Source organism: Pararge aegeria, chromosome 4, assembly GCF_905163445.1.
Source record: "Pararge aegeria chromosome 4, ilParAegt1.1, whole genome shotgun sequence".
NCBI classification, from domain to species: Eukaryota; Metazoa; Arthropoda; class Insecta; order Lepidoptera; family Nymphalidae; genus Pararge; species Pararge aegeria.
In genome coordinates this window covers 2825214-3778898 of record NC_053183.1, presented here as the reverse complement: position 1 = coordinate 3778898, position 953685 = coordinate 2825214, and the positions used below count along the sequence as shown (strand labels likewise).

General features: G+C 35.7%; 18 protein-coding genes and 5 non-coding genes across 42 annotated transcripts; 7 read left to right on the top strand and 16 right to left on the bottom strand.

Moving 5' to 3' along the window:
- Nucleotides 1-7524: 7524 nt before the first annotated feature.
- Nucleotides 7525-10116, bottom strand: LOC120637881. The gene is made up of 3 exons (XM_039909928.1): nt 9954-10116; nt 8988-9213; nt 7525-7908 (listed from the first exon to the last, which is right to left on the bottom strand). The coding sequence occupies exons 1-3, from the start codon at nt 10091-10093 to the stop codon at nt 7591-7593; spliced, it is 684 nt and encodes a 227-aa protein (XP_039765862.1). The 5' UTR covers nt 10094-10116; the 3' UTR covers nt 7525-7590.
- Nucleotides 10117-21957: 11841 nt separating this feature from the next.
- Nucleotides 21958-61060, bottom strand: LOC120623505 (serine/arginine repetitive matrix protein 1). Its single transcript, XM_039889550.1, has 4 exons — nt 60647-61060; nt 25119-25242; nt 24055-24112; nt 21958-23976 (listed from the first exon to the last, which is right to left on the bottom strand). Exons 1-4 carry the CDS (start codon nt 60726-60728, stop codon nt 22396-22398), a joined length of 1845 nt encoding a protein of 614 aa, XP_039745484.1. The 5' UTR covers nt 60729-61060; the 3' UTR covers nt 21958-22395.
- A 112297-nt stretch (nt 61061-173357) lies between these two features.
- Nucleotides 173358-179099, bottom strand: LOC120623242 (60S ribosomal protein L7a). The gene is made up of 7 exons (XM_039889161.1): nt 178943-179099; nt 178402-178516; nt 176873-177022; nt 176200-176288; nt 175209-175340; nt 174483-174605; nt 173358-173568 (listed from the first exon to the last, which is right to left on the bottom strand). Exons 1-7 carry the CDS (start codon nt 178955-178957, stop codon nt 173386-173388), a joined length of 807 nt encoding a protein of 268 aa, XP_039745095.1. The 5' UTR covers nt 178958-179099; the 3' UTR covers nt 173358-173385.
- LOC120623562 lies at nt 174676-174748 on the bottom strand. The gene has a single exon (XR_005658718.1). It is a non-coding gene; the product is annotated as a small nucleolar RNA SNORD36 (small nucleolar RNA).
- Nucleotides 178285-178358, bottom strand: LOC120623563. Its single transcript, XR_005658719.1, has one exon. It is a non-coding gene; the product is annotated as a small nucleolar RNA SNORD36 (small nucleolar RNA).
- Nucleotides 179100-181437: 2338 nt separating the features above from the next.
- LOC120623469 lies at nt 181438-182358 on the top strand. Its single transcript, XM_039889504.1, has one exon. The coding sequence runs from the start codon at nt 181438-181440 to the stop codon at nt 182356-182358; it is 921 nt and encodes a 306-aa protein (XP_039745438.1).
- Nucleotides 182359-194488: 12130 nt separating this feature from the next.
- On the bottom strand, nt 194489-196219 carry LOC120637898 (keratin-associated protein 9-7-like). The gene is made up of 2 exons (XM_039909954.1): nt 196145-196219; nt 194489-194888 (listed from the first exon to the last, which is right to left on the bottom strand). Exons 1-2 carry the CDS (start codon nt 196190-196192, stop codon nt 194550-194552), a joined length of 387 nt encoding a protein of 128 aa, XP_039765888.1. The 5' UTR covers nt 196193-196219; the 3' UTR covers nt 194489-194549.
- Nucleotides 196220-209004: 12785 nt separating this feature from the next.
- LOC120637605 lies at nt 209005-399292 on the bottom strand. 3 transcript variants are annotated; one of them, XM_039909487.1, is made up of 6 exons: nt 399106-399292; nt 346382-346413; nt 294437-294502; nt 255750-255809; nt 212626-212736; nt 209005-212343 (listed from the first exon to the last, which is right to left on the bottom strand). In XM_039909487.1, exons 4-6 carry the CDS (start codon nt 255761-255763, stop codon nt 211266-211268), a joined length of 1203 nt encoding a protein of 400 aa, XP_039765421.1. In that variant the 5' UTR covers nt 255764-255809; nt 294437-294502; nt 346382-346413; nt 399106-399292; the 3' UTR covers nt 209005-211265. The 3 variants fall into 3 exon arrangements, with proteins under 3 accessions (XP_039765421.1, XP_039765420.1, XP_039765419.1); XM_039909486.1 differs by lacking the exon at nt 399106-399292 and adding an exon at nt 391901-392236; XM_039909485.1 differs by lacking the exons at nt 346382-346413; nt 399106-399292 and adding an exon at nt 391901-392236.
- LOC120623564 lies at nt 258077-258195 on the bottom strand. Its single transcript, XR_005658720.1, has one exon. It is a non-coding gene; the product is annotated as a 5S ribosomal RNA (ribosomal RNA).
- Nucleotides 395792-398304, bottom strand: LOC120637604 (zinc finger protein 569-like). The gene has a single exon (XM_039909484.1). The coding sequence runs from the start codon at nt 398198-398200 to the stop codon at nt 396740-396742; it is 1461 nt and encodes a 486-aa protein (XP_039765418.1). The 5' UTR covers nt 398201-398304; the 3' UTR covers nt 395792-396739.
- Nucleotides 399293-403421: 4129 nt separating the features above from the next.
- LOC120637790 lies at nt 403422-502897 on the bottom strand. Its single transcript, XM_039909805.1, has 7 exons — nt 502501-502897; nt 487547-487740; nt 416651-416818; nt 408275-408458; nt 407042-407278; nt 404941-405078; nt 403422-404077 (listed from the first exon to the last, which is right to left on the bottom strand). The coding sequence occupies exons 1-7, from the start codon at nt 502553-502555 to the stop codon at nt 403839-403841; spliced, it is 1215 nt and encodes a 404-aa protein (XP_039765739.1). The 5' UTR covers nt 502556-502897; the 3' UTR covers nt 403422-403838.
- A 3326-nt stretch (nt 502898-506223) lies between these two features.
- Nucleotides 506224-510056, top strand: LOC120637701 (UDP-xylose and UDP-N-acetylglucosamine transporter-like). The gene is made up of 4 exons (XM_039909656.1): nt 506224-506578; nt 506735-506856; nt 507675-507942; nt 508788-510056. The coding sequence occupies exons 1-4, from the start codon at nt 506414-506416 to the stop codon at nt 509175-509177; spliced, it is 945 nt and encodes a 314-aa protein (XP_039765590.1). The 5' UTR covers nt 506224-506413; the 3' UTR covers nt 509178-510056.
- On the bottom strand, nt 510053-515796 carry LOC120637703 (RNA-binding protein 1-like). 3 transcript variants are annotated; one of them, XM_039909657.1, is made up of 5 exons: nt 515644-515796; nt 515324-515532; nt 513216-513278; nt 511321-511551; nt 510053-510308 (listed from the first exon to the last, which is right to left on the bottom strand). In XM_039909657.1, exons 2-5 carry the CDS (start codon nt 515530-515532, stop codon nt 510302-510304), a joined length of 510 nt encoding a protein of 169 aa, XP_039765591.1. In that variant the 5' UTR covers nt 515644-515796; the 3' UTR covers nt 510053-510301. The 3 variants fall into 3 exon arrangements, 2 of the variants coding, with proteins under 2 accessions (XP_039765591.1, XP_039765592.1); XM_039909658.1 differs by having other exon boundaries at nt 511405-511551; XR_005659448.1 differs by lacking the exon at nt 510053-510308 and adding an exon at nt 512052-512556 and having other exon boundaries at nt 511417-511551.
- On the bottom strand, nt 513734-513868 carry LOC120623567. The gene has a single exon (XR_005658723.1). It is a non-coding gene; the product is annotated as a small nucleolar RNA SNORA53 (small nucleolar RNA).
- A 1179-nt stretch (nt 515797-516975) lies between the features above and the next one.
- On the top strand, nt 516976-566472 carry LOC120637602 (neuropathy target esterase sws). Of its 12 annotated transcripts, none has more exons than XM_039909473.1 (30): nt 516976-517153; nt 522759-522840; nt 525333-525541; nt 527491-527677; nt 531450-531595; nt 532601-532729; nt 533234-533314; nt 534904-535026; nt 535833-535934; nt 537158-537250; nt 538257-538388; nt 539188-539226; nt 540150-540246; nt 540952-541160; nt 541786-541941; nt 542303-542459; nt 543201-543359; nt 544217-544335; nt 544985-545098; nt 546019-546201; nt 546824-546979; nt 547975-548094; nt 548731-548917; nt 553167-553283; nt 556566-556686; nt 557904-557994; nt 558532-558740; nt 560424-560571; nt 562056-562106; nt 563471-566472. In XM_039909473.1, exons 1-30 carry the CDS (start codon nt 517052-517054, stop codon nt 563579-563581), a joined length of 3930 nt encoding a protein of 1309 aa, XP_039765407.1. In that variant the 5' UTR covers nt 516976-517051; the 3' UTR covers nt 563582-566472. The 12 variants fall into 12 exon arrangements, with proteins under 12 accessions (XP_039765407.1, XP_039765406.1, XP_039765405.1 ...); XM_039909472.1 differs by lacking the exon at nt 553167-553283 and adding an exon at nt 555164-555280 and having other exon boundaries at nt 535830-535934; XM_039909471.1 differs by having other exon boundaries at nt 535830-535934.
- A 1025-nt stretch (nt 566473-567497) lies between these two features.
- On the bottom strand, nt 567498-572270 carry LOC120623213. 2 transcript variants are annotated; one of them, XM_039889098.1, is made up of 3 exons: nt 572077-572270; nt 569312-569487; nt 567498-568628 (listed from the first exon to the last, which is right to left on the bottom strand). In XM_039889098.1, exons 1-3 carry the CDS (start codon nt 572189-572191, stop codon nt 567594-567596), a joined length of 1326 nt encoding a protein of 441 aa, XP_039745032.1. In that variant the 5' UTR covers nt 572192-572270; the 3' UTR covers nt 567498-567593. The 2 variants fall into 2 exon arrangements, with proteins under 2 accessions (XP_039745032.1, XP_039745033.1); XM_039889099.1 differs by having other exon boundaries at nt 569312-569484.
- Nucleotides 572271-573429: 1159 nt separating this feature from the next.
- On the bottom strand, nt 573430-585836 carry LOC120637695 (coiled-coil domain-containing protein 150). The gene is made up of 12 exons (XM_039909647.1): nt 585731-585836; nt 584302-584501; nt 583180-583359; nt 582393-582481; nt 581569-581665; nt 581204-581384; nt 580609-580722; nt 579706-579883; nt 578643-578787; nt 577207-577359; nt 574863-574986; nt 573430-573545 (listed from the first exon to the last, which is right to left on the bottom strand). The coding sequence occupies exons 1-12, from the start codon at nt 585834-585836 to the stop codon at nt 573430-573432; spliced, it is 1683 nt and encodes a 560-aa protein (XP_039765581.1).
- A 623-nt stretch (nt 585837-586459) lies between these two features.
- Nucleotides 586460-779101, top strand: LOC120637694 (neurogenic locus Notch protein). Of its 2 annotated transcripts, none has more exons than XM_039909646.1 (33): nt 586460-586775; nt 655820-655898; nt 716655-716932; nt 727273-727617; nt 740805-740967; nt 749727-749920; nt 750112-750267; nt 751160-751342; nt 759065-759179; nt 759465-759586; nt 759800-759967; nt 760670-760808; nt 761595-761747; nt 762235-762341; nt 763029-763142; nt 763665-763821; nt 764239-764471; nt 765433-765578; nt 765996-766144; nt 766771-766920; nt 767003-767142; nt 767225-769494; nt 769641-769849; nt 770379-770579; nt 771273-771441; nt 772111-772312; nt 772791-772947; nt 773431-773542; nt 773936-774052; nt 775064-775178; nt 775419-775532; nt 776329-776436; nt 777703-779101. In XM_039909646.1, exons 1-33 carry the CDS (start codon nt 586664-586666, stop codon nt 777894-777896), a joined length of 7371 nt encoding a protein of 2456 aa, XP_039765580.1. In that variant the 5' UTR covers nt 586460-586663; the 3' UTR covers nt 777897-779101. The 2 variants fall into 2 exon arrangements, with proteins under 2 accessions (XP_039765580.1, XP_039765579.1); XM_039909645.1 differs by having other exon boundaries at nt 775049-775178.
- Nucleotides 779102-782644: 3543 nt separating this feature from the next.
- Nucleotides 782645-795033, top strand: LOC120623467 (5-hydroxytryptamine receptor 1D-like). Its single transcript, XM_039889502.1, has 9 exons — nt 782645-782821; nt 783580-783820; nt 786240-786507; nt 786777-786924; nt 787763-787836; nt 789396-789482; nt 791337-791464; nt 792261-792368; nt 793635-795033. Exons 2-9 carry the CDS (start codon nt 783637-783639, stop codon nt 793826-793828), a joined length of 1191 nt encoding a protein of 396 aa, XP_039745436.1. The 5' UTR covers nt 782645-782821; nt 783580-783636; the 3' UTR covers nt 793829-795033.
- A 4157-nt stretch (nt 795034-799190) lies between these two features.
- LOC120623466 (5-hydroxytryptamine receptor 1D-like) lies at nt 799191-810561 on the top strand. Its single transcript, XM_039889500.1, has 9 exons — nt 799191-799275; nt 799495-799728; nt 802163-802430; nt 802700-802847; nt 803747-803820; nt 805395-805481; nt 806958-807061; nt 807838-808040; nt 809338-810561. The coding sequence occupies exons 1-8, from the start codon at nt 799191-799193 to the stop codon at nt 808029-808031; spliced, it is 1194 nt and encodes a 397-aa protein (XP_039745434.1). The 3' UTR covers nt 808032-808040; nt 809338-810561.
- LOC120637750 (prion-like-(Q/N-rich) domain-bearing protein 25) lies at nt 808290-849487 on the bottom strand. 2 transcript variants are annotated; one of them, XM_039909737.1, is made up of 8 exons: nt 849312-849487; nt 824275-824386; nt 815930-816064; nt 815285-815422; nt 814717-814846; nt 813117-813253; nt 811971-812167; nt 808290-809537 (listed from the first exon to the last, which is right to left on the bottom strand). In XM_039909737.1, exons 2-8 carry the CDS (start codon nt 824348-824350, stop codon nt 809379-809381), a joined length of 972 nt encoding a protein of 323 aa, XP_039765671.1. In that variant the 5' UTR covers nt 824351-824386; nt 849312-849487; the 3' UTR covers nt 808290-809378. The 2 variants fall into 2 exon arrangements, with proteins under 2 accessions (XP_039765671.1, XP_039765672.1); XM_039909738.1 differs by lacking the exon at nt 849312-849487 and adding an exon at nt 830158-830224.
- Nucleotides 836660-836732, bottom strand: Trnar-ucu. The gene has a single exon. It is a non-coding gene; the product is annotated as a tRNA-Arg (tRNA).
- Nucleotides 849488-912880: 63393 nt separating the features above from the next.
- Nucleotides 912881-916324, top strand: LOC120637854. 2 transcript variants are annotated; one of them, XM_039909891.1, is made up of 3 exons: nt 912881-913452; nt 913541-913609; nt 913848-916324. In XM_039909891.1, the coding sequence occupies exons 1-3, from the start codon at nt 913401-913403 to the stop codon at nt 915824-915826; spliced, it is 2100 nt and encodes a 699-aa protein (XP_039765825.1). In that variant the 5' UTR covers nt 912881-913400; the 3' UTR covers nt 915827-916324. The 2 variants fall into 2 exon arrangements, with proteins under 2 accessions (XP_039765825.1, XP_039765826.1); XM_039909892.1 differs by lacking the exon at nt 913541-913609.
- Nucleotides 916325-953685: the final 37361 nt, after the last annotated feature.

The window sequence follows — 953685 nt, the reverse complement described above, 5'->3', positions numbered from 1 at the left end:
TAGTTGTTATTGGTTTTATTAAAATTAAGTAATCTTATCCCTATTGTTTTGGATAGCATGAATAAATTTAACATTAAACTTATACTGATTAAACTTTTTAAACCTATAGGTAAGTTCTTTTTTTAAAAATCAAAATCATTCTAATAAAATGTTTTGGCACGCAAATTCATGCTCTAATTGAATATTTCACACTTTTGTCTTAATTGAAATTGTATTTTACGGTTATTATTTTGAAAACGTATAATTTTACAGTTACTGTATTATTAAGATTTTGATATAGCTATCGGTAATTTTATGTTATTGTACACGTGACCATAACGTCTAAGTTAATTATGACAAATCTTGACTGCTCTGTAGAGAACTGAATTTGGACTGCGTGCCTCGGAAATCTCCTTAAGCCATCGATCACGAACATTATTGCTTAACTCCATTAATTATAATTAAAGATAATTGTAACTACTTAAAAGTTTTAGCTCGTTAATTGCCAACTCGCATTGGATGAGAGTCCTGGGTACATTAGCACTATATATTTCTGCTCTTTGAGAGCTATTAGGCCTCAGCGCATGTTTGAGATGAACTGATGATTCCAAGTTCCTATGCTAGTTAAAGTGTTATTCCAAGTTTTGTAAACCATGAATCTATCTATCATCAATTTGCCTTTCTAAATTTAACATTCCTTCAAAGGTTTAATTCATTATTTATTCGCTTTTCTTAAAAATTTTTAGAACAATAAATAGTTTGATGGTGCTATTTTCGAGGACTTGCCTATTTCGATATTTATTCAAAAAACATGTCCGTGACTTTAGATAAACTTCACTTTGTCAGTAAAAATATAATCCTTTTAAAATCCATATAAAATTACTTGACGACCTGCCAAATTACTTTAGCACGGACTAATTTTTGGAACGTCTAAATCGAATATCGATTTTTCAAGTAGTGTTCTGGAAACTTATTGATTTTCAGACAGTTCTGCGCTGGATATTTTTTTCGAGATAGCCATCACGTTATCACATGATAACGAAAAATTAAATATACAGATATAATGTCTTAGAAAAATCTTTATTATACACATAACAAGATATTGTAATCCTTCAAAATCTATACACAGCAATGCAGTCTAAGCGATTTTTTTTACAATAAAAACGACGATATTTCGTATTAAATAAATTATAGTTTTTTGTTTTTGAACGGATCATATTTCCGTTTGGGACTGCATATAACAACTGCATTCATACAAGCCCATTGAGTCGCTACTCTTTTGATACCATTTACATCATGTATATTGTATCCATCATTTTCATAATTATATATGTCCTGGCCATTTTCTTGATATGCTTATCAATAGTTGGGTCCCTAACATGCTGCGTCAGATACGGTATTACTTCGTTGTTCTTGACGAGTTTTTTCAATCAATATTTTATTTCGCATTATGTTCTTGAAGAGTTTTCCAAGATGTATGAATAGTTTCGCCGGCATCCGTAAGGCGAAGGGATCGGCTAGTACACGAGCGTCCACTTTCCCATTGTAATCGAAATATGAGATTTGTGTGCATATTTTATTTATCAATTCTAAAATCTGTAAGAATAAAACAATCATTTTATCATTTAAGTGTTGTAAACGACACGCCGGTTTGAGCAATAATTTTACGTTACTCTAGACGTTCGATAGGAGGATATAATTGTTTATATCCTGGTTAAACACCAAAAAAGTGAAAGATCCTTAAGTATTAGATAAACCCTTACTAACGCGAATTTAGGTATTCTTACTTATATTACAAATATGTGTATGTTTGTTTATTTATTTGTCCTCTCTTTACGTCCTAATTAAGCAACGAATCAACTTGATTTGTAGCATCCAGGAAAACCAAAGATTCCGGTATTTAACACGGCAACACATAGTTCTTCAATAAAATTGCGGCATAAAGTTCTTATAATAAAGTATCAGGCAAGTGACTTCAAAATTGAGACCGTAGCTGCGATACCTAGAAACAATTCAGCATCCAGCATCCATTATTGCCTGAATATTTAAATTGAATGGAATGGAATAAATGAATGTGTGAATTAGTGAATTTTTTCATCCAATAAATATGAATAAAACAGAACTAGTTAGATCGAGGGTAGATACAATTTGGTAGCCTTAAATTCTTTATTGTATTATAGGAAATGCTAAGGCGTGAATCCTATAGATGCAAGATACTACATATTATAACATCCTAATATTATTATTCGATACAATCATTACCGGTTCAACTTTTTTGCTCGCTTCCTCAAGAATTTGATTCATAGTTGATCTAACTCCTTATAATTTTGTCTTGCGTACAAAGAATACTGTTCTATGGAAGTTTGTGGATCTGCAGCGCCATGACCGATGTTCGTGGCTGTAAGATTTGTAAGGTTGCCGTAGTATCTGAAAAAAAAATACGATCTGATAGTGCTTGTACTGTTTTAGCAAGAACGCTGTATTTGCCGTTGAGAAGTGTTTGATGCATTGAAAATGGTCTAGAAACTATTGTTTAATTAATTCTCCACTTCGTCAATGGTAGGTGCGGCTGCTTCCAGTGCCGAGCAGGCCAAGAGGCGTAAATATGAAAACCTGGATAGCAGCTTCATTTTTGTGCCTTTTGGTGTAGAGACTTTGGGACCGTGGGGTCCGGAGGCAAGAGCCCTTTTCAAAGAATTATCGAAAAGGGTTATCGAGTCTACCGGTGATCCTAGAGCGGGCAGTTACCTTGGCCAACGAATTAGTTTGGCCATCCAGAGGGGAAATGCTGCCAGCATCTTAGGAACTGTGCCTCGCTGCGGTGGTTTCGAGGACGTTTTAGATTTTATTTAGTTATTAATTCGTAATTTATACAGGAGTAGATAGTATCCATTTGTTAAAACCATCCAGTCTCACGGACAAAGCATCTTAAGCAATTTCGTTTCTGTACCAAAAGTTTATAAGTAATCTAGTAAGTAGATCTTCCACATAAAATCCAACATTTCCATAGAAGTTTTCAGTTCAGATCAGGCAGTTCCAAGGTCGCACATTTTGTCCCTTAAACATATTTTAATAAAAATAATATATTAGGTATAGTCTCTGTTATTTTAAGCTGTTTATTAATAAACAGCTTCAAATTAAACAGTTTATTAATAAAGAGTTCCGATATTCGTCGCAACTTTTTAAAGTTGCCACGAATATCGGAACTCCGTACATCTATTTATTGAAATAAATCAAGATTATATGAGTCTCTATTATTATTATTACTGTTTGTTAATTTTGAACGGGCAATATTCAGCAACAGGGTTCTTAACACGGTCGGACTCTATGACACAATGTAAGCATCCTTCGACAATACCAGTTTGAGAAACACAGTGCCAGTATGAAGAGCAGTGCAATTGAAAAACTACCAAATTTATTAGTATTGGATAGAAGCAGGCGTTACTTTGCGGAAATCCATGATACATTATGAAAAGTAAGCTTAAATTGCTTAGCAATTATTCATTGTAAAGTCAACATCTCCTGAGGATGCGCCGGTTTCGGAGCGAAAAGTGCGTAGAGGGTACATTGCCGAAGATCTGTTTGGTGTGGAGTATAAGGATTGAAGAAATTATAAATTACACCATACAGATTCGGTTCGGCTATTGTTCGGTCATTGTTCAGATCGAGATTTCAGATCAGATAATTTATACAGTTTAATCTTATTACACGGTAACTAATCGATTTTATGTAGAGTATTCTCGTTTTAGTATGTATTCGAGACAATCAAGGCAGATAGTAAAATATTAAATCAATGCTTCAAGGCAGAAGTTAAGAGGCATGTTCTAGGTAAGCACTTTTGCAACCTAGACCTCATAATTGATTTCCATCAGGTATGACGGTCTCTAAGCGTAAGCCTACCGCCAAAAAAAAAACCAGGAGAAGAAAGTATTTCACTTTATTGCACACTACATCATAATATACATAAAATAAAGGGTTTATACAAAATAAAAAAGTAGTCAAGCAAAGGCGGCCTTATTGCTTCTAGCAATCTCTTATAGGCAACCTTTTACAGTAAGGAACAGCTGCAAGAGGCAAAACAAGTCTTAAGATGAAATTATTCTTCATGATAGTATGATTTTTAAAACAGATGCTAGTGTCACATTAATGCTGCATCATTTTCTGCACACAGGTCGAAATTACATCTATTATTTAGGGCCTACTCGAAATAAATGAATTTTGAATTTTGAATTTTCTCTCGCCTTTTTTGCACAAAATAAATAGACTGATAGAAGAAGATAGATAGATACTATACTACTAGTAGTATCTTTTTGTGATAGAGCTCTTTTTCGGGGAAGTACTACCATCATGGTTTTTGTTACGCTATTTGCAATTGCAAGTGTGATAACATATCTCACAACAGGCTTGCGATGAGCGTAAATCTCGCGATCTTTGCTTAAGTATTTTGCATACAAAAAAAAAGTGACGTTTGACGTCTGTCGTGAGATGCCTACGTAATCACCCTGCAGGTCTGATGGTTTAGTTGTCGGTGTAATTACAAGCCCATGAGGCTTAACCTACGGCCCAGGTTGATGGATACATGACGGCACGTTGCAGAACGCGTTCCTTGCTGGCCTGCGAAGTGTTTCGTTATTTATAGGTGATGGTTTTCCCACTTACGATAAGGTGGGCCATCTTGGTCCATCTGATCCTATACAAAACAAACGAAACTAAAACAAAGGACATTAATTTAATGCCAGATATAAGAACGGGCAAACGGAAATTACCCGGGGGGGAAAAGTTGCGACCGAAATCAAGGTTGTTAAACAATCCTCATAAATTTTTTATTAGCTTCCGCGGCTCAATTCATGAAAGGAAAAAAGTCAGCACGAGGTTTAGCTACAAGACATTTAAAGTAAATTGCTTAAGCATTTACTAAGTCAACAAATTATGTAAAGCATTAGCTGTTTGAATGTTCAGTTGCTGTTTTCTTATTCAACACTTAATTATAACTTGCAGTTTGCTTCTTCTTAACAGCCAGGGCGAATTAGGAATTTTATGTCATATTTTACATGTAATGTACGCATCAAAAGTGCCATCTACTTGCCTATATGAATAAAGAAATATTTATTTTATTTTATTTTTATTTTATTTTATTGTACAGGAAAACTTACAGCTAATAACAGAAGATAAAAAAATTAAAGGTAAAGTAATCAAGTATAGCCAATTACAAGTTTTCACAGATAGAATTTACATAGTAAGAAAGGAAAATGCTCACATGGGAAGTATAGAACAAAGTTAAAAGATTTATGAATAGTGTAAGTCTAAAAATAGGAATGACTAACACTGAGAAGTTATAGCTACTTAAAATATTGTGAAAGTACTTAAAATGATTGATAAGTCCTGAACCACATTTAGTAACTCAAGTTAAAAGATCTAAAAAATCCAGTAGCCATAATTTTACGCGCAGAGGTTGCATTGGTACAAAAAAGATCCATTTTATCATTTTTTATTTGATTTTGACTTTTCTCTATGGTATATATATTCTTTCATTAATGTATGCACGTACCGCCTTATGGGTCCATTAGTTATCATGTCTAACTATGGGCTACGAAATCCTAGGTTTGATTTCCTAGTCTGTCTAATAATAATTGGTGGGTATTGGATTTTTTTTGTTAAAATTCCCAGTTGGCAGTACGTTGGCCAAGGCCGGCGTTATACACTCTACATCGCCGATGCCTAGGATAGCACGTTAATCCGCCGGTCCAGGTTATGGCCACCGTGATAATCATTAAAGCTCGTCACCGCAGTTGGCCCTTGAGAAATTTTATTTACTGTATTAAATACGAAGATTAAGAAGTAATTTTTTAAACGAAAAATAGAGAAAGCAACGCGATTAGAAGGAGCACGTAATAAAAAAAATATGTTTGCGCAAGGATGATACAAACACCTTTCTTGTCATCTGTATTTAAAACGTCTTTGACAAGTGTTGTTTTGTCACTGTCAGATTGACAAGTGGCAAATTCACTTTTGATTTCTTGAATTCTGTAATGTTTTGTCAAATAAGTACTTCAAGATATCGATATTAAACGATTCCACATCGCAGTAATAAATAATACAATTATACTCAGAGTAAGGTGGTGTAAATCGCGTGCCGTCATCCACTCGAGAGATCTTAATTCCTCTATACTATGGACATCGGCAACCCTTGCGTTGGGAGAGGCCTTAAATCCAGTGCGGATTGGTATCGGCAGTGAAATGGCGTTTTCAGCAGGAATAGAGCTTATTGTACTACCCCCATGTTTATTTCTGCCGCTAAGCAGCACTGTTTCAATGCTGCGTGTCTGAATTTACAGACAAAAGAGGCTTAAGTGCAAGTTACATGATTTGTTTTCTTAATACCTACGTCACTGGTAGGGCGGCACTTGCAGGTCGCGTCTCCTTGTGTAAAATGACTCCAGTCCAAATAAAAAACCAATTTCAGAATCATACTCACCCTGACAATATACTTTCACTTTAAACTCTTAAAATAATTACTCTTTAACTAATATGTTTCCCTTTTTCCTTTTCTCTTTTAAAATCTCGCCAAATAATAATTTGGCTCCAAACCATTATCACCACTTTCCGCGCCATCTTTTTCCCTGTCTTTATTTTTTTTTTCCCCGTGTCGCTTTAGTCGCCAGTCCTTCCAACTTTCCAACGTGGCAGCACCGTCTTATCAAATATGAATACTCCAAATCCATGACTGTTTTTATCAAAAGGATTAATGACTAAGTTCTTCTATAATTTCTAGATTCATTTTATTGATTTTCATATCATCTCGTATTGATAATCTAGCATAGAATGGCATTTATCTTTGACGAAAATTCATGTAACCTTACACTTGCATACCGAATGCGTAGTGTTGCTCTGTTTATAGCCGATGGTTTTTCACATACCATCAGTTACCATCAGTTTTTTACCATCAGTTTTTCACATACCATTAGTAATAATACGTTTACATAGAACGTCATGACTCAGGCGCTTACATGGAGCACCGCACTATAAAGTATGCAACGCAACAGAACATCCAGGCATGCATGCATGCACGCGCGCACACACACACACACACACACACACACACACGCACGCACGCACGCACGCACGTACGCAAACACGCACGCACAAACAAATATGTGCTTTTTCACATGCTGCGACGAAAAAATTTTTATTTGATTGTTTTTTATCGATTAGTCTTAATAGTTTTCTTTGTCTTTACGTCTTGTTATTAACTCTTTTAAATATTTATTAATTCAAAATACTTAATTATTTTTATGTTAAATCCGAGACCGTGCTATTTCAAAATGCTATGTTTATGTAATCTTTGTGGCCTTAGATCTAAGTGAAACTATTTATAAATATATTTTTATTGTAACGCTGTTGATTACGAATAAATAAATAAATAAATAAATCAGTTGAGCCATCTGCTTGGTCCGTCAAATGTATTAAAATTGAATAATGATGATGAGTATTTTGCCTAACAATATTTTCGACTTTTTGACATCTTAGAAAAAATAAAACATACAGTAAGCTTCACACGTGGTTCGTTAATTTTATTTCAGTGTAGAAATTCGCAAAACCTCTCACATTACTCTACAGTATATGCGGATTGTACCGTCTGAAATGTAGCTCCCTCATTTTGTGGTAAGTGTCAGCCAAGTCTTCAACCAAAGTCCTGAATTCGGATGTCTGTACGTTGTCTATTAAGTAGGGTATCTCGGTTCTACCTTTGGTAACAGTATTTATAGTTGGTTCGAGGTCCCTTATTGCATCTGATACGCTGCCAAGTAGTAACAGTAGATCGGCGGGGAGTTTGTACGCATGTGGATTTCTTTGCACTTTAGCGTTAACTTTGATGTTACATTGTTCAACACTTTCTGCGTCGCATAAGTTGTCGATGAGATCTTCAATCTGGAAAAGTAATATGATTATGAAAAGTTATACCACCATGTACACATTTTTTAAGTCACGTTCACATACAAAGGGTCATCTATGGGCTTTGTTGAAAAAAAAATAAAATGTGAAGGGTTCTTTTCGATTTATTACTATGGCTGAGCTGATGCATTGATTTTGATGATGATTCAGATATACTTTTTATCCCGGTACAGCACACTTAAAACATTGAACAAAGTACGTGGGGTATTTTAGAAAAATACCCGGTTAAATAAAGGGTTATCTTTATATATATATTTCTTGTGTGCGTGTGTATGTCACCGAACTCCTCCTAAACGGTTGGACCGATTTGAATGAGTTTTTTAGTATGCGTTTGGGTGGCACTCTGGATGGTTTAGATTCACAAATCAGCCCGACAGATGGCGCTAGGGTGCGCTAGTAACGAGATAAAAAAAGACGAAGACGATTATGACGAAAGAAACGCTGACCAAATTGCAAGAAGCCAAGCTAGTAGGTCAATATTGCTTGTCGTAAAGTTTAAATCTTCTGAGGATATTCCGCTGCTGGAGCGAAACGTGATCACACGTCCAAACGTCACACAGCGTAATCAAGCAACTCTACTTCATTTTCAACAACATATTTAAATCTAGTCGATTCTATTCCATTATATGATTTGAATGGTGCGGTTATATACATTATTATCGCGGAAACGAAAGAAAGTTGTAACGAAAGAAAGAAAAATCTAATAAAATATGGGACGCTCCGGGAATCGGACCCAGCAATCAAACAAGCTATAAAAACTGGGCTAACGTAGTAACGAGACAGTAGATGATGGCATCATCATATCGACCTATTACCGGCACACTACAGGGCACGGGTCTCCCCCCACATTGAGAAGGGGTCAAAGCCGTAGTCCACCAAGCTGGCCTAATGCGAATTGGTGGACTTCGTGCACCTTTGAGAACATTATGTTGAACTCTCAGGCATGCAGGTTTCCTCACGATGTTATCCTTCACCGTCGAAGCAAGTGATATTTTTAATTACTTAAAACGCATAACTTAGAAAATTTAGAGGTGCGTGCCGGGGTGATGGCATACCAGATTTATTTTCGCCGAAGCTTCGTTCAATAGTGTCTGCCCTCTTTGAGATATCTGCTTGTAGTTCCTCCACGCGTGAGGGAAGGTCTTGTCCAATACAAGCAGTGGGTTGTAAGCGGGGTCGGTTCTGTTGGCCGTGACCAGTCCAGCAGTCACCCCAGCCAAGATGCCGAAGGAGAAATGCTTCCGAGCTTCAGGGTCGTGCATGTCACCATCTTGGGGAGCTCTGAAATTATAACCATTTGTATTACATTTAACGTTTTTCAGTTTTATAAAAAATTCCATCGGGAGAGTTGATTACTTTGCTTAAAGTATCGAATGCGAGCATCTAGCAGAGTCAGCAAAAGGGGCATGCCGTGGTTAAACCATCGCACCTATATCCATCGCCCGAAAGTCATTCAAGGGCAGACGTCAGTCGTGCGCCATCTGTCTACACCAGACTCTTCTGTGGCGGATTTGATGAAAGTCTACGTCCTCCTCTCTTATTGGTGTTAAGAACCCTAGACCATCTATTAGATCAATTAATTAGTTAAGATAATTAACAGTTTAGAGATAAAAAACTGCAATACTTACCACTCCCCTCAGTGCCCTCAGATTAAAAGTCTAATATTCTTATTAGACCTTTTAAAAAACTTTGAGCCTTCTGGCTCACAGTCTCTCAGCACGTAAATGAGAGAGCTGGGAGTATTTCTACGTGATCAAACCTATTCTCAGAAATGATGAGATCCGTAGAAGAATTAGATTTACCGATATAGCTCAACGAGTCGCGAAGCTAAAGTGACACCAGGTGCTGGAATGGCTACCCCTCACCGGTAATCGTAGAGAACAAACGACCTCGATAAAGTCACTGGGAGCCGCTGGAAACAATCGGCCCAGCACCGTGGATTTTGGAACTCTCTACTAAAGATGACGTCCAGGAGTGGATGTCAATCGGTTGAAGTGATGATGGTGATGAGGAACACTTACAAGTATTCAGAGATTAATGTTCTCGCATGTGTGAAGGCTTCCCTCGACTGAACATATGGGGTATTCGCAAGTCCACTTGCTAGAGTTGCTCCTGCTGCCAACAATATTGCGAGTCCGAACATGCTTAAGTCCTGGATCATGAAAAAAAAATTGCGTCTTTGTATCGCCCAGTGGATAAGGAAGAGGATGGTTTTATGCAGTTATATCTGATGGAAAAGGTGTAACTACAACGGCACCCACTTCCTTCAGACCAGAACACAGCATTGCAACAATGCTGCTTAGCAGCAGAAATAAGCATGGTGGAAGTATTTCCCAGGACGAGCTATGACCCAAAAAAATCTGCTACTACTGGTTATAGCCCAATACTTCGGCACGCTCCTCAAACTTGTGGGAGTAATGTGCATTCTAAGCAATTCAACATCAGCAATTGAAGGAAACACATCGTGAGGTAACTTGCATGCCTGAGTGCTCTTCATAATATTGTCAAGGGCGTCTGAAGTCTACAAATCTGCACTTGGCCAGCGTATACCCTACACTACCGCATAAACTTCCTTCTCATGCTGTGAGAAGACCCGTGATAGGACGGTAATATGTTGATAATGAGGATTATGCCTTTAGTCGGTACAGGTCAGATTCTAGACCCGTCACCTTCGCGATTAGAGAGTTACGGGGTAAGACATATACAGGTCTGCCATACGGCAGAAATTAAACAACCGCTCACTCACATAGTATGCAATCCACCCACAACCTTTTTTTGGAATTAAAAACCTGATTTATTTAAATTATTTCACATTAATAAATAAAGGATGATCAAAATAATAGTTTTTATTAGGAATCTGAATCTTCCGAATATCATAAAAAAACACTATCTATTGGAAACAATCTAAGTGGCAGGATTTTTTGGGTTTTCTGTTTATTTATATTTACCAAAAAAAAACGAATCCGTCGTGTTTAGCAGAAATGCCAGACACACGCATGGCAATTAATTTAATGGACTAAAAATTTTACAAAATTCTCAAAACGAGTAGAAATAACATAGTTCCTGTCCAATTTTAAGAGTAAGTAGTAAGTAGAGTTGTAAAAACTATGTTTAAGATTAACTTACCAGTCTTAGGAAGCTGTTGAATGAGAAAAAAGTAAATGTAATATTTATATAACTTACAATAATTAGTAATGATTATTCGCTTCACACAAGGCAGGTGTGCCCAACATTTCGCGGTCGTGTGCGAAAGCGTTCCCGTAACCCAGTCACCAGGCGAAGTGTTTGAACACCGTGGGGTTTAGTCGGTAAGAGTCCGACATAACCATTGCACCTCCCCGGGTGTGTTGGTATCCATGAGGATTCCCCACGTAAAAAAAAAAAAAAAAAAAAAAAGGTGTGCCCAACATAATAAATTTCATCGACCGGTTTCTTCTCGGTAGAATCTTGCTTCCAAACCAGTAGTAGAGTCATTACAAACAGACAGACTTTAGGTTTCAAAAGTGTTTCTTCTTCATACTCTAGAGAAATACTGTAAATCACAAGATTTACAATTGGCCTTTATTCTTCTCTTTTAGTAATAGAATAGAGCCTTGAAAAATTTGAAGTCGTTTGAGTTGCCAGCTCTGACACTGGCTTGAGCGATCCCTTATCCTATCTCATCGTTTGCTTATAGAAGAGTATGCTAACACTGTTTTCGATGCACGGATTAAAGAGAGTATGATTAAACCACCATTGGTCGATCGCCAGCTGTGTATTGTATAATTTATTAATTGTGTTTTATTAAATACTTATTAAGTGTAATATTATGACAAATCACACAAATAACGTGTATTTTTAACCTTCCTTACTTTATGGGCTTACGATGTGGCTGGCGTGTCTTTAGGAAAAAGTTCCTAAAAATAAAAGAAAAAAACATTACTGTTCGAAATTGTTTATAAAAGAAAATATGTTGAGTATCCCTGCAGCTGCACAAATATAGTTCTAATTGTATAAAATTATATTTCACGCTAATTCTTAATTTGAGATAAAACATTTTCAATTGTACCGTACATTCTAATGTTTAGTTAAATTATTAAAATTACAGGAATTTACTACAAATCAATAGGATGGGAGCAAATTTCAGTTCAAAATTCATTTATTTCCACATATAAGAATTTACAAACCTCTAGTCTGCTTTTAGTGGATTTACCACAGGTTCGGAAGGTAGATTCTACTTACAAGAAGCGGGCAACAAACAGTTGTTCTTTTTTTTTTCTTTTCATCTACATTCAGTAGATAGACTATAAGTAGATTTTTTGAAGTTCTTATTGACTTTGACAGTTATGAGGGCCAGTGTTCTCAAGTCTGTACAGTATCGAGCACTTTCGCCCGCTTCAGACGTCTGGTTCTTTCCACAGTCAGTAGGCTGTGTGCCAGTGGATTGGGGTGTTTTAGGGCTATAGCTATTAATTTCATCGATTACTGTTGGCACTCCTAAGTAATGATGGATCTCAGTGTTGCGTGTAAACCAGGGAGCATTTGCAATCGTCCTGAGGATTCTATTTATTGCTCTTTGAATCGACAGAATGTTAGATTTGCAGGTAGTACTCCATACCTTGATACCATAGAGCCAGATGGGTTTTAGAATGGAGCAATACACCAGTAATTTATTGTTAAGCGACAAGGTAGACTGTCTGCCCAGAAGCTAGAGCAAGTTCCTGAAGCGATTGTTAAGCTCGTCGCGCTTATTTTTATGTGATCCTGCCATGTAAGACGTCGGTCCAGTTGTTCTTTTGACGTGACAACGTCTTATAAATTGGTTTGCCGGGTGACACTTCAAGAAACTGCGTTACGCTCCGCTCACGTTATGCGCTCACAATGAGAGCGAGTGAGAGGCACGCGTCCCTTCCACTCGGGCATGGTTAGCCCGCCTAAGAGCGAGAGAGACAGACATAAAAAGTGAAAGGCACGCGTCCCTTTGTAGTAATCCCTGTTTCATTGTACGCAAATGTATTGCAAGTTATTGTATGTATATTTGTATATAAATACGTATGTATGTGTAAAGGTAAAAATAAAATTTTGTTAATATGAAATTCAGTGCGAGATTCTTTGTATAAATTAATGTTTTAAATATAATTCTTTGTATAAATAAATGTTTTAAATTGTTACTATTATTTCATCCTTCTTCCTACTATACGAATGAATATTCACATTAAAATTATTTTACCACTCAAAGTCGTTGTCACGTAAAACTTTCGCCCGTATACCGACTTTACAGGCAACCAATTTTTTTTAACAAAATCTTTTCACAATATTTTTTTATCTTGTGAGAGCATAGCTGACAGCTTCCAAACAACCGTGTCGATTGAGAAATGTATTAATTATTTAGTAACCGTATAAAAGATAAAAAATAAATTTCAACACATAATTTGAAATGCATTGGTTCAGAATTACCTTACCTAATGTATGTTTATAGTAATAATTGAAGGACCAAGTAGATGGTCCTTTTGAGCATAAGTGGAAAATCCTGTGTCCATCAAGCTGAGGCGTGGGTGTTAAGCTTCATGTGACTATAATTACACCGGCAATCACGCCATTCAGACCGAAGCACAGCTATGCTGCTGGCCTGGTGGTAGTGGTGGTAATTCTCCGGAAGGTCGGAGGGTCACAAGAAACTCTACTACTCTTAAAAATGTATCACACTTGCATCAAAGAATATAATTCGATTGCGCAGGTTAAGGTCTCGCTGTACTGAGCGACGCGATGGCTCGCAGTACAGGATTTATTTTTATGGTTAAAATATGATATTGTAAATATTTAAACTTATTAGATTTTATAATATTAATAATTAATTATTTATTTCATATAGATCAATGTATAACAGCAGGAATCTCTTTATGAACACAGTGATACTATTGATTTTGTGCACAATGGAGTGCTTAAACACTCGCACTAGGTGTCACGAGTGTCGCCACCTTCCGTGGCGTAACGTAACGTGAAATTAGTAAAATACAATCATCGCGATACATAATAGATAAAACAAAAACAAATATATATATATAAAAAATCAAATCATAGTAATTAATTTTATATATATATATTAATTACTTTGTTGTGTGTTAAAAAAATCGACACAATCCGAACTTTTAAACTAGCTTCACCGTAGATATGTGACCTTTTCCTTAAGACAAGCTGATTAAAAAATAAAATCCGCGGTATCCGTTTGTTTTTTCGGGATATAAAATATCCTATATCCGTTTCCAGGATTCCAACTAACTCTATGCATACTACGAATGATTTGGCTGTGAAACCGTCTATAGGTAATCGATACTATTTTCAAATCGTGATAAAGTGTCCAAAGTCTCTCTCCAGGATGCCATGACCAGACGTACTCTCGGTAGCAAGGAGATTTTTAATGTTTAAACGCGTTGGGTTGTTGTTTAGGATTTGTTTGTTGGTTTTTAGGTACGCATATTTCGTGGTTAACTATTTACACGTTAAACCACGATAACACCTATTCCTTGAATGTTTGGAGGAAAGCTTAATATCTTACCTTGCTTTGTAGTGTTTGTTTGGTGTGCAATAAAAGTTTTCATTTTGACGGCCGATTGGCGCAGTTTGCAGCGACCCTGCTTTCTGAGTCCAAGGCCGTGGGTTCGATTCCCACAACTGAAAAATGTTTGTGTGATGAGCATGAATATTTTTCAGTGTCTGGGTGTTTATATTATAATTATATACGAGAATATAAAAAGTATTTATGTATAATATTCATAAAAATATTCAACAGCTATCTTGGTACCCATAACACAAGCTACGCTTACTTTGGGGCTGGATGGCGATGTGTGTATTGTCGTGGTATATATTATTATTATTATTATTCATTCATTCATACCTTCTACCAAGTTGTACCCTACCCACTATATTAGTATGTATACTCATTTACTTATACATGAACACCTTACATTAATTATATTTGGCACGACGCGCGGGAACAAATCTTTGTAATCCGATTTCAAATTCAGAAGTCATTCATTTCAAGTAGGCAAGGGTAGGTCGGTAGTATGCATTTTTCAAACTTAAAGTATGTTTGTTTGTAGTGACTCTACCATTTAAATAAACCATCATATAATCATATTTCCCACATATTAAGTATATTTTATTTCTGAATCAAATACTTTTAGTAATAACCCTACTGAAAATTAAATATCGCTCTTGCCGGAAACTAGCGTAGTGCGTCTCCTCTTAGCCGGAAATAATCGCCCCGTCAGCAATAGGAGCCTTCAAGACTAGACAATTACCCGACAGATGTCGCTAGTCTACAGCGAACTAGCACTGAGCGAACGCAAGAAAAACGCTCGTATGTATAGAGGTTTTTTTCTAAAACCATAAAAAAGGAAAAAAGGGTAATTTTTTGGGGCTTTTTATTTATTTTTATTGATAAAAAGAGAGTAATTTTCATGGAGTGCACAGCACTCTGGGAATAAAAATGATTTTGCACTCGTCTCACACGAGTATAATGCAAAATGGCAATTCAGATTGTATGGAAGCACTGTAAGTCCTCACTCAGAGCTCAATGGTGCACCGCGACAATGCTTCGCCGACATCACGCCGGAAGCAATCGAGCGAATGTGAAGCCTGCTCCTTTACACCCTACGCGACGGAAGGCAAAGCCATTTTACACCTGCTTGTAATTTTTATTATTAGCTTTTTATTAGCTTCACTTGTATGTATGTTTGTAAGTTTGTAACCGACTTCTTTGGGCGCGATTTTGACCCACTTTGAACGATCAGATTTGATTCTAACTTTGTAGACGTATCGAGGACCGATGACAATTCACTAATCTGAGAAGATTATTCAAATTTTCAATATAAAAAATAAGATTTTTTAGTTTTTTCGAACTATTAATTACAATTACTACAGCGCCATCTAGACCCAAATGTAAAAAACCCTAGACCCAAATGTAAAAAACCTATGGCGTTTCCAACAGATAGCGTTCGCGTACCTAACAAATTCCACAGAAAACATTAAGCTACTAGATGGTAGAGGGCGCTAGCTGTTTGCTACTTTTTAATGGGCTGTTTTAAATAAGTTATCACGGAATTGATAGTCAATTAGATCAAATAACAGTTTAAAATAAATTTATTAAAATTTATTTTCTATTTTTTAGTTCGGTTTTCTATAAAAAGCGTGGTGTTTAGTTTTTTTTTAACTATTATTTATTTATTGCTGTTACAGTCATACATGCTATGTTTGTCAATAACAGGTGAGTAGTCATCTATGCGATAAATACATTTTATACATTTGTATACTACAATATATACAATATAATATCTACTATATATTATCAACATCATCATCATTTCAACCGATTACCGGCCCTCTAAAAGGCACAGGTTTCTACCAGAAATGAGAAGAGGTTAAGACCGTCCATCACGCTGTCCCCAAACACTTCTAAGTACATTAAACTCTCAGTGCGGCGTGCTGGGATTCGAACACCGAAAGTGAAGTCGAAGACGTGATGCCTATATATAAAATGCCTATTTTTTGACGGCCGATTGGCGCAGTGGGGAGCGACCCTGCTTTCTGAGACCAAGGCCGTGGGTTCGATTCCCACAACTGGATAATGTATGTCTGATGAACATGAATGTTTTTCAGTTTTTGGGTGTTTATATTTACCTTGTATGTTTACATGTTATGTTATAGTACCTATGTATATTATTCATGGAAGTATTCATCGATCATCTAAGTACCCATAACACAAGCTACGCTTACTGTAGGGCTAGATGGCGATGTGTGTATTAAATTTTTTATTGTAAAATTGTAAAATTATGTTGGAAAAGAACAACTGCTGAGTTTCTTGCCGGCTTCTTCTTGCTAGAATCTGCCTTTCGAACCGGTGTTAGAGTCACTACAAACAGACATACTTGAGGTTTTAAAATTATATTAGGCCTACTTGAAATATATCACTTTAGATTTTTTAGACAGCATCGTCACTTATCACTAGATAAGAAATTCCAGTCAAGAAATAAACTTATTGGAAATTTAAATAAAGCTGAGTTCTCATGACAAAAGGTGGGGCAGCTTGTTTTCAAGAGATTTCCTCGTTTTATCAAATAAGGGTATGATCGAGAACGAATACTCTTCCCAAAACTGAAATAATACTACAGAGGTTTTAGACTTTCGTACTGTACTTTACTTTTGTACTTTTGGCTTTTTCTTTTGTACTTTATTTACTGTCTCTGAAACCGAAACGCAATAGTTTTGGGTAACTTTTGTCATAGTTTTTACTGAAAGAAATCAGATACACATAACATCACATACAAAAGTAAAATCAAGTGACACCTGTCTCTTTATTGGGTACGCGTTACGTAGCGTAGGTACTATGCACGTGCCGGTCTTTTATCTTAAATAGGGTTGTCATAAAAAACACTAAGAAAGTTTTCAAATTAAATTGTATGGACAAATAAATATGGTTCTATCGATTAAATATTTTTACTGGGTGATATGAAATATACTTACGCAAGGTGCAACAGTATTTCGTATTTCCGTTACACGTTGTTTATATCGTGGTAGTTGACGGACCAAGCGTGGTAAGCGAAAAACCTTTGCCTATAACAAGGCAACACCAATCAGAGCACATAAGGAACTCGTCCTGCAACATGCCGCCCCGTGTCACTTACCAATATATTTCAGAAATATTTTGGCAACCCTTCATGTAATGTCGGGTCAGTCATATTAGTGCATTGTTTTAACGGGCAATAACACTGAGAGCTATGCTCGGGGCATCAACGTTATGGAATCTGTAATCATATTTCAGATTCGATCACGTTGGTCACGTTGAGATGATGGATTGCCTCTGACAAGCATCTGCTGAAAGATTTGTATGGAAAACATGCCGCCCCGTGTCCAATGGATTGCCTCTGACAAGCATCTGCTGAAAGATTTGTATGGAAAACATGCCGCCCCGTGTCCAATGGATTGCCTCTGACAAGCATCAGCTGAAAGATTTGTATGGAAAACATGCCGCCCCGTGTCCAATGGATTGCCTCTGACAAGGATCAGCTGAAAGATTTGTATGGACAACATGCCGCCCCGTGTCCATCAATCTGAGTTCTTAAACTTCAAATGCCTGTTATAACACCGACCACATAATTGCAACAATGCTGCCTAGCGGCAGAAATAAGCATGGCGATAGTACTTTTCCGGACTAGCTCTGTCACAAAAAGCTGTACTAAACAAATTGGTCCGGCTTGCACTTGAATTTTTTTTTTAATTGGACGATGATCGTCAATGTCTTGCTCTCTGACCCTAATAACCTGATCTGAGGTGCGTTTAAGTTTAACAGTCACTTTCGCAAGTGAACAGCCTATTAAATCGGTACCACTTTTCTGTCTTAGTACATACTACAAAGTTATGAAAATATTGTACACACTACAATATTTTCATAACTTTGTAGTATGTGTGTAGAAAATTATGTAATTGGTAAAAACCCCACTATAAGTGATTAATAAAACATGCGAATGATATGAAGAAACGAAAAATTTTCACCGTTTAATGTGCAATTTTTTTGTGCTAAAGTTGACTGGGTTGATTGACCGCTCGTTAGCTCACACTTAGCGCCGGACGTATTTGAATTATAAATACATATCTATACATACATACAGACAGTTCAATGCCGAAACTGGCTAAAAGCTGCGGGTTGGTAGACTTCACACGCCTTTGAGAAAATTATGGATAACCCTCAAGCATATAAGAGTAGCCTAAAAGATTTGCCCGCTCCCAATCCAAGTCGTTTTTGAGTATGGAAATACTTTAATTTAATTGACATTTCGGATTAAAATGGATCTTATTAGCACTGTGTTAAACCGCAAATTGGCTTTCAATTCAGCTCAGGCATTCGACTGAACGTTTTTATAAAAAAAAAGTATAGGATTAACAACTCTATAATGAGTGGCATTGAGTCCGTTTTACTTTGATGATACAGAGTTTAACACTCTAAAACGACTTTTCGATTGCAAGCGAACAAATCTTCTATTAAGGCTATAGGTTTCCTCCTGAATCTTTCTTTAAAGCTTTACACAATCATGTACAGCTTTAATGCATTTGATTGTGTGAAACTCACATAGCTCCGTTGAGTTAGGGTTGCACCGAAAGCGAGGCTGAAGTGTTACCCACCAGGCTAAATCAAGTTGTTCGAAAAAAGCAAAACAGGAATGGTAGTTAGGTGTTTTCACGATTTTGTTTACTCGGTTATGCAACATGCTAGTGATAGAAACGCGGCATCGCGGCGAACTGAGACAGGGGTGAGGGGTCAGCGACCCGCAGCCACTCGTCGCCCCACGCTCGCGAATTTCATTTGAGCTTCGAAATAAAGCGCAGCCGACTTGCTATCGGGTATGAGATATTACACTTTTTTTTAAACTCAAGTAATGGGTCTGATTTTAATAAAGATAATGTTTCCGAATGTAGATTAAAGAATGATAGATGTGACAGATCAAATTTATCGGATTTTTATAATCCACTGTTATAATTTAGTTCCCCTGACCGATTTCTTTTGGTGACGAAGATCAGAATACAGTTGTCACCCGCTATATGTTCGAAACAAGCAAAGCAGGAATGACTGGTATTGTACTTTACTGGTTTGTCACTTTATTGGGATAGGATAGGGCGATATTTGACATCGGCAAAGTTTTAAACATCACATTAGCTGATAAAAAAAAATCCGCTATCATTTACATAATCCTACGTACACTTAGAAAATCTACATAATTACAAAGTTACACTTACAGAATTTAGTCTTTTAGAGTTTTTCAGAGATCTCGAGTATGGTGCCGGTTTTATCTTCTTAGTCTTATTATCTACAGTGTTGAAGGTGTCTCACCACACCTCTACCCGCGGGTGTCGTACGAGGCGACTAAGGGAATATAACGGAGAGCGGGCAGCAGCGTCCTCTGTGCTACTACTACCAACTAGTACGATCACCAATCCGTCTGCCCAGCGTGGTGATAATGGGCAAACCGTCCCGTTGCCGTTAGTCCAGCAGTGGAGTGTTATAGGTTATTGATGAAGATGATGATAACCGATAGCCAGAGAGATTTCAAATACGCGGGAGGTATTATAGTGAACAAGTGTGTGCACAAACACAGGATCACTTTCTATACTCTCAATAATGACCAAGTTGCCTGGAAAGAAGCCACCCGCTTTCATCTCACAAAAGATAGAACAAAGATTGTTATATTGTAAAACGATGTTGGAAAAGAGCAACTGCTGAGTTTCTTGCCGGCTTGTTCTCGGTATAATCTGCCTTCCGAACCGGTGGTAAAGTCACTACAAACAGACATACTTGACGTTTCAAAAGTGCTTTTATTAGGCCTACTTGAAATAAATGAATTTTGAATTTTAATTTTTTGAATTTCATTCATATAGCCAGCCACGACACATCAGGAAAGTTATAAGGCTCGGGACGGACAGTCTGATGTGTTTGCAGAGGCATCGGGCAAAATCGTATTAGTTCTCTTAGATCCCAGAAATATAAGTAGTATCTTGGCAAGTTCGATTCGCTTTGCATACATCATATAAAATTCATCACCCTCACCAATTCTTTGTTGGCAGGCAAATTTATTCCTTTCAGAAATTCCCCAACAGCGCAATTCAGAAGCGAGGTCACTGACCTTCCGCTGACCTAGTGCACGCAAATCATTCCAGCCTTTGCTTTCATAATATATTGATGGTAGTTGTTCGATAAAACTATCATACTTACCTAAGCGTACTTCCATAGACTGCAGTAAAATTGGGAATTTTATAAAATAGCAAAATTACTTCGTCGTATTATTTTATTAATAACTGCGCTGCCCCGGTGTTACTTGCAGTGATTAAATAGTTTGATTGATTTGAGGACGTTGAGGACGATATTTGGTGTAAAAGTACGAATGTTCCTGTAAACCACCATTGGGACTGTATCTTTTTACAGAATCAAAAATTGGCTTTGTTACGCTCCGACCTTTCAACTTACTCAATGCCACAAATCTAGTTGATCGGTCAATTAGATAGGATGTTAAGGAAGGGCAAACAAACAACCACACTTCCACATATATAAATTCCACATTCCACATAGTAAAGTATGGATTTGTTCGACGATTATTCTGTAGGCCAATTGCGTATCATGGATTTCATCATTAGTTCTTATCTAACTATTGTGTTTGCTCATTATCTATCTTTGACTAAACCTTCGCAGATTTTGATGAAATTGGCACAGTAGCTTGCATCCTGGAGACGATTAAGGTTACTTTGTATCCTGGAAAAGTAACGGAGTTCTGTTTCCGTTTAATGTTTTAATACCAAAAGGAACGTGACAAAATAATACTGTCTTGCTTACGAGTAATATAGCATCGTGAAGCAAGCCCGGGCATTAAACTTCTACGACCTTTTTTAAAAACTTAAGAAATTTACGAAATTGTGAGCAACAGCTAGAACTATAAAATGAAAAAAAAATTGTTGTCTGTAAAGTCGGCTTACTGACGATAGTTGAACGTGACAACGTCGTAAGAAAATACTGATGGAATGGTTGCATTTTTCAAAAGAAAATTTTAATTTTATTTGTTTGATAGATATTATCGTTGCTATAAACAATTGACACCACATTCACTTTTCACTGCACTTCATCCTTGCCGAAAACATGTAAATGTATTATTGTATAGAAGCTGTCCACGCGGACGCAGCGCTCAGTCAAGTAGGAGAGAGACAGATGTCGAACGCGGAGGCCGACTGTGCCTCTTTGTCGCTCGTTCCGCGCTCTCGCTAGCACTTCAAGCCTTGAATGGAACGCCTCAGAGCGAGGTAACGCCGCATACGCCATGTTTTTTCGTGCGTGCAGCCGGCTCCATAGAATTATAAGACGTTGTCACGTTAAAAAAGGTTCGTAATTAATCAGGTTGAAATGAAACAAAGTATTTCCTTAATCATTATTATTAAAGGATAGTTTAAAATGCATCGTTCGGCACATGTCTTTATGTGCCATTTACATGTCTTTATCTAAACATACATTTAGAATAAGTTTTATTTAATTTTCGTCAATAAATAAATAATACAATAATATAGGTAGGTACCCGTTTCTTAACTAAATTAACGCAGTCATTGCGAATAGTATCCGTTCATATTAATTTCATAAAAGCAAAAGATAATAGAGCTTCATAACGTATGACTGCAAGGCACAGTGCTAAACAACATCTTACAAACTTCTCAATTAATATTATATGGAAATAATTACAATCGAAATGAACATCACAGAAACAGTTCGAGAAACGATGACACTGAGTTCAGGATTACAGTCATAAAACGACATCGACAAAGTTTTAAACATCGACAGATAAAAAATGCTCGAACTATACATTAAAAAGCAGATGAAACTAATTCCGCTATAATTTACATAATCCAACTAAAACCTACGTACACTTAGAAAATCTACATAATTACAAAGTTACACTAAGAATCTAGACTTTTAGAGTTTTTCAGAGATCTCGAGTATGGTGCCGGTTTTATCTTCTTAGTCTTGTTATCTACAGTGTTGAAAGTGTCTGAGGCTACCGGAGGTTGACTGAAGACGGAGGCTTTTGAACTGGGTGCACTATTTCCCGGAGAAACCCCGCTGTCGGAGCTCACGGATGCAGGACTCGGACTGTCACTCGTGTTATTGCAGACAGTGAGCTCCTGTCCAGGTATTGATACGATCTGACCAACTTGCTTCTGCCTCACTAAATTTATACTTTGGCACACGTTCTTTACATCACCCTCGCTTGCTTCTTTCTTATGGTATCTCGTTAGAGTACCAGCGGAACCGGCTGAATTAGCTCTGTACATAGGCATGAATTGAGATTGCGGATAATATTGCATTTCGTGGCCTTGGCCAGCCATCCAAGGCCCCATCGTTGACACAACTGGAGGCATATGTGGCCACATTGGCATTTGCACCATATGGGAACCGTCTGGTAATGGACCAAAACTAGGAGTGATTGGCATTGGCCTGACGACTCCCACGGGGGTTGGAGCACTATGTGGCCTCAATGCTGGATGACCATATTGAGCATTGAACTCTTCTCCTTCGTATATTCTCGGATGGGGTACCTGTGCATAATCTACGTTTGGAAAGACTGTATGTGGACCTCTTTGTAGATACGTAAACATCTGTTGCTGTGCTTGCTTCATTGCTACGTATTGTTGCAGATGTAAAGCCGTTTGCTGTCTTTGCTGCACTAAGTCTTGTTGATTCGAAACGTTTGCGGTTGTATTTCCATGAATATAATAAATATGAGACTGTTGATTGGCTGGTGGTGGCTGATTTTGTGCTGGTCTTTGATTGGCAGTGTACTTATTATCTATATTGTTCTGAGGGTCCTGATACTCTTCGGGTGGAGCTATGTACTTTGGTGGTGAAGGAGGTGTCACTTGTCGGACTTGTGACATTGGACAGCTTATAATTTGAGCTATGTAAGGCTGTTGTGATTTTGCAGAGTGTGCCGGACTGTGGGTTTGGAATGTAGGGTTGTATGTTATTTGAGATATTTCTTGATTAGCATTACCTGGTAGACAGGTGTTTGTATCTGAATCTTTTTGGATTGTTCTTTGGTTTTCGTTGACTTCATTTTTCTTTGGTTTTTGGTTGTAGGGTGCAACTTTTGGATTGCTTTTCCAGTTGGACCCTGCGCTTTGTGGCCGTTTGACGGGTGATTTCGTTGGGTCGTGCCAGGTATCTCCGCCATTAACTGGTCTCAAGTCTGGCGGATGGTGAGATTGCGCACTGTGTGGTCTTCTAGGTGGAGGCGGAGACATACCTTCTGGAACATGTTGTTGTCTATAGCACCTTCGGACGGTTCCAGGACTGCCTTGACACTCCGGCGGTTGAGGGACAGATCTTGGCATCCGTCTCCTTGCGGGTGTTGGGGGACTTGGCTGAGATTGAGAGGATTGCGTGGATTGCGACGCGGATCGCCACAGTTCTATTAATTTCTTTCGTCGTTCCCTTTCTTTTCGCACTTCAGTCTCGCTTGTAGAATCGTAATCTTTGCCCTGAATAAGAAAATTTTAATTTGGTTATATTTAATGTTATTTTTGACCAAATAAATACTTGTAATTTTTAATAAATACCTGCTCAATCTTCTCGTCCAACACTTTAAAGAAGTCTTGCATGCTAGCCGACACCTCACTGTAATTTAAAAAAATGCTTCAGACGGTAATCAGTATTAGGAATTAAATTAAGATTATTAAAATTACATAGCATTTTTCAGACTGAAAACATACTTGTTACACATGGCCTCCTGACCAGAGACCATGTGGTAGCAGTACTGTCAAAATATATCAGAGTAAGTCTACAATTAATATTTGAGTATCTTCACGAAAAGCATCGCGTCAAAGTACTAAAATATAATTTCTCCGGCCACACAATTTAAAGTAACTAAGGGCCTACTAATTTTTCTTTCTCAAAATTGCTTTATTTGATATTTATATAATTTGAAATCCATGTTTGATTTTGCAAGATTGAGTGTAAAATTTACCTCTCCACTATACCTACGCTAAGCCCTCATTCTTTGTAATTTTAGGTTATTTGACTGTTTTTCTATCGTCTCAAATGAACTAAAATTCTGTTTTGAATCTTACATATAAATATGTATATTTCGGCACTATTTTCAGTATTTTAAATAAAATTCAATAAATACATTCACGTGACTGAAATGGCGTCACAAGTAAAAAATGTTAAAACTGATAGTAAAGTGCAGTGTCGCTTGTTAAAATCTATTAAGGTTTATTAAGGAGAAAAACAGTTTAAGAACTATTTTTGAGGAATTCTCCACATATGTTTGAAGAACGTTCATAGGATCCCGGAGATCCTACTTTGTCACGCACGATTAAAGTACTTTCTAACGATAGCAATACCACATTGTTTAGTCTTATGAGAGTCAACCAATAAAAAGCGTTGGTGACCTTGTCAAGTGACCTTGGGTCGGAAAGAAAATACTTTATTTTATGATTTAGATATTTTTCATATAATATTTCTAGTTTTTTGAAGTGAAATAATATTGAATAATAATAATCTTAAAGGATGCTACCAACATAAGTGATAATTTTAACACCGTCAAATACTCTATTGTCATCGTTACTAAATAACTGTTCTAGAAGTAAGATTAATATTGCTGATAATGTTTGATACTTACATGGTAGGCGGGTGAGCGGCGAGCGGCAAGATGTGCTTGCCACGTTCGGTATCATCCTCTGCATCGTCGGCAGGACCTGCTCCGGCACTACCCTCCTCCTCGTCTGCTTCTTTATCTGCCGCGCCTGTATTAGAAAGAATATATATTATTTTTAAAACGAATTGTTTTATAAATATAACCTAAAATATACTATTTAAAACTAAATAAAATCTAAAACGTCTTCGAAACCACCACTGTCGTCACAAAACCAAATTAGGATAATTGTGCCCGATACCACGAATTTCTGATTACAATACTAAATGTTTGAAAAAGCAGAGTCAGTTAGACATTTTTCATAAAAGTTACGTAGAATTTAGAAGAAAAGTTTTAGACATTTTTTCTACTAATTAACCTGATTTTAGTTTTAGTTACGTAAGAAAAAGTTTAATTTTATTAATTATTTTCAAGTCATCTATTAACTAACTTTTTTATTCCGATTTACTTATTTTGTGATAATTTTTTGTTTTCGTTTCCTAATAATTAACTAAATTAAATTATTCATTGCAACTGAGCTTTTATTAATTTTATGTTTTTAATTTTAAAGGGATATATTAACAGACTAATAATTAACTTTAAACAAATTATAGGAATGACGTTAAACATTTTAATGCATACCGTAATAACCTGTAAATAGTGGTTGAACATTTACTGTGACCATTGGTTGTCCATTATAAATTAAAAATTAAAAATTAAATAATAATAATATTGTTGCGATTCTTGTTTTAGAATTTTAATCCTTGTTTGTAGAACGTCAAGGGGTATTAAGTTACTAGTTTCTCAAGTTCGGTCTGAAGCATAGTTGGGACGATACCTCCTCAATTGTGAATTATGGGGCTTGAACGTTTATTTTCACTTCATTATCGTGAGGAAACCTGCATTAAGAATCCATAATGTTTTCGAAGGAGTGTGGAGTATAATCCCAACTGGGTCAGCGTGGTGGACTACGGCCTTAACCACTTCTTATTGTGAGAGAAGACTCGTGCCATGTAGTGGGCCGTTAATGGGTTGATATGATGAATCTGAGATACTAAAAATGCGTGTTTTATTACCACACTAGTGTTTTGTTTGTGCATCATTGCAAGTTATATGTACACTATGTGTCGAAGATCGAAGTTTCTTAAGATCCTTTTTGTTTTCAATTTTTTACGCATTCTAGGAGTCGTCGAGTTCGTCTTGAATTAAGTTTTATTTTTCAAATTTTCATCACAGTATTTTTACACTTGGAGGATAAATCAGTATTAACTAGTAATAAAAAAAAAAACAGTCAAAATCGGCTCGGTAATAATATCTATGTATGTAATACTTATTTCTTAATTTATTCCAAAATTAAAACGTACTTCTAACTTTTGTCTCTAGTCTAGCATAAATCACTCCTTCCTATCAAAATAGGAATCCGAATACACTTACAAAAATAATTTCTTAACCACACACAAAGTTTTTTATACAATTTTTACGAGCAAAAGTGTGGAAATTCATAACTTTACCCGTTTCCTGAGTGGAAACGTATGTTTCACTTTTCCTTTATCGGAGACAATGTGTTAGCAAAGATTAACGGCTCCAACTTGCGTAGTTTATTCCAACAAAATAAATTGCCTTTGAGCTTTGACGATGTAAAATTGGTTTTTATCTGTCCTATACATGTATTGTAAGTATGTTTTTTACATGTGTAAGATTAGCAGACGATCAAAATAGCTGGGATGTGAAAATTCGTTGTAAGGGTGTTTCCTAAAACCTATATCCTCCCATCTTTAATAGTGCTTGACTTCAATCAGACCTGATGGTAAGTAATGACTGTAATGATGCAGCCTAAGATAGAAGATCTCTGTTCACTGTTTATTTGAAGGTTCTCACTTTAAGGGGGGGGGGTGATTTTGAAAGCCAGGAGGATGCTCCAGATCTTGACGGTGCATATAAAAAACATATAACCAAATCTCTTCATAGGTACGTGTCCATGGGATACCAACAGTATGACTTGTACACTTGTTACCAACATGGGTTCATACATATGTGCTTTATGTTGATAACAAGATACAAAAAGGCTCTTCTTAGATCAGGTTGCGTTTTGAACCCTCCTAGCTTCAGGTTTTTAAGTTAAAGAATGTAGTGCTATTTGAATTTGTAAAAAAACCTTTCGTGCTTCATTCATTTATTGATTCAAGTATTCATTCTTTCTATCTTGCAACCAGATCAATAGATCTTAACCTCACTCTCAATAACGCAGGGACCTAGCTGAAACTAACAATTGCATTGCAAATGTTGAAACGGTTCGATATTGGAAATGTCTCAGTAAGTTTCGAGGGTTGAAACTTATAACAAGGATTTTGTTCATGGACCGACTATGTATAGTTATTGTAGGTACAATTTTAATCAAATTGCATATTGGCGATAGAGCCGCAAATGCAGTTGTAGATGCAGAGCTTTTTGTGACAGAGCTCGTGCGGGAAATTATGAACGCCTTGTTTATTTCTGCCGTCAAGCAGAATGATTGTAATGCTGTGTACCGTTCGGAAGGGCGTGGATGCCGGTGTGATAACAGGAAAATAAGTCTTAACACCTACGCCTCAGGTTAATGGGCACATGGCGACAGTTTCTAAACCAGTTCTTGGATGCCCTCCGCTTAAAGGCGATGGTTTTTCACGAAACATTAAAAAACGGTTAAAAAAATGCGTTAGAACCGCCGTCAATAACTGCATACTTAGCATTCACGAGTTCTGAGAACGTGCTCAAAGAAGATGACGATGGAAATGACAATGGAATTCGAGAATTCGAGAATCCGAAACCGGAGCATCCTCAGGAGATGTTGACTTTACAATGGAGATGTCAACTTAACAATTATTCATTGTAAAGTCAAAATCTCCTGAGGATGCTCCGGTTTCGGAGCGAAACGTGCGTAGCTTCCACCAAACAGATCTTCGGCAACACACCCTATATTGCCGAAGATCTGTTTGGTGTTGAGTATAAGGATTGAAGAATTTATAAATTACACCACACAGATTCTCCTGCTTTTCGTGGAGTATAGAAAATTAAGCTTAATTTTGATAATATGGCGTTACTTTGCGGAAATCCATGATGATTTCCGCAAAGTAACGCCTGCTTCTATCCAATAAGTTCCTTACATTATTTATTACTTCAAGCTCAAAACTAAAAACGACTTTATTATTTATACACTTACACTAATTCTGAAGTACAGAGATTTGTCTGTAAAATTTCTTCAAATTGTTAAAAATAGTTTCAGAGACAAGTCTTTGTGAGTAGTTTGCAGTTATAACTTACGGCGCTAACTGAGCGCCTGATGGAAAAAACTCAGAAAGCAACGGATGCTTGGAGTATTCGCTACTTGTTCAAGTCCAACATTATGAGATCCATAGAACACCTAGAGTTACAAAATTGCTGAAATCGCAATGTTGGTAGACTCACACTATGGGGACAGAAGATATGGAGCTAGTCTCTCTACGATAAGAGATCGCTCGATCGATGCGTCGCTACGCAAGATCGTGGAGTTAATGGAATTTCTTCAGTTTATGAATTTTAAAATCCGTTTAATGAATGTTTAATGATATGCACCACCACTTCTCTTCTAGAGCTGTGTTTTGCGCCATTGGTTGCCTGGAAGAGATCGCTGTGTGCGATAAGGCCGCCGAATTTTAGATAGTTTTTTCAAATATATTATTCAGCGAAAACAATTCGTACACAAAATATTCAAAAAGGTTGCTTCAAAAGATTTAGAGATAGTATGGTGCTAGCCTAGCGGATAAGGCTTCGGCGTTCCTTTCGAGGAGACCGAGTTCGAGCCCCGACACGCACCACTGACTTATGAGCGCTTTTAATTTAAGCAATTTTAATATAAATCGCTTTAACCTCATGAGAAAACCTGCATGCCTGAGAGTTCTCAATAATATTTTCAACGGCATATGAAGTCTACAATCTAGAAGAAGAAGAAACACTTTATTGCACGTATAACATACAGGAAAAGAAACAGTAAGGAGTATACAGTACACAATGTAGACATGCAAAGGCGGCCTTATTGCTGCAAGCAATCTCTTACAGGCAACCTTTGTAGATAGGACTTACAGCAAGAGAACGGGATAGTGCCAAGAGTGTTGATAGATATACATAAATACCAAAATGTAAAGATACAAATACATATATAATTTAAATAAATATACGTAATATATAAAATATACCTACATGATATATAAATAGAAAATATACATAATATATATAAATATATAACAAACTATATATAGACTACAGCCTAATTAAGACAAGACCCTGTAGTGGACCGGTAATGGGTTAAACTCTCCGCCCTTTCAACTATATTATTTAGGGCGTGAACTAACAAACTTTCGCATTTTTGACGCATGGATTCACACTGGATTTGAAAAAAAAATTAACCATAAAAACGCAGACATAATCGCGGGAAACAACCAGTTTTTAATATTATAATTTATGTAGCATTTAATTGCAAGCGTGATGTCAAAGCAAAGGACATCTCGTTGTAACTAACGTGCCACCTTAATGAGGAAACTCGCTGAACCAGACTCCTGAGTCGGCTGTACCTCTATCAGAAATGTGCAAGGATGCGTGGTGCGTGGCAACGCATAACCGCAAACAACCCTGACTCTAAGAAACTATATATGTCACTATTTCTATATTGTACTAGCGCACCCAGCCCGCTTCGCCGGGCTAGATTTTGCTTTATTTTATTTAAACAATAAACTTACATCATTAAATTTTTTATTTAAGTCTCATAATATATTAAATCATTTATTTCTCTCCGTATTCATTCTCTTCTACTCTCTTCTCGAGCGGGTGAAGATCATTATCTACACCCATGTACACCCTACAATAGAATATCATCATAGTAAATAAAAGCTGTATTTGACAGTTCAAAAATAGGAGTGCACCGATCGTCACCAAACTTTACAGGATTACTCGCCAAGTCAATCTGGAGGTTTCCTGAAAGTTTCATTGAAATCGGTCCAGCCGTTTCGGAGCCTATACGGAACATACCCACACACTTTTTCTTTTATATATGTAGATAGATATGGGGCTGAGAGCTGCCAAGGTTGAAATCATTTCACAGTTAAAATAATTTTGGAAAGCGAAATGCATTTAATTAGCTTTGTTTATTTAAGTCTAGATGTAACAACGCAGATGGCGGTGATTCAATTTGTAAATTGTGTACAGCATGCATCGATGCGGTTTGTTGTTTAGAGGAAAGATGCTTTTGCTCTGAATTTAATACCTTCGTCGATACGTTAATGTTTTAGATAAGGTGCTTGGGACTTACGAATAAAAGTGGATTAACTTTCAAAGATTTATTCAGTGTTTAATCAATCTCTGATATTTGGAAGTTGTTCACAGTTGAAGTGATTAAGAACTTCAACTATGTGTTTCTGTGGGTGTGCGTGTGCGTGTGTGCGTGTGCGTGTGTGTGTGTGTGTGCGTGCGTGCGCGTGTGCGTGTGCGTGTGCGTGTGCGTGTGCGTGTGCGTGTGCGTGTGCGTGTGCGTGTGCGTGTGCGTGTGCGTGTGCGTGTGCGTGTGTGTGTCTCTTAGGTAAAACGTGAGATTCAAACTTTACCCCTTGGCGCTGTTATCTCCACAAATGTTCCCTAAGTAAAGGAAAAGAGTGATGGAAAGGGTTTCTTTTAAAAAAAAAAACAATAAATACATTAAATAATATCATAATTGTGTAATAAGTTTTGTTGTAGAAGATTCACATATATATATACTTATATAATACTGCGAATATATATTATAATAGTAAATTATATTATAGTAAAAAGCTTTTAAAATTTAATTTAAACATATAATGCATTCAATTGATGTATTGAATTCCTGTATTGATGTCCATTGCACTGTTTGAAGACGAAAGTCTTCGAACAGTGCGTGTTGCCAGTGATGACATATGGCTCTGAAACATTGTCGTTAACTATGGGCCTCATAAGAAGGCTTAGAGTCACTCAGCGGGCGATGAAGAGAGATATGCTCGGAGTATCTCGAGCATAGCTCGTATTCGTAGAAGAACCAAAGTTACCGACATAGCTCAACGAGTCGCGAAGCTTAAGTGGCAATGGGCCGGGCACATAGTTCGGAGAAAGGATGGACGTTGGGGTCCCAAGGTGCTGGAATGGCAGCCCCGTACTGGTAAGCGCAGCGTTGGTCGACCCCCAACGAGGTGGACAGACGACATTAAGCGCGTCGCAGGTAGCCGTTGGATCCAAGCGGCTCAGAATCGTGGAACTTGGAACTCCCTACAAAAGACCTATGTCCAGCAGTGGACGTCTATCGGTTGATGTGATTGAATTCCATAAAGTCGGTTAATATCAATCTGGACTTAATATTGTAGATACGAAGGTGTGTTCACTTGTTTGTTTGCCCTTTCTGTACGCTCTAACTAAGCGACCTTAGGCATAGATTTAGTCGAAAGCACGCAGAGTAACAAAGACTTCTTCTAATTCCAGGAAAAATAACGATTCCCATGGGATTCGTAAAACCGTAAAAAACGCGGATGAAAAAGAGGGTAACAGTTATTATAAAATACTTAGTAAAACTATTTATTTTATTTTTGAGGAAAACACCGCAAGTCAAGTCAATTACCTAATTTACATTTTTATACGGAGCTATACCGAAACAGCGCGATTGAATTATTATTTATTGATGAAAGAGTCAATTGTTCCTGGGACTCTTTATATTCTATTTAAAATTCATTAATATCACATTCACATTTTATAAATACAATGTTCATTTGGTAAATAGAATAAATGAGAGTAGAAAATTAAAGGTTAGATTGACATGTCAATATAACCTTGTCATTGTATATTATAGAATGTCGCGATCGTCAGAAAATCTATTGATAATTTAATTTAATACAAAAGTAATAAATAAACAAGTATATTAAGAGATTTTCAATAAAACTGCATTTTTTTTAAACTGTAGAATTTTCTTTCACTTTGCTTTTCACAATTGATCTGTTTGAAAATATTGGAAATAAATAATCCTAATTGATATTTGCCACTAGCTGGCGTATAAGTCAAGAAGCGTGGAGTATATGACATATACTTACGACCAATCCATATTATAATTTTTAAATAGCGAAAACTACACAGACGTCAGACGTAAGCGTTACTTCCGTCAGAAAAAAATCTGAGGTTACTCCCTAGTCGCGCCTAAATTGGTTTTACTGCAATAAAAAATAACTTCTAAACACTGAGTCCGGTGACGAGATATGTTTGCAGTTATGGTATATGAGTATTATGAAAATATACTAAAATCTATTACAATTAATAATGCATCGATAATGGCAATCCAAAACGCACTTAAGCAATAAGCTTGAGTATTTTCATCGTCTGTCACACTAACTAATGATGTTATATTTCTACCACCAGCTCGCCATCTATTGTGTAAACTAAATGTAGACTCATGATTCATTCATGACCCTTAGGTCCGAATCATACTAGCGATATGTCGACAAAAAGGGGCTATAGCCCGGCTAGCATGTGTACTAGGGAAGGCATGTGTGCCTCGAGATAATTAACTATACCCGTTACTCGTAATTATTTCTATAAAGTTAGACGATATAATCGGTAGATATAATTTTATCGTGATGCGCATGTTAGCCACACGGAAAAGAGTTTTGCCCAAGCGAAAGGACAAAAAGTTTAACTTCTCTCACAGTTTTATCTACTCTCCGATATTTGTTTTATAGTTTTATTTAGTTATTAAAATGAGCTTTTTTGTGTTTTATTATTTTCTTACTTTATTTCATTTTATGTAGTTAATAAATAACTTATTTATTTTCAGATTTTCTGTAATGCACTTTTCGCTCAAGTATTATGTTATGTTTTACTTTATATGAAGTATTTTTTCCCAATTAAATAAATAAAAATAAATATACTACGACAATACGCCATCTAGCCCTGAAGTAAGCGTAGCTGGTGTTATGAGTACTAAGATTACTGATATATATTTTTTAATGAATTATATACATAAATACTTATAATATATAGATAAACACCCAGATACTGAAAATCATTCACGTTAATCACACAAACATTCCCCAGTTGTGGGAATCGAACCCACGGTTTTGGATTCAGAAAGCAGAGTCACTGCCCATTGACGAAATGATGTCTGTGTGTCTATAGTGTGTGTGTGTGTTGTTGTAGGCTGTTAACAATTATTCGTTGTAAAGACGATGCCTCCTGAGGATGCTCCGATTTCGGAGCGAAACGTGCGTAGAGGGTACATTGCCGAAGATCTGTTTGGTGTGGAGTAAAAAGATTGAAGAGATTATAAATTACACCATTCTCCTGCTTTTCGCGGAGTATAGCGAATGAAGCAAAGTTTTCTGTTGTCAAAAAAAAAGGTTTAAAAAGATTAATCAGTTTGAATACAGCTTAAAACAACTTAGCAACTGAGTCTTTAGTGTGGTCTAAAGCTTAATAAACTCAGTATACAAAGTAAGAGACGAAATTGAAAAGTTTATTATTGATTCACTGTTAATAGGTTTCTATATTTCGTTGGCTGCAACCTGAATTGAAGGGCCCATTCAATTTATAATGCCAGTAGGTGGAATTTACCGAAATAGTCGGCATTCGAATTAATATATGCTATTTATACAAAGTGTAAATGAAAACCGAAATAATACTTCACAGGTTTCAGAGGTCCGTTTTGTACTTTCTCTGAGACTTGTCTGTGAAAACAAAAACCTAATAGTTTTTGAGTAAACCGCTGCCATATTTTTTACAGAAATCATTTACAGCCAAAACACATGCAAAATTAAAATCATGTGACTCCTGTACTTTTGTTAGGTACGCGGAACGTTTGCGCGTGTCGGTCTTTTATCTTCACTAGGGTTGTCAAAACACTTAAAAATATTTTGAATTCGTTTGTATGGGTAAATAAATATGCTTATTTGATTTAATATTTTTACAGGAAGATTTTTTATGATAAATACTTATGCTTCCTTTAAGATTATTTCGTAATTCACGATGTATATGTTTGTAACTTAGCCATGTGTTGACGGCAAGTAAAAATATACTTAGCTGTCACCCTCCTCTTCCTGCGGGCGTCCTCTGTGTTAATAATGAACAAAGTTGTATTTTGCCAGAAAAAGTAAGTTTGGTTATAAACCCATTATCGGCCCACGCCCTAGTCTCCTCCCACAGAGAAGGGGTTAAGGCCGAAGTCCACCACGCTGGCCACATGCGAATTAGTAGACTTCACACGCCTTTGAGAATTAATGGAGAAATTACATAGGAAATACAACTTTTGGAAATTAAACATTAATGTACTTTTTGGCCGGTGGTAGTATTTCGTAAAACTCTTGAACAACAAACTAAAAGAGAAAATCGATTTATTGAAAATAATTTACTTTTAATTGCAGCGACCTTTGGGATTTGACCAACTCTCTGAGATCGATTTTCTGAAAGGGGGCAATTACGGGAATTTATAATTCTTAAATTGGTTTGGTCACGATAAGTCTACTGGGGGTCTTGAAACACAATTATTGGAACACAATTAAGTACCATGCGGCTGGACGCAAATGAAATAATGCATATATTCCTGGAGCACACATGTGCATTAAGAAAGGCTGTTTATTTATTTAAAGGTGCAAAAAAGGAAAGAAATTCTTTACACAACTTACATCTGTAAATTGTCAAGATTTAGCCACGAAACTTAATCCGTACTTGATTCGTTAAAAACTTAAGATACTTGTGCGAAAATACCTACTACCTATTCAACGATGTAACACCGCCATTTGCAATTCACGCCTAAAGCGTACAAATACACGTTAAATTTCTAATGAGATACTATAAAAGTTACATCCACAAAATTGGCACCCCCTCCACGGCGAAGGGTTTGATAGGATCGGCGGAGGGGCGCCCCAACGTCTCCGGTTTCTATTTAGTGCTTGCGCCTTTATCTACGTGAAAAAAGGGGACAAAGGGGGCTATTATTAAGAAGATTTAATCTATGTTCATTTAAGTATATGGGGTAAATTACCCCAAAATTGAATAGATTTAAACACTCAAAGAGGCAGCATCTCTTTTTTTGGAAATGTTAAGTTTTTTGTTTTATGTGCGACTAGCCCGAGTTAAACGTCCGCATTAGTTTTCGTCTTTTAAAAATCCTGTGAGAACCGCTTGTTTTTTTTTTTCGTTAAAAAGTTCCCTTTGTTACTCTCCGTACTTTGGATTATCTCTAAGCCAAATATGAAGTTGATTAAATAAATAATAATTAATATACTATGTCCAGCAATGGACGTCAATCGGTTGAAGTGATAACACATCGCAATCTAGGCCCACAGTAACCGCAGCTTGTGTTATGGGTACCTACTGGCTGAGTTTCTTGCCGGCTTCTTCTCGGTAGAATCTGCCTTCCGAACCGGTGGTAGAATCACTACAAACAGACAGACTTGACGTTTCAAAAGTGCTTATATTAGGCCTACTTGAAATAAACAAATTTTGAATTTTTTGAATTTTGAATACTAAAATGGATGATGAATATTGTAATTAATAATAAACAAAAAAAAAAACTAATAATATACAGAACACTCAGACGCTGAAAAACATTTATGTTTATCACACCAACATTTGCGGGAATCGAACCCTCAGAAAGCCATTTTCAAATCAACCTCTGGCTCCGTTCGCAAAGGTAGCCTTTAAAAGATCACTTTTACTTTCAAGTCGGTTGGCACTGCTTTCTGAGTCTAAGGCTGTGGATTCGATTCCCACAGCTGCAAAATGTTTGTGTGATGAAAACGAATGTTTTGCAGCGTCTGGATGCTTATCTGTATATTATAAGTATTTACATATGTATATTATTCATAAAAATATTCATCACTCATCTTAGGGCTAGATGGCGATGTGTGTATTGTCTTAGTATATTATTTATTATTTATATTTATTAATATTATTCTTTATATTAGCTAAGTTTTGTCTGTATAGCCCTTGATAAGATGAGATGGTACGATAATCTTATCAATTAATTTTACCTTACCTTATTTTTTAAGATATTAAGTGTATATTTGCTTACTTTTAAGGAGGCCCGAAGAACGCTCCTACTTATCCAAAAATATCACGCACTCAATCGGAGTAGGCCATAAACCACGTGTTATTACTGTGAAAGCCCGTATATCATCCGATAAGATACCCGAGCAGTTTACGAGTCCATCGTAAACTATTCACTGTCATCAGGGACATTGGGAAGGCTGTTTACAAATTAGAGAGTCAATTTGACCTATCTTAAGGCATATGAGCGTTGATAGTCCAGTGGATCAGTCCACTTTACTGAATAAAATGAATTAAGTATTTTACATAAGAAACAGAAGAAACAAATAAAATAATAGGGGCAGTGCCATCCCAAATATTGATTGAATCTTTGAGATAATATCTAGTGCACTTTAACAAAGGAAACTTTATAAAGGTGTGTTAAGTTCTCTACGGTGAGGATAACATGCTGACTGAAATGCGTGTGTATGTTGTGTGGGTGTTTATGTGTGTATGTGTGTGTATGTGTTTGCGTTTGTGTGTCTGTGCGTCGTTCTGTATGTGAATGCCGTGAGTGTATGTTCATGTGGGTTTGTGTGCGTTTGGGTGTATATGCGCACAAACTTCTGTGTATTAGGTTATATGATGTTTGTAACTAAATATGTATTTATAATTTTTTCTGTCCGTCTGTATTCCAGGTCCGAACTTCGCCAGACAGAACCGTTCGATCGTTTATTTCCAAGATTATCATATTATAGGCTATAATTATGCAAGTTCTTTGGTTTCAATACCAATGAATTTACAAGCGTCGTAAGGCCAATTATTTCGTACACACCGTTGGTATTTCGTTCCCCACAGTCTAAAGGCAAATCGAGTTAAGTTCCCCAAATTTAATTTCATACGAGAGATAAGCACAGAGCTTCGAGCGTAGCTTTTAATGAGTTGTACTTGAAATTGATAACGTCACGTCTTATTCAGATAAAAATGGGAGTTTGAGGAAGCGCTGTGGGGTTTATTTAGATAAGTTAATGAATTAACTTTTATTGCACAGCGAACCAAAAGTACGGCAAAATAAGACAAGCAACACAACCCATCTAGAAGTGATACAAGATGGTTTAATACGACAAATCGGGTGAAATGATAGTGTGGAGAATAAAGAAAAATTCTAAGATTCCTACTAATATTATAAATGTCAAAGTAAGTTTGTTTGTTAAGCTTACACGCAAAAACTACTTAACCGATCCTCATGAAACTTTGTACACATATTTTTGGAAGTGTTAGAAGTAATATAGGATACTTTTTATCCCGACATTAAGCTCGGTTCCTTTGGGAGAGGCGATGAGTGTTTGACGATTTTACATCATAACTCCGACAAATTAAAACCGATTTAAATAATTATTTTTGTACTATAGAGGTTATAATATGTGTTTAATTTTGCCCAACTGTGGTTGGAGATAGAGGACAGAACTCCTCAGCGGACAGAAGCAAACCCCTCATTTAAGGCTTAGCGATACTGAATACTTAAATTTTTTTTACAAAACAAACGCAGACGAAGTCGCGGGCAACAGCTAGTATTAAAATAATTATAGAAATAATACTTTTTAATTGATAAAAAGTACCATTTTTTTCTTCTTAAATTACCTGGACAAAGTAGGATATCCCGTGTCTTGTAGGTCAGTGTCTTCCCATATGTGCATCGAGATAAGAGAAAAAAACAGAGAGAATTCATATTTAGAAGTTTACATTATCAACATTCAATTATGTGTGTAAGTCTGTGTGTCTATGTGTGTGTATGTGTGTGTGTGTGCGCGTGTCTCTACCATATTTATTTATTCAAATTAATATTCAATATACATATATGATACATATTTAGTAAATTTACCCTGACGAACTAAATATATATCATATATATCATCACCATTTAAATATTAAATATAAATCCCTTTTAGGGTGTAAGCATTCACTAAGAAAGTGTTTTACAAAAATGCACCACTAAAAGCATAAAATGGAAATGAAGAGATTATCTTGAGAAACTCTTGGGGTTTTGAAGTTAACATTACATTTGTAAAAATCTCTGCCTTAAATAAAAATCATATAATACCGGCACGGGTCTTATCCTACGACGAGGAGCGCTTACGCCGTATTCCACCACGCTGGCCCATTGCGGATTGGTGGAATAAGTGCAAAGTCAAAGCCAAATATTTTTATTCAAATTCAAGATGGCACTTCTATTTACGTACACGGTGGAATGGATTATTGCGATAAGTAGTAAGATTCATAAACCTAAAACGAAGCTGAAAAAAACATTATTATAATTATTACATATACATTAATTATTACATATATATTATTATTACATATTTATTGAATAATCATTAAGTTATGTAAGAATCATAATTTCATATCTGGGAATGTTATTTACATCTGTTTTTTTGTTTATTTATATGTTTGGTACTTTTGGTGCTTAACCTCTGCCCTCGTCTTTTTGAAATTTGGCACATATACCTATTGTTTGTATCGTGGAGATAGACATACGATATTTCATACGTTACATATGAAGTATGGTACCGGCTTTAATGCTTTGCAAAAATATGGAGATCCTCGCGACAGACGTAGTGTACTTTTTATCTTTGGTTTGTATGAGAAAAACCTAAACAAACGCGGACGATGTCCCGGGGACTGAGCAATTTATCACATACAGGATTAGTTTTTGAGTATAGGTACACAAATGGACTGCTAACTGTAAAATATAAAATTTATCTCCACATTTATAACGTTCAGTCTTTTTGCAGATGAATTCAAGCGCTAAATTATATTGCTTTAGAAATTGCGCTTTCTGCATTTTGTTTGCGAAATTCAAGATGGTTCGAAAATTAAATTTGCGATTTGTGAGATACTTTCATAGCCAAAGAGCTGAACTGAAATATTATTTTCGGGTGGCTAAAACTTTGGAACGTTAGGATATGCAGAGGTTGAAATAGTGTATTAAGTTCACTGAAAGTGTTCAAGAAAGTGATTGATTACTAACGAGGATGTTGTTTGAGGGCCAAGGCGTAGCCAAGGGCCTCTGCACTCGAGGGTTTCGTATCTATATTTCATTTTACGTCTTTGGTATATGCTATGTAGCGATAATTATACTGTCACTTAACTTGGTTTATTGCATTTATATTTCGGGATTTATATATCAATAAAAGTGTATATATTCTATAATATTCACAATCTAATATTAATTTCCAAAGCCTTATCACCTTATTTACCATATTTACAACACACTATCGCCTATATCAAGAGAAGAAATACTTAGTCCTTAATTTGCTTATTTCGATAGTAAAACTTTTTCAATCTTTTCCCACTGTTTGCGTTTTACAGAGTACAGGTTAAGTAGTTCTCATCTGTAAGTACTGTGGGTGAGATCTAGAGAAAAGGAAGATGTGTTTACGACACTTTACTGCCTTTAACATGTACACAAAATAAAATCAGCTTCTCTTTGTTTTTTTGCATTTATTGAAGGCAAGCAGCAATACGAAGTACGAAGTATATTATTATGATCTATAAATAAATAAATAAATATACTACGACAATACACACATCGCCATCTAGTCCCAAAGTAAGCGTAGCTTGTGTTATGGGTACTAAGATAACTGATGAATAATTTTTATGAATAATATACATAAATATTTATAATATATAGATAAACACCCAGACACTGAAAAACATTCATGTTCATCACACAAATATTGTGCCCACGGCCTTGGACTCAGAAAGCAGGGTCGCTGCCCACTGCGCCAATCGGCCGTCAAGCAATATCTCGATGGTGCGGCTGTCTCTCTGACTATAGGTCCCTAAAGCGTATATTTTAATTGCTTTAACTTTTGAGATTATGAGCTCTCCCTTGTTTTTATTATGGGTGGGGAATAAGAGGATTGTTTTCAGTGCTCCTTCACACTGTAAAGTATATCCAGCTGAGCTTGTTGTTAGCTTGTCTGTATATTAGCAAGGATATGAACAACTTCTCGGTGTTAACATAGCGCGTGTTATAAACACGCGATTATATATAATAATAATTATAATTATTACTATTTATTGTTTGATAAAACATAGGTCAAAGTTATACTACATCTGCACAGTAGGTATAACTTATATTTCTTGGATATACAGAAATCAACTGCCCCTAAGCTAGCATTATACCTCCTTTTTAATATGGCTCGTTAAAACAAAAAAAAAAAAGATTAAAATTCGCAGGTAACGCTGGTAATCGTAATTAGTAATCATGTTTAGGTATACTAGGTTTCATTTTTTCAACGACTTTATACATATCTATAGAAGATTACGATATATATATATCTAGGAATATTTACAAATATACATATATATTTATAATACTATATAATATACTAGCTGTTGCCCGCGTCTTCGTCTGCGTTTGATTTTGTTTTTAAAGTATTCAGTATCGCTAAGCCTTTAATGACTATAGTAGTAAGTATATATATATATAACACGTGACTGTCAATTAATTATAGACAAATAATTTGCAATAAAATAAAATTGCGACTATAATTAAAGATCTAAGCTAACCTATCTCTTAAGTTGGACCAGACTGCTCACGGTGTGCCAATTTAATTTAAAATCGGTTAAGTAGTTTAAGAGACCATCGCGGACAAACATCGTGACAGGAGATTTATATATATTAAGATATATATGTATATATATATGCACCATCTACCTCTCTTCTTGAGCTGTATTTTACGTCATTGTACGCATCAACAATATCAACGATATACGATAGACATCAACCTCTCCGTTCACCTTAAGGACGTCATCAAGAAGAAGGGAGCTGCTGGACCCAAGTGGCACAAGAACGTGGTATTTAGAACTCTCTACAAAATACCTATAAAGTGGACAACCGTTGGTTGACATGATGAAAAAACTAGCAAACAAATAACAGACACTTTCATGTGTACTTCACCAAGCATATGGTTAAACGCTAATACGATATAGGAAAAAGACATCCGTTCATTTTGGTACACGTGTTCACTTGTACTCCATTATCACAATAGCAAATTACATTAAAATAAAGGTAAATTATTCCACAGTATGCCGTAGTTCGTGCGTACCGCGCCCCTTTCTATCTTAACTCGGAACAAAGGCACACCTGGGGCACAGCGGAGTTTTGTATAGGCACTATCGAAGCGGCACGTTGTCAAAGTGAATAATGGTCACGTTTGATAACGAACGAACGGCAATTAGTGACATTGCCTATTCACTTGTAATGAGGTTAATATTTATTTATTTAATAAGCGGTGATAGCCCAGTGGGTAGGAATTCGAATTTCAATTTCAATTTATTCAGTACAATAGGTCCATGTTACGTCTATAATGTATATATTTTGAACACACTTTTACATTTGTTTTATAAATATAACCTTCAAATAAACTATGTAAAGCTAAATAAAATCTAAAACGTCTTCGAAACCACCGCAGCGAGGCACAGTTCCTAAGATGGCAGCATTGCCCCTTTGGATGGCCAAACTAATTCGTTGGTCAAGGTCACTGTTCGCTCTAGGATCACTGGTGCAATAACCCTCTCCGATATTTTTTTTAAAAAGATCTCGTGCCTCCGGACCCCACGGCCCAAAGTCTCTACTCCAAAAGGCACAAAAATGAAACTGCTATCCAGCTTTTCATATTTACGCCTCTTGGCCTGCTCTGCACTGGTAGCAGCCGCACCCACCATTGACGAGGTGGCCTGGATGTGTAAAGCAGCTAGGGTATCGACACAAGTTGTATCCCACACAAGTGACTTTCCCAGCCTCCAAGGAATGAGCGTCATACCATCAGGTCTCTTGCCATCGCTCCGCGGCAATATGCCTATCGTAAATTTGACTTACAAAGTAAAACTAACCCCACTAGCACAAATAATTAACTATGAAAATTAATATTGTTCGATATACAACATAATATTAGATTAGAGCTGTACTTGTACTACGCTCATTAGATACTTGTAAATCTCTATTCAAAAAACATAATATCATAATGTTTCTAGGTAAGGACCTTGTATCTATATCTATGAAATAATTTTATTAGTAAAGAAAAACCCTTTAAAAAATACGAGGAGTTAGGCCAGAACAGAGCTAGTAGGAAAATAATGTTCTCGAAGTGTTGCTATTGTTTATAAAAATAGTAAAACTGTCGATATTTTCAAAGCCCGTATATACGATGCTGTTAAATAAATGTTAATAAAGCTTACTATAAGGTTGGGAAATATTTAAAAGATTACATAAAATAATACACTGCATGAGAAACCTAATAAATAACTGTTTATTATCTGTTAATATTTCTATCTCTAATCATATTTAATAAATAAATTTTATATGTGTTTGGTTAACAAAAACATCGTTGCTTACATTTTTTTTTAATAAATTGACTTATTCTATCCTATAAACATTTAATCAAAAATAGGTTATTCACTAAATGGTTGAATGTACTAGGCTGTTTTTAATGTAACCAGATCTGTGCTACTACATACGAGTACATTTATTCATTTATTTAAATAACTCTATTGCATAGGAATACAGGACAAAATCATATTAAAGCAAAATGCGACCTTATAGTGAACGTGTGAGTGACTTAATAGATCTATTGTTACTTAAATTAAAATAATACTGTTTCATTGTAGAGCAACCTGCTTCTCTTACAGCTCCTTGTTTATGATAAAATAATAGGCAGTTACATAAAGAAACTGTAAGGCAACCGGTTGGCAATAAATCTCTGCAAATGGCGGGGTGGGTGTTACAGGCAAGCAGGAGAACGGAAAACTTACGCTTTACATTTCACTTTATTATTAAGATGAATGGGGGGAAAATTAGATGAACGCAAGTTGACTAGAAAGGTCACATGACGCCGCTCAGTAAGAGTGTAATTAATATTTATTTTTTATCTCTATTATAAAGTTGCGTCATCATTGGCCTATTTTTTTTTTATAAATAAATTTACTACGACAACACACACGTCGCTCTCAAGCCCCGGAGTAAGTGGTACTAACATGACTGATGAATATTTTTATGAATAACATACAGATTAGATCATCGCACCATCCACCACCACCGTCCCAACCCACCCCAACCCAGGTCTCCTCCCACAATGAGAAGGGGTAAGCCGTAGTCCACGCTGGCCCAGTGCGGATTGGTGGACTCCACACCTTTCCTCACGATGTTTTCCTTCACCGTTTAATTGATATTTTAATTACTTATAACTCACATAACGAACAATTTTTGATGACGCGGTCAATTGCGAATTGGTAGATTTCACATGCTATAGGGCAATACAGATTTCCTAACGTTGTTTTCCTTCACTGTTAAGGCATGTGATATTTAAGTGCTACAATTTAAAAAAAATGTTAAGAAAATTTGCTGATTCCAAACGTGGTTAAGGTTAATCGCAGCAAACTGTTATTACGCTTTAACGCATCTGTTTCTGGATCGCCAATTGTACACTGTGATAGAGGACGGCGGATTATATATTTCTCATACAAACAGTTAAGGTATATAAAAATCTCTATTAACATAAGAATTAAAAAAGTGGAATATAGTGTTCGGGTTTTTATCTACGTTTCTCATACTGAGGTTAAATAATGTGGAGAATAGTATTCAGAGTTTTACGTTTCTCATACTGAGGTTTAGAAATATCTCTTTTCCATTAAAACTTTAAAATAAGTGGATAATAGTATTTAGAGTTCGTGAAATATTACCTACGCGGTTGTAAAGACTTCTCATTATTATTTCAGTTAGACTAAACTCCATAACGAGACCGTTCAACCATTTTATTGTTGTTGAATAAATAATAATAATAATAACGTTTAATTCAGTTAAAAATCATAGCTACAACAAAAACAATTATCTTATTTACTATATTATAAACTAAAATTGGTCAAACCTATAAATAATAAAAAATTAGGAATCTCCTAAGGTAAGTACCCTATTGAGCACTTGGTGTGTGAGTGTATACCAACCCAGTGCTCCCATTTATTTTTTTCCATTAAGAGTTTTTTAGTTTACACACCGTTGCCACTGTCTCCGCCGTTTGAGGAGCGTGCTTGCCTTTGTGCTTAAAAAAGATGTATCGCCTAAACGCTACTCTTTCTGTCCACATATTTTCATCCATAAACACTGATAACTTACTATTAGGGATATCAAATTTATAAGCTTCATATAGTTTTGCCTGTTTCATTCTTATCTTAGATAATTGAACACTTATTTATTTATTTATTTAAACATTTTTATTGCGTAATAAAGGAGAAATTACAAATATAGTTAAACAAAAAATTAAAAGCAAAAGGCGACCTTATCACTAAAAGTGATCTCTGCCAGGTAACCTTAACGATAGTACACAATAAAACATGAGAGACGGGAAATCGCAATTAAAATAAACAATACATAAATTACTATTCATGAATTGTTTATTTTAATTGCGATTTTTTATTTTATATTATTACACTTATATTAGTTTTTTCTATATTTCGAAATGTCCTCTGTTGAGGCGCCTTTGTCTACATTGTATGTGTAAAAAGGTATTTTCATATCTGTTGCCTTAAAACTTCCTTTTAAGTCCGTTATTCCCTTGCCCTTATTTTCTATAAACCTATTTTAAATTTTATTTTTAAAAGTCAAATAAATGAATAAAGCAATTTATTTTTCCACCACAAGTTATCTGTTGACTGCGATCCCCTTTTGGTGAGAAATAATATGATGATGTTGTCTAACCTTTTAATGGTATGGTAGTTATATTAAACTAATACTCTATTCGGTTGCTATGCGGCATCGATAGGGTGGTAACTAGCCGGGGCCGAAGCAGCCCACGAAACTATCCCAAACCAACCAAAAAAAAATCAGTAGTTAAGTGCCCTAGTTTGCTTGGCTTTGGACCAAACCCGGGAACTCCTATTTATGAGAAAAAAGAGCTCACCCATACGACAGGGAGGTGGACATGCTTTTCTGGTGGTGAGAGTTATTGTGTTTTGCCACGTTTGTTCTAGTGGGTGCATAAAATTAATACACGCTACCGCTTCCGCGTCGCTTATCACCATAAGCGGCCTAAATGTGGTCAAACAATACGCAGATCACGTGAAAATATTTAATAGTTCGTTAAAATGTGAGTTATGATTTAACGACTGATATAAATGCCTCCTTTTCGCCTTAAACTCGTTTGTGTGGGGCAATACTAGCACTCGTGATTGTGGACTTCGGGTCTACTTCACAGTTTAAAAATCATACAGCTGTGAACCTACCTAGTCCATTAACATGTATCGGAACGACGATGTGGGGGGTCTTAACTCAATATTTTTCTCACATAACAAAAATATTGAGTTAAGATTGAGTTGAGATTACTATGTCCTACACTGGAACGTTAAATAGTTTGATGATGATGATTTTATCGGTATAGCGTCTTTCATTGCGTTCGAATTTACATTTGCTTTGCCTTCTATATAGCAGTACCTCACCGAGGAGTTTAGCAGGACTTGTCTTCTTCTGTGTACACTTGGAAGTCGTAGCAAATAATGACATGAGTCAGGTTTATTTAATTGTCCATGCACAATCTTCTCCACCTACTCTACCATTTTCATTTCTTGTGCCTATTCCCTTCAGCAGAACATTAACTAGGTCGATGTCTTCAAAGAATTGTTTTTACGTTTACGTACCTTAAGTTTTGAGTTTCAGAGTTTGTTGTTATTAGAATCTTGGTTTCCCGATTGCTGCTGCTTTACGCAAGTGCATGTTTCTCAACTGTAAGATTTATGAACTGTGATAATATTATAAGAGTTTTTACTTCTTCTACTGAAATATGAAAGCAATAAAAAGTATTTAGTTGTTTTCGTTTGACGATTTAACCGGCTATATTTTCCATTACGAAAGTATTTATGGTGTAAGCAGTATAAATATATTTTAGTATCAGTTCTTTTACTAGCATCTACTTTACGAGAAATAAAAATATAAGTTTACTTCAACAACAAGATAGGTTATCCTAGGTAATAAATTTTAATATCTTCGGGAGATAATCAAAATATTTTTAGTTCAAGAGATTAACTCACTATTCTTTTAGTATTTAAATGAAAGACATTCAATTTCTGAACGTATAAGCAATTTAGATTCAAACATCAATCTAAACCTAATTACGAAATAAAACAACGCTACCGCTACATAATTAGATAAAGGTGCCTTCTAGTTTATAATTTAGCAACTTAATTCTTGGTTGAAAATCTGATACCATGATAGCTACTCTAATAGAACGGCGAAAAGTACAAATTTCTTTGCAGCGCTGCGACCCAGTATTAACATAGATATACTCGGTACAGCCAATATTAACATAGGTATACACTATTAACCTAGATACAACAATTTAGGACGAGCTTAATTCAAACTAAAAACTATATAGAATAGCTCATAACACGCTCCGCTGGCTGTAATGAGCAAAATGACAATACCCGATCGACTGTTTAGGAGCGGGAGTGCGAACTGCTTGCACCATTTAACGAGCATGCGCTTCAGAAACGCGTACATCGTTGTCTCTGCCATGAAAAAATATGCAATGTGTTTAGGCCCTTATGCGATACAGGTCAGTTTAATTTTATTAATATAAGCAAACGAGAAATTATTCCGTACTAATTCTTGTTACATTTATGAATGCTAATATTTACACGAAAAACTGACATCAATAAAAATCAAAATGGTTAAAATAAACAAACGATCCCGTGAGAGTTATCGTAAAACCATTCACAGTGTTTACAGTTTTAAATAACAGTAGGTAGGTTTCACTCGTACAGCTACGAAATGTATGAAAAATAAAATTCAGATTTTGTACGAATTGTAGCAATGTTGGTACTCTGCAATTCAAAACATCTGCAATAGAGTTGATAAAGTTAGATTTAGAGTTAACTTCCTCCCTGGTGTCCTGGTGGTGTAGTGAGGGCTTTCTTATGAGTGGAGGTGCCGGTTCAATCTCCGGCCATAGCTTTTTAATTCACTACAAGTTAGCCCATGACTGCGATCTCACCTGGGCCCCAAGTCTGCTATTTTACAAGATTTGTCATTATGACACCATTCCATTGCAATCCAATTATCATTGTGCCCAAAGTCGGTAGTCTACTAAATTCACAATGGTCTTACAATTGGATTGTAATTGGATGATAATTGCATTGTGGTAGAAAGAGAATCAGTGTTGCCATTTGGTCAAACTGTGTTTGAGAAGTAAAATTAAAAAAACTACCATTAATTAATAATGTCCAATTAAGCGAATTTTTGATTAGAAATATTTTTAAATGTTATTGATTTGTGTTCTAAAGACGAACTTTGTATCACATTTGGTAAAACAATCGAAGGAACCCAAAAAACAAATATTTTGTGTGCCAAATTTTGTCAAAAATAATTATATTTAATCTGTAACTGTCGAATTGACATTAAATTTCATTGACGTTATTTTGTGCTAGTGAAAATATATAAATTATAATCAAAACAAACAAAATGCTCCTCATCGAGCAAACTTCGTCGCTGCTTTTGGAGAGTTAGACAGATCAGCCTGGACACTGCAGCTGTACCAATAACGGACGTTGCCCGGCGAAGCGGCATTGGGTTGCGTACCTACGCTCAAATTTTATAAATAAATTCCCACTGAAGAGCGAAAGTAAGTAATGCAATCTTGTACTGTTTAAGCATGATATGAAGTCTAAGTAGGTATCAAATTGGTGTGTTTCCAACAGTATCTCAGGTAATTTAATTAAAAAAAACACAAATATGGGGAGTAATCAAAAATTTAATAAAATTCTTAAATTCTTTATTCATGTACGCTTATCACAGGTGCTAACGAACTTGTACTTATCATGGTGGTGCTAACTACATTTTTTAACTTTAAACTAAAGCTAGGAGGTTTTCATTCCATTCTATTTTCTTTTAAAAAATTTATCTTTTATTAACTTGTGGACCCATTTAAGGTATTGCACAAATTGTGACCAGCATCCCTGTAACAGATTAAAAAATTGTTGTAGAATAATTAAAAACAATAGATTAATAGGACAAAACACTATATTTAACCCTTGGAACACATATACTCATAATATATGCCTTTGTCCACAGTCTTTTGACAAGAGCCTGCTGCAGTGCCCAACCTTCAAGCAGACCCTGGTTTACTCGTTGAAGTCTCTGTGAACCAAGTCCTTATGTGTTAGAGCTTTCCAACTCGGCTCTAATCGTGAACAAAGTGATTTGCTGTTATCTGTTGAAGAATTCTGTCCTCTATCTATAAGGAACTTCATCAGATAAAATAAATAATTCTTGGAATGAATATAAAAAGGGTAACAATAAAGGTTTGGATTTCAAAATGAAATTATATCCTCCTGCTTTTATTGGAAGCCAGCTGAAGAGTCTTCATTTTCTACATGTATTCATTTGTAAACTAAATTACTGTAAATAAAAATCATTGTTCATTGTCTTATCTTTATTAACTTGTATTATTTGTCTCCTCATAGATTTATAAAAATAATTTTAATAACACACAAAAGTTAAATGCCTCTTGCAGAAGAATTGCTTTAATTGTGTTGTGGCTTTTATATTGTGCCAAACACAACATGCATCTGCAATCTTGCCAGCAGTGCAATTGTTTAGAGCAAGTATGCATTATAATGCATACTTGCTCTAAACAATTACCAGAAAAAGATATTTGGAAATAAAACACTTGACCATCAAACTATGTACATGAATTACTACAGTTTTCAATCTAGGAGACCCTAACATGCTATCTAAAGCATTTTATTTACTTTACCTGAAACATTCTTCCAATATACTTTTACAGCGCTCTACTGTATTGCATACAGTCACAAGTTTCATGCATAGAGTAGTGTGGTGTATCTCCCCTCTATAGTATTTAAGTTGTGGTCATCATAGTTTTTCACAGAGGAAAAACTCACCTGAAAATCCAACCAATATTAACCTTGACGATTAAAAATCTATATTGCAATTAATTAAAAAAACCTAAAATAAGTAATACCTAAAAAAAACCTCATGCCCCATTATCATTTAATGGAGTTAAGTGTTGGCTGAGTGGGTGACTCTGCCACACGTTAAGAGCAGAGCCTGGGAGCCTGCAGGCACAATATATTTAAATCTGCGTCACAGATTGTTAAATAAATTGAAGATTATTGGCTAGATATATCACATAAAATTAAAATATGAGTTCAATATTAAAGTTACTATTATAACAGTTAGGGAATGGAATACCTTAGTGTTATAATATTGCCTTTCATGAACATTTGGCCTTATTATTGCCACATGTGTCCCATCTATGATATCTGAAGTAATTTTTTTCATAGAAGCTGAAAAAGCATTCTTCTTGGTAAAGTACTCAGCATATAACTGGTAAAATATAATTTCTTCCTTCATCCATCACTCCACTTCAGCATCCTTATCACTCTGGACATTTAACACTTTTATTAAATTTGGTGTTAAGCACCTCCGTTATTTGTCCCACAGCTCTTGAGGCAGTGATCTGAGAAACATTGTGGGGGGCTCTCTGCCCAATCTCTTTTTTTATAAATTCCGCATCGGGAATATCCTAAAGTAGTCTACATTGTTTCTTAGCAAGCTGCGGGCTCGACGGCACCTGCTACGCTTAATCAAATGGTATTGAAGAACATCAATAGTCTTAGCCAACTTAAAAATATTCCACCTTAATGGAATATTATGATCTCACACTTCACAATTTAATTGTAATCAACAATAATATTGCTAAAAGGCAATGACTGCAGAATTGCGTCTCAATGGTCTCACAATGATCAATAGAACTGTCAAAATATTAGCAGACTACCAATTCGTGCGATCATTGAATTGTCATTGTGCAGCAGACTAGCAAATGTTCATTGAAGTGTCAGTGGTTTTCCATCGGAAAATCATAATGACACCATAATGACACCATTGTGTTAGCAGACTACCAAATATGCCAAAATTGACAATTATGAAGTCACTGATCGATCACTGACACACAATTGTAATAGCAGACTTGGGGCCCTGGTTGTAAGTTATGATGCAGCCTAAGATGGTTGCATGATAAACTGTTTGGGAGTATGGTAGTCAAACCCCTAATAGGTTTCTACGCGATATCGTAGACCTAAATCGCTTAGCGACACGTCTTTGTCGGTAGGGTCGTAACGGCCAAAGCCTCACACCAGAGCAAAAAAAAATTACTAACCTGCCGACAAATACTTGCCGCCAAACTATTTAGCGTTGCGCTACGAGGTGAATACTGGCACCACTGTAGTATCTATACTCTTCACACACTCAAATGGGCATTAACATTTTTGAACCCAAGTATAATGGATATGATTAATCGATTAGAGGATTCGAGGTCAATATTCAATGCCTGAGATGTCTTCATAATGTTATCAAAGGTGTTCACCAGTCCGCAATGGGCCAGCGTGGTGGACTACGGCCTTAACGCCTACTCATAGTGGGAGAATACCCGTGCCCTGTTTTGGCCGGTAATGGACAAAACATGCTCGCTTGCATCTCACTCGAGACACAATAGTTATATAATTGTAATTAGAGAAGTCAGAAAACATGAACTTCTGATTTTCATGCCAGCTTCTTTTCAGTAGAACTACCTTGTAAAACTGTGGTAGTTTTGACGTTTAAAGAGTGCTAACAAAGTGGTCCACCGTTATAGCTTTCTCAGGATTTTTCTATTAATATTTACTTGCTTTACTCCACGCTAATTCCACCCATCCGCACTGAGCCAGCGTGGTGGAGTACGGTCTTAACCCCTTCTAACAGTGGGAGGAGACCCGTGCTCTGTAGTGGGCCGGTATGATGATAATGGTAAACTTACTCTGGTTGACAACCCTAGTCGTAAAGATTTAAGCCGTTGAAATTCAAAGTAAATTATCCTTTATAAATATTAATACTGGCAAGGGTGAATTTTATTGCCTTAGACCTTAAGATCGGGTCCGCCCTGTTATGGTTTTAAGCCATGTTTTCCCTAATGAGTTTTGTTTCTTTTATTATTTTACGTCTTGTGTTTTATTCCGCTAAGTTAGATTACGAAATTAATGAAAAATTTGCAAGTCCAATGGCAGTGGCCGAAAAAACAAAAGCGAAAGTTTATTCCTTGACGAAGCAAAAACAGAAAAGCTTGTATCTTAATCGAATTTATTATAAACTTGTAAAAAAATATCAAACCACAAAGGAACTAGAACACAGTAAAGTATCTAAAATATTAGTTAGTATTAGAATTAATACAACCAATTACTTAATTTTACAAGAGAAACATATCTATCTATATATATAAAAGAGAAAGTGTGTGGGTATGCTCCGCATAGGCTCCGAAACGGCTGGACCGTTTTCAATTAAACTTTCAGGGAATCTCCGGATTGACCTGGCGAGTAATCCCGTAAAGTTTGGTTACGATCGGAGCACTCCTATTTTTGAACTGTCAAACTGTCAAATACAGCTTTTATTTACTATGATGATATTCTATTGTTAGGTGTACATGGGTGTAGATAATGATCTTTTACCCGCTCGAGAAGAGTATAGAAGAGAATGAATACGGAGAGAAATAAATGATTTAATATATTATGAAACTTAAATTAAAAATTTAATGATGTAAGTTTATTGTTTAAATAAAATAAAGCAAAATCTAGCCCGGCGAAGCGGGCTGGGTACGCTAGTATTACATAGAAACGAAAAATAAACAAATTTTATTTTTACTTAAAACAAAAACCAAACAATAAGTCATCAGTTGTTACGTATTTACACCGTATTTTAATTTACATCATGCATGTCGCATATTACCATGTCGGAACTCATATTCCAAAAATTATCCCGTTGCGCTTCACTCCCTGATTGCAAATGCAAGTTATTAAATTCCAGCAAAACCGAAGTTATATTGGCAAGGGGATGCGTTGAATCATGAAAGCATGAGATTCAATTTAATCTGGATATGAAATTTCAGGTGTCTAGTGAGCAGCTAATAAAGGTGATCAGCCATGTTTATTTATTGTTCGGGACTTGGTTGCAAAATAATATTTTTGTACATTTGTAATTAGTATTTACAAAAAAAGATTATTTTGACTTGCTTTGAAAGTAAGTTATTATGCGACCAAGTCCCGACAGATAAATTAACATGGTTGATCACCTTTTTTAGGCCAGGCATTTCGCGCAATTTACGTAGCGTACTAATAAAAAGTCTTAATCTTTGCTCGAAAAATCAGCTTCTTACTTAAAGATTTGTTTTACAGATACAGTAGTACAGATAGTAAAGTTAGCGATGCACTTTATTTCGACATATTTCAATAAACAAGCGAATAATACACCCGTTTTTGCTCTTGGAGTTTCAGTCAGCCATTAATTGATACCTTCAATCACGTGAACATTGACAATCGCACATGAACGCCCCGGGGACCTACTCACGTTTGACCTTTGACCTTCATTCTTTCAATTTCTAGTGACTGCAATGTGTGGCCTAGTTTTGATAAGCAAACTTTACCCAAGTCAGTAGATTGATTGACACAACGTGGTGATTAAGGGCAAACTGTCCCATTCGGATAGACCTTTAGCCCTGCCTGACTGTTACATCAAAATCCGGAATTTAATTTCATCATCGTCATCATATAAACCCACCGGGCATGGGTCTCCTCCCACAATAAGGGGGCTGTTTGTTTGGCTGTTAGTTTAATTAACTTATTTTTATTATAAGAAGAGGATTCAGAAGAAGATATAGATTGCAGGCTTTAACTTAAAGATATATTATTTTTATGTTTATGACCCTCATATTTGTCTTCACATTTGTCTCTTGAAAATAAAGTTGTTTGCTTAAGAGATAGTGTGTCAATTACGATGCGATCATCATCGGCCCACTACAGGGCACGGGTCTCCCTAAGAATGAGAAGGGTTTAGTCCACCCCCGGATAAGTGAGAATTGGCAGACTTCACCTTCCCTTGTGAACATTATGGAGAACTTTCAGACATGCTGGTTTCCTCACAACGTTTTCCTTCACCATTTTCAACGCGTATGAAATTAATTTCATAAATTAGAAACTCACATAACAGCGAAAAGTTAGAGCCGGCGATCGAATTCGGTCCTCGGAAGCCGAAGCCTTACCCACTAGGCTAGAACGACTTCGAAGTTGCGATATGAGTATGAAAATTAAGTAAACGTGTCTGTACCTTATAAGGAATTAGTCTCAAGCGGTTTTCTTCATGAATATTTGAAGGCACGTCCGGGCTCTTTTATCTCCAACCTATCTTTATGAGAGACACACGCGATGGAGCGGTTTAACAATAGTTTAATAGCAAACTCAACCTTATATCCTACAGGATACAGGCTATTGGTATATCTATTGTGGTCGACTACGTGCAATCCTTTTCGATAAGTTTTATAGAACAATATTTTAATAGGAAAATTCAACCTTATGCACTATAGAATACATGCTATTGGTATATCTATTGTGGTCGAGTACGTGGAATCCTTTGCGATAAGTTTTATATGAGACGATAGGGGATATTTTATTGGTAAGAGAATGCCCGAGAGGTAGACACTCCATCATGATTGTTAGGGTATTTGATCTTCGTCTGGATAATTTAATATCTTCGCACGTATTCTTCACCCGCGAAATGGTAGCATTATCCACATTAATAAACTTTTTTTTCTAATAGCTAGCTGACCTGGGCAACCAAATCGGTTATTACCGGTTTTAATATCTTAAAAAACCTAGAACCTAATTGGTCCACCTACCGGGTACAGACTACAGTTTTATTTGCAAACTATATTAAATGCGACCGGGCGGCCCGCGGCATTGCTCTTGCTTTTAGCATTTCGGTATTATATATATATTGGATATGCTTTTTTAATAAAAAGCATATCCATGTTATAAATGTAAATTGTGCTGAATAAATTAAAATTGAAACTCTTTTTCGACTGGGTGCGGTTGGAGTATGAAGGGTAGAGGTAAGGAGAGTCATCTTATATGGGAGAAAAGTTGAAAAAGTGTCCAGTGTATGCGCTAAATAACAGTTCAAAAATCCTCCACAATGGCGCTGGTGGATGCACAGGGTATGGTATGAATGTAGCAATCGTAGATGAATTGAAGTATGCCGAGTTAAAAAAATTAATGTCATTATCGACTAAAGTAGTTAATTATTGAGAATTTCAACAACTTACGTTGTACAAAATATTGAGGTAAATATAACCTTACTTCCTTGTATCTCCATACTTCCTTGTTTATTTTTCAAGCCTACTCTAACAATATTTATATTTGGCGCTTCTTTTAAGAGTTACCCTGATGCAAATGTGGCGCCATCCTAATTTAATACATTTTGACGACATTTTTTCATATACACAGATGACTCTCCTTACCTCTACCCTCCATAGGTTGGAGGTTATTTCAAAACTCAATTTACCGGATTAGTTTACGATGACGCAGCCAAGGTACGAGTATGATTGTATTTTTGATTAATGCCACCATATTTCGAAACTTTGTGTTTTTAAATGTAATGTGTAGTTGTTCAGCTGTACATATACAACGGATATTAATTTTTTTTTTTTTAATTCTAAACATAATTCGCTAAACGCCCTACGAGTACAGCATAATGATGATTTCGGTTGGAAATGTTCGCGAGGGCTCATACAGATGACTTCTTTGCCATCGGAAGAAAACGAATAGCATCCTTGATGAAAAGAACGTGGGTAAGCAGTAACGGCATTCTGAAAACATTAATAAATAGATACGACTCTCCAATTCACAGCTTTAGTTCCCTAGAGGCAAAAATTCTAATTTGTAACTTATTGTATATTGAATATTAATATTTCATGTAAGTTTTTCAAATCCCGACATTAAGGTCGGTTCCTTTGGGAGAGGGGATGAAAGTGTTTGACGATTTTACACCATAACTCCGACAAATTATAACCGATTTCAATAATTATTTTTGGATTATAGATGTTATAATATGTGTTTAATTTTGCCCAAACTTTGGATCTGATGAATGTGGTTTGAGATAGAGGACAGAACTCCTCAGCGCACAGCAGCAAATCCCTCATTTCAGGCTTAGCGATACTGAATGCTTTATTTTTTTTAGAACTAGAACTAAATTGAACGCCACATCAATACAAAATCAAACGCATTCGAAGTCGCGGGCAACAGCTAGTATTTGTAAAAAGATGTTGCAGTTATAGGCTATTTTTAGCGTATAATATAAATAAATAAATAAATATACTACTACAATACACACATCGCGATCTAGCCCCAAAGTAAGCGTAGCTTGTGTAATGGGTACTGAGATATTTGGCCGATCAATATTTTTATGAATTTAATACACATAAATACTTATGAAGCGGTGACAGCGGTGTGTAGGAACTCGACTTCATTTTTAGGGGGCCTAACTTTTCTAAGTTATGTGCGTTTTAAGTAATTAAATATCACATGCTTCAACGGTGAAGGAAAACATCGCGAGGAAACCTGCATGCCTGAGAGGTCCACATAATGTTCTCAAAGGTATGTGGAGTCCACCAATCCGCTCTGAGCTAGCGAGGTGGACTACGGCCTCAACGCCTTCTCATTGTGGGAGGAGACCCTTGTCCTATAATGGGCTGGTAATGGGTTGATATGATTTTTTTTTTTTTTTGAATTTTTGTGAATTTTTTATGATTTTTTTTTTTTTGAATGTTATAATATTTGTATAAATTGTGTTAAAATCAATGTGATTTAATGTTTTTCTATGTGTAAACGCTTTTATAATATGATTCCTAAGGTAATTTTGGACCTACCAATGCATAAGTTTAAAGAATGTGTTAAAACACATTTATTACAGTGAGGTTATTATACAATTGATGAATTTCTTAATGACAAGGTTGCTTGGAAGCATCCGGCTGCGCTTTCATCTCTCACAAGATAGAAAAATGAATTTTGAAATGTTAAATTTAAATTGTTAATATTGGAAAAGAGCAACTGCTGAGTTTCTTGCCAGCTTCTTCTCGGTAGAATCTGCCTTCCGAACCGGTGGTAGAGTCACTACACACAGACAGACTTGACTTTCAATAGTGCTTATATTAGGCCTACTTGAAATAAATGAATTTTGAATTTTTTGATGATGATTATGATGAAATACTAATAATATACGGATAAACACCAAGACACTAAAAACATTAATTTTCATCACACAAATATTTTCCAGTTGTGGGAATCGAACCCGCGGTCTTGGACTCAGAATGCAGGGTCGCTGACTACCGGCTGTCAATCTATTGGCAAAACTAATAAATAAAGAAGGCAAGTATATTTTTCAACTTGTAAGTTTATTGTAGGTACTCATAGAAAATTCAATTACCCAGGTAGCCACCCGCAAGTCTATCCGTCCGTTTTACGATTTACGATAAGCTGGATAGCTCAAGTTTAAATTGAATGCTTGATGAGTAAAGCTTACTTTTAGTGGCACTTTTGTATAGCACCATTTTTCTTGTTCTATTTTATAAAAAAGAATGACTTCCAGAAGGTTCTTCTCAATTTCAAATTATTTATTTATCAGGTATTATCTTAAACTATTCTCCGTCAAATCTACAAGAATATTATTGAACAATAACTTGTAAAGGGGGTAAGGAGGGAGGTATCTATGCATCGTTCGAGTCCATGTAGGACTAAAGTGTATCGAAAATGCACCCGTATTTATATTACAATACCCACCAACTCAATGTCATAAACATCGGTTGTTAATCAAATATAATTTCTTTATTTTTTCTTGAAAACTATAACTAAATAATAATTATTAGCGTTTTTGTAAAAATCCTAATCAATTTAATAAAATATCTGGAAAATATGAATTTCTAGTTATCTAAAGTTTAATTATTTCCCCACTTTATAAATTTACTGTAACAATCATTAAAAAAAATCACTTGCCAGTGATTAAGTATGGTTCTGAAATGTGATCGCCAACTATGGGCCTCATAAAAAAGGCTCAGAGTAACTCAGCGTGCGAAAGGGAGTGACAGAAATGAGGAGATCCGTAGAAGAACCAGAATTACCGACATAGCTCAACGAGTCGCGAAGCTAAAGTGGAAATGGGTAGAGAACATGGGAACTAGGAAATAAGAATATTTGATTAGGTACTAAAGTGTAGGTACGTGATATCTGCAAATTGTCTGCGAAAGGTGCAGAACTTTGTGGGGTTGAGTATACGCTTTTACAACATGATTCCGAAGGTAATTCTGCACTAACAAATGTGTGAAAACGTATATGATACAGCGAGGTTATTATACATTTGATGAATTCCTTAATGCTAAGGTAGATTGGAAGCAGCCAGCTTCGCTCTCATCTCCCGTAAGATAGAAAAAGGGCTGTAAATGTTGATGTTCGAAAAAAGCAACTACTGAGTTCCTGGCCGGCTCTTCTCGGTAGAATCTGATTTCCAAACCGGTAGTAGAGTCGTTATAAACATACATACTTGACGTTTCAATAGTGCTTATAAAGATGGCCTACTTGAAATAAATGAATTATGAATTTTGTATTTAAAAACTTTGACAAGACATTTGTCACATTTTTTATGTGACATTTTTTATAATCCAGTCGATCCTACCAGCTATGAGCGGGCAGTTAGCGACCATAAATCATGACAGTCTCACCTGTGGCCTTGACGCACCAAATAAGTAATTTTGATTTATTTGATCTAAACTACTGCAGATACCGCAGATATACTGAGATATTTCTAAAATGCGGCCAGCGGAAGTTTATTTTTACAATCAAGTAATGGATAGCACACTCGAGGAGGGCTTTCGAAACCCCTGCTCTCCCAAAAAAACCAGAAAAAAGTGTAAGTAAAGTAACTCTACGCCCCTAAATATTTAAAAAAAATAGAAAAGTTTTTTTTTAATTCCACTACAAGTTAGCCATGGACAGCAATCTCACCTTTTAGGCTGTATGGTACTCATAACTCTAGTCGGTTTCTGTGTCGGTAGGGTGGTAAATAGCCACGGCCAAAGCCACCAGACAAAATGTTTTATTTTTTCCTGGTAGAAGAACAACATATTAGAAGTAGAACTGGTAGAAGAAGAACAACGTACGAAGTTATCATCATCCCCTTACAATTATTTAAACATATATGTATGAACGCTTCATAAGTGCCTGTGATAGGCCTACATGAATGAAGAAATTTTGAATTTGAATTTGACATAATTAATTTATTAGATTGGCATATCAGCATGAAGCTCCGTCAGGGCAATGCTATTGTTGAAATTATTTGAAACTTTTTTCTTTATAATATTATTGAATTTATATTGTGTGGGTCAGAAAAATCCAGTTTAATTTGTAATTATGTTAAATAAGAACATAATTTCAATTTCCAATATTAAATTTTAAGAATATTATTATAAAATGACAAGGTTGTTTGGAAGCATCCGGCTCCGCTTTCATCTCTCACAAGATAGAAAAATGAATGTTAAAGTGTATACACTTGTGTATACACTTTAACATTCATTTTTCTATCTTGTTGTTTTAACTAAGAAAAATGATTAGTTTGATAATGAAAATTAATCGAAGCAATTATCTATGTTAGTTATTTTAATTAGTATATTCTTAACTGATTCAATTTAAGCTAAATAATTAAAAATGATCTAATCATATAAAGAAGTAAATAATAATAGAAACAACGTATTTATTTGTTAGAATCAATGAACATCCCTACATTGTTAGCTCAATCTATAATGAACTTGCTGCTATAACTAATCAGCTTTTGTTGTTATGTTTATTATCATAATTGTTATAATTTATATAATGTCAACTAAGAGAAAATCTCTCTTAGTTGGCTTTCTTTTTTTAGAGTGTATAATGTAAATAGTCGATGTTAGAAAAGAGCAACTGCTGAGTTTATTTGCCGGCTTCTTCACGGTAGAATCTGCCTTCCGAACCGGTGGTAGAGTCACTAACAGACCGACTTGACGTTTCAAAACTGATTGTATTAAGGCCTACTTGAAATAAATGAATTTTGAATTTTGATTTTTTTTTGAATTTATAATAATTAAATGTAATCTATCTCGAACGAAGCCACACTGGCGGAAACAATTAAAAAGGATATTTTGACACTAAAATCTTAATATGATATGTTTGGTTTCCACCGAAATTTTCAAGCGTTATAACACCAAAAGACGATACTGTAAGCCCGGCTTAAGTTTCACGGCAGAATAATTTAACTCTCTGAGGTGAAATTTATTATACCCCTTGTTTTGCAATTCTAGAGGTCGTAAATCATATTAGCGGTCGTTTATATCCCGAGGACTAGGCGGTGGGGCAAATATGAGTATATTTTTGGTGCAATTAGGGTTACGAATTAAGGTAAAAGTTACCTAAGGTAAATACTACGCTGTTTTGATACGACATCACTTTGTACGTTGTACCAAATAGTTTTTTGTAGTTGTTTTAGTTAATGGAAGGGTTAAGTTTTTAACCATTTTGGTCAGATTGTACCAATATGAAAAAAGGAATGAATACACTTTCATTGTAATCCATACAAAAGTGCAGAAAAACTGAGGACAAAGTAGAAAGCAACACAGTGTAGACAATTGCAGTACATATTCTATGGATTAAGTTATTTGTGAATGGAGTATGTTCCGCATCAAGAATTGAAAATTTTAATTTATTGTTCACAAATTACCATTGCATTAAATATACTCATATTTGACCCACCGCCTAGTCCTAGACATGTGAAGAAATATTACTCTGTAACGTTCAGAATAATACTACGGGACGCTCAAAGAGACAAATGCATGAAATAACATAACTTCGGTTGCAGCTATCTAGGTAATCTTTAAATTTTAAACATGGGTTTTATGTATTAATTTCTCAATAAAAGTTGTATTTTAAATTTATAAAAATATTAAAATTATTGACACTTTTAATTGTACTATTTGACATTTCAAACTAAATACTTGAGTTCTTATGTTATCAAAAATTTATAATTTTTTTTTTTTTTTTTACTACGACAATACACACATCGCCACCTAGCCCCAAAGTAAGCGTAGCTTGTGTTATGGGTACTAAGATGACTGATGAATATTTTTATAAATTATATATACATAAATACTTAGAAAATACATATAAACACCCAGACACTGAAAAACACTTAATACTCATCACTCAAATATTTTCCAGTTGTGGGAATCGAACCTCAGAAATCAGGGTCGCTGCCCACTGCGCCAGTCGGCCGTCTAAGTATTAACATGCTATTTTATTTTTAATTTTCATTTTAATTTCATTTTATTTTTATTCTGTTTTATTTTTTAACATTATGACCTTATTAATTAGTAATTTATTTGCAAACGTTGTGACAACCTGTAACTTAGCTCATAACGTAGAAACTTGGAAAATAAAAAATGTATTAGCTGTTGGTGAACGTCAACATGTGGTGAGTTCTACAAGTACCTTTACCACTATATTTCACGTACATTATTAAGTTCAAAATCGTAAACAGAAATACATCTCACCTGACTTTTTGGCACCGTTCCCTTTCCCGCCATTTTTATTCTTTCTCGGGTAGAGATTAATTTTGCTCTGGCCACACCCCATCACGGCATCCTTTATCCATTCAAATCACCAAAATGTTCACTTCACTTACATTTCACTTTTACGAACTTACACTTTTTCAATAATGATATTCACTTTTCTTTTACAATTAAGACTAAATTATTTTATACGTTTAAATGATTTCACTTTTCTTTGAGACGTTTGAATACACCACTTTTCTTCACTTTATTTTAAGACGTAATGATCCATGTTGGAAATTGGAAATGTAGGTTGGGTTAAAGCAAGTCTTATTCCGATTTATTCTTTTCCATTTGATTTTATGTGAAAGTTGTCCCTTTTAGATGACTTTGTTGGTAGCGAAGATATTTCTTGGTTTCCTTCCTGAAAAGATAGAGAAATAAAAATATATTAGAAAGCCTGATGCGATTTTTTTTACAAAGTACGGTACGATAATGAAAAATTTTATTACAGCTGTTTTATTTTTAATTAATTATAATAGTTTCCATATTGAAACTTAATGGAATTTAGGCTTAAAAGCTTTTAAGTGTAATGAGTATTTTTATTAACAAAAAAGATTATTTACTTTAAAAAAAGTATCGTAACTGACTGACTTACTAATTAAACAAGAAAGCTCAGAGCCAGCAGGCGATGAATAGAGCTACGCTCGGAGTATCTCTATGTTAGAAATGGGGAGATCTGTAGAAAAACCCAGTTTACAGATATATTTTTCTTAAGTAATATTATTGACGGAACAGACAGATGGCCCACCTGATGGTAAGTGACAATGTATCGCCTATGAACCGAGCAAAACTTCGTAGGGTATGCGAGGAACATGTCCTGCCAAGTGCCAACCTGTGTCCACCATTGAGGCGTATGTGTTATGCCGTATGTGCCTGTAATTACAATAGTCCATAAGCACTCCCATCTGAACGGAAAAAGGCAATGCTGATTTGCGACAGATTTGCTGCTGTATAAATGGCGGTAGTACTCCCGCGGACGAGCTCTGTCACGATAAGTTCTACTACCACTTAAAGTTGAATGCGCTTTCTCATCATCGTGCCACCAACTCGTTCCTCCAGTAGCACGAGAAGTCATTTTTACTCCCCGTGATGACGTAGCTAAAGTGGCTAAAAGTTGAATAATGACGTAGCTAAAGTGGTAATTTGTACAGCACGTTTATCGGAGGACTGGTGGACGTTTAGGTTTTAAGGTCCCCATTCACAGGTAATCCGCCGCAACGATCGATTGTACGCAGATCGCAGTTATCTATCGCTTGAAAACTGCCCACATATATAAAGTCCACATACAGGGTCCGACGTGGTAGCACAGAAAGTTCACGGCAAATACCGATTTACTCAAGTCAGTACTTGACTTGAGTAAGTCCGTATGTGCTTTTCGCGAGTAACTGTTCTATATATTAACGGACGAAATGTAAACGGTAAAGTGGTAAAGTAAGAATGTCGTTTCTTTTTAGATGAGTGTTTATATGCAGAAGGGCTAGTATAGGCAGAATCAGAGACAAGATGTCACCTTCTCCCACAGTTTATATAAATCTCCAAGCATTGTCGCACGTGTGAACATAATATCCAAATAATATACGTGTAATTAATAAACGGGGTAAACTTCTCCTATTCCGTGCTTTAGCAGAGTAACGCATAAATTTTATCCCTTATAATTTTTGTATTCTGTCTGTGCTAGCCGTGGCGGTGGAAACGCTCTAGATTGCATGCGATCTCCGATATCGCCTGCAAGGTAGGCATTCGGACATAAACTTGCAATCCGATATGGCTTGCAACAGATACCCAAGCGATGGATTGTCCTATGTATGTACTCCTTTAAGGTAGCTTATTCCACACCGGAAATCACATATGACATATGCCCGTAACCACTAAACGTAAGTGAACGCTCAAATCGGATGCTTAATGATTTGGGTGATGCGCAGAGAAACAAACGTTTCACTAACTCTGTCAAGACGACTAAAATGTAAGCCGCCATATAAAGTTACGACACGGATACGGCGGTGCGTAATTTTTCGGAAACTCGTAAACTAACACTTGACAGATGAAAAAAACATAAACGCGTTTTTTTAATAACCTTAAATCCACCCGAAAAATGGAAAATATGATAATACAAACACAAAATACCTTTTGGTAAAAATCATAGACCAATTAGGTTTCATGAGTTCCTTAGTGGAAATCGATAAGTGAAAGGTAAATGTATGCTTAGGAATCTATTTTTGATAAGGCGTTACTTACTTAGGCATTGCCTTGTTCGTCGTTAGTGACAACGGGCAATAGAGTAGTAACGGTGCCTATGTAATATAGACATAAAAAAAAAACTGAAGCCCTTGCTAGCATAACTTTAAAATCAATTAATCAAAAATACTTTATTGCACACAATAACAAAAAAAGTTGTGTTTGTACTTTTGTATCAAATCTTGCAAGTAGGTTCTTACCTATTAAACCAGTTTAATTTACCAATAGAATAATTAACAGAATTTTTGTTATAGTAAATTTTAAATATTTCTATATAGTTGGTTACGATGTTTGACTTCAGATCTTAAGGTACAGAGATAGAAGTCAAAGGACAGGTCAATAACTTCGGATATTCTATGACAAAAAAAAAATTATCAGCCCGGAGTAAGGCTATTTGGCTTTGTCTCCGGCGCTCCTCATACCTCCGAGAGCACGTAAAACAGTATCTATCTATTCTTGTGAAGTATAATTAGTAAAAGTAAATTTAACTTAATTTTATTAAATATGACTAGTTTTTAGTTCAACTTGCATCAATTTCCAAGCTTTCATAGGAAAAAATAACAATTTAGGTAACGAAATTACGTAACCTTCCTACCTACCTTGAAAATATGTAAAATATTTTGAATATTAATAGTAAATTTCTCTGTTTAGGAATCCGTTATTTTAAATAATAACACAAACAATCCAGATACACGATATTAGTTACAACAACATTCACCAAACGTTAACGGCATGTATTAAACAGATTCCGAATGTGTATCGCAATAGCACAATAACCTGAGGTTATTTATAACATTACAAAGAAACATACTTTTCGCTAAGCAACGCGTACTTACCCGTTGTGGTAAAGGTGTCTTGCACTGTACGCAAGATTTTCATTCTGCAAAGTACCGGCCCACTGGGGCACATAATTGATCAATATTTCTTTCCATCATCAATATTTGTTTTAAGAGATAAAACCGTATAAGTGCTCTTTAATTTGTGTATCGCGTAGTTACATGACGTAAAATAGCCCTATTTCCTACTTATATTATTAGTGTTAAAGTATAAAGTTGACTTATCTTTCCTCCACGCGATGAGCGGATTGACGTGATTATTTGCATAGATATAATTTTTGGGCCAGGGAGTGACAAAGGCTATGAATATGTGACATCTATAGCAGTGTATTTTAGATCTCCATGGTAAAATTTAGGTCTTCGAATAATACACTCTCTTATCTCTCTTTATCTTGAATAACCAATTAGTATTTGCTTCGAAGACTGTTGGTTTTGAGGTTCTTTTTAATATTAGTAATATATATACATACATGTTTGTTTTGTGGTTCTTTAAAACATTATTAATATATATATATATATATATATATATATTAGGGTGATCCAAAAAAAAAAAAAAATTTTTTTTCCAAACAGGCTCATAAGTTTCTTTTGGGTATAAAAAAAATCTGTGAAAAGATGGTCCAATTTCATCCTACATCGTTTAATTTCACTCCCATGTTTTTTTCCTAACACCGCTAAAGAAGTAAAACTTCAAAAATACTAGAATTCGTAAGGTTTGAATGAAAGCGCTACGCGTCTACTCTAAAGTCTTAAAACGATTGCTTGATGGTTTCCGCCGTATCCAGCCGGATTCCACAAACGTAATGAAACTACGAGTAAAAGGGGCTATTATCGTAAAGCGTTGACTGAAACCAGGCGTAAGTTTTTAATTAACTAGACTAGCACTTGACTGCTACTTTACTTATGTTACCAAAAAAATTAAGAGTTGAAGATCAAACAGCTATATTTTTATTTGCTAATGCAAAGAATTTCTAATATATATGCGGGTTTCCTTAGTATAAGTACTTACGATAAACACTTATGCCCGTTTCCACTAAAACTAGTAATCGCCTACCTAGCAGTGGCGTGCATACCCTCTATATGCACAGGGTATGCAGATGATATAAAATGAAGAAAATGTCCAGTATGAGCTATAATACTTAAGGGTAGGCTTTTTATAACCCTTACAATGCCTATCCTTAAGTTTTTTATAACTCGTACTGGAGATTTTTTTCATTTTATATCATCTGCATACTTTCTGCATACCCTCTCTGCTACCTAGTGGTTTAAGTGATTCCTAGATAAAAAAAAGTAATTGAAACATCTTAATACAGTCCTCATAATTTAAACAATGTCTTGATCTTAATTAACAAAAGTCCTCACACCTTCTTGTCTGTCTCCCGCGGATGTCGTACTGCGATTAAGGGAATAAAACGGAAAACGGACAGCAGCATCCTTTGTGCTACTACTACTAACTACTGCGATTGTGATTATGGGCAAACCCTCCGATTGAGAGGGAGAGAGCATTTGACTGTTATAAGCTGTTGATGGTGATTATAACCACCCGGGTTCAACCCTCTCAGAATGAGAAGGGTTTAGGGTGTCTACCACGCTGACTTAGTGCGGATTTGTAGACTTCACAAGACGTTGAGAACATTATCGAGAACTCTCAGGCATGCACGTTTTCTCAAGACGTTTTCCTTCACCGTTGAAAGCTTTAATAATAATTTGAATAAAATTAAAACGCACATAACTCCGAAAAGTCAGTGGTGCGTCAGGCTCGAACTCGGCCTCCACGAAAGGAAATCCTAAGCCTTACCCACTAGGCTATCATCGCGTTTGTCGCAATCTATACAATAAATATAAATAAATAAATTTAAATATACTACGACAATGCACACATCGCCATCTAGCCCCTCAGTAAGCGTAGCTTGTGTTAAGGGTGCTAAGATGCCTGATGCTAGAGTAAAAGCTAGTACAATGATACATAAATAAATATCTGGATACTTTTGATAAATATTGATACTCGCACAGTCAGTGATTCAATAATCGAATACACAATAAATTATTACGCTCAAGCAAAAAATGCGGTCAAAATTACGTAACGAAACATAATGCATACGATCATTAAAGCGAATTCGGTGAAAGGCATTATTCCTGATACATTAACGTCTATAACGTATCTTACACGCCAGTTCAAAGGTATTTCAGTAGAATCATTGAAAAGTTCCACATAAAAAAGAACATGGCTGGCTTTATTACCCGACCACGGACAGGTTGCTTTCGTTCCTTTTGTCATTGTCAATCACGTTTAACGTAATAAAGATACACCGGTATATGTGCGATATATGTACGATAGTTCATATACTCTGCGGGATCGCATCGCAGAGGAGATCGTGGTTAGCTCAGGAAATAATTAGTTCCTCCGAATTGGTTATACCGAATTAAACTTACAATCAATTTGTGACGGAGAAATTAATGAGATAAATGCTTTTAAAGCCGATCTATAGCCGGAATTTTTGCGGGATTAAAAACTTCTAAATTCTACTAAAAACTACATTTTCTTTGTTGGCATAAATCTATAAAATTATCAGTATATAAAATTCCATTAATACACTATTTAACAACTTTTGAGAATAATATGTAATTACCGACTTAACACCCACCAATATTAACCGTCAATAAAAATGGATATACGTTTAAAGTTATTTAAATACTAAATTATTGCTGAATATAGAAAGTACCCGGTAAATAACTATTATCTATAAAAACGGCAAAAAAATGTTGTCCGTTGGAGCACCCTTGAATATTTATTTTATTCTGTATATTAGTATTTGTTGTTATAGCGGCAACAGAAATACATGATCTGTGATTTTAACTGTCTATCACGGTCCGTGAGTTACAACCTGGTGACATACGGAGAGCCAGACAGACGGGCGGACAGCGGAGTATTAGCAATAGAGACCCGTTTTACTATTTGAGTACGGAATCCTTAAAATAATTAGGTAAGCCCCGCTAATACCCGCAGATTCCGTAACGTGCCACCTGTAGCTAGCTGTGGTGTAGAAGCTACCTCGACCTTGGCCAAACGATATGTTGATATGTAGCTAGCTGTTGCTCCTGATTATATCTGCGTTTGTAAATCTTTCAGAAGTTTGTTTCCTCGCGATAAAAAGCTATGTCCGTCTCCAGCAGCCAATTTCGCAATCCTGTAGAGCTGTGATGCGCACCACCAGATAATTACGTCAACCATTTTCTCGTCCTTTTTGTATCTGATAGACCAGGTATTCGTATAGCCTTTAACATACCACTGCTGGACCTAAACCCTCTCCCAAGTATAAGAAGTATAATGAACTCGCTAGGAACACAGGCAACCGCCGTTGCCTGCGTTCGCAGGAAATCGCCACAATTGGAGAAGACTCGCGCTTGAAGCCGTGCGATCCAATGATGCCTAACGCCATGGAATTCATCTCAGCAGCCACGATCACTCTGACAAGAGTGCACGACTAAGTAGGAAGGACCCTCCATACATTCAACTAACTCTACGGCAAAAATCAAGTTCATTAGTGGCTTAGTAAGAGTATGTCAGCAAACTAATGACAGGCCAAAAAAAGGGCAAACAAACAACACTCACGAATTTATTATATTAGTAAGGATAGTGAGGATTAAGCTTAATATTAAATACTCCGTCCTGTTTATACGTCGTTTGAGTCTTAACTGTCCATCAGGTGACATTGCGGTCAAGGGCTAGTTCGAAGCGGAGTAATATATAAAAGAGAGTTTTGAAGAAGTAACATAGCCAAAGACTAAAAAATAAAAACTTTTTCTTGGTTGAAAAATTACTGTAGAATACATGATGTGGGTAACCGTCAAAATATTTTACGTACGTCTTTCAGTGAAAAACGCCTCGCCAGATTTACAACCCAAACAATGTTAGCCAGTATTTACGAGCCACTTATTTCTCTTCGCACCCAAACCCGTTCTCAATCATTTTTACCGTGAGTTTTGGCACGGCCATTCATAAGCGGAATTCATCAATCCACATTTTTCGCTTCCGAATGTTTTAGGTCAGCCGCAAATTGTGTGCAGACGTATCGGATATCTAATTGGCTTTTTGGTATTGATTTATTTTAGGTGACGTGTCTTGACACTGCAAACGTCAGAGACGGCACGGTATGACCTCTTTCAACTTGACAGGCTTTTGGCACTTTATTTTCGTTTCAAAATTGACGCCATTTTGGCGCTGGGAGTAAAACGAGTGTCCGAGGAACTAAAATTTGAAAGCCACAACACAGTTTAAATTTTGTTCCCATTTGAAGCACCAAATGTAAAATACCAGAGCTCTGGTAATTTTTATATTTACCGTTTCCTATACTGAAACGTGTAGCGATTTTAAGTCAGTTCACTTTTAAATGCTTCTTTTAAATTTGATTTATTCTTAATTCTCTGTATTCGAAATTGGGCTTCCGTGAAAGAAATAGTTTTTACGATCCCATATTAATTGCTCCAACCGCACGTTTTCGCAAAACCTAGTTAAAGCACATTTATTAAATACATGAATGAAATTTGTTGTTAAAATATTCGGCAGTTTACAATAGTGTTGGGAATCCTGTGTTTGTTTTAAAATAAAACTTACAGAAATAGCTGCATATCGTATAATTTTAGGATTCTATTAAGTTATAGTCATATGGGTAAGTTGATTGATTTTCAAAGTGTCTACTGGCAAATTTGGTATTACAAGGAAAACGTCTTATTACAGCGTGTTACTTCTCATATTTTCAATGATATTTGTCATATTTATTGTACATTAAAGACAATAATGTATTATAATATATCGAATAAAAACCATGTTACAACTCAAATTGTGATTTACGCTTTGCAAAAATAAGACAAGACAAAAAATAAGACTTTACAATAGAATAATATAATGGTTTTTACAAATTTTAATTCGTTTGACAATCCTATAACAGTGTCTCACTATCACTATCTACGCCAAAATGGCGTCAATTATTTGGAGACAAAAACAAAGAGGCAGCAGTCTATCGGTAGTGGAAGCACTAATGGTAAGAATAGATGTCAGTGATCGAGCCTTACTGCACGGCTAGCATGGGCAGGAGATCATTATCTCCCCGGGGAAAAGATAAAAATCTTATCTTCTCCCACAGCTTTATCAACGCTCAGAGCACTGGCGCAAAAGTGGTAATAATATCCAAGTAATATTTGTGTAATAGTAATGGGGGGGGTAAACTCCTATTCCATGTTCCCTTGCTTTAGCAGGTGGACACGTTAATTATATCCCTTTTTGGGGGATATAATCGGGGGATATAATTTTTGTCTCCTGCCTATCCTAGCCCTTTTCCCGTGTAACGAACCTTCATTCGTAAAGGCGCGAGAAGAAACAATGTGCCCCGGACTTAAGTGTTAACATATCAAGCTATCTGACAATTTAACAAAACAAATTCCCTAACAAACACTCAGCTTCACTCAAAAAACATCATAAATATGCGTTCGAAGTAAACTTTTATTATGAAAACGGACGTTTTATTTTCAGGCTATTTTCAGACCTGTTACATTAGTCCCGGAGGTAGTGGAAATTTCAGATTATGCGATTTTATTTACTCAAATTTTAATTGAGCACTAAATGCATTTGATAAATGTTCAAAGGACTGTAATATGTGCATGTTAACATTGTGATAAGTTGTTGTTGTTTATAACCCAAATAGACTTTTTGTGGTCTATATATATAAAATTCATAGTCCTGACTGACTAATAAACAACGCACAGCCTACACCGCTGGGTTTAGACACTTTAAATTTTTACAGCCTCTTTAATGACGTAAGCGGGCACTAAAATGATTTTTTGTAAATCAACCCCAAGTTGGTTAAACAGATGTTTGAACTTTGTATGAAAGTCTGTCATTTTTCAAGTAATATCCATGTAGAACTTACTTTGAGATTTCAGCAAACAAATATGTGTACCCAGTTTTTTCATATTCTACCCCCAAAGGGGTTAAATAAGGAATTAAATACGACTGAAAAACTAACGCAGTCTAAACTTCTTGTTCCAGAAACATACATTTTGGAGGGTGTGTTCTTTTTAAATAGTAAAACACACCAACAAATACAGGTTCACACACCTTCAATTAATAGATTATATAAAAGTCTCGGGGCAAAATAAGCGCAAGCTTTTACGGATAGCACATATAATATTTCCATAAAGGTACATCGAAGGTGATTTCGAAGATTGGCGCGTTTGCAACTTGGACGCAAGTACACTCGCGTAAGTCGTGCAAACTCTACTGAGCCACCGTATAAAATATATATTACGACAATACACACATTGCCATCTAGCCTCAAAGTAAGCGTCCCTAACTGGTGATATGGGATCTAAAATGACTGATGAATATTTTTATGAACAGTTAATATACATAAATACTAATAAAGTACAAATAAACACTCAGACACTGAAAAACCTTCATGTTCACCAGGCAGACATTTCCGAGCCTTGGACGCTGAAAGCAGGATCGCTGCCCACTGCACCAATCAGCCATTAAAACCGACTTGCGTGAGCTTCTATGATGCTACGTCCAAACAAGGAAAAGCAATAAGAGATATTAATGAGATGGTTGATCTAAACTGGATTTAGTAAAACACTTAGATATAATAAAAATAAATAGTATTTAAATAAAAAACCATAAGTATTTTGAATTAATGATTCCAAATATTCCGCCACCAGCTCCGTAGCTACATGCTCATAGAAAATTAATTTAGGGCGAGATAACATCGTTTAGGTCTAAATTACATCATCAGGCGGGATTACTGTTTTATTATTAAGGGTAGGAGCAGTAAATTTGGGTTAAAGAATCTCCTTAGTTGAGATTCGACGCGTTGTAACGCCTGTACTATAATTAACTATTACAAAACAAGTTCTAATAGAATAGTAGAGCTTATTGTAATAGAGTGCGTACGGAGAAGGTACAGAGGTCATTTGTGGGATTGAGTATACGCTTTTATAATATGATTCCTAAGGTGATTTTGGACCTGCCAATGCACAAGTTTAAAGAATTTGTTAAAATACATTTATAACAGCGAGGTTACTATACAATTGATGATTTTTTTATTTGCGATTACGTATCTCGCGTAAGTCTTGCGACCGGCGTAAATCTTGCAATCACTGCTGTCAAACGTCACTTTTCCATACAGTAAATAAACAAAATCTTGCAATCGCTGCTGTCAAATGTCACTTTTACAAACAATAAATAAACAAAAGTGACGTTTGATATGTGTTTGCCACAAAACAGCATTGCTGTGTTGCGCAGGGTGATTACGTATCTCGCGTGAGTCTTGCGACCGGCGTAAATCTTGCAATCACTGCTGTCAAACGTCAATTTTCCATACAGTAAATAAACAAAATCTTGCAATCACTGCTGTCAAATGTCGCTTTTACATACAATAAATAAACAAAAGTGACGTTTGAGACGTGTTTGCCACCAAACAGCATTGCTGTGTTGCGCAGGGTGATTACGTATCTCGCGTAAGTCTTGCGACCGGCGTAAATCTTGCAACTGCTGCGGTTGGTTGGTTGGTTGGTTTTCCATTTAACATTTAACATTTGGTGGGTCCGTCATAATATATGTAACAAACAAATTGTAATGTTGATGTTCATAAAAAAATTAATTTTTCATTTTCATATTCAATTATAACAATGGAAAAAAGACACTATTCCGTGATATTTGACGACCTCCCTGGCGCAACCGTGAGCGCTGTGAATTTAAGTGGGAGGTCCCGGGTTCGTTATCCGGCAGGGGCAATTAGGGAATTTATAATTTTTTAATTTATCCTGGTCTGGTCTGGTTTAGGGGGAGATTTTGGCCGTGGCTAGTTACCAACATGAACCAACATGAACGTGCAGCTAAGCGAGTTAGTTCTCCGCTGCGATGTCGCGTAGAAACCGATTAGGGGTATGACTACCATACTCCCTAACAGGTTAGACCGCTAGTATCTTAGACTGCATCATCACTTACCACCAGGTGAGATTGCAGTCAAGGGCTAAGTTGTAGTGGAATAAAAAAAAAAGATATACGGTATAGTCGTGAAAGTCTATCAGCCCGCGTAGGAGCAACGTGATGGGTCTATGCTATAAAAACCTGTTACTCCTATTAGACAGGCTTGTGTCCAACATTGGGACATTAAAAGGCTGCGGATGATGATGATGATGATAAAAAATATAAAACGAAATCGCATTAGGAAGTTAATATCACAGAATGAAGAACATACAGAAACCGTATATACACGACTAATATTAAAGCAACAAAAGCCACTCCACTTTAGTATTGTTTCTCAAACAGGCCGTTAGTAACTTCCTACTCTACCTACTTCCTTCGCAGTTGATAGTAATTATTTTATCTGTAACGTTTTAAACGTTTACAATAAAATGGGAAAATGTTTGTGAGCTAGCAACATTCCGCGGGTGTAAAGTGTGGCATGCGTGGGGCGTTTTCACTGTTTTTGGACCCAGTGCACTGCATTCAATAATTGCTAAATGAGGGTTCTGTATTTTCTTAATTCTGTGGTTAATATACAAAATTTGGATTCCCAACGACCCTTGTAGTATCGCAATAACTGTATTATATATTACCAAGGGGCTTGTAACTTGGCGAAGTATAACTTTTTACGATCCAGCTTGTTCCCATTTAAAATGTATCCTTCGTTTGTAACTTTATTTTTCGTATAGTATAATTTTATTTTGTTATGTATACCGAGCTATATCTATTATAAGAAAATGGAAGTTACTCTCATATACTTGCAGCTTTAATAATTATTCTGTCTGTAATAAAGCTGAAGAGTTTGCTTTTTTGTCTGTTTGTTTGAACTAGTGATGGGCCGAGTATCTACTCGTTTTTCAGTCGGATTACTCGGCATTTTCTTTTAAATTATCGGTAGGTACTCGGATGTAACTAGATAGTATACAAAGGTATCAGTTTCCCTATTAATTTAAGGTATGTCCGACTAGCGAAGGTTGGCTTGGAAGTCAGCTTCGTAAATTCCGGTCTATTTTTCGCGAGGCGAAATAATTCTGCTGCACTCGACTACTACTCTACTCAATACGTACAAGTGTACTTATTGTATTATTGAATTTATAGAAATTAATTCTCTGGGATTTGGTTTAGAGATAACTAATTATGAGACGAAGTAATTCTTCCTTCTTTATGAAAACTTAGGACGAACTTAGCACGCTACTGTTGAAAGTCCCATACGAGACATTTGCATAAAAGACACTTGGGACCCAGTGAGCTTACAAATACTAGTAACATATTAAATCAATGCTTGCGAACTGTCTGCAAGACGTATTAAACTTGCAAAAACGACTCTTGCTTCCTGTACGCCACACTTGCATACAAGACACTAGCTAACTGCCGACGAGACGTACTAAACTTGCATAAAAGACACGTGCTTTCGATATACGAGACGAACACTTGTATAAAAGCCAGTTGCGACCGATACACTAGACGTACTATACTTGAGTAAAACACACCTACGACCTGTGTACAAGACAAATTAAATTAACATAAACGACTCATACATAAACGGACTTAACAGTTAATCATTGTAAAGTCAACATCTCCTGAGGATGCTCCGGTTTTGAAGCGAAACGTGCATAGAGGGTACATTGCTGAAGATCTGTTTGGTATGGAGTATAAGAATTGAAGAAATTATAAATGACACAATACAGATTCTCCTCCTTTTCGCGGAGTATAGCAAATCAAGTAACGCCTGCTTCTATTCAATACGAGACGAGACGTATGAATGAATAAATAAATAAATATACTACGACAATACACACATCGCCACCTAGCCCCAAAGTAAGCGTAGCTTGTGTTATGGGTACTAAGATGACTGATGAATATTTTTTTTTATGAATTATATATACATAAATACTTAGAAAATACATATAAACACCCAGACACTGAAAAACACTTAATGCTCATCACACAAACATTTTCCAGTTGTGGGAATCGAACCCACGGCCTTGGACTCAGAAAACAGGGTCGCTGCCCACTGCGCCAGTCGGCCGTCAAAATACTTTAGAATGAATTAATTGAATATAGAATGAATGAATATACTTTCATTGCACACGACAATTGCTTTCCATATACGAGACGGACTATACTATTATAAAAGACACAAATTTGCGTAAAAGGCAATTGCGACCTTTAATAAAGGCGTACTAAACTTGCACAAAAGACACGTTGAAGCGGGGGCAGAGTGATCGCTCGATCGCAGCCCGGGTTGCCGTGCCTTTATAAATCTATTTTCTCTAAAATGTGTAAACTTGGGCCGAGTAATTCGGCTGAGTACTCAGTTTGGCGACAATAAAACCGAGTAAAACTCGGTACTACTCGGCTAAACATGTAGGTACACGGAACATCTCTGTTGGAAATGAAATGAACACATAAAGCAAGATGATCCCTACATTACGATCTTTTTCAGGCAACCCACGGTGTAAAAGAAAATAACCAAAGATGTGAGGTAGGCGGTACAATAAAACATCTTACGTCATCATGTGTAGTATATTAGGACCGTGTCTCAACTCTCAATATTCCTTATTCATTGGCGTGAACGCGTAGGACAGTTTAAAAAAAACTTTTTTGCATTTGATAGTCCAGTCATAACAATGTCAAAGCTGCTACCACGTACATCTTCGGTATATATTCACCTAGTATTCACTATTCGCACCACTAAGGTATAGGGGTGGAATATCAAACATTCAAGGGAGAACAAATTCGTTGCGCCCCCTCTTGTTTGTAATATGCAAACACAACCACGCTTTGTCACTTTTGTATTCTTTAGGAAACTTATTATTTTCCATTTTTGAAGACCTATCATAACTTTTTTTTTAAATATAGATGCGTTAGTTATCTATATGGCAAAATAAAAAGTTAAGTGAGTTAGGCGCGCACTTAACTGTGGCTCTTCTTTTTCGTAAGTACCATTATATTAGCAACATTTTACAAGCCTATACAAGTAAAAGGAGTTTCATAAGTTTTTTTTTTTATTAGATAGTTATAATTGATGGACCAAGCAGTTGGCCAACCTGATGGTAACTGCAAAACCATCGTCTATAAACAGAGCAATACTTCGCAGGGCATGCAAGGAGCTCACCTTGCAAAATGCCGTGCTGTATCCATATATTGGAGGCGTAGGTGTTAAGCCTCATGTGCCTGCAACAACAACAACAACAACAACAACAACAACGCCCAGCATTACAACAATGCTGCTTAGCGGCAGAAATAAGCACGGTGATATTTTTTATAATTTTTATTAGTGTTCTTTACCTACACTTGGAGGAATTATCATTATATAACATTTATAGATATATAACATTTTTCGGATCCGACAGGATTTCAACCTGCGACTCTCTGGCAATCGCGGCCTGAGCGCTTTATCCAATTAAGTTACGGCTCTCCTACGCCTTTCACATCAGTCTTATAGCGACTGTAGCGTCATGTAGAAGGAAACGTTGCAGTTTATGTTATTATTTTAGTCTGGTGCATACATTTATGTTTTATCACTATATTATGTAAATCAAGCTGTGATGATTACGTCTTGTATGATATAGCATGGAAGAAAGAGTGCATTGATGACTGGAGTTTCAACCTGCGTATGTAATTGCATTTACAAACATCAAAATTCAAAATTCATTTTTTGCAAGTAGGCCCATTATAAGCATTTTTGAAACGTCAAGTCTGTCTGTTTGTAGTGACTCTACCACCGGTTCGGAAGGCAGATTCTACCGAGAAGAAGCCGACAAGAAACTCAGCAGCGGCTGTTTTCCAACATCAACAATTTACATTTTACATTTTAACATTCATTTTTGTATCTTGTGAGAGATGAAAGCGGAGCCGGATGCTTCCAATCAACCTTGTCATTAAGAAATCCATCAATTGTATAGTAACCTCGCTGTAATAAATGTGTTTTAACATATTCTTTAAACTTATGCATTGGTCCAAAATAACAATATAATGACACAAATGACTTCTGTACCTTTCGCATTTAACTTATTTATATCGGCGTCCAACGCGTCTATTTATAAAACGTCTCAGTACCCACCCTCTTCTGTTAAAGCAAATTCATCCAACAATAAGCCTTCATAATAAAGACAAAAGACACGTGATTGGACACGCATAGTTCACAAGGGTTGTAACAATTGTTTCGATAGGTACACTTAGCTATGCAACAAGCAGCGTTTTACTATTAGTACACAATTATCTATTCTGTGCCATAAGTGCTTAGTCCTAAGTGAAGGGCAGCACCTTTCGACACTTGTGAGGGTACTTTAAATACGTTTTGTGGTGATAGTGTAGGTTTCTTTCTTTTTGCTATGATAACTTTTGACGTGACAACGTCTTATAATTCGATGAAGCATGGCGTATGCGGCGTTACCTCGCTCTGAGGCGTTCCATTCAAGGCTTGAAGTGTAAGCGAGAGCGCGGAACGAGCGACAAAGAGGCACAGTCGGCCTCCGCGTTCGACATCTGTCTCTATCCTACTTGAGTGAGCGATGCGTCCGCGTGGACAGCTTGTATACAATAATACATTTACATGTTTTCGGCAAGGATGAAGTGCAGTGAAAAGTGAATGTGGTGTCAAATAAAATTAAATAAAATTAAAATTTTCTTTTGAAAAATGCCATCATTCCATCAGTATTTTCTTACGACGTTGTCACGTTCAACTATCGTCAGTAAGCCGACTTTACAGACAACCAATTTTTTTTTTTTGCTCTTGATTGCAATCTGAACTGATGGTAGGTAAGATGGTAGTGGGCTAACCAATCAGAGACATGGCAGTTCCGGTACGACGTCGCGTAGAAACCTATGAGGGATATGGTTTTAAATTTTTTTATAATTTTTATTAGTGTTTTTAAATTTAAAATGCATATAACTAACTATATATATATAATAACTTTCGTCGATTTTTCGTAAAAATCCTGTCGGTTCCGTAAATTTTTATGCATTTTAAATTTATAAAAATAGTTTTAATATTACTGCCACACCCTTTAAAATGCCAGTCGGTCCGTTACCATCTTAGATGGCATCATCACGTACCACCAAAGCTGTCAAGGGCTAACTTGTAGAGTAACAAATATATTGTTACAGTAAATTTAAAGAGTGGGTAAATACTTAAACTTTTGATAACTATAAATTCATATTTGCCAGATATTTATGTTCATGACATTGAGTTGGTGGGTATTTTTTATATAAATACGACTTTATGTTTAAATTTAAAAAAAGATACCCTTACATTGAATATAGTGTTTTTTTATGTTTAGTGTTTATTTAATGTTTAGTCAGAAGTGTTCTATCTTAGCTGTGTTAACTTAGCTATAATGTATATTCGATGAAATCAATCAAAGATGGCCGCCGCCATGAAATGGCGGATTAGATATGATTAAAAAGGCGAATTCACCTTTAAAATACAATTAAAATCTGCTCATCCGTTCGGGAAATACGATGCCACAGACACGTCAAACATCATTTATGCGTCGGGTTTTAAAAATACATCATATTTAGTTCGTTTACCGCTGGCGATATTGATTTCAGAATCGATGTTACAGGCTCTTAAGGAGTCATACTTCTGCTATAAAGTATATAGTTTGCTGGAGCGCCACTATGTAAACTTGCTCAACTAAATTCCGACCTCGAAACTTTAGGAGTGCCAGAGCAAAGTTGGTACATGTTAACGAGTTTTGAATAATTTTGATAGTACTTAGTGTAATTAGATATTAATTTTGCCTGATAATAAGTGACGCTGCAGCTTTAAGGTATATCGTATTGTTGGATGCAAAACAAATTGAATAGTGCGGTATGTCAGCCTATCATATAAAGAGAGTTGCGATGGTCTGTACTCGCCCTGATGTCGTCGTGCCCTGGGTCTCTTCTCATGGTAGACTTTCACGCTCGCCACATGCCCCGGTGACGCTTTTACGGGTTCTAAAAGCGTCACTGTTAAGGCTGCATCTGTAGGCTTCAGCGCAGTGGCGTGCATATAGGGTATGCACAGAGTATGCAGATTATATAAAAAACTTAAGAATAGGCATTGGAAGAGTTATATAAAGCCTACCCCTCAAGTATTTATAACTCGTACTGGAGATTTACTTCATTTTATATCATCTGCATACCCTGTGCATACCCTCGTTGCACGCCACTGCCTATCTACTATAATCCACACTTCACCGTTTCAGCCCCAAAGTAATTGTAGCTTGTGTTATGGGTACTTAGATAACTGAGGCGTATATTTATGAATTAAATACTTAGATCAGAGATGAGCGGTGATAGCCCAGTGGGCTAGGACTTCGACTTCAACTTCGGGGGGGGCAAGTTCCAATCCCAACACGCACCTCTTACTTTTATAAGTTATGTGCGTTTAAAGCAATTAAAATATCAATTGCTTCAACAGTAAAGGAAAACATCTTCAGGAAAGCTGCTTGAGAGTGCCCCGTAATGTTCTTCAATGTGTGAAGTCCACCAAACCGCACTGGGCCAGTGTGGTGGACTATGGCCTTAACCCCCTCTCATTGTAGGAGGAGACGCAATCCCTCTAGTGGACCGGTATGAGGTTGATATGAATATACAGATAAACACCCAGACTAGAACACAGAAAAAAGCACGGCGGTAGTACTTACCTGGACGATCTCTGACACATAAAGCTTGAGTACTACTACTCCCGATAGTTGACGTGTTTTACGTGTTTTACGTTTTACTATAGTCGTTACGGAATCTCCCATTTACCCGTAAGAAATTGCAGCTGCCCTCCCCTGGCTTCCCCTGGGTATGTATGTGATCTTGAAATTCCGATTTTCAACTTCCGGAACGAGCTATTTTTGCATTTAAAAACCCAAGCAGCACCTAACTAACTGATTCAAAATTGTTTGCGCATTAATTTGTTTAAAATTTCCAATGTAAAGCACAGAGATGTTATAAACTAAACATTCGCTGGCGGTCGCCGCGCAAATCTAAAAGCTTTTGAGTTGTTGTGTAAACGTTGCGGAGTGATTAAAGTGTAGAACAGATTTATGCTTCACGTGCTGAATAATTTACTTTTCACTACAATGTATCAACAGGGTTTTTTATATATATGCTATGCATTCTTGTACACTTCTTTTTAATACAAGTTAAAACTAAACATCCACATAACATATATCAAGAACCGCCATTAAACGTTTTCAAATCTCGTGTATTTGAACACTTTTTGAACCTTCAAAATTCTTCATTAAAGTTTTTGTAAGTTTGACATTCATAATTTATTTATTTAGTAAATTTTTAATGTCTAACCGATGACTATCATTTGGTTAGTTTTGGCACCAGTTGCAAACCAGTTGCCCAATTCGTATTTCCAGGGCTATAAAAATAATTCACCAAATCACAAATAATTATATAAATAATATAAATAGCTATATAAAATTAAGAATTACATAATAACAATAATAAACAACTCAAATAATAACAATAACCGAAAAAAAAATTCAATCATATAACTAATATTGCAGATTATCCACTCTGTAATAAAAATTTAATTTTTTATTTCGGAGCTGAAGCAGTGTGGTGTGAAATACTCGTAAGTGTTAATTATGTTTCGTAAAAGATATTTTTATTTTTAGTTTTGTAATAATTAAAACCCTGTCCACATCACCAACGGTTAGACTGGTAGACATTAAGTTTCGCCTGTGCACATAAAACTTTTTCATTCAGCAGTAAAGTATTAAAACAAACTAATAAATACATTACTGCACTCTAATGGTAAATAATGAAATCGAACTAGTCGATGTGATAATGGGTAGACATAATATTTTAAGTATTCATGCAAAGTACTACCCTGGCTAAGTTTGTTGTTGGCTCTTCTTAGACCAGGGCGCGTTTGGAAGCCTCCCAGCCTTAGTTTTAAGTTAACGAATGCAGTTATCACCATCACTAACATCAGTGTTACCATGTTAAATGTACGAACGTTTAATAAGTGCCTGTTATAAAGTCTATGTGAATAAAACATTTTTTTTTAAATTTGAATTTATCCTCGTGGTGCGCAAGTGGTACTGATATAAATCAATAAAATATACAGTATCATACCTCACCTGGACACTGGCCTGGCTGATGGCTGAGAGGAATGTAGCTTATAAACTCCACGAGTTATTTTGATTGTATTTTCTTCTTCTTCTTTCTTTATTTATGGCCCTTTGTCCACTACAGTAATTCCACCAGCGTCAGTGTAGTGTGAAATACACCGTGCGGTTCGGTTGCGCTTTTATAACTCTTTGGTAAGACTTTATTGATTCTATTAAAGCGCACTAGAGTTTTAACATCGTTATTCGCCAAAGTTGTAAGCTGATATCAATATAATCCAATTTAATCCAAGTTTTATATCGAAATGAACTGTAATGAGCAAGTAATTCCGCCTGTCGACATGTGACCAATTTTTAAAAAAAAAGATTTTTTTAACTACTAGTTAGCCCTTGACTGCCATCTCCTGCCTTACCTGCTGGTAAATGAAGATGCAATCTAAGATGGTAACCTGTTAGGCGTATAGCAGCTATATTAAACCCCTAATCGGTTTCTACGCGACGTCGTCGTCCCGAAACGCTAAATCACTTAGCGGCTCATCTTTGTCAGTAGGGTAGCAACTAGCCACGGCCGAAGCCTCCCACCTGACCAGACCAGAGAATTCACAAATTATAAACTTCGAAATTTCCCCTGCCGGGTATTTAGCTCCCTCTAAAATAAACAGCGCTCGCCACTGCGCCAAGGAGGTCATCAAAAAATAGGTATGGTGTGAGTCCACCAATCCGCACTGGGCCAGCATGGTGGACAACGGCCTTTACCCCTTGTCTTTATATGAGGAGACTCGTGACCGTGACTCGTGATAGCGGGTAATGCGTTGATATGCTGATGATGACTATATTTTTTAAATTAAATCTAGAGTCAAAAAGTTTGCTATTTGGGACATTGTTATACAGTTCAACGGCGATCATTATAGATTTACCAATGCACCAGTTTAAACAACGTGTTATAGCACATTTATTACAGTGAGGTTACTACTATACAATTGATGAATTCCTTAATGACAAAGTTGCGTGACAGCGTCCACTCCGCTTTCATTTCTTAAATGAAGGAGTAATAATTTTTAAATTGTATATTGTTGACATTGGAAAAGAGCCATTGCTTTATTCTTCTCGATACTAGAACTGGTCCGGAGAAGTACTACTTACTAGCGCCTTGCTTATTGGCCGGTGTATTACAGGTATATGAGTCTTAATACCTACGACACAGGGCAGCAAGCTGCTTAACTTGCAGGACGTGTTCCTTGTAGCCCTGCGAAGTGTTTATAGGCAAAGGTTTTTCACATACACTCTTGTGGGCCGTCTGATTGGTCCGTCAGTTATTAAATTATTTAAAAAAAAAGAACCTGTCAACCTATGGTAGGTACACACCACAGAACACTTCCTAAATCGAAAACAAAAATGTTTTTTTTTCTGTGTACATGTTTCAAATTTTTTTGTAAAGTAGACTTTAAGTACCTATTATTGAGTGAATTTTAAATGTATCTATCTATACTAATATTATGAAGAGTAACTTCATGTCCTTTGGTATCTACCAAAGGACATGCCTGCCTGACATTGCCTACTAGAGATAGCGTTTAAGCGATGAGGCTGCCTATTGTACCTTTACTTTCATTGTTGCAATTGTGTTTTTTGTTATTTTATTGAATAGTGATCTCTTTTTCTGTTGTAATCAATATGCTCCAAAATAAATGGACCGATTTTAACCACTTTTTAACCAATAGAAACTCCAATATTTTTTAATACAGCCGATTGGCGCAGTTTGCAGCGACCCTGCTTTCTGAGTCCAAGGCCGTGGGTTCGATTCCCACAACTGTAAAAAAATGTTTGTGTGATGAGCATGAATGTTTTTCAGTGTCTGTGTGTTTATATGTATATTCTAAGTATTTATGTATATTATTCATAAAAATATTCATCAGTCATCTTAGTACCCATAACACAAGCTTCGCTTACTTTGGGGCTAGGTGACGATGTGTGTATTGTCGTAGTATATTTATTTATTTATTTATTTATTTATTTAATAATTGGAGTTCGTTAAGAAAATTGCATATAGAATTAATTTTTGGCGCGCTCTTATAAAACTATTAATGATTCATAATAATATGTTCTAATCTCTTTAAGAACTAATTTTTTAGTTTATTTTATGATTCCACTTAAAATCAAAATATGTATTCCCATGTAACCTATGTTTTGTAAGCAAGAATTAAAAGGCTTGTTTTTATTATTGTTTTAAAACTAATTTATTACATGATTATGATACAGGGTAAACTGACGGTTCTCGCGGGAATTATAAAAAAAAAACCATAAATAACGCGGACGATTTTTTTTTTTGAAATTAGGTCATACAATATTTTATTGAATTCCGTACCAACCCGCTCCTCACGTAGTTATCTGTCTATCTTCTCACGTACCTATGTAACATATACCCATCCCCAAGGAACCTATTTAGAATAATATTATCATACTCTTGCCGCAATGTTATTTGCTTTTTTGTCTTACTTGTTCGCTGGGATGACATATTTTTTCTTTTACGTGGAATAATATTTTTAGCTGAAACAATATTTTCATAAAAGCTGAATGCAACATTCATCAATAGCCTGTACTACTGGATTAAAGGCCAATCCCTCCTCCCAATCGGAGGGTTTTCCCATAAACACCACGCTGGGCAGATGGACTGGTGATTTAAGTATATAGTAGTAGTAGACACACAACACGACCATACAACATTCACAGCGCAGCAATCTTATATTTGTTACATTTGTAACAAATATAAGATTAACAAATATAACGCCTTTTCGTTAGTTTGTATGTGAAGATGTTTATTACTTACTGTCTTCACGGCACGAAGACCGAACCTGAAATTTGGAATGCATATATATATAGCTCTCATAACCTTAAGAAACTGATATGGAGGATTTATGTTATCCTGGTGGAATTCAAAGATTGTCACGAGAATGTACCAAGTTGTATGTTGATGATCTGTTGCATGTACTCGGTTAAAAAATAGCCAGTAAGCTTACAGCCTTTTAGTTCCTATTATTATAAATAACAACTTTTGTTCTACGACTTTTCAAAATTCAGTATAAATTAATTTCATACAAGAAAAAACATGTTACTTCTGTGGTGACATTACACTGTGAAACCAAATACATGCCCCTGTTGCCAAAGCGCGCAGAGTCTATGTTCGCGCGCTTTGCCGATGTTACATTACAGAGTAGTAATAAGTATAGAGTAGTATAAATAAGTAGATAAGTAGAGTAGTAATAAGTAGAGTATCTATGTAAAATATTTAATATTTCAACAATTATCAAAAAAAAGTAGTAGAACAAAAGTTTTTAGTTTTAAAAGAAAAAAACTACTCCGAGAGCGTTCTGGTATTTTTTATTTAAACTGATAGCCTATCAATTTGGCAGAAATTTGGAAAGTAAATAGTTTAAATTCAATTATAACTTAAGCTCCATTTTGACCCCAAAGTATGTTTTTAGGTAGAAACAGCTCGCCTCGCTTTAGCGTCATGATCATTTCTGCCGCAAAGCTTGCTGTGTTCCGCAGGGTGATTACGTTTCTCGCGACAGGGTTGCCACAGGCATAAAACTTGCAATCACTGCTGTCAAACGTCACTTTTCCATACAATAAAGAAACAAAAGTGACGTTTGACAGCAGGGATTGCACGATTTTCGCCTATCGCGAGATACGTAATCACCCGGCCGTTCTGAAAGGCCTTAACACCTACGCTTAAAGTTGATGGAAACAGCGCGGCACTTTGTAGGACATGTACCTTATATGCCTTGGGAAGTGTTTAGAGGCGATGGTTCCCCACTTACCATCAGTCAAGCCATTTGGGAGGCTTTTGAGAACTCACAGGTATGCAGGTTTCCTTAAGAGTTTTTAATTTACCGTCAGAGCAAGCTATTAATCTGTCCCACAAAGTAAGACCGAAGTGCCAATCAACTAACACCGGTTCAGCCTAAACACCCGTCAGCAAATTTTTCAAAAATGGAATGCAGATTTCCTTTGGCCACATATATACGACATACTAGATGACGCCCTTCCATTGTTAACTCAAAACTACTCATCATAAGATATGGAGGTGTATCATAGTTCGTTCATTATAATGGACTACCGAGCACTATTCACATCATAATGGCAGCTATAAAACACGTAATGGCGTACGTAATAAGATCCATTATTATCGAGTATGACGCAGGCGATAAAGCGACACGGTCTCCGGAGTAGCTAATAATGTTATGGAGAACGGTAGTGAGATGATGGCGATAAACACATTCGTAAACTTAAAACTAAAGCTACGAGGGTTCCAAACGCGTCCTGGTCTAAGAAGAACCCCACAACAAACTTAGCCGGGTGTTTTTTTTTTTTTGTTATCACCATCTCACAATGTCATTTTAAATTATTAGAAGAGCAACCTGGTTAGAGCAGTAATTTACACCCAAGCTTTTTTATCGTTTACGTAGTCCTTTATACTATAATAGGACTTTTCTATAAGCTTACGTTTAATACATAACAATAACTTTGACCTTTTTAGAGACATCTCCAAGATGTCAATTGGTAGTTTATTGTAGAACTGTATGCAATTTCCTTTAAACGAATTATGAATTTTATGTAACCTAGTACGAGTATATTGCACTGTAAGTTTATTCTTACTTCTAATGTTTAAATTATTGCAGTCACATTTTTTCTTAAATTTAGAAATGTTTTTATGAACTTTTACTTTATGTTATTTTTGTTTTTTTCTTTGTATTTTTGTCAAGCGATTACTCCGCTAATTATTCATAAACAGATTTTTATTATTCTTTATTAGTACCGACTTCGGAGATTAAAATGTTACTACTAATGGGATATTTTTGTTATTTTTTTATAATAGTCTACGGCTAAAATGTCTAAATATAAGTAACTTGTTGTTGCCCGACTTCGTTCGCTTCGAAATGGTGTAGTGTTTGCCTTCAGGGATCGAATAATAATATATTATCGGATCCCTGACCTACCATTATGTAAACGTGTCGATCTCGTGTTCTCAAAAACAAAAACAACCATATTCCACGGGAACCGTACATATCTCCGGGATAAAAAGTAGTCTCTGTGCTATTCCAGACAATAATCTATCTCTGTGCAAAATTTAATCCATACCCGTTCAGCCGTTCTGGCGTAATTGAGTAACAAACATCCATCCAAACTTTTGCTTTTAAAATATCAGTATAGATGTGAGGAAGGCATAAGGCGTAAAGTCTTAAGTATAACAACTTGTTGATAGACAAATAGCTTCTGTTAACACGACAGTTTTGTAAGTATGTGTAAGCTGACAGGCATATTTAATGGAGGCAAACTGGGGTACCGCAGTAGCCAATTTTTAGGCTGCGCAAAATTAATATGTTTTGAAAAAACTTTCGGGGGGGCCGAGTTCGAATCCCAGCACGATACTTCTGCTTTTCTAAGTTATATGCGTTTTAAGTAATTAAAATATCACTTACTTCAACGGTGAAGGAAAACATCTTTTTACAACAGTTTTCCATAATGTTTTCAAAGGTGTGTGGAGTCCAACCATCCGCATGGAGCCAGCGTGGTGGAATAATAATAGCCCTTCTCATTGTGGGAGGGGACCCGAGCCCTGTAGTGGGCTGGCTTGATATGATGATGATGATAACTTACAAAGAGGTGAAATAGTATTACAAAGGTGCAATAGAAATTTTCTCTTCTCTACGCATACAAATTCACAACACACCCATAGCTCGAAATAAATAACGTAGGTAATATCAATGCTTCAAACGCCAAATCCGTCTCATATTTTGGTACGCTGATTCTCCACTTTCCAAATGTACGCCATTTATCAACGCAAGAGGATCCGTTTTGTCATATGAATGTATCTACTCCATTTGTACGCGTCAGAGCTCTTCATACGACACGGCCAATAGAATATGAGAGTTATATGAATATTAAGATTACTATATTGCTTCTCTCATATGAAAGAGAGGGCTTTAGAGCATAAACCCACCACACTGCCACAATTCAGGTTGGTGGGTTAACAGTGTTTTTTTTATGGCCGGAAGGTATACAACGGGTTCCCCGGGCGTCTAACAAAGCCAACAAGAGAGACATGCCGTGGGGTTTTTTTAGTTTGGGTATAATCCCACATAATCTCCTTCCTGCTCAAGGGTCAGAGGAAGCAATAAAGCTTTTCCACCACGCCAAAATAAAAAGGTTGGTGGGTTTACAACGACTATTTTCACAAGTTAGTGATAATAATCGAGACCGCCGTGACGTATCGTCATCTCCCAATACTCAAGTTTTTAAAGTATATTAAATAATCATCGATATTAATATATATATTAGTGTTGCCCAAATGCAAGAACAAGACGAGACTTAGCCAGTCTTGGTCTTGGTCTTGCGCCAATACACCTGGTCTTGGTCTTGGTCTTGGTCTTGCGCTCCCAGTCTTGGTCTTGGTCTTGGTCTTGCAGCAAGAGTCTTGCAAGTCTTGCAATTACCTATTAGTCTATTACTATTTATTAAAGTTTACTTTAAATCTTAGAAAAACGTATTAGAATTGGAACATTGTGAGCTTGAATTAACATAGCCATAGTAAAGATCAAGCAGATTAATAAATAACTGAAGATTTGATAAGAAATTCGAAAAATCAACTGACCTATATGTCGTTTTCCATGGAAGTAACTGTTTCTTAATAAACATTTATGATTTATAAGCTTACATTTGCTAAAACATGTAAAAAAACAAATTAATTACAATAACTTGACTGTATTTTAAAGAACAATACTTATCTGTCTAGAAAGAGATTGAACCCTCAACTTATAAGAAATTTAATAAAAGAGTTTTACGATTTATCATTTATTTGAATAAAGCTGAAGAGTTCGTTTGTATGTTTGATGACAGAAGTTTTAAAATAAATAAATAAATCCTGAACGTCACTATACCTCCAAAGTTACTATTCCTCGTGAACGAAGTCGCGGGCACAGCTAGTAAATACTTACTCTCATCATCTCTCTCAGAGATATTCGAACACTTTTTTGCTATTTTTTCTTGTAAAAACTTAAGAAATATAATGACTAAATGTACAATAATAGTACCTAAGTAATTAGTTTAAAACCATATAAGTAATCAATATTATAATTACTTACTAGAATGAATAATTATGACATCTACTACCTATCCTCACCATTTTATCCTAATCATAATACTACTTGCGTGATCAGTATAATGTATTCATTTTCATTCTAAGCACTCTGAAACTTATTTATTCTTTGGAACACCTGTAGGTACTCTTAAAATTCGAAATTATTTTGCATGAATAGTGTCAAATGTTATGATTTCGGCGCGGCGGCAACGATTGTTTTAGATTTCAAAAGAAGCCGCCGGCGCGTGTATCATAACCATGTACTTCCGAAAAGCGGCAAATTTCTTTGAGAAGTAAGTACAAAACCTTTGATGCCGCATTATCAAAGTGCCGATGGTTAAAACATAACTATGCATGCACTCAGTTTGATTTTAATAGATATTTTTTTATTCGCTATGTTTATGGTATTAGTCGTAATGCGCATAGGTCCAGTTTTTCATATTCTTTGATATAGTTTTTTGCGTCTCATAGAATTCCTAAGCGTACCTACCTACCTATACACCGAACTGTTACACCTAACTACTCCGTGAAATAGCGCTAAGTCCTAGCTGCAAGACGCAAGAGTCTTGCAGGCTATGTCTTGTTCTTGCTCAAGTCTTGCACGGTCAGTCTTGGTCTTGGTCTTGCTAAAAATACGCGGTCTTGTTCTTGGTCTTGGTCTTGCAAAAACGCAAGAACAAGACCAAGACTGCAAGACCAAGACTGAATTTGGGCAACACTAATATATATAGTGTTGTAATTCCCTATTTCCTAACACATACATACAAATAATAAAAAAATGCATCTCATTCACAGTTGCTTGGCTCCTGAACTGTATCGACGTTTCTAGAAAACCTTGTCGAGTTGTCGATTGATCCGGAGCTACGTTTCCACTTTCTAGGTAATTCAACGGGCGAACATTTATTGGAAATTCAAAGCGGAACAAATTGGAAATATCATTTACTTTATTTTGTGACGCGAGGTTAGTGGTTCTACAAACAAACCTTCACAGAATATATCACTTTTGTTACACAAAAACATGTCGATTCAAACCGATTTTTTTATCATCATCATCACATCAACCCATTAGCCGCCCACTACAGAGCACGGGGTCCTCCCACAATGAGAAGGGGTTAAGGCCGTAGTCCACCACGCTGGCCCAGTGCGGATTGGTGGTCTCCACACACCTTTGAAAACATTATGTAGAACTCGCAGACATGCAGGTTCCCTCACGATGTTTTCCTTAACCGTTGAAACAAGAGATATTTTAATTACTTAAAACGCACATAACTTAGAAAAGTTAGAGGTGCGTGCTGGGATTCGAACTCGGCGCCCTAAAAGTGAAGTCGACCTATTACCCAATGCGCTATCAACGCTCTAGTAATAACTAGCTGTATTTGCTCCCGCTCTTTGTCCACGTTTATTACGGTTTTTTTACAAATTCCACGGAAACCATTTGTTTTCTGTCCTTACAAGTAACTTCTTGCCTTGCTTTTTGGTTGCTTGGTTAAGGCGTGAAGATAGGACAAACAAACACACTTTCACATTTATAATATTAGTGAGCAATGACTACGTAGATGAAATGGTAAGTGTAGTCATCAGATCAGCCGACTGACTGCTCGACATAGGTCTTATGTAGGGCGTTCCAAACTCCACGATTCTGGGCCACTTGTACCCAGCGGCTCCCCGCGACTCGTTTGATGTCGTAGTAGAACTTATTGTGACCGAGCTCGTCCGGGGAAATACTATCGCCATGCTTTTTTCATGTTGTTTTGTTGTTGCAATGCTGTGTTCCGGTTTGAAGGGCGTGATTGCCAGTGCCGGTGTACTAACATGCACCTACGTCTCAAATTGGTGGACACAGAATTGCATGTTGGAGGACGTACTTCTACTGGTAGCATGCCCTGTAAAATGTTGCTCTGTTTATAGGCAATGCAACTTCAGATATAATTTAATTGTGATTTTATTTATTTAAACTCTTTATTTGTTTACTCACACACACACAGTGTGGAAAATAAAGGTCGAATAGTGGGAAACTGAAGACTGAAATAGTATACAAAAGGCGGCCTTATCGCTTAAAGGCGATCTCTGCCAGGCTACCTTAGAATTAGGACAACAAGAGCGAGAAAAATAGGTGGTGTCAAATTATTATAAACCTACATTCATAGTTACATAAAAATGTAATGTATTTATTATATACCTAAAACTGGGCTCTTCTTTAAAAACTGCGCTTTCAATTGCGAATAAGATATTCGCAATCTGAGTGGTTGTTTTGAAGACTCACTTCAAACGAAAAACAGTACAGCTTTAATACATTTTAAAATTAAACTGCCTGTGCTAAAAATCATGCCGTTATTTTCGTAGAGCCTCTACGCCACGACGCGCAACCAGGGCAGAGAGTATACAAATAGTCTTGATACTAGAATACACCAGCATAACCTGCGCTACACTTTGCTAATACCATAATACCTACTGTAATTCCAGATTTAAGAGTAATAAGTCTGCGGGCTCGCTAGATTGCGTCTTCCCGACGTCGGGGGGCCTGATTAAACTCTAATTCAATAATGGCGGAGGATATGCCTCCATGGAAATAATAGCTTTATTATTTATCGACAGCTATAGCCTAGTCGGCGGTGTGTGGAGTTAAGTATATATATTTATATACTACTGACCTGACCTGTGCAACTTCGTCTGCACCAAATCGGTTACTAACGGATTTAATATCTTAAAAATATTTAAAACCTAATTTCAGCGCTACCTACCGTGTCCAGTTTTATTTCCAAACTATATTATATTTCTTTACCCGTCCTTACGTTTTTCCTTTTCGGAACCTCTCCACTAACACTTAAACTTTATGATATGGTATTAAAGTTCAAATTGACTTTTAAGTATTATTACGAATCGTTTGTATGGTAATATAAAATAGTGTTGCTTTCAGACTTTTCCGGCAATTTTTCAAATTATTCTCTCCGGAAGAATCATCTTCGTACTTCAAGGAATATTCTAAAAAAAGAATTAGCAATTTCGGTTCAGTTGCTCGCGATATTTGGGCTTAGCAACACATTGGTTCATTTTTATACCTCTTATAGATTTTATCTATACTTATGTTTTTTTTTTATATAAAATTAAATAGATTAAACCTTAATTGACAACTATTCTATCAAGAATAAACTTAATATAAATTTAACAATTTCACATGATTCTGGTCCAAGGGCCACGTACTCAGCACGTTTGTTTTAAAAAACAATTGAAATAAATAAAACTATATTTATGTGCGATATTTATTATTTCGATACTTACATAGATATAAAATGTCACAAGTATCAACGTTTTCGATATGTTTAACACAGGCTAGAATAATTTGTAAATAAAATCAATCATCACTATTCCACATAATCTTTAGGGAAATAATATATATATTATTATTTAAGTGTTTCTTTTTGTTTCAACTTTAATTTTATCTTTACTTTCTGTTTAATGTAATTCCAAGTTGTGTACACATACTTTGGGTTGTAGCTTAGAACAAAACTTGTCATTACTTATATTTAGATCTACTTTTAGTTATTACTTACCTGTTTTGTGTACCTAATAACAATAAACAACATTAAACAATTTGAAGTAAGAGAGTAGTTAAAAGTGTAGAGTACTTACGTTTTAAAATAATGAAAGCATGACATATATTTATAAATATTTTTTATTTATTCCAACGGACTTCACGGCTTATAAAAAGATGAAAGATGACTTTTTGAAATTATGTTAACGCTGCATCAGCAAAAGGAGTAGGTACTTCTAGTTTTTTTATAAGGCTTTCGGGTTCGGTTTTCAAAAATAAAGTAAGATTAAAACAAGTCTTAAACTCAGTTTTAAAAAATTGACGCGTCAGAATAGTAAATTACTTTTTTTTTAGCTTATTTTACACTATTAGTTGAGCAGAGTTGTGAAATATGAGAAAAATAGTAAGTCGCTTGATCATTGCTGAACCGCAGCGAATTACTTTGGACATTTTTAAAGTATATTTAGCAAATTCGTAATATTTTCTCAGTAAAAATCTAGAATTTACAACAGGAATAAACATTGAGATACGAGATGAAAAATCCTAAGAGGACGTTTAAGTAAAATGTATTTTTATCACAAAAACGGTTGACCCGTAATCCTTAGGTCAGACAGCTTTCTTGTAGTAATGTTTATTTAGGATTTTACGTACGGAGAATGGAATAAACTTTTGTTAAATATCAGGTATTTTAATAATTTCAGGGAATGCCGTAAATAAATAAATAAATAAATATACCACGACAATCCACACATCGCCATCTAGCCCCAAAGTAAGCGTAGCTTGTGTTATAGGTATTAAGATGCCTGATGAATATTTTTATGAATAATATACATAAATACTTAGAAAATACATATTCGATTCCCGCTACTGAAAAGTAGTGGGAACCCACGGCCTTTGGCTCAGAAAGCAGGGTCGCTGCAAACTGCGCCAATCGGCCGTCAAAATGTGCGTAATTTAGAGGAAATAAGTAGCTCACTTGTGACAAGAATGAAAAGAAATATAATAAGGGGTTCTTTAATTAAATATACAAACAACCACAACCACAGAAAAATATATAGTTGTAGATAATGTGGTAATTTCTCGAAGATGTAAGATAGAAGCAGAAGAGAAAATGTGACGCTATAGCGCTATTCTTTTAATTTTGAAAATATTTTTAATTAAAGTAAAACAAATGCTCTCCTAAAAAATTTTACTAAAAGATACCGTTATTTAACTATTACCTTGATTTTTTAATAATAAATGTTTTTTTACATACTTTTTCTCAAGCGATTCTTCTGAATCAGCGTCAAAATATTAATAGTTTTACTAGCGGATGCAACTATGTCTGCGTACAATTTTCGTATGAAATTTTCCAGCGGTACTTTTGCCCGTGTCCAAAGAGTATACAAACACTCAACATACGACGAGAAAGATAATTACCGTAGAATATGTCAGAAACCGAATGAAGAAAAAGACACGTTGAGTTTCGCCATGATAAACAAAGTATTATTTAATTTTATTATATTTATCGAAAAGCGACATTTCTTATGTGATGAATATCCACATAAGCAATGCCTTTGATTTTAACTACAATTAAATACATATATTATTTATATATTAGGTTAGATCCAGACCTATCAAGGTCAGGGATTCTGAGCTCTGGGTCACCGGAATCGGGAAATTCGAATTTGGGTCATCGGTTATCTGTGTTGTCACATCTCTGGGAAACTGGCATCGGTTATATTATACGCTTGACATGCCTTATGTCAAGCGTATAATATAACACTTAAATTGAGATATAAGTAATTATAATATAGAGTAGGCCTAATTGAAATAAATGAATTTTAAATTTAGATTTTTTTAATTTTGGTATTTTATTTAATATGGATTATTTTTTTTTTATTACTTATATTTTTTACTAGTTGTTGTTTGCGTTTATTTCGGTTTATTTTACAAATCCCGTTGACTCAGTTGTTTTCCTGGGATAAAAAGCCGTTGCTCTCCATTGTTTTAACTCTCTATGCCAATAATTAAGTTAATTGGTTGATTATTTGGGACGTGACGGAAAGACAAATATACAAACAAACACACTTTCGCGATTGTAATTAGAAGGAAAGTAAGGATTGCACATAATTTGAATGATTAAAATATTACTAAAGAATTTGCATCTGTGACTCTACTCTTTGGAACATGGAAGAAGTGCAATATAAATAAATACTATAATAAATATTCTACAAAATACACACATCGCCATCTAGTTCCAACGTAAGCGTAGCTTGTGTTATGGGTACTAAGATAACTGATGAATATTTTTATTTATTAAACATAAATACAATATACAGATAAAAGCTACACTATCGCATTAGATTTAAGTATTCTGTAATGATAGTGTTAGAATAAAAATATAAATAAATAAAAATAAAATAGACACCCAGACACTGAAAAACATTAATGTTCATCACACAAACATTTTCCGGACACGGGTCTCCTCCCAGAACCAGAAGGGTTTAGGCCGTAGTCCACCTCGCTAGCTCCCTGCGGATAGGTGGACATCATACGCAGATGGAAAACTCTCAGGCATGCAGGTTTCCTCACAGTGTTTTCCTTCACCGTTAAAGCAAGTGATATTTAATTGGTTAAAACGCTCCTAACTCATTATACCTAGATGACAGTGATTAGTGAATTAATGAAAGTACTATATATTTATATGATACATATTTACTTTAAATATATTTCCAATAAATATGAATAGATAATATATTTCATATACAATTAATTAATAACTTATATGAGCTATAACTAATTTTAACAACCACAACACATTTAAGGTGGAAGATTTGTGACACAATCTGACTCAGTAGTATTTCTTACCATTTACTCGTTAATTTTGTATACAAGCCATTTTTCTATGTCCCTGACCTAATACTGACCTAAACCTGACCGTGATATGTCTAGGTAGACGAGAAAACTCATTCTATGTTAAGTGAGATACCTACTTTAAGTGAATTTAATTAACAAAAGATTTATGCATCACTTTGACCTACATCCGCATAGAATGTAGGTTTACTTCCAGTACTATTTTCCTCGGACACTGCCTTTAATGGCAACGTTTGCATAGTCGAGTTGAATCTGCCGCTTTACTCACTATCTTTTAATCTACCACGTAAATACTAAAAGAGGTTTCACAACAAATAATAACATACAATATATCGCGATTTATTTCGAAGTTTTCGTCAGATACAACGAACGAAAGAACACAAAAAATATATGTAAATGTCAAAAAATATCTATACATTTTTTAACAAATAACATCTTTGCAACTTATCAATAGATTATAGACTGAATATAGAAAATGTATGTTAGGTGACAAGCTGCGACAGCGCTCTGTACAGCTAGTTTAAATAAGGAACAATCTTTAGTCCCCTTTATATTCTCGTCTCCTGGATATTTCGTGATATTTAACTTTCGACTTTATAACACTTATTAAAACTTTAGAGACATATGACGACTATAACACTTTCGTACAACTTATATCTAATCTATCGCGACTTTCCAGCTCTGATAATATATAATAATATATTATCAGAGCTGGATTGTATCAATAAGAGATAATAATCTCTTATTGATACAATTTGTGCCAATTCTTTTGAGCAATAAATATTCAATGTGGTGATGTCACGTGAGGTGAGAAAGTTTGCGTTAGATATTTTGCGGTGATGTCCCTTGACATGCGAAACGTATGGCAACCATACTGGAATGAGGACATTTTAATTATATTTAACCTACTGCAGGATTCCTTCACAACAGACCGTTTTTACGGTGAAATATATTCTCTTTTATGGAATCACCATAACAAAAGATGGGGAAGCTGCTAATTGGTCTCATTCTTGGTTACTTTAATTGTTAAAAATAAGGGGGAAATTCTCTTGACGCGAAATGTTCCCCTCAAGATAGCGTGAAATAGTTAGGGTTGCTGCGAACCTAGTTCATGTTACAAAGGAAATTTAATTAAAAAAGGTTTTATAATTAGATTTTTTATCAAGTTTCAAGTTAATTAGTTTTTTTATTCAAGTTATTCTTCTTGTACTCGAGACGCAGCGGTACGAATGAGATTCAGTTTGTTATGATTTACCTGAAAACTATTGGGCTTATTTTGATGCGGTTTTTGCATGACATAGTTATTTTCTATCATTTATTGTTTTTCATTTCTTTTTATTCGTAACAATTTTAATTTTATAAATAAAAACAACACTAAAAATTTATAAAAAAAATCTACTTCTCCGTTTGCGGGGCTTTTGAATGCCCAAGCAACCGGCGGTCAGGGCTCCAGAGTGAGGAACCTCCTCACGATACGCGCCGTTTCAAGGACTTATGCTTTCTGCATGATATAGTTATTATTAAAAATTTAATTGTACGGTGAATTTCAAATTTCATTTAAATAAATGAAATATTTCATAGCAGATTATGTTAAAAAAATTATCCTTTTACTTCATCTTCGTCTTTCAACTTTCATCCCCTATTTGGCTATTTAGAGGCCGAGCCTCTAATACCAAGTTTCATGGATATAATTTGAAATTTTACTATTTTACCCTCTTTAGGGTTGACTTAAAAAAATCCTTTCTTAGCGAATGTTTACGTTTTAAACGTTAATCTACATTCAAACTTTCCAGTTTATAACTCCAGGTTTAGGTTGTGTGTTGATATATCAGTCAATCAGGACAGGATGGTGAGTGAGAAACCATCTCATCAACACGCTGTGACTATCAACTATGTACCGGCAATGTGGTGCACACCCTTCAGACCGGTACACAGCATTGCAACAGTGTTGCTCGGCGACAGAAATACGCATGGTGGTTTGTCCCTGTACGAGCTCTGCCACAAAAAGCTCTTAGGACTAACTACTGCATGCATAGGCCAGCGCTGGACGCCCATGCCCGTGGAAAGCAATGTTGAGGTCATCGAGGTTGGAGCACGCTTGCCTAGAAAAAGCCTATTCACTCTTGCCTTGAAGGTACTCAAGTTATACGTGGCAGGAAACACAGTTGCCGGGAGGCCGTTCCACATCCTAGCGGTACTTATCAGAAACGTGGGTAAAAAACGTTTCGTGCATCTTGGTGAATACATTGAAATGGATAGCTAAAGTAAATACTTAACTTTAGGATCGGTGCAATGAATGGTAATAAAAAAATAAACAAACAGAGAGATACTTCCGCATTTATTATAATGTACGGAAAATTGTACCGTGGATTTAACTAGAATGCAACGCGGCGTTAAAAATGGCATAGATTTGAAGTAGTGCATAAATTAATCTGTTTAAAGTGGGTACTATATACTAATATTATAAATGCGTCAGTTTGGATTTTTGGTACTCAGTCAAGCCAAAACGGATTAAGAGTGGTGCGAGCTCATGACTGCGTCGCGTCGGGGCACGGTAGGATTATTTTATTTGATGCATTATCATGTAAAGGTCAAACTTGTTAAGGGGTATGGCAGTAATCTATCGGTAGGGTGGTAACTAGCAGCCAAAGCCTTCCGCCAGACCAGACCACAGAAAATTCAGAAATGGTTGCTGTCGGGAATTGATCCACCACTTAACTCCCACTTATGAGAGTGCAAGTAAGCATAAAGTCCTAGATAAATGTAGTAAAGAAAATAAAATTTACTCACCATTCTGTATTTAATTTTATCGAGAATACGATTTTGCGACGACGTAGCTATTCTGTGGAAATTTATAATTTCTTTCTATTCCAGCAGAAATTTCTTTTTCCGCTCACATTTCCCAGTAATGCTGACTTTTACATTTTTCACTAGAAATATTTGCTTTTGTTGTTGCAGTTATTATAGTCTAGTAGTCGATTGGATTGAAATTTGGAATTAGTCGATTAATTTATTTTCGCGGTGATATTACGACGGCCGATTGGCGCAGTGGGCAGCGACCCAGCTTTCTGAGTCCAATGCTGTCGGTTCGATTCCCACGACTGGAAAAGGTTTGTGTGAAGTAAAGGCTAGATTCTGACCTCAAAAGTCGGCCACCTATCCAGAGGCCGTAGAAATAGAAGAAGTCGAAGTAGAAGTCAATCGTTTTCGCATGTCAAACTCTGTATCATATTTCATCAAATTAAAAAAATATTTGTCACAAAACTAAAATATTTTCTACAACATTTTTAAGTCGGTGCCAAGTAAAATGTAGAAAACCAATAGATGTTTGACGTAGATACCAATTGTTTTTTTAGGCTTTGACTGCAATTTTAACTTCTGTTAAGTGGTGATGCAGTCTAAGATTGTGCCGCGCTAACCTATTAGGGGTATAGAAGGTATACTAAATCCATATACCCTACTCGGTTTCTTAAAGATGTCGTACCGAAACGCGATTTATTGTGACATTAAAAATTCAAATTGCCCCTGTCGAGTATTAGCCACTGCGTCATGGAGGCCGAAAAAAATAAATTCGATATTAATTTATTTCAAGTAGGCCTAGTTTATAATAAATGTCAAGTCAGTCTGTTTGTAGTGACTGCATCGGTTACGAAGGCAGATTCTACCGAGACGAGCCCGCAAGAAACTCAGATTGCTGTATAAAATCATAACATGATTTTATCTTTTAAGAATCTTTAGAAATTTTCCATCGTTTGAGAGATGAGAGCGGAGCCTGCTTCCAAGCAGCCTTGTCGTATTCATCAATCGTATAGTAACCACGATTTATTAATGTATTTTAAGACCTTGTTTAAATAATTACGATAGAAGATCGTTAAAATGATGTTGAAATCTATTTTAAGAAGCCGGCAAGAAACTCATTTGATTGCTCTATCTGTCTGCTCAGTTCCTCGCCGGCTTTTCTCGGTGGAATCCGCCTTCTGAACCGGTGGTAGAATCACTACAAACAGACTGACTTGACTTTTTAAAAGTTCTTCTAAAGCAATAATTGTTCAAGTGGAAAGTTTATATGAAGTAAACATGCATATTTTTTTTTTTTTTTTTTAAAGTATATAGACAAGTGCTTGACTGCAATCATACCTGATGGTAAATGATGATGCAGCCTAAGATGAAGCGCGCTTGCCTAGAAGATGCCTATTCACTCTTGATTTGAAGGTACCCAGATTATAGGTATCAGGGAAGACGGAAGATGGGAGGGCATTCCAGGCCTTTGCGGTGCGGATCAGAAAGGAAGAAGCAAAACGCTTCGTACGTGTTGATGGTATTTCAACCACGTAACGGTGCAGATTCTTTCGGTGCCTCGCAGTTCGATGGTAGAAAGGAGATGGTTTGAACAAATCGAATAGCTCCTGAGCACACTCTCCGAAATGTATCTTGTAGAAAACAGCCAGACAAGCAACCTTGCGCCGGTGTTCAAGGCTTTGAAGTCTACTGACTACAAGGTCGTTGCCAATGAGTCTCCTAGCACGACGATCCACCGAATCCAAAGCATCGAGCTGGTACTTGGCAGAGCCATCCCATAAATGGCTGCAGTACTCCATGCACGACCGAACCTGAGCTTGGTACAGGGTTAGAAGCTGTTCTGGCGTGAAGTAGCGCTTAACTTTGTTGAGGATGCCAAGTTTTTTGCCAGCAGTTTTAGCTTTGGACTCCATGCATTGTCCAAAGTTTAGATTGGACGAAATGCTGATACCTAGGAGCTCAATACTATTCGTGATTGGCACAGATACATTTCGGAAAGTCGGAGTTAGGGGGAACGGACTCCGTTTGGCGGAAAACAAACACGCTTGGGTTTTGGAAGCATTAAACTGTACCAGATTAGTGTCACCCCAATCGGACACCTCGCTTAAGGCCAGATTAACGCGTTCCACCAAGGCCTCTCTGAGCACAAGAGTTTCTTCTCCACTAGCTCGTGGACTGGACATGTATCTAACCGTCACAGTGCTGTCATCTGCATACCCAAAGATGCCGGGTTTTAACAGATCATTTATATGCAGCAGGAAAAGCGTAGCGGAAAGAACCGATCCCTGAGGGACACCAGCGTTGATGGCCATTAGGTCAGACGAGGACCCATCGACGACAACCCGAAAAAATCGTCCACTCAAGAAATCAGCGATCCAGTTGCAAAAACTAATGGGTAACCCGTAGGCTGGAAGCTTGTGCAGAAGACTTTCATGCCAGACACGGTCAGTAATAGTACTTAGTTCTAGGGTGAAAAGGCAGCCTTGTCATTAATAGTGATCTTTTAAAGGTAACCCGACCGTGCGTAGCCGACAATACAACAAAAGCAAAGACAACAGAAAAAAAGCATATTTTTGTCCGTTTAAATTGAGAACGCTGCTGAATCCTTACGGGATAGTTTAAATTAAGTTACCACGGAATTGTACTCCAAACTGCCGTACCTATCTACATTGCACCCGTGCAAAGCCGAGGCGTGTAGCTAGTATGCCACAAAAAATAACCGTTAGTCAATGAATGAAACGGACGCTCTTGTTTATAACCGATGGCAGATTCGTGTAAAAGTTTCCTCACGTAATTTTCATTGAGCCGACACATCCGGATCGTTGGAATTTGTATACGCATGCGCGCTACGTTAGTATGAATCTTGCTACAAACTCTGCGAGCATATCTTCGGATCTGATAAACAGAGAAAACCGCATAATAGGTCTGCAATTCATCAATAACTTCCAACAGTATAACGTCTTACAAACACTGCTTTTCGTATCTATATTCGATCTGCATCGTTAGTTTAAATTAGAAAAATTTCGTTTAAATTGTATCTTCTGATGGCGCAGCAGTATTGTGGTTTTGGTTAGAGATCCCAGGTTCGATTCCCAGCGGGGAAACTTTGGGAATTATTAATTTCTGAATTTTCTCTCGTCTGGTCTGGTGGGAGGCTTCGGCCGTTGCTAGTTACAACCCAACCGACACAGACGTGCCGCTAAGCAATTTAGCATTCCGGTACAATGTCGCGTAGAAGTATTAGGGGTATGGGTTTAAGATGACCTTTAGCCTATCATACTAGACTGCATCATCACTTACCACCAGGTGAGATTGCAGTCAAGGGCTAATATGTAGTATAAAAAAAATATTAGTGGCAAGCAAGCTTTTAAGAATTCTAAAAACGCACCAGCTATATTTTATGAAAATAACAAGATATACTGCGAGTCGCCCGCCCAATTTGTCTTTCATAATTTATGTGGCCTTTCTCATAATGGCTCCTTTACATTATTCCAGTCCAGTAATTAAATCCACTACTATATTAATACTTCAATAATTGATTTTTTTGCAAAAAAGGAAACCGTCTATAAGTAGGTACACTAAATTTGTTACTCATATTAGATATAATAATTGCACCATAGTTGTGCAATAAAAATGTAAATTTTGTCTTGAGCAAAACAGCAAACTACGTTGTTCGATCGTTAGGGTTTAACCAAATTCTTATTATATAACTAAGCAGTTCACCCTTTCTAATGTAAAAAAAATAACATCTAAATCTGTAACTCTGTAAGAAACTAAATTTCAAAATCATTATATTCCATCGCAATAGAAATCGTTTGTACGCCTGCTCTAATAATTGCACAAGTTCCTTTATTTTATATATTTTTTTCTTTCAAATAGTTTATATTTATTATATTTAAGATAATAGTTAATAGTTTATAATTTAGTATGTTTGAGATGCTATTATGAGAGTAAATCTATTATTTTAGATACCAGTGCAGTGCAAATATTATGGACGTCAAGTTTAAAGTTGCATTTTGCCTTCAATTTGATACCTTTTAAATATTTTTTCACCATCACAGAATGCAGTCGAGTGTGTGAAGTATTGAATATTTTAGACAACCTCGATCATAATGCACAATGTTTATATATTGATTTTATTTTCAGTAATAATTACTACAGAACAGTTTGTTGAAGGGAATACAACTTAATAATAAATTATTAGATATTAAACTATTTCGCCTTATAAGTAGGTAGGTAGTATAGGAAACACGACGTGAACGTTTACATGAAGGAGCTGCAAATGTTTATTTTATTAGCAATAAAATTTCCCTCACAAAACATCTCTAAGCCTCTTTCAAGGACCCTTCTTGAAGACTTACTGTCTACTGACTTTAAAGACACGAATGCAGAAACATTTGTGTTCCTATACTCAGCAACAATTTATACAGCAACAACAAGAAACTTATTTGTCCATGTACCTACTTCCTTTCGGTACAATTAGGTTTGTTTATCAATCACTGAAATGAATTATTACAATTTAAAGTATTCAATTTTCTATGAAATATTGAATACTAGGCCATACATTCCAGCGCTGAATTTAACTTACTGGATCCAGGGACTGGAGTGATGTGAACTGGCGTAAATAACTTGAGTCGTTTGCGGCTAAATTTTATTATAAACTAATGAGTTAATGAGTGTCAGTTTGTCATGTAGCTGCGTCGAGGTTTTTCATACTGAAATACTTCATATTTTTTGCCGCTTTTCAGATAATTTCGAGATTAAAAAATTAAAAAGATATTAAGCTAGTTGTCAATTATGAACCTATCTTATTAATACCAACATGTTTTATGTTATGAAAATTTAGGCCACGTATTTATAACATTTGTAACTGTGGTGACCTTCCCCTCTAATAAAAAAAAAAATATTAATCACGACAACCCAAAACGGGGCTGGCAAAATAAATGTTTTGTATGAAGACAACAAAGAAGGGCTTTTTGTAAGAAAAGTTACTGAATATGTACCGACGATGAAAATTGAAAGACACTGGAATACCATTCCACCCACTGTATTTGTAACGTATAAATTATAAAACGGATGTATCAATTATGTAGGTATGTATACATTCACTATGTATCTATGTTTATATATACCTTTATCTATGTACTATGTCTATAGAAATTAAGAAAAATATCAGAGGCGACAAAATATGGAAAGATTTTTTTCTATACTTTCAAAGTTCTTAAATTGAATCCGAAGCAGCGTGATAGTTTTAACTCTCCAATATTCTTCTGTAAGAACAGTGAAACAATAAAATGCTGAAATATGATAATGAACTGTAATTCACAGTAAAAGTGTACTTTTCCTTATTTTAGCCCCATCATTGAAAGTTTTCATGAAATTTCCTTTCGGTTTTCCCTTTAGTAAACCACATTACACCTTTACGATTCCATTCACAGTGTAACGCCAAGACACTCGTAGGCAATCAACTCCAATCACCATTTACATGAATCACCTTGATGTCACCTCACAAAACCTTCTCATGAATAGCAAGAACCTCGTGCACGTAAGCCCCCGTCCCGAGCGCCAATTTATTGATGGTAACAGCATCAGGAGATTTGCAAAGGCATTAGAGAACGTGCCTATCTGTTAGCCGAGAGCTGTTATGGTAATTGGTGCTATGCAGGCGTGTTGATTCCTTTTTCCTGTCTGCCTTCATTACCTACGTCAGATACGATTGTGCTATTCGTCGAAGATTTAAATCCCATTCTTGTCCCATTTTTTCTTTTACCGTTGTATACTATTACTGATCACTGAAACAATTATTATCAACACTTCGATCTCGCTTTCGGGAGGCCAGAATTAGTTTTCCGTAACGCAACACTAACTTTGTTTTTTTGTTCATAAGTATTTATGTGTGATTGAGTATATATTAGTTTATTATTTTATATTTATTTATTATATTTTTCTTATTTGTGCAATTTTGTTTATGTATTTGTATTTAGCTATTTTAATGTAGGTTTATAATAATTTTACACCACCTGTCCGCTCTCGCTCATCTTGTCCTAATCCAAAGGTTGCCTGGCAGAGATCGCTACTAAGCGATAAGACCGCCTTTTGTATTCTACTTCTGTATTTGTATTTCTATTGTTTTTTTTTCCTAACTTCATAGTGGTGTACAAATAAAGAGTTAAATAAATAAATAATAACTTTTCGGAATGACAAGCGTTTAATATCACACTCATCTAAGTAATGTGTTGTATTTTAAGCAATTAAAATATCACTTGTTTCAACGGTGAAGAAAAATATCGTAAGGAAACCTTCAAACATGTAGACTAGATATTGGTTGCACCAATGATCTAAACATTATGGAGAACTCTGTTTCTGCAAAATTTTCTGAAAGGCATGTGAAGTCCATCAATCCGCATTGGGCCAGCGTGGCGGGCTACCTGACCTGTGCCTTGCAGTAAGCCGGTAATGGGTTGACAATCATTGTACTCATCATCATCATCATCATCGTCATCATATCAACCTCCGAACTTCCACAATGAGAAGGAGTAAAGGCCTAATACAATCGCTGCGCTATCGTGAATTGGTGGACTCCACACATCTTTGAGAACATAATGGAGAACTCACAGGCAGGTTTCCTCACGATGATATACTTCATATATATATATATTTTAATTGCTTAAAACGTACATTACTTAAGAAAGTCAGAGTGCGTGCTGGGATTCAAAATCAGCCCCCGAAAGTGAAGTCGAAGTTCTACCCACTGAGCTATCACCGCTCCTATCATTATAATACTTATAGATAAATAAATTTAACTTTTACATACACATTGTGGAAGACAAACAAATATATCTTTCTAACAATGGTTTCAAAGGCACTTGCTGTCATCCCTAATAATATTATAAATGTCAATGTAAGTTTGTTTGTTACGCTTTCACGCAAAAACTACTTAACCGATCCTCATGAAACTTTGTACACATATCCTTGGAAGTGTTAGAATTGATATAGAATACCTTTTAATCCCGACATTAAGCTCGGTTCCTTTGGGAGAGGGGATGAAAGGGTTTGGCGATTTTACACCATAACTCCGACAAATTATAACCGATTTAAATAATTATTTTTGTACTATAGAGGTTATAATATGTGTTTAATTTTGCCCAAACTACGTGTGGATCTGAATGTGGTTGGAGATAGAGGACAGAACTCCTCAGCGGACAGCAGCAAACCCCTCGTTTAAGGCTTAGCGATACTGAATACTTTATTTTTACTACAACTAAATTGAATGCCACATCAAAAAACAAAACCAAACGCAGATGAAGCTGCAACAGCTAGTAATGAATACAGCAAAGGTATTTTTTTAGTCATTATTGACGGATTAGGCAAATGGTTAGTGAAGGCCCGTCGCTTATAAACAGTAGCGGGGCATATTGTAGGAACAAGTCCTACAACGTACCAACCTGCAGTCTGAGGCCTGAGTATTAACCCTTATGTGAATGGAACACAGCAATGCTATGCACAGAAATAAGCATAGAATTAATACTTCCCCGCACAAGCTCTGTGAAAAAAAGCTCTAGAAGGCACATAAAATAGAGCAGTCTTTTCCAAAATCAACATTAATTTACTGAATTAATAAATAAATAATAATAAATATACTACGACAATACACTATGCTATATATATATATATATATATATATAATTTTAAAGCAATTTTTCGTTTTAATAAAGAGAAAATCGAAAAACTACTACTGATTTTTAATTTAGTAAGGAGTCAAATATTTACTACCCCATCTTTAGAAGACCGAATTTAGTAGGAACCACTCTTGTTAGGCGGGAGCATATATGTGAGTGCATCCCGTACTTTCGCCTACAGGCCCATCGAAGAACACCCAGAGTTTTTAGTGAGTAGGTGCGTAACCCACAGACGACACCAATAACCATGCGTCATAACATACACACATCGCCAGCTTGTATTATGGGTACTAAGACAGCTGATGAATTTTTTTTATGAATATAATACACATAAATACTTATAATATACAGATAAACGCCCAGACACTGAAAAACATACATGTTCATCACACAATCATTTTCCGGTTGTGGGAATCGAACCCACGATCAGAAAGCAGGGTTGCTGCCCACTGCGCCACTCGGCCGTCTTATGAAGCCTATTGAAAGCGGAAAGCATATGCTTCAAAGCATATTTATTAGTATTTCATTTAAATAGTCCACATGTATTGTTTTTTATTACACTAATAACAAGTAGGTACTTAGTCTAATTAAAAAAACAATTAGTGTAATTAGTAACCTAATAACAATCCAATCTAAGGTGGAAAGCGATGATGTAGATTAAGAAGCTTGTTGCTTAATGTCCAATGTTTATAAAGCTTGAAATAAATGATCATTATTTATGCGCCCGGGCCATCATCAAAAATCCTGTGAAGGAAAACCATTCTGTATTCTGACAGAAAACTGAAGCATTGAAGAACCTAGGAGAGGCTTATGCAAAAAAGCAAGACAAGCGAAACCGGAGTCCTGATATTCAAGTATCAAGTCAGTTAAAAAATAAACATTATTGTAAAAACTAAACATAAATAAATAAATGCTAAATGCTTCAACTCACATTTGACTTAATCAATACTTGAATTTGCTTTTTTTACTGGCGTCGAAATGAACACTCAGCGCCGTTTTTATGCCATCGAGCTTTTAATCAACGGTCAAGGTTACCTGAGTACTTTGCAACCGAGTACCGGAGACCTCCAGACCTTTGTATTATGAGCACTTTGTTTATTAGGCCCGTCTTTAGAGCGATTTCGGGATTACGGATGTGATATTTCTTTCTTTCACAGTTTGAATAGAAAATGCAGACGTTTCTTATATATCTTTGAGATTTTTAAAGCTTACCGTGCACAATGGATATTACTGCGTTACACTTCATCATGGTTCTCAGACTATTGTTAACAATACCCGATTGGCGCCCGACGGACGTGACGTTATTGGCACATAATTATTACAATCTACTGTTTTATGTTCATTTAATTATTCGATTGATATTACAATAATTGGTTATTGATGTAATCATGAATTATTACACTAATAAATCAAATAGTATGAGCTATCTAAATATTAAATGTTGATTTGATACATTGATGAAAATACTATAAATAGGGTAGTACAATAATAAGCGGATATTATACGTGTGAGAGTCAACCAGGGTGTTACTCTGCCCGAAGTTATATTTGTTTTATTTTGCGGAAATCCTACCCCTGCGTAATACTATTAATGTCCCAATTTTGGCCACAGGGCCTCTCTTTTATTAGCGGAGAGAAATTTAGGGAACCTACTTTTTATTATTTAATCCCAAATCACCTACTTACTGGAAAGAAAAGTTCAACTTTGAAGGAATGCCATGTGACCTGAGATCATTTTGTATGCTGATACTGAGCATGCCATTCCAGAAGTTTTATATAAGCTTTCCTTTACAGTGCAAGCTATCGAATTTGATAATACGCTTCAAATATTAAATATATCCCTATCCTATCCTATCCTATCCTATCCTATCCTACTAATATTATAAATGTCAATGTAAGTTTGTTTGTTACGCTTTCACGCAAAAACTACTAAATCGATCCTCATGAAACTATGTACACATATTCTTGGAAGTGTAAGAAGTAATATAGGATACTTTTTTATCCCGACATCAAGCTTGGTTCCTTTGGGAGAGGGGATGAAAGTGTTTGACGATTTTACACCATAACTCCGACAAATGATAACCGATTTAAATAATTATTTTTGTACTATAGAGGTTATAATATTTGTTTAATTTTGCCCAAACTTTGTGTCGATCTAATGAATGTTGGTTGCAAACCCCTCATTTAAGGCTTAGCGATACTCAGTACTTTTATAGAACTACAACTAAATTGAATGGCACCTCAAAAAACAAACGTTATATATATATATATATAAATATATAAATATAATACTAGCTATACTATATATATATATATATATATATATATATATATATATTTCAAATCCAGTATTTATCATCATAATATATTTATTTTTTCTTATATTTTTTTTATTTATGTATTTTTTGTACATGTATGTTTTCGTTATGTATTCGTATGTAGTTTTTTGAATGTAGGCAGGCATCGTTTCTAAGCGATAATGCCGCCTTTTGTAGTCCAGTGTAATCCAGTCTTTGTGTTTCTCTCTATTCTTCCTTTATTTTATAAAGTGTAGTGGTCTACAAATAAAGAGTTTAAATAAATAAATAAAAACAATATCCTTACGATGGTTAATTTAAAACGGTAAAAATATTGGACCAACCAGATCAAATAGTTCCCGAGCACACACTCCAAAACATATCTTTTGAAACACCGATAGATATTTAACCATGGCGCTTCAAACTTGGAAGTGTTTTTGGCTAGGTTGCCGACAAGTCTCCTAGCATGGACTTGTAACTTGTAAGTTACCGGGATAGGTATTAAGAGAATTAAGTCGGCAGCAGGCTCATTTTTCTCCCCGGTGAAAGGACAAATTGAGTTGGCAGCACAGCTATCATTTTTCTACCGGGGGAAAGGACAAGACGTTGTCATCCCCCACAGCTCTATCAACTCTCCGAGCATTAGCACCCAGCTGGAAATAATAACGAAATAATATACGAATAAACGACGGCCGATTGGCGCAGTTTGCAGCGACCCTGCTTTCTGAGTCCAAGGCCATGGGTTCGATTCCCACAACTGGAAAATGTTTGTGTGATGAGCATGAATGTTTTTCAGTGTCTGGGTGTTTATATGTATATTATAAGTATTTATGTATTATATTCATAAAATATTCAACAGCTATCTTAGTACCCATAACACAAGCTACGCTTACTTTGGGGCTAGGTGGCGATGTGTGTATTGTCGTAGTATATTTATTTATTTAAACGGGGACAAACTTCTCCTATTCTATGTTACCGTGCTTTGACTGGTGGGCACGTTATATATATTTACCCTACTGAAAATAAACGTTGCAGTTTTCCTTGGCAGTTACTTAATGCCATGGTGTCTTGGTACAGAGCTGAGTAGGTGACCCGTTGACCGCAATGAAGCAACACACTCCAAAATTATTGCAATTTTTTTTTTATCTTTATATGTTGTAATTTATTTATTGTGGTTAATAAAAATATTTATTATTATTATTCGTAACCATTGAACTAGAGAATATAATCTGGGGATATAATTGTCTCCTGCCTTGTGAAAATGATTTGTATTTATGAGGAATAATAAACGTAAAATTGAAACGGTATTCACGTTTTATATAAGCAGCAAGCGGCTGGGTCCATTTGTCTGGGGGAGTCGTTTATTTCATATCTCACGTTCAGACCGAATTTGTCACGTCGCCGATAACGGCGCTTTTATACTATTTCTTTACTGAAATATTGTATCAACTATCAACTCTAATTTTCAAAGAGTTGTTAATGATAGTATATCGAACCGATAACAAAAATCAACTAACAAGATTTCAAATAAAATATACCAGACGGGTACAATAGATGGTCTTATCGTTAGAAAGCTATTATTGGGCAACCTAGCAAAGTGCCAAAAATGTAGTATATATCAATCCTAAAAATACGCACTTAATATAATTAAAGTTTTTAATAAAATCAATCAAAATCGAGATATTTTACTAAGTTTACTAAGTAGTTATTGCTGAATTGATAAGTGTGGGAAATGTTGTATATATATATATGGTTGTATATATGTTTTAAATTCAAAATTCAAATTCAAAATTTCTTTATTCATGTAGGCCTATCACAGGCACTTATGAAGCGTTCATACATAATTCTTTACATAATTGTAACGGGATGGTGATAACTTCGTTCGCCAACTTAAATCTAATGCTACGAGGGTTCCAAACGCGCCCTGGTCTAAGAAGAGCCCACAACAAACTTAGCCGGGAAAGTTTAGTGAGTCTTTGGAAGCCATTGTTTTATGATCTGTGTAACAAATCAATTTAAGAATTAAACTTTGTATAGTTTATCAATTTAAAGTTAAAAAAACCCCTGGCTTTCAATATAGTGTATAGTGTTATACTTGACTAGTATAGTCCTTTCATTCGATACCCACATTAACGAAGTTCTGAAAAAATTGGGCCTATTTTCATCAAACATAGCTAAGAACACTCCCGACAAATTCACCTTTCAATAAAAAAAAAACTAAATCAAAATGAAGTCTGAAATATCAGTTCATCCGTTCGGAAAATACTGCTACAGACACACATGCACACGTCAAACTTATAGCACCCCGTCGCTTTTGCGTCGGGGGTTAAAAAAGTGTATGACGTTATGACAAAGATTACGTAAATAACACCTAGCCCTAATAAAGAATATAAAAGGCGACCGAAATCGTAATATCTCTTTCACACAATATATATACGAATATTGTGCGAGTGGGATAACACGTCATCGCAAGCCTATAATATAATTGCTGTGCCCCACGGTGAATAAAGTCTTTTCACAAAATAACAAAAAAGTAACAAGTATAAATCTTATTTCAGGGAGTTTGATACGGCAAAGTATAGCTTTAGTTACAAGCATAACGTGTAAAGTGACGTGACGTTCAGTTTACCATACATAGCACGGGCCCCATGGATTCTTCCAAGAGAAAAAGTAGCCAATATATTAAGTGAGGGTATCATCTCTCTTTATTCCAAATTTCAGTCAAATTGCTTTAGTAGTTGCGACGTGAAGCAGAAACAAACATACACACACTTCCGTTCATACTTTCGCCTTTATTATATTAGTGGGATTCTTCGGTGGCGGTGGCTGTACCTACTTGAATTGGAGACGATTCATAAGATCTTCTATTGTAAAAGTCACGTATCATCCATTCAGCAATAAGCAATTTCAACCCTTGTCAGGGCATCTCTACGCTGCCATTTATTTCTTATATGCCATTCGAAGCAAATGTGAATATGATAACAGTGGGCCTTAGTACAAAATTTGCTCGCTCGCAATCAAGGAGTCATTTTCGTATAACAAACTCTTTACTGTAAAACTAAAAAGGGCTTTATCTCGCTCGTTTAAAGCCGGTTTTCACTAAACCTTGGAATCACTACAATATCTAGAACGACTAGTTGTTGCTGAATTGAAAAGCGGAGAAGTATTATGGTTGTACAAATTTCTTAGTCCAGTCTGTTTTAGGGAGTTCGTAGAAGCCAATATTGAATGATCTGTTGGTATCACTCTCAATTTAATATAAATTAACCTCGACTTTCAATAGATTGTATAGTATTCTACTAGGCCTTTCATTTTGATAGCTAGAGAAAAAACATTTCACGAACTCTTATGTGATGTCTGACGACGTTTTGCGCTGGACGACGTTTGGCGGAGCAACAAACAAGCACAACAACAAACAATCTGACCCTTGACAGATAAAAAAATATGCAATAGGGTTTTTAATAACCTTAAATCCATACGAAGAATGGAAAATATGATAATATATTCACAAAATACACATTACACCTTTTGGCAAGAACCAAAGTTAGGTTATATGAGTTGCCTAGTTACGATTGGTGAAAGGTAAATGTATGCCTAGGAATCTTCCTTGATTAGTCGCTACTTACATAAGCTTTGCTTTGTCCGTCATAAGTAAAAATGTCAAATCCTGTACTTCTGATTTTTATTTTAGGAACGTTCTGTCAAAATTTGAGCTAAAGAATAGTAGCCAAATTTGAGCTTTAACACATCATTGAAGTAAGATCCATTTTACTGCGATTATCGAGTATTTCGATACTCAAAAATGACTCCTCGATTGCGAGCGAGCAAATCTTGTGCTAAGGCTACAGAAACGTATCAGGCAAACCAAAATCGATTTACTTCGTTGATCGAGCAAAGCGAGGCGGGGAAATTGCCGTCATCTGACTGTCCGTGTGTGTTCCATTTACAAATGTTAAGTGTTTTTTTTTTATTTCATAATAGATTAAACGATGACTTTTTCGAAGATTTTTTTCATATAACACAGTTTTTTTACTACTAGTAAGTATCCTATCGTAAAAAATATGCCCAATAATCTTTCTAATTCACAACGAATAAAGATTAAACACCTAAAAACGTGTTAACATGTCTCTAATGAAAATTCCTTTAATGTCATTTGTATACTACTCATCCTTGCTAATATTATGAATGTGAAAGTTTGTTTGTCTGCTTGTTTGTCCTTCCTTTACGCCCTTACCATGCAACCAATCTTTGGCGTGGAGTTAGTTGAAGGAAAAAAGTGTCATCATCATCTTCAACCTACTTATCGATCCATTACAGGGCATGGTTCTCCTCTCAGGATGAGAAGGGTTTAGGCCGTAGTCTACCACGCTGGCCAAGTGCGAATTGTAAGACTTCACACGCCGTTGAGAACATTATGGAGATCTCTCAGGCGTGCAGGTTTCCTCACGATGTTTTCTTTCACCGAACAAAGAGTAACACACACTTTTTATCCCAGAAAACCTACGGTTCCCACGGGACTTGGGATAAATAAAGACTAAACACTAGCTGTCTGCCACGACTTCGTCCACTTTTGCTTCTTCTTTTTGTTTATTTTCCCAGGTCTAGTGTTCTAAATCCGTCGCGTTGATGCAAGCTATCTCCATGCAAAATTTTGCCAATATTGGGTCGGCTGTGAAGCTGTGCAAAAGCAACCAAGGCTGTTATAATCCTGCGTCTATCAAAGTCAAAGTTAAATATTTATTTATTCAACTAGGCACATAGGTGGCGCTAATTATTTCGTACATTAAATAAAAAATATGTACATAAAAGTGAGATGGTGTCGATTAATACCTTCTTAAACTTAAAGATAAAGCTGCTCGCAAAGTGCCGTATAATAAATAGATAGATATACTATATTACACATAAATACATTTAAAAAAACATACTTATATCAACCCATTACTGGCCCACTACTGGGCACGGGTCTCCTCCCAGAACACCCAGCTACGTTTATTGTGGGCTTCTTAGACCAGGACGCGTTTGGAACCCTCGTAGCTTTAGGTTTAAGTTTACGAATGCAGTTATCGCCATCACTGCTATGTATACATTTTGTATGTAATCAACGCATCAAAAATGAAATTTATGTAAGTATGTGAATAAAGAAATATTTGACTTTGACTTTGAAAATGAGAAGGGGTTAAGGCCGTAGTCCACCACGCTAGCCCGGTGCGGTTTGGTGGAAGGCACGGCACACACCTTTGAGAACATTGTAGAGAACAAGCATATAGCTTTCCTCACAATGTTTTCCTTTACCGTTGAAGCAAGTCATAATTTTATGGGTTTAAACGCACAAACAAAATGAACGACATAATATTTTCATAAACAACCCAGACAATCGTTCATCTTGCACCCTAAAAAATGTTTTGGCTAATCGAACCTTATCGGTAAATTGCGATAAAAGATGGACTAAAATATCGGCTAATATAAACGGCTTAACTTCAGTAAAGTTCGTTTCAGTAACGTATTAACTAGCAATTCCTTTATCAGCGAAGTTATCTCACGACTAAGCTAAGTCGGCACGTTCACGGTAACGACACTTTCGTATTCCGTAACTCAAATTGTTCCATTTTCAACATAACGAAAATCGCTTCAAGTTTTAACGATTCGCTTTAAAGCTGATCGCATATTAGTCTACGGCGTACCGACCACACGCAAAGAGTTTCAGATATTACTAATTCTAATATTTTATATAGCTGTAGTACGTTTAAATTATGTAACAACCTTTTACATTGTGTATCTTAATTTGTTATTGATATATGTACGTTTTTATTTTCAAGTTTATATAAATATATTATGTTAGTTTAATTTATTATTATTATAGTTGTGGATTTATTTAGTTAGTTTGGTAGTATTCGTTTAATTGTTGTATATTTTTTTTAATTTTTGTTTTTTTTTATCTCGATTGATTTTTGTTAAACTAAGCAAAAGTTCTATAAGTATATAACTTTTGCTTAGTTTATTATTAAATTAAAACATTAAAATGTGGTCAGTGGATGGCTACGTATTTCTTTGGTGTTACCTGGTACAAGGTGCCAACTGAAAATCAGCGCTGTATGCACCCACTGACGCATGCAGCACAATGCAGAGCTGGCACCTTTTTTCTAGGTTGTGCCACACATAACATATGTGGTGTTTTGAATATTGTAATGTGTGGCGCAATGTACAAAATATTTTTTTCTTTCTTTCTTTCTTTCTATATTTGTTTATGACGTCCTTCCTGGCGCAGTGGGGAGTTCTGTGGTCTTATAAGTGGTTCCAGGTTCGAAAATTTGGAAATTTATAATTTCATAATTTTCTCAGCTCTGGACTGGTTGGACCGTGACCGACAAAGACTCACTTGGTGCCACCAAGTGATTAAGCCTTCCGATACGATGCTCTCTAGAAACCGATTATATATATGCGTTAAATATTACTGCATATATACTGGGGTATGGCCCATAATATTTTACAACAGGCTAACAGGTTAGCCCGCTACCATTTTATACTGCATCATCATTCGACGACCTCCCTCGCGCAGTGGTGAGCACTGTGGTTTTAAACTGGAGGTTCCGGGTTCGATTACCGTCAGGGGCAATTTGGGGATTTATATTCTTGCACATTCTACCTGTATTGGATTTCAAACAACCTTTTAAAAAAATAACAATTCTATCTACAACTCAGGAGTACGATCAGCTTTTGAATGACATGTTTGTTTTGGAGTTCCTAAACAGAGTTATTTTGTTAGAACTTTCTTTTAGTTTTACTGGTCGCAATTTACTCTATTAGTTTAAGGTAATTGTATCTTTATATCTTGAATTTAGTTATATTATAGTATTGTGACGACTGACAGCAGGTTAGAATACAGTTGTCACTGACGCTTCTCTTCCCGCGGGTGTCGTAGGAGGCGACTAAGGGCAGCAGTGTTCTCTATGCTGCTACTACAATGTACTGCAAAATTCTAAATTCATTAATTTCAGTAGGCCTAATATAAAAACTATTGAAACCTCAAGTCTCTGTTTGTAGTGACTCTACCAACGGTTCGGAAGGCAGATTCTACCTAGAAGAAGCCGGCAAGAAAATCAGCAGTTACTCTTTTCTAACGTCAACTATTCACATTTTAACATTCGTTTTTCTGTATTGTGAGAGAAAGCGGAGCCGGATACTTCCATGCAACCTTGTCATTAAAAAATTCATCAATTGTATAGTAACCTCTCTGTAATAAATATGTTTTGACATACTCTTTAAAAATTATGAAAGTTGAGCTTAATTTGATAAGCACCGCGAAAAGCAGGAGAATCTGTATGGTGTAGTTTATAATTTCTTCAATACTTATACTCCACACCAAACCGTACTCTTACGCACGTTTCGCTGCACCGGAGCATCCTCAGGAGATGTTGACTTTACAATGAACAATTGTTAATTGTTTGGCTATCCAATATATTCTTTAAACTTTCGCATTGTTAGGTCCAAAATTACCTTAGGAATCATATTATTTTAAAAGCGTATACTACTGCGGTCACCAAACCATCCCGTTGGTAGAGTCGTTTAGTCCATCAGAAGGCTGTTCGACCCCCGACTGGGGAAATTTGGGAATATATAATTTCCAATTTTGCAACCTTAGTCAGGTGGGAGGCCTCAGCCGCAGCTAGTTACCACTCTACCGACAAGGACGAGTAAAAAGACGACGAGAAAATATTTATTATATTATTTTTATGTATTTTGTATATATAGTATATTCAAATGTATATATGTATTAGTATGTAGAATTTTGTTATTATTTAGATATATTAAATATACTTAGTAGTTATGAAGTATATTGTACCTTTATTTGACCTATACCACAATTAAATCATCTTACTCACATCCTGGGGTAGCTGGAAGAGATCTCTTATAGAGATAAGCTTTACTTTGTACACTTCATGTATCTTACGTTCACAATCACAATTTATGGTACATAAATAATAAATAAATAAATAAATAAGACGAGCCGCTATGGGAATTAAGCGTTCTGATACGATGCCGTATTCAAAACCTATTGGGGGTGCCAAGAAAGATTAGCCTTCTACCATTTACGCTCGAAGTAATCAATTGAATCCAAAATCTTCATCAAATGTTCGAAAGTGAAGTCGACATCGTACCCACTTGGCCATGTGGTGGAATAAGAAAATTATTAAATTAATATATTAATTTTTTAATTGAAGAATTTTTTTAGGAAAATGGATATAAACCAACACACGCACACAATGACTTCCAGTTCCGTCGCCAGTAAAATATAAACTGTACGGAAAAAACAGCGGAATTTCGTTCACCATTGACAAAAGCAAACCCTTATGTGACCCTAACATTCCGTAACAAAAACAACATATTGTATGTTGTTTTTGTGTATCGTGGCGCCGTGGTCGTGACGAAAAATATTTTGTTTTGAGCCGTTTGATGCTTTTTATGGACTTTCACGTTACAAATTCGTAATTCAAAATGTTTCAAAGTCAAAAAGTCAAAGTCAAAAATATCTTTCTTCAACATAGGTGGCACTTTTGATGCGTACATAAGAATTACACGGTAGTGAGATGATGACGATAACCACATTCGTAAACTTAAAACTAAAGCTACGAGGGTTCCAAACGCGTCCTGGTCTAAGAAGAAGCCCACAACAAACTTGTTATCACCATCTCACAATGTCATTTTAAATTATTAGAAGAGCAACCTGGTTAGAGCAATAATTTACACCCAAGCTTTCTTATCGTTTACGTAGTCCTTTATACTATAATAGGACTTTTCTATAAGCTTACGTTTAATACAAACTTTGAACTTTTTAAAAGACATCTCTCAACGTTTCTTTCGTTTGTACAAGTACATAATCTATAATACGTTTTTTTGTTTCATACGTATGTAATACATATTTTATATTGGACCTCTCATCAATAATGTACCTATTAAAGCATGCAGCCCCACACAAAATCGAACACTTGGTTTTTATTTATACCTACTTTAAATATAAGTTAATTAGTTAGTGCGCTGTGCAGATCAGCACATAGTTGTCACCACCCCTCCTCTTACCGCGGTTGTCGTTCGAGGCGTTGAAGAGGCTCTGTGCTACTACTACCATATATTGCGATTAACAACCCTTCCAGCCATCTTTTGGTAACTATGGGTAAACTTTCCCGTTGGGAGAGGCTTTTAGTCCAGCATTCTATTATAGGCTACTTACTGGCTGAAAAAAAACACGCTGAAATAGAAATTTTGAATTTTCATTACGTATGCTTAAAAAAATTATCGAACCAATGAGTAAAACATACCGAAAAGTTTTCAACAAAGTATTATGAGATTTTTATCCAGAATAATAATAAATAATAAATAATAAATAAATATACTACGACAATACACACATCGCCATCTAGTCCCAAAGTAAGCGTAGCTTGTTTTATGGGTACTAAGATAACTGACGAGTATTTTTTATGAATAGTATCCATAAATACTTATAATATATAGATAAACACCCAGGCACTGGAAAACATTCATGTTTATCAAACAAATATTGTCCAGTTGTGGAAATCGAACCCACGGCCTTGGACTCATAAAGCAGGGTCGCTGCCCACTGCGCCAATCGGCCGTCAAATAGTGAATAGACTTGTACGTGAGCAATGGCGATGGGCTCGACCGTTACGTCGAGCGTTGCGTGCGTTGAGAGCGTTTCTTGCGTTGAGTGTTGCGTGCGTTGAGTGCGTTGGGCGTGTTTACGTGCGTCAGGCATGCTAAAGTTGCGGGTGACGGTTGCGGTGCTTCAGTCATCACGTCGGGTGTGCATCAGGCGTGCTTTGCGTTGCTGCGATGATCACGGCGGGGTCACCAATTAACGAGAGCTATGGTGATGGGCTCAACCGTGACAATAGGAAGATCTTCTTCCGAGCAAGTGTTTGTACTGAGGGACCGAGATCAAACCGTACATCTTTAGTTGTAAACAACGTGTAGCGGAATTACGAAATACCTACTGTTAAACTTCGCATAAGTATATTTCATAAGGAATCACGTTGTTGAAATATGAAATCAAAAGAAACATATTTATTTTTTCCATACAAACGAATTCAAAACATTCTAGGTGTTAACTTTTTGAACCCTAATGAAGATAAAAGACCGACACGTGCATAGTACCTACGCTACGCGACGCGCCTAATATAGTGACAGGAGTCATTTGATTTCACTTTTGCATGTTGTACAGTGTGGCATTGGTTTACTCAAAAACTATTAGCGTTTCGGTTTCCCAGGTAAGTCTCAGAGACAGTAAATAATGTTCCTCTAAAGCCTCGGAACTATTATTTCGATTTTCATTTACGCGTTGTATATGCGATGCGGGATCTTTGTTGAGCCATCTAGTTTAGTAAGGTGGAGACCACCACAGATTTTATTGGTTTGATTATAATTAAAGTTCCATCAAAATGCTTTGTGTGTGTTTCTCACTTAAAATCTTCAAAACTACTACCATAAAGCGTTCAAGACCCTCATTTATGTGGTATGTGTGCACGTATTTAGAAGCGTTAAGACTTAACTTAAATTAGCATTTAAAAAAGATTTCATTTTGAGGCATACGATTGAAAATTAACTGGCACGCATACAGCTACAAAATCCGATACGCCACATTATTGTGTGCACTCACACAAACCAAGCTTATAACTCGATATTTAAATTGAGAGTCCGCCATTAAAGCTATGAAAGAGGCAGTAATTATAGGCAGTCGCTGCACTTCCCCAGATCCACTTCCGAGGCTCGACAGGAAGGTAACAGGCGTGAAAACCATTAAAACTGCCACCAGGATTTAAACAAGCTTGCATTTAATATTTATTGAAGTTGCACTTGTATTTGGTACAGTTTTTAGTGTTTTTTTAAAGTTCAGAGCCGCTGACCTAAGTATATAAAGCTAACTGTACGTTCAAACGCACTTTTATGTTGGATAAATTGCTTCAATACTATATTTTAAAGCTAGATGTATCCGGCTATGGTTTTCCGTTACTTATAATATATCAAAAATCAAAATATTGGATAGAAGCAGGCGGAGTTACTTTGCGGAAATTCATAATATATTATGAAAATTAAGGTTAATTTGCTATACTCGAACAGCAGGAGAATCTGTATGGTGTATTTTATAATTTCTTCAATCCGTATACTCCACACCAAACAGATCCTCGGCAATGTACCCTCTATGAATGTTCACTTAACAATTTTTCATTGTAAAGTCAATATCTCCTGAGGATGCTCCGGTTTCGGAACGAAACGTGCGTAGAGGGTACATTGCAGAGGATCTGTTTGGTGTGGAGTACACGGATTAAAGTACAGATTCTCTAGCTGTTCGCGGAGTATAGCAAATTAAGCTTAACTTTCATAATATCATATCAACCCATTACCCACTACAGGGGTCTCCTCCCACATTGAGAAATGGTTAAGGCCCTAGTCCACCACGCTAGCCCAGTGCTGGTTGGTGGATTCCACACACCTTCGAGAACATTCGCTCGATCCTCGGCATTTTATAATATCAGAATTGTCTCCGGTTTGGTCTCTTCGGCCGTGGTTTGTTACTACCATACTGACAAAACGAGCTGCCAAACTATTTAGCGTTTCGGTACCAGCTCGCTACCATCTTGCGTCACATAACACCGAGTTTACTTATACAGAGGACGAAAAAAATAATTGCAACTTAGCAAGGCAGTTATAAACACTACACTTGAAAGTTTAGTTTTTTTTTTTTTGCAAGCGGTTTTATTATAAAGGAAAGAAAAATAGCGGCAAAAATTAGAAAAGGAACAAAGCCAGATAACTCTCGAGCCCATAAGAGGGGATAGAGCAAACACAAAAGAGTCGAGAGGCAACCAAGTGCATCCGGGAGATGCTGCTCCCAATTAAAAGATAAGATAAGATAGACTTCGCTGAGGGGACGTTTTATATATTATATTGGAAATAGAATAAGATCTGATGTATTGCATAACTGCCCCTTTGGTCTCGTTGCTAAAAATTTGACGAATCATTGAGTTCTAGGTTAGGGCTATTTTACTTTCGGAATTTTCAAAGCACCCGTTTTGAGCGAAAAGGAGTTAAGAGTTAAGACATTTTGGGACCTTGCAAATATATGTGGCATAACGTCATATAGATATCCAGTGTTTTTTTACGCTTTGAATGTATGTGGAAGGTGTAGTCGAAAAAAAACCCTTCCCCCGTCGTCACACAAAATCCAAGCAGAGCAGAATATCAAAACATATATTTGGTGATGATTATTTAAATACAAACACAGCGCAATTTAAAAAAACAACTATTTTAGCATCACCAATATCACCTCTAAACACTTAATAATCGCTTTCAAAACCAAAAAAACAATCGTATCCACTCCTACATAACAAATCTGAAATTATAATCGCTGTCACGCATTCAAAAATCGACAAACACCGAAAAACACTGATATATTCAAAATAAACACACTACATTTTTTTAAAACACTGATTTATTTAAACAAAACTCATCTCATCTAATTTGGTATGCACAATGTTTTTCGTATAATGACATATACACTAGTAGGCTGTATTTTAATCATACAGCTGATGCGGCCCGCGATTTTATTGTACAACCGTACTGTGATTTCATATGACAGTATCCTACGTTAAACAAATAAATATTATATTACAGCATACAATTAAGCAGGTTACATACAACACGTTTTTAAACTTTACAGTAAATTAATTAAAATTTTAACAACTTATTGAGCCACATAACCGATGACAATAAACTGTTTTAGTACAGACATATGTTTATTAATAAAATTAAATGCATTTAATTGTTCATGATATGAATCCTATATTTATAATTTAAATGAGGGTACAACTCGGAACTATGCAACAGTTACGTACATTCACTCAGTCGTCATCGAAGGGATGTGGCAGTCGGTATCGATTGTACTTATCGATATATGATAAGTACAATCGATAGGACGCAAGCGAATTTTTATTTATTACTAGCGTACCCAGCCCGCTTCGTTGGGCTAGATTTTGCTTTATTTTATTTAAACAATAAACTTAATTCATTAAATTTTTAATTTAAGTCTCTCCGTATTCATTCTCTTCTATTCTCTTCTCGAGCGAGTGAAGATCATTATCTACACCCATGTACACCCAACAATAGAATATCATCTTAGTAAATAAAAGCTGTATTTGACAGTTCAAAAATAGGAGTGCTCCGATCGTCACCAAACTTTACAGGATTACTTGCCAGGTCAATCCGGAGATTCCCTGAAGTTTCATTGAAATCGGCCCAGCCGTTTCGGAACCTATACGAAACATACCCACACACTTTCTCTTTTATACATATAGATGGATTACAAACAATATAGAACTTTTTGGATTGCCCCAGTATGAAAGTTTTACATAATATTAGTGATAATAACTGGAACCTTCGGCTTAAGTTTTTTTTTTATCGTGATAATTTACGGACTATGCTGATAGCCCGCCTGATGTTTAAGTGGAAAAAAATGGCCTATGAACAGAGCAACAGAGCAATAGATCGCAGGGCATGCAAGGAACACGCTCTACAAAACCCGAGGCGTAGGTTTTAAGCCTCATATGCCGTCAATTATACCGGCAACCACGCTCTTCAGATTGGTAGCACAAGAATATTTTCCCGCGCGTGATTTGTCACAAAAAGCTGTACCACTTCTTAATAATCGTATCAAAATTGTTCTAGTAGCTTTGCGGGCCATTAATCACGTGAGGTGTTTTTTTTAATTTTTTTTGTTCCTCCCCTCCCCCATCCCCAATCGCCCAGATTTTTTAAAATGTGGGTTTCTTACGTTAACGCTTTGGATTGTTATTGTAAAAAGACCAATGGACCAAAATAGTAATATAATTTTTTTTTGGTTTCAATCAGGAAAAAAATGCGTAATATTTGGAGACCCTCCAACGTAAGATTAGATGAGATTTGACTCGCCCCCGTCCCCCCCTTAAACATCTCACGTATTTTATGAACGCCCCCTTTTACCGAAAATAGTAACCGACAGAAACTCCAAACAGATATATATTAATTATTAAATATTATATATATATATATATATATATATATATATTAAAATGCACCACCTACCTCTTGAGCAGTGTTTTACGCCATCGGTATGCCTGGAAGCGATCGCTATGTAGCGATAAGGCCGCCTAATTGTACACATCGTATAAACTAGTTTTTTATAATTTTTCCTGTATTTTTATGTGGTGTACAATACAAGTGTATTCATTCATTTATTCATTCAAACGATTTAGAACTATCAGTTAAAGGCAATAAACCACAATAAACCTAACCTAACCTAACTTTCTAGTACCAAACCTTATTGTAGGTTTTCAGTTTACTCATCCATAGTAATCGAATAAATCATAAAAGCGATTTTCACTCTCGTTTCCACAGAGACACTTGACATACATTTACCGTTGAGTACGAGCTAAAAACAGATGGTGTCATACGAAGCGGGCGATAGTGATAAAACAGATATGTTTAACATTCACGAGTGGACACCGTTGGCAATTTTCCAAGGTATTTAACGTGTGAACGATGAGATAAGATCACATACTTAAAGTACCTACTGGCATGCGAATTTATTTATTACAACTGTTGCCCGCCGTCCGCGTTTATTATGTTTTTTTACAAATCCCGTGGGAACCTGCCCCATTGTTATCCTGGGTTAAAGAAGCATATGTTACTCTTCATCCTTTCAACTTAATCTATGCCAAAAATCAAGTCCATAGCCAGGTCAAGTAGCTAAGTCAGGACGTGAAGGGAGGATTGACTTTGACATTGATTTTGTCCAAAAACACACTTTCACATTTATAATATTAGACATATTAAACACTTCTATATTAACACTTCTGTATAGTCTGGACCACACAAAATAACTCCGTTATCAAACGGGCGATGTAACTTTGAAGTGACGTTGAATTTATATTTGATGTTTATTTGCCCTACGATATTTTAATAACTTTAAGCAATTAAAATATCACTTGCTTAAACGGCGAAGGAAAACATCGCGAGGACCTGCATGCCTGGTGGAGCCAGGTGGACTACGGCCTTAAACCTTTCTCATTGTGGGAGGAAAAACCCGTGCACTGTAGTGATCCGTTGACATGATGTGGATTTATCCTACTAACAAATGATCACATTTAACATTAACAATTCTGCTTTAAATCTTACTACTATTATAAACGCGAAGGTTTCGATACATGTTTAAGGCATCAGAATAGGTAGACACTTGTGGGCATGGCGATGGACGAGGTCGGGGGCAACTGCTGGTTCAATGCAACATATATATATATTCAGTGGCGTGCCTAGGGTTTTGAATTTGAGCAAGCCCAGTTACCTAAAGGACAAATTAAACTCGTCATGATCTCTAAGTCACCATTCTTGTTGTGCTAAATGACAAACCATATCAACAAATCTTTGAAAAACACTACGGTTAGGGTCAGCACGCGAATTATGATAAAGAAGTTTCTATGCAATGTTTGCCAAAATTAAAAAGTAATCATAGTAATATTTAACATTGAACCAGCTTTGTGGTATCTAAAAGCGGCCTTATCTGACCATTTCCCCCAAATAAGGTACTCCTACCGCAGTAGTGCCGCGGTTGTCCCGAGAAACTTCTGTTTAATCTTAAATAGATTTTCAACAGTGTACCTTCCTTATAAAACTACATGAATTCAATTTATGTTACCGATCAATAAATAATTATTTTAACTCTGTGTAACTTAATTTTGAGTTTGGGAAAAGAAACGAAATCACTGAAATACTAACAGCCGTTTCTACTAACTCGTTAACAATGTCAGGGGCGGTAAAAACTGTCGAAAGTTGCGCCGAAAATTTTAATAAACGATTCCAGTGGAACAGTTGAGCTAAAGTGCTGTTTAACAGAGTTCTGACAAAACGGCTACGAGCTGTTAATTTTCTATTAATACTCTTACTTTAGGCTTACATATTAAGCAGTATTTTTAAGTAATTTGCTACAGATAGCTTTTAAGAGTAACTAGCGCTTTTGTGATGCAGACTTTATAAAAGCATACACCTGGGATGGTTATAACAAAAACAACACAACAGTCTCACTGACCGATTTCGGCACCGGGGGTCAATCTCGACATTACAAACTAAGCGGGAAGTATTATAATGCACAAGTGTAATGCACTCTGCACCGTTGATTGAGAGTACGAGTATGTTAGTCATACCCCTAACAAGTTTCTACGGGACATCGCACCGGAACACTAAATCGCTTAGCAACACGTCTATGTTGGTAGGGTGGTAACTTGCCACGACCGAAGCCTCCAATCAATATATACAGTGGCGTGCATAGAGGGTATGCACAGGGTGTGCAGATGATATAAAATGAAGCAAATCTCCAGTGCGAGTTGCAAAAAAACTTAAGGATAGACATTGTAAGAGATATAAAAAGCCTACCCTTAGGTACACCAGAGAATATTCAGAAATTATAAAGCTTGCAGTGGCATAAAAAAAACACATCTAAATGAAGAAAACATGTATTTATCAGAGCCGTCTAAAACAATAACAAACAAAAACAAGCGTACGAAAAAGCCTCTATTTTTAGAACAGTATATTTTGCTGGTACTTTTTAGACTCAAAGGGCTTTTCGCACAGGTTTATTTTTAACTGTTGCGGAGTGTTTGTTTTCAACACGTTTTTTGACGATAACATGAAAATATCCTTGAGAGCGCTTGTGCACTACGCCAGATTCAAAAGCGATAAATTACAGTCGGCAATAAGCGTCATGGTGTATCAGTAAGTCAATCTTATATATTTTTGTTTTCAGAAGTCTAACCATTACTTAGAACAATAGTCATGGATACGATACAAATGCCATGTGGTGACGGCAGATCGGAATACAGTTGTCACCACCTCCTCTCATTGTAAAGTCAACATCTCCTGAGGATGCTCCGGTTTCGGAGCGAAACGTGTGTAGAGGGTATATTACCGACGATCTGTTTGGTGTGGAGTATAAGCATTGAAGAAATTATAAATTACACCACACAGATTCTCCTGCTTTTCGCGGAGTATAGCAAATTAAGCTTAATTTGGATAATACCTCGCCTAAAACCTCTCTTCTTTGAGATAGAAGGTCTGTGGAACATCAATAGGCTAAGTATTACGACGTAGATATTGATATTTACTTGAAATATCGTTTGTAAATAACTTTTATTAGAAAATAAACAGTGATAGTCTAGTATGTAGTGGAACTTCCGAAAGGAAGTAAGTCAAATCATCAAGTAAGTCAATCAAGACTTTAAGTCAAATCTTATGACTTGAGACTTCAAGTCATAAGATTTGAGACTTCCTTTCGGGAAGACCGAATTCGAACCCAGCACGCACCTCTAACTTTTCACAGCCGATTGGCGCGGTGGGCAGCGACCCTGCTTTCTTTTCGATACCCAAAATGTTTGTGTGATGAACATGAATGTTTTTCAGTGTCTGATTGTTTATATGTATATCATATTATGTATTTATGTAAATTATTCTTTAAAATATTCATCATTCACCTTAGTACCTATAACACAAGCTACGCTTACTTTAGGGCCAGATGGTGATGTGTGAATTGACGTAGTATTTTTATGTATTTATTATTATTAATTTATTTAGCTTTTCAGTTAAGTGCTTTTTAATGGAAGTTAAGCTTAATTTGCTATAGTCCGCGTAAAGCAGGACGCCAGTGTGGCGGTTCTAGGAAGAGAGAGAGAGATATGCCAGATATGTAATAGGCCGGTATTGTTATGAAGATGATGATAATTGGAAAAGATTACTCTTGTCTGATATCCTGTGATTTACTGTCGACCGAAAGGGTGATTACTTATCTCACAACAGGTTGGCGACAGGCGTAAATCTCGCGATCATTGCTGTCAAATGACAATGTTGCATAAAAAACAAATACAAAAGTGACGTGTGACAGCTAAGATTGCCAGAGATGAGCAAGTCGCAACCATGCAGGGTGCAGTGCACAAGCTCTCTTTGAGGGACAAAACACCGCTAGTTAAAATTGTCTGTAAAGTTTCACGTTACAGTGAAGAGTGTTCCGAACTTTTGTTTGTCGGGTTTTTCGACTGGTACTACCTGTCTATGGTGAGCAAAGGAAGTGTTATGTACATATTTAACCACCTATGTATGTTTGTTTATATATGTATATAGAATAAATGGAATGGCAATAGACTGTTCTTCATCTCGAGCCTTTGGATTGCACTTTTTTCATCTACTACAAGTTGGCCCTTAACTGTAATCTCACCTGGTGGTAAGTGATGATGCAGTCTAAGATTCTAGCATGCTTAGCTGTTTGGCGCATGACATTAATATTGAAAACATTTTGGAGAACTCTCATTGAAAACATTTTGGAGAACTTTCATCACCATATTTCCTTCACTGTTAAAGCAAGTGTTATTTAATATACTCAGAAAAGCTTAAGGTGGTATGGAATAAGTAGTAAAGATTCACCTCTTTCCGGAGGGCCAAAATAAAATTTTGAAATTGGTATGACAATCGAATAGCATAGCCGCGTACAAAAGCTAGTCTTATAATAATAAACAAAAGAAGATCGATCGACAAACACATGTGACATTCCCACATTACGTGCTCAACTTAAACACTACTCGATGTTTATACTTCTTCGACTGTTGTCTGACCTACTATGTATCTTTACTTGTTAAATCAATGATAGTAGTAATATCTAGTAAATATATGAATATACATATAAACATTCATTAATTCTTTAACATATTTAAATTTTTATGTGTATACAACGTGTTACATTGGCTGTAAAAGGTTGCCTGGCAGAGATCGCTACTAAGCGATAAGGCCGCCTTTTGTATTCTACTTCTGTCTTTGTATTTCTATTGTTTTTTTTTCCCTAACTTCATAGTGGTGTACAAATAAAGAGTTAAATAAAAAAAACATTGAAAGATGCATAAGTATATTTCATAAAGAATGACCCTGTAAAAATAACAAAGAAATTAAAACATTCTAAGTTTTTAATTTATTTATGTCAACCCTATTGAAGATAAACGACCGACACGTGCATAGTATCTACGCTACGCGACGCGTTCCTAATAAAGTAAAACGAGTCACATTGTTTTAATTTTGTATGTGATGTTAGAGCTGCAGTATATGATGTCTTTCAGTTAAAAATAAAACTCAATTGGTGGACTCCTGTGTGGAGTCCACCAATTGAGAACATTATGCAGAACTCTCAGGCATGCAGGTTTCCCCATGATGTGTACCTTCAACGTTGAAGCGAGTGATAGTTTAAAACGCACGTAACTTAAAAAAGTTAGAGGTGCGTGCTGGGATTCGAACTCTCCCCCGAAAGTGAAGTCTAGCTCTTACCCACTGGGCTATCACCGCTTCCAATTTACATTTTATTGGAAATGAAATAAATCGACTGATCGATTGACACGCACGTGTCGTATTCCCACCTTACATTTACAACTCAAACACCGGGTTCTTTGATGATTGCTTACACCGACGGAGGCGACCGAGAACTTTATATTTTAACTACAGATTGTTTTAAAACTTGCGCGATCGAGCAAGCAAAATGTAGATATCTTTGGTTAGCGCGGAAGCGGTTGGGCGGGGTGTACCAACAACATTTAGGGCGAGCAATTTAAAAGACGAGAAGACCCTATAGAGTTTAATATTTATTTTTATTTTATTTATATATTAAAATAAAAATTAGTCGATATCAAGCTATATAATAGAGTCGTATATCAAGCTAATTTTATAAAGCCAATTTTCACTTAAATAATATTGGCGTTGAAGGTCATACAGGTATACGCGCCGACTTCGGCACACCCAGACGAGGATGTAGAGGTTTTGTATGAGGACATTTCAAAAGCCATACATGCCTCGAACACCTACTACAATATTGTGATGGGGGATTTCAACGCGAAGCTTGGCGAACGAACTGGTTCAGAGTTGAGGGTGGGGCAATTTGGGTATGGGCAACGGAACCACAGGGGTCAAATGTTGGCTGACTTCATGGAGAAGGAGGGCCTTTATATGATGAACTCCTTCTTCAAGAAGCGGCCACACAGGAAATGGACCTGGATAAGCCCCGATGGTTCCACGAGAAACGAGATCGACTTCATCATGTCGACCAAACGGCATGTATTCAATGATGTCTCTGTGATCAACAGGGTTAAAACCGGAAGTGATCACCGTATGGTAAGAGGCACATTGAGTATAAACGTTCAACTTGAAAGAGTCAGACTGGTGAAGTCTACACTCCGGCCTACTCGTGCCCATATTCAAAACCCCGAGAGCTTTCAACTAGAACTAAAGAACCGGTTCGGTTGCCTAGCAGATTGCGACACTGTGGACGATTTGAACAACAGGCTGGTGGAAACTGTCCAAATAGTCGGGTCCAAATTCTACAAGGCCCACCGTAGAAACAAGGCCAATAGGTTCTCAACCAATACACTCAAGCTTATGACGGAGAGGCAAGAGATGAGACTACAGTCTATAGCAGACGCGTCCGCTTACCGGCGGATTAATAGGCAGATCTCTAAATCACAGACTCGTGATATGCGGCACTTCAATACAGAGCGTATTAAATATGCCATCGAGCAAAACAGAGGCTCTAAAGTGTTCGCTAGAGATCTGTCTATCGGTCAGAGCCAGTTGATGCGACTGAAGACCAATAATGGTAGTCTTGTCTCTTCCAAACCTGAGATCTTGGGTGAGGTTGAGAACTTTTATGGACAGTTGTACACCACAGTACAGACGCCTGTTGAAGATTTGGCTAAGGATCCTAGAGCCAAATTAACTCGACACTATACCGAAGATATCCCAGACGTCAGCCTATACGAGATTAGTGTGGCTCTCAAGCAGCTTAAAAATGGCAAGGCGCCGGGTGATGACGGAATAACGGCAGAACTCCTGAAGGCAGGTGGAAAACCGATACTGAAAGTCCTTCAGCGATTGTTTGATTCCGTTATTCACCAAGGCACAACGCCAGAGGCATGGCACAGGAGTGTGGTGGTTCTGTTCTTCAAAAAAGGTGATAATACCTTGTTGAAGAATTACAGACCCATCTCGCTGCTGAGTCATATCTACAAGCTGTTTTCGAGAGTCATTACGAATCGTCTCGCTCGTAGGTTTGATGACTTCCAGCCTCCCGAACAAGCCGGTTTCCGTAAGGGCTTTAGTACCATAGACCACATTCATACGCTGCGGCAGGTTATACAGAAGACTGAAGAGTATAACCGGCCACTTTGCATAGCGTTTGTGGACTATGAAAAAGCCTTTGATTCGGTGGAAACTTGGGCTGTGTTTAGGTCACTGCAGAGATGCCGAATTGACTACCGGTATATCCAAGTGTTGCAGTGTTTGTACAAAAACGCCACTATGTCAGTTCGTATACAGGATCAGACTACGAGACCAATCCAATTGCAGCGAGGCGTGCGACAGGGAGATGTTATCTCCCCGAAACTATTTACCGCTGCGTTGGAGGACGTCTTTAAGCTTCTGGAATGGAACGGACTTGGCATCAACATTAACGGCGAGTACATCACTCAACTTCGGTTTGCCGACGATGTAGTCATAATGGCAGAGACTCTGGGAGACCTAAATACGATGCTCGATGGCCTCAGCAGAGCTTCTCAACAGGTTGGCCTACGAATGAACATGAGCAAGACGAAGATTATGTCTAATGCTCATGTTCCGCTTCAACCAGTAATCGTTGAGAACACTGCACTCGAAATTGTTGACGAATACGTATACCTAGGACACACGATCCAGTTAGGTAGGTAAAATTTCGAGAAGGAGGTTAACCGCCGAATCCAACTCGGATGGGCAGCGTTCGGGAAACTCCGTGCCATCTTTTCGTCAGAAATCCCTCAGTGCCTGAAGACGAAAGTCTTCGAACAGTGCGTGTTGCCAGTGATGACCTATGGCTCTGAAACATGGTCGTTAACTATGGGCCTCATAAGAAGGCTTAGAGTCACTCAGCGGGCGATGGAGAGAGCTATGCTCGGAGTATCTCTACGCGATCGAATCAGAAATGTGGAGATTCGTAGAAGAACCAAAGTTACCGACATAGCTCAACGAGTCGCGAAGCTTAAGTGGCAATGGGCCGGGCACATAGTTCGGAGAAAGGATGGACGTTGGGGTCCCAAGGTGCTGGAATGGCAGCCCCGTACTGGTAAGCGCAGCGTTGGTCGACCCCCAACGAGGTGGACAGACGACATTAAGCGCGTCGCAGGTAGCCGTTGGATCCAAGCGGCTCAGAATCGTGGAACTTGGAACTCCCTACAAAAGACCTATGTCCAGCAGTGGACGTCTATCGGTTGATGTGATGATGATGAATATTGGCGTGAAACGTTTATTTCAAATTTTATATAAAAGTTATATACTATAAACAACCGACTTACTCGAAATGGAAATAAGTTAGTGACATCTGCATATCTTCGAAATGTGCAAAAGTCATTTGTGCGATGGAGTATAATGAGGATGCTCTTACACATTTAATACATCGTGGTTACTATACCATTGTCGGCCGATTGGCGCAGTAAGCGGCGATCCTGCTTCCTGAGTCCAAGGCCGTGGGTTCGATTCCCACAACTGGAAAATGTTTGCGTGATGAACACGAATATTTTTCAGCGTCCGGGTGTTTATATGTATACAGTGGCGGTACTACCATACAAGCCGAAAAGCCGGGCTTGCGTTACAATAAATATCTCTTTTAAATATTTCTCGACTATTCCGAAATGAAATTAACAAAATAATTAAAACTTGATAGCAATGAGGATATAAATACAATGTTTTAACTTTTGCTTAATAATGTATATACTCTTTGTCTACTTTACTGCAAGCACTACGTTACTCTGGCTGGTAGACTCTGTGGTAGCAACCAGCCGAACGGCGCGGCGCCGCGCCGAACTATCACTATCGCGCTCTTCGCGTGTCTTCGTACGAGATCGGAGGCCCCGCTTTGACTCGCTCACACTCATTTGATTATATGGGGCTTTTATTTTACTGTTCTCTCTCATAGAAATTTCAATGTATTTAGCAGAGACAATCTAGATTATTTAATAATTTAGTATGGAGATCAAATGCTAGATTGCGAGTTGAAGTTAGTGAAGATGACCAGCGAGCGAATTGAAACAACTTCACGCGTGTTATTGTTTGCGTTACAACTAGTTGACACTTGACAGATTCATTATTATTGATTAGTAACTATTAGTTAGGAGTTTATTATTGTTTTTTTTGTTGAGTTGAGTTGAGTTGAATAGTGCATTTTACTGGTTTGTTTTTTTACAAATTATAGTAAATATTGTTAAATGTGAGCTCAATTTGTGTGCAAATTGTTTTTGTTTCTGTGGCGAAATCAAAAAATAATTGACGAACAACAGGTAATTTTTTGCATATTTGGTTTCTAATGAAAAGAATGGTTGGAACGCGGCTGGTTACGACATAAATTACCAGGCTTCATAAGAATTAAAGAGAGCAGAACTCAAAGAAACACTTGGGATTACTATGATTACTTTTTAATTTTGGCAAACATTGCATAGAAACTTCTTTATCATAATGCGCGTGCTGACCCTAACCGTGGTGTTTTTCAAAGATTTGTTGATATTGTTTGTCATTTAGCACACAAGAATGGTGACTTAGAGATCATGACGAGTTAAATTTGTCCTTTAGGTAACTGGGCTTGCTCAAATTCAAAACCCTAGGAACGCCACTGTATGTATATTATTCATAAAAATATTTATCAGTCATCTAAGTACCTATAACACAAGCTACGCTTACTTTGGGGCCGTGTGGTGATGTATGAATTGTCGTTGTATATTTATTTATTTATTTATTGATGAATTTCTTAACGACAAGGCTGCTTGGAAGCAGGCCGCTCCGCTCTCATCTCTCACAAGATACTAAAATTCTATAGATTGTAAACTGTTAAATGATCTTGAAAAAGAGCAATCTGCTGAGTTTCTTGCCGGTTCTTCTCTGTAGGATCTACCTGCCGAACCGGTGGTAGAGTCCCTATCAGATTTGACTGTTCAAAAGTGCTTATGAACTACGCCTACTTGAAATAAATTTATTTAGATTTTTATTTTAATACTTTATTCCGGACAAGCTGTTGCCCGCGACTTCGTCTGCTTTTGTTTTTTGATGTGGCGTTTAATTTAGTTGTAGTTCCAAAAAAAATTAAAGTGTTCAGTATGCCTTAAATGAGGGGTTTGCTGCTGTCCGCTGAGGAGTTCTGTCCTCTATCTCCTATCACATTCATTAGATCTACACAAAGTTTGGGCAAAATTAAACACATATTATATCCTCTATAGTACAAAAATAATTATTTAAATCGGTTATAATTTGTCGGAGTTATAGTGTAAAATCGTCAAATACTTTCATCCCCTCTCCCAAAAGAACCGAGCTTAATGTCGGGATGAAAAGTATCCTATATTACTTCTAACACTTCCAAGAATATGTGTACAAAGTTTCATGAGGATCGGATAAGTAGTTTTTGCGTGAAAGCGTAACAAACAAACTTACGTTGACTTTTATAATATTAGTAGGGATAGAGATTAGCACGTGATGAAGTAGAAGAGAGAAAGAAATGAAATAAGTATTTATTTCACAGAAAAAGTTACATAAAAGCTCTAAGAATACAAAAGCTGCGAGAAATCTGCAATTCTTAAATCAGTGAGCTTTGAAGGCGATTGATGTTTCAAATACCTTTCAATTAGAAGCAGTGGTTGAGCAGGATAACAAAGTCGCTTGGAAACTGTTTGATCGTCTCGTCAAATATTTAATTTGTGATCTACTACACGACTTGTTGTTTAATCAAAATTTACTTGAGTGTGCTTAGCGGAACGCTAATCGCTTAATCAATTGGTGATGCGGATTGACCTGAAGACTTGCATCTATTTATATCTGAAGCAATGACGTGCATAGAGGGTATGCACAGGGTATGCAGATTACAGTTTGTTTGTAACGCTTTCACGCAAAAACTACTAAACCGATCCTCATGAAACTTTGTACACATATTCTTGGAAGTGTTACAAGTAATATAGAATACTTTTTATCCCGATATTAAATTCGGTTCCTTTGGGAGAGGGGTTGAAAGTGTTTGATGATTTTACACCATAACTCCGGCAGAACAGAACTCCTCAGCTCACAGCAGCAAACTAAAAGCTGAAACTACTTTAAGTACTACTTGAAGCTAAACTAAAACTAAATTGAATGCCCCATCAAAAAACAAAATCAAACGCAGACAAAGTCGCGGGCAACAGCTAGTTTAGTCATAAAAAACTTAAGGATAGGCTTTGTAAGAGTTATAAAAATTCTATCCTTAAGTTTTTATAACTCGTACTGGATTAATATAACTCATTTTATATCATCTGCATACCCTGTGCATTCCCCTTAATGCACACCACTGATCTGAAGTACAAAGTAAGGATCAATCTTAACAGTCTACTGCAGGACGAAAGACCTCTCCCAACGATCCGATGACCGATGAAGAACGATGACGTTTGCCAATAATCACCACACTGAGCGGGTTGACAATCGCAGTATGTGGTAGTAGTAGCACAAAGGGCGCTGCTACCCGTTTTTCCGTTACTCCCGTTATATTTCCTTTGTTGCTGGAAGAAGGGGGGAGTAAGGGTAGCCATACGCTATATATACAGACCAAATGGTATGTAAATGTAAGGTGCAGGAAGAACGCTTACTGTCTTAAGGAGTAATGTAAGTAAGTCCATGTCGCTTTCTAGACGAGGTCGGCTTTTAGAACGAGATCAAAGGCGTCTGACTACTGTGTTTCTTTTTTTTTACTATTCCCGATACCTCCCATAGAGATATCAATATACTAGCGGTCTCTTGCGTCTGGTCCGCGTATAAGTCAAAAGAAAGACCAACACATGTTAGCGTGGACTTTGTTTTTGAACTTTTAAACTTCGTCATACTTGATTTTATCGGAATTTTAACATTTTTCGCAGCGCTCGCAGCGGAGGCGCTCTAAAGAAAATAACTTCCCGGGGATACATTTCGGTCTCCCCAAAATATAAGCCGAAACCATTCCGATACCTAATCGCATAATGAATCCTGGATTTTTAAAGTCCTAAATAAATATGCATTTTTTTATCCGCCCTCATATTTTGCTGCTCATAATTTTCATACGACGAATGACGATGAGCGCGCTCTGCCCGCGTAAAGTATAATGTATTTGGAACGACGCCAGAATTCAGAACATGCACAAATGGAGGCTCGTGTCTGATAGACCCTAGAAAAATTCATGAGATACAAGATAGAGAACAGTCTTTTTCATGTTTTCCAACCGACTTCAATGAAATGCGAAGGAATTTGTTCTCGGAGGTTCATATTTATATATGAGCCAATACTGAACACCAATTAAAAAAAAATGATAGAAATGAAATAAAAAAAATGATAGCCTATGCTACTTCATGATAATTTTGTTTTCTGTTGGTAATAAAATGGTTAAAATAAATTAAGTCGTTTTGAATCCCATTGTGTACAAAGAAACAACCGAATTTCTTCTCGGAAGTTCATATTTATATATGAGCCAATACTGAACACCAATTAAAAAAAATGATAGAAATGAAATGAAAAAAATTATAGCCTATGCTACTTCATGATAATTTTGTTTTCTGTTGGTAAAAAAAATGGTGAAAATAAATTAAGTCGTTTTGAATCCCATTGGGTCCAAGTAATCTTTCAGGCATCGAAGACGGCTTAACGTGCTCTCCGAGGCTACTGAGATATTTTATAAAAACCCAACTTAACTTTTGAATTACCCAATACCTAATAAATGTATTATAGTTACACGCTATACATAAATGCATGAATGAGTGAGTTAATGAATGAAAGAATGAATGAATGAATGATTTATTTATTTCTCCACATTACTTATAAATATGTCCATTAGTTCAATAGTCGTAAATTCAACAAGTATAATAATTTAGAGCCAAGCCATGAAAAATTTAAAAATAATATTACCTATTAGACTAGCGAAATAATCTGTTAAACAGATAGTACCGTTGGGATGTTTTTACATGGATGATGGAACATTGCCAGACTTTCAGTGTGATATAAAATACAGTTTCATGTGATCATAATCAAATACGATATAATAATGTTATCAATGGGAAGAAAGTTTGATTAATAAATGTACATGTAAGATAGGATTTTTTGCTATATTTTTTTAGAAAGGAACATCTCCCATATAAAGGTTTAAGGTCCTTGAGAAATGATTATTATTAAGCATGGCTTACACGAAGACAGTGGGCTGGCGCCAGATTAAAAGGTAATTCACCGCTGGCCACTGGCTTGAAAACCTAGATACTTTATGAGTTTCTTGCCGGCTTCTTCTCGGTAGAATCTGCCTTCCGAACCGGTGGTAGAGTCGCTGCACACGGACAGACTTGACGTTTCAAAAGTTAGGCCTACTTGAAATAAATTAATTTTGAATTATACAAACAGACATACTTGATGTTTCAAAAGAATAGAGTAAGCCTACCTGATATAAATGAATTTTGACGGGTTTGAAGTCAGATGACGATGTTTGAAGAACAATACTATTGATAAATATAAAAATAAATATGTATACTAAGACATACTATAACATACCATAAATACTTAAATAGGAGTTAGAGTAGATAAATAAATAATATGAATGAGGATTTTGTATGTTTGTAATTCTATGTTCGTAACATTGTCGGATAAATAAAATAGCTAAACAACAGTTTTATAAGAAGACATATTATTGTGAAAAATCATCATTTTTCAGTTTCCGTTGAAAATATAATCCGACCAACAAATAGAGGAGATCCGGAGATAGATTTGGAACAATGCCAGATTGATATGAACGTACCAATAGAGGCTTTAATCTGTTGACAAGAAGCCTTTTAGCAGTAGAAGCATTTATTAAATACTGTCTATTAATCAAATTCATATTCAAAATTAATTTATTTCAAGTCGGCGTAATATAAGCACTTTTGAAACGTCAAGTGCGTTGTTTGTAGTGACTCTACCAACGGTTCGGAAGGCAGATTCTAACGGGAAGATGCCGGCTCAAGACTGACAATCTCAGTAGTTTGGCAGTCTTTTCCAACATCATAAATAATGTATAACATAGATATAATTTATTAATAAATACATTTTTTCTCTTACCTTTAGGACAACTGACTACCATAAAGGCTATCTATCGTTAAAGCATCAAACACAGAGAAAATTAATGTCTCCCCAAACGATTCCCAAGAAGCAATGCCTCGAGGCCTAGACTCTCAATTCTCCTTACAAGCAACTTCGGGAAAGGTTCTACTGCAAAACCTACAGCGAATTTTCCGTTAAGCTTTCAGAAAATTAACTCATGCCCTATTTAAACAAGTCCGCTCGTTCATTAGAAGAAAAAAATGAAACTATTCTCATAACAATGGACTCGAGCTAACCACGAATAGAAGAAAAGAAACAGCATCGTATTATGTTAGTATAAGGGAGTATTCACACTCATCACAACCACACCACAACGCAGCGACAAAGGGTGATCACGCAATAGTTCGATTGTGTATCTGCAGTACCTTAAGCACTCGTTCCTTATTCAGAGCCGCGGCATCAAAGATGCCTCAAGATCGCCGACCTTCCAAAGAAAATGGAACTTTATAATGAAGAATCATCTTAGAGTTCATATTAGAGTAGTGCGATAATGGCGAAAACTACATTCGTTAACTTAAGAGTAAAGCTACGAGAATATAAAACGCGCCCGGCTAAGAAGGAGCCCACAATAAACATACCGGTCGTTCTGCCATTGACACTTTAAACTATTTGCAACACAAGACGCTCCGTACGTGCTTTCCCACAATGGTTGACAATTGACCCACCCCACCACTAACCTCTGTCAACTACTTACACACTAAAGTTGTGGTAAATGTGAATTCTCCCTAAGGAACAAGAGACCACAGATCCGCCCGTAAATAATGCTTTGTAAGCTTGTTTACGCTGGAGATAATTTAGTGTTGAACAATGAAGGTTAATTTTGTGAAAGAATATTGTAATTCTAAATAAAATATTATCTATTATGTCTGCCAGCGGCTTAACTATATATAGCTACTAGTAAAACTATGTGATATATGAACTATTTTGAAGTAAAACTTCTTTAGGCGCGACTAGGGAGTAGCTCAGATTTTTTTCTGACGGAAGTAACGCTCACGCTTTTATCTCTATTACTTATATCCTTAATAAATATAATATAAATAATAAAAACTGTGTGCGTGTAACCTTTGCGCGCGATTGAAGTAAAACTTTTATTATTATTTATTTAAACTTTTTTTTTTTAATTTATGATACTTTTAAATTAAATTAATTTATAGCATATCAATAGTTATTAAGCGTTGTTCTGTCAGTGCCTACCGTTCAAACGTCACGCCTGGCTTCACAGAAGTCTTAACACACGGCAAACATGCTGAGTGAAGACCATTTAGGGATCACACCGTACCTATAATTGTTGTGTAGACTTTAAGTTTTATTATAATTTTTATATCCAATACACACACTGTGTGAAAATTATAATAAAACTAATAAAATTTTCATTATTTCTTCCTTTTTTAAAATTTGTATCAGATTTTGTAAGTTCCGGTCATTGATTCATCATTTTACCTCAAAGAACCAGAAATAAGAAATTACAGAAACCGTGTACACCATTAATATTGAAGCATCAAAAACTTCATACCATTTAGCACTTGAAAGTTATTATACCTCTAATGTTTTAAAATGGTAAAATGGGAAAAAGTTTGTGAGCTAGCAAGATTCTGCTGGTGTAGAGTTTCCACTGTTTTTGGACTCAATGCACCGCATGCAATTATGGTTGAATGAGGGTTCTGTGTGTTCTTAATTCTGTGCTCAAAGTAAAAAATCTGAACTCTTAATGAATTTAAAAGGACGAATGCATTTAAGAAACTAAAACAGCTAATACCTAACAGTTAAATTTTTGGTTATTTCTCTCTTTCATTTTCCCCTCGCAGATAACCATCTGAATCCAAAATTAATCAAAAATGACGCATTCATAAATTTATTGCCTATCAGTTTTGTTAACTTCAGTCTTTCATTCTTGATTTTTCCTGACCTCCATAAGTATAATAGGTCAGTGACACTAAAAGAATCAAAAATAACCATTTATAGCTATTCAAAATGACCATTTTCATAACTAGACAGCTTAGTCCGCGCTGAGAATTGGTATTTTGTCAAACTTAAGAATACGGCGATTGCTATTTTGAAGTTTTGAATAAATTAATATTTTTTATTTTCTGCAAAGTAAATCTTACTTCGATTGCCGAATTGCAGGGCAGTTGAAGCAGACGTCTAGTTGTCACATAAAAAGTCACCCAAGAGCTATCGAGTTAAAAGTGAATCATTATAATTTCAGGGATTATAAGAGTGACATTGAAGTATAATTAAGTTATTTATGTAAAATTTTAGTTTAGTATTAAAACCATGTATCGATAATACGTTTTATTTTAATGACAGAATATAAATTCCCCATCACAGGCGGTTATAAACCGTACCTACCTATGTTTAATCAGTATCATGTAACCAAGATTATATTAGTGATGACCGTCTATACTGTCGCTTGTTGGCATGCCATTCCAAATCCGATAAGCCGACGAAAATCTTAAGACTTCTAGACACTAATGTGAAGCCAAGAATTGCGTTTCGCCTAATAAGATTACTGTGTCATGCCCCAAACTGTTTAAAGCACGTGAATGAATTAATAAAGGAATGAATGAATGAATGAATGAATAATGAATGAATGAATACACTTTTATTGTACACCAAAGAAAAAAAAAGTAGTTACAAAGATATAAATACATATCAAGAGAGTACAATTTATCGCTACATAGCGATTTCTTCCAGGCAACCAATGGCGTAAAAGGAAAAAACATAGAAAAGAGGTAGGTGGTGGTGGTGGTAATAAATAAGATTTAAAAATTGTACAAATATATAAATATAAATAAAATATATATATATATATAAATATAACTATAATATATATAAATATATTACATATAAATACGAATAAAATATATAACATACTAGCTGTTGCCCGCGACTTCGTCTGCGTTTGATTTTGTTTTTAAAGCATTCAGTATCGCTAAGCCTTAAATTAGTATAGTAGTATTATATATATATAACATGTGACTGTCAATTAATTATAGAAAAATAATTTGCAATAAAATAAAATTGCGACTATAATTAAAAATATAAACTATCCTATCTCTTAAGTTGGAACAGACTGCTCACGGTGTGCCATTATAATTTAAAACCGGTTAAGTAGTTTAGGAGTCCATCGCGGACGAACATCGTGACAAGAGATTTATATATATTAAGATAACATCCTCAATTAGTATGAAATACATAAATAATTCAAATTACACACGATACTATATAATTATAACGATATAATTATACACGTGATATTTAAAACGCGCATAATTTAAATTGCGTGCCGGCATTCGAACTCGGTCCCACTAATAGGTAGTCAGTCTTACCAACATCGTTTATACCCGCCAGCTTCTCCCGATCTATGTTCAAAAACCACCTAAAATGGGACATTATCAGGTTTTTTTATAAAGTTATAATTGAAGGACCAAGCTGATGGAAAACCTACCTACCTAACCTCACCTAGGAACATAGCAACACTTCACAGGGCATGCAAGGAGCACGTCCTGCAACATGCCGCCCTTGTGTCCATAAATTTGAGGTGTAGGTGTTAACCCTCATCGTATTGACCTATTACCGGCCCACTACAGAGCACGGGTCTCCTCCCACGGTGAGAAAGGGTTAAGGCCGTAGTCCACCACGCTGGCCCAGTGCAGATTGGTGGACTCCCATAGAGGGTATGCACAGGGTATGCAGATGATATAAAATGAAGAAAATCTCCAGTACGAGTTATAAATTCTTAAGGGTAGGCTTTAAATAACTCTTACAATGCCTATCCTTAAGTTTTTTATAACTCGTACTGGAGATTTTCTTCATTTTATATAATTTGCATATCCTCTATGGACGCCACTGTGGACTCCACATACCGTTTGAGAACATTATGTAGAACTCAGGCATGCAGGTTTCCCCACGATGTTTTCCTTCACCGTCGAAGCAAGTTATATTTTTAATTACTTAAAACGCACATAACTTAGAAGAGTTAGAGGTGCGTGCTGGGATTCGAACTCGGCCCTCCGAAAGTGAAGTCGAGCTCCTACCCACTGCGCTATCAACGCTTGCTTACTTTTTGCTTTGCTTCTTGTTAAGCCTCTTGTGCCCGTAATTACACCGGCAACCACGCCTTTTCGACTGGGACACAACATTTGCAACAATGCTGTTTAGCGGCAGAAATAAACATAGCGATAGAGTTCTGTCTCAAAAATCCCTACAACTTCTTAAATTAATAACTATAATTTTTATAGTTCAACCCGGCCGTTTCTTTGATAGTTGAAACAATATCAACAAACTTTCAGTAGCCCTGAGTTACTAAAAGTCTCTTGTTCTTACATAATACTCGCTGCCTTTATTTTCATTTAGCTCTTATTTTCACTCGACGCCCTTTGTATAATAGTTTCTCGTTTTCGTTTCCCTACTTACTTCTGATTATTAAGATTCTGTTTATGTAACATCGAGGTCTTCTTTGGACATTTTTTTTGAAGATACCTATTTACTCTTGATTTGAAGGTACCCAGATTATAGATATCGGGGAAGACGAAAAATGGGAGGGCATTCCAGGCCTTTGCGGTGCGGATCAGAAAGGAAGAAGCAAAACGCTTCGTACGTGTTGAAGGTATTTCAAAAACGTAACGGGGCAGATTCGTTCGGTGCCTCGCAGTTCGATGATCACCGTACTTAGCCTATTAATTACTCATTTGAGAGAGGTGGTTTTGGAACATAGATCGACCGTGCTGCTTCAATGCAGTTTATCGGGCATTCGTGATTACTGTCTCACTTTTCTGTGGTAGAAACAGTGCTCTGTCTAGAAGCCTTCGTTGGACCTCTATATGGCTATAATTACTCTGAGCTAATAGGGTTATATTGATCACAAAAAAACCTTTTTGGTATGATCTTCCCTCAATTGAATTACCACTCACATTAAACGAATTACACTTACAGGATTTCCTTCGTAACAATTGTGGTGGAAACTTTTTTGCAAATATCATCGTAATGTCTTGTACTTGTTCAATATTAGAAGCAAGACATATATTTAACTAGCGGTCCCTCGCGACTTCGTCCGCGTATAAGTCAACCTCAAAAGATAGACATATGCTGTAGGAACTTTTAAAGGGGTACAACTTAGTCGTTCAAGTTTTTATCTTAACCGTGTACGCAGCCCACGAAGCGAAGCTCTCAAAAGGGAAAAAAAAAAACCCCAATTTTGAAACATTCTTAATTGGTGATATGTAGATTGGTGACAAAAGTTGACGGCCGAATGGCGCAGTACCCTGCTTTCTGAGTCCTTGGCCGGGTTCGATTCCCACAACTGGAAAATGTTTGTGTGATGAACATGATTGTTTTTCAGTCTCTGGGTGTTTATATGTATATTCTAAGTATTTATGTATATTATTCATAAAAATATTCATCAGTCATCTTAGTACCCATTACACAAGCTATGTAATGGGTACTATACTAGGTGGCGATGCGTGTATTGTCGTATATAATTGTAGTATATTAAAAAAAGACAGCGTGGTTTTCAAAATAGTCAATCCTGTGATACCCTATCAACCCACTAACGGCCCACTACTCGGTACGGGTCTCTTTCCATAATGAGAAGGGTTGAGGCCGAAGTCCACCACGCAGGCCCAGTACGGATTGGTGGACTCTACATACTTTACTGAACTGTGGAATGCGCTCCCAATAAGCATACGACAGTCAAGGTCACTAGACATATTCAAAAATGCTGTTAAAGCCCATTATCTTGAGCAATAAAGACGACAGTGATTAACTCTTACTCATATTTAAATATGTTTTAGTATATATTAGTTTATTATTTTTTATATTTATTATTATTAGTTTTTTATGTGTGTAGTCTTGATAAGTATTAGTGTGTTCGTAAGTATGTATATAATAATAATACACCCCACCAATCGGTTTCCCTTGGTTTTCCTAATCCTAAGGTTGCCTGGAAGACATCGCTACTAAGCGATAAGGCCGCCCTTCGTATAATACTTTTTAAGTTTATCTTTATTGTGTCCATTGTTTTTTTTTCCTATTTGTGGTGTACAAATAAAGTGTATAAATAAAAATACTTATGAGAACATTATGGAGAACTCTCAGGCATGCTGGTTCCTTCAAAATGTTTTCCTTCGCCATTTAAACAAGTTTTCTTTTAATTGCTTAAAAAAGGTAAGAAAAGTTAGAAAGATGTGCGTCGAACTCAGCCTCTCGAAAGAGAAGCCGAAGTCCTAACCACTACGCTATAGCGCTTCAGCCCTATACTACCCAACAAAGTTTGCTTCTTTATAATATTAGTAGTACAGATAAATATACGCCAGACATACCAATATTATGCCCTCCACTCGACCACACAAAACGCCTTAACCTCCTAGAATTCTGTCTCATCATACCCACGTATATATAAACGATTTGTTGTTACAATTTAATAGGATTTCTAGCGAAACTGTGAATGGCTTCCCGGGGCCAGATAGAGTTAGGAATTTCTGCGCCCCCTCTTATTAGATTAACCGCAGTCTGCGTCTGATTGGGGGGTGCTATACGTAGGGAAAGTTATTAGACAGACGGTTTATCGTGCATTGGATATACCTACATTCACGAATTAAGAACAGCCAGAAATTGTGTACACGACTAATATTGAAGCATCAAAAACAACTTCACTTTAGTAGTGTGTCTCGAACATTCGGTTAGTAACTTCATTCCGTTTAGCAATCGACAATAATAATGTTACCTCTAATGTTCTAAGCATTTACCATAAAAAAGGGAAAAGTTTGTAAGGTAACATTACGCGGGTGTGATGTGAGATGTGCGAGGACGTTTTCACTGTTTTAGGACACAAGGCACTGCATGCAATAATGGCTTAATGAGTGCCTACACTAACAATTTTAGTCGTTTTTATTATTAATTAATTTTCTAATACACAGCACCAATAAGATACTCAATACTGTACAATTTTGATATACATAAGGCAAGGCTAATTAGGAATTTAATTTTAAACATATGACACAGCGAGGTTACAAACATTTGATAAATTTCTTAATGACAAGGTAGATAGGTCGCCAGCTACGCTCTCATCTCGCGCAAGATAGAAAAATGATTGTAAACGCTTGTTGGAAAAGAGCAACTACTGAGTTTCTTGCCGGCTCTTTTCAGTAGAATCTGCTTTCCGAACCGGAGGTAGAGTCACTACAAACCGACATTCGTGACGTTTCGAAAATGCTTATACAGTAGGCCTACTTGAAATAAGTTAATTTTGAATTTTTTTATGAACTTAACTTCTAAAATATTATTATATACTAAGATATAGTCTAGAAAAAGCGATGGTAGCCTAGTGGGACTTCGACTTCACTATCGGGGGACCGAGTTAAAATTTTCCAAACCTCTGAATTTTCAAGTTATGTGCATTTTAAGTAATTGAAATATCATTTTCTTCAACGGTGAAGGAAAACATCGTGAGGAAACCTGCATGCCTGAGAGTTCTCCATAAAGTTCTCAAAGGTGTGTGGAGTCCACCAATCCGCACTAGGCCAGCATGGTGGTCTACGGTCTTAGCTAAATCTCATTTGGAAGGAGACCCGTGCTATGCAGTGGGCCAGTTTAATAACGCATCTTATGACCGTTTTCAATAACGTCTAACTAGGCAATGTCTAGGCATGCGTCAACCGCTCACCTACAATGAGATCTCACAGCATTTGAAAATCTTGCAAAAGCCGCACCTACATATGAATATGTAGGCGGTAATAGTTCCATACTTGGCGTTCCATTTCGATTTCGTTGAATCATTCAAAGGCTATTTAAAGATAATTGAAGTATGGAAGACACAATACACAAGGAGTGTGGGCGTAGACTGGTAACATTAAACCACTGTTCGAATCGATAAGTGCTTAAATTCAAGGGCCACCCACGGAAAATCTTATAAATATAATACAGGTACACCTATACATTAAATAAAATTGAACAGTCTGGCAGTCATTTCGAACATAGCCTTAGGATAAGAATAAACGATGAAGTCGCGACGCTATCTCGACAAGACTAAACTTCTCTGCGAGATTTATATATATACATAGCGTCAGGAGGCGGCGTTTAAATTGTTCTCGCTTTAATCTGCGAGTGGCAAACAAATCATAACAAATATTAAAAAATCCTAAATGAGTGTGTGGTGTACAGCGTGGGTGAATTGGTGTGTGGCTGAGTCTATATATATTTATATATATATATATATATATATATATATTTATATATATATATATATATATATATATATATATATATATATGTGTGTGTGTGTTCTTGTGTATATGTGCGTGTATGTGTGTGTGTATGTGTGTGAATGGAAAGGGCTAAATTTTAGATGTAGGTATGCCATAAGTTTTTATATTTTTTCCTAGTCTTGTTTTTGGTAAGTGGTGATGCAGTCTTCTCTCGTAGTGGGCTAACCTGTTATAGGTATGGTTTATCAAATCCACATTGTTCCTACGCTGTATCGTACCGGAACGCTAAATCGGTAGGGTAGTAACTAGTCTCAGTCGAAGTCTTCCTCTAGACCAGACCAGAGAAAATTTTAAAATTTTCCCAAACGTTCCCTGCCGGACCACTCGACCTCTGCGCCAAGGACATCGTTAAAAATAATCCGTAGGATGATTGAACTTTGATGAATTCCATTGATTAATTGAATTTTCAACGGGTAGGAATGTAGAGCAACTTAGTTTAGAGACAGAAGGAAACAGAAGCCGCGAGTAAAAGCTAGTTTCATCTAACTATAAAGAAGTTCTAATAGACAGATGTGAGAGAATTATTAGGTACGCCTACACAATTCCGTTAAACAAGACAACTAGATATCATATCGTTAAAGTTAAAGATTACGTTCGTGCCAACGGCATAAGCAACTGTAGTTTTCGGCTGCCGTCAGCGGCAGCCGTGAACGCATCAGCGGCAGGCGTCCGAACTAAAGCAACGGTCACAGTTTTTTTTTGTTTATTCCACTACAAACTAGCCCTTGACTTCAATCTCACCTGCTGGTAAATGATGATGCAGTATAAGAAGGTAACGGGCTAACCTGTTTGGGGTTATATTAAAGCCATACGAGATTTCGACACAATCGCGTACCGGAACGCTTAATCGCTTAGCGATACGACACGACTTTGTCGGTAGGGTAGCCCAAAGAACTGAAAATTCTGAATTTATAAGTTCACAAATAGTCCCTGCCCGAGATCGATCCCCACTGAAACCACAGCACTCGCCGCCTGCGCTGGGGAGGTTGTAAATAAGGTCGCTTTTGGTAGTAAGTAGGTGGGTGAATATCCATTACCTACCAGCCCACTTCAAAGCACGGGTCTCCTCCCACAAGAGAAGAGAGAGAGAGAGAAGAGCTAAGGCCGTAGTCCACCACGCTGGCCCACGCTGGCCCAGTGCGAATTTGTGGACACTACACACCTTTGAGAACATTGTGTAAAACTTCCAGGTTTCAGTTTTATTCCTAACTATGTATGTTTTATTTCCTTCACCGTTGAACTAAGTGTTATTTCAGTGTTTAAATTGAAGGTGCATGCTAAGATTCGAACAAGGCCCCCGAAAGTGAAGTCGAAGTCCTAACCACTGGGCTATCGCTTCAACTCTTAACATGTTTCCACAACACACAAGTACTTTACTTTATTATAATATTAGTAGTTCAGATTTATTATACGCTAGCTACCTTATGCCCTTCACTCGACCGCATAAGCGCCTTGACCTCCTAGAATTCTGTCTCATCATATACGTATATATAAACGATTTGTTGTTACAATTTGTTACAATAAAATTGTGTGGGATGCAACTTGTGTCGATACCCTAGCTGCATCACACATCCAGGCCAGCTCGTCAATGGTGGGTGCGGCTGCTACCAGTGCCGAGCAGGCCAAGAGGCGTAAATATGAAAACATGAATAGCAGCTTCATTTTTGTGCCTTTTGAAGTAGAGACTTTGGGACCGTGGGGTCCGGAGGCACGAGCTCTTTTCAAAGAACTATCGAAAAGTGTTATCGAGTCAACCGGTGATCCTAGAGCGGGCAGTTACCTTGGCCAACGAATTAGTTTGGCCATCCAAAGGGGCAATGCTGCCAGCATCTTAGGAACTGTACCTCGCTGCGGTGGTTTCGAAGACGTTTTAGATTTTATTTACTTTTAAATAGTTTATTTTAGGTTATATTTATAAAACAATTATTTTAAAGAATAAATACACTCATTTCCACTTAACAAGATATTATTTTGGATACATGTTTTATTTTAAGAGTTCGGGTGAACAAACGAAATGAGCGGGTCAGAGAGGACGCTTTCCACCAACAGTATCTCTCAATCACTCACAAAATAACTCTACATAGTATCAGAATTTAGCAAATAGTTCCCAGTAACGAGGTTGGTCGTAGTTTTAACATTGTTGCGAACTACGCTACGGATAACGTCGGGACAACTATCAAATAAACTGCGTTGTTTGTGAACTAACGCGAAAAAGCTCTTTGCAAAGTATCAAGTGTTGACCTCAGCTAGAAGTGCACTATATAGGAGAATGCTCACAGCTCATAGACGAAAACCCCGACAGGAAAGATTTTCGCACTGTTTTGAATTTTTTATAAACCTTACTAATATTATAAATTTAAGTTTATTAACTCAAGTTTATTGGATGTTTATCCAGGCTTGAAGGAGGGACAAACAGACAAACAAACAAACACATTTTAGCTATGCTATATATATGTCCTACTAATATTGGATAGAAGCAGGCGTTACTTTGCGGAAATCCATTATAAATTAAGCTTAATTTGCTACACTCCGCGAAAAGCAGGAGAATCTGTATGGTGTGATTTATAATTTCCTTAGTATTCTTACAATGAATAATTGTTAAGTGAAGACTTAAAGACGTAAAGTCAACATCTCATGAGGATGCTCCGGTTTCGGAGCGAAACATGCGTAGAGGTTGCATTGCCGAAGATCTGTTTGTTGTGGAGTATAAGGATTGAAGAAATTATAAATTACACAATACAGATTCTCATGTTTTTCGCGTAGTGTAGCAAATTAAGCTTAATTTTCATAATACGTCTTACGAATAGTAATAAGTAAGGATACATCTGTTATTTTAAGATACAAGAAAGGGTTATTTTAAGTGAAACTACGATCAAAAGCGAGCCTGAACATAAAAGCCAAACGTCCCCAGGTGCATTCTTTAACGGTTCAGTAGCTCACAAAAGCTCTTCGCCGGTGATAATGGGGCGCGGAAAGCACGATATTATTTCCAGCCTTTTATAAGGGCTCACTCGTAAATAGCCTGACGAAAGCTTTTAATCCTCTTATAAAATTGTTATGATGCACTGTGTCGGCGCTATAGCTTTGCTTTGAACTTACGAATAGTCCGGATTGGGGCAGCGTGGTGGACTAAACCCCCTCCCCCCCCCCCAGATCGTTGTAGGAGCTTTGTAATGGGCCGGTAATGATGATTTTTAATATGTATTAGAGGAAATTCATTAACATAGCTAATCTTTCCATCCTTGCGGCTGGCAAATTAAATTTTAACAGTTTCCCCGCTTAGGTAACTTTTCAGGCTAGAAATTTATTCGCCTCCGGGATTTAATCCGATTTCGTAGGCTAAATCCTTTGAGTAATAATTTGCTTTTAGCAAAAATGTAGCACAGTGTATTTTTCCTTAGCTGGATAAAACAAATGAAAAAGATTTTTAACAAAAAAAACACGACATATTAAATATTACAATTACTGAGTGTATACTTTGCATAGCGTTCTCTTTTATATAGTAGCACTAGCGAGCCGCCCAGGCTTCGCACGGACGGAATGTATGTGACTGTGAACATGATTTGAATTTGTTTTTCTGGAGTTTGAACGTCCAGCGCATGTCTTTTCCAGCGCTTACCCAGCTAGGTTTGTTGTGGGCTCTTCTTAAACCAGGGCGCGTTTGGAACCCTAATTTATCATCATCCCCCTACAATTGAGTAAACATATATGTATGAACGCTTCATAAGTGATAGGCCTACATTAATAAATAAATTTTGATTTTTTTTTGCTGTAAGGGACAATTTTGATCCACATGAAATGCACAAAGTATGTCATGTGTTTATTTGGACTAGTGGTCGCTCATTGGTCGAATTTCGACCATAATTAATTTAAATTTTATGTTTGCAAATTATTAAGGTTCGGTTGTCAAAGATTTCTTTAATCACAGATTTCGCTAAGTTTACACTATTAATTTGATTATTTTTCTTAAAATTATAATCCAAAAATTATTAAAAAAAGAATGTAAATGCGTGTGTGTGTCAAATACATGGTAGTGTGTGTATTGTTTTTTTATTGAGTTTATGTAGTTTTTAAGCATAATTAAAAAATAGCTTCATTAGCATTTTGCACTACTTCTCCAATATAAACTACATACTCCTCCGTCCAAGCATTTTTGTAAAAAGGGGTTCCTATGTAGTTTTTACTTCACCTTTTTAAGGTGTACAATACTGTAAACATTATTTTGATTTATCTTTTATTTTTTCTAAAGATAATGCACTTGTTACTTTAACAAATACTCAAATCGCAAGGCATGCCTATAATATTTAAAGAGTATGTTGACCCGGAATATAAACTACCACTATACCAAATTTTATATGCCCGAACAGACAGACAGACAGACAGACAAAAATTAAATAAAAATCTCTTTTGGACTCAGTAAATTTTCAAAATATAATAAATGTACAGAAATCTTCCATTTACAGTTTCATTATAAGTATATAGATTATCATCTATCTTATAATATTATTCATTAACAAAAAGAAACCTATAATAACCTATGTACCAAAATAAAACTAAATAAAATTAAATAAAACCTATGGCTAAGACCCTTTGAATGTCCAAATTAATTATTTGGTCAATGTTTAGGATTACCGGTATAGAATAGAATAATAATAAATGTATTTACCGAAATTCTAAAGTGGATTTAAAGCTATTATGGTATAATCATAAACTCTTACGAATTTTACCGTACACCACCGTGCCGTCGACAAAAGGTAACCTCTAAGGAAATTAATTAATAATTTAATTAACACCTAACACCTAACCTACTCACTATAACAATAAAGATATTCCATATAAATAAAAAATCACTCAATATTAATAGGTAAGTACATACGGTACGTTAAAGTTTAGAAGCTATAATATTATATTATCGTTAGCGGCGTGACCGTCCGCTTGGGAATGGATTTCGGTGGACATAACTGCAGTTTGACGTAATAACTCGGTGGCTAAATCTTATAATTTGACGGCCGATCGGTGCAGTGGGCAGCGACTCTGCTTTCTGAGTCCAAGGCCGTGGGCTCGATTCCCACAACTGAAAAATGTTTGTGTGACGAACAGGAATGGTTTTCAGTTTCTGGGTGTTTATATGAATTTTTTAAGTATTTATGTATATTTTTTAAGTGATCAGTCATCTTAGTACCCATAACACAAGCAACGCTTACGTTGGGGCTAGATGGCGATGTATGTATTGTCGTAGTATATTTATTTATAAAAGAAACCTATATTTTTTGATAGATTATATTTCAAAGGCCCTTGGAAACGCCCTCCCACGTTTGAATTTCCCGACGGATCGCAGGAAATATATTTTCACAATTTCTTTTACTATTCTTAAAGTTGTCTTTGTTGTAAGTCGCGTCAAATTTAATGAGCGCTGGAGGTTTTCTGTGAAGTGGGCGATTTATATTATAACTAAGTTTCATAGAGCATGATATGTTTTTTTTTTTATTTTACTACAAATTGGCCCTTGACTGCCATCTCCTATGGTTTGTGATAATGCAGTTTATGGTCACAGGCTTACCTGGTAGAGGTATGCCTGCCTTCCGAATCGGTGGTAGAGTCACTACACACTGACAGAGTTGACGTTTCAAAAGTGCTTATTTTAGGCCTACTTAAAATAAATGAAATTTGAATTTTTTTGAACTTCGAATTATGTCAGTTATATTAAAACCATACCACGACGGTATCTAAGTGGCATCGTACCGGAACGATAAATCGCTTTGCGAGACGTTTTATCAGTAACTAGCCACGGCGAAAATCTTAGCAGCCCAGAAAAACTTCAGGAAAAATTCTTGTGGGTTTACGATAAACATAGTTTTTTTTTATTGTTTACTTTACTAACATATAGTCTTCATTAAAACCATAATTATTAATTTATTATCTTACAGAAAATATTATTTTTTATATTAGATATTTTTTTATTTACTTAGACAATACACTCCTCGCCATCTAGCCCCAAAGTACCTAAGCGTAGCTTGTGTTATGGGTATTAAGATGACTGATTAATGTTTTTACGACACTGAAAAAATTCATGTTCATCAGAAAAAAACTCAGAAAGCACGGTCGCTGCCCCCGGCGCCAATCGGCCTTCAATAATATATTTTTCGATGTCTCGATTAGAAGACATCACATTCTTTTATTTCGTGTTACAATATTGAAACAATTTATACGTACTTATTTATTGAAACTTTCTCTACTTATTAATTAGTAAAAACTTATTTGTGTAAATTGTTATTGGTAAAAATTTAACAACGTAATTAGGGAATTTTGTACTTTATACTAGTACTTTATTATAGTTATCATCTTCAAAAACTAACTTCAGTACTTTGTTATGGTATCATACAATTTACTACCTAACTATACATACGTCTGCGCGCCTTTTAGGCGAGCCAACGCAGCTGGCTCTCAAAAATTTCCATTAATCCTTCCATAAAGCCTCCAGCGCGGTGCAAAAACATCACCGTACATATTTTTATATGAACTGACGCATTAGTCAACGAGCTAGTGAACTGTTTGTTAAAAGTGTTTCACCAATTTAGTAGTGGTATATATTTTTTTGTGGCAGAGCTCATCCGGGAAAGTATTACAGCATTTGACGGCCGACTGGCGCAGTGGGCAGTGACCCTGCTTGCCGTGTCCGAGGCTGTAGGTTCGATTCGCGCAACTGGAAAATGTTTGTGTGATGAACATGAATGTTTTTCATCTTCTGGGTTTTTATGTGTATATTATATGCATTTATGTATATTATTCATAAAAATATTCATCAGTCATCTCAGTACCCACCCATAACACAAGCTACGCTTACTTTGGTGTTAGATGGCGCTGTGTGTATTGTCGTTGTTGGGTAACATCTGTTTTCTCTGTCTTGTAGTCGTAACTGTCCGTGGCTATTTTTCCCCCAACCAAATACAGCAACTGACCTGGTCACAACATCAAAAAAGAGACCAATTAAACAAAATAATCTAAAATTGCACACAATTTTTAAAATCGCGCCCAGATTATAATGATTTTTCTTGTGCAAAAGTTACAGCTCGCAGCTTCTACTTTATTTTCTTGTACTTTGCTTTTATGTGGACTATTGTAAAGAATACTTTTAGACCTGTCAATTTAATTTAGTTCAGAGATTGGTGGACAACAAAATGGAGAGATTGGTGGCCAGTAGTCGTTTGATAACGATAATGATCATGATAAGATCCCTTCAGAATTAGTGTACCGGCTCTCGGCCAACATTGTTTACGCCTGCCTATACAATTCAATGCGGATATTCTGCACGGATGTTGGACGAATAGGCAAACGAATACTACAATTTAGACAACAGGCGCTCGGTTTGGTCTATGGAAAAGGGTATGAATTTGAATATCTGCTTTAATCGCAAATATTGTTTCGATTTTACTATGATGATCAGTTTGAGGGGATTAGTGATATTTTTTAGAGAACTGTATTGATAGGAAACAGTTTGAATTGAGAACAAAGACTAGAGAGCGCACCACTCCACATTATCCAAAGTTCGAACAAGTACCTTTGTCTTAATATACTTAAAGTTACCTACCTAAGTTCTCTTTTCGCGTTTGTAAAAATGTATACATGAGCCGGTTAATATTTGGGAAATTTAAAAAGAGAATCCATCTAATGAGCGAGTTGCCTCTGGTAGAGATGACAGGGTTTATTGACCGCTTCTGTTCGTTCTTGCAATTAGTAGTTTCGAAATTTCCTTCGTTCTATACAGTTGGGTGAAAGATAAGGGTTTGATATTGAGTTTTGTATGAACCTAAATAACGAACCGGCTAAGCCTCAATAATTCAGAATTTAAGTTTCAAGACGTAATAGTCTGTACTCGGGGATTGAGTATTTAGTCTATGTTTGGAATGAGTTTTTGTCCAAATTTTGGGGTCAATAGGACGTTAAGCATATTCGCACACACATAAAACACATACACACATGCGTTGTAAATTTGATATCGAATCGAGTAATGTAAAAACACTCGCCTTTTAGAAAATGCCGTTTTTCTGTTTATTCATTATACCTGCGGAAACTCACGGCTGAAAAGCGTCGCCAGACCGTCAAACTTACCCCGTCTAGTACATTCGTTTATTCAGTCTACCCACGATATTACACGGTTTTTTCCGCGTTAGCGTTCACGTGACAGACTCAAGTTACCACTCAACTGATCCGTGCAATGCACACGCAAGATTTGATCCGAAATCAAGAACTTTTATTCTGCTCAGACGATTTCTATCTGGATTCTATTAATGTTAGACGTATTGGAAAACGGTGGTGTGATAAGTGAGTAGTAGTAAGTTGGAACGCGAATCAATAACTCCGGCTAGGCAAAGTTGGTCCAAGTCAGTAAATGGTAGATTCAAGTGATTAAATCAAAAGCCCCGGTAAGGCAACGTTGGTCCATGTCAGTAAATAGGAGTAGCGTCACAAGTAACAGGGAACGCTAATTATTAGCTCCGGTTAGGCAACGTTGGTCCAAGTCAGTATATGGTAGGTTCAAGTCATTAAATCAAAAGCTCCGGTAAGGCAACGTTGGTCCATGTCAGTAAATAGGTCTAGTGCCACAAGTAACAGGGAACGCTAATTATTAGCTCCGGTTAGGTAACGTTGGTCCAAGTCAGTAAATGGTAGGTTCAAGTCATTAAATCAAAAGCTCCGGCAAGGCAACGTTGGTCCAATTCAGTAAATAGGGGTGGTTCCACAAGTAACAGGGAACGCTAATTATTAGCTCCGGTTAGGCAAAGTTGGTCCAAGTCAGTAAATGGTAGTGAAAATTTTTTACGAGCTAAGCCTGGGGCAGACAGCTTTGAACATTGGTATGCATGTCACCTATGCTATGGAAAAGGACATGTAATTTCTTTACAGATCTCTCAAATAGTTCCCGTGGTAAGATTAAAAATTGTTAACGAGCGAAGCTTTAGACCAAATTCTGAAGTGCACGCAGACAAAGTCGCGAGCAATAGCTACTACTCCTACTTTAAACCCGATCTCTCATAGTTTTCCCGTGGGAAAAGCTTTTTGTCAATAATGTAATTTTTCTTTTTGGACCCAATTCTGAAGTCCACGCAGGCGAAGTCGCGATCGGAAAGCTAGTTAATCATAAAAAGAAAAGACCATTGCCAAATACATCTACTCAAATTTAATTAACTTAAAAGTTAAAATTTCAACCCCGGATTTCAAAATCTCGAAACGTAGTCAGTGATCCTATTTAATGAATTGCTTGCATTATCTCTTGATTAAGAGACAACAAGCCACTGAGAAACAAAAGCCTGTCGTTAATAACTTATTGTTGATTCGCCGTAAACTCTTGTTTATTTTTAGATACGTAATTAACTAAAACGCTCGTTTCAAGTCAGGGAAAGAAAGTTGGTGAAATTTTGAAGGCTTAATATGTTTAGAAGTTATTTGCATCAAGGGAATCTTAAAAATACATTAGGCTTAACAACTCCGCGAAAAGCAGGATAGTCTCGGTGTAATTTATAATTTCTTCAATCTTTATACTCCACACCAAACAGATCTTTCGCAGTGTACTCTGTCCGCACGTACGCATGTATCAGCGCAAAGTAACTCCTGCTTCTATTTAATGTAATCGTAAAAATATCTTACTATGTATGATTTTGTTTAAAATAGACCGTGTCCATAACAAATGGCTGATATCCCGTATAACGCAGCGTCCACGTGTGCATTTACATCTTCTGAATAACTGTGACATCAAAGAAGATTCCACACAGGAATACAGTAGGAATACTTGAGCGTCGCCAAAGTGGTCTTATAAATGCAAACCCTCTCAAATAGATGCTCGAATTTCCGATATGTCGAACAATATTAGATACACTGGAAACCTCCCGCGTTGACAAAATTCTTGTAAAATCTTCCGAGATCTATTTTTTAACATACTCGCGTGGAGTGGAGGAAATGAAATAGCTGAATATTTAAACTTTGCATTTCCGACATGCTAAGAAAGAAGCAGTCATGTTTGGGCTATGGAGGCTATTGAGACAGTGTAACTCTGTCGACTGCTCTGGAACCTTAATTAGCTAATTAAAAACTTCATCCGTATCATTATAATATGAACCAGGCCCAATACAGGGCTCAGGTCTCCCCCACTATGAGAAGGGTAAAGGCCGTAGTCCACCACACTGGCCCAGTGCGGATTGGTGGGCTCCACACGTCTTTGAGAACATTATATAGATCTCTCAGGCATGCAGGATGATGCTTCACGATGTTTTCCTTCACCCTTGAAGCAAGTGATATTTTAATTACTGAAAACGCACATAATTTAGAAAAGTTGGAGGTGTCTGCTGGGATTACAATTCCACCCCGCCCCCCCTTCTCCCGAAAGTAAAGTCGATCTTATACCCACTGGGCTAAGCGGTGATAAGCTTCACTGGGGTATCACCGCTTAGGGTATCACCACATACACCGGAACCTACTTTTTACATTTATTCTTTAGTCGTTAGTAGTTAATTATTTAGTCTTGACAACCTTAAAGTAACCAACTGGAAACTGTATCGCCTTTGGTTTGTTTATTGGCACTATTCAAGCGTCGTATGCAAAATCCTTTGAAAGGATACCTCCGAGGAAGAGGTATCCTTTCAAAATGTAATAACCACGTCTCATAAGCAAGATTTTTAAATATATTTCATTGATATATATAAATATACCAATATTGAAACAAAAAATACCACTAAAGTTTTTTATCCACTTACTCAGGGCAATAATTTGATAAGGATTGCGTAAAACTGCGTTGTATGTAGATTGTAATTTGTATGTACCCAAAATACAGTAAAATTATGCATCACCGGTAGTTTTAAAATTATACAACTGGTAATAAACAATAAACCACACGCAGGCACCTTATTACCAACCACCTGATAAAAGACTTTTTATTTTTAGTACATCTTTAAGGCGCTTCATAGCCATTTTATATAAATTATATAATCGTTACCTAATACTAAAGTGAAAAGTATATATATATATAAAAGAAAGTTGTGTTAGTTACACAATTTTTATGATTTTTGATTTTTTTTTATTTCTCTTAGACCGGAATAGGAGAATAAGTATTAAAATATAACAACCATCCAAAAAAAAAATTATCCGCAGTAAGAAGTTCGCCGGGACAGCTAGTAATAAAATAAAGTAACAAGTATATAAACATTTTTTTGATTGTATAAAATAAATAAAAATAAATGTACTACGACAATACATACACACATCGCCATCTATCCCCAAAGTAAGCATAGCTGTTGAATATTTTTATGAATATAATACATAAATACTTATAATATACATGTAAGCATCAAGACACTGAAAAACATTCATGGTCATCGCACAAACATTTTCCAGTTGTGGGAATCGAACCCACGGCCTTTGACTCAAAAAGCAAGGTCGCTGCCCACTGCGCCAATCGGCAGTCAATATTATCAGTATTAATATAATATAATATCGGTATTTGTTTATTTTTTATTCCACTGCAAGTTAGCCCTTCTCCTGCTAGTTGAATTAGTCTAAGATGGTAACGGGCTAATGTTAGGGCATATGGCAATTACATTAAACCCTTACAAATAATCGCTTTCTATGCGATATCGTACCATAACCATACATGATGTATATAATATTAACTTTTGGCCTTCCTGGCGCAAAGGTGAGCGCTTTGTCGTTTAAGTGGGAAGCCCCAGCTTCGATCTCGTGCATGGGTAAGTTGCCATTTATAAATTGAAAATTTTGCTCTAGTCCGTTCCAGGGGGAGATTTCGGTTGTGGCTAGTTATCACCCTATTGATAAAGACATGCCGCTAATCGATTTAGGGTTTCAGTGCGATTTTGCGTAGAAACCGATTAGCGGTAGGTATGTGTTTTTGCACGACTCATGATGCGAAGCATCAGAGAGTGTTGCTGAAAAATGTTTTTTCGCCTCATTTCGGCGGCTATTTTTATTATTATAGCCTTGTTAGTTCACGGAATCAAGATATTTTGCATACTATCGAGATAATTTAATGGAGATTAATTCCATACTTTTAAAAAATTGATTTACTGCAATAGAATTGGAAAAAAAACACCAAAATAGGTCAAAAAAATTTCCTGTCCGTCATGTGTGAAACCCGAAAACACTCTAACTTGTGAAAAAATCCATTATTTGAGTTAAATTTTTTTTTTTTTAATTCTAATCTACAATTGTAGGTCACTGAGTCACTCAGATTAATTAATTCAGTGTAGTTTAATTGCAATTAATAAAAAACGAAAACTGCAAGAGTGTATATCTATATTTATCCATGTAAAATTAACATGGATGGTGATATATCTATATCTATAGATATTATGTACATTTTATTCCACTAGGGGCGCCTGTGCATCACTTTCCTTGTACAAATGTTTTAAATTTTTTTTTTTTTTTTTCTTTTTTTTTTTTTCAATATTTGATAATTAAATGAGCATTATGAGTCGAGCACTTTTGGATTTTCCAAATTTTTTTCATTATATTTACTGCCATACCCCTAACACGTAAGCCTGGTATCTTAGACTGAATTATTTCTCACCAAAAGCAGGGCTAGAACAGGCAGAAGACAAAAATATATCCCCCGATTATATTCCTTGACAAGAGATATAATGCTCTGAGAGTTGATAAAGCTGTGGGAGATACTTTTATCCTTTTCCCGGGGCGATATTTGTCTCCTGATCGTGCTGGTGAGATGGGGCTAACTTGTTGTAATATAGAATATAATGGAATAGAAAAACTGTATTGCAACACAACACAATATGAAAAACACAAGGAAAACAGTAAAAGTACTTAGTGCTAGGGTGCAAAGGCGGCCTTATCACTAAAAGTGATCTTTTAAAGGCAACCTGAGCGTACGAAGCCGATAAAAAATGGAAAGTGGATTGTGCATAAATTATGTTACGAAAAAAAATGAATATACAAAAAGCTTCTTCCGAAAATTGAGTATTAGGTATAAAATATTTACGGTCATGAAAATATTATGTTCGTAGTTCTTACATTATTAAAAGAACATTTCTCTTCATTAAAATCCTTGTACAAGACTTTCAAGACTTTTCCTTGCCTACACGCCAATTAATTGCTAATAAGTCGTACTTCGCGTGTACCTACAGGCTAGGAATGGAAAAGGAAAATCTTCTGAAGTGAATTCAAAAGTAGGATTACAATTCCTACGCAAAATGTTCCGTAGCTTCCGACGAGTAGGTAAATAGAAGCTTATACTTTGTTCCCTTTAAAGGGTTCTGTACAAAGGACAGGGTGCAAATGGGATCCTATTATTGTCTGTCGGTCCGTCTGTCAGTGTAAATAAGTAAATAAATAAATATACACACATTGCCATCTAGCCCCAAAGTATGCGGAGCTTGTGTTATGGGTACTAAGGTGACTGATAAATATTTTCATGAATAATATATAATATATTATAGTTATATATTTTATTAAATATTTGTATAATTTTTAAATCTCATTGATTGCACCACCTACCTCTTTTCTATGTTTTTTTCCTTTTACGCCTTTCGTTGCCTGGAAGAAATCGCTATGTAGCGATAAGGCCACCAAATTGTACTCTCTTGCTTTGTATTTATATCTCTGCAACTACTCTTTTTTTCTTTGGTGTACAATAAAAGTGTATTCATTCAATCATACATAAATACTAAGAATATTCATATAAACACCCAGACTCTGAAAAACATTCTTGCTCATCACACAAACATTTTCCAGTAGTGGGAATCGAAATAAAAAAAGGGTCGCTGCCCACTGCGCCAGTCGGCCGTCAGTGTGTACCGTATAGATACAGAGTTGAAATTTCCACAAACTTTTTTGTTATATATAATTTTGTGGATTGCCGTGCAGGGTTACTAGAAGCCTACAAAGAACTACAATGTTTTCTTTCCAAGCAGATGGCTTAATCATCATGATCTTCATCATCATCCTATCAACCCAGTCCACTACAGGGAACGGGTCTCCTCCCACAATGAGAAGGGTTTAGATCATAGTCTACCACGCTACCACGCCTTATGGAACATTATGGAAAACTCTTCGGCTTGCAGTTTTCTGCAGGTTGTGAAAAAAAATGTGATACCCATTTTGAAGGAGTTGGTAAAAAAATATACAATCCGAAATTTTGTGGCGACGGCCATCTTGGAGCGATTTTCATCAAACATAGCATAGAATACTCCCGAATACACCTTTCAAACAAAATAAAACAGAATCAAAATCGGTTCATCCTTTGGAAGCAAAGAAGCCACAGACTGACAAACACACACACACATACACACAGACACGTCGAACTTATCACCCACTACATCCATTTGCGTTGGGGGTTAATAAAATGACATCACTCATTTTACACAACAAAACACAGTGTAAAAATGTTGGTTGTCCCTGTAACAATGCAATAGCAATTTTTATAACTGTTTCGTAGTTATTGTTAAAGTTACAGGCGCTATAAAACGTTTTGTATGTGATTATACCCGCTCCAGAATTGTTGACATAACTAACTAGAAAATAGAGTGCCACAAACCACACAACAGTTTGATAGGTAAAATCTCTGCATGCCATTCGTAGATAGAGAAGCCTGTTTGCCCAAAAGCGACATTAAAATACTGATGATTTATAATTATTTATTTCTTTCACATTTGTTTTATAAATATACCTTAAATAACTATGTAGAACTAAATAAAATCTAAAACGTCTTCGAAACCACCGCAGCGAGGCACAGTTCCTAAGATGCTGGCAGCATTGCCCCTTTGGATGGCCAAAGTAATTCGTTGGCCAAGGTAACTGCCCGCTCTATGATGACGGGTAGACTCGATAACCCTTTTCGATAATTCTCTAAAAAGAGCCTCCGACCCCACGGTCCCAAAGTCTTTACTCCAAATGGCACAAAAATGAAACTGCTATCCAGGTTTTCATATTTACGCCTCTTGGCCTTCTCGGCACTGGTGATTTTAAATATAATTAGTAGATATTAGTAAGTAAATAATAGGTACTTTTTATGTAAAGTTCTTGCATGGATTTGCATAACATTTTTAATAAAGCCGATACTTAACCTACTTTACCCGATCCGCAAGTTAATGAGGAGGGGTAGTGGTATGGGGAGAGGAGAGTATTAAACTTCGGATCAGTTGCCTACTACAATTCATATTTCATGATGAAAGCAACTGACTCTTTTTACTAATAATCCTTTGACAATGAGTTTTTGAGGTGAACATTCTTTAGAATCGTTGCGGTTTTAAACTTTGCAACGAAAATGCGTCACGATAAAGAAACGAATACATATTTGTATAAGACGGCGAGGAAATGGGATAGAATACATCAAACATTTTGTTTTAATGAACGAATGAATGAAGGAATGAATATACCTACTTTTATCTCACACAACAAAAAGGACATAAAAAAAGAAAAGTACAAAAAAACAACTTTTAAAATTTTGGCGGCGAAAATAATTAGTTGGTGCATATAAGAAGCATAGATATACGATATACCTACCCATAAAAATATATTACATTACTCAAATAAATATATATAAAACAATATTTGTTTTAGTTACCATTGAAAGTAGATAATATTATATAATATTTTACATTAAAATAAAATAAAATTTTGAAACTTGGTAAATAATAATAAACCTTACATTCATCCATCCTAATACTCCACTCTTTATCTATCACAATATCTCGAATTTCATAGCATTTTTTTAATTTCTAGAACCCAAAAGAAATAGACAATTTTGAACCAAGCGATTCCTCAACCTGAGTCGATAAAGCAGCAAATAGCTCAATGGAGTTTATACTTTTAAAATCGATCTTGTTAAGAGTTTAGTTTGGATTCTTGACCATTTCACCCAAAAAAAAAAAAACAGCTATGCCATGATCACAAAATTAAGAACACACAGAACCCTTTCAGCTATTGGGTCCAAAAATAGTGAAAACGCCCCGCGAACGTCATGCTTCACACCCGCGTAATGTTGCTAGCTCACAAACTTTTCCCATTTTTTCCCATTGTATGCTAAACGCTTGAAAATCTATATATATCAAAGGCAAAGTGACTGACTGACTGACTGATCTATCAACGCACAGCTCTAACTACTTGAGGGATCGGATCGCATCGGAAGTTTTGCATACAGATAGTTATTACAACGTAGGCATCTGCTAAGAAAGGATTTTTGAAAATTCCAACCCTAAAAGGGTAAAAGGGAGGAAAAAAGTTTATGTAAAATCCATTACCAAATACCATTTTATGGTAAATGTTTAATTACATTAGTGGTAACATAATTACTGTCAACTGCTAAATGGAGTGAAGTCCTAACTAACCGCCTGTTCGAGAAACACTACTAAATTTGAGTGGTTCTTGATGCTCAATATTAGTCACGTACACGGATTCTGTATGTTCTAAATTCCATGGTCATGATATCCTTCCTATTGAGCTAAAGAGACAAGGATATAAAACTTCGACCCATAACAGTGCTTCAAAATATGAGAGGTCTACCACCACGGTGCTTCAAAGTGGAATAGTAGACTTAGAGCGACGTCAAAAGAACGTTCATTGTAAATTAAACTAGTTCAAATTCGCTAAATAATTCGGCTAATCGGTTTAATAATACCTCGAGTATTATTAAACTGCTAATCAGTTTAATAATACTCGAGGTATTTGATCCGCGTGCTCTGACAAAATAAATGCATAAGTCATATCCGTCATACATAAAAAATAAAACAGCAAAATATTATTTTTTTTTGGATCGAATATCTGAAACAAGTCCGGAGTGCCATACGCCTATCTTTTATTAATGGATCACAATATTTTTATTTAATGTCAACAATAATAATACTTTAATAGAAAGTCTTTACCTTTAAATTTTCATTATAGATAAAGAATTTATTACTTAAAAAAAGGTCCTTGGACTTGCTTTTTGCATCCTAATTCGATCATAAACTGCATTTGGGTCAAAGTTGTTTAATTGGCGTAATTGTCTGTTTTGTGCTTTTGCAACTAGACCTCACCAAAAGACGTTATCTTAATTGCTTAACTTAAAATTTTTAAACATGGAACACCCTTCACAAAATGACTCGACCAAGAATTGAACCTTGACTGATATTAGCATAGTTTCTTTCATAAGGTTGCCACGGGATCGTCAGCTTTACCTAATATTAATTTTACTTGTAGGAGTCTACTGTTTCGGCTAGTTTTTAGTTACTACCTAACTTGTAGTTAAAAGTTAAACCTTTAAACCTTAGTTTATCATTTTATTTACATTATTTCCGTACTTAAGGTTATTTAGAAGAGATGGCTCTTTAGTAATGGCTCCGCCTTTTACCTACGTCTACTATTCTCTGTATATATACTATCATAATCTTTTGCAACTTCCCGTGGTCACAATAAATCCATAGATACCGTAACGTAACGTTCCGGTACGATAACACGCAGTCTGATAAGGGATACAAATATCTGCCATACACCCTTAGGTTATACCGTTTTCAAGTAAACTGCATCGTCATGTATAAAGCTGGCTAAAAAAAATTAAAAGTAACACGTGTTCCTAAACTGTACTGTATTTCTGGGAAATAAAAAAAACCGAAAAAAAAACGATCAATGTTCAATGCCCTTTTTTAATCTTTACCCCAAGTCCGTTACAAAGTAAAGCTCGCAATAATTTCAGTTTATGCTTTCATTGAATTAAAAAAAAAACTTGCTCGTGTCCGATGTACTAGGAAACAAGAAAAAAAATCAAGAGATTAAAAGTTTCATATTAGATGCATTGCACATTCATGTAAAAAAAATCTCCTTACCACACAATCCGATACAAAGTGCAATCCAATCTCGTAAACAGTTGTCATTATCACACCCATATCCACTGGGCATCACTCGCTATCACAAATTATCACTAAACAAAACACGAAAAGTCAATACGGCTCACAGATCCTGAAAAATCAGCGGCAGTGTGCACGCCATCTTATTTTCACGGGGAACTCTTCGCATTCCATTTTTAAAATTATTAATTGGCGGGGTGAAGTGATGTTTAATGTTTTTAATTTATAAAGAAAATAAAATGGCAATGGTCATGGGCTATTCAGCCAACACGCGTGCGCGTATCCCCTCGATATTTCGCGACTGAGTGAACGGACGTCTGTACCTGTTATTTTCCGTGGTGGCGCGTGCGTACAGAGGACCATTCCCGGTTCAACAATTATTTAAACCGCTAGTTACGTATATTGTAATTAGGGACAATTTTCACTTCGAGCTTTTAACATTTAAAACTTCTCAAATTTTCGTTACTTATTTTATGCGTTTAAAAAAACAGCATGGGATATAATTTTCTGTGGGCTATCTATTCATTGACCTTAAATACGTATTGTAATCGGTAATGGCAATCCCACTTTTTACGACCTCAACCTATTCTCAAACTTTAAATGGGTGAGAACTCCGGTAATCGGTACCCGTTAAAAACGTTTGACTTTTAAATTATAAAGATTTAACTTTCATCCTCATTATTATTTTTACAGTTATTGTATCGTCTGTCGACACTTTTTTGTCGTAGATCAAGAAATTTTTAGTTGAAAAAAGGTTGTCTAGGGATATTATGTTGTGCATGCACACCGCACGCTTTAGCCCTCCAGCGTTCCTTAATACGTCTCCACACATGGCATGCCTGCCGGGCAGGAGAGAAGGGTCACGTAGTCAGGGTAACCAGATTACCGGCATTCGCTGGATATTCGCAATAATCTTTTAGCTTTGCACCGTAAAAACTACAATAAAGCTCGTTAACGGGCTAAAAAAATCGCAATATGTAGAGCTCTGATTATTTATCAATGGTATTTCGGTCTTAAAGTCAATTTTTATACGTCTTTATACAAACAAGAACTGTCATCTCTAGTTCGTGCCTTTTCCAAACTACTTGACACTGGCAAAGCACATAGTGCTGTTTTGGTACTACGATAAGCCATAAATCAAAAGAAGAAGAACTGTCAGGTCCCAAAATGGTAGTTTTAGAAACAGAATAACATATAAAATCAGTGGTTACGAATGTGTAACAATTGGCATTAATTATAGCTTTCTACTGTTGAAAGATTTAATAAAATCGGTTTAGAAGTGTCAGAATTTATCGACTACAAATAAACAAATCTTTTCCTTCTTCATAAAAGAAATAAAAATGATTCCCCTTCTTCTTATTCATTCTTCTTTGTGGAAGGGTATGTGAAGAAGAGTTTAGAAAATTTAAGAAAACTTAACTCCTACACTTTTTAAGATATCTTAGGGCGTTTGGTGTAACTGTTAGTAGTTTCACAGTTCGCGCAGCTAGTATTAGTATAATACAATCCGGTCCCCAAGACTTCGTCCGCTTATGAGTTTACCTAAAAGATATGCTGCCGCGTACATTTTTTTAGAACCTTTAAAGAAAAAAAATCAGACATTATGGCGTAATCAATATTTTTTCCCGTTGCAACGTTTTCTTGCTCCGTTGCTATTGTTGTATCGTGATTTTAAGCATATAGCCTTGCTCGATAAAATGCACAATCCAAAAGATTTTCCATTTCGAGCCAGTAATTCCTAAGATAAGCGCAATCAACCTCACAAACAGCTTTACAATTTTAGTAAAGGGAAAAGTTTGTAAAGCTGAAAGGGTCGGGAATGTAAGTTTTTAATTCAAGCAATTAAATATTCCTTACTTCAAAGGTCAAGAAAAACATCGTGAGGAAACCTGGATGCCTGAGAGTTATCCATAATGTTTTCAAGGGAGTGTGGAGTGTACCAAAAAAACAGACAAGACCTCCCTAGCACGTCTCTCTTAACACCCGCGGAATATCGATAGCTCACAAACTTTTCCTATTTTCCTCATTTTATTGTTAACGTTTAGAAACTTAACTTAGAGATGATGAAGTGCCTGTTCGAGAACGCTATTAATGTGGAGTGGTTTTTTTATGCAATATTAGTCGTGTTATTTGTTGGATTCTGTATCTTTTTAATTCAGTGACTACGGCCTAAATCCTTTTCATACAAAATTCTAAATTCATTTATTTCAAGTAGGCCAAATATAAGCACTTTTGAATTGTCAAGTATATCTGATTGTCGTGACTCTGAAGGCAGATTTTACCGAGAAGAAGCCGGCATGAAACTCGGCAGTTGCTCTTCTCCAACATCATTTACAATTTAACAATCATTGTTGCGTGCACTTCATACATGCACAAAAGCTTTGCATACCCTAAAATTGATATATAACTCGTATAGGAGGAGGATTTTTGCCATTTGTGGTTAAAGACGTTTATTTTCATCTCAAAAGAAATTACAATTTCACTCAATGAGAATATTTACAACTTATTTCATGTAGGTAATATTAAAACTACAAACAGCGGCACGTACGAAACAATCAGAAATTATGTAATAAAAAAACTTAAGGGTAAAATTATAAATAAATACTTCATACTGTCATACCTAGGCCGGATCGTACTCAGATTTTGTCAATTACAAATCATTTTATGCAATTTTACTGTCGTATACATACCCTGGCAAGAAACCCAGTACCCAGCAGCCTGCAGTGAGGTTATAGGTTGATGATGACGATAAATAGTTGACTATACATATTTTAGGCGACAAATTATATTGCATGCGTGTAGACTTTAGAGAGAATCATGGTAACCCTACCCGACCCTTTGTACGCAAGATGCATGTAGTGGAGTGGAGACAAAGGACATCGCGTACACCATGAGATCCCACGTTAGTCCTTACAACTCGGTATGTGTAAATTAGAGTTTTTACGGCTTACCTCCACTCTCCCTGGTACTTCGCAATGACTAGTGTTATATGTATCCATGTCAAAGGAGCTAATTTTTAAACCGGCTTCAAAAAAAGAGGAGGTTGACTCATCTGGTGGTAGGATTATGCAGTCTTTTATGGCAACTAAAAATGTAAGGGTATAGCTGTTATATCTTAACTAGCAACCCGTCCCGGCTTTGCAAGGTTCCAATGTAGATAATAATCTTATATCTTTAAACGAGCAATTCTTGTATATATAATAATAAATCGTTTATATCTTTCGCCTTTTCTAAGCCCATGCAGGGGGATTTTTCGTAAATGTCATTCATTTTTAGAAAATGTCATTTTATTCGTGTTTTCCGGTAATAACCGATTTGGTGATGACGAAGTTGGACGGGTCAGCTAGTATGGTTTATAAAAGGTACGAGCCTAGTGGTTTCGGCTTTTCTTTCGGCGGTTCGAGTTTAAAACACGACACGCACCTCTTACTTTTATAAGTTATGTGCATTTTTAAGAATCAAAAATATATCACTTGCCTCAACGGTGAAATACTGAACTTAAATGATGTTTTTTTTTATTAGTATAACACTTACAGGATAATATGAGTGCACTAACATCAAGTTATATAATCTGTCTAGCACATATGATATATATTTTATAAGCAATTATTCTTGTTCAATATAGTTAATAATAATAAAACTAATCATTCTTGGACGTCCGTGTGTCTGTGTTTACGGATCCGTGTATGTGGCAGAGAAATTGGACGAAAGAATTATCTTACCGGAATATTTTTTTTTATTTTATAAAGTAATGCACTGTGCTGATTCCTAGTTAATATTAGCGTTCTAAGTACTGTCGTTTAATTATAATTTATCAAAATTATTTTTTCTATATGCGTATGTGGAAAATCAAGATTCGCGCATGCGCTGTGTAAATTTCGTCCCATAAAATCGCGTGAGACATAAAGATATTAATTTTATTTGTTATTTCATTTTTAAAAAGTTGAGTTTTGGTTTGAGGATTTTTTTTTAATGTGAATGACCGCTATGAGGCGTGCACTTTCCAAATTTTTTTTTATGAAATATGCTTATGCATATATACCTAATGTTTTATAGAGGTGTTTTTGTGTAGTGTATTACAAGACTGCCGCGGACGATCTGACCTGCCCTCCCCCTCGGCCAGAAGCTGGGTACGCCTATGATGATTTTTGGCAGTGACTTGTTTGGTCGGTTTTTATTAATATTCTATGAGGTTTCCAAGAGTGCATTATCTTACAGAAGACTGCACAGAACATGCCCGTCGCAAGCTACATATGCATTGTTTATTGACTATGCTAAAAATACAAAAAAATTAGCCCCGAATTAGCTTGCGAAATCATCGCCGCTTGTTAGTTTATAATTGAGTTGTTTTCATCATTGCTTCTCAATAAAATTGAGGCAAGCAATAATTTTTATTTATAGGTAAGTCGGTGCTGGCACCTCTCCGTAGAACAGTTATTTGTATATTTCTTTGTTTTAATTCTTAAACTGTAAAGAACTACGTAAAAATACGTCAGATAATTCTTTAATAATGCCTAGTTCTAAACCAAGCTATATGTTGGTAATCTGAGCATTGTCAACACCTAAAAAAATATACCGTAAATATATAGTTACCTTAGCCAACGAATTAGGTTGGCCATCCAAAGGGGCAATGCTGCCAGCATCTTAGGAACTGTGCCTCGCTGCGGTGGTTTCGAGGACGTTTTAGATTTTATTTAGTTTTTAATAGTTTATTTTAGGTTATATTTATAAAACAATTATTTTAAACAATAGATAATAAAGATATAAAGATATAAATATAAAGATTTGTATGTTTTTCTTTATTATTTTGTATATTATCGGTTATTGGTGTGTATGTATAAGTGCTATCTCCCGCCTCAAATGTCTCACTGGCCCCGTTCGCAAAGGTAGCATGGAAGAGATCATTAGGTACAAGATCGCCTTTTGCTTTATTATTTATGTTTATTTTGTCCTGTACTATTTATCCGTTTCTATGCAATCAATATACTTATTTAAATAAACAAAATTAATTAACATCACCAAATCTGTAATCCGTTCAATTCCTATTCTAATTATATTTGAAAATTTTTATAAGCGACATTTTATTCATTTACTTTATCGTGTATTACGCGAATAAACATTTATTCATAAAATATCTTCAAGAATCCTACTAATATATATTATATGTATATATAATATTATAAATGAGAAAGTGAGGATGTTTGTTACTCAATCACGCAAAAACGGCTGAAGGGATATGGATGAAATTTGGCATACATGTAGCCTTTGACATGGAAAATAACTTTGGTTACCTTTTATCCCGATTTCTTAAGTTGAGGGAAAATTGAAAGTTGAGTACGAGCTAAGCCGCGGGCGGACAGCTTTAATATTTGCTAGGCATATCACCTATGTAGCATAGGACATGTACTTTCTGTACTGATCTCTCAAATAGTTCCCTTTTTGGGATTAAAAATTGCTAACGAACTAACCTTTAGAAACAATTCTGAAGTCCACACAGACGAAGTCGCTAGCACAAGGTAGTAACATATAATTGTTTTCGCTATGAAGAACTTCATAGGTTTAATAAAAATGTAGTTAATTTTGAACTTACTTAGCATCTCTAGGCGCTTGCGACTGTCGCGTTGTTTTTCATTATTGCTCAGAAAAATTGCTTTTAAACCCTTAGCTGCACCTTTAAGTCTTTAATCGCCCCCAAAAACATCCATCATAATGTTGCCACTATATAAATTACGTGCAATTACACAGAAATTACAAAAACTCCTAATTAGTAGAACATGCCGTGCCGTTAGCACTCGTGTAATTTTCTCGGCGTCACGCCATTATTTCCCGTAGGGTTAGAATTCCTACAAACCCTGACTAAATTGTATGCTGTCATGTCCTACATAAATTGCCCATGTTTTATGTCAATTGAGTAAATATTTCATTGCTTTTTTACGCGACGAAATAGTTACCGTTGAAGGAGTCCATTTTAAAATTCAAAATTCATTTATTTCAAGTAGGCCTAATATAAGCACTTTTGAAACGTCAAGTCTGTCTGTTTGTAGTGATTCTACCACCGGTTCGGAAGGCAGATTCTACCGAGAAGAAGCCGGCAAGAAACTCAGCAGTTGCTCTTTTCCAACATCAACAATTTACATTTTGCATATATATTTTGCATTTGTGGTTGTAATACACGGATGAAGCTGATAGTCCACATTTGCGGCTGGCACAGCACTGAAACCTCTGACTGCCTGGAACTTGATGCTGGCCTACCACAAAAGGAGAGTGCGGTACCGAAATACAGTCGAGCTTAGACTGGCCTAGACCTACGCCTTGTTTTTCATACTATTAGTTTCAATATACTTGATCTTTAAAATTTTGCCGGTATTCTTTATTTTACCTTTAAGATTAAAGAATAACGTGACAACGTGATGGTAAGAGGAAAGACATTTTAGTAGTAGTAGTAGAGCTTTTTGTAACAGAGCTCGTCCGGGGAAGTACTACCACCATTTCTGCCGCTAAGCAGCATTGTTGCAATGCTGTTTCGGTCTGAAGGGCGCGGGTGCCGGTGTAATTACAACACGTAATTAAACAGAGCACTGCTTGTCCAGGGTAGTCCCCGGATGAGCTCTGCCACAAAAAGTCTTCTTTTAGATGAATAAAAACTACTTATACAAAGTTTTCTGTACAACTTTTATACTATAATCTTTTATTTTAGGTTACTTACATTAGAAATAATCATTATTTATCTAAATCAGAGCTTATCTTTTTTAAATAATTGAGTTCAATATTTAAATACCTTGTCTTTGATTAATAATAAAAAATGTCTCTTGAATTCTGGTAAAAAAATAAATTATTTAATTCAATTCTTATTTTTTTTCGGTGGATACGTGAGCCCTCTAAAACGGCAACTATATTTTGAGTCTATCTATTTTAATTTTAGTCCTCTACTACATAGTCCAGGTACACCGTACAGTCGTCTACTCCATAGTCGACGAAATAATTTACGTTCATTTGTTTCGTCGTTGACTTTGTTATTTATCAGAATGTGAAAGCATGAATTGTTGCTTTAACTCTACGGAGGTTGAGTCTTGAATCTCTGCCCGAGATTTAGCACAAATAGGTCAGCACAAAGCAAGCCTTAGATGGGCCTGAAAAAACGTTTCGTGTGTGGACCGTCCAATTAATACCAACAGTGGACTGTGTCCCACGTAAACATAAAAAATGGCTTATCTGTTAATGCAGCAAATGTCCCAGAATATTAATTCTCGCGGGAAAAGAGAAATAAGGGATGGCGTGACCTAGTTGCGAAATGGCAAATCGGTCGATTGCAACGTTTATCACCCAGAGTTATGTTTGTTGGAGTTGTGGTGTTTTTTTTAGACCAGGGCAGCCCCAGATCTATTGGGGGGAGAAGGCAATACAGGGTACCCTACCCAGGGCCTTACATATAGTTTCTTTGGCGCTAAAATCGTAATAAAGTATGATTAGAAATAAAAACTGGCTCAAACAAATGAAAAATAGGTAATAGACAATAAAGAGAACGTTATTAAAGGGTTCCTATTGTCGCTTCCCGCTTTCCGTCTGTCCCTACATATGCTTAGATCTTTATAACTACGCAACGGATTTTGATGCGGTCTTTTTTAATAGACAGAGTGACTCCACAGGATTGTTTATATGTATAACACATGCATAATATAGTAGAAAAACACTGATAATTTTAGAGGTCTTATGTAATTGCAAACGCTGACTGAACTCTACGAGATAGACCAGAATAGAATAATACTTATTGTAGACCTTAAAAAAGTCTACAAAAAAGTCCTCGACGGTATATGTCTATCTCTTAGGAATAACCCACAATAAGGATTTTTTAAACATTCCTTTTTCTTGTGTGATTTGACTTTACAATGATTTAATGTAAAGTCAACATCACCTGAGGATGCTCCGGTTTCGGAGCGAAACGTGCGTAGAAGCATTGCCGAAGATCTGTTTGGTGTGGAGTATAAGGATTGAAGAATTTATAAATCACACCACACAGATTCTCCTGCTTTTCGCGGAGTATAGCAAAATTAAGCTTAATTTTCATAATATATCATGGATTTCCGCAAAAGTAACGCCTTTTTCTATCCAATACATAACTTTTTACGAGAAATAATGGTTTATTTACGAAGCGATTTTAAGCAATACAGTAACCTGAATACATTGTGCATTTCATATAGATCAATATGCCTCTGCACAGCATGTCATTTAAATGAATATTTTCGAAGGTATTACAGATTTAAAATTTGCGGTTGCGGCTTCCGCGGCGTTACCGGCCGGCGTTACCGGCGTTACCGGTCGGACTACCGGCGCGTGCCTATAAAAGCTGCGAATTAACGTTGTAAATAGGTAAAAGCATTCTTTAGTACATTTAGTATCATCATTGCACCCGTGCAAAGCCGGTGCGTGTCGCTAGTAATGATATATTTGTGATTTGGAGAGAGGCGCTTCTATCAAGTTTCTTTACCGGTTCGATCAAATCGCAGATCCGGGACAAAACCTGCACTTGTAAACACTTTTAAGTAAGCTAATGTAACGTTAGTTTCACTATGTAGTAGTTTTGTGACAACTCTTCCAGGGAAGTGGCGACTACTGCCGTACTTATGCCTGCAAGCAGCATTGCAGTGTTCTGCAGGGTGATTTTGTATCTTGAGACAGGTGTGCGACAGGCGTAAATCTTGCGATCACTGCTGTCAAACATCACTTTTCTGCACAATGAATAAACAAAAGTGATCGGTCGCTCATATTTTGTGATCCTGCCTGAAACTCCTTCATAAGCTTTACGATGTCCTTCCTCCTAATATTTCCCGGTCATTAAATGTCCAAAGTTTTCTTATGCTTGTTTTTAGTCACTATGTAGAATTTGTATTGTTCCCATTATGAATTATAATAAAAAAAATCTTTGAATTATAACACTGACCAAAGACCACACTCCATTACGAACGCCTTATTTTGGAATACTAAGATTTATAAAAAGTATAGTGCTATAGTTATATAATGTTTACATTTTGACAATCACCTTTGTGGACCTTCCAAGTATACGTGACATTGGCGAAGTACAACGTGCCGATTTGGCACACCTAAAAGCCATAAAAATAAAAAAGAAGAAGAAACAAAAGTGACGTTTGACAGCAGTGATCGCGAGATTTACGCCTGTCGCAAGCCTGTCGCGAGATACGTAAACACCCTGCCGGTCTTAGGGGCGTGGTTGCCGGCGTAATGACAGGTATATGAGGCTTAACACCTACGCCAATATTATATTACTACAAAAGATCCGTAGCTTCAAATCTAAAGTAAATAATGAAGTCGTTAAGTACGCAAATTATTTAGTCGCATTTGTGTTCATCACACAAACATTTTTCCAGCTGTAGGAATCGAGCCCACGGCCTTGGACTTAGCAGGATCGCTGACCACTGCGTCAATCGGCCGTCTTATGGTAGCGAGTCCCAGAACAGAAATTTATATTCCACAGCGGGACTCAAATTAGCTACTCAAGCACGCTAATCCGGAAGTCAAGCGAAACTAATGATGAATGTTTAAACCACAGAGTTAAGAACATACATATCCATCATTCCGTCATATGTGCAAGTGTCCAAAAACAGTGAAAACGCCCCATGCACGTTTTACTTGAAACTCGCGAAATATTGCTAGCTCACAAACTTTTGATGGTAAATGTTTAGAATCTTAGAGGTAAAATAATTACTCTTCTCCTAAATGAAATGAAGTGACTATTCCAGACGACTATTATTGACGGCCGTGTGACGAATATTTTTTGTGTGATGAGCATGTATGTTTTCCAATGTCTGGGTTTTTATATGTATATTCTATGTATTTATGTATATTGTTCATAAAAACATTCATCAGTCATCTTAGTACCCATAACACATTACACAAGCTACGCCTACTTTGGGGCTAAACGGCGATGTGTATTGTCGTAGTATATTTATTTCTTTATTTATTTATTAGAGATATACTACTAAAGAGGAGTAGTTATTGATGCGACAGTATTAGACGCGTACACGGTTTCTGTATGTTCTTAACTCTGTGGTTAAAAAGAAGCCCTACGAAGCAGGTAATGCAGTCTTTTCATATTACAACCACTTACATACAAGCATTCGTGTAACGTTAAATATCATGGTTCGGTGCCAATTCGGCCGACCCGTGTCTAAGCCCAATAAAATATATATATACTAGCTGTTGTCCGCGACTTCGTTAATTTTGTTTTTTTGATGTGGCATTCAATCTAGTTGTAGTTCTAAAAAATTTAAAATTTTCAAGCCTTAAATGAGAGGTTTGCTTTTGTCCGCTGAGGAGTTCTATCCTTTATCTCCAACCACATTCATTAGATCTACACAAAGTTTGGGCAAAATTAAACACATATTATAACCTCTATACTACAAAAATAATTATTTAAATCGGTTATAATTTGTCGGAGTTACGGTGTAAAAACGTCAAACAATTTCATCCCCTCTCCCAAAGGAACCGAGCTCAATGTCGGGATAAAAAGTATCCTATATTACTTATAACACTTCCAATAATAAGTGTACAAAGATTCATGAGGGTTAAGTAGTTTTTGCGTGAAAGCGTAACAAACAACAAACTTACTTTGACATTTATAATATTAGTAGGGATATTCCTCTAATTAGCTAAAAGAACTGTTCCAGTAGATTTTGGACTCGCGAAAGCCCCCCTAGCTTTCGTACAAAATTACTAGACTGATCATTTTTTTTTTTTTTCTACTACTAAAAACTATTGGTGTATTTTCTTTAACATCAATTTTCTTTTCAGTAGACTTGAGTCTACGGCGACCTTGCAAAAAGAAGGCAAGGCTGCCGGTCTATGGTATGTGAAAATACTGTTTCCCCTTATTGTAATTAGATTGCGCTCTTTCGGCATCATACCAATTGTGAATAACTTACATGGGATCAAATAAGTAAACGTCAAATAAGTAACAATTGCTCTAACTTCCTAGCTTAACTAGACTGATATGGTGATAACAAAAAAAAACCTGGCTAAGTTTGTTGTGGGCTCTTCTTAGACTAGGGCGCGTTTGGAACCCTCCTAGCTTTAGTTTTAAGTTAACGTATTCAGTTATCACAATAAATAACATTAGTGTGTAACATTTAAATGTATGAACGCCTCATAAGTGCCTGTAATAAGGTGTACATAAATAAAACATTTTGGAATTTGAATTTGAGTATATTACACAATGGAATCAAAAGAGCGCTATCTCGTGACAATAATGTTCCACACTTTTAATGTAAAACACTATTGTCACCAGATGGCGCTGTTTTGTAACCATACAAATCGTAGTAACTTTCATATGATCGAAGAAGTAGAAAATCTTACACCAGGCACTCCCGATGATTAGGAATAACAATTGTTTAATTTACATGAAAGTACTCAAAAATATCCAGTGACATCTATTAGACGTCAGCGAGGTTACTTTAGTTCGTAAGAGTTGTGCTTAGACGGTTTAATTCCGAAACGTTGGTTCCAATATGCTCACTAGATGGCCACCCTTCCACCTATGTTATTTACGTTTATTTAACTACTTGGCCTTATTTATTTTCATAGCCAAAGTTTAATAAATTTTCCATGGCACATAAGTTTGTGAACTTTTAGCAACAAATAATATATGATTAATTTTAAACAGGGGTTATGGAGGGTAGAGGTAAGGAGTCATCTTTGTATATGAAAAAGTGTCGTCAAAATGTATTAAATTAGGATGGCGCCACATTTGCATCAGGGTAACTCTTAAAAGAAGCGCCAAATATAAATATTGTTAGAGTAGGCTTGAAAAATAAACAAGGAAGTATGGAGATACAAGGAAGTAATATATTTACCACAATATTTTGTACAACGTAAGTTGTTGAAATTCTCAATAAACTACTTTAGTCGATAATGACATTAAATTTTTTAACTCTGCATACTTCAATTCATCTACGATTGCTACATTCATACCATACCCTGTGCATCCACCGGCGCCATTGTGGAGGTTTTTTGAACTGTTATTTAGCGCATACACTGGACACTTTTTCAACTTTTCTCCCATATAAGATGACTCTCCTTACCTCTACCCTCCATAACAGGGGTTAACTTCTTCTATTCCATGTTCCCGTGCGTTAGCAGGTGGACACGTTCATTATATCACTTTGTCTCCTGCCTGCCTGTACTAGCCCTGCTGTTGGGCTAGATTTTATCTCCATCCATTACCAGTGTTTTATTATATAGAAATAGAGACAATGGGTAGACAACTCTCTCTCGCAGTGATGTCAGATGCTAGCAGGCTAACTCATTATAAAACCCATAACTCTATTCAGTTGTAATACGGCGGCATATTATCAGAACGTTACGGTGGTAAACTAGCTACGGACAAAGCCTCACCGAAGGAAAATTCGGAAAAAAAATATAAATAGTGACCCCAAGTTGTTTTTATCGGGGAATGAACCTTGGACAACCGAAGTCCACATGGCCACAAAAATTGTTGGAATAATTATCGATTTAATGTTTCTAACGTAATCTTATTGGAAAAATTTTGTTTCATGTTACTATCTGGAAAATCAAGAGTTAACATTTTTACATCGTGCGGGATCAATAATGCAATTGTCTCGGCCTCGTAAATTAGGCAATCGTGAATGGCAATCAAAAATGAAAGTTAATTACGTTTCCACTTGACTTACACTACCATTGATTCTTAAAATTACAATTTATTTCACAAAACTTGATGTTCGAAAAATAAGAATTATAATTCTAAAACACTATAGTATGTAGGTAAGGCCCCTGGGACTATTTAAGATGTGTATAAAAATAAAACTATTAAAAATTGTTTATAAGTAAAGTTTTATTGGCTTAGCCCTGCTTCTGCGCCAGTTCTCTCGCCTTGGCCTTCTCCAGCTTAGCGATCCTGGCGTTGGACTTGTTGCCGAGCACGCCACCGCCCCAGTGTCTGCGGAGCTCCTCGTACCGCTCGTTGAAGTTCGTCCTGATGGCTTCCACCACCTTCGAGAACGAGGCTCTGTCACCAGACTCCACCTGAGAGGGTAAGATGTTACCAAATTAGCATTATTTAACTTTTTTCATTTAATCGATAGGTATGTACACAACTGATATAAGGATCACAGTTCTTGCAGTTTAATGCCAAAAGCTAAGAATCATTCTAATCCAAACTCTTGGTTTGACGACCGCCCTGGCGCAGCGGTGAGACCTTTATTTTAAAGTGGGAGGTCATGCATTTCGTCCCCGGCAGGCATTTCAGGAAATTATGTACATTTTGTACACTGAATTTTCTCGTGTCTGGTCTGATGGGATGCTTCGGCTGTGGTAAGTTACCACCCCCTACCGACCAAAACCTTCAGTTACGCGATATAGCGTTACGGTACAATGTAGATTAGGGGTATGATGGGTTTACTATACCCCTAACAGGTTACAATGTTAGACCGCATCGTCACTTAGCAGGTAAGATTGCAGTCAACTTGTGGAAGAAATCTTATCAAGGGCAGGATAGGATACCAAACTCTATCTGCCATTTTAAGACTTTGGATTAGAACGATTTTTAATTTTGGGCATATAAGATATATAATGGCATATTCAGTTTATTCTTTTTTGGTGGTAGAAAGGGTTTTCCTCATGGCATTTGGATAGCAAATAAATCATCATTATATGACCATCATACTCTTCATTTGTAAATAAATTATAGATCATCAACTTTATTAGATAACAAATCATAATCAACATTTGAAAAGACTAAATAAGTTAAAAATATGTATAAATAAAATTGGACCAGCCAGTCTGTGGCTTTCATAATATCCCTTTTGACTATAATATGTATAGATAATTTGTGGCTTTTGACTCAGATCAAAAACAGGATCTTGCCAAAGTCTTTAAATTTAAAATACGTACACCCATTACAGAACCGAAAGTTAAAAAAAACAAAAAAATGTACTAACATTTGTAAGTGCTAAGCACGTGCAAGTCTTCCTGTGTACCAGTGCTCCGAGACGAGATTTGCCCTTCACAATACAGTATGGGACACCCATCTTACGGCATAGGGCAGGCAGGAAGAGTACCAACTGGAAATAAATAGTTTTACACATGAATTTAGTGGTAAATTGCTGCGATTAGATAAGTTGTGCAGTACATGCCAATCAGTGTTAAAAAGCTCGATATTTTTCATCCACATGGTAATTAAGGGAAATTATTAACATCATTTTGGTTGTAAAACAATTTGCTTAAAGCAAAGAGGAAACTTAACGTATGTTGTGATGGAAACATCACTCTAAAAGCCCTGCCACTTATCCAACAAAAAAAGAAGGTTGGTTACAGGCCTTGGCTGACTAATTGACATTGCTGGATTAATCAGCTAGCCTCTATCTTGTGGTGAGGTCCGTTTCGGCGGGTGCACTTCGACCCTGCTAGCAGCTTGTATACAAAAGATCCTCTTTTGTATACAAGCTGCTAGCATAGTAACAGTATGACTTTTGTCTGTGACCTTACAGTCACTATTATAAATGTAAAAAGGCATGTCCAAGTGCTTCATCATGCACTTGGACCATGATGTCCTGAGTCACTTTGGGTTCTGTATTTTTATATGCATTAAAAAAAAAATAATGAACCTGCTAATTAGAACTAGCACAAATCAAAATTAACCTACTTATGAAAAATAAGGCACACACCTCAATTGGATCAACATCGTGTGCAATGACAACAAGCTGTGCCTTCTTCTTCTCGACCAGTTTTGTCACTGTGTTGGTTCCCGCACGAACTGTGTTGGGCCTCTTCGCTGGGGGCTCGTCTTTCTTGGCGACCTGTGAAGGAATAAAACAAAACAATCAAAAATTTGTTCAACATTATGTGATTGTGTGCTGTTATGAGTTTGTTATCAGAGATCTTGGTGGAAATGGTCTTCATGGCATTCTGAATAGATTTTATGCATCATGGTAAACTTTTGAATTTCAGCAACTTGTTTAAATGTACATGATAATTTTTAAATATTTTAGTAGAGATTATTCCTAATAGCAATAATCCTGCTAGACATTGTTATGGCAAAAATAGGCTAGGCTAGGCTAATCTAACTACTCATCATCATCAGCCTATTTTAATATTCTGTTGTGCACAGGCAGAGTTAATGTCGGAGTTGACATGTTGTGCACACCCCTCATGTGGCAATAAAGGTAAAGAATAAGAAGTCCTCCTCATAGTGTAAGATATAGTACTTAAACCCAGACCGGTGGCGTGAGTGGCGTGCATAGAGGGTATGCACAGGGTATGCAGATGATATAAAATGAAGAAAATCTCTAGTACGAGTTATAAATACTTAAGGGTAGGCTTTTTATAACCCTTACAATGCTAATCCTTGAGTTTTTTATAACTCTGACTGGAGATTTTCTTCATTTTATATTATCGGCATACCCTCAATGCACGCCACTGACCCAGACACTATTATAATTAGTACAATACAAATAGACTAACAATAAAGTGAACAATTTATAATCAATGTTTTCAAAAATATTGAATAATTTCTCTTTTCAGTTAATAAATATACACACACACTACATTATAAATAACCAAATTAAATAGTGGAAATAGTAATTAAAGTAGAAAAATTCAATAAACTTGCTGTAATTCCTACAATAACAGATTGATAAGTTTGTCTTGTTCCATTACCTTAGCTTCAGCAGCCTTTCTGAGGCGTTCTTTCCGGACTGCTTCAGTCTCGGGTCTGTACTTCTCCAGGATCTTAAATAGACCCTTAGCTGAAATATAGTGTTTTTTCTATAAATTAACAGTTAACTTACAAAATAAATTTATAACATTATTTTTAATTCAGAGTTAAAAAGCTCGTATAGTTTTTGTGATAATCATAGAAATCATCGTTGCATTTGGTTGTTCATCATAAAAAATGATTGATTCTGTTTCTATTCAGGACCTAGTATGTTAAAACTTTATCTAACCTGTGCTTTGTTGGTTCTGTCAGCAAAACCAACTATGAAAGTTAGGAAATTAACAACCAGACAAAGTTCCAGACAAAGTTATGACTGTGATATAAGTGGGAGGTCTCAGGTTTGCTGCCTAGCAGAGGCAATTTGGTAATTAAAAATATCAGAATTTTGTCTGGTTTGGTCCAGTGGGCTTGGGCCCTATTTTGTTATCACTCCAACGAAAAAAGGTGCCGCAAAGCGATTATGCAATCTGGGTATACCCCTAACAGGTTAGCCCATTATCATTTTAAGACTAGACAGCACATGAATAAAAAAAAGAGTTAACCAACCCTTTACCCTTGGCCACCGGTAGTCCCTAGATTAAATTATGGAGCTGTAAAGTAAATAATAGATCAAACCTGTTGTCTTATCCAGTGTCTGGGTGAACTGGTTGATTGGTGGCGGCACTTTGAGACGGCGCTGCAACACTGCCTTCTGGCGCTGGATGCGGATGTACTTGGGCCATCGCACAAACCTGGACAGGTCACGTGTCGGCTGGATATCTTGGCCTGCAGACAAAAAATATTGTTTACTTTACTATTACTTTGGACAACCTTTGGCAATGTAATCAGCAATTTAAAAGTTAGTGATACAGTTTAAATTCTTGGCTAAGTCATATAAGGTTTATAATTCTGAAGCCCCCATCTGGTCTGCTGTGTCTCATTGACGAGGAAGTGATAACCACTTACTGCCACTTTTTTGAGAAAAAAAAAAATAAAATTTTTTATAATCCATACAAATCAATAAAAATTAAGTTTATGCCTAAGAACACCTTTCTTAAATTTAGATCTTCATTAAAAGCTTAAGTAATTTTCAATAGGACTGCCACAGTAAGTAGGGAACTTCACCAAAATTCATGTATTCATTAAATTATTATATTAAAAAGATAATGACTTAAGAATCAGAAACTAGGAATCATCTCATAGAAACTTTGTTTTATTGTAATAAAAGAAGTCACCGTTCAGCCCATAGCACTTAAGCCAGTCAGTTGTTTTTTTTTATAAAAACAAACATACAACTACATCTTCCAAATCTTATAAGAGATGAAAAAGAAGTTTCCTTTAAACATTGCAAGCAATTTTAACATTGGTGTAGTTGTATACAAATTTATAAAGTTGCAGTGGCAGTTGCAGCTGAAGGCCATAAATCACCATGCTGTGCAGACGGGTTGGTGATCACAGTATTATTAATTTTATTACGTAAGCGAAAAATCCTATTATAATATTAAGGATTACTTAAACGATAAAAAAGCTTGGGTATGAATTCCTCTAGCTTCATAGCTAAATAAATTTACTGTGATAACAAAAAAACAATTTTACCCGCTAAGTTTGTTGTTGGCTCTTAGACCAGGGCGCGTTTGGAACCCTCCTAGCTTTAGGTTTAAGTTGGTGAACGAAGTTATTACCATCCCCTTACAATTATGTACACATGTATGTATGAATGCATCATAAGTGCCTGCGATTGGCCTACATGAATAAAGAAAATTTGAATTTGATTGTATTCTGGCATGCCATCACCACGCCGCTTACACACAAATTACTGCTCTAAATTAACAGGTCTAGTGGTGCTGTCCTTTTGACAACGCTATCAGTGTAGTAAGGAAAGGAAATTCACAGATTTCTAAAGCTACTTTAGAGACCTGCAAATTTAGTAAACAGGATTGGCACCACCATGTGAATCCATCCATCCTGGCTTTTATTTGAATATATAATCATTGAAACCGCAACTACACTTTTAGTATCTATTACTGGTTGTTTAGAGATAAGTATGAACCAATCAGTGTTAAAAAGCTCGATATTTTTCACCCACATGGCAAATCAGGGAAAAGATTTAACATCACTTTGGTTGTTAGTTTGGTATGTACAAGGAAAAATCAATATTTACTTACCAATAGCAAAGTTCTTGGGCCTCTTTTCGAAGAGTGGGTTTACAACCTTTTTGGGTTCAACTTTCTTGACGACCAATGGAGCGGCCGCTACCTTCTTGCCTACCTTCTTCTTGGGCTGAAAACAGAAAGTTATTCTTTATTGCCAAGATGAGTTTCTCTTCAAATAAGTAAACGTAAGATACTGTTGGCGCATTTAGAGAGTATTATGAAGTATTAAAAGGCAAATTTAACCTCTAATAAATTCCACGGTATTGTAATCAAAGGGATCCATCACGCTACCTGTTTATTAGGTTATGTGCCCCCCATACTTCACATATAATTAAGCATTTACACTAAATAATAAAGCGTGCCATTATTTAATTAACCAGGAATTGCACATAAATAGCAAAACAACGTTTAACTTTATTGTGATAACTGATGTGTTGTGTTTGTTTGGTGAAAACAACACCTAATGGTCGCGCACTTATATATTCGAGTATCACAGTTTTTAATATTTACTGAACAAAAATAAAGTAATACAATTAACGCACATGGTTTTTACCTTCTTCTGCACCATCTTGATACAACTTTATTACAGTGATCTCACGGCCACGAAAGGATACGTGACCGAAAAAGAACACCAACCTTTCGGCGAAAATGGCCGAAACAAAAAGATAGAGTTGGGGAAGTGTACAGACGTCACTGTCAACTTGTGAAGCTGTCAAAAGACATAGACAAAAGTCTTCACAGTTAAAAAATATTAAGGCCTATGCACACTATCGAAGAAAGAACGAATATTTAATAGTGATTGGAACGATACCCTTCTATAACGTTATCAACCGGACACTTATTTAAAAAAAAAACTAAAATAATTATACAGAGCATGTTTGTAACATTAAACGATGGTCCAGTGTATATTGTTGTGTAACAATATTTATTTATAATTTTAAAACTAAATGATAATCGTTTTAGAATCTGTGGATCATTCCCAAAGAAACCGTTTACTTACGCGTGATTTCATCTGTGTGTAAGCACACATCAAACAATTCCAATAGCGTTCTTATCACGATAACTTTCCTTTTATCTTAATAAAACTGGAAAAGAATTTAAAAGCAATAGAAAGAAGTATTAAACCTAAATGAGCCTAACAAAAGTAAATCGTAGAAATTGCAAACATTCCTTCGCTATTTCGCCTTGCCAAGTTCAACCATTTTTTCTAGTGGATCAATAATAATTAATATTTGATTTGTAGTAATAACAGAAGTATTAGTATAATGCGGTGCTAAACACCACCGATATGATTTATGATCAATTTCCAATATTTAGAAGATTTTGAAAAGCAATCTTTTCACTCGATCACTTTATTTACATACACATGACGTCACGCGGTTTGATGAGACCGCTTACGCGGCAATTTCAAAAAAATATTTTGAAAGACTGTTTTTCTGTATATTTCACAGCTGTAAACAATAAAAAATATTTTTTTATGGTTATATTTATGCACTATTATTAATTTAAAACACAAACTGAAAAGTGGTCCGATTCCCTCGTTTGTATCTTCATTGTACTGGAAAAAATATATTTCAGAACAGAAGTCCAGAAGAATGATAATCGAGAGTCCATGTCGGCCAGACTTCGCGTAGCTCCACACCGTTAATAAATTTAAATGTTATACTGTATGGAAAATACACATATAAACCGTGTACTCGACTAATATTGAAATTTCAAAAACCACCTCATTTTAGTAGGGTTTCCCGAAAACGCGGTTTCCGGAACAGGCGGTTTCTCACTTTATACCATTTAGCTGTTGACAGTAATTATTTTACCTCTAATAATATTCTAAACGTTCACCATAAAATAGGAAAATGGGAAAAAGGTTATGAGCTAGCAACATTCCGTAGGTTTCAACCGAGTCGTGCGCGGGGCGCTTTTACAATTTTTGGACACAATGCCCTGATTTAATAAGAAAGCAAAAATGGTTGTATGTAATAATATAATATTTTTAAAGCAACATAACCTATTTGAAATAACAAGAATAAAATGGAAATAGCCTTCAATTTAGCCATAAGTTTTAAAGCTACATAAAACATAAAATAAAATAGAATTCTATAAATATGTAACTAAAAAAAAAACTAATTTTATTAGTTCAATAAAACTAGAGAATTTTGATAATGCGAAAGTTAAGTTGTTTCGTTTTCGTTATTTCAGGTGAGAAAGGGAAACTTATACTTACGTAGATATATTTGCATGCGACTGTTCAAAAGAGGAGTGTTAAATTTTGTCTGTGTTTGTTTTTTCTACCATAACTTCGTGACAGAAGCTATACATTTTAAAGCTATAAAAAAAGTTGGGTGGTTCGATGGTGCCATTTTCAAAAGAGAAAGCATGTAGCATTCGGTATTATCTAATTATTAATGCAGTTAAATTATGTCCGGTAAAAGCGATAAATGACGATACCACCGATGATCTATGCCATTTAGGAACCTATTAAGGGTATATTATATTAATCAACATAATAATAACAGTTGTTTCGACAGTCAATCGCGGAAAGATGCGACCAACATCCAAAATTTTTTTCGCTTGATTTGGACCAAGGATCGTATACAGGGCATTACTTCTTCACACGGCGCGTGTTGTTAGAACTCTGGAACCCTGTCACTCCGGTACTCGAAAGAAGAGTGGATTTTTTTCATAAATACATGACAAATAAATTTGTATAAATAAATGATAGAGAAAATATATAACACTTCAATAAAACTAACTGCATTAAAAAGTCTTATGTTAAAGTAGATACATAGATACACCTGAAGATATAAAACATAAACATGAAGTATATTTTTTGTTTCAGTATTCATAAATCAGACCAGCGCCGTAAAATTAAACGTAGAAGGAAGCATCAGCTTAGGCAAAGATGTGATCAACACTCTTTCACAGTTCTTAGGAAGCACTTTTTTAAGTGGCCGACGATCTGTATCCGCGGTGGCTGAAGATCCCTTAATTTTAATTGTAAGAACAGCTGACCTCTGTCATAACCTCGAGTTTTGTCAAAATCTAAGAATGTTTGTCGAAGAATATCTCACAGTCCTCACCGAATCCTTAAAAACAGTTCTGAATCAAATGCTAAGTAAAAAGTTTAATGATATCGCCTACGAACAACATTTAAAACATTATATAGACATCAGTAAAAATATATTGGAACATGCAAACTCTAAAGTAACGGAAGAAAAAGAAGTTTACTATTGGATGTATACAATAAAAAAAATATGTGCAAGATTCCAAGAAATGGCTTCTGTATTTCTAACGGATTTATTGCAAGCCAGTCCACAAGAACTGAGCAGAATAAAAGATGAACTTAATAGGAAACTTATTATAGCGACTGTGTTAGTCGAAATGAAATATCAAACTAAACTCTGCGAAGAATATAATTTTTGTCCAAAATCACATGAAGTTACGAATTCTTTGAATACTTTACTCGAAAAATTTAAAACAACGCATGATGATAAAGTTAGACTATTCATAAAGTATTTCTATGAAGCACTTTTCGATACTTCTTTTTATTCGCACGTGAGCGAAAAATCTGCTCATGAATTACAGTTGATATTAAATGATATGGCTTATTCTAGTGAAGTACCAACTAAGGATATACTGAGGGCCGTACAAGAAGTTGTTAAAGCAAGACTGGAAGTTCTAAAAACTAATAAAGGTCTAAAAATGTCCCATGATGCAATTCTCATGCGTGTAATTCTATCAGATATGGATTATATATACAGCGTCCACCCATCTGATCCATTTAAGAAATTCTTCAAACATTTCTATGATTGGGTAGGTGCTGATGTTAAAATTAGCAGAGTGATTCGACAGACTATGAACGATATCGGTACGGAATTGCAGACTGCTCCCGATGATATTTTAGTCAAAATAATAAGCGAAGTGAGAGTATTTCTAGAATTAACAGTAGAACCAGAAAATAAAAGATAATAATTATAAAACCTGTGACGCTTTTAATGCAGCTAATAGAAATGCAAAGCATATTTCCAAATAGAAATAAACCAAAATGGTTTGAACTTTTTCTATTCATATATAAATTTAAATAAGATAACGAATAATAAAAATTATAAAACAGTAGTGATAATCGAAACTATTTAACATAACGATGTTTTTAAGTGAACTTTCTCTAATGGGTTTGAGACTGGTATCATCCATCCATCCTACTAAGAATTTACACAAATACATATCTGACCAAAAATTAAAGACCGATTTTAATGTATTTCGTACCTTTAACAATATATTTGCGAATATTTAATGTGAATTTAATCTGTTTTTAATGGCGCTTCAAATTGAGCGAGTCATTTCGTCTCGCTTCATTCAACCCCTAACGTATTACTAGGTTATGATTTATGTATTGGTATTGAAGGGATTTTGTATAGACAGTAATTAGACGTGTTTGCCGAAACCTGCTATTTGGAATTTACACACGCTAAGAGGCAACTCACTGCACTGCACTGCAGTAAACGGCATCTTTTTTATATGAATAATTGACGTACAAAGCCGATGACCGACGTAATGGTAAGTTGAAAAAAGCCTATAAACAGAGCCAATCTTCGCAGGGCATGCAAGGAACAAGTCCTGCAACGTGACGCACCGTATCCAGCAACCTGAGGCGTAGCTGCTTAGCCTCATGTGCCTATAATTACACCGGCAACCACGCTGTTTAGACCGGAACACAGCATTGCAACTATATTAGCGACTATTAATAGTTTTAAATGACAATAAGAGATGGTGATAACAAAAAAAAATAGCAACCGGCTATGTTGTTGTGGGCTTCTTTTTAGACCAGGGCGCGTTTGGAAGCCTCGTAGCTTTAGTTTTAAGTTGACGAATTTAGTTATCGCCATCAACTCACTCCTATGTCATATTTTACATGTAATGTACGCATCAAAAGTGCCATCTATGTGCCTATTTGAATATAGAACTATTTGACTTTGACTTTGACTTTCAACAATGCTGCTTAGCGGCAGAAATAAGCATGGTGGTACTTCCCCGGATGAGCTCTGTCACAAATAGCTCCACAGTCCACTACTACTAAATGAAACCATCTCCCATTTAAGATCCTAGTTAAATAAATCGTGATGAAGCATTGAGAAAGTGGTGAGAGTTTAGTTGTTAGGGCGTCTGGTTCCCTTTCGGGAGAAGGGAGTTCGATCCCCGGCACGCACCTCTAAATTTTCAGAGCTATGTGCGTTTTTCATTTATACAATTGAATTTCGATTCGCACGGCACGGCACCCACCCTTAAATTTTTCCGAGTTATGTGCCTATTTAATTTATACATTTAAATATCACTTGCTTTTACGGTAATGGAATCCTGCATGAGGAAACCTGCACTTCTTAGAGTTTTCCATAGAGTTCTCAAAGTGGCCTGAAACATTCTTGTTCCAAATCCATGCCGTTGGACAAGTAATGGGTTAAAAGTCATCATAATAAATTATGACGTAACATTAATTGTGACCAGTCGAAGTTGCGGGCCAAACATACTAAAGCTAAAGTGCGCACGCCTAAATAAACTCGGCTGAAAATCTCATAAAATAACGTTTGCAGAAGGAATTCGTTGGTCGTCAAAAATAGAGTCAATTAACGTGCCGAAAGTGCCTTTGACGGTGGCACGTATATTGAAAAGGCTTTGTTGACATCACAGATTATAAAGTTTAAAACAGAAGGGTTAGTTAGGTATAATTTATTTGTTGGTTTAGTGTCCATTAAATATAGTTTACTATATATTTCTTAGCGTATTTAGGTCCCACTGCTGGGGCAGCCTCTGAAATGGGAAGAGTTTTAAGGTTAATTTTGATACCGTTCTATAAAATCTTAATTACATCTTAGAGTGACTAGCAGAGATACTTTACGGTAAAAGAGATCAGCTTTGTGCGATTTCTTGCTACTTATATAGATAGATCTAGTACAATAAAAAATACTGGCACAAAGAAAACATTCACTTGTTGGGTAAATTGAGTGTAGCATCGAAATTTATTTAATAATAATAATAATAAACTTTATTCAGCTTCCACACATAAGTAAACTAATGAAAACTAAATACTAATTACATTTAAACTAATTATACACTATATTACAAACTAAATGCCTTATCGAAAGGTGCTTCAGCTGAAATGGCTGCTACCTCAGCATGTGCTGCTGCAGTATTTTACAACTGCAGCGCTGATTTTGAGGTTTAAGTACATGCGTAGTGAACTTGACAAGGAGAGGGTATATCTTACGGAAAAATAATATATATAAAATTATCAAACGATACAATAGAACCACCTGGTGGTGCTTTTTTTTCTATGTGGTCATAGAAAAAAAAAAAAAACGTGTGCTCACAAGAGAATCATTACTTAGTGGGTCGCTACAGCAAGCGCAGTGAGTTTTAATGGCTATTATATTATCTAAACGGAAATCTCGGAAATCTCTGTATCTAAACTTTAATCCCCGCCGAAAAAAAAACTCATATGCGCTTTCACTTACGACGAACAAGGCTATGCCTAAATAAGTAACGCCTAATGTAAGGAGTTTCCTCACATTATGAACTGTTCACCAATAGTAATCACCTAAGAGTTGATGAAACGTTATTTTTTCTATAGACCGCCTATATAAAAAATGAGCGTTATTCTGTATTATGTCACAAACTCAGTTCTGTCTGGAATGTTCACCGAAGCTCGTTTTGAAAACGCCAATTTCCCATTCAGAACTGTTGACGCGATCCCAGAATCTAGTAAACAATGGGAAAAGCTAACGTCATAACAAAGTAGAACGTTGTTAGAGCGAAAAATATGTCAATGCTACTCAATTTGCTTTTACTCACTTAGACATCATCCTTTGCCAGGCACGTGTCAGCTCTTAGGAGATACTGGTTTAGAGCAAAGACACACCACGCTGTTCCAATAATGGTTGGTGGGCTTTAACGACTATTATCAAAATTTATTAACTCATCTTATTTCCTAACTCCGGACAATTATTTTCCTGACCCGGGATTCGGACCACGGACCTCGTGATCCGAAGTTAATTATATCAATCACTAAACCAACGAGGCTCACTTAATGCTTGCACGTATCGATTAATACCTATTGGAGAGTCTACGGATTATCTTTTGGTCTCTGCCCCAATACAACGTCCGATATTAATTAATAAATTACTCAGTGTCCGTCAACTTAATTGGAAATTTTCAGTAATAAAATTTCAGCAACATATTTTGCGTATCAGCTTAAATGGGCTTTGTACATAATGCAACGAAATTATAAATACGATGAATGTTTTCGATTACCTCTTCCTTAATAATTATTTAACAATTTAATCAGCATTCATTTGATGATTGGCGCAGTTTGCAGCGACCCTGCTTTCTGAGTCCAAGACCGTGGGTTCGATTCCCACTACTGGAAAATGTTTGTGTGATGAGCATGAATGTTTTTCAGTGTCTGGGTGTTTATATGTATATTGCTATTTATTTATGTATATTATTCATAAAAATATTCAGCAGTCATCTTAGTACCCATAACACAAGCTACGCTTACTTTGGGGCGAGCTGGCGATGTGTGTATTGTCGTAGTATATTTATTTATTTATTTATAACAAACCACGGAACTTGATTGCTACTATTAATCATATTTAACAGAGGTAACTGAAACATTATACATATTCAAAGGCAGTTATAGTGAGTATCTAGAAGTCCTAGAACAATAAAAGTTCATGAACTATGTTCCTAATTTGAATGGAGAAATTTTGAACTTTTCGTCATTGCATTTATGTGGTTGCCAGAGCCGGCTTAAAATTTACTCAATGGCATTAATATTCACAGTCAAATCTGGAAACCTACTAAGTGTTTGCTATCTTTCTATCACATATTCAAAGGGAGTTTCTACTAGTTATATTTGAGTACATTTTCAGAGCGCAATGAAAGGCTTACACGGAATTCACATTGCATGACACGTGACGTAGATAACGGTGTCACAGTGTAGCGAATAAAATAACATTGAGTAAGACTAAATAAAACGTATATAAATTTGATATTTTCTCCATATACGTATAACCGAATTACGAAATACTGTGGAAGGGCGCGTAAGTATATATATATATACATATGCATATTTATTTTTCCATACAAACGAATTCAAAATATTCTTAGCGTTTACTTATAACAACCCTATTAAAGAGAAAAGACCGACACGCACATAGTACAGTGACAGTCGTAGTGGTAGTAGTGACAGTCAGGGGGAGGCACGTGTTTTTAATTTTGCATGTGATGTTAGGGCTGTGTTTGGTTTCTTTAAGTAATAACTATGGCAGGGGTTTATTAAAATAGTTAATATTAGGTTTTTAGTTTCAAAGATAAGTCTCAGAAACAAACATAATGTACCTCTTAAGACTGTGAAGTATTATTTCGGTTTTAATTTACTCGTTATATACTTAGTTACAAACACTTCAATAAAAATTGTTTAATCAATTACAAAATTAGTTAGCTTCTCTAGTGCTTTTGATGTTCAACTACATACCACGAATAGAAAGAAAATTTGGTCTTTCTGGAAAGAAAGAGAGAAAATTGGCAACGTCCATGCCTTGGAAAGCATACTACGGTTTTGGATCCGGTCATTGTCATTAAAAGTCCCGTGATAATTATCGTAGCCTGTGGTGGGTTTTAGCTTAAATCTTTCTCCTGCGAGAGCAGACATAAAACCCAGCAGTGGGATATAATAAATGAGATTTAATAGATGAAGATGATAATGGTGATGGAATTATTCACAGTCAATTTTAGAAGCCTATAAGTCCTTACGACTTGTTTACTTTGTGTCTTCGACTTCGTGTGGGGGCACTTCGAGTTGTATTTGAGTACATTTTCAGAGCGCAATGAAAGGCTTACACGGAATTCACATTGCACGGCACGTGACGTAGATCAACCGTGTCACAGTGTAGCGAATGAATTTAAATTGAGCAAGACCAGACTTCGGTGAAACTTACGAAGACAAATTGGTGATAATGGGACTTAATAAATAATATCTCATTGGTGTAGCGAGTTGCGCAGTACCTTTTAAATAAGATGATACCCAGAAGATAACTTCAAGATGTACAACCATCAAATCAAATAATTGAAAATAATCTGACATGGTCAGTTGAATAGATAAACACACACACTACAACACAATAATTAAATAAAAAAAGTACAATAATTATATGCATTCATCGGAAATTTGCATGGAATTCGCAACCAGTCAGAGAAGACACTGAGGCTGGTCTAAGATGAAGTCCACAAGCCACACAAAACACGATCCAAACCCGCTCCCGCTGATATTTATACACTGTGGTCAAAAATACATATCATTCGTAATAAAAGACAGGAACCGATATTGCCACCGCACTGCGAATATTTTTGCGATGTTTGTGTTTATTTAGGCGTTTGATTTCGAATGTTTGGTTCATTTAGGCGAATGAGGTTCGTGAAGTTAATATTTGCAGAATTGTAATATTGAAACTAAGGTTGAATTTCTTCGTTGATCTAATAGTAAAACGTGTTTACCTAAGTACGTTTTGACTTAGGATCGTGAGGTCGCAGGTCGTAGGTTTGGTCGGTTTCTGGGCGAGAACAAAAGTGGTCCCACAGATACGTGTAAACCGTATTTTGAGAAAATGAAAATACTAACTTGTCCTTGTTTGTATATTTATGAAGTTCTGGTATTTATCAAAAAGAACAATCACTTGTTTACATATAGTGATAGCGAACGCAGGAAAAATAAATTATTGTATAAGCCACATTCCACAGCGTTATTTGGGAATAGTATTTTCATTATGGCGCCTAAAATATACAACAAATTGCCAGCGTCACTAGCCAACAGAAACATAAATCTTGTAGATTTTAAAGATAAGATAAAAAAATTACTTATTGGGAAATGTTATTATACCATCCAAGAATATTTAACAGACACAATATTATAGGTTTGACATTTACAGTGATATTATAATTTGACATGAATTAATTAGATATTTGTAATTTTGTATCAATTTCAGTCTTAAAGTTTCTTCTTATTTTAATAATGTGGATTGACTTAGGATAGTATTATTATAGTAAGTAGGAATTAGTGTACGAGCATATATATTTTTTGCATGCCATCTAAGGCGGATTGTTTGTCCCTATGTTTTGTGTACCTACCAACAATGTAATACCAATCTGCAAATAAACGATTTGATTTTGATTTGGCGTCTTTTTAACCGACTTCAAATAGAAGGAGGTTCCCAATTCGACCGTATATATGCTTTTTTATGTTTGTTCGCGGACAACTTCGTCGTTTTTAAACCGAATTTAATGATTATTTTTTTGTTGGAAAGAAGATATTACAAAGGTGGTCCCATGATAAGAAAATCAGGGTTTGATGATGGCAGACCAGAGAAATCGAGGGGACCTTCCGAAAATCGCAGGGGTAGTGTTGTAAGTTTTTGACGTGACAACATCTTATAAATTGGTTTGCCGGGTGACACTTCAAGAAACTGCGTTACGCTCCGCTCACGTTATGCGCTCACAATGAGAGCGAGTGAGAGGCACGCGCCCGCCTAAGAGCGAGAGAGACAGACATAAAAAGTAAAAGGCACGCGTCCCTTTGTAGTAAACGCTGTATCATTGTACGCAAATGTATTGCAAGTTATTGTATGTATATTTGTATATAAATACGTATGTATGTGTAAAGGTAAAAATAAAATTTTGTTAATATGAAATTCAGTGCGAGATTCTTTGTATAAATTAATGTTTTAAATATAATTCTTTGTATAAATAAATGTTTTAAATTGTTACTATTATTTCATCCTTCTTCCTACTATACGAATGAATATTCACATTAAAATTATTGTACCACTCAGTCGTTGTCACGTAAAACTTTCGCCCGTATACCGACTTTACAGGCAACCAATTTTTTTTAATAAGTGTTTGATTCTGATGAGATCTGATTATTTTGGTATTTAATTTATAAATAAGTTTATTTCATATAGTTTATAGGATAAGACATTGAAAACTAAATTGATTTTACATGTTCACCATGAGGGCGTGGGTAGTTGCCAGAAAATGCTTATTAAAACTACTCAGCACGAGTTTCATACTATGTAGATATCTACTATACAGAGCAGAGAATACAGGCTACGCTTGCTTTGGGGCTTTTGGGGCTGTCGTAGTATATTTATATTTATTTATGTATTGTTGTTGTTGTTTCGAATTTTCTGTAGTCCCCATATGAGTTTTTTGAGCGCTAAACTACGCCAGAGGTTGAGTTCCAGCACTCCTAAACCTAAAAGAATCTCATGTGAACCTTGCAACTCGAGTTAGAGGGACGTTGCATAATCTAGATTTGTTTCTCCCATGCTCCTATGACCGTGGCATGTTTGTTGTTGAAATGGTCGGCGAGTGAATCTATCCGAACTAACAGGCATTGACTGTGTTTGCTATGTTCAGGTAATCATCTGGATTTCCAAATCAGATTAATTTTTCCCCCATCTGTAGCTTATGAGTATTGAATAAAAATTTTAAACAAAATTCAAATGTAGATTAGAAAACAAAGTTAAATATTGGTTATAACTATCACATTTTTCGTCATTTAAGATATTTTTGATGCCTATTCCATGCTATTCTATTTGACAAGTCCAGCATTTATTACGGAAACGGTGTCTTCTTCTTCAGAAAGACGCTGAACTTCTATCTCTTGTCAAGCACCTCCTTAAAACTTGCCACTATCTCTCAGACCAATACAATTTGGTCGGCACTTCATCATGTTTACGAGCATATTCGTATTAATTGGTTCACTGAGTTGAATAAAACTGTTTGTTGCATACAAAATTAATTGAATTGATTTCCATATTGATACGATGTTTTATTTATGTTATGAATGTAATCTATTTTGGACTAAGGAAGCGGTGATAGGCGGACAGCGTGCACCTCAAATTTTTCTAAGTTATGTTTAAGCAGTTTTAAATATCACTTCATTGAACGGTGAAGGAAAAACATCGTGAGGAAAACCCGCATGCCCGAGAGATCTCCATAATGTTGTCCAAGGTGGGAGTCCACCAATCCGCATTGGATCTGCGTGGTGGACTACGGTTTTAATCCCTTCTCGTTGTGACAGGAGACCAAGTGCCCTGTAGTTGGCCGGTAAGGGGTCGATATGATGATTATGATGTAATATTTCAGTCTTCGCGATTACAATAAAGAAAGCTGATTTTTTTTCTTCTTCTCGTTGCACGTGGCACGTGGCACGCTCTATCCGTCGCCATTCTTTTTTGGTAGCTGCCTTCCTTGTACACTCATGTTTTTTCATACCACTACAATTTAGGTACAGATACAGTGGTGTGGATGGTAGCGGGCTAACCTGCTTGGTGTATGGCAGTAATAAGTAGGGATATAACCTAGGGATATCCCTAATCGGTTTCTACGCGACATCGTACCGGAACGTTTAATCACTTAGCGGCACGTGTTTGTCGGTTGGGTAGTAACCAGACCAGACCAGACCAAAATTCAGAAAATAAATTTCTTAAATTGCCTCTGCGAGGATTTGAACATTCAACTTAAAACCAGAGCTCTCAACGCTGCGCCTGGGAGGTCGACATTTAAGGGGACGGCTATTGCACTGCCAGCAGCAGTTATTTGGCCAGCCTTCGTGGATCTGACGGCAGACTGGCGCAGTGGGCAGCGACCCTGCTTTCTTAGTCCAAGGTCGTGGGTTCGTTTCCCACTACTGGAAAATATTTGTGTGATGTGCATGAATGTTTTTTAGGGTCTGGGTGTTTATATGTATATTCTTAGTATTTATGTATATTAGTCATAAAAATATTCATCAGACAACTTAGTACCCATAACACAAGCTAACGCTTACCTTGGGCCTAGATGGCGATGTGTGTATTGTCGTAGTATATTGCACGCCTCATAAGCGAAGCGTTGAGGTTGTGCTCTAAATAATTTGTCAGGCACATAAAATACATTTCAATAACAATTTTTTTGTTTAACATAGTAAATAATAACATTAAACATAATGTTTCTGGACGTCCGTGTATGGACGGGTGTATGTGGCATCAAAATTGGTCGATAAAATGATCGTATCGGAATAATTTTTTTTTAATTATCTGAAGTAACACACGACATAATTTCTTAGTTAATATGAGCGTTCAATTCACTGTCGTTAAATATCCATGTAATTATTCTAGCTAATATTAATTGTAACTTTCAAGGTGCAATCATTATGACATTCCCGTGTCTTGTTTACAAAAAATGAATAATAATTAATATGAAAAAAAAAATTTGTAATGAGCATTGAAAGTTTCAGTTAAAAAAAATTCAATTTTATTGTGAAAAAAATTAGATTATGAGGCGTGCACTTTTTTAATTTTTTTATTTATTTATCATTTGTATAAAAAGATCTTCCGAAAGCTCTGGTGCCTCTTTTTTTTTCAGTCCGTTGGGGGAAAAGGAGTTGTTATAAGGGACTTTCACCCACTTAAAACTCTGTGTGTCCCTCGATAGACCTATAATATAAGTGAGAGCACGGGGTACACTTGGGTATTCACCGCTCTCGCCTAGGTTTTGACCCCCCAATGCACGGCGGGTCCCATCGTCATGGCCAGATCGCTGCCGAATTCTACAGAGAGGCGTGCGCTACACGAGACGCCGCACGCCGCCTTCCTAGGCCTGTCATTAGTTGGGTGACAAACGTCAAGCCCTCGAGTTTTCGTCCCGAAACGCTTAATCGCTTGAATGCACATCTTCGGTTCTAAGGTGTGAAGCATTCACACCATAGAGTAAATTCAGAAATAACATATTTCCGAGCTATAGAACACAACCTCCCACTTATAAGAACAGGGCGGTCGACAAAATTGATATTCCTCATGGGTAACCAGCGTTAATTTTTAAACGGCGATTAAACACAGGCGTCGGATTCCCTCGGGACTGAAATAATGGATTATTCAAATAGTGTTTGGGTACCAGCTTTTTGCATAATTTATGTTTAGCCGAAAGATTTGCGGAGGTCGGCTCGGTTTACGTGCGCTGAAAAAAATTAGGCCTCCCAAATCCCATATAATTATTGTCACTTTTAGACTTCGTCTGGAAACTTTAATTTCCTACTACTAACTACTTTTACGACTAACTATTTTTTTCTTTTGGTACGTTAGGAAAAATTATGAGAGTAAATAAAACCGACACTCTGAAGTTAGCTAAGTTAGTTTGACAGTGTACACTTCCAATCGTCAAAGTCTGCGGGCTCATTCCGGTGATTTTATTGAATCAATTGTACAAAAATCACAAATTTAAAGTTTGTTACTTTAGCGACCTGTTTTAATTCTTGTTGCCCTAGAGATAAAAAGTATGCGCAAACATTTTTGTACAAACATAAAACGTTATAAATGTAAAAATTTCAAATGAATTCATTGACAGCTGCACAGCAGCGATTTTTTTTTAACACTAACATACAAAAGCGGAACTGTTTTTAACTGCTAAGAGAAAGCTGATTATTTTAATTACTACTGGCTGACTAACTGACTGACTGAAACTTTATTTCACTAGATAATGCTTTCAAAAATAATATTAAATACCTTTTTTCTATTAATAAAATGTATAAAAATGATACAATTTTTGATAAGGTTTTTATCTTGTTACGCCAAACAAGTTTAACTTGTAAAGCGTGTACATAACTACACACACGTTTTTTTACCAACGATTTTATTAACAGTTATTACAATCATGCCTGTCAGAATGCAATGATTATGAGATCTAGGTTGGAGCGCACTTGCCTAGAAAATGCCTATTCACTTTTGCCTTGAAAGTACTCGGGTGTAAGTTACACGAGGCAGGAAATGTAGGTGCCGAGTTCCACACCTTATCGCTACGTATGAGATAATTAGGCATGTGGATAAAAAAAACAGGTTCGTGGGTATCTGTACATGTATATGTACAGATACCCACTATACATGTATTATATATATATATATATATATATATATATATATATATATGTATATTTTTGTATGTCTATTCATAAATAATGTGCAGCCCATTAACGTCCTACAGACCTCTTCTTTCATAAGAAATACGGTTTAAGAGCAAAGTCACACCACGCTGTTCCAATGCGGGTTGGTGGGCTTTAACGACTATTATCACATGTTTGCGATATGAGCAGACAACGCATAGCCAGAACAGATGACTTCACATATGAAGTTCTTATAGATATCAAAAGTTTAATTACTCACGCTTTTTACAAAACTACTGGTACAATATTTTCACACTATACGCAGTGGAAAAGGTCAGCACTACTTTTGGAGCCAGAACTTAGTTGAAGTAATCCAAGAAGAGTAATTATCGATAACGCATTTAATCATACCAAATTAATTAATAATATGAAAATCATTATACTAAATAAATCCTGTGCAATTTATTTACACACGGCAGAAGTGTAACTTCTGAAAAGTAGCCATCAAGAGATTGAGGTAGAAGTGGAGTATCCGAACTATTAGGATAAATGTAATGTAAGGTTTATTATTTAGTTTCCATGGTAACTAGAATAGTTAAAAAAATGTATAATGTTTTCCATCTCAATCCGCCCTCTACATTTATGTGTTTGTTTCTTTATCTAGATATTATTCGGTTTCATTGGTAACTTAAATACGAAACAAAAATATGTGTAATGTATTCTATCTCATTCCCTCCTATACATGTGTCGTCTATAAATTTGTTTCTTTCTTGATCGTGAAGCATTGCGTTACAAGAAGTTTAAAATCACAACGATTCTAATTTCCCTTCAATAATTATTATAACACAAAGCAATACAATATAACTCCGTAGTGCAGTACAATTTATCAAGGAGATGAAAATATTGACACAAATAAAAATTCATCAACAATCAACACACTTATACTAAAACTTTCTAATACGCAGGCGCAAACACATGCATTAAACACATGTGTTCTGTCTCATTCTCTCGCCGGCTGAAACCTACACACTTTTGTATTTGTGTCTCTTACCTGTCGTTTTTCCGTTGCATCCGGTTTGAAATCACAACGATTCTAAAGAAGATTCACTTCAAAAAAATAAAATAAAGTAGATTTTAAAGCAATTCTTTTTATTTTCTTACTTACATGAAAAAAGAAAACATGTATGTTTTTTGTTTAGTAACAACACGATTTGACTACCGCACACGTCGGGTACTCGACATCCGGAAAGTTGTAAAGGGCCTTCAGGCACTGACATTCCGGGTCCATACACGCATTCTCGCAGGACTTCATGGTAGAGCAGGTTTTCATGCAGTCAGATATAGGGCAGATGTTACAGGCAGGTTGGCAAGGTGTGACTGGCATGCTGTATGTAGTTTGGCACGTATTGGGGCATGCACATGGGGTAACACATGAGGTTGCACAAGGGGTTGCACATGGGGTTGCACAAGGGGTTGCACAAGGCATGTACACGGCCACTGGTTCACATCTGTTGATCCAGTAGGCGTCTAAGGTCTGGAAAATAAATAAAAATAAAAAGTAAAAAAAATGCGTAAGTATGTCTCGCACCGATGCGGTGATAGCCCAATGGGTTGGACTTTGACATCACTTTCGGGGGGGCGAGTTCGAATCCCACAACGCACCTCTAACTTTTCTAAGTTATGTGCGTTTTAAGCAATTAAAATATCACTTGCTTCAACGGTGAAGGAAAACATCGCGAGGAAACCTGCATACCTGAGAGTTCTCTATAATGTTCACAAAGGTGTTTGAAGTCCACCAATCCGCACTGGGCCAGCGTGGTGGACTACGGACTTAAACCCCTTCTCATTGTGGGAGGAGAAACGAGCCCTGTGGTGGGCCGGTAATGGTTTGATATGATGGTGATATGGCACCGAGCTTGTCTCTCTTTCAAAGGGATTGAGTCGAATTCATTTAAGTAATTAAAATTTTAATAAGGAAACTGGTGACTCATTTCGTGACAGAGCTGGCTCATTTTTTGCACAAAGCGTCAGTCTGGCTGTTCAGAGCGGAAATGTAGCTAGCCAGCGTGACTCGATCAGTAACGAGTTACAAGTTTTATAGTAACTGACAATATTCTGTATAAGTGGAATCTGCCTTCCGAACCGGTGGTAGAGTCACGGACACTGACTTGACGTTTCAAAAGTACTTATAAAGTAGGCCTACTTGAAATAAATGAATTTTGAATTATTTGATTTTTTTTTAAATTAAATTATAATAAATAAATAAATATACTACGATAATACACACATCGCTATCTAGCCCCAAAGTAAGCATAGCTTTTGTTACTACTAAGACATCTGATGAACAAATCTGATGATGAATGATCTGATGAAAAATGTTTATGAATATAATGCACATAAATACTTATAATATACAGATAAACACCCAGACACTGAAAAACATTCATGTTCATCGCATAAACATTTTTCCAGTTGTGGGAATCGAACTTACGGCCTTAGACGCGGAAAGCAGGGTCACTGACCACTGCGCCAACCGGCTGTCGAAATTGATCAATAGTTGTAAAATCACTGCACAGTACAATAGTGAGTGTGAAACATAGTTTTCACATTCCGTTGTTTTGAGATTCAATCCTGTCTGCAGTTCTTATGACTGCTTTTTTTTTTTTCACACTATTCATCATCATATTAACCCATCACTGGCCCACTACAAGGCTCGGGTCTCCTCCCACAATGAAAAAGGGTTTAATACGTAAAAAAACAAGTTAGAAAAAATAAAGGATATGTAAATACCTTGCAAAGACCAACAAGTGCCACAACAAGAAGAAAAAGTTTATGCATTTCGATTTGTTTACAAAAAACTCGACAATTAACTAATGACCCATTTACCTGTATATATATAGGAGCATACAGATATAATTGTTTTCATTCAAATATTGTGAAATGCTATTATTTCGAAACAATTTTTTTTATTCGATTGTCTGAACGTGAAATAAAACACGTTCGTACCTAGTTCGATGCACCATGCTTGATAAAATTGTGAAATATCGTTTTACTCGTATTTTTTTATTCTTTTAATATTCATTCATTGTTTTGATAATTAAATATCAAAGCTATGATTATCTGCTTTCCATTTTAACTACTGTAGTATCTATGTCCCTGGTTCCAAGAAAAACAGATAAAAAACACAAACAAGCGATTGGCCTTGACATCGCTCGCGTACAGCTTACTGCCTATTGGCGCAGTGGGCAGTGACCCTGCTATCTGAGTCGAAGGCCGTGGGTTCGATTCCCACAACTGGAAAATGTTTGTGTGATGAACATGAATGTTTTTCAGTGTCTGACTGTTTATCTGTATGTTATAAGTATTTATGTATATTATTCATAAAAATATTCATCAGTCATCGTAGTACCCATGACGCCAGCTAATCTTACTTTGGGGCTAGATGGCGATGTGTGTATTGTCGTAGTATATTTATTTATAAAAAAAAAAACAAAAACAAAAAAACTTACTTAAGTTAATCTAACATACACATTCTTTCTTGATTTTACAAGTTATTTTCACCTTAAAATTTAATAAAATTACTAACCGTTATCTGTTCCAAACTAATGAAATAAGGATAGACCCAAAGACATGTGAAATCCAGCAATCCGCACTTGGGCAGCGTGGTGGACTAAAATCTTCTCATTGTGAAAGGAGACCCGGACCCTGTAATGGGCCGGTAAGGTTTTGATTATTTATTTATTTATTTATTTATTCCCATCTTACATTTTTGTCATTACAGGAAAAAGTTATCCTAATACGACAATGCAGCATGTTATGTAAATTTTAATAATATATATAACTATAGTGTATATGATAAAATCCAAATCGCTATATTTGTGAGTTCACTCAGAGTGCAACAAAATAAATCCGTCTTCTCGGCTATCACATTGAGCCGTACGGTACGTATTATCTCGTCTTATCTCATAGAAATATGTTGAGAATAAGTAATGTAATGGAGCTGTACTGATTTTTAGACCTCCCTGGCGAAACGGTGAGCACTGTGAATTTAACACACATACACACACACACACACACACACAAACATACACAGAGACACGCATACTTATTTTGTATATTATAGGTTGTTATTTTATTTTTTTTATTATCATTTAAATTTCTTTATAACATGTCTGTCCTTTTGTATATCATTGTATCTCTTATTTTGTTTGTTTACCTACCTTCATTTTAATGTATTTTTAAGTTTATTTTAATTGTAATGGAAGAGCGGAGTCTTCTGACACAGGGGTAGTGCTACTCTTAAAAGAACGCTTCAGCGATATATTGATGCCACTTTGTTTCATACCGGAATAAACTATTTTTATTTATTTATTATTTTTTATTTTTATTTAAGTAGGAGGTCTCGGGTTCGATTCCCGGCAGACGCAATTTGGGAATTTGTTATTTCTGAATTTTCTCTGGTCTGGTCTGGTTCAGGCTTTGGCCGTGGCTACTTACCACCTTACCGACAAAGACATACCGCTAAGTGATTTAGTGTATCGGTGCGATATCGCGTATAAACGTATTAGGGGTACGACTACTAAACTCCCTAACAGGTTAGCCCGCTATCATCTTAGACTGCATTATCACTTACATCCAGGTGAAATTGCAGTTAAGGGCTTACTTACTGGGCTACGGCACAGACTAATACTACCACAATATAAATTGAAAATGTCTGGCCGATTTCCTTATTTTAGGTCTTCCATGATTTACAACAAAATCCCAAAGTATATTACAAAAGAAAGGAAAGAAACGGTGTTTAAGCAAAATCTGATGAAACATGACGTAGAGTATTTTTATGACATAGACGACCTTTTTAAATATGATGCTAAGACCTCAATTACATGATATCTTAATTATTAATTTTGCAATGCCCCGGCGGGGCGTCATGTCTCTTATATATGTACATGAAGCAATTAATAAACAATAAACAATAAACAAAACTTGTAGTAGAATTAAAAAAAAACAGCCAATTAGTTTCGCACACATGTTCCCCAAACATTATTAGAGCTTCAGGAAGCAAGAATTTAATTTAATATAGGTACTAAGTTGCCAGATAGCTTTCCATATGCTAACGTATATGCACAAGTTCCCTTGTGCATATACGTTAGCAAATTGGTAATTCAATATTGATAAATGGATAATATAAACGCCGGGGAGCGAAATTAAATCAATTGGAGAATAGCTACACTTGTTCGCAAAAAAGGGGTTAAAACTACAAATTATATTCAAACATTTTTTTTGAAGTATACAGGTAATTCATTTAATAGAGGTACTAAGTTGCTAGATATCTTTCCAATTAGCCACCGCATCTGTAAAATGGCAGGTAATTCAATACTGAGTATTTTTACTCATGTAGAGTAAAGTACGCTTCACAACGCCGGAGTGAGAGAGAGAGATGTAATCAAATGGAGAATAACCACACTTATTCGCATTAACAAGGTTTTCTCAACTAAAAATTATATTTAAACTACTATAACTATACTTACCTCGGACCGAGAAGCGGTGATAGCGCATTGAGTTGGACTTCGACTTCACTTTCGGAGGGGGAGACTTCGAATTTCAGAACGCACCTCTAACTTTTCAAAGTTTTGTGCGATTTAAGCTATTTAAATATCACTTGCTTCAACGGTGAAGGAAACCCTGCATAACTGAGAGAGTTCTCCATTATGTTCCCAAAGGCGTGTGAAGTCCACCAAGCCGCACTGGTCCAGTGTGTCGGACTTAACTCTTTCTCACTGTGGGAGGAGACTTGTGCCCTGTAGTTGCCCGGTAATGGGTTGATATGATGATGATGATACGTACTTCTGTGTAAACTACAATTTTTTTATGTTAAACGCACCTATACAGCACTGCCTGTGTCACAGGTTCCCCAAACATGATTAAAGCTTCAGGAAACCGAAAATTCATTTAATAGAGTACTACGTTGCTGGATAGCTTTCCAATTAGCCACCGCATATGCAAAATGGCAGGTAATTCAATACTGATTCATGTGCAATATACGCTTCACAATGCCGGAGAGAGGGATAAAATCAATGAGAGAGTAACAACACTTATCCGCATAAAAAAGGGTTTCTCAACTACAAATTATATTTCATAAATCACCAATAGGCAAATAGAGGATTCTGCTGCCTGTCCTTCGTTATATTCCCTGAATCGCCTACGACATGCGCGGGAAGTGCTGCCGTCACCACACTTAAAATCATATTTAAACCACAAATTTGATACACACACAGAAGAAGAAGCCCGTGTGAGGCATTTAAATTCTAAACTTCTTGGAAATTGTCTTATCCGGCCAAGACCGCAAAGCGATTTAGCGTTTCGGTACGATGCCGCGAAGCAACCCATTATGTGGCGTAAACACGTCATATAGCAGGAAAAGATGTCAAAATTTGCCAACTCTTTACAAATTTGTAACATGACCCTTAAATAATTGAGATACACAAATTTCTTCTTTTTTAGGTGCCTCTCTAACTAGTGAAGGTTGGCCGTCAGTTTTTGATACTTCGCCTTTTCTCTCGCGAGGCTAAACAGCTGGGCGGCACTCGCGATCCCAGTCCACTCTCTAATGTTCTGCAACCAAGACTTCCTCTTGCGACCGATGCGTCTCTTTCCAGCAATTTTGCCCATCATTATCAGTTGCAGTAGCCTGTATCTGTCATGCCTAAACACATGCCCTAGGTAACCTTGAATTTATTTGGATTATTTAGTTGAAGCATTTGCTTGAATAGGGTACTTAATCTATCCATCTGTGTTAAGGTGTTTGACTTCCACTAAAGTGCGGAAAAAGAAGAAAGTTGTAAGTCAAGGGAAAGATTGTGGAAATATCCAATATTAGATTATAAAAGAATATTTTTGATTATTAAATTCTAATATTTAATAATCAAAATTTATTATTAAATATGCAGTTAAATTAGTTAATAGTTTATTTTGCAGTTAAACAGTATTCAGACTGATTAGTTTGTTTTAATCTAGTACAAGCCAGCCCCCGACTACAATATCACCTGTCTAGTGATCATGCAGTCCAAGATGGTAGCGAGCGAACTAGATAAGTGTAGCCATACCCTTAATCGGTTTTTACGCGACATCATACCAGATCTGTATATCGCTTAGCGGCACGTCTTTGTCGGTACGGTGGTAACTAGCCGCAGCCGAAGCCTCCCACCAGACCAGAACAGAGAAAATTCAGAAATAATAAATTCCAAAATCTCCTTTAACGGGAATCAAACCCGACCTCCAACTTCAAACCACAGTGCTAATCTCTGCGCCATGGAGGTCGAAGGCCATGGAAAATTACATATGAGGATTAAGACGTTCGCGATGTTGACACAAGTCGCATTGATCTACACAGAGCGGCATTTTGTAGGACGTGATCTCAGCATGCCCTGCGAAGTTTTGCTCTGTTTTTTAAAGCGATACTTTTCCTTTATAGAAAAGAAAAACTCAACACCGCAGATAAAGAGTTCGTAGAAAATCGCAGGTAACTATCTACCTATTAAAAAAGTCTCTGGAATTTTTAATAGAATTCCATTTTAATTTCTTCTCTACCGCCTCGGCTGCATCGTTAGCATATTTCCGCCCCGAGCTAAATAATTAGGAAACCGTCTTCGATATGCTAATGGTGGGGAAAAAAGGTTTTAATACTCACTTTTATGCCGTAGGTATAACAGGAACTGGATGGAAATTTCAATTTAACTTACTATCGGTTTTTATCTCTTATGAGTACGCTCGTTAAACATATAGACTATAGACTGACTATTCATAAATAGACTGTATAACTACTTCGTTGGTCTAGTGATTAGCAAGTTTAACTGCATATGTGAAGTTAATAAATATTTAGCATTTATTAACTTCACATATCCAGTGAAAAAAATACATTAAAAAATATTCGTCACATAATCACATCAATTACCGGCACAGAGCCCTCTACAGAACACAGGTCTCCTCCTACAAAGGGGTTAAGGCCGTATTCCACGACGCTGGCCCAGTGCGGATTGGTGGACTCCACACACCTTTGAGGACATTATGGAAAACTCTCAGGCACGCAGGTTACCTCACGATGTTTTCTTTCACCGTTGAAACAAGTGATATTTTAATTGCTTGCAAAATGCACATAACTTTAAAAAGTAAAGAGGCGAAAGTGGAATTCGAACTCGGCCCCCCGAAAGTGAAGTCGAGCTACTCAATGCGCTATCATCGCTTCTAAAAAATATTAGTTTCACAAAAATGGTTTCTTTTTTTGACGAATGAAGTATGAGAGCCCTACAGACATAAACTACAACATCCCCTCTCACTTAAGCCAAAAGCTCCCTTGGCGACTACGCGTCGAGAGCACGTCTACTTTTGTAAAGGCTTTCCAGTTTAATCCGCCTGTAAATCCTCAAACATCTGTTTGAGGTATGAAGGCCGTTTCTCTCCGTAAGCGAATCCATTGTCGGCTTAACTCAGGAAGGCCAGACTTCATTAGACCTTAGGTACATCTGCTTAAAATATCGTTATATTAATAAATAATAATAAATAAATATACTACGACCATACACACATCGCCATCTAGCCCCAAAGTAAGCGTAGCTTGTGTTATGGGTACTAAAATGACTGATGAATATTTTTATGAATAATATACATTTTATTTTATTTATTTCTTACAAACATAAGTAGATATACATAGGTGACTTGATGTCCTGAAGCTCCATTGAGTTTGTATGGACATTGCACAATCCTCTAATGTTAAACAAAATTTTAAAATTTAAGCGGGTAGGTGAACAAATACGCCGCCAGCAGGTCGAGATACCGCATCATATAATGTAATCCGCCAGCGCATCCGCGGCGCATAGGCATATTACAGGTTGCTCCCAGAATACGATTTAAATATTCTTGAAATTTCTGGAAATACTTTCATAAATACTTAGACATACATAAAAACACCCAGACACTGAAAAACATTCATGCTCATCACACAAACATTAACCAGTAGTGGGAATCGAACCCACGGCCTTGGACTCGGAAAGCAGGGTTGCTGCGCACTGCGCCAGTCGGCCGTTCACTTTCTGAACTTTTCAAAAATCACAAACACAACACATCCTTCCTTCGTCCTTAAGAGTACAGACTACCCTCCAGTTGTTAATTATTCACACAATACAATTTAATTTTTAGATCGTTTGAAAAAGTCTTAAAATTAAATTTATATACTAGTATTCCGGGTGATAATCAATTACTGTTGCAGATAAAGTTTTGCGATCACAAGATATTGATAAATAACAGATCTCCTTCTTATATATTTTTTTGTTTGTATTTTTGTAGAAATTGTTGCAACAATAATGTTTTATTAGCTTTTGAATATTTCTTGTAATATGTGGTTTACGCAGTTGACGCCGCAGTGAGTAATTATTTGTACTATGTATACCATTGTGTAATGTGATACTGTGCTGTTGTTTGTGAACCCAAATAAATAAATAAATAATTTCCCCAAAGTTACTTCATCGATCAACCTTCCCTTCGAACAAGTCCGACATATTTTCTACTCCATTACCTTTTTTTCCTGCAAATAGGGTAAAAAGAAATGGCCCGTTGTAAACGGACCATAATTCCTGCCCTCGGGAGTTCATCTGATTATTACGAAATTCATTCTTTATTCCCGGTCGAAAACAAAATGGAAGCAATTTCGCGTTTCCTTTAATTTTACTTATCTTTGGCAAAAATATACGATCGCAAACAAAAAGAACGCTTTGAACTTTTCTTTAATTTTAACTTCATTTTTAGTTATAACGGTCCGCATTTATAACGGTTTTTTTACAAATCACTTGGAAAGCGTTTGTTTTCTTTTAGCCTATGTTACTCTCAATTCTTTCAACTAACTTTGTGCCAAAAATCAAGTGGATTGGTTGCTTAATCGAAGCGTAAAGGCAGGTCAAACAATCAAACACAATTTCACATTTATAATATTGGTAAAGAATCGAGTCGCGGTTTGTTCGCGTAATATTTGTAATAAGTCCATAAAAACTTTTTTCATTGCCATGTAATCTTTATTCCACAGTTTCCTTCCCTTGGGTGCTATTAAAAATTGCATGTTAGAAAGTTTTCTTTTCACTACAAGCTACCTCTTGACTGCAATCTCACATTGGTAAGTGATGATGAGGTCTAAGATGGTAGCGACTAACCATGTTGTATGGCAGGGCCTTTTGGGGTTATCGTACCGGAACTTAAAAACGCTTGGTGGCACGGCTTTCTCGATAGGCTGGTAACTAGACACGACTAAAGCCTCCAGACATTATTTATAGATATTGATATTTTATTATTTAAGAGGTATTAGGTATACCTATTATTCATGCGCTAACTTTTTAAACAAAGAACTTTCATACAATCTTCCGAAACCCGATAACCCTTTTTGAAGTAGATATTCAACCTTCTAATATTTTTATATTACTAGCTTCTGCCCGTGGCTTCGTCTGTGTGGACTTCAGAATTGGGTCTTAAGCTTTGCTAGTTAACAATTTTCGATTTTCCCTCGTGAACTACTTAAGGAATCGGGTAGCCTATGTTCTTTTCTATGTCGATGCATCCGAATTTCATCCAAATCCGTTCAGCCGTTTTGGCATAATGAACAAACATCCACACCTTTCACATTTATAATTTTAGTAGGATTAATATCTTCTAATTTTTACAGTCTTTTACTTTGATCCATTGATCTCAATCAAAAAAGTATGATTAAATGTTCTGGAAATTATATTAAAGCTTGAACGCAAGCCAAAATACGTAATACTCTATGGAAATCATGTAAAAAATAAAACACTCAAATATATAGTCTTAACTCTCGAAACGCAATATGTAGATTGTCGCGAAGCTGAAACTCAAATATTGTGCTGTTGACAATTGACGGTGACATCGGTAAACGCATAAAAAAATACGTACATGCGCACTAAACCTGTATTAGGACAATTAAAAAAATATTTAAATTTAGTGATTAAAAAAAACTTAGCATTTTTTTATTGTTCACGTCCTACTAACATTGACTTAATGGAAAAATTGAACGAGATCACCGATTAAACAACGATGCCAATACAAAAGACTTTCATTTCTTTGAAACAAACATTTTCTCGCGTACACAAAGCCTGCCAAATTATATTGAGACCAATTCAACAGCCATGAAAATGTAATTGTTTTGGTCTGTAGGTACTTATTATCTGGGCGGTAATTGGTATACAGAGTTTTTGTAGCTGTTAAGCCGCCCGAACTGCCTCGTTATTTTTATTATACTACAGACGTTGACGCAGTGTATTAAGAAAATGTTTTTGTATTACTCATGCGGGTAAAGTAGTATCTTGACGCTCGCTGTTGCGGTTGAAAAAGAACCGTTTGCCCATTTTAAAATTACGCGTGAGATTTTTCATAAATAAAACTGTTATTTGAGTGCGACAAGTTTATTTGTCGCACGTAAATTATTCGTGACACACGCAAATTTAGATAAAATTGCTAAAATAAAAAAAAATAATAACAAAAAAAACACAATCGACATATTAAAACTGAATTGAGGTTGACGCGTCTGACAGTTTAATTTAATAAATAAAATTGTAATTAAATATATCGCCGCATTTGTAATACAAAATAGTATGTGCGACTAGTGCGACGTTGTCGCACTTGTTGCACAATATACTATTATTTGATACAATTCTTACTTATTATTATATACAACCGGCTCAGGCTTCGAACGGATGTATATAATTTGAATTTGTTTTTCGGTAGTTTGAAAGTTGTACTCGCTTGTGCCGCTTTTTAAATCTCTGATATTCTCTAAGATATAATTTTTTATGAAATAAAAAATAGTAATAGTAAAGGACAAATTTGATCCACATGAAATGCACAGCGTATTTAATGTATTTAATTGGGTATAATAATAAATAATAATTTATTACTATTATTATTATATTGTATTGTCATAGTATATTTTAATATACTATGACAATACACACGTCGCCTTCTAGCCTTTGGGGCGTAAGCGTAGCTTGTGATATGATGGGTGCTAAGATAACTGATGAATATTCTTTTTAATGAATAATGTACATAAATACATATAAACACCCAGACACTGCAAAAAATTCCTGTTAATCACACATCTATCTATTTATCTATCTATCACAAACATTTTCCATCGATCCCACAATTGGAATAAAACTGTCTTGTTTAAAATGGCTTTGTAAATAACCTATTTTTTTTTGTAAAAGATAAAAATGGTTGCTGTGGGTTATCCTTTTAACTTTTAACATATACATTTTCGTACATCTTATGAAGGTGGATAATATTGTAGTACATCATTTTTATCTATCTCGTAGGGTTCAGCCGTTTGAAATGTAAGCGCAAAAAATGTGTTTGTTTCTCTACCATATTATGCGTGTAGCATACATTTGAACTTCCTCTTGAATCACTCTATCTATTAAAAAGAACTGAATAGCTTTAAAGATCTAAGCTTTTACAACTTGTAAATGAAAACTGAAATAATACTTCAAAGGCTGTAGAAGTACATTATGTACTGTCTATGAGACTTATCTGAGAAAGCGAAAACCAAATAGTTTTTGAGTAAACCACTGCCAAAGTTTTTACTGAAAGAAATCAAATACAGCCCTAACATCACATGTAAAATTAAAATCATGTGGCTGTTGCCCCGACTTCGTACGCGTTAAATTTGGATTTTTGAAAATATTTAACAGGATGAAATGCATCCTGTGACTGTCTCCAGGATTCAAATTATTTCCATGCGAAATTCAACTAAGATAAGTTACGCCGATTTGCATGCTATGTTGGCATCGAAAGGGCACAATTGTATGCACATGCCAAATAGTACCTACTAAAGTTTACATTAGAGTAAGCAGTTGATTGTCAGATTAACGAACTAAATAAAAAAAAGCGGTCATGATATTCGTCGGTAACATTAATGATATTTGTTTAATTATGCGTTTTTCTTTCTTTTTCTTTGTTATGTAAGTACCGAATATTGTATTCCTTTTTTTTCCATTTTATTTTTCTTTTGTTTAGCAGCTAAATATCACAAAATTTGGTTGTAAACAATGAGTGTCTTTTGTGTTATGCATCCCGAGTTAGACTTTAAGTGGGGTGTACAACATTATAAAACAATTGTTAAATGTGTCCATATATTAAGATAGGTTGTATACACGTTGGCTTCCTAAATAGATAAATAAATAATGCCGATAATTTTTACCATCGATTTTTCTATGATTAATATTCCAGATGCAAGCTTTATGTGTACCAAATTTGTATCAAAATCGGTTCATCGATTGAGCTGAATATAGATAACAAACAGACACAATTTCGCATTTGTAATATTAGTATGGATGCCCCACTGGTATCACTCGATCTGACTTTTGTTTTAGTAATAATTGACGGACTAAGTAGATGGGCCACCTGATGCTAAACTGGAAAGCCATCGCCTATAAAGATAGCAACACTTCACAGGGCACGCAAGGAGTACGTCCTGCAACATGCCGCCCTGGTAGGTGTTAAGTCTCATGAGCCTTTAATTACACCGGCAACCACGCCCTTCAGACCGGAACACAGCAAAAATGATGCTTAACAGCAGAAATAAACATGCGATAGTACTTCCCCTGACGAGCTCAGTCACAAACAACTTTATTCCTACAAAAACTAACTAACGCTACGTTATGTTATTCCCGAGCCGGGAATCGAATACAGTACCTCGTGACTGGTAGTCGACTAGTAAGTAAATTTCGACGATTTCCCAAATTTAGTAAGGGTCTGTGGAACACTTAAATGTTTAGATTTATAGGAGAAGAGATCTAATAAAAATGTAAGTGCCTCTGCACATCATGCCAGTTTAAAGATGGAATCCGATGACAGAGCTAAGAATATGTACCAAACGGTTGTACAGGACTGTAAATTGAAGCTTCAAAAATCATCATCTGTGTATTTATAGTCTTCACAGGATGCAGGATACAAGAAATCTTTATTGCAGCCGGACTGTCCAATCCAGCCACGTATCCGTAACACAACTTTAACATGTATCGTTTAAATTTGGTACAAATAAATCAACAAAAAATGTTAATACAACACTTTTTATGTCTGTCTCTCTCGCTCTTAGGCGGGCTAACCATGCCCGAGTGGAAGGGACGCGTGCCTCTCACTCGCTCTCATTGTGAGCGCATAACGTGAGCGGAGCGTAACGCAGTTTCTTGAAGTGTCACCCGGCAAACCAATTTATAAGACGTTGTCACGTCAAAAGGTTAAATGTTGATTAATATAAAATATGTAGTTCGTTAATCAATTCGCCATAATTTAAAAATTTTAAAAATTTGTTAGCTGGTTCCTGAAAATCAACAAAGGATACTTTATATCCCGGAAAAGCACCCCAATTGTTATTTTGATATCTAAAAACTTGTTTACCCGCTTAAAAGCTATAAATATTTTGACCTTTGCTTCTTGGTGATTAAATTGGTAATTTAATTATGTTCAACTGGACTTACTTCAATGTTGTGTATACCTATAAGTGATAACTGTACTCGGACTATAAACTATAATCTAAAATTATTAATGATAATACAGTGTTTCGTTGGTTTATCTAACGAAATGAATAAATAAATAAATAAATGAACATGTCAAACTTTTACAAGCCCAGGGACAGCTGGTTGCCGAGGTTAGTTTAAAAAGACGGAAACAAACGCAGACGAATTAACTAGTATTAATTATGAAATAACTGTATGAAATCTCATTGCGTATGGCGTTAAAAGTCCGCGTCTGCAAAGGCTCTTGTATGTACCGCCGTATTACGAGGGTAAACGTAATCAAACTTTAAGGGTCCATAAAAACTTAAGACGTAGGCGTAATAAACTTATTGAAAGATTAATGGAATTACTACGACGTGTAGTGAAGGATGTTTTATGGGGGTGATACGATAAACACTGAATTGTTAAGCGTTGTTGTTGTTATTGTAATTGTTAAGTTATGCGTCTAATATAAAAGTCAACAGCTAAAGAAGGTTATTTTATCATCATCGTCAGATTATTTATCTCTAACTATTGGGCAAAAATTCTTCTAGTGTAGGAGGTTCAACTCGCTCTATGTAAAACGGAACGTGATTTCCCGTATTTTGCACTCGTAGGTACCAATAAAAAAGCGAACACCTTTCAGAGTTCTGTGTATCCCGATTCTTAAAACCTGGGTATCTTTAAAACAAGAGTGAATAGGCATCTTCTAGGCAAACGCGTCCCATCTAAGGCCACATCTACACTTTCCATCAGGTGAGATTGTGGTCAAGCGCTAGTCTATTATAGTTAAAAAAAAACAAGCGAACATTAGTTGTTGCGCTGACTAAATTGTCCGACGTACCTAAATACTTTCTACTACATAGGTAGATAAAAAAAATAGAATCATTGGTATTAAATCGTATTTAGAGTAGAGAAACACATAAAAAAATCTATCGTCTTTAAAATTTTCTGAAGAAACCCTACTTTTTTTGGAAGTCGTAGAAATGAAAAACCGAGTTTTCTTAAATTGTTTATTCAGCACGTTGAAATATAATCGGAATCGAACATGTATTTTAGGTACATTTATATCTTTTTTTAATTATATTAAAATATATTTTTCAAGCATTTTGTGATACAGCAATGTGATATGTGATATTATTTATTAATTATACATAGTTGAAATGTGAGATAGGTTTAAATATACAGGTGATGTAAAATTGTATTTTTGTAGTGGTGAGCTACAAATTCTTTCAAATACCTAATATTTCTTAACTATTATTTTTAAATAATGTGTAGGTATATCACAATCAAATAATTTTGATCATTGAAGATTTAATTTAAGTATTATAATATAAAGTTAAACGAACTAAGAATTGAACGCGATGAATAAGCAAAACTAAGGCTTTAGCTGAATAGTACGTAGTTTTGCATTTTATGTATACCACCTGTATATTTCAATATAATATATTGTAGTTAACAGAATTACATCTAACAATTGGCACCGATACACAATAAATAGGTATTTTTTATTTTTTTTATTAAGTAATTTCTTACCACTACTTAAATCTATTTATACAATTTAACTATTACTAAGACGAAAGACGAAAATATTAATAAAAAATCACAGTGTGTCAATCCAAATTAGATGTTAAAAAACAATGTGCATAGCAATCAGTCGTGCGATATTTTGAATTAAAAAAACTTCAGATTGAGAAAAGAAAACTAATTTTTAGGAATGAAGCTCTAAATAGGTGAAAATATAGTTTATCTCCATTCAAATTAGGGGAAAAAAAACGATTGTTAATTTTCCAGAAATTCTTGGAATTTTTTTAAGAAGTTCTTATATTTCAACTCTAACACTGAATTAGGCGTGTAAAATATTAATTTAATACACAACCCAATATAAATCACAAAACAGTTAATTTTATTTAAATGATCGCTTATAAATAGATATTGTATAAAGTAAAATATAATATGAGCAGCATAACTTTGTATTGCACACATATTAATAAGCGGTATTGTTGTGAATATTATAATATTGCCAGTGCAGTTTAGAATTTTTGAATGTTGCACTTACAGAGTTGTCAATTATCATAATTACACCAAATTAATGTTCCCGGTATCTTCGCTTAGCTGTCAAGTTCATTTCAAATTGAACAATCTGCGATTTATACTTCAGTATAACACAACAAATTTTTTATGATAATTACTGAACAGCTAAACATTTAGTTATATTTTCACTGAAACTAAATTAAAATTATAAACTAGAGTTGTATGTCTCTCTGTTTGAATTTCCATTTCTTAGCAACTTTCACAATTCCAAATTTATCTTCAATTTATTATTGAATTACAACCCTCCTTCAGCTCAAAATATCTGCATAAATATAAAATTTTGTGATAATAATTATACATAATTTTGCCATTTTTATATTTATATAAAACAGCCTTAACAATTGCAATCGCGTGGAAAACATCTATTATTAAGTTTGAACAACACTTTAATTCGTATAGAAAACTTTTTTACAATAGATCAAGTATCAAGAATAGTGCATAATATGTGTTTAAAATTTTCTTCCTAAAACAACAACCAACTTATTGATTAAAATACATAATATTTGAATGGTACGATACATTTTACTTCTATAGTAGGTACGTAGGAAAACATTGCATTTGTAGGTAGTGTGTTTTTCTATATGTGGTGGTGTTTGCACATACAAATATTTTTTATTTCAAGAATTAACCGTCGGAGTATTATTATAATAAAAAAACAACTGTCGGAGTATCCATGCATTATTTTGATATCGTGCGATTGTAATAGTAGGCAGATGACTAATTTTAAACACGTAGTTATTTATTGTATGTAAGTAGACATAACGTAGATGTAAAATGTAATGAAAAAGGATTTCAAAATATACTATTTTATTTTCTACTAGTTTCGTTTCATCTTACTTTTAAACGATTGTATATGTATGTGCGAGTATCCATGTAAATACACAATTCAGAAGTTTAAAAACATTAAAAGCTGTCTTTTTCTTTTAAAAGCTTGCATTAATCTACTACTAATACTTTTAAATTACAAATATATCTATTAATTTGACTCTAATACACAAGCCTCGTAATACACACAATTTGGCATATTAGGAAAGAATTATATCACACGATAATTACACAAAACATTTCTGGCGAGAATGTAGCCAAGACGTGAAGACGTCACATTAAAATTCTAATTGTAAATGCGCTTATCTTCTGCGGGATAAAGCCTCCACCGGTGGACCTTTGACGTAATTTATAGCTTTGAGAACTTCGCATTGTGACTTAAAGTAAAGCGGTTCATTCTACAAGCATTCCACACAAAGATAAATCAAGGAACTTGATAAAATCATTTAAGCATAGCTTTGCGCATGCTCCAGCGGCATATCTGACAACTTGTTTCCCTTTTCTACCCAATTCTTTAATCTTCCACGCAGTTCCTCTAAGCTTTTAGACTTTGCTTTATTGATTCGTTTGTACTTTACATCCTTCGGTTTAGTTACGTTTCTGTGGTTTGACATAACCCTGTTATAGGTCACCACATGGTTAGGTCGAGGCTCAGTCTCACCTTCATCACTTTCCGGATTGGAAGTGACTTCCTCATCAGAGTCGTTAGGCGGCATCATTCTTTTTGGCACATAGCTATAGGACCATAACTCACTGTTACTCTTGACCTTACCTTGTTTATCGTTATCTATACTCTTTACTTCACCTGTTAAAACTACACTTCTCATACGGAAATTATCTCGCCTCTGAGCTAGGAGGCTTGTTTCCTTATACTTTTGCTCGTCTGTTTTGTTGAACTCTTTCAACTCCTTTTCAGTACTATTTTGTGCACTCAAGCCTTTAGTTGAATCACCGTCAGCTTCTTCCTCTACACTGTAAACTGTTTCTAAAATTTCTGGTCGCCGCAGAAATCCATTTGAACGCCTGACGATGCTATATTTCAAGTTTGGATCTATTGCATCAGAGATCGATCGAACTATCGTAACGCTGTCCGGATTAGCTGACCTAAATCTTGGCACATTGGGCAGATTACTGCAATCAGAATCCACGTCTTCCATTATAACAGCGGAATCGGAATCATTTAGAGAATCAAAGTCGCCTGTGATGTGTGTGTCTTGTAGCATATCCCTAAAGTCTGGGATCGTTTGCGATGTTTCGATACCATTATCAAGAAGCTTAGATTGAAGGGAATCGATTACTTTTTGCTGTTTAATAATGATTGTCTCTCGTAGGGCAAGCATGTTGGTTATCTCCTTCTGTTTGCGAACCAATCGTGATTCGAATAAGAGGAGTTGGCTGGAAAGTGATTTGAGTTGTTCAGCTTTTTCTCGCTGCAAACGGGTGACTAGTTCTTCTTGAGTTCGTTGTGAGCGACGCCATGTTAAAAGTTGATGGCCCTGCGCCCGGTATTTCATCCGTAGGTCTCTGCAAGAAAAAAAACAGAATATAGAGGTTAAATTAAATAATCTAAAAAGATTATAGATAAAATGCCGTGCCGTGCATATATTCAGGATGCTATTGTGGTGTCAATTTCATGAAAACCGATGCTTCGGTTGATTTGTACACTTTCGAATTTATAATATCAATATGAATATTTAAGTTATATTTTATGCTTTGCGACGCAAAAAGCTAATGCAATGATTCAAATGTTATGCTAGAACGATTAATTTTATGAAAACCAAATATGTGGATTATCGGTGTTCATACTTAATAGTTCTCCGAGCATCATCAAGGGTGTGGGCCTCCAGCGGGTCAGTGAGGGATGCAGCCAGCGATATATCTGGTTCGGTGGGGCTGTTGAGAGCCGACTCGCTTCGACTGTGGACAAAGGAGAAAAGAACTATAAGTTTCTACAGCGTGATACAAAAATTCACTAACTCCACTAGGCACTTGAGTAACTTTTTATTTTAAATCAACCTCGCATACATATTAGTATGTATACTTCATTAGCGAATGTAAATCCATTTAGAACTCTTAATCAGAAGAAATAGCTATGACTCTCATGAAATAAAAATAATAAAATTTTTGGAAATATTTCTATTTTCCATACGCGTAACCACAATGGCAAAGAATTGATCATCGGAAATGAAACCCGAATCCACATCTATTGTTGCCATTATCATTTGTAGCCTTCATTATTCTCCCCTTTATATTATCCCAGCCAGCCTCTAGCATTGCTTTTATCTATAGAATAAATTTGAATACAATATGATAGTTTGCAATATTTCGTTTCGAACTTTTACTTTTATATTTCCAGCTTCAATATATTATAATGTACCCGTTAAGTCTTAACAATTAAGTGAGGAATATTGTTGCACTTGCACATAAGAAAAAATAAATGTAAGGTGAAAACAAACAAAACAGATATATATTTATACACCATCAATACTGTGGTTGGATATTTTAACGAGTGACTTCACGAATCGCATGGTCGATTTTCTGCTATTTCTCAGCTTAGCTGCATAAGCGGAGAATGTAGGCCTACGTGATCCGTAATCAAGCGTGCTAACCAAAGTATTTAAAGATTTTCCGGGCTAAGTTTGTTGTGGGCTCTTCTTCTTCGTCTGCGACCAGGGCGCGTTTGGAACCCTCGCAGCTATAGGTTGGCAACAAAGAAATTTTGAATTTGAATTTTTACAGAGTATTTACTAACACGAAACCTGTTTTTGTTTGTCTCATAAGTTTAGTTAATGTTGTGATTAATCTTTGTTTTTTTTTAATCAACTCCCGCATGCAGGCTTTCTCAGTGAACAAACTGATTATAATAATTATCGCTGACGCCCACTTTAATAAACTTTTGCTTGACATTTGGAGGTCTGAGAACGTAATTAGCATCGCCATTATTCCTCGTAATACAAGCATAACATCTGCACAACAAAAGTAATTCTGAGCTTACTCGAGTCAACTATTTATTTCCACATCAACTTGGTTTTCTAAACATAAAAGGAAATCTGGTCTTTTCAACGATGTATGTTTATTTAAAATAATTTTCTGAGTTAAAAAGTTTCTAAATTGAAAAGATAATTAAAAAAATAATTGACAAAAAAAATAAACTCTGGTAACAAAGTAAAATGTAAAGTTATTAAGAAGGTATAGATAATATATACCTAAAAACGAAAGTACCCAGTGATTTACTACATTTTACTTGGCACCGACTTAAAAATGTTGTAAAAAATATTTATTTCTCGCTTTTTAGTTGTCTGACAAAGTTTGTTTTGTCAAAATAATTTTAGTGGATGGTTGTAATTGCATTATCTAGGTAATAATAATGTCAACTGCTCGTAACCCTTTATAAGATATTGCTTTGAACGAGGCCGTGGTGTTAATGGTTGAGGAGTTCTCCCAGCACTTCACCTTTATTATTGTGACGAGCATAAATTACTTAGTAGCCATATACGAAAATCGAAGCGCAACCCGTGTAAAACGTCATAATCGGTGTATAATTGGCGGAGTAATCGAGTAGTAGGCCTTTTTTTCAAGTCGGTTGAAAGGTTTCTTCTCTTTTAATTTTTTTTTATTTTACTAAAAGTTAGCCATTGACTGCAATCTCATCTGGTGGTGGGTCTATGCAGTCTAATATGGTAGCCTCCTCCTTTTTTAAGTACATTGAAATAGAGATTTGAAGCAGAAGTCGCAGTAACACAAAATGAAATGTTAGGTACTCGAGAAGGTAAGTTGCTTAGGAATGGAATTTTAATTAAAAAAAAAAATTGGTACCTTTTCAGAGTGACTCAAGTGAACTAAGAATGAGGAAACGAGTGCACAGTGCACATGAAGTATTAAGCAGTAGCTAACAAGTTATGGGGAAACTTTAGTGTAGGCACTGCTTTTTTGCACGTATAAGTGCAGATCACAGCTATACGGTTTATAAACTCTCGAAAAATAAAATAGTATTGAATAAATGTCACCATTGAAACATTTCTTATCGCTTTATATGGTACCTCAGTATATACGTCACGTTTGTTGAGGTATTGTATAAAGTTACTGTAATAAGATTCGCTCGTGTTCCATGTAAAATAATACGAAATAAAGGATAAAGAATGGTTCCCATGTTCATTGCATTTCATATTCATAAGCTGGAGCTAACACCTCATTTTGCCTTTATATGCTTTCCTGCGACAGAAATAAAGCCCAAAATGCAAAAAAAAATAACGTACATCAAGTCAGAAGATGTTACGCTTACGGCAAGTTAGGTATGAACAGGTCCAGGTGTTAAAATTGAGCGATGAAACTCGTAAGAAAAAGAACAAAATAAATTACACAGTAATAAATTTTACAAGTATCAAGATGGATCGAGTCTTCCTCAAAATCTGCTCAGGTCCTCCTACATGAGCCGATGTAGACAATTTTTCCACTTGTTAGATCTCACCAGGACCACGATCTTCAGTAATGAAGTATCGACCATAGAGAGAGATAACAGTTTTTTTTTTATATTAGGAGGATATCCTAATGGATGTCACCAGGCCAAGTTGATATGCCCGACTTTACTAGGAGTGGAGTCACTCAGTGCCTTACGGACTAAAATCTCCTGCATACATTGGCCTTCCTTCCAGGAACCGCATCAAGCATTACTTTAGGATAACCTTCTACTTCGATCACCAGTCTGTCAGCTCAAAAATCACTTGGCTGGTTCAGGTTCATACCATTTTTAGTCTTATTTCCCTCAGCTGCGCTACTGGGATAAAGAAATTGAACCCACCACGATTCTACAATGCGGGTTGACGGGTAACAACCTTCGAATGATAGGTAGAGATTATTTTGTGAAGTTAGTAATAGGTAATGATGTTATGTTGGAGGGTAAACCTGCTCTTCGGAGCAAGGAAGAAAAACTAGGGGCCAGATTAACACTGCAAGAATCTTGTGTTACATACGTACATCATTACATTTGAATTAAATATTGGATTCACAATATATTATGAAAATTAAGCTTAATTTGCTATACTCTGTATGGTGTTATTTATAATTTCTTCAATCTTTATACTCCTTACTAAACAGATCTTCGGCAATGTACCCTTTTTGCTTTTACCACGTTTTGCTTCGGTTTCGGAGCAAAACGTGGTAAAAGCAGAAAGGTAAATCCTCAAGAGATGTTGACTTTACAGTGAATACACACTTAACAATTATTCATTGTAAAGTCCTGAGGATGCTCCGGTTTCGGAGCGTGGTGCGTAGAGGGCACATGAAGAATCCGAAGATCTGTTTGGTGTGGAGTATATAGATTCTCCTGCTTTTCGCGGAGTATAGCAAATTAAGCTTAATTTTCAAAATACATTTAAATAAGAATTAGATTTTTTTTTAATAGAAATAACTATTACGTTGTCGTCAAATTCATAACAAAATTTATTTCATTCGAAACTTCGTTATGGAACAAGTATAACTTCTCCTTGAACAGTTTATAATAACGGGTTTAAAATTTATCTCGAAAATTAAACTTCAGTTAATATAGAAACTCGAAACATTTAAACTCGCAATTCAATAGAATAGTAAAGCTGGTTTCCCCGGAAAATATACAAAGGGGACTTGCTGCAAAACTTTTCAACAATTATTTTCATTCAATTTCTAACATATTTTCATTATAAAGTACAATCGGAGTTTTATAAAGAGATTAGGAAAGTTATTTCTTACTATTTATACTTATTTTACAAACAATGTAGACGGTAGGTACTATTCATGTTGTTTTTTTCTTCACTACCCTTGCCTTGGCTGCAACCTTACCTTATATATGGAAGTTATCCCCTACACGAAATACGAAAGGAATATATCGGAGAACGGACAAAATACCTATAGATCGTTCCTCAACGAGATGGGCAAGTTGAAACAGTCAAACTCGTGCCGATTCTATCAAAAATGGCCTCCTACATGAGCCGATGTAGACAATTTTTCCACTTGTTAGATCTCACCAGGACCACGATCTTCAGTAATGAAGTATCGATCATAGAGAGAGATAACAGTTTTTTTTTTATATTAGGAGGATATCCTAATGGATGTCACCAGGCCAAGTTGATATGCCCGACTTTACTAGGAGTGGAGTCACTCAGTGCCTTACGGACTAAAATCTCCTGCATACATTGGCCTTCCTTCCAGAAACCGCATCAAGCATTACAGTGGACCCCCGGTAGTCCGGCCCCTGTCTAATCCGGCGCCCCCTGTAATCCGACATGGTCTATTATTTATTATTGAATACGTATTCGCTAAGCATGATTGAACAAGTTACAACTTGTACGCACCATCACTATTGTGGTCGGATTACAAGGTACTCTTTTGTAAAAAAATCCGGACTATAGGGGGTCTTAGGCAGTACTCTATAATCCGACGAATTCGATAGTTTGACACTGCCCTGCAAAATGTTTGTCGGACTACCAGGGGTCCACTATACTTTAGGATAACCTTCTACTTCGATCACCAATCCGTCAGCTCAGCTTGGTGATTATAGGCAATTTATTTATTTATAGCCTTTTCAACAATCTTATCTTAATGATTATTTACTTATCGAGACACCGGTTACGCTTGATTGTCTTGCTTTGCATTGGCCTCCCCCAGTTTCTTCCATGCTTCGCGATCATGGGTTTTCCTTGTCCACAGACGTCCTGCTGTCGCTCTTAAGTCATCTTCCCACTTTCAGATTGGTCTTCCCCATAAATTTTTAAAGGCAATTATTGCAAATAAATTGACAGCCGATTGGCGCAGTTTGCAGCGACCCTGCTATCTGAGTTCAAAGCTGTGAGTTAGATACCCACAATTGAAAAAACGTTATCTGTATATTATAAGTATTTATGTTCCTATATTGTTCATAAAGTATTCATTATTCAGCCGCTTACTTAGGGGCTAGATGGCGATGTGTGTAATAAAAAAGTCCCTCCTGTTCGGAGAGGACTTTTGCCAAGTAGTGGACCGGGTTTGTGATCGCAGTAGAAGGTAGTAGTATTTAAGAAGTGGACTGTTACAGACTGATGTTATATCTACGATGATGATAACAGTCAATAGTCATAATAAGCTATATTCGGTGACATCCCTAAGAAACCTGAATCGTTTTTCCCGACCTTATTTGCATAGAAATGCAATGCTACATTTTCCCCAGGGGACGTTCAGCGTTAAATAAACTTCCAGCGTTTAATTTCAAACAGTTCATAATATTTAATGGCCAATAAGAATTATTTATTTTTCTCATTAATATTTTATAGCTTTGAATTTTTTGTCTAAAAAAATCACGCAATTACGCGTTCATTCTCTGTGCCCCGCGGTTTCGCTCACAATAAATATGGATTGTAGCGAGTTAAATACCGCGACTTTGTCATCTTTACAAGACATCTTTAGTACAAGATTTGCTCGTCGTTTTCGCGTATAAAACTCTGTACTTCTAGTTTGTGTTTTACAAACGTTTATCAAATATATCTAAAGAATGGTAGAAAAATTTGAATTTTAACGAAATGCAAAATTCATTTTATTTTAATGCTGCAGTAGCAGCCTTTTCAGCTGAAGCACCTTTCGATAAGGCATTTAGTTTGTAATATAGTGTATAATTAGATTTAATGTAATTAGTATTTCGTTTTCATTAGTTTACTTATGTGTGGAAGCTGAATAAAGTTTATTATTATTGTAATAAATAAGATCTGTTTTACTTCGTTGTTCAAGTATTTCATTACTCGATTTCGGTTTTCGAGCATGCGAATCTTGTACTAAGGTTACTGCGCAATAACATATTTAAGGTCAAAATTTTTTCAGTATTTTTTTATTCCACTACAAGTTAGCTCTTGAGGGCTAGCCCTAGTCTTTCCTGGTGGTAAGTGATGATGCAGTCTTAGATGGTAGCTGGCTAACATGTTTTGGATTAGGTATTATCTCTTTCCACGTCATGTTCTTTACTGCTGAGGGTCGTGACTCCGTCTACTTTAAACTATCCGGACGATGTCGCGCTATTTGACTAAGCTTTTAACAACATGTAAAGCTATATGCACTTAGGTATCGGGAGCAGTGCGAATTTGATCCGACCAGCGCATCGGTTACGTCCTCGAGGTCTCTTTCCTTCCAATTTTCCAATGAGTACTATCTTTTCAAGATTGTCTCCATCTCTTCTGGCAATGTGGCCGAAGTATCGAGAACCTTCTGAAGACTAGTGGTTGATAGGCTTTAAATAATCTTAAGCTGTCTCAATATCGTTGCGTTGGTCCTGTGTGCCGTCCACGGGATTCGCAGCATTCTCTTCCAGCAGCATGGCAGTTATATTTGTAACTATTTAGCGGTCGCAGTTAAAGATAGACATGCTATCGCGGACTTTTTTTTTAGAACTTTTAAAAGGGAACAACTCTGTCATACATGATTTTATCAAAACTTTAACCGTTAAAGCAGCATATGCAGCGTAAGCTCTCAAAAGGGAAAAACCCTGATATCAAAACATTCTTCATTGGTGCTATGGTCCTATTGGTCTTTGCGCGATGATGTTTATAGCCTATGGCCTTCACCGATAAATGGGCTATCCAACACTGAATTAATTTTCCAGTAGTTTCTCCGATCAGTTCGTTATAGTAAACACAAACAAACTCTTTAGCTTTATATATTAGTACTAGCTGTTGCCCGCGACTTCGTCTGCGTTTGATTTTGTTTTTTGATGTGGCATTCAATTTAGTTTGTTCTAAAAAAAATGAAAGTATTCAGTATCGCTAAGCCTTATATGAGCTGTTTGCCGCTGTCCGCTGAGGAGTTCTGTCCTCTATCTCCAACCACATTCATCAGCCCTACACAAAGTTCAGGCAAAATTAAACACATATTATAAACTCTATAGCACAAACATAATTATTTAAATCGGTTATAATTTGTCAGAGTTATGGTGTAAAATCGTCAAACACTTTTATCCCCTCTCCCGAAGGAACCTAGCTTAATGTCGGGATAAAAAGTATCCTATATTACTTCTTACATTTCCAAGAATATGTGTAAAAAGTTTAATGAGAATCGGTTAAGTAGTTTTTGCGTGAAAGCGTAACAAACAAACTTACATTGACATTTATAATATTAGTAGGGATAGTGATAGGGATAAGATAAAATAAGATGGAGAAAAATCTGATGTACGAGATGGGAGTTTAGGGTGTAACTTTCTGAATATGTACCTACGAGGCAGACATTAATAATATATACAACACTAGCCCACCCGACAGACATCGTCCTGTTGGGTAAAGCAGAGCCACCTACCCAACTGTGTTACACACCAATTGAAATATATACACAAAATTTTATCAGGGTCGGTCCAGCTGTTCAGCAGGAACTAGGTGACAACACGTTATATTTTTATGAGTTATAATTATATTACATTACTAATATTTCTGCGTTTGTGTATCTATATATGTGTGTATGTGTGTGTGTTTGTGTGTGTGTGTGTGTGTGTGTGTGTGTGTGTGTGTGTGTGTGTGTGTGTGTGTGTGTCTTTGGCATCGCTTTTAACGAACAGATGCACCCAACAAAACAACCATAATGAAGACATTATGGTTTTTTTTTATTTGAAAGGTTAATTAGTTGGGAGTGTTCTTAGCCGTGTTTGATGAAAATCTGTCCAGCATGACCGCACAAAAAGGCGAGTTATATGTTTTTTTCAAATGAAAGGGGTTGACTAGTACAATATTGTACACTTGGTAAGTTGACGGGGGTTGTTTACATTTTAAATACATATATATTTAAAGCCGTGAAACCGCGGAGAACAGAAGAACCGCCTAGTGCTGTTTATAAAACCGGAAACCGGCCGGGCCCGGGAGGATAGGGAGGTCGTCAAAAATCGGTCTTTCAGACAAGCTTCATCAGGTAGTTTGAAGTAAATTAAATATTCTCTTCAAAGCGCCCCGGCATCAAATGATGATATACTTGGAAATAGTTTGTTACGGTTTCTGTACCAGCGTTGAGAGAACTTCAACTTTTCTCCTTTTACCTCGACTGCCGTAAAATAAATTATGCTAACTAGAAAACATTGAGTGCTACGGCGGGCGGCCACATTTTTATTTATTTATTTAGTACCTAAACTACATGACGTTTAGTTAAGTTAACTACACTGACGGTTAGGACGTGTGCAATTTTATCCCAAAAAGAGATATCTTCCGAAAGGCCCAAATGTCAGAAAAGTTTAAGTTAGAGTATGTATAAAGATTAAAAGAACAACATTTTTTTTTTTTTAAAGTGAAGTCAAGTCACCCACTGCGCTATCGCCGCTTCAGCGCCGATTGACATAAAGGCTACTTTTTATTCCGGAAATACACAAGATTTAGATTTATGAGAAACGCGGACAAAGTCGCGGGCAACAGCTGGTAATAGCTATAAAAGATTTCTGAGAATCGAATCCAGGTGCCGTGACCCGTACTCCAACACATCAACTTCTACGCTAGGCAGTTGAGTTATAAAAGTATACCCACGTAACACGTCGCGTGGATCACGGCAATATATTACCGCCTAAATTCCAAGTTAACATCACGTCTTCCGGCATGAAACTGTATCCGGATCCGATAATAATAACTTGAATTCAAGTGGAAATCGCTTGTTTTTGGCTTTAAGATTTATTATCATGGTTTATCTCTTAATGTACTGCGGGAAATTACTGTCTCAAATTCCGAATAAAATGATTTAATTTTAAGTCATCAGCACCATCATCACGTCAACCCTACAAATCCTACAATGAGAAAGGGTTAAGGCCGCAGTCCACCACGCTGGCCCAATGCTGATTGGTGGACTCCACAAACCTTTGAGAACGATATGTAGAACTCTCAGTCATGAAGTTTTCCGCACAACGATTAGGTATGAGGTGCACAAGTCATTTGTGGGATTGAGTATACGTTTTTATAATGTGATTTCTAAGGTGATTTTGGACCTACCGATGCATAAGTTTAAAGAATATGTTAAAACACATTTATTACAGCGAGGTTACTGTACAATTGATGAATTTCTTAATGACAAGGTTGCTTGGAAGCATCCGGCTCCGCTTTCATCTCTCACACGGTAGAAAAATGAATGTTAAATTGTAAAATGTAAATTGTTGATGTTGGAAAAGAGCAACTGCTGAGTTCCTTGCCTGCTTCTTCTCGGTAGAATCTGCCTTCTGAACCGGTGGTAGAGTCAATACAAACAGACAGAGACGTTTCAAAAGTGCTTATATCAGGCCTACTTGAAATAAATGAATTTTGAATGTTTTCTTTCACCGTTGAAGCAAGTGATATTTTAATTACTTAAAACATACATAACTCAGAATAGTTATAGGTGCGAGGTGAGATTCGAACTCGGGCCCCCGATAGTGAACCCTCTTACCCAATGCGCTATCACCCCTTATATATTATACCTACTAAAGGTAGGATCTTAATCACCAGTTTTGACGACCCCCCCTGGTGCAGTGGTGAACTCCGTTGTTTACAAGTGGGAGTTTCGGTTTTGATCCAGCGGGGGCAATTTGGGAATTTAGAATTTTCTCTGATCTTATCTAGTGGGAGGCCTCGGCCGTGGCTAGTTACCATATTATCGACAAAGACGTTCCGCTAAGCGATTAAATTGTGAATGAAACTGATTAAGCGTATGGCGTATTAATATAACTGCCATACCCCTAAAAGGTTAACCCGTTATCATCACTTACCAGCAGGTGAGATTGCAGTCAGGGCTCTAACTTGTATTTAAAAAAGTAGTAAGTAAACTAGTGCGTTACATACCTATATGAAAACACTCCACTGAAAACTGTTACAAAAGACCCCATACCCCGATGCACAAAACATTAAACGCAAACAAAACCCACAATAATAAATCACTACAGTCGATTAAAATAAAATGAATCTTTTTGCACGAAATGCATACAAATAAAAACCATTTCCACTTTGAACAGATAATATAGTTTGAAAGTTTCAAATATCTAAATGTAACTAAAACAAAGCGCGATGCGTCGCTCCAACCTCGAACTATCCCCTTATAAAGCTTTCATTCGTTGACGCTTTGGTGACTAAGCGAATTGCTTGTCCCTTTCTCAAAGTAACATAAAGACAGAGATAGGTAGTACTTTGTACTTTCGAATAAAAAGTGTTTCAAAAATATTCTGAAAAAATATTATTTCTTGAATCTAAATCAATAGATATGAGAAGTGAAAGGTCACTGACTGACTGACTGACTAATTTTTTACGCAATCTCAGGAACTATAAAGCCTACTAATTTTGGAAGGTAAGTTTCTTTTAGAACGTAGGTGTCTTTTAAGTATATAAGTTTTTGTGCTATGAAAAAAAATCACTGTTATATCTATTTTAAGATTTAGATTAAAGTCAGAAGATAATATGAAATGGGCATAGTATTTTTACTTTAGACTTCTAATAGTAGTAAATTAACTAAGTAATTAAATCGAACACGTCTCCTGGCTTGTTGTGCAGCGTATCATAGCCATAAAAAAGCAATAAAAACGTTGAGGAGGAAAAGAGATATGAAGAGAAGAGAGAGACAGCATATCTACGAGTGTAAGCACGAAAAAAGGATGAGACGGGAGAGACACCAGAGCGTCTGGAAGGTGCCTATGTGATAATTCGGACACGTCTCCTGGCTTGTTGTGCAGCGTATCATAGCCATAAAAAAGCAATAAAAACGTTGAGGAGGGAAAGAGATATGAAGAGAAGAGAGAGACAGCATATCTACGAGTGTACGCACGAAAAAAGGGTGAAACGGGAGAGACACCAGAGCGTCTGGAAGGTGCCTATGTGATAAATCGATCAAATCTTGATATCTGCTCGGAATGTCCTTTGTTAGAATGTACTAGGAGGTCAGCAAGCAATGAAAGGTGGTAAATGCTCGTGAGCACGACGCTATCTTCGAAGTGGTTACTTGGACTGCTTTGACAAGAGTATAACAAAGAAGATCCTCGTTTTAGCCATGTTGTAGAATTCAGTGATATCAAGTATTTGACTTAGGTTTATTCCACTACAAGTTCTAAGTTATACTTTTGAATGCAATAACACCCAGGTACGGTGAGTAATGCTGGAGTTTAAAATGGTCCCTAATCGGTTGCTACGCGGCATCGTACCTGAACCCTACTTTAATGACCTCCTTTCCTAATATGGATATTTGACAATCGATCTTTGTTGGTCCATTTAGATGGTGCAAATCTGCTTAATTATCTTTTAATATTTATAGATGGAACTGACAAATACCTTTATACAACGTGTAACATAATTACGAAATAATTTTGAAGGACTCATAAGTATATTTTACAAGGCATATTAAATCAATAGAAGCATATTTGTTTTTCCATACAAAAGAATTCAATACATTCTTAGTGTTTGTTTATGACAACCCTATTGAGGATAAAAGACCGACACGCGCATAGTACCTTCGCTACGCTACGAGTAGGTATCTAATAAAGTAACAGGAGTCACGAAATTTTAATTTTACATGTATTTAGGGCTGTATCTGATTTCTTACAGTAAAAACTATGGCAGTGATTTCCTTAAAAACTATTAGGGTTTCGGTGACTCATAATGTACCTCTTAAGCCCGTGAAGTATTATTTCGGTTTTTTATTTACACGTAGTAGACTGTTTTTGATTCTGTTTATGTTATTAAATTACCTTATCTTGTATTGTGGTGATTAGCTCGAAGCTTTCGTACGTAGAAATACTGATGTCTAAAAACAATAATAAATATCGCTTTTGCGATCGTACAAAAATCCGGAACCAAAGTGACAGGTCTGAAAGCTTTTCCCAAAGTGCCCTGTTGAAAATAATGGCACGCTTTTAGAGCTTTCAATTTAGGTTACTTTAGAATCGCGTACATGCATAGGAACACCAATAGCGGTACAAATTCCATCTAAAGAAATCAGTCTCAAATTTTCAGTGAACACCCTACAGTTACGAATGCTTCTACAAATATTTATATTTGTGACCTCAATAGCCTATAACAGTCCACTGGGCAGACGGGTCGGGGATCGCACTTGAAGGTAGTAGTAGCACAGAGGTCGCTGCTGATCGTTCTCCGTTATACTCCCTTAGTCGCCCCAAACAAAGATGTATTAGAATAAAAAAAAAACTTCCGCGGCAAGTGAACGGTTGGTGACAACTGACAGCAGATCAGAATTCAGTGGTCACCAACCTTTCACTTACCGCAAAGTTTTTTCTTATTCCACTACAAATAAGCCCTTGATGCCTACAATCGCCATGGGAGCGGACTAAATTGTTAGCGCATATACGTTGCAGCTAGTAAAAACATAATAAAGATTTATAAAAATGCATATCAAATAACTGCGTTTTGACCGCGAAAGTACTCAAAGAGGGTCCGTCTCGGTTGAACGCCAAGCTTCGGGCCCAAAGCAGGTGGTTACTCACTGTTCGTTAAAACAGATGTTTATTGACAGTTCCGAGAGACGGCCGCTGGACGCAGTTTTAGGGGTACTACAGTCATATTAAAGCCATAGCCTTAATGGCGGTACGTAATCTAAAATAACGGAATAATCCAAAAATAGACGTTTAACCGAACCGATTTATTAAGTTTATGGCAGTCGGTTTAATAAAATAAATAAATAAATATTATACGAGAATACACACATCGCCATCTAGCCCCAAAGTAAGCATAGCTTGTGTTATGGTAACTAATGAATATTTTTGTGAATAATATACATAAATACTAATAATATACATATATACACAGACAGTGAAAATCATTCATCACACAAACATTTTCCAGTTGTGGGAATCGAAACCACGGCCTTGGACTCAGAAAGCCGGGTCGGTGCCCACTGCCAATCGGCCGCCATTGCCAAAATGCGGACGAAGTCGCGGGTATCAGCTAGCTTACAACGATGTTTCTAACATTTCTCCCGTTTTGCAATTAAAGTATGCCACCACAGACGCCAGTTGTTTGTTGAATAAAATACCGTCATAAATTAATTAATTTCCCTCGCTTTTAATGGCAACACCGGACTGAAATGGTCTTGAGAGTATTGTAGCAGAAATTTAATTAGCGTTTAAACAATTTAAAGCGTAGCAATGAAGGAAAGTTGAAGAAATTAGGTTAAATGCATTCAATTTTATAATGAAGCCTCTGTCATTATTTTGATAAATAAATGCTTCTTCATCTGTCCTTGTAGTTCGAGACTCAGCCGATTTATGTCCACTGCTGGACAAAGGTGTCTTGCAGAGAGTTCTACACATCAAGTCTCGAACCTTCTGTCATAGGGAGACTCTGAATACAAGAGATTTGCGATTCTCTTGGTGTCATCTAGTGGTGTAAGCCTGTTCGAAACTCCGATTTACGTCCACTGCCGGACAAAGGTGTCTTGCAGAGTACTCGAGTTTTATTTCCACTCTTCTAATGAACTTCCAAATGCCAGCGTAATATTGGAGTTCTTGCCCCAATACTCTAATGATCTCACAAATAACAGCATAATATTACCGGAATTTTTCACCCAATCTTCATAGACCTGAGTTTATTCAAGACTCTTCTAAAAACCGACACATACCAGCGTAATATGAGATTTTTTTCCCAATTTTCTAACGAATCACAAATTAACACCCAAATTATAAGTATTTGTCCCAATCATCTAATGACCTCACGAATAACAGCGTAAAATAACAAAAAAACTAAGAACTTTAAAAATAAGAACGTAATATAAGGATTTCGTCCCCGATCTTCTACCGACCTCACAAATAACAACGTAATATAACCCAAGTTTTTCATCTAATCCTCAAAGAGTTTACAAATAACAGTGTAAAATAACCTAAATTTCTTTTACACACTTCTAACGACAAATAACATCGTAATATTGAGCTTTTCTCCCCATCTTCAAACGAACTCGAAATTAACAGTGCAATAACAGTCCAGACATTTTTGTCCACTTTTGTTACCTGAAGACCGCCAAACGCAATATTGGAGTCGATTTCGAGTATCGAGATACTTAAGTAGCTAGCGAGTAGCAGAGCTTGTTGTGACAGAGCTCGTCCGGGGAACTAAGCACCATGCTTATTTCTGCCGCTTAGCAGCATTGTTGTAATCCTGTGTTCCGGTCTGAAGGACGAAGTTTCCTGAGCAATTTGATCGACACAGGGCGGCAGTTTGCAAAACGGGCTCCTTTAATGCCCTGTGAAGTGTTGCTCTTTTTAAAGGCGATGGTTTTCCACTTACCATCAGGTGGACCATCTGCTGGGTCCGTCAATTATTACTATAAAAACTCGTTCTAAAAATCACTTATTCTGTAATACTGGTTTCTGCGTTCCATCGTTCCGTCAAAAGCACGGGCTGTGAAATTAAATAAATAAATATACTACGACAATACACACATCGCCATCTAGCCCCAAAGTAAGCATAGCTTGTGTTATGAGTAATAAGATAGCTGATGAATATAATACACATAAATACTTATTATATACAGATAAACACACAGACACTGAAAAACATTAATGTTCATCACACAAACATTATCCAGTTGTGGGAATCGAACCCACGACCTTGGACTCAGAAAGCAGGGTCGCTCCCCACTTCGCCACTCGGCCGTCGTCGAAATTGTGTTCGAATGCTAGATAAGTTTCAGTTTACTCTGAGATTACAGTGTTTTGATCCTTGGAAACAACACTGAGATTGCAATCGTGCAAAACTTATAGTCAGGGCACTAACGTACCTACTATGCAAACTGCGTCCCTAACCGTAATTACTTTCTCGATTAAAATAAACAATATGTCGAACTTGAAATAAACAGATGTTATCTAAACTTACGTAAAACAGATACCTAAGATTTTAATCCTATGCACTATAGCGAAAAAAAAATTCAATAAATATTAGTAAAAAATAATGTAATTGTTAATAAAATAACATGTTTTGTTTTTTATTTAGATTAAAGGCATTGGAGGCAAGGAAGCTGGCGTTACCTTGCAGAATTCCATTATATTGTGTTATGAAAATTAAGTGTAATTTATAATTTCTTCAATCTTTAATGTTTTCTTATCTACGCATCCTCAGGAGATGTTGACTTTATAATGAATAATAGCTGAGAGAAGATTTGCACTATAGACTATTTTAGATTAGACACAATAAATATAGCACAATAAAAAACTACAATTTTAATACTTTCATGCAAGACTTTTTACCGCCAGATAAGCAACAAAGAAAATTGTTTCAAAGAAATTACTGTATTAGATCCAGCCTTTTTTTTCTCTTATCCCACTTCTGAATTATAACAGGGTGCGGACGGCGACACGTTATTTGTCAACCCAGACCCCTCTTACTTATTAATAATTTACTTCATTGTGAGAAACTATGCCCAACTTGAAAATAAACAGATATTACTCAGAGTTAGATAAAACAAATACCATCTACGAATAAAAAAATCTAAACATATCTCGTATGTGTTACCAAATCTGCCTTTGTATGTAAATTTGGTCAAAAATAAAAAAGTATCTTCGTTCAGACTGGTCAACATTATGCATAATCTGTGGTCGGTATAAGTTGGAGTAGAAATTTAAAATGATAGGAACCCAGATCAAAAAGGAATGTCATATAAGATGACGGGAAAAATAGAGGCACAGAGGAGAACAGGCAGGAGTGTCAAGGCAAGATTGAAGAAGTTATCTCTTTGTAGTTAATTAACAGTGGGATATAAGTTCAGATAGATTGATGTTTGAGTTTATAATTTGCCATGTTGTAATTAGATACTTAAGCGATAAAGCGTTGTAAGATATGAATGTGGGGTTTCCTTTATATGTTTCATCATGACAACCGATAGACTTCCACTGCTGTCCACACTCTCTTTTTATTCGCACCTCGTTGGGGGTCGATCAACGCTGCGCTTACCAGTTCGGGGCTGCCATTCCAGCACCTTGGGACGTCCATCCTTTCTCCGAAGTTTGTGCCCGGCCCATTGCCACTTCAGCTCGTTGAGCTATGTCGGTAACTCTGGTTCTTCTACGAATCTCCACATTTCTGATTTAATCGCGTAGAGATACTCCGAGTATAGCTCTCTCCATCGCCCGCTGAGTGACTCTGAGCCTTCTTATGAAGCCCATTTATATGTTTAGATCTTTTTATTCACAAATAAAAGTATTTTAATACTGTATACAAGATTTTTTTCCCGCATGTGCAGCTTCGAACAAATTCCCTCTTTCCTTTTATTATTTTATATGTTTAGTTCAGCACAGCACAAAGAAAATCTCTTAATTACACGTTGGCACAAATTACAGTGTAATATTTCCCGACTTTTTCATCCATTTTTTAATTACAGGGAAGAGAGTACATTTTTCCTTAAATAAAATAAAACCTGTATATTCTAATTGAAAGATACAATATGTTCAAAGCTGTACGGCTGATATTATGCTGTGGAATATTAACTGAACTATTATATGTGTAAAGAAAAACAGATATCTTTAACAACATAGGTGGATATTTTGTTTTTTTTGCTATTTCCTTGAGTTTTGCAATAATGTTTATCTATCTATCTATCTAGTTATCTTTATATCAGTGGCGTGTTTTGGGTTTTTTACCAGGGTATGCATACAGCAGGAAAATGGCATAAAACGGCAAAAACTCTCCTCCTATACAAGTTATATGTGAATTTTATGGTAGGCAGTGCTTTTGTGCATGCACTTCCCTGCTTTATATCTATCTATCGATAGCAGCAAGCAAACAGAGGTAATTTCGGCTCTACGTAAGATTGTATGGTAGCATTGAAAAGTACTATTTTACAGGCAAACTGCAGGAATTAACTGTTTTGTTTTAAATGTACTTCGAAATTTATGATTTGGGAGCGTTTTTTAAGTAAAAAAAAAAACGGTTGTATCCGTAAACCTGTAAATTTTATACAATTAATGCCGGTTCAAACCATTCAAGTGCTATCTTTACTAGTTATATACATGAGAATGTCAATTTTATGTATGTTAAAGATTTACTTCAGGCCATACTAATTAATTAACCCACCTTTTTTTTTTTTTTTTGACGAGGGGGAAATCTTCTTTGAAGATACCCAATTCTCTGCGGGAGAATTTGGGTTATGTGGGATTTCTACCCACTAAAACCCCCTCGGTAGCCAGCCTCAGTACATATTGGGAGGTTCCGGGATCTCCTAGGAACGCACCGTTGCCTCTCTTGATAGAGAAGATTTATAATTCCCGACTTCATGTAGGTACGTCACTTTGAGGTAAGGCAACACCTTGTCTCTTCGTGTCTTCCCAGGGCCATAAATAGAGGCGATGACGTGACTGCTAGTCCTCGTCAGACCGTTAATTCACCCACCTAATATTTATTTCGCACTGCTGTTTTTTGTAGTAAAGGAAATTTGCCTATTTATAGAAATAAAGATATTACGTCCTTATTAATTACCTTAGTAAACATGCAAGCTAACGGATTAAAATACAGTTTATTTTTATCCGTTAAAGCATGCAATTTGGAGCGTACCTTTCATACCAAAAAATGAAGTCTAAGCCAATGTAGTATACACATTTAGAATACACGTTCACTGCAAATAAATTTTAATTTTTCCTTTTTATTTTGCAAGTAATTTTTCCTGTTTATCAACGGAGGAAAGCTTTTAATTAAACGACCGCATTACAGAGTAATTTTTCCCGAGTTTTCCTCCCACTTCTAAATAAAAGTGTACGGACGGCGTCGACACACTATTTGTTTGATAAAGTCCATCTTACAACTTCAAATTCATTAATTTTGCGTTTAAAAGGATCAATCGGTTATAATTGTTGAACTTAATTATTAAATTATTAATTAAAGAACCAGAGGTATCCATAAAATAAATAAATATACTACGACAATACACACATCAACATCTAGCCCCAAAGCTTGTGTTGTGGGTACTAAGATAGCTGATGAATATTTTTTTATGAATATAATACACATAAATACTAATAATATACAGATAAACACCCAGTCACTGAAAAACATTCATGTTCACTAACATTTTCCAGTTGTGGGAATCGAACCCACGACCTTGGACTCGGAAAGCAGGGTCGCTGCCCGTTGCGCCAATCGGCCGTCAAAATGATAATAATGATAAAAGAATAAAGTCTAAGACAATGCAGTATCAAGTTAAATTATCATTTTCTTTTACATTTGTCAAGAAAATTTTTACGGGTTTGCTTGTATGTTAAGACCGGAACCAGATAAATCTGTATCTTACCAAACTAACTTAAGTTATACGAAGTTGTGTGCAATGTTTACTAGATAAGCAAAACGTATGGCACGAAGTTGTCGTGTTGATTAAAGGTGTCCATACACTCGGCAATCCGATTTGTCGCAAGCGATGGAATGCCTTGAAATGAATAAATCGTGTAAAGAAGTGAGAGAGTTGAGTTGTCAAGTTTTGGATAGTCACGGCATTCAACGTGAGCTATATTTATGGTTCCCAAGAAAACTTACTGTTCATGTGGTTTTGAATAACAAAATCGGACAAAGTCACGAGTAACAGCTAGTGTGATAATAATATCATCAACATTATAAATCAGGGCACCGGTCTCCTCTCAGAATGAGACAGGTTCAGATATACTTAACACGCCTTTCAGAACTTTATGTTAACTCCAGGTGATGTTTTCCTTCACCGTCAAATCAAGTGATATTATAGTTGCGGGAGGCCGAACTCTTGACAACTAGGCTAGACCCTACTAACGGCGGACTGCACGTGTGTACCACAGTGGCGTGCACTTCATACATGCACAAAAGCACTGCCTACACAAACTAATACCTCGTATTGGAGGGGAATTTTTCCTTTTTATGCCATGTATCTGCTTTATGCATGCCCTGGCCGAAGGCCCTGTGCATGCCACTGGTGTACACCTAGGACCTACAACTCAGGCGTGCGTAAAATCGCATGCAATCTGGAGCGTTTCCGTTTGCAAGTAGACTCGCTTAAGTCTTGCACGAGTTTCTTACTGTACCGTTTTCATATCGTCTAGCGGAAGAAATCGCTATGTAGCGATAAAGCCACCAAATTGTACTCTCTTTATATGTATTTATATCTCTGTAACTACTTTTTTTCTTTGGTGTACAATAAAAGTGTATTCATACATTCATTCATCGTCTGTTAATATATTGAAAACCAGCTGTTTGCGCTCTTCGTTCCTGTTTATTACGGTTTTTAAAAATCCAGTGGGTTCCATTTCATCCCAGGAGAACAACGGCTAACTAAGCCGTTAGTTCTCCTGGGATAAAATGCCTATGTTACTCTCCGTCCGTTCAACCAAACCCATGACAAAAATCAAGTTTATTGGTTGCTTGGTTAAGGCTTATAACCAAAAAAGACACTTTCACATTTATAATATCAGTAAGGATGTTACTCGTGCAAGCTACTTGCACGAGATAGTGCCTGGGCATTTCATTTCTGCTTTCTGTGAAGCTACGTATCATGGAATCAGAGAAAGCTCGTGGTAAACGAGGCATAGCGATCTATTGCATGTATTTGGACGGCAGCTTTGGTGCGATGGACCGCTGCGATCTGCGTGAGATCGGTCGCTGTGAATGGGGACCTTATGAAGACTTCAAGTAAATAACAACACGTTCCTAACAAGTTTTCCGACCACCTGAGTGTGCTTTAAGGCGTTGTTTACACAGAGCTGTGGAATTATATTATTATATTTATATATACATACATATATATATATATATATATATATATATATGTATGTATATATAAATATATATGTATAATATATATTTATATATACATATATATATATATATATATATATATATATATATATATATATATATATGTGTATGTGTATATATACGAGCGCAGGCAGACAGCTTAGAAATTCGGTATGCATGTCACTTATGCCATGGAAAAGGACATGTACTTTCCATACCTTCCATACTTGCTGGGACAATTTCGGAATTCATAATTTGGTAATTTATAATTAAAAGCGGTGATAGCTCGGTTCCCAGCACGCACCTCTAACTTTTCTAAGTTATGTGCAGCTTAAGCAATTAAAATATCACTTGAACCTGCATGCCTGAGCCTTCTCCGATATATACCGATTAGGGTATATATACTGCTGTATCCCTGTAACAGATTAGCCCGCTACCATCTTAGACTGCATCATAACCTTCCGCTAAGTCAGATTGCAGTCAAGTGCTAACTTGAATTTGAAGAAAATAAAAACCGAAAAAAACATAGCATAACAATTCTACTCGCACTCTATCGATCAAATTTGGATTGGAAAAAATATTTTTAATCACCCATTTATTGATGATGACCCAAAGTAAACGAGGATATAACCGCGGGCCACAGCTCTTATGAATTTATAAAATAAAAATTCTGCGGCAATTTCTACTACTACCCCGAAAAATATATAACTTTCAAGTGCTAAAAATTTCAGGACCCGTCTCGATCTCTCCGGCATTCGCGGCTTGATTACATTCAGCCAGTTGTGAATTTTTATAAGCATTTTAAAATTATATATATCACATAATAAAGTACCTAGAGAGATTTTTTGGGAGAAACCGTTTAAATCATTTATTTTTATTACATTATTGCTTATTTTTTTATAAAAGCACCGACTTTATTAATCTACTATAAGTTGTTATTGGTTTAAGCTGCTAGTTATCACAGACACTAAATAATAAAACCACTTATTTTTAATTTAATTTCTCATATCAAAACTGATTGTTTTACAAATAAATCTTATACCTTTAAACCTTTATTTATTAGAAAGTAAATAAATTTAATCTTTTACTAATATATAAAGATAAAGATTTAGTTTGTTTACTGGAACGTGAAATTCTCAACTAATGTTTCGATTTGAAAAATTATCTCAGTGTTGATTAGCCTGGCTTATATATCATTACGCTAAGAACAATAGGAGCATAGCACCAATGAAGAATGGAAGAGCTTATAGTGGCGGTAAAATCATGAACGACAAAGTTGTTCCGCTTTAAAAGTTCTAAAAATAAGTTCCCCGACAGCATAGGTCTATATTTTAACTTTAACTTATACGCGGATGAAGTCGTGAGGGACCGCTAGTAAAAATATAAAATCACTTAGAAAGATAGCAAAAGGACAGATATCTTCAATTCTCTGTGACGTATACGTGTAAATCGCGCCTAAGAGAAATCCCACTATCTTTTAATTTTAACTTATACGCAGATGAAGTCTCGAGGGACCACTAGTAACAATATAAAACCACTTACAAAATTAGCAAAAGGACAGATATCTTCAATTACCTATGCTGTATACGTATAATCCGCACCTAAGAGACATCTCACTATCTTTTAATTTTAACTTATAAGCAGATGAAGTCTCGAGGGACCGCTAGTAAAAATATGAAATCACTTACAAATTTAGCAAAAGGACAGATAACTTCAATTCATAATGACGTACGTATACGTGTAATCCGTGCCTAAGAGACATCTCATTTAAGGTTTTCCTTTTCATCGCAGTCTAGTATAAATTACACTTTATGTAACCATCATCAAGGTAATCTACGAGTATGAAAGTTTTTCATTCGTGGAATGGTTTTTGTGTTTACCTTTCATACTTCCTTATGTTGATGGTTAGAGAAAGCGCAGTAAAATATGATGTACCATGGTCTAATTTGTTGGTCGGGAGTTTAGATATTTCAGTTGTCCCCTTCCGTGCCCCGGAGAGCACGTTAAGCCGTTTCCACAGGGTGATTACGCATCTCTGTCAAGTCACTTTTACATACAAAAAAAAGTTGGTCTTCTTATGTACACGCGTTAGACGTTATACGTGTTTGTCGTAACAAGATATCTAAAATCTTTTCAAAAATTTTATCTTTCGCCTTGTTCTGCGATTGTAGAGAATAGGACACTAACAATAAAAAAAATGTATTTAAAAAATTTAAAGTTATATTATAACGCATTATCTAGTTATCTTATTATCGGACAACACAAACCCAGTCAACATTAAAATTTGAGATTTTTGTACAATTTAATCAATTAAATAACCGGAATGTGCCAGCAGACTTTGGCAATTGAAAGTGTACACTGACAAACTTTTTTTGATAGTTTTTAAAAAAAAGTTTGTCAGTGTACACACAATGTTGGCTAAAGCTTCAGGGTGCGCATCGTAAAAATTTACTCTCATCATTTTCCCATAACGCGCCAAAAGAAGAATAACTTCAAAATAAAAAAACAAAAGCGACGTCTGACAGCAATGATCGCGAGATTTACGCCTGGCGCAATCCAGTGAGATACGTAATGCCGGTTGCGGTTTTTAGCACTAAGATGTCAATACTTAAAGCCTGCCAATCGACATTGGAGCAGCGTTGTGGGTTGATGCTATAATTCCATAGGATAAGACAGAAGCAAGCGTTACGTTGCCAAATTCCATGATTCCTAGTAACGCCGGCATGACAACGACGATTTTCAAACTCCAAATATTGAATATTTGGACATTAACAGGTTGTGGCTAATAGCGCAAGGTGACGACAATTGAGTTACCTAAAAGCTGACACCCGTAATTCATCTTTTGCATTTTCTATCCCTACGACCTCTTTAGGGCCATATATCATTTTGGAAAGCGCTCGTCACTGTACGGGTATATAAGTAAACAAGTCTGGCACGTTTCCAGCACCGCGTTTGTGTAATTGGTTGACGCTGCACCGACACGACGCCATTACGTCTAGTGCCCTCATTTCAATTGTTAGTCTTTACAGATTAATAAAAAGTATTTACGTATGTAAGCACAACACAAGAATGTTGGAAGGAAATAATATACTTAAACATAAATATTCTTTGACGACCTGATTGCAGTGCGGTAAGCGCTGGGGTTTTAAGCAGGAGTTTTCGGGTTCGATTCTCCGCATGACAATTTCATAATTTCTAACTTTTCTGGTCTTGTGGGAGGCTTTGGCCGTGGCTAGTTACCGCCCTACTGACAAAGACATGCCGCCATGCTATTAAGCGTTCCGGTACGTTTATTGTTACATCTTGTTGCAGGGAACTAGATGGAACGACATTATTTATAGAGAACTATACAACGTGTCAGTAAACGAAATATTACTTTGCCGGCTTTAGAGGCACATTATAAACTGTCTTCGAGACTTATTTGTGAAACAGAAACCCTAATAGTTTTTGAGTAAAACCACTGCCATAGTTTTCACTGAAAAAAATCAGATACAGCCCATGCAAAATTAAAATCTCCGGAATGATGACTCCTGTCATTTATTACGCATCACGTAGCGTAGTTTCTATGCGCGTGTCGGTCTTATATCTTCAATAGGGTTGTCATAAGTAAACACTTAAAACGTTTTGAATTAGTTTGCATGGAAAAATAAATATGCTTATTTTTATGTAATATTTGCATGGGGTGGGTGACTGCGTATGAAATATACTAATGCACCCTTTAGCAGTTGCTTGTAATTCGGTTACACGACGTATACATGAATGTATTCTTACATTGTAATAAAAAATAACAAGACCATGACAATAACACGATGTTTTGTGGAAAGTAATATACCTGTCGGCAGTTGAGTGCACTACATGCATAAAAGCTCTGCCTACCCAATTTTTTTTTATAACTCATAAATGCGAATGATTTTTCGATTTTATGGCGCCTTCCTTCTTTATGCATACCCTGGTCAAAAACCCTGTACACGTTACTGCCGGCTACCATGACCGCTAAGATGGTCGCTTAGACTGCAGCATCACTTACAATATGCAGAGAGATTCTAGTGAGATAGCAGTCAAGGGCTGAGTTATAGCGGAATAAAAAAAAGATAGTTGTAGAGTTTTTGTGTAGTAATAATTGACGGGCCAAGCTGACTGCCCACCTGATGATAAAATATAGCAAACCATCCCATCTAACGAGAGCAACACTGATGGTAAATATAAAACGACGGCCGAGTGGCGCAGTGGGCAGCGACCCTGCTTTCTGAGTCCAAAGGTCGTGGGTTCGATTCCCACAACTGGAAAATGTTTGTGTGATGAACATGAATATGTTTCAGTGTCTGGGTGTTTATCTGTATATTATAAGTATTTAAGTGTACTATATTCATAAAAAAATATTCATCAGCTATCTCAGTACCCATAATACAAGCTACGCTTACTTTGGGGCTAGATGGCGATGTGTGTATTGTCGTAGTATATTTATTTATTTCTTTATTTAAAAAAAAAATATATATACTACGACAATGCACACATCGCCATCTAGCCCCAAAGTAAGCGTAGATTGTGTTATGGGTACTAAGATAGCTGATGAATATTTTTATGAATATGATACACATACTTACTACAAAGGCAACACTTCGCGGAGCATGCAAGGAACACGACCTAAAAAATGTTACTCTGTGCCCATCAAACCAGAGGCCGGATTATTACACCGGTAACCACGCCCTTCAGACCGGAACACAGCTATGCTACTCGACGGCAGAGATTAAGCAAGACAGTTGGGGATAAAAAAGTTTTTTTTTTTAAATCTTGCATAAATTCATGGTTTTTTTAGTAATTTACAATTTTTGATTCATAGATCACACATCAGATACTGAATTCGGAAGAAAATTGTTAAATAAAATATCGTTAGCAAATACTGAAGATAATGTAGGCATGCAAACGCGCCCTTACTGCAAGCGACATCGGACAAGCATCCTTTGTTAAGGAGCTCTGTGTAGATACAACGTTAAATTATGCGTAAACTTGGGCAACTTAATGGTTATAGTTTGAGGACCCGGTTATTATGAAAAGGTCAGGGAAGGCAAGGTTGCGATTAATCTACGTCGGTTTATGCGATATATCTACAAAGTTTGAATGATATCAGACCGTTCAAAGAGGGCCAAAATCAAGTCCAAAGGAGTCGGGTACAAACATACAGGTGACCCCAATAAAAAGCGTTTAAAAAGGATTATGCGTAAACTTTGGCAACTTAATGGTTATAGTTTGAGGACCCGGTTATTATGAAAAGGTCAGGGAAGGCAAGGTTGCGATTAATCTACGTGGATTTATGCGATATATCTACCAAGTTTAAATGATATCAGACCGTTCAAAGAGGGCCAAAATCAAGTCCAAAGGAGTCGTGTACAAACATACAGGTGACCCCAATAAAAAGCGTTTAAAAAGGATTATGCGTAAACTTTGGCAACTTAATGGTTATAGTTTGAGGACCCGGTTATTATGAAAAGGTCAGGGAAGGCAAGGTTGCGATTAATCTACGTCGGTTTATGCGATATATCTACAAAGTTTGAATGATATCAGACCGTTCAAAGAGGGCCAAAATCAAGTCCAAAGGAGTCGGGTACAAACATACAGGTGACCCCAATAAAAAGCGTTTAAAAAGGATTATGCGTAAACTTTGGCAACTTAATGGTTATAGTTTGAGGACCCGGTTATTATGAAAAGGTCAGGGAAGGCAAGGTTGCGATTAATCTACGTCGGTTTATGCGATATATCTACAAAGTTTGAATGATATCAGACCGTTCAAAGAGGGCCAAAATCAAGTCCAAAGGAGTCGGGTACAAACATACAGGTGACCCCAATAAAAAGCGTTTAAAAAGGATTATGCGTAAACTTTGGCAACTTAATGGTTATAGTTTGAGGACCCGGTTATTATGAAAAGGTCAGGGAAGGCAAGGTTGCGATTAATCTACGTCGGGTTATGCGATATATCTACAAAGTTTGAATGATATCAGACCGTTCAAAGAGGGCCAAAATCAAGTCCAAAGGAGTCGGGTACAAACATACAGGTGACCCCAATAAAAAGCGTTTAAAAAGGATTATGCGTAAACTTTGGCAACTTAATGGTTATAGTTTGAGGACCCGGTTATTATGAAAAGGTCAGGGAAGGCAAGGTTGCAATGAATCTACGTGGATTTATTCCTTAATATTGATTAACAGCTGTTTGTTGGTCGGGATCTATTGTATTAATATGACGTATCTGAACATCAATCATCGTGGAGAAATTTCGTAATGGTATCGTTAAGGAAACGCTTAGTGTTGTTATTGGTTGGTTAATTTCGTTCAAATGAAATAGGTAAGTTTTTTTTTTACACTAACTATTTTATTTCATTTTAGAACAGTGATTTTATCCCATTTTATCTTGGTGCAATGTCTACTGTTCATTGATAAAAAATAGGAGTACCCTTCATTTATGCTTGCCCTGTAGGGGGCCGGTAATGGTTGATATGATCAGTGACGTGCACTGGGTTTTTGACCAGGGTATGCATAAAGAAGGAAGGTACCATAAAATGGAAAAATCCTTCGCATTTATGAGTCATATAAAAATTTCAGGGTATGCAGTGCTTTTGTGAATGTATGGAGTGCACGCCACTGGATATGATGATGACAATTTCTTTTAAATGATTCTAGCTACAACTTCAAAATAAAAATAATCTGTGTTAATTCATTCCAAGAAGACCAAATATACATTGATCACTAATAAAGACTTTTATTAGTTATGTATGGAATATAAGCATTGCTGAAACGTCTGTCTGTATGTTTGTAGTGACACCACCACCGACAAGAAACTCAATGGTTACTCTTTTTCCGCATCATTATACTCACTAATAATAAATGGTAATGTGTGTTTGTTTATTTGTTTGGATGAGTTCAAAAAAATTGATTATAGAATGACCATTGATTGAAAAGAACTACCAAATGTTACAAAAAAAAAAAAAAAAGATAGCATGTCGTGCAATAGCCGCAATGCAAAGCATAAAATCCACAGCGTAAGCTGTATATAGCCGCAATGCAAAGCATTGCGGCTATATACAGCTTACGCTGTGGATTTTATCAACTTTTTAAACTCTTTCTCACTTAATAAAACCGTTTTTGGCACATTGTCAAACAAAACACATTTTACAATAGGTACATACACAAAAAATGTTTATACGTCACATTCTAACCCCTTACAGTACCACGAGTGCTCGGTTTACAAGCCAACAAAACGGAATAAAATAAAATATACCTTATTACTATAGGCAAAGGGTTCCAAATTTAACATTGCGTGAGTTACTTTCGCCGGTTGAATAATGTATGAAGACTAAAGCGCTTGCGGATAATACTATCACAGCTTAGGAACCATACAGTAGGCTATCAGAGAATGCTGGACAATGAAAATGCCGACACAATAATATCATTTATAGCTTTTTTTAATTTCCTAAAATCCGTTGTGATACTGAAGTTTTTATTAGTAGCTGTTGTTCAGTTGCGTGCAATTCATACATGCACAAAAGCACTGCTTACTCTAAAATTGATATATAACTCGCATAGGAGGAGAATTTTTGGCATTTTATGCAATTTTCCTGCTGCATACCCTGGTAAGAAACCAAAGCAAGCCACTGCTGTTCTTTAACAATTTATTAAATCCAATAAGCTTCTGTATTATAATATCATTACAGGGATTTTCTGACGGACCAAGAACCAACTAATGGTAAGTGGGAAGCCATCGCCTATTAACAGAGCAACACTTCGCGGGGCGTGCAAATATCGTGATGTACAAAGTACCGCCCAGTGTCCATCAACCTGAGGTATTTTATGTCTAGAAAACGAAAAGCAACGATGTAAGAGCAACCCATTATGGGTTGCTTTTACAATTTTGCTTTTACCGGCCCCTCTTTGTGCAAGAATTTTTATTTACTTACGAACTGTATATACTTGCTACACTGTGGCAGAAAAGTTTATTCGGCCCGACAAGGTCGTTCAGTGTTGTTTGGCAACGAATCAGGTGCACGTTGATTTCTTTTTGGAGCAACAAGTAGGTTGATTCAGAATCCGTAACGAGTATATAAGAACATTGTAAAATACAAATCCTTTTAAAGCCTTTTACAGATTTTAGATCGTTTGTGTAACCAATACTTTTTCTGAAGTACGGTAGCTGTTGTTTAGCGATTTATTTAGTCTAATATTCATGTTTTTATGCACTTAATATTTCACAGTTTACGGCAAAATAAGAATACTTCAGCAAGGTATGCTTTAACATGGAATATTTAGCACGAAAAGTGAATGTAGCAATACACCCGACAGTTTTCCACGAGAAAATATATTCACCTTATTTTCAGATCAAATTGCATATAATTGCATATAAAAACCTCTAAAACATTACCTAGCACATTTTACTTTGACGATACAGAGTTTGATGTACGAGTACGACTCCTCGATTGCGAGCGAGCAAATATTAAGACTACTGTATAGTTTTTACATCGTGGCACGAAAGTTTGTTCGGCCCAACAAGGTCGTTTAGTGTTTTTTGCCAACGGATCAGGTGCATAGATATTTGTTTGGGCAACAAGGATGAAGTATTCAGTATCTGTAATACGAAGAAAATTGTAAAATACATATGGGTCCTTATAAAGCTTTTTAAAGATTTTTAGTATCGTTTGTGTCCGGTTTTTTGAATGATAATATACATATGAAGATAGCTTTTGTGTAATCTAATACGTTTTTTGCGTACTGAATACCTTATAAAGCTTTTCATAACGAACGATTTTCTCCAAATATTATAATAGTGCAGTACTCCATACACGACCGAACCTGAGCCTGATATAGATTATAGAGTAATCATTTGGTGAGGCGTGAAGTACCGCTTCACTTGATTAAGAATACATACTAAAATTTGAATGGAATAAAATAATTTAATTTGAAGCGGAAAAAAAAAACATGCATAAATAATGCGGATTAAGAACCAAAAACCTCCCCTCCCTCCTTAGTCGTTCACTCTTGGCAGAGTGGTCGAGGTTGACGATGATACATTTTCTTTGGCTACAGCAGTCCCCGCGATGCGCCTTTATTTTAAACTATTATTTTTTGTTTCATTATTATTTGTTTGTTGGTTGCGGTGTACAAATAAACAGTTAAATAATTATAAATTGTAATCGTTAGCGGACTCACCATCATTTTTTTTTAATATTAGAGAGATATGCTAAAGATAATGGTTGGAAATTAAAATTAACATCATTCCTGCCCAAAATTACAAGATGAAAAAGTATATACCCTCGTAGCTTTAGTTTTAAGTTTGTAGTTATCGCCATCACTACTCACTGCTATGTACACATTTTGTATATAATAACGCATCAAAAGTGCCATCTATGTGCCTATTTGAATAAAGAAATATTTGACTTTGACTTTGACTTTATAAATTAACAAAAATCTTATTTTGCAAATTGAGAAATGGAAGAATCTTATCAAGTTAGTGTATTATCATTAGTCCTCGATATATCTACAAAGTTTGAACGATATCAGACCGTTCAAAGAGGGCCAAAATCAAGTCCAAAGGAGTCGGGTACAAACATACAGGTGACCCCAATAAAAAGCGTTTAAAAAGGATTGCACGTGTATGTACTGTAGTTCAAAAAATATCCGTAACAGATGGTCGGATGTAGTGATAAACTAAGCTTTCGACGGTTTCCCTTAGTATAAGGAAGCACGAAAAGGAAACATTTAACGAAGCGTAAATCCGATTATCTTCTTTATAAGCTTCCGTATGTACGTGAATAACGGACCTTTATAAAGCTTCTTTAAGCTCTTTGATAAAATATAACTTGGTTAAAATAGACGGATTTTAAAATGAAATAATGCGGTTGTTTATTTTAGCTGCTACCTTCGCTTAGTTTTAAATAAGGTTTAAAAATTTACGAAATGTAAATAATGGATGTCACCAAATAACAAACCCTACTACGTATTGTGTAGTATACATAGTATAGTAATTATATCTCAGGTATAAATAATAAATAAATAAATAAATATACTACGACAATACACACATCGCCATCTAGCCCCAAAGTAGCGTAGCTTGTGTTATGGGTACTGAGATGGCTGATGAATATTTTTATGAATTATATACATAAATACTTAGAAAATACATATATACAGGTATATTTAGTATAGATTACGTCCAAAATAACTTTAATTTCGGAAATCACAACTCGAAAGTTTTACAATGTGTTATGTATACATTTATATTTTTCGGAGAACAAAAGACGGATGAGTGCAAACATAATAGCAAAGTAAGTACTTGGCTTAAAATCACTTAATGTAATAAAGCCAACACAAAGAGTGTTTCTCGAACCAACGAAAATTTGATATAAACAAGAAGAAAAAACAAAAGGAAGGTTACTATACAAGTGATGAATTTTTTAACGACAAGTTTGCCTGGATGCCTGTGATCTGTCTGGAGTGAAAAATGAATCTTAATTTGTAATTTGTTGATGCTGCTGGAAAAGAGCAACTGCTGGTTTCTCAGTAGAATCTGCCTTCTGAATTGGTGGTAGAGTCACTACAAACAGAAATACCTGACGTGTCAAAATAGCTTATAGAGAAAGTCTATGTGAAATAAATTAATTCTAAATTAAAATTTTGAAATAAATAATTATAATGTTAAACTAGTTATCCTTGATTCGACAAAAGCCATATAAGAATGACAGAGCCTAGCGTAAGAACACAGATTCTGTGAGCATAGCTTACAGAGGTCCCGAGGAACAAAATTATCTTCCCAATTTTACTTTTTAGATATTCCGTATTATGGGGTAGAGTCACCACAAACAGACAGACTTGACGTTTCAAAGAGTAGCATGCTTAAAAAAACCTCTTTGATGTTGGAATAAAAAAAAGTATATATATAATGTTAAACTAAATATCCTTGACAAAAGCTCTATGAAAAAACCAGAGTATAGCCTAGACTTACAGAGGTCGCGTGGAACTAGAATAGCATACTGATATTACTTTCATGAATATTAGGTATACCGTATTAGGTGGTAGAGTAAACAAACGTACAAACAACGTTTTGAGAGTGCATTTAAAAAAATCTAGAAAGGTGATAGACTTTTTAAATTAGAATTTGAAAAAAAAAAACATAGTTTTAAATTAAACATCTTTGACTTGGAAACCAGAGTGTAGCCTAGACCATCATTAGCATCGTAATATAACACTCAAGAATTTAAGATATTCTGTGGACGAGAAAATTTCCTTCACGAACGCTGCAGGAATTATTAAAGTGAGGCGTGCAATGAAGAAATAGTGAGGAACTTTATTGGATAAACCAATTTAATCTACATAAATAGGCGAGAAAATTCTTCTCGCAACTTCATCTTTATGGAGGCCATAAAGTTAAGTTACATCCTCAGGTTCGGAAGCAAAACAAAAGGTGCTATCAGGTTAACGTATGTATCTATATTTCTGTCTATCGCATCATATCTCCCAAACGAATATACCGATTTTAATGCTTTTTTTGTTGCTCGAAAGCTAACGTAATGACCACAAATTTCTACCATCAAACTACGAGACATAGAAAGTATCTGCACTGTTTCGTTAATATCCTATGGACTCCTACGAAGTACTTGCATCCTCGTCTACGGCAAAGATCTGAAGTACACTTCTGGCTTTCGACTTCGATACCTATAATATGAGATCTTTCGAATCGAGAGTGAGGATGGGAGATTACTAGAGTTATCATGCCTCTGAGAACGTTATGGAGAATTGTCAGGCGTGCAGGTTTCCTCATGATATTTTACTTCACAATTACAGCGAGTGAGTTCAGAGTAATGTAAGTTTTTAATTGCTTCAATTAAAAACGCACAAAACTCCGAAAACTTAGAGGTGCGTGGCGGGGGGATCGGCCTCGGTCACCTCGAAAGGGCGCGCAAATCTTTTTGACATTTTTGATTATAGCCTTCCATGCTGTAATGTCTTCGGTCTTTCTGATAGACCTGACTCAGACCTTTCAGACCTCCCTTGAAAGCAACTCGACCAGAGACGATTCCCACAAGTGGAAAATGTCTGTGTGATGAACATGAATGTTTTTCAGTGTCTGGGTGTTTATCAGTATATTATAATATATTCACCTTAGTACCCATAACACAAGCTACGCTTACTTTGGGGCTAGGTGGCGATGTGTGTATTGTCGTAGTATATTAATTTATACTTAGACATTGTTATGAAAGAAAATCAAGCAATTATTGATAGCGTTTCGTGTTTTATTTCTTTGTTATGGAGAACTCTTGAATCTGTTAAAATATTGGTTAAATAGTAACCTACCTATGATCATAATTATGTAAACATCTGACTGCTGCTGCATCTGACAGTTGGTACTTATTGTGATAGTATCGCCATAAAATAAAGTATACAAAATGTGCATTAATAACGTTGCAAATGAGGTTTGTAACACAAATTTTTACCCACCATTTTATTCATGGAGAACTCTCTCCACAAAGTCTCAAAGCAACAAATCGCCCAAAGCTGCTTTAGGTATAAATAACGCTTGAAGAACTCCCTAGAGCAACGGTGAGCGCTGTGAATTTGAGTAGGTGGTCCCGGGTTCGATTCCCGGCAGGGCAGTTTTGGAATTTATTATTTATAAGTTTTCTCTGGTCTGGTCAGGTGGTAGGCTTTGGCCGCGGCTAGTCCAAAGACGTGCGTAAATGCTAGTATCCAGTGAAATGTCGTGTAGAAACATTTTAACAGGTTAGCCCGGTACCATCTTAAACTGCATCATCACTTACTAGTTGAGATTGCAGTCAAGGTCTAACCTATAGAGCAATAAAAAAAAAAACGTAGCTCTTTAAAATAATAAAGTGTTAATTTATTCAGGAATTGCATCCAGTTCCCACGGGAAACGTTAATGTGCAAACAATATGCACTGGCATGCTTACTTTGTTAGCGCTTCGTGGTATACACGAAATATAACGTTCAAACATAACCATACGTATTATTACAAAGAACCTTATTATTAGAATCTTAAAGTTCACAATCGCACGTGACAACGGCAGTGTAGGTATGTATTAATTCCTACGAAACAAAGAGTAATGGCTCTGAGAAAAGCCATAAATCAAAATATTTCTGGGTCATTCCTTTTGTTCACGATTTACGGGTAAAAATCGTTCCAGGCCTCAGATATTAGTTGTATACAAGTGTTGCTTTTATACAAACAACAGGCAACAGTCAGGGTCAGTCTGTTCTGGGACTTCTATGTGACCTCGGCTACCAATCTGGACTACGATTAACCTGCGACCGGAATCGTGATCTGGAACTTCCGGTTGAACAGCTAATTAAAGAATACGGATGTATTGAGGCTTCTTATTAAAAAAATATCGAATTCTAGCATAGTCTTACCGCGAAAGGGGTTCCAGAAGCTTCTATCAGTAGTCCCAGCTTTGTGTCCCTCCCATTGCCAATTCGGGTTCCCGACTCTTTGAGCTATATTGGTAACTTTAGTTCTTCTACAGATCTCCTAACTTCTGATTTGATCAGGTAAAGATACTCTAAACATAGCTCTCTCCATCGCCCGCCATCTCTCCGTTGCCAAACCTTTTCCTTACCAAACTACCAAATATATGCATCATTTTCATTACAGATGAAATGAAATTTTGAATATTTTTGTATCCTGTAGGGCTAGGAAGCGAGCCACGAGAGAGATACAATCTCTTTAGCAAACACACGAGTAACGGGTAGAAATAACTATCTCGTGGTACGCATGCTAGCCCTACTGGACATAGGATACTTTTATCCCGGAAAATTTTTTAGATTCCCCCAGCTCACCTGCGGATAACGCCACAGCAAAATATTTAGAAATTTCAATATATGAATCGTTGACCATACTTTTGTCATTTCCACTTACCTCAAAACCATCATGAGCATCGCATCATTATAATTACAAAGTGCATCCTGGAGATAGACATAGGATACCTACTTTTTATCCTGGAAAAACTTTTAGTTTACCGCAGCTCACCTTCGGTAAGGCCACAGTAGTATATTCAGAAATTTCGATGCAAAAATAGTTGACCCATACGCATAATTATGGAAATCTATTTGCTTATTTATCCTGTGAAAACTATTTGCTCCTCGAAGCCTACCTTCGGCTAGGCCACGGTAAAAGAGTCAGGAATTCCAATATATAAGTCGTTGACCACACTTTTCTCGATTCCACTTTCCTCAACACCTAATGATATACATTGCATCATTATAATTACAGCTTATCTATGCACAGACAGGGCTTGGTAACAAGTGCACACTTTCCCTGCTATCAGGTGCCAGTCTGCGTGTTATGAAGTCTTTGACAGCAGCATTAAAAATAAACACTATATTTATGTATGGACGTGATAAGAAAAGTAAAAGCAATCGAAGTGTTTTTAATAGAAAATAGTAGCAGAAGGAAATCCTAACTAATATAGGCAATAAATACGAAAGTGAGTTTGTGTGTTTGTTTGTTTGTCCTTCCATCACGCCCCTAAGCACCCGATCAACTATATTTTTTGTATAGCTTGTTGAAAGGACAGAGGTTCCCGGAAAATGGTTAAAGACCATAATAAACGCGGACAAAAAAGAAAAGCAACAGCCAAAAGGATATATCAGAAGGATATATATCGTAAATACAGTAAAAGTAGAAATATGACATCACCGGAATCGATATAAGTAGGTATGCGACATTCCAATTTCCAATTTTATTTTTTGCGATTTCCACGCTGTCGTAAATATAATATTTTTGGGATATAAGTTAGGTACTGGTAGTCTGATTTTTAATAAATAAATAATTATTTGTTATAAGCAAAATCCAAATATTTATTAACTACTGAAGTCCTTAATTAGGAAGAATTATATTGCTAAAAAAAGGATTGAAGAAAACCCGCAACGGTCGCGTTTTTTTATTTATTAATTTATATTAACACTTTATTTTCCCGAGCTTAATGCAATATCGATTTCCAGGATGCAAGCGTCAAATAAAAATTCTTTATTTTGCAGATTTTTTTTTCAGAATAGTCTATCGTTGAGGCGAAACGTAATCTCCTACTTACGTAAATTATTTTTCGCCTTAACAATAGTTAGCACCTACCCTTGTGCTTTTACGGGATACTTAACATGTCCGTCTGTTTGGTACACACGGCTAGCATGGGCAGGAGACAATTATATTCCCGGGGAAAGGATAAAAATGTATCCTCTCGCACAGCTTTAACAACTCTCAGAACACGCACACGTGGAAATAATATCTATATAATATATGTGTAATAATAAACGGGGTTAACTTCCCTTATTTCATGTTCCCGTGCAGGTGGACACGTTTATTATATCCCATGTCAGGGAATCGGGGGATATAATTGTTGTCTCCTGCCCGTGCTAGCCTTGCAGCTTGTATCCTGTATGTGTTTGTGCTACTAATTAGTTTTTATATTTTAGTGAGACTAAAATAATCTAAAATGATTACTGATCTTATTACAACCGATAAGGATCTGGTTTTAATATCTACCTAAACTTACCTTCAACAATACTCAATATAGATGCAATACCATAAACGCATCTACTGCCAACATCCACGCTGCTGGAAGATTTATTATCTGTATTCAATTCAATGTTATACTGCACCCACACGCTATGCGATTTCAAGAGATAAGGCCGTGATTTATCTCCTTGAGGATAACCTTAGGGTCCAACGATACCATTAGATACTGTAATGATCTATGCTGATGTTTTCGATCTTGCATCTTCGGTGCACGTGGGAGATAAGTCTTTGAGATGTTTCCTTATTGTATGCACTAATTATAACTGTGCTGTAGTGAACTTCACCCACATACGTACACACGCTATACTTAACTTCACCGATAAAACACAAATTTTACTGGAGAAGGTTGGTTTAAATATTTTTACAGATAACAATAACGTGCATACGATAATTAATTTTATTTAGTTCATAGCAAGCCAACGTTATATACAATGCTTTATACAATGGCAGAGTTAACCTGTAAGTGGGGTATACAATGTAATTTATTTGATACATTGTATAACCCCACTTAAAGGTTAACTCTGCCATTGTATAATGCATTGTATATAACGTTGGCTTGCTATGAAATAAATAAAATTAATTATAGTACGCACATTATTGTTAACCTGTAAGTGGGGTATACAATGTATCAAATAAATTACACTGTATACCCCACTTACAGGTTAACTCTGCCATTCATTTTGAAATTTAGACATTCTTTAACAATAAAAAGAGAAGAATACTAAAGAGTTAAAAAAAAAAAGTTATCATTGTCATATAATAAAACTTAAATTCAACAGCATTTTTATATGTTAAAACAATACTGCTGAGTTAGGGGATCTATTGACCACAAAGACGCAACGAATTTATGTTTTAATTATTATATGTGTTTTGACATAGACAGACATTATTATTTTGTTGTTTTGTTGTTTGTATAAGTACCTATTTATATAAACAAAATACGTATGTTGTTGTATTTTAGTCTGTGTATCTGTATTATTTCACGTATAATCTAGCATGTGTTTATTATTAATGTTACTATTTTAGTGATAATTCATACTATCATTAAAAATAGTATCATTAATAATAACTACATGCAAGATTATACGTAAAATAATACAGATATACACACTAAAATAACTAAACAGTGGCATAAAAAAAACACTATTGCAGCACTGCTGGTACCCAAGGTAATAAAAACATTAAAAAGATCAAGAAATATTATGAATAAAGAATAAACATGCATATAAGCCAAAAGATGTTATAAATAAATGTTATCTTTACTTAAAATAGCGAACACATTAAATAATCCAAAGGTCGTGGGATTCTACATCCGGTCGATATCGATTCGAATGCGTAATTGGTATTGGAAGTCTTTGCACAGCTTATTTATATGAAAGTTACTAACCGTGAATCCGTCGTCTTACATTTTAATTCAGAGGGTTCGCAAGGAATACTTTTTTTGTTATTTAATCAAGTTTTTCCGTAACTCTCACCGCTTTCGGCCAGGGTGGCCAATCATCAGAAATTTTGCAACTACGTCATAGATATATGCACAAGTGTGTGCGAACACAGGTGCACTCTTCCCTAACTCTTATACTCTAAGGCAGATCTGGCACGACCGAAAGGGATCATGCTCGAATTGGCTCGAATTCACATTCATCGTTGTTTTGTTATACTTTTATTTTTGATCTATGAAATTGCCACTACAGAGCACGGGTCTCCTCCCACAATGAGAAGGGGTTGAGGCCGTAGTCCACCACGCTGGCCCATTTTTTTTAATTTTTTTTTAAATTATTCTTCCTTTGGGAAAGAATAGCAGGACACCTCCGACATGGTGGTCGGAGACCTTGTAATTCCTTGTTTAATTTTAATATACCAACTTCTTTTTAATTCAAAGTAGGATGTGATAAATAAAGAGATAAGGGATGTAATAAACGCTGGCCCATTGCGGATTAATGGACTTCATACACCTTTGAGATCATTTGTCGGTCGGCCCTCAACGAGGTGGACAGACGACATCAATGGAGTCGCTGGGAGCCACTGGAAACAAGCGGCCCAGGACAGTGGATTTTGGAACTCCCTACAAAAGACCTATGTCCAGCAGTGGACTTCAATCAGTTGAAGTGATGATGGTGATGATGGTGATGAATAAATTCCCAAATACCCTTGCCCGGGATCACAGCACTCACCACTGCGACAGGTAGGTCGTCTAGTCGGGATTCAATAACAACCTTAACTTGAACACTATATATTTCAAGTACCATTTGTCAGATTTGAGAATAAATCTACCGGCGCATTCATACAAACTAACAATGCAACAGGTCTGAAAGAGACAGACTCTGACCTCAATGACCTATCCTATAGTCTGCTCTGCGCGATTGTTATTCAAAGTTCAAGGCAGACTGGGCGCTTTAAATGGAAGCATCGCACAAAAGATCCAGTAAACTAGATGCGGAGTCTATGAGGCATCTGTGTAAAGGTTTTAAAATCAATTCGTTTATCAGAATTCATCGCAGCGTTACTCAAATATTAATGAAAAACTAACTCTGCTCGTGGCTGCGCGTATGAATCCGTAACTACCTAACTTAAAATCATTCCACATATGACGCACACAAAATGTACAATAAGATTTATGTTTACCGTATATTAAAGTCAAAGACAAATGTTTCTTTATTCAAATAGCCACATTGATAGCACTTTTGATGCGTTGCTTACATACAAAATTTGTACATAGTAATGAGTAGTGATGGCGATAACTAAATTCGTTAACTTAAAGGTACGAGGGTTCCAAACGCGCCCTGGTCTAAGAAGACGCCTACAATAAACTTAGCCGGGTGTTCTTTTTGCTATCATCATCTCACATTAACATTTGAAAATAAATCTTATAAGAATGGCATACTTCAAATTATTAATTTAGCCCTAATCAGAAAAAGTTAATAAAAAGAAAAAAAAAACAATAAACTTATTTAAATAGCCAATTTTTTTTAAATTTAAATCCATTATTTATTTATTTCTATTTAAATGAACGAGAAATTGGTATTGAAAAATTAATCAAAGAATTACAAGGTCTCCGACCACCATGTCGGAGTTGTCCTGCTATTCTTTCTCAAAGAATAATTAAAAAATAAACAGTCCACTACTGGTCTAAAGGCCTCTCGGAACTGAAAGGGTTTGTCCATAATCACGCTGGGCAGTCGTGTTGGTATTCGCAGTAGATGGTGGTAGTAGCACGGAGGACACTGCTGCCCGATCTCTGTTATATAAAATTAAGAAAATCTCCAGTACGAGTTATGAAATACTTAAGGATAGGCGTTGTAAGAGTTATAAAAAGCCTTCTCTTAAGTATAGGTATATAACTCGTAGACTATCGACTCGTATACTGGAGACTTTCTACATTTTATATCATCTGCATACCCTGTGCATACCCTCTATGCACGCCACTGATGGTGGCAACCATGTGTGGTGACAACTGTATTCTAATCTGCTGTCACCACACGACACAGTTTGTAGCCGTAATGTTTTTATTTTTTTTAATTTCCCGTATATGTAAGTTGCTTGATAAGCTGTTGCCCGATTTTTGTCTGATTTACTTTTATTTATTTTTTTACTTTTTATAGTATTGTTATTTTTGGGAACCGTTTGATTTCCTGGGAGGTAAAGCCATGTTAAAATAACTCTATGCAAAAAAACAAGTTGTTTTGTTACTAAGTTACAAGCAAATAACTTTTCGCATTTATAATATTAGTAAGAATCTATTTGCATCTCCAGGATGCAATCTATCTTGTACACAATTGAGAAATGTTGTTATAAGAGCGATAAGAAGATAATATATTTTATAATTTTTACTGTGTTTTTACCTATACTGGGAGGATATATAAATTTTATAAATTTAAAATGCATATAAAAATTCCTCCAAGTGTAGGTAAAAACACAATAAAAAACAATAAATTAAAATTGTTAAAAAGCAATGTGTCACCTCACCATTGTGTGTCTTATTGTAATATGGACCTTTGAAAAGTAATTGGAAACTACAATGTTTCCTACTAGATGGCGTTACAGTCGCTATGAGACTGATATAAATGCATATACTAATTTCGGCATCGACAGCTGGAGACCCGTAGCATAGTGATCAAATTTATACAAAAAGGATAATAAAAAGATCGTCCCTGCATAGGTTACAGCATAATCCAAATCCTGATTTCATATTTATTTACAGTATCGGCGACTAACGAGGGCATCACTGACAGCTCCACCACAGTGAGGCAGTACCAGAGGGAGTTCCACTTACCACAAGGAATCGACCCAAAGACCATCGTGTCCTCATTGTCAAAGGACGGTGTTTTAGTAATCGAAGCTCCTCTAACAACTAGCACTAAAAAAGTACCCAAATATTTATGAATTCAAAAAGGAGCCAAATTTATACAGCAGGGTTTCCGTTTCCCACTATGATCGCATCAATTGATTTGCTTCCCAAATTGGTCCTTATCCCCTTTAGATCCGTGTCCGCCTTTCACGACCCTCGACGGGACTAAACTACGCTCATTAAGCGGTTTAACACCTATTATCTTACGCTAAGAGGGTGGATAGTGGAAACGGTTGGAGTTTAAACGCCCTATTCAAAAATATTGAAGAGCCCATTTCGCCAATTACACCATACAGATTCTCCTGCTATTCGCGGAGTATAGCAAATTAAGCTTAATTTTCATAATATATTAGGAATGAATATTCGTAGGAACGGTAGGCCAAGCCACATGTGCAAAAATGCATCCTGTTCAGAATTTTCAGGAGCAACAAAAAACGAATTGAAGTGGAACTTCATTATCGGCGTTTAAAAAAAATTCACACATCGCGCCACATTTTTCCGTTTCACGTCATCATTTTCAATACACCAACATTTGTATGTGATTATGGTATTTTTTTTCAAGTTATTTAAGGTTAGGTTTTTGATTGTAACTATCGTTCAATGTATATAATTCCATTAAAACTAGTTATTTAGGTACTTACATAGGAAACGCTAATCCGATCCGACGTGAATAAGTTTAATAACTCCGAAATTAATCAAGTTAACTACTAATATCCTGCCAACTACAGTCCGGAAATCGTTAGTGATACAGTTATGTATTTACAAGTTCTAATTAGAATTATGAGTAAGGTAAGAGCGTTCGACACTCGTTTAACATTCATACTTATTGATTTAACGTTTTCACCAAATATAGTATATGTCCTGTGGTTTTAACTTAGTATAGGCGTAGTAATAAAATTCAAAAACATTCAAAAACCCCCCCTCTTGCCTATGCCCTAAAAATGCGTAGGGTAAAATGAGAAATGATGAGATCCGTAGAAGAATTAAAGTTACTGAGAAAGCTCTGCGAGTTGCGAAGCTTTAGTGACAATAGGCTGGACACATAACTGACCTTAAAAGGCATTGATGAAAATGAGAAATGAGAAGATCCGTACAAGAACTGGAGTTACTGATATAGCTAAGCTAGTTGCGAAGCTAAAGTGATAGTAGGCTGAACAAATAAAGGCTTCTATAATAGGATTCCTAAGCTAATTTTGGATCTACCAATGCATAAGTTTAAAGAATATGTTAAAACACATTTATTACAGCGAGGTTACTATACAATTGATGAATTTCTTAATGAAGGTTGCTTGGAAGCATCCGGCTCCGCTTTCATCTCTCACAAGATAGAAAAATGAATTTTAAAATGTAAGATGTAATTTGTTGATGTTGGAAAAGAGCAACGGCTGAGTTCCTTGCCGGCTTCTTCTCGGTATGATCTGCCTTCCGAACCGGTGGTAGAGTCACTAAAAACTGACAGACTGGACGTTTCAAAAGTGAAAGTTACATTAGGCCGACTTGAAATAAATGGATTGAATGATGAATTTTTAATTTTGAAATAACTGAAAACCGATGGAAGCGGGATTCAAAGTTGCTAGAATGCCTATACCGCACCAAAAATCCAACACTTGCCTATGGCCCTCAACGCCAAAATGAGAAATAAGAAGATCAGTCCAAGAACTGGAGTTACTGCCTTAACGGCATAGCTCAGCAAGCTTCGAGGTTTAAGTGGTTATAGGATGGACACAGAGATTTCATAAAAAAATTGCCAAGGCTCAAAAAGTAACCCTGTAGATAAATTGCATTTGTTTCTAGGTTGACTAGATATAATTAAAATAATTCATAATTCATTTATTTCAACTAGCTACTAGTAACTAGCAACTACCTTATAAGCTTTGAACTGTTCGTAGTGACCGAATTAACCAAAGTAATGTCGTTATTCTTGGCCATAATAAACTATTATTATTCAGCTTGATACTTTAGTGCTTAGCATGTCGAACAAATATTAAAAAATAGTTAAACCTTAAAAGCCTTTGTGGAGATTAAAGAATTTGAAGTTCAAATTGAATAACTTAAATTTGGAACCAAGCCAAGCCTCTGGCTTGAAACATTAGTAGGTAAACCACGATCGTAGGTTTTATATTTTACGAGAAAAAGCATTAAGCTTCAGTACCATTACTTGGGGTAAAAAATTATTCGGTTGAGAAAATAATTCGATCCACATTTTATCTAATCACTGCATTATGTCATGAAAAATGCAAGAGTTTTACAATTTCAGGTATGTGATGATAGCCTTACCTTGAGAATAGTCAGTTATTAGTATTTTTTTTTGTTTTTTTGTAAAAGGTCAAAGTCAAATATTTCTTCATTGAAATAGGCACATAGATGGCACTTTTGTAGCGTACATTACATGTATAAAACATGACGTAGAAGTGAGTTGATGGCGATAAATAAATTAATCAACAACTAAAGTTACGAGAGTTGCAAACGCGCCCTGGTCTCAGAAGAAACCCACAACAAAATTAGCCGGTTTTTTTCTTGCTATCACCATCTCACATTGTGATTTAAAACTATAAAAGAAGCAACCTGGTTAGAGCAGTAATTTACAGCCAAGCAGTCTAGTCTATTGCACTGCAAGTTAATTTTTGCTTCTAATGTTCATTTTATTGCAGTCACATTTTCTTTTAAATTAATAAAAATTATTACTAGATGTGTCCCTTGCATGACCTGCGAAGTATCGCTCTCTTTATAGATTTAAAATCAGGTGCCCAATCTGCTTGGCCCGTCATTTGTTACTATAACGAAAAGGTGATATTGCATCCAAGTGCTAACTTGTAGTGAAATAAAAATCAATGTTAACTACTGGTAGTATGTCACGGTAAGCGGTGATAGCTCAGTGAATAGGACTTTGGCATCACTTTCGGAAGCCGAGTTCGAACCCCGGCAGGCATCTTAAACTTTTCAATGTTAAGTGCATTTCAAGCAATTAAATGTCACTTGCTTTAACTGTGAAGGAAAATATCGTGACGAAACGCATAAGAGTACTTTATAATGTTCTCAAAGGCGTGTACTACTACCAATCCGGACTGGACTTCACATTAGTAGTAGGAGGCAGTAGTTGGTCGGTAAATAAAGGTTGAGCCAAACTTTCGCAATCAACATTGTCAATCGTAAATTACCGACCCGGGTTTAATAATACGTTTCAGTCCCTATCAAAATTTACTGCTGTGGTCGAGGCCTAAACACTTCTCATTGCAGAAAGAGACCCGTACCCTGTAGTGGGCCGGCTATGGGTTGTTATGATGATGATGAAATTAAACTGCTTCTTTCACGATTTAAGCATTTGTCATAATAAAACAGATAAAAAAACAATATAAATTACCTCTCTGAATCCATGGCGGCGAAATCAAAGGAAATCCAGTTTGGCGACGCTGTTTGCCTCCTGTAACAAGACAAACTCACGTTAACAAGTTTCTAGAATGCTTTAACATTTATAAGGAGATATAAACTTCGTTGGAAACTGTCAAGTGTCAATTGTCCCACGGAAAATCCTAGGGCTGTCGCTTGCAATGAATGTTATTTTACGTTATGGTATTTTAAGTCGGCTCAAAAGAAATAACTTTTCTTCTATAGTAATAACAAGCTGCGCCCGCGGTGCTACCTGCGGTCACAATTCGTTTGTTTGCATGTTATTACGTTAAGGAAGGGCGATATTTCTTGTAAATATACAAAAGTCGCTGTAAACCATCCCTGGAAATTGATATTTTTTAATGTTACTCTCCAAAAATCAAGTCATGTATGTCAAAAATCAAGTCAAGCGGTTGCTGGGATAGGATGTTGAGGAAGTCATCTATACTTACAATAAAACTGTAACAGGTCAAATTCTGTTCATTGAAGATATTTATATTTTGTTTTTTTGGCAGGGCACTCTATATCCGATACTGAACCCAAAACTGTACATACTTTTCATTCATGTCCGTCTGTCTGTATTTATCATGGCTTAAACTACTGAATGAATTCAAATTGAAATTTACACGGTTTGATTTCATACTATGAGATAGGACATAAGATTCATTTTATCGCGAAATTCATTCAAATTCAAACGAAAACATAAAAATGTTGTAATGAAGCTAAAAAGCAATAATTTCTAATAAAAGCACATAAGCAGATAATTAAAACTGTAAATTAAACTTCACCTGTAGTTTTTTAAGAGTAAAAAAAAAGCTTTTGCTAACTTCTTAAAAGGAGAAACAGTGCACCAAACGAGTGCTAAAAGAAATAAGACCGAACTTCTTAGTACAAACTCAAGCCATTGGAACTAATAGGAACTAGGAACTTTGTTGTCCCGCGCAGTGTCTCTAAGAGCGGAATTACTTTTCTTCAATGTCAGGTGATTTGTGAAGACATAAAAAAGTTCCGTCACAATAGAATGCTCGTCTTAACTTTTGCGGAGTGTTTGTTATTTGTACACTTTGTGAAGAAAAGTGGTTTAGATGAAAATCGTTTCTTGCTCTGACTTTTGAGAGTTTGTTAATACGGGCATAAGGACTATTTCGCACCTATCATCATGATATCGAACCATAATCGGCTTACTACAGGGCACGGGTCTCCTCCCAAAATGAGAAGGGGTTAAGGCCGTAGTCCACCACGCTGGCCCGATGCGGATTAGTGAACTGCAAATACCATTAGGAAAATTATGTAGAACTCTAAGGCATGCAGGTTTCCTCGCGATGTTTTCAGTTTTTAACGGTGGACCGTTAAAACAAGTGACATTAAATTGCTTTTAAAGCTCATAACTACGAAAACTAAGAGGTCTGAGTCCCCTCGAAAGGAAGGAATTCCTACCGACTAGGCTATCACGATAAGAGCTATTAGGAATTTAAATCTCTTTTATTCCAAGTATGTCTGTTTGTAGTTAGGTACTTTACCACTGGTTAGAAGTGACTACGGATTCAATGAAAAGGGACAAGAAAAGCTGCTCTAGTAAATAAATAACGTCTGAATTCCGGAAATGTAAAGTCTGACGGGCAGCGTTCGGGAAACTTCCAGGCATCTTTTCGCCTAAAATCCCTCAGTGCCTGAAGACCGAAGTCTTCGAACAATGCGTGTTGCCAGTGATGACTTACGGATCCGAAACCTTTTTTTTACCTTTTAGTTTAGTTTATAAAAGCGTGTTTTTTTAAAACTATAATTTTTATTATAGCAAAATTCATCGGTAACCCATTCACCATCTAATTTGTTAATATTAGAGAAACCGGCTACAGATAAAAGTTGGACATTAAAATTAACATCATTCATGCCTTATCGACTAAGTATAAATGAAAATGATATAAATTATCAAAAGTCTTATTTTGAAAATTGAAAAATAAAATGATCTTATCAAATCATTGTCATCGGTCCTCGATAGACATGCCAAGTTTGTACTAAATCAGACCGTTTGAAGAGGGTCAAAATCAAGTCCATAGGAGTCGGTTACAAACAGACAAACAAATATACAGGTTAAGCTAATACATTTTTATTAGCTTAACCTGTATTTTAGTTTAACGTGTTAATAAAAAGTGTGTTTGTATTAGTGTACACACGTAAGAAGTGAAACTTCTTAATGATATTTTTTTTTCTAGTTTAATAATTTTATTTAAAACAAGGTAAAAAAGCCATAAAATCTACTTCCTTATTTGTTTTAGATTCTTTTCAAAAGAAAGCAAAAAAAGCCAACATCACGCGGTGTTCCCAGGCGGTCACCCATCCAAGTACTGACCGCGCCCGATGTTGCCTAACTTCGGTGATCGGACGAGAACCGGTGTATTCAACATGGTATGGACGTTGGCGACAACTGTGTTGAATTACACAATCAGAATATAACAATCTGTCAGATAATACCAATACCCATAAATGGTAGCGTTAAACGTTTAACGCAACCTTGTTGGAAGTCGCATTAGAAGTTTAACTTCAAAAATGGTTTATATTATTTAAAACAAAGAGAGAATATGACATTGAAATTAATTAAGGTACATTCCTTGCAAACAGTATCCTTATAATAAAGAAGGAATCGAATGTATCGGAAAATTGCGCCAACCTACAAATAGCCTAAGGCTTCGCAAAAAATTGTATTCAGAATCGTTAAACTCGTTATAACTCGATTTTAACTTAGCAATTATAGTACCGTAATTAAACTTCTAATAACAAAACGTTTACCGACATCTCACCTGACAAGACTGGTCGATCGAATTGTAACTTTATCCCCAAGGCTATAGAGGTTACATTACCTATTGTGAACGGATGATTTATTATTGGAAACATCATGGGAACTGGACCAGTTTCTATGGCAATAAGAAATGGTGAGCCGGCGCAATCAAATAAGGCGATCAATAGCGAAAAACTCGTGGGAATGTTTCCTTGGGACGCCGTGAATATGTGTGCTTTATGTCTTTCGAACTGTTATGTAATGTAGGTACACATACGACAGTCTCATAAATTTAGTTGCACGCACCTACTACGTGTTATAATAATAATATAAAAAACCGTTTCAGTCAATGGTCTTCTCGCGAAAAGCTTCGACCAACATCTTAAGAAGCTTTCGCTTGGTTGTTGGATCACGGGTCGGATACAGAAGGCAGTAGTCCTTGAAACGGTGCGCATTGTGAGGAGGTTCCTCACTCTGGAGCCCTGACCGCCGGTTGCTTGGGCATTCAAAAGCCCCGCAAGCGGAGGGTGGAGGTTTTTTTTATAAATTTTTAATAGTGTTTTTTTATTTTAATTTTAAGCATTTTTAAGAATTAAAAAAAAAAAAAAAGAATAAATTTTCTTTTCATTTATTCATTTATTCAGAATATTGGTAAGGGTACAGAATTGACACAATAAACATGGTGCCACGATAACATTTAGATTGTCTTTTAGCAAGCATAGTGCGGCATGGTTTAATCTGACAGACGATTTCAGATCTTCTCTTTTCCGTATAGACACTTGGATTAAAATGCAATTCACGGTGTTTCCTTAAAATGACATGAAGGATATATATTTTCCTGACTGAAAGTACTTCAGTAATATTGTATAGTTCGACCGATGGGAACCTAACCGGCTTAATGATATAGAAATATAATAAATTTTTTGATTATTCAAAAATACCACACCACATATATCATTACAATCGACCGATTACCGGGAGCTACAGGGCACGGGTCTCTTCTAAGAATGAGAGGGGTTTATGCCGTAAGTCCACCAAGCTGGCCATGTGCGGATAAATAGACTTCTCACGCCTTTGAGTAAACTATGGGGAACTCTACAGCATGCAGGTTTCCTCACGAGGTATCCTTCACAGTTAAAGCAAATGATATTTTATTCACTTTAATTAGTGGCGTGCATAGAGGGTATGCACAGGGTATGCAGATGATATAAAAAGAAGAAAAACGCCCGTACGAGTTATAAATACTCAAGAGTAGGCTTTCTATAACTCTTGCAATGCCTATCCTTAAGTCATTTATAACTCTTACTGGAGATTTTCTCTATTTTATAACATTTGCATACCCTGTGCATACCCTCTATGCACGCCACTGAGTCTTGAATTAAAAACACACGTAACTCGTTAGAAGTCCGAAACCGGCGATCGAACTCGGTCCTCCGAGAGGGAAGCCAATTCCCTAACAACTAGGCTATCAGCGCTTCAATTGTGTTTTTTTATTCCACTATAAGTTAGCCCTTGACTGCAATGTCACATGCTGATAAGTAATGATACAGTCTAAGATGGTAACGGGCTGTTAGGGGGCAGTTATATTAAACCATTACCTCTAACCGGTTTCTCCGGAACGGTAAATTGCTCACCGGCACGTCTGTGGTGGTGACGGCAAGTCAGTATACAGGTCTCACCACCCCCTCTCTACCTGCGGGTGACCAAGGAATATAACGGAGTACGGGCGGCAGCTTTCTCTGTGCTACTACAACCATCTACCCAACGTGGTGATTATAAGCAAACCCTCTCGTTGGGAGAGGACTAAAATCCAGCAGTGGACAAGAATCCGATCGAACACGGGACTTTCCACTTAAAACCACAGCGCTCACCATTGCGCCAAGAAGGTCATGATGTGATAAGATATAAATAAAAGCTCATAAACTCAATGTCATAAATTGCCAAGCTTTTTATTATAGCCCCCAATCGAATTTTGTTCAGAAGTCCCCGAACGGGTTTTAAAAACTACCTATCGCTTAAGATTCGCCCCAATGACCGATCACGTCACTACGTAATGATTCTCTGTAACCCGTTTACCCGAATGTGATTCATCGCATCTTCATCATGACCCACTACAGGTCACGGTTCTCCTCTCAGGATGAGTAGGATTTAGGCCGTTGTCTACCACGCTGGCCAAGTGTGCATGGATATATTTAACTCAATTCAATTTTATTTATTTGCTGATACACGTAAATAGATGTTACAAAAAACGTAATCTTTACTGTAGGTACCGTGCCAAATTGGCATTCAAATTGTTGTCAGGGTAGTATTTAAATTTTAATTGATGTTAGTTACTACTAGGTACAATTAAGATATTGGCATTCCAGAATATAAAAAGTAATATTATGTACTAGATGTGCCCTGCGGCTTTGCCCGCGTAATTTTGAGGCAGCGTACTGCTACAGATTTTGAGATTTTTTCACAAACTTTTTCTATCTTAGGTAATTTTTTTTTTCAATGAAAAGTATACTAGGTTTGTTATTTCTAATACCTCCAAGAATATGTATAAAAAGTTTTATGAGTACGGTTCAGTAGTTTTCGTGTGAAAGCGTAACAAATAAACTTGAATTCATATTTATAATATTAGTAGGATGTAATATTTTGCTGTCGTTAAGCACCGTACCGGAACACTTAATCGATCAGCGGTACGTCTTCGTCGGAAGGGTGGTAATTAGCCACCGCCAAAGCCTGCCCCACCAGACCAAACCAGAGATAATTCAGAAATTATAAATTCCCAATTTGCACCTGCCAGGAATCGAACCCGCGACCCTACTTAAACTCACAGCGCTCACCGTTGCGTCAGGTAGGTAGACAAAACAAAAAAAAAAACTACTCTACGCTGGTCCAGCGATTTGTGGAGGGTGAACGATTTTTATCAAATGTAAGTGGCGACTTAACCTATTCCCCACGGCATTGGTGTTAATAAAATCCAAATTTATTAACGTGCAGCTAGCTTTAGGCACGACCGGGAATAGAACCCAGGATCTCGTGAACTACTGAGACTTCCGAGGTAATTACGTGCAATCATGGCTTATTAAACGATCTCGGTTTTGGCGAACTTCTATTGAAGGTTTCAATATTAATAGTTCAAAACTTTGTTAACGGACCATTTACGAAGCAATTCAATTCCACAGATCTAAACTGAAACGTTCGTTTACCATGGGGCCTTTCAGTCATTTTGAATATTCAATTTAGTTCCAGCTATTTCAGTGATTATTTTATGTGCACGTGAGTTTGGAACAAAATAAAACTGAAATAACTGTTAGGTAAGCGTCGACTCTCTATCAATGGAGAATGAATTATATCATCGTAAGCTTAAAGCTGCCATTTAGTTTGGATAAAGCTATGTTAGTTTTGTTTTAATTTTTTTTTCTAACTTAACTAACTCAAATAAATAGCTAGAACAGTGTGAGTTGAATCTATTTAACTTTTATAAAATAGTTTTTTGACAAAAATTTTCTCTTTCATTTTATCACTATTCTTCAATTTTTGAAGTCGACACTTTACGCATATTTACGGCCATTTGTGCTCGGGAGTTTAGCTCGTTGAGCCAGGCCGGTAGTCTATAGCTGGGCAGCAATTCAGCTAATATCAGAACGACTGACTGGTTATCTAAATTACACTGCCTTATTTCTATTGCTGATTCGACTTTTTGACTGAGCAAATCAATATGTAAACTAGTATATTAGATATGTAACAGAACGCAATCAAAGGGTTTGTATAGTGATAAGAAAAAGCATTTAATATATCCATAAAGGCTCTGCCCAAACATTCTTTATAACTCTATAAAGAATCTTTGGGTAAGAAATGAATGAATCCTTTCTGTTGAGAAAGGATTCATTCATTTCGCATCAAATAAATGTATTGAAATTGCCAACCCTGATTAAAAACCGTATTCAAGGTAATAACGTGACAACCCTAATGAACTATTATCGTGTACCGTCTCTAATTTATAAAAGAGTATCTTCTAGTCTCAGAGAGGATACAAACACGTCGCCTGTTAAGTGTGGGAAGCACAAAGTTTTTTATTGTCTTTATGGTTCTTATGACGCCCACACAACGATAGCTAAGGAATAAGTTTTAGTGTAATCATTCAAAAATCCCACGCCTATGTTAAGTTTCAAACAGGTGATTTATGGTTTATCTATTTTTATAAACATTTATGTCTCATTACTCGGTTTGTTTGGATCGAATCTTGCAAGAAACTTTTAAATCAGTTTAATACACACAAACCTGATGAATATTCTCCCTTATGTCCCGTTGTCAACTCCCGTACTTGTTTTACTGTTAGGGACTTAACATGTATGTCTGTTGTAGACAGAGGGAAATAAAATCAAGGTACAAACTCTTCTTTTTAAAGCTGAACAGGTTTAGTTTTGCAGTAAACATTTTCGCATTTGTAATAATAGTATGAATGAGAAAGTGAGTGCTTTTGTTCATATTTCTTTCATTTAGCTCTTCACAATCACTTTTAAAGACAACACGTGAGCGAAGCCGCGGGTAAGAGCTAGCAAATACATGTTTGTAGCACGGTGATCGAGACACAATATAAATAAATTCAATGTAAATTTTCACCCAAACGGCTGGCCACAAAAGGCCGGCCCACGCCCTCAACCGGGAGTCGAATTGGCTATACATATAACATTTAAAACAGGTTTCGTCTCGGTCCGTTACACTCCCGCTGCGAACCCACTTCCGTCTGGGAAGCCAAACCGATACCGGGGGACCTCAGGAGGTCAAATGAGGGTTCGACGTACTTATCTATATCTGTGCCTCGGTAGAAACTTATATCCATATTAATACAGTGGTAGTCACTACAAACAGACTGACTTGACGTTTCAAGTCCTAATAAACTAGGCCTACTTTAAATAAAGGAATTTAAAATTTCGAATGATGGTGATTTATTATAAAACTAGCTGTTACCCGCGACTTCGTTGGCGTGGATTAAGGTTCTTTATTCCCTCGGAAATTCTCTTTATTTCCCCGGGATAAAAAGTAGCCTATGTGCTATTACCTTTGTGCCATACTACAATCTATCTCTGTAACAAACAACATGTCCTTTTCCATAGCGTAGGTGACATACATACCAAATTTCAAAGCTCTCTGTACGCGGTTTAGCTCATATACAATTTTCAATTTTCCCTCGGCAGCAACTTAAGTAACCGGGATAAAAGGTAGCCTATGTTCTTTTCCATGTCCAAGGCTACATGCATGCCAAATTTCATCCAAATCCGTTCAGACGTTTTGGCGTGATTGAGTAACAAAAATCCACACTTTCGCATTTAAAATATTCGACGTCTTGGAACTACCAAAACTCTTTCTGTCTGTATGTGTTCGAAAACCATGCAAATTGAAAAAAAAAAAAAACTGTTTAGAGTTATTCATCATCCACAGCATATTACGGTCCACTGCTGGACTCTAAAGGCCTCTCGTAAGGGGAGGGTTTTGCCCATAATTACCACGCTAGGCACGCTTAGTCGCCTCGTACGACACCCGCGGGAAGAGGTGGGGTGGTGACAACTGTATTCTCATCTACCGTCACCACGCGGCATAAAATCATTCTTTAAAATATTAGTAGGATATATTTAAAATAGCTCTAACACAAGATCCGTATCTCCGATCCGTATATTGTCCACAAATTACTAAACTTTTATTGAATAATTAGGGCTACACAAAATTTGAATTAGAAAGTTATATAATTATAAAAATAAATAAATGATACATCACTTATTGCAAGCTACAATGTAATGCGACTAATTTTTTTTGTTTTTTTTATAGTACAGATTGTTTATGACCAGGTTTTGAAATTACTTACACTAGTTGCATAAATGTCAACGTTGACAAGGTATTCGTTATTTGTCTGTGTCAGTCTTAGGGGGCATCCATACTGTCCCTCCCTCCCCCCCTGGTGAGATGTCATGAGATTTTATTCAACCTCCTCCCCCGTCACCGAATCTCACGTTATCTCACGTTCAAAATGTGGGTTTCTTACGTTAACGTGTTGGATTGTAATTGTAAAAAGACCAATGGACCAAAATAGTATAATTTTTTTTGTTTCAATCAGAAAAAGAATTGCGTGATATTTGCCGAGATCCCCGCTCTCTCCAACGTAAGATTGGAGAGAGCATATTAGCTAGCAGATCAGAACATCCTACGTATGTTATGAACGCCCCCTTAGCCTCGGTGAGCGTTACCTGCATTAGTTCCAAGATGATGGCGTTGGCAGTTTTTTTATCTTGGAAAAGCAAGAGGGACCGGTTTCATCGCGCCATTCTCAAAATGGAGCAAACTTGCTCTAGAAACACTGATAACATGACATCTCGATATATTCGTCAGTTTCTCTTCAGTTGTCTCTGGAGAAATCACAAGACTAGTAGTGGATTTCGATAAAATATATTGCAACAACTCGTAAAATGAAAAGCACGTGAAGCTAATGCATATTGTTATTGGTATAAATTCGGTAATCGCTCGCGCAATTCGACCGAAGCATAATAATTTATTGTACCTCTGTACTGAATAGAAATGTTCGGTGGGTATAAATACGTTATGACGATAAGAGTGAAATCTTGATTAGCATTCTTCTATTGTTTCCGATATGGAATTTCGTTGTGTATGGTTGCAGTTTTCACAAATCTTTCACCATTTAGACATAAACAACTTTATTCTAATAGGTAGATAAATATTTATTATTTTTTTTTCTTAACCAGTCTTACATAGACGATATGTTCAGATTGAAAATAAATAAAAACACACATACTTTAGTACCTACTAACTAGAAAAATCTCTGTCACAACTGTACCTATACGTCATCAAGTATAGGTACAGTTGTGACAGACTGATGACAACTGTACCTATACTTGATGAAGTATATGACAGAGATTTTCTTTGCTGACACCAACCCATTACCACTACAGAGCACGGGTCTCCTGGTACAATGAGAAGGGGTTAAGGCCGTAGGCAGTGCGGATTGGTAAACTCCACACACCTTTGTGAACATTATTTAAAACTCCCAGGCATGCAGGTTTCCTCACGATGTTTTCCGTCACTGCTGAAGAAAGTGATATTTTAATTACTTAAAACGCATATAACTAACAAAAGTTAGACGTGTGTTCTGGGATCCGAACTATGCCTCCCGAAAGTGAAGTTCAGCTCCTACCCAAAGCGCTATCGTCGCATCTTCACCTATATTTAAAGTATAGAAATTAGAGAACGACTAACCAATGAAATGAATGAACAATCTAATCGTAAGTCTTCAGAAGACGGATAGAATTTAGGAGTGCTATCCTTTTTATACTCTCCCCTTGAAATAAGGATAGCGCTATTGACTTCAATCTGCCATCTGGAGAGATACAGTTATTAACCTCGGGCGTAAGATCTGATCTGCTGTCTCCGACATCGCCCTACAGCAAAGGCGTGCCGCTTAGCGATTTAGCGTTCCGGTACGATGCCGCGTACAAACCTTTAGAAACCTTTTAGGGGTATATTTTTAATATAAATACCCTTAACATGTTAAGCCCGTTAGCATCATATGCATCGTCAGTTACCAGCATGCGAGATTGCAGTCAAGAGCTGACTTGTAGTAGAAAAAAAAAAAAAATTAAAACGATGCCAGGTGGTTTATTAGCCCGTGACCTCCCACTTAAAAACTCACCGCTCACTGCTGCACCAGGGAGGTCGGCATTAGAAAATATATGAAAATTCGCCGTGTTTAGTATTTTAGGTACTTCTCGAAACAACGTAATATTAGGATGCGTATGTACGATAGGTACCTACATAATACATTATAAATATGAGTAAGTACTTAAATACTTCTCACAATAACACACAATGGACAATTTATAACGAGCTTGTGTTTACCAGATGTGCTATTCTCTAAAACGTTTCCATCGCTGAATTCGCTGTCGAAACATGCACTAAAGCGATAAAGCGGGCTGCGTCCTCTTAACTGCACTATTTAACAAACTTTATGTATTTATCTAACCATTATGTTAGATAAATACATAAAGTTTACAACCTTTCGGAAGTTTTCAAGTGAAAACTATATTGGGCTTGCTATCATCACGTATTATTTTAAAAAGAAAATTTTCTTTTTGGAAATAGGAGAGTCTACAATATTAAAGAAATACTTAATGAAAGACTTACATAAAGAAATGCTTTAAACGATACCATCTTTTGTCGTAAGCCCCCTAAACACTAAGGGTAAATGTATGACCACATGTCTGTAAAATTTCTAAGGTATGTACAATCACACACGCAATAATCTATCTAAGCTATACAGGTACTGTACGTATCTGTATAGCTTAGATAGATTATTGACAAGAAAGAAAGCTCGTTTACAATAGTTATCATTTAGTTTGCCATCGAGCTTTTAAATTTCTGTAAAAGCTTATTTTACTTTATTTTTATTTACTTACTACTACTAATAGGTTTAAAAATCCCTTTCAAACACTTACTACAATCGCATTTTTTATTATAAATATTCTACGAAAGTATAGCGTTTTCTTAAAAGTTACCAGAATATGGACTTCAGCAGGTAATTTTATTGACAGTTCGTCGCTGCGGCAGCGCTGTGTTCTAGGATGTGCATTTATTAAATAGCACTGCAGCTCGTGTTCATTTCTAATGGCTGACCAAATGTCATCCCAATATGGAACCAGGCGGCCATATTTAATGGTGCTAGTGTACAGTGCCTATTCTGTTGTCGGGACCGCGCAAGTCGAAACCTCGGGGCTTCGATTGTGCTTAGATTATAAATCTGCTGTACTAGTCTTAAACAAACGTTCTGATCGTTGCCTTAACAGTTTTGAACAAAGTCGTGGCTAATTGTTAGTTAGAAATATGTATCTGTTATATATAATTCCAGTGTCACGATGTTTGTCCGGTATGAACAGCGAAATTTCTGTTTATCTTTTAAATGTGAGTTTTGTCCATACTTAAGAGATAGGATAGTTTATATCTCAATTTATAATTGCACTATAATTTTATTGCGAATTATTTGTTTATTACCTCATACCTCATTAAATAAATAAATAAATAGATATACTACGAAAATACACACATCGCCATCTAGCCCCAAAGTAACCGTAGCTTGTGTTATGGGTACCTACTAAAATGACTGATGTATATTTTTTGAATAGGTAATACATATACATAAATACTTATAATATATATATAAACACCCAGCCACTGAAAAACATTCATGTACATCACACGAACATTTTCCAGTTGTGGGAATCGAACCCACGGCCTTAGACCCAGAAAGCAGGGTTGCTGCCCACTGCGTCAATCGGCGGTCGATTAAACGAAAAACAAGAAAACCACAACGCGTGGCCGGGTATGCTAGTGTATTATATAAAACATAAGATTTCTAAAAGCTCAAATCCTTGATATTCTTAAGAGAAATATTCTCTGATTTTCCTTTCAAAAATGTAATTCAACAAAAGCTAAAAAGGTCCATCTTAGTCCGTTGGTGAGTAAAAGGGAAATTCTCGTTTTACAAACACTGATGCCTAAATTAGATAAAGCCTCTTAACTCTCTTGAGGGAAACCTATGTCTACGGCGGATGCCATTTGAATAATTCATCTAATTTGGAATTGTACGAGCCACTCGTTCATTTTTATTTTATATTGTTCCTACTTTTATAGCATACTTACTATTACAGATTTTAAACCAAGATTTTGGTTGTTAATCAACAGTTTTAAATATAGTTCAACGGGTACATACACACACACACACATACATACACACACACACACACAGACAGACACTCACATACTTACACACAAAATACATACACTCTTACACACACACTCGAAATCAAGATTAACATGTTGCATTTATCCCTTTTTTGTATCTTATTTTATTTTGATTAATATTTTTGAATGTATTTAGATTTTTTGATAAATATCAAGTGAACAGTGGTAAATTTTAAGTTTTGGAGGTGGGCGTGATCACTGTTACGCAGTTTCATACTTTTACAGTGATCATCGTTTCATTCATTAGTGGTTAAGATATGTTATTGTTCACAAATAAATAAATAAAATACAACGATAATATTTTTGGATTTGTCGATATATGGACCCAGTTGCATGGATCGTGGTCACGACGGGACTACGTAGGTATGAGATGTCAACTTGGATGTCACGGGCATAATCTGACACGCTATAACAACAGAGGAGAAACGAAACAGAGTAGAAGCTTCTAAGAAGCGAGCAAAATTTATACCTATTTTTGTAGGCATCCTGCAACAATTACATATTCAGTTATAAGTATACAATAAGGATACAATTTAATAAACAATAGTTATTTGTTCAACAAGATGGCAAAGATTGTTTTTGTTGTGGTTGCCGAGTTTAAATCCCGAGCTAGTGAAGGATTCGCGCTAGGAATAATTAGGTAAATTATAATCCTGAGTCTAGTGAGACATTCCAAGGCATAAGTAACAATAAAATTTGCTATCGCGTGATACATACACTTCAATAGCGAGAAAATATAAGATGTAAAAGAAATGTTTATTGAAACTTTAAGGTATTATTAACACGCTTTTATTAGTTACATTTGGGATAGCTAAAAAATTATGTGTTTTTATTTTTTCTATTATTGTTCATACACACTGTACAGTAAAAAGGGAATAAATACTTTTAAATCATAAAAAAGTATTCCATTTTCATTTTATATCCATAAATTAAGTTATTCGATTTTATTTTGCTTTTAGCTTTGCCAGTGAGTTGCTTGTTTACTGGAGACTGCCATAGGCACCACGTAGAAATTTCTGAATAGCACAGGACAGGGCTCCCCAACCTTGTCGCCGTAGCGTGTGTAAAAAAGTCTTAAAAAATAACGAAAAATATTTTTTTTATAGTTCTTGCGCAGAGGTTCCACGGCTTGTAACACACGTAAAATATTGTATGGAGATCACCAAGCTCAGCAATCCTATTGCTGGGCTAGAATTTTTTGTTTAAATTATTTATGGAAATTATGGTTTTATAAATAATATATTAAACTAAATAATGAAGATAGGCTCTGTTCGTGGTATTGAAGATAAGTTGCAGGAAGCTCGTCTCAAATGGTACGGCCATATTGTACGGAGATCGCAGAGTTACGTTGATAATCAATGCCTCAAAATCGCAATCCCTGGAGCTAGAACTCGCGGTCGCCTAAGACAGCGCTAGTAGCTAGACATAGTAAACGCAGATCTGAGAGCCAATAGAGTCAAAAAATCGGATGCTCAAGACCGGGCAAAGTGGGCTGGAATATACCGGAAAGCGGACCTCACATGTACTTAGGCGTACGTTAGGGCGCGGGCGCCGTGACAAATTTCTTAACTTGTAACCTGGCTAAGTTTGTTGTGGGCTCTTCTTAGACCAGCTTTAGTTTTAAGTTAACGAATGCAGTTATCACCACCACCTTACATAAGTGGTAAATATGTTAAATGTATGAACGCTGTATAAGTGCCTGTGAAACATTTTTGAATCTGAATTTGAAAGTGCGCCACTGGCTTAATAAGGTTGAGAACTCCTGTCACAGGATATTAGAAACTCTACGCAGACGAAGTTGCTTGCATTCGCCAGTAATTTATATATTATTAATAAGGTACCTTACAATGTCGAGCAATCTCTGTTCATGCTAAAGCAGTCTTAATGAGTTTGTCAGCCCCTTCACAATGGCTCGTGAGAATATAGTTTCCGTACCGACCTGACGCGCCTTGGGGATTTAGTAGCGCTTTGCAATTTAACGTCGCTTTTGCTTTTGTACCTGTACTCTATACATACGCTTATTCAGTGCTCTTGTACTAAATAACATTTTATTTTTATCAAAAGGATTTAGCATCAACCAGTGTGATTATTTATTGCGCATTAACGATCGAACGAAAAAACGGTAAGTTACTAACGAAAATTATTTTTTCTTAGTTTAGTTAATTTAACCAACTTTATTGCAGAACACACACTTACTTAAATATATTATGTGCAAAAGGCGAACTAATCACAAAACGTGACCTCTTCCAGGCTACTTATACTAACGGAATAAGGCAATGAGAGACGAGAAATCTCTGTTTGTTCATGCTGTTACCCTTCACCGTCGAAGCAAGTGATATTTTTATTGAATTACTTAAAACGCACATAACTTAGAAAAGTTAAAGATGCGTGCTGGGATTCGAACTCGGCCTCTCCAAAGTTGACGGCCCAGCACAGCTATCCTGCTTTCTGAGTCCAAGGCCGTGGGTTCGATTCCCACAACTGGAAAATGTTCGTGTGTGATGAACATGAATATTTTTCAGTGTCTGGTTCTTTACATTTAAATTAAAAATGTTTTATTCATGTAGACCTTATAACAGGCACTCATGAAGCGCTTATACATTTAACATGTTACACTAATGTTAGTGACGGTGATAACTGCACTGGTATTATATTCATAAAAAATTAATTCAATTGGTGTATTTTATTCATAAAAAATATTCATCAGTTATTTTAGTACCCATAACACAAGCTACGCTTACTTCGGGGCTAGATGGCGATGTGTGTATTGTCGTAGTATATTACGACAATACACACATATATTATAAAATAAATTAAATCAAGCTCCTACCTACTACGCTATCACCGCTTAATTCTAATAATTAGTAAAAAAACAATTCATAAATAAAATAAAATTCATAAACCATTTAAAAAATGTCTAACGCGCCAAAATAAGTTGTCACTTTTGTCGGCAATCCATATATTTTTTAAATTTTATATCAGCTGCCCGCCTAGTGCATATTACATTGTACCTACTGGCTCAGTGGCGTGCATACTCTGCCAAGGCAAACTGCAAAATTTTCAGCTGTGTATTTACTTCGTCGTGTGTACCAAAAAGTAGTTCTTTCGGAATGCAGTAGCGCTTTGTAATTAACTAATTCGAGCGCATGCACTAACTAGTTCGCAGACTTTCGGGAGCTCATTAAATAGTGTGACCTTCCTTTTTAAAGTTAAAAGCTGTATGTACCTTACGTACGTGCTGTATAACAGAATCCATATTAAGTAAATGCGAGTGACGTTGTTTATTTGTTTGTCCTTCCTTACCGTTCTAACTAAGGAAGCAATCAACTTGAGTTTTGGCACAGAGTTAGTTGAAAGGACGGAGAGTTACCCAGGCTACCGGGATTCCAACGGATTATAAAGAACTGTAATTAAAATTATTGTACACCAAGGAAAAAAGTTGTTACAGAGACATACCTAAACATAGAGCAAGAGAGTACATTTTGGTGGCCTTATCGCTACATATCGATAAGGCCACCAAATTATGGATGATGTAATTAGTATGGCGAACCTGTGTTTGTTTGTTTGTCATTCCTTCTTGCCCTAGCTGACAAATCAACGATATTTTCAGTGTCTGGGTGTTTATATGTATATTATAAGTATTTATGTATTATATTCATAAAAATATTCAACAGCTATCTTAGTACCCATAACACAAGCTACGCTTAATTTGGGGCTAGGTGGCGATGTGTGTATTGTCGTAGTATATTTATTTATTTATTTATTTATTTATACCAAAATAGTTTTTTTTCATTACTGTCGGTGTCGGTGTGTCTGTATCTTGGCCGACATACATTTTTAAGAGGGTTCACACATTTTTTGCGCGGTTTCCAGGGGGGGGGAAGCTGTCCTCCCCTGGGAACGCCCATGGCTGTACTTAGCCAAGGCAAGAAGCCTTCCACAAAAGCAGACCAGAGAAAATAAAGAAAATAAAAAATTCTTAACTACCCTTGCCAGGAATTTAACCCGAAACCTCAAACTTATTCAATCGACTTGATTTCGAGGAAGCTCGTCGACAACTCATCATCATCATCATCATCACCCATTACCGGCCCACTACAGGCCACGGGTCTCCTCTCAGAACGAGAAGGGTTTAACCTAACCTAACAAAAGAATTAAATGTCCAGCAGTGGACCTTTGGTTTATATAGGTTAGACGGCCGATTGTATAAGTGTGCAGTTACCCGATTTCTAAGTCCAAGGCTGTGGATTCGATTCTCACAAGTGGAAAATGTTTTCTGCGATAAACGATTTTTTTCTGGGTGTTTATTTATATATATATATAATCCCTATCCCTATCCTATCCTATGCTATCCTATCCTATCCTACTAATATTATATATATCAATGTAAGTTTGTTTGTTACGCTTTCACGCATAAACTACTTAACCGATTCTCATGAAACTTTGTACACATATTTTTGGAAGTGTTAGAAGTAATATAGGATACTTTTTATCCCGACATTAAGCTCGGTTTCTTTGGGAGAGGGGTTGAAAGTGTTTGATGATATTACGCCATAACTCCGACAATTTATAACCTATTTAAATAATTATTTTTGTACTATAGAGGTTATAATATGTGTTTATTTTTTGCCCAAACTGTGTAGATCTAAAGAATGTGGTTGGAGATAGAGGACAGAGCTTCTCAGCGGACAGCAGCAAACCCCTCATATAAGGGAACTCCTCAGCGGAGAGCAGCAAACCCCTCATGTAAGGCTTAGCGATACTGAATACTTAAAATTTTTTCAGAACTACAACTAAATTGAATGCCACATAAAAAAACAAAATCAAAAGCAGACGCTGTGCGACTTCGTCTGCTTTTGATTTTATTTTTATTTTTTATATATTATACGCATTTATTTATATTATTCTGAAAATATCTATCAGTTATCTTAATACCCGTAACACAAGCTACGCTTACTTTACGGCTAGATAAGTTATATTTAATTAATGATTAAAATTGCCCGGGGATTGAACTCGGTGCCCCAAAAGGGTAGCCGAAGCCGAACCACTAGGCTGTCACCGCTTCTAATTAATGTCAAAATGATGAATACCTATATCATTGTTGTAATATTGAAACACTATTGAAATACCTATTATTTATTGTGTAAACAAGCAATTAACTATACGTTTTCTCGTACGCTATGTTAAACAGTATCGTTTGTCTTGGGTAAGAATGACAAAACAATAATTACATTTGTGCCATCATGTTTGTTAGCAATCTACCGACTTTGGTGTGGGAGGGATGTTCAATTAAAGCTTCTTTATCCAACTGTTACTATATTGATTTCCCAAAACTCTTGACTGCTTAACGTGCCATACATTGGGACGATCCCAATGTACGGCTAGCATCGGGACAATATTTCTCCTCGGGGATACAATCTTCTCCCACAGCTTTATACAACTCTCCGAGCATTGGCGAAAAAAAATGCCTAAACAATATACGTGTAAATAATAAACTGGGGTAAATTTCTCCGATTTCCTGTTGATGCGCTTTGCAGGTGGATAAAATTTACGTATCCCTTGTCAGGACTACGTAAATATACGGATGTAATCGGGGAATATAATTTCTGTCTCCTGCCTGTGATAGGCGTGCAGGATGACGAGGAATTTCCATGTACTTCCGCATCAAAAGAGAGCGTAAAAAATATTCTATAACTGAAAATCTATCTGTGAAATGTTGTAATCGGTATTAAAATAGTTATAGGGTTGTTGAAAAAAAATCATTCACCCTCTCATTTATGTTGTCTTTGGAGATTGGTTGAAGTTCCAGCGAACGAAGTTTAAGTAACATTCAAATGTACTTATGACTAGAAAATGGTGATTAAATTACTACATTTGTATACAAGTTGCACTTGGAGAAGTTATCAATTTTATAAAATTTTAATGTATTCAATAATTTTCAGAACCTACAGGATTGGAACCTGCGACACTGTCATCGCGGCAAGAGCGCTTTAACCAATGAAGCTACAGCTCTACTACCCCCGACGCCGCTCCAACAGTCTCTATAAATCTTTAAAGGCATGTTTAATTTAATACTTATAATATACAGATAAACACCCAGACTGTAAAACATTTATATACATCACACATTTTCCAGTCGTGGGACTCGAACTCACAGCCTTGACTCAGAAAGCAGGGTCGCTGCACCAATCGGCCGTCAATAATTTACCTGCATTGTGAATGTATGCAGTTAAATAGATGTTACCTACAAAAGCAATAATATGGCAGAGCACTGCCGAATCCCAGCGGAACGTCCGAATGTCCGACCCAAATGCATTAGTATAAAATTTGCTCGCTCGCAATCGAGGAGTCGTTTTCGTGTATGGAAATACTAAGGCGTCGGAGTAAAATGGATCTTATTTTTATTGATTTAAAGCTCAAAGTTCTCTACAATTCTTTAGTTCGAGCTTTAGACGGTAGTATAGGATGTGTTCACCAGCGTCGATTAGTCGTTTTCGAGTAAGGGAATACTAGATAATTGGAGTAAAATGGATCTTATCTGAATTAGATGAAAGCTCAAATTTTCCTACATTTCTTTACCTCAGAATTTTCTCAGACCGTTTGTAAAATAAAAATCAGAAGTAATTCAACTCTAAAATAAGTAGCATTAGGCTTATTTTACTTTGACGATACAAATTATGATATGCGAAAACGATTGCGAGCGAGCAAATCATGTACTAAGGTGCTGGAACTGAATATCCAAGCGGCTGAAACATGCCACCCAAATACGGACTGTATGGAAATGCTTATTTCATATTCATAGTATGATTTCGGAGGTTGGTTTTCACGCCTACTTTAGGTAGAAAACTACACTAAATTGACATGTTTAAAAATAGTACTATCCTTTTTTTAGGAGAGGCGAGTGAAAAGGACGGAGCTACCTTTAGAATGCAACCTCACCTGGTGGTGATGAAACCATTAATCGGTTTAAGCATCGTATCGAAACGCTGGCTTGCTCGGCGGCTCTGTTGGTATGAAAGTAACTAGCCTCAGCCAAAGCCTCCCACTGAACCAGGCCATTATTAATTCCCAAAGTACCCTAGCCCGGGTTCGAACCGGGGACCTCCACTTATGAGTCACTGCGTCAGGGATGTCAAAAAATAAAGTTATTTATTTCGTTTCGAAATTAAACTAGTTAAAACTAACCCTAATACTAACCCAATAAGGTAAACACATATGCCGCAGAAACAAATATGTGTGTGAGTGTGTCTAGCTGTGGCATCGTAGCTTCCGAACCGCTGATTATATTTTGAGTTTGTTTCTGTGTTTGAGAGGTGAATTAGTCGTGAGTATTCTCAGATTTGTTTGATGAAAATCGGTCCAAGATGGCTGCCATCATAAAAAATAATTACACAACAGTCAATATTGGTAAACAATGAAAGAGCTATGAAGTTACATAATGTACACTTTACTGACAGGGGTTTCTTAAATTTTTTATTCATATATTACTAGCTTTTGCCCGCGGCTTCTCTCACGCTTAGTTAAATTTTTATTTGGTAAATTTTTCTGAAACTTTCATATAATTTTTCATCCCCTATTGGAATTTTTAAAATTTGTGAAACACGTATTTCTTTTTTAAGTTTTAATTGAAAACCTACAATAAAAGTTTCATAGAAACAACTTGAAAAATAAATTGATAAAGGAATGATTTAATACAAACTTTCATTCCCCATTTAACCCTCTTAGGGTTGGAATTTACAAAAGCCTTTTCTCAGCGGATGCCTATGCTGTAATAACTATCTGTGTGCAAAATTTCAGCACGATCCGTCAAGTTGTTAGAGCTGTGCGTTGATAGATCAGACAGTCAGTCAGTCACCTTTGCCTTTTATATATTTATTTATTTATTTATAAAGGACAACCAACAGTAGATACATTAAAACTTGCTTTTTTTTTTTGGAATGAGTCACATAATAAATGTTCAACTATTTACAGGTTATCACAGCATGCATTAAAATGTAAAAAGTCATTCTTATAAATTATTTACAATTAATTATTAGTATAAACCTTTAAAAGTATAAATATTGAAAGCTAAATTACAATAAAAAAATTAACTTAATCAATTATTAGGAGACAAAACAAAACAAAAATAAATTAAATCGGATTAAAATAATTAATATTGATGTCTTAAAAGTAATATATATAGATTAAATAGAATAATGATACAATTCTACAACGGCGGTCTCTTTTATCGCTATATCGAAGCGTTTCCCGGGAGAAATGATAAACCGGGCGAAGTTGCAGCGCCCGTACATAATATATAGAAAACTTTGAATTAGATTATCCATGGGAAATGGAAATCTGGAGCGAACGGAATAACGTACCAAAAACTGGATGATTGCCTTCAGGAACGATGTTACGAACTTAGTATACCTATCTAAGGAAATGATGAAATGGAAAATGAAAGTTTCGTACAACTTGAACACAGAACTAAGAACATATGGAACCCACATTCAGCCATTATTGCATGCAGTGCATTGTGTCCAAAAAAGCCCGCACACGTCTCAGTTCACACCCGCGTAATGTTGCTAGCTCACAAACTTTTCCCATTTTCCACATTTTTAAGCGACTTCAAAAAGGAGGAGGTTCTCAATTCGTCGGAATCTTTTTTTATTTATGTTACCCGATTACCAATTTGAAAAATTATTATTTAGTTAAAAAAATCAATAATAATGAAAGTAGCAAATTTTTGCCTATGAAGTTCATTATTTGGCCTACGCTGAGAAAATTATTGATGATACATAAAAAATATGTACTACATGATTAAAGCACTCATTATTACCTACAAAAAGACCGCGAGTGAGTATATATGTAACTATCATATTTAGATCACAATTGTAGCGTTTGTGTTCTAAAATTTAATTAGATCGCCGTTAGAAATAAAAGTTGGTTACACTCGTATCGTATTAAATATTATTCAAAAAAATAATTTTATCATCAAGAGTATATAAGTACCATTAAAATACTTTTTAATTCATTCCAATAGGACATTTAATTTCAAAGTAATCACGAGTATAAAAAATTGTCAAAGTTATGTTGAACTCCGTTTTTTTTTTATTTAAAAATAATATGGTAAGCGTTTAGAACAGTAGAGTAACTAAAGTCTACTAAAGTGGATTGGTTTTTGATGCTTCATTATTTGGTGTGTAGGTACACGGTTTCTGCATGTTCTTTATTAAAATTTACCATAAATTGGGAAAATGAGAAAAAGTTTGTGAGCTAGAAAAATTCCGCGGGTTTGAAGTCATACGTACGCGGGGCGTTTTCACTGTTATTGGAAGCAATCCACTTAATGCAATAATCGCTGAATGAGGGTTCTGTTAGCATTTTCTTAATTCTATGGTCATCAGTATATACAGGTATATTATATAAGCTACCTACCAACACACACAGTGGCGTGCACAGGGTCTTCGACGTGGGTATGCATATGGCAGGTACATGGGAAAAATTCCCTTCCAATACGAGTTACATAAAACAATTTGGGTAGGCTTGGTAGGTAGTGCTTTTGCGCATATATGAAGTGCACACGACTGCCCACCAAGTATTAAGTCTATAATTTCTTAAATTTAATAATAGTAGGTAATGCCACCGGCTTACGATTCAGGGCCATGGAAAGCGGTGATGCGGTTACTGGTCCCTTAATAACTGGTCCCCATTAAAACCTAGTATCCTATTACAGAGAATTACAGCGGTAATTTCATACTCCAATCTCTGCGATGCGGCTGTCCGCGCTTTTATAATGCTTAGTTGCACACTTAGGTAATAAAACGTTTAGGTTTGGTACTAGAAAGATTTGGTAAAAGGTAGTTATGTTATGAGAAATTTTCTGGAAAATTCTAGTTTAATCCTCGTAGCTTTAGTTTTGAGTTTACAAATATGGTTATTACCACGACGTACTGGAGAATTTCCTTATTTTATATCATCTGCTTATACTGTGTATGCCAGCTATGCACGCCACTGAGGATCTGCACCTTCACGGTTGATAGTGCATGGACGCGTATGAAGCGCTTTGCATCCTCGCTCGCACCGGAAAGATCTGGAATACCCTTCCAATTTCCATTTTCCTTACACTTTGTTTGAAAGAAAGTTTTGTTCAAGTATTTTGTAATAATTTGCGTGGAAATCTTCTGGTAGCTAAATGGAAAAGCGTTGAAAATTTTCGAGGGAGATTTATATCAAACCGCAATCCTTTTGGAATGATTAAATAGTAACGTAGGTAAAGGAATAGGCGTGGGAGATTGGGAACGTAGCAAATATAGGCAGAGGCGTAACTAGGATTGATTGTGCCTACCTGGGGACGGCGAAGGGTTGCCACACGTCCCGCATGTTCCAGGAGGACGGCGTAGGGTTGCCACACGTCCCGCATGTTCCAGGAGGACGGCGTAGGGTTGCCAAACGTCCCAGATTTTCTTCATGTTTTTCCTAACTACGTCAGATCCTATTTGAAGGGATACATTATGGGGCTCTATTCCAAATGGTATTTTGCATTTATTTACATGGAATTATAATCGTTGTTAAATGGAAAAACGTTGAAGTATAATTTTTAAGGGAAGGTATCAAACCAAAATCCTTTTGGAGTGGGTAGATAGAAAAAGGTTTCGGAATAGACGTAGGCGATTGGAAACAAATATAGCCAGACCCGTAACTAGTATTGATTGCGCGTATCTGGGGACAGGGTAGGGTTGCCGCACGTCATAGCTTTTCCAGGAGATATCCATTTAATTTTAATTTACCAAATTTAAAAGACATCGTTATGAATACATCCATAAATTTCCCATTTTTATGTTCTTACAACTAGTCACTACAAGTAACAAGTTTATATAGCTGTTCTTAATTTTGCTGTAGATTTACACACAGACCCATTTGTGGGCATTGTCTCTGTCCGTAAGTATTGTAAGAGCACTGAAGCTAATGCTTACAGAAACCAACGGCGTATAACTGGACGATTACTGAATTTGCAAAACACTCCGGCCGCAATGCCAAAGAGATTTCGCCCGCCTTTCAAATTTCCTTACAAAATGAATTCAAATTATATTTCACTCTATTTACCTTTCCTATAACAAAATGCATTAGGATTTTAAAAATATATCACAGCCGTTATCGTTTCTCAACAAAATGACTGTGACAAGTAATGAAAAACCCTGAAAAACATGCTCTTCTTTAAACTAAAAATTGCTGTATTACACAGTTTTCTCGTAATATTTTCCTTTACAAAGATTAAAAGAAATAGAACTCTGCGGACCGCAACAAGCTATTTAAACAATCCTTTGTTTCTAGAATTGCAGAGGAACTAAACGACAACCGACGACGAACAAATAGGGTGCAGACTCTAGGGAGAAATCTAAAGTAAAATAAAAAATAAAGCAAATAGTTTAATAGGTAATCAGTAGTAACATTTATGTACTACAAGCGTTGCTTTGTTTATACACAAGGCTACTAGGAAAGTTGGTACACCACCATAATAAGTATTACTATTACTTTTACTCGATTCAGAAGAATAGTTTAAAATAACGAATTAAATTTTGATACAAAACAAACGTGACAAAAATTGACAACCCTAACTAATTGGCATGATTTGAAATCGCATAAAACGGTTACGTATTGTTTTAATATTATCTATGACCATAAATTTTTGCTACTGCCACAGTCATACGTGACCCATTGACCTTATATGTAAAAGTTGCGTAGATTTTTTGACCGCTTTGCACAGTTAGTTATTCTTTAAAAAGTATTGAAAGGATGTAAAATAAAAGTTTTGCATTATTATAAATATGATGAAAGCTAATGAGTACTGATAGCTCAATGGTTAGGGTTTCGGCCTCCCTTTCGGAAGGACTAAGTACGACCTCCGCCAAGCACTTCTTTCTTTTCGGAGTTATATGTGATGTTTCAATTTCTTAAAAAAGCAATTTAATATCACTTGCTTTAATGCTGAAGGAAAACATAATGAGATAACCAGCATGCCTGAGAGTTAGAGTAGAGGCCTAATATAAGCACTTTTGAAAAGTTAAGTCTGTCTGTGTGTAGTGACTCTACCACCGGTTCGGAAGGCAGATTCTACCGAGAAGAAGCCGGCAAGAAACTCAGCAGTTGCTCTTTTCCAATATCAACAGTTTACATTTCAAAATTCATTTTTCTATCTTGTGAGAGATGAAAGCGGAGCCGGATGCTTCCAAGCAACCTTGTCATTACCAGACCTTGACCCTGCCAGTATCGAACCTCCCAACGCTTACCACTGCACCAGTGTAAAAAACATCCCCCGGACGAGATCTGTCACAAAAAACTCATCTACTTCTCTTTTTGTGAATAACTCTTTCCATTAATCAGTTCAATTAATAAAGCAGGAATTGAGTTTACAGCTCTCTTGTGGTTAAACTACTGGACGTAGATCCATAATTCATTGCCGGGCGCGGAAAAATATTGCGCTCCCGTTATTACCTGGAGACGAAATGTTTATGAAGGTAACGAATCAGGTAGGTATGAGAGCAAATAATGTGGGAGGCTAACTTAATAAGAAAACTGATCGGTTTTATTTATGTGAGTACATTATTAAGGGTGTTTATTTTGTACTTTTGCAATTAATTAGTTTTTAGCCCTACAAAAAGAGGAATGATATAAGTTTGACCGCTTTGACTGCGTGTGTGTTTCATTGTTGGATTATGTATATTCCTTTTTATTTTTGTATTTTGACTGATTTTTGGCGTGGCGACACAGGCCGTGGTGGCGACGCATCGCCACGCTATATAATTGAATTTTTGTATTTCGTATGTAAGAATAAAAATGAATATTAATTTTGTAAGAAAACAGTCATTATTACCCGACTTACAAAAAGGAGTGGTTATCCATTTGGTTGCACTTTTTTTTTCATTTGTGGAACAAATTTGTAATGTTTTATTCTTATCATTATGCAATATCTGCGATAACTTACAGAAAACAATTTCGATGTATCACATCTGCCAGGCGTCCCGTGACGGCTCACACGTTTTTTTTATGGTGATATTTGACAGACCAAGCATTTGCCCCACCATCGCCTTTAAATAGAGCAACCTTCACAACGCATACGAAACAGTCAGATTGACGTCGAACCGAGCCGAGGTCAGAGTCCTCGCAGGAGGCACCCTCGGGTCGACGTCTTCCACTCTCCCCTGATGACGTCGAGCCCTGGGGCTCTTCTCATGGCGAGCTTTCGCACTCGCCCCACTCCCCCGTGACGCCGTAGCAACCCCGCAGGTGGTTATCGGCAAATGTCCAGCAGAAAAAATTAAAAAAAAAAAAAAAACGCAAACGAGAATCTCTTCCTATAACGTGCTAACGTATGACCATTTAAGTTAGCAAGGAGAACGTCCTGCAACACGCCGCCCTGTGTACATCAATTTGAGGCGTAGGTGTTCAATGACAGGGAACAGAGCAACACTGCATGCAAGGAACACATCCCGCAAAATGCCGCTCTATATCCATCAACCTTGGCGTTGGTGTTAAGCATCTGGTGCCTGTAAATACACCGGTACACCGAGTAAGGAAAAAAACACTTCAACTTCAGCTAAATCTTGTACGCATATGCAGAAGCGTGCACTTCATACATGCACAAAAGCACTGCTTACCCTAAAATTTATAGTATAACTCGTATAGGATTTATTATCAAAATTAAGCTTAATTTGCTATACTCCGCGAAAAGCAGGAGAATCTGTGTGGTGTAAGTTATAATTTCTTCAATCCTTATACTCCACACCAAACAGATCTTCGGCAATATACCCTCTACGCACGTTTCGCTCCGAAACCGGAGCATCCTCAGGAGATGTTGACTTTACAATGCATAATTGTTAATCTTAACAATAAGTATAAGGATTGAAGAAATTATAAATTACACCACCCAGATTCTCCTGCTTTTCGCGGAGTATAGCAAATTAAGCTTAATTTTGATAATATATCATGGATTTCCGCAAAGTAACGCCTGCTTCTATCCAATATCGTATAGGATTGTTTGCAGCTCTATGCAATTTTCCTGCTGTTTGCATACCATAATAAACCTGCTGCAATGCTGTGTTCCGGTCTGAAATGCGTGGTTGCCAGTGTAATAACATGCGCATGAGGCTTTCATTATTGAAAGACAGCTGTCAAACCATTTTTAAAAAAACTAAAATGTTGACTATAGCTAACTTCATGGTGTCGGTTTTTTGTAACGGTGTGCGAGCGCATCGTAAAAATTTACTCTCACCATTTTTCCCTACGCACCAAAAGAAGTATAACTTCAAAAACGTACGTTGACTACCGCTAGATTGCGATGTACTTAAGGCTCCTGCTTTGATCAAAGGTCGTATCAAAGAGTACACAAACAATAGTTTGGATTTCAAACGTATTTTGTTTTCAATGCTATCGGAGCGATATTGGAAAACATAGCTCACTCTACATTTCGATTAAACTGACATAGAGTTTGTGTATTTTTTCCGACGCTTTGAGAAACAGTTTGAAATACCTACGTCAAATGTTGCGGTATTTTTAGAGACGAGAGTTTAGTATTTTACGTTATTTTGTAGGGGCTCTCATAGGTATGTATTCTGTTTCGTTTTGTGATTTGATTTCGTTTCGAATCTAAGAGCATAGCTCATTTTCGTTCGTTGGTGACCGTGAGTTTTTTTAATCAAGTTTTTATTAGCTTTTACAGTATAAATAAATAAATAAATAAATATACTACGACAATAGACACATCGCCATCTAGCCCCAAAGTAAGCGTAGCTTGTGTTTAGACTAAGATAGCTGATGCATATTTTAATGAATATAATACACATAAAAACTTTTAATATACACATAAACACTCAGATACGAGTACCTACTGAAAAACATTCACGCTCATCACACAAACGTTTTCGTTCCGGTACGATGTCGCGTAAAAACTGATTAGGGTATGGGTTTTACAAAACTGCCATACTCCTTATCAGATAAGCTTGTCATCTTAGCCTGCATCATCACTTACCACGAGAAAAAATTTAGATATATTATGATATGATATTATATATTCATATAAATGCTTTTATATTTTACCGGAAAGCATAGGCTGTGTGACGTGGCACACATATGATCTGTGAGCTCACACATAATATTATCTGTGATAAATTAAAGTGGAAAAAACCATTACACTCCGTATGTCGGCAGAACGACTTGTGGGAGTTTCACCGCAATCGCATATAAAATGATTTATCGGGGGGGATTATTTAGGCTGCGTTTCTACCGGCTCGAGAACCGAACACCAGAGCCGCACGTTACATTATTTATTGTTTATTAATTGCTGCATGCACATACATAAAAGACATGACGCCCCGCATTGCAACAAAATTTGTCAAAAATATTTTTATTTCTTTACTTATCCAAATTAAATTTAATTAATGCAATTGATTTAGATATTAAAATATGTCAACTTAGAACTAAAAAAAAAGATTAATATATTAGAATTTGTCAACTTAAAACATAACAATAATTTTGATGTTCAATAATTATGATAATAATTAACATACAACATTGACGCTATAAAATCCATAGGTAGGTACGACATTTTAGTTTTGAACAAATGTATCGTATACATGCACACAATATTGGTGCCAAGGTGTTCTTTAGGTCTGATCAATTCACAAACAACAACTAAAGTGAAGTGTCATTACACAAACAACGTTATATATATATATATATATATATATATATATATATATATGTATATGGAAATTATATACACATATAAAATTATACAGTTATTATAAAACTTCTGGTTCCATAAATAATTCACTTGAGAAAACAAATTGTGATTTCATGAAATATTATTTGACAAACAATTAATTTCTTAGAAGTTTGATAAGTTAATAAGTAAATCAACATGTAGCATATTTACAAATCAACATATTTTGTTTAATTTCGCGGAGTATAGCAAATTGAGCTTAATTTTCATAACATATCATGGATTTTCGCAAAGTAACGCCTGCTTCTATCCAATACGTTAGCCCGCTACTACCAGTTGAGATTGCACTTAAAGGCTAACTTGTAGATATAAAAGGTAAGCCCGGTGATATTCCCGGTGGAGAAAGGTATATAACTAAGCGATTTGAGTTCTGCGTTTTTCGCATTAAAATCCCATCTTCAGTGCAAAGCCAGCCTTTTTGAGGATCACGGCGAGCACGAAATGTACAATTTAATTTCCCCGTTTAGAATGAAAATAGACATTTGTTAGAGTCTTTATCTTTTTGGCGTGTAAAGGTCCGACAAGTTCTCGAAATTATATGTTACTAGCTGTTGCCCGCGACTTCGTCCGCTTTTGTTTTTGTTTTTCGAAAGACATGTGCTTCATAAATGTGGCAGCATATTAAGGATAGCTAAGCCTGGTTTAAAATCCATTGGAACTGAGCTTAATTTCGGGATAAAAAGCATCCTATATTACTTCTAATACCTTCAGGAATATGTGTACAAAGTTTCGTGATGATCAGTCTAGTAGTTTTTGCATGAAAGCGTAACAAACAAACTTACATTCACATATTTTATAATATTAGTAGGGATAGGGATTTGAATCGCTTTTGAATCGGATTCTTGTTTGACAATACTTGTAACAGCTAGAGGATAGCACAGGGTTACAAAAGCTACTTACTATACAGGTTATGGGAATGGGTGTGAAGGTGATATCTGGTGTTTTAAAGTACTTTTTTATGCTACTACAAGTTAGCCCTTGACTGCAATCTCACCTGGTTTGAGAGATGGTGCAGCCTTAAATCTCTGCAGACCACCCTGTCAGGGGCAGAGCAAGTCGGGAAATACCATCAACATGTACGAAGCGTCTTGCTTCTTCCTTTCTGATCCGCACCGCAAAGGCCTGGAATGCCCTCCCCCATACCTATAATATGGGTACATTCAAATCAAGAGTGAATAGGCATCTTCTAGGCAAGCGCGCTTCGTCATAGGCTGCATCATCACTTACCATCATGTGTGATTGCAGTCAAGCACTTGTCTATATATTTATAAAAAAAAAAAAAACATTAATCTTCCCGGGACGGGCTATAGGGAGGCACCGGTGCGTTCCTAGGATATCCCGGAGCCTCCCAATACGTACTGAGGCTGGCTACCGGGTATTTTAGTGGATAGAAATCCCATATAAACCAAATTCTCCCGCAGAAAATCGGGTATCTTTTAAAAAGATTTCCACCCCGTCAACAAAAAAAAAAACACAAACCTTTTATTGGTTTATGCGTGGCGTCATACGCTATGCTGATAGCCACAGCCGAAGCCTCCTACCAGGCAAGAAACACCAGCGAACAAAAAGAGACATTTAAATCTCTAGTAAGCTTATAAGTTTCAATAAAAGACCTAATTTTTTTTAAATAAAGGAAAACTAAAAAAATATATCTTAAAATCGTATGCTAATCTGGTAACTAGCCTCAGCCTCCAACCTGACAAAAGACACCAGCTACCAAGAGACATTAATATCTGCAGTAAGATTATAAGTTTCAATTAAAAACCACATAATTTTTGAAAAACAAAAATTAGGGGTTATGGATTTTTGTATGGAAAAAAAAAACTAAAATGCGAATGAAGAGTTAAAAGCTCCATCAAAATCGGTGCGGTTGCTTTACAGGCAATTAGAACGAATTTGATTATTCGGTGCTTTTGTGGCTTGGTACCGTAAAAAGTTATCTAAGAATCTGCCCTGAATACTACGTAACTATTGCAAAACAGCATATCTAAAACAGCCCAGTAGTTTAGTTCGAAAATTGATGACAAACAAGCATACAAAAGATACGCGAAATTTAACGTCCAAGTTCAGAGAATAATAAATTGTGATTAAATGGCGTATTTACTCCCACTCAATTATATCCCCACTGAGGTACCAAATTAAATAATAATAAATAATTAATAAATAAATATACTACGACAATACACACATCACCATCTAGCCCCAAAGTAAGCGTAGCTTGTGTTATGGGTACTAAGATAGCTGTTGAATATCTTTATGAATATAATACATATACATACTTATAATATACAGATAAATACCCAGACACTGAAAAACAATCATGTTCATCACACAAACATTTTCCAGTTGTGGGAATCGAACCCACGGCCTTGGACTCAGAAAGCAGGGTCGCTGCCCACTGCGCCAATCGGCCGTCAATTGCTTTAAAGGCTCTTAATTTTCAGTCTAATCAAGTCAATTAACAATTGCTCTCCTAAAAGGTTGAATTAATCGCCGCGTTTCGGAGGATAAAACTCCCGATGCCATGAGATTTCTTTCAACTCGTTTTCCAAAGAAACAAAACGTGTATGTACTTATGTTCGCGCGTTAGAAGTTAAGTATAATTTCTAACGCGTGTATACAAGTAGTACTAAAATACTAATACGAAGTATATATAGTTGAAACATATATATTTATTTAACATATATCTTTATATATCATACATCTTTATATCGAGGTTAACAGACTATTTCCTGTCTAGTACTTTCTAAAAAATCTATGTAATTTTTTATGTATATATATAAACTTAAATACATATTACCATAAATAAAATATAAAGATGTTCAATGATTTAAACTGTCTTTTTCCCTCGGCAGCTCGTTCCATAGGCTAACCAACTTTTACCGTAAAAGAATTGATATACGCCAATGAACGACTAGCAGGGTCGTGTAACATGCAGTCACTATTTTTTTTTTTTATATATTTTGAGGAGGAAAATCCTCATGGATACCACTAACTGGCATGCCCGACTTCACCTATAATTATGAAGTGACCTGCGGACTAAAAACCTCCTCCATCCTCCACTGTACTTTCCGGTATTACACTAAGTATTCCATCAGAAAGGCAGCTGTTTAATTCAGGCTTCGGTGTTCTGCCTATCCCATTCGTCATCTTCCCGAGTTTTCATAATGAGCTTTATCAATTTAGCAACTTTTTCCCATTCATCCATATTCGTAAGCATTCTAGGTATAAAGTTTTTAGGCGTTTAATTGCTTTCATTTCCTAAAGTCATATTTCTTTCTCATTCAAACATACGGCATTCAAAGATTGCATGCTGTGGAGTATCATTTTCGTCATAGTAAGGGCACTCGTCACTTATGGCTTTACGTATGGTATGCAGGTACGTGTTGAAGACACCATGGGCACTCAAAACCTGTGTTAGCTATCTGTCTACTTCTCCATGTTTGCGTTCCATCCACTCTTTAAGGTTCGGTATAAGTTCCCTGGTCCCTGCTCCTTTTCCGCGGCTTCTCTATTCTGCCTCCCATGCAGTCACTATTAGCTCGCAGATTTAAGTGAACATTGCTACCAAGAAAGGTGAGGGTTGTCCCAACCCTAACAATTCTGAAACAAATTGTATTACACAACAATACTATAATGATACTCCTTTATCTGATGATAGTAATCCCCCAGATAACAACCCGTTTGCAACAGTACTTAAAGGGGTTTCCGACTGGGGTGACGCTAACTCGGTTAAGTTCGACGCTACCAAAACCCAGGCGTGATTATTCAGTGCAAAAAAGAGAGCTTTCACCTACCCTCCCTCTTTGCAGGTTGTGACCATATTGAGCTCTTGGGTATCAACATCTCATCCAATCTCAACTATGGGAAAAGTATAGAGTAAAAGGCCAAAACTGTTGCTTAAAAACTTACTGAGACAGCGTTTATATACACTTTACTAGGCTCAAATCCGAACCAGCATGTAGTCAAGTACCAGAGCCTAGAAAAAAAAAGTACGCTTCAGTGGTTTTGTTAACAAAGTACTGGTAAAGTTAATGAAGATCTAGTTCTCACCCAATTCGTTTAAAAAACGGATGGTAAGCGAGCTATTAGCAATTTATGTTGCTTGTTATTTTAACTGTTTACTAACGCTATATTTAAGATGTGTGTATAGGAAATAAATGATGATACGCTGTCCAATATACCTGTCTGCCAGCCTTCGGGTGCCCCCGGGAATGAAATGAAACGGGGTGACAGATCATTTAAATAGGATCTAGTATCCTTGCTTGAATGCCGCAGGGGCCTACCAATCTGCACAAACATAAAACTACTAGCCTATGTACAATTTATATACATTTTCCTCCGTCACAAGATCGCATTATACAAAACGTGTGTCCGTCCGATTTGAATTACGCTAGATTCATATTCACATATTCCCCTCACAAAAGTGCAGTGACGGCAGATCAGAATACAGTTTTCACCAAAAACGTGTGAGCCGTCACGGGACGCCTGGCAGATATGAAAGATCTAATTTGGTTTCTGTAAGTTATTGCAGATATTGCATACTGAAAAGATAAAGCATTAAAAAAGTATACAACCGAATGTATAGCCCCTCCTTTTTGTTACATACGAAATTCATTTTTATTGTAACATACGAAATACACGGCCTGTGTCACCACGCCAAAAATCAGGTTTACTCTCCGCCTATAGATGTTTCACATCAAAAGGAACTAATGTCACTCGTCGATTATGTTCTTCTCCGGTTCTTCACCGTTGAAGCAAGTTATATTTTAATTACATACTTAAAAGACGCACATAACTCGGAAAAGTAAGAGGTGCGTGCCTCCTACCCACTGCACTGGGAGACTATCACGACCTCTTATCTTAAAAACGCACATACTCGTAACTCAAAAAATTGTCAAATGTCCGTGTCGGGGATCGAACTGGGTGAAATGGATCCAAACACTAGGCTATCACCGCTTGTTATTCCGTTCTTTTGTTTATTATTCCGTATTTCAGAGTTTCAGAGGTAAGATCTTGGTTTACGTCCGCGTTTTATTTCCCACTGAATAAACAATTCGTAATAAAACGTCTGTTGAAAAATCTTCTCATGCATTTGTAAGTGGATTTTGTTGTGCCGTCATTGGCAGAGCGGTGGGCCTGTTTTGTTATTATATTGCTAGCGGCCTCCCGCGACTTCGTCCGAGTTCAGCTTCTGATAAGTTTCCCATAAATAAACCCCGAAACACCGCGTCGAATTAGCGGCCTGGCTTTTTTGAGAATTGGACTAACAAATGCAAAAAAGATTTTAAGTTCTGTAAATAAATGGCTATCCCCCTATTTAACCCCTCTGGGAAAATATTTTATATAAAATCTTAAACTTTTATGTTTAATTAGTTTATCTGATACTAGCTGTTGCCTGCGACTTCGTCTGCGTTTGTATTTGTTTTTTGATTTCATGCATACAATTTGGTTCTAAGTCTAAAAAAAAATAAAGTATTCAGTATCGCTAAGCCTTCAATGAGGGGTTTTCTGCTGTCCGCTGAGGAGTTCTGTCCTCTATCTGCAACCACATTCTGATCTACACAAAGTTTGGGAAAAATTAAACAGATATTATAACCTCTATAGTATAAAAATGATTATATAAATCGATTATAATTTGTCGGAGCTATGGTGTAAAATCGTCAAACACTTTCATCCCCTCAAAGGAACCGAGGATAAAAAGTACCCTATATTACTTCCAACACTTCCAAGAATATGTGTACAAAGTTTCATGAGGATCGGTTAAGTAGTTTTTGCGTGAAAGCGTAACAAACAAACTTACATTCACATTTATAATATTAATAGGGACATGTAATTAAAAATATGACAGATTTTCATATAAACTTTTATCCACATTCTACCCTTAGGGGTGAAATATTAAAAAGCTAGAAATTCCAGAGCGTTTAAACAAAAAAACAAACTCTTCGATTTTATTATTAATAATATAGATACCTACTCTAGGCATTGTGTAATCTACTGATACCAATAAAAACTAATAAAAAATTATATTGATATAAGAACCCAACACTCTTTTTTTAATTGCATTGTCTCTAGGCGAATCTCATAACTAAATAGTATTTTTAAATATATCTACCTAAAGTCAAAAATTTAACTCTCACCCCCCGACTTTGGAAGTCTGAGCCCAGCGCTGGGCCTACATTTCTCTCCTCTTCTCATCGATACCTTATAATCATCAGCATCGACTTCAATATCGGGAGGCCGAGTTCGAATCCCAGGACGCCATTCCAACCTTTCTAAGCTAAGTGTAAGCAATTAAAATTTTTTTTTTTTTTTTTTTATTAACGATAGGCCAGCGTTTGACGACAATCATGCCCGTTAGAAAGCAATGATGAGGTCTAGGTTGGAGCACGCTTGCCTAGAAAAAGCCTATTCACTCTAGCCTTGAAGGTACTTAAATTATACGTGGCAGGAAACACAGTTACCGGGAGGGCGTTCCACATCTTAGCGGCACGTATCAGAAACGTGGATAAAAAACGTTTCGTGCGTGTTGATGGGATATCAACCACATAAGGATGCCACCGCTCTCGGTGTCTCGCTGTTCTGTGGTAAAACGGGGAAGGGGGAACAAGATTGTGAAGTTCCTGAGCACACTCACCGAAGTATATCCGGTAAAAAACCGATAAACAGGCAACATTGCGTCGGTGCTGGAGACTATGTAGTTTCGCCTGCGTTAACGAATTGTCGCCTATAATTCTCCTGGCGCGACGATCCACCGAATCCAAAGCTTCAAGTTGGTACTTGGCAGAGCCACCCCACAGGTGACTACAGTACTCCATGCAGGTTCGCACTTGAGCCTGGTACAGTGCGAGGCGTTGACCTGGCGTGAAGTACCGCCTAACCTTATTGAGGATACCAAGTTTTTTAGCTGCCACTTTGGCTTTGGACTGAAAATATCAATCGCTTCAACGGTGAAGGCAAACATCGTCAGGAAACCTGCATGCCTGAGAGTTCGCCGTAACGTCCTCAAAGGTGTGTGAAACGACAAATCCGCACTGGTCCAGCGCAGTGGACTACGGCTTTAGCACTTTCACATTGTTGGAGGACAACGGCAGGGCTAGTACAGGCAGGAGACAAAAATTACGTCCCCCGATTATATACCCTTAACCCGAGTAATTAAAGTATCCACCTGCTGAAGCACGTGAACATGGAATCGGAGAAGTTTACCCACGTTTATTATTACGTGAGGAAATCGGAGAATTTAACGCTGAAAGTTTGGTGCATAAAATGTTGAAGACGGAAAAAAACTGGGTGACTGTCGCAAAGTATTTAGAGACTATTATACAGGAAAAGGAGAAAGAAGAAAAGAGAAGAAAAACAAGTCCATGAAACATTTTCAAAATCGTTGTCGTGTTTTAGGCCGAAAGGTGGGTACACGGTCAACGAGGTGACAGGGGGGGTTTTAGCCGGTACAAGTCCGGCACTACCTAGCGCTGCGGGTGTCCATGAGGATTTCCCCTCCTGTGTAGGAAAAAAAAAAAAAAAAAAAAAAAAAAAAAACGTTTATTATTACACATATATAATATACTAGATGACCCGCGCAACTTCGTCTGCACCTAGAAAAAAACCTAGAAACTAATTGCAGCGCTACCTACCAGGTGGACCTGTTTTATTTCCAAACTATGTTATTCGCGGCCGTACGTGTTATTCGTTACCCGTCGCAACTTCTAAGCGATAGGTTCAATTTGAATATTTTAATACTGAATTTGCAGCTATGTAACCAAACTTAATATTTATATTACTTTATTTCTTTCGCATTTATAATATTAGTATTTAGTTGGATGATACGCATGCATTCGATCGTTGTCCCATATGCCTCGCGACTTGCTGTTATCTGTGAAGAGATATGACCTTTATCTCCGATAATATTAATCGGATATTCATTAAAATTAGACAGAATATGCTTTTATTTGAAAGTGTATACTGTATACACTTTCAAATAAAAAAATAATTATAAAAATTAGGCGAAATTGAACGGAGCTATGAAGTAAAATTGTTAAAAAAATTTCATCCCATTTCCCGGAGGAAACTTATTGTTTATCGGGATAAAAGTATCCTATATGTTGACCCGGTATATCAGCTATCACTATACCAAATTTTATTTAAATCCGTTCAGTAGTTTTCACGTGATGCCCGGACAGACAGACAGACAGACAAAAAATCTATTTTGAACTCAGTGTCAATTATAAAGCATGCCCCGGTCAAAATTTTCATAATATTTTAAACGTACAGAAATCTTCCAGTTACAGATTTATTAAAAGTATAGATTTGGATGCGCTCAGAGTAGATAGAGCTGTGGGAGAAGATATATTTGTATCCTTTTCCCGGGGAGATAATTTTCTCCTGCCCATGCTAGCCGTGCTGAGAGAGATTAGAGGAGGCTCGTGGGCCGGTAATGAATTGATATGATGATTTTTAACTCTACTATAAGTACATAATCTTTAGAGAGATTCCAAAAAGGTTGTAAATAATTCAGGATAGATTTACGGTCGCGCGTGTTTTCTTAGACGCAGCCTCCGTGATAAATGGCGGGACAAAGCTCACAGGCAATCCGCGTCACTGTGGGATTTATTTCCGATCGCTATATCTTGTTGACTCTAAAATATTCTCCTATCGTACAAATTTCTTGTAAATGTTTCGTCACTGGTGTTAAAACGTTTTTTGGTCCCAAGAGAACTAAAAACCAGCTTTAATCACCATTATATTATATTTCTGATTTATAATTTCTGATTTTTTCTTGTCTGTTCTGGTTTTGGCAGTGGTTGGTTATCACCGAATTCAAATTCAAATTCAAGTATGTTTTATTAATGCAGACCTTATCACAGGCACTAATGAAGCGTTAATAAATTTATCATGTTACACTAATGTTAGTGACTGCATTCGTTAACTTAAAACTAATGCTAGGAAAACGCAAAACGCGCCCTGGTCTAAGAAGAGCCCAAAACAAACTAAGCCAGTTTTTTTTTGTTATCACCATCTCACAGTCTACCTTGTCGACAAAGACGTATCTTTTTTTTAATACTATTACTATTTCACGGACTAGTTTTTTGTACATTACTTAAGAATTCTTAATTACGGAAAAGCAACGACCGTCCAGACCAGTTAACAAAAAAAAAAAAACAATCCGAAATGATAATGAATCGAACCCGTACCTCCCAACTAAAAGACCAAAGCGCTGACAACTGGCCATGAAACGAACCTGGTACCTCCCAGTTATAAGACCAAAGTGCGCCACGGAGGTCGAAATGATCGATGATAAAAACGAAAGGGGAGAGCTGAACCAAAAAGACACATGGATATAAAGCAGAAATTTTAATATTTTACTGGATAAAAAGCAAAAATTTTAATATTTTACTGGATAAAAAGCAAAAATTTTAATATTTTACTGGATAAAAAGCAGAAATTTTAATATTTTACTGGATATAAAGCAGAAATTTTAATATTTTACTTTAATCCAATCCTGAGTTGATATGGTGTACGAAGACTGAACTATTTAAACTATTTCACGCTTTCTACTATTAAATACAAACTCTTAAATACCTATTCGATGTCATTTTTATTATTTACTCGTCTCGAGCATAAAATAACGTAACAAAACGGAACCGAATTATATATTTTAATAATGTATAGGTGTAGAGGTTAATTTCTATAACAAAACGGATTTGAATATATTTATTTTGCATAATATATAAATAATGCTCACTAAGAATATTATAACTATCTTAATTAATGCGATAATAATTTCATTCGGTAGCAGACGAGACTTAAACAGCTATCTAACTTAAAATTAACCGAATTGACTATATAGCACTAATGTTATCCCGCGACTTTGTTCATTGTGATAGGTGAGTAGGCTATTCTTTATAATATCGCATCGCCTTTCTGCGCCTTTACTTTCCCGGATTCCTAACGAACGGTGCGTTATGTTAAATAGCCTTAAACTATCGTTTAAAATCAGGCTATCAAATACACAAAGGATTTTTCATATAAGACTGGTAGTTCCAGAAATAAGTATTATATTCAAACAAACTCTTTAGCTTTATTTCTTCCATTTGAATTTCTGCTATTGGGAGGCGTCGATAAGATACGTCGAGCCCAAGTTGGGTGATGGAGGCGTCTTGGCACATATTAAGTTTTTTTTTTAGAAACAGGGTAAAATTGCGAGGAAACTAGGTAAAATTAAGTAAGAAGTCTTAACAAACATCTACACAGTAACTTAATATTATGAATTAATAAGATGATTATGAATATGAGTGAGAATTTTATTGGTTATTAAATACGTAAAACTTACACAAGTAATTATGTGATGCAGCTATCGTCTCGAAGAGTTGGCAGAACGTTACATGGCCACAATTATCTGTAAGAAAAAAATAATAATATAAGCATAAACTTCCTATTCATAGTTACATTCTGCACGGCTAGCACGGATAAAATAGTCCCAATTCTATGCATGTGGGATATTGGCCACATGTTATGTGAAACGGAGATAAATTTTTCCTTTTCCGTGTTGCCCTGCTTTTGCAGGCAGATGATTAAATTGTATCCCTTGACAGTGTACACAATCGGGAAGTTAAAATGTTACCTATAGAAGCGGCGTAAACCTAAAAGTATAACATCTAAGAGACTAATTCTTATGGCATTATAATAAGCTACCATCCCTATCCCTACTAATATTATATATGTCAATGTATGTTTGATTGTTTGTTTAACTGATCCTCATGAAACTTTGTACACATATTCTTGGAAGTGTTAGAAGTAATATAGTGTTTGACGATTTTACACCATAACTCCGACAAATTATAGCCGATTTATAATTATTTTTGTACTATAGAGGTTATAATATGTGTTTAATTTTGCCCAAACTGTGGTTGGAGATAGAGGACAGAACTCCTCAGCGGACAGCAGCTAACCCCTCATTTAAGGCTTAGCGATACTGAATACTTTAAAGTTTTTTAGATCTACAACTAAATTTAGTGCCACATCAAAAAAACAAAATTAAACGCAGACGAAGTCGCGGGCAACAGCTAGTCTAATATAAAAGAAGACAAATCTATGTTTTTTTTTTCAAGAAACAATTAAAATTCTACTAGACAAACAATAAGGGCCGATTTCACCAGCCAATGCTTGTAACTTTAACGCGACGCGTTAAGTTGTTTCTACGCTCTAACAAGTGATTATCTTTCCTGACGGGCTGCTAATCTTAATTGCTGGTATAACATCATCATGTCAACCCATTACAAGCCCACTACCACGGGTCTCCTCCCACAATGAGAAGGGGTTAAGGCCGCAGTCCTGAGACATGCCGGTTTCTCACGGCGTTTTCCTTAGAAGCCAAGCCAACAAGTGATATTTAATAGCTTAAATTATAAACGTACATAATTGGTAGTTGGGTGTTTAATAGCCTAGCCTCACAATCTCGCACATAATGGAAAGGCAACCTAATGCTCTGCTCAAGCTTAGCTTGCGGTTTTACTGAGAGTGAGGACTTAATTGAAACTGTGTACGACAAACAATCAAGAGATTATCGGGTTTTGAAGACTGGATTAAATATGGCTGGTAATATCTTTCATGTATCTAGATTTATTATAACCGTTACCTACGGCTTCCCGGTTTTTTATGTTTATATTATTAAGTTGAGCATTTTTGTTAAAGAAATCGGGTGTAGTTTTTGAAAAGATTTTTTTCAATTAATTGTACATCTTTTTTTAAACTACGCGATAAATTCTACGTTAAATGTCCGATGGCAATGAATGAAAAAGTATTTTACTGCTGTATAAATACAAGGACAATACACGTAGACTAAGTTTTATCTTCAAAAGATTTTATTGATAATAAACTTACTCTTTTTGTAAGGATAAATATTTAATGCCTTAAAATGGCAATTGAAAAACACACTCATTTATTTAATATGTAATAAAATTCGATATAAAATGCTTTACTGTGGATTTTTATAAGAGGTATATGAAAAATAGCACCAACAACAAACAAGATATTTCAGTCTGAAATCTTATTATCGCTGATTTTTTTTTTTGTAGGATTAATCAACCAATCAGGACGGACCAATCCATTATGCATCCATTGCTGAAAATTCTAGAAGAAGTAGTGCTTTTGTGACAAAGATCGTCGGGGGAAGTACTACTACCATGCTTATTTCAGTAGCATGGTTGCATTGCTGTGTTTCAGCCTGAAGGGCGGGGTTGACGGTGTGTTTTCGGGCACATAAGGCTTAACACCTACGCCCCAGGATGATGGACACGTGATGGACACGCACACGCCATTTGTAGAAGGTGTACCTTGCATGCCCTGCAAAGTGCCGCTCAGTTTACAGGCGATTTTTTACTTGACATCAGGCGGACCATCTGCTAAGACCGTCATTTAATAATATATTAAAAAAACGTGTGTGTACCTACTTATGTACACGCGTTAGAAGTTATACTTCTTTGGCGTAACAAGATAAAAATCTTTTCTAAAATTTTATTTTTCGCCTTATTCTACGTATATAGACAAAAACTACACTAACAATAGAAAAGAAGAATTTAATACATTGAAAGTTTTATTATAACGCATTGTCTAGTTAAACAAAGTTTATTTAATCACAAATTAATACATTGTGAATACAGTTGTCAGTTCTCACGCAAACATACGTAGGTAGATGTCCTTTCGTTTTATTTTGTTGGTAACTGTAAAAAAAAACTAAAATGTTGGTTATAGCTGACTTCAGGGTGTCTTTTTTTGTGACGGTGGGCGCGCGCATCTTAAAAATTTTCTCTCATCATTTTTCCCTAATGCGCCAAAAGAGTAACTTCTAACTAAATTTTGGAGCTTTCTAATGGTGAAACAAACAAGTCTTTCCTCTTTTTATTATAACTTTAGAAGTATAGGTTGTTGATACGAATTGACTAAGTTCCTGAAATCAGAACTTATAACTGACAAACGGACGGACAGACGGAATGCAATTTCACCCAAGTAAACTCTAAGACCTTGCTTCTGGACTGTGGAAATCAATTAGAACTGTGGCTTGTTAAAACAATCGAAACTTGCTCAAGGCGGAGCTTAGCAAGATTAGCACGCTTTGAAAGTTATTTCATCACACTATTCCACTCTAGGGTCCCGTAAACAGTGAACACGACAAATAAATCAGCCCATTTTAGTTCAACGTAATCGAGATCAAGGAAATTCAAACTTTCAAACACGTTTCTTTAACCGTCCTTCCATGTTCCGTACAGTTAGTGTGAAGTTTTGCAAGCCCATAATTCTCGATTCGAGTCTACTCGAGAGGCACTAGGGGTTAGGACTTCGGCTTCACTTTCGATGTCAGTGTTTAAATCACAAACCGCTCTTCCTATGATTAAAGATTTTTATTATAGTAATATTGTTTCTATAAAATATAAATATAACCTAAAATAAACTATTTAAAACTAAATAAAATCTAAAACGTCCTCGAAACCACCGCAGCAAGGTAACTGCCCGCTCTAGGATTACCGGTAGACTCGATAACCCTTTTCGATAATTCTTTGAAAAGGGCTCTTGCCCCCACTTGTACCCCACTTGGACCCCACGGTCCCAAAGTCTCTACTCCAAAAGGCACAAAAATTAAGCTGCTAGCCAGGTTTTCATATTTACGCCTCTTGGCCTGCTCGGCACTGGAAGCAGCCGCACCTACCATTGACGAGGTGGCCTGGATGTGTGATGCAGCTAGGGTATCAACACAAGTTGCATCCCACAGAAGTGACCTTCCAAGCCTCCAAGGTATGAGCGTCATACCATCAGGTCTCTTCTCTTCGTATGTGAGTTTTGAGCAATTGAAATATCACTTGCTTCAACGGTGAAGGAAACTATCGGGGATACCGTGCCTAAGAGTTCTCCATAATGTATTAAAGGCGCGTGGAGTCCATCGCACTGGGCCAGCTTGGTGGACTGCGGCTAAAACTCTTCTCAGTGTGGGAGGAGACCCGGTCCCTGTAGCGGGGCTGTAAATGGTTGATATGATGAATTCTGAAGCTCGACTTCCCTTTCTGGGGGCCGAGTTCGAATCCGCCAACACGCACCTCTAACTCTTCTAGGTTGTGTGCGTTTTAAGTAATTAAAATATCACTTTCATCAAAGGTGAAGGAAAAGATCGTGAGGAAACCTGCATGATTGAAAGTTCTACATAATGTTCTCAAAGGTGTGTAAAGTCCACCAATCCGCCCTAGGCCAGCGTGGAGTGGACCCGTGCTCTGTATTGGGCCGGTAATGGTTTGACGCGATGATGACGATGAACCCTTGTATTTAAAGCGTCAATAATTCAAAGTACGAACTGAAGTTTGAAATCAGAAAAGGACGAACAATCTTCTGAGACTGCATCAATGCATACTGTTACAATTGCAATCATCAAAATAGATTCAGTTCATTTGAAAAAATCCGTCGAATTAATAACCTTTGCACCTTAATTTATGTTATAATGTTTCGAAACTCGTACACGTTCAACGTTTGCGAGAATTGATATCGCGCTAAGGTAGCTTACCGGTCGTGAGCAAAAACAAACGTGAACACATTATGTACTTAAATAATCACCGCACTCGATGTCTGGCAGCTCGCTAGAAATTATAAGCCTTTTACAGTAAAGATCGCCTTCCTAAGTAATGGGCTGTAAATGTCCTACTGTGTAGGGTAACCATCTTTATCACAGAGCGATCTCTCAAAATTCAAAATTCATTTATTAAGAGTGAACCGGAGTAGGCGGAGGAGTAGTATATAAACACCGTTAAAAGTTCTGTGTAGTGACTCTACTCTACCACCGGTTCCGAAGGCAGATCTCTTGACCAGACGGCTAGCATGGGCAGGAGACAATGATCTCCCCGGGGAAAGGATATAAATGTATCTTCTCCCACAGCTGTATCAACTCTCAGAGCACTGGTGCACAGTTAGAAATAATATCCTAATAATATATGTCTAATAATTAAGGGTAGACTTTTCCTATTTCTCGTTCCCGTGATTTTGAAGGTAGACACGTTAATTATATGCCCTGTTTGGGGATACAATTTTTGTTTCCATCCTGTGCTGAGTTATGGAATATCCAACCAAAAAAATGTATCAATGAAATCGGTTTATAAACTGTGGAAAAAAAATCTGTTTTATGAGTCGGTTGAAAATCTATCTCTACGTCGTATACCAGACTATGATCTGTCTTCAATCTAAATTATCGTATTTATAACATCAATTTAGATAAGACCGGTAACCCTAATAACAAAACTCATAGCAACCCTACTAGAATTACTACAAATGCGTTCCAGTAATCAATATGTTTAAACAAACTATTCCACTTTCATAAACAACTAATATATGTTAGACCAACATGTTTACGCCACAAAACCTACTAGTTTACGTTGCTGAAATTAGATTTTCGAAAATACGTGCTACTGTTATAAACAAGATATTTTATAAACCCATCTCAAGTCGTGTTTATGTTCCCGCGTGACGTGAAGGCGAATATGAGAATCGAATTGCTGAAACTGCCTTATCTTCGCATGTCTCGTTTACCCTACAAGGTCATTACGATATAAGTTCACAGCGATTCTAATACTTGGGAAAAGATGGCTTATTAAACAAACGTATTGACGGCCGACTGGCGCAGTGGGCAGCGACCCTGCTTTCTGAGTCCTAGGCCGTGGGTTCGATTCCCACAACTGGAAAATGTTTGTGTGATGGAAATGATTGTTTTTCAGTGTCTGGGTGTTTATCTGTGTATTATAAGCATTTATTTGTATTATATTCATAAAAATATTCAACAGCTATCTTAGTACCCATAACACAAGCTACGCTTACTTTGGGGCTAGATGGCGATGTGTGTATTGTCGTAGTATATTTTCAAATTTGAAATAACGGAATTTATTTAAATAACACACTCATAGGTTCCCGTCACTGATGACCTCGACATGCTCGTTACGTTTGCGGCAGACTAGCGACGCGTGGTATAGCCACATTGTTTTTAACCCCCGACGCCAAAACGACGGGGTATTATAAGTTTGATGTGCGTGTGTGTGTCATCATCATCATCAACCCATTACCGAGCCTATACAGGACACAGTTCTTCTCTCAGACTGAAAAGGGTTCAGGCAACAGTAGACAACAGTCTACCACTATTACCAGGCCATGTTTGATTGATTTGATTGATTGACTCGGCTTGCAGAAAAATAAAAAACCTAGAAGTATTTCAGTAAATGGATTAAACGACCACTTAAACAAGTCGTTAATTATTAACAACTCGTTTCTAAACGAGTAGCTTACCCCGCCTACGTAAAAACCATAGTTGCATGAACAATAAGACAATAAATACAGCTCAGTGAAACTAACGCCTGAGTCAGATTTCCTAGTTAGGTTAACTGTGGAAAGTAAAAGGATCAACGGCTTACTGCAGTAGCCTTATTACAAGATTTGCTCGCTCGCAATCGACGAGTCGTTTTCGCATATCAAACTCTGTATCGTCAAAGAACAATGGACCTAATGTATCGCGCATAACGGTCGCAAATTCTGTAAATCGATTTTTTTCTTAACTTTTAAGCTCTGAAAAAAAGCTCGAGGCAAAGAATTGTAGCATAAAATGTAATTAATAAAATACTACGACAATAGACACGTCGCCATCTAGCCCCAAAGTAAGCATAGCTTGTTTTAATGGGTACTAAGCTGACTGATGATATATGTTTACGAATAATATACATAAATACTTATAATGTACAGATAAACACCCAGACACATCAAAACGTTCATGTTCATCACACAAACATTATCCAGTTGTGGCCAAGCTCCATTTTCTTCTAACTAAAATCGATTTTGCATGTCGTAGGTTAAATGCAAGACGTAAACCTCCCTTTGCGTGGGCTAGACGGAAGACAAGATATTCGGCAAATAACTTTTTATCTCGTGCGTCCAATGCTTTCAACAGCAAATATTGTGAGACGGACATCTTTCACGTCAAAATTGGCACTTTTAGGAATATAATTATGGAAAAATAAGTGTTATAAGCTTTTAAAGTTTTTTGTTTTAATTGAATTTTGTTGTATAATTTTCGCTTTGTACTTAATTCCCAAGCCATTGGGGTTAATGTTATCGTTTATGTATAACTAATTTGTGGAAAATTCATTGGTTTGACTATATATATAAAAGAGACAATGTGTGGGTTTGTTCCGTATAGGCTCCGAAACGGCTGGACCGATTTCAATGAAACTTTCAGGGAATCTCCGGATTGACCTGGCGAGTAATCGTGTAAAGTTTGGTGACGATCGGAGAACTCCTATTTTTCAACTGTCAAACTGTCAAATACAGCTTTTATTTACTATGATGATATTAAATGCAATCAATTTATGAGGTCTTAAATTAAAAATTTAATGATGTAAGTTTATTCTTTAAATAAAATAAAGCAAAATCTAGCCCGGCGAAGCGGGCTGGGTACGCTAGAGTGATATTAAAATACGACATTACTCTTGTGTAATAGTACCTACTGTTTGTTTCCCTTGAAAAGCTAATAAATAAATTTTACTCTGATGTTCAAGTATTTCCGTACTCGAAAACGACGCGCGACCTCGAGCGAACAAATTTTGTACTAAATCTACAGTACGCCAGCGAGCAGACTGAATACAAAATTCGGAGGCTTAAATCACCTAATAGGAGCACATGGAGGCTGTATTGTAGGGAAAGCTTTCATACGCATTCAGAGGCTGTGAACAAAGGGAACTAAAGCCTGTACTTACACCATTCGCAGTTTCCATATACATTTTGTTGGATAACGTTGTGGCGATGCTGTTTACCATTTTTCATTCAAGACGGCCGATTGGCGCAGTGCGCAGCGGACCTGCTTTCTGAGTCCAAGGCCGCGGGTTTCATTTCCACAACTGGAAAATGTTTCTATGATGAACATGATGTTTGTCAGTGTCTGGATGTTTATCTGTATTTTATTTTGTATATTGTTCTTAAAATTATTCATCCGTCATCTTAGTAACTATAACACAAGCTACGCTTACTTTGGGTCTAGATGGCGATGTGTGTATTGTAGTCGTAGTATATTTATTTATTTTTCATGATGATAAAAATATTTGGTTTTCAGATTTGACGTACCTACCTACATAAGGATATCTCTTTTTGGTTACGGTTGTATATATGTCGTAAAAAGAATACCCGTTTTCTCGGAGGAGTTTTTTTTTTAAATTACACTTCAGGTTAACCCCAGCAGTTGAAGATAGCGGGCTAACAGGTTAGGGGAGCAGTTATATTAAACCCATACTTATAATTAGATTAAATACATTCCTGGCGCAACAGTGAGCGCTGTGAATTTAAGTAGGAGGTCCCGGGCTCGGGCCCGGTAGGGGCATTTTGGGTATAATTTCTGAATTTTCTCTGGTCTGGTCTGGCGGGAGGCTTTGGCCGTGGCTAGTTACCACCCTACCGACAAAGACGTGCCGCTAAGCGATTTAGTGTCCCTGTGCGATGTCGCGTAGAAACCGATTAGGGGTATGACTACCATACTCCCTAACAGGTTAGCCCGCTATCTTCAACTGCTTATCATGTCAGGGGTTAACCTGAAGTGTAATTAAAAAAAAATACTCCTCCGAGAAGACGGGTATTCTTTTTACGACATATATACAACCGTAACCAAAAAGAGATATCCTTATGTAGGTAGGTACGTCAAATCTGAAAAGTCATCTTAGACTGCATCATCACTTACCACCAGGTGAGGAGTCTGCATCGTGTTGATATGCTATGCGAAGGCATCTACGATGTGATAATCATCCTAAAAGACCTACAGTTCCTAATCCCTTTATCTGATAAGAAAGAGGTTCTGTAGGACATTAGTAACTGCAGTAAGTACCCTTTTTTTTTTTTTTTTTTTTCGTGGTGGAAAAGCTTTATGGCTACCTCTGTCCTTTTGGGCAGGACAGAGGTTATGTGGGACTCGTTTACCCGAACTAAAAACCACCACGGCATGTCCCTCTCGTTGGATTTTTTGGACGTCCGGGGAACCCGTTGTACTCTTCCCAGACGTCTACCAACAACCCCAACTGATTGCCAGGGCTACTAAGCTAAGGAGGAGGTGATCAGGACAGCTTAACCCCCCTCAGACAGCAGGGAGACTCGTATAGGGACGGGTAGCTAGCCCAATAACTACCCGCCGCCTCCCAGGGCTAGCAGACGTGCGGCATATTCCCGCCGTCTCCTTCCCCCCCGTCTACGCCGGAGCGGATGTGCGTTTACAGCTTCTTCACGCATCCGCTCCGCGGCCTCCTGCAGTAAGTACCCTTAGTAAAAGATTTGTACGGTCCTAAACGATTGTCAGTTACGACTATCAATACTCTTTTATAACAGAGTAAAATTGAACTTATGCGTTTTGTTTTAAAGCTCAGATTCGTATATGCTTGTATAGCAAGCGCTTTAGTGAATTAAAAATGGGATTACCGAAATTGCGACTCTAAAACAAAAACCGTTAGGTCAATTTTGCTTTGCCATCACACAAGTACGATATTAAAAAAACGACGTCACAATTGCGAGCGCGTAAACTTTATTCCAAGCAAACGAAATGATGATGATGATAATGACTTATGTCGCCTCACGTTTCTACAGAATGGTTTAGCTTTCTAACTTTTTTTTAAATCCTAGATGGCTAGCGAAATAAATGGAGCAAGTTTCTAAACCTTTTCATAGAAACTCCTTTACATTCACGACCTACGGAAATGTTATCCAATTAGATGGCGCATGAATTCCCCGCGTTATAATATTCTCGCGGAGCATTTATTATTCTGGTGTACGCATTGGCAGCGTGGCACGACGACATTCACTGAATCGTTTTAGACAAAATATATGAAATAAAATAGATTCAACACAAATGAAACAATTGAAGTGGATAGAGGACATCCAGAGACATCAAGGAGATCGCTGGAAACAAGTGGCCCAGGACTGTGGAATTTAGAACGTCCACGGCCGAAAATAGGTCTTATTTTGTAGGGACAAAAGACCTTTTTCGGCAGTGGACGTCGGTCTATTTAAATAATGATAATGATGACGAATGAAAAAAAATTAAGCTAAATTTTTTTCAAGTACCGTAAGTAAGGAAATTCTGTATATAAATAAAAAAGAAATAAATATACTGCGACAATACACACATCGCCATCTAGCCCCAAAGTAAGCGTAGCTTGTGTTATGTTACTAAGATAGCTGATTAATATTTTTTTATGAATATAATACACATAAATACTTATAATATATATAAACACCCAGATACTGAAAATATTCATTCTCATCACATAAACATTTTCCAGTTGTGGGATTTGAACCCACGGCCTTGGACTCAGTAGACAGGGTCGCTGCCCACTGCGCTAACCGGCTATCGAAAATGAGTGAATAAATAATTTATACGCTTTTATTGTAAAGCACAGAGAAAAATTACAGAAATTTCCCTTCGAAAGCGATGTGTGCCCATCTCTATTTATTCTCTAAGTACCAATCTGTACATAATACGTCGCTCTTAATGGAATTAGGGATCGACGAAAAAAAATGATAAAATTCCATTCAAGTTAATTCTATTATGAACAAATTTTTCTACATCAAGAATTCCCGGCTCATGTTCGAGTAGGGACGTGAAATATAAAATCTTATTGGTCTTGAGGGGAGTAATTTATGAGAGCAACTTACGGAGAATACAAGAATTTGTTATGTTGTATGGATTTTTCTTTATCTTTTATTTGGTATTACTAGCTACCTTTATTTCTTGGTTGTCAGGTACAATGGTCTCGTTAGTGAAGTTTTCACCATGTTCGAATACGATTCGCTAGGTCCTGGATTCATTTCTCGGTATTGAGTTTTTTTATTCTTCTACAAGTTAGCCCTTGACCTTGTGGTACATGATGATGCCTCCTAAATTGGTAGCGGGCTAACCTATCAATACGCTCTTAGTTAGCGGACTGCGGCCAAACCCCGTAAGAGAACCCCCGGCGTCTAAGAGGAAACAAGTGCCCAGCAGTGGCCGGTAATGTTTTGTTAATAACTATAAACACGAAACAAAGGCTCATCAAATAAAAAATTATAAAAAAAATACTTTCATAGAAGTTTTATTTAACTAGGTATAGGCGTCAATTTGTTTAGTAAATATAACCTAAAATAAATTATGTAAAACTACCTAAATTCTAAAGTCTCGAAACCACCGCAGCGTGGCACAGTTCCTAAGATGCTGGCAGCTTTGCCACTTTGGATGGCCAAACTAATTCTTTGGACCATGTAACTGCCCGCTCTAGGATCACCGGTAGACTTGACAACCCTTTTTGATAATTCTATTGCTAGATAACTAAGTTTTTCTGCTAACATTCCGCAGGCACTATCTCTGGGCATTTGCACTGGATTTAAAGTATTCTATGTCCGTTCAGAGCTGTAAGATCGATGCAGGCTGTATATATAAAAAAATAGCCTGTGTTACTTCCTGATAATTTAGCTTTCTTTTGTTAAAGGAATGTTTAAAATGGCTCCAGTATTTTCGGAGCCTATTCGGTACACGCATACAAACAAAAAAGCTTTCCTCTTTATTATATTAGTTTGGATATGGATAAAGATTTCGCATGAATAAAACTGTATAACTTGTCGCAGCGTCATTCTCCCTCTCGCCTGTTCTTTACATTCTGTCGGTATACCTATTTCAAAGGCTTCTCGGGCGGGAGAAGGAAACACTTTCCCATTCTTGTTTGTTCATAAGTGCGACGTAAGAAGTAGCCTAGACTGCACGTGTACGTATTTAATTTCGCTTATATCTTATATCTTTAAAGGAGCAATTCTTGTATATATATAATTGGAATCTCGGAATCGGCTCGAACGATTTTCATGAAATTTAGTATACAGGGGTTTTTAGGGGCGATAAATCGATCTAGTCTTATATCTTTAAACGAGCAATTCTTGTATATATATAATTGGAATCTCGGAATCGGCTCCAATGATTTTTATGAAATTTAGTATACAGGGGGTTTCAGGGGCGATAAATCGATCTAGCTATGATTCATTTCTAGAACTTGTAATTTTATTTGTGTTCTCCGGTAATAACCGATTTGGTGCAGACGACATTTAGCTAGAAGTTCTGTCTTTGTATTTCATTATCATCATATCAACCCATTACCGGCACGGATCTCCTTCCATAATGAGAAGAATTTAAGTCGTAGTCCACCACGCTGGCCCAGTGCGGATTGGTGGACTCCACACACCTTTGAGAACATTATACAACTCTCAGGCATGCAGGTTTCCTCACAACTCCTTCATCGTTGAAGCAAGTGATATTTAATTCCATAAAACGCACATAACTTAGAACAGTTAGAGGTACGTGATGGGATTCAAACTCGGCCCCCGAAAGTGAAGCCGAAGTTCTGACCACTGGGCTATCACCGTTTCTTTGAATTTAAATTGGTTATATTAAAAACGCTCATAACTCGGAAATGTAAGAGGTGCGTGCCGTGGATCGGACTTGGTCCCTGCGAAAGGTACCTAACCTAACCACTAGGCTATCACCGCCTTTTGAAGACTTTAATAGACTGCATATTATCGGTTGTTAGAGACAATACAATATAATTAAAAGCAGTTTTTTCATCCTTTTTTTAACATCACCCTTCTCGGCGGCCTAAGCACTCTTGTCTCCATGTTTTCCTCTTTACACGCTTTTTTATTTATATTTTGAATACTCGTTCACGTTCATGTAGGTACTCGTATGTCTAAAAAATGTATATATATATACATATATATTTATATATATATATATATATATATATATATATATATATATATATATATAATTATGTATCTGACTGATATATGTATTTGGAAAATGTTTGTGTGATGAACATGAATGTTTTTCAGTGTCTGGGTGTTTATATGTATGTAATAAGTATTTATGTATATTATTAAAAAATACATGTATATGTTCCTATAACACAAGCTACGTTTACTTTGGGGCTAGATGGCGGTGTGTGTATTGTCGTAGTATATTTATTATTATTTATTTATTACAAAGACCAGATTTCCAGTTGTCACTAGTTTATAATCGCTTCTAGTAAATCGAAAGTTTGTTTTCACTTTATTATTACCAATACTAATGTTTCACAGCAGGCAGAGAATTATTTAGGCTAAGGAGTGAAAAGGGGGTTGAAAAAGGGTGAAACTAAATTCTCACACAAAAAGCTGGCAACTAGTAACAAACGAAAAATTTATATCCTTCATGTCATTCTAAGGAAACACTGTGAATTGCATTTTAATCCATGTGTCTATACAGAAAAGAGAAGATCTGATCATCTGATCGCGTCTGTCAGATAAAACAATAAAAAAAAATTTTTATTGTTTTTTTTTCAAACTTAATCATTGTTTTTATTTATCTTTGTTTAATTGACTTCTAATTGGCTCTAAATTTTTTTTTATAGGCATTTACTATGTTCTACTTTTGTTTTATTGGTACTATACATTTATTGTTGGAGGTGGGCGTTAATTGTTGCGACACAGTTTATACTACTGCAACAGTTATCGTGGCACCATTTTTATTGTGTCAATTCTGTACCATTACCAATATTCTGAATAAATAAATAAAACAAACAGAAAAATAGAGAAAATATACCCAGACTCATTACTTGCACTCTATTTAACTTCTAAAATATAGAGTTCTACATACGTAATTACACTGGTTCGTTAAACACGAAACGGTTGCAATGGCAGGCCTAATGAGCTAACTTTTCCTATTTAAAGCGCGCTATTTTCAACCACACTGCGTAGGTGTACCTATAACAGATCTACCTACTAATAAGGTACTATGAACTCTTGTATTCGTAGGTGCTTTGAAATTGCTAGGCTTTAAGCGGTGATACCGTGAGGACTTTGACTAGACTTTCGTGAGGCCGAGTTGCAATCCCAGCACGTCTAACTATTCTAAGTTACGTGCGTTTTAAGCAAATATCATTTGTTTTAACGGCGAAGGAAAACATCGAAACAACCTGCATGTTGAGTTCTCCGTAATGTTCTCAAAGGCGTGTTAAGTATACGAATCCGCACTGCTCCAACGTGGTGGACCTAACCAACGTCAACAAACTGTTCTAGTTTGACGGAATGTTTGTAAAATATATTATTGTAGTGATTGTAACTGAAAATAAAAATAAAAAATAAATAATACTATTTTCAGTGTGGTGGCCCGTGCCTTGTAGTGGGCCGCCAATGGGTTGATATGATGATGATGATGATTTAATTGTCTATCGTGACGTTGTTTTATACAATATATGATCCCTATCCCTATCCCTATCCCTATCCCTATCCCTATCCCTACTTCCCTACTAATATTATAAATGTCAATGTAAGTTTGTTTGTTACGCTTTCACGCAAAAACTACTTAACCGATCCTCATGAAACTTTGTAAACATATTCTTGGAAGTGTTAGAAGTAATATAGGATACTTTTTATCCCGACATTAAGCTCGGTTCCTTTGAGAGAGGGGATGAAAGTGTTTGACGATTTTACACCAGAACTCCGACAGATTATAACCAAAGTACTATAGAGGTTATAATATGTGTTCAACTTTCCCCGAACCTTGTGTAGACCTGAATGTGGTTGGAGATAGAGGACAGAATATGAGTTACAGGCTTAGCGATACTGAATACTTTAATTTTTTTTAGAACTATAACTAAATTGAAGGCCGCATGAAAAAACAAAATCAAACACAGATGAAGTCACGGCGAACAGCTAGTATCAATATATTTTTTATAAGTGATAATAGCTGAATGGCGGTGGCGTGCATAAAGGGTATGCACAGGGTATGCAGATGATATACGAGTAAAATGAAGAAAATCTCCAGTACGAGTTATAAATACTCAATACTTTTTTAACAGTTACAATGCCTATCCTTAAGTTTTTTACCACTCGTACTTCAGACATTCTTAATTTAATATCACCTGCATACACTGTGCACGCCACTGCTGAATGGTTACTAAGCCTAGTATGGCTGGAAGTGAATATTATTTTTATTTTAGGAAACCTCATCGATAGCACCGCACCCGGGGAGCTATGTCGGACTCTTAGCGACTAAACCCAACGGCGTTCCAACTCGTCGTCTGATAGCTGGGTCGCAATAACGCTTTCGCACACATTCGCGGCCCAGCAAGGCTCCAGTCCCCGAAATTTAAGCTGAAGTTCTCTCCACTTTGCTATCACCGCTTCTTAGACAATTGGATACCTCCCAGATAAATAACCGTTTTATTTTTTCAATACACAGCCGAGCTGTTAATTACAATTATACAAATGTTACACATGTTATGTACAATCTACAATTATAATACAACAAATAATTAAATAATGCTTTAGAACAAAATTTTATTAAACATCTCTTATATATTTTAAGGCTGTAACATAAACTTTACTTTATTTTAATTATTAATTATCGATCATTGTAGTTTTTTTTTATTTTTATTTTTTACATTAATATTTATAAAACAAAAAAATGTATTACGTTCATAAGTGCCGTAACTATAGCCTAAATTGAATAAAGATTTGATTGATCGATTGAATGATTACACGGTAGGTATAACAGAAACTAGTATAACAATCACAATCACGATAATTTAATAGCAATCTCCTTGAACAACTAGATTAAGCCTAAGAAGTTCTCCGTACGAGTCTGAAGTGTAAGAGATAATCAGATTACACCGGTCCGAGGCTTCGTAATTTTGTACGGAGAACAATGGTAAGTAATAAGTAATGGTATTGGATAGAAGCAGGCGTTATTTTGCGAAAATCCATGATATATTATGAAAATTTAGCTTATATATACTCCGCCAAAAGGAGGAGAATCTGTATGGTGTGATTTATAATCTGTCTAATCCTTATACTGCGCACCAAACAGATCTTCGGCAATGTACCCTCTACGCAAGTTACCATCCGAAACCGGCGTCGTCCTTCTTCTTCTTCTTCTGTTCCTGGGCCTTTTCCGCACTTGGTTGGTCTGGGACCGTCCGTTGTACGTATGGCCACTGATGCGGCTCCCCGCTGGATCACTCCAGCCAGCCGAGCTCGCTCCAAAAGCTTAGCAGGCCGCCCAGGTCGCCGAGTGCTTCATGGAGTGTTGCTGAGGAGCCAAGGTGTGCTGCGCGTTGTTCTGCTACTCCGTTGCATTGGAGCATTACGTGTATCGGTGTTTCCTCCGTCTCCATGCATGCTCTGCAGAGAGGGCTGTCAGTTATACCTAAAATGGAAAGGTGTTTGTTTAGTGGGCAGTGCCCTGTTATCATACCTACAACTGTCCTTAGTTTAGGTCGATTCAGTTGCAGTAATTTTGTTGTTAGTCGTGGGTTGAGAACTGGTACGGCCTCCTTCGTGTGTTTCCATCGGTTGCCCGAGCTATGTGCCCCGCCTATTGCAACTTCAGCTTCGCGACTCGTTAAGGTGTGTCGTTTACTCTAATTAATGTACGGATCTCCTCACTTCTGATTTGATCACGTAAGTAATCCTGACATAGCTGCCTCTATCTCTAGCTAGCCACCATCACGCTGAGTGACTGAACCTTCTTATGAGGCTCAAAGTTAGAGAACACGTTTCAGGTCTGTAAGTCATCGCGTATATATAAAAACAAATATATCTCCATTAAAATAACATCGGAATAAACAAATCAAGAATGTCACCAAAGATCTACAGTGAAGCACGTTGGAAGTGAACCCGGAACCGCACGACACAATTGCGTCCGACTTTCAAGTTGCATCACCGTCCTACATACTATTATGCATGTCTTTTGTAATACGCCGCTAAATTGAAGCCAATGCAGTGAAGGGATTAGATACATACATTTGTATGAAACCTGTTGATTAAGTTGGATTTTTTTTTTTTTTTTTTTATTAACGATAGGTCAGCGTTTGACGACAATCATGCCCGTTAGAAAGCAATGATGAGGTCTAGGTTGGAGCACGCTTGCCTAGAAAAAGCCTATTCACTCTAGCCTTGAAGGTACTTAAATTATACGTGGCAGGAAACACAGTTACCGGGAGGGCGTTCCACATCTTAGCGGCACGTATCAGAAACGTGGATAAAAAACGTTTCGTGCGTGTTGATGGGATATCAACCACATAAGGATGCCACCGCGCTCATTTTTATATATTAACATATAATTGTTACGAGCACAGAATTAAGAACATACAGAAATCGTGTACACGACAATATAGAAGCATCCAAAATCACTGCACTTTAGTATTGTTTCTCGAACAGATTACAAGGGCCGTCACTTCATTCCATTTAGCACTAGACAGTAATTATTTTATCTCTAATTTTCTAAACGTTAACAATAAAATGGGGAAAAGTTTGAAAGCTAACAACATTCCGCGGCTGTGAAGATGTGCGCGGGGCGTTTCCACTGTTTCTGGACACAATGCACTGCATGCAATAATGGCTGAATGAGGGTTCTGTACGTTCTTTATTCTGTGGTTACAAGTTCGATAACTTATACTTTAACATTTTAAATCATTAACCTCTGACGAGGAAGTTGTAGGTAAATTCTAAACTTTTTACAGAGTTTTTGCATTTTGTTGTCAGATCCTCTAAATATCACACCTACTAAAGAAAGTTCTAAAAAACTGTTTTCGAAGAATTTGACTACCTTTTGAGGTTGACTCATTCGCGGACTAAGTCACGGGGGACCGCTAATATTGAACAAAGATTTTGTGGGTTAGCGTAATGCGTAGAATTAATTAAGTTAAGGTAAACCCAAAAACTTATTTCACATGAATATAATCTCTCCCTAAAGTTTTAATCGCTTAATAACTTTAGAATGTAACTTCACAGAACTTCATATTTTACCTACCAATTAAGCACTCCCATCGTACAGTGATAGCCTAGTGGGTGTGGCTTCGGTTTCCCTTTCCGGGGACCGAGTTCGATTCCCGGCATGCACCTCGATTTTTTGGAGTTATGTGAGTTTTGTATTGAAGCAAATAAAATATCACATGCTTTAACGGTGAAGGAAAACATTGTGAGGAATCTGCATGCCTGAGAGTTCTACATAATGATCGACTACGGCACCCCTTCTCATTATGTATGATGAAGGTTATGGAAGATGAATATATAAATGATTTAAGTTTAAGAATATTTTAAATGATATTGCTCTAAACTTTTTAATGGCTTAACTAATTTGCTAACTTCGCGAAGCTTCATAACATGAGTAATTGTTGTTTTACACGTATTGTGTTTTAACAAGCGAAGTGTCAAGGAGTTTTGTAATTTTGACGGCCGACTGGTGCAGTGGGCAGCGACCCTGCTTTCTGAGTCCAAGGCCGTGGGTTCGATTCCCACAACTGGAAAATGTTTGTGTGATGAGCATAAGTGTTTTTCAGTGTCTGGGTGTTTATATGTATTTTCTAAGTATTTATGTATATATAATTCATTAAAATATTCATCAGTCATCTTTAGTACCCATAACACAAGCTACGCTTACTTTGGGGCTAGGTGGCGATGTGTGTATTGTCGTATGATATTTATTTATTTTATTTATTATAATTCTTATCTGAAGCAGCGTTTCCCTTTTTCAAAGTCGCTAGAAAATTCAAACATTTGAGTTGCAAATTGTTAAAACTTGAGTTCGCATTCGGAACAACCACAACTATACTGTCATCAAAACCATTAAACTGTTAAGAATGCAATGGACAGTAAATGGCATGGGAGGCACCAGAGCCCCAAAAACTTTGATGGAGGGCATATTGGAGGGCGAGATTGGAGTAGAGGCCGAGTACCTAGGAGCCGGTGGAGTTAAGGAGTTGAGAGGGATATATGCCAGGTTCAAATAAAAGAACTAGCGACGCAGCAGCCGTGTGAACATGAACTATTTGGAGTCTCTTTTGTTACATTTAATAATTATTTCAAACAAAAAGTCAAACGAACGCTTAAGGTACATAGTGAATTTGACATATACGAGTATGTATGACGAGAAATGGTGTTAGCACAAAGGTAGGATCCCAGCACGCATTATGCCGTGTGGCACAATGCATGCAAGGCTTCTTCCGGGCGTACGAGGCGACTAAGGAAATATAACAAAGAACGGTCAGCAGCGACATCTGTGCTAGTACTCAGTGCGTGCATACAGGCAGTGGCATGCACTGGGTTTCATACCAGGGTATGCATACAGCAGCAAAATTGCAAAAACGGCGCAAATCCGCCTCCTATACGAGTAATATATAAATTTTAGGGTATGCAGTGCTTTTGTGCATATATGAAGTGCACGCCACTGCATACAGGGTATGGACAGGGTATGCAGATGATATGAAATAGAGAAAATCTGCAGCACAGATTTATTAAAAACTTAAGGGTAGGTTATGTACGAGATTTAAATCGCCTACCCTTAAGTTTTTATAACTCCCATTTTTTACCTGCTTACCCTGTGCATACCCTGTATGCACGCAACTAGTAGTACTACCATATATTCCTTCAATCCAGCAGAGGACTGTAATACGCTATTGATTGATTAATTGTTACGGAAGAACTTAGCTATTTTTTTAAATTGGCTTAAAATTAAACACGTAAGTTTAGACGGAATTTATTCTGGCTTGTCTGTAACCATGCACTTAAGTACGAGTAAATACGTACTAATATACCTTCCTAATCCTACATATTAGGGGGATATTCTTGGCTGCCAGTTTCCCATTTATGTTTTTAATGGGATTTAATTTTTATATAGCCAGAAAGGTCTTTTGAGCGAGTACCAAGGCCAATGTCTAGGAAAGTAAAAGTAGATATCGCGTGCAACATGCGATATGTCGATAGGCAATAATCTCAGATGAACATCTTGGCTTATTTATTCGGAACAATAACTACTCCGTTAGTGCAATGACACTGTTCTGTTATGTTTGATCTTCTGAACCCCCGACGTAAAACGACGCGATGTGTGTGGGCGTGCGTGTATCTATGTGCCTGTGCGTGTGTATATGTGTCAGTGGCACCGTATTTCCCGAACGGATAAACCAACTTTGATTTTGGTTTTTATTTTTTGTATTTTATTTGTATGAATGGTAAATTGGGAGTGTTGATGAAGATGACCGTCGCGTCGGTGAAACAAAAAAATGACGGATTACATATTTCTCACAACTGTCTCAATATGGGTATCAAATGAAAGGGCTTGACTAGTAGAATACTATACACTAGTGCAAATTTCACTACCACAAAATGGCAAATTACGTTATTTTCACAACTCCATCAATATGGGTATCAAATCAAAGGGCTTGACTAGTAGAATAATGTAGACTGTATTGAAAGTAAAGGGGTTCCTTATTTTTTAATGAATACACTATCTGCAAGTATATTATTTATTGTAAATAATATATCCAGATAATATACACCGGCCGGTTGCCTTTTTCTTTATGTAACTAACTACCTATTATTTTATCATAAACGCGTTTTGCCGCTAAGCGATTTAGCACTAACCCGTTCTCATTGCGAGAGGAGCCCGTGCCCGGAAACAGGTAGATATGACGATGATTACAGTTACAGCTATAAGCCTAAATTAAACGCAAGCATCGATTAATCAGTTTATCGTAGCAGGACATCTGCTAAGTGGGTTAATGGAGCCCTGATTGTCATCGCGACTCTTTTAATCACGAGGTCATGACAATGGTCAGTGTGTTCCGTCAATAGAACAATGAAAACGAATTAGTGCTGATACCTATCGGTGTTTTCTATTTTTAGGTTATATCAAACAGGCTTATAAGCAAGAGAGACATTACTTGAATCACTGACCACCAATTCTTTTGAAGTTATACTTCTTTTGGCGTGTTAGGGAAAAATAATAAGTGTACATTTTTAGAATGCGCAAAAAAACCGACACCATGAAGTTAGCTATAAGGTTTGACAGATGACAGTGTACACTTTCAATTGTCAAATTTTACTGTAGAGTGAAACGTGGTTGTCTGATAATGAGTCTCTTAGTATTCCAAATTAAAGTATGTTTATTATGTTCATTTCTTTAATTATTAAGATATATTAATTTTATTTAACTAGATAATGCGTTATATTAAAACTTTCAATGTTACCTACATTGAAGTTGTATTACAGTAATTTTACTTTGTTAAGCCAAAGAAGTATAACTTCTAACGCTTTTTTTTTAGGAGTAAGGGTTATAACAAAACTTTGTAACAGCGAAATGACCGATAGTCATTATAAAAAAAAACTATTAAGAATTATTCATTGTAAAGTCAACGTCTTCTGAGGATACTCCGGTATCGGAGCGGAACGTGCGTAGAGAGTTCATTGTCGAATACGGTGTTGAGTAATTATGAAGATTGAAGAAATTATAAATTATACCGTATTAATTTTCCCGCTTTTCGCGCATTATTGACAATAAGGATTCATTGTCATTGTACATCATTGTACAAAGTAGACGCCTATTTAAGAAAGTAGCGCATTTTTTACATACCTACACTCATTTTTTCTAACTAGTCTGTTTACTATTGTAAAGTATGTTTTAAAAATAAAAGAAATAAAATAAAAAGAAATGTTATTTATGAATTTAAAAAAAATATATTTTTTTTTATATTTTCCAAACGCGTTATACTAAAAAGTTATTGTAAGATTGCTTACATAATTATAAATCTCAAAAAAATGGGACGTATGTGAGGATAAAATATAAATATATATATTCCTTTGGTTTCTTTCCATCCGGCCTTATAACATAAATTAAAAGGTCACGTTGGATTCGGTCCGGACCAGTTAACATATTAAGCCTCGAGCTGGAACAGAAATTCAGGTTTCCTTTTTATGTAGGTAGATATATTAGTTTTTCCCCGTGCTCAAACAATTTGGCAATTTAATTAACTCTCCCTGTATTACTAAATTCGTAAGGAATAGTGCCTCAGGAAGTTTAACCCCTTTAATTTAACTTTAATTTACTAAAAATGTCAAAACATGACAAATTTTGACGACATTGGTGCAGTGATCAGCGATGTGAAGCAGTTATGTGGGTGAAGTCCCAGGTTCAGTTCCCGGCGGAATTTATAATTTCTGAATTTTCTCAAATCTCGTCTGGTGGGCCTTCGGCCGTGGCCAGTTATTATTCTACCTACAAAGGCGGTCTACCCCGCGGTTTACCATTCCACTAAGATGTCGCAAAGAAACCGATTAGGGTATGAGGGGTTTAATAATAATAATCTTTATTTACACACATTACATTCATTTACATTCATTTACTGGCGCAGTGGGCAGCGACCCTGTTTTCTGAGTCCAAGGCCGTGGGTTCGATTCCCACAACTGGAAAATGTTTGTGTGATGAGCAATAAGTGTTTTTCAGTGTCTGGGTGTTTATATGTATTTTCTAAGTATTTATGTATATATAATTCATAAAAAAATTTCATCAGTCATCTTAGTACCCATAACGCAAGCTATGCTTACTTTGGGGCTAGGTGGCGATGTGTGTATTGTCGTAGTATATTTATTTATTTTATTTATTTATTTATTTATAAAAAATATATAAAATTAAAATAATTTAAAATACTATTATTTATACTATATATATTATCTATTATACTATTTGGCATACCTTCTATTTACAGAACACTGTGAATAACATAACTCGGTAGCATAGTCGGTAGCTTAATTATAGTGAATTAATTAAAAGAAAATAATTAAAAAAATATGTAACTAAATATCTACATGAAACAATGTTATACAAGAAAATAAACATCTAAGAGAAGCCTAAAACCTAGATAAACATTTGCCTACACAAAGAGGTTAGGTTACAACGCTTAGGAAATATTGCTCACGAAAATAACAGCGAGCAAGAAACAACAACTTTTCATGATAAATGTGAAACACGAAAATGGTTAGCTTCGTTTATCCATTGAAAGTAAATAAAGCAAAAAATACAACTTTCCATTTGTTAAAGTGCTTATTCAAGACTTTTGGGATGAAAAATTACATTTACTAAATAGAATAACGGAAGGGTTGGGGAGAATTCAATTTAATTTTATAAAAAGTAGTAGTTAGAGCTTTTTTTGACAAAAGCTCGGCCGGAGAAGCCATGTATATAATATTAAATAGGTAACCTCTTTTATTGAAGTAAAACTTCTTTAGGCGCGACTAGGGAGTAACTCAGTTTTTTTCTGATGGAAGTAACGCTTACGTAAGACGTCTGTTTAGTTTCGCTATTTAAAAATAATAATTTGGATTGGTCGTAAGTATATGTCATATGCTCCTCGCTTTTTGACTTATAAGCCAGCTAGTGGCAAATATCATAATCATTTAGGATTATTTATTTCCAATATTTTCATATCCAATATATTCAATTGCGAATAGCAAAGAAAATAAAACAGCAAAAAAGTTATAAAAAAAAAATTATGTATTACTTTTGTAATAAATAAATATTTAATAAATTTTCTGACGATTGCGACATTCTATCATATTCAATGACAAGGTTATATTGATATGTGCTGATCTAACCTTCAATATTCTACTCTCAATTATTCTATTTAACAAATGAAAATATTTATAAAATGTGAAAGTGATATTCATGAATTTTAAATAGAATATAAATAAAATAGTGAATATTAAAAGGAATGGCGGAATCCCAGGAACATTTTACTCCTTCATCAGTTTTACTTCAAGCGCGCGTAAAGGTTACACGCACACACTTTTTTTATCGTATGGAAGTCCTCATGGATACCTCCGCGCCTCGGGTCAAAGACTAAAACCCCATAGTGGTTCCAATCACCGCCTGACACGGAGCCACGGGAAAGCTTTCACACACTTCCGCTTATACTTATTCAAATTAAAACGAATATATTATAAGCAAGGTCTAATTTTTCCCGATTTTTGAAATCCCACTTATAAATGCCGTGTCAATAGAAATGAAAAACAAACTCGTAGCAAGATTATTATAAAAGATTTATCTTTAAGTCCTTGATTTCAATGAGCGAACGGTGAATTTTGCTCGAGTAACTCAAAACCTTTACACATATTATTTCTCTCTACAAAAGATTTTATATTCATCTGTTAAGATTTCTTGCGCCGCTCGATTTTCTTTGAAATATTATATTCCTATGAATGTTTACAAAAAAAAGGTTTTAGCTGTATTCTTGAATGTAAATGTTGGAATTATTTTATGCCTACTTCGAAGCGGTGATAGCCCAGTGGGTAGGACATCGACTTAAACTTCGGGGGGCCGAATTCAAATCCATGCGTGCACCTCTTTTCTAAGTTATGTGCGTTTAAGGAATTAAAATATCACTTGCTTCAACGGAAAACATAAACCGGCATGCCTGCCTTCATAATGTTCTCAAATTATCACTTATAATACCACAAGAGCTTCAAAATTATCGGGTATTTCCCGATAGGTTCGTTGCAAACAAATGAAGGATTCAAGTTTTTCAGGTTAAAAAATCACGAGCGCGAAGCGCCAGTGATTTTTCCTGAAAAACTTGACGACTTTATTTGTTTGCAGGGAACCTTGGAATTAATACCAGATTGAGACATAGCGAAGCGTGACCGGATATATCTTCTAAAAGATTGTCCTACTATTCCTTATATACGAACACTGACAGCATTACAGTTTTATAGAATAATATAGAACATACCTACAGAAACCGTGTACACGACTAATTTTGAAGCTTCAAAAACCACTCCACTTCAGTAGTGTTTCTCGAACAGGCGGTTAGTCACTACAAACCAATTAGAAGTTGACAGTTATTATGTTAGAATGAGGAAAATAGGAAAAGCTTGTTAGCTAGCAACATTCCGCGGGTGTCAATTGAGACGTGCGGGAGGGTGTTGTAACTGTCTCTGGACACAATGCACTGCATACAATAATGGCTGAATCGGGATTCTGTATGTTTTTGTTTCTATGGACAGCATATAAATCCACAGTATTACTCTAACGTAAAACTGACGTTTGTTGGCTTGAAAACTTACAGTGTATTTTATGCTAAAATATTAAAGGTGAAGTTAAATTGTTGCCAAAGCCCGTCAGCTGAGTGACCTTTAAGCCAACTTTCTAAACACAAACGTGTCAACCGAAGTTTCGCTGAAACGGTTTAGATGGATTTAGACGACAGGAGTCGGCTTAGACTGTTATCTGTATTGATTGCTGACAGGCTTGAATCGATCGTCTCAAAGGCTTTCACATTGTATCTTATCGTATCGTATTTCTGATGCAGATATCGTCTTATTTTTTCTGGTTGTTTTAAATGAATTGTTTATTTAATATTTGATTAAACAATTAATTTAATTAACAATAATAATTTTAACTAATTTATTAATTTAACATTTTTTTTTTAGTTATTATTTAATTTATTAAATTAAATATTTTATTACATTCTGGTGACTTAAAAGCACTGTGACTATGTGACACCAGACTTTTCCTTTCTTAGACTAAGATAAACAAAAAAAAGCCCTTATTGCTGAAATTTAAAATCCTTAAGCGACTCCCTAAGCCCGCTACCATCTTAGACTGCATCATCACTTACCACCGAATGAGATTGCAAACTTGTAGTGCAATAACAGGCAGGAGACAAACATTATAATATTCCCCGATAATATCCCCTGACAGGGGATATAATTAACTTGTCCACCTGTTAAAGCACGGGAACATGGAATAGGAGAAGTTTACTCCCGTTTGTTATTACATATATATTATTTGGATATTATTTCCACTTGTGCGCCAAAACTCTGAGAGTTGATACAGCTGTGGGACAGAAGATAGTTTTTTTTCCTTTCCCCGGGGACATAATTGTCTCCTGCCCAAGCTAGCCGTGCTGAGAGACAATTGTAACAGCAGACTTCGGCCCGAACGCATTGAAATATAGTAGCCGTTTATGCCTTTTATACAAACGTACAGAAGAATTTATATGTCCTACACAGCCAGTGGCGTGCACAGGGTTTTTCAGCAGGAACAGACTTATTTATGCAAAAAGAAGAAAGATGGCAAAAAACTGAAAAATCGTTCGCCTTTATGAGTTATACAAAATTTTTAGGGTAGGCCGCGCTTGTTCCCCGGGCGTCTAACAAAGCCAACAAGAGGGACATGCCATGGTGGTTTTTATTTTGGGTATACCCCCTTTACAGGAGTGAGTCCCTCGTAACCTCCGTCCTGCCCAAGGGTCGGAGGTAGCCATAAAGATTTCGATCACGCCAAAAAAAATAAAGGGTAGGCAGTGCTTTTACGCATGTATGCACGCCACTGGTCACACGGCTAATCCGTCCTAATACCTAGTCGTGAGCTTTCAATTGCACTACATCGATACCCAGATAGTGGACTGGTCTAGCTAGAAAGTGAAATGACAAAACAATAGGGCATTCAGCTCACTTTCACTAGCTGAAACAAAAAGTGTTGACACTATCGGTATTTATTAGTTCTGCTTTATTACGTGATGGTTTTTATATAAGTTTATTAGAGACTAGCGGTCTCCTGCGACTCCACCCGTCAAACTTCTGACAAGTTTCCCCTGTCAACTTTGTTCCTCAACAATCCAAAATTTACCTTAAATTTTATCATGCTGAATAAAGCGGCTCGGCAATCCCACCTGCCTTTCTCAAGAATTGGGCTATTTTATGCAAAAACAAAGCGTGTTTTAACAAAAAAAACTTAATCCTCACCTTGATAATATAAATTATGGACACAGTGATACTCTATTGATTTGTGCACAAAGCAGTGCTTGAACACTCGCACTAAGGTAACTTGTGTTACGAGTGTCGCCACCTTCCTTCGGACCCATTACAGCAACGAAAACATAAAAAAAGACGGGTTGCACTCCGGGAGTGCCGGCAGAAGTGAAAACTTGATTATTAATTAACGTTGAGCATGTTTGATATTTTGGAATGGTTAGGGAATAATTTTGCACCAATTGCAATTTTATCAGTATAAAAGTACTATCATTTATGTGGTAGAATATAATATTCATTTATTGCGCTATCGTACACAAACATGACAATTTATATTACCTTAAAAATTTAAAACTTTAAAACTATTACAATTATTTTACATTAAAAAGTTTATCTCTCCGAAAAATCAACTTTTATCCATAATTTCAACGACTTTTTCACCATCATCATTACCAGAACTATCATCGCCAATCTCTAAAACTGATACGATAGGTTTATGGTAGCTGAAGTAAGAAACGAACAGTTTTGATTCGAACCTATTTAAATGTCTAATAAAGACCGCATCAATAGTAGTTTTGACAAATCCGTCTTACGCTTTTTCGATCAGGTCACGTGTCCTGACGCGAGTTTAAGATTTTATACCCATTACAGAAAAAGTGCTCAACGCCGCTAAAGAAGTTTTCACTTCAAAAAAATACCTAAGTTCAGCAGTATATGTATATTGGTTGAAATGATGCCAATTACATATTTTTGACCACCATCACACCCACGGATATAATTACTTTGATCCGTCCCCTGACAGGTGAAACGCCGAATTCATAATTATGACGTCACGTCTACATACCTTAACATAATGTTGTACCGCTTGAACTTCAAAAATCTCTACGTAGAAATCAAGTATTTTGTTATTTCAAAATATCAGTTGCCAAGTACTTTGCTATCAATACCAAAGAACAACAGATTAGCCCGTTAATATCTTAGACTGCACCATCATCAGTGGCGTGCATAGAGTGTATGCACAGGGTATGCAGACGACATAATATGAAAATTTCTAGAATGAGTTTAAAAATCTGAAGGATAGGCATTGTAAGAATTATAAAAAGCCTACCCTTAAGTATTTGTAACTCGTATTGGAAATATTCTTCATTTTATATCATCTGCATACCCTGTGCATACCCTATGCATGCTACTGATAATCATTTACGACCAGGTCAGATGGCAGTCAAGGGCTAACTTGTAGTGGAATAGAAAAACAAATTAAAATAAATATTTAAGGGGGCTCCCATACAACAGACATTATTTTTATGCCGTTTTAGGTAATAAGGAACCCATCTTGCTGGAGTCCGACTCGGCCGGCCGGTTTTACCTGGCCGGTTTTTCTGATAACTTTGTATGTAATATGCTTAAACCAGGAAATTAATAAACCTTGTTTGGCGACACCACTTTTGCATGGGCAATACATTTGACAGAGTAAGTGTATAGAAAAAAATAGTTCCATTTTCATGCGCAATATGGCGAGGTTTTTTATAATCTTTAGCAAGTTTTTTCAAAAGCAAAAAAAATTGGGAACACGGACTTTCAAATGCTCTAATTTGCCTGTGAGTGAAGTAAAGAGACAAGTAGTCATGTTTAAAATGCCTAACCTTAAAGAAACCGACCCAGTCATTTCTGTTTTATTTTTTTTAAAGATTATTTCCTAAACAGCTTACCTTACTCGAAAATATATTCCAGCAATCCTTACAAAATGAATATCCACGTCATCGATTTATGTCTACAAAGTGGAATTTAAAAGCCATTAGGTTCTCATCATTCATTTAAATTCCATGTGTGGCGACAGGACCGAGTTCATTAACAAGCAAAGCGCAAGACCGTTTGATTTGCGATCAACGTGACATGCTTCCTGAACGTTTGCAATAGACCGGAAGTTGCGACTACATTTCCCCGTCGACACTCATAACATAGTTAACGAGGGACTGGCCGAAAATCATTGCTGTGTATTTTGCTGTAAAGCCATATACTGGATCAGCTCGTCTGTCATACAATTTTATTTTATTTAATACTGGTGAACATATGTTTTTATTTCACGCAAATTTGTGGCAATAAATATACTATGAAAATACAATCATCGTCATCTAGCCCCAAAGTAAACAAGATGACTAGAGAATATATATATGAATAACATACATAAACACTTATTATATACCGATAAACATTTAGGCACTGAAATACATTCATGTTCATCACACAAACATTTTCCAGTAGTGGGTATCGAACCAACAGCCTTGGACTCAGAATCCACGGTCGCTGCCCACTGCACCAATCGGCTGTCAAATGATTTTTGTTTCTTATTTAGATACTTACTCAAAAAAGACATAAAATACACTTGCGATCTGGATACGAGACATGAAACTTGCAATAAAGACACTTGAGATCTAAAAAAGGGGAGGTACTAAACTTGCATAAAAGACACTTATTTTTCTTATTTGCAACGTTCTAAAATTGCAAAAAAGACAATTCAGATCTGAATACGAGACAGTTCGTCTCGTATTCAGATCTGAAAGCATGCATAAAAATTACTTGCGACCTGTATAAGAGATGTACTTTACATTCATAAAAGGCACTTTCGACCTGTATACGAGACGTGCTTAACTTGCATAAAAGACACTTGCATCCTAAATATGAAACGGTCCAAACTTGCAGAAAGACCCTTGAGATTTGAAGAGGAGAGATAACTAAACTTGTTGATACAACACTTACGATCGATATACGAGACGTACTTAACGTGCATAAACGACACCTAGCTTTTTGTATACGAGACGTACTAAACTTGCATAAACGACACTTGCTTTCTGTATACGAGATGTACTTAACTTGCATAAACGACACTTGCTTCCTGTATATGAAACGTACTTAATTTGCGAAAAAAACATTTGAGATCTAAATATGAGACGTACTTAACTTGCATAAAAGATACTTGCGACCTGTATAAGAGATGTACTAAACTTGCATAAACGACACTTACTTCGTGTATATGAAACTTACTCAACTTGCGAAAGAGGCATTGGAGATCAGAATATGAGACGTACTTAACTTGCATAAAAGATACTTGCGACCTGTATAAGAGATGTACTTTACATTCATAAAAGACACTTTCGACCTGTATACGAGACGTACTTAACTTGCAGAAACGACACTTGCTTCCTTCATATGAAACGGTACAAATTTGCAAAAAGACCCTTGAGATTTGAAGAGGAGAGATACTAAACTTGTTGATACAACACTTACGATCAATATACGAGACGTACTTAACGTGCATAAACGACACCTAGCTTTTTGTATACGGGACGTACTAAACTTGCATTAACGACACTTGCTTTCTGTATACGAGATGTACTAAACTTGCATAAACGACACTTGCTTCCTGTATATGAAACGTACTTAACTTGCGAAAATAACATTTGAGATCTAAATATTAGACGTACTTAACTTGCATAAAAGATACTTGCGACCTGTATAAGAGATGTACTTTACATTCATAAAAGATACTTTCGACCTGTATACGAGAAGTACTAAACTTGCATAAATGACACCTGCTTACTGTATATGAAACTTACTTAAATTGCGGAAAAAATATAAGTACGTTTTATATGCTTCCTGTATATGAAACGTACTTAACTTGCGAAAGGGACATTGGAGATCAGAATATGAGACGTACTTAACGTGCATAAAAGATTCTTGCGACCTGTATAAGAGATGTACTTTGCATTCATAAAAGACACTTTCGACCTGTATACGGGACGTACTTAGCTTGCATAAACGACACTTGCTTCCTGTATACGGGACGTACCTACTGAACTTGCATAAACGACACTTGAAGCTGGATCAGAGTGACCGCCCGCCAGCAGTTTGGTTATAGCGCCTGCCGAGTACTCAGTTTGGCGACAATGAAGCTGAGTAAAACTCGGTAGGTACTCGGTTCCTCGGATTTCTTCGGTACATCTCTCTCAAGAAGGTTACAAAAAATAACAATTAACATACGAGTACGTAATGGAGAGATGTTTACGTCTATGAATAAGAAAAATAACATTTCACATTTGCGCATATATTAATCAATTTATATTATATTTAAATATGACGGCCAATTGGCGCAGTGGGCAGCGACCCTTTTTCTGAGTCAAGGCCGTGGGTTCGATTCCCACCACTGGAAAATGTTTGTGTGATGAACATTAATGTTTTTGAGTCACTGGGTGTTTATTTGTATATTATTAGTATTTATGTATATTATTCATAAAATAAACATCAGTTATCTTAGTACCCATAACACAAGCTACGCTTACTTTGAGGCTAGATGGCGATGTGTGTATTGTCGTAGTATATTTATATTTAATTTCCAAATCGAAATCGTGAACATCAACTACTGCATAGAAAATGATATTATTCAGGTAATTCAAAGTCGGGATACAAATAGAATGTCCCTTTGCGCAAATTCTATAGATATGAGAAACAATGGAATGATTTTCTATATAAGAGCCAGAAGCAGTCAACGAAGCTAAAAACGAGTATATATGCGATGTAAGTGGCACAAATCCGAAAAGCTTTCAGCCAACCGGAATTGAGTTATGCCAACGTATGTCGACTTTATGAGATTTTTTACCCATCTACGGATACGCTAAATTTCAGCCGTCCGTTTATGTCCCTCTGACCGTATTTACGTCTGATGCCTAGTATTTCCCATACTGTTCAACATCGACTTTTCTACGAATTCGTGCCGTTTGTATCTAACACCAATTACGACTCGTTTAAAGGTAACATCGATCTGTCTACCTTATACCACCTATAACCTTCTTATTATTCAATTGTGTTTAATTTTAGCCCTAAATGACCCTTTCTCCGTATTTAATTTTTCAATATTTCCCATAGTTCGTTTCACCTACATCGTTATTTAAATTAAATATTTTTTTTCTTTAGTTAAAAGATGACATGTAGGATATGCTTTAATACGATTTTTTTTAATATATAACTATTTTTAAGCTTGAATAATATTGCACGCCACGAAATGGCAAACTGTGAGCCCTTTTTAGCTCATAAGACCATTATATGTACACATTTTATGCAATAAATGAATTATGAACATATGAACGTATTCTTTTGGTCATAGCGGTATTTTGTTTAACAGATACACTACACCTTGTGGTGTTTGTATCCAAAAGCTTCTACGACTGATTTAATGGTAACGTTGATCTGTTCCCCCCATAGGTATATTGACCCCTTTCTTCCCAATATTTCCTCGAGTCTTTCTGTTCATAGGCCTGAGAATTCTGGGATCAGTCAAACCTATCTGTTGTAACTAAGGGTGTCGATACGGTTTCCTGCTGGGACACTTACGCCAGCCGAGTTTAGTTGAGACTGAAAGCAATCAAGTGTTTCAGGGAGCAATCCCTCAAACACTCAGCGATAAGCCGCCGAAGCCGAGGTGTGTTGCACGTTTTTTAGTTTTTACCCTTCTGGGGATGCGTCAAAAAAATCCATTTTTATATCCCACTTCTGATGTGGAAAGGTCTTATAATACCTATTACAATTTCCTCGGATTTTGCAGCAGCGAAATAGCTGATATTCAGATAAGGGATTGCAATTTCGCAAAGTGGAAACCCGTGCGGGGTAGGTACGGGGTTGCATTCACCGCGTTGAATTTATCCGATTAGATTGATACTTTAGGGTTAAAACTGTCCCGAGCAATGTTCAAATTAATCCCCATTAATATTATAAGCTAGCGGTTTCCTGCGTCTTTGTTAAATTTTTAATAAGTCAAATCTTTTCCGTCCTAACTATCGTAACCTTCTCTTGGTTTTAAATTATTTAAAAAATGCTTTCAGAGGTTATTATATTATGTATTTATATCATTTTACACCCTTAAAGGGTATAAAATTTTGCTTCAAAGACGAAGATTTTTTAAAAGTTCAGTTCTGTTTCTATAGTAATACTATAAAACAGAACTTTTTAAAAAATCTTCGAACCCCTGTTTCATGGGAACGTGGGTCTCTCATAAAGTCTAGCGACCCCTATTTTACCCGTTAAGGGGTATTTTTCCGAAACGAGAAATTGCCTACGATACCTTCTTTTTAATCTTTCTGACCTAACCTAAACTTTCTGTACCATTGCCAACATACGATATTTCTGGACCGGTTCTTACACCTAAAAATCTGTTATTTTTGTTAATAACGCCTATTGTATATAATTATTTACTGTGAAACTAGCTGTTGTCCGATTATTACAATGTTTTGCCTATCCCGTGGGAACTGTTGTTTTCCTGGGTTAAAATATCCTATCTTAGTCTCCGTCCTTTCAACTAACTACGCCTAAAATCAAGTCGATTGGTCGCATAGTTAGAGTCAAAGTCAAATATTTCTTTATTCAAGGCACATAGGTGGCACTTTTGATTCGTACACTACATGTAAAATGTGACATAGAAGTGAGTTCATGGCGATAACTAAATTCGTCAACTTAAAACTAAAGCTACGTGGGTTCCATACGCGCCCTGTTCTAAAAAGAAGCCCACAACAAACTTAGCCGGTTGTTTTTTTTGTTATCACCATCGCACATTGTCATTTAAAACTATTAAAGAAGCAACATGGTTAGAGCAATAATAAGATGAGAAAGTCTGTTGGTTTGTCCTTTTTGCACGCAGCAACGGATTGACGTTGTTTTTTTTTTGCACAGACAGTTAATGTTAAACGGCCGTAGAGTAAGTAACATAGACAATTTTTTTAACCTGATAAACTTTATGGGTCTGGTTGGCCCCCCCAGCTAATGACACAAGAAAAAATGATCGCTAGGTCTCTGATAGCTGCAGGAGATTGTCATTGTATAAAAATGCTAATACATACAATTAATTTTGTAACACATTTATGTCAAGGCAAACGCAAAATGAATATATTATATTATTTATTGATATAAGATAAAATTGGCGAATTATTTAATTCATGATAGTCGACCTTTAGATTGAAAATATTTTTATATTTTAAATCGAATCAAACATATATGTTCAGTGGCGTACATAGAAGGTATGCAGATGATATAAAATGAAGAAAATCTCCAGTACGTCTGATTGGTGTGGAGTATGAGGATTGGAGAAATTATAAATTACACCATACAGATTCTCCTGCTTTTCGCGGAATATAGCAAATTAAGCTTAATTTTCATTATATAAAATTTATATATTTAGGCGTTTGAAGTTCTCCACTGCCGTAAGTTTACAAAAAAAATACTTAGCCATATTTCCATTAGGATTATCTCTGCATACCTTTCACATTACCTTTCATTACTCTGAATATAAAAGACATACTTTAATAGAAAAGAATCCACAAAGCCAAAATTCCAACAATATTTTTTCATACCCCTGACATAGCTCCACCTCAAGAACGTTTGTTTAGGTACTTACAACAAAAGAATTCCGTGTATATAGACAATATTCTCTCAGCTGATGCGAATAAGCGTCTTTGTCACGTAATATCAAACGATAACACATAAAACACTGAACTCTACCGTATATTTTGTGATTCTTATAAGAAATCCATTGCCTAGTGCAATGGATATTCTACGGCCAGCTGGTGCCGATATTGTTGTAAATTTATATTTTAATGAATATATATATATTTTTTTTAATGTTTACGGACCAGTGCTTGACTGCAATCACACCAGATAGTAAGTGATGATGCAGTCTAAGGTGGAGCGCGCTTGCCTAGAAGATGCCTATTCACTCTTGATTTGAAAGTACTCATATTGTAGGTAATAATAGTTTAAAACAAATAATAGTGTAAAACCAAACTAAAAAATAGAAAATAATTTTTAATAATTTTGAATTAAGAATAGTGTAAAAAATTCTAACAAATCATTTTCATTAGAGTCGGTTACAAACAAACAAGTGAAGCTAATATAAATCGTGTAAAAATAAAATAAAATTGTTCTATCTTTTCCCGGGACACACAATGTAAAAAGGACAGCACAACTTTTATACCTTTTAATTAAAGTTAGTTTACCAGCTTTCTTCATAAGTATCGGAATCAAAATTTATTCAATGCCTACGTGTCATCATAATCAACATCATTTCAACCGATTGACGTATACTGTTGGTTTTTTTAGGGAGTTCCAAAATCCTCGGTCCTGGGCCGCTTGTATTCAACGGCTCCCAGCGCACGCTTAATATCCTCTGACTACCTCTTTGGGGGCCGACCTACACTGCTTTACCAGGTTGCCATCTCGGCACCTTAGGACCCCAACGTCCATTAATTCTCTGATCTATGTACCCCGCTTATTGCCACTTCGGCTTCGCGACTCGCTGAGATATATGCAATACATATATGAGCAATACATGTAACGGAATATAATATTTATTTATTTATTTAACATCTTGTTAGTAGATACGCAGTGGCGTGCATAGAGGGTACGTAATGCAGAGCATATAAAGTGAAAAAAATCTCCAGTAGGTACAAGTTTTAATAACTTAAGGTTAGGCTTTTTATAACTCTTACAATGCCTTTTTTAAGTTTTTAATACCTTGTACTGGAACTTTTCTTCATTTTATATAATCTGTATACCCTGTGCATACCCTCTATGCACGACACTGTTAGTACGGCAGGGCCACTTACACTAACTAGATAGAACTAATAATTTATGGATAACTAAGACAAATGAATGAAAGATGACATTAAACATTATGTAAGACATGATTTATATTTATTATGATGACGTGATATGATATGATTATGATTTCCAAGATTCCGTATCATTCGATGCTACTGAAAGGCTTCGTTATATTAGATCTTGCTCGAGGGACCTTGTGATTCTTGAAGCCAACTTAAAAAGGGACTTTTTACTGGTATGCTTTTAGTATGTAGGAGTCGTTTTGCCGCATCAAAACTTTGTATCGTCCAAGTAAAATGTACCCAATGTCACTTGTTTTAGAATCGCAAATCCTATACTTCAGATTAATGTTTTACAATAGTGTTGTCAAAAGCGTGAGTTTAGGAATTAACACAATGAAAATAAGACCCGTTTAACACCAATATTTAAGTAATGACGGCCGACTAGAGCAGTCGGCAGTGACCCTGCTTTCTGAGTCCAAGGCTGTGGGTTCGATTCCCACAACGGAATAAATTTTATGTGATGAACATGAATGTTTTTCAGTGTCTGGGTGTTTATCTGTATATTATTCATAAAAATATTCATCAGTCATCTTAGTACCCAAAACACAAGCTACGCTTGGAGCTAGATGGCAATGTGAGTATTGTCGTAGTATATTTATTTATTTATTTATTAATATAGTATACTATAGTGATACTCTGCTTATATTGAAGTAAAGGTCATTCAATATTCTCAGAGTATCTCAACAATTCACGGGACAATGCTGTCCACCCGTCATGAAATAGATCACATTGAGCATTACTGTCCAAGAGCGCATTGAATGACGAATATGTTACCTACAAAAGATTTGTATGCATCTTCGTCGCCCCTGAGATGTATGAGAGCAAATGAAAAGACCCAAACAAATTTAACTTCTATCAAGCGGATCGAAATTGGTAATTTTGTATGGGAATTGCTCCTTAAATTGCTTTCAAGTAGATTGGTTTCGGATTGCTTACCATTTATGAATAGTTACAATCAATTCGATTTCAAACGAAGTTCACCGGGCCTTCGAGTAGCATTTCAGTAACCAAAGACTTTTTTTTATGTAGCCTTAGTACAAGATTTGCACACTCGCAATCGAAGAGTGCTATCGAGATATGGAAATCCCTACTTAATATTATAAATGTCAATGTAAGTTTGTTTGTTATGTTTTCACGCAAAAACTGTGAGAAATTGGGTTATGGAAGATTAAAAACGACTCGATGGATAGAACTGAATTTAATATTATCCAAAAATATTATTATTATTTTATTATATTTAGCAAGGTAGGTAATACGTCTATCACCTAGCAAACTGTGAACAACAATGAATGAGATGGCGCTGGTACATTACTTTTATAACATGTAACATTCAAAGTACCTTCTCAAATATAATCATAAATGAAGATTAGTTTTTGTATTTATTTGTAACATAAACCAACACGCCCCCTCAAAAATTAATCGACTTTTATACAAATCAACTTTAAGCAGAACATAATTACCTCCTTGCTTTATCTCTGGGAGTTACATAATAATAATAGCCCAACATTTGTTGCACAGGATTAGGAAAACCCAGTAAAACCTAATCAGACTATTTTATTTACTTAAATTAATGTAAATTAAGTATACAATTGAAATCATCTTTATTCTATCTTTATATAGATTATTCTAAACCCATTTTTCTCCTCATTTCGTGGAAAGTAATGGCAGGTAACGGTTTCGTCAAGGCATCAGCGAGCTGTTGACCTGTGGGAATGTAATTTAATTTTATCACATTTTTCTCAATTTGTTCCCTAGAAAAGTGATATTTAATATCAATATGTTTTGTACGCTTATGATTGGTTGGATTGTTTGCGATACTTATACAGCCATTGTTATCTTCATAGATTATAATTGGGTTTACAATATTTATATTTATACTAGCTGCTAATGATTTAAGCCATAAAGCCTCACTAACAGCTTCAAATAATGCCATATATTCGGCTTCGGTTGATGATGCCGCTACTGACATTTGTTTTTTAGTACTCCAGGTAATGGTACACTGTTCAAACAGTTTAAATAAATACCCGGTTGTACTTTTCCTATCTTTCGTATCATTGCCACCCCAATCTGAATCTACATAGCCACAAAGAATGTTATTATAGTTACACCTTCTGTACGTTAACTTTAAATCAGCTGTACCTTTTAAATATCTTAAAACTCGCTTCAGACACTGCCACAGTTCTTTATTATTTTTATTGGTATACCTGCTCAGTATATTAATGCAAGAACTTAAGTCTGGCCGAGTACATATCATAACATACATTATACAACCTATAACATTTCGGCATGGCGCATTATATTTCTCATCAGAATTTAATGCTTCATATTTCAGTTTATTTTCTAATGGGGTATGTACAGGTTTACATTCGTGCATTTTAAACTTATTTAGAATAGTTTTTATGTACGCACTTTGATCTAATGTGATTTTATCATTATACCTGCTAATTTTGATACCTAGAAATAGTTTTATATCTTGTAAATCTGTCATTTCGAATTTACTCATTAAATATCTTTTAAAATTTTCCATTATTTCAATATCACCGCATACAATCACTAAATCATCTACATATAATACTACATATATATTTTTGCTTACATCCCCTTTATTTAATATGTAAATACATCTATCAACTGATGAATTTTGAAAACCTTCCTTTATTAATGCTGCCTCAAATACTTCAAACCAGCATCGAGCAGCTTGTTTGAGCCCATAAATAGATTTATTTAATTTACAGACGTAATTATTTTTATTAAATACACCCTCAGGGACTGTCATAAAAATTTCTTCTTTTAATTTCCCATTCAGAAAGGCTGTTTTAACGTCCATATGATGAACCAACAAATTAAATTGATTGGCAAAACTAATTATAAATCTAAAACTAGCTATTCTTGCAACTGGTGCGAACGTTTCATTATAGTCTGTTAAATATTCTTGACTAAAACCTCTCGCAACCAGTCGGGCTTTGTATCTCAAAGGTTTTCCAAATTCATCATGTTTTATAGTAAAAATCCATTTGCAATCTACAATATTTTTACCCTTAGGCCTAGGTACTAAATCCCATGTATTATTTTTTAAAAGAGAATTTAATTCACTTTTAATTGCATTTTCCCACTGAGATCTATCATCCCGAGTTTTAATCTCGCCATATGAACTTGGTATTTTGTATAACATTGAATTAGCACACATTATATAATCTTCGTTCTCCTCAGAGTACGAAATAGGGGGTAAATGTTTTAACCTTTCACTTCTCCTAAGTTCACAATTATGATCTGTGTTTTCATTTTCATTTAATAAAGAACTTTCAGAATTATTCATTAGTTGCTCGGATTCGTTGGTTTGTTCATGGATTATTTTGCGAATTTTATTGGGACACATGTGTTCATCAGATTTCGATTTATCTGATTTATGACTGTCAGAGTTACGAGACTTAACTGATTTTGAAATATTTTCAGGATAAGTTTTATTTTGAGAATTTTCGATATTCCCTTCAGATCTAAGCACAGGCCTAGACTGTAGAAAATTATTCTCGTCAACTATGACGTCTCTAACTACCACATGTTTTTCGCATTCTGGGTTCCAAACTTTGTATCCGTTTGGTTCATAACCCACAAGAATACCTTTCCATGATTTATCATCGAATTTTGTTTTACCGGTTTTATTATGAACGTAAACCGTTGAGCCAAAGACTTTTAAATATTTTATTTGTGGTTTCTTATCATGCCACATTTCGAATGGTGTTTTAGAACAGTTTAAAGCTTTTGTCGGGGTTAAATTAATTAAATAAACTGCAGTTAAAACTGCATCGCCCCAAAACACTTTATCTAATTTAGCACCGTTTATCATGGAACGCGCTTTTTCGGTTATAGTTCTAACCATCCGTTCAGAAACGCCATTCAGTTGTGGAGTTCTTGGAACTGTCAAATGGTAGGTTATACCTTTATCAACACAATAAGTTTTCATTTCGGAGGATAGGTACTCTCCACCGTTGTCACAATATAAATTGACTAATTTTAAATTAAACTTAGCCTCGCTCTTTGCAACAAAATCTTTGAAAGCAGTGAATACTTCTGATTTATGCGTTAATAGATATGTAACACAGTAATGAGTATATTGATCAACAAAAATCACAAAATAATTTTTGTTGTTAATAGTTGTTGGAGAAATTGCGCCGCATACATCTGTATGCACTATAAATAATGGTCGCGTTACGTAACTTTTATCTTTAGCCTGGTTGAACGGTAGTCGGCTCTGTTTTCCATTTATGCAAGCCTCGCATAATTCATCATTAGGTAAGATGTTATTGATTTGATTTGAATCTTCAACCATATCAAGATTTTTAATTTGTAAAAATTTAGTTTTACTAATATGACCAAATCGTTCATGCCATAATTTGTAACTATTTTTGTCACTATTGCACACTTGGGAAACAGATCGATTTATGTTCATACAAGCCATTAATTCTAAAGTAATTAAATTGTTTTTTAACATACCTTGCATAATGGTTGTATTACCATTAAGTATTTCCGCTCCATTTTTATTGAAAACAATTGTCAATCCAGCACGCTGCATTCTCGATACCGATAGTAAATTGTAGGGTACCTCTGGACAGAAAAGCACCTCTTCGAGAACACCTTGTATTCCCGTGTTGCTGGTAACCTGTAGAGTACCTTTTTTAGTAGCTGAAATAAATTCACCATTTTTAGCAATTGAAATTTTTAAGGGTGGCTGTAAATCAACAAAATTAGTAAAAAAATCTTCTCTGTTTATAATATGATCCGATGCTCCTGAATCCAGTAGAAATGTAATTTTATTTCTATGCTCATTGATATGATGTTCACCAGTCATAAATGCAAAACCAGAATAATTGTTGGATGTGGATGGCTGATTAATGTCAACTGTCTGGACGGTTCTATTTCTTTCCGTAGATTTTTGCTGTTGCATTCGTTTGTAATAGAAACAGTCAGATTGAACATGATTTCTACGTCCGCAGTAATGACACTTAACGTATGACTTTCGTGTAGCTTTATTTTCCTTTTTATTAAAATATGAATTTTCAAACTTCCGTTTACGATTGTTAAATTTAGAACGTCTTTCGACGTGCAATACTTTTGCGCTTGTATCACTTGCTTCGTTGTTTAACTTTACTTCATGATCCAATAGTCTTGTTTTGACAAACGCCAATGTCAAATTATCTTCCGACAATGTTTCGATCGCAGTTATAACTCCGTCATAAGTTGAGGGTAGTGTGAGTAATAAATGTGCAACCTTATCAGTTTCTTCTAATTTTGCTCCAGCCGCTAATAAATCCGTGATCAAATCGTCAAACACAGCGAAATGTTTTATTAGGATAAAGTCACTTTTTAACTTTAATGACAATAACTTTTTACGTAAGGCCAATTGTGTCGCGATACTTTTTCGTTCGTAAAGTGAATCTAAACTCTTTAAAATATGTTTTGCTGAACTTTCTTCCTTTGCAAAACAAAGATAGGAATCATTTAAATACTCCACGATAACACTTTTTGCAATCCGATTATTTTTCTCCCACTCACCGCATCCAATTTGTGGGTCTTCGTCAATCGCATTTATAACATTCAATTCACTTAACAACGCACGTATTCTAAACTTCCAAACACTATATTTTTCACCGTCAAATGGTTTAATATTTCTCTTTGTCTTCAAACTGTCCATCCTATTAGCGTGAAAAATAACCACTTGATTTTAAACTTTTCATAAACTAATAAACTACGTAATTTGCGTGTTCTGGGCCCATAACCTGTGAGAAATTGGGTTATGGAAGATTAAAAACGACTCGATGGATAGAACTGAATTTAATATTATCCAAAAATATTATTATTATTTTATTATATTTAGCAAGGTAGGTAATACGTCTATCACCTAGCAAACTGTGAACAACAATGAATGAGATGGCGCTGGTACATTACTTTTATAACATGTAACATTCAAAGTACCTTCTCAAATATAATCATAAATGAAGATTAGTTTTTGTATTTATTTGTAACATAAACCAACAAAAACTACTTAACCGATCCTCATTAAACTTTGTACACATATTTTTGGAAGTGTTAGAAGTAATATAGGATACTTTTTATCCCGACATTAAGCTCGGTTTCTTTGGGAGAGGGCATGAAAGTGTTTGACGATTTTACATCATAACTCCGACGAATTATAACCGATTTAAATAATTGTTTTGTACTATAGTGGTTATAATAAGTGTTTAATTTTGCCCAAACTGTGGTTGGAGATAGAGAACAGAGTTCTGTTCTCTATCCTCTAGGAGTTCCTCAGCGGACAGCAGCAAACCCCTCATTTGAGGCTTAGCGACACTGAATAGTTTAATTTTTTTTAGATCTACAACTAAATTTAATGCCAGATCAAAAAAACAGAATCAAAAGCAGACGAAGTCGCGGGCAACAGCTGGTACATAAATAAATATACTACGACAATATCATCAATATCGACAAAGTAAGCGTAGCTTGTGTTACTAAGATAACTGATGAACATTTTCATGAATATTATACATAAACACTTATAATGTACAAATAAACACCCAGACACTGAAAAACATTCATGTTCATCACACAAACATTTTTCCAGTTATGGGATTCGAACCCATAGCCCTGACTCAGAAAGCAGGGTCGCTGCCCACTACGCCAATCGGCCGTCATTACTTAAATATTGGTGTTAAACTGATCTTATTTGCATTGTGTTAATTCCTAAACTCACACTTTTGACAACACTATTGTAAAACATTAATCAGAAGTATAGGATTTGCGATTCTAAAACAAGTGGCATTGGGTCCATTTTACTTGGACGATACAAAGTTTTGATGTGGCAAAACGACTCCTACATACTAAAAGCATACCAGTATAAAGTCCCTTTTTAAGTTGGCTTCAAGAATCACAAGGTCCCTCGAGCAAGATCTAATATAACGAAGCCTTTCAGTAGCATCGAATGAAACGGAATCTTGGAACTTCAAACTAAATATTATACATCGCTGTAAATAGGATTGCCAGGTTGCCTCAACCTAAAAGCTGGACAGAGGACATGTGGGTAAAAAGCCCGGACACACTACATTACTGAGAATATTGTGTCCCAGTATTATCGGATAGAAGCAGGCGTTACTTTGCGGAAATCCACGATATATTATGAAAATGAAGTTTAATTTGCTATACTCCGCGAAAAGCAAGAGAATCTGTATGGTGTAATTTTCGATTTCCTCAATCCTTATACGCCACACCAAACAGATCTTCGGCAATGTACCCTCTACGCACGTTTCGCTCCGAAACCGGAGCATCCTCAGGAGCTGTTGACTTTACAAGAATAATTGTTAAGTACAGATTCTCCTGCTTTTCGCGGAGTAGGTTTATTTTTTGCGTACAAACAAAGTCAATAAAAGTCTTCAACTTTGTAAAATTATATTTTTTTTTGTTATTACCAATTACAGTCAACTCACGCATCTCTAACTTTTAAGAGTTACATAAGACTTTTGATTTAAGAAATTAAATATCACACGCCTCAACGGTGATCCTTCACCGTCACAACATCGTGAGGAAACCTGCATGCCTTTTATTTCTCCACACAACAAGGGAGTGTGAAGTCTACAAATCTGCACTTGGCCAACTCTAACTCAACTACCCTCCTTAGTCTGAAGAAGTTGTGTTCAGTTGTGGCCTTCTAATGGGTTAGTGACGATGGAGAAGATGATGACAGTCGACTCACCTACCTTGGTCCACGCTCTGCGCTTGCTCGTTTGCGGAATGTTAAAAGTCTAACAAAAGCCGGACAAGCCGGACACGCAATATAATATAACAGTCCACTTCTGGACCAAAGGACTCTCGCTAAGAGGTCTTGTCTGTAATAACCACGCTGGGCAGACGTTTTGGTGATCGCAGTATATAATCAAAAAGCCTCACTATGTCCGCCTTTATCCGGAAGCCTGGCAACGTTAGTTGTATACAATACACCTTCCGAGAAAACATGTCCGTACATGTCTGCGCTTCACTGAACTTTTCAATAAGCTGCAGCTGGTGAGGCTTTATATGATACCCGTCAAATGATGCACAAAGGAATAAGGGTGCTTACTGCTTGTACACTTATATTTTCTGTATATTTCACGTTCACGGATTTATCGCAGAATTTTCCGTTAATATTCATTCGAGAGGCAATTATAGTCTAGTCTAGTGGGTAAGGGTTCGGCTATCCCTCCCATATTGGGGGACCGAGTTTAATCTTCCGTACACACCTCATATATTTTTTTTAGTTAAGTGGGTTTTAAGCAATTAAAAATATCACCTGCTTCATGCTTACTTGCCGGCGAAGAAAACATATGGTGGTAACGACAAGACCGCTTGGAAGCAGGCCACTCCGCTCTCACAAAACAGAAAAATTCTAAAGATTGTTAAACTATAAAATTATGTTGGAAAAGAGCAAGCTGCTGAGTTTCTTGCCGGCTCTTTTCAGTGGAATCTGCCTTCCGAACCAGTGGTAGTCTCACTACTAAGAGACTGACTACTTAAAATAAATTAATTTTTAATTTTGTTTGAACCCAACCGACGCCTTCTACCAGACACCTTAAGGCTAAGAATTCAACTGAATCGGTTAAAGATACCTGCTTTAAAATTGAGTTGCAAAGTTCCATTCTAACAAATATAGTCACATTGCAAGTTATAACTTCATCAATAGCCTATAACAGTCCACTTCTGGATCAAAGGACTCTCGCTGAGACGTCTTGTCTGTAATAACCACGCTGGGCAGACGTGTTGGTGATCGCAGTATATAGCAGGAGTAGCACAGAGGACGCTGCTGCCCGTTCTATATTATATTCCCTTAGTCGCCTCGTACAACACCCGCGGAAAGCGGAGGGGTGGTACCACTGTATTCTGATCTACCGTCACTACACGGCACAGAGTTTACTAAAAGGCATGTAAAATGACCCTTTTTTCGGCAGGCGATTTTTTGTGATCATCATCATCATATCAACCTATCACCGGCCATTACAGGTCACGGGTCTGCTCCCACAATGAGAACGGGTTAAGGCCGTAGTCAACCACGGTGGCCCAGTGCGGATTGGTGGACTCCACACACTTTTGAGAACATAATGAACTCTTAGGCATGCAGGTTTGCTTACATTGTTTTCCTTCACTGTTAAAGCAAGTGTTATTTGAATTGTTTAAAACGCACATACTCGTAACTTAAGTTAGAGGTGCATGCTGGGATTCGAACTCGGCCACCCGAAAGTGGAGTCGAAATCCCACTCCCTAATCCTCCCCAGTGAGTAGGACTTCGACTCCATCTCGAGCTATCACCGCAGATAAGTACTCATTGGTACCAAATCGTTCTAAATTGTAAATAAAGATCGAGCAAATATCACTAGCGTTAACTGAAAGCGAAGAACTTCTCTTTAAAAAAAAGTTAAGTTACTTAACTTTCATTCATACTTAACTTTTAATTATAAATCTTAGTTCTTGGCTTAATATCGATGTAGAAAGTTTTCGTTTAAAGTTTTGAAGTTACTTAAGGACTTCGTAAATTAGTAATTTAAAACAAATCAGATTAAGAGTTACTTTACCAATCAAAACTTTTTCGTGAAGCCCCTACGTAATAAGCTCACGTGAACAAAGTGCACGTTAAATCATAGTTAGAGACTGAGTTAAGTCATTGGACTATATCTTTTGTAGTATCTAGTTGTAAGTAGAAGTTTAAGTTAAAAAGTTATTCATAAGTCAAGTAAATAGGCTAGATTGTAATAGGCAATAAAGCAAGCATCTCACTGATGCTTTGTGGTAGAGGTAAAATTTAAGCCTCTACGTACCTCTATGCTTCTTTAACCATTGTGGCGATCTCCACATTACCTAACTAGATGGCGCCACAAAGATCCTGCATCGCGCTAGTGAAGTTTCACAAATAATGAATGGTTGGAACTCGGTCCCCGCCCTACCGACTGGGGCTTCATCGCTATCTTCAAATTAAAGTTTCGAAAATAGAAGCCAAATTCGTTTTCTATCAAGTTTTCTTTAGCTGGACACACAGATATTTTATGTTGGCCAAACTGGTTCTTTGCTAAACTTACAGAGTAGCTACTATACGTACAGTCCAGCTAGTTAGTAAACTAAAAGTAACTTTGCCATTCAATTTTTGCTCTAGGATTTATTTTCCAGTAGCGTATATTTAAACGCGTATTTTTAAAAATCATCCTCTTTAGTTGGGAATTATTTGATTTTTTTTTATTTCACTGCAACTTGACTGCAATTTCAGCGGGCGGTTAGTTATAAGATTGGCACGGTGGGCGGCAACCCTGCTTTCTGAGTCCAAGACTGTGGGTTCGATTCCCACAACTGGAAAAGGTTTTTGTGATGAACTTGAATGTTCTTCAGTATATGAGTGTTTATCTGTATATTATAATTATTAATGTATATTATTCATAAAAATATTCATCAGTCATCTTAATCCCCATAACACTGGCTAGGTGGCGATGTGTCTGTTGTTGTTGTATATTTATTTATTTATTTATTTATGCTATTATTATACAGCCCGTTATTTCTGTTAATAGGTAGCTAAGCTAAACCCATACTCCCAATCGGTTTCTACGGCATCGTACCGGAACGCTAAATCACGTGGCGACACGGGTTTGTCGATAACCAAGCCACGGCCGAAGCCTAAGAGAAAATTCAGAAAATATATATTATTATTATTAAATTGCCCTCCCGAGGCATCGAACCAAGAGCCGCCAATTAAAACTCTCATCAGAAAGGTTGTTGAAAAAAAATCTTATCGACAAACTTATTATACTCAAGGTAAAAATCATCATGGTCATCATCCTCACTGAACCGATTGACGTCCACCGCTGGGCATAGAAAACTATTTATATAAAACTAGCTGTCGCCCGCGAATTCGTCTGCGTTTGATTTTGTTTTTAAAGTATTCAGTATCGCTAAGCCTTAAATGAGTATAGTAGTATATATGTATATATAACATGTGACTGTCAATTAATTATAGACAAAAAATTTGCAATAAAATAAAATTGCAACTATAATTAAAGATCTAAGCTACCCTATCTCTTAAGTCGGACCAGACTGCTCACGGAGTGCCAATTTAATTTAAAATCGGTTAAGTAGTTTAAGAGTCCATCGCGGACAAACATCGTGACAGGAGATTTATATATATTAAGATTTATTTAAGAATACCTAAGCCATACACCCGTATTCAAAACTTGCTACCCTTAAAACTTTTAGTATTAGCAGAGCTAAGCAGAGAACTCGGCATCACGCAACGTCTATCCTCCATAGTACAGGCTCGTATTCTCACGTTCTTTGGTCACGTATCCAGAAGAGACAACGACTCCATTGAATGTCTGGTTGTCCAAGGAAGAATCGAGGGCACCAGATCACGCGGAAGATCACCCATGAGATGGGCTGACCAAATAAAGGCTGCAGTGGCTGTCCCCTTACATGAGTGTGCTAGAAAGGCAGATGCCAGAGAGGAGTGGCGACGAATAGTTAAGCGTGCCACAACCCTTAAATGACGACCACGACCGCTCTGACAAGAGCGAACCGACTGAGAAGAAGAATTAGCAGAGCTTTTTTTAATATATATATCACACAGTAGGTTCACATTTAGTAGTTTTAGTTATGACGTGGGTTCCATGATTTTATTCCTCCAAAAAGTGCTTAACGCGCCTAAAGAAGTTGTCACTTCAATAAAAAAAAACTTTTGTAATTTCATGGCATTGCCCTTTAATGAACTTCTTTAAAAAACTAACACAAAACACAATGCACGCTTGGCTTTAACGCGTTACGAAACGAAAGTCATTAACGTCTCCCCGTGGTTTAGTCTCGCCAACTTTACACATACTTGCTGAATTTACAACCTGGCAAAACTTGGATTACGTTAACTAGATACTTAGTTCAAAGTTAAGTTTTATTGCTGCACGATAAAAACGCAAGTGTGAGTTGTAAACGCACATAAATGGTTCCGTACCACCGTGGAATAAGAAATGCTACAGAGTATTGCCATTATTATAACTAATAATAAATATACCAGTGCGCCGTGCAATATTTTTCCACTTGTTGACATTACTATTCCACAAGGCGATAATCTGGTGAAAGCTGAAAAGGAAAAAGTATCTAAATACTTGGACCTTGCTCACGAGATTACCGCCATGTGGAATGTTGAGTCGACCGTTATTGTTCCGATCAAAATTCATTTATTTCAAGTAGGGCTAATATAAGCACTTTTATAACGTCAAGTCTGTCTGTTTGTAGTGACTCTAACATCGGTTCGGACGGCAGATTCTTCCGACAAGAAGCCGGCAAGAAACTCAGCAGTTGCGCTTTTCCAACATCAAAAATTTACGATACAAAAAGATTTAAATTTTAACATTCATTTTTCTATCTTGTGAGATAGAAAAATGTAGAAAAATTTGATGTTAAATTACAGACGATAATAAAATATTGTCAATGCTTGTTTAATATTCCTTTAGTTAGAAAACAAGATAAATATAAACTCTATTTTTGTAAACAGAATTACTTATGATAGGCAAATGCAAGTGAAGTCTACGTTCGCGTTGTTTGTAACGTGTAATCGGTAATAATTATTATGAAGAAAAAAAAAAATTATTTAAGCGATTCATAGGAGCTAGGCCTATGAATAGACAATGATTCATTCATTTATTGAGACAGTGCCTTGTCGGGAATAGTACCTGGGACCGTATGGTGTGTTTGAATAGAAATACGATTCATTAGTCACCAATGGCGAAATAGGAAGGGCTGGACCGTTTCATTGCTAATGAAGCGCTATTGAAAGCGGCCCGCGTATGTAATGGGACCCATAACACAAAGGAGGTGACCGTGCCTTGATGCACGTATGTATAGAGTACTCGCACTATAAAACTGTTCTACAAAGGTATCTCTTTTATTATTTATAGCAGATATTTAATAACCATCTGTTCTCCGCGTTTTCAAATTCAAAAATACAAATTCAAAAATGTTGTATTAATGTAGACCTTATCACAGGAACTTATGAAGCGTTAATATGTTAAATGCATGATTTAACATATTAATCCTGGAATAAAAGGTTAGATATATTAGAAATAGAGTAGCGAAAGATGTACATTCAATAACAACTTCCTTAGATTGTATTGATATGTAAAGTTAAAGTTATCACATGATGTAAAGTTAACATAAAACCGTTCTTGTTTCGGTTATCAAGCATGCGAGAAGTGACAGTCAAATGTTTATACACGCTTCCTCTGAGTTCCCATAAGCCATGCGAGCATCATCATGTTATATTACGACGTAACCAAACAAAAAACACATTATTTTTGGCAAATAGCTGGCATTAGAGGTATCACTGTTTCACTTTCACCTGTGGGAACTGTAATTATGCGGGCCATCATCACTTGTTTGGTATTTGTGTGGTGCAAGGCAGGAGACGTGAATACTATAAGCTCTATACACTAAAACTATTTTTTTTTGACGTGACAACGTCTTATAATTCGGCGGCACGCACGAAAAAACATGACAACATGCGGCGTTACCTCGCTCTGAGGCGTTCCATTAAAGACTTGAAGTGCAAGCGAGAGCGCGGAAGGAGCGACAAAGAGGCACAATCGGCCTCCGTGCTCGACATCTGTCTCTCTCTTACTTGAGTGAGCGATGCGTCCGCGTGGACAGCTGCTATACAATAATACATTTACATGACGTTTTCGTAAAGTATGAAGTGCAGTGAAAAGTGAATGTGGTGTCAATTGTTTATAGCAACGATGATGATAGAAACTATGTACATTGTAAAAAAAATTGACATAAATGTATTCATGCGTACAAATAAATGTAACTTGATCAATTACATTGTGATTTCAATCTATCTACTTTCTATATCCATACAAAATATCTATCAAACAAACAAAATTTAAATTTTCTTTTAAAAAATGCAACCAATCCATTAGTATTCTCTTATGACGTTGTCACGTTTAACTATCGTCAGTAAACCGAATTTACAGACAATCGATTATTATTTTTTTGATGTAAAACATCTATAGGCGGAGGGTAAACCTGAGTTTTGGCTATATGATTGAATTTTTTTATTTCGTATGTAACAATAAAAATAATTATTATTTTTGCAATAAAACAGTCATTATTAAACGAATTACAAAAAGGTGTGGTTATCCATTTAGTTGTATTTTTTTATTATTCGCGAAACAAATTTGTAATGCTTTATCTTTTCATCATGCAATATCTGAAAAGTAATAACTTACAGAAAACTATTTCAATTTTTCACATCTGCCAGGCCGTCCTGTGACGGCTCACACGTTTTTTTTATTTTTTTATTTATTTCTGAACTATTACTAACTATATTTACAACTAGTGACCCGTCCCGGATTTTGATCTATACAACGTTTGCAATATAAGCGCAAAAGAATGAGTTTATTAACGACATCGCATTAGAAACCTCAAAAATTATTAATGTTCTTCTTATATATTACCCATGAATTAAACATATAAACCTTCTTGAATCACTTTATCTATTAATAAAAACCGCATCGATATCCATTGCGTAGTTTTAAATATCTAAGTACAGACAGACAGCGGGAAGCGACGTTATTTCATACTATGTAGTGATTGATGCCTTGATCCCGTGCGAGAGCTACTGACCATCCTTCCATCAAAGACTCGCCGCCAAGGTATTTAGCGTTCCCGTACGGCAACGCGTAGAAAATGTATAGGGATATAGTATGAAACATTGTAAGGTAACCTGCATGCCTTTTAGTTTTTCATAATGTTCTCAAAGACTTGTGATTCTGCCAATTTGTACTTGGCCCACTTGGCGGATCATGACCTGTTCTGAAAGAGAGCCGGTGCTGTTTAGTGGGCTGGAAATGGGTTGGTATTTTTTATATACAAGTGTACATCAAAACAGAGCGTATGTGTTAAGCCTCATGTTTATTAATTCATTCTTATTTATTGTTCTTGTAACTACACCACAAACAACGCCTTTGAGACCGGAACACAATAATGCTTCTTGGCGGCAGAAATGAGCATAGCAGCACTAAATCCCGGCCGGTCACATAAAGCTCTATTACTTACATAAACGATCATTTTATTTCTTTCTATCATTTATTTATAAACATTTTTATGTTTAATTTTCAACAGTGTGAATTATAAAAAAAAAAACAAAAACTCTATATTTATTTTTTAAAAACTACTGCTCCGCTTGCGGAGCTTTTGAGTCCCAAGCAGCCGGTGGTCAGGGTGAGGAACCTCACAACCACTATACGCGCCGTTTCAAGAACTACCGCCCTCTGTATACGAGCCTTGATCCAAAAACAAAACTTATTTATTTATTTATTTAATAGGAAGCCAACGTTATACACAATGCCATAAATTTATAATAAAAATAATAGTAATATTATAGGCTAACTGTGCATGCATCATGAAATATAGACGTTCTTCAATAAAACCAAGCGAAAGCTTCTTAAGATGTTGGTCGACGCTTTTCGCGAGAAGAATGACACAACTTGTTGGTTAGATCGCTTGACACGAACTGATAGCATATAATAAACCAAATTATATTATTATATTGATGATTATATAAGCAATCGCTTATGACTTAAAACCGTAGAGGTAATTGCGCCAGTCGGTATTTATACCGAAATTGACATTACAGAGAGCATACCAAAGGTCACCTATTCTTAAACTCGGTTCGAAACAGACAAGGTTCTGAGAACCATCCATTGAAAACGGCCGCATCGATAATGTTTAGTTGGAGAATTCAGATGTTAGACAGACTTTAAATATCACCCAAGTTATTGAGAGAAATAAAGACACGCAAAACGTGCCTTGGTTTATTTCTTGCTTTATAGACGTTTAACAAAGTCAAGATTTTTAATTTGCTTTTTTTTTGTTTTTTTTATTTGCGCATATTTCGTAACATAGTGCAATTTGAAACACTACATAGAATCAACATTAACATATTACATTTCAAGTAAGCCACTTCAAGTTTCTTGCTGCGTCTTCTCGGTAGAAGCTGAGAATGCCGTTCCACAAAACGTAGTTTTACAAGCATTCGTTCACTGTCAAAGCTAGTAAATTGTGGAATGAACCCCCATCAATCATAAGACAATCGAAGTCACTTGGCATATTTTTAAGAATGCTGTTAAGGCTTATTATCTCGCTCTTTTTAGTTTTCCTAATCCTAAGGTTGCCTGGCAGAGATCGCTACTTAGCGATAAGGCCGCTTTTTGTATCCTACTACATTCTTGAAATGCCCAAGTATAAATAAATAAATAAAATAAATACTTGACGTGTCACAAATGCTTATATTGAAATTTCAAACCACTATTAATAAAGTTCAGCTTCTTCATTCGAACAAAAGGGGGGGAGTAATACCAGTCAGCCTCCCCAGCCTCCATCCTCACCTGCTCGAGGTGCACTCTGCCGACGTACCAACGATGCTCTGACAAACGACCAATTGCGGTATAACCATTCCTTTTCAGCTATCGGTTCGAAAAGACCTGCGATCTCCAACCCGCATGCTAAGCGTGTACGCGAGCTAAGGTGATACTCTCGACCGTAACAATTGGAAGATCTTGCTCCGAGCGGGTGATCGTGCTCGGGGACCGAGGTCCGACCATACACCATTGAAAGTTGTATATATGGTAATTTTTTGTGATCTTTGTAGCGCCATCTAGTTTAGTTATGTGGAGACCGCCACAATTTTGGTGACTATTGGGCATAACCCAATTTAATGGAAATTAAACACCAACCACAGCCCCTTAGCTCCCGACAAGAGAGCTATGTCCAGTGGACGTCAATCGGTTGAAGTCATATTGATGATACAATTACCAAAAACATTTAAGAAACGAGCGAGCGAGCCAATAGTTAATCTCATAACAACAACAAGCTTACACATTGCGCATCAATTCGCTTACCATTCAGTTACTGGGTTGATTAGCAGACTGACCTGAAAAACAAAACAACGTAACGTTAGCCCATGTTTAACTATACATAAAAAAGCGCTTTACTAGGAAACGCTAAGATGAAAGCACCGTCTTAAATCAGCTGCCCCATTTGGTATTTTTTGGAGCTACCAAACGGCGTCTTCATACAAAACGTATAACACAATAAAAAAAAAACGAATCATTATGGCAACAGCTATAAATTTATGACCCTAGATAATCCCTACTAATATTATAAATGTGAATGTAAGTTTGTTTGTTACGCATTCACGCGAAAACTATAGAACCGATCTTCATGAAACTTTTTATACATATTGTTGGAGGTATTAGAAATAATATTGTATACTTTTCAATGAAAAACAAAATACCGTAAGATAAAAAAAAAATGTTTATGAAAAAATCTCAAATATGACTATAGGTGTGACTATGTAGCAGTACGCTGCCTCCCAAAATTACGCGGGCGAAGCCGCAGGGCACATCTAGTATTAAAGTGATAGCCTAGTGGGTAAGGCTTCGGCTTTCCTTTCGTGGAGATAGAGTTCAAGTCCCGGCACGCACCACTGACTTTTCGGAGTCATGTGCGGTTTAATTTAAGCAATTTAAATATCACTTGCTTTAAACTGTGAAGGAAAACATCGTGAGGAAAACTGCATGCCTGAGGGTTCTCCAGAATGTTCTCAACTGCGTGTGAAGTCTACCAATCCCCACTTGGCCAGCGTGGTAGAATACGGCCTTAACCCTTCTCATTCTGAGAGGAACCCGTGACCTGTAGAGGGCCGGTACCTAACGGGTTGATGATGTTGATGATCAAAATAATAAACGAATAAGTCTGAACACGTAATTTTTTTTTATTATGTTTACAGACTTAAACATAATAAAAATCGAAATACAAGATCATTTCTACCGCGCACTTGCAAATTAAGGAACAATCTCCCATCTGATGTGTTTCCTCAAAAATACAATCTAGGGGCGGATAAACAAATTCCTTAAAAGCCGGCAACGCATCGGTGGCTCCTCCGGTGCTGCAGATGTTTATGGGCGGCGGTGATCACTTACCATCAGGTGACCCACTTGCTCGTTTGCCCGCTATTAAAAAAAAAAAGACTCGATGATGATCAAAATAATAAATGACACGTTCGGAAACACTACTATATACAGGGTTGGAATATTCTTACCATATTCTTACCCATAACATGAGCTACGCTAACTATGGGGCGATGTGTGTATTGTCGTAGTATATTTATTATTTACTAGCTGTTGCCCGCGACTTCGTCTGCGTTTGATTTTGTTTTTTGTGTAGATCTATAAAAAATTAAAATATTCAGTATCGCTAAGCCTTGAATGAAAGGTTTGCTGCTGTCCGCTTAGGAGTTCTGTCCTCTATTTTCAACCACAGTTTGGGCAATATTAAACACATATTATAACCTCTATACTACAAAAATAATTATTTAAATCGGTTATAATTTGTCGGAGTTACGGTGTAAAATCGTCAAACACTCAACCCCTCTCCCAAAGGAACCGAGCTTAATGTCGGGATAAAAAGTATCCTATATTATTTCTAACACTTCCATGAATATGTGTACAAAGTTTCATGAGGATCGGTTAAGTAGTTTTTGCGTGAAAGCGAAACAAACAAACTTACATTGACATTTATAATATTAGTAGGGATTTCCCCGGACCAGCTCCGTCACAAAAATCTTTACTTCACTAGTGCAGTAGCTCTACAGTAATACGTTATATGGATGATGTTGTTGAACGGCGAAAAATAGCCTTAGACCCCCGGTAGTCCGACAAACATTTTGCAGGGCAGTGTCGAACTATCGAATTCGTCGGATTATAGAGTACTGCCTAAGACCCCCTATAGTCCGGATTTTTTTACAAAAGAGTACCTTGTAATCCGACAAATTACAGATCCAATGATAAGATTCTTTATACATACATATTATATATACATATGTACATATATGTACTCTGAAATACTAATTATACTTCATTATGTATGTCAAATAATAATCAAAAACTATGAAAGTTTAAGAAGTACGCAAATATTTATCAATTTTTTTTTGTTTAACAGTTTAACGGATTACAGGGGGCGCCGGATTAGACAGGGGCCGGACTACCGGGGGTCCACTGTACTTACTTATATAGTAGGAATATTAACCGCCACTTGCTATATATTTAGGGTAGTAGTTATAAGAAGGTATCATAAACTGTATCAACAAATGTACCAATTGACATCAGGTGAGAACGCAATGGAAGCCTATCATCAATAAAAAAAAAGCTTTGGAATCAAGCGTGAAGGTTGCAATACTGCCAATGCAATACAAGCTCTATTGCGACACACAAATGACGAGATTCGCCTACACCATTCTAGGCTAACAGTTAATAATGTAACTGAATCAATTGATTTGGGAAAAAACATCGACAAAGTGGTACATTTTTTGCGAGAACATCTGTTACTGCAATATACACAGAGTAATGAGATACCTATCACTTTAACAATGCGGCATAAACAACTAAAGCCGAGTTCAGATATTATGTATTAATAGATTAATAGCGTGTTCACGTGAATAAGTCTGAACACGTAATTTCTTTATTTTATTATGTTTACAGACTTGTTCATCGCGGAGAAGAACCACAGGTCGGCGCAAGTATAAACCTATGTTCGGGTTTACTATGGCGAATTATAGCTATAGTTATACAGTCTCATCGACATGATGAGACACAAAAATCTCGCGCGTTTTTCCGTGGTAATATGTTAACACTGGCCATAGTTATGCATAATCTGTGACTCAGAACCCAGATCAAAGAGGAAGGTTTATATAAAAAAAATATATAATAGCGAGAATGAGATCGACCGATTGTACTCAAGAGTGAAGTCAATTATCAAGAAGAAAATTTAAGATAAAAGTTCAAACCGTTTTATGTTTGAGTTTATAAACTGTTATGCTGTTATAATAGTTACTTAAACGATTAAATAATGTAAGATAAGAAAAAAAAGTTATAAATTGTTTCAAGACGCCAACCTGTTCGCATTATACCGGCCATATTAAGCTACCCGCCAATCAGTTTCTATGCGATTTCACATCTTTACCGAGGCCAATGGAAAAGTCACGGGACTGACAGGAAGAAAAAGAAAATCCCCTAGGATACGTATAAGCTATTTTTTACTAAGTTAATTTAATAATACTGCGGGAACAGATATCGCAGACAAAGTCACGAGCAATAACTTGAATATAAATTGTACAGCTGTCACGGTCTATTTGTTCCGGTCTTCTACAACATCCAATTAATTATGTAAAATGGGATGGATGTTGGTTCATTGTTACATGACTTAAGTGTTTATTCAACACTCGTTATCTAACCGCTCGCCTCGACTTAAGAGGTGAAAAAAATCAATTAAGCGAAAGAAATAGATTAGCGCCACTTTCTTGCTGGTTCTTTTCGCCATAGGCACCTTTCCTAACAGGGAGATTCATGAACAACTGCCTTAGATTGTGTTGGAATGTAATATTTTACCAACATGACGCGATTCTTAATTAATATTCGTTGACGTATCGTAAACAGAAAATAATATAATCTGTGTTATAAAACTCCGTTTTACCTGTGGGCGTTATGTGATTACCACTTAACCGCTCGCCTCGACTTAAGAAGTGAAAAAAATCTATTAATCAATAGAAATAGATTAGCCACACTTTCTTGCTGGTTCTTTTCGCCATAGGCACCTTTCCTAACAGGGAGATTCATGAACAACTGCCTTAGATTGTGTTGGAATGTAATATTTTACCAACATGACGCGATTCTGAATTAATATTCGTTGACGTATCGTAAACAGAAAATAATATAATCTGTGTTATAAAACTCCGTTTTACCTGTGGGCACTTATGTGATTACCACTTAACCGCTCGCCTCGACTTAAGAAGTGAAAAAAATCTATTAATCAATAGAAATAGATTAGCCACACTTTCTTGCTGGCTCTTTTCGCCATAGGCACCTTTCCTAACAGGGAGATTCATAAGCAACTGCCTTAGATTGTGTTGAAATATAATGTTTTACCAACACGACGTAATTCGGAATTAATATTCGTTGACGTATCGTAAACAGCAAATGTTATAATCTGTGTTATAAAACACCGATCAATCTGTGGGCACGTATGTGTTTACCAGCTGACGTAGATTGTGTTGAATTATAATGTTTTACCAACACGACGTGATTCGGAATTAATATTCGTTGACGTATCGTAAACAGCAAATGTTATAATCTGTGTTATAAAACACCGATCAATCTGTGGGCACGTATGTGTTTACCAGCTGACGTAGATTGTGTTGAAATATAATGTTTTACCAACATGACGTGATTCGGAATTAATATTCGTTCACGGATCGTAAACAGCAAATGTTATAATCTGTGTTATAAAACTCCGTTTTACCTGTGGGCACTTATGTGATTACCACTTAACCGCTCGCCTCGACTTAAGAAGTGAAAAAAATTTATTAATCAATAGAAATAGATTAACGCCACTTTCTTGCTGGTTCTTTTCGCCATAGGCACCTTTCCTAACAGGGAGATTCATGAACAACTGCCTTAGATTGTGTTGAAATGTAATATTTTACCAACATGACGCGATTCTGAATTAATATTCGTTGACGTATCGTAAACAGAAAATAATATAATCTGTGTTATAAAACTCCGTTTTACCTGTGGGCACTTATGTGATTACCACTTAACCGCTCGCCTCGACTTAAGAAGTGATAAAAATCTATTAATCAATAGAAATAGATTAGCGCCACTTTCTTGTTGGCTCTTTTCGCCATAGGCACCTTTCCTAACAGGGAGATTTATAAACATTTGCCTTAGATTGAGTGGAAATGTAATGTTTTACCAACACTGAACTATTATTCGTTGACGTATCGTAAAAAACAAATGTTATAAAACTTCGTTTAATCTGTGGGCACTTATGTTCAGCTAACTTAGATTGTTTTAAAATGTAATGTTTTACCAACACGTGATTCGGAATTCGTTGACGTATCGTAAATAGCAAATGTTATAATCTGAGTTATAAAACTCTGTTTAATCTGTGGGCACTTATGTGATTATTAGCTGACTAAGATTGTGTTGAAATGTAATGTTTTACCAAAACGACGTGATTCGAAATTAATATTCGTTGACCTATCGTTAACAACAAATGTTATAATCTGTGTTATAAAACTCCGTTTAATTTGTGGGCACTTATGTGTTTACCAGATGACTTGGATTGTGTTGAAATGTAATGTTTTACCAACACGACGTGTTTCGGAATTAATATTCGTTGTCGGATCATAAACGCTAACATTATAATCTTTTTTATAAAAATATGTTTTTTCTGTGGGCACTCGTGTCATTACCAGCTGAGTTAACTAAATTAACAATACTTTATATCGTTTTCGCTCTCTGATTAACTTTGTTAGTGTCCACTATTCGAATAAATAGGTAAAAAAAATATTTAAGCAATAGAAATAAGTAGATTACGACATTTTCTTGCTGGTTCTTGTAACCACAGACAAAGTTTTTCGTAACCAATACCATCACAAATGTCTTAGTTGTTTTCTATTACGTCGAAAACCGTATATTTATCTAACCACTAGCCTCGCGAAACTCAGGCGCGAAAATAATCAAAGTTAATACACTTATGCGACGACTTCGTGTTTGTTTTTTTAGCTGTCTACTGTTACATTATATCTTACCACTCAGCTCTCAAGATTCAGTCGTGAAAGAATCAAATAGAGGTACATTTACATCGCGGGAAATGGAAAAACATAAATGCTGCTTGAAAAATCTCTAACCAGTCCACCAATCCGCACTGGGCCAGCGTGGTGGACTACGTCCTTAACCCCTTCTCATTGTGGGAGAAGACCCGTGCCTTGTAATGGGCCGGTAATAGCTTGATATGATTATATCTAACCACTGCACGGTAAGGTGATTACCTATCTCACGACAGGCTTGCGACAGGCGTAAATCGCGCGATCTATGCTGTCAAGCGTTACTTTTGCGATTGACAAAGTGACGTTTGTCAAGAGTGGATCTCTCGGGATTTAGGGGTTAAAGAAAGCTTAACAAATAAATAAATAACTAAATAAATATACTACGACAAAACACATATCGCCATCTAGCCCCAAAGTAAGCGTAGCTCGTGTTATGGGTACTAAGATGACTGATGAATATTTTTATGAATTATATACATAAACTTAGAATATACATATAAACACCCAGACACTGAAAAACATTTGCTCATCACACAAACATTTACCAGTAGTGGGAATCGAACCCACGGCATTGGACTCAAAAAGCAGGGTCGCTGCCCACTGCGCCAGTCGGCCGTCAAACTTTATAGATGCATTTAAAAGATTAGAGAAACCGCAATGAGGGTATCATACTAGTTTATGCCGCTGGACACGAAAAAACAGAAATTATCTTCAACAAAGTAACAGGTAATCTTTAGTCTTCATTAAACAGTCTACCGAGAGCTTTTAATCAACGGCTTTTCCTGCGATTTACTCGCTACTTTATCCAGACCTCTGCAGCACGATGAGAAATAACAAAAGGTTGCACTTTATTACCGCCCTTCCATTTGAATACTTCCTTTGTAGCTCCAATGCTGCCAGCCGCGGGGAATAGACGCTGGTTGAGTATAGGCCATGTCGAGAGAGCGGTAGCGATTTAGATTACAGCAGAGACTACTTTTATATGCAGTTTTAATAAAGTTGCTGGAGGTGTAAGATGGTCAATTGACCATGTTGGAGCCATGTACGTCTCTGAAGAACTTTTTTGAATTTGATGCTTTCAACCGCGGAGATTATAATACCATCACAACATTTAGATAGCCGGTTGGCGCAGTGGGCAGCGACCCTGCTTTCTGCGTCCAAGGCCGCGGGTTCGATGCCCACAACTGGAAAAATGTTTGTGTGATGAACACGAATGTTTTTCAGTGTTGGGTGTTTATTTGTATATTACTATTATGCTTGAGACATTAAGAACGTAAGTGGCTTCAGCCAGTGATTCTAGACCCCAACGCCAGCTGTCAGGCTGATTTCTGAATCTAAACCATCCAGGGTGCCACCTCAGCGCATACCAAAAAATTCATTCAAATCTGTCCAGCCGTTTATTTCAGTGACATACACATGCACGCAAGAAATATATATATGAAGATATGGTATAATAGTATTAGACGGCCGACTGGCTAAGTGGGCAGCGGCCCTGCTTTCTGAGTCCTAGGCCGTGGGTTCGATTCCCACAACTGGAAAATGTTTGTGTGATGAACATGATTGTTTTTCAGTGTCTGGGTGTTTATCGGTATATTTTAAGTATTTATGTGTATTATATTGATAAAAATATTCATCAGCTATTGGTACCCATAACACAAGCTACGCTTACTTTGGGGCTAGATGGCGATGTGTGTCTTAGTATATTTATTTATTTATTTTATTTATTTATATATAGTCATCATCATCATCATTATTATCAACCTAGTATCTTAGAGAACTGATAAATATTTTATAAATAATATACTTATAATATATCAATTTTGACGACCTCCCTGGCGCAACGGTGAAAGCTATGAATTTAATATTATATTAATATCGACTTTTTGTTAGTGAGGTAAAGATTATATTAAATATTTTAAAAAATAAAAGTAGATATAGATATACGCCTCCGCTTTAACAGTGCGATGTGGTTACTAAGTAAGTCACGACATCACTATCTGACTGGTAATGGCTCAGAAATATCTTCCCGCATTTTTGCACCGAATTAATATCACGACTCGCGACGCAACCTTACTTGCTCCTACCTCTCTCCTTCTACGGAGAAAATAATAAAGTAGTTTATAATAGAGGGTATCAAAACACGATTAAAACACTAGACGCGGTGATAGCCAAGTGGGTTGGAATTCGACTTCACTTTCGGCGGGCCGAGTTCGAATCTCAGCACACACCTCAAACTTTTCTAAGTTGAGGATCCTGCTGCGGAAAGATATATAGTATGTAGAAGGTATATATGTATCTAGTGCGTTTTAAGCAATTAAAATGTCACTTGCTTAAACGGTGAAGGAAAACATCGTGAGGAAACCTACATGCCTGAGGGTTTTTCATAATGTTCTCAAAGGTGTGTGGAGTCCACCAATTCGCACTGGGCCAGCGTGGTGGACTACGGACTTAATCCCCAACACTTCTCATTGTGGGAGGAGACCCGTGCCCTGTAGTGGGCCGATAAAGTTAGAGGTGCGTGCTGGGATTCCAACTCCTAAAGTGAAGTCGAAGTCCTACATACTGGGCTATCAGCGCTACAGATTAAAAAAAAATATTATAAATACTACCACAGTACACACATCGCTATCTAGCCTCCAAGTAAGCGTAGCTTGTGTTATAGGTACCTACTGATGAATATTTTTATGAATATTATGTAACATAGTTTCTTATAATACACCGATAAATTCAAGTTCATCACAATAACATTTTTCAGTTGTGGGAATCGAACCCACATCCTTGTATTCAGAAAGCAGGGTAACTGCTCACTGCGCTAATCCGCTGATTTCGCCGCAAAGTCATCGCAGCAAGCACCGCAGAAATCCGCCGCAAAATTCATGCAATGGTAATAAATAATGTGACGTCCTTCCTCCTAATATTCCCCTTCCATTAAATGTCCAAAGTTTTCTTATGCTTGTTTTTAGTCGCTATGTAGAATTTGTACGTAAATATATTCAATGTAACAGAATTAAGCTCTAAATATATCACGTTATGTTTTATAATAAAAAAAATCTTTGAATTATAACATTAACCAAAGACCACACTCCATTACGAATTAATTTTGGAATACTAAGATATATAAAAAGTAAAGTGCTATAGTTACGAGTATATAATGTTTACATTTTGACAATCACCTTTGTGGATCGTCCAAGTATATGTGACATTGGCGAAGTACAACGTGCCGATTTGGCACACCTAAAAGCCAACAAAGCAAAAAAAGAAGAAGAAGAATAAATAATGTAAGTCGATGTACTCATAATGTGACATTAGTAGTCACGAACTTCAAACTCCCATAGTAAGCGGCAACCTCGAGTACATCTAAGGATAACCTGTTGCTAAGCTTCTAAGCCCTGACTGATGGGTTAAAGCTTCTTAGAAGTTTTGACTTTTGACTTTAACTAACTTTGACGGCCGACTGGCGCAGTGGGCAGCGAACCTGCTTTCTTAGTCCAAGGCCGTGGCCGTAAAAAAAAATAAAAAAAAATAAAAAAAAAAACCTAGTGAATATATATAGGTACAAGCGGTCCCTCGCGACCTCGTCCGCGTTTAAGTCACCTTAAAAGTCACATTTGCTGTCGCGGATTTTTTTTAGAACTTTTAAAGGGCAACAATTTTGTCATACATGATTTTATCGAAACTTAAACTGTTTACGCAGCGCACGCAGCGGAGGCTCTCAAAAGAAAAGAAAAAAAACAGATTTTGAAACATTCCTCATTGGTGCTATACTTACTCCTATTGGTCTTAGCCTGATCCTCGATAATTGGGCTATCCAACACTGAAGGAATTTTTCAAATCGGACCACTAGTTCTTACGGTCATCGCGTTTAAGTTAACAAACGAACAACGAAAAAAACTCTTCAGCCTTATATATTAGAGATACCTGTAAGCAGTTCGTCCTTTTTTTTGTTTTTTAATGTGTTTCTTTTTTTTTCTTTGATCATTCTCTAAGACTCTTCTAAGTCGGTACTTACTCGCTTAGATACTACGTAAGCTGATTTATGTGTGCCCTGTGTTGATTTATATTATTATTTGTAAATACTTCTAGTAACGAGTCGAGCTTACATTTTTATTTCACTACAATTTAGCTCTCCACTGCAATCTTACCCGGTGGTGAGTGAATTTGCAATCTTAGACTGCATCATCACTTACCAGCAGGTGAAACATCCAGGGGCCAACTTGTAGTGAAATTTAAAAAAATATGATAGCAGGGTAGAGCTTCTTTGGGTTTTATAGCAGTTTTGCCAAACCTAATGGTTCTACGCGGCATCGTACTGGAACACAAAGTCAAGGGAACCTTTTGCAGGCACCTAAATTGCTACAAGCCAGTAAAAAAATATGTGACAGCTCGTAAGTACTAGAACGGTAACTTCAGGATTAAAACTCGTTAGTTAAGTAACTAATTATCTATTGATCCATTAGTTTAAGAGTACCAATGGTAGACAATTCCTACGGAAATCATAATTTATGACAAAATCAAGATTTGTGAACGCGTTTATACAAAAGACGATGTACTTCCAATGTGACATTAGAAGTCACATTGGAAGTCACAGTCAGTCACAAAGCGGTCCCTTAGCATGGGGCTATCTAGAGCCCATCTCAAGCGAACCTGTTGCAGACACCTAAATTTCTATAAGCCAGTAAAAAAAGAAATTAAGATGTGACAACTCCACAGACCAGGTACATCGTTCGTAAGTAACTACTAGGTATATCGTGAAGCTTAAAACGCTAAGTTACTTATTATCTTTTGATCCATTTCTATAAAAAAGTAGTACCGAAGGTAGAAAATTTCTACGGGAATTATAATTAATAGCTAACGCCTTGCCTAAGGGAGTAACGCCTAATGAAAGATGATTCCTAGGCATACATTTAACTTTCACCAATCAATTTTCACTAGGCAACTCATATAACCTAACTTGTCTAAGGTTCTTGCCACAAGGTGAGGTATTTTGTGTTTGCATTGTCATATTTTTCATTTTCGTATGGATAGGAGGTTATTAAAAAACCTAGTAATATTTTTTTTCTGTCAATTCAGTTTAAGAGTTCCCTAAACTTAATGATTTGCCGAATCGGTGTCGTAATATGGCGCCTAACGTTATTAGTTATCACAAGTTTGTGATTTTTTTTCTCTAGGAATCACCGAAATCCGGCATCCGATGAAGGCTATTCATAAGTTTAGAAAAAAAATGGGCATAAATTTTGATAAAAATAGTGAATGTGTGTAAATAGAAGACGGTGTCATCTTTAAATGACATAAGGTGTCATGAAACAAAAAGCCCCTCTGCGGTTATCTTGATCAATTTTAAGCAAACCTTAATTTATACAAGCAGAACAGCTAGGACGTTTGAAATGGGACTTCGATAAAACTTTAGATAAAAGTTAAATAATAAATTAATAAATAATTGGTATTTTATAAACAATACTAATAAAATTACAATTTAATTTCTTTTGAATAAATTACATTATAAATAAGCAGCTTCGATAAAACTTTAGATAATAGTTAAATAATAAATTAATGAATAATTGGTATTTTATAAACAATACTAATAAAATTACAATTTAATTTCTTTTGAATAAATTACATTATAATTAAGCAGGATAAACAATCTATTCAAATCGTAGTTAGGTCATTATTTAATTTTGTTACAGAATTGTGAACAGGTTCATGCCAAAGTCAATGTCCTTTTAATGTGACATTAGGAGTCACGACGCGAAAAACGCGGTCCCATAGTAAGAGGTTATCTTGAGCTCATCTCAAGCGAACCTGTTTCAGATAGCTTAGTTCCTACAAGAACCTAAAACCTGAGAAGCATTAACTCTTTTTTGTCTGGTGGGAGGCTTCCATGCTAGGCCGTGGCTAGTTGACGCCCTGCTGAAAAACACGTGCCACTATCGATTTAGCGTTCCGGTACGATGTCACATAAAAACTTACTAGGGTTTGGGTTTAAAACGACTGCCATAGCCCTTAGTAGGTTAGTCCGTTACCATCTTTCACTATTTCAAAAATTACCAGCGAGGTGAGATTGCAGTCAAGAACTAACTGGTAGTGGAATAAAAAATATAAAAATTATAAATTCCCTAAATGCCCCTGCCCGGAATCGAACCCAGGAACAAAACGCTACATAGAAGCGGTCTCTTGAAGCGGAAATGAAGGCTTCTAACTAATTTTGTAAAAAAAAAAAACAGTAGTCTCGGCCCTATGCACCACCAGCTGTTGAAGGACTCAAACAATAAGAAGAAGAACAAGGTTTCTGAATATGGGTAAATATACCATTATAGCATATCTTAATGAAGGCTCTATGAAACAAGTTGTTTCGTCCGAGGATCTGTTAAGTAATTGACGTAAAAATTAAAATAAATGTATATTACAACTTCAAGCACGAGCTGTGATTATCTTTATGTGTTTCGAGCTCAGGTCAATGGAACACAACAAAAAATAACTGATGGCAATAAAATGTTATCGCTTTTACAAAAAAAAAAATCTTCTTATAAGCTAAAACGATCTTAGCGCATTCCTGTGAAGTTGTTTTGGATTCTTTATCAAGGAACTGAGATCTACTGGTTAGCGCTGTAAGAACTTGAAATATTAAAAATCTATGTAGTTTATCACAGCGAAACAAAGATATGTCATGTTTGTACAAATTTCTGCCTAAAGTTTGTCCGATTTACACTGTTCGGTAAAATTATTTCAATAGAAAAAAACTGACAAAAGTTACCTCTAATGAAAATATTATGCAGGTATGATTTACTAAGTTATTTTCTAAAATTAATTATTTCGTTATTTTCTTATAATAGACTTTTTTCAGGCCGGGTAAAAATGTATGTCTTGCCGGGAGGTATCTTTACATCGTTCGAGTCCATGTAGGACTGAAGAGTATCTATAAATATTATATCTAGGCGAAAATCCCCTCCATTCTATTTGCCCTTAGTCAGATCAAAATACGCTCTTGATAGTTATATTTATAGAGCTACTCAAAGCTATAATAATAATTTCTCGGATTAAGATTAATTTAATCTTACTCTTGCTCAGTTAAAAAAACATCTTTATTCTAAATTCTAACTTCTAATTGTTCTACGTAAAAGTACTACTTATGTTTTCACATATCCACTTTGATGGATATTGTTAATAAGGGTCTTCCCTTATTTACATTATCTGTCAATAATGTGTTTTTTTCTCTCGAGCCCATATTCTAAAGTTTCATAATTAAGTTATAAGTTTGCTGTCAATTTTAATGTATTCGTTAGATTTATTAGCGGCTACTTAATTGGTGTATGTGTTATTTTCTTTGTACTAATTTTAAGTATTAAGTTAACTGTTTGGGCCTTAATAAATAAAATAAACATAAAAAAATAATGCAGTCGTATTTGTATCAAAATACCCACTAATTCCATGCCATAAACATTGGTTATTAATCAAATATAATTTTAATTGTTTCTTAAAAACAAAGTATCAACTAATAAATAACAATTTGTGTTTTTGTAAAATATGTGGAAAATATTAATTTATAGTTATCAAATGTTTAATTATTTACCCACTTTATAATATTACTGTAACACTTGTTACGAAACATCTTTTTGTCACATTTATTTAATAAACTACGCCAAAATGAATCAATTTTGCCATCAAAATGTAATACCCAATTATCGCGCTAATTTAATATCGCTCGCTCGCTTTCATTGTTATATAAATACGTAATACCTACGTAATGTAATTTACGAAATAATAATATTTATATTTTATATGATATAATAATATTTTAATAAGTGGATCAACTGCCAATATGGTGGAATTTGATTAAAGTCGTGTCTAGACTGGCAGGGCATAAAGCTGGCGTTTAAACGACGCAACGTCGACAAATAAGACGCGCGACAGACAAGTGCTTAGCAAAGATATGTTAGTTCCATAACGTTAACAATTACAGAAACGTGGTTAAAGGAAGCTCTATTGTATAGAATCTTCAGCTGAAATTTAAAAAAAAATTATACTGCAATGGTTTGTCCGCGGATTATAGCAAAGTAATCTTGAATTGAAAATATGAAGTAACAACTATAACTACTACTAATTAAAGTAACTAAGTATTTTTTTTTTCTGTTGATATTGATATAATTTTGTTACTTAAAAATGGATAAAGCAATTATCTTTTTATTTCATGGTTAATTGGGTAAATAGGTATACTTGTTTTTAAAGTTTCAAAACTTACGAAAACTACTGAAAATATTATAGTTCTAATAATAAGACAGGTATGAAAGAACTAACTTAACTTAATATTCATTGCTTTCAAGAGGCTTATTACCATGGTTGCTTAGCGAAGTATCATTTTGAATTATTATCCTTATTTTTAAGACATTAAGGTATATCATATTGTCTATTAAAAGTCACTGTACTTAAGTAATGCTTTAGTTATGTTTACAATAATGTTGTTTTTGTTATTGTTGATTTAACGATGCATAAAAGTCATATTATATTCAATTCCTTATAATATGACCTCGAAGTCGCACCTTTTGTAAACCACACGACAATATGAACCAAGCCTTATAACTTAACTTAACTTCCTAAAATATGGGATTCCGCTGCAATTAGCCTTGTTTTAGGAATCCAAAATGTCTCAGAAAATAACATTTCTGTACCTACTTACAAAGAAAAAAGTTTTATAATTTTTATTAGTGTTTTACCTACACTTGGAGGAAATATCAATTTTATAAGCGTCTGTCGCTAAAAGACTGATATAAAAAGGCATATATACTAATTTCGGCAGCGGCGTTAGTAGTGTCATAGTTCAGTGATTCGGCGAACTTTTAGATATATATACATATATATAAAAGTAAGCCGAAGCTCACCAGCCTAGACATCTTAAGCATATGGCATCAAAGCTTCTTGATAGCAAATATCTAGTGAGAAGGCTGCAAAGGCAAAAACCCCTTTGAGCTATAAGATTAAAGTTAAGTGCCGTGACGATCAGCACAGTAAGCGAAATAAGTGCTCTTGCACGTCATAAGATCTATTGAACCTTAAATCATAGTTATTCATTGGACTATTATATCTAAGTTGTAACTAAATTTTAGTAGTAAATTAAGTCTTGCCACAGGTTCTGTCAGCAAAGGTGTAAGAGGTTGCTTGCAGCAATGAGGCCGCTTTTTGCATGCCTAAATTTTTTATTTATTTCTTATTCTTATATATTTTGTGTTATTTCAAGTTTTGCGAGCAATAGTGTTTCTTGTTCTACTTCAAAATTAAGTTAGTAGTGGCTACTAATATTATAAAGAGTTGAATGTTTTTTGTTTATGTGTAATCGATAGGATAGGTACTCTAAATAAAGTTTATTTTGCCTTTAAACCACGAACACACAGATAAACGATACACCTCGTCAAACCTACTATGATCTTGTATGAGTTATACAAAAACTTCAGAATAGGACATTCTTTTATGCACGTATGAAGTGCACTCAACGGCTAGAGGAACCCGTCTTTATCGCCTGGTAAGCGATTCCGGAACGGTTATATACAAATGAAATTGAACAATTCAGTTCATTTCAATGAAAACCTCGTATAATATTCGCAGCGGATTGCTCCTAATTCGCGCAAAAACTTAACCAATTACACTAAAACGATAATCGTTTCTGAACTGCAGTTCCGCCTTTTCATATAATTAACTATTATTTTGAACCGCCAAATTGGTGTCATTATATAACCTTCTTCATATCGTAACTTTTTATTCGACAAGTAATCTTAATGCAATCACAACAAAGTTTATTTTACTACATCAATATTGCCGTGCTAAATTGCTTTATTCAATAAGCAACGAGGTCTTTCTCCTCAATAAAGAGAAGCTATATGCATTATTCTGAAAGGTATGAGACCAATGGGTCCAACTAAATGAAATGCCTTCCTATTTCAAACTAATATTAAAACAAAATTAATATTAACATAACAATAAAATTAATTGCAAACAAATAGTTTTTTCCTTATCTGAGCTATTTCATAATATCCTCTAGTCTTTTACATGCAAGTACGCATCCTCAAGAGATCCATTTGTTTACTCCGCCGCCACTCGGTCACATTTACACAAGATAGACTCTTCATGGACTCTTATTTTCTCATTATAGTGTAAGTTTTTTCATAACAGTCAAATTAGCCGCCCAATAGAGCAACGAAGGGATGTTATTGCCCTTTAGAAGTTGTAAAAAAAATGTCCGTGAGAGCATATGTCTATCTTTTAAAAACGACTCATACGCGGACAAATTCGCAAGTGATAAACGACTAAGACACTGGGAGGTATCTTTGCATCGTTTGAGTCCATGTAGTTTCCATGTAGCAGTAGTCCAAAAGTTTAATTATTTACCCACAAATTATAAATTTTAAATTTACTGTAGCACAAGGGACCGCTAGTCTACTATAAGGCTACAGCACGCAAAGCGTGTTACTCGATGGCTTAAGATGTGTACTGAATAGTAACAACTTCGAATTTCTATGTAGAATTTTACAAGCATTGCAATTGTAAATATGTTTCTTCTTGCGCACGCTTCTTTGAATTTTAATTCGGAAAAGCGATTTCTCCATAGCTAATTCTGGTTTCTATATTCTTATCTTATTGTTTTATATATTAAACGGGCAATGAGTGTGACGCGACCTAGATGCGGTAGTGTAAAAATAAAATATCGATTTTATTTATTCTCAGGTGGAAGGTATTTCCTCAATTTTAAGTATTGATTAAACTTAATAACCACCAATCCGAACTGGGCCAGCGTTGAAGACTATGGCCTACACCGTTCTAATGTGTGGGAGGAGACCCGTGCCCTGTATAGGGCCCGCAATGTGTTTATATGATGATGATTATGATTTTTAATAACAACTTAATAAATCAATAATAGCTTATCTTACGAAGTGGCCTTAATGAACTCATGACCCATATCGCTTGCCTACATCAGAGCACGGCTCTCCTCTCAGAATGAAAAGGGCTTAGGTCCACGCTGGCCCAGTGCGAATGCATAAACTTCGCCGCACTATAAAGATCTCTCAGGCATGCAAGTTTTCTCACAATATTTTTCTTCACCGAAAATCGTTATTCGGATAAAATTGGATGGAAATAATAAATCTAATATAAGTGCTCGGATACTGACCTGTTAGTTTATTTGTATAACAATTCAAATTGGCTAATAAGTTCGTATGAAGGGATCAAGCCAACAAGTTATTGCCTTCTCAAGACCATACCTATTTCCTATAAAAAGCAAACTGGACAACAGTTTGCTTCTCAAAGTATTTCTAGGATAAGTTTAAAAAAAAAGTTTTCGTTATCATAATTAAGTCTTGTTATACGGCTAGCATGGATTTGGGCAGGGGAAAATTTTCTCAACGGGAAGATGTTTATCGTCTCCCACAGTTTCGTCCACTCTCGAAGCGTAGACACATGGGTGGATATGATATGAAAATGTAAATGAGAAATGTATTGAATATCCAAATATTATACGTGTCGTGATAAACGGGGATAACCTTCTTCTTTTCCCAGTTATCTTGCAGGTAGACACGATGATTTTATCCCTTGTCAGGAGCGATATAATTTTGTTTCGGTCTATGCTAGTTTTTCCGATTTTCGGATGGACACTTGCCGATAACCACCTGAGGGGTTGCTACGGCGTCACCGGGGGAGTGGGGCGAGCGCGAAAGCTCGCCATGAGAAGAGTCCCAGGGCTGGACGACATCGGGGGGAAATGTGCTAGTCCTCTGAGCCGCAAGCAGAAGGAACTGGTCTCATGGTTGACGGGTGGTGGACCCTCGCTACAGTAGTATGCAGTGGCGTGCATAGATGGTATGCAGATGATATAAAATGAAGAAAATCTCCAGTACGAATTATAAAAAACTTAAGTGTACGGTGATACGCTCGACCGTAACAATAGGAAGTTCTTCCTCCGAGCGTGTGATCGTACTCGAGAATCGTGGTCCGAACATTAATTTTTGGAAGTTGTATATATAGGCATGCTTCGTGAACACTTCGCTAGCGCGATCCAGGATTTTTGTGGCGCCATCTAGTTCTGTAATGTGGAGACCGCTACATTAAGGATAGACATTATGTGAGTTTTAAAAAGCTTTACCCTTATCTATTTCTAACTCGTACTGGAGATTTTCTTCACTATATATCATCTGCATACCCTCTATGCACGCCACTGGTTTATGGTGCACTAATATCGCAATAATTATAACTTACACGTTTAATCACATTTAAATTTATCTCCCAAATCCAAAGAGTGTACGGAAAATAAAATAACGAGACAGCAAAGAGCAGGGGCAGCGAGAACAGAAATTAGCATAATGCAGCTAGGGTAACCATGAACAAAGTCAGAAAATACACAGTAACTAGCTAGCACGGGCAGGAGACAAAAATTATATCCCCCAATTATATCCCCTGATTACGGATATAATAAACGTGCCCGCATGCTAAAGCACAGGAATATGGAATAGGAAAAGTTTACCCACGTTTCATTGCATCTATCATTTATTCTTTTTTTTTTTTCTTAACAATGCTTAAAAATAAGATAAAAAACACTATTAAAAATTTATTAAAAAAAAAACACATCCACCCTCCGCTTGCGGGGCTTTTGAATGCCCAAGCAACCGGCGGTCAGGGCTCCAGAGTGAGGAACCTCCTCACAATGCGCGCCGTTTCAAGGACTACTGTATCCGACCATTGATCCAACAACCAAGCGAAAGCTTCTTAAGATGTTGGTCGAAGCTTTTCGCGAGAAGACCATTGACTGAAACGACGATCGGAACAATAACGGTCGACTCAACTTTCCACATGGCGGTAATCTCGTGAGCACGGTCCAAGTATTTAGATACTTTTTCCTTTTCAGCTTTCACCAGATTATCGTCATGTGGAATAGTATCATCAATTATTGCACGACGCACTGATCGATCGACTATTACTATATCAGGTCTATTAGCTGTAATTCGTTTATTATTACACATATATTATTTGGAGATCGCCGACCGAGAGGACGGCCGCGGCGTCGCTGGAGTGTCGATATTATCAAGGCTGTTGGGGCTACCTTGACAAGGCTGGCGAGAGAGAGAAACAGATGGAAAAGGATGGAGGAGGCCTAAAAATGGGCATTCCAATTGACGTAGAATAACTAACATTGACATACAACAATTTTATAGATGTCAAAGTAAAATAACAAAAATAATTAAGATTAAATTTAAGATAGCAAATGATTGTAAGATTTTGACATACACAAACTGACTAAAATTACAATGAATAAATGTATAAATTACTATGTACGACTAAAAATTGTTATTGACTTAAAGTTGGAAATAAAGGCTTTATTATTATTATTATTATTTGGATATTATTTCAACTTGTGAGTCAGTGCTCTGAGAGTTGATACTGTGGGAGAAGATAAATTTTTATCCTTTCCCCGGGGATATAATTGTCTCCTACCCATGCTAGCTGTGCTGGTGTCTATTCTCTCTCCTTAAACAAAACCAAATTAATAGGTTTTCAATTAGTACTATCCTTTTCAATTTTGTTATTGTGGATAGCACTTTTTTTTATGATTCTGTTTTCTAAGAGATTTTGGTTTTGCTTATGATATTGTTTTTTTTTAAATATTTGTGTACAACAGAATTGACATCGCTTTCTACTGTTTCTTTTAAATTCCACTACTAGTTTGCCTCCGCAATTCTTCCGATCAGATAAGGTAGGCTTACCTGCCCGTGTAAAAGTTATTTTTATCAATTTGTACGTGACATTGTACCGACATGCTATATCGCTTGGCGTCAAATCCAAGTCGATAACGTGGAAACAAACCACTGCCGAAGTAATTAGCATATAAGCATATTGGGTATTAGGTTTTCTGTTAAGAAATTCTCGGAATTAGGTCTGTGTTAGAAAAATGACAGTTCAACGCCGCGCCGTGGCTCGGAGGTCTAACAACTAGACTCTCGTTAGTTAGTTAGTTTATTAGTGATACGGAAAAAAGAACAATTTTTAAAATAAATCCAGGACTAGCCAAATGAGTGGTTCTCCTATTCACGCGGAATTACTTGTGTAAAGTAAGCGGCAACCTTGGCAACACCGAAAATAAACTGCACAACCTTTTAGCGCATGTCACCGTGGGGCAACGTCTCTGTGGACTTATTAAAAATGGAAGATGAAATGATAAGAAGCTTGTTGTCGAAATTGTATTTATTGCGATCTTAGCTTCAAAACTGTTACTTAACTTTTGTAAGTTGTTTCAAGTGTCGTAAGTCTATAAAAAAATATATTAATTCGTTTACTTGGATATGATCATGTTTTTCTCAGTTGGATGTAATTTTTTTGGTTTACCAAACTACACAACCTATTTTGATGAAATTTGTACGGGACAAATCTAAAGGTTTATCCTGCCAAATAACAATAATAGAATAATGGAGTGTAATATTATGAAAATTAAGCTTAATTTTCATAGTATTAGTTGACGGCGCAGTGGGCCACAACTGGACAATGTTTGTGAGACGAACATGAATGTTCTTCAGTGTCTTTATCTATACGATATAAGTATTTATGTAGGTACATTATTCATCAGTTATCTTAGCATAAGCTACGCTTACTTTCGGACTAGATAGCGATCTGTGTGTGTGTATCTGTGTGTGAAAAAAAAAATTGTATATCATGGAATTCCGCAAAGTAACGCCTGCTTCTTTCCAATATTTAAACGAGTGTAAGCGGCAGTGGCAATCAATTCAATCAATTGCGGTCGATCAAAAAAAAATATCGGCATACTTCCAAATATCTAAACGCAGAAGTTATTGTTTTTTAATCACTGACTTAGTAAACTTCATCATCATGAATTTCTTAATGACAAGGTTGCTTGGAAGCATCCGGCTCCGCTTTCATCTCTCACAAGATAGAAAAATGAATTTTGAAATGTAAATTGTTAATGTTGGAAAAGAGCAACTGCTGAGTTTCTTGCCGGCTTCTTCTCGGTAGAATCTTACACACATACAGACTTGACGTTTCAAAAGTGCTTATATCAGGCCTACTTGAAATAAATGAATTTTGAATTTTTTTGAATTTCATCTTCATCGTATCAACCCATTACCGGCTTACTACAGGGCACGGATCTCCACTCACAATGAGAAAGGGGGTTAAGGCCACCACGCTCTCCCAGTGCGGATTGGTGGAGTAAACTTAAAATTATTTTAAATTTTCATTTCACTGCAGATCAGATATTGTTAAGGCCTGTCGAAGGTCGAAAAAATTAGATTAAGAGAATAGCATCCACAACAGTTACTTATGCAAATTGCTTAACACAAATGTAGAACCCTCAAAGGGTGAGAAAGTAAGTGCGCCCCTTGAATAGGTACTGAAGACGAAAAGCATTTCAAAGTCTCTTTTCTCTTTTCATTTAACGTAAGTACTAGATGGTCTACAGAATAATTTTGACAGCTTATTTGAACCGTACTTCTCAGGGAATAGTAATGGCGTGGTAGCCACAAGTCACATCTAATAGTAGGGACAGTAATTGTTTTAAAGGGTTTGATAAGGAAGATGCATTTTGGGTGTTTACTCGTTTAATTTTACATTACTTTACTAATGAATAGTCTACGGTTTGGAGGTACGTCGATGACATCTCCGTCGTATTAAAGCAGAGGCAAAACTAATGCCGTAAACTTGGGTAGCTACATCCATTCTTGTTTATCTTCTTCTCCTGCTTTATAGAATTTCCATTTACATTACTTGCTAACTTTATCCGCGCCTTGGTACGCAATTTTACTTTTCATCAAAACAAAAGATACACTTCTAGATTTATAATATTAATTTAATTGTATTTATGAAGTATTCACACATACAATTAAACTTAACTACTACTTTCAAGATTCCCTTATATATATAGGTATATATATAGGTATATATATATAGGTATATATATATATATATATATATATATAGGTATATATATATATATATACCCAAATACCTATATATTAGATGCTCACCTCTTTGGAAATTTAATTTTTTAATGGAAAAATTGGATACTTTTATAAAAGATATTCTTGTTAATATTTTAAATTGTCCCATAAGTAATCAGGCATGGACCCAGGCCTCACTTCCGATAGGGTATGGCGGTCTTGGAATTCGCAAAATTTCAAGTGTTTCGCTGCCAGCTTTTCTTTCCTCTGTGTACAGTACACACACTCTTTTTCAAAAAATTATATCCAATTCTTTGGGTTCCATAGAAGTGTCATACTTGGCAGAGGCAAGAGATAGTTGGTCTGCTCTTAGTCCCAGTATTTTGCCGGTTTCTTTTTCTTCACAGAGACAGTGGGACGACATTATTTGCAAAAAAACTTTTGACACACTTTTAGACCAAATGCCATCTAAAAGTGACCGTGCTCGTCTTCTCGCTCTCTCTGCTAAGGAGTCCGGCTACTGGCTACATGCTCTCCCTTCAGCTAACCTGGGCACTATGTTAGACCACACCACTCTATCGGTGGTGATTGGTCTTAGGCTTGGCGCCTCTATAATTCAGACTCATCGATGCCACTGCGGTGATAGCATTGACACCTACGGTCACCATGGACTCTCCTGTTCAAGAAGCGCTGGTCGCTTCTCTCGCCATAGCACCATCAACGACATCATCCGACGTTCTCTAGCTACCGCTCACGTACCAGCTGTATTAGAACCTATTGGTTTGGCGCGGAGCGATGGCAAGAGACCTGATGGTATGACGCTCATACCTTGGAGGCTTGGAAGGTCACTTCTGTGGGATGCAACTTGTGTTGATACCCTAGCTGCATCACACATCCAGGTCACTTCGTCAATGGTAGGTGCGGCTGCTTCCAGTGCCGAGCAGGCCAAGAGGCGTAAATATGAAAACCTGGATAGCAGCTTCATTTTTCTTTTGGAGTAGAGACTTCAGCTTTCTTTTGGAGTAGAGACTTTGGGACCGTGGGGTCCGGAGGCAAGAGCCCTTTTCAAAGAATTATCGAAAACGGTTATCGAGTCTACCGGTGATCCTAGAGCGGGCAGTTACCTTGGCCAACGAATTAGTTTGGCCATCCAAAGGGGCAATGCTGCCAGCATCTTGGGAACTGTGCCTCGCTGCGGTGGTTTCGAGGACGTTTTAGATTTTATTTAGTTTTTAAATAGTTTATTTTAGGTTATAGTTATGTATTATATATATATGGTATTGTATTTATTAAATATATACATTACAGTGCTTATATATATATATATATATATATATATATATAAGCACTGTAATGTTCCGGTAATGGGTTGATTATGACAATGATGAACACTATAGGCAACGTCTAAAGAAGGCAACAAATTTACGTGAGTGCTCACATTAAGCGATGACGTCCTATAGGAAAGTCCTACAGAAATCAGTAGGAACGGTGTTACTAATGACGGAGTACCCTCAGAAATTCATTTTATTGGTAACTGGAACCGGGTACTCGGCGTTGGACCGTTTCGTAAGGATATTTAGAGTGGGGGAGTTTAAATTACCTCAGACGAGTACCTATCAGATTCGACTTGGAATTCAATATTGTTCTCTACAATCAAAAGCGTACTGAAGATATTTGGTAGGACATTTTTTCTTCAAGTTCATCATATCAACCCATTTCCTGCCAACTACAGGGCACGGGTCCTCCTACAATGACAAGAGGTTAATGCAGTAGTCCATCACGCTGGCCCAATGCGGAGTGGTAGACTCGACGCAGCTTTGAGAACATTATGGAGAACTCTCAGAATGCAGATTTTTAGAGTGATATTTTATTTATAGAAGTGATATTTTAGTAGTACTTATTGAGAATGTGTAATTGAAATATAATTTCGTGTACAGAAGTCGTATACAGGGTTAAATATAAAATACCAGAAAGCATTCGACCTGTACTTGTTTACTTTAAAACTATCAACTTTTGTTCTACGACATATTATCAATCTATATATTATATTATCAATATTTTGTATGGATAATCTACTTTTTACCACTCTGTAATGTAACATCTACACAACATCACAACATCGGCAACAGCGCGCATACACGACTCATGTTTTAGGTTTCACAGTGTAATGTCACATCACAGAAGTAACACGATTTATTGATTTTTTGTATAAAATAAAGTAAAACTGATTATTGAAAAGGCGTAGAACAAGAGTTGTTAGTTTTAATGATAGGCACTAGAAGGCTGAGTGCTTTCTAGAATTTTATTTTAAACCTCTATCCAGGTTAAGTCCACTGCACGCTGTCGTACTGGGCCATCGTGGTGGACGACGGCCTTAACCACTTCTCATAGTGGGATGGTAATAGTTTGATATTATGAATATGCGTGTCAATGAAAACCGAAATAATACTTCAGAGGCTATCGAGGTACATTATTTACTGTCTCTTAAGACTTATCTGTGAAACCGAAACGCAAGTTTTTGAGTAAACCATTGCCATAATTTTTACTGAAAGAAATCAGATACAACCCTAACGTCACATGCAAAGGAAAATCAAGTGGCGCCTGCGACTAAGCACCGACCTTTAAGCATGCGTTGCGTAGCGTAGGTAATATGTACGAGTCTGTCTTTTATCTTCAATAGGGTTGTAAAACTTCGAATGTTTGGAATTCGTTCGTATGGAAAAATAAATACGATTCTTTTGATTTAATATTTTTTCAGGGTGTTTCTTTGTGAAATATACTTATGCAACCTTAAACAGTATTTCGTAATTCCGTTACATGTTATATATACATGTATATATTAATCTAAACTGTTACTAGGAGAATTTAGATTACCTACTGGTTTATGTTTATTTAGTGTCCAGGGAACACTTGGCTGTGACAACATGGCGGAAAATTAACATTAGCACAGTACAGCTAGGCTCCCCTTTACATCTCACGGATTGAGAACTTTAGGATTGAATTATTTATTGCCCTCGACTTCGTTCGCGTGGAAATTGGTTTGTCGATATATCCGCGGATGTGAATCATAATATTTGATTTTTTTCTTCATATAAATCAATTGGTATTTTCCGGTCTTCTGAACTAAAAATTTGGATATTAATTTTTACCCTGGCTGATTGTTCAGAATAATTTGGAAATCATCTTTGACTTACTTGATTGATTAACTTAACTTAATGTTACAGTGACCCCCCATAATCCGACAAACGTTTGGCAGGGTAGTGTCGATCTATCAAATTTTTCGGATTAGACAAACGACGTTTTACCGGGGGTTTACTGTATTATAATAATAGGTAAATGTTTTTTTTGTAAAAATAGTTCTCAAATAAACACAATGTGGTAATATATGTATTATATAGATATATTATTATACAAATTCCTGTTGCATTTTTAAGTGTTTAATCCCCTTTCAGAAAGAAATTCGCTTGTTTTTCAGTTTCAGCACAGTTATTTTGGTAGAGGGGACGAAAGTGTTTAACGATTTTACACCATCACACCGTCAAATGATTACCAATTTAAACAATTATTTTTGTACTTTAGAGGTTATGATATCAGTTTCCTTTTGCCCAAATTTCGTGTAGATCTGATGAATGTGACTGAAGGTAGAGGACAGAACTCCTCAGCGGACGGCAGCAAACCCATGACGTGTTAAGGCTTACCTATCCTAAATGCATAAAGTCCTGCCACATTTATGAGTTTCTCAGTGCTAAATAAAAGTTGTCAGAAATGTTCTTCGTTAACTTTAGCATATGAATCAACTAATAATGCGATTACAATTACTATTCTTTCTAAGTGATAGGAGGAGCTGAGACTGATTAGACTTTATTATGTGAATTGAAAAATTTATTTTTAAAAACTGCACCAGTTCTTTTTTTATATAAGAACACACAACTTAAAAATTTCAGTAGAATTACACCTAAATTGAATGCCACATGTCTTTCGCAAAACAAAGACAAACGCAGACGAAGTCGTGGGCAACAGCTAGTATATATATAAATCTATTACCGGCCCACTAGAGGCACGCGTTTTCTACCTCAATGATAAAGGGTTAAGTCACGACGCTGGCCCATTGCGGATTGGTGGACTCCGCACACCTTAGAAAACAATGGAGAACTCTCAGGCATGCAGGTCTCCCCACGATGTTTTCCTTCGCCGTTAAAATGATATTTTAATTGCAGTTATGTCGAAGTAATAGCCCAGTGGGTAGGCCCACTGGGCTATTCTTTGCACCCTTAACCGTTGTCTAGGAAAGCAAATCAAACTGTTATTAGTATTTATTTAAATTGTATGTAGTACATTGTTGCTCGACATATCTTTTTTTTATGACAGTTAGTTAACTACATATACGTATATTCGTATTGCTACCATTTTCATATCTCCGTCCGTGTTGTGCCTATTCTCCGTCACTCTCTATTTCCCCCACTGCCTAGGGTCACTGCTAGAGCAGGGTTTCTTTACCCGAGAGTCGCGGCGCCCTGGGATGCCGTGGAAAGTACGTGGGCACCGCAAGGGCTCCTTCTGTACTTCAAAAAATCAAGAAAAATATTTTATTGACCCAAGCTTTGATAAATTGTATCGAGACCACCAAGCTCAGCCCTTCCATTCTTGGCGTAATATTATATTTGTAGATTCTTTACTAAAATTTATAATTTATTAAGTACTAGCGTACCCAGCCCGCTTCGCCGGGATAGATTTTGCTTTATTTTATTTAAACAACCTTAAATTTATTTAAATTACATCAATAAATTTTTAATAAAAGCTGTATTTGACAATTTGACAGTTCAAAAATAGGAGTGCTCTGATCGTCACTAAACTTTACAGGATTACTCGCCAGGTCAATTCGGAGATTCCCTGAAAGTATCATTGAAATCGGTCCAGCCGTTTCTGAGCCTATACGGAACATACCCACACACTTTCTCTTTTATATATATAGATGTTTTTATTAGTTTCATAATGAGGATGTTTTATTTTTTGCGCCTATCCTAATCGCCTAACCCGTCTAACTAGTACATATGTACTAGTTAGACGGGTTAGGCGATTGTATATAGCTAGGTTAGGGCGCCCAAGGTTGGGTACCCCTGTCTTAGAGAGATAAGTATTTCCTCGTCCACATGATTATGGCACTTCTTTTGGTACAAAATTAGATAAATAAATCTATTGTGCTTACACAGTGACAGATCCGCAAAACAAATTACATTAGCGCAAAGAACTGGCCAAACATTTCGGGTCCCTGGTGATTGAAGGCTGTTTACATTTGCCTAAGTAAAGAGATGACAGGCGTGTTCATTATTTCCAAGTTATTATGTACAGTTTTGCTTTCACGGGCCTCTGACAATAATAAATTATATAAATTTTAAAAAACTCCGACTTTCAATATAGTTTACATTATCTATTAGTCAAGCACTGTCATTTTGTACCGATATTGAGGGAGTTGTGAAATAAAATGTAATTCGCCATCTTGGATTTAAAATGTTACATAGTATTCTGCTAGTCAAGCCCTTCCATTTGATACCCATATTGATGAAGGTGTGACAAAAAAATAAAATCCGCCATTTCGTGGCGGCTGCCGTCTTCGACCGATTTTAATCTATTAACACTCTCGACTAATTTACCTTTCAAACGAAATTAACAAAAATCTAAATCGGTTCGGCTATTCGGGAAATACGATGCGACACATAGACACACAACACAGACAGACACGCCGGGGTTTAAAAAAAATCATGATTTTTCACGCTTAAACTCGTAGAGAAATCGGTTTTGTAGAAAACGTACATGTTTTTTTTTTTCATTCCACTACAAGGTAGTCCTTGACTGCAATCTCACCTGGTGCTAAGATGATGCAGTCTACGATAGAAGCCAACTAGCCCGATAGGGAAATATTAAACCCATACCTCTAAACGGTTCCAAGACTACATCTTACCGGAACGTTAAATCGTTTTGCGGTCTGTCTTTGTCGGTAGTGTTGTAACGAGCCACAGCTGAAGGCTCCCACTAGACCAGACCATAGATAATTCAGAAATTATAAATACCCAAATAACTCTACCGTGGATCGAACCTCGGACCTCGGACTCAGAGACACAACGCTCACGCTGCGCCACAGAGGTCGACACACAGTAGCGTGCGCTTGGTTTCTTACCAGGGTATGCATAAGGCAGGAACATTGCAAAAAATGGCAAAAATCCTCCGCCTATACGAGTTATACATATATATCAATTTTAGGGTAAGCAGTGCTTTTGCGCATGTATGAAGTGCACGCCAGTGTCGACACAATCATCCATGCATTCATTTTGAAACTCATTTCTCGTTTAGAAATTGTACATAAATAATCGAAACAGTAACTAAGACATTTGTAATCAGAAATTAAGAGATCCTTTGTAGAACTGGAGTTACAGACATACGAGTACGTATCGAAAATCTGAAATGGCAATTTGCGGGGCATATATGATGGAAGTTAGGGTTCCAAAGTGTTGGAATGGTGACCTCGCACCTAGGTATGTCTGGTTTTTTAAACCGTTAATCGTATGGAAACCAGCATGCTTCTTAGAGTTCTCCATAATGTGCTCAAAAGCGAATGAAGTCCACCTAGTCGCACTTGAACAGGCGTGGTGGACAACGGTCTACGGCGTAAGCCTTTCTAACCATTTCTCACAGAAGTAGGGGACCCGTTCCCTCTAGTGGACCGTTATAGTTGATAATGATTGTCCAGGGGATGAAAGCTTTGCTTTGTTAATATTATCAAGACTTGTAGAAAATACAAGTTTTACACGACACGACATCGGAAATTATAATCGAATCAAAACCTTGGTCGTAGAGTGAACCAGCCTGCCTAAACAATGTGAATCAAATTGATTTCGATTTCGCTATTAACGGAGCATTAATATATAATCTAGTATTTACCAGTAGACTCCTTTGTTCTTGAACGTATGCCGCCATCGCGTAGGTATCGACAGGGAAACACAACGCATCTGTGTGCGTGTGTGTACGCGCGCGCGCGTTTGTGTGTGAGTGTGTGTGGGTGTGTGTGTGTGTGGGTGTGTTTGTTTATTTTTAAAGCAAAAATCAGAATTAACAATACAGAATTTGATATGCGTAAACGACTTCTCGATTGCGAAGGAGAAAATCATTGTACAAAGGCTACTAAATATCCGACGTAAGGGACTTCCTTCTCTAATTCGAGAAAAATAAGGTACATTTTAAATTGCCTGATGACTTCTCGACTGCGGGCGAGCAACACCTACAGAACCTCCATAAACAACTTCTCACTAGGGAGCGCAAACTAAATAGATCGCGCTTACCTTGCAAGTTGCAACTAGCTTCCGTCAAGATCCTAAATCGTCCTTCTTTGAGCAGACTATACTATGCTAAATAGAGTCGCCATAAAGTCAAACCTGATTAAACTTTGATTACGAGATTATCAATAATATGATAAGCTTCATAAATAAGAACTTTCTCCGTCTTATTTGACCGGCATTTGATCGCGATCTGTCGTGTGTTATATATTAGAATAAATTATGCAAACTTATTAATAAAGACGTAATTATATTTATTTACGCACCGCTTTAGAACGTGTATACTGTCTATTTTTTTTTTTTTTTTTATAATTGTATGTACCTATTTTCCTTCGGTATCTCTCATATATATACATGTATAAAATACATGTAATAGCCTGTTACGGTCTATATATATATATATATAAACTGTTGCCCGCGATTTCTAAACTGTAAAAGTGTTTAGACTTTACCTAAACAAATTTTTCCTCAATTTTGATATTCGAGAAAAGCGGTGATAGATTCCAACCCTTTGTTCTCCCTGTAAGAGTTTTGATGATCGTGACCCCAAGATGTCATCCGATGGTTTATTATAAAATAGTATACAATATCCTTTTAATAAATAACTTTTTTTATGTAAAGTCTAGTATAGTAGTATTTTATTGCTTTAAATATTAAAAGTGAAAAATATAGTTCGTCCATAAACGGCGTAGCATTAAATTTTCCCTTACAAGAACTTAACAATCGGGGCTCTTTAGAATCCGTATACAAATAGGCCGTTAAAATATTCTCAGTAGGTTCCATTAACTATAATATCTATTATACATGTGAAGGTAGACATTTTGGATAAAATATAAGGCTATTTACATCGCCGAGCGCTTCTATTGTTAGAGAACTGGGTTAGACGCTATATTTCATCACTGAAACCTACACTGTTATAAGCATTGGTTAGCAAATAGAAACACTACCCTCTTAATAGAGAAGTCACGTGCAACGTTCCTCTTTGCAAAGGTAATGGACCACTGGGTCAAATAATAAATTATAATAACTGTAATACATATGAAGGTAGAGATTTTGGATACAATTTCAGACTATTTAAATCGCAAAGCACTTCTATTGTTAGAGCACTGGGTTAGGTGCTATATTTCATCACCGAAAGCTAGGCTGTTATAACCATTGGTTAGCGATTAGAAAAGCTACCCACTTAGGGGAGAAGTTTCGTGCAACGTTCCCCTCTACCAAGTTAATTGACCACTGGATCAAGTACCTTGGGTATGGGTGCATTACACGTGGTATTATATATTCTAGATTATATATAAGGCTAATTACATTGCCTATCAAGCTAAATACATTGGTAAGCGCTTCTATTGTTAGAGAACTGGGTTAGGCGCTATTTTTCATCATTGAAACCAACACTGTTATAAGCATTGGTTAGCAAATAGAAACGCTACCCTCTTAATAGAGAAGTTACGTGCAGCGATCGCCTCTACAAACTTATTGGACTACTGGGTCACTAAAAATTAACACGCGTGATATCGATCACCATTAGCATGGTGTCAGGTGATAACTTACCTTTATTATGAAATCCCTGGCTGGAAAGAGATTGCAATTTCCCACGCATCAAGTTCTAAAACATTTCTTATCCATGACGCAAGAGATAGGAGTGTGGATTACTTTGACTGTCAGTCTTCATGTGTATAACATCGTAGCATGGACGGGCGGATTTAAATGTACATTGCACGAATATCTCATCAGAGCACATTCTAAGCTATGTTTTTCGATTTCACGCTCTATAAAGGTTTGTTGACATAAGTTTTAGTTTTATTTTTTATTATAAAATCTATATAGAGCTAGAGCAGTATGTCTACTCTTAAGCGAATTGCTCTATGTTAAAAGAATGCCAAATAGAATCACCTTTTACCTTTCAGTGGGTATTTTAAAACGAATTTCGCTGGGAACAAACAGATTCGGAATAGCTTACCTAAATAGATTTGTAAGAAATGTGAATTCTTTGCCAAAACTCTGAAAGGTCTGTAAAATGATTATCTACAAGTGAGTTGGTAATTGGACGGTCTCTTTCGGCGGTTGTGTATATTTATATAGGTGCCTACCTGCTTGACGGACAGGCCCTATACAAATAAACATGCTTTTGTAGCGGCAACAAGTCTCGGCGGAGTACTAGGACGTTCTGGGTCACTTGACATAAGTAGGTACCGGTGTGCTTTACTGTCAAACAAGAATTAATATTAAGAATATTGATTTGTTGGAGCGAGTTGATTGGATGTCAACCACTATGACGACCTAGCTGGCGCACTGGCTAGGACTGTGGGCTTATAAGTGGAAGCTCTGGGGTTCGATCCCAAGCTGGGGCAAATAATTTCTAAATTTCTGGTCTGGTAGGACGTCTGACGGGAGGTTTCGGCCGCGGCTATTAACCACCCTAATACTACCTACACCGCTTCCACATCATCGCCGAGGATAAGTGTCCGTGCGAGACCACCAGCCGGACCCTTGAACAACTATTCCGGGAGTGTCCCCGCTTTGGAACGCTCCGCCTGGACCATGAGCTCCATTGCGATCGCCTCGGGAAGTCCCCTACGAGCTGAAGTCATTGACTGTACCGCGTTGAAATCCTACACCGGCTTGTTAACTCCATCCTAAGTGACCCCAAGTTGTTCAATAACACATTAGCGTTGTAATAAGAGTAACAATTCAAATCCTTTTCTTATACGAATTATACGGGCCGCATACATACAGAATGAGCAAGCAGTTAGTTGGTTGAATAGCAACCACACCGGCCAAGTGCGGACTGGTAGATTTTCGCATGCCCTTGAGAACATTTTGGAGAACTCTTGTTGTTTTACTAACAATATTTTGTCTACATGCACTTGTAATCAGTGGCGTGCACAGAGGGTACGCACAGGGTATATCTTAATATATATAAATCTCCTGTCACGATGTTTGTCCGCGATGGACTCCTAGACTACTTAACCGATTTTAAATTTAATTGGCACACCGTGAGCAGTCTGCTCCAACTTAAGAGATAGGATAGCTTAGATCTTTAATTATAGTCGCAATTTTATTTAATTGCAAATTATTTGTCTATAATTAATTGACAGTCACATGTTATACATATATATAACTACTATACTCATTTAAGGCTTAGCGATACTGAATAATTTAAAAACAAAATCAACCGCAGACGAAGTCGCGGGCAACAGCTAGTACGATATAAAATGAAGAAAATGTCCAGTACGAATTATAAATACTTAAAGGGTACGCTTTTGGTAACTCTTGCAATGCCTATCTTTCAGTTTTTTATAACTTGGACTGGAGATTTTTTTCATTTTATATCGTCTGCATACCCTGTGAATACCCTCTATGCACGCTACTGCTTGTAATTGACATGCATATCAGTTTATGTTATTGTGTGTGCAGGAAAATTGCATAAAATGGCAAAAATTCTCATCCTATAGGAGCTATATATAGGAGCTATTAGTAGCTATATATAGGAGCTATTAGGAGCTATATATTTTAGGGTAGGCAGTGCTTTTGTGCCTCCTTCTGTGAGGAGGTCAAGACGCAGAAGGAGGCAGCGGAACGGCGGCGGGAGGAGGACGCAGTCGCGGATCCTCTCCGTCGCCGAAGAGCGGGTCGCAGGCGACGTGCTCACGAACGCCACCTGCCACCCTAACGAGGAGCCTCGGGCGACTGATTTGAGGTATCGGTCGCCCGACGAGAAACGTCCTCGAGTCGGGAGGCGCACCGAATGTTCCTGGTACGCCTCTGACGGAGTTTGGAGACCTCGAAAAGGTCCCCCTGTGGAGGGTCTGCCTCGGCAGACGCCGCTGGCTGGGATGTGGAAGATTGCGCAAGTGTTCCCATGTCCCAGTCACTAGGCGACGAGTAGGAACATCGCTGGGTTTTAGTGGGTATTCTGGCCGCTTTATGCCAGTGAGTCCCACATACCCCTCCGGAAACGGCGCAGCTTCGGATGCGCTGTTTCCGGAGGGGATGCGTAAACGCATTTCCCAGCGTTAAAAAAAAAAAAAAAAAAAGGCAGTGCTTTTGTGCATGTATAAAGTGCACGCCACTTTGTGTGTGTCCTATATTTTAAAACGTGTAATATGTATGTTGTTGCTGTTTTTAATAATTATAAAGAAATAAAGCTCTCAGGCATGCAGGTTTTCCCACGATTTTTACTTTCACGGTTCAATCAAAGGTTATTTTATTCCAACGCATTTAACTTTGTTGTTTGTTAAGAAGTCAGAAGTCAAAAGCTTGTGCCGGGAATCGAATTCGGTCCCGCCAAAAGGGAGGCTGAAGTCTTACCCACTAAGCTATCACGACATGCATCATGTAGCATGTAAATAAATACAAAGAAGTTGTGGCGTCACAAAATGGTAGTCATATCGATTTCCTTATAAGAAAGGCGATTGTAATCTTACGGTTACCGATACAAAGGCATCCATTGACGTAATCATTGACGAATTACAAGGAAAACTTATATGCTATAAAACTAGCTAAACCTGGCTACGGTTCGCTATGGTCTGATATTAAATCAAATTTATATGGGAACTTGGGATAAAAGGTATATATAAAAGTCTTAGGTAGAAATGAAACGTTATAATAAAGGTCGAAGTAAATCCGAAGGCTGCGTTTGGAGTTTTGCGTACAGTAACTTACGCAAGACTTACGCTGATTTGCCCTATTGCAGTATTTACGATTAAAAAAAAACCTTTGGATACAGCAATTTTTGAAATCGAGATTAAAGATTAACTGAAATCGCAGCTAACACAACTTAAATATTAAATTGTTCACAAAAATTTGTTATTTGTTTTGTTGTTTGTATCATCACAGTCGCACACCGCATACACGAAATATTACAGTCAATAATCTGAATATTGTTATTCATATTTGCGAGGTTTATCGAAGGATTGAAATATTGATCAAAATTATAGTCGATAATATATGTTAGCAAATCTGCCTTTGTGTCTACGTTTAGTTAAAAAAAAGATATAAATTCATTCAGACTGATCAAAATTATGGATAATCTGTGGTAGATATTTATTAGAGTGGAATTTCAAAAGGACAGGAACCCAGATCAAAAAGGAAGGTTATATAAAAATCATAAAAATGGCAAGAATGTGGCGAATGGAGGCGTGTAACTTTTGAGGAAGAAAAGTAATAAAGTTAATTTTAAGATAAATTGTTTTATTAATTGATTTATTTGTATATAAACGTATTGACAATCCTACTATCCTAATAATATTATAAATGTGAAAGCGTGGATGTTTGTTACTCAATCACGCAAAAACGGCTAAACGGATTTGGATGAAATTTGGAATGCATTGGCCTTTGACATGGAAAAGAATATAGACTACCATTTATCAGTATCCTTTTTGACAGCCGATTGGCGTAGTGGGCAGCGACCCTGCTTTCTGAGTCCAAGGCCGTGGGTTCGATTCCCACAACTGGGAAATGCTTGTGTTACGAACATGAATGTTTCTTAGTATCTGGGTGTTTATCTGTATTATAAGTATTTATGTGTATTATATTAATAAAAATATTTATCAGATATCTTAGTACCCATAACACAAACTACGCTTACTTTGGGGTTAGATGGCGATGTGTGTATTGTCGTAGTATATTTGTTTATTCATTGAAAATTGTTAACGAGCGAAGCTGGAGACCCTCATGGAGATTCTGAAGTCCACACAGACAAAGTCGCGGGCAGAAGCTAGTAATATATAAAGGTTTTTCATTAAGCATTGAGAAACAACTGTTATATAGGATACTTGGGCCCCACCTACCATGTTATTAAACCTATATACAAATGTATAGAAAACGGAGGAGCAAAATTTCCAAGAATTACGGCTACGTAAATTAGTCGCAGCTTCCAAGCGTGAATAATTGAGATATTTGATAAGTATTGTCCGATCTCTCGGCAAACTTTGCGCTAAGTTGGGGCCCAATTTCAACAAGTTTTAGCAATTTAAAGCAAAAGTTTTGATTTCTTCATGAAATTATGATGCCTCTAAGCTTATATATTCCACTTAAAAAAGTATTCGTTCAAAATTTAAGCCAACGTCTAATATCCATCCTCTTTGCTAATGTTCTACAGTACAGGCCTCACCATGCCGCGTAATGGTGGTAGATAAGAATACAGTTTTCACCACCACATTCGTAAACTTAAATCTAAAGCTACGAGGGTTCCAAACGCGTCCTGGTCTAAGAAGAAGCCCACAACAAACTTAGCATGGTGTTTTTTTTTGTTATCACCATCTCACAATGTCATTTAAAATTATTGGAAGAGCAACCTGGTTAATGCAATAATTGCTTCCAAGCTTTTTTATCGATTACGTAGTGCTTTATACTATAATAGATCTTTTCTATAAGCTTACGTTTAATACAAACTTTGAACTTTTTAAGAGACATCTCCACCCTTCTTCTTCTTGGGAGAGGACTTTAGGCCATCAATGGACTGTCAGGCTATTGATGACATGTCTCCTATCTCATGGGAGCCAACCAACTTCTAGGGCTTTACTTCTTCACGTGTTTTCCTTTTACCCCACCAGTGTTATTGAATGCGAAAGCCTGTAAGCGTGAAGAGGTTAAAAAATATAAATATATATACTACGACAACACACATCGCCATCTAGCCCCAAAGTAAGCTTAGCTTGTGTTATGGGAACTAGGATGACTGATGAATATTTTTATGATTAATATACATAAATCCTTAGAATAATATAATATACCCCATAATCCATATAAACAACCAGACACTGAAAAATATTCATGTTCATCACACAAACATTTTCCAGTAGCGTGAATCGAAGCTGCGCCAATCGGCCGTCAAATAAGAAAACTTTTGCGAGATTAAAGGGTCAAACCCACAAACTTATTTACGAATTTATAATATTAGTGAATTCGTTGAAATAGTATTTAAACTATCAGTTGCCATTCAAAGTGGAAACCTTACCAATAAAAGTGGGTTGATATTGATTGCAACTCAACCATAGAGTACAGTTAACTTTTAAATGGTTAACGTATCGTATGGTTTTCTATATTTATGCCATATTAACCTCATTGCAATTTGAGTTAAAGTATCAAATAGCGTGCACTAAATCACAATACGAATCCAGCGTGTTGTTCAAATTTGACGGTAATATATGCGTTGTAATATAGTCAATTAGATCTAAAATGGCGTGACTGTATAATTAGAGAAGTCTAATTTATGTAGGGCTGCCCACTGTTTTGCTTGTTCGGGATATGAGAAATGATAAAAGATAACTTTCGTTATCTATTAGAAATACAACGAATCTCTTCACCATCATCATCCGATGGGCGTCATCTATTGGGTTCCTGGGATATTCACACTTAACGGCATAGCACGGCTTTTATGCAGCGATTTCTTGAGAGTCGCTTGCTGTATACCTGTAGAAGCCAGTGGCGTGCACTTCATACATGCTTAAAAGCACTGCTTACCCTAAAATTGATAAATAGCTCGTATAGGAGGAGGATTTTTGCCATTTTATGCAATTTTCCTGCCTTATGCATAACCTGGTAAAAAACTCAGTGCACGCCACTGGTAGAAGCACTGCAAACGCTGCATTTTGACAAAGCACTACAACCATTTTTGCTGGGTTGAAACTCCAGCATCTTGGGTTCCAACACCCATTGGTCTTCCGAGCTGTGTCCCACCCACAGCTTTAATTTCACAACTCGTTGAAATACGCTTCTTGAGTACAAATCTTTATACAGCTGGTAAAGAGATTTCTGTTATACTATTGCTATTATAAGACTTCTTCTGGTCTTATCATTCGAATATAAGGACAATATAACATGCAATAACGTGGATACCTTGACATGATACTAATCGACAGTACAAGAACTACACAAATCATCAACAACATACAGCTAATGTGTCGGGTTGCGAATAATTGAACTATACGCTTCGATAAGTTTTGCATGCTCGCAATCGTAGAGCGATTTTCGAGTATCGAAACACTGTAAAGTCAAAGTAAGATGGACTTATTGTAGCAAGTTTTAGAGCCGTTATTTGTTTGAGCTCTTTATGAGAGCGCTTCCTGGAGAATTGTGGACGATTTTGGGCTTCAAAACTAGCTGGATTAATTCCATTTTACTGTGCCATTATAGATTATCGAGCCCGGTTGCAGGTCTGACGGTACAGAAGAAGAAGAATACCAGATTGTTTACATCGTATTTCGTAAAGTGTAAACTTCTTAAACCAACTTTAGCGTTTTTTTGGTAGTAAAGGTTTGCGTCACCGGTGACTTTGACACGCTCCTGTGATCTGTATACATGTGCATATTAACACTTTTGCATACTGGACTGAAACATATGCGTATTTGACTTTTTGGTTGGGTAAAATCTTGTAATTTCGCGTCACCGACAGATCCGTGTTTTTTTTTAATTTGAGTATTGTAATATGTTAGGTGGCAACCCTATATTAATGGGGTTTGTTGTATTCAACTGACAGACAGCGGTGCAGTAACTCGATTAGCGTCGAGTTCAGTTTCATCATGTGCAAAGTCACATGTACATGTTGAAATACATTGTAGGCTTTAATGTAATATACGTATTACAAGGCATACAATGTTGTCTATAATATAATATGAAAGCCAGGAGTTTACTAACTACTTATTAGGTTGACAGGCTAGTTGGTGTCTGTAATGGTTAGCATATAATATGATATATATATTTTTTTTTTTCATATATATCAAGACCCACGGTAGTGTGTCAGCCAAGTTAGACAATGAAAAACATTCATGTTCATAACACAAACATTTTCCTGTTGTGGGAATCGAACCTACAACCTTGGACTCAGAAAACAGGGTCACTGCCCACTGCGCCAACCGACCGACGAAGGAAGCCCTTGACTGCAATCTTACCTAGTGGTAAGGTAAACCAGAAAAAAACAGGAATCATAAATTCCCACATTGTCAATTCTGTGATAATTGATTGCGATGGTACGGATTGCCTCCCTTAAAGAGACCTTTGCAACTTCAGTAAGTTTTAGGCAGTAGTATTTGCAATTATAAACAAAAATAAAGTCTTTTATCATGTAAGTAGAAGATAACTTTAGTAAAATTATATGGGTGGGTAGTGCACCTAAAGAGATCCGCTCGAATTCGGGAACTAGACTTAAGCGAAATCGGTTAAAAGGTGAATGAAATTCGTATGGTCGATATCATATCAGACGAACACCTGTTTGAGTAAAGTAACGGTGCAGAATAAGGGTGACCATGCACCCGTATTTAACAGGACAAAAAACAATTAAATTAATAAAAAAAAACTGTGGCACTTTCTTTTCATAACATTGTTAAATAACGCGTACGTATATACAGCATACAGCTCAGGTTTTGGAAAGAGATTTTTTTTATTTTTAGTTAATGATATTAAGACGTTTTAAGAACACCGGTAGAAAGACCATTTTTATTTAAAAAAAAACATACGAATACTTGAAATTTTTACACACTGCACCGTTAGTCTTACAATTGTTTCAAATCCCGGTTTGGAGGTTATTCATCAATATTTAACGGTTGTGAAGATATTTCTTATTTAAAAAGCATTGTCTTTTTGTTCCCTCTCTCTCGTTGTTTGTTGAGGCAGGGTCCTATAAGTGGCAGGTCCCGAGAACCGGATTTTGCCGGATTCTTTTAGGAATTTCGCTAAGGATGACGAATGATGTAAAAACTTGCAAATACACTTTGCACTTGCAAATACAAAATTATCGTCTCCGCTAGGATACTTTTTGTTTGTTTGTTTGAAAGCTTTATTGCACACACACATTGTATACAAAGTAAACAACACCTATACAGAAGAAACTTAGAATAGTTATTATGTGTAACGCAGTTTGCGTGGGCAGCGTGGATAAATGATCTAATTTACAACTTGTTTGGAGCTCACACACGTGACTTGCAGCCAGACTACTGTGCTAACATGCGCATACGAATATTAATTCATTCTTAATCCACATGGTACTTTTTGTCGTTGATCGGCCACTGCGACAGACTTAAAGACAGACAGAATTGTTATTTAAACAGACTTTAAGGTCTCTGTCCAAGTAGTGCGACCATAATATGCAGAGCCTATGAACTATGTATCCCACGTAGCAAGTACGAAATGGTCATCCTAGCCAGGCTAGTTGTGTGTGTGTACCGCAGTTTGCACGGCCGGCGTGGGTAAATGATCTCATTTGCAACTTGTTTGGGGCTCACACACGTCGAGCGGCCAGTCTGTGCTAATATGCACAGACGTAATTCACCTATAATCCGAATACCAAGCTTTAATTAAATCTCACGGTTTAATAAAACATGAATAAAATCCACCATAATATATATGGTACTCTGCGTCAAAGTCAAATATAGTCAAATATATCTTTATTCAAATAGGCACATAGATGGCACTTTTGATGCGTTATTATATACAAAATGTGTGCATAGCAGTGAGTAGTGATGGCGATAACTACAATCGTAAACTTAAAACTAAAGCTACGAGGGTTCCAATCGCGCCCTGGTCTAAGAAGAAGCCCACAACAAACTTAGCTGGGTGTTCTTCTTGTTCGGGTCGTCTTTTTAACTAATGGTACATGTACATAACATCGTGAGGAAACATGACTGAGGGTTCTCCATATTTTTTTCAAAGGCGTGTAACGTTCACCAATCCGCACTGGGCCAGCATGGTCTAAACGCTTCTCATTGTGGACGGACCCGAGCGTTGTAGTGGGTCTGTAATGGGTTGATATAATGAATTTCCAAAAACAATAAGATTTTTTTCGCTGTGAACAAAGTCTAGCGTAAACTTGACAAAGAGAATCATAATATCTCACTGACACGACACAAATTCTGTGAATAAATAATCAAGAAATGTCCCCTTCACACGAATACACGACACGTATATTGGTGTATTAGCATTTTATAATCGCTAATATCGGTAATTAATATTCATGACATAACAGGTTTATCACGCTTGGCTGATAACAACGTGTCTAGCCATATAACCGTTTGTTTTCTAGAAGAATGTATTTTCTTTAGGCTCTTATACATAGTATCTTTTGAACGTACTATCTTTTAATTTTTTGTATTATTTATTTCACTACAAGTCAGCCCTCGACTGCAATCTCACCTGGTGGTAAGTGATGATGTAGTCCACGTTGATCTAACGATCGACTATGGTTCAAGAAGTCCTGGGATAAACTCCCGAGGCGGATCAAGAATTAACGAATACGCTTTTATTGCACATCAAACAGAAGTACAGAAAAAGACAATAAAACACATATTTCATACAGAACATTATCCATATTAATTATTATAAATGTAACTGTGTGTTTGTCTGTTTGTTTGTCCTTCATTCACGCTCTAACTAAGCAAAACCAATCGAATTTATTTTTTTACGTAGAGTTAGTTGAAAGGACGGAGGGTAACATAGGATATTTTTTATCTCAGGTAAATAAACGGTTCCCACGGGATAGGTACGTAAAGAAACCGTAATAAACGTCAAAGTCAAAGTTGAAAATATCTTTATTCAAGTAGGCCCATAGGTGGCACTTCTGATGCGTACATTACATGAGAATTACGCGGTAGTGAGATGATGGCGATAACCATATTCATATAAACTTAAAACTAAAGCTACGAGGGTTCCAAACGCGTCCTGGTCTAAGAAAAGCCCACAACAAACTTAGCCGGGTGTTTTTCTTTTTTATCACCATCTCACATTGTCATTTAAAATTATTAGAAGAGCAACCTGGTTAGAGCAATAATTGCTAGTAAAAGCTTGCGTTTAATACAAACTTTGAACTTTTTAAGAGACATCTCCAAGATGTCAATGGGTAGTTTATATAGAAATCTAGTATTCATAGAACAAAAAAGCCATGAAAAATGCTGCGTTATATCGGACTGAATTAAAACGGGAGGATTTTGAAAACATTAAGCTGGGTTTCATTAAAAATAATTACTAAGTAAAATCTTAATGAAGAGCCAGAAGGTTTTGTACAAAATCATTTGACGTGTACAATGAGGACTGAGCCATTGTCCGCGCTAATGGCGAGGCGGTCGTGATGAAATTACATTTAAAACGGGTATTTTATCATATCTTTGCCGCGAAAATGTGAATGACGTTTGAGCCACGCAATTTATTAACAAAAAAATATTCTTATATATTTTTTTTTTCAATTTAATACCTAAATGCGACGAAGGCTTTTTCGTTCCACGACAAGTTAGCACTGCAATCACGCCTGTGTCTTGTCGTCGTTGTTAAGTACGATTTTAAATGTGAAAAACGAATCTTCCCTACTAATATTATAAATGTCAATGTAAGTTTGTTTGTTATGCTTTCACGCAAAAACTACTTAACCGATCCTCGTGAAAATTTGTACACATATTCCTGGAAGTGTTAGAAGTAATATAGGAGTAATATAGGAAGTAATATAGGATACTTTTTATCCCGACAATAAGCTCGGTTCCTTTGGGAGAGGGGATGAGTGTTTGTCGATTTTAAATCATAACACGCTTGCCCTACTGGACTTAAGCGATGATATAGCCTGAGATTTACTATATTTATACTACAGAAAAGAGCTGTGAGAGTGCGATCGATATATAATCTTAGATCTCGCGAATCCGTTCGTACCAAATTTAAAGAAATAGGTATACTTACCGTAGCCTCGCAATATATTTATAATAATATAATCTTTATTATACAGAACATAAGTTATTATAAGCAAAAAGTCGATATAAACAGTCGACTAACTAGAAACGGACATAAATTAGTGATATCTACACATCGTCTGAGAAAAGTACAGAAATCTTTTGTGGGGATGGGTATATGCTTTTATAACATGATACCGAAGGTAATCTACCTTTACCTAAGTTTAAACAATATATTAAAACACATTTAACAAATCGTGTTTACTACACGATTCATGAATTCCTTAACGACAAGGCTGCTTGAAAGCAGGCCACTCCGCTCTCATCTCTCACAAAACAGAAAAATTCTAAAGATTGTTAAACTTTAAAATGATGTTGGAAAAGAGCAATCTGCTGAGTTTCTTGCCGGCTCTTCTCAGTGGAATCTGCCTTCCGAACCGGTGCTAGAGTCACTACAAACAGACTGACTTGACGTTTCAAAATTGCTTATTAATTAGGCCTACTAGAAATAAATGAATTTTGAATTTTGAATTTGATGGTAGCGGGCTGACCTGTTAGGGGTATAGCAGTCATGTTTAACTCATACCACTAATCGGTTTCTACATGGCATCACACCAGAATGGCTTGGCAGCACTTATTTGTCTGTGATCAGGTACTATTAACAAGCCACGTCCGAACTCTCCACCAGACCAGGACATGGCCGAGATTTTTTTTATAGTAATTTTAGACGGACCAAACAGATGCGCCACCTGATGGTATGTGGAAATCCATCGCCTATAAACATCAACACTTCACAGGGCATGCAAGGAGCACGTCCTGCAACTTGACTGTGTCCATCAAATGAGACGAGACCGGAACACATTTTAGCGGCAGAAACAAGATAGTACTTCACAGGACGAGCTCTGTCACATGAAGCTATACTACTGCGAGATTAGCTTTCACAGGACGAGCTCTGTCACATGAAGCTATACTACTGCGAGATTAGCTTTCACAGGACGAGCTCTGGCACATGAAGCTATACTACTGCAAGATTAGCTGTAAAACGTTTTACAGCATAAATGACTATTTGCAATTTAGAGAATAAATTTATTATTTTTTTTATTTATGGTCAGCCTGCCTATATCCAAATTTCCAATGTAACTTATAGTTCAAATGTTTATATTTCAAATAAGATTTTAGTCTAATAATTAATGTGACAATTTATTTCATCTAAGTATTATTATTATATTCTTTTGACATCAATTAGTTGGGCGGTTGTATCTATTTTGTAACATTGCATGCCAAATAACTGGCAATACACTGTACCTGTGAACCAACATGTAAAACCTTATTGACGTGTATTTTGCAATAAATGATTATGATTATGATTAAGATTTGAACATGTGACATTAACTTATTAGACCACAGCCCTCGCTACTGCGCCAGAAATGTCGGCAAAAGAAAGAGGTCACGAGTAAGACTCGAATGAAACATATGACAGTCGCACGTCAGTTATACAATTATCACGCATCTCGTACGAAGATGACAGGTTACCTGGATAAGGAAAATTCGTATGAGCAACTTAAACTGAACTGAATACAATTCCCCTTTACGTAGGAGAATTGTTTTTTAATCGAAAAGAATATATTCTTAATTCAATTCAATTCAAATTCTTTATTTGGAAAAAATATGGTAGGTACTAAAACACTTATATTGTGTAAATGTTATCATTTATCATTTTATGTTTCACGCATATTTTGTCGTTCACATCGACGTCCAAATAAAGAGGTAAATTAAAAGGCATAATATGAAGTATAATGTGAATGTAAAATAGGTAATTAGGTATATTATATGTAGTCAAATATTTTTGTGCACTTATTAGTTTAAATGCTTCAAAACAAGGAAGGAAGGTTGGTACGTCGCGTCGTATTTATTGCAAAACAAATAGGCGTAAAAAGTGAAAATGGACGGAAGATCTTCGAAACGCGTTAGGGGTCTTATCGCTGTCTATCAATAACGGTTACGGATGTTTAATACACGACCAAGACTTCGAGTACCTTTTTTTTAAGAGGGTATATCTTGATAAATAATGATAGATTTTTCATCACACTTGTTTTATTAACTTTTTTGAGTTAAACATACTGCAATGTACCTCACTTCACGTAATCTGTATGAAGGTTGGACCATTATTAATTTAACCGAGTAATACAGACTTTTTTTTGAATACCAACAAAGAGTTTTATTTAAAACGTATACCTAGTAAGTTTAGCCTGTTATTTCCCTCGCAATTGTGATAAGCAACGTCGTATGTTACGCAGCTTTCCAAACGATGTTTTCCTTCACCGTTAAAACAAGTGATATTTAATTGGTTAAAACGCACATAACTTAGAAAAGTTAGGTGCGTGCTGGGATTCGAACTCGGCCCCTCGAAATTGAAGTCGAAGTCCTACCCACTCCCTCCGCTCCGCTCCACTACCCGTCGGCACTAACCGCTATTCGATTACAGATTCTTTAATATACCTAATATGATGAAAACAAGCAAGAGAAACAAGTTTAAATCGTAAGGACCCATCTGCCGGTTTGTCGACGTTTTTGTTCTATTCGACCTCAATAACCCTTTTACGGGTTTAGATGCGGTTTTCCTTTTGCCACTTTCGAAAGAAGTTCTCAGCATAAATACATTTACTGTATGGGTATTAGCTAATACTATATAGATATAACATAGCTACGTAAAGGGTTGCCAACTATTTATAAACCAGTCATGTTTATACAAAACATGTGCTTTTCTTTTTCTTAGCAATCCCGTAATTAGTTTGTGTGTAAATCGTAAATGAAAATTGGAAAATTATTGTAAACGAATCACTTTTTTTGTAAAACTGTTAAACTTGCTAGTTTTGTGTACCTACCTAACGCTTTGTTGAACTCGCTCTCACGAAATAAATTTTAAAAAAAACGTTTGTATGTATGTGCCATCGCATAGGCTAAAAACAGAGACTATTTCCATAAAAGGACAACCTTCCTCTCCCTCGCTCGTCCTACCCTGCAATTTGTGGCGACCGATTCGAAAAGTTGTGAAAGCCTAGTGGTTAGGACTTCAGGCTCCCTTTTGAGTGACCGAGTGCGATCCTCGTAACGCACCTAGGCAGGCATCTCTGAAATGTTAGAGTAGTAGTTATGTGCGTTTTAGGAATTAAATCTAACTTGCTTTAATGGGAAAGGCAAACATCGTCAGGCAACCTGCATGCCTGAGAGCACTTCATTATATTCTCAAAGTCCACAAACTTGGCTTGGTGTATTAGGGTCTTAATAGGCATGAATTGATCGCCAACATGATTTTTTCCAAGACAAAATTCATGCAGACGATGAATTAATGACTACTGGAATACTGGCTTAATTTCATGACTACTCTGCAGGATTGCTTGTTCGCTCGTTCGTTTCACTTTTGGTAAGTTAAGTTCCCATCCAGTTCAAGTTATGTCCAAGTAGGTTTATTTAATGTGCAAGTATATTATCCGCCAAAATTTGGTCACCCTCAGCTAAGCTTAGTAAGGAAAGGCGCCAAAGGACTTTGCTTTGTCTTTGAATTCTCATTATTGTATTTATCGCTAACCTGGTAAAACTAGGTTACTATATTTATAGTTTTTTAGTTAAATTAACTGGACAACTGAGTCAGAATGTTTTAATGCAATTATTTTTTGTATAACTTTAAAAAATATATTATTTAGATGCCTACCGTAAAACCAAAAATAAGGTTGCCATCTTGATTTATTCGGAACCAATGATAGCATCGATAAAAGGTTTTTTTTTTAATGCCCCGTCGGGACCATAAACTACAAGATAGGAGTCAAAATAGGAAAATAGGTTTAAAAAAACCAACCTGTAACGGTTTTGAACTCTTCTCCAAAGTTCCAAATCTAATGTCCAATCAGAATCCAGTTCGAAACACAAAATCACAAGTGCCACCGTCCACGATAACTGACCGTAACAATTTAAATTACTTTTAACTTTTGCACTAAACAAAACTGTACAGCAATAAACTCTTAGTTTTAGGGAAAACAACTAGAATATTTAAAATCACCACTAAAGTTTTAAATCAACACAAAAGTAATAAAAGCATTGAAAGTACGATTTATTTATGCGATCGCGTCTGTATCACAAGACGCTGATACACGTGCAATGCGCAAGCAGTTTCTAACTGGACTGAGGAAAAATGGCGCCGGCCGCTTTGCTTGCAATGGGCCCGTCAAAGATCATGCGTGAATTCACAGGTGAGTTACCTGCCAGTCGATTTGACTTTTATTTAAATTATACCTAGCGTTTTGTGATAAAATATTACTTTTTAGAATTAGGCATTCGGCATTTTGTTGCTACTGTTGACAGAATCATAACTCCTTTATAACTAAAATTGTTAAATTAGCACCTTGGGTGGATGAAAATTATTGAAAACAATAATACCTCGCATCTTTATGATTTTATAAAGCATAAATATGAACTAGTCTCAGTTAAAAGAGATCAAAGTTTTGCTCAGTCAGTTCGTTTATTAAAAGTCAGGCATTTATTTATTTATTTTTACACTTTATTTGTGCACCACAAAAAAAAATGGCGGAGGACATAATTTCTCACAACTCTCTCAATATGGGTATGGGTAAATCAAAGGGTAGTATAATGGCCGCCACGGACGCAGTGGACGATTTTAAGTAGTGCCTACTTACTTAAACTATTTAAGTAATACCTACACTTATAATAATTGTCTGAAAACTAATCTTTTAAATACAAAGTACCTATGACGAATGTTAAGCAGGATGACCTGCCAATCTGAATTGGAGCAGCGCGGTAGGTCCGTACTCTTAAACCCTATTTCTTTCACAGAAGAAACCTGTGTCCAGTATATACTTAATTGGACAACTAAGGATTAATGGAGAGAAAAAAAACTTTAGCGCCATAGCATCAAGGTCATGTAGTAAAAAAACATCGCGTTGATGTCTTTTATAGCCAGCCATATTGTCATATATAAAATCATTTTTTTTATAACCTAAGCTTACAGAAAAAATCCTACTATAATGTTAAGTGAATTGCTCTAACTTCATATTAATTGACTGTGAGATGGTGATAACATAAAAAAAAACGGGTAAGTTTGTTGTGGGTTCTTTTTAAACCGGGTACGTTTGGTGCCCTCGTAGCATTAGGTTTCAGTTAGCGAACGTAGTTACACCATCCCCTTACAATTATTATGTAAACATTTAGGTATGTATGAACGCTTCACAAGTGCCTGTGATACGCCGACATCATACATGAATAAAGAATTTTTGAATTTGCATTTATTATACTAATTAACTTGCCGTTAGGGTTCCGTTACCAAATTTGTAAAAACTTTTGATGATTTCAATGTCTTACATAACTTTTTATAATATTACTAGTAATATACGACCGGGTCTAATTGTGTTTAAAACCAACCAGAAACCCATTGAAAAGTACACACAAGATTACATCAACATCGGTCCAGCTTTTAAGGAGAAGTTAAATGACAAACACACGAACGGAAGAATACGGTACTCTCTTTTTTAGCATTTATCTCACCGTTTATACCTTCCCTAGACTTCCACAAACAAGTTAAGACTTCCATAAAATAGCCAAATTGGTCGGCTAATGGTAGAGAGACTAACATACAGCAATTATTTTTTATATTTACATGTAAATGAAACCCGAAATAACACGTCACAGGCTTTAGAGGTACATTATGTACTGTCTATACAGTTTTTACTGAAATAAATCAGATACAGCCCTAACATCGCATTCAAAAATAAAATCAAATGACTACTGTCACTTAATTAGGTACTCGTCGCGTAGCGTAGCGTGCATGCGTCTATAGTATTTTATCTTCCATTTTATCTTCTATTAGGGTTGTCATAAGTAAACACTTAGAATGTTTTGAATTGGTTTGTTTGCAATATGTTTGCAAAAATAAATATGCTTAATTTGATTTAATATTTTTACAGATGTATTCCTTATTAAATATACTTACGCACACTTCTACAGTATTTCATAATTCGCTTACACGTTGTATAGACAAACGATCCGCTCGGCTTCGCACGGGTGCTATGCAGATACTAATGTGGGGTAGTTTGGATTGATTAAATGAAATATATAACTTATCTTATGTATTTAATTGGATAAGAAGTAGGTAATACTGTATTGTTAAGAATAATTAAGTATATAAATATCGACAACTAATACACCGCCATCTAGTTTGTGTTATGGGTACTAAAATTACATTAATATTTTTATGAATAATATACAAAAAAACTATACAATGTACAGATATAAATAGAAATATACTACGACAGTTCACACATCGCCACCTAGTCAAAAAGTAAACGTAGCTTGTGTTATGGGTACTAAGATAGCTGATGAATATTTTATGAATATAATGCACATGCATACTTATAATATACAGATAAACACCCAGACAATGACTCTGTTCATCACACAAACATTTTCAGTTGTGGAAATCGAACCCACAGCCTTGGACTCAGAAAGCACGGTCACTACCCACTGCGCCAGGAGGGGGAGGTTTTCCTTATGAGAAAAAAATATTCCAACGCAAACTTTTTTTCGTACTTTTTAAGATAAACAATTCCATCCTACATTAATGTGATCCGTCTCGTTAGGTTTATCCAGCGTTTGCAAAGAAAGCACACAAAACTAAGTTTGTTACGATATTACATTACAAATATTCGAATTTCTTGGTTTTTCTCTACTATACTGCATATAAACCTTCATCTTGAATGATTCTTTCTGATTTATTGCTGAAAACTTAATTAATTCTGTTTTGTAGTTTAAAATATATAAGCGTACAAACGACGGTGCGCATTTGTTTTATACTATCTAAATAAAGAAATGTAAAGGTAAAGAAGATTAATTCTAGTGACAACGGAATGGTGCAGTGGGCAGTGACCCTGCTCTCTGAGTCTAAGGCAGTGTATTCGATTCCTGACTGAAATATGTTTGTGTGATGAATATTAATGATTTTCATTGTATAGGTGTTTTTTTGTATATTATAAGTAGATATTTATGTATATTTTCCTAAATATTTATTATTTATTAGTAACCATAACACAATCTATGCTTACTTTAGGGTATCGGCTATACAGAGCTGCAATGGAGTGAGAATTTTTTTGACGGACCAAGTTGTGAACTAATTTGTTCGCCAAAGAACCAAAGTTACCGACGCGCGACGTACTAATAGCTCATAGGGTTAGCACGCTGAAGTGACAGTAGGCTGGTCACTTTTATTGGAGGACCGAAGGGCGTTATTGGAGACAAACTGTGAAGGGTGAAACAAGGTGATGCGATGGATTTCGGAAAGTAGCAAGCATCCATCGGTTGTCGATTTATTGTTATCGTAACTATCTATTGTTCTCAAGTCCGAACCAATACTGGTTACCAGAAAAACACTTTCATGGCTGGGAATTGTTTAGCAACCTAGGATATACTATTAGCAACCTAGGATATACTATAAGTAACAATCGGGGAACCGATGGACGTTGAGCTTCCAAGGTGCTGGAATTGTGATATCGCACTTGTAAACGCTGCGTTGGTTGGCATCAATAGAGTCGTTGGGAGACCCTAGAGCCGCTACGTCTAGCACATGGACGTCAATCGGTTGAAGTGCTGATGATGAAGAAGGTATTAGAGCATTAAAAAAAAAAAAAAATGGTGTTAAAAAAGCAACCTTACCTTACCCACGAGTAACAGAATAAAAATACAATTACATTTTAACCAGCTTATAATTAGTAAGTATATACAAATATATACTCGAAATATGAACACGGAATAAATATTACACTGTACTTGTAAGCCGCAAATGAACTAGTCCAACCTGAAGTTGCGGTTTTTCCGCTGTCCACTGCCGCGCCAGAATCAGTTTATGTACAGTGTTCACTTCGCAGCTTAACGCCTAGTTTTCAGATTGGACTACTTGTTTGCGAGCATTGTGCTATGAATATGAAATATTGTTATATTTTATGTAGTAACACATTATAATAAAATTGCTTCTATGAATTAATATAATTTAAGTAAAATGTTTTACCCTTTATGTAATACCCTGGTACCTATTGATACCAGTAACTTGTTAAGTAGGTAAGAAGGAAGGGGGAGGGTAGATATCAGGATGATGTAGGTAGGTAGGTGGTAAATAATAAAAATATGATTGCAGCACCCCTGGCCGTATCAAATCTCTAAGAACCTTCCCATTAGTGATGATAATTAAGACACATTTAACTATAAACTGTACAATATCAACAATAGAGAGATCAAAAATAAGATTCAATATATACTCTTCTTATTTCGAGGATAAATACAAAGTGTTGTTGTAATTGAATTATGTATGTTGCTGACATTGCCCAAATGGATCTATAATTTAGATAAAACAGTGCTACCAATTGGAGAATTCCTTGGTTGGCAAGCAAAGGGATGAGAGTCATGTCTATTTTAGGAACCTAATTTCATCAAATAATGTTTGTTTTGATAAAAATTTAACAAAACACAAATGTTACAACATTTACAAATATTCAAATTATTGAAGTTAATTAAATTTTCTTCTTCTATGATTAATCACACTGGAATTTACTAACATTTGATACAATAACAAAAAATGCTGAATTAAACTGTACAATGTGGTGTAATTCTAATACTACATTGGCAGAATAGTAGTCTTTTATTCAGTTATTTCTATTTGTGGAAGACCATTAGTTTCACTTTTAACAACAAGAGTGTTTGTCTTTTGCTCTTCTTCTAGTAAATGTTTCACTTTAATATGCCTCCGAACAGAGTCCCTTTTAAAGAACATTGTATCACACTGTGGACACCCAAATTTCTTCTCAGAATAATGTGTCCTTTGATGCATTGATAGCTTTTCATCTGTGAGAAAGAACCTACCACAAACTGTGCATGGTAAATTTTTAGTATCATGTTTACTCCTGTGATTTTTTATAGCATGTTCTTTGTTACTAGTAAACTCGCACAGATCGCATTTAAACGTTTTCTTGCCATGCTTCCATCGTTTATGATTACAAAGTTCTGAAATAGTGTAAAAAGTAGATGCACATTTTTCACACGCATAACTCTTTGGGCCACTGTGCCTCTTCATGTGTTGAGGATACGTCAATTTGGTTACAGTTTTGTGACACACAGGGCATTCTACATTGGTGTGGCTCCGCAGATGTCTGCTGACTTTCCGACGTCCTTTGACAAACTTGCCGCAGAAGTGGCATGTCATTTGGACTATATACATTTGGTGTGCATCTTCTTGGTGGCCTTGGAGGGAACTTTGTTGAGTGTACGTTTTTAAACAGATGTCACATTGGTATGGTCGGTCACCTGTGTGGGTAACAATATGTGCTGATATATCTTTGGCTCTTTTACTTGAGTAGTTACACTGTTTACAACAAAATATCCTTGCTGTTCCCACACCCTCTACTTTGACATTATTATGTTTAGCTATTTCACAGCTCTTAGAATTCTTTTTCTTGTGCACGTGGAATGCTTTGTAACTCTTAAACATTCGTTTGCAGAATGGACATACTAATGAGGAAAGCATATGCACTTTCTTCCAATGAACTTTTAACTTGCATTTGGATTTGAATGTATTGCCACAATCATCACATATTAGCTTTAGGTCTATAGCTCTACTCTTGAATTCGATTTTTGTTGGTAATTCATTATCTATTTCCTCATTATCTAATTGGACGGGATGATCAATGCATTGTTTGTTACTTTTTTCTTCTTTAACATTCTGCTCGGATTCCAAAGCACAATCGAAGTTATCATCGCTATAGACGTCATTGTATTCTACTTTAATATCTTCGCCTACAGAAGTCTCTCTTTTGACTGGGGACTTTTTAACATCTGTAGGAAGGATTTCAACTTTAACAATATTAGACCTAAGTATAGTATCTGAAGCTTCGCATTTCTCCTTGAAATCTATTGAAGATTTAAGTAATAAGAAGCAAGGACAGCATATTTTATCCGGAAAACCGTCGCTCAGCCGGATATTGAGATTGGTTATGTTATTAATGAATTCGTATAGGACAAAATCTTGATATGTCTCAGATAAAGGTACGCAGTCATCTTGGTGAGAATCTAAGCACACGCGACATATGTCAGCTTTTTTACTCATTGTTTTTACTATACTAAGTGTAAAATTCAATATTATTTACAGAAAGAGAAATTAACTTTAAACATTTTATTTTGTTGATGTTGATCATCAAAAGCTGACATTGACATTCCAAATTAGACACTCAACAGAAGTTTGACAAAATACATTGTTTCCCCATTATACAGTTATAAAGACTATAATTTATCTTTCGTTGATGAACGAAACTATTATGTCTATAAGATCGCTTTTATTAATAAGAACGCCGTATACATTTCACCTCAAATGGCAACTGCAAGAAAAGTTACAAAATTTTGGCTCTCACGTCGGTCTTTCGTCGGGCATACGCTTACGATTCACAACAACGCAACGCTCAAATGATACCGCTTATCTAAGTTTTACGTTATTTCGCTTGGCTATGATACTATATTTAAAAAAATGTTAGTATGTGTGTCTACGATCTTTGCCGATGCCGTGGCCAATCAAAAAAAACAAAAGAAATGTCAATTTGTTGACATTGAGCTGACATTGTGTGACATGCTTTTATTGACATTGACAGTGATAGTGACAAGAGAGTTGTCAAATGCGAACTTTCAACTTTGAGTTACCTACCTAGCTACTCAAAGAAGAAAATAAATTACAAAACATCACATGTTTATAAAATAAATTTTATTTTCGCTTCAGACGACCATCGAAGCTGTATACAAAAACATTAAAGTTATCATTAAAATTATATATTATAGTCTCTAGACTAGGTGGGTGACATCTTTTTACATAGGAAATAAGAAAGTCCAGTATGTAATAAAAAAAAATATCAAGCTTAGAAACAGTTCTCAATTTACCCGCAAAACTTAGTCAAGCTCAATGTTAATCATTATCCAACATTGAGCTATCAAAGCTACATGTTTTAATAAATAACAGACAAGTACCTTAACCAAGCCAGACCAGGGTTTGTGCACACAGCTTCAATGCAGGTTGGTGGGTACCAATTTTCATGTAAGCCTCAAATTATTTATGCTAATTTAGTATTTATGAGAAAATAATTTTACTTTTCTAATTTATGTACAAAAAACACTTCATAAGCCAATAACTTTTTACACAATGGGGAGATTTTCGATGAATCTCCTAGACGTTTTTAATCTACTTACCTTCAGCTAAAGCTTTTGCAAAGAGAGCTATAATCTATGGTTTTTACAATACTGAACACTAAGTTTCTACAGCCTTACTATGAACATTCTCTTTTTACAGTCTACCTACTACTTTGACACTATCCTGCACCTAATGTTGTGTCAGATAATATGCTATTAGTCAGAGAGTTAATTCATGAAAGATGTTTGTGAAGATTTTCACAAACAAATGGAAAGTTAATTCTGATCATACTTATACCAAATGAATTTTGAAAGTAGTTAAGCACTAACTTTAAAGACTAACTACTTGCAGGTTAATGAAAATTTAATAATTACCTATTAAGCTTATTAAAATAAAATTGTTGCCTGATATCATTGCTATTTTATTTACAGGATATCACTTAAAATTTTGTATATTAGTTTATTATATGCATATTTTATTATATGATTATGCATACAAATTCATTTTTTATAAGACATGAATATTATCTCATTATACGAAAACAGTATTTTAACAATTTTTTGTTACTGTCATCATGCGTATGGCTGAATTTACTTATCATTAGATGACCCTCTTAATTTTTGCTCCTCAATTTATCTAATTAAATAAAAAGTGTAGAAGTTGCATCAGGAAAATAGTTGATAAACGTTACTGAGTTCAAACTTGCCACATTCAATAAGGTGTTGTTTACTTAAACAGGCACCAAAACCCAACCGAGAAAAACTTGTCAGCTGTCATATTATATCTTGTTCTTCTTAATAAATAATACTCTACAGTTTAATACTTTTTTTTTTAAACTCATAAAAAATTGAGGACAGCAGTCTATTTAGGTACAAAAAATCCTGATATATCTCATTATAGTTGATTTTAGAGAAGTCTAGACTTAGTAAGATTAGTATGTTCCTAATTTCAGGCTTAATCTAAAGGGCGACAAGGCAGCAAGGAAATAAAAGTCCAATATTTTAAAATAAATATTCATTTATATTCTTAGTTGTATATTTTTTACATTGTCTTAAAATACATATCACTTTCGGTTTATAATCCTTAGGTCACATTTCATAAACTACACAGATTTCAATATTTAAATTAAAACTAGAACTTAAAGATATTATTTCCCAATACTTTAGATCTAGAACACAATACTAAAACATTGTCAGACCTCCAATACAATTATTATAAAACAGATTCTATAAAGACTAGTATGAACTTAATATTCAATGTTGATAGCATAGTTTAGCAACTGTACAGATAGGAAGTGAGTGTTTTAATTGGTGCTCACACACAGATACAAGCCTTTACGAAAAGTATTGTTGTAAACTTTTGAATACTCATATTTTCTTATACTTATATTTAGCAACATTAATTTACATTAATCCTCATCTAATGGGAAAGAATTATTAACATCCTTAACATTTGTTTGGTTTACCTAAAATGATTGACAACAATATTTAAATTCTGCGATGGAACAACTAATTTTCAAAATAACAAACAGTGAAATGCATTTTGTCATCTTAATTTAAAAATTTCAAAGCTAGTATTGAAATTGGTCTCATTTGGTAGTTAAAAGTGCAGACTTGTAAGTTTAATTGACAAACTAAGCTGGTTTGCAAGACCCCGACCTTAATTATAAGTTACTAAACTAGTGATCATCTAATAATTTACCTATTTTTTATTAACACTTCGATGAAGGTACTCGTATGTTATGAATACTGTAGGTACGCGTATACGGTATAGAGTAATAAAACTACTTGATGTATATAAAATAATTAGGTAAGGGCATACACTCTAAGATATTGTGAATAAAGTTTTGAAGCTATAATAAAACTGTTATTTCATGTATCCTTATTTTTTTGTCACTTTATCATCAACTAACTTCATGTTTCGCCTACCAGATTTCCATTGAGTTCTTGTTTTGACACTCATAATTGTACATTCATTACCCATTAAAAAATGCTATAGTAAAAATGTTTATGATGAATCGATCACCATGCCATGGAATTAATTGAGAAAACATTAAAAATTAATGAAGCCATACCAAACAACTCAGATATCACCCACATCCTATGCGAATAGCAACAAAATTGAAAAAGTCCTTTTGAGTTTGTGGGCTAACACAAAATCATTACAGTCATTCATGCACATGGAATATCATAATAATAATGAGGCTTTATGGTTTTCGATCTTTGCCTTTCCCAAATACAGGACAAACATAAAACACAAAAAATATTAAGAATATATAATATAGTTGCCGTCGTGCTATAATTTATTTCGCTTTTAATTTTAAAGACGTTAAACAACTTAAAACAAACTACTATTTTCAAAAGATTTTTTTTTGTTTCACAAATTAATTAAATCTGTTATAAGGCACATTTCTTAGACAATAGGTACTTATAAAATTTCATTTCATTAAAGTAAACACCACAAATAATCTTGGTCCCAAAAAAAATGGCTTACATATAAAATAATGATATATTGTACTTCTAACATGGCTCATCCCATCATATTAATTATATAGAGGAAAAATTATAGTGATATAAACTTAGGTAATATATTTAGCGATCATACTTCCCCACGGCACTTTCAAATTTCGCAATAAATTTTATAAATGGCCATCATACAGTTGCCATTTTCAACCATGCTGGATTCCGAATACAAATTTAATTCGTAGGTCATTACAGTTTTCACACGATTCGTCTTTACTGTATATTTCTGAACTATAATAATAATGTGGCTTAATGTTTCTGAACTATAATCCACAATTGTTACAGATAAAGTTTAATGCAGTGATGGACACAGCCCCGGATCTAACTTTAAAAACGTTTTTATTTTTAACCAAACATATGAGTATATTATATTATGATTATGGCACTCCCTGAAACTGCCTTGGTAGCCATCGGTACGCCTCAACTACATGAAACGAGAGTCGTAGGAAGCCGCTGAAATCAACAGATGACCTAGGTCCATCGGTAGATATGAAACTGTGGTAATGGTTAATTTTTTTTTAAATTGCTTTTATGAACTTCACAGAAAATATAACATACAAGCCGAGGAATGAATTTTGTTTGCCGATTGTTCAATTGATGTGAGCAGAACAACATCTTTGCATACTTACACTAAAATTACAGGTTACTAATGATTTGGCTACAATTTTACTTCGAGGCCGTCTATTGATTACGTTACATTGAGGGTTAGGTTAGCTGTCTCAAAAATGTCTCCTTAAGACCTCGCATTGAGTGGAAAGATGACGTCAAACGAGTAGCTGGACGCATACTAATGCCGTGGAATGTCGAAGCCCTAACAAAAAAACTGTGTCCAGCATTTGACGTCTATCGGTTATGATATGATGATGACGAAGACCTGTGTCAATATAGAATATCTCCATCCAGTCAACATTTTTTTTAAACTTATGATGATGATGTTGTTGCCCGTTTGGCTGTATTTTCTTTAAAACCTTTTGGTTTTATTTTTAATGCAGTTTCTATTCGCTTAATTTTTGAATGTGTTACCCAATATATACCTGAGTCAATTTTAGTACGCAGCTTTATTACGCGTCACGTCTTTGTTGGTAGCGTGGTAACTAGCTACGACCGAATCCTTCGACCAGACAAAACAAAGAGCCTGTCTGCTGAAAAAATGCGTTCCTGATATCTGAAAGTTGATCATACATTACATCTGCATATCGTCTGCGAAAGGTGCAGAAGTCATTTGTGGTATTAAGTATACTAAGATAATTTTGGACCTACCAATGCATAAGTTTAAAGAATGTGTTAAAACACATTTATTACAGCGAGATTATTATACAATTGATGAGTTTCTTAATGACAAGGTTGCTTGGAAGCATCCGGCTCCGCTTTCATCTCTCACAAGATAGAAAAATGAATGTTAAAATGCAAATTTTTGATGTTGGAAAAGAGCAACTGCTGAGTTTCTTGCCGGCTTCTTCTTGGTAGAATCTGCCTTCCGTACCGGTGGTAGAGTCACTACACACGGACAGACTTGACGTTTCAAAAGTGTTTGTTAGGCCTACTTGAAATAAATGAATTTTTAATTTTTAATTTTAAGTAACTAGCTGTCCCGGCAAACTTCGTACCGCGGATCATTTTTTTTTTCAAATATCATAAAAATTGTTCCAGCCGTTCTTGAGTTATAAATGGTGTAAGTAACACAACTTTCTTTTATATATATAGATATAGATAATGATCAAGAGTTGACATAACTTTGCAGCTCATAATTTTACGGCTCAGTACGGATTAGAAAAATATGTTTTGTTATATTTTTAGCTCTTTAAAGATATACACAGTTTTTAATGTTAAAATCTCTCGCTAGGTAGACCCACTTCAAAGTAAAGGCCACGCCACGCAATATCAGAAAAGCATTTTTTTCAAGCCCGACCTATAAGTTCTTGTCACTGAAGCCTAAAGCGGTAACAAATATTTCATAGAAAAATTCGTGTAACGTAATAAATAAGACAGTCCCTTTACATGCTTATAATAAAAACTATTTTACTCTCATCACAAAAGTCTAATCGAGTAACTCAATCTGGTGGCTCCTGGTGGGAGCAGTGGGGTACTGGAGACGGTGAGGATTTGAAGGCTCTGGGGAACAAGGAGGAGTATGACGGCGGTGGTTCGTACTCCGGCGGCGTAGGGGGTAGGGTCTCGAACAGCTGCTGGGAGGCTGCGGTAACGGTGACGGTTGGGGAGATGTCTATACATGAAGCTGGTATCGCGTTGAGTGGAGTGTCTGAAGGCTTTGAGCGCTTGCAACAGCATTCTGGAATTTATGAAATTTTAAATTACAATTTTTGGAGTGAAAACTTCTTTAGGCGCACCGCACACAGATTTTTTCGTGGGTAGAAAGTCATGCTCTGAGGTCAACGGTTGATCGGGTAACCTCGAGTCGCCGAGTGTGCCCGAGCGAGAAAGATACGGTCAGCTTCTCTTCGCAGTTGTATCTATCACTGTATTTCGTATGATCAATTCTTAAGTCTTAATTTTCTTATAATTGATACGTAATGATGCTTATAATTTTAACAATAATCTCTCTAAGCATAACAAAATACGGAATTACAATTGAGTTCTTTCTAGATATATAAATAAAATTAAATCAAAAGTATTAATTGTATCCTTTGTAGAATACGACAACGAAAATATAATTAATATTGCCAGTCATGTAGTTGTCTACGACAATGGTTTGGAAAGAGGACCAAATCATTATTTAGAGCAGCGGTGTCCAAGGTAGAGATAGCCCTAATGATTGCCAACCTTCGTAAGGAGACGGCACCCTAAGAAGAAGAAGTCATGTAGCATGTAAAATTCACAGATGGAATGTTATATATAACAAAAAAAAAAATATATTAATATTTTGTAGCATAAATTATCTATTTATAATCTAACATGAAACTTTTTAAAAAACGAGAAACTATCGATTCCAAGTTCTATGAAAATAATAGTCTTTAGTGGAATAGTTATATTTACGATTATACAATAAGTTATCTGTGCTTTAGCCCTACTGTGAGCTGTCAAAATTATCATCATAAATTAGATAAAGCATGCAACATACTATAAAGGAGGCCTCTACCAACTTGAAAGAAATGAATTTTGTTTTTTTTTTTAATTTTGATATATTTCACTCACCCCACGCCAGACAGAACATAAGGATGGTGGCGCAGACCAGCATTCCCACCACGAGGTAGCTCCAAGGCCCGTACGGCTTCAGCGCCGCCGCAAACTCCATGAACGCGTTCTGCTTTTGCTCACCCTCGGTTATTTTCACTGTAACGATCGAAATACATTGATAGTTATTACGCAGGGAATAAAGAATAAATAGCCTTTATCAGCTGAACAAAAGGCCACTCTCAACGGGGTTTGTCCGTCATCACCACGCTGGGCAGACGGGTTGGTGATCGCTCTAGCCATCTACTGCGGATTTGGACGGCCGGTTGGCGCAGTGGTCAGCGACCCTGCATTCCGAGTGCAAGGCCGTAGGTTCCATTCCCACAGCTGGAATTTTTTTGTGTGATGACCCACACGAATGTTTTTCAGTGTCATGGTGTTTATCTGTATATTATAAGTATTTATGTATATTATTCATAAAAATATTCATCAGTCGCGGGCAACAACTATTAGTTGCATAAGTGGCCAATCATTAATCGAATAAAAAAAGACTTAAGATCATTTCATTTAAATTTAAAAACGGTAAAAATCGGGGTGTTCATTTGAAAAATCCTATTATAACGTTAAGGATTGCTTAAACGATAAAAAGCTTGGGTGTGAATGGCTCTAACTTCATAGCGTAATATAAATTTATGGTGATGCTCACCTCAGCATGGCTAGTATGGGCAGGAGACAATTATCTCTTCTGGGAAAGGATACAAATTTTAGCTTCTCCCACAGCTTTCTCAACTATCAGAGCACTAACGCGTAAGTGGAAATAATATCCAAATAATAGATGTTTCTATTACACATCTATTATTAGGATATTATATAAAAGGGGTTCTACTATTCCATATTCCCGTGCTTTAATAGGTGGACACGTTAAGTAAATTCCTTGTCAGGGGATATAATCAGGGGTAAAATTTTTGTCTTCTGCCTGTGTACAGATCCTTTACGACCTTGACATCAAATAACCGATAATGCATAAAATAAACGAAAGGCGAAGATTTGTTTCCCGATTTCTAACTCACCCACTTTTAGGGGGCGGAAAAACAAATATAAATAACTAAACGTATGTCGCTGTAACTTAGCAATTAATTGTTGCTAAGTTACAGCGTGTGGGAAAGACAAACAAACACAATTTCGTATTTAAGATACCTATTAGTTAGGATAAGAGTCTGTTTTAAATTACGGTTTAAGCAGAAGAAGAAAAATTTGGAAAATCCAAAAGTGCACGACTCATAATGCTCATTTAATTATCAAATATTGAAAAAAAAAAAAAAGAAAAAAAAAAAATTTAAAACAGCTGTACTATGAAAGTGATGCACAGGCGCCCCTGGTGGAATAAAATGTACATAATATCTATGGATATAAGTAGATATATCACCATCCATGTTAATTTTACATGGATAAATATAGATGTACAGTCTTGCAGTTTTCGTTTTTTATTAATTGCAATTAAACTAGACTGAATTAATTAATCATTCGCATTCAGTGACCTACAATCGTCGATTAGAATTAAAAAAAAAAAAATTTAACTCAAATAATGGATTTTTTCACAAGTTTTTTGACCTATTTTGGTGTTTTTTTCCAATTCTATTGCAGTAAATCATTTTTTTAAAAGTATGGAAATTATCTCCTTTAAATTATCTCGACAATAGTATGCAAAATATCTTGATTCCGTGAACTAACAAGGCTATAATTTCGGCGGCTGTTTATTACATAGCCGCCGAAATGAGGCGAAAAAAATTTTTCGATCGTAAAGCACTCTCTGATGCTTCGCATCATGAGTCGTGCAATACTGTATTGCACACAAACATAAAATATAGAGAAAACAGAATAAAATAATACATAAATTGTAGGCATTAAAAGGCGGCGTTATTGCTGCAAGCAACCTCTGTTAGTAAGGAACAGCTGCAAGATATAGTGCAAATATATATATACATATAAGTATATTCGTATACTTCGTAATACATAAATATGTACATAAATTTTAATACAAATAAACTTGAAAAAAGAAAAGAAAAAAATATACATACTATATACATGCATTTTATATTAAAGTGAAGTTGTAAAAACTTACTTATAACCGAAGGTTTCGTCGCGCCATCTGGCTGGTCAAGTCCCAACAGCTCCTGGTTTCTAGCTGCAAACCTCCTCAGCATTTCCAGGAGTGGGGAGTCCCGGTGGTGCAGACACGCGCTCGAGTCCTCGTCTTCACCCCCTGGGCAATGACGGACGCCGTCGCAGACCAGGTACGAGGATATACAGAGACTTGTCACACCGCATATGAATTGAGATTCATTATTGCAAACTGATCCTGAAAAAAGGGATAAAGATTTGGTTAACCAGCTGCCTACCGGGTACTTCCAATTTACATAGTATAAATAGGTACTCCATAAATTAGGAATAATGTCCACCGCACGGCTAACATGGGCAGATAACACAATAAAACAATAACAAAACATATACCCCAATTATATTCCCTGGCTGGATAAAATTGAGGGAAGGGATAATGCCGCTGGCCCAGTGCGGATAAGTGTACTTAACTTCACGTCACTTCTTGTTGTACTTTACACGTCTTTGAGAACATTAGAAGAACTCTCAGGCATGCAGGTTTCCTCACGATGTTTTCCTTTTCCGTTAAAGCAATGTATATTTTAATTACTTAAAACGCATAAAACTTAGAAAAGTTAGAGATGGGTGCTGGGATTTAAAGTCTGCCCCCGAATGTTTAGCCAAAGTCCTTTTCCTGGGCTATCACGGGGCAATGATCTGAGTGTTTATGAAGATGTAGGAGAAGATAAAATTGTATCCTTTTTCCCGGGGATATAAATGACTCCTGACCGTTCTAGCCGTGTTAGTATAAGAGATACGGACAAAACGTGAGTGTTTAGCCTTGTTATGCTCTGAATTTTAAGAGGAATCTTAGTGCTTTCTTATTGACTTACGACGAAGGCCAACAGATATATATATAGAATTACTCAGACATTTTTAACATCTTAACCGTAATTTTAAACGCCTTATGATTTTTTTTCTCAATATTGATGAAGGTCTGGTCTAAGCGATAACAGTCAGTACCAGTGGAATGGTAATCATTTACTGGCAAAGTCATACGACCGAATTATTGCTAAGCGTGGCTATACTTATTATTCCAAGAATGCCAAGAAGCTGTCTATTCTTTAAGTTGATATAAGTGCCGCTTCTTTTATTTGAAGACAACTGACAAATGATAATATGACGTGAATGTCCCTGATTAGAACGTGTTATGGAAGAAGTTCGCGTCACAACGACGTGAGGCAACCAAATTACTTACCACTATTAACAGCTGTGATCACCAGCCGTAACTTCTCCGTGTGGTGGTAAGGAGTGGTAGGGGGGTTCCACACGATGCGGATCTTTGGCGGTAGCAACTTGGTTCCCGCCCGCGATGCCACTGCCGCGGCGTTACCACCGCAAAGCGAGAGACGCCATATAGGAGTCTTTGCTTCACCAATGTACTGTAAACAGGAAAAATAAATTCATGAGTTATAACACTGAATATGTTATGGTAGTCTTGATAGATATATTTTTTAGGCTAGTCTAGCTGTTGCCCACGTCTTTGTCCGCGTTTGTTTTTGTTTTAAAATCGTGTATTCTCGTAAAAAAATTGGGTGTAGTTTTTAAACAGAACTTATCCAATTAAGTTTTTTTATTTTTTTAATCTCACGATGATGTAAAATATTTTTTTCTAAAATAAACGTAGCGTGAGTTTCTGCTTATTACATCAGCTACCTGCCCATAAAAGTCCCGTCAAGATCGGTCCAGCCATTTCAGAGATTAGCCGGAACAAACTGACTGACTGACAGACAAAAGTTATAAAAAAAATTATTATGATGTATGTACCGTATGTATTCTCATATAGGTAAGTATGTAGTAAATGAGTGCCATCTCTGGTCCCTAGATGGCGCTCTTTCGACGCCATACAAATCATAGTTAACTTTTACGCGATCGAATAGATGAAAAATCTCGCACTCAGGTCGTCACGTTTTATAACGTTAAGTCGCCCGCCCAAGCTACGCAAATGCTATTTTTTTTTATTAATAGTAATTGACGGACCAATCAGACGGCCCAACTGATGGTAAGTGGAAAACCATCATCTATGGACAGAGCAACCCTTCGCAGGACATGTAACGAGCACGTCCTGCAACATGCCGCCCTGTGTCCATTCATTTGAAGCGTAGGTGTGCTGTAATTACACCGGCAACCACGGCCTTCAGACCGGAACACAGCACTGCAACAATGCTGCTAAGCGGCAGAAATAAGCATGGCGATAGTACTTCCCCGGACGAGCTCTGTCACAAAAAACTACTACTACGCCAATCACATTGATTAGTTAATGAAGTCAGGCTACAATGACTAGTCAGACGGTGACCAGTTGCGGCCAGCTGGCCGTTACGGCACGATGAGTAATTGCGTTACGACACTTTAAGTAGACGGTAAGACTGGCTGTGGTTGTGACGGATGCTCCCTAAATGTGTCACTTTTACGTCTTGGGTTCTAGCGAAGTATGTGTCATTATTATGTCGTGACATCGAAGACGAGGGAATCACTGCTATACAACGTGTAACGGAATTGCGAAATACTGTTGAAGGGTGCATAAGTATCCCTACTTCCCTATCTCTATCCCTACTAATGTTATAAATGCCAATGTAAGTTTGTTTGTTACGCTTTCACGCAAAAACTACTAAACCGATCCTCATGAAACTTTGTACACATATTCTTGGAAGTGTTAGAAGTAATATAGGATACTTTTTATCCCGACATTAAGCTCGGTTCCTTTGGGAGAGGGGATGAGTGTTTGTCGACTTTACACCATAACTTCGACAAATTATAACCGATTTAAATAATTATTTTTGTACTATAGAGGTTATAATATGTGTTTAATTTTGCCCAAACTGTGGTTGGAGATAGAGGACAGAACTCCTCAGCGGACAGCAGCAAACCTCTCATTTAAGGCTTAGCGATACTGAATTCTTTTTTAATTTTTTTTAGATCGACAACTAAATTAAATGCCACTTTAAAAAACAAAATCAAACGCAGACGAAGTCGCGGGCAACAGCTAGCAGCTAATATAATAATAGAATGGGATCTACTACGTGCAGCTGTTAACACCAATTAACCCCTACGTTCATGAAACTTAATTATTCACGAACCAATAGCCTTAATACAAGATTTGCTCGCTAGCAATAGAGGAATACGAACATACGACAGGCAAAATCGTTTGATATGTTTAAAAATGCAGTTAAATCTTATTATCTTGCACAATAAGTCGACTGGTTTTTATTTTTTTTCCATCTATTCATCAATATACCACTATAGTTTGCATTGAAGACGACTTGTAATAGTATTTACTGTTGTTAATGTATTTATGATATGTTATAGTATATATTACTTTATTATTATTTTTTATTTTTTAATATTTAATTTATTATGTATTATTTTATTTGTGTAATCTAGTTTAAGTATTAGTATGTAGTTATTAGTATGTATTTTTTTTTAATATGCACAACCTGCAGTATGTTATCCTTTTGTTTTCCTTATCCTAAGGTTGCCTGGAAGAGATTGCTACAAAGCGATAAGGCCGCCTTTTGTATACTTCTTCTGTCTGTGTTTTCTTTTATTCTTTTTTTGTATTTTTATTTGTGTGCAAATAAAGAGTATAAATAAATAAATAAATATACCTTATCATTATATATATAAATATATATATATATGTATATATCTATCTATCTATATAAAAGAGAAAGTGTGTGGGTATGTTCTGTGTAGGCTCTGAAACGGCTGGAGAGATTTCAATGAAACTTTCAGGGAATCTCCGGATTGACCTTGCAAGTAATCCTGTAAAGTTTGGTGACGATCGGAGCACTCCTATTTTTGAACTGTCAAACTGTCAAATACAGCTTTTATTTACTATGATGATATTCTATTGCTGGGTTTACATGGATGTAGATAATGATCTTCACCCGCTCGAGAAGAGAATGAATACGGAGAGAAATAAATGAGTTAAGTTTATTGTTTAAATAAAATAAAGCAAAATCTAAGCTAGTAATAAATAAATAAATAATAACTACGACAATAACCACATCGCCATCTAGCCCCAAAGTAAGCGTAGCTTGTGTTATGGGTACTAAGATAGCTGTTGAATATTTTTATGAATATAATACACATAAATACTTATAATATACAGATAAACGCCCAGACACTGAAAAACAATCATGTTCATCACACAAACATTTTCCAGCTGTGGGAATCGAACTCACGGCCTAGGACTCAGAAAGCAGGGTCGCTGCCCACTGGCGACAGTCAAATAATTAGTTTAATAAAAAAAAATATATATATACTTTTTTAATTTGTGTATATTTTGTTTGTTTTTGTATGTAGTTATTTGAATGTAGGTTTATAATAATTTTACAACACCTATTCGTTCTCGCTCTTGTTGTCCTAATCCTAAGGTTGCCTGGCAGAGATCGCTCTTAAGCGATAAGGCCGCCTTTTTTATTCTACTCCAGTTTTTGTATTTCTCTCTATTCGTCGTTTATTTTCCTAACTGTGTAGTGGTGTACAAATAAAGAGTTTGATTTATAATGAAGGATCGTTTTCGAGTGTGGAGATACTTGAAGGTTTTTTGTTCTTTTTTTATTCCACTACAAGTTAACCCTTGACTGCAATCTCGCCTAGAGGTAGTAGATGATGCAGTCTAAGATGGTAGCGGGCTAACCTGTTAGGGAGTATGGTAGTCGTACCCCTAACCGGTCATCATTGGAGTAAAATGAAGAAAAATGGATTAAAGAAATTTGCCTATTCTTTAATGCTGTTGGGCTTACCCCGTTATTGTAGTGCATCAGAATATTTAATGTATTTTTTTTTTATTTTGTTTAGTTTTTAATTATTCTATTTATGTTATAGTGTAGTGCGTAGTGATGGATCATAGATACCAAATAAATAAATAAATAAATTTAACTTGGACGTTTTAGCGGAACGTTCGTTATACAAAAATCAGAAGTAGAGGATTTGCGACTTTAATGCGAGTTAGATTAGGTCCATTTTACTTTGACGATATTGAGTTTGATATGCGACATTGACTCCTCGATTGCGAGTGTGTAAATCTTGTGCTAAAGATACAGTTGCATGATTGTATCAGTGTTTCAATTTATTGCTACGTAATTGGTCTCTTTGCTACGGAGGCAAATTTTCCATGATTGGCCGTCGAGTATTTTGTTTTGAAAATGGCTTAAAGGCATTGGTTGAAAGGCTAAACAAAATTTTTTTTGTTACTATAATGTTATAAAGAGGACGTTTTTTTGTGTGGTTGTTTGTACCGAATAGGCTCCTAAATTACTTCACCGAGTTTATACCAAAAGAAAACCTTATAATCGCAACGTAAAATAAGGCTATAATTTTTTTCGTTATACTTAAACAAAATACAATAATTTAACCTTAAGTAATGAAATGATTAAAGTATATATTATTTACAGAAAATCCCCGGGAAACCACAGTTCCCGCGGGATTTAAAAAAAACCGTTATGCACGCCGTCGAAGTCGCGGGGAACACCTAGTGTATAATTTGGAGAGGAGTTCAACTAAATTTTAAACGATATGTCATGTCGGAGCAAGATATCGTCTAATACCGCTGCCTCTTTGCGAGAAAAATGTAATTAAACATATACCTCCTAAACGATTTCCACGTCATATCGTGCCGGAACCCTAAATCGCTTAAAGGCACGCCATTGTCAATAGGATGGTTACCTAAGGGGCCATCCATAAAGTACGTCACACGTTAATGGGGAGGGAGGGTATCACCGAAGTGTGACATCGTGTGACAAGGGGCATGGAGGGGTCAATACTTTTGTGACGTCACATGTTAAAATTTAAAATACTAAAACGCAAAGTTTGGATGTGAATTAAAATTTTTGATTTTATTAGATTATTATTTAATAAAAATAAGTAAAAAATGAAAATAGCTGTTTTCTCTCGATTATTTTTAAATACATACATAAATTAAAAAAATGTGTGACGTCACATCAGGAGGGGGGGTTATAAAAATGTGACAACCTGTGACAAGGACGGGGGGAGGGGTTCAAAAGTCCTAAAATTCGTGTGACGTACTTTATGGATGGCCCCTAACTAGCCACGACCAAAGTTTTTTTTAAAAATATTAATAGCGGGCAAACAAGCGATCACTTAACATCACCGTCACATCTTAAGTGATCACCGCCGCTCATAAACATCTGCAACACCGGAGGAGCCACCGATGCGTTGCCGGCTTTAAGGATTTGTTTATCCGCCCTAGTTGGACTAGACCGAACTAGAGAAAATCCGGAAATTATAAATTCCCAAATAGCAACCGCTTGAGATCGCATCGCGACCTCCTTTTATAATAACACGCTAGAGAGGTCGTCAAAAATGTATGTATATATTTCGTCAGTGTCGTAGTACACATGATTGTATAGGGTCTAGTTAATGCAACTGTTTTAAGAACAAGGTTGGTCTGTGGTCATTGTTACGTGAGTTCAAAATTGGCAAACGGCTCATGAGCTGAATATTGATACGTTTTTGTAGTTTTTAACAATAATTTATTGCAGCGCGTAGGTATCGGTGGGGTGACCATCATTGCATAAAGTTTAAGGCAAATAAGGACAAATGCGTCGTAAAAAATTTTTAGCTGCGCCCTTGGCTTTTTGCATTCCGCAACTTTAATGCAAGGAAATAGTTCAAATAGGACATTTTGACAAAGCTGGTCAGTTAATTCTTAATAGGAATTTATTATTTGTTTTGCCGCATTACATGCGTGGTAAAAAATTGTACGGCGTTTTGTAAGAATCTTAAACTTTCCCAGAAAATGTTTAGAACCGTTCTGGTTTGGAACTCGATGAATTGAAAATATGTCGCGATAAAGAAAGTCATATAAATGTAGGGGTGAGAATGAGATAGTATACATTACATATTTTGTTTTCTATTTTAGTTACCATGAAAACTGAGCAATAGGTAATATAGTATTTTACATTAACATATTTATTTCTTTTGTGGAAACATACAGTACTTTAATCAAATAATATGTGATATTTGTAATACTTAAATCTAATAAATTGTTAACTATTTTAGTTTGCTACTGATAACATTATTATTAACCAACAAACAAATATATGTTGGGTATAAATACAGAGTTTTAGATTATAACTAACTAAATATAATGTATTTATTTATTTTCAATTAGTACGGTTAACACCGATTACACTAATTGAATACATAGCAGATTAAATTAAACAGATTAAAACGAAAACAAAAAAAGAAAAAGAAAATCAAAAAACATAACTATAAGAATTCAATTAACTTTATACCTATAATTAACTTTATATATTTCACCAACTAGTAATTATGCTATCTTCCTACGCAACCATGTTATGCCATAAGCATGGTGCTATTACATTTCTCACAGTTCTGTAGGCAATGGTTAACAACGGTGTTCCAAGGATTCGCAAACGTGTCACAGTGGGGTAACTGCACTGCTGACTGATGCATTTAGCCCCGAAAGAGTGCGGGGAATGTTCGTAGCTTACTAGACAAAAACCTACCGAATACTGAACTAGCGGCGGCATCATGAGCCGCTTCTCATGAAGATATCCTTTATATTAGTTTTAAATAATTTTAAAGCTTGGTAAAAAATAATAAAGCTTCCATATATCCTAATACTCGTGACATTATATATTTAACTCAATCTCTCGTACGCTAATTTTCAGTTTCACTTCTGCCGTTTATGAATTAATTGCATAGGATTTTTTTTAATTTGTATCATGCGTCTTGATGCCTTGATGTAAAGGCTGCAGCGTCCCATAAGCGGCGCGTATTTTTTTTTGCTAACGGTACACGGTTAAAAGTGAATGAAGTTACGAACTTATGGTCACCCTCGCCGTCACGCACACGTCGCGGCGTCACGTGTCTCTGGCGCCGCGTCTCTAAAGGTTTCGAAGCTAAAGTGAAACTAAACGTGCAACGAATGTGAAACATGTGTTATTTTAAACTAACAGTGTTTTATTACTTGTATACAGTAGCTTGCTAGCAGTGGCGTGGACAGGGTTTTTGACCAGGGTATGCATAAAGAAGGAAAATGGCATTAAATGGAAAAATCCTTCCCCTTTATGAGTAATAGAATTTTTTAGGGTATGCAGTGCTTTTGCGCATGTATGAAGTGCACGCCACTGCTTGCTAGGTGAAGGGACAGTATTGCAGGTCATGCTTTAGTCAAGAAATTACTCCAGAACTGCAGAGTTTTTACTTTTTTTTCATCATCAACATCATTATCACTTCCACATATGTCAAATCAACACAGGCATTTAGTAGAGAGCTTCCAAATCCATGGACGCTCGTTTTTAGTGGCTCACAGCGACTCGCTTGATGTCGTCTATCCATCTCGTTGGGGGCCAACCAACGCTGCGTTTACCCGTTTTGGGTCGACCATCGCAGCGTTTACCGGTGCTGGGTCGACCAACCTTGCATTTACCGGTGCGGGGTTGCCATTTTAGCCCTTTTTTTAACCAGTTATTAGCGGACGGCCTTCCGATTAAATGTGGAAAACCATCGCCTACAAACAGCAACACTTCGCAGGGTATACAAGGAACACGGCCTAATCTGTCCAACACTTACTAATATATTATGAAAATTAAGCTTAATTTGCTAAACTCAGCGAACAGCAGAAGAATCTGTATGGTGTAATTTAAAATTTTTCCAATCCTTATACTCCACACCAAACAGATCTTCGACAATGTACCCTCTACGCACGTTTCGCTCCGATACCGGAGCATCTTCAGGATATGATGACTTTGCAATGAATAATCGTTAAGACTTAACAATTTACTTACAAGGTTTCGGTGTGGAGTATAAGGATTAAAGAAATTATAAATTACACCAAACAGATTCTCCTGCTGCTCGCAGAGTACTTATAGCAAATTAAGCTTAATTTTCATAGTATATTATTGATTTCCGCAAAGTAACGCCTGCTTCTATCCAATACCTTACTAATATTACAAATGCAGAATTGTTTGTTTGTTCTTCCTTCACGCAGTATTTGAGGCAAAGAGTTAGTTGAAAAAACGTAGAGTAACTAAGGCTACTTCTTATTTCAGGATAACAGAAAGTTAACTATGGGATTTATAAAATACCGTAATAAAAGCGGACGAAGAACGCGGGCAACATATCGTATAGGTATTTATGGCTGGTGGCACGGTCTGCATTACGCAGGGCATGTAAGGACTCTTACTCTGTCCCGTACCGACCATCGATCATCACTTTTACCGATGCCGACATAGCTGGACATATGTCTTTTGTAGAGAGTTCCAAAATCCGCGGTCCTGAGCTATCTGTCCACCTCGTGGGCAACGCTGCGTTTTACGATGCTAGGTCGCCATTCCAGCAACTTGGGACCCCAACGTCCATCGGTTTTCCGAGTTCCGGCAATTGGTGAGAATTTACCTCACGCATTGCCACTGAAGCTATGTCGGTAACTCTAGTTCTTCTACAGATCTCCCCAAGTCTGATGGATCGCTAAGAAACGCACCCAGCATAGCTTTCTCCCTCGCCCTCTGATGCGATATCGGCTAATGATAGTAAGGATGCGAAATGAGGATAATAGATTAAGCTACAATAAAGTACTTACAACAAGCAGTTTACACGAGTCGGTGGCGTTAACGCTGTGCGAGGTGTCATCGCCGGTGGTGTCCTGCGCATGCGCACTTCGTGTGCTCCACTTCCGCCCGAGCCCACCTGCCATCGGCGCTGGGGCCTGCACATCTCCCGACCCGCGCTCCCACTCTGACAATGATTCCTGTAAAGAACATAGAACACGTTTAATATAATGTCACGACATAGTATTTGGAACCATTATACATAATCTTGTTTGTGTGAAATTTAATTCCAGGCAAAATCTTTATTTCAATGCCGAGTTCGTCTTCTGTAAACTGTAGTTTTTTCTTGGTCAAAAAATTAAAACATGAATATTTGGGGTAATAAATGAGTGAACGATCGCGTTTTTTTTTGTTTTATTCTGCAGGATCAGAGAGAAGAGAACAGAAGAAAACATTCCTGGTCAAAAATCTAGGCTATTATATATATAACTAGGATATTATGTCCTTCCGTAATATTTTTCTGACAGGTTGTCCATAGTGGCGTTCCTGTGAATTCGAGCAAGCCCAATTACCTTCAGGACCAATTGACTCGTTATGATCTCTAAAATTTACTGATCTTGTTGTGCTAAACGACAAACAATAACAACTAATCTTTGAACTACGATTAAGGTCAACACGTGAATTAAGATTGGAAATTTCGATTGATAATTGGTTAAGTTAAAGAAGTTTCTAGGCGCGGTGTTTGCCAAAATATTTAAAAAAAAAAAAAGAAATAGCAGCACCCCAAGTGTTTCTGTGAATTCTGGTATCTTTATTTATGATATCACCTTAAAAGTTATTTTAAATCATAACCGAACACGTTTCAAGTTGTAAACCGGTTATCTCCACATGATTTGACAGCGGCGGTTGTACATTAGTCGCTGTATGACGATAGCATGTCGCAGCTGGTTAGGATCTGTCACAAAATTATACTCAATACCAGGACTGGTGAAATCAGGTAGTTACACACATAAAACAGGTGTTGCAGGTGTGTATATTTTAATGTAAAAATAAACAAACTGAATATATTATTAATCAATAAATAATATAAGCAACTATGTAGACCTGATGGTATGACCTTAAAGGCTTGGAAGGTCACTTATGCAACTTGTGTTGATACCCTAGCTGCATCACACATCCAGGCCACCTCGTCAATGGTGGGTGCGGCTGCTACCAGTGCCGAGCAGGCCAAGAGGCGTAAATATGAAAACCTGGATAGCAGCTTCATTTTTGTGCCCTTTGGAGTAGAGACTTTGGGACCGTGGGTCCGGAGGCAAGAGCTCTTTTCAAAGAATTATCGAAAAGGGTTATCCAGTCTACCGGTGATCCTAGAGCGGGCAGTTACCTTGGCCAACGAATTAGTTTGGCCATCCAAAGGGGCAATGCTGCCAGCATCTTAAAAACTGTGCCTCGCTGCGGTGGTTTCGAGGACGTTTTAGATTTTATTTAGTTTTAAATAGTTTATTTTAGGTTATATTTATAAAACTATGTAGTGATTTGGTACATAATGATTAGATTTTCAAATAAAAGTCACGTTTTAAAAAACTATTGTTTCATAAATTCATATTAATCAAAGGAAACAAGTTTTTTTTGTGAATATTTTGCAAGTAGGTTTATTAATATTGAGACAAAATCGATTTGCCTTTTTATATTGACTTGCATTATTAACTATTTAAGTACTAATTGAACTAAGTTAATAATGATATTTAAATACTAATCTACAAATCTGCAGGTAACAACTTTGTTGCTGAGTTGTAATATAATAAATTCTTGTTAGGATTTAAATTTAAATAGCATTATAATTTCCACTTCTTTGTTATTTTTTTAATTTAATCTTATTTTTGAACGAGACGATCGGTTGTCATTCTCCGATTGGTTAACGCCGGTAGACGCATAACGGCGGGAACCAATCAAATTGCTTGGATTCTACCTGGACGCTAGGAGTTTTGGCGGGAAATTGGATTTTGTCTTGGCGGGTTGGATCGTTCTTTGAGAGAGTTATGAAGTGAATTGCGAGGTTGTAAAACGATAAGTTCATATTGTCATAGTTTATAAAGTAAATTAATAAAGTGATATTTGTATGGTATGTTTATTTGCATCTTTTCGTGGCCTCATCGCTATCCTACTAAAGTTTATAATAATTCAGAAGTGACAAGACAGCGTTACCTTTTCAACGCGTAAGTACACGCCCAATTATATAATTTTATTAGCTGTTTAATTAATTTATAATAATATTTAGCTACGCGAAATGTTACTAACAATCATTATGGTTATGTCATAATAACATGTACGATTAATATTTATGTTGTTAACCTAATTGAGTGTGCACGGACTCAGTGCCTATTTTGCAATATTTTTTCAGTGAGTTTTAATTTCATTTGTAACAGTATATTTACATACTCATATTGTAGGTTATATAAAAATAAGATCCCATAAATTACCGAGCTCTGGATCTGATATTATTTTTCCGATAGACATTATTTTCAAATGTACCAAACGTAGGTTTAACTTATTATGGCATTCAGGCTATCGCAAATATGATAAAAATTTAATATTAACAGTCACTTTCTACGTAACGGTGATTTGAGAATTTGTGACATGTTTCTAAATCTTACAAAAAAAAAACAAAAACAATGGAATCGAATTCTTTATTTTTCATTTGTATTTATTTGTTACGCGCAGATGTCTACACCCCTTGTTAAGTTTATTTAAAAAAAAAAAAATTCAAACTTAAACTTTGTTTTCTTGTATCTGACCCTACCCGTGGAATATCGAAGCCGGAGCCGACTGAGGGAGCGGAGCCGTAGCTGGCTATGTGCACGCAGATCTTCTCGGGTCCTGAGTCGGGAGCTAGAGCCAAGCCGTGAGCGGGTGAAGATTTAGGAGAGGCTGTTACTGCAACTGCGAGAGCAACAATAGAAGTCGCAGCCGCTACACCGCGCCAGCTATGACTTCGCACCGGGCTACTCCGCGGCAACATTCAAGTCGCAGTCAACGCAGCGACCACGTGTCCTGAGATCAGCGGGCGGCGCGGCGGGCAGAGACGGCGCAGTGCATCCTGCTGGGCGGCGCGGCGGGCAGAGGCTGGGGCCGGCGCAGTGCATCCTGCCGGGCGGCGCGTCGTGGCGTCGCGAGATATGATAAAAGGTCACGTCGTCTTTCCGATTCTAAGAAATGTTTTGAAATGTCTTAAGGACAGTTTGACGTCTCAACCGTGTAGGTACTGAAGTTCTTTCCAAACAGTTGAACCCAAATATAGTTTCAATTTCGACTCCCTCCACCAAACCAAAGGATAGATGTTTGGCTAAAAAGAAAACAATGATTTTGCTTATGTATACGGTTGGAAAAAAATAAATAAAACTGTCACTCATTTTGCTATAAAGAAACTCCAAGGCCTTGACAAAATATGGTAGGAAGACCTAAATTCAGTTTTGTTACCGGGCCGAAATGGCAAGAGAAATTAGTAAATGTTTTCCTTGCGAGCAAAATTAGGGCCAGGCTTTAAGGGATATACTTAAAAGGAAGAGCAGGTATAATACCTATAGAAATTTAATTTTATGAAAAGCGATATAGTTGATAGGCGTGCAGTTATTCATGATATCAGTGAAAGGAGTTTAAAATCCGGTGCTCTAGTATTTCGTTCCTGATTAGTTATTGCAATTTTTGATAAGCAGCAAGAACTCGTACCAAAACTATTTGTCTCAGGAAAAGAATTCCCTCTCTCTTTTTATTTGAAAATTAATGAAAAATGGGCAAATAAACGGCACGTCACGTCAAACATTTGTCGTTTTCGGCAGTGAGATTAGGCTGGTGAAGGAATCCTTAGTTAAGGAGTTAGGTGTGGCTCATGACTACGAGTATATACCGTCTTTATTACGGGGATTCGGCAATGTAAAATGATTATAGAATTAGTGTTAATGGAGTATACGCTCGTGTTCTATGTAAAGTTATATTTGGCAATTTGCTAAAAGATCTATATCTATCCTCAAAGATCAGCCATACCCGAAACAGCCCCATATTATCGTTTCTAAAGTTGCAACTAAGCTCCAGTTCATGGATATCGGCAGGAAGATGTCACTTTTGATACAAGAATCTTTGATTGGAATTAGTACGGCATGAGTGGTAGAGATCCATGGCGCAGTATCGGTAAGGCAAGACTTGAACATAATTTTAAGGGAAACGGCATCGTAAGAAAAAGTCTTGAGGGTAAGCCGACCATGCAATATTTCATTTGTGGTGGTCTCTATCGCTCTGAAAGTTGACATGTCAGTATAACAGTTCCCTTGTTGCGAACCTTGCTGGATTTCAGGTAGTTCATTTTTGTGCAGGGCAAAACGAGTAGACGTTGAAGTAAAAACATCAAACCACTTATGATTATGGTTATTTAAGATAATTTTGATTTAAAATAGAAGCCTGTCAGTTATAAATACCAGAAATAGATAAGCAGAGAATGTAAGATTTGCTCGATCGTTACAAACATTCTTTTGCGTCTTCAATTAAAGAAAGAAAGAAGAAAAATGTTACATAAATTTGTTAAAGAACAAAAAAAAAAAAAAAGTGTGTGACAAAGGAGCTGGCTCAGTATAACTGCATACTAAAAAGCGCAGCACTGGTTTTCAGCCAGCCCCGTTGTCTTCGTCGTCACTGAATCCTCACGACTAAACAATAACAAAATAATCAAAAAAAAAAGGACAATAACATAGAATATAATATATAAACAAACGAAAGATATTTTTACATTAACATAAGCTTTATTAACCCCTGAAGGACATCATGAAATACAAAATCATCTAAGAGGTAAATCATAAACAAAATCAAAAAGTATGACACTAATAAACATGAAAAACTAAAATCTATAATCAAATGTAAAGTCAAATGTAATGTGAGTGTCTTTAGTGTGCATAAAGGAAAAATTATATAAAAGTAGGTAGGTAAAAGGCGCTTCACACCTTTTAGTAATAATTTGTTATTTATTTATTAATTTTTTTATTTACTAGTGGTCATTGAGATTTTTGTACAATAATTTGAAGTATTTTTTTTAACTTTATTTGTAGACGTAAAGATCTAGGTTGTACTAACGCGACCACGATGGATATAGAGTTGATATTGAGTTAAACAGCCAATGTACTCTCTTCTATCGACCTTAAAGGTTTATTTATCTAGGAACAATAGAAATACAAAGACGGAAGTAGAATACAATAGTTGGAAAATCCAAAAGTCCACGCCTCATAATCTTATTCATTACAATAAAATTGAGATTATTTGAAAATAATAATTAAACTACATCTAATTATACCGTAAACAGTAATAGGCTTTTATTCCTCAAATACTAAAGCCTATGAAAAAAAAAACCAACTCGATAAGTGAAGTATTTCGCTAGTTATCGTGACCACAAGATACGGGATCCGCACATACAGACACACGGACGTCCAAGACAGAACTTTTTTTTTTTTTAATAATGTTTTAATTAGTTAAAAAAAAAAAAAAACAAAAAGAGATTTTAAAATATTACGAGTGTTATTTAAAAATATTAATATCTTTTCGGCTTGTATGGTAGTACCGCCACTGGTTCTGGCGGCTTCCTTTCCAAGTTTCGTAGACTTAATAGTTTCTTTGATTCCGTGATTACTTAGCCAATAGTATTTTGTTTTTTAATAAAGAGAGACTTCAACGACACTACACAAGATATAAGCTATTTTAACCAACTTTTGAAATAAATATTATACCAAAATAAATTTTTGTATAAATCGAGTTTGACTAAGTGCAACAAAAAGCTTCCAACAAACATAAAACTAACTTTATAGTTGAAAATGTAGGCAAACCTCGATATATCTACTGAATACATCTGCGTCACCTTTTCGATTTTAGAAAATTTTCTTTTTCTCAATATTTGTCTGTTTATATTCACTTATAAAAGCAATAAAGAAAAAAAAAAAATCTGGTGGTGGTGTAAAGTTATTATAAACCTACATTCAATTAGCTAAATACAAATACATAAACAAAATTGCACAAGTAAGAATGATATAATAAAAAAATATATATATATTAAACTAATATCTACTCAATCGTACATAACTAAGAACTATAACTAACAAACTAAGAATACTTAAGAACATGTAAATAAGATAGGTTGTCACACCGTGAGAGAGAAGAAGTACGTGTCAAGGTAAAATAAATGTTTTAATGCTGGAATAGCTTGTAGAGTATTCTAGTATGATTGAGTCTACGTTAAAAGGATAGCTTATTGAGAATGTGCGTCGAATACCACTATGATTATATTGCTAAAATTAATTAGAGTTAAAGGGAACTATTCTATGCCCATCCTAGACGATGTGATAGCTCGACTCATAGGCTAAGCTTGTTTGTTTTCACTCGATTTGACTTCAGGGTCTACTACCAAGTCCCTACTTCAGTGCTTAGTATACACCTAACTTCGTTTGTCTTTCATATGGTCAATACAATCATGATACCATTTGACTAGCACCGGCTGTCTTTCAGTGAATGATAAATATAATCTTAGGGTCAGATTGTTTCGGTTAGGTTAATTAATAGTGAGGATTGGCTGCATACACTGCAGCTTTGTACAGACTACAGAGCTTTGTAGGACCTTAACAGGGCTTAAAAGATAACTTATTAATAAAAGATAATAAGTTGTTTCGTTACCTTAAGTCAGATAAAAGAAACCCCGTAGGTAAGCATGTGTTAAAAGCGTTCAAAGCGTTATGAAGGTCTTCCCTACCCTATTGCTAAAGCAGATATGCCATTTCTTACCATTCATGTACCCTTCGTAAAGTCAATTAGCACATGCTCGTTTTTGTAGAGGGTTGCACAAAGTTTTGTTTTACTAAGCCCGATAGCAATACCAACCTCTTAAATGGGATAAGAGCTCTAAGGCAGTATTATGAGTGACGAAGGTAACCATTTCACTTCTCACACATTAACTCTATTTTGCTTGAATAGGGGCACAAAGCATACCCTTATCGCAGTAGGAAGTTCTAGGTTGAATGGCAAAGTAGGTACAGGGGTACAATCTTACCATTCTCGACTCCTTAGAGGCAATGACGGCGAAATATGGTGGAAAGAATTGGCAAATTATTAGGATTAACATTCTGGAAATATTCAGTGGGGACTGAATAACACCATCCAGATAACGACCGCCCGCGCCGGCCGGTAGGACACCATCAGAGGTACTGTCTCAATGCTGTTTCCAAAGGCGCTGATGAAATGATGATGAAAGAACAAACGACTTTATGCAAAAGGGTTAACTTATTAAGATAACTCAATCGTGTATAATGCTATGGATACATATTGCTTATGCCTTGAGGTGAATGGATCGGTTACCAGTAGTAACTTATAATGAGGATTGATTAAAATATAGCAAAAAAAAAAAAAAAAAAAAATTGGATAAAAGTTGGTTCTATTTGGTTTTAGTTTACAATGTTTTATGTTCAAGTTTTGTTTTGTGTGTTTTATAAGCGCTTGATGCATAAAACTACAGACAACCATTTTTCTATTGTTGCAGATTAGACACGAGAATCGATCGGATCGTGTCTTGATGTAGCTGGAATCAGGGACGAGAATCGATCGGATCGTGCCCTGATACAGCAAAAACACTAGAGCCAGGCACGAGAATCGATCGGATCGTGTCCTGGAACTTAAATAGAGAGAGAGAGTATGATGCCCACTGACTGCCACAAGTAAATCGATCGTCTTGTTGGCATGTCTGTAGGGTTTCCCCTGATAAATCGATCGTTCAGGGGATGAGTCGTAATGGGTTATTCGATTAATTGATCGTTCGGATCCCAAATATAATGAATACATTTATGATGAAAAACATTTATCGATCGTTGTTTTTCTTATCAAGTCGATTTATATAATGTTTATGAAGTAGTATGAATAATATTATATTTATATAATTATAAAGGTATAATAGGTCTAGAAAATAATCTTTACCTATATTATTTACTAAAATATTGATGGTTGTGGTTGTTTTGTTAGTTATATTAAACTCCAATGTATATGTAAATATATAGTAAGATGATAATGGATGTTTATAACATATTTTGGTACTCAATTGTTAAAATTATGTCAAGATTGAAACAACTGGCCAAGTTCCGATTGTTAGGATGCCTCCTGGCGACATGTGCGAGGGCGCACACGTTGTCAGGACGGTCGATTGTTAGGATTTAAATTTAAATAGCATTATAATTTCCACTTCTTTGTTATTTTTTTAATTTAATCTTATTTTTGAACGAGACGATCGGTTGTCATTCTCCGATTGGTTAACGCCGGTAGACGCATAACGGCGGGAACCAATCAAATTGCTTGGATTCTACCTGGACGCTAGGAGTTTTGGCGGGAAATTGGATTTTGTCTTGGCGGGTTGGATCGTTCTTTGAGAGAGTTATGAAGTGAATTGCGAGGTTGTAAAACGATAAGTTCATATTGTCATAGTTTATAAAGTAAATTAATAAAGTGATATTTGTATGGTATGTTTATTTGCATCTTTTCGTGGCCTCATCGCTATCCTACTAAAGTTTATAATATTCTTAACTAAGTTCCTTAAAGTTTGCTTGGTAATAAAGATAAGATAAAATAAAATGTATTTCTTTAGATTGTGGTATAGGATTAGAGAGTCGGCCATATTTTTTAAAAGTAAAGAAACCTGCGCGACCCCCAAAAGTAATAAGCATTAACAAGGTTTTAAGATTTCTATTTAAATGCAAATCTGTGCTACTGGTAAAATTAATATCTAACCTTACGTATTATTTACGCATGTACGAAGAAGTAGGTAGGTATTTAGCAGGTGTTGTAATAACGCAAACAATTTATAGACAGCTCTAATTCTAAGTTTACTGGTTTCTTTCTATTTTTCTGGTTCCAAATTCCAAAATTCAATTGAAAATGCTTTATCTAACTGCCTCGTTAGTCCAGTGGTTAGCATGGTCAACAGATCACGAGGTTCTCGGTTCGAAACCTGTGTCGGCCATTGTAAAAAGTGCTGTGTATTTTCTATTAAAGAATCTGCGGCGCCAGCTCGAAGTTAGGAAGTTCGCATTGTCAGCCCCCGTGCCTCAAAGCATGTTAAGCCGTCGAATCTGGTTATCATCACATAATTGTGGTTAAAGCCCACCAATCCGCATTGAAGCAGCGTGGTGGGTCTATGCTCTAAAACCGTCTCTCCAGTGAGGGACGAGGTCTGTGCCCAGTTATGGGATGTTAATAGGCTACATACATGTAATACAACGTTATTACTCATAAACAGAGCAGGCAATCATAAACAGAAAGAATCTTTGAGAGTTGATTGTGAAATCAATAATTTCACAATCAACTCCTCTCAAAAATTAACACTTATTTCTCAAAATCTCTTGTAACTGTTACATGGGTGGTATTTCGAGGCAATTTAAGAGTTGCTTCAATTCTAATTGAAAGGGAAAAGATTCCTATCTATACTTATTCTCACTTAGTATTCATGAAGCGTGTGCACTTAAAAAAGCATTTAGAATTAGCTCAGGCATTGATAACTAGGTGCGGTGGTGAATTTAAAACAGGGGCATGTCGTCACAACTCGCAAATTAAATAATGATGTAACCAGAATCACACAAAATCTTTTATGTTATTCTCTAAAGCTTCTCGAACTTATTTTAACTTATTTTAACCTTTTGAAGTTGCCCTATTACATAGTTCATGAATAAAGAATTTTTGAAGTTGAATAACATCTTAATTTTTGTTAAAAATTAAAGAACAATACATAAAAATAAAGATCGCCTCACGGTGGTAGAGTCTCACATACAGACTTGATGTTGCAAAAGTGCTTGTATTAGGTTAACTTGAAATAAATGAATTTTTGAATTTTGATGCCCCCGGGTTATACGACGCACCGGGGTTTTTTAAATTATTATTCCACTTTAACTTAAAGCCCTTTCACTGCAAGCTAACCCGGTGGTTAGGGATACTTAGATGGAACCCTCATTCAGCCATTATTGCATGCAGTGCATTGTGTCTAAGAACAGGGAAAACGCCCCGCGCACGTCTTCGTCACGCAACGTTCTGCTATCACACAATTTTTTCAAATTTTTCCCATTTAATGGTAATCTTTTAGAACGTTAGAGGTTAAATAACTTCTGTCCTGTTAGTAATTATAAAGGGAGTGAAGAGACAAACTTTAATGTCTACCTTTGAATTACATTTGATCAACAGCCCTAATCGGTCTCCACGCGTTCTTACTGGAACGCTAAATCGCTTAGCGGCCTTCGTAGGTATGGTAACTAGCTACGACCGAAGCCACACATAACTAAAATGAGTCAAAATACGGGTCACATTACATTTTATAAACCTACTCGTGAAATCCCCTGTGATGACTGGATCTCTCGAAATTATGTTAGGTGAAGATAGAAATGCTTTTTTTTTTTAATAGGTATAAAAATAGGGTTCATGCCATAAAACATTCCTTGAGCTATTTTAAAACCTAATACTTATTTGTATTAAAATAGCCCACACAATAAAGGTATTGTATCTAGATACATATACGGTTATACCTTGTATATAGGTAAAATTACAATTCAATCCACGGATAAGAGACCTTCGACTTAGTAGGCATCCATTGTGAATAAATTCTGCATTTCGCATTGTTTTGCGAATTGTCAAATCGTCCAACTTCACACGGTTAGGTGCCTTCCGCACCTTGGCCGCCTTTTGTAAATAAACTCATCATCATCATCATGTCATCCTATGGACGTCCACTGTTGGACATAGGTCTTCTGTAGGGTGTTTAATAAATGAATGTATTACGATAATTTAATAAAAAAGATTAACATTTTTGACTACCTGACGCAAAGGTAAGCGCTGTGAAGTTAAGTAGGAGGTCTCGGGTTCCATTCCGGCAGGGGCAATTTTGGGAATTTATAATTTACTAGCTGACCCCAGAGCCATCTGTCGGGCTGATTTGTGAATATAAACCATCCAGGGTGCCACCTAAACGCATACCGAAAAATTCATTCAAATCGGTCCAGCCGTCTAGGCGGAGTTCAGTGACATACATACGCACACAAGAAATATATATATAAAGATTAATTTTCTCTAGGACGGGCTGGTGGGAGATTTTGGCCGTGGCTAGTTACAGACAAAGACGTGCCGCTAAGCGAACAGCAGCAATCCCCTCATTTAAGGCTTAGCGATACTGAATATTTTAAAATGTTTAGATCTCCAACTAAATTTAATGCCACATCAAAAAACAAAATCAAACGCAGACGAAGTCGCGGTAAACAGCTAGTACATAATATACCAACTGCCTTAACGTTACCCATTACCGACCCAGAATGAGAAGTGCGGATTGGTTGCCTCCACACGCCTTTGAGAACATCATGGAGAACTCCCAGACATGCACGATCTTTTCCTTCGACTTTAAAGTCAATGATTCTAAATTGCACTAGATTTGAGGATGAGAGGAACTAAACTTGTATAAAAGAGGACTTTTCTAATATAGTAAGATATAAAACTTCGTCTACTACTAAAAATATACGTCAGTAGACACCATGCGCCGTGTCCGAGTCGCTATATTCATTCAATGCAATGACAGCTATCGTAGAATACTAAGTAAGCTTGACTTAGGTATATATAACCTCCGTCCCGCCCAAGGATCGGCGGTAGCAATAAATCTTTTCCACCATGCCAAAAATCAAAAATCAAAAAAAAAAAGTATACCTAACAATAATTTTTTTTTTTATAATTTTATTATTTTTATTAGTGTTTTTAATTTTTTTTACAGTCGCTATAAGACTGATGAAAGGCATATATGTTCTAATTTCGGCATCGACGGTAGGAGAGCCGTAGCTTAATTGGAGTCAGGCCCAGAGAGTCGCAGGTTCAAATCCTGTCGGTTCCGAAAAAAATTTATAGGCATTTTAAATTTATAAAAAAATAATAATTCATTGATAAAAAATGAATATGAGCATTCAGAGTGTAGGAAAAAGAGAAGGAACATATATTTCCCATTCCTACACTATCGAGTTGTTGCCGCTCGCGGTTGATCCTCATTATTTTAGAGCAATAAGGAACAGCATTGAAATCAGGGGTGACTAAGAAGAGAAGGGATGGGAGAGAACCTAAATCTCTTCGACGAAGTCAAGATAACATATATGTGTGACACTATTACTGGAATAATAATTGAGAGTAACTTAAAAGTGTGCTGTGTGGTGACAGCTGATCAGAATGCAGTTTTCACCAACCCGCCTCTTCTCTCAGATGTCACCAACCCTCCTTGTGTCGTGTCTTACGAGGCGACATAACGGAGAACGGCAGGAGCATCTGCTGGGCTCCTACACCCATCTACTGCGATCACCAATCTTTCTGCAACGGGTGAAGATTATGGTCAAAAGTAGGGTTTTACCATAATCTTAAAGGGTTTCAGTATTTAGTCCAAAATTGGACTGTTAACGTCTTCTTGTTTTATTTATCTAACATAAATCTCCATTCATTTACTAACAGGTAAATGTTCAAACCAAAAACCGCAAAATAGTATCCATCTAATAAGTTAGGTATTTATTAATTGAATGTTAGCATTGGTGACAAATACATAGGCTTATTTAGCAACCGGTAGATTTTAAAAACTTTTCATGAAATATATGTAAATGGTCATTTCAAGAGTGTAAATATCCGTATAGAGTAGTAACGGTCAATGACACTATAATAATATGGCCAATAGGCTGGTCAAATCTCTCATAGAATCAGTGGACATTTGGGACTCGATAATGTAAAGTAATTTTATAAAGTGGGTAAATAAAGTGGGCTATTAATTGTTGTTTAATTAATAAATAGTTGTCAAGAAACAATTAAATTGTATTTGAGTAACAACCAATGTTAATGACATTGATTTGGTGGGTATCTCGATATAAATACGACTGCATTATCGATACACTTCAAATGTCCTTCCGAAAAAGCAAAAAGATACACTTCAGTCCTAAATGGACTCGAACGATGCAAAAATACCTCTCGGTGTCATAGTTGTTATCAATAGTTTGAAAACCCCGCACCGAAAGAATATAGAATTTATTTTAAGGTTATTAGGTATTGAGCGTTATTTTAGCGGTAATCTAGATTTAAGTTACTCATTGGGGACTTAAAATCAAGAGAAGCAAAAAGGGCATCTTGGGCATCTTAAACCTCATCACCATCAAACCATTATCGGCCCACTACAGGGCACGGGTCTCCTCTCAGACTGAGAAGGGTTAAGGCCGTAGTCTACCACGCTGGCCAAGTGGGGATTGGTAGACTTCACACGCCCTTGAGAACGTTATAGAGAATTCTCAGGCATGCAGGTTTCCTCGCGATGTTTTCCTTCACCGTTAAAAGCACACGATATTTAAATAAACGCGCATAACTCAGAAAAGTTAGTGGTGTGTGCCGGGACTCGAACTCGGTCTCCACGAAAGGAAAGCCGAAGCCTGACCCACTAGGCTACCACCGCTTAAGGTAGATAGGTATCTTAAAACAATACAGGGTTAAACAAAACATACCAGAAAGCTCTCGGCCTGTTAATCTTGTACTAAGGCTACTGTTTGGTCCGACAATATTTTCATAATAAATATTGTCGGACCAACCAGTAACCTTAGTAAAAGCAGGAGAATCTGTATGGTGTAATTTATAATTTCTTCAATCCTTATACTCCACACCAATTAGATCTTCGGCAATGTACCCCACGATGTACGCACGTTTCACTCCGAAACCGGAGCATCCTCAGAAGATGTTGACTTTACAATGAATAATTGTAATTATGTACAATTATTTATTGTAAAGTCAACTAATAATATGGATTTCCGCAAAGTAACGCCTGCTTCTATCCAATATCGACAATACTTAGTAATATCCGAAATACACAAGTCTGAAGCAGTAATAAATAGTTTACACTCATTCTGTTAAGCCGTATAATATGATGGGAGACGTGCGATTCCATTCCACGGTTGCATAAATCCTTATCGGCTGTTAATAAGAAATTGGAAACTTCAGAACAATGGCTTCGATGGAAAATGGAACAAAGCTAACATTTATAATTGCCCGACTAACAATGCCATGTAAATTGCATCAGTGATTCAGTCAGTGCACGATATAAAGTATGCAGATTTTGTATAATTTGATCATTGAGTAATATACATATACAGGATGTTTGGTGCATCGTGTGCCAAATCGAATCTGATGATTGGAGGGGTCTTTGGCTATCTCTTCAGCCCTCGTAAAAAAATCTTGCTCAAACGGTTTTTTTTATACTGATTTTAAATTGTTTTTTTAAAAATTGTAAAAATTCTACATTTAAATTTTAATAAAAAATAAAGTTGTTAAGTATTAATTAATTTTCTTTTTAATCTTTAATTTGTAACGTTTTACGCTTCTTTTGAAACTAGAATTACACGCCAGCAACATCTAGTTTTTGTTTTACAGCCCCGCAAAGTTTTTTTTACGTAAAAAAATAAGCTTGAACGTCAACTTTCGGTTTTAATAAAAAAAAAACTAAAAGTGATCATGTTCTTCCAATTTTTTTAAAACATCTCTGGACTGTCCCCTTTCTAATGGTGTGCAATATGCCATGAAAAGTAATTAGTAACATCACTAATTTTCAAATTTTCTAAACTTGGTCGCAATTTTCTAATATTCAACAGGTGAAAGAAAAACAAGGGTTTGCGTAAATAACACTCACAAGCAGGTAAAATTTTTAAATTTCGTAGGTTTTACTTGAAATAAAAATAATACATTGCATTTGAAACATTTATTTCATAATTTTTACAAATTCTGCTCAAATTGTTCACCCCTGTTTCGAATGCAGGCCCGACATCTTTGACGTATTGTTACAGTTGTAGTCCGAAGCCGTATAGAAAATTTGAAAATTAGTGATGTTACTAATTACTTTTCATGGCATATTGCACACCATTAGAAAGGGGACAGTCCAGAGATGTTTTAAAAAAATTGGAAGAACATGATCACTTTTAGTTTTTTTTTTATTAAAACCGAAAGTTGACGTTCAAGCTTATTTTTTTACGTAAAAAAAACTTTGCGGGGCTGTAAAACAAAAACTAGATGTTGCTGGCGTGTAATTCTAGTTTCAAAAGAAGCGTAAAACGTTACAAATTAAAGATTAAAAAGAAAATTAATTAATACTTAACAACTTTATTTTTTATTAAAATTTAAATGTAGAATTTTTACAATTTTTAAAAAAACAATTTAAAATCAGTATAAAAAAAACCGTTTGAGCAAGATTTTTTTACGAGGGCTGAAGAGATAGCCAAAGACCCCTCCAATCATCAGATTCGATTTGGCACACGATGCACCAAACATCCTGTATGTTTATTAAATAAATTTTTCAAAATCAAATAAGTTTACCACTACAATATTCAGACGGCCGACTGGCGCAGTGGGCAGCGACCGTGGTTTCCGAGTCCAAAACCGTGGGTTCGATTCCCACAACTGGAAAATGTTTGTCTGATGAACATGATTGTTTTTCAGTGTCTCTGTGTTTATCTGTATATTATAAGTATTTATGTGTATTATATTCATAAAAAATTTCAACAGCTATCTTAGTTCCCATAACACAAGCTACGCTAACTTTGGGGCTAGATGGCGATGTGTGATTTGTTGTGGTATATTAATTCAATATATTTATTTTATTTATTTATGAAGAAAAATAACCTATAAAAACTAAAAAAGAAACTTATTCTGTATTAAAATGGGCTTTTGCTGCGCTGATTACATACCATTACATATATACTATTTTTGAATTGGTTTATTTGGATTAGATTTAATTTAGTTTTATATATTTTTTTTTATTTAGTTTAATTTTTTTTCGACATGTATTTATTTTAATTGCATTCAACATTATGTCGTTACTGATCTTAAATTGTATGGGTAAATGGGCCTGAAATAAATGATTATTATTATTATTATTATTATACAAAATGTTTACATACTCGTGGTAGTCAGTAGTGATGGCGATGGTCACGAGGGTTTAAAACGCGCCCTGGTCTAAGAAGAAGCCCACAACAAACTTAGCCGGGTGTTCTGTTTGTTATCACTATCTCGCATTCTCATTTAAAAATATTTAAGAATCAACCTTAGCTTTTTTATCGTTTACGTAATCCTTTATACTATGATAAGATTTTTCTTAGATGCTGGTCTTTATTTATTTTATATCGAAATATGTGTAAGTAAGATACTCCTCATAATATAGATTACGTACAAGGGCTGTGTCTTAATTTCTTCTACTTCTAGTGTCTTTTCCTACCAGAGGTTAGCAACCATTACGCTAAGTTCCGAGTTCGAATCCCAGCACGCAGCTCTAACTTTTCAAAGCCATGTGCGTTTTAAGCTATTGAAATATCACTTGCTTCAACGGTGAAGGAAAACATCGTGAGGAAACCTGTATACCTGAGAGTTCTCCATAATGTTCTCAAAGGTGTGTGGAGTCCACCAAACCGCACTTTGCCAGCGTTGTGGACTACGGCCTTAATCTGATTGTGAGAAAAGACTTAAAAACTTAGAAACCCTGACATTGACATGTTTCATGACACTTCTACGAAAGCCGAACTTCTATTAAGGTTTTACCCATAATTTAAAAGTAGATTATCTGGATAATATATAGGTTATGGACCGGACAAGGTGAGTGCAAGGCTCAACTGTTAATCTAAACGTAACCTTGCGTAAGTATGTGCTGTATGAAGTTCCGCATACGAGCAGTCATGTAATAGCTAACCGTGGTTAGAGTTAATGAATAAACGTGGTTTAAACTATAACCGTAAACATTTGATTGCTAGATCACATGCCGATAACTAGGATCACATAAAAACAACATTTAGAGTACCAAAAACAGAAAACAGTTCAGTTTCTCATCTCTATTCAAATTAATTGAATCTTCAAATGTTTTAGACATTTTTTTGTCACTAAACTCGAGTTTATCTTATTTTACTACTTTTACTTCTAATTTTTCCTCGCTTAAGTTTGTCTACTAAATTGTGATGACATTTTTTTTGACACTTAACTCGATTTTATTTTATTTTATTTACGAGTATATTTGCGTTTGCCTACTAAATTGTGAACAAACATACGCGATATGAATAATGAATTTAATAAAAACCACAAAGCCTAGGACTTTAGGAACACTAAGAAGAAGCCAACAACATTCCATTAATTAAAATCCGCCCGACAAGAGCGACAAATGTATAAATACAACAGCATTTTACGTTTCTTCACAAAACCAAAAAAAAATAAAAACTGACAGAAGAAAGACGTTGGAGAAAATTTCTCGACCATGCTCTGTTCAGTTTGTCTGGTAGAAGGTTCTCAGACATGCCAGGGGTGCGTTTCGGTACGATACCGTGGAAACCGATAAGGCTTAATATAACCTACCCCTAATAGGTAAGACCGTTAATATATTTGAGACCTCATCATTACTTATCACCAGGTGAGATTGCAGTCAAGGTCTTTTCAGCTAAAACTACGCTAGTCAAAGACTACGAGAGGTGAGTGAGATAAACTGTAGTATCTTATACTTCAGAGCCTTATGTCCAACAGTGGGTTTTTATCTTAAATTGCTATAGTTACTGCGCAGGTTGCATTGAGCGAAAGAACTATAAGAACGTATACTTAGACGTTTCCATAAACCAGACGCGTAGGTGTTAAGCCTCATGTGTATTTTTTTTTCAGTGCCTGGGTGTTTATATGTATATAATAATTATTTATGCATATTATTCATTTAAATATTCATCAGTCATCTTAGTACCCATAACACAAGCTACTACTAGATGCCGTGTAGTCCATTTATTTATTTTTATTTATTACTAGATGTGCACTGCGGCTTTGCCCGCGTAATTTTGGGAGGCAGCATACTGCTACATAGTCTACACCTATAGTCATATATGAGATTTTTTCATAAACATTTTTCTTACGTAATTTTTTTTTCAATGAAAAGTATACTATATTATTTCTAATACCTCCAAGAATATGTATAAAAAGTTTCATGAAGATCGGTTCAGTAGTTTTCGCGTGAAAGTGTAACAAACAAACTTACATTCAATTTATAATATTAGTAAGTAGGGATAGGGATATTTATAACACGGGCGATCCCGCCTTACAGATGGTAACACAGCAATGGTGCTTGTAATTAAAAATAAGCATGGCTTTTTCTCAAAAGTGTTTTAATTCTGTACTTTGACAGCGGGGTAGCATACCCTTCTTATTCTGCAAGGAGACCCTTGTAATTGACCGGTAATGGGTGGACAATGATTGTGATTATACAAAAGACCAGGAAGTCAAAGCCAACGAGTAGTGACTTAAATTCCATCGTGATTCGCAACTTTTTAATTTTATACTCGTTGTACATACTAATTGCCAGTATTAAACAGTCACTTAATACATCTTTGATGTTGCAATTTGGCTCATAGGCCCGTTTGTAACAATTCCCTGTGCATACAAATGTTCTGTAATGATTTCCTTGCGGTTGATTCGATCAATAACGAATAAACTACTGCTTTATTGGCACCGTTTCAGAATTTGCGGTTTGTTGTACGCTATCTTCCTCCTTTGATTGCTATACATTATTGCCAACAATAAATTTATGCGTTTGGCAATGGATAATGCGTTTGGCGTTAAATGTTGCGTTTTAGCGTTTGTTCGTTTTAATAGTCCTGAAACTTCAGGCCTATTTTTAATGTTTTTATTATTTCTAGCTAGCCGCGGCCGAAGCCTCCCATCAGACAAAATGAACGTGTACTAACGGTTTAAGGTCCGTATTAGAGAAAGAACAAGTATCTAGTTCGGTCGTAAGCGTAGATTAGTAGATACTTGAGAACGTCTTAGCACGATGTTGTTTTACTTATACGAGACTTATGCCCGTTTTCACTAAAGACGAATAAGGCAATGCCTAAGTTAGTGACGCCTCATAGGCAACTCATACGGTTGTATGAGTTGCCTAGTAACTTGTCTATGATTCTTGCCACAAGGTGTGGTGTTATTTGTTTGTAGGTATTATCTTGATAAGATATAAGGTTATTAAAAAAAAAAATTATATTTTTCATCTATCAAGTGTCAGTTTACGAGTTCCCTAAACATTACGAACCGCCGAATCTGTGTCGTAACTTTAGATAGCGCCTAACGTGAAACGTCGTTACTTATCATTTAGGAGTTTATGAAACTTTTTTTTTCTCTACGCATCATCCAAATCATTAGTGAAAACGGGCATTAATGTTTAATTCCTCGAATTAGTTTGTTCACGTCAGTTTAACCTGCGCTTGCGTCAATTGAAAACGTAGGTATCTTGGTATTACCGGGGCCATAAGTAATGCATTTATTGCCACTTAGCGTTATTTATACGATGACTTGGTTGCTAAGCAAATATGTTGTTAATGGTTATTTTAATATTCATCTTTCATCTAAGAGCCCAAGTACGTCACCTGTAGCGTACAAGATTTGCTCGCTTGCAATCGAGGAGTCGTTTTGAGTATTGAAATACTTGAGCATCGGAGTAAAATGGATCTTATTTGCGTTGCGCTACAGCTGAAATTTACGCACCTCTTACGTCAAACGCAAACACTTTCGCCGTTCCAGATCCAAATTCAAACAAGCGTGCGTTGACAAACACCTCTGAATTCCTACATTACCTACCTCGGGCAGGGTGTTTGGACCTTTTTTTAATATATATTTGACCATCAGTTTGCCGTTGAAAAGCAATCTCACCGCGGATAGAACCCGGGTACTCACCGCTCCTCCATGGGTCGTCTAAAAAAGAACAGTAGTTTTAGTAGCAGTACAGATTTTTGTGACAGAGTTCGTCCTGGGAAGTAATATCGTCATGCTCATTTCTGCCGCTAAGCAGCATTTCCGCAATGCTGTGTCAGGCCAGTGGCGTGCACTTCATGCACGCACAAAAGCACTGCCTACCCCTAAATTTATATATAACTCGTATAAGAGGAGGATTTTTGCCGATTTATGCAATTTGCCTGCTGTATGCGTACCCTGGTAAGAAACCCAGTGCAAGCCACTGGTAGTGGCCGGTGTAATAAAAGGCACACGAGGCTTAACACCTACGCCTCAAAATGTTGGACACAGTGCGGCATGTTGCTCTTGAAGTGAAGTGTTGCTCTGCTTATAGGGATATCACGTGAGTCATCTGCTTGGTCCGTCAATTTCTACTATCAAAAAAACAGTAAGAAGAGCTCGGACACAGTAAATACAACGTGTTAATGAAAACCGAAATAATACTTCAAAGGCTATAGAGGTACATTATTGACTGTCTACGATACTATCTGTGAAACTGAAACGCTAATAGTTTTTGAGTAAACCACTGCCATAGTTTTTACTGAAAGTAATCAGTTACAGCCCTAACATCAAATGCAATAGTAAAATCATGAATCCTGTCACTTTGTTAGGTACGCGTCGCATTACGCATAGCGCTTGTACTAAGCACGTCTCGGTCTTGTATCTTCAATAGGGTTGTCAGTAAACATTTAGAATGTTTTAAATTAGTTTTTATGGAAAAATAAATATGCTTCTTTTGTTTTATATTTTTACAGGGTGATACCTTATGAAATATACTTATGTAGTCTTCAACAGTATTTCGTAATTCCGTTACACGTTGTACATTAATGCCTATAATTATTTATTTTATTTAAACAACTTTATTGCATATAAAGGAAATACACACTGGAACACTTAAATTAACATAAATTATATGCAAAAGGCGGCCTTATCACTAACAGTGATCTCTTCCAGGCTACCTTAACTATTGGAATAAGGCAATGAGAGACGGGAAATCGCAATAACATATATATATATCTATATATATATAATGAAAATGGTCTTCGTTTGAGGCTCAATCACGCCTAAACCACTGATCGTATCGACATGAAACTACCACCATTCGATGCGAAATTTTTCTAGATGGTTTATGGCTATCTATTTTTTGAATTCCAACATTCCTTCATTTTTTTTATTGCTGTTTTACTTTTATGAACATTTATCCCGCTAATAAAAACAAAAGATAAGCATTTTCTCTTGATTCTTTTGTTTTCATGGATTTCAACAGAGTGTATTAAACGGATTATGGTTTTTTACATTCAGCTAAGAATCTACTCACGGTAGTGGAGAACGGCTGGACCAATTGGGCTTTTTTTTTATCTTCAGAATTGTCAGGAGAAAGTTTTGTATGTAAGAAAATTTTAAAAAAGCCCGATAAAAAGTTAAAAATTTCGATGATAATCGAAGAATTCCCATCTATATAGTCACTCACCACGAAATCTCGGGAACCATAAGACTTAGAAACGTGAAACTTGGTAGGAATATTACTTTTGCTATGTAGAGGTCAGCTATGAATAGATTTTAAGAAATTCATCCCCCAAAGGGGATTGCGGGGGCGTTAACAATGAACAATTCCCGTTTTTAAACTATAGCTCCTATAGACTTCAAATTTGGTAGGAATCTTCTGTAAGAGGTGTAGAAATAGGCTATGAACGAATTTTACGATAGCTTACCCCACAGGGGGTTGCGGGGGTGGGTATTAACAATTAATATTTTTAATTTTCCAGCTAAAGCTCCTACAAGCTCCAAATTTTGTAGGAATTTTCTATAAGTGATGTAAAAATGATTTATGAACAAATTTTACGATATCCCACCCCAAAGAAGATTGCGGGGGCGTTAACAATGAAAATTTTCAATTTCCAAGCGATAGCTCCTATAGACTCCAAATTTAGTGAGAGTATTCTATATGTAATATAAAAATGATCTTCGAGCGGATTTTACAATGAATCACCTCCAATAAGGTTAACTAAATTTTTATTGTTAACGCCCGTTAACAATAAAAAATTTCAATTTCGAAATATAGCTTCTAAAAATTCTAAATATGGTAGGAATTTTTTATTATTCACATAAAGAACATCTCAAATGGATTTCAATAAAGTCTACTTCCGACAGGAATTGCGGGGGTGGGTGTTAAAATCTAAAATTTTTATTTCTAACCTGTAACTTCTACAGACTCCAAATTTGGTAAGGATCTTCGTGTATGTAGGGATATTCGTGTATTTCCTTACAACAATCGTCTTTTTGGCAGCGGAGAAAAAGTCATTGAGAGGTTTCAAAAACTTAACTTTACATGTAGCTATCCAATCAACGGACTAAGAATTTTACATTCATTTTACTTTTGCAGACTACATAACCGACGAATTCTTTTATTGCGGGATCGCGGAAATGTAACAGATTTAAATGAATGCATTTTCTAAGCACATGAGATGTGGAAAAGAAATTTAGTTACTTATTCCAATAGAATTCATAAAAAAACATGCACAATTAATTTTCTATAAAAAATTGATGTCACGGAGAAAATTTTAGTTAACAGAAAATTCGTCGCACTTGAACCTAGACAGATTTCAATTTCACATATGAGACTTGCAATGACTTTAACTTAAACTTTCAATGCTCATTTCAAATTTTTTTCTTCATGTCAATTATTATTAATTTTTGGAAGAAAGGCACGGAAATGTTATAATGATTGCACATTGAAAGTTACAATGAATATTAGTGAGAAAAATCACCTGGATGAAAGATACAGGCTAAATCGATGGAATTTGGAATTTGAGTAAGTCTAAACAATATCGATGCTTACAGTTCTATCCGCGGGGCCTATTTATGTTCATACAAAAATAAAAAAAAGGAGAATAATAAAAATATGAAAAAAATAAATAAAAATGAAACATAAAATGTAATTTATTTCCTTTTTCAATTCGCCCAGCGAAGCGGGCAGGAAACGGCTAGTATATATATATATATATAAAATATATATATATATATATATAGATAATTAGTGTGGTTTCGACGTGCGTGTTGCCACAGGGGAAGCCAGATGGCCGGGAAATCCGGGGGTCACGGCATTGTGCGTCGCGTCGGGTCCTTAAAAATATCTGGTTACTTTCCCGGGTATGAAGCACGGGAATGTACAGCTAGAAAATTCGGGATAGATTTGGCAATATCGGGATAGATACAAGGTTTTCTGTTTCCTTATAGTTTAGGCCAAGTAGGTATTTAAATGCTGTAGTTTGGCATTGTTTCTTATTAAGTGGGAACATTGATATTTTTTTATTAATTTTATTATATAGGTATCATGTCTCATGAAAAAAAATATGGTCTCATATTATAAGTTTTTATGTATATTATTCATTAAAAATATTCATCAGTTATCCTAGTACCTATAACACAGGTTACGCTTTCTTTGGGGCTACATGGCGATAGCCGATGTATGTAGTGTCGTAATTTATTTATTTTATTATTATTATTTGCACTGCCTTTCACTATCAAAACGGGCATAAATCATTCAATCAATCAGAGACTATAATGTTGATCAAAACACCCTATGTTACGCGACTATATAGCCTAAGTCGGACCTTGATGACTTTCAGTCATGATATGAACTATTTCTGGTTAAAGTGCAAGGAAAATCAGATGCCGGAATACAATGTAAATACAAAGTAGGTAATTTGTTCGTTGCTATACAATTAACTGCTCAGCAGAACCCATGTTAGTTCTACAATTTCCGTTGGTCAGCACACGACTTATTGTTGGTTCACATCTACGTAATATGACTAATTGTGGCTTGAAATGTTTTCAAGAAACCTTCTATGGTTTAAGTGGCGTATCCAATTACGTACCGTTGAAAAATGGTTTTAAACAAATACTGATTTTCGACATGATCATAAATTTCTATGAAACTGAAAGCTGTGTTATAATTCAAGTGAGGCCATGAGTTATTATTGTAAAACTATGTTAAATTCACGGTGCGGTTTTTTACTAAACGTACCATCAAGAAAAAGCTTTTTATTTTATTTTTTTATTTTAAACTAGCGGCTCCCTCGTGACCCCGTCCACGCATGCGTGAACCTTAAAAGATAGACATATTCTGCCATGGACTTTCTTTTAGAACTTTTAAAGGGGAACATCTTTGTCATGATTTTGCGAAATTTTAACGTCTAATTTTGCTATCACTTACAGAATTTTATGCTTTCTTGATAACTACAGATTATAAATTATTCTCGTGTATATATTGAAACTTGATCTGGATTACAGACTACGTTAACCTCATAATAACCAACAAAGCACTCGTATAACCTGTTCCCGATGAAACTTACTGACGATCGGGTAATAACGTTCTGTCAAAACTAGTTTTGCAAGATTATAAAGCTATTTAGGGAAGGATTGTACTCTCAGTTATAGCTTGCTAGTCACGAGGCTCGCTTGTGTGACCTTAGTCCACTTTTGATGTGGGAAATCATTGTGAAAGACTCCTTGGCGCGGTGTACAACTGAATTATCGTGTTATAGTGTCGATACATTTGCATGACATTACATGTTTGCAGAATCGCACCTCCAGATTGCAACTAAGCTGGTCTTAGATATTTATCTCGCTATTAGATTCCGTTCGCAAGGATTATTATGTCCGGAGAAATAAAAGCCTCTTAAAGTAGCCTATGTCCAGATCCCAATGCAAATATTCATGCAAAAAATTACGGCCATCGGTTGCTTTGTTACATAGTCATAGTATTAGTAGTCATATTAAAAACACATTTTAAACATTTGTATGTACTTTTGGGTCCTAAGCCTGTCAAAGACACGCTCATATGAAATATCATGAATTTTCGTCTTAATGAGCACACAAATCATATCAAATATCGATAACTAAACCATCGTGGTTACTACACGATTGATGAATTCCTTAACGACAAGGCTGCTCGGAAGCATTTCGTTCCGCTCTCATCTCTTTCAAGATAGAAAAATGATAAAGATTGTTAAACTATAAAATAATGTTGAAGAAGGAAGGTGTTGAAAGGAGGCCGGTTAGATATTTTTCTCACTATTCCATTTGGTTCGCTAGGATTCATTTTTCCGGAGAGAAAAGCAAACAATGTCCATGCCCCAATGCAAAGAAACATGACGATCTGTTGTACCATTACTAGGTTAAACTCACGTTTTTAACATTTATATGTACAAGTTATCCAAAATATCATTATCTCTTTAAAACCAGTGGAGACCAGAAAGTCTAGCAAAGAATTTGCAGCCCTAGTTTATTTATTTTGTTCGTTCGCACTTTTTTGATAACCCTAATCGGTTTCTACGCGACATCGCACCGGAATACTAAATCGCTTAGCAGCACGTCTTTGTCGGTAGACCAGACAGGAGAAAATTCAGAAATTATAAAGTAACAAATTTCCCCCGCTGGGAAAACTTAGACTAAATTCGAACTTCCTTCTTATGATCTTGGATTACTTAGATGGAAAATTATTAACATCGGGCGTAAGGCATGTAGCCACAGCCTAGTTACTTTATATCTTTCATCATTAAATTACTGCTTTAATCTGATGATACTGTAAGATTAATTACCCACTATTGTGTTTACGTGTAGATTATGAAATCTTTGCTCCAACGCACATGTGTCATCACATTCAGATCAAAGCTAATGATATCAACTGGCTGGCAGATTCTAAATATATATAATCTATTTGTAGACAAAAATAAATAACTATTAACTAATAGAAGCGGCGATAGCCAAGTGGGTAAGGCTTCGGCTTCCTTTCGTGGAGACCGAGTTCGAGCCCCGGCACGCACCACTTGCTTTTCGGAGTTATGTGCGTTTTTAATTTTAGCAATTTAAATATAACTTGCATTAAACGGTGATGTAAAACATCGTGAGGAAACCTGCATGCCTGAGAATTCTCCATAACGTTCTCAAGGCGTGTGAAGTCTACCAATCCGCACTTGGCCAGCGTGGTAGACTACGGCCTAAACTCCTCTCAGGAGACCCGTGACCTGTAGTGGGCCGATAATGGGTTATTGATATATGAATGAATAAATAAATAAATAAATATACCACAACATTACCCACATCGCCATCTAGCCAAAGTAAGCGTAGCTTGTGTTATGGGTACTAAGATAGCTGATGAATATCTTTATATAAATATATATACATATAATATACAGATAAACATGATACTTTTAATATGATGATGATGATGATGACTTATATGTTTTTGATGAGAATTTCCTCGCTTTTTTATACTTAATATATTTTTTTATATATTTAATTTAGTCCTCAACTGCCTTTGTCTTGTGGAGGATTCTGAAGTGTCCCTATTATTATTATATACGTGAAAGTGTGTCTGTTTGTTTGTTACCTGTTTATGGCTACACTGATCTGGAAGAAATTTAGCAAACTATACAGTTTTTATCTTGGACACACCATAGGAACCATGGGACGGATCTCGCAGTATTGAAAAAAGCTGTAATCATTATGTAACAACTTTTGTTATGGTTTACATCAGATGCTTGATAGCCTGGATAGAGCCAAAGGATACTTTTCAGTGTGAAAAAATAAACCGAAAGTTTGCGGGCGAAGACAGGAGCAACATAAAATCGTTCTCGTATAAGATAAAGAAAATTTTCAAGGTATGCAGTGCTTTTGTGCATGTATGAACTGCATGCGTCAGATGCATAAAAACGTTTGACTACGCAACGACAGACAGCGTAAGTAAAAGTCAACCTTATTTGGCTTGTGCGGTACATGGTATTGAAACGTATGGTAGAAACCAAAGTAATTATTATTATTATTGTAACGTATTAGTATTGCAGTATTTATTCTCATTTAAATAAATAGTTTTATCTTCAAAGATATTTATATAGCAGTAAAATACTTTTTCATTCATTCCAATCGGACATTTCACTTAGAAGTTATAGCGAGTTTAAAAAAAATCAAAGCTACACAATTTAACCTAACCTTTTCACGGTCTTTACAAAATTACAAAACTGGAAAATGTCTTTAGAACTACACCTAAATGGAAGCCTACGGAACGTTTTAAAAATGAAAACAAACGCGGACAAAGTCGTTAGCAGCAGCGAGTTAAAAACATATAAGGACTGCACCAACTAAACAAAACAGTAATTTTTAGTGATACACTTAATTGAAGGAGTTAATTTTAAAAACTTCGATTTTTAAAATAAGAACCCAGAAATAACAGAAGAACCACACCTTAATTGAATGCCACACATCTTCTAAATATACTGTTACTGCGGGATGCTTTAAAAAAAAGAGTGTGTGTCAGCTCCGAGCCACGACTGGAGTTTACCCCTTAAGCACGATTGTCGAAACATACACAAAGAGAGTTTATTTAACTGAATAAAGATTAATACCATATGAAAGGGTAAATTAAAAATCCTGTGCAATTTTATACACACACGGCGGAAGTGTAACTTCTTAAAAGTAGCCTACGGGAGATTGAGGTGGATGTAGAGTATCTGAACTATTAGGATACATGTAATTTTTATTATTTAGTTTCCATGGTAACTAGAATAGGTAAAAAAATGTATTATGTTTTCTATCTCACTCTGTCCTATACATTTATGGTTTTGTTTCTTTATCTAGATATTATTCGGTTTCCTTGGTAACTTAAATAGGAAAAATAAGTTGATTAAACGAAAGCGACGTTGCATGTTTGCGCATCACAGTTGCCGGGCATGCAACGTCGCAAAGCGAAAACGTAACGAGGTCATTCATTTGTAGATTTTACTCCTCACATTTTTCTCATACCGGGCGCCTTATATATGAAAATCGATTCTTAAGGAGTAAACTCCAAAAAAAAAACGCATACGAAGTCGCGAGCAAGAGCTAGTTATCAATAAAAACGTTTAACTTACATAAGAGGTGTGAAATAAATCCATTACTTGGCTTCTGCTTGACATTGTATTGAAACGTGGAAGGTAAATCGCTAAACAGTATGGCTTCACTAGGAAAGATATATTTAAAAATGGTAAAGGTTGCCGTCGTGGGCTTAACTGTTCAGTTACAGTGTCAAAGCTAATCTGTAGGGCTAAGATGCGCGCCACGACAAAGTTAAGTATTTCCATTATCTCGTCGATCTCCATAGAAAAAATAAGCGTAACGGGCAGAGATAATCTCGTGGTGCGCATGCTAGCCCTACTGATCAGTTATAGATTTGTCTTTTTTGGGTGTTGCAACATCACGTTTAACAGCTGTTCAAAGATCTCTTTACTTCATTGTGTATTTTTTAATTTATTAAGTGTGTATTTATTGTCCACGCTCAATTTAATTGCCTACACAAAAAATAGGAATTTGAAATAAATAATTATGAATTTGGAATTTATTATTTTATTATTTTACCTCTAGCTGTAATTAATTAATTGATTATTTATTCATTGTTATTAAACTAGAATTGACTTAGCCCAATTAAAGTAATTAAATTAATCGATTGCAACACTATATAAAAAAATTGAAAATATGTGACTAATAAAATTAATGTTATAATAATAACATAATGTCAGATGTCCAATAACTGTGATGTCCAATAAATGGACCGTACATAGTTAGTTTAGACACATATTCCAATTTATTTTATTTCATACAGTGTTGCAATCAGTCGATTATCAGTGGGGATAAAAATTGTTTTCTCAGTATGAACTAATTTCGATTCAAAGGTACAATAATCAACAACAGTCGATATGTACATTTATAAGTTTTGGAATTCCATCTTCGTTCATCGCCAGGGACTTTGTATCAAAGTTATTATATACAGTGGCGTGCACAGGGTCTTCGGCCAGGGTATGCGTAAAGCAGATATATAGCATAAAATAGAAATATTCCCCTCCAATACGAGCTGTATAAAATAATTTGGGTATGCAGTGCTTTTGTGCATGTATGAAATGCACGCCACTGATTATATATAATGATATAGAACTTCGCAGAACTAATACCAAGCATAGTTCATATCCAATAATAAATCTGTTTTTTATAGAAAACAAGATGTAATTATGAGTTATTATAAGAAACCTACATTATACATTCTGGTCCAGTTTTTTGTGTGACGTATTCGTCACTTGTCAGTTTCCTATGCAGTATTATTTTTATTGTTATTGATCTTTTCCTGTTATTATCTTATTGTAAATAACATTTTGTATAATCAAATTCAATGTTTATAAATAAACCTAGTTCAATTGATAGTATAAGCGAATACTACGTATTTCAAAAAAAATAACAAGAACTTCAAAAGTGTAATTTTTTTTTATTAAAAGTACCTACTCTGTTAAGTCACCTACATGTTTTCCAAATTTAACAAACTACTCTGTTACTTCTGTGTACACACTTATACTACAGTATGTAAAGTTACTTTTAGCCAAATGCAAAGAAATGCCGCATCGATTTTGCACTGTTCCCTAAGTTAGAATATACTTATAAAATGCGTCTAATACTTTTATGTAACAGACATAATATACTTATAGTGAGGAAATTTGGCACACATGTCTAGAAAATAGTTTAGCATATTCAAAACCTACAATTCTGACTATACCATATAGATACATTGAATTGATAACCTCTTTTTGGTGTTTAAGTTCTTAAACTTGAAAGCGACGCCGTGCCAACCAGTGATTTAGCATTCACCTTTTTCTTTCCCTGGGCTTGTCTCTGTACTAGGTCGGCCGGAACCTTCCGTTGTACGTTCATATACCATACCGCGTAGACTGGGGGTATTTAATACAACTACCACAGCCCTAACTTTTTAAACAGTGTAAAGTTTTATCAGTGTAGGTACAGTTGAAATATTCAATTTTAAAAGAAAACTTTTACAATAACATATACTGGAATAAAGTACAACATCCTGTATGCACGCAGGCCGTCACTTGTGGCCGGTTATGCACTTCGGGCGCGTTCAATAGGTATGGCGAGCGCCTGAACGTTTACCTAGTTTCTCGCCTTATTAATGAATAATCCACTGATGTACGAGACAATATTAGTCCTCGTAATATTAAGAAAAACACTGAAGTCCTTCTTTTTAAGTCACTTATGATAATTTTTATACACAACATGGTAAACTGGCAATAGTTAACGTACCTAGACTTAATTCTCTGTTAGCATATAATACAAACCTGGGTGGTTTTCTGATGCTAGCTATAAGTATAAAAGCGCAGAAGGGCCTTCTTCTAAACTCATTTCTGAACTCATTGTAAATTAACAACTCTTCTTTTAAAATAAAAAACAAGTAGATACAGTACAATCACAAAATTATTATATTCCTCTAGTATGTATTATATCACATTTATTATTATTCCAATCTATATTAAAAATTATCAGTATTTTAATAAAGACTATCATAAAGTAATTTGTTTAAATTAACAAACAGCGATTCGTCGCAAAAACGGCGCGCTGGTTCTTCCCGCCTCTCGAAAAAAACCAAGATGGCGATCCTTTTCCCCGCTACCATACGCTCCGCTAAAGTGACTTTGACAGACCGTATTCACTCTAAACTTTGACGCGCCGTCAAGTATTTTTTTGCAAACTTTATGTAAATAAATAAATAGTAATAATAATAACAGGCTACCCCGCTGCCATAGACTGGAGGACTTACCACCAGGTTAGATTGTGGTCAAACTTTCAAAGGCTTGCATGTAGTGGATAAAAAAACAATGCTGGCTGTACGACGTCATGTTATAATGTAAATGTAAGTAACAAGTTGTCAGTTATTTTTAATCCGTTACAATTATTAAGTGACAAAAACTTAAAGGAAAAAACCACGACGTGACTTTAGCATGGCCAATTTCGAGTGAGCGGTCACACGAGGTTGTGAATAAAAAATTCCATTCCCGTCTTTGAATCAGCAATAGTTTTGCCAATCATCTAATATTCTTTTTGAGTGAAAACTTAAGGTGCTCAACACCTTATTATTTATATTCTTTATTTGCACTACAAGTCGAAAAACAAAGAAGAAGAATGAAAAAAACGAAGACAGAAGAAGCTCGACGATACAGTTCACAAGTTACTTAGTTTTTAATTCTATCGGCAGTCCCCACAGACTGCCGCCACATTTATATCGGGTGTTTATTTTTTATTGGTCAGGAAAACTTACAGCTAACAAAGAAGATATAAAAACAAGTGAAGAAGTATAGTCAATAACATTTTTTATTCAATTGATAATAGAGCGGCTCTTTACAAAAATTCACCCGATGGAAGATGCAGATGTGGCCTAGGATGGGACGCGCTTGTCTCTGCGAACTTTTCATAAATAGAGTAATATTACCAACGTCTACATACTATGGCGTGTGAATATAAAGCAATGTAATGCTTGTCTTATTAACATAGTAATGAAAACTCCCAAAATCTCGGAAGAACTACACATTAATTGAATGCACCACACCTACCAAATAAACTGTTCCCATGGAATGTTTTAAAAATGAAAACAAACGCGGACGAAGTCGTTGGCAGCAGCTAGTCTATTATAAATCTAGGTGACTATATGAAATCAGTTGATTACCTACATTAGTTTAATTATATAACAAAAAAATGTGATTATTTAAATCCACCTCTCAACACATAAAACATTCAACTAAAAATATATAATTTACATATTTGTTATATATGAATGATAAAGATTTAACTAAAAAATGATATAATTGAAAATTTACATAACCATTTGATTACGTAACATGAACTCAAATTTACTTTATTTAAAATAATCATTTGATCAAATGTTAGCTTCGCCAATACTCTGTTTTTATTAATTTGTAAAGAGTAGGTAAAATTTTCGCGGTACTTGCGTTTATGAGTCCATGGTCGCTGGATAAAAAAAAAATTTATGTTATAAATAAAAGTTAAAATTTTCCGGTCCGGTACCCAAAACGTGCAAACTTGACCATATTACTAGCCCCCGCTGTCCGTCTATATCTTTCTGTCCGCTTGTCTGTGCGTCTATCTTTCAACCGTTAGAGTTGTCATATAATGAGTGTTTCTTTTGCCACTACAAAAAAATACGTGATTTGGTGTTTATTGCTCTATCTAGATAATATTAATACTATACGTTGCAACTTGGTACGGAACCCTCCAAGTGTTCGCCAATTCCCCAATTTGCAACAATAAATTATACAGTGGACCCCCGGTAGTCCGGCCCCTGTCTAATCCGGCGCCCCCTGTAATCCGTTAAACTGTTAAACAAAAAAAAATCGATGAATACTTGCATGCTTCTTAAACTACATAATTGATTCATAGTTTTTGATTATTATTTGACATACATAATGAAGTATAATTAGTATTTCAGAGTACATATATGTACATATGTATATATAATATGTATGTATAAAAAATCTTATCATTGGATCTGTAATTTGTCGGATTACAAGTATTATAACTTTAGTAGGATAGCGATGAGGCCACGAAAAGATGCAAATAAACATACCGTATAAATATCACTTTATTAAATTAATTTATAAACTATGAAAATATGAACTTATCGTTTTACAACCTCGCAATTCACTCCATAACTCTCTAAAAAGAACGATCCAACCCGCCAAGAAGAAAACCCAATTTCCCGCCATAACTCATAGCGTCCAGGTAGAATCCAAGCAATTTGATTGGTTCCCGCCGTTATGCGTCTACCGGCGTTAACCAATCGGAGAATGACAACCGATCGTCTCGTTCAAAAATTAGATTAAATTAAAAAAATAACAAAGAAGTGGAAATTATAATGCTATTTAAATTTAAATCCTAACCCAAGGTACTCTTTTGTAAAAATATCTCATCAGTACTCTATAATCCAACGAATTCGATAGTTCGACACTGCCCTGCAAAATGTTTGTCGGACTACCGGGGGTCCACTATAATACAAGTTTCTATTTATGAAGAAGAGATACGGTCAATGGGACTGCAACGAAAAACATAACTGAAATACCGTCCAAGCAGATTATATTCACTGTCGAAGCAATTCGACATTTACCTTAATCAACAGGACGATACTTATTGGATAGCAGCAGGCCTTACTTAGCGAAATTCCATGATATATTATGAAAATTAATTATACTCCACACCAAACAGATCTTCGGCAATGTACGCTCAACGGACGTTTCGCTCCGACGCCGGAGCAGAGAAAGTAAAGTCAACAGACTTTACAATGAATAATTTTTGAGAGAAAAATGCCAAATGTGTCGCCTTTTATATCTTTTTTACCCCCACTTTATCTATCTAAGCTTTTCCCACCTCATTAGTACATCTGAATATGTTTAATAAAGGCGAAGTTCATAAATTTATTAGTTCGTACTACAAATATTACGACTTGATACACTTTAAATTCGGCAGCATTGTATTTCTGGCACAGACCTCGGGGCATAAACTGAATTTTAAAATCAAATGAAAGTCGTTTAAAAGACAGGTCAAGGAGCATATTCAGTTTCAGTTACATCCCTGCAATATTAATACTTTTTACTACTACCCTCAGCCGACTGTTTACTGTAAGTATATAATTCAAAATATTTATGTTTACATACATACATAGCATTTATATATATATATATATTATCTTTAATATGTATGCCTATTTGTATTATGTATCTTCAAACAATCTTTATATATATATTTCTTGTGTGCGTGTGTATGTCACTGAACTCCTCCTAAACGGCTGGACCGATTTGAATGATTTTTTTAGTATGCGTTTGGGTGGCACCCTGGATGGTTTAGATTCACAAATCAGCCCGACAGATGGCGTTGGGGTCCGCTAGTCTTATATATATATTACTCGTGTGCGTGTGTATGTCACTGAACTCCTCCTAAACGGCTGGACCAATTTGAATGAATTTTTTGGTATGCGTTTGGGTGGCACCCTGGATGGTTTGGATTCACAAATCAACCCGACAGATGGCGCTGGGGTCCGCTAGTATTTTTATATATATGTATATTTTATGATATCATCTGTATTGTTTTTTGCCACACCCACACTTGTTTTTTCTCGCACGTCTGAAGGTTGGGAGGTAGAAAATGCTTTAGCATTTAGTCCGCCTTTTGTAAACAATTTGTTTTTGGTTAAGAGAATAAGGAGTTTGTAAAATTTGGGAGTAATAATCAAAATTCATCGCAAGTTAAATCAGTGAAACGAAATCTAACTCAAGATTAACTTTATACAAATAAAAATACTTATTTAAAAAAAGCTTTTAATTCCTAAGTTTTTGCCGCGAGCTAAAAACCGCAACAGAACCGGTTTATTTTCTCTGACAGGTTACAAGTTACAACTACGGCCTGTTACTAAAAATAGCATCGCCACGTCACCGTCCACCGACCACGAATGGCATTTGAAATGTGGCAATGTAACAAGATAAAAAGCAGCCTGAACCAACTTAGCGATTTAGATCATCATCATCATCGTCAACCCACAACCCACATGAAATACCGGCTCACTACAGGGCACGGGTCTTCTCCAACGATGAGAATGGTTCAGGGCCCTAGTCCACCACGCTGGTTCAGTACGGATTGGTGGACTCCACACATCTTTCTCCACACTCTTGAGAACATTATGGTGAACTTTCAGGCATGCAGCCTGCCTCACGATCTTTTCCTTCACCGTTGAAGGTGAAGAAAGTAATTTAGAGGTGCGTGCTCGGCCCAACAATTTAGATCAAATAATCTAAATTGCTTTCCTTATGATAAAAAATTTGGTTTTTAACTCTTAATAGTAGGAGCTCCTAACAGTTTAGTAGTAGTAGAGATATTTGTGACAGAGCTCGTCCGGGGAGGTACCAACATGCTTATTTCTGCCGCTAATCAGCATTAAACGCAGTCAGTTAAATGTTACATGTTCTCAAAAAAAAAAGGTGATAAATTATAATATATCCAATAAAAATCTTAAATTAGACTTTCATAGGTTGGCATGGTATAGAGGCATTACGTTAGTTTTATTACAAACATGGAATACGATGGAGCAATTTTGTGTATCTATCAGCAAAATTAAAACGGTTATAACTTCAAAGTGGGATTTTAATTTAATATTGCGAGAATTCCAAAAAAAATTTAACCTAGTTTTAGTAATAAATATTAACAAGATTTGATTGAATTCACTTAATTATAAGATTAAGAAGATCTAAAACAGACTAATCAAACTGGTAATGTTTTATAATATTAAATTGAAATAAAAATGTATAAGGTAGAAGGGAAGAGCGAGATCTTCTGGCACAGGTTTTAAACTTAACAGAAGTTCTCCGCCTTATCTTCTATTGCTATATGTGAACTAATTAAATTTTATTTTATTTCAATTTCTTAGACCTTAATTTTTAAGCCATTCGACTTGAGGTAATTAACTACCTAGTAGTTTGTTAAAAGTTTAGATATTAGCATCGGAATAATTGAATGTGGGAGAATATGCAAAATCGTTTTTGCCCAGACATGACAAGATTTGGTAGGTAAATGTTAACCTAAGCCAAAGAGAACAAAGACTACAAATTTCAATGATAATTCAAGGTGATTATAAGTTTTTATTCATATTTTCGTCGATGTTTTCAGCTTTACTGAGCCCGATAATGAAGTATTGTTTAAACCAATGAGCCTAATTTTTGACGTATTCTTCATAATCGCCTGTGTCAACTTAACTTATGAAAAAAGGTATATTTATAACAATGATGCAAGCTTCAGTGAACGTAAACATATAATACGAAAGTTAAGTTAAATTTTTGCTACTAAATAATTTTCCAAGAAACAAACATGGTCAGATTTATCCTGGTAAACAACCAAAATGAATTGGTTTTCCAACAATCTAATTAAAAATACAGATAGGTAGGTACATCGATCACATAATTTCGTGATAATAACGGAAAATTACTTTACAAAGTCACGATGGCGTTAGAGTAAGTATTATCTAACAGTTTTAATCAAACAGAAGGGTAAAAATACTAGGATGATATATAAAAAAGATAAACAACTTTATGTCTCAGCTAATAATATAGAAAATTGCATTTATAGCATCTTTAGTCATCAGATATGTTCAATTATAAAATACAGTTTGCGTACAGTGATATTTCTAGCTATCGAAGACCTTAAAGGAAATGACGAGCATGCTTGGAATATAAAATGATACTTACTGTAGGTGGTATTCTTTCTAATAATATAATGAAGTAAGTTACCCATCAAAATGATTTCATTCGGATAACATGTTCCAAAGTTTACTCAAAAAGCGTAAAATGGTATGTTACGTTACGTGTAATGTAATGTTAAATCTAAAACCATACTTAATTTTCAATACAAACGATCACAAATCGTTCTAAGTATTTACTTATGACAACCCTTATTGAGATAAAAGACAGACACGAGCATAGTACCTACGCTACGAGACGTGTAGCCAATAAAGTGACAGGAGACACTTGATTTTAATTATATATGTGATGTTAAGGTTGTATCTGTTTCTTTCAGTTAATACTTTGGCAGTGGTTTTCTTTAAAAACTATTAGGTTTCACAGATAAGTCTCAGAGACAGTATACAATGTACCTCTAAGGCCTGTGAAGTATTATTTCGGTTTTCATTCACACGTTGTATATCAATACGCGACCAGTGGTCTACTATCTCAGAGCTATCTTGGCGTGAGCTGCATAAACCAAGAGTTAAACTGAGATAATATATGGTGGTATTGTTTATCTTAGGCACTTCTTTAAGAAGTCTGCAAATAAATCTAAGACCCTCAACAGATTTTGGTAAAATTTGGCTTAAAGACGTTTCTTAAGGATAAAGGATAAAAATAAAGGATACTTCTTATCCCGGGAAAATAAATGGTCACCGACGGATTAAAAAAAACAACAACTCCTTAGATCGGTGATTTTGTAGTACAAATTATGCTTTTCTAAACCTTAGACAACTCAATTATTGTAGGAAGTTAAGTTAAGACCCTTTTACTAAGGAAAATTAATAGAGGTCGGTTGATACAAAAATGGATTATTCAAAGACAAGTCGATACTAAGAAATCCATAGAGCAGATTGACGTTATTGGCTATTGCTTTTGATAATAAAAACGTTAAAATTCTTATGTTAATATAACTTCATAGTATTATGTGCTAATTCATATAAACTGCGCATAATCCGAGACAGGGCAAGTACTGACACACCCACCTTGAAGGTGAATAATCTAGCATAATGAGTTTGCTTTATAAACATCCTTCAAACAGGTATTTTCACAATAGATAAAGGTTTTGCGCCTTTTATTGCAGATTAAAGTTTTAGTTTTAACTAACTAATATACAGGTTTAAATTAATTATATCATAGGTTGAGGTGGAGCTACTATTTGCATATACTTATTTATTTATTACAATTCTAGTGAAGAAAAAGGTTTTATTCATCAACATTATCATCAGATCAGCCCATTACCGGCCCACTACAGAGCACGGGTCTCCTCCCACAATGAGGAGAGGTTAAGGCCGTAGTCCACCACGCTGGCCCAGTGCGGACTCCACGCACCTTTGAGAACGTTACGTAAAAATCTCAGGTATGCAGGTTTCCTCGCGATGTTTTCCTTCACCGTTGAAGCTAATGATATTTTTAATTACTAAAAACGGACATAACTTATTAAAGTTAGAGGAGCGTGCGTTCGAACTCAGCCCCCCGAAAGTGAAGTCGAGTTCCTACCCATTGCGCAATCACCGCTTCAATATTCCCTGAAGAAAAAGTTAGTTTCAGTTATAGCAATCAAAGACTAGATTAAGAATATGCCAAAGAGTATATAAACACTTGGAATATGCAATGAAGCAGCACGTTTAACGAGAAAAGAAACTACTAAATGCTAATAGTTGAAAAAAACGATAAATTATTACGTACACAGGTGTCAAAGGTAAGATACAACAGAGACAGTGAAAGTTAAAGATATAAAAAGATTTAAAGTGGAAGTCAACTATTGATGTCGTGAGTTTATTTTGTTGGTACTCAATTATTAATAATTATAATATTAATATTTTGTATTACAGAGATCGTTGGAGAAATCTGAATATTATAATGTGTTCCAGTAATTTTATAAAGTGGGTAAATAACCAAACGTTTGACAACTATAAATTCATATTTGCCAGATATTTTATTTAATTGATTAGGATTTTACAAATACCCTCATAATTATAAATTAGTTAATAGATAGATTTCTAGAAACAATTAAAATTATATTTGAATAGTAACCAATGTTGATGAGATTGAGTTGGTGGGTATTTTGATATACACATGACTGCATTATCATCGATACACTTCAGTCCTACATGGACTCGAACTATGCCAGGATACCTCCCAGTGTCTTAGTCGTTTATCATTAGTCATATATTTCCAGTAAGCTTGTGAACTCTTCAAAAAATCCTGTGTTCATCTCCAGGAAGTAAGCTTTGTACGCTAGGGATATAGAGTCGAGGATAGGTTATAAACAAATGAACAAATAGAGATCGCATTTATAATACTATTATGGATATGGAGGCGGATTACGGACTAGTTTAATCCGTACTAATGTTATAAATGCGAAAGTGTTTTATTGTTTGTCTGTCCTTCCTTTGCGCCCTAACTAAGCAATATGTAATAGTTATTTTGTCATCCTCATAACATATATAAAAATAATAATAGGTAGGCAGGTATCACTCGTATAGGAATAATCATATATAAAATACAAAAATACCTAATTAATTTTTTTCTTTTTTCAATATTTTTTCTATCACCCTAACTATCTACTCGATTTTTAGAATACAAGCTACTTATTATCCTAAACAGTTCCCACGGGATTTCTTAAAAACCGTAAAAAGAGCTAGTAAATAATAATACATCTTTAAAGAACATTCTGCAATAGTTTTTTGTATAACAAAAAGTAGGCACACAATTGACACGTACCTTCTAACTACCACCTACGTTTACTTCCTTTTACAGTAAGTTGATACCTACATAACCTTGATAAAGTGTAGATTGTGCACAAGTATATCATATAACTATTGTGCAATTACGATTTTGAAGGAAATTGCGTAGTTGCGATAATTTGAAGCCATTGCTTATGCGTACTGTATTATAAAGTATCGAGTTCATATATCCCGATGTTTTCTGTGAAACTCATACCTACGTGTGCAGAAAATACTTTATAACGTTCCTTTTCTGCTATTGAGTCAACAGCTATAACAGGTTTGTGGCTGCACGTAACATGCCTACGCGCTGGTCGAACCACGGTCAATATGCGAACAACCGACCATTTTGTGGAGACGCCCTTATCTTCGCAATATCATCGATCGTTCAACCTTCTACAAGATGTATCCTGGCTCTAGGTTGTTCATCGTTCAGGAATGTTGTCTGCCGACTCTGTTTTTAAATAAATTACAGAATATGTATGCAAAGGATATTGTCAATTGTCTTATTCCTATACGAGTTTTACCTGCCTAGATATTATTATTTTCATAAATGTTATGAGCATGAGAAAATCTGTCTGGTAGGTATAAGTCACTTTATTTATAACTTTTATTACCACCATCTTCATCATTTTAATACTACACCTAAACTTTTTTGTCTATTTAGATATAATTTATTATTTATCCCACACTTGGACATTCTCAATAGAGAGGGAAATAACCATAAATCCCTATCCCTATCCCTACTAATATTATAAATGTCAATGTAAGTTTGTTTGTTACGCTTTCACGCAAAAACTACTTAACTGATCCTCATAAACTTTGTACACATATTCTTGGAAGTGTTAGAATTAATATAGGATACTTTTTATCCCGACATTAAGCTCGGTTCCTTTGGGAGAGGGTATTAAAGTGTTTGACGATTTTACACCATAACTCCGACAAATTATAACCGATTTAAATAATTATTTTTGTACTATTAGTAGTTAGTATTGTTATAATATGTGTTTAATTTTTCCCAAACTTTGTGTAGATCTGATGAATGTGGTTGGAGATAGAGGACAGAAATCCACTGCGGACAGCAGCAAACCCCTCATTTAACTTAGCGATACTGAACACTTTAATTTTTTTTAGAACTACAACTAAATTGAATGCCACATCAAAAAACAAAATCGCAGACGAAGTCGCGGGCAATAGCTAGTATTATATAAAACAACGCTTCAACATTATCATATCTGATCAATAATAATCAGTCATCAAAAAGTGTCCTTAATAAAACAATAGTTAAAAGGCTGGAACTCCACAACGGAGAAATTTAATTTCTGTAGAATTCTGAGAGAAATTTAATTACTTTAGAAATCTAAAACATGACTAAAGAAAATCTAAAAACGAGTAGGTAAAAAAATAGGTAGGTAAATACCAAAATCTAGTACCCCAGATTAAAATCCGGCGACTATAGTTTTAGGGCTTCGTCGGTGCGTGCATCTGTCGAGTGTGCCTATCGAACGTTTATTCGTAGTCTCCATACTGCTTTAATATAGGTATTTACTGTGATTAAGATGAGCTGGTAGATAAGTTTATCTGGTAGATATAATCACAGTGGTTGCTTGTGAGCTGAATATTATTATAATTTATCATTAAGCTTTTATGATCTAACCTAGCTGTTGCACGCGACTTCGTCTGCGTAAAAAAATTTAAAGTATTCAGTATCGCTAAGCCTTAAATGAGGGGTTTGCTGCTGTCCGCTGATAAGTTCTGTCCTCTATCTCCAACCACAGTTTGGGCAAAATTAAACACATATTATAACCTCTATAGTACAAAAATAATTATTTAAATCGGTTAAAATTTGTCGGAGTTATGGTGTAAAATCGTCAAACACTCATCCCCTCTCCCAAAGGAACCGAGCTTAATGTCGGGATAAAAAGTATCCTATATTACTTCTAACACTTCCAAGAATATGTGTACAAAGTTTCATGAGGATCGGTTAAGTAGTTTTTGCGTGAAAGCGTAACAAACAAACTTACATTCACATTTATAATATTAGTAGCGATAGCTCAGTTCTCTTGGAAGAGGGGATGAAAGTGTTTGACGATTTTACAACAGGCTTAGATATCCTAAATACATAAAGTGCTGCCAAATTTATGAGGCACATGTCTTTTGAAAAACAAAAACAAAAGCGGACGAAGTCGCGGGCAACAGCTAGTTAAATTATAAAGAAGCAATCTCCAGCGGATTGAAGTCAATCAACACACTTAGCGAGTCTCGCTATAAATCTATTTATATACCTTCGGAGAAAGTGGCGCCAGCAATCAATGCACCATTGCTGAGCTGCATGTTAATCTCGTCAGTCGTCAACACTACTGTACTGTGTACATTGCTACTGTGATATGTAATTAGTTTATTTAACAGTTGATAAATGCATCAATGTATGTTGCATTGCTAAGCCGCATGTTAATCTCATAAATCCTACTGTATAGTGTACATTGCCACTATGATGTGTAGATAATTTGGTAGATAATTTTTGAAAGCATCAATGTATGTCGCTTTTTAAATCAATTTGAAGGCGAATTTGAATGGTCAGGCATGTATTTATAGGTGAAGTGACAAAGTAAATGTACTGTAAACTTCACCGACATTTGGGTGTTACGTTCTAATTATAATTTAAATATGAATAGTATTTACTATTGCATTGAAGCATTGATATGCATTCAGAAGTAAGTCTCTACCTCTGACGATCCTTATCTTTCATAGGACTAACCTATTGAACCCTTTGGTGCCATCCGGTGTTTTATCACCCGCATTTGAAAGGTCCTATCAGTTGAAGAATGTCAGAATACTACATCAGCCTTTTATATTTTAACGCCTTTGGTTGCCTGGAAAAGATCGCTATGTAGCGATAAGGCCGCCAAATTGTATACCTTTTGTTAAATTTTTACTTTTAATTCGTTATGTTTATGTGGTGTACAATAAAAGTGTATTCATTCATTCATTCATTCATTCATTCATTCATCAGTTATACCACGTTTATTTGTAAGAACTTTTTAAGACCAAGAGTTTCATGGCGACATAGCCAAAAATATAACCTTTATGATGAACAAAAAGAGAAGTAAGCCCATAACATCATCATGATGGAAGTTTGGGTCGGTTGAAATAATCTTATCATCTCATCATTACCGGCTCACTACAGGGTAACGTAGAGGTCTCCTCCCACAGTGGTAAGGCTTTAGGTCTTAGCCGACCACGCCGGCCACCACGCAATGCGGATTGGTGGGCTTCACACGACTTTCAGAACACTATGAAGAATTCTTAGGCATGCAGGTTTCCTGCACCGTTAAAGCAAATGATATTTTAATTGCTTAAACACATAACTTGGAAAAGTTAGAGGTGCGTGCAGGGATTCGAACTCAGACCCCCCAACGTGAACCCGAAGTCCTTACAACTTTGCTATCATCGCTTAATATGATTAAGTGAAAATTCAAAAATGACCCTGATTTAAAATAAAACTTTGATCTTAACACATATCAGTCACAGAAACCGCAGCGTCACGAAATATGCCTCAGAGTCCTCATTACGAGCGTTCAGAATACTAACCGTGTCACGAATGACATTTCAAACAAGAGTGGGTGAAAGTACACCTACTGCCATTATAGAAATGAAATCAGTTTCACTGTATAACTTTTTACATCGAATCGGCTCATTGTTTACTTGCCAAAGGTTTCTAATCGATTTAATCATCAGCTCTTAAACCAGTTTAACGAATCTTTCCAATTCCTTGAGTTTGATTAATTATCTTAAACTATTTGTATTTATGTACCTATATACAAAGAGTTGTACCAGTACCAGTAGTACCATTGGTATATATATATATATATATATATATATATATAATATTAATAGTATTAATGAAAAAGTGTGTTTGTTGGTCCATCCCATACGCCCTAACTGGTTGGTTGGTTGGTTTTTGGCATGGATTTAGTTGAAAGAACGGAGATTAAAATAGGCTTTTTATCCCAGGAAATAAAACCGTTCCAACGTGATTTCTAAAAGGCCGTAATAAACGAGGACGCTGGCAACAACTAGTTGGTATATATTCATCATCATCATATCAATAAATTACCAGCCCACTACTGGGCGCGGGTCTCCTCCCACAATGAGAAGGGGTTAAGTCCATCACGCTGGCCCAGTGCAGATTGGTGGACTCCACACTTTTGAGAACATTGTGGAGAACTATGAGGTATGCACGATGTTTTCCTTCACCGTTGAAGCAAGTGATATTTTAATTGCTAAAAACGCACATAACTCTGAAAAGTTAAAGGTGCGTGCTGGAATTCGAACTCGGCCTCCCGAAACTGAGTTGATGAGATTCCTTCCCACTGGGCAATCGCCGTTTCACTACGGACGGATGGTAGGGCCTAACGCCAAATTTCCTATAGATAGAGACGATAATTTCGGCAGTTAGCTGAACAGTTTAAAGTAAAACCCCATATATAACGCATATCTTTTAAAAAATTATATTTTATTTAATAATAATCTATAATTAGTAAGATTTACTAGCGAGACCTCGGCCTCATAAATAATCTTGCTTACTCCAATGACATAATCACAGACAATCTAGAATTTATAATTCTATTATAGGTAACATATTTCATAACAACTCCTTCGTATATCTAAACAACGTATGCATATAAGCCCCTTAAGTGTAGTTGTTAACCAATTCACTTAAATTACGTCGAAAAATATAATGGCGATAAGAGGTGTCGTTGCCATTACATCACTAGTGTATAATAGTACAATAACATCTTGTCCTCGCCTCGCGTGGATCATGGCTTGAGACGGTTTTATTGATCTAACTATAGGTAATCCTTGACGTTATAGTTTCAGCCTAGAGAACATCGATGTAATCTTATGTTATGTTATATAATCTGTCTTATTTTCTTCTATGGTGTATATTGAAAATGGATTTATTCATTCATAAATTCATTCAGCCATTCATTCATTCGAAATTCATTTTTTTTTCTTTTTATGATGTTAGAGACTGTTATAAATGTCTCGTAACTGCCTCGTTGGTTTATAGTAGGAATGGCGAAGCTATTCACAAGTACGTGCTATTGTATGTTTAGCTAGCATTCATATTATTACAACCACTACAAGTTAGCCCCTGACCGCTATTTCACCTGGTGGTAAGTGATGATGCAGCCAAAGATAGTGGACCTAAGATGCTAACCAACTTGAGGGAGTTGCGAAAAAAATTTAATTCGCATATAGCGATGGCGGCCATCTTCGATTTGAAATTTGTCATAGTGTATAGTAATCTACTAGTTAAGCCCTTTCATTTGAGACCATATTGTGGGAGTTGCGAAATCCGCCATTTTATGCCGTTGGGCATCTTAAACCGATCTTCATCAAACAAAGCTCGTAACACTCCCGACGAATACACCTTTCAAACGAAAAAAACAAAATCAAAATCAGTTCATGCTTTCGGGAAATATGACCACACAAGCGCGTCCCTTAGGCCACATCTACACTTTCCATCAGGTGAGATAGTGGCCAAGCGCTAATCTATTATAGTTTAAAAAAAATAAACACTCAACCACATACACGTCAAACTTGTAACACGTTTTAGCGTCGGGGTTTAAAAAGATGAATGGTTTGACCTCGGTCCCTGAACACGCTCGGAGGAAGATTTTCCTATTATTACGGTCGAGAACATCAGCATAGCTCTCGTAACTACTGTTACGTCGAGGTATAGAATAGGCATGATGACATTGACAAAGAATCGCTAAAATGTTGTAATCAAAAACGTATTTTTATTTATAATTGAAGCGAGATTGGTTTTTGGTTTCGATAAATAAAACTGCAAAATCTAGCGATCCGCCATTGCAGATTAAACGCTGGATTCAAAATTATGATGATGTCACTTCTACATAAATATTTTGCTATGTATTTTGTTATCTATAAACTTTAGCTATATGACGTCACTTCTACATAAATATTTTGCTATGTATTTTGTTATCTATAAACTTTAGCTATGTAACGAGGACTTACTAAAACCCTTATTTGCCTATGACTTCACGAGTGCGGCCATGACACTCGGCGAGCGTTTCCGCTAGAAATATTTAAAAAAGATATATAATTTGCAACTCAACAAAACCTTTAACTTTTTGGATAGAAGCAAACTTTTAGATACTTTGCGGAATTCCATGATATATTATGAAAATTAAGCTTAGTTTGCTATGCTCCGCGAAAAGCTGGAGAATCTAAAGGGTATAATTTATAATTCCTTCAATCTTTATACTCCACTCCAAACAAATATTCGGCAATGTACCCTCTACGCACGTTTCGCACCGAAACCGGAGCATCCTCAGAAGATGTTGACTCTACAATAAATAATTTTTGTTAACAATTGTTCATTGTAAATTTAACATATCGGGTAAATTAAGCTTCATTTCCATAACCTTAAAGAAAAAGATATTTTTAAGGATGTAGTTAGATACTTTTTGAGTGGATATAGGACGGTTTTTCAATATCAATCATTCATTTTCCTCGCCACGTGTAATTTATAAGATCGCCTCACTCAGGGCAACTTATTGACCAGATTGTAGGTAATCATATAAATAAACCTTGACGCTAATGATTTTAACCTAGAGAACATCAGTTATACAATTACTTTTACCTACGACTAGTTACTAAGTACCTTCATTCGATTCTTATAGAAGGCTTGTTGGTGAGGGTACCTACTTAGTCCGTGAGGTATGACAATATTATCTACTAGCGGATGCCCGCGGCTTTGTCTGCGTAGAATTTCTGCGCGGATAGCATAGGCAGGAAACATTTTTTTTCGGATTATTCCTATCTTTCCCCCACGCTCTATCCCCAAAGAACAACTAGCATGGGCAGGAGACAATTATATTCCCGGGGAAAGGATAAAAATGCAACTTCTCCCACAGCTTCATCAACTCTCAGAGCACTGGCGAAATAATATCCAAATAATATATGTGTTATAATAAACGGGGGTAAAATTCTCCTACTCCATATTCCTGTGCAGGCAGGTGGACACGTTAATTATATCTCTTGTCCATGCCTAGCTCTGCAGGGGGTCAAATAAGAATAAAAAGTGCGGTGTCCAACCGGGAATAGGAGAATATTCCACCTGCGCGCCCACGCTCAGAGAGTTTCTTCTTATAGTGATAATTCTTAAAGGGACCAAGCAGGCATACTAGAATTAAGAAATATACAAACATAAACTCTTCATTACATAAACCCCTGAAAACGTTTGAATCCTTTTTGAGGAGTCTTGCTATAAACAAACTTACATTCTAGTAGGGAAGTTAGGCACAATATAAGGTTTGTTGTAACAGGTGTGACATGTTAACTAGAACGTGCCTTATCTCCGACACGCTACTTTTACAATAAAGCCGGAATGTGTTTTGTGTACAGTATGCACCCCTAGTACTAAATCACTGGCTTTTTCCAGATTAGTTTGGTAATTGGCGGGACTCTATTTACATTCGTTAGGGGGAGCTCGTAACGAGTGGTACGAGTCCCTTTGTTATAGTAGACACAGATTTAGAATTCAAACCATCATTTCAACCTTCATATTTAAGATTTAATTTGGAGTTACACAAACACTGTAAACTGTAACTGTAAATGGCTAGAATTTATGAGAAATTCCTTCGACCTTAATGGGAGCGAATTCTGCTTAGTTTTCAAATTAAAATTCATTCATTGCATATCACAGGTCAGGTTGGATATAAATACAGGTTACGAAGTCCCAATGTATATTGCCTCTTTGGGCGTGCAACAATTACAAACTATTACTTAGACAAAAATTTAATTATTTACAACTAGTATAGTAATTGTCATATTTAAACGAATTATGAAATTCATATTATAAAATGTATTGTTAACTAAAATGTTATAATTTTTTTTTCTCCTGCCGCCTTCCCCTCATTAGAATCTGTATTCGGTGCCGTGAAACCGTGGTAAAGTAGGTACATCGTATATTGTGTAGGGTATTTCAATTTAACCGAGATCATATCTACTATATCGGTTGAAAATGGTAAATAATAACCGAGGTAAATGGTAAATTACGACTCAATACATATTTGTAACATTACTCTTCGACCCAAAGTTAAGTAAATGCTGCTACTGTTAGGCACTAGGTTGAGCAAAACGTCGCAAGGGGGCGTGGCGCCTGGCAGATCACTAATTTAACCTATACGTAAGTACTTTTTGAAAATTTGCTTAATATTATCAAATAAAATGGGTTTCTTTTACTGTGCTTTATTTATTGCCTGCAATCTAAAATCTAGATGTTATCTTATCAATTATTCTTTGTAAAGTAAACATCTTCTGAGGATGCGTAGGTAGAGATAATACATTAAAGATTGAAGAAATTTCAAACGACACTTAATTTTCATAATATATCATGGAATTCCGCAAGGTAACGCCTGCTCCTATCCAATGCCTAAAATCTATATAAAAAACCAATATAGGTATGTTATAAGATTAACAATTTAATTATTATTTTTACTAATAAATATTTATTAAATTTAAAAAAAATCTTGAATTTTCGGACGGTTAAATGTAAACCATTACCATGCATCGTTCCAACAGTAAGTAAATAAAGCAGTGGCGTGCACAGGGTTTTGACCAGAGTATTTTATGCCATCTTCCTTTTTTATGAAGGAAAAATCCTTCCCCTTTTTGTGCATGTATGAGCTGCACGCCACTGGTATTAGGTAAATTTAACTGTTTATAATGTTTCGATACTCGAAAACCATACTTAATAACGAGCGGTAGCCTCTCGCACTAAGGTTTTACTACAGTTGTAATGTTTTACGCGTACCTCTTCCCACGTTGTTTGCTCAAGTGAATGGAAATTGACAAACAACTTTAAATTAAGATTTTAAAGTACAATATGAGGTTTGGATTCATTGAGAATGGAGACAATAAGTGTTTCTCGAAGTTTAGTCATACGTAGTTTGTTCTTGGTCAGAATAAGGCTGCTTTTTCACAAGACGCATAACCCTAATTGATTTAAATCTGACTTAATAGTTTTTCCTACGTAACCTATAATAGCTTGGCCAGCCTGTCTATACTCAATATTATAAAGTTAAAGAGTTTGTTTGGTTGAATGCGCTTATCTCAGAAAGCACAAGTTCGAATTTTAATTTTTATTGGAATATTCATTTCATTTATCAAGGAAGGCTATAAACTATATTATAACATTAAGCTTAATTCGTCTCTCGATGACAGTCCTAGCTACTGCTATATGTAGTGTACATTACAGAGACAGAGAGGCATATTCGCCCAGCGAAACATCTCTTGCAATAACGATAAAAAAAAATAACATTAAGCAATACGAGCGAATATACGAAGTCGCAAGGTACATCAGGAAGGTACTGTATATTTTCTGACACTTGTTGTCAATTAGTTATCTGTAATCTCAATGCAAAACATACGATGAGTTAACAACCGCCTCTGTCAAATAATGCGTTTTGTAAAAAACAACCGGTTGGCAACCTATTTACAAAGTTAAAGAATACGGTAGCAGTTAATTTTATCGCGGTTAGTCAAGCCAAGAATGTATTAAACCGGTTTTATAATATTTGCGTAATCTATTGTAGGTAGGTATCTACTTTATTATTAACACGTAAGAAAAACATGTTTGTGGAAACTATAAACAGAACTCGATTAGTTACTTAAAACGTACTTACTGGGTACTTAGCAAAATCATAAAGGTTGTGTTTCTAATTGTCTTGATTCAACTTTATCAATGTATCAAATAAAGGCTTGATGTCATAAAACATATGTTATTTTTATCTATGTTGACTAGATTCCTTTGAACCCAGATTAAGAAAAAAAAAAAAAAAACTTACTTTGCAACACATTATAGTAAGTACCTAGACATGACTCTAAGCAACTGTACCACCAAATAACATTTCTGAAATGCCTCTAAATAAGTTCACAGTTTAGTTAATATTATGCGTTTAGAAAAAACTCCTTTTATTGAGTTTGTTTTAAATTAAGAAGTGAAATCACCATCACCAAACAGTAACGTAAAAATACGTCGGTACGATTTAAAAGCACTTTTGATAGGCGTATTTAAATGTCACCTCACCATTTCCTGAATGTATTCAATTAAGGAAATATCCATCATTACTTAGGAGTGCCAACAGTAATCGATGAAATTGATAGCTATAGCCCTAAATATCGGGAACGCTTGGTAAAATACCCCAATCCGCACACAGCCTACTGACTGTGGAAAGAACCAGACGTCTGAAGCGGGCAGAAGTGCTCGATACTGTACAGACTTGAGGACACTGGCACTCATAACTGTCAAAGTCAATAAGAAATTCAAAAAATCTACTTATAGTCTCTCGACTGATTGTAGATGAAACGGAGAAAAAAAAAAAAGAAAAAAAAAATTAAGGAAATAGACATTTAATGGAGATCGGAAAGTTTATTATGAGCGTAAGTAAGCGGGGATAGACTAGTGGGTAAGGCATCGGCTTTCCTTTCGTGAAGACCGAGTTTTCGGAGTTATGTGCGTTTTAAATTTAAGCTATTTAATTATCATAGGATGATGATGATGAGAGATATTGTCAGGAATTAAATTAGTGATTCCCTTTTCACAAAGATCTCTTAAGATAAGGCTGAAAGATAAGGACACCATTGGCAAGCTGTGCACCAGAATAAGTATTAATAATCATTGTACTGTCTTTTTTCTTAGTACTTAAAGTCAAATATTTCTTTATTCAAATAGGCACATAGATGGCACTTTTGATGCGTTATTATATACAAAATGTGTACATAGCAGTGAGTAGTGATGGCGATAACTACAATCGTAAACTTAAAACTAAAGCTACGAGGGTTCCAATCGCGCCCTGGTCTAAGAAGAAGCCCACCACAAACTTAGCCGGGTGTTCTTTTTGTTATCACCATCTCACATTGTCATTAGAAAATATTTAAGAAGCAACCTGGTTAGAGCAATTGTTTACACCCAAGCTTTTTTATCGTTTACGTAATCCTTTATACTATAATAGGACTTTTCTATATGCTTTCGCTTAATACAAACTTTGTACTTTTTTAGTGACATCTCCAAGATATCAACCGGTAATTTATTGTAAAATTGTATACAATTTCCTTTAAATGAATTGCTTATTTTGTGTAGTCTAGTGTACTGCACTGCAAGTTTATTTTTGCTTCTAACGTTCAACTTATTCTGGTGCACAGATTGCCAATGATGTCCTTATCTCTCAGCCTGGACAGAGGAGTCATGACAGATAAGATAATTTTACTGGAATTTTATTGCACTGAACATAAAATTCAATTGACATTATTGCAAGCAAAAAATAAAGAATCAATATCAATTGGTGTTTCATGCTATTAATGTTAATAAATTCAAAATTTATTTCAAACTTTACAAGGCCCAATTTGTAAACACTCTTTGCAGATAGAAGGAAGGCAGGGAGGCAGATTCCACCAAGAAGAGCCGGCAATAAACTGAGCAGATTGCTCTTTTTCAACATCTTTTACAGTTAACAATCTTTTAAATTTTCTATCTTGTAGATATGAGAGCCTGATTCCAAGCACAATAATAAACAAATTCAACGGATAAACAAATTCCTTAAAAGCCGGCAACGCATCGGTGCTGCAGATTTATGGGCGGCGGTGATCAATCAGGTGACCCACTTGCTCGTTTGCCCGCTATTAATATAAAAAAAAGCAGGCTTGTCGTTAAGAAATACATCAATTTAAATAGATTACGTCTGCGCAACGGTAAGTTAAAATCCCACACATTTTTTACTTCTCTGAATTTTTTGCGCAGGCGGAGCGTGCAAAAACTCGAAACCAACGTGTAGCCCACACAAAGGTTTTCACATGAAAATGTCATCATTGAGATTAATTTTAAGGCCGTCTCGATTCCCACCGCTCATCGGTTATTCTCGAAAGCGAAATCTTTGCAAATTGCTTCGAAGAACTGTGTTGCATTGCGCAAATGAATTTATTTGTCCTCGTACGTTATCGTATTTTACGTCTAACTTTGCCTTATTAAAATGCGAGTTTATAATGGTGCAAATCAATGGTGGAATTTCTAAGTATATTATGAAAATTAAGCTTAATTTGCTACACTCCATGAAAAGCAGACAAATTTCCCTTCCTGCTTTTCCCCTGCTTTTCGCGGAGTATAGCGAATTAAGCTTAACTTTCATAATATACCATGGATTTCCGCAAAGTAACGCCTGCTTCTATCCAGCATTTCTAAGTACTAAAGGAGCCCGTCCTTGGAAGTACTACCAGCATTCTTATTGCTTTGTTCCGGTCTGAGTGCAAAGTGTGAGGTTTACTACCTACGGTACGGTACGGTAGATAACCCTTGGCACTGTGTATGACATGGTTGCCAGTGTTATTACCGACACATGATGCTTAAAACGAAGCGGTGATGGCCCAGTGGTTAGGACTTCGACTTCACTTCAGGAAGCCGAGTTCCAATGCCGGCCGCACCTCTCACTTTTCTAAGTTATTTGCGTTTTAAGTAATTAAAATATCACCTTCTTCAACGGTGAAGGAAAAAATCGTGAGGAAACCTGCATGCCTAAGAGTTCTAGATAATGTTTTCAAAGGTGTGTGGAGTCCACCAATTCACTGGGCCAGCGTTGTGGACTACGGCCTTAACCCCTTTTCATTTTCGGAGGAGACCCTTGCCCTGTAGTGGGCCGGTAATGGATTGATATGATGATGATGACGTACCCCTAATTGGTTTCTACGCGATAACGCATCGGAACGCTAAATCGCTTAGCGGCACGTCTTTGTCGGTAGGGTGGTAATTACCAAGGCCAAAGCCTCAAGGCCCCAAAGATTTTGTAATATTCTAAGAAATATTATGAATAAACAAAACGAAATAAAGGCATGAATACTCGATGTCAGACCAACTAAAGGTGTGAAAATATTGCTAAATGTCGATCTTTGTCATCAATTTGTTACCATCATTCCAATAAACCAACAAGATTAGGGCCAGAGGAACTATAGGGTATATTGCAATATCCAAGAAAGTATCTTTAAAATTCGCTGCGTTAGGAACTAATGTAAAGTGTGTTCGGAAAAAAAAAATATATATATATATATATATATATATATATATATATACTACGACAATACACACATCGCCATCTAGCCAAGTAAGCGTAGCTTGTGTTATGGGTACTAATATGAATGTTGAATATTTGAATAAAAAATATACATAAATACTTATAATATACAGTTTAACACCCAAACACGGAAAACGTCCATGTTCATTACACAAACATTTTCCAGCCTTGGGCTCAAAAAGCAGGATCGCTGCCCGCTGCGCAACTCGGCCGTCAAAAAAATAGGAATACATACGTATTACGTATTCCTGATTTATTACTTAATTGCTCTTTTACTTATTTTTAATTACTTACTTATTTTCTCTTTTTATAGTTAGTATTTAGTATAGGTTCAATGGTTTTGACGTCGCTAATTTAAATATCATTTCCTAAACCCAATCAGAAATATTTTAACCCTTGACCTATAGTTTATTGACGAGGCCGTAGTAGTTATCTAACTTGTGTATGTACGAACGTAATAACATTCTCACATTTTAATTGTTTATCTATTTAATTGCTAATCCACTTAGCCGTTAATCGCCGTTTTCCTTATATCCCAGACCAAACTTGTAGTTTTTCTCCATACCCACAGCTGCCTGTAGCGACGAACATTTATATTTATAAAAAAATTGGACTTTAACAATCGACATATCAGCACATCGTCTTAGGAAAGTGCCGAACACCTTTGTGGGCCTGAGTATGCTTTTAGAACATGATATTAGATTTAACACTACATTACGTACAAGTTTAAAGAAGAAAACAGATTTAATACATCTAGGTTACTATACTATTGCATACTGGAAGCAAGCCGCTCCGTTTTCATCTCACACATCATAGAACAATGATTGTTAAATTGTAACATGTTGTTGGAAAAGAGCAACTGCTGAGTTTCTTGCGGGCTTCTTCTCGGTAGAATCTGTCTTCCGAACCGGTGCAGTGGTAGAGTCGCTACAAACAGACATACTTGGCGTTTACTAAAGTGCTTTTACTATGCCTTATTGAAATAAATGAATTTTGAATTTTGACGTAATATTAAGTATATGCCGGACAGACACCTCGTGGGGTGGGGGGGATGGACTTTCGTCTGTCTTGATTCTGAAATTAAATAGTCTTAGATTCTACTTAGCTTACTTAGACAAAGAAGACAGAAGGAAAACTTATGCTTGGTGGCAGCAGCTCTTACTAAAAAATCAACTCAAATTGTATTGCACAATTTTGTCTTGCAGCCTTTAAACTTTTTGCTTTGCAAAACCCATCCTACTTTGCCTCACCAAGGTGTAAATTACGTTGAACGCGAAAGGAGAAAAGCGTACGTGGCTCCCTGCGCGTGCGCACCGTTAGTCGCGGAATCTCAAGCTATTTTCAGACCTCAGAACTTGCGCGGCGAGTCGCCATCAAGTTTTGCTACCGAGGCCTCGACGCTAGTGATATCCAATTTTAGATCTATGTAGAACCTTTTTAGCTCGCGCGTTTAAGTTTTTTGCGTGGACGAGTCGAGGAATTTTAATTTCTTCTCTGTAACTCATTGATTTGCAATTTGTGAGATAAAGTTAACTATAAGTCTTCTGTTCAGACGATGCCAACAAAAATTATGTTAATAATTGCGCCGTTTGTGCATTTGATTTAAAGTATAAATTCATATTCTTTTTCAATTATATTCAAATTTTTATATTCCAATACAAGTTACCCCTTGACTGCAATCTGCAGCCTTGTTGGTAAGTATAAGTAGTATGCAGTCTAAGATATTAACGGCTTAACCTGTTAGGGTTATGACAGTTATATTAACCCATACCGAACCGGAAATCTGAATCGCGCGTAGCGACACGTCTTTGGTGGTATCTAGCAAACGCCGTAGCCTCCATCAGACTAATATTTTTAATTTTCTATCTGTGCGGTATTTTCTCTGTTTGTGTTTAGATCTTCTTTGGAAAACATGTTAACCATAGTTTATCAGAGAATTTATAGATTTATATAGCTACTTGAATTCATATCGATGGATTTAAATAAATGAGGTTAGAATGGTAACATATTAAATCAATGTGTAATTAGACTCTGTTGTTATTTTTTTGTCTTAGTAGGTAGGTATCTACCGCAGTGATGGTGATATCACATAACAAAGACACGTTAACGACATAAAAAGCGAAAACTGGCCACAAACTCAAGACACGTTAAGTGCAAAAGAGTGTCGGATACAGGGACGTCTTACAAGTACCTATAAGTTGTTACTTTTGTACGGCCCGCTTGTTGTTTGCTGATTTGCCGTCATTCCAGACAAAAATAAAATAAATAATTTGAGTATAAATAAATATTGGTTAAAACGTACCCAATTCGTTAAAAATGTTACGTCATTAAGTGGTGACGATATCATAATCATACATTTATTACAATCTGTTACATAAACCTATTTTAAATTCAAAAATTTACAGCAATCTTAATGTATATCCTAGAAATATGGATAATAATGCAATTAAATTCATTGCAATTATTTCTCTCGCTAACAATTAATTTTAATTTTATATTTTTTTTCCTGTAGCTTATAATGCAAAGGAATATACTGTGTCTATGTCTGTGCAAAAATTAATAAAGGGATCAGCTTAGTTATATATCTGCGTTTGTGTGGAACAACCACACAGTTCTTACGTGGGCAAAGTCGCTAAAGTGTTTAGAGTGCAAATGTAGTAAATAAACTGCGCCAATAGAATACTTATGAAAAACAATCTCCTTCGTCTGCCCGAAATTGCTCTTTTGCCTTAAACCTCCTTTTGACAGTTACCACCAAAACTTCGCATGCCAGTTTCTAACTTTCTGTTAGAAATACTTTTTCGTAGAGTGGCTCCTTGGAACTTGTTTTGTACCTATCCATTCCATCTGTATATTCCATTCCATCTCCAATTTTGCCAGTGATTGAACAAGTTTTTGCTATCATGAATAGGGACTGTAACATCCAGGCCCCTTGTGGTCATGAGGACATGTATATTGATGTGGGCGTTAGTTAATACCTGGTCACTTAGCCGGCAAACAGCCGTTCCGCTTCCTAAGCTCGTTGTTTGTGGTGATATCGTATCTATGGCAACTAACCACATAAACTCACTCTCGAAAAATTAGCCGTAAAAAATCATTACAATTATACGTATGACATCTTGTCTTTTGCGACTTGCGATTATGTACTGTCTATGAAACTTATCTGTGAAACCTAGTTTTTGAGTAAACCATTGCCATAGTTTTTACTGAAAAAATTCAGATTCAACCCACATTCTCATGCTAAAATCGTGTGGTTCGTGTCACTTTATTAGGAACGCGTAGCGTAGGTACTATGCGGGTGTCGGTCTTTTGTCTTCAATAGGGTTGTCATAAGTAAAGAAGATTTTTATTAGTTTTTTCTCTTTTTGTATCCTCTGTGAAATACTCAAGTTGATTAAAAGAAGTTGGCAACCCTACAAAGTAACAATGTTTTATGAACCCGTTAGGTTTGTACTTCCTGTTATTCTTCCGGGATAAAAAATACCCTATCTCAGTCTAGGATCCAAGCTTTGTATTATGAGCCAAGTTTAGACAACAGAACTTCGCGAAGAGCAGTCTAGGTTACTTTTTATCCCGGGAAAGATTGCGTCAATCACGACGTTTTTTATAACCTACATCAAGATACGACTTTGAAAGGAAAATCATCGATAAAGTTTAGATCTAAAATACCTAACATTAAACCAAATTGTAGTCAGCAATACATTAGCGGCTATCACGATAGAATCCTTAGAAAGTTAGAACAGTTAGACTAACATATGGCTTCGTAAATCGTAACGATCCTAACTATAAAAAAACACTACGAACTTACATAAAAGTTCTTGAACATACTCTGTGAAGTATTCAATAGCTAAAGGTAATACTTCACCTTGAATCGTGAAATTGAAAATAGTATTCCTATAGACGTTTTTTTTTATAATATTCTGTAACATGGCTCACTGAGTTCTTATTAATGCCCCATAATCATTGCATAATTTCCGATTATTACGTACCTATACAAGGAATACTTCTGGATTTTTTTTAATTCCCACGGTATAGAAATTAGAGAGGGCTATTGACTGTGATTGTAATATTAAAGACTTCACGTTCAGTATGTAGACGTTCGACTTAATTGGCAAATTAGGTAGGCTATTTTTGGTTTGTTTGTTGCACTCAAAGTGTCCACAACTTACCTTTACCTATGCCCCAGCACGGCAAGTATAGACAGTAGACAAAAATTATATCCTCTGACAAGGCAAAAAATTAACGTGTCCATCTACTAGATGACAGGGAATAGAAGTTTACCCTCGTTTATTATAACACGTATAAATATTTTTATGTGTTAGCTAATGCTTAGAGAGTTGATAAAGCTGTGGAGAAGATTTTGAAGAGAATTTTTTCCCCGGGGAGAGAAATGTGTCTGCCTGCAGGATGAACAGCCCTAGTATGCCTTAAAAATTCCGCAAATATAACTATATATATTAACAGGCATTTCCTAACTGTATGATAGCTAAACTGTGACAACCCAGGCAATACCATATTAAAAGGCTTCTCAACTTTTCCGTTATTACGTCCATGGTTACACGATACAGTTGTACCTAGGGAAATAACATGAAACTGCTATAAGCAGTGCGGTTGGGTGTCACGTTCAGTGACTCTCAACAGTCATCAACAGTCTCACGTGCAACAGCAAATCAATGAAATGTTAACGTTAGACTTTATACCAAATACTAAATAGGTTTTAGGTAATACTACTTTTAGGTTTTACGTTTGCATCTAATTCTACATTAATGTGATAAATTTAAAAAAAATCTAAAATAAATTTTTTTCATGATATTTATTTATTAATTTATCTTTAACAAATTAAATTAAGTCCGAAATAAACCACAGTTGGTTTATTTGGTTTCTTAGCATGCAAAACGGATAATTCCTTAAATGTCCTATAGTGTTGACAACCCTAATAAGATTTCATGTAATTAATACGCAACTACAATTATACTTAAGTTACGACGCGTCTTTGTAATATATCAAGTACTTTGAACGATAAAAATAGATTTTATAAGAAAAAAAGTAATTTCAACGTTTGATAAGAAATTGCATTTAACTATAGGTATGTCTAATTATTAAATCATTTATGAATAACAAACTGCTCTTTAGTTAAAATCATCGGTAGGTACCTACCGATGATTTAGTGAATGTAATTACCTAATGAAAAACCTAATTATATTTAATTATGTTTTAATAACAATGTAAATTAAATCGTAATAAGAACAATAATGCCGTTGGCCTAGAATACCACTGAAAATACATTTGTAATATATGAATACTAGTCAAAATAGGTGTTAGATTACATAATATTTACTTATTGAAAAATATTGGAGCGTAAGGCACGTGGGCGTATAGCGATAATATCCTAACCCAGGGCTGGTCCTGACAATTTCTTGGCGGAAAACCTCGAAAAGAAAATACCAAAACTTGCTACTGGACCAGTAAGGCATTTGATGATATATATAAATATATGTATATTATGACTACAATATTGTGTCAAAAATATTGATCCATTCCTGTGGTGACCCAAGAGCTTATTTGCCCCACAGGCAACCCAGCACGGCCAGCAATGCCAGAAAACAATATCCCCGGGGAATGGATAAAAATTTATCTTCTCCCTCAGCTTTATCAACTCTCAGAGCACTGGCGCACGAGTGGAAATAATATCCAAATAATATATGCGTGATAATAAAGTCAAAGTCTTATTCAAATAGGCACATAGATGGCACTTTTGATGCGTTTATTATATACAAAATGTGTACATAGCAGTGAGTAGTGATGGCGATAACTAAATTCGTAAACTTAAAACTACGAGAGATCCAAACGCGCCCTGGCCTAAGAAGAAACCCACAACAAAGCTTAGCCGGGTGTTCTTTTTGTTATTACCATCTCACATTGTCATTTGAAAATATATAAACAGGGGTAAACTTCTCCTATTATCTGTTCCCGTGCTTTAGCAGGTGGACACGTTAATTATATCCTCTGTCCGGGGATATATAATATAATTATGGACCTGCTGGAAGGCAAGGCAGCCCTTTTAATCAAGAGGGGATATAGTGCCGTCTTGGGCACTTACGATGGTTATCAGAATGGCGTATATGGCGCATTTTCAGTGTTTCTTCAAGTCACTGTAATCCTATCCTATCCTATCCTATCCTACTAATATTATAAATGTGAATGTAAGTTTGTTTGTTACGCTTTCACGCAAAAACTACTTAACCGATCCTCATGAAACATTGTACACATATTCTTGGAAGTGTTAGAAGTAATATAGGATACTTTTAATTTTGAAATTAAGCTCAGTTCTTTTGGGAGAGAGGACGAAAGTTTGACGATTTTACACCAAAACGCCGTCAAATAATAACCGATTTCAATAATTATTTTTGTACTTTAGAGGTTATAATAACTGTTTAATTTTGCCCAAATTTCGTGTTCAATGATGAATGAATGATGATTGGAGATAGAAGACAGAACTCCTTAGCGGACGGCAGCAAACCGGTCATTTAAGGCTTAGCTATCCTAAATACATAAAGAGCTGAGTCTCATTAGACAGTTATTTTTAGATATTGTTTATTGTGTAAATTGAAAAATTTATAATATAAATAAAACAAACGCAGTCGAAGTCGAAGGCTAGTATAATTATAAATTAGTCAATATTTTAATTTTTTAAATGAAACTGCCTCATCTTTAACTCAGATTCTTTTAAGGATTCTCAGTTCTGATTTGATCACTTAGCGATGCTTCGAACATAGTTCTTATTTTATTGTAATAAAAGTAACAGTACGAAGGTCATTACGCCCTAATTTCTGTTTCCTACCCAACCTTGTATTAAAATGCGGTAGTCGCACGAAGGGTCGCTATGGACTATGGACCTTGTCCCAATTCCGTAAAAAGGTCATCAATTCGTTATTTCATTTTTATTATTTTGACGGGCTACCTAAACTATTACTTTATCTACCTTATTTTTTTATTAACTATCGGTAATAGTAAAAAAAAATTATAAACGTTGACTTGTTTTTCTTCGAGCAATAGTGGCCCAGACAATTTGTCGTGTATTGGTAAAACATAAAATAAAATTATAGTTTGATGTAGTAAGAAGCATTCTATATAGAGTGTCAGCAGTGCGGTGCTGTGGCGGGATTCAACAGAAAGAAAGCGTTAGAATAGGTTTTTTATGTGTTCAACTGTGTTTTAGTTTTCTTATTACTAGTGTAGTAAAATTCAATTAATTGGAATATTGTTTAGTGACACACGGTTCACTGGCCACAACTACGATACGCCGCGCCCCGCTTCTCGCATATAATCTGTACATTTCATACATTGTATATGGATTCGTTGTCCAGGCGAAAGTGGAAGGCAAACGGTCACGCGTTGGACAGACATAATAAAAGCTGCAACACAAACCTCCATAGAAACAAACAGTTCCTGAAACCATGAAGACTGTATCAAGTGGAGGCGAATAGCGGGGGCTGCTGTAGCCAAAGAAAATGTATCATCGTCAACGTCGACCACTCTGCCAAGAGTGCATGACCTAGGAGATCTAGATATGGATTCGACGTACACGGCTGACGCCGGTGGCCGCTATACCCTAAAAATATTAACTGCTCACTAGAGATAAAATATGCCTTCCGCGGCGTTTTGTGGTTGTGGCCCAGGACACTAAGTTACTTTAAATCGGATACATTATGGTGCTGTCGATGTCGACGGTTAAAAATCACGATGTGACGGTAAAAGTTTATTTATCAGAAATGATACAGAGAAAAGTCGCGGGAAACACTGAGTTGATTAAAAGCCTGACTCACAGACATAAAATGCTCGTCTAGTTTTCCCGCGTCTTTATATAGCAGACACAACATAACAAGTTTCTGCAAATGGAAGTTAGATAGATTAACTTATTTGTAAGTCGATAGTTTTTATCTACGACGGAATGGATACCACATGTCTTTATTGGTAGTCCAACAAGACTGTTAGCCAAGATTTTAACGATTGTGTGTACTGTGTAAATATGGGTGTATGTGTGTGTTTTCATGTCGGTTGGACATGAACTACTTGGTCCACTATATCATCATCATATCAACCCATTACCGGCCCACTACAGAGCATGGGTCTCCTCCCACAAGAGAAGGGGTCAAGGCCGTAGTCCACCACGCTGGCCCAGTACGGATTGGTGGACTTCATACACCTTTCAGAATGCAGAATTCTCAGGTATGCAGGTTTCCTCACGATGTTTTTCTTCACAGTTGAAGCGAGTGATATTTTAATTGATTAAAACGCACATAGCTTAGAAAAGTTTAAGGTGCGTGCTGGAATTCGAACAGTGAAGACGAAGCCCCATACGCCCTTTCTGGCGCAGTGATGAGCGCTTTGGCCTTGCCAGTGGAAGGCCCTGGTTAGAACCCAGGCGAGGGCAAGTTGGATATTTATAATTTTCGAATATTTTTTTCTGGTCTAGTCCAAGGTTTCAGCCGTAGCTAGTTACCAACCCACTGATGAAGACGGGCCGCCATTACGCGACATTGTACCGGAAAGGTAGCTTACCTTTCCGGTACAATGTCGCGTAAAAACCGATTAGAGGTATTACCTTAAATATAAAGGACGGATAATGAACCAGTAGGTAAGACTTCGGCTTTCCTTTCGTGGAGGCAGAGTTCGAGCCCAGCACCAATAAATTTCGGAGTTATGTGCATTTTTAATTTAAGCAATTGAACTATCAATTGTTTTTAACGGTGAAGGAAAACATCGCGAGGAAACCTGCATGCCTGAGAGTTCTCCATATCGTTCTCAAGGGCGTGTGAAGTCTACCAATCCGCACTTGGCCAGCGTGGTACACTACGGCCTTAACCCTTCTCAGTCTGAGAGGAGACCCGTGACCTGTAGTAAGCCGGTAATGGGTTATAGATTTTTACGGGCTATCAAAACTGTTGTTTTTACGTCCACTATCAGTATCATTATCTTCGATTTATTAAGCGGTGTCAATTAATGAAGTGGGTTCACGGTGTGGATTACTGTGTCTAGCTCTGAGTTCAATTAATAAAGCTGTCAGCTGTCAAGGTTTGAACGAGGGCCGGACACTCCCAAGAGTCGTCAAGATAAAAGCGTCACGACAATGCAGGGTCATCGTCTCGTTTATCCGGCTAATAGTCAGCCGGCGACCCCGCCGTATTGTAATTATTCTAGTTCATTAAAAGTAACTACTGCTGAACTGTACGAGGCGATAGGTATATTCATTATTTTATTTATTTATACACTTTATTTGTACGCCTAAAAAAATAACAAATATACTACAATACACTACATACATCGCCATCTAGCCCCAAAGTAAGCGTAGCTTGTGTTATGGGTACTAAGATGACGGATGAATATCTATAAAAATAACATAAATACTTATTATATACAAATAAACACCCAACCACAGAAAAACACTGTCCAGTTGTGGGAATCGAACCCACGGCTTTGGACTCAGAAAGCAGGGTCGCTGCCCACTGCGCCAATCGGCCGTCAAAATAGATACTACAAGAGGAAACTTAAAAAGAAGGATACAAAAGGCGGCCTTACCGCTTAGTATACCGATTAGATATTACCGATCTCTTCCAGGCAACCATATGATTAGGAAAACTAAGAATTCATTAAAATATTCATTAAGGATGTAATCCACCATGCTGGCTCAGTTGGCTGGATAGGTTGACGTTGAATGTGCGGACTGGTTAAAATCATATGCATTAATTGATTAATATTTAAATTAAGATCTAATATTTAAGTTCTTTACGGATGAGGTCAAAATTAAAAGCTTTTTTGAAAACGGTATCGGGAAAAATATATAAGTATATTAAGGTATGCTATAATTGACAAATTTCCTTGGGTGATCGTTGACTGGGTTGATTGACCAGTCGTGATTTTCAGAGATGTTGGGCATGTACTCTCCATGCTCAGTGACAAACACACATACAATGTAATATGGTAAAAAAAAATAACTTTGTTTGTTAAGCAATAAAATGAGAATACAGGTAGGTAATAAGTCTGTTTGTTTTTTTTTTAATCATATTGCAAGATTTCCAGATTTCCAAAAATTATTTCTCAAATCAATGAATTAAAAAAAACTTATTTTTTATAACAAGAACAGGTTTCATTCTCAATACATGAATAACATGACATTTACCTTCTCATAACTATGCAGATTATTCTGACTAAAACCGACAGCTAATGATTCCTACAAAACTTTCTATGCCAAACAGATATTTCTCCTAAATGCTGTCACATCTTTTTTTATAGTAATAATTGACAGACCGAGTGGATGGCCACCTGATGGCAAGTGGAAATCCATTGCCTGTAAACAGAGCAGCACTTCTCAGGGCATGCGAGGAACACGTTCTGCTGCCGCTGTGTCCATCAACCTGAAGAGTGGGTGTTAAGCCTCATATGCCCGTAAGTACACCGGCAACCACGTCCTTCAGGCCGGTGCATAGCATTGAAATTGCCGCTAAGCAAAGCTTTTTTATGTGCGGCGGTGATCACTTACCATCAGGTGACCCACTTGCTCGTTTGCCCGCTATTAATATATATAAAAAAAGCAATGCTGCTTAGCGGCAGCAATAAGCATGGTGGTAGTACTTAGTAATCTCAGTGGAGTTTCAGGACATCAAGTAACCTACTGATTGTAAGAAATACCCTGACGAGCTCTGTCTCAAAAAACATAGTAAAAACTACTACCTACTGACAAAATTCCAAATTTCACTCCGTAAAAATAAAATCTTGTATCTAGTTTCAGGACATTAAGTAACATTTGTGAGAAATTCCCCGGACGAGCTCTGTCACAAAAAGCATACTAAAATCTACTGAAAAAATCTCAAAATTTCATTCCGTATAAATAAAATCTCTAGATGTCTGTAACTAATAGGTTAAGTTTTAAATACTTTTTCTATCTCTCGTTCGAGAATTATTAAAAGATTTTATCACAGACTTGTCTTAGCGAACAAGAATGTACCTAGTGCATAAAACATGTGATACGTGTATTACATCGAATAAGGTAGCGCTGCCCAACATTTCTTCATAGGTAGGTAATCAGGTGATCACTGTACAGTTTAATAATATAGATCGTAAACTAAGCAACATTGTTTTTTTTGTCTACTAACTTATACTATTAAATGTTTTTTAATAATCCTCAGATAGCCTTGACCGCTTTTTCATTTGCAGAGGCAGAGGATAAAATTTTTAGACTGTTCAAGCAAGGCACCAGGGAATTGCGACCTTTACCCCGGTTAACACTATTAGGTACATCATTTCCCCACGTTTGCGTGGATAAAACTGTAGGAGTTGATAAACATTTTGTCCTTTCCCTGCGGAGGAAATGTCTCTTGCTCACGCTAGCCATGCTAGCAGAATGTCATGATGGCAGCAGCATAACCTTTTAGGGGTAGGGGCAAGCCAAATTACCAATAATTATTGTAAAATGACATTTATTTAGAGTTAGTAAGTTAGTCAGTTTACTTTGGCCATTCAAAGGACTAATGGTTCCAGCATGTTAGGTACTAAGTATCCTTCGCTGCGGTGGTTTCGAAAATGTTTTGGATTTTATTTAGTTGTCACTTTTTTGTTTGTACCAAAATATAATTGAAATTTATATTTACATAGTAGAATTATTTTCGCATTAAAAGTTTAATATACCCTAGAAATACACTATCTAATTTCCTTAAAAAAATTTGAAACATAAATAAACTGGTAAACGTAAAATTACAAAATCGCACAAAAACACCTAATTTACTGAATTCCTGTTTATTTTATCTTAATTTAAAAGTTATTAATTTCGTTTTTGCCACTCTCATGTTTGGTTAGTAATGAAGTATTATTTTTCTAAAGGTTCTACGACTAGAGTAGTAAAGTTTTCCTTAGCTGAAAATAAATTGTTAACAAGCCGCAGGCTTTTCTCCTTAAAAGGCATATACAACATGCTTTGCATAGCAACTACTACAGCTAGCGTATCCTTAATATGATTCATATAGCTAGGACACTGATCGCAGATGTCATATAAGAGCAATGGTTTAATTACCATAGCAAACACCTGATGAAATGTTCAATGGAAAACATGTGATTTAAAGCATGACTTCGAATTATTTATATAGTAGTCCGCAACTCTGCCACATTTATGTTATTTTTTTTTCCGGAGATAAAATGTGTTCAGGATTCAAACTATTTCACAAGGATAAGTTTTACGGATAAACTATGCATAGGTAACTAACGCAACTTTTTAAATCACGTGAGTAATTTTTACCACAAGCTTTCACGGGATAAATACCCTATGTCAATCTTCAAGAAACTTACGTTCATATTGTACTTAAGATACAATATGACTGCCAAATTTCATTGAGACCAGTTGGACCTAACAAAAGTAACATACGAACGAACGGTACGGATTCTTATCACTTATGTATAAATACTTATTATATACTTGTAGTAGTGATATTTTTAGAAAGACAATTAAAGATAACAAGGCTGATATAATTTTAAACCTACTTATACTTTTCATGAGTTTTTCTGTTTAGTTAAAATCCTGTTGGTCCTTTCTTCACTCCAACTAAGCGACCAATCTAACTTGATCTTTGGCATAGAGTTAGTTGAAAGAACGAAGAGTAATATACTTTGCATTCCAGAAAATCATTCGGTTCTAAAAGGATTTTTTAAAAAAGGAGAAAGATTAAGGAGGCACCAGAACGAAAGAGCTTAACATCATTTACGTTTTACACACAACAAATATACAAACTAATTAATGTTATATAATCAAATATCAATATCGTCACATCCACCCATTACCAGTGGCGTGCACTACATACAAGCACAAAAGCACTGCTAAAACTTTTGCATAACTCATAAAGGGATTCTACCCAGGTCAAGCATCCTATGCACACCTATCCCCACTACAGAGAACGGGCTTAGTGCAAAAACTTCTACTAGAATCTAAATATTTTTCACAATAACTTATAAGGAATATTTCAGATTTCCGATTCCATACCTTTCCGTTCCCACTGTTTTGTTACAGAGACTTCCTCGATTGCACATAACTGAACTATACCACATATGTCTTATGAGTACTATATCTAGGTATGTTTACTTTTTTACTCTCGCACGTAATATCTGAGAATTATAAGTTATTGCAGTGTGGTAACGGCAGATCAGAAAACAGATGTCACCTTTCTCCTCTTCCAGCGAGTGTCACACGAGGCGACTGGAAAAATATCAGAGAAAAGGCTTCAGCTTCCTCTTTGCTCTGATACAATCGACTGCGATTCACCGATTATTGCGATTATTGGCAAACCGTGCCATAGAAAGAGGCCTTTATACCCGTTTCCAGTTTCCACTAACGACAAACAATTCAATGCTTATATAAGTAACGCCTGATCTAAGGAGATTTCCACGCATACATAAACCGTTCACCAATAGTTATCACCTAAGAGTAGCTGAAACGTTTTTTTCTAAAGATCTCGCCTATAACGATGTCTAGGTTTAGTTAAGCGGGTATTAGTTCAGCATTGACGATACATAATCCCTATCCCTACTAATATTATAAATGTGGATGCAAGTTTGTTTGTTACGCTTTTACGCAAAAACTACTTAACTGATCCTCATGAAACTTTGTACACATATTCTTGGAAGTGTTAGAAGTAATATAGGATACTTTTTGTCCCGACATTAGGCTCGGTTCTTTTGGGAGAGGGGATGAGTGTTTGACGATTTTACACCATAACTTCGACAAATTATAACCGATTTAAATAATTATTGTTGTACTATAGAGGTTATAATATGTGTTTAATTTTGCCCAAACTGTGGTTGGAGATACAGGACAGATCTCCTCAGCGGACAGCAGCAAACCCCTCCGTTAAGGCTTAGCGATACTACATACTTTAATTTTTTTTAGATCTACAACTGAATTGAATGCCACATCATAAAACAAAATCAAACGCAGACGTTGTCGCGGGCAACAGCTAGTAGAAATATATTTTCGCAGTATATAAGAACCATAGCAACAATAGATCTTCCAGTTTTATACAAATATCGTCATAACAATTTTCCTATGGTCTATGGACCATTTGCATGGGTAATAAACCTTTTGTTTCTCGAAATGGTTAATACGGTTCTATTTGCATAATCCTTTTGTGGTACACAACTTGTTTGTTGCAACAAGGAAGTGCCGTTAATGGTCACATTATGGCCACATAGCAGTAATGTCATATAATGATCGCATAGCAGGGAAATATGCACTTATGATATGGGAAAATTGCACTTTAAATCATCTGGACTAGATGATGTGTGTTATTCCGATTTGCACGTTCGATTTGCTGAAGATCCTGCACTTGTAAAGTCTACTTCTCGGTAGCTAACATTACAACACCTTTGTAATTTCTACAAGCGGTGACACGAATCCTGAATATTATTAAGCAGGACGTAGCCGTAACATATATTTTGATAACATAGCCAGGAGACAAAATGTTATCGCCGATTATACATTATTTGGACATTATTTCCACCCGTTCGGCCATGCTTGAAGAGTGGATGACACTGTGGAAGACGGAAAACATTTTGTCTTTTCCCCATGGAGAAAATGTCTGCCCGCCTGCATAGCTTGGAATCGGTAATATCGGTGTTGTTGGGTTCGTTAACGGGAATTAAATTCGTAAAGAAATCAATCAAATGATTAGTGAGTGGTTGCTTTGTCTAAGCGTTGACCGGGTTGATTGAACGCTCGTGTTCAATATAACAGTAGACAGCGGAAGTAGTGCGCGGGCGGGGTGGAAGTTTAATGTGTTAATCCACATGCAATAAACTGATTAAAAAGCCGCCTGACGTTCCGAAGTGGTGAAACCGGTTTAAACTAAATAAATATCTTTAATTAATTAAATAAAATTAGTATTGCTGCTATGGCATATATATATGCTGTACACTCAAGAGGGTATAGGAGGGTTAGGCAGATTCAGTATAAAGGGGTTCCCCCACATTTTTCTATAAAAGTTGTATATTTAGTTGAACAACTTTATTGCATAATATAGAAAACGCACACAGTAACAAATAAATTAAATAGGTGCAAAAGGAGGCCTTATCACTAAAAGTGATCTCTTCCAGGCTACCTAACGGAATGAGTGACGGGACATCGCATTTCTATACATATAATTACAGATTTGCACGCTAAAAAAATACATAGATAAAAAAAATACACAGATAATATAAGTTAGTAGTAGCCGAATGTTTTTTTGCGACTCGTAGTAGCACTAAGTATTCAAGCTTCATTTATACGAAAATGTATCAAATTTTTTGTTGCTATAAAATTTATATTAATAGTCTTTTTTTGTCATTTTAAATTTCAAAGGGTCCACTCTAAACCCCTTCAGGCTTCAGCGGTTTTGAACCCAGCTAGTTCTGATATTTTTGATATGCATTTAAATGCACCAAGTAAATTGCTATACTAAACAATTTAAACAACCGCAGGTAGATAAGAATTAGGTAAATACCGTGATGCATGAACATTACTAATTATTTTATCATGCTCGCAACTTAGTCACGGAGCATGTAATGCGAAATAGCTATGTAAACAGCGATCGGTAAATAACATGTATTATGTCAAACATTTTGGATGGACCTGCCGGTTGCCGTTTGCTGTGCACAAATATCTGATTTTGTTACTTTAAAGGTAGTTATTATCCGCGACTTCTCTTCTTGTTATTGTAAGATAGGTAGGTAAGAGGTTTTTTTATTTTCAGTGTTAGTGTCACGCGTTCTTCGTGCGCGTTTATTAAGGTTTTGTATCTCGTGGGAACGGTTGAATTTCCTGGGAAAAAGTAGCCTAGGTTACTCCCCGCGTTCTTTCAACTAAACTAGCTCAATTTCAAAATACCAATTTTAATGGTTGCTTGGTTAGGGCGCTGTGTGCCGTACTCGTGCCGCGTTGCGCGAACAAGCTTAAGTCTAAAAGCCTCTAGGTTCGAAACTATTCGCGCAATCTCCGGCGAAAATCCACGTGAGTTCAGCTATCAATACATTTAAAAAAATATAGCTGTTGAGCCGTTGGTAACTAATTAAAATCAAGCGAACAGGCATACTCTTGCATTTATAATATTTAACATTAGTATGGACAATATTTATTCGTCTCGCCACACCTTGCTCATGATTTATGAACTGCTAGTTTTTTATCTGCACCAGTGGTGCAGAAATATTTATTGGTCTGCGAACTTAGAATCTATTAATAATATAATTAATATAAATAAGAAACCTATACCTAAACACTCATACATATTGTCTGAAGCTATGACAGCCTAGTGACATATTTCGATCTCCTTCAGTTCTGCCTATATGCGTTTAAATTATATAGCATTTGATGTAAAGGTGTAGGAAAACATTGAGAGTAAACGTACATGCTTATTCTCCACAGTGTTCTCAGTGGCGTGTGAGACTAATCCGCATTTGGCCAGTGGACTAAACCCTTCAGATTCTGCAAAGAGAACCGTGCTACGTATTGGGTCGGTAATAGGTTCATAGTGCTTACTAATTTTATAAATGCGGTAGTGCGTTTGTTTGTTTGTCCTTTACGCCTTAACTAAGCAACCAATCTACTTGATTTTTGGCAAAGAGTTAGTTGAAAGGACGGAGAGTGACAGGATACTTTTTATGCCAGAAAAAAAGATGGTTTACATGGGAAAAATAGATATACAAAGAACGCGGGCAACGGCTAATCTATATATATATATATATATATATATAAAAGGAAGTTGTGTTAGTTAAACCATTTATAACTCAAGAACGGCTGGACCAATTTTAATGATTTTTAATTTTTTGGATTTCACTTAGTCCGGAATAGGATAATAAGCATTAAAATATAACATTCATCATTCAAAAAAAAAAAGATCCGCGGTACGAAGTTCGCCGGGACAGCTAGTTGTAGATAAAACAAACATATACAAAAACTATATCGCTAGTAAGCAGTGGCGTGCATAGAGGGTATGCACAGGGTATGCAGATGATATAAAATGAAGAAACTCTCTAGTACGAGTTATAAAAACTTTAGGGTAAGCTTTTTACAACTCTTACATTACCAATCTTAAAGTTTTGTATAACTCCTACTGTACATTTTTTAAATTTTATACCATATGCCCGCTTAGTGCGTACCCTGTGCATACCCTGGGTGCACGCCACTGCTAGTAAGTCTATACCACAGAAATTGTCAGTCATTTTAGTTGTTCGAAGCTACGTGATCATTAACTTAAATATTATAACGAATAGGTAATAATTGTTATTGTACACCAGTTATTTCGCGTTTCACTCAGTGGGTTAAATTTCCGGTGCACCTTAACCTACTTGGCACAAATCACGCCATTCGTATTTCATTCCGCCGCGGGTTGTTATTGCAGCTGCATAGCTCAAGTTACAGCTCGACAATTATTGCTCTAACCAGGTTGCTCTTCTAATAATTTAAAATGACATTGTGATATGGTGATAACAAAAAAAAACACCCGGCTAAGTTGTTGTGGGCTTCTTCTTAGACCAGGACGCGTTTGGAACCCTCGTAGCTTTAGTTTTAAGTTTACGAATGTGGTTATCGCCATCATCTCACTACCGTGCAATTCTTATGTACGCATCAAAAGTGCCACCTATGGGCCTACTCGAATAAAGATATTTTTGACTTTGACTTTGACCTGCTTAAAACTTATCAGTGGCTGGAATTGTGATTGGAAAGAATAATCATCTAGATACCTTCCTGACGACGATTGACTGTATTGACGATCTCCCGGGCGCAACGGTGAGCGGTGTGAATTTAAGTAGGAGGTCCCGGTTTCGATTCCCGGCAGCGTCAAGGGAATTTATAATTTCTGTATTTTCTCTGGTCTAGCACCATACTGACAAAGACGTGACGCTTAACGATTTATTATTCCGGTGATATGTCGCTTAGAAACCGATTAGGGGGATGACTACCCTACTCCCTTAAAGGTTAGCCCGCTACCATCTTACACTGCATCATCACTTACCACCAGGTGAGATTGTAGTCAAGGGCTAACTGTAGAGGAATTATATATATATATATATATATATATATATATTTATAAGTATATCAATGAATTAATTTGATTTTGACAACCTATTTAGTGTGAAATGTGCGATTTCCTACCTACGTTTACTCATTCGATAGCGTGTAAGTTAACTATTTTTTATATGGTACTAGCGTACCCAGCCCGCTTCGCCGGGCTAGATTTTGCTTTATTTTATTTAAACAATAAACTTACATCATTAAATTTTTAATTTAAGTCTCATAATATATTAAATCATTTATTTCTCTCCGTATTCATTCTCTTCTATTCTCTTCTCGAGCGGGTGAAGATCATTATCTACACCCATGTACACCCAACAATAGAATATCATCATAGTAAATAAAAGCTTTATTTGACAGTTTGACATTACAAAAATAGGAGTGCTCCGATCGTCACCAAACTTTACAGTATTACCAGCCAGGTCAATCCGGAGATTCCCTGAAAGTTTCATTGAAATCGGTCTAGCCGTTTCGGAGCCTATACGGAACATACCCACACACTTTCTCTTTTATATAATATATAGATCGAAGCAGCGCCATCTAAACACAATACTGGGAAACCGTACTGTCACTAGAGTGCGCTGTTCACGCGGTGGAATAAGTAAACCTAGGTAGAAAATCGCTACTTTTACTATTTATGCGGCGCAGCGTGGTGGTTTTGTACTAAAAGGTTATGGTTTTATAGTAGAAGGTCCGTTTAGATAGGTATGGGGAGGTTTAGACCGTGGCTAGATACACCACCCTACCGACATAGAAGTGTACCGCCAAGCGATTTGGTTCCGGCCGCATTTAAACCGATTATAAGAAGGGTATAGGCCGTATATCGCAGCTATACAAAGCGGCGTGTACAGGGTTTTTAAGCACGAGTAAAGCAGGAAAATGGCATATAATAAAAAAATAGGATAGGCAGTGCTTTTGTGCACTACGAATTTCACGCAACTGGCCTAAGCGAGCCAAGTGGAGCTAGAATAAAACTTACCTTAACATCGATCAGTCGGATAGTGAAGGCAGCTGCGTCCGGCGCCGCCAACCGCAGCTGACAGGAACTGGTGGAGTTAGTGGAGTTGGCGGAGGGAGGTCGCAACAACGTGAGCGCAAGAGCTGCGCCTGCGCCGATGTTGTTCCCAACCTCCACCTCTTTGGTGCGCCCGCATAGCAGGCTCGAGGAGTGCGCTGTAATAGAACCAATTTTGACTTTAGTAATATATTTAGTTTATTTAATAAGAAATTCTTTATTGATCAGTAACATTTTACAGAACCGTATATGCATACATAACACACAAATAGTAAAACCTAAGATAACATTACTTAAAGGCTAAAGGACCTATTAAAATATATAAAATATTTATAAGTATATTTAGTAATTCTATTGTAGAGAAAAGTAGGAAAAGGGCAGTATTACTAAATTCAATCTGCCATCTAATAACATGTTGTTATATTGCGATCTTACTCTAAGAATTACATAGAGGATGTTTTTTTTTGGGGATAAAACTAGCACAGGTATATGCCACTCTCTGGGCACACAGCATACCCATTGCCCTGTTGCTGCGTGAGAGAAAGATAAATCAACCAACACACTTTCGTATTACTTTTATATCATAGGTTTTATTCTTCCAATACAAAGAAACACTTGAAATAAATCGATTCACAAGCGACCGGAGTTGTGCTTCATTCAATGCCCAACGCAAATAAAAACAATACAATTCCAATTGCAAACTTCCTGAACTCCAGTAAAAACTTGTCCTTAAATTGGCTTGTTATGTTTGTAACCTTTTAAAAAACAACTTTTGCATATAAATAACATTTAACATTTCCACCAACATGTATGTAAAAGATAACAATTTCCTATTTCAATGTACCTACCATCTTAAAGTATTTCTTTTCTTATTTGTATGTAAACAATACTTCTGTTACTTTTAATGTAAGATTTATTTTCATATTGTTAATAAAATAATAAAAACAAACCTACATAAAGAAAATCTGATTTTATTGTGTTTTTTTTTATATTATGTATTTTATTATATTTTAAACATAATTTACACTAAAAAGTAGTAATGAAAAAATAGTTTACATTATAAGACAAGTTAGAAAAATTGGTGGATACGTTGTTTGTTCTAAATTCTATTAAAAAAAAAAAGTTTATTTCGGTAAGAAACAAATTGGTATCAATATTATATCGCTGAAGTCTTCTTTTAAAAGTAGTATTATTACCTCTAGCTGTGTCTGAAAACTCCGCTCTTCCATTACAATTAAAATAAACTTACATTATAAGGAAGTTAGGTATACAAACGAAACAAGATATACAATGATATACAAAAGTCTAGACATGTTATACAGAAATGTAGTTATTTATAAAAATCTATTGTGCACTAATCTCTAAGAAAATCAATCCACACGCAAATAAATAACAATATCTTTAATATTGTTATTTATTTGCGTTCCATAGTGGATAATAGTATAGTAGTAGTAGAAGTAGCTTAGGGAACTACCAATATGCTTATTTCTATCGCCAAGCAGCATTGCTATGTTCCGGTCTGAAAGGCGTGGTTGCCGGTGTATTTACAGGCACAGCAGGCTATTGTCTATTATGTAACGTTGAACGAACTACTATAAGAATCTACTTTAATAATAATTTTGTTGAATACTTCTAGTGGAAAGCTTCAAGTTTGAAAACACAAACAGTTCGCACATACACACACACACAAACACACATACACACACATATTTTGGCCAAATGATAACTAGCTGACCCGTGCAACTTCGTCTGCACCAAATCGGTTATTACCGGAAAACACCAATAAAATGACATTTTCTATAAATGAATCCTAGCTAGATCGATTTATCGCCCACGAAACCTCCTGTAAGTATACTAAATTTCATGAAAATCGTTGAAGCCGATTCCGAGATTCCAATTATATTATAGAAGAATTGCTCGTTTAAAGATATAAGATTAATTAAAAAAATATATAAATAATGCAAAGTTAAATTAATGTTTTTTTTTATTTAACTTTGCGATATAATGCCGCAAAATTTCGCAGTGGATTACAGAGCATTGTGGATATTGAGAGCGCCTTCATTCCCATGTGAAGATTCTCAAGGCTAGAGTACATTGCGGGACAGTTAGCTGTTAGGTCGACTCTTGCTGAGGCTAACCGTTGGTTGGCACACTTGGTGCGGCGGATGTGGTTTACTTACTTAATTGGAAGAGATTGTTTCAGTTTATCTCATCATAATACCAAAGTGCCTGCCACTTTGGTGTAGATGGTTACACGTCTGGTGGGACACTTCGGCCGTGGCTAGTTTAACCACCTTATATACTTCTTCTTTGTCGTAACACTCTTGCCAGAGTGGTCGTGGTCATCACGGTGGGACATTGTTTGTGGCAGTTGTTACTCGCCTCACGATCATTCGCCACTTCTCCCTGTTTGCAGATAGTCTGGTACACTCATGCAAGGGACCTCCCACTGAAGATTTGATTTGATCGGTCCATCGCATGGGTGACCTACCGCGTGCTTTAGTGCCTTCTACCTTGCCCTGCACAATAAGGCGTTCTATGGAGTTGCTGTCTTTCCGAGAGACGTGACCGAAGAATTTTAATATGCGGCTATGCACTAATGTTGAGAGACGTTGCTTGATGTCCAGTTCTCGGATAATGGAAATATTGGTGCGAAATTCATTCCATGACACTCCAAGCATACGTCTCCAACACCACATCTCTAAAGCATCAATTTTCCTCTTCTCGACCTCTCGCAAAGTCCACGTCTCCGCGGCGTATAAAAATATGGGGAAAACAAGTGGTTGTACAAGTCGGATCTTAGTGGCCTTAGTAATGTTACGGTTCCTCCATATTTTTTTCAGCTTTTCCATAGTAGTTCTCGTTATTGCCGTACGTCGCTTTACCTCTTCTACGCAACCACCATTGTTAGTTATTAAAGCGCCAAGGTATACGTAGGATTGGACAACCTCGCAGCCTTACATAACACAGCATTAAAGCGGCGATAGCCCAGTGGGTAGGACTTCGATTCCACTTTCGGGGAAGCGAGTTCAAATCCCGGCACGCAGTAACTTCTCTAAGTTATGTGCGTTTCAATCAATTAAAATATCACTTGCGAAGTAAAACATCGTGAGGAAACCTACACACCTGAGAGTTCTCCATAATTTTCTCAAAGGTGTGTGAAGTCCACCAATCCGCACATGGCCAGCGTGGTGGACTACGGCCTTAACCCCTTCTCATTGTGGGACCGTGTCCTGTAGTGGGCCTGCAAAGTGATGATGATTATAACACAGCATTGCAACAATGCTGCTTAGCGGCAGAAATAAGCCTGGCGAAAGTAATTCCCCGGACCAGCACTGTCACAAGATGCTCTAGTTATGACAAAACTACAGTAAAACTACATTCATACCTTCCCACGCTTTGAGGATAGTCGAATATGTCCCATAAACACGATAATAACATTCCGCATTTAGCATAGCACGCGACGTATAAACGTCGCTATCCTCACAAGTGTCATAATAGCGTGTTATCCTTCCTCCTACTTGATCAGGCAGATCACTATCAGAACGCCGATCTCGTAAACAAGGCACATACACAGCACGTTTCTGCGCATATAGCCCAGCCTCTTTTAAAATGGATGCCTTGTTGCAAATCAGATGAATCACGCCAATCAGCTTAGTACTTCTGACTGCCCCATTACTGCAGGTCAATATTATTGGCAATATTCTGCATACTGTCAATAAGAATTATATTTAAGAGACTTTAGGCAGACCCGCCTGCCTAAAGTCTCTTAAATTCTGATACGTAGGTTAAAAAATTTGACACAAGAAACGACGCGTAGTGCGACGTTAATTCGGTATTATTCCACTGCAAGTAAGTTAAGCTTCGTGATACTGCTCGTCCGGGGAAGTACTATCGCCATGGTTATTTCTGCAGCGTTGTTACGATGCTATGTTACGGTCTGAACGCTGCAGTTGCCGGTGTAATTAGGCTGGCATGTTGCATTCTCGTCGCATGCCCTGTGAAGTGTTACTGTTTATAGAAGGTGGTTTCTCACTGATCCTCGGGTGGATCATTTGCTTGGACCGTCAATTATTACATATAAAAAAAAAGTTACGGGTTATATCACATTTTTTAATGAGGGCAAAATTGTAATACACTCGCAACTTCGTCTGCGTATGAAGCAACCTTAAAATATATAAGCAATTTAATTATAGATTTTAAAGAAGAATCTGTCACAGATTATTTTAGCAGTTTACGCATCGTACACATCGAAAGCTCTCAAAAGGACCCTTTTTCCCGTTTTTGTAACATTTTTTTTCATTAATGATCCGCTCCTGTCTACAGCTACAGCGTAATGTTATTATATACTTTAGAGCATTCCCAGATAAAAGAACTATCAATAACAAAAGATTTTTTTTTCAAATTCGAATAACTGGTTCCTGTGATAAGAGCGTTCAACCAAACAAACTCTCCAGCTTTATAATATTACTAGCGACCCGTACCTGGCTTCGCACGGGTTCAATGTTGCATACATTATGTATGTAATAGCGGAAGTATAAAGTCGCGCCAATCTGCCCCCGCTTTTTGAATCTTTTTGATTTCGTCTAAGATGTAGAATATTTTAATATTCATTTTAATGGTATCCTGTAAATATTGATCTACATGAAATGCACAACCTACTTTGAAACTGTATTGTTAAAAATAGTTTTATAAATAATAATTATTTTTTGCACTTAATATATAAAATACTAAAATGGTTACTGTGAGTAGAGGATAAACATATACCATATCGGACTAAAATTTAATCTATCTGTCTCTCTCTCTATCTTTCTAAAGGTAAAACCAGGGTTTGCATGTTAGCGTCCAAAAATATGTTTGTTACGACGGCATCATATTACAATTCTTGAATTTTTTGGCTATTCTCTGTTATAATATGCATTTCCACATATCAACCCATTACCGGCCAACTATAGAACACGGATCTCCTCTCAAAATGAGAAGGTTTTAAGGCCGTAGTCCACCACTATGGCCAACTGCGGATTGGTAGACTCCGAACATTATGGAGAACTCTCAGACTTCCACACGATGTTGTCCTTCACAGTTGAAGCAAGTAAGAAAATATTTTAATTGCTCAGTATACATTTATTCTGCATATAAATTCTCTCGAATCACTTTATATTTTGCTAAAAGTTACATTATAACCTGTTGCGAAGTTTAAAAGAACTCATTGTAACAAACAGAGGGAGTGACTTCGTTTTATAATATGTAAAGAAGTATAAGATTAGGTAAAAACAGCTATTTTAAAAAGTACGAAATGAAATCAGAAGTAGGTAGGTAATAGGTTCCCATAAGTACGTAGGTGGTATACAGCGAAAGAAACCTCCAGACATGGCAATGGCGTCAGCACGTCGCATAGCAACTTTCTGTTAACCAAGAAACTATCATGTCGGATGGCTTACGTAAAGTTGGACTATAAATAGATTAGCTAGCGTAACTGGTTAGGTAGGGATCTGTGTAGCAGTCGATTAGAATACAGAAGCTTTGATTGCAAAAACAACCAAAGTCACCTTCTGCGTGCAATTATGTGTTGTTATTTGATTGAAATAAATTCATCAGGGCTTCCAAATAAATCTCGTGTGAGGATCAGATTTTATAATCGACCTCAAAAATCGAGAAAGTTTCTTATTTCTTGTAAACCTATACCAATTTTTGTTACGCGATTAATCCGCCAATTATGGATTGATTTTGATGGTTCAATTCATAACTCCAGATAGTCCCATATTACATTAAATTACACTTAGCACTTTAAGAAAAAATAAAAAAAAAACAATAAAAATGGATGATGACTTTTTGTATTTTGGTTACCTTCATTATTATTTCTAAGAGCATTATTTTATACATTACAGTTTCAAATTGAAGATATTTGTGCCTTAAGACGAATGAATTGCATTAAAGTCATCTTTATAATTATCAAAAAGGTCCACGTCATAAAAACTCATATGCTACGTCAGTTTCCTCTAGGTACTATTAGGTTCATTGTAAATTTAGCTGTTGCCCGCCTTCTTCGTCGGCCCGTAGGAACCGGTTGTTTTCCTGGGATATAAAGAACCCTATTTTATTCCCCGTTCTTTCAAAATCAGGCCAATTGGTTCATTGTTTCCTTTGTCAAAGGGAAAGTAAGGACAAAAAACACACTTTCGTATATAAAACGCGTAAATTAAAAGCGTAAAATAATACTTCACAGGCTTTACCTCTAAAGTCTGTGAAGTATTATTTCGGTTATGCATTATGTACTGTCTCTTAGACTTATGTGTAAAACAGTAAACCTAATAATTTTTGAGTAAACCACTGCCATAGTTTTCACTATACAGCCCTAGCATCACATTCAAAATTCAAATCATGTGACTTCTGTCACTTTGTTAAGTACACGTCTCGTAGCGTAGGTACTATGCGCGTGACGTTCTTTTATCTTCTATAGGGTTGTCATAAGTAAACACTTACAATGTTTTGAATTTGTTTCAATGGAAAAACAAATATTTTTTTTGATTTAAAATTTTTAAGCTGGGCCAGAAAAACAGCATTTACTGTTTTCGAAGGTCAACGTTTTGTAATTCTTCAATTGGATTTCACAAAAACTTGCCTCCCAAGTACATCTGCGATCACTTCATTAATAAAAAGTGGCCTAGAACTCTTCAATTGACCTCCAATTCAACAGGCCTACTCACATTGTGAGTAAACAGAATCATCAATATTACGAAGCCCTTAGCCTTTGCATCATGTCACATGACAGAATTCCGTTACAGTATCAAATTTAGTTTTTTCCAGTATTAGTAAAACTGTATGAAGGTAAAAAAACTTTTCATCATAGGGCTTTGGGCATACACTTCAGCACGCCACTGTCCCGTTTGACACTGGCTATAAATTAGAAAAAAAAACAATATTGCAACTGTATATTGCCGATTTGTAATGTGTAAATTCTTACAAGGTACGGCAATCATGTTTCTTTTAATTTTTTAATTACATCTTGTCGAAATAATGCTTATAACGTGAAAAAACATAATAGCTTCGAGAAAGTCAATCTCGGTATGAAGCAACAGAATTACAGTACTATGAAACCCGTTTCACTAAACCTAGGAATCGCCTAAATCGAATGCCTCAAATCCAAGCGATTTCTATAGAAAAAGTTTGACCAACTGTAAGGTGATAACTAACGGTGATCGGTTGTTGAGTGCTTAGGAATCTCCTGAGATTAGGCGTTACTTATTTAGACATCTTTTTTTTTTCGGATTGTTTGTAGCTGATTAACCCTAATGATTTTAACAGCGTAACGCGGTCTTGATGGCGAGCCTCGAAATGGGGCACTGCCAGGAAGAGTTTGAACCCTAGGGCTCGAAGAAGCGAAAGGGTCGTCGGCCTGAGGGCACCTCATGTGAGGCCGAACCTCGGCTCAGGCGGCAGTACACCACGCTGAACGAGTGCGGACGAAAGAGTTGTTTGACATCACAGACCTCCGCCATGTTATCTAATTAATAAGAATAAAGATGGCTTCAGTCAACAATGACGTGCGCCGGATCTTACTCGTATGTGGAATTGTTTAATTTTCTTATTTATACTGAGGTACCTACCTACTCAGAAAATCACGCGGTTATTGAATCTCGACATAACGTCAGAGATGTTAATCAAATAAATAATAACTACCTATTCAAACAGGTTTTTTGAAGATAACATTTTATACGATTAACTAGGAATGTTATTTGTAGCCCATGTTTTACTTAAACATTTAAAAAAGTATTTGGGGACTGCCGATAGTGTCATCGAAGTGAAATCTAAATCTACGTACAAATACACTACATAAAAAGCAAAAATAAAATAAAATTACACCGTATACATATAAATCATGGAAAGCGAGTTCCGTGATTTTTGGGTTCCAAGAAGTGCGAAACGCGCCTAAAGAATTTTTCACTTAAAAAAATAGGCTATAAGAAACTGACCAATTGCGAGAAGGCTCGCGCTCTTAAAGTCTAGTACGGATTGCAGTTAAGCTTATTCAGGGCACTTTTCGAGCAATAATAATTATTTATGCAACTATTGTATAAGGTGTTTAAAAACCTATTTTATTTTTTTAGTAAATAAATAAATATACTACGACAATACACACATCGCCATCTAGCCCCAAAGTAAGCGTAGCTTGTGTTATGAGAACTAAGATGACTGATGATATATTTTTATGAATAATGAATGTATGAATACACTTTTATTGTACACCACATAAACATACAGAAAAATTGCAAAATTATATACATAAATACTTATAATATACCTACAGATAAACACCCAGACACCGAAAAACATTCGTGTTCATCACACAAATATTTTTCAGCTGTGGGAATCGAACCCACAGCCTTGGACTTAGAAAGCAGGATCGCTGCCCACTGCGCCAATCGACCGTCAATTATTTACAATTGAGGCTGAGGCTGTGTATAAAAATAAATAAAAAGTAATGTGCTTTTTTTATTACACTACAAGTTAACTTATGTCCAGGAGTGGAAGTCAATCGACCGTTATTGTGATGATGATGATGACGTATTTAAGAGGATTCACCTCAATGACAAACTAAAGTTATGACAATTTGGTTACATTCAAAAATCGCCAATACATTAAAAGTCAATTAGTGACAATAATAATAATAATGAGAGGTAAAAATAGCAGTCGAAAAAATTAAGTGTTAAATAGCTGCCAACCACTTTGTTTTTCAGAATCCGTTCAAATTTTTCCGTTGTCGAAAATATAGAGACAATTTAAAATCGTTCTATCGTAGCATGCTGGGATCATCAGAGACGTGCCAAATTGTATAGGTATAAGGGGGCGTTCATGAAATACGTGATATGTTTAAGGGGGGAGGGGTCTATTTAAATCTCATGTAACCTTACGTTAGAGAGAGGGGGGTTCTCCGAAAATATCATGAATTTTTTTGTTACATTTTTATTACCCTTTTAATTAAACTCTCAACAATATTGATTACTGGTCTTAACTAGTCGTAAGTAAAAGCACAAATCATTTTTTTTTCTTTTTACAATAACAATCGATCGCGGCGTTGACGTAAAAAAACCCACATTTTGAAAAATCTCACGTGAGATTGCGGGATGGGGCCCTCCCCCATGGTTGAATTAATTCTCAGGACATCTCACCAGGGGGGGAGAGAGGGACAGAAAGTTTAAAAAAACACCTCACGTAATTTATGGACGTCCCCTAAAATGTCTAAGATATATAAGCTTTTTATAACAGTTGCAGCTGTCAATAGTGCACAAAATTGGATTCTTCACGAGTGATTTTTAATTTACTGTTTTTGTATCAAAGAGTTTATTATTTTTTTGATTAAAATTAAAACTATAATAAATATTAAAAATTCATATATTTAAACGTAGTCTTGTAAATGTATGCATTAAAATTAAGTACTTAACTTATTGAATTATTGACCATGACAGTTTCCCCTAAACTTGGCTGAATGAGAATTACAAATGAATAGGTATTAAGCGAGACCGCAAAAGAGCATTAAGAGAGACAGCCTGATTGGACTAATCCCCGGCTCAGTAGTAAGAGCTGTGGTTTTAAGCTGGAGGTTCCAGGTTCGATTAGGGCTATTTGGGAATTTATAATTTCTGAATTTTCTCTGGTCTGGTCTGGCCTGTTGAGAGACTTCGGCCGTAGCTAGTTACCACCCCCTACCGACAAAGACGGTACGATATCGCGTAGAAACCGATTATAGGTATGGTTTAAATATGACTGTAATACTCCCTAACGGGTTAGCCCGCTACCATCCTTTACTGCATCAACATTAACTATCAGGCGCAAGATTGCAATCCAGGGCTAACTTGCAGTGGAATAAAAAAAAACAGGTGGTTCATAATACTTTATGATTGAACACTGGCTTTGACTTTTCTCAAATGTATACACGTGCGGATCTATCATTTCAAAATGACAAACCTTCTGCACTTGGATCAAAATGTTCTTAGCTCCACGTATGCTCCCTGTAGTTTAATACACGGTTGCCAAATGAAAGTTGATTTCGTTTCAAGACTGTGTTGCTACTGTAACAGACAGTCTGTCTGCACTACCACTTGGAACGACCATTTATTATTTCATGCCTATTTTTAGGGTTCCGGAACCCTTATGTCCGCCATCTCTCTGCCTGTTCGCGGTTTAGCTCAGAAACTCTTATACAGAAAGCTGGAATATGGCTTTGACATGTATATATATGGCTAAGATGCGATGTTAGCGCAGTGGGTAGGAGCTCGACTTCTCTTTCGGGGGGCTCAGTTCGAATCCCAGCCCACACCTCTAACTTTTTTTAGTTGTGTGCGTTTTAAGTAAAAAAAAACCGGATTGGGCCAAGTGGTAAACTACGGCCTTATTTTCTTCTCATTGCAAAAAGAGAAACGTGCCCTGTAGTTGGCTGTAATTGGTTGATATGATGATGCATATGGCCCAGTGGATAGGACTTCGGTCTCACTTTCGGGGGGACAGAGTTCAATCTCCGGCGAATCAATCTCTCTAATTATATCGAAATTTGTGCGTGTAAAATGATAGAAAAATAAAATTCTAAAGCCCAGAAAATCCTAAAACCCGTGACTCAGGCCCTGCATCCAAAATAGTTGGGGGGAGCCACTTTAAGGGTAAAGATTTCTTACAAAAGAGACAACAAATCTTGTATTGAATTAAAATTAATATTTATTCAAGGGACTATACTTCCCTTGATAAGGGATAAAATGAACGTGTTCACCTTCTAAAGGACAGGAACATGGAATAGGAGAAGTTTACCCCCGTTTATTGCTCTGAAAGTTGATTAAGCTGTGGGAGAAGATCATTTTTTATCCTATCCTCAAAGAGATAGTTCCCCATGCTAGCCGTGCAGTTGGGCCATCTGCTGTCCGTCACCCGTCAAATATTACTATAAAATAAAACATCCTGCGGTAATTCCGTCTATGCTTACTTGTTAAGACATGTCGGAAACGGGCATCAGTTCCCTTTTCCCTTCCATTACCTACTTTCAGAACTAATTACATTACTAAACGGCTTACACTTACGTAATAGCCTCCGTTACTAGCTAAATTAGTTAATTATAAACAGCAAATAATCGCCCATTATGCGGGTATGATAAAACTGTTTTTGTAAGTGGCTTTGGCTTTCCATTTCACACTCGATATAGGAAAATGTTACGTTAGAAAACTGAAGGATGTCTACTATTGGCACTGATTTCAATAAATACCTAATCTAGTGTTACAGGTTACAGGCATCGTTCAAGTCCATTTAGTACTGAAGTGTATTGAAAATGGGCCCGTATTTTTTTTTTTTTTTTTGACAGAAATCATAGCTTAGTACTATGTATGGTTGAATCACTGGTACCTAAACTGAGTAAAAACTCGTACTATAGATATCAGTGCACTCCCCTATATAATTTTTGATACAACAACATAAGACTACGACAAGTATATTTTATTTTGGATATAGATTTAACATGCAACATGCATTTATATCAAATGTAATTATTTCTTGGAAACTATTTATTAAATAAATAAGAATTTTAAGCGTATTTGTAAAATATATGGTCAATATGAATTTATAGTTATCAAAGTTTAATTATTTACCCGCTTTATAAAATTACTGTAACAATTGTCTTATACGTAAAAAAATATTATTGAAGCAGACTAAACTATCTACTCTTCAAAATTTCTTAAATTTCATTATTCATTTTATTTCCAATGAGGTAAGAATGTACGTAGGTATTCAATATGGCGACTTTTTTTTCGAGGTTCGAATTATGAATCCTTTGCCTTTTAAGAAACAGATGATTTAAAAAAAAAACCTGTACCCGCTAATAACCGGTACGGAATAGCGATTAACTTAAACGACTATGCCATTAATGAATATCGAGCAGTTGGAAATCATTACGTAGGCTTCTATATTGGCTGTTACGAAAGGCGATTGGTCCGTGGACCGTGTGTGTGTATTGGAAGCTAAAAATGTACACATCGACGATTGATATCAACGTGCTAAATGACCTTTATGAATAAATACATTTCGTTGCCTAACGACAGCCTTAACACGTTAAGTAAGTGATCCAATGTGCAGAATAGCTTCAGCTTGATCAAAAACACCTGCCTATTTAAGGACACTATACACCTTCCGATGTTATCCGATAAATCGGATGGAATTGGTTTTGTGTTGGATGTCCATACACCTCCCGATTTCGGAATTCTCTTGCATTGCAAGGTGTAGATTTAAGAGAGCTAATAAAGTAATTATTTTTTCTCCTGATAAAGGATATCTAAGTTTTGGACGCATACCTAACAGGTGCTCTGAGAAAGGACTTGAAGAATTTGAATTACCTAATTTAATGAAATATCCTATGCAAGGTAGTTAAAATAAAAAGATAAAATATAATATATATATAAATATAGAATAAAAAAACCCCGATACACCATTCCATTGATAGAATCGATATAATTATTGGATAAAACCTTAAAACCGAATACTAACTGCTATAGGATTTATGAAGGTGTATAGAGTCAGGCCTTTATAGTGTTTCCTCCCACATCTTTTCTTATTAAGTTACTAATTAAATTTAGTTTAGTTTATTTGTATATTGTGGAATTGGTAGCAATGTTACGATCAGAGATTTAACAACAATCTTATATGTATTAAATAAATTAATATAAGAAAAACTCACAGCAGAGAAAGTTAAGAAGAAGTAGCAATTTGAAGGTATTTCCCCCTTCCAAGCACTTTATCAGCAATAGAGTTATACAAATGTGGAATGCCTTGCCTGAAGACGTAGTGACTGCAGAATCACTGAATCAGTTTAAGAATAGACTGGATAAACATCAAAAAGACAAAGAGCGCAAGAAATGATATAGACGCATCAGCGAAAGCTGCTTAGTCTATTATATAATAATAATAATAATATTTAACTATTATAAACCTTTTAGTTGCGACCCAATCAAAAATCAATAGAGAGCAATACCGACATCATCACACATGACGTGACATAATCCACAGATGACGTGAAGTTGTTTACGAATTAGCAATGGATTACGAAACGTTAATAAAGATCCATACGATGTACGAATAGTTGGAGCTAAATTTAAAACAACAATATATTTAAAACAACTCCTTTTATTCATGTTTTATGAAATGTAAAATTGCATTTCATATTTATATTAAACGTATAGGAGTAAATTTAAAGAAGAAATCATAAACTTTTATTATTTTAATTAGGTATGAGAGAGAGAGGAGATTTACCTTTTCAATACGTTTGTCAAACTAGACTTATCATAATCGACCTGGATTGGCTCTTCTTATTTCAAAAAAAACCCAACGAATTAAGAGCGATAAAAATGAGGTATAAATGTGCCGAAAGATAAAAGAAAAAATATCAAGGTGAATTCATACCACGCTTTAAAATATGAGAATATATTTAAGATTATCGCTCATCGAAACATCGCTTTGTGTTTTAGGTAAAAGTATAGATATCCGGTACTTGCGTACGAGGGTGGGAGTGGGAGGGGGAGGGGGGAGGGGGGGAGGTAGGGGAAGCCCCCCCACCTTTCCCCTTTGTCGGAAAAGTATAGTTTTCGAGTAATGATTTTTTTATAAATCATAACCTCACTTCTTTTACATAGGAATATTGACCTATATATTAAATATCCTATGTTAAATATACCTTTTTAGCGTCAGATTCTAGGGGACGTCTCGCTCCGCTCTGCTTCGCTCGGCTCTCAATGGTCTTTTATGTTCTAACCTAACCTAACCTAGCTTCTTAAAATAGATTTTGACCTATGTATTAAATATCCTATGTTAAATATACCTTTTTAGTGTCAGATTCTAGGGGACGCCTCGCTCCGCTCCGCTTCGCTCGGCTCTCAATGGTCTTTTATGTTCTAACCTAACCTAACCTAGCTTCTTAAAATAGATTTTGACCTATGTATTAAATATCCTATGTTAAATATACCTTTTTAGTGTCAGATTCTAGGGGATGCCTCGCTCCGCTCCGCTTCGCTCGGCTCTCAATGGTCTTTTATGTTCTAACCTAACCTAACCTAGCTTCTTAAAATAGATTTTGACCTATGTATTAAATATCCTATGTTAAATATCCTTTTTAGTGTCAGATTCTAGGGGACGCCTCGCTCCGCTCCGCTTCGCTCGTAAACTATACCAAATACATATCTAGCTGCATTTCGTTATACGCAATTTTTAGTGAAATTTATTTTTATCGTAATTAATTCAAAATGCATTTCCGAAATCCAAAAACAGTGTATATGGACCAAGTTTAACCCAGACAAAGCTCCTAAGCAAAAAACATATGTAAAATCAAGTACCGGATACCCAACCCGTGTTTTAATTTCCAGTCTCGTTCAGACTTTTAAATTTATGTAGGTTCTTTTTACATTAATGACTAGCAAATTTATGGTAAAGAAGTAAAGATGCAGACATAATAACTTATGAACTCGCTACACCTTCTGACGGCTGGATAGGTCATACAGGACGGAATAACAAGATGAAGAAAGTACTTAGGTACTTTGTCACTTCCTTCATCTTCTAATCCAGTTACCGAACAACAATTGTTTTTTAGCATACAGTTTTATTGTCAGCTGTCATTATTGCCAACCGCAAAATGTATAATTTTAATAATATATTAGTAATTTATAAATATTTTATGCCTATTTTTATAAAATTTAGACAGCGAGCTTCAGGAATAACTAAAAATGTCTTTACGTATCTACCCATTGTAGAGTTTTGATAAAGTGCAGATCCGTCACCGATCGGAAAGTGTAGGGAGTCCTTTATATATGACTATTTAAAATGCAATGTATTAGAAGGGTTGGTAGTAGAAAAAAAAATAAAAAATAGATTATAAGAATCGCAAAATTTCAACTTACCAAATTGCAAAGCGTGAAGGAAAAGAAGAACAAACACCAACAATCCCGTTAACATGTTGCCAAAAGTACCAAATAGCACACTTTCAACATAGAAACATTATCAATATAAAAATTCAGAACGTCTTGCATCGTGCACCGACAGTGAAAACAAAAACGAACAGTAAAATTATTTTGGCACTGCCCCTTTACGTTTATTAACACTTGTATAATTCATATTAAAGAACACTTTAGAAAAAAGAACTGTTAAATTTTATTCACGGTAAAAGGAAACAGTTACATTTCGGAAATAACTAAGTTAAACTTACGATACGTTTACATACGATATCGTATGGAATCATTGCTGCGCGTATTCAACACGTCCGCTCTCTTCGAAGCGTCTAGGCTAACGGCGGGAATTGAAAATGGAATGTATGGCTGAGCGAAGTGCACTGAGCGGTCGGCGGATGTAATCTGTGAAGGAAACCGCTTTGTTGGCAAATGAATTCGACCAGGGGCTTTGAGGGAGCTACATTTAATTGAAGCTAAAGTCATGTCAGCAAAACTACAAAAACCTAAAATACAGAACCTTTTTAAAACTTACTTAAAAATCGAGCCATCTCAAATCTAAAATGTGAATTGTCTTCATATTTTATAGGAACAATATTATTATCTCTCTTTTTAACTCAATGCTTTCAATTCGCACCGTTTTTTTGTATTTCACCTCAAGTTAGCCGGTTAGCAGGTGGGTAGTATGGCATAGTAAATGAGATGTTGAGGAGACCTCCTAGTAAGCATCAAAATACCTGTACCGGGAGGCCTCACTCTTCCATAGCAAAGACAAGATACAATTAAAAAATAAAAACGATTGAGTAGCGTGTGTTGGTGTGTATGATGTGTTTATATGTGTGTGTGTGTGAGTGGGTGCGCACGAGCGCACGTGTGTGTATACGTGTGTGTGTTGTGTGCGAGTGTGTCTGTCTGTATTTTGTGCACTCTGGTGAGGTATGGCAGCTATATTTTAAACTATAAGCCTCAGTTATATTATAGCCAGAAATTAGGGTAAGGGTAGAAATAAAGTGGACTTTTTTCTACTTTCCAAGATTATACTTATATATACAATTTATTTTAAGGCAATTTTTGACATTATATGCCTTAATTTATACATGGCATATGTGCGAATAGCTTATGAACCGCATAACCTAATCCCACATATGCTGTGTATTTTCACGTTCTGACATTTGAGAGGTGCTGTCAGCTAAAGTGTGAAAAACCCCTGCTGTTTATTTTTTTTTGACTATTGTATGCGGTCAAGAGAACAAGAACTTAAATGGAAAAGAAAGAAATATCAATATCTAAAATGTGAGCCGGTTGGCGCAGTTGGCAGCGACCCTGCTTTCTGAGTCAAAGAAGGAAGAAAATTTTTTTGTGATGAACATGAATGTGTTTCAGAGTCTGGGTCTTTTTCTGTATATTATAAGTATTTATATGTATTACTAGCTGTTGCCCGCGACTTCGTCTGCGTTTGATTTTGTTTTTTGATATGGCATTCAATTTAGTTGTAGTTCTAAAAAAAATTAAGTATATATCGCTAAGCCTTAAATGAGGGGTTTGCTGCTGTCAGCTGAGTTCTGTCCTCTATCTCCAACCACATTCATCAGATCTACACAGTTTGGGCAAAATTTAACACATATTATAACCTCTATAGTAAAAAAAATATTATTTAAATTGGTTATAATTTTTCGGAGTTATTGTGTAAAATCGTCAAACACTTTCATACCCTCTCCCAAAGGAACCGAGTTTAATGTCGGGATAAAATATCCTATATTACTTCTCGCACTTCCAAGAATATGAGCACAAAGTTTCATGAGGATCGGTTAAGTAGTTTTTGCGTGATAGCAAACAAACAAACTTACATTGACATTTATAAGTAGGGATGGGGATATTCATAAAAATATTCATCAGGTATCTTAGTATCCATAACACAAGCTACGCTTAGTTTATGGCGAGATGGCTGTTGATTGTTGTAGTATATTTATTTTAAATAAGTTGTCTGTTCTTATAAGCGTAAGGTTCCGGGATCGATTCCCTGCAGTGCGCTTCAGCAGCAAAAAATAAGCCAAGTGCGAATTAGATGAGAGAAATTAACATCACTAGATTATTGCAGTAAAATATGAGGAAAAAACGCTTTACAGCTACAAAAAGGAAATTCAAAACCTATTTTAAAAAGAATTCAATAATATAATGCCTTTTATAATTTATGCCTCGCTGCGGTTTTAGATATATTTTAAATATTTTCATAGTTATAAAACATGATCTGCAATTACTTTTTACAGTAATTTTGTACAGTGGTTAAATAAATAAACGTTTGATAACTATGACATGATATTTGCCTTTAAATAATTGTTTTATAAATATAACCTAAAATAAACTATTTAAAACTAAATAAAATCTGAAACATCCTCGAAACCACCGCAGCGAGGCACAGTTACTAAGATGCTGGCAGCATTGCCCCTTTGGATGGCCAAACTAATAATAAAGAAGTTAAAGAAATAAAATAATACTGATTTAAATTCATAATAATATGCTAATAATTCAAGAAATAATTAATACAAATTTAATTCACAAGTAATGTTTATAATTTTGTGCCGGTGGGTGTGATATAATTACGGGCGCAGTTTCGAATTACTTCCCCTACGATGTCGCTTAACCCTGGGGCTCTACTCTTGGCGAGCTTACGTTCTCGCTAGCTCTCCCCCGGTGACGCCGTAGCAGGTCGTTATCGACAACTGTACTTTCGAAAATTAGATAACTCAAAGTACTTTAGCTTGGCTAAATAAAAAGCACAAATAACTCCAAAAAGTAATAGGTGCTTGCCAGGGATCGAACTATGCTATCACCTCATTATGTTTGTCATTTAATTTCAGAATTTATCTGAGAACAAAGAAGAATTTATGATATTCTTAGTTTTACGACGATAGTAACATATTATTCTGTATGAACAAGTAAACAAATAATAATTTTTCAATACACTGAGTTATTATTTTCTCCAAGATAGGCCTTCCTTTTATCATCATTTCATTTTCAGTGAATTTTATGTATATAAATTAACAGCGTTTGTTTTTTCAGAAATCTTTAGCTTCTTACACATGCAGACGTATGAACAGACCGATATAGTGAAATTTCACTAAAATACACTACTATCGCGCTGTGATTGGTCAAATGTTTCCTTCCCAGACGACTTTTTACACAAAGCTATATTGATCGGGAATAATAGAACTCCAGAGTAATGAGTATAACCACCGATACTTTTTAAGCCTATCCAAAAAAAAAAATAGAGCGTTATTAGCGATAAGAACAAAAATCGATTAAAATATCGTCTATTTTTCGAGTAGTATTCTAAAAAAAAATTATATGGTAAATAGACAATTTATGTTAATTTTCATTTTGTTGTCATTTTCATTTCATTTCAATTCATTAAAATTAATTTTGCTACCACTAATAATCTAAATAAACACATTAAAAGTAGTGCCACCCTTTTTTCTATGTTAAAGGGTAGCAATTACAACCTGTCAATTTAGTTTAAGTTCAAGTTATATGGATCAGAACCATATTGATAGAAGATAGTCGTATTGATAGAATATTAACCACATGGGTAGGAATCATACGACTATTTTTGAAACAAAATTAATTAATCAATTAAAATATAAATCGTTTTTTTTTTCGCATCTCCAGTCTGTCACTCTGTCGTCTGTGTCAAAGTCAAAAAGATGTTTGCTGTTGTCGTGGCGTGGCGGCAATGGGCTAAAATCTAAATTCAAAAATGTTCCGAAAGTAGACTAAATTGCGTAAAAGCATGTGGTAAACATTTATTCCGAACGTCCAAGTTCAACAAATAAGCACGTATGTAGTGACCGTATGCTAAAAATAAATAACAATGTCATATTTTAAAAATATGACTAAAGTTTTTGCTGGATGTTGTGCGAGCTCTTTTCTCATGGAAATTATGATGGAGAAGGCACCAGACAGTGCAAATTTTGTAACGTTTCTCCAATTTTTCTTCATAGCCTTACAAGGGCTTGCAACTTTAAAATCTCGTATGGTAAGACACTTTTAAACAAAAACATTTTGCAAAGTATTTTCGTGCGTTATAATTTTTGTCATCGTATCATGTTCCAATAAATTATAACTTTAAGTAGTAAAATGATTTTGTACTGCCTGCAAGTTAGTTCTAAGTAATTGTATGTTTTTTTTACAGCTTAAGCCTCAAATTCCCCTTAAAGAGTATTTCATATTAATATCATTATTTTTTGTAACAAGTGTGGCCAATAATTATGTTTACGCTTTGCATGTGCCCTCTACACTTCACATGATCATAAGGTGATTATAACTAATTTGATATATATACTTATTTGAGTCATCAATAGCCTGTTGTACTAAAAGCCTCTTTACGGAAGGGTTTGCCTATAATCACCATGCTGGGTAGATGGGTTAGTGATTGCAGTAGATGGTATTAGTAGTCATACTTAACCTGCTGGATGAGGAGGAGTAGTGACAACTATTCTGATCTGCAGTCGACACTCCACTTGTGTTAGTCAGTACATTACACTTAAATGGACAAGTCAAGACAAGATTAAAACTATTATAAAAGATAGATGTGGTGCAGTGTCCCTTTAACTTGACGTATCTAATAAAAGACCCAACTGCTTGGTTTAATGGTTATCATAATTGAATGTGGATCACAAAGTCCTTGATTGGTGTTTTATTTTAAGGCCTCAGCCCAGAGCTAAAAAAAGCTTGTAAAGACATTGGTCCCGCATACCATCACTCAAATTTGATTATAATCATGGGCCACCCACATTGGAGCAGCATGGTAGGTACGTGAGATACTCTGCATTTTGTTAAAAACTGCAGAGTATTAAGTTTAAAACAAATTACATAAAAAAACAAAAAAGTCTTAAACACCAGCTCAAAAATAACTTATGAAATTTGTTTTTTTGAATATTACTTTTGGTAGTCTCAAAGCATTTAACAGTTCAATGACAGTCTTTCATTGTACAGTGGCTATTAATTATATTTGCATTACTCTAAAAGAAAAAAAAGGTTATCTTTAACTTAAACTTAAAGGTATTGAAAGATACATATTATAAGTCAAGACAAAATTGAGTTTAAATTGTTTTATAAAATGGTTTCCTCAGGTCTGCCTCATCACCAGCCAGTATGTTAGTAAGTTGGTATGCAAAAAAACAAAGGCCAAGAACAAAAGCGCTTATCGGATCTGTAATAATAAGCATTGGAGTATCACTTGCAATGTATGGAGGAGCTACTGTTGTTGAGGAGAGAAAGGGAAACTACCTGCATTGGTGTTTGGGTGTTACCATATTGCTGATTATGTTGATAGTTGGAGCTTTAACTGGATTACAGCAGGAGATTCTTTTTAGAAAATTTGGAAAACATCCTGAAGAAGTAAGCATTTTTCGGTTGGAAGACTATAAGCATTTAGATGTAATTTTTTTTTTGTGACCTTCAGTCCCATATAATTTAGTAAAGTTTCAAGAGATGGACAATAACAGACAATACAGAATCACTCTCAATTACCTACTGAAAGTTGTCAACTCAATCTACTTCTGATAAGTTTTCCATACCAATTTACTTTCACTATCACTACACAATATACTCCAACACAAAAAGTTGGTTGTAGAATGATGTTAAACCATATATTCTTTCTCAAGAATTGGGTTACCAAATGCAAATATATTATTTTAATTGGATGAATATTTAATGATTTTAGTGTGTTCTTAGAAATAAACTTTCATCCCCCATTCATGACTTGGGTTTTTAAGTAATGAAAATATCACTTGCTTCAACTGTTAAGGAAAACATTGTGAGGAAACCTGCATTCCTGTGAGTTCTCATTAATGTTCTCAAAGGTGAGTGGTGTCACCAATCTGCACTGGACCATTGTGGTAGGAGACCCGTGCCCTGTAGTGGGTCGGTAATTGGTTGATATAATGATGATGAAATACTGATTGACTTATTATATTCATCAAAATGCCTATAAAAGTTTATTACTGGACTAAAGCCTGTCCCAATGGAAGGGTTTGCTCATATTCACCTTACTGGGCAGATGGGTTGGAGATTGCCGTAGATGGTATCATGGTAGTAGTAGCATAGTAAACACGATGCTACTGCCAGTTCTTTGTAATATTCCTCCCCCACCCCCTGTCACCCCGTATGACTTAAAATACTGTAGAGATACTAAACAATTTCTTTTCAAACTATGCTTTTGATTAACCATTAAATTTTTTCAGATGCTGTTCTACACTCATATGCTGCCATTACCACTGTTCTTGGGTATATACTCTCAACTACATTATATAGCAACTAACCTATCTTCTACCCTTTGGCTAATCCTATTTATTAATATTATATCTCAATTTTACTGTACACATTCCGTCCACGAACTGGCAACTAGAGAAAGTTCCACAACCGTAACATTTATTTTAACATTAAGAAAATTTGTATCTCTTATAATATCCTCCATTGTTTTTAAGAATAATCTGACCATTTTACATGTTATAGGAACTGTGTTTGTTATAGCTGGTACATATTTGTATTTTGATTTCTTCACTGGAAGAAAACAGCAACCCATTAATTATAAAGACAGTATCAAATCTAGTATATATAAAAAAGATAGGTGAAATATCATTGATAATTATAAAAAAGAATACATTTAGATTTCTTCCAATCTTATTGTAATGACTGTTTTATTGTTAAATTGAAACAATTTGCTGGCAATTATTAACAATGCTAAAAAAAGTACTCTCCAGGATGTGAACTGTTGTTATTAAATTCTATCCAAATCTCACTTATATAAGCCTTTTTGGCTCTATTAAAAAGACAATCGGGCCGCTTCTCCCATCATTGCGTTAGGGTAGGAATTAAATGTAAAAATATGTCGATACACTGTATCGATCCTTTTATATCTAAGTAGTGTAGAATAACTGGCAGTTAATTTTGGAGCGGTCAGGCGAAAATATAGGGCATAAATGAACATTAGCTACCCACTCCACATTGGCGAAGTAAACTATGTCGTGCCGGCATGACAAAAAGCCGTTTACCCAAAGAAGAACATTATAATATGACATGTTACAAAAAATCACTGTTCAAGCTCATCTCTCGATAAGCTTTTTTAATATTTCATAAATCAATGCTTTTTCTTAGACAAAGGGTTTGAATATTTTGGTTACCCACTTGTCCACTTTTTTTTTACTAGATTATCGTATATGATGTTTCAGAGGATTTCCTCTCATGACTTATTGGTGTAAGGTATTGATTAATTAACCCAGTTATCCCGGTCCCGGTCTCGCATATAAATAGGTTTTTCCGATGGCCGCTATGAATGAAACAAAAAAAAAAGGTGGACAGTAGGTAAACCAGGGCCCCGTACTAAAACATTAAAAAAAAACCGTTAAAGAAAATCCTGTATGTTATGTACGGTTGTGACTATTGTGAGAATATTTATTATCTGACAAAATTATAATATTGTTTGTTATAAATAAAACTTTTACACAAATATACTTAAAATCTCTTTATTTTAATTCTTCGTCTTATACTAATAATTGTACAACAGGTACTAGAAATAACATAAATAATACGAATAGAAACGCAATTTTGATCTTTACAAGAGTTCAAATGTTACAAGCTGCAAGTATTGAGAATGAAAACATTTTATGTAATAAGCACACACACATGCACACAAATCTCTTTTACACTATTTTTACAGTTCATTATCATAGTCCAGTCTTTTACCACTAACGTTAGCTTAGTATCTGAAAATAAAAAAAAAATATTATCATTAATAAACATTCACTTCAAATAATTTCATTAAGCTGCAATTAGACGACGCGAATATTATTGCGCGGTCGCCCCGCCTTTCCGCATATACGTTAAATGGTGTTTAACAACAACAATTATTAATATCAATTGTGGAAAGAAAAATTTATGTTATTGTTGTCTGATTTACAACAAAAGTTTTTTTCTTGCACAACCATAAACTGGCTTACAAAAGGCGAACCTATACCTATAGGGTAAAGCTTTTATTTATTATCAGCCTATCAGCAAGATGTTCGAGAAAACGAGTGTCAGCGTGGTAAAAAAAAATACTGATGACAAAAAAAATATAGATAATATGTTAGATATTATGAACAGAAATTATAAATATAAGTAGAGACGTTGAAAAGATGTCAAAGTTTTTGAGAGGATGTTTATTTATTTATTTAGTTATTGTTCTTCAAACTGTCTTTTAAGCGTTGGTCTAGAAAGAAGCTCTATTGAATCCGGTAACATTCTGATCATTTCCGCGCAATCTGCTTTCCATGCAGCAACAACGCGGACTGCGCGATTAGGTGATGCTAATAAATTTAATGTGTTGATAATAGTTTTTATTTAGTTTTTATATGTCATTAAAGAATGCGGCAACGCGGCTTTCACGTCATCCAAATGTAGCCTTATTATCACCCAATCGCAAAACGGAATGGTGGATCTAATTGGTAGGGGGCTAACCTGTTAAGAGTATGTCAGTGATATTTAAAACTTCACTAATATCATATTTTCTGTATGTAATAGTTTCACAGACCCTAAACACATAAATAAGATAAGAGACTGGAAACAAACAAGATGAGAGATTCAAAAGAATTCTACAAATGAATCAAGTAATATGTATACCTGATATTACTGGCCCGCGCCCGAGGCATAAGGGAGTTTTTGCTGACGTTCAGCTTGAAAATGATCGGTTTTAAAAAAGCTGATCTTAAATTATACCGTTAGTGTTAAGTTCATTACCTGTTCCTGCTGTTAGATCTGCTTCGTGGTCGTGACAGCGATCGCGACGCGCGTCGAGTGAGGCTTTTCGCGGGACTTATGTACCTGTTCTTGCTATCGGATCGGCTGCGACGGTCGCGCGACCGCGAGCGACGCACGGAGGGCGAACGACGGCGAATCGAAGGCGAACGGCGCGGCGAACCCGAACGTCCGCGCGAGTACGATCGCCTGCGAGGGCTACGACTGCGTGTTCTGTGGATTATTATAGATATAATTAATTCGTGAATATAGGTCTTTTTGGTTTTTTACGTCCATAAATTACGCATAGTTTTTTTTTACAATTAAATTCTTTTTACATCACTTTTTATAGTACCGGTAGACAAGCCAATTTTAAACCTCTGTTTACGTACGTATTTTATGAACGTCAATTATAGTTTTAAGTAAGTTTGAATAGCACTTCATGGTTCCTTAAAATGTTACTGATTTTTAGTCAATTAAAATATCATCTGTCAGTTTTAACATTTTCCTTGGGATAGTGTAAAGGGGGCATCATATTAAACTACTACATTAACTGGTACCTACAGTAAAACATCAGCAAACAACTCAATATTCAAATAGTACAAACGAAAATCTATAAATATTAACTTTTATAAACTTGTTTTAATATATAAATTTGCTCCAAAACGCCCTTTTTTGCTAGTACTAGATACAAGTATAATAAGGCAGTGCTAAGTAAAGGATTCAAAAAGTACCGAGACTTGGTGAGCCTTGTTGGTCGTCGATCGTTGTGAGGGCTGCTGTGAGGCCGAAGGGGGTTTGTATACCGAGGCGGAGCAACTTTCAATGTGATCTTCAAATGGTGACTTTAACCGGAAGTTTCGAGAACGAATTGCGGGCGGATGGTTGTAGTACGCCACAAGTTGAGTATTCTGTGCCCCGGTGACGACGTAAGTGTGCAGTCGCGAAGCTTCAGGAGTTTGCAATGACAATCAGGATGTAGGTTCCTACTGTGTGGCACTCGATAGTAGGTTGGGTCCAGGTTTATTCAGGTCTCAGGATTAGGTTATAGCTGTTAGGAGGATTGTGGGGACGCTGTTGGCGGAGGCTTCAGTTGCGCATCGTAGGTTGGTGAGCCGATCGCAGAGCGGGGTGTTGCGAGCGACGGTCGCGGATGTCTTATCGGTAAAGAAGCCGTAGTTGTGGTGAACAGATGTGGTGAGGTCGTTGGTGTGTTGGTGGTTGGTTGATAAAATGGACCTGCAAACGTTCCAACACCCACCACATTTAGTTGCTCCATTTTTTAAGTTAAAGTAACAAACTACCAAAAAATTAATGTTATACTATAAAAAAAAGCAAATCCTATGGGCCAGGGGAAAAGGATTTTAAATGTTAATATAAAAACTTATCAAATCAAATTAAGTATAAATTTCAATGCGTTACACACATTGATTGAGGTTGTTTAGATTCCAGCATCACTAGAGCATTGAAATTTGCACTTTATTACAATCTGAACTAATGAACTATATAAATTGCTTAACATTTGAAATTCTCTTCCCCCAATATGCCCCAATGAATTCTGTAAATTGAATTAGGGTATTTCAAATCTATGTAATACTTTTGTTAAATATGTAATGCCAATACTTTTGGGTTAAACATTGAAGTGATTACTTAGTCGGTTAAAGTCTAAAGAGATATAGATATATCTGTAAAATATTATGGTAGGCCAAAAGACAATACTGCATATATTGTTCTAACTTCTTTTTACAATGTCACTGAATCTCTAAACAGACCAATTATGTGCAAGCTTCCATTCATACTACACTTAAAAAGTGGGATCCTTTAAGTGTTGGCATTATACTGTGCACAATATGGATATCAATGTTTGACACAAGAATATAAAAAAATACATAGCGTACCTGCGATCACGTCGTGTTCTTCCACTAGACATTTCAACACGTATTCTGGTACCACAGCAACGTCTGGAAACAAAATATTTCAATACAATAATATTATGTCAGTATAATTTTTTGATTATGAGCAGAAAACAGTTCAGGACCCTGTGGGCATAATTTGCTTCCCTGGTCTAAAAATCAATCAATGGAAAATGTGACTACAAAATCAAAATCAGTAATAAGTTTTTTTTTAATCCTAGAAAAGTTTCTTGAAGTCACCTGTGTCCATAAACAGGATGTAAGCAAATGTGCCAAGTTTATAACTTCTTGAACATACAGGGAATTTCAATACTCAGTATCAGCCTATTAGCTGGATGGTACCGATGACTGCCTGCATGATGCTACACTTGTGTTTAACTTCCTCGAGGACAAAGATAGGATTAGAATGTACAATGGTGGAGGCAGATGAAAAAAAAAATCACATAGGTACTTTAGTTTTTAAATATTAACGAATTGTTGGTTTTTCTTTGGAATAAAAAAAAATGTTCCCCACTCCAAGACAAGTGAAATTCACAAGAAAAATCACATTTCGGTCTCAGGGTGGAGGTACTATGCTCTAGCACACTTATGACTCAAGCATTTCATATTAAGAATGAAATGGATCTAAGGAGCGTGCAAAATATAAATACAAAAATACAAACACATTTTTTTATCACATGCTAGCAGCAAACCTTGCTGTAACAAAGTAGTAATCAAATAGTTTACAATATGAGAGAGTTCTAGTTTTGAGTACCTGAGTTGATAGAATGGTATACAATAAGGTTACAGAGTGCTATAGTTTAGCATAAGAGACAACCCATCAGTCACATTAGAAATATTGGCATGTGGGTTGTTATAGCTAATTAAATACCTGTTCAGTATGTAATTTGTTTACTAATAATTGTTTACTTAATCGTTTAAGTACCAGTAACATACTTTAAATTACCAATCTGCTTGGCTCAATCTAATTGTATACATAAGAGTTAATTTGGGATAAGTAGTTTGCTTATGTTTGTAATGAAATTCAAAAGCATCCTCAAGCTGGGAATTGAATGTACTATTATCTCATACACTATGACCTAACCTGAAGTTATTACGATACATTATGTTTCGAAGACATAAAATTCATTATAGTCGTAAAAATGTAATAGGCCCGTTTTGACACTTGTCATCGCGACGTAACTAGTTATGGAACCATAAGACTCTGTACTCGATACTCACGATAAATCTATCAGTACTTGATTGATATTATTATGTATTGTAAAGTGTTCGTTCGTTCAAAGTATTCCTTTAACTTCATAACCAATACGCGTGACTGGCTGTTGATTATACGTCCACTTTTCAACATGTTGAAACAGAGTTAGTACTATATAACAACAAACACAAAAATCGAGTCAAATCACTATGTTTAAATTAATGTCCAAAATAGAAGAGCCATAGTTAACGTAATAGTAAATAATATATATCAAACTTAAACGAGCGCACAGTCAACTTTACAAGATGAGGAACGAAAAACTGCGCAGCGCGCGCGGGGACGCTTCAGTCATGTGCCACTTGGTCAGATACATCATCTCAGACTCATTATTTAGAACCCATTTTGAGAATCAAGCTCATTCTTTGCAGTAAAGATAACTACACAATATTTAATTTCGATATTCAGTAAAAAAATGGTTACAGCTCTAGTATAAAAAAAAAAAAAGACTGAGAACGTAACTGTTTTCGGAACGTTTCGCAACAATTATAAATTGCATGCTACTATGAAGTAAGCGCAAAAAGAATACTCGCGATATGTTCTTTCATATTATTTATCGTCCCAAAAAAATTTACGTATTTTTTAAAACACTGTATGTAATTGATTTTTATTTTTTTGTTTCTTTCAGTTTGTTCCAAGTTACATTCTATGTTCTTGCACAAATGTCAAAACGGGCCTATTACATTTTTCCGACTATAGCGACTGGCGAATCGAAAGTGAAATCAAAATGGCGATGCAGCAATATGGCGTAGGTAGTGCACTAATCACTGCTCGAATCGATCAATAACTTAAAAGTTCGCAGTAGCGCAATGAGCTAATAAAATAAGATATAGGTACTTACGTGCCGTCTAAACCTCGAACTGAATCCTCAGCGTCGCGTGGATCTTCATATTCAACAAACGCAAAACCTGGAGGGTTCCTCGCTACCCACACATTCCTGATGGTACCATATTTAGAAAATACTTTTTCGATTTCATATTTTGAGGCATTCGTACCAAGGTTACCTACGTAAACCTTGCAAGAGAGGTCCCATTCGCGATAGCGAGACATCTGGAAAATGTAAAAATTCCACGCGTTAATGCGACGCCATTTTAGATTGCGTCAACGAGCTTATTTTTAAGTATATACCATCTAAAATTTAAGGTAATGTTTTGATTTTACCTTGAGTTCTACCAAAATATCACTAGAACTTTCTCTATTCAACCAAACAATGGAAATAACACGTTACAAGAAAATAAAATATCACTTCAAATGCACGACGTTCACAGAACCCAGGAGAATGAATAATGAGCATGAAATTCGAATAAATGGAAATTCGATAGTCTAGAATTTTTGACATTGACATTTTGAACAGAATGAAATGTAGGTATGATGTGACTATAATGTCACTTCCACACGCTCGCCGAGTGCATGCGAGCGGTGAGGAGTGCAAGGCGCAAGCCTGTACCAGGGCCGCGCGCTTGCCTCGACTCGTACACACTCGCTTCAACGCTCGCCCAAGAGAACGATTTTTGAAATAGATCGAAGTGGCGAATGGCGAGCGCTAGCAGCCACAAAAAAACGTAAATCTAAATTTTTAGTAACTAAAACTAGGACCAGTTGTGGAAAAAAAAAATTACGTTAATTTTCTTGAGATAATCGTTGACACTAAAAGTTTACCAATATTAAAAAAACTCGTTATTGAACATGTACAAAAACCGTTCAGTTATGTAAATGTGACCTCTCCCAAATAAAACGATTTCTTTAACCACCCGCAATTATTTTTTATTTTAAATATTATGGTATATTTGTTGAGATTTGAGATGTTGTATTAAACTAATTTAAAAATATTATTGTGTTCTTGATGTAAATGAACTATTGTTCTCTTTGAGAAATAAATGTCTTTAAACCAAAACCGAATATTATTTATCATCACTTTGATCTTTTTCAAACAACTGTCTTCTTAGGCGAAGGGCGACGAGGCGAAGCGAGTGAGCACGAGTCAAGGCGATAGGTCTCGTTTCATGCTCCCCACCGCTCGCCTGCTGTACTCAGTGAGTGTGAGGACGGGGCATAATATTGTTGATGCAGGTACAGTTATTACATTAATTAATATGTTTCTATTACAATAATAACTAAAGGAGTGAAGAGGCAGAATCAGATTGTTTATTTTAACGTAGCAAAGATTTTTGCCACAAATTTAAATTCCTTATAAGTTGTTTATTGGCAGCAACTATAAACCATTATTATTTTCTGACCACCTATTATATCAGTGAGTCTAGATACTGACATATTAAATCAATGACATATATTATTCATGAATCAATTTAAAAATATATGTAGTAAAGGGTAACTATAATTTTACGTTGTTATTTTAATACCAAAGAGTATGCAAACACTACATGAGGCAAGACAGTTTCGCACCCTGAAATGACAACGATTCCACAACCAACAGATAGACATTTTAATAAATGTCAATTCCAATTTGTCATTTTAATTTTGTGAAACAGCTGATTGGTGGTCGATTGAGCTTGGTTAGTGCAAAAAAAAAAATCGATTAAATTCCAATGAAAAGTGTAATAAAACAAAAATGGATGTGGTTGGACTTTTAAACAATATAAATGATAAATCGGACATGTTTGCGGTCAAAACATGGACCTCTGAGTGGTCGAATAGCTTCCAAGATAATCAAGTGAGTTTTTATTGATTTTTGAACAAAGGATTTTCTTTATCACGTTTTATAATTTTGAATTAAAATGTTTGTGTGGTAAATAATTTATTGTGCAATAAATTCTAGCTTTAAATAATAGTTTCGAATAAGACTTTGGCATAGAATAGAAATCGGTATCCTTGAAATCAATCAGGAAGTAAGATGTTGCGATCTATAGTGCTGTTTATCAATTGTAGTATTTTTGCGTGTTTTAAATATTCACTAGAATATCCGTATTACTTGCGTATTTTTAATATTGGAAAGAAGCTTTTACTTACAGTGAAGAAATTATATTATATTACTATCACACTATAATAAGTATAGTGGGTATACAATTAAAATAAATAAAATCAAAGTTAAAGTCAAAGTGAAATATTTCTTTATTCACATAGGTACACTAAAACACAAGAACTGCTTTTCCAATTTGGCCAATTTAGGTCTTCAAATATTTGTGGGAGTTTAAGGACCGTAAAAAGGTGAACAAAAATACTAAAAACAACAATAATTCTTTTGTATGTGTGTTTGTCACCTAACTCCTCCTAAACATTTATTCTGTGGGACTACTGTGCTGCTTCTCTGGGCAGGACCATGTCTGCCGAGTCCACAAGTAAGTTATAAAAATAATTATGAATATTCCAAAAAAGCTGTTGAATAAAAAATTTAATACAATACTATAGGGTTTTATAAAAATATTTACTTACTTACTGTTTACTGTATTAAAAGCCCATATAATAACTTATATGGGCTTGTAATGTGGGCCTTTCATATAGCACCATCCCAATTCTAGAATTGACTATGAGTAACCATTTGAATTGATAAACTCAGCATTTTGAATCTGCTAAAAACTGAAAGTAGACTGTTACAGCGCAGACTGTGCAATAAAAATGTTACAACAGTAACTGTGGTAATTTAAAATAGCGCAATAATAATAATCCTTAAAACTTTCTATTGGTAACCCTGATAATTTTCTGTTTATTGCGGTATCTGTTTATTTCTTTTTCAAATTTAAAATTAGAATGTTAGTAAAACTTTTTTTATGGGTAATGGAAGAAGATAATTACAAAAATTTAACTGACTTTACCAATCTACTGCATCTGCCTTGCATTTCCTACCTAGAACAATGATCAGATTCAATATGTGCTTGTGTGTTAATCTAACACATATTAATTATGAACGTAAATAAACAATAGCTGTATGTAGAAATTATGATACTATGCTAACTGAATTCTGTTTAAATGTTATGTTTATCATTATTAATGGCAGTATAAGTATTTGTAGCAAATATTACGCTTTAAACTTATTTACATAGGGGTTATAATTAAAATATTTTGTTTTTGTTTGATGAGTCATGTAACCAATTGCTTGAGTAGTAACATTGTCATAAACCTATAACATACCTTCGCTGTTATATTGCAACAGAGCAAGATTATAACATTTTAGCAATCATAAAATTTAATAATGCCTGGGGCATATGATATCGCGAATTTCTTAACTCAATAAAAGAAATTAATCTACTTCCAGTGTTGGTTACTGTATTGTTTGACCTTATGGCTTTATTTCAAATCTGGCTATAAAACTCCCTTAGTAATCTTCTGGTTAAAATTCAAATTCATTTATTTCAATTAGGTCTTATTAGCACTTTAGAAAAATCTTGTCCAGTCTGTTAGTAGTGACTGGTTCAGAAGTCACATTCTGTTGGAAAGAACTCGACAAAAAATTCAGTAGTTGCTCTCCTCTAATATGACCGTTAACAATTATTATTATTTTACTAAGAGATGAAAGCAGAGCATCCTGCTTCCAAACATCCTTGAAATGACATTAAGAATTTTATTTTATGTATAGGATGAGAAAGCAGTGATAACCCAGTGGGAGGACTCAGTGGCGTGCACTTCATACATGCACAAAAGCACTGCCTACCCTAAAATTGATATATAACTCGTATAGGAGGAGGATTTATTTTTGCCATTTTTTTGCATTGATCTTCCTGCTGTATGCATACCCTGGTAAATAACTCAGTGCACGCCACTGGTAGGACTTGGACTTCGAATGGCGTCGAGTTCGAATCCCAGCACAGACCTCTAACCTTTCTGAGTTAAGTGCGTTTTAAGCAATTAAAATATCACTTGTTTTAATGGTGAAGGAAAACATCGTGAGGAAACCATAATGTTCTTAAAAGAAGTTCACCAATCCGCACTCGGCCAGCCTGGTGTATTACGGTCTTAACCCCTTCTCATTGTGTCAGGAGACCCGTGCCATGATCACAAACAGAATATTAGTGTTAAAGACTAACTAACTAACCTTTATACAATATGAAAATTAAAAAATAATGTTTAAAGTGGCCTTGATGTAAATGCCAAGAAAGAATACCGTAGTTATTAGTGCAGAAAATCCATTTTGTTTTTGTTTTTGGAATGTACAAGTGAATACTAGTGTAACATGAAAACTTTGGCTATGACCCTGGCTTCTCTTTTGGGGGGCCATGTACGATCTTTGGCAGGAGGACCTTGTTAAGCAATTCATACATGCCTAAGAATCCTATATAGCATCATATCAACCCATTACCAGCTCACTAAAGGGCATGTGTGTCCTCCCACAATGAGAAGGGTTTAAGGCCGTAGTCCACCACGCTGGCACAGTGCAGAATGGTGGACTCCACACACCTTTTAGAACATTATGTAGAACTCTCAGAATGCAGCTTTCCGCACGATGTTTTCCTTGATCGTTGAGGCAAGTGATATTTTAATTCCTTAAAACGCGCATGATTTAGAAAACTTAGAGGTTCACCTTCCCCTTCCCAACCCTTCAGAAATGGAGGCTTGCTCTAAAAACCAGCGGCCTACGCATTAGTCGAAGTAAAACAGAGAGAGCACCTTCAATGTAAATTTAGCGATAGTCAATCATCCGGTGCGGCAATCATGCTAGATGCACAACCACTACCGAAAGTCCAAAAATTTAAGTACCTGGGGTCTATGTTAACAACAACAGCAACAGTAGACGAAGATGTGACACACAGAGTGAACACCGCATGGCTACGGTGGCGAGCATTATCTGGAGTCCTCTGTGATAACAGAATGCCCTTAAAGACCAAGGGAAAGGTGTATAAAACCGCGGTTCGCCCTGCTTTGTTGTTACGGCGCGGAGTGCTGGGCGACAAAAAGGACGCATGAGCAAAAACTGCACGTTAACGAGATGAAGATGTTGAGATGGGCAGCAGGTGTAACAAGACTCGATAAAGTGCGTAGTGAAGATCCTACCTACTGGGCTGTCACCGCTTCCGAGGTGACACTATAACAGGTGTTAATAGGATAGCTACGTAGTAGGTAGTTAGGTGATAATACATTGAGGTTGCTGACCTTTATCGCGAGGTCAGCTGTTGCTATTTATATCCGTAATTCAACATTTTCGTATTAAATTACAAATTTATATGATTTAGTTGATCGCAAAACTAGGTTTTATAATTATAATACATAGATACATTTAGTTATTGACTAACTCCTCGCGCAGCGTTCAGCGCTGTTTTTAAGTAGGAGGTTCTAGGTTCGATCGGCAATTTGGGAATTTATAATTCCTGAATTTCCTCTGGTGCGGCTGTAATAAAAAAAAAAATATTTAGCGGTTGAAATATAATTATGAAATATAACATTTAAACTATTAGGCACATTGGAAATAGGCAGGCTGCTCATAGAAAAAATGTGATAAAGTTATTGTTTAAATTGCAAATAGTCATTTACGCTGTAAAATGTTTTGGAGCTAAGCCATTTATATAATTTTCTCTTCAATGGCGCCAGTGGCGTGCATAAAGGATGTGTACAGGGTATATAATATAAAATGAAGAACATCTCTAGTACGAGTTATAAATACTTAAGGGTAGCCTTTTTATAACTATTACAATGTCTATCCTTAAGTTTTTTACAACTCGTTCATTTTCTTATTTTTTTATTATCTGCATACCCTGTGCATACCCTCTATGCACGCCACTGAATGGCGCGAATGGAAATTAATGACTTTATGTTTTTTTGGTATTTTATTAACTATGTGAAAACACGCCCCAGTAAAGTGTTCCATACACAGCACTGTTCTAGGATGGTGTATTAGGACCAACCTATTTGGATTTCTTTTTCTTGTTTTGTAGGGCTGTGAGTTTAAAGTAAATGCCAGTGTTTCAGATTGTCGCTAGCTTAAAACAATAAGAGATTAACAAATACTGATTTAAAAGATAGTCACAGACTGACTGGCCGTTTTTGGAACTAATATAATAAGTAGCTAGAAAGTAAGAAATTAGTACATATATAGATATTAACTAGTTTTATGCAATTGGATTATTTCAATAATTAATAAAACCCTTCACGATACCCCGTCTAAAACTGTTGATTCTAGAATACTAAGGAAAGTCATGTCAAGATGTAATAACATGGTTGAATGTAGGTACGGTTGCGAGACCCGATCTCGAACCATTGATTATATGTTTATTGTTAGTTATTTTATTTAGTATAAGATCGATAACTGAATAAAACTTATAAATGTAAATAGGTATAATAGACTAGATGTGCACTGCGGCTTCGCCCGCGTAATTTTGGGAGGCAGCGTACTGCTACATAGTCTACACTTATAGTCATTTAATATGAGATTTTTAGATTTTTTCACAAACATTTTTTTATCTTACGTCATTTTTTTTTTTTAATGAAAAGTATACTAAGTATGTTATTTTTAATACCTCCATGAATATGTATAAAAAGTTTCATAAAGATCGGCCTAGTTGTTTTCGCGTGAAAGGGTAACAAACAAACATACATTCACATTTATAATATTAAGTAGGGATTATAACACCGTGTTTATAAATAGTCTAATATGTATGCACTAATAACAAGCTGTTATTACTATATAGGGGATAGGTATCTACAGTCAAAGGCTTATTTGTTTATGAAATTGATTGGTTGTTGTGGCCTTACTAGTGGTGATCTCAGATTGGACCCCAAGCTTGATAGACCCCCGTAGTCGACCTGTATATTAAACTCCCATATATATAGTATCATCACCATCATCAATATATATATTCCTATAACTTCCCACTGCTGGACTAAAAGCCTCTCCCAAGGGGTGTTGACAATTGTATTCCAAACTGCTGTCACCATACGTTGCACCTGGCATGCCTAATATACAACGTGTAACGGAATTACGAAAAACTCTTGAAGGGTGCATAAGTATATTTCATAAGGAATCACCCTGTAAAAACATTGAATTAAAAGAAGCATTTTTATGTTTCCATACAAACAAATTCAAAACATTCTAATTGTTTACTTGTTGCAACCCTATTAAAGATGAAAGACCGACACGTGCGTAGTACCTGCGCTACGCGACACGTACCTAATGAAGTGACAGGAGTCACTTGATTTTACATATGCATGTGATGATAGGGCTGTATCTGATTTCTTTAAGTAAACACTATAGAGAGCGTTTTCGGCTTCACAGATAACTCTAAGAGACAGTAAATAATGTACTTCCAAAGCCTCTGAAGGATTATTTCGGTTTTCATTTACACGTTGTATAATTTCTGTAATTTTAATATCCTTTAATTTATTTTTTACAGTTACTGTGGTCTTTCTGCGGTTGCCTTCTAGTTTCTCTATTAGTAGTTTGCTTCTACTACTATCGGCGATGTCGAACAAAAGGTAAGGATGCAAATATAGAATAATACTATCATTATCATCACCGGCATTATCGTCCCACTGCTGGACACAGGTCTCCTCTATTATAGAAGATACTTCTTTAAAGCATAGACCCACCATCTACTCTAATGCGGTTTCGTGGGTTTTAACGACTAACATCATCATCATCATGTCAACCAATGGACGTCTACTGCTGGACATAGGTCTTTTGTAGGGAGTTAGAAATAAATAAATAAATATACTACGACAATACACACACCTCCATCTAGCCCCAAAGTAAGCGTAGCTTGTGTTATGGGTACAAAGACGACTGATGAATATTTTTATGAATAATATACATAAATACTTAGAATATACATATAAACACCCAGACACTGACAAACATTCATGCTTATCACACAAACATTTTCCAGTTGTGGGAATCACACCCACGACCCTGGGTTCAGAAAGCAGGGTTGCTGCAAACTGCGCCAATCGGCTGTCTAAGAAATACAACGGTTTTGTGCCTCTTGGGTCCAGCGGTTCCGTGCAACTCGCTTGTCATCTGTCCACCTCGTGGAGGGCCTACTATCGCTGTGTTTACCGATGCAAGGTATCCCAGCATCTTAGGACCACAACGTCCATCGGTTCTACGAGCGTATTCCGCCCATTGCCACTATACCTTCGCGACTTATCACATGTTAGTAATAATGATCGGGTCACCGGTTAACACCGCCAATTTCCTAACTCGCGCTTGGTCCGACCCGGCATTCGAAGTTAACATGCTAAGAACTAGACCAACGAGGCTGTATACTACTTTAAGCAGCCCTAATATCCAACTTGAGTACAGATCATATTAAGAGTGAGAATTGTTGAGATTGAGACCTACATCGCTGCTCTTATACCAGCTGGAGGGGTTTAGGAGTTCCTTTCTTTTTCAAAGAGTTTAATCAAATCCTATGAAATATTAAAATGGGTTATATTTGATAGAAGCTGGCGTTTATTTGCGGATATCCATGATATATATATTCCCGTGCGTAGAGTGTGGGTGTGGAGTATAAGGATTGGTTAAATTATAAATTACACCATACAGAATCTCCTGCTTTTCGCAGAGTTAAGCAAATTAAGCATAATTTTCATAAATAGGTTATACTATTCTGTAAACCCTTGTCTAAAATTATGTTTGGTTCAGATTTGTACATTGCTTGAAAGAGCGGTAAAAAATAATGTTCCCTATTTTTTAGAAGTGGTTGAGAAAACCAATTTATTATAGTTGCTCTAATTATTTATCTGCCGCTAAAACTTTAATATAAATCCTTGAAAAAACTGGCCTCTATTTGTGGATGCCCGAGGTTAATAATAAATAATCTAATCTAAAATCTTCAGATCGCGACTATTAAATTTTGTAGCGCAATCCTTTTCCCCCTGTCGATAAAGATGGCTCTTCTTTTACTTTATTATTTGATTTAAAGATTTTAAATTAGAAAGATTATTAATATACGGTTAAAGAAGCCCCTCGGGGGAGCTGTATCTCATTATCATTTCTTTACCACAAAAAATAACTTTTCAGTAGCTACTAAATTTAGTAAAAAGAAGTGGTGATGGCCTAATGGTTAGAGCGGCCTACGTTTCAGTTGGACCGAGTACGATCCCAAGCACGCACCTCTTACTTTTCGGAGTTACGTGCGTTCTTTCATTGAAGCTTTTAAATTGGCACTTGTTCAATTTTGAGAGAGTTCTCCATAATGTTCTCAAGGCCGTGCGACTGAGAAGAGACTGTCCTGTACTGGGAAGATAATGGGTCGATAATGATGGTGATGAATATAAAATGAAAGTCGATAAAGCAAACGACGACACGTGGGTTCGATTCCCACAACTGGAATCATGGAAACTGGAAATGTTTCCGTGATGAATATGAATGTTTTTCAGTGTCTGGGTGTTTATCTTATTCAAAATTCATCTTAGTACCCATATACAAGCAACGCTTACTTTGGGGCTAGATGCCGCTGTGTGTAGTGTCGTAGTCTATTTATTTATTTATGTGATGTCCAACGACGTTAATCGACGTCTAAAGTTTTTTTTTAATGGCTTGCGTTTGTACCAATTGGGTACGATTTACTTCGCCAATGTCACGTGGTACCGATTCGGCGGATCGTAATGTTAAGGGAACTCTGAAACTGACACTTGACAGATGAATAAAATATAAATTCGGTTTTTGTTTAATAATCTTAAACCCATACGAAAAACGAAATCTCTGTTAATACAAATACAATGTACCGCACCTTGTGGTAAAAATCATAGACAAGTTAGGCTGTATGAGTTTGTAAGGGAAAATCGACTGGTGGAAGGTATACCTAGGAGTCTTCTTTGATTGGGTGTTACTTACTTAGGTTTAAAACGAGCATAAAATTTATATTCCTACGAGTTCCCTTAAAATTCCTCAAATAATAAAACCAATAAATACCTATAGATGAGAAAACATGATGATAAAATTTAGTGTTTTTTTTCTCATCCAGAATTGTCTGGAGGCACAGGTATCGCAGCTGCGGGCGAGCCCGCAAAACGATTTCGAAAACGAGACAAAATGCTCTTCTACGGCAGGCGAATGCTGAGGAAGGTCAAATCGATATCCAACTCGGGTCAGGGTCGAAAAAGACGAGCTGTTATGAGGTTCGCGCGGAAACTTCTGCAGCTTAAGAAGGAGTCAGCTCCCGAACAACTAAAGGTATGTATATTGTTTTAAGTTGACGAATTTAGTTATCGCCGTCAACTCACTTCTATGTTTTATTTTACATGTAATGAACGCCTCAAAAGTGCGATATATGTGCCTATTTGAATAAAGAATTATTTGACTTTGAATTATTATGTTCCTCCACCTTCTTCTAATTAGTTTGTTTACTTGAACGCAATGATTTAAAAAACTACTGTCTGATTTGAAAATTTCTTCCAATTTTGGATAGCCCATTTATCGAGGAAGACACGCTAAGATCAATAGGAGCATAGCACCAATGAAGAATGTTTTAAAAGTATTACCAAGTTGTTCCCTTGTAAGGGTCCAAAAAAAAGTCTTTTAAGGACTGATACGGACGAAGTCGCGAATTATTGCCTGAGAAAATTTCCCCTGCAATGTTAGCGTGATCCCAACTGAAGGGCATCTTTCTTTTGTTGGGGTTATTCTAGACAACTAATTGCTAGGTGCTAGGATTCGATTGAATAAGAATACCTTTATGTTGCGCCACGAGATAATGATCTGTTACTCATATTTTTAGTAAAGTTAAAGACTGGTAGACATGATTGTTGTGGCGAGCCTACCTGACGACTCTTGTAAGAAGGGTAGTCAGATTCTGCCAGTGACATCCAACTTGACTTCTCGTACCTCCGCGGTCCTGTCGTGACCACGATCCATGCAACTGGGTCGAAATATCGATAAAGCCCATGTTATCGTTGTATGTTGAACTATTTTAAGAAATGTTGATTAACCGCGAAAATCTTAGTTAGTCTCTCTTCAATACGAATTTCCATAACACACTTCCAATGGCAGGTCAATCGTAGTCCAGAATCGTAGTGTACAGTAGTTCTTATGTACACATCAAAAGTGCCACCTATGGGCCACCTACTTGAACAAAGATATTTTTGACTTTGACTTTGTAGTCGTACCAGAGTGGTCACTAGGTTTCACAATTGATCACACGTTTGCTGAGAAATAATTATTATGTTTATTTTATATTTATATATAACGATTATTTATTTAAATTGTCTATGTATTTGTATACAATTTACATTTTTGGTATTTATGTATACCTATATTAAAACACTCTTTGCACTTCCGTTCTCTTTGTAAGTTCTCGCTGTAAGTCATTTCTTCAAAGGTTGCCTGTAAGAGATTGCTTACAACAATAAGGCCGCCTTAGAATGTCTACATTGTTTACTGTATACTCCTTAATGTTTCTTTTCCTGTGTCCTGTTTACGTGCAATAAAGTGTTTCTTCTTCTTCTTATTTTTATAAATAGCAATAATTGATGGACCAAGCAGATGGCGCACCATATGGTCAGTGGCCTATAAAAGATCAACACTTCTATCGTGCCTATTGATGCCTATCGATGTTTAGCCTCATGTGGCCTATAATATCCAGCTCTCATCAGATAGAAAAATTATTATATATTTATTTTTTCATTGTAAACTGTAAAATGATGTTGAAAAAGAGCAATCTGCTGAGTTTCTTGCCGGCTCTTCTCGGTGGAATCTGCCTTCCGAACCAGTGGTAGAGTCACTACAAACAGACTGACTTGACGTTTCAAAAGTGCTTGTAAGCTGGGCCTACTTGAAATAAATGCATTTTGAACCTTCTATATATGTAAAAGAAAGTTGTGTTAGTTACACCATTTATAACTAAAGAACGGCTGGACCAATTTTTATGATATTTGATTTTTTGGATTTCTCTTAGAACGGAATGGGATGATAAGAATTAAAATATAACATTCATAAAAAATAAAATAGATCGCGGTACGAAGTTCGCCGCGACAGCTAGTTCTTAATAACACCGGCAACCACGACCTTCCGCCTGCAACACAGGATTGCAACGATGCGACAAAAGCGAGCATGGCGATAATACTTCCTCGGATGAGTTCTGATCAGGACAGGGAGAAGGGTGAATCATAAACTGCTGCTTCCAGGTGCTGGAACCACCAGCGGAATATCTCGAGGAGGATTTGACGAGCGACGACCGTGTCCCCCCGGACGCGCTGTACATGCTGCACAGCATCCGAGTGTTTGGCCACTTCGAGAAGCCGGTCTTCCTGATGCTGTGCAAGCATACGGAAATTCTCAATTTGCCAGCTGGATCCTTTCTCTTCAAAGTGGGTAAGTATTTTTGAGTTACTTTTTGGGGTAGGAGTACTGACCTTAACCACGAAGTAGGTACTGACCTCTGAAACGGAATTTTGCGAAAAAAATTAAATAATAAATATACTAAGGCTGCATCATCATTTACCATCAGGTGTGATTGCAGTCAAGCACTTGTCTATATATTTAAAAAAAAAAAAAATACTACGGCAATACACACATCGCCATCTAGCCCCAAAGTTATGTGTACTAAGATGACTGATGATTATTTTTATTAATAATATACATTATACAGTAATATTGTTTTTTTAAAATAGAAATACATATAACCTAAAATGAAATCTAAAACGTCCTCGAAACCACCTCAGCGAGGCACAGTTCCTAAAATGCTGGCAGCATTGCCTCTTTGGATGGCCAAACTAATTCGTTGGCCAAGGTAACTGCCCGCTCTAGGATCACAGGTAGACTCGATAACCCTTTTCGATAATTCTTTGAAAAGGGCTCTTGCCTCCGGACCCCACGGTCCCAAAGTCTCTACTCCAAAAGGCAGATACATAAATACTTATAATAAATAGACAAACACCCAGACTTTAAAAAAAAATTATGTTCATCACAGAGACATTTTCCAGTTATTTTAATCGAACCCACAACCTTGGACTCAGAAAGCAGGGTCGCTGCCCACCGGCCAGTCACCATGTAAAAAAATCACCATGTAAACATATCAAATCAAAAGATGCATATTTTTTTTCCATACAACATTCAAAACATTCCAAAGTTTTTTTTTATGACAACCCTATTGAAGATAAAAGTCCGACACGCGCCTAGTACCTACGCTACGCGACGCGCATCTAATAAAGTGACAGGAGTCACTTGATTTTAATTTTGCATGTGATGTTAGGGCTGTGAAAATTTCTTTTAATTTCTTTCCAGTGAAAATTATGGCAGTGGTTTACTCTATTATCTACCTCTCAAGTCTGTAAAGTAATATTGCGGTTTTCATTTACACGTTGTATTCAAATTCAAATTCAAATTCAAATTCATTTATTTCAAGTAGGCCTACTTTATAAGCACTTTTGAAACGTCAAGTATGCATGTTTGTGTGACTCTACCACCGGTTCGGAAAGCAGATTCTACCGAGAAGAGCCGGCAAGAAACTCAGTAGTTTTAGTAGTTTTAGTTAGCTCTTTTCCAACATCAACATTTACAATCATTTTGCTATCTTGCGGGAGATGAGAGCGAGGCTGGCTGCTTCCATTCTACCTTGTCATTGAGGAATTCATCAAATGTATAGTAACCTCGCTGTACTAGATGCGTTTTTACACATTTTTTAAATGTATGCATTGGTAGGTCAAGAATTTCCTTAGGAATCATGTTGTAAAAGCGTATACTCAACCCCACAAAGGAGTTCTGCACCTTTCGCAGACGATATGCAGATATCACTAATTTATGACCGTTTCTGGTAAGTCGATTGTTAATTTCAGCTTTTGATTTATAAAGAGTAATATTTTGCCTCACAAATACTATATTATTATAAATGTATTGCGAAGCTACTGTAAGAATACCTATTTGTTTAAATTTTTCACGAAGCGATTCGCGTGATCCAAGTTTATATATTGATCGTACGGCTCTTTTCTGTAGTATAAATATACTTTCAATATCTGCAGCTTTTCCCCACAGCAAGATCCCATAGGACATAATACTGTGAAAGTATGCGAAATAAACAAGCCTAGCTGTTTCAACATCGGTAAGCTGTCTAATTTTCCTGATTGCATATGCAGCTGAGCTGAGTTTACTCGCTAGGCTTTCTATATGGGTACCCCACTGTAGCTTACAATCTAAGGTCACTCCTAGAAAAACAGTGGAGTTTTCTATTTCAAGTGTTTCTCCATTTATTATGATGTTTTTATCAATTTTTTTTACGTTAGGCAAAACAAATTCCAAACACTTGGTTTTTTTTGCATTTAAAAGTAAGTTATTAACAGTAAACCAGTCTGACACATGTGACAAAGCACGGTTTACGTCGTCAAAATTATCTTTGTTTCTATCAGTCTTAAAAATGAGAGATGTATCATCTGCGAACAGTACAATCTCACAAGTGCCCCTGACATGGTGTGGCAGATCATTTATATACACCAGAAACAATAAGGGACCCAAAATTGAGCCTTGTGGGACACCCATTAAGGCAGATGATCCCTTAGACTTTATGTCTTTTACGCATACCCTTTGAACTCTATCACTTAGATAAGAGGCAATTAAATTGAGTGCAACGTTTTTGATGCCATAGTGGCTTAGTTTTAATAACAACGTTTTGTGTTCAACGCAATCGAATGCTTTGGACAGATCACAGAAAACACCAATGGCATTCTGCGAACGTTCCCAGGCATCGTAAATATGCTTTATGAGTCTTGCGCCTGCATCCGTTGTACTACGACCTTTAGTGAAGCCGTACTGCTCCGGATGAAGTAAGTTATTTACATTAAAATGATTTAAAAGTTGATAAAGTATAATTTTTTCAAAGACCTTACTAAGAGTTGGCAAGATTGAAATAGGCCTGTAATTGTTAAAATCATTTTTATGACCGGATTTAAAAAGGGGTATTAATTTACTACATTTCATTAGGTTCGGAAAAATACCCATATCAACACATTCATTAAAAATTACAGCTAGATAAGGGGCAATAACGTCAATAATGTTAGAAATGACCATCACCGACATACCCCACAGATCACCGGTTTTTTTCAACTTTAATAACCTGAAATTCTTTACAATATCTATTGCAGATATATGTTTAAAATTAAATAAAACATTGCACTCTTTAACATTATCTCTCAATATACGCTGAGCTGCTATTGGTGAAGAGCTTAGAGAATCTGTTAACAAAATGGGAACATTCTGAAAGAAGTTTTCGAAAGTATTAGCAACCTCCCTGTCAGACGTCACTTTATTGTTATCAACAATAAGTTCAAAATCCACATCACGAGATTTAGTTTTTCCTGACTCGTAATTAATTATTTTCCAGGTTGTTTGTATTTTGTTATCAGATTTCATTATACTATATTTAATGTGTAGCGATTTCGCATTAGTGCAAACATTCTTAAATATTTTAGAGTATTTTTTTACGTGTTCTACGAAAGTTGGAGTATGATTAAATTGTTTTTCATCATACAGCTCATACAACTTCTCCCTACTTTTATATATACCTACAGTAGCCCAGTCACTAAATTTTGATTTATTACTGACGTTGATGTGCTTAAAGTTGAATACTCTATTAAATTCGTTGTTTATAGTATTAAATAGTGCACTATAAAGACTGTCCGGATGAAAATGTTCGCACGCAATACCAGGGATTTTCGCAGTAATTTCACGTTTGAATCGCATTAATTTAGTCTTAGTTATTGGCCTACACTTTATAATTCGTCTGCTTTTATTGATAGTATTTAAAACAGTAATAAGTTGACCACAATGATCTGACCTTAAATTATTAATTATTCTTTTATCTAAAATGTCACAATTGAAAAAAATATTATCTAAGCAGGATGCTGAAGTTGCAGTTACTCTAGTAGGTTCACTAAAAGTGTGACACAAATTAAACATTTAAATAAGTTAAGCAATCTAGCAGTTATTGCATTTTCTAGTAAAATGTCGACATATATGTCGAGTATATTTGTTTAACTTATCTCCAAAAAGCAATCTCCACAAGGCAACCATGTTTTATTGTCTTATTAGGACCGCGCGGACATTTAACGACTTTCGATATAAATCTTAATCGCAAACTTTCATTATGTTGCAGGCGATACGGACGAAAACGTGTACGTGGTGCAGAACGGTCGCGTTAACGTTTACATCACAAACCAAGATGGCACGAGTTTGTCCTTGAAAATTGTGCGCGCCGGAGAAAGCGTCACTTCTCTGCTCAGTTTCACTGATGTTTTGACTGTGAGTTTACACGCAGATTTCATTTCGCGTTTCTTTTTTGCAGTTTCATGTATTCATCAAATCTACCCATTACCCGCTTTAAAAGACACTGGTATCCACCCAAAATGAGAAGGGGTTAAGGTCGTAGTACACCACGCTGGCCCAGTGCGGATTGGTGGTCTCCACACAACTGAACTCTCAGGCACGTAGGTTTCCTCTCGATGTTTTCCTACACCGTAAATTTATGCCTGTGTAGGAATCATCATCATATCAACCGATAGACGTTCACTGCTGGACATAGGTCTTAGGAGTTCCGCGGTTCTGCGCCGCTTGGATCTAGCGGCTACCTGCGACGCGCTTAATGTCGTCTGTCCACCTCGTTGGGGGCCGACCAACGCTGCGCTTACCAGTTCGGGGCTGCCATTCCAGCACCTTGGGACCCCAACGCCCATCCTTTCTCCGAACTATGTGCCCGGCCCATTGGCCACTTCAGCTTCGCGACTCGTTGAGCTATGTCGGTAACTCTGGTTCTTCTACGAATCTCCACACTTCTGATTTGATCGCGTAGAGATACATAGCTCCATCTCCAACGCCCGCTAAGTGACTCTGAGCCTTCTTATGAGGCCCGTGGCTTCTTTTATTTGCCGTCACTTACTTGGGCATTGCCTTTTCCTTCGTTAGTGAAAACGGGCATAAGTTTTTTTTGCACCTCGTTTAATTTCTACACTGGAAAAAGTAAATCGAAACTGCAACGTTTCCTAATAGATGACGCAACAGTCGCTATAAGACTGATGTGAAAGGCATATACTAATTTCGGCATCGACGGTAGGAGAGCCGTAGCTTAATTGAAGAAAGCGCTCAGGCCGCGATTGCCAGAGAGTCGCAGGTTCAAATCCTGTCGTTTCCGAAATTTTTTTTATATGCATTTTTAATTAATAAAATTCCTACACTGGTCGAAGACCCTGTGTAACGACACTTCTCTTACGTTTAATATATATTTAATGTAAACTAAATGCTTCTTTCTAGGGTCATTCTCAACCATACAAAACAGTGAACGCAAAAGCCCTGGAGGACTCCCAAGTTATAAAGTTACCGATGCGAGCCTTCCAGGAAGTTTTCAAAGAATATCCAGACATATTTGTTCGAGTAATACAGGTATGAAGACCTTTATACAACGTGTAAACTAATTACGAAATATTGTTAAAGGGTGCATTAGGATATTTCACAAGGAATCATCCTGTAAAAATATCAAATTATAAGAAGCGTATTTATGTTTACATACAAACTAATTCAAAACATTCTAAGTGTTTACGTTTGACAACCCTATTTAATATAAAAGACCGACACGCGCATAGTACCTACGCTACGCGATGCGTACCTAGTAAAGTGACAGGAGTCACTTGATTTTAATTTTGCACGTGATGTTAGGGCTATATCTAATTACTTTCAGTAAAAACTTTGGCAGTGTTTTACTTAGAGACAGTAAATAATGTACTTCTAAAACATGTGAAGTAATATTTCGGTTTTAATTTACACATTGTATACTTTTTTGACAGATCATTAATGAAGAGGTCATGTATTCAAAAGTTGGAAGAGTTTTTTTAGTACCCAGTTGGTACAGCAACACGTTACAAAATCATATCGTATCTTTCCTTACAGATTATAATGGTGCGTCTGCAAAGAGTTACGTTCACAGCACTGCATCAGTATCTTGGTTTAAGCGCTGAATTGGTTAATCCAGTAAGTATTCAAAAGCCAGCGAAACAACGAACAGAAAAAAAGAGATAAAGTAGCAAAATATTAAAAAATATAAAATAATTAGTTAAAAATCTAAAAAAAACATTAAGTACAAAAAAAAGGCGGGCGGTAATTATTTGATTTTAGGATTATGGCTCTATTTAACCTCATTAATAAACCCACTTAATGATAGAAAATTAATATATTATAATGTATTATGAAAATTAAGCTTAATTTGCTATACACCGCGAAAAGCAGATGAATGGCAGAATCTGAATGGTTTAATTAACAATTTCTTCAATTCTATAATACTCCACACCTAGCAGATCTTCAGCATTGTACCCTCTACGAAAGTTTCGCTCCGAAACCAGAGCATCCTCAGGAGACATTGAATTTACAATAAATAATTGTTATTACATATTTTTAAATATTATTAAGTGTGTAGTATAAATATTGAAGTAATTATAAATAACACATTTCTCAACAGTTTGTGATAATAAAAGAGACCGACTTAACGTGCTCTACGGGGCACGGGCGTTGATATCGCCTATTTCCTAACTCCGGGTTAGCACTGAAAATTCTTCAATGGAAAAAACACAATTCCAAATTTTTGGTTTGATCCGGAATTCGAACCAATGACTAAAATATAGTTTTAGTTCGAAAATATAGTTTAGCATGCTGACCACTAGACCAAAGAGGCAGACCAACGAGGCGATATCACGATAGAGTACTGTAATGTTTTAATCACAGAAATAAGAACATACAGAATCTGTGTACATGTCTAAAATTGAAGTATCAAAAACCACTTCACTTTAGATTGGTTTCTCGAACAAACAGTTAGTCTACATACGATTTAGCAGTTGACAGTAATTATTTTACCTCAAATGTTCTAATCGTTTCCCATGAAATGGGAAACTGGGGAAAAAATTGTAAGCTAGCAACATTCCGTGAGTGTTAAAGTAAGAAGTGCACGGGGCGTTTTCACTGTTTTTGGACACAATGCACTGCATATTTTTTTTTTCTCTCTCTAATCTCGATGCACATATGGGAAGACACTGACCCCCAAGACACGGGATATCCTAGTTTGGGGGTCCAGAGTAATTTTAGAAAAAACAATGTACTTTTAAGCGAATACAAACTGTTATTATTATAATTATTACTAGCTGACCCGTGCAACTTCGTGGCACCAAATCGGTTATTACCGGAAAACACAAATAAAATGACATTTTCTAAAAATTAATCCTAGCTAGATCCATTTATCGCTCCCGAAACTACCTGTATACTAAATTTCATGCAAATCGTTGGAGCCGATTCCGAGATTCCAATTATATATATACAAGAATTGTAATTTTACTCTGACTGAACTCACAAAGGTAGCTTTGTGGTGCATTTGCTACTCTGATAAAGTTTAGTGTGTAGGTAGGCATCAGTATCTACGCTAGTGCATTAGGAAATTCCTGTAAACTAGTCGTAAGTTGGAAATAAATAAGAATTGCTCGTTTAAATATATATGATTATACAATAATGGCTGAATGTGGATTTTGTATGTTCTTAATTCAATGTTTATAATATTAAATTGGTTTGTAACCTAGGGCCGTGAAAAAAGGCGACCCACGACAACGGCATCTCCGGGTAAATCTGGCAAATTCGTGGTAGACTGTGGCACCTCGATGCACTCACCGCACCATAGCGAGAGAAACCTGCTGGATCACATGGTGAGTTACGGTTCTTGCTTTAGGCTGTGGCATCATCATCGTCATCATTACCGACTCATTACCGGCCCACTACAGGGCACGGGTATCCTGGCAGAATAACAAATTTTTAGCAGTAGTCCAAGTGCGGTAGACTTTACAGGCTTTTGAGAACTTAATGGAGAACTCTTAGGTTCGCAGTATTACTCACAAAGTTTACTTTTATCGTTAAATCAAGTGATGTTGAATTTTGTTAAAAGCATATAACAATTCTATTAACGATTCTCGTATCTTTAGATTCAGTGAATTGTTGAAACAACTTTCAAACATATTTAGAAATTCTGACTCGTGTTTTTAACACGAGTGAGCTCGTTTTAATTATTTTTTTAAGCAATTTTCACTCGAAATTTCTTTAGGTATATCGCACAGCCTTGAAATTTTAATTGTTAGTTAGCCAAGATCCAGAAGATCCGATTCCAGATGCGTTTCCATAGATCCAAAGAAGACTTGAATTAAAAACACGAGTCAACTCGTCTTAAATAATATTTTTAGCAATTTTCACTTGAAATTTCTTTATATCGCACAGCCTTCAGATTTTAATTGTATAGTTAGCCAAGATCCAGAAGATCCGATTCCAGATGCGTTTCCATAGATCCAAAGAAGTTAGATGATCTGATTCCAGATCCGTTTCCCAACCCGACCACAAACATATTTAGAAACCAGAACGAGCATGTATTTTTGGTAGATTTTCACTCGAAAATTAAAAATGTAAATAGATTTTATTTCGCAACTAACACGTAAAGCGTCACAGTCATATCATTTAACAGCAGGAAGGTCACCAGACCTCGTCGCCCATCCACATACAGGGCAGAAAGCCGCGACCCGATATGGTGCCCGACGTCACATCTAACACCCCACAGAATACGCCGCAGGTAAGTACTACTAATAGAGTTTTATTCTAACAATAATAATAATAATAATAAATCTTTTATTTGAGAAAAAAACAACACATAGGAATCAACCTATAGAGTACACACACAAAAACATGTCAATGAGAACATAAACAATAAAAAAAAAAGAAGGGATCTAAAAATTAGGTAACTAAATAAACTAAAACAAACAAATATAATTCTATGTTGGCAATGACATAATACTATGTAACGTTAACTGTGGTGCTGTTTCTCCCAAACAGAGTTATGCTGTAGCAGTGGTATTCTATAAAATTATTATCATCACCCGAGGCCAGTTTCCCACTGATGGGCAAAAGCCTCTGCTTCTTAGAATATGGGTGCAAATTTTAACCCCACCACGCTACTTTAAAGAATTATTTTTAATCGGGATGGGTGTAAAGGGCTTAATGATCTGTTGGGAGGCTTCGGCCGTGGCTAGTACCACCGTGCCGACAAAGACATGCCGCTAAGCGTTTTAGCGTTCCGGTATGAGGTCGCGTGTGGTGGATGGGTATCATGATATAAGCGGTTGCTGTACTTCTTTGACTATTAGTTTCACATAATATTTTATTAAAAGTATATATATATATGTTTTTTTTGTCTTATTAGTATTGTTTGTTACGATCACTTAAACACAATTGCCGAAGTAAACTTGTTCGCCAAGTGCTGTACATGCATTCGTCTTTATGTGCATTCAACTTATACTTACTTAGATAACGCGTACCGTACGCCTTCTATACGCGACTTGGCAATGTCAGCTTTGATCGTTTCGAAGAAAATAATGGAATGTTCATCAACAACTTAAAGTTACACATAATATTTTATTAATAATATAATTTTATATGTTTTCATTATATAAATTATATTATTAATAAATTGAAATTATTATGTCATTGCCAATATAGAATTATATTTGATTGTTTTTAGTTTATTTAGTTACCTAATTTTTAGATCTTTTCTTTTTTTGTTATTGTTTATGTTCTCATTGACATGTTTTTGTTTGTTACGATCACTTAAACACAATTGCCGAAGTAAACTTGTTCGCCAAATGCATTCGTCTTTATGTGCATTCAACTTATACTTACTTAGATAACGCGTACCGTACGCATTCTATACGCGGCTTGACAATGTCAGCCTTGATCGTTTCGAAGAGAATAATGAAATGTTCATCAACACCTAAACATATTTCGCTATTGTTTTTTTAGCAACAACCGGACGTCCAACCAACTTCATCATTCCAGAGATCCAAAGAAGGATCTTCTTTCAAAAAGCACAACACAGATACTATGGATGAGCAGGTATGAATTTTATTCAATAATTTTCAATAACATTTAGTATAGCTTCTGTTACTCGTTCTTGACCGTTCAGCGTGCTGGTAACTATATTGCAAAGACAAATAGTGACCTATCAACTTCTGTTTTTTTTTAATCTCGCAAGATACAAATTTTGTAAAGATCGCAGATACATGGAGCATTTCCAGAAATCACGTATGTCCCTTAAAGTTGTCATTTTCCAGAACGGGATATCACAGATGCCAACAGATAAAAAAGCTTCCCTCCACATTACATGTAATATTCCAGAAAGCAAACATTTCTTAACCCATCATAATATGATAGGTTCCTATATAAACAGTCTATGGTACTGAAATTTTTGTCGACCGATTTGCGCAGTGGGCAGCGACCCTGGTCTCTGAGTCCAAGGCCATAGGCCCGATTCCCACAACTGGACAATGTTTGTGTGGTGAAAATGAATGTTTTTCAGTTTGGGTGGGTGTTTATCTTTATATTATAAGTGTTTATGTATATTATTCATCCGTCATATTAGTACCCATAGCACAAGCTACTCTCAATTTGGGGCTAGATGGCGATGTGGGTATTGTCAAAGTAAATTTATTGTCTTAGAAAAACAATCACTTCACGGGAAACTTTACTGTCATGTTACCATGTTAATGTTGCCATACCATGAAATAGCTGGGTACCATAACTATACCAGAGCTAATAAATAAGAATGATGGTAAGAATACCCTGTACGCTTTGAAAAGTGTAAAGACGTTCATCATCATCTTATCAACCCATTACGATCCCACTACAGAGCACAATGATAAGCGGTTAAGGCCGTAGTCCACCACGCTGGCCCAGTGCAGATTGGTGAGTTAAGTTAAGTTAATTTAAGACGGGACATTACATCAACAAACATAAAAAACATATTAAATAAAAAAAACACTATTGTTTTTACTGTAAGTTGATCAATAAAAATAAACATATAATAAATAAGAATATTAATTTATTTATGTTTTTTCTACAGGCTCTTTTACAAATAGCAACGGAGGCATTTGTCAAGGAGTTGGGCCTCGAAAACGATGATCTACTTAAAGGCAATGTGCAAGTGAGAGATCTTCCTGCCGGTACTTATATCATGAAGGAGGAAAGTCATAAGGTCAGTTTCAAATCCGGAATTTAATAATTTAGTTATGCGTCTATATATCCTCACAATCTTGGTTTCTCATACTCGTCAAACCTTTTGATATATTAAATATATGAAATAGTCTTTAACAAATTACCTAGTCTCTAGGACAATAATAACAAATATACCAAAACATTATACAACGTTTAAATGAAAACCGAAATATTACTTCACATGCATTAGAGGTATATTATTTTCTGTCTCTGAGAGTTATCTAATAGTTCTTGGGTGAATTACTGCCATAGTTTTTTCTGAAAGAAATCAGGTACAGCCCTAACTATCATATGAAAACATAAAATCAAGCGACTCCTATCACTTTATTAGTGGGTACTATGCGGGTTTCGATCTTTTATCTTCAATTGGGTTGTCATATATCACTTACAATGTTTTGAGTTATTTTGTATGGATAAATAAATAGGCTTCTATGATTTAATATTTTCATGGGTTGATTCCTTATGAAATTTACTTATGCATACTTCAACATTATTTCGTAATTCGGTTACATGTTTTATATAGCAACACTTTCGCATTTATGATATTGTTTTAAATATTTTTTGTACTGAGCTTTTATTTCCCTTTTTCTGGGATTGTATATTTAATGCCAGGATAAAAAATTACCATATGTCAGTCTCTAGGATGTTTGGCCCTATTTTTGTGACATAGGTAGCGAGTAAAAATATAAACAAACAGACACTGTTTTATTATTGTATTTTTCGTTTAATTAAGGCATCCAGTTCTCTATATTAATATATTTCTTCGATTACTCCAAAAGCTATATTACAGTATCATGGGTGAACCAGAAATCGTTCAGGTAGCTATTTGTAATTTGAGTGATTTTTCCAAGAGTGGTGTGAATTATTTTTGTTTCATTGGTGTAAGTTTTAAGTTCATGTTAACATTTATTATCATGAACATTTAGATGTCTGCATTCACTGAATAATATTCGTAAAATGAGTATGTTTACATTTCATGATACCACTCTTGTTAATATCTCATTAATGTGACCATTTCAGTGACTTTAATTTCAAATTAGACCCATTTATTAGATATGGTACCGTATTCACTAACTTTTCTAATAGTTGCCAACCGATCGTCTTTTTATTTCAATTTCATTCAATACACTTTATTGTACACCAAAACATAATAAAAAGTTTAACAAGAATACAAATCAGAATTATTAGGCAGGTACAATTATAGGCGGCCTTATCGCTAACAAGCGATCTGTTCCAGGCATGTCTTCATACATAGCGTTTAATTCGACAGATACAGTTGAAAACTCCTCGCAAATTAAGGTAAGCAACTTTCAGAAAAGTTACGGAATAAGGGACTGTGCAATTTTTGATCAATAATAAAACTTAAATTTTGCTCAAGCATTCTACTGCTTTAATTTCTTGGTATTCCAAATAGTATCGAATCAGATTACTACCCTGGTAAAGTTAACATCATTTTAAAATTAATAAAAAAACCGAAATAAGATTTTATTGAGGGAAAAATAAAAAACAGAATAAAACAGGGAGTTAAATGGGTTTTTCACTAGCACGTTCGTGTGACGCAGTGAAACTGAAGCTTTAACGAATTCAAATGTTAAGGTTTAGACGGTTGCAAGTCTTAATTCCCATTCATTATCTCCTCCTTCATAACATGGACAATAAGTTATCTTCTGATTTGATAGTATTATAGAATACCTTTTCCCTTTTTGTTTCTGTAAAAAATGTATATTTAATTTTCACGCAGGACGTTGCTCTTGTGTACCTACTTTCGGGAGCTTTGCTCGTATCACAAAAAGTTGCAGAAGGCGAGGGAGAAGTCCACATGTTCACCGCTTATCCTGGTAAGATTTCCTATATTTGAACATTTATTATTTCCGGCCCACTTAAGGACACGGGTCTCCTCTCAAAAAGAGAAGGGCAATAGGCCGTTGTCCACAACGCTGGCAAAGTGTGAAGAAGAAGAAAGAAGGACCTCTTTATTGCATCTATAACATACAGGTAAAGAAACAGTAAGGAGTTTACAGTAAACAATGTAGACATGCAAAAACGGCCTTATTATATATTGCTGCAAGCAATCTTTGTAGACATAACTTACAGCAAGAGAATGGGTTGAGTGTTGTAATAAATACATAAATACCAAAATGTAAAATATCAATATAAAATATACATAATATATATAAATATATAACATACACAATATATATATAAGAAGATTTTAATACATAATTTACAAACAATAATAAAGCAACAACTCCAAATACCTTCTCTCAAAGAAAGGTAGTAGTCCTTCAGACGATTCTTAAATAAAGGAAGGGAATTACTTCTATGGATTTCAGCAGGTATATAATACATATAAATACTTATAATATACAGATAAACACCCAGACACTGAAAAACATTCATGTTCATCACACAAACATTTTCCAGTTATGGGAATCGAACCCACGACCTTGGACTCAGAAGGCAGGGTCGCTGCCCACTGCGCCACTCGGCCGATAAATATATTGTTTTAGTGTGTTATATAACAGCTATTCTCTTTCAAACAGGTGAAGTGGAAGGTGGTTTAGCCGTACTAACCGGAGAGCCTAGTTTCTTCTCAATCCGGGCTAAACACTTCTCTCGTATAGGACTCCTGTCAAAGACAACAGTATACAGCATAATGAGGGAGCGTCCCTCGGTGGTACTTCATATAGCTAACACTGTGGTGAAGAGACTCTCGCCATTTGTCAGACAAGTGGACTTCGCTTTGGATTGGGTAAGAATACTTGATATTCTAGCAAGTTGTATAACCCACCATGTTGCTTTTGCCACAGTAAATATATAAAAGCAGTATGGAACCGACGAACAAGAGTTCAAAGCGGCACACTCACACATATGCACGCACCGACAAAGCCCCAAAGTTGTTATCGCAGGATTTGGTCGCGGGTACTGGCATCTGGAAGAGCTCGATTTCACTTTTGGGGGGCCGAGTTCGAAACCCAGGACGCACCTCTAACTTTTCTAAGTCATTTGCGTAAGTAATTAAATTACTACCTGCTTCAACGGTGAAGGAAAACATGGTGAGGAAATCTGCATGCCTACATAATGTTCTCAAAGGTCTGTGGAGTCCATCAAACCGCACCAAAGGCCAGTGTGGTGGATTAGCCTTCTAGTAACCTAAAATTTTTTCATTGTGGGAGGAGACTTCTGCTCTGTAGTGGGCCGGTAATGGGTTGACGTGATGACTAGCTTTTGGGCCTCTTGTTTCGAACGTTTGTTCGTAGTTTGTATACTGCTTTAATATATTCACAGTGCTTTGGTTTCATCAGGGTATGTTAAAACAGCTTTGTCTTGTATATAAATTTGTGAATTCTGTCGATTTTGGTGGTCGTAAATTTTAGGTTTTTCTCGAATCGGGACGTGCGGTGTATCGTCAAGACGAGGAATCTGGATCGACGTTCATCGTGCTTAGCGGAAGATTGCGTTCTGTTATAACTCATCCCAATGGCAAGAAGGAACTAGTCGGTGAATACGGCAAGGGCGATCTTGTAGGAATCGTAAGTGTGCTTTTAATAAATCTTGTAATTTCTGTCCTGGTTGGCAACAAATATTATTTTTTATTGGTTAAGGAAACAAATCTTAGTTCATTAATTATGTCTCAACTTAATATACAACCTTCTCCAACTCACTATTTAAGCCAAGATGAAGGACAAACTAGGACCAGCCTTGATAGAATGTACTGCGTAATTCTTTCTTTTGAAATTGCCGATGAATTTAACGTAACATATTTTAACGGTTGGCTAACTGGGACAGACATAGACACTATTCTACATCCCCACCCTGCAATTTTAGTTTCAGTACCATGTCTTAGATAAGACATGGTACTGAAAGATGTTTGGCCTATTTATTTGTTTGTAGGTAGAAATGGTGACCCAAACTAGACGCAGTACGACAGTGATGGCAGTGCGGGATTCCGAGCTTGCGAAACTTCCGGAAGGTCTCTTCAACGCGATCAAACTTCGATTTCCAGTTGTCGTGACACGGCTGATCAACTTATTGGGCCATAGAATTCTAGGTCAGTGAATATTTAAAGTAAGCATAGATAAAAAAAATGGTGCCATACTGTTCGAAGACTAAAAATTTTTCCTTTACGTCTTTCGTTACCTGGCAGAAATCGCTAACCGCAGCAATTTGACCGCAAAATTGTACCTTCTACCTCCACTTACTCTATTTATTTACATTTTATGTTATCTTGTATGCAGTGTACAGTTATAAAAAAACATTAATCTATTCAGTCGGTCAGCTTCAATCTTCAGGCATTGAATGCACTGAATTAGCGAAAGTTTATAGCGCTAATTAATAACTCAATAATTATAATCGCTTTTATCTACTCTTATTATATGTGTAAATAAATACCGTAAAGATATATGGTAGAGACACTACAGGGCACGTGTTTCTTCCATACGAGAAGGGTTTAAGGCACTGGCCCAGTGCGGATTGGTGGACTCCACAAACCGCTGAGAACATTATTGCCAATTTAACACAAAACACAAAAAACATTACTGGAGAACTCTCAGGCATGCTTTATACCTCACGATGTTTTCTTTCACCATTAAAGCAAGTGATACTTAATTGGATAAAATGCACACAACTTAAAAAAGTTAAGGGTTCGTGCTGGGATCCAACTCGGTCCTCCGAAAGTGAAGTCGAAGTCCTTCCCACTTCGCTATCCCCGCTTATCTAATGATGATGATTTAATGGTTTGTTAAATATAGAAAATGCATGGTTAATATATGGTAAATATTGTTGGCTTTAGGCTCATGGCAGAAACCTACAGCCGGTTTAGGCGGAGCAGCGGCCATAGAATCGCGTCCGTCTCAGCACAACTTCTCCACGGTAGCTGTTGTACCGGTTAGCGATGATGTACCACTGACTGCCTTCACATACGAGCTGTACCACTCTTTATGTGCCATTGGTGAGTTTATACTACTGATGTTTATATCGTGCATCGCGTTTTGAATAAACCCAGCAGGGCTAGGACAGGCAGGAAATAAAAATTATATCCCCCGATTATATATTATATATTTTAAGGTGGTTTGCACAGGGTTTTGAGCAGGGTATGCATAAAGAAGGAAGATGCCATAAAATGGAAGAATCCTTCGCTTTTATAAGTTATACAACAATTTATGGGTACAAAAAAATTGTAGGCAGAGCTTTTGCGTGTGTATAAACAGCGTGCACTTCTCACGCCACTGATCCCCTGACCGGGGATATAATTAACGTGTCCACCTGCTAAAGTACGGGAACATGGAACAGAAGTTTACCCTCGTTTATTATTACACATATATTATTTGGATGTTATTTCCACTTGTGCGCCAATGCTCTGAGAATCGATAAAGCTGTCGGAGAAGATGAATTTGTATTCTTTCCTCGGGAAGATAATTGTCCTTTGCTAGCCGTGCTTAGCTTCGTTATTGCCTGTTATTTTGTTAGTTAAGTGTTAAACTGTAAATAGTACAAGCAGAGTCCATATCGAAATCATTTTTCTGATCTTGATTTTTCAGTTAGATGCATTTTCAAGAACTTTTACAAAAATAGGACGTGAAATTTGTCCAAAATTAGAGATTCGTCGCTTAAGAACGCTTTGGGTCAGAAATGCTTTTAATTGTATTTCAGATTTAATCGCGATGTATTTATGACTTTTGTTCTAGAGTTCGGTGTTCAATAATTCTGTCCGTATATTTTTGTACTGCATCTGGGTCTACAATATTCTGCAGATAATTCTGCAAATTGTCCGCGTAATATGTAACTTATTACTCTCTTCAAACCCAGGGCCAACAGTGCGTCTAACTTCCGACGTGATAAGAAAACTTCTGGGACTGACGATTATGGATCCGAACAATGAATATCGCCTCAGCTCTTGGTTAGCGCAGCAGGAAGACAAACATAAAGTAAGTTAAACTTAGGTACGTACTTGAGTTGTTAGTTACTGTAAGAAACTTTGTCCTGACAGACAACATATAGTCCCGACGGCTGAACGTAGAAAATTGAAATATTGAGAGTATGTTCTTCGAGCACTCTAGAGGTTTAGTAGAAATGATTCCCTTAAGTTCTATCACTAAGGCGGTTTAACAGTGGAAGAAAGTTGGAATAACTGTAATTTTTCAAGAAAGTCCTAACCCCAATAGGGTCAAAATAAGGAATGAATAGTTTACATGGTTTCTTTTTAAATTCTATCCACTTCAATTGTACATTTATACTTGTAAGGAAACTATCAGAAGAATAGTTTGCGGTCTTTTAAAGCTAACGATGTGTACCGGTGATCGAACTCGCAGGGTAATGACGTAGCTTACGACAGTACCCAAATTGTCAAATTTCACTCTTGTATTTTTTTTTGTATGCAAAAGTGACGTTTGACAGCATTGATCGCGAGATTTACGCCTGCTGCGAGCCTGTCGTGAGAAACGTAATCACGCTGTCGGTCCTTCGAAAGGGAGGCCGAAGCTGACTATGGTTTAGCCTTGGCTAAAAGTGCTTAACCACTCCGCCGCCGCTAAAAAATGTATTCCGTTTCTTCACCAAATTTATTAACCATTACAGGTGGCGCTATATCAATGCGACCCAAGTCTAACGCAATGGACCCAAAGATGCATCCGGCAGGCCGATTGCATTTTAATTGTAGCACTTGGTGATAAACAACCGAGCATTGGAAAAGTAAGCATGAACCTTGAACATACTTTTGTAGTACATCGCAGAAAAATATAAATACCATGTTATTGTTTTTACCTACACTTTGAGGAATTATCATTTTTTTTAATTTGACATTGATGTAAAAGGCATATACTAATTTCGGCATCGACGGTAGGATAGCCGTAGCTTACTTGGAAAAAGCGCTCAGGCCGCGATTGCCAGAGAGTCGCAGGTTGAAATCTTGTCGGTTCCGAAATATTTTAAATTTATAAAATATAAATACAGCTGAACAATTTGTATACATAGAGATCTCATGTAATTAAGAACATACAGAATCCCATTCAGCCATTATTGTGTGCAATGCGATGTGTCCAAAAACAGTAACAACGCAACGCGCACGTCTCACTTTATACCCGCAGAATGTTGTTAGCAGACAAACTTTTTCTCATTGTCACATTTTATGGCGAACGTTATGCATGTTTTTAATTATGTGAGCGATCTCTTTTCGGTCACCAAAGACGTACAAATACATGAAATACAAAAACATAGTTTGTAGCTGATACACCATTTATAGCTTCATCGGGTATTTGGTAAATTTAACTAATTTTGACCTTGAGCTTACAACAATACAACATTGATACAAGTACGGATTAATCAAAAAACTTCCATAAAATATCCTGATCTATCCATTTTATAACGGGGGGCCATTTACTTAATAAATCTAAAGGCTAAATACAATAATACAAAACATAAAAAACCTATCTCAATACTAGAGGAAATAGTATATTACGAGTAAGTGTTCACTGATAAGGCAATTTATTATGTAATTGATTTCTGTTAAAACATACTGCCTCGTCATATTTTTTGTATTGCAGGGCAAAAATTATTTCTGCAGTTTTCGCATACGTAAACAGTTTATCCATAACCATATCAATTCTTTTCAGATCGAAAAAGAAATCGAACGACTAGCGATTCGAACGCAAAAGGAATTGGTACTTCTCCATAGAGAGGGTGGTCCCAATCCTTCAGGAACTGTACACTGGCTTAATATGCGTACATGGGTTAGCCAGCATCATCACGTGAGATGTCCACACCGCATGTTCACTAGAAAGAGTCAGTATAGAATTGTAAGTAAATTTTACTCACAAATAATTTTTACGTGTCCAAAAGTAGTATCGGATTATTTAACTCAATTCACAATCGACTTTGTCACGAGCGCTAAGAAAAATACAATAAACATACTTCTGCATCCAAATAACCGTTGGAATTGATATCTAAGTTTACTTGGGTAAAATTGTTAAATAGTTTTTTGAGCTGTCCGTTATCATAAGTTAGAATTAATTATCACATCGATAGTAAAGTAAGTGGTGGCAGGATTAAAAGTAACTAATCTCCTTCACCAAGGGGTCAAGCTAAATCTGTGGGAACCTACGTATCTCTTTTTAAATCACACTGGCCAACTGTACATCACAAGTCATCTTTAATGCAAGCTTAAAATAATAATTATATTTTGTTCAACTTTCCGGTATCCAAAAGTAAGAATTAAATGTCCTATAAAAAATTAAGAAGATGGTTGCAAAATGCGTTCATACATTTTTGAGTATAGGATTTATGAAGAATTAAAATTGACTTATATCACACACCAGGGCTCGAGCTAATTCTGCGAAATTCCAGAGAAATTGACCTTGAAATATACAGAAGTTTTTCATGGACTTATTTTGTCTTATACGATAATTTGTGACGTCACAGAGCGAGCTGTACAGCAAAGTTCTGATGTCGGAAGCGAGCGTGCACTCGGACTTCTCTCGGCTTGCGCGCTGGCTCACCGGCACCGCAGTGGGATTGGTGCTGGGCGGTGGCGGTGCGAGGGGCGCGGCCCACGTCGGTATGATACGCGCTATACAGGTAAGGTTTTAGTAGTATTAGAGCTTTTTGTGACAGGCCTCGTCAGGGGAAGTACTAGCCATTTCTGACGCCAAGTAGCATTGCTGTCTTATGGTCTGAAGGGCGTGGTTGCCGTTGTAATTACAGGTGTAAACAGATTACGTGCAATGTGATGACGGAAGATCAGAAAGAATACGGTTTTCACCACCCCTCCTCTTCCCGCGGCTTTCTTACGAGGCGAGAAAGGGTAGAGAATGCTCTCTGTTCTACTTCTACCATCTTTTGTGGTCACCAACCCATCTACTTCTTACTGTTTCTTTTCCTGTATGTTATACGTGCAATAAAGTGTTTCTTCTTCTTCTTCTTCTACTCCTCGTGTTGATTATCCTCCCAATGGGAGGGCCATTGGGAGAGGTATTTTATCTAGCAGTGGACTGTTATTGGCTTTTGATGATGATGATTATGTTTTGACCTTCGGCTTAATTTGATGGTCATAGAGCGGCACATTGTTGACATGTTCCTTGCTTGTTCTTCGAATTTTTGCTCTGTTTATATTCAATAGTTTTCCACATATCTTACTATTGAAAAAAAAACTCTGAGTGACGTCACTGCACTCGGATTTGTCCAGAATCACGCTCCTAGTGATACTTAAAGGTAAGATAATGAATCACTTTTCAATCAAAAACGGGGAACGATAAAAGTTTGATATTTCGACCCAGTTACAGTCCATTCATTATAACTTGTCTCCTATTTCATTTAGCCCCCTATATTATATAGAAAACAAGTTAAAGTGAATGGACTGTACAAAGATTGTACTACGGAGATGCTAGACGTCACGGGCTTTCTATCTAGAATTTATCTACCAGCTTTCTTCTTCTTATTGGTGTGCTCAGCAAAGACTTGATGTTATAAGCTTACGTTCCAGATCATTAAAGTTAATAATGGAATATCTAGATATGGTCCATCTAAAAATGAACTGAACTCGATATTTTATCTGGATTGTTCGAAAATTCCAGGAAGCTGGAATCCCGATCGACATGGTTGGCGGAGTCAGCATTGGAGCGTTCATGGGTGCATTGTGGTGTATGGAACGCAATATAACTACGGTCACGCAGAAAGCTAGGGATTGGTCTCAGGTATGTATATCCTGAGTTACTTCAAAATTCTGCCTTTACAAAGTTAGGGCATATAATATTATAAATGCGAAAGTGAGTTTGTTTGTCCTTCCTACACGCCCTAATTAAGCAATCAATCAAATTGACCTTTAGCATAAATTTAGCTGAAAGGGCGGAGAGTAACACTACTACTTTTTATTCCGAGAAAACAATCGGTTCCCAAAGGATTTGTATAAAACTTTAACAAACGCGACGGAGATCACGTTCAACAGCTACTTATTAATAAGAACGAATTCAATAAACAATCAACAATCTATGAATGTTACCTTTTTTATGTGCCTCTCCACCACTGGAGATTGGCCGTCAGCTCAACGGTTTTTATAATTTTCTCTCCAAAGTTTCTTCGCACCCATGTCCCATTAAAAGGACGCTGAGACTCTGGGTCACATATATTTTAGCATGATAATATTTATAAGCTGTAGTATTTTTGAAAGCGCTAATCTTAATAAACATTCCTGTGAGTATTATATTTACACAACAACACAAGTTGTGTTGTTGTGTAAATATTTGATTGAATCAGTGGATAACGCTTTTGGAAAACGGAGGTGAAATACCGGGGTATAGCTAGGAGTTGATGAAAAAAATTGAATTCCTCAGAAAATGACTCAATGGGGCAAGCAGCTCATGGACTTGACGTACCCCGCAACGTCTATGTTCTCTGGACGTCAGTTCAACACAACCATCAAATCAACCTTCGGGGAGGTCCATATAGAAGACCTATGGTTGCCATACTTTACAGTAACCACCGATATCAGTTCCAGTTGTATGAGGGTACATCGACATGGTGAGTAACACGGTATTTCTTAACATAGTCGCCATATTTTAACTCCTTTAGTCTTACTTTCAACGCTTAAAGCAGTATTATTTTAGTAGTGTTGTGACAGTGCGTCATATAAAACTGTCATTGAAAAGAAGTACTGCTTGAAGCGATAGCCCACTGGAAAATGTTAATGAATTAACACCAAAGTATATACGAGTAAACACTTTACTTAGTTTAACAAATGCACAGCGTCGTTCCGGTAATCTCCCAAATTTATATTTCAATCGATGGGTGACCTTTGCTGTACATCGGTCTTTTGTAGTCAAGGCCACATTCCAAGGTGCTTTTGTTCAACAGCTCCCTACGACTCACTTTATAATATTGTCTATCGACGCTGCGTTTTCCCTTCTGAGGTCATTACTCCAGCATCTTGGACTCTTAACGTCTATCTATCGTTTGAATTATTTGTATTAATTTCCGCACTCCGGTTTTATGTGCCTGTATTCGGCAGCACCCTCCGACTTGCTTAATGTCTTGTCAACCTTGTTTGTTGTCTACCAATGCTGCGTTCTCCATTGTGGGGTCTTTACTCCAACTACAACTTTATGTCGTCTGACAACCATCCTTGGTGTCTACTGACGCCGAGTTTTCCGGTGTAGATTCTTCATTCCATCATCTTGGACTGACAGACATACGTTCGTTTATTAACTTAACAATTTTTAATTCTACATTTGTGTCCATAATTTATATTTGATATTTATTTAAGACAGCTTTAATTTGGTTTTTTCTGATTATTTATAAGAATTTTGAATTCGCAGAAAATTTTCTTCTCAATTTAACATCAACGTTGATAAGTTAAATTGTCTGCAAATTGTCACAAATTATTTCTGTGTTTCGACCACGAGTTCTGCTGCTGCGTTTAGCTGCAAAAATTAATTAATTTATAATATTTTGTAAATTTAAAATGCATATAAAAACTTTCGGAACCGACAGGATTTGAACCTGCGACTCTTGGGCAATCGCGGCTTACCCGAGAGTCGCAGGTTCAAATCCTGTCGGTTTCGAAAATTTTTATATGCATTTTAAATTTATAAAATTGATAATTCCTCCAAGTGTAGGTAACACTAATAAAAATTATAAAAATATAATTTATAATAAGTAAATTTAATTATATTATACTAATTTAAAATTAACACAACACATTCATGGATAGGAAATTGTGTTAAATCTTATTTGTGTTTATAATTAATTTGCTTTCGCACATTTACTAACTAAAACATTATTTTGGTTTGGTGATCTGACAGTGGTACCATGACTCTTAATGTTATTTCCGAAACGTTTCGGAGTAATCACAACGGCGTGTATTAATTACTTCAGATTCTATTTTGTGTTATATGTGTTATATGTTTTGCATGCCACAAAGTTGTTGCTTATATGTTTTTAGAAAAGGAGGCGTTTCAAAATGCATACAGTCTATTGCCATATCTAATATTAACACAAATACTAAATTATGTTTATTCTTTCTAGATTTCATAAACTTATCTTAAAATTCAAAAGTATTTACGACTACTTAATTAAAGATAACATTTTTAATTCTGGCGTTATGTCCTGAAATAATGTTTTACTTCTGAACACAGAAAAATCTAGTAAAAATATGTATTGAAAATATAGCAAGACTATGTATTGAATATAATGTTTAGGCCAAGTTTGAGAAGTCTCCTTTGAAAGGTCTGCTGACCAGACGTGAAATAACCACACGAACTATATCGTTTTACAATCACGTTATTTTTTGTTTATGTTTGCGGAATAGTTACACCATCATACGGTTGTTGATATCTATGGTGGTGACGACTTATGTGGGGGAAAATTTCAATTAGGCGAACAAATATTTCTTCTGTTTAAAAAGCTATCTTCAGAACATTGAATGCAATTTTTTGAGTAAACAATCGTCAGTAAATGGATGGCAGATGACCACATGTATGGGCGGGCCAATATCGTGTTACGTACACCCCATACTTTACTTGACGATCGCATGTACTAGGGTAAAACCCGAAGTTGGACCTCAGATAAGCTTGCGCATTCACAACGTACAATATTACCGTTAAATTCTTGAAATTTAGACAGCCTATAGTTATTTATTTCAGCTCTAGCAACATATTTACCTGGTATTGTTTACTCGAAAAGTCATATTCAAAAATCCTTAAAATTTCGAGCTCTAGTATTCGGTTTATGATTATCTTTGCCATTAGCCATTCCTTGGACCAACTAATGGCAAGCAGTCAAGAAGGTGGTGCCAATTCTGTTGCAAAGAAATGCTTAGCCAAAATAAGACATCTTAAAGTATTGCTATCCTTATCACAATGTTTCTCATGGAAAAGGAAAGCACTATTGTTCAAACTGTCAATTTAGATATGGTTTGAGATTTGTGCAAAAGTATAATTTTAGCACTTATGTCGACACCAATATCGATCAATCATACGAGTGACTTATGAGTTGGAAATTATGGAGATAGCTTTTTTAGAAGCTATAATATGACCGTCTACGTTTTATTTATTTTTGTTAGGTAAACGCTATTTCGATTCCGCTACAGTGATTTTTTTTTATTACATCCCATAACCACACTCACTTGCATTTATGTGTACGTATGTCTAAGTGTTATTTGTGTGAAGTATACGTATTTTTTTTGTATAATTTTGTACCTACCCGCATTTATATACTAAAAACTATATAAAAAAAAACTATTGATATTCTTCTCTTTAATAATACGAATCCGACATTTCGTTGCCCTGTGTTGTCATAACTTACCTTATAATAATAAAAAAAAACGAGCGTTTGTGATTGGTTTACAGAATAACGCTTTGCAGTTTTGGGAGTATAATTTTTTTAACGATTGTTTTAACTTGAATCGGTGCGTTCACAATGTCGGGTTGTATGTGATTTTATAAATGTTGTATTCTCATTGGCCATACCTATCACATCTGCCTTCATTTTCTCATCTGCCTTCATGTATATGCATGAGTGTGGTTCTCTTTTTTATTTCTCCAAACCTTTATTTTCTCTTTTCCATCACTGTAGTTCCCTTTTAGTTCGTTCGTCGTAGAATAGACTTTATGTTAATTGATTGCAATGTCTTCCGCATGCCATAATTTTTCATTATTGTGAAGTATTTGTTGCACTTTATTGTTCTGACTCGTGAGGAATTCCCGGAATGGGTATGGTTTAACTACCATAACCCTTCCAGGTTAGTGCGACTCCATGTTAGGCTAAATGCCTAACATGTCATCAAAATACTTCGAGAACTCCGAAGATATTTTTAACCACGTCAAGTATGTATGTTACGCAATATTTGATGGTTAGATTATTAATAATAACTTAAGATAATGTTGTTTTTCATTTTGCTAAAATGGCCGCCACAAATTAAAAATATTTTTAAATCTATGTTTATTCTCAATATGATTATATATTTTAATACTAAAAAGGTAGGGATATAAATCGGATCACTATTTACCATATTCCAGCATGGATTGCGTTTGATTATCAAATATCATTACCATTAGAATAAATCACATTAATTGTTTCAAAGGAGCTTTGGTATTTGCTATAAATATAATTTATATTTATATTAAGTGTTAGGTAAACTGTGGCAATTTCAGTTTATATATAAATATTTACACTTATAAGATGTGAATTCTTCGCTATTTTCAGAATTTTCTTTCACAGAATCAATACTGATATTAATTTCTAATCTTCTTTATATATTAAATTGAGGGAAGTTATCTTTATATTCGGGATTGTATTCTCTGATGACATCGTGATTTTTTTTATTTACACATTTATTGGGGACAAAATAATGTGTCAACATCATTCACTGTGTTTTTCCTTATAGCCGTGTTTGCAAGCTTCTGTCTTTCCGAATGCATTTCCCTTCCATGGATTGTGTTGAACATAATATAAGAAATGTTTGGGTTGTTTCTTTCACCATTTATTTTTTATAAATGCACGGGATACGGTCTTATTAAATTTTGGAAAAGGGACGTTAACGATTAATATTTTGTAGCTAACATTCGATAATCTTGATTAAAATTTGACAAGGGTTTAATTTTTTAATTATGATTCATAAACAATATGTAAAAATACTTATTCGAAGTTTTAAACTATATACCTATTAGAATGTGCTGAATTCGCTTTCTAAGATAACAGATGGAGGAAATAATCGGATAAAGATCTTTTATTAAAACCTTCGTGATGTCTAACCAAAATGCGCGCGCAACAGGTTCTCTATGGCGGTACATACGCGCCTCGATGTCGTTGAGCGGGTACATGCCCCCCCTCTGCGACCCCGTAGACGGCCACCTCCTTTTGGACGGCGGTTATGTCAACAACCTCCCAGGTAAACCAATCACAACGCACCGATTGCCGCGTGCGTGGGAAACAACCAATCACAGGCGTGCGTCAAACAACACCAGCCTATCACAACGGTTCGTGCGTCTTGAGAGTCTTTACATTCGAGTAAGGCTGAGTGTAAATATTTACATTATCGTTTCATTCGATCCTCCGTCAGTTCTATCCTATTGCACCATTTTCTAACAATCTCTTTTCTATTTTCGCCCCATTTTACTTAAGCACCGATCTTTGAACTGAATACACAAAAAACATTGTATATTACTTGAACGGTACGTTATCAAAGTTAGCATAAATTAAATTACATCGACCTGTAAAAAAAATTAGATCGCCTTAAACAACTTAAACGTAGCAGAAAACAATAAACAAATCGTAGTCAATATTTACACTCAGTTTGCAGATATCCAATAAAGGTAAGTAATGGCAACACTGGAATTTGTCTGGACAATACAAACTGAAATTATTTTGCTTACGAAAATATCAAAACAATACTTGAAATCATTCCCAAAATCACGAACCGAGTTAAGGTGAAGTGTCACAAAAATTTCATTACTCTCAATGAGTATACCGTAAAATTACCTTCGCGAATCTACGCAACAAGGGTTTAGTTTCTATAGTAGAAGTAATGGTTTAAATATTCTGAAATAGATATATGGAGTTCTGGTCTACACATTTGTTCATAAAAGTATCCGCGCAGTAAAGGGCTGCCGAGCCGCGTTAACTGTATCCCTACGAAATTTACTGATGCCGAAGTTACCGAGAGTAAAAGGACCATAATTCACTATTGCATATAAGTTAAAATATTCTAAGAAGAGCTTCCGAAAGGGTCTGGAATCATGTAGTCTTATCAATCAATGTTAGTGAATTCTCACGGAGACCTAACATTGCGAAATGGCATAAAAATCTTATCCCTGTGAATAAATAGATCGTGCATTACTCTGGTTGGGAATGTAGGCTATGTTTTTCTCGGGATATAACAATGCGAAAAATCAAGTCAATGGTGTCTCGTTTTCTACTCTCGTATAGGGACAGTGGTATTTAAATAAAAGCATTAAAAATTCGTTTGTTTTATGTAATTAAAATATCACTTGCTTCACCGGTGGAGGCAAACATCGTGAGGAAACCTGCATTAAATAAATATACTATGACAATACACACATCGCCATCTAGCCCCAAAGTAAGCGTAGCTTGTGTTATGGGTACTAATATGACTGTTGAATATTTTTTATGAATAATATACATAAATACTTATAATATACAAATAAACACCCAGACACTGAAAAACATTCATGTTCATAACACAAACATCTTCCAGCTGTGTGAATCGAACCCACGGCCTTGGACACAGAAAGCAAGGTCGCTGCCGACTGCGCCAGTCGGCCATCAAATCTGAGTGAATGCCTGAGAGTTCTCCATAATGTTCTCGAAGGCGTGCGAAGTCCACCAATCCTTAGCTGGTAATGGGTTGATATAATGATGACCAAACTTTAGGGCTGAACTCTTGAAAAAACAGTTATATATGTACGTACGATGTGACTTTATAATGAAGCTGTAAAATAGTTTCTATGTGCTCTGATGTTGCTTTACGAAACAAACGAAATCTCATTCATAAGTGGGGATAAGTGACCTTCACCGTAACTCTCGCGCGCGTTAATTCCTGACGTCGTAAACGGTTCTCCAATCAAAGTTGTCCAGGCAAATAGCGTATGTGTAATAAATACAGGGAGTCAACTCTGCAACCCGAAAGGTCAATAAAACCGGTAAACCGGCTCTGCTTTGCTTGCAAAAGTTAACTAGACCGTAGTAAGAAGTTGACTCACTTTAAACCCATTACACGTGTGCAAATAGTACTAGATGTGTGAACGGTAGGCATGCTATGGCGGTTCTGTCGCGCGTCGATGAGCATAGCTGGCATCTTCCCACCCATCTGCGATCCCACGGATGGGCATCTACTGCTGGATGGCTGTTACGTGAACAATGTGCCAGGTTAGTATCATCCATTATACTAATGTGTGTATTGTAAGGATCCTTTCTCAATTACCGATTCGATGTTTACTGTTGTATGATATACAGACTTGTTTCTAAACGTAGGCTTATAAAGCAGGCCTACTTGAAATAGATTGGTTAATTTGAACTCACACAGTTCACATAAATGGGAGGAGGATCCTGATTTCGAACCGCATCGGGGCATTTTTGGGAATAGGCATGATTATTAATGTTTAAAAACCGACCTATTTTCAGTAGTATATAAAATTCAAAAAATATCTTATTTTTGAAAATTAAAGGTTCTGTTGATATTTAACAAAATAATTTCTCGGTAAAACGCTCGCCGGGTGCCATGGCCGCACTCGTGACGTCATAGGCAAATTAGAACTTAAGTAAGTCCTTGTTCCATTAGCTATGAAACAAGAACTATTGAACAGATTATTGATTTTGGCATTGATAACAAAGAAACATTGCAACCGATAATTTTCGAATTTCACGCGGTATAAAATAATGTTTTTGTAGAAGTGACGTCATAATTTTGAGTAAAACGCTGTAATGGCGCATCGCTAGATTATGCAGTTTTATTAATTGAAAATAAATAATAATCTTACTTCAAAGATAAAAAAATACGTTTTTCATAAAAAATAATAATAAAAAAATATATATCGATGCTAGTGCAAGACTCAGATCCGTATTAATAAACCGACATGTATAGGTTATCAGAATCTGGGACGGAACAGAAGGAAGAAGAAGAAACATTTTATTGCACACATAACATAAATAAAAAGAACAGTAAGTAGTTAACAATAAAGACAATGTAGATATGCAAAGGCGACCTTATTGCTGCAAGCAATCTCTTACAGGTAACCTTCGTAGACAGGACTCACATACAGCAAGAGAACGGGATATTGCCATTAAAATTACCAAATCTAATAGTACAGAGTATAAAGGATCTTATGTTGTTTACTTCAAAGCCTAAATTGGTTAACACACTTTCAAAGCGAAATCTAAAAATAAAAATCTGCAGTGCAGAACTTGCGACTCTAAAACGAGTAAAATTGGGTCCATTTTACTTTGCGGTTATAGTGTTGCAATATTCGATTGGGTAATTGAAAATTCATTGGGCCTTGTTGCAGTTTTTGAATACAACCTTGCTACAGCCTTTCTCTATTCCTTAATAGAGCGATAGTTCTATTTTTAAATATAAATTCAGGTAAAACCAAACTAGATTTAATTGTCTCCATGAAGTATATGAGGTTTTAATGTAAGATATTTTCAATTTCAGCTGATGTAATGAGATCTCTGGGCGCTAAACATATTTTGGCTATCGACGTCGGTTCTCAAGACGACACCGATCTAACCAATTATGGAGACGACTTGTCTGGCTGGTGGTTGCTATGGAAACGGTACTTCCCCTTCCTTAACTATATCCTCTTGTTAAAGTCCGAATCAAATTTTATTTTTTTATTTTAATAATTGACAGACCAAGCTGATGGCCTACGTTATGGTAAATAAAAAACCTTCGCCTATAAACAGACTAAGTTTTTATAGGGCATGCAAGGAGCACGTCCTGCAACATGCTACCCTGTGTCCATAAATTTGCGGCGTAGGTGTTCAGCCTCATATGCCTGCAATAACACCGGCAACCACGCCCTTAAGACCGGAACACAGCATTGCAACAATGCCGCTTAGCGGCAGAATTAAGCATGATGATAGCTCTTCCCCGGATGAGCTCTGTCACAAAAAGCTCTACAACAACTTTTCGAACTTCACGCGTTTTAAACTATATATATGCACATAACACACATGCATATACACAAACACACATGTATATACACACACAAACACACATGTATATACACACACAAACACACACTCACGCACACACACTCACACACACACTCACTCACACACACACACACACACACACACACACACACACACACACACATACACAGACACACACGCGCGCGCGCGCGTATAATAAGTCGCTGCATTTTTTATTGTGTTTTTTCTTGTATTTGAAACTTAATAATTGTTTTTATGTATCTAATATCGAATTGACTCCTATTCTCTTTTTTTTTTATTGACCTTTACTATGTTCTACTTTTGTTTTATTGGTACTATACATTTATTGTTGGAGGTGGGCGTTAATTGTTGCGACACAGTTTATACTACTGCAACAGTTATCGTGGCACCATGTTTATTGTGTCAATTCTGTACCCTTACCAATATTCTGAATAAATGAAGTGAAAATGGATGAAGTTTTGATGCGCAGAATTCTGTGTCCGTCGGCGAACGGTTTCGCCGACTGACTGATTCCGAATCGTTGACCTGCCCTGCACTCTCGGGTAATTTTAACTTCCGCGACGATATAAAGTTTGAAGCGAACTTTACTTATATTTAATTGAACTCTTCAGAGTAAGAAAATAAACTTACTGGAGTTATCTTTAATTTGTCATTTTATCTGGATTTACAAACTTGACAACTTGAACGTTGATTCTTTGCATTAGTTCTACAATCAGTAATATTAACTTAAAGCTGACCCTCAAGGATCACCCCGGTGTACTTCTTTTGAAACTTCGGCCAACTCATATTTACATTTCTGTTTTAATGATTACAGATGGAATCCGTTCACGACTCCAGTAAAGGTGCCGAATCTTCCCGATATTCAAAGCAGGCTTGCATACGTTTCATGTAACCGACAGTTGGAGGTGAGATGCTTTAGATTGCTAGCTTAGTAATAATAATAAATTTTATTTAATTTTACTGTTACACAGTAAATAACAACAATAGAAAACAAAACTTGAATTCAGCAACATAATAAAATAAGTCATTTTTTTTACATTGCATCGATTTGCTTGCACTCCGGTACGTCTATGAGTATACAAAGAAGTATACTTTTTACTCATTAGTACACATATGGTACTACTTGGAGACCTGTTACTTTAATTTTATTCTTGTACAATCTTCGACTCTCTTCAAGGCGTAACCTTATCTGATTGCAATAGTAGTAAGTATTAAAATTCCGAATGTGCCATGTGGTGACGGCAGATCAGAACAGTTGACACTACCCCTTTTCTTACTGTGGGTTTCATACTAGGTGACTAAGGAGTATAACGGAGTACGAGCCATAACCAAACCTTCTGCCCAGCGTGGTGATTATTTCGCGACGGTATTTAATCCAGCAGTGTTCTGTTATAAGCTGTGACGATGATGATTAACATACATTCTGCAATTTAACATTCCAGGAAGTGAAAACATCGGATTACTGCGAATACATCCGACCTCCAATTGACTCGTACAAAACCCTGCAGTTCGGTTCTTTCGATGAGATCCGAGAAGTTGGCTACAGGCATGGCTCAGCGTACTTCGAAGGGCAGAGGAGAGGTGGGGGCGGGGGAGTAAGCGGTGCAGCGGCTGAGGGGAGAAAACACGATGCACAACCCGCTATAACTGAGTAAGTATACGTTAATATACAGGGTCGAAAAAAAAATATCAAAAATTCTCGGCCTGTAGTTGTTTACATTAAAACTAACAACTTCTGTTCTACGACTTTTTTTTAACTCGACAGTTTTTGAAATATTCAATATTTAACATAGATACTCTACTTGTTACTACTCTGTAATGTAACATCGGCAACAGCGCGCTTACCACGACTCTATTGTTCGTGCTCGCTGCGGTTTGGCAACTGGGGCATGTAATTGGTTTCACAGTGTAATGCCACTGTACAGATATAAATTTTTTTTTTTATGAAAAAATTAAATTTAGGTTTGAAGTGTATCGAAAATGAACCCTTATTTATATCAAAATACCCACTAACTCAATGTCATGAACATTGGTTGGTAATCAAATATAATTTTAATAGTTTCTTGGAAACTATTTATTTTATTATAACTAAAAAAATAAATAATAAATTAATAATAAATTTTTACTTTGTAAAAATCCTAATCAATTTAATAAAATATCAGGCCAATACACATAAATTTATAGTTATCAAAAGTTTAATTATATACCCACTTTATAAAATTACTGTAGCATAATACTGATTTTTAAAAAGTCGTAGAAAAAATGTTGTTTGTTTTAATGATAGGAACTACAAGGTTGATAGATTTTTAGTATTTTTATTTAACCCTGTATAATATTTTTTACTACCACCATCATCTAGGACAATGATAAGCGGAAAACCATAGAGTATAAACAAACAACATTTCGCAGAGCATGCAAGGAACACGCTCTGGAAAGTGCCGCTCTGTGTCCATCAACCAGTTTTAAGCCTCAATGTGTTTTTGGAGTTTACTCCTTAAGAATCGATTTTCATATATAAGGCGCCCGGTAATCGATTTTCATATGAATGACCTCGTTACGTTTTCGCTTTGCGACGTTTCATGCCCGGCAACTGTGATGCGCAAACATGCAACGTCGCTTTCGTGTAATCAACTTATTTTTCCTAATTAAGTTACCAAGGAAACCGAACATTATCTAGGTAAAGAAACAAACACAAAATATATGGGACAGAGTGAGATAGAAAACATTATACATTTTATTTCCTATTCTTGTTACCATGGAAACTAAATAATAAACATTACATTTATCCTAATAGTTCAGATACTCTACATCCACCTCAATCTCCCGTAGGCTACATTTAAGAAGTTACACTTCCGCCGTGTGTGAATAAATTGCACAGGATTTTTAATTTACCCTTTCATATGGTATTAATCTATATTCAGTTAAATAAACTCTCTTTGTGTATGTTTCGACAGTCGTACTTAAGGAGTAAACTCCAGTCGTGCGTCGGAGCTGACACACACTTTTTTTTTCTCTCTTTTCTCGCTAGGAAATGCGTTTACGCATCCCTTCCGGAAATAAGCTAGTAATCAAGTCCATTTCCGGAAGGGTATGTAGAACTCGCCAGCCGAGAGGCGGCTGGAATACCCACTAAAACCCAGTGTAACCCACCGCGTTTTAAGTGAAGTGCTAGCCTCATGTGTCTGTAACTACATCGGCAACTAAGCCCTGCAGACCGGAACATATCAATGCTGGGTGGCAGAATTGAGCATGGCAGTAGGTAGTACTTCCCCGGACGAGCTCTTCCGCAAAAACTCTGCTACTACTGATCTTGTGAATTCATGCTTCTTTCCAGCTATACATTCACCGACCTGGCACAGATGGTGTGTTCCGTACGCACTGCGCGGGACGTTGAGAACGAATCGTCGTCCTCATCGGACTACGAGGATGACCAAAGGCACTTTGAGGGTTACGCGTCTGAACCCAGCGCCGGTATTCTCGAGGTATGTGCTTTGGTAACTTTTTGAAACTGTTTTTATCCACTGATCCTTAATTTAACTCAGTTCTGGTTCGTTGATAACTCAACAAACTGTTATACAAGTTTTTTTTTTTTTTTTGCAATTATTAAATGTTTTAACCGACTTTAGAAGTGAGGAGGGAGTTTGTTAATTTAATTTTTTTTTGTATAACTCCGTCATTTATAGACGGATTTGCAACATTATTTTTTTGCTCGAAAGAAGTTTATTCCGGAATGGTCCCATTTAAAGGTCAAAGTCAAAGTCAAATATTTCTTTATTCAAATAGGCACATAGGCACTTTTGATGCGTTGATTATATACAAAATGTGTACATAGCAGTGAGTAGTGATGGCGATTACTACAATCGTAAACTTAAAACTAAAGCTACGAGGGTTCCAAACGCGTCCTGGTTTAAGAAGAAGCCCACAACAAACTTAGCCGGGTGTTCTTTTTGTTATCACCATCCCACGATGTCATTTGATATAAATGATAATGTGTAGAAGTTCAATACAAACATTGAACTTTGAATTTAATATCGCTCTGATGAATAGTTTCGGAGACAGACAAATTGACTCTTCAAAAATGACATTGAATAAACATTGAATAATTGTTATGAAATGTCCAATTTAGGATGATAATTTTGACAGGTGCACGCCATTTATAATTCAATATATAATTTTTAGTTGTAAACTAGAGATGTATTCATTTGATATTTGTGTCATAATTGTTACAATTTAGAATACTAACAAGATTGTTCATAAAATTTACTGATTTTTTTGTAAATCCTGGGCGTGCGTGCGATCTATTTCATTCATAGGTCATTCATTATACTGCAGCTTATATTCATGAAAAATTAAAAAAATAAAATAGTGTAAAGGGGATTACTAAGACTCCGCCGTCTGTCTGTCTGTCGGTCCGTCTGTCATTAGGCTGTATCTCAGGACCCATGATAGTTAGACAGTTGACGTTTTCACGGAACATGTATTTATGTTGCCGCTATAAAAACAAAATCGGTTCATCTGTTCGGGGGCTACGATGCCATAGACAGACGCACACGCGCACACAGACACGCCAAACTTATAACACCGGTCGTTTCAACAAACCTGTTTTTTGCTCGTTTTTGCTCGATATTTCTACTAGACGTAGACGCTTGAAATGTGCTCACAATATTTAGTTATATATTCACTTTAAAGATATAAAATATAATATTACAATTATATAAAATAATACAAATATTTAAGGGGCTCCTATACAACAGACATGATTTTTTTTGCCGTTTTTTATAGATCATATGGAATACTTCCATCAATGCGCGGTTCCGACTCGCACTTGTCCGTTTTTTATTTTAATCTTCCTCTATTATTCTATCTCTCTCTACTATTTTTATCTTTCTCTATTGTCTCTGTGGACCATAATGTTAGTGTAGATTCTAGTGTGAAACAATAAGAAATTGGGTGTTTTATAATATAGATGTCTTCGAGCGTAGAGGACGCCGCTGCGTGGATCAGCGACACGGAACTGGTGCGCACTTATTGAGCTACACGAGGCACAATACTTTGGGTTTAGCCTTTTTATTCTATTATCATGGTCGTTTCTTGGTTTCTTTGGGGTCACTTGGGCGCTTTGTGTGACGTGTAACTTGTAGTAATAAATATTTAATTAATTTATTATTTTTTTTTGACTTTATATATATAGTGATTTGTAATCCTTACTAATATTTTAAATGCGAAAGTGTGTTTGTTTGTTTGTCGTCGCTTCCCAACCTAACTTTATGACCAATCAACAAAAATAAAAAATTTTTTTCGCGGAGCAAATTAAGCTTAAATAACTTGATTCTTGGCATTGTGTTAGTTGACAAGAGGGAAAATAACATAACCTACTTTTTATCCCAGGGAAACAACCGGTTCCCGCAAGATTTGTATAAACCGTAATTAATGCGGACGTCAGCCACTAAAATATATTCAATTCCTACGTCTGAAATGAATGGACACAGGGCGGCATGTTGCAGGACGTGCTCCTTGCATGCCCTTTGAAGTGTTGTTATAGACGACGGTTTTCCACTTACCATAAGGTGAACCGCCCGCTTGTTCCGTCAATTATTACTATAAAGAAAATACAATAGATATTATTAGAATTTATTGTCTTGCGTTTCTTAGAGTACAGGAGAAGGTATATTGATATAAGTAACGTTTCTTGAACAATCAAGTGTCAGACTCCTTGGTAAACACTTGCAGCCCAGTGGGCCGCAACTAACTATATTTTAGAACGTATTAAACGTAAGCAGTAAGAGGAAAATTGATGTTCTTAATATTATTAGTAGCATCTAATTATGGCTGGTTGGTATTAATACAAGTTACATGTACTAACATCGGGTCGTGGTTTTTAATACTGGGACACGCGGGATACTAAAATAAGAAGAAAGTTGCTTTATGTGTTGTGCTTATTATGATGAAAACTTGAAAACTGTTATATACGGGTCAGGTTATTGAGAGAAAATTTAATGGTAGCTATTCATTTTGAAAAATTGTAGGCTCAAACTGCTTTTTATTTTGGTACTGTATCACGGAACAAATCCATTAATCGTTTAATTTCGTTTAATGCGCTTATCAACCGATAAATGGATTTGGTTATATGTTCAAAAAGAAGTGAGAAGTGCGTGACAGAGTTCGCCATGTATTTTGATCTGTAAATTGGCAGCACTGTACCTACTGAGTACTTTGCGCCAAATATAAGCGGCAACTATGTCATAGTTTTTTTAGAGCTGCTTTTTTGTGACTTCTTTCAGATCACCGTGCTATTATTTGACAAAGAGTTTGCCTTGTTTTTATGCGTAATTCACCGTCAATGAGTCTTTTTGCGCTAGATGAAATATCTTTGGCTTTCAGGAGGGTCTGCGCACACGGCGCGTGGGCGGCTCTCTCTCACTGTCAGAGGACGAAATGGACTCCGAAGCTGAGGTGTATGATCCGCTCAATAAAAGGGGTGGGGGCAGATGAGACCCGACCATGCACGATCTGTGCAAAGCGTTGTTCAAGTACGTGCAGGGGGATCGCGAGTGCAGTGACTAGAATAGCCTACAGAGGTCTGTAGCGTAGTGACCTTGAATGAACGATTATATAGTTTAGTGCGTCTCAGTAATTGCGTTCAACGGAACCCACAGTTTTAGCAGCTCTAGGGATCGCGAGTGAAGTGACTGGAATGACCTACAGAGGTCAGTAGCGTGTGACCTTGAATTACGGGATTTAGTAAAGTGCATCTCCGGTTTTCCGTTTAACTTAGCTTCCCAATTTTAGCAGCTGTATATGTAAGGAGATCGTGATGTATCTAGAATTACCAACAGAGGTCAGTAGCATGTGACCTTGAATGAACCGTATTTAGTTAAGTGCATCTCTGTCTGTCCGTTCAACTTAACTCCACAGCAGCTATGTAAGGAGACCCTGAATGAACTGACTAGAATGACCTGCAGAGGTCGGTAGCGTATCGTGACCTCGAATTAACAATATTTAGTTCCGCGCGTCTCTGTCTTTTCATTCAACCTCACAGTTTTATCAGCCTAGTACAAGTAATTGCATAGAAATCGCGAGTGCAGTGACTGGAATGATCTACAGAGGTCTGTTGCATGTGACCTTGAATGAAACATATTTAGTTAAGTGAGTCATTTCAACAACCCCACAGTTTCAGCAGCTGTACATGCAACGAGATTGTGAGGGAAGTGACTAGAACGACCTAAAAAGGTCTGTAACGTAGCGTGACCTTGAATGAACCATAAGAGTTAATTCCGTCTGTCTTTTCGTTAAACCTTGAAATTTTTGGCAGCTCAGTAAAATTATTAACCAGGCGTCGCGATTGCAGTGACAAGAATGACAATCAGAGGCCTTGCAACGTGAACTTGAATGAAACGTTTCGTTCAGTTCGTCGCTGTCATTTCGTTCAACATAATTACACAGTTTTAGCTGCGTACGCGTGTGTAGTGAAGAGAATCACCTACAGAGGTATGTAGCAAATGACCTTGAATTAACCTTTTTGTTCGAGCGTCGCTGTCATTTCGTTTAACATAATTCTGGGGGGACCTTGAATGAACTTTTAGTTCAGGCTATCGCTTTGTTCAATAGAAGTATTATTTTGGCTTCATATACGTACGGACGCAAGTTTCACACTAATTTTGCTGTAAAGACCTTAGGCTTGCTTTTACCATAAGTAACAGTATCTTGATCACCGATACGCGCCCACGTTCATGATAAGGCATTGTCGACAGTTCAGAAAAGAAAGAGACGCAGTTCGATTTGTCCGTAGCGAAGCTATTGTAGAATTCTGCGCAAAATATACTGTAACCTAACGAGCACGAAGATTGAAATTTTCCATTAGAATTTAATAGAGAAACGTGCACACGAAATACATTTTGTTACTTTTGTCATCTTATAAAGCTGTCAATTTTGACAATACAAATAATTGAAGTTTTCGTTTCTGATTAATGTAAATAATAAAACACTGATCGAATTAGTTTTATGGCTAATATTATAGTAGGCAAATAAAATCTTAGAACACTTTCCACACGTTATCATTTTTAATCACATATAAATAAATTTTACATTGAATTAAAAAATTTAATCGTACTATGTAGACCATTCTAACAAAAAAATACAAATTCCAAAGAATACCGTGAGTGAAAAAAATATCGCTGTACATAGCTTTTATACGATACGCGTAGATTTAAAATAAATTCGTATTGTTATGACAATACTTCATTTTTATAATATTTAATTGAATAAAAAAATAAATTATAGCCGATGGAAAGTGCCATATTATTGCATTCCTATACAACTAGGTGTAATATGAGTGTACTTATTTTATTTGTAAAACAGGTAAACTAATGTACTTAGACATTAAAATTATTTTCTTTTCGAGAAACTCTCGCATGTAAAGGTATGCGGCTAAACTGGATATGTGCGTGAATTATTTTTGACGGCCTCACTGACGCAGAGCTGAATCATATGAGTAGAGGGTGAGGGTTATATCCATCTTGTTGGTCTTTACCAACAAAGACGTGCCGCCAAACGATTAGACATTACGGTAACGATGTCCGAGAAACCGATTAGGTGTATAAGTTTCACCCGCTACCATTTAGACTGCGTCATCACTTAACACCAGGCGATTTTGTAGTGGAATAAAAAAAAAAAGGTAAAATACGCACATTCACATGATGGTTGCACTTGTCATAAGAATAACTAAAACAAAATTATTGCTCCAGACTCATATTTAAGAAGTACTTTTTTGTGTTTGATTTTCAAAAAGTTAGTTAGCCCACGTCGTCGCCCCACCTCCCTATCTTCATACAACACGTTATAATAATAAAGCTATACTTTAATTTTTAACATTATTATAAATGTTATTGATATATTCTAAAGCTATTGAACTACAGTTGGCATTAAGTAAGTTTATCGTTAACCTAAATCAGGTTTTCAATATGATTTTTCAGGTTGTATAGATGTCGAGATTATAATTTGAAGACTTGTTAATTCCAGCCTCCTTAACTTAAACTTACGTTGTGCAAACTGTAATGAATAACTTAAAAAAAAATAAGAAGGTAGTGGCAGCCCTGGCGTTGTCTGTATGGCGATAGCGGGTCCTTGCGGGCTGAGAGGGGAAGAGGGGCTTATAGCTTGGCCTTAGGGCATGCACAAACTAGATTTAAACCCAAACTTAGTTATTCTTATGCCCTTGCTATAGTTTAAGGTAATTTGTACAGAACTGAATATGTAGCTAATACTTATTATGTAGCTGTAAGGTCGCCAACAAAGGCACAAAAATGTAAATGTATTAAAATGCCAAATGTTACTCAAAATGTGTCTCCTACGTTTTATTTATCAATAAATGCTCAAACTATCTTTAAATGCGTTTTATTTGCAAGAATTTACTATTTTTCATTTGTTTTTTTGTTATTTACAAACATACATGAATAAACAGGTAATTTTTAAATTCGAAATAAAATTATCCAACTATATATAATAAGTTAAGACGTAGCAGCTGACTAAAGTACAGCCGATACCTTAAGTATTGCACCGTCTCTCGCAACCGTTGGGTCGTTTTCGAGAAACCAATAAATAAAATCAAATTGAAATGCACCTAGTGCTTCTCGTTTTAGAATCGCATATTGTGTACTGCATTTGTATATTACAAACCGCTAAACGAACTTTACATGTACGCTGCGGCGGCTGGCAGGGACCGTAAACGCATAGTGGTAGATGTCTAAATTGGTTTATAAACATTTATTTACTACCTCCTTTATTTATGAATATTTCATTTCTCACAGAATGCTACCGTTCACGTAGTGTAGGTTGCACCAACCTAATTTAATATTTACAATAACTAATCTGATTTCTTTACGCAAAGTGTTTAATTTGCATTATCAAATCACGACCCGGAATCATAGAAGAACATAGCTTAATGAGCTGCAAACCGGAAGTATTAATGGGCATAAGCTAAGATCGATGCGACGGATGTTAGAGCCCAAGGTCCTAGAATAAAGGAAAGGAGCACCGGAAAGCGTATCATTAGGCTGCCCGTCCACCGGAGCGGAGCGAGGCAGTGGAGCCGAGAAACGGTCTAATGCGGAGCGCAGTTGCGTACTGTGTCTGGTTCACTTAAGAGCAGCGGAGATTTTGTGCAATCCTATTGGTTAATATTTCTCCGTTTCTCGGCTCCGCTGCCTCGCTCTGCTCCGGCGGACTGGCAGCCTTAGTAGACTCTTCCACTAGGAGGACGGACGACATCAAGTGAGTCGCAGGAAGCCGATGGTCAATGATTCTTTAAGACGACAACTACGAGTAGTATAACATACATAGTGTCATAGTGTTGTATATAAATCTCTAAACTGAACTAATTTAATATGACTAATGCTATTGTTGTTTTTTATGGAAAACATTTCGAAAATTACGGCGTTTTCTGATCTGTCAGTTTATTTATAACATAATTGGCACTACTGTGTCTTGAAGATATTGTTTACACTTCTTAATCTTTGAAAGATTTCCAATTTATAGCATAAAGTAAACGTGCTTTTACTTCATGCATTCGTCTCAAGTAACTATGAACGTTGATCACTTCTGCATTATCCCCATAATCATTCTTAATAGTCTCAACACCCTCGATGCACATCGTTCTATAATTGTGGCCAGTTTCAAGGCCATAGCTCGTTGTTTCCGTTGTACCGTCCCATTCTTCATGATTTCGTATTTTTAAAGCTTTTACTTTCCTCTCCCAATGGCGTTTCATATGGTGCCTTATATCTGGACAGTCGCAGAGGTTTATCAGAACTTGCATACTTCTTAATTGAAGTGGCGGTTTGTTGGTGCCGCAGCATAAAGAAACTAAACGCTTGGTCAGTTCCTCGCAGCATTCTTTAGCACGCCATTTTGAACGCGTTGTTAAAGTTGTATACTCCATCAAACCAACTGCGCTGATCCTTATTTCTATTGATTGGGACATTATGAAAGGTCTCAATACAAATGTTAGGTCGTAAATATCAGCCAATTGTTTCCCTATAGGGTGTTTACACAATTGTGTCATGCAATCCATTGCCCCACAGACTATCCTTGGGTCCTGGTTCGAAAATAATTGTAGCATGATTTGAAAAGCGTTTGCTTTGAGTGGTCCTTCAGGGTTCCATTCTGTTAGATTCTCAAGAGTTTTGAGATGTAAGAGTACAATTCCTGTATAATCATTTTTGACCATTTTTAGCAAGTTTTCTATAATATTTTCGCATGTTAGTAATGTTTCAACGGAGCAACGATCGCTACTTAGAGTCCTTAAGGTATAAGCCGCTGCATATCTTATTTCTCTTCGATCTCTAAGTACAAGCCACATGAGGTTTTCAACAATCTTTATCCTTGACATGATCTGTTTTCTTCCCTGATAATAAGAAGCTAGGATGGTGAGTATAAGACATACTTTTTCGCGGACTACAGCGTCACGTTCCAGCATTAGGTCGATCAGGCGATATCCTACGTGAAGATTTATCAAGAACATAGCGTTCTCTGATATTTGGACCTGAAATAGGTAGGCAAGTCAGACCATATTGTTGATCGAGAAAATCTACTTTGTCATATAGGGAATGTAATCTAAACAGAAAAACCTAAAATAAACAATAAGTATAACATAGTATTTTAAACACATAGTTGTGTGTGTGTATGGAAGTGTATGTGTATGAGTTTGAGTTTGTGTGTGTGTACACTGTACAATGTGAGTGTCTCAGTGTGTGTCAATATAGGATTCAAATGACAGTGCTCGACTTGTAGACTACTACTACACTATGACAAATATCAAATCCAAGATGGCCGCGTCTTGATAATGGCGAAACATTTTTTACAACTCCTTAAATATGGGTATCAAAAAAACGGTCTTTACAAGTCGAATAACATAAACGATATTAAAAGTCGGGGGTTTCTAAGTTCAAAATTTATATGCTACTAGCTGTACCCAGCCACGCTTCGCTGTGGCACATTGTGATTGAATGGTTGAGAAAAATAGATAAAAACAATCCTTGATGCGTATTATATATCATGCTGAAATTTCAGCTCGAACGGTGCAGAACTTTTTGAGTTTTTGAAACGTATACAAACCAACATAACATTTTTATATATATACACATTAAGTACACACACAATCACAAGAATTCTCTAATACTTTTTAAACGTGGCCACAGTTTTATTAAGAGTCTAATTAACAAATACCTGATCCCATATGCTATGCAAAGCCTGCAATTGCACGAGATGGTCGGGCGAGTGTAGGTCTCTGTTTATGAGACGTAGTCCTACCCGACCAAAGCCGAGGCGAGCCCGTGTGATGTCCACGTGCGGGGCGTATAAGGACGGCTGCATTGATTCTAGCCTCTGTGCTGCTGGTGCTTCTGGGGAACACATTACTGCTGAATATGATAAGAGTTTCCTGTGTGGTAACAGCGGATCAGAATACAGTTGTCACCACCCCTCGTCTCCCCGCAGGTATCGTACGAGGTGACTAAGGGAATCTACCGACTATCGGAGAACGATCAGCATCCTCATCTTTGCAATTACTAACATCTACTGCTGATTATGGGAGAACCTCCAAGTTGAGTGATCTTTAGTCCAACAGTGGCGTGTTATACTATATTCATCACCAGCTGACCTTCGCTGACCGCAACTTCGTCTGCACCTAGAAAAACCCTAGAAACTAATTGCAGCGCTACCTACCAGGTGGACCTGTTTTATTTCCAAACTATGTTATTCGCGGCCGTACGTGTTATTCTATACGCGTTGCAACTTCTAAGCGATAGGTTCAATTTGAATATTTCAAAACTGAATTTGCAGGTATATAATGAAACTTAATAATTATTACTTTATTTCTTTCGCATTTATAATATTAATATTTAGTAGGATGATACGCATGCATTCGATCGTTGTCCGATATGCCTCGCGACTTGCTGTTATCTGTGAAGAGTTATGTCCTTTATCTCCGATAATATTTATCAGATCTTCATGAAGGAGCTATGAAGTAAAATTGATAAAAAGTTTCATCCCATTTCCCGTAAGAAAATTTATTGTTTATCGGGATAAAAAGTATCCTATATGTTGACCCGGTATATCAGCTACAACTATACTATACCAAATTTTATTTAAATCCGTTCAGTAGTTTTCACGTGATGCCCGGAAAGACAGACAGACAGACAAACAAAAATTAAATAAAAATCTGTTTTAGACTCAGCGTCGATTATAAAGCATCATTTCAGGTCATTTTCAAAATATATTAAATGTACAGAAATCTTTCAGTTACAATTTTATTATAAGTATAGATAGTAATAAATTTCATTAATACCTAAAATATAATAATAATGTTTATTTCCATGAAATCTTAAGTCTAATTTTACAATTCAGTAAATGGTATTCTTATTTTTAATTTTTTTTTACTACAAGCTTCAGAGCTAAACTAAGAAACCTTGTATTTCAGCTTCAGTGCCTTCACCCCCTAGGATATTTTAATAATTGTAAGCTTAAATATTGAACATAAATTTAATTTCTTAAAAATAATAGTATTTTATAAATTTTTAAATATGATTGTAATACAATGAAGAGGGTGTGTATCACTGTAATCACTCATGTAAATGAAGGTATGTAAAGAGTACATAAAATGGATGGTTTGTAAATTAAATGTAAATAAATTATATTTTGACAGCAAAAGGGTGTACTTTTTATTTTAATATAGTAAGTAGGTTTTCAGTATCGTCATATGATAAAATCTTTAAACATGTAGTTATGGCTTTTTTTTTTTATTTATTTTGTTGAGAGGGTAGATGTTTGTTTACTAATTTATTTTGTTATACAAATGAGGTCCCAGAAAACAAAATAATTTATTAATGTGTTTGATAATTGTGATCTTTTGACTACGGTGTGTATTCTGCGTTTATTAAGAGCATCACATGTAAGTTCAGAATGTTGTTTTAGTTCTATGTTAGATAGATATTTATTTATGTATCCTGTCGGAAACGAATTAAATAGCAAAATATATTTGTTTACGATAATAGTAGATACTTAGTTCAACAAGGGGGTAAAGCAATGTATTACGTTACGGTCGCCGTTTACTCTAAAATCCCATGCAAACGAGAGATTCTTAGAGTTACTTCCGAGAGGGTGTTGCATCTAGAATCCTGAGTGTACCGCGGGGTTTAGGGGCGCCCAAAACGAAGGTAGCTTAAACCCTTACTTGAATACTCTACTTTAATACCTTGCGAGGCCATAAAATCAAGTTTTGGAAGGTTTATTTTTGCAATCTATACTCTGCCTCTGGTGAGTGGAACACCATCGTACGTTAGAGCGAGATAGCAATATTCTACTTATTCAAATCATAAAAGCCCCTAGAGACTCCCGTACCACATAACGTACCCGCTAAGCCTATGATAAATTGACTTACTTGACCTTTCAATACTAGGCTATACTATATACTATACTATATACTATGACAATACACACATCGCCATCTAGCCCCAAAGTAAGCGTAGCTTGTGTTATGGGTACTAAGATAGCTGATGAATATTTTTTTATGAATATAATACACATAAATACTTATAATATACAGATAAACACCCAGACACTGAAAAACATTCATGTTCATCACACAAACATTTTCCAGTTGTGGGAATCGAACTTACGACCTTGGACTCGGCCGTCGGCTATGTAATAAGGCATTGTCGAACGAGTGGTGTAAAAATTAAATTAAAGCAAAGCTTTGAGCTATCAAGATTTGGAGGTCTCGAGCAAAGCTGAAAGTTAGTTACCAAGGTTAGGTAGGTTCCCTCACCAATTTAATAATACCGGTATATTAGTATGTTAATTTTTTTTTTTATAGTTTGTCTTAGTGTTACATCGACTACATTGTCAAATAAAGAAAATATTTTTGTAGGGAAACAATAATTAACAACTTAAATTGTTACAATTGTTTACAATTATACCAACAGTGTACACACCTGTGCGCGGATCAAAATGTTTCTTCTCCATCGCTCTATCAACTGCTTTGTTTATGACCCGCGGGTTCACCGCGCATACTAGCTGCAGATATGAATTCTTGTGAGGGCAAAACATGATTAAGTACAAATTGAGTATCCTACAATAAAACCATCTAAAAATAAATTATCCTATTATATTTTTGTATATTATGTAAATTTCATATAAATCCATTAACTTTGCTTTTGATTGATTGTCAATCTTTGACATCAATGTCATTCAAGCAAGGAGTCAATAATCTTTATATGAGAATAACAACTTTTCCATCTGCCTTATTGAACACCATTAATTAAACCTTGTTTGATAAAAAAATTGGATTGTAGAACTATTTTTATAATGTTACTAGCTGTTGCCCGCGACTTTGTCTGCGTCTGATTTTGTTTTTGATGTGGCATTAAATTTAGTTGTTGTTCTAAAGAAAATTAAAGTATTCGGTATCGCTAAGCCTTAAATGTGGGGTTTGCTGCTGTCCGCTGAGGAGTTCTGTTCTCTATCTCCAACCACAGTTTGGCCAAAATAAAAACATAGTATAACCTCTATAGTACAAAAATAATTATTTAAATCGGTTATAATTTATCGGAGTTATAGTGTAAAATCTTCAAACACTTTCATCCTTTCTCCCAAAGGAACCGAGCTTAATGTCGGGATAAAAAGTATCCTATATTACTTCTACCACTTCCAAGAATATTTTGTACAAAGTTTCATGAGGATCCGTTTAGTAGTTTTTGCGTGAAAGCGTAACAAACAAACTTACATTGACCTTTATAATAATAGTAGGGACGATAATGCTAAGCTGTAAGATGCATCGTATTTATTATTGGTTTAGGTTAATCAGCTAATGAAATACTTTGTTTCGATCAAAAATCTTTATTTGTAGGCTTAAATCGTTAAACGTAACCATACCAAGTTTCTGGAAGTCGGTTCAATTGAACTAAAATAGCTTTCATAGTTTCAATTAATTGTAATACTTCAGTTACCTACTGTCAGTCGTTTTCTGTTTAATCGGTTTAATCAACCCATTACCGGCCTACAAGGCACGGGTCTCCTCTCAAAATGAGAAGTTACAGAGCTTTAGGCAGACACTTAGGCACAACTTTTGTGCATGGATGAACGTCACTGTTTGTTTTTAATAAAACTTTTGTTAACGTCGCTTAACTTAACGGATGGTTACGGAATGGTCAGTTGGTCAAAAATCATTGCTCAACAATTCAGAAACTTGATCATATTTCCGAAGCATGCTCCGTTAAAATTGGGATACCCATAGCTCTAACTTAACAATATACGAGCAAGTATGATCTGCAGACGACATCTTCACTTCACTTCCTGGGGTATGGAGTACGGAAACCTTTTCTCCTGCACTTGGTGTCGACGATCAGTTGAGCTTGACGCTTCAGATAACATCGGGATGGGATGTCTTCTTCCTCGTCAGAAGCTGCAATGGACATAATATACAACGTGTAAATGAAAACCGAATTAATACTTCACATGCTTTAGAGGTACATTTATGTACTGTCACTGAGATTTATCTGTGAAACCGCAAAGTTTTAACTGAAAGAAATCATATTCAGCCCTAACACGACATACCAAATTAAAATCATTTGACTCCTGTCACTTTATTAGGTACTCGTCGCTTAGCGTAGGTCCTATGCGCGTGTCGGTCTTTTATCTTCAATAGGGTTGTCATTAAAAACTTAAGGATAGGCATTGTAAGAGCTATAAAAAGCCCACTCGTAAGTATTTATAACTCGTATTGGAGATTTTCTTCATTTTATATCATCTGCGTACCCTGTGCATACCCTCTATGCACGCCACTGGTTGTCATTAATAATTACTTAGAATATTTTGAATTCGCTTGTATGGAAAAATAAATAAGCATTTGATTCAATATTTTTACAGGGTGATTCCTAATGAAATGTACTTATGCATCATTCAATATTATTTTGTAATTCTGTTATATGTTGTATATGTTTGTAGAAGTACACGCTACCGGTACATCCAAGCGGCAGAAATAAAAATGGCGAAATTACTTCCCCAGACGAGCTATGTCATAAAAACTGTACTCGTAGGTAGATAACCAAGTAGGTAAGTACTAAAATTCTTCGTATCTTGGTGCCTTGGGTGAGATTTTCTACCTATTCGATCGACAGTTAACTACGATTTATACGGAATCGAAAGATATGTTCGGGTCTTCTGTATTTGCCTAGACCAATCGAGGGGTACTGGCGTAATCCCCTCGTACTCCTTGCCCGGACTTTTCTTCACAGGAAGACTGCTACCTGGACTTTGTTTAGGTGTCCGAGAACGTCGTTGTGGACGTACCTCTGAGCTCCTACGATAAGGCACAGGCATTTATTCTGCTGTAATTTGAGTCGATTCTTCTTCGGGGCTGGCATATGTATAGGGCTGGAAATTACGCCATCTATTTACAATACTGTTTCCCGATATTGTAAATAGATGGCGCAATTTCGATTCCTTGGAAATCGTATTTAACTTTCATGCGGTCGAATAAGTAAACGTACGTTTTTTTATCCTATTACAAGTTAGCCCTTAACTGAAATCTCACCTGGTGGTGCTGATGCAATCTAAGATAGTAGCAAGCTAACCTGCTAGGGAGTTTGGTTAACCATTAATCGGTTTCTACGCGACATCGCAGCGGAACACTAAATCGCTTAGCGGCACGTTTATGTCTGTAGGGTGGTAACTAGCCTAGGCCAAAGCCTCCAACCAGACCAGAAAACTGTGTACTTACGTGGAGCCTTTACAGGTTCTTTGGTAACGAGTTCTTTGTAAGTTGGCAGGGCCTTCTCTGATTCTTTCGTTGTGCTCGGGCTTCGAGCACTCACTCCGGTCACAGAGGGCGCTCCACTTGTTGTCTGGAACGAGAATAGAGAATTTTTTTAGGATTGATATTTTCCGAAGAGAAGGGATTTTCTGTAAATTTATCGTAAGTACCTAAGTAACTTTTAGCAAACATAGTAATTATAGACTTATTAGCTGGTGCCCGCGACTTCGTCTGCGTTTGATTTTGTTTTTTGATGTGGCATTCAATTTAGTTTTTGTTCTAAAAAAATTAAAGTATTCAGTATAGCTTAGCCTTAAATGAGGGGTTTGCTGCTGCCCGCTGAGGAGTTCTTTCCTTATCTTCAACAACATTCATCAGATCTACACAAAGTTTGGGCAAAATTAAAAACATATTATAACCTCTATAGTACAAAAATAATTATTTAAATCGGTTATAATTTGTAGGAGTTACGGTGTAAGTTCGTGAAACACTTTCATCCCCTCTCCCGAAGGAACCGAGGGTAATTTCGGGATAAAAAGTATTTTATATTACTTCTAACACTTCCAAGAATTTGTGTACAAAGTTTCATGAGGATCGGTTAAGTAGTTTTTGCGTGAAAGCGTAACAAACAAACTTACATTGACATTTAAAATATTAGTAGGGAAGTAGGGATAGGGATAGGGATATTACTGTTTCGGTATAGTTAGTTCGTAAAATAGCGCTCTACTGGACTTCTTCGAAAGGGAGTAGGCCACCACACAAAAGAATCACTATTACCATACTACACTACCGAATCCGTTTAAATTTTTCTCAGTAAAAACTTGTCGATCTATAAGTGTTTTATATTTATTTATATGTGTACGGGAGCTATGGTGACACACTCGACCGTAACAATAGGAAGATCTTCCTCCGGGCATTTTCCAATTGTGGGAATCGAAACCACGGCCTCAGAAAGCAGGGTCGCTGCCCATCCCGCCAGAAGGCCGTCAAACGTCGAAGTTAAAAACGTTAACGTGTAAATGAAATCCGAAATAATACTTCGGAGGCTTTAGAGGTATATTATGTACTGTCTCTGAGACTTATGTATAAAACCGAAAATCTAAAAGTGTTTGAGTAAACCACTACCATAGTTTTACTGAGAGAAATCAGATAGAGCCCCAACATCACATGCAAAATTAAAATCATGTGACTCCTGCCCCTGTCTGTCTCCTTTATTAAGTACGCGTCGCGTAGCGTAGCTACTATGCGCGTGTCGGTCTTTTATCTTCAATAGGGTTGTCATAAGTAAACATTTGGAATGTTTTGAATTAGTTTTTATGGAAAAATAAATATGCTTCTTTTTATTTAATACTTTTACAGAGTGATTTCTTATGATATATAATACTTGTGCATCCTTCAATATTATTTCGTAATTCTGTTTCACATTGAAGTATTGCTCTGTTTATAGGCGACGGTTTATCAATTACCATCAGATGGATCTGCTTTGTCCGTCAATTATAATAATAAAAAAAAAATAAAAAAAAACAACAGGTCTCTTATCTATTAAAGTAGGTAGATGCCTTTAAAATTTATTTGTTTATCACACCTGGTGTTAAGTGATGATGCAGTCGAAGATGGTAGCGGGCTAACATGTTAGACAATATTTTTTTTTTTTTTTATTAATGATAGGCCAGCGTTTGACGACAATCATGCCCGTTAGAAAGCAATGATGAGGTCTAGGTTGGAGCACGCTTGCCTAGAAAAAGCCTATTCACTTTAGCCTTGAAACTCAAACGCGACATCGCACCGGAACACTAAATCGCTTAGCGGCACGTCTTTGTCGGTGGGGTGGTAACGAGCTACGGCCACAGCCTCCCACTAGACCAGACCAGAGAAAATTCAGATATTAAAAAATTCCCAAATTGCCGGGAATCGAACCCGAGACCTCGTAGTTAAATTCACAGCGCTCAACTTTGCGCCATGTATTTACTTACCAACATGTATTTACTTTACCTAGCTTAACAATATAGGAAATATTGTATATTGTATAGAAGCAGGCGTTACTTTGCGGAAATCCATGATATATTATCAAAATTAAGCTTAATTTGCTATACTCCGCGAAAAGCAGGAGAATCTGTGTGGTGTAATTTATAATTTCTTCAATCCTTATACTCCACACCACACATATCCTCGGCAATACACCCTCTACGCACGTTTCGCTCCGAAACCGGAGCATCCTGCTTTTCAAGGAGTATAGCAAATTAAGCTTAATTTTGATAATATAGGAAATAAAACGTATCATCGTTTTATTTTAGTTGTTAGTGTTAATTACATTGGAAGCGACGACAGCGTAATCCTTCTGTTTGGGAGCTAGTTCTATGCAGCGGTTTCTGGCATTACTGTATCGCGCTGCTAGGACCGAGACGGTTTCACCAATGTCCCGAGCTTCAGCCGTCCATTCTGGCATCGCTGGTTCTCCTACAACCTGTGGAATTTGATAGATAATTTAAAAAAACGTGTGTGTAGTGTGTAGGTAATGTACACGCGTTGGAAGTTATACTTCTTTGGCGTTACAATATAAAAATCTTTTCAAAAATTTCATCTTTCGCCAATAGAAAAAAGGTTTTTATACAGTGAAAGTTTTATTATAACGCATTATCTAGTTGTCTCATTATCGGACAACCAATTTTCACTCAAATTCGCGATTTTTTTTCAATTTAATCACCGGAATGAGCCTGCAGACTTTGACAATTGAAAGTGTACATTGTCAAAGCTTTTTTTGAAAAACTAAAATGTTGACTATAGCTAACTTCATGGTGTCGGTTTTATGTGACGGTGTGCGCGCGCATCGTATAAATTTACACTCATCATTTTTCCCTAACGCACCAAAAGAAGTATAACTTCAAAAAAAATACACACATCACCATCTAGCCCCAAAGTAAGTGTAGCTTGTGTTATGTGCACTAAGATGACTGATGAAATTTCTATATACTAGCTTCGGCCCGCGACTTCTTTTGCGTCGACTTGGGTCTTAAACTTCGCTCGTTTGCAATTTTTAATCTTACCACGGAAACTATTTGAGAGATCGGTATAGAAAGTACTTGTTCTTTTCCATAGCATAGGTGACATGGGTACCAAATTTCTAACCCGTGGCTTAGCTCGTAAACAATTTTCAATTTCCCCTCGAGAACTACTTAAGGAATCGGGATGACAGGTAGCCTTTGTTCTTTTACATGTCAAAGGCTACATGCATGCCAAATTTCATCCAAATCCGATCAGCCGATTTTGCGTGATTGAGTAAAAAACGTCCACACTTTCACATTTATAATATAAGCAGGAAATAAGTAGGAAAGTAGGATATACAGATAAACACCCAGACACTGAACTACATTCATGTTCATCACACATTCTCCAGCTGTGGGAGTCTAACCCGCAGCCTTGGACTCAAACCATAGTTAGGTATTGCTGTATCTAAGCGATTAAAATATCACTTGCTTCAACGGTGAAGGAAAACATCCTGAGAAAACCTGCTCGCATAAGAGTTCTCAATAGTGTTTTGACGACCTCCTAAGTAAGAGGTCCCAGGTTCGAATCTCGGTAAGGGAAATTTGGGATTTTATAATTTCTGAAAACTCTGGTCTTGTCTGTTTGTAGACTTCTGCCGGCTTCTGGCTAGTTACCACCCTACCGACAAAGACGTGCCGCTAAGCGATTAAGTAATACATTTAGCACCACTTCCTTCCTTCCTTCCTTTAGTGAGATACTTACATCCAACATTTTGCACAAGTCGTACACCAATCTCTTGATCTCCAAGAGGAATGTCTCCAGGTTCTCGAACTCCTTCAATAATTCCTTATACTTTTCTTCTTCTTCCTTTATTTTTGCTTTCAACTCCTGTATTTCGTCTTGACCCCTGAAAAAATAACACAGCATACACAAACACATTTTGAATAACCCTAAGTTTTACGTTTACATGCGTGAAAGATAAGTGAAAGTTTTCTTACTATTTTTTATTTAAATTCACCTTGTTGGTGTGAACCGGGGATGAATATATCTGTGTAATTATTGTCTCAAAATACACTGGTACTCGTCACCTGATCATTCAGTAAACTTTTTGACGACTTTCCTGGCACAGTGTTAAGCTCTGTGGTCTTATATGCGGGAGATCCTAGGTTGGTTTCTCAGCTAGGGCAATTCGGATTATAATTTATGAATTTCGTGTGGTCTGATAAGATACTTCGGCCATGGCTGGTTCCCTACCCTACCAACAAGGCGTGCTGCTAAATGATTAAGCGTTTCGGTACGATACGGTATATAAACTATACTTTAACCATAACCATAATGGTTACCTTATGGTTTGAATTTAATTTGGCAGCCCATTGTCGTATCGGGCTGATTTCGGAGTCTAAGGCTGTGTGTTTGGTTCCCACAACTGGAGAATGTTTGTGTGATGAGCATAAACGTTTTTCAGTACCAGGTTGTTTATCTGTATATTATAATTATTTATTTATGTTTTTCATAAAAATATTCATCAGTCAGACGACTGAGTACCCATAACACAAGCTACGCTTACTTTGGGGCTAGATGGCAATGTGTGTATTGTCGTAGTTTATTTATATATATCACATTATGGTGTATATAAAAATATGTATTGGTATGCATAAAAACGGTGATAGCGCATTGGGTAGGAGCTTAGTGGGTAGGAGGGTAGTAGCTGTCATAACTTTAACAGGTTAGTCCGCTACCAGTTTAAACTGCATAACTTGTCATATGAGATTGCAGTCAGGGGCTAACTTGCGGTGGAATAAAAAAAAAAGAACTAGTTATTTACTCGTCCTTATCCCTAACAGATGCGAATTTGTATCCCTCCAGCTCAGCCATCAGAGTAGTCTGCGTCTGTTCCAACTGTAGCTTCTCTTCCTCTGTCGTCTGTTGTAAATAATTCAACCGCTTGGACGTCTCCCTTTGGGATCTAAATCTGTCGAATACTTCTTCGGGATCTGTTACTCCTGGAAATATAGTCAACTGTATTATCATCATATCAACCCATTGTCCGCCCACTACAAGGCATGGGTCTTATCTCAAAATGACAAGGGTTTATGTATTAGTCCGCCAAGGTGGCCATTACCAGATTGTTAGACTATACACGCCTTGTATAATATTATGAAGAACTCTGAGGCATGCAGGTTTCTTCACTATGTTCTTCTACACTGTTAAAGATAGTGATATTTTTACGAACATTAGTCCGAAAAGTATACCTGTCTACATTACGGAGGCCTTAACGAATGAAATGAAGTCTTAACCTTATATCCTAAAATACTCTTTTTTCAAAAAATAAATAAACGAAAATCCAGGAATCACAGTATTAAGGACACAGGTACAGAATCCTCATTTAGCCATTATTGCATGCTGTGCATTGTGTCCAAAAACAGTCAAAACGCCCCGCGCACTTTAAACCCGCGGAATGTCGCTAGCTCACAATTTTTTTCCATTTTCTCAGTTAAAGTAAACTTTTAGAACATTAGAGGGAAAATAATTACTGGCAACTGCGAAATGGTATGCAGTGTCTAACCGCCTTTTCGAGAAGCACTTTAAAAAGAAGAGTGGTTTTTATTCTGCGCCAGAAAGGTTTGCGTTGACTTCGACCATTTCTGACACTAAGAAGAGAGAATGCCTGATTCAGAGAAGTAGGATATACAATGTGTTGTAAACTATTACATATAATGTCGTTTACCGGTTAGTTTCATCAATCTTTGGAAGATATCTTCCATCTGAACGGCAGCTGATTGATCTTCAGCGACCGTCTCTCCTTCAGTTGATCTCGCTGATTCTTGTCGAACAGCTCTGACTGCAAGAAGGAAGTAAGTAATAATGGTAATAATTTGTTTATTTTGGCAACTAGGACCCATTTATGGAAAGCCCATCGGCGCAGTTTGCAGCGACCTTGCTTTCTGAGCCCAAGGCCGTGGATTCGATTCCCACTACTGGAAAATGTGTGATGAGCGTGAATGTTTTTCAGTGCCTGGGTGTTCATATGTTATACTCTATGTATTTTTGTATATTATTCATCAAAATATTCATCAGTCATCTTAGTACCCATAACACAAGCTACGCTTACTTTGGAGCTAGATGGCGTATGTGTATTGTCCTAATATATTTAGTATAATTGTTATTATTTATTAGTTAAACAGCTTAAAATGCCTATCATTATAACCGTTTAGCTTCGGCTGTGGCTGGTTAATACCTTGGCCACAAAGAAGTTCGGCGTTCCGGTAAGACATTTAGCGTTGGATTATTAAAATTTTCATAGTAACTGAAAATGTATTCACCTGGTGGCGGAAATATTCTCTTCTCCAGTTTCTCCAATTCACGCTTCCGTTCATCGAAGCGTTGCGCGAAGTAGGCTCTTTCAGCCGCCCTCCCGTGCTCAGCGTCGTGAGCCCTGGCAGCCTCCGCGGAAGTGGCCGCTGTTGCACGTATGCGCATTTCGGCTGCCTCTTCACGTACTACCTGAGGCAGATTCAATAGCGTTAATCTGGTAATACTTATTAGCTAATTTTTTTATTGGATATTAGCTGTCTTTAAACGCACCTTTATTTTTAAAAATTTTAAACAAACATGAAACCCGGCCTGACAACTTTTCAAACTTTTATGCTTAAATCTTAAATTTGCTCTTGAAAAGATATGAATTTACCTCTAGTTTTTGAATTTCTTCCTTTTGTTTTTTCAATAGCTCCTCAATACGGCAGAGTGAACTTTCAAATTTTACTGAGTCTTCGATGAGAGCTTGCCTGAAGATATAAGTTAATCAATATTTTCAAATTGTTTTATTTATAACTAGCTGACCCGCGCAACTTCGTCTGCATCAAATATAATTAAAACATTATTTAGCATTTCTATACCCGTCGTAACGTCTAAACGATAGGTCCAATTTGAATAATTTAAAGAGGAATTTGCAGGTACATAATCATTTTTAACTATAAAACTATTTATTTGGATAAGATTTGATAGGAACGTCACCATCTTAAGATTGTACCCGTGATTGACGAATTATAACAAAAAGCGGTTATTGTGCCTCAATAGTCAGACATTTAGCCTCCAGGACTTTTTTTTTAAATATTAATGATTACTTTAAACATGTCCATCGATCCATACATACATACATCCATACTCACAATCTTTCGCATTTATAATATAAGTAAGATGGTACGCATGCATTCGATCGTTGTCCCAAATGCCTTGCGACTTGCTGTTATCTGTGAAGATTTATGTCCTTTATCTCCGACAATATTTATCAGATCTTCATTAAAATTACAACACATGCTTGATAGAATACACTTTCAAATTAATAAAAAAGAATTATCAAAATCGATTCAAATTTAACGGAGGTATCAAGTAAAATTGATAAAAATTTAAATTTAAATATATTAAATGTACAGAAATCTTCCAGTTACAGTTTTATTATAAGTATAGAAGACAGCATATCATTAATCTTCGTCGTTTACCTTTCATAGTTACCTGATAGAAAAATACTTTTTCTTGACTAGTTCTGCTTCAGTCCACTGAATGAGAACTTTGTGAATTTCATTTTCTAGGTGTGATACATTCTGAAAATATTGAAAGCAAAAGTACTAGATTAACCCAATTCAATAAATATATGGAATACTAAATCATACTTTTAATACGTTCAAGTCGAACGTGGCAGAAAATACTGAAAAAAAACTGAAAATACAAATTTGGTATCTTAGCCGAAACTGGGAAGGACATTTTTGATTTCCAATTAAATATGGATGACCCTGTTTACTGGCCCTACTATCCTGCCAAAGAACGGTGCATGCTTATTAATAACATTAATAATAACGTTTATTTCGGGTAAAATTCTATAGCTTGTAACAATTATCTTATTAACTATTTTATTAATTAAAATTGGCCAAACATATCAATAATTCAAATTAAAATTTTTTTTATTCATGTAGGCCTATCACAGGCACTTATGAAGCGTTCATACATATATGTTTACATAATTGTAAGGGGATGGTGATAAATTCGTTCGCCAACTTAAACCTAAAGCGACGAGGGTTCCAAACGTGCCCTGGTCTAAGAAGAGCCAAAACTAAGTAAGGTAAGGTAAGTCCCCTCTTGAACACTTAGTGTATGAATGTGACCCAGAGCTCTATAAAGGGATTTTCCCATTTATTGCTTCATATTTACAAACTACTGTTGGAGCTTCAGCGCATCCTGCTCATCATTGATGCAGATTTTTTTCTCATGACAAAATAATGCACAAAATAAATAGAAAACAAACCTTTCTAGCCCTGGTTGTTATCTTAGACTTAACCAAATCGCTTTTAGTACTTTCGATTAGAAGTTTCTCGTACTCCGTTTCTAGTTCACGCAACTTTTTCTTCTTACTACCTTTTTCATACTTCAGTAAGTCTAGTATCTTCCTCTGTTCAATCACTTTCAAGTCTAAATTGTGTATTAACTGTAATACAAAATCTCCATTAATTTATTAATTTAGTGGTTTGTGTGTGGTCTTTATGTGGGAGGACCTGGATTCTAGCTCGCCAGGGGGATATAATTTGTGAATTTTCTCTAGTCTGTTCTGGTGGGAGTTTTCTTTGTCCGTTACATTAATATACTTGCGTATATAATAACCGATCTGGAATGGAAATGGGACATCCTGGATTTAAAAAAAATCCGAAGAGGACGCGGGCGAAGTCGTTTTTGTTTCATAAAACATAATCAATTCTATTTTGTGCCACAATTTTTTTATTTACATATTTTATTTTATTTATTTTAATTCAATTCCGTACTACGGTTAACACCAATTACACTAATTAAATACACAGTAGATTTAATTACGCAGATTGAAACGAGAACAGAAAAAGCAAAATAAAACAAAAATATAAATTATATAACAATTGAACTAATTAAGTTAAGCCAAAAACATGGTGTTATTATATTTCTCACAATACTGTAGGCAATGGTTACCAACGGTGTTCCAAGGATCCGCAACTATGTCACAGTGAGGTGACTCCGTCAGCAGTGCATTTAGCGCCGAAAGACTGCGAGGAACGGGAGATCTAACGCGTCAACGGACGGCGAAACATTTGCGTTTCCATTAAAATCAATTTTAATTTGCTATAAGAGTGAATTAATTTGATATATTAAGAGTAGACTTAACAATTATTCATTGTAAAGTCAACATCTCCTGAGGATTGCCGAAGATCTGTTTGGTGTGGAGTATAAGGATTGAAGAAATTATAAATTACACCATACAGATTTTCCTGTTTTTCGCGGAGTATAGCAAATTAAGCTTGATTTTTCATTATCATGGTCGCAAAGTAACGCCTTCTTCCATCCGATAAAGATATTAATTGGCGAAACAGACGTAATTGTCAGTAATACTAGACAGATAACATACCTGGTCAGCACTTTTGTTACCAATATAACACACGTCGTTTAAATACTTCTTAACCTGGGCTTCCTCGTCTGCCACGATTTCCTTTGCTTGCGCAAGTTCATAGAGTCTCAGACGGATTTCCTTCTTGAGGGTATCAATGAGATCGCTGTTCTGTTTCTTCTCGGCTTCATTCTCTTCGTAGTGTGATTTTCTTTGACCCTCTTAAACAATGAGTTAATAAGCTTTGGCTTCATTATTGCTTGATTTTATTAATAATCTTTGTTTTCTTTCTTTCATATTCTTAAACAAGTTCAAAAACAAGAAGCTTTCTATCTCAGGCGTTTGTATTTTGAATGAATGGTTGAATACAATAGTTTGCAAACTTAAGTGACCACCCAGAAGTGAAATTGCTAGTTCAAATTTCAGGGCGTTGAAAAATATTGGAGACATATGCCATCATCAATTATCGATGGCCAAACACACACCTATGTGGGATAAAACACCTATCTGGAGAGCCTCTCCAAATAGGTGTGTTTAGGTAAATTCTATATATCTTCTATCTGTAGATAGGTGCATATAATTAAATCGTAGACTAGCTGTGTAAAGATTTTTGCAAAAAAATTACTGGGAGACGTTAGAAATAAGTAATAGAAGGAAAAAAATGCAATTTTTAAATTATTGTTTGTCTCTCTGTGTATCTGTTTGTCTGTATGTCTGTTGGTTTGTGCGAAAACTACTGAACGTGTTTTTGTACAATTTGTAGCTGATACCCCGAATTCAAATAAAATATACTTTTTATCCCGAAAAAAATTTGCTTTAGTGTAATTTGCTGAGCTGATACTCCAGATGAAAATAAAATATAAATCATCCCGAAAAACAGTAGGGTTCGTTTTGATGTAAGTTTTTGTCGATTTCACTTCATAACTCCGTCATTTCTTAACCAATTTTTAATATATTTTACTGGAAAGGTTCCTTATTTTTGAAGATACTATTAAGTATTATTGAAGATACAGTACTAAACCGCTGGGCGAACTACGCTGCGATACGTGGTTGATGCGGGTGAAACCGCAGGGCACAGCTAGTTCTATCACAAGAAGTTCTTTGGAAGGTACCACTTTAGACATCTGAACAGTATACAGCCAGCTACTTTTCAAACTACTAACTAATAAAGTTACCGAGGAGCGTTAGCTTTATTAGTTTGCTGTTTTGGTCTAGTAGTAACTGACTCATAATCAAACCCAGGATGGTTTGATTCGTCAGTCGTTTATTTGTATAGATGTATAGTTTTAGGAATATTGCGATTTGTACATAGTTATGTTTTATTATGTTGTGTATTGTACATGGGGCCTCCCCTCAGTGCAGCTGCCTTCCCCTGGAAATCTCGCAGAAAATGTTTGGCGGCCTAGATAAAGACAAACAATAGATAAATAGAAGGGCAAAACTTACAAACCTGATAACTGTATTTTCTTTTTAATCTCAAATATTTTTGAATTTATAGTCGTAAGCCGATCTTCTGATTCAATTTCAAAAGGATGTTTCTCAAAACACATTGCCATTTTTGTTAATTTTTAGTACGCTAATGGAGACGTTCTTAATCTTAAAACATAAACACGAGATGTAGCAACGTGATTATTGATCAAACAGATGTAACCGTTTTGTATGTGCCCCTAGTGATATGCCATATTCTAAATGAGGTAATGTATCCCTGTTAGATACGTTACAAGTTCAAAATTATTATTGTTTAAAAGTTCAACGGACTAGATAACAATATTTCCCCTTCGAAACCACCCCTATAATTTCGCATTATAGTTTATAGCGCCATCTGTGCTGTGGACGCATAACTACTAAGCTCAAAAGCTCTCGATTGGTTGCCAGCGCCGAGTGGTGTTGAATTGCTTGATTTCTCCATTGAATCAACATTCCTTCGCGTATCTCTGCATGTGTGCGTGAATGCGTTCTCACGGTTTTTTAAAGAAAACCGTACAAATTTATGAAATAAATCAGCAATATTTACATACATCGTAATAAAATCTAATGAGTACAGTCACTGTTCTGGCCCGGATGCCAAAATATCTATTGTTAAAGGCTGCGCTTACGCACACCACAGTACCGGCCGCCATTTTGATTTACCGTACGCTGTGTATTTACGAACAAAGCCGTCAGATGCGAGCAGGACGCGGCTGCGCGTGTTTCTACCGGGCTTAACGATTAATTTGAACGTGTTTTACCGCTAAAATGACCCATACACATGTTTATTCGACGTAACAACAGTTCAAAAACAAAATGAAGTGTCAGTTCTTACATTTAGTTCCGTGAAGTGTTTACAATTGTGTGTTTAAACGACATAGAAGGAGTAAAACAAATGTGTGTGATCCATGTGTGAATGTTGTGCTACAAGATGTGGTCGAGAAACTTTATACCGGATTATGGGATTAACTTGCTCTCCATCGTCCTGCTGTTTTCCACTTTGGCCGCCACAATCCATGGAGTGGATGGTAAGTGCTAGATTACGTTTGTATATAATTTTGAAGAGTGGTTCGAGCTTATGAAAGCGCGGCCGCAGGTATTACACGGCCGCGCGAGGTTGGCACCTCAGCGTACGAAGCTTTGCGCCTTTCCGCCGGCTTCTCAATTTAGCCGGTTTAACTTGGTTCTCACAGTTATATAGAACTTGTGTAACTCGTCGTTTTAAAAACTGGAGTGAAGTGGCATCGCTTTTTTTCACTTTAATATATTTAATTGTGACTTGTTTGTCGTGTTTTAATTGTAATCTCAGATTCATATCGTAATAGCGGATGGCTTTGCATGGATTGGCAATTCCATGATTGAGTTATGAAAATAATGCTTCTATTTAAGAGTTTTTAGATAATTAAGTAAACGATTGTTACCTAAATAAAAAAACGTTGATAAATTAAAACATTCGACTGGGTAACTTACCTAGATAGATTACAGCTATATAAGTTAACGAGGTATTATATAACCTATCTATCTATAACTGGAAAGAAGGGTGCAAAAGTGGATAACTTACTATTTTCTTCATAACACATATTATACCTACTTTCTGCTACCTATGCCTTACCTACATACCTTGCATATCTTGCAGGTAGCAAAGAATCAATTTGTAATAGTTAAATATCTAAGGACCTAGGTAAGCAGGTAAAAACTTGCTAAAACTAAGGGCGTTTGTCTGTTTGTTATCTATTTTCCCTTAAACCGCTGCGACGATCCTGTTGAGCACACACCTAGGTGCCTAGTTAATTAGCGATCTGTAGTCTGGACGTAATAACGGGATTTTTTAAAAAAACACCTGGAAACCGTTAACATCGGATTGAAAAAAAATTAACGCGTGGTTAACCAATCTTAAACCTTAGTCAAAGGGTTGGCGGGATTTAAATATTTAACACACCGTTATACAGTAGTACGACTCATCATCTTCATGATTATACTTATAACTTATAATCATTCTGCTAACATAGGTATCACTTGTTCACAGTACTTCCGTAACTGGTGGTATGAATCTAGACCACCCGGTTTGAGATCATGCCTATCTACGTATTTGACAATTCAAAAGAGAAATTATGAATATAGTTAGAGAGTTTTTTTCTATGGCGCCAAAACCTGAAATTAATATAAATACTCTGTAATATTTAAATCGCATGGTTAAAAAATAAACGGAAAAAATAACGGCTAAAAAAAATAAATGACTGAATGTTTACAAAACCTATGTATGGGTTTCAAAAACACACTGTTATTTTTAAAACCCATAGGTCAAAACTAAACAGAAAAAATAACTAATAACAATAAATAGTGTAGATAGGTAGGTACTTTTTTTCCTTCTGGCTTAACACAGATTAACCAATGTCAGGTGTAATTTAGGTACGACACAAGAGTTTAGATTAAAAATAAATTCCCGGAATCCATAGACTGCTACTTAATCATCTTAGAAGTTCTAATTAAAGCAAAATAAAGATACCAGTAAGAAGGTAGGTACTAGGTACCACCCAGAAGTAAACAGTATAACAATTACCAGCTCAGGCTATATTTATGTCCTAACAATCAGCATGCACCGCAACTTCCAAAGGGTCATATTATAAATTTATAATGTACGAGCAAGGACATTGAAAGTACTAGATTTTCAAGATAACGACAACAGTAATACACGTATGCGGAGGGGCTAGTGTTGCCAGTTGTGTCTGCTGAAAAATCGGGATTTAATTAACATTAAAAAAAATACTACGAAAATTTCGTAATAATCTAACTGCCTGATAAGTTAGGATTGTATAAAATTTTCAATCTGTCGTTTTCAAATGAGAACTTCCGGCAGATTAAAAAAAAAGAATTATAGCTTATATTTTTTAGTGAAACTCCGTTTTCAGGCTCTTAGGATATTATTCGCGGATATTGCAATATTTTAGACAAAACATACAACATCTTTCTGGATTAACGTGAGGTTGTTGCGACATGTTTTATACGATATGAAAGTCGTAGCGAATCAGGATCCTGCACCAAAGGTTTCTCTGAATTGGGGACTAATGTAAATACAACATTTCGTGATCATATTTTATACATGAATTGGAGACCTTCTTAGTAACCCTAGCCTAAATATTAATAATTTTAAACGGCATCGAGAAAAAAAAGGAAGAGCACAAGATGTTTTATTTATCTCCTGAAAAATTAAAAAAATGACTTAGCTACAGTCATAGCCATAAGTAAATTGAGTGTAATGTACGCTTTTTTTTTTATCCATTCGGAAGATTGTGATAAGTCCGAAAGTCAGGATGTCCCGTAAAATTAGGAATGACTGGCAATACTAGGCATAGTTTGCACGACGTTCGTCTAACCCCACCTAGGTGAATACAAATACGTGGAATTAGTATTCTCTGCATCTCTACACGATTTCTGTTGTCGGGACCGTGGTGGGACATTTTGAATATTGATCGTGGTGTCACATTATTTTATCCTTTTAGGGCTATTTTGGGTGTTATAACTCTTTTCGGGGGAAAGTTGCGTTTTGGGATTCATATCGAGTTGTTTAAGAGATGGTAATGCATTTTTTATTCATACGACTGGCTGCACAGGTATTATCTGATGGAAATTCTCGATCGTGAAGTGGTCGACACAGTTCGTATTCTGGGCAGATATTATTATTATTTATTATTGTTTATTATTATTATTATATTTATTATTGTTTTCTTTTAATCTCTTTATCTGCTTATGATTCTGCTTTCGAGATCAAAATGTATCCAATACATAGATCCATTTATATCACTTATCTAATTCTGAATCTACTTTTAGGAATTTGCGGATCCATTACATCGAGCTTAATTTTCTTATTTATTTTGTCTTTGCTAACCTTTCTGTTTGTTCTTTTTGTCTATTTATAACTGCTAAATAGTTCAAAAATCATACGGAATTTTTAAGCTTTTATATATTCATGATTGCTCAGTATAAGGTTTTCCTCCTTTCGCAGCGATATTCACGTTTTATTGTGTATCATTTAAGAAAATATAGTTATTCAGAAATACTTCAGGAAACTTCATGCGTATATTTAGTCTTTTCCGATCATTTTTCCCATCATGTTGCGGCCCTATCATAATGCGTAGATTCTTGAAACTTCGTGTTTGTCCTACGGCGAATAGTGTTGGCCACCTAAAGCTTACTGTGCGTTGAAAAACTTGGAAATCGGTCACAACTCCCGACGTCTCGCTGTAAACAAAGAGCGCGCGAAGTTTAGCCAACCGCAGGAACTTTATCGCGACCAAATCCTTTGATGTCTGCAATTTACCGCCCGCATCGCGAAATTTATTCGCCTTCGCGCGAATCGAGATCGGACGAATTTCTTGGCCAGACTTATCGCAACAACGCGAAGTGACGGAGTAAATTTAACCGCAACATCATTCATTTCTTCACAATGTCAACTAACGTCCATTGCTGGATTTAGGTCTTTTGTAGGGAGTTCCAAATATCACGGTCTTGTGCCGCTTGGGTCCAGTGGTTCCCTGCAACTCCGGTGTTATCCGTGCACCTCATCGTGGGTCTACGAACGCTGCGTTTACCGGTGGGCGGGCGCCATTCCACCTACCTATGTACCTCACTCATTTCCACTTCAGCTTCGCGAGCTATGCATTCTTATTAATATTAAAGTCAATATAATCAAACATCGTATTGGGCGGTTTGATTATACTGGTGTATCGGATCGCATGTGTCATGTTGTCTAAACATGGCCGCCGCTCCACTTTTAAAACAATCGCAATTAACGGCCAATTGTCTGGTGCGGCGAATTGCTGCGGTGCCTAGGGCTGGCAATAGATCAATTAACGTTTATCTAGTTCAGATGCAATCTAGAATCAAACTCAATCTTAATTATGGCTGCATGAGTTATTCTTTTTTAAAAAAAATGGAGGGTCCATTCAGTTAGGATTTTTTTGTTAGGTGCAAGTATAGCTTGTTTTTACGTTAAACGTTTTAATGCCTATGTAATATAACGTTGAACTAGGTACTAAGTAACTACATAACAGTTTCTAAAGATATCTAATCACCTTTAAAACAACTATTCATCTTAGGAGGTTGTTAAAATAATAAACTTCGTTGAATATGTAATCCCTATTCCTATCCCTACTAATCCCTATCCTTACTTCCCTATCCCTACTTAATATTATAAATGTCAATGTAAGTTTGTTTGTTACGCTTTCACGCAAAAACTACTAAACCGATCCTCATGAAACTTTGTACACATATTCTTGGAAGTGTTAGAAGTAATATAGGATACTTTTTATCCCGAAATTAATCTCGGCTCCTTTGGGAGAGGATGAAAGTGTTACACCATAACTGACAAATTATAACCGATTTAAATAATTATTTTTGTTCTATAGAGGTTATAATATGTGTTTAATTTTACCCAAACAGTGGTTGGAGATAGAGGACAGAACTCCTCAGCGGACAGCAGCAAACCCCTCATTTAAGGCTTAGCGATACTGAATACTTTAATTTTTTTTAGAACTACAACTAAATTTAATGCCACATCAAAAAACAAAATAAAACGCAGACGAAGTCGCGGGCAACAGCTAGTTCGGTCATAAACGTGGAAAGTATATATTTAATACCTAGTTGAAACCCCACGGTTTCCTCCACATTAAGCATCGTTGAGTGATGATACGATATTAAAAAGAGTTATCCAACGAAAATTCCACTTTTCATATTTGACTGGTATTTATTCCCTGAGATAAGCGCCTTTAAAGATACAAACCTTCCAGCCCCTCCCTCCTTAATAAAAGATAAAACATAGATAGCCGATAGAATTACTATTTTTCGAATACTGATTAGTAATTTTGTTTGGTATTTTCCAATAATTAGGGCATTTTATTTTTCAAGATTTACAGACTATTGTTTGGTGCAAACAAATTTAATGGTAACTGATGTTAGAAGACACCTACTCGAGAGAAGTTACTATACCTTTTTGTTTTTATAATAAATAAGTTAATTGTAACTGATGTTAGAAGATACCTACTCGAGCGAAGTTACTATACCATTTTGTTATTGTAAATAAGTTGAAGTCTCGCGAAGTTGCGCCGGAACAAATAAAGCTCGCACGCACTCCGACAAAATATACCTACATCCTAAAAAGGAGTGCCTTATCTATTTTCCTTTTGCATTAAAACCCGACGAGATAGTGTACATTATTTTGTATTTATTCTTTCTACGTGAGTATTGAGTGGACATGAGAAAAATTTCCGAACGCATCCCTAAGTAAATGATAAGTTTGTTACATTACAGAATATTATGTTTTGTAAAAGCATTTTCCTGTAGCCACAGAAGCAAGACAAGAATAGCTTTCATCTCGCAATTAAATGTATGTATTTTCCTTTTTTTATACTGTTTAATAATAATGAGTAAACGTACAATCTACATTATGGCACTTTATCTAAAATGATATAAAATAATAAAAGAAAAGTTAGGCACTTAGTTATAACATTAAATTTGTTTGTTTCTCTTCTCCGCTAAGTATCAAAATGAATTGAAAGACTAACTATTGACTATACAAAACAGTCTTTCAATTCATTTTGATACACAATTACTTAAGTCTGAAATTGTTAAACAATTTATACCAGAACATATTCGTTATTTTCTAATTCCTTAGTCATAAACTTAAATTTAGTCTAATTTTGATAGCTAACTAGTCAACCTACTCGTAAAATGTGGTAACAACAAAAACATTACGGACTTTTTTTTACGGAAGGATCGCAAAGTAACAATAGGTTCAATAAGGACCCCATATTTTTTACACGGACCTCGGGCGTACACACATGCCTGATTTTGCACATTGCGCCCTTAACAATTTAGGTACTTTATTCGATCACAAAAACTATTTTCAATGGAAACTAATCTGCAGCATCAAATGGTGGATCGAAATCGTTTCGATAAGCGTGACCGTCAATCTTTATTTGACAAAAGTTTTCTATCACCGCTTACACCACTACTACTACTACTACTACTACTACTATTACTACTATTACTACTACTACTAATACTGCTACTACTACTACTAGTACTACTACCAATACTACTACTACTAATACGACTACTAATACTACTACTACTAATACTGCTACTACTACTTCTAATACGACTAATACTAATATTTCTACTACTGCTACTACTACTACTACTAATACTACTAATACTACTAATACTACTACAACTAATACTACTAATATTACTACTACTACTACTAATACTACTACTACTACTGCTACTACTAAATTACTACTTTTTACAATGAACAGCTTCATTTGGTAATGTTCGTTATATATCCTGGAATTCCGCAAAGTACTTAGTATCTACCTGCTTCTATCCAATATTTACCCAATTTAAGAAATTGTTTATTTTGGTTAGGATAAAGGTATCCTAACCAAAATAAACAATTTCTTTCTTTCTTTCCTAAGCTAAACAACATCCCTAATAAAAAAAAAATTATAAACCTAATTAAATCATAAACTAGTAGGAACCTAGCGAGAGAAGTTCTAAGAAAGTATTATTATCTTTGTGATGACAGATTAAATGATTTAAATAAAATTTAGCGAGTTTTTCTTGCCTGGAAGATCTCTTCCATCCTTCCGTTACTAAGCGATTAGGCCGTCTTACTTTTTAAGTTTCTCCCTGTAGGTCCCTGTCCATGTACTGTGTATTTTTTTATTTTTTTGAGGTATACAAATAAAGTGTTACATATATAAAAAAATATACTCTAAATTATCACAGATGATTATTTTATCCTAGGAATATATATTTTACCGTGATTACTGGGTTTTTAGTATGCAATACGGTTTGGTTCTTACAACTCTCTTTAGTAGTTATAACGTTGGTTATGTTGTTTTGAGATTAAGTTTTAGTCATAATAAATAAATAAATAAATAGACTAGGATAATACACACATCGCCATCTAGCACCAAAGTAAACGTAGCTTGTGTTATGGGTATTAAGATGACTGATGAATCCCTACTAATATTATAAATGTGAATGTAAGTTTGTTTGTTACGGTTTCACGCGAAAACTGAATCGATCTTCATGAAACTTTTTATACATATTCTCGGAGGTATAAGAAATAATATATATAAAATAAAAAATAATATATATATAAAAAGAAATAATATATATATAAAAGTATACATTGATTTGAAAAAAAAATTACGTTAGAAAAAAAATTTGTTGAAAAAAAATTGAAATCTCATATATGACTATAGGTGTAGACTATGTAGCAGTACGCTGCCTCTAGTATTTTAATAAATAATATGCATTAATACTTATAATATACACCCAGACACTAAAAACCATTAATGTTCATCATACAAACATTTTTCATTAGTGGGAATCGAACTCACGGCCTTGGACTCAATAAGCAGGGTCTCTGCCCACTGCGCCAATCAGCCGTCAATAATTTAGTTCTTAGTTAATCCGTTGTAAAGCCTCATTTTGCGTTTTGCTCGATGTCAACCCTATTGGAGGTCTGTGTCACATATAAATCTCAACTAAGAAGCACCAATTTCTCACTTAATATTAAGCAAATGAGTTTACCGTTGATTTAACAGTTTTGAGCCTTATTTCTTTGAAGAATTGTGTGAGTTCTCTAAACTGAGCGCAGAATAAATTAAGTTTTGCGTCAATCTAGGCTCAGTGACGGGAGTTTATTCTTATGAATGGAATTCTTTATGTGTGTGTTGAGAGACTACTGGACGCAGATAACATTTCAATTGTTTCTTTTTCTGAATGACTGAAACGTAAGCGTTGTTTTAGCATGGCTTTAGCCAGTGATTTTACGAAAAGCCAAAAAGTAAGGAATATGAAACTTATACACGATAAATATTGAAGCATCAAAAACCCCACTTTAGTAGTGTTTCTCCGCCAGGCGGTTTGTTACTACACTCCATTTAGCAGTTGACTGTAATTATTTTACCTCTAATGTTCTAAACGTAAAAGTTGGTGAGCTAACATTACGCGGGTGTGATGTGAGACGTGCGCGGGACGTTTTCACTGTTTTTGGACATTATTTCGTGCAATAATGGCTGAATGAGGGATCTATGTTTTTAAATCCCTGTCAAAAGCATTGGTGCTGTCGGTTCTACACAAAACTCTAGACTAAGTAACCTTAACTAACTCTTGACTGGTACTGAGAATTTATTGGCAGTTCTTAATAAATGAACTAACCCTTTATTCGGACTTTGCAATCCATAGCCGTACATATTGATTACTGGACTAACGGAGCAGTTTTATTTATAATCAGGTAGGTATAATATTCTTTGATTGTAATTTGTAACAAACCTTTATTGAACGATTAATAAAAAAAAAGAACTGCGTCTTAATTACATATAATTTATCGTCTACGAAACTCGCATTGATGTATTAAAGTGCAAATCGATGTACGATTGGAAAAACATCGATTTTTAAAGCCATAAAATGCTATATAAGTGCAAGGTATTTGGACCACACACCGTTCTTGCTTCACTTCGTGAAATACTCCGTAGGCATTTTTCTCGATATTTAGCCTTTTTTAGGAAAATCGGATCCGTTGAGCAGTTCTTGAAGTAATATCTTCGCATACAACCTCACATTTTTTTTACTACATACTTACCTAAGTAGTGTCATATCCACTATATTGAATTTTTAGGTCGTGATGTATATTAGGATACCAGAAACGCTAATAAACGTTATCAAAAGGGCAGTGACCTTTATTTCTGATTCTAAGGCTGTGGGTTCGATTCCCACAGGAGAATGTTTTTCAGTGTCTGGGTGTTTATCTGTATTTTATAAGAATTTATATTATCTGTATATTGTTCATAAAAATTCATCAGTCATCTTAGTTCTCATAACTCAAACTACGATTACTTTGGGGCTTAATGCGATGTGTGTATTGTCGTAGCGTCTTTATTTATTTATTTACTAGCTTCTGCCCGCGACTTCGTCTGCGTGGACTTCAGAATTGGGTCTAAAGCTCGTTAACATTTTTAATCTTACCACGGGAACTATTTCAGAGATCGGTATAGAAAGTACATGTCTGACATGTATACCAAATTTCAAAGCGGTCTGCCCGCGGCATAGCTCGTAAACTATTTTTAACTTTTCCTTGGGAACTACTTCAGCTTATGTTGTTTTCCATGTCAAAGGCTACATGCATGCCAAATTTCATCCAAATCCGATAAGCCGTTTTTGCGTAATTGAGTACTGAGTTTCACCAAACCTTTAGAATCTACAACAAAACATGAATAGACACATTCTCGTACCTTACCGTATCGTGACAAGTAGACATAACTTTAACCACCGATAGTAACACATTAAATCAATGTTTACCACAATTTTTTTTTTCAATCTTACATTATCTTATTTTATAATATGCTTATAATTAACAGTTTCGTAAGGTGCCATTTTTGAAAAAGTACAGCCCTGCTTCTGCGATTTGATACATCGGCCAGGCTGTTCTTCCTATATACATAGATGAACTAAAACTATAAAATTTACACACTTATAATAATTATTACTAAAAATTGTTAATCTACTTTGTAGTGCTGAATCGCTTGAGGTTACTCAGGATGGAGTTTACCATGTCGGTGTAGGATTGCTAGGCAGATCTTTTTCGCATCAGAGAGCGCAGCTCATAGGGGGACATCCCAAGGTGCCCGCAAAGGAACTCATGGTCCAGGTCTTCCGAAGCGGGGACATTCCCGAAATAGATAGTCAAGGGTTTGGCTGGTGGAGTTGTCACACGGGCATGAGTGTACCTACAACATTATAAATAAATAAATATAAATAATAAATAAATATTCTATGACAATACACACATCTCCATCTAGCCCCAACGTAAGCGTAGCTTGTGTTATGGCTATAATACTATAATACAATGGAGTATAATACCTATAATATTCAGATAAACACCCAGACACTGAAAAACATCTATGTTTATCACACAAACATGTACCAGTAGTGGGAATCGAACCCACGGCCGTAGACTCAGAAAGCAGGGTCGCTGCCAACTGCGCCAGTCGGCCGTCAAAACATTAAGATCAGTTAATTATTAATCAAAAAGTTATTTCAAGAATCAGGATGATCATAAATGTGCATTAAAAGTTTTATTGGTTATAAAACTGTTGCCCACAAGATAGTTCCCTTTAACGAGAAGCAAAATTGTGTTGTACCTTATAGCCATTGATATTAATCAATGGTTTTATGGGAAAGCTGGCAGAGCACTCGATCGATCGCAAACCAGATTGTTATAAATGCCTTTATTGGTTAATAGTCTAGAATATTGTAGTTGTAAACTTTACAAATTCCTGATTAGATTCTCGGTTTTGCATGAGGTTTTTGTATAGCATAATAGGCACGTTATTCACGGCAATCGCTAAAATATCGAATTTATTTAATCATATATTATTTTTGTATTATAAAATACGCTTTTTTATTTATCTTTGAAGTGAGATTGGTAATAATCCTACTATATCCTACTATATATAATATTATAAATGTGAGTATAGATGTTTTTTACTCGATCAAGCAAATACGGCTGAACGGATTTGTATGAAATTTGGCATGTGTGTAGCCTTTGACATGGAAAATACCTTAATCCGCGGATATCAGCTAGTTTTCAATAAATAAAACTGCAAAATCCAGCGATCCGCCATGAGTAAACGCTTAATTCAAAATTATGACGTCACTACTATATAAATATAACTTTGTACAGCTTGAACATCAAAATGTCTGCGTATATCAAGTATTTTGTGATTTCAAACTATCAGTTGCTAAGTTTTTTGTTATCCATACCAAAATGAATAATCTTTAGCTGGCAATAACGACTTACTAAAGCTCACTTGCCACGGAGTACGGCCATGACACCCGTCGAGCGTTTTAGCGGGAAATATTTTTTAATAATATATTTTGCTATTTATATCATTCAATAATGCAATTCAATAATTTTTTGGATGCAGTAGATACCTACTGCCGAATATATTAGGGCAGTATTTATTCTATATATGTATTTATTCTACTCGTTCCCAGACCTAAGACTTCGAAAAGTGCGTGTTTCATTGCTTATAACTCCCAAGCGTCTACCCTAACCATGGGCTACATAACGTGTGGGCCACATTTTATGGAAATATATAAAGTACAGGTAGCGGCGACCAGCGGAGATTTGTCCCATAACCAGCACGTAAGCTTCGAATCAATCAGCAAGTAATAGGGATAAGTTTACGTGATCAAATCAGAAGTGGGATTTGTAGAAAGTCCAGAGTTTATAAATATCTTTACGAGTTGCGAAGCTGAAGTGACAGCGGGCGAAGCTCGTACGACTGCTGCCAACACATATTAGGTTTTTAAGGCATTAGAATTACTACCTTAAACCAAAAAAAAACCCCACATCGCATCGGTATTTTACTTTTATTATTATCCACTACAAGTTAACCCTTGACTGCCATCTAACTAAGATGGTAGCGGGCTAACCTGTTAGGGAGTATGGCAGTTATATTAAACCCCTAATTGGTATATACGCGACATCAAACTGAACGCTAAAGCGCTTAGCGGCAGGTCTTTGTCAGACCTTACAGTATTTTAATGGTGTTCCAGATCCAGGCAGATCCTATGCTGAGACGTATATAAAATTTTATCATCACATGCGGATTTTATAGAATTATTGTTTTGAGGTTTCTTGTTTAACGCCAGAGAGGTTGAGACATACGGTTTTTATCGCGAACTACGTAGTATTGTCTGGGAAAACGCTAGTTTCTCATGCGAAAGTCAGCCATTGTATTTTAATGTGTCTTAACAATTTTTGTAACTCGAAAATTATAGTGATTCGTCTTTTTAATTAATGCTCGCTGATTGCTATTGTTGGGAAGACAGGTTACTACATAGAATAAATAACATTTAAACATTTGATAGGAGAACATTTTAACTTTGTAGTTACTTGAACACAAATGCTTCTGAGACTATTAATAACAATAATAATAATAAAAATCTCTTTATTAGGACAACTAAGGTCCACCTTTGTTAGTAATACAACTTAAACGACTATGTTAGTATTCATCATCATCATCATCACATCAACCGATAGACGTCCACTGCTGGACATAGGTCTTTTGTAGGGAGTTCCAAGTTCCACGATTCTGAGCCGCTTGGATCCAACGGCTACCTGCGACGCGCTTAATGTCGTCTGTCCACCTCGTTGGGGGTCGACCAACGCTGCGCTTACCAGTACGGGGCTGCCATTCCAGCACCTTGGGACCCCAACGTCCATCCTTTCTCCGAACTATGTGCCCGGCCCATTGCCACTTAAGCTTCGCGACTCGTTGAGCTATGTCGGTAACTTTGGTTCTTCTACGAATCTCCACATTTCTGATTCGATCGCGTAGAGATACTCCGAGCATAGCTCTCTCCATCGCCCGCTGAGTGACTCTAAGCCTTCTTATGAGGAAAAAAAAAAAAAAAAAAAAAACCTGTTAGTATTAGTTAATTATATTATAGAATTATATTATACTAGCTGTTGCCCGCGACTTCGTCTGCGTTTGATTTTGTTTTTTGATGTTTCATTCAATTTAGTTGTAGTTCTAAAAAAAATTAAAGTATTCAGTATCGCTAAGCCTTAAATGAGGGGTTTGCAGTTGTCCGCTGAGGAGTTCTGTCCTCCATCTTCAAGCACATTCATCAGATCTACACAAAGTTTGGGCAAAATTAAATTGATATTATAACCTCTATAGTACAAAAATAATTATTTAAATCGGTTCTGATTTGTCGGAGTTATGGTGTAAAATCGTCGAACACTTTCATCACCTCTCCCAAAGGAACCGAGCTTAATGTCGGGATAAAAAGTATCCTATATTACTTCTAACACTTCCAAGAATATGCGTCCAAAGTTTCATGAGGATCGGTTAAGTAGTTTTTGCGTGAAAGCGTAACAAACAAACTTACATTGACATTTATAATATTAGTAGGCGTTATAGGATAAATTCAAGACAGTTTGCTTCACCGTACAAGCACCGACATGAAGTGTTGCAATATGACTATTGAAGACACGAATACTCAGACATAAATACTCAGACACAAATACTCAGACACTTCTACCCCCTTATTATTTTACCTACATACGTGTTGTAGACATCGATGATGTGGACCAACGTCAGAAGATATAGTTATGCAGTGTTTTGTCACGCTTTGAAATATTTAAGGTGCTGTCCGTTAAAGTCTGACAAAACACTGTCACTATTTTAACGTTCAACATCATCATTCACAGTCTATTTTTTTAAACTGTTGAATTTGTTTAAACTGTTGAAACTTTGCTGTTCACAATTGATCCGTTTAAAAATTTTGGAAATAAATAATCCTAATTGTATATTATATTTATTATATGATAATCGCCACTAGCTGGCGTATAAGTCAAGAAGCGTGGAGTATATGACATATACTTACGACCAATCCAAATTATTACTTTTAAATAGCGGAACATACACAGACGTCTGACGTAAGCGTTACTTCCGTCAAAAAAAAGATCTGAGTTACTCCCAAGTTCAAAATTACCTACTTCAAAATTTTGTTGTTTTTCAGTAAAACACATTTAACCAATCGTGGTTATTACACGATTGATGAATTCCTCAACGACAAGGCTGCTTGGAAGCAGGCCACTTCGCTCTCATCTCTCACAAAACCGAAAAAATTCTAAAGATAAAACTGACTAACTATACTAACTTTAAAATGATGTTGGAAAAGAGCAATTTGCTGAGTTTCTTGCCGGCTCTTCTCAGTAAAATCTGCGTTCCGAACCGGTGGTGGAGTCACTGCAAACAGACTGACTTGACGTTTCAAAAGTGCTTTTCAGTACTTTTTCAAATTGTTGTTTTTCAGTACTTTTTCAAATTTGTTTTCCTCTTATTATTTAATTATTATTAACACAAAACTTGCATACAAAAGTTAGTTTATTTAAAAAGGACTTTAACTAACAAATTTCGCCATCCCAACAAATAAAGGAACCAGTTCTGCATCCGTGGGGTCCAGTGTTTATACTAGCGACCCGAGCCGGGCCCGAGGTCTAAACAAACGGTGAGATAACCCTGGGGTGTTGAATGGTTTACCTGTTTGACTTATGATAAGTGCCGTAGTTTTTCTAGAACTAAAGGTTTGTGTGGAGTGCGAGGGAGACGGAGCACTCGGTTGGACGATGTCTCTTAAATATTTAATCATTATGCAATGGTTAGATACAAGAACGTGATTCCACAAATAATACAATTCTCCAGTATTTCATCTCAGACGAATACAGCTCAGAATTAAATATAATTTTGTTATGAACCTAAATTTTTCATGTGAAGTCCCATAGTCAAAGTCAAAGTCAAAGTCAAATATTTCTTTATTCAAATAGGCACATAGATGGCACTTTTGATGCGTTATTATATACAAAATGTGTACATAGTAGTGAGTAGTGATGGCGATAACTACAATCGTAAACTTAAAACTAAAGCTACGAGGGTTCCAATCGCGCCCTGGTCTAAGAAGAAGCCCACAACAAACTTAGCCGGGTGTTCTTTTTGTTATCACCATCTCACATTGTCATTAGATAATATTTAAGAAGCAACCTGGTTAGAGCAATTGTTTACACCCAAGCTTTTTTATCGTTTACGTAATCCTTTATACTATAATAGGACTTTTCTATTATTTTCTATATATTATATATTCATATTTCTTTTGACCGCAAATCTGACGTTCTTTTTAGCCCAACCACTAAATCAAGCATGCCAACTAAGCTTTTTGGGTACCATATCCATAGTGAAAATAAATTGAACAGTAAAATATTTTTTTTAAATTAACAATAAAAATAACTCTAACTCATAATAGGAACTACCATGTTAATTTATTTCAAGTAGGCCTTTATGAAAAATATTTAGACAAAAATAAAATTAACATTAATATTTACAAAAAATATAAGAACTGTTCACTTATGGGCATGGTACCCAAAATGCTGGCGCTATTGCCCCTTTTAAATTGCTAGACTTAGCTGTTGGGCTAAAATTTAAAAAGATAATCATTAGTACAAATATGTAAATTATTGTTTAATTTTGCTCTAATGATTATTTGCGTGGGCTATATGGAAGACAAGGTATTCGGCAAATAACTTTTTATCTCGTGCGTGCAACGCTTTTAACAGCAAATCTTGTGAGACGGACATTTTTCATGTCAAAATTGGCACTTTTAGGAAATTTATTATGGCAAAATAAGTATAGTAAGTAAGCTTATAAAAGCTTTAAAGTTTTCGTTTTTCATTTTTGTTTTAATTAAATTATTTATTTTCTTTTTTTTTTGTATAATAATTGCTTGCTAGGTACTTATTCCTAAGCAATTGTGGTTAATGTTATCGTATTATATGTATAACCAAGTTGTGAAATGATACAAAAATACAGCATTACTTTTATGTGTAATAATACTTTTTGTTTCCCTTGAAAAGCTAATAAATAATTAAATTTGACTGTAAAACACAACTCACGCATTTTGTATCTGTCTGTCTATAAATGAATTTCAAAGGAGTAATCTAAGCTCAGAACACTAGGCTATTTTAGGGAATACCGTAATAAAAAGCAAACCGATTTAAACGGATCTAAACTATTCAATCCTTATGATTTCCTAGTATCATATCTCAAGCCACCTCAAAGTTGCTTCCAGTAGTTTCTTTTATTTTCTAACATAATATCTCTTATAAGTAATTTCTTCGCGATGTTCTCGTTCACCAAAAATTACGAGTTAGAGAATATCCCGTCTAAATCCCAAGAAACCGGTTTAGAGCCAAAACTTTTTATAATAAACTGAACTCTAATCCAAAGCACGAAGGCCTGTGGAAAATGTTAATGCACGGGTAGAGTGTTTACATAGTACCGTCTGAATATGCGCAAGTGGTTATCAGTGCGTCGGTCTGTCGGTTTGCTTTAATAATAAGCTAGCGCAGCGCTGGTGTCACGAACACCAAACATAACTCCGGGGTTTAGTCGAGTCGAGAAAAAAACTGTTACTGAGTACAGTTTGATATTTCAAACCGTACTCTGTATGTGACAATTTTTTTATACTTACATATTCGATTCAGACTTAGACTTATTATAATCGACTACTTTACTAGTAAATCCTTTGTGGGGATGGGTATATGCTTTTATGTCATGATACCGAAGGTAATATTAGATATACCTATACCTAAGTTTAAACAATATAGTAAAACACATTTAACCAATCGTGGTTATTACACGATTGATGAATTCCTCAACGACAAGGCTGCTTGGAAGCAGGCCACTTCGCTCTCATCTCTCACAAAACCGAAAAAATTCTAAAGATAAAACTGACTAAATATCCTAACTATAAAATGGTGTTGGAAAAGAGCAATCGGCTGAGTTTCTTGCCGGCTCTTCTCAGTAAAATCTGCGTTCCGAACCGGTGGTGGAGTTACTGCAAACAGACTGACTTGACGTTTCAAAAGTGCTTATAAATTAGGCCTACTTGAAATAAATGATTTTGAATTTGAATTTAAGAAGTCGATTTTTTCTACATATATGACAACTAGTTGATGCCCGTGGTCTTCGTCCACGTTTTTTACAGTTTTTTTCAAATTCCGTTAAAAACAGTTTTCGTGGATAAAAGGTAGACCTTGGTACACTCTTTACTACTAGACTATGTAACTCTACGCAAAAAAAACTAGATTTTTTGTCTAGTTAGGTCTAGTTCGTGAAGGAAGGATAAACAAACAAACATACTTTCGCATTCACAATAGGTAGTAGTAAACCAGCCTAGTAACTACAAGCTACCCTTAACAACAATATCACCATGTGACGACGCAATCTAAAATGGCGGCGGACTAGCCCATTGGAGGTATGTTAGTAAAACGTACCCCTAATAGGTTTCTAAATGGTATTGTTACATTAAAACGCTATTTAAATGAATTGCATTCAAAGTATTGATAGATTACACTTAATTGTGGTTTGTCAATAAAGAAAAATTGAAGAAGAAACGCCGAAAGCTAGTTTGAAAGAAATCCGATAGGCAAATAGATTTCTATTACCCATCTATTTGTGGTTTTATCATGCCTTAGCCACAGCTTAGCTAGCATACAGTTCAGAAGTCCATACATCGGCGTTTCTTTTCCCGGCGACTACAATAAAAAATATTTTCAATATATATACTATAATAATATTAGAAATAACCAAACATAGACATTTGTTTTTCGGTGACTACAATAGACTATTTAATTGGTTATAATACTGTTTTTCAATTTAAATAAAATACAAGTGAAAGAAGGTAGTACGTTTAATGATTTAAGTGCATGGCTTGAATAAAAAGCTTGGCGGCACGACCTTGCAAGAAGAGTATTAACTGGCCACGGCAGAAAAAATGAATATAATTTAAAAAAAAAACAATTGAAATATAATTCAGAATTAGAAATTATAAATTCCAAATTACACCTGCCTGTGATCGATCACGGTAGTAGTTTTAGTAGTAGTTTCAAATAGTTTGTTTAAGAAAGTTCCGCTATGCTTAGTTCTGCTTAGTTTCCAAGCAGCATATGTTCCGGTTGAAGGGCGTGGTTGCCAGTATAGTTGCAGGCACATGAGGCTTAACACCTACGCCTCAGCTTGATGGATACAAGGCGGCTTTTTGCAGGCTGTGTTCCTTGCATGCTCCGAAAAGTGTTACTCTGATTATAGGATAAGGCGTTGGACTTAGGTAGGCTATCTGCTTGGTCTGTCAATTATATGAATAAACACGCGAGGATAGTCATTATTATCAATATAAACCCGTCATCGGCCTACTACAGGGCCCAGCTCTCCTCTCAGGAGAAGGGTTTAGGCTGTAATCCACCACGCTGGCCAAATGCGATTTGGTAGACTTCACACGCTCTTAAGGATTGGAGACTGAACTCTCAGGTTCCTAATTATATAAAATTATATTAAATAATGAATTACCCTTCCTTCACCGTTAAAACAAGTGATATTCCACTGCTTAAATTAAACACCTACATAACTCCCAAAACTAAGAAATCGAAGCCTTACCCACTAGCAGTGGCGTGCACTAGGTTTCTTACCAGGGTGTAAGGTATAGGCAATAATTCTCCTCCTATACGAGATATATACGATACATATCAATTTTAGGGTAGTGCTGTTGCGCATGTGTGAAATGCCCACAAGGCTATCACCGCTTCCACGCGAGAACTGTATGGCCATTAAACTGTGACTCGAAGTAAGGGTTACGTAGGATCCTTTTCCCACGTATCATATGTCCGAGTGGTGTCCCACACTGGTAATGTGTTTATCGACAACGATGAGGCATCGTAATGTCCTATTTCTTGGCGTGTAAGCCTCTAAAACCCAGCGATTTAGTTAACAAGGGTTTTTAAAACAAACTTACGTATCCGGAACGGAATCTATGTAATCAGGCAATCTATTCAATTGATTGTACGTCTTTTGAATCTATATCAAGGATTTGTTACAGTTATGTCTTTTTAATCTACTGGAAGGGTGTATAAAAGTTGAACTTAGTTTAATTGAGTTTTACCGAAGCAATTTTATTGCAAAGTTTATTAAAATTTATCTAAAGATATTTATATTATACTACTAGCTGTTGCCCGCGACTTCTTCTGCGTTTGATTTTGTTTTTAAAGCATTCAGTATCGCTAAGCCTTAAATTAGTATAGTAGTATTATATGTATATAACATGTGACTGTCAATTAATTATAGAAAAATAATTTGCAATAAAATAAAATTGCGACTATAATTAAAAATCGAAACTATCCTATCTCTTAAGTTGGAACAGACTGCTCACGGTGAGCCAATTTAATTTAAAATCGGTTAAGTAGTTTAGGAGTCCATCGCGGACAAACATCGTGACAAGAGATTTATATATATTAAGATATTATTTTATGAGCACTTTTAAAATTTAAAGACTTAATTCTACTGTCTTACGAGTATGTTCTTAGTACCTTAGCTATTCCATTGCTCTTACAGAAATTTGTTATTTCTACGTTCGTTATTTTATCACATAAACACGACGCGATTGCTTAACCAATCCAGCAGACAACATACATGGCATCCTGGTACTTTTTATTCCTGGAAAACAAACAAAACACTCGGAATCGTAATCACCGATGCATAAAGTATGCATAGATTTAAATGACATTGTAATCGTAGGCCATAGAGCGACGCAAAATATAGCTTGAGAATTGGCCCTACAGCCAGGTCTTTAGCCCGAAAGAACATACAGTTTGGCGGCCGATTGGCGCAGTGTTCAGCGACCCTGCTTTCTGGGTCCAAGGCTATGGGTTCGCATTCCACAACTGGAAAATGTTTTTGTGATGAACATGAATGCTTTTCAGTGTCTGGGTGTTTATCTGTATAAGTATTTATGTATATTCTTCATAAAAACATATTCATCAATCATCTTAGTACCTTGTGTTATGACAAGCTACGCTTTTCTAGCCTAGATGGCGATGTGTGTGTCGTAGTATGTTTATTTATTTTACTTTCCGCAGGATTTTTACTAAAACAAAGTTATACAAAGTCACGAACGGCAGCTACTAGTCTAAAGTGGATCATTTACCGTTTAAATACAATGCTACTTAAGATCACTAGGCCAGTCGACTGGGCCGCGCCCTAAAACCGGAATATCTTGAAAATGTCTCCATCTTGAAAGTGTACGCGACAAATGGTACTTTTAAAACAATAACAGCTATAAAAATAGCTTTAATAGGCCGTCTAAAATAAGAAGAACAGAAAACACTTGTTAAACCTGTAGTTATTTCTTTACTTAGTACCTACTTTCAGATCGAAATATACCATTTGTTGTGACTCTAGTTTTAATAGCCAGTTTTAACCTATAACATCTGAACATTAAGCGTAATAAGCTTTAAGAATATTTTTTAGCGAAGTTAAAAAATGGGCTGAATCTTTTGTGTCTAATATAATAATAATAATAATAATAAATAAATATACTACGACAATACACACATCGCCATCTTGCCCCAAAGTAAGCGTAGCTTGTGTTATGGGTACTGAGAAAGCTGATAAATATTTTTTTATGAATATAATACACATAAATACTTATAATATACAGATAAACACCCAGACACTGAAAAACATTCATGTTCATCACACAAACACTCTCCAGTTGTGGGAATCGAACCCACGGCCTTGGACTCAGAAAGCAGGGTCGCTGCCCACTGCGTCACTGGGTCGTCATATAGTTTATATGGATTTATTTACAGCTGTTTTTTATTCTTCTAATTAAACACCTAAAGTAATCGCTGCAGAGAGGCACCGAGCACAAACCTCTGCGGTTTTTTCGGTGAATTTATACTTACCATTTTGATGCAATTGTTTTATTTGATAAATAAATAAAAAAAAACAGATTGTTGGATGACCTCCCAAGGGTAGGGGTGAGTGCTGTGGTCTCATAAGTGGAAGGGAGGTCCCGTGTCGATCGCCGATCTCGATGTTTCTCTGGTCTGCTCAGGTGGGAAGCTTTGGCCGTGGCCCCACCACCATCCACATAATTTTCTCAAAGGTGTATGAAGTCCACCAATCCGAACTTGGCCAGCGTGGTGGACCGTAGCCTTAACCCCTTCTCATTGCGGGAGGAGACCTGTGCCCCGTACTGGGTTGATTATGATGATAATATACTAGTATCGTATGTAACTGGTAACTTGTTTATAAATAGGATACAGGTTGTCAGATAAAGATGATAAAAAAACGGTAGAGACAAAAAGTGAGGACCAATTAATTATTTTATCAAACAAATTATGAACGAGTGACTCCTATTTATATTACCACAGGTATCTCGAGATTTTAGATTTTTATCTAAGGTGTCGGTAGTAATTGATAGTCAAGTATGTAGATCACATATAAGTCAGCTATGACACTTACGACAAATGCAGATATATAATAAGTCCACTACAATTATTATTATCTGCACTCGCATCAAAATACTGATTAATGGAAGAGAGAAATAAACTTTTATTTTAACACACTTTTAACTACATAAAGGTAGTAAATACCTAATTTGTATACAATGAATGAATGCTGCCATTCACGTTAAGTGGAAAACTTGGTTGGTCTGTTGAAATCTGAGCTGATCTGATCAATAATTCAAAAACAGAAGTGGGATTCTAGTATTTTTTAATTATGATTTAATTAATGCCCGACTAAGGTTTTGCATTATTTATTGCCTATGTAGCGATGTCATTCTAAATTTTGACAACATTATGTCAGGATATTAAAATCAGAATTAAGGGAAAGCAATGTTTCTAACTTGTATACACATAATTTAGATATTAAAGATATTAATAACCACAACTGTGCTTATGTATTATAAGCTAGTTTTTTAAAAGATTCGTTGAATAACGCCCAGGAAACACTGAATCTACATGTGCTTAGGAAGTTAGACCTGATGTAACTTGTATTCGAATGGCGAACGATCACTTTTCTGCGCATTATTCAACAGGCCTCTCACATTAATATTGTTGTTTATTAATAGTTCACCTAATTGCGATCGCGGAAGGTTCTAGACTCTAGGCTAGACGTGAAAGTCTTATCTAGATCTCGATTTATTGCGATCATCGCCTGACCACCACTTAGTTAGTGTAAATTACACATATACACAATCCCATGAAGGTGTACGATCTATAAATTTAGAATTTAATTGCACAGACGTGAACGAATGCTGACACTAAAACGGAATAAATAAATTGCGTCACGAATATTTAAAAAAAAAATTCAAAAGTCGTCGCAATAATAACGTTCCGCAATTCTTGAAACCTTTAGGCGCGGTGAACACTTTTTGGGTGAACAAAAAAAATGGAACTCTCGTCATAGTCACCGAAGGCTTTTTATAAGGCATATGCATACCTAACCAACCATCCAACAGAAGTCGATGGAGACAGTTTACCAACGCGAAGTTGAGATCTCACCAGGACCACGATCTTCAGTGATGAAGGAACGACCATAGAGAGAGAGAGAGAGATGCATACCTACTGTGTGTTCAAAGAATTAATAACATGCAGAAACCGTGAACACGACTTATATTGAAGCATCAAAAACCACTCTATTTTAGTATTGTTTCTCGAACAGGCGGTTAGTTACTTCATACCATTTTGCAGTTGACAGTAATTATTTTACCTCTTATGTGCTAAACGTTTACCATAAAATGGGAATATGAGAAAAAGTTTGCCAGCGCAACATTCCGCGCCTTTTTACTGTTTTTGGAAACAATGCTCTGCAATAATATTTGAATGAGGGTTATATATGTTCTTAATTCCATATGTATGTGCATATATATATATATAAATTGTACCCTTTTTGTTGTACAAAACGCGTCAGCATCACCGCACGCTTCCCATGAGCTATATATATACTATTTACATTATGTACAGCAGACCCCAAAGCCGTACATATATTTTTTTTGTTACTTCGTAGACCCAACTCCGAAGTCAACGCAAACGAAAAAAAATGTTTTTTTTATAAATTCAATTTCATATTTCCTTTAGGTAAAAGCAGTTAACATACGAGCTAAATTTAAATGCAAATTTTGCGCAACTGGTTCTTTTGAAAATTTACTGTTGATATTTAAAGCTAATCGGAGCTTCAGATCAATATTGCAGTTTTTTTAATCCTTTCACTTGACCATCGGCCGGCAACGAACGCTCGGGGCGTTGTAACCTCTTAAAAGAAATTAATAACAACCTCGGAAGGAGTTATATGTAGTTTATTTACAAGGTTTTGCTTGTTTTTTGGGGTATTTAATTAAAAATAAAACTTATTTTTACAGGTTACTCCATCCGTGGGTTTTATGAATTCTAAGTCACTTTATTCATGTGTCTTATTGCAAGGCAAAAGTCTTTTCATCGTATAACATGTAATTTATTTTAGTGGATATATCGCTATAATCGAAGCGGTGATAGCGCAGTGAGTAGGAGCTCGACTTCAGTTTCGGGGGGTCGAGTTCTAATCCCAGCACCTCGTTGTACGTTTTAAGTAATTAAAAATATCACTTGCTTCGACGGCGGCAAACATCGTGAAACCTGCATGTCTGAGAGTTCTACATAATTTTATTAACGGTATGTGGAGTCCACCAATCCGCACTGGGCCAGCGTGGTGGACTACGGCCTTAACCCATTCTCATTGTGGGAGGAGACCAGGGCCTTGTGGGCCGCTAATGGGTCGATATGATGGTGATCGCTATAATTGATTAATCTATTTTTATTTTTTTTATATACTACGACAACGCACACATCGCCATCTAGCCCCAAAGTAAGCGTAGCTTGTATTATGGGTACTAAGGTAACTGATGAATATTTTTATGAATACTATACATAAATACTTATAATATACATATAAACAAAAGAAAAAAAAATCATGCTCATCACACAAACATTCTCCAGTTGTGGTAATCGAGCCCACGGCCTTTGACTCAGAAAGCAGGGTCGCTGCAAACTGCGCCAATCGGCGTCCGAAAGACTCAAACTTTTGACTTTTAGATACATCAATTACAATTTATATTAACTTTAGTATTATAACTTAAAGTCTGAGATATACTAGATACGGTACCAATATAATATAATTGCGTGATAACATTTAGATTAGTAATGGTAAAACTTTTGTGACAGCTCCAGAAGTATTACCGCTAAGTAGTACTATGAAGTATTACCGCTTTGCTTATTTTTACCGCCAATCATCATATATGCTTGTGTAATTACAGCCACTTGGCTTAATTCCTTTACCTCAGGCTAATGGACACTGGGCGGCACTTGAATTAGGTGTTCCTTGCATGCCCCGCGAAGCGTTGCTCTGTTCATAGCCGATGGTTGACTACTTATCAGCAAGGCAGTGGCGTGCACTACATACATGCACAAAAGCAGTGCCTACCCTAAAACTGATATACAACTCTCATAGGATTTTTGGAGTTTAATGCAATTTTACACCCTGGTAAGAAACCCAGTGCACGCCAATGCAGCAAGGTCATCTTTTTGATTCTTCAATTATTAGTACAAAAAAATAAAGTTATGTGACAAAAAAAAGAACAGGAATAATATTTTGTCATGTCTGTAATACAAAAAACACGCTTGGTATCAAAAAACCAAACTAATTTCCACCTTTTAGTTTAGTTTATTTATAAAAGCGTGATTTTTAGTTTATCTTTAACTACTATATTTATTATAGCAAAAATAATCGGTTTACCATTCACCATCCAATTTGTTAGTATTAGAGAAATCTGCTAAAGATAATGGTTGAAAATTAAAATTAACATAATTCCTGTTTTATCGACTTATAGATAAAAATAATATTAATTAACAAAAATCTTATTTTGCAAATAAAAAAATGGAATATTCTTATCAAATTAGTGGATTGTCATCAGACTGTTTGAAGAGGGTCAAAATCAAGTCCAAAGCAGTTGGTTACAAACATACATTCAGGTGAAGCTAATATAAAGCGTGTAAAAAGACTGACCTTATGAATTCAGTTACGATTGATGTTACTGATGCAATTAAAAATAAAATTGTTACAGTAATGATCCTTTTAGTAGATTACGTACAGATAACAGCTGAACTGACAAAACGTCTGTCAGTCTTCTTGTTTAACATAATACATCAAGGCTGTGATTTAAATTCATTTACCACGCATATTGAAAATAAAATTATAATTTCTCAAGAACATTGCAATTCGGATTATATATAGTTTTTTTCTTCTTTTAATGAACTGGAGTGCACTCTAGTCTTTCTTTCCTTATTGCTTGCAGTTCTTCATTCATGTATTGTTTCTACATCCTTTTTTCTACTTAGATATATTTTTTTCTACCACAAGTACAGATATCGTAACTTCAATTCTTGTTTGTGGCTTTTACTTATTTCTCTTTATAATTGTTTCTAACACGATATGATTTATATGATCACTTCAATTCTTGTGTATGGCTTTTATAACAAGCAACAAGTACTTCGCCAATGTCTTTTAGATCGAGATAGCACGAAATTATAACTTTGTTAAAAATGAAAAATACATTATCAGTTACATTTTGATTTATGAGCTTACTACCATCCCTTAATGCAGTACTATTTAAAATAACGGTATTATTTGACATAAATTTACGTCCCTTAAATAAGAATAACTATTCTGTAACAAAAACATAAACAATATTTTAAAAAAATACTGTTAGGCAGTATGGTAGTCATTACATTAGTTTCTTTGCGACATCGCACTTGAACACTAAAATCGCTGAGCGGGCACGTCTTTGTCAGTAGTGTGGTAACTAGCCTCGACCAAAGTCTCCCACCAGACAAAAAATGTTCATAAATATTACATCTCTTTATACAAGTAGGTACTACATTGTATTACATAAATATATATATTTACGTAATACACTGTAGTTGAGTTTTGTTAAGATTTGAATGCAATACAATATCAGGGCCCAGCGATAATAATGGAATAGTCTTTGGCAAATTAGAATAAACAAAACCTGCAGATAACAATCATCTATTGGTATCTATTGTTCGTGATCGCGCTATTGTTTCTTCACGGGCAACGAAAACTGGAGGCAAGGCATAACGGCGAGGCAATCAAGAACGCATTACGTTACGAATATTGTTTCATCAATCATTGTACCTCATCCAAGGTCCAAATTGAGATTTACTGTAAGTTTCATCTTACTGCGATCTGCGATTGGGCACCAAAATCGTGATGTACGTTGAAAATTGAATTAGGCTTAGCGTAGACCACGGTTAAAATAAGTAGATTTAAAAAATAAAAAAAAAGTATTTATAGTTAAAGGAAAAAAAGAAATACCTAATTAAAAAAAAACCTCTTAAATGTACTTATTTTCATGTCGATGGTATGAATATTTTGCTAATTGATGGTGACGCTGACGCTGACGCAATTGACGCTAGCAAAAAACCGACTGTTTGTAACGGGCATCCTATGAGACTAGAGAGCATAAGAAACCCCTTTAGAAACAAATATCACTATAATTTAAAAATTTGTTTAAGAAATCGTAAGAATATGTAAAAATTCATTGTAACAATCATGATATCCGAGTGGTTAACCACTCGAGACTTCGGCTACACTTTCCAGGGGCCGAGTTCGAATCCTCTTCAAATATCACTTGCTTCCACGGTGAAGGAAAATATGCATGCCTCAGAGATCTCCATAAAATTCTCAAAGGCGTGTGGAGTCCATCAATCCGCACTGGGCCAGCTTGGTGGCCTACGGCCGACACCCTTCTCATTGTGAGACCCGTGCTGGTAATGGGTTGATTTGATGATGATGATAAAAATTTACTTATATGAAGAAACTAGACTGTATTTACGTTTTCATGCATTGCACAAAAGCAGGCTCAATATAAGACTTATGCGTTGAGCCACAATATATTAATTATATCGTGTCTCAATGCATGTAAAACAAAACATTTGGTAAATCCAAAAGTGCACGCCTCATAATCTTATTCATTACAATAAAATTGAGGTTCAAGAGGCAAAGTTCTATTCTTTTCCTCAAAAAACTGAAGCCTATAAAAAAAACCAACTCGATAAGTGAAGTATTTCGCTCGTTATCGTGACCACAAGATGCGGGATCCGCACATACAGACGCACGGACGTCCAAGACAGAACTTTAACATTTTTTAATTCGTTTAAATAATAAATAGAGATTTAAAAATATCATGAGTGTTAAAAATTGTGTTTCTTCTCAACATTTGTATATTTATATTCACTTATAAAAGCAATAAAGAATAAAAAAAGTGACATTTTAAAGTGACATTTTAAGTTATCACTCTGTATGCGTCAACTGACAGTAATACCCAACGCTTCGCATGTGAGGCGTGAAATATATATGGTCCGAAATCATCAAGTAAATGTAATCCAAAATGTAATTCTAAATCTAAACGTGCTATCCTTCTTTTTTGCTCGCTCCTGTAGATAAGGATATCACCACTTAATGAATTCTGCCATCCGAATATTTCGGATTAGATTGATTATTAAATGGGGCGAAAATCTGCGTTAGACTTAAGACCGGATCTTTAAAGAGTAAAACCGCTTCGGAAAATAAATCATAGTTGCATAGCTATGATATGATTTATTTACCGAAGTTCAATAAATTTCTAATAGATAATATTTCTATTTTGGCTTTTTTGATGGTCCATTCTGATCGACAGATTCCATTCATAAATAAATATGAAATTTCTATAGCATTTTTTGTAATATTTCAATCTACCGCAAATCATTTCCTAATTAAAATAAATAACGGTAAAAACGTGCATTCGTTAAATTGATTTTCGTATGTTAATTAATTTGTACATGTCTAGTCAATCTTTCGAAGTGTAGAGTAACCAAAAAATATGATTAGCAAGTATGATAGAGTGGCAATCAAACAGTAGGACAAGATAGATTGAATCAGGTTAAAATGGGTAAGTTTTTTGGCGCGGTCATACCGATATGTGCATAGTAAATACATGATAAAATAATTTACTAGGAAAGTATCTTATTACCGTAATCGATTCACCAAGACAGAGTAAAAGATCTCTAACATTTAATGTAGGATTACGACTTTTTTGCAAGTAGTTATTTATGTATTGGAAATCTACTTTCGTAAGTCACTGTTCTAGCCAGCGATAAAAGATATCAAATTCAAATATAGAAGATTCCCTGTGATAGAATATATACCAAGAAAAAGAAGAAAAAGCAGGTGATTTTTGCATCTTAAATCTGAAAAAAAAAAACAATGTTCGTATAACATTTTCGTCAATACCTTTGTCCTTGAAACTTTACACCATTTCCTAGACGACAAAGAAACAACTCTGATTAAAAACAGTCCGAAAAACAGACTTTCTGATCGTTCTGAAAATATCACCTTGTACTCTACATAGTGCGTTGATGCGTGTGTAATTTGCATGACACAGTGTTAGGTTTGTCGTAGACATCAGTAATTGGATTATGAAATAATTCGTCGCCAACCGAAGCGTAGTGTCTGAGCTTGGATTGTCGAGTTTTTATGTGTTGTCAATTTTTGTTAACTATGATGTCAATTTTAGTATCATTGACTAAATTCTATCCCATTCGAAACGGTTAATTCTGGTTAGTTTGTATGCATTTCCAGACTTTAACGATGGTATTATAAGTTATAAGTTTGAAAGCTTTTTCTGTGCGGATAAATAGAGCACGTTTCTTCATACGTTCTTAACAACGATCGTTTGATTCACCAATGTTTACTTACTCTATAGGTCAATGTCGTATCGCCAGCACAATGTACAGTATCATGCGGTGTCCGCCGGAAGTGTCGGTCGATATCGAGCGCAGGTCTGGACAAGTCGCCGGAAGCGTCGAAGCCCTATCAAACCGTGTGAACTCAGTTATCTGCAGTAGCATATAATTGTGAAGCATGTTCTGACATGTCTCCTTTATCAACTGTTATCGAGAGTTCCCCGATTTGTATTTTGGGGTTTTATGGTTTAAAAATACCATACGTGTTGATATTTATATGCTTTTATTTAACTTGATTCGTTTGTATTTCCGTTTCGATATAATATAATCCATTTATTAAGTGGCTGCTTTGATACATTAGTGCTGGATTGTTCATAGCTATGTAAGTTCCGTGACAATGGAATTAATATATTGTCAAGCTAAGTAAGTGTCCCACTACATAACCACAGGTGAAGGCTACAGGTCTTCCAATGTCAGGCATCAACAATTAATATCACATGTTGAGAACACAACACATATTTCAGTCTCTAACAACATATAAATGGGCACCAAACACTCGTTTTCCAAAATCAGATATGCAACTACTAGACTGCGAGACAGTTGTTTGAGCAGTAAGGGAGTGTATAATATATAGATATAATCTCTTTCTCTTTGAGAGAAGAAGCTTGTGTCCGAATTAAGAAGAAGAAGAAGTCTTTATTTGTACTTTTCACATACAAATAGAAAGCCAGGTTAACAAAATTATCGATAATACAAAACACATGCACAAAGGCTGTAGATATTCTAATGCAACTAAAACTCATCTAGGTCCGAAACTGGACGTCCCTGAAACTGTACGTCCGAAACTGGATGACGAATGTGTTGATTTCGGACCATTCATAAATAGAGCAATTCATTCTGCGATGGCAATTATGATAAACAAGTTGGTAATAATGCAGTGCTTAATTAATTTTAAATGTAACCGTGTTTGGGCATGTAAGGCTAAGTACAGCATAAATAACGTTCAATTTAGCCACACTTTTTTGTTTTTAAATTAAACATTAAAAACGCAGACTATACGAGAAATTAGTCGACAGTACCTAAATGTAGTCCATCTCACGAGTAATTTATATACGCATGGCGTAACTACCCTGATCACTTACGCACTACAAATTAAATAAATAGAGGTCATATCAAACATATGCTATGAGTTGTCGAAGAGTTTGATAGTCCACAGACCCTTTTTCAAGATACAAATTAGTAATCATGAACTAATTGAAATTTGATAACGTGATACAAGTGTGCCACTAGTAATTTTAGAAGTAAAATTACTAATGCCACAGTGGAGTTGAGTTTACGCAGTTCTGTCATACTGACTTTAAACTTGACCCTTGACTTACTTTTTACTTTTTCGGATTAACACTTGCCGATAACCACCTGAGGGGTTGCTACTGCGTCACCGGGGAAGGGGGGCGAGTGCGAAAGCTCGCCATGAGAAGAGCCCGAGGGCACGACGACATCGGGTGGGGAAGGTGGGAGACGTTCGACAATAATCTGACTTTTTGTGGACTTTTGGACTAATCATTGATTAGGCTGAAGGCCGTGACCGTGTGTTGCTTTGGACATGACACGTCGTCGGGGGTATAAGTGGACGTCTCGACCATTAGGGGGTTCACGATCGCCACTACATTTGTTCACTGTTTTGTATTTTCTGTTCCTTTATGTTTTTCCATTAGTCTGTGATTACAATTGAAAATTCACAAACTGTATCAGTGACCTCGGAATATGAATTGTCTGTACGTATTCACAGAGGTACCTTTATCAGTGGTATAATATTTAGTTTTTTTTTGAGCATTTGTTTTCATTATGTTTTATTTGTCCAGCCATCAGCTTTGATTCGTGAAGGTCATTGTTTAGATTTGCTGATATCAAAACAAAGCAGGGTTCATGATATTATACCAACACTCAACTAGAAGTACCTACCTTTATTTTAGAAAGGCATGTCGTTTTTATTTGTTACAATTGAACTTTGAGATCGTGGTGGACACTTAAAAGAGTAAGATAAGGTGTTCATTGATTAAACCCGCTAATAAAGACGCATATTTAAGAAACATTTCAATCGATCTGATTCTCGTTAGCAAGAATAAAAACAGTTCGGTGCTTTTCAAAAGAGCTTTATTAACTTATCTCCAAATATTGGGTAGTAGTGACATGACAATTATCAATAATTCTGTTGTTTATGTGCCAGTGTGTACGAACGAGTGTGGGTTTATTCTTGCTATGGTTTTGTAGTACAGAGCACTAATTACGCAGGCTGTTGTTACTCTCATTCCACGCAATTTATCTGTCTCTGCTTATTTATTTTAAATCATCTATCCTAAAGGATAGGTAAGATAGGCCACAAATTCTTAATATAAAGCTAATTGTGCGGTCATTTAAGTGTATCAACAGTGTTGAAGAAGCTCACGATTATTTAAATTTAATTTGAAATAACTTTCGCAAATATAATCAATAAGTTCTCCATTTTTTGTTCGATAATCAACGAATTTTGTCATCAAGCTACCCGTATAAAGACGAGAACATGCGGATGCTTAAAGGCCGGAAAACGCCCTCGAATCCGGTAAGTAGTTGTCAAAACGAGCAATTTCCTACCATTGTATGACTCATTGAGTATCATAAACACTGGTACTTCATTATGCACTCGTTGACTCGTTACCTGCACTTGTCGTTTTATTGTTTTACTGCCACTTTACTGGGGTTTTGTTAAGGGGGCTTGCCGTAAAGATCCTAAAGTAATAACAGTTAAAGCATCCGTCTATAGTGAAACTTAACAATAATACAAAAAAAATCATAGAACAGGTAAAAAACCTGTTAGGTGTTGATGTAGAAACTTCTATGAATTTTAGTACTTACATAGATTTTTACTGATTGGGTTTCATTACGATGTAATCTGATAAGTAATTGATGATTCAGTCCAAAGTTGTTCAAAGAGCAGAATTCAAAGATCGAAGTACCTACAGATTCTTTAAAATAACATTAGATGTTGCAACGGCGGTAATCCAAGAACAAAGTTACAAGTAGGTTCCAATCCAACCGAGTTTCCAATCCTGTCCTTCTTTCGTAAATGTATCACTATATGATACCTAGACCTTGGCCTAAAAAGAAGAACTAGTATTCCTTATAATAGCTCCTTCCACAAGCTCATGATCTCCTTGTTCAATTTTATTTCTTTTCCTTTTTGGTGCCAGTTCCAGAGGTAATCAATTACTTACGTTAAAACTATAAACAAATCAAATATCTGAATAGTTTCATGCATCATATTAATATTGCGTTACATAAATTAGAAGTATTTTTACATCTGACTCAGTTGTAAGGTAGCCATTCCAAAACAAAAACTTGCAAAAGACCCACGCATTCTGATAGAAACCGGGCTCTAATAATATGTGTTCAAACGTCGTGTCTTGAAGCCATTCGATGGTAATTACTGGGATTATCCTGTAACCTGCAAATTGTAAGTGCAGTTCGACATCTGGTGCGCGGGCGCATTAATTAGCCATTACTGGGCTACTGGTCTCAGAAGGTCAGGATTATTAAGTCAATTAATGCGCGCGGAAGATCCTAACACCCTATTCTGATACATATCCCTTTTAGGAGTCTCCAGACTAATTATCTATAGAATGTGAGTAGCATTTAGACGTCTGTTTAGGAGTTTATTAACAGTTACATCACTTTTTATATATGTGTATTTAGCAGTTAATTATTACCCATCAGTACTTTATTTAGGTTACATTATAACCAACAATAGTTTAAATAGCGGTGAATACCTCACCAACTATTCTAAAATATTATGTGTTACCTGTTTCTTATCAACTGTGTGTTTGAATAACAAGAGTTTAAGTATCTTTTAGACAAGCGCGTTGCGTTGCAATTATACTTTTAATGGGAAGAAATTGTTGTAGCAAATATATAATCAATTATTAAAAATTGTTGATCCTTTCTACAGTTAGCTATGGGAATAGGATTGAAATTATATATCTATTCAGTTTCTTTAGTTTCTTTAATGTCAATATGAAATTAACTTTACTTCAACCAATTACTTTTAAGAGAATGAACAACAAACGATATATAAAGACAGTGAAGCTATACCTTCGCTAAGTGTAGATGAAGTCTCAAGTCGTGAAGATTCAGTTTCATATGAAAAACATGTGCGTCGTGCATTCATCCAAACAAACAACCATCATGTCAAAGTTATAAAGGAAGATAATAATTTGATACGGCGTAACGTCTAACACGACATGTTAATGACTAAAATGGCCGCAGAGGTTTCGACACAAGCTAATTACGTAATGCAAGGTATCATGGGTATAATTAATACTTGTGGTTATTTGGCTGTGGTGTTCTGAGAGAAGGCGTATCAAATAAGATTGTTTAAAAGAAACATGCGATATTTTAGCCTATACTTACTAAGTTCTACTAAGTTAAGAGTTGAATATATAATGTTTTTTTTTTTATAAAACATTTTCAACTTTATAAAATAAATTATCTAAAAAAAGATTAATCAGTTAGTACTTGAAGTTCAAGTGCTAACTGATTAATTCAACAATCAATTTAAGTTTAAATCAATGAACTCTAGAAATAAGTTAAATTCTTTGTTAATTTTCATCCGGTATTTGATATTTGAAGCCTGTGCTTTTATGGAGTCCTAGTAAGAAGTACATGATAAGTATCTGTTAATAAACATATCTCTTTAGTAACATTTTACATAAGGTACTAAAGATGTACGTTCCTCTTTTAATATTTTATCGTTTTTGTCATCTACTTGTTATCATTGAAAAGCTTCTACATGACTTAATTAAAGCTGGTATAATTATATCACATAAACCTCAACACGTAAGTGATCTATAAATAATAGAACCCTAAGGTCTGTTATCAACTAAAAGGTATAAGCGCCGATCAGCATTCGAGGCAAGTTTTTTAACTTAGAGCCGAATGATTCATCGGCAAATTTGCAAAACCGAAACGGGTTAGCAAAAGCATAACCGAAGTCGACCGTTTAAAAGATTCTTGTAAAATATATGCTAAGGGAGGTTCAAAAATCTCTGCGTTGGACTTTTACCTGCTCGAGTCCCCTCGGGCACCCTTGGCCGGGTGCGGGCGCAGGTGTTCGAAGCACGACCCGCTACCCGCATCGGCACACCGGTATGGCGCGAGGCATTGCATCTTAAACTTATCGGAGGATTATATTCAAATTTTATACCGCCTGCTTGTATTAGGAACTTATTATTAGCTTCTTTTTTTTCTTCGTATATTTTGAACGTTGATTCGGATTCAGAGATTCTTATTTGTTGAAATTTTCAACATCTTAGTCCGAAGCGTGAGTTTATATTTACGAATATATTAATACTTTGAATACTTATTTACTCGATACTCAACTTATTGTTAGAATTTCAATCTAGAGCTCAATAGCCCTCGAATCTTGATAACATGATATCGACGATATTCTAGGAAATGAAAATAGAACAAAAAAAACTACGACCGTTTTTGTAGAATGTACTTTAATGTTAAATTTTCTAGAAAAATATACAGCGCATATATGTGTACTAAGGGTACTTAATAAAATGTCATTAACGTTCTGAGCGTGATAAATAAAGAAAATATATTATCATAAAAGGTATTCGGGAAAAGTACAATCAATTAAATAAGGAGACAAGAAATAAAATCATTAAGCTTCCGTACTCCGTGCCGTACGAAAAGCCGAAGACATACGATGTAATAAATGAGTTAAAAGAAAGCACGCACGAATTACGCTACTTCTTCCTTATTTGAAGATGAAAAAAGGCAAAAACCAATTTTGACTAAGCCTTCGTCGCGTTGAACCCTAAAAGTGCACTACAAAAACTGTCATGGCAACTGTTCTTAAACCCGGGGCCGCAGTACAAAAAGAGCGGGAATTCGGTCGTTTCCGCTTTCTTGGAACTGTGAATCAGGCTCGCGTGATGGTCTATGATTTACACAGATTATATACTGTACACAGATTATGTTCTGCGGTTACAATCGAATGCTTCATCATGCTAATGATGTTTTGTTGTTTTCTTTTCATAAAAATAATTTGGTATAATGTTGGTGTAATTTATATTTTTTAATAAGTTTCTTTATTTTTATCAATCTTGCAAAAAGCGATCATACTATTGAGGTGAAACTTTCTAATGTATATAGTTCCTTTCTTCAGTTCGAAGGTATGCATTCAGGCTTTAATTTAAGTTTATAGCAATAAAGTTAACAAATAACTTAAAACTTTTATATTGCTTAGCCTAAAATTCATGATGGCGCGGAGTCACCTTTCACCCAGCGTATTTATTTATTACTATGACTGAAATTTCATGGTATCTTTGTCTATCAGAGTACCTACGTAGAAATCTTGATGACAATTATTTTAACATAACATGAAAACGGCAAACCATTTTAAGTTGCAACAAAGCAAGTGGGTCCGAAATCAATACAAAAGTAATAAATTTCTATATATCATAACATTCAATTCTAACACACCCACTACATCATAAAATTGGTCCCCGCGAAGAGCGCTATCATTTTAAAGGGATTATAATGAAATTCGAATAGCGCTTTCACTTCATGTCTGATAGATCACGCACCTCTAAGTAATTATTATTTTAATTTATATCCGTGCCCTTAATTTGTTTTTTCGCTAGTACTGTTTTAATATATAGAAACGAACGTTTGAGATCTTAAAAAATAACAATTTCCAGTGCTTTAATAGTGTCTAAAAATTTGATTATTATATACTACTTAATAACTGCTGTTTTTTTTCTTTAGCGTCAATAATTATTACGTTAATTATTCTATACTGTTTTCCAATTATTTCGTCAACTTGAAGGTGCATCGTTATACTCGTTACTTGCTTTTTGGAACCACTTTGTTTGGAATATTGCTTTATATCTGACGGTACAAGTCTCACAATCATGCAGAAATTTAATTTAGATGAGCTAATAACAGCCGAATTCCCACAGGAAGTCTCAATTTAGGTTTACAATGGCTTCAAATTGCTCAAGTCCTTTCAAATAGGTAACCTTAGCGAACAATACATCCAACTCTAAGCACGGACTTAATTCTAAATCAGTTCTAGTACCTAGTACCTTCCGATCCCGTCCAAATTACGTACATTAGATCAAACGTGAACCCCGCCCTATTGTTTGAGAGACGTATATGGTTTATTCGAAAGCACATTACCATTCGGTTTAAGGCTCTGGTCGTTTTAACGGGACTGGTTATTAAATCTGCTAGGCTTTGGTCATAGTTGAGCTGTTTTAGTGGGAAACTAGCTTTTCGCGTTAAGTTCGACCAAATGTAACTCGTCTGCTTAATCGACTTTATTATACTTGGCGTATTTAAGTAGTAACACTACTTAATTGGCTTGAATTTGAACATTAAGTAAAACATGTTATGAAGGGTATGGAACAAGACAGTCATCTCAATTGATCAGATTTCACGTGATTTTCGCATAAACCAAAATATAGTACATCAATTTAATATACAAACAATACAGTATCACTAATATTATCATCCATATAATATCGTAGATATATTCAGTCTGATACTTAATCAAGGATCAGCAGCTACATTAATTTGAATAATATTTCGCAACTGAGATAGAAATGGCCACGTGCCTTAAGTTTAAAAAAATTAACATGGAAGTAACATTCATTAGCCTGCTAACTTTGTATGAAGTTGTTAAATGATGACGTTTGGCTATCTATATAAGGTGGCAGATTTACTCCGATGTGATGTTTATTGTCATATAAATTCGATATTTTAAACTAAGGCTACATTTTGTGAATCAGTCTTGCTCTAGGTCTATCCAATATAGGATACATAAGTCATCATATTATACAAAATGTACGGTCTTTCAGATTTAATATCATCTTTAAATCAAATACGACAAGGTTTTAGACCTGTCAAATTTTATTTTACGTTTTAATCAAACACGACTATCGGTAAATTCAAAGATTGAAATGACTGGACTCTGGTATATGGCATGCATATTTAGATTTGTCTTCGGCGGTGAGTTGTTTATTGACAAGAATTTAAACGTCTATTATAACTCATCGTAACCGGACTTTTCACCAAGTTAATATGGCACCATATCTCACGGCTATTACCATAACACGAGTGGCCACTCATTATAACAAACCTTAGGATTTCACGGAGAGCTTTCCATTTACAACTAAATGAGTTTACGCCATTAAACACCAATATAACTGGTTCTACTCAAGTTTGATCATCTCTTAATTTGGGACAGTGTCTTTGATTCAATTTTAAGGGTCCACTATTACTTTCGTCTTTAACGTAATTATCTAGACATTATTTAAAAAAATATGATCTAACTTAAAAATGTAATTAACATTTATGATAGAAATTATCGTCTCTAACTTAGAAATTTACCTGTTTAAGATGATAAACACTAAAAAAGTTTTTTTTAATTATAACACTATCCAATAAAACGTATTATAAAATATCTAATTGGTTTCACTACAAAAATGTAAAGTCTATAATAGTAAATATGTAAATTTTGTAGTAGATTGGAGACAATCTTAAAGTTTTTCTAGAAATTCTAAATGGTCACAAATTAAGTCATCATTATGAAGGTAGAGAACATCGATTCAGCAAACGTGATAATGCTTACTGATCAAGATAAAACGATTTGTGGAGTTCACGAACTTAGAGACCAATAAAAACCAGAGTTCAATACACTCGAATAATATAATATGGCTATCAAAATCGATGTTCCACAATGGGTCCGATGTACAAGACAGATTGTAGCAACGTCGGGCGATACATGCGCCATAGACTTGTGTATATATGATTTTCATCTGTTTATTGGAAAGTGAACCTAAAATTTGTAATCAGAGTGATCACTTTCTATTGTCTTCAATATTATATATATATTTTGTAATGTTGCTTGTTGTACGTTGGTAGCTGTATTTATCAGCCACTGGCTCTAATAATCCGATTTAAGCGTAATTTCAAGCTTGATGATTAATTAGTCAATTTCATCTACGTCTATGCACAAAAAAGGTTATTTATTAGCTCCACCGATGAATGAGCGTCGAAAGCTTTTATATTTGAACATGGATAAAGTATGTAACTTTATTTTTTAAAAGGTATTGTTCGAATATCCGGGGTATACTTGCAAGATATTTCGAATACTGGGTTATTCTATCAATCCGATTTAATACTTTTATTAGTGCGTTCTACTGACTTGACGAGACTAAAAAAAATATTAGATTATGGCTCGATCAACTCGCATACATTGATCTATTGCAGTAGGTACATATTTGTTTCGCTATAAATAAAACCCAAATAATAAGCAATGCACAAGCTAAAACGCTAAAAGCAGAAACTCGAAACGTAAATTTTGCTTAGAGGTGTAACTGTGTATTAAGAAAATATTTTTCGAAATACATCCCTAAGGGGCTGGAAAGGGAGATAAGCGTTCATGTAGGTCCTGTTATTCTCGAGCATAAAGCTTGTAATTGGACTCGAGCAAGATAGTAATCTTTGTGTAAACTTTGACCGCCTCATACGAGTAAACGTATCACATATAGTTAACGGTATCAGCCGCGCATCAACAAAGAAATTTTATAGACCGGCGTAACTTAGCATATTAATATCTGTTGCAATACTAGCCAGAGAATATCTAAAATTTAAAACCGTTATTTCAACAAATTCGATAACATTACGGACTTTTTTGCTGACCCTTTCGTCTCTATCATTGCATCTAGATTTTGAAGTTTTTGTAAGTTTAAAGTTCATTTGAGTAGGTACATTATATCTAAAATATTTGATGATTTTTTTAAAAATTAAACATATTAAATATTTATCTTCAATGCTACATTGCAATTAATAATTTATTTTCAGATGTTAACATATAAATCTCGTAATACTGCGAACCATGCTAGTTAAATCTGAGATCCCATCGTTTGTAGATTCATGACGAATTGAAAACGTTGAGATGGTTTACTCGTTTATTGATCTTTTATGTGCTGCCTTTATAAACCATTTTGCTTCAGATTTAATGATCTTTCTAGCTTCGAGAAATGATTGTGGTTGTTAGTAATTAATAGACTAGCCGATATAAGCGATTTTGTGAGGAATTTTCACTATATATACCTATTTGGTTGTAAATTTATATACATTTTACTGGGTGTATTAAACATCAATGTTTAAAAGTACCTTTTTATTTGTTACGTCCAACTCTTTGCCCACTTATATTCTTAGTAAATACTTTTTTTTATTATCATTTAGATTGTTGTATGTTATTATTACTAGATAGTTCCAAGTGAACATAATATTGAGAAATACCTAAATAAAAAAAAATATCGATGTTAGTATTAAAAAGTATCGATAGTATAATATCATTGTTTCCATTAATATAATATGCGTGTTGCCAGTGATGACCTATGGCTCTGAAACATGGTCGTTAACTGTGGGCCTCATAAGAAGTCTTAGAGTCACTCAGCGGGCGATGGAGAGAGCTATGCTCGGAGTATCTCTACGCGATCGAATCAGAAATGTGGAGATTCGTAGAAGAACCAAAGTTACCGACATAGCTCAACGAGTCGCGAAGCTTAAGTGGCAATGGGCCGGGCACATAGTTCGGAGAAAGGATGGACGTTGGGGTCCCAAGGTGCTGGAATGGCAGCCCCGTACTGGTAAGCGCAGCGTTGGTCGACCCCCAACGAGGTGGACAGACGACATTAAGCGCGTCGCAGGTAGCCATTGGATCCAAGCGGCTCAGAATCGTGGAACTTGGAACTCCCTACAAAAGACCTATGTCCAGTAGTGGACGTCTATCGGTTGATGTGATGATGATGAATGTAACACTATTGATCAAAACTCCTTTACCTATCATAGGTTTAGAAGTTGAGATCCCTGTTGGTCAGTGCTTAATCTTCAGCATAATAAAGTCACACAAAAAAGATTTCATATTCACTATGATACTCGTAAGCTCACTCATACAACGTCTCAACTTTGAACTGTGTTTGTCAAATACCGACTTTTGACGTCTTCATAGTATTGGATTTTGCTTTGCAGTTGATTCTTATTAATATTATAATGATTAGGGTCTTACATTACTACTTATAATTATTTTATAAGTTGTGTTATATTATAATTTAAAATTAAATGTTATGTTTCTTGAGACATGAGTGTATTGCACCGTTGCTCCGTTACTTTTGTATTATTATTGCAGAGCATAAACGATATATTGAGGACAATTTTTTTGAAAACTACTTCTGGTTTCTTAATTTGTTTGTATATATTTAATTTAAAATGGTCCAAGTTTATCGCCAACAAGCGTAATTAGATCGAATGTTTCGTTAGTTTTAAGTAAAGTTTAATCACTAAGCATTTCTAATTCTCGATGAACAAAGGAAGTAATTAGAGGTTATTTATGGGCTACCTTATCTGTGATAGTTGCACGAACGACCGTGGGGCAAAAACGAGAATCTAATTGTTTGCAGGCTCTTATCCACTGTTCGATGCTTACATTTAGACCAGTCGCATGGCCAGTGAGCCGGTGGGAAGTATTGGGAAGGTACTGAAAAAGCTTAAGTATAATAATATATTCTCATATCTCATATCTCTTTAATTCTCCTCTTTCATCAACAATATCATCATCATCAGCATTACCGGTGCACTACAGGTCACGGGTCTCCTCAGAATGAGAAGGGTTTAGGCCGTAGTCTACCACGCTGGCCAAGTACGAATTTGTAGACTTCACACGCTGTTTGATCAACAGAACATTATGTAGAACTTAAGGCATGCAGGTTTCCTCGAGATGTTTTCCTTCACCGTTTAGTGCTATTTAAATTACTTAAATTAATATATTGCTTACTAAAAAAAGGGTTAAATAAAAAAAAAAAAAAATCTTCTCTTTGATATGACTGACTGGGTATGTCGATTAAGCCTTTACAACAACCTTTATGATCGTCTAGTTGTTGTCGTCGACTTCGTTGGCGTCGGATTTGTATGCCTATGGTATTTATTCTCTGTTACCTGTGCAGTGCTACAACTGTCCAGAAAACCATGTCGATCTCTTGACCCTTGGAAAACAAAACATAGCTGTGCCACAGGAACTGCACATTTATCCAGGTTAAAAAGTACCCGATGTGCTATAAAAGGCCATACATATAGGACATACATTTCTGATAACTTTTATTACAATTGAATATTGCTTTCGTTAGATATTAAGCGTCCTCGCTGTTACTAAATAAAAATCACAAACTTGGGATGCACATAGTACACCGCACATCCGATAAAACACAATATTACTCGAAAAAATGAAGAAGTTTTTTCTGAGGTCTATTTGTTCATAAGATACCCATATTCCGAGCACACATATTCCAGCTATTGTCAAGTACGTTCTTGAAATTTTCCATCCGCTCTTGGGCCATTGGTGGTTGCACAGAGACAATGGTAACAGAACATGGAATAACTAAAGCCATTTATGGATTTATGGCTGGTGAATTGTCGCTATTAGTAATTAATGCAGTTCCGCAAACACCATAACTGTCGAGAAGCGATCTTGTTGTATGTTGACTGTTGCATTGATTTATAAAGAACAATCATTTATTGTAAATGTGGAACTTCATTAATATTATAAGTATTGAATATATTTTTCATTCAGTCTGTTATCATACGTCACGTTTTGTTCAGCGACGTTTATTCGATACTTTTAGGTAATTCAGTAAAATATAATGATCGCAGGATTGTAGGAAAACAGTGTTTTTTTACAAAAAAACCTAGGATGATTGCTATGGAATGGATAATTGGAAACTAGTTTTACACAATCCGCAATCTGAGTGAGAATAACCCGACTATCCAATGGACGCAAAATAGTCCTGAAATTTATTATTAGGTATAATCATTTTGTTTCATTTTTAAAATTTTGTAGCAATAAAACTGTGATATGTATATTAATTTTCATCATCAATAATACAATTTGAGAACTTATTTTTCAGAAGTTTAGTAAAAAAACTATTTTATTTCCCTTATATTTTATATTTAATTGGCGATATATCGTCACTGTCACAGTAGCATCAATACTGTGTTCTCGTGTAATAATAATGTTACTGTTAACATCCCATAGCTTTCACAAATGTTTATTCAAGTCCATGGTCGAGCGGGTCCAATAATTCCCTAGGCCCTTGTGACGTGAGCGACAGCTGCAACCAACGTACTACTGTGCTCGTCCCTTTCTAACAACAGCCTTTTATTTTCCATCTCAGTCTGGCCGGGTATCTGCCAGTCGGCGTCTGAGTTAAGACTATATCGATTTTTGTTTATAGAATGATACATTCCAGCGTTTTTGTTGATTTGTCTTTATTTTTAATTTGGCAACTCGGGGATCCAAGATCCATCGTTTTCTTTCTAGGAAGATTCCCGTGTAACTAGGGTGGGAGTTTTTAACATGTATTTCTTTTCGAATATTAGCAGATGTTTTCAAGATTAGTACCACCATATACCTACCATATCCTATTCCAAGATTTATTTAGTTTGTATTTGTCTTGAAGTTTTTTTATGTTCTCATTTAATTTGCCTCTTAAAAAATATTCCTGCGGCCTGAGTATACATTTTTGAGTTAGCAACTCGCGTATATCTCTGTGTTAGAGCTTTCAACAAGAAAAGGATGTGATTGGCAACTTCCAGGAAATTTGATAAATTGACGTCATCTTTAATGAAGAATTTGCTAAGCTAACATAAACCTTTAGACTTCAAAGTAATGTTATCATACTGGACACTAGATATGAAAAAACATATAGAGCTTAGACCGACTAGGCAAGCCTCAATGTTTTTCAATTGAGCTGTTAAAATTTACGTTCTGTTATGGATTTCTGGTGTTCATTTTAGTGAAAAATATACATAAACACAGTAACCTAACACTTTTATTCGGGGCGTTCTTGTATTTATTCCGTCTTATCTGGTTTTCGCTTACTAAGGTTTCTCAAAAGACCGTTACGCCATCGAAAGCGGACTGGTTGTGTGAACAGAAACTAGTTCCCATTATAATGTTATGTGCATAAAAAAGTACGACATTAAAATCTGCCGCGAAGAGTTACTTCATCGCCGAGCTCAGATCAGAAAAAGATTTAGATTGTTGCTAATTTGATTCGATAATGAGGGTTGTATGTACGTTACGTGATATTTAAGGAGTATAGTTGTTTGGTGCAAAAGTTCTGTGTAAAAAGTCTTTAGCGATATATCAAGCCTAGTCTAGAATATTTCTCGAAAATTTCCCTCACTACCACCGAAAGGTTAATTGATTTTCGTTTCAAAAATTGTTCTAGAGAAAGAGAATTTGGGTTATGCTGTCTTACTATAACTTGCTGATAACAAGAGTTAGTTATAGATGCCCTCGTCAATTATTAAAATGTGCAAATAAGATTTTTTGTAGCGCCTCAGACACCTCACCGGTATCTTAAATTTTGAGTTTGATATTTTGCTAGATTTATACTTAATAGTTCAAAATTATGTAGCACCTCAAAAAGTAATCAATTTTAATTTTCTTGGTTAAAGATACTTCTCTTTGATAGATAGGTATAAAGAATCGTCCCGAAAGTAATAAAGATGCGGTTCATCGCTTTCATACACCAGATTTCACATTTTATCAATGCTTCAGCGAACCACGTGTTTTGTATCCGAGCTTTTTCAAGTTGGTTCGTCAACATTTAAAGTTTTAGTTTATTTTTTTGTCATATAAAAACGTATAAATATTAGGTGTTAGGATATGCTGATATCGAGATTTCGAACGAATGCGTTACCAAAAATCCAAAGATCTTGTTGGAAAACCATCGTAAGATTTTAAAAACGTAGCTCAAACTAGCTAACTACACATTTAATTTATTGCCTTCTTATAAAAGATGGACAGGACTCAAAAATAGGTAAAAAAGCTGGCTATTCCTCTAATGTCACGGTCCGGACGTCCCTCTGCGCAGGCGCCGTCTCACAAATGTGACCACCAAAACGTACCCATTAGAAGAAATTCCTTAATTCGGTATTTACATGGTCGTTAATTAGTCAAACCTAATTATCAATTCATTATATTTAATATTTGTTTTCGATGGATTTTAAACCAACTGTAAAAAGGGAAAGGTTTTCAAACTGGTTGTATTTTTTCTTAAATATTTGTTACCTAAGAACTCCATTATTTTCAAGTGTATTAAGATTTTTTTATGAAGATTGGTATTAAATTATACTTTACCTATAGATGAATAGAGTGCATTACTGACGACGAAGTATTTTCATAATACTATTATTACTTGTTAGAATATGTTTCTAATCGATCTAAATAGGTATAAATTGGAACTTAACGCGTCTTTATTCAAATAAATGTAGGGAGAAGAGAGAACTTTTCAAAGACACGTTTTCTATAAAATCATTAGTTGATTTCATTACACATATTCTATTCACTCTCAATTTGAAGGTTCTTATGATATATGTGGTTGGGTTACTCGTTACTCAACATGCATCCTACAATAGAACAATTAATTCTTACCCATACTGTCTCATAAAATGAGTTTTATTGACGTGACAACGTCTTATAAATTGGTTTGCCGGGTGACACTTCAAGAAACTGCGTTACGCTCCGCTCACGTTATGCGCTCACAATGAGAGCGAGTGAGAGGCACGCGTCCCTTCCACTCGGGCATGGTTAGCCCGCCTAAGAGCGAGAGAGACAGACATAAAAAGTGAAAGGCATGCGTCCCTTTGTAGTAAACGCTGTTTCATTGTACGCAAATGTATTGCAAGTTATTGTATGTATATTTGTATATAAATACGTATGTATGTGTAAAGGTAAAAATAAAATTTTGTTAATATGAAATTCAGTGCGAGATTCTTTGTATAAATTAATGTTTTAAATATAATTCTTTGTATAAATAAATGTTTTAAATTGTTACTATTATTTCATCCTTCTTCCTACTATACGAATGAATATTCACATTAAAATTATTTTACCACTCAAAGTCGTTGTCACGTAAAACTTTCGCCCGTATACCGACTTTACAGGCAACCAATTTTTTAGCTTACGTTTGAGCTTGAGACTTTTGGATGACCTCGCTTAAATATTCAGAGTCCAAACTGAAAACCAACTGCATAAATTACCAAACGGCGTTTCTAACGGTTACAAGTTCATACATTCACTCATTCATAACCCCGTCGATTGCGCGTCCCGTCAACATACGAGTGATTCCAATAGGAACACATATGCAAGGAATTAACACATGTAGCCGCCAGATGGTGTGCACTTGAGCGGTGTTTTTTTTTTTCGATGGGAAGCGACGAGGATCCGAGATCAGGGTGACGGGGAAGCGGTTAACCATTTGAGTATCTACCGATATTAATAATTCATATTCCGTTTGCTAAGTCCAGAATTATAAAACTTGACAATCCACAGATTCATTAGCACTGTTCTTGGACGTGATCCCATAAACGACCCATAAGATAAATAAAAATAATTACTATATCAATAGCTTGTTTAAAATCTCTTTTATTGATGTCCTGCAAATAACCAATTATATAATAACTATAACAACTAATACGGATAGCATTCTGAATTTGTTTGTTATATACATTTCCAGAAATAAATGTATTTTATTATTATGTTTACGTCAAAATCTAAAAAAAAAATTAATCCCAGTTTATGAGTGGCAGAAGGTTAAAATTTGTATTTAAATATAAATTATCAGATACCTCGGTTATTGTATGTTTCTAGAATGTTTTATTATGCAAATGATTTAAGTAAACATTGTGGGGCTTAATCAATACCAATAACCTACGGAAGAGACATTTTTGGTAGCTTTAAAGGTAAAAGGTCTGTTTAAATAACAACACTTGCGTGTTGATCTTTGGTATCTTTAAAATATTCACTTAAATCTAGCACTCAACTAACATAATATTCACAAAACGTAAACGAAATCACACTGATATCTATTCAATTATAGCTTAAATATTTTATTAGGGGTTTAAATAGACGTACATCCAGTTTTTATGTATTCCTTCGGATATCCCGCGGTTTCAGTATGGCTAAGGAAAGTCGCCTTGGAGTAACCCGACCTATGAATAAATAATTAATAAATTGAGATTTATAACTCTTTAGAGACGTAGATGCGACTCGGAATCATATTAATGTAATTGGACATTAATTTAAGTTATAAAATTAGATTTTTTTTCCATAATTCGTTCGATTTGTTTGGGTTAGAAATTAAATTTTATGATGCTTAATTTAATGAAAATCGTATTATAAGAAAGAGCGGTACCATCTTTAAAACAAAGTTTTAATCAGATATATATTTTATTTACTTTTTCTGTACTTTTGAGTGTTTTAGATGTTTTATTTACTTCCATTGCAGGATGAGGAACAGAGTTTAATAAATTTTAAGGTACAAACATTTTAATACGAAGCACAAACCAAATGACAGTATAAAAAAATGGTTTTAAACTTATTAAAGTGCACTATATACCAATATCAAAAAAATCAGGGGGTAGCAATAAATCCCCTTTGAATGGCCAGACTAATTATATTCTCGCCAAGGTATCTGACAGCCGCTTAGTTACCTGTGGGCTTAATGAATGAATTTTCAATACTAAACGGTATTAATACAACTGTTCTGGTTTAAGTCGCAGGATCCTTTATATCTTTTACTTTCTGATCGTTTTAAAGTAGATATTACATGCTCGGATTCATAATATGTAAATAAGAGGATCGAATCAAATGATTCGATTAAATAAACATGTTTAATCGTTGCAGGACAACTAGATACATAAACGTTATTATATGATCACAAGCTAGACAGTCTAGGCTGTGAGAACCACTTATCGACCATATTTACAAGGCTTTTCGCTAAGACATTTAAATATAACGACCTAGTGTTAGTACACTAATGTATTCAAATAATATATTTCAAATTACCAGGTTAGATTTATTTTAATTATCCTATAAATATGGAATCCCATGGAAGTTAAAGCAATTTCAAGAGACGGATTATATAGCAGATGGGAATTAAAGAAGCTAGGAAGAGATAAAAAAGAATGTAGGACAACAAAATATTATACGATTGTTTTTTTCAATAATTAATTCTTAGACAAAGAGACCTATCACTATTAATCGATGTTGCTCGATGCAAAGTAAGCACTGTTAACTTTGATATTTTTCTACTAGATTATTGTTAAGTGTCCCACATAAATGTAACCATAAGTAGGTAGATGAAGTAAGTAGACTCATTTAAATAGGATCTTAAGCCCACTTAATAACCCTATGACAAAGCAAGCTGACAGTTGGTCTGACCTTCACGATATAATGACCAAGCAAGGCGTTATTTCCTTCAATATAAATGTAATTTGATAGATCACTATGATTACCAAGTATACGGTGCAAGGTCTTGGTGATTACAAATAAAAGCAACAGGAGCTTGCGTGGCCATTATTTACGAAGTCAAATTGTTGACATTGCGTGATCGTTCATTCGTTACAAGTGGAATATTTGCCTTATCCGGATTAAGCTCTTTAAAGTGGTCAATAGTTTTTAACACGGGCTCGTTTTATCTAATACCATTATGATCGCTATCAATATCATCCTAATCTACCTATAAACGAAACTATCCATAATCCAGGACTTTTAGCAGTATACAATAGATACAAATATCAAGTTATCAAGTGCGTGTCATGTAAAACTTACATTTGCTAAAACATGTAAAAAAACAAATTAATTACAATAACTTGACTGTATTTTAAAGAACAATACTTATCTGTCTAGAAAGAGATTGAACCCTCAACTTATAAGAAATTTAATAAAAGAGTTTTACGATTTATCATTTATTTGAATAAAAAATAAAATACAACACAAATCAACAGCTTTATCATTAGGTTATGATACTTTATATCAATTCTTTTGACCAAGAATTAATACAAAGTAACCATCTGGCTGACTCATCACTTAACCTATTTCTATGTTTTCTAATTACTAATGATGCTTTAGAAAATAACCTCTCAGCAGGTACTGAAGTTGCAGGTATTGAGAGAAAATCACGGGCCATTTTCGATAAAATCGGATACTCTGTCTCATGCGTCCTCCACCAATCTAAAATCACCAATCTGAAACTTATTTATTCTTTGGAACACCTGTAGGTACTCTTAAAATTCGAAATTATTTTGCATGAATAGTGTCAAATTTTATGATTTCGGCGCGGCGGCAACGATTGTTTTAGATTTCAAAAGAAGCCGCCGGCGCGTGTATCATAACCATGTACTTCCGAAAAGCGGCAAATTTCTTTGAGAAGTAAGTACAAAACCTTTGATGCCGCATTATCAAAGTGCCGATGGTTAAAACATAACTATGCATGCACTCAGTTTGATTTTAATAGATATTTTTTTATTCGCTATGTTTATGGTATTAGTCGTAATGCGCATAGGTCCAGTTTTTCATATTCTTTGATATAGTTTTTTGCGTCTCATAGAATTCCTAAGCGTACCTACCTACCTATACACCGAACTGTTACACCTAACTACTCCGTGAAATAGCGCTAAGTCCTAGCTGCAAGACGCAAGAGTCTTGCAGGCTATGTCTTGTTCTTGCTCAAGTCTTGCACGGTCAGTCTTGGTCTTGGTCTTGCTAAAAATACGCGGTCTTGTTCTTGGTCTTGGTCTTGCAAAAACGCAAGAACAAGACCAAGACTGCAAGACCAAGACTGAATTTGGGCAACACTAGTCAGAATACTTTATTAGCTCTAGTAAAATCTCTTTTCGTAGTCCTTGTTCACAACTTTATTTTTTTTAATTTACAATGCTAAGGGTATTGAAAATTCATTTACTCTGCGTACCTACTTTAACTCACATATTGCTATCCAACGTCAAGATTTACATGCCATCTTGACTTTCAGAATTTTGGATGGCGAGTCTGATGATAAGTTTATTTTTCTTTAAGTCTGTTAAAGAAGGAGAGAATATAGAAGGAAAGTAAAAACAGTACTCACACGTACAGTAGTGTTAAGTTTAAATAAAATAAAATAAATAATAAATATACTACGACAATACACACATCGCCATCTAACCCCAAAGTAAGCGTAGCTTGTGTTATGGGTACTCTGATAGCTGATGAATATTTTTTTATGAATATAATACATAAATACTTATAATATACAGATAAACACCCAGACACTGAAAAACATTCATGTTCATCACACAAACATTTTCCAGTTGTGGGAATCGAATCCACGACCTTGGACTCAGAAAGAAGGGTCGCTGCCCACTGCGCCCCTCGGCCGTCTAGTTTATACTGAGTTACAGTACAGCGATGTACTCTAATCTAAACACTATAGTATAAGTTATCTTACTGTACCTAAAATACCGTTTGAAATTAGAAACCGTAGTCTTTATTATATTCTGTGGCTCATAAAATTTGAACGCGTCTCAGAAATCGAACAATTGTCAGAGATAGGCAATACGACGGCTGAATGCAGGCGGATGTCGGCGGCTGGGCCTGCAATGGAGCTCTAATGGCTTTTAGAACTCGCATAAATCCGATCTAGAATAAGACGATTAATCGTCGGCGTAAGGTCGAACATGCTCCACTATTGGTACTGGTTTGTTTTATTAGCGTGACTAAACTATGAACGCCATCGGTTAAGCAGTAGACGCTATTATACTGACTTATGAATGAATTAATGAATGAATGAATACACTTTTATTGTACACCAAAGAAAAAAAGTAGTTACAGAGATATAAATACATATAAAGAGAGGACAATTTGGTGGCCTTATCGCTACATAGCGATTTATTCCAGGCAACCAATGGCGTGAAAGGAAAAAACATAGAAAAGAGGTAGGTGGTGCAATAAATAATATTTAAAATTATACATTACACAAAACATTTATATATTATATATATATATATCTCTATAAATATAATTTTAATATATATATAAATATATTACATATACATACAAATAAAATATATAACATAAATACCTATATAAATAGATAACAAAGGATCATAGGATCACAGTTAATTATATTGGTTCAAAATTTTCATAAAAGACCTAGGCCTCCGTGAAATCGTTTTCGTTTCTTTATTCTATCTAAATTGATTATTTGTTAATTAGTTCGACTGTATTTTCTTTTTCCTCTTTGTTATTTATGATTTCATTGTTATATTTTGTAGTGTACATTTGAATAATAGATTTAAGAGTATATACGTATAATTGAGATATTTCAATACTTTATAATGAAAGCATCGATGCTATTTTTCGACATTAGGGAGAAAAATAATGCTAAAATTGGCGTAACATATATTAATTTGGATACAGTATTTATTAAAGAAAAATTAAATATTATATTCTGTAAAATAATATAGATATAATCGTATAATATAGATAAGATAAGATCGTGCTTTGCTAAAATTGTCTTAATATCTAACTGCCAGAAGATCTATCTGGTCTTAACTCATTACCGGCCCAATACAGGGCACGGGTCTCCACCCACAATAAAAAGACTATAGGTCGTAACCTATCACGCTGGCCCAGTGTGGATTGGTGGATTATTAAAAGAAAACTAGTATACGAGACTAAAAACTTAGAGGTAATAAATCTAATATATTTCAAGAAACTTAAACAGGATTCATTAGTAGTTAGGAGAGGGTCGTGCTCTATGCGGCATATTTATTTAAGACTAGCTATTGCCCACGACTTCGTCTGTGTTTGATTTTGTTTTTTAATGTGGCATTCAATTTAGTTGTAGTTCTAAAAAAAATTAAAGTATTCAGTATCGCTAAGCCTTAAATATGAGGGGTTTGCTGCTGTCCGCTGCGGAGTTCCGTCCTCTATCTCCAACCACATTCATCAGATCTACACAAAGTTTGGGCAAAATTAAAAACATATTATACCCTCTATAGTACAAAAATAATTATTTAAATCGGTTATAATTTTTCGGAGTTATGGTGTAAATCGTCAAACCCTTTCATCCCCTCTCCCAAAGGAACCGAGCTTAATGTAGGGATAAAAAGTATCCTATATTACTTCTAACACTTCCAAGAATACGTGTACAAAGTTTCATGAGGATCGGTTAAGTAGTTTTTGCGTGAAAGCGTAACAAACAAACTTACATTGACATTTATAATATTAGTAGGGACGTCCTATAGTAAAACGTCCTTTTAAACGACAAAAGTATCAATAACTCTTGCAAGGACGACGGCCTCTCTGACGCAGCGGTGAGCGCTATAGTTCCCGGTTTCGATCGTAGGCAAGGGCAATTCGGTATATCCTAATTTCAGAATTTTCTGTGGTCTAGTGAGAGAGTCCACGGACGTGGCTATTTACCACTCTGCCGACAAAGAAGAGCCGCTAATCGATTTAGCGATCCGATACGATGTCGTGTAGAAACCGATTAGGAGTATAGGTTTGACTGCAATGCCCCCCCGTTAACATCTTAGACTCTTCACTAACCCGCAGGTAAGATTGCAAGTCAAGGAATAACTCGTAGTGGAAAAAAGCACTGTAGATGAAATGCTGATTTGCGAAAGATAGAAACAGAAACATTAGTGACCCGCTGCTTCCAATATCAAGGGCCTAGACCCTATGTGGATTACAGTGAAGTATTAGTCAACTATTAACCCCTATAATTCTATGATCAGATAGCCCGATTCGAGAAAACTAAGGTAAAGAACATTCTCACGCAAGTCGTAAACCATTCCCTATAGCATTTTTACACTGAACTTACCAATGTTGGCAATCCCAATATGTACATAGCAAGGTACCAGATAACAACTTTCCTTTAAAACAATGCAGTCTTCAAGTACTTCTGGTATATAAAATACAAGCGAATGCGTGTGGTTTGTATTGAACCGTGCTTTGCCTCGGGAGTTATCACCTCCGTCTTGGCTGATAGCAAGTCAATAGCATACGGCCCGCAGGGACGATTTGTCACAAGTATCGGCGAGATAAGTGCAGATACTTTAATATTTGTATGCATCGGAACATGGAAACGGCGTGGGTAAAATTTGCATATAACTCCGTCGAGACCTGTTGTTGTAGACTGTTCTGAATAATGGCCTTAAGTGAATGTTTTGAATATAAAGCTGGATAGTTATATAACTTTGGTCATATAACTATCCAGCTTTTAGCTGTTTTAGAAGAATGAAAAACTGCCTCATATGTCGTTGTTTTAGCATGCCTAAATACTCGCGAGGTCATTGACTAGAATAACGGGTTCGTTTCGAAGTAAGTTAGGTTAGGTTAGCCAGTCCCCAAAATCGTTGGTTAAATCTAAATATTAAACCTATTATTTTCATTTTTGTTAAAGGATATGATGTATATTTAAATAGTGACAGGTCATTTTTATTTCTAACGCAAAAACCAATTAAGGAATTTTATTCTCTAGGACTTTGTATATTTATTTTTGAGTTGTTTCTTTTTATAGGTTTTACTATATTGAAATTTATATCTATAGTCGGTAAGTCCTTTGCTTTTATTGTTTGGTTTAGTATTATGTCCTAATTTGAATAGATAAAGAGAAAATTATTGCTTTAGATAAACAAGCATTAGCATACCTAGTACAGATTTACGAAATGTCCCCAATGCATACTAAGAGGTTGACGCCGGTGATATTTCATTCTTTAATTACAACCACTTCCTCTGGTTTCTTAACGCAAAATGAAATATATTGGTACCAATGATATTTAATAATAATGTTATATTTGAGAGATAGGACAAAGTCATAAGACAAAAAATTTTGGCTGATTGTTAGCTGAGCCTATTGGCAACAAAATTAACATTGACAACCGTTTACTTTCACGACCTTCATACACAGCTTTAAACATTTTTCTTTTCCTTTTTTAAGTTGATTATTATTTTTTTTTTAATCCATATAAATACTAGCGGACCCCAGCGCCATCTGTCGGGCTGATTTGTGAATCTAATCCATCCAAGGTGCCACCCAAACACAAACCAAAAAAATCATTCAAATCTGTCCAGCCGTTTAGGAGGAGTTCAATGACATACACACAAGAAAAAATATAAAAGATAACAAATACGAAAGTACCTTTTAAAGTAAGTAGTGATTATTTATCTGCTACCTATTTTCGACTGAAAAATTACACCAACCTTGCTGAAAATCGACGAATAATATGTAGCTTGCTGGACACAGGATTATTTTTTATCCCGGGAAAATCAACTTTTCCCTCGGAATTCAAACGACAACTTTTAGCGCTAGTTGGAATAATTATAAAAAGATGCGACTTCGTTTGCAGACTCTCTTTATAGTAATAGTATTTATGTGGTACATAACTCGTATCCTCACGATCCTTCCAAGATTATTCTCCGTGTCGTTAGTTCATTAGTCCGGCATTAGTCAGGGCTCAGGGTGTAAATTGTTGGGCAATTTATCACTGCCCACGCCGGACTCCGTTGCTGCACTCGTATTTATGATGGCCAGTGTACGGTATCTCGGCCTATGGATTAGATCCACATCTGATGAATATGGAAATGCTACAAACGCTTATCAATTTACTAGCTTTTGTCACAACTTTGTCGGCTTTTTTCCCGGGATATATACATTTCCAACTCTTGACTAAGGTTCTCTGCGAAAAATAACCTTGATAAGTTGATTTTTGAGCGAAGGACAAAGCAATAGATTGATAAAAAATTAGGTCAACCCCAAAGGAACCCCTGTATGTAATTTTGTCTGAGAATAATTTACATATTGGATTATTTTCAATAAATGGCTTTCGTGGCAAATCTTTCGTAAGGAATCAACGCTACGCTATGCTTTTTTGCAATAGGTTGATTAGGATAGATTTTATGTCTACTTTAATATTCGTTTATGTCTGTATTGAAAACAATAAACTTGGTATTACCGAAATTGATTTGAGTATAGTAAATTGTGATACTAAGTTAATCGGATTATCTTGTTTATAATAAAAATAATAAATAGTATGAAAAATATTATTATTATTACAAAAGTAAAATAGAAGGACTACAGAGGTCAACGTTAAGAGGTAAAATATAATAATCCATCTATAAAAACAATCCTTATTTATCGTAAGTCTAATAGCGCCTTTTGCCTAACGTACCAGTAAAGTATTGTAATTTCGAGTGTGCAATCGTTATTTCATAAAATATACGATTTTAACATGTATTGCATTTCGAATTTGCATCAAATATTTCATCTGTTTTGAGTCGATAATTTGCATATGGTAATGAAGTTGGCTGCTAGGGCCAGTTTATGGTCCGATCCAAGTCCCGACTCCAACTGTAATATTCGTTCGTTACTCCGATTACCCCGATCTGTATCTAGTTATTCTAGAAATATCACTAAATATATGGTAGTAATTATTTATATTTTCCTAGATTAAGAATAGATTATCTATCTATCTATACTTAAAATAAAACTGTTACTGGAAGATTTCTGTACATTTAATATATTTTTAAAATTTTGACCGGGGAATAATAATAATAATATTTATAATCGATACTGAGTCCAAAACATATTTTTATTTAATTTTTGTCTGTCTGTCTGTCCGGGCAAAATTTGGTATAGTGGTAGTTGATATCCCGGGTCAACATACAGGCTACTTTTTATCCCGATAAACAATAAGTTTCCTCCGGGAATTGGGAAGAAATTTTTTATCAATTTTACTTCATAGCTCCGTTAAAATTGAACCGATTTTAATAATTATTTTTTTAATGAGAGTGTATATTATCAAGCATGTATTGTCTAATTTTTATGATGATTTGATAAATATTGTCGGAGATAAAGGGCATAACTCTTCACTGATAACAGCAAGTAGCAAGGCATATGGGACAATGAATGCATGCGTACCGTCCTGCTAATATTATAAATGCGAAAGTTTGTGAGAATGGATGTATGGATGGATGGATGGATGGATGGAAGTTGCGCAGGTAAGCTAGTTTTTAAGAAATCCGAATCAGGTTTATGCTACTGTAAAGTTTAGTATACCTTCGTTTCGCACAGCATATTTTTTGGAGTGATTTATTTTAGGAATACATAATATTCTTAGAAATCTTATAAAAGATTAATTATTTTGCCAGCTCTAGATCTGGTTATATAAGGCTAAGGGTAGCGAGGGGTAAACCTATTTGATCTAGTTCTTTCCTTACCATTGTATCAAAAAACTGCATGGTATCTTCCCAACGAAAAATTAAGTGCGAAATTTGTATAGTTCGAAAAATAATAATTTCTGAACTTTTAAATTGAATCTTAAGTTGACAATTATACGTGTGTATCGTATGAGATTTCAGAACCATTAAGGATAATTTCCGTTGGCAGCTATTAATAATGATCTTATCACATTATTCTGTATTTTGTTATGTGTGTAATAAAGTCAAGTGCTTGGTCTGGTTAGGTTTTTCGTCAAAACGACAAGATTTTTTTTTTTTTTTTTTTATTATGTTTATTGGATATTGGATAGAAGCAGGCGTTACTTTGCGGAAATCCTTTTTATCCTATACTAATTTAATAATATAATTGTACGCCCGGCTGTGGGTGTACTGTTTTGAATACTTTTCTAGGCCTTGTCAACCGCCTTTCTAAAAAAACTGTTTCTGTAAACAGTGAAGAATAAAATTATATTCTATTCTATTCTACGGGGTTAAGCAGCATTATAACTTGCCATATCACACTAAATACTTAAATAAATAGTTAACCATTTTTTCATTCTTTTTGCTCAAATTTGATAAGCAAATATGTCAGCCAGAAAGTCCATTTTCGCTTATCTAAACTTATTCCAACTATGCCTTAAACTTGTTTGGCACTAAGAGTAAATCTCAACGCAGGAAACACTTAAAACGCCTTGCCATAAGTACGCAAAAAGCAACATTGCTATAAATCGAAGCATTAATCTAATTTATTGTGAAATAGGCTATGGTGCAATATCAGATGACCAGAGACCAGAAAAGGTTTTTTTATATCAAGTCCTCGATCTTTTAATTGACGCCAATCTCGCATCAAATTATTACATTGTTAGCTTAGTCATTTAGATTACATTACTATTAATCTAGCGTCAGTTTCCAACCACCTTATCACCTTAGTTTCTATGTGTTTCAGTAATCTAACATCCAATTCTTTTTATATTTACGATCATGTATCAATTCGTTTTACTTTTGGCTTCATAAATACATTAAATGAGAGTTTGTGGCCTCGAAGCGACAGTAAAGCCTTTAACAAAATAGGTTTCTGACTTTGGAAGACCAAATTTAGCGTTTACGTTTTCTCCGTACCTAAAAGTGAATGCGAAGTCTCTGGCCCAGTTATTACCACTAGCATCTGGAAATATTCTGACTAATAACTGCCAACTTATATCGGAGTAGTTTTTTCCAATGGGAGTTAATGTATAAAGTTTATCAATGCACACATCGCACGATTACTTTGACCGAGATCACAGATTGCTCTGATTCCAGAATGATCGTCTAATGGTTGCCTTAGGTGGACTATTTTTTCTGCAAATTAATAAAAATCATAAATTCATAACATACCATATCCACTTTCTTTGTACCGCGTATATATCCAGTCAATCCTTTTAAGGTGAGGTAATATGAGACCAGACTTACGTTTTCACCAAGCCATAAATTGATTTATATTGAGTGTACTTTCTGCATAATTGGTTTCTGAGCTTTTTATTGACTTTTATTACAGAGCGTTGTTAAAAGATTTTTAATATAAAAGGTATAAAACTACTTACAACTTCTATAAATAAGGTAGTGTTTAACATTTTATTTCTTTATTTCACATATTCAATTCTTATAAAGGAGCACTTAAATGGATTTGTAGAGTAATATTATGTCCATACAGATAATATCTATATGAATATGGTTTTGGTTAAATAAGTAACTGTACTGTACAATCTTATATAAGTTATGAATTTGTACAATCCCGACAGTACTTTTAAGGTATGACGGAATATAGAGTTTTCTTTATTTCCTTTTACAATGTGACTCAGTAAAATAGTATCATGAGCTTATAAGTTTTTTTTTAGAAATTATAGGTTTTATTGAACTCTACGAAAAATTACTTTAATAATCTAGATGCAATGATCAAATAAATGTCTTTTGTTTCTCTATTTATTTCTTTCCTTACTCTAACGGTTCGAATACCTACTGATACAGCTATGTATGTATTTAAAGTGTCCGTCTCAGATCTGTATAGCCTGATTGATTAACACGCTACCAGTCTTTTGTGTCGTCCAGTCGAGTAATTGTTTGTATAGTAAATGCAATGTTTTTAAATATTTGTGCTAGCTATTGAACATACATTTCTATAGCAACAACGGACATAGCATAACAAACCAGAAACTGTTAAGTTATACAAATTCATGGATTTTAATTACCAGGTTAAGAAAAATATACAAAAGAATGAGATGGAAATTTAAAAAAAGATTCCCCACAATAATTTGCGAAGCTATTGCGCCAAATACTTGCCAATCAAAAAATATTAATTATGAATAAAACATCGGCAATACGTCCATACATCGTCCCAAGATCTTGACAGCCATTGTATAGAGGTTTGGTTTTATTCATCGAGTAACAAGCTTAGAAGCAGACGATAAACTATACGAAATCTTGAACCTTGTTCTCTTATATTACCAAGCTTTCTGTTGCCAAAATGTAGATGTGAAAAGTAGATTACAAATTATGATTATCAACTTCAGCCTTTTTATTTATAGTCTCTGTTATGACCCACCACGATGCTATAACGCGTGTTGACGTTCTATTAAACTTAATCTCATAGAACACTCGTATAAAGTATTAAACTTAATCTAATAAAAAACTCGTATAAACTATTAAACTTAATCTAATAAAATACTTTAACAGGTACTGAAGGCTGAAAAGTTTAGACTTTACACTGAACTTGAGTAATGTCAACATCTCTTGTGGAAGCTCCGGTGTATGAGCGAAAAGTGCGTAGAGAGTACATTGCCGAAGATCTGTATGGTGTGGAGTATAAAGATTGAAGATATTATAAACACCAAACAGTTTTTCCTGCTTTTCGCGGAGTATAGCAAATAAAGCTTAACTTTTATTATTTATGTAGTTGAATTTATATATTTTTTATATTTCGACCAAGTGGTCGTGTACATTCCGTTAGTCTCCTCAAGAGAATTGCATGCTTTTTGGTCCGTATTAATGATTTGTTCGTCGATTCATCACACAACAATGCGGCGAGATGCTTTTGTCACACGTGAACCGCACTGTAATTAAGTTAACAAAGTGCTCGTGAGGGAAGATTGATGGAATGGACGACTTCGAGTTGATTGAACTGTAACATGGATTGTTTTCTTTAGAGAGTTGCCCTTTTACCCGAGAGTTTGTAGTGATGATGGATTTACAAAGTGTCGTAATGCATTAGAAGATTGTCCGGAGATATACTCTTAATATAGGGCTCATTGTGGACAGATGAATTCAGATCATCATATCAACTATTGATAACCTAAAAAATACTAGTCTTGTGTGAAACCTTCTTTAACTCTATCATATATGACCGTTGAAGATATGATAAAGACTTCATTATTTGTGATTATTGAAAAAAAATTACTTTTAACTTCCAAGGTGTTGGAAGGGCGACCCCGCACAGGTAAACGCAGTGTTGGTCGGCCCCCAACAAGGTGGACAGACGACATCAAACGAGACGCTGGGAGCCGCTCGAAGCAAGCGGCCCGTGGATTTTGGAACTCTCTACAAAAGACCTATGTCCAGCAGTGGACTTCAATCGGTTGAAGTGATGATGATGACATTGAATGACGATAATATACTAATAGCACCGTCTAAACCAAAAAACTTGCATAGTGGGGGAATAACGCTTTTTCCTTACGCGATGTGTACCTGTTCACGTGAACCACAAGTTGCGTTAAGGGACTTCGTTTTAAAAAGCTCATATCTTTTGTGGTCAAGAATCAACATAAAATTTGAAGTGATCAACGTATCTAAAGAAGTTCCCATTCCAAAATAATCGCGTAAAGAGATATTTTTACTTTAACTTGTCAACTTTGCGTAATCTCTTAACGTAACCACTTCGCATTCCATACCAGGTATAATACAATGAGTTCTCCGCAAAATAGCAACATCGAATCCCGCGCAACATTATGCCTATATTTGTTCGGAGAAGTAACGGTGCCTTGTTATATTATGCGTTATTGCGAGCGCGCATATATCAGGCCAGACTAATGGGGGTCGGGCGGTCTTTTTGTCTAGTATCTTTGTACAAGAGTGAGATTACGTTAGGGACTTTTGATCTCAAAACTTGGTAATCTAGGAACTTGCTGTATATGGACTTTCTTCATAGACTAATTTCCGTTTTAATGAAACCTAGGACACGCTTAAATCGCTTGCGTAATGATTTGGCTGATGCGTAGAGACGAAAAACGTTTAAGCAACTCTTAGATGATGAATAAGGAAGTTAAGCGCCATCTTAAGTTATGACACCGATTCGGCGCGGCGCGGCGGTGTGTAACTTTTAGGGACACTTGACAAATAAAAATATAATAAATTTAATAATTATATACCCATTTGAAAAATGAAATACATATATGATAATACAAACACAATACCACATATGGTGGCAAGAATCATAGACAATTTAGGTTAAATGTGTTGTTCAATCAAAGCGATTGGTGAAAGGTATGCCTGGGAATTTTCTTTGATTAGACGTTACTTCCATAGATATTGCTTTTTTCGTCATTAGTGAAAACGGGCATAAGTTTTCAAGAATATTAATTGCAACTGCTTAAGACTACTCAATCTTTCCTTTGGTATAAAGATTACTTTTTGCTAGAAGCATAGATCGCTTCTTTCAAAACGCTTGCGAAAACAGATACAAATCGGCTGTCCATTAGGTCATAATTTTGCACCTCCAAACTAGTTGAAAATTTCAAAGTCCCTCACGTATGTGATCATACGCTTAGAAGCAAAATTATTCTGAAAGTTTAAGAGTGCACTAGTGAGAGACCAGTGTGGACCAGTCTTGCTCTTTATGCGTTCAAGTTTAAGATTGTAATGGAAGAACCTTGTGTAACAATTGATGTATTAAACGAATATGCAAAAGCAACTTTAATTTGCTTATCTTAAATATCTTTTTTAAAGCTAAAATGTAGTTGCAGTTGCAGGGATTCGGGTATATTGTGTACTTTAAGCAGATAATAAAGTTTTCTTAATGGATATTTCGCTTTTTTAATTTGGATTGTGCATTAGCCTTAGGAGCCTTTCGTTTGCTATCTTGGATTTCACAACCAAATACCTCAGTAATTAGAAAGCTTTAAACTTTTCCCATATTACCTTCTTACCTTTGAACATAACGCTTTTGTGATACTGTACTGCCATCTTTCTCAAACACGCTTGTCTGTATGTCCGTCAATCGTTGACAGTGGTAATTAGACTTTTGTAGACCGCAAAGCCTTATGCCTTATTTCAATCTTTGTTCCCTCAGCAATGAAGAAAAGATAATGGTGGTTGATTCATACATTAATCATCTTATAACTGTTAAGTCTGAGACGCGTCGCCGCTAAGTATCTTTTTCATTCCTTTGAGAGGCTCGCTTAACTGTTCCTTAGTTACAAAAGGTAATTTATTGTGGATTTATTACACCTCTCCTTATTAAGTTTTATTTAGCTATTTTTTACATCTTCAATGTACTTAATGTTTTGTTTGCGAATGCTAATGTTGCTATTTTCTTCGTTTATTCAACAGTCGCATGATTGTCGGTGTTTGATATCATGCCTGACTAGTTTTTGTTTCAAATTGTAGTTTAAATATCCCGCTACTTATTATTATTTATGATTTCTGCCGTTAATGTTTTTAATTCCTTATTTAATCTAAACGATTCAATCGCCTTGATTTAATTAGGGTTTATTTTATACAACCTTAATGAAACATTTTTTTTCTATGCTTGGCGATAAATAGTCCCCATAATTATGAAAATTAAGCTTAATTTGCTATAGTCCGCGAAAAGCAGGAGAATCTGTATGGTGTGATTTATAATTTCTTCAATCCTTATACTCCACAATAAACAGATCTTCGACAATGTACCCTCTACGCACGTTTCGTTCCGAAACCGGAGCATCCTCAGGAGAAGTTGACTTTACAATGAATAATTGTTAAATGAATTCCTTCCATAGCCTAAAATAAACCCTCAAAACTAGAATTCGTAGGTATGTGATATTTCACAGAAACTCTTCAGTCTAGTATTATCATACAAATTCTGTATACAACGTTATAGTTTATCTCTCCGTTCATACATCGTTGTATGGACCAGATCAAAGGCGTGTCAGACGGATGCGGCAATAGAGAGGGCATCCGCAATTACGCTATGATTTGAGGCCCCTATTATGGAATACCGGCTGGAGCGAAATGTCACCTTGCCCCTCTTTTTTCATACAAAGGAGTCAGACAACGTGGAGGTAGGTCAATAGTTCACAATCCATTCATGCAAACGTTACATAGCCATACTTTCGTGGCATATCGATTCGAAGGGGATTCTCGTTCGACGAGTCTTATTTCAATTTTTTCAAGCTACTTCATGTTAGTAAAGAAATGTTTATTAAGTAATCGCGTTTAAAAGGTAATTCCGAAGAATCGCATCGTGGCATTGAATTTGATAATCTAAGTTCTCTCATTTACCTGCAATAAAGAGTCAGAACAAATAAATAAACAACAAAAGAATAATTAATGAAATTTGACTAGTTTGCTTATCAATAATAAAGCGAGACACTTGAATTAAGAATATTCCAGAAACGCATATGAGCTCGGCATAGAGGGTGAGCACCCTTACATATCAGATTCACGGCGTATTAAACACACATATGACAACAATCCACGATGTATCTTTATAACGATAAAAAAATTATTAATTACTTAGTGCTATTCACGTAATCATTAAAAAAATATTGAGCATAGGGATTACAGATAGAGTTTCTAGACACGTATTACATCGTCTAGCGCCACCCACTCTCTGCTGTCATTTGACAGCGGAGCATAGTGTAAATTAGCATAAATTAAAACTGAACGGTACATCGCCGATGATGGCTGTATTATCTACAATCTGACCGTTTTTCGGATACCGTTCAACCGGAAATGCGACCTGCGAGACGAGAATTTAACTACATCACCCAATATTTAGATTACTCAAAGATATATAGCAACTTTTAATACTTTTTGACGTGATTTCATTACACTGTGACAGTATACACTAATAAATGATGAGTAGATTTAAAAGATTGTCAGAAACATTCTAGAAGTTTACATTATTACCTATAAGAATAAGAAAAGAAGTAAATGGTGCACAGTGCTGAATACAAGGTTAAATTATAGGTAATATGGTGGTGGGTTATTCGATACTGACTGACCGTTTATTTTTGTCGTGTCGGACAAGCTTTATAGCTATCTCCGTCCTCTTGGGGAGGACTGAGTTTATCGTATACCTTTGTAAAAAACACCACAGCCCACCATATCCCTCGTTAGCTTTACTAGACGTTGTATACCTCCAGGACGATCCTGACTGACCTTGAATTTTATAACCTTAGACATATATCAACAATCCATTGAAGTTTTGATGCTTTCGCAAATACTCACTGATGCAATAAACAGTCTTTCATCGAAGCGCTATCCAATGAATATAATATGCTACTTTATATTAACTGTTAGCGTCCAAATTAAATATTGACCTTTATTAATAACACAAAACTTGATAAACCGTAATTACTTAGATTGGTTTACTAGGCTGTGATAACAAAGATCTAATTATAATGTGTAGTTATAAGTGATAGACTTTACTACGAGGGAGATATAAGGTGTTGTGCACAAGTGAAAGCTGGTTTATTTAGGTATAATAACACAAGATGACAAAAGGCCTGATAAAGTCATCACAAAAGCCTCCGTCTTCTTACATATTTGCAGAATAAAGTAGCCACTGTGCCCGCAAAGATACCTACTTAATCGCGTGATCGTCGTAGAAGCGGTAAAAAACACAAATCAATTAAAGTTAATTGACTTGGCCGACTATTAGCGATTTTACGCCAAACGCAACATATTTGACAGTGCGATGGATATCGATTTCGGAGGAATTTTAATTGCATATCGGTGTCTTTTATAGCGAATTTGTGAGATAGCCATCTTGGTTTCGATTGTTCAAGCAAAGCTTCTAATCGCACATTAACTTTCAGTACTGTTTGACATCGGTATGCTGTTTAATTGTAGAGATTTGCCTTAAAAATTATTCATTGTAAAGTCAACATCTCCTAGGGATGCTCCGTTGTCGGAGCGAAACGTGCGTACCCTACATTGCGAAAGATCCGTTTCGTGTGTAGTATAAAGATCGTAGAAATTATAAATTACACAGATTCTCCTGTTTTTCGCGGAGTATAGCAAATTAAGCTTAATTTTCATTATATATCATGGAATTCCGCAAAGTAACGCTTGCCAGGAGCAATATTCTATCCAATATGGTGGCATTGTTATTGAAGTTCTACCAAGTTGTTTCGAATTAAACGTAGTTAATTGGTCTAAACCTAAGTTTTAATTATAGAATTTTATAGTGTTGCGTTTATCTATTGAGAAGTCCTTAGGTACCAGTTCAGGGTTTGGAAAACTGGCACTTATTCACTCCCCGTGCCACGGAGAGTACGATAAGTTGTCAGTCCTGCGCCTGATCTTTTTCCGGTCGTCTTAGAATTGCCGTTCCATCTTACAAAGAGACTAAGGGAATAGAAAGTGAACCTGTGTTGAACACACTTGTGTACTACAATGTCTCCCGCGTAGTTGGAAAATCTATCTGGAGATTGATCACCGTGCCCGAAATTGTGGTCTAGGAAACTGTTGCATTGAAAACATGCAGATATCTCACAGAAAGTATTTACCTAAAAAACTTTACCTACACGTTCTAAGCGGCCAGTTTAGCAAGACTAGTCAGTTTGGATTTGTTCAAGTTATCAGTATGCTAATCGGACGGATGTGATCGTATTGGCTTCTCACGGGCCATTTCGCGGAAGCGTGGTTTGTGGGCGATTTTTTTTTATTTTTAATTTTTGCTCTTATCACTGGACCGTTCCCACGGCTTGTTAGCTGTTATCAGTAACCTCAGTGCTAGCTCGCAATCGACGAGTCGTTTTCGAGTACGGGAATACTTTAACGACGGAGTAAAATAGATCTGACTAGCATTGCATTAAAGCTCGAATTTGCCTACAACTATTTAGCACGGGCTTTCGCCAGAACGTTTGTAAAACAAAACTTTGAATTACAGGATTTGCGACTCTAATACAAATTTAATGAGGTCCATTTTACTTTGAAGACACAAAGTTCGATAATCGAAAACGACGCCTCGATTATGAGCAAGCAAGTCTTGTACTAAGGCCACATCGTTGTATGTATTACAGTATTGAGTGCGCAATGGTTGTAAATGCTGGTATAAGTTTATTGCTTAAATTCACAGCGCTCACCGCTGCAACGGGAAGGTTGTCGATTTCAGTAATAGTTATAATTAACCAATACCCTCAATCGATTTAAACACGGTATCGCTAAATCAATTGGTACCACGGCCAAAGCCAGGCCAAAGCCAGACAACCAGAAAAAATTCAAAAACTATCAATTCCCGTGGATCGAAGAAGGTCGACAAAATTATAATGCCTTTAAATTACGGATGGATACTTAAATGTATGTATTCGTATAGATTTTGCTGTTATCACTAAAGCTTTCCCACGGCTAGTTAGCTGTTATCTGCGAGTTAATGAGTGTTTTGTGGGTCAGCAACATTGACCAAGCCAGTGGCGTTAACATCTCATATTGTTTTGTTTGATTCATTGTAATTTGAGGCGCCTGGTTTTGTATTAAGCTGCTACGTTCTTTTAGTGATTAGCACGTGCAGCAAGAAGGTTCGATTCCGGGGTAGAGTGTAAAAAATAGTATTGTGTTTTTCTTTAAAAAAAAAAGCCCAGAGTTACAAAATTGGTGATTTAGTATAAGAATTGAGCCTCCAGTTACACGGTTAAAAAAGTTTTTTTTTATTCCACTACAGGTACCTAAGTGGCATCGTATCGGTACGCTAAGTCGCTTGGCAGCACGTTTAAAAACGTCTGTGTCGGTGGGGTGGTAACTAGCCACTACCAAAGCCTCCCACCGGACCCAGACCAGAGAAAATTCAGAAATAATAAATCGTCACATATTCTCAGAGTCGAGCCCGGAACCTCCCGCTTGTAACACCACAGCGCTCATCATGAAGGTCTTCAAAATGAATGGGCTATTTTCCACACATATAAGAAATCTTGCTCTGCAGTTGCCTGACCAAAGCATAAACATTTATATATATAATAGCACTATACGAGAAATACAATTGTTTTTTTTTTTAAGTATAGATATAAATGTAAATGTATCTTTGTTCACAGAAGTGAACAAAGATACATATATGCCCCTTATGTATCCATATTCATTTCTAAGGACAAGGATACATTTATGCAACTATACTTAAAAAACAAATTGTAATAATTATGTAAGCAAATAAAACCATTCGTGAATTTAAGTTTAAGAAAAAGGTAGAGAATGAATATTCGAAAATAAAAAATTACTTGCCAATCAATAAACCTTAAAATTACACACGGAAGTTTCCTCTTTCCCAATATCTGTTATTTTACTCTAGATGGAAGAGATTAACCCTCTAGCTGTAATAACATCTCACTGAAATAAATAACGTTATTAAAAATATTATATCGATGATTTATTAAATCATAAAAGTAACTCCATCTGTTGCACATTTCCGAAGTAAAAACATAACTTTATCATCGTGGATTTATATCACTTATATCAACGCTATTAGTAATCGTCAAATTAAAAGAAATCGTCCCGAACATTAATTTCATGTCAATTTAACGAAAACCGGCAACATCCATCAGCACCCCTAGTATGAATTTAGGTGCATCTTAAACGTCGGGTTAACGAATATCAAAACGTATACGTTAAATAAAAAGTTATATCGACATAAAACTTATTGTTATACTAATATTTTAAGGTCGTACGTTGCTTACTTAGCAGTGGCTCAAGATAATAGATATATGAATAGAGTTCAACTTTAAAAACCATGAGATTTTAAAGATAAAATAATATTGTTTTATTTACTTGTAATGTTATCGTTATTGTTTTTAAATTATTTCGCTGATTGCGATTGGTTTGCTGTTGTCCTTTAAGGAGTTCCTATATCTCCAAAGATCTCCAGAGTCAAGTTACCCAACTCAACTTTGGAATAAAGTTAATCGGTAGAGTTTAATATAATTGTCAAACTTTTTGCGATCCTCCATATAAATGCTGGATGTGGCGAAAGTTTGACACTGAGACAGACCAATCCTCACCATGACCAACATGATGGTTTGAATTCAAAAATAATAACGAAAATTAATTAAAGTTTAACTTATATCGAATGGATACATGAGTTCCACCTAGAGATGCTAAAGCAACTCTAAAAATAGAAATAATTTTGTCTTCTTAAATTATATTCTTTGTTATTATTATAATATTATAAAATATTAAATATTTTTTTTTGATTTTATTCTATTCAGAAGTATAATAAAGACAAGGTTCCCAATGTTATGATGTTTCGATATTTGAATACCATAGTCATTTGCGAGTAGTATTTCGTACTAGGGGCGCAGTGCCTTTACCTTAAGGTCGGTGACAGCATGCGACAAAAACAATAGCTGGCTCTATAAGGGAAGGTAACTTCGCCCGGTTTTTATCACAGACTTTGTATGGTGTTGCAACGTCGGGTACTCGAGAAAAAAACCCGACTCGCGAAAGTCATTTGCTTTCGTTTAGGAACGCGCACTTAAATCGATATGTAATCGATTTTTTTGCTACTTGTAAAACGATACGGCCGGCCGTAATTGAAAGTTTTCGTTGGTAAACATACAATTTGGATTCTATTCGATCGTGTTATCGATCTAATGAGCGTCTGATTGGGATCTCGTAAATTGTTCTGCATCAGTTTAATTTGCGTCAATTTGCTAATTTGCCTGATGTATTCTAAAAAGTTGTCGCATAGTGTTTTCTATCATCTGGAGTTTAAAGATAAAGTATTTATTAAAATCCATTGATTTTCTTTCAACACGTGTCCTGCATATAAACTGCCCTCAAACAATTTTGTTGGGACTGTAGCTATTTTTAGGGCGCTGCCTGATTCTTTATTACATTTTAATTCTTATAAGTAATACACATTACAATATTTTTACACAATCTGTAACTTGACAGCCCTTGTTTCAATCAATGCTAGTTGGGTTAGCATTTTACTACGAATTGCGAGGCCTGGGTTCAGTTTTAGAGTCTGGTACAAACTTTGGTATTGGGTTTTTCTGTTTATAAATTCTGACAAAACTTTTGCATTTATTAAAAAAACCTAACTAAAGCATAAAAATATTATTTGCATTAAATTATCAAGTTGTCAAATCTATATCTATATATAAATATTTATATCATTCGACAAACATTCATGAGAAAGTCTAATATATATTTGGGTACCTATTTGGCTACAAGTTTGCATTGCACTTAAAAATTACTGGATATATATCGAAAGCTTTCAAATATTTGATCATTCTAATAGCTTCGCGCAAATTTTCCGCAGTTCGCGATAATATAAGTTCTATTTTGATAAGGACCATCATTCTATAGTTATCGGTTTAAAAAAAATATATTTTTTTTAAATATTAGAGCTCGCTCTCATGTACTCTGAAGTCCGCGTGGAATCAAAGGTCTATCACATAAAAAGACTCGATGAGGATATTCTTGAACTGCGATATGATTTAAAAAAAAAAATCAGTGCTAGCTAGTTGTTAATTGTTCATATTATGCCTGATAGTCATTACAATTTTTCATAATATTCATGAACGTAATATATTTGATGTTAATGTAATTTTCCCAAAGTAACTTGTTGTTTTCCGCTCGCTTGAAATTTTATAATTAATATAATTAATTGAGGTTCATAACGTTATGGTATATATATGTATGTAATATATACATAAAATGTGTAAATGAAAACCGAAATAATACTCAGACGCTTTAGAGGTCCTGGTCTCTGAAACTTATCTGTGAAACCGAAACGCTAATAGTTTTTGAGTAAACCACTGCGATAAGTTTTACTGAAACGCATCACATACAGCCCTAACATGACGTGCAAAATAAAAATCCTTATGAAATACACGTATGCACCCCTCTCCAGTTATGAAATCAGGGTCACGGGCATACGATATCTTTATGTTAAAGCGTTTTAAACGAGTTTCTAATGAGTCCACAGATACTGATTTGATATTCTTTCATCAACTTGTTTAATGTGACAGCCCTATATTACACTGTGTGTAACTAGATGGCGCCCCTTTGGTACCATATTAATTCTCGCAACCGATTTCAGCTGGACAAAAGTAAGTCACAAGCGGCTGTGATATAGAAGATTATCAGGAATTTAATGATCAAACAGATGAGCAAACTTCAATCTCGGCTTCGTAAGATGCCAAATGTAACAATGTAATTTCTAATTTCAACGGCAAATTTACATGGTGTACATAACCCCTTACGTTTTAAAACTTTAAAAAATCTTAACACATCAGACATTTTATGTTCTCAAAGCACAAAGGCTTTCTTTTTCTTAACAACGATATTTTATGAGAAAATAAAATATAACATTTGAATAGTTAAAAAGGCAACGGACACCATTTCGACAACGACACCGCAACAAATAATACCGTTACGGGATACCTACATCGAATCTTATCATTTCGTAAACAAACTTGTCAGATCGGGACGGACGGACGCACGTGCGTGGGAACGTATTTTTTGGACAAATGTAAACATAACAAGTTTATTGACTTTCACGACTTTTTATACGATATAATATTTATAATTTAACGATCTTTCGGTAAAGTGAGATTTAATTTAATAGGTCAATAAAAATCCTTACGATAACACGATTTCAGGTGCCACTATAGAGTAAAGTCTACTGAGAGGCTTCGGCCGGGGCTAGTTACCGATAAATATGTGCTGCCAAGCAATGGCGTGCACTGGGTTTTTGACCAGGGTATGCATAAATCAGGTGCTTGGCATAAAATTGTAAAATTCCCCTCCAATACGAGTTACATTAATAAAATTTATGAAAGTATTTAGCAACGTGTGCGCATTAACTCACACACAACTATACATATTGTTGATAGTTCTTCATCATCATCATATCAACCAATTAACGGCCCACTACAGGTCACGGAACTCCTCCCACAATGAGAAGGGGTTAAGGCCGTCGTCCACCATGCTGTCCCAGTGCGGATGACGGTGGACTTCACACACCTTTTGAGAACATTATGGAGAAGTCTCAGCTTTGAAGGTTTACGATGTTTTTCCTTCGCCGATGAATCAAGTGATATTTTAATTACTTAAAACGCACATAACTTAGAAAAGATAGAGGTGCGTGATGTGATTCGAACTCGGCCGAAAGAGAAGTCGAAGTCCTAACCACAGGGCTATCACCGATAGTTAACACCAAATAAAAAAAAACACGGCCAATAAACGACTGTGCTTTATTGGGAGTTAAGTTAAGAACGGAGATCATTTAGAAATAACCTCTCACTCAGTGAGATTTTAAAATTAATATAAAACCGTTTCTCAAAAAAAAAAAAAATTTAAAGTATTTCACTCAAACCTGCTTTTCCATGTAACTTTACCACGACACTTGTAAGTTCCCAAATAAGTTGAGTGATATTTTTTTGTCCCGTGAGATTAATGCTTTAATAACTTTCCTTGTATTTCAGGTTTCGTCTCGTGCTCACCGTCGCCGTGCAAGAATAGCGGAACATGTCTCTCTACCACGCGGGGGGAATATTTTTGCAAGTAAGTCACTTAACTCTTTGTACTCCAATAACGTCTTAAATGTATATACTTAAATGTAGGTATATACTTTAAACGTGGATATGTGCTCGCCTCAATGAGATCTAGGGAGATAACGCTCATTTGCCGTAAGGGTGACATAACTAAAAAAAGCGATTTTGCGGTAAATTATACACATTTCTCAATGATGTAAGGATAAAGACGGAGGAGAAAATGTTAGGTTATAGGACTATTATTTTCGTGATGAAAATAGTTTTAATCGAAGTTAAAAAATAATCTTCTGTAGGTACATAATTAATGAGAAAATAAATAAATAAATATACTGCCACAATACACACATCGCCATCTAAATTATAGGTGTATAATTAACCGTATATACGTACGGAAAAAAAAACTAGTTTTAGCTACATTTCTCAATGAGGCAAAGATAAAGACGGGAGAGAAAATGTTAGGTTATAGCGTTAACATTTTCGTGTTGGAAATAGTTTTAATCGAAGTTTAAAAATACTCCTTGTAAATAATTAATAAGTAAATAAATAAATAAATAAATATGCTACGAAAATAGACACATCGCCATCTAGCCTCAAAGTAAGCATAGCTTGTGTTATGGGTACTTAGATGACTGATCAATATTTTCATGAATAATATACATAAATACTTAGAATATACATATAAACACCCAGGCACTGAAAAACATTCATGTTCATCACACAAACAATCTACAGTTGTTAGAATCGAACCCACAGCCTTGGACTCAGAAAGCAGGGACGCTGCCCAATGCGTCATTGGCCGTTGGTTTAAAAAAATGTTTCTACAGTTACATCAGCGGCTATATAAATTTTAGGATTAAGAATAAATTCTGTTTTTTGGCAAACCAGTAGCAATACTATTTGGGTTGGTTAGCAAAACCACATGCTTAGTTGAATTAATAATACCAGAAATGTATTCAAACAAAACACAGTGCCCTTTCGCGCTTCGACAGATGTACAAAGTAAAGTACGGGCCCTCGGTCGAGGGTCTTAATTGCTTAAAAAACGAACATTTTGGTGTATTGTCGTTAATGCGGTTCACTTGTGGTGCCGCTATAATTCATACAAATAAATGAACGTAATGTTATAGATGAATTACATTTATCTATAAATCTAGAATTACTATTATTAATTTGTATCCATACAAATTGTAGGAGACCAAATTCAAATATCAATCAAAATTTGAGGATATATTGGAGGAAATACCGACAAATACGTGCCCGCTAAGCGATTCAGTGTTCCGGTGCGATGTCGCGTAGAAACCGATTAAACGACTATCATACTCCCTAACAGGTTAGCCCGTTACCATCTTAGACTGGATCATCACTTACCTAGGTGAGATTGCAGTCAAGGGCTAACTAAATTAAAAAAAAAAAATTTAAAAAAAATCATAATAATATATTATAAATTCGTAAGTGAGTATGTTTGGTTGTTTATTCGTTTTTTTACTATATCGGCTTAACCTTATCGCTTTATTACAATGATGCAATTTTGCATGGCTTCACATCAAACCGATTATTTTTATTTATTTTATTTACATATTGTAGGTACATATAGCACAATAAATATGTAAAAACTTCACAAATTATTTTGATTTATAATATTGAACTATAATATAATAGTAATTAGGTGCATTTTAAATAGTGCTATGTGTAATTGTAAATAATCCGATTGTTCAATGATTACTGAACTATTATCTGTGTTTAAGTAAGTAAGGCTTCATCAACTATAATAATAATAGATAATAAATATATTACGACAACGCACACAGCGCCATCTAGCCCCAAACTAAGCGTAGCTTGTGTTATGGGTACTAAGATGACTGATGAATATTTTTATAAATAATATAAAAATACTTAGAATATACATAAATAAATACTTAGAATATAAATATAAACACCCAGACACTGAAAAACATTCATGCTCATCACACAAACATTATCCAGTAGTGGGAATCGAACCCACGGCCTTGGACTCAAAAAACCGGGTCGCTGCAAACTGTGCCAATCGGCCGTCAATTATTTATACAGGAAAAAATACAAAAGAGCAAATAGTGAGAGTATAGGGATAGCTTGCATACTGGAAACGGACATCGCAACTTTATCCCTTAAAATCTCCAAGGTAACGGTCCCGGAGGTTATAAGATTGTTTCCTATGACCAGCTTCACAGCAAACTTATCGTTGCGAAATATTGTACTTATAGAGATAGCTTTTAACCCGCTAAAACTAACGGCTCTCGCAGGATTAAATAATTCGTACGAAGTCGTAGGAAATAGCTAGGAAATTATATAAAAATGTTATTATTGTTTTATTTGTTACTAGCTGTTGCCCGCGACTTCGTCTGCGTTTGTTTTTTGATGTGACATTAAATTTAGTTGTAGTTCTAAAAAATATTAAAGTATTCAGTATCGCTAAGCCTTAAATAAGTGATTTGCTGCTGTCTGCTGAGGAGTTCTGTCCTCTATCTCCAACCACAGTTTGGGCAAAATTAAACACATATACCTCTATAGTACAAAAATAATTATTTAAATCGGTTATAATTTTTCGGAGTTATGGTGTAAAATCGTCAAACACTTTGATCCCCCTCCCAAAGGAACCGAGCTTAATGTCGGGATAAAAAGTATCCTTTATTACTTCTAACACTTCCAAGAATATGTGTACAAGTTTCATGAGGATCGATTAAGTAGCTATTGCGTGAAAGCGTAACAAACAAACTTACATTCACATTTATAATATTAGTAGGATTTATGTACCATCAATTGTAAATTGTGAATAAGAACATATGATACATGTAGTGTACAAAGGAAAGCTTTAAGAGATCTCTTCCAGCTATGGAATGGCCAGGATGTGAGTAAGATGAATGACGATGATGATGTTTTCTTAAGAACTAAACAATAATTTTACTTGTTAATTGTATAATATGTTGTCAGTTTGGTGCCCCACATATAACGTACATAGTGTCCGATTGGAACGCGTACAAAAATGGTTTATCTACCACCTAGCGTATAACGATAACAAATCTCGTGAGTTGGACTCGTACGAATCACGCTTACGTTCGTACAATATAACGTCACTAAAGAACAGACGTGAAATGCTAGACATGATTTTTATTTACAAAGTCATCAATGGAGACATTGAGTCAACGGGAATATTGGAGACGTTGAAGTTTTGTGTACCGCGTTCGGTTTGCTTTATTTGATTAGCTTTGAGATTATCTAAATTAAGCATGCTGTGGTCATTTCTAGAAGGTTTCAATCTCCTGTCTTTCTCTTGTATTTGTGTTATTCTCATGATAACGTCATTGGTTGTTACCAGTTTAATGATCCAATAAAAAAAAAATAAAAAAAAAAATATGGACTTAACTACCGTACCTACTCAATATATTTCTATCATATTAAAAGCCTTAAAATCATTTGAATTGCCTTCATAAGCTTTACGTATACGGTTAGAGTTAATGTCGTTACTAGTTCACACTCTCCATGCTTTGAATCACCTTATACGTCAGCCATTACCGCCCAAACGTAGTGTGACCCCTACTTCTGGTGTATAAGGAGAATGTTATTGTACATTATACTAGCGTTCCTCCGTGACTTCGTCCGCGTATGAGTCGACCTTAAAATATAAAGTTACGCTGTCGTTGATTTTTGTTTAACGTTTGAATTCCGAAATTGAATTTGAATTTGAACCGTTTACGCATCGCACGCATCGGAAAACGTTTGCAAAGTTTTGCAACGTTTTTCATTGTAGCTTCGGTCCTTTTGATCGTAGTGTGATTTTACATAGTCCATTCCTACCTGGATAAATGGGCAATCCTACTCATAAATAATTTTCAAAATCGAGATTCAGATATTACCCGCCGACAACGTCACAAACTTCTTTTTAATATTAGTATAGACAGGTGGTTTTCTGCGACTTAGTCCGCTTTACCCGTGGGCACAGTTAGTTTTCTCGTAAAGAAAGTTTTCTTTGTTCATTCGGGATGCAGGCTATCTCTATGTAAAGTTTAACCAATATCGGTTTAGCTGTATAGCTGTGCATATAAAGGAACAAAGATAATATTTGTAAATGTCCCGGAAAAGTTATCCCGGTTCTTTTCCGGGATAAAAAGTATCCTATGACAATTTTCAGGATGCAAACTATCTCTATGCAAAATTTTTTCAAGATAAGTTCAGCGGTAATCCGAGGTAACAAATGCTGGTTTATTAAATCCCGCAGGTTACTTGTACTAGCAACTTTTCCGCGATAAATATTATCCTATGCCTATTACCAGAATGCAAGCTACATGTGTGCCAAATTTCATCAAAATCTGTTCAATAATTGTGCCAAACACAGGTAACAAAGTAACAAAACACAGTTTTGCATTCATATGTGGTATGGAAAATAAGGAGCAGGTACAATAAGATATGGAGAAATATCGAATTTGGTATCGATTTTTAATAATCGATATGATCAACCAAAGTGAAAACCACTAGTATTGCCTGCGGGCATATATGGCAGCGTCTTTGTTTCCATCATTGCGGCTCATTAAAATCGCTCGCCCTTTATGGCGCGGCCGCCGGTATCATCTGATAACGAGGTGAGACGCTTGTTACGCTCTGCGAGCTTGCGTCACTGGTGCCAAACTGGTACTAAAGGACTTAAATAAAATAAAAAATGCCATCTTATTGTAATTTTATTATTAGTATAGCTTTTTGTGACGGAGCTCGTCCGGGGAAGTACTTCCGCGATGCTTATTTCTGCATATTGGATAGAAGCAGGCGTGGCGTTACTTTGCGGAAATCCATAATATATCATGAAAATTAAGCTTAATTTTCTATACTCCGCGAATCTGTATGTCGCGAAAGTCAACATCTCCTGAGGATGCTCTGGTTTCGGAGCGAAACGAGCGTAGAGGGAACATTGCCGTGGATCTGTTTGGTGTGGAGTATACGGATTGAAGTAATTATAAATTACACCATACAGATTCTGCTGCTGTTCGCGGAGTATAGCAAATTAAGCTTAATTTTCATAATAGCTTATTACTACTACGTTGCTGTGTTTCGGTCATTTACCGGTGTTATTATAGCCACATGAGGTGCAACACCTACATCGCAGGTTGATGGACACAGGACGGCAATTTGTAGGACGTATTCCTTCTATGCTGTGAATGTGTGCTCTATGAGTTTTTCACTTATCTGGCAGCATCGGGGAATTGAACGCATGCGCTCGTGGTCTAGCTATGTCTAAGAGGCAGTTACAAAAATGTAGTATATAAAAAAAATGAGGCTGTGTCGAAAGTTACACATAAGCCGCAAGATTTATTAGTAAAAAAACATAGAGATGTACTGGCCTAGTTGTGTAACGCAATAAAAAGTGATTAAGTATGTGATGTAACTGGATAGGTGGCAACACTTATGGTAGCTAGACAATCTACTGGTAGTTTGTGCTCATGCTATCAAAATTTTGACCAATGAAAATATATAGTTTACTTGGATCCTAATAGAATTGGTGATACTCTGGTGCTTAGGACTTTCGCGAACCTTTTGATACCCGGCACGCCCCCTACTATTCGGTGTGATGCATATTTAGCAATCAAATATCACTTTAATGGTGAATGAAAAAATTGTGAGAAAATCTGCTGGAGATCTGGGTCAGAACCCAAGCATGCAGTTTTTATCCAGCATTCGTAGTATACATACACTATTGAATACATTATGGAGACATAAAGTACTCAAAAGTGTACATGTGTAGTACGACTAAAACTATTCTCATTGTGAGGGGAGACTATTGCCCCGTAGTGGGTCGGTATGATGATGTATCGTAATATGTAAAAATAAGTAACTTTTATAAGATCCAGTAACTGTTTGGAGGAACCTATCAAGTAAAAAAAAAATTATAACTCTTTCTATATGATTTTCTGATTTATTTTTCGATATTTTATTCGTGGTTCTGGTTATAGCAGGATTTTAAAACATATATTTGGGTTATCGCGTAAAACATAAGCCTATAAAAAGAAGTAAGATATAGACTAAAGACTGTACTTACAATGACAATCTTGGGAAATCTGATATTTTATTTCACTATAAGAATTTTACGAAGTCATATAAGCTTTTAAAATCATGAATCACGAATTATACAATAAGTACAAAGACATTATGTCGAATAATCTTTAGAAATGACCCGGACGCAGTTTCGCCTGTTCAAGATTCAAAAGATAGAATGTCTTGAGATAAGACTAAAGATATGGAATCCAAAGATAATGACAGTGAGATGTCTGGCGATGCGTCTAGTGTCGGTGAACCAACTAATGGGTGTGGGCGGGCCTAGATCGCAGATGTCATGAGCTCGCGGAATAGCACCAATAGCTTTCGTTTAGCGATTTAAGGAGGAGAAACAATGAGGCATAAATCAGAAATAAGGTCTCCATAACTACGTATTGAAATGTTAATTTAAATAATATTAAATAGTTCAAACAAACTAAAAAAACACGCTTGGTATAAAAAACTGAACTAATTTCTTTCTTTTAGTTTATTCATAATAGCGATTTTTTTTTGTTTTTCTTGATCTATTATTTTTATTAGAGCACAATTAATCGGTAACCCATCCACCATTAAAGAGATAAAATATTTTTTTTTATTATTTAAAACAGGCCATTAAAAAGTAATAGCTAACGCCCTCTACCATCTAGTAGCTTAATGTTTTCTGTGGAATTTGTTAGGTACGCGAACGCCATAGGTTTTTTACATTTGGGTCTAGATGACGCTGTAGTAATTAGTAAAAAATCTTATTTTTTATAGTGAAAATTGGAATAATCTTTTCAGATTAGTGTATTGTCATCGGTCCTCGATATGTCTACAAAGTTTGAAAGAAATCTGACCGTTTAAAGTGGGTCAAAGTCGCGCCCAAAGAAGTCGGTTACAAACAAACATACAAGTGAAGCTAATATAAAGCGTGTAAAATGGAATGAATGAGAAAATATAAATACAACTTAATAAGCACTATACTACGTCTATAAGCATAGGAGGTCTAGCGTAGTTTTTTATCCAATGCTTACATGTAAGATGCATTAATTAGGCTGATGAAGACATTTCTGAGGTTTTTTTTTATCGATAACTACCTGCTTTGTTATTCATTTATATCTTTTATTGCATAGAAATGTCAAAGTAGAGCACTATTAGTTTATTCGACCTAAATGATCATGTTCAATGCATGTTTATTGTATGTTTGTTTTACATATGTATGTATCTTTTACCTCTACAAATATGAACTTTCGAAACCCCATTCTAAATGCTCGTCAATATTACATAACTATTTTTTTATTACTTGTGAAAAGGCACACCAGATTATTCGATTTATGTCAGCCAGTCATTATCAGAGAATTATTAAGAAGATCAATTAAATGTTTTATATTACCATTGTGTTTTCTCCCTCTATATAAATTGCAAGATTAGGTGGGAGCCCAACTAACTTGATCGCTTGCGTACTGAGATAAATCTAAAATAATTGAATCTTGGTCGGGCTAAGTATCTCTCTTATTATCAACATTAGAACCCGATACGGCCTCTTATAGAAGGTAAAAAACCACGTTATAATGCGTCATTATCTCAAAATCTCCTATGATAGGGTTACGATCGCTTTGATCGCATATTTCTTTACCAATATCCATTGGTAAGTGCTCTCTAAATGGTTATGAGGCGCTATAATAGCTATTTAGAGGCTATTCAGATCAGTTCTCCGTTATTATGTGTTTCGTTGGTTGATACAATTGTTTTTTATGGATGACAGGTTCGAGCTAGACCGCGATATCGCTAAAAACGTGACTGTATTATTTGTTCCGTTATCATAATTAGTGGATAATCCTGCAAAGCTGGGAGAATAAATTCGAATAAGTAAAAGTGATATCTAGGTACGTACTTGTCATTTCTACATCATTTTGGCTTCTGAACAACTTTTGGGTGCTATGGTATTGTAACGCCTAAGTATAAATATACGATGTTGTTTATATTATTTAAATATATCATTATGCTACGATATAGTATAATTATTAATAGAAAACATAATTGGAACTAACTTTTGTTTCGCCTTATAACTCGGATGGTTATAAAAACTGATTCAAAATGAGAAAAAATCCTGTAAAACTTCTGAAAAATGGATAAAATTGAATTTAGTAATTTTGTATTGAAATTTTTACTTTGGTTTCATTATTATCATCCCATTATTTGCATTCTACGCGGCATTCTTTCTATAGATTGCGAAGAGCGTAGGTCAAGTCCGCAACGTTGGCTATGTGCTGATTGGTAGCTTTAAATAAATATATATATAATAATGTTTATAATACTCCCTTCAATGGGTAGTTGAAATAAAGACGATATTGCGTTTCTGTGAAAATACAAGAAACAACATTTAAAGCCCTTACTTCAGGTCTTTAAAATCAAAATAATTTCTCTGTAAAAACATTGGTGACTTTCAGAAAAGGTTCGATATATGAACTCGAGAAAAGAGTTCTTTACATATATATAAATAAATATGCTCAAGCGTAGCTTACTAAGATGACTGATGAATATTTTTATGAATTAATACATAAATACTTATTAAATACAGATAAACGCCCAGACACTGAGGATCATTCATGTTCATCAGACGAACATTTTCGGCCTTGGACTCTAAAAGCAGAGTCGCTGCCCACTGCGCCAATCGGCTGGCAACTTTGTACATTACGAAAAACTCTCAATCTTACAGATTTCCTCTCTGTGTTTTCCATAACCGTAAGAGGAAGAGATATTTAATTGCTTACAGTAAAAATGTACTGAACTCGCTTCTTTCTGCGTAAAAGTGCGTGCCGTGAATATTACTCAATCCATCAAAATTAATATCCCCACATGAAAAAGTAAAGCTTCCTATAGTAGAAATCTAAATCTGAAAACATATAGAATTTCATTTTCGTTTAAACTTCGTTAAAACGGGGATAACTAGTAGGTATTTAATATGATATTGTTTATAGTCCACGCAAGCTCATTTAACTTATATCAGCGATTGATTTTCTTTATGATACAGTCTACACTATTGTACTGTAGCCTGGTTTATGGTATGAAGATACCATTGTTCGTGTTCAGGATAGACTATCTTGGATATTATGCTTCGCAAAGATGGCTTAGGAATGGATAGTGTAGGTACTTTAATATATTATTATAATATTTAATAATATATTAAAGTACCTACTAGATTATAACGTGCGCATATAACCGAATGTTCAAAATAACTGCTGATAAAGAAATTGGTATTTTTCGGAATCATTTTCATTTAAAAACCAGCAAATTTGCATTATTTTTATAAATAGAAAAATTGCTTTAAAGTCAGTGTATTGACATTCTTAAATTACACAGCATGGTAAAAAACATTTATCTTTTACGGTGTTAGACAATAGATGACGTAAAATTATTACCATGAGTTGTATAATAGGCGTATAACGTTACAAGGCGACGCTATAACAACAATAATGCTCACTTCACTCGGCTTACCAAGAATAAATGTAATGGAAAAAGTCGGCAATTTCACACAATAACCAACTCGTGCAGCAAGTTCCAAAATGTTGGCTTTTCTGAGAACAAAAGTTTGAACCAACGACCTGTCTCGTACGCCGACGATACCTATCAAATTATGAAATACGTGATTCATTTAGTTTTGACCACAAACCTGAAGTAAGATTTTTTTCAAAAAGCTATAGCGTTGAAACTGATTTAATAGTAGAGAGCGCAAGGAAGGCCAAATATGCATCTACTTAGTCTTTAATGTTACAGTAACCTAGCAGTAATTATTTTTACGAGGAGTTAAAGCTTTTAAGGTTTAAGAAGACCATTATAAATTACATAAATCTTAAAACGGTGGTTAAAAGATCAAGAAAATTGGTACAAAATATTCAAAATTAACTAAAATATTTTTTATAGAATTTAGAAAAGATGCACACAATACTTCTTAAGTGAATGGATACAGCTAGATTTGAAAAAAAAAAAAAAAAATTTAAAGATTTAAAACAACGCAAGGGTTGGACCAAATCAATGATTCATGGAAACATTTTTTTATAAATTACCTTGAACTGATCTATCATTGACCGAGGGTTATTATATGACAGTGCATCTATAGATAATTACTCATTATAATGCTAAATCGAGAGCAATGATTTTTTTAACATTTAAGCATTCACCTATAAACTGCGGAAACAACTCGAAATTAACAATTCTTCGACGTTATTTACACTATTAAAAAGAGACAAACATAACGTCAAATAGATTATGTTAAGACATACAAAGCTTTTCAAGGTTACCTAAATAGAATTCCATTGAACACAAATTTTAATCCGGTGACAAACGTTACCTAACTGTCCTTGCTACACTTACAGCAGACATCCATTACACTTGCGCAAGCAGCGTGCGAAGCGTCCGCGCCTTTTCCTCTACCATTAGTTTTATTAGCTCCGATTTGCTTACCAACCTCGTAGAGTCGTATTCTATTATAATATTTCGTAACTTTATAAAGCTCACCGAATGTTCTTTCTAGTACTACTTAGGAGCTCAGTTGAATTTCTAATCCCTTCTTAGCATAATTTATTTGAAGGTTCTTGTTATTGTTTCTTTGCATGTCTCCGAAAATAGCGATGGTTGTTGTTACATTAAAGAAATATTTTACTATTGTTTACATTTTCTCAATAATACTTACCAAAACATTTAAGTAAGAATTATAAAATAGAGAAGAAGAAGCACCCAGATAACTAACATACGCTGGTATGAGTTGTTTTTTTTTTCTGCCTTTTTTTGGTGTGCAATAAAAGTGTATTCATTTATTCATTTATACTTATTATATTATTATAGAATTGTTATTATTGATTATTTATTACTGATTTCAAAGAATAAGTCAGTACTATCAATCCCACATTACCCGTCCTAACTTTTAGGATTTGCTGATGGCTCTTTTAAATACCACACGAACTCAAGATTGAAGAACCACAAGTATACAGGAAAAAAAAAACTTGACATTGACTCTGCAACATTATGTTAGGCAATCCATTAGAAGTAAATGCGTTTATAATATAGGAAAGGAGAAGGAATGCATTACTTTAATATCGCCGTCGTGCTGCCTTGTTACGCCGCCAGCAAACCGATTGTTATAAAAAATAAACCAGTCAAGAGCGACATGAAACGATGTAAAGATTCCGTGGAACTTAATTTAGAGGATTTAAATGTAAAGAATTGGTTGCCTGTAAAGTCGGTATACGGGCGAAAGTTTTACGTGACAACGACTTTGAGTGGTAAAATAATTTTAATGTGAATATTCATTCGTATAGTAGGAAGAAGGATGAAATAATAGTAACAATTTAAAACATTTATTTATACAAAGAATTATATTTAAAACATTAATTTATACAAAGAATCTCGCACTGAATTTCATATTAACAAAATTTTATTTTTACCTTTACACATACATACGCATTTATATACAAATATACATACAATAACTTGCAATACATTTGCGTACAATGAAACAGCGTTTACTACAAAGGGACGCGTGCCTTTCACTTTTTATGTCTGTCTCTCTCGCTCTTAGGCGGGCTAACCATGCCCGAGTGGAAGGGACGCGTGCCTCTCACTCGCTCTCACTGTGAGCGCATAACGTGAGCGGAGCGTAACGCAGTTTCTTGAAGTGTCACCCGGCAAACCAATTTATAAGACGTTGTCACGTCAAAATGCTAATTTCCTGACCAGAATTCGAAGTTTTTTAGCCTATGAGAAATAAAAAGAAGGCTAATCGCGTAGAACATATTGGGTGGAACATAGGTGTTTTGTTTTAATTGAACTGTCATACGGCATACCCCTAACAGCTTAGCCCGCTACTAAATTACACTTCTCTTATACTTACCACCAGGTGAGATAATAGTGAAGGGTTATACAGTACAAGTATTGTATAAATAACGTAAACATATATTAGTCACTACACTATTCAAAATAAATTAAATTAAACGAATGAAAATTAGTGTGCTTATTTATGTTTTTATATTTTAAAATTTAGTACTTACTGAAATGATGATTTTAAATAGATTAAGTCTGAAGTTTCATTCATATCGTCAATCTTTTTCTATGCAACGGATCTCCAAATCTATCTTTTCTTTGTCTGTTTGACTTGGTTTTAAAAAGATAATAGCCTCCACTTCCTCAAATTCGTTTTGAGATGACTTAGCACCGAGCGTGAGAAATGGAAAGACATTTTTTACGGATATTCTGTAGCCTTACCATGATGTTATTTGTATTAAAATTTTGAGCTAAGTTCTGCTCGTGTTTATTTTAAAGTAATGTTACGTGAAACACATCAATAGTTTGAAGATCTACAGATACGTAATGTTTTATTAATTTATGTAGACAATTTTAGTTTTTGGTAACATTAATTATGTAGCTATAATAACGAAATATACATTATTTATTTTAAGTACCTGCTATAAAGGCATTTGATACGTCAATGCTGGATTTGAGTGACTTTACATTTAGTTCACAATGTATATTCTACTGAGTCAAAATAACTGAGCCATTGCTATTTAAAAGAGCAATGTTTTAAAATTTAAAACTTCTTTATTTACTCTCAGATAGAAGCGTATCCGGTTGCCTCGGTATATTGTATAGGCTTATGCAATAGCAAGTCTAAGACTGCTTTTGGAAACGTGCTATGAAAATGTATCAACCCCAAAAAAATTGTAGCCTACGCGATGCATCAATGCAACTAGCCGATCACGCCAGTCTGATTTCATTTTTCAATTATCTTTTTTTCACCTTCATAATTCTCCTACATGCCATGTAACCGGTACATCATTCCGTACTACACTAAACGCAGGATGTGTAATCAACGTACTTATGCCAAGATGTACCTTCGCGAGAGATAAGACATGCCTCTCGTTCCTATAACTTAAAAAAAAAGGCTATTTTCGTTCTTTTGGCTTATCTCTACCTTCAATCCTGTAGTTATCCCTTTTTGTTTCTTAATCTTTTAATGTGCGAACTGTATAATACTAATTTAAATTAACTGAATCTGCTTTTAAAAACTCGGCAAGTTCTTTGAGAGTCTTGCAACTCATTTGCATTTTTATAGCACTAAATGGATTTTAAAGTCCATTTTCTATATTCACTTTTTTACTACTGACTTATTAGTAGTCTCAAAGGATTATATTAGTTCTATCTAGAGTCTAATAAAGGCGATGCAATTGGATGCCATTAAATTGACTCTGAATATCACTTAAGGGTATCATAAAGGTTTTTTTCTCCATAGTAGTCTCACCTCAGGATCGTGTCAGTAGGCGAACTGAAAAGATTACATGTTTTTATAATCCGCATCAGAAGAGATTCTTTATGGGACTTAACTTTGGGCGTATTACATCTGCTAGGAAACCCGAGAATCAAATGGTTTTGATTATAAGTCTTCTGAATTGAAGTACATTAAAATTTTTCTTCATAGTAATCCTTTTGATTAATTCCCTTCCGATGCTTGCTTATAATTTTGGCTTTATTATAAACGCCAATGTATTTGAACTTGGAGAGTTTTATTTTTGTGTTTTAAATTAAACACAAAAATAAAACTCCGACTATCTAGGACGATCGATCGATTTGAAGATAACTTGGCCACGATAACCTCGCGTCCGATGTATCTAAGATGGAAGTGTGCTGTTCTGAATAGGGTGTGGATAGCAATGTATTAACACTTTTGGAACACTGAACTGCTAGGCGGTACACTTTGTTCTAGACTCTCAGGCTAATCTAGAAAGGATGGCAGGGTCTTTTTATAAAAATAAATATACTACGACAATACACACCTCGCCATCTAGCCTCAAAGTAAGCGTAGCTTGTGTTATGGGCACTAAGATGACTAATGATTATTTTTATGAATGATATACATAAATACTTATAATATACTGGTATACACCCAGACATTTAAAAACATTTATGTTCATTTCAACACTTTCCTGTTGTGGGAATCGAATCCTCGAAGCCTTGGACTCAGAAAGCTGTCCGCTGCCCACTTCGCCAGTCGGCCGTCTTTGTAGATAATAATGTTATTTTATGGTGTCATCGCTTTATCATCATCATCATCCGCATTCTTTTTACAACCCGCTGCTGGGCACAGGCCAGTACTCTCATAGCAGGACGGTTTAAGAGTTTAGACCAACCACGCTGTTCCAATATACTGATTTTTTTTAACAGAGAAAAACACAATACCCAGTCTTGGGATTGGTATATCGTGTAGTTGAACTTGCTAACCACTTGACCAATGCACCAAGCAGTCCAAACGAGGCATCTAGAAACATGTGATATCAATGAACAATTTAAAGAGTAATCGGTTGAAGGTTTTAAACCCCAAAATTTTTGGCTTCCAAATAATAGTAGAGGACGTCTATAATTTTTTGCTTAGTTTGACTTTGAGTGGGATTTTAAAAGGTCAAAACAAAACTACTTTCCGCTGGAATTTCTCTTAACGCGTGGCCACGACTCAAGTTAAGTCACAGTATTTATTCTTTTTATGGGAATGCGACAGACCAAAGGCTCAAAAGCGGTTTAGGGAGCTAAATGAAATCCTACAGGAAGTAGGATTATATCCTACTACTATATTTGCATCGCTTATAGTTAGAGGTTGCCCAACATTCATTAACAAAATCATAAGGTTCAAAACTTTTTTTTCTTGTCACGTTAGTTCAAATCGGAAGTGTGGTAGCCGACTAATAATAGCAAACGCACTTTAAATGTTCATGTTATGTCCACTCGACTGTTAATTTTTCTAGGAAAAGTGCCACCTTTCCTAGTCTAAATAGACGCACTGTGTTACATGTTAGTTCTCGGATCGCTTCATATTTGTGCTGAAGGATTGCTGTAGCGTTATCGGGTATTGGTACGACATCCTTTGATCCTTCGTAGACCGTGAATGGTAACCAATTGACGTAGGAAATCTTAGGTCACTCGCTCACGATATTGCATCTGGGGTTACAATCGGTTGTTTTATGCAACCTATACTATAAAGTCGTGGCCCTACTGTTAGGCTTGCTGAGCAGGCATGCGTGGACGCGGTCGTTTTTGGTGCCATTATCTTCGGAACCGGTTTATTTAGGTGAATTTGAGACAATAGCTGCGCGCGCGCAGGCGACTCGCCTTTAATACGGCTAATAAGCAGACATAAGTATAATCTCAGATATTTTTCATGATAACATTTAAAAAGTAACTTAATTACTACTTAATTATATTAATCATCCGTGAAGAATTGTAGGCACTTGGATTATCTTCTTAATTCTTTTAAAGATTAAGCAATCTTATAAGAGATCAGTTTAAGATGGTATTTTTGCATAAATCTGGAAGAGTTAAAGATTATCCAAGCTCTGAATATTTTATTATTATATTTATTTCATTACATATTAAATCAGCTTTTTTGTCCATACCAATTGAAGGGCGACAAAGACGTGCCGCTCACTGATTTAGCGTTCCAGTACGATGTCGCGTACAAACCTGGGTTAGATTCCATACTCCCTAACAGTTAAACCTTATACCATTTTTTACTTTATCATCACAAGTGAGATTGCAGTCTAACTTGTAGTGTAATAAGAAAAAAAGAGGGCGTACCTACTGATCATGTTTACATGCTTTTGGTCAAGTAGTAGGTACATCCGACTTTTGAGCACGAGATCCTTGATCAGAAGTCGGGCTAGTAAGTATTAGGTTGTTTGTTTTATTAAATTCCTAGTCTCTTCTGTAGGTGCCTCTCCAACTAGTGAAGGTTGGCCGTCAGTTTTCGATAATTTTATGATAAATGTCAAAACTGACAGACTAGGGATATATAGTGCAGTGGTTTCCCGTTGCCTTCTGCACCAGACTTTTTGGGTTTATTTGAACCCAAGGTCACTGAGCCCTCCTCTGACCAGTGAACCGATCAGGTATGTATGTTTTAACCACCATTGTTCGGTCGCCAGAGGCTCGTCCGTTGTCTAGCAGGGGGCACTGCGTGCAGGTGAGGTTGACTTTTGGAGCCGACCAGGTGTTATTGTCGATCTCCCCCTTACCCCCCAAATTCCTAGTACTAGTCCTGAAGTCCTGTTATTTTACTCCTAGTGACATAATAATTCTTCGGGAATCAAAACCTTATACATTTCGGTCATTCTGTTTGGTCTAAACTACCACATTTATAATATTAGTAGATATAGATTCCATTTTAATAAGATCCTAACATTTTACTTTCAGCGGTATCGTGTCTTTAGGAACCAGAACTTTATACATTTCGGTCATTGTGTTTTGTCCAGGTTACCTTATGAAATGCAAATATCACGATCTTCAGCGGCTAAGTTTCAATGGGTATTTAGCATAAACAGACCAGAGCCCTAACTGGCAAAGCTCTGAACAGTATTCGAGTCTTAAATCTGTTTTATGTACGATAATGGGCAATTCGAAAGCTTAATGTTTAAATCTAGCTGAAAGGCCACACACAGCCCTTTGCAGAGCACATTATTTTGTACCTAATCGAGAATGAGTACATTTTTCATTCTAATGAATTTTAAAAAAATGTTTTGATATCAAAAAGAATAGTGAAATTGAAATTAAAAACTGATATTGTAAACATTTATGGAGGAGATTGCATGAAGATCGATGCACATTGAGTAAAACTAGTGTTTGTGATACGTAGTAGGATCACGTGAGCAAAGTGAACTTTAAATCATAGTTTTCAATCAAACTTTAAATCACTGTGTTAAGTCATTGAGTTGATTCCATTAATAAATGTAAGTAGTAGTTTAAGTGAAAATTCAGTTGCAGTTGCAGTTACTTAGTAGCTATGTAAATAGGTCATAAAGCAAAAGAGATTGCATAATCCAATTGTAGTCCATTAGAAGCTTTAGACACAGTTTGATTCAGCAAGAATATAAGATCTATCTATCTTTTCGGAATTCTAATAAAAATCAACTTCATTATATTATATCTATCATTTTATTCTGTTTTCAGCAGCACCTCAAAGTTGCGTACTATTTAGTGTTTGTAGTTGTTTATTTTTAAGCAAAAACCAATTTTAAGTAAAACTTTTGGAATTTGATAGCATATACCTAATGTAACAGTCCATCTTTCACAGAAATGTATTTAAAGGCATATATTTCATGCGAACGGCCGATGTGTAAAAAGCTTTGGAGCTTCAAGGAAATAGCGATTCATAAGCCTTTCACATATGCAAAACTGTGATAGGCCTGTAGTTGAAATTTGAATAAAATCTACAAGAATAAGCTATATAATAAGTTCCAGTACTACTAGAATAATGGGGTGAGAATACACACTCCATTATTCATAATCACTTCATCTCTATCACTAACATAAAGTCTCACACCTTTGATTTAGAGCTTACGTTTCAAAGCATACTTATTGAAATGCCAATTTGAAGAAATTCTCCTTAATGAGCTTCGTTCTGCTCGCAAGCCGGTCCGTTTGTACGGCTATCATCGCTGATATCTTTATCTGATTGATTTTAACGATGTACAAAACTATTCTGAATTCTGTGTACTTATTATTCCACTTGTGATTGCGCCAGTAAACGAGTTCAGATCCGGTTAAACTTTTCCTGATGTCCTCTCAGTACCAACTTGAAGCTTATGTTGTTGTGTACTTGGGTAATCCGCGAGATTCACTTATTGTACTTGAAATAAACGTTTATTTAATTTGCTTATACTCTCGCACTAAATATTTGATTGATTTGGATTTTAAAAATCCTGCCGCTGGTTTTTTATTATTCCTGAACTAAAGAGAATCTCCACATTTGTCTCCAGGATGCTATCTGTCTTGGTTTTTTTGTTTACGAACCATTTCCATTATACACGTTCCTGGTAAAAACATGACCGTGAACCATGTGTAGATAATTTTATCATTTTACCTTTGTCTTAGGACATTCTATCATATGAAAAATCTTGATGACTGTATGAGCAATAAACCCGCGTTACTTTGGAACATCAAAAATTTCCACGAATTCATCAGTCCAGACTAAATAAAAATGTACTAGTTCGAAAATAAGGTTGAAAATAGTTCAGATTTTATGTTTCCATACGTGAAAACACCTGAGTTGGCTATCGCGATGCCGTGAGCACGTTTCGTTCCGACTTGCTCTATCGTGTGTCCTCTTCTTAATGGGCCTCCTAACTGTCAGACCACATGTGTATTCACGGTTTTATATGTGGAGCAAAAGGATACCTAATCTATTTTATTTAAATAATAGCTTTACATTATTAATAATTTTTTACAGAATTTTCCGCAATTTAAGTATTACCTCTACCTGACTACTCTTTTTTGTATATATCTCTGTACAAAAACTATTACCGAATTTAATCCATGTTTCTAAAACACCGTTCATTGGCGAATTTTTATTACGCGTATTAGTCTTTATCATCCAAATGGAATGTCAGTCGGATTAATTGTTGACAACGTTTTTTTATCCATATATAATTAAATAGTCTACAATAAATACAAGTTCTACAACAGCACATGAAAAAACAGCGCACATCCTTGTCTAAAATGACACACATTTTGTGTCATTTTAGACAAGGATGTGCGCTGTTTTATCTAGATGTTTCTGATTGAAATAACATAAATGGCATTGCAACTTCTCTAGGTTTAACTAACGCTACCGACTGGAAAACTCTAGAATAGGTGCTTCAACGAATCGATACTAAAAGGCGAATAAAATATTATAGGCTAAATCTTCACCAGCACTACACTTTTGGTTCAAAAAAATAATTGTCTACCAAATTTAACATGTTACAATAACGAAACATTGCGTAATTATAATATGATAAATCTTACGTACGTACGTAAGATTTATCACTCATTGAGAGCTTTACTCACCGAACAGCCGAAGTTCCTATTCGTAGAGAGAAAATTTAACAAGACCGCCACCCACAACAAGGTTATGTTATTTTGTTATTTAGACAGGCGTTCTGAAACATTGACACATAACACGAGCTATCAATCTAATGTTACAACATAAATGTTAACTATCAATTATTCGTCTAATGAAATAATGGCGGTTGAATCTCACGACTCGTTGGTACATGAGGGGCATTATTTAGTCTATGTTGAAGAGTTCGCTCGTGCTGTGTTAATATCGTAGTTACATCTGCTCTTGATGTTATGATTGCCTTTGCAATCAGCTGAATTTATGGATTTTTGTCCGTGACTTACGCTTTAGGTATGTAAACAAACGATAGGCTAGTACTCAGTTCGTTGATCCGTTCAGTAGAAGTCGTATCTACTACTAACTATACCTCTGCTATTATCAAATCTTAAATCTTTCTGTTGCTTAATTTTAGATCTTTGTAAGAGTTGTTTGAGACCTAGACATCAAAACTCATGTTGCCATTAGCAGGACTCACTCCAGTGAGTTCAGCGAAGCGATAACCAAGCACGCAACAAAATTCTGGAAATTCTGAAACAAAAGATTGGTTTATGGTAAAGGTCTAAAATGTGCTCACTAAATAACCACGCTAGAGCAATCAAAGAGCCGTATATATCATAGTCTGAAAAAATAAATACTGTGTAAAAAAAGACCTATATCTAGTAGTAGATATCAATCACTTAAACGCACCCAACACTTTCATCTTTCGAAGTATACAATTTCTAATGATTTATCGAGCACCGCCTCCTAAATTATACATTCTAAAGACTTTTGCAATACTGCTTAGCATTAACGAGGTCTACTTTGAAGCTATTAATTAAAGATCTCAATGGATGCCAAGACAAAACGCTATGAATTCATTCTAGCTCGTGACATGTGAGGTATTGTTCAGTTTAACATTCGCAACTATATATTTGAAAGTAAGTGTTGTGTTGTTAATGTATCTATCCCGTCTTTTATTATTTTTTGTAGATATTTTTTTTAATTAGACTCCTTTGTATAAATTGTCACTATTATGGAAATTTGAATTATGAATTTTCGTAAAAGCAAAGAAATAAAAAGGCATATTGGATTTGACAAGGTGATCGCTGCTCAAATGCAGGTCTGCGAGCTTCAACTCCTATTATTACATATTACTGTGGGTAAGCTGAAGGTGCTGTATTCAGGTTTTAGTATTTGATTTATCTTTCATTGTTATGTTGTTGAGGTGTCTTGTTATTATCTACTTACTACTAGTTACGCGTGTCTTGCTTGTCTACTTTCCCTTAGATCATGCGACAAACATCTTTCAACAATGTTGTGTCAAATTTGCGTTAAATTGCATGAGTTGCACGCAATGCTAGACTTTTTTTTATAAATTAAAGGAAATGTTGATGTTCAGTCTCGGAGTTATGATATGTTAAGCCATATAGGTTACGTGTTATAGTTATAATAGGAATCATTGGTAGAAAGTATTATGCTTTTTATATCAATAAAGACCCATTTCGCCGCGATTTTGTAATGCTATCTTTCTTTTCAAGAATATTATAAACGCTTAAAGCTTGGAGCATTCGCCTTGTAAAATTTTATTTTCAATTCATTTTCAATTCAGTTTTAAAGATAATGTAATAACAATTACTATAAAATTCATGTCCGGGTGTAATTCTGCTTAGGTCTCAGCCAGGCTGACCTTTGGCGCGATTAATGAACCAGCACTCCTGTAACCAGATAAAGCACATTGAGAAAGAACCTTGCACCGCTTACCGGATTAAGCCACTTCAGCTTTATTTTCTTATACTAAGTGATGATCCTCATACGTTGAAGTTGTATATTGCGGCCTGTTAAAGCGGGATTGTAGCGGATTAATATAATAATATATTTTACTAGCTTTTGCCCGCGGCTTCGCTCACTTTAAGTTCAATTTTTGATTTGGTAAAGGTTCAAAAAAATGTCTTGCTGCAATTAGAAATATATGAACGTGAATAAGTTAAAAAATCAGAAACATTCATATAAATTTTCATCCCCTATTTGATGCTTTTCAAAATTTGTGAAACACGTATTTCTTTATTTCTAACCTAAAATCAGAGTTTCATGGATGTGACTTGAAAAATAAATTGATTATTTGAATAAATTGAAGGATTTTAACTCTCTTAGTGTTGGAATTTTCAAAAATCCTTCTTTAGCGGATGCCTACGTTGTAATAACTACCTGTGTGCAAAATTTCAGCACGATCTGTCAAGTGGTTAGAGCTGTGCGTTGAACTGACAATCAGTCACGCAGTCAGATCAGTCAGTCAGTCACCTTTGCATTTTATATATATAAACATATAGATTATTAAAAAGGAGTAGTTGAAACCTGAGATGATGTTATATGTGATATTAACATATTCATGCCGTTTGGGCAAATTCAAATGACATATTAAAATATAATTATATTTAAATTGAAATCAGATAACACCATATCAGATTTTAAATCGTATGAGTAACAAATATGACCTACTGAATTATATACACTAATAGTACCATTATATTTTATGTATTGTAAAGTATCATGTTCTTCTGTTTTAAAGGGGCTTAAAATTAACATTTATCATTATTCTTTGTAAATGGCAGATCGTTCACTGAATTTATGTCGTTGGAAACTACTTATATAATATATAACTAACTAATAAGTTTTTTTAAAGCAATTTTCGTAAAGTAAAAATTGATTTAATTTAGCATTTCCACAAATGTCTTATTAATTATTTTTTAATTGATTGTGTTGTTTAGTAATAATCCGACTAACTGCTTTGTTTAATAGCAAGTTGATTCCATAGTTTCCAGATAAACATTTTGTATTTATATTGGTTGTATATGTATTGAAGCAGGCGTTACTTTGCGGAAATCCCTGATATATTATGAAATTTAATCTTAAAACTAAATTCTTATAAATTTATCTTAACAATTATTCATTGTAAAGTCAAAATCTCCTGAGGATGCTTCAGTTTCGGAGCGAAACGTGCGTAAAGGGCATCTGTTTGGTGTGGAGTATAAGGATTGAAGAAATTATGAATTACACCATACAGAGCATAGCATAGCAAATTGAGCTTAATTTTCTTAATATATTTTGTATAAATACGGGTGCATTAGCGATACTCTTTAGTCTTTTATTAAGATTCAATAGTGCGAAGATTTAAGTAGTTCAAAGTCTCTAACATTTCAGTATCTAGTACTTTTAGGGATCTTTATTTATTGTTAGATAAAAGGAGAGTAGGATTAAGTAACTCGAGCATAGCAAATATTTTAATTTACAGTGAAGTCGTAGGTATCGGGTGGGTTTAACTCAACTTTGTAAAAAATGATAAAATTCTGTCATTTCATAGTAATTCCGGGTTCGGGCGAGGTGGCCCGTGACAAAAAACAAACTAATTTAAAACTCGGATTACCGTCCACTGAGACCAATCGCAGTGCACTGTTTACATAGAGACGGCGTTTATTTACGCACGAACAACAGGTATTGTGGATTCTATATCATAATATCATTTGAATTTTACCACCAAGCCCGCCAATCGTGGAACACGGAACAGCGAGGCGGGTTTTAGCTCTAATATGTCTCTTATAAAAGATCCTTGTCTAGCTGCAGGATATCAATAAAGCTAATTTTGACGATAGTTTATATTATATGGTTTTTCGTTGCTTAACTATAAAATCATTTGCAGATTTACAACCTTGCTTGCATCTGATATTGACTTAAGCATGTAACATCACATACGGTGATTATACGACCTCTCTGACGCAGTAGTAAAAGTAGTGGTTTTAAGAATGGTAGGTCAGAAAATTTGGGAATTTCATTTAATTTCTGAATTTTGTCGGTTTTCAATTTGTTGAATTTTAACCAGAAGGACTTGCCGCGATTCAAATTTCCGGTATGACACTGCATGGAAATCGATTGCCATACCCCTAAAAGTTTAGCCCCCTAGCATTTAAGACTGCATCACCACTTAGTCAAGAGCGAACTTTTATTGGTTAAAAAAAAAAAAGACATCAGACTAGTACACAGACAGTACAAGAGAATAGACAGAAGACTATTTAGACGTTGGGTCTGTTTTATCTCTGAACTAAACTATATTTACGGGTCTAAATGTAGTGCCAACTGCCATCCTTTACACTTGTACTTTGTAAAAAAGAACTGCAATATTTTAGACCTGCAATGGTTTAACTTTAAGTTGTTTACAAAAGAATTGACACCGATGAAAAGAAAAAAAATCTCCCATCCACTAGGAAGAATTTAATTATTCGTGCTACATGGGAGATTTCTTTCCAACTACAACTAACAAGGATGTTAACATAGGAAAGTGAAATTATCGGAGCAGTGAAAAGTGAATTCAATTAACGTCCGAAATGGAATAAAGAAGACTGTCCAGTGAAAGAGGTCGTTGTGAGTGAGGAGGGGTCTAATAAATATATGGCGCGACACTTAGTGGTACTTAACGCGAATGCCGTTAAATAGATGCATCAGAACGCGGTGCATCTGCTTAATATTCCTAATTAAAGTGCTGGGTGCAATACAGTTTGTTGTGTCATACGCAGCAATCGGAATACGTAGAGTGAAAATATCTAAAAGTAAATAGGCTGAAGAAGATGATTATAGTCCTCGTATTATTAATAATCTATTACCGGTACGAGTATCCTCTCAGAATTAGGATGGACTAAGTGTGGAATGTTATAGACTTCACATGCCTTTGAGACCATTATTGTGGACTCTCAGGCCAAGAGGTTTCTTCACGATGTTTTTCACCACCGTTACAGCGTGTGATATTTAATTGCTTTAATTAAAAACGCACAGGGCTCCCAAAAGTAAGACGTAAGTGCCAGGTCATATCGATAGTGATTTTGTGCTACGTTTTACATGAAATAACGAATACACTTTTATTATTGAAAAAGTATATAGTTAATGAAGTAGTATAACTATAGTAGTAGTCTCAGCGGCAGACAAACCCTATGAATTTTAGTAGAGCTTAGACTCTACGCTGCTTCAATGCGCGTTGGCGGACTAAGAGAGTAGCATAAACTATTTTTTAATAGTAGTTAACGGGCCATGATGGCCTGCCTGATTGAAAATATCCTATAAACAGAGTTAAACTTCATAGAGCATGAAAGCAACAAAGTGCCTTCCTGAGACCATCAACTTGAGGCGCATTTGCTAACAAGCCCTTCAGAACAAAACACCAAAAATTTAGCTCGGTAGCAGAAATAAGCATGGCGGTAGTACCCTGGACCCTGGACGAGCTCAGTCACAAATAACTCTGATACTACCAAAGTCCATAAATTCAAAACCACGCTGACGTAACGGCAAAAGCACGTATAAAAAAGCACACGGTCACAATACAAGTACAAATTTGAAACTATAAATGTCAATCGCAATTAAACTAGACAAGATCAATTGATAGAAATACAATGAAGGTATGCAAATATTGCAGCCATAAAACATGCTTTAGCTAGAATGTCGTTTGCGCGGCTCTTAAATCGGGTTCCTTCTGTCGGCGTTTCTCATTGTCCATTGATATGCAATATCCGAACTAACGTCAATTGGCTAATTAGAAGTTATGGTTGCTGAATTAAAAGGCATAGTATTCAGTGAGTTATTGTGGTATCGCTCCGTTAAATCACGTAGAGTTATCACTGACAGGCCTTGAGAGGACACAATGCGTGTTTGAAATTGTAATTGGTGCAGGACCAAAACATCCGGGAAGGTGTATTAAATTAATAGTTCTTGCCCCCTACTTCGTCCGCGTATGATTCCCGTTCTGGCGTGAGGTGAAGAAATTATCCTGCGGGATCCTATTTCCGCATCCAGCTAGATTTTATTAAGATCCGTTCGGTACTTATATGCTAGATAAGGGTTCCCAACCTTATAAACCAGCGGCGTAATTACAAGTTCAGAAATTGGCCTAAAAACCTAGCTATTCATTGGCCTAGAAACATAGATAGCTACTTTTAAGCTAAGCAGATTGCTGCAAAAAATAAATCATCCTCATTATGAAACTAATAAAACCATAATAAATAATATATTTTAACAAAGATTTAAAAAATATATATACGGCTGATTCTGATGAGGCAATAAACCGTGGAGGAAGGTCTCCTAAGAATTATTTTTTACTCCATGGCCTCAGGGATCTTCAATTTTGGATTTATCTCTTAATTAAAACTTCACCGTTACCGCTGCATTTTAATGCCAGTTGTGAAAAGATGGAAATTGCTCATATTGCATAAACATGCCCAGCATATTGTTCGGAAATGTCCGTCCCCAACCTGTTATTACTGGTAATACCTTTACATAAGCCGAGAGGTGGGATACGCCCAGCCTTGATCGATGGACAGGGTCAACGCCTGAACAATACCCGAAATGATTTGGGAAATTGGTAATTATAGGAACAACTTTGCCGTATACAGGGAAGTATAAAATGCTCTGCAACTTCTTCTGCAGTATTATTCCTGATTGACGTTCATTCAGTTTTTTTTCAACAGAACAGCATCCTAGTTTTATATTGTTGATTTTGAGTTTCAAAATGTGAAAAGTTTATTGCGTATAGGAACTTCAAATTCTATTCCGGGTTATATTTACCTCGTCCTCATCCAGCATTTTACCGCCCAACTTAGATTACATTTGTACCACCATTTCCTTCAGATTTTATGAACCTGCTAAAATATTTACACCCATTACTTTAGGAATAAAACTAGAAAGATTTAAAATTTAGCTGGAATTGAAAGAATACCAAAGGAGGCCATTAAAATTTTAGAATAAGAACACTTTATCCCATGCATGCTAATAAACGTGTGATAAAGATACATGCACGATTTTTTGTTTAGTTCTTCAAAGTTATAAGGCCCTTGGTCTTTTGAAAATTGTTTTTGGATCTTTAACTCTCACCGATCAGTTATTTTTTTCTTGTGGCGCTCTAGAATCAAATTAACAGTTGATACAACAAAGCGGATAGCATCCAACCAAAACATTTCACTCAAACCAAAAAGCACCGAGTGTTGAGAGTAATAAAACCTCATTTATTTTAATAAGTGTATTGGGAATTCTACTGGCTGCATCAGACAAATATATAACTAAAGTGTTTTGATTAGAGTCTACTTTAGCCTGATCGTTAAAGATCCATTCCAAATCGATTTATTCAAGGTGGACTGTTACTAAGTAAACACTTTGAGATGAAGCCTCGAATCGATTTCGATGAATGTTTATTTAAAGAAATCTTCATGCTTTTTTGGCCAAGTTCATCCAAGTCCATTGATCTGATCGTCTCGATGGCTTGAAGTGATGTCAAGAGCGATAATTTTATGATTTGAATTACATCGATACTGTCGTTAGATGAGTAAACGGTGTTAGCTTAACTAATTTTTTATAACTGACAAAATCAGTCAACTATGATGTAAAGCCCATCCCTCACTCACAAATGATTAACGGGTATTTTTATATCGTGCCAAGTGAATATAATATTAAAATTTCTACTTGCCAACTTCGAAATTTCACTATTATTGCCAATTCTCTCCAAAAATCTTCAGGAGATAATAATAAAAGAGAGGAAATAATTACAACAATGATTTAGCCGTATGACAAGATATGCATCGACGACGCACCTTCCTTACTCCTGAAGGGTCGAATTAAATGCCACTAATTTTAAATTTAAAAGCCGTAAATTTCCTTACTTCACAGTTCGTTCAAAATTCAGTCTAACACATCCCATAACATTACCGCCCTACGAAGATATGATCCAATCTATCAGGCAGGTGCAACCTGCGCCCACGCATCGTTAGCTTAATACCTCATTATCACCTTTCAATATAGCACCTATTTAAAATTTAAAGGTACATCATTTAGAAGATTAACAAGCCCAGCGATTTTCACATTTGTCCAAGTGCCTTAATTATAAACAGGAAACGTAGAAGATGTTATAGAGGCTTAATGAAAGCAGTAACAGTTATAATAAAGTCGGAGGTATCAAATAATTTCGTTAGGAGACATTTCCTGTCACCTGACAGTCTTATAGGTCTCAATAATACAAATTGCCAGATAATATTAAAAGGTCATTGACTAGTAGTACCTAATAGTTAAGCAGAAATGCATCATAACATGTCGTCTAGCTCAAGTCCCAGGATTTCCAATTATTATACATAATAATTACACCCGAAATTAATAATTTAAACTGTTTGGATTAAAATAAAAATAATTAATCTGTGAACATAGTCAGACAGATAGTCTCAATTTGGAATTGTGATTACTTTCAAAATTTCGGATGCCATATTAACTACTTAATTGCTGTCGTAAACAGAAATAACAAGTGATTAAGAGCAGATAAAAAAAATGGCATTACATTTACGTTTTCACAATGTCATACCTTGATGTTTCATATGGAGATTCTGCATTCTTACCTCAAGATTTCCTACAACTCAGCTAATTTCACCATTAATAGTATTCTTTTAAGGTTCGTCAATGTAGGCTTCCCACGATGCAGGATTAACAAGTTTGCACGGGCAAGAAAAAAAGTATAAAATTACATTTTTTGCCACCGACAGGTAAGATCCACTTCTGCCTTTACTTTATTATTAAAAGAGCATCTTCTGATGATGCATTGCATTTGGTTCGTTGGCATGTCTACTACTCAATAAATTTTACATCAGAGAGTACAGAGTCTCTGTAGATTAGTTCGGATGGTAGGCCCGACAAGATAAACAATGACTATTTAGCATTTAAAAGGCTTAATTTAGGTTCCACTACTACCTATATAAGATTAGAAATAAAAATATTTTGGTGGTTAAAAGAGCACATCTGAAGATTCTTTTACAGGAATATCTTGTTCTCCCCGCGATCGGAGAAATAAAAAGCCTTTAATACGGTGTCGCCGACCGATTACCCCTTCATTTGAATAAGCCCCCGCAATGGTATGGAAACTAAAGAAAAAAAAGAAAACAAATAAACAATGTCTCCAGACTCAATGCCCGAGATGTCTCACTGTGTATTGGAGATGAATCTTATCTCAAGAGAGCTAAAATACTCCATTACCATTTTAAAAGACGCGCACAAAAAGTTGGTATAAAAATAAACACTGAGATAGCGTGCTAAACACTCCAATCAAGTTTATTTAAGCAAAGGTATTGTAATTTATAGTTATAATAACTACAGGTTAATGTTCTTCTTGTTTGTTTTTATTTAGATTTTTAGTATTCCGGAATTCGAAGTCTTAAATCTTACGAGTTACTGATATTGTTTTTTTTTGTTATTTTTTTATTCCATTTCAAGATAACCCTTGAATGCAATCTCACCTGCTGGCAAGTTATGATAGTCTAAGATGGTAACGGGCTAACCTGTGTGGAGTGTGGCCCACATATTAAATCAACTTATCTGTTTTAACGTGTCACCGTACCGAAACGCTTAATCGCTTAGCGCCTTTGTCGGTAGGGTTATAACTAGCCATAGCAGAAGCCTAGTCTGACCCCCAGACCAGACCAGAGAAAATTCAAATGTAATATAATTTAATGAATCTGATCGAACCCAGGTCCATCCGAATAAATCCACAGTGCTCACCGGTCAGAAACCAAATTACTTAAATAAATATGGTTGAAATCACTCTTATTTACAAAGCTTGTGTGCTTAGTAACCGAAACGATATTGAAAACTTTTCGTCAGAAGTTTTGCTTGTTTTTAAAACTTTATTCGATGCAATAAAGCGATATATAAACCCGGTATTGTGATCGATATATGAAATATCGCAGGTGGGTATAAAGGGATTTGAATATGTCTGGAGCTTTTTGTTCGCCGCCTTTTATTATTGTCGATCCATTAACAGAGTTTATTGCTTCGAAAAGGTCGCTCTCTGCACCAATTGGTCGCGATTGGACAAATGAAGCGATAGGTTTTATTGGAGTGCCTCGAACATCGGCTTTACGACCGCATCATTTCATAATTCTTAATCGTATGGACACCCACCTATTATGATAGTCCTACGCAATTAACGTTAACTTTCATGATAAAAGTTGGAATCTGTTAATTTCATTATTAAGAAAGAGGAAAAAAAATAAATGACATAGATGATTGTCAAATTCTGGATTATAAAAAAAAAATTTAAGACCGACTTGGATCATAAATTGTTATTAAGATGCTAAGTTAAAAAACTAATATTAGTAAACTGAGCCTATTGAAATATATAATAGTTTATATAAAAGCGCATGTACTAGGTATACAGCAATGGCAAAGGTATTTGCAATCAAACCTGCCAGCAAGTGCCTTCATTAGGCCGCTGGAACTAGGCCAAACCCTGCTCACCAATAATAAGTAGACCTTGACTTAAAACTGATAACATGCTAGCAGAGATTGATGTTAAAAGAGAGAGAGAGATTGATGTTGCATGAGAGTGTAACTTTAAAGAGATGTGATGTTATAGCAACTTAGTAAGTTATACTAAGTTCATTCCGGCACCAGAAACATCTCAGCATAATTTGGATTAACCTTTCGAACGCTGTCGGGGAGAATTATCAAAGAATAGTTCCAAATATATGTCACTGACAAATAAAACAAATGCAGTAGTTACACAGTCTATTTTTGAAGTACTATGCTCTATTTTCTCCAGTACAATAAGAATTTTGTTTTGCTTTTATTATCTTTGCGATTAATTTCCCAGCCATCAGCACCGTTCCCCAGATCGAGGTGAGTCTAATTAGCACAAAGAGCTGTTACCTTATAATTATCATAGTTTGAAGACTGGGTGGACCGGTACCGCGGCTGAGACTAATCCAATGCACGTACTCTAGTAATATAAAATTCTTAAATCAAGAACACTATCTTTATGTGCCTATACTTAACCTCTCAGATCCCGTTGACTCACGTATGTGTAGAAAAATGTTTATAAAGCAATACGGGATCGGACGGGTTAATATATTGCCAAAGAGACCGACTCGTATGGTACCTTTTGAGTGAATTTTCGTTTGGTATTTTTTACTGAAGAGAAATCTCTTAAGAATATTTAAGAGCCGAATTTAATTTCAGTTCAAAAAACAAAGTAACTATAATTTGAAACGCTATCGAAGTCTAATTTGTTACTGAGTTACCAATGCTCGTTCGCTTTTAATATACACCCTTATATTCTGGTTCCATTTTCCCGCCACCTATATGAGGTCTGAGCCTTTTTTCAGCCTTTTAGCCGTATCTTACATTTTAATTATGGTAATAATATAACTTTATCCATGCTATTGAGTCACCCACCATTAGTACCGTTGTAGGAGAAAAAGAACTGAAATGATTAATTGGAGGCTGCACATGAAAGCAGTAGACGATATAAACCATCTTTTAGAAAATCAGTAGCAGATAAAAGACGCTTCGGCATTGACCTTATCTCGTCGAGAGCACGTTACAAATCGATTCTGCGGAGCCAATGGGACGCGGCAAACATGGAGTTCGTCGAACCGGCTGCGCCCGCGCACAATTTGCATACCTAGTCGTTACATCACGAGTGACCATAACTAGTTTGACGATATGATTTGTTCGTGTCCGAGGCTTAAGGACCTTGTTAGTCTGATGTAGGGCTTCATTGGAATTGTGTCTCATATAGATGCGCTGGCGTAGGAATATCGTATGTGTGGATGCGTTTGTATAAATGAGTTGTTAATAAATACTCCTAGGTCCTATAGGAGTTTGTTGTATGCTTTTCAGTGCTTATAGTTTTTTCAAATTTAATTAAACTGTTTCTTTAAAGAAATTACCTCTTGCTCTTATCCCATGTATATTGGTTTTACCAAATATAGTTTTCGCTTTTAATACAAAAAAATCACGTCAATCTGTTGCTTCATTAACCTATGAAAGAAAGACTAACACTTTTCTCATTCATTGAAGTAAGTTATTATAAGCTTTTCCTGCATTCTTCAAGTTATATCATACACGGTTACATTCAGGTTCTATTTGACCGATTTAGATACAATTTGGAATTTGGGAAAAAAAAATCCTAAAACAGTTTGAGGGCTGATATTTTTTTTTTGTAAGTATCAATTTTAGTAGTAGGTTCTTTTTATTTTTCTGTATAAAAAACAATATTTTCTTAAATAATTAAAAAAAAAACTTAAAGCCACCTCTATGCAAAAGTGGATGAGGACTTCTTCTCTGGGGCTGTTATCTGGGGCGGAGTTGAAAGTTTCTTCTTGATACTTCATGATTAAGAATCTGTGAATTACCTATCTATTAAAAGAATAATTATAGCCTATATCAGAGTTACAAATAGGAACTGTTCGCTAGTAGACTCTATTTGTTTGTAATAGACATCTCATTCTATTTCTATTCTATTCCAACAAAATATTTTTCAATCAGAATTTGGACACGTTTTCAATCTCAGTATTAGTGCGAACTTTAACTGTAACGGGTTTGTGGGAACGTTGTTTGCGCCGGGGGGCAACATTGGCTGCTTGTGATTTGCTCAACCGCCCCGGGCTACCATTCCAACCTGGCCCTTAACCACTGCTTCTTTAATCTCAAAGGATTTGTAAAGAATGTTTGACCAAATAAATCAATATACCTATACAGAGTGTATAGGTATATTGATTTATTTGGTATACCAATCAGTTAAAACAGTTTGAAGTTATACTTCTTTTGGCGCATTCGGGAAAAATGATGAGAGTTAATTTTTACGATACGCGCGCACACCATCACAAAACTGACACTCTGAAGTTAGCTATAAGGTTTGACAGTGTACACTTGCAATTTTCAAAGTCTGCAGGCTCATTCCGTTGATTTAATTGATTCAATTGTACAGAAATCTCAAACTTTAATCTTGAGTGAAACTTAGTTGTCCGATAATAAGTCTCTAATAGTATTCCAAATTTAAATACGTTTATTTTTTCCATTCCTTTATTTATGTAGAAATATATTTTTTGTTGTATTTAATAAATAAAATTTATTTAACTAGATAATGCGTTTCAATAGTAAAACATTCAATTTATTTAATTTCTATTTTCGATTCTTAGTGTCATTTTACAAACGTAGAATAAGGCGAAAGATTTTTGAAAATATTTTTTCTTGTTACAAAGAAGTATAACTTCTAACGCGAGTACAAAACACATAAGTACATACACATTATTTTTTACAAAAATGAAATGAATATTCGGAAAAAAAAAAAACTAATAGCTCAAGCCAAGTCATCGTGAACTGAGAAACAGTAATTTATGTAGTTGATTTTCTTTAGCTACCCGAGTTGTTGCGCCGTTTAGCATGCTGATCTGACCTCTCTCGATCTTATTGATTCGATATGAGATAAAACTGAATGTTTCCATTTTGAATTTGCTCTGATGCCCGTTTGAACTCGCACCCGGATGTCATGTTTTTACATTCTTGTACTGTTGTTGCATCGTCGTGTTGCTGGGAATGTGATTTCTTCATTCTTAGTAGGCAAAATTTTTGTTGTTGACAATCTTGATCTTCGTAAATGGATAACTTCAAAATTCTCTGGTTAAAGATTGTATTTTAAATAGGCCTTTATGAATGTAGTTAATTTGTTGACTTATTAATATAGTTTAAATAAAAATGATAATTTATATTGTACCTAATGTCGTCCTTCCGTTCGGGAATTCCTTATACAATAAATGAAATTGAGTGTGCCAGAATATTCGTAATAAAAGTATCCTGTACAGTATTCAAATTCCCAACTTCATTTAAGTCCAGTGGGGCATTTTAGTAATCACGAAATTTGGCTTTGGATTTATCTCATGGAAACCCAGTATTTTTTTGGAAAATGGAAAATGGCCTATGTCAATCTTAAGGCAATAAACTATCTATAAAATACAAATAATCACGTCTATTTTGTTTCTGCTCCAAAGTATGGCACAGATCAATAAATACTCTGTCCGTTATAAATATTTATGTTTCGCAAAGATTATACAATTTTTATAAATATATATAAATATAATGTATTATATAAATTTTATTAGTTTTATAGTTTTACAGGTTGATAGGTTGAATGTGGTATTTCCAAAAGATAAGTTGGAATTCGTAACAAAAAATGTGTGACACTTGCCATACGCCAAAACTTGTGTTTTCCCGCGATTTTGTATTCCATTCACGGAACGACAACGCCTCATTTTGTTTACAGCCCAAGCCATATGCAGTACGTACACCATCTGTGCGGTAGTAGTTGTGACCATCACGATAGTTTTAATGTTCTGGGTGGGCTTTTCAACCTTTACCTTGATCAACATTCGCTTGTCTTCTGATTCTGCCAGATTTACCACTGCTAGCGTAACTAAAAACCCGAGATGTTTATGTTATACTTTGGCACATTACCACATTCATTCGTATTGTTTAAATTATTACATTATTTCATTTAAATTTATTATCTGTATTCCACCAGTCAAAAACCAGGTTCCTTCTCCATTATATTTGTTTATCAATACCAGGGCTTTTGCGTGTACTAAAAATGATAATGTCAAAGCTGTGGTATTGTGCGAAAGTTTACTAACTTTTAATAGTACGTTGTTCAATAATAACCTTGAACTCATTGCTCTAATTGTCGAAAAGGGAAAAAGGCACCAAAACCGAGCCACATTCGTGTCCGCTCGTTACTAAGCGTTCGTTTTGTTGGCCGCCTGAGGGCAATCATGTCTCGGTATAATAAAGGACTGCGCACGTCCTCTGCCGCCCCAAGATTTATGGCTGCTAGAGCCGCCGACATCGGCGCGTATAACCTTACGTTTGTCGCACCACTATCACGATCTTTCACTGACACCAGCTTGTAATTGGTAAAGGTAAATTTATTATTAACTTTTATAAAAATTTGCTGTAGCAACAACCTTTTCGGTGATAAGAAACTTAGGAATAAATATAAACAACGATTTAAAACAATTGAATCAGAGATGATACACGATTGGTAGAGGTTTCAATTTGGAATGGTAAAATTGGCATTCAATTTTAAACTAAAAGCCTATGAATAAATTTAATCTTGACATTATCGGGGTTATCCGGCTTAGTGACAATTAGTTGTAGCCCTAACCTTACAATACTTTCACTGCTCCTATTTGGTGGTGTAATATTTTATAGGTAGAATTTTGGTAAGTTTATCTGTGCTTTTTATACAAAGACGTAAGCAGTGCCAACTAATTTTTTGGTAATTGGAAATGTAAAATATAAAAACTATAAAAATCAATGCGACTAAACTAATGGATCGATTTTCTAGTCACAAACACAAAAAAGCCAGAAACCAATTCGTCCATAATACATCTCAAGCATTTTTATCTTTGCATGTTAAAATTACCCTATTTTATAAAATTTGATACCAATATATCTTAGGTCATGGAATAATATTTATGACTAGTTTTTAATCTATTCTTTTATGCAGCAACATTCGCATTTATAACAGAAATACGGAAGTAGACCACAGAACATTACACCTAGGATTAGTGCTTTGGATTACAAGCAAATTGTAACCTGTTCTTTTTTGATGATGCAAATTATTATCTTTGATCTAAGTGTTAAATAAATATAGCACAATGGTGATACAATACGTATTTCATGTAACTAAATAATGTCGATGATTATTTCAGAGACTACAATCTACCTCGTTGGTAAAAATAGCAGTATAGCAGTATCTGTGTTATTACTGGTTCCTAATACAATTGCTACATATTCATGGTCTCGTTGCTATAACATGCCACGCCTATTTTAATATTTATGCTGATCGAGCTAGATACCATCACGGCTTTTGTTCTTGTTTCAAGGGCGTGTGTAGTTATCTCATAAACCAAAGCTGCTTTAACAGCTTTGACATCTATTACAATGGCAACTTCATTATATTTGAGATCAAAGCAATTTTGTCCTTTTGAAAGTCAGCTTGGGCTAAATCTCTTTTGTCGGTATGGATTATATATATTATTGATAATAATTATATAGGTATATATTAATTATTATCAGTATCTATGTATTTTATTATAAGTTTATTATATGTGTATATTATATTTGTATATATAGGTATATATGCATGTTTATTTAAATGCACCACCTACCTCTCTTCTTGAGCTGTGTTTAACGCCTTTGGTTGCCTGGAAGAGATCGCTATGTAGCGATAAGGCCGCCAAATTGTATACTTTTTGTTAAATTTTTATTTATTATTTTCCTATATGTTTATGTGGTGTACAATAAAAGTGTTTTCATTCATTCATTCATTCATTATAGGTACGTTACTTGTATGTGTGGCGTTCAGGAAAGAACATAATTTGATCATTTTTACAGTACATTTGTTACAGTAAGTTCGTTAAAACGAATAGTTGGTGCAAGTACAGACAAAAGTTACTATTTAATTTCGTCACTTAATTCTGTTTTACATCTGCTTAATGATGCGTTACTGTTTTAAATAAAATCGTTAGGTTATTTAGATTAATAAAAGTTTTAAGAACTGATGATTTTGAATGCTAAATAGCGCATTAAAACTTAGTTAATCCAGTCATTATCATTGGAATAAATCTTAAACAAAAAATAAACTACATTTCTCAGGCGTAACATATGGTGCTCGTCATGCGCTATCTGCGATCGGCCCACCAAGCGCATTTCAAGCTCCGACGCGATTCCTGTAGGCTGCTAAGTGGTCTTATTAATCCCGTTCACTGCTTCATTTATGTAACACACTTGCGTTAGTGTGAATCGATCTTTTTTTTTCAGATAAATTATACGAATGAATGCAGTAGCATCCCTTGACTTTGGTTTCAAATGGATCGTGTTGAAACTTATTTGTTTTTTGCAACTTAATGGAACTGCATTTGGAATATTATAAAATACCTTGACGTTTGAGAATGTTTTATTTCCAACTACTCAACGGAAATTTTCATTTCCAGTAAGTACGTTAACATTACTTTTAAAGACAAATTCAACTTCGTCAGTAATAAGCTATATTCTGTTTTCTGGCCGGGTTTTTCTCGGTAGAATCTGCCTTCAGAACAGTTGGTAGAGTCACTACAAACATACATACTTGACGTTTCATAAGCATGTTAGGCCTACTTGAAAAAAATGAATTTAGATTTTTTTTTAATTATGTGTAGATAAATGCAGAAGCATCTGTATATTTTTACTTTTGAAGGAATTGCATTTTTTATTAGAAATATAATTGCGTTTACTTTGACATCAGATTAATTATTTCTAAACAGTAGAGTTTATTTTTATAACATTCCACATTGCTGTTGCTTGTTGAAAATTCTATGCGATAAACTTGTATTTTTATAGCTTGGCATAGAAGACGTGAACTAAATAAATTAAAAATCAATGAAATCGAACATTTTCTAAAAGTTTATCACACGTGACACAAAATACTGCAAGTTAATATAAAATAAATATAAAAGAGATACATTATAATATGCAAGCACGTCTCATCTATAAAGATAATTGTCCAAATAGTAGACAGCGGATGTATATACCCTAAATCTAAACAGTCATAAAGCAACTGATCGAGTAATAGTTTTTATGTTATTAGACTTTAGACTCTGTTTTTGTATGGTTCAATGCATCGTAGCTTAAGAATGCTTCTACCCTGCATCTAAACAGGAGCAAAACTAATTGTGAACTTAATTCTATCTGTGAATAAAAGCTATTTTTGCTTGTTCTATTATAAAGTATAGAGGGTGCATACGCGTCATTTGCACGGTGCACGTGTGTGGTGTAACTTGATCCATGCACGTAGATAATTCCATATTGTCGAAGGCCCAAGCCTGAGGCCCTTTCGCACAATAAAATGATGGGATCGCCAATGAATAGATGTCTCTCCGGTGATAATCGGCGCTTTTATGTTGTAATTTAGACAGAAGGTGTTAATACAAGACCATTAGTACAGTTCAATAGGGATTGAGAGTTTAGATTATGTTTGGCTTAAATATATAACTTTGAATATAGTGACATCAGTAGTTCTCAAGTTTCTCTATATGAAAATATGCTTAGGTATTGGAAGATCATGTGTTCATTCGTGACTACTTGTAATAGTTTTTACTGTTATATATATAAATATATATATATATATTTACGATACTGACTTTATGATACGATTGCTATATTATTTGATTATTTTTTGAAGATAAACTTCTTTAGAATCGTTGTGATTACAAACTCGATGAAACGAAAAAATAAGTCCATAGAGACACAAACACATATATATATAAAGGACAGAGTGAGATAGAAAACATTATACAATTTTTTAACCTATTCCAGTAACCATGGAAATTAAATAATAAACCTTACATTTATCTTTATAGTTCTGATACTCTACATCCACATAAATCTCTCGTAGACTACTTTTCAGAAGTTACACTTCTGTCGTGTGTGCACAGGTCGTGTAAGCACAGGTTTTTTTTAAAATATTTATTATATTGTCTAGTTCAAGTATTAGTATGTAGTCATTCGTATGTATTTTTTAAGTATACACCGCCTGCAGTCTTATTTCCTCGCGTTTGCAAATCCTAAGGTTGTCTGGCAGAGATCGCTTAGCTAACCTTCTACATCTGTCTTTGTTTTTCTATTCTTCTTTTGTTTCTTCAACACGTGGCGTATGCAAATACAGAGTAAAAATAAAATATGTTAATCTTAATTTACAAAACCATACTACCATATTCACTGTACCTGATTAATGAAGAATGTTCAATGTGTCATAAGTAGACTGAAGTCATAACACGGGCTGGTAAAATAAACATTTCGCAGCGAAACCATTCGTTAGCGTCTATCGAATCTTCGTTTGTTTAGTTGTTGACGTTTCCACTGAATATAATAAACATTTTTAACATCATCTAGAGCCGTAAACGACTGTTCCCGTTATCATGAAACTTGTTACAAGACACAATCACACGAGACCGTGTTCACAGAACAAAGGGTTCATTACCCTTAAACTATGGGAATGGTTGTATGAAGTGGACGAATAATATAATGAAACGTAACGCGGTGACGACTTATCTTCGCATTATGATACACGGAACGGACGAAAACACTAGCACAGACGTTGATATAAAAAAACACGATGTGTGGTTCCTCAATTCCCTTAAAAAAAATTGCAATATACTAACAAGATACAGATACAGATATACTTGTACAAGAGTAGTTATTGTATTCTTCTTGTTTCTTTTTAACATACTTACCTTGTTATTAACGACGTCAATATCATATAGTAAGTAGTAGTACTGTAAGTTTTATGATCTCTTTCAACTAAAACATTGTACCCATTGTATACTCATTATTACTAACTTTTATACGTTATTATAGTATCTTTCGTCTCCAAAACCCTTCTTTTTTGCTCTGATAAATTAGTTTTCATTTTAGTTGTATTATAGATTTTGAATGTTATGTAATGTTCAAATAAACCTTTAATATTAACATTCGAGATCTTATTGTCTTTGCCAAGCTTATACTTTATAAACTTAACTAGTTCACTGTACCCAAAACATCTCAAACAATTTGTAGCATACAATGCGTTGTTGCAACCTTGAATTTAATCCAATTCACGGCTTGTCTCTATCAATCTTGTATACTTATCTATAACTACCATTTTTCATATATTATAATTAAGTTTAACGTCATGATTCATACGCTCGTGATCTAGTACCATAGTATTGTAATATACTATGTTTCACATTACATACCTATCCCATTGAAGAAAAAAATCGCAAGAGTAACACGTTGAATTCCTATCATCTTACTCTACGGCCTGCGCGAGCGCAGCACACGTCCTAACGCACGCGTACGCACACACGCACACAACTTCGCGCGTGTGTGGACGCGTGGGAACGCGAGACGCGTGCGCCGATACTGACGCGCTTTGTGCATTATTTAAACGTGTAAAACGTTTTTGGTGTAAATACACCCACATATCTCTCTGAAATGTAGGCGAGATACCGTGATACTTCGGGCTACAGGATTTTGATACAAGTTGGCTGCAACTAACTGTATTACTTAACAAGTTTTTGTATGAGTCATTCTATTGTATCTAAGTGGCTATGCGGAGTTTACCTTAATTTTGGCCGATGTATTTGAAGTTACAGTCTTCGAAATAAAAACATCATTCTTCGAATAAAAATCACATATTATCTCTTTAACATGTACTAGGTGAAATCTATACTTAGATACGTTATACTGTATGCAGTGTTTGTTAGTTTTTTACTCTTGCTCGACTCCACAACTTCACCTTCTTGATGAAATTTGACACACGATGTAAGCTTGAGATGGACACTTATTTGCACAATATTCGCACGACCGTATATCGCGCGAAAGATATAGCACTTCGGCGGGTTAAGATGCTATTTTACCATAAATGTAATGTTTTCAATCAATCATCATCATATCATCCTATCAACCCATTACGGCCCACTACAGGGCAAGGGTCTAGTCCTACATTGTGAAGGGGTAAAGTGCGGACAGTGTAGACTGGTGGACCCATCTTCGAGAACATTATGGAGAACTCTCAGACATGCAGGTTTTATCACGATGTTTTCCTTCACCGATGAAGCAAGTGATATTTTATTTGCTTAAAACGCACGTAACTTCGTTATGAGAAAAGTTGGTGGTGCGTGCTAAGATTTTAACTCCAAGTTCTACTATCTCAGTTAACACCACTCAATTTCAATCAATAGTTAAATAATAAGAAAAATCTAATTCTCATTTAAAATCCGACCTGGCGTTACCTAAAGTCCATATTCTAACTATTAGACCAACAATAGCGTCTGGTAGTCTGTAATTTAGGCAAACTCGCCTTGACGGCTCCTTTCTCCTAAACGGCGGATTCGATTTGTTGCGCCGATAACGTGACTGGCACGACGCGACCTTGATCACTGGTACCACCTACTACCACCTACTACTGGCTCGGTGGTATGGGAATTATCCACACTGCCATAGCCGATTGGCGCAGTGGACAGCTACCCTGCTTTCTGAGTCCAAGGCCGTGGGTTCTATTCCCACAACTGGAAAATGTGGGGTGAACATCAATGTTTCAGTGTCTGGGTGTTTATCTGTATATTATCAGTTTTTATGTATATTATATTCATAAAAATATACCCTTAGATCTTAGTACCCATAACACAAGCTTCGCTTACTTTGGGGCTAGATGGCGATGTGTGTATTGTCGTAATGTATTTATTTGTTTATTTTAGATGGGTGTTTGAGGGGTGGTGTGTGTCCGTTTAAACATGTGCCTAAATGGAACGGTAGTCGGCTAGTGATGGTAAAAATGATGAGTCTATTTTTTCTAAGCAGGATAAAGATAATTTTCATCTTTCTCTTTCCTTCATAGAAAACGTAAAGGTTGTTATCATAATAAGATAAGTAAGAAGTAATAGAACGAAACACACAGCAGTTTAATTTATTAAAATTGTAACATTAATTAATTATGAACAATATTGTTATTTATAGCTTGGTAATATAATCTCATCAGCGGCTCTGCGATGTAATATTTTAATTAATACAATTATCAATAATTAAAATTAAATGTCAGATTGCAATCAGTTCGTGCGAAAAAATACTAAATCGACTGCAAACCATAATATTAAATTACTTTGTGTTTTTTTTTTTAATTTTAGTAATAGGAATAATCTATGTTAATGTTTTTTATAACGACAATACACATACAACATTCCTGTTTGTTTGTTTGTTTAAAGGCGATGGTTTCCCACTAACCACCTTGCGTTCAACTTGGTGAGCCTTCAAAAATTAAAAAAAATAAACAATTTTATGTAAATTATTGTTCTAACCAGGTTGCTTCTTTAATAGTTTTAAATGACAATGTGAGATAGTGATTATTATATGTATATTATGCAATTTTCCTGCTTTATGCATACCCTGGTAAGAAATCGAGTGCACGCCACCTGGTAGGATTATTATTCTTAAAAAGTTTAGAGCTTTTAAATCCGTCAGTCTGTCTTATAACATATTTAGTAATCAAATTTATTTTAAAATAATTCATTATTTGCGTAGGTATTTTAAAAAAAATTATATTAATCAATATCCAATTCGTACCTATTAAATATCATATCACATATATTTTAAACTTTCAATGCCCAAGGCGGTGTTATAGAGCATCAATAAAACCAGCAATACGTTACTTTTTATTTTCTTTTCCTCCCGATGCCCGAAGTCGTTTATTACTAATTGCCCATTGTTGAAGTGAGGCTATGAGATACTGCGGGAATATATTAAGAATTAATCAAAATTCACGTTGCTCTACAATATGTTTAACTGGCTGTAGCCCGCAACTACGTCGATTGTTTTAGGTTCATTTTAAATATCCCACTTAACCGTTTGTTTTTCGGGGATAAAAAACATCCTGCGTACACCTCTAGGATGCAAGCAAGAGGTTTTTCACCAGAATCGGTTCTATATCTTTATTAAGCTATTTTAGTTGTCATCGGTAGCAATGGCTTTTTTAAATAACCAGGAACGTTGTTACCTGGTAATCCAGGATAAAAATAATATTATGTTCAAATCCTTAAGATATTTTTAATTTAATACCTATTACCTATAAGATAATCTAAAGTCCATTAGCAATTCCTAATATATAATTTCCATGATTTCATTAATACCTACGATCTTTTAATTAAAAATAAATGTATGTAAATATTAATATCTATGCTATAAAAATCGAATACTTTATTATCGCGTTAAAAAATCTATAGTCATTTATCACGCCAATTTGCCAATACTTGAACTTACCATATCATGTTAGATCGTATCATTATAAAGATGTAGGACAATATTTTTCTTAATTTGTTTTTTTTTTTAAGTAACGTAAGCGCCAGGAAAGTGTTATATAGTATTATTATTATTATTACTCTTTATTTGTACACCACATGAAGATACAAGATACATGAATTAAACAAGAAAGAAAAAAAGAAACAAAAAAAATAGAAGCAGAATACAAAAGGCGGCCTTATCGTCTAGTAGCGATATCTGTCAGGCAACCTTAGGATTAGGAAAAAAAAGAACTAACTGCAGGTGTTACAAAATATAAAATAAATACATACGAATAACTAAATACTTATACATAAACTCATATACACAAATGCATCTAACATATAATAAATATTTAAAAGAAAACTAATAATAAACTATAAACCATATAATAAATACTTAAATAAAAGTAAATAAATACTATTAAACATCGCCTTCAGTTGGACAAATAATAATACTTCACTGCTTTTTTGACTTTTGACTTTGATTGTATATTAGTATTAAGTAGAATTAAGAAAATGCAGATGCCGTGTACACGACTAATACTGAAGCATCTAAACCACTCCACTTTATTATTGTTTCCGGAACAGGAATATTTCATTTACCACTTGACAGGAATTATATTACCACGGAAAATGGGAATATAATTGTTTTTTTCCTCCACACCAGGCAGGTATTCGGCCATGTACCCTATATTCTCGTTTAGCTCGAAACCGGAGCATTTTCAGGAGATGTTGACTTTACAATGAATAATTGTTGCGACCCAGTAGGTAAGTCTATACAGTAGGTTTCGCGAAGTAGGTTTAGCAAATTAATCGTAATTTTTATAATATATCATGGAATTCTGCAAAGCAACGCCTGCTTCTTTCCAATGCCTATTATTAGCACACATAACTTAGAAAAGTTAGAGGGTCGTTCTGGGATTCGAACTCGGGCCCCGAAACTGAAGTCGGAGTCCTACCCACTGCGCTATCACCAAATCTTAATTCAATGCAATTTGACACTATACCAGTTTGCCCATGCTAGTCGTGCGAGAGATGAGATTGTAAAATATTTCCGCTAGTTAGCCGATTTATTGTGAAAGTTTGGAGACTATGTAGCAGTAGTACCTACTACTTGCGTGGGGACACCGCGAGGCACAGCTGGAAATAACAGAACTTCAAAATTGTGTGTTTTTACACGCTTTATATTAGCTTCACCTGTATGTTTGTATCCGACTCCTTTTGACTTGATTTTAACCCTCTTCAAACGGTCTGATTTCATTCAAACGAAACGTTGTAGATATATCGAAGATTGATGACAATACACTAACTATATCTAGTTAGTGTATTGTCATCAATCTTATTATTAGATTATTTCATTGTACGATTTGCTAAATATGATTTTTGTTAATTTACATAATTTTCATCTGGGTATAGCCGATAAGGCAGGAATGATGTTAATCTAAATTTCCAACCATTATATTCAGCCGATTTTTCTAATATTAACAAATATGATTCTAAATTTTATTTTTGCTCTAATAAAAATAAGTGTAATACGTTATCTATAAATCTCAATTTTAAAGATAATGTTGAGTGTCTTTTCAAATAGTTTATCGTTTCCTTGTATTAAATTAAAGGTCATATTATGAATATGTTAAGTCGTATGCCCCCGAAGAACTTTGAGAATTTATTCTATAATCTACAGACTCGTGGGTCAGTACTTTAAAGCTAAAGTAAATAAAGGGAAACCATATACAAATCTAGTTCCTACTTTCTTTTGAAGCGGTCAAACGTACCCACTGATAGACGTCGATGTGTTCTTTGTTTGTTATAAATGAGTGAATGAATGAATGAATACACATTTATTGTACACCAAAGAAAAAAGTAGTTACAGAGATATTAATATTCTAGATCAAGACCACCAAGTTGTACCCAACTTGGTGGTCTTCTCGATACCAGACAATCAAAGGCGTAAAAGGACAAAACATAGATGAGGACCTACTTTATTAATTATGTTATGTTAATCATTAATGTTTTTAACTATATAGGTTCATCTATGTCATTGTTCCAACTGCTTTTTTATTTAGTCTTTCGGACCACTTTTATATCTAGATGAAAGCTGAGTCCAAAATTCGCATTTGAAAACCGTGGGATCTCAATCCACCCTTAAGATCGGGCGAACTTAACATTAGCCGAGCATGAGTACATGACATTAATATCCGTATAGATAACCTCTTACCTCAGGTCATAGTGAATCTCGGTCAGTGCCCCCCCTCCGCTACCGTGGCCACGCCCCGCGCACCACTCGCTGCGCCCGCGCAGCGCCTCGCCCAATCGCCATGGCGAAATTCAATTTGTGATCTACTTGTTCCACTGCACTTCTCGGTTCTGCATATTATGTTGTCATGATCCTTTCTGCGTTGGTACCGTTGTGTGGGAATCGTCGGTTTTGTTTCACTTATTTCAGCAATCTGTTTAGGATAAACGGTTATTCTGTGGTGGGTGGCTTCTGTAGTGGTTTTTATTTGGTTGGCGAAGAACATGGCCAACCATCGCCTATAAACAGTGCTACACTTCACAAGGCATGCAAGGAGCACATACTAAAAAGTGAAACCCTGTGTATGGACACAGGGTTGCACAACTTGAGGCGTAGGTGTTAAGCCTCATATGCCTGTAATTCCAACGACAACCATACTCATATTTGGACCGGAACCAATACTACTTGACGGCATAAATAAGCATGGCAAAAGTACACAAAAAACTCTTCTAGATACTTATTATTTATCACCCTACCGACAAACACGTGCCGCCGAGTTAAAGTTCGGTATGAAGCCGCGAAAAAACCAATCAGGGATAGGTAAGGGTTCATTATAGATAACTGCCATAACCCTAGCTCGCTAGCATCTTAGACTGCATCAGCACTCATTATCAGGTGATATTGAAGTTAAGAGCTAACTTGGAGTGGATAAAAAACCATAGGTAGGTAATTTCAACTACGTGCAATAAATGCTTTTAGCATCCTAGATATAGATTCGATGAGCGGTCACGATAGCGATCGAGTCCAATCAAATGTCGCCATCAAAAGCTTAGTTTTGTGTAAATAGGATCAGCGTAGTATAGAAAAATAGCTTTGATCTCGCAGTAAATGCCGACATCATCTAGAGCTCGCCGAGTATCGACAGTAGGCCATAGTTAGATCAGCACGGGTTCTTTTTACTACCCACACTACCCCGCGCTTTCCGCAGGATTGCTCAGACAAGACAGCTATGTAAGACCTCTGATGACAACCCTATACTGCGATATTAGCCTTTGTTATTTTACGAAAACAATCAACAAGTGTACTTAACCTTTTCTTGTTTCGGCTCGAAATCCGCTTGCTGTCATTTTAGATTGTTATTTATTTAACAATTGCAATATAAGCCGTTGTTCTTGATTCTATCTGTTATTAACTTTATGTCCCATTCCCTGGACATTGTCTTCTTGTGGGGATATAAAGAGTTAAAATCCCTCGCGTTTCTTATAACGATTGACGTTATACGTAGTAGGTTCGTGAGGTCCGCTATCTGGCTGCGTCTACCACTATCGCTAAGATTTGCAGGTAGTGGGAAGTCAACAGACTAGATTGTATATCTATCCCATTATATTTACTTGTTTTATTTGTAATTGTTCTGGTTTATAATGCTTTGTTAGTTTTGTAAACATTAACGGACAGTAGTAGACCACTTGCAATAACATCGCAATAGTTTTTTAAACATTATAATTTTCAACCATTAGTTACAGCTTCCTAAATATTTACCGTCACAGTCAGCGTTATTTTTTGTGATCTGGAACATCATTGTATTGAATATACCTACATATGTTGATCGGTTTCTCTGACCAAACAAACAAACTCGCAATCACATTTAAAGAATTCGTGAAGATCATAGTATTTAGTAACGATCAAAATTAATAATTGATCTTATCCTAAAACTGGAAGTTCCGTCCTTATCAACAGGGAATGAAATGAAGAGGATAGCACAAACAAATGTTTACGCCCGCATTTAATAGTAATAATCAATCTAATCCAATAGTCAGTGGCGTGCACTTCATAGAAGCACAAAAACACTGCCTACCCTTTTGTAGGTGACTAATAAAGGGGAAGGATTTAACAGGATAAACATTTTATGCCCCCTTCCTTCTTTATGCATACCCAGGTCAAGAAACCTGTGCACGCCACTGCCAATAGTAACTGTATAACGCAGATTGAATTTAGTAGTACTATCGTTATCTACATGCAAGAGTAGGAAAAGGAAAGCACTAATACTTGATTGTTTGTAGGTAGACAAAAAATAGTAAAATCTCAGGCGACCGATAGATATAGACCTATACTAAATTCTGCTTCGTGTCTTACCCATTTATGAATGTAAGCTAACTTTGAGACAATCAACTCTTATGCTTAGGAAAATCGAGAGCTGAAATCCTCAGCCTAGAATTAAACGATAATAAAAATAAACTTGCAACGTCAAATATTCAACGAAAAATAAACAAACTCCGCATGCTGAAACACGCGGCACTCGTAAAATTTGCATACAAAAGCCTAGAAGTAGAAATAAAGGTATATGCTAGATACCTATATTTTTTGAAAGACTTAAGCTGGGTCCAGACTGATTTGTAGGTAACTACTATTGAAAACCCTCTGTATAAAATAGGTGTGGAAGATTGAAAAACTGGTAGGCTTGATCACTTGATACGAACTGATAGCATATATTAGCCAAATAAATTACCTGTGTCGTAGCACAGTTGGAACACGACTGGAAAGAGATGGCGCTGTTCTAACAGAACCTTTCAAATAAATATATATTTTGTAAAGACCCAAACTTAAATTGCTTAAAATCTTGTTTGCTTGGGCAAATCTTTTGGAACCGCTAAACAAATTTTAAACAGACAAATAACAAGGAGGTTGTGAATGTAGAAAATGTAATAGTTAAGATCTGATGCGGGAATCCCTTGGGATCTAGGTAAATCCTCAATTTTTAAAAACAGAGTTTTAAATACAGAGTTTGTTACACGTTACATTTAATACTTAAGTTTGAGAGTAATAAAAATCTGTTTATTTTTTAACGACTCTTATGGTTTCACAAATAAACTTGAAATACTGTCGGAATCGTTTCGAGCGAACCTTTCAAATGTCAGAGTGTGACAAAACACTGCGTAACTTCTTCAGCGCTGCACCGCGCCTTTTAATAAGGGAATAACACCCTTTTATACAATGTGTAAATGAAAACCAAAATAATACTTTATAGGCTTTAGAAGTACATTATTTACTGTCCTGTAAGACCTATAACAATATAATATAATAATAAGAACAAATACTTTAATTCAGGCAAAATACCCCTTATCTGTGAAACCAAAGCGCTAATTGTTTTTGAGAAAACAACTGCCATAGTTTTTATTAGAAGACATCACATGCAAAATTAAAATCAAGTGACTCCTGTCATTTTCACTGTCGTTATCTGCAATAGTAAATATTTTGAATGTTTTGTATTAGGTAGAAAACTAAATATGCTTCTTTTGATTTGATAATTTTACAGGGTTATTCCCTATAAATATAGGTACTTACTTATGCACCCTTCAACAGTATTTCGTAATTCCGTTACACTTTGTATATACTTAATACTCCAGAAAATGTATGCTTCAGTCAGTACGCAGCCTTAAAGAGGCGATGCGCAGGCGCACGGCGAACGGACACCACGATGAGGTATGGCCACGCTTCGGCTACCGGGCGTAGCGTGTTTATAGCGCAATTTTATCTCTTGCGATGAACCATTACTTAGAACTTATTCATTGAGTGACTCCATTGAGTTTTCTTACGAGTGTCATAGTTTCTCTGTTGTATTTGTTATTGTTTCGGATGGACTGTAGCTGTTAACCACCACAAAAGTTGTTACAGCGTCAGTGAGGGGTGGGGCAAAGCTCGCCAGGAGTTGAGCCCAACGATGGGTTTATATGGCCTATTGGGTGCTACCAGACAAAACACTTTTAACTTGACCTTGTGAAGGATAGAGGTGTGTGTTGTGTGCGAAAAGGTCCTCGTGATAAAGCTACCAGCGGAAGAGTTTTTCTAATCTTATATCTTTAAACGAGAAATTCTTGTATATATATAATTGGAATCTCGGAATCGGCTACGACGATTTTCATGAAATTTAGTATAAAGGGGGTTTTGAGGGCGATAAATCGATCTAGCTAGGATTTATTTTTAGAAAATGTCATTTTATTTGTGTTTTCCGGTAATAACCGATTTGGTGCAACGAAGTTGCACGGGTCAGCTAGTAGTAGTAATTGACGAAACAAGCTGAAGGCCCGCCTTATGGTTAGTAGGAAATCATCGTCTACAAACAGAGCAACACTTCGCAGGGCATGCAAGAAACACTTCCAACAAGGGGTCTCACTGTGTCCATTAACCTGAGGCGCAGATGTCTTAGTAACACCGGCAACGACGCCCTTATGACCGGTTACAGCATTGCTATGCTGCTTTGCGTCTGAAATGGGATGATTCCTCGGACGAGCTCTGTCACAAAAACCTCTAAGTACTACCAGTAAAACTTGAAGCACCGTAGTGCTTTTAATTAGTAAAAGTCCGTATACACCACAAAAAAGGGATGGATTTAGACTAAATTTACTGAGTATGCCCTAGATTCTGATCCATTCGCCTCTGGTGTCGTGGTTTTGTTAATTTCTTATTAATGCACTTATAATGCATCTTTATCAAGGTGTTATTATGCATTTCAGATTTATACAAAATTTGATATATTTTTATTAATAAGTATAGTTTGTTTGTCAGCACGATGATATCAGCTTAATTTTTATTCTATGAGATTTATTTGACCTTTCTTATCTTATTACTGCTTTAAGTATATTATTTTTGGTAGCTTAGGCGTGTTATACACGTATGCGGAACAGCACGAACCGCTACAGCTGGTTGGTAGCAATAATCGAATAAATGTAGATGAATATTCCAGAAAAACAACGACATTAGTTGTCTAATCGATTATCATAAACACAAGAAGCGGGATCACAATAAGCCTGCACGGTTTTGCCGATCAGAGCAGGCCAAATTAAAATCAACCCTAAGTGAATTTAGAGTTATGGCTATTTTAAGACTGAACTATACGTTTTCATACTCTCATCATAATAAATCGCTTGATAATAAAACTGAAAAAGATCCCTAAGATTATTTAATGTATTTAATTTTATCATTAAATATGAAAAGAAATATTTAGACTACGATTACTCCATAAGTACTGGCAAAAGTTAGCTTTTGTTTCATTTTTTACTAAAATTTTTGGAGAGAGTCGCCATATTGGTATCCAATATTTAGAAAATTTTCTTTAGGTTATATGAGTAAAATCATTTTTTTTTTAATTTTAAACCTATTTTCTTGCTTTAGGCTGTGTTATTCTTCGAAATATAATGCTGAAGCGAACTACGTGTATAGCACTCCTAACAATTTTCGCATTATATTACAATATCAATTTTGCATATAGATAACGGCTTCTATCTTTTAACGTTAATATGTCAATAAGTAATATATTTCGTGACAACCATTTTATTATGTTATCTATAAAAGAAACAATATATTCGGTACGTGGGGCTATTAATTAAGTGGATGGATTTATCTCGCAAATTCTTCAGATATGTTAATATTCTTCCTATGTAGATAACAAGTGTATTTACGAGATATAAACGCGGCCTGCTACTCTATCTGCGTCTGATATAACTTAAGGTCGTAGCTTATGTAACTGGTTTAGTTACTTAGCACGTGGATCGAACGGCGATGGGGCCACTACGTAAACTCAAAATAAGAGGTGTCAAACAACCTCGTTTATAGAAAGGGCATGAAATATTATGAGTCGATTCAAAAATCAATCCTGGGCAATCCTCAGTTTCTTTTCCTTCCTAGCCCAGTTTAGGATATAACGACTTACGATTACTTTACCGGTTGTCATCATCATATCAACCCATTACAGGGCACGGGTCGCCTCCCACAATAAGAGGGGTTAAGGCCGTAATCCACGGCGCAGTTCTAGTGCGGATTGGTGAACTCCAGTGGAGTTATAGATAACTCTCCGGCACGGCATGCAGGTTGCCACGATGTTTTCTTTCCCGTTGAAGCAAGTGATATTTTAATTGCTTTAATTGCACATAACTAAGAAAATTTTGAGCTGCGCGCGGGGATTCGAACTCGGCCCGCAGAAGGTAATGCCGAAGGCACACGTATCTAACATAAGTTGTGCTGATACAGTCAGACATCATTTTTTTTTCTTGTATATATATATATATATATATATATATATATATATATATATATAGGTTACTAGTCGTACATTATAATGGGCTGCCTACCTAATTATTATTGATGAATTATTAATAACATGTGTTATCTGTGTTTTTTGGCTAATGGAGTATTTTTATGGGCTTGTTCAAACTTCTCGCATATTAAGCACTGCTTGTAGATCCCATTCAGATAAGTAATTTATTAAAAATTGAATAATAATCCTATTGAATATGTAAACGGAGTCGACAATATTTTTCCATTGTTTATCTTTATTGGATTTCTGGGAAGTCTGGACATAGAAATTCGATCCGGTAACCAATTTCATTTCATTTTCAAAGTCCTACTTTGAAAACGCAGTCCGACAACCCAGATCTCTAGTGGTCGAGGCGTCCACGAATACCCCCGTCCCCAACGTCGAGCTCAAGCAAAGACGTCCGAAGTATGTCCTTGACGACCTTGACGATAAAATAACTATCGACAATGTGTCCCAACAACACACACCCACAGCGATCACAGCGTCTTCGCAGTGCCCCGATTTCTGACATCATCCGGATGTGGACCCTTACTACGGTCTCGGGGCATTCGGACTAAGCAATCATTATTCCAAAAGTCAACCAACATTAACGTCGAACCGAGCCGAGGTCCACGTGCTCGCAGGAGTCACCCTCGGGTCGACGTCTCCCACTTCCCCCCGATGACGTCGAGCCCTGGGGCTCTTCGCATGGCGAGTTCTCGCGCTCGCCCCACTCCCCCGGTGACGCCGTAGCAACTCCTCAGGTGGTTATCGGCGAGTGTCTATCCGAAAAAGAAAAGAAAAAACTGTATTTGCAATCTTTTATTAACATCGATATCGTAAATAAGTTTTAGTGCGCACTACCGATGCGTGCTTAACTCTTCCTTGATGAGAGAAAGATTCAAAAATTCATTACCATAACGAGTGCAAGGCCACTGAAACCAGATTTTTTCAAGTAAAACTTCTTGGCGCGACTAGGGAGTAACTCAGATTTTTTAGGAAGTAACGCTAACGTCAGACGTCTGTGTAGTTTCTGCTATTTAAAAATGAAGTTTTTTGTAAATCTCTAAATATACTTGTTTATTTATTACTTTTGTAATAAATAAATTTTTAATAAATTTTCTGACGATTGCGATATTCTATAATGTTCAATGACCAGGTTATATTGACAAAAGCCTTACCATGTGATCTAACTTTAAATTTTTTACTCTCAATTATTCTATTTAACAAATGAAAATACTTATAACATGTGAAAATGATATTTATGAATTTTAAATAGAATATAAATTGAAACAGTGAATATGAAATGGCGGAGTCCCGGGAACATTTTATTCTTCCATCAATAAATAATAATAAAAGTTTTACTTCAATCGCGCGTAAAGATTACACGCACATACTTTATTTTTTGGTTTGTACCGAGACAAAATTTTGGGAACCACACTAGACTAACGATGCAGTTACGAAACACTATAAAAACCTAAAGAAGCACCGCGAAGAAAAGGAAGTGTATCGTCGAACGGTTTTCGTGAGTGCGTTTTTCTCACAGAAGCCTCAACCTGTCCGGTTCCTGTCTTCATTATCCGATCCGCATCGCATATGGAGGGTAACGGACGGTTACATGCTCGCGCCAAGTATGTGGACAGATGCACTCGTTTGCGCAAGATTGCTATAATGTTTCCTGCTTAGGTCTTAAAGGGATAAGTATTCGTACCGTTCATAGACGATTAGGTACCAACATACAAGTTAATGTCTCTCAAGGAGATAGTGGAATAATGTAGCTGTAAAAGATATTTATTAGGTTATGCAGCTAAAGAGCTTTGCAGACATAGTCTTTTTTTACGTATAAAGACCTGCGAATGATAGTCCAGTGAGTAGAACTTCGAATCGCACGCGCCTCGAACTTTTCTAAGTTATGTTAGGGTAGATTTTTTTCTACGAGTGTTTTTCGTAGAATGTAAACAACAAATAACATTATTTTGAGCATTGGTAAACGAATAGAGAATTAACGGACGCAAATCATTTGAATGACTCAAACGGCTCAATAAACTCAAAAATACTCCATTATTTCCACAAATATATCAATGAAGTGTGTTTCATAGAAAGTAAACACAACATTAGTAAAATTATAAGTACCTGTAAACTAATTAAGCGTTAACAAAAGCAAGGCCGTTGTACGACGCAAACAATCCATTAGGACAAACACGAAGTTAAGTAATGAGGGGATAATTATTTCGTACCAATCGATTCGCCACAAAAAGATGAGATTAACTAGCTACTAACGATTATCTCAGTAAATATCGGATACACGCCTTTGTTTAGGGTTACCAGTCTATAGAAATTTTTATACTGGAGAGTTTGAACGCCCAAAGTTTATAAACCCATCGAATATAATCTTGAGATGGCAGACTGAATTTAGTAGTGCTATCCTTAAATACATTAGGTTGGTGGGTTGAGCAGAAAAAGAATAGCCCTAATTAAACTACTTCATTAAATCTGCCAACTGAATATATAGAATTAGATTGATTATTAATCAATTTCTGGCTTGAAGTCGCAATGAAGACAGCTTTACGTGGATATACTTTACATGATGAAAAGATTCATATAATAACTGAAGCGATCGTTAAAGTTTAATAAATTGCGAAGCTAAATTATCAATGGGCAGAGCATAGTTTGATGATCTGATGGAAATTAAAGTCGTACGAGATATTATGAAATGCCACAGTCGATAGCCCTATATGAATCTGTACAAGGATTGTTTTCAATAGAGGCTAAAATAACTAAATCTTCATTATAAAGCAAGCTATAAATTATTAGTGCAGCCATAGCGCAGCTATCGATGATCTAATTACGGTGAAAAAGCGAGAGCTGCAAGCACAGGAACAGGCACGCTGTTCGATGATAAACTAGGCTATGTTAGTGCGTTTAACTAACACAGGCATGCTGAGTTTATAAAGCACAGAGCCGATCGCAATATATACCATCGATTAAATACACTTCAGTGGTTAATTACGAACTCGGATATTTTCTGAGTATGAGATTAAATAAGTCAAAAGGTAAACTTTTAAAATAAGACTACTATTTCCTTATAATTGAGCTTTAATCATTACATACATATTTTATAAATGTTTTGATGGTATTATTTAGTGTTATTAAATTAGACAGTAGAAGAAGGTAGTTGTTATTCATGTTTATTTTGCCTTAATTGTTTTTAATATATTTAATATCATTATCAATGATTGTGTTATACCTAATAGGTACTCAATCGAGAAAGTTAAACATTGCATTATAACATTTTGTAATAATAATGTTATTTAATTGAAAATAATGTTTACTCGTGGAAGCATTATTAGGTTACCACAATTTATATTAAAATTTATTAAAAAATCCGTTGAATCCGTTGATTATTCACACACTCCACCTTAAAACAAATAATAATATTTTTTTTTTTTTTTTAGGTTACGTTAGGTTCGGTTGGGTTTTTTTGGTTGCGGTTGTGTGCGAAAGCGTTCCCATGACCCAGTCACCAGGCGATGAGTTGGAACACCGTGGGGTTTTAGTCGGTAAGAGTCCGGCATAACCACTGCACCTCCCCGTGGTGTAGTGGTATCCATGAGGATTTCCCCACGAAAAAAAAAAAAAAGGTTCGGTTGGGTTTAAAACATTGCAACTTCTCGTTCATCTGCAAAAGTATAATGCCACAGAAACTATAATCTTCATGAACTTAACAGATAGAAGATCTAGCTGCTGTCTCTTTGACTATATATTGGAAAAGGGTTGCCAAGGTTGGTGTAAGGCAATAATTTATTATTGCCGACAGGAGATCCTGTGTCGCTGAGCGGCTCTGCGCTTGCAGTAAATAAATAGCGTTGCATGTAACTGTTCGGTTATTCGATATTCTGTAACGCTCGTGACCTTTAGAAGACAAATTAAGTGCAATATTGGAAACAAGAGTCACCCAGCGAGCGAAAGAGAGAACTTTGTTCGAAAGACGTGATAAAATCAGAAATGCGGAGATCTGTAGAATAACTAAACATCAGTGTTTAGGACTGATGGATCCCAGCTGCCGTTATATGGACTGCATCCAAAGTGTCTTGGAGGTGCAGTACAGAGGACGAGATTCATTTAGTATTTGAAACAAGAGACGCTCGATGAACTTTGGATAAAGCTTGGCTCTTAAAAAGGGATCAAATCAGAAATGATGAGATCTGTGAAGAATAACCGCTCAATGAATTGCGATGTTAAAGTGGAAATGGCCGCTGTATTAAATCTGGGGACCGATATATCTTGGGGTCTTAATATGTGGCTTGTAAAAGATAGTAAACTAGTCGAAGGCTCTGTGATGTACATCACTCATTTAGAATTGCTAAGACGTCACTCATCTGTGCTTCAAATAATGTTTCGTGATAAAGAATTAAGTAATCTTTAGAAGATTGCATTGAGGTCTCTATTGAATGTCGATTGTTCCAAACTGAGTATTCCTGGGGCTAAGACCTCAACTACTTGGACAAATAAAATGACGGAGCATAATTAAATCGAATGGGCAGGAGACTCTTAGTTGCTAAGAGGCTTCGCGCTCGCTACAAATAAACAACGTCATGCAACTGTTTGGATATTTTATATATTGTAATGCTGGTGAACTTTAGAAGACAAATTTAGTGCAGTGCCAACAACAAGATTCCCACTCATTTCCTATGACCTGAGTAGATTTTGAGTGATAAATACAAAAAAAATAGCTCTAAACTTACAACTGCTATCATCAGCTCAATCAACATCCCAATTCTGGGCAATAGAATGTAGAAGCGGTAAATTAAGGAAGCAACGCCTAGATGTGATATCACAAATAAGTTAGGAGCAACTCGGTAACATACTTAGGACTCAAATCGGTAGCTTATATGGATTACCTTGGAGATTCAAATCGGGATTATATGTTTCCTTTGCACTTTAAATGATGATGAACTAAGGATCAGAGTTCAAATATCAAAGTAGCTTAGTGAACACCAAGCTCTATATCCTTCTTCTGTAAACGTGCTCATTATTGCGACACTAATAATGGTTTTAAAGAGGATGAGAAAAATGCCGTAACGCCTATGTACTTATAATCAAGCGCATGCTTAGAGATGGATACATTAGGATTTAGGGCAAATATTTAGGCACAATTTCCTTGATATCAGCCTTTATCTGTCTAACATCGAATCGCTATGCATCTTCAAGATGATATATCGTTGATATAACATGGAGACGTACTAGGGAATGCTTTGCTGCCACCGAAAAGATCCCTGATAGACGAAGATCAGATCACCGAAGATATGCGCTGTAAATTTTCGTTCTCTCTATCATGTTTTAAAAATACCTTCAATCAAGATAGGCATCTTAGGAAGTAAATAGTCATCTATTAAGTAAACAGGAACGATTTTAGCCTGCATCACTACAAACTTAATTGCAGTCAATCGCTGTGTATATGGAAAGGACGATCGAAAGCCTTTCTATTTTCCATCTGGACTAGACCAGATGAGTGAATATAATATTGTATCAACACATCACTATTCGAATGTTTCTCAGAAGCGAGACATGTCGCCCGGTTATCAGATCACTAGTCAGTGTTGCGCACGCGCATGTAGGTATTCCAACGGTAGATTAAGTGATATAATTCTGATAGATAGATTGATTGATCATGGTTACGCAATAAAGCTGACTTGTGGGTCCAGTCTATAGTGCAATAAGTTTGTTTGTTAAAAGTTGGGAAGCCCTTTTTATTGTTTTTGGTGTTATTTGATGACCTCCTGGCGCAGCGGTCCCGGGCCCGATCACCTGGGCATGGTTGATCTGTTCTGGTCTGGTGCGAGGTTTACCATCCTACCGACAAAGACGTGCCGCTAAGCGATTAAGCGTTCCAGTACGATTTTGCATAGAAACCGAAAAGGGTTTAATACACTAACCAGCAGGCGAGATGCAGTCAAGGGCTAACTAGTAGTAGAATAAAAAAAAAACAATCTTTAAAATACCTAACTTTGTGGCGAAGAAACCAGACTAAAAAACTTCCACTCTCTTAATGACTTAAAGTTTTAAATTCTCAGTTGCTTACTTCATTCTGATAAGACACGACACCATAATGCATAAAATACAATATAAGTACACAGTATATAAAATACAGTGCAACCACCGGACTACTGGATTTGAGTTCAGTGGGTGTAGAGAGTCGTGAGTCATTGCTGGAAATTTTCGTTTCAATCCGAAGGATACCTTATTATTTAAGGGAAATTATTAATGGAGTTGATCGACGTTTCATTGAGTCTCTGATGTACTTGTATGAGTGCATTTAAGTGAACACACACCCTTTTGAAAAGCCTCAGTGCTATGTCGTCTAGATAAGATACCCAATGCATGAATTACAATAAAAGCACACAGTATGTAAAATACAGTGCAACCACCGGACATATTGCATTTGAGGTCAGTGCGTGGGTGTAGAGCATCGTGAGCCGCCTACGCTGGCTTTGTACTGTACAGGTTCCGAAGGGGAATCATGAAAACATTTCGACTGTATAAATTCGCTTACCTTCCTTTGAATCCTTGATAAATGTGTTCTCAGAATAATTTATATGTGCATTATACGTATATTAATATACTGAATTGTTTGTACTGGGGAATACTTAATAAAAAAATTTAAACCATTTTTTTTTATCTCCGGAGTTAAGAAGAAGAAATTGGCAGTGTCAAACCACCTGCTTTGGAGAGCACGCTAAGCTATCGGTTATGATAAAAACCGATAAAGCCCACCAACCCGCATTAAAGCAGCGTGGTGGGTCTATAGTCTATAACCGTCTTTTCAATAGGCTATAAGCGTAGCTTGTATTATGGGTATACAAATACTTATAATATACATATAAACACCCAAATACTGAAAAACATTAATGTTCATCATACAAACATTTTCCAGTTGTGGGAATCGAAACCACGGCCATGGACTCAGACAGCAGGGTCGCTGCCCACTGCGCCAATCGGCCGTCTAAAAATATATATACATAAGTTATATGAAGTTATTATATAATATTCTAGAGGCTTGTAACCTTTATGAAATGCTTGCTTGCTATTGCTCGCGACTTCGTGTGCGTTTGATTTTGTTTTTGATGTGGCGTTCAATTTAGTTGTAGTTCTAAAAAAAATTAAAGTATGCAGTATCGCTAAGCCTTAAATGAGGGGTTTGCTGCTGTCCGCTGAGGAGTTCTGTCCTCTATCTCCGGCCACATTCAGATCTACACAAAATTTGGACAAAATAAAACACATATTATAACCTCTATAGTACAAAAATAATTATTTAAATCGGTTATAATTAGTCGGAGTTATGGTGCAAAATCGTCAAACACTTTCATCCCCTCTCCCAAAGGAAACGAGCTTAATAAGAAGTATCCTATATTACTTCTAACACTGCCAAGAATATGTGTACAAAGTTTCATGAGGATCGGTTATGTAGTTTTTGCGTGAAAGCGTAACAAACAAACTTACATTGACATTTATAATATTAGTAGGGAGTAGGGATAGGGATCTAATGCAACCATTCTTAAGACATTATTGAATAAAAATTCCTATAAACTTCTCAATCTTAATTCAAAGATAAGAAAAGATATTACGCTTATGATAACTTCAGTGAATTATGTCCATAAAATACCGTTCCCACAAAATTATAACACAAACAATGTGAAGTAAACTTTATACTAAATCAATACGTGGGTGTGAAATGTGAATTTAATATTGTTATTGAAAATGTTATCGCGTTTAATATTATTTCAAAATACATCTCCGGCAATTATCACCACTTAAGTACGTGGATTTAAGAATCGATAGTAATCGATCGGACGTTTACAAAGATAATATTGACGTATTAACACTGGGAGATACGTACGTATAATGCACCTTACACTCCATTCTAAAAATAAACTCAACTCAACGAGTTTTAGAAAGCTTTTGTGTTAATTAAGTTCTGTAGAGGCTCGTTTATAGCTGTTTTCGAAGTTAAATTGCCCACCTTGTATAACGATAATCGCTAACAGGTGTTCTATTTTCGTCTAGATATCTAAAGGAAAGTACGATCTTATTGACTTTTATTTTCTTCTAGACCATCCTTTTGATATAAAAATTTAGCTCCTAAATTTACCTTTGAGGGCGATTCAATAATTTTGAAATCATTCCATTTACAAATCTTATGTTAACAATCGTTTATCTTATAATCTTCCATTTCATATATTCATTATCATCATCATATAAATCAAATACCGGCCCACTACAGTGCCCGGGTCTCCTCCCACAGTGAGAAGGAGTTAAGGCCGTAGTCCACCACGCTGACCCAGTGCATATACCTTTGAAAAAATTATGTCGAACTCTCAGGCATGCAGGTTTCCTCACGATGATTTCCTTCAGCGTTGAAGCAAGTAGCTTACAGCAATTAAAATATAATTGCTTAAAAATTTCATATATTAGGTACATCTTAAGTACTTGGGTGGTTCTTCAAGAATTGTCGCTTTTGAATCTGTTGTAGATGTGTTTACATTATATTAAGTTGGTAAAGTAACGATTTTAAATAGTGTCACATCTTGAATTGTCATAATTTGATTTTTTATTATACAGCACCATAGGGAGCTAAAATTCTTCGCCATCTTTTCAGGATGCTTAAGGGAAGACGTAGTACCTAGTCGTTGTAGTTTTAGTGGAACATTTAAGAAGAAACAATTTATTGCACGTACAATATACAGGAAAAGAAACAGTAAGGAGTATACAGAACACAATGTAGACATGCATAGGCGGCCTTATTGCTGCAAGCAATCTCTCACAGGCAACCTTTGGAGATAGCTTACAGCAAGAGAGCGGGATAGTGCCAAGAGTGTTGATAGATATACATAAATACCAAGATGTAAAGATACAAATATATAGATAATTTAAATAAATATACGTAATATATAAATATAAAATATACATAATATATATAAATATATAACTAGATTTTAATACATAATTTAAAACAAAGAAATAAAAGGAATGAGTTTTACAAGTAGATCAAGTGATGACTTAATTGTTAAACCAGAAATCCCGGAGGAACCGCTGGGTTTTCTGGGATAAAAATATATGTATTATATAAATTTTCTGGGATAGCCAAAATTTCTAGATAGTTAGTAAAAGGGGCAATGCTGCCAGCATCTTAGGAACTGTACCTCGCTGCGGTGGTTTCGAAGACGTTTTAGATTTTATTTAGTTTTAATTTTTTTATTTTAGGTTATATTTATAAAACAATTATTTTAAAGAATAAATAAATGCTATTTTTAGTAACCTAAAAATCAAGTTTTTTTGGTTGCTTAGGGCGTGAAGGAAGGACAAAAAAACAAACACACTTTCACATTTATGATATTAGTAAGGATTACAAATTGGAAAAATGTAACGTCTGGGTAAATAGAGTAAGTTTAACATATATATGAGGGCGACAGTTCGAGGCAAGCACTTACGACACAACAATATTCGTACTTTCATCAGTTCACATCGTGACGAACTAGTTTATGAGGTAACGTTCAATAGGTTCCGATGTACCTACATGATCTCTTTTTGTATTCATACTTCAACGTGATGTCGGAACGTGATCAATATACTTCTTACGTACCTACCAACTTGATGGACATCTGAATCAAGGGGTTTATATTTGGAAGCTCGTGTATGCATACCGAGGAATCTTTTGACATCACTTTCCGAGAATCGCAGTTTGCTGTATTGATGACACCGGAATGTTTTCTTTAGGAAATGCATACGTGTTAGTTTTAGCACTTAGGTAGGTACCTACTCTCAGGTTGCCAAACATGGATTCCCTTCCTCAGTTTTCCTTATTTCCTTCGTGCCTCCAGATAGCTCTCAATCTGAGTGATTTCTTCTCTTCTATTTCCTGATATATTCACTTTTTCATATATTCACTTTTTCCCTTTTTAGAATTGTAAATATTCCTTTTTCAAAATGACCTGCTGTTTTTTTAAATAAGTTTCTGTAAGCTAATATTGTAGGCGAGGTTGCCAGTAATCGAATGGGAATTAAAATTGTATTCTTTTTTAATTTGATCTCGTTGTTACTAGATATTTTAGATGTCCGAGCTGTCTATAAGTATAAGTTTAAAGAATTCAACTCAGTTTTCTAAATTACCATTTCAGTACTTGTTTAATGGAATAATTAAATTACCTCGACTAGAAACTGAACATTAAAAAATCCACGGGTGAATATATAGGCGCACGCTTGTCACAGGAGCGTGTCGCGAGGTATCTGCGTTATTTATTGTCTCGGTTCGCCCAGACACGATAGCGGCCCAGTAGATGTACCTCATACCTAGGCTTATATCTTTGTTTAGTACAGACCACAGGTAGTCAGTTTCTCGGAAGGCTCGTGTCTAAAGTATTTGTTGAGTTAGGTTATTTTGCATAAGGAATATCTAACGAAGGCATATTACCTATAGATTTTGCTTTAATTGTTGATCTTACGAAAAACTACAACAGATAGTGGTTTTCCATGTCTGACATCAAAAAAGTCACAGGGAGTGACTTTTTCAATGTCGCTGAACGCCAGCTACACTAGACCCTGGTATTTGGAACTTCCTATAAGTCAAAGTCAAATATTTCTTTATTCAAATAGGCACATAGATGGCACTTTTGATGCGTTATTATATACAAAATGTGTACATAGCAGTAAATTAAAATTCCTATGTCCAGCGATGAAATTGGAAGACCCAAAACATTACTTAAACTAAGGTGGTGTGTTGTCTCATAAAGTAGGTTTACTTTTATTTTCAAAAACCTAATCGAAGTCGTTTGTTCACAGCTGCACATCCCGTTACGCCGGCGAGTTCTGTCAACACCTGAATCCTTGTCACAGCGAGTCAAGCCCACGATGTCAAAATGGCGGCTCCTGTAGGGTCAGACCTGGGGCTGGAGGCGGCCCGCCATCCTTCGCTTGCGACTGCCCTCTCGGATTCAGTGCATCCTTGTGCGAGATCAGAGTACCAGCCGCTTGCGATTCCGCGCCTTGCCTGAACGGAGCAACTTGTCGGCTTACCTCATTGGACACCTTTGAATGCGATTGCCCTCCGGGGTATACAGGTAAGCTTAAGTTAGTGCAGCCGTTATAGTTAAGTAAAATTTATTGTATCCCTGTGCAAGTTTATAAACTTATCTTACGATAAGGCACAGGCAACAGGTTAGCCCCTAACCATCTTTGACTTTATCACCACTTAATTTCACCACTTTTGCAGTGAATGACTAACTTGTAGTGCAATATAAAAGATACAGTTAAGCCTTAGATATTGTCGTCCTAACCAAATAGCGTTTGTTGTGTTCTTGTACAAGATGACTATGTTGCACAAGGTTACAAACGTACATCTTACTGCTTAAATGATTGGTCAAATATTAATGCGATTGCTTCCCAGAGTAAACAGGTAAGCCTTAGTTAGTGTAGCGGTAATAGTTGAGTAAAATTGATTTAAGGATATCCTTGTGCAAAATGAGTACGTTTCACAAGCAAAAAGGTAAGCAAGGTACCTCTTATTTATTTATTTTTTAATTAACAGATTTTATATATATACAGTCAAACCTGGATAAGCGAGAGTTCAAGGGATCTCATTCTCGCTTATAAAGATTTCTCACTAACCCGAGTTTCTCGCTAATGCAGGTACATGGGTAGCGTTTCTCTCTTATAGAGGTACGCAGCAATAACAAGACATATTCATGCACGATGTAATTTTATTTTATTTAGAACTTAATTACATTTTAAAAAATCCGTGAATTTCGTTTGGGTTTCTGTTTTTGTATTTTGAATGTTTTTCTCTAACTCATAAATTTTGTCGAATATTGCTTGCTCGACTGTCGCTTAGGTATAGAGGTATAGATAAGTAACAGTCTCACTTACGGAGGTCCGTGAGGGAAAAACGACTCTCTCTTACAAAGGTTTCTGTTTCTCGCTAATAGAGGTTTTGGGAGCTTAAAATCACGGGTCCTGGCTATTACTTACTCTCACTTATAGAGTTTTCTCACTTATCCAGTTCTCACTTACCCAGGTTTGACTGTATATATATATCTGTCAGTCAGTCAGAATATTTTTACAAATAATATACGTAAATACTTATAATATACATATAAACACCCATATATTGCTTAAATCATTGGTCAAATATTTAATGCGATTGCTTACCAGGGTGAACAGGTAAGCCTTAGTTAGTGTAGCGGTAATAGTTGAGTAAAATTGATTGTAAGATATCCTTGTGCAAGATGAGTATGTTACAAAAGGTTCCTAACCTTTGAATGCGACTGCCTCCCAGGGTACTTTGTCGGTAGGAAGGTAACGGCCGAAGCCGAAACTAAACAATATTAAAGGAATTTTAAGGAATACATTAAAGTCTGAAAGAACTGTCATACAATGAGATAAGATCTATGGTTAGGCGCTAACTTTTTGCTGGTAAAGAAATCTTTGATCAAAGGGCTCTGTGTCCATATAAAATACTTACCAGGCTTTATTATAACATTGTAATTTAAACGGAATAATGCACCTTTTCAAACTGGGCTCGTATGAAGCCTAAGGTATAAGAAGGTCTATGGTACTAAAGCCCTGAAGGTGGTATACGCCGGTAAGCAATACCAATAAATCTTTATATGACAGCATAATGGTGTTCTGGTTTGAAATATGACCGCCTTTATTAATCTTTAATACTAGATAGTTATCGGATGATTCCTTATTAGATTAGGGTTGTCAATTTTAAAAAATATTTTTACTTTCACAATGGCTAGGTTTTTTGTTGTATGTACTAAATCAGTAAATAGTCAAACATCAAGAGTTCCCTCCTGTAAGTTAAAAAAAAAGTCTGTAAATCTGGTCTGTAAAGTTTATTTTTTTGATATATAGACAAGTGAGTGATAATGATTGACTTGATGGCAAGTGATGATGCAGCCTAAGATGTGGGGCGCTTGCCTAGAATATGTCTAGTCACTCTTGATTTGAAGGTACCCAGATAATATGGAAGTCGGGAGATTGGAGGGCATTCCAAGCCTTTGACCAGATGGTATTTCAACAACGTAAAAGTGCAGATTCTTTCTGTGCCTCGCAGTTCGATGATAGAAAGGAGATGGTTCAAATCGAATAGCACTCTCCGCGAGATGTATCTTGTAGAATACAGCGAGGCAGGCAGGCGAGACCTTGCAGTCTTCTGACTACAAGGTCTTTGCCAATGAGTGTCCTAGCACGACGAATTGCATCTTTGTTTATCGAAATATTAGTGTAACAGGATATAATTGGTCGTGTCAGAATATATTAGCTCACAGTTATGGCTAATAGATAATATAGATTCAAAGTTTTGAGTCACTAATAATGAGAGAGAACTTATTTACTATTTAAATAATAATAAATTAAATAAAAAACATTGTTTGCGTTAAAACAAATGCTCGAATAAATGATGCTTTTCATAGACGTACCTACTATATATATGCATTGTAAACAGAAACAATGCAAAATACAACCAGATAAGGAGTATAATACAGTAATTTCGTCGAGATAAAAGTTTTAAAAGTGTCTGGATGGCTGTCCTTTTATGGATTCGGAAAAAGAAAGAAAACAATATATTTTATAATCATGCATCATAATGTTGTTTGAAACTATTGAACATTTGATTGGTGTCGAACACCCTGTATCTAATGCTCATAAGATAATTTCCATATACGGTGAATGACTGTCCGTAGCAATGCAGCAGGTGTTTGTTGAACCTATACAAGTGTATGAGATATGAATAAATCGCGGAACCTATGCTATTTACGACATTAATTAGGCTTTATTGCACTTTGTTCCTTGGGAAGATATGTTATAATGTAGGTACGTACTTTATAATAATATGATTAAATAACGTTAAGTACAGTGAGAGCTTTTTACTAAGGCATGATTGAATACCGAACTTTTATTTTTCCCCACAGAAAAAAATCATAGAGCCAGTTTGAAAAAGGTTATAATTTGGCAGCGGCAGTCTTACTGCTACATAGCGATTTCTTCCAGGCGATCATAGGCTATAGAAGAAACGTAGTTGATGCGCAATCATTACTTATTTACATAAAACTAAAGTAATATATGTACGACAATACAGACATCGCAATCTAATTAATTTTAAAATTAATTTTGAAATTATTTGTAAACGTTGTGAAAACCTGTAATAAGCTGTACATTCACTTAGCTCACAGCGTAAAAACTTGGACAAGAAAAAAATTATTAGCGGTTGGTTTTCCTAAATAAATAAGTAAATAAATCTAGCCGAAATTAAGCTTGTGTTATGTGTGCTAGGATGACTGATGAATAATTTTTATTAATTTATATATAATATTAATAATATACATAAATACTTGTTATATATAGATAAAAACACCGAGCACTGAAAAAACACTCATGTTAAGCGCACAATATTTTTTCCAGTTGTGGGAATCGAACTCACAACATTTACTAAAAAAAGAAATAATTGCTCCTTCATTTAGCTCATTCCAAATTTTTTATTACCATTAAAAAAGTCTAAATCTGTCTGTTTATACAAATTATCAAACACTTTTGGAATTTAATTATATTAATCACAAAGAAAAAAGAAAAATTAGACGTATTAGTAGCCTGTTGTACTTAACAAAAGGAAAGACTAAGCTGAAATGAAAAATTTTGACAATGGATAATTTATTATTATAGCAATATGGAGGCCACGGTTTGAATTTAAACATTTAACTAAAGTCTGTCTTAATAATATAAATATTGAAAAGAATTTTTTTTTTCTTAATTTAAGTGAATAACTTGAAGGTATTATTAAACCTAAACAATTACGATATGATGAAACAAGAAACGATAGTTTTTGAAAGTTGTCTTAACTATTAACATTTCATTTCAATTTAACCTTTTAATAGCTTGCTGACATAAACGTCTTTAACACCTATTACGATCCAGTAGAGTTTATAATCAACAATATAGTTTTGAGCTTACAAGAATTTGGTTTTTCTGCTAATAGACGCACCAACTTAGTCAGTCCCTTAAAGATAATTTAGGTCTGAGTGAATTTGTACTTATTACAAACATTTAAAACAGGCTTCAAGATTTTTTATGAAATGATATTGACAAAGAACAATTTCGAAACAATATTTAGATTTAATTCTAGTGCCTACTATAACATTTATTTCTACTTATAGCTAACATTACTTTTTAATGTGTTTGACCCGACTCTGCAAAGCACAAAACTCTAGACCAATTCTCAAAATCAAAGGAGCTAAAGGCTATATAACTGCGTTCTTGAAGTATGCGAAGAACTCTTTCTGTTTAAGTTGAGATATAAGTCATTCATGTTGGCTTCAACCAAGTTATATCGTCTGTTAAAAGCATTACAAGCGCAATTATGTTATCAAACGAAACGATGCCGGTGGGTCTTGTGTTTTTGTAACCTGTGCAATTAAAAATACTTGTACAGCTTTCAGTTTTTTTCTCGGCATTTAAGAGATTGATTAAATCCAAAGTGCCAGATAAATTGAATAATAATACCAGACAATTAATAAAAATACAGATTTACTGTAATTAATAATTGGTTAGCCTGGCCAGCCAGGTATACCATTTAATTAAACATAATTCGACTTTTTATACCATTGCTGAACCGATCGTAGATAATTTTATCCAGGATTCAAGTTTACTCCATCCTGGATAATATATTCGGCATACTTTAAATTATTATGATTCCTTATATCTTGTAACGTCAAGCAACAAGTGCACAAGCTCAAAATCAAGCGCATCAACTATTTGATTATATTTCATGATGAATTGGATCTTGACATTCATGTTTTGACTTTCAATCATATTTGTTGTTATCCCACTGTCGGAAGTTGTAGGAAAGAAACTCACACAAGTTTTACCTACAATATGAAGACTTCCAAGACAAATAGTTTTTTTAGTTTATAATACCATCCTGCAGTGTTTTAATTCACAAAATAACACAACAGCTAATACAAAGTAAATAAATAAAAGAAATAGAAAAAATACGACAAAGTTCTTCAAGGGATCTCCTCTAGACAACCCAGAGTGATAACTGTAGTAATAGAAAACAGGATAATGCGACAGGTAAATCAGCCAATAATACTTCAATATACATAACATGTGTACAAAAGTACATCTAAACTCTACAGCATATTTGGTAAATAGAACTCTTCTAAACATAGTGTTTGTCAGATCTATAAAAATAAGGGCCGAGCCGGCTTCTAGTCGCTAGCGATTCGGACACATCGGCGTCTGTACCTTTCTCTATTGTTTTATTCAACATACTGACCAATGATAGATTGTGAGGCCCTTTCGGAAAGATTTACCAACCGACTAGCTTGGCTTCTATCTCTGATCGAGGTGGATGATCTCAAAGTCTATTGTTTTAAATAAACATACCAAATAGCTGGTCTCTTACATCTTACATTAATCTTATTTGTGGAACCTAACGTATGGACTCAATTCAGTTCTTTCAAGCGATTGAGAGATCTTCGCTCGCGCTGCTTGATTAAATCAGAAAAGAGGAGGTCCATAGAAGAAGCACAGTTAGTTACCGCTATAGCTCGAGTCGCGAAGCTGTGCTGTACAATGGGCAGGGCAAATAATTCAGAAATCGATGGATGCTCGGGTGTCAAGATGCTAGAACCATGAGCCACAACAGTAATCGAAGCATTGTTAGCCCCCAATTAGGTCAGATGACATCAAAATAGTGACATGATGCTGCTGAACGCAAGCAGCATAAGACCGTAAGTAATGATGATTCCAATTGTCCAGAGGACACCATAAGTTGTGGTCTCACTCACTGGAGACTCAGAAAAGGTGCTAGTTGCACGTCCGGTTCACCAAACTCCTGATTACTTCGAGGCTTAGACCATTTCGCAGCAGCAAAGCTGTCGCGCTGGCTCACACCCTTAGTAACCACTCTGGCTAGCAGTTCCGTACCAACGAGCAACCGAAGCAACTTTATTATGAGTCACCAAGAGACCCGACTCGTCTGAGCAAATTGTCTCACACAGGAAATACGAAATAAGAAGTAGAAAGTGAAGCAATTTATGTTTCCTCTTTCGCAACAATTTACTACTGTATGGCGACATGTCATTGCCAATAAATTGATATTAAAGTCACCGAGGTAGCTTCTGTGTATCCAAACGGTCTGATAAAAAATCTTTAATCCCTTAGCAAAAGTGTCGCTAAGTAACGAACAAAAAAACAACATAAATAGTTATCTCATAAGATTAACTTCCTGGTTAGCTAAGATTTTCAAATTAATGACTTAAACACTCCGTGCAAATTTACTTCATATTTCGATTGATCACTATCTTCTCGTATCAAATCACAATCCGTTAGTTTTAATATTAAACTTTCTTTCAATTTAACTTTAAACACATTTCATTCTCGTTACAAACATGATAATATATGCCTCGCAATTTTTGGCTAATGTCAATAATGTAATTACTACGAATCAGCTAACGGGGTAGTAATATTTATCTAGATTGTATTTGAGACAAATTTGATGAATAGATCTAAAACCGAACCGACCGGTCCAATTATTTATGGCAAAAAATTCTGAGAAAGATTACGTGCAGATTAATCTTTCTTAATTCTTTCATTTTTGGTACATGGCTGAAAAAAGGCGAATTTTAGTCATTTTAGATATTCAGTTTTTCTAAAGTTATAAGCTTTTTAAGAAAAATAAATGATTGCGACATATATACACTAAATAACGATTGCTCTAGAGACATTATCCAGTGAGGAAATAGAGGGATTTGTATGGATAATTCAACTTATACTATCCTTTTAAGTGGTTTAATGTCGTATAAGTTGAACTACAATACAAAGAAGTATGCACAAGAATCAAAACTGTGAGCATAACAGCAATTGAGCGTGTTCCACCAATCAAACTAAATTCCTGATGTCGTTTAGCGCAAGTCGATTAGTCAGCTAAGCATTCCAATTATCTGATGACGAATTTGGTGCGAGCGCATAACGCATTCATTTAAATCGTCCATTCGATTCAAATGCCTAAGTCGTAACTTATCGATTGACTAATGAATGATTTAAGAAAAAAATATGGACTGTTAAAAGTGGTAGGTCCTTCTCACGTTTAGTGCCGAACGAATTATAATTCTTATTAAATAGGTTTTAAATCTTTTAAATCGATTAAGACTTTAAGTATATCCCTCTGCTCCACGAAGTAGGCAACGATAATGCAGTTAAGTACATTGATCTAATAACAATACTTATTTTTCAATGAAACCAAAATCAGGTGTTAATCTTAAACGTAAGAAAAAACAATTAGTGATCGAAAGTAATTTTATTATTTTAGCGATTGAAATTTAAAAAATGGGGAAAAAAATGATATAAAATAAAATTCATCTTTAGTTATATTGTCTTGTATTTTAATGGATTTTGCACATTGCCTGAATTAAAAAATTAACGGAGTTAAATAATGACAAAAATTTAAATAATTTATCAGTTCAGTTTGTTTAATTAGTTTATAACTTATACAGAAAGGGAAAACCATTAAAACAGTAATCAAATAAAAGTACTCGTTGAAACTGCCGCATGTTTCACAGTTAATTGGTTTTTTAATGAAAAACAGATCAAATACGGCCCTTCATAATAAAAGCTTCGAAAATACGCTTCTTGTAATCAAAAGTTCAAGACCAGTGACATAGCCCCTAATGAGTAGCACAAGGATCCGGTTGGGATCAAAGCTGACAAAGTAATCATGCCTAATAAATTTCTTAAGACTAATAAATACTGTGTTTTACTCGGTACTTTGTTCAGTAGTAAATGCGATGGACTTTTAGATATGGATGATCGATGTTCCTTAGACAAAATTACACGGAACATTAAATAATGATTTAGAAATTGAGTTTTCAGTTTCCTTCTAAATAAAAGATACGTCGTACGTAAGAATGTTACGTCATCAAATTTGAGTTTAGTATAACAAGTAGGGTTAAATACAGAAAATGAGCTAGTGAAATGGAACATTATAACCAATAATGACTATTAAAAGTTATGCATTCACAATATTAATTAATTTTGCATAAAAGACGTGTTTATAGATTAACTACAATGTATGAGAAAATCAAAACAGATATTAGATGTTCACAGATAAACTTGTACACCAATAGATATCCTATCATAAGGTTCCCTAACATATATGCGTGACTATTAGTTAAACCGATCAGTAGATGGATGTCATCAGTGGGTGTATCAGCCACCGTAGCTGAAAATACAGAAGAATCAAATTAAAAAACCTTTTGCAACTACCGACCTTCGACCTATTTGCACTATCTAGATTCTGCTTGATTTAAAACCAATTAAAAGTTGCAAGTATTTTTTCAATGACAGTAAACGGTAGATATTTATCAATATCCAAAAATTCACTAAAGAAATCAACAGTATAGACAACTGTTGTCATTAAGTAGCCGATAACTATAATTTATTCCACTTTTATTGATTTTCTTAACAATTTGACCTCCACAAGTATTCCGTTAGGCTTGTTAACTATGATTATATATTTTCAAAAACGAGTTTATCTCAAATTCATATCTATTTAACATGACAAGTTATATTTTCGATCATAAAATGTAATCGTTATTGACTGAATCTACTTATTGAATATTGAACACGCTGCTTTCATTTTAATAAACGTTTAATACGAAAGTAAGATTAACAAGATCAAATAGATAAGACTTTACTCATTGACAATGAAACCTTTACATCCCAAAAGTTAAGCGCGAGAAAATGCAGAACAGTTTCTTTTTAAGTATTTTCATAAATCCTTGAGGAGTAATAATTTAAGTTATCTAAATTACTATTTTGCTCCTTTCTACAGCATCGGCGCAAAAAGTTGTAACATAAAATTAAGTGTTCTACAAATATCGTCTGTATCAAAAATAGAGACCATTTTAAATGTGGCTTTTTCATTAGAAGGAATAATCGTTATTTAGCTATTTTTCATGACTATTTTCTTAACTGGTGTAGAAGTTTTAGTCATTCAATCGCTATTCATGTTATGTCTTCTTGTGTAAGGGCAATTATGGCTTTACGATTAAATGTGCGAGCTGGCTATATCATGTTTTCTCTTATCTCTATAAAGTCTCAATATTTTGACATTCTAAAGAAGAAGACGAAAAATTGCGTCACTATGCAATCGCTTTACAGCTTTTATTAGTTGGAGGGTAAATAATTCCATTAATACTGCAATAATTTTATGGTTAACTATAGTGCTGAAAGCGCAAAATATTGGGTATTTGGCGGACTGTCGGGCTAGCAACAGAATTTTCGAGTTTGTTTTCATTTATATGTTTTGTATAACATAAAAATCCAGGGGGCGCTTCGGAAGTTTGTTTTTGTTGTGGGTTTTTGAATATATCCATTTTGTAACGTGTTTCTACCGAGCCGCATGTCATAAAATTAATTATTCAGCAAAAAACGTGTAGATCCTTCTGACTTTGATGTCCTAATGAGCTATTTGGGTTTTAATTGATGGTCAATAACTGGATGCTGCTAATTAAGAAGTATCTGTGAATCTATTTCACACAATATCACCGGTTAATTAGGTTTGAATTTCAAATCATGAGAAAATACTTTGATGCCGATCCAGATGTTTTTGTGATCTATGGACGTGAATGTAAAATTTGATTAGCATATATTTAGTTAGTCTTTTTGTCTTTTAACTAATGATATTTCAAGTTATATATTTTAATTAAATTGGAAACCAGGATCATTTAACGTCTTGCAACATTTGCCGTTTGATTTACTCAAGATGCTGTTAAATCAGCCCTATTATTATATAGCACATTTTAAATGAAAATGGACCGTAACAATAAGAAAATTAGAAGAGAAATAAACTCCTTGTGCAGTTTATTACGCTACATAAAATCATTATAATCATTCAAGGGGAATTCAAAATTAACGAATGAAATATTGTCTCGCAACAATTTCAAAGTTTATATAAAACGTAAGCTAGAAAAAATCTATTATAATATAAAAGAATACTTAAAAGATAAAAAATCTTGCTCTTACTTCATAGCTAAATATTAATTGACTTTGAGATGGTGATAACAAAAAGAAAATGCCCGGCTGTTTGTTGTGGGCTCTTCTTAGGGCCCTCGTATCTTTAGGTTTAAGGTGTTGGTGAACGAATTTATCACAATTATGTTAACATATATGTATGAAAGCTTCATAAGTGCATGTGCCTACATAAACTTGAATTTCAATAAAACCTCGTCTAGAGTTCAAGGTCACTGAACTTAACAATTTTTGGCCGCAGAGAAACTGTTTGATAACGCTACTGTAGCCCTTAACGCTAGGCCCAGCCTGTTTCCTGATTTAAAAGTAACTTTTTAAGAATGTTATCTATGTACCTAATTTAAAATTAAAACTATCTCCTTGTCAACAGGCGAAGAATGCTCCCACGAAGACCACTGCGCATCCCAACCCTGCAGGAACGGAGGTCGTTGCGTTGCAGACAATACAACGACGGCCGGATACTCTTGCGCCTGTCCACCCGGCTTCACCGGCGCGCGATGTACTGAGGACGTGTTCGAATGCTCGAGCGGCTCCGGCCCATGTCACCACGGGAGGTGTTTCAACACCCACGGGTCTTACACCTGTGTGTGTGAGCCGGGGTATACAGGCAGGGATTGTGACACGGAGTATGTCCCATGTGAACCTTCACCGTGTCTGCATGGCGGGAGGTGTACGCAGTTGGATCAGCTACGATACGAGTGTGATTGTCCTACCGGTAAGTGAATAATTGGGATGTTTTTTATTGCAATTTTCTTTTCTACTAAGTACTTTAGCCCTTGACGAGAATCTTACCTGCTGCTAAATGATGGTTACAAAATGCAGTCTTAGATGGTAAATGGCATTTAAATTCAAAAATTGATCGAACCATAGGACTTAAAACCACAGCTCAACGGTGATAGCTTAGGCATGTTCATCTAACTTTTCGAAGTTAACGCAAGTAACGCCTGCTTCTATCAAACATGTAATGTTATTATTTGGTACAAAAATATTATACGGTTCTTCAGGAGTCCAACTTGATATAAGCCAATATTGATTATTTCTAAATAGGTTGACATTTTAAACATATAAAAATCCGTCTCATATAAATAAAATCACTCAAAATATTATGACATGGTCGCGGTTCCATACCTATCTCGAATCTCGTATTATCTCTTTAACCATTCGTCTAAATTATAAGCAGCAAAAGGGAAAAGTCTTTTGTTTTAAATACTTGAGAAGATAAGTTTACTTATTTGGATAAGTATTCATAACTTTTGATAATATGGCCAATAAACATCACCAATAATGTGGCTTTATATTAAAGAAAGAATGTTTAAAATCCGTTAAGGAGATCCAGAGCTTACTCCCGCGAGTGTCACAAACTCACAAACTTTACCTCTTTATTATATGAGTATAAATTATAAGTATTTATGTACATTATTCATAAAAATATTTATCACTCATCTTAGTACCCATAATACAAGCTACGCTTATCTTGGGTTTAGATGGCGATGTGTGTATTGTCGTAGTTTATTTATTTATTATTTAAATAATAAACTTTACGGAGTACCTTTTATATATGCCATTGATATTATATATCTGCTAACACAAATACGGTCAGTAGTTTAACAGGCACGCGGTCAATTATGTGCTTAACTTAACATAACCGTTAAATTACTTATCAGGTTGACGAAATGGTGTCGATACATTGGACAATTTCCCTTACAAAGTCACAGTTTCTATATCCACTGCTATATAAAGACTTGTGTGTCTTTTTATGGCGGATAACTATTTGAAGTATCTAAATCTAAAACAAGTTAATTTAGCAAGGGCCACCTCTCGTAACAGATCTACCCAAAGGCTTCCTTGCTACATCATTAACGCGCAGTTTAACGGGCTATGGGATTTAAGGGACCTATTTGGTTCCATAGAGTCCAGTTATGGGATCGTTTGCGTTTCACAACTTTTAAAGTTCACTTTCCCAAACGGTCCCCGAAATTTACGTTGGATTGTTGGTTCCTTAAAAATATTTTACCAGTCAAAATACAAAAGAAATATTCCTTCGTTAGAATAATAAATAAATACGTATTTTTTCGTCCATTATCATCATTTCCCATGTAAGTTCATTATATCATTAACCTACTCTATCACTAGTACTAACCGCACCTAAATTCTGTGCTTTAGCAATTATTTCCACACCTGTCTTTGGTTCGATTCCTGACCTCTGACACGGAGGCTGGAGTCATTTACTTTGGTATCTCGATGTTATCAGCAGGTGTTATTGCTGTTTAATTTCGGAAATTAGCGGTTTTGTTAAACTGATTTATTTTAATGGTGTTTTCTTGCTCGTAAATTATTAAGGTGATACGTGGTAATATTTTTCTGGTTTATTATCTGTAGGTATTTGATAATTTGAATAAATCACGAGCATATTAACCTGTGGAAGTCCACATGTATGTCTTTTATAGGGGTTTGAAATCCCACGATCCCACCAGCGGCGCTCTGAACTTCGTTTGATATTGTCTGCCCAATTAGCGGGCGGTCTGCTAGCGCTGGTTACACCTTAGCAAGGTCGCCATTTTAGCACCTTGCGAAAATTAATTTAACTTCATAAACGGATAAAGCACGGTAGTAAATAATAAATAAATAAATAAATATACTACGACAATACACACAAAGCCATCTAGCCCCAAAGTAAGCGTAGCTTGTGTTATGGGTACTAAGATAGCTGATGAATATACTTTTTTTTTTATGAATGAAATACACATAAATACTTATAATATACAGATAAACACCCAGACACTGAAAAACATTCATGTTCATCACACAAACATTTTCCAGTTGTGGGAATCGAACCCACGACCTTGGACTCAGAAAGCAGGGTCGCTGCGCACTGCGCCACTAGGCCGGTAGTGGGTTTACACTCAAATATCCCTGTGCCCAGTAGTGGGAATGCCGCACTACTGTTAATCCTGACGATTTATTTTAAAAAATACGGAACACGGCATTAAAAACCGAAATAGTGGCTAAATTGTGTTTTTATATCCGTGACAGTGTTTTTATAATACGAAACAAGACAATAACTTCTGAAATAGTTACTAAATTTTGTTTTCATATCCGTGATAGTTTTTGTGTGTAAGCTAGACGTAATTCCATAACCGAGTACGCATTTATATTTGACAACACACGCCATCTAGCCCCAAAGTAAGTGTAGCTTGTGTTATGCGTTCTAGGATGACTGATGAATATTTTTATAAATAACTAGCGTACCCAGCCCGCTTCGCCGGGCTAGATTTTGCTTTATTTTATTTAAACAATAAACTTACATCATTAAATTTATAATTTAAGTCTCATAATATATTAAATAATTTATTTCTCTCCGTATTCATTCTCTTCTATTCTCTTCTCGAGCGGTTGAAGATCATTATCTACACATGTACACCCAACAATAGAATATCATCATAGTAAATAAAAGATGTATTTGACTGTTCCAAATTAGGAGTGCTCCGATCGTCACCAAACTTTACAGGATTACTCGCCAGGTCAATCCGGGGATTCCTTGAAAGTTTCATTGAAATCGGTCCAGCCGTTTCGGAGCCTATACGAAACATACCCACACACTTTCTCTTTTATATGTAAATATTTTAAACTAAGATGTTCGTGGTTAATCAACATTTCTTAATTTGCATGGATAGTGGTCCCGTCTTGACCACGATCCATGCAACTGGGTCGAAATATCGACAAATTCAAAATATTATCGTGGTATGTACCCGTTGATCTATTCTTAAGAAATATACATAAATACTTTATATACAGATGAACACCCAGCCACCGAAAAACGTTGAATCACACTAACATTTTCGAGTTGCGGGAATCGAACCCACAGCTTTGGACTCAGAAAGCAGGGGGCTTCCCACTGTGCCAATCAGCCGTCTAGTAGATAATTAAACACAATGATAAACTGATTATGTTTACGAGATCACACAGTTTCCAACTACTATAATACCAACCTAATTAATTTGCCGGAGTCCAGCACTTTTGCTAAAGTTCACGCTAGTTTCTCCCACATAATTTAGCGCTTAGCTATTTCGCAACACACAATCAAAGACTATTTGTTCAGATAACCCGAAAACGTTATGTAAATCGACCGGCCGATCGACCTCGATAGAGCTGTATGAAATAGAGTGCAAAAATTGCATACTATGAAATGAAATTTATAATTTTTATTCGTTGGATAGAAGCAGGCTTTACTTTGCGGAATTCCGTGATATATTATTAAAATTAAGCTAAATTGAGGTTAATAGATGTTGACTTTACAATGAATACCTAATTTTTAATGACTTAAATTTTTTTTATTGTAACGTGAACATCTCCTGAGGATGCTCCGGTTTCGGAGCGAAACGTGCGTAGAGGGTACATTGCCGAAGATCTTTTTGGTGTGGAGTATAAGGATTTAAGTAATTATAAATTGCACTATACTGATTCTCCTGCTTTCGCGGAGTATAGCACATCAAGCTTAATTTTCATAATCTTATTAGTGTTTTTACCTACACTTGGGGGATTAACAATTTTTATAAATTTAAAATGCATATAAAAATTTTCAGGACTGACAGGATTTGAACCTGCGACTCTCTGGCAATCGCGGCCTGAGCAGTAGCTAAGCAGCTATTCATAAAAACATTCAACAGTCATCTAAGTACCCATAACATATTAAGCTACGCATACTTTGGGGCTAGATGGCGATGTGTGTATTATCTGTAATATATTTATTTTTATTTTCATGATAAAATTTAAAAAGTTTAAAGTTCCTTAAAAAGTTAAAAAAAACCAGAAACCAGAGCATCTTCAGGAGATGTTGACTTTATAATGAATAATTGTTAATAACACCACCTGAAGATCTACGAGAAGATAACATCTCCTGGAGATGCTCCGGTTTCGGAGCGAAACGTGCGTAGAGGGTACATTGCCGAAGATCTGTTTCTGCAGAGTAGCTTAATTGGGAAAGCGCTCAGGCGCATAAGCATTTTTATATGCATTTTAAATTAATAAAAATGAATTTTACAGTCTAAAAGCTGACGGTCTCATAGCTATTAAGCATTTAAGACTAGGAATCGCGAAGTGTTGGATTCTATATCACGGTCAGTCGGAAAATTGTTCGCTTTTAATTATCTTTGAAGTATTAATAGTGCCTTTGGTGACAGAGCTCGTCCGGGGAAGTACCTACTACCATCCTGCTTATTTCTGCCGCTAAATAGCATTGTTCTAGTATGAAGATACCCTTCTGTCGGTGTAATTACAGACACATGAGGCTTAACACCTACGCCTCAGGTTGGTGGACTCAGCAGCGTGGTGAGTTTTTAAGCTGTAAGCTTCCTCCCTCCTATGAGATCAATGGATGGGCCATGATAATGACTGAGAATATTATGTAGTCAGACGTTGGCGGGAACTTGCAATTTATTGGACAGAAAACCCTGTAACCTAACTAACTTCAAGGACAAAACAAACTCATACAGATAAAATAAAGAAACTTTTTGTTGTTGCGTGTGTTCAAAAAAAAAGATTCCACAAAAAAAAACATATATCCAGACTCCTTTACTTATTTTGACATCCAACTGATATTTACTACTGACTTAGACCTCTAGTCCGTTAATTCGAATGAGAACGCATGAGAAACGTTCCAACAATAGAGAAAAATATGCGTTGCGTGTCTACAAGTTGGTAAGTTACTCTGTGGTTTAGCCCGGGGCGGCCACGACACGGTCTGTTCGAAAGCGCACTATAAAATATAAGCTGACTATAAATAACAATATTTATGTATTGGCCAAGACTCAGCCAAGCAACTGACACTGCTAATCTTGTTTTTAGGGATATAATTTCACATGCCATAGCCATTTTACTCACCGATGTATAAATGTAACATTGCTAATAGGCATTTTTTTAAATTGTTTGACTAAAAGCTTCTTAACTTAACTAGGGAACCGGTTGTCCTTTTTGAAACACGAAAATTGTGGTCTAAATCGGTGGTAAAATAGTTTTTTAAACCAGCTGTGTTTACCAGTTTCTTCGCCAATGACAATAGAGACACTTAAAACTATTAAGTATCTGTTGGTTTCCCTCAAACCTGATGATACACCTCTTTGCATTCGTGTTTTACGGTTGTCTGAAATACTCCAAGAAAAAGGAGGATTATTTGCGTTTGAATAACGAATGCTAACTTTCGTAATTTTTTTTTTATAATTTGGTATATTTCAAAAATGCACAAGTTACCTGTCATCCGTGAAAATAAATAAAGTGAATGTCGAATTGAAATAAATAATTAGTCTATTTTCATTCGACAGACAGAACGGCGGTCTGCACTCTGCCTTTATGTAATAGTAACTATTTTATGTAGGTACATATAGTCTATTTTTCTGTAGCTGCACGGAAAAATTGCCCGGTAGGATCGTGTAGGCAGCGTTTGCTAAGCTCATAAATCTTTCTTATTGAAAAAATAAACAATAAAACCTTTTAGTCTTTATTTAAAAAATATGCAAAGTCTCAGCTTGGCAACAATCAGTGTGCTAAACTTGTTTTTTTTTTATTGGAGAAAGATAAATAACATAAGTGAGAGGAGACAGTGTTATTATATGTGTCCTTGAAATTATTTAAAACCAAAAACCATTAGAATACCCACATTAAAGAAGTTTGTCAGATAGGTCAATGGACGTATTTTGTAGATTTAGGCTTCCATACTAAAGCGAAACTATTAAATTTTAAAAGCTCTTTATAAGTATAACTATTTAACTCCTACAAATAAATTGTATACAGAGACGAAAATTCTTAATATTAATCAATTGTACGCATTAAAAACCGGCACCTTAATAAGAAAAATAAGCACAGATAATATACTCACACAATTATGATTTCAAACAAAAACATACGCAAACTGTCTAAGAAAACGTAAAACTAAATTTTTACTATCTAAAACCAGAACCAATTATGGATCGAAAAGCATACTGTGTGAGGGAGTGCTGTTGTACAATAATTTACCTAAGATAATCGTTAACACTAAAAGTTTACCAATATTCCAAAAACTTGTTATTGAACATGTACAAAATACCGTTCCGTTAAGTTAATGTGACCTCTTTCTTATAAAACGATTTGTATTATCGCTCGCTAACTTTTTCTTTAACCACTGGCAAAAATGTTTACTTTTAAATAATATGGTACAAAGCACTTTGTGATTTTGTATCTACTCATTTTAAAGTATTCTCGATGCAAGTGAAGTTTTTGAGAAATAAATGTCTTTAAGCCGAAACTACATTCCTAGGTCTTACGACAGCACAGTAAGTACCTGCACACAGTTTGACATTATAATTATTTATCGAAATACTACCAACACTCGTATTATAAATGCGAAAGTTTTTATGGACGGAAGCTTGTTAATCTTTCACGCAAAAACTACTTAACCAAATTGGCTGAATTTTGGCACGGAGATAGATTATACCCTGGTTTAACACATTTTTATCCCGGGAACATTTACGGTTCCCGCAGGATTCATGAAAAACACAAAAAAACGCGTACGCAGCCGCGGTCTATATAATATAATTGAAATTTAGGAATGTAGCGTCTATTTACGCTATTAAATCATAAAATAGATATGAATAAACTGTTTTATGGTAGTTTTTACCCCTAATCACGGAATTACGAACATACAGAGCCTTCACACCCACGGAATATTATTGTTTTGCGTGAATTTTACGATAAAAGCTTAGAACATTAGAGGTAAAATAATTTCTGTCAACTGCTAAATGGAAAGTTACTAAACGCTTATTCGAGATACTCTACAAAATTAGAGTGGTTCTTAATTCTTAAATATTAATCGTGTACATGGTTTCTGGATAATCTTAATTCTGTGCCCTAATCGTTTTCTGCGCAACTTAGTACCGGAACGCTAAATTACTTGATGGCACGTCTTTGTCGGTAGGGTAGTATCTAGCCACAGCCTAAGAGTCTCCCACCGCTTTTAAATATCACTTCGTTTTAACGGTGTGGGGAAACGTCGTAAGGATACTTGCAAGCCTGAATGTTCTCAAAGGCTTTGGAGTTATCCAATGTGCATTTGGGTTAAAATTAATAGACTTAACCATAGATGACTTTGAGTATACAAACCCGAAATATACGTAGTATTTTCTTTTTCGGTGTTTTATTTTAGTTAGTTCGCAAAGGAGTCGGGTTGGTCTAAGAAGGTTTATTATTATTTTTCAACACTCTGTAGTCATCCGGTAAACCAGAAACCGGACACTTTTTCTGCTAGATTTCGTATGTGGCCGCATATCTAGTACATAATTAATCGAAGATACGTTAAAGAGATTTCACGGTTCACATCTAGAACAATACGTAATATACTGAAATCGGTCTCATTACAAAACGGACCTAATGAACCTCACATCTCGCTTGAAGAATTACGTAACCGACATTTACCTTGCTAAATCGAGGATGCATAAGACAATAATTTCTCACCACTCTTACGCACGCCATTATGCACCTTACACTATTTGTTTTAAAGTCTTTAATTTAGGGTGTACATGAATTACTTGAACCCAAATTATAACGATTTTCTTAAATTATACGGCTAATGAATTTGATGAGGCGTTTAGCTACCTTTGCACTGCGTATTGCAGAACCTAAATGTTGTGCCAAAGTTTGATTAGACTTCGTTGCTGCAGACACAGTTTATTTCTTTAGCAACATATTACATATTTGACGGAGCGGAAACTGCGTTATCCTAGTAATAGACAACATTCTTAAAAAAAATTGTGTACTCATAAATTATGTAAGTTTAGATATTTTCATTTCCGCCAGTATAAACTAGTGGGTAGAAAGAGGACTGAAAAGAAGGTAACGAAAAAAGCACTCCTTTCATTGACCTTTTACTGGTAAAGGTTTCGTCGGTATTAAGTTAGCTGATTTAACTACTTGAATAACTACTACGGGCCGAGTTCGAATCGGACGGTGAAGGAAAACATCGTGAGAAAACCTGCATGCCTAAGAGTTCTCCATAGTGTGCTCAAAAGCGTGTGGATTCCACCAATCTGCACGGCGCAGAGCGTAGTGGACTACGGCACGCATTCTGTTAAATTTGGGGAAGACCAAGGGTGCAAAACAGGATACTTTTGATCTCGAGATGGGTGACGGTTCCCGCAGGGTCGTTAAAATATCGAATAAAACGCGAACGAAGACGCGGGCAACAGCTAGTATGTTAAATATATGTGTTTTTTTCCTGTTACAAATTCGTAAATGAGGACTTTGACCCCGACAAGACAAACGAATGCTATGTGATCAGCAGATGCTTAGGAATTATTAAAAAGCAACTTCAGGGCTGTCACGTTTTTTTACTACCACTATAACTTGTTACGAGTGTCAACCCTACCAAGGGTTGACACCTATTTTATTATTTCGTGATCCCACTATTAAGAGCTTTAAGAGTTTGTCTATTGATTAAATGAGAATATACGCTGAAAAAATGGTTTTAAATGGTTAAATGGTTATAATTTAAGAATATTAAGAAAAATTCTCAAAAAAGAACCGACTGTTAAACAACTAAAAACCAAGAAAAAATATTTTTAAATAGTTGCCAAGTAAAATGTAATGCATTTTATTTAGTAGTAATTTACTAATTTTACAATAAAAAAAATATTAGTCGACCTGTCGAATTGAGATTTTTTTAAGTCGGTTAAAAATTGAAATATTTCTGGCAACAGATCCCAGTTTATTCCCTGACAGAAATATTTACCTAATTGATGAAGTTACTGTGTAACGAAAATAATCGAAAGACATTTTTTTCTTTTTCGTCAACTCCTATAGTGTATACTTTCTTTATAATGATTCCGCAACATCGCTACAGATCAGTTTAAAAAGCAAACCATCAAATAAACCCAGCAAAAAGTTAATAGAAAGATACGCTCCATAAGAAATAACAGTTTCATCAAAATTAATTGAAACATTCAGCTACAATTTAATAACCACTTAAAAATACAAGTTGTACAGCCCTACAACCAGTGTAAAAATAGAGTCACAGCTTCCGTGTATTAATTATATCCACATATGTATGGGAAAGAAGGGCGTACAAACTCTCACACATAGTATGTTAATGGTATTGTCAAAACAATTTCCAATCACACTTCTGAACACAAAGTTTTTAATTTCTTCGCCTGTGCTTATTTCGGTGTCTTAGAAATTTTCCTGGAAGCAAAATTAGCCTATGTTATTCTCTGTCCATTAAACTAACTCTATGCCAAAAATCACGTAGATTGCTCGCTTAGTTAGGGCGTGAAAAAAACACAAACAAACATACTTTCTTTTTTATAATATTTGCTTACTGTTGTCCTTCGTGCGCGTTTATTACATTTCTTTACAAATCTATTGGAAACTGTTCGTATTCCTGGTATAAAGAAGTAGCCTATGAGGCTATGTTCCGTGATTTTAACTAACTTTATGCCAAATGTGTAATCAGTTACGATGAAGATGATAAATCAATCTTAATAAGTCATATAATCTACCAACCTAAAATTAAAATTTCCTATAACACAGGTTCCAAATCAACTGTCCCTAAGCTAGGTAGCTTAGGGACATTTGATTTCTGTATATCCGTGTTAATTATAACATTAATATAAGTTATACCTATTGTGCAGATGTAATGTAAATTGTACGTATGTTTTATTGAACAATAAACAAATATTATTATTATTATTAAATAAAAAAATTAAACCTTATTCCTAAATTAAAAATTTATGTTATCTTTGTAAAGAAAATTGTGAAAAAATCTGTTTTTATTAAAGCCATTTTTATCCATGTAACGCATGCACGTACTAAGATGACTGACTCTTCAGCTTATGAAAAAATGTGTACTCATCAAGATAACGCTAAGGCTATTTGAATTATTATATATTATACCAAATAGGAGTCAGTTTTTGAATAAATAATGTATTGACTTTAACTTTACTTTTAAAGACTTAACAGTCTTAACAAAATTTTATATGCAACTTAACGTGTTGGTTAAACTCCATTGTAGGTACGTAATCGACTTAAAGTAATCTAAGCTATACGAGATAGATTCACTCTATTTTCAATGATAACTTCTTATTTATAAGAATTATAACAGCGTGCACTATTTGTCGGTTGTATTGTAAATTATTTGAACCAGTGGGCAAGCAATGTTTATATAATGTTTTTCATTTCACTTCTAATCCACTCTTGGGATGATATTGAGTTGTCGCAACGTAATCTTGGGAGTAATTTTGTGGGACAATGTTTTGATAATGTGTAATTTGTATGTTATTATTGCTATTGACGATAATTTCACTATATCACGGTTATTTTGTTAGTAATTTGTTACTTATTAGTTTTACATTAACTCCGGGTGATAAGTTCATAAAGTAAATAACGTATTAACGTCCAACTGCGTGAATATCCAAGCGAGAAGATTGACTTTCGTGGGAAAGTGGATGTGAGATAACCTACCTACCATTTACTTCGATGCTTTAAACCTCTTTTAAAATTATTGTACCCTGGTATTTAGTGACCTATTTACAACAACAAATCTTTTGCTTTGCTTAAGCCCCTTTGAGCCAAGTTTGTGATTGGATGGGTTGACTAATCTTTCCTTCGTGGCTCGGAGACGAAGTTAAATCGTTCTGTTCAATTACTAGCACGTAATATTAATTATCAGAGTACCGAGTTTGTTTCCTAAACCCACCTCCCCGTATTGGAGCAGTGCGACGGTTCTCACCTCAATATCCAATTCTCCAGTCAGAGCGAAGGCTTTTTCCCGTTACACCGTTGCTGCGTGAAAGAAAGGCAAACCCTAACGCGGTTATAAAAATTGTAGATATAACTTTTAAAATATAACACTTATAAAAACGCTTAGGGATTTACTTTAAATAAAAAGGTAAAGAATTGAGACTCACAACATTTCCGAATCGCTAAAAGGCCCAGCCTAATCCAGTTTCCAACTTTAGCATAATGAGCTAACGATGTTAGCATAATATACTGATACTAATGACCTGCCGTTAATATGAATATTACAAAACAATTTGGAGCAGATGTCCATGAGAGTAGAGGAGACAATGAACTCATTTTATAATCGAGCTACATTTTGACCGCTGCTTTGCTCACGATAACTTTGAATTTAATATTCATTACAAAACTATTTTAAACAATCATTATATATCAGGGATAATCTTTATCAACATATTACATAACAATTATTCATTGTAAAGTCAACATCTCCTGAGGATGCTCCGGTTTCGGTGCGAAACGTGCGTAGAGGGTACATAAGTTTATTATATGTATATATAGATATATATGTTTATTTATATGCACCCACCTCTCTTCTTGAGTTGTGTTTGCGCCTTTGGTTGCCTGGAAGAGATCGCTACTTTTTTACATTTTTTTATTATTTTTATTGATAATTTTTCTATATGTTTTTGTGGTATACAATAAAAGTGTATTCATTCATTCATTCATTGCCGAAGATCTGTTTGGTGTGGAGTATAAGGATTGAAGAAGTTATAAATTACACCATACAGATTCTCCTGCTTTTCGCGGTGTATAGCAACTCATTGCCATCGCGGGACACTATCTTAAATCAATGCTAAACTACATGTACTGGTAACTATCCATCATTAAATCAATGGTTTGTTATGGTCAATTTACTAAAGGCCTCTATCAACAAGAGGGTTTGTCATACTTGGCAAGCTGGGCAGACGGGTTGGTGATCGCAGTAGATGTTTGTAGTGCATGACGCATGACGAAATCCAGCGCTGCATGGATCCAAACAACGACCGATACAAACACTATTAGCGAGTCGGCAGCCTCGTTACCTTCATTAGCCCACGGTTCCCACGCGAACATGTGTTCTGTTTACGAGAGAGAAAAAAAATTGAAGACAGCGTTTAAATACATCGGCGGGTGGCGCTGAAAAAACACGTGGAGTAAACCATCGCTGAAACGTGCACGATGTGTCATAAAAGTTAAGCCAGTGTATGTGAATTTGGGATTTAACTGCCCTGCGATATAAACCCTCAGCTACTGTTAATGTTTTACTATTAAATTAACGTTAGTAACTTGTTTTATTACGTTACCATCAGGCTCTTGAATGCAATGTTAAGGTTAGGTATTCTGCAGTCTAATTAATAAATAATTTAGAGATATGGATTCAAAAAATAAATAATTTTATGAATCCATATCTCTAATCGGCGTCTACGCGGCATCATACTGGAGTGCTAAGTCGCTTGGCTTATTCGGTAGGGTTTTAAAGTGTATTTATACCCCTTTAATCGAATAAGCAGTTAGTCTTCCTGATAAAAAGCATGATAAAATTGTAAATAACTTCAGATTTTCTTCGCATCTGACCTGTTTTGATAATATATCAATTGATAGCCTATAACAGTCCACTGCTAGACTAAAGGCCTCTCCTAATGAGAGGGTTTTCCCATAATCACCACTCTGGCCAGACGGGTTGGTGATCGCAATAAAAAAAATATACCTACTACGACAATACACACAACACCGTCTAGCCCAAAAGTAAGCGTAGCTTGTGTTATGGGTACTAAGATTGCTGATAAATATTTTTGTTATTAAAATACACATAAATACTTATAATATACAGATAAACACCCAGACACTGAAAAGCATTCATGTTCATCACACAAACATTTTCCAGTTGTGGGAATTGAACCCACGGCCTTGGACTCAGAAAACACTTTGACAATCGGCCGTATGTGTAGTAAATTATTATAGTAAAGAAAAGCAAAGAAATTCAGATATTTGTAATGCGATGTCTCAACAAAAATATTTTTATGCGGTTGCTTTGAAAACGTTCTAGCCTAATAATTATATTGTATAAATTTTCTTAAAATTATTATGTTTGTTTGTCGACAGGCTACCGAGGTCAGAACTGCGAGATCGACATCGACGACTGTCCCGGACATCTGTGCCAAAACGGCGCCACGTGTGTGGATGGCCTCAACTCCTACAACTGCGAATGTCCTGCGACATTCTCCGGCACACTTTGTGAGACGGACGTAGATGAATGCGCTTTGAGGTGAGTTTTGAATAAAATAAAAAGCGGAAAAACGTGCCAACAGTTCATCTGCCGCTAAGTATTCAAGAGATCCTGGCATAACGGAAATATTGTTGGTTTTAATAGTAGTTTGTAACAGATTAGTAAAGACTGCAATCGAATTTCCAATGTTGATTTTCAGTAGGAAGCTCCTAGTTAAAAGGTCCTTATTGAGAGTTTTAAAAATACTGAGTTCAATGATTTTCTTTATTTATTAATACAGAGAATGAGTTTACGAATGAAAACTGTGCAGCGTACAAAAAAAAAATCTGCTTATTTTAATACATTAAGAGTGCAATATTTCATCTAAATGTTTTAATGAGACTATAAATTAGTGTATAAGTGTGTAGTGTATTCAATTTTAAATAAGCTATATTTCTTTTTTGAAGTACCTAGTGGTTCAAAGTTCTCCAAACATCTAATCAACGCTTATCAATATTTACGCTTTATTTATTTATTATACGTCTCGTCAGTATGCAGTCGGATAATGGTTAATCGAGTGATGTTAGCGCAAAAATAATCGAAACGTATCGCTTGAACCGATTTCACTGTTCCCGCCAATTTAGGACACTGAAGTATGGAGTTTCAATTGTTTCGTCAAGTAAAAACAAATTATGACGGCAATATAATGATCGTACAGGTTAACACGTAGAACGATAAAACAATTCCTCAATATAAAGACTTAAGCTACGTAAAAAAGGAGACGTCGAGGAATGAACCGCAGACCAAATGAGTTAATTGTATAGACTAAATGTGAGATATCGTTGTATCGATTTTATATCAACATGGCGTCTGTGTCGACTTTTAATTACCCGTCCCGTCAAACGACCAATGACCCTGATGTTACATCCAGTTTCTTTTCTAGTAATATTATTTTGTGGAATTGATACTTTTACATGTTATCTATTTTATTGATTAAGGAACTTTTCATATACATTTTGCGATGTCTACTTTATAGTATTTCAGATTTTCAAGTAATAATGTTACTAAGTTAATTATTTGTACTAAATTATAAACAAGGTCTAATCGTTTATAAACAAGGTCTAATCGTTTTTGAAAAACATTATAACAGACAGAGATGGAAACAAACAAACGTACACACACCTGTGGATAAATAATAAATGACTCCTTTACATAAGTTCTGTTTTGATGAAGTTAGCTTTGATAACAACGAAAATATTTTAACACCAATTTTGCCACTAATGTTAAATTTGTAGTAAATCCAAAATTCGATACGGCCGCCTGCCGCAAAGGTTTTGACACTTAATATTAAAAAAAATCATAAATCAATTGTGAACCTTATGTTGCTTATAAAAGCAACAACTTTTGTTTGATCATTTTTATCAGGGTAGCATACTAAAAGTCGTCAATTAACCTAACCACTGATGGTTCTGTCTTTCCGATATTATTTTACTCTATTAAGTTTTGAGGTGCTTAGTTAGTGCTAATATGTACTGTATTTAACTATAAACAGGATGCATTTTTGCCTGTCAAGAGGCTTTATGTTAATTAGGGTTGCTACCTAATTTCATGGTTTATGTTTGTCTCTCACATGAACAATTTTAAATCATTCCTTGAAAATAAGGATATTGTATTGTTTTTAAGCTTTTTCGTCATCCGTTAAGTAACGGATTTCTTTACAACATGCCAGAATAATGATAGCACAGTATCTACTTGAGTCTATTTAAAAAAAAAAAGAATTTGCAGTGCCCTCTTGGGGTCTATACATTACTATAACATTTCTAAAAACTGCCTGGATTTGAAATGAGAAAATAAACTGCATTTAGGTAAAAAGGTTACGGTTACGGCAAACACATAAAAATAAAGCGGCCAATTTGATTTATGGTTAAGAAAAATTTGGTACTTCGGGCGATTTTTGATAACTCCTACCGACGAAATTCTGCAATTATTTTTAATAAACGAGGTGTGACAACCCTAGCGGTCATTCTATCCGACCCGCTGGCACGTAAAACGTTACAGATAAATGCGTGCGCAATATCGGGTTACAACCCTGCGGTGTTTTTTTTTTATTATTTTCAAAATATGATCTTCATTCAGGTGTAAAGATTTTGGGAGATGAATTTTCGAAAGTTCAACTTTTGATCCGACTGGTCAATCAACTGAGAGGTATATTCTACGTTTAAGCTTTGATCGCTAATGATTAGAGAAAAGCAAAGAGGCCCAAAATAATGATGTTACCGTTTTGGACCATTTTGGAAAACCAACGATATTGCTGGCTTCTCTGTAGAAACTAGTAGGTAAACCTATTGGTAGATTCACTTTAAACAGAGACTTGACGTTTCATAAGCGCTTATAAAACCCGAATTAAATGGTTTTTGAATTTTTGACGCTTATCTTTAAAAGAAGTTGAACTTGCACAAATACACAAAAAAAAAATATTTTTAAGTTAAGCTATCGTTCGTATAATCATAATAAGAGCTTTAATAAGAGGTAGTTATTTCGTAATGACAGACTGACCATTCTTTATGTGTGTGGGTATACAGACAAGTATATTTCATAAATTTTTACAGGGTGATTACCCTGTAAAAATATTAAATCCATTTATGACAACCCTATTGAAGATAAAAGAGCGGCGCTCGCATAGTACCTACGCTACGCGACGCGTACCTAAAAAGTGACAGGAGTCACTTGATTTTACTTTTGCATGTGATGTTATGGCTGTATCCTGTCCTTTCAGTAAAAACTATGGCAATGGCTTACTCAAAAACTATTAGCATATCGGTTTAACAGATAAGTCTCAGAGACCGTAATAAAGCCTCTGAAGAATTATTTCGGTTTTCATTTAGACGTTGAATACTATATACTCTACATTTATGTTGATAGCATTCGTAGTTACTGAAATTGTACACTTTTCCTTTAGATTAAGTTTTCACCATTTAGCACAGAACCCTAAAATGGGAGGCGAAACTACAAAAAGCCTTATAGTGATTTTCTTCTCTATAGGTGTCGGTTTGTCTGTTAGATTAAAATCACCATTAAATATCTACCCGTGGTTTATTTTGAAGTAACAATTAAAGTTTTATGGCTATTTTTATTTATGTAAGGTTTTATAGGGAGTGCAGGGATCGTAAACATTTTATTGTTTTATAACAGTGGGATAAATCGGTTTATTTAGTTAATCCTTGTATAAAAAGTAAGTTTATTATGCCGCACCGCTGCGCAAAAGTATCTCCTTCCGGTACATCGGAAAGTAAGATTTTATCTCAGATTTATATTAAAAACACTCTGGTAAAGCGAAATCTCTTATTGTTAATTGATAAATAAATGGTAACCAGTAGTAGCGGTAATAGCCCAGTGGGTAGGACTTCAACTTCATTTTTGGTGGTCAAGCTCGAATCCCCGCACGCAACTCTAACTTTTCTAAGTTATGTAGGTGACGGAAAACATCGTGAGGAAACTGCACATGAATGAATGAATTAATTAATTAATTAAATAATACACTTTTATTGTACACCAAAGAAAAAAAGTAGTTACACAGATATAAATACATATCAAGAGAGTACAATTTGGTGGCCTTATCGCTACATAGCGATTTCTTCCAGGCAACCAATGGCGTAAAAGGAAAAAACTTAGAAAAGAGGTAGGTGGTGCAATAAATAAGATTTAAAATTATACAAATATATAAATAAAATATATAATATAAATATATATATATATTTATATTATATATTTTAATATATATATATATATATATATATATATATATATATTACATATAAATACAAAAAAAAACATACACATACATGAAATTACCCATAATTAATGTAAACTACTAACAATCATAAACAACATATATAAATATGTAAATAATAACATAAATACCTATATAAATATATAACATATAACATCCTCAATTTATTAAAATGATCCACTTCAGCGATATTCGGCTTATAGAGACAAATAATGATCTTTCACTAGTTTCTTCTGAGAGTTCTCCATAATTAACGTTCTCAAAGTTGTGTGCAGTCCACCAATGCGCACTGGGCCAGCGAGGTGGACTACAACTTTAACCCCTTCTGATTATGGGAGGAGACCTGTGCCCATGATAACTTACCACCTGGTGCGATTGTAGGTGGTCAAGAAACTAACTAACTAACAAGAAAACAATCGTGTGATATTCACAGCTTCGTCCATATCCCATGGATTCCCTAATATAAATTATGCACGTTTACCACAGAATGCTTTGAAATTCCTCTTCATTTAAAAGAAGATCGTATCCTGATCGTATCGCTTAAATAATCGTTCAGGAAAGTGTGTATAGGATCAATTCCCTAAAATGTTAACAGCTTTTTGTGATTAGTTTGCATTCTCTTTCCAGTACTTAGACTATGAATGTGTAATGGAAGGAATTCCGTGGTCTTTCCGATTTCAATTTCGATAAATGAAATACGTGTCCATAAATGCATACGATTAAAGTAGAATTCCGTAGTCACGGCAATAATGAAAGCTTGCTGTATATTATTATTAATATAATTTTGAATACAGATTAAAAAGATCAAAAGAAGATTTCTATTGGATCTTCTGTTATGTAAGCACTAAATGCGTCAAATAACAGCTTAAATAGTCTTAGAGAAAAATATCTGTAATATAAAAACAGATGGACATCGAAGTGCTTTTATAAGTGTTTCGTTTTCCGAATGCGGTATACGGAACACCAAAGAGATATCAAGAAGAAATCGGTGTCAAAACTTCCACTACAATCATTCCTAGAATACCGAAACCGGGAGAAGTGGATATGTTTATTCATGAACCGTCACCTCAAACAGTTAAAAAGGTTTTATTAATTAGTATCGGTAAGTGTCCAAAAGATAATTATCATAAGGTATACGTAATAGAAATAAAACGAGTAGCCGACCTAGAGCCGAGATAAGGGGATCTTTGATTCAAAAATGTAGTAGCCGATGTAAATGAGAGTGGGTAGGACACTATTAAGAATATACTTAACGGTTATACAGATTTGAAAGTTGCTACTATGCTAAATAAACTGATAGTTAACTAAACTATTATATAACTTTAGCTTCTTTCGGGTGAAATTAAAGATTTTTAGCTGCCATGAAATTATTTACACATGGTATGGCTTTAGTTCTTCACCGATTTTTATTAAAGTTAGACCAGTCTGACTTATATATGCTATGTCACAAGTTTAATTACAATAAGTTCAGTGAAGTCAGCTAACAATAAATAAAAAGCAATAAGATTAATAATTTTTGGTGGCTTAAAGAATTTTAATTGACTAAACTCAGTTCCAATAATATTGGTCTTCAAAATGAGGTTTAATTGTTTAAAGAAGAAAATGAAGAAAATTTTCAGACATTATAAAACTGACTATATTTTATTATATTATACTCAACAACAATGCTTCTGAAACTTTCCTTTGACCATTTCAATATAAAATTAAATTTCATAATTCTGAATTGTCTGATTGGTTCACCGCAATAAACAAGAATCTTATTTTGAAATCCGGAACCATAGTTTTTAAGACTTTAGGTACTTAGAGGGCTAATGATAAAACTAATTGAATCGAACTGAGCTACTTCTTGTCTTCAAAGTCTTTCTGTAACTACGCCGGAGAGGTCTGAATAAGAAAGTTGCTCCAACATTCCATGATAAGTCAATAAGTTTGAATCCACGACAGCGTAGTGTTGTCAACTGCGCGAGCGATCAATCTACAGCGATTTATTCATCAATCGACCCAGATAACTCCATATGTGGTAGTGCTCGCATAATATCTACCATGGATCGTCTTGCTCTCGATTTGGTAAAATTTATTGAGTTGAAGATGGATGTCAGGTGTCAAGAAAAGACAGGTACTCAATTGCTTCTCCAGGTACAAATGCAAGAAAGAAATTTTCTTTTTGTGCCCAAGATATAAATTCCATTATTCGAAATGACAAACAAACACCAACAAACAATAGGAAAGAAAAAGATGAATATTTGAAAATAAAGGAATGCATAAAACTCGAGTTGAATCTGAACTGCATTTTTGAAAATACTAACGAGCGACTGAGTTATGTGACACTATATAAAGAAGAAAAATAAATTACGTGAGTAAGAAAAAAGTAAGGAAATAAGAAACCTAATTCATAAAAAGAAGATATTAAAAAGAAATATCGGGTAAAACCCGCTACAGAAATAAATAGATAGATATATAAAATAGAAAAGCTTTCATCTCCTAATAGGTAAGGATCAAAAGAGGCTGTTGATTGTGTATTGGTCAGGTAAATCGACGTAAGATTAACGATGATGACGTTCAATGGCAAATGCCTTCCGTCTGGACTGGAGGTCATTGCCGCCGGGCTTTATTGAACACTGGCGGATAATGGATGGTGCAGTGAAAGACCTTTTATGATACTAGCTTCACAATAGCGCTTTCGGTACCTGAATAAATAATAATGCTAAAACTTCTGAATAAATGTGCGATGGTATGAGAAGCATTAAAAATAACTTGGACGTGTTGATTAATAACTTTTGCTACTCTTAGTAATTTACAAAGTATTGGTCAGTAGACCTACCGAAAAATGAATTAGAATACTATCATCATCAGCCTACCTAGTCTCACTGCTGGGCTTGGCCAGAGGGAGACAGATGGTAAACCAAACACACTAGTTACTACAAATACATCTAAAGCCGCTACCCTAGCGGGTAACGTTGTTATCCGAGACACGAATTAAAGGTATAGGGCTATAATCGATGCCACAATCGGTTACCAATGTGACTAAAGCCGCACAAACTGGCCAATTTAACACCGTTTCAAATTAGATAAAAAGGGGACTAGTAAACCTAATTAATTACAAAAATCGTTAAAATAAACTTGCATCCTTGAATTGCCCAGAATAGCTTTTAGCTCGAGAAAACAAACATTTCCTAAGGTGCTATTAAAAACCCCTAACTTATGGGGATGAGGGCGACAGCAACAGCTAGGAATCAATACATTTCGACTAATAGAATATTTCATAACTTCTGATGTACCTTCTTCTTTAGTAATACTTGGCAAACGTAGAAAACCTTTCAAATGTTACTCGGTAATGCTTAAGCTTAAAAATTACACTTTGTTTGTTGTTAAGTGCATGCAAGCGAAACGGGCTGATGCTAAAAGTCACCATTTGATTTACAACTCCTTTGAAATTGTTACATATTTATTGACGTTGCCTGGTGTGTAAACTCAAGCGGCGTAAATCTCTGAAAGGGGCAACGTCGAGACTCTGAGATTAGGTGTTTGATTATGCAAGAGTATTCTTCATAGTTGTATATTATACAATCTAAACTAGTCTTTTAGTATACAAAATTTTGTAATTGTGTTTATACATATTAGAATGTTTTTCAATTGTTGAATTATAATACTGCTGTTTGAATCGTTTAATTTTTTTTCATTGTGCTGTTTCCGCAGAATGTTATTTAAGTTTAAGTTTATGCATAGGCAGTTAACGCAAAATTTTGAGCATAGGTAAACGGGGGATTATGTTTGTCAGTACACCTACAATTAAATACAACTTTTAATTTTCACGAACTAACCTACATTTAGTTAGACTTTGGAAATTTACTAGGATCTATCCGCTGCTTGACTGTTGAATTTAGTAACCCGGCTCAAGTATGACTAAGTTAAATAATACGCAACAATAAATTATTTTGATTTATACTCCGATTTATAGTGTAACTAGTGGTTTTAAATCAGATATCACATGCGCAAGCACGCGCCTGGGGCACGCCTGTTTGAACTTAGCCTTTGGGTCTTTGTTGTGAAACTACAGTTTACCTTATCTGTGACCCCTACTCTTAAACACCTTACATTAAATACCTTAGTACATGAGCATTCATATATTTAGTTTATAATGCTCCGTCAATTTTGCTGCCGTTTCCTTTAAAATTTCCCTTCAAATAGAAATTTTGTAACAGCCACACTATGTAATTATCTATTAAAATATAATTTTACATTGACGCTCGTAGTCACGTATTTAGATATATCTTGTAAGATTGCGTTGATATAATCTAACTTTAAGTTTAGTTTAAGTTACTGTGCTCGCAAGAATTCTCGAAATTTTTTTATTTGTCAAATTACAGAAATGCTCACCGGAATTACACTTTTGTGAAAATGTTAGCAACGCGCTAATAAGAAAATAAGTGATATTTAAATACTTTTGAAAATCTTAAGGAATTTTTGTGCTAAGTGCGGCCGGCGGTTCCTTTTCCTTTATTTTTTCAAAAATTTTTGACATTCCTAATAATTACCAAGCGTACTTTTTTAACTTCAGTAACTAACTGTATTCGATGTAACGAATTTTTTGACTAAACCTATAGCTATAGCCCAAAATCGAAAATACTTGTCATTTGGCGGGCATCTTCATATTTCCAAACGTAGTACGTAATTGACATACGTCATAATACGTACGTCTTTCTAATATGATTTACTTAGGAAAATGCTTTTTAATATCTAATTCGGTTTCTCTTTCTATTGTTTGTGTACCTTATAGAAACATGATTTTTATCAAACTGTCTTTTTCATTGCGTATTGCTGGTATTCAACCAGGTCCACATGTCGCCTATTACCAATTTTTTTGATTTTAAAAATTTTAGGATTTCAAAAACATTTTTCTATTCAGTACCATTATTCATTGAATTGGGGCCGATGTGCTTATAACTTTAAGCTCAAGAACTGTCTACGAGCCTAACTATATCTTTAAATTTAAACCATAATTAAAAAAACTATTATTTCCTTCAAACAGGCCGCTGGTATGTCAGAACGGAGCAACATGCACCAACTCAGTCGGTGGGTTCTCTTGCATCTGCGTCAACGGATGGACAGGTCCAGAGTGTTCTGTGAACATCGACGACTGCGCAGGTGCAGCTTGCTTCAATGGCGCTACCTGTATAGATAGGGTTGGTGCGTTTTACTGCAAGTGTACGCCTGGAAAAACGGGTAAGTTGAACTTCTCTAATTTCATTATCTTCTACAATGTTTGTTTGTTATTTACAGTAAAGTCTGAGGTTGACGTTTTCCACGTACATTTGTAACTATTATTATTCAGGAAAGCTAATTTGAATGACTTTTAAAATATTATTTGTTAGTCTATATTAGAGTTATTACACTGGTATTATTTTTATTCCTAGGTCTCCTCTGCCATCTGGATGACGCTTGCACTTCGAATCCTTGCCACGCCGATGCGATCTGTGACACTAGTCCCATCAACGGGTCATACACATGCTCCTGCGCCTCTGGCTACAAGGGATTGGATTGCTCGGAGGATATTGACGAATGTGAACAAGGTAATATTACTTACATAAATGTCTAATTACCTAGTTATAAAGTAATTTATGTCTGTTTCTGGTCTGGTTTTGTTGATTTATATTCCATTTCTATACACATTGTCACGGAAGAAATCGCTTTTGTTTCAAACATTGCACTAATATAATGAAAATCTAAGTATTGAATTAAAGAATTGATTCGTTTAAAATAGAAAATGCATAAGGTTACATTTTTTATCTGGGATTAAAAGCTGAAGCAAACTGCAGAGTTAAGTTAATTTTCTAAGTTAGTTTATGTATACTGATGGTCATTAAAATTTCAAAATTTCTGTTCTTAACTAATTTCAAAGAATCCAAACAATTCGTCTTCGATTCGTCAAAATCACTCTATTCTCTAATAGTGTAGCTAATTAGGAAGACATATTAAATTATAGATGATGATCGTAATTAATTTATTGTATCTGATATTTTGTGAGAAATGATTACATCTCATTGTCGTAAGATGAATAGAAATATCCTACAGTACGATATCTATTGGATACTTTAATCTATTAATTAAGTAGTTTCAGAGGCTATTGCAATTTTCCGACTTCACATTTTACCCTAAAATAGTCTTAAACACTAATTAGTATTTAACACTAATTAGCGCTTAACAAATTGAATACTTTTAACACAATTCTATAAGATTGTAAAGCCATGGATTATCGTAACACCTAAATAACTTAAATTCAATTAACTCGTGCATTTAAACTTTATTCTGATACTTTTACAAATAACACCAAGAAAATGATGATGATAGAAAAATCTAATATTATTTTAACTGTCAGAAAAATATAGACAGTCACCAGGACAGCATAACCTTTGAAGAATCAAGTGTATCTTAAATTGGGCTAATGATCTTTCTTTGTTTCAGGCTCACCATGCGAACACGATGGCATTTGCGTCAATACCCCCGGATCCTTCGCTTGCAACTGTTCTGTTGGCTTCACCGGGCCTCGTTGCGAGACCAACGTTAATGAGTGCGAGAGCCACCCTTGCAGGAACGACGGCTCATGCTTAGACGACCCTGGCACCTTCCGATGCGTATGCATGCCTGGTATGTTAATTTAGCTTCACAAAATATTGAGTTAATGTAATTATTTTTGTGCGTGTGGACGGCAGATCAGAATACGGTTGTTACTTACTACCCGTCCTTTTTCTCATAGGGGTCGTACGAGGTGACTAAGGGATTATAATAGAGAACGGGCAGCAGCATTCTCTGTCCTACTAGTAAAATCTACTGCGATCACCAACCCGTCTCCCCAGTGTGGTGATTATCGGCAAACCGTCCCATTGACCACCCGTTTTATGCCAGTAGTGGACTGTAATAGGCTATTGTTTTAAATTTTCAATATTCTTACTAATTGGGACTTTAAGGATAAATTTCAATAACCCGATTTAATTTATAATTTTCACACTAAAAAGTTCGAATTTCAAATATTTTGATCCGTTGCCTGTGACTCAGTAAGTCACAGTGTTGTTTTATAGGATGCAAAGATCACAAAGATTTTACATGTATATAATGTATAAATTCTTGGGTAGCAGAGTCATACGGCCAGTAAATAAATCAATGAGCTAACTATCTAACGGTACAACGCAATAGTCCCTGCCATGTTACAATTTGCTCCTCAGTTGACAGCGTGATAGCTCGATGATTATCATTAGCTAGAAAGAGATGGATTGCGAAACGTGTGAACGTTTTGTTCTACATAGAGAACACCTCCCTGGTGCAGTAGTGCAGTATGGCTTTTTATGCGATGGCTTCGGTTCGAATGTAACTTTATGAGTTCAAACAATCTGATTTAGCTCAAGTCTTATCTTTAGGATGTCATGCAATATTTCCTGTATTCTAAGGCAACACTCAGCCTTCCTCAGCTTATTATCGTTAATAAAAAAATCACGGGTCCAACGCAGTGTAGCTACAATACTTGTTCAACCCAAGTACTATGATTACTTTCATGATGTCTTCAACTTTACTAATTTGTCTCGGCTTTGTTTCTCACTTTACCATAGTGTCTTAGTCTCCTTGTTTTATTTGCTCTTCCAGAGTTTCTTTTATATGATGACAATTGATGAGAACTGCGATTATATATTTGAAGTATCGTCGATATTTTGTATGTTTGGACTAACACTCGCCTCAATAATTCCAAATAGTTCTGATATTTCTAACGTAAACTGTCCACAAAGTTCACGCGTGCTGGGTGGAGGTCAAACCTAAGTGCCAGTTACCCGAGCAAATTTTTATTGAAATAGATGAATTTAATTAAAACAACACAGTTTTTTTCGCCATACGCAACCATAGCGTCGTCATTTCCCATGACGATGCGAGCTCCCGCGTACACGGAAGTGCGCGCAATTCGACGTCGATGTGGCCCTTATTAAAATGCAATAAGGACCATTTACGTCCTCCTAACTATAGATTTATTAATGACATACCATGTATTAGAAAAGAAGTATTTAGTTATTGCTATCGTGGTTTCCATGCATATTTATTGGGTAATCCTAGTTCACTGGCATGTCTCCATGCATTCTTGCTCCTGGCTTATTCCTGGTATTCAACCAGGGTTTAACTATGTGATAGGCTAGTACTTAGGCAGGTACTATATAAGATTTATTGAATTGATGTAATAGAACAAAAGCATTTAACAATAATTGCTATCTTGGCTCTATTCAGATTTATTTAGATAATAATAGATTTATTGGCATATTAACCACAGAATTTTGATCTTAGCTTATTCCTTGTATTTAACTAGGAATTACCATGTGATAGACTAGTTTTTAGATACTAAAAGATTGATTAATAACTAAGTATGGGGCTTTCAACTAACTCCAGAATTTTTGAGATCGTTGCGTTAGACTTATTTTATAACAATTATTGTTACCGTAAGCGGTGATAGCCCAGTGGGTAGGAAGGACTTCGACTTTTCTTTGGGGGGGCGGACTCTGAATTCCAGCACGTGCATCTGACTTTCTAAGTTATGTGCGACTAAAGCAATTAAAATATTACTTGTTTCAACGGTCATGGAAAACGTCGTGAGGAAAACTACATTCCTGAGAGTTCTCCATAATGTTCTCGATGGCGTGTGGAGTCCATCAATCCCTTCCCATTGTGGGAGAATCCCCGTGCTCTGTAATGGGTCGGCAATGGATTGATATGATGATGTATGGTGATTGGTACTGTGGTTTTTTTTAAAACTAAAGCACGAAGCTTTAGTTTAAAAAAAAACCACAGTACCAAATAAACACTTATCTAAACATTAGCTCAGCATATATTTGGCCGGATATTCTTTTCTTGTTGCGCCAAGACGTGTTAATCGTTGTGGATATACCCATAACTCCTATGAGAAAAGGTTATGGGCCAGGCGGTGGTGTATAGGAGAATTTTTCAGTGCTTATAATTAGGAACATCTTTCACTAACTTTTCTTCACCTTTTTTGTGATGTTTATATGAACATACTCGTACATACAATTTTTAAATTTTCTCTATCTCCGTCTCCCAATGATTTCTTATGTTGATAAAGATTGTTGAATTCTTTTATTTCTGAGTGGAATCTGCCGCAGTAGTTTATATTTTTTTGTTGTAGATATTTTTTCATTGACATGGTTTTACGAAAGATCCTCTTTTTTCGGATTAAACAATGTATTATTAGATAGATTAACGCATTAGAAAACGAAGGTAAAGATGGCGTATTTAATTGTTTATATTTACTCCAAGTACAGATAAAAACACAACCAGGTTGTTTCTAAATTCTCATTATTTTCCTTGGATTTGACCCCAGGTCTCCTTCGTACAGTAAGTTGCCATCAAACGAATTTCGAAGTTTTCTAGGTCCCTATGTACGTCATTTATTTATTTTCTGTGACATAATATTACTGTTTTTGTAACCTCCAAGCTATGAAATGTATACCAACATGCTCATATCAACCTGAACGCACTGTCAAGTACACAAAACATGTCAGCGATGCAATGATGCGGATGGAACCACTCACTGGAACCGTCCCCTCTCGTGACATAACCAGACAAAATTGCGTGGACCATAACACGGCAACCACTGCAGAATGTGGTACATAGCTTCACAATTTGCCCGGTTATGATCGAAGTTTGAGTGCTCTATAGTACAGACAATTTGAAAAGGCACTTTGATCAAAGGACGAAGTTAAGGCGGAACACGTTGGTGGATGGAACAAAAATTAAATTTTCAGGGTATTCGGGCATTTTTAATGTAACCATATCTACTTATCTATTCAGTGTATTAACTTAAAGTAAGAGTTACACTATAATATATACCTCGAGGCTTTTGAAATTTAGACAGAAATGGGGAAAATCCAAAAATGCTTATTAATAATCTTGTTTGTTATCAAAGATATTTTATGTAGCCGAAGTGTTAAAGGTTATACTCGGTATGCCCGTTTATAGAAGTGTTGATTTACTGGCATCACGTTCAGACCTAGTACGTCATCGTAAATATTTTAACCTATCCAGATCAATCTATTGATGTTGAACTCTGCATGGGTTTTAGTACAGTACCTCCGCACTCGTCACATTAGAGCTAATGACACAGCAGATTTTATTGTCATGGCGTATTATCGACGCTCTAAATTTCAGACTATTTTGTATAATAATCATCATCATATCAACCCATAACCACAGTGAGAAGGGTTTAAGGCCGTAGTCCACCATGCTGGCCCAGTGCGGATTGGAGGACTCCATACACATTCGAGAACATTATATAGAACTCTCAGGCATGCAGGTTTCCTGCACCGTTGAAGCAAGTGATATTTAACTACTTAAAACGCACATAACTTAGAAAAGATGGAGGTGCGAGCTGGAATTCGAACTCAGCCCGCCCAAAGTCGAGCTTAGGCCCAATGCGCTATCACCGCTTCACTTTGCTTATTTTGTATCCGGGAACTGGTTTTCAAAGATTTTGCAAGATTTCACTTACACATAACCACAAGGGAAGATAAATAAGCAACGTGTAAAAAAAGCCTCCAAGTAAAGCAAAGTAATATATTTAGAAAGTTGTACAGTCTGTGTCTGTCCTTAACAAAACGCGGGTGCACATAAAGCGGTCGGGTGATAGCGTTTATCTCACGCATGAGTGATTCCAGACTGGTCTGGCAAGTGGACTAATAAGGGCAAACGTGCTCGGTATGACATTATACTTTTTTTTTCTCTCAAGGTATAAAACATAACCCTCGGGGCTTTGCACTCGGGGTTTTTTTTGTCTCGAGATGCGACCGTTAGTTGGCAACGGCGTGATGAAAGGTATTTTCGAAACAATTATGGCCAAGTGATTATTGCGCTCGGCGGTAATAGCCTTGTGGATAGGACTTGGAATTCACTTTTGGAGGGCGGAGTTCGAAGCCCAGCCTTAACTTTCCTAAGTTATGTGCGTTTTAACCAATTGAATATCACTTTGCTTCAACGGTGAAGGGAAACATGGTGAAACCTGCACGCCTTAAAGTTCTCCATAATATTTTCAAAGGTCTGTTTAGTCCAACTAACCGCACTGGGCCAGCGTGTCGGACTACGACCTTAACCCCTTCTTGTGGCCAGGCCTGTGCCCTGTAGTGGGCCGGTAATGGGTTGATATGATGATGATGAAGATGAAAAATCTGTTAAAAAGTAAATCCCTCCGTTGCAAATGTTCAAAGGCGTGGAAAAATAAAAAATGTTTAATTAAAAGAATTAACATGTCGCCACTTATAGTCAAGTGATTCATTAAAATATTAGATTAAAAACTATCGTGAGTTGTATTCGTACCGAGTGTTTTGAGAAACACTCGAGGTTAACTAAGAAAAATACCAATCTTTTAAATGCAGCTAAGTATGCAAACCTATAGGATAGATATTTGAAAGAGTTCTACATTCAAATATGCGCATAAACCTACATTAGCAGCGCCCGCGCCTGCGCCGGACATTCTTATTGTGGCTTGTGATCCGAAATCGTGACGATTGCTTCTGGCACAATTTGAAAGCATTCGCGATTTAAAAAGCAGAACAATTTATTTACTCTTATCATAAAAAACTATTGACTGCTGCACAATTTAATACTCTGAGATAGCACAGAGAAAAGAAGGATTCTCTTCTTTATACTGTAGTAAGTAGTTAGTTCGCTTAGTTAAATCCTGTTCTGTTACGTTGTGACACAAATCACTCACTCATAGCGTAGGTACCGTTTAAGGTATTGGCTTTTTGGCCGTTATTTGGCCGTTTTCACTAACGTCGGACAAGGCAATGTCTAAGTAATAAACACCTGATCAAAAAATGTTCCTAGTCATACATTTACCTTTCACCAATCGATTTTCACTAGGCAACTCATATAGCCTAACTTGTCTATGGTTCTTGGTATTTAGTGTATGGAATAAAGTTATTAAAAAAACCGAATTTATGTCTATTTCATCTGACAAGTGTCAGTTTACGAGTCCTCCATTCTTTACGATTCACCTTAACAGTAAGACAGCGCCTAACGTCGTTAGACATCGCATAAGAGTTCGTGAAAAGTTTTTATTTTATCTAGTAATCACCACGAAACACCAGCCACCGATTAATGCTATTCTTAGGTTTAGTAAAACCGGCATTAAAGTCAAATTTCGTAAAAATCATAAAACGTTACATCGTTGTGATCATTGATCTGTAAAATTGTGGATGCGATTGATGGCTTTAATCGAAACCTATTTTTAGAAACAATTTGATGTGTGGAAAAAGTTACTCTGTAGTCCTTTTATGAAGAAGAGTCAAAAAGCGTCCTGCTTGCGACCAATCACAAGACATTGGTCGCACACAGGACACAGACATTAAACCTGGAATCGAGACACTGGTCACTTTGGTTTGGTTGACCTTTAAGCATTCAATGGCCACAGAATATCAGGATTCAGGAAATATTAGCCAATTCTTTCAACAGTTTAGCAAAAAAAAAAAGCCTGTTTTTATACCACCATCCAGCCCGCGATATGCGCTCGCGCATTGGGCGTGTCCTCCCCTCCCTAACTACCATTTTGGTAAATACGATAAAGGCTCAATAGGGCACGTCAGCTATACAAATGCTTGCATAACATTTTATTGCTTTGAAAATTGGAATTTGAATTATTTATTGTTGTTTAAACTATAATGGGCCCGATAATGGGGTAAAAGGTTTCCGTTGTTATCTGATTGGATATTGCAAAATAGTATATTACTTAGTTTTATTGGAACCTATCAGAATCAGAATTATCGTTACTTAGACATACATGGTATTTCGTTGAATTGTTCATGAGCATTTCTCCACTGAGGTTTCTACTCAAGATACTTGGGACAGGGTTTAATAGATTATCAATGCATGTACAGGTGGGAGTGACGTATGATGCATGCCGTTATTTCACGGTGTAAGATACCTGGCACTAGTTTGATTATAATAATTTATGTAGTGCAAACTTAAACTTCTAAGCTTAATGAGACAGAGACCCTACTCAAACAACAAAGTTGAACTGGCAGTGGGCACGCCGCACCGTTTTGTAAAAGTTGGCCCGTGAAGATAAAAAGGCCTTGTGTGAAAATAAAGTGAAGCGAAAAGTGTACTTTGCAGATTAGAAGAAGTCTTTAAAATGATATGTAAACATTTGACGGCCGATTGGCGCAGTTTGCAGCGACCCTGCTTTCTGAGCCCAAGGCCGTGGGTTCGATTCCCACTACTGGAAAATGTTTGTGTGATGAGCATGAATGTTTTTCAGTGTCTGGGTGTTTATACGTATATTCTAAGTATTTATGTATATTATTCATAAAACTATTCATCAGTCATCTTAGTACCCATAACACAAGCTACGCTTACTTTGGGGCTAGAAGGCGATGTGTGTATTGTCGTAGTATATTTATTTTATTTATTTATTTATTCTTCTCTCTCATCGATAGGTATCTACATCAAGTCGTACTTTAGCAAAATCAAATTAATATATGATGAAGCTATGTTAGCATATGAAGAGTTACATGGTTTTGCTACGTATGGCTGAAGCATTTCACCAAACTGCAGGCCGTACATGCGATAAATTGTAGGTCAATTAAGGAAATCATCATCACTACGAAATGGTTATCGAAGCGAAATCTCTTGTTCGAATTAGGAATGGAAATCAAGATCTCTGATTTGCAAAGCGAGTCTCTACTGCTGGAGACATCGTTAAAATTTACATGTACTAAAATGGACCAGAAAACATACCCATCATCGTCAGTACGGCCATAGTCCATGCATTCCGATTCGACGAACGTCCCTTTTACATTCACTTCGACATTCTAATTAAGCCAGTGCGACTATACCGCAGCAGCTGACATACCACTTTGTACCTTCCGAGAAAACCAACAATGTTGCGCTCGTTGTTTATACACTTAACGGTTTACGAGGACACAGATTGTTGAGCGCTGTCATTTTAATTATGCACTCTTGCTATATTTGTCATATGTTTAACTTTTCTAGCTAGGAGAGTACATTATGTTTATTTTATTTTACAATATACGCTGCATGATTTAAACTTTAGACTGTATATTTGATCCCCATTTACTTTACTTCTGTACATATTTTGTCATGACTGAAATTCAAGCCATCTCTTTCCGTCCGTATCAAGCTCGTTTAGTTTTGTACTCATATAATTTTTACCACAATCCTTACCTTACCTTTGCCTTTGATTTAATTTGCGCAATTACTATTTTACATTTTATTCTAATATAATTTCTGCTTAAGTAAGGATTGTGATCTATTATTGGTATCCATATTAAAGGTATATTAAATAAACAAACATTTTGTTTGCAGGTTTCACTGGAACTCAATGCGAGGTCGAAATAGACGAATGTGCCAACAACCCTTGCCTGAACGGAGGAGTTTGCCATGACATGATCAACGCTTTTAAATGCACCTGTGTTATTGGGTGAGTATAATAAGTGTTTTTTTTTTAATTTAGGACAGATTTTACTTCATTAACTAATTTCCAGCAACAGCAGTTGGTTGGTACAAGTAAGCCTTTGACTGCAATCTCAGGATGGTAACAAGCCATATGGAAGTTCTCCCACCAGACCAATCCAAAATCGAATGGGTCAAAATCGACCCATTCTATTCTATTTGACATTTTTGATCTAGATAAAGATGTACTAAGTATTTTTGACTTAGGTACCTGAAAGTCGTGAACTCTAAAATACTCATACTATTTTCACAGATTTACCGGCGCTCGATGCCAAGTGAACATCGATGATTGCGCATCGAGTCCGTGTCGAAATGGAGGCACTTGTCACGACTCTATTGCTGGATACACCTGCGAATGTCCTCCAGGATATACTGGTGAGTTGAAAAAGATTCATCAGTCTACTAATTCTAAATCACTACGGTTAATACCTCCTCTTCCTGTGGGTGTCGTACGAGGCGATTAAGATTACCAGATAAATCTAGCACAAGTAACTCTTAAAGAAATTCTGAGAAAATTATTACTCAGTGTTATAAATTCTAATATCAGCTTGTGTATTTCTTAAATTATATCAATGTCTTTCTTCTCAGGGATGTCCTGTGAAACCAATATCAACGACTGTCTTTCCGCACCATGTCACCGAGGCGAATGCATCGATGGCGACAATAGCTTCACTTGCAACTGTCATCCCGGATACACTGGCCGAGTATGTCAGACGCAGATCAACGAGTGCGAATCGAATCCCTGTCAATTTGGAGGTAAGGCTTATTATTTACTTAGAGTCTAAGCCCTGCAAATTTGGAGGTAAAGGTTATTTATTATATATTTATAGTGAAATCCCTGCCAATTCGGAATGTCAAAAACTAATTTGTGTACTTTCTATCAAAAGATAAAGGGAACTTAGAGTATAAATTTATTGTTGCTGATAAATGACTTACGTGGAAATATCTGTAAAGGCAAAACCTGTAGTGGACTTATAGACAAATATTGTAAAAAAATTATGAATTTATGAAATTCCAACTTTTGAGATGAACATTGTTCAAAAGTCACAAATAATAAATTAGCTTCTACAAAAGATAAACTTTCCTTGACTTATTCTTCTTATATCTTTTGCATTCTCTTTTGAATTCTTTGATAATTTTCTGGGATCAGGAATCCATTACACACTGTACGGTTCCAAATGTTTTTCACTGTATCAAAACATTTGGTACTGTACAGTGTATAATGAGATTGTCAATGTTAATAGTAGTGATTAAGAAAAGTAAAAGACTTCAGAACTGCTAAAACATTTTAACTGTCAGAACTGACCTGAAGGTCAAAATGTTCAAGCACTAATAAGAGTCTTGTTAAATTAAAATTCTTCAGTTTAAAAACCGCATTTATGTGGAGAATGCCTGCTACAAAATAATAAGTCATAGTGATACCAAGTAAAAGTAATAATTTATATCTCTATTTCACAGGACATTGCGAGGATCTCATAGACGGGTACCAGTGTCGATGTAAACCGGGTACTTCGGGCAGAAACTGCGAGATCAATGTTAACGAATGCTACTCTAATCCATGCAGAAATGGAGCCACTTGTATTGACGGAATTAACAGGTATACATCTTTTAAATAATGGTTTAACAACTTGAAGGAGTGAGAATTTGTGTGCGAATTGAGTTTATTTGTATCACAGTCATGAAACAGAGATCTGTCTTAAATCGAATTTAATGTACTAACTGCATTTCTAATGTCTTTTAATTTAAACGCCCACTAACTCTCACATACACGCGCTACGTACGCATACGCACACTGTCCCATAAGTATGAATGTGTGCGTTTATTTGAAATACTTGTTGAATATTACTTATATGTTTTCTTATAAATTATTAATAGTTTTGTTAAAAATTAACATGCTCTGTTTTTCTTTTACATGCAGCAACAATTATTTTGAGTAAGTTGTTTTTATAATTATAGCATGTACTTTGTATGTTTGTGATGCTTTTTAATAAGTAATTAAGAAACCATCGAGTCTGCACAAAAACAATATAAGACGTGCAATAAAACTTAATATTATGCATGACTTCGTACTATAAAAAAAATCAAGATGGAGTTTTTTTTATTTATTCATAAAACATAGCATGTTATTTTTATTATTTTACTTAAGAATATTATATCATGAAGGAAAATCTTCTAAACTTTTCGATTCGAATTTCGATTTTTGAGATTCCATAAGTGTTCTTTAACTTTTTTTTTTAAATTTCGGAACGCAATTTTGTAATGGTCAGCCTGATTACCCAGTTTTTCATTTCGCTATTTAAGACGAAACTAATATCTGTGTGCGTGTGCGTATATGTGCGTGGTTGTATTTGACCTTGAAGTAATTGGACCAAATGTGCCCCAGGTACACCTGCGAGTGCATTCCTGGCTTCACGGGCCAACACTGTGAGACCAACATCAACGAGTGCTTGTCCAACCCATGCGCCAATGGCGGCAAATGCATCGACCGCATCAATGGTTTCCGCTGCGAATGCCCACGGGGATACTATGATGCGAGGTAGGTATATGGCTGGAGGTCAAGGTATCTTCAGGAGATCTTGTACTAGTAGATCACTGGTACTAATCTACTGGTCCACTACAGGGCACGGATCTCCTCTCAAAATGAGAAAGGTTTCGGCCAAGTGCGGATCGGCAGACTTCACATGCCTCTCAGAGTTCTCCATAATGTTTGAGAACAATCTGGAGAACTCTGAGAGGCATTTGATCATAGACCATAGTTACATTTCTAAGGCATACGTTCATGAATCGTATCTGTCAACCAAGATAAAATGAACTCAGTTCGAAACTTGGGCTCCAGAATGCAAAATATAGATTTATGGGTTATTTGGTGGTAACAGGTAACTTTCCACAATGGCTAGCCAAATTTGCTGTCAACTGAATTAACTTTTCGGCCAGCGAGGCTAGGTTCAGTTTTACTATAGAGACTACTTTTGTAAACAATGTTATTTCTAATTCAAATATAATCACATTGTTAAAAATTCCAGATGCCTTTCCGACGTGAACGAATGCGCTTCGAACCCCTGCATCAACGGCGGTACTTGTGAGGACGGTGTCAACCAGTTCATCTGCCACTGTCTCCCAGGTTACGGAGGTGCGTCTTTATTAAACATAATTTTTATCAACACATTTATTGAACATAGTAGTTTTTCCCAAAAAAATGTATTACACTTAACATAATATATTATGAAAGCATACCAATCAGTTTATTATGTGTGAGAAATACTAGAGATAATAGAAAAGCTGCGTTATGGCATTGAAATAGAAATAAAGAAAGATTTAATTTAAGAAGAGAAAACAAATCAGAATGTAGTATATTAGAAAGTTAAGTTGAGTATCGCGTAGAAAACGATTAAAGATGGTTTAATATAACCCCTTTCATCCCTGACAGATTGGCTCGCTACTATCACAAAATTGCAGTCGAGGGCTAACTTGTAGTAGAATAAGAAAAAGTATGCTTTCTGTGGCTTAAGTTATAACACCTAATAATAAAAGAATAATGTTCAGAGTAGAATTTAAATAAGAATTCTTGACCCTTTCAGAAACTCAGATTCGTTATTGGTGTTGACAGGATTTCAGTGATTCTATCTCTCTCTCTCTCTCTCACTCAAAACCAGAAATTATTTCACAACCTCTTTTGAAGTGTAAACATATAAAAAGATAATTTAATATGAAAATACTTTTATCTCCCTGTAGGTACGATTCTATAAAAGTTTTGCCCACCAGCGGAAACTAAAACCGCAAAATCCTTCCTACTGATGATATCACTATCTGTTTTTAGGTCAGCGTTGTGAAAGGGACATAGACGAGTGCAGTTCCAACCCGTGCCAACACGGAGGGACGTGTCACGACCGACTTAACGCTTACAAGTGTGACTGCGTTCTGGGATTCACTGGTAAGTTACAGGTTTACAACTTCGACAACTAGCTGTAAGTCAAGGACACAAAACAACTAAAGATCTTTTTTGAATTATAGACTATCTTTTGTTGGCCATAACACCTGATGATAACTGATGATGCAGCCTAAGAAAGAGCGCGCTTGCTTAGAAGATTCACTCTTTATGAGAAAGTTCTTATAGAACAGATGGTGGCGATAAAGAAAACCCGAAGATCATTCTAGATTATTTCAAAGGGAATAACCCTAAACATAATGGTTCTGATCTATCATCATACATCCCGATTACCTAATTGCACTCTGAATTGCATATAGGTACACATATTTTGAATTAGATTAGATTTTTGTCCCGTGGTCATTGGTTGCTACACCACTTTAAGTCTATCAACCTCGAGGCTAGTTATTGATAAATATCAAGAAATTAGTAATAAACGTATTTAATTATTTTACAGCTCTTAGTAAGTACTAACTTCTTTAATTCATCATCAGCATCTAAGAATTTAAGGTCAAACTTTTTTTTAAGGTGTGAACTGTGAAACGAATATCGACGATTGTGCCGGCAACCCATGCCTGCACGGCGGCTCTTGCATCGATCTAGTCAACGGGTACAGATGCGTGTGCGCACCTCCCCACTCCGGTCGCAACTGCGAGAACACGCTTGATCCTTGCTTGCCCAACCAGTAAGAATTTTACATGTTACATAAATATCTTTAATCAACACTTTAATATGGTGTAGGTACTCACATATCTTAAAGTAAGCTTTTGGAAGCTTGCTTGGTGACGAGAATAAGATATTGAGTTATACTGTAATAAATACTTTCAGTCTGGGAAGGGTTTTGGGTTTCGGTCGTACTCCAACACGCTAGCCAAGTTTGTGACTTCATACGCATTTGAAAACGTTGTGGAGACCTCTCAGAAAAGGTTTCCATACAATGTTTTCCAACACCGTTAAAGCATGTGATATTTAATTTCTTAAATTAACTCTGAGAAGTTAAAAAGTGCGTTTTTAAAATCTCCCGGAAAGAGAAGGCGAAGGACTACCCAAAAGAATATAACTGCTTGGATTACTTATTAAATGTATGTTATTTCTGTGTTAGGTGTCGTCACGGCGGGCGCTGCATAGCTGAGGCGTCGTACGCGGAGTTCACGTGCCAGTGCCCGGTGGGGTGGACGGGTGCGTTGTGCGAGCGTGACGTGGACGAGTGTGCGGTCACGGCGCCGTGCCACAACGAGGCCACGTGCATCAACACGGAGGGCTCGTATGCGTGTCTGTGTGCGCGTGGCTATGAGGGCAAGGACTGTGCGATCAACACGGACGACTGCGCTTCCTGTGAGTCTATGGAACTAGTTTTTATAATAAGTAGAATCTACGTGCCCAATGGTCTGGACGGGTGCGGACAACTGCTTAGTCACGGCGATAAAGTCAGACGCGATCTAATTTAGTCGGACTGAAAGAAGTCTAGTTTCATTATCTTAATGATTCAATGGCGACTTAAGAACAAGAAGAAAAAGAAGAAACACTTTATTGCACGTAAACATACATATAGGAAAAGAAACATTCATGAAAAAGTAAACAATGTAGACATGCAAAGGCGGCCTTATTGCTGCAAGCAATCTCTTACAGGCAACCTTTGTAGAAACTTAGAGCAAGAGAACGGGACAGTGCCAAGAGTGTTGTAACATATACATAAATACTAATATGTATAGATACTAATACATAGATAATTTAAATAAATATATGTAATATATAAGTATAAAATATACATAATATAGAAAAGTAGATAAGAATACATAATTTACAGACAGCAATAAAGCAACAACTTCAACTGCCAACACCCAAAGAGAGACCAGACGACTCTTATATATAGGAAGGGAATTACTTTCACTTAAATTTAAATTTATAGCGTATATATTTTACCCTCTGACTCCGGTTTTACCACCATTTTACACCTATTACCGGCCCACTACAGGGAATTAGACGGCATAAGCATTATTTAGTTTACCAGGCTGGCCAACTGAGGATTGATACGACCACTATAGAAAAAAATATGTCGACCTTCTTGCCAAAAAAATGCCAAAAAACCAAAAAAACGAAAACAATTCTATCCCACGGAAACAATTTTTTCAGGGATTTAAAGTAGCCTACTTGCTATTCATGACTATAAATATCGATATTAAATATGGTCAGCCTTTCTGCCGTGTGTTTGTCTTTACAAAACATCGTATTTGAAGGCTTTTTAGGGATATTATTTCGTTTATTTAACATGGTCTAACCAAATCTTCTTTTCCAGTCCCCTGTCAAAACGGTGCGACATGCCTGGATAGTATCGGCGACTACAACTGCTTGTGTGCGAGCGGTTTCGCCGGCAAACACTGCGAAGTTGACATCGACGAGTGCCAGTCTCGCCCTTGCATGAATGGCGCTACTTGCAATCAGGTAAAGTCATATACAAAACCTTCTTTATTGAAATAGACATAATACAAAAGCCTCTTATGATTTTTACATCCAGCCGACCAAAACTTGCTTCCAAAAGATCTAGCGTTTTGGTAAGCCGCGTAGAAAACAAATCAAGGATAGGTATTATATTTGAATTTTGAATTTTTTGACGGCTAACTTATAGTGTAATAAAAAGGCAAATAATTCAGCCGCTATACTTAAAATCAAAGCTTTGATGGTCCGATCGCATCCTGGATTAAGAAGAAGCCAACGATAAACTTAGGTCAGGTCAGGTTTCTTTTAGGTATCGCAATCTCACAGGCTTAAGTTATTTTTTTAACCTTAGTGATAAACATTTTAAACATGTTAAAACTTGATCTATTCCGACCAATACAAAAATGTTTTAATTTTCTCCAGTATGTTGCATCCTACACCTGCACGTGTCGACTCGGTTTCTCGGGCATCAACTGCCAGACGAATGACGAGGATTGCACGGAGTCCAGCTGTATGAACGGCGGCAGTTGCATCGACGGCATCAATTCATACAACTGCTCATGCCCTCCAGGGTAAGTTGCTTTGATATTTGACTTTAATTATTTTAGTTTCAGGCCAGACGTAGGCTTTTTCCAAAGAGTGCCATCACATCTGGTACTTTTCTGGGCCTCCCCATCCATCCACTTCCCGTTCCTCTATGTAAAATTGCTATGTATAGCTACTAATTAAGGTCATTGTATTAATACCCATTAAAATATATCAAATATCCTAGTATTCAAACGCTAATTAACGCTCAAATACTCCAGATAAAAACAACGTTGAAGCCAGAAAGTAACATATTAAATCATTGGTATAAAAAAGCATTAGCTGGTCACCCTATAAGACGTAGTGTGTTTTCTTTAATAGATTTCACTGAGGTAATTAGAAATTATAGCAAATCATGCTCCGTGTTTATTTTATGTCAAGGACATCCGCAAACTAACGCCTGTACACACACAATAGATAATGTGTAATCGAGAGTTTAAAATAAAAAAATATGAAGTAGAACCACCCGAGTCTAGGATTCAAGCAACACATCTGTCCTATGATAGTCTTAAGAGAGCTGCGCCCTGCCTAAGCACATAGTGGTATAATTAAATTGAACTTTATTTACTTGTTTAAAAGCGTAGTAGTCAATTTTTTTCTTGGTTTTCCTCAGCTACACGGGCTCCAACTGCCAGTTTCGGATAAACATGTGCGACAGCTCTCCCTGCGACAACGGTGCGACTTGCCACGACCACGTCACCCATTACACCTGCCACTGTCCCTACGGTTACACAGGGAAGCACTGCGAGGATTTTGTTGACTGGTAAGTATTTTTCATCTTATCAACTCAAACTCAAACTCAAACTATACTACTAAAATTTAATTTTCCATTTTTTTGCCCTCAGGTGCGAAAACAATCCTTGTGAAAATGGCGCAACGTGCTCACAAAAGGGTCCGCAATACACCTGTACCTGCGCACCCGGTTGGTCCGGCAAGCTTTGTGATGTCGAAATGGTCTCCTGTAAAGACGCCAGCATTCGTAAAGGTAAGACGTTGTTATTAACTAGAATATCTATGCAAGATAACAATGCACTTTCAATCATTAACTAAACTTTGTTTGTTAACAGGGGTAAAACTAAAACAACTATGCAACAACGGTTCATGTGAGGATATTGGCAACTCCCATCGATGCCACTGCCTTGACGGCTACACGGGCTCCTATTGTCAGAAGGAAATTAATGAATGCGACTCAGCCCCTTGCCAGAACGGAGCTGTGTGTAAAGATCTAGTTGGAACTTACCAATGTCAGTGCACCAAAGGTTTCCAGGGTCAGAACTGCGAGTTGAATGTTAACGACTGCCTTCCCAATCCATGTCAGAATGGAGGAACATGTCACGATCTGATCAACAACTTCTCCTGCTCGTGTCCCTTCGGAACTCTGGGTAAAATTTGTGAAATCAACGTCAACGATTGTAAGCAAGACGCTTGTCACAATAACGGTACTTGCATCGACAAAGTTGGTGGTTTCGAATGCAAGTGCCCTGCTGGCTTCGTAGGGCCGCGGTGTGAAGGCGACATTAACGAGTGTCTATCTAACCCTTGTTCGAATCCCGGAACGCAGGATTGCGTGCAACTAGTCAACGATTATCACTGTAATTGTAAACCTGGATTCATGGGTAGGCATTGTGATGCTAAAGTTAATTTCTGTGCGAACTCGCCCTGTCAAAACGGCGGTATTTGCACAGCCATTCAAGGTGGACACGAATGCCTGTGCGGTGATGGATTTTACGGCAAAAATTGCGAATATTCAGGCTATGCTTGTGATTCAAATCCGTGCCAAAATGGAGGCTATTGTAGGACAATGGAAAACGGGGACTACGTTTGCAACTGTCCATCAGGTTTGTCTGGAGTGAACTGTGAAATAGATTCAATGAACGAATGCCTTTCTAATCCTTGTAAGCATCCAGAAGCCCGATGCATAGACAAACCAGGTGACTACGTCTGCTACTGTCCTAGACAATGGACCGGACAGAACTGTGATATACACGATCCCCATTCAAGAGGTGGTTATGGAAGTCCGGTATCGAGTGTATACGGTAAAAATCCAGTCCTTACGCTTCAGGAGTTAGATTTGGCATTCCAAAGAGAACAGTGCGTGAAATTGGGATGCAAGGAGAAACAAGGCGATCATCACTGTGATGAAGAATGTAATACTTTTGCTTGTGAATTCGACGGAAATGATTGTTCCCTCGGTATTAACCCATGGGCGAATTGCACGGCTCCGATAAAATGCTGGGAAGTATTTATGAATGGAGAATGTAATGAAGTCTGCAATACACAAGCTTGTTTATTCGATGGTAGAGACTGTGAGAAGTCCCTGCAAAAATGTAATCCCGTATACGACGCCTATTGTCAAAAACACTACGCTAACGGCCATTGTGACTATGGGTGTAATAATGCAGAGTGTAACTGGGACGGTCTCGATTGCGAAAACGAACCCCCTGATCTAGCTGAGGGTGTGATGTCAGTAATTTTACTCATGGACATGCGAACGTTTAAAGAAAACTCAATTGCCTTCTTACGGGACTTGGGCCATCAATTACGGACAACTGTACTCATAAAGAAAGACCACTTGGGTAACGATATGGTTGTCCCATGGAAAGGATCAACTGATATCGGTCTTCAAGACACTGAATTCGGAAAGAAACACAACATTATTTACACGGAAAGAGGACAATCGGGAGTACAAGTTTACTTAGAAATCGACAACAGAAAATGTACTATGATGTCTGGGTCAGAATGTTTTTTCTCGGCTCGTGAAGCCGCTGATTTCTTGGCAGCAACAGCGTCGAAGCATTCCTTGTCACCAGATTTTCCAATTTTCCAAGTCAAGGGAGTATCTACTCCTGACGATATAGATACGCCTACAAACTCAAAGTACGTCTTCATTGGTGTTATTCTCGTTCTGCTAGCTGGTCTTCTAATTGGAGTTCTTGTAACAGCACAAAGGAAACGTGCTGCCGGTATCACTTGGTTCCCGGAAGGGTTTATTCGTAATAATTCTTCGACACGACGTCGCTCACGTCGTCGAGGACCAGATGGCCAGGAAATGCGGAATTTGAATAAGGGGTCTATTGGATGTATAGACGTTGATATTAATGGCGGTCATATGGGACCTCCACACTGGTCTGATGAAGATGACGACGGGTCTGCTCCTCCGAGAGCTAAAAGAGCTAGAGGGCCAGGAGATGCAAATGGAGCGCCGGGAGGTTATGCATCAGATCACACAGCGATTACAGATTATGAAGAAGCTGGGCACGAGCCCAGGGTTTGGACACAACAGCATTTGGATGCAGCGGATATTAGAGTTCCACCTATGATGACGCCACCTGCTATTGTAAGTTTTTTTCCAAAAAGCATTTCTTCTCCTCTAACTTCTATGTACTTTCATATTTAATGAAATACTGGTTTCTGCATATAATTTTTCTAAAACTGTATGTTTGTTTATCTAATTAAATCATATATATTTATGTATTTCAACAGCACGACGGCCATGTAGACGTAAACGCGAGAGGTCCTCTTGGAATGACACCTTTAATGGTAGCCGCTATTAGAGGCGGTGGCTTGGACACCGGATCCGATGTAGAAGAAGAACAAACAGCGCACATCATATCGGAGCTAGTGGCTCAGGGTGCACAGCTCAATGCCGCTATGGATAAGACTGGGGAAACCAGTTTACATCTTGCTGCTAGGTAAGTTGATAACAGAAGATATACGAGTAAATTCTTTTCAACTAAATGGTCGTCTAGTTTGGGTCTTCCATAGCGAATCCTGGTGCCAGATTTCAATCCAAGGCATCTTCTAAAAAAACAATCGCAGTTAATTCACTGCGAAAGTTATACCGTTGAAAAACATGAAATTCCCACAAGCATTTAATGCATTGTAGAAAAGCGCATGAAAGTTTCCATACAGGAAAAATATACTTATCAAAAGTTCAGAGCGGACATAAATAAATTAATAAATTAAAAATTTACTACGACAATACACAAATCGCCATCTAACCCCAAAGTAAGCGTAGCTTGTGTCATGGGTACTAAGATGACTGATGAATATCTCACAATTCATGTTCATCACACAAACATTCTACAGATGTAGGAATCGAACCCACATAGCCTTGGACTCAGAAAGCAGGGTCGCTGCCCACTGCGCAAATCGGCCGATAAACCAGCCGGTCATAATCGTGTAGACTTGATAGTAAATTATACTTATATTTTCACACAGGTACGCACGTGCTGATGCAGCTAAGCGTCTATTAGATGCGGGCGCGGACGCAAATTCACAAGACAACACAGGAAGAACTCCATTGCACTCTGCAGTAGCAGCTGACGCTATGGGCGTCTTCCAAATACTTCTGCGGAATAGAGCCACTAATCTCAACGCCAGGATGCACGATGGAACAACACCGCTTATACTTGCTGCCAGGTAAATAAATAAGCTATATCTGAAGCTATAAAGTGATAAAAGCATCTTGCTATTGGGAAAAAATATACCATCTAAGCCATCATCTGAGCTATCAATTGTATAACTAAAAAATCCAGCCCATAAAGTGCTAATTGGATTTACTTGAGAGATTATCTTTTCAGATATTCCCTCTTGTTTCTGAAAAGAACTATATGGATCCGATACATAACAATCCAAGAAAATGAATCAACCTCAATTTTCTAGTTGATATTACTTGACCAGCCTGAATTCCACTGTCAGTGATGCTTGCGCATGTACCATTAATAGCCTCGCCATTAAATTCGAAAAAACTATAAATGCTCAGTCACTTGTGAGTTTTTCGAACTGAGGTGGCCCGTTGTATGATGTGTGTCAGTGTACACTTCAATCTATGCTGTTGACAACACCTCGCTTGTTTCTTTAGTCCAATTTCTTAAGTTAGGTTCGTTTTAAGCAATTAAAATAACCCTTGCTTCGACGGTATAGGAAATCATCGTGACTGCATGCCTGAGAGTTCTTTTTAATGTTCTCAAAGGCGCTTAGAGTCAAATTCCACCAAGCTGCGCTGGGCAAGCGTAGTGGACTACTGCCTTAACCCCTTCTCATTGTTGGAGGAGCCCCTGGGCTGGTTGATATTATGATGATAAACCTAAAACATTTTAATTTATTCAACAGGCTAGCAATCGAAGGCATGGTAGAGGACTTAATAAACGCAGATGCTGATATCAACGCTGCGGACAACAGTGGTAAAACCGCGTTACATTGGGCCGCGGCAGTCAATAATGTCGACGCTGTAAATGTCCTCCTCGTTCATGGAGCGAACAGGGACGCGCAGGATGACAAGGTAATATACCTTATAAAATTATTTAACGGTCATACCGTACTTTATTTGTTTCTGATTACTAACACAACAAAAATAATACAGAACAAACTCTGTATTCTTAGTAATATTTTTCCTTTGAGGGTTTTTTCATATTGCGGGTTTTCGCTTGGAGTTATGGAAGTCGACTGTGATAGCAATTAGATTACGAACGCAATGCTTTCTGATTGCTTCAGTTTTACACTATAAGTCAGGTGGCAATAAAGCTTTTCCACCACGTAAATTAAAAAAAAATGTTACCTACACAATTATTTGGCTTGGGTATGATTGCGTGATAATAACACTTTTGCAATCGGCTTACTAATCGAGCTAAGTGTTAAAATATATCTCCTGACAAAGAATTTTAACGAGAGAAGAGTAATGTTTTGAAACTTAATTTATCTTAGTTAGAATTAAGTACTAATATTAAAGAATTAAATGTAAAATCAAATTACTTATGTTGAAAGATTCCGCCGAAGAATCTTAACTTAATATAAGTAACCCAGCCTGCGTTGTTTTATTTTGATTGATGCTGGCAGCAGTAAAATAGACATAATAATCTTAAATAAAATAAAAGATCTTAATCTACTGTTGCCTGTCCTCTCCTTTTCTTCATATGCTTGGTTATTAATAAAATAAAATATTTTATTTCAGGATGAAACCCCATTATTCCTTGGTGCACGAGAGGGCTCATATGGTGCTTGTAAAGCCCTATTAGATGCCATGGCAAACAGAGAGATCACAGATCACATGGACAGACTCCCGCGGGATGTTGCTCAGGAGAGGATGCACGATGACATCGTGCGTTTACTTGACGAGCACTGTCCAAGGCCACCGCAACATCACCATTTGATGTGTAAGTTCTTGAGTTCTATGTTTTTATGTGTAAGTTCTTGTGTTCTATGTTTTGGATATTACGGTCGTACAAGCCTTGTATGCGTGTACTCGATCATTTCATGATCGTTATTACTTCTAACTTTTAGTAAAGTCTCAAAGACCCATTAACTTGCTTTGTTGTAGACGGTACTCACTCATACACTAAACTACTAGACTCAGTAAATTGTTTTAGAAGATGGTCTCAAAGCCGCAGTAAATTGTTTTAATTGTACGTTCGAAACAATTTGCTGGGCGTTCGTTATGATACATTACGAGTATCTTAACTAAAGGCACGTTACAAGTTCAAGGACACAAAAAGGGTTCTATCGTGCTTTCATTTAAACATGCTTCCTGTCTTTAAGTCTATAATATAATATTGATGGTTTAAGATAAAATAGTATTATTTTATATAAACTCCTTTAACCTGTACTTAAATAAAATAAATTTTTCCCCCGCAGCGTCACCAAACCCACATCCGCATCTGATCAGTCAGCCCACAGTGATAAGTTCGACGACAAACAAGGGTAAACCCAAGAAGGCCCGAGCGAAACCAGGCCCCGACAGTCCACAGGAGCAGGCGTACGACAATAATATGCAGCCCTCGCAGATAAGACGGTACCGTAATCATTTAGATAAATATTTTTTACTTAAGCTTCTTTTAAAAAAATATGATGCTTTCTACTAATGCCAAAGTTTATCCACTCGCTTCCCCAGTACTGTTAAATAATCAAGGTTATAGATTTATCATGTCCTTTCTTTAATTACTTAATGGTTTTTTACTGCACTTTTGGATTATAATTTTTAGTTTTCATTTGTTATTTTTATAGTTTTTCTTATTGTAATGATGATGATGAATATTACTTTTGTTAAACAAAAGTTTTATTTTTGTATTTTTTTTGTATTTTTATTATAATTTTGAAGTTAATATCGGTTATTTTGCTGTTTGAATATATAATATAGAATGCTGTGCACACCTTTAAGTGGCTAGTCACACTGATTAGAAACATAATATTCGTAATTTTCCTTTACTGTGTATAGTGAACTAGATTTATTTTGTATAAATAAATAAATAAAAATGGTTATATTTCTTCTGAACAGGAAACCCAGCGTAAAAAAGAACAACAAAAAAGTGGCGCAGGAGGTGCCACAAAGCGTAGAAAGTTTGGGATTCAGTCTCAGTCCAGTTGAATCGCCATTACAAAATTTACAGGTAATATATACAATACAATGTTATTTCAAATGCTATTTTTCTTTTCATTGAAACTGTTTTCATTTTAATTTTTCTTCTTTTGATATATAAATATGTTTTAATAGATTGCGAGAAGTGGTACTATTTGCAACTGTATATCATGAAAATATGCGTTTTTCGCACTACGCTTGTGAAAGAGCCCTTTTCTAAGATTTAATGTTGTTCCAAGCCAAACAAAGAGTTTGTATTCAGCATTAAAAAAAAATTGCACTCTTGACTAATTTTCACTAGCGTCGAGTCTTGTTTCCCGCCTCAGCTTTAGCCAAGGCTACGGGACTTATGACATATTTTCCGCGTTTGCATGGAGATGTTTTAAATGTCTTTCCTTATCTAAACTAGGTTTGTATTTTGTAGGATCTACCGTCGCCGTACGACGCGACATCGCTATACTCAAACGCGATGGCACAGTTCCCGGCTGTAGAGCAACTTGTACAGCACAAGCAGCCGCCCAGCTATGACGATTGTGTCAAGGTATGCTTCCAACACTTCTACACTATTATCCTTCTCTTAGGTTATTAAGTATGAGACATTTTTGTGAGCCGATACTATATTTTGAAGAGCCTGTCAAGGGAAGAAATATGGCCAAGCAGCCATAATGCCTTTCTGAAGGGCGTAGTTGCCGGTTTACATGCACATGATTCTTAACATCAACGTTTCTGGTTGTTGGACATAATGCAGTACTTTGTAGGTCGTGTTTCTTGCTCAGTTCGTCAGTTATTACTATAACATAGTGTGATTCCAGATATGAATGATACGTTATGTTCTAAACCCCCTTTTGGTGGCCACCTGTTCATAAATTGCTAAAGATTTCGGTCATTAATGTCATACCAGCTTAAAGTGATATCTAAGTTTATTGGCTTCTCTTAGTGGCTATCTTTGCAACTCTGCAAAGAACAATACAATTCCAATTAAATTTTTAATATGAACCAGAATTGATGCTTTTTATTGTCAAGGATAAAGAAACAGAATAAATGTTCTTTTAATGGTATCTAAAGTTTATTGGTTCAAGCAGCTACTATCGCAGCCCTTAAGTGATACATTATTTTCATCAGCTTCTTTTTGTCGCCATTATCTTCAACAGCCTATAATAATATATATAATCTCCCACTGCTGGACACAGTCTATCTCATAAGAGAATGTTGTAGAAGATGGACCTACCAAGTTACTCCAAGGGGTGGTTTGGCTTTACTATTCTTACGATATGCTAGTGACAATAACCGGAAACAGTTCTTGGCCTGATCCAGAGGTCGAGCCCTGAAAAAATCGAGGTAGATACGTTGTTTAGCGGTATATGATACAATATAAGCGGACTGAAATTACATACTTTTAAAACTGACGATGATGATTAACAGTTTAGCCTGACAGTTTAATTAAAAATCCTTCTATTTATTATTTTATTGTCAGATGCGTCTTATCGTTTGATAGTTTATAAGTGTTCTGTAACTCCGATACTAATATTGAAGACAGTACGTTTGTCCGCAGACGGGCCAGACGCTGCAGTACGGCGGCGGTGCCCTGGGCGCCTCGCTGTCGCCCCCCTACTCAAACCACTCGCCGACGCACAGCAACCAGACCACCTCACCGCACGCGTATATAGGTACGTAAACATCTCCTGTTGTCTCTGAGCCCCTAGTAACTTTTAAAGGTACGAAAACATCACCTCTTGTTTCTGAGCCACTAGTGTAACTTTTCAAGTTACGTAAACAGTTTCCATCTGGTAAACACTGTGACAAGCACCTACTGATAGATGAATCCGATGGTTCCGTAAAGATGGATTCAAAACTTATAGATCAGCATATGCAGTGTGGGCTATGATTTAAAACTATATTATTCTCAGGATCACCATCTCCGGGCAAGTCACGGCCATCGCTGCCAACGTCGCCCGCACACATGGCAGCGTTGCGTCATCACCACCTGGATGCGGCCGCATATTCTGCGCTCGCGCATCTAAGTCAGTATTTTACTTTATAATTTTTTTAACTGTGTACCTGTGCTCAAAAGAAATATCGACTTCATACATGCTATTGGCTGGTGAATTTCATAGGTGCTTCCTCTACAAGCGGGGATTTCTCACATGTGTTGCATAAATTGAGTTTTCAAATAGCTGAAAAAATTGTAGAAAGCTACTTTTGTGTGTTTTAAAATGTCTATCATACTGGCTGATGAATTTCATTGGTCCCTACTTCGCATGCGGGGATTTCCCTTTTGTGTTGTATAGAATTAGCTTATTCGCAATATTCATAGGAGACTCTGCTGTTTTATAAAATGTCTGTAATACTGGCTGGTGAATTTTATTGGTCGTTACTCCGCAAGCTGTTTTCGCAAGGGATTTCCTGTTAGAGCCTAACTTTGAGCTAATTTAGTACAACAGCTGAACTATTATTACAAAAGTCTGATATTATCTATCAATTCATCGATCGATGAAGATGCCTCGCTTGCAAAACCTCATCGAAATCTAATAAGTGCACATACCTACTCATTGTAATGAAATATACAATTATACGACTACGACAACACATCGCCATCTAGCCATAAAGTAAGCGTAGCTTGCTGTAGGTACTAAGAAAACTGGTGAATATTTTTATGAACAATATACATAAATACTTATATTATACAAATAAATAGTCAGACACTGAAAAACACAAACATTTTCCACTTGTACAACAGTCTTGGGCTCAAAAAACAGGGCGCTTCCCACTGCGCCAATAAGCCGTCGATTAGTTGTTAATTTTATGTGGTTCTTTTAGGTGCGAATGGACAGCACAACGCACAGTTGCAAGCGGTTATGACGCACGCGGCAGCTTTAGGACAGGTGCAGGGAGCGCAGCATCCCGCCATCACCAATCTTATGTCTGGTGAGTAGCTTCCCTGACAGATAAAGCGTTCCTGACGGATCCACATTTTATGGATGATTAAATTGGAAGTGACGCTAATTCAAGTTATTTTTTGAAGTGAAACTTCTTAAGAATCGTTGTGATTTCAAACACGATGCAACGGAAAAAACGACAGGTAAGAGACACTAGTACAAATATGTGTAGGATGAAGCCGGCAAAGAATAAGACAGAAATATACATACTATTTTATCTGTTTTTTTTCCTATTTAAGTTACAAAGGAAACCGAATAATATCTAGATAAAGAAACAAAGACTTAAATGTATAGGACAGAGTGAGATAGAAAACATTATATATTTTTTAACTATTCTAGTTACCATGGAAACTAAATTTATCCTAACGCATCGATTTTGAGACAGCTTTAAATTACAAGAAGGCTATCAACCACCTGTCTTAAGAGGATTCTCGAGTACTTCGGTCACATTGCCAGAAGAGATGGAGGCAATCTTGAAAAGATAGTGATCACTGGCAAAGTGGAAGGAAAGAGACCTCGAGGACGTAGCCCGATTCGTTAGTCGGATCAACTCCGCACTGCTCTCGACACCAAAGTGCATACTGCTTTAAACGTTGCTCAAATGGCAAGAAAATCGTCCAGAAGGTTGTAAGTGGAAGGGGTCACGACCCTCAGCAATGAGGAACACGACGTAGAGAGAGAGAGAGATTGATACTCTACATCCACCTCAATCACTCGTAGGGTACTTTTCAGAAGTTACGCTTCCGCCGTGTGTGAATAAATTGCACAGGATTTTTTTATTTGTTCACTAATTTGACTATTTAAAGATTTCCATCAATATCTATGTAATGAAGTCAACTTTAACTTTGTTATTTAATGCTTATTAATATTATAAATGTGAGAGTGTGTTTGTTTATTAGTCCTTTCTTTATGCCTTAACTAACAAACCAATCAACTTATTTTTTGGCATGTAACTTGTGAAAAGACGGACAGTACCATACCATAGGCTGCTAGAGTAATATAGGAGTAATATACTTTTTATCTCAGGAAAATAAACGGTTGACACGGGACATGTAATAAACTGTAATAAGCACGGGCGAAAAACAAACCACTGAAAGGGCGATACTAAACAAACGGATGTGAAACTTCAAGACGCGCGCTTCGCGCGTCTCTGTGATAAAGAGACACTCAACTGAAAGCAGATTATAATAACATGTATAATATATTATTAATATAATAGTATATATTTAAATTAATAATAATCATTTTTTTTCAGGTCTTTACGGCAGCTGGGGCATGGGGGACACGTTCCCGACTCCCTCACCAGAGTCTCCGGACCACTGGTCAACCCCTTCACCGCAAACACCACTCACGCAGTCACCCCATTCGGACTGGTCAGACCGCGCAGCCTTGTCACCTAACGATATACAGCAAACGAACAAAGGTGCCACTGATGCGTTTTATATATAACTAGCAATATAAAGATTACGTAGTACAGATTACATAAAAAGGTCTTCGAGAATACTTTAATGATATTATATTTTTTTTAGTATAATATAATATTTGCTACTCTGCAGAGTTAAGACTCTACAGTATTCGCATCATTGCTTGAATTTTTAATAAAAATATAATGTTGTCAGACCTAACATTAATTTATATTTGGAAAGTTTTTATGAATGCTTGACCAATTTTGTTACGATACTTTGCTTTTGTAAAATAGGTCATGACGAATAGAAGAATATTATGTCAAACTGACAAGAATTTAATATAATATCGACTATTGTAATATCTGAGATTGTAATACTTTTATCTTCATATATGGTTTGACAATGTACAATGTTTGGAACATTAAAAATAGGAACGTATATTTCTTCATTCGAATATTTGATTTGATCAAATTGTAGTTAGTACAATTAAACTCGGCGTTGCCCATTTATAAAAAATCTGCTATGAAAATAGTTTTACATTAATACTTTTATACATTCTTTTAGCAACTAATTGAACACCACATATTAAAAACTGTGCTAAAATTAGTAGATTAGGTGTTTTTGTCTTATATTAAAGTTTGGAAATCTCAAGGTGCTAGAGTACCGTAGAAGATAGACTGATTTGTATAGCCATGACGTAACTAGCTTAGCGCACTGGAAATGACAATATCCAACAACATTGCCCTTTTGGTGTATTTTTGGAATAAAATTACAGAGTAGATATTCTAAAGAATATATTTATAATTAAATGCAATAAAATATATGTTCAATATTAAAATTTTTGCAGTCAAAACTTTTTTAGCCTCGTTAAGCGATTTTCGGTAAGAGCAAAACTTATGGGTACGTGTCACTGACAAGCGAAATAAAAATGTGTGCGTTTCCACAGATTATAATATTATTAATATTACTTATATTTTTTTATAAATGTATCAAAAATACACCGGATTTGTAACACGGACACCGTGAACTAAATAGTTGTTATTGTTAAATATGTGTTTTTATTCATTGTTTTATAAAACGCTGTTTTAAAAAATAAAATAATTTTTAAATGGGAATTATGTATCAACAAATGAGATTGTTTTGCGTATTGACGTGAAAGGAAATTATTTATGTGTGATTCTTTAGCACGTAATACTTTGTAATGTACTGTAGTGTATGTAGATTTTTTTTTAATTTTAAGTAAAATTTATAGGCTAAGGTTTTAAGTTATAAGTTATTAACTAAGATTGACGCCTGTTTTTATTTGTTTTTTTTTCTGTTTTTCATTTGCTTTTAATATTTCATTTATTAATCAAATCTCATAATATGTACTATGTTTTTTAGAGAACGTCACATTTTAAACACACAATGATTTAACAGGCATCAATCTTAGTCTAATCATTAGGTTTTGTTATATCTTCCGCTTTTTATCATTCCAATATTGCTTCCATTTGTATTGTTTATGGGTGACTTAAGGTTTACTCTTTGGAGGTACAAAAAAAATGAACGAAATGGCACTAGTATGACATTTTTCTACATGTATAAACAATTTTAAAACATGTCTAAAAATCTTCAGTCACCTTAAAACAAAATATCTATTCCAAAAGTACGTTAACATCGTACAATAAGATCTCATCATTCCATTGTTCGCTTTAAATTAAACATAACCTTGGGACCAGTATGCTCAATTTTGTTAGAATTTTCAAATTCACCTTCATGTATTTGTAATATATTATTTGATAAGTAAATATTTAAGTTTGAGAGCTGGTGTATCTTTTGATCAAAGTGTTTTATACCGGTCCATTATAAATTTACTTAAACGCGATATAAAGTATTTTGTACAAATAATTTATCAGCTCTTGTACTATTTCTCTCGTTAGCTAAGTTTTTAAAACTGCTACTCATTTGTCAACATCGCCTATATTATTGTAAATATTATTCTTAACATTAATTATTAATATTTAATAAAGAAAAGAAAAATTACTCGAATCGCGTAACTATGATCTTCGTAGTATTTTTTTATAGATTTTTAGTTTTATTTTTTTCTCTGTGTCATTGTTATGTGCCAATGAGCCAAGTTTTTGAATAATTTTAAACTAGGAATCTTAGTTTCAAAACAGCCAACATAATTTATTGGATAATATCCTAGTATGATGAAGTAAAAAATATACAATTTTAAACAATATTATGTTCTAAATTAATTAATTAATTTCAATCTAAATTAAGAACATAAACTACGAAAAATGTTAATAATTTTGGTAGAAATTCAGTAAATATGCGCACAAATTTTGGAAAAATTTATAGAATGTTGACAACACATCAAATATCCATTTTCTCCGAGAATGTCAAAGCTTGAAAGGTTATGGCGCGTAAAATTGTTAAAATATTTTAATATCAGCTGTTTAAAAACTTTTAGTGATAATATAATATTGTGTATTATTAGTAGAAATAATTAGGGTACGTAAATAAAACGAACGCGTGCTTCCTTATAATGCATTCTAAGATAAAGTATACTTATTAAGCAAATGAACTAAAAGATCTAGGAAAATTTATTGAGTACAAAGTAGCGTTTGCAGTTATTTTTTTTTTATTTACCGTTCCTCTGTATGATGTATCTATAGTGCAAATCAGTTTAACTTGTAAGGGATTTGACTTGGAATGAACATTAATAAAAGCGTTTAATCATTTGGTATACGAATTGAAAAACGTTGCGTAATATATTTAAGTAGATATTGAAACAGATTACACGCTAACTACTGTTACTTATTAACTTAAAAACAATAGGGAAAGTATTGAAATTAAGTATTTGTTCTTTTAAAATTTTTATTAGTGTTTTTACCTACACTCGGAGGGATTATAAATTACAGACTGATATAAAAGGCATATACTGATTTCGGCATTGACGGTAGAAGAGCCGTAGCTTAATTGGTTAAAGCGCTCAGGCCGCGTTGCCAGAGAGTCGCTGGTTCAAATCCTGTCGGTTCCGAAAATTTTTATATGCATTTTGAATTTATTAAACAATTTGTTCATTATAAAGATATATTACTGAGTTCAGTCTTAGGTGTTAACATTTCTTTACAATCATATTGGTCTTCTTTGATGTACTGTTTTGTAAAAATATTATAATTTATTTAGAAAAATCCAACATAGCCCAAATATAGCTCGAATATATTACCCGCATTTTTTACTTTGTACTTCTTTTGTGTCTACGATATTTCAACAAAATTTGTACAAAAATTCCAAGTTTTACCCCTTCTTAAAATATGGAAAAAAAAGGCTCAAAAAATAGTTCTTGGCACATTGTTATAAAGAGTTATTACTGAATAATTACGAAAGAAGGCACAAAAACACTGTCAATCTTTAGGTGCCTTACAATTTTAAGAATTGTAATAAACTATTACGTAGGTATAATGTAAGAGAAAGTTTAGTTTGTAAGTCGCCTGTAAATACATTTTTATCATTATTTTTATGAAATGCATTTCATTGTAAGATTCTACAGTTTGAGGAGAATAATTTTTAAATATTTTCCCCTAATTGACAATAAAGGAATAAATTTTAAATGGTTGTTTCTTTTAATTAAACATTTTCTTATTTTTATTGATCGTAAACCTCTTTAAAGCATAGGCAAGGTCTTTATTAATCTCTACTAATATTACAAATGTCAATGTAAGTTTGTTTGTTACGCTTTCACGCAAAAACTACTTAACCGATTCTCAAAAAACTTTGTACACCTATTCTTGGAAGTATTAGAAGTAATATAGGATACTTTCTATCCCGACATTAAGCTCGGTTCCTTTGGGACAGGGGATGAGTGTTTGACGGTTTTACACCATACCTCCGACAAATTATAACCGATTTAAATATTTATTTATGTACTATAGAGGTTATAATATGTGTTTAATTTTGCCCAAACTGTGGTTGGAGATAGAGGACAGAACTCCTCAGCGAAAAGCAGCAAACTCCTCATTTAAGGCTTAGCGATACTGAATACTTTTATTTTTTTTACATCTATCTACAACTAAATTTAGTGCCACATCAAAAAACAAAATCAAACACAGACGAAGTTGCGTGCAACAACTAGTATGAAAAAAAAATTGGTAGCATCTTTTTAAATTTTATGGCAACATTACAGTAAAGCTTCATGTGAAGTGACCTAGGAACACTGACCTCTACGTGCTTTATAGTATACTATAGTATAATATAGTATATTGACTATAGTATAGTATAAAGAACGCAGCCGGTATCGATTTTTATTGACAAAAAAACCCAGCATCAATATTTGGCCCCACTAGACTCTTAAGAACTCTTATACATAATACATGGTATTAGATTTGGAATGTTAGTTCCATTAATGGGTATTTTACATTATATTATCATCCATAAAACTGATGTAAAAAAACCCTCCAAAATAAACATCGAAGTAAAAAGTTACTAATAATTTACTTAATAATAGGTATGGTTCTATATTTTTATAAAGTAGGTAGTTACCTACTTTATAAAAATTGCCTTGATAATAGTTTCACCATTTTTCTTCTTATTTTTTGCTTTTCTCTCACAACTTTATAAGTTTATAACTTTCCAAGTTTTTATTAAAAGTTTAAGCACACATTAAACAGAATGCGTCAATTTTACAAGGTTAAGTCAATAATTCATATTGACTAAAACGATATTCTATAATCTGTGGAAAGCTAAAAGAAAAAAAAAAGTCCATAATCTTGATAGGTCTTGTCAACAGATATTTTCAATCTACCCTCCTAAAATTACGATGACAAATATGCAATTTAAATGCTAAATAGTAATTTCGAGTTATTTACACTTTTAGTGATCCTAAATGCTATGATTAAATTGAAATATCGATTTTAAGTGACTTTCAAGATTTATGATGTGACTGTATTGATTTTTTGATAATTGGAGTTGTTTCTCTGGCAAGTAAGTTTTTCAATTTTTAAATAGACTTGTATGGTGCAGATTTAATTTTTTAAGAAAAGTTGCTCTTATCTTGCTTCGTGTGAACGTCAGATCAGAATACAGTTGTCACAACTGGCTCTTCCGGCGGCTGTATGTAACTTTGGTTTTGTGTATAACTACAGAATGGGTATTTAAAGCCAGCCGGTGTCGCTGTCTATCTTTAAGGCAAGGCATCGTGTGTGTTCTTATCCCGTGCTCTGCAGGGATATGGGGAAATTTGTGCAGGGCGGCCCCCTGCGGATGGTGAGACAGCCGCGTGCCGCAAATGAGGACGGCCACGGGACACCGTTTATTGGATTGGACTTATTGGAGTAAAACCAGCCAGGCTGGGGCCCGGTCAGGTCTTCCGCAGTCAGTGTATTTAGTAGGACCTTTGTGTGCGATATCCTTGATGTCAGGATGCGCTGAGGCGTCTGATCGTGTCGATCGAAAATGCCTCGGGCGAGGCGTGCAATCAACAGATCCGATTCATCGTAAGTCTCTCTGGATGGTCGAGTTCCTTACATTTACGTTCCCCCCCCTCGGGAGCGCCCGTAATCCTCCTCAGGGCGACAAGGCAAGGCATTCTTACTTGTCGTTTCAAAAGTGCTTGTAAAGTGTTTTTTTAAGAGCTTAAATATTGCAAAATCTGTGAAAGGTGTGAAGGCAAGTTTACCCACTAATCATGTGCCCTTCATAGGGTTTTTAACAGTCGTAAATTACTACGATTATGAGGATAGTGGACAGTGTGGTTTCAGCCACGTGGCGAGACAGACACTGGGTGGTGGGCAGCCGCTATGGTTATGTTGGCGATCACTTGTGCCACGGTATTTGCCAACTTCGCCGTCATGTTGGCGCTCTGGCGAGTGCGGCGGGCGCCCTCTCATTACCCCCTGATGAGTCTGGTAGCGGCGGACTTCCTTGTGGGGATGGCTGTGTTGCCGATTGCTGCGCTCAGAGAGCTGTTTGTGTTTAATCTAAGTAAGTACCCTATCTAAAGATCATCATCATCATCATATCAACCCATTACCGGGCCACTACAAGGCACGGGTCTCTTCCCACAACGAGAAGGGGTTAAGGCCGTAGTCCACCACGCTGGCCCAGTGCGGATTGGTGGACACCACACACTTTTGAGAACATTTTTTAGAAGTATCATGAATGCAGGTTTCCTCACGATGTTTTCCTTCACCGTTGAAGCAAGTGATATTTTAGTTACTTTAAACGCATATAACTTAGAAAAGTTGGAGGTGCGAGCTGGAATTTGAACTCGGCCCCCCGAAAGTGAAGTCGAGCTTCTACCCTCTGGGCAACCGCTTCAGATATCTAAAGATATTCAACTTTTTTATACGTTTTTTTTTTATACGTGGGTAATAATGATAAGGTTGCTTGGAAGTAACCCTCTCCGCTTTCATCTCACCCTAAATAGAACACTGATTGTTAAACTTGTAAAATGATGTTGGAAAAGAGCGAGTTACTTATCAGCTTCTTCTCGGTAGAATCTGCTTTTCGAACCGGTGGTAGAGTCCCTATAAACAGACTTGACCTTTCAAAAGTGCTTGTATTTACGGCCTACTTGAAAAATGAATTTCGAATTTGAATTCGAATATAGAAATAATAATCGGCGGACCGAACCGATGGCCCTACTGATAATAAGTCGAAAACTATTGGCTATAAACAGAGTTACATTACACAGGGCATGCAATGAACACCTAGCCCTACTTTAATCCCTGTTATTATAGCTAGCTTGACAGAATAATCGTTAAGACCGCCAACCCACAATTAGGTCTATGTTCTAGAACCTTCATTCCGTGATAGTGACATTAGTGAGCCTAGGATGATGATATTGATGACAATGAATTCCCAATATAGTATTTGTAAGCAACATATTAGTCTTTATAAACAAAAAGTGGATATAAACAGTCGACTTACAAGAAATGGTCATAAATTAGTGACATCTGCATATCGTCTGCGAAAGGTGCAGAAGTCATTTGTGGAATTGAGTATACGCTTTTATAATATGATTCCTAAGGTAATTTTGGACCTACCAATGCATAAGTTTAAAGAATGTGTTAAAACACATTTATTACAGCGAGGTTATTATACAATTGATGAGTTTCTTAATGACAAGGTTGCTTGGAAGCATCCGGCTCCGCTTTCATCTCTCACAAGATAGAAAAATGAATGTTGAAATGTAAAATGTAAATTTTTGATGTTGGAAAAGAGCAACTGCTGAGTTTCTTGCCGGCTTCTTCTCGGTAGAATCTGCCTTCCGAACCGGTGGTAGAGTCACTACACACGGACAGACTTGAAGTTTCAAAAGTGCTTGTATTAGGCTTACTTGAAATAAATGAATTTTTTTTGGACCAAATTGAACATGCAATTATATCAAATAAATATACTGATCGCAACCGGGACCACTCGTTTAAAATATCAAAGCGCTCACCAGAGCGTTAGGGAGCAGTCACAGGGCGGTACTTTACATGACGTGTTTCTTGCTTGCTTTGCGAAGTGTTGCTCTCTTTATAAGCGATGGTTTTCCACTTACCTATATGGTGGTCTATAAGAAGAAACTATTTTATTTTTTTATTTAACTCTTTATTTGTACACCACTATGAAGTTAGGAAAAACAATAGAAATACAAAGACAGAAGTAGAATACAAATGGCGGCCTTATCGCTTAGTAGCGATCTCTGCCAGGCAACCTTTGGATTAGGACAAGATGAACGGACAGGTGGTGTAAAATTATTATAAACCTACATTCAAATACTAATACATAAACAAAATTGCACAAATAAGAAATATGAACTCCCTGATGACATTCGGCGCTCTAAATACCTTGCGTCAAAAGTCGTGTAAGGAGGCACTATTTGTCACTATAAACATGTTAATATTATATGTATATGTGTGTGTGTGTATTTATGCATATTTATTAATATATATTATATTTATTTAATATATTATATTATTACATTTCTTATTTTATTTAATTATTTATGTATATCATATATATATATATATATATATATATATATATATATATTATTTCCCGTCTCTCATTGCCTTATTCCAATAGTTAAGGTAGCCTGGAAGAGATCACTGTTAGTGATAAGGCCGCCTTTTGCATATAATTTATGTTAATGTAAGTGTTCCTGTGTTTCCTTTATTATGCAGTAAAGTTGTTTAAAAAATATAAATAAATATAATAAATAAATATAAAATAATAAACTAATATATACTCAATCATACATAAATACTTATAAGCATATAGATAATAAAAAAAACATAGTAAAGGTACTAAAAGTCGTCATTATTGTGCAAGATAATTTGCTTTCACCGCGTTTTTAAATGTTTCAAGCTATTTTGCCTTAATAGCGCGGGTAAATCTACTTATTTTCCCCGAGATCGTGTTATATGTGCATGCTGGAGTACATTGGACGTGCTATGCTGTACCGCATCTATCCTTTCGCTGTGCGCCCTTGGCTGGGAGCGATACTCCGGCATCACAGCGCCCTTGGCAAGGGCGCAGAGGGCGAGAAGGGCTCGGACCTTATCAATCCTGGTCTGGCCTGTGTCAGCGCTGGTGGCGTTGCCAGACGCCTTCATACCCTCTCCGAAGTCCTTCCACCCGGGAGAATTAGAAAAGGCTTGCGACGTTAACACTAATATTTGGTAAGTTGCTCTAACAAGATTGCATTTAGAAATAGTGGGCCAATAAGTCAGATAGTCTCACTAAGGGAAACTCCACTTAAGTTACAAGATGGGTACGTAGAGTAAAGAGTTGTTTTGATAGGCTGAAGGATAGGGCTAAGTTTGTAGCAGGCCACTTATTTATAAATAAAATTAGGTGTTTCTTCAATGTATTTCTATTTAAAATATAATGGATACAGATGCACTTAATAACATGTACCATAGATGGTGATGATTCTTTTGTTCCACAGGTATGTCTTTTTCAGCATTACATTCTCATTCTACGTGCCGGCTTGCATGATAGTGATGCAGTACGGGTTCATCTTGCGAGCTCTTTCCTCCCCTCCACCGATTCGCGCACATCGTGGGCGGACAGTCTCACCGCGCTGTCAGAAAATGGTAAAACGGTTCATGTTTAATAAAGCTCAATATGTTATTGTTTTTTGAGATAAAGCTGCTGACACACAGACGGAAGGACGGAGGGTTCTGCGGACAGACAGACAGCGGAAGCTCAGTTTTAAGTAGTAATAGGGTATTGTTTGCACCTTACGGGCACAAAACCCTAAAACACGTTTTTATAGCAATGATAATCACAAACTTTTAAAACAGACAGATTTTAATACTTATATATTAGGAGATACAGCCAGCTGACACACACGTACGGATGGATGGATGGACGGATGGATGTACATACGGAGAGCGGAGGCTCCAGTTGTAAGTAGTTATAGGATCCTTTCTAAATCCTTCTGGAACAGAACCCTAAAAACACTCTTTTAAAGCAATAGCAATCAAAAATTATAAAAAAGCCCTCGCCTGAGCTGTACGTAGCCTTTCACCAAAGTAACAGGTAATTTAACAATAATACAATTTAAGTAATACCTATACCTATCTTAAAAATGAAGCTATCAATCGATTATTTGAGAAGAAGAAACACGAAACTTTTATGCATATTCTTGTAGGTATAAGAAATAATATAGTATACTTTAATTTAAAAAAAAAAAAAATTACGTAAGATAAAAAAATGTTTGTGAACAATACTAAAACATCTTGTAATACATAAATATATTAATTTGACGGCCGTTTGGCGCAGTGAGCAGCGACCCTGCTTTTCTGAATCGAAGTCCGTGGATTCGATTCCAAAAACTGGAATATCTTTTTGTGACGAACGTGACTGTTTTTCAGTATCTGGGTGTTTAAATATAGGAAGAAAATTACTTTTACGGATTTTTTATTTCAGGATTCAACACAAATGAACACCACACCAAAGCAAAAATCTTCGAATGTCCACATACAAATTGACAATAATCAGAAGTAAGTTCAGTACGTATTGTTTCTCAGAAAATTAACTCACATTAATTACACAGCTTTCGTAATAATTACTAATTACTAAACAAATATAAACTGTCTCATTGGTCTAGTGGTTAGCATCTCATGAGGTACTAGGTTCCAATCCCAGGTTGGGTGAAAAATAGTTAGGTCAGTTACGAATTCTCAGTACCAGAGAAGTAGAGTTGGGAAATTCCTGGTGTCGACTCCCGTGCCTCAAGAGAGTTCATTGAGCCTTCAGGCCCGATTGTTACCACTAACTTTAAAAGCCGTTAAAGCCCAGCAACCCGCATTGGGGCGTGGTGGTTCAATTCTGTAAAACCCATACTCCTATGAGAGAGGAGGCCTATGACCCAGCAGTGCGATGTAGACTGTGGGATTAGCAAATAGTTTCTTTCCACGCTTGCAATCGTGGACACTACGAGTATTGAAACACTATGACGTCAAAGTAAAGTGTAGGTACTACAAATTAGCCTTTGACTGCAATCGCAGGGTAAGTAGGGGGGGGGGGGGGGGGGGAGAATTCTATTATCAGCCATCACCAACCCAGGCCAGCGTGGTGATTATGGGCACACCCTCCCCTTGGGAGCAACATCATTGTTGATTGTTGGATAGGAGCAGGCGCCATACTTTGCGGAAATCCATATGAAAATTAAGCTTAATTTGCTATACTCCGCGAACGGCAGGAGAATCTGTATGGTGTTATTTATAATTTCTTCAAAAACAGATCTTCTGCCTAATGTACCCTCTACGCACGATTCGCTCCAAAACTGGAGCATCCTCAGGAGATGTTGACTTTTCAATGAATAATCATCTATCTGTAATATGCTGGACGGGGGCAGATAGACAGCTAGATGTTTTTGTGGAAGAACTAAATAAAATTCATCCAAAAATTAAAAATTAAGCAAATTAAGCTTAATTTTTATAATATATTGATGATTGATTCAATATTCAAAATTCATTAATTGCGAGTAGGTCTAATATAAGCACCTTTGAAACGTCAAGTATGTCTGTTTGTAGTGACTCTACCACCGGTTCGGAAGGCAGATTCTACCGAGAAGAAGCCGGCAAGAAACTCAGCAGTTACCTTTTCCAACATCATTTTACAATTTAACAATCACTGTTCTATCTTCTGTGAGATGAAAGCCGAGCTTGCTTCGATGCCACCTTGTCATTAAGAAATTCATCAATGTTATAGTAACCTCGATGTTTTAAATTTGTTTTTATACATTCATATTTAAATGAAACATGTTGTAATGAGTCGTCCAATCGTTCAATTTGTTCGTTTAAACATTGGACTACAGTTTCATGTTCTTCAGTATTTTTTAAATGAAGAACAATAGAATGATAGAATGATTAAATCTCAATGGAAACAATTCTATTTAAAGTGCTCTTTCTTTTCTTCTAGCCAGGTTTTTTGTACTTACCTTTTTGGTTTTTATTCAATATTGTGTTTTTTTATTATTTTGCAAACTTTTTTTTGCAAAATTATATTGTCAGCTAAGCAACGATATGGAAAATAAGCTTATATTTCTTATTTATAGTGATGTAACATCAAAAGCTTGCCGTATCAATTCACCATCAGTCATACGAGCCTGCACAGAACCCAGTACAGGAAAATGCAGCTACAAGTAAGTTCATACATCACAAAAATGAATATAATAAATAAATAAATATACTACGACAATACGCACATCGCCATCTAGCCCCAAAGTTGGCGTAGCTTGTATTATGGGTACTAAGATAGCTGATGATTTTTTTTTTATGAACTTAATACACATAATTACTTATAATATACAGATAAACACCCAGACACTGAAGAATATTCATGTTCATTACACAAACATTTTTCAGTTCTGGGAATCGAACCCACGACCTTGGTCTCAGAACGCAGGGTCGCTGCCCACTGCACTAGGCCGTCATAATAGAAGAGGTGACATGCGGGGTAATCTGAAATATCCTGACAGGATTTTAGTCGAATGTGTTAATTGGTTGCTGAGGTTTACCTCCTTGTATTGGAATGCAAAAAGTGAGTCTACCTTTAAAAATAAGTTAAATGATTAGCTTGTCGAGAGGTATTTTTATAGTTTTAAATTCTTTCTTCTTTAATTTGGAATTCTTAAATTGTATAATAATAAAAGTAATATATAGTATATGTATATCCTAGATTAAAGGTTGTCTGGAGGAGATCGCTTCAAGCGATAAAGCCGCCTTTGCGCATATATATTTATTTACCTTTTGTTTTGTTCAATTTGTTTTTTTCTGTATGTGCAATAAAGAATTTATATCCATCTATCTAACTTATTATATACATGTTGTTTACCTATGTATGGCTATCTAGATACGAATAATTGAAATGCTATTTAATGTGTTATAATAATTTAATAAATCAGAGTGTTCATCTGTATATTATAAGTATTAATGTATATTACCCATTCATAATAATATTCATCAGTCATCTTAGTACCCATAAAACAAGCTACGTTTACTGCGGCTAGATGGCGATGTAGTACATATATTTATTACTAGCGTACCCAGCCCGCTTCGCCGCTTTATTTAATTTAAACAATAAACTTACATCATTACATTTTTAATTTAAGTCTCAATATAATAAATCATTTATTTCTCTCCGTATTCATTCTCTTCTATTCTCTTCTCGAGCGGGTGAAGATCATTATCTACACCCATGTACATCCAACAATAGAATATCATCATAGTAAATAAAAGCTTTATTTTCTGTTTGACAGTTCAAAAATAGGAGTGCTCCGATCGTCACCAAACTTTACAGGATTACTCGCCAGGTCTATCCGGAGATTCCCTGAAAGTTCCATTGAAATCGGTCCAGTTGTTTCGGAGCCTATACGGAACATACCCACACACTTTCTCTTTTATATAGTACAGTAGTTCGTATCAGCGCTTCACTTGTGTATTTTTGTTGACATCATACAGGTCTCCAAGTTCAGCAGTAGTGTTATTAATACCAAAACATATTACCACACATTTGAGAACGTTATGGAGAGCTCTCAGACATGCAGGCTTCCTCACGATGTTTTCCTTCACCGTTTAAAGCAAGTGATATTTAAATTGCTTAAATTAAAAACTCACATAGCCCCGAAGAGTTAGTGATGCGTGCCGTGCTCTAATTTGGTCTCAACGAAAGGAAAACCGAAGCCACCACCGGCTAGGCTATAGCCAAAAATCAAGATGGTCGGTTTATTTGGTTGCTTATTAAGGGCGCGAAGGAAGGACAAACAAACGAATACACTTTCGCATTTATACTTACATTTAATAAGAATAAATACATTTCTTCTTTTGCTATAATTAATAATAATAATGGTAGTTTTATAATATGGTTTAGAAGCTTGGACTCTAAAAGCCGATACTCAGAAACGTCTCGAAGCCTTCGAGATGTGTTGCTACCGTACAATGCTCATTAGCTGGACACGGAAAGTTTCTAACGTGAGAGTACTAAAACGCGTCGCCAGAAGCCGGGAGTTACTGCTAATAATTAAAAAGCGAAACTTCAAATATCTGGGCCACGTTCTGAGACATGAGCTATACCAACGTCATCACCACCTGGATGCGGCCGCATATTCTGCGCTCGCGCATCTAAGTCAGTATTTTACTTTATAATTTTTTTAACTGTGTACCTGTGCTCAAAAGAAATATCGACTTCATACATGCTATTGGCTGGTGAATTTCATAGGTGCTTCCTCTACAAGCGGGGATTTCTCACATGTGTTGCATAAATTGAGTTTTCAAATAGCCGAAAAAATTGTAGAAAGCTACTTTTGTGTGTTTTAAAATGTCTATCATACTGGCTGATGAATTTCATTGGTCCCTACTTCGCATGCGGGGATTTCCCTTTTGTGTTGTATAGAATTAGCTTATTCGCAATATTCATAGGAGACTCTGCTGTTTTATAAAATGTCTGTAATACTGGCTGGTGAATTTTATTGGTCGTTACTCCGCAAGCTGTTTTCGCAAGGGATTTCCTGTTAGAGCCTAACTTTGAGCTAATTTAGTACAACAGCTGAACTATTATTACAAAAGTCTGATATTATCTATCAATTCATCGATCGATGAAGATGCCTCGCTTGCAAAACCTCATCGAAATCTAATAAGTGCACATACCTACTCATTGTAATGAAATATACAATTATACGACTACGACAACACATCGCCATCTAGCCATAAAGTAAGCGTAGCTTGCTGTAGGTACTAAGAAAACTGGTGAATATTTTTATGAACAATATACATAAATACTTATATTATACAAATAAATAGTCAGACACTGAAAAACACAAACATTTTCCACTTGTACAACAGTCTTGGGCTCAAAAAACAGGGCGCTTCCCACTGCGCCAATAAGCCGTCGATTAGTTGTTAATTTTATGTGGTTCTTTTAGGTGCGAATGGACAGCACAACGCACAGTTGCAAGCGGTTATGACGCACGCGGCAGCTTTAGGACAGGTGCAGGGAGCGCAGCATCCCGCCATCACCAATCTTATGTCTGGTGAGTAGCTTCCCTGACAGATAAAGCGTTCCTGACGGATCCACATTTTATGGATGATTAAATTGGAAGTGACGCTAATTCAAGTTATTTTTTGAAGTGAAACTTCTTAAGAATCGTTGTGATTTCAAACACGATGCAACGGAAAAAACGACAGGTAAGAGACACTAGTACAAATATGTGTAGGATGAAGCCGGCAAAGAATAAGACAGAAATATACATACTATTTTATCTGTTTTTTTTCCTATTTAAGTTACAAAGGAAACCGAATAATATCTAGATAAAGAAACAAAGACTTAAATGTATAGGACAGAGTGAGATAGAAAACATTATATATTTTTTAACTATTCTAGTTACCATGGAAACTAAATTTATCCTAACGCATCGATTTTGAGACAGCTTTAAATTACAAGAAGGCTATCAACCACCTGTCTTAAGAGGATTCTCGAGTACTTCGGTCACATTGCCAGAAGAGATGGAGGCAATCTTGAAAAGATAGTGATCACTGGCAAAGTGGAAGGAAAGAGACCTCGAGGACGTAGCCCGATTCGTTAGTCGGATCAACTCCGCACTGCTCTCGACACCAAAGTGCATACTGCTTTAAACGTTGCTCAAATGGCAAGAAAATCGTCCAGAAGGTTGTAAGTGGAAGGGGTCACGACCCTCAGCAATGAGGAACACGACGTAGAGAGAGAGAGAGATTGATACTCTACATCCACCTCAATCACTCGTAGGGTACTTTTCAGAAGTTACGCTTCCGCCGTGTGTGAATAAATTGCACAGGATTTTTTTATTTGTTCACTAATTTGACTATTTAAAGATTTCCATCAATATCTATGTAATGAAGTCAACTTTAACTTTGTTATTTAATGCTTATTAATATTATAAATGTGAGAGTGTGTTTGTTTATTAGTCCTTTCTTTATGCCTTAACTAACAAACCAATCAACTTATTTTTTGGCATGTAACTTGTGAAAAGACGGACAGTACCATACCATAGGCTGCTAGAGTAATATAGGAGTAATATACTTTTTATCTCAGGAAAATAAACGGTTGACACGGGACATGTAATAAACTGTAATAAGCACGGGCGAAAAACAAACCACTGAAAGGGCGATACTAAACAAACGGATGTGAAACTTCAAGACGCGCGCTTCGCGCGTCTCTGTGATAAAGAGACACTCAACTGAAAGCAGATTATAATAACATGTATAATATATTATTAATATAATAGTATATATTTAAATTAATAATAATCATTTTTTTTCAGGTCTTTACGGCAGCTGGGGCATGGGGGACACGTTCCCGACTCCCTCACCAGAGTCTCCGGACCACTGGTCAACCCCTTCACCGCAAACACCACTCACGCAGTCACCCCATTCGGACTGGTCAGACCGCGCAGCCTTGTCACCTAACGATATACAGCAAACGAACAAAGGTGCCACTGATGCGTTTTATATATAACTAGCAATATAAAGATTACGTAGTACAGATTACATAAAAAGGTCTTCGAGAATACTTTAATGATATTATATTTTTTTTAGTATAATATAATATTTGCTACTCTGCAGAGTTAAGACTCTACAGTATTCGCATCATTGCTTGAATTTTTAATAAAAATATAATGTTGTCAGACCTAACATTAATTTATATTTGGAAAGTTTTTATGAATGCTTGACCAATTTTGTTACGATACTTTGCTTTTGTAAAATAGGTCATGACGAATAGAAGAATATTATGTCAAACTGACAAGAATTTAATATAATATCGACTATTGTAATATCTGAGATTGTAATACTTTTATCTTCATATATGGTTTGACAATGTACAATGTTTGGAACATTAAAAATAGGAACGTATATTTCTTCATTCGAATATTTGATTTGATCAAATTGTAGTTAGTACAATTAAACTCGGCGTTGCCCATTTATAAAAAATCTGCTATGAAAATAGTTTTACATTAATACTTTTATACATTCTTTTAGCAACTAATTGAACACCACATATTAAAAACTGTGCTAAAATTAGTAGATTAGGTGTTTTTGTCTTATATTAAAGTTTGGAAATCTCAAGGTGCTAGAGTACCGTAGAAGATAGACTGATTTGTATAGCCATGACGTAACTAGCTTAGCGCACTGGAAATGACAATATCCAACAACATTGCCCTTTTGGTGTATTTTTGGAATAAAATTACAGAGTAGATATTCTAAAGAATATATTTATAATTAAATGCAATAAAATATATGTTCAATATTAAAATTTTTGCAGTCAAAACTTTTTTAGCCTCGTTAAGCGATTTTCGGTAAGAGCAAAACTTATGGGTACGTGTCACTGACAAGCGAAATAAAAATGTGTGCGTTTCCACAGATTATAATATTATTAATATTACTTATATTTTTTTATAAATGTATCAAAAATACACCGGATTTGTAACACGGACACCGTGAACTAAATAGTTGTTATTGTTAAATATGTGTTTTTATTCATTGTTTTATAAAACGCTGTTTTAAAAAATAAAATAATTTTTAAATGGGAATTATGTATCAACAAATGAGATTGTTTTGCGTATTGACGTGAAAGGAAATTATTTATGTGTGATTCTTTAGCACGTAATACTTTGTAATGTACTGTAGTGTATGTAGATTTTTTTTTAATTTTAAGTAAAATTTATAGGCTAAGGTTTTAAGTTATAAGTTATTAACTAAGATTGACGCCTGTTTTTATTTGTTTTTTTTTCTGTTTTTCATTTGCTTTTAATATTTCATTTATTAATCAAATCTCATAATATGTACTATGTTTTTTAGAGAACGTCACATTTTAAACACACAATGATTTAACAGGCATCAATCTTAGTCTAATCATTAGGTTTTGTTATATCTTCCGCTTTTTATCATTCCAATATTGCTTCCATTTGTATTGTTTATGGGTGACTTAAGGTTTACTCTTTGGAGGTACAAAAAAAATGAACGAAATGGCACTAGTATGACATTTTTCTACATGTATAAACAATTTTAAAACATGTCTAAAAATCTTCAGTCACCTTAAAACAAAATATCTATTCCAAAAGTACGTTAACATCGTACAATAAGATCTCATCATTCCATTGTTCGCTTTAAATGAAACATAACCTTGGGACCAGTATGCTCAATTTTGTTAGAATTTTCAAATTCACCTTCATGTATTTGTAATATATTATTTGATAAGTAAATATTTAAGTTTGAGAGCTGGTGTATCTTTTGATCAAAGTGTTTTATACCGGTCCATTATAAATTTACTTAAACGCGATATAAAGTATTTTGTACAAATAATTTATCAGCTCTTGTACTATTTCTCTCGTTAGCTAAGTTTTTAAAACTGCTACTCATTTGTCAACATCGCCTATATTATTGTAAATATTATTCTTAACATTAATTATTAATATTTAATAAAGAAAAGAAAAATTACTCGAATCGCGTAACTATGATCTTCGTAGTATTTTTTTATAGATTTTTAGTTTTATTTTTTTTCTCTGTGTCATTGTTATGTGCCAATGAGCCAAGTTTTTGAATAATTTTAAACTAGGAATCTTAGTTTCAAAACGGCCAACATAATTTATTGGATAATATCCTAGTATGATGAAGTAAAAAATATACAATTTTAAACAATATTATGTTCTAAATTAATTAATTAATTTCAATCTAAATTATGAACATAAACTACGAAAAATGTTAATAATTTTGGTAGAAATTCAGTAAATATGCGCACAAATTACAATTACAAATTTTGGAAAAATTTATAGAATGTTGACAACACATCAAATATCCATTTTCTCCGAGAATGTCAAAGCTTGAAAGGTTATGGCGCGTAAAATTGTTAAAATATTTTAATATCAGCTGTTTAAAAACTTTTAGTGATAATATAATATTGTGTATTATTAGTAGAAATAATTAGGGTACGTAAATAAAACGAACGCGTGCTTCCTTATAATGCATTCTAAGATAAAGTATACTTATTAAGCAAATGAACTAAAAGATCTAGGAAAATTTATTGAGTACAAAGTAGCGTTTGCAGTTATTTTTTTTTATTTACCGTTCCTCTGTATGATGTATCTATAGTGCAAATCAGTTTAACTTGTAAGGGATTTGACTTGGAATGAACATTAATAAAAGCGTTTAATCATTTGGTATACGAATTAAAAAACGTTGCGTAAAATATTTAAGTAGATATTGACACAGATTACACGCTAACTACTGTTACTTATTAACTTAAAAACAATAGGGAAAGTATTGAAATTAAGTATTTGTTCTTTTAAAATTTTTATTAGTGTTTTTACCTACACTCGGAGGGATTATAAATTACAGACTGATATAAAAGGCATATACTAATTTCGGCATTGACGGTAGAAGAGCCGTAGCTTAATTGGTTAAAGCGCTCAGGCCGCGTTGCCAGAGAGTCGCAGGTTCAAATCCTGTCGGTTCCGAAAATTTTTATATGCATTTTGAATTTATTAAACAATTTGTTCATTATAAAGATATATTACTGAGTTCAGTCTTAGGTGTTAACATTTCTTTACAATCATATTGGTCTTCTTTGATGTACTGTTTTGTAAAAATATTATAATTTATTTAGTAAAATCCAACATAGCCCAAATATAGCTCGAATATATTACCCGCATTTTTTACTTTGTACTTCTTTTGTGTCTACGATATTTCAACAAAATTTGTACAAAAATTCCAAGTTTTACCCCTTCTTAAAATATGGAAAAAAAAGGCTCAAAAAATAGTTCTTGGCACATTGTTATAAAGAGTTATTACTGAATAATTACGAAAGAAGGCACAAAAACACTGTCAATCTTTAGGTGCCTTACAATTTTAAGAATTGTAATAAACTATTACGTAGGTATAATGTAAGAGAAAGTTTAGTTTGTAAGTCGCCTGTAAATACATTTTTATCATTATTTTTATGAAATGCATTTCATTGTAAGATTCTACAGTTTGAGGAGAATAATTTTTAAATATTTTCCCCTAATTGACAATAAAGGAATAAATTTTAAATGGTTGTTTCTTTTAATTAAACATTTTCTTATTTTTATTGATCGTAAACCTCTTTAAAGCATAGGCAAGGTCTTTATTAATCTCTACTAATATTACAAATGTCAATGTAAGTTTGTTTGTTACGCTTTCACGCAAAAACTACTTAACCGATTCTCAAGAAACTTTGTACACCTATTCTTGGAAGTATTAGAAGTAATATAGGATACTTTTTATCCCGACATTAAGCTCGGTTCCTTTGGGACAGGGGATGAGTGTTTGACGGTTTTACACCATACCTCCGACAAATTATAACCGATTTAAATATTTATTTATGTACTATAGAGGTTATAATATGTGTTTAATTTTGCCCAAACTGTGGTTGGAGATAGAGGACAGAACTCCTCAGCGAACAGCAGCAAACTCCTCATTTAAGGCTTAGCGATACTGAATACTTTTATTTTTTTTACATCTATCTACAACTAAATTTAGTGCCACATCAAAAAACAAAATCAAACGCAGACGAAGTTGCGTGCAACAACTAGTATGAAAAAAAAATTGGTAGCATCTTTTTAAATTTTATGGCAACATTACAGTAAAGCTTCATGTAAAGTGACCTAGGAACACTGACCTCTACGTGCTTTATAGTATACTATAGTATAATATAGTATATTGACTATAGTATAGTATAAAGAACGCAGCCGGTATCGATTTTTATTGACAAAAAAACCCAGCATCAATATTTGGCCCCACTAGACTCTTAAGAACTCTTATACATAATACATGGTATTAGATTTGGAATGTTAGTTCCATTAATGGGTATTTTACATTATATTATCATCCATAAAACTGATGTAAAAAAACCCTCCAAAATAAACATCGAAGTAAAAAGTTACTAATAATTTACTTAATAATAGGTATGGTTCTATATTTTTATAAAGTAGGTAGTTACCTACTTTATAAAAATTGCCTTGATAATAGTTTCACCATTTTTCTTCTTATTTTTTGCTTTTCTCTCACAACTTTATAAGTTTATAACTTTCCAAGTTTTTATTAAAAGTTTAAGCACACATTAAACAGAATGCGTCAATTTTACAAGGTTAAGTCAATAATTCATATTGACTAAAACGATATTCTATAATCTGTGGAAAGCTAAAAGAAAAAAAAAAGTCCATAATCTTGATAGGTCTTGTCAACAGATATTTTCAATCTACCCTCCTAAAATTACGATGACAAATATGCAATTTAAATGCTAAATAGTAATTTCGAGTTATTTACACTTTTAGTGATCCTAAATGCTATGATTAAATTGAAATATCGATTTTAAGTGACTTTCAAGATTTATGATGTGACTGTATTGATTTTTTGATAATTGGAGTTGTTTCTCTAGCAAGTAAGTTTTTCAATTTTTAAATAGACTTGTATGGTGCAGATTTAATTTTTTAAGAAAAGTTGCTCTTATCTTACTTCGTGTGAACGTCAGATCAGACTACAGTTGTCACAACTGGCTCTTCCCGCAGCTGTATGTAACTTTAACTTTGGTTTTGTGTATAACTACTGAATGGGTATTTAAAGCCGGCCGGTGTCGCTGTCTATCTTTAAGGCAAGGCATCGTGTGTGTTCTTATCCCGTGCTCTGCAGGGATACGGGGAAATTTGTGCAGGATGTGCGGATGGTGAGACAGCCGCGTGCCGCAAATGAAGACGGCCACGGGACAACGTTTATTGGATTGGACTTATTGGAGTAAAACGTTGGCTATGGGGCCAGGTCTTCCACAGTCAGTGTATTTAGTAGGACCTTTGTGTGCGATATCCTTGATGTCAGGATGCGCTCAGGCGTCTGATCGTGCCTCGGGCCGAAAATGCCTCGGGCGAGGCGTGCAATCAACAGATCCGATTCATCGTATGTCTCTCTGGATGGTCGAGTTCCTTACATTTACGTTCCCCCCCTCGGGAGCGCCCGTAATCCTTCTCAGGGCGACAAGGCAAGGCATTCTTACTTGTCGTTTCAAAAGTGCTTGTAAAGTGTTTTTTTAAGAGCTTAAATATTGCAAAATCTGTGAAAGCCTTCATAGGGTTTTTAATAGACGTAAATTACTACGATTATGAGGGTAGTGGACAGTGTGGTTTCAGCCACGTGGCGAGACAGACACTGGGTGGTGGGCAGCCGCTATGGTTATGTTGGCGATCACTTGTGCCACGGTATTTGCCAACTTCGCCGTCATGTTGGCGCTCTGGCGAGTGCGGCGGGCGCCCTCTCATTACCCCCTGATGAGTCTGGTAGCGGCGGACTTCCTGGTGGGGATGGCTGTGTTGCCGATTGCTGCGCTCAGAGAGCTGTTTGTGTTTAATCTAAGTAAGTACCCTATCTAAAGATCATCATCATCATCATATCAACCCATTACCAGGCCACTACAACGCACGGGTCTGCTCCCACAACGAGAAGGGGTTAAGGCCGTAGTCCACCACGCTGGCCCAGTGCGGATTGGTGGACACCACACACTTTTGAGAACATTTTTTAGAAGTATCATGAATGCAGGTTTCCTCACGATGTTTTCCTTCACCGTTGAAGCAAGTGATATTTTAGTTACTTTAAACGCATATAACTTAGAAAAGTTGGAGGTGCGAGCTGGAATTTGAACTCGGCCCCCCGAAAGTGAAGTCGAGCTTCTACCCTCTGGGCAACCGCTTCAGATATCTAAAGATATTCAACTTTTTTATACGTTTTTTTTTTATACGTGGGTAATAATGATAAGGTTGCTTGGAAGTAACCCTCTCCGCTTTCATCTCACCCTAAATAGAACACTGATTGTTAAACTTGTAAAATGATGTTGGAAAAGAGCGAGTTACTTATCAGCTTCTTCTCGGTAGAATCTGCTTTTCGAACCGGTGGTAGAGTCCCTATAAACAGACTTGACCTTTCAAAAGTGCTTGTATTTACGGCCTACTTGAAAAATGAATTTCGAATTTGAATTCGAATATAGAAATAATAATCGGCGGACCGAACCGATGGCCCTACTGATAATAAGTCGAAAACTATTGGCTATAAACAGAGTTACATTACACAGGGCATGCAATGAACACCTAGCCCTACTTTAATCCCTGTTATTATAGCTAGCTTGACAGAATAATCGTTAAGACCGCCAACCCACAATTAGGTCTATGTTCTAGAACCTTCATTCCGTGATAGTGACATTAGTGAGCCTAGGATGATGATATTGATGACAATGAATTCCCAATATAGTATTTGTAAGCAACATATTAGTCTTTATAAACAAAAAGTGGATATAAACAGTCGACTTACAAGAAATGGTCATAAATTAGTGACATCTGCATATCGTCTGCGAAAGGTGCAGAAGTCATTTGTGGAATTGAGTATACGCTTTTATAATATGATTCCTAAGGTAATTTTGGACCTACCAATGCATAAGTTTAAAGAATGTGTTAAAACACATTTATTACAGCGAGGTTATTATACAATTGATGAGTTTCTTAATGACAAGGTTGCTTGGAAGCATCCGGCTCCGCTTTCATCTCTCACAAGATAGAAAAATGAATGTTGAAATGTAAAATGTAAATTTTTGATGTTGGAAAAGAGCAACTGCTGAGTTTCTTGCCGGCTTCTTCTCGGTAGAATCTGCCTTCCGAACCGGTGGTAGAGTCACTACACACGGACAGACTTGAAGTTTCAAAAGTGCTTGTATTAGGCTTACTTGAAATAAATGAATTTTTTTTGGACCAAATTGAACATGCAATTATATCAAATAAATATACTGATCGCAACCGGGACCACTCGTTTAAAATATCAAAGCGCTCACCAGAGCGTTAGGGAGCAGTCACAGGGCGGTACTTTACATGACGTGTTTCTTGCTTGCTTTGCGAAGTGTTGCTCTCTTTATAAGCGATGGTTTTCCACTTACCTATATGGTGGTCTATAAGAAGAAACTATTTTATTTTTTTATTTAACTCTTTATTTGTACACCACTATGAAGTTAGGAAAAACAATAGAAATACAAAGACAGAAGTAGAATACAAATGGCGGCCTTATCGCTTAGTAGCGATCTCTGCCAGGCAACCTTTGGATTAGGACAAGATGAACGGACAGGTGGTGTAAAATTATTATAAACCTACATTCAAATACTAATACATAAACAAAATTGCACAAATAAGAAATATGAACTCCCTGATGACATTCGGCGCTCTAAATACCTTGCGTCAAAAGTCGTGTAAGGAGGCACTATTTGTCACTATAAACATGTTAATATTATATGTATATGTGTGTGTGTGTATTTATGCATATTTATTAATATATATTATATTTATTTAATATATTATATTATTACATTTCTTATTTTATTTAATTATTTATGTATATCATATATATATATATATATATATATATATATATATATATTATATATATATATATTATTTCCCGTCTCTCATTGCCTTATTCCAATAGTTAAGGTAGCCTGGAAGAGATCACTGTTAGTGATAAGGCCGCCTTTTGCATATAATTTATGTTAATGTAAGTGTTCCTGTGTTTCCTTTATTATGCAGTAAAGTTGTTTAAAAAATATAAATAAATATAATAAATAAATATAAAATAATAAACTAATATATACTCAATCATACATAAATACTTATAAGCATATAGATAATAAAAAAAACATAGTAAAGGTACTAAAAGTCGTCATTATTGTGCAAGATAATTTGCTTTCACCGCGTTTTTAAATGTTTCAAGCTATTTTGCCTTAATAGCGCGGGTAAATCTACTTATTTTCCCCGAGATCGTGTTATATGTGCATGCTGGAGTACATTGGACGTGCTATGCTGTACCGCATCTATCCTTTCGCTGTGCGCCCTTGGCTGGGAGCGATACTCCGGCATCACAGCGCCCTTGGCAAGGGCGCAGAGGGCGAGAAGGGCTCGGACCTTATCAATCCTGGTCTGGCCTGTGTCAGCGCTGGTGGCGTTGCCAGACGCCTTCATACCCTCTCCGAAGTCCTTCCACCCGGGAGAATTAGAAAAGGCTTGCGACGTTAACACTAATATTTGGTAAGTTGCTCTAACAAGATTGCATTTAGAAATAGTGGGCCAATAAGTCAGATAGTCTCACTAAGGGAAACTCCACTTAAGTTACAAGATGGGTACGTAGAGTAAAGAGTTGTTTTGATAGGCTGAAGGATAGGGCTAAGTTTGTAGCAGGCCACTTATTTATAAATAAAATTAGGTGTTTCTTCAATGTATTTCTATTTAAAATATAATGGATACAGATGCACTTAATAACATGTACCATAGATGGTGATGATTCTTTTGTTCCACAGGTATGTCTTTTTCAGCATTACATTCTCATTCTACGTGCCGGCTTGCATGATAGTGATGCAGTACGGGTTCATCTTGCGAGCTCTTTCCTCCCCTCCACCGATTCGCGCACATCGTGGGCGGACAGTCTCACCGCGCTGTCAGAAAATGGTAAAACGGTTCATGTTTAATAAAGCTCAATATGTTATTGTTTATGAGATAAAGCTGCTGACACACAGACGGAAGGACGGAGGGTTCTGCGGACAGACAGACAGCGGAAGCTCAGTTTTAAGTAGTAATAGGGTATTGTTTGCACCTTACGGGCACAAAACCCTAAAACACGTTTTTATAGCAATGATAATCACAAACTTTTAAAACAGACAGATTTTAATACTTATATATTAGGAGATACAGCCAGCTGACACACACGTACGGATGGATGGATGGACGGATGGATGTACATACGGAGAGCGGAGGCTCCAGTTGTAAGTAGTTATAGGATCCTTTCTAAATCCTTCTGGAACAGAACCCTAAAAACACTCTTTTAAAGCAATAGCAATCAAAAATTATAAAAAAGCCCTCGCCTGAGCTGTACGTAGCCTTTCACCAAAGTAACAGGTAATTTAACAATAATACAATTTAAGTAATACCTATACCTATCTTAAAAATGAAGCTATCAATCGATTATTTGAGAAGAAGAAACACGAAACTTTTATGCATATTCTTGTAGGTATAAGAAATAATATAGTATACTTTAAATTAAAAAAAAAAAAAATTACGTAAGATAAAAAAATGTTTGTGAACAATACTAAAAATCTCATATATACGCTACGAGTACGCTGCCTCCCTAAATTAAGCGGGCGAAGCCGCAGGGAACATCTTGTAATACATAAATATATTAATTTGACGGCCGTTTGGCGCAGTGAGCAGCGACCCTGCCTTTCTGAATCGAAGTCCGTGGATTCGATTCCAAAAACTGGAATATCTTTTTGTGACGAACGTGACTGTTTTTCAGTATCTGGGTGTTTAAATATAGGAAGAAAATTACTTTTACGGATTTTTTATTTCAGGATTCAACACAAATGAACACCACACCAAAGCAAAAATCTTCGAATGTCCACATACAAATTGACAATAATCAGAAGTAAGTTCAGTACGTATTGTTTCTCAGAAAATTAACTCACATTAATTACACAGCTTTCGTAATAATTACTAATTACTAAACAAATATAAACTGTCTCATTGGTCTAGTGGTTAGCATCTCATGAGGTACTAGGTTCCAATCCCAGGTTGGGTGAAAAATAGTTAGGTCAGTTACGAATTCTCAGTACCAGAGAAGTACAGTTGGGAAATTCCTGGTGTCGACTCCCGTGCCTCAAGAGAGTTCATTGAGCCTTCAGGCCCGATTGTTACCACTAACTTTAAAAGCCGTTAAAGCCCAGCAACCCGCATTGGGGCGTGGTGGTTCAAATCTGTAACACCCACCCTCCTATGAGAGAGGAGGCCTATAACCCAGCAGTGCGATGTTAATAGACTGTGGGAGTAGCAAATAGTTTCTTTCCACGCTTGCAATCGTGGACACTACGAGTATTGAAACACTATGACGTCAAAGTAAAGTGTAGGTACTACAAATTAGCCTTTGACTGCAATCGCAGGGTAAGAAGGGTAAGTGGGGGGGGGGGGGAGAATTCTATTATCAGCCATCACCAACCCCCAGGCCAGCGTGGTGATTATGGGCACACCCTCCCCTTGGGAGCAACATCATTGTTGATTGTTGGATAGGGGCAGGCGTTTCTTTGCGGAAATCCATATGAAAATTAAGCTTAATTTGCTATACTCCGCGAACGGCAGGAGAATCTGTATGGTGTTATTTATAATTTCTTCAATCCTTATACTCCACACCAAACAGATATTCTGCAATGTACCCTCTACGCACCATTCGCTCCAAAACCGGAGCGTCCTCAGGAGATGTTGACTTTTCAATGAATAATCATCTATCTGTAATATGCTGGACGGGGGCAGATAGACAGCTAGATGTTTTTGTGGAAGAACTAAATAAAATTCATCCAAAATTAAAAATTAAGCAAATAAAGCTTAATTTTTATAATATATTGATGATTGATTCAATATTCAAAATTCATTAATTTCGAGTAGGTCTCGAAATTAATGAAGTAATATAGGTAATATAAGCACTTTTGAAACGTCAAGTATGTCTGTTTGTAGTGACTCTACCACCGGTTCGGAAGGCAGATTCTACCGAGAAGAAGCCGGCAAGAAACTCAGCAGTTGACCTTTTCCAACATCATTTTACAATTTAACAATCACTGTTCTATCTTCTGTGAGATGAAAGCCGAGCTTGCTTCGATGCTACCTTGTCATTAAGAAATTCATCAATGTTATAGTAACCTCGATGTTTTAAATGAGTTTTTATATATTCATATTTAAATGAAACATGTTGTAATGAGTCGTCCAATCGTTCAATTTGTTCGTTTAAACATTGGACTACAGTTTCATGTTCTCCAGTATTTTTTAAATGAAGAACAATAGAATGATAGAATGATTAAATCTCAATAGAAACAATTCTTTTTAATTCTACTTACCTTTTTGGTTTTTATTCAATATTGTGTTTTTTTTATTATTTTGCAAACTTTTTTTTGCAAAATTTTACTGTCAGCTAAGTCACGATATGTAAAATAAGCTTATATTTCTTATTTATAGTGATGTAACACCAAAAGCTTGCCGTATCAATTCACCAGCAGTCATACGAGCCTGCACAGAACCCAGTACAGGAAAATGCAGCTACAAGTAAGTTCATACATCACAAAAATGAATATAATAAATAAATAAATATACTACGATAATACGCACATCGCCATCTAGCCCCAAAGTTGGCGTAGCTTGTATTATGGGTACTAAGATAGCTGATGATTTTTTTTTTATGAACTTAATGCACATAATTACTTATATAGCCTATACGGAACATACCCACACACTTTCTCTTTTATATAGTACAGTAGTTCGTATCAGCGCTTCACTTGTGTATTTTTGTTGAAATCATACAGGTCTCCAAGTGCAGCAGAAGTGTTATTAATACCAAAACATTGTAACTGTTTTATCTAGGTTTTTTTTAAATGTAGGTACTAGCTGTCGCCCGCGTTTATTAAGTACACCACCAACCCATTACCAGCTCACTACAGAGCACGGGTATCCTCTCAGAATATGTAGGGTTTAGGCCGTAGTCTACCACGCTGGCCAAGTGCGGTTTCGTAGAGTTCTCACGCCGTTGAGAACGTTATGGAGAGCTCTCAGACATGCAGGCTTCCTCACGATGTTTTCCTTCACCGTTTAAAGCAAGTGGTATTAAAATTGCTTAAATTAAAAACGCACATAGCTCCGAAAAGTTAGTGATGCGTGCCGTGCTTGAATTTGGTCTCAACGAAAGGAAAACCGAAGCCACTACCGGCCACCACTAGGCTATAGCCAAAAATCAAGATGGTTGGTTTATTTGGATGCTTATTAAGGGCGCGAAGGAAGGACAAACAAACGAATACACTTTCGCATTTATACTTACATTTAATAAGAATAAAGACATTTCTTCTTTTGCTATAATTAATAATAATAATGGTAGTTTTATATGGTTTAGAAGCTTGGACTCTAAAAGCCGATACTCAGAAACGTCTCGAAGCCTTCGAGATGTGTTGCTACAGTACAATGCTCATTAGCTGGACACGGAAAGTTTCTAACGTGAGAGTACTAAAACGCGTCGCCAGAAGCCGGGAGTTACTGCTAATGATTAAAAAGCGAAACTTCAAATATCTGGGCCACGTTCTGAGACATGAGCTATACCAACTTCTCCAGCTCATAATGATGGCCAAAGTATAGGGCAAACGACGTGTTGGAATGAGGAAGAAGTCATGGTTGCGCAACATCCGTGAATGGACCAATATCGTAAGTGTAGAAACATTGTTTCGCTTTGAGCAAGACCGCGAGAAGTTCGCTGAGCCAACCTCCGGTAGTGGAGAGGAACAAAAGTTCGAGTCCCAGCACGCACCTCTAACTTTTCTAAGTTATGTGCGTTAAAATATCACTATCAACGGTGAAGGAAAACATCGTGACCTAAAACCTACATCCCTGAGAGTTCTCCATTATGCTCAAAGTTTAGTGAAGCCCACCAATCCGCACTGAGCCAGCGTGGTGGACTACGGACTTCTCATTGTGGGAGGACACCAGTGCCTTGTGGTAATGGTTTGATATGATGATGATGTTTTTAAACTGTTCTAGGACCAATTTCTTAGAGCGTCAACGTCGAGCAACTCGGATGATTGTGATGCTTATGGGGCTGTTCTTCATCTGCTGGACTCCATACTTCGTGATACTACCTTTGGGTATGTTCCCAGATCCACGCAGACTTATGTTTATTTCTTCATCTATTGGAATGTATATAAAGTAAAATGGACGCGTATGCCGTCACGGAGAAATGGCATGACTCTTTTATGTGCGCACTGACTGTGCCACTGCATTATATATACTTATTTTGTGGTATATTGTTGTGGTAATCAACGCACAGCCTAAACCGCTGGGGTTAGAAACTTGGAATTGAGACTTGCGTTAGAAGTTGCGTAATAACAGAGTAGGTTTCTGTTATAACGCAACGTCGCACTAAGAAATAATTTTTTGACAATCTACCCTCAAGAGAGTGAAATGGGGGGTTGAATTGTTTTACTATAACTCTAAATGCGTGCTTCCTGTGGTACATTTGATAGTTTTTTGAAATATTTAATCGGGGGAAGCTTAATTAATATATATATTATATATATTAATTAAGAGGATAGCGAAACCAAAAATTGGTCTTTACTTTTCCTCCCGAAAATGCATAGCTTTCGGATTGTTATAAAAAGTGTTACTTTTCATAGTGTTAATCTTGCATAGATATAGCTTGCATCCTGGAGATAGCCTGAGTAAATAAACTGTACCTACGCGATTCTTTAGAAACCTAAACAAACGTGGTGGAAGACATGGACATAGGCTAGTATTTAAAATTGATTCAGCAAGCCTCCGACCAGATCTAGGGGGGGAAATTGGCGATTTAATTTATAATCGGCGAATTAATGGAGAATCACGCATAAATTATCTTCTTTATCTTCTTTATTGTTAAACTTAGACTCTCTCTACGACATCGTCAGCGACTCGACCTGGGCGTGGTGTACATGGCTCGGCTACGTGAACTCAGCTCTGAACCCGTTCGTATACGCTGCAGCATCTCCCAGTGTGCGCAGAGTATTACAGTACTCCTATACAACCTCTAGTTCGAGAAACAATGAGATTCCTTTGACTCAGCGGATTCCAAGAGCGTGATTATATTCTGTGAGTTGTTTTATCTACTTGTATATTTTTTTAAAGTGGCCTAGTTTAGTGGTTATATATATAAATATAATATAGTATACTTTATTGGGCACAAAGAAACAAGTTCAATTATTGGATAGAAGTAGGCATTTCTTTGCGGAAACCCATGATATATTATGAAAATTAAGCTTAATTTTTTAAATATTTTCGACTGCGGTGTAGGGTGACTAACGTAAGTAATTTCAAAATTACCTTCTAGTAAAAAATAAATTGAAAATAAATATGCTTTATTTACATAACATTCATTCGATTAGCTCGTGTACATTTTCTTTGGCATAAAATCTATCCATTCGTAACTGTCTTTAGAAATATTTAGGTGCGTCCACACATGCCTAACTTAATCTTACAGCTTCGTAATCACGATTACTGATACAAACATCTTGGATGTATTAGAAAGTACATTTATCGTAGAACATGAAGTACAAGTGTGGATAAACCTTTATAAACATCAAAAATTGCACTCGAAAAATACTGCCTTAGTGTCAGTGGAAGAAAACTTCATAGATATAAACTACGCTTAATAGTCTTAGAGCTAGTCAACGATTTGTTAGTTTCAATTTAACAAATTTCAGAAACATATTATTAATAAGATAACCATCACGAATCAGAAAGACCGTATTTGCTATTATATTCAAATTCATTGTCATATGCATTGTTTTGGTCTGCAGAGAATGTTGTAAATATATATATAAATGTTGGAAATATTATACAATCATCAAGAGTTTCATCCGTGTGAGTTCTAAAATGTTTAGATGTATTTTAATATTTAAAACTCTTAAATGAAAATAAAAAATATTTGTTAATAGCCACCATTTGTTAAAAACACTCTGACAAATCGTTCGCCAGCTCTCTATTATAATAAACAACTCAACAACAAATAACAGCGATAATAAAACTATTTACAACTTAATCATAAACTTTGAAGACTATCAACGAAAACAACGCAGCCGCTGCTCTGTGTAAATACCAATCAAATACAATTCAATTTTAAATTGCCAAAGATTTCTTAAAAACAAAATCGACTTTAACAGAAATTAATTTTTTTCACTTTAAGCAGCAGCAGTAACGCGAGCTTTACACTCCTTAACTTAAATAAACCTTATCAAGGAAGAATGTTAATGAACCACTGAAATGGTTTATATTAAAGGTTTATAGATTCGAATAATACTCCAAATATTCCTCATGCACCAACTGCCACATTTGAATACGCGTTAAAGGAATAAGGGCCTTATTAAAAGATTTTCATTTTTCCTTTCAGGTTAACAAGATGGCGCGAATCAAAATTTCACAAAATGGCGGCTAGCGCGCGAAGATGGCGGCGAGAGACAAGATGGTGGCTGCTAATGGCGGGGAAAGGGAGCTAGCGGCGCCGAAGTCCCTGGCATCTGGCGAGCAGGTCTTGCAGGTGCATCGACCGGAGAGACAATATCCGGGCTCGTCCTCTTCTGACACGCATTCCTTTGAAAGTTATTAAAAAAACACGTGTGAACATAATCTGACACCTTTATCTATATCTAACCTAACTTGTATTTTGTTTACTACAAACTTTACTTAATTTATTCTTATTTTTAATTTGGAATGTATAGACTTATCGCTGAGATGTTCAAAAAGTTTAATACAGAAGAAATTCAACTTATTTGAGGGCAGGTCGCTTTAAGCCAAGGACTCATGCGTTTTAAATCTCTCAACCCGCAGAAAACCACTACTGTTACTCCACTGGAGTAAACTGATGTTGATTGTGATAGCTTTAATTTACAAAAATTGTGTTGTAACAAAAATTGAATCAAAATTTCAATCTCTGCTCATAACGTTGTAACCTTTGAACCAAAATAGAAAATAAAATATTGTGTTCATGGTCTTTCAAATTAAATTAAAAAATCCCCTGTCCCAAAAAATGGTGGTGGCCATCTTGGATTTCGATTTATCATTGTGTAAAGTATTCTACTAGTCGAGCATTTTTATTTTATACCCATATTGAGGGAGTTTTATATTGTTGACACAAACAGCCAACACACTAAGAGACACGTCAAAATTATAACACCCCGTCGTTTTTGATTCGGGGTTTAAAATTAACTGAAATATTGTAGACAATATTGAAACCCCTAACAATGTAAAAATTCTAAAAAAATCCTAAAATTTATATTTAGAAATACTTTTATTAAATCATTAGGTAAGTTTCCTTTAACTGTGTCAATTCGAGCAAAGCACTGAAATACTATAAATATAAATATGGCAACATTATTTTACAGTGTCATTAGAACCTGTCAGTTTTCTCCTGTGGTCATTGCACTTTATAGGCATACCGAGATTTATCATTGCAGGCAAAAATGCTACTATTTAGAATGCGATTTTTAAATTTTAATAATATTTGTAAATAAAATTGTAGTATCTTATGTGTGTTACAGTAAGTTTAATAATGTATCATAGATAATTTAGTGTAGGGACTTTATTGAATTGTTGTTATTAAAGACGTTAAACATTAGTCTGTTTGGTTTTCATTGCCATAAAATAATAATTAGAAGTTTAATAATAAACAGTGCGTTTAATAAGTTAAGTTAAGTTTAATCAATGCGTTAATTCTTAACACATTAATATTACAGTGAGGTTTTTTTTTATATACTAATAAAACAGAACTTTTATTAAAATACATAAAAGTTAGTCCTTGACAACCCTCACCTAGTAATGATACAGTCATAGAATTAAGAACATACAGAAATCGTGTACACGACTAATGTTAAAGCATCAAAACCGCTCCATTTTAGTAGTGTTTATAGAACAGGTGGTTAGACACGTCATTCCATTTACCAGTTCACAATAATTATTTTACTTGTAATGTTCTAAACGTTTACCATAAAATAGGGGAAATGGGGAAAAGTGAACAGCAGACTTTCCGCGGGTGTGAAGTGAAACGAGCGCTACATGCCATAATGGCAGAGGGTTATGTATGTGGAATGCGCTCCCAATCGACTTAAGACAGTCTAAATCACTTTGTATATTTAAGACGACTGTTATTAATGTATTTATGATATGTTAAACTATATATTAGTTTCTTATTTTTTTTAATGTTTATTATATTCTGTGTTATTTTATTTGTGTAATCTAGTTCAAGTATTGGTATGTAGTTTTTTTTAATATGCACAACCTGCAGTCTGTTATCCTTTTGCTTTCCTTATCCTAGGTAGCCTGGAAGAGATCGCTACGAAGCGATAAGGCCGCCTTTTTTATGCTGCTTCTGTTTGTGTTTTTTTTATTCTTCTTCTATATTTTTTTGTGTGCAAATAAAGATTACTAGCGGACCCGCGCGACTTTGTCCGCGAATGAGCCGACTTAAGAAAATATTCGTATGTTGCCGCGAACTGTTTTATAGAACTTTGAAGAAACAAAAATTCCGACAATTCCGGTATACTTACTACATCCTTCCGTCGTTTGGCGTAACGTTTACCGTTCACTCACGCATCAGAATCTCTCAAAAATGGATATTTTTTGCAGTTTTTGCCCGAGATTCCAATATAAATGAATCCTAGCTAGATTGATTTATCGCCCCTTAAAGTCCCTGTATACTAAATTTCATGAAAATCGGTGGAGCCGATTCCGAGATTCCAATTATATATATACAAGAATTGCTCGTTTAATAATCGTAAAATATTGATATAAGATAAATAAATAAGAAAATATGTTCCTAATTTTGTGGATACAGTTTAAGATGGTAACGTAATAACCAGTAGCCTTATGGCAGCTATATTAACATCACACCGTCTGCTCGGTTTCAATGCGGCATCGTAAAGGAACGTTAAATCGCTTTGCGGCCGTCTTTCTAACGACGCCGTAACTAGCCAAGGCTAAAACCTCCCGACAGACAATTTTAAGCGAAAAATCTGAAATTATAACTACCTCGTCCCTATTACAATCCTGTCCTGGCCGCTTCCTCCGCCAGCACCGGGGCGGGGTACCAACAGCTCTGGCATCATATGCGCAGGTGCAGACTCCTCCTAAACATAGCGAGGCTCCAGGGGAAGGCGCCTCGGCAGTTCCAGCCAAAGCATCACATTGGACGTCATATTGACACGGATCGTCGAGGGCTTTGGCAGCTGGTGAAAGAAAAGAAGATAGCATTTTACTTTTATTTTTATTTCTTGCAATGGCTAAGTAGGTATACATAAATAAATAAATAAATATAGGACAATGCGCACATCGCCATCTACTCCCGAAGTAAGCGTAGCTTGACCTATGGGTACTAAGATGACTGATGAATATATTTATGAAAAATATACATAAATACTTATAAAATACAGAAAAACCCAGACACAGACACACAAACATTTTTCAGTTGCGGGAATCGAACCCGCAGATTTGGACTCGGAAAGCAGGGTCGCTGCCCACTGCGCCAATCGGCCATCTAAATACACATACATACACGTGCATAGGTGACTTGATGTTCGGATACTCCTTAACTGAATGCAAACAACGTTTCTACAGCTTAAATCTTTGAAATTGTGCTCAGGTGTTCGTTAACACCAAAAGGTTAACAAAATCGATTTCAGAATGATTTTCCGGAAAAGCTTTGTTGTGTAGGTGTAACCTAATTCCGGAAAGAGGGCTGTCAGACTTTAGGCTTATCCTTTACTTTTCTTATCTGCCTTGGTAAGTAAATAACAACTCTTAGTCATAATTACTAGGGCAAGATCTCTCTTCTTCTTCTTTTGTAGATCGCTGATCATTAAGATTGGAACCCTCCTAGCTTTAGTTTTAAGTTAACGAATGCATAATAAATGTATGAACGCTTCAATAGTGCCTGTTATAAGGTCTACATGAATAAGAGATATTTGAATTTGAATTTTGGAAACCATACAACTAGTTATTCCAGAAGAAAATAGTACACTTAAAGGCATTACAATGGTGTTTATCACATAATTTGTAAAATGTAATTGATTATTGTCACCTCAATTTACAATCGAGTTTATGACATTGAATATATAGTTCCAGTAAATTTTTGTTAGGTTTGAATATAAATATTTTGAGGCACGTTAGAGAACTTACATTCAACACAAGCGTTAATATCCTGGAAAGCTACCCAGTTGTCCTTGCAGCGACACGTGCCACGACATTGCAGACCGAGCCCTGCACACTGCAGTTCATCCTCGCACTCTTCACCAAGAGCGGCGTCACGAACGCATCTGGAATTATCAAGCGACTCTTATTGGTTAAATGGTGAACATGTTTGAGCATGTCGAAACATGTTCACCATCACCGTCACCGTCACCGAAAGCGATCCTGTGTTTCGGGACAACACAGTGGCCTACGAAAGCGATCTTTTGCTTCGGGACGACACAGTTGTACGCGAAAACGATACTGTGTTTCAGGACGACGCAGGGGAAAACCAAAGCGATCCTGTGTTTCTGGACGACGCAGTGGCATACGAAAGCGATCTTGTGCTTCAGGACCACACAGTTGTACGCGAAAGCGATCCTGTGCTTCGGGAAGACACGCTGGCATACGAAAGCGATCCTTTGGTTCGGGACGTAACCGTTGTATACGAAAGGGGATCTAAAAGGTCCCCTTTTCGACACCGGCTCCGCTGGGTTTTAATTAGTATTTTGTCCACTTTTGGCCAGTAAATCCCTTTTGGAAATTGTGAAGAGTTTGTTTGTTACTTCCGGGAGGGATACGTAAATTAGCATGTCCCAGCAATAACCAAAAAATAATAAACAAAATGCGTTAGCGTATTTAACTACGGATCACGAAATCCTGGGTTCGAATATCTAATCGGGCCAAACTTTGTCATTTATTCGTTTTCCTATTAAATAATTCTCAGTATATAACAGCCCGGAGCTAGGAAATTGGCAGCGTCTATTCCTGTGCCTGGGAGAAGACGTTAACTGACGGTTGCCCTTTTTTTTTTTGATTATTATCACTAGCTTGTAATTAGAGTCCTTAAAACCCTCGAAACTGCATGTGAGCAGGGAGCTGTGGTCTATGCTCTAAAACCCTGAGAGACCAGTACACAGCACTGGACGTTAATATACTGAGGGTGGCTTATTAATGCAACATATGTAAAAATCAGTTCTAGATATTTCTCTATTATCAATACCAGCATTTCAGCCGATGGAAGTCCTATAAGATTGACATAGTTCATTTAAAGGGATTTATCGTTTCGCGGTGTTGTCATCCGAAGTTGTTTAACGCTGCTTTGGAATGTTTAAGTCTTTAAGCTTCAGGATTGGAACAGATAATCCTCCATAATCCACCATATTTTTCTTACACGGAAAACAAGAGAAACAAATTAGATTAAGGCGATATTTTCACAAACATGCTGGCTAATGGCGTATTGTTAGACTTCACACACTTTTGAGAACATGCCGCTTATAATTAATGTCGTAGCCTGTGATTTATGCACTTGCTTCCACTTTCTTCTACAATTAAATGAGGTCGCTGAACACATGACAAGACCATGACTTGTGGAAGTCCTAACAAAATAGTAGCAGTGGACGTCTATCGGTTGAAATTTTAATGGTGAAATTAATTGCTGGAAGTTTTCGGGCCCGAAGATCTTCTAGAGGCTATAGCTGATGATCAGCAGTTAGTCAAAAATAAGACTGATGTTGACAATACAAAACCTAAACTAAGGAAGCATACTGACCTCGTCCCGTTATCTCTGGGGCTGTATTGCAGCTGACACGTGCAGTACCCGCGTACGCAAAAGGCCTGCCTCTCTGCACCAGTCTCACCCAGGAAGCAGTTCTGATCTACCACGCAACGCCCACCGATTACTGGAATTATAGAAATATGATATTATTAACTGGGCATTAAGAGTCAGTTTTCATCAGTTGGACTGAAAATTTGATAATCAATAATTTTTGACAATAAGTATCAAAGATGTATAGCACTCCTCCTGTAAAAGGTTAAAAACTACTGCAATGTGTTTGTGATATGAAGAATGTGAGCTTCATTTGAAACCCGTTGTATAAAAATATCCATGCTAAAAATTTTACGTAATTTTATCAAGATTAACGTAAGGTTCTGTATTTTCTTTCAATCTACGATTTAAAAGCCATATGGTATTTTTTTTTTTTTTTTTCAAACTTGTGTGTGTCGCCTCAACTTTTAGATTCGTTAAAATCGTCTCGTTTTAGTACAGACGGTACGAAATAACAACACCAGACCTAGAGTTAGTTTCTTGTATACTTAGTCAAGCGTAAATGGCATACCTGCGGTCTCGTAACATCGGTCAGTCTCCAGATGCGCAGTGGATGCGCATGCGCATACCCCATTGTTGCATTCGGAGTGAACGCTCATCGTTGAGTGGCACTGGATGTGCTGAACACACTCTTCTCCATTTCGAGCCTCTGTAATTATAATAATATAATTAATTTTATAAATTTAAAATGCATATAAAAAAATTCGGAACCGACAGGATTTGAGCCTGCGACTACGGCAATCGCGGCCTGAGCGCTTTCTCCGATTAAGTTACGGCTACTAGTCGATGCCGAAATTGGTATATGCATATATGCATTTTAAATTTATAAAATTGATAATTCCTCCCAAGTGTAGGTATAACACTAATACAAATTATAAAAATGATATAATTAACTCAAAATAATTTTTATGCCATGTCTATTTTATCAAGAAAAATTAGATAAGTCTCATTGGATACACATCAGTCATGTAAAATGTCTCATATTCGGCATGGAGAAGACCCGAATTACAGAGGTAGTACACACTTCAACTCACAATTATAAATTTATCTAGATAAAGAAATCTTTTCCATAACGAAAAGCTTCTGCTTGGTTTATCAATTTTTACCATAAAAAAGCGAGAGAAAGGTTACTCTCGCTAAAAAATTATCAACTCACCTTTCAGACATCCCTTATGCGTGCTATTGATGGCTGCGTACACAAATCCATCTTTGCAAACGCAGTAGCTGCTTTGCCGACAGAAGGCGTTGTCTGGACAATCTATGTCCACGTTACAGACATTACCCGTCCTCCCTGAAAGGAGAAAACTATGGATTAAAATTATTGCGCAAAAGAGGGAACTCAAAATCTCGACTGATATTGAAACTGGGTCTCGCGGAAACTTCAGGTTTAATGCAAACAAAAGAGATGATCAACGTTAACTACTGTCGAGCACGTCAATGGGTTAAGTCAAAGGGTCAAACATAACTTTCTTATATTTATTATTCAATAGGTACAAATGAAACAGCCAACTTCTGGTTTCGTTGAGAACATCGCGGAGCCAGATTTTTTCGAACAGAAAATGAAAGTTTCTGCTTATCGATATAGATCTCGAAGACTCAAATACAAAAAGTGAAAAGACGCCTTTCATGAAGTTGAAATTCGAGGCAATCAAGGCGATTAAGCGAATGAGGTTTCCCAACTGTAATCGGGAGACAGTGAGTTTTAATGAATATGATATAAAAATACAAATGGTTTTTTAATAATGCAATATTTTGTTGTTTGCGCAAATATCTTTGTTTGATGTTACTCAGTCATATGATTTAGTTCGGCGTTAAAGTGACAAATGATACAAGCATAAACAACTATTTGCACGTCGGTTCGCTGTTGTCACAGTTTATTTAACTTATTTTTAACTCAAGGACACTTGCATTAAACATTCATTTTGTTAAGGTTACAATGTTATTTTTTATTGCATCGCTTAGACTAATCATACCAAAGTCCTTCCTAAATTTTGATTACTCATGTACCTTTTTAATACAGTCCTAACTTTCTTCTTTCTTCTTTCTTCAGGCTTCGGCTTTCTGTCTTACAGGGTCGGGCCCCGGCACGAACCTCTAACTTTTTGGAGTTATATGCGTTTTTAATTTAAGCATTTTAAAATATCACTTGCTCTTTAACGTTGATGGAAAACACCCTGCATGCCTGAGTGTTCTCCATAACATTCTTAAAGTGTGTGAAGTCTACCAATCCACACTTGGCATCCGTGGTGGACGATGGCCTAACCTTCCTCATTCTGTGAGGAGACCCATGCACTGTATTTTGTTCTTATCATACCCCTAGACCTGGCCGTATATCCTAGTATCCTACTAATATTAATATATATATTATATATATAATAATAAATGTGAAAGTGTAGATGTTTCTTACTCCATCACGCAAAAACGGCTGAACGGATTTGGATCAAATTTGGCATTTGACAAGGACAAGGAAAATATCATAGGCTACCTTTTATCCCGATTCATAAAGTAGTTCCCGAGGGAAAATTGAGAGTTGTTTTCGATCTAAGCCGCCGTCAGACAGCTTTGAAATTTCGTATGCATGTCACCTATGGAAAAGGGCTTGTACTTTCTATACCCATCTCTCAAATAGTTCCCGTAGGATTAAAAATTGTTAACGAGCGAAGCTTTAGACCCAATTCTGAAGTCCAAGCAAGTCTCGGGCGCGGGCAGAAGCTAGTAAAAAATATTGTATTTGTTTTGTTAAAGAACCTATTAATCATTATTAGGTAAAACATTTTGTTCACAAATATTACTGTTAAACTGAATAAAATTCATTAAGAAAATTAATTTTCATTTGCTATACTCTGCAAACAGCAGGAGAATCTGTAAGGTGTAATTTATAATTACTTCAATTAAACAGATCCTCGGCAATTCACGCTATATGTCATGCCTGTATGTTAGCAAATTAAGCTTAATTTTCATAATATATTATGGATATCCGCAAAGTAACGCCTGCTTCTATCCAATATTTGAATAAAATTCCACTTGGACAATGAACAGAAACCGTAACAGAAATTACTATTATTCTAATCGGAACGTTCGTAAGGAATGTGCATAAACAAAACAATATTTTATGTAAATAACTATTATTAAAGTCATTATAATTATCAGCCCGAATGCTTCAACCGCTGGACATAATTTAATTAAGCCATCCATAAAAAACTGGCTCTACCTTGAATAAGATTTATTAAAATCCTTTAGGTACGCGAGCAAACACTGTAAATGGATAAGATATACAAAGTACAAACATTATGTTTGCGAAGCGTCTCACTTTGAGCGAGATCGTGTCACTTGCTTATCTAAACTGTACTGATAATAATTGATCATAATAAACTACAGGTAAGTTTATTTACTACCGGGTCTATTCAATTTTGAGGCTGCGAAATCGTTGAACCTTGAATCTTTTAAGTGTTAAAATAAATAAAACCATGTTAGCTTTTCTTTATTTACTGAAAAATATTTTTCTTCTTAAGATAAAAGTGACATAACCGGTCACCGGATTTGATTTTTCTTTTTTTTTCTTTTGCAATTTTTGGTGCATTCAATTTATGATGAATTTCGCGTTCATAATAAATTAAATATTAAATTTTTTACCTAGATTTGCAGGAAATGTCAGTTTAGATTAATAATTCAAAAAAATGTAAAGAAATCAAAATACTCAGTAATATCTAGTATTAATAGTATTTTTAATTATAACCCATTAAGTTCAACAAATAACTAAGGAAAACGTTTTTAAAATTTGCGTTACAGGGTAACTTTGTAATTTACATCTAGAAAATTGACTGACTCTTGTAAGTAGGATACTTAGTCAAAAATATGGTGAAATATTCTTAAATATGTTTTTTATACATCATTTTTTATTATGTAGGTTGTGAGGAGATCAGCACCTGAAGTAGGAAATACATGATATTCATTCGATTTCGGATAATCTAGCGTGGAACTCTCTAGGTACAAACGAAACCAATCCATGGTTGATAAACCTTGAACGAAAAATAACTGTATAACTTTTCAGTGAGTGACCACAGAGTCACTTCACAGTGAACGGTTAAGTAACTCAATTAATGTCCAGATAATAACCTGATTTAGTATCGGTTATTAGAAAATCAGACCGTTTTATTAATGTTTGTAATTGCGTAGTAAAAAATTAGGAAGGCTTGAGTTTCGCTGAGACATTAAAAAATTTGTACCTAAGGACTCTCTCTCTCTTTCTCTAGGAGGAGTAGTTCCTGAGATCCTTGCGTTCAAGTGAACAAACAAACTCAGCTGCAGCATAATATATCCGTATAAAGTTAGATATAATGTTATTATTGGGTACCAAAATATTAAACAGTCCTTCAGGAGTTCTAACCCTATATAAGTTAACATACTTTATTTCTAAATAGATTGTCATGTTGAAAATATAAAAAACCATCTAATATAATGAATGGCACTCAAAAGATTACGACTTGGTCGCGGTTCTTTACATATCTCGTATTATCTTTTTAACCATTCGCCAAATCATAAGCAGTGAAAGGGAAAAGTCTTTTAGATTAGATTTAAATACTTGAGACGATAAGTTTACTTATTTTGATAAGAATTCATAATTGTTGATCATATGACCAATAAACATGACCTAAGGATTTTAATTATTTCTTTAACACAAAAAACACATTAAAAATATATATATTTTTTTAATATACTTAATAGTTACATATGCTGTCGCTGACTTTTTTGTAAGCATTATCCTTTTCTACGTCTTTATTATAAAACGTAATCATTTATCTCTCGTCTCTCTAAACTTTTTCGTTCGACCGTTTTTTCTCAGACTTATAAAGTAAAGTAAAGTAAAGTCGCCATAACAAAAAAATATTTAAACAAACATTGGTTTGACGAAGACGTTTCTGTGAGAATTTTTTTCGTCACGAATAATGTGCCCCCAATTGCGCTACCGATAAGGTAATTGTACACACTCGTACCTGCTTTGACATACTTTAGTACTTAGGCTCTGTTGACTCACACTGAGTAAATATTTTAATCGCTTTTAGGGATCGGTGCTAAAAAGGGCTAGTACGATGAAATTTCACACGAACTCAACACTAATATAGTCAGTTGTTACTGCGTACTCCACATGCTATTTCGTAAATTAAACTGCCTCGTTTAGTTTTAGTATGTTCGTTTTAATATCTCAAGGAAAATGGTTTGCTTTGAAGTAGTGTGGTGGGTATGTGCTCCAAAATGCTCTCCTTATGAGGGACAAGGTCTGTGCCAGTAGTACATTAATTGGCTTTTTGTTTTGGTCCACTGCAAGTTTAATAATAATAATAATAATAGGTTTATTTCGATTAACAGTTACACAGTAAATTCTTCTCACATTTACATAAATACATCCATAAGATTTTTTTTTAAATATAATTGATTGTACTTAAAAGGACAAATCCATCGGACACCGGACGCGTGGTAACCCTACACGCGCATGATACAATTAACGTAACACACGGACCTCGTTATACGATATTAGCTCGTAATATCATCAAGTGAGGCATTTCGCCGATGTTGCGGAGTTGCGCAAGGGAACAAAACGTTATGCTTTCACTTTTATAACGCGGTATGGATTTAATTTTATTGTTATAGCCCCGACCTCGCACCGGTAAACGCAGTGTTTTTAGACCCCCAACGAGGTGGGAGCCGCTGGACCTAAACGGCGGAAGACTGTGGTATTTTTGAATCCCTTCAAAAGACCTATGTTCTGAAGAGTTGTTTGCATTGATAGCTACTTCCCTGTTCTCTGACCGCACCTCACGCCGTAGAGATAAATTCCACCCTCATCATCTGGATGCCTGGTATTCTTCTACTATTCGAAATACCAGATCATTTCTAACACGCACTTGCAAATTGTGGAACACTATCCCATCTGAATCCAAAACACAATCTAGAGTTATTCAAGGGGCAGATAAACGAATTCCTTAAAAGTCGGCAACGCATCGGTGGCTCCTCTCGTGTTGCAGATGTTTATGGGCGGCACCGTCGCAGCAGTCATTAATATAAAAAAAAAAAATCCTATGCAATGGAAGTGTAACTTCTGAAAGCCTACGGGAGATTGAGGTGGATGTAGAGTATTAGAACTAATAGGATAAATGTAAAGTTTATTATTTAGTTTCCATGGTAACTGGAATAGGTTAAAATATATCAAGTTTTCTGTCTCACTCTATCCTATACATTTATGTGTTTGTTTCTTTATATAGATATTATTCGGTTTCCTTGGTAACTTAAATAGGAAAAAGACAGATAAAATAGTATGTACTTATATTTCTGTCTCATTCTTTGCCGGCTTCACTCTACACATTTTTGTATTTGTGTCTCTTACCTGTCGTTTTTTCCGTTGCATCCGGTTTGATTTCACAACGATTCTAAAGAAGTTTCACTTCAAAATTTCCAGCTGTGGACGTAAACCAGGTTGATATGATGATGACAATGATGGTGATGAAGATTATCGTGATTGAAGTACTTTGTTAAATAAAAAGGGCACAAATCTTTGAACTTTAATAACTGTGTAGTGGGAGGCTTCTGCCGTGGCCGAACTGACGGTAACTGGAAACCCATCGCTTTAAACAGAGCAACAAATCATCTCTGAGATTAAATAAAAAAGTGTATCAACGACCCGGAAAATAATTTCTGAACGACTCTTCAATAGGAAGCGAATGAGTCGTGAATACTGACGATTCGCGATTCATCATTGCATTGTTATGTAAGAAAATAGAGTGCCTACTTTTTATTTCTTTCGATTTCACCCATTTTGTCATGTCAGTTATTTTCACTGCCGCATGTAGTGCTTCTAGAGACTTGTTGTGTGATGATGACACTTTAGAATAATATTAAGTAAAAAAATAGGTTATGTTAAGTTGGACTGCCGACAAAAGCGAAGCGCGCGTCCGTAATTAGTGTCAATTTGTGCACGTGTTCTTTAACGCACTAAACTCTACACTATCACTTATCTTCTTCTAAAGGCTTTGTCTTCTTATTAGATTACCAATTTACAAAATAAAAATCATCCAAGATACACAGTAATGTCGGGGTATTATAATATATTTATTATTTTAATTCAAATTTAATAAATAATTAAGAAAAAAAAAAATTAAGGTGAAAGGTGTCAATTTATTTATATCAAAATATTTTCTGAATCTTGTAAAGCTATGTTGAAAAGGCTATGGTATTCTTACCATATTTCTGACGGCCAATTGGCGCAGTGGGCAGCGACCCTGCTTTCTGAGCCAAGGCCGTGGGTTCGATTCCCACAACTGGACAATGTTTGTGTGATGAACATGTGTGTTTTTCAGTGTCTGGGTGTTTATAATAAGTATTTATGTATATTATTCATATAATTTAAATCAAATTATTCATCAGTCATCTTAGTACCCATAACACAAGCTATGCTTACTTTGGGGCTAGATGGCGATGTGTGTATTGTCGTAGTATATTTATTTATTTAGTCAGAATAATATAGCCTTTTCAACCTCATTTCACAGCCGCCCAATTGTATACGCTGTGTTGTATAAAGTATTTTAATTTAACTGTACTTTTGTTTGGTGTTTTTTTTAATATTATTATTTGTCGGCCCAAGTAAACGGCCCACCTGATGGTAAGTGGAAAACCATCGCTTATAAACAGCGACACTTCACAGGGCATCCAAGGAGCACGTCCTGCAACAGGCCGCCCTGTGTCCATCAATTTGAGGCCTAGGTGGAAAGCCTCATGTACCTGTAATTACACTGGCAACCGCAAGACCGCAAAATTGCAACATGAAAGAAGCATGGCGCTGGTACTTCCCCGGACGAGCTCTGTCACAAAAAGCTGAACTATTGCAAAAGCAATATTTATATTTATATAATATAAATATTCATTATATTATTTTTATGTATTTTGTATATATAGTATCTTAAATTGTTTTTGTATCAGTATGTAGAATTTTGTTATTATTTAGATTTATTTAATATACTTAATAGTTATTATGAAATATATTGTGCCTTTATTTGACCTATACCACAATTAAATCATCTTACTCACATCCTGGGGTAGCTGGAAGAGATCTCTTATAGAGATAAGCTTTCCTTTGTAAACTTTATGTATTTTATGTTCACAATCACAATTTATGGTACATAAATAATAAATAAATAAAATAAATAAATAAAGCTAGTCGATGTCTAAAAATTCAATTCGTTCCTAAAAATTGGGCATAGCATAGTCACCCTACAAAACGTAGGTAGGTAAATAAGATTCCATAGATATCCTAGGCCTAGACGTGACTATACAGACATTGAAAATAAACACTATAATGAGATAGGGATCTTAGATGAAATTACTACAATTTACAATTCTATCACGTTATCTCGCTTATCGAGTATTTACCATTCATTGTCTTTGCTACTGTCTGATTAATCTGTGAATTATCCACGACTGGCGCAGCGGTGAGCGCTGTCGTTGTACTTACTGGCGCAGTGGGCAACGACCCTGCTTTCTGAGTCCAAGGCCGTGGGTTCGATTCCCACAACTGGAAAATGTTTGTGTGATGAGCATTAAGTGTTTTACAGTGTCTGGGTGTTTATATGTATTTTCTAAGTATTTATGTATATATAATTCATAAAAATATTCATCAGTCATCTTAGTACCCATAACACAAGCTACGCTTACTTTGGGGCTAGGTGGCGATGTGTGTATTGTCGTAGTATATTTATTTATTTATTTATTTATTACTTACTCCCACTTGGGAGGTCCCGGTTTCCATCCCCGGCAGAGGATTTGGGAATTGAATTAATTTAAGTATCTTCTGTGGTCTGGTCTGGTGGAAGGCTTTGGCCGTGGCTAGTTACCACCCTACCGACATACATTATTATTGGAATTCTACTTTTAATTATGTTTGCTTCACTTTAACCGTTTAAGCATCGGAAACTCTCAAAAGGATTGCTTTTTCCCGTTTTCGCAATATTTTCCGGTGATACTCCGCTCCTATTAGTCGTAGCGTGATGTTATTTAACATTTAGCCTACCGATAAATGGTATATCCACAGTTTTTCTTGAGGTTAGTGCGTTCAACACAACAAACTTAGCTTTATAATAATAGTGTTGCTGTAAGCGGTGATAGCTTAGTGGGCGAGGCTTCGGAGGACGGAGTTCGATCGCCCTCCTCATACTTTTCGGAGTTATGTGAGTTTTGAAGTTAAGAAGTTAAATATTACTTTCTTTAATTGCGAAGGAAAACATCGTGAGGAAACCTGCATGCCTGAGAGTTCTCCATAATGTTCTCAAAGGTGTGTGAAGTGTACCAATCCACTGGGCTAGCGTGGTGGACTACGGCCTTAACCCTTCTCATTCTAAGAAGGAGACCCGGGCTCTGCAGACGTAATGAGTTGATAATAATGACAGATGCACTTATGTAACAATTCTACATCTTTGTCATCTCATTATAACAATCAAAAAAGTGAGTACTCACGTTTCTCTGGTCCCTGCGCAGCTACCGACCCCGCGGCCAATATAAGGGCGGTCGCACACAACCACCACGAAGCCATCCCGTGACGCGCGCCTCACGTCTGCCACAAAGGGAACTGAAATTAACAATAAGCCTCCGTCATACAACCGATAAGATACCATTATCTCACTTTTGATTAATTAAGCGATAGGAAAAATACTTCAGTCACGAGATGAGACGTCATGGTGGGGAGATTACGTTCAAAGAAACGTTCCCGAACTGTTTTTGATGGTAGAAGTGTTAACACATACACCTTTCTTGTCATGTCGTTGTATTAGACGGTATTGACCAATGTACAGGGTAAAATAAAAAAATACCAGGAAGATCTCTCCCTGTAGTACTTTACATTGAAACTAACAACTTTTGTTCTACGACTTTTTTGTAACTGGACAGTTTGTGAAATATTTAATATTTTTCATAGATACTCTGTTTGTTTACTACTTTGTGTTAACTTTAACTAAGAATGTTTTATACTATCGACCGTGGTGGGAACAAGCCATGCATCTTACGAGATGTAACGGATGAGACACTGATCCAAAACTTTACAGACATTTTAGATGAAGCGCAAAGTTTTATTGTAGGCGCCGGGTACGTCCGAGCCTCGTTCGAAGCACTGGCGTACGTGCTTCGAACGAGGCTCGGACGTACGGTTTCGCATGAACAGCAGGACACTCAATCAACCTCTGCACAGTGTCTTCGCTGGCGAAGAAGATGTCCCCGACGTGGGCTCGCACCACGGACTCGGAAGCGTGTGAACTAAACAAAGTCCAAAACCCTTCGCTCCAATCGTCGCCTGAGCTGAGATTCGGCCTCACATGAGGTGCCTTTAGACCGCTTCTTCAAGCCCTAGGGCTCAAAATCTTACTATCAGAGCCTCATTCCGTGGCACGCCAACAAGTCCGCGTTACGCTGTTATAATCACTAATCCGAAAAAAATAACTCAGCTTCATAAAATAAGAAATATTTCTTTTTCTTTTTCCGCGTTTATTCCTATTTTATACAAATCCCGTGGGAATCGTATGCTTTCGAATAAAAAGCAGCCTGTTTTACTCTCCATTCTTTCAACTAATTCTATGCCAAAATCAAGATAATTGATTGCTTAGTAAGGGTGTGAAAAAAGGACAGACAGCCAAACAAACACACTTTCACATTTATAAAATTGTTAAGGATACGCCATGTCTAGAATCCGTGTCTCATGTAGAGCACGGCTCGTTCCCAACACAGTCTAGCATAAGTCATCCTTGAAGTGTTGCACATCCAAAATACATGTACATGACCACAAGTGGTCACTCACCACTATTACCATGCAAAACCATCGATTTACTCCGACATGGTACAGTTCTCCCCGTGAGAAACACATCTCGGGATCAGTAGACCAGAACTTTGAAAATAGTTGCCTAATTATTTTGATTGAAGCAATTACATTTTATGTGCAACTTATGTAACTTTAAAGAAAGCTAATCGAAATTTGAATGGAACTTTTGGCGTTAGAATAATAACTCGCCCACTAATGCTTTGTAAATGTATGATAGCTATGGGAAAATATTCTGCTCTTAGTGAACGATTTTTACACTTCTCATTTCTTACTCCAGACTGTTACTGACTTTTTTTTTTTAATTTGATTCTAAACCAAAATTTCAAAACACTTTCAAAATACTGTACATTATTTTCACTGTACATTTCTAGTCATAAATTTCATTTGATATCCATATAGCCCTAGTTGCAAGAACCGGGAAATATACCAGACAGACCAACACACACACACAAACGCACGCACGCACAATCTCACGTGCGCATACACACCCACGCATACATACATACACACACACACACACACGCACTCAGAGCAACGTCAAACTTATAACTTATGACAAGGTTCTCCTCTACGAATGAGAAGGGTATAGGCCGTAGTTCACCATGTTGGCCAACTGCTTTGGAAACACTATGGAAAGCTCTCAGCCAAGAAGCCACTCAATGTTTTTCTACACGTTTGAAAAACTCATGTACCGGAAAAACCTTAACACGAAAAAAAAAACAATTTACAGTAATTTATAGAACTACTACATGACCTATCACTACTAAGTAGATTATCTTCCACCAAAAAAACTTCTTACCACCCGAACGTAAGAATGCCTTCTATTGTTAATAATCCGAAGTGGCAATTCACATGCAAAACATTCGTTTTCAACAAATTTTTTTAGTTGTTCCTTTTGACAACTGCACAAAAACTGAAATGAGGCAAACAAACCAAAAAAAAAAACTCAAATAGGTCAATCGATTTTCGAGATTTTGATAAACTCCCGGCAGTTCATTTTTTATATAACTTATTATATTGACTAGAGGCTTTGTACCATCACCAAAGAGAATCGCCGCTCAATAAATGCACTTGCGTAACACCAAAGCGTAGCACCGGACAACTAATTGGTGTTGATAATGGCTTGAAAAGAAAAATGGCGTCACGAAGTCGTGACCAGATCGCCGGATCTAGCTCACAACTGGCAGGAGTTGCAAGGGTACCTGCAGTCCACGCGTTAAGTGGCTTCTAAATGGGCTATATAAATTGCATCTTCCTGTTTGCCTTCTCAACAACAAAATCAATAAGAGATACGATATAACGTATGACTTACACGTATTCAGGTTGATGCCGATAGGTACATAGTCAATTTACGGCTATAAAATTGAATTTAAAAAGCCCTGCTAAAATCTAGCTCTTGAAGTCGTTTAGGTGCACAATGTTGAGTGAACATTGTTTGAAACAAACTTCAATCCTACGCTTAAGCGAATAGCATGTTTTTTTTGTTCTTTACTACTCGGATTAAAAAATCTTTTTTGCTATCAAATAGCCCAATGTTTGAGGAAGGCTATAAGTATTATAACTTTAACATTGTTACCCTTAAAGGGGATGGGAATTACATGGAAAAATAAATATTATACAAGTCCGCCATTTCTGATGAAAACAATCACAACGGCGACAACACGGTGTGATATCGCCGACGCTGTAGGATAGCCGAAGAAAGTTGGGAGCTATACGGGTGGACCGCTAAATTCATTTCTAAAATATTTAATTGAAATTGCCAACCCTACACTGAGTTAAACCAGATTATTTGAAACAAAACCTCTTTGTTGATATTTAGCGACCGTGACGTACGGTATGCTGGCCGTGTGGGATCACATACGAGAAAAAAAAACAAAATCGACTGCACTGTCCGCTCGAACACGGTACGCGATTTTGTTGATGACCAAACCGCATTTCCGCATTAGTATTATCACAAATAAACTAAAGTGGTGATAGCCTAGTGGGTAACGCTTCGGCTTCCTTTCGGGGGACCTTCCCACACATTTTTAACTTTTCGGGGTTATGTGCGTTTTTATTGAATAAAACTTGCTTTAGGGAACGGCACATTACAAAACATTGTGTCTTGAGCAAACTAAGCTACTAAACCCATCTAATTTTGAGAGGAGATCCGTTAATTTTAATAAGTAAATAAACAAATATACTATGACAATACACACATCGATTCCTAGCCCCAAAGTAAGCATAGTTGTTATCGGTACATAAATGACTGATGAATTATAATGAATAATATACATAAACACTTATAATATACAGAGGAACATCCAGACACTGAAAAACGTTATGAACATTCACTTTTCAGTTGTGGGAGTCGAACCAACAGCCTTGGACTCAGAAAGAAGGGTCGCTGCCCACTGCACTAATCGGCCGTCAGCCGGTGATTGGTTGCTGAGGATTATTATAACAAATAAATAACATTTGAGACTTGTATAGATTCGTCGTATAGGTAATTTGTAGACCAAGATGTGTTTGGTCCTTAAGTAAGCTTAAGTAGCTTAAGTTTTAAAATAATGATAGTGCCGTATGGTGACGGCAGATCAGAATACAGTTCTCACCACCTCTCCTCTTCCCGCGAGTAGTAGGTGCGACTAAGGGAGTTTAACGGACAGGCAGGTAATTACGTATCTCAGAACAGGCTTGCGACAGGCGTAAATCCCGCAATCTTTGCTGTCAAACGTAAAAATTCAAATGTGACGTTCGACAGCAAAGATCGCAAGATTTACGCCTGTAGCAAGCCTGTCGTGAAAGGGAAGTCCAGCAAAGGGAAGTCCAGCAGTGGACTGGTTTATTGATGAGATGAAGATTAATGCAGATAACACCATCATCTCACTGAAATAAAAAATATCCTCCTATATTTATATTTAAATTAAGGCTTGACTTCGATTTTGGTTAGATTACCAAGCAAACGTTGCTTCAAGTTTTCCAACAACGAATTTCCTATAGCTCTAAATGTTCAAATGCACTGCGTTGGTTGGTAGTCTAACAAGAAATGCCCGAAGCCTCCCACCAGACCAGATCAGTGCACCTGAAGGGTGATCACGTATCTCACAACAGGCTTGCGACAGGCGGAAATCATAGAATAGAAGAATACAAAAGTGACGTTTGACAGTTAGGATTGCATGATTCAAGTCGTAAGCCTCTCGTGGGATACGTGGACACCCTATCGGACTTCCCGAAGCCACAGCGCTCTGCACTACCTTTTTCTCGGTCCCTAAGACTAAAGGAAATGTCATAATTTTGCAGCTAACATAATTGAACGTGAGACGTGAAGCGATTCTGCACAGTTTCTCCACGAAAAGGCATCGAGCTTTCTAAATCTTCACGCTTTATAGTGACTGCCGACGAAATTCGATATTTGCGTCAAGGTGAAGCGGATCTTATTATACCTATCTGTGGCGTGAATTGTTTCATAAACTTTCTTGAGTATTATTTTTATGATACACTTTTTATGTAATGAGTTTCATCCTGCTTTAATATCAATCAATGTTAAATACTATAAAGCTATAGAGATTAAGAGCCTAGTAGTTAAGGCTCCTCCTTTTCGGAGTGATATGCGTTTTTAATTTAAGCTGCTATAACTTGCTTTAACGGTGAAGGAATACATCAGCCTGATGCCTTCAACATAAAGCATTACCAACGAAAAATGTATGAACTAATAAAAGAAGAAGAGGAGAATTTGTAATTAAGGAGGTGTAAACCAGGGAGAACTTGTATCGCCAATGTTACACTTCATTGATTTATATCGATGTGAAAAAGTTATTTATAGACTTAGCGGGGAAAATATTTTATCATGATATATTTCACTGTATGTAGAGCAAGAGTATGGAAGAGCAAAGTTTTTTTGTTTGTTATTTGTTTGTAACGAATCGTCTCCGAATGTCCTGGACCGACTTCAATCATTTCTTCGACAAAAGAAAGCTTAGCCATCACGAAGTAACATAGGCTTTATAATAATTAATAATAATTTATTTTCAAAAAAAGATGCGAGATTCTTAAGAAAATTGCAATAATGTAGCCCGAAGTATCTTTGCCTATAAAATTCATTACTTGGCAGGTGCTGTTTTTATCATCAAGGCTATTTATACATAATATTATAGCAGTGAAATACTTTTTCATTAATTGCAATTGGACATTTAATTTAGAAGTTATCGTAAGTTTAAAAAAATTAACTAATAGACCTATACAAAACAATTATTTTTAGAGTTACTCTTAATTGAAAAAGTTCTATATAAATACTACACCCCATTTTTATTCAAGAATAAAAAATATCTGTAGAACTGAACCTATATTGAATGCCACACATCTCCCAAATAAACTGTTTCTACGGGCTGCTTTATAAACAGAGACAAACGCGTACAAAATGACGACTAACGACTAACTTTAACAATTTCTATTTAAAATGGCTAAAGTTAGTCGCCATTTGGCAAGGTTTGAAGATGTTTGTAATTAACATAACAATTAACAATTGTGGTTAAACGTCGTAAGGATTATACCTATTTTAATTTCCATTCACTATCACAAACACAAAAACCTCACAATACAGTTTTCTAAATCAATTTATTGTAAATGTAATATATAAATATATATGTAAATAATATATGTAATATAATATATGTAAATTTACAGCACTGGATTCATTATATATAAATTGTTTGCAAAGCACTACTTTATCTAACAATTAAACACTAACTGGTTTACAAAGCAGTTCTTATCGGATTTGTCTTCTTCATATCGACGACGAAATGTGATAATGCGAATTTGACTCATAGTCATTACTGACTTATCGCAGTTCAGTAGAAAAAGTGATACTAAATGACTGATTAGTATTTCAACAAAATTCCATTGATACAGACTTATTCTTGTTTTTACGTAGGACACACAAACCAGAGGACAGGCGCAGGTCCAATTTCGAGAAAGAGGTGAACAACCGAATCCAACTCGGATGGGCAGCGTTTAGGAAACTTCGTGACATCTTTTCGTAAAAAAAAAGAATGCAGATATCATGGTTTTCCTTTCATTTCATTTATCAAGTTTCTTAAAGGGATTTCTTCCTAATAATTGATCCTAACGATCGATGCAATAAAAATACAGGTTGTATTTTTTACAGATCTTAGTCGGCTCATTTCCCGGGTGTGGCAAACGAATTTTTAATAATTGTTGATTGCATTTTAATTTCTATTCAAAAGTAAAGGAATGTTTTCTGTGAGTAAAATTTTACTAAGACTACTTTACCTTCAGGTGACATTCCACCCTGTATATGAACCCTTTATATCTAGAGCTGCATACATACATTAACGAACAGCCCATAGTGTAGTTTAAGAAAAAATAGTTACATTAAAAGCTTATGTGTTAAAAAAAGATTTCAATAATCCTGTTGCATCAAGCACGGGAGTCACGGGGACTCTCGAAGGCACGCAGGGAGTAGAGTAGTGCTGAAAACCAAACCAACAAGATAGAGCGTAGAAGAACCAATGTATTTAAACACTAAGAAAACATTTTTCGAAAATCCATCCCAGAAGTGAATAATATTATAGTTGAAGTTTGAACAAATAACACTAATCTTAACCATCCATGAGAGAGGCTTTATAGTGGAATAGGACATGTCGAAGACAATTTTTTGCCCCTTGCCCTGGCCCTGGTATGTCGGATAGGATGCGCGCGCGCATAACGGAACCGGCTTCGTTGACCTTGAACGAGCGCTCTAGAATTCATATTAGGTGCTATTTATTTATGTAGCATTGTGTGGAATGAACGCACTTGTACTATGAGCATTATTGTATGGAAATTGTTCATATTGTTGTATTTGCATTCGTTACTTTCAGCAGACTTCTAAAACAGTTATTTGGAGAGTAGGTACCTGCACAGGCCAGCGGAATAAATTTATTTGAATAGCTAAGAATGAATGGAATCGCGAGTGCAGCAGAATTATTTCACCTCGCGAAAAATAGACAAGAATTTACGAAGCTGACTGCCAACCTTCGCTAGTCGGAGAGGCACCGCAAGAAGAAGAACAAGAAATAGCCAAGAGCGTCGTGCCGAAAGATGTGCGTCGGCTACTCCAAATACTCGGCAATCGCATTGTTTATTAGAGCGTCGCTATTCGGAGGATTCAGATGAAATCAGCATCTTTATTTTGTAATGTTTTTTAAATGTAATAAAAGTAAAAAAAATGAGATAGGTACTTTATTTATCTATACTAATATAAAATATAGGTTTAAGTTGTCGAGCGAAGTTATCACCATTACCTCGCATTAATGTAAACATATTATATGTCTGAACGCTTTATGAGTACCTGTGATAGGCATACATGAATAAAGAATATTTGAATTTTGAATTTTATTGGAAACAGGAGAAATTTCTTTGGTTCTTCGTTTGTTTATTTTTTGTTTTTTTAGAAACTACTAAAAACTATTTTATTTATATTTTTTTTCTAAAATAATAGGAATCCTTAAGAAAATTTAAATGATGAAACTAGAAGTAGCAAAATGTTGCCTATAAAATTCATTATTTGGCGTACGCAGAGAAAAATATGATAAGCGGTGATAGCCCAGTGGGTAGGAGCTCGACTTCACTTTCGAGGCGCTGAGTTCGAATCCCAGCACGCACCTCTAACTTTCCTAAGATAGGTATGTGCGTTCCTTTGATAAGTAATTAAAATACGCTTCAACGGTGAAGGAAAACATCGTGAGGATACCTGCATGCCTAGGAGTTCTCGATAATGTTCTCAAAGGTATGTGGAGTCCACCAACCCGCACTGGACCAGCGTGACGGCATTAATTAACCCCTTCTCATTACGTGAGAAGACCCGTGCCCTGTAGTTTGCTGTAATGGGTTAATTCAAAATTCAAATTCAAATTCAAATTCAAAATCTACAAGGCAATGTGATAGTTGATCATTGTTCATTAACAATAGCAGATTTTGTGTTCCACAATTTAATTAGATCGCTGGTAGAAACAAAATTGCTTACATTCTTACTGTAGTATTCATTTCAACCCAAAAGGGGTAATGTAGCAATAAAATACTTTTTAATTCATTCGAATCGGACATTTAATTTCAAAGTTATCAGGAGTTTTAAGTTGTAATGCGCGTTCGCCTTAACACTTAACAATGCCAGAACGACTAGACCGATCTGGATGAAAATCGGCACAGAGATAGATTATATCCTTTGCACATAAGCTACTTTTTATCCTGGGAAAACTATTGAATTCCGCGGGACTTGTAAAAAACAGGTAGTTTTTATATAGTTTCCATAATACCTTTACTAGCTGGTACAGGTATTATGGAAACTATATGTACTTAACTAGCTAGCACAGATAGGAGATAATTAACGCTCCGGGGAAAGGTTTATGTATATAAATAAATTAATTAATTAATCAATATACTAAGACAATACATCGCCATCTAACCTCAAACTATACTGTACTAACATTTTATAAATAATATACATGAATACCTATAATGTACAGACACTGACAAACAGTCATGTTCATCACACAAATGTTTGACAGTTGTGGGAGTCGAACCCACGGCCTTGGACTCAGAGATTAGAGTCACTGCCCACTGCGCCATTCGGCCTTCCTAGAAATATACTTAAATCAAATATAGTGACCCCAACCGCACTTGAAATGGAACATTTCCATTCGAGAGTCTCCGAGGTCAATTCAATAAAGGACCTAAGAAAATAGCCGATACGTAGTGAGCGCACGTACGTTTGCGTAACGCTCAAGGAGAATGTTCAAAGTATTGTTATATTAGGACGGTAGGTTTTTTTTTTATTTTATTATTCCACTACAAGTAATTCTTACCAGCAATCTCACCGGCTGGTAAGTGACGATGCAGTCTAAGACGGTAGCAGCCTAAACTGTTAGGAGGATTAATTATATACCGCTAATCGGATTCTACGCGACATCGTATCGGAACGTCTCATCGCTAACGTAATCGAGTATACAATCGAGTATACAGTACACAATGTAGAAATGCAAAGGCGGCCTTATTGCTGCAAGCAATCCCTTACAGGCAACCTTTGTAGACATGACTTAGAGAAAGAGAACGGGATAATGCCAAGTGTGTTTATAGATATACATAAATACCAAAATATATAGATACAAATACATAGATAATTTAAATAAATATACGTAATATATAAATATATATAACATAATATATATAAGCAGATTTTAATACATAATTTAAAACAAAAATAAAGAAATGGTATTTAATAGGTACATTGAAAGTTTTTATTAAAACGCATTCTTATATGTTAAATAAAGTTTATTTAAATATGACATATCGTGGTTTTTTGTGTAAAAAATTATTATCATAATTTTTCCCAAACGCGCCAAAAGAGGTATAACTTAAATAGAGTCTCGCAACTCAGTTCTTCAGTTCAGAGTCAGGTTATACCTAGTCGGTCACTTTATCTACTTCACTTTAACTTTAGGGAACTTCTGTCCGTTGTTATTACGTAATTAGCTGACCTAACAAAATCTCATAGTGACTATATAATTCATTCATTACGTACTTCACAATATCGTGCACTAGCTCTTAGCCTACACGAATGTGCAAGGTCCATTGGAAAGTTCACACGATTCGACGATTGTGTTGCCATTGTGTTTTCCTTTCATCGTCGAAACTCAATCAAAACCGGTTGGTCGTGGACAGCGAGCGGGGACATCGCGATTTGTGAACGTAGGTATAAATAGACCGTGCTTGTGTAAGGACGTCGACAATAAGAATTTCTTAGGGTTCCGCATAGAGGCTATATAGGGAGGTTCGTGACAGCGCATATCGGTCGATTGGCGCAGTGGGCAGTGACCCTGCTTTCTAAGTCCAAGGCTAATAAAAAAATAATGAATGAATGAATATACTTTTATTGCACACCACAAAATATAAGAAAAAAATATATAACAAAACAACGTATACAGTTTGGCGGCCTTATCGCTTCATTGCGATTACTTCCAGGCAACCAATGGCGAAGATAAAAAAATACAGAAAATAAATATTTCATAACATAAATAAATATATGTAATATACATCAAACAAGATTTATAACAAAGACAATCAAAAATAAGTAACCAAAATAAATATTACTTAAAAATAATACAATAAATGTTTGGGTGATGAACATTAATGTTTTTCGTTGTCCTGATTAATTTGTTGATTCAAAAAATGACCAACGGCCCATATCTTGGTGCCCATAACACAAGCTATGCTTACTTTTGGGCCGGATGGCGATGTGTGTGTTGTCGTAGTATATTTATTGTTTTTTACAGTAAGTTCACGGCCTATTATATAATCTAGGATTAGCCATTACTTAGATCTATGGTTTCAATTATCAAGAGCCTATAACTGTCCACTGCTGGATACCTTTCCCAAATGGAGGGTTTGCCCAAAATCACCACGATACGGTAGTAGTACAGATACAGAGGACGCTGCTGTTCATTTTAAGTTATACCAGAACGTTAAATCTCTTAGCTGTACGGTTGTACGAGTGACCAGACCAATTCATACCATCGCCAATTTAAATAGAACCGTAGACCCGCTAATATAATCTCGAGACCACGATGTTTAGTAAGTACACTGGACACCGTTTAAGTCCTAATATTTTTAAGCTACGGAATCATTATACGTAAAATTCTATTCTATACGTGCTTCAATTTAAACGCGCTGCGACCTTGCTGACTATGGAAACATGCCATAATATTTGATCTCACAGTCCTATCATGTACCTTCCATGTAATATAATTCTGAGATAATTTTCATATGTTTTAATAAAAAAAAATTAATATACCATTTGATTACCGTTTAAGTTAGATACAACAATATAATATTTTGTAGGAAATGAAATTAAAACTTGTGAAGGTCGTCCTATATAATATATAAATAAAATTAAAAAGTTTTAATTTAATTCAATAATTAATTTTATTATTAGGTAATAAATAAAATTCAAAAGTATTAATAAATAAAATTTATTACTTAATTATTAAGTAATTAATTAATAATTAAGTAATTAATTAATTACTTAATAATTAAGTAATAAATTTTATTTATTACTTTTTAAATTGCTAAGGCTCGAAAGGACTTAAACCTAGAGCCGGAAGGTATGTTTTTGATTATACAATTGCTTTTATGTACTAGAGCAAAAATGAAAATTTAGTCCGCTTAAGTGCCAGTAGCATTAAAAGAAAATAAATATTTTAGGACACCAAGAATTTTTTTAAATTGACTGTATTGTCAGTTTAGGAAAATTGTTGCGAAAAAATCAAAAGTAAACTAAAATGTTATGTTCATCGTATCATAATCGATTTCCTGCAGGTTTCCCTTCTACACTAAATTGTTTTTACACAGAGGTACACACAGATGAAATAATATTCCAGGCAATAATTTCTAGGTTCCTTTTGAGTGAGGTCTAAGCCTATCTAAAATACATGAAATACTTTACTAGGTACCTATTTCTCGGATGAGCATTTAGCAATAAAGTAGGTCCTTATAACAAGAAGCAGCAGCCACGAACATTTTTATAAAGTGCCAATGGGTATGTGTATATCTACCAGTTTATTGACCGATTGACCGACAGACTGATTAACAAGGCGGCCATGTTGAAAAACCTGATGTTCGTAATTTGAATCTATGTCAAGAATTTGCTGGCAAGGAGCAAGCGCTTTTTTCATAGATAAAATACAAAAATTAAATTTGAAACTTGATTCGAAATTTGAGTTATGATATCGATTATCGTTTTATCGTTATATTTATTCTGTCGTTTAAATATTTGAAATATAATTTTATTATAATTGTATCTTCCAAACAAGGTACCTTTAGAGACAATAAAAATAGTCTGATCTGTTCTCAAAGCAAATCGATTGATCGATATATTTAATATAAAAATAAAAAAAGAACTTAACAATAAAAAAACTCTAAGGCCTGTCATAAAATATGTACTTTTTTATAACAATGCCCTTAAAAAGATATTTATAAAAATAAAAAGTGATTTTGGTACATCCCTGGTGGGGATCGAACCCACGACCTTTGGATTAGAAGTCCAACGCGCTATCCTCTGCGCCACAGGGACCGTGCGAGTTATGTCAAAAGTATCAGTCACTTGCTTTAGCCCACACACGGCACTCACACGCTTGTCTAAATGCGTAGCACTTTGAACTGTGTGCGTAATACAGTACCAGCTGGCATTTCCTTAAAAATCAATATTTTTCCACTAAATAATAATATTAGTACGAGCTACTGAAGAGTGATATCGCTCTTACATAGTTTGTAGCGTTAGTAAAATGATATTACGATTATAATAGAGGTTTGAAGAAATATTTTTAAAGGCAAAATTGGAAGTTTGTTAGCTGTAACTATGTCTTACTTAACTTGTCTATGGTTCTTGCTATAAGGTGTGGTATTTTGTATTTGTATAATCATTTTTTTTTTTTTTTTCGTATAGATTTAAAAAAAAAAATTTTTTTTCATCTTTCCAATGTCAGTTTAAGCTTTAAGGTCCCCTGAATCGGTGTCGCAACTTTATACAGCACCTAATGTCGTGAAAGTGGAATCACCAAAATCACTAGGAATCCCATTAAGGCGATTCCTAGATTTAGTGAAAACGGTAACCAGAGTTTTAAGCCACTGCTAATGTGGAATTACTGACAATTTTAGGCAGAGGACGCTGCGTGTTTCTCTTCAGTTGTCACCAGTATGGGGTTATGGGTTAATGACTATATATCAAACTAAAAACTTATTAGTGTGTTGCTTGTTTGATTAAATTTAGGTATACTTTTTTTTTACCTAATTCTTAATTTAAACAAAAAAATTAACAATCTGTGTGTAGTCGGTTTGTTAAACATACGTACGTAAATTTATTAAAATTACTTTTCGGAATAGAATAGAATAGAAAAGAAAAACTTTATTGCAACACAACAAAAAAAGGAAAATACAAGGAAAACAGTAATAGTACTTAGTGCTAGGGTGCAAAGGCGGCCTTATCACTAAAAGAAGACACGGATTACAAAAATTATTTTTTTCGATTTCTATTTTTAATTTTATTTCATTATTAAATGATTGTTAAATTCATGCGTACTTAGTTCATTGCACTAACAACTACTATTGGAGGACGAAGTTATGAAATAGACTTTTCTTTTTTTTTCTTTACCACTCTAGTTCGTGCCTTTTCCTAGCTACTTGACACTGGCAAAGTACATTGTGCTGTTTTGGCACTACAAAAAGCTATAAATTAATAGAAGAAGAAAATTTACAGTTCATTTGAAAGAAACATTTGGCTCCCTCTGGCGGAACTAATTGACCGTCTATATCGTCATTCCGGAGAGACGATGATTCACTTATTTACTTATGGCACAAAAGTCTAATTTGTATTCAAGAAGACGTTAAAGAAAATTCTAAGGTCATATCAACCTTCTTACATAACTTATATATGACTAAGAGTCACTGTAATATGAATAAGTGTCTACTGTCTATACTACTATGTCACTAGCTATATATCTATAGCACTATATGTAGCACTGACGTTTTGCTGGCATTAACGTATCGTTATTTCAACTTTTTTATGATTTTGTAGTAGTAGTAGCAGAATAGAAGGCTCAGAGTCACTCAGCGGGCGATGGAGAGAGCTATGCTAGGAGTATCTCTACGTGATCAAATCAGAAATGAGCTCAGCGAGTCGCGAAGCTTAAGTGGCAATAGGCAGGGCACATAGCTCGGAGAACCGATGGACGTTGGGGTCTTAAGGTGCTGGAATGGCGACCCCGCACCGGTAAACGCAGCGTAGGTCGGCCCCCAACGAGGTGGACAGATGACATCAGGCGAGCCGCTGGGAGCCGCTGGAGGCAAGCGGCCCTTGACCGTGTATTGTGGAACTCCCTTCAAAAGACCTATGTCCAGCAGTGGACGTCGATTGGTTGACATGATGATGATATTTTTGCCGTGTTGTTACGGCAGATCATGATACAGTTGTCACCAACCTTATTCTTTCTTATTTTATTTTTATCGGTTTAATCGTAACAAAATATTTACAAATCTTTTATATTATTTTTATTTATTATTACACATTTTTCTTTTTAAATTATATAATACTTTTAAATTATATTATTTTAAAGCATATCCATAGTTTTTAGGCGTCGCTCTGTCAGTGCCTACCGTCCAAACGTCACGTCTGACTTCACGGAAGATCAGCGCTGTTTCTTTAACAGGCACTGCAAACATGCTGAGTGAAGACCATTTTGGGATCACACCGTTCCTATAATTGTTGTGTAGACTACTAAGTCGATTTTGATTCTAGTCTGTGTATATCCAAATAAAGTTTTCTTTCTTTCTTTCAACCCTGCTCTTCTCCCGGGTGTGGTACGAGGCGACTAAGGGAATATGATAAAGCAGCAGACGGGCAGCAACGTCCTCTATCTACTGCGATCACCCACCCGTCTGCCCAGCGTGGTGATTCAGGGCAAAACCTCCCGTTGGGAAAGACCCAGCAGTTCAGCAGTTTTACCTACACTTGGAATAAATAGCAATTCCCTATCCCTATCCCTATCCCTACTATTGCTAATTACTATTATTATAAATGTGAATGTAAGTTTGTTTGTGACGCTTTCACGCAAAAACTACCATACCGATCATCACCTAACTTTGTACACATATTCCTGAACGTATTAGAAGTAATATAGGATGCTTTTTATCACGTAATGAGGCTCAGTTGTCTTGGGAGAGGGGACGAAAGTGTTTGACGATTTTACACCAGGCTTAGATATCCTAAATACATAAAGTGCTGCCACATTTATGAGGCACATGTCTTATGAAACCCAAAAACAAAATGCGGACGAAGTCGCGGGCAACAGCTAGTTATATTATAAATGTCAATGTAAGTTTGTTTGTTACGCTTTCACGCAAAAACGACTTAACCGATCCTTATGAAACTTTGTACACATATTCTTGGGAGTGTTAGAAGTAATATAGGATACGCTTTATCCCGACAATAAGCTTGGTTCCTTTGGGAGAGGGGATGAAAGTGTTGACGATTTTACACCATAACTCAGACAAATTATAACCGATTTAAATAATTATTTTTGTACTATGGAGGTTACAATATTTGTTTAATTTTGCCCAAATTTTATGTAGATCTGATGAATGTGGTTGGAGATAGAGGACAGAACTCTTCAGCGGACAGCTGCAAACCCCACATTTTAGGCTTAGCGATACTGAATACATTAATTTTTTTTAGAACTACAACTAAATTGAATGCCACATCAAAAAACAAAATTAAACGCAGAGAAAGTCGCGGGCAATAGCTAGTATATCTATAATTTAAAAATGATATAAACTAACAGTCGATAAAAAGGTAATTAAGTCGTGAGTTAATTGGCAAAGCTCTCAGGCTGCGATTGCCGGAGAGATGCGGCTTCAAATACCGGCGCGGCGGTTCCGAATTATTTATATACTTTTATAGTAGTAGAAGTAAAGAATTTTGCGACAGAGCTCGTGCAAGAAATGACTGCCGCCACGCTTATTTCCGCCGAATTGCTTTGTTCCGGTCTGAAGGGCGTGGGCTTGGTGTAATCACATATCGGGGGAGAATTCAAAAAATATAAATTCCCAAAAGGCCCCCGACTTATGAACAAACAAGGCAGGTAATAGATCGTTAATGTCCGAAAACCTTTTGTCGTTTACAAAAGGTTTTCGGACATTAACGATTAACGAGTAAATAACGAGTTAATACAACCTAATTAAAAACTTTATATACAATTATTAACGTAAATTAAAACTGCAATGAACGTAACAAATAGCATCTCAGCAAGTCTCACTCCAAATAACAAATTAGCGAAATAATTAATGTAACGTTAACTTTATAACCACGAAATTTGACTGGTGAAACTGTTAATTTTGAATAATGCACCGTTAATTTAACATTGGACAGGTTAAAGCAGTAAATGATGTTAAAATTAGCGATAGTTGCATTTCGCATATCTACGTGAAGGCTGTTCTTTTGTTTAAAGCACTGTTTAAAAAAAAAAAATATTGCAAAGTATTTTGTATCTCTAAATCTCTAAATATACTTATTTATTTATTACTTTTGTTATAAATAAATTGTTAATAAATTTTCTGACGATTGCGACATTCAATGACAAGGTTATATTGATATGTGCTGATCTAACCTTCAATTTTCTACTCTCAATTATTCTATTTAACGAATGGCAATATTTATAAAATGTGAAAGTGATATTAATGAATTGGAAATAGAATATAAAATGAAATAGCGGACTCCCAGGAACATTTTACTCTTTCATCAATAAATAATAATAAAAGTTTTACTTCAATCGCGCGTAAAGGTTCCACACAGACACTTTTTTTTAAATATATAATATTTAATTCTAGGCGAAACCTTTATACTGAACAATTTGTTAAAAATACAAGACGTGCATTATATATCTAGTGGGTAAGTAACGAAAATTACATTTACATACCTATCAAGATCTGCATGCAGTAAACTGGTTTACGAATAAGTACCATAAGTCAAACTGCACGGAGTCCATGTTATTGTCTAGACTGGAGGGATGGAACGTCTGCGAACATTCTAGAACGTTCTCTATGTAACTTATGCTTATTTGAACATCAATCATCAATAACCTAAATAGTCCACTGCTGGACTAAAATAGTAGTAGCATAGAGGACGCAGCTTTCCGTTAGGCATACCCTTAGTCGCCTCGTACGAAACCCGCGGGAAGAGTAGGGATGGTGACAACTGACAACTGTATTTCAATCACCACATGGTATTTAACGGTGAAGGTAAACGTAGTGAGGAAACCTGCATGCCTGAGAGTTTTCATAGTATTCTAAAGGCGGGTGAAGTCCACCAATCCACACTTGCAGTGGCGTGCACTTCATACATGCACAAAAGCACTGCATACCCAAATTATTTTATATAACTAGTATTAAAGGGGAATTTTTTTTATGCCATTTACCTGCTTTATGCATACCCTGGTCGCAAACCTTGTGCACGCCACTGCACACTTGGCCAGCGTGGTGGACTATGGCCTTATCCCTTCTCATTGCAGACGGAGACCAATGCACTGTAGGGATGTGATGAGGGACAAATATTCAAAATTGAGTCCGTTTAAAAAGGGGATAAGAGAAGTCATGTCAATATTTAAGTTAACAAAAAGAGGCATAGTATAACTTTTTCGGTTAAATTATAATTACCCCTTATTATTTTGGAAGTGATTCGACAGGCCCGATAAAAAGTGGACGGAGATGCGGGTGGGCCATTAGTGTTTTTATTCAAGTAGCCTACCAGTTCGAGGATGTGTGACCGCTCAAGCGCGAGTCGGTTACTTTTTTTTTTAATTTAAATTTGGAATACTGATACCTTTAAAAATGTATGATATTTAATTTTTTTATTTATATAGGATGCAATGCCTTTCCGCCTGTATCCTGTATATAATGAATGAATGAAAGAATTAATTAATGAATGAATATGCTTTTATTGCACACTTAATAGCGATTTCTTCCAGGTAACCAATGGCGACGAAAAAAAATGCAAAAATAGTTAGGTATTGCATATATACATATTACATAATATACTCATAAAATATATTATAATAATAATAATTATTATTATTATTTTTTCTAAAAAAAACAATGCAAACAGATGACCAAAGCTGAACTATAATATGCCCTGATAACTAAACTCCCCAGTTGACAGTTGCAATAAGAGATAGGTTTTGTGCTTATAATTACAAAATTTTAAAGTAAAAAATATATAAAACACATTGAGGTTTCAAAGGTGCTTTTAAAGTAGAATAAATTAATTTTGAATTTGGAATTTTATAACCCCTTAAATATCTTACGCTGCAGATTGCAGTAATGGCCGTTGGTGACGCGTGACGTAAAAGAGTAGTAGTAGAGTTTTTTGTGACGGATCAAGCAGCATTTCTTTGTTCCAATCTAGAGGATTTTGACGATCACTCTGGCGCAGCGGTAATTTCTGTGGTATTATAAACTCAGTTCCCGCGTTCCATTCCGGCAAAGATAATTTGAGATTTTATTTTTTCTGAATTTTCTTCGGCCTTGGCTACTTGCAATTCTAATGATAATATGTGCCGCCAAGCACGATGTCGCGTAACTGATCTGATGGGCTTATTATACCCTTTTAGTCATTCCCCTCTTAGATTGCATAACACATACCACCTGACATTATATTCAATGGCTAACTTGTAGTGGAGAAGAAGAAAAAGAAGAAGAAGCACTTTATTGCACGTATAACATACAGGAAAAGAAACAGTAAGGAGTATACAGTACACAATGTAGACATGCAAAGGCGGCCTTATTGCTGCAAAGAATCTCTCACAGGTAACCTTTGTAGATAGGACTTACAGCAAGAGTGGAGTATGTAATATAAAAAAAAAATCCGATATGATTCCTTTTTAATGAGTGTTCATCACACAAACATTTTCCAGTTGCGGGAATCGAACCCACAGCGTTGGACTCAGTAAGCAAGGTCGTTGCCCACAACACAGTAAATAAACCACTTATACACCGGTGATGTCGCGGGCAACAGCTAGTATAAATAAATTAGATAAGCACCTAGAGTTCAAGGATGCTCGAAACCGGTCAAGTGCAAGTAGTATCGAGCGGCCGAGCTCGTAATAGCCTGTTTACACTGTAACTGCCTTAGAGAAATAAAACTAAAAAAATAGAGAGGACAAACATTCGTACCGTTGTATGCCCATAGGACTTACTCTACTGGCTGATAGAGTACATCGCTTTCTTTTGTTTTTGTAATAATTGACGCGCCTATAAACAGAGCTACACTGCGCAGGCCGTGCCAGGAATAAGTCCTGCACCCGGCCTATGCCCAGCAACCTAGACGTAGTTATCAAGACTCATGTGCCTGAAATAACACCGGCAACCACGCCCTTCAGACTGGAACACTGCAATACTGCTTGGCGGCAGAAATGCTGCTTGATCCGCCAGAAGAAGCTGTACTACTCTTCTATTACGTCACGTAAGCCGCCATCGGGAGAGTACCGCAGCGTGAGACGTTAAACAGGAGAGTGATTTTAAAATACAGAATTCATTTGTTTCAATGGTAATACCCCCGGGTGAGCTATGAACAAGTCGCAAGTGTTAAATCATTACAAATAAATGTTTATATGTTTTTTTTTTAAATTATATTTTACACTACAACTGCTTGAGCTCCAAATTACCGCTGATCGGTTAATACACGACATCGTTTTTGGCGCCACATTTTTGCCGGTAACCCGGTTACTAGCCAGGGCCGAAGAAAATTCAGGAAAAATTATTCCCATAGTATCTTTGCCGGGATCGAACCAAGAACCTCTGTTTATAGGTGTAGTCCAAATTGCTATACACACATAATTTACCGCTGCCCCGAGAGATATCGAAAATGGGTATTTACTATCTGATTAGTATGTGAATCTCATGACTTAACCGCCGTTCAGTAAGCTCATTTTGTGAGATTATTTCAACGATAGCGTAACCAAAGTACTCTCCACCTTCTCCTTACTCCTTAATTAGTTAATAAAACGTGACGTAAATGATAATTTTCACCGCGTTTTTAAATTAGAGCAATTAAAACCGAAGCATTTCTTCGTTTATGCAATCCTTAATAATTTGACCGATTGGCGCAGTTTGTAGCGACCCTGCTTTCTGAGTCCAAGGCCGTGGGTTCGATTCGCACAACTGGAAAATGTTTGTGTGATGAGCATGAATGTTTTTCAGTGTTTTGATCTAAGTATTTATGTATATTACTCATAAAAATATTCATCAGTTATCTTAGTACCCATAACAAAAGCTACGCTTACTTTGGGGCTAGATGGCGATGTGTGCGCTGTCGTAATAGATTTATTTATATTTATTATTTAATACTTTAATAGGATTTTTCTATAAGTGTACATAATATGTAAATAATACAAATAATATTAATTACCCTTTATATAAATTTTGTACTTATCGTTCTTCTAGGTGATAGATAGCCTTTCTCCTCAATTGTATGCTCTTTGGCATGCATTTATGGATGTTAAGTATTTACAGATTATACTACCCTACTACACACTCACTTATAATCTAGGAATTACAGGTTACGAGTGAGGTTGCAAGGTGTTATATCATAAGGGTAGGGTTGAAAAAAACCGCCTCGGTTGTTTTATGGTTAAAATATCACTAGGTCCGAGATTCAGTACACAATGAACAATCATTTAGCAGTCATACTCCATCAAAGAATAGCTCGCCAAGTTCTGCTAAGTCTACTGAGTAATCAAGCTTGGTCAGATTTTTATTATATTTTGTTTGTCAGCCTGTCTGCCTGTCCGTGCATCACGTGAAAACTACTAAACAGATTTGAATAAAATTTAGTATTGAGGTAGCTGATATTCAGGGTCAACATATAGGATACTTTTTACAACATAGGACATAACTCTTCACAAAATTCAATAAATTCAAAATTCAAAATTCATTTATTTCAAGTAGGCCTAATACAAGCACTTTTGAAACGTCAAGTCTGTCCGTGTGTAGTGACTCTACCACCGGTTCGGAAGGCAGATTCTACCGAGAAGAAGCCGGCAAGAAACTCAGCAGTTGCTCTTTTCCAACATCAAAAATTTACATTTTATATTTTAACATTCATTTTTCTATCTTGTGAGAGATGAAAGCGGAGCCGGATGCTTCCAAGCAACCTTGTCATTAAGAAACTCATCAATTGTATAATAACCTCGCTGTAATAAATGTGTTTTAACACATTCTTTAAACTTATGGATTGGTAGGTCCAAAATTACCTTAGGAATCATATTATAAAAGCGTATACTCAATCCCACAAATGACTTCTGCACCTTTCGCAGACGATATGCAGATGTCACTAATTTATGACCATTTCTTGTAAGTCGACTGTTTATATCCACTTTTTGTTTATAAAGACTAATATGTTGTCTTACAAATACTATATTGTTATAAATGTATTGTGAGGCTACCGTAAGTATACCACAAAACAAATACAATATTGGCACAAATAACACCAAGTCGCAAGGCATGTGACAACGATCGAATGCATGTGTACCATCCTACTAATATTATAAATGCAAAAGTTTGTGAGGATGCACTTGTATGTATGTATATATCAACTAAAATAATGACAACTTACTTACTCAGTATACCACGTAAAATAATAGTAGGTACAAAGCTAGCCACGATGAATATGATGTTAGATGATCTGCTAGATGATATATTTATAATAATATTATCTTTATTAAACAAAACATAAGTAATTATAAACAAAAAGTCGATATAAACAGTCGACTAACTAGAAACGGACATAAATTAGTGATATCTGCATATCGTCTGAGAAAAGTACAGAAATCCTTTGTGGGGATTGGTATATGCTTTTATAACATGATACCGAAGGTAATATTAGATCTACCTTTACCTAAGTTTAAACAATATATTAAAACACATTTAATAAATCGTGGTTACTACACGATTGATGAATTCCTAAACGACAAGGCTGCTTGGAAGCAGGCCACTCCCATCTCTCACAAAACAGAAAAATTCTGAAGATTGTTAAACTTTAAAATGATGTAGGAAAAGAGCAATCTGCTGAGTTTCTTGCCGGCTCTTCTCAGTGGAATCTACCTTCCGAACTGTTGGTAGAGTCACTACAAATAGACTTGACGTTTCATAAGAGCTTATTAATAAGGCCTACTTGAAATAAATAAATTTTGAATTTTGAATTTTGTTCTATCCTATCTACGAATTCATCCAATGGATTCCTATCAACGAAGCTTTCCGTGCCGTTTCCGTTCAAAAATTGACCTAAATTGTTTCAAAGGTTTCACTCATTAATGTGGTACTAATGAGAGGGAAACGGTAAAATGATTATCACCACAGTAAAATTTGAGGTTGCTTATGATCGGTCGTATGAAAATAGGTCGATTTTAAAATGTGTTGTACGAAAATCCAATCCAAAAATTCGTCTATAATTTAACTTTTTTCTAGAAGGTGTCTTAACTAACTTTTAACTTAATAATAAACCTCTACCTAATTAATTATCTTATCGAATTTCGTCAATAATAGGTAGATTTCATATTAATAAAATTTTATTTCAAATCATTAATTTTTAACTATTTTAATGTTCCATTTTCCTGAATTAACCCATTATCCCGAAAAACTATTAGACAGATTTTGTTGCAGTTTTTGCTATTACTTCAATTCTCTACTTGCAAGTCCGAATAAACCGATGGTTATTTTATTGATTAGCTATTAATAGGTATCCTTTCAGAGGGTAGGTACGTTCACATGCATTTAGTAAAAAGCTGTTCTGAAATTTCAAATAGACAATCAAATTTAATTTTTTGTTTGTCCTATATATATATATGTATATATTATGTATATGCCTAGATTAATAAGAGCTTAAAAAGTTTCATTATTTTTGATCTTAAATGACGGCACTTGTTTTTATTATTATCAACTTATTGATGTTAATACTTTAATAGGTAGGTACAACCAAGTTGTCGTGGATTTAATAGGTATTTAATATTTATCATATGACATACAGATAGCTTATTTTTGATTACCTATATATTATATAATAAGTGTCGTGATTAACTATATGACCATTAAGATATTAATACACAGGTAGACAGGCAACTCTGCCAGGGAATGCTTAGGTTTTTATTACTAAATTCCTAAGGGTTCATAGTGTTCTCAAAGACTTGGGAGTTTTATGAATAGAAAGAGCTGAAAGGAGTCTCCAAATCTGTGGAAGGCTGGCTGGCTGATAATGTTCGTCTCCTGGATGCAAGCTGATACTTATACGTCTGTGCCAAATGTCATGATTGGTTCAGAAAATAACCAAACAAATACACTTCCGCATTTACAATATCTTATATACAAGTGTAACCGAATTACGAAATAATGTTGAAGGATGCATAAGTATAGTTCATAAGAAGTCACCCTATAAAAATATTAAATCAAAAGAAGCATATCTATTTTTCCATAAAAACTAATTCAAAACATTTTAAGTGTTTACTTATGACAACCCTATTGAAGCTAAAAGACCGACTCGCGCACAGTACCTACTCTACGCGGCGCGTACCTAATAAAGTGACAGGATTCGCATGATTTTAATTTTGCATATGATGTTAGGGCTGTACATGATTTATTTTAGTAAAAGCTATAGCATTCAAAAACTGTTAGGTTCTTGGTTTCACAGATAAGTCTCAGAGACAGTATATAATGTACCACAAAAACCTGTGAAGTTTTATTTCGGTTTTCATTTACACATTGTATAGTGTAGATGTCATAAATAAACAATTTATAAATAAAAAGTGGGTTATCCGTCGTACCTACATAAGCGGTACATACAACTACATTCGTACGATAACAATAGGCTTCGTGATATAAAAAAGCATAACAACGCAGAATGTCTACCTACCTATTAATTAATCAGAGTAAAAAAGCCTCTTCGATGTTAAGAGGCCCCATATATTATTTCTTATAGCCTATAAACCTAGTTGAATTCACGGTTGAAATTCCAACCGATTTATTTCAACTATGAATCTGAGATTGTGTTTTTGCTAGAACTACTACTATTCTAGTGCCTAACGAATTTGCTCTACCTTACTTTAGGGGACCCCTTGCGTAAGTTGCCCTGCCACAAGGACCTACTCACAACCTACCTATAACAGATATTTCTCATTTTATTACGCGCTTTATATTAGCTTCACCTGTATGTTTGTTTGTATGTTTGTAACCGAATTCTTTAAGTAGCTTACTCTTAATATGGCAGACTCTTAATTAAACTCAACGCCAAAAGGGGGTGATATAAGTTGATGGGGGTGAAGACAGATGATGATGGACATATTTGATTGCGGTATATTTATATCACGTATGTACAACAACCTGCAGTACTAATTTAGGTAGGTACCTACCTCAATCACCATTGATCACGTACCTACATAAGGGAATATTATGTTTTTGCGGCGGTCACAAGGCTTAGCAGCAATGGCGTTTTATTTTTATAACGCAAAAAAATTCAAATTTTAAAAATGTTTTAATGTAAGTAGACCTTATTACGGGCACTTATGAAGCGCTCATACATTTAACATGTTACACTAATGTTAGTGATAGTGATAACTGCATTCGTTAACTTAAATCTAAACCATGTTACACTAATGTTAGTGATGGTGATAACTGCATTAGTTTACTTAAAACTAAAGCTAGCTAAAGGTAACAGGGTTCGAAACGCGCCCTGGTCTAAGAAGAAGCCCACAACAAACTTAGCCGGGTGTTCTTTTTGTAATAACCATCGCACATTGTCATTTTTCAAATCATCAAATTTAGAATAAGCATCCACCCATTTTCGAAATAAAAAGCTTCTAATACCTACAATGAATTAACTTATTCTATATCAGGACCTTTCCATTTCCGAAATAAATAGCTCCTAATACATAATACTGTAATACATAATCTTCAGATCTCAGACAATTATTATGTAGCCGATGTATAACAACTTTAAAACGTATAAGATGATAATCTAGCATCGTAGTAAAATTATAACGCAATTTATTTGCGACCGTACAGTCTAGAATAACATCTTAGTTACAATAACTAATGAAATTTAAAAAAAAAACCTTACCATAATAATTTTATAACCACAAATAACAAACACTAGCACTCAATGTTATTGTTTTTATGATCTGCTTAGAAAAAATGAAGCTTATTTGATTACGAATCGCGTCACCATAGCAACGCAGAAGATGGCGGCCGACGCATGCGCACAGATGGCACAACGCGGTGAGACTGCCGGTTTTCGCGCCACCGGACCGACACTAACGTAAACTTGCTTTGTGAACGAGAATGGCGGGAACAATAGCGATCCAATAGAGGAAAATTATTTCGAGAAACAAATTCTCCATTAATTAATTATTGACTGTAAAAATTACGTATAGATTAACGTAGTGGCGACGATGTACCTGAATATCCTCCTGGCCGTATCCGACCACAGCGACTCCTAGCTACTATTATGAGCGTAACTGATGGGCTCTCTAGTGGCTGGCATAACCACTTTTTGTATCACATCACATTGACAGCACGTCAGTACCCCACCAATAATATTGTAATATATGGCCGGTGAAGGCCTTTAAGTCATTACGCCAAGCATCTATGTTCTTGTTCTTGTCAATGTCTATCAAGTAAAAAAAAAAAGTATCTTAATATTTCATAGTGTGTTGCTGCATAATGCCGTCGAAATGATCGTGCGCATCGAATGACGTTCCTTCCGCATTATTCCGGAAAGATATTGTGTCGGAGCTTGGGAGGCTTCGCGGCTACTAATTTTCACCAAGATACATAATCCACGCGAACGAAGCCGCGGGTATCAGCTAGTAGGCTTTAAAAGATTGATGAATGTAACATACTGTTCTGTACCATTGATAGGTTAGTCGGCTGCCATCTTAGACTACAATAACTATTTACCACTTACAACAATTAAAAACACCCGGCTAAGTTTGTTGTGGGCTTCTTCTTAGTCTCTCTTCTCGTAGCTTTAGTTCTAAGTTTACGAATGTGGTTATCGCCATCATCTCACTACCGTGTAATTCTTATGTACGCATCAAAAGTGCCACCTATGGGCCTACTTGAATAAAGATATTTTTGACTTTGACTTTGGCTTTGAATTGCAGTCATAATGATGTCTAAATTTCGATACCTAGGTGTGGTCAAGAAATTGAGTATTGTATTGTTTCAATATCTCGCAACAAAATGGGCAACGATTGGGGAGAAAATCTCATCTGCAGGGCTAGTACAGGCAGGAGACAAAATTATATCCTCTGACGGGGATATAATAAACGTGACCGCATGCTAACACAGGAATATGGAATAGGAGAAGTTTACCCCCTTTTATTATTAAACATATATGATTGGAATATTATTTCTACTTGAGCGCCAGTGATCTGAGAGTAGATAAAGCTGTTGGAGAAGATACATTTTGAAGGTTAAAAATGTTTTCTCTTTGGAGTTAACTACTCCTATTCCATGTTCCCGTTATTTAGCACGTCAATTAGGTCCCCTGTAAGTGTGTAATATAATCGGGGGATATAATGTTTGTCTCCTGCCTGTGCTAGCCCAGAGCCCTACAGATTTTGGGTATATTCAAAAATTTCCCATATCACCCACGCAGTTTTATTGCCAGGCCGCGATCGCTTTTAGCAATAATACCGCCACTTGTACAGCCAAAGTGTAAATTTATTTTTTTGTTGCATTTGTTTCTTGGTGTGCCATAAAGTTTACTTTCTTCCTTTTTTTTGTTTTTTACTCAAAGATATATTTAATGTTTTTAAAATAATTGTTTTATAAATATAACCTAAAATAAAATCTAAAACGTCCACGAAACCACCGCAGCGAGGCACAGTTCCTAAGATGCTGGCAGCATTGCCCCTTTGGATGGCCAAACTAATTCGTTGGCCAAGATAACTGCCCGCTCTAGGATCACCGGTAGACTCGATAACCCTTTTCGATAATTCTTTGAAAAGGGCTCTTGCCTCCGGTCCCAAAGTTTCTTTCTTTCTTTCCAACTTTCTTTCTTCTTTATTATTATCATTATTATTTAACTCTTTGTTTGTACACTACTATGAAGTTAGAAAAATTAAAAGACCAGAGATAGAAATACAAAGACGGAAGTAGAATACAACAGGTGGTCTTATCGCTTAGTAGCGATCTCTGCCAGGCAACCTTTGGCTTAGGACAAGATGAGCGAGAGCGGACAGGTGGTGTAAAGTTAGTATAAACCTACCTTCCATATCGTTTTGTCCTCCCGTGAACAAAAAAAAACATGGCAGTACATAAATCAATACGATTGAATCACGGTGACAGCTTACGATTTAATCCCGAAGTAAAAACGTCATCCATCCATTATTATTGTCAATGAATGGTCTTGCAGACTACATACATTCGGATCATTATTTTTCTCTTTCAGCAGAACATCGCTGAAGCGGATCATTTTAAGTGTGTAATTTTAATTATTTATGTATTTCATATAAATTGAGGATGTTATATGTTATATATTTATATAGGTATTTATGTTATATATTTTATTTGTATTTATATGTAAAATATTTATATATATATATATATATATATATTATAGTTATTTATATATATATATATATATATATATTTTTTTTTTATATATTTGTATAATTTTAAATCTTATTTATTGCACCACCTACCTCTTTTCTATGTTTTTTCCTTTTACGCCATTGGTTGCCTGGAAGAAATCGCTATGTAGCGATAAGGCCACCAAATTGTACTCTCTTTATATGTATTTATATCTTTGTAACTACTTATTTTTCTTTGGTGTACAATAAAAGTGTATTCATTCATTCATTCGGACACTTCAATAAACAATAGTGAATTAATAACCAACTAGCGCCCCTCCCGGAAGCGGTGATAGTCTAGTGGTAAGGTACCTATTGGGCTCCACTTTCGGGGTGCCGAGTTCGAATCCCAGCACGCACATAACTCTTCAAAGTTTTAAGGAATTAAAATATCACTTGCTTCGACGGTGAAAGAAAACAAAACCTGTATACCTTAGAGTTCTCCGTAATATTCTTAAATCATCAAAGGTGACGGCAGATTAGCGCAGTGGGAAGCGAACCTGCTTTCTGAGTCCAATGCCGTGGGTTCGATTCCTGCAACTGGAAAATTTTTGTGTGATGAGCATGAATATTTTTCAGTGTCTGGCTGTTTATCTGTATATTCTAAGTATTTAGATATATTATTCATAAAGATATTCTTCAGTCATCTTAGTACCCATAACACAAGCTACGCTTACTTTAGGGCCAGATGGCGATGTGTGCATTGTCGTAGTATATTTATATATTATATATCATCATCATCATTTCAACCAATTGCAGTCCACTGATGGACTTGGGTCTTTTGTAGGGAGTTCCACAATACACGGTCCTGGGCCGCTTGCCTCCAGCGGCTCCCAGCGACTCGCCTGATGTCATCTGTCCACCTCGTTGGGGGCCGACCTACGCTGCGTTTGAGGCGACCCGTGCCCTGCAGTTGGCCGGTATTGGGTTCATATAATGACCTCTCGGCTTCGCAAGGGTACAAAGTATATAAGTATTGTCAGCTTCTTTGTAAAATAGATTTGCATTTGAAGAATTTGTGTATAACGTAAATAATGAATCGTAGTTAATTTATTGAATTGTTGCAATCACGCCCAATCGAATAAAAAATTCTCGTTGATTATCTCAGAATAAATAATATTATTTAATATTGTTTTTGCGGTCGATTCGCGACATCTTGAATATTGGTATCAAATAGCAATTTGCTCTGGTATTCATTAAGTTTTGGATTTAAAACAATCAAAATCAACGAGGGATTAATAAGTACTTGAAAAATCAACCAAAAATACTTTATTGCACACAAGAAAAACACGGACAAAAATAAAAAAGGATAAAGGTACAAGTAATTTAAATTTGTGTAACAAAGGCGGCCTTGTCACTTTTAGTGATTTCTTCCCGGCAACCATTATGAGGAATTGACTCTCATATGAAACCTTATAGCGGTGCGAAAAGCTCCAAAAATATACATACATATTAATAAGTACAAAAACAAAACAGTACATATATAAAATAAATAAAAACTACACACAGATTTTAAAAGGTTTGCCATCCCTGCATTATATGTATAACAAAACACATGTAGTTATGACATTGCGCCTACGCAACCACGAATGATACAAAGGCATGACATATATTTACCATCTTACGTGTTTGTGGGGACATTCGTTATGATATGTCAAACAATTTTGAGTAATCTGATACTTATTACTCTTCTCAACGTTGGTTCTGTGGTGGTGTTACCTATATTTTATGATAATCTGATATCATAAAGTATTTTTTTCTTAATAAAATGACGTCTCTACGTACTAACATGCGCGCCACGATTTTTTATTTTAATCCCAAGTATCAGCTGTAAAAGTTCAAAATTTAATTTAATTCCGTTCAGTAGTTATTGCGTGATGTGATACACAAACCAACAGACTAACAGACAAAAATTCAAAAAATTTCAGTTTCACGTACTATTGCTAATTTCTAACGTCTCCCTGTTATCTATTTGCAAAAATATTTAATGTACGATTTTATTATATATCTATATATAGACTTAAGATAAGTCGAGAAAATGGGTAGACATGGGAGTAGCACGCTTTAGTTGTTCCGGATGGATGGAGCTGTTAACCACGATAAAGGTTGCCGGGGGTGGTGTGAGCTGAAAGAACCAGGAGTTGAGCCCCAGCGCTCGTCATTATCGGGTGGAGGGGGGGAATTTGTCCTAAGTACGTCTCCTGTGAGGCTCGGGCCATGGCTTAGGTTGAACTCCGAACCGTAGATAAAATCACGGCCGGTGAAGACTTTTTACTATTTTTTATTGCACTACTAGTTAGCATTTGGTATCACGCAGTGTAATTCCTTTACAGGCTAACCTGCTAGGTATGTGTACATCGCTACAAAACAATAAGGCCGCCTCTTGTATACTTCTTCTTTCTGTGTTTTTTTATTCTTCTTCTGTATTTTTATTTGTGTGCAAATAAAGGGTATAAATAAATATGTGGCAGGTATAATAAAGTCAACTCCGAATCGATTTCTACACATCACACCGGAACCCTAAATCGCTTAGCAGGGCGGCTTTGTGGTTAGGGTGGTAACGAGCCACGGTCGAAGCCACCCGACAATAGAAAATTCAGAAATTGTAAATTTCCAAATTGCTACTGCCGGAATTGAACCTTGGACTTCCCAACTAAAAACACAGCACTCACTGCTGTGCCAAAAAGGTTGAAGACCTATTTGGGATGCATTGTCGGTCGTTATTCGATTTGGGGTTTTTGTCGTCGTCGGCGGTGAGGTTGGGAGTGTAAGGGAGCCTCGACCAAGTAGGTTAGACGGACGGACAGCTTCAAATCATTGGCCTAATAGTCAGGCTGACCACTGATCTAGCCGGTGGAAAGAGTAGCAAAGTCGATCACGACAACTAAAAGGACATATGGTTAGACAGACAGACATACATACATTGTCTGTGCTTCCTTCACGTCCTCACTAAGCAACCGATGAAATTGATTTTCGCCATAGTATTACTTGAAGACGGACAGTAACATAGGCTACTAGTTCTAGATTGTTTTTTTTTATATTTCTATAGATAAAACTTACATTGTTCTTCATTGTTTCTGACGGAATCAAACCCGGTGCATTCCTCTTATTAAAAGCATACGCCACCACATCAGAGAGGTCGTTTAGGTAGTTACCGCCTGAAAAAAGCACAAGTAAACTTTATTATAAAGAATAGTCATTTAGCTTTTTAAAGCTGCATTCATTTCGATTCGTTAATAAATATGAAACCGTCATCACTAAGTATTCTTTAATAAGATCACGAAACAAAAAGCCTGCGAGACTTTCGCGTTTCACAGGCCGAATCGTATGGTCACGAATTTTGACAGACAGGGATAGTCGTATCTTTATAATTGCGTGTGAGAAAGAGATGTCAAATTCAGGTTATGATCTCGGAGGCTTCCCACGGTGGGTTATGTTCTCATGATATGTTTTAAATTACCGAACATGCACCATTACGCATACAAGTAATCGACGTTAAGAAACAGTTTAAACGCCGAAAAAAATTCATGTTGTATTTTCATTGATAATTTTCTTTTGTGATACCATAGATTAAAATAGTGATTTATCTGTGGTATTACTTGTGGGTTATCCGTCAAGATGTTTTGATTTTCGATATCACTTGCTTCAACGGGGAAGGAAAACATCGTGAGGAAATCTGCATGCCTGAGAGTTCTCCATAATGTTCCCAATAATGTGTGGAGTCCACCAATCCGCACCAGCGTGGTGGTGGTGGAGTACGGTCTTTACCCCTTCTCATTGTGTGTTGATATGATGATGCCGCAATGGTGATCAATAGGTACATATTGTCTGTGTTGATTAAATTCCCGCCAGAGACAATTTGGAAATTGATAATTTCTAAATTTAGTCTGGTCCGATCCGGTGTGATGCTTCGGCTATGGTAAGTTTTAGCGTTCCGGTACAATGTCGCGTAATAGCTGATTAGGGGCATATTAGCCCGCTACCATCCAAAACTCTTACCACCAGGTGAGATTCCAGCCCAGAGCCAAAGTAAAAAAAGCGGAAAATTTATTTATTTGTTTATTTAGGACACTAACAATATACATATATATACCATATACAGTTATAAACTTGTACAACATTCTACACATTCACTTATATATAAATCGATAACAAGTGACCATGACATTCACAAAAAAAATAATAATAATAATGACATGTAGGTAAACACAGAAAAAAACTTCAAAGTTTGTGTAGCGTAGAGGGGGTTCTGGACCCGCCAATAGAAACTATCTCTGATACCCCATTAAGACAAATGATTGTAATTTCCGTTTGCATTTTGGAATGGGCTTATTTTGGAGAATCTGTGTGGTGTTGCATATGTTTAAAAAAGTACAAATTACGACACACAGATTTGTATGATGATCGCGGAGCTTATTTTTTTTGATCACGGCCGGTTTACGTTCTCGCCTGTTGAATGTAGGAAACTCTTCTCTACAGGAAATTCCACTCCAGTAGACTAAACTCGCCCCAGAAACAAAGGCAGATTCTACCAGGAAGAAGCCGGCGAGAAACTCGCTCTTTTCCAACACCAACTATTTACATTCTGCATTTTGAGATTCATTTTTCTATCTGGTGAGAGTTAAAAGCGTCTGCGCTTCTGATCTGCTGAGTTTCTTGCCGGCTCTTCTCGGTGGAATCTGCCTTCGGAACCGGTGGTATAGTCACTAAAAACAGACTGACTTGACGTTTGGTGACGATGGTGATAACAAAAAAAAAATATTCGGCTAAGTATGTTTAGGCAATAGGCAAAAGAGCAACTACTGAGTTTCTTGCCGGCTCTTCTCGGTAGAATCTGCTTTCCGAACCGGTGGTAGAGTCACACAAACATGCATACTTGACGTTTCAAAAGTGCTTATAAAGTAGGCCTACTTGAAATAAATGAATTTGAATTTGAATTTGAATTTAGGCTTGTCGTAGACCAAGGCGCGTTTGGAACCCCCTAGTAGCGTTATATTTAAGTTGGCGAATGTAAACATATAATATGTATGAACGCTTCAGAAGTGCCTGTGAAAGGCTAACATGAACAAAGAAATTTTGAATTTTAATTTTCAAAAGTGCTTGTAAACCAGGTCTACTTGTAATAAAAATGAAAACGAATTTTGAATTTTTTGAATATATTACCCCAACAGTCCCCTTTCACCGCATTTTTCGTAAGGCGATATATAAAATATTATATTGCAGTCCTTGGACCTCGATTCTTAAACGCTCAATTAAAATGCACTCTCCTAGATTTATTCCCGAACTGTCACGGCGCGTTATGGACCGCTATGCAAACGTCGATTCAAATGTATGCGTGCAAAATTTCACCATACCGTTACTATAACGACGGTACTAAGAGCTGCCGTGAGAGCCGAAACAGTTTTGATATTTGGACAGCCAGTTAAGCTATCAGTTATAATAACATTTTGATAAGTACAAAGATTTCAATAGTTTTCTGCCCGTTTTCACTAACGATGATAAAATCGATGCATACCTAAATACCTTCTATATACATCCTTTTACCGTTCTACTTTCTTCTTTCTTTTAATACAGTTATCGTCTAAGAGATAGCGAAACGTTTTCTTCACTAACTAAATAAATAAAATGAATAAATTAATATACTACGACAATTTGTAGTTTGTGTCATAGATACTAAGATAGCTGATGAATATTTTATTTATTTATTTAGAATACTTTATTGCACAAACTTAGAAACAATACAAGAAAAAAAATAAGTAAAATTAAAAACAATTAAAAAAAAAAAATAATAAAAGAGTTAAATACAGTTGTGTGCAAAGGCGGCCTTATTGCAAAAGCAATGTCTTACAATATAATAGAAAACATGAAAGAGCAAGAGAGATGAACATATTTTTATGAATATTATACACATAAATACTTATAATATACAGATAAACACACAGACACTGAAAAACATTCATGTTCATCACACAGACATCTCCAGTAGTGGGAATCGAACCCACGGCCTTGGACGCAGAAAGCAGGGTCGCTGCTCACTGCGGCAACTGTCTGACAACTCTTAGATGATTACTGTATAAAGTAAATCAGTATCAAAGTAGAGTCAAAGTCAGAAATATCTTTATTCAAGTAGGCCCGGCCCATAGGTGGCAGTTTTGATGCGTACATTACATGAGAATTACACGGTATTGAGATGATGGCGATAACCATATTCGTAAACTTAAAACTAAAGCTACGAGGGTTCCACACGCGCCCTGGTGTTTAGAGAATATCAAATCAAGGTTATGTGAGATCGCATTCGAAGTGATCTTTCTTTCTTGAGTGAGCTTCGATATCGAGCTGGCATTATTCAGAATTGCCTTGCTGGTTTAAAAGAAGAAGCCCACAACAAACTTAGCCGGGGGTTTTTTTTTTGTTATCACCATCTCACATTATTAATTTTCTATAACCACCGCCTAAATCATTATGCATTCGATTTAGGCGTTCCCTACGTTTAGTGAAAACCGGCATTACTAATCAGGTTGCCTTAAAACTTGCGCATGCAATATTGACTTGTCGCTGATTCGACAAAAACTTAACTCATTTTGGAGCATGGAAAAGTGACGTCAATGTCGTGCTGTATAGAGTAAGTTGTCATAAAAATTGTAAAAATATTCTTCATCCAATAGACCACAAGTCGCCAACTCATTCACTTTGTTTTATGGTACGGTTTCTTGGACTTAGGGATTACTTAGCTTAAGACCTTAAGCTTACTTAGGTCAGCCAAGAAATGCTAAAAAATTACCTGGACAGAGGACCTACAGAAGTGAAAGTAAGTACATAACGCCTTTGATGAAATTCGATACGTATTACGGAGTCATATTTAAAATTTAAAAAATTCACAATTTAAAATTCATTTATTTCAAGTAGGCCTTATTTATAAGCACTTTTGAAACGTCAAGTCCGTCTGTTTTTAGTGACTCTACCACCGGTTCGGAAGGCAGATTCCACCGAGAAGATTGCTCTTTTACAACAGTATTTTATAATTTTACAATCTTTAGAATTTTTCTGTTTTGTGAAAGACGAGAGGCGAGTGGCTTGCTTCCAAGCAGCCTTGTCGTTAAGGAATTCATCAATCGTGTAGTAGCCACGATTTGTTTAAATATATTGTTTAAACTTAGGTAACGGTAGATCTAATATTACTGTGGCGGTCGCCACATTACATTACTAGATGGCGCTACTAAAGTCCTGCATCGCGCTAGCGAAGTGTTCACGAAGAATGCCTATATATACAACTTCCAAAAATGAATGTTCGGACCTCGGTCCCCGAGCATGATCACCCGCTCGGAGGAAGATCTTCCTATTGTTACGGTCGAGCGTATCACCATAGCTCCCGTACATCACCTTCGGTATCATGTTATAAAAGAATATACCCATCCCCACAAAGGATTTCTGTACTTTTCTCAGACGATATGCAGATATCACTAATTTATGTCCGTTTCTAGTAAGTCGACTGTTTCTATCGACTATTACTTGTGTTTTGGTTTTAGATACGTTAGCCAAAATGAACCGAAGATGAAGAACGTGTCAAGTAGGTAACGATGACATCTTTAAAAAAAGAATAGCTTATTATTGATGAATGAGTTTACCTTACACAACCGTGCTCCAAACTCTTGTACTTTTCTGGATTAAATTTTATCTTGCACTATTTTTACATTAATCCTATCTCAATAGTATCAAGCCGTGCTCGAGCATGCTCGCGCAGTTCACACCAACTTAGAAACAGCAGATAGGCACATATTTTACCTAATTACTGTAACCATAATAAACCTTGAAAGGCCTTTCGTTGTTAAACAAAAACGTCAATATGGCCGTAGATAATTTATTTTGTTACGCCCCAAATTTCATTAAGTACCTATGGGAAAATCTGTGATCCTCTAATTCCCAGAAGCATTAGACAGGTACTTATCAGTAGCCTCCGGCTGAATTTTGGGGGGAAGCGTGGGCGAAGGAACGTACATCAACATTCCTTAGGAACAAAATAGACTTTAGTGGTGAATTCGATATCACTATTTTTAGATCCATAGATTTATTTTAGTTTGTGAGAGAGAGCTCAATGAAGTATTTAACTACCTTGAGCATTTCAGACGAAGTCTTGAGCATTTTTTTTTAAGGCCCATTGGCGCAGTGGGCAGCGACCCTGCTTTCTGAGCCAAGGCCGTGGGTTCGATTCCCACAACTGGACAATGTTTGTGTGAGGAACATAAATGTTTTTCAGTGTCTATTATAAGTATTTAAGTATATTATTCATATAATTATTCATCAGTCATCTCAGTACCCATAACACAAGCTACGCTTACTTTGGGGCTAGATAGCGATGTGTGTATTGTCTTAGTAAATTTATTTATTTATTTTATTTTACGAAGAAAATTGGCGAATAGCTCTAACTTTTCTCGAATGATGTAACAGCATTTTAATTTGTGTTTATGAACAAATAAATCGGCACTTGCACAAAATGTATGTCAGTCAATGCCAAAATGTGTGTCTGTCTGGTTGGAGGCTTTGGCCGTGCCGTGACGTGCCGCTAAGCTTAAGCTAAGAAACCGATTAGGGGTATGACTACCATACTCGCTAACAGTTAGCCCACTACCATTTTAGACTGCATCATCACTTACCACCAGGTGAGACTGCAATCAAGGGCTAACTTGTAGTGTAATAAAAAAATGCAATAATAAAAAAAGGTTTAAATTTATTTTGAAGTTTATTCTTTTATTATATTCTCATGGTGATTAAATTAATGTACCTTACAAATTGTACAAAATCGGCGGATCAGTGTCCACTGAAATTATAGCGGCATACTTGGAATGGAGGATATACGCTTTAGGGTAGAATTTGAAAATGTGTTTATTGGCTTGAGGTAAATTAGGACAGATTATCTGTACTGGATAGTACATATTTTTGAGTTAATTGAAATAATAAACATACATAATATAACTATTGATAAAAATGTTGACAACTTACTTAAAAAAGAAGCTGAACTAATTACGATAGGTCATGCCAAGCTGTCGCGGTGAGTTACCTATCTAGTTAAAAGTGGTTTAAAATATCGCATAAATATTAAAATTAAGTTTATTAAGGTATCACTAATTAAAGTAATTAAAAATGAAAGCTATCTTTTATTAACCGACTTACAAAAAGGGAGGAGTTTCTCAATTCGGCTGTTTTTTTTTTCTTTCCCGAAGGGAAAAGGCAAAGGTATATTCCTATACAGTCATTTCTTCACTGATATCTTATTTGATTGTAAGGCATATGGCCATGTCTTCAGTAGAGATTTTTATCTAACGTGGGTAATTCAGATGTCTTCAATTTTTGATGTAATATATTCTAATTATGTAATCTTCTATGTTATTTAAGCATTTGAATAGGGCGCGGGATAATCTGTCTAAATAATTTGTCAGTTAATGGAAAAAAAAGGCGGGGACCACCGAACAGGCGCGTCTTCAAAATCTCATAAATCTTCGATTTCAAATATTCACGCACAAAAATTTTACACATCAAATCCCGATTACGCCTGTTACTATTGATGCCCGTAAAACTACATGAGATCCAAAAAACGCGCAATCCCGCCACCAAAGTTCCCGGCCTTTTTGCTCAATTCAGTTGTATTTTTTTATGTTTGTTAGATCAGAACTCTGTCATTTATAAACCGATTTGATAAATTATATATTTTGTTTGAGACCGCATACTTACCCACATTTGACTTGGCACCGACTTAAGAATGTTGTAGGAAAATGTTGAATTCTTGCTCTTTGGTTTATTTGTATTGCAAAGTCAGTTCTTTTTAGTCAATTTTTTTAAATTATAAATACAACCACTATTATATTTGTACAACTACCTGTACAAGCTCCATCTATTATAAATTAAACAAACAAGCTTATAATATTTTAACAGCGCCACCTGTGCAGGAGCTCTTAAACTGGACTTTGGTTGTTATATCTTACCATACAGTGAGGTTATTCAAAGTTGTAAAGTATAACGTAGTTCAATAACTCGCCCACAGATGGCGTGTTTCCAACATTCACATAATATATTTTATAACTTTTGGAAATCGAAAAGCGCCAACCAACTTTTATTATTTAATTCAGTAATTTTATTGTTCTTGCAGAAATTACGAAAATTCAGTGACTACTACACTTTATCAATACTTCACTTGACCAAATTTAATAATTATGAATTATGTTGTCGCGTTAAAGGTAGCTTTATCAACACAATGTTTTTTTTTGTTGTTATTAGAAATAATCGTAATTAATTATTGCATTAGCTACCCCAACTGTTTGAGATTAACTATAAATCCGTACATATCAATAACTTCTACATATCACGCTATTATGTTGTACTTTTTAATCTTTGTTTATTGACGTGCTTCACAATAGACCATAGATATTTTAGCATCACAAAGGAATAATGACCGACTTTTGGTCATAGAGCTTCTATTTTTTTTTAATACGTGACTAAGCATACCATAGGGTTGTCTGACCGTAAAAAAAACTATTGTTGTGATATTTTTAAAGTATTTTAAGTATTCAAAGTATTGAATGCAAAATGGTCGTTAAAATATGATGGCAAGGATGAATTGGCTATTTATATTAATTGATGATATTTTACTTTTATAAACAAAATAGATGTTTTTAACAATACGGCATAATACAGCAAGATGGCCATGGGTTAATGTAGAGTCAACATGAGTTTGCGTTGCCTAATTCCGTTTACATAACCTTGATACATATAAGTTGTTAAGCTTACCTATTTTTGATGTCATCTTTACCATCGTCACTTCAATCGATTGACTGCTGCTGTCCACTGTCCACTGCTGGACTTTTTAGGGAGTTCAAAAATCGTGCTTACCTCGGGCCCGCCCCTTTTGATGTAAATAACGGCTTATTTAATTGAGTATTTAAGGAGAAGAAAATAGGGGAACCTATAAACCTACGGCATAATAATAATAATAAAGCCTTAGCCAACGGTATAATGCATCTTACTCTAACATATACTTAGTGGCATACTTACAAAAAATCCGATAAATCCTCAAAACACAACCCAATTACTGGCAGAGATACTTTAAATTCGGGGCCCCATTGAAGTTTAGCTTCTAACTTTATACCTAGGAATATTGTCGTATCCACCAGATCCAATTCCTCATTATTAAGTTCTACAATGGTTTTTACTTGTCGAACATTAGGTAACGTGAATTGAAGACACTTAGATTTTTTTCCCTTCAGAGCTATATTATTGGCCTCAAACCATTGTACTACTTTAGCTTGACATTTCATTACATCGTCAAGATTTGTGTCGATGTAATTTTAAACATCAGAGATGATACATCAGCAAACAATACTATTCCATGATTGTCCTTAGCAAGGTTAAAGAAGGTCATTAATGTAAATAAGGAACAGAAAAGATCTTCCTTTTATCAACCTGAAGTGTAGGTGCTACCCCGCCACTATCTCCTCTACTATTTCTCCCCTCTTCTCTCATTCTCTCTTCTTATTGGCAACAGAAAATTACTCGGAAACAGCTCGCATCAGTTTCAAAAATCAACATTACAGCTTCTAAAGCTAATTTACGAAACCGTGATTATCGTAGAGTATTTTGATTTTGTTTCTTTTTAGTTTAATGACTCTCCGAAGTGTAATGTACATATTCATTTCACCGGCTAATCGCATTAGTATTATTTAGTCTATAACCTATTAATATATTTGTTTCCCTTTATTTTATTTTTGTCAGTATCTACCAACATTAATTTATATCTATACCATAGGACGTGGCCGAACTTCGCTCTAGACAGACCAAACATAAGGAATATTTATCAATTTATTAATTCAAATTCAAATTCAAAATTTCTTTATTCATGTAGGCCTATCACAGGCACTTATGAAGCGTTCATACATATCTGTTTACATAATTGTAACGGGATGGTGATAACTTCGTTCGCCAACTTAAATCTAAAGCTACGAGGGTTTCAAACGCGCCCTGGTCTAAGAAGAGCCCACAACAAACTTAGCCGGGTAAAATAATAATACATATTGAATTTTAAACAACTATTTATAATTCATAGCACTCGTGAAAAATATTGTTAGAAGAAGGATTTTGAAAATATCTCCATGTTCAAACAGAATGTAACATCTTTATTCTGAAAAAAGAAGAACTGCACTGTTTAATGACATAGATTTCATATCTCGGCATTCTGGAGCAGACTTACATACAAAATTCTAGTATACTATAAAAATTACGTATTTTAGTTAACTACTGTTGTTGATCTCCAGTTAAATAGATTTTTTTAAATAATTGCTACCTACGTTTAAAACTGCTAGCTAACTAAGTATGTCATTATGTTAAAAACATAAGACCTTGTTTAACCTAACAATAACTTTGAATTAGTTAGATAAACCGGCAAACCGGCAAACGCGGATTAATTCATAATCAATGCAGTCAAAAGACAATTTTCAAGTTTTCCACTTATTTCCCCCGGGCTAAATCCCCCGAACCCACTGTCCTACGAAAAACAAACACTCATCCCTCACAAAACGATTCCCTAATGCCTTGTTTATGGGGATTACTTCGCAAAGGGTGGCATCAGCCCCGGGCGGAGAGGATTCAACCCTTATTTGCAGTGATTCGGCAGTTTTTTTTAAACATTGCATTAGGTAATGCTGTCTAACTACATTATAGGTCAGGGATAGCAAACCTTTGTATAACTAGAAATAATAAAAATACATGTACACATGTAATACATGTATTTGTGTAGTTAATATGTAAATATAGTATGTTTGTTCATGTAAGTTTATTTTATTTTTTCATGCACCATCCACGTTCCACTTTTTTATCGGCTTCGTACGCTCAGGTTGCCTTTAAAAGATCACTTTTAGTGATAACACCGCCTTTTCACCCTTGCACTAAGTACTATTACTGTTTTCCTTGTATTTTTCCTATTGTGTTGTGTTGCAATAAAGTTTTTCTATTCCATTCTATGTATAACTCTTTAGGAATACAATCAGCTTAGAACGGTTATACTTTATATTACTTAACAAATTTCGCCTTTGATTACGATCTTACCTGGAAGACGCACTCCAAGATGGTAGGCGACTAAACTGTTAAGGGTGTGGCAGTTTAAAAAATCTATACATACCTCTAATCGGTGTCTATGCGTATACTATGCGTGACGTAGCAACTAAAATTATATATACAAAAACAATAGAGGCTGAAGCAGCAAATGCATGTACATTACTGACTATGTTAAATATGAAATTACTTATTTAAAAAAAAATACCTAGTACGTGCAAAGAAACTAAGATTGATAAGCGATAATGATCAACCACAACATTTTATTTGTTTAAGCGTAGTAAATCTTCCTACAATTACAAGGCAAAAAATATTTCCGTGCCAATGGTTCGCGAACCCTGCCATAGAGGGAAACTTCCCTATTTAGATATCAGCATTAGATGAGTTTATGAATCAAGCTAAAGCTTATAACAATACCAATTTTACTTTTCGGTCTCTCAACATACCTACAGAGTTTCCAGTTTTTTTCAAGTAAAAAAGAAAAATTATATTTAAAAAAAACCTCACTACATACTTATTGTATTAAATAGTAACGTTAAGGATAAAATTTACAAGCTTCTTGTCGACCTCCTTGGCGCCTAGGGCTTCTTCATGTACATTACACACGCACACACACACACACACACACACGTTACACACAATTACTATTATACAGTGAAATTAAATTAAAGAACAGATAAAATAAATTAAATACAATCAAATTCATTACAGTTGAATGGAATTAAATAAATAATAATAATGAAATTAAATAAAAAAAAGATTTTATTTATATATCAGCACCACCTACCTCTTTTTTATGTTTTTTTTCCTTTTACGCCATTGGTTGCCTGGAGGAAATCGCTATGTAGCGACAAGACCACCAAATTTTACTCTCTTGCTTTGTATTTATATCTCAGTGACTCCTTTTATTTCTTTCCAAAAAAAAAATCTGAATTCTTTTATTTCAAGTAGGCCTACTTTATAAGCACTTTTGAAACGTCAAGTATGTATGTTTGTAGTGACTCTACCTTATTCTCTTTGGTGTATAATAAAAGTGTATTCATTCATTTATCGGTATCTAAGACCCAAAGTAAGCATAGCTTGTGTTATGGGCACTAAGATAGATGAAGAATATTATTATGAATAAAATACTTTTCACACAAACACTTGTTCATCACACAAACATTTTCCAGTTGTGGTAATCAAACCCATGGCCTTGGACTCTGAAAGCAGAGTCGCTGTCCACTGCGCAAACCGGCTGTCAATAAAATTAAATTAAAAACAATGAAACTAAATACAATTGACTGAAATTGAATTTAATTGAATCTTCTTAATTATTAATAGAATGTACTTAAAATTAATAAATAAATATACTACGACAATACACTCATCGCCATCTAGCCCCAAAGTAAGCGTAGCTTGTGTTATGGGTACTAAGATAACTGATGAATATGTTTCTGTACTTTAGAGTGTAGATATAGGTTTCGTTTTGATGTAATTGCCATTTCTCGTCTCTTTCCTTATTTTATGGTAACCTGGAAGAGATCACTTTTAGTGATAAGGAAGGTCGCCTTTTGCCTGTCGTATTTATGAGTATTCTTAGTTCTGCCTGTACGACGCAACAAAATTTTTTAAATAAAATCTATATGTATAAAAGAAAGTTGTGTTAGTTACACCATTTATAATTCAAGAACCGCTTACGACCGGAAGGAGAAGACCGGGATAGGATAATAAGTATTAAAATATAGCATTCATGAAAAAAATGATAGTAAATTAATAAATTAAATAATTTAATTTATTTCACATTCATGACACTTGTCATTCATAGCTTCAGGATGTTGATGACGGTTATATTTCACCATACACGCGGACGACGCCAAGGTCACTTATTGTAATATTATATTGTACTGCGTTTAAGTAATCTAGTAGGTAAACGATACCCACCCCTCTTTTAAAAGCTTCACGCACCGCGGAGTCTAAGCGCCTTCTTCTAATTGATAATAATATCTTGGTAAGCGGACCATGGTGAATTAGTAGTGTATTACTGTAAAGGGCGACCACACCATGCAATTTGATGTAATTTATTAACTCATATATTGTACTGGATAGAACTGAATTACCTTGAAGTTAAATAAGTACCTACATTGAATTTTAGAGTCAGACAGTCGGACAGACAGACAGACAAAAATTAAATAAAAATCTGTTTTGGACTCAGTATCGATTTCATTTCATTTCATTTCATTTATTCAGAATATTGGTAAGGGTACAGAATTGACACAATAAACATGGTGCCACGATAACTGTTGCAGTAGTATTAACTGTGTCGCAACAATTAACGCCCACCTCCAACAATAAATGTATAGCACCAATAAGACAAAAGTAGAACACAGTAAATGCCAATAAAAAAAAAGAGAATAAGAGTCAATTAAAATAATAAAAACATGCAGCGACTTATTTAGTGCGGGTGTGTGTGTGTGTGCAATTGTGATTATAAAGCATCCCCCGATAAAAAAATTCAAAATATTTTAAATGTACAGAAATCTTCCAGTTACAGTTTTATTATAAGTATAGATATAGATTTAATAAATAAAGTTGCTAAATAAAGATTTTGTGAAGTTTACGTTTACGTAACAACATTTTAATAAGTAATTTACTAGAGGTAATATTATCGGAGACGATTATAAAGGGGTTTCGCTTCCTTAAGGGTGGTTCCACATTACACGGTGGTCGCACCGACTAAGTGGACAAAACCACGGAGATATTTATATTTAAACACTTTTAAACTAAACAAAATATATTACATCGGTTATATGGAAAGTAGTTTGGGAATGCATTTTTTTAGTTTAAATTTCAATTCCTAAAAATCTGTTTTATGCCGAAACCGGTTTTTTCATTTTTTAATCAGTTCCGTAAGTAGTTCTTTGAGCCAGCCTATCAAAATTTAGTATATTAGACGTTAGACCAAACAAAATTATGTGCGTTGAAGACGAATGAACCCGATAATAATCGATACTGAAGACAGAATTTTTTTTTCTGTCTGTCTGTCTGTATCTGGGCTACTTACGCAACTACTGGGCGAATTAAAATGAAACTTGGCAATATTTGAGTTCATACTACAAGGTAGGTGACTTTTTATCCCGAAATTCAGCACAGTTTGAAATTTTGGTAAACGTCCGTCAAATATGAACCGATTTTAATAAATATTCTTGCACTGGAAACGTTATTTTAATTCGAAAGGTTACATTGTCAGAGAACTCCTCAGCAAACTCCTCATGTTAAGCTTTTCAAAAAATTACATATTATTTTTAAGTGCTTATTTTCTGTTTCAACTTTAATTTTATTTCTATTTTTTGTTTAATTTAGTTCTAAGTTGTGTACACAAACTTTGAGTAGTAGCTTAGAACAAAACTTGTTATTACTTATATTTAGATCTACCTTTAGTTATTACCTGTTTTGTCTACCTAATATGAGGATGTGGGAATCGAACCTACAGCCTCGGATTCGTAAAGCATGGTCGCTGCCACTGCGCCAATCGGCCGACAAATAATAACTAGCTGACCAGTGCAACTTAGTTGCACCAAATCGGCTATTACCGGAAAACACAAATAAAATGACATTTTCTAAAAATGAATCCTAGCTACATCGATTTATCGCCCCCGAAACTAAATTTCATGAAAATCGTTGGAGCCGATTCCGAGATTCCAATTATATATATATATACAAGAATTGCTCGTTTAAAGATATAAGATAGTTTATTCAGCTTCCAGAAATTATTCCAGTAAACGAAAGCTACTTAGGTACTCTTAAACTAATTAGGTACTTTATAAGCCAAAGGGGGCTTGAGCTGAAAAAGCTGGCTGAAAGCGTGATGCTGCAGTATTTGAATATTACAGCGCTGATTTTATTTTCAGATATAGCTTTAGTTGGCGGCACGACTCGCATGGGAAACATTTATAGAATAGCCAGTAGTATATAAGTATACCAGTTAGGTACAAACAAATTGTTTGTGTGGTGAGCATAAATGTTTTTCAGTGTCTGGGTGTTTATCTGTGTACCATAAGTATTGATGTATATAAGTCTAATAGTCTAATATACTAGTATACTTGTAGATTAAAAAAAAAATAAAGTATGTAGTATAGCTCAGCCTTAAATGTGTGGTTTACTGCTATCCGCTGAGGAGTTCTGTCCTCTATCTCCGACCACAGTTTGGGCAAAATTAAACACATATTATCACCTCTATGGTAGAAAAATAATTATTTAAATCGGTTAGAATTTGTCGGAGTTATGGTGTAAAATCACTCATCCACTCTTCCAAAGGAACCGAACTTAATGTCGGGATAAAAAGTATCCTATATTACTTCTAATACTTCCAAGAATATGTGTACAAAGATTCATGAGGATTGGTTAAGTAGTTTTTGCGTGAAAACGTAACCAACAAACTTACAATCACATTTATAATATTAGTAGGGATAAGGATTCATCAGTTATCTTTGTACCCATAACACAAGCTACGATTGTTTTGGGGCTAGAAAGCGATTTGTGTATTGTCATAATATATTTTTTATTTATTAAATAAATACAGTTGTCACAGAAACAAACAGTTTAGAGAGATAGTATATATATATTTATGTCTATTTATATAAAAATGAATTGCTGTTCGTTGGTCTCACTAAAACTCGAAAACCGAATTGACTAATTTAGGTCTTGAAATATCCATGAAAGTATAGGGATAATTTATAGCCTACGTTAAATAATGACTTTTTTAATGTTTCTTTTATTCTCTAATAAATGGTAGCGCGGGATTGAAAAAAAAACCAAAAGCGGACAAAATGGCATCAGCTAGTAAATATAGAATTATCACTAGTAACTAACTCATCATCATCATCATATGAACCCATTGCCAGGCCACTAGAAACCAGAAGGCTTTAGGCCGTAGTCCACCACGCTAGCCCAGTGTGGATTGGTGGACTTCACGCGCCATTATGGAGAACTCTCAGGCATGCAGGTTTCCTCACGACGTTTTCCTTCACCCTTATAGACTTGCAGCAAGTGATGTTTTACTTTCTTAAAAAACGCATAAAGTTTATAGGCGTTACAGGTGCGGGGATTAGAACTCGGCCCCCCGAAAGTTAAGCCGAAATCCTAGATCCACTCTGCTTAGTAACTAAGTATTGTCCTAATATTATTTATTTGTTCTTTAAATTAATAAATAAACAGATAAGCTATGTATGCCCAGTTCGTATTCGACATTTGAAAGCGTCCACGGCTCATTGGATACACATCTGGACATCCGTCACGCCCCGCACCCGCATGGACGGACAATTCGCTAAATAAACAATATATCGAGTATCATTGATAGCTGTACATAATGTTTATAAATGCTATTGTATTTGCTCTATTGTATTTGTAATATTTCTGTAAGTTCTGTTTTGCTATGTTTATATTTTGTACTAGCGGACCCTCGCGACTTCGTCTACGTATGTGACAATCGAGAAGCTAGATTATATCTGATGCTAACATCAATCGTGGCTAGCTTTGTATCTACTATTATTTTACGTGGTATACTGAGTTAGTAAGTTGTCCTTATTTTAGTTGGTACATACAAACATCCATCCTCACAAACTTTCGCATTTATAATAATATCCTTGCGACTTTCTGTTATTTGTGAAGAGTTATGTCCTTTATCCTCGACAATATTGATCAGAACTTCATTGAAATAAGACAATACATGTTTGATAGTATACACTTTCAAAAAAAAAGAATAATTATAATCGGTTCAAATTTAACGGAGCCATGAAGTAAAACTTATTGTTTATCGGGATACAAAGTATCCTATATGTTGACAGAAAATATATTAAATGTACAGAAATATTCCAGTTACATTTTTATTATAATTATAGATAACCTATACACAGGGTTAAATAAAATATACCAGATTTTTCTCGGCTTGTAGTTCCTCACATTAAAACTACGAGTAACAACTTCTGTTCTACGACTTTTTTTAACTCGATATTGTGTTAAATATTAAATATTTACATAGATACTCTACTTGTAACTACTCTGTAATGTAACATCAGAAATAGAGCGCGGATCGCGTCTATCGTGCGATAACATACCCAACTGTGCGCATCACATGTATTTGGTTTCACAGTGTAATGTCACTTTACAGAACTAGCATTTTTTTTGGTCATATGAAATAAGTAAATAATGAATTTTGAAAGGTCGGCGAACAAATGTATTTTTTATTTAAGCCTGTATTATAAGTTTATGCCCATTTTCATAACTAAAATATATAATTTTATATAAATTAAATTTATTTATAATTTTATTAGGGTGTAAATTATAGAATTATTCCACTTTTCATTTACCTTTTTTTATTTTATTTTAGAGCTTTATGTTTTATAAATATAAACTAAAATAAACTGTGTAAAACTAAATAAAATCTACAACGTCTTCGAAACCACCGCAGCGAGGCACAGTTCCTAAGATGCTGGCAGCATTGAACAGTTTAAATTATCTTAATATATATAAATCTCCTGTCACGATGTTTGTCCGCGATGGACTCCTAAACTACTTAACCGATTTTAAATTAAATTGGCACACCGTGAGCAGTCTGCTCCAACTTAAGAGATAGGATAGCTTAGATTTTATTTTATTGCAAATTATTTGTCTTTAATTAATTGACAGTCACATGTTATATATATATATATACTACTATACTCATTTAAGGCTTAACGATACTGAATACTTTAAAAACAAAATCAAACACAGACGAAGTCGCGGGCAACAGCCAGTAGTGTATATAATTTTGTTGTATGCTATACTTATATAATAAATGAATCTGTTGTTTTATCTGTGCACCAACCACCAATAGAAATCTTTGTTCTTTGTACCTTCAGTGGTTGCCTGAATTGCAAAAAAAAAACAAATTTCAACATTGCATTTTGAAACCGAATCCGATCATGTCACGAAGGGAAGTGCGAACCGGGAGCCAAGTGTGAGATTTTCTACCTATGTTTTTATTATAATAATATCGTATAAGTTAACATAAACTCGTATGTTATATTATACGATCGTTTCAAAGTTAAATACGACTTTTACGAGTGTGGTAACCAAGGAGCCATCTCATTTAATACTTTGAAACCGTACAGTCACTAGATGGCTCTTGGCTCGATACCATATAAATCGTAGCTTTCACACGATCGAATAAGTAAACGTGTACAAAATCTTACACTTGGCACTCTGAAATCGTCTTTAGTTTTCGCAAATAAGAGTGAGAAGAAAGTACCGACATTATGTACTTATGCTAATAGAAAAGTGTCGTTACCAAAATATATCATAGTTCGCGCCGGCTGCTTCCTCACATGTTTAACCCCTTGTATTCAAATTAGTGTTGTACCGGCATATGCTACGTGCACTGTTAGTACACTTGTGCTCTTAAAGCGTTCCGAATATCTCCCGTTAGAAGATAGCACAACTTTTACAATTGCCAAATTATTTGAAGATTTATTTTCTACTTCCTTCATTTTTTATATTCAAAGATTCATTGAGCTCAAATCTTACAGAGTATTTAGAATACAAAATCCGTAGTAATAAGTTTAATGCCAATATTTGAAATCTGAATTGTGTTTTATTATTTACAAGCGGACCCTAACGCCATCTGTCGGGCTGATTTGTGAATCTAAACCATCCAGGGTGCCACCCAAACGCATACCAAAAAATTCATTCAAATCGGTCCAGCCGTTTAGGAGGAGTTCAGTGACATACACACGCACACAAGAAATATATATATATAAAGATATACTAGCGGACCCCCGCGACTTCGTCAGCGTATGAGTCAATATATCTAATGTAAAATCTAACATCATAATCATCGTGGGTTAGCTACCCACGATGATTATGATGTTTATTTTTCTCAGTACATTTATTTTTCTTAATAATAGTGGACCAAGCAGATAGCCAACTTGATGATATCCTGATGTCAACCTGAGGCGTTGGTGTTAAGACTCATGTACGTCTAATTACCGGCAACCACGTTTTTTAGACAGGATCACAGCAATGCTGCTTGCAAAAAGAAATAAAAATGGCGGCACTTGACCGTAAGAACTCGGTAACATAAAGTTCAACTACTACTAAAATATGTGATCTATAGCTGGCATGGCCACATACTACAAACTCACACAATTAGTTATTAGAAACAGCAAAAAATATATATTAAGTTAAGTTATAACCACTTCCGTATGCAACTGTATTAACCGTGCGTAGCACCCGCGGTATTTCGATCCAACTTAAGATATCCCTAATTTGCATACAAAATTATTATAGTTTACGACTTGTCCGAGTGAGTGAACGGTATCGGTTTCGTGGTTTGGCGGCTTTATGTCGAACTTTATGGTGAACGGTCGATTAAATTCACCATTGAACGTTTAACGACAAACTTATCGACATTGATATTTATGGTTGTTTTGGATGATCGATTCTACTTAGTAAGTTTACTAGTTTACTATTAGTCTTTGATACAGTTTTACTGGCTGGGTTGCTTTTCAAGTTATGTGAATAGAGTTATATTATAAGAAGACTGTAATGTGGGCATCTTCTATAGGTACATATAATAAAATTGGATTGTCTGTTTACTACATGCAAGTATATGAATATAGGTATATACGGTACATACACCAAAATAACATTTGTCACAATTTTTGTCTGTCTGTTTGTTGCGGCTAATCTCTGAAATGGCTGGACAGATTTTGACGGGACATTTATTGGCAGGTAGCTGATGTAATAAAGAGTAATTTAAGCTACGTTTATTATAGAAAAAAAATCTTTTTGTTTAAATTCAAATCATCGGTAATTGATTGTTGATTCATATGAGGTAAATTAAAGTCGGTGGCAAGTCAAATATACGAGTGTTAGCAAATCTGCCTTTGTATGTATATTTGGTTAAAAATAAAAAGGTGTCTTCGTTCAGAAAGGTAAAAATTATGCATAATCTGCGGTCAGTATAAGTTAGAGTAGAAATTCAAAATGACAGGAACCCAGATCGGAGAAGGAAGGTCATATAAAATGGCGGGGAAAATAGAAGTACGGAGGAGTACAGACAGAAGTGTCAAGGGAATATTCAAGAAGTTATCTCTTTGTAGGTGTAACAGTGGGATATGAGTTCAGATACAAGTGTATTGATGTTTGAGTTTATAATGTGCCATGTTGTAATTAGATACATAAAGGATTAATCGTTGTAAGATATGAATATGGGGTTACTTTTACTATACTTTCTTTGCTACTATACAAAAGGGATTGTTATGCAACAAAGGCACCCACGTAAAAATGTTGTAGAACCTAGTTATTCCTTGTTCTTCGGTTGTCTAACAAAGTCGTTATTTTTTGTTAATATTTTTTCTATTAATTCTGGTACTGAATATAAAAAAAACGGGCAAGACTAATAAATAAATAACAAAGCCATTAATTCCACTACCATAATTATAATATTCTTTTAAGATTAGTATTATTTGTACTTCAAATTATTATTATACAACATTATTTATTAATTAATATATTTCCTCAATTTTAATGCACAAGTTACTGTCCCGCGGATCATTTTTTTTGATGAATGTTTTATTGTAATACTTTTCATCCTATTCCGGTCTAAGAGGAATCCAAAAAATCAAATCTCATAAAAATTGGTCCAGCCGTTCTTGAGTTATAAATGGTGTAACTAAAACAACTTTCTTTTATATATATAATTACACAATGCATAAAATAATGCACTAACGTATGGCATCAACATCCAATAGTCATAGTTAGGTCTCTGTAATTTAAGTTTTAAGGTACGGTTACGGTAGAAGTCTTCTCTTTGGCGTAGGCCTCCCCCAGCTCTCTCCATGCTTTCCTTTCCTTTACCTTCCTCAACCATACTGGGCCATGGACCTGCACAAGTACGTCCGCCCAGCGTCTCCGTCCTCTTCTTCTTTTCCCATTACGCGGCCTCTATTCTGTCACATCTTTGCCCATTAATAAAAAAAAAAAACAGGCAACACTAAGTACATTCAATTATACTATATACATATCCTACGATGTATAAAAATAAATGACATAACATATGAATATAACTTGATTGTACTGCACTAACTATGACACCAAAATCACAATACCTTATCTTATCAAACCAAATGTTCATAGATCGTTGACCTCGCCAAACAAACCGGACATAACTCATCGACGTAACGTTAAATAATAATTCGAACTCATGTCTCGCATTGTGGCGTGCATATAATTATTTTAACGAAATAATTAGGTTGCACTTAATGCAAAAATGGTCAGCCATTACACAACAATCGGCCATTGTTGTAATAATAAATAGTTTAAATCGTTAACAATGGGCGCGTGACCAAAAATGTGTGATCGGGATGAAAATGGACCATGCCCGTGGCTTGATGGGGTTATGTTGCATCTGCCGTATAACAGTACGAAATTTACTCGCTCGCAATCGAATGGTTTTCGAGTAAAGTAACACTTTGATGAAAATGGATCTTAATAGCATAATTTTAAAGCTTAATTTTGGCTAGAATTCTTTAGATCGGACTTTTGACGGAACGTTAGTAAATAAAAAATCTGAAGTACATAATTTGCGACTCTAAAACGAATGTCATTAGGTCCATTTTACTTTGATGATACAGAGTTTTATATGCGAACACGATTGCGAGCGATTGCGATCGAGCAAATCGAGAAATCTCTTTCTAAAGCTATTGGTGGCGACATTAGATTTTTCATACACTTTTTAATCGTAAATATTGGGTTTTGAGCTATAAAAAGGGATTTATAGTCTAAGCTATTGTCAACGCTTAAGGGCTTGTATGTTTTTACGACTATTTATGTAATTTTTAGGCAGTAAAATTAATGTAGTTTGTTGTTGAATTGCCTCGTGCTTAGCGGGTTCGCTTGCGCACTTCGTGAGCTTTGTGCGTTTTATTCTACTATAATTGACGGATCAAGCAGATTGCTAACCTGATGGTAAGTGGAAACCATTGCCTATAAACAGAGCAACACTTCACAGGGCATGCAAGGAGAACGTTCTGGAACACGCCGCTCTGTGTCCACCAATTTGAGATAAGTGTTAAGCCTCATGCGCCTAAAATTAAAGCGGCAGCCACGCCCTCCAAACCGCAACACAGCATCGCAACAATGCTGCTTAGCGGCAGAAATAAGCATAGCGATAGTACTTCCCCGGACGAGCTTGGTACAAAATTTTTACTTCTACAAAGACTAAGTCAATATGTTAGAATAAAATAGAGCCATTAATTTGAACATTTGTACCAAGGAATGATTTTAATGGAAAAAAATTACCCATTTCACCACACCATCATGATTACGTAAACGCAAACAGACAGACTAACTAGACATTATTAAATTACTTGATAGAGAATAAATAATGAATAGTGCAGTGCGTAGCCCTAATCGATTCGCGGGTGACAATGACAGTGGCAATGACAATAGGCACCGGTAATGACGTTATAACGTGACCTGCGCACGCGCACCCCACAACTAACTTTAGTGGGAGATGCGAACGCTTGTGTTTTTGGTACATTGCTGCATTTTGAAAACTACCCTGGCGCAGTACCGCTGTGGTCTTATAAGTGGAGGTCGGGTTTGATACCCGGCTGGGGCTATTTGACAAAACATAAGTAATTTTACAACAAAAAGTCGATATAGACAGTCGACTTACTAGAAACGGACATAAAATAGTGATATCTGCATATCGTCTGAGAAAAGTACAGAAATACTTTGTGGGGATGGGTATATGCTTTTATAACATGATACCGAAGGTAATATTAGATCTACCTTTATCTAAGTTTAATATATTAAAACACATTTATCAAATCGTGGTTACTACACGATTGATGAATTCCTTAACAAGAAGGCTGCTTATAAACAGTCCACTCCGCTCTCGTCTCTCACAAAACAGAAAAATTCTAAAGATTGTTAAACTATAAAATGATGTTGGAAAAGAGCAATCTGCTGAGTTTCTTGCCGGCAGTCGGCAGCATTGTCAGTGGAATCTGCCTTCCGAACCGGTGGCAGAACCAGTTGTTTGTAGTGGCCCACTTGAAATTGAAATGCGTTTTTTGTACTAAATACTTAATTTTATTTTAATTTCAAGTAGTAGCAAACCGAAAATCAAGCTTAATTTGCTATACTCCACGAAAAGCAGGAGAATCTGTATGGTGTAATTTACAATTTCATCAATCCTTATACTTCACACAAAACAGATCTTTGGTAATGTACTCTCTACGCACGTTTCGCTCCGAAACCGGAGCTTCTTTAGAAGATGTTGACTTTACAATGAATAATTGTTAAGTTTACTTGCAATTACTACTACTTTTCGTGGAGTATAGGAAATTGAGCTAAATTTCCGGTTAGGTTCTCTAGCTCAGTCTAAAAAAAAATCAATGTATAGTTAACTCTACGTAAAAACCATTTGATACCTAAATTCTAAAGACCATAGAGGCTTGGATCTCGAGAGGATGTTTATACGTAGTTTACACCATTGTAGAGGCGATGCGGGCGGCAGATGTAGTATAGTTAATAGTTTAGTGAGTTCAACGACTTTGCGGCGCACCTTTGTTAGATTTTGATGGTTTTCTAAAATGTTTTATTACTTATCGTTAATGAGGGCTACCGTATTATGAAAACAACATACAAAGAGGGTGGACTCTAACACATTTGTGTTTTTTATTATTTAAACTCTATTTTTTCTAATTTGTCACATGGAATCCATCGTATCGTGTGTATGGCAGGATTAAAACACTGTTTTCATACTGCTGCTAATCTAACAGGTTTTGATTTAGTATCGTAGCGGTACGCTAATTCGCTTGGCGAAGCCTCCTAGCAGTCGAGACCGTAGAAAAACCGGTCTTTGCCGGATATCGAACCGGAGGCCTCCCACTTATAAGAACGCACTGCTTACCACTACGCCTAATGCGCTGGTCACAGTACAGCGGACGGTGACGTGTCTTAACTGCAACAATGGATATAAAGTAGTTTATTTGATGGATTTCATCCAAGGTGTAAGATTATCCAACTACTCTCTAGACATTTTAGTATACAAGTGTGAGGCGCAATCACACGGGCACTCTTTATTCCCTCACTCGATGTGAGAGTGGACGACGGGCTCCGTCACTAGGGGAAAAATATCAGGCTCAGGACCGACATCTTAACGTGCTCTCCCAGTCACGGAGGTGAATAGTCACTAGTTTCAAAACTCCGGACTGGCTCTGACTTGACTGACTCAAACTGACTTTTTTGGCTGGCTTAAAGAATGTAAATTGTTGAGTTTGGAAAAGAGCGACTGCTGAGTTTCTTGCCAATATATGGCAAATACACCCAGGTTTCTTTTTTGTAGGTATTCCTCATAGTGTTACCAAAGGACCGGCGAGAGGGAAATCATAAAGTGGCGTTGCAATGCCGGCTTTTGTGCGAGACGAGGAGTTTTGTTCATTTTTCACTCACACTTGTAGTCAGCCATTAAAGACACTTTTGTGTTTTCCTAGCATTGTTGCGATAGCGTGCGTCTGTCAACGCGTTTGTTGCGATTCTTTTGAATATTTTCCTTTTTCCTTTCTGGACGGACAGTAGCTGATAACCGCCTGAGGGGTTGTTACAGCGTCCCCGGGGAGATGGGGGAAGCGCAAAAGCGCGCCATGAGTAGAGCCCCGGGGTTCGACGATATCGGGGGGGGGAAGGGGGACGTAGACCCGAGGGTGCCTCTTTCGAGGGCTCGGACCCTAGTCCGAGTCCGTAGTAACGCTTCCGTAACCGTGGTCAGATTCCAGGTCCGAGTGTCGTCAGAAATTTAGGCCCTCATCCTCGCCGGCGAAGATGCTGTATTGTATGTATGTATGTATGTATGTATGTGTGTGTGTGTGTGTGTGTGTGTGTGTGTGTGTGTGTGTATGTGTGTGTGTGTGTGTGTGTATGTATGTGTGTGTATGTATGTGTGTGTATGTATGTGTGTATATGTGTGTGTGCGTGTGTGTTTGTGAGTCGTCTGGATCGTCAAGGACGTGTTTCGGTCGTGTCCGAATGAGATAGTGTGTTAGGATGTCGGACAACGTTTTTAAACTCGCAATCGAGGAGTCGTTTTCTAGTATAAAAATACTTGAACATCGGAGTAAAATGAATCTTATTTGGGTTGTTTCAAAGCTCAAATTTGCCTAAAGTGCATACCGCGGGCATTTGAAAGGACATTCATAAAATAAAAATCAGAAGTAGGTATAGCAGTTGAGATCCTAAAGTCCGTCAACTAAGACGTGCCTCATGTGGCGTGGCTGCCCATAATTACATACACAGGCACCCACGCCCTTCAGACCGGAACACACCAATGCTGCTTGGCGGCAGATGGCGGCAGTACTTCGTCCGGCAAGCTCTGTCGAAAAACTCTCATCATTGTCAATCCATAAGCCGCACGGTTTTCCTGTCAGAATGAAAAGGATTTAGGCCATTGTCCACTACGATGTCCAAGTGCCAATTGGTCGACTTCATGCACATTAGATAACTCTCAGGCAGGTATCCTCACGATGTCTTCCTTCACCGTTAAAGCAAGTGATATTTTAAATTCCTTTCAATTAAAAACGCCCATAACTCCGGAAAGATTTACTACTTATAACTCATAAAACTCTACTAAAATATACCTTCTAAACTCTACATCGATTGGAACAAATTGCCTCAAAAAACGTTAATAACCCTTTGGATGGAATAAAAATACTGTCCCTTTCTATTATTGACAACCGAAACAGTATAGCACGCGACAGCGTAATTTCAATTTAAGGCGCTACCAAATGAATTTAATATAAAAAGCATCGATTAATTATTTTTTTTGTAGACTTCGTACTGCTAATTGCGGTAAATCTATTTCTATAAATAACTAGCGTACCCAGCACGCTTCGCCTGGCTAGATTTTGCTTTATTTTATTCAAACAATAAAACCTACATCATTAAATTTTTAATTTAAGTCTCATAATATATTAAATGATTTATTTCTCTCCGTATTCGTTCTCTTTTATTCTCTTCTTGAGCGGGTGAAGATCTACACCCATGTACACCCAACAATATCATCATATCATATCATCATAATATCATCATAGTAAATAAAAGCTGCATTTGACAGTTTGACAGTTCAAAAATAGGAGTGCTCCGATCGTCACCAAACTTTACAGGATTACTTGCCAGGTCAATCCGGAGATTTCCTTAAAGTGTCATTGAAATCGGTCCAGCCGTTTCGGAGCCTATACGGAACATACCCACACACTTTCTCCTTAATATATATATAGAGATAAGGCGGACTTAACGCTGTAAACCATTTCGTACCATTCGACCTTTGGACGTGCGATAAAAAGAGAGTTTATATATGTATATACTAGCGGACCCCAGCGCCATCTGTCGGGCTGATTTGTAAATCTAAACCATCCAGGGTGCCACCCAAAGTCCAAACGCATACCGAAAAATTCATTCAAATCGGTCCTGCCGTTTGGGAGGAATTCAGTGACATTCACACGTACACAAGAAATATATATATATAGAATCACGTAAATAATGTCATTGTGGTTTATTTATAAAGTAATAATGTGACTAATGCGGTAGGTGGCCCTGTATTATAATAACTCTACGCTTTATGGTTAATATCTATCCATAAGGTGTACTCGTCTCGCATATTATGAGAAAGGGTTTTAGGTCATTATTACATGTACCTACCTAAGTGATAATAATTCGGACCGACGCTTTACTGTGCTCTCGAAGATAGGGGAAAACTCTCTGTCTACCTTCCAAGGACACGCTCCTCTACAGTGCTATCGTTTGCCCATCTTACCTGAGGCGTAGGTGATAAGCCTCATCATGTTCCTGGAATTACACCGCCAAACACGCCATTCAGCCCGAATACACCAATGCTGCTTGGCGGCAGAATTTAGCACGGCTGTAGTACCTACTGCCCAGAGCTCTGTCACAAGAAGCTCTACTACGCCAAGGCAGTCCAATAAGGTTGTTGGAGTTTACTCCTTAAGAATCGATTTTCATATATAAGGCGCCCGGTATGAGAAAAATGAGAGGAGTAAAATCTACTGATGAATGACCTCGTTACGTTTTCGCTTTGCGACGTTTCGCTTTCGTTTAATTAACTTATTTTTCCTATTTAAGTTACCAAGGAAAGCGAATGTTATCTAGGTAAAGAAACAAACACATAAATATATGGGACAGAGTGAGATAGAAATATTTTTTTTCCTTTTCTTGTTAACATGGAAACTAAATAATAAACATTACATTTATCCTAATAGTTCTGATACTCTACATCCACCTCAATCTCCCGTAGGCTACATTAGAGAAGTTACACTTCCGCTGTGTGTGAATAAATTGCACAGGATTTTTAATTTACCCTTTCATATGGTATTAATCTTTATTCAACTAAATAAACTCTTTTTGTGTATGTTTCGACAGTCGTACTTAAGGAGTAAACTTCAGTCGTGCGTCGGAGCTGACACACACTTTTTCATTTTATTATTATTCCACTGGAACTTAGCCCTTGGTTGCCTTAATCGCTTAGCACTTCTGTATCGGTGGGATGGTAACTAGCCACGACCAAAACTAATAGAAAAACGAGAGGAATACAATAGCCACGAAATATGATGCTTTTATTAAGGAGTGCGGCCTTAACGATGTCCACCACGACACCCCACGCGCCTCTGATGACATTTTAAACGTGTACACATGTATTTGTAATTGTCTAGCAATTTGTTTTCTGCCAGATGGCAGTGTTTTCAATTATCTCATTAGGCGAAGCCACCGAAACTAATTTTTTGTACACATGGACACAGCACAGTTAATACCGGATGAGTTTGTTGTGGGACTCTCTTCAGAGTGCCAAGTGTGGTATTCTCTACCTACGTTTGGCGCTATGAAGCAACGGTGAGCGTTATGAATTTAAGTAGGAGGACCCGGTTGTCGATTCCTGTCAAGGCCAAATTGGGAATTTATAATTTCTGAATTTTCTCTGGTCTGGTCTGGGCTTTGGCCGTTTCCACCCAACCGACAAAGACGTGCCGCTAAGCGATTTATTGTTCGGTGCGATGTCTGACTGATGAATATTTTTATGAATAATGAATAATAAACATAAATACTGATAATATACAGATAAACACCCAGACACTGAAAAACATAAAACAATTCATCACAAAAATATTTTTCCATTGTGGGAATCGAACCCACGTCCTTTGACTCAGAAAGCAGGTTCGCTGCCCACTGTGCATATCGGCTGTCAATATAGGTATATTATATCCGTCTAAAATCTTCTAGTTACCACAGCAACGTACAATACACAAAATAATCACATATAAAAAAATTAATCACACCGCCAAATCAGTGTATTATAAATGCAAACGCACTTTCGCGCGTGCAGGCGATAAAATCTCTCAAATAATACAATTCGTTAGTCATTTTTGCACAAGCGATCTTTATCGAGGCTCGCGTGTTTGCGAAATTATTGACCACGGATGAAATTATTTATTGCGTTATTACAATCGTACCCACGTACATATGAGTTTTTATTTTTGTCATTGGTCTCTCACCGCTTATGGCGCCTCTCCTTTTGTACCCATTAAAAATGCCTAGTATTAAGTAATAATAAATAAATATACTACGACAATACACACATCGCCACCTAGACCCACAGTAAGCGTAGCTTATGCTATAGTAACTAAGATGACTGATTAATATTTTTATGTATACATATAAAAACCCAGCCACTCAAAAACATTCATCTTCTTCACACAAAAATTTAACAGTTGTGGGAATATAACCCACGGCCTTGAACTCAGAAATCATTGTCGCTGCCCACTGCGCCAATCGGCCGTCAAACATCACAACAAAAATGTAACTAATATGTGTAATATAGATGTCGTATTTACTGGATATGGCTTACTTAAATTCTGAGTGTATCGTGACTCGTGCCGCGCCGCGTGCCAACTCAAATCTTGAAAGCGGCCATAATTAATCACCCATTAAAACTTGTACATATCTGTAAACCTAACTTTAAATTTAAATATAACTTTAAATATTAGTATTTCACTCACTCACTCATTTATATTACAAAAACGGTATTTAATACATTGAAAGTTTTATTATAACGCATTATCTAGTTATTTCATTATCGGACAACCAAATTTCATTCAACATTAAAATTTGAGTTTTTTGTACAATTGAATCAATTAAAGTCAGGAATGAGACCGCAGACTTTGACGATTGAAAGTGTACAATTTCAAACCTTTTTTTGAAAATCTAAATCTGTTCATTATAGTTAACTTCAGGATGTCGGGTATATGTGACGGTGTGCGTGCGCATCGTACTAATTTACTCTCTTCAGTTTTCCCTGACGCGCCAAAAGAACATAACTTCTCAAGAGTTGTTGATTCATAGGGAATTCGGATGCCCTCTAGACATATACCAACAGTGTAAGTTGACACTGTATCAAATAGCAAAAATAAAACATACGTTTATTGGTACCTTAGTTTCATATACGAGGGGAATAGCTTGTAGCACAATACAGAAACACAATAATTGCTTGCACGTACGCCTGTACAAAGTCATCAGATAGGGGCGGCAGATGGCTATGACAATATTAGCGTTTGAAATATTCCCATTTTTGAGGTTATTTTAAATTACATTTACGATCATAACGAAATTTGGTTATGTAATCTCTAATGTGTGTACAGTCACGGAATGAAAAGGTTCGTCGATTTTCATATTGGTTCGTTCAACGTAACGAGCACATATCACTTTTTGAAACTACGTTACATCAAAGACTCGAGTAAGAGAAAATAATGTTTAATTGTTCGTTAGTAAAGTTCAAAATTGTTCAAATCAAAGTCGTTTGGCTATTTATCTTAGTTTTCATTAACTTTTGCTTGTTATTTTATAGTTGTCATTTTATAATTGTTTTAATACATTTTGTAACATTGCATTGATGTGATAGAAAAAACAAGCAAAACCTTATTTTATAGCAAACGTATTCATTTAAATGTTAGCAGCACTGTTTTTTGCACTGGTTGGTAGGTTGGCATAATGGACTCTTGCAGTACTAGTGCAAGCGAAAACCGACAATCAGGTGACGAACCTTTTCATTCCGTGACTGTACATGAAAGCAATTGATTAATAAAAAATAAACGAACCAATCCAATAAAATAAAAGTACGGCTAAGCGCTATGATATACCGGGCTCAGCTAGTATTAAATAAAATGACGGCCGATTGGCGCAGTTTGCAGCGACCCTGCTTTTTGAGTCCAATGCCGTAATATTTGTGTGATGAGCATGAATGTTTTTCAGTGTCTGGGTGTTTATATGTATATTATAAGTATTTACGATATTGTTCATAAAAATATTCATCAGTCATCTCAGTACCCATAACACAAGCTACGCTTACTTTGGGGCTAGATGGCGCTGTGTGCGATTTGTAACTATCTACAGATGTACTGACTAAAAAGTTAAGATGAGTAACCGAGTACCAAGTTTCACTCGGTTTTATTGGCGCCATGTTCACTAGACTATCGTAATCGTAATTATCAAAACATTAGTGCACTATATTGATATCGTGTCTTTTGTAATGTTTTATATCATCTTTCATTTATTTGCCTTATTATAAATTATGTAATGTTAGTGGCCCTGCCGTACTAACAAGACGTTAAATCCCTGTCCCTATCCCTATCCCTACTAATATTATAAATGTGAATGTAAGTTTGTTTGTTACGCTTTCACGCAAAAACTACTTAATCATGAAACTTTGTACACATATTGTTGGAAGTGTTAGAAGTAATATAGGATACTTTTTATCCCGAAATTAAGCTCGGTTCCTTTGGGAGAGAGGATGAAAGTCTTTGACTTTTTATACCATAACTCCGAGAAATTATAACTGATTTAAATAATTATTTTTGTACTATAGAGGTTATAATATGTGTTTAATTTTGCCCAAAATGTGGTTGGAGATAGAGGACAGAACAAGTCAGCGGACAGCAGCAATCCCCTCATTCAAGGCTTAGCGATACTGAGTACTTTAAATTTTTTTAGAACTAGGCGCAACTAAATTTAGTGCCACATCAAAAAAACAAAATCAAACGCAGACGAAGTCGCGGGCAGCTAGTAATAAATAAATAAATATTGGCAGCACGCCAAGGAGTACGGGCTTACTCTCAGGGGGTAGCCATAGATTCCACCACGCTAGCCAACTGCGGATTGCTACACCTCACATTCCTTTGAGAATAATATGGAGAATTCTCACATCTGCGTGCAGCTTTCCTAACGATGTTTTCACTGTTAAAGTAAGTTATATTTTATTGCTCAAAACGCACCTGGGTAACTCTTTTAATTTAGAGGTGCGTGCAGTAATCGAACTCGGTCCTCCCGAAAGGAAGGCAGAGAAGTTAACCACTAGGCTATCACCGCTAAATATAACCTACAGTAATGCGGAACCCAAAAATGAAAGAACGAACTGAACAGGTGTTTTATCGTCTTAAAAAATGCGTTTTATTACTCTTCGCTCTAAGCGTAACTTTAATAGGGTTTGGTTAGAAATAAAGGTTAACGCGCACTACCCCCTTTTTTTTTTTTTTATTTAATTAATCTATGTACAACGTCTAAATGAAAACCGAAATTACACTTTACAGTCTTTTAAGGTACATTATTCAATGTCTCTGAGACTTATCGTTGTGTAAATCATTGCCATAGTTTCTACTCAATGAAATCAGACACAGCCCTAACATCATATGCAAAAGTAGAATCAAGTGACTCCTGTATCTTTATTGGGTATGTGTTTCGTAGCATAGGTACTATGCACGTGTCGTTCTTTTATTTTAAATAGGGTTGTCATAAGTAAACACTTGGAATGTTTTAAATTAGTTTGTATGGAAAAATAAATATGCTTCTTTTGATTTAATATTTTTCCAGGTTGATTCGTTATGAAATATACTTATGCACAGTATTTCGTAATTCCGTTACACGTTGTATATAAAAATTGTTCGTTCGTTAGTCTCACTATACCTCGAGAACGGCTGAACAGATTATTGAGAACACTCATGCTGCACGTTTCTTTACGATGTTATCCTTCCCGAATTGGTAAGAACGCACATAACACCGACAAGTTTGAGGTGCGTTGCGGGGTTCGAACTCGGTCCCCCGCAAGGGAAGAGCTTAGGCTATCACCACTATAACAAATGAATTGTTTTAATCCTTTCCTTACTTGGTAACCTGTCTACAGTGGCGTGCACTTTATACATGCAGAAAAACGCTGCCTACCCTAACATTTTTATATAACTGGCAACAGAGGGGGATTTTTAACACGCTTTTATTAGCTTCACCTGTATGTATGGTTGAATGTAACCGACCCCTTTGAGCTCAATTTTGTCCTACTTTGAACGATCAGATTTGATTCAAACTTTGTAGACATATCGAGGACCGATGACAATACACTAATCTGAGAAGATTATTCCAATTTTCAATATAAAAAATAAGATGTTTTAGTTATTTCGATCTATTAATTACAATTACACGCGAACGCCATCTGTTGGAAACGCACATTTGGGTCTAGGGTTTTTTACATTTGGGTCTAAAAAAATATTTTATTTAAAAAAAAGCGTGGGGTGCTTTTTAAGATATTATCAAAATAATAATCACTCTACTCATATCTGTCAATAAAATATTTATAACTATTGACACCATGCACCCCACGCTTTTTTTTAAAATATTTTATATTAATTTATATTTATTGAAATTTTTAACACTATTCTTAATTTAAATTTATTAAAGTTTATTTTCTATTTTTTAGTTCGGTTTTCTATAAAAAGCGTGTTTTTAGTTTTTTTTTAACTATTATTTTTAACTTTTATGCCATTTTACTGCTTTATGCTTACCCTGGTCCAAATTCCTATGCACGCCACTGCCTGTCTATTGGGCGAGTACTTTAAGTTTTAGCAGTGTTGACAGGAAACCGATTAACATAAGTTATAGTAAAAAAGTTAATTTTATTGAAGATTAGAATAGAATAAAGAAGTTTATCTTTTAACTCTTAACGGTTATTTAATAAACAGTTATGAGTTAAAACCGTTCTACCCTTAAAAACTTTATTCTCAGCCGACTTCCTAAAGTTATAATATAAGGTATTAAAGCTACCACTTTAAATTCATAGTCTGGTTGGAGAAAGGTTTAAAAACCAAAGCTGGCTATTTATGGCTTTTGGACAAAACTTAAATTAATAAATCAATAAATATACTACGACAGTACACACATCGCCATGCAGCCCTAAAGTAAGCTTAGCTTGTGTTATGGGTACTACGATGAATAATGAATATTTTAATGAATAACATACATAAATACTTATAACATACAGATAAACACCAAGACATTAATAATCATTCATGTACATCACCCAAACATTTTCCAGTTGTGGGAATCAAACCCACGGCCTTGGACGCAGAAAGCAGGGTCGCTGCCCACTGCGACAACCGGCTTCCTAAAGTTAAAAATAAGGTATTAAAGCCACCACTTAAAAGTCATAGTCTACTGTTTTGGAGAAAGATTTCAAAACCAAAGTTATGGACAATACTTGAGTTGCCACTTACTAAAAATAAATTCAGCGGCCTAATTAATAGCGTTCTTGTACAGCTTGTAGTCCGCCCATCAGTACAGCCATAATAGTATTTCTTACTTGCTGAATAAGTTTTTTTTTTGCATTTTGTTTTGGTTTTTCCCTAATCCTATGGTTGTCTGGCAGAGATCGCTACTAAGCGATAAGGTCGCTTTTGTTTTCTGCTTCTGTCTTTATTTTTCTCCTTTTTGTTTCTTGTAGTAGTTGTGCGCAAATAAAGAAAACCGCGGCGTGCCACTATTATAAATACGATTGCACAAGGATTTTGCGTTCTGGGAGACCGTGGGTGGGAAAAATTTTGTGTGATGAGCATGAATGTTTTTCAGTGTTTATCTGTAAAAAATGAATAAATAAATATACTACGACGATACGTATTATGAAAATTAAGCTATAAACCGCGAACAGCAGTAGAATCTGTATGGTGTAATTTATAATTTCTTAAGACAAGATTTTTTATGACAACAATTCTTCATTGTAAAGTCAACATCTCCTGAGGATGCTTAGGTTTCGGCGCGCAACGTGCGTAGAGGGTACTTTGCCGAGGATCTTTTTGGTGTGGAGTATACGGATTGAAGAAATTATAAATTACACCAAACAGATTCTCCTGCTGTTCGCGGAGTATAGCAAATTTAGCTTAGTTTTCAGAAGCCCTACAAAATCTAGTTAAGATTCCATAGATATCCTAGGCCTAGGTCCTAGACGTGACATTGATTGCTCTACAGGTGTTGCTTTACATGGGCGATGTATTGCCACTTATCAATAGCCTACATATTTGTAATTCTAACACATATATTTTTTTTATGAATGTAGTTACAATTAATTGCTGGTGAGTCTTACGAATAAATGAATGAATAAATAAATAAATAAATAGCCTAAGCCATTCATCAATTAAAACTATACAAAAAAAACAAAATTCTCCGCGAACGAAGTCGCAGGAGTCAGCCATTGCCGTATACAAAGTAGCGTTAGGTCCACCAAGCATAATCATTGTTATGAGCCCATTCAAGGTGATTGCACAAAACGTATAGAATAACACAAGAAGTAAGACCCAGCTGTGCCACGTGCCCGAACGCTCCAGATTCCTTTGTCAGTCAAAATGCAAAGCCGCCCGCGCATTTTTTATACCACCTTCTTACTTGCATTCAAAGCAAAATCCTTGCGAGTCCAAAGTTTTCAACCATTTTGAACATTATTAGTAAAACCATAAGGTTAAAATTACAAGTTTTTATTGTGTATCGTTGCAATATTCTTAAACTCTGGGTTCATCGTTGAGCTCGCCCATGTAACTATTTTGACTATGATCGTAGCTCTAATTACATATTATGTACTGTACATGCATGGTTTGTACGAGACTACAGCCATATGTTTTATAAATGCGATATTCATAGTTGATGTCGCTGTCGAGTATTGGATAGATGCAGGCGTTACTCCGCGAAAAGCAGGCAACTACTTTATAATGAATAGGGCGAAACAACAACAATTATTCATTGTAAAATCAACATCTGAGGATGCTCCGGTGTCGGAGCGAAACGTGCATTGAGAGCAAATTGCCGAAGATCTGTTTTGTGTGGAGATTGAAGATTTAATTTACACCATACAGATTCACTTGCTTTTCGCGGAGTATAGCAAGTTAAGCTTAATTTTCATAATTGCTTACAAGTCTTGCTTAGGCTTCGGTTGTATGAAAAAGACGATCCATGTATTGATGAAATCCTTTTTTTTTTTGTTGAATTTGCTGCTAAAACTTAATATACTGAGCCTTGTAAATGGTAAAGTAAAGTAAGTACTTGAGTATTATGTGATCTGAAGAAAATCGAAATGGCGCAAGTTGATTCACTCTGTGCACTATCTGCTCAGTATCCATAAAGACTTTATGTACACTTTCTTCGAGAGCCAGTCTTTTATCTCACACCAGATATAATAATAATGGTAATCTGAAAATATTGGTATGGAAAAAGAGCGACTTCTGAGATTTTTGCCTTCCTGGAATCCTCGGATCCTAACTAAAAACTACTAATAATTGAAGTTTTACAACTACTACGTTGTGTGCCTACTGAAGTAGGTCTACTTCATAAATTACAAGGACTGGCAAACATATGTTTAACTGCATCATTGCGTCAGCGTTGAAAGCCGGTTGCTTAGAGAATAACACTGCAGAGTCGAAGGTATTAAGTCTTGAAGCAAATCGCCTAACAATAGTAACTATTGCAGCTATTGTTATTTTGAGATTTATATACGTTCTGAAATTGAATTGAATAATAAAACTCCGACAAATTACCTATTACCTGTATCGTTTCTATTTCTAAACGTAGGGCGAATGTTTAAAAAAAAATCTTGGCCAACGGCTTCAACAAATCAATGTTATTACATCGTCATCATATTCAGCCAATGTCCTACTGTCTAGAATTAGCATATTGTTATTTAAAGATCCATACACCATTGTATACTAAAACTATGACAAATTAACTGTCCTACGTACTGTCCTGTCATATGTACTGCTATTTCTAAACGCAGGGCGGATAATCGATAAAAAAAAGTTGACAACGGCCCATACCAATGTCCTACTGTCTAGCAGTAATAACATATTGTTATTTTTAAATTTTACATTCGTTCTGAAACGTGTATGTTAATACGATTCGAATCATGTATGTAATTCAGACAAAATATTTTCTATTTATATATCATGTAGGTATATTTTATATATTACGTATATTTATTTAATTATATATGTATTTGTATCTTTACATTTTGGTATTTATGTATATCTATCAACACTCTTGGCACTATCCCGTTCTCTTGCTGTAAGTCCTATCTACAAAGGTTGCCTGTAAGAGATTGCTTGCAGCAATAAGGCCGCCTTTGCATGTCTACATTGTGTACTGTATACCCCTTACTGTTTCTTTTCCTGTATGTTATACGTGTAATAAAGTGTTTCTTCTTCTTCTTCTTCTTCTACATTTAATAGGTGATTTAATCACACATAACATACAGGAAAAGAAACAGTAAGGGGTATACAGTACACAATGTAGACATGCAAAGGCGGCCTTATTGCTGCAAGCAATCTCTTACAGGCAACCTTTGTAGATAGGACTTACAGCAAGAGAACGGGATAGTGCCAAGAGTGTTGATAGATATACATAAATACCAAAATGTAAAGATACAAATACATATATAATTAAATAAATATACGTAATATATAAAATATACCTACATGATATATAAATAGAAAATATACATAATATATATAAATATATAACAAAGATAATATATATAAGTAGATTTTAACACACAGTTAAAAAAAAAAAAAAAAAAGAATATATACTGCAAAATAATTGGAGCCAAGCATTAAATCTGTAGATATTTCTCTGTCTATATTTTTTATCGCCGTCGTCTCAAAGCAAATACGATGGCCGTAGCACGCGCCACACCTGGCTACTAGTGATGTGATAAGCGTAGGAAATGATAATTTATCGATACCCTCGTAGCTTTAGTTTTACCCTCGTAGCATATTTTACATGTAATGTACGCATCAAAAGTGCCATCTATGTGCCTATTTGAATGAAGAAATATTTGACTCTGACTTTGACTTTGATACAATAATATTTATAAAACATATTGTCAGTTGTGTGGTAAGGTGTGCTATCAGTTGCGTGTATTTCATAAATGCACAAAAGCACTGCCAACGTTTTTTATTTTGGCCATTTTATGCAATTTTCCTGCTGTATGCATACCCTCGGAAGAAATCCAGTGCACGCCACTGTGTGCTATCATGCAATTTTGATAAAATTCTCTTTATTTCTTTAGCTGTTGGAGGCGGAAGAGAAAACATCGGTTGGCTTTGAAAACGGAGATAAATAAAGTCATTATTTTTGGTTTATTTCGCGGGTTCAAGTATAAGTATTTTGACCATTCAAGGTGCAAGCTGTCTATCTCTGATTAATTCTAATTCTTCTAGTCCTAATTTTATGGCTGAAATAAACGCTAAGCAATGCATACGGTGATGTTATATGCTTGAATTAAATTTATACAGGATTTAAATTTTGTGCATTTTTTTAATCCCGTAAATTCCGTTCATCAGTGATTTTCCGGGATAAAATGTATGTGTAAACGTCATAAGCTTAGATAGCTAACATTCTGATTGAGGATAACGTACCGAAAAAAAATCAGTTTTCGTGTGATTATTTATTGACAAGTCGATGGTGGCAAGGTTCTTGGTAGTCTCACCGAGTATGCAAATAAAGCAATATTTTTTTTTAGGTTTTTATATACTCACGTGGCGCACCGAAAGGATACTGAAGCACTAATCACTAAGCAATCACCACTTCGCTACTTTTTGTCAGTTACAGACTTTGATGCATTATGAAAATTAAGCTTAATTTGCTATACTCCGCGAACAGCAGGAGAATCTGTATGGTGTAATTTATAATTCCTTCAATCCTTATACTCCACACCAAACAGATCCTCGGATCGAATGTACCCTCTACGTACGTTTCGCTCCGAAACCGGAGCATCCTCAGGAGATATTGACTTTACAATGAATAATTGTTGTCTTAAAAAAAATCTTGTCTTAAGAAATTATAAATTACACCATACAGATTCTCTTGCTGTTCGCGGAGTAAAGCAAATTAAGCTTAATTTAAAAAAAATATTGTGGATTTCCGCAAAGTAACGCCTGCTTTTATCCAATATTTAGGAGACTTTGATGCGTCTAGCCCATTGTTTGCATTCTATTAAACTATGTTGTGAACTCGGTAAGATCCTTTGTGAAGTGTCATGGCGAGTTCCGCCTGTTCCTTCTTTAAAATGTTAAATTTACGCTAACGTGGTTTTCACGTTTATTTTCATAAAACTTACTCTAAGGTGCACCCTGCTTTAATTCCAGTATTGAAACTAAAATGTGTAAGAAATTAACTTAGGGACGTAAGTTTCATCAACTTACTATAAATCGTAAATCGAAAATAACCGTATGTTACGATTTTCGGGTAAAAATAAAGGGAATCAGGGCCGCGAGGATATTATGCTAAAAATATTTATCGACTCTTCACAACTCTATTCTAACAATCATTTAACCGCATTTTTTCTCGCCAATTCCTTGAACGGGAACTCCTTTAAGAAGCAATATTTTATTCCAATTCAAATAATAAAGGGACCGGCAGCTGAGTTCTTTTTATATTCCGCTAACAAATTTATATGTCTCTCTACAAATTGACTTTAGTGCAATATTGCACCATATTGCCTCTGTAATAGTGATGTGGCTTTGATTTGGTATCGATTTATTCAACTTGGTTTTTCCTTCATTCATAATTAGTACTCAAATTACTTGACTTCATTCTTTACAATTCGTATATCTTATTTCAAGGGTTAGGGAATCGGTACTATTTTTAGTAATTAAAAATAGTGTAAACGTAACCGAATGTTTACAAAAAAAGTTAATGAAAAGCGAGTGTTAGTTTATAGGTTCAATTTCGTTATTTAATTAGAGGTGTCAATGGTTTAACTATTTGGAAAGGGTTTAAACGTTCTTTAATTAAGACTTTGGGGCTCTAGTAATTGTTGGTAGATATTTCTTTGTGTATTTTATGTGATATGCAGTAGTTATACATATAAGTAGATTTTTAGGTTTTTTTTTACATTATACATAGTAAAAATTGTTATTCTACTTATTACCGATTAAGAGATATAAATACATCGTCCATCTCTCGGACAGCGGAGGCTTAGTATAAGAGTAGTATTAGTTATTTTACTTTTTAAATATTTTACACTTAATACTCCCTGTAGATTAAGTTTAAAATATTTATTCAAACTCATTTAATCAATTGTGGTTACTAAACGATTGATGAATTTCTTTAACGACAAGGTTGCTTGGAAGCCCGCTCCGATCGATATAATTGAAGTCATAAGATATTATTGTTAAACTGTGTAATGTTAATGAAAAAGAGCAATCTGCTTTGTAAAACTGTGTAATGTTAATGAAAAAGACGAAGCATGCAAAAAGAGTTTCTTGCATATTTCGTCCCCGTAGAATCTGCCGAACCGGTGCGGTGGTAGAGTCACTACAAACAGACTGAGTTGACTTTTCTAACGTGCTTATAAACAGGACCTACTTGAATAAATAATAATAATAAATATACTACAACAATACAAACATCGTCATCTAATCCCAAAGTAAGCGTAGCTTGTGTTATGGGTACTAAGAAAACTGATGACTATTTTTTATGAATAATGTAGATAAATACTTATTTATATATATATATAAAAGAGAAAGTGTGTGGGTATGTTCCGTATAGGCACCGAAACGGCTGGACCGATTTCAATGAAACTTTCAGGGAATCTCCGGATTGATCTGGCGAGTAATCCTGTATAGTTTGGTGACGTTCGGAGCACTCCTATTTTTGAACTGTCAAACGGTCAAATACAGCTTTTATTTACAAGGATGATATTCTATTGTTGGGTGTACATGGGTGTAGATAATGATCTTCACCCGCTCGAGAAGAGCATAGAAGAGAATGGATACGGAGAGAAATAAATGATTTAATTTATTATGAGACTTAAATTAAAAATTTAATGATGTCAAGTTTATTGTTTAAATAAAATAAAGCAAAATCTAGCCCGGCGAAGCGGGCTGGGTACGCTAGTAATATATTTATAAACACCCAGACACTGAAAGAGATTCATGTTCATCACAAAAACATTTTCCTGTTGTGGGAATCAAACCCACGGTCTTGACTCAGAAAGCAGGGTCGCTGCCCACTGCGCCGATCAGCCGTCAAGAATAAAATGAATTTTGAATTTTGAGTCTCGTTGGTACCTTTTATAATGAATAGGTATCTATTTCATGGACAGTGCTCTGTTATCATCCCTACAATTGTTGTTAATTTTAGGAGGTCAGGTTTAGTTGTAGAATTTCCCAGGTGATATGCCCGTTTTCACTAAACCTAGGCATAGCCTAAATCGAATGCCTAATGATTTAAGGTCATGTCTATAGAAAAAATAGAAGTAAGCCGTCACGGGACGCCTGGCAGATGTGAAACTTCGAAATTATTGTGTACAAGACGACAGAAACTAAATATGACATGGTAAAAAATAAAAATATTACAATTTTGCTTAAGAAAATGACGACAATCGATTTGATATACGTTTATTTTCTTCATAAAAAAAAAAATCACGCATGGGATCGCGGCGCTCACGCTGTTATCTATAGACTACGTCTAATTCATACCTACATTCCATCATATAGCGTGGCAACAATCAGGTTTACCCCCCGCCTATAGATGTTTCACATCTAAAAACGTTTCACCAACTCTTAGGTGATAACTATTGGTGAAGATGAGATGAGATTAGGCGTTACCTTTTTTTGCATTACCTTGTTCGAATACGGGCATTAGTGTTACAGACCAATAACGTGCTTACCGAGGCAGAAGCCTAATTGGGTCATCCAAAGTCGGTCATCCATCCATTTACCCATTTAGGCACAATCGACTGATTCGCGCTTTTTAAAATAGGTCACAACCCAAAGGTCATTTCCACTGTATCTATATATATAAAAGGCAAAGGTGACTGACTGAACTTATAGTTCACATTTTTCTATTAGCAGCAAGACATTTTTATAAGTCTTTTAGTTAAAATTTACCAACTCAAAAATTTTACGTGAGTGAAACCGCGGGCAAAAGCTAGTTTACATAAAAAGTTTAACCATATAGGTAAATATGTAAAACAAAAAATATTCACTATTGTCTACGATTACTTATTTGTTTTAGTTTTTTATAAATATCATTGGACCAGTTCGGTTTCCCGAAATAAAATATATTTTGTATGCCTTCAGTTTATAGTACTAACATGTGCGCTTTCATAGATAGTTACGTCTAAAATTTTCTCGACCTACTTCTTTGAGATCTTAGCCCCAAGCTATCTCTATGCCAAATTTTGTCAAGATCAGTATAACTGTGAAGCCTATATAGGCTGCAAGCTATGAATTTATTGATTGTATAGTATGAATAGCAAATTTTAACTTGGAATGATTATTCGTTAAAAGTTGACTAGATGTCTAGTCTTTTTGGAGGAATGCGACAAAGGGATTTCAGTAGGAGGTAGGAAGATATCCAACTTAAGATACGCCGATGACACTACTCTTTTCGCTCAAAATAAAGAAGACATAGAGCATTTGCTGACACGCCTAGAAAGAATAAGCCTTTCCTTTGGACATGCAATCAATAGAGACAAAACCAAAATTATGATTGTGGAACGAGCCGAACTAAACCACCCTGACATTCCCATGATTGGCTACTGTGAGGTTGTCCAAAGCTACGTGTACCTTGGCTCTACCATCTCTAACACGGGTGGGTGTGAAGAAGAGATTCAAAGGAGATGTGCTATTACAAGATCTGCCGTTGATAGGCTAAAAAAACTGTGGTGCAGCCGCAATATAACTAAGGCCACCAAGTCCGCCTGATGAGAAGCTTGGTCTTCCCAATATTTCTGTATGGCGCAGAAACATGGACAGTGCGCTTGAAAGACCGTCGCAGAATCGATGCACTAGAAATGTGGTGCTAGCGGCGACTGTTGCAGATCCCTTGGACAGCTTTTCGGACTAACGTGTCGATCCTGGAGGAATTAAAAGTCAAAGAGAGGTTATCGTCGACATATGCAGATACGAATCCTCAAGTTCTTTGAACACATAACTAGGAATAAGCACTCCATGGAACGACTTGTTGTCCAGGGGAAAGTGGATGGCAAACGGTCACTTGGTCGATCACCCACGCGTTGAACCGACATAATTAAAGCTACAACACAAACCTCCATAGTCCAATGTTCCAGAAACGCTGAAGATCGTAACAAGTGGAGGCACATCGCGGGGGCTGCTGTAGCCAAAGAAAATGAACCATCGTCAACCACGACCACTCTGTCAAGAGTGAACGACTAAGGAGGAGGAGGGAGATGTCTAATAAGAGTTTCGATTTTTGGGGAACCTTAAAGGCAGTCTTTTTTTATCGAGCTAAAATCAATAGTAGCCAAGCCAACAAGTTATAAGCGCGGGTGGGCGAGGCGATGTGACGCGGTGGGTCCGGGTACCGTATAGAATAGCGGATAAAATATCGTATGGTTAAATTACCAGAAGTAGTACAGGACGAAGCCGCTTATAACAAATAAATCTCAATTCCATCCGCAAAACATGGTTTTCTCATGGGAAAATCATTGACAATTGCAAATCGGTAGACATTTTGACTTCCAAAGATTACGATGACCCCAACATGATTACAATGTAACATTTAAATACGTTTTATTATGCCCAACCATATTACCGCCACACTCCAGTAGTCCGTTTGTGAATGCTTATCCCAGCGTGGGTAACGCTAAGCAAATACAGATGGACGGTGATTTTTTTAAGCGTTTTGTGTGTGCTCAGACAGCCAAGGACATCGCAACACGTCAATGTCACTTTGACAGCCCCTGTCAACGCCTTTTTTGTGTAGGCACTTTTTCATACGCGATTCACTAACGTAACTTGCATTCGTGAATATTTTTAATATCGACTTATATGTTTCACTAGACATTACACGTTTTGCTACTATTTTATTTCCTATTACATTACATAATTTATATTTATGGTATTTATGTAGAAATCAATGATATGTAAAAAATATAAATCAATTAATTGTCCACTTTTCGAATTTTTCTCCTTGTTTTACTATGATTTTTTTTTTCTATTATTATAAACAGCCATCATATTATAACATAAAAACAGCTTTTGTTTTCCTTTTTTTAGTGAAAATGTAATTACTTGATCCAAAAAGAGAAATTTTAGTTAATATTAGTTCGATCACGTCCTGATAATTTTACACAACATTGATATATTCTATTAAAGCACTTTTATTTAAATAGGAATCAATGTAGTGTTTTCCTTCTTTTTGTTTTACACTAAAATACGAAAGCTTTCATCATGATGAAATTTTGGCTCATTATTAGCCTTATGTTTATGAACTCAAGTCATTACAGGATTATTTTTAACTATATACTATACAGCTAATATCGAAATAGCATTCTTTAGTGTAAATTATTATGCCGAAACGTTAATTATGAATGATTAATCCGAACACTACAATTTACATGCTAATAATATGTTTCAAAACTATGAGTACTAATGTAAAGATTAAAGATATATTTCATGTTTGCAAACATAGAAATGCTTTTTAGACCAGTTTTAGCAATCACTAGCTAATATCTTAAAAAAACCTAGAAACTGATTGCAGCGCCCAACCAACCTACCAGGTCCACTTCCAATCTGTGAAGAGTTATGTCCTTTATCTCCGACAATTTTTATCAGATCTCCATTAAAATTACACAATACATGCTTGATACATTGTATACACTTTCAAATAAAAAAAGAATTATTAAAATTGGTTAAATTTTAACGGAGCTATGAATTAAAATTAATAACATTTTCATTCAGTTTCCCGGAGGAAACTTAATGGAAACTTAAAACTTATAGCGGGATAAAAAGTATCCTATATGTTAACCAGGAATACCAGCTACCACTATGCAAAATTTTATTTAAATCCGTCCAGTAGTTTTTCACGTGATGCCCGGACAGACAGACAGACAGACAGACAGACAGACAAAAATGAAATAAAAATCTGTTTAGGACTCAGTATCGATTATAAAGCATACCCCGGTTAAAATTTTCAAAATATATTAAATGTACAGAAATCTTCCAGTTACAGATTTATTATAAGTATAGATTTGAAGGATTTTATTTGAGAATATTTTCTAAGAGGCTTTACATTATTGTTTTGAATATATTATTATCTGAATAATATGTGACTATTAAAAGTCGTTTGTTTCCCTGCGTTAAACACCCCAATCGTGCGAGGCAGGTGGTTAAATTTTGACATTAAATAATTTTCGTCATTTCCATAACGCACGGCTACGCGCATGCATTGATTGATACACATTAACATTTCACCCTCACTCATTACTGCTAATCACATGTCCCGATTTAAATATGCGTATGCGCATGTTACGCATGGCAGCTCATAATATTACACACTAGCTGTTGCCCGAGACTTCGCGCGTCCGCGTTTGTGTTTGTTTTTAAAGCATATTATATATATTCATTTAAGGAATGATATTTTTATTTTATGGTATATGTTTATGTGCACCACTAAACTAAAGTCTGTATTTGTTTTGTTCACCATTGGTTGCCTGGAAGAAATCGCTATGATGCGATAAGGCCGCCAAATTGTATAATTGAATGGGTTGAATGTTCAATTACTTTTTATATTTTGGTTTTAGTTTCCAATATCAACCTGGTAATATTTTGTGATTTGTCGATATTTCGACCCAGTTGCATGGATCATTGTCACGACGGGACTGCGGAGGTACGAGATGTTAAGTCGGATGTCACGGACTACCTTCGTGTTCTTTTTATCGTTATTTCATGAACTGTTCGACATACTACACTGACAACGTCACTTTTAAATTGAGAAGCTGTACGATGCTTTCTTGGTTTGCATGATTCCACCACTGTATTCCACACACTGTGTTTTGCTAAAAGCGGGTCACAAATCAGACCAGAACAAATTCAGATATTAAACTTTCATAATTACCCGCACCAGGAATCTATTCCGGGACTTCTCACTAATAAGACCATAATGCCCACCACTGTGCTAGGCAGGTCATCAAAGAATGTAAAGTCTCACGGACTCCTCTTGTATTCAAAACAAACAAACATTAATTTAATTTTCTTTTAATTTTTTTTTTTATTTCCCATCTTACATTTTTGTCATTACAAGACAAAGTTATCCTAATGCGACAATGCTGCTTTTTATGTAAATTTTAATAATATATATAACTGTAACTTATATGATAAAATCCAATCGCTACATTTGTGAGTTCACTCAGACTGCAACGAAATAAATCCGTCGTGTTGGCTATCACATATAGAATACCAGAAACATTATTGAACGTCAATAAAGTTTAAGTAATCCATGTCTGTCAGTTTTATATACGTTCCTCAATAAATGCACTATAAGCTATCATTTTAGATCATATAACACTAGTAGGTACTGATTACTTTTCCAAAACAATAATAGGCTGATGACATTAAAAATCTGGGCTGTGTGCCACGGGCACCATGTTGAATCCCAAAAATCAAAAATCAATCGAAACTTTTTAAATTGCAGAATCATAGAAGTAGCTAATATTGCAAATCATCAAAAGTACGCAATGTCCATTAAGTTTAACATTTAAGGTTAAAATTAACACATTTAACGTCTACTTAAATTTTAAGACATTACTTAACTCTTTTCCGAAACGCACGCGTAATGTCAATTAACGTTCATAACTGGGGTAATGTACCTGATCTTACATTGTATTGCTTAAGGTCTCAAGGGCCACCATCTCGTTTCCCAGGAACCAAACAGCAATCGAAACTTTTGATCTGAAGAATTAAAGAAGTTATATTGAATGTCAACAAAGATGCTGAATTTCCATTAACTTTGATATTTTAAGTTTAACAATAAACACATTTAACATCAACTTAGGTTTTAAAACAGTACTTAACTCTTTTCTAAAACGCTAAAGGTCCATTAAACTTCACATCTGGGTCAATGCAGCAGATCTTCTTACATTCTATTGCTTTAGGTCTCAAGGACACCATCTCGTTTCCCAGGAACCAAACAGCAATCGAAACTTTTGAATTGAAGAATGACAGAAGTAATATTGAATGTCAACAAAGGTAGAGCACTGAATGTGCATTAAGTTTCACATACTTCAAAAACCCACTAATTGCGTTCCTATAACCCGTTTTCGATTTCGAGAACCAGATATAAGTTGTCCCTAAGGGTGTATTCACAAATAAATCAACGTTGTTTTGACCCTTAGCCCCGCCGGGCATGGGGTACAACCGGACCCGTTAACGATCTTGCAATGACACTGTGATTTTACGACGTTCCGTCCTATGGGTGAATTGGTTTGAGTACCTATTAGTATTTGCGTAGAGGTACTTGTATGTTAATAAAAAACTACTTTACCTCGTAAATAAATTACGTATCCGCTATTTTATAGTAACCTACATCATGTGTTGCAAAAATAATGACAGTCCATCCAATACATGTTTGAAAATTAAATGTATGTTAACAAAAATATATATATATCATAATTTGAACTTTAGAAGCAAAAATAAACTTGCAGTGCTATACACTAGATGACATAAAGTAAGCAATTCATTTAAAGGTACATGTCTACAATTTTGCAATAAATTACTTTGGTTGATTCTAGAAAAGTTCAAAGTTTGTATTAAGCGAAAGCTTATAGAAAAATTCCTATAGGGATAGGGATAGGCGCTATCCCTACTATCCCTACTAATATTATAAATGTCAATGTAAGTTTGTTTGTTACGCTTTCGCGCCAAAACTACTTAACCGATCCCCATGAAACTTTGTAAACATATTCTTGGAAGTGTTAGAATTAATATAGGATACTTTTTATCCCGACATTAAGCTCAGTTCCTTTGGGAGAGGGGATGAAAGTGTTTGACGATTTTACACCATAACTCCGACAAATTATAACCAAATTAAATAACTATTTTTGTACTATATGGTTATAATATGTGTTTAATTTTGCCCAAACTTTGTAAAGATGTGACGAATGTGGCTAGAGATAGAGGACAGAACTCCTCAGCGGACAGCAGCAAACCCCTCATTTAAGGCTTAGCGATACTGAATACTTTAAATTTTTTTAGAACTACAACTAACTTGAATGCCACATCAAAAAAAAAATCAAACGCAGACGAAGTATATATAGTATAAAGGATAATGTAACCGATAAAAAAAGCTTGGGTGTGGACTATTGCTCTAACCAGGTTTCTTCTTAAATATTTTCAAATGACAATGTGAGATGGTGATAACAAAAAGAACAGCCGGCTAATTTTGTTCTTAGATCAGGGCGCGTTTGGAACCCACGTCACTTTAGTTTTAAGTTTAAGAATGTAATTATCGCCATCACTACTCAATAATATGTACACATTTTGAGTGTAATCAACGCTAAGAAGTGCCTATATACCTATTTTAATTAAAAAATATTTGACTTTGACTTTGCCTTTGAATTGTCAATCAATGGACGTCCACTGCTGGACATAGGTCTTTTGTCTTAGGTATTTTTTGTCATTCGTCCACGTCGTGCCGTGTCAACCAAAGCTGCGTTTACGAGGTCGTTATTCCAGCATTGCTACTCCGACCCGATAAAGAACTCTTAGGCATGCAGGTTGTCTCACAACGTTTCCTTCACCGTTAAAGTAGGTGATATTTTAATCTTAGAATGCATGTATAACTTACAAAAGTTCCAACTTGGCCTCCTGAAAGTAAAGCCGAAGTGCTACTACCAAGGCTCTCACATACAATTTCATAGTTCAACGAAATCCATAGTTTAGGTTCCACCAAAAATTCATTCATTCATTATTATTTATTTTATTTAAAATCTTTATTTGTATACCACTACACAGTTAGGAAAATAAATGACGAATAGTGAGAAACACAAGGACTGGAGTAGAAAAGGCGGCCTTATCTATAATGCTATTTTTACACTAAATCACGAAAATCATTTTCCGTTTTTTCAGCCAGCTAAACGGGAGAGTAATGTTTTTTAAATCAATTATTAGAAATATGACGCAGTTAAAAAATATAAAATGCTTTTACTCATATTAAATTAAATTGCCGGCCGGCAATTTATCTTGGTTGAAAAAGCCTTTGGGATAAATAAATAAAGTTAATCACTCGCGGAGAATATTGTATGAAATATTGAAATGTTATAAATTACTTTTTGACTATCACCATGGGTAAGCGGTTTGGCTTGCTCTTAAATTGGAGATCTGGGTTCGATTTCCGGTTGGTTCAATATCTGCTACAGTTTTAGAATTCAGGGTTAGGTACGATGTCACTTTACCAGTAACTATGCAGATAAACGATTCTTGAGATTGAAAGATATCAAACTATTAATAATCCATGTATACTCTATTTTTGCTAACTTTTCTTGTTATGCTAACAATTTTTGCATTATTTATTTAGTGTTTTAAAAGTAGAACTAAAACCAGAATGTTGAAGTAAATAAAAACAAATAAATTAAGAAGATACATTGTTTTATTGTTTATGTTTATTATGTAGGTTACTGAGTAGTTTGGTTGTCAGTTTTTTTTTAATTATAGTTTTTTAAAACATCTTATTAAGCGACCTCGTAGCCAGCACGTAAGCTTCTTTGCGGTTCTTTACGAAATAATGCTTTTAGGTTTAGGTTTAAAGACATTTATTCCCATAAAAAGACCTAAGTCACTTACTCGTACATAGGGAACTTAATTTTCTATAATAAATTAATACACTTCGCCATTAGACTAAGCTAAATTCAATTTTACTATTATCTACTTATTTAATGTATTCGTCTTTAAATGTATTGGTATTACTTAATATATAAGAAGCTAATTTAGTTTTGAATACATTGAATGAGTTTATATTATTAACGATCATAATATTATAGAAACGTTTACTCGAACACACAAATTATTCTTATATTTATCGCAGACGCCGCCGGTGTCACAAATTATGTCAATTTCTAGTAGGTAATCGATTTATTATCGTTCGATGTGACATAGTATTCGAAAGCTTGATTAAAACCGTCCCTTTTTTTATTCTACTACAAGTTAGCCCTTGACTGCAATCCCACCTGCTAGTGACGATGAAGTTTACGATAGTGACGGGCTAACCTGTTAGCGTGTATATAAAACTTATATAAATTAATTAAAATTTACTATTATTACTAACTTACAAAAAAATAATCTTGAATATCCCATTTTTTTTTTATATTAACGATAGGCCAGCGCTTGACGACAATCATGCCCGTTAGAAAGCAATGATGAGGTCTAGGTTGGTGCACGCTTGCCTAGAAAAAGCTTATTCACTCTACGCCTTGAAGGTACTCAAATTATACGTGGCAGGAAACACAGTTGCCGGGAAGGCGTTCCACATCTTAGCGGCAAGTATCAGAAACGTGGATAAAAAACGTTTCGTGCGTGTTGATGGAATATCAACCACATAAGGATACCACTGCACATGGTGTCTCGCTGTTTTGAGGTAGAACGGGGAAGGAGGAACAAGATTTCCTGAGCACACTCACCGAAGTATATCTGGTAAAAAACCGATAAACAGGCAACATTACGTCGGTGCTGGAGACTATGTAGTTTCGCCTGTGTTAACCCATTTATCATCCATTGATTCATCATTTAACAACCCTACAGACGATTTGCGCAGTGGGCAGAGCCCTGCTTTCTTAATCCAAGACAGTAGGTTTGATTCCCATACTCTAATCGGTTTATCTAAGCGACATTGTGTCGAAACGCTAAATCGCTTAGCGGCACGTTTATTTTCGTTTCGTAACTAGTCACGGCCGAAGCCCACCGGACTAGACCAGATAATATTCAGAAATAATAAATGCCCAAATTTTTCCCATGGGATTGAACCTGGGACCTCCCATTCAAAAGCGCTAACCGCTGCGCCAGGTAGGTTGTGCTAAGCCAATCGAGTTTTTCTAACACCACTTCATTGTGGCGCTATTATTTAAAGGCACCAGTCCAAAATGAGGATCCACCCCGACATCGCCCCATAAACCAAAACTCGAGTACGCAAGCCCCGAGCAATTCCCATAGCATTGTTGACGTGAATAAATCAAGATTTACATGCAAAAAAAAACTAGTTCCTTGGACTTTGAAAAAATACGGACAAGCGCAAGCTGGCGTCACTTGACGATGGGTACCGTATCATTGGAACGACTATTGTAACACTAAATAGTACGTATAAATTTGGAACGCAAAAATATTATTTGTAGGAGTTTCAATAGTTCCTAGCTATGTTTGGAGAATATTTTCAGCCGATTAGGGATTATAAATAACTTTTCCAGAAATAGTCTATAAATGTCAGTCATTAAAGCGAAATTTTTATTCCTTCAATTGGTTGAGGTCTATAAAAAAATGTTTAAAGTAAATATTATTGGACGACGGCCGATTCGAAGCGACCCTGCTTTCCGAGTCCAAGGCTGTGGTTTCGATTCACACAACTGGAAAATGTATGTGTGATGATCATGTATTTTTCAGTGTCTGAGTGTTTATCTGTATATTTTAAGTATTTATGTATGTAATTCATAAAACTATTCATCACTAATCTTAGTACCCATAACACAAGCTACTTTTACTGATTTGTGTATTTTCGTAATATATTAATTTATTTAATTTATTATTATTTTATAAATAAACTAGACAAGAGCACATAGGATAGTATTAAACCACAGAGCTGACGAGATGACCGATTGACCACAACGACTTAACATACTAATCTATATTTGAATAATTTTATGTGTTTTCCATTTTTATACTATTTATTTTAGACGGGAGAAAATATAAAAAAAGACAGGATTATTCCTTTGGTGTATTGATTTGTACGAATTATTCATTATTATTATGTGGGTACTTACCGAATTCCTTAAATCTAATAATTTCGTACTCTAAAGTTTTTCTCGAGTACTCATTTTAGAATTTGTATACGCCATTCCCTGTCGTTTCATCGTTCGTGGTGCGGAACCCTAATAGTTTGAAGGGTATTGTGTTCCTTTTTCGCACACGGAAGTTCCCTTGGAATACGCCAGGAATACGCTACATTTTAAGGCAACAATGGTTTGACAATCTACTGAAGGGTGGATGGAATCAGAGCAGTCATTGTGTATAGGTAGCAGCTGATCTTATTCTGCCATCTTGAATGGGTAAGCTTAACGGTTAGTTAATATTTTACTTGGTTCAAGATTTTGAGTTATCTTTTCGCTCCAATTTGTGTGGATTTATTTGAGGCTTATTTCTGGCGTCCTTTGTTTGGGTTCTCTTGTTATTTGTTAGGAGCTATTGACCGGTTGCGTATTGATTTTTGATTTACAAAGGTCTGCTGCTTCTGTTGGCAAAAAAAATATCTCTTTAGTTCAGTAGTCAACATATTTCGCGTTGCATAAGGATCCCGGAGTTCTCAGTCCTATCGCGATTGAGCCCAAAACTGTTAGATTAAAAAAAATAGACTCTTAACTCCGATAACGCCGACACAATTGCCTTCACGTTTTATTTTTAGAGTATCTTCTTTTTTAGTAATATTTGACAGACCAATCAGATTGGGCCACTTACCAAGTGCGAGAAACATGTATTTATTACAATGTGCCTTGTGTGCATCAACCTTTTTTTTTATTTTATTTATTAACGAAAGGCCACCGCTTGACGACAATCATGCCCGTTAGAAAGCAATGATGAGTTCTAGGTTGGAGCACGCTTGCCTAGAAAAAGCCTATTCACTCAAGCCTTGAAGGTACTCAAATTATACGTGGCAGGAAACACAGTTGCCGGGAGGGCGTTCCACATATTAGCGGCACGTATCAGAAACGTGGATAAAACCTGGACTTTAGGCCTGATGTGAAGCCTCATGTGTCTGTAATTACGCCGGTGATAACTTATTTCTGACCGGAACACAGCATTGCCGCTTGGTGGCATAAATGGCGGTGGTACTTCCCTGTATCAAAAAAAGCTCCACAGAAGTTCAAAATTTCTATCATTCCAACCTATTTCGTGATTAGTTGTCATTAACTTTAACCATAGATATCTGAAACAATTTCAACAAATTCTATAACTCATATCAACTTCAACCAAAGGTTGTTTGGAGGAGATCGCTTCAAGCGATAAGGCCGCCTTTGTGCATATGTATATTATCGTTTTTTATTTTTGTTAACCTGGATTTGTATGTGCAATGAAGAATTTTTCTTCTTCTTCTCATTCATATCGAGTAGGCGAATTTTATAATCACTCTTGAAACGTTTAGTCAGTCTGTTTGTAGTGACTCTACCCCCGGTTAGGAAGGCAGCTTCTAGAGAGACGATCCGGCAAGAAACTCAGCACATTGCACTTTTTCAATATCATTTTACAGTTTAACATTTTTTAGAATTTTTTCTTATTAATTCTGTTGTTTAGAAATAACAAGACGTTAGTATGATTTATATAGCTTCAAAAGACTATACCAGCTTTCGAAAAGTTCTTTAAATTACCCTGGTTTTCCGCGGACGCATGCCTAGTAACAATAACCGCCAATTAAGCAAAACTAATAAATTACCATTGGCCATTTCCACTAACACCTGACTACATCGCATGTTCTGGTGACCACCACCTAGATCAATTCTAGCTCCTTAAATGCTAGCACTGGCGGTTGGCAGATGTTTTCTTATGCTATTACACTAACGCTTAATAACGTTTAAATATCTTTGCTGATATAGCCACTGGTTATGTGACCTTTTAGAATGTCAAGTAAGTTGTTTAGTGGTTACTATATATTACTTTATAGATGCAGCTGTACATTTAAAGTAACGAATGCATTCCGTGGGATTATGAAAACTATGATTGTCAAGAATCTCCGGAAGAAATTTCTAATCAACTGCTACTGGGGTCTAAAACACTGAATGGCAACCACCATGATCACACTAACCCATTACCGTCCCACTACAGAGCACGGGTCTCCTTCCACAATGAAAAGGGGTTAAGGCTGCAGTCCACCATGCTGGCCCAGTGTGAATTGGTGGACTCCACACACCTTTGAGAACAAATTATGTTGAACTCTCAGGCATGCAGGTTTCCTCAAGGTTTTTTTCCTTCACCGTGGAAGCTAGATACTAACTATAAACTTACATACTACATAACTTAGAAAAGATTGAAGTGCAAGCTGGGATTCAAACTCGGCCCGCAAAAGTCAAGCTCTTAACCAATGCACTATCAGTAAATGACGTACGAGTCGTTAAGCACGTTCAAATGCAGGCTTTAAATATCTTTGCTTATTTAACTACAAGCTAAGGTGACCTTTTCCTAATTCTACCTTCGCGATAATTATTGTAAAATTTTGAATTGTAAAATCTGTTGTCCTGTCATAATTTACTATAACTCTACAGTCGCAGCTGTACATTTATAACAAGGAATGCATTCCGTGGGGTTAACGATGAGTGGCAAGAATCTCGCTGCCAACTCGTCCAGACGCTATGTCTTCATGATGACGTGTTAAATAGAGGAATGTCAAGCCGAAAAACCACAGCGTTGGAAGAAGAATACAAACTCGTAAGAATCGTAGCGAGTCGTTGACGATAACTTAAAGTGCAGGCACTTATAATCTTTACCAATTTAACGACTAGTTAAGGTAACCTTTTTTAATGTCATTGAGGTAGGATGGTAGGAAGGTGAAGTACTTGCCTAGGTTATCGATTACTTTCTAGACACAGTTTTACAGGCAAGAAATTCATTGCATTGGGCTATGAAAACGATGAGTGTCTGGAATCTCCCGACGAAATTGTCTGCCAACTCTAACGAACGCTAGAACCTTAGAGTCCCGAAAAATAACTTCATTTATTTCTTTTATAGGTATAAAATGGTCTTTCTTTTTTCTTTCAAATTATGCTTTTTTTGATATGTTTTCATTCCCTCGCTTTTATTATTGAAGATGGACCATCTACGGGTATTAAGAGCAGTATAAAGTTTATCCTACTGACGTATCAACCGACCGTAAACGTCATTTTCTATCATCATCATCATCATCACATCAACCGATAGACGTCCACTGCTGGACATAGGTCTTTTGTAGGGAGTTCCAAGTTCCACGATTCTGAGCCGCTTGGATCCAACGGCTACCTGCGACGCGCTTAATGTCGTCTGTCCACCTCGTTGGGGGTCGACCAACGCTGCGCTTACCAGTACGGGGCTGCCATTCCAGCACCTTGGGACCCCAACGTCCATCCTTTCTCCGAACTAAGATATGCCCGATAATGACCACGCTGGGCAGGCGGGTTGGTCATCGCAGGGCTAGACTGATCGCCCCGGCGTCGCTGCTGCCCGACACCGGTCTGTGCCATTTGTTCAGCCTAGCCAATTCGAAGTGGTTATACCGCCACTTGTCGGTCGCCAGAGCCTCGTCGGTTAAACGGCATTATTTAAATCTACAGAGGTAACCCTAAAAAATATTCATGCAAAATTATCGAATCACAAATTATCGCGTCAATAAAACGGATAATTTCTATATAACTTAACCCTACAATGCATCACCTTATTTCCGTTCGTATAAGGGCGAGAATGACCAAATAAGTGATCGTAAATTTAAGCAAAAGAGGGTATTATTTTATATATTGCCAGGGCGTTCTTCAAGATCACAACACAATGGGCAGAGTTTTGCTCCAAATTGATAACTGCCGCGCTGTCACATTAATTCTTTTCGTAAGCAAAATCATCACCCCCTTTCAAACTGTTGGATAATGTACCTTTTTATCATTCTTCCGTGAATAAAAAACGTGGGTAGCACACAAAAAGCCCGGGGTGTAATGAGGATAAAGAGATGCGATTTTTTGCGTGTGAGCGTCTTGTTTTAGATTGATTTAGATTTATGCGTGAAAAAGTTTTTTTCTTTTCATTTCTCTCTCATAAGAAAACATTGTAAATTACCGTGAAACGCGTAAAAAATATTAACACAACGCGTACGGTAAACTGTTTGGTATTGACGTGGATATAAGTTTGAGGTGGATTTAATTTTTCCCACGATTGTTTGGTAATATAATAATTCCCAATCTTAATATGAGATTTGAGCCTTCTAGGTACTACAGGTGCGCTCTGTAACGACAGAATAGTTCTTTTATGAAGGAAGGAAGATGTTATAATTACATTTTCTATATTCAATCTTTCACTAATCTATTTTGTCACTTAGCAACGTTATTATTGTCAAAAAATACCCATACAATTTTTAACAAATAACTATTTTGTATTTTTTTTAGTAAAAAAACAGTTAAATTTCATTAGTAACTTATAAATAAAGATAAAAGATAGATTAAATATAATAAACGGACGATAGTGAATTAAGACCCAGCTTAGATAAGCTTACCATATATATTACAATATAAACAATAATATTCTATTTATATATTGGTCCTTTATCCCAATAGAAAGAATCATATTTAATTTTTTTACGCAAGCAATAATATTATTAACTAAAATATATATTTGTGCATTGGTAATTTAACAGTTATAAATGTGCTTTTATCATAAACATAAATAAATTAATTGCGTCTTATAAATGCGCTTTAATCATAAACATAAATAAATTAAGTACGTTGTGTAAAGTTCAAAAAACAATGTATGCTCTGAAAGACTGAATTTATGCACGAACCGTGGGCAAGCACTTCTTAGGGCCAAGAATTTGCGTGATGGTGACATAAATTACTAATGAAAAAAGTTCTCTCAATTCTAAAGTTCGCTTTAAGCACAAACAGTAGGAAAGGGCTATATTAGCATCATCAGTCTGTAAATTATGTACCAGAAAATAAATACCAAATTCTTCCAAATGATCACGATAGTCCGTTTTGAGCAAGCCTGCAAAAGTTTTATTAACACTTTGGATAATAAACTACCGGTTCTAAAAATAAACTTCGAAAAACCACTCAAAAACTCTTGAAGAGTATCGAAAACTATCATTTATCAAGCGCACAATCCGTCGTATATCAATAAATCGTACAACTAAATCAATATCAAATATCCAACCCTGCAGTGCATATTGACGCCTCAGGCGAAAAAATACGCACAATAACAGTAGGTACACGTGTCAATAGTGTTCATTACACGTCGATTCATTTAACCCCTTGTCCACTGGGTAGTGCGGACAAAGGCGCCCACTCGCGGCGCGCGGTGGGTCGCCTACACCCCCGAGCGCAGGACAAGGGTTAAATTAAAATTCTACTACGGACATGTATAATGAATAACGCAGGGTTATTATTTTAATTTCGACGCGCGATTTAAATATTCGCGTCTAGATTTCTTTTGTTCGCTTTTCCCTTTTTTCTGCTTTTGAAACAAAAGTCCGTATTTGTGATGTTTTGCGAGCTTTTTGTTCGCAATGGAAGCGTGTAGTTCATAAAAGCAACAAGTAAAAAAAATAAGCGACCGTGACCAGCCGTTAAAGAACAAAGCTTTTGCAGTGCATACTTGGGACGCCTAATATTAGATCAATATTAGATCAATTTTACAACATGATTCCTAAGGAAATTCTTGACCTACCAATGCATACATTTAAAAAATGTGTAAAAACGCATCTAGTACAGCGAGGTTACTATACATTTGATGAATTCCTCAATGACAAGGTAGAATGGAAGCAGCCAGCCTCGCTCTCATCTCCCGCAAGATAGCAAAATGATTGTTGTGGTATACAAATAAAGAGTTTAATAATAATAATAATAATTGTAAATGTTGATGTTGGAAAAGAGCAACTACTGAGTTTCTTGCCGGCTCTTCTCGGTAGAATCTGCTTTCCGAACCGGTGGTAGAGTCACACAAAATACTTGACGTTTCAAAAGTGCTTATAAAGGAGGCCTACTTGAAATAAATGAATTTGAATTTGAATAAATTTATATACTTTATATGGTTCCTATATTGAGAGGTCAAATTCATTCATCAATTTTTGTTGACCTGGTAGAGCTATGAACACTGGTCTTATAAGCGGGAATTTCCACTGGTCTGGTCTGGTGGACGGCCAAAGTAGCTAGTTACCACCCTACCGACAAAGACGTGCTGGCATGCGATTAGGCGTTCCGGTACGATGCCTCGTAGTAACCGATTAGGGTAATTGGGTTTAATCTCAAAATCTAGTACCAAAACTGCTGGACCCCTTACAGGTAAAAGGATGGTAACGGGTTACCATCTTACGCAGCTAACTTGTGGTGGAATAAGAAAACAAACGGTCCAGTAGCTTTTTACAGTCACACAATCACACACACGTACAACTTCCAGCGCAATTAAGACATACTCGTATTTGCTGACTTGACTGCCGTCTCCATTCCGTAATGGAGACGGCAGTCAAGTACCTTTAAGTATTTCTTATATTTATTTACTTTAGGCAACTAGCCTAGCCCATATAAAAATTATTAAAACTAGAAGTATGAATAGTACAGTCAAAAGAACATCAATTCTTGCATGAATATAATATTTAAAAAAATCTTAGTAACCTCTTAAGGGAGGTTTACTTCAGCTAAATATTTTAAGCAAGTGAAAAATGTATTTACTTAGTGTTGAGTTTATTTAGTAGTTTTAAGGAAACTAGTAACTGGGAATCTAGTTGAGTAAAAATAACAAAAAAACAAAAATTTTAAGTACATAAATGTTTTTCTTCATTTATTGTTGAGGGATTCCAAGTAAAAAGCTATTTAGATTTAAGAAAAAATGTAAAAAAAAATACCTTCTCAAAATAATAAAATTATTAACAAGTACCTACTTTTATTTAAGGTGTTACCTTGCTTCTTCCTTAATAGTTAATAGATGGCGCTGTTCAAATAATATTTCAAATTGAATCCGTTGAATTCAAATCCATTAAATAGAACTGAATCTACTATGAACGTTTTAATTATTTTTTTAAACCTATTACTTAAAACGGAACTTAGTCTTCTATAAAATACCTTTACTCAGCAAAAAAACCTAAAGGTCAAGGCACGTAACGAACGCGTCCGACCTTTGCAACCACCTTGCTGTAAGGGATATTAAAAATTGTAATCACATAAGAAATGTGCTACTAGAATATTGTATGTATCTTGATGAATGAATTCTAGCGGCATAAGAATTCTCTTAATTAAAACTTCTTAAATCTCCTATTTTTTAGGGTTGTACTTTATACAATAACTTTTTTTTTTTACTATTTTTTTAATAGTTTAGAAAAAAATAACATTATTTCCAGCTGAAATCAAATTACTACTTAAATAAAATAAAGTTTGATTCACAGTTGGCCGGTTTTATGACGTCCTGTTCAACGTTTCAATCGGTTAATAAAAGCTTTTAAACATAATCTGTTCTAATTCACTCGATGTTACCATTAGCAATAACTCAAATTTGAGTCTATCCAATTTAGATTCTAACATTTGTATTAAAATCGCATAAAAGTGGATAACTGTTAAACTAACAGCTGTTGAAGATAATCTAAATTGTAAAATCGCTTCCAAAGTCTATTTTGGCTACATTTTTACCGAGCAATATTGCAGATGGTTGCTTTTAGATTGTCAGATATTTCTTTGGTAAACACGACAACAAAAGGATCGTAGTGCACTTGTTAAAATTTTGCAGGATCAAATAACAAAATAAACTTTGAAAAACTTGGTTTTGATTGATAATATGTTTGCGGTTTTCCACATTGCAGACGCTAATGCTTTTTAAAAGCACCCAGGTTTATTTCCATTACCCAGATATATGAGGCCACCAGAACCAGAGCGGCCCAAACCACAATTTGTGATATATTAGTTGACCACGGCAATGCTCCTTTTCAAACCCTTAAGTTCATAGCCAGAGTGGCTCAAAGGTAATTTCAGTAAACAATCATAGATGGCGTTAAAAAAATTGTTCTGGCATTTTGATTCTTAAATGAATATTAATAGAGCATAGTGGCCCAGATCACTTGAGTCACTATAGTATCTGCCGCCATTACGGCTCATGTGACATGGGCCACTCTGGTCTTTGGTACTTACGTGTAAACATTTTTGGTGTTGTGGGTACAAAACTGGTGTTTTTACGCAATAAGTGTGTATAGATTAGTTATTAATCTACGTGAACGTGCGGAAAGGTGTTGGCGGTACAGCAATAAGCTTAAGAGGTAAGAATACCTGTTATTAGTCAGATATTTTCTTGTTTTTTCGATGTCAATAAATTGTAACCTACAAATTAACTTAATTTTTACTATTTTTGTTTCGAACAGATCTAGCAGGAGCTACAATGATTGAAACTGAGAATGAAGCTGCTGAAAACATTGAGGATGACATACTAGGTAATTCTTAGTTTTAAATGTTGAGTTTTCGTTAGGTTATTATTTAATTTGTTACTGTATTTTCATTGACTATTTTTGTTTGGGCCAGACCCAGCAGAAGCTACAATGAGTGCAACTGAGAATGAAGCTACTGACAACATTGAAGGTGACTTACGTGGTAAGCTTACGTTTTTAGAGTTCCGTAATAAAACAATGTGGGATTTTTTTTTCGCGTATTAGACTATTGAAGGAGGCGTTCTTGGATAGATCTTTTGAAAAAAATTGAGGGTGCTTATGAGAAGTTTTAATGTTAAGTTTTCGTCATGTATGTAGGTTGTTACTTACTTTTCTGATTTTTATATATTTTAGCTATTAATTTACGCTATAATAATTAGTTAATAATTTTATTTTTGCAGATATATTTGGATTGAGTCCGGTGGAGCCCTATGAGGATTCGGGTTCTGAGTATGTCCCAGAACAACGTAGCAGGAGCTCATCGAGGAGTTTACAAGACATTCTTGGGGACTCGTCTACTGAAAACAATGAAGAGGGTCAGCCATCTTTTTCAACAAACAAAGATACAAGGAAGCGTATGCGCAAAGAAAGTTTATGGAAAAAGAATGTGAGAAAAAATAAACGAGCTAGAGGTGAGGCATACGTAAATACAAAAGGCGTTCTCATTCCTGCTAAACAAATAGATACAGGTCTTCAATGCACCTGTAATCAAAAATGCCATGACAAAATTGTACATGACAGACAAAAACAACTTTTTTCAAAGTTTTATGCCCTAGCAAATTTTGATTTGCAAAGTGCATACCTATATTCACTCATACATGTCGTGATAAAAGCAAGGTCTTATGTGAGAGTTAGAGATACCACATCGGATCGGGTAGCTGGAAACGTCACATCGAAGCCCAAGGAATTTTCTCGATTGTATCACTTACCAGAGGCGAATGGAAAACATATTCGTGTGTGTAAGTCATTTTTTAAGCAAGTTTTTAAAGTATCGGACGGACGCCTTACAAGGGTTCTGAAAAATAAGCCTCTTGGCGATCCCGCTCCCATTGATAAAAGAGGCCGGCACATTCCGTCGAATAAAACTCCAGAAACAAAAGTAAACGAAGTAAAGGATTTCATCAATACTTTTCCGAAATATGATTCTCACTACACAAGACACAAAAGTGAATCGAGACAGTACTTGCCTCCTCACTTAAATTTGTCAATAATGTACTCTGAATACAAAAGTAAGGTTGCAGGACCAGTTTCAAAATACATATTCGAAAAAATATTTAATGAAAATTTCAACCTCACATTTCATGCTCCAGTAACTGACTCATGTAAGCGATGTGACAATTTCAAAGTAAAAATTGACGCTTGCGATAACAACGAGCTTTCTAAAAAAAATGAGCTTACTATCGCCAAAGAACTTCATTTGCGAAAAGCAGAATCTGCGATGAAAAATTTAAAACTTGACATGCAAAATGCGAAGCAGGATAACGATACTACCGTTATAATCTTTGACTTAATGAAGACTCTCCCAACACCAGTAATTTCAACTGGTATTTGCTACTACAAGCGTCAGTTGTGGACCTACTGTTTAGGCATTCATAATGCTGGTACAGACGAAATGTTTATGTATGTCTGGGATGAATCGACAGCATCCAGGGGACCACAAGAAATAGGTTCATGCCTCCTAAAATTTATCAGAGAACATGTACACACAAAGAGGCTAATCATGTACTCTGACCAGTGTGGCGGGCAAAACCGCAACATAAAAGTTGCAGCGTTATGTATGCATATTGTTTCTAGTCCTCAATTTACAGTGGAAAATATAGACCACAAATTTACGGTCAGCGGACATTCTTTTTCATCTTGCGACCGGGCTTTTGGCTTGGTGGAAAAACAAAAGAAGTATTTCCCAGACATATACGTTCCCGAACATTGGAACAATGTGATATTAGCAGCAAGAAAAAAGAAACCTTTCAAAATTGTGGAAATGAAAGGAGATGACTTTATATCCACCAAAGCCTTGGAAACTAATATCACAAACAGGAAGATCGGCGTTGATCGAAGTAAAGTTGAATGGCTTAAAATACAGTGGCTTTTGTACAATAAAAGCCATCCATTCTCGATGTTCTTCAAATATTCCAACGAGCCAGAAGTTCTTTTCGCAGAGGTTAATTTCAGCAAGAGGTCATCCAAAGATACGTCAAACTTTGAACTCGAGATTTTATTTCCAGAGGGAAGAAAAATCAGCCATGAGAAAAAAAAAGACCTTCTATGCCTTTTGGAATATGTTCCACCTATCTATCACCCTTTCTATGAACAACTCAAAGTCTCCTCCAATGCGGGGAATGAACTAGATGGTGCAATTAGTGATTCTTCGACTGATTAACTGACTGGCTAATTTAATACTTTGTCATGTTATGCCTAAGATAGTCTTAAGTTGAAATAAAAACTATAATAAATTAATAATATATGAGTTTAAGATAAATCTAAAGTTTAATAAAAATTACACAGTAATAAAGGAGCTAGTTCTGAGTTTAATTTGTAGTATTTAAGTTGAAAAATGACAATTTGCATTTAAATTAATAAAAAAGGTGATAAGGTTCATACATATTGGCCTATTATTTATACACTGTTTATAAATATATTGTCAATGCTAAGTGCCATAGTGGCCTATCTGCAAAAAAAATTACAAATAACAAAAATACTGATTATTTTTACAGTTCATCTAAATTTTATCAATAACTAATATCATATTTTACAAATTTTGAATACAGTGTCTATGATTTTTTTTTTAATTACATCTACTTAAAATTTCACCTTAACTATTTTGGCACATATCCACATAATAGTAGCTTGTGTTTGGGTCACTCTGGTTCTGGTGGCCTCATATCTTCATACAACAATATAGGTACATACAATTTTCCAGATATAACTCTATGTTCACGACTATCCCGGCACTGCAGACATTTTCATAAAAAAAAAATTAATTATAATATTAAAAAAAAAACTTATCGCATTTGAATACAGATAATATTAAATACTACTTTTTAGCTTTCCTTTTGACTATATCCCAGGGATGTCAAGGTAAGTAAAAGCAGCTGAGGAAGATTGGGAGCTTTTAGATTATATCCCAGGGATGCTAATTAGAGCCAGCTGCTGAGCTGAGAAGTTCTAGAGCTTTCTGGACAAGAGTCCGAACAGACGGTAAAATGTTTTCAGATATACAAGGCTTTTGGTATACAAAAACCACGGTCATTTTCTGAATTAAATGCTATTTAATATATTTTATTTACCGCATAGTTTTTTATTTTATATTCCATATATGTATACTCAAAAAAGTCGTATACGATATCGCAGTCGTATGGTAAGAAGGAGAATTATGTTTAACACATCCAGTTATATACCGACAACAGTTGGTGATTATGATTAAAATCGCTCAATCGGTGGTGATTAAGTTCTGGTTTTCAACAAGGGGATAGTTTTTATAATCTGTGGTCTTTTAAAAAAAATGGCGGTGAAAATCTATTGCGCCATGAAGAGGAAGAAGAAGAATAATTTCTAGAATGCTTCTATATAAGTATATGTATTTGCACGCCTAATTTCTGGCAAAACATGTACGGGCCTTTTAACTATATCCCATGTAGTAAGATAGAAGCAGGCGTTACTTTGGGAAATTCAATGATTTACATCCATCATTTGATCCATGAAACGACAAATCCCATAATATTATCGCTGTATGTATCCGTTGAACTATATTTAAGAAATGTTGATTAACCACGAAAATTTTAGTTTAAAATCTTTAGTCACAGGTTACAGGTTAGCCCGTTACCACCTTATATCAGCATTACTTACCACCCGTTGAGATTACAGTCAAGGGCTAACTTATAGTGGCCTAAAAAAACCTCTAGGTAGTTTTTTTTAAATAGTAAATATTGATAGGTTTTATTGGTTCTTCGATGTAATAAAACCTAAACTGATGCTTGTCGTGACCATCTTAAATAAATAAATAAATAAAATTCATTTATTTCGACCGACTTGGATCATAAATGGTTAGTAAAATACAAAGTTAAATGTTAGTAAACTTAGCCTAAGGAAATAGTTTATATAAAACCCTTCTGGCACGCCCGATTGGAAAAAACGTGTACCATGCAGCAATGGCACAGGTACTGACAATCAGTACTGCCAGCAAGTACCCTCAGAAGGCCGCTTGAACTAGCCAGAACCCTGCGCACCAAGGATGTACACCGTTTTCGCATGATCGTATAGAACTGAACGCATTATTGTACTTTACACGGAGGGTACTGTACTGTTTATGCGTGTAATTAATCCACAGACTGCTCGTGTAAAAGGATGTACAGTACGGTCTGAAAAGAGTGACTTATCCTATCCTATATGGGCCAAACTATATCGTTTTTAAAGGAAGGCCACCTTACAATATCACCTACAACTACGTTGACGGTACCGTTACATGTGCTCACTGTGCACGCATATTTAGTGCTAAAATAAGGGATATAAGTCACATTAGGGCGCATGCGCGAAGCCCTTACATGTAATTTAACCTAAAAAAAAACAGAACCAGTCGCTGTTGCCTCTCGCGGCAGTGAATCAATGATAATATATGAAAATCTAAACCTAAAGCATTGCATCCATATCATTATAGCATTAATTTGCGAAAGTGTCTATGTTTGTTTGTTTATCTGTTTCTTACCTTTGTTCGGTTCAACCACTACCCATTTGATATATTTGGCACCGATATATATAAAATAATAAAAAAGAAAAAAATATAATATACTGCGATGCGAGCCCCAAAGTAAGCGTAGCTTAGCTGTTATGGGTTCTTAGATAACAGATGAATATTTTTATGAATAATACCCAGACACTGAAAAGCATTGATGTTCATCACAAAAACATTTTCCAGTTGTGGGAATCGAACCCACGGCCTTGGACTCAAAAAGGTCGCTTCCTACTGCGACAATCGGCCGACTGTTACTGTTTTGTTTCTCAATTCGTAAGTTTTCCGGAAAAACACCCGGATACTATTCTTATTTGACTTTTTTAACTTTGTTGGGCTAGATGAGGAACTTATGTCCTTTTTACCTTCGCCGCGCTGCTAGCTGGGTCGCGGATGATTGCGAAAGCGTTCCCGTGGCCCAGCCACCAGGCGACTGGCAGGAACCGTGCCTCCCCGTGGCGCTGTGGTATTTGTGAGGATTTCCCCAGGTAAAAAAAAAAAGGTACTTATGTCCCAGATAACAGCCAATACCGTTCTTGAGAACTTGCACGAAGATACTTTGTATCCTGTAGACACATAAGACACTTTTTAACCCGGTGATGAAACGAAATGAACGGTTCCCGTGGGATTAAAAAAACAGAAATAAACGACGACTTTGTCGCGTGCAACATTAGTTTATATACTATAATAATATTTTAACATTACCGTATACTTGCCGAATAATTTTACTCCAATAAAGTATAAAAAAATGGTAAAGAAAGTAAAATGCTTGGTCATGTCGTAACGTCCTTTCTATAACACTAATTTAACACATATTTTTACAATAAACTCATAACCTAATAATAATTATATCACAATCACATGAGTCGACATTTTTTCGAAAGTAATCCAAACGTACGATAGACTAGCTTTAACACTATTGATGGTAATTATTTTGTTCAATACGTATTGACATGTTATTTATCAAACCCCCTATAGATACTTTATGATCTATTTCACAATAATCCAATTTTAACCTTATTTAGTAACAGTTAAGGTATAAATTCCATACTAAGTAAATCTGTCCAGTCATAGATTTTAATAGTCGATATGGGGTATTTTTGACACCATGACATCTTTTTGTATGATATTCTTTGGGTACTTTTATAGTTTCATGATTTAAAGAGTAAATAAGTGTGTTGTCAATTTATCTTTAAGCTTCACAGTTAATTCGGTTCGGTTTTTTTTACGTTTATGTAAAATGTTAAAAAAAAACATTATTAAATAATAATTAATAAGTTTATCTTAGCTAGTTGCATTTCTCCAGTCCCTGATGGTAAAATAAGACTGGGAGGTCATTGAATAGGTCAGTTCGCATATTCTCCAACGGTAACACAGCACTGGAAACAGCAAAAATGCCATGGTCCCAATTTTGTTGTACACAAACCCCCATGCTTAAATTAAATTGATAAATCAAAAAATTTTGCTAGCCCTTTCCCACAAAGAACAAAATGAAAAGGATGGCACTACTTTTAGACTTAATTCAGTTTACAGATGTGTGTAGAATTCATTGGCGACTTTTTTATACGTTTGCCATTTGAAAAGGGACGTTACAATCAATGAAAATACCAACCAATTCGCTCCTATGAAGTGAGTAAAAGGAGGCCTGCCCAGCAGTAGGGCCTTAATAGATTCATTCTAATAGTAATGCCATTTTAGACTTAATTTGTTTTAGAGATGTGCGTTGAATGTATTGGCGCCATTTTTGTAAGTTGATGATTTGAAAAGGGACTTTAGAATCAATGAAAATACCAACAAATTCGCTCCTATGCGAAAGGATGCCTGCCAATCAGTAGGGCCTTAATAGACTCATTATAATGGTAATAACTGGTAAGTAATAACCCATTAAGGCTAGTAGAATTTAGAACTGTTAACTAAGTTATATAAAACAGGCCAGAATATTCCAATAAACGAAATATTGCGCAACAGGTGCACAGATCGGCCGGTGATAAGATTGCATCGAGTAATTTAATTCTACGCCGAAATTACCCACGCTGTCCCGTTAAACGGTTAAATTAGCGGATTTAACTGATTGTGGTTTAAAAAAATATTCTACTGGCTGAGCTGATTTTTTTTTTACTATCTCGTCGTACCAAAACTACAGATAATAATGGTTGTAGCGTGATGTTGAATACCCTCAGAAGAAGGATGTAAAAATATTGAGCTGTATCAGCAAATCGATTTCTTCAGATCTATTCTGAATGACTGTATTGAGTAAAGATTTCAAACTAAGATTTTCGTAGTTAATCAACATTTCTTAGAAATATTACAACGGGTACATTTAACTGAACAAGACACAAGACTTACAAGAAATGGTCATAAATTAGTGACATCTGCATGTCGTCTGCGAAAGGTGCAGAAGTCATTTGTGGGATTGAGTATACCCTTCTATAATATGATTCCTAAGGTAATTTTGGAACTACCAATGCATAAGTTTAAAGAATGAGTTAAAACCCATTTATTACAGCGAGGTTATTATACAATTGATGAATTTCTTAATGACAAGGTTGCTTGGAAGCATCCGGCTCCGCTTTCATCTCTCACAAGATAGAAAAATGAATTTTAAAATGTGAAATGTAAATTGTTGATATTGGAATAGAGCAACTGCTGAGTTTCTTGCCGGCTTCTTCTCGGTAGAATCTGCCTTCCGAACCGGTGGTAGAGTCACTACACACAGACAGACTTGACGTTTCAAAAGTGCTTATATTAGGACTACTTGAAATAAAAGAATTTTGAATTTTTTCACATATCCAATGCACATCTTGCTTACGTCTAGTCGATCCTACGTAACTGACGACTACGGTGACATAATAACTGGGGAACCACATATACTGATACATAAATAAGGTATGTCGGACACGTTAGAACAATGCGTCGCGTCGTCAACCGTCCGTGTACCGTGTGCGCAGGTGTTCTATCTAATTAAACTACATGGGAAAACTGGCAATTTAGGCGCACTACCAAACTTAAACTACCAAAGTTATATACGACAAATGATAGGCTTTTGACACCTCCAATTTATTTTTTTGATTGAATATAATTAACCTTCACCGTTATCAAATAAATGATTTTATTTATGGAACTAAAAACGTTCGAGGGTCGGAATGGCCTTGAAATAACAACCAGTTCAGTGTCACTCAGTGGGTTATGGATATGCTTGGAGTATTTCTACTTTAACTGATTACGTTAATAAATTTCAGCGACTTCACAGGATTCCTCCAATAGATCTTGCCCTGATGAAGATGGGACCACTTGGAAAGCATACCGTTATGGACAAAAAAAAAAATTTCCAAATTGGTAAATGACAAAGTTCTGAGGTAACTAACATAAAAAGAATTCTTTTTTTTTAATATATAGACAAGTGTTTGACTGCAATCACACCTGATAGTAAAGTGAAGTAAGTGAAGTAAGTGATGATGCAGACTAAGATGAAGCGGGCTTGCCTAGAAGATCGGGGAAGACGGAAGATGGCATTCCAGGCCTTTGCGGTGCGGAACAGAAATCGCCAGAATCGACATCGCCATCTAGCCCCAAAGCAAGCGTAGCTTGTGTAATGGGTACTAAGGTAGCTGATGAATATTCTTATGAATAACTAGTTGTACATTTTTATGGAATAGTTGAGAAATGAGAAACAAAACAAAGAATACATTACATATGTCAGCGAGTGTTTAGTTTCGGCAGATGGCGCAGTCACTGGTACTTCGATCGTTTAAAAAAAACTGTAGTTTCGCAGTCGCGGATATGTGACTGATGCAAAAAATAGGATAAAAACAATCCTTGATGCGGATTATATATTATGCTAAAATTTCATATCGATCGGTGCAGAACTTTTTGAGTTTTTGAAGCGTACACGAACCAATATAACATTTATATATATATGTAGATAGAAACATAAATACTTATAATATACAAATGAACACCCAGACACTGAAGAACATAAACATTTTCCAGTTGTTGGAATCGAACACACAGCCTTGACTCAGAAAGCAGTGTCACTGCCCACTGCGCTAATCGGCCGTCAAAAGCAAAACGCATCAATTGAATTGAGAGCCTCCTCCTTTTTAGAGTCGGGTAAAAAGATAAAAAATTACATTCTGTGACGTAAAAGTATTTGAAAATTGAATAGACCTTAAGCCGCTCTGCAGGGCTAGCACGGGCAAGAGACAAAAATTATATCCCCCGATTATATCCCCTGACGAGGGATATAATTAACGTGCCCACCTGCTAAAGCACGGTAACATGGAATAGGAGAAGTTTACCACCATTCATTATTACACATTTATTAAATGGAAATTATTGTGCGCCAATGCTCTGAGAGTTGATAAAGCTGTGGAAGAAGGTAAATTTATATCCTTTCCCCGGGAAGATAATTGTCTCCTACCCATGCTAGCCGTGCTGGGGAGGTAATGCAAGATAATTTCTTTATAGATTTTTTTTTTCATTTATTTTACGGCCCTGGATTCAAGTCCTTTAAGGCCTTTCAAAAAAATATTACAGTTTAGCTTAATTTTTTTTATAGTAACAATTGATGGACCGAGCAGATATCCCACTTGGTGAATAGAAAATCATCACCTATATACACAGAGAAATACTACACAGAGCATGCAAGGAGCAAGTCATACGACATGCAGCCCTATGTCCATCAATTTGAGGCGTAAATGTCCTGGCCTTATGTGCCTGTAATTAAACCGACAACTACGCCCTTCAGACCGGAACACAGCATTACTTAATTTATGACACACTACTGAATTTATGAATTGCCGAGAGATATGAGACAGTCACAGACAGTAAGCATATTTAAAAATCGTCTAAAAGAATTTTATTTATCTAAAATGATGTAATTTGTTTGTTTGTTTATGTATAATGTATATATTATATTATATATGTTTATATATATTATATATATTATATATTTATATGTATTGACAGGTATTTAATACATACATATAAATATATATGTATTAAATACCTACATATTTATAGGTAATTTAACGTTAGGTACGTCGTAATATAATGAGGTCAAAGTCTGAACCACTGGGCCATCGCAGCTTTCACAAATATACAGGATTAAATAAAAAATACCAGAAAACCTGTAGTTGTTCAAATTAAAACTAACAACTTGTACGATTCTTTTACCTGATAGTTTGTAAAATATTCAATATTTTAGTTAGACGCTCTACTTTATACTACTCTGTAATGTAACATCGGCAAAAGCGCGCGAACCACGACTTTATCGTACGAGCTCGCAGCGGTTTGGCAACAGAGACAGTATACTATGGAGACTGTTTCGTTGATCGCACGTATTTGGCTTCACAGTGTAATGTCACTTTATAGAAATAACATGATTTTATTTTTTTGTTTGAAATATATTAATACAGAATTTTGAGAAGTCGTAGAACTTGTTGTTAGTTTTTATTATAAGAACTACAAAGCCGAGAGCTTTCTGGTGCTTTTAATTTAAACCTGTATAAAGCGAATCTTAATAACAAAGGTTAAATAAGGTAAAATAAGACAATTATTAATACATTTCTTCATAGTTATCAAGTTTAGTGAAACTTTAATCGTGTAATAACAATGAATGGAGGCATAACGAATCCACCTGTCGCGGGCCCTATAATTACGGATTCGTAAAAACATTTCGTTCAATACTAACATTTGTTAACAAAAGTAAGGGACCGATGTTCTCAAAGTTGTCTCAAGCTATCTTTTATTCCCTTTTCTGACTTTTGAATGGAGATATCGCATCTCATAGTTAATAGAGTAGTTGTTTCCATTTAGGAATGGTAGAAGTCATAGTGACGCCACACCAACCGCTTCTTAAGGCGTAAAAAAATTACTTCATAATTCATTAGTTCTTAGATTTACATAAGTAAATAAATGTACTACGACAATACACAAATCGGCATCTAGCCCCAAAGTAAGCGCAGTTTGTGTTATGGGTATGGTATGGTATGGTATGGTAGTCATCTTAGACTGATGAATATTTTTATAAATAACTCGCTGTCGCGGCTAACTTAGTACCGCGGATCATTTATTTTTATGAATGTTATATTTTAATACTTATTATCCTATTCCGGTTTAAGAGGAATCCAAAAAATCAAATATCATAAAAATTGGTCCAGCCGTTCTTGAGTTATAAATGGTCCTTCCTTTTATAAATATAGATGTACATAAATAATTATTTTTGTATGCAGGATTTTTTTTAAATGTACCTATATTAGGTACATATAAAAAAAATCCATAGGAATCGACCCCACGGCTTAAGACTAAGAATGCAGGGCCGCTGTCCATTTCAAACATGAAATCTGGAGTACTTATAAATTATATAAATTAATAGAATAAATATATTTTTTCTTTGACCACTAAGGTGAATGATCTAGATTTAAAGAAACCTCTACGCCGCGCTTTAGAATAAAATAGCCAGTAAAAAATAAATCTCAATATATTGCGTAGATGTTCTTTGAAAATATATAAATTCCGTGATAAAACTGGTACGGTTTGGTCTATGTATAAACAGAAATTTATTATTTCAGTAAGTACATGTAATTCATGTGCAGATTAACCGATGATTAAGCTGCTGTAGTCATATAGCCTGAGCGTGCCATTCGCAATTTAAGTATCCCCTTTACCTGATTTAATAATGTATTCACCGGTTTTAGTGTTTTTTTTTAATTGTTTTGCAGAATTTTAAGTGTTATTTTGTCTATGACGTTTTATAAAAACTTTTTGCAACAATTGGATTGGAAATTTTTGGTGGGCACGCTTTTTTAGTAGATATAACGGGCCCCCTTCTTTCCATAGCCATTGAGATTAAAAGTCATACTCTATTTAGTCATTTAAAAAAAAAAAACATAATTAAAAAAAAACATTTTTTTTTTGTTTGGTTTTAAGTAAAATGATAAAGCAATTCAGAATTATTGACAAAACACTAGTGGTACACTCATAAATAATGCTGTATAAAATGCAATCTAAGTGGAAATATGTAAAAAAAATGCATCTCAGAAGGAGCCGAAACGGTGGGATGGAAATTTAAAAATGGGGTTACTATGTCACGACGCGGGGTACCACATAAAAGAGCTTCATTTGCATATTCTAGAATAGGTTTTTATATCTTTCGAAAGCGCATAGTTTTTGAATCATCTCAGCTGATATTCGTAATAACTTTTTAATTTTGTAGAGTAATTTCTCAACCTAAGTATCGTTCAGTTCTGTAGAGTATTTTTGGACTACCTTCGTTTGTAATTTATGGAATCATTTGTACCTTTCTTCAAATTAAAATCAATACGGAGTCAGTGAAACAAAAACGTATAAACTAAAAATACAAAAATAAAAGTACATTAAAAAAAGTACCTATTATTATTTAATATTTCTAACTGTAGTCAGTTTTTCTATAAATGAATTTGTTTAAAAATGGTTTGAATGCAAAATATAATAATTATGACTCTAGTCCATAGTATAAGGCTTTTACCCTTATAAATTATAAAACTTACTCCTTTAGTAGATATTTATGTTCACGAAGAGCGGAGTAATTGCCATCTGACCTCCTCAGCTAATGAAGACTAATCTAGTATCTTCAGCTTATCCATCATTATAAGTTGGCTTTATAAGGGTAAGATAAGCTTTGGAGCGGGTAGTAAAATAATAAAATTATTCTTGTATTACAAATTCGGCCAAGTACTAGTTAATACCCTCTAAAAAACAGATTTTATTCATATATTTTTCATTACATTTTATCACAACGTCGATCTTATTGGCCGTGAAAGTTAGTTTACATAACAACACTCGTGTTTTATGATATTCCGGTTAAGTTAGATTTCGAACTCTCCGTATGTTAAATATCATATAAACGAAGCATTTAATTTTAATGAGTAGTAAAATTTAAATAAAAAGAATTTTATGGGGCTGGAAGTAATACACATTTTAAGATATTTTTTTCAGACCCATCTCTCTTTTCTAGGCAACCAAAGGCGTTAAAGAACATAGCATATTTAAGACCGGTGATAGCCAGTGGTTAGGACTTCGACTTCACTTTCCTGTGGCTGAGTTGGAATCCCAGCACGCACCTCTAACTTTTCTAAGTTATGTGCGTTGTTTTAAATATCACTTGCTGCAACGGTTATGTAAACATCCGGGAAACCTGCATGCCTGAGAGTTGACCATAATTTTCTCAAAGTCAACCAATCCGCACTGGGCCGTAGTGGTGTACACCGGCCTTATGCCTTCTCATTGTAAGAGGAGATCTGTCCCCTGGAATCTATTTACATATTATAACAAAATAAAACATTTACCACCGGGTCAGATTAAATACTATTTAAAAGGTAAATTTAAAAAAAAAAGTATTAAATTTGAGAACCATTTCCTTCCGTAGCAGGTGCGTAACATTACATTGAAGTTTGGAACATCTCGGAGCATTTAAATACGCTTGGGAGTCTAGTGTTACTAATTCCTGCCCCTTCCTTATAAAACGTGATAATCGTACAATGACAGCTTTTAAAAACAACTACTTATGCCATTAATATTTAAATTTCATGTAAACAAAAAAGGTTTCATCACCTATTATTTTATACTAAGTTGAAACGTAAAGTAAAACCAAAAAGTGATAAAGTTTTTACTTTCGGGGGGCGAGTTGGAATCCCAACACGCACCTCTAACTATTCTAAATTATGTACGTTTGTTAGCAATTAAAATCACTTGCTTCAACGTTGAAGGAAAACACCGCAAAACCGCAAAATCGCCCTTTGTAAAGTGCGTTAAAATCTACAATAAATAAGATGCAGGTCTAAACAATCAACCTACGCGTTTTTGGAGATTTTTCATATATAAGGCGTCCGGTATGAGAAAAATGTGAGGAATAAAATCTCCTGATGTATGACCTCGTTACGTTTTCGCTTTGCGACGTTGCATGCCCGGCAACTGTGATGCGCAAACATGCAACGTTGCTTTCGTTTAATTAACTTATTTTTCCTATTTAAGTTACCAAGGAAACCGAATATTATCTAGGTAAAGAAACAAACACGTAAATATATGGGACAGAGTGAGATAGAAAACATTATACATTTTTTTTCCTATTCTTGTTACCATGGAAACTAAATAATAAACATTACATTTATCCTAATAGTTCTGATACTCTACATCCACCTCAATCTCCCGTAGGCTACTTTTAAGAAGTTACACTTCCGCCGTGTGTAAATAAATTGCACAGGATTTTTGAAAAAAAGAAAGAAAACTCGTATTTATTGTCACACATTTGTGTAAAATGTTACATTTGTGTAATAAAGTAATTGTTAAAGTATATAAAAAAAAAAATGTGTGACAAAGGAGCTGGCTCAGTATAGCTGCAAACTGAAACGCGCAGCACTGGTTTTCAGCCAGCCCCATTATCTTCGTCGTCACTGAATCCTCGCGACTAAACAATAACAAAATAATCATAAAAAAGGACAATAACATAGAATATAATATATAAACAAACAAAAGATATTTTTTCATTAAAACAAGCTTATTTACATCGAGAAATACAAAATCGTCAAAAAGGTAAATAATGAACAAATTATGAAATTAATAAACATGAAAAACTAAAAAGAAAAACTAAAAACTTAAAATAAAAAATTAAATGTCTTTAATGTGAAATAAAGGAAAAAATATATAAAATTATATAAAAATACTAAAAGGTGTGGAAAGTAATAATTTGTTATTTTTTATTTGTCTTTTTATTTACTAGCGGTTATTAAGATTTTTTGTACAATAATTTAAACATTTTTTTAACTCTATTTGTAGACGTTACTTGTTTGCGTAGGGGAATTTTAACCCTTTCATATGGTATTAATCTTTATTCAGCTAAATAAACTGTTTTTGTGTATGTTTCGACAGTCGTACTTAAGGAGTAAACTTCAGTCGTGCGTCGGAGCTGACACACAATTTCTTTTAAGAAAAATCTGGCGCATTGGCTGTGTACAAAATGTTTCTATACAATATCCGAGTATCTGACTGCGAATTAAAAATAACATTATTATGACATTATTAAAATAACATTGATATTACCTGTATAATATAATTATTAACTTTTCAATGCTTGCTCAACAAGACTTTGCAGATATGTGTAATGATTGTTCTTGTTGTGCACTTTACATTTCGCATGCTTAATAGTAGAATATGAAGGAATGTTATATAATAAGACGCTGTGTAAGCTCATATTCAGTGAATAAAATTTTCATTTCATTTCATCGTGAGGAAACCTGCATGCCTGAGAGTTCTGAATAATGTTCTCAAAGGTGTGTGGAGTCCACCAAACCGCACCGGGCCAGCGTGGTGGACTACGGCCTTTCCCCTTCTCACTGTGGGAGGAGCCACGTGGCCTGTTGTGGGCGGTAATAGGTTGATATGATTACGACGATGATGATGATACATGTACACAGACAGCTATACTACGGGTTGCTAGTCTCGCGCAATACATCAAGAGCATGTCGAGGACATAGGTGACGCGAACCCATAAATTTTTCCACTACCAGAAATCGATCAAAGTGGCTAAATACGTTTTAACTTAGACAACTGATTTAGCGAAGATAGTAAATCTCCTGATCTCTAATACCATTCTGGTCGTAACAATTTAAATTTATTCAGCACAATACATAATGTTACATTTATAATACAACATTTTAAATCTAGCGTCGCAGGTAGCCGCTGGATCCAAGCGGCACAGAACCGTGGAATTTGGAACTCCCTACAAAAGACTTATGTCCAGCAGTGGACGTCTATCGGTTGATATGATGATGATAATGATGAAACACACACAAAAAAAAAAAAAAAAGTCATAAGTCGTCTTGTGTTATTATTTTTTCACTTAATAATCTACTCACTAATTAAGAAATCGTATAGATACATGTATCGATTTTATTGCGGATGCTCAAAATCACAAAAATCATTTACGTAATAAAAGCATCTATGTTAGGTTTTTTTTTTAATATTTTATTTAATTCATTTTCATTTTCACTGTTCCTAATAAAATCTGGCAGATGGTTAAATATTTTTTTAGACATTGTTATTGGAGTGCTAATTTTGTATAGAGGGCATTTTATTTCATTTTCGTGTAAAATTGTGTATTTTTCTTCACAAATTTGCAGTTTTCAAAGATATATATGGAGGGAAGAGTTAGGATGTTTAATTTAGAAATATTACAATATTGTACTATTTACTATTTAAGTAGTATTAATATATTATTATTTTAGTTGTAACGTAATTAATAGATACGTATTAGCCGTGCCGTGTCACAACTCTCCCGTTAGTATGGGTTTATAACAGAGTGCGTTCAGCAGTCCCATTGACATCTTGGAGATGTCTCTTAAAAGTTTAAAGTTTGTATTAAACGTAAGCTTATTAAAAAGACCTATTATATCATAAAGGACTACGTAATCGATAAAAATGCTTGGGTGTGAATTATCGCTCTAACCAGGTTGATCTTCTAATAATATTAAATGATAATGTGAGATGGTGATAACAAAAAAAAACCCGGCTAAGTTTGTTGTGGGCTTCTTCATAGACCAGGACGCGTTTGGAACCCTCGTAGCTTTAGTTTTAAGTTTACGAATATGGTTATCGCAATCATCTCACTAACGTGTTATTCTCATGTAATGTACGCATCACAAGTGCCACCCATGGACCTACTTGAATAAAGATATTTTTGACTTTGACTTTGACAGGGTCCTCTGTGCTATTTTTCCATCTGCCCTGGGCAAAATGGGCAAACCATCTCGTTCGGTGAGGCCTTTAAACCTGCAGAGGACTTTTGTGGACTACTTCTTGATGATACCGAACTGTGTTTTAAAACAAATAGCTATGTCACAATAATCAACAGTCCTTAAGGATGAAAGGCGTCAAGTCCTCTAAAAATTTGAGTGTTTAAAGGCTTTTTTGTTCATTTAAAATTCTAATACAATTCAAAAACACACCCCAAGCGTGTAAACTTTACAAATTCTGGGAAAATAAATAGAGAAACACTTCCACCAATTTTTTATATGCAAACACTGTTGAATAATTCTTCTATCATATTTCGCTAAAAAATCCATCAAGTTTAAATGGAAATTTATTGCATTTTTTCACAGAAACCAACAGATTTTAATATCATTCAATTGCGTCACAGTTTGATTGAATGAATGAAAGATTCGCTACGTTTCGCACTTACAGCGTTGCCATGGATTATTACAGTTTTTTTTTACTAAAAGTCGTTACTTTGTACTTAGAATGGATTTTTCAATAGTTTTACGACTTTGGAAAGCTAGACAGTCAAAAGATTTTTAATAAAGTACCATTATGAGTATAATATCATCATAATAGTAAAAGGGGGTTAAACCGCATTCATTACAAAGCACGGTTTACACGCGGTGACATTTTTTTCGTACTATGGCAACCTAGTAAGTATGTAAAATGTCTAATTCATTGACTTTATTATTCGTACCGGAAAACACGAATAAAATGTCATTTTTTAAAAATGAATCCCAGCTAGATTGATTTATCGCCCCCGAAATGTATACTAAATTTCATGAAAATCGTTGGAGCCGATTCCGAGATTCCAATTATATATATACAAGAATTGCTCGTTTAAAGATATAAGATTCGTTGATTTTAATACATAATTCACAAACAAGTAGAATTAAATTTTAATTAAAATTAAATACTATTTATGATTTCATTTGTGCTGTTTCTGACGATTTTGCGTGCGATAAAGTTTATAAACCGCGCCTAAGTCCAACTCCTCATGCCGATTTCGGGTATCGGATGGTATAGTACATAAATTTTTACTAACATTATTTCCGCTAAAAAATAGAGTAAGTAATACATAAAGACGTCTATCATTTCTAGAACGCTCCAACATCTTTACATCTCAGAGTGCAAAAACCGTATAAAAAGCAGGAAAGCAAACACGGCCGTAATAAAATCAGATTTCCATGTTAAGAGCGGAGGAAATTGTTTAATTGCGCCGACCTCGAACCCACTGACCGCAATTGGACCGCTACGCCGCGCCGCGCCGACTCATTGCTTTATTGAGCTCGCTGTAACGGGTAAACGATGACTTGAGCTTTTAATCGTCTAACATCTCTTAGATTATGATAGCCTAGTACTTAGAACATATGGATCTTCATTTTTTCGAAATTAATTTCAACAAACCACAAGCAGTTATTGAAAGAAAGACAGAAATAAAGAAAGAATTGTTTAATTTTAATATTGTCACACATTCGTGTAAAATGTTACATTTGTGTAATAAATTTGTATAAGTATAAAAAAAAAGTGTGACAAAGGAGCTGGCTCAGCATCCTCGTTGCGGTTATAGCTACGGCATCTCTTTCGGGGGGACACCTGATAACAATTCTGAAGTGCGCTTTAATTTAAAAAAAAATATCAGTTTGCTTGGCGGTAAAAGAAAAACCTGCATGCCCGAGAACTCAAAATAAAATTCTCAAAGATATGTGAAGTCTACCAATCCCCACTTGGCCAGTGTGGTCTACGGCCTAAAAGTTTTTCTCGCTGAGAGGTGACCTGTGCTGTGTGTGTGTGCCGTGATGATGATGATATTATCCCAAACAGTTCGATAACCCCAAGTAATAAAAACGCTTACAAACTTAACATATGCAGCATTTTGCAATATTTTTATTTAGGTACAAATTTTTGATTTGACTCTTTATTGGAACTACGTCCGCCAAAGGTTGTCTGGGAGAGATCTCATTAGCGATAAGACCGCCTTTGCACACTTAAACAAGTTTTTTTTTTACTTTTTATTGTGTTTCCTTTTGGATTTTGTTTTTATGTATGCAATAAAGAATTTAATTATTAAAAGTAATAAAATGAAAACAAAGAAAATCCATAATTTTCATTATCTCGTATCTAGTATCGATAATATGAATCTTCGAATTTTTTTCCTGTTTTGTGTATTCCAAAACACTCATAAAATAAATAATGAAAATGATCCATGCCTTTCGCCTAGCGTTACTACCTACAATGGTATAATAATCAACGAGATGTTGATAATTATAAACTGGTAATTAATATATATCGAGCCTTTACAGCCGAAAGAAGGCTTAAAAAATATGTTAGTTTAATATACCTTCATATGCAAAATGTTAGAATAAAAGCTCTATATGGATCTCAGGCTTTTTTGTTCGTGTGCTCAAGAATACTACATAGATTTTGTGATAAGTAATGAAAACAATCACAACTTCACTTTCCACTAGGCTAATTTGTAGTACAATAAAAAAAATCCACATAAAAAGCTCTCCGGCTGAAAGGAAAATTGTACCATTCTGTCTGCATACAAAGCCTGTGCGAATTTTTTTGCATATAGTCTGCCGAAAATGTTTGTGACAAATTCTCATATGACTATGGGTGTAGATTATGTAGCAGTACGCTGCCTCCCAAAATTACGTGGGCGAAGCTGCAGGGCTCATCTAGTATTATTTAAAACAAAATTGATGAAATATGAGCAAATTATGGATTGGTAAATATTCTCGAAATCTAAACTTTTCCGGGCGCTTTGGCAGCCCTAACTGTCGAAATAGTGAAAGTCGTTAAAAGTAAAACCTCGAATAGGCATAGCTACTTCGAATAATGAGTATATTTTACTCAATGGCACTTTATCAAATAGATAGCACCTACCTTCCTATGGTTATCAAAACGATCCCGCGAAGATAAGGCGCGAAAACAAAACCCCGGTAAAAGAAAAAAAGTGCCCCACGAACCATCTTTGGGGTCCCACCTTCACAATACATCGCCTCTCTCTTTCACACATAACAACAATAGGTCACGTTGGAAAAGGATGGGAAATACATCGCAAATGTCACGCTGTCCCCAGGTGAGTCCCATACAACTTTTATTCGAACGCAAACCTTGCGCGGGAAAGCACGTGTTACGTTCCGTTTTCCACAAAGTTTTTCGAAAATTTCGCAAGAAACTTCGCGTTTTATATAACAAAGTTTCAAATAATATTTGGAACCCAAGTGAAATGTGGATGTTTTCTGTGGATTTTAATTGTGCAACGAAACTATTGTGTTATGTGTAAGGAAAAGGAATACTAAAATCTTGAAAGGACCTTTTGTGACGGTATGTATGACAGTCTGTAAATCTTACCGCCTATAGAATTGGGAGCGCATCCCTATGGGATTGTTAAGGACTAAGGGCCAACTTTCGTTACATTTATATTCAAAAATTGTAAGGCTGTAAGTTCTTATCGGTTTTTGCCCGGCTGGCCTGCCAGTTACTTTTGGGGTCGGGTTTTAAATTTCCACATATGTTATATTTAACTGGAAAATAAATAGGATGTTTACAAATATTTTCTTTAAAGAAAGTCTGTTTAGTTTAATCACAACACAAAAATAAATACTATAGAGACAAAATTACATATGCAGAGTTTCTTTTCTAAAAGCTGACTGCGAGTATTTCAATGTTTGTTAAATAGTTAAGGATCGATTATTTTTATCATTAAATTTACAGAACTAAGAACATACCGAATCTCATTCACTCATTATTGCAATTTTGTCAAAAAACAGTGAAAATGCACACGTCTCACTTCACACCCACGTAATGTTGCTACCTCACACTTGCTTAGAAAAGTAGCTCTACATAGGTATTTTTCTACTCTAGAATATTTATTTTATTAAAAAAGAAATATAAAAATACCTACCTAGAAAATCTTTTTTTCTACGTAAATGCAACCTTTATTAAACTTATCTAAGTTGGTACGATAGAACATATACTATGTTATACTAAGTACGTAATGAACGTTGCGTGGTTAAAGTCATGCTCAACCGAAATGTATAACTAGACGTATTAAAAACTTCGGAGGTTCCACTTTCGCCTTTACCTGCCTTCCCTGCACCAGGGATTTTAATTTGTTCAATCTTTATACCGCACACCGAACCTATACTCTCTACTCACTTTTAGCTCTGACACACGAGCATCTCCAGGAGAAGTTGCCTTAACAAATGTTCATCGAAAAGTCAATATCTCCTGAGGATGATGATGATTTAGATGATACAACCTACAAAGACGTGCCGCTAAGCGATTTAGTTTCCGGTGCGATGTCGCGTAGAAACCTATTAGGGTCATAACTACCGTACTCCCTAACAGCCCGCTACCATCTTAGACTGCATAGTCGCTTCCACATTGAAGTGGAATAAAAAAAAATTGTGTGGGGGCGAAATGTGCCTTGAGAGCTTAATTTTCATAATATGACTTTACCAACATAGTTTAAGCAAAGAAAATGCAAGCACATTGTTTTTATATGTAATTTCCTTTACGCACCTTTAAACAGCCAGTGGCGTGTTCAACCTTTGATTCCGGTTCGTTCTAAACATGTGCTCAGAGCAAAAAGTTGCCGCGCTCGCTTTTATATAATTAGGCCCAGTTTGTTACCTTACGAATTTTGTCAGTTACAATACTGGAATGTAAGGATCGTTTACACATAGCACATCTGATTATTTTCATTCTATATTCAAGACGATTTTTTTTTAAACTTATAATCTTCCATAATCATTTTACCACTTTTTTTATAAGCTGGGCATAACTTTTCCGCTTACCGTTCCGCGTTCCATATATTATTTTTGACGAGTAATTAATAATTAATTATCTGCCTCGTTTGTCTAGTGATAGAAAAGTTTAAAATTGCGATATTATTTTATTACGAATTATTTGTATAGTACCTAAGAAAACAACAATATATTTAATACATACTTATTTTATAGTATGTTTGTTTGCTTTTGATAAAATTTGGCACATATACACCTTGCATCTTAATGATGGATATTGGACATTTTGTAATCCAGGGTATTTAAAAAAACCCTTTGTTATCTATGCTCGTCTGGATAACTAAACCGATCTCACATCATCTTGGTATATGGACGGAGAATAATTTTTACCCTGTGAATGGGTACCAACGGTTCCCGCGTCACTTTTATGTAACTGACAAAGCTACAACGCGGACAAAGTTATCGTTCTTGAGTAGGTTAAATTTTTATCAATTATAAATTGATAAAAATTTAACCTACTCAAGAAAATTTATATAAAACTTTACCAAGAAAAATGTACGAACGAATGAAAATGAACGAATCCGCTCTCTCGGACATTCTTATAACAAAAATCGTGTTATTTTAGTCAGTTATTTGTATAGGAGTCGAAATCAGGTAGAGGTGTCTCGCCGGGATATCTGATTTAACTAAAACCTTTGCTTTTTTATAAACATATTGGGAATCATGAGAAAAAAATTACATCGAAAGGATTTTAAATCGAATCTATGAATTACAAAAACTAAACTAAAAGTCATTTTGATGCCCTGTGGTGCCGCGTTAATAGGTGCGGCTAGTTCAACTTGGAACTGTATTTATATACCCTATGCATAAACATATATCCCTACTAATATTATAAATGTCAACGTAAGTTCGTTTGTTACGCTTTCACGCAAAAACTGATTAACCGATCCTCATAAAACGTTGTACACATATTCTTGGAAGTGTTAGAAGTAATGTAGAATACTTTTTATCCCGACATTAAGTTCGGTTCCTTTGGAAGAGTGGATGAGTGATTTTACACCATAACTCCGACAAATTATAACCGATTTAAATAATTATTTTTGTACTATAGAGGTTATAATATGTGTTTAGTTTTGCCTAAACTTTTTGTAGATCTGATGAATGTGGTTGGAGATAAAGGACAGAACTCCTCAGCGGACAGCAGCAAACCCCTTGTTTAAGGCTTAGCGATATTGAACACTTTACATTTTTTTTAGAACTACAACTAAATTGAATGCCACATCAAAAAACAAAACCGAACGCAGACGAAGTCGCGGGCAACAGCTAGTATTTATATATATATATATGTTTAAAGTCAAAGTCAAATAGTCAAATATTTCTTTATTCAAATAGGCACATAGATGGCACTTTTGATGCGGTATTATATACAAAATGTGTACATAGCAGTGAGTAGTGATGGCGATAACTACAATCGTAAACTTAAAACTAAAGCTACGAGGGTTCCAATCGCGCCCTGGTCTAAGAAGAAGCCCACAACAAACTTAGCCGGGTGTTCTTTTTGTTATCACCATCTCACATTGTCATTAGAAAATATTTAAGAAGCAACCTGGTTAGAGCAATTGTTTACACCCAAGCTTTTTTATCGTTTACGTAATCCTTTATACTATAATAGGACTTTTCTATAAGCTTTCGCTTAATACAAACTTTGAACTTCTTTAGTGACATCCCCAAGATATCAACCGGTAATTAATAAATAAAATATATAAGTAAATATACTCCTCAATGGCGTGAGCGCTGTGGTTTTAAGTTTGAGGTCCCGGGTTCGATTCCCGGCCAGGACAAATTGGGAATTTATAATTTCTGGTTACTCTGGTCTGGCACTGTTGGGAGGCTTCGGGCGTGGCTAGTTACTACCATACCGACAAACACGTGCCGATACGATATCGCGTAGAAACCGATGTAACTGCCATACGCGCTAACACGTTAGCTACCATCTTAAACTGCGCCATTATTTACCATCAGGTGAGATTGCAGTCTAGGGCTAACTTTTAGTGGAATAAAAAAAAAAAACCTACGACTGGTATTGCTATTTTCTTGATCAAACGCCTATATATAGGTCCCTTCCATATTTTTAGCCCAACCGAGAAAACGAACTCTCGCTAGGAACATGCTAGTTATAAGCCAAATGAAATAATTATTAAATACCACACGAAAAAAATTAAAACATAAATTGCCTGTGCAAAGTTTCCTGAACTTACATTCCCCGTAAATCTGCACTACCAAAAGTCAATTGCAGTCAAAATTAAAAAAAAAAATCGTAAGAGCCCTCACACACTCTCGTAACGAGCTCACAATAAAAACAAAGGATCATAACAACCACTTCTCACGCACTTAAATATATCAAGCTCACCTTCAAGGGTCAGTTATGCCTTTAATTAGTGTAAGATAGAGATAGCTATATACATTATAAGCGGGAGTGAATGAGAGGTCAGATTTAATACATTATAATAAGGCACCCTTACAGTTCAGCGGACCGTGCGGATTTTTTGCACGGTTCAAACTCGGCTTTATTTTTTGCTCCTGTGAGAACTTCGCTTTACACTCTAGTGCATTTGAGTTAGGTTTTTTAGGACGAAATATTAATCACAACTAGGCAATTAAAAAGCTGCTTCTCCACCGAAGATTTATGAGGTATTTGCCCGAGAGATTACGAGACGTTCTCTACCATACCGAATGGAGCGAGAGACCAAAGCCTTTTGGGTCCCTACAGAAAAACAGTGTTGCAATATTCCATTTTCAACTCTATCTTCCACAGATGATTTTATATTTTATGTTTTTTTCGTCTTCTTTTTATAATTTTCTGATCTCTCATTAAATTACCTAATCTCCAAAAATAAACATTTTTTTTGTTTCTCTTCAATGGTTTTTTGCATGTTGCATGTTAGTTAAATCCATTTGTTTATCCAAAACAAAATTTACTTGTCGTAGCCTTATGTACTTGGATTAAAAATAAGTATACAGGGGAGAGCACTGATATCTATGGTACGAGTTTTTACTCGGTTTAGATATCAGTGATCCAACCAAACATAGTATTACATAATTGTTTGTATCTTGCGATCCGCATTTTGTGGAAATAGTTTTTGTGGACAATACATCTTATTATACGACTAATTATGTCTGCATTAACTATTAAAGAGTAAAGAGATAGATAAAGAGTTATATAAATGTCACGTAACATGTCTTCTAATATTTTAACGGAAACAATAAACAAACTTTTTTTTTGCCACACACGAAATTCACCTTTAGAAACGAATACAAACCATGGACATTATTCATAAGCATAGACAAAAGATGTCAGAAAAAATTAAAAACAAATCGTTTGCTGAGTGCAAATCGGAAAATATTACTTTAAAATATTAGTCATAGAGATTAGAATTGCTTAGTTTTAACCCCGCACCCGCCATCGCTTACTACTTCCTCATAAAAGTTAACCAAACTATAAAAATGTCTTATAAAACTCCATTGTCATTATAATTTATTTGTTTAGATTCCTACGAGGAGCATGCATTTAATTATGAATTGTCTGGGGTTGAATACTTTAAATAAAACTTTACAAAAAAAACCGTGTTCTTAACTTGCGTTAAAAATAATTAATCAAAACCTTTCATCTTCTTGACGGCCGATTGGCGCGACCCTGCTTTCTGACGCCAAGACTGTGAGTTAGATTCCCATAACTGAAAAATGTCTGTGTGATGAAAATGAATGTTTATCCGTTTGTTTATTAGTATTTATGTATATTATTCTAAAAAAAAATCATCAGTCTTATGAAGCAACTGAATAGCGTCTTAAATATGGATTGCATTGTCACCATCGGCTGCCGGTGTAGCATGGACTTTTGTGCCGTGATGGCAGAATTTATTTTTTTACCACAACAGGTTAGCGTTTGAATGTAATCCCACCTGGTGGTAAGTAATGATGCAGTCTAAGATGGTAGCGGGCTAACCGGTTAGGGGGTAAGAAATGATACTGCCTATGGCGATCCAGTCAATATTCGAAACTGACAGACGGACAAAACTTTTAAAGCGTTTGGGTTATGTGGTGTACAATCGTTTAACTAATCTTATTAGCTAAATAAGAGGCAGATATTATGACATCTCAGACTGAAACATCAACACATTTTATTTATTTGCTATGGCTGTATGCGCGAAACCTTTGCCTTTTCATACAGGAAAGAATAAAGCAAAAAAAAATGTTCATATACTTAAAACTATAAGCAAACTCCTTGGTAAAATTTCAAGTTTGAGGTCGACAATGTTACAAGACGCAGTAGATCATAACAATGATCGTAATCAAATAATTAAGTGGCTTGGGTGATCACCCTTGCGCACTTTATAACTTTTATCAAAAATCCGCAGTCCCGCGCCACAATGGGGAGACGTTATAAGTAGCGTTTGCTCTAACAAAGTAGCAGACCCAGCGGTCTGATTCCGGACCCATATTTCTGAATATGTGTGGACGTCTTTAAATACCAAATTGACACCGTTGTATGCTATTTATCGTTTATTGCGTATAAGATATGATATATTTTATTAGATAGTTAGCTAAAATTCAAATTTACTATGTAATTATTATTTTATTTATTTATTTATACCCTTTATTTGCACAGAAGCAGTGTACAAAAGGCGGCCTTATCGCTTCGTAGCGATCTCTTACCGTCTACGTCTCTTACTATGCTTTTTTTTCTATCTATTTGTTAACTTTAAACAGCTAAGCCAGTTAATTGACCTTGATGAAAATGAGCCCAAAAAGCAAGATGGAAATAGTAACACAACTAGAACTGTAAAAGAGTAATGCATTCGTTGGTTAAAAATAGTATAAAATAACTAAAAACATAAGAGTTAATTTAGTATCCAATATATATTCTTATATCTTTTTCTTGGTGATTTTTAGGTAGGCTGTTAAATTAATTCTCCAGTGAAACAATCAAATATAATGCTTCATTTAGAAGAAAGGAAAATATCGAAATTTTTAGTTTATAGGTATCTAGAGCGCCTACTGAACGTCTACTAACTTTATAGTAAGCGTGTTACTGAATGAGTTTTATGTACTGTTAGTTAATTCTTTATCGCGGAGGTGCTTCCGCGGGCTTTGGGTCGTGAGAAAGGATATTTTTATGAAGCGGAGTAATTAATGGCCGGTTTCGGTGAGACAAAACATGGGGACTTAATTATGACATCATTAGAACTAAATATCATTTATACCATTGCCATAAAGCTGACGTCGTTTCGAGTGATTTGGGAAATAATGCTTCGTCATCTTTTTATAAGGGTAGGCACGATTGCCGATATAGACAATTGGGAATTTTTTTACTTTATAAATTTTCTCTTGGCTAGCCTGAATGTAGCTTTCAGCCGTGGCTAGTTATCACCCTACCGACAAAGACGTGCCGCGTTCCGGTACGACGCAGCCAAAGAGGTTAGCCCGCTACCATTTTTCACTGCAATTACCACAGTGAGCTTGCAGTCTAGGACTAGCTTGTAGTAAAAATAAATATATCTTCAGTTTCCAGCCCAAACCTCGTACGAGAGCGTAAACCCACCATGTTACTCCAAAGCAGCTTGACAATATTTTCCACTCTAACAGTTTTGCGTGATAACCAAACCGAAACCGAACTTGTGATAATTTTATTAATTAATTGATATAACTTAAATAAAAGCGAAGCCGCGAATAAAAGCTAGCTGTCCAATAAATTAGTGTTTCTTGTACAAGTCCGTCTGCGGTAAGGTCCTGGGAACGGGTCCCCTAATCCCTAAAACCCGGAGGTCAGGAGGCCAAGCAGGGTGATTTATTCCCTTAGCACCTGGAGACATCCTTGAAATACACCAAGACACAACCCTTAAGACCATACCAATAAGAACTAAAATACAACTAAAGCTTTAGAGCTTCTGAAACCCTTAAAACATAAAAATAACTTTAAATCCTAACCAATAAGGTTGAAAATTCAATACCGAGGCTTAACATGTTGCAAAGAATACAGATATTTTATAATTGAGGGATATTCTATTTGTATAGCGATAAGTCAGAATGTGTGTCACTTTATAATAAAAAAAAAGTAATTCCATCAAATAAATCAGTTTAGACATATATAACTTTTGGAATGATTATATTTATCGGAAATATAAATAATAACTTTTAATCCCTATCCCTACTTAATATTATAAATGTGAATGTAAGTTTGTTTGTTACGCTTTCACGCAAAAACTACTGAATCGATCATCAAGAAACTATGTACACATATTCCTGAAGGAATTAGAAGTAATATAAAATGCTTTATATCCCGAAATTAAGCTCAATTCTTTTGGGAGACGCCGCCAAATGATAACCGATTTAAATAATTACTTACTTTTTTATATAAGAATACACAACTTAAAAATTTCAGTAGAATTACACCTAAATGGAATGCCACATGTCTTTCGAAAAACAGAAACAAACGCAGACGAAGTCGCTGGCAACAGCTAGTAGTTAATATTTTCAATGAATAACATAGCTATTTTTAAATACTACACAAGTAGGTATCTACCCAGTATTTTTGTTTACCTACGAAAATAAAACATTTAAGTTCTGTAGATGAGAATAATCACATTTGTAATCATCTATTCTTAGCACCTAATTGGCACAAAAATTACCGAAATGGGTTAGTACATGTACAAAATGGAGATTACGATATCTACAAATGGGTATTTTATATTCGTGATCCCATTACTGGTCCACTACAGAGTCAGGTCTCCTCTCAGAATGGCCTCCACGCTGGCCAAGTGCTTGGTAGACTTCACACGCCCTTGAGAACGTTATGGAGAACTCTCAGGCATGCAGGTTTCCTCATGTTCTCCTTCACCGTTCAAAGCGAGTGATAATTTAATTGCTTAAATCAAGACGCACATAACTACGAAAAGTCAGTGGTGCGTGCCGGCGCGAACTCGGTCTCCACGAAACGCAAGCCGAAGCCTTAACCACTATGCTATCACCGCTTCACAGATAACTAAAAATAAAATCTTTTATATTTTTTTTTAATTTATCTCTTTAGTTTTAGGTTCTGTATATTGAAGAACGTCTATATTTCATGATGCATGCAGAGTTAGCCTGTTAGTGGGGTGTACAATGTAAAATTCAGAATATTGTCGTTATGTCTATAATAATATTAAGGCATTGTATATAACGTTGGCTTCGTAAATAAATGAATAAGTATGCAGATGATATAAAATGAGTTATATTAATCCAGTATGAGTTATAAAAACAGGGTCTTTTTTTATAACTCCTACAATGCCTATCCTTAAGTTTTATTTTAAGAGAAATTACAAATACAGTTCACTTTTTTTTTCTTTTTTTTTAATTATTATTACTTCCATCTACATATGGGTATAGGGTTAAGCCAAGCAAGCTAAACCTTTTTATAAAAGAAAATAAAAAAAAAGCCGTATAAAAGAAAACTTGTTCCTATAAAAAGCCTAAGAACTATTTGATTATTTACAATAGTTTTTTTTTTTGCGAATCGAAAGTCATAAGGAACGAGGGCAAAGTTAAACAATAAAATATCGTCTATCGGAGGGGAACTGGCTTATTGTACTTGCAGTATCCTGCAGGCGAATTTCAACTTAAATACCCTTTGATAGAGTAGCTTTTCCATTAACAGTGTGTGAAGATACTCTGTACTTTTTGGGACAATACGTACATATTCTGTCGCAGGTTCGAAACCATAGAAAAATAGATTGCTCACGATTACAATGAATCACTTTATTGCTGTTACAGTTATAAAAGATTTTTAGTATCGCAAGTGGTTAAGTTTAACGACTATGTTATGGAGCTTTATGTCTCGATTATTATCTTCGGGATACACTGAGATAAGTGGTTTTTTAATAACTTGTGTTCGTATTATCCATACTTGAGAATTTTATGACTTCATACGTTGTAACCACAGAATTAAGAGTATACAGAAACAGTGTACACGACTAATATTGAGGCATCAAAAACCACTCCACTTTAGTAGCGTTTCTCGGACAGGCGCGGCGGTTAGACACTTCACTCTATTTAGCAGTAGTCAGTTGTCAGTAATTATTGTACCTCTAATGTTCTAAACGTTTACGATAAAATGGGGAAAATTGGAAAACTTAGCAACATTTCGCGGATGTGTTGTGATATGTGCCAGGGCGTTTACACTGTTTTTTTGACACAATGCACTGCACACAATAATGGCTGAATGAGGGTTCTGTATGTCCTTAAATCTGTGTTTATAACGGCGATCATTATTATAAAGACGTCTCGTCTTTATAATAATGATCTTCGAAGCTTTTCTAAGATGGAGATTTCAGGGATTTAAGTTACTTAAACTAAAGGCTTTATTTAGTAGTATTAATACCTAATGTAATTTAATTCCACCGCTGCGTTATCTTCCATAAATTGATAATCAAAATAATCAATTATTTTAGCTTTATACTGCGGTAATTTGCAATTTTTTTGTATTTCAATTATATTTTTAGTATCTACATAAGGAAATCGTAAAAAAATATTTAGGCTTCTATTTATAAAACGTTACATGTGAACACATTAATATTTTATCGCAGACTTTTAATAAACTATCGAAATTTTAAATTAATAATTATTTCCTTTAAAAGTTCAGATTACCAATGTGGCGTTTTAAAAATTGGAGCCTTAAAAAATCTAAATAATTTAACTAAAACGATACATTTATTTGCCAACGGAAGAACTTAAAGATGTAGAATTAAAATGGACTGATAATAATAACTAAACCAACCTAACGTTTAGTTCAGGTATCCAATATTCCCGCCCCTCGATCTACTCGTAAATTTCCCATACCAAGGAGTCATTGTTGTCAAAAATAAATCATACCATTTACATGAAGGTTCTTAAAAAAACCGAACTCGGGCCGAACCAATTTTACCTTTGCCTTTATACGAAGAAAAAGAATAAAGTTCACGTCGCATGTCAACGTCAAAACCGCCTTTACAGATTAAAAAATAAAGTTCAGTGCAGACAGCTGCAATCCATGACCTTTCGAACCTTAAGGGCGCATCTACATTGTCAAATTTGCACACTTCCTTAAACAACAAAAGATATCGCGGAGTATAAGTTAACAATGAAGATTTAGGATCTGCTCCAGATTGCACAATTGAAATTATTATTACTCCATATATCCTGGCAAGTAAGGCATCGATTGTGAGATGAACAATTACTGTGAAATTGAAAGAGGAAGGTGTCTTTGGGTTCGGCAACGGCATCTGCTCTCTATTTTGTTAATTTGAAAAAACACGAGTATACCTTGAGGAAATTGAAAATATGTTACTAGAAAGCAGTGATTTCGCGTGTGACTTATAACCGCAGTTGGCAGTTATATTAAACCTGTACCCCTAATCGGTATATACGCGGCATCCTACCGAAACGCTAAATCGCTAAGTCGGCGTCGTCGGTAGGAATTCTTATATGGCAATTCCGAACTCGGGACCTATCACTTTTATGACCACTGTGCCAAGAACTTCGAGAAAACTAACTACAATATAAAAATATAAGATATATGAATATATATTATAAACCGTGTTAATGAAAACCGAAATAATACAATTCACGCGCTTATCTTGTTAAACCAAAAACCTAATAGTTTTTGAGCAAACTACTGGCATAGTTTTTACTGAAAGAAATCAGATACAGCCCTAACATCACATGCTTAGTTAAAACCAAGTGACCTAATAAAGTGTATTAGGTACGTGTTGCATAGCGTAGGTTCTATGCGCGTGTCGGTCTTTTATCTTCAACAGGGTTGTCATAAGTAGGTAAACACTTAGATTGTTTTGAATTCGTTTGTATGGAAAAATAAAGATGCTTCTTTTGATTTTATATTTGTACGGGGTGATTCCTTATGAAGTATACTAAAGAATCCTTACCAACAGTATACCAACAGTATTTCGTAATTCTGTTACACGTTGTATATGAGACTCTGAGCCCGTGGTCGCATCGTCTCCTAAAAATTGGTTTTAACGTCTGGTGACCCTAAATCTGGCGCTTATTTAATCCAACGGCTAAGTCTAGCGATTCAAAAGGGCAATAGCGCCAGCATTTTGGGTACCATGCCCATATTTTCGTCAAATTATTTCTCATTTATTTTTGTTGATTTCCTTATCTTAATAAATACATTATTTAACATATATTGCAACCCGTCCAGTGGTGATGAAAAAGCGTCAGTTCACCCCATCCAATATTTTGGTACCCAATATTGTGCAGTGGTAGGTACTCGTAATAAAAGAGGTCAATTCGACCTATCCAATACAATGATGCCGAATATTGTGCAGTGGTAATAAAGGAGGCAACCCGTCCAAAATTTTGGTATCCAATATTGGAAGTGCATTTAAAGAAAGTTATCACTCCATAAAAAGCTGTCCCTCAACAGCTGTGTTGGCGTAGACCATGGCTCAGCATTATAATAGCCTGGTTGGTCAACATTACCACGCCTTTAACAAACAAGCCTTTACCAAACTCTTTAACTTCAATCGTACTTTAGTGTGTTTGGTTATGGAAACAGTTTTATTTTTTAGTCTATTTGTTTGTTATTTTTTATATTTATTATTATTATTAAATATTAATATTTAAAAAAATAATGTGTGTAATCTGGATAAGTATTAGTGTAAAGTTATACGTAATTATGTATGTAATAATAACAACCACCAATCGGTTTCCTTCTCTTGATTTTCCTAATCCTATGGTCCTGGAATCCCTTCCAGGCTCTAAGCGATAAGGCCGCCTTTGGTATCCTACTTTTTAAGTTTCCTCTTGTTGTGTCCATTTATTTTTCTTTTTGTGGTATACAAATTAAGTGTATCAATAAATAAATAAACCTTTAAAAGGTCTTTAAGTAACTTGGGCGTCCTCGGAAAGCTTTCTGAAAGACTGAGCTTACTTCTCCCAGAAGCTTAGTTGGCTGGAGAAGCAAGCGGGGAAGACTTCAACGTACAACAAGCTAAAAGCTTACGTGCGGAAAACGGCCCCGTAAAAAGAAGAATAGAAAAGACTCCATATACGGAGATCGCAAGCAAATCATTGCGTTCCAACAAGCAAGTACACTCGCACGAGTTTCTTGCTGTATCGCTTACATGACGTCCGTTACCTTGCACATGTGCAAGTGTCATTACAGTTACTATTTGTACAAGTTACTGGCATTCTATTTGCACTTAATTTCTGATATACAGCGTCCCAAAGTAAAAGAAACATAGCGATCGATCACAACGAGCAATCGCAGAAGATAGTAGTATAGCACACACGACGCCACAATTTGAGAACAAAGTGTGTGTGTGTGTAACATTCACGTGCGATTGAAGAAATTATTTTTTTTAAATTATTAATGAAAGAGTAAAGTGTTCCTGGGACTCCACCATTTCATTTCATATTCACTATTTCATTTTATAAATATTTTCATTTGTTAAATAGAATAACTGTTTTGAATTTTTATTCACTTTGCAATTCACAATTGATCCGTTTGAAAATATCAATAATCCCAGTTGATTATGATATTTGCCACTAGCTAGCGTATAAGTCAAGAAGCGTGGAGTATATAACATATACTTACGACCAATCCAAATTATTATTTTTAATTAGCGGAAACTAGACAGACGTCTGACGTAAGCGTTACTTCCGTCAGAAAAAAATCTGAGTCACTCCCTAGTCGCGCCTAAAGAAGTTTTACTTCAAAAAATCTGTTACTAACTAGTTTCTGTTTTTTAACTTCGCCATTGGTTGCCTGGAAGAAATCGCTATGAAGCGATAAAGCCAACAAATTGTACACGTTGTTTTGTTATACTTTCCTTTTTTTCTATGTACATTTTGTGGTGTGCAATAAAAGTATATTCATTCATTCATTCATAAAATCTGTACGTGTGTTTATCACCCACTTCCTCCTCCTTAACGGGCAGGAAGACGTCTGTCGGGTTCGCTAGTATATTATGAAAATTAACGTACATGTAAACATATTTTACCAAACGAAACATCAAACATCGCCTCTCACTTAATTCATATACACGGCGAAGTTAGGGGCCATATGGCGGAGTTATAGATAAATATTATAGATAACCTTATTGGAACATACTGTTACGACGTTAACCACCGACATCAAGCCTCAAATTAAACCTACACACCTTATACGAGTTAGGTATGAAGTTAAAAGGTATTGTAATTAGAGTTTACCCTAAAAGAACTATTATAATTACAGTCTTAGCTAATGCTAACGATGTAATAATAAACAAAATGCTGCAGTTTAGTAATAACGTTTGTGTACGCAAATGTTTAAACGCGACTTTGATGAATGGAATTACGTTTTTTTAACATCAAAGAGATGTACAATTTTGCGGCTTTATCGGTACGTAGCGATCACTCGCAGATTTAAAAACGTAAAATGAAATAGCTATCTATGGACATACGGAAGGCGTTGCTATCGATTTTCATATTATACACATACCTTTCACATAGGATACTTTGTATACTAGAAAAACGTAAAGGTACCGTTTCCACATAGTTCATTTGTGACATATAGAAGTCTTAGCCGCAATAGGAATAATGACAAAATTTTACATTTACCTATAAAAGTAGGTGGCGCTATGCACGGCTAGCAAGGGCAGGAGACAATTATCTCCCCGGGGAAAGAATAACATTTTTTCTTCTCCCATAGCTTTATCAACTCTCAGAGTATAAGCGCCACAGGTGGAAATAATATCCAAATAATATAGATGTAAATAATAAACGGGAGTAAACGTCTCTTATTCCATGTTCCCGTGCTTTAGCAGATGGACACGTTAATTATATCCCCTGTCGGGGGATATAATCAGGGTATATAATTTTTATCTCCTGCCTATTCTAGCCCTGCTGGGTAGACACTACGTATTCATAAACCGGCCATCGCTGCTGGCGGTGCCGAACGGGCGCACCAAGCTACTGAAGGAGGCGCCACTGACGCGCGCACTCCGTACCCTCAATGTGATAGCCGAGAAGACGGATTTATTTTGTTGCACTCTGAGTAAACTCACAAATATAGCGATTTGGATTTTATCATATACACTATTGTTATATATATTATTAAAATTTACATAACATGCTGCATTGTCGTATTAGGATAACTTTTTCCTGTAATGTAAGATGTGAATAAATAAATAAATAATTTTAAGCTCTGGCGAATAAACTTCCAACGGTATTTTGTAAAAACGTAAACAAACGCGGACAGAGTCGCGGGCTACAGCTAGCCGCAGCTACAAGTAGAAAAATGAAACTTTAACACATCGTATGTTTAAAAAACAAAACTCTAGCGTGCTCAAAGAATCAGCCGTTTGTGCTGCTGGTACGCTAATGACAGCTAGACCTAAAGTCCAAACTCTAGCGTGCTCAAAGAATCAGCCGTTTGTGCTGCTGGTACGCTAATGACAGCTAGACCTAAAGTCCAGTAGCTATGGTCTAGGGCGACCAGATATTAAGGGGCCAATCGTGACTCAAAAATCACTGATGGTAACAAGAAATAGGACTAACTACCTAAATATACCTAATAATTCCTTAAAAAGAATTTTAACAAATCTGCCACTTATCTGTCAGTAAGCTAGCGAAAAACTTTCATAGTTAAATAAATTAGTAAATGAATGCCTTCCTCGCCTCGAAAGCTAACAAAAATAATGCATTAAACAGGTCGTATTTGTAATACTACGTTTAGCGATCGTAGTTAATTGCAGGCACTTAACGCGAGGGGGTGGCAGCTGCGTTGACTTGACTTCAACAATTGAAGTACCTTATGGAGTATTGCAAAAACTGCAAGGTTTCGTACCTTGCAGTACTCATGTCAATATTACAATGATTATATTACGTTAATAAGTCAAGTTTTGTGCAATACTAGTGTGTACTACCACGGCAGATTTGAGGTGACGGTAGCTGCAAGCACGTGACTTATTTATTTAATTTATTTAATTAGTACTCAAAGATGTGGCTTTATGAGTCTACAAGAAAATATGTCTACAAGGAAACGCTTATCTCTATAAGAGATCTCTACCAGTGACTCTAGTCTCTTAGCCGTGGGAGAGATGGCGTAGGATGGTCAATAAGCACAACATTATACTGTTGTAAAAGGAGGAGTTATTTAAGAAAATAATCTGTAATACCCATGTTCACTAACCACGGACATCACAATGCCTATAACGCCAATAATTAAAGATTTCTTCCAACGCATAAATTTACCTTTCACCATTCTATTTTCACTAGGCAACGTTTAACCCTACTTGCCATAAGGTCTGGTATTCTAAATTTGTATTTCATTTTGATTTTTCGTATGGAATATTAAAAAAAGTGTCAGTTTAACAGTCCTTTAAACTTTACGACCGGCGAATCCTGAGTCGTAACGTCGTTAGATATCACAATATAAGAGTTTGTGTAACGTTAGAAAAACAGGCATAAATCCCTCTCGCCTCTAATAAAGGAGGCATGTACCTTACTGTGGCATATTAAAATGATAATGATGATAGACTCCACTCTATCACCATGTCATCAGATGATAGAGCATGTCATCAGATTTTGCTATAATTTGATACATATAGAGTGGTCTCTATCATCATATGATAGCTAAATCTTAAGAAGTTCCTGCATGTATTAACAGAGTGCCTAGTATGATTTGTTCCAAATCTACTTATTCGGTCTCGTAAAAGTTGACTACAATAATCATGGAATCGTAGAGCGGAATCCATTTAAAATTCCGGGGTACAAGTTTTGTTTCTGGATGGCTTAGGGGTATACCCTAGGCTAAAATGAGAAGAAGCAGTAGGAGAGCTTTTTTTGACGCTTTTCCGGAGAAGTACTATTGCCATGCTTATTTCTGCCACTGTTGCAATGCTGTGTTCCGGTCGGAAGGGCGCTTTTGCCAGAGTAATTCCAGGCGCATGAGGCTTAACTTCTTCTTTCATTATATAATTATATATTTATATATATATATTTATTTTATATCTATGTTTATGTATGTCTATTTATTTTCGAATTTATATGTGTATATAATTGCACTATCCCGCTCGGTTGGTTTTCTTCTGCCAGAGTTTGCCTGTAAAAGATTGCTTGCAGCAATAAGGCCGCATTTGCATGCCTACAATTCTTGTTCCTTTGTTTATTCTATATTTTATGTAAATTTTCATGTTTGTGTGCAATAAAGTATTTCTTCTTCTTCTTCTTCTTAACATAGGGCAACATGTTGCATGACGTGCTCCTTGCATGCTCTATGAAGTTACCATCAGCTAGGATGTCTGCTTAGTCTAAACTTAAACGCCGCTAAGGATGCAGGCGGAACGAGACGATGTGGCCTTCCCTTTATCCGTCAATTATTCCTGTTAAAAGCAGCAAACATTGCTCATCGACATACAACAAAAAAAATAACCATCCATGCGTAAAACCGCGGAAATGTTTAACCAATTCAATGTATATTTTATTCAAATGCATAGGAAAGGTATGTCCCCGGACCCCGGAATCGAGTAAACATTGTCCTGTAGGACGGGGCGGGGGGTGCCAACGCACAGTGACCGGGATGAATTATTCATTGACAACGCCACCTGTCGCCTTCCAACGTCAAACATTGGGTTTTACGTTTATTTTATTATTCAACCACTTTACAAAATAACTGTAACACTAACTATGGGCCTCATAATAAAGCTCCGACTTATGCACTCAACGTGTATCGAATTTCAATAATCCTAAAAATTTATCAACTGTCTCTGGGTAATACCGAGTGTACCTAATCTAAACTTTATAACTAAAATTTCCCTATATTCAAGTCAAGTATAAGTTCCATTGAACTAATAGATCTATTAGCTTCTAAGCTTCATGTGAAATTTTTCTTTTCGAGTGCAAATCAAATGTGATAAAATAGGTACTCAAGAAATAAGTGAACTTAAGATTCACTTAAGATCTACTTCCACTGTTGAAACAGTGTATTTCTTTACAATGCATAAAAGTATCCGTTTTGGCACAAGCCGGTTGTTCTTTTGACTAAAATCTCCGCATCTCTTAAATTTATATGCTTCCATAAAACCTTATTTCGAAAGCTATTAAGTTCATATTTACTTAAAGAAAGAAGCAATAGGTATTTTTAATGTGACTCTTCGGACGTTCCAAAATCGAAATCCGCTAAAACGTGTTCCGTTTCATACAATCGAATGCCGTTGACACACAGCACGTACCATACAATTCCATATTTGAATTTTACATAAATCTAAACCTTATTCCTTTCTACGTTCAGAAATTTTATATAAGCTGACGGCAAAGTAACCTATGTCGTATAAGAAACTTTTGTTCGTGGACCCCATGTTTCCCGAGTCGAGACGTGCATTCGATATTAAAAAATGCTACGGGAGAAATCTTTAAATTCAATAGTAATTTGAAAAGCTAGGGAGAGGATAATGGACCAAGTCGTACGCCCTGTTTTTGCGGTGTTGTATTTAGCTCGCGAATTCTTCAGGGCCGTTTTGTGTACACACTGGTTTCTGAACGCAGCATGTGTCTGTCAGACTATAGCGGGTATAAATCGCGCCAAGATTCTAATTACACAGTCAATTTGGTACAGCGGGAAATATGAATTATTGCCTCCGCGTAACCGAGATGAAATCGGCCATGTTTGAGTGCGAACAAAAGTTTTATTTGTAAGGATTTCTGAATCGGGAGTTAGTACGAAGTTAGCATGAGAATGACTATTTAATATTATATTCATAAGTGATTAGTTTTCTCTTTTTTTGGCGTACGATCGAGTTGATTAGGGATTAGGGAAGCCCTTTTGGCTGGTTCCTTTCATATCAGAATTAGTTCCTTGTTTGTATATGCATTATGTTTTAGCATTCAATTCATTATTAAAATTTACGGAATTACGACAATTATTTTCAGAAAGTTAGATTTGTTTTTCAAATGAATCCAAATTATAACCTACTCTAGCTGAAGCAGTAACCACTTGTATAGGCTATCACGGCTTCACCGGCTTAGCAAACCAACCTATGCTATAAAATCGAGTATAACTAATCAAAGTCAAGGTCAAATATTTCTTTATTCAAATAGGCACATAGATGGCACTTATGATGCGTTCATTACATTCAAAATGTACACATAGTAGTGAGTAGTGATGGCGATAACTACATTAGTAAACTTAAAAATAAAGCCACGAGGGTTCCACAGCGCGCTGGTCTAAGAAGAAGCTAACAAAATTCAAAATTCACTTATTTCAAGTAGGCCTAATATAAGCCCTTTTAAAACGTCAAGTCTGTCTGTTTGTAGTGACTCTACCACGGTTCGGAAGGCAGATTCTACCGATAAGAAGCCGGCAAGAAACTCAGCAGTTGCTCTTTTTCAACATACACCTTTTACAAATACATTTTAACATTCATTTTTCTATCTTGTGAGAGATGAAAGCGGAGCTGGGTGCTTCCAAGCAACCTTGTCACGAAGAAATTCATCAAAAATCCAAAATCACCTTAGGAATCATATTATAAAACAAACTAAGCCGGGCGTTCTTTTTGTTATCACCATCTGACATTGTCATTTGAAAATATTTAGATGAAATATTTAAATGAAAATAAAAGCTTAGATGTCTAACCAACCTGCTAAGACACCCAAGCTTTTTATCGTTTCCGGTATCCTTCATACTGTAATAGGACTTTTCTATAAGCTTTCGCTAATTACAAACTTCGAACTTTTTTAGAGACATCCCCAACATATCAACCGATAATTGGTTGTGAAATTGTATATAATTTCCTGTAAATGAATTGCTTATTTTGCGTAGTCTAGTGTATTGCACTGCAAGTTTATTTTTGCTTGTAACGTTCAAATTTTATTTATCTTAAAAGAAGTTAAATGTGGATGAAAACAAAGAGAAACCCAGATTAAAAAATGATAGAGCACAGTGTAAACAGTAATACATTGCTTACGGAACATAACAGTAACTCATTTTGCGACGATTTATTAAAATTGACACACGTTTGTCACGTCATCTCTGTGTCACATTATGATTTGTCACGTTCTCGACAGGTCCGCTATGAACATAACAACGAAGCTGTGGGACAATTTCACGCCTAGTCGAGACTATGTCACGACATTGATAAAAAGTAACCGTTTTATTTTCTAACGGGCCTTTCTTATCCTGCTAGTCCTTTTCATCCATTTTAATAAATCCAGATGAAGAACGCGGCTAACCGTTAAATACATTTTAATTCTGTAATTCTGTAATAGCTTATTTAACGTTGCTACTTTTTTTTTACTAAAGTGTTTTAGTGTGAATTTAAAGCTGCAATGATAGTGGATAGATAAACGAAATATATTAAAAATAAATTTAAAACCACTTTATTAATTAAAGAACTGAAAAGATTTTGATTTGAATATTTTGCTGTACTCAACAAAATTATATATTTTGTTTTTTTTTAGAAGGAAGCGTGCCATGTCTTGTGGTTGAGACTTACAACTAATATTATTTCGTCGTGTCTATAATGATCTTGCTTGCGCAAATAACAATATTGAGCTATTATGACAAAGGCCGAATAATTTTAACGTGCTATTATTTCTGCTTTGTCAAGTAAAGATGGCAGATGTTAACGCAGTCGGTTTTTTTGTTTCTCTCTTCATTATATATATATTTTTAATTATGTACACAGTGTCACTCAATATATTGACACCACTCACATATAAATACGTCAAGCCGTAGGGCGTGCCAAAGAAATAACATACATTCATACACCCCGAAAAACATAACCCTCCTTATTTCGCAGTTGGTTAAAGATACACCTATATCTATGTTACTAGAGCTGTGGCTTAGTTAGTATAAATTTATGTATTTGTCCTACAAAAATGGGTAGATAATATAATCACAAGCACGAGTATTTATATCTTTGAGACATCTGTATTTCAAAGATATAAAGTATA

Coding starts and splice junctions, on each gene's coding strand:
- LOC120637703 (XM_039909657.1), bottom strand. CDS start 515,532: ATGTCTCGCTATCGCGAATGGGACCTCTCTTGCAAGGTTTACGTAGGT. Junction 513,279..515,323: donor GTTCGAGGTTTAGACGGCAC/GTAAGTACCTAT, acceptor TTTTGTTTCCAG/ACGTTGCTGTGGTACCAGAA. Junction 511,552..513,215: donor AGAACACGACGTGATCGCAG/GTACGCTATGTA, acceptor AATAATCCACAG/AACACGCAGTCGTAGCCCTC.
- LOC120637605 (XM_039909487.1), bottom strand. Junction 212,344..212,625: donor GATGCTCGGAGAACTATTAA/GTATGAACACCG, acceptor TTTTTCTTGCAG/AGACCTACGGATGAAATACC.
- LOC120637695 (XM_039909647.1), bottom strand. CDS start 585,836: ATGGCAATGTGTTTTGAGAAACATCCTTTTGAAATTGAATCAGAAGAT. Junction 581,385..581,568: donor AAGAAATTCAAAAACTAGAG/GTAAATTCATAT, acceptor AATCTGCCTCAG/GTAGTACGTGAAGAGGCAGC. Junction 580,723..581,203: donor GAGAATATTTCCGCCACCAG/GTGAATACATTT, acceptor TCCTTCTTGCAG/TCAGAGCTGTTCGACAAGAA.
- LOC120637898 (XM_039909954.1), bottom strand. CDS start 196,192: ATGCATAAACTTTTTCTTCTTGTTGTGGCACTTGTTGGTCTTTGCAAG. Junction 194,889..196,144: donor CACTTGTTGGTCTTTGCAAG/GTATTTACATAT, acceptor TTTATTTTCCAG/ACCTTAGACGCCTACTGGAT.
- LOC120623466 (XM_039889500.1), top strand. CDS start 799,191: ATGTCAGGATGCGCTCAGGCGTCTGATCGTGCCTCGGGCCGAAAATGC. Junction 802,848..803,746: donor CACCGCGCTGTCAGAAAATG/GTAAAACGGTTC, acceptor TTTTTATTTCAG/GATTCAACACAAATGAACAC. Junction 805,482..806,957: donor ACAGGAAAATGCAGCTACAA/GTAAGTTCATAC, acceptor AAACTGTTCTAG/GACCAATTTCTTAGAGCGTC.
- LOC120623213 (XM_039889098.1), bottom strand. CDS start 572,191: ATGTTTTGCCCTCACAAGAATTCATATCTGCAGCTAGTATGCGCGGTG. Junction 569,488..572,076: donor ACATTTTGATCCGCGCACAG/GTGTGTACACTG, acceptor TGTGTTCCCCAG/AAGCACCAGCAGCACAGAGG. Junction 568,629..569,311: donor TGCATAGCATATGGGATCAG/GTATTTGTTAAT, acceptor TACCTATTTCAG/GTCCAAATATCAGAGAACGC.
- LOC120637701 (XM_039909656.1), top strand. CDS start 506,414: ATGTCATATTTTAAAAATATGACTAAAGTTTTTGCTGGATGTTGTGCG. Junction 506,579..506,734: donor CAACTTTAAAATCTCGTATG/GTAAGACACTTT, acceptor TTTTTTTTACAG/CTTAAGCCTCAAATTCCCCT. Junction 506,857..507,674: donor ACACTTCACATGATCATAAG/GTGATTATAACT, acceptor TGGTTTCCTCAG/GTCTGCCTCATCACCAGCCA.
- LOC120637694 (XM_039909645.1), top strand. CDS start 586,664: ATGTTGTGCTACAAGATGTGGTCGAGAAACTTTATACCGGATTATGGG. Junction 763,143..763,664: donor CTGCGTTCTGGGATTCACTG/GTAAGTTACAGG, acceptor CTTTTTTTTAAG/GTGTGAACTGTGAAACGAAT. Junction 772,948..773,430: donor CAGCCCTCGCAGATAAGACG/GTACCGTAATCA, acceptor TCTTCTGAACAG/GAAACCCAGCGTAAAAAAGA.
- LOC120623505 (XM_039889550.1), bottom strand. CDS start 60,728: ATGGGGTGTGGCCAGAGCAAAATTAATCTCTACCCGAGAAAGAATAAA. Junction 25,243..60,646: donor GAACGGTGCCAAAAAGTCAG/GTGAGATGTATT, acceptor TTTCTAATACAG/GCGCGGCAGATAAAGAAGCA. Junction 23,977..24,054: donor TGGACGAGAAGATTGAGCAG/GTATTTATTAAA, acceptor TTTCTTATTCAG/GGCAAAGATTACGATTCTAC.
- LOC120637790 (XM_039909805.1), bottom strand. CDS start 502,555: ATGTTAACGGGATTGTTGGTGTTTGTTCTTCTTTTCCTTCACGCTTTG. Junction 407,279..408,274: donor GATCACAGCTGTTAATAGTG/GTAAGTAATTTG, acceptor CCCTTTTTTCAG/GATCAGTTTGCAATAATGAA. Junction 404,078..404,940: donor TATGTTCTGTCTGGCGTGGG/GTGAGTGAAATA, acceptor CATAAATTCCAG/AATGCTGTTGCAAGCGCTCA.
- LOC120637750 (XM_039909737.1), bottom strand. CDS start 824,350: ATGGCTTCGTGGTGGTTGTGTGCGACCGCCCTTATATTGGCCGCGGGG. Junction 814,847..815,284: donor CCGATGTTACGAGACCGCAG/GTATGCCATTTA, acceptor CTATAATTCCAG/TAATCGGTGGGCGTTGCGTG. Junction 809,538..811,970: donor AGGATTGTAATAGGGACGAG/GTAGTTATAATT, acceptor TAACTTTCAAAG/GAATGCGTGTCAGAAGAGGA.
- LOC120637602 (XM_039909472.1), top strand. CDS start 517,052: ATGGATGTGGTTGGACTTTTAAACAATATAAATGATAAATCGGACATG. Junction 535,027..535,829: donor GAAACCTGCTGGATCACATG/GTGAGTTACGGT, acceptor ATCATTTAACAG/CAGGAAGGTCACCAGACCTC. Junction 545,099..546,018: donor AACAACCGAGCATTGGAAAA/GTAAGCATGAAC, acceptor AATTCTTTTCAG/ATCGAAAAAGAAATCGAACG.
- LOC120637854 (XM_039909891.1), top strand. CDS start 913,401: ATGATTGAAACTGAGAATGAAGCTGCTGAAAACATTGAGGATGACATA. Junction 913,453..913,540: donor CATTGAGGATGACATACTAG/GTAATTCTTAGT, acceptor TGTTTGGGCCAG/ACCCAGCAGAAGCTACAATG. Junction 913,610..913,847: donor CATTGAAGGTGACTTACGTG/GTAAGCTTACGT, acceptor TTATTTTTGCAG/ATATATTTGGATTGAGTCCG.
- LOC120623469 (XM_039889504.1), top strand. CDS start 181,438: ATGTTTGTCGAAGAATATCTCACAGTCCTCACCGAATCCTTAAAAACA.
- LOC120623467 (XM_039889502.1), top strand. CDS start 783,637: ATGGTTATGTTGGCGATCACTTGTGCCACGGTATTTGCCAACTTCGCC. Junction 786,508..786,776: donor GACGTTAACACTAATATTTG/GTAAGTTGCTCT, acceptor TTTGTTCCACAG/GTATGTCTTTTTCAGCATTA. Junction 786,925..787,762: donor CACCGCGCTGTCAGAAAATG/GTAAAACGGTTC, acceptor TTTTTATTTCAG/GATTCAACACAAATGAACAC.
- LOC120623242 (XM_039889161.1), bottom strand. Junction 176,289..176,872: donor GACACTGGATAAGACAACAG/GTTTGATCTATT, acceptor ACTATATTTCAG/CTAAGGGTCTATTTAAGATC. Junction 174,606..175,208: donor ACGATGTTGATCCAATTGAG/GTGTGTGCCTTA, acceptor ATTTATTTCCAG/TTGGTACTCTTCCTGCCTGC.
- LOC120637604 (XM_039909484.1), bottom strand. CDS start 398,200: ATGAGTAAAAAAGCTGACATATGTCGCGTGTGCTTAGATTCTCACCAA.
- LOC120637881 (XM_039909928.1), bottom strand. CDS start 10,093: ATGATCCAGGACTTAAGCATGTTCGGACTCGCAATATTGTTGGCAGCA. Junction 9,214..9,953: donor ACATTAATCTCTGAATACTT/GTAAGTGTTCCT, acceptor TTATAATTTCAG/AGCTCCCCAAGATGGTGACA. Junction 7,909..8,987: donor CTTCGGCGAAAATAAATCTG/GTATGCCATCAC, acceptor TTACTTTTCCAG/ATTGAAGATCTCATCGACAA.